Raw genomic sequence first — 889,313 nt, 5'->3', positions numbered from 1 at the left:
TCAAAAACTGCTATACTTTTTTAAATCCCTAAGGTAAAACTCCTTTTTCATAGATGCCAAATGGATCAAATACCAATTATAATTTTATTACTAATGGGCATAATCTGGACATGGTTAAGCACTTTTCAGTACCATTGATTTAAGTTTGTGTTTAACTCTCCTCCCCTTGAAATCAATGGGACAGAATAACATAGAATGGGGATAAACAAGAATAAGATAAAGGAAGAATAAATAAACAAACACTTGAAGGGAACATGATCCTGCCATTTTTAAAGGCCCATTGATTCTAGTGAGGGTGGCTGTGAATTTAGCAAATGTTTTAAAACTTTCCCACTGAAAATAATGAAGTTTAAAAGTGCTTAATTCTGCCCAGGTTGTTCCCATGATTACCTTCTGCATTATGACTTTATTTGACGGCTTGATGGAAAAGATTTCAAATCTCACACTGTAAGCAGTGGCTTTATGCATGTCTTTGGCTTTATGCTCATAGTTTTGAGTCCTTTCAGCCTCAGGCTCTAATCACGTAGTGGAGAATATGTATGGAGTTGTAATGGAGAATTCCACAGAATGATTGAGGACACAAATACAAGAAATTATGTTTATCATGGAGCATGTAAACTTACCACTGTTCCAGTGGAAGAAAGGAACATGCAAATATACATAAAATTGCAGGAATCTTAAATATCATGCATTTGAATATAAGATTGCAGTCCTAGACAGAGGGCCATCTTGGTAGTGGCGCTCTCCCTGTGGACCACCCTCCCTTCAGATGTCAACAACTATCTGACTTTTAGAAGACATCTGAAGGGCATCACTGTATCAGTGATGTTTGATGTTTTAGTATGTTCTGATATATGCTGTGAGCTGCCCAGAGGGGCTGGGGAAACCTAGCCAGATGGGCTGGGTATAATAATAATAATAATAATAGTTGTTGTTGTTGTTGTTGTTGTAGTAGTACACATGAAATGAGCTACAGACAATCCTAAATCTGTACCACCCTCTTCTTCAGACTTAAGTTTCATGATAACATGCTCAATCCTCGATGCTTCAGCCTGAGCCTGCACTGTGGGTCAGTTTGGTCTGTACTGTTCCTTTGTGATATGAAATAGGCCTGGTGTCTGCAAGCAGCTGCTCGGGCCTCAGTGTCCAGGGAGCAGCTACTGCTACTCTAGCATCTACCTGGGTATCCTTCTCCAAGAAGATTAGGGCCACCATTTTAATTTCACACAGTCCTTCAGCACACCTCAGCATTAGGGGCATTGTAGAAAATTAACATGGCAGCTCAAAGTTGCCTGACACTGATCACAGCCCTGCTGTTGCCTGCAGCCACCAGGTAAACCCGTGAGAGCCCAGTGATGCAGGACAGGGCCAACCAGAGAGCACTTTACCAAGCTGGTTTCACAAATCTGGAGCTGGTAATGGTGTGAAAGCAGACCTTCACAAACATGTGTCATGCATTGCAGTAAGTCTAAGAGAACTCAGTATTAAAGGCACCAGTTTTATTTATTTAAAATATCTGATGAAAAAGAAATGCCAATTATTTAAAAAGAGCTTACTTAGGATCACAGCCGTTGTTGTTTTTAGCAGGATTAGTTGAAAATACTGAATATTGCAAGTGACATTTGTGTGACAGATGTCTGTGAACTAATGGATGGTTCCCATGTGCAACACCATCTCTCATTGCTTGATTACTCGGTGGTTCTCAGTTGAATGAACTAAAGTATTGTTCTTAAGCTGATATGAAATCTGAATTTGATCTGTGACAACCTTTTAACATATGTCCAGACCCTAGGTGGGCAGTGGCAGTGGGGGTTGGAATAAGGAAAGGGGAGGACGAAGAATACAGTGCTTTCACTCACTGAATAGTTCATATTATTTATTTCATAAAATTTATGCACTGCCTGATTGTAAAACAACAACAACACTCAAAGCAGTCCAAGAGAGAGGTTGAGAAGAGAGAGAGGGAGAGGTTGCATTCAGTTATGGTATGTCAATATTGAGTGTCATCTTTAATACAAGCTTGAGACTATAAATGACAGTGGCAGTGCAAAGCATTAACCCTAGAAGAATAACCACACCTTTCTTACCAGATGGACCTCCTAAACCCACCCCTTCTGTGTCATATTGGAGGTGCATCAATGGGTGCTGATGCCAAGCCTCCATGACTGTGGGACGCTGATCTCATTAATTCCAGATTTTCACACTCCTGCCTTTGAAGGATCTTCCAGCCACAATGTTGGTAAGGATACATTTTATTTGATTACCTAGATTCAAATCCCCAACCATAGACAGACACTGAGTGACAACCATGTTTCCTCCTATTCAAACATGCAAGAGGGTGGGGACATAGGACTGTATTGACTGTACTTTACCTTAGCTCTTGATCCAGAGCCCCACATATATTCCAATGAGCTTTTAAGCATTAAAAATAAGAAATCTAGTAACTCAAACAGTGTGTGAACCTGCTACCTTCATTAAAATGAGTACAGCTGTCTTAGTAAAAGCTCCAGGTATGCATATGGGGTGGATGGATACTTAGGTCTGTAATGCCTTGTCAATTATCATAAATATTTTAATGTTATTAGCTACATTCGTAGCTTGTGGTGTACATGGTTCTCTGCCTCCACATATATTGTGGAAAAGCATAATCCAGCGTTTGAGGGACATCAAATAAGTGCTTTTATCATTCACGATAGATTTAGGATCATTAGGAGGGAAAATACATTAACAGTTATCTGTGCTGTGCAAGAAGTCAGCACAGTAATATTAAAAGAAACTTTGCTTTTTAATTTATAAAATCTAAAATAATTTGATAAAGATGAAGTGCCAACATTTCTCTTGTTTTCTTTCTGTGTAACTACCCTGTTATCTTCACTGTGCATCAGGAAGACTATTTTGTTTTGTTTTACTGAGATATAAACATACATGAGCACTCTATAATTCCTTTCAAAATTCTTTTCAATCTCCATAAGAATTGCGACTTCTGCAGTCAGATCCAAGTAACATCTGCTCAGAGCAACCAGTCAATATTGTGGAAAAGTTCAAAGAATGAAGATCATTAGTAGTGTCAGCTTTACAAGCAGAAGGTAATGGCGTTAAAGTGAGCAAGGATAATACCCACAAACAGTGGCTTCATTAACCAGTGATTTATCATGATGAAAGACCTGTTTAACCTTTTGATCTCCACATGCTTTCTGATTTTAACAAAAATCCCTATTATTTTGTGTTGTCAAGTGATAATTTGTGGATTGTTAAAGGGTTGTATTGAATTATTCTGAAAGCAATTTATGCACATTTTAATTTGCAATGGGATAATCAGAAAACTATATTAAAATGTATTCAGTAAGTATTATTGATTTCTTTTTTTTTTTTAATCTCCTTTTGGCCAGTGCGACAAGTGAAACTGGTGTCCAATTAAATTTATCAGTTTGATGAAATTATAAGGGGATATGTTGATAGTGTATACTATTGTAATTGTCAGCCTAGCTTTAAGCGCAAACCCCGAGAACCACATTTAAGTTTTCACCATATAATAGTTCAGCTTTGCTTCTTCCATGCTTAACTATAGTTCAGTTTGATGAGAACCAACTGCCGCAAGCCTTAGGCCCTAGCACTCCCCCCTGGTCCTCTAGTGCAGTCACAGGGAGGAGTTTGAAATATTTCCTTCTGGTTTAGATTAACCACAGCTTCTTGCCTCTAGGAAAAGCTGTGATTCATTTTACGTTATGGTTCCGTTGAAACAAGCCAGCTTCAAACTATTGGTTATGAAGCTGAGTTGTTTAAACCAACCATTGGTTAACATTAACCAGAGTTTAGGGTTCAGAGCTGCTGAGCACCAACACCATGCACATTGACCTATCCCTCCTTCCTGCACCCCCCCCCATTTCCCCTCATGCTGTGGCAGCATGGGCATAGTGAGGCTTTTCAGGGTCTTACACTTGGCGATGTTTCACTCTGACAAAGGACCATAGGGAACATAGGATCCTTCCAGGGCAAGGCATTGTGGGTGAGGTGGCCCTGAAGAGTACTTGGCTGCTGCTTTGCAACAGCACTAGAAAACCCAATCAAATACTACTTAACTACCGTTTACTGTTTCACTACAGTTAAACTTTAAGCAATATTTGCCACAGCAAAGTGGCAGTGGCATAGGCACTCTCCAGGGCCAGCCCTTCTAATACGCCTTGCTCCGAGGAAGGATCTCAGAGCCTGGTGTGTGTCACGGAGTTCCACTGGAGCACTCTGTAAAGGCACTACTGACCATTTTGGTCAGCAAAGCAGTGGTAGTACTCCTAACACTGCCCTTCCCAGTGGCAAACATCACAGTGTGGCTAATAGACAGACTCTGCAGATGGCACTCTAAACCAGGCATAGGCAAACTCGGCCCTCTAGATGTTTGGGGACTGCAACTCCCATCATCCCTGACCACTAGGCCTATTAGCTAGGGATGATGGGAGTTGTAGTCCCACAACACCTGGAGGGCTGAGTTTGCCTATGCCTGCTCTAAACTGTGTCTAACCAGAATGGCCATGGCCACCCAGGAAGAGTACAGGACTGCCTGAGGCTTGCTGTGACTTGTTCTCATCAAACTATGATTTAGTGTGACATCCGAATGTGGCCACTCTTTAATGTCTTTTCATTCTCTTCATTTTAAAACAAAATCAAGAAATGATATATGCGAAATGTTAAAAAGCAAGGTTTGTCAGAATGCTGGGATTTTCTTTTCTTGAGACTTAGCAGTATCAGAAAGTCTTGGTCCTGAACCGAATTCCTCATGAATGACAGCGCTGTGTGTTCAGGGAATCAGTCATTTGTTTATGATGTCTCTAAATTGCAATCACCGGTAAATAATGTAAGTAAATATGTATCTAAAAGGGGTTGGCCCCTGAGATTGTCAGACATTATAACATTTCTAAATTAACCAGTTCTGGTATGACTATTTACCTTTGCTCCTTTGGATTTTAAGGTTTTAGCTTCAATTTTGTCACTTGGTGGTGTTCAGTTTCATTTTGTTTGTTCATGACAACTGCTTTGGGGGCCCTTGTTATGGCCAACAATCAGTATAAAATTATCTTTATAACAATACCAGATGGCATGATGGAGTAGAGATGTTCACCTGATCTCCGGGACATTGAGTTGCTGCTGTTTATGCTATTGATTGATTGATTGATTGATTGATTTTATTACATTTATACACCACTTTTTCCTCAGTGAAGCTCAGAGTGGTGTATATGGTTCTCTGCTCCATGATTTATCCTTACAACAACTTTGTGAGGTACATTAGGCTGAGAGACAGTGACTGGCCCAGAACACCCACTGAGCTTCATGGCTGAGTGGGCATTGGAACCTGGGCTATTGAGAGGGATAAGGCCATGGTGTGGTTGGTGTGGTACAAACACACTAGCAGAGCCAGTCCAGTGCTCTTGCCCATGTGTTTGTACCATGTTGCCCTCCCTGTCTCCATGTCCCTCCCCCTCCCAGAAAGCAGACCATCCACCCCATGATGCCATCTGCTACTGCTGTAGAAATAACAAAATGAAAAATGGTATCACAAAAATTAATTCAAAACTGGGAAACTGCAGTCTTGCTCTGGAAATAATGCACTGTCCAAACATTCTGAACTGAACAGCCTACACATTCTCTTGTCATGGCTGGCTTTTGGAATCTGTACTTTGAAAACTCACAGGTGATATTTAGGAAGACAAGACATGCACTCCAACCATGGGCATGTCGGAACACATTTAATTACTTATGACTATGTTCCCCCCCTTCTAAATAACAGCTAGGTATACATGTGTCCTGGATATAGATCATGGCGTGTGAGAAGGGGGCTTTAACACTTCCCCACTATTGTTCCAAGAAAAATCCCTTCACCTAAAGGTGCTATTCACCCTGGGAGAGGAACACTACCAGAAGCTTCCCTCCAGGAATGATTAACAGCTTTAGGTCTTTGGGGGATTTTCAAGACATGGGGAGAATAAGGACCCTCCCCCCACACATGGTTCCAGTCCTGATCAGCTTCCCTTCCCCATGCAACCCAGACACTTGTATTTTCGTATCATCTAACTTGGCCCTGTTTAGGTGCTGTTCTACTGGGCTTCTGGGAGAGATCTTTCCCAACAGCTGGAGGTGCCAGAAATTGAACCTCTAAGCATGTGTTCTATATGATCCCACCAGAAAAGTATCAGCAGTTTTCCAAGCAAAACACTTCCTCCAGTTCCTTATCCTAAGCAGTCATTGAAAGAGAATAAATGTTATTAGCATGGGTCTCTTTCTTAATCTTCTCTCAGACTATGCCACAGATGTTTGATTGTTGCCTCATTAAAAAAGAAGAATGAAAGAGAACAGGGCTGTAGCTTAAACAAGAATAATACTTCTGTTTGCCCCTTGTCTGTGATGATGTCACTGATGTGCATTGGAATCTGTCTCTCCCATTCATGCCATTCGAAATATTTTAAAATTATATATGTGTGTGTTGTGAGCTGACTACTCAAACAGCACTCTGTGCAGTGTGCTGCTTCATGGTGTATTCACAGAGCCTTTTAATATATTTGGTGAACATCACCAAGGCTACCATCTTCCCTGCATCAACCCTTGATTATTTCATGTACCCTTTCTTTTTCTTTTCTTCTCTGATTTCCCCTTACCAATGCTAGAAAACATATCTTGTTGATTAAAAAACAACAACCAGTGAAGGAGGTTTCCCTTTGCAGCAAGGCTGCTACCATATAATTCTATTGTTTTTTTCATCATCTTGAAAGGCTCTGCAGAAAAGCACCAGATAATGCTGCAAAGAGATTTTAAATGCATGTATTTTTTTTAATGCAGTATCAGTAAAGCAAGGTTATGAAATAAACAGCTATCTACACACACGTTCAATTCACTCAGTCTTGAGGCCAGCTTTTGCCGCTGCCGCCTCCTCCTTCTCCTTCGCTCTCCCCCCTCCTCTGCAGCCTAACAAAAGCTTCTCCACAAAAGAAATTCTTCCTGGTCTGTAAAACAGTTGTGTAAAACTTGAACTGTAAAAGCCACAGTTGACTGCGTTAATGCAGAACAGTTGGGAGGGTGGGGAAATCAGTGGCAGGTTGGGGCAGGCTACAGCAGTGGTGTCCCTATTCTGCTGAGGGGCTACTTAGTCACACCACCTGCTCCCCCTATTATTTCAAAGGCAAACCAGTCATGGCAATATGGACAGACGGGTGTTTAGCTTCAATACCATAGACACAGGACACCAGACGGTTCGAGGGGAAGTTAAGAAAAGATAAATTAAGTGATCAATAAAGATAAGGGGAGCAGTAAAGTGGTAGGGACAGATCAGACAAAACAAGGGGGGGATGACGTGAGTTTAATAATGCAAACAGTAGCTGAGTTCAGCTTTCCAAATCCATATTATATTTAACAGAACTATTTCTTTCTCCCACTGATTACTTCTGTTCTTCTATAATGATAACTGTGAAGCAAGCGTGGAAACAGACAAATGTGTGATTCTTACCAGACTGCTCAGTTGGCAGGCGTAAAGGGGAGAATTGTATGTTTGGAGCCAGCTAGCTTAGCTCCCGAGTCCCAATAAATACAAATGTTTCAGTGTGGAGAAGTGGAGTTGAGGTTTTGATAAAGAAGGGCGTTTGCCTTTAGAGAAACTGAGTTCTCTTAGAACTGACAAGACACCAGTGAACTGCAGAATTTGCAGGCTCCTGAAATTCATCTAATTATGTACACTGCCTATATGTGTGCAATGTCAGACCCTCCGAGTGTCCCTATTTTCCAGGGATGTCCCTGATTTGGAGAAGCTGTCCCAGTTTCTTATTTGAACCCAGAATGTTCCACTTTTTTTTAGGACGTCCCTATTTTCATCGGAAAAATGTTAGTGGGTATATGGTAGGATGTCCCTATTTTCATTGGAGAAATGTTGGAAGGTATGGAGTTATTTGACTCCTGAGCCATCTGAAGGCAATCCTGTATAGGAAAGGATTTTTTTAATGTTTAATGTCTTTTTATGTTTTTATATATGTTGGAAGCTGCCCAGAGTGGCTGCGGCAACCCAGTAAAATGTGTGGGGTATAAACAGTAAAATTATCATTATGGAATGGGATGTCCCTATTTTCATCGGAGAAATGTTGGAGGGTGTGCAATATTATGTTTTATAAGTGTATACCTAAAATTATATGAATGTTTAGGAGTGCAAGTATCTTAGATGTACTTATAGAAAAGGAAGGAGGTGGACTTTATCTCACACAGGCTATGTATGCAGAACAAGAGGAACCTTTTTCATTTCAAGGGCAACCTTGGGGTGCCTGCATGCCAATGGTGGTTGGAGCCCAGAAGCAAAAAGTGAGTGCCGCAATATCTGCGACTCGCATGACATTTGTACAGTAGGCTACATCCCAGACACTTAAAAGTCAGAAATTTCTACACACACAGCTTTCTGTCTAGCTAAGTGACAGGCATTATCACACTTCAAGGACACATTCCAGCCAGGCAAAAACAAGGAGGGGATAGAGCAGGCAGGGAGAGGGGTGGGGCCTGCGGAGAGTCTAGAGGGCCACATTTAGGCCCCGGGCCTGACGTTCTTTTCCCTTGATGTATAAGGTCTAGACAAGCCTACCCAGATGCTTATAAAGTTGAAGTAATTTTAACCTGTTTTAGTGTTTTAAATTTTATATGTTTAAAAGTACTGTTGCAAATTGTTCTTGATTTTATTCTTTTATCTACACTGTACTGGATGCTCCCTCAACACTCTATAACAGATTTTGGTTGTGTGTGTGTGTAGGTGGCTGCAGTGGGACAGCAAAATCTACCAAAATCCTCTGCTCTCCTCTTACATTAATGAAGGCATCTGCTGGATCAAGAGCCATTATGTGGCATTGGATTTCGCCAAAAAAACCAGGATGGCTGATTTGCTTGGGCTGAAAAGTATATTTTTATCTAGAGGATCTATACAGAAACAACTACATTTCTGATAATAAAAGAAGATGTAATACTACGCTCCAGATTAAAATTGCCATTACTAGGTAGAATGCACATTAATAAAGCAGAGGCTTTGTCTAAAGCCACTTTGTATTTCTAAGATCCTATTAGACAAAACATTAAATGAGTGGCAGAATGTAATTTCTGAATTTGTCTGGAATAACAGAAAAGCAAGGGTGACATTTAAACAGGCCAGAGTGGATAGAAGAGGGATGGAATTGAAATTGGAATTCCTAGGCCAGAATCTCATTACCATGTAAGCAAGATAAAATGGGTGTTACAAGAAATTTGTTGTTGTTGTTGTTTATTACCTACCCTTCACTATGAGGTCCAGCTTAATAAAATCTCACTGAAAGCTCTAGGGTTTATTTAAATAAGAGAATGCTTTTGATCTTGAATTTGATCTAGTAAGCAGGAGTTCTAAGTTCTGCTCCTCCCTCACAGAGGAGGAAACCTTTGCCAATTTCCCCTTGCCTCTGCACTTGTTGCATTGTGCAAAAACAAAGAAACAAAAAACACCTGATCCAGAAGGTGGGAGAGAGGAGGGAAATCAACAAAAAATCTCTACCCTTACCCCATCAAATCAAATACATTCCATGACTAGAAGCAACACTTCCATTCATGGAAGGCTAACGTAGCACCCAAGTCACTGTTCGGGACCAACAGTTAGGAAGAAATTGTAGCTGGAAACACTGCATTGGTTTAAATGCTGATGGTCGTATCCCAGCATATGAAGAAATTATTGTGGAAATGTGTGGAAATCACCTCATTTTCTCACAGCATCTACAACTAGGAGTTGTTTTTTTCCTATGCAAAGTGACTAACCATACTGGGCAGAGCACTCCTCTGGAGATCTTTGGAGAAGAGGGTCCGTGGCAGATGAACAGCTACCTAAGCCTTGTGTCAGGAACTACTGACCTCAGTTTCATGTGCACAATTGTAGTTTCTCAGGGAAAAGGCTACCCATTGGCTCTTCTGGGGCAGGAGGGGTAAAAGAGGGCTTCCTGTTTCAATGGTACTTTGCCTGAGCAACAAGGTCTTCCTGAGCTCTGGTGTATCTTGGGTCATCTCTCTTGGCTCGTCCTCTCATCCTTCCTTCTGGTTTGCCCTCTGTTTGCTCTTCAGACTTCTGATCCCAGCTCCTGACTCACTCCACTTTTAATGCTCTATCTGATGCCAACCGAAGTAAAAGATGGTGGCAGGAGACAACTTTTTATTTTCGCTATACTGTAGTTCTCCCTGCCCTGCAAATTGATCAAAATTGGTGGAAATTAACTAGGCCTGCTGCATGCTGCAATAGTTTTGCTGAGTCCCAGGGGAATGGAAAAAAATATTCAAAGGGAAAAGGGAATTTTGTTGGCGTTTTTTCTTATAAGTCGCAACCCAACATCTTTGTGAAAAGTAAGCCTTCAAATTAGTGTTTCATTTCTAAACTAAACATGGCACAGCTCAGGAGGTCTACTGAGGAATCCTTACCCTAATTTCAGATGTACCGAAGGATTGGTTATGGTGACTAATTGGAAAGGCAGTCTGTATGTATTCTAAGTTAATAATCCTATGCACACTTTCCAAGAGAGGAAGTCCTGAACACACTGCGATTTAGCTCCAAATAAAGATGCAAAGGATTGTGCTGTAAAGCACTGGGGGGAGGGCAGGTTTCTTACTACTTTACATGTCCTAGGGTTAGGCTTTGCCGTAGCTGAATAGCTAAGCTCTGGTGAACCCTGTCTCAAAGTAAGCCCAAAGCAAATTGCACTCTTCACCCCCATGTGATCTATGAACTGGTCCGTTGATTGTCAAGGCCAATTCCTGCAAGCTATTGACAGCTCTGAACTCAATATTCACTTCATCCGCAGAATTTGGATCAATCCCTGCGTGCATTGTTCAGCTTATCAATTTACAGAACCCAATTTAGTAATTGCCTGAATAAATCCTCTAGTGTAATAAATCTGAGAAATTGTCATTCATAGCTCGGCAATAAAACTGTTTGCTTTGATGAGATATTATACAATTCTAACTCTGAGTAAGGCATGGTACATTAGCATTAGTACATCAGCTTAATGGGCATGTAGAGTCATAAAATGAATCAAACAAACAACGGGGGCATTAGAATGTGTTAGGGAATTTGCCACAGTGCAGCCATAACATGATTCATTGAGCAGATTTCTTTTAAAGCTTATTAGCGTCTTGGTAGAACAAGGATTTATACAAGTATTTATTTAACTGCCAAGAGGGTGAGAAGCAGTCTTCCAATGTAGCATAATAATTATCACTACAGTGATATTACAACAGAAACAGACAAACTGAGTGATAACACAGCTTAATCTCACATCGGAGTTTATTGTGTCCTTTGTGAGAGGACTTATTAATGTATTGTTGCAGGAATAGCATAGGTCAGTGGCATCAGTCAGCAGCAAGCCTAAAAACTGCTTCCCTGTGGGGTGGAAGGGAATTATATTTTTACACAGCTGCCAATGATAGTGTTTGACTCCCAGCATATTACTGCTGAGGAAGGAAAATGTATGGAGAAACTGGCCAATCTGTTCAATGGAATTAGTACCCTACAAGGCAACTATAGTGACATGCTTGGATTTAGGCTTGGATTTTATGCAGGGTAGCAACACAAAAATAAACCCCTAGACTAGGGGTTCCTAAACTGTGGTTCATGGACCACCAGTAGTCCACAAATATCATTCAGGTGGTCCATTGAGTGTATGTGTAGAACACTTATATTCTGAATTAGATAGAATTCAAATTGTAATAACATAAAAGAAAAGAAGCAATAAAAATACAATTAAAAAACCACACAGCATCAAGCACAGCACATTACAATTGCTGCAACAGGCAGAAAAATCATTAAGTGGTCTTTCAAGACCCCGGGCCATTTTCACGTGGTCCAATGGGGGGGGGGGAACGTTTGGGAATCACTTAGAATGAAGAGCTGGCTAGTTCACATGATTTTAGAGTTGCCATATTTCAAAAAGTGAAAATCCAGACACAAAGGTTGTTGAGCTTTATTGGCATAAAAAATGAGGGTTTTGAGCTATTTTTAAGGGAAATTGCCAAAACTTCCAACATGGATTATCTGGATTATCCCAGATATTTTTGCGATTTTTGCCCAGACACTGCTTCTGACTGCAGTATTCCAGCTATGCCCAGGAAATTCTGGACACATGGCAACCCTAGATTCATACTGACACTACAAGGACAAGGCTACAGTACTATCTCTACTTATATCTGCAGAGGGCACTGAGAAAATTGTGGGTGACAAAGTCTTCAACATGGCAATCTTCCTCACATAGTATGTAACGATGAGCCAACGGAGAAAATCTGCATTACAGGATGGGACTAAAGATTCTGAGTGGGTTTTTGTGGACAAATCCATATTAATCCTTAAAAATCCACACAGAATCGTTTAACATAAATATTAAGGTGGGGAAACACAAGGCGGCCTGGGTTGTGAGTCCAAAGGCTGCCTGTCATTCTTTTTGTTGGTTTTTAAAAGTTCAGCCACCTAAAACAGGCTAGCCAGTAGTACCACTGCACCCCATAAACTTCCCTGGGAGTGACAGGTCTTGATACTCAAGGAGAATTTTATGTATTCTATTTTCAAGACCTCCTTAAGAGTCTCAGGCAAAATCAAACATAAAACATGGTGTCAAATGGCTGCGGCTTCCAGCACCATCTTGTGAGATGTCTTTGAGAACTTGCCAGAACCTGGAAGCTTCACCCACTTCTCCTTGCTTTGGAAGTCATGGCAGGTGGGCAGGGCACGCACGCACCCTTCCACAGGAGAATTGGCAGCAGAGGCAAGTTATTGTGAGAACGCTATAAGATCTCATAAGGTCTCACCAAAAGCCACTGCTGCTGCTCACTTCTCCGGCAGCAATGACAGTATTGTCTGATACTCCACTGCAGCCCCTATGGACATAGCCTTTCCGTATTCATGACTGGTACAATCCAGACTTGATCGCTTCTGTAGGCTGTCTGTAGATTTGCCCTTCCAACTATTCAGAAACTTCTGGTGGTTTAGAATATGGCAGTCAGATTATTGAGTGGCAGTGATTGCTGGCTAGGACCAGTGGGCGTTGTCACCTACAACATATGGAGGGCAGCACGTTAGCTAACTCTGTGCTAGGTCCTGTTCTAAACACACATATAACCAGGATAAAAGCCATTGAACTTGGGGGGGGGGGGATCCAAACCAAAGAACTGGATACTAAACACTCAGCTGAGGGTAGAGCCAAACAACACATTTAAAACACATCCAATGCACATTTACAGCACACAACTTCTCCCCAAAAGTTATGATAACTGTAGTTTTTAAAGGATGCTGGGAATCTGTAACTTTCTGAAGGGGAAACTGTGGTTCCCAGGATTCTTTAGGGGAAATCATGTGCTTTAAATGTCTATTGGATGTGCTTTAAATGTATGGAGTGGGGGGGGGATGAACAAAATCAAAAGTAGGATTAAGTGTATATAGTTTAAAACATTTTTCTTGCTTTTTCTTGGGGTTTATTTAAACTTACCTTTAGCTATAAAAGGCAGAAAATGAAGTAGAATTCCTAGTGCAATGCAGTCGTGCTAATTAGAATTATAAAGTACAGAGCAAACTATGTTCACAAGCTTACAGTCAAAATTTTGCTGAAATGCATGCTCTAACTCTTTACATTAAGAACTTTATGTTTAAACTCAGTAAGTTTTGTACATCACAGTACCATAAATAGTCAGATTTGGCTTTGGGTTTTCTGACTGACCAAGTTTTCCTACCAACATTACTGGAGTTGTATTGTTGATTGTTAGAGGGAAACAATGTTGTAATTTTTTCAATCATTAAGTCTTACAGCTGTACAAATAGCATAGGAATGTGTATTCTTTTCCCTCTTGGCCTTAAAATTATGCATGCCCAGCAAATGCTCGTAACAATTGCTTCTTAAGTCACTGAAATTTAAAACCATTCAGTTTCCCTGTAAAGAGCTCCCGGCGCCTTTTGATGTGAAACTTGGATAAGCTTAAATGTGGAGAACTAATAAAATAATAAAAAGACCCCAGAGGTGTTTATAGATTTCAATTATCTCTTGCTTTTCTATCCCAGGCCTGGACTAGGTCGGAATGTTTTGCTCTCTCAAGTACTACTTGAGTCTAGGCTGCATTTTTATGCTGGCTGGTTTCACATTCTCCTAGGCTGCTTCTTTGTAGCTGAATCGCCTTAGTGGGGTTAGTGTACAGAGGTGCTAAGGACTCCCCTAGACAAAGCAGGCATGCTTCACAAAAGCAAAGGAGCAAAAGGAAACAAAATTGAATCTCTAGCACCCAGCTCCTGAGCAAACAGACAAAACTAATGGATCCCCTCTTGCTCCTCCCATCCAATTACTGTGATCCAGTAGAGAGAATATGGCAACATCAGTTCACACAAATTCTAATGCTCTTAATCCCTTCCATACATATAAACCTCACATTCACCAACATTACTTCATTACCAAGCCACCCAGGCAGACTGAGTGTCGGAATGGACCCACCAGCTGCAAAAACCTGCCTCCTTCAGGTTTTAATCAGCTAATGAGGGATATGCAAATGACAAGCTTATGGGATTATGGCTTGTCTAACAGCAGTCCTCCCCACAGTGATACAGTACTAATACAGGTGTTAGTAAACTGGTTATTCGGCCCCAACTAATTTAGGTCCATTCATGCTGCGATTGTGCTTGCGGCCTTGTCATTTGTACCAATGTTTGCAGGCCCAGTGGGAGCTCTGTTAGTACTGTGGTGGGTCCGACATGAACTCCTGGTTGTCAGATATGATGTTAATAAATCCTATTGGTTTGGTATTTATGATGTTTCTTTATGGCCCCCTGCCTCCTTTGCTTTGCCTGAACCAGTCCATGGGAAATAGCCATGGATCAGTCAAAGGGGAATTTAATTAAATGTTACTTACCATTTATATGGACTTTTCACATACTTTGTTGGGTAAAGGGTGAACCTTAGCAATAACTCATTTAACCTCCATTTTCTCTTGGCCACAAGGAGCCAGTTCTCAGTTGTCTGAGAAGGGGAATATAGTTAAAGTGGCAACACTAAGGAGAAGAAATGTAGAGCAGCATTGGGTTAAAGAGGAATAACTAATTTAAAAAATGAGCAGCACTTTTGTAATACAACTTGGGCTGTTGATTTCAATTGCAGAGCACAGCCATCATTCATTTTGTTTCCTTAAAAAAGCTGGTGGCAGTGCTTTATGGCGCAGCTGTTTAAAAAACGACAACACTGGGAAATCATTGTGGAAAACATCAAAAAATTAGATGTCAGAGGAAGAAATCTAGAAAAGCATACAATATAGTATGAAAGTATGAACTGTTGTCCTTCAAGTCTCATATATCACAACTTGGACAAAACAGACTGAGGTGAAGGAGAGATGTTTGGTGATCAGTAGGCTAACTGCTTAAGTCTGCAACCCTCAGTGTAAGTCCACTGAAACATTAGCCTGTTGAAATATTTGTTCATTTGCTTATTTTTTAGGATTACTTAAACCCTGCACTTCAACCATAGAGGTCTTTAGAATCAATAAAAATAAAAGCAATTACAAAAAAGACTTTTCCATCATTAAAAATAAAAGTAGCATCAAGAAAACCAGCACAAATTACAAATTAAACAGAATAAGTAAAGAAACAGCAGATATCAAACTAGAAAAGGGTACTCATATTAGTGCAACGCATTTTCATATCTGATATTGGAAACAGTTGATAATCCCCTACAAACTGGCAAAAAACTGAGGTAATTTGCTGGTGTATACAATTAATACATGTAACAGTATAGATGACTCTCAGAAGGATTAGTGGTTGAAATCTATGGTGAGGAGAGGTAAAAACACAAGGGTATGTGAACAAGCAAACTTGTATATTTTATAAAATAGAATACTTGGTGCCTTCAAATGTTAATCACTTAAAGGCCTCCACCCTATCACAGGGACAGTGAAGCATCACCTCTATCGCTAACTGAGTGGCTCCTAACTATGTACCAACCAATGTCCACATATTGAATGTGGACATCTAACAAGAAGAAGCCGATGTATGTGGACCTCTATCAGAGCCAGAACTCTTTGTTCATAACTGGGAAAATTAGTACTTCACATTATTTTCCAGTGCAGCAAATAATTCCAATGAAAACCATAGAACCTTTGGTTCCGCAGTTGCAGGACACCTCAATAAATCCAAATGCTGACTTCGAACGCTGTTGCTGATTTTGTCTCATTGAACTCAAGAGGAATTATTTCCAAGTAGGCATGCATAAGATTGCACCATCAGGCATCTAACTTGCTTAGGTATAGTTGAGAAGAACAATTGTTATTGTTGTAGAAAGTAAAAAGTATGTGTTCTAAGCTACAGTTTAAGCAATGTGTTGAAAGAGCAGAAAGGGAGATTTACCTTTAGAAAACCTTGAGGTCAAATCAGACAACTAGCATACTTATTGTATGCCTTTCCCTAACAGAATCCCACATGCTGGTATAAAGGGTCAAAGGTTAACTACTGGCTAACTCTGAGGGCAAGGTATTATTCAAAATTAGGTCCTTAAAACATTTGCTGGAGGACTTATCTGTTAGCCTTGTTTGGAGTCAGTATGTTTGCCAACAGGGAAAGTATTTAGAAAGGGTAGGGGATGGGAGGAATTTGTAGAAGAGCATTCTACAGTCTCTTGTCACTGTAACAACTGAAAGGCACCAGTAGTTTGGGAACTTCTTCCTAAAAAACAAACAAACAAAAAACACCACAGCAGTGCAATCCTAGACATGCCAACTCAGAAATGAATTCCATTAGGTTCAATGAAACTTGCTCCCAGGTAAGTTCATATACAGTTGCAGTCTTAAGGAGTAGGATTCCCTGTAAACAAAGTTTTAAAGGAAGTTTTCAGTTCTGCTTAATATTTTCTGGGCTTTAATAAAATAAGGGGTGGAAGGCACCTTCCATTAATAAAATGAGGAACTGAGAAGCAAGACCCAGAGCCGACAGGGATGCTGCACCCTGGCTTTGAGGGACCATTGCTGCCCTAGAGTCTGAACAACTAAAGGGATGTAGGCAGTAGGGTGTTGCCTAATAGCCCTATGCTTGGCTATTAAAGCTTGGCTATAGATACCAGATCAAGGAAATGGGCTTCCTACCAGTTACCATGAATTGGAATTGGGCACCCCAGCTGGAGTACTTAACTTTACCCTATTAGTCTTTATGTTTCTTGCATACCTGCAAATGGTAACCTGACTACACTAATTAGCCTTTTTGTAAGCTTATTGTGCAATTTATTCTTTAGTATGCCACCTGAGGCAAACTATAGAATGCACTCCACTACCATGCCTCACTCCTTCAAAAAAACAGGGGCTTGTCACATGCACCCAAGCGCATAGGAGGAAAAGTCGGTGGCGTCCTACTATACATGCACTTACTTGGCTTATTTATTTGTCGTTTAGGACATGGGTAGGCAAACTAAGGCCTGGGGGCCGGATCCGGCCCAATAACCTTCTAAATCCAGCCCGCGGATGGTCTGGAAATCAGTGTGTTTTTATTAAATTCCTGCTCCATGATTGCAGTCATGGGATTGTTGTCTTTCACATGACGGTGTATGTTTTGACTCCACAGAGTGGGAAGTGACGGAGACAGGATGTTTGTGTTACTGTGTTCCGTGAAGTGGGACTATTGTCCTTTGTTCTTTTTCTCTTTGCTGTCTGATGCTAGAGAGAGAGGGAACCATGTTGCAGTGCTCCATGTGTGTTTATATGTAAATAAAGTAGATTAGCCAAAATGCTGAGTTGCTGAGGTCTGTCATGCAAGTTGCGAAGACTCTGCGGATCCCTAAGTGTGCCGGTGTCTGTTGACATCGGTCGCTGTGATGTTCGGGCTGAAGAAAGCTTTTGAAGCTCCCAAATGATCGACCAGGGGGGAAAGAACATGCCAGTCACGCATGTGTCTCTGCCAGGGTCCTACTCAATTGTAGGCTGAGCTCCTAACAGTTTTTACATGAGTAGAATGTGTTCTTTTATTTAAAATGTATCTCTGGGTTATTTGTGGAGCCTAAGAATTCTTTCTTTTTTTTCTTTCAAAATATAGTCCGGCCCCCCACAAGGTCTGAGGGACAGTGGACTGACCCCCTGCTGAAAAGGTTTGCTGACTCCTGGTTTAGGGGAATGCACCACCAGCTCCACACACACACCCATAGCCAAAAATGCCCTCTCGGTTTACTAACCTAAATGCAATGCACCACACAATCGTGAGAAAGGGAGGACAAGCAAGCACGAAAGCAAGACTAAGACACAGAAAGCGAAGCTGTTCACCTCCACTCCATACATTCTGAGCAAGAGTAACAGCAAAAAGTGGGGAAACCTGCTTATTCCTTTCTGGAACATGTCACTTCCTTCACCTCTTTAAACCCCAAAGGAGAACCAAGACTGCAACCACACATTTACAACTAGGTTTCTTTGGATGTAAATCTCTGTGCCCCAGTGAGAAGGTCTTACTTCTACATCAGTGTGTGCAGCCAAACCTGGAAGCAAAACTCACTTTCTAAATAAATTCATACAACACGATTAGCCCTCAGGAACTGCTTAGCCCCACTTCTCTAGCCCATTTGCAAAGAGCGCTGCTTTGTTTTCCTGGCAGCGGTAGGTGGTGTATGTGTGTGATGGGGCAGAGAACTGGAGAAGAAACATAAAGGGCAGCCCAAGTGGAATCTCTGCAGCACTCCTCCAAGGTACTGTGGAAAATTAAGAATGTGGCCTCATAGCTGCCTACTCCTGCCATTAGGGAAGAGAGGCAGAACCAAGGGCACTTTGTCAAGGGCTCTCTCAGACCTGGAGCCAGCCCTGACTAGGCCTCAAAAACATCCTCTAGTGCAGCATGAGTAGCTACTTTCCAAGGAACAAAGGTGAGAAAGCCAGTGTGTGCACGCATTCACTTGTGTGAGCCTAAATGGGGTCTTTGGACTGGAGCCACAGAGTGCCAGTCAGGAATGCTTTTAACGTAACGTAAGCATATGAAAAGTTTTGGAATTCTAACCTAAGCAGTCAGTGAAGCCTCTGAACAGAAGATAATAGGAAGCTTTTAAAAGGCAAACAGGATTCGAGGACTGACTAAACAGAGATAAATTGATCTGATCTTAACAAATAATTTAAGCTTTTCATCCTTCTTCTTTTTGCTATTATATTTTGCTTCCTAGAAAACAACTTCTATGGCACCAAGAGATCCACTAAAGTACTTATTTCTGAAGAATCAAAACAAAGCTAGAACATAGAAAATGGAGTTTTAAAAAGTACACTTGAGGTTGGGATATACAAACCAACACGCAAATGTTTCTCACTAGTGAACATTGGGATAGGGTTGTTCATACATAAGTAACATATATTTGGGATCAGTGTTATGTCCTATCTTTCACATGAGCAGCACACAGCATAATTAGGAAAGACCTGTCAAATTTTTGATTTATTGATCTTCCTGTCAACTGCATGACAACCATTCCTTACTCCTGGTCACATATTAAACTGATGAATAAACGAAACACTAAGGCTGCAATCTTTTGCTCACTTACATGGAAGTAAGTTGTGTTTAATTTAGGGGGATGTACTTCTGTGTAAACATGTTTAGGATTGTGCTGTAAACATTACTCAGTTTGCTGCTTCCAGAATGTACCTTCTTTTCCCCCAAATTTTGAAATAAAATATGTTTAGGTTTGCTTTTTAATGTTTTACAGTCATTTTGATGGGTTTAACAACTATAACCAACCATCTCTCAGTCAGGGACAGGAGTGAGAATATAGAATTACACTTGCTCTATTGGGGGGGGGGGGAATCCAAAAATCTCTTTCAAAGTGACACATCCTTATAAAGAAAAGTATAACTATTCAGCCTAATCCTCAGCATCATCACTCAGAAGGAAATCCCAATGAGTTAAATGAAATTTGCTCTGCAGTAAGTGTGCTTATGATTGCAGCCTTACCTAAAAATGACTCCAAAAAATCCACTAATTCAGGAGCCTCTTTAATTTGCCAGAATGAATAAATCAGGGTGTGTGTTTGTTTTTTACAGAATCCTATCTCTGCCAGTCACCATAAAAACACGAATAGGAGGGTTTCTAATATTTTTTCAGTAATGAATAATTATTCAACCTTTATATACACTGCCTTGTCAAAGCCAAATTACTATGTTAAGTAAGCAAATATATATCCATGTAATACTTTACAGTTTATCAATATCCCATGGTCTCTAGTGCACCTTTGGTTGTATCTGGAGGAAGATGGGTTTGAAATGAAAGGAAATAAATAAAAAATGTCCAAATGGAAATACTGTTGCTCCTCAGAATGAACAGTTAAATAACAATTTATGCCACGTGCAGGAGTTGTAAACCGTCTCTCATTTCTCCCCACCTCTCCCCATAAACAAGCTGGAAAATCTCTTCTCCCAATTCCCTTCTCTAAATCCTAAGCTACTCAAATTGGGCATTTGTGACTACCTTCTAAGAAGATTATCAAGCCAGATGACCCCAAACAGCAGTGGCACCAATTAGCCACCATTCAATATTAATAAACAGTATGATGATAACAAATAAAAAGATTGATTCTTCAGATGCAGGAATCATTTTAATTAATTTAATCCTTGCTGAAAGATCAGCTGTGCACAGTGCTGCTTGCCAGCGGGCGCCATTTATCCCTACCTCTCCCCATCACCTCAAGCCAGCGAATATGATCAGTAGCCAGCACTTAGGGAACAATAAGAAACAGATTGTACTGTCAGGCTTCATTAAAGATCATCATTAGTATTCCAATTTGGAAACAGTCAATCTATCCCAACCTTTTAGCCATTCTTTGGGGTTGCTTTTGTGGAGTTTGGTTCAGCTGCTGAACGTAAAAGGTGGCGGGGGCGGGGAATACCACCAGCCCGAGATTTAGAGAGAAGGATGGATCTCCTTGATGCCTGTCAGTCAAAAGCTTAAAGGTAAAACTCTGGGGATAGAAATATTATGCAAGTGTTTTTTAAACGATATCATGTGCAGCTGCTTGTCACTGTGAGAGATTGTACGGGCAATGAAATTTTTCTTAAACAAACCCTTAATGATTACGTGTGGGAATGGAATTGACATGGGCGATGCTTTCTTTTATTCCACTGCTGAGTTCTTTCAGGGCTGGAGAGCCTGAGGTGGGCTGTGTGTATTTCATTTTGGTCTCGCAGCAACTGGCATTTTGAGCAAACTGTGAGAGGGAAAGAGAGAGAGCACAACTTGTGGTCAGAGGCAGTGCATGAAAAATGGGAAGGCAAACCCTGATCCCATCGAGAATCTGTGGAGGGAGCTGAAGGTTCGAGTAGCTACACATCAGCCTCGAAATCTTACTGACGTGGAGAGGCTCTGCAAAGAGGAGTGGGACAAAATACCTCCTGAGATGTGTGCAAACCTGGTAGCCACCTACAAGAAACGTCTGACCTCTGTAATTGCCAACAAGGGTTTTGCCACCAAGTACTAAGTCATCTTTTGCAAAGGGATCAAATACTTCTTTCACTCATTATAATGCATATCAATCTCTGACTTTTGTCTTCTGGGTTTCTGGGGGTTGTCCTGTTAATAATAATAATAATAATAATAATAATAATAATAATAATAATAATTTATTATTTATACCCCGCCCATCTGGCTGGGCTTCCCCAGCCACTTTGGGCGGCCTCCAAAAAAATATTAAAATACTGTAACACATCAAACATTAAAAGCTTTCAAATGTGTCAATTTCTGTTGTTATTCTGTCTCTCACAGCTACAATAAACCTACCATTAAAATTATGGACTGGTCATTTCTTCATCAGAGGGCAAACGGGCAAATTTAGCAGGGGATCAAATACTTTTCTCCCTCACTGTAACTATTCCCAAGGACAGCAATAAATATTAGATGAAAGGTAAATACTGGAAGCAAAGAAGCAATCCTGAGCTGTGTGCACCCCAAATATCTAAATTAAGGTGGCAATGCTAAACATACTTACTTTGAACACAGACTTCTGAGTAAACATCTATAAGATTGTGCTGTAAGGGTAACACTCTGGGAAGCGAATGAAGGTTTGTTTCCTCCGTGATTCACAAATTAGACCAGGGCAACGTGGAGAAAATGTGTTGGATACAAATGGGACAAGTTAGTTATATTTAGATCCCATTGATTTCACTGAAAATTTAGCGCAACTATCTGTCAGGGAACTGCCATCGGAGCCAGAGGGAGAGGGAGGGCTCCAGAGGGATTCCGGAGAGCGTCCCGGGAGGGAGAGAAGCAGCACATCTTCTGGGGAAGGAAATCAGCGTAGCACCAGTGGAGAAGGGGGGCAGATGGGGGAATCGGCGAGGTGGCTCCAAGACTCCTCGCCGGGGACCAGTGGGGAGAGCACGGGTCCTCCGATGCCCAGAAGGCTTCCGCGCAGGGAGAGTAGGCGGCGACTAGCCGTCAAATAACTTCTTTGCTGGAGGAAGTTCAAGAAACGCCCACTGACGGATTCTGCCAGCGATTGAGACAGCCACGGGCGAGTGGCTGTCCAGACAGAAAGGGTTCACTCAGGCAACCCACCCAGGTGTGGCGCCGATTTACGCACGAGCATCCCCTAGAACCATTACACTATCTTAGCCTTCATCCAACCCAATATTAAGTATAAACCCACTTTTTATTCTTAAAAAAAGAGAAATGTATATGTATTGGTGGGACTCAGAGAAATACCAGTGGAATAAATTCTGGTGGAAGTGCTATTCTGTGAACTGTTATAGAAGATCTGTTGAAAGAGTGCAAGTGTGCATCACAAAATGTTTTGTGAGAGATTGTGCAAGGGCTTGTACTAACAGAAGACCACCACTGGATTTTCATTTTCTTCCCTCGAACAAGGAACCTGCAGTAATTCAGCAAGAGTCTTTCTGCTCATGGAAGATATGTTCCGCTTACAGGACAGATCTGGAGTCAACCTATATATAGTCCACATGTAAACACACACACAAGTATGCAAAACATACTTGTCATTACCACTTTACAATTTGATTTTAATATTTTTACTTGCAACATTATTGTAAGTCATCTTGGAATTGTTAACAGAATGCATTTTAAATGAAAATAATAATAATAATAATAATAATAATAATAATAATAATAATAATAATAAATACAAAGTATATAAGGAGTTGAAGCAGCTTTCTTTCTTTCTTTTTTAATCTTTTGCCATTTGCATTGATAACTGACTTTGAATATAAGGAGATCATTGTTTAGTTTAGAGGCACTTGTGATGAAAATTAACATGAGTTGGAAAAGTTGTTCTATATTTGAATTCTGGAAGGAGCTCCAGCTGATGATAGCCAGCTGTATGGCCAAGGCTGGATAAGGCCCCACTGAAATCTGCAATGATGTCATCTGCAGTAGAAGTAATCTCTCTCTCTCTGGCTCAATTAAGGAGGTGCATGTCAACACAAATCTGGATTTTGCCTGGCTGCATAGCCTTTGGACCATTACTGTTGGGGAGAACCAAGGGTAAGACCTTCTACTTGCTCAACAATACCAAGCTCTTCTTGATACAGTGGTACCTTGGTTTACGAACTTAATCCATTCCCAAAGTCCATTCTTAAACCGAAGCATTCTTAAACCAAGGCATGCTTTACCATAGCAGTGGGGGACTCAATTTGCACTCAACAGGAAGCAGAACATGTTCTGCTTCCAAGGCAAAGTTCACAAACCAAAACAGCTACTTCTGGGTTTGCAGCGTTCTTAATCCAAGTTGTTCATAAACTAAGCTGTTCTTAAACGAAGGTACCACTGTATTCTAATTTTTCTTCGATTTTCTGATGTGGATGGGAATATGTCTGGGTGGCAGGCTCACTGGCTTAACAGTGTCAACAATGTGAAGTCAATTCCTTGACACATTTTCCTTCATGAGTTTAGAGAGTTTGAGTCATCTGTCAACAGTCTGCTTAGGCCTGCCATACACATTAGAACAGGGCTGCTCAGCTACAAAAGAGGACTGATTTTCTTCCATCGGCTTCTGTGAAAAACACGCTTGTTTGCAAATACAGTGGTGCCCCGCAAGACGAATGCCTCGCAAGACGGAAAACCTGCTAGACGAAAGGGTTTTCCATTTTGGAGGTGCTTCACAAAACGAATTTGCTATGGGCTTGCTTCGCAAGACGAAAATGTCTTGCGATTCCTGGGTTGTTTTTTTCGCTCCTCACCCCCTTTTTCTAAGGCACTAAGCTGCTAATAGCCTTTTAGCAGCTAATCCGCTAATCCCTTAAGCCTTTAATAGCCACTAAACCGCTAATAGCGCTAATCCGCTAATCTGCTAATGGGCTTGCTTCGCAAGACGAAAAAAACGCTAGACGAAGAGACTCACGGAACGGATTCTTTTCGTCTTGCGAGGCACCACTGTAAACACGACTGGGATCAGACTATGTGGCTAATAAGTACAATTAGCCACATTGCCTGAACCTAGGTATGTTTATTGCAATTCTTTCTTCTTTCTTCTTTCTTTGGTTATCACTCCTAGCCGAGTAAGATTGTCTTCCATAAACATGGTTTTAACAACAAGTCCGTGACTGTGGAGGCCAATTCTGGACCCACACGTCTTTCCACAGTGGGGACATTGGTTCCCGGGTAGGAGTTGATCATGGTGTGGATTTACCAAGCCTGCCTTCCTCTTAGCACGTTTCTGCCTTGCGTTCTGAGTTCAAGTGTCTTCAAAGTCCATGACACCTTTGGTAAAGGCTGTTCTCCAACTGGAGTGCTCACAGGCCAGTGTTTCCCAGTTGTCACTGTTTATACTACATTTTTTTAGATTTGCCTTGACAAAGTCTTTAAACCTCTTTTGTTGACCACCAGCATTACGCTTTCCATTTTTAAGTTTGGAATAGAGTAGTTGCTTTGGAAGACAATAATCAGGCAACCACACAACATGACCAATCCAAGGAAGTTGATGTTGAAGAATCATTGCTTCAACACTGATGATCTTTGCTTCATCCAGTACACTGATATTAGTTTGCCTGTCTTCCCAAGTGATGTGTAAGATTTTTACGGAGACACTGTTGGTGGAATCTTTTGAGAAGTTATTGCAATTAGCCCCACTGGCTTCAATGCTACTTAAGCTGCAGTCCTATTCACACTTACCTGGGATGCACATAAGCTCCACTGAAGACTCTCTTCCAAGTAAACGTGCATAGAATTGCACTGTTACTTCTTAATATGTTCACATAACTTTGAAGTCAAACTCAGACTACTTTTTCATTACTTGCTGTATGAAAAGGGTTCCATTAGGAGGCAGGAATTCTGCACAGCTACTCAGAAAGTTCATTTAAGTAAAAAAAAAGGGGGGGGCAAAAATATAAATTTTCCTGTGAGTGAAATTGTGCTTTTCTGCCGTTCTAAGAGACGTTTTAAATTTTTGTTTTTGTAAAAAGCAGCAGGGATGCATTGGGAAGATCAGACAAAAGATCAGCAGAACATTACTGAGCTGAAAAGACAATGTAAAGTCAGTAATTTCAAGATGCCTTATATGCAATATTTTTTTCTCTTTAGAAAAGGTTTGTCAGTTTCACTCAATGTAACTAAGACTGATGCCCTAATCCTAAATATGTACCATTGGTTCGGTGGGACTTACTTTTGAGTTGGAGCAACGAAGGCTGTATTCTGAGACTTTTCTGAGAAAGAGTCCTTCCAGTCATAGTGGAAAATATATTTTCTCAGGTTAGAACCGCACTGCCCTCTTGTGCTTCTAATTGAAAATTGCAGGCAAGCAATAATAAAGTGGGGCGCTACCGTTTAAGAAACGCAGGACTGCATCTGACTATATTCTACTCAGAGCTCAGCAGACCCATTAAAATTCAGTAAGTAATGTCCAATAATTTTAGTTGGACTACTGTGAGTATGCCTAACGTTGGACACAACCCATGGCTTTGGAGCAGAGGGTGGTTCAAGGCTGAAGTTCATTGTTGAATCTGTGCTGCTCATGCAAGCATGTTTTTCATGGCATGCACATGATGACATCATCATCAAAACATCAGCTTGTATTTTTTTTTTAACATATAAATATGCAATAAGTAAAAATAATCAATGGCACTTCCACAATCACTGCTGGTGAGGAAGCTGGTTTTTGGCCATGGATGCTTTTGTTGAGATTCCTGCATTGCAGGGAGTTGGGCTAGATGAGCCTCAGGGTCCCTTCCAACTCTAGAATTCTATGATTCTATGGTGGGCAGTTTGTCATGTATTTAGTAATGTTTTGGTGGGTGGTCTCTATTGCTAAACCCCTACCTGCATTTGCTCCTCACCTGAGCAGAAGATGGCCGTTTCCCCCTCCTGGCAGCTCAAGAAATATGAGCATATTTATTTCCACCAATTCCTGCATGCTGAAGGCATATCAGAATCTTAGCAACCCAGTTTGGAAGAATTGCACTCTCAAGATTTCCCCACAGTACATGCAAGAGATTACCTTGAAGGTGGTAATTACAGTACGTAGATCAAGTTTTTTAAAAAAAATTATAATAATAATAATTAGGAAACTTGTGCAAGACCTTTTTAATACTCTTGTGCAAGTCTTATACAAGAAATATTCCTAATGCACAAGAATTCAGTTTTTAAAAAATAAAAATGGACTTGTATATGTGCATGCCTGCCCAGAATGGAAATAGAGAGAGTGAAGGAAGAATGGCCGAGGGAAAGGACAAAAGAACATAATGCAGATACTTTTCATCAAGTTCTGCCCACTGGTGTTTACAGCAAGCAGTAGTAGATCAACAACTATCCATGACTGGACAAAAAAGAGGAATGGGGAGAAGCTAATGTGCCAAATGTGCACACAGAAAAATCAGAGCAGAATGACCCATTTGTGTTTTCAGGCCCCCGTCTAGAAGCACCCACACAATGCTGAGTTTCTAAGTAGAGAGGTGCTGCGGCTGAAGCCATGCCTGGAATCTTAAATATAATGAAACAGACTGTGGCACAGGCTTAGATTCTATTCCAGCTACTCATCCCTAGAGTTGAAACAATTCTGGAATTAAGTCCCAGGTTCCTGAACACTGGAACAAATTAAGTCTTTGGGATATCCATCCTTGTAACAGGAGCACGATCTTCAATTTCAATTTGCTTGGGTTTTTTTGTGGTTGATGGATGGTTGATTTGAAATTCCTAAATTTCAGAGAACTAAAAAGGACCTTCCTCTTAAATCATGAGCAAGACTCTACAAGAAAAGTATTAGGATCCAAGTAATTTAAGAGCTTTATAGGTTATTTGCAACACCTTGAATTCAGACTGGAAGCACACTGGAAGCCAGTACAGTGGTACCTTGGTTTATGAACTTAATCTGTTCCGGAAGTCCATTCTTAAACCAAAACAGTTCTTAGACCAAGGCACACTTTCCCTAATTGAGGCCTCCTGCTGCTGGTGCCCTTCCACTGTTCAGCTTCTGTTCTTAGGTCGAGGTAAAGTTCACTAACCAGAACACTACTTCTGCTTTTGCGGAGTTCTTAAACCGTCTAATTCGTAAACAGGGCTATTCTTAAACCGAGGTACCACTGTACAGTTCTTTCAGAGCAGGTTTAGTATGGTACCAATCAGTGACTCCTCTCAAGGACAGAGTAAGGATGGGGAAGAAGCTTGATACACAGGCATTATCCTGGCCACCCCACTCAGAATGTCTGCCTCTGAAGAAGGACCCTGGCAGCCCTTATTGAAAAAGGTGACACAAGGAGGGAGGAGGTAGAGAAGCTGCTGCTAGTGCTGACACTGCTAATGCGATGGTGAGGCACATGGCCAATGGAACTCATTTCGTTGAGGGAGCTGAGGTGGTTTCAATCCAGCGCCTCATGGGCCTGGACCCGATGCAGCTTGTTCCTCCCTCCGCTTTTCAACATCACAATGTATCACTATATTGTGGTCTTTGGCTGGTGATACATCATGTTGAAAAGCTGTTATACATCGTGTTGAAAAGCTGATATTTCCCAGCCCTAGTCCTTTTCAAAATCTTATATAAGACTGTGATCCTATACATACTAATACGCACTATGTTACAAAAACAAGTTCAGATATCTTAATTTCTTATTTTTTCCAACACAAACACAACTTTTCTGTTAGAGCAATTTTTTAAATGTGAATTCAACATATTAACTTTATTTGACCTATTTACACCTATTGCTGTCCATGGAAGTGCAGGTCAATTCTGTGTCCAGGGCATCTGTCTACCAGCTCCACTTGCTATGCTGGCTGCGACCCTACCTGCCCACAGATTGTCTCACCAGAGTGGTGCATGCTCTGGTTATCTCCCGCTTGGACAACTGCAGTGTGCTCTATGTGGGGCTACCTTAGAATGTGACCCAGAAACTGCAACTAATCCAGAATGCGGCAGCTAGAATGGTGACTGGGAGTGGCCATCTGGACCATATAAACTGGTCCTAAAGGATATTCATTGGCTCCTAGTGTGTTTTCAAGCACAATTCAAAGTGCTGGTGCTGACCTTTAAAGCCCTAAATGACCTCAGTCCAGTATACCTGAAGGAACATCTCCATCACCATCACTCAGCCCAGACACTGAGCTCCTCCAAGGGTCTTCTGTTGGTTCCCTCACTGCAAGAAGCAAAGTTACAGGGAACCAAGCAGAGGGCCTTCTCGGTAGTGGCACCCACCCTGTGGAATGCCCTCCCTTCAGATGTCAAGGAGATAAAGAATTACACAACTTTTAGAAGACATCGGAAGGCAGCCCTGTATTGGGAAGTTTTTTATGTTTGATGCTTTATTATGTTTTATATATTCTGTAAGCCACCCAAAGTGGCTTGGGACACCCAGCCAGATGGGTGGGCTAGAAATAATAAAATTGTTGTTGCTGCTGCTGCTGCTGGTGGTGGTGGTTGGCTTGAAAACCAGCTGTGCCTTGTGCAGCTCGAACTGCTTTGCATTTAACATGTGCCTCAGAGCACAAGGAAGCAGGTGGAAAGAATGGAAAGAGCTGTGCTGTGCAGGGACTGGCCACAAATTGCAGGGAAGTGTGCCTAAAAGAAGCTGCAAGTGGATAAGCTGCATCTCTGCTGGGAGTACTCACAGCACTGGGTAGATACCCATATTCCCATAAGACCACAGACTTGAATAAAGATTATTTAGGCTGCAATTCAAACCTCCCGCTACCCACTGCTAGTGGAGCTTTGTGGAATAGGGGGGTCACCACCACATCTGCAGTCCTGCTGTGCACAGTGGCCAGGGAAGAAAGTTGAGTGCAGTAAGACTATAGCACCAACCAGGCCTAATGCTGTCACACAACAGCAGTGACACCAGTTTGAGATCCAAAGGACCCTGGGCTCACTCATCCCTGCCTCCAGAATGCCCCGTGTTTGGGCTTTCCACTGTCTACCAAGAAGCTCAGTGGGTGGAAACAGGAGTGCCACACTGATGAGAAGCCAGCCAGGATAGAGAACTGTGTGGAAGGACATCTCCACCCAGTTCAACCGCTCTCCAATCCAGGACAAGGGGGTTTGGATTTCTCTACCTGGCTGCAATCCAAGACTCACTTGTTTCAGAGAAAGCCCCAATGAAGTCAATGGGAGTTACTTCTGAGCAGACATGTACAGGATTGCACCACTGGCACAAGTATCTGGCCTAAACTAGTTTTGGAGTATATCCTGTTTGGTTATACAGCTTCCTGTTACAATGTACATGAGCTCAGGTTTTATGCACTGCTCAACTTTGCCTTAGTGATTCTCCTTCTAACATTGAAAAAGAACTACGGTAGTAGCCAGGTAATTTGCTGCCCCTGAAAACTGTCCTGAAGTAAGCAACATATGAAAATGCCTCATACTACCCAGCTCATCATGTTTCTAAAAGGTTTTGGACCCTTTCAACCCACTCCAAACCCTACCTGGAGACCTTTTGTTTTCAGAGCATGTGCTCCACCACTGAGCTATGGACCACCCCTGGCCATTGATGATGCCGTCATTCTAAATCTCTTTTTTTTTTTACATAATTTACCCTGTGACATTGAAGAGTTCTGGAGTAATCTCTCATGTTCACCTTGTTTCATTTATTGGTTTGTGCATTAAGTATAGCCAATATTTGAATATAGTTGATGTTTGAGTTCACTGTTTCTAACTATGTATTTTTTACACCTGCACATATAAAATTTGTTTTCAAAATGAATCTATAGTATAACAGACTTGCCATTTGCATTAATGGTAAGGATCATTTTGATGCTTCAGACCCCTTTAAGATAAATATGGAACTTTTCTCCTATTAGAAACCCTTGCAGATAGAATCCTATTGTGCTGGCACTTGAAAAGACGGCGAGTTTGTATCTTTAACAGCAACAATAACAAAAGCCCTCTTTGCATTTGTTAAATCTTTGCTCCCATATCATGATATTCTATCTTCAAAGAAGTTACTTTTTCTGGTGCTCATTGGCAAAATGCAGCAATAAAGGGCAGCCTACCTTTCGTATTTGAAGCTTTCCTTTCCAGCTACAATGATCTGGGCATCGCACGGTGAGGAAAGAGAACAGAGGAAATAAACCAGCAGAAATTTAGCATCTTAAAAGAACAAATGTTTATAATCAGTTTGAGTGCTCAGTGGATTTGTGAAATTGTTTGGGATTAACAGGCTATTGATAGCTCATAAAACAATATTTAGCTTTGTCTGGGGAACAGCAGTGGAGAAAGGTGTGGGCACCTTGTCAAACGGGACCCATTGAGGAAGGATGATGGGTTAAGTGTGGGGGTCGACGTGGCAGCGTGGGTGCCCATTCTTCAAGGAGAGCTTGTCAGTTGTTAGTAAGACTAATGAAAAGAAGGACGCCAGCATCTGATGGCTGGGGTAGTATTGATGCAAGTTAGCTGACTAATCAGATTGAAAAAGTCCCATGGTATTTATGTCACTTTAATTTGCCTCAAACAATTGAAGACGACAGCACTCTATTAAGGAAAGCTTGATCCAGAACTAAAGCTAAATAAATTAGGGTCTCAGTTTAATCAAATTATCCTTTTACTGGCCTTGGATTAACTCAGAAAGACAGCGTCGGTCTAGGGACTTTTGATTGGCTGGCTAATTTTTAAGAAGCCAATATGAAGAATGAGAGATTTTACACACAACTACTACATATAATACTTCAAACAGTCCCCTCCTTTTTCTTTTAAAAACTGGAAATAATGCATGTGTAAAGAGAATTAGTATTTTTGTAAGGAAGAGAGAGGCTTCAGCTTTTTCTAAAGTATAATTTGCTTGAATTAATTCAATTTAGTTGAATTAAATAAGCTTAAGCTATAGCTTTCCCCACTTTTTGTAAGGAGCTGTTGCTTTCCCATTAAGGCAACAGGAATCCATCAAAGCAATATAAAATGTGTCCAGACTGCCACAATCCCAAGACTGTAACAAAAGTCTGGTGAAACTTTCTCTTCTCTTTACAGAAGGCTCTTTTACATTTAAAATGAAAACAAAAAGTAACCACAAGAGATCGAAACTAAATGTTGTCAGTGTTTTCATAGTTCCTTTTACTGTAAGTTTTGCTTTAACATGATCAATTCATTCTGGGTTTTAAGAGCCATGCTTGTTAGATACTACAGTGACAGTGCAATCCTATACATCTCTAGTCAGAACTACCCTCCACTGAGATCCATGGGTCTTGCACTCATTTAAATTTATATAGGGTTGCAGTTCAATCCATCATTTATATAGAGTTCACTATCTGAGATATTCTTTCTATGCCCATATGCCTATATAACACACTACAATATTCAGGAGACAGGGAAGAAAAGTCTCAAAGTAGCAATAAAGGTTAGATGTAAATTGCTCCACAGTCAACCCCAGGGCAATGGATAGCACCTATAATTAGACATTAAAACTAACTCAAAATGCTAAAACAAGTTAATAATTGCACACCTCCAAATATATATATTACACCATGAATATGAATTTGGAATACTATAGCAAACAACAAAACATTTGGCACAACTAATCAACTGCAAAAAAACCCCCCAATCAATCTACACAAATCAACTGACAGATAATTAACACTTGTCTTCCCAGCACTACAGGACCAGTATCCACTAGGAACTTGATTATCACTGTTGTAACTGGTGCTGCACTCCCGCCCCCAGCAAGTAATGGAAGAAAAATTATTGGCTAGCAGGGATGAGTGACATTTCAGAATAGGATCCAGGCATCTTCTCCATTCTTCCTTCAACCTCTCCCTTCCCAAAGAGATGGGAGTGCAATGTACTCAAATGCACACGACTATTGTGATTCTCCCATTTCCTCTCTGTGATTAATATGAACTCTGTGCTGGTTTGAAATGTAGGTAAATTCCTAGAATGTAATTGTGTATGGGGTGTTAGGGGAGGGGTAGTACGTCTAGCAGGGGACATGTCATGCTCCTTCTGAGGTAGTTTGTCCACCTTTGGTCCCCACCCTGCACTCAGCTCTCACCTGTGACTCCTAGAATCTGTCAGCGTGCAACAGCGGCCACCCTGAGAACAGCTTTGACTGGTCAGTTAAACCAGGTGGTAGCCGATGGGTCTCAAACCCTTGGTGCGTTAGGAACTTCCCCTGCATGTGAAGACAGGCTCCAGAGGATTGAGAGGATGAGACCAATCGTGGACCCAACAGTCAAGAAGGCGGTTTCTGGAGGGAGGGAAGATGGATGGGGGTAGGGTCTGGTGGTGATGTTTCTATTATGCTTAATGTATGTAGAGTTTGGTGTCAGTGTTGCTTGTGTTGTTCACTTGTGTTCCTTTGGTGGTGAGAGAGGTTGGGGTTTGCCTAGGGTGTGATTGTTTGTTTGTGATTGGCTGTGGTGATCTTTGTTTTCGTGTGTGAGTGAGGTGGGTGGGTGTTTTGGATCAGGTTAGCCATAACGGATTTGTAAAAATGTTACATGGAAAAATAAAATACAGTGGTGCCTCGCAAGACGAAAAGAATCCGTTCCGTGAGTCTCTTCGTCTAGCGGTTTTTTCGTCTTGCGAAGCAAGCCCATTAGCGGATTAGCGCTATTAGCGGTTTAGCGGCTATTAAAGGCTTAAGGGATTAGCGGATTAGCTGCTAAAAGGCTATTAGCAGCTTAGTGCCTTAGAAAAAGGGGATGGGGAGCGAAAAAACCCCCCAGGAATCGCAAGACATTTTCGTCTTGCGAAGCAAGCCCATAGAGAAATTCGTCCTGCGAAGCACCTCCAAAACAGAAAACCCTTTCGTCTAGCGGGTTTTCCGTCTTGCGAGGCATTCGTCTTGCGGGGCACCACTGTACAAGGCATTACACTTACTTCTGTAAAACAAGAAAATCCTTAATAAAATATTTTTTAAAAAGAAAAAAAAGAAGGCGGTTTCTGCACATGCTGTAGAGAGGGAAGTGAGGGGGGGGATGGGACTCGTCAACCTGGGAAGGTAGCCCATCTAAGAGAAGGAAAACTCTGATCCTATACCTCTGCTGCTTTCTGGGATATCTTTGGGAGAAGAAAAGGCTACAGAGTAAACCCTAAAAAAATCTGGAGTGGACTCCCTAAGATGGTTGGATGGCATCTTGAACACCTCCTTTCTGCAACTCCTGAAGCCTAGGTTGAGAGTGGGATCTTAGCAGCCCAGAACCTCCATACCCACTGCCCAGGCTTGCACCCAGGGAGGTCACTTCAGTACTGCTAACACAATGGTTTCGCTTCACACCTGGAGATGTACTCCATTGTCTCTTGAGACATAAGGTGTTATGTACTGAAGTTCTCACCCTGGGCCAGCAGGGGGATACTGTAGATAGTTTTCACTCAGGTCCACGTCAGTTATTTTAGGCGGGAAACCCTGGGTTGTTGTTGCTACAGTGTTGACAGCCAGCTGCCTATAAAAGCAAGCCGGCTGAGCTGTTTGCTGCTCAGTTCTGTTCCAGCTTACAAAATAAAGAGCTGCTTTGGAGAAATCGCTGTGTCGTCTGCCATGTCTATCCACTATTCAACATAAGGATACCATCAGCAACAAACCCTGTTATTACAATGGCAGGATAATCACATTCTTGCATACTTGCAACACAATCCTCAACTGGACAGGCCACCACTTTCAGCAATAGGGGTCACTGTTTGGTAGTACCAAATTGGTTAGCTGTCAGATTCTAGAGCTCCCTATTGGTGGCTCTTAGGTAATTCCAAAAATAGAGTCAATTAAGAAACACAGTATTCATCCATAAAGCAGTAACATAAATCCCCATTGCTACATATTGGGTATTTCAGCAGTTGAACGTACAGCTTTATGGCCATGCTGCAGTGTAGTGCTTATACGACTGAATAAAAGGTGGCTGTGCTCATCGCCCCGGGGTTTGGGGTGGGGGGAGGTGACAAAACTGATTTCCAATAAGTGCCCCCCCTTTATTTCCATTACAAGTCCTTGAGTCTGTACTCTGAATAGTGACACCAGGGACCTAGAAGGTGCAGGGCTTGTCAGTCCAACCCCTGTACAAACTCATCAGGGCTGACCTTAAGGCAATTGGAACAACTGGGCTAAATTGGGCCCTGTGGGCCGCTCCTAACAGACCCCCCACACTAGGGCAATCTAGATGGATTTTATTTATATCTATGAGATTTTGCAGACTTTGGCTGTGAACTGGGGTTCTATGAAAAAAACTAAAGTTGGGCCCCACTTCTTCAAATTGGGCCCCACTGGCTAGCCCTGAGTCTCATAGTTGCTGGGCCTGAGTTTCCCTGCCCTTGCATGAAGTCTTGGGTTTCCAATTTTGGGAGAAGAGAGACTGCGGCACTGGGGAGATGGCAGGCTGGCAAGGCCCCCTAGATTTGGAGGCCCAAGTTGCCCTGCCCTCGCATGAAGTATTGGGTTTGCAATTTTGGGAGAGGGGAGGTTGCCTGCTAGGGAGTGGGCAGGTTGGCGGGCCCCCCTAGATTTAGAGGCCCTAGGATTCAGCCTACTTAGCCTATACATAAATCTGGCACTGGCTATATCCTATACAGGAACAGGGCCGTCTTAACCGTTTGCACTAGGGGTGCACAGCACCAGAGTGCCAGGCTTTGAGGGACACCAGGCCGAGAGTCCGGGGCCGAGTGTTGGATTCTGGGGAAGAGCCGCTGACAGTCGAGCGGAGCAGAGCCCGTCGGAGCGTTGCAGGCTCTTCTGCTGCAGGCAGCTCTTCCCCGGACTCTAACGCTCGCCCCCGAACTCGCACCAAGCCACAGCAGCAGAGGAGCCCATGGTGCTCCAACAGACTCGGCTCCGCTCGGCTGTTGGCTCTTGCCCCAGCTGCATGGCAGCTAACTGTTTTGGTGCCACGCCCAGAGCGCCGTGTAATGTTGTGGTGGGATCCGCCGCACACCGACAGCACCGAAGGCAGCAACAAAGCCCAACAAATACGAGCACACGGATCCTGTCCAGAGATGTTGCCTCCAATGCCGCTTGCATTCCCCATCGTTCTGCACTGGCACCCCAAGTTGGACGGCTCTGGGAGCGTGTGCCAACAGCAGAAAAGCCAGCAAGGAACCTGCAGCTTGGCGCATGCAACAGTATGCGTCGCACAGTGGCCACGACGTTACATGGCGCTACGGGCGATGTGCGCACAGCCGAAAGTTAACCGCCATGTGGGGGGGGGAGGCAGCGGGTGGACAGCACGGTGACTGTGCGTGCTGCCCGACATTTTGTCGTCCCCCCCCCCCAGCATGGAACCCGCACCCTTCACACGACCCTGTGCGTGGGGCGCTGGCACCCCTTTTGGTTGGCGCTGTGAGTCCCTGTGTCCCACAACCGTTCTAAAGGTAAACAGCTATTTCCTTTTTAAAAAGCCAACAACTTTGGGGTCCCCCCCAAGAAATGTCAACAACTCTGGGCAACCTAGGGGCGCAGGGTGGCTCTTTGCATATGCTTAAGACAGTCCTGTGAATGAGCTCAGTAGAAGGCATTTCTCTCCTCCTGTTCTGCTTAGAGCGTCTCCTTCTTTCCTCTTTACAGACTGTAGTTTCAAGGATGGGACTGGGGCAATGACAAGAAGATCATCATCTTCACTTGAGTTGACTGTGTGCTATAAGACTGGTCTCATACTGCAGGGTCTTCCATTTTAGAGTGTACATTCAAGAAGGGGAGGGGAGGGAAAGTGCCCTGCTGCAGGAATTCCTTTGCTCATTTTAGATGGCATTTTTGAGGGATGGGCAAGGACAGTGCCATCCTGTTTCGTCACCTGATATGAAATGGGAAGGTGCCACCCCAACTCAAGCCTCCCTTTTTACATATATAATTATTATTTTTGATTTTACAAATAGAGAATTATAACAATCCAAATTACGTATCCCTATTTAGAGATTTCTCCAAATCTCTGGACTTCCCACCTTCCCCTCCATAGATCCTACTGTCCACCTTCTCAACTGCATAATATTTCATAGTCTATATTTCATATCTTTCCATATTATCCATAATATTCGCTACATTACAAGTGTTATTAAAATCCTGCTCAGGTTTTCATCTGCTTACAGTGGTCTCCTAGATAAATTATAATTTTTTCCCATTCTTCATTGAAGTTTGGTTCTTCTTGGTTTCTGAGCCTTCCGGTCAGTTTTGCCATTTCGGCATAGTCCAACAGCTTGGTTTGCCATGCCTCTCTGGCAGAGACTTTGTCTTCTTTCCATCTCTGGGCTAGTAGCATCTGCATTGCTGTTGTCACATACTTGAAAAGTATTTTCTGTTCCTTTGGAATGTCGGTACCTACAATTCCTAATAAAAGGCTTCTGGGTTTGTTTGTTTGTTTTTACAAAAGTTATTTTAAACATTTTCTTTCAATTCATTATGTTTCTAGTTTTGCTGTGCACCACAAACCAATCATAAAGCACCAAACAAGTCATACGAACCAGCACTGCAGATTAACACTGATTTATTAACCATAGCTGTCAACGTTTCCCTTTTTTTAAGGGAAATTCCCTTATTCTGAATAGGATTCCTCGCAAGAAAAGGGAAAAGTTGACAGCTATGTTATTAACAGCAACAGAAAACCCTAAGATATTTGTTTCTGCCAACCAGTTTTAAAATGAAGTCGTAGTCTATTTATATAGAGTATATAAGGGATTTTTTTTGTCATGTTTACGAGACGAAAAACCGACGTCGTTCATTGGACGAGCTCTTTCAAGTCGCTGTTTGCCGTTCAATGTTATTTAACCGCAAGCTAGTTAAAGGTTTGGAGCGGGGAAATCGTTTATTAAACCGCTAAATTTTAGCAATTTATGCGTGAGATTGGCCGCCTCAGGCCTTCCTTTCAACGGTCATCTCTCTCGTCGTGGACTTAAACCATGGAAACAGCCCCCTCCGCTGCCCGCCTGACTTCATAATCCTCAAGAGTTAGGGATGCAGGGCAGTTTATTCGTGCCTCCCCTCAAATCCCGCCGCGGGTACAAAAACAAAGCAAACACTCGCGCACTTATCAAGTTTGGCTCACTAGGCCCGCCGTAGACTCCCTCTTTCCTCCCCCCCCTTCCCACACGCCCCGCCTTCTAGCTGCCGGAAGCGCCAACCCGGAAGTTTGGGTGCTCTCGGTAGCCGCACGTGCTCCAGTCCGCCTCGCAGGGAAGAGGGGCGGAGTTCCAAGGACCCTCCCGGCCGGCCATGAGCTCCCGGGCAGCTGTGGTGATTGGTAGGTTACTTCTTTCCTCCGTCCGAAGGTTCCGGCGGGGCTGAACCTCCAAGCCCCGCGGCTCATCCCTCTTCTCTTTTCCTCGCAGGCGAGATGCAGGCAGGGGATGGTCCGGACAGCGAGCCTTGCTCGTCTGACGACGGCGGCAGCGACGGCGCCTGGGAGGAAGATGACGAGTCGAAGGCGCCCGCGCTGGCCTCGTGCCTCTTCTGCGACAGGTTCGGTTCCGTTTGCCTCGTGCCCCCGGGTCGGAGGGCAGTCTCCGCCTCTCCACCCCGACAAGCCTCTCAGCTCTTGCTCCAGCGGCTCCCGTCGCCTAGTATATCTGCATCTTTTTCTCATTCCCTTCCCCTTCATTAGTGGGGTCCGCCCCCCCCTCCGCCCGTAGCAGCTTCCAACAACAGTAATTATATAGGATACGGAGCAAGCTGCCCTTACACTGACTCGGTCCATTGGCCCATCCAGCTTTGTCTGCACTGATTGGCAGCAGCTCTCCAGGGTTTCGTGCAGGAGTCGCTCTCCCAGCCCTGCCTGGAGATCCATTGGGTGGAATCCGGGATCTTATGCATGCACAGCAGGTGCTCTACCACTGAGCGACATCCCTTGCAAATCTGAATGAATTCCTGTAGTTGTTAAACTTGCAAGGAAGAAGTCTTATCAAAGCAAGACGTCGTCTTACAAAACGCCTTCAGCTCCCGGAGATATAATAGATGTCAAAGCATCCTGTTGTATTTTTTAAGCGCCCCCCCCCCCTTTTAGTAGAGGGGTACTTGTGCTGTCTAAGTCAGTATGAAAGAATCCAAGGAGTGCAAAGATCTAAGTTTTATACTTGTTGCTATAATGTGGATGGGGGGCTGAAGTTGTTGGGGATGATGGGAGTTACACTGCAGTAACATCTGAAGGGGCACAGGTACCTCCATCCCTGATGTAAAGGCAAGCTGGTCAGCTTCTCTGCTCACTTTCATGGTAACTGCCACCATTATAACTCTCTAATGACTTCCACAAAGCTGGATGGGTTTGTGCAGGGGAATAGCTGTTTAACAGTAAAAATGGGAATAATGATTACTCTGGGAAGGGTTTGCCAAGCAAGAGAGGAGCACAGGCAGCACCTGCTGAACTGTATCATTCTTAAATGCCACTAGTTTCCATCCATCTCTCTGTGCTTTTTTCCTGCTAATTTTTGAAGTTTTTAATGCAATACAATAATATGTTTGCAGTTTCTATTCAACATTTATTATTCACTTTTATACTCCTGGGCTCAATCTACTGATAATTGCCCAAACTAATACCTACTCACCTAGATTTTTTTCACTTCGGGAGCTTGTAGTTTGTTTTCTATTGCTATCAAAGTCATATTTTAAAAGCTTAACATAACATATGAACAATTTCTACAACATTTGAACTGTGTTTTCCAAGATTTTTCAGTTCAGCTGAAGATGCTTTTTGCCATTGTACATCAGATCATGGGTTCAATATTGGAAATCTGGCTCATAAACACAGTAAGTTTATGTCTGCGTTTTGCTGCAAGTTTACATTTTACAAATTGATGAATGGGTCTTAACCTGTGAAATAAAACCCAGATTTCAGAGCACTGGGAAACGATTTTACGTATACTTTAAGTGTCTTTAGTTAAACTGTTTTAAGTGCTTGTATGAATGTCTTATTGTGTTCTGTTTCAGTATGATTAAAATAATTCTATGCAGTGAAGCAGAGAGAGAGAATAAGGGAAGCTGAATAGCATTATTTGAAGCATCTTAATCTACATAAAAGATTGGTTCATTAGCACTACAGTATAAGTTGCCAAACACAGAAACATGCAAAATCTACCATGTTGGGTGTGACAAGCAAGATTGTTGGTGTTAGACACTCAACAGATATTGGAGGCTAAAGATAAGCAGTCTACATGAATGGGTGTGTCATCAAGTCTCTGTGGATTAGCTCTGTATACATACTGGAACTTTTGAGCCTAAGAGAGATGTCTGGATCTGGACTACAAGAAAATTGCTTAATACTATTGTAAATGGTATCTGTGAGCTATGAAATACCTTTTGTGTGGTGGCAAACTGCCTGCTATTACAACAGAAAACACTCAAATGTATTGTAAGCGTGAGCCAGTAAAAGAGATGGCATATTCTTGGCAGTCTTCTATAGGGTGATATTAAAAAAAACAGTCTAGAGATCATAATATGGAATAAAATAGTTCAGCAGAAAGAAACAACCATGTCTGAATTCCAGTGGTAAATAGATTAAAACGTTGACTGACTTTTCAGCTTGACCAAACACACTACTTCTGTTTTTCTCTCTCTCTCTTTTCTAGGACTCGATTTCTATGGTTACATCAAGCTAGTGAACTTTATTAGGCTGGAAGTAAGTTACCGAGTATTATCTGACTAAAGTTAAGTTATACTATGCTATGTCTCTTCAAGGGGACGCGGGTGGCGCTGTGGGTTAAACCACAGAGCCTAGGACTTGCCGATCAGAAGGTTGGTGGTTCGAATCCCCGCGATGGGGTGAGCTCTCGTTGCTCGGTCCCTGCTCCTGCCAACCTAGCAGTTTGAAAGCACGTCAAAGTTGAAGTAGAAACATAGGTACTACTTGAGTGGGAAGGTAAACGGCGTTTCCGTGCGCTGCTCTGGTTTGCTAGAAGCGGCTTAGTCATGCTGGCCACATGACCCGGAAGCTGTATGCCAGCTCCCTCAGCCAATAAAGCGAGATGAGAGCTGCAACCCCAGAGTTGATCACGACTGGACCTAATGGTCAGGGGTCCCTTTACCTTTACCTTTATGTCTCTTCAAAGCCATGCTAGTCAGCATTGGTTTAAAGTTTAGTAATAGGTTTATGAGGAAAATGGTCACTTTTTTCTAAACATGCAATTACTATCCATTGTTTTCATACTTACAATTTGTTTAGTTAAATTTGTACATGTAAAATATATTAAGGCTGCAGATTTGGGTATGGTAAGATGTGCAATGGAGAGAGAGAAAGGTTCTGTTCAGATGTAGAATATATGGCAAATGTGTATCATATATACTGTTTTTGGTCATTTTATGCTACTGGTAGGGCTTGAATACAATTTTAAGAACCCTCAGGGACAGCATATTCTGATGTCAATTTCCACATATGCCCCTAATCCTGCTGTTGTTCCTCCCTCACCAAAATGGGGGACACCATTTTGGGATCCACTTCAGGTGGGTGCCAAAATAGATTGGGCTGGTCTAGTGTACAAATAGCAAGAAAGATTCAGCATTTTGGAACACCACAGTTACTTGCCCAAGCTCTCAGTTAATACTTGTTAGAGTTCAGGTTTGATACCAGACTTTTTCATTATTTTCCTTCTGCAGTGACTATAAGGATATTTTTACAACATTAAGCATAGTTTAAACATGTTAAGAACATTATACAGAATATTTATTTTCTATTTCAGAAACCAACTGTAGATTATTTGAGTTCTATCAGTACACCATTTCCTTGGGAGGAAGAGAAATATCTGAAGCCTGTCCTGGAAAATGACCTCTTACTCCAGTTTGGTAGGGTTCTTTTTAATTTTAAATTTGTATACTTACAGATGATGAAAATGTGCAGCTTTATATACTGATGGTTTAAAGGGCGGATATATTCTAGGCCAAGAAAAACCTCTCATATCTTCAGATGAACACAGATGGCATTCTATGTTTAGATTGAGCACCTTAGAGGAAAGATGGGATATAAATAGACTTACAAAATGTAGTAATAAATATAGCCTTATTGGCGTACAGAACAAGCCATGCAGTTATTTGGATCCCAAACACTCAGTAACTCTTAATATTTGCACACTGTGTGATAAATTCTCTTGGTTCATTTCCAGATATAGAAGATCTCCTTGACTCCACTGACATCTATTGTTCTAATGGACTAACTGAGACTTCGTCTCCCATTGAGCGTTTGAAACATGCAGAGCACAAAGCAGAGCTGGCAGAAGCAGCATTGGCCAGAGCCCAAGAAGATCTTCAAAAAATGAGGTATTGGCCAGAGAGCCTTTTACTCTAGTATCTATTAGACTGAAGCATCTTTTAGCGCTTAGGCCACTAGAAACTCAGCAGGATGATGCTTCATCTGAATGGATTAGAAAGAGGTGAGTACATTCCTTATGAAATTCGGATATATGTGTTGACAGAGAGACCGAGTCTCCGCCTAAGTTGTTGGGAAGCAGGATTCTGCAAACAAATAATACAGCTGCCATTCCTATTCCACAGTGTAGGGATGTCACAGACATGGCAGTTCCTGCAGTACTCTTTCTATTTTGAAAGTTAAAAATTCTTATAAATGGGGGATTTGGAAGTAACGTTTGGCGCTTGCTGTTAGAGAAGAAGAAGGCGAGTGAAAGCGCTTGCACGAAATTAAAAATCAAATCAAATATAAATAAATAAATTGAGGATTTGCACATCATGTTTCCTGAGGTGTTAATGTGGAGGGGAAAGAGGCATTTTACTTTATTTTTAGTTTTTAAAAGATCTACCTCTCCTGTTTATCCAAGGAGAGCCAAGGCAGCTAACATAAAGTAGAAGAAATGGAACATCAGGTACAATCCCTAAAAGCCGATTCAGCAAAATTAACACAAGTAGGGAAATACCTTTTTTGTAGAAAAAGACCAGGCCTTCACCCGCTGCCTGAAGCAGTATAGTGATGGGGCCTGATGGATTTCCTTGCAAAGGTGTTCCATAGGGTAGGAGCCACAACAGTCCCTACCTTTAGCTGGCCTACCAGCCTTGTCTTCCAAGTTTGAGGGATTTGCAGCAGGACCCCAATGACAATTGGAACATGCGGGAAAGAACATACAGGAGGTAGTTCCCAAGTTGTTAAGAGGTTTAAATATTTTAGCTAAGCCTGCTTTTAGCTAAGCCTGTAGAAATGGCATGATAGAATCAAAACACCTAGCTCATGCCAGCATTTTGACTTTTGTGATTTTGCAGTAATTGAGGTGACCAAACACTTTTTCAAGAGGAGCCCCACATAGACTGTCAGAGTTACATGTGTCTTTAAGCTGCTGGTCACTAGAATATGAATGAAGGCAAAGCCTGTTTTGTCTGGAAGGACTGTACCTGGCACAGTAGCCCAAGCTCAAAAAAGCACACCCTTAGTAACCAACACCACGTATAACAAATGTGAGATCTGGATTGAGGAATACTTCCCTATATTCCAACTATGCATACCTGGTCATTCAGAGAAAAAACTTCATGCAGAATTGGCTGTGAACTCAGTCCTGAGTCACACAGTCAACCTACAAATAGTTCTGTTTTGTCTGCATTAAGTTTCAGCTTCTTTGCAGCCTATCCAGTCCTTCAGAGTTACAGCACAATTCAGCCTTTCAGCTCCCTCCCTGGGATCAGATGAAAATGAGAGGGAGAGTTGGGTGTATGTTGAGGACTTTTCAACCCAAATCTCTGGATTTGCAACACCAGGCCTGCCTGACAGATTCCTTACTCTGCTGGCAAGCTGGAGTCCAAGTCAAAATGGATCTGAACAATTTTATCTGCAAAGTTCTTCACAAGCAGATCACAGTGGGCTTCCATGGCTTCTTGTAACTTTCTGAGGACCATGATGTGAAAGGCTCTGCTAGATGGCACTGAGCAACATCAGCCAGGCACCATAAACATAGCTCATCAGTAATTCAAGGAACTTTTGGGAATCATTCATAGGGGGGGGAAGGCCTTAGGAGCGCCTGCATTAATCTGTGGAGCACAGAAGTGATCAGGCCATCAGCAGAATGGCCAGCTATGTGAGTTAGAAAATCCCTCAGAGGCATCAGAAATCCCTTTCAATCCATCAGTCTCTAGGGGTTGACCATTTTAATTGGCCTCCCACCTCTGTGGTTAACCAGATTCTAAACCAGCATATCTGCTTTACACCACAGGAAGAAGCTGTTTAAAACCATTCTACTTGAAACTCCAAAATCAAGTGTTTTGATGAGGTATTTCCTAGTTAAAGGTGTAGTTGCTGTTCCTACAGTCCATGGTTTCAATTCATAATGCACTGATCACAGCTACTCTAGTCTCTTCTTCAACTTATTGCCCCCTTCTCTTGCAAAAAAACCTGGAACTTAATGGAGAAATTAATTCTACAAAATAATTACCGTATTTTTTGTTCTATAAGACTCACTTTTTCCCTCCTAAAAAGTAAGGGGAAATGTGTGTGCGTCTTATGGAGCGAATGCAGGCTGCGCAGCTATCACAGAAGCCAGAACAGCAAGAGGGATAGATTGCTGTTCTGGCTTCTGAGATTCAGAATATTTTTTTTCTTGTTTTCCTCCTCCAAAAACTAGGTGCGTCTTGTGGTCTGGTGCGCCTTATAGAGCGAAAAATACGGTATATTCACCAACACAGGAATTGTTGGAGATTTAGAGCTCCACTGGCAGACTTACACATATATAGGGAATATCTGATCATTTAGAACACATCCCAGAATCTAATCAGGAAAAGTAGTAGATATTTATTATTTCCAGAACCTAAAAAAGTTCTATTAGGCTATTTAAAACCTTTCATTTTAGGCGTTGATTTGGAAGTGGTAGCAGATCTTATCACTGCTTTCAGATTTGTTCAGCAAATAAATTGGGGGGCAAGGGGAGTATTGCCGCATCAGGTTCAGAATGGCTCTACAGAATCTGGACTGCTGTAGTAATGTCTAAATTAACGTATTATAGAAAAATGAGCAATGAAAAAGCAAATAAGCATTTGAAGTGATGGACTGTCCATCCCTAAAGTGTGGACCTTCTCTCTCTCTACGGAGAGGGAGGTCCATGGATGGTGAATGAGATTCACTTTTACACGCCTTCACGTGGTGGGCATGGAAATGGCCACCATACTGTCATTAGTGCTCCAGTGGTTGTGACAGCAAAAAGGTGTTTTGGAGTAGATCAGGGGGGCATTGGGGACGCCAAGCCCTCCCATGTTCTTTGGATCCATTCCCTTGGGGTGGGGGGTATGCCAGTCCAGCCCCCTTGCCATCATCTGCCGTAGCTGCATAAAACCAGCAGGGCTTTGAATTTGGCACTTTTTCTGCCGCAGATCCTTTGTCCCCTGCTGCTGTAGGATTGCGCTGTTAAAGTGAGTGAGCTGTTCTTCCAGCTGCATATTACAGTCGCTTTGAAAACATGGTACTTTTTATGGCTGCCTTTTTTTCCCCCATAGCCGATTGCTTGTCCTTGAAAGATCATTTTCTGTTTTATTGCTAATTATTTTCAATTATACGTAATAAGGACATCTTGTGCTATACCATTTGGGTAATTGGGGGATCTGTATCCCTGGCTTCTCCGCTTGTTTGCCTGCCTTTTAAGAACACCTTCAAAAGTGCGTCCTCCTTGGTATAGTTGTTGCATTTAAGGTTAACGATAGCATCTACTTTAAATGGCTTGATGTGGAAGGCTTTTTATCTTGAAGGTATCTTGTGAAAATAGCAAGTCAGGTTTCCAAATCATGAGTTCTAGGGAATCTGAAATGTGGAAAAATACTGAGGCTAGCATGCAAAGAGAATATAAATTTTGTACATTGCAGTGTCCTGCACAGCAGCCAGCAGGGGGAGCTTCAGCATGCTTCAGATCCACGATAGCCCCGTGAAACTTGCATGCTTTCTCTCTTCACACACCCTCCCCGCATTCCTTTTTATGGTCTCCTTAACGTGTCTCAAGGGTCTGTTCCAAATTGATTACAGACAATTTGCCCAGGATTTCGTAATGAACACAGAAGTCAGAAGTGGCGCCATTGCGGACCTAAAAGAGGATGAGGAAGATGGTTACTTCAGCTCATATGGCCACTATGGGATCCATGAAGAGATGATAAAGGTCAGCAAATCAGTAGAAGCATGTCTTTCTCGCCATAAAGATGGAAGCCATGGGGGTTTGTCCATAAGTACACTGCAGCATAGTTAGCTGCATTTTTAACCCTGACAGTACTTCCTGGTTGTTGCTCTGTTGAAAGCAAAGGTAAAAAAATAAAATTAAAAACTCACAATAAAAGCATGAAGGGGAAAACACTATGGAAGAATAAGCACCCAGGCTCAAGATGCAAAGGGACATGCACAGTCTAGTCTTCCTTTACACTGTCCAGAAAGCCACTCGTAAAGGTTTGTGGATTCCCTGCAGAGGGATGCAGTGCAGCACCAAAACAATTTGGCCAGGAATGAAAACGGTTTATCTCCATAATGGAAGATACTTTGGATATAATTACTTTCAGCTCATTTGGATATGGTAGATCCTGGTGGCTATAAAAGTAGATGGTTGAAACGGAAAGATGAAAGTACTGATGGCCTGAAAGGTACTTTGTTCATGAGAACAATCCATAACTTTGTCAGAAATGTTTTTGTTCAAGAGATAAAAAAAAAACCCCTGTGTGTGTGTTATACTACCCCGTTATCAGAATTTTTTTCGTGAGGGTTTTACAATAAGATACAACAACATATCTATTCTATATAATTGTAATATAGAAAAATCCACGTAGGATTAGGCAGCAGGTGAAACTTGTGGGACGTAATCCCCTGAAACCAGTCAAGTACAACATTCCTTGTTTTCCTATAGTGGACATGCAAGGGAATTTTTGGTCCAGCCAGTCAAAATTTCCTGTTCCTCCCGGCCTGGAACATCCTTCTTTGCATGTGACTAGTGGGTAGCCGTGACCTTTCCAGACCTGGTAAAAGGCCAAGGCATGCTGCCAGTCTCTCTCCTCTTTTCCATCTTCCTTTTGTCCTGCAAACTTTCTGGTCTGCTAACTGCAGTCATTAGGTCAACCTACATATGGGGTAAACCTCTTTGTATATGCTTGTAACTTTAAGCCTTAAGCCTGCCTTTAGGGATCACACTGTGCTCTGCCTGATCGTGAGTAAACTTTCTTTTTATTGCTTATGAACAAGACTGTGGTGTCTTTATTCTTTTAGGAGGGATTCAAGGGGTCTTACCAGGAAATTAGAACACAATTCAATCGGGACAAGCCAGATTGAATTGCGTATTGTCTTAAGAAACTTGCACGAGTTTGCAACTAGTTTTCTGCTCTTTAAAGGGGAGTGCACTCTGATGAGTAAAGGAACTTGCTCATGAGTAAAGGAAGTGCAAGTTAGGAAGGATATTAATAAACAATATATCCTCTCCTGCCACCCTGAAGATTCCCACAAAACTGAAAGCACTTAACATGCTAGGTTCTGTTAAGTCACTGGAACTCTAGATTCTGATCTATGTTATTCTTTGCTCTTATACTACTCAGTTGCTATAATGGAAAATATTCCACCTCTTCCTTCTGGGTCTTGTAGATCCCTGCTTACACAATTCATTTATGTGCAGGGCCTATTGTAGGTTTAGATCTTCAATATATACGAAAAAGATTGGGGGAGTGGAACCTGTCACTCACTAGGTGCTGTTGAACTCAATCTTCCATCACTCCCAGTCAACATTGCCCGTGGTCAGGGGTGATGAGGAGTGCAGAGCAGCAACATCTGGAGGACCCAGGTTCCTGGCTTATTATTGTAGATCAGGGAATGCTTGAAAGCAAGTTAGCATAGGATCAACATTCCAGAAGTCTGAGCTGAGGTTGTCATCTGTATGTGGATGACATGCAGCTCTTTTTCATCTGTCAGTACCAAGACAGTGGAAGAAGCCCTGAGCAGATGTTTTGGGCACCTTGGAGATAGATGGTGGTAAACAAATGTACAAGACAAAGACATCATGGGTCAAGAAATCTGCTGATCTGGGTGGTAGAACAGAAATGATTCTGGACAGGCTTGCAGTCCTCCTAAAGGGCTAACTTACATAACCTGGAAGGCTATTGGATAGACCACCTGCACTCACATGCCCAAGCCTTAAGGCTGGCATCAGAGGCCCCAATATCAGATCCATCGGCGAGAACTGCTAGGCTGGCCCTGCAACTCTGGAATATCTTTCCTGAGAAACATGTTCATTACCCTTACTTGCAAGTCTTTGGAAGAGCTCTGAAGTCCTACAGTAGTACCTCGGGTTAAGAACTTAATTCATTCCGTAGGTCCGTTCTGAACCTGAGGTATCACTTTAGCTAATGGGGCCTCCTGCTGCTGCTGCTGCTGCCGTGCAATTTCTGTTCTCATCCTGAAGCAAAGTTCTTAACCCAAGGTACTATTTCTGGGTTAGCAGAGTCTGTAACCTGAGGTACCACTTTATTTATTACAGTCTGCATATAGATAACTTTATGTTGCCATCTTTTAAAAACTGTTCAGTTTGGTGTTGAAGTATTAATCTGTTGGTTTATCTGATGGTTATTTTTGCTACTTCTGTTTTGTTTATTATGGTTTAGTGTTTTGCAATCTTACTGGATTTTTTTAAAAATAGACTATATATAATACCTCAAAAACTGCCTCTCCCCATATAAACCTGCCTAGACTCTATGGTCATCCTCTGAGGCTGTTCTTCATGTGCCTCCTCCATGTGAGGTCCAATAACACGGGAACTGGCCTTTTCTGCAGTGCTCCCCATTTTTGGAGTGCTGTTCCCAGAGAGGTACACCTGGTGCTTTCATTATATATCATGTGCCAGGCAAAAATGTTCCTCCTCAACCAGGCCTTTGGCTGATTAATATTTTACATGTGTGTGGGAAGGGGAAGCTATTGTTTTTGTTTTAATTACTTGTGTTTTTATCTTGTGAACAACTCTGAGATCTTTTAATAAAATGCAGTATATAAATCTAATAAATAATATGTAAACCGCCTTACGAAGATGACTTAGCCTGAAAGGCGATTCAAAATATCCATCCTATATAGCCCTTTATATAGCTTCTGAGGACTGAACATGAGACCTTTTTCATGCAAAGCATGTGGTCTGCCATTGAGCTACAGCCTTTCATGTGCAATTAAGGGGTGATTAAGCTCCACATGGTCTCAGATGTGTTAATTTAGATGTGTTAACTCAGTGTTAATTTTTTATATATATCTTGGAGGGGAAAGCAGGATTAAATGTTTATACATGCCTTTTCCATTGTTGGGGAGGGCGGACTTGTTAACACTGGATTTGTCAGACTATCGTTTATGGAAAATATTGCGTATGTTTTAAGCACTTCCCTATTTGTTCTGCACAAGGACCCAGGTTTGCCAGTTTTTTTGCTGTTGCAGCATTGCAAATAGTCTGTTTTTCTACTTGAATTTGGGCTTTTAACATATATAATGGATTCCCTCTCTTTCCCCCTCCTCCTTTTTACCGTGTAGGAATAATATTCCTACACAGAAGCAGAGGGGGCAGTGGCTGATGGAGGGGGGAAAGAGGAGTTAACAGTGCCCCAAAATAAATGACTAGAGGTTTCCTGAGCAGCCGTGCATGTAGTGAAGACAGCAGTTGGAAATCTATTGATTAAGTTCAGGTAGCAAAAAGTAGTGAGGGTGGAAGTCTGAGAGATTCACAGTTGACTGCTCTTGTGACAGACAAAGAGAATTTTAATCTTAGGCAGTCTCACGTAATAGAGCGTCAAAGTAGTGGACGCAAATAAATAAATAGCTCCTAATCCTCAAAAATGAGCATTAAAAGAGACCCAAATGAATCACTTCATTTCAGATGTTTGCAGTAAGCAATACTGAAATGCTCTGTTTTTGTTTTTTTTTGGTTTTGTTTATAACTTGCACCTTCCACTCAAGTTGAATCCTCAAGATGTCTTGCAATCAGTGATGCGAAACAATAATTAAACAACAATTTGAAATTGGCAAGGACCACAACTAAGTGGCATAGCTTAGTTATGGGACTGTTTGCACATAGTGCCTGGCTTCTGCAGGTCGGACTGGGAAAATGTCTTACCCAGTCCTTATGGAGCTGCTGCCAGGCAGCATAGACTCTTGAACTAGATCAGGCAACTGGTCAGTTTTCCAGCAATAGTATAAAGTAAATAGCATCAAGAACACATTCAACCAAATGCACATTCAAAATGCACATTCAACCAAGCTTCTTTTTACTTGCTCTCTGCATATGCCCAGTGAGATAGATATCATAGGGCAGCAAGTTCCATAAACCTTGCACTGCTGATGGGAAGGACCAGTCCCACGTTTCCATTCTCTGCATCTCACATGGCACAGAGATGCATAGCATGGCCTTTCCTGATAGCTGCGGCTCTTGACAACACCTGGGTTCATGCAAGAGGTGGTCCTTCTAGATATCTAAAGCTCTGTATAGGGTGTTGGGAACCTGTGGCTCTCCAGATGTTGCGGAACCACAACTTCCATGAGCTCTAGCAACCCTGGCCAATGGTCAGTGATGATGGGAGTTGTAGTTCAGCAACTTTTGGAAGGACGAGTTCTCCACACCTGGCATAGAAGATTTGGAACCTAAAGGTTGCTTGTTTTTTCAATATGTTAAAATCTTTATAAACAACCATTTCATGTTGCATTCTCAAATTCTTATTTATAAATTTACAGAAGCTTACAGATATGGTAGTCTAGCTCTAGTTGTTATTTTGCTTTTACAAACTCAAGCTCTGGAATATTGGTTGCTGCAGAGAATTGTACTTTCAGCATTTTAGCATTGCATCCAGTGCTGCAGTGTCCAATTTGTATGCAAGCAAAGGTTCTTGCCTTTTTTTAGCTGTTCTCTGCGCACTTTATACTCCCTTCTCTTCTTTTTTTGACCGCTGTCATAAGGAGCTAAAAATAAAAACCTTTGCTTGGCTGATTGGTTCTCTAGCCATTTGCAGGGATAGTAAAGCATATGGCTTGCTGGCAGTCTTTTTCCCTGCCTACGCATATTAAAAGGAGTGATGTTAGTTGGTTGCAGAGACAAGCTACATAGCCAGATCACGTACCGATGTACTACATCAATTCAGGTGCGCGAACTGGAAAAACACCAGTATATCTCTAGTCACGCTGAGTGGGCACTGGAGGCTTTTTCTGAGCTTGGCATTTTGTAGAGTGACTTGCACAGCTTCTGAGATTCACTTGGCTATGTACCTTTCTTGGTTTATATGCACTTGCTGAAAATAAGATTTCTCCTAGAACAGCATGCTTTGCTACCTAGAGCTGACCAGTGGCCTTATTTACAAATAGAAGCAGTATGTTACTTTTCTCGTTTAATATGACTTCAGTCATTCATACCCCAGGTACTAATATTCAGTAAGATTTGTGTTGGACTGCACTCAAGAAGCAATGTGCTTGATTCCTGGTACGGTTCTTTAAAAAATGGGGGAAGATATATATATGAACCATACATTAAATATTTCCTTATGAGTAAAAGCGACGGGTTATATCTTAGTACAACAAAACTTCAGTATTTCATTTATACCCACTAACTTTGTCATAACAGGCTAGACATGAATTTGTTCCTTCCTGATTTTTATTTTTTTAAAAAAAGGACCGTTAAACATGTCTCTGCTTAGAAAATTCCAAAACTTGGTTTGTTTGTTTTTAAAAAATGGAATACGGTAGGGAACATTGGAAATGTGACAAAAGCATTTTATTCTACTGTAGTAAACTGTAAGTGTGCTCTGAACACGTCTTTTTTATTTCAAATAGGATAAAGTACGCACAGAAAGCTATCGTGACTTCATATATCAAAACGCCCACATCTTTAGAGATAAGGTAAGTGGGCCAGCTTTAAAGCTCTTAATGTTCTTGCGGTATGGGACTCTGCGGTAATAAAAGCCTCTTGGATTGCATTCTTTCTAGAATTGGGAGACTGATGCTTTGACAGGGCTTTGATTCAATGTACTTGGGTTCTATTACACAGAGAGCATTATTATACTGCTGGAGGGTGCAGAGCACTGATAAGAGAAATTGCTGATCAGCATTGTCATTGTTCAGTGTGCTGTCTTTGAGTGTTCATTAATTATGATGGCATCGTTTTGTTAAACCTTTCCTCGTCTACTGTTCTTTAAGTGGCATCTGAAATAGGCCACATATACCCTTATTTACAGTAATTCAAGGTAATTTCTAACCTGTATCTTGCATGATAAAGGCGTCATGGCCAGCCCTAAGGAATTGGGTTCTGGAAATAGTTCAGATTCCATTGTTTTCTTGTGACTGATACCTACATAAATTAGGCTTTCCTGGGCAGTGTATAAAAACCCATTGTTGTTGCTATCTGTCTTTGCTGGGGACTGTATTCTGCTGTTATATGGTGCTAACAAGGATAAGTGCATGAAAGAGAAGAATGCTCTAAATACGTGGCACAATCTGTTCCCCCTAAACACATACAGCAGGGACCCACAGCTGGGCCTTTTCCATTGTCTCCTTCATTGGCCCTTGGCAGAGAATATATAATGTCAGTGCATTGTGACGTGCCCTCAATGAAAGGCCTGTCCATATATTCCATACAGATACATGTTGGCACTACACTTCTATGCCCCGGTTAAAATACGTTAAAGAACAGATTCCTGATTTTTTTTTTTTTCATAATGCAAGTTAATTTATTTGGGAACATTTCAACAACATATTTATTCTGCGTTCACAGTTTTTGCCTGGCCTTGTTAAGCAACCAGAGTCCTTGAATGAGGAGCAGTGTGTTTTCCCCAGTCTTGTGCTTTGCCTCTTTGAGAAGTCCGCTCCTGTCCTCTGCCTTGGAGCTGGAGAGGGAGCAAGCTTCATCCCCATAGTTGTGTGAATTTCTAGGGACCATCTGTGTTTCCTTCTCCAACTACAAGCATTTTAATTTTGCCAGTGTTGCAAAATTGGCAGAAGGAAGTAAGCAGACCAGTTCCAGCAGCCACCCATTCTACTTTATCCGCCACTTCCATAGTTAAAAAATATATACTGAGTAAGTTTGAATATATTTCAGGTGAATTAAGAAACATAGAAGTAGCAGTGCCAGCTATCTTGGGGCTGACCAAAGGTGTGAAGAACAGCTTGCCTATGCATTGGTTTAAGGACTGTCCTTTTTCTTTTTTCTTTTTTTTTTTTGGTTGAGAGAGGTTTTTTTGATACCTGTCAGAACAAAAACCTGGAACACCAGTTTCTCTGTCAAGACCCTGTTGATGTTTTGTCACTGACCCTACGTAAATAATGATTAACATTACCATATTTGAGGGTAGCCTTGCATTCAGAAATGTGAGGCTAAATGTTCAGGGATTTCATGCATTTAATAGAATGAAACAATGTAATTTTGAACCTTTCAACAACAGTCTCCCTTTATTCTCCCCAAAGCCAGTCTTTATATACTTGACTGACAGATGACAAGGTGAAATGGGTTGCTTTACCTTTTACATGGTGATGCATCCAGTTACAGTATCATTCTCATGATTCTTGATGCAGTGTATCATCAGCTACCATTAGCTGTTGTAAAAAAACAAACATAAAGGATTGAATGAGATACCATGCTATACAGTGGTACCTCAGGTTAAGAACTTTATTCGTTCCAGACGTCCATTCTTAACCTGAAACTGTTCTTAAACTGAAGCACCACTTTATCCAATGGGGCCTCCCGCTGCTGCCGTGCCGCCAGAGCACGATTTCTGTTCTCATCCTGAAGCAAAGTTCTTAACCCAAGGTACTATTTCTGGGTTAGTGGAGTCTGTAACCTGAAGCGTATGTAACCCGGGGTACCACTGTATATTGATACATGTTGTATTTATATTTATAATGGAGTGTGTAAAGAACAAAGCAGTATATAAGGAAGGTAAATTAACCAGACAGTTAAGAGTGCTGCGGTCATAATACCTAACCTAAATATCTAGGTACTTCTTCAGATCTTTAATCTACACTTGGAAGCTCACTGCTGTAAGCAAACGGCTGCTTTATGCCTAACCCAAATGATCTTCCTCTCTGATTTTTTGTGATTATTTAAAAAAACAAAAACAAAACACCTCATCATAGCGTTTGCTATTCACCTTGGAAATCTCTCTGGTGAAAAATCACTGAAGGGTCTATAATGAAAAAGAGCTGACAGGCCTTTAATTACAGACCTGTAAATGGCACCACTGGAATACAGTCAGAGCCCTCCATCAGATGTTGGCAGTCTGAATAATTATCTGGTGGCTGAACACTTGTGTGTCCAGTTATCTGGGAATCTGTCTTGTATTCCCCCCCCCCCATGCTCGCCAGCTCAACTTGTTTTCAAATGAATATAGGTGGGTGTTCTGTGGGAGGAATTCAGTGTTGCACTCTTCTGATCGTTTCATCAGCGCAGGCATTTCTCCTTTGCCAGGCAGAACAATCCTCCCTCTCCTACATTTTATTCTGGGGGTTCTTCTGGCTCTCCAGAGCATATTTGGGGGAGGCACATGGGAGGGAGTAAACCCCATTGCACTAGCAGGAGCTCTTACACTGGTTTCTCCTAATGTGCCAGGTTAGTTGAATTTAGGCCTGTGTGTGGACATGCACATACATATGTATGATACACAGTCATGTTAACTCAGTATTGGACCACATATTCTACATAGATAGCTTGAATTTATCATAGGAATGATATGCTTTATTATACTGTCCCAGTATGTTGGACAAGTAACATTCTTACCTAGCTGCACTGTGGTGTTGGTATTGCTGATTTTGAATGTTTTGGGATCGCAACGAGATTTCAGAGGCACCATAAGTACATTATTTGCCTGGGGGTTGTGTGGGTTCAACCTGTGGGACATTGAGATGTGGTTTTTTTGAATATTGTTTAATGCCAAGTTGTTCAGATTTGTCAGTATAGCTTGCGACACTCTGCAAAAATTGTTTCAATAGCTGCATACGACCTGTGTGGCAGGAAGTCAAGAACCTGTAGATGTCTGAATGTTGCTAGACTAAAATTCCCATAATCCCTGACTGCTGTCCATGCTGGTTGGGGCTGGTGGGAGTTGGGAGTCCACTTGGAGGAGTACAGGTTCTCTAAGTCTGCTATGAGGTGTACAGAAGAAGAAGAAGAGTTTGGATTTGATATCCCGCCTTTCACTCCCTTTAAGGAGTCTCAAAGCGGCTAACATTCTCCTTTCCCTTCCTCCCCCACAACAAACACTCTGTGAGGTGAGTGGGGCTGAGAGACTTCAAAGAAGTGTGACTGGCCCAAGGTCACCCAGCAGCTGCATATGGAGGAGCGGAGACGCGAACCCAGTTCCCCAGATTAGGAGTCCACCACTCTTAACCACTACACCACACTGGTACAGTGGACGCTCGGGTTGTGAACGTGATCCATGCAGGAGGCATGTTTGCAACCTGCAACGCTGCGTCTGCGCGGCTTGTGATTCAGCACTTTGCGCATGTGCAAATAGCCAAGTAACCCATTCTGGTACTTCCGGGTTCGGCGCAGTGCGCAACCCAAAAACGCACAACCTGGAGTGTCTGTAACCCAAGGTATGGCTGTATTTTTTGCTTCCTGAGAATTTAATCCATTGTGTTTCTTACTTACCTTTTATTGAAAACTTGCAAACTTTCACAAATAGGTTTTGTGGCTCCATTATAATGGCTTTGTAGCATCACCAAGTATCGCCACACTAATTCTTTCATTCTTTTTTCTGTTAGATTGTCCTGGATGTTGGTTGTGGAACTGGAATCCTTTCCATGTTTGCTGCCAAAGCAGGTGCAAAGAAGGTGATAGGAGTAGACCAGTCTGAAATTATCTATCAAGCTATGGACATCATTAGGTAGGAGAATTTTAGAAACTTGAATTCCCTGCGTTAATATTATTCACTATGTACGCACCCATTTTTGGGTGCCCATCTGCATTTAAGAGTGGCACTTTATATTTTTAAGTAACGCTAATTGTCCCCTGTACATTGCCTGGCTTACTGGCAAGGGATGTTGTTGCATAGTTCACTTTCTGTACTGTCAGCAAAGCCTTTATTTAAATTCACCACTAGGTCAAGGGCAGCAAATTATTGGATCCAGGGACATGGCCCAATGTTTAGGAGCCTCTAGCACTCACTGTTAATGGGGAAAGGGAAACAACATTTGCACCTAAAGCGGCAAAACAGCTGCCTTTCACAACATTGAAATTAGATTTCAACCCTGTTTTTTATATTGCTTGTATTCTATACCCACTTTGGGATAATCTAAAGACCTTGGCAAATAAGCTCATATATGGACATCTGATTGGGTGTATTTCTAGCTCTTAAGGTGCAAGATGTAGAAAGTACTACTATTGCAGTTAAGGCAATTAATTTTTTCAGATCCTGCTCAAATTGGCGGGTTTGAGCACGTTACATGATGTGTGCAATACCTCTATCATGGAACTGCAGTTTCTACAAAGAGCAGTTATCTAGGCTTATCCTTTTTCTGAAGTGCTGCAGGCAGCTGTTGCATTAAGAAACTGCCATTTGGACTAATTTTTTATTCCTTCATTACGGAGTACAGGAAGACCTTGCTACACTTTGTATCTGAGATAATTATGGAAATACCTGTCAGCGCAACAGTTTTGGAGTTGTTTGATTTGCATGCCATGGTAGGGGCAAAAGTGGGATTAAAAGAACTAATCTTATGACAGTGATGAATGATTTCTAGGAGTACCCAGTGAACAGTTGCTCTAAGGTTACATCTGCTGATCGTAAAATTGTTTCATTTGTCTCTAATTCACATTAAAACAATTTGTAAGAGTCTTGTTACAGACTTTCAGAGTAGCTGTCACAGCCACCCATTTTGAATACATAGTATGCATTCAGACGATCTTATCTTGGCTTAAGTTGAGATATATGAGTGCACCTTCCATGCTCCCATTGAATCACCACATTTTCCCTATTGTGTTCATGAGTGAACAAGCCCAGAAGTATTCAATCCATACTGGGAAACTATGGTTAATGGCTTCAAAGCAAGCCACGATATGAAGCCATTGTTAAATTGTTTTCATATCCTGGCTTGTTCCAGGGCTGTTGGCCATGATTTTCTTGTTCAAACTGAGGATTTCCTGGAATGTCTGCCTAAGCTGAGAAGTGATTGGCAGTGAAGGTTGGTCAATCCCCATTGATCAGTAATCAGTCACCAGAGGCCAAAGTGCTTTGAGTGCCACCATGAATGTACTTTAATTTACATGGAGGGCAGAGACTGGGCTCATTGTTCTGCATGTACAGTCCCCCTAGGTGCTGTATCATTGTTCACTTCTGCGATGCCCTATGTCATTGGCTATGTGTAAAATAAATCATTTTGATATCTCACGTGGTAAAAAGTCCATTGCTAAATTCCTGAGCATCATCACTGCCGTTTTCCCCCCTTATCGTTCTTTTGTGGGTATGTTAGGGTAATGCTATTGTTGGAGCACTTGTGAATCTTGACCAGAAGGTGTGTAACATTCTCAACGTTGTGCTTGTAGACTCAATGGACTGGGAGATACTATTTCTTTGATCAAAGGAAGAATTGAAGAAGTTGATTTGCCCGTTGACAAAGTGGATGTTGTCATATCCGAGTGGATGGTGAGTGCACAAATATGTTCTCTTAGATTTTATCAGCAATACTTGATCTGATTTCAGTGAACTTTGTCACTGTGTGTTTAAATTATATATATTGTCAGATGTTTCGGCATTATGTGTGGGTATGCCAAGGGGAGGGCATTACTGTGGAGGCAGTAATGCTTCTGAATGCCAGGAGGCAAGAGTACTCTTCTGCCTGGCCACTGTGAAAATAGGATGCTGGACCAGATAAGCCACTGGCTTCATCCAGCAAAATAGTCTTATGTTCGTAATGAACAGCCAATATTTTAATTGTCTGTTCATATGTGTTCAGCTTCTACTTATACAAATTAGCCTGAGAAACTGATGCAAATTATGTGTGATTTTTGTGTGTGTAAACAATCCAGGAAGTGTGGCTTTGTGGACCCACACACAAATTCATGTTCTAGAGCTTTCTATTAACATGACATGATAGTGTATCTTTCAAAATGCCGCATTTCCATAACACAATGGGTAATGCGGTATAAAAGGAATACTAGAAACCAGGACAGAAGCGCTGTGATTGGGGTGGGTTGGATACCAAATTGCATCATAGTTATTCCATATAACTTTATTGTTTGAACAGCCAGATAATTATAATTGTGATGGCATATACATCTGGAAAAACTTCTCAGAAATAGAAATAGCTGGTGAGTGTTAGAAAAGAAGTCCTGCTATTTTTATGCATATATTTGGGCATCAGATCAGCTTCTCTAATGGTATTGCAGCATGGACATTTGAGACTTGCATAAAGCCAAATATCCTTGGGAAAATAGAGAGCCTTGTGGTAGCAGGCAATGTTCTGATCCATTTATTTGAGGAAAATGTTCCTTCAAAACAGTGGAATGAAGTGGTGCATCATAATGAAAAGGTCAGAAGTATTTTTTTGTGGGGGTGTGTGGAGAAGATCTACTTGCTTCCTTCTTCAAACTTAAAAGTGAATGAATGAATAGTCACTTGCCAGCAAATGTATTTATGTTTCTTGGATGGCTAGCAGCCCTGTGATGATAAATATTGTAGGCTGATTCCATTTTTCATATCATACATAATTTATGGAAGTCTAATAAAAACGTACGTGACCTACTTTAAAACCTAACATCTTTTGAAGAAACTGTGTTGATATACTCCAGTAGAGGTTTCCTGCAGAAATTTAGGGAATAATGCTGCTTTTTGAACATAAGATTCTGTGTTGTAACAACATTAGACTGGAATAGACACCTGCTTATGTATTTGATTATTAACTGTTTCACTTCTGTGCTATTCTAGCTCTTCTGTTTTACTTAAATACTCCCGTTGCACACTTGTACTTGAATATACATCCTTTGTTTGCTGGTGAGATCTCAGTGATTGTGTTCAGATGTACTGCTAAATGTTGGTTTAGTGCTATCCTCCTCTCTAGTTCATGCACACTCTCTACCCTCATGGCCGAGAGGAGAAGTTTGGAAGCTTTTGCTATTACTTTTAGCTAAGTACAGCCTGTTACCTCCAAACCAGAAAACATTGTTTAACACTGTGATTGGTCTCATAACCCATAGTTTGAAGCAGGCTTCTTCAGAAATTGACCACAGTTGGTTTTGAACTTTATTTTGAAGGAAGCAACAAGCCATAGCTAAGCAAAATCTGAACTTTTCTGAACTGTACTAGCAAGAGTGCAGGAACCTTGAAAGGAAGAAAGATTTGCATAGCACTAAACTATGGTATAGTTTTTCTGTCTATCTTGGTGCTAACAGAGGTACTTTAAATATCCTAAGTTGCTTGTACTGTGTGTGAGAATCTATACAACATGAACTTTTTTGGATGAAATCCTTTCTACAATTATTTGGGAATTAGTCCTGTTGGAAATAGGACTTTTTACATGCAGAGTATTGTACTGTTAAGCAGTCATGTTAGCAAATGAACAATAATGTTAAAAATCTGCTGCTTTTAGAATACACTGCAACAATACTGTTAGGAAGACAGATATGAAATAATTGGGGCTAATATTGTAGTAATAGTTTCAAAAGCTTTACTCATGCACTAGAATGGCATTTAGAAGCACTTAGAAGCATGTGTCAGTGTTTACACACAATGCATATATTTTTGTGCTAGTTGGAAGCTAAGAAATGTGTCTTGGGTATCATTCATATTGCAGGAGCAGTGGACTATATATCTTAGGTGAGCAGGCTTTGTGAACAAGGCTGCTTTGTATGCAGTCAGAATTGTGCTCCTGTTCCCTCGAGGTACAGAATTTTAAGAGGTAATGCTGTTTTACAGTAATTAGGGTAATTCTACATTCAGTAGTTAACTGAAATGAGAACGGCTGTGCAATATGCTGGTGCTAGTTTTTCAGAACATTCATTTTATCAGTTGAGGGAGATGATTCCATGTGTATGTACACCTGGGAGGAAGCTTTTCAGCACAGGCTTCACATTTCACCCCATGTCTAGATTCCTTAAATGTTCCTACTGGAAATAATGAGTGCAGATAGCAGAACAAGCAGAATGCCTTAGGGTTATGGGCTGATCCCCCCCCCCAAATTATCATGCTAGTCTTGAAAGGGGAGACTTTACCTTTGGAAGCATGTTTTAGAATCTAGGACAGTTTGCACCTATGTTTGATGCATCTCTCAGGAGGACATAGAGTTGGCAGTGTCCAGGACTGTTGTCATATTTGAGGTAGACCTCCTCAAGCAGGTTTTCCAATGGCAAAGGGGTAGGCAGTGCCAGGCAGCAACAGGGATGGGCAGTGGCACTTCTCCATCCTCTTGGTACACCTTCAGTCCAGCCTGACAACGAGAACTACTGTACAAGACATATGAACATAACCAAAGACCTGCTGGATCAGATGAAATGATAGCTACCCAGCATCCTATTCCCCACAATGTCCAAACACATGCCAGTGGGAAGCCCTCAAGGAGAAGGGCAAATAGGGCTCTACCACTGTTACTCCCAGCAACCAAGCATTCAAAAACTTGATTCTTCTGGTCCTGGAGGTCCAAATAGCCACCAACTGCATCCTTGTTTCCTCAGGGTGTATGTGGCCTTTGAGGCAGTTGCTGTCTTTTAAGATGGAGATGACTAACCTAGCCCTTCAGCTAATAGCCAGGGGAGATGGGAATTAGTTCAACATCATCTGGATGGGCGCAGGAGGACCAGCTTTGCTTTAAGAGTGGCATATGTTTCTCTTGTGGCTTTTGTTATCACTGCAGCATTGTTTCAACTAGGATGGAGGTGGGGAACCTAAAGTTGTTGGACTTCAACTCCCATCAGTCCCAACCCAGTATATCAGTGGTCAGGAATTAAGGGAGTTGGTTTCCAGTAACTGTCTAGAGGGCCATGGGTTCCCCATCCCTGAACTCAGAACAGATAAGCAGGAGGAGTAGGTTAAAACTAATTGAAACTGATTTGAATTAAACAGTCCTTGGGATGTGGATTTCTTAAAAAGACAGTGTTAAAATGATGACCTTCAATATATTTCAGCTTCTGATAATGTCGGGTGTAACCAGTTTCTTTTGAGAGATGTGATTTCTTGTAAATTGTTATAGCCTACTTCAATTTTGCCTATTGTGTCTTTTATGACACGAGCTTTCATTTGAAGCAAGAGGCTTTCCTTCCTTGACAAAAAGACCCCCTCCCAATTCTATTTAAAAGTCAAATTGGGCACAGTAACCTTTTTTTCCACCAGCCAGGACAGTCTAATTTGATTTAAATTTTCCTGCTTCTTGATGTAGAACAATTTATAACTACAGGAATACACCTCAAACAATCCTTTTTATTGCTTACAATAGTGTGCTTCTATAAAGAGAAAATGATTTCCTCCTTTTAGTTCATCTGATTGGATGATATTCTGCTAAGTCATACTTCATAACTTACATCCATAGATTTCATTGGCTCTACTGGAATAGGAATGAGTTGAATATCACCCAGAGTGAACATGTCAATTGCATGCCATGGTTTTGCTGCTCACCTAAGTCATTAATATTCTGCTCACATATCTGTTCAGTACAGAACCCTTTGCTGTAATTAATTTTGAAGGTGCTAATGCGAGGTTTTTATTTTTTTAAAAATCCTGAAGCTTGTCAGTGTAGAAGCAGGAGAGTGCCTGAGTATCATAGGAGAAAATGTCAGGTATAATTCTCTTTCCAGATGGCACCCCTACAGGTGAGGCAGCAGCCTGTGAAATTACATTCTAAATTATACCAGAGATGAGCACCACACATAGAGCAATGCATTCAGAGATTAGTAATAAATGACTTGATTCAATATGAGGGATAGTTTGTTAGTGAGATGCAAGGATGTGATATTTCATGAGAAGTAAAACTTGCAGGACCAAATGCCAGCGAGAGAACACAATGTTTATTGAAAACCAGAATAGCTGTAGTTTGACTCACCTTTTCATACAGCACCTGACAGCATAAAAACATTGTGTTGCAGCCAGTAGTGGTTTTAGGCTAGTGGGTAAAGAAGATCAGTAGGTGATCTGAGAGGCCAAAAATATATGTTGTGGGAGAGATGGCGGTTCATTACTCCTGCCATAGATTATAACAATAAAAGTCAAAATCAATTTTAAAAAAACGAAAACAAATGAGCAACAAAAGATCTCTCAATGCAGTAGCCATAAAACCTCAGTCATTTAACCAATTAAAGATAATTTGCACTTGTGTACATTCTTGCTGGGTTGGATAAAGTGAAGCACATTTGGTCAAAAATCCTAATTTTGCATATACTATGCCTACATAGTATGAACTGATGGTGACTGACCAGGAATGAGACCTTGGAAATGTAGAGGATAGCTTCATGAAGATGTAGATCTGGATCATTAGGAAATTCAATCATTAGGGATTGAAAATAAAATAGCCAAGACCAATGCCATTACACAAACCTATGGTAGAAATAAGTTCTGATCACCGCACCTGAAAATCATAGAATAACAGAGTTGGCAGGGATCTTGGGGGTCGTCTAGTCCAACTCCCTGCAAGGCAGGAATCTCAACATGCTGTCTCCCATCCAATATAATACCATACCAACCCCTGCTTAGCTTTGCCAATGTGCAAGCAGTTTTATTGCTGCACCGAGTGAGTACTGTAGAGCTGGAAAGGGTTTAGAAAAGGGCAACCAAAATGATCAAGAAGAGGTTTGAATAACTGCCCTACAACATTCGGGGCTCTTTCGTTTAAAGAAAAAATGCTTGGGGAGGGGAATGCAGGAGACGTGATCAGAGGGATTTAAGATGATGCCTGGCATAGAAAAAGTAGATAGGGATAACTTTTTCTTTCTCTCCCATGATCCTAGAACTCTGGGACATTCATTGATGCTGATTATCTGAATATTCAGTGTGTAGTTAAACTATGGAATTTGCTTCCACAAGAGGCAGTGGTTGCCCAATGGCTTTAAAAGAGGATTAGACAAATTCATGCCTACTGATGGCTGTGTTCTATCTCCAGTTTTAGAGCCGCTATGCCTCTGAATGCTTGCTCAGTTGTCGGGAATAACTCATGGGAAGAGCACCGTTGTACACAGGTCCTGCTTGCAGGCTTCCCACAGGCGATCTGGTTGGCCACTGTAAGAACAGAATGCTGGACTAGATGAGCCTTTGGTCTCATCCAGCAGGGCTGTTCTTACACTAGCTGAGGGCTAGTTTTTGCTCTATGCAGCAAGTAATTCTTTCTGACAGCATAAACATCGTGCACACTCACAGTCCTCTGACCTGCCACTTTGGGGAGAACAAGAGGGAACATATACTGAGCCTCTGTTCTGCAAAGGCAGGGAATCTCTTCAGAGACCTACAGTTTTACTGCAATTTGGAATGTGGATGGGGAAACCTACACTAATGGCAATAGTAGTGGGAATTTATTTCACAACACTGCGTATTACACAGCACTAACTGTTAAAGTGCTTGTGGAAGTAATTGTGGAAGTACAGCAGGTATCTGCAGTAGAGTAGAGAACAGAATAACTTTCAAAGGATCCTCCAGTACTTGTGCTTTGAAAAACAAATTTTAAACTGAAAAATGTATTCAAACATGGAACTTGATTAAATTGATATGTAGCACTGTCTCCTTTTCATTGTGGTGCTTTTTTCTCCCCTTCCTCTCGTTTTCCCAGGGTTATTTCCTTCTCTTTGAGTCAATGCTGGATTCTGTCATTTATGCAAGGGACAAGTACCTGGCAAAAGGAGGCTCAGGTTAGTTCTAGAATTCTAATAAATAATCAAGCTCTGGGGAAACCTAAAAGATTTAGATTCTGCTATGCATGACTAAGAAAGTTCTTACCTGCGATGAAAAATGTTTCCATTAGCAGAAGCTCCAAGGCATTCATTTCATTGTATGGGTAATACAAAAGCATTAATGGGATACTTGGGCCTTAAATGAAATAGCGTTTTCAAGAGCACTTTGACTTCTTCAAGATATTGAAGTATAAACCTTGAAAGTTTATTTTTAAAAATCAGTAAATAGCACAGCAATAAGGTAGTCGGAAACTGAGCATTGAAATAGCTACATTTATCTAACTCAGCTGGGTAGCTAACTAATCTGGCTAATTTCTAAAGGTTCATTAATATACTGGCTATTCTGAGCACTCCTCCCATACATTTGGGAGGAGAAGTTTGGCAGTTTTTGTTTCACTTCTACTGAAGCTTGGCTTGTGATTGTCTGAAGCAGTATACCTCTGAATACCAGTTGTGGGTAGGGAGAGCTCTGTTGCACAAAGTGCCGGACTAGAAGAAACTTTGGCTTGATCCAGCCTGGTTTTATTTCAAAAACCAACTCTAGTAACTTCAAACCATGGTTTATGAAGCTGCCATGTTAAATTTGCCAGAGTTCATTCTAAACTAGGATCCCTGGTTCAAGCATAACAAATGAAACTAAACTCATACAAAGCCTAGTCTTCCGAACACGTGAGAGAGAGTGTCAGGAGTATAATGTATACAATCTCTATACTTAGGTTGTGCTCATAGCAGTTCATCCACAGGACACTAAACTCTGCTTTTGGCATTGCATGTAGATGCAGCTACTGTATGACTACAGAAGCCCACTTTGTCTTTAAAAGGATGACACCATTTACCATGTTGACTAGTTGCCTGGGTTAAGAAAGAATTAGAGGAGTACAGTGGTGCCTCGCAAGACAAAATTAATTCGTTGTGCGAGTTTTTTCGTCTTGCGAAGCACCACTGCATTTAAACACTAACAACGGCGGGGGGGGGGGGGGAGAAGCAGGACAGCTGCCGCAGCCGGTACCTCAGACTCACCTGCGCGTTGTGGCCACCGCGCGACGCGGCTGCTGGAGGGTGGTGGGGCTCAGGAGCGCGACTCTGGCTGCAACGCTGGCTGCTGGCGGCAACGGCTCTCTGAGGGGAGGGCAGCGGCGCGAGGCAGCCGGAAGGTCGGCCGTCAGTTGGAGGGAGCCGGAGGAGCCGTCAGCCAGAAGGTGGGAGGGAGCCGGAGGAGCGGGGAAGCGAGCGTGCGTGCAGTGACCGTCGCCATGACACGAGAGGCAGGGCCGTTTCGTCTAGCGAAGCAAGCCCTTAGGAAAATCCGTCTTGCGCAGCACCTCAGAAAACGAAAAACCCTTTCGTCTAGCGAGTTTTTCGTCTTCCGAGGCATTCATCTTGCGGGGTACCACTGTACTAGGGATCTCATGCCTGGTAATCTGCTTTGGTTATCTTTTCCATTCATAAAACAGTCTTGTGTGCCTTAAAAGTGCCACATAATACTCTTGTTGCTCTTGCTGTGAGAGGCTAACACTGTGACCCCTCTGGAAGTTCACTTGTTTGAATAAAGACCCGATTTTCCTTTTGTGGTGTATTCAAGGAAGTGGGAACCAGAGATGATAGTATGGTGTGGTGTTGTGTTTTATGTATCTCTTTAATTCTGAGTTTGTGTTTACCTTTTTATGCCACCCTGGAAATGGAAAGATGAATTAATACATACGTATGCAGGGTTTTTGTTCTAAATTGCACATTGCTACAGAATCACCTGCCGTAGTCATATAATAAATTTGATAAATTATAAAAACCTAGGCATGCCATTCCATAGCAATAGTAATCTATGGGTGTTCTAATATATTTCTTCCCTTCTAGTTTTTAGAGTCCCATGCATTCATCACATTTTATTTTACACTAGTCTTTTTTCAGTACCTAATATGCAGGCTTTTATGAAATTGAAATCTGAGTATTTGTTCTTTTTTCCTGTACAATTCTCCAGAACTCCGAAAAACTGTTTGCTGGAAAACCAGTCTCTGTAGCAATGATAAAAAGTGAAACATTGGCAGTGCTTGTTTCGTGCTGCAAAACCACTGGCTAGCTTTCTCTTCCTAGTTTATCTATAGAAACTGTTCTAAACAAGCTGAAATTCTGACCTGTGAGTTTCTCCTTTGAAATACCTACATTCTCTACTGCTGTTTCAACTGTTTTTCTCTATGACTAGGTCAAGGACTCGGGCAGAATTTTATGCCCTTTCAAGTTGGAGCAAACACCTGTTTGAGTTGTTTCTTGGTGGGAAATTGGTTTTAGTATTAGAGACCTGATAAGCACTTGGATATAGTTTGGCCCAAACCAAAACCCGCTTCATATGTATTTTCATTCCTTCTTCGTGCTTACAGAGTTAGATTGTGGAACATCTAATTCTGACTTTCTGCAATAGGAATTGTTGAGTCATCTGTGCTCACTGATCCACCTACTAGCAATGTGCACAGCTGGATGGCTTAATTAAAAATGGTGCTTAGCCAGGGGAAATATTTTCAAGGCAGACTGCAGCATTTAAAGCATCCTGGGAATTTGGACCATTGCCCATCTTGTAGTATTATAAAGCTGCCAAATATTGCCACTTCATGTTTTATATTTGGCATGTCTCTGTCCAAAATAATAAGAGAGTTGCTCTTTTACTCTACTGTCAAACCATGGGAAATATTAGTGGGGAAAGCTCTGTGTCTGTAACTAAGCGCAGAGGGGAAATAGTAATTTGAGTTGCTTGAGAGAAACACGGATGGTACAACAGGTTGAGGTTCAATAAAATTGAATTATTTTCTACAGCCTGCTTGCTTTTCCTCTTGGGTGAATATATAGTTTGAATATATAGTTTTGCAGAACCTGAAGAAAACAATCCTTACTCGAGTTGCAAATGGTACAGCTGTGCATTTTTAAGTTTTTCCACCTCCAGTTCTTAGCACTAAGCACTAAGCCAGTGCAGCCAGGAAATTAACATATTGTCTAAGACAGGATTAGGCAACTGGCAGCTTAAGAAGCAAATCTGGCATTTTGTAGTGGTGGTGTCATTTCACAGCCCCAATGGGCTGTTCCTGTTTGTCTGTCAGTGGAGCTGTAGGAGGAGGAGGTGGTAGACATCAAGTTGCATTCACAGAGGACTTAGATTGAGTGTGTGCTGCTGTTCTATGTGTCCTCTCTCTGTTCTTCTACTTTTCAAGCAGGCAAGTGATGAGTATAGCTTTAGGGAGGAGAATATTGCTGGGCCAGCATAATGAAGGTTATCTCTGTCCGCTTCTTCGTAGTTAGCTGCCAATGCAGTGTAGAATGATGTAAATTGGTTGGTAAGAACTATGTTCCCTCTTCTAGTGAGCTGAAAAACTGTTGGTTTTTCTGTTCAGTAGAAATCTAAGAATAGTGGAATGGATGAGAATTCACTACCATGGATTCACTTGACACAGGAGCTGTCTCTTTTGAGTATAGTCTGGCTATTACTGATTGTCTGGCAGGGTATTTGTGAGCTGTTACTGATATAGGTTAATTAGAAATGATATTGCCGATGTCTCAGTATTTGATGCAACAAATTTTATGACTGCATTTTTGGATTATACAAATGCTTGTGATGCATAGTGTGATATGAGTCAACAGAATTTCTATACAGGGAATTAATAGATTTAATAGAATTTGTTAGAGATGACAAAAAACAGGAAAGAAGGCCTGTCGTTTTATAGTGAAGCAGGACTTCAAGAAATCCCTTATCCTACGTTACTAAGAAAGCGGTTAACTGGTTTTAGGAAGTCACTTCAGTTGAAGTAGTTTCCTGCAGCAAAGAGGGAAATGGTAGCAGATCTTTGGAAAAGGATAAGTAAATACACTATGGATTGATAATGTAAAATATACATAATATCCCAGTACTTTTGAACCAGTGGCTTGAACTGAATACTAACATTGACATAAAAAAATTCAAATGACTTTCAGGTGTGGCTAGAAAACAGTTCTTTGCTGCCAGACCTTTGCTTTTATTATGAGGCGGCTTGTTTGTGTTGGCTAAGGGAATGGATTGTTTTATAAATGCTCACATTTTAGATTTGGAAGGCAATGATATTAAATTCAGCTAGCATGCATGTCTTTGTTATGGGAAAGCTAAAATCTATAAGAGTTATGTGAACCATATTATTAGGAGGAATTTGTACAAAGTGGGGGAAATATTCAAACCTGTTAGAAGGAAAAACTCTCCTATGGTTATTGCCAACTGAAGCAATTACATTCAAGAGCATCAACATGGATAGACAGTGGGCATCCTATAGATACTTGCTAGATTTCACAGGGAATGAACCCAGATTGAAACCTATGGAAGAACTAAGGAGCCATGTTACTGATTGGTTACAGTATTATCAACTTTATATGTTTAAATTAGATAAGACCAAAGCTCACAATTTGAAAGGGTTATTGCAGAAAAAGGAAAAACTATTGTCTAAAATGTACAAACTTTTATTGGAATGGGAAACAAAAGGTGAGCTGGTTAAAGCCTCAATGACCCACTGGGCAATTGATATAGGGTATAATATAGAACTAAACCTCTGGGAGAATCTTTGGCAGAAAGAGTTGAAATTCACAGGATGCTATTTGTTGAAAGAGAACTACAAGAAAAGAATTCATAGATGGTATCCAACCACAAGTAGACTAGCTAATATGTATAAATTGGAATCAGATTTGTGTTGGAAATGTAAAGAAATAGAAGGAACTTTTTTTCATATGTGGTGGGCATGCAAAATTGTTAAAGAATATTGGGAAATGATATAAAATGAGATGGGGGGGAAATGTTTAAAACAAGGTTCCCCCCAAAACCAGAGGCATTCTTGTTAGGAATGGTGCAGACAGAGGTGCCCAGGTCTCAGAAAAACTTAGTTATGTATGCAACAATGGCGGTTCAGATCTTGTTAGCCCCAAAATGGAAAGTGAGGGAGGTTCCTAGTAAGGAAGATTGGCAACTTAAGATGTTAGAATATGTAGAGTTATCAAGTCTAACAAGTGAAATAAGAGAGCAAGAAGAACAGATATTTAAAGAGGAGTGGAATTTTTTGCTGAGTATGTAGAAAATACGTACACAGTTGAAAACGTTCACAGTATTACAGTAAATTCAACAGTATAATATATTGCAGTGGGATATAAGATTGGAGAACTTAATTAGATGGATATACAATATATGCAGGAACAGTGGGTAAATTAAAACAACCTTGGAAGGGGAGGGAGGGAAGTCATTGAATGGATGGTTATAATGAAAGATGTTCATTTTGAAATGCATAATCTGAAAATGTAATAAAAATTATTTTAGAAAGAAAACAGTTCTTCACTTTGGGGACAGAAAAGATTGATGAGTGAAAATAGATGTTAAGCGCTTAATATTTATACTCCTTTCTCACTCCCAATAAAATACACTAATAGTTCTCTAGCCTGATAGTTCAGTTCATTTAGCAGTATTTTAAACAGAGCTCTTACACCTTCAGGCACTTGTATCTGATGCTCTAATGCCAACTAGTTTAGAAGGTTAATGGAGGCTTTATAGATGGTTTCATTTGTTCCTCTATAAATCAGCCAGCAGGTGGGGTTGAAACAGCAGAACGTCCACAGTAGATGCAATTTACTTTTGCATCATGTGTAGCAACAGACCGATAATTCTGTCAGACACCATTGAGATAAAAATATGCTACATTAATTTTAGGGTGGAACTTTTTCAAGAGTTAGACTAGAGGTCCAGTAACCTCCTTGCCCGGTGGAAGGAAAGATGGAGATTTATAAGGAATATGCTTTGATATAGTCTAGTGCAGGTTATTATAATCCATGAGATTTGACATGACAACAGTGTATGTGTGTGTGTGTAACCTGATTAATGGGAGTGGTACTGGCATGGCTTCTTTTCATTTTTGTTATTGTTAGTTATTAATGGCCTTCCATATATCTAGGGCATGCACAAAATATAATAAAAACTAAAAGCAAGTAAAACACAAAAAGGTGTATCACTTTTAAAAAAAAAGTTTTTCTTCATTGCCCTTTAATTTCTGTATCTCATTTCTGTTCTCCAAGACATAAGCATAGGTTGCCTTCAAACTGAAAAGAAAGGAAGAAATGCCTAGAAACTTCTCAAATGGCAAATGTGACCAAAATGGTGAAAGTTCTGCCAAAGCAGAATATGTTGGGGCTGAGGAACATGATGCTCAAAATTAACTAGCTGTCAGATATACATGCATATATCAACTTTCCTTGTTCAATACAATGCCACTAGCTTAACTGTACAGCTCATTTAGCAGAATTTTAAATAGGACACTTCCTCCTTTGGGCAGTTGTAGCTCGTGAGCTATTTTGCCAACTAGTTTAAAACAGTTGTTCACAGTACCTTTCATCACAGTGTTTCATATATTCCAGAGAAGTTAAAAGTTTACATTGCACCTTTGAGGTAAAATAGATACTGCAACCTTAGTGTACAAGCTGTGCTGGCTGAAGAATATTTAGGCTTCATTTATGCTTGGAAGGCACAGCAGATGTGTGCAACTTTATTAAGGCCCCAGAACAAAGAAGGAAAAGTATCAATACTTGTGTTTCTGTGATCATCTTTTTGTTACCGCTTTAGCCAAGTGCTAATCATTTATTCCAGCCGTAGTTTCATTTGACTTAACTTTGTTGTCACAGTGTGGGCTAATGGTTGGTTGCTGTGTCATCTTCTACCTCAAGCTTTCCAAAAGCCTAAAATAGGGGGCTTTCAGGGTGGAGCTAAAAGTATTATATGAGAAAGGTGATTGGTTATATTTGCTTTTCCACCTTCAAATGATAATAATTTACAGCTATGCCTCTAGCCCTGCAGTTACTACGATCGTACCCTTTTAATGTCCTTACATTTGTGAGGCATTGCTGAGGGATAAAAGATTTCCCATCTTGCTTTGCTCCCCGTGTGAGCTGTTACTAATGACAAATGATTTGGGGGCAGTGAGTCGAGAAGGACACAGATGACAAACCTATGAATTTCTAAAGTGCGCTTCTCTAAGAGATGTCTGATCAGCAGTTTAATATTACGTGTGGTGAGAAATAATTCAATCAGATTAAAAACTAAGTAATGGAATATGTATGAAATAAAAGGTTCTTGCATAGGAGTGGTTTTACTTTCGTAAATACCATGGGGTTTAAAGAAACCAAAATGACCCATCACGGAAGTGAATTATTCAAAATATATTGGCTCCTTTTCCTATTGTGTTTTTAGATGGGTAAGATAAATAATAATTTAAATACTTCTTGGGCTGGAACTTTTCTGCTAAAGACAATTTTTAAAAAAGCAAGCTTTTCATGGAAGCATTGTAAAACCGTAATGAGCATCCAAATAATGGCCTGAATGCCATAAGCCACAAGCAGAGAAAGCTCCAGGCCTATTGCTGAACTGAATTCTGAAAGTTGGCTGTCAAGCAAGACGTGAGTTGATGAATGGGTGGACCTAGTGGTAGTGTTAAAGCAGGATCACCAACCTCTTATGAAATGGGGCATACTGGGCTGCACTTAAAATGGTGGGAATTGGGAGAAGGTGAGATAACTCCTATGTTGTGCTAATAGAACTGCCTCATCTCACATAAATAAATGGAAGAATCTACAGTTTCTATTGGACGTTAATTTTATAGTGTTATGTTTTTCTTCACTTTATGCTTGCAAAGTACTTACTTTAAAAGAGTGCTTCTTGGATTTAATTTAATAAGCTGCACAAGAAATGCTGGTGTAAGTTTTCTGTGGCTAATGTGTTTCTTGGTCAGGAACATTAAGAGCACAGGCTCACAGCTTCTGAGCATGCTTATTGTGGTCTGATTTGTACCCTTAAGGCTCTGTTTGGTTTTGTGACCCAGGGACGCGTTGGCCACAGTGGGCATGCATTGGAGCAGAGTTTGGTTGTTTTCCTTTTCAACAACTGCTATTTAAGTAGCCTTCCATCTGAATAAAATTGTTTAGTGTGGCTGCTGAACAAGAAACACAAAGAAACTCTGGCGCATATGTTTAATTGGTGCTTGCATACCTTTTGGTCCACTCCACTTGCCTGTTGCATTTTAATTTTTGTAACTAGCCTTCAGTTTCATGTCTCTTTTAAAAGCTGGATATACAAAGAACAACAGAATTCATCCTAGTTCGGGTTTTTACACAAACAAAGCAGCACATCATCTGATAGGCCTCATTTGTTTGGTCATTATGTTATCTAAAATATGAATGTTATAAAAGGGTGGTATATTTGTTAGACATCGCCCTGCTTTTTGGATGATATAGGCATTTTTCATTGCTAGGAAGCTTACAATATAAATCAGATAAAATGCATCACTCCATTACCTTCCTCTGCTAATGTGGTAACACATTTCTGGTGCTACTTGGCGAGTTTTCCTGTGTTCCCCTGCTTACCAAATACAGCACTGTCATTTTGGAAAGAGATTGTTGACTTAACTATTCTTTGTCTACTGTAGCACAGAGATACTGCTGATAGTCCAGGAACAAGCCTGGTACAGTGGTACCTTGGGTTACATATGCTTCAGGTTACACACTCTGCTAACCCAGAAATAGTGCTTCAGGTTAAGAACTTTGCTTCAGGATAAGAACAGAAATTGGGCTCCAGTGGTGCGGCAGCAGCAGGAGGCCCCATTAGCTAAAGTGGTGCTTCAGGTTAAGAACAGTTTCAGGTTAAGTACGGACCTCTGGAACGAATTAAGTACTTAACCTGAAGTACCACTGTATAGCAAGGGAAGACCTAAAAAAATAAATAAAAATGAGCAATATTGACTGAAACAGCAGTCACTGTATACTCCATGCATTTGTGTGACAGCTGTCATGTATGCAGAGCCGTTGATCTGTCTCAGGTTCTGCTTATCACCACTTACCCCAGTTGTTGCCATGCCTTTGTTTCTACCAAGACAACAACAATGAATCCCATGAAATGGATTTTTTAAAAATAGGTTTTTCCTCAAAACAGTAGATTTGTCTGTTTTTGCTTGTGGTAAATTTCCTCGTATATTTCAAATTAAAGTCAAATCTAATATAAAAGGAATTATTTGCAATGTCTCTTTGCAGTGTATCCTGACATCTGCACCATCAGCCTGGTGGCTGTCAGTGACCTCAAGAAGCATGCAGACAGGTTAGCTTTCTGGGATGATGTGTATGGCTTCAACATGTCCTGCATGAAGAAGGCTGTCATTCCAGAAGCTGTTGTGGAAGTGTTAGATCCAGGCACGCTTATATCTGAAGCTTGTGTCATCAAGGTACTGTACCAAATAATGTAAATTTCTAGAAAAGAATGTATAATTGTTAACACAGTGCAAGCTGTTCTTACATATAATATGTTTTATTTCCCCCTAGCCATTCAGTGTTAATAAATTATGGAGTCCGTGATACTAATATTTTGGAATTTGCTCACATCTTTATGGATTTTGCAGCCTTCTCGTAGTAGTTTTTCTCTCTTCTTTCCCACCACAAAACTAATAAAGACAGAAATAAAATAAGGAGGTGTAATGGCTACCTGCCCATTGTTCATTCAACATCTATACGTCAAAAGTGATGTGCAGTTCTCTGTTGGTTCCATCTGGAACCTGTTAAATGTCTCAAGAGGCTGTCTTTAAAACTTAACTCCAATTTCTGCTTGTCTCTCCATCTTTTATTTTCTCCACCTGGTCATGCTCTGTCTCTGGTATGCTTAATTATAGGCTTTGGAGCTGCATTAATTATATTGTAATTAATTATGCTATAATTATTAGTTATATTGTTTGCTAAAATCATTGAATATTTGCATATTCAGTGTTATGAACGAAGTCTGAGTGCTAAAGAGTATTTTCATTTCATTTATTACACCTTTCCTCAAAGGACTTTAGAGTGACATACATAATTTTTCCTCACAATACCCTGAGAGTCGGACTGGGCTGAGAGACAATGACTGACTGATCTGAACCCTGGTCTTCAGGTCCTAGTGCAACACTAACAAGTACACCACACCATTAATGGTAGAAGAAACGAGATGATTGGTTAAGAAGTATATTGCTTTCCATGTAAACATACTGTATTTTTCGCCCCATAGGACGCACCGGCCCATAAGGCGCACCTAGTTTTTTGGCGGGGAAATAAAGGGCTTCCCCCGACCCCAGCCCCCAGAACAGGCAGCTCTCCACAAGCTGTGGGAGCCCAGCGCCGGGCTCCCACCGCTTGCGGACAGCTGCGCAAAGCTTGAAGCCTGGGCGCACTGAGCTCAGCGCGCCCAGGCTTCAGCATGCAGGCAACTCTCCGCAAGCCGTGGGAGCCCAGCGCCAGGCTCCCACGGCTTGCGGAGAGGTGCGCGAAGCTTGAAGCCTGGGCGCACTGAGCTCAGTGCGCCCCAGGCTTCGGCATGCAGGCAACTCTCCGCAAGTCATGGGAGCCCAGCGCTGGGCTCCCACGGCTTGCGGAGAGCTGCGCGAAGCCTGGAGAGCGAGAGGGGTCGGTGCGCACCGACCTCTCTCGCTCTCCAGGCTTCAGCGAAAGCCTGCATTCGCCCCATAGGATGCACACACATTTCCCCTTCATTTTTGGAGGGGAAAAAGTACGTTCTATAGGGCGAAAAATACGGTATATTGTAGCACCTCTGTAAATAAGATTAGAGAAAATCACACAAACATTGCTGCATGTACCACTTAGGTGTGCTTAACTGAAGCAATTGGGGGGAAGTTCCTTTCTAATCCCCTCCCCTTTTTAACTATTATCTGAAAAGGCAATCTTATATTTTCATAAGAACAGCATTGTTGCTGTGTGAAATTGAATGCATTCAATGCTCTGATAATGTACAACCCTAGACCAACAGCCTCGTTTCCCCCTCCCATCTAGAGCACAATAGGCTACATTCCTCTTAAAAAGAGAAAATATTTATTACGCAAAATTATTCAACCACAATTTTAATTAGTAACACCTCCCTCTAAATGTTGCGCAGTGGTACCTTGGTACTCAAACTTAATCCATTCCGGAAGTCCGTTCCAAAACCAAGGCACACTTTCCCACAGAAAGTAATGCAAAATGGATTAATCCATTACAGACTTTTAAAAACAACCCCTAAAACAGCAATTTAACATGAATTTTGCTGTCTAACGACACAGTTGATCCATAAAATGAAAGCAGTAAACAATGTACTGCAGTCACACAGTCAATCAGTAGCTGAACTGGGTTCACACAGTCACAAAACAAAACAAAAAAGCTGCAAAAACAAAAATGCAAAATAAATAGCAAAAACAGACAGACCTCAGCGTAATACTCAAAACAGAAGTGTGGCACTCAAATAGAGCACATTCGGCTTCCGAAAAAGGTTTGCAAACCGGAACACTTACTTCCAGGTTTGCAGTGTTTGGGTTCCAAGTCGTTTGAGTACCAAGGTGTTTGAGAACCAAGGTACCACTGTATAGTAGCCCTCATTGCCTTAGATTTGTTCCTGGAGAAAAATAGGGCTCCTGTAGTTCAGGCTCCCTGTGCATCTCTAAAAGATTTAAAAGAGTGACAAGCCTGTTTTGGTTATGACTACTTTGAGATGCTGTTGTTGCCTAACAACCTACTTTTACATTGCAGGCTGGAAAATAATTGCTTGAGTGGAATTGATAGATAAAACTTCCAAATAAGTCTTTAAATGTTGACTATCCATTTTTCTGTATAAGATGTAGTAAAATTAATGAATTCACTAAGAATGTCATCCTGAGTAAACAACCAAAATCAATAATTGTTCCATAAAGCTGATGATTTTCAAATATTGAGGAAATTATAAAAATGTACCTAGTTAATCATATGATGACTAAGAATGTATATGTTTCACCTCTGAATCTGGCATTTATTACCCTGAGTAATGGTTTTGTCATACTCCACTCAGCCTCGTGAAAATCTGACAGCTTCTGTGTCAAATTTTGACTTTTAAAGGGATTTCTTTTCTGTAAGACGAGCAGTTACTAATAGTCCTATTCAGTAACCCCTTTGTTTAGAAAAGTCACATCCCAGTTTCAAGAATTTCTCATAAGGCATCAAAAATAATATAAAGTTGTGCAAACATATAGCAGTAATGTATTAAATGTTCCAGAGTAACACAGAAAATCATACCAAATAGTCATAGATGTAATAGTGTGACCCAGCAACTGATAAAACATACAGCTAGCCCAAAATTACAAAGGTAGTCAACAGTAGGAAACAAGCCCATATATGAGCCTTTATTTTAAAAAATATGCAAGCCTTCAGACATTTCCAAGAACTCTGTAGTGTTGTGACCTGACAGTCCAGTTGGCAATGAATTCCACAGCCGTGGGGCTGCCACAGAGAATGCTCTCAGCTTTGTAGCCACTGGATTTCACCACTCCTGATGGTGGACAAACAAGAATGGCTGAGCAACAGAAGGTGTTTAAATGTCCCTCATTGGCTGACATGATTATGACACCATAGCTCTGCAGTATTCCTTTGTTTGCCTTTTCCAAGGTTAGTAAAATGATGGAGTTGCCTTTCATATCCCTACCATTATCCAGGATATGGAACATACATTATATTTGCATATTATTCAATTGGCCAAGAAGGGTTAAAGAAATTACAGACAAATGTACCAATTTTGATTTTTAACAAAAGAAGGTGGTGTGTGTGTGAGAGAGAGATGTCCAGTCATAAATGGACTTGCGAGTCCTGCTGGGAGCCCAGTTGCTGTTCAGGAGTCTTTCTCAAATAAATAAGTATCCAAATAAAAGGATGGGTGAACAAATATGTGTGAAAACACTATGTGGGAATATGTAGGGATTAAAGCTAGACTGTTGCTGTAAATCTGAGGATTGTGCCTCACCTTGATTTGATTTTCATGTGCCCTATTATTAGGACTCTGATGATGCCATATATAAGACTCATCAAGCCATGAAATATGCGAATCCACCTTCAGCTTAGAATTGCTTTACATATGATATATCTTCAATAAATATCAGTTTTATATAGGAACTTGTATGTACTTGACATAGAGAGCTCATTTTCCTGCCGCTTAGGACTTCACATATAAGCCCATTTTTTTCTGAATGGAAGCATTATCCCTATGAGAAACATATCTCTATAAAAAAAAGCATCCCGACAATTTTAACTTTCTGGTCGTAGGCTGAAGAACATAGAGTCTAACTGCATCCAAGTGAGACTTCAGAGTCCTACCCCCAGTTCATCTTCTGCAAACAGCATTGCAAGCAACTTTTGAACCTTAAGAGTTTCATTTATCATGTGCTTTTAGAAGACTGCAGTTATAAAGCCATTGGGAGTCCTGAGCTTGCACTTAGAGGCTAAACTTTCCAGTTTTTTGCCATATACACCTGGTAGGCAACTAGTTTCCATGTAGGTTGCTTTTGAGAATAAGCTTTATTTCAGGTCTATTATACAGAGATGATTAAAACAGTCTCCATAGATTCCACGCAGATACTAGGCTTCTGCTTTGTTCTCACACAAGACTCTGTACTTTCTTGCAGCGGATCGATTGCCATGTTGTATCCGTTTCAGAACTGAATTTTTCATCAGACTTCACTCTGAGAGTAACAAAGACTTCCGTGTGTACGGTAAATATTTTATTTCAGCATTTCTAGGGGTTTGATTGCCACGCTTTTGAAACCTTTGGTCAAAGCCTTCATTTGCAAACTAGCTAGCTATGGACCATGGCTACGGGATTAAATGTTGGCATTACCTGATAGCCATTGGTGTATTGCAATCTTGTCCAGCAGTGTCTCCCATCTTGTATAATGTGTTCCTTACACCAGCAGTTATGCCATTCCTCTTAAGTCCTCTCTCTTTGGGGCCAGCCATGTAGAACGTTATTCCCCCTTTATTCCTGATGTAGATCTTCACTCAACCGTTCTGCGCTGGCAGAAGAGGGGCACCAATTTGTTTCTCTTTCACCTCCCCTTTTTTTTTACATTCTAATACTTTTTTACTCTTTTTCCTGTGTAAGCTTGTTTCACCATTCCTTCCTTTCCACTTGCCACAAGCTTATCTGCTATCTCCTTTTAACAATTTATCCTCCACCCACCTTCTGAATTCTTTGTGACCCCTTTCATATGGAGTTTCTCCCTTTCTCACTATGAATTGTAATTTTTACACCCACTTTTCCAGTAAAGCGGTTTCTACATATAGCCTTCACATATATCATTGCTTGTATCTTCCTGTTTATTTGTGTGGGTTTGGGGTATGGGTTGTAACTTCATTTCCGAACCAAAGCATGTATTTGTTGCTTTTTATATACACTTGTGTTCTCCAGTCTTAAAAATATAGTGATACAGGTGAAATGTTTGGTTTGGAAGTTTCTAGTTTTGGATCAGAGATTTGTGGTGTTGCGCAAAAAAACAAAGCACTTTGTCAAGTATTGCGTACTTCATCATGTAAGATTATTGACATCTTATGACCAGAATTTCCACTCCTTTTGTGATGGAGTATAGCAGTTTAGTTAGAGGCTGACAGTCCATCCATCACATCAGGCTGCCTAACCTTGCAGTAAATGAACAATAAATCCATTATATGTATTGGAGATTTTGAAGATGGTTTAATAGTGTATTTCTTCAGCTGGACAAATATTCACCTTTGATTTTCTGTATGTAGAATTTTAGTTTGGCTTCAGATACAAGAATAAAGGTTTAATGTCATAGCATTTTTGGTCTTAAAACTAATGTGGCTGTTTTTCCCCTTTGAGGAAAGATGGGTTAGAGTCCCAGTTCAGAGTCAAACTACATCAACAGAAGTGTCCAGATCAAGCGAAGTAGTTCCACTCTATTATGCCTTGCTCAGGCCACACTTGGAATACTGTGTCTAGTTATTGACACTATGTGTGTTTTCTGTTTGATTTAGTCCAGAAACTTAAGGGAAGAGGAAGTTGAGCGTTGTTCTTCAAGGCAATATTTCTATTTTTAGAACCATTTGGGGAGAGTTCCAATCAACCCACGTTGCTACTATAAATTCCTTAGCTTTACATCGGGATATTTATGAGCCAGACACATTCTACAACAATGGAAAGTAGACTTTGGCATATACCTAGAGATTCATGTTCAGCCACTCTTAAAACTTTAATATACAGTCACTGACCCAGGTTTGCAGGTCACTGTGAAATTCCTACCCATCTTGGAACAGGCAGCTATTAACATTTTAACACTCCCTCCCTCTTCATAAATCTGCCTGTTCTCCTCTACCCCCTGCTTTCTCATGACCCAAACACCTGCCATTTGCAATGGAGCTCTAGGCCGCCATTATTGTGGGCCTGATCCTCTGTGCCATTCCCCAATCCTTATATGTCAACTTCCCATCTCTATCATAGATACAAGCAAAGTGTAAGATGTGTGTTTAGGCAAAGTGGGTTGTGAAGCCTGTAAACAATTTTACTCAAAATAACCATTTCAGATTTCTGTAAATAATTGTATTTTGGCTGTTCAAGCCATACAACCATTTTATTCTTCAGTGTCTTTTTGGCAATTCATTTCAGACGAAGCTGACCATGTGTATGCATGTTCTCACCATAGGCCAATTTCAAATTTCACATATATAAGGAAACGGGTGGCCCGTCCCATTTCACCACCTGAGGTGAAATGGGAATGTGCCTCCCCCTGCCACACCATGCCTCACATGAGAGGGGGAACATTCCTCAATGCTTCAATGCCCGGGGCAGAGAAGATGAGCGGCACTGTCATGCGCTGGAATGCTCCCGGGAAGAGGGAGCATTCTGCAAGCAGTTGAACAGGCAGGGCACCGCCTCTTGTGCTTCCACCACTTTACCCAACCTCATGGGCTCTGTAAGCAGAGAGCAGAAATACAAGCACACCATGTGCATGGATATCTGGTTTTTCCCCTCCAATAGGTACTCTTAAAATGTCTGATAATCAGCTTTAATATATTGCTACATTCACAGAGCTTTTGGGATTAAGCAGGCTAAAAAACTAAATTAAATTGCCCAAGTTTACTTGATTGAAAGCACAGTATACATACTAAAATTAATGAGCTTAATAGATGGTTTCCTCCCTAGCACAAAACTGGTATTGTGAGAAGCTTTTAGTTAATATCAGTTAATAAGTGCAGTATCAATTGCTGTTGATAGGTTCTTGGTGGTGTTAGCCGTCATCTAAAACGTTACTTATTAAGTTTTGCTATATGGCTAAGGCTTCAATCCTCCACCCACTTACCTGGCAGTAAGCCCTGTTGAATATGATGAAATTTACTTCTGAGTGGACATGTAGGGTTCACCCTAAAAGCATGGAATCTGCCTTTGAGGGCCCTTTAAAGACTGCTGAGAGTTCTGCCACATGATTGGCTGGTTTCGGGGTTGGGTGCAGTAAGGATAGGCAATGCAAATTTTAACCCTGCTTTCTCTTCTGATTCAAACTCGGGTGGTTCCACAAATAACTTCTGGCTCATCCACAGAGGAGGTGGTAGATTGGATAACTCCCCAGATATGCAGGAACTTATTTGCTTATAATTTTAAAAGCTAAAGACTGCCATGCTCATTGCTGTCTTGGATGTATTAAATGTTGTTGTGTTATCTAGAGGGAAATGGTGGTGTGAAGAAAACAGGATTAAGCATATATTGATCTCGTTCACCCCCTAACAACTTAACGTTATCCTGGGGGTGGGGTGTTGACGTCAGGGGATGCATGGCACATACTTATGCTGACCCAGTTTTGCACCGAAACTCTCATATACTCTCCAGTGGGAGGAAAAATACCCTCCTACCTCAATCTGTATTGTTGAAATTGTGCGAGCCAGGCAGCTACTAATAGACCCAAATCTCAGGTATCACCACTATAGGTCAATTAGGTTATAGCAATAGACTGCTGACATTTAGAGCTAGGTGAGCAGGAATCCAGTTATCTGGCTGCAAAGTTCAGCAGTTCGCTACTATACCAGGGTGGAGAGAATTTCTCCGCCATTTATTTCCCCTCCATGATCTTTGCAGACCCCAACTTGGAAGTGATGAATGAAAGAGGAACTGCTTTCATCAAGGAATAAAAATCTAATGCTTTGCCATATAAGAAGCAGTTGTACAAGGCTGAAGATGATTTAATTTTCAGACAGTATCAAACTTTGAATAGTATGGTACAAAGACTACTTGAATAATACCTAATGTCCTCGGTTATTCTACTTTTGAGATGGAATGAGGCTTTGTACAGGGTACAATAAACGAAGTAAATTTTCTTCAGTACCCCCCCTCCCCCTTTGAAGAGTAAGGATCATTCAGTAATCTTGAGGTACTGAGTTGTTTTCATTTAAGAAATATCATTTTAAAAACAAAAGTGGTATTTCTGCACCAAGAACATAGTGATTGTCTGTCTCCCTCTCCCTCTCTGCTGCATGGCTTACAAGCATTTCATCTCCATGCTTGGATAAACTCCATCAAAAGCACATTATCCTCCTACTTCTGTGGCCAGCTGCCTAATTGTATCTGCTCTAGCTGCATGCTGTTGGAACACGATACTGACGAGGAACAAAAATGATAAATTACTCCCTGCAGCTGATAGCGATGATGGTAACTTTTAATTTCCTCTCTCCTAAGTGAATTGGTCAAATTGCTTTTAACTGGTTTCACAGGGGTTTGTATAAATCAGACAGGGATTTACAATTGGGAACAGAAGTGTTTTCCCAAAGAAGCGGCGCAGGTAAATGAAGAAGCAGATTTGAGATTTGCTCAAATCTGCGCTTTGCTCTGTTCTTAATAAAAATGAGCCTGAAATACAGGATAACAAATGAGTAAACTGGGGGTGTTTGACCATCTTCAACAGACACTGATTTTTTTTAGAGAGAGAGAGACTGCTTATTTTGTGGTTTCTGTGAATAAAATTGTGCCCCGCTGTGGCAACAGAACAAACAATTAAGGCATAGAGCTGCAATATATTTGATTTGTGTGAGAAATCATGCACACACGGAGAGAGACACAACTTGTACTTGCAGTTCCCAGATTGGTTACATTATGGCTACTGATGTCTGATTATTTACATGTTCCCAGTAATATATTTGGGAGAATTTCTACATTAAGGGAAACTGGCCTGGCTTATATTTCAATGTCAGCTTGGTCTGTGAATTGATTTCACAGGTCTGCATACAGGCTTAATGATCACATTTGCAGCTCTGGTGCTCCTCCTTTCCCCCTCTGCATAGCTGACTTGGTTTATGAGCAGGAGAAATTTGGTGTGAGGTGGGGGTGTTTTTTTGGTGAATTTCTACATCTCATTAACCTCCTTGCTCTTTTTTTGCTTGCCTACTTTTCAAAACAACCGCCTTCCCCTCAACATGCAGAGCAGTTCTGTCTGTTGATGGGATGTTGAGAACAGAAGGCAGAATAATTACTCTACTGCGGTGTATCTTTAACAAAAAGCATCCTTTCGCAGTGCTCAATAGGCCAGATCTTCAGTTATATACGGCCAATCCCATTGTGTTTGCTTTCAATTTCCTACTGGTTACTGTTCAGAGAATAGTGTTTGAATGACTCTAGTGGAGATGCTGGAGTCTATTGTGATTATTTCTCTGGGGGCCTATATATCTGTTGTCAGACGAAGTGCTGTGGTGGGGAAGGAGGTAAAAGCAAGCATAAGTCACTTGCATGTAAAACAAAATAATACCTGAAGTAACTGTTTCTAAGATTCAACACCATTTTCAGTTTTATTGCAGTTTTTATCTTTATATTCTATTTTCTACACTGACCTTTCTGCTTTAACTTAAAAAAAATATATTTTTTATCTTGTCTCAAAGCTGTTCGTATAATGTTGGATAAAAGGTCAAATAAATAAAAATGATTGCTCTGCTAAATTACGAAGCTATCTCATCTCTCAAATGTATATAGCAAGTCTCAGTTAGAATGGTTCTGCAGAAGATGAACTGTGGGGAAGTACACTGGTCTTTCATTCGACAGCCAGTCTGTAATATTAAGAGATAAAAGATATATGCAACTTTTAAGAAGGAAGACAGAATACTAAAGTTGGAGCAATGGTGTAACATTAGTTGTTCAAGCTAGCCTTCCCCTAAATAAAAAACCCCCCAAAGATATTTGGGTCTCCGACTCTGGCTTTGACATACATCAGACAGTTCCACAGCAATTTGCACAGAAAGGGGAAACATGAATAGTAGACATTCAACCAAGTTTTACTCAGAATAGACCTGTTGAAATTAATGGACCTAACTTAGTCATGTTCATTAATTTCAGTGCGTCTACTCTAAGTAAAATATAGTTGAATAACTCTCAATGTGTTTTAAAATTGCCCACTCGTGGTAGGAAAATTAAAACACAGGAGTGTATGCATTGTTTCATGAACAGAAGACAGCTTGCACAATGTATATTTTCCCCTAGAGTCCCCTCCCAGCCTTTCCAGAGACTTGGGAAGACCTAACAGACATTGTGGACGGTGATGTGCAAAGTGCAAGACCTCTGTGCCAGATTTGGGGGAATTCCCTTGCCCCCTGCAGCCCTGTGGAACACAGCCCACAATGTGGGGTGACTCTCTGGAGAGGCTTTTTAGGGGTGGTGGGGAGAGGGAAAGATCTGTTGCATGGCGTGATATAAGGCAGTTTCCCACTTCCTGTATGACAGTAGAGAGCACTGTGCTAATAATGCAAAGGAGGGGAATGCATTTGTTCCATTGCCTGGGGTGATGAGGAAAGAAAGCCAAATAGTTAAAAAGCATAACTTGCTTATTCAGTATTTCTCCACTCACACGATGCTGCTGCTGGATGGAGAAAAGGGAGGAATCTGCAGCCCTGCAGCCCTCTGAAAAACTGCAGTGCAAGGCTGAGGAACCCTCCAGGGCCATGAGATGGGTGGGGTAGGGGGATGGAAAGGGAAGGGGAAAACAGGGGGAAATTGTCTCCCTACCCTTTCTCCAGTGGAAGGCTCTGCTGAATCTGGGCCTCTTTCACTTCATGGGAGGGACACACTGTGGATCCGGCCTGTGGAATATAGAAGCACTGCAGTCCTATGAAGTAGGAGTCCCCTTGTGCTCTGAAATAGGTGCATCATTTTAGTGCTTTGGATTGGGTAGTGCTAGAACATGACTGAACACTAGAACCATTCCAGATTGTTGTATTCACTTATTGGTGTATTCTTGAAGGACCTTGTCACCGTTTGGTGCTTATCAATACCAATTGCAATTTAAAACTTTCCAGTTATTGAGGAAAACTCGTGAACGATGCTTCATTCTTGGTGGCAGTGGGGTGTTTGACAGATGTCCTTCATGAGCAGCCTTTCATCCATGTTCTTGTACAGAGAATGCTGCCCACATGCAGATGCAGATTTCTGTTTGAAAGTTGCATCAGTCAGCAGCAGACAGTGGGGAAAGGAACTATGTGGTGCTCACTAGCCAGGGTTATTTGAGGGAACATTTTAGAGTTTGTATCTATTGAATCCATGCTTATTGGCTGGGGTGGGATTGAGAGCATAATTAGGCTTTGTGGGTGTTTGGCAATATGTAGGCTGCTTTCCATCGTTCTTGCAACTGGAAGATGATCTTAACTGGACTTGTATGTAGCATTTAGCTTCTTGTGGTTTAGGCATGTAGCAAAAACTAGGGAGTGTGCTGTCACAAGAGGTAGCAAGGGCTTTAGAAGAGGATTAGACCAATTCATGGAAGACTACTAACCCTGATGGTTGTGTTTCACTTCCACTGTTGAAGGCGGTATGCATCTGAAAGCCAGTTGCTAGGATCACAAGTGACGAGAGCTCTGTTGCACTCAGGGTCTGCTTGGGGCCTTCCCATGGGCATCTGGTTGTTGAACTAGAAGGGCCTTTGGCCTGACCTTATCCAGAAGCTCTTCTTACTTCCTTCTGATGATCTGATCCATTTTCTGCAACACAGTTTGATGCACCAGAGGCAAGGGCTCTCTTAAAGTAACCAGACAAATGAATGCATGCTTTGGACAGTTTTGGTTGACTTTGGTAGTCTTTTCATTTCTACTTTGATTCTGAGCAGTGTATTTGAGTAGCTCCCCATTCTCCATACCCCGGAAACACAACAATATTGCTTCTATTACAGTAATGAAAATGGAAGGACAAACCTTAACTGAATAAAGGCCACAGCTTTAACCCTTCATACTTGCTGGCCATAAACAACATGTTAAGGAGCCGTTGTATTTGCTTAATGACATCAAGGTGGTTGAGTTTTCAGTTTGTTTTGAATGCCCCTGCCCAAGCAAGAACTGGGTATTACTCAATATATTATTTCCAGCAATTATATTGATGATATCAAGAAACACTTCAAGGATAATGAATGTGAAGATTGCTGACGTTCGTTTATTTCTAAATTGCAGGCAGTTGCTGGATATTTTGATATATGTTTTGAGAAGAATTGCAGTAAAACAGTGAGTACATGTTCAAAATTAATTTAAAGATATATATTTTGTCAGCTTTTTGCCTTAAGGTGTTTTGAAATAAGTCTGTTTTGCTGTTGCAAGCATTTAATGTATGTGTGCTAGATTAATGTAGCATGATATTAAGTCTTGTATGTCATCACAGATTTTTGAACTCTGTCACTGCAGGTATTGTTCTCAACTAGTCCCTGCTGTACCAAAACACACTGGAAGCAAACAGCATTTTTTTTGGAGAACCCAATTTCTGTGGAAGAAGGTACAGTATTTTTCCCCCTAGCTTAATATAATTTCTATAATCCTAGATTCTTCTTGACACACTTTCAGATTTGTTTCAAATGCTGAAAGTAAACACTTGGGAATTTCCTGCACAACATCCAATAATAATTTCCCTCCTGCCTTATACTATATGTGAAAGTTCTTGCTTTTAGTTCACCAAAATAATGTGACTAGAGGCTTACAAGGACTTTGCCTCATGCAGTATTGCATTATGAATGCTCTTTCACTAGATAGATGAATACACATACTCTGCACATAGGCAAGTAGGTAAAAATATTTCTCCCTCATATACTAGCTTTCTACATGCAGGGACTTTTTACATGACAGCAATCAAAACTGCAACCCCTGTCATCTAGCCAGGAGTTGTAAGAGTCCAAGAAAGACTTTGGTACCTTATTTCCCCAATGAGTAGTGATGTTTACATACCATTTCATAATGACTTGTTCGCATTACATGTGCAGAGCAGGTCACTGTTTGCTTAAATCAAATTTGACCAGAATATCGACTTGGCCATATTACTTAACTTGTTTCTTGGTTGAGCATACACTTCATGTACAAGTAGTGTATATTTACAGAGTCTACCCACATTCACACACAAGGAAGAGTGTGTTGGGCCATAACTTCCCAAGGGAGAGAAGGAAAATGCATTCATATGCAGTGGCTTCAGGGGTGGTGAAATATACAATATGCACACACAGTTGTTCTCCATGTGTAGCTTCTGCAGTGGAACTGTGCTTCTGGCCACGCCCCTGATGGTACTGGTTGCACGGCTGGGAAAGCAGCATAGGAGCAGCTGTTCATACGTAGACTTGTCTACTTTATTAAATTTTCCCTCCCTTCCTGCAGAGAGCACTGCAACCAAATGTGGCATGACCAGTGCAGTATTCATGGTCAGGAGCAGAGCCAGCGGTAGACATCCACTGCCCACTTGTCCACATTTAGAATCCGTGCATGAAGAAAGAATTAATAAGGCCACTGTAGCCTCTTAGTGAAGCAGGCCTTAGTTGCTTTTGATCTATGTGTAGTCCAGGGGTAGACAACATGGTTCCCTCCAGATGTACCTGGACCACAGCTCCCATGATGCCTGACCATTTGCCATGCTGGTTGGGGCAAATGGGAGTTGGAATCCAACGACACCTGGAGGGTACCTGATCTAACCTGAAGAACACAAGATTTCCTTTGAGTGTAGTCTCTTGGGCTCCTGAAATGGAGCAAACAGTCCAGGAAGATGCACTTTCATGTATTGAGGCAGGCATACATGGAACTTTCTTTGCCTTTTGCCACAACTCCAAATGTGTGTGCTTGAGTTGGATGTGGCAGTGTTAGGCTCCTAACTAGCTTTTTTCCACAGGTCATTTTAGCTGACCTTTCTTGCTTGTTCTACATTAATAAATGTGCAGTGGCATTTGTCAGAACACGCTTAACATTAAAAAATAGGTGTCTAATCTACTATAAGAACTCTGTTAACTAAGGTCCAGTGACTTTAAGAACAATCTTAGACCCTGAGCATATGGACCTAATAAGTGCATGATCTTTCTATACCAGTGATCACAGTAAATCTGGTTATCAGTATTTCCTTGTCATGTGTTCCGGAATCCGTACATAATTTATTCTCCACCAGAACTTCTGCTTTTGTTTAACCCTTCAGGGTGGAGTTAAAAAGGGAGTGAAGGGGGAAATGGGGGTACAAAGAGGGTTGCAAAAAAGTGGGTGTAGGTGAAAGGGATTGAAGATGAAAGCAGCCATTTCCTCAAAGTCTAATTTCTTCTGATTTTCACCTAAAAACATTCCCAAAACCTCACTAGCCAAACTTCCCTGATAACCTCCCCTTTTCCTTCTGCAAACAAGCAACTTCATTCATTTTTGCACTGTGATACCACTTTCACTCTTCAACCCAATGTCCTTACCCAATTAACCCAAAGCCTCTCTTTTTCACATCCTAGTTTTCCTGTTGGTTCCTAGGAATGCTTCTAAGAACAATTTGTGTACTGGTTTTAGCGTTTCTAAGCTCAAACTGGTATTAGTGTGCTGTTTATAGATTTTAATACTTTTCAGTAAACGTGCTAATTTCCTTTTGAGACAGTAAGGTAGTCTCAAATATTATCAAAAATTAATTCTGATTTATCTCTCTGGTCCCTCTTGGGGTGCCAAACATGGGAATATGTCCAAATCTCAATGTCAAAAGCTCCCTCATATTGCAGGCTTGCATGTAAGCAGCACACTTCATTGCCAGCCCATTCATCAGTAAAGTGTATATATGTCTTTAAAATTTAAAAACAGTGGATGGCATTCATTCATTTCAGTGGGTCTGCTCAGAGTAGGACTTAGTTGAACACAACCCATAGGAAAGAAGAGTGTCAAGGCTACTTCACATATGACTTTTGCAGTAATTGCCCATTTAACAGAATAAATCACGTGACATATACATTAAAAATGTCCATCAGTGTGTACATATTTTCTCCTACCTAGAATATTTAACTACCAAGGCTGAACTGGTCTTCAGAAAAGTGTTTTCCTCTGACGAGTTTTGGCTGCAGTGCTCTGCTGTGTACAACCTTTTAAATTGCTGTGGAAAACAACAAACATTTTATTTTCACTGCAAGGCATTATCAAGAACATAAAATGCAACCATGTGCTGTTTTATTGCTAATGGGTTTTGTGTGGTTTCCCCCCCTCTTTTTTTGGTTCAAGTTAATGGTTTTTCTCCCGTTCAGAGTAAGTCAGTGCAAAATCCTTTTTTTAAGATTTCAAGAAAAGTTATATTAAACATTAGGTTGAGATCGCAGCCTGGTAAGTCAGAGGTGCTCTCAAGCATATCCTTTCTATTTTGGCGAGAAATAAAAAAACTTTTAAGAGCTGGAAGACTTCTAATTTGTGGTAGGCTTCAAAGCTAAAGACAGTTCTTGCATAAAAACACCATTGAGCATTCATGAGGTAGCCTTGTGAAATCTATGGGGCATATCTATGTCAGTCAAGAATGTACTTCAAAAAATGCCCTTCAAAGTAGATAGCTCCCCTTGTCTATAACATATTAAGGCTGCCCTTTCTTCTGTCATTTAGCTATGCAGCAAGGTATTACGAACAAATGGAGCATGGTGACAGCATTCTGTTGTACCTCACTGTGAATCGCCATCATATTCTGGAACATCACTCATTCATATCAGTTCCTACCACTCTAGTTAGAAAAATCTTACTTTGCAAATCTTACTTTGCACTATGCAGACCAAATCTTGGCTGCTTTAATGAAGTTCAGTGGGACTTCCATCCTTTCTGGACAGAACTCCCCCCTCCCTTAAGGTCATGGCGTCCGTAATGTGCAAGAGATGCCTTTTTAACTTAACACACACCCCCCAGCAAAGATAATATGCAATATACAATACTAGAAGCTTCTCCTTCGCTTGTCAGCTCCCTTACCATTCCTCAATTAACACCCTTCCCACCCCATGCCACCAGCTTTCCCAACCCCATTTCTGGAGCCACTTCTCTCTTCTAGTCTGCAGCCCCCCTTTGCACCCATTTTCACCGTCATCCTCATGCCCTTGTCACTGCCTCCCCCACCTTTTGTGCCACCCCACCTTACTTACTAACCACCCCCTAGTAACCTCCTGCATCCTCTTCCTTCTCCTCCTGCATATTGCACCTAGTAAGCATACTTTTCACCTCCTATTTTGGGGTGAGACAACCATTTTGTTTATTTTTCTGGTCCTCATACATTTTGAAGTTCAAATCAGTTATAGTTTGTTTTTTGCAGTATTTGGATGTGCCTTTTTTCATTTGATTCTGCTTCACTGATAAGCTCCTTTGAAGATTTCTATAGCAGCTGTACTTAGAAGGGACGCGGGTGGCGCTGTGGGTTAAACCACGGAGCCTAGGACTTGCCGATCAGAAGGTCGGCAGTTCGAATCCCCGTGACTGGGTGAGCTCCCGTTGCTCGGTCCCTGCTCCTGCCAACCTAGCAGTTCGAAAGCACGTCAACGTGCAAGTAGATAAATAGGTACCGCTCCGGCAGGAAGGTAAACGGCGTTTCCGTGCGCTGCTCTGGTTCGCCAGAAGCGGCTTAGTCTTGTGGCCACATAATCCGGAAGCTGTACGCCGGCTCCCTCGGCCAATAAATCGAGATGAGCGCCGCCACCCCAGAGTCGGCCACGACTGAACCTAATGGTCAGGGGTCCCTTTACCTTTACCTTACTGTTGTCCCATTGGTTTTTTGCTACTGTGTGCTTCATACTGGGGCCGTTTCTATGATCCCTTGGATTTCACAGGCCATAACATTTGAAAAGGCCACTATAACCAATCTTTTCTGCTCAAGGCAGAGGCGTTCCTTTGGATCCCCAATGGCATTTTCTATCCTTTTATTGTTGGGTACAGTGAAATGTAGTCATGCCAATCTATTTTCTCCATTTGAGTACTGTTTCTGTACTTGCATGATAATCCCATAAACTTTCTGTCTTTTCTAAGAGCTGTAATTGAGTCCTGATGGTTGTAATTGGAACTGGTCTTCTCTTTCCCCCTTTGTTTGCACTGGGAATGATTGAATCACTGTGCATCCCCAGAGAGTCTGTTAATTGGGTGTCTAATAAATATGATAAATAAATAATATCACATCATATGAATAGTTTGTCCCATAAGTATGTTGTAGTGTCACTGAGTCGCCCTTCGGTTTAAGCAAGAGGCTCAACGATACATGAGCAGAAATGCTAAAACATGCTCAGCCATAGAGCAGTGCCTTTTTAAGAGGGGGAAAAAACCCTACTAATTTTGTATGCTGCAGAAACAGCACACTTCTTGTTCCGTTCCCGTTTGCTGTACTTTTTACTATGCAAAGCCAACTTAAGTGTTCTCCAAGGGAAGAATGACAGTACTGCAGTAGAAAGATAATGCATTCAGTCTTGATCAAACCATGACATGACTTGTGCCTTCCTTGCATCTTATTGAGCATAGGTGATGCAGCTCAGTCTCTGGAAGCGTTTTCTGCAGGGCATAGAGCAGTAGAGCTGTTGAAAGCACATCAGTCATTTTATATCTATATGGCATTGATTAATTGGTCTGATCTTCCTCTCTGTTATGATTACACAGCCATGGCTTTAGTTTAGCAACGGGAATGGCTGGGCACAAAAGATTTAACGTGGCCTGTTGGGGCGAGGAAAAGGAAAAGATCTTCCTCATGACAATGAATTAAACTGATTGTCTGGGTTGCTTAATGCAATTAACATGGTTATAAATAACTGGGGGCTGCCTTTAATGAAAGCTGTGGTAGGTTGTTATAGAAATGTTGCCTCTTACAGCTTGCCTCAAGGTATGCATCACTAGAGCTGTTTAAATAGCAAATTTAATTCATTTTTATGCAATTAAACTTAGACTGTGTGTTCTGATAAAATCCCCCAGGGGGTAGAATTATAACACTACAGTAGGATCTGGTTGTCCACCTTTTTAGGGACATTTTGGCTGTCTTTTGTGTGCTGCTGTCAGACATAGAATATTTTTTGTGAGCAGGTTGACACATATTGGGCATATTAATCAATTCTATACACGTGTGTGTGTGTGTGTGTGTGTGTGTGTGTGTGTGTGTGTTTTTAAGACCAGCCTCTTTTATGTATACTCCAAATGATTGTGAAATCTTGTCTATACTGTCAAAATTATTTTGAGTTAGATTTTGCAACATGCAAATTAATTTTATATGAACTAGTACACCTTTAGTTCTCAGCTAACATTAGTTTTCTGCTGCCTTTGGGATGTGGGGGATAGAAAGGGTTGGTTTTTTTAGGGCCTCAATTCTTCTGCTGCTCTTTTCTTTTGGAATTGAAGTTGTTAAAAGAAAAAGGCCTCAGTTCTTCACTGTTGCATAACTGGTCATACACAACAATGAATAAGATTAATCCCATCAGCTCAATGGATTCAGATGTGCCTTGCATTCCGACGCATGTATGGTCTTGCTGTTCTTGAATGCTTATGATGACTTCACAAAAGGCCCCTGTCAGCAATATTAACTAGCACAGAGATTTAATTCTGTATTTATGCAGTTATTGAATGTGCTTCTCAGAGCTTCTGACAAAGGAAACAATGGTGCTCCATAGAGCTAAAAAGGTCAGATTAGTTATATTCTTGAATTTATGAAGACTCCAAGTACAAAGAGTGTCTGCTACTCAAGATAATACTTTAATAAAGCAATCCTGCAACTTTAAAGGCAATTGTTTTAAAAGGCGGGGGGAGGGCTGGAAAACATCACATGTGGTACCAAATAGGCTTTTCCCCTTCTTCTTACTTTTTCTCATCAAACCAATTTCTAGTCCTGTTCACATGACATTAATAGAAGATCTTTACTTAGGAGCTGCTATTTTAATACATGAAAGAGTCACCCAGTTCCAGAATAGGGATAGCTCTTCTAAGGAGATACTCCCACCCATTACATGTATGCATATTTTTGTTTTACACTAACAATTCAGATCCAACCATGATTTACATAGGCTTTCTCCAGTCACTGAAAAATGGAGAACATATATGTTTTTATGCCAAATGTACATTACCTATTTTCATAATAAATCACTGGACTATTTGTGAACAGAATTAAAAATCAAACCATGTCTACTGCATTAGTTAATCTGTCATAAATTATGAAACTATTGATTATACTTTGCCAACATGCTGATTTTTTTCATGCATCTGTCCCTTATGAAGACGCATGAGGCATCTGGATGGGATATTTTAAGGTCTGCTTATTTAAAATAGCCATCAGTAATCATTCCCCCTGCAGTGATTTTAGTAAAGCTTCACCTTTCCCAAGGATTCATGCATTCATGCAGTTTTGAACTACATACAAATAGCAATGTTATAAAGGTAACTGAGTACGCATGAATGTATTCACGAAATCTCCAGGCTCAATTCGCAAAATTATGTTTTGTGACATAAGGAGACACAAAGATTCATTTCTCTACCTGCTCTCTCAGAAGATGGAAAGAGTTATGAGAAAGGGTTGGATTGGCTGCAGAAGGAAAAGACAGGATTTCCTGTGGACCATATGTTTTGGAGTAAAAGTTCTAGAATACGTTCTTTTATTGCATTTATATTTCAGATTTAATAACGCAATTAAAAAAAAAGATACAAGGAGGAGTGTTGCTTTATATAAAGGGACTAGATCTAACTGCTACACTATTAGAAGAAAAATAAGTAGGACAAATAAATTAGTCAGTGCTGACAGTCTTCAGTGCCTGAGCACAGATAAGACTTTGCTAATTTTTCTATACAAGGAGAGGCTTAAAATATGCAGGAAGTTGCACTTCCTGGGTTGAAGAGTGAATAGGAAAGCCATTTTGGGGAAAAGTCAATATGTGCCTTAATTCAGGCTGCTTTAAGCTTAGTGCCACCATTCCATAGAATATATCTATACAGTCCTATACATATGTCATTTCAGAATTAATTTCTGCTGAGTTGAATGGAGCTTGCTCCCAGTTAAGTTACAGCCCAAGGCTCCAAAATTCTCTTAAAGCTATCGTGTTCATCAGATAAAACCTTTCATTTCATTGCTCATCTAGACTTCTGTCATACATGTTGTAGAATTAATGTGTTTGGTTATAAAAACAAGTTTCCCTCATCCCTTGAAGGTACAGTGGCTCTCCATTTTGTACAGTCTGCTATAGTTCCTCTTAACGCCAAGTAAACACTTGCTCTTACATAAAATGTGCTGCTGCTGTCTTCAAAATTTATACTAAACTTCTTCTCTTTCTTTTTTATACTAGCAGCTTTATGTTCATCCCCTAAATTAATAAAACAATTGAAAACCTCTAAAGATACATAAAAGGTGGTAATGATGATTGTGCTCGCTGCTGAAGCACATTTGTCTCTGGGGTGGAATATAAGCAACTGCTTAATAGCAAATTAAACACACTTCGAAGGATTGGGACAAACAAATTCGGCTGAAACATCCAGGGATAATATTTAAATAAGCAGGATCTTTTTGGTACATTGCCAAAATATCTGCACTAAACACCTACCAAAAGAGCTGGCAAATCTTAAACAAAAACAGTCAACAATTTACTTTGTAATATAAAATAAATACATTTGGTTCTTTCTTAAATACAGGCAGTTCTTCAAAATACCCTTTAGCCAAGTCCTATAAAGTCCATTTCTAAGTACTCATGCAATTACAAAGCAATTACAAATACATAGCATACTGCAAACAGATGGATTTGCCTATCTAATGCTGTGATGTTTTGGCTGTGGTTTGGTTTTTTTGTTTTGTTTTTTAAAGCATGGTTGTATGGTTGTTAAAATCTTCAGTTTGTTAAAGTACCTGTGCCTCCATCTCCCATTAGCTAACCTGACAGAGACTTCACAGAAGGTTATCAAGCGTGATTGCTTTTTGTTTCCTTGACAAAGGTTTTAGGATGGTTGCTAGGTGCCAATTTGGATATCATGCCTTTATGTTTTAAAGGTCAAAGGCAGCCCAAAAGTATGTAGCCACTTAGCTTCCTTCCTACCTGCTGTCTCTGCCCATCCCTTAGCCCTGTCTCAGTTTTAAAATCATTAGAAAGCTGTCAAACAAAATATGTCATAGTTTCCAACAATTGAAGGGATATTAAAGCAATGGTGTTGCATTAAGTAGATTCCCTAAACCTATCTCTGAGCAGGAGAGAACCAGCTTTATGGTTTTATGTGAGTGTGTGCAGAATTCTCATTAGGGAAATCTTTTGGAAGTGGGGGGTTTCAGTCTGGTAATCAAAAGGCAGAAGGACTTTTCCAGAGTCACCGGGGGCAGAATTCAGTGCTGTAGTGTTTTAAGGGTGACTCTTTTCTTCCTACTGTTGCATTAATAGGATGGTGAAGTTTTCAAAAATATGCCACCCAGATATTCAAAAACATGCCACCCAAATGTGATCTCAATTGTCATGACTTTTTACCATATTACAACAGGTGCCTTCAATGAAGCAGGTGCCACTGTGCATGCAAATTTAGTAACACTGTGTGTAACCATTTCCTTGGTAAACTAATAAAAGCTGCTTCATTTGTGCATTGTTTTGCAGGTGAAGAACTGAAAGGAAAGATAACAGTCCACAAAAACAGAAAAGATCCACGTTCCCTCATCATAACACTTTCACTGAAAAATGTGAAGCAGACATACAGTCTTCAGTGAGGACTACTCCACAGCTAGCTTTGAAATGTATAAAATGAATAAAAACAATGGTTGTTTGGATCAACAACTTCAAAATACATTTTTCTGGAAATGATAGTGCTAGAAAGTGTGTTCCCACAGACTGTTGGTTCTTCTCTGCTGGCTATTTCATACAATCTGAAGCAGTTAGTAGAAGAAACCACGAGGGAATTAAGTTTATTGCAAGACTGCTATCGTGGACGTGAGCAGTGCAACTTTAAATACTTTTAAATACTTTAAAAGTAATACTTTTGACCTGTTAATGAAATCATACTAAGTTGTACTCAGAGTAGAGTCAATGAAATAAATGAATTGAAGATATGCATGACTAAGTCAGTTGATTTCAATGGGTCTACTCTGAACATGGCATTGTTGGATACCGTTCTTTGATAGTTAAGTATTTAGAAACATAGCCAAGGTTCTTGACAAGGAGTCTGCTGGGATTTACTTATTGCAACCCCCCCCCCCCCCCAGTTTTGGCCTCCTTTAGATGGGCAAAACATTATTTTTCCTCAAGTATTTTTATATTACAACTGAAAAAATAAAGTTTTATTATGTGTATTATAAATTTATTACGTGTCTTGACTATGAGATTTTTGTATTGAGCCACCTGTTGAGACTTTGAGGTATCAGTCTTGTCAATTCTTTGTTTTGCTAACTTGTCACACTTGGTATCATATGCCCTTCTACATACAGGATAAAATCCCATCACCCATGAAGATTGTCATACTTTAAATCTGTAAACTGTAACAAGACATGCACAATACATCATGGCATACTATTGTCTATCTGATGACAATCCAACAGATTCAGAATACCGCAATTGCCATTCGTAATCAGTACTGCTGCTTACAGTACATTGATTTGAGTTAAAGACCAATCTGGTTTTAACATATACCTGGATTCTTTGGCTACCTGAAATAAAGAATAGCACAAATGGGCACATAGGGTTTTTTTTTTAAAAAAAAGTCATGTGCAATCTGCTGCAATACCATGAAAGATAGGTGAGCATTCTGTAACTCTTTAGAAAAATATTCTTTTCCCCTTCACCACTAGATGTTTGAGGCTATGCGCGTGTCTTTACAACAAATGGTGCAGAGGGCAAGATGGCAGCATGAAACAGTAGACACCTAAATAGGTTTAGTGTGGATTTATCTAATGCATTTTCTGCCCTCCAGCATGCAGTCAGAAGGAGTGACTGCCCCTAGCCTTTTAGTAATTATCCTTGTCACCTTAAGGACACTCGGCTATCCATTTTGTCACTTTCTCCTTGATTCTCTATGTATTGCAGAGAATTCAAGTGAGGTACTTGAGTGTGTTTTGAGATGAACTTTAGAGCAGGCTGGAGGTTCTGCCTATTTCAAAGATCTGCATGTGACCTGCCCTCCACCTTGACATGTACACAGAACTGGGGAGTAGGGAAATGCTAGTCGTAGCCAAAGGGGTACACACCCTCATTTAAAGTGTTCTTGTCTGTGATGGAGGGAACTGCAAAGGTCATCTTATTTAGCAGAAAATCCACTACTGCAGTACACCCAACAGGAGATTCCTTTAAGCAGAATCTGCTGCATGCCCACTTAGAAATGAGAGACCACCACTGCCATCTTCAGAGATAGTCTTCTCCACTGTCAACACAGCCAGTGCAGTTGGGAACATTCTTACTAATGTTTAATCTAAATCATTTTCTGTTTAAATGTGAATCTGTTGGTTTAGATCCTACCCTCTGGAGCAAAAGAAAACCCATTTATGTAATAGCCCTTCAAATATTGGAAGAAAACTGTCATGTTGCCTTTTAAATATGGTAATCTCTTCTCCAGGCTAAACAGCTCCAGCTCTTCACATCCTTGTTCTCTATCCCCAAACCACCTGTGTTGTCATCCTCTAAATATATTCCAGTTTGCGGATCATCTCTATGCATTTGCAGTCATTGCTGTATAGAACACTTCTTTCCCTTCTGTCTCCATAAGGCTGTATAGAACACTTCTTTCCCTTCTGTCTCCATAAGGCTATGGCCTGGGCCAAATTGGGAATTAACACTTCAAGCTGATTCTGCATGAAGTTCAGTCACCGGGGAAAGTTTTGTGATGTTCCACCAAGAGTGCTTAACTGCCCTTTCATTTCTCTCAAAGATTGCTCTGTCAAGGGTGTGGGCCAATACATTTTTGGCTAACAAATTGTCACTAACTCCCCCATTTTTAGAACTTGCTTTTGCAGCCAAAATCGTTGCCCCTTAATTTACCAACCTCTTTCCCATCAGTGCATTACTAAAGAAAATGGTTCTTTTAATAAATTCTTACAAGTGGTGCTAATACTTAAAAATAAGATCTCAAATTAATCACATCACTAAATAGTTTATTAATGATGCAAAGCCACATGGGCTATTAAAGCTAAGAGGTTTGTCATTAGCTGATGTAACTACAGTTTGTGCAGACTGTTTTTATATTTAATGATTCCTTTAACTATTTAAGGCAATGATATGACTAGCCATTGAAGATGGAACGTTTGCTGTATATAGGCACCAGGTCTGGGAATCATGAAGAGTGCTATAGGGTAAACTCCTGTAGCTAATAATTAAAAGTTATTCAGAATGGGCAAATACTCCAGTATAATAATCATAAATCCCATTATTATTTTCATCTACTACCATTTTGCAATTGGCTATACGAAAATAATTTTCAAAGCTGTTTTTGGAGACATTTTCCAAAAGCTAGCTATGCTACACTGGGGAGAACACAGGAGCCCTATCACAGATAAGAAGCAAGAAAAAACTCTTGGACTATGAGGTAAGCTATTACTCATCAGATTCCTTTTTAGTTGTTCCTGGATAAATTAGAATCAGTTGTATACATGTGGAGTTTCCAGAAATTCAGAAGTATTATCTAGTACTGAGTTTGACCCAACCTTTCCTGGTTATTTTTGCTAAAGTATAAAATAGGATTTATTTCTGGGTGTCAAGTGTATATAAAGAAATAAAACATGCTTCTATGGAACTGGAAAACAGTATTATCCCCACAAGGGAACTTTTCCATTTATAATACGCCACTAGATTATTTCGGAGTGTGTCAGCAACTGAGCTGCAAAACTGAGCATAGCTTTGTCATTGGAGAAGGGAAAGCCATTAATATGGCGGCTGCTCTGGGTCTTTTCTTAAGAAATGAGCCTCCTATTGGGACCTTTAATAGATTTGGGGTTTTTCCCCCATCTCACACTTTCTTGGTTGTCCTTTGTTTTTAATTCTCTAGGACATAGTGTGTTTACTTTAATGAGATGCAGGGCCTGTGATCCAGCAGGAAGAGTGCTTAATCTTAAACTCGACAATGTTCTAATGGGTAAAGGAATGCAGAGAAGCATGACAGATCGTTTCATACAATCGCTGTAGCCTCCTGATTCAGATCCTTTAAAAAGAGAGGGTTATCCTTATTCCCAGACGATGTCAAAGTGGCATGATTATATAAGAGTGCTTACTGATAGAGAAGTTGGACTGCATGGTGGTGGGGGGGGGCATACTGAAGAACACAAGGCTACCTGGGCAATCCTAAAATGTGGGGAGAGGGGAAATCCCACAGCTGAAGAACTTCCTAATCGTTGCTGCCTTTATCTGGCTAGCATGGAAGAAGGTGGAATTATCTTGTTTGCTCTGTCCACCACCCCTGATTTATTTATTTCTGTTCCTAATGTTCCCTTTGATATTAACATAATGGATAGAAAATCACTACACTCTCTCCAGGACTGGTGTAGGATTCTGTCCCCCTTTTCAGGATTGTTTCGGGAACAAGGATTTGGGATCCTGCAGGTCCACACCCACCCTTTCTTAACCCTGTGAAAAACTGCTGATGGTACAATTACACCTGCTGAGCTTTATGGGGCCTCCTTAAGAGCACAAGTGCTGCCTTCACCTGTACTTACACCATCTCCCAATACGTACTCCTTAGGCAGACTTTCACCTGCTTTAGAAGTGCAGCCTCTAGTATCATTCATAAACAAGGGACACTACAGATGCTACCAAATGAGAAAATTGGGATCAAGTGTGAGAAGTCATGTCATCTCGGCCTACTTTCCTTGCTACAGGAGGTATCGAGCAAAACAGGGAAGCAGAAAAGGAAGTTGATAAACTCCCATGGGCCGGTCAGTGTCTTGGACTAGGTCAAATCCCAGCAAAAGCAATAGTCACCAAACATTGTCCTTCGCTCACATGTGAGTACTGCAAGGCTGCCTCTGCAAATAGGCAGAGTGATCAGCTGCTTCAGGCAGCAAACCCTACTTTGTGTGTGCTGCTGCTTCCTGCCATTCTTCCTGAGCACCCTAGTTTGCATTGCACCACTTGAGCTGAAATGCTGATGTCACAGAATCATAGAACTGTAGAGTTGGAAGGGGCCACAAGGGTCTAGTCCAACCCCTTGCAATGCAGGAATCTTTTTGTCTAACCTGATGCTCGAACCCACAGCCCTGAGATTAAGAGTCTCATGCTCTACCAATTGAGTCTTCTGTCAGTTTTGAAGCAAGAGGCAACTTCTACTCCAATCTGCTTCTGTATGTAAAATGGAGGACAAATCAACTTGACCTTCATCTTGGGCAACAAAGGGTTGTATCCAATGTAGTGCTAAGCTGAAGTCACTTAGCGATATACTTTTTCTGCTAGCAAAACATTTTGCACCATCAGGACATTGTTGCACAAGAGAATGCATACGCAAGTTGCTGCTAACTATGTTGCACAATAGATTGTGCAATCTGTTGCACGATTCATTTCTGCTAGCAGAATTGTTGTGTTGGATTCCTTGGTTGTGCAACATTAAAGAACCTTTGCACTAGCAGAGAACATTGGATGCAGCCCAAAATGTCCTCAGCTGGTCCTAGGGAAAATAGCAATAAATTAAGTTCCAGATTTGGGGACTTTATTCAAGATAATCTGCACCATGGGTTGGAAAACCTAATGGCATTCTGCCATGCTAAGATAAACTTGCCTAAGCAGCTGGGAAAAGTGAAGGAGATGCTGTTAAGGTTTTTACTAAACCCTTCCAACCATCTCAGATAGATGCTGGTAACAGTGGCAGCACATGAAATGATCCATTATAGCAACTAAATGCAAGTACCATGGAATGAGCTCAGTGCTGCTTTTGACTTTCCACTGCTGCTGTTCCTACGGCTGTTGGCAGTGGGTAACCAAAGCAAAACACACACAAAAAACCCAAGCCACTTAATGGGGCCCATACAAATTAAAGAGGAATAAAAATTACTCAACAAGTTAATTTGATTTTCCACTTGGGTACGACTCAAACTCCCATGGAAATGTGTATAATGTAGTGGAATAAAGCTCTAGAGAACAAAATAGGGTTGGTGCACCCAGATAGTTGTCTAATATATCCAAAAATGGTTTCCATTGTGTTTTATAGTAGCGTCACCAATATTCAGACACTGACATTTGCTTTAAGATGCTTTACACTGATCATTTTTATGTGGTTGGTGCAACTCAGCATTAAGGATACTGTTCTGTCAGCACAAGCATTTCTGCATGTCTGGTGGAATGATCTCCACTATTCTCTCATCCCTCCAGAGCAGATTTGAGAAGGGGCAGGAGGTGTGAAAGGGGGAAGTCCCATTGCACCGATTTCCTCTAGCTCAACTATCTGGAAGAAATTGGCCAATTATTGAAATATACATTTGTTAAAAAACCAGAAGCTTTTCTACTAGGTATTGTAGGTACGGACATTAATAGACAAGATAACAAGTTATTTTTATAACAGCTGTGAGAATATTATTGGCACAGAAATGGAAACAAGAAGAATTGCTGACAAAGGAGGACTGGCAGATAAAACTGATGGACTACGCAGAATTGGGTAAGGTAACAGGAAGGATTCGTAACCAGTGGGACCAGAAGTTCTTGAAAGACTGGAGTAAATATGCGAAATATTTGAAAGACAATTGTAGTAATTTGACTACGCTTGTAGGACTACAAGAAGTTATGTAAGGAGAATAATATGAAATATTACAAAAAAAGGATTTAGGAAACAGCTTTTATTGAAGATTTGAACTGTTAAAGTAATATGGACAATAACAAAATGCAGAATTAAGACGTAAAGTTTGAAAATCATTGGTTGTGGTTGATGGAAGTAGTAGGCTAAAACATAGCCAAATGGGCATACAAATTGAGAAGACATGTTGTGTTTTTATCTTTTGTTTGTTTGTGTAAAAATCAATAAAAATATTAAAAAAGAAATTGGCCAATTGTATTTTTTACTAAGGATTACACCTATAGTAAACTCACAACATGGCTACTAAAATGTAAAGGTGTTCAAAACCTGAAGAGCTGGCAACCAGGAGAGGGGGTAGAAAGAAAGGTTAAGTCTACTGGTTCTTGGGTTAACAATGATCTTTCACTCTGCATTTAAATGGATTTTTCCCTGTTGCTGCCCCAGGAAGACTGGCAATTTGGAAGCACACTCACTCTGAAATGCCAAACCAAATTTCTTAACTTCTTCTCCATCCCGGCTTTCGGATGTTCTGTGGCAGTGATTCTCTTTAGGAGAGGGGGTGGACAGACTCACATGCTAGATACATGGACCGTAAGATATGATCATATGAGGCAGGCCAATTATGGGTCTCTCCTGGCATCTGGGAATAACGGGGGGAAGGCTAATGTTGCATCATGGTTATTGAACTTAACAAAGTTCAGTTGTATATACAATTGAGCTTTTATTGAACCTCTCGATGAAGTGTGCAATGAACTAGTAATGAGCAACTTAGGTGGGGGAGGATCTCTTAATAGCATTGACCTTTGTCACATTACTGGATAGCCTTAACCCACTGTCCATTCAGCTGGAAAATTGGATTGGGGGAGTGCATGTGGTGGAACTTCTCTGCTATTCAGGAACTGTAGTAAAGCTATGCTTTCCCCATGTGAGTGAATTGATTCCTGCATTGGAAACAGAAACATAAGGAAACTACTAGCGGTGGTTCACTCCTTTTGTCTGTAAGCCACCTAACCAAAAATTTAAAAGAGAGATTTTCTAAGGTATTCATAGCTCCTAATTTTTCTGAAACAACTGTAAAACCTCAGATTCATTACCTTTTAAGATGAGCTTTCTTTAAGCAGCAGTGAGGAACTGATCTGGAGCAACCAATGCCCCCTTCCCCAGTGAAACAAGTTGTGGGTTAAGCATCCACCATCCCTATTCCCAACATACCTTATGATGCTGCTTTTCAAACATAAATCAGTGTTTTTCATTCAAACCAGTTAAGCACCTTTAAAAAGGTAAAGGACCCCTAACAGTTAAGTCCAGTCGCAAACGACTCTGCGATTACTGTGCTCAACTCGCTTTACTGGCCAAGGGAGCCAACGTTTGTCTGCAGACAGTTTTTCCAGGTCATGTGGCGAGCATGACTAAGCCGCTTCTGGCACAACAGAACACCGAAACCAGAGCAGCGCATGGAAACAGCGTGTACCTTCCTGCCGGAGCAGTACCTATTTATCCACTTGCACTTTTTTGGCGTGCTTTCGAACTGCTAGGTTGGCAGGAGCAGGGACCGAGCAATGGGAGCTCACCCCACCGCGGGGATTTGAACCGCTGACCTTCTGATTAGCAAGCCCTAGGCTCAGCGGTTCAGACCACAGCACAACCCGCCATCAATATAAATGTGGGATATGTACAAAAAGGAATAAATATATAACCTTTAAGAGTATTTCATAATCAATTATCAAATTGAAATCAAAGGTGATGGAATTGATTATTTCATCAGTAGACTATTAAAATATGGTGTTGTTTTTCTCAGTGTTCTTCAGTGATGCTCCTGCTAGGCAAAAATTCTTAGACAGCACAATTCTTACAGCACAATTCTAACCATTTCTAACCATGTGGAGTTCAGTAGGACTTAATTCCACATAAGTGGGGTTGGGATTGCAGCCTTGATCATATAAATCAGATGCTTACTTAGAAAATCCAAATCTGCTGGTTGGAACCACCTTATTCCCAGTGGCATAGTGTGGGTTGTATCCTTGGCACTGTCCACCGATAGGCTAGAACGAAGGGGCAATAGCTCAGCAACCTAACTGAGTGGCTACTGCAGTGCTCCATGAGCGGCGAGTACAGCAGAGAGTGGGATGGGGGATTGGTCAGGTGGGTATCTTTCTAAAGCCCTCCAGAGGGTGCCCTAACAACCAGCCATCTCCCAAATCCACTCCGCAATCCACCCAGACAAATATTGGGAGATTTTCTGTGTGAGGGGGAGACTGTGCTATTTTTAAAATTTATTATTACTACTTTACTCGTTTTTCTTTTGAAATTTTGCACCCCTAAGAATTTTGCCTCCAGGGCAACTGGCCCTGGGGCCCCGCCCAAACTACACCAATGCTTCTTCCTGTTCCCCCATATTTTAAACCCCAGGTTTTATGCTGGCGTTCATATGGCCCTGTTGTTACGTTCCATTGTTTAGAAATGTGTTCCATTATTATACCACAACGTCAGTTTTCCAGGGTAAGCAGAGACATAAGGCTAATTTGCCTTCTTTCCTGCTTCTGAATCAAACTGCTAGCACTTTTCTCCCTGCTATCGCTATTTGATAAAGGTTGCCCTGATCAGCTCTTGAAGTTCAAATTTTAAAAGCCTTGGTGTGGCAGGCTGTTTCCTTTCAGCATTTCAAACCACTAAAATGTGATACAATTCAACAGTTAATATTAAACCTGCCTGAGAGAAGATTGTTTTAGAAGTCTCTCTGAGCAGATCCAGTGCTTTGGGAAGGGCAGAGGACAGTATCCCTTGCATCTGGCTGCCCAAACATCAATCCTGCTATTGCTGCTGAAATGATTCTCTGCTACTGCCCGATTGTGCAGGCATGAATCAATGGACAGACAAGAAGATAGTCTTGCCAGACAGACTGTATCTAGGATTGGTAGCAGATACACAGGACTGTCTCAGGTAAATCCAGATGTGTGGAGAGCGAGCATGCTCATGAAATAATCTTGTTGGCTTTTTTATATTTAAGGGGGTTAAAGCAAGCATCTAGATAACCGAAAAGGATATGTGCTATTGTAGCCAATGATCTCTTAATCAATTTCACCATCATTGCAATCCTGTGAACCATCTGCCCCTTGGGAATCTGCCAGCATATTAAGCATTATGTCAGACTGACTTATCTGGATGGCCAAGCAGTGGAAGAGCAGAATGAGAGAACCAAGATAAGAGGCCTTAACAGCCTATGTATTGTAAATGCAATGGAGGAGAAATATTCTGTTTTCTTTCACTAGGCCTGTGCTGTGCTGTTTGCATCTCTAGTGGGGAGAATAACTGAACAGCATGTGTCCAGATTTTTTCCTGCATTTTCTCTACCTTTGCAAGCAGCTTCTGTATTTTAAGAAGGTTCCTTCCGCTTATGGTTTACACTTCCGCTTTTGTACTAAGATGCATGGAAATTAATTTAGCCAAGGACATGGGAGTGCAAGTCCAGGTATATCTCACTAGATAGCCTTCATCAAGAGATACCTAAATGTCAGAACATACACACAGAAATATATAATTAACATTCTGATTAATTAACATTTTATTGTTTTAACCATAGTATGTTATTTGATCAGTATCTTGAATGTTGGGCTACTGAGGTATCTGCACAATAGATAAAGAAAGAAGTTGGTTTTAATATTTATAATTCTGATATACTTCCTTTCAAAATGTCGTAATTTTTGAAAAGTTGCATGATATTTTCCAGGCTTAACTATATTTTGTCTGCACTTACCCTCCTTATGCTATATTTCTGTATGTATATTCTTCATTTTATATCTCCCATGATAAAGGACATATTTTATATTATGCCTTTTTCCCTGATGGGACTCAAGGTGGCTTACAGATAAAAACAAGAATCAATAAAAACATAGAAAAACAACAACATAAAAAAAAACTATTAAACATTGATAGAATTAAATCTGTGTGTGTGTGTGTGTGTGTGTGTGTGTCGTGTGTGTGAAATATCTATTTAAAACATACACATAATTACAATAAAAACAGCCTGGGACCAGCCCCTCCATTCAGTGGCATAGCGTGGGGGGTGCAGGGTGGGCCGGCCGCACCGGGCGCAACATCTGGGGGGGGGGGCGCTCGAACTCGCAGCTCTCTGCCCCTACTAAAATCCACGGGTTAGGGGGCGCAAATTACTTGCCTTGCCCCGGGTGCTGACAACCCATGCTATGCCACTGCCTTCATTAAAAGCAGCTCCCAAAAGCCTGGTTGCAACAAAAGTCTCTTTGTCTGCTGGTGGAAGCACAGGAAGGAGGGAGCCAGTGTAGCTTCTCTAGGGAGGAAATTCCAGAGTCTGGGAGCAGCCACCAAGAAGGCCCTCTCCCACATCCCCACCAAGCATGCCTGTGAGAGTGGTGGGACCAAGAAAAGGTCCTATTTTAACTTGAAAAACATTGCAGTTCAATCAATTACCTCCAATTTTGCATTTATTGCTTAACTCTTTGGGCCCATTGTTGATTGGGTGCTGCCCTCCTACTGTGCTTTTTCACATATGTAAGAAGCAACTATTAAGGTGGCAGTCTTGTTTCCACTTACCTGGGTATATATAAGCCCCATTCAACTCAATGGGACTTACTTCTGAGTAGACATGCTTAGGATTGCACAGAAACTAACCAGACCCACCAAGAAGTGGCTTCTCTGAATTCATCCCTTGCTCTTTCTTCATCTAAATGCCGCTGTCCTCCTCACTCTTACTTGGAAAATGATCCATTGTGGAGATATTCCAGAATTATACCTTTAATGTCCTGCTGCTGTCTGAGAAATATGCTAGTGAAGTGGATGGCAGTTGCAGGATCTGTATTCAATTGCTTTAACTTCAGAATAATAGGTCCTTTGTGCTTGCTTTTTCAAAAATTGTGCTTACACAATGGAGGAAAAAATCCTGCCCAAAATAAATTTGACAGTAGCCAAAAAGCTCAGCACTACAAATTATTTGCCATTGTTGAGAAATCAAACTCCTTTCTGTTGGAAAATGTGTGTGTGTGTCCCCTACTGAATTTCAGTCTTAAGGACTTATTTCTTTCACGTTCCACATATTGAGGAATGAAACCTGTCAGTGTAAAATAGGTCAGCACTTGTTCTGCTGCAAGATAAACCACACTTCAAAGTGAACCAAGCAAACTATTTTCCTCAGGAGGACCAGGCTGAACTTATTGGTACTTGGAGATAGCTTCGTTCTCAGTAAATTTCTGGGGCAGAGACTATTGCTTGTCAAGGCGAATCCGGATTTTAGTGGTCATATAGCTGGTCAAGAAAACTGCAGGTGAGGCTTGTTTCCAAGGGTTCACCTTGTTTTACAGCAGCGGTGAGCAATCTTTGCCCACCAATGGTTGTTGGACTCCATGTCCCATCACTCCCAGTCAGCACGGCCAATGGTCAGGGATGTTGGGAGCTGCAGTCCAGTAACACCTAAGGGAGACTTACAGCGCCTGCTGTGGCTGTAGAGACCAATATAGGAGAGACATGTTTTGTTGCGGCTGGAGCAGATGAAGGCATCTGGTTGTGCTGATGTAGGTGTGTCACGGCATTTATTCTTTCTGCGCTTCTCCCAGCGGTCATTCCTCCTCTCGTCACTGCTGTGGATGCACAGCTGGACAGATTGTCTCCAGGCTCTGCAGCCATCTGCAAGGAATTCCCACACAGTGGGGTTGATGTTGCCAGCCTTCATGTCACGTAGCCTTCATGGAGGGTAAATCCCCCCCCCCCTGTATTCTACTGCCCCGCAGTTCAGTGCACCAGTACACCATTATTACTGTTTATTACTGAGATTTGTTTATTTAGATAGACCCTTATTCTGAGCTTTTACTTGAACTTAGATTCTGTTTCAGCCTTGAGGGGAGAGGTGGAATAAGGGTTCAGTTTAGTTTGACACCCTGACTGACATTTTTTGCTGAAACCATAGATGTCTGTAAGGCGTGTATTCTAGAAATATGATACAGTGGTACCTCAGGTTAAGTACTTAATTTGTTCCGGAGGTCCGTACTTAACCTGAAACTGTTCTTAACCTGAAGCACCACTTTAGCTAATGGGGCCTCCTGCTGCTGCTGCGCCACCAGAGCACGATTTCTGTTCTCATCCTGAAGCAAAGTTCTTAACCTGAAGCACTATTTCTGGGTTAGTGGAGTCTGTAACCTGAAGCGTATGTAACCTGAAGCGTATGTAACCCGAGGTACCACTGTATAGTGGCCAGCAGAAATCCTTGGTAGAATAGAGGGTCCATGGTCAGGGGACAATAGATGTTAGCAGCGTGACTGCCTGGCTAGTGATGCAGAAACTTCCTCCAGATGCGTCTGTCCCTCTCACAACCGTGCACCTGATCCCCTTGAGCTCCCAACTTCCAATATTATTAAATGAAAATTCCCTGACAGAAGCCAAGTCCCCTATTCACAGTCTTCTTACTGTCTAGATTCATAGCTGTGTCAGAATTCAGAATGTGTATTTGAACATTCCAGCAGCTGTTGTGTAAATAAATTAAAGCAACTGGAGACAAGAACACAAGGCTAGGTGCACATCCTGCTTCCACCGCTTGATGAGTTAACACAAGCTGCCGCAGAGAAGCCTAACCGCACAAGCAATTAATGCTTTAAAGATTTACCAGACCCTTCATTATCTGGGGATAATTTCAACTGAAATGAGAGAGAACTTTTATCAGAGAGCTCTTATAAAGGTAATGATTTCCCTGTCCAAGAGACTTGGCTCTTTATTAACTGAAAGGACCTACGCTAGGAAATTCTGTACAGTTACAGAAGAAGGGGGCACTCATCTTCAAGCCAGCCAGCAATATTTAAAACCGTGATTAGAACACCACCAGCAGCAAATCAAAATTAAATTCACCCAATCTAACCTGCAGCTTACTGTGGCAGGCAACACAATCATGTGCTATATACTTTATATCACATATAATAAATTGCAGAAAGTCAATTTTAACAGGAAATTGGTAGGTCATAATAATCTGATGTAATTCAGGAAAAAAGATTAAATTAATGGACTTTCATAAGCCAGCGTGCATTATTTCTTAATATGAGCATTACAATAAAACCAGGTTAATAATTTGTTTCCATATCTAAGAAAAGTTTAAAAATATAGCTTTTCATTTAAAAAAGAGAGAGAGAGCAGGGAAAGTACAAAGAAATGTGTCACCTTTAGCAAAGTCTGTTTTATCTCCCCATGCTTTGATGGCTTTGTTCTGCAGTAAAAGGAGCTACAGAAATCCAAGAAACAGCCTTGTGTGACTGATTGCTTGCTAGCCTTATTTCCCTTTTTATAATCCAAATGGTAAAACAAGCCAGTCATTTAAAACATGCAAGAGGAGGAATGTTCATGCACCTCTGTTTGTTTATTATTTTATTTATTCAATTTAATGTTCATCAGAAGTAGATTTTGCTTAAGATACAATTGGCTGAAATTAGTCCTGAAAATGATCAGCCAGAATGAGAGAGAGAACGCAAGAGATGAGCTGTAACATCAGCCATGCAATATTTCCTAATTCCTGGGATGTGCAGTCTTGAAATCATCTAATGGCCCAGCTGTATGACTGGCAGCTGCCATTGCTGGACCTTGTTCACAGCTGCCATCTGTGGTGCGGCAGCACCTGCCATTGGCATGGCTGGTTCCATTGTCTGCCCTTCACTTCAGTCAAGCTTGTTAAGAGCCATGCAATGACACTTGTGTGGCATTGGTGAGAGATGGCGCCATTGCATTCTGAAGGGCCATTTGGACAACCACGCACTTGGTATTTTCGGGGGGAAATTATGCTGCAGCTGAAGCTATGTGGTCAGTGTGGCATGCAGGGCAAAGTGATTCAACCAGCTAGCAACCCATCTTCCTTGAAAATGAAGTTACATGGTAGTAGGGACCGTTTGTGGGCTTATCTAACTGTTCTGGCTCCATTCACAGCAGAACCATGTAAGCCCCTGGTGTACTAAGAGCTGCAGTTCATTCTCTTCCTTGCACTGAAAAGTTTGATTCTTTAGAACAGGTGTGGGTGGCAATCTGTCATTGGACTCCAACTTCCATCAATCTTAGTGAGCATAGTTGTGGGAACGTTGAGGAAGGCAGGAGAGGATGTATTGATTGAATATTATTCTTTCTCACTCATGCTAGTGAGCAAGCAGCAGAGCACATTCCCTTGCAGATTGCTGGAAGCAAGTTGATGATTCGTTAGAATCCTTTAATTTAAGCAATCCAATCTGGATTGTCTAGTCTGGATTGTTCCTGGTAAATTTCCCCTTTATTTCCCTCTTAAAATAAGAATTACACGACAGTCTTCTTTAAAAGTAAGAGTGAAGTGTACTTACATTCAGTTCACAGCAGTAATCTGAAGGCAGGTTTTATGTTGTGGTTACAGTTACTTTTGTAGAGAAAAGAAGTCTGAGCTACGCCTCAGATTTTCCACATTGTGGCTTCCATCATCCGTAAGGATGAGCCATGTGCTGGCTAAAAGCCAGAAGAGGAGGTCCAAGAGAGAAGTCCGAAATGAGAAAATGGAAAAGGGAAGATGGCTGCATGGCTAGCCCTTTTACATGGTCAGCTAGGGTCATGCCCATCTACCTGGTCACACACAGGGGGAGGAGGCACCAGAATAAGTATGACAGGAAGTCCTCCCTGTCTGGGGCCACATCCCCCTGTGTGTCCACTCTAGGCAACAGGAAAATGTTGTACTTGACTGCTTCAGTGATGATAACATCCCACAATAGTCAATGGCCAAGGGCAGCATCTGAAGGCCCACAGGTTCCCCATCTCTGCGTTCACACTCTCGCTCTCACTCTCACTGTAGTCTGCCCTTCGAGAATGCTCAGGAATGAAGAAAATGAGAGCACTAAGAAGAGAGCGAGAGAAAGAAGAGAAAGACATGTAGAAAATAAGCTAACAAATAATGTTGTGTTTGTGTCAGGGCTGGCTCCTGGTCCCAGCTCACAGAGGACCAACGCTGGCTGGTATTTATGTACAAAAGTCTTTATTGAAGTACAGTTTCCATTTCCACGCCGCAGCGCTCCAGCTCTACGTCTAGACTTTAGACCGGCGAAGCTCCATCTGAATCTCCGCCCCCTGTACACCAGTTTAAGACTCTAGCTTTACTCCACCTCTTCTTTCTCCTCTGGGTCCTGCTGCCCTCCGGGGGCCCTGTCTCCCTGGATTCCTCTGAGGCTGACGATGACGACCCCCCTGACTCCTCCCGCTCTCTTCGGCGGGCTTTAGGACCTGGCTCTCTTCCCGGGCTGCCCACTGTGCCTCCCTCCTGTACATTTGAACTTGGCGCGCGCGCGCGTTTAACTTTCCTGATGACCGTTTCCTCACTCCCCGACGTAGGTGTGGTCAATCCTGCCTCATGTTCTCCCGCTGGCAGCGCTCCACCTGATCCCGATGCCTGGGACTCCTCCCCCCTACTGCACTCTGGGGGGGACGTGGGCCCTGATTTCCAACTGCTACTCTCTGAGTCCCCTCTCCCCCCTTCTTCCCGAGGTGTCCCCCTGGGCACTCCCCTTGCCCTGACCATGGGAGCTCCTTTCTGTGAATCGTCCGATTCACTGGAAAGACTCAGAGACCTCGGATCGCTGTCATCGCTGACATTTCCTTCGGACTCCTCCCCCTCACTCTCCATTTCCTCCTTATCCTGTGCCTCTGCTCCTGAACCCCTGACAGTTTGTTTAATCCAATATCAGATATTTCTGGATGCAAAGAAAAACTGCTTTTCAAGAGACAAGAAAATAATTCCAGGAGAACTTTGCTGTTACTGCCCAATGTTTCAGAAATCCTGCCTAATGGGTTACTATCAAAAGCCTCTTATGGTGATCATGTGTAGTATGCTAAATACTGACAAAGTGAGTCAGATGGTCGGACCTGAAACAAGCAGTGAGGCACATGGTTTTCACTAAATAATTGAGGCTGATCAATCTGCACTAGTTTTTGAACATCGGATTTGTAGATCTCAGCATTCTGATAGTTAGGATGCTGCTTCAGCTGCATCTACAAAGGGCATTTAGGTTTGGGCTATACAAATATTTAAAATGCCATTATGCATGTTTGACTTGCCATTCTAAATGCACATACACAATTGATGCAGTCAATCCATTAAATCATTTCTGGGTTATTTGATTTAGTACATCATCATCATCATTATTAAAATGTCTATACAGTGGTACTTGGGGTTTACAAACACTTCGGGTTACAAACACAGGGTTACAAACTCTGCTAACCCAGAAGTAGAACCTCGGGTTGTGAAGTTTGCCCCAAGATGAGAACGGAAATTGTGCACCGGCGGCCCGGCGGCAGTGGAAGGCCCATTAGCAAAAGCGTGCCTCAAGTTAAGAGTGGTTTCGAGTTAAGAATGCACTTCCAGAACAAATTAAGTTCATAACCCGAGGTACCACTGTACTTCCCTTCATCTGAGGATGACAGGGTAGTATACATTTTAAAAATCTGTTGAAGCTTAAGCACATCACTTTTTATATGTATGTGTTATTAGCAGTGTACATTTTTATATGTCCTCTTAATTTCAGTTGGAGACAGCTAAGCATGTACAATCCTTGATCTTATTAGCATTTAAGCATGTTTAATTCTGGTTGGATAATGCCCTAATTGTTTTTGCTTCTGCCTTTTCAGCAGTTCTCTCATATCATCATAAAACTTGAAGGAATCAAAACACCAGCTAGTTTTAGAATCCCATTTTCTACTATTCACTCCCAAATGCCATTCAGTCCAGATTAAAGCATGCCAACATCACAGAGCAGGTGTGCTGCCGTACAGTGCCAAAACAGTGAGCTAAGCCATATGCTAAAGCCGGGATGGGGAGGAGAATGTGTGGTCCTCCAGGGTGACTTGACTACATCAGCTCTTGACCATGGGCCCTGGGGCTGACAGGAGTTGGAATTGACTGGGACTGACATCATGTGGGTCAGTTCCCCACCCTTGAGATAAAGTGAAGTTTGTGAGTGTGTGACTTATAGGTTACTTTTCACCCTCCCAGTATCTCAAGGCTGTTGATCAATGATTCTCCCTGTTTACCTCCACTCCTGAACTATTAGGCCTCCCCCTGCAGTTTTGCATTTTGAAACCTGAGCTTTCCTTTCCATAACTCCAACATTCATACGATTAGGATTCTTTCCCCCTCCATTTATTTATTTATTTGCTTATCTGCAAGGACTTGGAGTGGGGGGGGGGCAAGGTACCGATGGGAGAGGAGGGGGAGATGCGAGCTGATCCAGGACAAGATCAATTACTATTTTTCATCTTTGACAAAGTAATTAAGGCTGTAGTGACTTGTTAATTCAATCCGAATGGCTGCTGTGGTGATAGATGCAGATTTACAATCAGTTCTGCTTCAGCGTAGGGAAATGATTATCCACTGCAAACAGGAGGCCTGAGAGCAGGGAATCACTCCAGGGGGACGTGTTTCCTTTTTTAAAGAGACTGCAGGCTGCGCTACAGAGGCAGAAAAAAGCACATATGAAGGGAGGGGTAAGAGAGAGATGCCCTCATCTTCTCTAACACCCATATTAACACTTACATATACAGTGGGTTGGAAACCATGTATGCAGTGGCGTAGCGTGGGGGGTGCAGGGGGTGCCGGCCACACCGGGCACAACATCTGGGGGTTAGGGTTAGGGGGCGCAAATCCACGGGTTAGGGGGCGCAAATCCACGGGTTAGGGGGCGCAAATCCACGGGTTAGGGGGCGCAAATTACTTGCCTTGCCCCAGGTGCTGACAACCCATGCTACACCACTGCATGTATGCAAAGGATTACTGTGCATACAGCTCTCACAACTGGATCCCTGAAGCCAATATGTGAGATGATGTATGTGCAGTGCCCCATGCTGGATTGGGGCCATGTGCGCCATGCCAGACAGATGGTCAGCGCTATCAGCTTTGACAGGACTTGTTCCTGTATCCTTTCATCCCCTCCCCATCCCAATCACAGCCAATAGCACTAGCCTTCTGACTGGTGGGGCTCAGTGTGCAGAGATACAGAAATTTCCTTATAGAATGAAAGCTTGATCCATTTACTACAGAGAGCAAATCCATATGGCCAATCTGGCAAGTTGAAGCTTGAGGGCAGATTGAGTTTGTCTGTGCAGCATTCTACCCAAGGGTAAAATGGTGATGTTATTTGCTGCTTCTTGAACACAACACACATTTAAGCTTTATTCACACTATAAATGTATATTGGCTTTAGATCACTTAATTGTCATGGCTTCCCCAAAGGAATCCTAGGAATCATAGTATGGAAAGGGTGCTGATTACTCTGTTCCCATCCCAATTCCCTAGCCCTGCCTCTTTCATGATACAATTCTCAGGACTGTCTTATAGAAGGAGTGATTTTTCAACCAGGATAAGTTCATAATATATATTCTGAATGTTTAACCAGATTTGGGGCAGATTTACTTCCGTAACTATTCACCTGTGCCATGAGCTGGAAATATTCTGAACCCACTGCAGGTCCAGCAACCTCAATAACACAGAGAGCATGCAAATCCTTCAGAGATCTACTCAGCCTATATGTCAAGCATGTGAATTTACACTGTGACACGAAGTCATGCAAATCTACACAAAGTTTGTCAAATACAAACAGCTGTTTCTTAAAAGGGCATTTTGCCATTACTTCATCAAAGCAGTGCATGATAGCATGGGTGCCTGTTTCCAAATTTTACTTCTTACATAATCTCTGTAGAATAAAATAGACCATGGCACCCTGTTTTAATCGCCTTTTGACCAGGCAGCTTTCTATGTACCACACACTTAGGAAAACACAGCAGATTTCTGTGCAACCAGTTTGAGGAACATCATTGACCGAGTGCACTGCATGGGCTGCCTCAAAGATTGAACTTATAAAAGCTAACTGATGTCAAGGTAGCCCCAAGGTCAAATTTGTGATGCAATAATAAGAAATGCTTTCATACATTTTTGATGGGAATATCAGAAGTCTCAGGATTTCTGGTGGGTTGTGTATGCTACATGCTCAAGTATGCTGAGCCAGGAGGCCAACATGGTAACATGGATCCAGCGCTAGCCTTTTAAATCTTTGTTTCGTGGGAGGAATAAGGTCGCTTTGTTTGAAACTTTGACAACTCACCTCCTTGTTGCAGCTCTCATGGAAGTTTGGGTGACAGGCAGTTTGATAAAGGGAGGCGGTGTGGCAGGATATGGCAGCTAGCATTGGCTGACAAATTAGCACAGCAATGCAAACTGTCTGGGGGTGAAATTGAGTGGGACACTTATTCTGAAGGCTGGATGCGCCTACATTAATTCTAACCCTAGGGAATCCAGATCCAGCCAGCCTGCCTGCCAGCCAGCTCGTGTTCCTTTTGGACAGACACCTTGGTATAGCTGGGAATTTATGCCCTTGGTCAATGTTGTATTGTTTATTCTTTCTGCTTACTTGAAGAAAAAAATGATGCTTGCTTACATGGTAGTCATGGGTCTTTTTTTCAAGAGAAAAAAGGCATGGAGATGTTCAGGGTGTCAGGAGAGGATATATTGTTTATTAATATCCTTCCTAACTTGCACTAGCAAGTTCCTTTACTTAGCAGAGTTTACATTCCCCTTCTCACATACAGCAGAAAGCTGGTTGCAGGCTCGTTAGAACCTCTTACTATTATGCAATTTAATCTGCCTCAGATTGAATTGTATGTTCCTGGTAAGATCCCCTTTAAAAATCCCTCCTAAAAGAATAAAGACAACACCGTCTTATTCATAAGCAATAAAATGAAAATTTACTCATGATCAGGCAGAGCACAGTGTGATCCCTGTAGGCAGGCTTTAGGTTTAAAGATACAAATTTATACTAACAGGTTTATCCCATAAGGGAGATGACCTGGGCGACTGCTTGGCTGGCAGCCAGCAGTTCATTCCAGGAAGTTCTCAGGATGGAAGGAAAATCGAAAAGCGAGAGAGTGGCAGCATTCCTTGGCCTTTTACCAGGTCTGGAAAGATCATGGCCACCCACTAGTCACATGCAAGGAAGGATGCTGCAGGCCAGGAGGAACAGGAAGTTTTGACTGGCTGGACCAAACATTCCCTTGCATGTCCACTCTAGGAAAACAAGGAATGTTGCATTTGACTGCTCCCAGTGGATTACATCCCACAAAAAGAAGGACCCCTTAGTCTGCAACTTATTTTGCCAGGAAACATGTTTCTGATGGAGTGGGGGGGGGCTGGCACATGGGCACTCATGTGATTGCTTCCAGGGAGGGCAAAGGAAACAAACAAATATAACTAGCATCAACTAACAGATGTGCCATTTATGGGAAATCTGGTGATTCAGTGGTAGAGAGGCCTGGGTAGATCTGGCCTCTGACAAGCTTGCAATCCAGATTCATCCTTCCACTGTTTTGCAATAGGTAGAACTGCTGTATATCTGTGGGTAGCCCTTGCATCCAGACAATATTTAACACTTATTGCGTTTATATCCCTTTTTTTATTATTCAATGAGTTTAAGATGGTATACTGCACATGGTTCTCCCCTCCCTCATTTAATCCTCACAACCTTGTGACTACTGAAGCCCTCAGTCCGTTCTCTGGCATCCTTCACTCCCTCCCCCTTAATTAATTGCAGATATCTGGAATTTTAACATAAAAACTAAAGGTAGAGTCAAAGGAAGGAGTGCTTTCTAACAAGGGTATATGGAAAAGGGTCTTCCTGAATGCTGGAAAAGAATTGTATATTTAACTTTAGGAAGTGTGATGTCTGAGTTCCATGCATTTCAACTCTCCAGGTCAAATTCTTACTCTTATTTCAAATATGTTCTCTTAAATAGGCCTCCCAGTGTGGTTTCCCATCCAGGTATATTATCATATTCACCAAGTTTCAGGAAGGCTGCAGCATCAAGGTTCCAATTCTGGGCCCAAATTCTGGGAATTCTAAAGGCACCAAAAAAATGAAAACACTGAACATGAAAACATTGAACATCAGCCAAATACACATTAAAGGCAGGGATTGATTATTATTATTATTATTATTTGCTGCCTCTTTTCTTCTAAGGAGGATCTGACCCTCTTCATGTCATCAAAACAGAAGAAGCGCCCATCTCTTCCAGCAAGCTGCTTCCCATGGTGGCCAACTTTCAGCCAGAATTTCTACAAGCAGTCTGTACAGGGTTGCCTTCACAGCACAAAGCCACTGCTGCTTCCTTGGCCAACTTCCCATGCTCCTTCTTGCTCCCTGTTAACAAAGAGGAAAGAAATGCCAGCAGTGTTGGTGCAGATCTGCCATAAGTGTGTGGAGGGATTTTTTTAAGCGACGTAGACTATATGGAGAGGTAGTCCACCCGCTTTCCACTCCTTTCCAGGCCAGGACCCTTTCAAGCTGGCACGGAGATCTATCTAGCCCTGCAATAAAAAAAGAAAACCGTCCATCCCACGAGGGTTTTTTTAAAAAAAATAGCCCCCCTCCACCTCTTTCCCCCTTTTCTTCCTAATGTCTCAACAAATGAAACTGGTTTGTAAAAATGTTACATGGGAAAAAAATACGAGAGAGACATTGCACACACTTTTGTAAATAAAAAAAATATTTAATTAAAAAAAAGGTGGAAATTGACACTTTGTAGCTGGGACGCAGAGTTTACTAGAAATTGGCCCTCCGTCTCCCCTTCTCCCACTTCTACCCGCCTCCACTGCACCAAAGAGCATGTACAGATTGCTCTCTCCTCTTCGAGGCGCAACTGCGGCTGTGGCGAGGGGTGCAAGGGGAAAGGCTCCAGTCCTGGTTTTGCTGCTCCCCTGTGTATCGGATGGGCTCCTGCAGACCTAGACGCCTCCTTCGGTGGTAGCAAAACAGCACGACTTTGACTCGCTTTTGTTTGCAGGAATTTACGCCGTGCGCTTCAAACTTCAAGTGCTTCGGTTTAAATCCGCAGGATTCTGAGTCACTGATGCGCCAGTCCCTAAATCTCTGCTGCTGCTCCTCCTCCTCCTCTAACTCCCGTTGCGGACAGTCCCGCTCGTGAACTTGACTGGAAAGAGGCAAATCCCAGATAGGCAGCCCTCTTCGCTCTGCAGCAACGCGGAAACAAAAGGCTCCCTGGACGCAGGAGGCGCTTTGAGCACAGACCAAGCGCTGAGAGTCCTCCTTGCCGCCGTCTTTGCTCTGAAACTCCTCTCTGCAGCGGGCTGGGATGACGCGAGTTCCAGGCCCTCCTCGGCAACGCAGTTGCCCGCCCTTCTTGCCCTCAAAAGGAAGAAAGGTTTAAATAAAGAGGGAGGGGGAGCTGATGAGCAACGGGCAAAGGTTGTGGAGAGTTAAAGAAGGGGAGGGAGCGCTTACCAGGTTTAGCTATTTATAACATCCCTTCAAATCAAGAAGATCAATGAGTACGAAATTGTTGGCGCCTGATGTCCGCTTTATTAAATATGACGCAAATAGACGCGCATTGGACCACCTTAGAGAGTGGTGAGAAAGGGGCTTGGGATACTCCCCGTTAACTCTTCCTCGTGTAGAAAATAATCTGATGAATAATACACTGGATATCTCCGCACAAATGAAAGCTAATTAGATTACACTGGAGACAAAATGAATCTATTTCCATCTACATTTCTTTAAGCGCTACAACCATTCCTTGCTTTGGTTCTCTTGTGGAACCAGCGCATTGTAGTTGGGTGAGTTTGGGCGCTGCGAAGATTAGTTTTGAGAATACTGAGAGAGGGGTGTAATTTAACCACTACCGAGATCTTCTTGCATAGGAAAACTAGCTCTATATTATTCTTCAGCCAACTTCTAATGACATTAATGGACTTGTTTGACTTCGGTAAAAGTGTGTGACAGAGGGGCGGGAGGAAGCTCTGAAAAGTTAAATGTTAGGACCCTGTAACTCTCTTCCTGGTTCACTTAGTTAATCACCCATTTGCAGTTATGTGAATTTCCACTTCCAATTCATCGACGTGGCTAACAAAATTCTGCTAGTGTGTTTTTCACTGGAGACAAAGATGTCCGGTTGTTGTTACTACTTTATTGTTCCACTTTCAAATTTAATAAATTAACAGTGCGCTAAAATGGCCAGAAATTTATGAGCAGATTCCTGTAGTTCGAACCCTACCTTATTTACTGAAGTCTCCTGCTTCGGACAGTGAAACTGTGACAAACAACACTAGTCCTTTAAGATGGATGGTTTGTCTCTTTTAATTTAGTTCATTTATTTTAAAGGGATTACTCTAAATTTTTTTTGGGGGGGGCTCTGGGTGACACCAAGAGTAAAAAACAACTCTGTTCTGTAACCCACAGCTGTATCTGCAATTGAATTGAAACCTTGGCCACGATTCAGCTACAGTTTGGTGCTTTTAAATGGCGTTTATTTAAATAGGATAGTAGTAGTTAACCTATCAACAGCGTGACTCTGTCCTGTCTACTCAGAGGCAAATAACATTGGATTCAATGGGACTTACTATACACTCTTACCTAGAAGTAAGCCCCACTGAACGCACTTCTGAGTGAGTACAAGACTGCGCTGTAAGAAACACAGTAAGGAAAACATTTCAAAGCAAGATACAAATTATTTTATTTATGTTCCGATAAATAGTCCCATGCGTGAGCGGGCCACATTTTTCTTATTTTTTTTTAATCGTATGTTTTGATTCACGATTTTTATTTTCTTTTAAGCACACAGCAGTGCCTTCGGAAATAAGTCCTACTGTGTTCAGTGCGGTTGAGTCCCAAGTGTGCCCGACTCCCAAAAGGCCAAGAGAGCTGCCGGCCCAACTTTTTGGTAGTATACCTGATGCTGCAGCTCTGAGATAATGTGGGTTAATAGAAGTTTGCTAATGTCTTCAGTTGGAATCCGTGCTAGACAGCTGATGGGCATCGAACGAAGCAGGACATTGCTTGTATTCTTAAATTGCAAGTGTGCATTTCATAATTTTATACACAGAGATACATAAAAGGCGGGTGAAATATTCTTTTCCACAATGTGCACAAGGCCACTATACGTGCGTACATATATGTTCAAAACTCACGCTGATCCTAAATGCGTTTGCTTGAAATAATGCTGCATTGATTATAAGGGAAACTGTTTCCTCATAAGAGTGACTGGTTAGGATCGCAGCATGTACCCTGTACTGTCCAATTTGGGCAGCGTGCAAAAATTATAATCGTGTTCTTTTTACGGCTGCTGTTCTGTAACTAAAGCTTTTACTTACACATCGAATCTACATGGGAAACAATGAGCCAGAGCTGCTTAGAGAATCTCGGGAATTCTCTAGGATGCGCAGAGTTGTCCAAAGGGCGCTTCAACTTTGCGCTCGAAGATTGGATCCAACAGTTCCTCCTTACCTGCTCAACCTCAAGCATTTTTTAAACGCATCAAATATGCCCAGCATGTCTTTTTCTCTTCACCCCACTGCCCTAAAGATGACCTCGATGGATATTAACACATTGCTGAGCTGCTTGGGTTGATTTCGCCTGTGTTATGTCTCCCGTTGCGTTTTGTGGAAAGAAGTCGGGAGAAGGGAGATTCTTCCCCTTTCCTGAAGATCTGTTACATTAAATCAAAACGCTGCCGTGGCCAGCCTGCAGCTGAAAGGCAGAGAGAAGAAGGCGCACGGGCTGAAGCGTCTAAAAAAAAAAGTCGAAAGACGTGGTGGAATGGGGTGTGTCCATTGCAGAGGTTTTGGCTTGAAGCGTAAGGAGACGTAGAGCGGTGCTCGCAGGAGGGAGGCGGAGGCGGGGAGGTCTTTCGCGGCTCGCGTTTGTGCTTTGGGTGCAATAGGACGTGTTCCTCACATGTTCTTTTTCTAATTACCAGCAAGAAAGTTCTGCTTTCGTTGGGCTTGGCTTATTCAGCATATCCCCCCCTCCCCAATGAGTCACACCGAACACGTAATCCCAACCGCTGCCTGAGTGACAGCGAGCCGGCGCGCAGGCTTCTTGTTGTCCCTTTAAAATCCGAATCCAAGGGTAATGATTTATCAAGCTCGTATTATCAAGAAAATGTCATACGAAGGGCACCTTGCTATGCACTGACGCAAACCCAGTCTTTCCCACGGAGGTATAGAAAGCTTTGGTCTTGCCGGAGCAAAACCCAGTCTACCCATTTTGCCTGTGCTGCTGTTTTTACTTCTGCGGGTTCTATCTGATGCTACTTTAGACATGGTAAGTGATGGTGTTCTGGGTTTCCCCCCTCTCTTTTCTGTTTCTTTTGGGAATGTTTAGGCTGGGGGGGGAATTGTATTTTACTATTAAAATGAAAAGTGGCTGCAAATTAAGTTTGGGGATGTGGTTCAGCCTGCATCCCTGAATACACTTCCTTGAAAGTGAGCCCCACTGTACAAAGTGGAGGATGCTTCTCAGTGGAACATACATAAGCAGCGCACTTTTAGACTTGGGAAAGTGTCGACTGCAGTGGGGAGGGGACGAGTGGAGGCGTTGGCGCTGTCCAGGGTCCTGAACGTCCACATTCCTGTGTAGAGAGCGTTCCGCATTCTCCTCTATATACTAAAGAGGCAGTGGGGAGGAAAAGTGGGGAGGACATGCAAAAATGTGGGTGTATTTCAGTGCAAGAGTAAAATTTGCTTTCTTTACTGAAGTTCTGAAGCTGCAGTTATTAATTATGCGCGTTTTGAGGGTTCTCGATCCTGAAATCCAAATGCGGACAAGAAACTGCCTACATGTTTGCTTTTCAGAGGCGTAAAGGGTTATTCTCTTAAGGGCAGCAAAATGTGACTTTCTAAAGTTGTGTGATTTTAGTTAGCACCGTTGTTTATTATAACACACACCTTCAAAAGGATTAAGAGATGTAAAAAGAGATGTAAAAAGTTAAAACACAGGCTGGAAGAATGTGGCCAATATTTAATACTGGTACAGTACAGACGTCTTAAATATTAGCAATGCAATACTGTACATGCCGACTCAGCCATTTTGTGTTAACTGAGACTTACTCCCAAGTATAGTATAGTAATAGTATAGTATAGTATAGAATTGCGGCCTAAAAAATAAACCTCTGGATTTTCCTGTGCTGAATGAGAAATAAATCCCATTTACTTCTGAGTAACATGCTGAGGATTGGAATTTCAGAAAATACAGTTTAGCATTTGTTGTAATAGATAATGTGCCTTTAACGCTTCTTGCAGGCCTTTTCTTTTTTCCACCATTAGACTAAATTATAGAGAAAAATCATTACTGGGGGAATATAGGAACCAATATTATTGAGTTTCGCTATGTCTCGCTAGCTGCATCGAAGGCAGAATGCCGACCCCCCCCCCAATCCAAAGCTAGTGTGCATTGCTGAATGACAGAAAGGAAATGGGGCGTAAAATTAAAGAATCTTTCTACAATGGTGCTAGGAGAAAAGAGCATCCGACAGTCGTGATGAGAAAATCAAGGAGGTTTGCAAGCAGAGAGCTGGAAGCGATATTGCATCTATCTAATACTGGAATCTGAGGGCGCCGATGCAGTTCTAGCTTACAGTATGAAGATTAGCAAGGGGAGGGCTGCCTAAACCGAATCTGCTGCGACGCCTTCGCGATTATCTTTAGCAGTGCAACCACAATACAAACACTTTATGTCAGGGACGGGCCCCTTGTCCTGTGGCAGGTCCGCTTTTGCTTCACTCTTTTCAATGTGCCTCTGCTCTTTCAGGATTACGCCAGTCAAAAGGAGATGAGCAAACAGCTGGTGAACAGCCCCGAGTCAGCCGCCTCTGGGCCACTGGAAAGCGCCGGGATGATAAGGAACAGCCCCGAGACGGAGCACCCGCAGAACCTGCCGTCCCAAGTCCCGTCCCAGCTGGCCAAAGTCGCCACCGCTCTCTCCAGCGACAACAAAACTTTGCCACCCGACGAAGCCAAGGCAAATGATTCCGAGAGGACCAAAGTTGGCATCTGCAAACTCGCCCCAGTGCAAGACTCTATAGACCCTTTCCCTCTCAAGAACGCCCCCAGCGCAGGGAACACCCTCCAGGCCCACATTGCCCCTTGCAAAATCCCCCCGTTGCAAAGCACAGACGGGGAAGCTAATCAAAGTATTGGTAAGAGCACACTGGAGCAAAACAATGCCAAGGGCGCTTGGGTGAACATGAGCCAGAGCACCGTGGTCTTGGGCACAGATGGGATCACGTCTGTTCTCCCTGGCCGTACGGTCACTGAGGTAAGTCGTTTCCCCCTGTTACTGCCTTCTCTTTCTCTCTGTCTCTCTTCTCTTCCCCCACCCCACGCCTTTTCGGATCTAACCCAAGTGGTTTGAACATAGGCGGGTGTCCACCAATGCCACTTTCCACGCAGAATGCATCCCTAATAGAAATTTCGGGTATACTAAATCAGATTTAGGCTTCGCAGTGAGCGATCTTGAAAGTAATCCTCCTCCTGCGTGCAATAGAAAGAAGGAAAACGAGGGTCTGGAAATGATGACAATGATGATCTAGTTATTCTTCTCTCTTAATCACATAGACTTGAAATAACTTTTCTCTCTCCTTCCTGGGGCTCAGGCACCAATTAGGAGAAGGGAAGTGGATCTCCTCCAACAGATCATAAAATGTGGCCATTATTGGACACTGGAGCGCGAAAAGGGAAATCGATCTATAAGGCGAAATAGAGAGTAGCTAAAATGTTTCGCTGTTGCTTACCTGGGAGTAAGTCTATTGAACAGGCTGGACTTACTTCCAAGTAAACATCCCGAGACTGACTCTGCGTAACTACCCTGTTCAACGCACATATATTTCCTTCCAAACAACTGCGCAAAAAGTCATTCAGTATTGGCCTGAGTCTGGGAGGGAAACTGACACGCAAACGCAAACAAATATGAGTATTTATTAATTTCTTAGCCGACCCATTCTTAAGGTTTTGGTGGGCAATGACAATTGTAAAACACACGGGCGTATGTATATTTCCACCTACTTCTGTGATTATGTCTCTCTAGCTAGCTTGGCAGAGAGAAACCATAACAAAAAAGGATTAAGTCCCATTGGCCTCTTGTCGTTTGCTGCGGCGGGACCTGCCACCTCCAATCGAAAAATACTCATTACCTTGCACCGCTTTGTCTGAGCGCTATTCATAGCTGATTAACCTAATTAACCCGATCTCTTTCTCTTTCTCTGGCACGTGCGCGAGAAGAGTCCCCCTCCCCCTCAGAGGAGTATTTGTAGCTGCGACTCCAGTTTGCCAAAGTTCACTCTTCCTTCCCGGCTCTGAGCGTCCCCAGCGCCGCTGTCCAAAAGGGACCCTTGGGGAGCGCTCTTGCCTGTCGAGCAAACGGGGAAAGCAATCAAAGCGAACAACAAAAAACCACCCAAGCAAAGAGCCAACCGTAGCAGGCCCTCTGCTCGAAGCCCCACCGGGCCCGGGCTCTGTGATCAATCACTCCATCTCAGACAGTTCAATCGTCAGTCGGGGTCAGTGAGCAAGTCCCGGGCACTGCGGTGTGATGTAGAAAGGGGGCCGGGCTGGTGAAAGCGCGCACCTGGTACCCTGGCAAGACAGTGGCCTCTGCTAAGAAACAGAGGCGTCCACGGCTAGAGGCAGGGCTGTCTTTCTCCGCTCTGACGGCATTGATGCGGAGTAGAGCATGCTGCGCCCTCCCGTCCGCATTCACACAATCCGCAGCAGCGCATCTATAGTCTCGGTTAAGGTGTCCGTTTAACTGCTTTTCTGGTCGTGAGGACAGCATCCTACTGCTCCCTCGTGAGCTGTACAAGTGCAAAGACATCAGATTATGTGGTTGGCTCCCCGTGGGCTTAAGATGTGCAGTTAAGGCCATGTACATTATTGTGGTTTGCAAAACCGGATTTGACTGTACTGTACATTATAACCAGTGAAGGTTACGACTGAAGTTTCGCGTGAGAAGCTATCAAACGCAAATGTGTTCACTTTTCAAAATGCTGTTATTACATGCTCTCGAGTGAAGGACAGATATATCCGCCCACTTAGCACAATTAAGTTTCATCACTACGTTTTAAAACGATCCAAGTGTCAGTACTCAGAGGAACTACATAGGGTTACGTTTCAGAAATTCCGCTGAGTTAGATCGAGATGGTTCATTTGTGGGCTCAGCTGCATGTGGTGGACCACGTTGCCTAAGTAGCGAGCAAATCTGAAGATTCAGTCCCCGCGGTGCATTTTTTGTTTATTCTTGCGATTTGATTCCTGCTACCCACGAGAAATTGGGTATTTTAATCCGTTTCCGGATAATCTACAGTTTGACACAGTGTCCTCTTTGCCCTCCCTACAATGTAAACTGGTGTCCATCTAAAGAAAAAGGGAACTGAGTTCCTACACTTTTAAAATTAAATTTATCTTCCGCTTTTCCTCCAAGCACCTCAAGTTGGCGTATTTGCTTCTTCTTCTCTCCATTTTATCCTCACACAGCAACCCTGTGAGGTCAGTTTGGAGCGATAATGTTCGGCCCAAGGTCAGGGATTGGAAGTCTAGTCTCCCAGATCGAAGCCGGACGCTCTAACCCCGTGGTTCCCAACATGGGGCACACGCTCCACAGGGGGGCAATTTGATTTTTAAGGGGGGCAACGAGAATGTTTAGACCAAGTTAATGGCTTCCTCCACGTGAATAGGAATTCACTTTTTGAATAATAAGAATTATATGGGGGGGTAATCAAGATTTTAGAGATGCTTAGGTGGGGCATGGCCAAAAAATGTTGGGAACCACTGCTCTAACCACTACACCACACCACACCGGCTCCAGTTAAGCTCAAGCCAAGGAATCATTCGCCCTCAGTCGCGGCGGAGTTTACATTTCAGGGCCGCAACTTTTATTACATCTGATCTATTTTATTTCGATAATCGGCGCACCGCTTTGATCACGCTGTATCTGCCAAGCCGGGCGCGGGTGTTGTGTTCATGGGACGGGGCAGGATCGGGTCCGTGGGGAAGAGAACCTTCATCCTTTCTCCCCGCAGTCCCGATGAACCGCTGGGCGCCAATTTGAACAAAATATTGGCGAGGGGGGAGGTAATCGATCACATGACACGGTGCACGCACAGTATTTGAATGGCAAATGCCCATCAACTTAGGGAAGCAGCCCCACCTCCCAATATTTAACCGGGGCGAAGATCCCTCGCCTCGGCCTATTCGTCCAGAAAGGGAAACTGTCAGTCCTTCAGTGACAGAGGGACTATGCCTTGCGGACAGGGGACATCCAAGGCCCTGGGGCGGCGTAGGCCTGGAAGAAGACAATGGCGGCCACTCAGCCCTGGCGGGTCGAACCAAAGGCCAGCGCGCAGGTCGTGCGTCATGACGCGGTTGCTGCTGTAGCCCAGCGAAGCTGAGGAAGCCTGAATCTCCTCCTCCTTCTCCTCAGGACAGACTTTTCTTAGGACTTCGGGACCCTCCTCAGCGGCGCGCGCGTGCGCGTGTGGCGAGTTTAGTTAGGCTGAACTTCCATCACCTCGCGCTAGCGTTCGGGTTCACGAAGCCCCGAGTTGGGTCTGGTAGCGTCGCCAGTGCCTTCAAGTGGTCTTCAGGAGGACATTCCCCCCGAAAAATGCTTTGCCTCCTCCCCTCCGCCGAGCCCCTCCACCGAAGCGCCGTCCCTGTGTATGACTGAAGCTGTGTGGCCCCAGACCAGCTCCAAACCGGCGCTTCTCCTCGCCAGAGGCCTCTTTTCCCGCTTTCTTTAGCTCTTCAGTAAGTTCAAGCGCCTCTCTCTCTCTCTCTCTCTCTCTCTCTCACACACACACACACACAGCCCCATTCCCGCCTCGCTGCTCTTCTTTCCCTAAGCAGTGACTGGAGGGAGAATGGACCGTGTGGTAACTGGGAGTTGAGGGATGGCAAACGACCAGGGGGACAGTTCACGCGCCCCGGGCAAATGCTCCCAAAAGCGCTGTGCGCAGCAGACAGCCGGCGCGAGTCATTACGGCGCCAGCTCGCCTCTCCCAATCGCTTACTGCTTAACTCAGCCACATGAAGCCTTGAAGCGGGTCCCTCGGCGCAACTCGGTCTCGCCTTAGGCACTGTCAGGTTTTCCGCTTTTGTTCTAAACTTCTTCCCATTCCTGCCCCGATTAAAAGGGTGATGATGCGCGCCAGGCCCAGGGCAGGTTTGCTCCAAATACCACTGGAGTTTGCCTTCCACATTCACGCGTGGGGGGTGCAGGCAGGGAAGCTGGCCAGGGATCTTCTTATGACCTAAAACTCGGAGGAGGACGTGATCAGAAGTCACGTCGATTAAGCTCTCGTCGATTTCGACAAGGAAGGATTTAAACACATGCATAACTCTGCCAATGGGACTTAAAAGTGCCTGGGGCTTTCTCTTGTTTTGTGACAGAGCCAACTGCAATCAGCGAGTCTTAAGATTCCCAGCGAAGGACCTGTGTGAGTGAATCACCTCTAACTTTCCTAGAGGACATTTCCAGTTCATTCTTTCCCCACGCCACGATTAAATGCTGTAGCTCTCAAGGGTCCCCTAAACATAAGACCTCTGTATTTTCTTGCTCCAATAGACGTTAACGCTGCAATTTATGTTTATGGTATGGACTGATGAATAATAATAATAATAATAATAATCTATTATTATGTATATAATGATCAAACCAATTACTACTGCAACTACTGCGGTACAGTTTGCCTAGGGATGGCAGCTCAATCATTCCGCATGTGAACTCGTTGTGTGCTATCGCGTCGATGTAATTGTGTTTTTGTTTCTGTCTCCCTCCAGCCGGAGGAGGAGGATGAAGGGGACGAAAATAAAGCCCGTGGAAACTGGTCTAGCAAGCTGGACTTCATCCTCTCCATGGTGGGTTATGCAGTAGGGCTGGGCAATGTCTGGAGGTTCCCGTACCTGGCCTTTAAGAATGGGGGAGGTATGGATTTTCCTCTCTTTTTACACCCTGCAGCTCAGAAAGGGGTAACGCTGGGGCCTTTGATCCACCAGCCGGGATAAACGGAGCGCTGAGCTTGAACGTAAACTGCTTCCTCAGTCAGCTTAAATTCGAGCTTCCCCACTCCCTCTGGTTTCTGGATCGGGCTTTCAGCCAGTGCCTTAGAAGCAAAGGGGTGGGTGCTGCTGATGGCGAGGGGGAAAGGGGCGGGGCAGGGGGCGGGGTCAGAAGCTGTCCATTGCCGGAAACCCGCAAGCCCTGTTCTAGAAAACCGGAGCAGCCAAGAGAAATCGATGCCCCTGGGTTTAAAAGCGTGACTATCTCTTGATCTTGGTGTTCATAGGAAAGGTTACTTCACCTTATGTTAGAAGTACCCATTAAGCACCCCATATCACGCCCCTATCCTTTAATCTGCGTTGCGTGAAAAATGAACAAAATAGACTTCAAGGCATTAATCCGCATTAGTGACCCGAAGTAAGGTCACTTTATTCCACCCGATGCGGACGACAAGTGTGCGATTCTGTGTTATCAGTTAAAAGCAAATCGTTTGGTTTAAGGTCTGCAGTGAAGCTCCGCCGCCGCCACTGCTGAAACTGACCTTGGCGAAACCTAACAGAATGTACAGTATACATAAACAAAACATAAAAGGACTGAATGAGTCCTGGATGGATCTCTTTTGAAACGATGACATCTGCTTCCAAATATGCATGCTTAGGATCGGCTGCGATCTTCCAGCTGTGCACCCAGCTGAGCTCAGAGATACTTGCTTCTGAGTAAACAAGCGTTGGAGATCTCCCAACCTTTTATTCTTCCAAATGTTTCGGGGTGACTACCTCGAAGTAAAGAGAGCGAGGCAATCATTTCAAAGAGCAAAGCAAGCGAGAGCAGATTTTCGCAGCAAATCCTTCGGAAAGAGTCTGCATGCAGATGATCATGGTTGCAATTCGACGCAGTCATTCAGAAACCAGCCCTCTTGAACTAATGGGACCCTTTGGAGCCCAAACTGCACGTTAGAGGTGCAAGGTCTCCCGACGCCTCCTTTAAACTGAAATGCATCGGGGGGGGGGGGGCTGCCAATTTGAGCGGAGGGGGCGGAGAAGTGTCTGTTGCCTTAGCCCTTTCCCTTCCGACTATTTGTTCCCTCCAAATTGTCCTCCCCAAACAGCTTTTCTTCCTTCTTTTGGGAACTTCAAAATAAACAGGCAATGGATTAGGGACTAGTGTCTGGAAAGTGAAGAGACAGTAAAGCTTTCTACCGACCTCTCTGAAAAATAAAATTAAATATAGTTGAAACGGCAATCAAGCCCTGAAAAACTGCGTGAGAATTGTTACCAGTCCCGTCCACCGAACCTTCTTGCTTTATGGAAAACAAACAAACCCTAATTTGGAAATATTTTCCCACCAGTTGTGACTACAGTAAAAGGGGGGGGGGGACATCCAAACTGGGAAACCACAAAGATAACAATATTTTCATTTATTAGAATTAGACAACGCCTAAAACAAAATCATTCCCCCCCCCGTTCAGAAATGAAAGAGATGTAACATACCTCTCACAATCACAAACGAAAATAGTAGAATGTGCGTTTAAAACAATCCAGCTTTCTCATAGTGCATTATTGCCATTAATCTCGACGTTGCTTTAATTACTATCGGAGTTTGGCGATTTCCTTTCCAACCCGTATATTACATACAGAGAGAACAAGACCAGCCTTACAGATATTAGAATTTCATGAGCGAAAAAGTGCATATATTTTCCCCGCTCTGATTAATTGGACTAAGCCTAAACGGCAATTCCTCACCTTCTGCTGAACGCTGCATGTTAACATATTTTTCTCATTTGTATGTCTCGGTGTAGTCAGTACACCCAACACCACAAAAGTCACTTTTCTTAGGAAGATAGGAAGCTGCCACATACTGAGTCTAAACCATTGGCCTATCTAACTCAGTATTGTCTACACTGACTGGCAGCAGCAACTCAGGAGTTCAGGCGGGGTTTCCTCCCAGCCCCACCTAGAGATGCCGAGGCTTGAACGTGGGACCTCTGCATACGAAGCAGATGCTCCAACCGCTGAGCTTTTTCTGTTTTGAGTGAAATCACAGGATTGTACGGTTTTGGAGAAAACTTTCAACTTCACATAAAACAAAAACATGTGGTTGTCTCCAAATTTACAAGTGGTGGTTGTTTATTATGATTCAATTTCAAACGGTGGTGGTGGGGGACTCCACTCTGATTATTCTAAACCTCAAGGTTTCCAGGGTGTATTTTTTATCAATACCCGATATATATATTAATCAATCACCATTATTCCATACACGTGATTTACCCAACATGCCATTTAGCCAAACGGTTGTTGAATTCGGTTTTGGGGCTGAAATCCTGAACACGTTTGCTTTGGGATCTCAGTAAATTTACTCCCAATTCAGTGGGATCGAAAGAAACCACATAGACGCACTTATTGTACCTAATCCGAAGCCAGTATACCCAGAAATATATTCTACCGAGTTCATTGAGGATCTCTCCCAAATATGGGTAACAGAACAAGCAGATTAAGGAGCTGCGTCTCAAGTTTGCGCAGGCGCAGTCCCTGGTCCAGTGCAAATAATTTGTCTTTTTGGCATCATTGCAAAGCTCTCCTGATTTCGATTTCACAACAGAATTCTGAACAGCAGTCTCCGCGTGGGGAGTTCAGGTTTGCTGAGCTTGCCTCCTAATGTGAGTCAACAGCAGCGGCTGCGGGCTATATTTTATACAAGTAACGAACACAGTTGCTTGGAAGACTTCATTGTCAAATGCATAAATGCCATCCCAACGTGATTTATTTTAAAATTAGAAATTAGGAGCCGGCTGTTTCCAGCGCAATCCCCACCCCCCTCACCCGCCCCTCTTAAAAACAACGCTGACTTCCCTCCCCAGGACACACTCCAGGAAGCCCTGAGACGCAGTTGTAGGTGATGATGAGAGAAATTATGAGTAGTAATTGAATTAGCTGCACCACCTGCAGCAAGTCTGGCAGCCATTTCCACTCCGAACAGTCAGCCTTGTTTGACACGGTGCAGAAGCAAATCCATAATATGCCCCAAGGAGAAGGCGGGTCAGAAGCGGTTGAACTGAACAAGGCAGGTTTTGTCGAGGTGGCTAGAAGGGGGAACAGCCCTGCACAGGCTGAGATCTCGCACGTATTTGCCAGGAAATTAAGTTCCACTAAATCTAATAGGATTTACAACCATCTGTATACACAGGATTGCCCCTTGAACTGGAAGTCTCGTGGATGCAGTCTTAGTAACCCTTACAGAGTTCAGTGGGGCTGCTTCTGGGTAGATATTAGGAGTGGGCACCAATGTGTTTCCTTTAGCCTGCTTTCTTTACCTTCAAAATAAGGATTGGTAGGATCAGCCTAATTTTGTTTTAATATGCCCTGGTAATTATAACTGTGGGTTTTATGGGGCATGAAAATACCTTCTGCCAATCTGACCAACATGCAAAGCTTTCCCAAGGGAGAGAGCCCTGCTTTCTGCCGACAAAGCATCTCCGCAAAGGGTTTCTAAACAGGAAATACATTAGTTTCAAAAAGTTTGGTATTGCTCTGCAGGGGTTTGGGGGGGAAGGGTTGTTAAGTGCTTTTGCAATGCACAAAATAGAACAGCTACAAAATGTCAGGGCTGTGCCCTTTCCCACCCATGCTGTCCCTGAGATCCGTATTCTCTTCTTCCATTAGGTGCATTTCTTATTCCCTATTTGACAATGTTGGCTCTGGCTGGGATCCCCATCTTCTTCCTGGAGGTTTCTCTGGGGCAGTTTGCTAGTCAGGGACCTGTGTCTGTTTGGAAAGCCATCCCTGCCTTACAAGGTGAGCTGAGCAGAAACAATGCCTTGTCCTGTGGCATTTTGTGTGCATGGTGTGTGTGTCTTTTTAATTTGGAGATCATGGTTTTCCTTCAGTTCAAAGCAAGAGAGATGACATGGGTTCTCCTCTGTGTGGCACTGCTACGAGAACAGTGGCTGATGCGCTGCAGTCTGACTTTGACCTTGAGGTGACCTTGCAATGACTGATGTAGTAGTAATGCAGCACTTTTCTGCTTTAGTGGATCCATGCTGCACTTCCCAGCAGGAGGAGAGCATTCCACGGCTGCATCACTTTTATGGTGTCACGTACGTCTCATAAGAAAATAGCACTTCCCTTCAGTGCTAAATATCTCGCACATACCATGCCGCATGGTACTTTCTCACTTCCCTTGTATAGGCAGCACTGGGGAGTGCTGTTTCAAGGTTCATGTTGGCTGGTGTGGTGGTGACAAATGTACTGACATGAAATGAGAAAAAGCTTTGAAAGATAATTGGACAAATTGGTGGAGGGCATTAGGCTATCGATGGTTACTTGCCTGATGGCTCTGCTCTGCTTCCATGGTCAGAGGCAGTATGTTTTTCCTGAATACCAGTTGCTGGAAAATGCAGGATGGAGTGCTCTGGTGTACAGATCCTGCTTGAAGGTACGCATCTTACGCATCTGATTGTCCCCTGTGAAAACAGGATTCTGAGCTAGATGGGTCATTGGCTTGAGCCAGCAGGCTCTTCTGTCACTCTTAGGGAATTGCAACAAAACAGTGTATTTTAAAAGCATTTAAAAAAGAGACTTTATTGAGTGATGACTTACCATTATAATCCCATGATGCAGAATTAGATATTACTTGGGAACACAGAAAGATTCAATCCAAGATCAATCAAGATAATGGAAATATTATTTTTGTAGACGCAAGAGTGCTGATATTAATGTAGAAAGCATTTATTTTTGATCCTTTAAATGTAGATCCCATAGCGTAATAAATCACATGTGATCTTCAAGAACGGGGTGACAGCTCCACTGCCCTCATATATGGCAGCCCAAGATGGATTTTGTGCCAAGACAAAAATATTCTGTTAACCACTATGAATTACATTCCAGCACAACATTTACTTGGGAGAAAGCCAAGCTGAATTCAGTGGGACTTAAAAATAGATAGGATTGAGGTGCATGGCATGTTGAACTATTTTCAGTAAAAGAAAACGCCTGAAAAATAAGATGCTATTTAAACTAAAATGTGTTCATGTTGTATATGACTAGGCAGCCTGAATGTTATCCTTTAGTTCACTCTGGATTATATTCAATGTTAGCCCTACTCAGAGTAAACCCATACAAATTATGGGATGTGGCAAGTTTAGGTCCATTAATTTCTTTTGCTCTACTCTGTGTATGAACTAGTTGGATACAAGCCTATATCTTTTTAGTAGTTTAAATTGTGATCCTCCCTGATCCTTGATCCTCTCTTTTTTTTTCAGGCTGTGGCATTGCTATGCTGATTATCTCTGTCCTAATAGCCATATATTATAATATTATATTGTGCTACACACTTTTCTACCTTTTTGCATCCCTTGTACAAGTGTTACCTTGGGCTTCGTGTAACAATCCATGGAACACACCGGATTGTAGAGATAAAAACAAACTTTTATTAGGTAAGTTAGAGTATGCTTTCCCTTCAAATCTGTATATATGACCATTCTGTACACTCAAATCTGTATATCTGACCATTCTGCCTTAAAATATAGAGCAATGAGTATTCTCAAGTATGTCTCTATTGTAAATGTAGTAAAAATGAATTCTGCAATTACAACAACTTTTCACACCTTCATTTAGACTTCCTTATCTGCTTATTGATTCTGCCAACATAGTGCCATAGTAACTTCACAATATACTGTAAACCATAGAAGAAAGGAATCCAAAGGGCCAATTGAGTCCAACTCAAGGCAAAATCATTTACATCAATTTTCCACAATTCAGCTCACCCAGTCAGGACTACAGTGCTCCACAAACAGAGAATGTAGTGATATTACCTAGCACATGCCTGTCAATTTTACTGCTTTTTTTGAAAACTGATTTGGTATTTATGGGAAGCAGGATTATCCTTTAAATAATAATAATAATTGCAGAACCAATTTATTGGAAGCAGCAGCAGCACTAAATAGATCTAATTAGTGGTGCATTCCAATGCTTACTCAGAAATTAGTCTCACTGTGTTCAGTGGGGATTACTCACAGGAAAGTATGTCAAGAATTCTAGCCTCCTTGACCCATAGCTGAAATTGAATCAGTAAGATTTATTGCACGCATCTTCCACTTCTATAGATCAGGCCATGGTTTACCAGAGATTGTTCTGGTAAACACTTCTTACTTTCAGTCTTCTATTTGGGTGACATTAATACTTGCAAACAAGGCTAACTAGATTTCATGCAAAGCCTCAAAAAGGATATACCACTGTGCACTGGGGACGTGCGGGATTCACTCACAAATAGGAATAAAACGGATGCAGCATATATATGCATCTTTATCATTTAAGTCAGGTACAGTATCAAACTACCAGTGATGCCACACTGTATTCCGCAGGGTGCATTGTGTTTTTGAGGAAACAGTAAGTGGAAACTGGCTGAAATATGTATGACATTTATGAAATTTGCACAATGAAAAGTGGGGCCCCCCAACAATTTGGATCAAGGTTCAAGATTCCAAAGTGTGGCTTTGGTCACATAGTCTGACATATTTCCATATGACTTCCATATTTCCATTTAGTTGTTTATGAAAACTTTACTATCCTGTCTTTCTTTCTTTGGGAAAGATACCCAGGATTGCTCAGAAGCCTCACTAAATCTTACTAAAAACATGACAACTTTTTTCTTTCTTTTTACTTTAGGAGTCCAGGTTAGATCAGATGTTAGTTGGCACTTTAAAAAGGAGGGTTTTTCCTTTGGTGGCAATGTCCACTTTCTGTTACTCCTGAATCAGTGCTAGCTGTTGACCACAACAGCTAAATCTTCATATAATGAAAGAGAACGCAATCCCCTACAAAAGAAAAGTTTGGTTATAGGGGGAGAGAACATTAAAAAAACAACAGAAAGAGTTGTGTACTGAAGATGGTGATGTTCAATTTCTAATGCAAAGAAATAAAATGGAAGAAAATTGTTTTCTTGCAGCGATGTCACAGGCACCTCTAAACTCAGGGGAAGGAAACATGTGGCTCTGCAGGTGCTTCTGAACCACAACCTATGGCCCTCCAGATGTTATTGATCTATAGTTCCTATCAATCCCAACCAGCATGGAGATGAGGGATGATGGCTGAGACTCATAGGAACTATAGCCCAACATCTGGAGGGCCACAGATGCCCCTTTCCTATCTAACTCCTATGTAGTATGTGAGCCAATACACTTTCTCCACACCAAATGATACAACAGTCTCACTTGGAAGGGAAAGAATAGGGTTTCGTTATGTTACTTTATAACCAGCAGCTCTAGCTAGCAGTTTGAGTGCTGGTAAGTAGCAGTTCCCACTCAATGAAGCTAAGGCAATGTCATTCGGTCAGTCTAGTCATGGTTGCACAGTCCTTCCCAGAACAACTTCAGCCTCTGTCTTGTCAACGACTCTTGTTGTGGGAAGGTGTCCTTTGATGTAGGGCATTATTATGATCCCACATGGGTGTTAAGGGCTTTGCCCACAATTCATCTGAAGTTTCATTCTTATCAGTGAACTAATTTTTTAAGCATGCCGCTTAAATGGCAAGAGATCTAGGAAGAGGAGCGACACGATAAGAACCTCATTAATAATGTTGTCATGGATATTGACTCCAGTGCCAGATAGGCAAACACAGAATAAGATTTCAAAGATAAGGTAGGGAATAGGTGGTGATGTTTTCAGTGAACCTTCCAGGAGCAAAGGATGCCAGTTTGGCAGTGCATATTTACTTGCAAGTTAGTGGGGATTTCAGTGCAATAGTGTATTGAGTATTGCAGTCCGAGTGACTGAATAGTGATCTGTGGCAGATTTTATATTCAATATGGATTTTTCTTACAATTAAAATAACTACAATATCAACACACTGCTGTGTCATCAGTACTGGTAGAAAGGATTTTAGCAGGTAGGCAGCTATTGGCATAATGAGATGTAAGTTTTAAATGTCTTTTTATATAACTTTTAATGATGCAGCTATTCTGCATCTCCATCTAGTAGAAGGACCAGCTCTACCATTAAGCAGAGTGAGATAGTTGACTCTGGCAGCAGATGCTGGCTGGTAGTTGTGAGGTGTTGCAGAACAGAGCTGTGTGTATTACAGGTGCTGTTCTGTGCCCCAAAGCTAGCTTGCAGACCTCAGGAATGGTGGAGGGCACTGTCCTGTAATCAGGATTAAAGTAAGTTTCTACTGCCAGTCCACTTGACTTAAGTACAGTGGTACCTCGGGTTAAGAACTTAATTCGTTCCGGAGGTCCGTTCTTAACCTGAAACTGTTCTTAACCTGAAGCACCACTTTAGCTAATGGGGCCTTCTGCTGCCGCCTGAAGCAAAGTTCTTAGCTCGAGGTACTATTTCTGGGTTAGCGGAGTATGTAACCTGAAGCGTCTGTAACCCGAGGTACCACTGTACATGGAAGCGGCAGGAGGGGATGCATAGTCTTGTTTGCCCCAGGCAGAAAATTTTCTTGTCAGGTCAATCCTGTATGGTGGTTATCTTAAGCAGAGGCTTGCAATCAATAGCACTCAACATCTTGTTTTTGTGTATAGCAGGGATAGAAACTCAGCAGTCCTCTAGATGTTGTGGGACCCATCATTCCTCACCACTGGCATCCTCATCAATGGCAGCTATGCTGTCTGGAGTTGGTGGGAGTTGAAAATGCAGTAACGTCTGGAGGGACAATGGTTCCCCATCCCTGGGGTATGGCTGGACCCATCACTCCACTGGAATAAAACTTCTGAATCAGAATTGGAATTCAAAGATAGCATTCTTAACTCCTGCACTAATCAATGTACTATACCATACTATACCGTAAAAACTTCTTTGCTAGTACGAAGCGTCTGAGGTTGTGATCCTAAGACTATTTACTTGGAAGTAAATTCCAGTTATATTGATGGCTTGTTTAAAACAGCAGCAGGGTGGGGTGGCTAATCCCCAGTTTGTGATCCCTGATCTCCCCCTGCCATTCAAATGCTTCTAGGTTACTGGTGTGAATAAGGCCATCTTGTAGCTAGCCTATTTATCTAGTGTTTATTTTTTATTTTTTTCAAAGTCACACATTTCAACATATCTATTATAAACACATAAAATGAATATTTTCTTGGGGAAAAGTAACATATCGAAAATAATGGTTGATATGCTCCACAAATACACAGACCTGTATCCACCTGAGCTTTTATTATATCTTCTATTAAAATGTGCCATGGGAGCCAACTTATTGAAGATGGACTCATCAGTCCATTCAATATTTCTGTTGCCTTTCCTTTTATTGTATGTATATATCTTCTTCACATTTATTTCCCACCACAGGAATGATAATTAGAAATGGGAGCCTTTGCATGGCTGTTTATGAAAGCTAGTTTCAAATGTATCCCTGCCTCTAGTCGCCACTGATGCCCAGGGTGGCGTTTGCTTGGCCTCTTCCAACTATAATTTGTGGGTGTCAGCTACATAAAATAAATGCACAATGGGAATGAATGTGCATGAGACGGGCTTTTTACCACACCCTTAAAGTAAGTTTTTACTGTGTTACTTTCTGCAAAATACAAAGGGGGGGGGGGGCACAAGCAATCTGAGCACCCAAGATTCACACCTTCCAAATAAGTAAGTGCAGCAAGAGGCAACACATCTCACTTGTGCATCTTCTCCCATCACTGCTTCTTCAAAATATGCCAACTACGTACAGCTAATTTCTCAGAGCCTGAGAACAGTCACCAGGGGAATGCTGTTGAAAATGGTTTCCCCATGGAGAGTTGCCCTTGGCCAAGCTGTAAAGCAGAGGGAGTGGACATGGTAACCCCTAGATGTTTTGGTTGATACTTCACATCAGCCCCAGTCAGAATGACCAATGATCAGGGGTGATGGGTGTTATAGTCTGACAGCAACTGAAGGCTCCCCCTGCCACACAGAATAGAACTACTTCCTATGTGCATCTTCCTCCTCATGCACTTCATAGTACAGTGGTACCTAAGGTTACATACGCTTCAGGTTACATACGCTTCAGGTTACAGACTCCGCTAACCCAGAAATAGTGCTTCAGGTTAAAAACTTTGCTTCAGGATGAGAACAGAAATCGTGCTCTGGTGACAGCAGGAGGCCCCATTAGCTAAAGTGGTGCTTCAGGTTAAGAACAGTTTCAGGTTAAGTACGGACCTCTGGAACGAATTAAGTACTTAAACCGAGGTACCACTGTACTGTTTAAAGTGGACAGTAGGGTTCCACACAACCTCCTTGCCAAATCACAGCCTTCACACACACACTCCCTTCACTCAGCCATGCTTGTATCATACCAGGGATACTCTGAAAAGGAGAGGGTACAAGAAAATCTGGAGGGAGGGGGAAATGTGGGAATGCAGTGATTTAAAGGAGAAAGCAATATGGACAATGAAGAATTAAAGGAGGTACAGGAAGTTTACTGTTCACTTTAAATGTATGGATGAGCCATCTGTCTGCATAGCTGATTTCGTAACATTTGCAGAGCACGCAATTGAATCGTTGCTTTGCAATTCACTGTGCAGTTTTTTACTTCATCTTCAAAAACCAATGCTGACCACTATCAGGGACAGGACACTGGGTTAGATTGGCCATAGGATATTTTCAAGCTCTTCAGTGGTGTGATGTCTGCAGGCTTGCACAGGCATCCATTTAAAGAGTCTCTATCAGCGCGGACAAGATGGGTAAGTTACAGGTGATTACCCATCCTTCAGCATGCTTGGCTTTCTCTAACAAAAGAAACACGAGTTCCTTAATAATCAGGCAAAAGAAAAGAGAGAGAAAAGCTGATTTGGCTGCCTTTTTCATTTTTAGCAATTTGGGCATTTCTAGAAATATGCAGGGAGTTGAAACACACCCCCACACCCCTCTGTACTATGCCTGAAACCAAGAGTGATCAAGCAGTGCCCAAAGGAAATAAAGGTTGTCTGGTTTTGTGCAGAGCACATCGAGTTTTCTGGATTCTCTTATATTTATTGCAGAGGCAAAAAAAGATCTTATAGGGCGAAGATGTAAAGCTATAGATGGAGATCTGTGCTAGTGAGATGAGATGCTGCTCAACTTGTTCTGTTTTTCAGATTTGCTCTCCTGTCCTGAACATGCTTACTCAGAAATATTTTGTCATCCACTGATTTCGATGGGGAACATGAGATTGCAGTCTTGTTAACGTTTTGATTTTCCCCGGAGTCTTCATAAATATCTGAAGGCTAGAATGATGTGTGTAAACATTTCCCCCCTTCAAAACAAGCACAGTTGGGTCTTCCTTTCCCCTGGATTACAAATGGATGCTTTTACTTATTAGCAATTGTCCATGTAAATGTAATTTCATGCTAGCACCTTCTGGTTCGGTGTAGTTATTATTTTCTGCCTAGCGTCCAAGGTTTGATGGATAGCACTGCATGCGAGGATTTGTTTGTCCTCTGCTGCAAAGTGATTGCGCCCTCTGCTGATCAGGATTGTCTGGTGCAGGGAAACCAACAGCTCTACAAAGCGAAGCTGTTAAAAAAAGAAAAAAGCTTGCTGCAGTGCAGCAAAAGTGACCTTACGTGTCATCCTCTGATCTCACTCATGCCTCTATACACTTTAAACAAGGCAAAACCAACCCAGCATATACAGGTGAACATGTTCTGTTCTACTGATGTCAGAACTGCCTATTTCTTAAATGCGCTCTCAGAAATACAATATTGTTAAGGCTGCAGTCCTGTATCCAAGATTCTCCGTGCAGGTTATCTCTGAATAGACATGCGTAGGATTGCACTATAAGCAGGTTTTATTTTTTCAGCAGAGAAGATGTGCGATAATATTTTTGCACAATTCAGTCTTCCAAGAGTGTTCTTCTGAATACATTTGGAATATTACTACCCTTATGTAAATATGATTTTGTGTGTGTTCTGTCTTTGCAGCAGCACAGTATAGGAGCATTTGGGAAGCAAAACGGCGGGGGGAGTCTCAATCTAACATATTTGTAACATATATTTATTCATTTGGAAGGTCACAAAGACTTTTGTAGGAGAAATAACATTTTTTTGGGGGGGGGATGCCTTTTATTTCAGTAGCTTTCATAACTAGCTACGCAATATTGAAAAGGGTATTTAAAAAGCAGCAGTTATTCCAAATTTGGGGTATGTCCCACTTTTTTAAAAAAACCAACAACAGCCCCAAGCTATTTTCTTATATCTATATTTACTAGTGTGGAATCCTTATTGCAAACCCTGCGACACAGAGTTAGCAACACACTAAAACCATTTTCAATGGGCTTTACAACTAATTCTGTATTGGATTGTGATGGCCTTAGAATTTGTGTATTATTTTCCATAACCATTTGATTGAAAGGACCAGACAATGAGACACAGGGTACCAGGTACACAAATACAGTACCAACAGTAATATTCAACTAAATCTAGAGATGTGCAGAAAATGAGAGAATGGGTGGATAACATACCACTACACCCTCTGCTGGCCGATGTAGGGCATAATGCTTTCATTTCCAAAAATACTGGGGTTGCACGAAGTTGGAAGCTTGCAATAGCACAGTTTAATAGAACATTGATAGAACATTAAGAGATTAATAGAACAAGGGGACATACAAAGGGATTGTTTGACAGCAATTATTTCTTTTCCTGTTTTATGCTTCTTGCATCACTAGTAGCCTTCACTGACTTTTAAGAGAGAATTTCAAAAGCAACAATGTGCTTTTGTCAATTAGCAGAATGAGGATTGTCCTAGTGCACCTAAAATGCACCTTGTAACCAGAAAACTTCTGTTCAGGATGAATATTGCTGCAAGTCATAGCTGATGTATTATTCATAAATCAGTAGCTTTGGATCAAGCCTAACCACAGTCCGGCCTCCACATACAACCAAGGCTCGAGCTGAAACAAATTTCTGAACTCAAAAGTCAATTCTCCTCATTAGAACTTGATTTCAGAGCTGCGAATTTAAGTTCTTCCTGGGAATGTGAGTTGTGTTCTCCATATGGATATTGCTGGGTGTAGTAGGTTTACTGAAAATATCAACAATTTAATATTTAACTCCCATGCTTGAAATACATCTGACAAGGCTTGGCTTGCAGTAAACCCAATCAATTTCTGTAGAACTGACTTCTCAGTAGACATCTACAATATTATACTGCTCAGACTTTCAGAAGTATGTCCTGAAGTGACATTTCAATAGAAAAATCTAATACAGTGCTACCTCCGGTTACGAACTTAATTCGTTCCAGAGGTCCGTTCATAACCAGAAATCATTCATAACCTGAGGCATGCTTTTGCTAATGGCGCCTCCCACTGCTGCTGTGCCACTGGAGTGTGACTTCCGCTCACATCCCGGGGCAAAGTTGGCATCCGGGAGGATCTCCTTCTGGGTTAGCGAAGCTTGTAACCCAAAGCATTAGTAAGGAGGACGGTACGCAACACGAGGTTCCACTGTAAAGTTTGAGATGTAACAACTGACTGGCACATTTAAATGCTTAATCCCTCCTCTAAATGCCTGTTGGCTCTAGTAAAAAAACCAAAATTCATTATCTCATTTTACATTCAGAGTACCGTGCCAGTTTTCTATGCCTTATTTTTCTTAGACTGTGTGGTTGCTTCGTATGTGTACAGTCTTCCTGCCTTAGGACACCTCTACCTTAGCTTTCTCTGACATATTATACCTGCTGAAACGCACAACTGTTAAAGTTCATGAGTCCTTAATGCCAGGAAATTGGCTGTTCCTGCCTAAAGATGGCCCAATGGGGAGAACAAATCTACTGTATGATCCTTGTATAAGGCTTCAGACATAGGGTTTTCGGTTTTGCTCTGGGTCAACTATGCCGCTGATTCACAAGACAGATCAAGTCAGTACTGATGGGTTAAGACCTTACGGCAGGAAATTAGTTTGTTCTTTCTTTCAAACTGTGTTCTGTACACTTCCAGTTTAGTGCTGAACCAATAGCATGGAAAATGTCCACCTACATTTGCCCATTCCTCCCATTAGACACTGCTTCACAGCATTGCACATAGTTCATACTGGCTTGGCTTTGGAAATATCCTGGATATATATTTTTAAGTGTTCCTTAATAGAAAATAGCTTATATCTTATCGTTACCTGCCTTGGGCATCTTCAGATGGAAAATTGGGGTATACATTTATTAAAATCAAATAATAGCTTTAAAACCAGAATTTCAGTTCAAATGCACAAATCTGCAGCAGTCAAATATGTTACAAATTGCCTTCGGATTTACAAGCCTTGCAAGCAACATGTATAAAAGCAATGTTTCACTTAGTGAACTTGTATTTATTTTGCTGTTCACTGTTTTTAAATGTCCAGAGAAACCGAGTAAGAGGAAAACAGCTCATTAAATGCACAGTATGAAATAACCACTCAGGGAGCCACAAATGAGTAGCTAATAGTCTACAGATCACAGTAGATTGCAAGCAGAGGTTGCATCGTAGCAATGATCACACAAGCCTGAGTGTGGGCAATACTTGCAAGCCCCATTTACTTGTCTCTAAAACTGAGACTTGCACCCACATTTGGAGCTATGAGCTTATTCTGTGGGTTTTGGGCTTTTGCATGGGCACATCAAATTGCCAGAAGTCCTGCTCAACAAAAGGCCTCAAACTTGGCCCTCCAGATGTTTTTGGCCTACAACTCCCATGATCCCTAGCTAGCAGGACCAGCGGTCAAGGATGATGGGAATTGTAGTCTCAAAACATCTGGCGGGCCAAGTTTGAGGATGCCTGGACTAGATTCATCAATGAAAAGGAAGGCTCAAATGTGATTAATGTTGAAAGGAAGATAGTATGCCTTTGTTCAACCAGGTAGAGGAACCTAATTAATTTTCAATGCTCAAATGAAATGTACTTCAATGCAAGCTGTTATTTGTTAATTGTTTTCCCCCAAGTCTTTCGATGAATTTTAGCTCAGTAATTTCTCTTCTGACTTGTGTTTTTTCAGATTCCTGCATCATTGGTGACCACCCCAAATTACAAATAAAGAACTCTACTTTCTGTATGAGTGCCTATCCAAACTTGACAATGGTAAACTATACCAGCCATGTCAACAAAACTTTTGTCAGTGGCAGTGAAGAGTACTTCAAGTAAGATTTAAAAAAACAAAAACAAAACACACACACACACGTTTTGGAACAATTTTAAAGTAAATCTCCGTTTGAAAGTCACAGGGTAATGCATGAAATTATGAACGGAATGAAAAAATTGTAATTACATTGTCTGTAGGTTCTTTCTCTGCTGTTCATTAGTTGAGTGTTTATGCCAGTCATTTAGATATGTCTTTCATGTATTGGGACTTGACTAATGAGTTAATTGCTCCTGCTACAGAGACAGATGCAATTTGATGGCATTTCAAAACAAGTGCCAGGAAAATAGTACATTGTTTTGGCATTCAGGAGGTAGATGTCCTGAGGTTTGAATGTGATTTGCATCTGGGTTCAAGTCCCACCACATAATCTTTCGGTATCTCTTCCCTAAAGCTGCCATCATGTCAAGTCCTGGTACACTTGCCTCATAGGATAGTGGTCAGAGTGAAAGCACCACAAAAATTATGGCAGTCTCTCTCTCTTTTATCTTCGTAAACTCAATTCTTGTTTTATAAACCCTGTGTTGTCTCAGATTATTTCAACTACTCTCACACCTATAGTTTTAACCACACAGTACCTAAGGAAACTTCAGAGAGACCCTAGGGAACTTTTTGAGGCTATTTGATAAGCGTCAGCCTGTTAAATAATTAATCTCTTATTTGATGCTGGCACATACCTCAAACAGGGAAAGGGAGGGCACAAGAGAGGGGTGCACTCTGTTGTGACCAGGTCTTCCTTCGTCAGATAGGCTGGGGAGGGCTGGGATGTGGTTATCACAACTACAGTTATATTTGACAGGTTTTGGGATGTTGCCCTCAGTGATTTATGATCTTGCTCATATGTGACCTGTGGCCCATCTGTGTTAGGAATCCGATATCTGCAGGGTTTTGGTTTTTTGTCAGCTCCCTACTTTAAGAAACTGACTGTACCAAACTATCACTGTCTATTTTCTAAAGCCAGATTAAAAGTTTTCCCATCCAAAGTGTTGAGTGGAAGATTGGCTGGCATCCCATACCAAGATAGGCTGTGCCCAAGTTCCCAGGATGCTGAATGTATGAAACACATTTTATTACACTGTAGTCTGTATAAACAGGTTAGATAGCATCTAATCAAACCCATATTAACAGAACAATCTGGAATTGCTTATTCCTTTTATGTTATGGTTCTCATTGAGGATAATACTGATACTATTACACTGGGTGTAGCAAAATTTCTCTCGGAGGTAGTAAGTATCAGAAATCAGTATGTATGGCCTAAGGCTCCTCTGTTGGCTAGCGAGGACGCTCTTATGCCTTAATAACTATTGATATTTATACCATTGTTAGACTGTGTAATTTGGGTCTACGGACCGCAATAAAGCTGTGTGTGTGTATTTGACATTACAAAAGTAAACGCCGGAGGGATTGGGCCTGTAATGACTCACATTGGCATTTTGATTCTCAGGTACTTTGTATTGAAGATTTCTGCAGGAATCGAATATCCTGGTGAAATCAGGTGGCCTTTGGCACTCTCTCTCTTTCTGGCTTGGGCGATTGTCTATGCTTCCCTGGCTAAAGGAATAAAGACATCAGGAAAAGTAAGAGAGCATCTTTCTTTAGACTGTTCAGAGCCAGAACTCAGTGATATATTGTATGACGGAAGAACTAAGTATTACCAAACTACTGAATAGTTTGTTGATAAATGTGAAAGCAGCGTAGCACATATCCTCTTGCATGGTAGCTGAAGAAAAGTTTCATTGATAGGAGTATTTGCTCTATTTTTCAAATTTGGGATCCTCATGGCATGCTGCCTACATTCCTTGTGCTTTCAGTATTGATATTGGGTTGCATCCTAAAAGGTGAACGGAAAGAGTCCTGTAAAGTATGATTAATTCATTTTATCAAAATATGCATTCCAAAGACAAGGGATGCAGCAGCTGGCTGGATTACCCAACAAAGTGCTTACACTGGGGCAAGGACATTTAGCTGCACAATGGAACTTCCCTTCCTTCTCCTCTCTCTGAATGTCTCCCCAAAGCCCTGTTAAACCCATGTTGGGAGTTCACAACCTCCAGAGCAGATTTGGGGAGGATCTGGGGCACGCAGGGGGAAGAGAAGGAAGTTCTGTTGTGCAAGTGGAAATCCTTGAATACAATACAACAGAAGCATCATGCCCAGCCTGTATACACTTGCTCAAATATCCCCTCTTCATAGGAGGGTTTTCAGGTTTTTACAATGTTCTGTGAGGCTAAAAATAGCAATGGAATAAAATTAATGAGTTTGTACAGTATGGAAAACAAGACAAAATATATCATATCGCCTTCAAATTGAGTTCACTTAAACACTATTAGCTTTCTTCAGTTCAGGAAGATAGATAATATCTTTTTTCAACATTGTCCTAATGGTAATTAAAATATTAGTGTCCCCCCCCTACAAACTTTATAAAGATTAATTCTCTAATAAAATGACGTCTGTGTAAGCATGCAAGAGGCTGAGCAGTTTGATTATAAAACTGCTCTATTTTAAAATGTGAGGGCACATAACAAATGAGTTGGGAACATCATTAAATGAAAAAAGTAAATAGATTTCAAAGATATCCCAACTGTACTGAAAAGAGAGTCCTAGAATGGTAGAACTAGCCTTGTTTGGGGCTCAGCCTCTTTACTCTCAGCCTCAGCTCCCTCTCCCTCTTCTCTTTTTATCTCCCCCACATATTAGTTCTTTTCAAGCTCACTTGACTGCTCCCTCTGCAGGGAAGCTCTGTTCCCAATGCACAAGAAGCAAGATTCTGTAGTTAGCTGCTGGGTCATAAAGAAAGGGCTATCTATACACCTCTCCCTCTCCTTTCTCAATCCCCCTTTACTTCAACAGCAGACTTACCATGCTGGGCTCAGAACACCTTGGCCAATCTTAGGTAAGCTCTAGTTCCCTCTGACTAGAGTCCCTGCTCCAGGCTTAGATCCCTCCCTTTTTTCACAAGCATGCAGGTAATGCCCACCTCACCTGCATGAGTGCTGACCATGATGTAACAGCAGCTAACGTGGATGAAATACTTTAGATCAGAGGGAAAAGAAATATTTTTTCAGCCCAACTGCAACATTCACTTCTGGGCAACCGCAATTTGCTGGAGCAATTAGTGTCGTTTTGATCTTTGTAGATCAGGCTAGTTTTCACACATACTCAAACACCCTTTCCTGTCCTCCACTGAGCCAGGCGTTCAAGGACAAAATCTAGCCAGGCAAAACCACTCAAGGTCAGAGAGCGGTGTGGCCTGGAGAAAGTTACAAGGGCTGGAGGGAGAGGCCTGGAGGGTTCCTTTTGGCCCCTGGATCTGAGTGAGGCTCCCCTCCCTTGCTTTAGATTGTCCTTTTACCAAAGGGCAGCAACTGGGGAAGCAGAATCAAGGACAACCATCAGTATGTATAGAGAGAGATGGGATCTTAAATAAATGGCTGTTGTGTCTGCTGACAGAGCATAGCATTTTATGAAAAACTACCTTGATTTTCATTGGTTTGAAGGGTATGAATAGTAAAAACATCAGCTACACATAAATACTGTTATTGTTATCCCAGAACCTTGTTATTTTATTAGCTTGTGGTTTTTCATAGATAGCAACATTTTAATAATCCTTTTATCTCTGTAGGTTGCTCACATTCCCATGAGCCTGTGTACTAACTCTGCCTGGGTAATGAATTGTCATGGACAGCAAGCCTACTTATAGGATCCGCCCGAATGAGTAATTCTTTGTCTATGTGTGGTCTCTTTAGGTGGTGTACTTTACTGCTACATTCCCTTATGTAGTGCTCATCATCTTACTCATCAGAGGAGTAACTCTGCCAGGAGCTGGGAATGGAATATTGTACTTCATCACACCTAAGTGGGAGAAACTGATTGATGCTATGGTGGGCTTATTATTCCAGTTATAACACTCTAATAGGGTGAATAATTCATACAGATTTATTATTTGCTGTGTATTAAGAAAGCATACAGAGATATTCTATGCTGTGCTGAATCAATTACGTGCAAGCTGATCTAGCTAAATCTATTGTACCCATTACATTAGGCATTCTAATAAGGTTACGTTTGCACGTCCTTCAGTACATTGCTCCATTTGTTTTGGTGGGTCACACTTTTTCTGGTTGTGAGGAAGTGAAACATGGCTATCAGCAAGGTGAGCTAGCTCTGCACATCCACAGCCATGCTGCATGTGTTATGTGGAATGAAATAACACACTCCCAGAGAACAGCTCACCTGGTCACTTATCAGATTACAGTGCACATTGTTCCTTATCTAGTGACGTTTAGAGTACATTTGGGCTGCCTTGCTGGATCAGTCTGAGGCGTATCTGCTCCAGTGTAATGGTCCCAACAGCAATAGGAATTCCATAAATTTGGCTAATCCCTTTTTGTGTGTGTCCATCACCACATTTTGCAGTAGTAATTTGTATTACAATATTTCCTACAATCCCATAAATTCTACTGCTTGGAGCAGCCTGCTTCTTCTTGTTCCGTGAGCTGTGCCACTTTTGTATGGACTCTTTTACAATCAGTTTGAATTGTAGGGAGCAATCCTGTACACAAGAAACTGGTGTAAAGCCAAGCCAGTGTGAGTTTAGCTGGTGTCATGTTACACCAGATCCAGACTCCATTCAGCAGCAAGGCTACTGCTGCCTAAGCTGGCCTGTACCTGCAGAGGGAAACAAAGCCTTTAAAACAAAGTTCGAGTTACAACATCCTTTTTGCCAGTTTAATCTACACTAGGTTGCCAGGCATGGGCATAGCTGGGGGGGGGGCGCAGCTGCACCCCTCCAAATCAATACAAATCAATGCAAATCTGAGGTTCTTTTCTCTCTAATAAAAATCCTGCCTATGCCCAAGTTGCCAGGTCATGTGACTAAACAGAATGGGTTTAGAATCCAGCCTAAATAACCCCAGCCCTCTGGTCCCATCCCAACACACTCCTTTGTGGGGGCTTATGTCAATTTAAGATCCTTCATGGTGGGCTCAGCTGGTTGGAAAATATACTAATGTCTCTCCAGCAGAGTCGAAGATGAGGGAATTAAGCCTCCATAACCCAACTGTGACAGGAACCTCCTGACTCAGCTGGAGATCTCTGGATCCTAATCCACTCATCCTGGTGTATCTTGACTTAGGATTGCTCCCATAGTCAACAGCACTATTGATTTTTAAAATAACTTGCTGAAAAAATGTTTGTTGAAGTTGATGCTCATTTTCTTCATGGGACTTTTTTTTTTTTTTTTTAAGGTGTGGAAAGATGCTGCCACTCAAATATTTTTCTCTTTGTCTGCTGCATGGGGTGGCCTGATTACTTTGTCTTCCTATAACAAATTTCATAACAACCTGTACAGGTAAGTAGAATGATTCCATGAACTCAATGGCTTTATGGCGACGTGAGTGGCACTGTTAATTCCAGAAACTTATGGACATAATTTAGATCCTTATAAATTAGCTGGGAATTGTTTATGAATTTTAAAACGTAATTAGGATTACCAGTGGGACGCGGGTGGCGCTGTGGGTAAAAGCCTCAGCACCTAGGACTTGCTGATCGAAAGGTCGGCGGTTCGAATCCCCGCAGCGGGGTGCGCTCCCGTCGTTCGGTCCCAGCACCTGCCAACCTAGCAGTTTGAAAGCACCCCCGGGTGCAAGTAGATAAATAGGGACCGCTTACTAGCAGGAAGGTAAACGGCGTTTCCGTGTGCGGCTCTGGCTCGCCAGAGCAGCGATGTCATGCTGGCCACGTGACCCGGAAGTGTCTTCGGACAGCGCTGGCCCCCGGCCTCTTGAGTGAGATGGGCGCACAACCCTAGAGTCTGTCAAGACTGGCCCGTACGGGCAGGGGTACCTTTACCTTTACCTTTTTAGGATTACCAGTGGTTCCTAATTATTTGACACAGCCAGAGCACTGAAAGAAGAAAATTGGGTGATTTGGATATACCCAATCAGTAAGAAAACCAGTCTATGCATTCAAAACTGTCACATAGCAGAACTATATCAAATGGTTGGAGAGAATTGCACGATACCTCATATGGGGGCAGGTCAAGGAGGGAACTTCCTGTACATAAGAAATTAGAATGCCAGGGAGAGTCCTGCTTCGTGATATGCCACCCTACATTAGGGAGGGAATTTTGGAAGTTGCAAGGCATTCAATATGTGGTCCCTCTCCCTTCAGTACAGTTCAGGAAGGCCAGCAACACACAATACTTCTGGACCTTGCAGGACGCAGAAGTTCTGTTGTTTGGCTAAATTGTGCCTGATTCTGTGGCCATGAAAGCTATGACATTATTTGTAAAGCACAATTTCTTTCAAGCATGGAAACACTCCATCACCTGTGATGCAGGTCCTCAAAACCCACTGGGCTCCTTCTGAGGTTGGTGTGCCCTACTTTCTATTGAAAGCTTGCCCTAATTAAAAATAGGCCAGGTTGAAAAGCAACCTCGGGAATTGCCAGGAAGAACCTGGGCTGGCAGCATGAAATACAACACAAGCATAATCTCTACCGGAGAAAGCCTGGAGATTTAGAAATAGGTCAGAATCCAGCTGTGCTCTGAGCACTCTGCATTAGAAAGGGTAATCTGCAGTTTCCAAAAGGGCAATAGCTGTATCACCTCTGCTGTTGTTATATCACTGAGCACAGTGATTATTCCTGAAACTGTATTAGCACCTAGTTAAGATTAAGAAAAGCTCTCTAAATTCAAACTAAAGATGGAAGCTTTGATTAAAGGTAATGGGTAACTTCCTACAGAGCTGAGAAGTTTGCTCTCTTATAAATACAGGCCTATTCCATATTTGGTTTTGATTGATTGCTTTATTTATTCAACACATTCCTACTCCAAGTGTTCCACTATTTGAAGCAGCTTCAAAATGCAAGTGGAAGGAACAGTAGAAACCAGCAACCCCAACAATAGCTCATAAAGATGTAGCATGTGCCCAAGAGGGAGTTTTGGAGGCACAGCTGAACATTTGGTTGCTTGGGTTGCATTTTCTCTGAACAACAGGCAGCAGGAGTCAGAAAAGTGTGACATTAGGAAGGTGACAAAAATGTAATGCTGGGAATGTTGCAGTCAAATGTCAGTGCTGCTGATAGAACTGAAAGGCTTCAGAAAATATGTGAGCAAATAAGATAGGCAACAGGTCTCCAGAATGCATAGAATAACTGGTACTAGATTCCAGGGCAGAAAAATGTGTCTAAAGCGAATTTAAAACACTTTAACAGCTACTGTGCTGTGTTTGGCTATAAAAATGCGCTCAGGAATGAAGGAATGTTGGGACTCGTAGTTCAAGAAAGCTTGTCACATAGGCTGCATTCACATGGCAGTGCATTCTGTTTTCCCAGCGTTTCATTTCCCATTTCTCTGACCTCATCAAGAAAAGAAGGGAGGCAGTTTTTGCAGATTCTCTGAGCCCCCTGTGCCACCTCTCAAGCTGCTCTGGAGGGTCTGGATCGGGGCAGAGAAAGCACAAGGATGTAGGGGAGAGTGGCTTATTATCCAAGTGACCAATTGGGCCTGGATGCCTATATTCTGCACATTATGTGCTTCCAAATAATTCATAAGGGAGGCACAACTTTTGGTGCTATGCTGCTTTAACCATCAAAATGGTTAAAGAATTAATATACAGTACATGCATGTTCAAGCAGAACTGACAGGCCCCTTTGTGTGCTTTTTTAGCCTAGGGGCCAGCCTGCACCATCTGATTTTCTTGCACTCTTCTTTAACACATGCCCTAGTTCTGTCATCTTTTGCAGAGGATTTTAAAGAGAAGAGTAGTGATCTCTCTGCAAAAGCTTATGATTTCCCTTCCTAACCAGCTACCTCTCTCTCCTTCCTTGAAGCATTTACTTTTAAAGTGACATTTACTTTTGTGTATGCAGATTCTAGCTTCATAGCTGTTAGAAGGAATCACTATAATTAGTCTGGTCTTTCAGAATCACTTTTATGACAACCTGGATTTTATGGAATGACTGACTCCCTATCATTTGATAACATGATTTCTTTTTGGGTCTCACTGTCAGTCAGCATTTTTCTGTCAAGGGAATTGTAAATTACCGTATGTTTTCTTTGACATTATTCCCTATGCCCAAAAGAAGTCTCAGACATCAAATTAATCTTCATAAGTAAGATACTTTAAATACCCATCATCTTTAAATGAAATAGAAAAATAACACAGCCGTAGCAAAGGCAGCATAACAATATAAAAAACAATTTTGACCAGCAGCCAACACAGCAATTTAAAACCCACCCACTCCAAAATGCTATGATTTTCTTGAAAACTGCAATGGAACTGGCTGTATGAGCTTCCCTGGGGAGTAAGTAATTAATGCTGTACTTAAGAGTTCTTGAAGTCTCATTAGATTTGCTTTCTAATGACTGTTAGAACCATTTTCTTTTCTGTTTTTTGGGGAGTCATGATCAATGGTATCTTGGCTGCTGCTTGCATGTTGATGAAATAATCACTGAGAGTTTTATTGCCAGCAAAATCTAAATCTTTGAGCCTTCTAAATTTGAGGCTCTGCTATTTCCACTCATGATACAGCCGTGCATTCCTATGCATATCAACACCAGAGAAAACCCGATTGAGTTCATTTACTTATCAGTAAGTGAATTTAGGATTACAGCCCCCAAATGACATTTTAGCATCTCTTGTGACTGTTTTTGCCACTGCTCTCAATGCAAGACTAGCATGCAGACAAAGATATATTCCAGGCTGAAGGTTTCATTGTAGATTAATTTAAGCATCAACTAGTTTAAGTCTCACTGGTGTGAAGCTCCAGGGTATATATATGGGGGTTATCCTATTTCATTTTATAACAAGCCTGTGGGGGAGGTTGGGCAGAGAGACAGTGACTCGTCTGAGGCATCTCAAGTCTCCCTAGTCTAAGCAGACCAATTTATCTATACTGAATGCTCTCATTTCTATATATATAAAAAATACCAAACCCATATTGAAGAGAATCTGAGTAAAGAGTGTCAGCCATGCATACAGTCCACAATATGACTGGTTACATTCAGGTGTAGGGGAACCATAGTGCATTATGTCTTGGGTGCACCCTGTCTACATTTTGATCCTGAGCCTATGTTTTATTTAACTAGACATTTGCACACACTTCTTGCTTTTTACACTTACTAGAACCCATGCCATATAAGTCCTTCTGATGTCTAAGGATGGAACTTGATGTCATAGCAGCTGACCTGTGTGCAAGAGCCAGGTTGTGGAGCACGTGTGGGTGCGAGAAGAGAGCCAAGCTATTCCCCTGCCTTTGTTTCCCCATAAAATTGCTCTGCTGCAGACATCCCCCCTGAACATGGGGTTCCCAGACAAGAAGTAACCCCTGCCAGGGAGAAGCCATTTCAAGGGGGAAAGCATGGCTGTTGGAAAGGCTCATGCCACATTATAAACAGTTTCTACTTACCTGCTCTCATATGAATCAGCAGTAATCACTTTCAATCTACCTACTAGTATCATGGTGCTGAAGACCTATAGCTGGTGGTGGGAACCTGTGGATGGCCTTGTGGTTGAATTCTGACTCTCATCACCCCCAACCAGTATGGTCAGCAGTCAGGGATTTTGGGAGTTATAGTTCAACAACATATAAAGGGACACAGACTCCCCAATCTTGACCTAGAGTTGAACGTGAAACTTTTTTTCTGTTCTCCCCCTTCTGGAAAGTCACGGGCAGACCTTCCAAGTGTTCCTATTTTCCAGGGATGTCCCTGATTTAGAGAAGCTATCCTGGTTTCTGATTTGATCCCAGAATGTCTCACTTTTTCTTAGGATGTCCCTATTTTCAATGGGGAAATGTTAGAGGGTATGGAGTTATCCGATCCCTCAGCTGTCTGGAGGCAATCCTGCATAGGGAAGGTTTTTAAAAATGTTTTAGTATGTTTTTTTATATATGGTGGAAGCTGCACAGAGTGGCTGGGGCAACCCAGTAAGATGTGTGGGGTATAAATAGTAAAATTCTCATTATGGAATGGGACATCCCTATTTCATCAGAAAAATGTTGGAGGGTGTACACTGGTGCCTAGAATTAGGTAAATATATTACAATTATCCATTGATTTTGGAAAGCCCAGAGCATTAATTAGCAGTATCAGAAACAGAAATGTGTTGCCGTGTACTAGAAGAGACCTAAAGAACACTAACGGAATCATCTTTATATGCCATGTTTAAGGCCCAGCGAATGCATTCCTATAGAAGCATGGGAACAGTTACTAGTGTTGTGTATGAACTTGGCAATAATTGATCAACTATGGACTGCAACCTTTTTGGGCCCATGGGCACTTTTGGAATATTGGGAATGTATTTGACATGATAAAAATGGCTGCCACAGAGGTACGCCCACTCACAAAATAGCTGCTGTGGTGGGTGTGAGAAGTCAGAACTACCCATTCCACAGATGTCAAACTAATGAACTTGAGATCAAGTAACTTGCCCATGAAACTGAGTACAGATGCGTAGTCTGAGCCCCCAAATACAAAATTGTCCCCTTTGACCCACAGTTTTCTACTCTCTAACTCAATTTTTACAGAAAGCAAACCACCAATTTCAGAGAAGTCGAGATTTCTTCCCCCCCTCTCACTTTACCCTTACCCCATATGTTTTTCTCCATGTGTCCTGATCACCTATACACACATGGACACCTTCCCCCAACCCCTGGTGCTCTGGTGTTTTTTTTTAGTCTTCTCTCAGCACCTATGTTTCATTTTTGCACTCAGCTATAGGAAAAATCCCACCTTCTTGCTGTCTCTTTTCCTTAGAGTCAAAAAGCCCCCTGCAGGTAGCATCCTATTAGAACCGTTCTCCCTCTTCTAATTGGATGCTACCTGCGGAGAAAGGGAGAGTCAGCAGTTGTAATTGGATGCCACCAGCAGTGAGCTATTTTCTCTCCTCTTTTCCAAGTGTGCTAACGAATCAAAATGGTAGCAGGGCCTCCATAGACAACATGGGAGAGAGTGAAGAGAAACTTGGACTGTGTGGCCATTATAATTTATAATTGGTCCAGAGGGGGTCTAAAGAGCTTGATGGGCAACCTGGTAGGTCTGTGCAGCTGCAATTGTGTCCAAAGGTGCCACATTAAGACCCCCAGAAATAGAGACATTAGTGGAAAAGAATGCCTCCAACCCCCGTTATCCCTGTTTGTGAAGTAAATATCTTGAAGTAAAAGGAGCAGGAGAGCTGTAGAGTGGCTTTTATGTCATAATTTACCTCAGTACAGCTAAATTTTATTTTAAACATTTCCCCCTTCAGTGCATTTCAGTGCAGACTGAAAAATTATCTTGGATTTGTAACAATCTGTTACAGCACATACCCCAGCTTAACATTCTGTGAGAGTGATAAGCTTTCTTAGTGAGCCGTATTTCCGTCTGATGCTGATCCAGAGCCAGGGGGGGAAAAGTTTCCTTTAGAACAAAGTTAGAACACAGCAATCTGTTTCTGTAGTTAGCATTATCAAGTCTCAGCAAGAAGGAAAAAATGATTACTTAAGGGAAGTCTTCCTTAGAGGTCTGCAGGAACCCCAGGGTGCTTTTTATGGCAGGTTCCTAGATTTCTTTTCATCATCTGATAAACAAATGACATTGAAACTGAAAACTATTTGATATTATTTTGGAAGAAATCACTCCATTTATATTTTTGAGCTATGAATTTATTGACGTATGCATATATCTGCCTGAAAACGAGCCTTCCCATGTCCAAAGCTTACAAGTGCATGTAGCACCTTTCATCTCCGGTTGCTGCAGGCATCCATGGAGCAATTCCTCCAGCCCTCTCTGTATCAACACTGATGAGGCTATTGAACACATGGCTGCAATATAAATTGGCCCCAAGTTCCCTGGAAATATTCATTGCAATAGTGAAAGGGAAGGGAGGAAATCTACTACCCTAAATTTTGTAAGGGGCACTAGAACATTGACTTTGCTCATTAGTTAGTGTAAGTAAATGTTTTTGTAAGTGTCAATCTCTCATAAACAGCAAGAGTGTTAGCCTTAAAAGAAGGGCCAAGGACTTAAAAGCAGCAATTTTCTCCAGGGTATATGAAGTGTAGGTGGGTTCTCAGGACGCAAGACACGGTGATAACAGCAAGAACCTTTATTGAACTAACAGAACTAAACAAACAGGGGCAAAGCAAGTGCTTATATTCATTTCTGAAGGCCTGGGCCACTCCCACTCCCAACATGATTGGCTATCTAAACTTCCAAGCTGCGAATTGTAACTCAGAGTTTAAGGGCCAATGGCAGAGGCCCAAATCCTGAAGTGTTCTGTGATTGGATATCATGTATCGAATCAGAACACAGGAGCTCAGAATCCTTAGTTCAGACTCAAGCTCAGGCCACACAGACCACTGAGTACATAACAGTATAATTTTGGTTGCTTAGTGCTTATTCCAGGATTGCTCACTGTCTTGTTCTAATGTAAAATTCTTTCCAGATATATTTTCCCCAGTGCTTTTTTTCTGGGGGAACGCAGGGGTACGCATACCCCTAAACATTTTGTGAATCTAAGTTTGGCCTCATTGAGGGGCAGTATTTCAATAAGAGTAGGAAAATGAGAGTATCCCTAAACATTTTTTTTAGAAAAAAGCACTGATTTTCCCCATTCCTAAAACAGTGCGCAAACTGTATAAACATGCCATATTTCTTGCAGCTTTTATTACCTTGTTTGTCTTTCACTCTTCCTGCTCAGAGGAACACTTTGTTTTTGAATCTAGCTTATGAAAGAGACAGTGACTTCATCAAAACTGTCAGGGAGGTTGATAGCTATTCAACTACGCCTTCAAACATGGGCCTCAAACATTCAAAAATAGTTATTACACCACACTGTTCCACCCACATATAAGCCTCACATTTAGGCATATGTGCCCAAATGCTCAAATATGATCTTGGTCTGATATGGTAATAATACAGGGTGATTCATAATGAAGTATACAGTTTCAATGCACTATAGAGAAGAAGAAGAAGAAGAAGAAGAAGAAGAAGAAGAAGAAGAAGAATGCAATACATCTTATGTTACCTGTAACAGAATTGTAGGGGAATGTTTAAAGTTTTTTCAGAAACAGTCACAGATGTTCTATGTGTGCACCCTTTGTCACACAACACACAAACCAGTAATCCATTTCTGCTCAAATGCGAGTTAAGATATCTGAATTAAGTGCAGTGAAAGTGGCTGTGATATGCTGTTTCAGCTCTGCTAAATCAACAGGAAGGGGAGGGGTGAATACCTTGTCCTTTATGTACCCCCACAGAAGAAAGTTTCAAATTTTTCATGCCAATCATAGGAGAAAATGCCTCACACAACAATAACAGATTCCGTTTTGCTCAATTCAAGAACACAAAACACCTTCTCCACTGCAGACGCAGCCATTTTGCCTGGCTAGTCACGTGACACGTGCGCTATCGCCTACATCATTTCCCTCACAAACTTTATGAGTACATCTACCTCACGGTTTGCAACTGAGGTCCGTGTTGTTGCCTGTTACTGTCTTACAGCATCTGGAAACTATACTTCATTATGAATCACCCTGTATTATCTCTCCTTCAAAAAGATGACATGAAGTTTGCCATCCTAAGAATATGTATGTGTGAGAGGATGAGCAACTCAATTTGTTCAACCAATAGGTATTTTAGAGTGTGGTGGGATCACAGTTATGATTTCCCATAGTTTTTGAAATATCATATTTTTTTGATGGAATCAGTTAATTATTGCCGCTAACCACTTTGTAAGTTTTTATTTTCATATTAGTAGAATGTCTTTTTATCAGTAGTAAGCTTTTGGATGTTGTTGTTTCACTTAAAATATGGGGTTTTTTTGTATTGTGTCTATTAAGAGTTGGTGTTCCACAAAGAATAAATTATCTATGTATCCACTATTACTTCTACTGTGCATATTTTCTTTCATCTTTTTCTTTCTTCAGGGACACCTTGATAGTAACTTGTACCAACAGTGCCACAAGTATATTTGCAGGCTTTGTCATCTTCTCCGTTATTGGTTTTATGGCAAATGAGCTCAAAGTAGACATTGAAGATGTTGCCGACCAAGGTATGAGAGTTTGTTTCAATTTATGAATGGTATAGCATGGGGTAATGGGTTGTGTTTTTTTTCTTTCTGGTTTGCAAGTCAGCCTGCAAATGTACATTATTCAGAATACTGGGGTGGGGGCGCTACCACAGGATCCCAGTCTGGATTGGGTTTACTGTGCCCCAGTTTGTATATTGGGGAAAATAACTCCTATTGGAGTAACTTGGAGATTTTTCTGCAATGCAAATTGTATATGGGAGGTCCCTAGTCTGGATCAAGACCCTGGCCTAGGAGGTAGGACGGTTTTAATAATTTGCTCCTCTCTGTGACCCCATTCTGGACTGGGCATACAATTTGCATGAGTGATAAAAGCTCTCAACATGAGGTTATTTTCAGATGTAAATTGCAGGTGTGGGCCAAGGAGGACATGCCCTGAAGGGCCATATGGAAATTATCCAAGGGCCACATCTAGCCCACAGGCCAGAGGTTTCTTATCTAGCCATAGAGGTTCTGAATTGGGCTCTGGAGCCAGTGATGGGCTAGATGAGGGTAAGGAAACTAAACTTACCGTAAATCTAGACGAGGTGCTATTAGTCAAAGGCTTACCTGTCCAGGGATAGAGTATCAGCTTGTTAAGGATGGGGTTACACACCCCTTAAAACAGGCCTGGGGAACTTGTAGCCCTCCAGATGTTGCGTTGGCACTTCTACCACCCCTGATTGTTGGCCATGTTGGTTGAGACTGATGGAAACCAGAGCCCAACAAGACTGGAGAGCCTTGTATTTACTTAAACAATTTGTATACTTAATCACAGTTGTCTCTAAGCAGTGTAGAAAAGACTCAATACAATAAGACTAAAAATGAGTTAAAGTTATAAAATCCTTTATAACTTTAATTGAATCCTAATTAAAGTCTGCTGAAATAAAAAGGATTCAGTAAGTACAGGGAGGGCGACCTGACTGACCTCATCTGGAAGCGAGTTCTACTTCTGAAACTCAGCAGTTGTTCTCATGTGTGCCCAACTCTTAGTGGCCATAACTCTTGCCTGACATTAATTTAGGGGGTCCAAATCAAGGGGGATCTGAAATTTCATTTTCTGCAATTAAATTTTCCCAGAGGGCATGATGAATTTTAGAAACTCATTATTTTGATTCCTTAATTTACTTTCCACATGTAAGAAGCTAGTGCAAACAGCCGCCTTATCTATAGTAGTCAAGAAGAAATCTTTAATCAAGAGATGAAAGAGCATGCTTATGAATATATAAGGTCCCCTAAGCCTTCTTGCGCAGAAAAGCTGGCAGTTAGCAGCAGGTTTTAAAGAGAGTTGCTTGCATCACATCACAGAAATAAAAATAATCTTCAACCAACAATTCTTTTAATGCTTGTCATAGTTCCCAAACATTTTGTGAAGTACCTACTTAAATTAACTCTCTTGCTGCTGAATTATACCAGCCCTACTGCATTACAATGTAGTGCAAAAAAAACACTGTTGGGGAAGGGGAATCTGTCTCCTGTAAATAAAACACAAAGTGACAATGAAGAAGGCTTTTCACCGAAAAAGGAATTGTGTTTGTGCCTCAATTAAAACCAGTAGGATTAATGAGGGACAGTGGATGTCTTTCATAATAATTTTTTTTATTATCAATCAACAGATAAATATTAGTTTCTTGTGTTCTAGGTCCTGGGATTGCCTTTGTAGTATATCCTGAAGCTTTAACCAGGCTTCCTCTTTCACCTTTCTGGGCTATAATTTTCTTCTTGATGCTTCTAACACTTGGCTTGGACACCATGGTAAACTTGCCTTCTTTCACCTACCTTGCTATTGTTACAGGACCACTTTGTCACTGGAGGGAAAATTTGATTAATTTTTAACGTAACTGGTTACAAGCAGGAGCCTAGCACATACCCAAGGTTTTCAGGCAAAATAAACATACAGGCAGTACAATTGTATGCATGTCTGCTTAGAAATAAATCCGACTGAGTTCAGTGGGACTTAATCCCAGGTAAGTGTGTGTAGGATTAGAGCCAAAACTGATTTTGAGGTTAAACCCCAGTGCTAGAATTGACGTCTGTGGAAATATGTCACAGCAGGAGCCATGCAGAAGTTAATTACCACATTCAAGTTGCCTTTGGGATCGAAGAAGAAACAGAAAGGTGTTAATCAGGCAGACCTGTAAAGAGAGTGACCCACATACTGTGACCAAGCTTGAGCCAAAATCAAAGTGGAGGTTTTCACTTCATGGAAGGGGCTAGACAGTGGTTCCAAACCCCCTTCATTCCATAGACCACCTGAAAATTGTTGAGGGTCCTAATTATTTCCCTCCTGTTGTATTGGTTTTACCCATCCTTATTTGGTGTCTCTCAATGTTACCACTCATATTGAGAGTATCTAGGCTGCTGAGGAGGAAAGAAGACTTCTGTTTCAACGGAGGGGGATTGAGGTGTCATGCAGCTGATTCCATGCATACTTACTCAGAAGTAAGCCTCACCAATATTAATGATAAAAATGCATAGGACTGCAGCCTTAGAAGGTTGGTATCATGCACCTCTGCTCAAAAGTGTTCTCTGTGGTGCGTACTTGAAAGTAAGGATCGTGGTTTACAGCCTAGAAAACTTAATTAGTATTACTCCTCCTTACTGGTGTCTCTCAACAATACCAGTCATATTGAGAAGGTCTAGGCTGTTGAGCAGGAAAGAACAACTGCTTCAAAGAGGGGAATAAGAGGGGTATACAAAATGGAAGGAGAAGGGAAGGAAACATGGTGTTTGGGAACCTGTGGGCTAGAGGGCAGTTGGCTCAAACTTGGCTGTATCAGGCAAACCAGGGGCAGGTAAGCCTACTGTCATGAAGTAAACTATTGTCCTAGCAGGAGGCTGATGTTTCCAAGTATGTAGATCCACAGGGGTCAAGGAGAACCAGTTTTGTAGAGTTGTGGGTTGGTGATGAAGCTGGAGGAAGTGATGATGTCTGGAAACAAGACTGCTTGGGGTGTATTTGGAAAGGCAGGGTAGGTGTTGGAAGTAGGCACCCTTTTCAGCATCAATCATCAAGTATTGCCATTTTAAGGCATATGGTGCAAGAGGGCCAGAAACATTATGTGGAATTGTGTTGCTTCACTGTTTTGCATCTCCAATGTCACAAACGTATGTGTAAAATTGCTCCAGTGGATCATTTGAACTTATCAACCCTTCACTCAGCACTATCTGAGTAGTTTTGTATGTTTTAAAGATTATTTAGATTGTGCAGGCCAGCATAGAATCATAGAATTGTAGAGTTGGAAGGGACCCCACGGGTCATCTAGTCTGACACCCTGCAATGCAGGAATCCTGCCCACAGCTCTCCCTGGGTAGGCTCGAACCACCAACCTTCTGGTTAACAGCCAGACACGTTGTCCCATCTGCACCTTCTTATTCATGCTTGCTATTTAACCCACAGTTAATGCAGATTATTGTGTGCAATCTTACAGGAATAGCTTGGTGTAGGGATCTACATTTTGCTGAGTAGAAGAGTCAACTAGGTGATCTTCAGAGAGCTTACATACCAGTTTCTGTTTCATAGAGTGGTTTTAGCAGCAATATTACATATGCCATGTTAAACAAAATGTGTTTTTGTGTGTTTGATTACTATTGTCTTACTTGTTCTTTTTTGATATTCCTTAGTTTGCCACTATTGAGACGATAGTGACATCAGTTTCAGATGAGTTCCCAAAGTACTTACGTACTCACAAGCCTCTGTTTACTCTTGGATGCTGTGCCTCCTTTTTCATCATGGGCTTTCCTATGATCACTCAGGTAAAAGTGTTGCCATAATATGTACACATTACACCCCATGATTTCTCCTATTGCAACAAGGTCTGTTCCTACAATTGGTAGGAAGAAGTCCATGGGATTATTAGGTTTGCAAACAAAATGCATGGATCAAAGTGAAATTTTATGTGTGACATGTGATACTGTGGGATTTAACAAGATTACAAAATATGATTTGGCATTAAGGTAATATCTGCATTCTTGCAGTATCTTATTATCATGAATATTACATTCTACACCACAGGCACTTCGTTTTTTAAATTTTTCATCTTAATTGAGAACAGATCTGTTCTGTGATGCAATGCATTCCCGTATGTATCAGGTGGGAAGAAGGAATTGGACCATGCATCTGCCAATGTATGAGACAGAATGCATAAAATGCTCTTGCATGTGGGCTCAGATTCCACATGGAAATGAAATATAATGGAATTTCTTAGTTCATGGAATTCAGAGAGTGTTTCCAGAGTAGGTGGGCTACATGATGGCAAGCAGCAGTAATTTAAACATTTTCCTGTCTGAAAATATTTAGTTGGTTGAGTTGCCATACATTATCTCCTAATATCTTTTGGCATTTCTGTTAGTAATTACCTGTTTACTTTTAGGGTGGAATGTACATGTTGCAGCTTGTGGACACCTATGCAGCATCCTACTCTCTTGTTATAATAGCCATTTTTGAACTTGTTGGCATTTCATACATTTATGGTAAGAAAACAATGTGCTATATATCTAGATCACACAGTGATAAGTACATGTGAAAATGTGTTGAGTTTCACACAAGTAGTCCCATTTTTAGAAGCAAAAGACTTTTATCATTTAATGGTTTGAAAATCAAACATTTCTCTGGAATTTCACTCAGAGTAAGAAAACTTTAATCTTTTTTATATTGCTGCAGCTGGACTGCTTAGATAAGCAAGTCATTTGTTATAGATAGCACTTTGTTAAAATTAAAGTGGATGTTCAGTTAATAGCAATATAGGCTGTATAAAAGTAATGGTGAGGCATACCAGCCAGATCAATTTGTGTGGTACACAAATAAGAATATAGGTTCACAGTAGCCAAGGTTCAGGTTCTAATAATGGCTTAATAATGATGGTACACTCATGCAGTTTTAGTTTGTATAAATACAATTAGTAAGTCATATAATGTTTGTAAGCAATACAAATGCAAAGTGTGTTTGTATGGAAAGGCACAAGTAATATAAAGAATTTGTTCTTAGTAGATAGCACCCACTGCTTTTGTCTGAATGCCTGCTTTAAACAATTTGAATAACTTAATTAGGACAATGACCTGTAATAATAGCTTATCAGGAGCACACACCTTCTCCCCACCAGTTATCTTGCAATACACTGTGAATTGCAAGAAAATAATATGTCTTGGATGTATGGAAATTTCTGCCTCCAGTTTTCAGAGAGTGGCATGAAGTATGATTTTTTAACAGTATAATATCCAGGTTTATGTTGTCAGAAGACTCTGAAGAATTCAAGTTCTGAAGGCTGCAATCTTCAAATCAACTACCTTAGGAATCATTCCACCATAGGCACTAAGAATGCTATTCATATATAATCTGGGAATTGCAGTCCCTTCATGTGTCTGAGTCTTGCTTGCACATCTCCAGTACCTTATGATTGTACATGTGAAATATGACATGACCACAACCATTTCGCTCATATCTGAGATTAGCATTTTCATAGTTGATGGCTGTGCAGGCATGATGTTGCCTACCATATTTAATGTTAGAAAGTAAGCACTGTCGTTAGCCATGCTCTTCCTTTTCTGAAAATGTACATGTCTTATCTCTCATTGTTGGAAGATTAGAGAATACATGAAAGAAGTTATTTAATATTTTCATTTATGAACCTTGCAAGGAGGCTGAGAATACAGCGCTCTGCTGTCACCCCAGTCTGTTCAAGGGTATCTGGTTTCTTCTACAATATATGCTGATATTGCAGTTAAGACATTCCTTTGTGCAATTAAGTAATATTTTGTGACAGATCTTGTAGGGAAACTAGAGTTTCTGAGTGTGTGATATGTTTGGTAGATTGTAGGCACAGATTGTCTGATTAACTCGGGGGAAAATCTGTCAGTCAGTTGAGCTTATTCGTTTTAATTTTCACCTCCTCAAAGTCATTCTTAGAAATACACCAGTTCCTGAAATTTTAAGAAAATAGGAAAAATAAAAGCTCACGACTTTAGAAGTGGAGTGTGAAAAGTGTTGACGTGAATATAAAGGATATTTACTTTCATCTTGGCATGGTGGGGTTTAAACAAAAGTCAACTATCTTGATAAACTGATCAGAGATTTGGTAGTTGAGGTTTTGGTAGGTGAACCAGCAAATTCATTAAAAAGTAGCACAAATCTCTGCACAGAACTAAGTGGTAACCAAGAGCCTTACAGGTAAGGAAGTGGCTGCTTTTGAATAATTCTTTTTCATCTTCTTTCACATTATGCCACCAGATGTCCCCAAGACCATCCGTGCTGCCTGTGATTCCTTTCTCACTGACTCATTGTCTATATCAGAGAGGATCTCATGCTCAGTTCCCATAAACTCTAGGCTAACGACAACTGCTTTATTCAGCATGAGAAATGAGCAGGATGGCCAGCGGAGAAATAAGCTATGAATTGTCTCTTTGTGCACTTCTATGTTACGGATGTGGAGAACAGGAGCTATGACTCTTGGATTCCCAAATGGGTCCTGTTGTCACTTTCCCCACTCCTCTTCATAAAACATGCTTGCACTATAGTCTGCAGTGGCAAATCCGTTCATTTAGTCACACTAACAACTGCAACTGAATTCTTTTGTGTATGTGCATCTGCTGCCTACATTGGAATTAACGTGTATCTTCATGTGCCTATTTGAGCCCAGATGGATTTCTAGAGAAAGGCAGAGTCCTGCACATTCATGAAGTTCCCACTATTGTAAGAATAGGTATGCTGGATCAGACCAAAGGTAGCTATCCCAGTGTCCTGCTTCCCACAGTAGCCAACCCTATATATTTTGGAAGTCTGCGAGCAGAGCTTGAAGGCAATACTCCATTGCTTCCCAGTGACTGATATTCACTGGCATACTGCTTCTGATTTGAAAGGCTCTATATAACCTTTACGTAGGGACGCGGGTGGCGCTGTGGGTTAAAGCTTCAGTGCCTAGGGCTTGCCGATCGAAAGGTCGGCAGTTCGAATCCCCGCGGCGGGGTGCGCTCCCGCTGTTCAGTCCCAGCGCCTGCCAACCTAGCAGTTCGAAAGCACCCCCGGGTGCAAGTAGATAAATAGGGACTGCTTACTAGCGGGAAGGTAAACGGCGTTTCCGTGTGCGGCTCTGGCTTGCCAGAGCAGCGATGTCACGCTGGCCACGTGACCCGGAAGTGTCTTCGGACAGCGCTGGCCCTTGGCCTCTTTGAGTGAGATGGGCGCACAACCCTAGAGTCTGTCAAGACTGGCCCGTACGGGCAGGGGTACCTTTACCTTTACCTTTATATAACCTTTACAGCTTGTAGCCATTGACTGATCTATTGTTTCCACAGGCCCTTTTATTTTCACTCCCTTTCTTAAGGATTTGCAGCATAGCATTTTCACTGATACTGTACACTATGTTTGTTTTTACTGACAAGAGCACTTTTCTAGCCAGTCACTACCTGTTTATTTGGGATCTTTTGTCTCAGTGTGCATCATCTCACACACGCATGAAGTCCCATTTGCCATTTTTGTTGCTTGTCTTTCTGTTTTGGTGACACCCTTTTTTTGGAGCTCTTTGCAGCCTAAAAGAGTTTACATAACTCTGAATAATTTGATGTCAATTATGGCAGATGGTGATCTATGAGCGCTTTGGGTTATTTTCCATTCCAAAGCCAGCAGTGAGAAAGTCCTGGGCTTACACAGGCAGTGTTGACTGGATTACAGGCAATCTAGAAAATTGCTGGGAATGTAAAATGATTCCCGAAGGCAAGCTAGTAACTGAACTGTGACAAGCAGGGAGAGGCAGTCTGAGATCAGCTCAGCCAATGCCTGAGTGATAAGTTGTTGTGATTGAGTAGCCCAAGCCATTGTTTATCGTACTTTTGATGCCTCTCATCAAATGAACCCTACTGGGTTAGTAGCTGGCCACCCACAGCAGTAGTGCTGAAGAGTAAGAGATAGCAGGGCAACAACCCTTCCTTTAGCAATATGCTATATGCACAGGGAGAGTAAGCCTTTGAGTCTCACTGCCAGAATCCAGGCACTGGATCTCGTAAGAAGAAATGATAGATCTGGATAACTGAGGCTGTACCATGTATGACAAATATGGTTTCACCATTTAAGACAGCTTTTCCCAACCTGGTGCTCTTCAGATGTTGTTGGTCTACAGCCCCAGCCAGCATGGCCAATGATCAGGCATATCAATGTAAGAAGAGGATCAGGCCAATGGCCTATCTAGTCCAGCTTGCTGTATTTACAGTGGCTAACCAGTTGCCTGTGGGAAACCCGAAAGCAGGACCTGAGTGCAGCCACCCTGTCCCCACTTGAGATTCCCAGAAGCATACTGCCTCTGACAGTGGAGGTGGAACATAGCCATTGTGGCAAGTAGCCATGGATAGCCTTATCCTCCATGATGGGAATTGTAGTCCAGGACATCTGGAGAACATTAGTTTGGGGAAGTCTGTTCTAAGAAATTGCCAGTTTCTCACAATCAGCTATTCCTATTGGTAAAGGAACCAAGTCATGTTTGGAAACCAATTGATGCTCGCAGCCTGTTTCCATGGAAACCAACGGAAGCCATATGTGTCCTCATCCAATAAAATTTGGAACAAAATAAGCTGCTGACAGATCTCTGAGTCAGAAGTGGGGAATATCCATAACAGGATTGTGTAGTCTGTAGATTTGTGATGGAGTGAGGTTCTTCTCTCTCTCTGCCTGTACCTTTTAACAACAGCAACTGCAACATCCCAAATCGCTGCACCAGATGTTGTTTATGAAATGGGTGATTGCGTACTGCTGTATGTCTCAAGAAGGAAGCATTAAAGTGTCAGGCATCTCTCTTTACATCTTCCAGTTTGACTTACTGTAAATGAATTGAATACTCGCTGGATATATTGCGAGGCGTTTCAACTTTAAGACCCGCTTATAAGATTTGTATTGCCCCTTTGTGCTATTTTATTGTAATAGAAACACATTACAGACCTAGCTGGAAGTGGAAAGAATTCTCATAAAACAGCATCCTTACAAGCTATAAGAAACTCGCACTTAGAGAGAATACAAACCGGGTGCTATTCCTGCCTCTAGCAGAGCATTCCTGGCTAGCCATTTCCTCCAGCTCTGCTAAGGGATTGTTGAGAGTCAGCTAAGCTGGTTTGCTTACATGTTTAACTGGTAAATTGGAAACTGAAAGTTTCAAAAGATCAAGAGTTCAGTAGAGTCAGGAGTTCCTGACTCTTCTCTCTTTCATCCTGAGACAGATTATCAAGCAACATTCAGGGATGAGTTGGTGGATTTCACAGCTCTGTTAAGCATAAGCATAAGAGAGCTGAGCTGAGCGACCCAAAATAATCTGAGAGAGTTAGTAGTTCATACTTCCTTTCTCTAAAAAATATTGACCCATCCTTACCCTGGAAAAAACTGACCAGTCTTGCTTCTTCCCTTTGTCTCACTCTTGCTCTTCACTCTTTCTGTCTTCATTTTCTTTTTCCAAATCCCACTCTTCATCTCTCTCATTGTCCTCCACTTAAACTGTCCAGCCAACATTACAAGTGGTTTTCTTGCTATCAGATTCAAAAGTCTATATTCTAACCTTGTCCCACTTGATCTTTCTGCTACCTTCTATACATCTGACCTTCATCCTGACTACTTTCATACCTTAGGAACGTAGAATTAAATAGCTCAGCATTGTCTACAGTGGTTCTCCTGAGCCTTGGGTGAGAGGGTTTTTCCTAGATGCTAGGGACTGACTATGGACTTTTTGCATGCAACAACATGTGCTCTACCACTGAGCTATCACCCTTCCTTTCGGCTTTCACAGTTTTGTTCTCTTCCTGTCAGTTTGCTTACTCAATAATGCCACTTGTGGGGTGCTCATCTGCTTCACCCCACTCTGTCTGGCTACTTCAGGGGTCTGCTCTTGGTCTTCACTGTGCCCCCTGTACACTGCCTTGAGTCATCACAGCAAATGTCATGGATTTTACAACCACCAGTATAACGATGACACCTAATTATACCTCTCTGCCCCAGAACTGTCCCTCTGTCCAGTCCTGTATACCCAATCCATCTGATAAGTCTGCTTCCATGTCTTCTCGTCATGACATACTCAACGTGTCCTTCGAATCCCTTTCCCACTTAATCACTCTTCATTTCCATCAGCAACATCACTGTTCTCCATTGACAGTGCCTTGAGGGTAGGAATCTCTCTATTTTTGTCTATGCAACTCAACCCAGCACAGTGGTCACTGATGGTACCATAATACAAAATCCCTGAAATATATTGACTCTCCTTGTGTTGACAGGAATTCCTGCAGAATAACAGCTTTTTTCTGGGGGTACTCAAGGGTATGCAGTACTGGCACCTTTTTTTCTAGAAGAAAAGCACAGAAGAGAAGTCTGCTTGAGGCCGGTATGGCTGGGTGGAGGGGAAATGGATGAAAGCAGCATTGGTGTCTGAATGGTGCAGCAGCACTTGTAATGATTCTAGGCCATTTGGCCCCCATTTAGGCTGCAAAATGCCTTGAACCAGAACTGCCTCTGAATCTTGACTGTATGTCAAACCCCTTACTTTCCCTCACATACACATTATTACAACTTGGCACATTTAATTGGTAAAGTGCTTAAAAATTATTACTCTACAACATTTGGTCTCCTAGTGATAGGATCAGACAGTTCTGTTCTTTTCTAGCTCTCAGTATGTCCTTTCAGAGTCTGTGCTGATGTTATGTTTTCCATCATGAGATTAATAACTATGATGGGAAAACATTCACAAAGTGGCATTCAACAGTTCGTGTGAGTGTAGATTATCTTCCTCGCTGCCCTTCCTCCTCCACCTCAATGGATCAGCTGATAGTTTTGCAAGTGCATTCAGGGTTGTGCATGTGCATGTATGTATATGTCTGTGAGGTAGAATAAGACACTTCTTGTAGCACTTCAGTCACTGGTCTTCACATATGATTTCTATCATAATTGTACGTATATTAGGAAAACCTAGCCTAATTTTAGTTTTACCGAGCAGTTGCCATAGTTTGCCATATATAAGGATTTGTCTAAATTTGAAATTTGAAGGACAAACCATCTTTAAACATATTCCTCTCTGTGTTGATGCCATTGGGTGACCTGCTGTGCTATCGCACCAGTCTGCAAGTCACCTGCCAGCCTTTGACTTGCAATGCCTTCTGTGCTATCCAGCCCTGGCCTTTTCCAAGTGCCATTGCCATAGCTGCATTAACCCTAATACCTTGCAATCTTAAGATGACTAATTATTAGTAACAAGCGTATCTGAATTCTCCATCCCCTGACAGCTTTGGACTAAGTTCACAGCACTTCAGGTTATTTACATCATAGGCTTTTGAATAACAGTCCAAGACATTTTGGGGCCTGAGGCAACAGAGACAGATAGTGTATCCCCATGGTGGTAAAAATATTGTAATAAACTAAACACTTTTACTGCCCTTTAATGTCTGGGAACATAAGAAACCTAGAGCAGGGATGGGGAACCTGTGTCCTTCCAGATGATGATGGGTTCCAACTCCCATCAGCCCCAGCCAGCATGGTCCATGATTAGGGATGGTGGGAGTTGTCATCTAGCAACACCTGGAGGGCATTAGGTTCCCCATCTCTATTCTAGAGCATCAGACTAAAGGTTTATTTAGTTCAGCAGCCTCTTTTCCACTGATAATTCTGGGAGACTCATACATAGGATATGATGCAACAGTACGTGTTGTTTGGCCCTTCCAATTTTGTCTCACAAGGAAGCTTATAGAACAATATTGTATTGTGAGGTCTGTCCACAAGTTACACTTAACACAGGTACAAGCTGTCTTGACATATGTACAAGTGTTTGTATGTGTAAAAGTGTACACTTGTTGCTTTGTAAAACAACCAGGTGTTCTTCCACCCTTTAAAAAGTGATGCTTTAAGCAAGTGTTGCTCTCTTAGTGTAATGTGTTTACTAAGCAGATAAAACAGCATGTCTGCAGGGGGAAGAAAGCCTTTCTAAAACATCTTAAAAATGCTTACAATTCCTATTCTGTATCTGTAATATGAAACTGCTAAGAAACATTTCTGTGCTATTCATGTCTTGACCACTGAGTGGCGCGAGTGAAATGTCAATCCTTACATTTGTTGCTTACTCTTACTCTCTCCACATTGACTGTTGTTACTGTGAAACACTTAATATTTACAGAAAGAAAACCCATGCCTTCATATTTTTCTCATATCCATTTAAGCCCATGCTCTAAACTTTGAGACTGAGTTAAAACCATGAACTAAGCAAATGTATTTGGATTTCTATTCAGTATTTATTCCCAAGCCTTTATGGCAGTTACCTTTTCTAAGTATCCAAAAGGGCTTGAAATGTGTATTTTTGAAGGAAAGCTGGCACGCCTACTGCTTTATTGTCAGTGATACAAGTTTAGGAAATAACAGTAGCTCTAAAAGTTGTGACTTGTGATAAAATACCTGGCAACCTTGGACTGTAAATATATTTGAAACAGAAGTCTGTTCCTTGTTTATTTCTCTTCTGCTGAGATCCCCAAGTAGCCCTTTTCTTTGTAAATAAATTTATACTTCATGCTTATGTTGCTTGCCTTTACAACTCAGCCACATTTAACCATCAGAAAGGCTTTTGAAACTGTATAGAAACCTGCACCACCTGCTTAACTGGAGGTGAAACTGGGATGTGTTTACACCCCGTGAACAGCAGCAATCATTATTTCAAATGTCTGTCAGTTCTCAGTGAAATCTATCACCTGGCTCCTGCCTGTGTGACAGTCCGTCACAATAATAGGTGATGCTCAGACTGATCGTTGTAGCAGTAAATTAAGATGGGTAGGATGTATGCCCTATCCTGCTTTCTTCTTCCATACAAATAGGCCTTTTCAGCTATTTAGCTGAATTAGAGTTTCTCAGTTCCATGCTGCCTATGGAAGCTGATATGTCTGGATGCTAATTCTACCCTTGTGCACGCCCAGTTTTAGTGGTACAAAAGAAGCTGCGTCTTGCGCAAGCTCAGACACACACACACAGCCCCTATATAACTGGTGTCCTGCTTGAAACAAGCTGCTTCAGTTTTGTGGCATATCTGTACTTCAAAGTATAAACCTTAACTAGAAAAGCTATGATATCAATTTAGACTTGAATAAATGTATTCCCCTGGTCATCTATAGGAGAGCTGTTAGTTGCCCCCTGTGTTACAGAAGCCCAGGCATTTAGTGTCACCAGTCCCACTCTCTTCCAGCAGAGATTTGACAGGCAGCCTCAATTTTGACTTTCAGCCATTTCTTGAAGTCATTTTTATTTCACCAGGGCTTTGCAGCTATTTAATTAATACCTTGATTATTCAGGCACCTTAATCAGCATTGCATTGTTGTTGTTGTTGTTGTTGTTCTAAACTTTAAAAAGCAGCCATAGGTGATCAGTGTTTTGGACCAAGTCAAATAGCAGCTTTGGGGTAGAGAGAGAGAGATGATTTTTATTAGAATTTTGACATGGGAGAAAGGGTCATTGTGGTCCCAGTTCTGACCAGACACACCCACTCCCTACCGGTGACTGTAATTTAAAACTTCCAAGGAAGAACCATACAACGTCAAATTACACATTTAACTTATGGTAAAATGTAACTTAGCATGTTTACTTATCCAGGGTATGGTCTTGAAGGCACATAAGACTACAACCTTGCTGAAGCTGAGCAGGCCTGAGTCTGGTCTGTGCCTTGACAGGAGACCTCCTGGAAACCACGATTATGCCACCTTGGATTCCACAACTGAAGCAAAGTGGAATATAAGTCAAAACAAAAACACCAAAATGTGTTGTTGTTGTTTAGTCGTTCAGTCGTGTCCGACTCTTCGTGACCCCATGGACCAGAGCACGCCAGGCACTCCTGTCTTCCACTGCCTCCCGCAGTTTGGTCAGGCTCATGTTTGTAGCTTTGAGAATACATTTCTTCTGAATTTACTTGGGGGGGGGGGTTGGCTAAGCGTTCTTGTACAGGTCACAAAGGATGTTTTTTGTTGTTTTAAATCTCTCACATTGCTTAGTTGAAAATCAATTTTTCACCAGCTCGCTTCTCTTCTCTTTTTAATAGTGCATAAACAACTTCTGAAAGTGATACATTCCAGGTTAAAAGGCATTCTTAGAGCAACTGGTAGAAGCATCCTTAACAATGCATTCTGAGCCATGTCTACTCAGGAGTAGCTTCTACTGGATTCAGTGAGGTTCACCCCCTGGAAAATGCAGTTAGGATTGTAGCCTTCAGAGGTGCTACCTAAACTTGCAGTGCCATTTCTCTTTTTCTCTCCAAATACGCTTTCAGCTTGATGTGTTATGTCTCTTAACACAATCACTAGTTTACCACTTGAGTAACATATTTCTCTGTGTATTTACTATTTTTAAAATAACAACAATAAGCAGGTTGTCTTTGGGTATTTAGTTCTAGTTACATGTTCTATTCACTGAGCTCTCCAGTTTTTAAATTAGAAAAGAGGGGAAAAAACCTTTTCTAAGGATTGTTTCATTAGTTCTGTATTGTAATCCTACCCCAAACTGGCAAGCATTCCACATGCATACACAAAAAACATTAATTTGCCATTTTCTCAGATTAAGAGTGAATGATTAGTAAGGCGCTATTAGGGCTTCACACTGCATGTCATAAATCGCATGCATAATCCTCATTTACTTTATTGTGAAATGCAAGGCAATGCACAAAGAACTATAAGCCAGTGGGAAAAAAGAATCATTTTTAAACTAAATTGCTTTCATCCACTTCTCTCTGCACCCTTGCCAGAATAATCAAAACTATCTTTATTTTTATTCTTCCTTAAGGACACAATGAATGCTCAGTTAGTTTCTTTCTGCAAGAATAGCCTCAGGAGAGAGAAGTAAAATTGCGCTCTTGTTCATTTCTGCTCTTATATCTGTATTTTGTACTTTTATTTAGTTTAAATTATGAACCGTTGCATGCCAAGGCAGTTCAGTATAGACAAGATGGATCCTGTCTACCAAAAGTCATTCCTCACCAAGTCATTCCTCACAAATACTCCCTGTTCCTATGTCTATTGTTTATCTGCAATTAACCAACACTCATACTGTGTAGTGCTGTTTGTAAGCCTGTCACATAATTGCTCCTACACAAACGCCAATCGTTGTCATCCTTCCAACTCCATGGATGGAAGGAGACTGATTTCTTCACCTCCTACCTTTGGCCTTCACTTTCTTGTGGACTTGTACCCTTTCCCATGCTGAGAAGGAAAACAAAGAGTTATAGGAAGCAAAGATATGGAATGACAGGTTTAGATATTTAGATATGGCCCTAAAAAGTCCAGTGTTGGAATTGGTCATACTGTCTTGTTCCCAAGATGGAATTTTGATCTCCTACTGGAATTTGGAAATGACATATTCTCATCCATTTTATATGTCCTTTGTGGCAATGTCTAAAGGTGTTTCACAAGTGATTCTATCTCTCTTTGGACATTCTATTCCTTCTTGTGATTAGAATAGAAAGGGGGAGACGAGAGAAATATGCTAGCTCAGCCCCTTACTGCTGTCCTCACCACCCTCCTTGAATTCAGAGCATATATCTGCAGCAGGGAGTCTGTTCTGCCCAGAATTTATACCCCCCCCCCAAAAAAAACCTGGGGTTCCTACAGGGTGGAAAATGTTCCTTGATTCAAAGGTTATCTCTCCAGTGCATGGAAGGTGATGGGGATGGTGTGTGTGTGTGTGTGTGTGTGTGTGTGTGAAGCTAGCATGTTCATCCCTGCTCCCCTCCTATCATATGAAGGAACAGAATGCCTGGATAGAATGGTACAATCCTATACTGTACATTTCTAATCAAAAGAAAGCCCTGCTGAGTTCTTGGATTGCAACCTGCTAGTTCGGTGTTATGCAGAAGTAAATCCCACTACAGTATATTCAGTGTGACTAGCTAAAGCCTTGTGTTCTGTTTTTACTTGGAGGGGACCTAAACACCAAAACAGAGAAGTTACACATTTCATTTTGTTTCAAGGTGGGAGAGTGGGGATTCCTTAACAAGTGAATATTTCATGACAGTGGCAGTTTTTCAATGTTTTGTGGGGGGTTTTATGAGACAAATCTGTTACCAGGCAGTAGTAAGGAATAGCAGTGTGAGGAATAGCTATGAAAAGGTGTGTGGGGGGGGGGGAATCACGCTGTCCAATTGTTATCTAGTGCAAAATGGTGCTGCGCTGCTGTATTGCACGTTTGAAAAGAAAGCTGCACCAAATCAATATTAGTCCCTTTTTATTAAGACAGAAGGCACCTGCTGTGTGCATAGAACTCGTGCAACAAACTAGATAATGTGGCAATCTTGTGAAGGCATAGCAAACAAAAGAGGCAATGGACTGAAATAATGTGAGAATTACAGTCCTGACTTCATTACTGACGTCAAGGGAAACAGTTCTATTGATACTGGGGAATATTTTTCTGGATGAATTTGTTGTTGGTGTTTTATCTAGTAATTTTTGTTGGCATTTTAGTTAATATTCAACTAAATTTCAGTCCTTGACACCCACTTTTTAATAGTGAAGTCAATATGTTATATCCAAGATAGTGTTACAAGGGGTTTTTTGGGGGGGGGAGGGAGGAAGTAGACTATGCCTCGAATTCCTTCTAACTCCTGGATCCAGCAAGTGTTAAAATATAAGCCAGGCTAACTTCCTGATGAGGTGTTCGCCTAGGTGATGGGCCATTATGGGCAACAAAGGAAAGGAGCCCTGTGTGAGATGATAAATCCCCCAACTTCTGGATAGTTAGAAGGGCAAAGCCAGAATTTGCAGGGATGTGGGTAAGAAGAAAAGCAGCAATCCAGAGAGAGAGAGAGAGATAAAGAGAAGCGGAGGAATATTTGATTTCTGTTTGAATTCAAGGCTGCAACTATGGGAGAAACAAGACCCTTTTGGGGTGTTAATGCTGTGAACGCCTCCACCATAGGCTCAGTGTGTATAAATTTGTAAACCATATATCATAAAGCCACCCGGGGTGCCAATTTGAATGAATTTTTTGGGGGGTGGGGCAGGTAAACCCCGCCTTGCATAATTGATCACAAGATGTGACGCATGCACATTATTTGAATGGCAAAGCGTACCAACTTGGGGGGCGGCTCAAACATTTTAGGGGGGGCTGATGTGACCTCGGCCCCTAGGAGTTGGGTCCTATGAAGACACCACTGTGCCTCATCCCAAAAGGAATCTCACTAAGTTTGGAGATCGGGGGGGGGGGGGACATGCAACAATATTCATTCATTCATTCATTCATTCATTTATTTTTTAATTTCTATACCGCCCTATACCCAAGGGTCTCAGGGCGGTTCACATAAAATATCCAATACATATAATCAAAACAACAACATCAATACCCCCCCCCAAAAGAGCCAGCATTTTAAAAAGGGTATAGGATGTAGATCAAGTCAGGCAATGGCCTGGTTAAAAATGAACATTTTTGCCGGGCGCCTAAAGGTGTACAGTGAAGGCACCAGGTGAACTTCCCTGGGGAGAACATTCCACAGACAGGGAGCCACTGCAGAGAAGGCCCATTCTCATGTTGCCACCCTCCTGACCTCCCGAGGAAGAGGTTCACGAAGAAGGGCCTCAGAAGATGATCTCAGGGTCCAGTAGGTTCATATGGGAAGAGGCGGTCCTTGAGGTATTGTGGTCCTGAGCTGTTTATGGCTTTATAGCTCAAAGCCAGCGCTTTGAATTGGGCCTGAAAACTAATTGGTAGCCAATGCAGTCGGACCAGGATTGGTGTAATTTGCTCAAACCGTCTTGCTCTGGTGAGCAACCTGGGCGCTGAATTCTGCACAGGCTGAAGTTTCTGAACCCTACGTATAGCCCTACGTATAATGCATTGCAGTAATCTAACCTTGAGGTTACCAGAGCATAGACGACAGTGGTTAGGCTATCCCTGTCCAGATACTGGAGTAGCTGAGCCACCAGCTGAAGCTGATGAAAGACACTTAGGGCCACTGAGGCGATCTGAGCCTCAAGCGACAGCAGAGGATTCAGGAGTACCTCCAAGCTACAAACCTGCACCTTCAGGAGCACTGTAACCCCATCCAGAGCAGGAACTTTGATAGGATTTGCATTGTGTTAAATAAATACATAAAATATTATCTTGCACACCCTGACCTTTGTTTTAGAAGCCTTTCTCCCAGCTTCTACCCCACCTATTTGTCTATAGAGGGGATGTTAACAACCAAGAACAACAAACAAAACCTGGACACAACAATTATTCTGATTTCACCAGTTACAGTAGAATCATTACCAGCCTGACTAATAGAGCTATGTGTTTTCAGGGACTGGGAGGGGGAATGATTGTGTTTTTTAAAAGTTTGCTTTCAAGGGAGCAATTCCACAAACATTGCTGTTGTATGTAATTTCCATTCATTTCAATTAAGTTTTCATGAATCTTCATTGCCACAACAAGGAACACCACATTTTCTTTAGGGAGAAAATGAGAAAAAGAAATATATGATCCTGCAGAACTGTAGCAAGTAAAATGGCATAGGCTTTATCTTTTGTGTTTCGAAATATGGGAGGAAAAGCCAGAAGTATATTTAATATTTATTACAGTACCAATTTTGTGAGTGTAAATAATTTATTAGGATGGCTATCTATATAACAACCCACATTATACCATATGGTTAGAATGCCTCTTGAAGAGTTGGGCTGACAAGTCAGAGTGTCTGTTCCCATAATTAGACACAAGGGAGATCACAATAGCTATTTTGTAAGCTGCAGCCTAGTCTCTTTTGCATTTTGGATTTACATTTGTTTGTTTTACAGGCTTGCAAAGATTTTGTGAAGACATTGAGATGATGATTGGATTCCAGCCAAGCAAATTCTGGAGAGTCTGTTGGGCTTTTGTGACCCCGACTATTTTAACAGTAAGCATCAGGAAAAGGGGGTTTCGATTGAGAAGGGAAGACTATTCTGAAACATCTGTTTCTTTCTGACACTTTTTCTTCTTCCTCACTGCTAATCATGCAATAATAGCCGCAGCATCTGTTAGTTAAACCTGCTATTTTCAAATGAAACAAAAAGAGATCTCTACAATGTATTTAGAGAACAATCATACCCACATTCACCAATGGGAGTAGGATTGCATGTATTTAGCTCTCTTCCAGCCGGCATAGGTGGAGACAAGTGCCACCAGGTGGGTTTTAACTGGGGAGGGGGGAGCTCCACCATAGCAGGGTGGGGAGATGTCCTTGTTTTATTTAGTCAGATGGAAAACTACTTCCAGCTGTAGCCAATGGGAAAGCCACTGGGTGTGGTGGAGCAGGGTGTTGTAGCCTTGAACACACTGGATCCAAAACCCATGGATCCCTGTGTTTGGGGCTTCTCTTCTACACAAGCTTGGAATTACAGGAAACACCACCACAATCTTCCACTCTGGCCAGTGCAAGCTGAAAGACTTTGGAGCTGATGATGGATCCATCATTCTGCTCCTCCGTAAAGATTGCTCTGCCAAATACTGCAGTGTAACTTATCCAAGCTTCTAGTGTCACAGAATAATCTTTATTCATTAGATGGCTGCTTTCCCTTTATTTCTGATCCTTGTTTTCTGTTATTTCATACAGTGTGTGTGTGTGTGTGTGTGTGTGTGTGTGTGTGTGTACAACTTGTCTAGATGGGGATGATGAGGCACCAATAAATTCTCCAAAACAAGCCCTATTGAAATGCACTGAAATGAAGGAACTTGCTCTTGCATAGCTCCTATCTATTTTGAAATAAATTTCAGTGGTTGTGCTCGATGTTCTCACTCATGCATTAATGAAATTATACTGTGTGCAAGTATGAACCAAACAAGGATGCAAAGTATATATATAAATATAGGATTGTTGTTTTTCTGTTGTAAGCTTCAGTTTCATCATAGGTTAAATGACAGACGCTTCATATTGCAGTAGCTGCAGTCCTGCCTGTAGTTAATGACTTACTTTAACTTAGTAAGTTAGGCAGTATGACAGCTGCTTTGCAGTGAGCTATCATGCTGAAATGGCAAGTATATGTATTTCAGAATCATCTGGGTGAGGAAGCAAAGAGGCCCATGCAGTTGACCTCGCCCAGGTGGTTCCAGTCAGTAGCAGCCAGTTTGCTGGGTCAGAGCTGTCATCCCAACACTGGTGATGCTGCAGCTTACCTGGGTGGTGTAAGGTAGAGCCAGGTCAAGGCTGTGTTGATGCCCTGGTAGGAGACTAGAATGGCTCTGCTGGTTCATCCATGCAGCCATGACTTGGCATCACCATGTCCTGTGGCATCCCATCAAGGAAAGCTGCAGCTTTGCTGGTGTTAGGGCAGCTCCACCGTACCATGCCAGCCCCAGCTGTTTCCAGTGTACAGAATCTCACCATGAATAAGCACCTTACACCATCACCTGCTCACATAATATAGGGGGAGTCCTAAGTATTTCCCGCAGGAAATACTTAGCACAGGAAAAGCAGCTGTGTGGCACTGGGAGGAATGAACACATGCAGCCTAACCAATCTGAAACTCTGAACCTAATTGTATTTGTCAGTTTGGAAAGGGCTAAAATCTCAAGCTCCAGGTTTGCCAAGGCGCTCACAGACGGAAATGAGCCTCATGGCAGTTGATAGGAGGAGTGCATTTGAACAAGCCATATGCTTAAATGCTCTGTTGAACAGAGATGCCATCTTTCTAAGAAGTGAGCTCGTTTTTGAGGCTGGGTGGAGTAATGTGTTGCCAAGTGTTCATTTCTCTCTAGAACAATGGCTGCTCTCTTAATCAAGTTCACTTACTGAAATTGAGTCATTGTGACAAACCTTTCTAAGTAAACACGGCTTTGCTTTCTGTGCACAGCTAATGTATTCCAATGCAAAGCACAAGATACTATTTTTTAAAAAAAATGTTTGTGCAATTTAGCAGCAAATGATTCCTAGTGCCACTAGGTGCCACTCTGCATCAGGAGCTTCAATTTTCCAGTGCTAGATATATTCTCTCTCTCTCTCTCTCTCTCTCTCTCTCTCTCTCTCTGTGTGTGTGTGTGTGTGTGTTGTGAGGTGCTAACAGAAAAAGGGAGGGGAAATCCATTAATATTTCTATAGTCGTCAAGGTCAATCTGCAAACTGCTAAACAGTGTGGCACTCACATTATCATCATTGGGGTGGGGGAATTGAACAAAGGCATTTATTATATAAGCAGCCATAATCACATATGCTTCCTGAAGTCTCCCCTATTTTACTGCAGTTTATTCTTTGAAGTATTATGGGGATACCTTTGCATTTTAAAACAGATTAATGACCAATTTCAGAATTCTAAAGATAGAACGGAAGAGCCGTTTGTTCACATTGCCTGTAATCTGAATCCCCGAGGAAGGAACACCCTACACTTCCTTCTGAACATGACCCTATACTATTATATTCTCTTAGCACCTGTTATTTGCACTGAGATAAAAGAATCCTTTATCACCGTTCTCCACATCTGAACAGCTTATTGAAGGTAGAACGTTTTAAACCCTTTATGTCCAAGTGTTAGAACCTAAAGCAGTCTGTTTCTTCCCAGACTGAAAGCCTAACTACAACAATTAATCCAATAGTTTAAAAGATCAGTACATTTAAGCATTTCTATTGTAGGTTAAAGTTAGTGGTACAAATCTGAGATACAATGGGCAAGGATATTCACACATGCATACAACTGTTGTGAATTTTGTCTCTCACCTCTTTCTCCCTCCCCACCTCATCATTTCTTTGCTTTCTCTTATGAATTGGGAACAGCATGTCTCTGTCAATAGGTGATTATTATTTTTATGAGAAAGAGAAAGTGTGATGGATGTAAATGAGTAGGTTAATTTAAGACCAGTTAAAGTAATAAGATGCTATCTTTGAAAAATCCCACTAAAATCTAGGATATATTAATGCATGTCAGCAGACAGAAAGGTAGGCAATGTGCGTGTTCAGATGCTATATTTAAATAGCTAACCCAGAAATGGTTAAAATTTGTATAGTATTGTTACATAGTTTTATTCACTTTTTTTTGGAAAAGCAGAGATGATTTAGAGGTACAAAAAGACTTTCCCCACTAAACATAGATGACATGTTGACCTGATTACCCAGACTGCAGCCACAGGACTCTGAGATTACAACATGGAAATCTTGCCTGGTTTTTTTTTTTTTAAAAAAACTAACTAAAACTGCTGTAAATACTTACTTTAAAAAATTGGTGTCATTGTCGATTGCAGAATTGCATCGATATTGTTCTCCAAATTTATTGCCACCTGGATAGCAGCAAGCACTGCTCCCAGAGTTCATCCGTTTGCTATTTACAGATAGTGTTCTATAAATGAAAAACTTTAGGACAAAAAAATTCCACAAAATCTATTTCCTTCTCCTCCTTATCATTGGGATGCTCTTTTGTCCTAGCTAATGGGGGTGGGGTCAAACATAAACCAATCCAGGAGAGAAGCGGTAAGTGCCCTTTTTATGACACAACGCACATAGTTTTGTTTTGAGAGATTTTACCACTCCAAGACTGGCTTGGACTAGAATAATACCCCACAAAACTAAGTTTATATATATTTCAGTTTTAGGCTACCCTGTGTTACCACACGTCACTTGCCCAGTCATTTTAGATTATATATGATATATTGGTAGGCAGATGGGGTTGAAAACTACCCAGCAAAACTCAGCAAGGTCAAGGGATGCCATTGTTCAGTACTTCAGTGTGATGTGGTGATTATCATATAATCATATAAGGGGCTCAGCTATTGTATATGCTTCTGCTAAGCAATACCAGCCACACAGATTTTCAGATTACAATCCATATTTCAACTGGGTTACATTCTCTGGAAAGCAGCGAATGGCCTACACAAAGAACAGATTTTACCACAAAGTTAGCCATACCACAGTTCAAGTTGTGTGTGTGCATCATATGATCCAGGATTTATGTGTGATGTAGGAAACACACACACACACACACACACACACAGAGAGAGAGAGATATGAATTATACTAGGAGTGGTTGGTGTCCTAGTTGCTCCTTTGTAACTGGCTGATGAATGCTTCTTGCTCTTCTATTCCTGAGTAGGTGCAGAGTCCTGTTCTGGTGGCAGAGATAGGTTGCATTGCAGCCAGACTGGCAGCAAACTGAAAACTACAAGCAGGTTGGATTTGCTTTATCAAAGGGCTGCCCCCTCTATCTAGCCCTGTGAGGGGTCTGCCATTTGACTCAGTCGCTGCCTGCCACTTGTCCGCTAGGCACTGACCTCCTCCCCTCCTCCTCCCTGCCACCATTGCCTCTTGTGGGTGCAAGTGAATGAGGCTACCAGCAGAGGCAGCTTGCCTTCTCCACTGCCTACCTTCTTGTCCTTACCTCCTGGCCTGCTCACCACATGCAGTCCTCAGCACTAATAGCATCAGTTTAAGTGAATAACAACATCCGGAAATGAAATAATAATATGGGGTAGAGGGGATTACAAAGGAAACAAAATAGCCTTTTCCACCCTTGTCCAACAGCAGGGAAAGATTCCCAGATCCCCTAATGTGCCTCGTTCATTTTTGTTGACATGAAGCTGCATGTATCTCCCCACCCCCACCTTTAAAAAACAACAACAAAGCAGCAAAGAGAGGCTGTGTCTTTAAGCTGAGGAAATGGTGGAGAAGGCACTGCCCAATTCTTTCTCTTCCAGCCAAAATCTACCCCTTTTCTGCTAAGAATCACCCCTAGGTCACTGTCCTACCTAAGGGAAGAAAGATACAGTATGCAACAGTAACATGTGTGGAGTTCTGTTCATAACAGAGGAAGTTTTTCACACTGATAAACATGCATATAGTGCTTTACATAAGACTGGGGAAAAGCCAACCTGCGTCTTTCTTGTCTTTGTCTTTGTTCAGACTAATATTAGATGTAACTAACATTTGCTATATAGGAATAGTTAAGGTTGCTTTTAAATGGATCTACATCTCACGAGTTGTCATTTTTTATATATGCATTAATGGCAACAGTTTTATAAACCTTCTGTGTTAAATTATGGTAAATGTAGGCAGTTCATAGATGTTACTGAATTATGCACCAGCAGAAGCAGATGCATTGCTCTATATACAGTAAGTGCAATGAAATAATAATACAATTACATTCAGTTACACTGCCAATAGATTGCATAATAAAGCTTTTTACTGTAGGTACAAAGTTTTGGTCTCATTCCCACATGTAAATATAACTTGATTCCATTGATGTCTGTGGAATTATGCTAGGTTTACACTGGTACAACAGAGGCTCTGATCTGATTATAGAAGTATATTTATTGTAGTATAATGATATGGACTGTTTATGTGCACACATACCGTTTCAAATGAATCAAATTGTGTGTGTGTGCATGTATAATGTACTCATACATTTTGTACAGCTTGTATCCAAGTGTGTTTGCTGATGGTGTTTTTTGTTTGTTTACCAGTTCATCCTTTGCTTCAGCTTCTACCAGTGGGAACCCATGACTTATGGCAGCTACCACTACCCAGGCTGGTCTATGGTACTCGGATGGTTGATGCTAGGTTGTTCTGTTATCTGGATTCCCGTTATGTTTGTGATAAAAATGCACATAGCTCCTGGCAGATTTATTGAGGTAAGTCTTACACCTTCTCTTCCATTTTTAAGGATATAGGATAAGGTTGTTATCTCATGTGTTTACACCAGTTTCAAAAACAGTGCTTAGAAAAGCAAAAGAATCACATCCCATTAACATAATGACTCAGCACTGATGGAGTGGGGATGGTCCACATTGACTTAGAATATATTGTTGCACACGAATCTTCAAGCGGTGTGTGATTCCTGGGTTTCCAGGCCCTTACCCAAGGGTTTGGTTTCCATGGAATGAGGGACAGCAGAGATTATGATGTCTTTATGGGATTTGGTTTATTTACACATATAGACAACCTGAGCCTACAATGGAGAGGGTCACAACATTAACACCCCAGAAGGCCTTGCTTCTCCCATAGCCACAGCCTTGGATTCAAATAGAAACCAAGCATGTCTCTGTCTCTCCAGTTTCTGCCTGCTTCTAGCTCCCTAACACACATGAACACCCACTTCAACTCTGCTCCATGTCCTTTTTTCTTACAGCCAGGTGAGGTAGGGGCCCAGCTGTTTGTCCTCCGGCACAAAGCCACTTCCTTTTTTACCCTAACAGCCCATAATTAGAGGGGCATTAGCTCACCAAGCAGCTGGCCTGGCTAGTCCAACAATTGAATCTTTGCTGGACCCAGGAATTAGAAAGGGTTTGGTATATAGCCTAACCGCCCAACTCACAACAATATTTAAGGGCCTGTTCTATTGACATAATGGAGTCAAGTTGAAAGATTTTAGGCCTAGTGGATGAGGCAAGACACTCCACAGTCTGAACTGTTGTTGAAATGGTGTATGTAAACTGCTTTGAATACTTGAAAGTACTATGTGTTCAATAATACATAAAATTGCAAGTACTGTAATAACTGCACTAGGCCCCGTTTCTGGGGATTATCATTTTTTTTCTTTCAAAATAAGCATACTGTATAGAAAACATAGCTTCTGAGTTATCAAGTAGTGACACAGCAAAGCAATAAAAACAAGAGTTTATTGTTTTGTTTTGATTCTTCTGAACTACCTGTAAAGTGAGTTAAAACCTATACTAAAACCTATTGCATTTTTCAGGCTGCCACCCCTTCTTTCTCAAGTCAGTAACTTTGTTCATCAAATTCTAACCTTAAGAGCTTGCGTATTCAAAAAAACCTGCCATCACTTCTTCTTTTAAATGATATTACCCAAAGTAGTGCCAAAACATTGCATCTTGTCTGAAAGGAAATTATTTCACTGAAGCAGTTATTTCATTTTCAGCACAGTAGCTGAGTTACCCAGTTCATTACAGTCAATTTGGGAGGCAAAGGTTGCAAGCTGGTAATTAAGCAGAAATTAAAATAACTGATATGGAGGCTTGATTCCCTTTAATAGGCAATAAACATATAATTGTTCCCTTTTAAACCATCATAAATATGTTTTTCTTTGCTTTTTTCTATATAAAATTCACCAGTCAAATTATTTATCTTTAACAATGACTTCAGTTTTTAATTGTCTGCATCTTTGCAGAATTAACTCATTGTTTCCCCTCCACACATAGTACTAAAATAATTTGTGATCTGATAATTAAAATATTTGCATAGTCTTGGCACTGTATTACTTTTTGGTCATCTGTATACTTTGGGGAAATTTGATAAACAAAAATCCAATTATTTTCATGCAGCAACCTACTGCTTAGATGATTGGGCTACATAGTTGAGCACATGTGCTTTGGTGTGTGAATTTGGTGAAGGGTGTCTGTGATTGTGAGTTGTTTTCATGTGCCTGATTTTGGGGACACAGGAGAGAGAGAAGATGAAGAAGGCCGGATAATTAAAACCTGAATGCTTCTTTCTACTAGCCTTGTGGAAAACAAACACTGAATGGCAGAGTATTGTGATAATACTGTGCAGTGTAATTAACATATCATTAATTTCACCTGATCCTGATCTGCTTTCTGTAACTTTTTTAATTCTCCTCCCTCCTGCAAATTCTAGAGGCTCAAGTTGGTCTGCTCTCCACAGCCAGATTGGGGACCATTTTTGGCTAAACACCGTGGTGAACGATACCAGAATATGATAGACCCACTGGGAACGTCTTCCCTTGGACTTAAACTGCCACCGAAAGATTTTGAACTGGAGACCCAGTGCTAGTAATTCCCCCACTTGTGGCTATGTTGTACAGCCCTTTCTTTCTTTCTTTCTTTCTTTCTTTCTTTCTTTCTTTCTTTCTTTCTCATTGTCCCTTTTCCTCCTCACAGTGCCTGAAAGTGGTTGCTTAGAAAGTAAGATATACCGTTGCATGCTTGTAGTAAAGAACTAGATAGACCACTTTAAGTACTGGGTTGGGTTTTTACACACAGTGGTGCCCAGGAAGAAATGCATTCATTGTGAAACAGTGACAATCAGTCAGTTGCTTTGGGAAATTGCTTCTGTGAGCGCTGGGCCAATCCTACTCTTTCACACAAATAGTTTTTGTTCCGTTGCAGTCATATGAGTGGGATACAGGTTGCTGGCACCATCTGGGAACACCATGAGCACTGCCTGTGGTTTAGTTTTGCTGACAGAAAAGTGGGTTGGCAACTATATGTTGTGCTAGGCAGACACATCCATGGTTACCATCTTACTGTTGGTTTTCACAAAAAAAGTGAATATGTTACCAAAACAACCATCTAGTACAGAAGTACCCATAGCCTACTTTCATGACCTGCAAAAACCCGGTAAATATAGGGGCTAAAATGGTGGGGCAAATTTACTAGGTTTGCCTGAGTGTGGCAGAGTCACAACAATTTGTTTTCCTGTACTGTGGTTATTGATTTTAAAGGACATTAAATTAGGCCTGGGAACCATCTCTGTACCAAGTGTCTTAATATGTAAAATTATTGGAATACTACAACTAAGTGGTTGGGCTGCCATTTTGGCAAATCCTTTTCATATCTATTTGCCCCAGCCTACAACCACCCTAATATCTTAATGGAATGTGTGGCCATAACTGGATATATAGCTAGGACAAGAGTCAGGCCTAGTGGCCTATTGATCCTGTTCCTTACCAAACCTAACATGCGGGCAGCCCTGAAACTTGCTATCTTAGACCCAGTTGGGCCAAAGTCTTTCTCAACCTGAGATCTCTTTTCATGAGCATTCTGAGGTTTGTACCTGGAATATCATACACAAAAACATGTGCTCTCTAAATTATGGCCCTCTTTTCCCTCATCCTGCAGTTATTCTGCTTCACACACAAGCTGGAATTGGTTGTATGAAACAATTTAAAATTGCAGGATGCAGCTGAGAGTTAGTATGCAACATATGGGACTAGATTCCCACCTCGGTGATGCCAGATACGAAAGTGGAAAGACTCCCCTGAGTTTGAATTGAATCTTCCAGCATTTACACCATAGGAGCTGAATACAGCCCACTGATTCTGCCAACATGTCTTCCATTCAGTGGCTGCTAGTTACATTGGCACTAGCAGAGCTGCTTTGTAATGCATACAAGGAGACAGCCTTTCAATATAGTGCACTAATATAATATGATACTTGGCATTGGTGTGGAGAGAGATTAATGAGCCTTTCAGGCTCTTTTAAAGGTGTGTGTGTGTGTGTGTGTGTGGAGAAAAATAAAATAAGAGCATGATGTTGAATACTGTGGGAGACAAAGCTGTATCTCTGTTTTGAAATCTGATGCAAGAGAGTGCCAGGCTGAGGCAGATGGGCACCCCTGTCTTAATTTCATGCATTTCAATTAATACTCTACTAGGTTTTTATTTCTGTTTCATCAAAATGCCTCAGTTCTCAGTATTTTGAAATATCTTAATCATTTTGGCAAACTGAAGAGAGGGAAGAAAACGCAAGTCCTCATTTTAGGTTTGTCTCAAACATGTTTTCCTTGCTTTCCACTCTTCCGTTCACACTCTCTCCTTCTCAAGAAGCCATCATATAATTTGTGCCTAATTTTATATTCTTACAATAGTATGTATATCGTAGCTTCTACATAGAAAACAGTTGTTAGCGTTTAGCTCTGTAGATCATCTGTGTCTTTTGCCCCTGCTATTTTCTTACAAAGTTCTTTATACAGCCTTTCGATGTATTCTTCTCTTTCAGCCAGCAGGGTGAGTGAAGTACCTGAACCCTGAATTTAGTCTATAAAATTGTTGCTATTAATAATTGTAAAATAATTATTACTATATACAACGCATAACTTTTCAAAGACAAATTCTTCCTCAAAACAACCACCTTGAGGTGTACATACTTTGCTTTTATACCCCTCCTCCCAATCCACAGTTATTCCAAACTCATATGCCATTAACCACCACCACAAGTTGCAGTGGTATAGGGACAGTCTAAAACGAGAAAGAGCGAGAATTGTGTTTCTTGGACATGCCACCCATAATTGTGTTACTGCACACAGTACACCCCATAGCATTACGCTGCAACATGTGCAGTGATGTACAAGTATTAATCTTAAAGTAGTTTTAAACCTAACAACTAGATTGAAAATAGAGCTTGTAAGAATACATTCAACAAATGCCATAGAAATAACCCTTGTTTGTATTGTATATGCACTATACATGAGGGAGAAAAATATGTCTTAAATAATTGGCAAAACTGTAACCTTTAGTATCCTCTTGTATCCTATACATGCATATATGAGGTTTTTAAAAGTGATTGGTGTTCCTGTAGTGTGTACTAGTGCTGTTATATGTCCCTATAAAATATCTTAGCAACCAGTGTAGAGATGGTGAGTTTTAGAGTAGTTTTGCCTGTTTCTTTCCCCCTCCTAGTGTTTGTAGTAGCCAATCTAATTGTACTTTCTTTCAGGGGACTGTTTATATCATATCTTTCCTTTTGCCTGTCTTCACATTACAGGGTCTCAGGTAAATCTTGAGTTAAAAGCTGTGTTTTGTAGATGTGCCGTTTTCATCCTGTCGGGTGGGTGGGGAAGTTTTTAAAATGGAAACTAAAATGACATAAACCTTAACGTGTGTTTTAAAATATTTAAGTGCAATCCTATGTGTGTCTACTCAGAAGCAAGCCTCACGGAGTTCAATGGGCCTTACTCAAAAGTTTAAAATGTTTCAGATTGTAGCATGCATATATAAACAAAACTTTGGGCATGATCCAGCCACAGTTAAGTACTTCCCATTGATTTCAACGGAACAGTTTAAAATCCTGCTTAAACGGTTTCCACAGAAATAACCAGTTATAACAGTGTGCTTAATGGTGGCTGGATTGTTGCCTAGAATCATTTTGCTGAACTTTCTCTTCCATGGGGCAAATAGTGTTGCCAGTTCTTTGCTGCTGAAAGACTATGAGTCCTTGGGCAGCCAACATGAAGCACAAATTGCCATCAATTGGAATGGAAAATAGATTTTTAAATATTCTGTCTGCCCCATCCCTTTATTAGTTACATAAGCACAATCTGCTGAAAACCTCTTTAAATGCTCCTATGAAATAATAGGGCATGTGTGAAGTCTCTTTAATTCCAAAAGGTGATGTTTCAAGATGTTGTGTGTGCCCTTAGAGAGGTCTTCATTGGTTCCCTTCTGTCTTGAAAAGCTGACTGTGAACCTTCCACAAATTTACCTGGATTATTTCAGTGCTGGTGGAACCAGTTGCCAGATGATTCAGTGGGCAACTGCTACATTCTGGCATTCGTTTCTTGTCTGAGCTGTGTTTTGGAGACCCACCTGTTGCTCTTGGCAAAAATAAATTTCATAAACAGGAGTTAGAAATTAGCCTTTTACAAACAAAATAGTTTGAAACAGAATGGTGGGTAAAATGAAACAAAATCAACCAGTACTGTCTTGAAGAAACCAGTTTATATCAGGATAATTTTATATTGTGTTATGTTTACCTTTCTGTTAACTTTGTTTTTGTAACCCAGTCCAAATCCATATACTGCATGTTGGTGCACAGATTTTATTTCTGCAACATTTTATTAGTATTTTAAAAACTTGCTAATCATGAACTCTTCTAAAATAGCATTCAAGGCAACATACAAAGTAAAATAATGATCAAACGAAAACATCAGCTGAGAACCTTCTGTAAGCCTTCTGTAGAGGGAAACTGAAGATTTCTGGAGTAAAGTATGTACTACTTTACATTGTATTAAACATATGTACAACTGCAACAGTAGTCAAAAGACTAATAGGATATGTAATTTAGATATAGAACCCCAAATATACAAGTTCTTCCCATTTTCTCCTGCAAGTGGGAAACATGCCCTATATGTCCAAGCCTTTTGGGATGGGCTATTTCACATGCTTTGAATACAGAAAGTCCCTTGCTGCATCCTTGACAGACAGGGGATCCTCTTGGACAGCCACTGCCTGAGCAGGCAACAGAAAGCTAGATGGACCAATGATCTGACTCAGTATAAGGCAGCTTTTCATCTTAATATATTTTCTATTGCGTTGCCCAAGTATTACTCTTTTCATGGAAAAAAGTAGGTAATCCTTCTTGCCTAATACTTTGGGTTCATAAACTGAACCACAGCAGTCGATGTGGAAAGTAACCATGGTTTCCTACAATTTAGAATGAATAGGGCACAGCCCTGCCAAAGTTAACCTCCCCCCCCATCCCATTGATTACACTGAAAAACCTAATCACATGATTACATTTTTTCCAGGTTCAATTTCAACTGAACTGTGTCTTAATATTCCACTTAAAGTTCATTTAAAAAAGAAAACCTGTTGCAGCCCTCTTGCACATTTGTTCAAGAGCAAGCACCTGGAGGTTTGTAGCCTTACCAAGCCCTTTCACGCGTCCCTTTGCTAAGACATTTTTGGCTGAACTGAAATAAACTGGTGACCTCAAAACATGGCTGGTAGAGTAAGGGCTGAATCATGTAACCACATGAGCACTCGCCACTTGAAAAGCTTTTGTGAGTTGTGCACAACCAGAACCACATGCACAGGATCCAGCATTTGGCAATCACTATAAAAATATGTATGTGCAGGTGTGTGTGTTAGAGAGAATCTTGCTGGTTGTAAAAGCTTACAGGCCACAAGCAGCTAGCCAATATGTACAAACATTTCAGATGATTTTGAAGGGCCACTATGACTCTGATAAGTCATATAAATTGGCACTTAATGCTGTAGAAATTCATACAGCTATTCTGAAATACTCAGCTGGTCTGGAGAACTGCAGTGTGTGTAATCTGGAGCACATGTATGCCGAAGGATACAAATATTACTTGCTTGCTTTGTACTGGTTTGTGGGAAATGACTATTTTTGAATTCACCCTATTTTACAAATGGTAGTAATTTTCCATTGAATCTGATGGCAAAAATCCTCTTGAAAGGAAAGCTTCAGTTGAGGGCGCTGAACATGAGCAGTCTAATTTTAGTTTCTGCCTAGTGCCTAGGGTACAGAATCTATAAATTTTTAAAAAAGAAAATCAGTCTTCACTGATCTAGTCGTTTCAATTAGAGCAAAAGCATTTGTTCCCTTTTTAAATGTATCAAGCGCAGTATTTTGCTTTTAATCTACAAAACAAAACTTGGTTATATGATAATCAAGTACATGCCATACCTGTGTGGAGTGTCTAGTAGTTATTGCACTTATTTTATGAGCACTTCCTGAACATTAAAGTATTTTAGTAACTGTAATTTTAAAAAATGTAAAAGAGTAAAAAAGAAAGAAAGCCATATTTACAGAAAAGTGACATATCTATTTATATAACTGATGACCTTGCAAATGAAAATACTAAAAACCTATTCGTAGATTGTCTTTGTGGCACATTTTGTCTAACAAATGAAGCAAACTTTTGAATAAGTCAAATGCACTATTGTACATTAAAATGATGCTTAAAGCTGAAATATTCCACCTTAAAATTCCTTAGGGTCATCTGTAAAGAGTACCTGTGTGTTCGACATAGCAGCACTTTGTTTCTAAAAGGAGGGTTTAACAAAATGAACTTTAATTAGAAAAAAAAGGCTTGGAATATATTTAGGCCAACGTTTCATTTGAGCCAAGTTATTGTTTCTATCAGGTTCTGCTCCATTGATTGGATGCCTAGTCTGCACTGGGGGGAAAAACTTTCCTCTTTATTATGGTTTCTTTTTGCCATAAAATGTCATTTAGCATTAATGAGCCTCCCCTCCCCTCCCTCATACCTTTTTCTATACATGCACAATTATGTGGTTTATGGGCTTATAGTGGCCTCGTACTAGAATTATTGCTTATTTCATGCAGATGCTGTTTTTTCTTTCCTATTAAACTGCACCTTTTAGCAGGTTTTCTGTCTCAAATGAAGAAAGATGAGAATGGAATGTCAATGTTTTCCGTTGCAGGCTTGGCAGGTGTTCCTTTGCTACAGGGAGAGGTTAATTTAGCAGATGTTGTTCCTGCTGTACTACCTCTGTCCCTTTTAAAAGTGACTTGAGTGAGATCTCACCACCGCTCAAGTCCCAGGATGTACGGTGGTGGTGTTTGCTGGGCTCCTCCCAGTAAGTGTTTCAGTCAGAAGTCCTTAAATGCTGCCACTAGCCACAATGTGTTTATGCGACTCTGTTTTCCTAGCCTGTAGCGAAACTTTGGCACATAATAAACTGTGCCTATTGAACTGCCTGGAACTTAGCATTCCACTGTAGGTTTAAGAAGAAGGGGAGAAAAATGCATTTAAGGTATTTATGGTTTCTGCCTTTGTGTCACCACCAGGCAGCTAATAACCAAAGAAAGAGAGCGAGTGTGTGCTTTCGATGGACTGAATTTAAAATGTGAAAGCTGGGCTGGACCTTATTGCTTGCAATAGTATGATTTTGCCCGCCATGTTTTAAATACATCTTCAGGTAACCATTTGCCTTATAGGTGTATTTCATTGTTAGGAATAAAATTAGTGTTTGACTAGAATATATTGTTGTCCATCACCTAGAGTATATAGTGTATTTTGTGTCTTTTAGGCACTTTATTGTGGACCTATCATGGAATAGGTTAATTCTTAATTACTTGCGTAATGTCATAAATACTACAGGCATTCTATAGGGGTACTGCTGCCTATGGATAAAGATATGTACCCTAATCAGGACATTATATTTTCTCCATGTATAAGCTAATGGGAAAAAATACATTATGTTTCAAAGGATGCATATCTTATATATCTATCTATCTTATATAGCACCTATGATGATATACTATACATTATTCATTTAATAAATCATTATTCTTGAGGCCCTACCTCAAATTTTGTATTTATGTGTATAAATGCAATTTACTGTATTATATATTTGCTTATTATATTCTGATGTTACAAATTAGAATCTATCCTCTAATGTATGAGTTCAGGAAAAAAAATGAACCTAAATAAATGTCCAGTGTTTAAAAAATATGAATTATTGTTGTGTCTACTAGATGATTCTATGTGCTTGTTAGGAAACTTGAGTGGTGACCAAAAAAACAAAAATGATCCAGCTCTCTTAGGGGAATACAATTTAGTGCACAGATGCAGGAGCAAATATCAATTAGATGGTTAGAGTCTTAACGATTAGGATGCTCTGCAGCACTTTGAATAATTAATTACTTATCAAACGACTGATTGGATTTGTTTAAATCCTTTTATTGCATTAAATCAATCATACAGAATATTAAATAAAAATTGAGGAAGGAAAAGACATTTTGGATGGAGGACCATTGATGGAGGATGAGGCAGAGAAACTGCAATACCAAGCACACCTTGTTTGGATCGAAACCCATAGAACTCAGCATGTTTTTTGCCTGACTAAACATGCTTAGCATAATCTAAATTGCACAGTTCAGTTAGTCAAAGAGTGTTGAAGCAGTGCTGCAATCATGCCAATTTGAACAAATTCCAAGACCATACATAACTAATATCTCATTGAAACCATAGCGCTTAATCTGCGTTCTTTTGGTGAGATGTCAATCAATCCACAGAAAACCCAATTGATGTTTGCTTAGACTCAGCAGGAAACAGCAGGTTTTCCCAGGGAAAGCAATGGGACAAAAGAAAAACCTCTCACACCTGTGCCTCAAAATCGTGGGACAAGCAGAAGTATGGATGAACCCTAAGTTTAATGTGCAAACTTTAATATAGTGACAAAATTGTTCTGGTTTCAGCAAAATTTAGAAGGTTGGATCCAGAGTGGCCCTTCTGCAAATGGAAGGGCTCCTGCTGTTCAGAGAAGGGACAGAGAGTCCATGAAGCCTCCCATTGGAAGAAGGAGGCACTTTTCTCTTATTCGTCCTACAGTGGCTGCCCACACATCACTGAGCTGAGTTCAGGATTTTGTATTAATTTGTGAGGCCCTCAGCAACTGCATGGTATCCTTGAGCTAAGGACCACCTGATTCCTTATATTATTCCCCAATCACAGATCTTCAGGGACTCTCTGTTAGTGGTCCTTGATGGCCCAGACACTGGGCTTGTCTCCAGCAGGAGCTGTGCATTCATTAATATGGGCACAATTCTGTGGAACTCCCAGCTGAGATCAGACAGGTCCCCTCCCTGTTCAACTTGAGGAGCTTGACAAAGACCTTTCTGTTCCAGAAGGCATTTTAAGTAAGTTGTATTAGGCCTATTTTATGTTTTTATCTGTGATTTTTGTGTTGAACTGGCCTATAAATTTTGGAAATAAATAACAAATTTAGCTATAGTTTTTTTCCTTCTAGACTAGTGTCATTCATTTCAGAATTCCCCTTGCTTTGCCTGCCTCTAATGACCACTAGCTACAGTGGCTATGCTCTACCTCCATTATGCTCCCGAATACCAGTTGCTTGGAATTGAAGGTGGGCAGAGTGCTGGCCTGGTTAAACAAGCAATTCATATGCTCCTAGGTAGCTGCTGTAAGTACTGCGATGGACTGCCCTGTACTTGAACCGCAGTGTTCTGAAATCTTGGTCTGGATCAAGGAATGGATTTTACATCACATGATCTGAGAAAAGTCTGATGATGAGACTTTTTTTCTATTTAAACTTGAAGCATAATAATCTATTTTATAACAGTAACCAACATTCCAGTAGACAACACAACAACACAGTAAATAGAAAGCATGAGTATGGTAGTTATCCCTTCATGCATGTAACAATATTTTAGTTTCCATTGCAGCCAGGAATACATCTATGCTTGGATAAGGCAGTTTCTATTTCTAGTATAGAATATAAACAATATAGTGAATTGCATTTGTTTTCTAAAACTGGTTTCAGGTGTGATATATATTGAATGTGGAAAGAACTCCCAGTGTCATAAATTTTGGAAACAAGAAATATGTTGACTAGGTACAAGGCTTAGGGAACATTCTATTGTTGGTTTTTTTAATTAATTTTGTTCTAAACATTTATCATGCTTGAGAATTCTTATGACAGAATTGACCTCAAGTTAAGCAACTAGGATTACAAAACATTACCTGATTCTGGAATACTAAACACAAGTTTAATGCAGCCAATTTCCCCCCTGCCAGAGCCATGCACAATTTGTGTGTGTGTGTGTGTGTGTGTGTGTGTGTGTTTTATTATAGTCCTTGCTTTAAAGCTCTTTGCCCCTTAGCACCACACACCTGAGGATTAAATGCCGCATGGGATTATTTAGCAGGACAAACAGCTTTCCCTGTCACTTCTTTTAATGAGACCCACTTTCTTCTCTTATGAATCACTGACAGTGATAAAAGGAAGACAAATAGCAGGTTGATGAGTGGCAGAGAAAAATGTGGCTCTAAACTGTTTAGGACTTTTTTCATCAGAAGGGGGCAGTTGAGAGGGATTAATGGATGTTATTATATATGATAAATTTCTTCATGATTTTTTAAAATGAGCATTAAGGTGTCCACGGCTACGATGGCTGCTTAAGAGTAGCTAAATATATCAACCAGCAAAAAAGTGCAGCAAGTGAGGAGACAGTGACACATGTATGATTCCTGCAGCCAGTCTTTTTTCATCGCAAGTTAAAAGGCTTTCCCTGGAGAGTTCCTTTCACTGAAAATAAAACCATTTCCTTTTGGTAGGTATGAGAGAGAATGGGGACAATAATAATCCATAGCATATATGCCACCCATATCTATCTATCTATCTATCATCTATCTATCTATCTATCTATCTATCATCTATCTCTATCTATCTATCTATCTATCTATCTATCTATCTATCTATCTATCTATCATCTATCTATCTATCTCATTTCTCCAAAAAGTTCTAGAAAGCATACCTGGTCCTTTTGTTTACCTACACAAAAACTGTGCTGGTGACACTGAGACACAGACTGTGTATACACTCCTGTTTACTTGGCATCCAGTACGCTCCCACTATTGGTTTGAGAAGTGGTGTACACATGATATTAGCCACAATCCATATATCTATCCTACAACTATGCTGCCATTTCTTATGAAATACTGCATTTTGATGCATTTTCCTCAAAACCAACTTTGATTTGAATCGGGAAAAGGGCTGACATTGCTGCTTTTCAGATTAGTGATTTGTACACAGTCACAACGACCAAAGTCACCCAATAAACTAATGGCCAAATGGAAATTTGAACCCGGGTCTCTCCAAACGAAGTCCAACCTCCCTAACCTGCTAAAACTCACAATGCTTAGGGGTTGATTTACCACTCATGTCAGTATAATCAAACACTAGTGCGACTTCCACCCCCTAGAGTAAAAACACACTTTTAAAGAAGGATTTAAGGGGAGGGGCAGAGCTCAAGAGTACAGAAGACTCCAGGTTCCATCTCTTGTATTTTCAGGTAGGGCTAGGAAAGACCCTGGCTAATCCCTCTCCCCATGCCAAAATAAAAAACCCCAAAAACCTTGGAAAGTGCTGCACCTTAGTGTAAACAATATGGAACCAGTTGGACCAATGGCCTGGCTTTGTATAATAACTCAATGAAGTGTGTAGAGCTTTACATACAAAAGATCCCAAGGAATCATGAGTTAAGGCTGGCAAAGATTCCTATCTGAACTCCTGGACAATCACTTCCAGTCAATGAAGACAATATTGGGTCGGATTCATCAATGGCTTTGAGGCTTTTTCTACAATCAAGTGGCATATAAATTTTATGGAATAAAATAAATAAAATGGCCTGACTTGGTAAAGGCAGCTTCCTATGTTTTTCTTCCCCGACTTGAACTGTGACTTTAGAAAGCATCACATTATGACTTCAGTTGTGGACATCATAAGTCTTCCCCAATTTGTTGGAAAAAACACCATATATTCAAATGTATACAATTGATACTGGCCTCTGTAGAATCCTAGCTCAGCACACCAGCAGTTCCATCACACAGAGAATATAAAACGGGAGCTATATTGCCTAAGTAAACCAAACCAGTGAGACATGGAGAAGGTGAGGCTATCCACAAATGTTATACAAAAATAGAATCAAAAGGTTGGAAGGTCTCTAGAAGTCACCTAGTCCAATCACCTAGTGAAGGAAGTCCACCGCTGCAACATCCCTAATAGGTGGATGCTTAGAGATCTCTGTCATATTTTCCTGACAGGGATGTTTTGCCTCATGACTGGCTGAAATGTGCAACTATGAAGATGCTGCTTTCCCCAGCACTGATTTCCATAAGGCAAACCTCAACAAGGATGGGATTGTGAAGGGCTGCGAACAAGTATTGTTCCTTGACTTCCCACTCAGTCGATGAATATTGTTCCTTTACCTTTAACACTAGGTTTGGGGTGGGGGAATTGAACTAGTGAAGCTTCTCCTAATGATAAATTGGTGGTGGTGGTGGGAAACATCTTCCCCTCTTATTTTCTTTACATCAGCCTGTCCTGAAAACTACAGGAGGAAGGCCAGGAAAAGGTGGCAAGAAGATCGGATACTTTTCAGGGCCAGACAACCCTGGGGAACATACAGCTGACAGAACGAAACTTGCTAAGGCACCTGTGCCTTTAAGAGAAGCCCAGGAAGGAAAATTCCTCCAGGTGCAGTTTCTCCCATTATTGCAAACTATGATGAGAAAGGCAACACCTGGTGAAATTCTTTTAAGAGGGGCCTCTCAAAGGAGCTGCTGAGGTAAGGAGATGGATTTTCACTGCTAAATTTGTTATGGAGGAAGGGGGGAAAGGCAGGGTGAACTCTGGGCCAGAAACCAAATGGTCATGGTGGACAGGAGCACCAGGCTTGGCTTTGTCTTCATTCTCTGTATGCTAAGTAGAAAAAGTCCGAGGAGGAACACATGCCAAGGGACTCATGGTTAGGTAGAAGAGGCAGAAACCTGAGTGCAAAGCAGGCACAGGAAACAGTATAAGCTGCCGCCACATAACCATTTTGCTATACAGTGGTACCTCAGGTTAAGTACTTAATTCGTTCTGGAGGTCTGTTCTTAATCTGAAACTGTTCTTAACCTGAAGCACCACTTTAGCTAATGGGGCCTCCTGCTGCCGCCGTGCAATTTCTGTTCTTATCCCAAAGCAAAGTTCTTAACCTGAGGTACTATTTCTGGGTTAGCAGAGTCTGTAACCTGAAGCGTATGTAACCTGAAGCGTATGTAACCTGAGGGAACACTGTAGTCATGGGCATTCACCTCAACCCAAACTGTGGAGGAGTGTGCATGCAAAGCCCATCCCTAACATGATTCAGACCAAACTTTAGGTGTGCACTATAAAGAAAGTTTAGGAACTGTGGGCAAGTTGTCTTTCTGCAATTAAGATTTTCTTCTGAGGCCCTTCTCCAGGTTTCCCTGTCATTTGAGGCAAGGTGGGCGAGGAACACAAAGAAGTCTTTTAATTGGATTGGAAATGTTAATGTTGAAGGGTTTGATATAAATGCTTAAGATAAATTCCAAGCCCGTCCTCTGAAACTAAAAACATACTGCTACTACTAGCATACACAAGAGAATCTGCAGCAAACTTTGAATATGACGAATTTTATCCAATGCATGGTGCAATTGCCAGCAACTTTCAGTTTGCAAAGTTTACTTTAGGTTTGCAGGACTCCTTGTCACTGTGATATTAATGGATTCACAGTGATATTAATGAATTCACAAGCCTTTGCTGGGGAATACATAATGTACTGCTTGTAAATTGGATTTTCGTGTTTCATAAAATCTTTGTTTCTTCCCCACCCCCCTTAAAAAAACACCTCATTTTAGTTCTTTTGCTCTGCATTGGAAGCAAATTGTCAGTTTTAGTTAGGGCTGCCAAACCAATTATTTAAAGTCAAACTATGTGGTGTAGAATTTGGAATATATGCCAAGAAACTAATGCTCCTATTTTATTTGTAAATCTGAAAAGTTCCTCAGAATACAAAGGCTGCAAAAAACCTTGAAGGTTGTGATTGCCATGTTCTGTATTCCAGCTATATGCAAACAGAACCAGCTGTTGCAGAATGAGCACAACAAGTAGAGAGCAGGAAGAATATGCTTACATTGTGTGTCATTTGCTTGCAGATTCCTAAAACTGTTTTCATTCTCCACATATTCCTGATCTACTCTGAATCACACAAAACTGCTGCTAATAATGCAAGAAAATGACAAATGCAATCAATTAACGGTTAGCTGTATCAAAATTGCTGGTGGTTTTGGATGGTGAAGAAGTGTTTTCATTGCGGCTTCCCTGCCTCCTAAGACTGCAAATGCTAAGCTTACTTAATAGGTGTTTAGTTCAATGGATCTGTTAAGAACAATGGATCCATTAAGCTCAATTGATCTTAAAAGAATTTACTTCTGTGCTTAGGAACGCACTGAATGAATTCTCTTATTTGAACCTCTACAGAAAGCTTGCTTACAGCCCTGCTGCTGCTGAGCAGGGTTTCATATTCCTTGGTTACAAGTTATTGGTTACAACTTCTGTGCGCACACAATTCTTGCTGAAGTCAATGGAACACAGTTGTGCCAAACTGATCATGGCACTGTTTGCTGAATTTTGATTTTTTTTTTTTAAAATATAAAACAAGTCACAGCAAGATGCATGCCCACATACACATGTTTGGAACTACAGTGGTACCTCAGGTTAAGTACTTAATTCGTTCCGGAGGTCCGTACTTAACCTGAAACTGTTCTTAACCTGAAGCACCACTTTAGCTAATGGGGCCTCCTGCTGCTGCCGCGCCGCCAGAGCACGATTTCTGCTCTCATCCTGAAGCAAAGTTCTTAACCTGAAGCACTATTTCTGGGTTAGCGGAGTCTGTAACCTGAAGCATATGTAACCCGAGGTACCACTGTAAGTCCCATTTAACCCAGTGTGGCTTACTTCTGAATAAAAATGAATAGGGCCAAGAAACCGAGGTGGTCAAAGCAGAGAAGTGTGGCTGGAGTCCAATTCTCATCAGCCCCAGGCCAGCATGACCAATGGTTGGGGATATGTGAATTGTAATCCAACCACCTTTGGGGAGGTGTAGGTCCCCCCATCCCTGGGTTAAAAGGTAAGCTCAGGCATAGGCAAACTCCGGCCCTCCAGATGTTTTGGAATTGCAATTCCCATCATCCCTAGCGAACAGGACCAGTGTTAAGGGATGATGGGAATTGTAGTCTCAAAACATCTGGAGGGCTGCAGTTTGCCTACGCCTGGGTTGGCTGTTTGCAGTCTTTCACTGCTTATCTATTATTAATCAATATTTCTAAATGGTGTCAATGGCTGGATGGATACAGGCAGCTATGTTCCCGCTCAGCAGCAGATGACCGGCAGTAAAATCTTCTCTGCTACTTGGCAGGACGATCCAGATATTCAAGCCGACCCACCCCCTTGTCCTCCGATATTTTGTTCTTAGGTATATTCCCAGGGGCAGGCAGACAGGGAAAACAAAACATCTTGGACTATCGCATTTCGTAGTCCAGATTCTACTACTTTAACAGACGTATGGCGTGTCCTCATTTGGCAGGTATATAAACACATGGATGGAAAGGGAGACAGTGGGGCTCGGAGCCTTATCAATTAACCCGAATAAAGCGATACTGTTTTGTCCCCCCCTCCCCGCCGCCGTCGAAGCGCCCTTATTTATCACGCAAGACGAATTATAGCAGCAGCAGCAGCAGCAGCAGACGACTCCTCTCTCTCTTTTTCGGAGTAAGTTGGACGGCTCTTTGGACAGCCTCCCTTCCTGTTCACTTGCCCAGGTTCTTTCCGAAGATGCCTTTGCCTCCCTCTTTAGAGGGGGTTGGTCGTGCTTCAGACTGATCCATTAGGCGCCAAGAGGGGGATCCGCTCAAGCGATGAGCTCACGGTGCCACTCTCCTGGCGGCAGGCGGAGGCAACTGGAGGCGGCGGGGGCGGCGGAGGAGAAAGAGCTGAACAAAGATTGAGCGTCAGGCTGGGCGTGCGCCGCGGAGCCCCGCGGGGGAAAGGCAACCAGAGCCGGGATCATCCCCGAGGAGAACACGTGGGCTCTTCCAGGGTAGCAGCTCTGGCCGCTGGTTGTGTGCCGCTGTCTCTCGCGCTCTCTTCTTCCTCCCCCCTTCCTCCCTCCCTCCCCATCTCTCTTTCTATTCGAAGCCCTGGCAAAACGAGCGCTTCAAGTTTGGAGGCTCCGCAGCTCCGAAGAGTGCTAGAGCCAGGCTCTGCCTTGCGCCGGGATCTCAACGGGGAATACAGCGCGACCAGCCCAGATGGATGTAATTGTAGGCGTTTGGGTTTGCCTGGCAGCTGCGAGAACAGGTAAGGCAGAAGGGGTGGCGGACGGAGATTTTTTTTTTGGGGGGGGGGCATCCCCGCCCCAGCAGCCTTGCACGGAAAGGGAGGTGCGAAGCAGCTGCAAAGGCGCTGCTCGCGACGGGCACGGGGGTCATCACGGAGGAGAATATATTAATAGGAAATAATCCCCGCTCACGCATTCGGTGTATCTGTTGCAAAGACAATAGATAGCTATTGTGGAGGAGCCGATCTCTTCCCCTAAAGGTGCTATCTCTCTCTCCTCTCTTTTTGAAAAGTGGGACCGGGGACTATTCTTGCTCTAGTCCTCCAGCCGCGAGTTAGCGCAGAAACTGGGCTGCGTGTGAGTGAATGACGGCGAGGATCAAGGGGACAGAGAGGAAAGGGGTGGGGTGTTCTATCTTTAAGGTAATCGATTTTGTGCTGAAAAGCGACCGTTATGGATTGTGGCTTTTGGGGAGGAGGGAGCAAAAGCCCAAGGGCTGGAAAGTGGGAGGAAAAGAGATCCCGATAGTATCTCTGGCTACCTTGGAGGTCCAGGAGGAGACCCGCGATCCCAGGGCGCCGCCACCTGCCCCATCCAACCGCCTTTTCCCGGTTTTTGCCGCGGCTTGCGAGGCGGAACTCGGAAACTTTGCATTGCAATGGCAGTAGCTCTCTCAGGACGTTGCAAGTCCTGCTTAAGCCCCACCCCAGCCAATCTGTTTTGGGAGGCACCGGACCGCTTCGGTGGCAGCGGCGGCGCGCGGTGGAAGGAGAGGCAGCTGAGCAAGCTGCTTACGTTTATCAGTCGTTACTGCAAACCCCAGACCCACAACGTCCCCCCCCCGCCCTAGCCTTCTGATCCCCCTTTGTCAAGCCTTTTATGATTTGTAAATTGATGTGTTCATATAACGCAAGCACCAGTTTAAGGATTCATTCATTCCCTCCTGTGAGCACGCTGAAAAAAGCAGGTGACTTCTACCTGCCAGAGGTAGATAATCTCCTTGTCGAGGCTCGCAAGACAACGAGGGTGCGCGCGCGTGTGCGTTCGTTTTAAGATGAGCGTTATTCCACCAGGGATTTCTCCTCCCAGAAAAGCGGGAGTGCCTGTTTCTGGGCTTTGCACATGGGTGGCACTCTTTTATTGTCTTCTCAGCCACGGACATGCAGTTAGCTTGGCTTTTCACTGAAACTGTTATGTCTGATAACAGGAGGAGGATAAAATATAGGGAGGGAAAACGCTCAAGGATAAGATCAGCTGGAGATATTGAAATCGGATGCAGTGATCCTAGCTCATCACAATGGCCTTGATGAAAGAAAGAAAACAGCCACCATTAATCGGCTACTAACAGTTCAGGGCGCTGTGTGTATGACAAGTGGTCTTGCTTTTCCAAGTCTTGTTCTCAGTGAGAAATCTCTCTGTTCCCCTTTCCAGATGAGTGCCGGAAACGTTCTGGACATTAACTTTCTGTTGCTTCCCGGAGATGAGTTCACTTGCTCTTTTTGATTATTATTTCTATTTTATAGGCTTTAATCTAACAAAAATTCAGGAAATGAAAAGTTTGGGAAATCTTCCTAGACATCCATCCTTCTTTTTGTTTGCTTACGAAGAAGGTGGAGAGGATTTTAAGTACTAACAGTGGAGAGCTTTAGGGAAACCCACTGCACACCACTTTATAGAATGCAAGAGATCAGGTCCCTAAGGGTTTCTTTGACAGAGACGAAGGGGAGTACAAACAGCTGGTTTCCAGAATGCTTTCATTTCACATGGTGGGGAGCAATCTGCTTAATTCTGGCATTTATAATAGTGATTTGTCAGAGTACTCCTGTTCAAGAGGGATGGGGAAAAAGAACCTTCTATGCACATCTGATTACCCGCCCCCTTTAGCTTCCTGTCTTCTAGAACACACTTTAATTGAGACTTAACTGGAGCAAACTGCTTTTTAGGGCAGTCTGATCATAATGTTGAAAGCCTGCAGAAGGAAGAAATGGATGCATGTGGGCTGCTATCCTTATGTCTTTCTCTCTTAACAAATACTTGCTACATTGGTTGCAGTGGGGGCCATCTTAATTAAAAAGGGTGCCTTAATAGGAATAGTTCTTTAGGGTTGTCAATCCTGTATGTGCAGTTAGGAGAATTAGGAAAATTTCTTTTTAAAAAAAGGAATTAAGCAGGAATGGTTTGGGCTTTTTGCTTGTTTCTTTTGTTCTCTTCCCACCTGTTTACAGAGTTTTTTAAATAGACTCTTTGCTTTATATGATTTTGAAGGAAGTTAAATTTCTAAATAGTTTTTTTTTTAGTTATTGCTTCCCTAGTTGAAATGAAAATTCAACATTTCAGTAATGCCCCTTATCCTAATCTGTGTCTAAACCCTGCAGGTGTAAGGCATACTTAGTAAGTTGCACTAAATTTAGCATGATTTAGACTGCAATCCCAACAGCACTTACCTTGGAGTAAGCCCCATTGAATTCAACAGAACTTTTGAGTCAATATGCTTAGGGATTGTGCTGTTACTTCCTAAAGTAAAGCATCTTTAGGGTCAGTCTGGTAGGCACTCTTTTGGAGATGTCTGTGAAGGAAATATCTTTACTTCTACAGATACACTACCAAGATTGCATAATTTGAGCTTGTATTTGATATTCTAGCTATAGCTAGTTTTAGGACTAAGGGGGCAGATCCATCAGAACACCTGTGCTTAGGTGGCTGCTGGAATAAGCTTTTATGGTAGTTAGGTGGTTGGGACTTGCATCTGCACATATGATCCCCTTTATGTCAGCTTGGATCTTTCACTAGTCAGAAAGGAATTAAGCAGTTTATTTCACTAGGGTATTGAAAACAAGTCTGTAAAGCACTTTACATCAAATGTGCTTTGGAGTGATTAATAAGTACGATCCACAAATGGGAAACTCTTTGGGCACAAGTCATCCAACATTATGCAGTTTATAAATCCTATTCATTTACGTAGGGGAGAGTGATACATGAGCTTAGCCCTCTTTTATGGAAATCACTCGGACTTGAGTATTTAACCTTGAATGGTTGTATCCTTGTCTGCATAGGCCATCCATGCAACTTGCTCATTTTTGAATCCTGTAAATAGGATCTAATTAACAACCAGGTCTTTACTCGTAGATCCTCATGTGAATAAGTTATATGGCTGATGCAGTTAGATGAAAGTTTCTCATCCATAAAATTACAGCACAATGTTATGGCTTAGTTATGAGGTGAATAATTTGGAAAGTTGTGGTGAGCATCCTTTGCTATTTAGATTTTTGTCGGACAAGATTTTTTGTTTTGAAAGAAGTTTCATAATAGTTATCAGCAGTAAATATTCCATGAGGATGGTTAACTGTAAGTGCATTAAACCGAATGTTCCTTCTGCATAGGCAAGATGAAAGCAAAGAATTGTGACCTGGGGGTGCATCCATGAGATACTTAGGCATACAGCAATCAAGTGAAGCTCTTCTATGATGTCCATGTTCCAGGTAGCCAAGAGACTGATAAAAGCACAGTAAGGTGGCAAGTCTGTAGGGTTTTGAGTACAAATTGGTTACTTTAAAGATACTTTTTCTGTTGACATGAGTAATTACTTTCCACAATCCTGTGAATAGACCTTTAACATTAGCGGGTCAAATTCTTTTCCTTCTCTTTGCAAAATTTAATACGTACATAGGTGCAAATTGAAGATGTAACTGAAAGTTAGGATGTGGGTTATTCCCATCAACTGGAATTAAGAAAAAAACTAAAACCCAATGATTTGTGCTACTTTAAAATGGAAAATGATTTCCATTTAATGGCTCTTTTTAATTTATAAGAAGAAAAACGAATTGCCTTGTCTCTTTGTTCTACTTAAGGCATTGGATACAAATGAAATAGTCACCTGTGCTCTTCCTTAAGATCTTTGAAGGAGACAGTTTCTTCTCCCATTGCTTCACGGCATATACTTTTGGGACATGATCATTTTCCAGATTTGCAAAGGAGGGAGAGTTTTCTTTGTCATTTAACTTAGCAGAAAGAAATTAATTGTGGGGCCAAAACATTGCTGTATATATATGAGAGCCACCTTTGGTTTGAGCAACTCATACTTTGCTTGGATATTAACAACCATGTGGATAGAGGCTGATTGTGTGGGACTGAGCATTGTGGTAATGATAATTCTATGGGGAAGACGCATACAATCATCCCACCCTTGTGTTTGTCTTATCTAAATATGGCTCATGACTCACAGAAGAGCAGCTTTCAAAGCTGTTGGAGAAGCATTTAAAGGACCCCTTTTAATTATGTAGTTGATTGTTTATTTCTTTAGTATAAATCACTTTATGTCAAAATAGGCTTTCAATGTTTTACAAGCATAGAAACCAGTTATTTATTAATTGCTATACTGATTATATTACACTACAGACTTACTCTTATTTGGAGCAAAATTATTGTCAGACAGATACATATCACTAAGGAGCTGCAGTTCATATGAGCATAAGAGGAACCCTACTGGGTCAAACAAAAGGGGCATTCTGTTCATCACAGTGACCAACCAAATGCAAGCAAAATATGAGTAGAGTAGCACTCTCCTTTGTGATTCCCAGAAAACTAAGGCATACTGCAAGTAATAGAGCTGTTATGGCTAGTTGCCATTGATAGCCTTATCCTCCATGAATTTGTTTAACCACCTTTTAATGCTGTCCCAAGTTGGTGGCGTTAATTGAAATCCCTGTATAAAATGCAGTCTCTCCGCAAAGGTCTCTTGCCAGTTTGTTATCTACTTGTCAACAGAACCCTTCTTCATGCCACAGTACATAGTACCAAAGGCTGGCCAGGAATATTTTGGTACTTGAGCCAGAAAATCCCCAAAGCATAGGTATTTTCCTGGGAGTGAAAATACAACAATGATAAGTTAAATAACTATCAGTTTGCTTTTCTTTCATGACACTTGGCATCATTTATCTGCCTGAAATGACCACCTCACTCTGCTGATGGTGGGGCTTTGCATGAGTGGAATTCGAGGTTAAGCCCCAGAAAGTGGCTTAATACTGTAAATATTTAGATACTGGAAATGGGTGATTTGTAACAAGTTCTTCTTTTTTTAGCATACCAAATCGCCCCACCCCCCCTATGAATCTGGCTTAAATGGTATAAAAATGTGGAGAGGAATTTTGATGCCAATGATCTTGTGTGGATGACTGCAAACAATGACATAAATAAAAAAAGTGTGCATGAGGAGCACACATCCCATTATAAATACCCATCTGAAAGTAAGAAGAGGTCTGAGGGGCACAGCCACCAAGGGGAGAAAAGGAATCAGAAATGGGCTAAGAACAGTGAGTGGGGAGAGAAGGAGAAAGAATGGAGATAAAAAGAATTGAAGAAATGAAGTGGAAACAGAAAAGAGGACTAGAGGAAAGCTTGAAACAAGATATTGTCTTGTGACACACTTGGAACTGTATTCCAATGACAATGACTTTGCTAACTGGGACTATACACCTCTATTTACAGCAGGAGCACTGGCTGCATGTTGTGAAAGTCTCTGGAATAAAAGGAATAGTTGATGGGAAATGTCTAGATCCTGTGCGCCCGTTGAGCCGCAACTATGCATTCGCTGCGCTACTGGCAGTATAAATTTAAAACGGCTAGCATTGTCCAGGTCTGCAAAAATATCAGGTCTCTGGGTGCACCTGGCATTTCTCCTCAGCTCTGCCATTCATTATAGACCTTAGTTATAGTTACTGAAGATGGCAGTACCAGCCTGAAAGTGAAGTCAAATACACCTCTGTGGCTCTTCTCAACATCTGTTATGAATGAAGCCAGCAGGAGATTTAAAGGCCAGTTAATACGGGATATCGATAAAATTCACACTATGCTTGGGTACTGCAGAATTAGTGTGTTAAATTTCCCTAAACATTTATGTAAGCTGAGCTGACTTTTATGTGACATAAACAACTTGCATGACCTGTCTTTCACTTGGCATCCAAATATGCAGCCTGAGCCTAAACTGGCAGCGTGTAACGTCACATCATAACGTAGACAGGGGTTCAGTAGTGATTTTTTAAAAAAATGGTTGTGCAAACTTGCTTTTGTTGTGTGAAGAAATGTATGTAGTGTTCCTGTGAAGATGCTTAAGAACAGTTTTATCAGGATTCAGCCACCTAGTTATAATAGCTTCTATTGAGTTCTTAATAATATGTCTAGCTCCTCAAGATGTTCTTCACAGGGCTAACTGACTCTATAGTTAAAGAGAGCAAGGCAGGCAGCAAATTTTGGATGCTCATAAAGAGCACAAATTGCCAATTGTTGTTGTTGTTTTTCAAATGTTAATGCAGGTTTAGTTTAGTTTAGAAAAACTAGTTTTTTCTAAAAGGCCTTGGGCCTACCCATCTCTGCCAACCATGCATGAGATTAAGGGCAGCAATCCTATACCTACTTACCTGGGAGCAAGTCTTGTTGATTTCTGTGGTACTTAATTCTGAGTAGAGATGTTTGCCTGGTAAAAGAAGAACCCTTTAATGTTTTATTTCTGTAGGTTTTGGAACATACTCAAATTTTATCTGTGTAAGGCAGATGCAGGAATTTCTACAACCACATTGAAAGTGGCAGCATAGAGGTCTGACTTGCTGGTAAATCTCTGAAATTTTGAAATCTCCAAAACAGGTTCTAAATTTAAATGTTCATACACATTATATTTACCAGTCTATTCTTTTGCTTTTGTTTTAATATAAAAGTCATGCAGTTCTGCACCTGTTGTTTTTCTGGCACACAGAAAAATCTGTGCATCTCTGTAAGAAAAAAGCAGATATATATTGTGTGCCCACAGTGTGTAAAGACACATCAGATTTGTTTTCCTTGTGGAAAAGAAACATTTTCGCAACCCTTTGTTTTTTTCATTTTTGTGACCCAGAGATCATTTCCTTATTGTAAAATCAAAATGTGAGTTGGTCTTAAATGAGCCACACATCTGTTAAAATAATATTCTGTATAATTGTATAGTATTCAAAAATGCAGCCGTAAAAAGTACGGTACTCTATAGTAGAATGGATTTTGGGCAAGCTAGCTGACAAGGGTCCCCCATTCACAAATTCAACAGGAGCAAATCCTCAAAGACCAAAATAACCTTGTGGAGACTAAGGACACTTCTCCACACATAGTTCATAAACTTTAATATCTAGGTTCAACTTTGAAAGCACTGAGATCAGTTGCAGTTTTACTATTCATTTCATGGTTGGAATTTATTCCTTTGTGTTTATTTCATTTTAAATCACTAGAAAAATTCAAAAGGAACAGGGGTGATTTCTGCAATGCATCCAAGACACATGCCACATTACATAATTCATTACGTTGGCTCCCCCTTGTAAAATTCAGCTTAACTGATCTATTTCTGAGTCTGTTGATCTCGTTGGAATAGTGCATAATCACCTGCAGAGCAGTTTTATGAGTCTGCTGCTATCTTTTATTTCCTAGACTAAGTAGATGCAGAAACAGCTTTCATTCTGACCTCTGGGCATAAATATCCACTCATATCTTAACTGATTTATTTTTGCATGGGAAAGATAAACAGCTACTACCAAAATATGAACAAAATAGCCTGTGGGATATCCAACATTAGACATGTTCGAAGTAGAACCATTAAAATCAATGGACTTAAGTAAGTGTAGCTCTAAGAATGTAGCCAGAATGCTCTCCTGGAACCCTTGTAGTCTCATATACAGTGGTACCTCGGGTTAAGTACTTAATTCATTCCGGAGGTCCGTTCTTAACCTGAAACTGTTCTTAAACTGAGGTACCACTTTAGCTAATGGGGCCTCCTGCTGCTGCCATGCCGCTGGAGCACAATTTCTGTTCTCATCCTGAAGCAAAGTTCTTAACCCGAGGTAATATTTATGGGTTAGCGGAGTCTGTAACCTGAGGCGTATGTAACCCGAGGTACCACTGTACACACATTTATATTACAGGTTGTTTTTGTTTAAGTGTGAGATTATTCACATTTTGCAGAAGTTTATTCCACATATGTGGAAGCCTGCTACTTTATATGGGGCTCTTTTGCTGCAGCAGTGAAACGGATTTTAATTTGTGTTGACCCTTCCAACAGCCACAAGTCTAGTTTTTGTAGTCTTCTTTCCCATCAGTGCCGAGGAGGAAACCTTGTACTTTGTAAATAAGTGAGGGCATGGGTCATCTGTGTGGCCAGGACTGCAGTCCTACCGGGTAATAAGCTCCACTTAATTCAATTAGACTTGCTTCTGAGAAGAAATGTACTGAATTGCATTTCATGAGACTAAGGTCAGCGTAGTGCTAAGGAGATCAGCTTTGCTTGCCTGGTAGAACTCCCCTTCCTCATCCCTGCCTCTTCTTGGGGTTCTCTCAATCCTACAGAGTGAACTTGGGGGAAATGCTGGTGAAAGAGAAGGGAGAGTCCTTGTGCTGGTTTTCTCTAGCAGAATGGGATAGTTGAATCTGACACTAGGATGTGATGGTACAAATATAGTCTTAGCTCATCAGTTTCCTGGATTGGATACTTTTACATTGATTTTCGGCCATAAATGCCCATTGCCCAAAATTGTAACAGTGCTGTCCTGTCTTACACCATTGCTGTGCTGAAATACTTGCTGAAATGTCTGTATACATATGAGAACTCTAAAGTACTTTATAAATACGTGCTGCCGGTGTTATAGAAGGACAGCACAATACTGAATTGGGTGGAGCTGTGGGTCAGACGATATGTGTGATTGGCAGTTCTGTGAGTCTCTCTTCCCCCCTCCCCACTTTTTAAATTTTAAAAGCAGCTGCAGGAGGCTAATTGGGAACAGAAAATTGGTGGATGTAATAGTGTGTGCTTAACTCTTTACTTTCCTGCTGTTCATCCATTAAAACCCACAAGTGGCTTTTGTCTCTATGATTGGGAACATAATTTGTGATGGGTTTTATTAGGTAGGTGAGGGAATATAATTAACTACATTTGGTCCCCCTACAGAACTCATATATGTAGGTTAACAGACAGAAGGATCAGCTTACTGCCTGCGTTTAAAAGTGGGGCTGAGAAAAGTTTTAATCCCATTTTATGTAGTTTAATTGAAAGCATAGGTGTTAGCTGTTAGGCTGAGCTCCCCCTTTGTTACAGCGTTTATCAGCTGCAGACTGAAAAGTAAGTTTAAAACATACAGTTTACTCACAGACAAGCATTCATCCTTAGCAGCAGCAGAAGCAGCAGCAAAAATAAATGCAGGTAAAAGACTTGTGTTTACAAAAAAAACAAACAGCTTCAGGCATGAACTTGATATGGGAGCAAACAGGTCAGATGTCCCCCTCCATGGGTGGTTGAAGATAAAGAGAAAGAACAGGAAATACTTTTTTGTTTCTTCCCTTCCAGGACAGGAGGGGAAATATCACCACACAGAGCCTTCTCTACCAATTATGTTGTTATGGTCTGAGTTCACCTATCAGCAGTACAGATGTACGGTTTTGCTATCAAGAATATGCATTGTTAGATTTGACTGCATATCCCACAATTTGGGGTGTGTGTGCAATTTTAGAGTGATCAATTAGCAGAAAGGGAAAGGATTAAGCATACCCTCTTCTCTGGTTCTCATTTGTAGGAAAATGTTGTAATCAAAAATATAATAATAATTATGAGGAGGACGCAGGTGGTGCAGCTGAGCCTCTTGGGCTTGCTGATCAGAAGGTTGGCGGTTCGAATCCCCATGACAGGTTGAGCTCCCGTTGCTCGGTCCCAGCTCCTGCCAACCTAGCAGTTCGAAAGCACACCAAAAAGTGCAAGTAGATAGATAGGTACCGCTCTGGCAGGAAGGTAAACGGCGTTTCCGTGCGCTGCTCTGGTTTCGCCAGAAGTGGCTAAGTCATCCTGGCCACATGACCCAGAAAAACTGTCTGTGGACAAACGCCGGCTCCCTTGGCCTGTAAAGCGAGATGAGTGCCGCAACCCCAGAGTCGTCTGCGATTGGACTTAACTGTCAGGGGTCCTTTACTTTTAAAATTATGGAATTGTACATGACATAATTGTACATGCTGGTGTATTTTCAGCCAATCTTTCTTGTCTCTGGATGTTTTACTAAGTTGCCTTTTCACTTTTCTGTGGGAATATGTAGAGTTCAGTTTCACAGCTACCTCACCCCTTTATAAACTGCTTTTTTGTTGTTGGTAGGAATTGTAACTCTGTAGTTTGCTTATGTGGAGCACAAGGAGACAATTGCAGTGTCAGAAAGTTGCAATAGAAGAACCAGGACTAAGGGTTAGGTAGCTGAAGAAAATGTCTTCAGAAGTTTGAGCCTCTGGTGGTTTATGAGTGGCAGCTATACATGTAATGAGTGGCGTCAGCTTTGTTAATACAGTGCTGATTGCCTGCTTGAATAAGGCAATGTATTAAGTCCTTGTTATAGCACGTAAGTTGCAGTCCTCTGACATCATGCAACTGCATCTTCGAGCAAAACTTGACACTGCTGGCAGTCTGTTACTGCATATTCACTATGGAAGGATTGTGTGCACACACCATGGTGCGTATTACTTTAAGCAGTTATTACCTTACACAGCTCCTTTTAGAGGTCTAGCAGGTCTAGCTCCTTTGTCTAGCAGGGTGATCCGTATAATGGTATCATACTGGAATGGCAACCATTGCTTTTTTTTAACCCTCAAAATGTAGAAGTTGAAGCTTGTTGAATTTCCCAAGTGAGGGAGATATAAATACAGTGGTACGTCTGGTTACGAACTTAATTCATTCTGGAGATTCGTTCTTAACCTGAGACTGTTCTTAACCTGAGGTACCACTTTAGCAAATGGGGCCTCCCTCTGCCGTCACGCCACCAGCGTACGATTTCTGTTCTCATCCTGAGGTAAAGTTCTTAACCTGAGGTACTACTTCTGGGATATCAGAGTTTGTTATCTGAAGTATTTGTAACCCGAGGTGTTTGTAACCCGAGGTACCACTGTACTGAGTTAGTCATAGTTGGAGTATGAAATCAATGAATTTCAGTAACTTAAAGTGCTGCCAATGAGTCTACTCTTAAATATGACTTTGTTGGAACCAGTCTGCAGTTTGAATGTTGTCAGGAAAAATCACAGTGAATTTATGCATCCTGTACTTGAGCACCAAGATAATGTTCCAAATGCAGTAGTACATTTTTGCCTTTGGTGAAAACCCGAACTAGAAAAGGCAAGATACAATGTTATTTGTCCAAGTTACATTCAAAATACTTGGATAATCCAAGGAAAGGAATTAATGCAGGTAGCAATATACGGGCTACTAAAGTGTTTTAGTGGGTTGTAAGTGTGTATATAAGACTCAGTCCTTGGTAATAGCATATCTCATTAAACACAGCCATTACTTGCCCAATACATTACAAAATTCTCCATCCGATCTCTGTCTGTCTTCATGTTATTCATCTTTCTAGTTCTTAAGGTTTGTTTAATTGCAGGGCTCATTTATCATGTCATGCTGTTGCATTAATGATGGTGCTTTATTGTGCCCTGTCCCATACGGTAAAAAAGATCTGGAAAGATGGGAGTTCAGTTTCAGTTAATGCAGTGGATCATTTTTGTTGCTTGTAGGACTAGGGCTATTTAATGTGGCTATAGCACTGTTCATGGTTGCACAGCGTATGTAGTTATTTTACTTGAACTAAAAATTAAAACCTGACTTCTTTTCAACCAGTTGTAGGCCTTGGAATGGATCCCAACTTACAAATTGACATCATCACAGAACTGGATCTAGTCAACATGACTATTGGAGTTACACAGGTGTCTGGACTACATAATGCCAGTAAAGCATTTTTATTTCAAGGTAAGGCTAATATCTTTATGTATTTAACAGGAATGAAAGTGCGAGTAACTAATAATTTGGAAGACTGACATATTTCTTTCATATGAAGCATGTTCCTTCCCTCACCAATCTCTGTCTTGGTATCTTAAAAGTAAAGTATATCAAAACCACTGTCTGTAGACTGTAAGGATGCTAGATAGCTTTAATACTAATTTTATTTGAAAAGTTTTTGTTTTGTTGCTGGAACACATTTATGTTTGAGGGGGTTGTACTGTTGCCACATGAGAGTTACTGGTACAGCTGCACAGATACGCCACCCCTAGAGTTCTGCTACATAACTGCCAGTATAGCAACCCAAACAAGGTGGGGATGTGGCCAGAACAGATGAAGAGTAGACACCACTATAATAATATATTAATACACAAATAGTGGACCATTATATTGACCATGGAGCTGATGTGAAGAGGAAAATAAAATATTGTCCTCTTTCCCTTCTGATGTCTCCACAATGAAATATAGTATATGATTCCAGTCAGGACCCAATTACAACCCCATACCTGCCAATGTTTTTCAGCAGAAAATTGAGACACGGGTCAGCTGGATCGCGTAAGAGCACAACACCAAAAGATGCGAGAGTCAACTGGCCGCCTGCCGTGCCACAGCCCCTACCTGGCAGCTGCTCACTTTCTTCTGACTTTGCTTGCTTCCTCTGCCTGTGCTGCACCTCCTGCAGCCATGACAGTGTTGGTGGCTTTGGCAGTGACAGAGAGGGGCCGACAAGAACAATGCTCCCCTGCACACAAGGGTTCTGTTTCATGAAGGGTTCCCCTGCTAAGTGCAAGTTCTGGCTGCAAACACCGGCTAATCCTCCTCCTGTGCTTGGTGGGGGCACTGGAGGGGGGAAATGGGACATTCCCAGATGAAATCAGAAGCCAGGATTGCTTCTGTAATTCTGTGAATGTCTCGGGGAAATAGGGACACTTGACAGGTATGCAACACATCAGCACCAGGATAAAAACCCTAGAAAAGAGGACCACAACTGAGATGATAGGGTGTGTAGCGTGGGACTATACCTCTCTAGTCTTAGGTCATGCAAGCACAGAGCATATATGGGGGGACCCTGGTGAAGAGGAACAGGGAAAATGTGCAGAGTGCCTAAGTGTCCATTAAAGATCTCTGGGTTAAGATAATGAGGGGGAAGTTCTGTTAGTGGTCCCCACACCAAAGAAATTTGTGTGGTGGGGACCTGTGGGTGGGCTTTCTTGGTAACAGCCCCCATTCCTGAAGTGCACCTGAAGTGCATCTCACTAGGACATTGCTGTCATTTGTCACCCATTCAAGACACACTGCTTTGCTTGGGCTTTGGGGAAAGGGTGAGGTATATTAGATTGGATTTTTATTGCTGCTGCTCTTTTGTTTGCCTGGAATTTATGTTGGCTTGTATAACTTTGGTTTTAATTCTGTGTATTACTACCCTGGGAACTTTAGGTGAAGTGCGGTCTATAAATATGGTTGATAAATAAACAACTTGGCCTCACAACTCTCACAGAAACTTGAGCTTATTGCTAACACTTCTTTGCCTCAAACATTAACAGGTACCTTGCATTGGGACTCCAGTCAGAAACATACAACAAGAATATAGTGTGTGGTGGTAGTAGGATTGGTTACATGAGACAGGAAGGAACAGTTAAAAAGGTTATTTGGCCCATATAGGAGCTATACTATTGAGTGTGGGAGTCCCTCCCCACTCCTTGCAGTGTGGTGTTAAGCCCTGGATTCAAACCTGAAACCCCCTATATATAAAACCTGTGCTGGTCCTTCAGCTAGGGCTATTCTTCAAGCCATTGTGCTCCTTATGCACATGACTGGGTAATAGGGTGGGGAATGCCTACGGCATGTCTTGTTTTCAGTCTGCTGGTGTGATTGGGAGTTTAAAAATTGCTCTGTGGTGTCTGCATTGTGGATTTGAGGTTGAGGGAGGTCCCTCTGGCAAGACTATTCCTGGTTGCTACTATTAAGTGTGTGGTTTTGTGGCTTCCCTTGTTGCCTGCCTGGTCTTTCCTTTTACATGCTTGGTAAGAGAAACTTAATTCCTCCCTCAGTGGAACTTTTCCCAAGTAGGGCTATGTGTGTGTCTCTTCCAGCTTTTTGGGTCCTGTGTCTTAATGCTGTATCTTTCCCTCTCTTTATGTGCTGTGATCAAATGTTATACTCCTAAGTAGTGTGTGGTATAAGGTGAACTGAACTTCTGTGTGCTGTATAGCTCTTTGTTGCTAGTGTTTTTGTGCCTGTGATGCAGTGGCTCACGCATTGGAAGTTGTCATGGCATAACTGTATCTGGAAGGATGTGTGTGTGTTTTGTGTAGGACAGTGGTATGGTAAAAAGCAAACAATATTTTTGTTTTCACTTTTCCCACCCAATCAGTAATATGTCTAAAGCCGCCCAAATGTTTGTCCTAGAAAACATATCTATATGAATGTCTGTTTACATATAAAATGTACATTTGTTTATATGGACATATGTAAAGTACAGTGGTACCTCGGGTTAAGAACTTAATTCGTTCTGGAGGTCTGTTCTTAACCTGAAACTGTTATTAACCTGAAGCACCACTTTAGCTGGGACGTGGGTGGCGCTGTGGGTAAAAGCCTCAGTGCCTAGGGCTTGCCGATCGAAAGGTCGGCGGTTCGAATCCCCGTGGCGGGGTGTGCTCCTGTTGTTCGGTCCCAGCGCCTGCCAACCTAGCAGTTCGAAAGCACTCCCGGGTGCAAGTAGATAAATAGGGACCGCTTACTAGAGGGAAGGTAAACGGCGATTCCGTGTGCGGCTCTGGCTCGCCAGAGCAGCGATGTCACGCTGGCCACGTGACCCGGAAGTGTCTCCGGACAGCGCTGGCCCCCGGCCTCTTGAGTGAGATGGGCGCACAACCCTAGAGTCTGTCAAGACTGGCCCGTACGGGCAGGGGTACCTTTACCTTTACCTTTAATGGGGCCTCCTGCTGCCGCTGTGCCGCCGGAGCACAATTTCTGTTCTCATCCTGAAGCAAAGTTCTTAACCCGAGGTACTATTTCTGGGTTAGCGGAGTCTGTAACCTGAAGCATATGTAACCTGAAGCATATGTAACCCGAGGTACCACTGTATTCTGAAACATCTTAAAGTAATTCCAGAGTATATTGGGGTTGGGGAGAGGGAGAGAGGAACTGAATGGTGTAATCTGCAGCTATTTTCAAGATGTTTGTAATCCAAAGCAGGATATGGGGACAGAGCTGGCTTCTAGAGAAGGTGGGGGCTGAAAGTATCTTTTTGTTGTTAAGTAGTGTTTGGGTATGAGACAGTGTGGTATGAAAATTTATATATACATTTTAATGTTCCAAGTACTTCACATAAATCATCCTGGTATTCTGTAACATGGACCAGTACTGTTATCCTAGTATTGATCATGTACATATGAGAAAATGCCTAGCCTAGGTGAAGCTATACTCCACATTGCCATTATCCTACATCATATGGAGTGTTAGTCTTAAATGGGGAAGAATCTGACAGTGCATGGGTGAAGTCAGGGTGAGGTCAGTTTGATCACATTGCTCAACCTCACCACCACCATGCTCCTTCCCTGCACTATCCTGGCAAATGGCAGCCCTTCTCCTCATTGGCTGCTTCTGGTTGTATCCAGATTGTGTGTTCCTGCTTACAGAAGGTCCTTTGTTTTGCCCTCCTTTCTGTAGCCCTTCCACCCTGTACCACTATTTTGAAGGGTCCTTAAGCCTCCAAAGCAGTTCTTATTAGGATGGGGGTTAGAGCGGGTAGTGGCATCACTGATTGATATAGTGATGGAGGGCTCCACTGGCTCAAAGAGCCTTCTGTCAGTGGAGGGACACAAATTGTGTACAATCCAACCACTGTGATATTATTTGCACACTATAAAAACCTAACAAATATTTACAAATCAATAGTGGAGCCACATGGTAATTTTCTCTTCATTATGGTCCACTTTGTTCATGGAGCTATGCTCCATAACCCACATCAGAAGGCTTATGTAAACTAGAATAATATATTTGAGCACGTGGCAAGTACCTTTCCTTCATAAATAGCAACCCAACAGCAACCTGCTGCTATTTCTCTGGAATCAGAGACATTTCTTACTAATCTTCTTGATCTTTGGCATTTCTCACGGTCTCAATTAACTGTTCATACTGAAGTGTAGGGACACTGAACTGGTGTCCTAATCTCATTCCTAGCAAAGCTAGAGAATAAACATTTTAATAGTGTTGTGCTTCGTGATCAGGCTGTGTAGCTAACCTATTCACAATGTGAAGTTCCATGCAAATCTGTAAAGTGAACTAGAAAAGTTGCAGCATTGTAAGGGAGCAAGGAATGGTTATATGAACCCACTCTGGGTTAGTTTGTGATGTAATCTGTTCGCTGCTTTCATTGACCTATCTGCTGCTTTCGACTCAATCAATCATTAACAGACTGTGGGAGAATATCTCAAATGCTAATATAGACCCACAACTATTATTATTAATTCATGAACGGTATAGTGGTACAGAAACACGAGTCAGAGTGGGCTTAAAGGGAGGTCTCTCAGAAGCATTCATGAAATCGAGGCATAAAACAAAGCTGCATATTGGCTCCCACACTTTTTAACTTTTATATAAATGATATGGTGCCACAGCTAACACAGGTGCAATCCCCCGCCCCATCAATTAGTAATAGGAAGATATCTTGCCTGCTGTACGCCGATGATATGGTGCTCCTATCACTCTCCCGATTAGGTTTTAACAATCTGCTTACAGCTTTCAGCAGGTATTGCAAGCGGGAAGAGCTCGTTGTGAATTACTTCAAGACCAAAATTATGGTCTTTGGGAAGCGTGGCCCCAGATTCAAATGGAAAATGGATCAGCAGAACTTGGAGCAAATACGCTCCTTCAGATATCTGGGAATCCTTTTCACTGAGACACTATCATGGAAGGGGCACATCGAGGCTACGAAACTCAAAGCACAGAAAGCTTGTGGGGCATTAATGAAATTCTATTTTACAGTGGGTGGTCAGCTATTGGAACCTGTGTTAAAAATCTTTGCTGTTAAAGTGGTCTCCCAGATGCTTCATGGAGTAGCAATATGGGGCAGGACCCAAATGCCAACAAAGCCTTAGAAATAGTGCAGAACAAATTCATCAGGAAAGTGCTCTTGCTCCCCAACGGGACTCCAGCTGCTCTTTTCCGCATTGAAGCTGACGTGACAGCAATACAGGCTAGAATTGATTACTTGTGCTTAAATTATGTGAAAAGACTTCAATTTCTTTCGGAGGAGATATTCCCCACTATGTAACACACAGAACAGAAACAGACCAAATGTTGGAAGGACGGTATCCAACGCCTCTTATCCCAATACCAAATACAAGATTTTCAGGTGACTATGAAGATGGACAAGAGGCACTTAAGAGATTGTCTCTTTAGGTCCAATGCAGAAAGGGATCTAACCATGATGGCTTCTACCAAGAGTTCGCCATGGTTCCCACTTATTAAAACGGAGCATACCCGGGCCAGTTACCTGTCAAAACTCCCACTTGCCATGCTTAGAATCGCTTTCACAGAATTACGATTCCAATCGATGCCCTTGGTGGTGTTGGATGGGTGCTATGGCAAAGTACATTATGAAGAGAGACTTTGTCTATGTGGGCAACCCTGTGTGGAGGACCTGTGCCACTATTTATTGCAGTGCCCATTATATATAGACCCAAGAGACTGATTCATAAAACCCCTGTTTCCGAATGGAACTCACTTGAATAGGGTGGAAAGGGTGAAATGGCTGCTGAGTGATACTGATTACTTTGTAACTTATAAAGTAGCACTCTATGCATTGGCAGCTAAGAAGATCAGGAGGAAAGAACTAGATAAAATATAGGTCAACTGCAAAGGGGATTCGGATATTTAATTTGGCACATTTTACTAGAGAATCTTCTGCTATTCTATTTTATGCAACAAACAATCTTAGTAGTTGTGACCGTGGTTTATATTGTATGTATGTGTGGTGCCTGATGATTTTTGTGGTTCTTGCTGTTTTTCTTTTTTTTCTTTTTCTGAATGATGCCATGGCCTATGGCTAGCGCAATAAAAGTCTGTGATGATGGGTTAGTTTGTGACCCATGCCTCCTATGAAACACATAAACAAACAATATTCAAGATACAAGGATATCTCTATGTGTGTGTCTCTTAAATGCAAATTTAAAAGAGAATAAAGTGATTTTTTTCAGTATGTATCAAATTTTGCATTATCATTATTATTACTATTATATTTAAACAGGATGCAAGGATGCTGACAGAAACTAAAACAACAGTTAAAATACACAAATCTAAAAAATAAATAAAAAGTAATCATTAAAGTAATTAAACCCTAATAGAATTTTTAAAAAATCTATGAAAATACAGATAATAAAAACAGCACAGCACTATTGCAAGCCTTTCTTTGAAAAATTGTCAGTTCCCAGTTGTAATGATAGGAACATCAAAATTTCAAAATGTAAAAATATTAAAAGTGTAATGCTTGACCCAGCAGGAAACCATCAATTTCAATGAAATACCTAAATAACAAAAAAGAAGAGAAACCTCTGTTGTCATTGCCCCATCACTGCATGTGCTAAAGCACTGTGATCCATAACTTAATCAATGTAAAAATTCCTATACATTTCCACTTTATCTATATCAGCATTATCTGCATGCAAAAAGAAAGGCACTCAAGATGTTTAGAATTGATTTTTCTTAATAGTTCTGTTCAGTTTTATCATGCTTAATAAGATTATATATAATGGCAGCATTTTTTAAAAAAGTAAAAGCCATTGTTTCACTGTAGAATCTGTTGAGACTTTCCATTGTTTTGCTGCAGATAGCATCTGCATAATAAATTTCTTATGAGTTGGAAATCCTACTTCCTTCCATCTTCCGTTCAGTAGCACAAGCTGAGGTAACAAAAAGGCCAAAAATGGATTGAACAACCATGTCAGTTTCCTGCCAAAACACCCTTTTACATGCCCATTAGACATGAATGCACGTATCTGCCTAATTTTCCCCAAACTTCAATGCAATTTATGTCCAGTGACACAGAATCCTGTACTGAATGAGAAGAGTTGCTAGGATGGGTGGGAGGAGGAACTAGCAGCAGTATAAAAATGGTGGGCGTGGATAGGTTTAAGGGTGCTTTGCCATGCTCTTTCTTTGAAGTTGAATTTCCTTGGACGAAGTTGGTGTTGGGAATTTGTTGCACACATATTTGTTCTGTATAAGAATAATTGTAGACAATCATTGCTCTGACTAGAGTAGGATACAGGTGCTTATCGTAGTTGAACTAGGGAAGGCCGGGGTGAGGATGAAAGGGGCACGAAAGGGCTTGCAAAATAGAAGGAGGGGTGGTTTCATAATTGGGCGGAAGTTGAAAAGGGTAGTGAGTAGTTGTAATGTGTGGTGAGAAGAATACAGAAAGGGCTTCAGGAACGGGGGTGGGAAGGTGAAAAGTGAGCTCAGTAGTTCTAGAGGGGGCAAGGGGTTAATTTGGGAGGAATGGTGGGGCGTTTGCGAATGGGGCAAGCAGAAGTGCAGCCCCTGGTAGTTACTATATTTAACAAAGATATTAATTAACCACATAAGTTTGTGCACTGCATAGTCTTGTAATAAAGAATGTGGTGATTTTAATATAGGAATGTATTTTTTAAATGGGTACAATTTACTCTTTAACTTATTGATGCCACTTTAAATACCAGCAGCTTTTTTTTCTAAACCAGGAAAGCTCCGAGCAATAGTTGCCCCTGTTTAAACTCTCTTGCCAGATTGCCCTTGTAATTTACTTCATCCCAGTTAAGCCATACCAAAACTGAGGGCCTTTGTTGAAGTCTCAGTTTCATTCCCTACTGATGTAATTGAAGTGCAAGTCAGGTTTTTTTGCCATGCTCTCCTGGAATCGTCCTCAGACTCTCCTAACAGACCTAGCATTCCCAATTGCCTCATTTCGTTTCCCTTGAAATAAATATGCACACTTCTTCAGATACCAGCATGCACGCGAAAGCTTATACCTAGAACAAACTTAGTTGGTCTCTAAGGTGCTACTGGGCAATTTTTTTATTTATTTTGACTGTGTCAGACCAACACGGCTACCTACCTGATTCTTTTCCCTCAGCACTGTGGACAGGTCTCTTCAGCCTAGGGTAAGTGGTTCAGCTTCCCCAGTAAGTCTTCAACCACCACGCCACTTTCTGCCTTCCTCTCAGGTCAGACAGCTGCCTTGGATGCAGCATTGACCTGCATCTCCATAGACTGTTGAGAGTTCAAAATGACCCCCAGGCTGCACACCTGGTCCTTTAGGGGTACAGCCCCCAATACCTGCCCACCTCCTAAACCTGCAACTACCAACTAGAACATGCATATAGTATACCATTCTTTTGCATACTGAGGGTTCTCTCCCCAACCCCTAATCACCTGTCTAAAGTCCCCAGTGACAGTTAAACCTGCAGTCATCTGAGCAGGATGGAAGACTTCCCCCATCAAACACACTATAAAGTAAATTATTATTCAAAGGACAGACTACATTACACAATATCATTTAGAACACTGCTTAAATAATCAGGATTCCATTACAGTATTCTGCAACCCTGTTAAGGAAGTTATTTGAAAGAGATGTCTTTGTGCTAAGACTTAGGTGGTTGAAGAAATGAGTTGTGGGATGCTGTTAGATGCGTATGCTATAGTATAAGCAAGGAGGTGTTTTTCACCCAACTCACAGCAGAATCCTAGCCACATCTGTTCAGAAGTAAATCCTACTAAATTCAATGGGGTTTGCTCCCAGGTAAGTGGGTTAGGATTTCAGTTTTCTTTAATAGAGCAGATATTTTTACATTAGGCATCATTGTGTCTGTTTTTTGGACAGATTCTACCGTTTCTAGAGACTTTTAGGATGAATTCACAGTTTGCAAGTAGTTGTGTAGTGACTTTTGAGCAGATACCGTATTTTTCTGTGTGTAAGACTAGGGTTTTTTCCTTAAAAATAATGTCAAAAATTAGGGGGCATCTTATACTCTGGGCCATCTCCCCCCATTTTCTTAAATCTGAGTCCCCAAAAATAGGGGGCATCTTATACATGGGGGCATCTTATAGACAGAAAAATATGGCAGTTTAATGAATAGGTAAAATACCATAGCGGTGCCCTGGGTTCTAGGTCTTAAGTTTAATGTTATGCAATATTTATGTTGCCTTATCTGTAACAGGAGGTGGCAGCACTTCATAGTCTTTTCCCCAGTAGGAAAGCAGAATTGGTTAGGATTGCAGGATCAGAAATAAGGAATTAATTGCAGCTTTGGTCTGTTCTTTGCAGAACCACGAAGGCGAAATAATCTCTACAGGCATAATTAACTGTACAAACCTAGGCAGTATTTAGGGCCATCATTTTCCTTTTTCTTCTATTTCAGGTTGGTGTTTAAACTTGTGAAAAAGTGGCCCTGTTAGAGGTTGCTTCCAAACAGCACCACTGATTTCACAGTGCTCATGTTATGTCTGGATAATGGCAGCAGTGGCGATAATGTAATACTTAGTACATATATAGAACTTTTAAAATGTTCAAAGCATTTTGCGTTCCTCATCTCAGTGACCATTTCTAAGATAGGCCACACCACCATATTAGCAGATTGGGGGTGGGCTGAGGCTAGTACATTCTGGATTGCGTAAAGCTACCTAGTGAATTCTGCTGACCTGAACAGAGGTGGATCAGGGCAAGGTAAAACTGCCTTATACTGGGATCAGACTAAAAGTTGCTTCAGCAACAGTCAACTTCAGATGGAGACCTATATAGGAGCAGCAGTTCTGTCCTAGCTGCAAGCTTGCTGGGTGGGCAGGGGGTGGTCTTCAATTAATGAGGATTGCTCCAGCAGTTCTTTACTCCAACATAACGGGAGACATGCTGGCTGTATTGGGGCTTCTGTAATGGAGTTTCCTGAATCAGAGGACAGCAATGTAACATCTTTGGGCTATTAGAGCCCTGACACCACAGGCTTGTCTTGGCAGAAGTGCTTCTGGAGCTGGACCTGTGTGCAGTTACCCTCCTGACTCCTCAACTTCATCCTCTTCATCCTTAGGGCCATGATTGATAGGGGTGACTTTCAAACAATAGGCATCATGTTACAGCTCAGTCTCTTGCCTTAGCTTCTAGCTTTTAGATGGCACAGACAAGAACTGTATGTCTAAGCTGCGCCTTAGTGGGCAGACCCAATTTAGCATGACAGTTAATGCTATCTTCCTTGCTGTTCCTTCTCTTGCATGTACTGTTTTGTCTATTTCATCTGCATGGCACCATGTCCTGGGAAGACTCCACAGCTCTCTGACAGATGCTGCTCTCATCTCTGTCGTATATGGAGGCAGAAGGAGAGACACAGGGTGGGGGAGAAACCAACCTTTCCCTATTTCTTCGAATCCAGGCTGATTCCTGAAACTGAACTGCTTGTCTGCATTTTAAATATTCTGACAACTGAGAACATATCTACTCTTTTCATGTCATTTTAATAGTAACTCCTGATAGGGAGCCCTGTAGTTGCACTCTCTGTCCGGAGGTAGTATTGCATAATTATAGTGCAGCAGGGGCCCAACTTCATAGGATGCTTAGCTAGGAGCATTCAGGTTTTCAAAGAGGTGTCAATACATGCTGGAAATGTAGTCTGAAATGTGTTAATGGCTTTGTACAAATAGAGACAGGATTTGGTTTGAAAACTATTTGACAGTTTACCTTTATGTAGATTCTTTCTCTGGATATTAACAGAGATATGTTCTCATTATAAACCTGTAGTCCGACCAATTTTTTTAGTTCCTGTGGCATATGTCTATTTAGATGGCATGGCATGTCTGTCTGTCTGTCTGTCTGCCTATGTATCTATATGGTCTTGTAAAGGACCTCAAAATCAATGTAGCTTAACCCATATTTTGCAGTATAGTAAGCCCACAACTTTTGTGGGGGTTGCATTCCGGGGATTGTGCTTAAAGCCAAAACAATGCATGGTCAAGACACATTGGGTGCAGTGGCAATGGGATTGCCCTTTTAATTTTTTATTATTATTATTATTATTATTATTATTATTATTATTATTACCAAGCACGTAAAGCTGAATGTGCACAAGTTAAGTGTGTGCAAGTTGTAGGCTTACTGTACCTTGGATCCCAAACGCCTTGCAATTTGAATGTTTTGACTCCCGAACGCCGCAAACCTAGAAGTGAGTCGTCCAGTTTGCAAATGTTCTTTGGAACCCGAATGTCCGACAGTGCTTCCGACAGAGCTTCCTGCAGCCAATCAGAAGTCGAACCTTGGTTTCCAAACACTTTGGAAGTCAAACGGATTTCTCTAACCTACTTTTCATTGAGATGGAAAAACTGTGCCTGGATTTGACCACTGCAGACTGATATTTCTGAAGTATTTTCTATTCTACCCCCCCCCCCCATAAATAATGATTTCCCCTGAAATGCTAGCTGTTTCTGTGGAAGATTTTTTGGGGAGAGGCACATGGAAGGGCTCTCATTCATGTGCTTTCCACCCTAAAATCTGAAGTGGTTGAACTCCAAACACTTGATTAGTACCTCACGGTTTGTTGAAGGTTTGCTGAATCATCTAAATATTTATACGGTACCTTCTCATATTCTGGTACCTTCATGACTTTCTTGTCTTTGATAGTATGCCAAGAAATGGTTTCTCCCTCTTTCTTTCTTTTTACAAATCTACTGCATTAATGAAGTAATTGATATGGCCAGTTACTAAAGTACTTTCAATCTTCAGCACGTTGTGGTGGCCAATTGGGCTTAAATGAGAAGGCAAATTCTATCAAGGAGTTGGTTTCAGCGAGTTCAGAATCTGTAGATTTTCACAAATTGGCTGACATTGTTAAACTGCTCCTTGAATAACCTAAAGCAAGATACATGTATCTTTCTCATCCATGAGTGTCAAATATAAATTGGGAGGTTATCAAATGATTTGACAGTTTTTTAAATGCAGTTCACCTTCGAAAACTCCAAAGTGCCTTATGATTTCTAACAAGCAGACTATCAACATCTACATGCTATAAAAATGCATTGATCACTAAAACCAGTATTTCAGAAGTTCCGAAGAATTAAATTATTCCTAGCAGCCACTGTGCCACAAAATCCTTCATATACAAATGTATACAGATGTATACTGATGTGTGCATCTCATTTATATATGAACTGTTCATTTCATCAGCTGGTTTAGCTCTAGTTTAGTGAAGGATGACTTGCATGCAACAACAGATCCCTGTGCGCAATTCACAGCATTTGCAAATGCTGTGGCTGCTTTGGTGAGACAATGACCCTTTGCCCCATGTCTAGCAGGCCAGATTGCTGCTCCATATCCAGACAGAGATATAAAAGTGCAGCAAACTCATGTATCCCTGGTGGTGCTTGCAGTCGTTCCCACTCTAACCTGTCTGTTCTCAAACAAAGCAGTAACACTGTGGCTTTTGACTTGCCATCCCTTTCAAATACAAGCTTTATGGAAAGCTTGTTTCCTAGTAGAACGAAGTCTTCCTTGCTTTAATGTTTATCCAAACATGTCTCTCTTGCCCATCGTTTGCTGATAGCAGAGGAGGAAGATCTTCACATTATTCTGCCATTATACAGATGGAATCCCAAGAGAAATGATGGACATTCTTAGTAGTTACTGAAACCACTGTCCTGATGTATTGTAGATACCTACACTGTCAGTGCACCAGCAGTCATACTGATTTGCTGTACAGATTAATACACAATGGCTGCTCATCTCTTCAGAAGATACGAGGCTAATCCTATGCATATTTACTTCAATGTTAATGCCACATAATTGAGTGGAGCTTGCTACCAAAATATTGAGACATTCTTAGTCTCATTACATTGAAACAAGTACCATTTGAACTGGAAGGACTTCATTTAAAGGAATTTTTTTTTTGGTAAACCTGTATAGATCTTGTCTTTCTGCTCATTTTATCTCTTTACTTTGTGACTGCCAAAGTGTGTGGGTCACATTAATTTTATAATGTACTCTAACTATCCCTGCTCAGCCTGTTGAAGGGACTGTTTAAGCTGAATAATATAATAAGGTGGTGCCTGATTTTGTATAGGTTTTCCTTTATGTGTGCATTGCAGCTCAGAGATTGGTGCTATAAGGCTTTCTATCCTCCAAGTGTTTGATCCTGAATGACAACACATGAGCGAACACCCAACTGAAGAGAAAATTCGGATACATGCATTTCTGAAACTTTTCTAGCTTTTCTTGGCTTTGGCAGAAATCCTTCTATAGCACACTTCTTTCTGTGGCGAGCCAAAAATACCCACCCCACTCTCAGGAAGGCATTCGGAAAATAAGCAGCAAGATTTCTGAAATCACTGTGTATTACTAGGGTATGCCATTAATCCACTGCATAGCCTGCTTTCCTCTTCCCTTTATTCTCTGAGAGGTGATCCCTTCTTTCTGCAAAGCAGTGCTTTGATCACTGATTGTTGTGCATCACTGTTTAAAGTCTGCTTTCTCTGCTTTGCCTGCTATCTACACAAGAGTCTAATGCTTAGTCTTTTCCGCTCGGCCTTTCTTCTCAGCACATGTTCTGTAGCTTAACTCTATTGTGCCTGTCTGCATGGCTGACTGGATTTATTGTGTCAGGACACTCACTTAGCCCTTTCTGTATATTTTAAACAGGGTTGTTGTTGTTGTTGTTAAGTTCAGGTGAATATCCTGAGGAGACCTGTATTATATGAGTGACATCTTTTGATTGCTATCTCAACCACAACCATCCCCAGTGAAGGGCATGTAAGAAATCCAGTGGTCATAATATTCTTAATTAGCACTCTTGCTTTCCCCCTGAATCCATGGGCCTTTGTGTTCCAGTCAGAAGAAATTGCATGGGATTTAGTAGTAACCATATGAAGGAAACAAAGAAAAAGACACACACACACAAGTCCTTATGTTCAAATGAAACTTATATCAAGTTGTATAATTATGGACAATTATAAGTTTGACTACATGCATTTTTTTCAGTCTGCCCTGGCTCTGTAAGAATATTTTCAGTCAGTTCTCCATTGACAAGCTATTCTAGGGCAAGGCATTTAAAAGACAAAAAAGAAAAGAAGAAAAGTCCTGCTGTGGAGCTAGCGGGACTTATTGGCATCTATGGTGGACCTGCCCATTACAGTTACATTGCAGTTACAGCCAGCAACATTACTGGTAACTTAATCCAGCCAGATCTGGCTCTGAGTCACCTCTCTATACTGAAAGGCGCCAACTCCTCTGTAACATTAAAACTACTTGTCCTGTAGCGACAGCCAGCCTTGTAGCCCAGGAATGGAACAATGGTTAAAAATTCACTATTGACAACTGGTTTGAAAAGGTTGTGCATATTGCAGTCATGAAAAAATTCACTCATCTGTATCTGCTGTGGGGAACTGCAGAGCTTAAAGATCACGTGGATATTTGTTGGACCTTTATGACGTATCTTAATGATTGGTGCTGTGTCAACATAGTCTCTGCAAAGGATGAATGCATTTGGAAGCAGCTTTAACTAGTATTCTGTCCATTTGTTTTCCTCATCCAGAACTTACTTCATTTGTCTATTTCCCCCAATACTTCTCCCCTTACAATTGGATGTCAATGCACTTTCTTTCTAATATAAGTGTGATATATATTCAGTATTTAAAATTTATATTCATACTGTGTTTTCCCCCTTTTGTATACCTACCATGCCCATGCATATTTTTTCTTTTCTTTTTTAAAGATGTATACTTGTTGAATTAATTTTTTACTTTTTTAAAAAAGGACAATTAAAACATTATAAGGAAGTGATACCATATGTAGCAATATGTCCATCAAATCATAGGAATATATTATTGAAATGTGAGCTATTGGATGGCTTGTCTTTGCTTAATATTAGTGAGGGTCCCCCCTCCCCCCAGGAACAAACTATGTAATCTTGCCTTCCCATAATAAACACTGTTCATTCAGAACTTGGAATTTTCACATATTCAGATAGGGGACAGGGCAAAGTGAAAGGATTTGTCTGTTAATTGCTGATGCCACAATGCTCTTTACTCTGCATTGGAAAAGTTTTTCCTATGGGGATGAGACATTTGGTAGCTGTCTTCTAGATGAAAGATGATAGATGTCCTGAACAGAATCTGTTACTCTCCTCTCATACTTCTAAAATCCTGGTTTTTAGGCATATACCTTGTCAGTTTGTTTATTATTAAAATGGATTATGATATTTTCATCTCACCCATCAACAGAGTCCTCTGGGCGGTTCACAAAAATTAATAGTAGAAAATGGACTAGGCAAAATCGTTTGCTTTAAATAGGATTCTAAAAAGTGAATCACAAGACATGAAGAAGGAAGAAAGTACATAACCCCAAAGCTCTGCTCATTCACATAATGCCAAACCACAGTTTATATTATGTTTGAAGTATACTTTTATGTTACTTTAGGGCATTTTTGTGCTTTTGTCGATATCTTAGTTACTGGTAGCTTTAAAACTGTGCTAAAGAAAATTTCAGGGATCTGTGTTCTGGCACCAAGTATTAAATGTTTGGGCTAACCTATTGGCCTATAACAATGTTATTAATATAGCTGCAACACCTATTTAACACATAGATCCCATTTTACTTTGAAGTGACTCAGTACCTGAGGTTCCTAGACCAACTGAAGCATCATCTGCCTACAGCTGCTGTGGAAGCATGCCTATTGCCACATGATTTGGTAGAAGTGCTTGATATTACTTGTATAAGTTTTTTTTTTAAAAAAAAGGAATATTGTGGCTGTACTCAGACTTTTACAGCTACACTTTCCCACAACAAAATGTGTTTGAATTCCAGCCAATGTATTTTAGGAGCCAAACGATTGCAAAAGGTTTTTCATATATAGCAACAACAGTAAGTCCTATTCCCTGACTTACCAAGGACTTTACGGGAAAGTCTTTTTCTAGTGGAATTAAGCCTTCCTGGCTTTCATGCTTCTCTTTTCTCTTGGGGGCAGTGTTTTTCTTATAGTAGCTCTCTATGAAAGATCAGTTGCAAGATTTCTCCTTAACCATGCTAGTGAATCTAGATAATGGAAGACCGTATCTCCATACTGCCGTTGGACTTTTCAGCACTGAAAGGTAGCCTTTGCTTAAGCAACCTCGCCCTCCAAAGGCAAAATCTTAACCTGATGCTAAAAAAATAGCCCCTTATTGTGGTGTGCGAAATGCCCAATGCATTTTTCTAGTTATTTTCTTCATGGGCAGCAAAATCTTACATGCTTGTAACGCTGCCCAAATATAACATGTTTTGTCAGCTGTGCACAGTTTTTCTGCTCTGTACCAAAGAAGCTCCACAAATTAGGCTCTCCCCAAAAAGCTCAACAACCTTGACCTGAAAATTAATAGTCCATTTTTCTTTCACACAATCTTTGTAAGGTATCAGCTCTAAACTTTTATGACCATCTACCTAGCATCAAAAACTTCCATCAAGCACCTAATAGTCTACTCTTCCAGAACATTGTCCCTGTCTACTCTCCATTTTGCCCCTGTGGAAAACACCTTTTCAGCTAAGACCCTAAGTTCTGAAGAACCCTTTTCTGGGAAGTCCTGAAGTCATAGCTCTGCCTTTATTTCCTGCAAACTTTATGGGACGATATGTTATAAAGTTATCCTGTCGATTTGGCAAACGCACTAGTTGCTGCATAAGCTCTGCCATGCCCCCTAGCACCAGACTAAAATTCCTTTAATTATCCGTTGTTCCCAATGAGCTTGTGCCTTGTACATGGAAATAATTTTTGATATGTTTAGAGACACATGTTCTAAGTACGCATAGTAATGATGATGATGATGATGATAATAATAATGTGTTCAGATTCAGTATATCGGACATATATTTGACATATCAAGAAAAGAGTGATAAGTTGTACCTGGAAGATCCTCTTCTCCCACATGAAACTGGCTATCAATTAAGTTTGCTGTTGTCTGGGTTAGAGATTAGGCCAGGGCGGCCCAACTTTTCATACCAAGTGGGCAGCAAGAATACACAGAACCTGCAGGCCACACACTGCCTTGTTGTATGTGGCAGCAGGGAAGGGAATTTGGTGGCTAAGGGAAGGCACTGAGGCTCTGGCAGGGTCCCACCTCCTTCCCAAAGCTGGGAAAGCACTAACTTGGGAAAGAGGCAGGAGGACTCCAGGACCCTGCCAGAAGTCTCATGCCTTCTTCCCAAAGTCCAGCACCTTGCTTACCTGGCTTTGGGAACGCAGTGTGGGGGCTCAGGGCCTGTCAAATGTTTCTGAGGGCTGCCAGAAAGACCTCATGGCTTGCATGTTGGACCACCCTGCGTTAGGCAAATAGCTAACAAATGGCTATGCCGGTTCCCAAATTATAGTACACCCAAATATCTTTGTTGGGTTCCATGTTGCATTTTTGGGCACCGTGTTCTTATGTGAGCCATTCAAGTTTCTGGCCATTGCTGCCCTTGTAGGAGCAAAATTCCATAGTTTAATTGCGCACTATATGCAGAAATATTTCTTTGACCCCGAGTTCTAGTATTCTGAAAAAGGTTAGAAGAAGTCTCTGTCCACTTTCTCCACACCACACATCACTGTATACACCTCCATCATGTTTCCTCTTATGCACTTTTTTCTAAACTAAAAAGACCAAAATATTTGTAGCATCATTTTTTTGTTTTTATGCTATATTTCTGTGTTTTGTAAATCGTCTTAAGGGAATTGCAAAAGTGGGATGCTATTACAGTACTTAACTCTTTGTTAAGGTTTTTTTAAAAAATAAAAAAATGAACAACAGTTATTTCATATTAAAGATCGAAACATGTTACCAACACGGTAAATATGTGGGCATTGTACGGGTTAGTCTGTACCAGGCTCATTGGCTCATGGAATTAGCACACGTTTCAGCAATATATTACATAGTTACCACCATCGTTTATGTGATGCATCTTTCTTTTGCTGACTCGCAAGCACTGTGTGTGTGTCATATATATAAATACACACAGACAGACAAAAGCACACACAAACAGAGGCTCAGTGAATTATAGGGCTGTGACTCTATTGAGTGATTCTAATGACACTATAAATCAACTGAATGAAGTCTGAATTGCTGAAATCCCAAGATGGAATGCAAGCTCTGTTATTTAGTATGTGTTTGTTTATGAGTTTAAATAGAATACATGGATCTGCTTTCCAAATAAATCCAATAAATTGGCTTGGAAATGCTTTTTCTCTCTTGCATGTCTGGATCAGCTTTGGACAGCGTGTGTTTTCTTTGTTTTTCTTTAATACTAGAATTCAAGTTTGTGAAACATTTATGCCCTAATTTTGTTCTAGTACAGTGTCACAATCTTATAATGCTCAGCTCATTTTGGAGAGACATGGATTTGACACAGGAGGCTTCATGCATCTAACACAGGCTCTTGTGATACCTTTCTCCTATCTTGAGAAGTGGCATGTTCATCTTTACCACCTGTCACTATGATCCAATTGAGACTGCGAGGCTTTGGGTCACTGGACACTTTTGATTCTCCCATTCACTTGTTGTGGTTTAGTTGCCACAGCCTGGTCTGAAATATAAGTAGATATCCATGGGCCCCCAGTCAGTGACTGTCCCATGTCTTCTCTGAGGTCGTCTCTCTTGTCTGTCACACTTCTACAGTAGACCTGTTGACTGACTTGAACAGGACGCTTGATTATCTTCTCATTCAGCCCCTTAGGATGCATCCTGGGACTGCTAGGGGAGACAGGAATTAACCACTTATGCTCCACCCGTGAAGTGCCTGGTTTTGATTTGCTGTATCATTAATTATACAATAAGAGTCTGTTTCCTACTGCCCACTGGTGGTTCTACCTGAGTGAGCAAATATTGTGTCATTTAACACTTGGAGGGCACCAGTGCTTAATTGAGTCTTCCACATCTGTCATCCCTATTTTCTAGAACATGTTTATACAATTGGATATCTATAACTCCTATCAAGCCTGATCATTGGCTGTCCTGGTGACATTTGGAAGGTACCATGTTGACTACCCCTGGGGTAGATAATACTCCCCAAACCCCTTTAGCAGCTATATGTATTTGTTTTACAGTGTTCAGGAGCAGATTGAATTCCAAAACGATTGTGAAGAATTCAGAGAGTTTCCTAAACTGGCACAGCTATTTTCCAATCAAAGGGATTGCTTTGCAGTAGGAGTCCTCCCAATATGTTCTTACATGTCTTGAATACTGTCATGCATTTGGGTGCCCTGGGTGGAATAATTGCTGTGCTTTTGTATATTGGATGTAGTATTAAGAATTGCATTTTGATGGGTTAATTGGCACTTCTGATTTTAATGAATATACCAAATCCTGAGCTCTCATTTTCTGCTCTGCCCCCCAATATCTGAGGCAGGCTGATGGGCATCCATGAAACTGCCAAATAGCAGCAGCGCTCTTATTTCTAGGCAGGAATTTGTTCCAAGGGTTAACCCTTGACATTCAAGTTACTTCCAGCTGACTTGAAGGTAAAGGTAAAGGAACCCCTGCCCGTACGGGCCAGTCTTGACAGACTCTAGGGTTGTGCGCCCATCTCACTCAAAGAGGCCAAGGGCCAGCGCTGTCCGGAGACACTTCCGGGTCACATGGCCAGCGTGACATCGCTGCTCTGGCGAGCCAGGGCCGCACACGGAAACGCCGTTTACCTTCCCGCTAGTAAGCGGTCCCTATTTATCTACTTGCACCCAGGGGTGACAGTTAAAATGATATGCAACAAACATTAAGTGACAGTGCTTTGTGGAAGTGTATTACATAATAATCCAAGACTAACTGCTTTGAGGTTTGTTTTTGTTTTTTTACAAAAGAGGTGAATGACACTTCACCTCTCTTCCTATTTAATCAAGTGTAAATTGAATCACATCTGAAAGTCAGCCTAGTAGTTTTGAGATATTTCATGTTCATGTAAAATGTCTAGTGATTGGAGAATGCTGACATAATATCCATATTGAACTTTCAGCCACTACCAATATATGTGTGCCTCCCCATTATACTTTTTGTTTATATAGCAAACCTTGGTTCAATTTCTCTTGTCATAATGGACTGTGGCACAAAAACTTTCCACAAACCACCTGTATTTTCTATTGCCATTCACTGTCTCCTCTCCTCTGGCTGTTATTGAGAAGAGACAAAAGGCATCCAATTGGCCTCTCTCTCTCTCTCTTTCTCTTCGTGGAGAGATGAGTGAGTGAGGGGGAATTGCTCTGAAGATGGGGGCTGAAAAAATCATTTTTTACTTCAATGGGGTCAGGTTCTCCTGCAGACACCTGTTAAGGGCTTGGTGGTAAACAGTGCCAAAGGTGAGAACTCAAAGTCTACAGGAGTAGTTCGTGTCTCAGGGTGTGTTCACATCACCTTAGAGTATAGTGAAGTTGTTGCATTTTTTCCGCTTTCACAGCTCTTACCTCCTTGGCTGCTCATAACAGCATGGCTTCATTCATTTCTGTTCTTGTTCACACCAAGGGACATAAATGGAATAGGAATGTCATTATGTGTTTACACCTTGGCTAGAGACAGATTAGAAGTTTAAGGACTCTGATTGAAGCTGGTTTGAGAAACAACACATCAGGTAAAAGTATTCTGCAACGAAGTGTAGAATGCATATGCATTTTGGATAACTTGGTGTGAATTGGAGTTTTAAAAAAAAACCAGCACTGGAAATGCAGCGAATGCACAGTAAGCAGGAGTGTGGACACAGTCTCAGACTAGGATTACTCAGATTCAGATTCCCACTCAGTAACATCAGTGGGTGCCCGTAGGCTAGTCTTTATCTTTGACACTGCTTCACATGATCATTGTGAGAATAAAAGGAGTGAATGGAGAAATGGAAGAAGGGCAAGATAAAAATGGAATAAATGAATAAAACATTGAATTTAAGTAATCCAGTGGTCTCAGGCTTTCTGCCTCAGAGGAAAATTGCTTGGGCTTTCAAGGGCTGTTCTGTATTCTGAAGGTGCCATTGCTGGGGAGGGCCTTGTCCATAGAATCATAGAACTGTAGAGTTGCAGGAAGGGATCACAAGGATCATCTAGTCCAACCCCCTGCAATGCAGGAATAATAAATAACGTGTCTGTGTAGCTGTGTTGTAGTTTGGAAAGAGAGATGTTCGTGTGGGGAGGATTTTGTTCACTCCACAATTTGAAGTGAACTCTCCCAGCTTGTACCCCTCAAACCAGTACTCAGAATGAAATATACACCAGTTCTTTAGTCCACAACACATAAGGGCAGCCACAGTTTTATCACACATTGTATACCATTGCATGTACAGTTAAACTTCTGGAGCATTTTTATTTGCCATAGTGTGCATGTGACAGGCTTTGAAGCTCCTCCTAGCAGCTTTTACAATACTGAGTAAGAAATCAGCCTTCAGGCCATACTGTGTAAATTGTGCCTACATTAAAATAATAATAATAGTAATAGTAGTTAGTAGTAGTAGTAATAATAATAATAATTCTGTTGCTCCATGCAGATTCTTTTTTTTTTTAAAAAAAAAAAAAGATTTCTCCAAATGAATCAAATAAAATAATTCACACAGAACCAGGATAGAATCCCACCTTCAGGTATTCCTCCAGAACAAGATCCCGCTTTTCAACAGCTAAATTTGTGTTTACCAAGTCACACACCCCGAAAAAGCAAAGGCAGTTACATGGTTCTAAAATAAGAATTACAAAATGTGCATTAGGGCAGTACTTTTATTTGGCCAATAACCTTGTCATCAAATGGACTCCTTTATCTATCTTAAAGCCATAAATCTGCTTTCTCTATATGTTGACAAAGGGTGGTCCCAAGAATCTTGGAAGTGGTTTAGAATAAAACCTTTTTAAATAGGAAATGTTTTTTCAGGCTTATGCTAATGTGGGGAAAGAAAATCCATTACTGGTACTGAGTATATCTTTTGAGGATTTTAAAATTTGCAAATATATAGTCTTTTGCAGTACATTCTCTGGAAACAAGCATTTCCTTAGCAAGTGCAGAGTATTTCACATTTTTGTTAGTCACTTTTAAAGGAAGCTGACTTTCAAATATCTCCTAGCTGACAGCATCCCTTTTAAATAATATGAATAAAAATAGTTAGAAGGCATTATGCAGCATTACAAGTTGCAGACATATATAATCAAGGCATAATGTAGTAACTAAAGCCTGGCAATTTCCTGTGGTGAAAATAAAGTACTGACTTGAACTTCTCAGAGAGAATAAAAATTAAATGCTTCTTGTGAGGCTTCAACCTGCTTCTTATCTGCTAAAAATTCTGATTAATTTGCCACCTGAAGCTCTATCTGTAGTGCAGAGGAAAATGGCCTTTTCCATTTTTCACTTCTGCTATATACCTACTTATTGTGTTATGTCAAATTCTCAGTAGTGTGGTGGGAAGCATTAAGATATAATGTAACCGAATGCAGTATAGTGAGTGCAGGATTTGGATCGCAAACAGAGGAAGCTGCCCTTCACCAAGTCTGACCATTGGTCCATTCAGCTTAGCATTGTCTATGATAACTAGCAGAAGATGTCCAGGGTTTCAGATAGAAGTGCTTTCTAGCCCTATGTGGAGATATCAGAGTCTGAGCCTGGTACTTTATGCATGAAAGGTGTGTATAGTGCTATTGCATTATGCCCCTTTCTAGGAGACAGGAGTATAAGCGTATGTTTATAGGCTATATACATGTGATTAGGAACCCTACAAAATACAAGGCTGCCTGTCATACAAGGAGAGCCATGTTGTGTGTGTGTGTGTAGGCTTGTTTCCCAGTCTATGCTTGTCCCCATTCACATGTTATGTCAGTTCTTGAATTACACACACAACCACCGAGGTGTGATATTTGGACTCTTTAATTTGGAACTTGTTGCCTATCACAAGGTATATTGCACTGTACCTTTACTTGTGGGATATATTTGAGAGAGAAAAAGGCTAAGTAGTAAATCCAAAGGAGGCCAGAAGTCCTTGATTGCTGAGTTCTTACTGAGATTGGTTCAGTTTGAACTATACATGTGCCCTGAGAATGTGTGCATTTTGGCTTTGCCCAGAGTGATTATTGTAGCATCATTGCAAGGAATTGGAGGAAACCACCGTATTTCCTTCATGGGAAGCCCATGGGAAGCCTAAGTGGTTCTTACCAAGTATCTCTTCATTGCAGCAACTGTACAGGTGAATTTCCATGCAGTAACCAATATGCATAATAGATTGTGTGAGTGCCAGCCCAATTAGTCCCTGGAACTGCTACCAAGTATCTGGACAGCAAGGCATTATCCACCAGTAACTGGATTAATGTAAATGTACATATCCTGGGAAATGTCTCCACCTTTCCTCACAAGGAGCACTTCACTGCCTGTGAGTTCTGATTGGCCAGAGGTCTCTTGTAACCTCTCTACTATCTGATGGGAAAATCATATTGTTTTGTCTAATGGCATTTCATTATCTGCATCCCTTGTTATTCAGTGTTTTTTTTTCATCAAGCTTTGTCTTTGATGAGACCACCCTTTGTGTCAGAGCAATGCTTTGGGTAGCTGTTTCTGAACTTCTGGTGGTACTGTATTCAGTGAACTTGTTCCATCTGCCCAAATACTTTTGAATTTGCAATGGAACTTGCTCTCCCTCTTCTTTGCCCTGTGTCCCTAAATCTGTTCTGGGGGTTCCTTTCCCCCTACTGTTGCAGATTTGGGGAGGATGCAGGGCACACATAGGTAAAAATACTGGTTTCAGTAGAGACAAGGAGTACATTTCTAGGGGGGAAAAGACATACAAGAACAGGCTTGAGGGTAGCTTACCTTTTTTGAAAAGCTAATTGAACCTGCAAGTTCAGCATTGAAGGGTTTAATCCCCCAAAGCTACTTTTTTGTTGGATAAAGTTTTTGATGATTTAAACAGACTTTGGTGCAGAAATAGAAGATCAGGATTTGTCTAGGCTATGAGTCAGGCCTGTGTTGCAAACTCCTGCAATGCAAGTCAAATAGCATATGTTAAAATTAGCCTACCGCTTGCATATGATGACTGTGAAGCTTTAAAAAAAAATATCTGAGTCATCTTTGGCATTTCTTGCTGGCACAGATGCTGGGAGTTTGGAACCTACTTCCATATGTGGTGGTTCTGCACATGATTTGTAGGTTTTCAACAATGAAATTGTGTAGTTACTTCTAAATCCTAAACCATGTTTAATCTTAACTATAGTCAGCAAAAAAAAAGCCAGTTTCATAAACTGTGGTTTAAGCTTGGCTTGTTTTCAATTCACCATAATTAAGATTAACTGCCTTTGTATACCTGCATTAATGTATTCACTATTGCATTGGGCTAAGACAGTCTCCAAGTCTGCAACATAGCCCCAAAGACAACTGTTACCTTGACTCCCAGCATGTTTTCAGCTCAGTCATATGCTACCACAGTCAGGCTGCTTAATTCATTCAGTCAGACAGTATCTGTTCTCTTTCCCTTTCCCATTATGGGACATTGAAGCGGTATTTTGGTTCTTGCTTATTTTTCTTTGCTAGGGTACACAGGTACTGGGATTTCCCCATTGCCTTCTGTGATGCACAGATGTGAATTAACTCCTACAACTCATCTTTGCTACCATTCCTAGTAGGTGGATACAGTAACACTTGACATATAATTGGCATTTTGTGCCCATATTAAAGGCATACATTTTTGCACTGTATTTATTCATACACTTCCTTGCAAGAAAATGTTGCCTGGATTTATATTTTAGTTGTCTTTGGCAATATAGAGCACATTCATTTACAATTTTGTTTGTTTTTTGCAACAAGAATTACGTTTAATTTGTGCAGTCTTTTTATTTTTTTCTCGCTCTTCAATGGAGTTTAGATCCTTTGTGTTTTCTAGTATGGGACTTTTGATGGGACAGTGGTTCTTTATGATATTTTACCACTGTCACTATTTGCAAATGCACTTATTGAGGGGGAAAGACAAGTAAACATTATTTCTTGCATTATTGCTATAGGCAAGAAATAACAAGGAGGAGGGGGCAAATGCATTGGGTCTATTTAAATAAGAGCCTGTACTCAGAAACAAAGGCCTTTATGAAGCAAAGGAGCAGTTAGTACACTGATCACGTTTTACTGTTACAGATGAACCTACAGCAGTGGATACCATAAAACTTGCCATATTTTATTCATGAACTTGTGGTGTGCTTGGGTGACATAAGAAAAGTATTGTGCCTGGGTGAAACATCATCGTAATGATTGTGTTAAAAGAAAAAAAGAAACAGATTTTAGTATGATACTTTTTTTTTGTTTTTTGGAAATTTGAATTTCTCAAATATTTATATAAAAAATTCCTGGAAATGATCAAAGATTCTTTTCCTTTGTAGATCTATCTGCAAGGGGAAAGATGAACAACATGTTGTATGTATGACCATTTGTAGAACCAAATGTGTATTATAGTGTTTTGAGTTGGGAGGAGGACAGTAGACTATGCCTAGAGGCTTCTAACCCCTGGATCCAGCAAATGTCAAAATATAAGCCAGGCTAGTTTCCTGCTGAGACGATTGCCTGGGTGATGGTCCATTAAAGGAAACAAAGGGAAAGGGTCTCTGTGCAAGATGGCAAATGGGTGGGGCCCCTTCCTCAACTTGTGGGCAGTCAGAAAGCCAGAGCCAGAGTTTAAAGGGGTGAGAGTTGCTGTTCTATGAGCCAGAAGAAAAGCAGCAGTCTGGAAAGAAACTTGGAGCAATGTGTGATTTCTGTTTGAATCCAAGGCCGCAAGATGGAAGAAGCAAGACCCTCTTAGGGGTCTGAGCCTCATAAGCTCAGATTGTGTATATGTGTGAATAAACCACTTATCATAAAGACACCACAGTCTCTGCTGTGCCTCGTTCTGAAGGAAACATGAACCCTGGAACCCCTGGAATTTTTGCACCACTCAGATATTGGGGTGGTGTGCAGGAGCATTTTAGTACATAACGTGTCTTAGAAAAGTGTTCTCCCAAGAACAAAAGGAATGCATGGGCATATGATGCTAAATCATTGCAGGAAATACAGAGCTGGATGGACCCAGGGGGTCTATGTATAAAGCAGTTTCCTGTGTTGACCCAGAGCAGTTGTTATACAATGGGGGACCTCCACACTTTTTAACTACAGCACAATTAGGTAGTAAATAAAGTGAATCAGTCCATGATTTTATTTACTGATTTGTGCTACTGTTATTGCTACTAATATAATGTGTAACGATACCATTGGAAAGGAGCGTATTTATGGTATATGTCCAGCAGTAAATTTACAGTAACTAAAGAAAATCCATACCTGTTCCTGTGAATATAGGTTTTTCACCCTGAGCTCCATCCTCAGGTTCTTTCTTTTATCCATTGAACTCAGAAGCATATATCAACAGAAAAGAAGCAAAGCCAATAAAATGAGTTCAGGTGGTTTCATGTTTGCATTCGTACAGAATTCATTTTGGACATACTCCTAAATGTATATGTTGCCAAAACAAAATGTTAAGACAATTTAGCCTGCTTTAGTTTTAAGTGAGCCATGCATTTATCTTCAGTTAAAATCTGAATTGATTGCAGGTTATCTTTTTGTAAAATTTATGTCTGTTACATAATGTTCTAGAGGCCTAAGCAATGGCTTAATCTAGAAGCTTCGGTGTTGCAAAATATCTACAGTTTATTTTAAAATGGCTGCTAATCGTCTTTCTAGAATAACTGCGAAGAAATAAATGCTTTGTACCATTTCCAAAGGGACGCGGGTGGCGCTGTGGATAAAAGCCTCAGCGCCTAGGGCTTGCCGATCAAAAGGTCGGCAGTTCGAATCCCCGCAGTGGGGTGCGCTCCCGTTGCTCGGTCCCAGCGCCTGCCAACCTAGCAGTTCGAAAGCACCCCCGGGTGCAAGTAGATAAATAGGGACCGCTTACTGGCGGGAAGGTAAACGGCGTTTCCGTGTGCTGCGCTGGCTCGCCAGTTGCAGCTTTGTCACGCTGGCCATGTGACCCGGAAGTGTCTCCGGACAGCGCTGGCCCCCAGCCTCTTGAGTGAGATGGGCGCACAACCCTAGAGTCTGTCAAGACTGGCCCGTACGGGCAGGGGTACCTTTACCTTTACCTTTACCTTTACCTTTACCTTTACCATTTCCAAATAAATGGTTGAATGGAAAACATACTTTTAAAAAAATTGTCAGAATCTTAGATAAAGGATTGTCTATTGGTACGAGCTCTCTTCAATTGAATTGGGATTGGCTGTGAGTGGTCCAGAGAGTTGATTTGCCAGAGAACAGGAAATTGGCAGAAATATCTCCAGGATCCTCTCTTAAGTATAAACAGAAGAAAATCAGTTAATGTGGGACAGGAACAGTGTGGCTATGAGATTTTAGGGGAAACTTTTGCTTGGTACTTAGCAATGCCCTCCTAGACCAAGTGGATCAGTTTTCACTGAGGTGAAGCAGTCCGTTAAGTAACCTGGTCCCAAGTTGTTTAGGGCTTTATGAAAGATAAATGCAAACCCTTGAACTGTACCCTGTAACATACTGACAGTCAACAGAGGTGATATATGGTCTCTATGTGATGTCCCAGTCCACATCTTAGCTGCTGCATTCAGTTTCAGAATCTGGACTAAGCCCAAAAGTAGACCCACATAGAATGCATTGCAGTAATCCAGTCTTGAGGTTTTCAGTGCCATAGTGGCTAAATAATGTTGGTCCAGAAACAGCTACAGCTATCTTACCACACAAAACTGATAAATGGTAGTCCAAACCACCAGAGGCATCACCTCCTCCGGAAGACTGAAGGCTCCCAATGCGATGCCGGGGGGACCCACAGTGCCTCAACCCCCAGGAGCCCTTGCTATCCACTGAGTGACTGAGGTGGATCAAGGAACACCCCCAGACTATGTACCTGTTCCTCCGGGGGGGGGGGGGCAACCCTGTTCAGAAAAGGTAACTGACCTAGCTCATGGGGGCAGGAGTCACTTGCCCATTGGGGGCCTCCATGCCAGGATTTAAACTCAGTTTATTGGCCCTCATTCAGCCTACCACTGTGGTCAGACACTGATCCAGAGGCTGCACGGTCACTCCAGATGTTGCAGGGGAAAGAGAGCACTGCTGACACTTTGCTTCAAAGGACCTAATGACCATTCGCAATGGCTTTATCTGGATGTTAAATAGCACTGGGGGCAAATTAATGGCTTGAGACACTGCCTAGCACAAATGCCAAAGAGCATTCCCCAACAATACACTCTGGAACTGGCCATACAGGTAGGACCAGAGACATTGTAAAACAAACTTACCTGGTGCCCATCATGTGATAGATATATATAGTATCGTGTGTTAATTGATTGCATGTTAGGCTACAGAAGAAAATGGGTGAACCTAGGTAATGTGTATGCTACATAGTATGGAAGTTTGTTATACTTGTGAAATCTGAGGATATATTTCATCTACTCCCCCAGTGCTTTTTAAAAGGCATAAACTGCCAGTAATGCTAAAATCCAAGCACCCTTATCTCAGAGTTCCTCATAAATGTACTTCCAAATGCAATATGTTGAATCACATTTTTAGGAGGATAATCTTAAAATCTTCACTTTTATAGAGCTTTAACTTCAGATTCATCTGAAAATGCCCTTTATAGATGAAAATATCTGTTAGGCTGGCCTTGGCAAAAATTTCAGTATCTCATTATTTAGTGTGACATTAATGTTTATCATAATCGAAATTAGATCTCTAAAATGGACAGTGGTTCTGCAGGAAGGATAGTAAATCTGTAATGAGGCTTGCAAATCATTTTCTTCTCCCAGTGCTCTCTGCACAAAGCCATTGGATCTGCTGACTTCGTTTCATTGCTGTGTACTCTTAAATGTTTTTAAATCATTCTTGCAAAAAGTTGGAAAACAAGAACTGCAACATTATTCAGGGAGTGATAAAATTACAACACCTTGTGGGCAATAACAATAAAGTGTGGGAAAAGACCTTGCAATCAGCGACTCCTGAACTAATTAGTTAACAAGGCATGTAATTTGATTAGCTCACATGATTTAAGAGCAGATTATGTGCTTTTAGTGGTGCTATGCCTTCTCAAGCATTTCAGCTGGCAGAGGAGTAAACATAAGAGATCAACAAGTTGATTCACTTCTAGATCATCTTAATTCTACTGTTTCCTATATATTAAAAATCGTGTAGAGAAATGAGAATCTCATAGCGTTCACTACTTTAAAAACTTTTAAAAACAATTCTGATTAATAAAATGTTTATGTAGTACCAGCAAGTAATGCAATGCTTTGTAAATAATACAAATTATCTGCACTAATAGGTTATAGAATTGAGTATGCTTTTTGATGCTATAGATGTGCTGTGAACAGTTGAAAGTGTAGCACTTTGGGGAAAAATAGCTCCCTAAAGATATGCTTTCTAAAATGTACTGTGATACAGTAGTGTGTGCATATGCATGCCATTATCATCCTAGTGCCCTACTTCAGCATTTGTTTACTCATCCATACTAAAACTTAATGCACATAATTACTAGATGACTCGTTTGCCGCAAAGTTATTTTATTTTTGTTTGTTCTTGTGCAGACATCTAAACAGATGGGGCTAAAAAATAAGGTGGGCACCAACCTTATTGATTGTTTGGTGCTTCCTGAAAACACATTGATTCACCCCTTTGGAGGGTACTGATACCTGGCCTGGTTGAATAGTTTGTTTAAGTGTTAGGGTTCATTATTGTTTCACAGGATGTGTACCTCTTTAAAAGCCAGGGTGCATATCCTGACCTAGTTTTTACAGCTGCGTAGCAGTATAGCAAGTGCTGATAAGTCACTGTAATTAGCTGTGTCATCAATTGTGAATGATACATAAAGTGCAATATGTACCTTACTCTGCCCTGGTGGATGGATGGGTGACAATTATAGACACTATGTAAGATGTATGCTTGGGAAGTTGTTATTAAACCTTGCAAAGATATATTTGCGTCTCTTCAGTGTTTCCATCTGTGTGGACCACTCTGCATGCACTCTGCGACATGTTTCAATGCCCAATAGAGAACAGTTCTGGCTACTGAATTTATGAATTTGTTGTAATGTGTGGTTATTGATTTTACATTTTGTTCATTGGTTGACTTTTAAGGTTGTAGGTCAGCTTGGAATTAGTACAGAAGGTGATATATACATGTTTTTAAATAAAACAATGGTATGGGATTGCAGCCCAAATTACTGGGAGTGGGAAGTGCTGCTGAAGGTGAAAATGAGAAGCAATAACACCCCATTTCATAAGACATTCTTCTGGTTTCTTAGTCCCAAGTCTGTTTCCTTCTAATTTGGAAATCATACAGAATAAACAGCATAATTCCCAATGACTGGTTAGTTTGGTTAAAAGATGGCCTGTTGTAAACTGGTTTATACAAGTTTGCCTATCAGTGTGACAGTAATGCTTAAGTCTAGTAAGAAAAAGTGCCAGAAAATTTTGCATATCCAGGCTAAAAGAGCATATTGCAATATGCTTCAGTCTCCTCTCTTTTTCAACTCTGTCTTTGTTGCAGAGCCATGAGATCTTACCTTTGAAACATTAGCTGTTCACCCTGGTAATTGCTCTATCCTCTAATTTAATGAAAACCCATTAAACCGAAACAATAATTAAAATGAGACATCATCTCTGTAGGAGGCTTGCATATTAAAATCACAGAGCATTTCAGTACTGGCAAATCTTATACTTGAAAATCAGTGTTTGAAGCAACATATATAAAAAGTGATTTATTACAAATAGCTATGAATGATAAAGCAGTGCTGTTCAACAACAGGATGCCTTGCGTTTGTTATTGAACAAATCTTTGTAGAGATAGCACTGCCAAACCCATAAAGCATTTGAAAAATCTTTAGAGGAAAACCGCCCTTAACCTAGAGTTGCTTCAACAATCCTTTTTTTTTTTGTATCCAAATAAAAATCATTTGAACTACACGCACACATTCAGACACCAGTTCCTTTGAAATACAAGGAGTGATAAGGCCCCTGTGTATTTCTAAAAGGTTAGCACCTGAAAATATACGTGTACAGTTCAGATGAGACCGGCAGAACAAGTATTTTGTATCCTGGGATCATACCAGTGCACATATCAGAAGCATTATTGTCTCAGTGCTACTCACTTGTATGCTAAGTGAGTTCCGCAGTCTTATGACAGGAGCTTTGGAGTGTAGTTGAGCTCCACTATAACCATGGGGAATTTCATTGTACACTTCAGAGCAGATGGGACTAGGTTTGTTTAATCACAAAATGTTTGAGGTTCCAGGTTCTCTTCTGTTAATTTGCTTTAATCTTAACATTTTTGGCAGCACTCATAACTTTGGCCTCATATTTCAGTTCAGTACTTGTTCTGTGCATATCTACAAGCCCTTTTCACATGTTCCTCATTAAACACGTATTCTGGTGACATCCAGAACAGACTACTGTAGTGTTCATTACATAGGGCTGTCTTTGAAAATAGCCTGGAAAATTCAGCTGGTGCAAAGTTCAGCCAGCAAAATTATCATGCGGGGTAGATGGTTGTAATGTGATTCATTAATTTTGGGTATCAGTATATAGTAGTTTATTAGGGGTCCAATACACTGTATATGAATTGGGTGCTCTGCCCCATTTGCAGAAGGTGACACAAATTTGCATAAATTTTGATACTTTGTGTCATGTATAAACTTACATTTTCTGTAGTGGGTAGAGGACTCAAATATAAAACGGGGGCCACAGACACAGAAGCAATAAGATGTCTGGCAGAAAGAATGACAACAGGTGAAGCTTTCCCCATGTTTGCATTTCCATACTAGAAAAACCTTTAACAGCTTTGTGGCAGACAGAAATTCAAGAGCCTTGTCCCCAGTGCCTCCCCTAAAACAAGCAAAGAATCAAGTATCATGAGTTGAACACCGATTAGGTTACTATAGGTCTTTCATCAAATGATTTTAGGTTGGCAATACTACATTCAGTGCCAGACTATTTTTATAATAAGGTTTGGTAACCTGATTAGCCGAGGAGTTGCCTAACTTTTTGGGTCTGCAGACACTTTTGAAAATTAGAGAACCTTTTGTGGACATCACACACACACACACACACACACACACACACACACTGCAGTCAAGCACACACCACAACTTATTCTACTCACTGCAACAGGGTGTTTTTTCAAGCCTAATTTCAGTGTGTGCCAGGCAAGGCCTTTGTGAATGCAGACACCATGTTGACCCCAGGGGTAGGCCATCGTCATGGGTTCTTTTTCTTGGGTGATGGGGAAGAACGGCAGGAAGGGAACTAGGCTTTGCTAAGCATATGGGTGGGTATGCATTGCAAAGTTATTGTATAATTTCCCAGCTATGCCTCAGTGCATATTGCAGAAGTTCCTTTTCAAGAGAGAAATGGAGAGATCAGAATTTAAATAGTCAAATTGAGAGTGTTCTGGTACTGAAATCGGTTGTTCCTGCTCATAATCATTTTTCAATATTAGCCCTATTCTGGCAACATATACCGGGTGAATGAACATATTTATGGATAGCAGAGGCAGGGAGGAAGTGGGTTGAGGTGGTTGGCCCCAACCTCATATCCAATATATGACTATTATTTAATAGGTTTCTGTAATTTGCATTTACAGTATGTTCTGTGTATCTGATCAGGAATAGTGGAAGAAAATGCAATGTCCCAAATCACTCAGACAGTATAGGATTGGTTCAGTTTATGGAATGCACTTTTAAGTTGTGGGGTTGGGTGGGGAAGGGGATGACATTGCTTACCCTCCTCCTACCTCACCTCCTCATGTGCGTTCATTCATGTCTGATTAGATCTAATTGTGAGTCTAGCAGTCTTCAAGGTTTACTTAAGACAGTTGTCCTATTTTCTGACATGTTGAACATGCCATGCAGCTGCATGTCTGTGATTTGTTAATCAGCGCAGTCTTTCTTGCTACCTTGGGCAGGCGGCGGCGGGCAGGAGCAAAATACAACTGCTATCACCTCATGAATTAGCTGTCAGTTTAAAGGGCTGTGTTGGAAAAGAGCCAAACAGTAGCAAAATATCTCCTTTGAAAAAACAACAGATTTTTTTTCAGCTTTGTGGAGGTGACTTAGTGTTCCATGGCAGCTGTAATTTATCTATTGTGCTGATGTGGACAGAAAATGGTGGCAAGATTATTAAAGAAACAGTTGCCTCATGAAAGTTTTTGCTGATGTAAATATAAACCCCTCTTAAGCTGGACCTTTCTCAAATAGCCTCTCTTTGATGTGGAGAATGTGATCACACTGCTTGCTCAAATGAGTACACTAAGCTACTTAGTACCCACCTGATTCTGATTTCAGAAACACAATGATTTTATTAAAATAACCCCTGCATTTCAGATTAAAGGGGGAGTGGGTGTGAGGGAATAAGCTACCTTAGCTGGGCTTGTGAAAGTCATGTCTTTATTTCTTTGTCTATTTTGCTGAGCTTGCATTATCATTCAACTGAAAAGTAATATTTTGTTGAAGATGACTGGATAAAGTATTGCTCTATATTATCCACGAAAGCAGCATTCTGTTACATGGAGACAGTCATTTTCAACTGATAATAGAAGCAGTGATTTCCCTGCATACTCCTGTCTTTATTTTTATTCTATTTTTTTTCAGTTGAGGCTTACAATGCTCCAGGTCCCGGAGCATTAGTCAAATGCCACTTGAACTGGTGTATTCCTACCAAAGTCAGTGCAAATGAACTTGTGCAAGTTGCCATGGAATTGCACCCCAACATACTGAATTAAGATTATATTTGCTCTTTTCCATTGCCCGGGTGTAACATAAGAATGAAAGCATATATGTATGACAGCTGGATTTTATGACGCTTAACACCTTCCCCCAAAATATATTTTTCTTCACATTACAAGCAGTTCAGTGCAAATGTGAACAAAAGCCTCAAATCAAACAGATCAGATTTTGCAAAATGTTAAGAAATATCTTGGAGAGAAATTAAAGGAATAAAAAGGGGTGGTTATATCCTAGCAAGAATACAATTACCCATATGAAATCTTTGCAGAAGTTTGACTAAAGTAGAGGTTTGCATAGAGGAAGCCAAGCAGGAGTGATTGTAATTTTGAACCACGACAGAGGTCTGAGGTGCATGAGAGAGGGTGGAAAGTGGCAGTTCAAAACAAGGTGTGTGTACAGCAAGAAGGAAATTGGGAAAGGCTATTGTGTTCAGCAGCATAGTTGGAGGCATGGGGGGCCCACTGGGGGCCACTCACCCAGGAGGTGGCACTTACTGTGTAGCCTACAGCACACCCGAGCCACGTGTCTCAGGAGTGACACAGTGGCTAGGGTGCCTGCATCCACCTCTTCGCTTGAAAAGGCAGTGTGGGGCTCGCATCTGCCCACTGCCTCCCCCTCCGACGCCCTGCAGCTGAGGTGGTGGGTGGACTCCATGCAGGCTCCGCCCAGAGCACCTTCCCGGCTTGCTCTGCCCCATGGGTGGCCAGCCCCTTGGCGCTGGGTGTGCTCATCTCCCAGGCACCCGAGCTGCTAGCTACGCCACTGCTTGTGTTAGCTTCAAATATTCCATAGTATAGTACTTTCCCACAGCCATGTATTTTGCTCCTGGTGTATTGCATTCAGCATCAAGTTCCAGATACAGTGTAGTAATTTAGAAGAGATATTTTATTAGCAAGCAAACACTCATATATATACAGCACACAGCAACTAAACTTAACCTTCATTCACAAGTTAACGGTACTAGCGGACTTTTCATCTTAAATACAGTGGTACCTTGGTTTGCAACTGCTTTGGATTACAACCATGTCAAACTCAGAAGTGTGTGTCCCTTTTTTTGGATTGGAACCCATTTTTTTTATTACAACCCATTTTTTTGGGAGGCCCCATTGGCGAAAGTACCCCTTGGGTTACAACCAGACCTCCGGAACGGATTATGGTTGTAAACCAAGGTACCACTGTATACAGTAACATGTATCACCATGGTGTTTGTGCAAAGGATGCTGCAGACAGGAGAGAGGAGGAGGCAGGGAAATGGGGAGGATCTGTGGGCAAGGGAGAGTTGAGAAAAGTGAGGAGGAGGGTGGAGGGAGAAGGACTGAAGGTGAAAATGGGAGTGCAAAGGGGATTGCAAAAAAGGAGGGAGTAGAAGGCGTGGGAATGGGGTTGAAGAGCAAAGCCAGGGGCACAGCAGCATCTGAAGAATAGGAGGGAATGGTTCATAACTGAGCAGAAGGTAAAAGGGTGCTTAGTTGTTGCAATGTGTTGGAGGATGAAAATGCAGGAAGTTACCATGGGGGGGGGTAGTGTATGGTGGCGGTGAGCTTCACAAAAGGAGGCATAGGCATGGACATGGATATGAAGGTGAAAATGGGTGCGAAGCAGGTCTGCAGCACAGAAGAGCACAGAAAGGGCTTCAGAATTGGGGTTGGGATGTTTTAAAGCAAGCTTAGTAGTTGCATGGAATGGGAAGGTGAAGTTCTAGGGTGTTAATATGGCAGGGGGGCGGTCAGTGGAGGCATCATATAAGTATACAGTTTTCTCTGAACCAGAATTCCATGCATATTATCTTGTACAATATTATTCCAGCCTAATCCAGCATCTGAGGTGGAGTTTATTTGATCAGTAAGCAAAGCTTGAAATTCCCACCTATCAGCTGTTTATAAAGGAGACTGAGTGATGAAGTTCTGCATTGCTTTCCATTCAAGCTGAGTGGTGGGATTTTAAGCATTTTACTGAGCTACACATGTAGTCCTACTCTTGTAAATATGGAACACTCAAAGGACTGGTTCTGATGTCAATAACAGGCATAGGGATTGTTTCTCCCATAGAGTTGGTTCTCACACTATTATGGTAATGTTATAATGTCTGACATTATATGACAGGGCCTGCCTGACATACTCAGACTTTCATTGCTTGCCCTGGAGTACAGGAACCAGCACTTAGAGAGGGTGATACGTAAATACAGTTTTATTGCGATCATTGTTTTGTATGCATGAGCCTGTTTCATCAGTGAGAAGTGAGTAGTGAAGATGATGGAAGTATGACATGGCTACCTATTTGGGCAATTGCTTTAGGGCAGAAGATTTGATAATATACTTTCCACAAGAGCTGAAAGATGTTTGGAATAGATGCAAGTCTTTCCTTGTACCACCTACAGAATCCCTGCTTTTGGGGGCCTGTGTTGGCTGAGCCAGAATGTGGAAGCTGTGCTGTCATATCCTTGGTTGAACTGGGATGTGGGAGTTACACCACCGTACAGTGGTACCTCGCAAGACGAATGCCTCGCAAGACGAAAAACTCGCAAGACAAAAGGGTTTTTTTTTTGTTTTGTTTTTTTAGTTGCTTCGCAAGACGAATTTCCCTATGGGCTTGCTTCGCAAGATGAAAACGTCTTGCGCCTTTTTCTTAAAACCGTCAATGCATTCCTATGGGAAACCGTCAATGCATTTCCTATGGGAAACCATGCTTCGCAAGACGAAAAATTCACAAGACTAAAAAACTCGCAGAACAAATTAATTTCATCTTGCGAGGCACCACTGTATCTCCAACTGAGCCTGGATATTGGTGCTTTAAAACCCTGTGTGCATAAAACTGAAAGGATCTGTACCCATCCATGCTCTTTTTCCTCTCCATTTCTTAAAAAAACATAACGTTGCAAAAATGTATACCTCAGCTCTATCAAAGTTAAGTATGAGGCTATGGTTTGTGGAATTCAATACTTTAAGGCTTACACCTCTTTGGTCATAGTCACTTTGTCCATAATCACATCATATATACTTCTGTTGCTCCCCCACTCCCTGAAAAATTCCTACAGATGCCCATTACATACATAACTAACATCAAAGAGCAGGTCTACAACTACTGCATAGTTGGCGACAAGACTTGGGTAGACCTTGTTTCTGAGAAACTTGTATTTCTCTGTGGGTAGAACTACTGTCCATCTACAAGTAGATCTGATACCTGGACCATTGAACCCTGTCTTTTCCCCACAGCTGAAACTAATTTCTTTCCTTGGCTCCCTTCACCTACTTCAAACTTCAATTAATTAACGGCACTGCAGCTTGAATCAATTTCGAAGCTCCACCCCTTCCATTTCTCTAAAAACCAACTGCGTAACAATACTGCACAAGATACTGCTCTAACACACACACACTGCTCCCATCAGAATGGGTATAATAATACTAGAGTACTTTTGCAGGGCTTACGTAGTCCATGCTATCTCAGCCACAGTCCTGCACTAAGTTTATAGTAATGATGTACTTTAACTACATTTATAGGGAAGCTTTTTTTTTTTAAAGGACTAACTCACATTTTTAATATGAAATAAGCCCCAAGTTAGAAAGATAACGGGTTTTCTGTTATCTTTCTGCCCATGAAAGTACCGGATTTCTGAATTGTTTTCTACCAATCTGTCAGCAGTGAACTCACACAGACAAAAAAGTTTTAAAATTAAAAATGAATTGGGATGATCCTTCCCCAGATAATGCTTGTCTTAACCTGATGAGATGGACTCCATCTTCCATAAGCTCTGACCATTGACCCTGCTGGTTGAGACTGATGGAATCCGGAAATAACAACATCTGGAAGGCCACAGGTATGCCATACCTGCTCTAAGCCTTTTTGCCTAATCAGCTAGCTCTGCTTTCCTAAATATCAATTACTGATATGATTCCATTTATTGATTAAAAACACTAAAAGGCAGGAGCAGGCTAGTTTCTCACAAGCGGAATGAGCTTTTGAGTTTCTGCAAAATTTTGCCTTGCATTTAAGATTTTACAAGGGCTAGAAATATCTTTAAAACCATCCTGAGTGCTATGATTTATTTTGCTAATTTTCCTCATTATGTTTTTGTTGTGAATACTTAACTGTAATCTGAGTGAATGTTTTTACTGAATGTAAGCCTTCAAAGAAGACTCAAAACATTGAAAAATTATCATGTGGAGAACCCCCCCCCCCCCGAAAGCTGGGAATCGGGTTTTATTCTTATTTGGGGTGGAACAGTTTGCCCCCCCCCTTGCCCTTCAACAGATACCCATGGTTTTAGGCATATGCAAATATGACAGCAGCCTTTGACTTGCTTGAATAATCTGGGGCTAATTATCCTGCAACATCCTGGATTTTGCAATGGCATCGTGTAGCCTGGTCATGATAGGGAGACTAGATGGCCCTGTCTTGTTAGTGGATAAGGACAGACCAAACAACCTTGTGGCCCTGCTAAACTGTATTTGTGTTAGAAATGTGTGCACACAGTATTTTATTTTTTTAATGATTACCAGTTTCAGAGCATAACAGCCACCATCAGCTATAGACTATGTTAATGACCAGAGCAACAGTGGCTCCTGAAGCATATGAGGCCTGATATTTAGATTTAATCATATGTTTGAAAATACTTATGTGAGGACATAATCCAGCCAAAGTCGAAAAGGTCTTAAGTTTCATTTACTGCAATTGGAAAGCATTAGGCACATGATTAACTCTCTATTGAAATAATGAGACTTTAGAATTAACTTTGATTGGATTGCACCGTAAATGAAAGGGCACCTTTAATCTAGAGGGAGCATCGCTGAAGTTCAGCAGTTCTGTGTTGCATTGCTCATTTTTGTGTTTCAGTTAAAGAAAAAAGAGGAGTTCTCATTTCCCTTTTGTGTGCTGGCAGGCACGGTTTGTTAATACAAGCCTTGGATTAGTAAACATAACAAGTGCTAAGCTTGTTATTCTTTGGCACATGCACTGAAATACCACAGTGTTTCCTGGAAATAGCTCTTTCAAATATGTGTTCTCTTGCAAAGTGCATCGCATGGCAGTGGTTCAGAATGGCGGTGAAATAGTACTACATATGCTCTAGTGAGTTGGAACTCTAATCTTTTATGTTGTAATATTATATTACTGTGCTTTATCTATATAATTTTGAAATATGTAGGATAAAGTGCCACTACTGTACATTGTCAAAAACATTGCTTTAGGGCACAATCTTCAGGAGAGTTTTTAAAGTCCTATTTAAAATGAATGGGTGCTGCACACCAGCACGGTAATACATTTCAGTGCATTTCAACGAAACCTGCATAGCAGACCTTTCTGATGAGTTGTGTCCCTGATAGTTATGGATGCCTGGAAGCAGCTGTGGCTGAACTGCTTGGAAAGTAGCATCTGAAATGACAGCATGTGTGAGGAAAGGCCATTGGCAGAATAGCCTAGATTAGCTAGAGTTGTAACTTGTTCTAGGTTGCTTCATTGTCCTTAAATCATCCATTGGTGATTTGAGGATTTTGGAGTGTTTGTCACTTCCATCTTTCTTGCAGGTCCAGGTTGTGTTCTCCCGCTTCCTCCATCAATAAATGACACCACACCATCAGATGTGATCAAATCAGGCCACAACTTTATTGACTATAGTTGAAGAGTTGGCATAGGCAATGGGTAACCATTATTTCTGGCCCACCTGCCAAAAATGACATGAACAGTCAACCTGGCAGTGGAGATTTCTATGACTTACCTCGGGTTGGCAAGGCTTACCGGGCATGGGCCAGATCACTCCCGCAGAGATCCTCCATGGGCTGGACCAGTGCAGCGCAACACCAGAAATCGCATCTGCACATGCCCAGACGCTGAAAATCGCACCTGAGCAGAAGCGATTTTCAGCATCTAGGCATGTGCAGAAGTGATTTCTGGAGCCACAGAAGAGAGTCCCCACACTGCGCTGCACCAGTTTAGCACAGCGCGCGGGGACTCACCGAGCAGGCTGCTCGGTTCGGGGGCATCTCATGGGCCAGTTAGACGGCCTCCGTGGGCCGCTTCCGGCCCATGGGCCTTAGGTTGCTGACCCCTGACTTACATCAAGTAGGGGTATCCCTGCAGGGATTGCCACCTAGAGGAGCACTGAAGCCCAAGCCCCTATCTGGGCATATGGATGGAAATGACTCCTTCACGGATCCCTGTAACTGAATACCCTATTTCTAGAGGGGAAGGGGAAGGTACGACACCTCCATCCAAGACTCAGGTTACCCGATGCCTAAACCACCCAAGTTGTGGCAATTGCTATGAGGTGGGCAAAACCCTCAGGCCATAGCCAATTCGCCTGATAGGCAAATTCCTACCCAGCCCTGAATACAGTGACCACTGTTGCCATAGCAAGGCAAATCAATATGTGTAATGCAATGCTGAAGGAGTGGGTGGGTTGATCTGACGAGAAGAGCTGGGTTTTTGGTGGGGGGCAGTTTAAATCTCCTGATGGCTTTGTTATGCGCCCCCCCCCCCCGGAGTGTGCCCTGCCCTCCGAGCCAGCCTGCCATTGCCCAATTAAGCAGGCTGGTGCAGAGCCAGACTTCAAGCCAGGAGCATGAGTTGAAGCTCTCTCTCCAGCACCCAGCTCTCCTGCATTTGGCGGGGGGGAGTCACTAGCTGTCCTGCACGCCACCACACCCCCAAAAGGGCGTGAGCGGTCTTCTTCAACAAGCCACTAAAAGTTTTTCAGACACTTTCCAACAACTGAACAAACCACTGTCAACTCTTGACATTTAACTGATGTTGAAACATCAAGTCAGCCTTTCATTCATTTTGCTCCAATGTTGCACTTAAATCCTAGACTATCATTTGCTACTACTACTGTATCGCTTGGATATAGTAACTTACAAGTGAGTGTACAAAGGACCTTGCCACAATGTAGTTGAGCAAAACTGTAACAGATTTGAAAGAAATCATTTTAAGTGATTAAATGGGTATTGAGGATTTACAGGACCTTTGTGCACAATCTGTTTATTGAGAAACATATATGCATTTATTACAGTTTTCTTCCACAAGAGTGTACTTTGTCTAACAAAGTTTTGCTTCAGTTGAGCTGACATCTCATTAGACTCACAAGCTTTCCTGCATTGAATTTTTAAAAATGTGAGCCATCTCGGATGTATTGTATTCAGAAAGACAACTATATTTTGGTAGGGTATATATAGACCACAGGTTAGCCACCCACCTCCATTTATACTTTGTCCAGGTTGTTGAGCTGCTGGTTGCATACTTTTAAAGATTTATATATTTTTTTGCACTAGTGGAAACAAGTTTCTGATGAAAGAATTATCTCATATTTGGAACAATGCTAGTATGTGGTATGGTATGGGCTAGCTGCCATGGTGTCATAAACAGGCTATCTGCCATGGTTAATCTGCTACCACCCCAACCAGGCTGCCTGCTATCTTCTTGTCATTTCCCCACCCTTCAGCTCTTATCTGCATGACTTCCTCCCCACCTCTCTGTGAGTTATATATGGATATTGCATAATTGAAATTGAAACAATTGTACCTGTGTATGTGTTGTGCAAAAGCTAAAACATGGTTAATAGTGGGGAAAGATTTTCATTAAGAAGTTCTTGTGTTCTTAAGGATATATTTGAATACTAATTGACATTTTTTGATGTAAGCATTGACATCTCCCAAGGCTAGGGTTTAGAAAGAATTAGGTAATTTTATGTCATTCATAACATTCATGCTACGCTTCAAAATGCGGGTAATCAAATCTGATGGCTAAGGGACATACATCAATCATTTACAAGGAAAGGAATAGGGAGATGAGGATTCTCCCCTTTCTTCCATTACTTAGTATAATTTTGTGTTGGAAATGGAATCATTGATATATACGTGAAATTCAGCTGCTATGGCATAATGAATTTCATTTTTCCATGAGAAATGAGACTTGGAGACTAACTAAATTATAGATAACTGAAGATGCACTTTTGGTGGCACCTATTTTTTCCCTAGCTCTTTGAAGGCCTCTTTCTTTATTTCAAAGCATTTATTAATCACTTACAGTTTTAGAAATCTCTGAGCAGTGTATTTAAAGCAGACTTGGCCAACTTGGTGCGTTCCAGATGTATTGGACCACAGCTTCCATCTGCCCCGGCCAGCACCATACCAGATATAACAGAGACCCTTTGCATGGCATTTGGTGACATCTGGGAGCCAAGGGAGTAGCCACTGTACAACTCTCCATGTAGCATTTTTGCTTTTTAGGATGAGCTCAGTATTTTAAATGGCCTTGCTTAGGGCATCTTGTACCTAAAACTGTTTAATAAAAAAAAAAAAAAAATAGCAGCTACTGGAGTTTGGTGATAATCATCAGGATTGTAGCAAGTGTTGGGGAGGGCGTTTAGCCCTTCCCTTCTGTGGTCCTAACAAAACAAGTTCTTTGGGCGCTATTGCTTGCATTGAAAGGAAACCCTCCATTTAATAGCACATCTAGTTTGGCTCTTAAACTGCTGTTAGCAGTTGTAGTTCAAAGTTTTCTGTTGAATTTAGGGGCATGTGATATTCCTGATATGTGGAAATAGCCAACATAGTAATGTGGAAATAGCCAACATCATGGCTAATGGCCAGGAATTATAGTCCACAACATCTGGAGGACAGCACATAGGCTACCCCCAGTTTGTCTTTAGGACCGTAAAGGTAAAGGATCTGGTACACAGGTGGCGCTGTGGTCTAAACCACTGAGCCTCTTGGGCTTGCCAATCAGAAGGTCAGCAGTTCGAATCTGCATGATGGGGCGAGCTCCCGTTGCTTTACTCCAGCTTCTGCTAACCTAGCAGTTCGAAAGAATACCAGGGCAGGGAGATAAATAGGTACCAGTATGGCAGGAAGGAATACAGCATTTCCGTACACTCTGGCACTTGTCACAGTCCTCTGTGTGCCAGTAGTGGTTCAGTCATGCTGGCTACATGACCTGGAAAGCTGTGGACAAACGTTGGCTCCCTCATCCTGAAAAGCAAGATGAGCACTGTACCCCATAGTCGCCTCTTACTGGACTTAACTTATTAGAAAACGCTTATTAGAAATCGAGTTTTGTAGCTGGGGCAAAATAACAACAACAACAACAACAACAACGCTTAAAAATCTGGATTGTTGTGTCATGTCATGTGGCTTTAAAAACAAGTAATGGAATGAATGGACATTAGTCCTCAAAATATGTGACAGAGTTGTTGCTTTGAAAGGCAGCAAAATAGAAGTGTAGTTTGGAGGGTGGGTGATTCATTCTCTTTAATATAGATGTCATCTGTTGCTTTCATTACTCCTTTCCTATCCCTAACTAACAAGACCTTAAGGAAATGTGGCTTTAAGTTGAATGCTGGAGTGTTGCCTTATTCCTGCTTGGATAGGGATGCATCTCTAAACATCAGATTGTGGTCTAATAAATATTGCATGAACATCTACATATTGCTTGTTTAAACTGCGATGTTCCAGAAATGATGCTTGTTCCTGTAAGTATATTATGTGTGCCAGTGTAGTAAAATAAATACATTTGGGAGTCAAAAGTATGTCGATGGAGTATTGCTACCAATAATGCATTTCCGCCCGCATATGTTACAAGGACAGATTCTCTAGATGTATTATGGAAAGAGAGTAACTGAGACAGTAGTGAAATTGAAATTTGAGCTTAGCAAGTGACTCGGGGACCAGCCAGACCCTCTGAATTTGGGAGCTTATTATCTTGTTTCGGCACACCTCATGAATCAGCAATGTAATCTGCTCACAGCAGACCTGAATGGCTCAGCATCCCCTGTCAGAAACTTTGTCAGAAAATCAGTGCATGTCTGATTGTGAACTTGTCAGTGTGACAAATGGGGCACACTGATAAAGATGATGTTTTCTGTTTTTATACATGATTGCTGCAATAGCACACATAGGGCACAAGCCCCCCAGAGTGAAGAGTGTATCTACAGGAGACAAAAATGAAAAGAATTTTCTTACTTTTACAGATGTAAACATTTTTACAGTATGCTTCTTCCCCTCCTCTTCCTCTCCCCCAACTTTTTTTTTAGCTGTAGACAGAGAAATCCATGCAGCACCCCATTCTAGTGAGAAGTTAATTCAGCTCTTCCGGAATAAAAGTGAGTTCACATTTCTGGCCACCCTACAGCAGCAGGCGTCAACTTCGGGAGTCATTCTGTCCATCCGAGAGTTGGAGCACAGGTAAGGGGAAACCTGTGGCTTATGTAAATCATTGCTGAAAACCAATAAAAATACATTGTCCATTTAATGCTTCATGGTGATATTGTATTAAAGCATCAAGCCAGTGAGAAAATTAAGTATATTGTTTTAATTGATTTTAGATTCTTCTTTTTTGTTATACAAAGAGGCAGCAATGTTATGCCTTTGAACAGAGGTGTGGGGAACCTCCAGGCCTTCTTTAGCCCACAAGGTCATTTGGGGCAAGCCAAACCCACCTGCCCTACACCTGATGCCATAGATGACACCAGATGAGAGGCAGGAAAAGGTGGGACTGAGCTGAATGGGGCTTTGCACTCTCAGTTGGCAGTGCCTGCAAAGCTGCTTCTGCAGTGCTTCCTAAACACCAATCAGTTGGTGCAAAGCACAGAGTTTGGAAGTCTCCTTGCACAGCACTTCCCAAGGGGGTTTGCAGGCTTCTTTGTAAAGAAAAAAAATGCCCAGTTTTAAAAAGGAGTATTTTTCTTTCCTTGGAACAGCAGGTTTTGACCTGCTGCCTTTCACCTGATAGGCAGTAACTCAAAACCCACTGGACTGGAGCTACGCCAATCCAGTGAGCTCCCCAATCCCTGCAGAAATTAGGCTTGGAGTTATACCCAGCCCCAGTGGTACTTCAAACACCAAGCAGGGCTACCTGTAAGCCCAGCACAGTGACATGCCGCAGATCTTTATCTCCCCTACCTGTCGATCACCTGGTGTCACAGTGATGCCAGGTGATTTGTGGGTGTCAAATGTGGCCCACCAGTGTTGGGGAGATAAAATTCTGGCCTGCTGGGATGAAGAGATTCCCCATCCCTGCCTTAGAATGACTTCTCACAAGCACATTTAAGCTGCTGTTATCTCCGCATGACACTCCCTGCCAAAGAGAGGTGCATGTAAAAAGAGAAAAGAACTGCTTGTCTGGTAGTCTGTCATTTTTATTTATTTTTTTTGTTCTCCAATTCATTAGCCACTTTTCAAAAACAAAAAAACAAAACACCATTTAATTCTAGGTACTTCCCCTGAAGTAAAGCCACTGCGTTGTTAATGAATAAAATCCTCTAATAATAGCAATGACAGCAGAACACCAGAAGTCCTGTAAAGTGCAAAATAGGTAGAGGAAGAGTCAAAAGAGAAGCAGATAAATTTTATGAATTTAGCCAGTGCCATAGGTTTAATATAGAGATTGAGAAAGAAAGAGGGAGAGAGTCATGTTCCTTAAGAGGCAGGTGATGTTCCCAAGACTTTGAATAGGATTGCCTGGGTGCTAACTGAACACATTTCCCAAATACACAGAATATATGGAACCATATACTGTACATATGTAAGCCACCCAGAGTGGCTGGGGAAACCAAGCCAGATGGGTGGGGTATAAATAATAAAATTATTATTATTATTATTATTAACCAATATTTTTGGTGAATTTCTATGAGCTGTGGGTATATCTGTAATTGAATGTATCCCTTTATTTATTTAGAAATGTTTTTTATTTGATTTTACATGTATAGAATTATAACAATACAAAATACATATCCATATTTAAAGATTTCTTCAAATCTCTGGACTTTCCACCTTCCCCTCCATGGGTCTTATTGTCAACCTTTTCAACTTCATATTATTCAGTAATCCATATTTTATATCTCTCCATTTTGTCCATAAGATTTGGTACATTACTAGTGTTATTGCAATCCTGCTAATGTTTTAATCTGCTTACAGTGGTCTCCCAAGTAAATTCTAAATTTCCCCCATTCTTTAGTAAAGTTTTGGTCTTCTTGGTTCCCGAGCTTCCTGGTCAGTTTTGCCATTTCAGCATACTCCAACAGCTTAGTTTGCCATTCTTCTCTGGTAGGACTTAATCTTCTTTCCATCTCCATTTATATACTCCTTAACATTTCAAAATTGCCAAGCACTTCACAGATACTAAAACATTAGTATACAATAAAATTATACTATAATTTTCATCATCATCATCATTAGTAGCAGTATTAGTGTTATTGTTTATTAGATTTCTTACCCACCCTGCAAGATGCCAACTTACCCAGGGCAATTTACAGCAATTTAAAATACAATATTAAAAACAGATAAAAGAGACCAGTTATTTCCACTGATAAAATAGCGTCAGACTACTTAGGCTGAAGTATGATGACAGAAAAAGTTATGACAGCTCTGTTAGTGGTGTGCAGTGGATTCAGCTGAATCTCAATCCAAAGCGGGGTGCTTCAGAAAGATTCTGGGCTTGTCCAAGGAGAAGCATTATCTGTATGAGGTGCCCCAAACTAGAGTGCCTTGTGTTGCTTTGACTATTTAGATGTAAAAAAAAAAAAGCTGCAGACAACTTTACTGTTAAAGGCAAAACTAATCTTTCTAAGTGAACTTTAAGCAGAACATGCCAGGGTGGGGGTAAAGGTAAAGTTACAGGGACCCTGACACCAAATGCTGGATTGGGGAGAGGAAGGAGGGTTAGCTGTGTTGTGGCTGATAGGCCATGTTTGTAATCAGAGAGAATTATTGTATTAGGGCTTTCCAACCCCCGTGCTTTAGGAGAGGGGTATTCAAAGCTTGCATGCCTTATGCTCTTTTGCATATTCTGTCTCTGTGGAGTAAGAATATTCTTTAAAAAGTTACACAAGGTTTTTCTTTTACTGAAGTCTAACCCAGTCCTTTTCTTTCAAATGTCACAGTTCCTTTTCATTTATTCCTTTTGATTTAATCTTCTTGTTGTTTTGGAGTCTTATGCTACTTGCTTGTTCTTATTAGAGCAGTTCTGGTCTGAGGAGTTTCCTTAAGTTCAATTACTGACTCAAGTGGTTTTTTCCAGCCATTGTTTTCCTTCTCTTAAATTCTTGTAACCTTATCCAGAAGTTACAACCCTTGTGTCTTCTTCCTCTTCCTTAGTTTATCATGCATGTATTGTGGTTTACTTCAGCATGGGTGTTAAATTTATAAAGATTGAATAGTTCTCTATTTCCTGCTTCACTATGTTTTATTTCATTTTAAAATAGGCTCTGTAGTTCTTAAAAGCGAACAATTAGGTCTTCACTAAATTCAGTATACCTTAAGTGACTTGTATATAATAGTGGCCTGCTTAATTGCATCCTTCTATCACATAAATATTATATGCATTTTAAAAGGTCACCTTAATATCTTAGCAAAGGAAGAAAAGAATACTTTGGTTTTAACAGTTATTTTGCTAGCAGCTAGCAGGAGTCATTTACCAACGGGAAATTGGAAATTATCAAATGATGCAGCTTTTTTTCTGTTGGTTTATGCCTGAAGCTTGCAAAGGAAGCATAACGTCAAATAGACCAAAGGTGCTGGAAATGTGGATTCTGCAGCCTGAGCAGCAGCTCTTGCTGTGAACCATTTTTATCATGATGGGAGTGTAACTTTGTTCACTGTGCCTGGCTGTTTCCATTAATTAAATTAATGAGGTCATGTTACATCAGGCAATTATTCTAAGTGCACATTTGATAATAAATTGATTGAAATCATGGGATTTGGGTCCAGTTATTGTACAACAGAAGACATGGTAAAACTATTATGGGCTATACCACTTTAAGCAGTGGCTGTGTTTGGATGTTACAGTAAACCCTGATGTATGATGGGAATGAACCCAGCCTTCTCCCAGACTTACATACTCCCCTCCAAACTTCTTCTCCTCTGGTGCAGGAGTTCAGAAGCACTTACTTCTATTTTTGATTAGCTACAGGTCGTGTCAGCCAAACCTGACAAGCTGTGTTTAACTATGGTTTGTTTCAAACGAGCCGTGTGGTTTACAAAGCATCTTGTTTCAATGAAACAGGGTTAAGATTAACCGCAATATAAGGTTCAGATATAACACTGAGGGAGGCTCAGATTCATTTCCATGCTTATTGTGATGTTCAATAAACACAACCTGTGAGTGACAGCTCATATGATAAAATTGAATTTTATTCTTGGTTTTCTTTATACAAGCAAGGATTGTATGTAAGAGCTCTTACTTGAAGATTAAAACTTACCTCAGATTTTTGAAAGCAATGGCTTGGTAACTAACTAGGCAGAACTTTCCTAAGCAGATGGGTGTGAAAGTAAGAGACAGAAGGTAAAGAGTATGTACAGTTTGTGGCACACTCTCATTATTCAGAGTTTGCATAAATAAATAGCATGACCTGTTCAGCTATACTTATCATGCGTAACCTTAAATATTTTTTTGGCTCTGTTCATTCATTTTCATAGAAAAGCAGGGTTTAACATTCATGGACCTAACTTAGTAGTGTTCACTAATTTCAGTTGGCTTACTCTGAGTAAAACGTAGTTGAATACCACCCAGAGAGTCCTGTAGAGCACACCTCTAGAATTATGCACTATTAGTTAGGAATAAATTCTCCATATTTTTACACACACCCACACCCCACATTTCTTTGTCAGCTGCTTTGTCTACCTCTTCCCATCCATTGCTCTGTATATTTTATGTCACACATTTTCATTGATAGTCTAGCTCAAAAGGACAAATAACTTATCTAGGGCAATTTGATTGATTTGGTTTCCAGTGTTATGGATTCTATTATTTTAAAATAATATATTTATGTTATTTTGTAAAACCACATTTGCCTTTCTCCAGCCATATGTGGCTTCTTTAGAAATGCCTGCTGGGATCTAGGAAAACTTACATAAAAACAAATAGGTTTCATTGTATTCCATAAAAATAACAATAGGCTTTGCCAAAATTCTGCACAGAATATCAGTATGCAATTTTTATTATGTCAGGTATCTTGCATTTGTAGTGCATCAGAATCCTCTGTTGATCACTAGCTCCCCCTTCACAGAACTGGAGTTCCAAGAGCTGAAGGAATGACTGCTGAACCAGTTTTAAAGGCATAATACAGATACACCCACTGAAGTCAGTGAGTTTTGTATTTGTTTCCTAGCATTGGGGAGCCTCATCCATGGCTTCAGTATAGATGGGAGATTGTTATGTTCTCTAGTACAGGTGGTCCACAAGCTTCTTTTGGGTGGCTTGAAATATGCTTTTGAAGAACATTTAACAAGTTGAATTCCTGGCTATTCAAATTGTAATAAAATAAAATTCAATATAAGACATAAAATAATCAATAACAAACAATTGTCCTGAACCCCGGTGTATGTGGTGTGAAGTCCTGCTTGTATGCAAAGTCTCAAGGGTGAATGCCAGTGAGTAGTATGGCAGCCCAACAGGTCAAGAAAAATTCCAGATTTGATACAGTAAGCCACATCCAAAGTCCAACAGTCAGGCCCATTTCTTCTCATACCTATATCTATATCGATATCTATATTATATCTATATCTGTATACCATGTATTGATTGCTTGGGCAGAAACAACTATAGCATTTGCGAGGAGAAAATGTTAAAGTGAATTTGCTTGATTTGCATGTGTCTAATATTCAAATTAAGGATGCAGGTGGCACTGTGGGTTAAACCACAGAGCCTAGGACTTGCAGATCAGAAGGTTGGCGGTTCAAATCCCCGTGACGGGGTGAGCTCCCATTGCTCGGTCCCTGCTCCTGCCAACCTAGCAGTTTGAAAGCACGTCAAAGTGCAAGTAGATAAATAGGTACCGCTCCGACAGGAAGGTAAACGGCGTTTCCGTGCGCTGCTCTGGTTCACCAGAAGCAGCTTAGTCATGCTGGCCACATGACCCAGAAGCTGTCTGCGGACAAACACCAGCTCCCTTGGCCAGTAAAGCGAGATGATCGCCGCAACCCCAGAGACGGTCACGACTGGACCTAATAGTCAGGGGTTCCTTTACTTTTAATATTCAAATTACAGATATAATATGCACATGATGCAAATTAAGCTGCCCAGGAGTGGCTCTGAAACTTGCAGATTCATTCTGTACAAATAAAATGTTATGAAAGAGGAATGGTAAAGGACATTGTCACCCCCATCACAACATATATCAGAACACTGTTCCCTTCAGGCAGCACAGGTCTGTCATGCAGAGGTGAAGAGAAACAGAAGTTAATGCCACCAGAATGAAAGAAGGATACGGTATCAGTTTCACAGTGTTTTGCCTCCCCGATCTTGGGAGTTCCTAGTGGTTACCTGGCAATGGAAACCACCAAGAAAGCAGGAGAGTTCTTTGGATGTTAGCGAATAGAAGGGCAGACAAGCTATTAGATGCAAGAAAGACTTCTGTTTATTAGTTGATAACAGAATCATTAATATGAAATATAAAGCTGTACGATATAAAGACTTACAGTAAGCAAAGACTTAACAGTAAATTAAGCAAAGACTTACAATGAGCAAAGACTTAACACTAAGTAACATGTAATCAGCAGAGTAACAGCTAAGATGAGCAAAGTAGTTAAATTTACAGAATGAAGCTCAGTAGTTCGCTCCTTCGGCTTCCAATTAACAGCTGGCTGAAGCAGCTCCCTGATAAGTCTCAACACTTCCCACAGCTGCTGGGGATTTCTTAAGCAGCAAGCAGGCAACCTGACGAGATGGTTTCCTAATCAGGTCCAGATCCCGTTGGTCTGCACCAAGCGCAGCCTTCTTATACAGGGTTGTGTTATTGCCCCAACTCTATTCATTATTTTCATTGCCATGATCCTACACTTTGTCGAAGGGAAACTCCCCACCGGAGTAGAAATCATATATTGAACAGATGGATAGCTCTTCAATCTGAGCAGGCTGAAAGCAAAGAGTAAGGTTACTGTAAATTCCGTTATAGAGCTTCAGTATGCTGATGACAACATAGTGTGTGCACGCTCAGAGGATGACCCCCAAACCATCCTAAATATCTTTGCAGAAGCTTACGAAAAGCTTGGCCTATCATTCAACATCCAAAACACCAAAGTGCTGCACCAACAAGTACAAAATAACTCCTCTGCAGTGCCACAAATCCAACTCAATGGTGTAACATTGGAAAACGTCGATCACTTCTCCTACCTAGGCAATTATCTTTCCACAAGGGCCAACATTGATGCCGAAATCCAGCATCGCCTGAGCTCTGCGAGTGCAGCTTTCTCCCGACTGAAGTGCAGAGTGTTTGAGGGCTGGGACGTTCACAGGGAAACCAAAATGCTTGTTTACAAAGCTATAGTACTACCAACCTTACTGTATGCTTGTGAAACATGGACCACTTATAAACGCCATCTCGAAAGATTCCATCAACGGTGTCTCTGGAAATTTTTACAGTGTACTGGAAGAAGCAAAGATCACCAGTGTTGAAGCAATGATTCTTCAACATCAACTTTGTTGGACTGGTCATGTTGTGCAGATGCCTGATGATTGTCTTCCAAAGCAACTACTCTATTCCGAACTTAAAAATGGAAAGCGTAATGCTGGTGGTCAGCAAAAGAGGTTTAAAGACTGTCTAAAGGCAAATCTAAAAAAATGTAGTATAAACTGGGAAACACTGGCCTGCGAGCGCTCCAGTTGGAGAACAGCCTTTACCAAAGGTGTCATGGGCTTTGAAGACACTCGAACTCAGGATGCAAGGGAGAAACATGCTAAGAGGAGGGCACGCTTGGCAAATCCACACCATGATCAACTTCCGCCCGGAAACCAATGTCCCTACTGTGGAAGGACGTGTGGATCCAGAATTAGCCTCCACAGTCAGTTATGGGCTCATTGTTAAAACCGTGTTTATGGAAGACATTCTTACTCGGCTACGAGTGATTGCCAGAGAAGAAGAAGCTGCCAAGATCAGCAGGTGCCCTCCTCTAATGGGGCCTGGGAGTGGGTGCATGTGTGGGCCTTATTTCTCCTGTTGGCATGGATCAAGGCCAACAGAAAGTTCACGACATAGGCAGTCCTTCTGGCTGAGCTAAGTACAGTTCATGTCTTGGGCATGGTAACTTGTCAAACTAAGCAGGTATCTGGCAGTTGGCCAAATTCTAATTAAATAACGAAGTGAGGAACAAGCCCTTATCATCTAGATATGTAGTCCTGATTATATTTAAAGAGAGCGACGTCCTCATTATAAGTTGGCTATATGATGAGGCCCTCATTATACAAATAAATATACAAAGATTTAAAGCTACAATAAACGTTGAAACCAGGAAGCATCACCTACTGGCCATATCTGATCTGGGAATACACACAATAACAGTGGAAAAGGGAATATCAGAAAATAAGAGGTCATTTTGCCACCCTTGCATGACAAAATGCACTGGTCATATTTCACTATGTTTAGAACTGTTAAAAATATGAGAGCCTTGTCTTCTTTTTAAGGTTGTCTTATCACCTTTAGCACCAGTGCATAAATAGATAGTAGCCAAAGTTTGAGAATATTGAATGGTGGACGGACTTCAGGGTTCTTTTGTGGTTTTTTGGGAGGTGGATTCAGGAAGAGTGAAGTTTTGTGATTAACTTGAACCTATAGGTCAGGTCAGCATTGACTGCAAAAGCAGTTCTTGCAGCAGGACATAAAAAAGATGCCGCATCATAATTCAGACCACACTACTAGCCTTTAGCTTTGCAGGTGAGCTGATTTGATACATGATTACTGAGCCAGATATTAGACCCTGACATTCCCAAAGATTGTTGCTTTAAAGTGTCACTTTTTGCTAAACTTGAGTCATTATTATTGTGGTTCTATTTTGATTGCCTATGGATTTTGTAGCATATTTGAGCTGCTTTTCTTTCTTTTTGTCTTCCTTTACAAAATAACCTGATGGAAAAGTGCACTGCTATGGAGGAAAGTGTGCAAAATGACCTTGTTAATCTTGATTTCTTTGGTAGCTGGGTATCGACATTGGGATGGGAAATTTAATTGACTTTCAACAAGACAGGTGTCACTATATTTTCGAACCTACTGAAAGAGCACCTTGATATCTGTCAGTTTTGGATTTATTTGTTTTTTAGGACTGCCAACACAGCAGAAAGCTAGGGGACTTGAAGTTGTTGCATTATGTCTAGTGGATGGCACATGCTGATGAAAGTTGTAAGAGTTTTGCTTCACTGCATTGAGCCCTGGCAGACATTATGGAAATGGCTGTGGCCTGGGCTTGTGATTCTCTGATGATCTGCAATGGAGGCTAAAAAACAGTCATCCAGAGTGCTGCTTTGTGATTCTGCAGCTCCTAGTCCACTTGGGGCTGTTAAAAGATTGAGCAAGACTTTGTTTTGGGGCAAGCTAGGCTATTTTGCTTCTGGGAAAGGTGCAGCAGACCATAGACTCATAGAATCAAAACACAGTCTTGTCTGGGTGACGTCACCATCCCATGCCAACCTTGCTTACCTGCTTTATGATCAATTCAGTTGTGATCTGTGCTCATCCAAGACCATTGTCTGGTGTGTATTATTCCCACCTCACCCACGAGCTACAAATCTGTGACTGCTGCAAATTGTTTTCAGGTTTTACAAATGGCTAGAGAGAGAGATGAAAGACAATCCTAAAGAATTTACAAATAACCAGAGCACAAAATTAAAGAAACTTAATTGACTTACAAGCAGGCAGCTTCTGAAATCTGAATCTAACAAAGCAAGAGGAATGCAGTCTATGTGTTCAGCTGATATTTTATGTCACTTAGCTAATTGTTATTGCTGCAATCTGTATTGTGGGTGGGCTTTATAAGACAGTAACAATATTAATTTTAGCTGATTGAAGGTTTTTTTATGTGTTTCTTTTCTGATCTAAATGAGCTACTATGAATGGCAGCAAAAGGAAATGCTGTTTAATACAACTCAGAGTTCGGTCCTCTAGGCAAGATGGTGAAGGATTGGTGGACTACATCATCAAGCTATTTTTTTGTTTAAAGAGCAGTGCAGAGACTTTTGATATAGAAAATTGCCTGTTACTTACCTTATTAACACTTATATTCATGATGCTTAATTGTTAAAAATGCCTAGAATGGCTAATGCAGTGCCAGCTCCACCTTCGCCCTGCCTTTACTCTCAGATCTCTGGATTAGCATACCTACTTATGCTGATGAAGAGGGCAGAATTATGCATATGTTAGACTGTGGTCCTTTCTTTTCTTTTCAGTGTACTGAAGTCTGGGGAGTATCTCTGATTCATTTCCCCCCTAACTTCAATTCCCTGGGGCATCCGTGGATTTGTAGAGATCTGGTACACATAATTACCTCCAAACTTTCATATGCACTTAACTGAGGGGACTCACACATGACATTTTTCCTACCTAGAGAATTTCTGTGTTGTAGAACACTTGTGAGAAGCACGTCATGGGACAATTTTTTATTTTGTCATGAGTACATATATTGAAGTACCATCTTTCCAGTGTAATTGCAGCAAAATAAATATGCCATATTTCAACTGCACTATCTACGATATATTTTGAAAAGTTTTTTTTCTTTGATAAACATTTGGATCCCTCTTAAAATATCACCATCATAGTTTGTGTGGTGGTTCCTGAGATCGAGGAACAGGTTTTCATCTATGTTTGGCAACAATTGGATACCATTTTAAATCAAAATGGACTGAACCTTTCAAAGCCGCACTGATTTTAACCAGCAATTTCAAAATCTCCCCCAACCCCCCCTTATTTTGCTTTTTTTATTTCTTAGACCTTAAGCAATGTGTGGGTATGGGGCTTCATAATATATCGAGGGGTGCCGATTTTAATCTGCATAGAAAATTCCTCAGTGAAGAAAAAAATGTCACGTGGACATTGGTTCCAGTTTTCAGTCCACTTAGAGACTGATCCATCACAAACCCTTATATTTCAAGGCTAGACTAAGTGGAATGGGAAGGCACACAGGTGTCTGATCTGTGAGCAGTCCCAGAGATTCCTTTATGAGTCAGCCCAAGGACTGCATTGCTCCCTCCATTCGTGTAAAATATGTTCCTGTCTTTTAAACTTTTAAAAATTGGTAATCCAGTCACCCACTGCCTGGAGCAGCACGACTCCTTGTCGCTGTGTGTTTTGATTGCAAATACAGCAAGGCACTTGGGAGCAATGGGGCTTGATAATGTCATGTTGCTGTTAGGGAGAATTGTACGCACACACACAAAATGGCTACTCCAGTGTTTATTATACTATAAAAGGGACTTTAATTTGACTAGAGCTATACAGTACTGTGATATCTGTTTAACTTCAATGCTATAGTGTGTTTTCATTGCTGAGTTAATATTTCTCCTAATGTTTGATTGATTTCACAGGAGTCTGTGTATGTAATTATATTAAATGAATATTTTTTGGCCTCTATTGCCTTTTAGGGTTTCCTGACTTCCTACTGCTTTGTCTTTTTAGTGTTTGAATGACTGTCCCTGAGAGTGGCCATTTTGTTCCATAAGGAAAAGCTCCAAAGTATCTTTTATTAGGACCACAGTGTGCAACTGTGGATTTTGTAGCTATTAACACTTGGGGCCAACAGTGGGAGTTGTCTCCACTGACAGTGTAAGTTCAGAATTTGCCATCTTTTCATAAAAAGATGGAAAATGCTGCATTGGTATAACTTAACATTCAGAACTCTTGTGAAATCAAAAAAGTATTGCTAATAAAGTATTACATATATCAGATGTATATGTTTGCTCAGCACTAAGTCCTCTCAGCACTAACTAGCATAGGCAGTGCTCAGGGATGATAGGAGTTATAGTCGCAACAACATATAGAGGGCTACAGGTTCTCATTCAAAAACTTTAAAAATGGCTCCCAATAAGGGACGCGGGTGGCGCTGTGGTCTAAACCGCTGAGCCTCTTGGGCTTGCCGATCAGAAGGTCGGCGGTTCGAATCCCCACGATGCTCGAATCCTGTTGCTCAGTCCCAGCTCCTGCCAAACTAGCAGTTCAAAAGCATGGCAAAATGTGCAAGTAGATAAATAGGTACCACTCCAGCGGGAAGGTAAACGGTGTTTCCGTGCGCTGCTCTGGTTTTGCCAGAAGCGGCTTAGTCATGCTGGCCACATGACCCGGAAAAACTGGCTGTGGACAAACGCCGGCTCCCCCAGCCTGTAAAGTGAGATGAGCGCCGGAACCCCAGAGTCGTCTGCGACTGGACTTAACTGTCAGGGGTCCTTTACCTTTAAGGCAGTGTAGGCAAACAGTGTTTCTTTTTTAGTTTACAGTCAGTTTTAATTATTTTTAAAAATATTTTAAATAGTTGTTTTTAACTATTTTACTGGTAATTGTAAACTGCTTTGAGGTTCGTTTTTATTTTTGCAAAAGGTATGTAAATTTTATGAAATGTCTGCTGTCATAAGATTGAGTTCCGTTTAGAATTGACAATTGGTTCTTCCAGGAACTGTGGGAATTGGGCTCTCCAAAGAACAATCTTTGCTACATACAGTGCTGCATTCTTTCCCCCTCTGACTTCACAAAGAGGGGATAAATGATGAAATGTATTGAAGCAGAGCTAGTGCATGCCAGGTTTACAATGTAATGATACAGGTTTACAATGTAATGAATAAAAAATGAAAAACTTAATTAAGAAAAAATGATTCTTCACAAATTACTTCAAACACTAATAGGAAACCTAAAGGATTCGGTGACTTTTTGTAACACTTGTATATATGCATATCAGATTCTAGAATGTACAGTATTCAAGAAATGGAAAAACAGAAATGTACCCATTAACCTTTATGTTGCATGACAGAAGCCACAAGCTTCATTAATATTTATATGCTGAACCATTTAAGCCATATATAGTAGTACTACCACTGGGAAGATCTCAACAGCCTTGTAGTTCTGAGTGTCTCTGACTTGGCAAATGTACAGCATATTACTTCAGGAACATATTCCTGCACCATTGTTTCCAGTGACATTAATTGGGTTACATATCATTTTTCGTCGTCCTGTGGTAATTCACACATATTTCCCATAAAAGTCAATTCTCCCTTCTGTCTGGATCGGGGTGGGTAGCGGGAGGAATAACAGTTTGTAAAATAATGCAAAATCAGCTGCATTTTTTTTTATTTTTAAGAAAGGGAGCAGGATTCTGAAAACCAAGTAGTGTAAGCTGAAGATGGGCTTCAATGAATGTTTTAAGATGATTAGCAACCCTTGCCAAAAATAATTGGCAACTTGGGTAGTGCGAACAGGCAAATTGATGCCCTATAAGGGTTTAAAGATCATTTGATGGGCAGCTGCTTTGTGTTCCCTTACTGTATGAGTGGTGTCTTTAGCAAACAGAGAAGCCCTTTATTTTTATAGCCTGGAAGTTATGGAACTTCTGAAATGATGAAGGTCTACAATTATCCGTTTTGACCAGTGGGTAGCAAATGGAAAGACCTTTGGTAGTTAGAGTTGGAATGGTTTATTAAATTACTGCTGATGCAGTAATTTATACAGAAATTGATTTGGTTGGTTTTTTATATAGAAATTGATGATGGTTTTTTATAGGAAGATTTTTCTGATGCGCAGTGTAAATTAATAACGCAGAGTCTTCTTCAGTAAAAGAATAAAAGCTTTACTGAGTTAAAACTTGTTTGCAAATAACACAGCATAGTGAACAGAAGATTTAAACTAGCTTCAGAGCATACACAGAGTACCGGCTTTACTTCTGACTCAGGCTCCATACACACACTGACTCCACCCTAACTCATGGCTCCACAGCTCACAGGCTCCAAAACTGTCTCCAAACTAACAGGTTCCAAACTGTCTGCCTGCAAGTAGATCCAATACATTTATACAGAGAATGAGTCATCCTCAGGATGAGTCACAGTGATTCAGCATACAGAGTGATTGTGCAGCTTTACAGCATTTCTCAACATTTCTAGACTGCTTTACTGCTTCCCTTTACGGCTTCTGCTCTCGAATACAGTACCTTTGCCACATGACATATTCATGTTTTTAGATCTCCTGTTTCCTTTACTCTATCAGGTAGTTTTGTTTTAAAATATGCATGCAGTGTCCCAATTGACTTTGGGGGTTTAGGTGCGATTAACTATGCAAGCTCCAAGCTGACATAGTTGAGAAGCCTGATCTTGGGAGTACTTTCTTGAAGGAGTGAGGCTGCCTCCTCTTCACCCTTGAAATGCCCTGTTTTGGGAGTTTAATGCTGGCAGATATGCTATCAACTGTAGATCTCTGTCTCTTCGAGCTCTTGCCATCAGGACGGAGATACAGGACGATGAAGACAAGAACGAGCCGTCTTAAGAACAGCTTCTTCTCCAGAGCGATCTTGGCCCTGAATGGGAAGCCCGGACTTCGAAAGTCATCTAATCTCCCTTGCTGTTGTAGCACCCTGCTTGTGGTTAACGCTTAGCTGGAATGAAATATTCAACGCAGCAATAGAGAAATTAAAATAATAATTTATTTGTCAGACAAATAAATGATTGGCACAGTGGTATATTTACCAAAAGCTCTGCACCACCCCAGCCCTGGTGGCCAGCACTTATATTCCCTCAGCCCAGCCTCCTTACTCCTCCTTTGGCTGCCTCTGTCCAATCAGCCTGGTTGAAATTACTATTGGCTGTTTGCTAGAACCAATCATAAAAGATACACCCATTTCCTATTACCTTTTATGGGAGACAAAGAGCTATATTTCCTTCTATCAATATCTTACATTTGCCTTGACAAGGCGTCTTAAATATCAGATCACCCTTTGCTCTTTGCTCTTCTGCCCTTTGCTCTTCTGCCCTTCTAGCAACAGGGGAAAATGGCTAAAACAGATGGCTCATGGTTTCAAATTTTGTCATATAAACAGAGGTCTTGGGTTCACCTTCTCACACACCATCAATGAAATAAGAATCTAACATAAGAATCTAACATCTCTTACTTTCTACATTCTTTTACATTAAAGTCACATTAAAGTCAGTACATATATATATAGATTGATTTTTAGAAGGGAAGAACTTATTAAAAATCAAGTTTCTAAAATGACCAAAAGAACAAGAACTGTTTCCAAAGTGACCCAAAAAAACAACAACCTCAGAGCAGTTTCTCTTCCTCACCAGGCAGCAGCTGTTGTTGCTTTTAGCTCTTTGCCTTTTAACCTTCTCAGGATATCTTAAACCATGTTTTGATGGGAGGCACTATTTACCAACTCTAATTAATGTTTTTGCAGCTTGGATTGTATTCTGTAATTCGTATGACCTTTTGTTCCCAGCTTTTGCTCCTTTTTACAACTTTGAGGTACTGCAACAAATCAATGAGGGGCCCTTGTTCAGGAGTCAGGAGAATAAACAAAAAGACTCTCAGCCAGGTGGTTTCTGCCTGGCCTGGAGCAAGCATTTGGAGCAAGCATTTGGAGCAAGCATCTACAAATATATTTTTAAGCTTATTTTAAAATACAGATCTTTGATCAGATGCCTCACTGTATTTTACTATATTGTTTAATTAGTGTTTTTATGGAGCAGCCAAGTAATTTCATTGTCCCCGAAGGGGGCAATGACAATAAAATTATTATTATTATTATTATTATTATTATTATTTATTAAACCTGCATAGCTTCCTGCTGGCATTAACTCACAGGAATTGGGGGGGGGGGGGCTCCATAGTAGATGTTCCACCACATCCACGAGTTGCTCCCAGCCAGCAGAGACACCTTCACCCCATCTTAACCACTTTCAGCCAGATATGTAGGCAAGGATTGCTCTGAAAAAATAAGAATAAAGGCCATTGCTGACAGCTATGTTCACAATCCAGTAGGGAAAAAATGCATAAAGGAGTTGGTGCTTCAGCACTAGATAAAATAATGTGTCGCAAAACTATTCTTTTAGCTCATTCATAAAGTTATGTGAAGAACCGTATCTTAAACTCTGAACCATTTCGGTTGTGTTTAGATTGGTAGGTTCAGCTGAATAGTTAATGCACAGATAAATTATAGTTGTGTCTCCTTAGAAGCCTTTGCAACATAGAATTGTGGTGTTCTCAAAAAATAATGCTTACTATGATTGCTAGGTAGAAGCACCTCTTACATCTAACCTGCCAGAATTGCATTGGGTGGAATACAGTAAGCTGGGAGGATTTTGTTGGACATAGATAGATATTGCCTGAAGACATAATGATTCTACTGTCTAGGCAGCTGCTTGTGTTATCCTATCCCAATGAAGCAGTTTTTCAAATGCTGAGCTAGTGTGCTGAATTCATCTACCTGCCACCTATAACAAAAGCACCTAGTAATTTTGCAGCCTACTCTGAAGATATATGTATTTTTGTACTCTGATTTCCTATATATAATCTGTAAAAAAAGAGTGTACATAGATAAACACTACCTGGGCAAAGCACATCTTTGGGATTGTTACTAAGTCATGACCTACAACTTCAAACAGTCACCATGACAAGCCAACTCTTTGCCAAAAACATTTTAGACATGGTCTAAGTAAAGTCTATAGAATAGTAAAACCAAGAAAAAAGGAGAAAGAATTAAATAATTTGGTCTTTTTTGGTTGTTATTTAGCTGTTGATGTGTTGTTTTTCTGGAGAATAGCATGGCATATATTGTCTATAATAGCCAGCTTCCATTTAACCTTACTGACTGTGTTCAGCAGCAGGAAATTCCTTTTTGGAAATGGTGAATGCTGCAAGACCTAACTTGTTTTCATTTTTTGCTGTGGTCCCTGTAGAGTATCTTAAATGCTTGTTCCTTGCTTTGCCTAAAATAGCTATAAGAACTTGAAAGAAGAAATGAAGGTTAAGAGATAAAGGTTCTTCCCTTTTGTGCATTACCAGTTTGGTGACTTCTGCTCACCTTGCCTCATGCTTGCTTGTTAACTCAGACATAAAAAAGCAAGAAACAATAAAGCCCAAACAGGATAGGTGTGTTTCTAGTGACAAAAGACCCCAGTGATTTTTATTTAAAGATCTGACCAATTCTACTCTGTCCATCCAACACCTTGCTACCTGACCTAGTGTGAAGCAAAGGCATGAGGCCATGATCAGATGCGTGTTGCCTGTACATGTTACTCAAAAACAAGTCCTACAGATGCCACAGTTCTTGCTCCCTGGTAATTGAGCTTTGAGCTGTTGCCTAAGAATACAACTCGTAGCTTACAGAGTAAGTAAACATGCAAAGAAATGCAATGCAAAGAAATAGAGGAAAACAACAGAATGGGAAGAACCAGAGATATGTTCAAGAAAATTGGAGATATGAAAGGAACATTTCGTTCAAAGATTACCATAATAAAGGACAAAAGTGGTAAGGACCTAACAGAAGCAGAAGACATCAAGAAGAGGTGGCAAGAATACACAGAGGAATTATACCAGAAAGATATGGATGTCTCGTACACCCCAGGTAGAGTGGTTGCTGACCTTGAGCCAGACATCCTGGAGAGTGAAGTCAAATGGGCCTTAGAAAGCACTGCAAATAACAAGGCCAGTGGAAGTGATGGTATTCCAGCTGAACTATTTAAAATTTTAAAAGATGATGCTGTTAAGGTGCTACACTCAATATGCCAGCAAGTTTGGAAAACTCAGCAGTGGCCAGAGGATTGGAGAAGATCAGTCTACATCCCAATCCCAAAAAAGGGCAGTGCCAAAGAATGCTCCAACTACCACACAATTGCACTCATTTCACACGCTAGCAAGGGTATGCTTAAAATTCTACAAGGAAGACTCAAGCAGTATGTGGACCGAGAACTCCCAGAAGTGCAAGCTGGATTTAGAAGAGGCAGAGGAACCAGAGACCATATTGCAAACATGCGCTGGATTATGGAGAAAGCTAGAGATTTCCAGAAAGACATCTACTTCTGCTTCATTGACTATGTAAAAGCCTTTGACTGTGTCGACCACAGCAAACTATAGCAAGTTCTTAAAGAAATGGGAGTGCCTGATCACCTCATCTGTCTCCTGAGAAATCTCTATGTGGATCAAGAAGCTACAGTTAGAACTGGATATGGAACAACTGATTGGTTCAAAATTGGGAAAGGAGTACGACAAGGCTGTATTTTGTCTCCCTGTTTATTTAACTTACATGCAGAATTTATCATGCGAAAGGCTGGGCTGGATGAATCCCAAGCCGGAATTAAGATTGTTGGAAGAAATATCAACAACCTCAGATATGCAGATGACACAACCTTGATGGCAGAAAGTGAGGAGGAATTAAAAAACCTTTTATTGAGGGTGAAAGAGGAGAGTGCAAAATATGGTCTGAAGCTCAACATCAAAAAAACGAAGATCATGGCCACTGGTCCCATCACCACCTGGCAAATAGAAGGAGAAGAAATGGAGGCAGTGAGAGACTTTACTTTCTTGGGTTCCATGATCATTGCAGGAGGTGACAGCAGCCACAAAATTAAAAGATGCCTGCTTCTTGGGAGAAAAGCAATGACAAAACTAGACAGCATCTTAAAAAGCAGAGACATCACCTTGTTGACAAAGGTCCCTATAGTTAAAGCTACGGTTTTCCCAGTAGTGATGTGTAGAAGTGAGAGCTGGACCATAAAGAAGGCTGATCGCCAAAGAATTGATGCTTTTGAATTATGGTGCTGGAGGAGACTCTTGAGAGTCCCATGGACTGCAAGGAGATCAAACGTATCCATTCTTAAGGAAATCAGCCCTGAGTGCTCACTGGAAGGACAGATCGTGAAGCTGAGGCTCCAATACTTTGGCCACCTCATGAGAAGAGAAGACTCCCTGGAAAAGACCCTGATGTTGGGAAAGATGGAGGGCACAAGGAGAAGGGGACGACAGAGGACGAGATGGTTGGACAGTGTTCTTGAAGCTACCAACATGAGTTTGACCAAACTGCGGGAGGCAGTGGAAGACAGGAGTGCCTGACATGCTCTGGTCCAGGGGGTCACGAAGAGTCAGACACGACTAAATGACTAAACAACAACAATCACTTCTAAATTTGCATCTATGCATATAAATTAGCAGATTCAAAATTTATGCATATTGATGTTCTCTGTTTACCTTTTTTTGTGAGGAGACATACAAATCCTTCCCACCCCCCAAGTGTAAGTAGCCATCCTACGGGCTTTCAATAAAGGAGGGGGAAGCTTTGAGCAAGGGAGTTATAACTACAGTATACGCCTTAAAACTCATTTTATGATTACAATTTATTTTAGTTTTGCTGTCACTCAGCAACAAGCACTGTCAGTCTTAGGAAGCTAGAAGCTGCTTCTAGCACTTTGCTGTCAAAGAAATCAGTGAGACAAGTACTGTCAAGGAAGCTCCATTCAGAACTTAAATGGTTCATAATTGCCTTCTCTTGTCAAAGAACAAAAAGATCCCTTGTTGGGCTCTTTCCCCTTTTTTCTTCAGAAATGCTGTACAGAAGACAAATTAAGAAAAGAGCCTAAAGTAGCTCATAGACAAAAGCAAGTTTTAATAGTCTGGGAGCCACATATTGTTCAAAGGTATTTGTAATCCAAAACCACCTGGAGTTGAAAAACCACTACTTTTTCCAAAATTTTACTCAAAAAAATGGAACATTAGATACTAGGTGATAATTATCCAGAATTATCCAAGTCTCCATATTTTGTTTTAGTGTTTTAAACAAGGTTCAAGCACTGCTTATGACTGTCCACTCCACTCCAAAAGGCATTAAGGTAAAGGTAAAGGTACCCCTGCCCGTACGGGCCAGTAGTGTCCGACTCTAGGGCTGTGCGCCCATCTCACTTAAGAGGCCAGGGGCCAGCGCTGTCCGGAGACACTTCCGGGTAACGTGGCCAGCGTGATGAAGCTGCTCTGGTGAGCCAGCACCAGCGCAGCACACGGAAACTCCGTTTACCTTCCCGCTATAGAGCGGTACCTATTTATCTACTTGCACTTAGGGGTGCTTTCGAACTGCTAGGTGGGCAGGAGCTGGGACCGAACGACGGGAGCTCACCCCGCCGCAGGGATTCGAACCGCCGACCATGTGATCGGCAAGCCCTAGGCACTGAGGTTTTACCCACAGCGCCTCCCGCGTCCCCTCCAAAAGGCATTACGCAACTCTAAAGTCGAAATGGCAAGTCCTGTCCTATCTAGTTTTAAGATTCAGGTAGGGAAAGTAATTTGCCCACTTCATCAGACTACACAAGCTGAAATCTATCAAGGATGAAATTATTTTGGGGGGCTCCAAATTAAGAAAACACTCCTCAGTACTACCCGTGTATAAGACAAGCCCGAATTTCAAACCTAATTTTTTGGTAAAAAAAGCAACCCTAGTCTTATACACGGAAAAATACGGTAACTAGATGGAACCCTGGCTGCATCCATCTCTGACTGTTAAAATGATGGCAGCCAAGTGAGAACAAATGCAAGTGCTTTTGTCTGCATAATATCTGTGAGATATAATGCAAATAAGTCACAAGGAGTCTTTGAGGGTTCCATCAGATCTCCTAAGTCTTTTTTTGCTTGGAAAGGTGTTCCAGTGAACTAATGTTCACTAATGTGTTCCAGTGAACTAAATGTGGCATTACCATGCTTAGGATGGGGCATTAAAGTCTCATTTATTTTTATATTCCAAGAGTACCATCTTTTGCATGTTTGTTGTTGTTGTTGGCCATGATCTTCATTTTTTTGATGTTGAGCTTCAGACCATATTTTGCACTCTCCTCTTTCACCCTCATTAAAAGGTTCTTTAATTCTTCCTCACTTTCTGCCATCAAGGTTGTGTCATCTGCATATCTGAGGTTGTTGATATTTATTCCGGCTTCGGATTCATCCCTTCTAGTCTTTCACATGATGAATTCTGCATATAAGTTAAATTAGCAGGGAGACAATATACAGCCTTGTTCTACTCCTTTCCCAATTTTGAACCAATCAGTTCTAACTGTAGCTTCTTGTCCCACATAGAGATTTCTCAGGAGACAGATGAGGTGATCAGGCACTCCCATTTCTTTAAGAACTTGCCATAATTAGCTGTGGTCAACACAGTCAAATGCTTTTGCGTAGTCAATGAAGCAGAAGTAGATGTTTTTCTGGAAATCTCTAGCTTTCTCCATAATCCAGCACATGTTTGCAATTTGGTCTCTGGTTCCTCTGCCCCTTCGAAATCCAGCTTACACTACTGGGAGTTCTCAGTCCACATACTGCTTAAGCCTGCCTTGTAGAATTTTAAGCATAACCTTGCTAGTGTGTGAAATGAGTGCAGTTGTGCAGTAGTTGGAGCATTCTTTGGCACTGCCCTTCTTTGGGATTGGGATGTAGACTGATCTTTTCCAATCCTCTGACCACTGCCATTACTGTAGTTTAAATAAAAATACAATACATCTCAATATAGTGGGGAAGTCTGTGTCCAGGTGACATGTATGCCTTCTCTGTTGTATGGGTCCTAACTATTGATGCATAACTTCAAGGCTCCTGATCTTCCTTGTTATCATCAAACCAGACTTGGACTCGATGTTCCTTAAAACAGAGGGTATCTTTAGACAGAAAACCGTTGGCCACTCTTAAGAGCCCAGTTTATTTTTCCCTTTAGTGATGTGTTCTGCTTAAACAAGAAAACGGAACCTTTTCCAGATATGTATCTTCATTTTTTTGGTGCATGCATTTCTATGCCCTGGGTAGTAGGATTACTGTGTTTGGGTTTGCTTTGATGAGTGCCATGGCCTGTCTGGACACAGAGGAATGGTGGGAGGCACCTGATGGGAAACCCCCATGGGAAGAAGGCTCAGAGCCCAGTGATTGGCGGTGGGATAATCATGAGTGGTCAGAGCGAGAAGAGGGAAAAGACTAGAAAGAGGAAGTGTCAGAAGCTGAAGACATAACAGGTTTTAGAGAGCAGGGAGAGCCTGTGGCAGAGAGAATCCCAGAAGCGGAAGCAGGAGAGGAGGGAGGCCAAGATACAAAGAAGAGTCAGCCAGGTGAGGAAGCAAAGGTGTCTCCCCCTCCTGCTTTGATAAGCTCCCCCTTTCCATGGTCTCCCAGGACTAGGAGGGGTATGTGTGGGAGGAGCATGCTGTCACAGTCTCAGATTGCTTGGGAAGAACCTGGTAGAGGAGGAGACTTAGGTAGCTGTGGGAAGGGGGGGACCCTTAGTCTCTACAACTGCCTCATAGGAGAAAGGCCTGCCGAAGAAGAGTTGCTGTGCTCACTAGGCCTGGCAGTCCTGAACAGATCCTGTTTCTTCTAATAAAGAGTTAACTTCACTTACTCCATCAATTTAATGCTGGCGTGCTCCTGCCATGAGTTTCTAGGTTATTTTTGCCTTCTCTTCAAGTTCATTTTCAAGTTGCAATATTAAATTTAAACATTTCATTTAATATTAAAATACTTTGTTTTGCTGCTTAGATACATTTAATGGCAGTTAAAACTTTATGTGTGTTAGATGATGCAAACTCATTTTTTATCCTTTCTCTCTCTTTTGCCAGACATGCATTTGTGCACAAATTCCTAGTCAGTAATTTATTGCATGAGCGAGTCTGTCAGGGTTTTCCATTTCACAGTGTGGGTCAATATTTTTTTCTTGTGGAAAAAATGGTAACTGATATATATTGCACAGCATTCCATGTGTTTTTCCCTTGTCAAAAGTTTACCAGACTTTTGTTATAAAGAAAGCAGACTGAAGTCAGAAAGGTGGGTGGGGGGGAATAGAATGAACAAAAACTCACTTTCAAAGCTGCGAATGTTAACTTTTAAAGGTCTCTCCCCCTGTATTTTAATAGCTGCCAAGGAAAATCTTCAGTACCCAGGTGTCAGGGCATGTTTCAACTGCTGGCATCCTTGGGCAGTTGCCAAGGTCCCAGTACTGGCATCTGCTCTCAGCCCTTTTTAACTCAATCTCAACTTTCCATTCTGAGCAGCTCTAAATACCTACGCTCATTTCCCAGAATGCCCATCTCTCTGAGGCATTGGCTACAGTCACAGATTTCAGTAAACCAAGGATGAGAAACTACTGACTCACAGCTTCTGCTGCTCAACTGTGACCCCATGCAGCAATTAAGCTTAGAAAAATCAACTTCTTTTTGAACCAGTGGCATCTTTTTAAATATCTAACTGGTGTGTCAGCGGAGGGGGCAGTTTGAATGAGAAAGGGAGGGAGAGGGGAAATGGCGTGACCCTAACCATGATATGACCACTAGGGGGCACTTTTCTGTGGGCCATCTCAAATCTGGGAGCAGACTCTGTCAGGTGCATAAGATTTCTAGTCTGTAATGAGAATGGCTTTGAACGGTGCATGATTGATTCCTAGCCTTAATTCTGGCTAGATGTTATATTTGGAGGCTGTATTTTGGGTGGGTGGCTAGCATTATCACACACACATACACATGCATGTTTAAATAAACATACAGGCATCATAATAAATGTAATTTTCAAGAGCAATTGTTTTCATTAATTCGCAGGACACATGACTGAATAGTGCACGGCAGGTAAAATGAAATTGATTCTTCTTCTTTTTAAATGCAGTTACTTTGAACTGGAAAGCAGTGGCCTGAGAGATGAAATAAGATACCACTACAGATTTAATGGAAAGTCAAGAACAGAAGTATTTCCGTATCGGCTGGCAGATGGACAGTGGCATAAGATTGCGTTATCACTTAGTGCATCCCACCTCCTGCTTCATGTCGACTGCAATAGGTAAAGTTACTTCTCTGCACGTTTCTCTTGAATATCTGCCTGCTCTTCAGACTAAAACTAATTATTTGATGAAATCTGCCATAAAGTTCTGTATGTGCCAAAAAACCCCACAAAAAATTGCAGAGAAAAGTGAATGTGACAGAAGACAGCATTAGAATGAAACAGTAAGCCTGTGATTATGAACAAAAGGCTGATTGCTGATTTTGGGGTAGCGGGTAGGATATTGAATATATCTCCACGTTCTGTAGATATGTGCTCAAGCAATGTTTGCCTTGATTACATATAATGCACTGCACTGAGCTGTCCACAGCTTTCCGAGTGAGAAAGGCTTCTCAGTATACCTCCATCGCTTGAAGGTATTATGTGTTGTTGTTTTTTAAAAAAGTTCTTTGAATGTAATCTAGTGCTTTGGGGGGGGGGATCTTTAAAATCTTTTCTAAACATAAACGTCTAAAAGAGCGATATACCTTAATTGTTTAGAACTCCTACTAATTCTCTGCATCAATTTGTTCTGCCATTCTGTAAGATGTTCACAGTAGATACAGGCTTACTTTATTGGGGGGGGGGATGGGGACTCGTTGTGATATTGTAACATTTATTCATTTATTAATGTATAAGCTTGAGCAGATGCTGAGGGTGCAGAAGGAAGCACACATGCAGTTCCAGATCTACAAGCCCAAACCTCACTAGAAACTAACTTGCAAAGGCTACAAGATTCTACACTAGAATACTTAATGATGTTAGGTATAAAGCAACTTTGATTCCAGTGTCTTTTAACTCACCTAAAATCATAATTCTGACATAACAAAAACAGAGAATAACCTTGAAGCATTAGCTATTAAAGACTTTAAAAGCATTATGTTACACTTACTACATCCTCTTAGAATCTTGGTTGAACTGGCATAAATCATACATCACGAAATGCCTACAATATCTGGGGGAAAACATATGGGGATATTTGGCATTTTATTTGTCATGGGTTGCCTGTTTTTAGTTGGATTGGCTGGCCAGTGACCATGACATGACATTTATCACATTTAAAATTTATTTAAGGTATTTAGGAATGGGTTGTATCAGGTGATTTTGTCTGTACGTGATGGTTATGTGATTGAGGGTAAACCTTGTAGGAAAAACAATGGCTGAAGTGCTGGATATTCATTTATCATTTTCATATTTTCTCTCTGTGTCATGAATTGTGTAAGAAGATAGATTCCTTTACATGCCTATATGATCCAGCACTAGGCGGTACAATATTTTTAACTGAAAAAAACATTTGGGGAAAATATCTGCACCAAGGAACATATAATCATTTATTGTTATAGGAAATTATAGAATTCGTTTATTTTGGTTACATGCTTGAAATGCACATTATTTGAAAAAAGTATTGCATAGTGTAGATAACATCATACATTCAATATTTATATTGAACATAATTTTTATTTTATTGTACAAAATTTTTGTTTTTATGTATACAGTAACCTCACAACAGATAAATGGCAAAAGAGCCAGCTTGCAAACTCAGCTGCCTACAGCATTTTTCTTTGTAAAATGCTCTGCATGTAAGCTTGTTTTAGGCAGTAATCATGCAGGGGACTATGACTTGAGCTACTTTCTGACAGCACGCCATTTTTACACGGACATTCATGAACCGGAGCTCACTTAGCCCAAGTGCAGGGGGATTCTGCTGTTCTTGCTGTAGCAGACTAGCATGGCTTCCTTTTGGATTCCTCACACCCCACCCCCAGTAGCTGACAATCCAGAGAGGATGTGCTGCACTGTTTGCCCATAATATATGAGAAATTCGTTTTCCATGACCAATATGCATCACATCTCCTAAGAGTTACTTTACGTAATGGGACAACATCAATGTCTCTAAAATACACATTCAAAGGGCATTTTCATTGAAATATGGTATATGCTTGAAGAGCATGCATTTTAAAAAAACACATTTCCACTTGTTTTCTCTGGCTGAAGAGCTTAAAGGATTGCTAATGGGCACTTAAGCATATGCTGTTCTCAGTGGCATTTCCTAGAATGCCTTTCTTGCCCTAAAATGTGTACATATTGGTTTACAAGGAGTTGTTTATTTGTATACATTTGTATACTGTTTATCATAAAAAGTGGTTGACAAAAATATATATTAAAAAGTTCAAATAAAACTTCTGATTAATAAATTCAAATACCAATGGTACAATTGAGGGAAAGTCTGGTTAAACAGAACAGTTTGAAGCAAAATATTGGGGGAGGGAATTCAGTGTTGATGCCTGCTAAATTTGAGTTGTTCTCAAGTTAAACGTCACAGAATTTGATTCATAATAAAAGCATGCTGGCCACATGACCCGAAAATATTGTCTGCGAAAGCAGACAGGTGCGGGCTCCCTCAGCCTATAAAGCGAGATGAGTGCCACAACCCTAGAGTCATTCGCGACTGGACTTAATTGTCCGGGGTACCTTTACCTTTTTAAGAGTGAAGAAAGCAACAGTTAGCATGGCCTTCTGTTGAGTGAATCCTATAATTATTTAAAATTATATCCACTCACTCTTTCTTATATCATAGAAAGCACGAGGAATTACTGTAGATACAGTTCAGTCTTTATGTTTCTACTTTAAAGTAAGTCCCATTGATTTCAATGTAGCTTGCTCACAAGTAAGTGGGTAGAGGATTTCAACCTTAACATATTGGGAGGAGTTCAATATCACACTAAGGCAATCCTCCCATCAGGACAAGCATTTAGGCTTGCCAGATGGAACAATCCCTTTTCTCCCACACATGCTCTTCAAGGGGATTTTCCAAACTGCCCTGCAAGCCAATTTTTTGGGGGTGCGGGAGAAGGGGGGAAGTCCTTGTAGCTTAGCCTTCTGGTATCAGTAACACTGAGCAGAAGAATATACCTTCCAGATTTTGACTTGTTTGTGGATTGCTCTTGGCTCCAGCCTAGACCTGGCAGTCTCCTTTCTAGACTGGGATAGTGAAATTTTTGGCAGGTACTAAACACCAATTAGAGCATGCTCTAGTTCAGGGGTGCACAACCTGCAGCCCTCCAGAAGTTGTTGGGCTACACCTCCCATCATCCCTGATCACCGGCTATGCTGGCTGGGGCTGATGGGAGTTGTAGTCCAGAAACATCTGGAGGGCCGCAGGTTGTGCACCCCTGCTGTAGTTGATAGTTCATATATGTATATGGGTGCATCATAACACTTTTTCATGCTAGAGCCATGTACTTAGCACTTCCTTGACTTCTAAGCTGTCTCCCTTGGTAACACTTGGTAGTTCCGTGGAGTGAAGGAAGGGTGCTTGCCCTCTGGTGCCACACTACTATTACAGCTTTTGAAGCAAAGGTCCGTCCAGCCTCTCAGTTGAATTTCCTTCTCTTTGTGTTTCTAGATACAGTAGCAAACACCTGAAAGGCAGGTGCAGAGAAATCCTGACATCTTGTAAACACTTCTTGAAGGGCTGTATGTGAGGCACTGGAAAAAAAAGATAATGAACTTGATCCTTCCTCCTTAGAGTCTTGACTATAATTAACTGAACTGCTTCTTTCCTAATGCTGATTGATAGCTCAGTTGTCTTAGCCTCTTTGACATGCTTATGTCCAGTAGTTTTTTCAGTGCCTTTGTTCTGTGTGAAAGACAGGGTTTCTGCATTTTTTTATTTGCTCAAGCTTATACCCCTCCAATAAGAAAGTTCAATGAAATAATTTCAAATAGCTTATTCTCTGGTGACTAGCTCATGGACTAATTAGGCTTTTAAAGTTATAACCACAATATGGCTGTTGGTAAATGCCAGATAGGTGATTGCAATTTGCTAATAGCTTAGGCTAAGGGGATTCCTTCAGGATGTTTACCAGATTAAAAGCACTGGATGTTGGGTCCAATGATTCAGATTAAAGGAAATAGAGGTCCTTATCAAATGATATTTTCAGGCTTGATTCCCTTCTACCTGATCCTCTTCTGCAATACTAGTTCTGAAGACAATGTTGAAATATTCGGTCCAAATGTTTGAGTGGTGCTTTGCCTTGAACCAACCCCTAACTTGTAAACAAAGCAAAGCAAGGCAGCATGAGAGTTGTGGAGTGTATGTGTGAGAGTTGACTAATAATGTCACAGGCACTCTATAGTAGATACACTTGTGCAACCACATTTCAGGCCAAGGGCAGGTCAGTCTAGGAGTTTGGCTGCTTTGACCCAGCTTCTAAGTTTAGGGGACAGAGAATGAAACATACTTTGAAGTCAAAGTGAAGCAAGTTCAAATAGCAAAGTGGTCAGCTGTTTAAGTGATGCAGAAAGACCTGAAGCAGCAAAGGTACCTACACAAATCAGGATAGTTATATCAATTGCCACCCTGAGCCAGTTAAATAGCACATTCTGCTAATATACTGCTTTTTAAAAAATAACTTCTTATCTAAACTTTTGTATACAAAAGAGAACTGAACATTTTCTTAATTTTTTCCATCCAAGTCTTCTGCTGACACTTCAGTCAATTTCTTAAGGCTGTGAAAGTGATTAGCAGTGCCTTACAAAGGGCATGGCAACCAGGAGTACTGTCAAGAGCTGCCAAAGTATCTGAGCTTTCCTAATCTTCAGTGGGTGGAAGGCTGCACTTGAAAGTACATGTGGAATCCAGTATTAGGGAGGGCAGATTTCACATATCAATTTTGCCATTTTACGATGGCTTAGTAGCATCTTAGGCTTGGAGATGAGTTCTGAATGTTTAATGAAAGGCAGTGGTTTTCTGAGCTTCTTTGAGCAAATTAAGTCACAGGAGAAAGAAATGCTGTTTTAGTTGGTAGACTTGTGGGTTTTGCATCCTTTAGTGGTGTTCACTGCTTTCCCTTTTAATTGCTCATTCAGTTCAGGTGAAGAAAATGCTGGAGTGTGAGAAAAAATAGTTGCTGAAGTTTGTAGTCTCCCTCAGTTTACAAGGGGTGTTAAGGAGGAGCTACAAAGCGTGTTCTCCCTATCAGAGAGCACGTGTTGTGGTGGGGGCTAGAAGGCCACCCCACTGTTGCTGGGCAGTTACGTTTGAATGGCTACAGGCAGTGATTGGGTATTTTGAGTCTTGGGGGAGAATTTGTTGTTGCTAATTTGTAAGAGGGGTCAAAGATTTTAAATACTGGACACGCAGCCTTGAATTGGGGGGGGGGGTCTTTCTTTGATCTTGCTATGCCTGTCATGGGGTTGCCTGCTTTTGGGGCAGGGGCCTGGTAGGAATTTTGTCCATTTGGCTAATTGGCTGGTGCCATTTGGTTTTTGCCTACTGCGTAGCAAATCGTCACAGCTTGTAAGGTTGGTGGTTAGGCATTGGTTAAAATTGGTTAGTGGAGGGATAAATGCCTACCCCTCCAATGGTGCTGCTGCAAGGGAATTCCATTAAAGGAATCCAGGGGCTTGCCATCCTTTCCTCCAAGTCCCTGGCATTGGACTTGGGCCGTGCAAGCCCCCGGGAGCATGCAGGTGAGAAGTGAGGGACTGATGTCCAGCTTCATTTCTCCCCAATATTGTTTTCCGTGACTGGCTTCCGCTGGAATCCCGAAGTCAGTTCTGTCCCTGGGGCAAGGACATATAGTTGTAACCAATGCCTAAGCAACCACTCACTTGTGTGTATTTAAATAAAGTTGTGGCCAAAAACCTTAAACAAAATTGATGTGTGAAGTGTGAGTTTATTTGGGGTGGCTTGCGGACCTCGACACACAACCATTCTTATCTATGGCAGTGTTACATTTAGCAAGATAAGTTGGTTGTCTTTTTAACATGAGTGGTGCTAATACAAAATGTAAAGGTAAAGGTAAAGGTGCCCCTGACCATTAGGTCTAGTCACGGATGACTCTGGGGTTGCGCACTAATGCAAAATAGGTGATCTCTATTAAATTTTGCCTTGAGCTGTCATTGCAGGGGAAGAGGTGAAATTTTCTACTGAATGTGAATGTTATTCTTTTTTCACTTTTTTTGAACCATTAGTGTGTTTTATGCCATATTGGCCTTGTTCACACTTCATAATAAGCCACCGTAGATGTCTTGTTGACATTGAGCAGTGTGCTAGTGTATGCTGCCCAGTTGTTCCTTTCCTGATGTGAGCAGCTGTCAACAATGTATGCAGTTCTGGCTTATTATTAAAGCTAAACCTGGGATCGTCATTTACTTATATTTTTAGACTGCCCTTCAATCTTGATAATATATACAGGGTGATTAATAATGAAGTATACAATTTCCATTTACTATAAATGGAAACTGTATACTTCATTATGAATCACCCTGTACTTTAGGCCATCTGTTAACCAAGGCTTTCAGGACAGTGTACAAAGAATACAGTAAAATATAAAATCAACAATAAAATAATACAATTAGTAAAGTCACAGCTGAATTACAAAACAGCAGTAATTCAAAAGTCACAATGAGTAGAAACTGGCCAACCAAATGCCCCCAATCCATATTTATGCTTTCCAAACTGTTCCATATGCAGTATACTAATTCGTAGTATCACTTTCAACACCTGAATGCTGATTAGTCATTGACCTCAGGCATTCAAATGTGGTGTAAAATTGTAATTTTAATGCTTAAATATGCAAAGAGAAGCTACTTGAAAGATTAGTGGCATTCTAGGCTAAAAAAATGAGTCTTCTTGAACATGTTGTCATAATTTAACTATGCTGTAATGAGATGTGACTAACAAAAGTGTGGGGTTCAATAAAATGTATCCAAGGAAATGCATTTGTCCATATGTTAGTCACTTTAACATCTGTTCTTCTATGTCCTAAAATTGCTCTTCCCAATGGCAATTCAAAAGTCTTAGTTAAATAATTTCAGGTGTAACTCAAAGATGACCAACACCAATAAGTGTTCTTGATTAAAAACCAAAAGCAATGTTGTTATTATTATTGGCATTAGCAAATGTCCAGTTGATGTCTGAAGAGTAACAGAAGGGGAAATGTTCAGCTAAATGCAGATAATCTTACATTCAGTAAAATAAAATTCTCCAAGAAACGTGTGACAAATTCTTTGGGACTTGAACACACTAGTACTGTAATGCTTCCTCAAAATTTTAGATTAGGAAGTTATATAGATGTTCACATTTATATACGTAAGTAAAACCTCTGCTCAGTGCTTTGGGACCTAATAAGGTAAAGGTAAAGGGACCCCTGACCAGTAGGTCCAGTCATGACCGACTCTGGGGTTGCGGCGCTCATCTCACTTTATTAGCCGAGGGAGCCGGCATACAGCTTCTGGGTCATGTGGCCGCTTCTGGTACCTATTTATCTACTTGCACTTTGACGTGCTTTCGAACTGCTAGGTGGGCAGGAGCAGGGACTGAGCAACGGGAGCTCACCCCATCGCGGGGATTCAAACCGCCGACCTTCTGATCGGCAAGTCCTAGGCTCTGTGGTTTAACTCACAGCGCCACCCGCGTCCCTTGGGATCTAATACTTCATATCAAATTCAGATCAGTTACTGGAACTGTGAAATAGTGTTCAAAAGGGAAATATATATTTAGGAAATTGCATAGCATTTGAAGATATATAACTTATAGAAAAACGTAATTGAAATCCATTAAGAAGTCCCTTGCTGTTTCATAGTATTATGTATCATAGTATTGTTCACCTGCTTTGAAACACCCAAAGTGTCTATATTAGCCCTGGCTATATGTGGAATCTCTCAGTCATCATTGATATATTCAGAGGACCCACTTCCATCTTTTGAGTCCCCTAGCCAGAGGCTGCTGGTGCCTATGACACCTGAAAGGGCCACTATGAGGTCACACGGGCATTGCCAATGTGGTCAGGAGGGTTTGGCCAGGTTGTCCCCTTCCTCCTTGCTTGCAAAGATACTGTATACACTTGGACATTTCAATTTTATAAATACTTAGCACCTAACCACACCGGAAGGAAAGAAGTGGTACTTAAGACTTACAGTAGTTTTGCCATTTGGGTGCTTCTTGGATTAATGCTATTTAGGTTAGGTCCTTGGCTATGTGAAATTACTGCCATTGTTTGTTAATATATTTTGTAACCGTTGTATTTCTCCAGAATAACAGTGATGCAGTAAACAAGTCATGCCTTGATGTAGCTTGATTATGAAGCTCAGTGGTTGAAAGAAGGCTAGGATACATGCTGTGTGTGACTATATTCCTTGTTTTGTCACAGGCATTCTGTGTATGAATGGAGAGTTGTATATTGCAGTCAACTGATTTACAAGACTGGGATGTTATAATGGTTGCCTCTATTGTCGTGGTGATTGTTGGCTCCCTGTGTGATACATTTGCAGCATTGTGTAATGGAATGAATTGTTCTAGGCAGTTAAGATGATAGATTTCGGGATGAGCAAGCACAATGAATTTGATACATTTGAGCAAACTGCCAAATGTTTGCCTGTTGTAGATTTCTCCTTGCTAAGCTTTCTAAAGCTTGTGCTTAGTTGCAGGGTACTCCCTCAGATGGTAAATAATGATAAACATTTGACATCCAATGCATATCTACTTTGGGTGTATGTGTTCTTGCTGTCTTTGTTGTTATGTTAAGTTATTTTTGTGTTTTTGTACTGTAAACCACCTTGTGATCCTCAGATGAAGGGCAGTATAGTAAGTAAGTAAGTAAGTAAGTAAGTAAGTAAATACTTGATAGATTGAAATGTAACATCCTAACCCTAACCCTCATATAACAAAAAGCTCCCAGTATATTGGAAATGAGTATTTCAGGGTGGCAGAATAGGGGGGGTGGGAGGCTATGCGGAAGCTGTTCACTACATGTAGGGGATTTTAAACATGGGGAAAATCCTTTTCTTGAATTCCAGAAATCTAATATGCACACCAGGGATACGTGTGCCGCTGTGAGTTAAACCACAGAGCCTAGGACTTGCCGATCAGAAGGTTGGCAGTTTGAATCCCCGTGATGGGGTGAGCTCCCGTTGCTCGGTCCCTGCCCCTGCCCACCTAGCAGTTCGAAAGCATGTCAAAGTGCAAGTAGATAAATAGGTACCGCTCCGGCAGAAAGGTAAATGATGTTTCCATGTGCTGCTCTGGTTCACCAGAAGCAGCTTAGTCATGCTGGCCACATGACCCGGAAGCAGTACGCTGGCTCCCTCGGCCAATCAAGTGAGATGAGCGCCACAACTCCAGAGTCGGCCATGACTGGACCTAATGGTCAGGGGTCCCTTTACCTTTAATATGCACACCTCAGTAATGTAATTGTGTAGAATGGTGCTAGGACCTTATGTTCATGATATGGGAGCCTTCTTTCTAGTTTCCTGCATTCTGTCCTACTCCTACAGACTGAGATTCTGGACTGCAATCTCCTCGTTACCTCAGTCAGTAGAGCACGAGACTCTTAATATCAGGGTCATGAGTTCAAGCCTCACATTGGGCAAAAGATTTCTGCATTGCAGGGGATTGGACTAGATGACCCTTGTGGTCCTTTCCAACTCTACGGTTCTGTGATTCTGACCGAGGCTCCTATGGATCCGCTCTGACATTTAATCCAATTTATTAGAGGGGGACTTGTGCTTTGCTTACTGGATTCTCAGCAGCTCGGTTGTAGAGCACATGCTTTGCAAGCACATGATCACAGGTTCTATCCTCAGCCTTTCCAGGTACAGCTGAGAAAGACAGCTGTCTGAGAGCCTGGAGAGCCACTTCCTGTCAGTGTATACAATACTGTGCTAGATGGACCATTGGTCAGATTTGGTGTAAGGCAGCTTTCTTTGTTCAGAGCTGACAGACAGTGCCTGTAGTTTCCTCTTGATAGAGACCCGACGGCTGTAGTTTAAGATGCAGGATGTTGCAAAGCTTTTCAGTGTGGAGCAGAAAAGATACTGATAGACAGGTTTATGCCTTTGACGGAACAGAGATAATATTGCATTATGCTTTACTTGTGACGTTTTGTATTAATCTTATTTGTATGCAGCTAATGTGGCAGAGGGAGAAAGGATGCATAATGACAGAGAGAATAATTTTGAATCAAACCTAGCAAGGCTCACACGAGCAATTCAGTCACTTACTAAAGTGTGGAAGTAGATGCATTATCCCACCCTCAAATATTATGTATTTGGCTTTTACACTGTAGCAGCATAAATTTAGATGTTAGACTAAAGTGGTAATGAATTCTCAAAACACAAGATGCTTTTTAATGGTTGATGCTGAGGTTTTAGCAAACCGATAGCAAAGCACTAAAATGATTCTTTCCTTCAAGGAAATTCATATTACACATTCCCCTTTGTGTTTCTATGATGTCCCAGAAACAGAGAAGCAATAAACACAAAATATGATTGGAGAAAAATGCAAATAGACTTCAGGATGCATTTTGCTGTCTTAACAGTGCAGTCCTTTTACATGTCCACTCAAAAACTAAAACCCATATAGTTCAATAGGACACCCTGGCAAGTTGTTAAGGATTGCAGTCTAAAAATTAGAACTGATTGAGGGAGGGCAGGAGGGAGAGATGTTTGAAATTATATATAGCCTGGGGTTAGGATTCATTGACACAGGAGGTCATATAGTCCAATACCAGAGGGGAATATGGGTGGTTTAGTTTCATCATGATCAATAACAGCTTTAAAGTGATATGTTTGCTTCAGGCAGTGGCTGAATCTTTCTGTCTAATGAGGGCTTCCATTTAAATCTATATTCACAATTTGCGAATATGTCTCATATATGAATAATAGGACACTCATCTTGCATGGATTTTAGTTGGATGTGGTTCTTAAGCCTACATCTTTAAAAGTAGAAGATAATTCTGAGGGTCTTGTTTGTTACTTCTAAAATTATCTTAATTCTCCAGTGGTCCTGGGGTGAGACAGTCTGTAACCTTCATGAAGCACCTCTTCCAAGGTGGCAGACAGGTCTTCAAGCAAGAATGGCACCATGGGGATGGACTTTCCCACAGCTACATATTAATTTTATTTGTATGCTCCCTTTCAACAGTTCAAACCATGCTCAAGGCAGCTTACAACATAAAAAGTACATAACTGCGACAGAACTATGATTACTGTATTTTTTGCCCTATAGGACACACTTTTCCCCCTCCAAAAATGAAGGGGAAATGTGTGTGCATCCTATGGGGCAAATGCAGGCTTTCTCTGAAGTCTGGAGAGCGAGAGGGGTCGGTGCGCACCAACCCCTCACGCTCTCTAGGCTTCGCGCAGCTCTCCGCAAGCCGTGGGAGCCCGGCGCTGGGCTCCCACGGCTTGCGGAGAGTTGCCTGTTCTGGGGGCTGGGGTCAGGGGAAGCTCAGGCTTCCCCCGCCCCAGCCCCGTGCCGGGGGGGGGGAAATAATTTTTTCCCCTTTATTCCCCCCCCAAAAAAAAACTAGGTGCGCCTTATGGGCCGGTGCATCCTATGGGGCAAAAAATACTGTAGATAGATAGGATAGATAGATGATAGATGGATAGCTAGCTAGATGATAGATGATAGATAGATAGATAGATAGATAGATAGATAGATAGATATAGATAGGCAGATGATGGAGAGAGAGAGAGAGAGATCGAGAGAGATCTCAATCTGACATCTAGCTCAAGGATGTTCAGGATCAGGGGTGCTGTCAGAATCTGTGCCTTCAAGGGGCTACAGAGGGCTTTGGAAACATCAGTCTGTGTGAGGCTTCTTAGACCTAGATAAAGGAAATACTTCCAGATGGCAAGGAGGCCCCATTGAAAGGATATGCAGAGCACTCTGTCCTAAACTAAACTAAAAATAAAAATGGTGAGTTCAGTCCCCATTATCATTCGCTTTAGCTCCTTCTTCATTAAAAATGACTTACAGTATTTCAAAAGTTCAGGACACTGGAAAACATCATAATAGAAAATTCAACGATAAACATCTACCAGAATCTCTGCAAGAGACCTTGGCTACCTCATAAAACCCTTTATAGGGTCAAGAAAAAAGGAGGTATAGTGATACCTAACCTAAAATGGTATAAAGACTCAGCTAACTTGCCCAATATCCTTTTGGTTTTACAAGGCTTAGACCAGGTCCCATGGTTAAAAGTGGAGGATGATAGCGGTCAATTCTTTATGTGCCCACCCCCTTATTAGAAAGTGTACAACAAGACACTAGAAGACATTATTAACCCCTTTCTAAAATCAGATTTGACCATATGGAAGGAACGGAGACTGAAACTTTGACCTTTTGATTCCCCTTTAGTCCCAATAACTCAACACTCTTCATTTCGCACAGCAGCCAAATCAGGCTCATTTGCTAGGTGGGAAACAATGGGATTATATAAACTCAAGACAGCTCCAGAAATAAACATTATATATATACCACATGATTGGTTAGAGATATACCAGATTATACACTTTCTAAACAAGCCCAAATATAAGGACTCCAGCATTTTGAATGACCACTGGGAAGGGGAAACGTATCCCAACTATATATGTATTTTGTGTTTTTGTATTGTGATTTTATGTTGTAACTGCCCTGAGACCTGCGAGTATACAAATCATCATCATCATCATCATCATCATCAATGAATTACATCAAAACGTTGCTGATGGGAATGCAATTTACCTGACTCTCTAGTGGTGGTTTTGCCAAGAAATTATTCCCTTTTGGGAATAAGATGTTCAAACAATCAAATGATAGGGACAATTGCTCTGACTAAACCCCAAATTAGCCATACTATCTTATTTAAATTCTCACATTAAGAACACAACCAACAAACACCCTCCATTTATTAACTGCAGCTAGATTTGGGATTGCATAAAACTTTAAATGCAAATCTTTTTGAAGCCTGGATTTCGCAAGTATGGGACATGGTGCTTATGGAAAAATTAACCATTTCACAAAAGGAATATCAATCTGAGAGAGGAAAGACTTAACACCTTTTATACAACATGATATTCTTTACCAGTAGTACCTAGGTCCTCAAATTTAATCTGTTCCAGGAGTCCATTTGACCCAGAAACGGTTCAAAAACCAAGACGCAGCTTCTTATTGCTGCAGGAGCTTCCTGCACTCAAGCGGATGCTGCTTCAGATGTTCAGCTTCTGGAAAAAGTTTGCAAACCAGAACACTCATTTCTGGGTTTGCGGCATTCCGGAGCCGATTTGTTTGGGAGCCAAGCCGTTTGACTACCAAGGTACCACTGTATTGCCTTTGTTAAGACAATAAACATGGTTTTCACCCTTCATCGACTCATGGAGCGTTATGGAGAAACACATTCCTTTTATTGCTTTTCTTGAAATATCTAAAACTACAACCATCAGGCACTATTTCTCTCTCTTTTCTCTGCAACACTAAACTACTGTATGTATTCTTTGTATGGGTGTGTTTTGTTACTTGAAATTGAAAATCAGTAAAATATTATGAAGTATTTCTTTCCTCATCACACTGCTAGAAACAAGCACAGGTTAAGTTTCTGTTAAGTTGCCATAACAAATGGAGAAGGATGCTGAAATATTGCATAGAATTAGGTGGATAAAAAACAGTTTCAAATAGGATAGAAATATCAGTTTCACGAAAATCCATATTAAAAGTTGTATCATGAGCTCTTCACTAATTTGTGAATTTTACGATGAAACAAATTTCATGGTTAATCAAATTTCAAGCTTCAGGGAGTATACTGATTACCGTGGGGAAGAGCTTTTTGGGAAGTGCTGCTCAATTTGCTATGTGCAATATGCTGTTTTTGTGTCTTCAGATAAACCAGGGTTGGAAGTGTGCTGAACTTTGTCTCATTGAGTTAGCTACACAGTTTAGGGAGAGGGGAGTGATGTATGGTTCAAAATATCTGGAAATGCAGGTCTTCCTCCCACCCACCCCAACTGAGGGTATGGGGGGGGGAGCTTGTCACTCTTTATGCCATTAAGACAGTTTGAAGATAGAGGAAACTGATGACCTGAATTTTGCTGCTCTGCAGTTCAAGTCTAGTAAGCATGAGACTTGATCAGCCCAGAGAAATCAGGGAAACCAATAGGGGCACTCTGGTCTTATGTAATAATTGTCCTAGCCTGGCTCTGATGTCTGTAAAACTCAACCCTGTCTGCTTCACCTCTATTGCCTCTAGAATTGACTTACCTGTCTATTTTGGACCAGATGTCAGGGACCTGGCAGGGCTTTCACGAGTGTGTGGTGGAATAAGGCCGTCAGGGGCTGATCCAGGAGAATAGACCAGTGATTTTTGGGATTTGGTGTCCCTCACAAGGCAGGAGCCATGGAAGGAGAAGGAGGACAGGTTGAATTGGTCAGGGCCTGAGGGGTGGACACAGGATGCATCAGAAGCAGAGGAAGAGGCTGCCCAGGTGAAGGGGGAATCAGCTAAATCCCCACCATTCCCTGTCCTTCTGTCTCCTAGCCAAGAAGGGCTTAAAGAGGAAAGAGCAGTGACAACTTCCATGTAGGAGAAGCCTCAGGTTACATCTGCACACCCTGTTAGAGGAGGGTATATAAGCTGGTGGGGTGTGTAGTACCCCTGTTACTGCAACTGCTTCATAGGTCATGGACCTGGGAATAACTGCCTAGACACAAGAAGCGTGTATGCACATGTGTATCCTTGTCAATAAAAAATTAACTATCTGCTTTCCTTGGCTGGGTGGGCTCAGGACACCATATCTCGTGTCTCTTGTCCCTTTTATTTTTATCTGTATGCCCCCAAACTCTACCATTGCCTGGCTCTGGCTATGTTTTTGGACCTAACCTATGTCTCCCCTGGACCACATCATTTGCCTTTTATCTCACCGAGTCTTGGCAAAAAATACATGCTTGACAAGCATACTAAGTGAGTCATTGGAGTATAGCCATTATATGGATGGAACACATATATTATTTGCTTTGTTCTAACAGAACTTCAGCCTGAATTTAAGTACATTATAGCACAAAGATTTCTTTAAAAACAAAATATCGTGTATAAGAATGTAATTATCATGCTGCAATAGACTAAGAAGGCAGTGTAGCTCAGATTATATTCAAAAATAGAAGCCCAGATGACTCTGGAATATTTACATGCTGGGCATGATGAAGAAGGTCCTTTGGTTTTTTTCATTATCTGTGATTTATACTACTCTGAGTATGGACGGTTTTCTGTGGTTTACAATGTGTTTTCCAGAAGCACAGGTAATTCATTAAAAACACTTTTTTAATTTAAAAAAGAAAGCAATTCTGGACTATTTAACACTTATTTAACTCTGATCAGTTGTTGAACTGAGAATCTTTACATTTTGGCTTTTTTTTTTTTTTTTTAAAAAAGGTTCTGCTGATCTCTCTCTCTCTCTCTCTCTCTGTGTGTGTGTGTGTGTGTGTGTTTGTGTGTAATAGAGAGAACGAGAGCCAACTGTGCTTACCATTTTACCAAAAATATGCTGCTGTTGCTATTGTTGTTATAGCTGAGATTTGTGTTTTTTGTTTTAAAAAAGCTTTAAATGTGAACAAGCACTTGCTTCAACATTTTAAAAATTAGGCCTGGTATTATTTTTCATCCCTTTCTTTCTCCCTATGAGCCAAACAATAACTTCTTGATTAAGTAGTTGTCAGGCACTATTGTGCTCTCCAAATTCAATAAGAAAACATTTCCTTCAAGATCTGAAATGTTTATCTAAATAGCTTTCTTCTTGTTAGATGATTGGGAACTCCTGCAGTATGACAAGAGTTGGACATGTGAAAAAAAGGATTTTTCTTTTTACCAACTAGATGCCTTCTTTTTCGAGAGATAGGAAGCCGAATGAATAATTCAGCTAAAATAAAATTGAAGTGAGGTCTTTTTCTTTTAAAAAAGCCAGCACAGTCTGTAAACACCATTTTTTTTTTTTAAAAAAAGCAATCATGCTGGGTATTAACACATTTTATATGGAATTGAGATAAAACAAGTGGTTGAAAGAAGCAGCAAGCTAATAGTCTTGGCACAGGGGCTCTGAAATATTTGTGATTTTGTTTTAAATGCATAGAGCATTGCAATAAATGAATCTAGAATCAGACCATGGGTGTTTATAATGCTGGAAGTTCAGGTTGTACCCTGATCACCTCCTTCCTAAAGTTGTACTAATTGTACCTGGAAACAATATCCTATCCATGAGGTTTACTGTCGCTTTCCCTTCTGCTTTGCTTCCTCCTGCTTTATACTGATTTGCTTGCCCATAATTTAGGGACAAGATCATATACCACAAGCAAAAGTTTCCTTGAAAAAAAACCAAAAAAACATTTAGGGAGGTTAGATTAGGAAGGTTGGACTGTTCTTATGCACTGAGCCTTAACTTCTCCAATTAAGAAGGGCTTTGGGTAGCAGAGCTTAGCAAAACCTTGCCTAAACCTTCAAGGCTGTATTGATATACCACCTTAATACCACAGTGGGGTTTTTTTTTTAATTGTATACAACCCAGAAAATTTTGTGTAATATTATAAATAAATAAAAATAAATATTAAATTACAGCTGCCTGCTATAGGGGAAAGGCAGACATGACTTATTATTAGAACTTTGTACAGACTGTAGAGGTGTGATGAATGTACAGGTTTCTAGAGGCTTGGCCAAATCAGATACAGTTCTTGCGTATTTGGCGCATGTACTTGGAATATGTAGATGGAATAGGATCCAAACTGCTTTGCTTGCCATATATATTATGGACATTAATCCTGTTTTGTTTCCTGTATGTGTTTTCTTTAGTTGTATGTTTCTGTTATTGATAAATAAATTTCATCTATATAAGGGCTGGAGCAGTCATGCATGATGGTTAGAAATAATTTATGGAACCATCATAGCAAAGATGCAGAACCAGTGGTGCAAAATAAGATGTGTGGAGTAAATCTTGTTTTTCAGATTCTGGTTGGGGGGGGGATAGGTCTTTCAACTTCATATTATACGTACAGTATACTGTATCATTCTTGTTCTCCAGTTTTGCCTGCTGCTGGAAACTATGTAGCAACAAGGCAGTGCACTATTACAGTTTAACTGCAAGGGCAGAATGCCACCTGCCTCTGCTTTTGTACGGTGACACCAATTATAGTTACATTTACTCCATTTTTATCACATTTAGACTAGGCATTAGTCTAATTAACAGGCATGGCCAAACTTGGCCCTCCAGCTGTTTTGGGACTACAATTCCCATTATCCCTGAACACTGGTCTTGTTAGCTAGGGATGATGGAGTTGTAGTCCCAAAACAGCTGGAGGGACAAGTTTGGCTATGCCTGATCTAATACATGAACTTTAAATAATAATAATAATAATAATAATAATAATAATAATAATAATAATACATATGCAAAGAAACCATAAGTAGTAAGACAAGAATAAACCTAAATTACAGCTCATGGTTTGTTTGGAGAGGAGCAAACCTTGAACCTACGTTTGGATGTAACACTAAGCAAAACCATGCCTTAGCTACAACAGGAGCACAACTGGAGAAGGTGAGGAGCAGACCACCTGAATAAACATGCCTCACCTTTACCTTTAAACAGTAGTTAAGCCTAACTGTGGTTTTAAAGTGATATGAACACAAACCCACTGAAGTCTGTACCCAACCCTCTTTTCCCATGCTTTGGTATAATGTAAAATGCCCACCCCTGGTTGGGCAGAACTTTACAGATAGACTTCTTTTCTATCTGTAACATGTAATGAAATGCCCATTTGTGCCAATGAGATATCAAGGACCAGGCCTGTGCCAAGATGAGGCAGCCGGGTACATTTGCCCTGGGCCTCAGAAGGCTAAGCTGGCTGGCTGGGGGGCGGGGAGCAGGAATTGACTGCTTTTTTGTTTATAACTTTATTCTAATGACTTCTGCCCTGGGCCTTAGACAAGTTCTACCCAGGCCTGTCAAGCACTGCTCTTTCTGTGAAAATAAACTTTTAGCTCCTGTTTCTTGATAGTTTGTCATGTTCACTATATATTTCAGGGCAGCTGTTTTTATTTTATTTTTGCTGCTCCCCCCCCCCCTTCTTGAAACAATAGTTTAAATTACCAGTACAGAAACTAGCAGCAGGCAAACAAAAGGGAACTATAAATTGTTGGCTGGTTGGTTTCTAGCTTTTTTGTTTTTCTTATCTTACCCCTTCCCCCCTGCTATTTTCATGTCTTTGGGACTCTCTTTTGCTTTATTGGATATATTCCCTTTCTTAAAGTAAATCTCAGGCACTATCTGTCATCTTCTGCTATTCTTCCCATAAAGTCTGCTAAAATGGTCAGTAACGCAATTAAAACCACATCCTTAGAACTGAATAGGGGAGAATTACAACCCAAAGGAGTTAATATTTCTTTGAGCCACTTTTTTCAGATTCAAGCAACGTTACTATATTTTTAGCCTCTGTTTTGGAAGGCATTCTTCAGGATTTCATTCATACGCAATCATGGAATTGTAGAGTTGGAAGGGACCCTGAGAGTAATCTAGTCTTAGCCTCTGCAATGCAGGAATCTCAACTAAAGCACAAATGATAGGTGATCATATAGCCTTTTATATTTGTGCAGCTGGTTATTCCTGCCTAAGTGCCCAACTTTACATTTGTCTCTATTGAAAGTCATTTTGTTAGTTTTGGCCCAGTGCTCAAATCTGTCATGGTCATTTTGAATCCTGATTCTGTCTTCTGTGGCATTACCTACGCCTCCCAGTTTGGTGTCATCTGCAAATTTGATGAGCATCCCCTCAAATCCTTCATTCAAGTTGTTTATAAAGATGTTTAACAACAATGGGCCCAGCACAGAGCCCTGCAGTACTCTTTGGATTTGGTCAGCCAGACGGCTACAAATCCATATAACAGTTTCCTCATCCAGATCACATTTTACCAGCTTCTCTGCAAGAATATCATGGTGGACTTTGTCAAAAGTCTTACTGAAATCAATATACACTTCGCCTACAGCATTCAGCTGATCCACCAAGCTTGCAACACCATCGAAAAAAGAAATGAGATTCGTTTGCCATGACTTGTTTTTGAGAAAACATGCTGGGTTTTAATAACCACATCATCCTTTTCTAAGTGTTCACTGACCAACTGTTTAATTATCTGTTCTAGGACCTTTCCTGGTACCAATGTTAACCTGACTGGTCAGTAGTTTTGAAAGTTTTTCATTAGAAACTTTTTATTAGGATTATAACCATATTGAAGCTGAAATTCTATTAGAATCTCTGTGGTGCATGAATCTCTGTTGTAATCTGTTTGTTATTTTTCTAGTTGTTATTTGTATACTTCTAGTCCAGTCCATAAGTGGATAAATCAAAAGCCAGGATCTTTTCCTGACAAATGCTATTAGACTTGTCAGAGCAGATAATCTGCTATGCATGAGAAGTGTGTGCCATAATCATGGTGATTATCCCATCTGAGACAAGTGACCAGTGTTTTCAGAACTGTGGAGCACAACAGCAAGGTGATATCCTATGGGAGTGAGAATGAGAAGAGATACTTGTCAAACCTCTAACTCTGTGTTCTTGCTGTTTAGTTCAGGTTCCACAATCAGCACATGTATAATATGGAATAATAATACAATATACCATGCAGAAAAAATATACCTCATTGTGAACCCCCACCTTACATTAATTATATATATGTGGCAGAAGAAATACTGCCATATATCGTCACAGTTTGGAAGAGTTTCTATGCAAATAAGGATTGCATCCATTAACTGCTAACTCAAACAACTTGAGGGAGGCAATCTGTTACTTCTGGACCAGAGTTTTAATCTCTCACAAGGTAATATTTGCATAAAAAGTCAAGCTGTTAAGAGATTCTGGAAATGTTAACTTCTGGAACTTCTTTTCTTTCTTTTTTACACACTGAATGTCTCTGTGTGTGCACATGTAAAACTTGAAGATCAATTACATAGCTGTCAAGTGTCCCTGATTTGAAGGGACAGTCCCGTATTCCAGCACCATGTCCCACTGCTGTCCCTTATTGATGGATGTCCCTTAAATGTCCCTTAAATGATGTCTCTTAAATTTCAAAGGAAGCAGCTCCTCTCCCTCCCTCCCTGCCGGCCAGGGAGGAGGGAGGCTCCAACTGTGTTGCTTGGCTGTGTTGCTCACCCAATAAGAAGTCTAAGAACGACTGGGGGGTGGAGCTTGCATGCCTTGTGTGTGGCTAGTTAATGCAAGCTGAGGGGGTTTTTGAATGCTGGACGCCATTTTGTTGCACGTGCTGCTGCAAACTTTGCAGTGCAAAGCCAGGCTGGGGAGCCATCTTAAGTTGAGGCTGCATAGGCCTTGTGGTGCATGTGATTCAGATTCTGTTCAGTTGAACCTCTGGTTACAAAGTTGGTTGGACAGTGTTCTCGAAGCTACCAGCATGAGTTTGACCAGACTGCAGGAGGACAGGAAGACTGGAGTGCCTGGAACAGGTGAGGCTGCAGGTCCTTTATTTTGGCTGCTGGTCCCTTATTTTCAAATCTGTAAGTTGACAGCTATGCAATTATATTTTGATATGGCAGTTTTTAAAATCCACAAATAATTTGTGCACGTGGTCAGTTCCTACTACTTCTGTATATGAATTTGTGTGGACAAATATTACTTATGAACCTTCTTTATTTTGAAGTAGACAGACCACTGCAAAAATCTTTCCCAGCCCTGACAGATCCTGGCAGAGATTTCCCCCAACTTTTTTTAACCATTATCCTTTTTAAAAAAAGGATACACACAGAGAGAAAAGATATCATAGAGTTTGAATTTGGGTTCTCTTCCAACACAAAAGATGAGCTCGCCTGCTGAAGTATGACATTTTATGGAATTGAACTAGGTGATTGTCTGCAAGAAAACCTTTGACTGTAACAACTGGGGAAAGTGCTGCTACAAGTATAGGTGACTCCCCACTTATTTGAGTTTACGTTCTGGCACTCCACATGCACAAGTGAAAATTGCATAAGTGGGGAGGACCCTCTAAGCACCATTTAAATGCCCTCTCTCCAATCCAGATCAAAAATATTGTTGATGTGTTTTAATCTCTTTTACTGTTAATTTTAATTATTTTGTTTTAAACTGGTTTTATTGATAATTTTAATATTTCATGTAAATCACATAGAGATTTGATTACAACAAAGTGGCATATACCTTTTCTCAACCAACCAACCAATGGATGGTTATTCAATCGTACATTACTTTTTGATGCGCATGAGTACACACTTTTTATTATGTAACTTGTACATATCCCATTTATGGAGTGTGAAGACATTCTGTTGTTTTCAGTAAGCTATTTTATTATTAGCAAGTCAACATACTGAATCAGGAACCCTGTTACAATCAACAAAATATCTGACTAGAAACTGACTAGTCAAAACGGTTAAGGACAGAACTTTTAAATATCAGAACATGCACTCTAGTAATGTGTGGTGTGGGGGTGGACATGCAAGCATCCTAAAAACCACTTATATGGAGAAAAGGTAAGCCCTCTGTATTTAATCTGAATGGATGACTGAAGGAGAAGGTAAATAGAGGCTTCACAAGTGTAATTAGACCAGGATAACAATTGAAGAAAAATGAAGAGAGTCCTTTGCCATTTACCCCTAATCTAATGAATGCAGTATTCTCAAAATATGCAGGGAAGAGGGGTTGTTACAACCTTCTTCCATAAAGGGTAGTTCTTCGTTAAATTCCCACCAAAGCCTGAAACAAACCATTTGGGCCTGTATCTCATTTGTCTTCCTTATATTGTACTATTGAGCTGCAGTATAATACATGTCGATTTGTGTGCTTTTACATTGAAAAATTCATTCTTTTGTGTCATTGAAGACAGATATTGTGCAGTCCCTTCAGAGCCCTACTCGGTCAAATAAATAAAAATCCAATACTCCCTTGTAAGGAGTGTTGTGGATAGCGGTACATTCCTTTGTTTTAAGCTTTGGGGCTTTTAGTGGTTAACAAAAGATGGAATTCCTCATTGAATAATGACCAATGTTTTTAAAAGGCTACATATTTTCTACTAATACCATATAGGTAAAGAAAAATCTCTAATGTGAGTGTGTTATTCAGTGTTATTCAGTGATTTGCTTTCTTAATGAGTATGTCAAAGGTTTTATGAACTGTTGAATTCAAAGGAACTTACCCCTACGTAAATGCATAGAAGATGAGAGCCTGGTTTCCTAAAACAGTATTTGAGTAGAGGTTTAATTTTGAATTTGATGCTGAAGAGTGGAGGTGTTTATTCTTTAAAATGTTGATAGAGATAATAAATAATACTTCCACAGTGTCAGTGATCTCCAAAATATATGCTTGGAGCATGGAAAATTGTTTTATTGCTCAAAGAGGTAAATTAGTTCAAGGGGACCTAAGAAAGGGTATTATCTTGCAAAAGAAAAGAAAATTATTGCAGTATTAATGATTCCAACTTTGAATATGCTTTTTGCCTCAGTATTCTGAAGAATTAGAATTGATTGTAATTACAATGCAGGTAAGCTGTTACTCCCCATAATTATATGAATTACTCTCTTGAGTTCATTGAATGCTCCTAAGCCAAAAATTTAAATGATTTTAAAAAAATTATACCATACATTACTGTATCTGCTTTTATTTGCCCTGGTCAATATCAGTTTGGAAGACTATATCCTGCTGTATACTTGGCTTATCACAGCTATGTGTTGATTTTATTTTTAAGGTTTCATAAAAATTATAGGTAATTTATGTTTCTTGAAATGTATGTGTTTCCAGACAAATAGCAAGCTACAACACAAACCCAGTGATTACATTTAGTAAGGCCAGGCTTGAACAGGTTGGAAAGCTAGATTGAGTGTAAATTCATAAAGCTGAAATGGATTGTGTTGGCTCATAGTTTGCTTTCGAAACTGTAGCTCATGTTAATTTAAAAATATGATTGCAGTTCCTTTCATCAATTTATTATACGTGTACACATTATCAGTGAAAAATGCTGATGTCTGGCGGAGCTTTACTGAATGGTAAATGGGTTTTTGTTATCTGAGAGCATTGCTTCAATACCCTTGCTGACCTCCTGTAACAATTCTGTGAGACACTTTAAGGACAATATTGCTCAGATTCGGACAAAGTTGGAATCTGCTACAGTTGGATCAAGTTCAAGGGAGGTATCCTGAGCACTGTCTGATCCACCTGTACTGTATTATGGCCTGAGGATGTGGAGAAGCTGCTTGAAGAAGTGTCACCAACCACCTACCATCTTGACACTTCCCATCTTGACTTCTTAGTCAACCCATGGGGGTTGACTGGGTAAGTCCAGGATGTGATTAGTTTCACTGGAGGAGGAGGAAATACCATCCATTTTGAAGGAGGTGGTGTGGCATCCCCTCCTTAAGAAGACCTACATGGACCGAGAAGCATTAAACAACTATTGCTGAGAGGCAATTATTCCTTTTTGGGCCAGGTGCTTGGGAGGGTGGTGATGGTAAAACTTGAGGCACACTTGGAGGATCCACGTTGGTTTCAGACCCCATCATGGCATAAAACTTCCTTGTTTACCTTGGTTGATGACATTTGTTGGGGGAAAGGTAGAGGGGAGTGATTCTGTTCATTCTGCTTGATCTTTTTATACCTTTCAATTCTGTTGACCATGGTATCTGTGATCTTCGAATGAATGGTGGTACATTACTACTACTACTACTACTACTACTACTACTACTACTTCAGTGGTTCTGATCCTATGTCCATTACTGTTTCCAGAATGTAGTTATGGGCTGCTGCTGTTTGGCACCATGGCAGTTGTCTTGTAGTGTCCTGCAGGGTTGTCCCCATGCTATTTAACAACTATATGAGGCCACAGGGAACTGTCATGAGATTTGTAGTGGAATATAGGGGAATGTAGGGTAAATAGCCTGTTCTGGATGGTATTGCGCTCCCCTGGTAGGAAGAGGTCCATGGCTTGGGGATGCTCCTGGATCCAGTCTTGTCACTAGAGTCTCAAATGACCTTGGTGATGTGATTTGATTGAGTGTTATATTTTTATGCCACTTTTCAAATGAATAGCAAAGCAGATCACAAACAATAACATAAAGAACATCACAAATTCAACATAAATCATAGAGAATAATTAACAACACATCAGCAAAACAATTACAATTTATAAAACACTATTAACAAAGCAACTAACAATAAGCTAAACAGCACAATTACAACAAAAACCATATGATACAATTCATGAAGTACTACAACATCATCTATAAAACAATATTGACACCATTAACAACAAAATGGCAACCATAAACTAAACAATCACTGTTGAATTCATATACACATGCTTCCCACCCCCATGATTTTAAATCTTTCGGATGGTATGGTAACCCCTGGTTTGTAAAGCCAATGCATTTTTTCTTTAATGTCTGAGACTATGACAGTTTACAAACTGGAGCTTGCAAAGCTGCCAAACTATGAATTAAAGTTGTGTTCACTGTGGATTGCTGTTTATCTGCAAAATTTATAAACCATTGAAAAAGCACATCTGTGGCTTTTGCTCCACCTCAAAAGACTGCTGAACTTTGGAGTTGTGTGTAAATTTATGAAATTAAAAAACTGAATGTTGAATAGATGTAAGACAGGTAGACAAGCATTGCCAGATTATGGATGCTTGTGTACATTTGGAAGGCCAAATCATATTGTATGATGCTAGCAGAAGCCATGGTTTGAGAATAAAGATACAAATCACTATATTCGAAGTTCCTCCAATTGCAAATAGAATAACCACTCTTCCCTACTCTTGGTGTTTTGAAATGTTCAGAAAAACCTACTTTGTCAAATATTGTGTATGACAATCATTATCCTTTCTCTAACAACCACTCTTTGATGAATAGCTTTCTACAATTGCTATGAATATATTAAATATATATGCATTTTATTGATTATAGATTAGTAATTCTTTTCTGTAATTGATAAGTGTAAACTGTTTAATTATTATTTGCTGATGTTTAATTTTACTGTTTACTATTAAATTCTAAAGGATTATTGAATATTGCTTTATTTGATATAAGTTGTTTATTTTAAAGTTATTGTAACTTTTTATATAGGATCTGATTGTTAGTATCAATGTTTGATGTTTCTTGATGATGATGATGATGATGATGAGTTGGAAGCCTGCCAGAGTGGCTGGGGCAACCCAACCAGATGGGCAGGGTATAAATAAAAAAATATTATTATTATTATTAAATATATTGTAATAGTTGTTATGGCCCAGTTTCCTTGTAAATGAATGCATTGGTTATGGGCTATCTCTGCTTACTTGCATGTACAGTATCTGTAATTCTCATGCCGTGATGCTTTATTTTATCTATATCTGAAAACTCTATTTTTCTCTTTCTTTTTTCAGTGGAAAATTTAAAAATGTGATATATGTTGTTATGTTGAGCCTTGGATAGCAGCTTGTATAAGTCTCACTGTGTGTAGTTTATCAATGAGTTTTAATTTTTAATTTTTGTTGAAATTCTAATCAAAAAGAATTTGGCTAATAGTAGCACTTTGCTTCATAGGATTTATGAACGTGTTATAGACCCTCCGGAAACAAATCTAACTCCAGGAAGCAATCTGTGGCTTGGACAACGTAACAGGAAACATGGCTTCTTTAAGGTAAGCCTGAAAAATGGAACCAAATGAGTTAACAGAAATGTGATACATTGATCCTTTGCCTTTTACAACATCCGATCATTGGTGTTTTCATAGCAACACTGCCATTTCATAGTTCAACATGCATGTGGATCAGCTACATGGAGTGAAAATTTCTGAACACATGAATTCAGTTTACACTCATTCTGTGCAACTTTTCCTTTGTAACTTGTTTTGGATCAATTTAAAGGGAATAAGAAATGTGAATCTTTATGTCAGAGCATGGAATCAATAATGATACATCATATGCTCTCTGTAATCAGAGGTGTATTGTTGTTATAAAAAGATGTATAGGTTATGTACCACCCTGCCTTGCTTTCTGTATATTGGGTTTGGGCTGGAGTTCACACGGCTGCACCGGAACTACTTACTATTCTCATATGTGTGGGCAGGCCTGGTAACCTTTCATCCCACTTGCTACTTCCTGACCTTCTGCTTATCCTTCTCATTCAGTTTTTCCTTATCTTTAGTCTCTAACTCCTGAAACAAAATATGTAAACATATGACCCTTTCCCAAAAAAGAGAAGGCTAGAAGGAGATAATTTCTTAGGAGCTTGGCTGTCTCCACATATGGACGAGTCAACAAGGGAACTGAATTTTATCCCATATCGGGTTTTTTTCTAGTGCATCTGGTGGATAGCTTCATGGCCTACTCAGCTGAACCTGGCATAGGGGAAAAGACATGCTTGCTGCTGGCTCATGGACAGTGAACTACTGTACTGGAACTGACATTCAGTCTAAAACTTTGGGGAGTGAAGTCCAGAATGGTGCTGTCTAGTTCCCTACATGGGATCCAAAACTTTGGGGTTTACTACCCTATCCCATAGCATTGGTCATCCTAGCTGGTCTTCTCAACTTCTCAGTTTTGCCTGCTCCATGGGAGATGGTATTGGTTCTGTTGCTAAGCTAGGTTTGGCCAAAATCTTCTCTACTACAGAAAGACAAGTAGCAAAATCAAAAACATCCTCAGTTTCTTTGCTCCCCTACTCTCTAAATTCCCCTTTCCTTTTCCGCAGCTTCCAACAGAGCTAGGAGGGCATTAGCATCAACCTCAATGTACTCTTCTAACAAATAAGAGATAAGTAGGTGTTTTGGGGATGGGGGTGGGACTTGTAGCCTTCTGTGGCTGCAGGAAGCTTTCCTAAAGTCTGATCCTGGCTGAACTCTGCTGGAACCCCCATGCAGTGGTCCAAAGAACAGAGGGTAATATGTAAAACAAAACATTAGGAAGCCTCTCTCACCATCCTCCTATTTTCTCCTGCTACTGCTCCTGCAAACTTGTGCATTGTTTGGCTTGTTGGGCCCACTGGCTAATAATGAATTCTGGCACTCATGCATCTATGGCTCCCACTCCCAGGCACCAGCAAATGTGCCACCAGCATTGCAGTTTGAAGCAGATGCCAATGCCTTTCTCATCCAGCTGTATGTGTAAAGGCCCCCCACCCACATTACCCAACTGGTTTTGGGGTGCAAGGGAGGTTGCAATGGGTAAGAATACTGCAGCAGGTTTTAATATAATGCAGATAACTTTTGTATCTCTTTTGTCCACCCACTCCCCATTTAAATTAAGGTGGAGAAATGCCTTCTTACCTGGACTTTTTTTCTCCATCTAACAGCTGAGCTGTCACCGTGAAGTGAAATTGATGGCATTATTTTATTCTACAGCTGTTGGTTTTTTAACCTCAGCTGCTTCCCATAATTCTGCAGATGGTAAACATATGTTTATGGGTATATAGCAAAAAAGGAACAGGGGGAGTAGTAATAGTTATATTGGTTTTGCCCATCTTTAATTCTTTTTTGATACAGACAGCCAGAGTCTAAGAACTGAGGGATATTATGCATTTATAAATTAATATTTCTACACATTAACGCTTTGGAAACAGCAGGATAGCTAATGATATGATAATGAGCTGCCAGTTTTTATTGATCATAATGTAAGTCGACATGTGCCTTTCTTTGCTCTATGGATGCCTGAATATTTTACTAACTGTCTGCAGGGCAAAACTACATAATTGGCTGTATTTTTAAGCTTGCTTGTGAGTTTTATAAGCTTTACACTTTATTCTTGTTGTTACCCAATGCAAAAGCCTATGATTTTGATAGTTTATAAGCACACATATCCCTTGTCCTTGTATTTACATACTCAGCAGGACCCCCTTTTTCTTTTGAAAGCAATTTGTTTCAGTGTTTTAGCATATACAAACCTATTTTGCTCAGTGTAAACAGAGATCTGCAGGGAAATAAGAATGTTAAAAAAAGAATTGTATTTTTCTTTTGTATCTGCAGAGGAATTGTGCTAGCAATTGTGTCTAAAAAGCACTGAATATTATTATCAGCATTATACTGATAATAGCTATTTCAAATCTATTAGGAGTGTAACAGCATACTTCGCTAATATGTTTTCAGTTCATCTTCTGCTTTTGTTCTTAATGGCAAAACTCTAAAATTGTAGCATTAATACACACTTGGAGACACAATCTTCTCTTTCCTTTCACACCTACTATGTTTTCCTGATGTAGCCTTACCTGACAAGTTCTTCATTTTATATTGTCTTTCACACAGTGTAAAAATCAATTCTGGAAATCTAGTGGAAATTTAGTGCTTGTTTCCATGTTCTAGAAAAACTCTGTTTACAAGCATCTTAGCTTGGAAAATCACGGGAGTTTTGCACTGTAATTCCACTTGATGAAATTTGGGGCAGTATCCTGGCATACAGTTCTTTCCTGCTGTTTAAAATTTAGTGCGACATGGCAGTATATTGATCAAAAAGCCACAGTGCCATAACGCAACAGGTACTGTAGTGTAAAAGGAACACTAGAAATTGGAACAGAAGTGTTAGCATCATAAGCAGTAAAACTAACCCAATAAACTAACAACAACAACAACAATTTTTTATTTATACCCCACCTATCTGGCTGGGTTGCCCCAGCCACTCTGGGTGGTTTCCATCACCCGTAAAAATAATAAAACATCAAACATTAATAGTAAAAATCAGATCCTATATAAAAAGTCACAATAACTTTAAAATAAACATCTTATATCAAATGAAGCAATATTCAATAATCCATTAGAATCCAATAGTAAACAGTAAAATTAAACATCGGCGAATAATAATTTAAACAATTTACAGTCATCAATTGCAATAAAGTATTACTAATCTAGCAGCAAAGCACAATGCATAAAATACCACAAAACGTACATAACCATAAAAAAGGATCAAATTGAGAAACAAGGACACACAATTTACAAAATTATTTTTACAAACTATCTCTGAACTCCTCTCTTCCCAGCTGCTTCTGCTGTTCTCAGAGTCATGGTCTGGGAAAGGCTCCTGGGGCTGGAGGGTGGGGCAAGGCAGGTGGAAAAGCCATTGCCTGCAAAAAGTCTCTCTCCCATCAGTTCTTCCTCTGGAGGAGAGCAGGCCTCTTATAAAGACTCCTGGGGCTGGGGCAAGGCAGGTGGAAAAGCCATCTCCCCTCATGTCTGAATGTAGCTCCTGTGTAAAGGAAAATCTCACAGCTACCCCTCATATTTGATAGAGCTCTGCATCCCCAAAACAGGTCCAGCAAATGCCTAGGTAACATTAATGTGGTTCAAGTTAGGGGGAGGTGAGATTGTTCCGCATGTTGCAGAGCATTTTAGGAAGACGAATGGTAAAATGAGTTAGGAAAGCGTAAAGAAAATTGGTGAAATAAGTCTGTGTATTTGGCTGTTAACCAGAAGGTTGGTGGTTTGAGCCCACCCATGGATGACTGTGGGCAGGATTCCTGCTTTTCAAGGGGTTCAACTAAATGACCCTTGGGGTCCCTTCCAAATCTACAATTCCCTGAAATATGAGCATTCTGTTTTTGCCTCTTCCACAACACAGTCTCATGAATAATTATTGTAGATGAGGAGGAATTTTTTTGAATAGGATATCTTTTTGAGTATTGCATAGTAGTAGTACAGTACTCCCATGCCAGATTAGGAAAACAAAGAAACTAGAGCAGTGTTTCTCAAACTTAGGTCCACAGATGTTGTTGGGCTACAATTCCCATCATCCCTGACCACTGGTCATCCTAACAAGGGATGATGGGAGTTGTAGTCCAACAACAGCAGGGGAGCCAAGTTTGAGAAAGACTGAATTAGAATAAAGAGGCATCCCAAAGATAAATCATATAGCATGATAAAAATAGTTGAAGAACCTTACTTAAAAGAAGCAAGGGAGAAATGTAACCAAGAAGGCTTATGATTCTGTTCCAGTTGTCATATCTTCAGCCTTGCCTTTCTCTCTGAAGCTATACTCACTGTGCATGTTAGGTCCAAACCTGTATGACACACTCTTTGCATTAGAGCACTAGAGACACCTGTGTTGTTTTTAGTTATCCATCCTGAGTACATATTTATAAACTGGGATATTTCTGAGCCTGCATCAATAGTTTTGTCACTGATTATATGAAATATAGTAATTATGTATCTTACTGCATTTTTAACTGTTTTATTATAAGGGTCTATCTAGCAATGCTGGTGGTAATGAACAAGTAGAAATAAGTTGCAAGTTTTAAATCGTTTCCAATATTGAGTTTTAATGCTGTAACATGCCCTGGGACCTTAGAGTGAAGGGCATGTAATGATTGATTGATTGAATAATAATCTTGTCACCTCAGGTGTTGGAAGCAGAGATGAGGGGGCAGAAGTCTCCTCTTCATGATTTTCTACTTAACGTGGTAGCTTCCCTCAGCTGCTTTGGTCAAAAACAGCAACAGCAACTGTTGACTAATACAGTCATGCAATGGAATGCCATATAACTGACCCTTAGATGCCACAGTAGCAGAAGGGAATTGTTGTGTGTCACTCAGCTGCTTCCACAAGTGGGCTGGCATATGGCAAATCGTAATTCTGTACTAAAGCACAAAGTCAAGGGACCTGACACTTCCCCCTCGCTTAATGCTCACCATGCCTTTTCTCGTATGTCCATGCTTCCTTCTAGCAGTATGTCATTTCTGTCAACCTTACTCTTGCCCCTGAAAATGCTCTTCTCATTTATGGAGGTGAATTTTTATAAAGAAGATTTTTACAATGATACGTAATATTATTGCAAATACAAGACAATATCCACAATTCCTATAATCTGTGCAGTACGTTCTCTGACATAAGGCCCTGACACAGCAGCTGTTGCAATATAGGATGCAAGCTGGTCGTGTCAGTGGATATAACTGGAGGTAGTGCTATAGCTGTCGCTGTCATAATCCATTGAAGTCAAAGGCAGAGTATACACTGCAGCTTGACTTTTCCTGACAAAAAAGCCCTTTATTTATATTTGACTAGTCATCTTGAAAACAGATTCTGGTAGTTGTATGCCTGTTTAGGGAAGCTTTTAATATTTGATGAATTATTGTTTTTTGATATTTTGCTGGAAACTGCCCAGATGGGCAGAGTATTATGTTGTTGTTGCTGTTGCTGTTGCTGTTGCTGTTGCTGTTGCTGTTGTTGCTGTTGTTGTTGTTGTTGTTGTTATTACCATGGCGGCATCTAAAACCTGGAAGTGAATGAAAATGATACATGTGTATAAATAAGCTATTGGCATGCATAATGAAAAGAGCACACCTTTTAAAGCATATAGTTCAAGGCTTAGAAACAGTGCACAAAAAACTGACATTAGCTAGGCTGCGTTTGCTACCACCCTCTCCCAGCTGAAAATGCTAAATAAATTCAAGATTAATGCTTAACAAACAAGCAAATGGTAGGGGGAGCATTTGTGATATGTATATTTTTAACATTTACAGTCATACCTCGGGTTACAGACGCTTCAGGTTGTGTTTTTTCAGGTTACGGACCCGCTGAAACCCGGAAGTACCGGAACGGGTTACTTCTGGGGTTTGGCGGTCGTGCATGCACAGAAGCACTAAAACGCACTTTGCGCATGTGCAGACATGCCGCTGTGGGTTGCGAATGCTGCGGGTTGCAAACGTGCATCCCACATGGATCACGTTTGCAACCCGAGCATCCACTGTATCTTTATGTAGCAAATAGGGCTTTTTTCAGCCAGAACTTGCTGGAACTCTGTTCCAGCACCTCTCAGGTGGGCACCATTGCCATTATAAGAGAACAATGGAGGCAGACATGGTGAGTTTCAACACCTTTTTCCAGAAAAATAGCACTGAGTAAGGCTAAACACCCGTGGAAAAAGTCAACAAGTGCTTAATGTTAAGCAAAGGCAGAATAAATCTTAGTAAAGTGAGGTGAAACAGTTTGGTTGTGATGCACGCCTGGTGTGCTCAGTGGTTATTAATTAGGCTTGCTTTAACTTGGACTCCTCAGGCCACAATGTCAGTGAAGCCTTGTACATACTGCCTAGATGAGCATTTCAGTGTAGATTGAGATGCCCACCCAGATATGACTTTACATCAGCTACATACACAGATATCCATGTTGTATTAGGGCAAGGGTTTGGGTTTTATTTATATGTATTTAAACATTGCCCTTAGACATCCATGTGTCTGTAGTTTTAATACATTGTTCACTAGCATTCATTTTCAGAATCATATTGCAGATTGCTTTGGAGGTTATCCCTACCAACTGACAATGTTTTCTCTCATTACTGATATGCCTTCATTATTCTCATAGATGAAAAGGTTAATAAATGTTCTGGATAGTTATTTTCATTAATATTTTCAATTAATATTTGATCTTGAAATAACAAGCAGGAAGAGCTGCTTGCTGATTACCTTTTTGCTATCTGAGACAACGAGCGCATAAATGTTAAATGTTGCTGCATCTGCAAATCTTGGAGCACTATATTTTATTTATAGCAGGAGCTCACTATTCTGAGCAGGATATGATGTCTTCTATCTGCTCAGTAGCATCCATTTTTCTGTTGTACTCCAGCTGAAATAATGGCTTCAATTTCTGATGAAACCAATATTTTGATTATCAAAGGATAACCTTGACTGTAAACTTACTTTTCTACATAAAGTGGTGTGTGGGTGGGTGTTTTCAGTACACTTTATGTGCCTCTCCAGTTCATCATTACAGCATGCATGTCTATCAAAATTTATTTGAATGCTAAGGGTCTTAGCCTTTTTTGTTATCCTGTTCACATATGTCGACATGTCCAAGGACTGAAGACCTCAGCATTTGATTTTAAGGTGCAGATTTAATTTGAGTAAAGCATCACCATCACACTGAGGCTAATCAGTGGAAGAGGGGTGGAGAAACCTTTCTCTGGAATCATTGTACTATGAATAAGTCACCTTGTGAAAGTGGCTTCAGACTAGAATAGTTCCATTGGCATTTGCTCTCTAATAGACCTTTCAAAGATTTTCGTTCATAGGGTCTTCATTGCTCGTCTTTGTGTATGTGTTTGCGTGTGACTGACTACAATTCACCATATGCTTTTAATTTATGTGCCATTGAAAATAGTGAGACTTAAGCATTCTTAGCCACACCCTGGACTGTGGTGTTGAGTTTGGATCTTTACTTAGTGCCCTAGGAATATTATTTGAAGGGCATGGTAAAAATAGTTAAGTGAAATACAAATTAACTAAACTTTTCATATAAAGTGAAAATCATAAGGTCTGTGGCTGACCAGGCTTTGCGTTCAGAATTTTTTACTTGCCAGAACAGTTCTTACTTCTTATGTTTTACCATGAGGTTCCAGAATGGGCTCTAAAACTTTATTCCCCAAATCAATAATATTAACATTATTTCTATTTTTAAAATCTGTAAATATTTTGTCAACTAGTTTTGTTAGATCAAGCAGTATGAACCTACAACATTGTAGTATTTTGTTCTCATTTTTTAATATGAAATTGATAGTGAATGAAGTCAAATGAAAGTTAAGTATTTTGGGTTGTTTTAAATTCAACAGGAAATATTTAAGCTAGTGTGTAAAGTGACCAGTACAGTTGGCTCTTAAAAGTGCATAACTTTGGTTAGTTGATGTTAAATGTTATCTTCTGGCCTGTGAGAGTACGTAACTTCACTTACTCATGAATCATAAAAACCTACGTAAGAATTTTTTAAAAAAATCAAAAGCTGTGGTTTTTTTAATTGAAGAAAGAAATTATATATTTACCAATTTAGTGGTATCTTTTCAAAAAGTTCATATGATTTTAATTTGTAAATCAGTATGTATGTATGTATTGTATTAATTTGCTATGCCTTATCAAGACATAACTTTTGAATTATTTTGTACAATTTTAATTGTATGACTATAATCTATATTACCAGCTATCTCTTCTGTTACAAAGGGTATCATTCAAGATGTGAAAGTCATCTTCATGCCTAATGGATATATAACACAATGCCCTAATCTGAATCGCAGTAAGTAGCACTTTTAAGTATATATATTTAAAATTAAGTTTACAAAAATACTTTTAACAAAAATGAGTGTTTTGTAGTGCCTATTCATTTGTTGCGCAACAATGTTACATTCTTCCTGAGAAGTACCACTTTGTAGTTGAACAACTAAGACAATGTTTTGCCAACTTTTCTCAGTAAAAGCAGGCTGGGGAGTTATAGGTATAACTGTTTTACTCCTTCATATATTTGACTGTGCATATTTAAGCCAACAAATTCTGGACCCCCATTTTCCAGTTTGCATTGAACTAGGCTACACATTACTGTCATCACACCAGATCAGTTCAGATTTGTCTGTTCAGCTTTCCGATGGCTGCATTGCTTATAAGCCAGAGAAAACTGGACTGAATTGCAGACTGTGGGATACCACCCTTCCGCCTGTGCTCTTCTGTTACTATAAGATTCCAATATTTCCAATAATACGTCATATATGTGCGAGACAACCCAATTTAAATTATTAATTTTATTTTCTATTAAAATGTGCATATGTTTTCATTTATTACAATCTTTGTAATATTTGTATTACAAATGCTAGAATCAATAGCTAGTGAGTTAAGCATATGGTAGTTTGTTTTGTATAATATGGTTTTTATCTGCTGTTTTCCTTCCTTCCTTTATTGAGCCTGTCCAACCTGCAGTGACTTCTTAAGCCTGGTTCAAGGAATTATGGATTTGCAAGAACTTCTGGCTAAAATGACAGCAAAAGTAGGTACCCGACCTTTGTTCCCAGTTTTACATCCAAGTTGTCATTTGCTTCCCATATTTGGGCAACCATGTACACATTTCCCATCTTTTTCCAGTTTATGTATCATTATGTCAAGGACTTATTTCATGCTATAAATGGAAGAATAAGTTACTGATCCACAAAGAATGCATTTTTCCTTTTTGTTTGAATTGTGGTTGAATGCTGATGCTGAGGCTTGCCTAATGGAATAAGAAAACAAGATAGGCACAAGTATTTATCTAACCTGATGCATAGTTGTCAAACATGGTTGTTTCCTATGTCATTCGTTTCCCTTCATAGAAATAAAACACATAAAAATCTGTACCCTTCCAGTTATTGTTAATAACCTGTTCTATATCTAACCCTTCAGTTCTTACATAATATTGGTTTTTTTTTGCATGGGATAGCATGATGATGAGAAATGGAGGTCATTGGGATTGGAGTTCTACCAGTAGTCAGGCAGCAGTGGCTGCTCATCAGATGCTGTCTAAATCCTATTTTGTTTCTGAGCTGCCTTCACTTGTTCTTGTTCCATGTGCTTATCTTGTTTATAATAACACACTTTCATAGCATTAAAATGCCAATTATAAAACAAAACATTGTGTACACATACTGGCTCTGTTTTTACATCATTGCTAAACCATAGTTTAGCAATGCATGAGCAGGAACAAACCTCAAATGTAAGTGCTCTCCCGTTATCTTCCCACAAGGCTAGGATGCCTTCAGCATTCCTCCCCCCCCTCTTTCTCTTAAAGCAGTTTTATCTGGGCCACACTTCCAAAATAAAAATTATAAATGAGTCTTCTCCCATACAGTGGTACCTCGGGTTACAGACGCTTCAGGTTACAGACGCTTCAGGTTACAGAGTCCGGTAACCCAGAAAAAGTATCTCGGGTTAAGAACTTTGCTTCAGGGTGAGAACAGAAATCATGCAGCAGCGGCGCGGTGGCAGCGGGAGGCCCCATTAGCTAAAGTGGTATGTCAGGTTAAGAACAGTTTCAGGTTAAGAACGGACCACCAGAACGAATTAAGTTCTCAACCTGAGGTACCACTGTACTCTGTTCAAACAGCAATTCTGGATCACAGCTAGGATTGTTCTCAATCGCAGTTGATGCTCTTGCTTTCATTTAGAAAAGATATCTATCCATATTCTGCGCATATATATACACACACACTACACTACACTACACTACACTGAAATGTTTAAATGTTTATATTTGATTGTTCTTGAATCTTCCCGCCACACTTGCCCTCCTCTCCTGGTGCACCACACGGTTTGAGAACCACTGTATTAAAGCCCGCTTGTTGTGTCATATGGATAAGAGATCATGGTTCATAACTGTGGCCAGGGTCAAAACCAAATCAACTTTAAACCATGTGCCAAAAATCTAGGTTGTTTAAACTAACCAGGCATCCCTGGTCTAGATGACGTGATAAGCCTACTTTAAGTGAAAGTCAAACTAAAAGCCTCTGAAGTCCTCCCAGTTGTGTACCTAAGGCTTGCTATGGCTTCTTCCTGCTCACCACTGGTTAGCAGGACATGCAATCATGGCCACTGTTACAAATCTTTGCAAAGCTGATGATTTGAAATCTGGAGCATAAATCAGCCAAAGATAAGCCCTCTTAAGCCCTGCGGATTTCAGTGGACCAGTGCTTATAGGCTGCAGTCCTATAATGTCTTTCCTGGGAGTAAGTCCTATTGAACAAAATGAAACTTCTGAGTAAGCATGCACTTTTGACCTTTTTAAATTAATGGAACTTAAAAGTGCCATTGCATTGTTTATTCATTTTTGGTTTTGGTTTATATGAAAACTGCACAAGGCAGCACATTCTACAGTGATTCCCCCCCCCCCCCGAGTATACCCCTGTTTAATGTCCCCATACTTTTTATGCTTTCCTTTCTGATCTTGCATCTTCATGTTTTAATTCTAGTGTCTTAATCAGCATGCTTTGGACTTGATCACTTGGAGAAAGAAAAATATTAAATTTCAGTTCATTTTACTTCTGGAAAGAGATAATTATTCTGAGACATGCTGGTGGTCTTAGTAGGTGCCAATTACATAGTGCATTGAGTGACTTGTCCTTGCTGCAGTTAATTATATTTTTCTTGCTGATATTTTTTTATTCTAGATAATACATAATTAACATTCTGAAGGTTACAAGCACCCCTACAAGTGAAATGCTCTTTACCTTCTTATTCCATATTCCCAGGAATTGCTGTTTCATTGCCTTTTGCAGTACATAAATTTAGTATTTTGTTGCATTCATAGACCAGTGAGAACATGTCACACTTGTTTGTTTAATTGTCAGAGAAAAGCAAGCAGAATGCAAAATTGCTCATTTTATTTATTGCTAAATAGAAACTTAGTGGTTCAGTTCTAAAATGACACATATCAGTTGTCATGTCATAGCTTGAAGCCTTCGTCCCTAATTGCACACCTGTGTGATCAGGTTGTTGTGACTTTATGATTAGTGTCTCATGCTCTGTGTCTCATTTTTTTGATATTTGCTGGTTATTTTTCAAGGCTGAGATGTGACACTGAAGTCCTGGCATGAAACAAATCAGTCTTGTACATTGCTATTAGATTATGTATTTAATGATGAAATTATGTGGTTTGCCTGCTCTCTTTCACCATTAAATTCCCCCGTTACCCTTTTTAAGTAGACTTTTTTCTTTTTAAGAATATATAAAAGGTGAAGAAGCCCCTCTTTCTGTACCCATAAGTACAAATAGCCTCAGATTATTTTTATTGACATAGATTTGGTCTTTCAACAATTGAGTGCTCGATCTGATTAAAGGCCTAAAGATTGCTACTTTGCTCCTGGAGTGTTTAGGATCAAATTATTTCAATAATGAAGACTACTATGATTGATTACTATGGAATTTGCACCTCCCCTCCCCTTGCCACCATGGCAAGTAGGAAGAAAGAAACTGAAGAGTTGGCCAAGCCTGTTGTCCCATGTATGAATCTGCATCTGCAACAGAAGTATCTGCTGTTCAGTTTCAAATGCAATTGGTTTTCAAACACGAGATCAAATACATGATAAGTCTTTTCCTCCATGAATTATCTTGTTTTTTTCTAATGCTGCATGTCCTAATGACTACCACCTCTCCTTTTGACAATTAATTCAATTAATTCACCTGCAAAACCATTCTATCCTACACGACAGAAAGCATGATCTGCTACACGCAAAGACCCACAGTGTCCTACATGCACCATTGGGTTATAGCCAGTGACAACCCAGCAACCATGAGCCTCCAATATAGCTAAAATATAACTAATACATAATTCGAACGCAAATATTTATTATTTCAAAACATTATTAAAAGTTAGCTAAGCAACATATCCAAAATCCACCAAAATTTCCCCCCACCAACATCCCGGACAAACCTTCTAATTGAAAGCAAAAGTGTGCTGGACTTTATCCTTGCGTTTGCTTTTATAAGGGTAGGTGTTGTTTCATTTATTTCTGGAATTATGGAAGTATTTCTAGAATACTTGTAATGATTCTGAGAGCACAGGTGTTAGCAGTGTGCTCTTCCTATATTTATCCAGAGGCCAAGCTGCTTATGCAGTGTGCAACCTTCTTGCACAAAATACCCTTTCTATGTAATACCCATTATGTCCCTTTACGTGCTGTAAATGTTCAAAACATACGCTGGAAGTGGAAAGGCCCTGCATCTGGTCTGAATTATGGCTCCTATCAGGAGTATACGTATTTACTGTTGGATGTGTGGTATGATGTGAAGGAATGCAGAGTTTGCCTGAATAATACGCTTCAGACAGGAAGGGGTGGGGAAGTGTTTTAACATTAGAAAAGCAATGGATCAGGCCAAAGTCCCATCTAGTCCAATTTCCCATTCTCAAATACTTATGCAAAACCCACAAACAGGACCTGAGAACACTGCTTGCAATTCTCAGCAACTGGTATTCAGCAGCATACTGCCTCTGGCAGTGGAACATAGCCATCATCCCTAGTAGCCATTGAAAACCTTATTCTCCATGAATTTGTCTAATCTTCTTTTAATGCCATCTGAGTCAGTTACCATTACTGCAGCTTGATGGAGCGAATTCTTTAGTCACTATATGCTGTATGAAAAGGTGCTTCATTTTGTCTGAGCTAAATCTTCGAACACTCAGCTGCATTGTATGCCCTGGAGTTCCAGCAGTATAAGAGAGGGTGAAAAACTTTTTGCTATCCATTTACTCCATGGCATGCATAATTTTATATATCATGTATTATCCATTACAAGTCACTTCCCTTGGGACTTCCCCAGTCCATCTCTCCATGGCATTCTATTCAAACCTTATTCTGCTGCATATCCTGCATATTGATAAATTCCAGGAAGCCAGATGGGAACCAGGGAAAGAGCTACATCTATGAGCTTCATGTTTCGGGTTTGACTAGTGGATTTGGAATACAGATCATTTTGAACATTTTCCAGAATAGAGAGCCAAGAATTGGACACTAAAGTTCTAAATGGATAAGTTGTTATTTATAGACATAGTAGTTATTATTTAAAAAGTTAATAATTATGTGATGCAGACATGGTGTTACTTTGATTGCCAGTTAACAGATTAGACAATTGCCCTGAGATCCTCATCCCATATACAGAGGTTTCTTTAATTTGGACTGAAATAAATACACTAGCAAAGCATATGCGATTGCCTTCTATGGATCTGGGCTGATTTATACCAGCTTAAAGTCATGCTGTTTTCATGTGATTTTGTCAGTATGATAAAACCTAATTCCTCTGAAGATCACTAAGCTGTGCTTTTATTTTCCTTTGTATGAACCCATGTGCATGTATTCCAGGAATTAAATCAAGTAACTTTCATTTATAGCTAAATTATGCAGAAATGAGGCTTAGTCAGTTGGAAAACTGTCACTGTGAGAAGACTTGTCAAGTAAATGGAGTGATCTATCGAGACAAAGACTCATGGGTAGAAGATGATCACTGCAGGAATTGTACTTGCAAAGTAAGAAACTTCTAACTTATATATGGGGGTAAGATGACTCATTACAATTCAGTCTAAGTTTGCTGAGTACATAATGTCAACTTGGAGGGTTAGTTATTGGCATTATGCATAGCATTATGTACAGAGTATGGGGAGGGAATCAAAAATGATACCTGCCTAAAAGCAGTTTCTTTCCTGTATTTAGATGTTTTTTACTGAACATTTTGGTGTTTCCTGTGTACAATTTAGAATTGTATTACTGAAGTTTGTGGGAAAGGAGACATTATCTTAATTGTATGCACGAGTTGCATTTTGCATGACAACAACATGTATATTGTGTTCGTGGTATTTATTATTTTCAACATCAGAGGAACAAAAGTTGATTAGTATGTAAATCTTGTACTGTTGAAATTATTTGATAACTATCAGAAGAGAGGTTTTGTTTGCCCAAGAAAATAGAAAACTGTTTGTTAAAATGAAGATGATTGACAGAGGCTGTGAAGGTGTTATTTTGAATTTGTAAAAATGGGTAGATGGCTTCTATTGTCTAACCCACTTAGTGATTGGTGGAATAAGGGAAATAATTTATATCTGAAATTTAATAGATGTCCACATAGGTAGCAGCTGGATATGGTTATGGTTGCTTCAGAATGGTGAAATTGTATTTGCAATATAGCTTATCCAAATATTCATATCTAAGCTAATTATTTTTCCCACAAGTTTTAAATGTCCCCTCCAAAAAAAAAAATATACATTACTTTATACCAAAGATAGCCAATGTGGTACCCTGCAGAGCTTTTCCAACTTCATCAGCTCTAGCCAGCCTGGTCAATGGCCAAAGATGATGGGAGTTGTAGTCCACAACATCTAGAGAGCACCATGTTGGCTAACCCTGCTTTATACAGGTGTTTTAATCCTATTTTTCTATTCTTTTATAGAGTGGAGTAGTGGAGTGCCGGCGAGTGGCCTGCCCACCATTGAACTGTTCGCCAGATCGCCTTCCGGTCCATTTAACAGGCCAGTGTTGCAAATTGTGCAAGTGTAAGTATAGGTATTGTGCTCTCTTCTTTTTCTCAGTCACACTGATTTTACATGCTTTTTGTTGTTGTTGTTAGTTATGTAGTAAAGTTGTGGAGTGATGTCACTTCAATTTGGGAAGCCCCTACTCCCTGGGAAGTAATTTGAAATTTGACTCTGCCTTGCATTTTCTGGGAGAGAGGCATCCTGGAGTTAAAAAAATATGCTCATACCATGTAATGGACTTAAAATTCATAATTAGTAAAATTTTACTTTTACGCATGATTCAGGCCACATAAGGGTAATGTTTGAAAGGGACGGTAAACTATGGCTTTGTGCAATGTGAATAAGCCTGGCCATCTCCCAGGTTCTTCCACTAGTCATTTCATCTGAATCAGGGATTGCGGTTTAACATGATTAATAGTATGTTTCAAATTAAGCCAACGTCAGATCATGGGTTGTGGAGCTGGTTTGTTGAAACTAACCATGGTTAGCGTCAAACTATGATTCCTGGTTCAGATGAAGTGATAAGCCATGTTGAAAGCGGGGCAAAGGCTTCTGAACTCTTTCTGTTCAGGAGGCAAGGGGAGAGGGAACACGTGGGCCCAGAAGGAGACCATGGTTTAGCATTAGAACTGAATTTAACCATATAGTCACAATAATCTTTTCTTTTGTTTCCTATCCTCTAATTAAAATATGAATGAATGAACAAACCTACTCTTTTGTGTGTTTTTTGGTTGACACCCATCTCAACTTGTTGGTGTACTTCGAAATCTGTTAGAAGAAATAGATGTAAACATTGATTAAAATTGACTGCAAATCTTGACAGAATGATATACTTGGGACAGTTTTTGGGGTCCATGTTGTTCTAGACACTGAAGCTGTCTGTACTGATGATACTGTGTGGATTGATTTCTCTGCCCTTTGTCCATACAGTCATTGACAGTATGATCAACTGTAATTGTCTTTCCTTGGGGCTTATTGAGCAGATAATTAGCCATTTTTTAAAAAAATGAGTTAAAGTAACTAGCATTTCTTACCTGAAAAATGCAGGAGGATTCTTTTTTCTCAGTTATCTTTAGTTAATCCCTCCAGTACAGAACATGCTTTTTGAGATCAAAACTGACTTTCTGGCAAAGTCTGACTATTATTCAGATTTTTCTTCCCTTTTTGTCTACATCCAGCCTTGTTATATAGGCTGTCACATTTGAAGCTGAAAAATACCTCCACCAGCCCTGTGCCCATCAGAAAGACAAAATCTAGGTTTTATATTTTCTAAGATGATGATTTACAAGCCATAGCTGCAAAAATGCCACATTTACCACACAAATGTTAGTCAGGTGTTTATTACAGTCAACAGATGAATAAGACAAAATGCAAAGTTCCAAACAGAAAATAGGGAGTCTCAATAAAACCAATTGTTTAAAAAAAAATGATTGGCCAAGAGACACAACTATATCTATATATTAACATAGAAGGTTATGACTTAATCACATCAGTAGTGTACTGTTGGGTGTTGGTGCTCATCTAGCCTCCTGCTGAGTTGCTGCTGCTTGGTAGAGGGTGTGACAGAGCCTGGTGCCATGCAAATGTACCATCAGAGCCAATCTGTTGAGTGTTCCTACCCTCATTCCTGGTAAGCAGCAGCAACAGATAATGGGAGATCAGGTGAGCACCACTGCCTAACCACACTATCTGCTATTGAATCGCATCATACCCATGTTGACAGGTCTTCTGAAACAAATTCTATGGCATCATGGTGGAACAGCCTAAATACAGAATCATATATAATGGGAGCAATACACTGAAGGTATTGCAGACTTCTGTTTGTTGATGTTAGTCCAGAGAATTTCCTCATTGTGCATGATATAGTTTTGTCACTTTAGTATGGCTGCACCCCAGCTAGGAATGTTAAATCTTTGGTACTTTATTCCTTTATCAATGTTGCCCTATTTACCTGCCAACCAACAGTTGCCAGTTGAACAATCTGAAAAGTGTAGTTTGTTCAACTTTTTGGGCTGCATGCTATGAGAGCCAGTGTGGTGTAGTGGTTAAGAGCGATAGACTCATAATTGGAACCGGGTTCATGTCTCCGCTCCTCCACATGCAGCTGCTGGGTGACCTTGGGCTAGTCACACTTCTTTGAAGTCTCTCAGCCCCACTCACCTCACAGAGTGTTTGTTGAGAGGGAGGAAGGGAAAGGAGAATGTTAGCCGCTTTGAGACTCCTTTGGGTAGTGATAAAGTGGGATATCAAATCCAAACTCCTCCTCCTCCTCCTCCTCCTCCTCCTCCTCCTCTTCTTCTTCTTCTTCTTCTTCTTCTTCTTCTTCTTCTTCTGTCTAGCTGGGAGGCAGGTCATCATTATATACTCTTGACATGCTGTATTCTTCAAAGATCATCGTCATCTTCATTTTTAATTTGTATACCGTCTTTCTATCTTACAATACTCAAGGCAGTTTACAAGCTGAAGAAACAAAAAATGTACATCTTATAATAATCTAATGCAATACAAAAATGTGATAATAAAGCATAACTTTAAAATAGGCAACGTACATCAAAAAAGTAACATTTAACAATCGTTAGAGTAGTGATGAAATCACATAAGTGAAACTTTGATTGTCAAAATGTGGTGGTATAGATGGATTTCAAAGAAGATATTTTATAGGATTTACACACACACCTTTTTTTTGCTACCATACACTGTGGTGTAACATTTAGAAGTTGATGGACAGTATATGGGGAGAATTTGTAGAAGTAAAGTGCAACTGCTGAGGATAAAATTTCAGTATGGTGTAATATTTCTAGTTCCTCTGCTTGCCCTAGGCCTATTACCACCTTTACTATTTCTCATTTTTTACCTCAGACCTAGTTGCATGACTGTTACCAAGGAAAATTATAGATATAATTTGAAAGGTTGAAAAGTAAGGTTTTGTCCCATTCTGCAGTGTTTGGGATTCTTGAAGGGGAAATGATTTAAAGAGCAATGTTATTTAGTATTCCTCTTTTACTGGAGTTAAAGAGGACATTCTTTTTTATTATGGCTACAGTGATGCAAATGTGCCAGGAAGTCACAACAAGAGTTTGTAATACATTGTGCTATTAGGAAGCAACATTTGGGTATAAATTGTAACTTATTTTAAACTGCTTTTAATATTGTGTTGTAATGTGTTTTAATGTACCCTGACCTGGGACCTTAGGGTGGAGGGCAGATAATAAATTACATAATTGTAACAACAACAACAACAACAACAACAACAACAACATATTTGAAGCTTTCATTTATTTGTATTAATGACAAAACCTGGGGGAATTTAGTTTTTCTAGCTTTAATAATTTGGAGCACTGGGTACCTTTTTACATATGTACCCCGTGAAGTAACAGTGTCTAAGCCAATTTCTTTTCTAAACAAACAAAGATTTTGGAGCTAATATTCATTCCATTGCCAGAAATGATACTTGCTTGAAAATACCCATAATCTCAAGGATACTGAGGGTCTGTTTAAGAATTGAGTGCCTGTCATCTTGAGTAGAGATCTGTACTTTGGTCACATTATATATATTTTTGTCTCTGGCACTACTATACCAAAATACAGATCTATAATTCCTCAGAAGGCAGGTATCATGGAGCTATATCTGGCATGACTGACTTTTTTACAGCAGTCCAACCCATATTGTGCACACAGAGGCCTTTTGAGTTGTTCCAGGTTTTTCTCCCTGAACTGAGAATTTTTTTATTATTATTTACCTATGCTTAAAGGAATTATATTTCCTCATTCATGGAGATATATCTGGCATGGCTCAAGGGGCCTCTGCTTGGGAAAGGATAACATAACAGACAATTATAAAGTTTGTTGTATATATGAATTCCTTTCTGGAATTAAAAGTATGTAAGAAATACAATGGGACGTGGGTGGCGCTGTGGTCTAAACCACTGAGCCTAGGGCTTGCCCATCGGAAGGTCGGCAGTTCAAATCCCCGGGACGGGGTAAGCTCCCGTTGCTCGTTCCTAGCTCCTGCCAACCTTTGCAGTTGGAAAGCATGTCTAGTGCAAGTAGATAAATAGGTACCGCTCCGGCAGGAAGGTAAATGGCGTTTCCGTGCGCTGCTCTGGTTTCGCCAGAAGTGGCTTAGTCATGCTGGCCACATGACCCGGAAAAATTGTCTGTGGACTGTGGACAAATGTCGCCTCCCTCGGCCAGTAAAGCGAGATGAGCTCTAATATTAATGTTACAGATAGTTATCAGTGTGGATCTTTCTATGGTGTCTTCCTTTTTCCATGTGTTTGTTAGCCCTGTATTTCTAGCAGTGATCTAATCAATAGTTAATGAATACCTGTGGCTCACTTGAGACACTGTTCCAGTTACACAGGGGCACAGTTCTGTTTTCACCTGTCTTGATATGGTGTAGATAAATCAGAATCTATATATTGTGATCCAGTAAGTCCATCCAGGTTGTCAATACTTTGCCCATACAGGCATATCTTAATACAAATGTACTGTGCCTGCTCCACAAAATGTCACTGCCATGACTAATTCTGTTAATGAATCGAGTTCAATATCTGTTCTGCTTCTCCTATTACTTCAGGTCACTAAGTAGCCTAGTTTGTCAGAGTGAGTTGTGAAATGGTTCAAGATAATAGTTTTTGTAATGAATTTACCATTATAGTCAAAATAAATGTGAGCAATTAACACTGGCTGCTACTGAAAGCAAAATGAGTACATCATATTTACCACAGTGCATCTAGATTGACTTAAAGCAATATTGTTTGTACCAAACTGTATAATTTATCTGCACTTACTACTAAATACTGATGCTTTTATTTATTTTGAAAATTCTAGCCAAATGCATCTATGGAGGAAAAGTGTTGGCAGAAGGTCAGAGGATTTTAACCAAGAACTGCAAAGAATGTCGTGTAAGTTTTTTAACCTTCTAAGACTGCAGTGTCAAGCATTATGACTGCTGTAGGACTTACATTGCAATTGTTCACTCTTTCACTTTTAAACATGTATGGTATCTCCTTTATTGCATGCCCTGGATGGTACAGCCAAGTGTGTGCAATATTACTTTCTCTGCATCAAATGCTTTTGACAGAAAAATTAGAATGAGTCATAAATTCTAATACATTTTTACTTTCAGTGCTTGCAGGCTGTCACTATTGTGAAAGGGATTCAAGCGCATACCAGAAATTTAGCTTTGCACAACTAGAGTAGGATTAAAGTGCTCTGTTGCGATAGCACAACAGATCCACAAAAAAAGAAGACTTTTTCAGGTGGGAAAGTGACAGGAAAATGCACTGCAAAGTGGGGGAGCAAAAAATTATTATTTTTAAGTCAGCTAAAAGCCTTTATCTAAGTTCTTCACCAAGCATTTAAAAGCATTGAGTTTTGGGGCTTGACCAATCTCACCTGGATGAGCAGTAAGGACTCTCCTCCCTGAAAGAGAGGGGAGTGGTTGTGGGCGGGAGCCCGAGCTCCGCCCCTGGCAGGGGGCATTCACCCCCTGCTTGCCTAGCTTACCTGGCTGGCGCCCCGCCCACCAGCCGGCACCCAATCCGGTGCCGCTGGGGGGCGTGACCAGCGGGCTTTAAATCGAAGCGCCAGCCCTCTCCCGGCCTCTTTCCTCCTTGTCTCGCCGAGAATCACCCACCCGCCACTCCCTTTAGCTTAGGGTCTTGGCCTTGCTATGGACCATAGGTTGGTCGCCCTGGTTAGGCGGGGGGGCCTGGTAGGAGTTTTTCCGCATGGCAGTAGGCCATGGGGTTTTTTCGCCTACCTCGTAGCAATCGTCACAACTTTCGTGGTATTGGTGGGTAGGTTAGGCATTGGATTATTGCGGTATGGTGTGCCCATTTTGCATGGAAATATCATGGGTGTCTGCTGTCAATGCGTTTCCCATGCTTTTCTTTTGTGAACATCTCATGACAACCAGGTATTACTGAACTTTAGAGGGAAAACAGTTCTCTCTCAAATTGGTATGCTTAATCTTTCACTCATCAAAACTTCCACACTAGTTTGATACTGAGGCAACAACGTTCTGCAAAGAGAACAGATAGTTAGTCTGGGCATGTTGGGCGTTGTTGAGTACAACAAGGTCCTTGCTGATCAGACCAGTACCATTCTTACTTTTCTTTGTCATAGTCTGGCTGTATACACACCTTACTGTGTAACCCCATCCAATCCTGGAAACTGTAGTTTACCCCGTAGACTTGCAGTTCCCAGCACCTTTAACAAGCTACAGTTCCCAGGATTCTTTTGAAGAAGAATGTGCTTTAAATGTCTCGGATGTATGCAGCCTTTGTTTATGTCAGTCTCTGATTACAGATTATAGAAAGTAGAAGCAACTGTGGAATTTTCATCAGTGTAACTCTTTAAAACATTGTTATTTACAGAATGGAATTTTAGTAAAAGTAACGGAGACCTGTCCTCCATTGAACTGCTCGGAAAAAGATTACATCCTCCCAGAGAATCAGTGCTGCAGTGTCTGCAAAGGTAAGTAGGATGTTGGCAGGCATTGTTAATAGTTATTGTGTCTTCCTTAAAAGAATGTTTGATTTGGATCTGAAAGGGCTACTGTAAGGCTTATGGTGTTGTCTTGGTTGCCTTTTATGCATTAACTGGAGTTCATAAAAGACCTTTAATATTAGTCAGACATCAAAGCTCCTTGGGCATATTGTAGAGCGTTTTGAAATCAGGGAAGTTAATATACTTTCCCCCCAATTTGTATAGATACAGTCTGTGAAGCATGTATAACTTCCTACACATTGATACCATTATATAAACCCATTTAAATAACATCCCTTCTCCCCATTATTAAAAACAAAAAAAGTATTTGAGCAATACTGAGTTCTGATGGTAACATTTTTATTTTTTTAAAAAGTTTATATTTAATGTTCACATTAAAGTTAGAGTTACAACCCAAACAATGCCACCAGTGCAAAGCTAAACCCACAAGTGCTGTATTGTGGCGTTGTGGGTTTCTTCCTGAATTTTCATATTCCTACTCCCTTCCCATGTCTTTAAGCCTCAAACAGCACAGCTGCCAAAAATTATCTTTCTCCTTGAAAGCTGCTTATTTCCCTGACCACCCACAGTCATGTTGAATTCATATGTAATTATTGTTGCAGTTAACATTTTTGTTGTTGTTTATAGTGTAGTCATCAAAGACTATATAACGGTGGAACAATTTCTTGATTGCAGCTTAATCGTGCTTTTGTTATTGGTGAAATTTACTGTACTATCATAGATTATGATTATGTAACTTGGAGTCACAGATGTGATTGTTCATTTTTTCCATTGGGTGTCAAATAAAAATGGTTGATTTTTTTTTTTTTTGCTGCTACTCAGTTTCTTGGATTACAAACATGGGCTGTTGCTTTGCTTTAAGGGCCAATCCCCAGCACCTCCAGGCAAGTCAGAAGGGGGGGGGCAGATGGGCCAATTGGAATGGGCCTGTGACTTTGGGGGGGGGACTACTCCAAGCTCCCCATGGTAGAAGCAAAGGGGAACCTTTTGGTAAAGATTATTGAAATGCAGCCTACATTTCCCATCTGGCCTAGACCTCTTGCCAGGTTTGCATGGCCGTGTCTCCAGGTAGAGCTGTCTGAAATCCTGGGGAATCATTGTCAGTCAGTGTAGGAAGTATTCAACTAGATGGACTGATGGTCTGGCTCAGTGCTATTTTTCTAGAAAAAGAGGTGCCGGAACTCACCATGAACAGCCCCCCCCCTTCTCTTAGAATGGCAATGGTGCCCACCTGAGAAGTGCTGAAACTGAGTTCCAGCTGATAAAAAGTCCTGGGCTTGCCTCAGTATAAAGTAGCTCCCTATGCCTCTATGTCCTTAACCTTTGAAAATGAAAAGGAGTTTTTAAACAAAGCATATGGTTAAACATTTTTGAATAACATAATTTTTAATCACTATATGTTAAATTAGGTTGTGTGGTTTTTAAATTGACCTTGGTGGCAATCAGGTTAGAAGTCACTTACTGTGCTCAAATGAGTACTTTGCAGTGCAATTCTATGCATGTCTGTTCAGAAGCAAGCCCCTTTTACTTCAACTTCCGTGTTTGTGTGTGTGTTGGAGGAGGTTGAAGTGCGGAAAACATTTTATTAATAATGTAGCTCTGCTAACCTTTACATTTACTATTTATATAAAAGAGGCTTATAATATCTTTCAGTAGCACCTTCAGGAGGCTCTTCAATTAGCATATTTTCCATCTCTTCCTGTCTAGCCCCAAGACTGGACTTGAGACAATTTTGCGTAAAGGGAATGGAAGGAGTTCTGTTTCCTCAGATGCAAAAATCAGACATTTCTCATGCATTCCTGTGGGACTCTGAGACACCTCTAGAATTCAGTTTTATTAAGTTCCAGAAAGATGCTGATAAGTATAAATTTAACAGGTCTGCTGCATGTAGAATTGTAGCAACAGGGCTCTCAACTTTACTAAGGCTTCTTTCTTTCTGTACTTGGGAGCAGCTTATTGAGTACAAAATACATGCATGTAGAGTCATTTGTGTTACTTAGAATATATGCGAGAGCAGCCATGAAATGATCTTATTCTGAGAAAAATAAATTCAATTCTGCTGGCCTCTGTTTAATTATTTCTGTGCTCACCTATTGCAATTCAGGGGCAACATATTCGTGCAACATAGTGCCTTGTGCCTATATGCTTATTTCAACTTCTTTTTCTCCAGGGATTTTGATTGATTTACAACCTTAAAGCTTCGCACTTTGGCACTTTTACTAAACTAGTATTTTTCCCCACAGATATGTTACATATTTTTAATTAATTAAAAATCTTTTAAATCAATCTTAACAGATAAATTAAATGTGGCAGCCCTACTTAGTAGTGTTAGTCTTAGTGAAGACTATTGTTGCTCTCCTGCGTGTTTTGATCATTCTGCTGCCTAAATAAATAGCTAAATAGTTCTGGATACAAGTGCAAACAAATTTACAGACAACTGCAAATTAAAAATGGTGCTTTTTTAATACTTCTAAAGTAACATCAATACTACATGGAGTCTATGGCAAATGTAGGAGACCCTTTTCCCACTGAGCACCACATAACTCAGGGCAGTGTTTTGGTGAAGGGTGGGGCCAGAGCTGCCCCATACTCTGTATACCTTAAGCTCCTCACTACCCCGTTCTCTCTTAGAGAATGGCAGGGTGACAGGTGATGATCTTAAGAGAGAGAGATGGAGGGAGACATGGGATGGTGGTGATTTAAAGAGAAAATGAAATGATGATAATCTTAAGTAAACGTTAATATCACCCCATACCGTTTCTCATACATGGGCAGAGCCACCACACACTCTTTCTTTGTTACTCCCACCTAGGGATGTAAGAAGGCAGTGATTTCTGTTCTAACCTGTATTTGTCACAATCAGCACTGTTTCTGTTCCACTGCAGTTCGCCTTCTGCCAAATAATACATGTAACTATTTTCAACTTACTTTAATCTCAGTGTAAAAGAAATGGCAAAACAATGTCTAAAAAGTTGTTAATTGCCTATAATGCGTGGCCTTAAATGCAGTAATGATGTAAATGAATGCCAGTCATATTCACCAGGCCAATTTCTGTTCCTGACCACAGATGAGTATGCACTTTTGGCTTCCTTTTACATTTTTAATCCCACCCCATCAGTTAATGCGCGTGTGTACACACATACTCATTCAAATCCTTTATCTCTCTCACACACATACTCACTGTCCATTCTGTCCCTCCTTTCTCTCTTTCCCTGTACCTCCTCCTCAGATAATAAATGAGGTTAGGAGAAAGCTCCCTTTAACCCTCCCCAACCCCCCCAATTGCTATACTGAAGTGAAGTCAATGAATCAGGCTGAATCTGAAAACAGTGGACCACATACAACAATGGTTCCCCATCCCATTGGCATCTTAAGAGCCAGCTCACACATAAAAGCCACCCACTTATGCTCTCTGGATGTCTCCTGACTGATCACAGGCATGTGTTTTTCAAGAAAAGTGACATGTACATGTAAACTCAAAGTGCGCCTGATAAGCTCTATTAACATGATAGAATTTTTTCAGATTGACGTGGTCATATAAAGTGCCACGTAACAATGATCCACTGTTACTTAGGCCATACACCTATTTCTTAATGTGATCCTGTGTCTTGGGATGATCAGAAGAAATTGCATATGGAATAAAGCAGTTGGCTTACATTTATGAGAAAAATCATGTTAATTCCAACCATATTTTTATTTGCTTGAATTCATGGGGGCTTACAAGTGAATATGCATAGATTTTTAAACTAAGTAGCTTGGGAGCAGGTCTGAGGTCGCTAAGTTATTTGACTTTTTGAGAATTGTAACCTATACCTAATTGGTGGAACACATTTGAAAGGATATGTGCCAAGCCAATTGTACAATTATTCAACAACATGAAATGAGCTTGTCTACCTATTCCCTGAAGCATAGAATTTGATTACTATTATAATTAGCTTAAAATGATAAATGGGTCATTGCACAATCAAATAACTTAAAAAGCAAAACTTAATCTTGTGGAAGCAGTTGTAATAAAGACATAAGAATGCCCTCATCAAAGGAAAGCCAAGGGTAGAAAAATTGCTCTAAATGCTGGAAGAGTATTCACCTGAAATGTTTGAAGAAGGAATAGAGGTCACCTCATTTGTCAAAGATCTGGAGTATATGCTTTTTTCAATGTGATTCCCTTTTGGAAGTCTATTTCTTTTTCAAATGTTGTTAAGGTACTACATGCATTTATGACATACAACTATGTGTATGGGGAATGTTTTGCACATTTGTTCTAAATTGTTTGTTGTTGTAGCTAATGCTCTATTGCCTTGTCATCTATGCTGGACTGAAATGAGAAGTAGTCATATAAAGATCCCCACCCCCTTCATTTTTAAACTTCATTTTTAAAACTTGAGACAGTAAGGTTTTAACAGTAGGCCATATGAAAAAATTAAAACAAATGTGTCAGATCTAAAATTCAGAAGGGGACATTGTTTTATTATGTTCTAATCTAGCCAAAGCTAGTCATAATTATGGAATATTGAAACCAGTGGACATGGCTAACTTAAGTATCCTTCTTTTCAATGAGACTTGGTCACTCTTAACTTTCACTAGATTTCAGTTCCAATCTCCTTGGAATCTATTCAACATCATCATAATTTCCACAGGACATTAGGATTTGAAATTCCAAGTCACCAGAGAGTGGACCCATGTGGATTGTTGTTTTCACCCCAGACCACTGGCCCACACTAATTGTCTTAACTACTCAGATAGTGAGCTAAATATATTCTTTATTAGCATTCACAAAATTTAGAAAGCATTAGTATAAATCAAGTGGCACCCAAATGGAATCATTTAAAAAAGTAAAACCATTTATTATTTATGCAGTGCCATCTGTGTACATGCATAAGCTCTCTAAACTGTCTCGAGCACCTTATAATATAAATTTTGGGAGCAGAGTAGCCACAAGATAGTTGAGAGTTGAAATGAGGAACGGTGCTTACTGATAACCAGGGCTTTTTTTCCCAGCCAGAACTCACTGGAACTCAGTTCCGGCACCTCTCAGGTGGGCATCATTGCTATTCTGAGAGAATGAGCGAGGTGCTCATGGTGAGTTCCAGCACCTCTTTTTCTAGAAAAACAGCACTGCCAATAATGTAGTATTCTCTAGTGTGCTCTCTTTCTGTTGAAGGATTTCTAGCTTTCATTTCAGTGGGTAACACAGTGACATCATACAAAATAATGTGGTGGAAGAGCATACAGCAGGGCCTCTGGAGAGCTTACGTTTGGGCAGGCTCGGATAGGAAGAAGCAGTGCTTCAGGCATCTTGGCTTCAGACTATGTAGGACTTTAAAGGTCAAAACCAGCACCTTGAATTGGGTCAATGAAGTCAGTGCAAAATTGAATTAACACGCTCAGAGTGGCCCATCCCTAATAACACCCTAATGCTGCATTCTGGACCAGTTGTCATTTCTGAGCAATCTTCAGAGGTAGCCATACACAAAGCATGTTATAGTAAGCTAATGTGTGTGCTACCATAGCATAAGCAACTGTAGTCAGTTTCTTACTGCCTAGAAAAGTGTGCAGGTGGCATACTTTTCTAGGCAGTAATCTGTCTTCTCAATCAACAAGAGCCCCATGTCGTTTGGATTAGTTATTACTGTCATCATTATTTCTTAAACGTGTATCTTACCCTTCCTCCAAAAGGAGGCCTTCATCCAGTCTATCACTGCTCTCCAACACTGGTTTATAGCTTCCACTTTTTCCTTGGGTTTGACGGAAAAGAGAGAAAGAAATGGCTTAAAAACTGGTCCTGAAAACTCTTCATGGATAACTTCAGCAAATAATATGATGTAAACTGTACCAAATACTTGGATTCTCAGCAATGGAGTGTGAATATATACAGCCTGGGATGTGTGAAGTTCATTTCATGTAAATCTTTCTTTGGAAATCATAATACAAAGTGTAATTCTATCCATTATTTTTGTTAAAAAAAGGTAAATCTTCAAGGTGATTCACAAATCCCCTATATGGAGTTCTTAGATTCTAAGAATTCATACTTTCTGTCAGCTAAGCTGCGTTGAAAAAGATTTCACTGGAATATTTTAAAAAAATAAATAACAGAGTAGAGTTCTTAAAACCAAGTTAAGAGGAGGGTGGGGGACTCACCCTGCACATAAAGGAAAAAGAATAAAAGAAATAACATATTACAGACAGGTGTGTTTTTTTAAAAAAAGTTGGCATTATTTTAGAATGACATGCAGCATTACTGTAATATTTCACAGTGCTTTTTGTTTTGATGTTAAGTCACTTTCACCTCACTGTCATCTAAATAAGACTTTGATTCAGTATAACCATTAACATATTTGTTGTGCTATCTGTCACCATTTCCTTTGCGCTTGACTTGTTGGAGCAAAATTGGAGCGGTTGGTATACTATTAGTGTGAGATCAGCCAGTAACACTGTAGGTTAAGTTCACATAAGCATTTTCTTCAGTTTGAAAAAATATTATTGAAATCCTTAATGGTTTAACTATTGGTCCCTTTACATTGAAACAAAGATGGAAAGATGGAAACGTAATGTAGGCTGATTTTAGAAGGAGCAATACCCTGAATCCTGGTTGTTGTTGATGATGATGATGGTGATAATAATAATAATAATAATAATAGGATTTTTAAGGAGCAGAAACCTATTATTTGCTTCTGTTTTGTTTTTACTTTTTTGTGGATTTGTGACACGCTTGGATTCATTCTGGAAAAAAGCTGGGCTCAAAAATCTGATAAATAACATCTCCATATACAATTGTGTTCCACAGAGGTCTGTCAGGCATCTTCATTATACAGTAGTTAGTGAATTCTGATTACACACCTTTCTCCTGGCTTTTCAAACCTGAGTATATTTTTGACACCTGCATATTTTTAGGACCCACTCTGTTTTTGTGATTGCAAATTGTTTTAGCTTTGTTCTTAGCTTTGATTATAATAATGTGTTTTAATTGTTGCGACCTGCCCTGAGACTTTAGGGTGAAGGGTGGATAATAAATTAATATAAAAATAATTACACGGGTAGCTTTAGAGGATCATGGATGTTGAATTGACCACATTTTATGCACTCCCAATGCATCTTGAAGACTTGCTTCACAATGCCTTCTTTCCTAGTGGTTTCCTCCATATTTTTGCTGGCTTTTGAAAGTGTCTTCTCATTTCTGTGTGGTTTCAGAATAATTTGAAGGGGCAGCATTTTATTTGATAAATATACCTTGGTGGTTTTATTTTATTTTTCTAAAAAAGCTTTTTCCTGGTTGTATACATTGGGGAACAGAAATCCGTCCCCATCTCCCCAACATCTCTTTGAGAATCAGTTGTTAGGCTTCTATGTTTGTGTGTAGTGCACAAAAGTATTCAGGAATTGCTTCCCCTTGCATTCTGGAACAATGTGTGTTGACCTGTTATATTAATATAAATCACATCGTATGCACATTTAACTTGTGTGATTTCAACCATATGTGATTGAAGGCCGGCTGGCTGAAAATCTGAAACTCTGAAAATAATGCAGGCAAGGCAGAGAGCTTAAAAGCTCTTTTTGCACCATGTTTTCCCAGCATGAAATGCCCCCCCAACCAATTTCAGGAGTAGGAGTGTGTGGGTGGAGGAGACGATGGAACACCCCATTTCTCAAGTGGAAGTCCTTGCACAGGGGTTCCATTGATGGGATATTAGCTAAATCCCCTGCCCTATATATTTATTTGAGAGCCCACCTTATAAAGCTCCAGTGAGACTTACTGCTGAGTGTACCTGCGTATGACTGAGAATTCTAATCTGTTGATGAAAATTTAAGCAGGGTGTTCTTTATTTAAGATTAATTAATCCAGAACACTTTTGTTTTGAGCTCTCATCATTGCTAGCTCTGGCTGTGCCCCACTACAGCATCTGGCCTCTCAGTGGAGTACCATTAAGAAAATGTGCCCCTTAATAGAAGATTCTCATGCTATGGAATTTTGCATCTGTTATGACAGCATTCTTAAAAGTGGTGTGATTAGTTTCAGTAGAAGATCAGTGTAAATATAGACAATAAGCACACAGGCCGTTGATAGTGTGAGGTCCTTGATAGTTCAGTCGGTAGAGCATGACACTTTTAATCATAAGAGTTGTGGGTTCAATCCCCATGTTGGGCAAAATATTCCTGCATTGGATTGCAAAGAGTTGGACTAGATGACCCTTGTGGTTCCCTCCAATTCTAAAATTCTATGAAAGGTAAAGTACATTATGTTAGCGTGGAAGTTAAATGATATTGTATTACTGCTAGGATTCCTATCTAAATTAAATAGTATAATTGCTGATTTAGGATTAAGCTTTTTATTGTTTTCACTCACTCTGATACATTGTTGAATGTGCTTTATTTTTCAGGTCATAATTTTTGTGCACAAGGTCACAGATGTGGTGAAAACTCAGAGTGCAGGAACTGGAACACGCGAGCTACTTGTGAATGCAAAAGTGGTTATGTCTCTGTCCAAGGGGATTCTGCCTATTGTGAAGGTAAATAATGTGTTCCGCAAAGTAACTTCATTGTGGTCTGGTGAGAAATGTGCTGTTAAAACAAAAGCAGAACAGAGCATCTCATTATCAAGTTCAATCTTCATGGTAGTATAAATGATAATATCCTCATTTGATTCTATATGTAGAAAGTTCAGATGACCCAGACAGATGGAAACTTCATTGTGAAGTTCCCAAGTGACTGACTGACTTCCTGGCATGTTAAAATGTCACCCTTCTGTTTGTGACTGTCTTTGCAATATATAAATTCCAGTAATACTGCTGCTTAGGCTGATGGCAAGTATGTTGTTCCAGACATGAATAATCTGTGTCACAAATTGATAACAGTTGATAATAGTATATTTAGGCAACAAGCAAAGATTGTTTGCATCATGCCTTTCGATTAAGGTAAAAATGTGACCCATGTATCACTGTATCTACAGATAGTAGGCTTTTTAGAAGTGGTTTTATGGCCTTCTTTTAATGGCGTGGACTGCTCTGAGGTATTCCGTTCAAGAGCAGAATAGGTACATTTTAAACATAAATCAATAAGATGTTGTGACTGTAGATAGCATCTTGTGAGGTGTGATGAGCTCCAAATACTGTTTACCCCATAGTATTAACTTGGTGAAAAACCCGTCTCTGTGGCTGGGGTGCTCCTGTGGATACTCATTACAAAGCAACCCTGTTTATTACATACAGGAAAATTTTGTCAATGCCTCCTCCTTTCCTGGGTTTCCGTGGACAAGCTAGCTCACTTGCCATTCAGAAATTGTTTGCGTTGCTGAACATGCCTAGGAATACCATCCATCATGATCCTTCAGTGCTGAAGTTTCAAGCATGTAATGAAACATGTAATGAAACATGGCTTTGTTTGTTTCCCTTGTCTTGATCAGAAACTGTTGAGTTTCATAAATGGCTTTTTGAGACCTATTGTTGGTAACGAAATAGAAAGACCTCACTTGGTGTCAATTTTAATGCATGAGGAGTGCAGTGAATTTAGAAAGACTCAGTTTTTGTTGTACCTAACCCTGGTTTGGTTGAGGCAAGTGCCTCAAACAGAATACATTTTTTTTCTCCCATTGTGAATCTTCTTTGTCCAGTCTCAATTTAATTGATTAAAAGTTGTTATTGTTAATTTCTTAGCCTGCAGCTTAAAACAACAGTGAGACATCCCTAAAGGGACCCAAAGCTTTTGGTGTTGTAAAATTCCATGTTTTGGATTAAAGTCATTTTTTAAACTTTCAAACTTGGATTAAAATTGTTATCCTTTTGTGTTTTGAAAGAAAAAGAGATAAAGCACCAGCACATGAATAAAAGTACGAGGAGGTCTGAAATGTATCTTCTCTTATCTTCATTCTCCAGCACTTTGGGGTGCTTCAGACATTCACTGGACATGTTTGGAAAAGGAAGCGTGAATAACCCGTGCTTTCATGACCATGATAACAGGGCACTAGCTAGTCCTCTGACATGGCGAAGGAGAAGCTAGCTGAATCAGGAGGACCAGTGCCACTAACACCAAGCTGGACCCAAAGATTGAGCTAGAGAGCCCTACATTAGTTCCCCTGGAGACAGCACTCCATGATAATTGGCCCTCTTTTTAGACCACGGGCTTCATCCTAAACTATACCTGCTCACAAGCAAAGGCAAGACATGGAATGGGAATTGACTGTGACAGGTTCCAAGCCCGAGAGCTACACTATAAGGTTTTCGGCCCAAGGAGGGATGTTGCATCTCACCTGAGCAATACACCATGTCAGAGTTTTCTGCCTGGAAATATCAAAGGTCCTACAACTCCAGTTTGATATGCTGTCTGATGACCTGATAGACTGACACTACATCTTTGGGTTCTTCTCCCTCTCCCCCAGAATCCCCTCTTGCCTTGAAGGCTTCCACTCATCACCAGAATAGGACACCATTCCTCCAGGTCAGGCATGACCAAACTTGGCCCTCCTGCTGTTTTGGGACTACAATTCCCATTAGCTAGGGATGATGGGAGTTGTAGTTCCAAAACGGCTGGAAAGCCAAGTTTGGCCATGGCTGCTCTAGGTAATGTCCAAAGGTAGAATATCAGATAATGGGCAGAATGTGTGTTTTCCTGTGCTGTTCGGGGATGAGGAGAGATGTAATCTGCTGCTGCTTCTGTCACTCCTGAAGAACAGCCTTAAATTGTCCTGGCTGAACATCTGTCTTCCTGCCCCCCTTTCCTTTTTGCTCCCCCCTCTCTATATGGTTCCGTTTTCTAGGAAGACTTCTGAATGTTTTGTATTGTACATATATTAATGTGATAAACTGGCATTCACTTTGGCTTGTACTATTTTTTGGTTTTCTCTATTTATGGCATTAGTGTTTATGAGCTTGGCCTTCATGGATCTTTTCCATTTTTAAAAAGTGCTTTCTTTAGAATTATTCTTGAGCTGGCTTCCATCCATCTATATTTGAAATGGAGAAGAGATGACACCCTTGACAAGCTGTTAAAATATATTGCTGGAACAGGGAGATAAGACTAAGGAGTGTTCAGCAGAAAGAGATTTGTGGGTATCAGCTTTGCTTAGCTGGTCTGAAATGCTACTAGTATTCTTCCCCATACATGCATTGGTTGAAGAGGGCTAGCGTTAAGCTATAAGAAACAAATCTCAAATTACAAAAAAAATTGTATTTATGACAGTATTTCTGGCTCAATCTGCCTGGATAGCTCAGTTGGTTAGAGTGTGGTGCTGACAATGCTAAGGTTGCAGGTTTGATCCCCGTATGGAACAGCTACATATTCCTGTATTGCAGAGGGATTGTATTAGATCATCCTCAGGGTCTCTTCCAACTCTGCAGTTTTGTGATTCTGTGAATCAACTCATGTGAAAGGACAGTGATCCCATCCCATATATCATCTGGTGAATCATGAAAACAAAGTTTCTACTGTACTTTAATCTGCAATTGCATGTTCCAAAACATACATACGGACCTTTTCCTGTTTTTGTTTAACATGATATCTGACCTGAAGAAGACTACAAAGACTGCTGACTATTTTGTAAACCTTTGGTTAGCCCCTATAAAGGTGTTTTTTTTTTTTATCTAATGAGCCAACATGACTGCACTTATTTTATAAATAGACTGATTCACATGATGATGGTGATAATAATAATAATAATAATAATAATAATAATAATAATAATAATTTATTGTTTATTATTTATACCCTGCCCATCTGGGCGGCTTCCAACAAAATATTAAAATACAGTAGTCCATCAAGCATTAAAAGCTTCCCTAAACAGGGCTGCCTTCAGATGTCTTCTAAAAGTCTGGTAGTTGTTGTTCTCTTTGACATCTGGTGGGATGCGTTCCACAGGGCGGATGCCACTACTGAGAAGGCCCTCTGCCTGGTTCCCTGTAATTTTGCTTTTCGCAGTGAGGGAACTGCCAGAAGGCCCTCGGCATTGGACCTCAGTGTCCGGGCAGAATGGTGGGGGTGGAGACGCTCCTTCAGGAAAACTGGGCTTCCAAATGCTCAAGCATTCCTCTTATTCCACCATGCTATTTCAGCACTATTTTATTGTGAATGTATGCATCAGGACCTGTTATGTCTTTGTATGCAAGGTTCTTCTGTATCTAGAAAAACCACAATTATACTTCACAGATGGTGAGTGAGAGAGAAGAGAGAAAGAATAGATTGCAGTATCACTGGGACATCAAATATAAATTCTCCATTATGTCTTGCTGTCCTGGAGTGTTTAAAATTCATCCATTGGGCCAGATGTTGTGTTACAGCCCCAAATACACATACTTTGGGATTTTTATTTGCTTTTCACTTAGAACCAATAACACAGGAAGTTGCTGTGAAAATGCTCCCTTTTTGCTGCTATATTAGGGATTCATTTGAGAGCAGTCTTTAGCATGGTACCACTCTCATGCCACATTTACTTAAAACACACAAATGTATTCATAAGTGGTCATAGAGACAGCTAGAGCTAGAGATAATTAGTATAAATATTGCTGTGATAATGGTCTGAATTTCATTCCATTGTTTCAAAGGAATTGAAATAGAAGTCGTGTTTCATGCTGCTTCTTTTGAGATCCAAGGTTCCCTGTCTCTTCAAGCTGATCTGAAAGTAATTGTATCCTAGTTCAGAATGTGCTGAATCAATAATAATACTAATAGCAATGATAATAAGCAGTCTCTGCCCTTCCATCTACCCACCCATCTTCTCTCTCCTCCCCATTAACCACCCCAGATCTTCTATATTGCAGCAATGGTATTGCCCTTTAAGAAGCCTTGCACTTTTCATAAACTTCAAGGCTACCCTCCTCACACATTGCATTTGCACAGAGGCAGGTGCTGGGGAGCGATCATACCAGATGTCTTTTTCTTCAGGTCCCCTCCCTTCTCCAAGCCTGTTTTCTGTCTCCTGGGTTCACTATTTTGTTATTCTCAACACACACACCCTTCTTACACACACATAAGCACATGGGAGGGGGGGGGGTTTCCTGAGAACCAAGAGTGCCTGCTGTGACTCGCCGGCTGAATTACACTGAACATCAGCTTTCTTAAAAGAATGGTTGGACCTTGGAGGAAGGGCTACAGCCCTTGAGAAAATATTCTGTTTGCCTGATTCAGCATGGTGGCTAGGGGTTCAAAACTACTGCATTAGAGGGCTGCTAGTCTCAAGTACAAACTTTTTGTAGTTACATAGTGAGGAAGGTAGGACACTGTGTTAGAGTCTTCCATCTTTCTGTTCGATCAACGGCAATCAGTATTCTGTACCTGAAGCTCACATGTTCTATTGGCCCTGTTTCATTTTCAAGCTGATAGGCACAGGACTATTTGGGTTTGCTAACAGACGGAACCGTCCTTTAAGCAGAGTGCTCATATTTATTTATTAATTCATTAACTAAGCTACCCCATAACGGAACTTCTCTGAGTGGTTCAGAAAAACAAACAAGTTTACATCAAAAATATTTTTGGATAGCTGCCTTTTCCCAGAGGTTTTAATTAAAAATAAAGTTTTCACTTTCCTTAGCAAGGCAAAAAAAAAAAAAAAAAAATGTTTAGTCCTTCATGTTCACAGTGAACTATCAACCTTTTACACAGATAGGATTCTAGCGTGGTTCAGAATTATCCACCGGAAAATATTTCAGTAGGTTCTCTCTCAGGCTTCAGAAAGCACTTTCTATCGAGGCACTGATGTTTCTGAGTTGTGGACATGCTGACCACAGGTCATCTTTTAGGCCCATGCAAACCATGCCATTCATTACACTGATATTTCACAAAAATATAATTGGAATAGTAGGGGTGTTTACATAAGATATCATTGAGTTTGGGAAAGGTTAAGTACCTTTCCCATACACAAGTAATCCTTTCTTGCAAGTGCCCCACCACAGAAACACCCTAATTTAGCAAACATGGAATTGGGACTACATGTTTGCAAACATTCATTTTCAATACTGAAAGCCTTCACTTTTTATCAAACGTAGCTCATACATATACGTATGAAATAAATGGTAGAATTTAAGAAATGGCATTCTACAGTAGAACAATGGTCTACTCAACTCCATTTATTTTTCCAGCAGTGGCATGTTGTTAAGTGGGAAACCTAAAGAATGAATGAGAGAAAAAGAGAAAGTAGTGAACTGCCACCTATTATCTATTTGTTGCAATAAGAAATTAATTACATACTGATCAGTGTACTCATCATCATGGATGGATATATTTGAATTCTATATTTATATTGCACCTTTATTTTCCATTCTTCAGTTCCATTCTTCCATTTTTGTGTCTATCTGCATATTTTTTTCCCCTTTAAAAGTCTGCATGAAAATTCAACTTATTTCAGGCATTACACAGTAACTGGGTTGGGCTCCATTCTGTTCTGGTGACAAAGGCAGAGGCAAAAAGCTGTTCGGAAAGGGGATGGCTCTTGATCAGTTTCTTGCTCCTGCCTCTACGAAGCAGTCATCTCGCTGTTCACTCCTGCATTTCCTACTCCTAACAATGAATTCAACCCTTTCCGTCTTTCTTACTCTCCTTATAAATTCTGTTGCCTTATGGTAGCCCCCTTCCTCCTGGAAAGGCTGCTCCCACCCATTTTCCACCCTGATTTCTACTTTTGCTTGGCGCCTCTTTTTGCATTAATATTTTTAACAAAACTAAACATTTTCTTTCTACTACTTTTCTTCTCCTCCTTGACTGATTTTCGGCAGGCAGGGATCTGTATTCAGCTCCCACAAGGCTAGCTCTTTCTTCCCGCCAAACGATTGCTGAAGTCCACTGTCTTTTGGCCCCACGCTCCTGACCTTTATATAGCAGCCACTGCACCCTCCTTTCAGGCACATGTATTGAGCACTCTCTTCTGTCGTCTTGCTCTCCTCTCCATTGATGTCACTGGAACAGCAAAGCCTGGTATCGGTTGTGGCCACAGCCTCTGCTCTTCCACTCCTTCAAGCAAGGGTAAATGGAAAGGGGGAAATGTGGATCCTGCCTTAGAGGCTGCAGCACTGCAGCAAGAAGCCCAGTGCAAATAAATGCAGGCTAGAGGCACACACCTTTTGTGAGACCTGGTAAAACCCACCCCAGCTCTTCCCATACCCTAGCAAGAGGCCCCTGGCTATTCACCGCAAGCAGAGCACAGGATCCCCTCTGGGCGGTGGGTGATTCAGATCGCCCTTCCTCCCAAATGGCAACCATACTTTTGCAGTCACATTTCCTCCAGTAAATTCATTTTTAATTCATTTTATTTAAATATTCAAATTTTACAAGCAATTTCCCCCAGTGTAATTTTTTCTTCTATTTTATTTTTACTGATACATGCATGTTTGCACACACTTCAGTGCATTATTTTTGTATGCATCACAATATGTGGAAAAGTGCAAATTTCACAGGTTAGCTGTGCAGGGGGATTTGTTCAGAAAGTGCAAGTTAGGTAGCTTTGCATGTGAACAGAACACATTTATCCCCCATACATAATTCCCTGCCCCTGCTCTGTGTAGTTTGTTAAATAGCACAGAGGAAGGGTTAAACATCCAGTGCAGGTCCTATGTCTGCATTTCATATTGCAAGGTTTTAAAACATACCAGATTATTCATAAAATGGAGGGTGGTAATTTTCAGGTATCCTTCAAATAACATGTTCATGACTACAAGCTTTTAATAACCATTTTGAAATGCTTGTTACCAGAGCTTTTAATTAAAACTCTTTTTCTCTCAGATTTCCCCTGGTTGTTTTGTTATATGCATGCATATCTATGTATCTGTTTCTATATCTGTTGTTCCCCATTCTCTAGAATCAGTTATCTCTAACCCATTGGGAATCTAGCATGATTCCGACCCAGCCACTTAGAATAATTTCACTATGTTCCCATCTTCTTCAAGTTGTAGAAAGCACATTTTATTTTCTATCCAGACATGTTATCTGTGTCTTGAACAGGCATCAGTCCTCAGCTCTCCTTGAGTGTAGGTTGCTGACAGTGCTATTGCACATATCTCTGTCCAAGTGGTGTGCTTGCCTCTGATCTGCAGTCCATCCTCCGTGGATCACAGAGTTTCAGACTGTATCACGGATGCCTTTGAAGGCACCAGCAGCTTGGGTGGCTTCTGCTCTCCTTTCCTCTAATTACATATTCTCCCACTACAGTAACTGCTGGATGTTGCATCCATGTCTCCTGAATCAATTGACTTGTAGACTACTGTAGGTTTCTCTACATCGTCTGTCTGCCCTAATTCTCTATTTGCCCCTAAGGGATACATCTCATGCTGCTTTTTTCATAACAATTGTCTGTTCCCCTCCTGATATTGCACAGTAGGATATCAGTAGTATCCAGACAGACAAATTATGAAAGATTCTTAGCCACATATGCATCGTTACTCAATATATTCTGGAGAAGTGTTCTGAAACTCAGGTTTTGGTATCCATGTCAGAACAAAATTATAATTTAAGAAATGAATCAAAACTGCTGTACACCCTGCTATATTGTCTCCTAACTTGTTTAGACTTCTAAGAATGTAATTCAGGGAATTGTGTGCTGCAATGTGCATCATAAGAACTGCATCCCGACTATGTGTTTGCGGCCTCACTTGTGAGAATGGATTTTAATTTCAAAACTAGTTTTTCATTCTTCTCCAGTGGAAAAATCTTAAAAACAGAAATCCATCTGTGTTGGTGGTCATCACTGCATCTTGTATGAGCAAATTCCACAGTTTTAACTATTCATTGTGTGAAGGAGGACTTTCCTTTGGCTGTCCTGAATCTTTCAAGATGGTTCATTAGGTGCCTCAGAGTTTTACCATAATAAGAGAGGGAGGGAAACTTCTTTCTCCATACTTTGCATAATTTTCTGCCCCTCTACCCTCCCCTCCCCTCCCCTCCCCTCTCATTTTCTTTAAACTAAAAGGCCCCAAATGTTGTGGAGAATCTTGGGCACAGTGGCCATGCTGTGACTGTCCCTTCAAAAAGGCTCCAGTTTTCTGTACCTCAGTCAAACCAACCAAGATAGGAGTAGAACAAGAAACAGCTACCACCAGCTAAGACTAATGAGGAGCTCTTGGAGTTCCTGAGGTTAAGCAGCCTAGAGACAGCAGTCAGAGGGAGTTGACTGATTGACAAGCAAAAGAAAAACAGCAAGACGAAGAAGCTTGTAGCTCTGCTACAGCTATCTCTGTTTCCAGGAAGGGACATGGAGTCTTGGGAAAAGGCATCACCTGCCACCTTGTCCTTTGGGGGAGGGGGGAGAAGCAACTGGGTGTGACCCTTGGGCTCAGAAGACTGCCAACCAGAAGGCAGCTGGACATATGTCTCCTCAGGTCTCAGAGCCTGCAGAAGGGTGCTGCTGAGAGCCCACTCAGAAGTCCAACCCACCAGGATTGCTGGGACCACACTAAACAGAGAGCATTTACAGCAGCCATGTCAGTGGAGAACCACAGTAAAGTGCAAGTACAGGCAGAAGGCCTTGTTTTTGTGACCCTGTGTGTGGGGATTAGGACTGGAATTGCCTGGAGGAAAGGAGTGGAAACTTGTAACAAGGGCTAAAATGTCAATTAAGTCAAAATTATTGACTGCTTCTGGATTGTGGTGGCAGTTGCTACTCATAGTTGGCCCTGTTCCTCATGAAATGCATGGATCAAGGGACGGTCTGTGTGCCAGTTCCCCAGGAGGGTCTTACAATTGTAACCTTTCCTCATAGGGAGTTTCTCCAACACCTTGATCACTTGGGTTGCCCTTTTCTGAACCTTTTCCAGCTCTACAACTTCCTTTTTGGGGGTTAGATGAACAGAACAGTATACGGTATTCCAAATGCAGTCATGCCACATGACTGTATAACAACATGATGATGTTGGCAGTTTTATATTAAATCCCTTTCCTAATGATCCTTTGCATGGTATTTACCCATTTCACATCTGAGCTGATATCTTCATTGAGCCATGATCCCGAGGTTCTGTTCCTGGTTGGTCACCAACAATTCAGGCCTCTTGAACTTATATGTGAAACTAACTCTCTCTCTCTCTCTCTCTCTCTCTCTCTCTCTCTACATTTGCCCCATTGTGCACCATTCTACACTTACTTACATTGAATCAGCTCTGCTATTTTACTGCTGATTTGCCAATCCCTTTTTGATCTAACCAAAGTTTTAAACTTTCTAGAGTTTCTGAAGCTTCCTAGTGAATTTTTGACTAAGCCTTGTTGCTGAAGTCTGCCAGTGTTATCATTTTTCATTCTCATTTCAGCTCTTCCATGTCTCTTAATAGATGAGAAAGACAAGAAGTAAATAAAAGTAGATATTACAGAGACTTTTTTCTTTTATTGACCTTTAGTTCCTAATAAGGAGGCTGGCCTTCTTAGCACTCTGCAGAGGGTGCTGCTTCAGTTGGAGTGATTTCCAACCTTTTATCTATATTTCATAGAAAAGAGACATAGGACTTAAATTAGAGGATTAATTGGAAACCTCTTAGGTGCACTTGGTTTCTGGATGACTGGATCGGAGTCCTTGTTTTGAAAGGTCAATTACTTATTCAGTTATCTTTGGTGCTATGCAGAGGTAAAAGCAACATTTCCTGTTTATTTACTTCTTAGCCCCCCTTTCATTAACTAGAATGCTGGATTATGAGCATAAAATCATATTCAATAGCTTGTCTGTTAATCTTTGGTAAAAACATCTAATTGACATTTAGAAAAATAATCACAGTCAAGTAATATAGAATTAATAGTGTTTTGTACTATTTTTGTTCCTAAACAGTCCTGCTTCATTCTGCTAAATTGCACATTTAATTGGTAATGATTTTGATTATATTTTGTTCTTGGGAATTGAGTGACTGAGAAAAAAATGGTTGGCATTAACTAAGATCTTTTCACCTCTTGATTAATCATTTCAAACTGACTGAAAAATATGTTCCTTTGGTTATAGCTCCGAATGAGCATCTAAAAGAATTAAGTGCTCTTAGCCGAGTATTCTGTTGACAATAAAATATTACCTTTCTCTATCTTTTAGCACTAATTGACAGTCAACTTATCAAAGGGCCAATAAATGAGTTATCTAAGGCATCACACTCTTTCTCTTACCACTGAGGTGGCCCAATAGTGATCATTTTGAAATGGCCCTTAATATAAAGCAGATGGGGAACTACAACAAATGGAGGGCTACTCATCCATCCATCCCAATCCATCCCACCAGTTTTCCTCACCACCCAAGACTCTGTCGGCATCCTGTGCCCAATGAAAATGCCCAGTCTCATCCAAATGTTTACCCCCACCCATTTTAGCTTTGCCCCCCATTTTGGATTGTTTTCTGGTTGGTTGGGGTGGGCATGCTTGTAAATTTTTGTTAAAGAGCATTTTATAATTCTCAAAGCCAGGCAAAAGGACTTCTGCTTGCATAAGGGGTTTTTCCTCCTTTCCTCCTACTTGCACCCCCCAAAATTGTATTGTGGAGGGGGAGTGTTAGGAGAACCCCAGGACAGTGCACAGGAGGAAGGGAGCTGAAATGCTTGTGCAGACAGAACAATTGAAAATGTATGAGGTTGAATACTACTCACTTTCTCCCAAATGCTATGCCAACACATTTTATAGCTTAAAACAGATAGTAACACCTAGGGTGGAAGAAAATCAGCACAGAAAGGATACTGTGATGTCTAATTACTAAGGCAATAATGCAATCAATGGGAAGTAAATCAAATACAGTTTAGAATACTATTAAAATGCCTATTTACATTTTAGTTTAAAGAGAACTTCAGTAATTACATTTCAAGTGGGAATGTTTTAAGCATCACTTGTACCCAAAATGGCTTGTGTTACCACTCAATTAAAAAATAGAGCAATGTTTAAAGTCTTTGATCAACTTAGTTGATAACCGTGTGTTGTGATTTGTGCATTTAGTCAAATATGTCTTCAGATAAAAGGTGCTGAATGAGAAGACCGTAAAGGGAAGGAGCTATAGTGAAATAGGTAGTCTCTTATTAATTAAATTAATTAATTAATTAATTAATTTTGCTTCCACAGTCTACTTCCCCTTCCATTTTTGGCACAGTGCTTTCATTGTTACCAGTACAATATCATTTTACGGTTCTAGAGGTAAAAGTAAATGTTCTATGGCATCACATAGCCATATTTGTATGTGTGATGTATGATATATTTGTACATACAGTATTTGTAGTGATGATGTATGGACTTTTGGCTGGGTTTTCCCCATCTATTTTTATTTTAATGACCATCCTTCTGCTTGTCCGTCTCACTCCCAAAAAGCACTTCAAAAAATAAATTGGAATTTTCTGTATCTAATTCACACTTTATTACATACTAAACCTCCTCCAAGAGTTCTCACCTACCACGGAATGTGTTTTATGAAAGTACATTCAAAATACTGTCATTACCAAACTGTACAAAAAAACTATTTGTTTGAATCTTCTTTGCATCTAAAATCAATCTTTTGAACATTGACATAAAATCCTACCCAAAAGCACATCAAAAGAAAAGATTCTCAAAAAGAGATTGCTATGTATATAATGGAGCAAACAGAATGTATATGCCAAGTATATCACATACAAGCTCTTATCACATGCAAAGCACGGGACATATGGATAATAATGGTAAAACTGTTCCTAAATTGTGTTTCTGGCTGGGTCCTAGAAGAGAAGAGGCCCAAAGGCGTGATCTAGGGTGAGACCCCGAGTGGGAGGAAGTTTGCTTTTTAGTTGTGCCCCCTGAGTGGGAAGCCGGGGAAAGCATAGTTACAGCCAAGTGGAATGCACACCCTGTTTGTTATTAGTCCTTAGATTACAATCTTTAGGATGCTGTCAGGATGTGTCTGAGTGGGCATGTGGCAGGGAGTTAGTTGTCTTCTCAACATAGCCAAGCATGTATTTTTTAATAACGCAGAAGAGCTCTTGAGTTTCGGTGTCATTTTCTCCTCTGCTATTACAGAGCATTATTGCCAGGCTTGGTGTGGTGTTATCACTTGAAGACTTAACACTTACTATGGAGAACAGTAAGCTTACATCAGCAGAGGATGGAAGGGATTTTTGGTTTCCTAATGTTGAATCATAGAATCATAGAATCATAGAATCATAGAATCATAGAGTTGGAAGAGACCACAAGGGCCATCGAGTCCAACCCCCTGCCAAGCAGGAAACACCATCAGAGCACTCCTGACATATGGTTGTCAAGCCTCTGCTTAAAGACCTCCAAAGAAGGAGACTCCACCACACTCCTTGGCAGCAAATTCCACTGTCGAACAGCTCTTACTGTCAGGAAGTTCTTCCTAATGTTTAGGTGGAATGTTGCCTCCTTGTTGTTCTCTTACCCCTGCATGATAAAAGAAGTTGGGGGAGGAAGCAAGAGTGAGTAACACAACAATCAAAAGGTTTTAGAGGTGATAGGATGGCCTAGTGTTGAATTTTAGCTGTGATTTTGAAAGCAGGATTTAGGAGTTGATGTGGTCTGAGAACTTGATAGGAAGGAACTTACTGGTGAGTCTATGAAGGAACTTTTGGCCCTTCCATGTATTCCCCCTCCCCACAATTTTGGCAGGGAGGAAGCATAATCCAGACTATACCAAGTTTATCTGACTGTTTATTTTATTCATTTAATTAATTAATTTGTATATGCTGTCAGGAGGTTGTTGCTGCTGTTGTTTTTTTACAAGGCACAATTACACATCTGGAAGTGGAGGAACTATGTTAGCTATAAGGCCAAAACAGAAGAAAGCACTTTTTTAAAAAAAGCAGCAAATGCCAAACAAATTAATGGTACTTTGTGTCAAAGAAATAAATTATGCAGTCTCCAAAGCTGGTAGGAAAATAATAACATTTATGCCTGTACTTGCCTGTGGATGGATTTGTGTTATCAAAACCTGCCTATGTATTTACAAGAGAATTAGTTGAAATTGCATATTGCAACTGTCAAGCCCTGGAACAGTTGAACTGGAATTATTTGTTGTCCCCTGGAGTTGCTTCAGTTATGCTGGTGTAATATCATGCTGAGAGTTATATGAAAATGAATTTTAATTTCTAATAAGGTAACCATATGTTTATGAGTTATGCTGTAATAAAGTGTCATAAATAATTATTGTTCCAAGCAAATTCAACCTTGCAGTCATCAGTTCTTATGTTTAACAGCTCACTTGTGAAACAGATTGCAACCATCACGGTATGATTTATCTTCTGAAAATACTCAGATTTGCAATAAAAATACACTTGAGCTATGCAGTCTTTCCCCCCTCGTTCAGTAAATGTACCTGAGCTTTAGAATTTATGTGCTGCCATGGGTAGTTGGATGTCCTGAAGATCTACCATTACTTTGCATGTGTTAATAATTAGCATGTAGAAATTTATCTCTTGTTTGGTGCTAGGTGAATGAATATATTAATCTAGTCCCCATTAAAGTCAAGTGAAGCCTTGGCATTGACTTTCGTATTTTATGACCTAATTCTAACGCTATCTGTAGTAGGAAATAAATGTTGAGGATAGGTTATAACTGTGGTGCCAGTGCATCAGAATTTATGGTAATTGTGAGCATTGTGGACTATGGACAGAAACACTAGTGTGGCGTCTAGAAGAGTATCTAGATTTGTTTGATTAACAAATCAGTTATCTCCCCATCTATTCCACAGAATAAGCTGCTTTTTTAAAAAAAACAGTTTCACTTTGTTTGTATTTAAAATAAATGTAGGTGAAATTGTTCATTTTGCAGCTAGACAGCTAAGAATCCTGTAGCAATTTAAAGAGCAGCAAATGTACTGTGGTACAAGCTTTCATTAGGTGGATGCTTCAGGAATTCAGGGGGTCCACATTCCTGAGAAAACTCATCCAACCAGCTCTCGAATCAAGTTGCAGATTGGAACAGGGTCATGCTCTGGAATCTGCAGACCTCTGAATTCTAAGATGTGTCCTGAGGACTGTCTTTAAAAAAGTGAAAAAACAGTAGGCATGTTGTTTGATCTAAGGGACCCATGAACACACCTCTGTGGTTTTTTTAAAAAAGTTAGGATGGATTCTCCCACTTTTATGTAATCTTCATTTGCTTACAACCACATCAACCATCTCCAGCACCAAGGCTTCATGGTCAGATAAAGCCTTGCCTTTTCAGACCCACAGAATACTATGTTTGGTGTCCAGGCTTGTGTCCAAGCCTCTTGACCCTCAGTGAAGGTTAATCTGCTGGGAAGTAGCATAGAATCAGTTGTTGATTCTACTTTGAATTAACTTAAACGGAATGCTCATTTTGTTATTTTATTATATTAAGTGGGAAAACAAGGAAATAGTTATCCAGGTGTTATATCAGAGATAATGATGATTGTTATGATCCACTGTTTTACTGGTTCTTGAGATTGTGAATAATACATTTTGTATGGGGAGGGGTAGGTGTTCTGTTTACGTTGTTGTTGTTGCTGCTGTTGTTGTTCTTTACTCTGTGAAAGTATGTAACAATGAAGAACAGGTAATAAATATGTTAAATAAGTTTACACACATAGCAGAATAAAAGCAACAGTAGAAGACTAAACAAAAAGTGAGAAGGTATAAGGTGGATAAAGAGTAATGTTTGTAACGGTGAAAAGTTAAAGCTGAGGGCCTGAATAGAATAGCTGAGAGAAAGTGTATAGAGTGAAAGAGAATAATGATGTTTTCACACACAAAGTTCAAAGCACTTTTTGCTTCAATGGGTTTATAACACCAATGTAAAATCAATACTAGCCAGAATGCTCATTTCCATTACAAATACCTGTTCTGCATTAACCGTGATTAGACATTCACATAAATAAGGGAAGGAAGATTAAAAGGCAATTTAAACTTCATGTGTGAAAGGGACAATGTTATTGGAATAATATTCCTATTGGAATAATAGGACATGAACTAGGGAGTGATTCTTTTATTGGGACTGATATATTCAAATTTAGGACAGGAGGGTATTAATAGTAGGGTGTGTGTGTGTGTGTGTGTGTGTGTTTGTATGACTAGAACCAAACTTGTTTAGCTTCAGACTTTGTGTGGCTTCATGTTTACCTTGGCTGAACAAAATATTATAGGCCACACATGAAAGAGAATGGAGAAAAAGTGACAAAGGGCTTATCACACCAGAGTAAAGTGGACCCCATCCCAGAATTGTCCCAGACCTTTCCCCCTTTAAATGTTTTTATTTATATATTCTTCCCACTTCGGATTTTCCAATGATTTAAAACTCCACATTTAAAGGAGGAAAGGTCGAGGACAATACTGGGATAGGGAGGACATCATGCATATGTCCCTACATTAATGGGGAAATAGGCTGGTGAGAATTCACATTTTGCTTTGTTGTGAACAAGCCGAGAGAGAGAGACTCACTTTTGTCAGGGACTTAATTTCTTTATGCTCCTATGTTTTCCTAACTGTGCAATGTGATAAAGTCTTTGGCATAATCACTCTTCCACTTCCTGTATAACCTTAATTGAAATAACAATTTTGCAGTAATACATCCTTGGTAGATGATAGCTTATAAGTGTGAACAGTAGGTTAGGTCCTGTAGTACAGCAAAATCCATACAGTATTAATTGGTTCTGAGCGCAACAAATATATATTTTCAAATTTCTTTTAAAATCTTGAGAATGGAAATGTCAACACAATGCAGCATTGCTTCAAGTTGTCCTTCTCTTTCATTATAGTATCAAAGTTGCAGCTGCTAGTCCACCACCTGTTTACAGAGGACATTGTTACCCCAGAGTGCATTGCTAATTGCATTTCACAGCATGAAAGGTCATTCCTTATAAAATGCTAACGTTTTGTGGCTGTTTAAATTGACAAGGTAATATACAGCATAAGGTAACACTGTAAAGCAATCACAAACTGTGAGCTAGTGATTCTTCCCTTCCTGAAAGCTTGGGGTTTGCGAAGGTTACCTTTGGCAAGATCTGAAAAGAAGAAAGGTCTGATAAGTGAGGGAAAATATGGAAGTTGTAGGATACAGTTTAGTAAATGCAAATATAGAGAACAAAAATATCGGCCTAGTAGAAGATAGGCAGAATTTTTTACCTCACAGTTATATTTTTCTAGTTTGAACTTAAGAAAACATTAAGCTAAACACATGATTATGGTGATGAATTTAGATATTAAGATGCTTTAACTGCTATTGCTGCAGTCCTGTGCACAATTACCCACATATTCATCCCACTAACTTAAGTAGGATTTATATACTGCTGTGTTGGTGATGGCAAAAAATACGTTGATGACAGCAGCAGCCCCCACACTCACAGCCACCCCTGAACTGTGAACTCTTCAGTTAATGACCACCTTTGAAACAAAGGTTGGTTATTTCTGTGTGTGAAATATACTTGGAGTCGAGTGTCGATTTATTCAGCTCATAGTAGTGAGTACATAACAGTATGTTTAAGACTGATGTGTGTTTTCAGATTGGGGAAAGGTGCCAGTGTAGCAACCTGCATAGTCTGCAGCCCTTGATGCACTTTCTTGGAAATAAGCCTGCTGCTGAAGTGTAGGATTGGTGTGCTGGACTGTAAAGTAGAATAGAGTCCAACCAGTTACATGTATCCAACATGAAGATGAGAGATGTGTTGTAAAGAGGAAAACCTGGAGGGCTTTGTGATATGGTTGGATGTGGTAGATGATGCCTTGCTGATTGCAAATAATGATTTGCGGAGATTGCCATCACTTTCCCCTTCTAAATGAAACTGCTGAATCTGGGCCTGGCTAAAGAAACTTCACATTGAGCAGTGCTGCAACTGTAATCAGCAATAAAGTTCTAGCTACACACAGAGTAACGACAGACATCATTTTATGCTCCATTTTGAATTATTACTATTACTATTTTTATTATTCAATTTATATCCCGCCCTTCCTCTGGAAGGAACTCAGGGCAGCATGATATTCACAACATTCAGAAATTAAGATATTCACAATATTCATAAATATGTCATATTTATATTTGTTGACTGATAGGCATGATTAGCTGCATGCCCAGGCGCTGTGACCTGCCATCCCACACCATGTGTGGAAATGAATGACAACTTGTGACAGCATACTTTTTTGTGGCTCACTGCTAAATGACTCACATCTGCAGCCAACACTTTAGCCCAACCACAATAACTTTCAATCAGACATCATTCCCTGATGCTGAGAACTGGATGTCACCCAGAGGGTCTCTTTATCAAACGTGATTTCAGGGTGCTGAATCTCCCTGCCACCTAACTGCTCCACCCTCTGCCTCATAGTCTGACTCACTTTCTTTCTTGCCCAGTTGGTATGAGCTGGGTCAAGGATGTCATGCCACTGCCTTGGTAGCAGAGGATGGTTCCAATCGATCAACCTCTGAGTTATGGGCCCAGTGCACACCCCAATTGTGCTTGCCCCTTGGTCCAGCTGCTATTGGCCAATCTGCAGTGGACCAAATTTAAAAGTTCCCAAGCTGGTGGGACAGGTTGTTAGTAGCTCCTGTCATCTAGGGAATCCGACTGGCGGGATGTTGCCATGCCACAAAACCACATAACCACTGAAGGTAAGTGAAATTACTACCTTTGTTCCTGCTCATGTACTGCTTTCATACCTTACCTACCATTCATTGCTTTTGGTGATTTATTCATAGGATCATAGGAAGCTGCTGTATACTGAATCAAACATTGGACCATTATTTATTTATTTGCATTATGACATCTTTTTGTTGTACACTGCCTTGAAGGCCCCCTGTTTTGGTGGGTAGAAGGCAGCCTATAAAATTTTGATAAAAAGAATGTTTGGCTTATGTTCTTCCCTTTTACAAGTGTCTAATTTTCACTTCATTTCCTACTCTGCATAGATAGTTTTTATCTGCTCCTGTAGTGCCCCCACACTTTTGCAACCCTGAGGTTAAAAGCTTTCTTATGTTTCATTAATTTGCAATGATGTTTCAATTTTTAACACTAACTGTGCTCCTCTGATTAAATCATCGCGTTTCCACTGTATTTTCATAACAAGAACATAATTTAATTAATAGTAATAGATACTTCCTGTGATAGGTGTTCTGAAACTACCAAAAATGGAATTTACATGCTTTGAGTTGCATGCAGTATTCATTCCTGAACATATACTTACTACAACCCTCTAGATAATTCAAAATAAATTCAGGTTTGTCAGGATTTTGAAGATCACTGTTTTGGACATTATGACATAAGTTTTCAACTGACGTATAACCTCAAAGTGAACTGAAGTGGGTGAAATACAACCATCAGCTATGTATGAGTAGATCTGATTGGAATTTACAACTAAGCTCTGTGATCAACTTGTTGCTCACTTCTGTAGTAGTCTTGATGCCATATCCACATTCGTGGATTCACTTGTGGGAGGGTGTAGTCCCAGCTGTCCTAAAAGAGGCAGTGATCCAATCACTCCTAAAAATATACATCTCAGGCTCGTTAGTTTATGATCGCTACCAACTGCCTGGACTTGGTGGTGGGCTGGATGAAGGCCAAGGAACTGACTTTGAATCCTGGTAAGGTGGAGATGATGGTGATATCAACAACAACAGCAATTATCATTGTTATTGTACCCTGCCCATCTGACTGGGTTGCCTCAGATGCTTTGGGTGGCTTCCAACAGAATATACTAAAACACAGCAGAACGTCACACATTAAAATCTTTCCAATACTGGGCTGCCTTCAGATGTCTACAGAAGATAATATAATTATTTATCTCTTTGACATCTGACGGGATGGCATTCCACAGCACAGGCATCACTATTGAGAGGGCCCTTCATCTGGTTCCCTGTAACTTCTCGCTATGAAGGAACCACTAGAAGGCCCTTGGAGCTGGACTTCAGTGTCTGGGCTGAATGATAGGGGCTGAAACACTCCTTCTGGTATACAGGGTCAAAGCCATTAAGGGCATTGTGCTCAGAAACATTATGGGCGGGTGGTTCCTAAGCCTGTATAATTGGTCAATTGCCTGCTTAGGATGGGATCATGCTCCCTTAGTCTGGAGATGCTCTTGGATCTATCTTTGACACTAGAAGTCCTGGTGACCTCAGTGACTAGGAGTGTGTTTTATCACCATTTAGCTGCCTGACTAAGTTCAAGGTGCTGGGTTTGGACCAGGATACCTGAGATATTTTCTCATCTGTTATATATCCAACAAATCACTGCACTCTGCAGGTGAGGGCCTTCTGCAGATGCCATCTTACCAGCAGGTCCATTCTTTATTGGGCCTTTAGTTTTGTGTATCAACCCTTTGGAATCCCCTCCCCTGAATATTAGACAGGTGCACTCTCTGTTGCCTTGTCAGCATCTACTGAAAATCTTCCTTTTCCAACAAGTCATTTAGCAAGAGATCTTTCCCAGTCTGCATCCGTATCCAAATTGTTTTTAAGATTATGTTTTTTGTTTTACTGCTTTATTTCCTGTTGTTTAATACCCTAGGGTTCTTTGGAAGGAAGAATGGGGTATAATTTTAATAAATAATAAACAATTGTGTGATCTGCTTCTATTGATGTTCACTCTTAGAACATTTTAGTTACTGTGGATAAAAACTACACATACCGTGTACATTTCAGGTTGAATTGTATAATTTCAACAAAAACATTTGCATGTCTGTAAGAATAAGAACAAAGACTCTATTATTCTACCTGTATTAATATTTTCTAGCTGTTGAGGTTATGTTTGCATGGGTATCTTTTATCAAACACTTAATATGCCAAGGGAGAGAGATTTCTTTTATTTATGCAATTCATAAACAACAAAATCAATTTGAGAATGCAACAACTTGTAAAGCTATGACGTGCCAGTTCTAGTGACACATTCTCTCACAAAGCTAAATAACATGTGACAAATTTATAGTGTTCTGAGTGTAACAGATGTATCAGATTGCAAAAGCAGTTGGAATAAAAGTTACTGCCAGCCCTAGGCTTTAGGGATTTTAAAATGGAGACATCTTATTCCCTGTCCTGTGCATCTCCTTGGAATATGGCGCAACAAAACTGAGCACAGTTTTGTACTAACTGTATAGAGGAGTAGCATCACATACAAGATTCTGGTGCTTTTCATTACTATGTGTGATGGTATTATTCTGATGGATGTCTGAAGCCAATGGAGAGGCAGAATCAAATTTTATAAAACAGAATAAAGTGTAGTGCCTGCTTTCCATTATGTTCTGTTTTGTAACATTTTAGATAGTGTGGCAGAAATTTTACCTGCTTTGGTTCTCCTTCAGTCTGAATTTTTTAGCTTAAGGAGAATTCCCAGTATGTTTGTTAGTACAGAAATGAATGACTTTCTCCCCTGAATTATTTGTTCTTAATTTTATCAAACTCTTAAAATATCCAATTTTCTGTTAATCCAAATAGATTAGATAGATAGATAGAGGTATAGATATATAGTTTTAATTCTAGCAATGATTAATGAACCTGGGCCATGTTTTTAGCTGTTGTTATTTTTATCTGTAAGCTGCCTTGAGTCCATTTCAGGGAAACTGGCAGAGGCAGGGAATAATAATAAGATTAATAATAATAATAATAATAATGCCTTTTTCAAGTGGGCACCTGTGTGTTTTAAATCTCTGAAAAATAATGTTATCTTTCTGATCAGTGGTTTGATCAGGACACATGGGAATAATTTAAAGCAAGCAACTTCCATCCAAAAATACAAATCCTGTTAGAGGACCATGCCACAGCAAGTCAGTGCCTGCACATACCACTAAATCAACATTTCCAGGTTTAATAAAGGAAGATATGTGTGAGTTGTATGCAATTGCAGCCAGCCCCATTCTTGCCATTTTGCTCCTCCCTTCATGCAAGCAGCAAAATAAACCAGAATCCAGCACTTAGTTTCATATTACCGTTGAAACTATTGTTAAGGACTTCACAATAAGGCTTGGTTATAAAACAATTGCTTAAAGGTTGAAAGAGTTTGACATATTTATCTTGATAAAAGAATGGGAATATGTTGATAATTTTCACGATTTGAAAAGTGGAACTGTGGCTCAACTCTTTTCACAGAGGTTAGGACAAAGTGGCAGAGGAGTTAAGCTCACAAAAGGAACTTTATATGTTTAACCTTATAAAAAGTTCGCCACAGACTGCCCAGCGACTGCCTTTCAGTGTAGTGGATGAACCTTCCTTGGGGTCTAAAACTGGGTAATCATAAACATTTGAGTTACAGGTCACTTCTATCCAAAACCAGAATAATGGAAGAAATGGCTCAACATTCTTATTTTGTAACTCTGGAGACCACACAGAGGGATTTTGTGCATTTATAAATGTTTTTATTGTACCAGCACATTTGTACAAACATTAAGAAAGATATATGGGTCTGCCCAGTGCTTTTTGTGATTGTACTCACTGGTACAGAGTACCACCACTTCTGTTTTTGTTACACAAGACAGCCATTTTATGCTGGCCTTTCATACTTTTATCAAGATATGACTACCAGCAACTTTTTAAAAAAAACAACAACAAAAAAGCACTGATCCTACCCAACTATCACATTTAAATTTCCAATTTCCCCATTTATACTTTGATTTGTAATTTTTATGAATGTTCTTTAAGCTATTGATATTTTAAAAGAACTCTTTTGTAGTGGGTTCTTTGTGGCTTATTTTCTACTTTGGCCTCCTTATACCTATTTCAGGCCTTCCTTTTCTTTCTTTTTTTCTTTTTTGCACAACAGCATTTTGTTCCCATTTAAAGAATCTGATAAACAAATGTGATGGCATTAATCTTCAATGTTTAGACATATCCAGAGGTGTAGAATTACATCTTGTCAGACTGAAAGGTTAGCTGGCAGGAATGCCATCTTCCTTTTCTGACCTAATAATTCTTGCAATTTTGTTGTGGGTGTTACCCAGTTCCTATAATGCACTTTCAAGGTCATTCCGCTTCAGTGGTGGTAAGAAAATGTGATTTTCTGGAGAGCTTTACAATTGTATTCAATTAAAATGCTTCATAAATAGCAGATGCATATGTTCTCAATCCTTGATATAATGCTTTGAGATACAAGTATGAGCTTTTCTTTCTTTCTCTTTCTTTCTTTCTTTCTTTCTTTCTTTCTTTCTTTCTTTCTCACAATCAGAGTCCCTCTATGCAAAACATTTGCCAATTTCCCTTCATATCTTCATTTTGATTACTGTGTCTGTCTCATTCATCTTTGTTATTTTTGCCCCCCAGGCTTTAACACAGAGATTGCGGTTGTGTGCCTTCATTGTATTTATTGCTGAAACAGGGGTATAAGGCATGAATATGCAACTGCGTCTGCAAATGTAAGGACAACCTGAACATTTGTAAATGTAGGCTCTTATTTCACATATTGAGAAATCACATAGTTTTACAACCCAGTTCTATTGATATGAATGGCAGCAGTGCACAGAGTGTCTTAAACTATAGGCATATCCTATCTGCACAGTGCAGAGCACATTGGCTAGTTGCAATTCCCTTATTATCAGCAATGGTGTGGATGGTGTTATTAGTGGTGTGGTGAGTAAAACATGACTTTATCATAGCATGTTATATTCAGTATGTCCATTCCACATCTGCAGCTCTTTCTGTTCAGTGTAACAACTTTGAATGATTTCACTATGTTGTATCTAGCAGTAGTGCAATAAGCCGTTCAGTTGTGAAGGCAGCCCTGTTTAGGGAAGTTTTTGATATTTAATGCTGTATTGTTTTTAACATTTGATAGGAAGCTCCCCAGAGAGGCTGGGGAAACTCAGCCAGATGGGCAGGGTATAAATAATAAATTATTATTATTATTATTATTATTATTATTATTATTATTAACCAGAACTCTCTTACACTAAAGTGATGACCAGGTGAATATTCAGTCATGCTGTAGTGTAGAATTTATTGAAGTTGTGCTGTCATTTAGCAGTAGAAATAATTTCTGAAACTTAGCCAAATTCCTAATCTGTGGTTGTGCTTAGATTAAATATGAGTAATAGTCATTTTTCCTCTTATGTTACCAATGAAACAATATAAAACATTGGTGAACGTGGGAGGGGGCATTCAAAATGAATATAATAATTTCTGTTTAAATTTAGAAAAATTGGTCATGGGATGCAACTTTGTGGGTGAAATGGTCAAGGAGAATGAGTCTGATGTGGTATCTGAGGATGCTAAAGAATGCGTGGAAATAGAAGAAGTTTTCAAACGTTTTTTTTTTTTTTTGCCTTTCACAGATGTTTTAAGCAGATGTGGAACTGTGTAGAAAGCAAGTTCTCCCCCCCCCCATATCTTAAACCAAGGGGAAAAACGTATTACAGCTTTTTCAGAAATTGTTGTTAACTTTCACCTTGTCTGCAGTTGCACAGACCCAAAGAATCCCTTAAGGCCCTTGAACTATGCACTCGAGGAAGTAAAAACATCAGTGAAAAATGTGGAGTTACCTTATGCATTCCTAACACCATCTGCCAACAAGACAAATGAAGAAAAGCACACAGTGCTCCTTCAGGCCTTGTTACTTTGGTGATTTTAAAAGTGAGCTTAAGAGAGATGTTAAAGATTGCACCTTTTCTGACTATCCTTCTTTAGATAACCTTTGAAAACCATTGGAATCTGTCTACAGTCATTTGGAGTAAGACTACTTGTTACTGTGGCAATGCATTCTCCCCTCTATTTGGTTTGGGGGCACTGATGATACCTCAAATTCTGAAGGTCAGGCTCGCCACAATGTTGTGCAGCTTACGTTAACCTGTTACCCTTTAGGTAACTTTATTTGCTTCTTGGTTTTGAAGCCTCTCCAGCTGAATCAATGCTATTGTGAAAAGGTCAGCCACATTTTGAAGAGCCTTCACTTTGTAATGGAATGCAATGCAGAGTTTGCAAGCTTTATTTCACACAAGAATCAATTTGAAGCCCCTTACTGACGTGGATGTGTGGTTTTCCTCTAATGATTTTTCTGTTAATATCAAATTTGTGTGAACCACAGCACATCTTTTTTTTCTGATAAGGAACTCATTGCTTGACAACAGTATCCAAATTTACTCTTTAAAATAATCAGCATGTTGTTGCATTTTGGTTTTGTTGTTGATGTTATTCTGCATAAAAGGCCCATGCAGGAAGAAATGAATGAAAAGGGCCTGTGTGAAGTTTTAGTGATTACAGACCTAAATATTTCCCTTGGGGGAAGGGGAAGTTGATTGGAGAGTATTTTTCTGTGCTCTGCTGCATCTAGGCTGACATACTAGGTATTCATTAATTATCATGGGATAATTCTTGAGGAGGAATAATGAATCACCCTCTTAAAGTAAGTTTGCAAGTACACAGGAATTTGTGTGAAGGCAAACAGAATGGCTCTTCCATATTTTTCAAACAAAATTGATATGCAGGGTAAATTGTGCATGCTCATCATTTTATATGTGTTAAGAATAAATTTGATGGTGTCACCCTCTGATGCTTCTCTTTATTAGCCATAACGTTCTTTTCATATTCAGTTTAAAATTTTATTAACTTTTTTTGTAAAACATTTTTATTCAATTTTCCATTATAATAGATGTCATGAACCTGGGGTCCCTAAGCTCTCTTTCATTTTGCAGTGTCGGAAATAAGCCCCTGCAGGGGTAGAAGCGCAGAACCAGGGGTAGTTAATTCAGGACACATGTGGGAAAGTGAGCAATATTCAAGCTGTGGGCCATATTTTAAGTGAATGTGTTTTGGAATGGGTTATGGGAATTTCACATTTCACATAGTTTGCGAGGTATTTGGCTATTGTTTTTGTGAAGTTCTGTACCTCAGTCCTTCTTTCATCCATGCACTGTATGGATCCATGCATCCATCCATGTTTTGTATTGAGTGTTTTTATCTGATTTTGGTAGCAAAAGCGCTTTTGATTTTTATTTTGAGATTTAAACATTGACTGAACAGTATCGTGTTGTTGTGCTTAGTGATAAATAAATGAAATTGCATTTTATTTGAAATTTCAAAGATCTAGCTGTGTAATTTGGAAATGTCACAGCCTTCCTCAGCTTTCATATTTGCCCAGGCTCCTCTCCAGGCTTTCTGAGACTCAAAAATTGGTTGTCTGGCTTTTGTTTTTACTTGTGAGGTATTATTGCATTGTTTAATTTCTGACCATTTATGTACTGAATCAAACTTACAGACATATGTATGTTCATCTACTAACTAGTCTGAGAGTTAGTGCTATCTTTGCCAGAAATACTTACATAGCTGTGTGAAATGCTTTGGCCAGAAGGCAAGCGAGTTATCATCTGTTAAGCCATTTGGTGCTTCAGGGGACAAACTGTGCTAATGCTGTTAGAACCACACTGAAGTCAGATGCTTGTATTTGATATTTTTGTTTAATGCTACACTTTTTAAACCTTGGGGAGTGTTTTGTTTTGCTGTGTGCCAGTTATATATCTCAGGCTGTTTTTATGGCTTCTTTCCAATATGATCTTAATGAATATAAGAAGATATGGAACCACGTTTCTGTGTAAGTAAATGTGCTGATTACCTGTGGAGGTATTTCTATTTATCAGCCGTGTGTGTGTGTGTGTGTGTGTATCCCTCAACAGACAAGATATACAACCTCCCAAGCAACATACATTAGAATCCCCCATAGCTGTGTAAAGTTCTATTTCTTATTAATTCACAGCTTATTCTGATATGGTATAGCATATTCTGTTTTTTTATTATTAATTTGCAGACTATTCCATTATTGTAACTGCAAGAAAATAGCACTTCCTTGTAGTGAATCTCTGATCTGATTGTTTTGCATGTGTTTCGCTACACTATTTGTATAAATAAATTTGTACTTGCACAAAGTACACACAATGTACTATTTGTATTTATATCAGTATGAGTGCACATAAAACTGGAGTTAATTTTAGCCTTGTTATTTGCATTAGTTGTATCCTTCATATATTTTATTTTGGAAGCACTGCACACTGAAAAACATTCTACTTAATTTAATGATCTTACTTAAGTCTTGGTTATTTTGTTCATATTCTAGAAAATGAATTTAAATAGGTAAATGTGTGAGATGCACTAAAAACAGGAGCTGAAACTGGAACATATTTATGAATAGTACTCATGATGGCTTTTAAGATGTCATTGCTAATAGTGAGATGTTAAGGTACCACTACTCTGGCAAGTGGAAGCAGCATGTAATAGGCAAAGGTGTAGCATGCTGTGTTAAGTTATGTAAACCATCAACTTGCCCAGAGGCAAATCATACATGATTCTGTTTTCTTCTCACTGTGGCAAAATGTGTTTTGCAGGCAGCTGTTACCTTGGTAGAGTCCTGGACAGACTTCCACAATTTGACCCCATTAGTTTTATATGGCAGCCTGCCAGGAGCTTGGTTAATCTTCTGTTTCTGCTCTCTGCTTGGCCTGCAAATACAACACGATTGTTAAAACTGGAACATCATCAACAACAATCCCAGTGGGCTGCTGTTTATTTAGTATCTCACAAATGGTGCAGACCAGGTTTTAGGCTTTTTTCTCTTCTTCCCATTTTTGGTTGCTCCATTATGAATGTTAATTGTTGGGACTTAGGCTGTGGCATTCTGGATCAGTGCAGCAGCAGGCTGCATTTATTTAAAATGACATAATCGTTATTATTTTTTTGGGTCAGGATCTACCTCTCTTAACTACCACAACAAATTGGCTACACATAACAATGAACCAGCCTTTCTGATGTGGTTTATCGGGAATAAACAGTGTGCTAGTGCATACTGCCAAATTGTTCCTTCTTCACTCTTCCCCTGGTATGAGTGGAATAAACAAACCAGGAAAGCTGGCTACATCCAAACCAAGGATTATGGTTTCTTCTCCCTACCAAACTATGATCACTGGCTAACTTTAACCAATGGTTTGTTGTTGGCTTAATTATTGCAGCTTGTTGGGCAGCAAAAACAACAACCCCATGACCTCTGATTGGATGTAATGGGAAACCAAGGGTCCCTAGTTTGTTTATCCTGCTTGTACCAAGGGAGAAACAAAACAAGAGTAATTGGTCAGTGTACACTAGCATGCTGCTGATGCCTGATAAACTACCACAAGCTGTCATGGTGTGGCAGAAAAGTAGAACTTTTGTTATTCCCCCCTATTCTCTTATACCACTTTATTCCTTTCCATGCCATCTTTAATTATTTACTGTAGTCAACCTGAGATCTAAATAGCAAGTGGAATACCGTGACCTCATTTGCTTCTCTAGGCCTTTACCTTCCCACCATTCTTAAAGGTTAGACGGCACTCCAGAATGGCATGTGATGGTTTGTGTGAATGTACTGTCCACACAAAGGACGCGGGTGGCGCTGTGGTCTAAACCACTGAGCCTAGGGCTTGCCAATCAGAAGGTCGGCGGTACAAATCCCTGCGATGGGGTGAGTTCCCGTTGCTCAGTCCCAGCTCCAACCTAGCAGTTCAAAAGCACACCAGTGCAAGTAAATAAATAGGTACCGCTCTGGCAGGAAGGTAAATGGCGTTTCCGTGGGCTGCTCTGGTTTCACCAGAAGTGGCTTAGTCATTCTGGCCACATGAGCTGGAAAAACTGCCTGTGGACAAACATCTGCTCCCTCGGCCAGTAAAGCGACATGAGCGGTGCAACCCCAGAATCGTTCGCCACTGGACTTAACTGTCAGGGATCCTTTAACTTTACCTTTAATTTAAACACTTCGTGTCAGTGGGCAGTATCCAACAAAGTGATTCTGGTAATGCAACACTGTTTTGCTTGCACTATGGAACGAGAGTCCCATGGATTGCAAGAAGATCAAAGATATCCATTCTTAAGGAAATCAGTCCTGAGTGCTCACTGGAAGGACAGATCCTGAAGCTGAGGCTCTAATACTTTGGCCACCTCATGAGAAGAGAAGACTCCCTGGAAAAGACCCTGATGCTGGGAAAGATGGAGGGCACAAGGAAAAGGGGACGACAGAGGACAAGATGGTTGGACAGTGTTCTTGAAGCTACTAACATGAGTTTGACCAAACTGCGTGAGGTAGTGGAAGACAGGAGTGCTTGGTGTGCTGTGGTCCATGGGGTCACGAAGAGTTGGGCACGACTAAACAACAACAACAATGGAACAAGACCTCCCTCTCCTCTTGGAGAGCACCCCACGCATTTCCTAAATCTGCTTCAGAGAGTTGGGGGAAATCCCAGAACAGATTCAGAGACCATGCAGGGAGAGGATAGGGAAGGGAAGTTCCATTGCACAGCTGAAAGTCCTTGCATTAGCAGAGATACAGTACTTGATTGGATACTGCCCATTATGAGTGATCTACCTTACAAAGTTGTTGTAAACTTCATTGGAATTTGTATGGAAGACCATATAAAAATATTTTAAATAAATTAAATGGCAAGATGGGAATTTTACTGGCATCTACTAGAGTTGTCCAGTAATGAATTAATATTGCTTAAAGAGTTTAGATTAATTATGGATTAAATGTTCATTCCAATTCCTGTGCGTTCTAATTTTAGGCCTTTTAATATTTAAATACTGTGGTTGACCTGCATGGCAGTGTGCAAGTTCAAGGAAGTAAGGATGATTTTAATATTAGCCTAAGATATAGCAGGGATTGGGGTGGGCGGGCGGGGGGAGAGATTGAATGTGCTCGGATAGCAAGAAACCACACTGTTAATGTAAAACTGCAAAGTGTTTGAAAAAAGTTTGAATTTGAGAAGTAATAATTGTGAAGCAGAGAATTGCGAGAGAATCGTGAGGCAGAATGTAAGCTGATGCCTATGAGGTAGGGGATATACTTGGCCTTTCTGAAAATAAGTCTGCGCATCTGCCTTTCTGCATATTTGTCACCTTTTAGTATGCCTTTGCCTGTTGCTTTCAAACTTTGTTGTATTTTATATCAAAGTGTAGCTTGTAAGCTCTTCATGATGCCTGCTGTGTTGCTTCCTGTACTCTAAAAATCAAAGTGTGTACCACATACGTATGTGCTGTTCTGGAGGTTCAGCCAATTTGGGGGGCTGGGGGGGGACGACAGAAAGTGTGAGGGAGCTCATTGCACAAGCAGAAGACCTTGCACAGTGCTCTTGCTCACAGGACTGTCAGGTGTGCGTGCAGGAGCCCTGTGACCAATAGGACTCTGCAGGTCTGGAGCCTTCCTAAGTTTGTTCTGAAGAGACAAAGCACGGCCTCACAGGTGAGGGCAATTGGTAACTCACAGCACCTGGTGGCAAGAGCTGGGAAGGGATATAAGGTCAGCATTTCCCTTCAGCTCTTTGTCATAGCAACATGCTTCCTCCCTTGCTGCGTTTGGCTTCTTGCTTCCTGATCCCTGCTTCTTGATCCTCTGACCCCTGACTTCATGACTCCTTGCTTCCTGACCCTTGGACCCTTGGCTTCTTGACTCCCAGCTCTCTGACCCTCAGACTCTTGACTCCTGGCTTCTGGACCCCCTGGCTTCTGGACCCCCATTCCCGCTCTTGCCCCCGGTCCTGATGTCTTTCTGGGACTTTGATCGCCCGTGAACCGGATCGTGACAAAGACACATTAGGTGAATACAACATTATGTATTTAGAAGACATCCAAAGCAATTGATGGTTTATGTTTCACATATGGCAGAGGGAAGGGCATTCCACAGTGTCGGGTCAGTGGCAGAAAATGGCTGTTTGGGGTTACCACTCTGAAATATTTTGTGGGATGTGAAGCCATGTCTAAAGTTTTGCCTGATCTAAGTCATTGGTCTTCAGCTGGTGGGTCTTATCTGAGATGGGTTTCAACAGCAGTACTACCACTATGCAATTGTATGATATAAATTAAGAAATGGACTCCCAAATGCGTGTTTGGGTTAACAGTGGTTCTCTGGTCTGAAAAGGTTGAAGGCTACTTGATCTAAGTGATCTTAAAGATCCAAGTAGGTACAAAGGATCTTTCAGGTAAGTTGGGCCCAGTTTGTTTATGGCTTTATACAGTGCTTTTTTTCTTTTAAAAAATAGGTTTAGGGGTACTCTTATTTTCCTACTCATATTGAAATACTGCCCCTCAATGAGACCAAACTTAGATTCACAAAATGTTTAGGGGTATGTGTACCCCTGCATACCCCGAGGAAAAAAAGCACTGACTTTATATGTTAGCAACAAACCTTGAACATGGCCAGTAGCTGGCTGGTAGTCAGTGTGGGTCCTTCAGTGCATGTGCTGTACTCAACAACCTGGCCACAGCTACTGGCTACAGTTTCTGAAACAGTCTCAAGGAAAGTCCCACATAAAGTGCATTACAATAGTCTAATTATGAGGTTACCAATGCATGAATCATAGTGGCCAATCTATCTCTAACTAGAAAATAGCATAGTTGGCATATTAACATAAGCTGAAAAGATGTGTCCCTTGCCCTCCAGATTACATGGCGCTTCAGGGACAAAGATGCATCTAAGAGCCAAACCCCAACCTAACCTATTTCTTCAGAGGGAGTGAAACCCTGTCCAGGCTTGATAAACTCCCCAACCACATAGATTGTCTGTCTTATGGTTTAGTATGTTTGTTGACCTTCAGTTTGTTGGTCCTTATAAATCAGGCTAGGTTGGGAATTTCCAGCTTGGTGCATATAGTCTGTTTTCCTCCTTGTTGTGTTTTTGTGTGTGCCCTTAATACAGATGTGGATATCTGAGTGCAGAGCTATATTTTTCGGATCAGAAACTGAAGTCTGCAAAATGCATAAATTGTTGCATATATGTGTATTAATATGGTATAAAGGAGGCATGACATAGTATTTACAGTTGACTTTGTTAAAATGTATTATATTACCTGATAATTATAAAACATCATTAAAGGAACCTTCATGTACAAAAGTGAAAATATACTGTTCAGTTTACGTGAGAATATAATTTGTGCATTCTTTGCAGAATATACACAGTCCATATCAAAAATGTACAATGTAATGCATTTGCGATTTAGCATAATGATAGATCTCAGCTTCATGAATTACACCTCCAGGCTGTTGTGTGGTGTGCTGTAATTTCATTGCGATAATTAAATCATCCGTGAAACAAAACAAAATACCAAACTCAACACATGTTAATCTAATGCATTTATAAGATATTATTTATTTATGTGCGTGTGAGAAGAAATGTAAATTAAAAGTTGCAAATGCTTGCTACTGAAAGTCATGCATAAAGCTTTCAATCCAGTTTAAGAAGATGGTGTGATGAACAGTTGGAAAAATTAAGTACAAATCTTTGTTCAATGACCTGTATTGATAAATTATTACCAGTTAATTATTACATCACTATCCTGATGCCAGTTCTTTTTGCAGTGATGGGTCAACATCTGAAAGGCACGCAGGAATAATCTTTAATATTTTTGAAGAGTGGCCTAGATGGCCATAGGATATCTGTGTTTCTTCCATACCATGACCACCAAAAGTAGTTATTGACCAGCTTGTAATTAAGGATACTGGTGCAGCACCCAGTATTACTTTTTCTGGAACTTGCAAAGCCAAGTGCCACCCCCAGAGCATCCCTGAAGATGCCTGGCATCATCATCAATATCATTTTTCATTCCTTAAGCGGCCCTCTTCTGAGTATTTTTCAAAGGTATATTAAAAAAATAAAAAAATAAATGCTCCAAAATTATTGTTTCTAAATGATGTACAATTACAGTCAAAAACAGACCTGAGGATCCCCTGCAAACAAGCAAACCAGACAAGCAACTTACTTCCTGTTATAATCATGCAGTTCTGAAATTCCCTCTTCTCACATGGTTCCTATTCATTCTTAAACATCATTTGACTAGCTTATTAGTTTCACTGATTGTTGGATATGGATGGAATAACCAAAATTTCCTATGTTATTTGCACTTCCTTACAAATAATGCCTTCTGTAGTGAATTCAACTAACAAGCTCTGTCAGGGAGTTCTCCCCTGTCCCTGCCCCCCATGCATGCCCCATGCACCCCCAAAATAGTTCAGGGGTGGGCGTTTGGAGAAACCCCAGAACAACAGGTGTGGGGAGGGAAGGAGCTGAAATGCTTGCCCCAATAGAACAGTCACCTTAGTGTGACGTTGGATTCCTCCCAGTATGTCACCCCAATACTTCAAAAGGCTCATTCAGGGCCTTTCTTCAGGTTATAGGATTGCACTGGGAAGGCCCTCCTTCCTGTTCAACTTCAGTGGAATCGGGATTCACCAAACCTCCAAATGAATCAAAATATTATGAGCTGCATGGATGAACTTTATTTAAGTGGCTTGTTATATTGAGATTGTAATCTTTGGGCATAATTGCCTGTGTTTCCTTCCTGTTTTAGGAACCAGAATTCATTCCATGAATCAAGTAACATTAAATAATATAAAACATATTCATGGGAGAAAACTCTCAGTTATCACACAAACTTTGAAATAACAAACAAACTTGGTTCTAGGTAAAGGCCTGATAATAGACTAAAAAGCGATATTTTGTAGTAAATAATATTTTCTATTTACATACTGTATTATGTTTTACAAAATATTAAAATAACATTATGGGGTATGGCCATATTTGCCATCCCAGTTCAGAAGTTGTTGATCTATAGTATAATTCTCTGCAGGTACATTTTATAACAATTCTCTCTCTCCCCCCAAGTTTATTCTGTGTAATTGGCAGCTATTATTTCATCTCCAGTACTGTGTATATTCCAGAGTTTGGCATACACAAACCTTTGAAATTTCTTCCTTGTTTTAAGTGTCAGCTTGTCATTAGTCAGAAATTAGTTCCAGCTGTTCTGAGACCTTTATGCTCTTCTTCAAGGTTCAGGTATCCTAGGATATCTTAAGTGAACATATGAGAGCCCTAACTACAGTAATTGAAGATTAAGTTGAGAACACAATGAGCATAATCCAGCCAAAGCTGAGCACTTTTTAGTTCCATCGATTTCAGTGAGAAGTGAAGTACATGCTTAACTCTCAGTGGGATATCAGAGTGCGTGACTTCAGCTTGATTGTACTCAACATAAAACTTAGCTATTTTCAGTAGTGCAAAATCTGCTGTAGGCATGAGAAATTCTCACAAAAGAATACATTTAAAATATAATTGGGCACTAAAGAATACCTTTTCCCCACACAAAGCATTAAATATAAGCTGTGGAATCAAATCTAATAGGTAGGATTTTTTAATAATAAAAAAATAAACCTCAGGGTGTAAGGCTGAGTCACTAGGACACAGTTAAATCAAATTAAGTTACCTAAGACTTATTATGATACTTTCCATAACAGGAGCATGAATATCTGCAAGAGGTGACAGGTTCATTGAATGTTAGCTTGTGAATTGAACTTCGAAATTGCATTAGATATTACTTTCAGAGTCAGTAGGCAAGGCCCTTACTTTGGAAAAATATGAGTAGGACAGTGTAAAAAAAGAGCGAGAGAGAGAATCGAAATGTGACTATCTTTGTATGTCAGCAGACTATGTAGCAAAAGTTCTCAATTCTTTTGTTTCCTGTCCTACAGAGAGCCTCCTAGCGCATTGTAAAATTCTTTTTTTGTAGGGATTGTTTATAACTCTAACATTTCATATTATCAAACTGAATTTGCTTTAAACTAGTCCACATTTGAATCTGAGATTGAAATGTATCCATTTATATAAACTGTACCAGTAGCCTTTTGCTGACTAAGGTTTTGGCAGTTGATGGGAATGACTGTCCAGTTTAACAAACAAGTATTATGTAATTTCCTGTTAGCTAGGGATGATGGGAATTGTAGTCCCAAAACGTCTAGAGGGCCGAGTTTGCCTATGCCTGATGTAATCTTTCAGCACTATTTCACCTTTCTTTTTCTTTTTTCTTTCTGTTGGAAACAAATATGAAATGCAATATGCAATGATTAAATTAAAAGTGATATTACTATGAATATACACTTGGTTCATTAACATATTTTAAGACTATAGATAACATTGGGCTGGATCCAGAGCTGCATTTCCGTAAACAGAAAGCTTGCTTATGTTTACAGAAATATCTGCAGTCCAATGGAGACTCCTGCTGAAGAAATAGTGAGGAAGGTGGTTCTCCCTGCAGCCTTTTGGGCCACCTCCCGTTGTGTTCTGGGGAATCCTGTAACCTTCTGGAGCTGATTTTCAGGGGGCACAGGGGGCTGCAGAGGAAAGGAGGAGCCAGCAAATACGACCGCCCACTTTTTCCAGTTGGAGTAAGCAGGATTCCATTCATGGGAACTGGAGCCAAGCTATTTAGGTTGGCGTAAGGACCTTGCTATGGTTTACATTGGTGCTGTATTTGAAACTAGTGAGGAATTTGCTCCTGCAAGCAAATTGGCAGCTTGCAGGTTTTTGCCTACTTCATAGCAACTCTCACAACTTTCAGATAAGGCATCGTCCTGGATCCTTAGACACATGGGTATCCTATTAAAGGAGTCCAGGAGGAGTGACTCTGTCCAGGAGTCCACACAGGGACTGAAGGGCCAAAACACCTCTCCCAATGGCGCCCTGTGTGAGGTCATGGGCCCCAATCCATGTCAGGGGCATCTCCCCAGCACAGGGTCAACCCCACTGGGTTCCTATCTATTGGACAGCAAGTGGGCTGCCTAATGCTGGATACATGCTCAGTGACTTAGCCAAAACTACTCTTACCTGTAATTAATAAAGTTGTGGCCTAATTCAACCCAATACCAATATCCTATGTTTATTTTCTCGGTTCTCCCTGCACTGGCTGCAGACATCATATGCCTGTGGCCGCAATAAAGTTGCACAGGCAGTGCAAAATCACAAGCTTCCTTTTTTATATTAATTTGCTGAAAGCATTTCTTGAAAAAACAAATAACTCAATTTTTAAAGTATTTTGTCCCTTTTCTTAATTTGTTGTTGATACGTATACAAAAAAACAAACGAAAACACAAGACCTTTGGTCTATAGAAGAGTGAGGAATTACTCTTGAGGAGTATTAAATTATATGTTACTTTTTTAAAAAGTTTTAAAAATAGCTACCTAAATATTATTTTGCCTCAAGCTGACATCTGAGTTAATGTAAACAGCTGTTTGACAGAAAATAAACTTGTTTTGTTAAAATACTTGCTATCTCAAATCCCAAGTCACCAGAAAAATAGGATTACTGCCTGTGAATGAGGTGATATAGTGGTAGATTATACCTTTAGGCACAGTGCTGAGCAAGAGGTAGAATGCTGGATGTGGAATCCAAGAAGGCACCCTGGCTTTAAGAGAAAAAGAATCTCTTTATTTTTTAAAAGCAGCTTTTTCTCAAGAGTGATTAAAATTCCTCAATTTCATTCCTAGTTCTAATCTGCCTAGAAACAGAATCCTTCTATTTCCTAAGCATATTGTACAAGCTCCAAAGGGAGGTAGTACACACTGGCTTTATAATGCAGCATGATTCTGAATACAGTGGTACCTCGGGTTAAGTACTTAATTCGTTCCGGAGGTCTGTTCTTAACCTGAAACTGTTCTTAACCTGAAGCACCACTTTAGCTAATGGGGCCTCCTGCTGCTGCCGCGCCGCCGGAGCACGATTTCTGTTCTCATCCTGAAGAAAAGTTCTTAACCCGAGGTACTATTTCTGGGTTAGCGGAGTCTGTAACCTGAAGCGTGTGTAACCCGATGTACCACTGTACACAGATTGTTGTTTTTTTAAGAAGGAAGGTAAGCATGTTACATACAATGACATGTTCACCACCATATCTATCTTGGCTGTGGTGGCATCTTGTAACATATTCACTTGGTAGGGCTGCAGTTTTTAACCTTGTTGTTTTTATCAGAAGAGGACTTGTTCAGCAGTTATTTGGAAAGAGTGTCATTACACATGTGCAGAGCACCATCGTGTGTGTTTTTGTGTGTGAGAGAGATGGAATAGGAATGCCTTATCACAAGCTAGACTTCATTGCAACTCAAAGGGCCTCTCTGGTGGTTCCATCAGAGACAGTACTGCTATCTGAGATGTGCCTTCAGATAGTTGGGTCCTAAGCCATATAGGGATTTATATGTCAAAGATATCACTTAGCATTTCATGTTGTAATGAATAGGTGGCCAGAACATATCTTCCAGCTGCAATTTCCAAACTGTCTTGAAGGGAAGCCCCACACAGAGTGTATTTAGTATTCTAACTGAGAGGTTCTAAGGCATGGATTGCTGTGGCTGATAGACTTCCTTGTCCAGCAGCTGGTATACTAGCTGGGAATAAGCAACTCTCTGTCACAGTGTCCACTTGGGTCTCCAGCAACAAAGTAGAGCCCAGCATCAAACACACTCCTGATTCTTCAAGAGAAGTGCAAAACTACTCAGAATAGACCATTCCCCTAATTCTGGAGGCTAGGAACCAGCAATCCACAGCTCCTCTTGCCTGGATTCATCTTCTGTTCAACTGGATGGCATCAGCCCATTGCTGATTCCTACAGAGTTAAACACCTGCACAGCCTCACCTTATCTTGATGTAAATGAGATATTGAGCTGGGTGTCTTCAGAATACCAGTAACACTTCAACTCATAACCCCACAATGACTGCTACCAATGGTTTCATATAGATGGCTGCCAGATAGTTCCCAGGACTGATTCAAGGTGCTCACGTGGTGTTTAAAGCCCTAAACAACTTAGGCCCCAAATGTCTACTTCTACAGACCCTAGGGTATTCAGCTTGACAGAAGGGACTCTCTTGGTTGATCCGCCACCCTCAGAAGTGTGGGGAATAATGGCCCAGGAGAGGGCTTCCTCTGTAACAGCCCTTAAATTGTAGAACTCCTTCTCCACATATATGCATCTATACAGCTGTACGCTGAAGACAGTTAAGGTATTGCCAATTATTGAGCCAGTGTAGATTTCACAGTAGACTTATAAGATCTGTTGCTAAAGAAAATAATCAAATCAGGTAGCCTGGATTTTTTTTTTTTTTAAATGCCTGGATAATTTTATGGCCATTATTAACCCTAGCAGTTCTAAAAGAAAAGGCAAGTAGACCTGAATAGGCACTGTGGACTTACCTTTCTGTGTAAAACTGCATACTTAAGCAATTATACAAAGTGTGTTCATATTTTCTCATTAGATCTGACATAATAGATCTGATGTAAGTGACCAATTTTAGAATAATGCTGTGACATTAAGTCTCAATTTGGTCACTTAATGATCTGTTATTTCTGATTTAATGATAAGTGCTAATAGATTCAAAAATGCTTTGAAATTCTAGATTACTTTGTATATAACTAGGCATGTGAGTGCTGCAGATCCCATGAGTGGCTATGATTAACAGATGGGAGGGAAAGCAGCCAGTCAGAAAGGATCTTGGTGTTCTCCAGGTATTGCAGGTAGCAGGACAACAGTACTTAACACCCTGTTTACCCAGGGGGAAAGCATTAAGAGAACTAATTCTGAGGAGATACTTTTTTTGTGCCAGATATTCATGTATGTATTCAGGCTGTATGGGAAGAGAGAAGCTCTGGCAGAGATAGCCGTTGTTTAAGCAGCAGAAGAATGGAGATTTTCATCACACTAATAAAGAAAGGAAATACGGTATATATAGTTTGTGCTTTGAGCTGAATGTTATACTCCCAGTTGGGATTGGCATTCCAGTGGCACCATCTCTCCCCACCACCCTGCCCCCATACTTCATAACTCTTGAGTTGATCTTCACATAGTGAGTTTCATTGTCCTCTAGTGTGTCTGCTAAAGATGCAGTGCAGGGACCATAATGTTTATGTAGAAGAAAAATTAAAATATTTGTTTGTTTTGTCCATTTCTATTCACAGATTATCTCAATGATATCATTAGAAAGTTGCATGGGTGTACTTGGGTATAGTCTATCTTTTGCATCTAGTTTCTGTTCTGAAACAGTGACTGAGAAACTATTTTTTTTTAAAAGAGAATGAGGGTGGAATTATTGATTTTAGCCTTTGGCAATGGATTCTCAGTTCTTTGATTTGTTTCTTTCTGTGGAAGAAGATCTCTGTTTGTGATCACACACATGGAATTTAAAATGCAAGCTGTCCTTGATATTCTTAAAATGGTGCTATCCTTAGGGCCAGATATTCATCTTTATGTGCTGCTAGTTGGCTGAAATGTAAAGTATCGATAAAGTGCTAGAATGTGTTTTAGAAAGGTAAAAAAAAAAAAAAAAGTTTTAGCAATAATACCAAAGAAAAGACTCGCATTAACAAAGGTATAATTCACTTTGGAATTGCGCAAACAATTAAGAGTGGCTTATAAATAATTTAAATAAATAACGTATTTTGGAAAGGTGTAAATAATGTTCCATTAAATATCTAAAGTATGCAGATTTCCTCATAAAATGCCAGCATACTGTGTGCTTAGAGCCAAATTGTTCAGTGTTTATGCAAATGTCACAGAACATTGTAATCTCCATAGACCTTTGGCTAATCGAGCGTTCTATGGATTTTTAAATGTATTTGTTATTGTTTGGTTTTGGTTTTATTATGTATTTTGTGTTTTTGTTGTTGTGAACTGCCCTGTGATCTTTGGGTGAAGGGTGGTATACAAATCTAATAAATAATAATAACAAATTTTGTACCTAAGTGACTTCACTTTTTGAGAAAAGCTGTATTTACACACAGGGATACAGGAGAGGCTGGTAGAGAGACTGATAAAGGAGAGGGATTCCTTTAGATAACTGGACTCCCAAGTAGTCTAGGGATTTATAACACTTTAAATTTGGCTCAGTAGGATGCAGAAAGCCAATTCAAGTTCTTCTAGATTGGTGTAAATATGCTCACCGAACAGGATCTCCTAATGTCCTCAGAGCTGCATTATGCACTAGGTGCAGCATCTGAACAGCCTTCATGCCCTGTGTAGAACAAGTTACAATAATCTAACCAGAAGGTTACATAAGCATAGATAGCAGTAGCTAGTCTGTCATGATCCAGGAAGTTTTAACCAGCCAGATCTAGAAATAGGCACTCTGAGCCATTGAGGCCACCTGAATCACCAGTATCAATACCGGACCAAGCAATACCTCAAATCTATCTACCTGTACTTCTGCCAGATCCAAGTGTTCCTTCGAGAGGAGTGCAACCCCATCCAGAATAGGTATCTGCTCAGTTCCCAGATCCAAGAACCAACAACCCACAATCTAGTTTGTTACTGCTTCCAGACACCTACCTGATTCCGGTAGGTAAGAGAAACAGAATTGGTTGGATTCAGTGATTGTAAAAGGAGGACAGATAAAGTGGGTCAAACTGGTTGCATAAGTTTAGCCTGGCAATTCTCTTCATTCTGAAGACTGGGATGTTGGCTTTAACAATGCCTGAGGAAGAATCTGAAGCAATGATGGCTCTTTTGCCTTTTTATTTAATCATTCATTCATTTTTTTATATACCACCCTATACCCGGAGGTCTCAGGTTGGTTCACAGAAAAGATCATAATATATAAAATAAAAACAATAACAATTACCCAATAATACCCATGGAGGCAATGTGAGGAAGGAATCTCTGTGTGAAAAGGACAATGGACTGACAGATTTAGAGACAGTCTAGATATTTAGAAGCAGTCTAGATTCCAGAATACTGGATTTTAGGCATCTGGAAAAAGCTAACAACATTTTGGGAGTATTGGCTATTACCCTGGAGATCTAATGGTGGGACACCGGATTCTGTTGGTATCAGTGTCTAAAGCTGTACCTTCACCTATTCTTAGCTGTATATTTGTAAATAAACACAAATATTGCAAAGTGTCATAAGTTTCCTGGGACCAACTTCCAAAGCAAAAGAAAGCCAGGTAAGCATTGCTCCCTGCTATTTCTAATTGCATGGGGAATTGAAACACACATAACAATACACTCTTTCATTTTCCCACCACGCTACAAGTCCTGAACAGCACTAAAAAGCTCCTCCTCCAATCAAGCTGTGGACCCACCACAATAGTTTGCTTCGAGTTACCACTTACTTGTTGCCATTGTCAAATCAGTTTGGTTTTGAGCTGTGATGCCTGACTATTTGTGATGGTAAAGTATTCCTTGTAAAGGGGACACTCAGGGATAAGACTAAATTTCATTACTGACAAATCATAAGTTCTAGGCTTACCATACATCAGGAAAATTCCTGACTTGTCCTGGTTTTTGGGTGTAAAAATGGCATTGGGGGAAATTTTGCTGAACCGGCAAAATGTCAGGGGAAACCTGTATGGCAATGCGATGGAAAAAGCAGTGGAAACAGCTGAAAAAGCTTAAAATCACTTTTTGGGGGTTAGGTTTCCTCAAAAAATATGGCAACCCTAGTAAGTTCTTCACTGTGACAAAAAGGGACACTTAAAACTAGTGAGATGATAGATCTGTGTTAGCAGTTATAAAAATAAATAAAAATAAAGGTAGCCTAAAAATTTGAGCAATGTTGAATAATAAAGACAGTAGCTCTTTTTCAGTATCCTGAAAGTGCTTGAAATTGAATGACAGTATCTTCTTTCACACTCATCTTAAAAGGCCAGTTCTTTTAAACTGTTTTGTGTCCAAGTACAGATACCATGTATAAAATGCACAAAACATACGTCAGGAAGGATGCACAAATGTATAAATTAAGGCTTCCATCTTTAAAGTACATGCTATTGATAACAACAGAAGGATCAGAGACACCTTCTTCCCCACCCCTTTAGTGACTTGCATGATTTGATTTTTACAGCTCAGTGAGAAGTTATAACTGAGTTCAATGGTGGTATGTTTGCAGGTAAGTAGGCATAAGGATGCGGGTGGCGCAGAGCCTTGGGCTTGCTGATTGGAAGGTTGGTGGTTTGAATCCCCGTGATGGGATGAGCTCCCGTTGCTCGGCCCCTGCTCCTGCCAACCTAGCAGTTTGAAAGCACGCCCAAAAAAGTGCAAGTAGATAAATAGGTACCGCTCCGGTGGGAAGGTAAACGCCATTTCCGTGCACTGCTCTGGTTTCTCCAGAAGTGGCTTAGTCATGCTGGCCACATGACCCGGAAAAACTGTCTGCAGAAAAACGTCTGCTCCCTCGGCCAGTAAAGCGAGATGAGTGCCACAACCCCAGAGTCTTTCAAGACTGGACTTAACTGTCAGGTGTCCTTTACTTTTTTTTTTAGGCATAAGGTTACAGCCTTAATATGTAAGATATTTTGAAATAATTGTGATGTATGTGCACCTCAAAACGTAAGATGAGCCTGCTGGATCAGGTCAATGGCCCGTCTGGTCCAGCATCCTGTTCTTATACTGGCCAATCAGATGTGGGAAACCTGCAAGCAGGACCCGAGTACAACATTTGTCCACTTCTGAAGCTCAGCAACTGGTCTTCAGAGGAATGCTTCTGACAGTAGAGGGTAGAACATAGTTATTGTGACTGGTAGCTGTTGATAGTCTTACCCTCCAAGAAAACAAATTGCTTTCAAGAAGTAGCTCTTGTGAGAAAGGTCTTAGTGGCATTAATCTATATGCAAAAAAGGGCTGAATCCATATCCTCAAAGCAAGTACATTTGCTTAATAATGTGGGTTTATCTTATATTGGCTTATACTTTTGAGAATTAGATTTTAAGCAAGTTTTGCTTGAGGAATGCATGTAAGATTGAAACATTCCTATTAAAATTCTAAGAATAGAATTTCTATCGATAACTTCTCAGAAGCTGTCGCTCTTTGAATGTGATGTATCAAATTTAATTGTTTGCGGGTTTGCTTTGGAATAATTTTGAGTAATAAAAATAATAGCTTTTTAATCTGAGCATTTGGAAGATAAATAATATCTTTTTTTCATGTCAGTCATTTTCACATTTGTATCCCCTTGCCTTTCACCTTTCTGTTAAACTGCAGCTCATAAACTGATACAAAGTGCAGAGTTTCTAGCAGGGGAAAAAAAAATTCATTATTGTACATCTGTTACAGCATCAAGTCATTAGAGAAGGGATTTATTTGTTTTATATTTTCTCAGTTTAAAGGTGAATATCCACGGCTGTACATCATTACAGACAATTTTTTAATGTAGTCTTTAGCAGCAAAAGAATAAAACAAGAGAAATTGAATAACATGTATAAACGCGGGTATAGCCAGGATTTTTGTTGGGGGGGGGGAATGGCTTTTATCAGGTGGCAGGCTTTTATTAGGGGGGAGAACTTCAGATTTGTATTCATTTGTATTTATTTTTATTGATTGGGGAGAGGCAGTTGCCTCCCTGGACCCCCCTTGGCTACACCGATGTGTATAAATAGCCAAGATGTAGTATAATCACTATCCTGCATTTTGGTAGTAGTGGCTGGAGCACCATTGCCTTCCACAGCATTGAAGAATGATAGGGGATGCTTTTTTTCACAGCTTCCCATGGTTGACCTATTTCACAGGGTCAGCATCTTCATCAGGGTATCCACCATAGTCCAAGGTGTGAGTATCTGTGTAAGACTGATAATGGGTTGGAATCTGTTTGGATCAGTTACTTACTGTTGAGTAAACATTGTGTGGGGTTGTAGTGTCAGTTTCTTACAACATCTCCTATAGGCCTTCAGAAGACACTGCAATTCAGTATGTTGAATTTTGTCCTGAGTTTGGATTTTCTTACAGGCATATGACTTACTGGTATATTGGTACTCAGTATCTCCCAGTTTCAGTTTCCTTTCTGTAAAATGCCATTGCTGACCAGTACACAACAAGGGATACTATGGGAATGAGCAAGTACTATGGGAATACTACAAAGTATTCTGTGATATACTTTGTTATTATTGCTATTTATTTGCATGGCATCTGAATGTGCAGTGCAAGTTTTACAAAAATCACTAAGAGTTTGTATTCGTTTTGCAGCAACATTCTCTGAAATCACGACTTATCAAGGCATCTTTCCATCACTACTTTCAGGGCTGTCTTCTGCTAATGCCACTTGTCTCATCTGGAAGCACTGCAATGTGTTGACATGACATGTGAATTTGCTTCTTCAGGACACATTGGCTGGTGCTAACTCTTAGAGAAGCACCAGCTATTAGAAGTGACAGCACCTCCATTATCAAGAGAATGTAATTATGTTAGTTCCTGGTAACATGGAAGTTGTCACTGTTGTGCAGGGAAGTATATTTAAGATTTCTTCTAATTTGTTTATCAGACCACATGACTCTGTCAGTTAGGTTACTAGGACTCGTTAGCACTTTTAATTATCAAAGGAGTGTATTGACAGGATTCGGGAATACTATTTAAACTGAAGGACTTTCGCTAGGTGTAATAGAAATGCTGCTATTTATATTTTAAAATGACCAGATGTTAAGCTCCAGAATGTTCCTCAGTTATATTTGTTGAGGAGAAAAGTCCCTGATATCTCAAATGTTGCATAACAGGGCCTGTCCCTGTTGAAACTGATGGAAGACTGATACGGCTTTTTTTAAGCATTTAGATTGTCATGTGGAAGCTCAGCCATCAAGGACACTCTGTTGTTTTAACAGAGCTATCCTCAGTCTTTGACACAGTCCTTACAACAACAACCTATTGTGCAATATCTTTGTTTATGCCTTTGAGGCATTTGGAGCTTTCAATATAGAATGGAATGCATGAGCAATTTCTATTCATTCATATGGACAGATTTTTTTTTAAAACGACAGGTTTAAGTTATGTTGTTACATTGCAGTCGTGCACATGCATACAGAGACAACATAAGCTACTGAATGGATTCATATGGAAAAAAGGGAAGTTATTTTCCTTTCAGAATAAAAACAAAACAAAAGAGCTTTTACAAAAAAAACCCTAGAGAAATAGGTGCCTTAGGGGTGTGGAAAGGGAAGGGAAAGAATTTGTTTCAAGGCTGTAATGAGGTGACTCTTAAGGGAAATTCATTCAGCACAGAATAAAACATTTTACTTGGGTTGCCCCAAAAAACAAAATATCCTTCTATCACTGTATATTGAAGGTCTTGTCTCTTTCTTAAAAACAAAAAAATGGTTCATTAGTTATTTTAGGTTTTAATATTTGCCAGTGAAATGTGCTCCACTTATTAGCTACTATTTATTCAGAATTAAGCAAAGCTTTTGAGGTGACTTCGTTGTATTCATTACTGACCTGTTTTGAATTTTTCAAAAGAAAGTTAACAATAGCCATAGTGGAAAATTTCATACCTCTAGCAACTTGTAAACAAGTTCTGTGTATTTTTTCTCTTGGCATATTTCTGCATCTCAATGCATACTTGTGAACTACACTGAAGCGTAAACAAAAACAAAACAAGTTTTAAGAGGATCTGAGGCTTGAGCCAGGAAGAATCTGAATCTGTGACCTAATCTGGTGAGCTACCTAGGGCCATAGCTGTTGAACTAGCCGGTGCTGAAAAAAAGGCACTCGTAGCCACCAAGGCCACCTGAGCCTCCAGTGACAGTGTTGAATAGAACCTTCAAGCTGCAAACTTACTCCTTCCAGGAGAGTGAAACCATGTTCATGGCAGGCTGAGAACAGACCTGAGAACTTTGTGTCTACAACATCACTGTCTTTTCAGGATTCACCTTCAGTTAATTGGCCCATATCCAGCCCATCCCCTGTTGGAAAAACGCTCTAGGGGAAAAACTGCACCCCCCCCCCGGCACCTCTGAGCATCTCCCGGTAGGCATGTCTCTGGAATGGCAAGTCCCTTCATCTCCAGAGTGCCTCTCCGTGACACTTTTTATCTGAAAAGTGCACACAAGTCTTTTAGCATCACACAACAAGATGAAAGAAAAATCTGTAGATCTAAACTACATTTTATTTAGATTCTATACAGAAGATCCATAATCATGTCTGTGTTCTCCAAGCTCTGGCAGACAACCAACTGTTGCATACAGCAAAAGTGAAAGTACAGTTGCAATAACACGCTTAGACGGAAGAGATAAGACTGTCTTCCGTTCCCACACTCTTCTCAGACATCTCATGTGATTTATACTAATCACACCAGCAGCATCGGCTGCATAAAAATCCTAATATCCCCACCTCCAGGCTCACACCTCAGCTGCCTCTCCTGGTTCAGATGGAACAGAAAGATAGAGCTAGATGTCATTGTGTGAGGGCGCCATAATTTTATCACACTCTTGAGTGCAGTGCAGAAGAATAACCAGTAAGGTGCCTGTCGCACTGATGGATCAGTGTCTGATACAGTGGTACCTCGGGTTAAGTACTTAATTCGTTCTGGAGGTCCGTTCTTAACCTGAAACTGTTCTTAACCTGAAGCACCACTTTAGCTAATGGGGCCTCCTGCTGCCACCGGAGCACGATTTCTGTTCTCATCCTGAAGCAAAGTTCTTAACCTGAAGCTATTTCTGGGTTAGCGGAGTCTGTAACCTGAAGCGTATGTAACCTGAAGCATATGTAACCCGAGGTACCACTGTAGTACAATTTTATACCTGTCTACTCAACCCAATTAAATCAATTTGCATTTACTGCCTGGTATTTGTGCACAAAAGGCTGAAGTCACAATGCTAAATTGTGAAAAAATTACTACTACTACTACCACCACTACTACAATTTGTTACCTACGATAGTCATTTTTTTGTTTTATTTTTTACAAAAAGGAAGCAAAAGCGACTTAAAAAACACTACGAAGATTACCGCCTGTATGAAACCAAAACAGAATGAGAATGTTACAGCGCATCTATACATGTAAAAGGCAGATCTAAGGCATCCTAGCCATGGGACAGATATAAATTATTTACGTAAATGAAACTACTCTGGGAAATTTTCATTTGGGATGGGCTTGAATCGGCAAGGATTGAAGGCTGAAAAACTCATTTATTATTTTAAAACAAATTTCACTACAGCATATTTGTCAGCAGTGGTACTGTGTGTTGCCTGTTGCTGCTGAGCAACAACCAAAATGAAGGAGCACTTCACGCCTTTATGAATAGGCGTTACTTAGCAGCCTGTGAAGCTGGTGCGGTTCTGAGTAGGCATCTTGCTATTGAATGGCAAGGCGGTGTCAGCATGACCCTACTGGACATAGCTGACATTCCCAAGCTGTGCCCTGGTGAGGGCATGGAGCTGCCAATTATCTCCACCAAACAAGCCTCCACTGTTTAATAGGATGCTTCCTTTTTCTTTATGCAATTCAGGCTCAGTTTGTAAACTTCATTTCCCTTCCTATAGCAAAAGTAGTCCCCCCTCCTTTTTCCTTTGTTGAAAAATGCGTTTTTCTCAAGTTGATGCTAATACCGACTTTAAAGTAATTTTATGATACTAGCACATTGTAGAATGCTTTTAACCTCATTCTAAAACAGCAAAAGGTTTTTATGACCCAGAATTGCAGGTGGTCGGAAATTACACATTACATAACTTTAATTATGAGAAATTCAAATCAGCTTTCCTTTGATTAAGAGATTACATGCTACCATGTGCACTTCACAGTGCTCCTGAACATCTGACTGCAATATCTCTGTGCTGTTTGGATTTATTTTGTACAGTTCTTCTGAAGTTGGTGTATATACTGCAAAATTGTGTTGTTAATTTTTGTGATTTGTTACATTTTAAAGGTCAGATTTGGAAACACTTTCAAATTGGTATATATTTTTTATAAATTGTTATTTAATGCTGAGCTCAGAGCACATTGCAGACAAAAGCATATCATGCAATCAGAAGATTGAAAATTAATTTATCGAAAGGTACTCGGAGAAAAGCCTTCACATTACTAAGGGGATGAGGGATTGATTTAGAAGAGGTTGAAAGCTAACAGCATGTAGATGCTGAAGGGATAAAAAGATGTAATGGTTTCAATTTATTTGAAAGCCATAAACCTCTAGTCCAGTCTTTACTCAATCAAACAAAATAGGAAAGATTAGATTATCTCTTTACATGTGTGAGATGACACAATAACTGGAATTTTATGCCCTGGAAAGGAATCCCTAGTTGCTTATATTTAGGTGCCATGTCATCTTGTTTGTCCTAGGTGGCAGCGAAAAACCCTTGTTCTTTCACTGGTCTTCTGTTTATTACTGCCAATGTTTTGCGTTTCATTTCTAAACCCCATCTCTTATATTGACTATTGCTGTTGATTGATACTGTATTTTTTTACCTGGGAGTGAACCCTATTGAATTCAGTAGGGTTTTCTTCTGAGTAGACATGTTTAGGATTGCATTGTTACACATTTTCTGACCCACCTTGAATGCTATTCTGGGCAGATTGCCAGGATAGAAATATTTTAATAAAGAAGTAAAAAACTGCTTTGCACATACGGTATACTTTAAGAAAACTTCAGGCATACTTATGCAAATAAAGCTGAGATAGAGAATGAAATCAAGAAAACATCAAAGGAGGAAATGCAGTAATGGGAGACTTGAATGTTCTGGCCACCATGATTCATGCAACACAGACTCCACTATTGGACTACTGTAACGTCTTCTATGTTGGGCTTCCCCTGAGACACTTGGATTTTATATACTACTGGTATACAAATTTTTGTGTTAGTCCTGGGTTTGTGTACTGCTTCGAACAACCTAGGTACCCAGCATTTCTGGCCTTTTAAATATTCTTGTTACCGAAAACATCACAGGGCAGGAGCAATGTAGCAAAAGGGAATGAAACAATGAAATGAAAGAGCGCTGAAGGATTTGTGAAGTGTCAGGAGAATGGTAAGGATACACATGTGCCATGAATGTTATAGGGACTTAATTCAAGTGGATTTTAATTCTGAAATGTTAGTTTTCAATTGCTTTTGAGACCTAGAAGCTTAGTTTTTGATTGAACTGTTTTAGAGAGTTACTGGTGTGAAGAGCTAAATGTGTCAGGTTTTAGTGTCAGGATACATTGTGTCTTTAGGCTTGATAATCTGTATTCTGAAGTTTAGAATAATTTTGCATGTTTGTGTTTTATGCGTTTCAACTAAATTTTACTGTCCTAGTGTGACATTAAATAACTCCCTACACAGGCTGATTTTCTATGCTTCTAGCTGGGCACTGCAGCATCCAATTGGCAGTATGTCATTGTCTTTCAAAAATAAAATAAAAAATACTAGTACCAGTCAGTATGATTAACAATACCAAGTCTACTGCAATGAATAGTCCCTGTATTTTTTAATACAGGGTGACCACAGCTTTCCTGCATTGTTTGACGGATACTGAGATGTCTGAAAACAGATGGTAAACATGCTATCCAGGAGTTGTGATTGGCTGGTGGTGTTCATGCTTGTTTTGAAGAATCTGTTTATGCTTGTTTTCAGGAATGTGAATGCCCTTCAGGTATTGTAGAAAAGATGTGGTCAACTAAATTCAAGGGCCCGCTGTTTGCTGCTGCAACATACAGCAGCCCTAAAGTAGATTTATGCTTCCAGCTAGTTAGAGAAGCAAAATTATATTTCAGTGAATGGAAAATGCAACACAGCTGAAGGTGCCCAGTATCATGCTTTACTAGAACAAATTTCTAACAATGTTATTGAAGAGAAAAGAATGAAATTGCTGGTTCAGTTCGTAGCCAAAAGCAAAGCAATTATTATTACTTACTGAATTTTGAGGATGAATAAGGGTAGGGAAAGGGAGGCTTTTATGATCATATGTTGGATGGCAAAGTGTTTGCTATTCCCCTTGAGTTTCATAGCTCTTCTAGTTTAGCTCACCTCTGGTTATGCCTAAGGAATTCAGCGCTGTGATTTGAGAAGCAAAATGGCTCTTCTGGTAAATTGTGTCCTCCATCACAGAGAGCACGTGTTGCGGTGAGACCACCCAAACTGCCCTGCTGTTGCTGGGGCGGGTACGATTGGATGGCCTCAACTCCCGATTGGTCGCCCCTTGGTTGCTGGGGAAGGAATTTGGCTCAGGGAACTCGTGATTGGCAACCAAGGGGCTATTTATATCCCTGCACATGTCGTTGAGCTTCCTCTTTTCACTGCGTGCACAGGATCACCCACCCTCCCTATATTTAGGGTGCTTATTGACCTTGCTATGCCTCTCATGGGGTTGTCTGCTTTGGAGCAGGGGCCTGGTAGGAGTTTGCCATAGGCTGGTTGGCTGGTGCCTTTTGGGTTTTGCCTACGTAGCAAATTGTCACTACTTTGTAAGTTTGGCAGCTAGGCATTGGTTCAATTGGTTGGTGGAGGGGATGCAGTTGGCTGTGCCTGCGCCTCCAAGTTGCTGCTGCAAGGGTATTTCGTTAAAGGAATCCAGGGGCTCGCTTTTCTCTTGTCCGAGCCCCTGTCAAGGGGCTAGGGCCACATCAGAGCTCCTGGGAGCATTTGGGGTGAGGTTAGAGACTGGTGTCCAGCTCAGACTTCCCTCAGATTGTTTTCCCTTACTGATGTCTGCCAGAGTCCAGGCATCAGTGCTGCCCTGCCAAGTTCAGGTGCAGCTAGTTGGGAACCAATGCCTAAGCAACCACTCACATATAGTAATCAATAATATTGTGGCCAACATTATGCCAAAAACCTTAAACCATAATTCTGTGTCTATTGTGAATTATTTCAAGGGCGGTTTGGGAACCTTAACACGCAACTGTTAACATATGTATTTGGGTATTAATTTATTTGTGTTTGTCATGACCAGGGAGTAGGGACTAGTAGCTCTGCCTACTAGTCTGTGAAAAAGAATGTGATCTTATGCACAGCTGTACATGTGTAGGTTTCCTCACAATCCTGATTGTGTAAGCTGGAGGTTTTTGTGTGAGAGCAGCTGTATGTGTAAAGGCTCTGTTGCTACAGATGGTTGGTGCCTTGTGCTCTTTACAGAAGATTATAGGGCAAGGCTATTTGGATTGTCCCCACTCCCCTAGTTGATGAAAACAGGAGCATTAATCAAACACAGCTATTGATGATGCTAGAGTAGCCACTAGAAATAGAGGTGTAATTTTATTTTATGCTTGAGTAGTGGTGAAGTATTCATTTTGCATGAATAATTGCTATAATGCACCATACCACTTGATTCATACCTCTAACAACTTGTATACAAGTTCTGTATTTTTTCTAATTAGAATATTTCTGCATCTCCATGCATTCTCATAATATACACTGAAACAGAGCATTGCAGAGAACAAAGCTAGTATTAAAAGAATCGAGCTTGAACCAGGAAGATTCTGAATCTGTGACCTAGTCCGGTGATCTGTGCAGCACCTTTGAATGTTAATTGCGTAGAGCCTTTTTCAGACGCATAACAGAAGAGGCATATGCAATGTGAGCTCCTTTGAACTGTATATAAGTTCTCCATGTTCACCAGATCTGGTATGAATACTAGGAAGTTGGGGTTTTGCTCTTGCTTAGTCAATGAAGCTAAACCTGTGTTCCAGCCCCTGCACCTTTATAACTTCCAACTTCAGAAACTTGATCAAACTTCTTTTCTAGCTCCACCTCCAATTCCAGTGAGGTTAGCCAGATTCTAAGGAGTGAGGTGAGCCTGGGCTTCCTTCCAACACTAGAGCTGTAGAAAGGGAGAGATTATCTCCCCACCCCGCACCCACAAGCCTTGAAAATGAATGGGAGCTTGTGGCTTGAGTAGGTTCTGTGCTTGCTGGATTCGAAAAGAGAACAAAAGCTTCTGCCTCTTCTTTCAGGCTCTGAAACAGAGGTTGATGGAGGAGGTACAGAGGCTTGTCCACCCCCCCCCCCCCGCTTTCTGGCAGAGGAGCAGAAGCTTGTCTGCCAGGTTATTGGAACTTCAACTACCCAACACAGGCACAGGGGCAAAGAATGTCCACATACTTATTCTACCTTTCACCAGCTCTGAGCTGGCTGGGAACTGGAGAGCAGAGAATGCAATGGCTTCTCTGTCAATAAAGATGGGTTCTAAGGCACCATACCACTTGTTCATTTTCATGTATATGTATGCATTAGAAATAGCCATGGAATGCAATTGCCGTGATTGTTTGGGGACAATGGATGCCCTTTTATTTGGAAAGGTAAGCAAACTGCAGGCTTCATCTTCATTTAATTTTTCAGAGGCCAAGTCTTTCAGAATGCTATCATAAAAGATTGCTTAGGACACAGGGATTCAACATCAATTATACAGCAACAAATTTATCATTTGGAAATTCTGTCTGTGTGGATTTGAAAGAGCAAGTTAGTCAATATAGAGGATGTAAAGGGGCCAAAGGCAGGGTACAAATATTAGACATAAAAATAAAGCAGTAGAGTGAGTGTTGTCTTGATAAATGCTGATAGAAATAAGTGCTTTAGCATAATTGCTCTTGACTATAGCTATGTTAGGAACAAATAATTCATTTTGAATACAATACTCCATTGTTCCTTCTGATCCATTAGTAAAGAAAAAAATTCCATAGCAAGCATGGAAATTGCTATAATTATTTTAATGTGGTGTACTGGATATCTTGAGAAGATAGGTGAACAAAAAAAGTTAAAATAAGGTATCCCTTGAAATCTATCTGAAAGGTATTATAGAGTTATCAGTTTATTTTTGTTGCTATTCCTAGGGTTTGGGATGAGCAAATAGTTTAAAAACAATTTTAAAAAACTCCCCAACAAAGTAAAATATCCAACTATTATACCGTATATAATTAAAGCTATGGGGACACGGGTGGCATTGTGGTCTAAACTACAGATCCTCTTGGGCTTGCCGATCAGAAGGTTGCCGGTTTGAATCCCCACGATGGGGTGAGCTTCTGTTGCTTTGTCCCAGCTCCTGACAACCTAGCAGTTTGAAAGCATGCCAGTGCAAGTAAATAGGTACTGCTGCAGCAGGAAGGTAAACAGTGTTTCCATATTCTCTGGTTTGAGTCACAGTGTTCCATTCTGCCAGAAGAGGTTTAGTTATGCTGGCCACATGACCTGGAAAGCTGTCTGGGGACAAACACTGGCTCCGTCTGCCTGAAAGCGAGATGAATCCCGCAACCCCATAGTCGCCTTTGACTGGACTTAACTGTCCAGGGGTCCTTTACCTTTAATAAACTTACTGAGCATGTCTTAAAAGCCAGCCCAAACAGATATGTACTAAAACATTTCGGGGAACAACACAAGATTGGACCTGAATAAACTTATAAGGGAATTCCACAAAGACCATCTTTCAATGTGTCCTTACTGTTTATGTTCAGTATGTGTATAGGTATTTGGAGTGTGCATGTTTTGCTTGCTTTTTAAAATTCTTATATCTTATCAAAAATAAAGGTGAGAATATGTAGCTAATTCAAGGCTTTCAAGGAAGAAGCAATAGAGAAATGTATTAAAGGGTCTCTGCCTTTGAATATTATGGACAGCAGACACATCTAATTGTGTCACTGCAGAATCTGTAACTGTGATACTACTGAAGCTACTTCAGTCCTGAATACTGTAAAAATGTTTTGGAGAAGAGGAGCTAAACATTTTTCTGTGAAAGGCCTTAGGAAAATGAGATTAGATTGGCCAATGCATTTCCATATAAACCTAATAAGATTCATAGCGCTGGAGATCAATATGACTTGTGATTTTATAATTATTTAATTGAATTGTTGCCTTGGAGAAGTAGAGCTTATGACACCTGCATGCTAACCTTTCTCTAAGGAGCTTAAGGCAACTATTGTGAGCTTTTGCCATTATATCCTCACTACAATCATGCAAGGTAAATTTGGCTAAGGGATGGTAACTCAAACTGAGCAGGAATTTGAGCCTAGGTGTCTGTGGTCCAAATTTCTATCAGTGGCTCCTCTTGAGTTCCCCAGACTATTGCATAGCAATACCTTAGAGTTCCTGACATATAGAAGCAAAATAAATAATTCAATAAGAACAGGAAAAAACAACAACTGGCGTTTCAGTATGGTTACAAGCATCAAGCATACTAGATGCTCAAAGAGTATGTTAGAAATATATGAAACCTAATACAGCCACTTTATTTCCATGGATTTTTCAGTGTTGTCTCCTCTGATACCTTAGAAAAGACAATGAATCACTACTCCTTTTGTGACTAGTGTCTGTACAGGTAGATGTTGGCTTTCACCACAATCTATCAGAAAAAGCAATGTTGCATATGTTATACAATATACATGTGTTATAATTTATTTACTTTCTATATTTATACACCCCCTCTTGGATACTACAGTGTTCCTTGGGTGCCTAATGTATGAAACTCTATATTTTGCAAGAGCAATATTGCTGCTTGTGACACAGTTTCTGTCTTGTGCTACATTGCGGAGGTGTGAGCCCATGCTCAATTTGAGGAGGGCAGAGAAGACCAAGCTGGATATTGAAGCACGTGCCATACACACTGTCCTGACAACTTCAAGCCTTCAGACTATTTTTTATTCTTCTTCTTTATGTTGCATAGTAGATTTAGTGCATGTGCTGCCCCATGAGATAAGATAATTCCTTCCAGTAGCACCTTAGAGACCAACTAAGTTTGTTATTGGTATGAGCTTTCGTGTCCATGCACACTTCTTCACGAAATGCACACAAAAGCTCATACCAATAACAAACTTAGTTGGTCTCTAAGGTGCTACTGGAAGGAATTTTTTTTATTTTGTTTCAACTATGGCAGACCAACACGGCTACCTACCTGTAATGACATAAGAATCCAATGTCTCTATTCAGACAAGGTCTCTCCATGGTTTTAAGTTTGGTAAATAAGTTGCAATTCAGCAACTTCTCTTTCCTGTCTATTTCTGAATTTGTTTATTTTTGTTTGTAGTAAGACAGCTACTTTGAGATCTTGTATAGAATGTCCTGGGAGATTGAAGTGTTCTCCAACTGACAGAGAAACTATTGGATTCTTATCTCATTATACATGATAAAGCTATTTTTAGCCATCTCACCCCTTGCTTTTTCCTGTAAGACCAATTGCAGTCATTAACAGTTGTCAACAGGTTTACCACAGCTATCAGCCAATCATCCATTCCCACCACCCTTCTGAGTAACACCCCTCCACACCCTCTCACTATATATAAGGGTCTGGTGACTTCTGTTTCAGTGTCTCTGAAGAAGTGTGCATGCACACAAAGGCTCATACCAATAACAAACTTAGTTATACGTAGTTATGGTTGAGTAGTTGTACTTGGGTCTGGCTTGCAGACTTCCTGTGGACATCTGGTGGCCACTATGAGAACAGAGTGCTGGAATAGATGGTCCTTCAGCTTGTTCCAGCAGGGTACTTCTTATGTTCACTACTTGTGGATAAGATTGTGCATCAGAATGCATATCCCATTGTGAGTACTGCAGTGATGACAGACAACCATGCTTTGATACATCTTACAATGTGCACTCTGCTACTTTTCTCCACCTCTCCTAAGCTGCAAAAGTTTGTACATCCAGTATTTTCACCAGCAGAAAATAAATCAGATGAAATTGGATAAAAAGGAAAGTTTGAGGATAGTTGCCTGTATCAATGGAAAACCAATTGTTGTGGTTGTTAATTCTCTGCCCTTCACCCTAAGGCCCCAGGGTTGGTTATATCAATTAAAACACAATATTACAAACAGTTCAAAACAAGTTATAGTCACACAATAAGGTGGGTCTTAAGAATATACATCTCAAATGTCAGAAGCCAAAGTAAAGTGGTATGCCTTCAACATTTGCCAAAAGCCATATAACGAACATGTCAGATGTTAGTCATTGCACCTAGTGAGTTATTATTATTATCATTAATTTCATTTCTATACTGATTTATATTTTTAAGGAAAAAAATCTCAAATCTCAACCCACGTTAAAACATCAAATAAAACAACCCAGAATAAAACATTGCTGAAGACAGTAAAAGATAAAGTATATCTTAAAAACAACATAATTAACAGGAAACTAAAATATTACCTTCAAGATTTCAAAATAAGGCATTACAAAGGAGGTCAACTACAGAATCTACATTTAATGCAGCAAAGTTGACTAAAAATGGAAAGTAAAATATAAAATGCACATTTAAAACATTGTAACTAGCAAGAGAATAAAGTATTATTGTAAGCATAGAACATATCTGCTGGTGTTGCTGCCAGTTCTGCCAACGTTGGTTCATGGTGGGCAGCGGCTATGGAAGCTCAGGCTTGATGACCTGAGTCTCCATTGGGTTTGACAAAGCTAACTTTTCTGTAAGGAGACTGTTGTTGAGAGCAGCCCCAAGGCATTTCCTCAGCCAATATCACTTGGTCTGTTACTAAAACCAGACTCTTATTCAGGTATGTTACCAGTTCACTAAGATTGCTTCTGAAGCTCTGGCTTTGGGTGCCGTTGCAGCTGCAGGGCAGACGATGTCACTTAGGCTTAAGTTCTGCTCCTTCTTCTTCTCCCCCACTGTCTGCTTCAATGATCCGAGGCTTGCCATGTTTGTAGGAGGGACCAGCAGCAGTGGGGGCAGGAAAGGGCAAGTGGGTGATGTTTGTGGCAAAGGATTTGGGAAAGCAGGAAGGGCAGCCAAAGTGAGAAGCAACCACATCCCCTGTTGATGTAGAATGTATCAGTCAGAGTGAGATTCTGCCATAAGGCAGAAACTCCTCTTCTTAAATACCCTGTTCTAAGGTTTTCATATTGTTTACACACTCTGTTTACTAAACAGCATTACCATATATGCAAATTCTAAATGTGTTTGAAAAAGAATTTGTTTCGGACTGTCAGATGCCTTATGAATATATTATCAAGTATCCTAGTTTAAGTAAAAGTGGCATGTTTTCCATTAATGCATTTATCAAAATTCTGCAGCTATTCACTCTGGGTTAAGAAAATCTCCTTTCTGTTGAGAATGTGAAGTGTATATTTATTTCTTGATATTTTTTAAATAGCTGAATTCCAACAAATGTTAATTACTTGATTTTGTATATCTCTGTCTATTGCTAAGAGCCTTTTAAAGAAAGAGGTGTTCATACATAAATATTGAATAAGCAAAGAGCTTCAAGTTCAGATTTGACTTAACGTGCCGCACATATGAAATTCAGCCTCCTGCTTCCTTGTTCTGCTGAACTGGACTACACTTGCTTCACCTGCACAGTTTATTCTTTTTAATATTTCTGATGACAGAAATCTTTCTTATCCATAAGACCATTGTGAGATTTTCCCCCAGCTCCAGTCTCTCTTAATCTTTGCCGCACCACTTCTTCTCTTATGCCTGCTCTGTCTTCTTTCCTTTAGAAGCCCTGCCCCTTTGCTTCTGCAATTCTTGGTGGTTGTTTTAGCTCAATTTCTAAGCATGCTATTTCCCCAGACCCTGGGACTCTGTCTTTCATCCTGCCAATAATATGTCATTTCTGGGCTTTGTGTAAGATTTCTCTCTCTCAGTCAAGTGGATATTTTAATTTTCTCAGGGAGATTGCATTTTGAGGCAGTACTGAGGTACTAGACATACAGAAGTTTCCCAGTGCCTGAAATAAAGCTCCTATGCAGCCTTATAGCTAGAGCAGAACTTCCACCTGTCCATTGCAAGAAGAGGTCCTCTAACTGTCAGAGCAGCCACTCTTTTTCTTTCAGAAAACTGTTTTTCTTTCCTGTGCAATTTGTCATTGTGACAGATGATTATGGGAAGTCTTTCCTTATTGGTGTACCCCCATTTTGTAAGGGTTCCCCTGAAAAGTACTATACTGGTTTGGTTGAAATGACTGAAAACCCCTAAACTGTTCATCAAGTTGGGTGAAGATGTTCTAAGCCTTACTGACATAGATCTTCCTTCAAGCCTAGCCATGGGGGGTGGGGGGGGAGAATGAGATTTAGATTTACTTTCAAAACCTAAAGAAGCTTGGGAAGGAACTTTAAAACGTGGTCAATAGCTTAATGACTATACAGTCTTAGTGCATGGGGAATATTTTAATGACAAATTCCGGAGAAATGTCCTTTCTGACCAAAGAACTCAAATGTCAAAGTATATCCAAAGTTTCTTTAGGAAAAGAAAGAATCATGCACTTCAATATAATAAAAGAGAGATAATCTTACTTAACTATTTACCTTTAACCTCTTTGAGCAGAGTCTTGGATTTCAGAGTATGTGTACAGTTCCTTTCAGAAAAGAGGTATAAGACCTTGCAGAGCATCTTTGGTTACCTGACTTGGGTGGGTCTTAGGAGACAAAGGGACCAGGGCAGGGGTGGGGTGGGAAACCACTAACCTGCAGGCCATCCTTCGCCCATCAATGATTCAGATTTTCCTCAAAGCATGCTCACCTACCCGACACCTGTGACATCTGGTGTGGGGCAGGTAAAGACAAAGCTGTCAATGCGTAATCAGGAACCTTAAACTGTGCTCCCAATTGTTCACTGGCAATGGAAAATCAGGCTTTGGCTCTACTATCAGGTGATGAGTAGTAGACCTGAAGCCTCAAGTGATTTAAAGCCCCGTGAAAGCCCCATGGCAGCCAATAAGGTAGAGAATTGTGAAGATGATGGCCACAGTCAGTAATCAGGAAGGCCATCCCAGATACAGCAACTGATACTGAGCTGATGTCACAGTCAAGGAGTCTGAAAAGGGAAATGGGAAGCATCCATGATTGGGAAGTAGAGACCATGGTTTGGCTGTGAAAGCACAGCACTCTGCTTATTGAAGTGCTGCCTGGGCAGCCCAGAATTTCAGATACTTAGAAGGGCATTAGGTGATGACTGGCAAGAAGGAAGAAGCCTTCGGCTGGAGCACCTAGTACTTCAAGTGACTTAGCTGCTGCTGGAACTAAAAGGTGTTGTTTTGGGTACCTGCGGTGTTCAACACTCATTGCCTTCTGTAATGGCCCTTTTTATTGATATCTGACAAGATGAAAGAAATTAACAGACAGTATGAGCTTCCCAATAGATCAGTGGAGCTATGCCAGCTTGCAACACTGAATACTGATGCTCCAGTATTGTCTTTCTATTTCTGTTAACATCTGCTTCCTTTTTTTATGGGAAGGTCAGGTTTGTGTGAGTGATAGCTATCAAATGATAAGCTGAACACTTGATAAGCATACTTTCATTGATGTGCTGATAAGGCCGTCTGTGACAGTAGAGACATGATAGCCATTTCATTCAGTTATCTTGCGATAAACATGGTTGTTTGAACTGGCCTTATAGTATTTCAGATGCATGGGGAATATAGTTCTTTTTGGATGGCTGGTTTCCAGTTATTGTTGCAGTAAAGAACAAAATGTCAAGAGAATGAAAGCTGCCAGAATGCAAATATTAATGGAGTACCTCCACATCAGATGAATGCCGTCATCTACTATGCCATACTAAGCTATGTACTGTGATGCAGTGATTCTCACTGAAAAGCTTTAGCCCCAGTGACTCCTTGTCATTACAGCAAACTAGCTTATGCAGATGGAAGTTAGTGATATGTGAAGGATCATTATGCTGTGTCAAGTTTCATTTTAAAGACCATAAGTAGAACAGTTTTTATAAGAAAAGCAAACTACATCACCATTGCAGGGAAAGACATAAATCATGTATTTTTATCACCTCAAAAGACCACCAGAAGACAAGCTCTAATATTTCAAATGCGACAAGCAATCTACTCACATGAATCACAATTTGAGTTCCATTATAGCCAAAGTGATGTGTACCACATTGTGGTTTATGGATAGTGCTGTTACAATGTTGCAGTTTTTTTTTTAAAAAAAACCCTGGGCATTTAAACTTGTGTATTTTTATAGATAAATGAAATTGATCTGAACATATCTTAGCAAAATTATTTTACTAGCAGAAAGTATTGGGGAAAGGAAATGATGTTTGTTTTAAAAGTTATACTTTTATTTATTTATTTGGAAACCAATTTTATACAACCTAAAATCAACAATTAAATTACATTCACAAAATTTATTAAAAAAACAGTGAGTCAGATATCAACATAGCTGGATCACCCCTCTTGGAAAGCCTGTTTAAAGAGCTCAGTTTCAAGCAAGCACCCAAATAGATGCCGCCTCATGTTCATGGGAACCGCGTTCCAGAGGGCTGGTGCCACCACACTTGAAGCCCTGATCTTGATAGACAGAAGATAAATGTCGAAAGCTGGTATTAACAGCTGAGTTGGAAGAAGATGGTCTTTCAGATATTTGGGGCCTAAGTTGTTTAGGGCTTTAAACACTATTGTGAGTTCATTGAACTGGACTTGGAAAAGAACTGGCAAATAATGCAGCTGTTTTAAAGTGGGTTATATGATGAGGGACTTTCCAGGCATCATGGCACCCAGATGCTTGGTTGTTGAACCCCATTCCAAACCAGCCAATCTCTATATAAAGTGCACTGCAGGAATCTGTTGTAGAGGTTACCAATTCTCGGACTGTCATAACTAAACTATCCCAAACCAGGAACCTTATACCTTAGTTGTCACCTCTGTTGAAGCAGGCAGAAGCAGGCATTCCTAGCCACTGAAACCAGTTGGGCATTCAGTGACAGATAGGGATTCTTGAGCACATTCAACCCATACTAGTAACCCCATCCAACACAGATAACTGACCTGTTTCTTAGACCTGGAAACAGTTCACCCAAAGAGCCAATGATAAAATACCATTGAAAGGGCATGATGATGAAAGAGAAGAATGTGTGAAGAACTGAAGCTGAAAATTTTAGATCCAAGCAGCAAATGGTTTTAGACCACTGTTTTTGCACAACTGTTCCCATAACCCCTGACCACTGGTCCTGCTGGCTAGGGATGATGGGGGTTGTAGTCCAAAAACAGCTGGAGACCCATGTTTGGGAAACATTGATTTATACCATTGTATTCCATTTAGCCCAATACTTCCTGGCCAAGGTCAATGGAACTTGCATTAATGAGAGTAAGCTAAACGATGAAAAAACTGTGCAAAAGGCCAAGCAAATCTTAGAAGAATATTTTAAGTTCAACTTAAATCAAGGAGTAGATCTAGAGACGGTTTGGGATGCGGGTAAAGCCGTCATAAGAGGCTTCTTTATCCAACAAAACGCATTCCAAAGGAAAATAAAGGAGGAGAAAAAAATGGAGATATGGGAGGAAATTAGAAAAAAGGAAAGGATCCTTTTCCAAAAACCAGATGATGAACTAATTAAGCAAAGTATAAAAATTTTACAGACGCAATTCTCCATGATAATAAATGAAGAAATAGAATGGAAGATAAAATGGTTGAGACACAGAAATTTTGAGTTTGCAAATAAACCTGGCAAACTTTTGGCCTGGCAATTAAAGAAGAAAAAGGAAGATAGAATTATCAATAAAATTAAAATTGAAGATAAATGGATTCAAGAACCGAAGGAAATTAGTAAAAACTTTGCTGGTTTTTTCGGAAAACTATATAAAGAAGGTCCAGAGACTCTAGAAAAAATAATTGATTATCTGGGCAAAAATAAACTACCAATAATACCTAAGGAAAAAACTGAAATCTTGAACTCACCAATAACAGCTATGGAGGTGCAACAAGCTATACAGAGGTCAAAATTAGGAAAGACACCGGGCCCAGATGGTCTCCCAGCTAATTACTATAAAAAGTTAGAACAAGTATTATTTCTTCCCATGAAAGACCTAATGAATAATATTCTGGTAAATGGAAAGCTACCGAAAACCTGGAAGGATAGCTTTATTACGCTTATTCACAAACAGGGAACAGATGCCTCAAATATGGCCAATTACAGACCCATCACACTGTTAAATAACGATTACAAGATATTTGCAGACATTCTTGCAAATAGATTAAAAATGGTGCTGAAAGAGATAATCCATAAAGATCAAACTGGATTTCTTCCCGGACGATTTATGCAATCCAACATTAGATGTGTGATTAATGTATTAGAATATTTGGATATTAAAATTGACAAATCAGCAGCTATTATGTTGGTGGACGCTGAAAAAGCTTTTGATAATGTTTCCTGGAAGTTTATGAAAAAATTAATGGAAGAAATCGGACTGGGAGAAAATATTTGTAAAGGAATAAATGCCATCTATACAGAACAATATGCAAAACTGATCATCAACGGAAGAATTACTGAGGAGTGCAAAATAAACAAGGGAACTAGACAGGGCTGCCCACTGTCACCACTGATATTTATCTTGGTGATGGAAGTCTTGAACAACCAGATAAGAAAGGATCAGCTTGTGAAAGGCATCACTCTGGGAAACAAAACATATAAAATTAAAGCTTTTGCGGACGATTTACTCGTTATGACTGAAAACCCTAAAGAAAGTCTGAAAAGACTGCTAGAATTGATTAAAGAATTCGGAGAAGTGGCAGGCTTTAAGCTGAATATAACAAAAACAAAAATGCTTGTTAAAAATGTAACCACAGAAGAAAAGGACGATTTAGTAAAAACATTGGGCCTGAAAATCTCCTCAAAAGCGAAATACCTGGGTATTTGGATCACCCCCAAGAACATAAATTTATTCCAGGATAATTACACCAAAACTTGGTTAGAGATTAGAAAAAACTTGGTAACCTGGAGTAAACTAAAATTAACATTTCTGGGTAGGATTTCCATTATAAAGATGAATGTGCTTCCAAAATTAATCTTTCTATTTCAAATGATTCCAATACTGGGCGAAGCAGGTTGTCTCAAGATATGGCAAAGAGAAATTTCCAAATTCCTGTGGGAAGGGAAGAAACCTAGGATTAAACACCTGATCTTAATAGACATAAAAGAGAGAGGAGGCTTTTCCCTACCCGACCTAAAACTCTACTACGAGGCAGCCTGTTTCACCTGGATAAAAGATTGGTGCACGTTGCAGGATTCGGACCTCTTGGACCTGGAAGGTTTTGACAACCGCTGGGGATGGCACGCCTACCTAATATATGGAAAAGCGAAAATTCATAAAAACTTTACCAACCATATAATAAGAAAATCACTCTTTGCTGTATGGGAAAAATATAAAGACCTGATGGAGCCTAAAATCCCGTGGTGGACTTCTCCAGTAGAAGCCATAGCAGTAAAACGGAAAAATACTCAGGAAAGCTGGCCAACATATAAAATACTTCTAAAAAATGAAGATAACCAAATAAAATTTAAAAACTTTGAGGAAATAAGAGACCACATTTCAGACTGGTTCCAATACCATCAGTTATTTGAAAAATTTAAATCTGACAAACAAAAGGGGTTCTCAACAGAAATTTCCCGATTTGAATCTGATCTTGTAAATTCTAAAAGAAAAACCCTTTCCAAAACTTACCGACTCCTCCTTGACTGGACAGTCAAGGAGGAGGAGGAAACAGTGGCAATGGTGAGGTGGTCCCAGGATTTTGGCCACTCAATAACCATGGCCCAATGGGAAAATTTATGGAAGATCAATTGGAAATTCACAAATTGTTACACGATTAGAGAGAACTTTCAAAAAATGCGACATCGATGGTATCTAACACCCTGGAAGCTTTCAAAAATGTATAAAAATGTATCAAGTAATTGTTGGAGATGCGGAGACTCAGGAACATTCTTCCATATGTGGTGGATATGTAGGAAAATACAGGCATTCTGGGAGAGTATACATGCAGAGCTGCAAAAAATGCTAAAGATCTCTTTCAATAAAAAACCAGAGGCCTACCTCCTAGGAATAACAGATTTGGATATTCCACAAAAGAGGAAGGGTATCTTTTTATATGCCACGGCGGCAGCAAGAGTTTTGATCGCAGCAAAATGGAAGAGTAATGAAATCCCCTCTATTCAAGATTGGATCCAAAAGCTGACAGAATATGCTGAATTAGATGGTTTATCAGAAAAAATAAAGAATAAATTAAAACAGGAATTTGTTTCTAAATGGGAGGTTTTCAAAGAATATTTGAAAAATAAATATAGTAGTTTAAATTCTGTTGCAGCATTCGAGGAACTTCAGTAACAGTAGTAAGGTAGATATAAGAAATTAGATTTAATGAGAATAAGTTTAATTATAAGAAAAAATGTGTATGGGCAATAAGTAATATGAATTTGAAGTATGGAATGGACGGGAGGTCGGGTCTTTAGTGTTAAGACCAATAGATGTTTTATTGTCTGCTAGGAGTATTGTGTGTCTATGGTTGTTTTTGTGATTAGTGTATGGTTTGGTATTCGTGTTCGGTGTTTGTTTGTTTGTCTTTCTTGTTGTATAAATAAAAAACTTAAAAAAAAAAAAGGAACTTGCATTATAGTAACCATGCTTCAGATTCTGCACAATTTTTTTAAAGAATGGGCACCTGCAGCTCAGTGGAAGAATTGCTTCAGCAGGTTGCCACCGTTAGTACTAGCCATTCACTGTATTTGTCTGCATCTCATTCTGCCCCACAGTATGATGGGGTTGTGCTACTCACCTGACCTCCTTCTGGCTGAGTCATTGCAGCATACCAGAATGGAAAGTGGGAGGTTGGTGCAGTGGCACCAGCAGATCCAATCCGGTGCTCCTGCTTGTTTGTCTGCACTACACTGATGTAGCTGCCTTGCTCTTCTCCATCCCAGGATGCTTCAGTGGCTTGGATAGAATGGTGCTGACTGCTGATAGCCTGGACTATGTCACCAAAATCCAGCGGGCAAAAAAGCCTACATATTGACAAAAGGCTACTTTTATGGACCACCATTTTTTACCTTTAAGCAGCCTGTAAATTTGCCTGTAGCTCTTTCTGCCCCATTCCTGTAGGGAGGAAAGCATGGAACCTGAGATGGGAGTTAGCAACTGCAAGGAGCTAGAAGAGAATGTCATACATGCTCCCATGGCAGTGGACCTCATTTGAAATCAGAGGTGTACATAAATAAAGGAAGACAATGCCGCACAGAAACTATTCAAAGCTGTAGATTTTTACCCTTATTGCTATCAAAAGTTTAATGTAAATTTCACTGATATTTTTAATGAGTAGTGGTATGTGAATATTTTATGAATAAAAATAAAATAAGAAACTTTCCCTTTTTTACTAAAAGAAGATGCTAGTTAAATCCATAACATTCAATGTTTTTTCAGCACTCCCCCCTTTTTACTGACATGGCTCATGTCTTTCAAATTCATTGTTGAAGCTTCAGACAAACATGGAACCTTGTCAGGTTAATTTTTAGATGGATATCTTACTAGTTCTGACATATTTCCTATCTTCCTATCTCTCTCTCTTTACATTTATGATTCAGTATTATACATGATTAAACAAAGCCCTTTCAAAGGAATGAAATAAAAGCCTGCATTGTTTTTTAAAAGATAGCAAGCAGAGAAGTGCAAGCTTGTACTTAAAGGCAAGTGTGCCTTGTATGGCTGCAGAGCACTATGGTTTGATAGAGAGAGTGACTCTTTTTCCTTGCCATTTGTCTTTCAGGCTTTGACAGTCCCCCCCATTTTTCAAGGGGATTATCATTCAGAAATAGCAAAAGCAAGGGGACTTGATCGCTCAAGGTATTTGTATCCCATCTTTTGCCTTCAAGCCATCATTTCAGATTCAGTCCAGACCACTCACTGATCAAAAGTCCCTGTCAGTTGACAGCTGCTTGGTGACCAGTGCAAAGTGATTTAGTTAGTTGCTCAAGCTTCCTACTTACTGTATTGATATCTATAGGATAGTAGTGCTCATGACAGCTGGTCTACTTGGTACTCAGCACACAAATACAGGATTGCATCAGCATGGAGGCAAAGCCCCTTTCATCATTTCTACTGACATGTAGTAGAACAAAGAACAATGAAGCTAGTTCTGTTGTCCTTGTTTTACCTATTCAGACTCACACGAACTCTATCAGACTTTCAGGGATATCTGTATTCACTCCAACCAACTAGAAAAAGGTATGTAACAGGACAGTATTTCCTTAACACTGATACTGGAATAATAAGAAATGTAAAACTGAAATGACTCATGCAAATGCAGTTTATGTACCAGGAAGATCAAGCACAGCTGGACAATAAACTCATTTTTAAAGCAAAAGCCATCTGCATCCCAAATATTGCCTTTAGGTAAATCCTAATGCAGGGGTTCTTAAGCTTCATCGCCACCTGTCCAAACCTGCCCCAAGTGTAACTGAAATAAAACGGAGGCAGATGGTGCACCTTGCACATAACAGTTTTGTCCCTGATGGGGTGAGCAGATCAAAGGAGAATAGAAGGAGCCGGTCTACCCACAATATGCTTTAACGTACCTATGGGAAAGGGATCCAAGAGAAGAAAAACACCTGTGAATAATAGAATTTCCCCCATAATTGTAGCAATGCTCTGCAGCCTTTCTAGATTATATCATACCTACTCCCAACTTTGGCAACTTTATCTTCTTCAGTAATTTGAATGAGGTCATGTGTGCATATTATTAAGAAAAGGGAGACTTTGTATTTCATTTGCTGCAAAACCTAATATATTTGGAATGAAACATAGGGCATATGACTGATAAGGGGGATAAGTAAAACTCCCCTTGGATTTTTTTTTCTAGAGTCCTTCCGCTGATATAAGAATCAATCCAGGCAACATTTTGTCTGATGAGGATTCTTAATGGTTGTCTCATATTTTGATGTAACTGTACTGTTACAGGCATGCTGTTTTGTTGTGTACCATAAAGCTTTCTGGGATTTTGTATTGTCTGATAAATAATGGTGAATAGGTAAGTGCGTAATGGGGAATGATGAGTATCTAAGCATGTGAATCATGTGCATCCACCCAGATTGGAACTGGGACAGCAGCTATTTGATAGTTTTGTCTGAATATAGTGTGTGTCAAAAGGAACTGAAGGGGGAAGCAGTTTGCAGGTTTTGAGGCTTGATTAGAGAGCTGGCTTGGGTTCTAGCTGCATTGTTTTGGTGTCTCTATTCTACCTACACATATAACCAGGTGTATCAAGAAAGTGCCATCTGCCTTCATAAGTGTCTTGGGTCATAATGCTTTCACAGCTTGACTGGATGGATCTAGCAAGAGGCCACCTCTATGATACAGAAAGTAATCTCTCCTCTGACAGAATAGATCTAGGGCCATAGAGGGAAAGGGTTTCCCCAGCACACTTGAACTACATTTCCTCCAATCATTCATGTTCTGAAAGGGATTATTCATTAAAATTGGAGAAGTAGTTTGCAGAAACATAAAAAGTACTAATTGTACTAACTCAGGGTATTACTCAGGCTACTTGTCCCCAAGGCTGTCCTCCAAAGTAGGCCAACCTTATAAAAGGTGATGTTAAATATCAACTTCTTGAGGAAATAAGTTCGCAGGCCTTTTATTGAAATCAATGTGCTGAAAGAATACATGTCTAATTTGTAATTGACTAATTTAACCTTTCTCTTTAACGCTTCACAATTTTGGAATACTCCAATTGATGAGTAATTACTTTTAGGAGTGGTGGTCAGGAGGAATGCCCACAAAGTTAATGGCAGAATTGTAAATGTTCTGCTTTTTGTGGATATATGTTGGATATTTTTATATAGTTCTTTCATATTTCAGTGTTGTATTGCTGAAGATGTGCAACTGTGCAGCTGAATGCAATCTCATGGGGTGTTTTTTCCCCCTCAGATATTGATGAGTGTGCTGCTAAGATGCATTATTGTCATGCCAACACAGTGTGTGTTAACCTGCCTGGATCATATCGCTGTGATTGTGTCCCAGGATATATCCGCGTTGATGATTTCTCGTGTACAGGTAAGCTCTTAATATGATCGCAGTAACACCATGAGACTTTATTAATATCCAATGGTGTTCATTTGGAAGGAATGAAATATTCTTCATGTTGTATGAAGGCAATAGATTTATTCCTTGAGGGAAAATACATCCTTGAAAGTTGAAGAATTTTTTTCTGAGAGAGGGGGATAAAGTTTTCCTATATTTATATAAAAAGGTAAGAATTTAAAATCCAATTGTTTAGACTTTTCTATAGTGGTGACACCTCAGTACATTGTTCTTCAGTATATACACAGGTTATTTCTCTTCTTTGTAAATGCTAAATTTACTGTCGGGGAAGTGGGAGAAGAGAGTTCTTGGACTAAGCCAGTTTCTGCTGCTGCTTCTCATCCCACCCTCCAGTAGAGAACGGGAGCAGAGGAATATGTTATGGGGTACCAGGTCCTGGTGTGGGGTACAGAAGCCTTTTTGCATTTGTGATGGAGGTGGCTGGTACATGGAGTATATGTCATGTGATTATTTATTTACACGTACTGCAAAACTGACCTAAGTATTCGTTTGAATAGCCATTAAGGGAATAATTTTGCTTGTTAATTGTTGAGTTCATATTTGCTTAATTCTTAAAGAAGAATTGAACAATATGAAACAAATACAATAGCTTTAGACATAAAAGTCAGTAATTTTTAATCTATCAGTAAAAAGCAGTAATGAGAAGTCTTAGGACTAATATCTGCAGGTGGTTTGTTAGAAGATTAGGAAGAAAAATAATATGTATTTCCCCTAGAATTTGAGAAAACCTTGTTCTTGCCAGTACCTGAGAAGATAACGCCTGACAGTTGTCTTAGGAAGGCTTGGAGAACTTTTAAGTTTTATTTCTTTTGTTTTGGGGCAGTGAAATAAAATTAGCATTTAAAAGGGCTGCCTCTCTTTTCACCTGGAAATATGGTCAATACAAAAAACAATATGTGAGTGATTATTCTGGAATTCGTCATGTTCTGAATATATACAATCCATAGGGCAAGGTGTTAGAGAATAAACAGGGGCTTGGTATGGAACAAAAAGATAAACATAAAAAATAGTGTCTTCAAGGAATGAGGATTAAGAATTGGATATATAACAACCTTGGATCTATTCAGGATTACAGATATGTACAGATAACTCACAACTTGCACAGGGATTATGTTCTGGGGATTGCATGTACTGTAAAGCTGAAATTGTGTATTGCCTTCCCTACTTTTCTTAAGCCAGTGGGCTCCAGCAGTGCTGGAGGGGGTGCCAAGATTGGCGACAAAGTGAGCACAGAAGCCAGGGGTGAGGCTGGTGCAGCATACCCGGGTGATGTAGGGGGGCTCAAAGAGGAATGCTGGGAGGTGACAGCACCGAGACCATCTCTGGGATAGAACTCCTTATCTGTAACTTTGTTCCCCCCCGCCCCAAGGTCCAAAAACAGTCCATCCCAACCAACTTGGCCTCTCTCCAGTGTCATCAACAAGCAGCTCCTCTGAATTCCCTCCCAGCTCCTTCCTGATCTGACCAAGCTCTCTGCAATGTGTATTCAGGATTTATGAGAATAAATTTGAGAGACATAATGGCTTTCACACATTGCAAAAGCTTGCTTCTTTATTCCTGCCTACTGCTTCCTAACAGTTACCAATTTATATTATGACTTTTACTCCTTGACCCTTGGGGTAACTAAGCTTTCTTCATAACTTTTAACAAGGGGCATCCTTAAAGTATTATATATAAATATATACGTGTGTGTGTGTGTGTGTGTGTGTGTGTGTGTGTGTTTGTTTCTGTTGTATCAGAACTTTCATGTACATGCAGTCTATTTTTATTCCTAAATATTTTTTTACTACTGACTTTTCATTTTTGAAGAACTACATCTGTCTTTAGAGATTAATTTTATAGCTCATCATTCAAGTGTATTTTGGTGTGCTTTTGTGCTGCAGTGAATTGCTTCTAACCTTCATTTCCCTGTTGCATCTGTTATATGAATTCGCTAGATTGTCTTTGGTAGGCAATAAAGAAATCTCTAGATTCTCATATCTATAAAAGAATGAGTTTCATATGGAGAGTAGAACAAGTGTAGACTGACCTGGCACAATTTTAACAAATGGTCTGTGAAAAAATAAACAGTGATTTGCCAAAGGTCTCCCTGGAGCTACAAAGACATCTGAAAGCTTTATATAATTGCATTTTCAGTACAGATCCAATAGTGGGTATTAAAACCCTTTCATGCTTTTGTGAACTGTCTTTGTATAGTGGGAAAGGGCTATTTATTCAAACTGATATGCTCTCAGTTTGTCTCAACCTGATCACACAATAAAGGCTTTTCTTAGTTTCAAGTATGTACATTTTCTCTAATTTGGAAAAGACCGAAATTTTCTAATTGAGTCCTTTGTGTTTTGTCAGAATGCAATTGATTATAATTCACCTAAGACTGCAGTGTAATTTAAGAAATTCATTGTGGGTATGTATTTATCCACTGTTCTCAGTTGGGAAAAAGCATTACTAAGTAGAGATGTATCCCCTTTGTGGTGGTTTGGTGCAGAAAGAGGGAACAATTGAGTTTCAGCCAGGCGACCTGTTTAGGCACCTTTCAGGGTGGTGGGCTGGCCCTGAGGTTTGCAATCTGTGTGGTGGAGTCCTGGGATGGGATAGCCCATCCACCTGGGACCATGGGGCCTTGGGCGGTTGTGTGTCTATGTGATACAGCAAGACCTACCTACACACCTTCACAGCATAGCCCATGGAAAGTGTTAGCTGGTACAACCCTACCTCTATTTCCTTCAGACAGGGTGTAGTGCAAGCTTTTGCTTTCTGAATGACCTTTTTTCAATAAATTTGGAAAAGGACTTTTGCCTTTCTTGTATTTTGTGCCTTTTGCCGGGAAGCTGAACCACTGCCTGACCCCGTAATCGCCTACCAGTTTACCTGTTGGCTTTCTGTCTGTGTCACGGTAAAGTGACATAGAGTGGGGCAGTCCAGTAAATAAGGAAAGGTGATCCTCCTCCTTGGATCCCTTCTGGGGACTGTTCCCGGAAAAGGAGGTGGTGGCAGCTTACTAGTGTTTGGCTCATGTTTTGCAACCCCTTTGCCTGCCTATCCCTCTCCCTGCCAGGTCTTGCCGAAGCTTGGAGGACTGGTTGGGGGAGCGGATAGCTCGCGTGAATGCTACACAGGGGTTTGGTTGCTTAATGCCTGCAGTTTTACCTTAGAGTTTGCTCCCAACTGATAGTTGTTTCCCTCTGCAGGTGTTTTCATTGGTTTAAACTTAAATAAAGTGGCCTTAGTTCAACTCAGCCTGTGCATCTGACTCTATTCAGCCTTCAGGTTGCATACAACCTTCCTGTTTAGGGCACACTGAATTTTTCAACTTTCAATTTCCAAAAATAGTCTGCACAGATTGCTTCTGCTGAAAACAGGTAGATCATAGACCATTTTAGAGGCTGAAACTTAATTTTTGCAAATTAATGTGGTGAAGGACCTTAAAAGTATGTTTTTGCATGTAAGGAATTCAAATCTATTACCGGACAACATTTCCTTGGTATTCTACGTTTGCTGAAGAAGCAGATAAACTGCTTTTGGAAAACCAAAGAATTTTAATTTTACCTTCTGAAAATGATAATGATAATAATAATGAATAAAAATAATATTAATATATAATGTAACTGCAAGTATTTGGTATTCATTTTTAATGACGTCTGTGCGATTTTACACACATTTTACTTACCAAGCAAAACTAAATTATATAATTTTAACAAAAAAAATAATCTTTTAGACACCTTCTTTAGCAGCCCTCATTTATCCCTTTCCTCTCCCCAGCGGACTGTACAGGGTGCTGGCTGTCGGTCCTTTTGAGAACCCCAAAGCCACTTCCCATCTCCCTACTCAGAGCAGTGAATTGTTTGCTTTTTAAAAGAAGAGCTGAATAAGCATTTAAGTGGAAAAATGTATAAGGCATCCTAAAACATTTTTTTTAAGTAGTCTAAAGCCTGACTTCCTCAACACTGGAACTAGGTATGTGCATAATTACAGACCCAAAGGTGTTCTCACCCTACAGCAGAAAAAAGCAAATAAACTCTTCTAGGTAAGCATTTTTATTAAAGTATTAAATGTCTTGCATGTGGTGGTTTTATTCTGCAATAGTAGGCTGCAATAATGCAACAAGAATGAAATTTTCAGAAACTCATTAGCTGTATCCAAAGTTGTTACTCTCTTTCAGAGAAACAGCTGTTACTATTTTAGGGGAAGAGCACTGAGTGTGAAATGTAATTGCAAATCTAATAAAAATTCCTCTGTTTTCTTAAATTCTTGTGCAAGAGTCCGCAAACTCATTCTCATGGCCTTTTTTTAAAAAAATCCAATAGAGTGTATATGGCACTGGTTTTTGTATTGTTATGCACACCTGATACATCGTGACACAGCACTCTAGTAAGTCTTTCACCAGCTGTAATGCAAAAGGTAACCTAACAGTACTAATGCATTTTCTTTTGCTGCTTACAATTCTCACAAGAATCCAGCCTAATGGATTGGTAGCAAGACATTTAGTAGTTTTGTGTTAGCATTTGTGGCTGCTAGTTTTAGTGCAGTTTTTATTTATTTACTTAAAGAATCACTATATGACACCTAAAGCTACTGTGTTGGGGGGCGGGAATACATTACCCCTTAAAGTCTAAAGTATTTGTGTGTAACATGAACGCATTCCAGATTCTGTGCACACATATTCTTTTTGTTCTTTCCTTTGAGAAAAAGTTCCACAGATATGCTCAGGGATCTTATTAGCATTCCTGTACTCATAAAAAAGAGAACAGATAAGGTCCTATGTGCATGCAACTCCATGTACATTTCTGATTCCCTATGTTCATATCAGAGGCACTGCAATACAGGGCCATGCCTCACAGTTGGGAATTGTGTGACTGAATTGCTAGAGGGAAATATGTGAATCATTCCAAACAACCTGTCTATCTTAATTTTGGCTTGTTTTGTTTGTGTTACTTATTATTTCCTCAAGGTTTACAGTCTCAGTATGTGAAATACATATTGGAAGCAAAAAGAAAATTTGTAGATAGGGTATAGTAGATTATTTTCATGATGTACCATTTAGGCTAGTCCATTTCATTCTGGAGAAGTATAGATTTGTCATTGGAATGTTTTATTTAAGAAACAGCTTCTGCAATTCAAATGTTATTTTTGGAGAGCATGCATGTTATTGCTGTTATTATTTATAGTGCATAGAGATAATTGAACTTAATAGCTTTTCTGTCACCATTTTTTATTTGGCATTTATACAAATTTCTCTTCTTGCTTCTGAAGAAATATAACTGCTCACATTGTATTGTATGTGGCTATCAATAAATGGTAAAAGAAAAAGTACAGTATAAAACTATCAAGCCAGATCCAGCTCTTTTTGAAAATGTCTTTCAGAACAAAATGGGTTTTGAATGGTGCCATTTCTGATGTTAGATTTGTGCCCATTTATTTTGTCACATAGCGATTTAACTGTTTGTTGCATGTGGAAAGCAAAAGAGAATTTCTAGAAGATGTTGGAACATGAGCAGATGTTGGAACACGAGCAATAAGTTTCTTATTGTGGTTGATATTATGTCCTGCTAACCTAGCAGTTCAAAAGCACGCCAAGTACAAGTAGATAAATAGGTACCGCTCCGGCGGGAAGGTAAACGGCGTTTCCGTGCACTGCTCTGGTTTGCCAGAAGTGGCTTAGTCATGCTGGCCACATGACCCAGAAGCTGTATGCAGGCTCCCTCGGCCAATAAAGCAAGATGAGCACCGCAACCCCAGAGTCGTCCGCAACTGGACCTAATGGTCAGGGGTCCCTTTACCTTTAATAATGTTGTCAGAGTTGGCATTTGAGTTTGTTGCAAGGTATGGTCTCTATGTATCTTTGTTACATAGCTGTAACAAAGCTATGTACATTGCTTTGTTACATTGCTGATGAGCAGCTGTTTTAGATTAGTGTGCTGTCTATAAGCAAAGACAGGCCTACAACTTGAGGCTATGACAGGTAAATATAATTGTCAAGGATGGGCTGTAGATAATTGATGACAGGGCCATACTTACCATATGCAGCGCCATGGTGCAAAGTTCTGCCCGGCGCCCCCCCCCCAAAAGTTGTTGAGTTGTTGAACAATATACCTGCAGGAAGGGGTGGCGACACACACTTTTGCCCCTTTCCAAAGAGAAATCAGGAGTGTGCCATACTCAGTGGCGTACTAAGGTCAGGTGGTGCCATTTAGGTGATTGATGGGCTAAGCAAATAAATTTTGATTACTGTATTTGTATACTGTATTACCAAAAGATCATGATCTATGATTCCATCATCAACAGAGAAGTATTGTGGAGATATTTAAAGGACTATAGGACTATCTATACCCAGAAGTAAAAACTGCTAGAGTACTGGTCTGCACCTAGTGACTCATTTCCAAATTATTAATTTTGAAGGGTTACTTTTTCATAGCAATAAACTATTTCCCTCCACCCATCCAGAAAAAAATCACAGTTCTTTTCAGGTGTTGGTAACTTACACTGCCACTGCCACCCACTGCTTTAGTGAACAAGATGAAACCCTGCTGAGCACAACAGGACAACTCCCATGGTGCTCAGCCTTCCATAACTACTTTCTGGAAATGGCCCTGGAGGTAGGAGTAGAGCCACTGAAGCACAGGGTTCCCAACCCCCACCTCCCTGAGATGCTCCAAAAGGATACCATGGTACTGAAAACTGCCAGTCAATCAAGGGGAACAAGCAGGGTCACATTCCACCTATCTTTCTCCCAACAACTGCCATCAACCGTGGCTACTAAAGCAGGTTCAGTGGCATGGCCAGCCCTGAAGCCAGACTAGAACGTATCCAAGTTGCCTCCAAGCAAGCCTGAACCTGGACTGTTGCCACCCTTTCTAGTGCTTTGCCCCCAAAGGGGCTATTTGCCAGTGTAATAGTTGTTTAACTGGCATTTCTTCTCAGACAAACCCACCTCTTTATTACTCCTTATTAAGAGGCACACGTTGACCCCCGTGGGCAGCAGCAAAACAAACGCCCAACTGACACAGACTGAGCCAATCAACAACAGCCTCTGCCACTTCCAATACACTAACACCCAATCGCAGCATAGAATCTCCAGCTTCCAGGGTGGGACATGGATGGCAAGGGAAAGCAGGGAAGGCAGAGCAGGGAAGGGGATGCGTTGGCAGCTCGCGCTGTTCCTCCCCACAGCGCGAGGGTTTCAGCACAGCGGTTTCAGCAGCGGGTGCCTGACGCCCCTAGGAATGCGGAGCTCTTCTGCGCGAGTTCAGGGGTGAACTCAGCTCTGCCCCAGACTCAAACGCTTGGCCCCAGACCCCAATGCTCTGCGCCCCTGAGAACCCAGCGCTCTGGCGCCTTGCTCCACTAGACCCAATGGTTACAATGGGCCTGATTGATGAGTTGCTGGTGTAGTGTTAGCTGGGAACTGTAAGTGACAACTGGAGTCACAATGGTACCTTCACTGGAAGTGTAATATTGCTTTAAATGTTTGCCTCCTTTTTTATCTGTGTCCTGAACAAAAAAACTGTATGGAGTTCAGAGAGTCTGGTAACACTTCTAACTAGTTATAATATCTAGTAGGCTCTGTGTGGCGTTTCAGTTCAGACCCTATTGTATAGCTGACATTAATGGTGGTATGCTCGTGCTTTCTGATCTACCATGTGTGAAATTCCACTGTGAAATTTGACTTGTCTGGTCAAAATTCTGTTGATTCTGTTGATCATTACTCAAAATTAGTTGGAAGTTTTGCCCAAGCAGAAAATTTATTTGAGTGCATAACTACAGTTTATTCATATAATTCCTTGACAAAAAAGTTGTGAAATTGATTAGATATAAATTGGTTTATCACTCCATGGATTTTGACTAGTCTAGGGAAAGTAGCTACATATTATGTGAGGTTTGCACAATTAGGAGAATGACTAGAGAGGCTTTCTTCCCCACAGCAAGACTTGATTCGTAGTGATGGGTGAACCTTTCAAGTCTTTCCTGGAACTATGCAAGGAAAATGGACTGTCTTGTTAGATGTCTGAAGAAAGCAAGAAACTGTATAAACTGGGCATAGGTAAACTTGGCCCTCCAGATGTTTTGGGACTACAATTCCCAACATCCCTGACCGCTGGTCCTGTTAGCTAGGGATGATGGGAGTTGTAGTCCCAAAACATCTGGAGGGCCGAGTTTGCCAATGCCTGGTATAAACAGTTTGAAACTTGTTACCATTTACATACTAACACAATAAATTTAGGGTGTAATTGGTTGTAGAATGAGGTAATTTTAAGCCTGGGTCAAGACTTTAATTTCAGTAGAGTTTAAAATTCATATTTTTGGAACACAGGGATTGTTAATCTAAGCATTGTTATTGTATGCTGCAGATTTACTATGGTACCTGTTGAATTTAGTGAATGCCTTTGCTTCTACTTCAAGGGGTTTTGGAACAGCACTCATAGGAAGATACTATATGTGGTATATACAGGGTAGTAAGTGCTTTCAGATTGTAGTTCTATTTTTAATGAAAGCATATTTCAAAACTTTTTATGAATCAAAGTGTGTTGCTTATAATTTCATTTTTGTGTATGTGTGTGGGCTGAATATTTCATAGATGGTGTATTGACTGAGGCAAACCTAATGATTTTTTAACCATTATTGACTCTTGAGTTTCAATTACTGTACTGTTGTTCCAAGTACATGTTTCTGAGCATCCTTAGATTGATACAGAAATGATACAGAAGAGCAAAGCTCCCAACAGAGGAGAAACAACCCATTGTGAAAAACAGGCTTCCTCAACCTTGGCCCTCCAGATGTTTTTCGCCTACAACTCCCATGATCCCTCGCTAGCAGGACCAGTGGTTAGAGATGATGGGAATTGTAGTCTTAAAACATCTGGAGGGCTGAGGTTGAGGAAGCCTGGTGAAAAACATAGCGATGAACAACAGCAGCTCCTAGTTTGATGCTTCATCGGGATCAACTCCCCACCCCCCACCCCCGATTACAATTCCTAGTGTGTTCCAGGTTTTTCCAGCATTACAATAGAACTAAGAAAGAATACCTATGCCTTTTTGCTTAAGGTGTGTGAAAGCATTACTTATTTCACTTCATAAAGGGGCTTAGCAGCTGCTACAGGAATTTTCAGTACTTCGCTGTCAAAGCTTTAGGTGAGTTGGTTGATGAGATACATTTTAGTGACTTGGCTGAAGATTCACCAGATGAGCCTTCCCAAGTCCAACCTAAAGTCCAGTAGCTGACAGTGGGTGTTCAGCAGCAGATGGCAGAAGCAGAACAACAGGAAGTTGATGTTTTCATTGTTTGGGATATGGTGACCCCATCTACACTGGTGAAGCTTTGCAAGCCCTGGTACTCTCACAAACTCTTTAAAAGATCAAGAAGCCATGGGAAATCAGGCACTTCTTCCTGATGCCTGGAACTGTTGCATCATTGGCTATTTTATCTGAAAATTGCACTGGTAATCCAGATTGGAAGCATTAGATTTTTTTAATGTTCTACCATCTAGGTTGGCACTGTTCTGACCGCACACTTAGCAAAATAAGGTCTCTGACGCTGCTGTGCCAATAACTCCCAAATTTACCTGCCTGTGAAGATTTGTCTGTATTGATGTACAATTTTAATTTGACAATAAGAACAATATCACAGTGAATATAATTTTTTAAAAATAGTTTAGGTACATTGTGTCCCCAGATGTTGTTGGACTACAACTCCCATCATCCCTGAGCTCTGGCCTTGCTAGCTAGGGATGATGGGAATTGTTGTTCAACAATATCTGGGGACCCAAGGTTGAGAAAGTCTGGTTTAGACATCAGTCTCAAAATGAAATGTTTTGGAAATGCAAAGTCACTCCATTCACTTTAAAAGCAGAAGGGCTTTAACTAACAGACGTGCTTGCTTGGGGCCCAACCAACTGCTTTAGGCAAAAAACAGGAAGAGGGATTGTGTCATGTTGTAGGTACCCTGTCTGTAGTTTTGGAACAGGAGACTTTTATGCCTCCTAGCACTGCTTGAGGATATGAGCTAATCATGAAGTGCGTTCAGCTAGAAAGAAACTTTATAATTCCTAATCATGCATTTTAGAAGATTTTTGGCCTTAATCCACATTCCCAAAGTTTGTCACAAAATGGAACAACTCATAGCTTAGGACACATATCTGTTGCTACCCCTGGCTTGCAATATACTCCACTGCCTATCTTGCCAGTAGAGAGCATTTATTTCAATTTTTTGACATACTCATAAGGTGAGGGATGTTGCTATCTCCTGTTGAAGGTTAAGTGCTGTAATGGAAATTCTGAAATACACAGGCACCTCTGTTGAGATCTGAAATACTACATGCATGTTCAGTATGCATACAAAAAAAGCCCCTATGTCCCCAAACCTTCCTCCTCAATATCAGGACACTGAGGAGCAGCACCCATAGCTGCCACAAGGATGAAAAATTCACCAACTACTGTGAACTTGCAGAAGTGTGGTCATAGACCCTCTGGATTTTTTTTATGTTGCCTTAACTGAAATTAGGGTGAATGCAGGATAGATACTTATTGCCATAACCATCCAATCCATAAATAAATCAGAATGAATGTTCAATAAAGACTGGGCATAGACTAACAACTATGTAAACGTTCTGCAAGCAATTCAGGATAAATGCTGAATAGATTAGTTTTCTGGGGAAGTCTAAAATCTTTTGATACTCTGTTGTGAGCTTTTGCATTTGACTTTGCTTCTTTAGAATTAGTGCTCTGACTTATTTATTTAGATTTAGCATTCTAAACAACCAAATAGGTAATTATTGATCTCATGTGAAAACAACTCAGAGATCTAAAAATCAACATATTGTAACTATAAAATATGGAACTTGTAACTATTAAATCATTAAGCATTACCTAAAATATCCAGACAGTGAGAGAGGGGGGAGTTTCATTGAAATCTGGGTGAGAGTCCAATCTCTCTATCCTGTAGTGCCTCATTATATCATGTGTACAGAGTTTGTGAGAGGAGGCAAGACCAATTAAAACATGATATTGGAAACAAGTTACATAATTTAACTGGATGGTACCATGGATCTGAGGCTCCAATACTTTGGCCACCTCATGAGAAGAGAAGACTCCCTGGAAAAGACCCTGATGTTGGGAAAGATGGAGGGCACAAGGATAAGGGGACAACAGAGGACGAGATGGTTGGACAGTGTTCTCGAAGCTACCAGCATGAGTTTGACCAAACTGTGGGAGGCAGTGGAAGACAGGAGTGCCTGGCGTGCTGTGGTCCATGGGGTCACGAAGAGTCGGACATGACTAAACGACTAAACAACAACAACCACGGATCACTTCACATTTTTGTGGTGCCAGCAGAAGAAATGTGGGCTGCAAAAGTTGATGTACCGGTACAGTATTTGCTGGGGAATCTCCCCCACCAGTGTGTTGTTCTTTGGGAGGCAAATTGATGAGAAAGATTTCTGCTTGAGTCACAGAAAACAGTCCTCAGCTTGATAATGAATAGTCTAGCTTGGTATTGAGCAGATGCGTATACTAAAAGAGTACAGTAAAAAAAATATTTTCCAGAGTAACTACTGAGTTGGAAATGAAACAGGCTTATTCCTGGCACTGTAAGAGGGACAGATTTCCTTTGTATCAGCTAGGTGCTGGATCAATGACTATAGGTCAGAAGCCTGAGCTAGAGGGGAGGAGTCGCTTACATTCTTAGTGACTTATCTATTCACATTTATTTGCTTTATAGGATTTGCAAATTGTTTAGACCCCTGTTTTGGCTTCAAGTGGTATGTAAATAAGTAAATAATGCAATATGACATCAAACTTCAGCTGTTGTGACATGTCTTCAGCTGCGGTGTTGGAAAGACTTACACGGTTCTCTAGACTTTCCTAACACAGCATCCACAGTCTTGCTGTGCACAGTGGCTGGGGTGGAAGGGGAGGGATTAAGATTCCTGCACCAGCCTCTTCTCCAATGTACTTGGACCGACCTGAAGAAGGGAGACCAAATAGAGATTTTAGCCAGATGTCTCATAGCCCTCATTGTACACAGCTTCTTATCTACAAGATATAACACAGAGAATCTGCACTCTGGCCTTCAGCACATTACAGCTGAACTCTTGAACTCAGTGACACTGAATAGTAATTTGTAAGATTGCATATATCTCTCCAAGACTGATTTGAGACTGCACAGATAAACTTTGGGGAGTGAAGAATAGCTCAGTGGCAGAGGTCCCAAATTCAATCCCTGGCACTTCAAGGTGTGTTAGCAGGTTTAGTGGGGTGCAGCTGCTGCTGCATGAGAATGGCTGCTTTTCATAGTAGACAACACTAGGTCTATGAACAAAGCAGTCAGACCTTGAGGAAGGCAATGTCTAATGAATTCATATATAATTTGAATATGAGCCTTGGGCCCAATTTGATAGAAGACCCATAGGGATAGGCATTGTGTGGGCTTTGGTTTTTGTCTTTTCTACAGATGGAGTAGCATCACTGAATTGTGGCAAGTTTTCTCATATATTTTAGTAGATGTCAGTAAATCCAACTGGGGTTAGATTATTATTATTTATTAAAGAAATCACCTTTCTTCTTAGTGGATAATGTACTTGCTTGTTCTTGCATCTTCTTCAGTCATCTGTTGAATTGTTCAGGAAGGAAAAAGTAGACGAGACTGGAATTTTAATGTACAAATCAAGCAGTGCCAAAAATAATATTTTAAAAATCCTTTAAAATCATCAGAAAGCCAAATAGAGTACAATACTTAACTTTAGTCCTCTGTAGCACATCATATTATACAGGGGTGTATTTTACCACATATATTTGTCATCTCCTTACTCAGTCCTGAACTAACTTACTATTTTGATGCTCTAAGTCTGATAGAAATCCACACTTCTAAAAAAACTGGAAGGGTGTGAAGGGTTGTAGGAGGAGAGGAGGGGGATGGAGTTTTTTCACCTTAGTATTTATTTTCTAACCTAGAAATTAAAAAAAAAATCTAATTTCCATGAATAATGCCTAATCCAATTTCTTAATGGATCAGTGTATTTTGTTAATGTCATGTATGCGACTATGAAAAAGGCAACAATATTTTAAGTGCATTTACATTGTCACAGATGTTTGTTAGCAATCTTGTGACAATACAATATTTCATTATCTATTGCAACCAGCAGAAAAAAATTACTGAACACTGAAATAACAAATGCGTTTTATTAAGTTTTCAAAGAATGTTTGTTTTTAAAGGAATATCAGACAAATTTCATATATGCTTGAAGAATCCGAATCACTTAGCCATTGGCTTTCTGCAAAAAATATATATGACTAGATCTGGTTAGTTGTTTTGATTATTTCTAATTGTATTTCCTTATTTATGTCCTTCAGCCATATGAAAATATTAAATCTTATTAAAACAATATACAGGCATTAAGACAAGAAAACTAATTCAGCAGCAGCTTTGCAGATAATAATGTAAAGCAACACAGCCATTACAATAAGGGGGGGGGGGGAGAGAAGAAGAACACTTATACTATGCCATCTTCACTTGTCATCTAAACTAGAGAAGGGCTGCTTACTCAGTCATCAGTGGGCGGTGGTTGTGGCTTATCACATTGGGCTCCAAGACCCCTAGAAACAATTCAGGTGGCTGTCAGTTGGGAAATCCTCGGGCTAGCTGCGGGGTGAACTGGGAGTTCCTGCCAGCCACCAATTTGAACTCTGGCCAATCCAGTCAGGCCTGGGGGCAGGACCTGGGAGCGGAGCGGAGTCTAGCAGCCTTCACTCTGGTCTACTCCCATCCCTTAAAAGCCATCTGTGACTGTCTGCTACACCACTTTGGGCTGGGGAGAAAAAGCCTCATATCCCACCTTCAGTTAGTTGTTCTTCAGGATTCTGATATGCTAACCTTTATTCCTTCTCTAGGGCTCTGCATTCATGGGCTTTGCTGTGGTTTTCTAATGGTTGCCGTGTTTGGAGCTGGGAAGGAATTTTATGCAAACAGATTGGCCCCATTTGCAGGGTGTGTCTTCCCTGTATCAGTAGTCACAACTTTGGCAGTTGTGTCTTAAAGAAAGAGGAGGTACTCATGTATTGAAAAAGTGTTGTGGGTGCCAGCAGAAAATGAGTGCCAGAAGGAAGGAAAGAAGGGCGTTAGTTCTTCGTACCATTGAGTAAAAAAATAGCTGTAATTATAAGTAAATCATATTTATAATATCCCACATGTTGTGGGTTAATGACAGTCTTCCAAATTTGTTTAAATGGGGAAAGCCACAGAAAGTAAATGTTGCATATTATAGCTGTTTGGTTTCTTGTTAATGTTCAGATAATTGATCATCACTGATATGTTGTGCAATTTGATTTCCCTCTAAAGTTTATATGTATGCATTCCGCATTTCTAGCTGTGATTTAGGTAAAAATATGTAGGTTTGTTTGTTTTGTAATGCATCCTAAATCAAAGGAGTAAAAATTTAAAATAAAAACATGGGCAACCTGTAAAGGGATGATCTTTTATAGGCATTAGATTTACTGTAATTTATATGTTTGTCCCCCGCTTCTCTTTTATATTGAAAATTGCACAACAATGTGGCGCAAGTCTATTCTTTTGGAGCTGTAGACCATGATTAAATCCAAGGGCACTGAAATAGCAGGATGAGACAATAGGATTATAGAAAAGTCACCTGTTGATGCCCGAAGTCAAGTGTTTTAAGAAAAACAAATATCACTGAAATATGAAATACAAGTTTAATCCTGCATCACAGGGGAGGCAGAAGGATTGTATTTGGATTTTCAAGAGGTCAAGCCTGAAAGATCTTTTCCTCCTCTCTGATGTAGTAGGGAAAGTTACCCAACCCTATGGGCATGTGTCAAATCTGAGGGAAATGTAAGTAAAGCCTTGCTTTACCCATGGCTCTAATGAATAATACTGTTGCAGAGCTCACTTTTCCATAATTCAAGGTCACAACATGGCACCCAAGAACTTTTCCAATATCATATTGATAAGATCTCAACCAATTAAACAGCATCAATTAAAATTTAAAATCCATCAGTCATATACTGGCAATGAAATGACAGCCCACTCATTAACCTCTTGGAGCATTCTGTAACAAAGCAGTATTTTCTTCAGAGCCAGCAAAGATGCATATTTAGATACACATCTGATGACACATCTCTTTACCCTGGCTTTTGATATTATTTTATTATTTATTATTATGATATCTGAGACAAGTGCTTTCAGGGCCCACACTTTCCCTTTGATTGTGGTCTTTTCTGTATTTTAAATTGTTATAACCAACCCTGGGACCTGTTGGTGAATGGTAGGTGGTGGTGGTGGTGGTGGTTGTTTTATGATCAGTCATATGGAGGCTGAATTATGTAGCCCTGAAGCAACTATGGAAAGGACTCTGCTCTGTCCTATAGTTGTTTTTATTGTGCTAAACTGCTAAGTTGATAATTATGCTGCTGAAGAACTGGGCAAAGTCAATAATATTGCAAAAACAAGTGTTGCCTTGCTCTTTAGCAGAAAACTTAAGCTCATTGCACTGTGCCCCCACCCCCGATGAACTTCTGGGACTAAGCTGTTTGAAATTATATTTTATATTTGATCTGTTGCAATGAGACTATACTTAATAAATCACCAATCTACACCATTAGATTAACTATAATAAATTTGACTGGGGACTAAAAGTTATTATTACCCTGTGTGGGGTTTACTTTTACACAGAAGGAAAGATACCAATTAATTTGCTGACAAAATTAATGTCCAGATTGCAATGAAAGCTGCACTCCTTGGCTATTTAAAACCAGTGAAGTCAATACCTAACTGTGTAGAATTAGTTATAGGTAGGTAGCCATGTTGGTCTGCTATAGTTGAAACAAAATTTAAAAAATCCTTCCAGTAGCATCTTAGAGACCAACTAAGTTTGTTATTTGTACGAAAGCTCATACCAATAACAAACTTAGTTGGTCTCTAAGGTGCTACTGGAATGAATTTTTTTTATTGTTTGTAGAATTGTACAGCCCCAGTCAGTTTTTGAGTACTGTAGAATGTGTCGTTGCAAACTGCATGGTGTGTGATTGTGTTTGTAGATAGATAAATCTATAGTTATAAAATTAAGGGAGCATGGGCCTGGGGAGGCCCAAGGCAATTTCCATTTGGGGTACACGCAAATGATATGTTCTGCTATCAGTTGTTGAGGGTTTTGCCTTTAGGACCATGATTTGAAACCCATATGCAGTGAAGAGGGCCCAGATCTGTGGAACATTTTTGTGTCCCTATGGCCCGTGTGATCTGATACTTGTATGCTTGATCAGTAGAGAGATCCTTTATGACATTGTCACTCAGTGATGTAAGATGCTTTCCAATTGAGAGTTTGGTGAATGAAGGATCAGTTTCAAGATCTGTGGGTAATGTATTGCCAATTTTACCTGTCCACTACCTGTTAGACATGATTTTCCCATCCAGTTCTGTGATCAGGTCTCACAGGGGTAACAGCAGTAGGAAAGCAGTAGGAAAAGATGTGTGACAGCTGAGAGGGGGGAAATGACGCTTCATTTCCATTGTGTATGTATCTTTAACATATGGAGACAGAATTAACTGCCTTCTTTCCTTACTCTTTGTCAGTAGAACTTCCCATGCAAGTTTATTCTCTTATCTCTGGAGGTAATCCTTTTACTAGACTTTAAAATGTCTAGTAATGTCTTGCACTCTCTATAATCCACCTGTTGTAGATCAATACATTTTAATAATCAAGGTCTCTAACATCATTTTAAGCATTAAAAGGCTTAATCAGTGGTTACCACTTACATGTAACAAAGAACATTTAGCAATCTTTGCTTTGTGCTGTTAATAGTGCAGTATATCATTTTGTGATATCTGATATTATGCAAAAATTGTAGACAATGCCTTCTGGATTCTGTTCTTTATTTAAAGTACCTTTGTCACATATCTTATCCATCTACTTTTAGAATCCTAAACAATCATAATCTTTTGAAATCTCTTTACCCGTTTGTTCAACGAAAACAAATGAGACCATCAAAAGCAGCCAGTTAAGCAGATACATGAATATTGCAGTAATGTTCAAGCCATAATCATTTTTCTGATTTTCATTCCGCTCAGCTGAGAAAATTGATAATTGCTGCTATTTGTATAAATCCTTCCCATTATGTGTGTTGATATAGTTTCAATAGGACACAGTGCTGCATTTCAGACGTTCTTCATTTTAACCACTTAACATGAAAATGTGATTCTTAACATATCTTTTTAAAAAAGAAGCAGCATCTGATTATAGGCAGAACACTGGGAATTTTTAAAATAAATTAGCTAGGACACTGTAGGCTTGATTTAAATCAATATTTCAGAAAACATTTCAGGAAAAATGCGAGAGCATTGAACCAATAGAAGGCTACTAGTGATAGTATTAACTGCAACTGTTTAGAGTTGGGACAAACTTGAGTTGTTGGATATTTCATAGGCCTACGCTGGTGAAGAATTTAGGTTTCTCTTCATTCCTTGCATTACATAGCATCTGACAAAATGATCCTGTAAACCTAATAAGAAACATAGTGTGACCAACTGCAAGCACTTGGGAATAGTGCAGATTATAGAATTTTTATTGCTCACCTACACAATTGTTATTGTTATTTGGCAGCATTTGTTTAGAGGTTTTTAGATGCTTTGTTACAGAATGCAGTATTATTATAAATTTTCTTAATTGCTCACCTATCTTGGACTATGTTGAAATGTTCTCTAAAATTGCTGTTGAAATTTTCTTACATTAATTCAGGGGCTTATCATCAGGTAGAATACCTAAGGGATTCATAGAGAGAATCCAGACATGTTTCAATAAGGATTGTAAAAAAATTCCCAGGGACTCTGAATGCTTACAACACAGAAATACCATTTGTCCATCTAGCCCTGTGTTGTCTATGCTGACTTGTACCAGCTTCCCCAGGTTTTCAGATAGGAGTCTTCCTCACCTCTTTTAGGAGGTGCTAGGGATTTGAAAAGAGACCTTCTGCAGGCAAAACAGGTGTGCCGCTACTGAGCTATGATCCTTCTCCATTGACACTAGTATTCTTCTAAGCTGAAAATTGACAACAACAAAATAATAATAATATGGAATTCCAAGGAAAGTCAAAATAATTTGATAGAATCAAGACTAAAGCAAAATAAACATGTTGTCTGCCTAATAGAACTGAAATCCTTAGAGCTGAAAATGACCTATTTATATTTCTGTCTCAAAGGGAAGCTGACTTAAGTCTTGCATAGTCTGTTTTTTAAAAAATAGAAAACCTGTACTTCCATCAAAGGTGCTTACTTAGGATCTCTCAACACAATAAAAACTGCATGTGGATCATGAACATATTGTTATAGTCATGAGCTCCTTCTACTTCTGTTGGAAAAATAGTTCTGGTCTTCTGGGATGGACCAGAAGTTAAAACTCTCATTTCTTTATCTCATCCTTCTTATATTAGCTGCTGCAGCTCATGGTGTTACTTTGCTGATGGGACTTGGTCCTTTATGTTCTCTTGTATTGATAGGCCTGTCTTTAGTTACCCAGTGTTTCATTCAGCTACAAAACACTGTAAGGTAATTTTGCTCCCTAATGTTGAAGCTGGGATAGAAGACTAACAGAGAACAAATATTGCTAATTAAGTTTTTGGCTGCCCTCGCTTTGCATTGTTAACAGTTATAAATTAACCAGCTTTTCTAGAATTTGGAGCCCCATGGTAGCAGGGCTAAACCATGTTGTTTTTCTTACTGGAACAGTGTTCCACTTTAAACTATCATCAGCATTACAGATGGTCTTCAGATAGCAAAAGCCTTTATATAAATCAAAATACTTCACACATGCATTTTGTCATTCAGAAATAAAATCCCTGTATAATTCTAGCCCAGACTTCCTCAACCTTGGCCCTCCAGATGTTTTGAGACTACAATTCCCATCATCCCTGACCACTGGTCCTGCTAGCTAGAGATCATGGGAGTTGTAGGCCAAAAACATCTGGAGAGCCGAGGTTGAGGAAGCCTGATCTAGTCTCTCCTCCTCCTCTTCTTCTTCCTCCTCCTCTTGGCTGTGGCATTACTAAATAGTTAGATCCAACTCATTTGGGTAATTATAGGCCAGTAGCTCATATATCATACTTGGGCAAGATAGCTGAGTAGATTGTGACTGCAGGCACTTTTGGATGAAATGGATTGTTATTATTTGCCCCAATTTCAGTCCAGTTTCACAAAATGACCTTCCGGATTATCTTTTCCACAGATGGATAATGTAAACTTACTAATTCTCCAGGGTCTCTGAATAGTTTTCAGTTCCGTGGATTATGGTATCTTTAAGCGCTGCCTGGCAGGGGTAGGAACGGGATAATATTACATTGTGGTAGTTTTGTTTCTGTCAGAAAGCTTGCAGAAGGTGATGCTGAGGAGAAATGTTCTATCCCACAGGAATTTTATTAACAACTTTCTTAGCAGGCGTCTTCTTAATTTGCTTTAGCCATTCTTGGTTTGTTGCCTAGAATTATACATCACAGGGGAAAACTGCTAAACTCTGCCTGTGTATCATTCAACACAATTCCTTTACATTTCACATACTGTTTCCTCTTTGAATTACCTCTGTTGCATTCTGAAATTTCTCCTTCCCTGTCCCAATTGATTTGCTTATGGGAGAGCATTTCATTTCAGCATAATAGCATTAGTTCAGCAACATCTGCTGGCTGCAAAGCCATAGCTATTCCTTTTCACACAAGTGGTTATTGAAAGAAAGACTGGCTTGCACAAGGGTGGCTAATCTGTGGCCCTCCATATGTTATTGGGCTACAACTCCAAGCATTCCTGATGGCTGGGACGGATGATAGCTATAATTCATATTCCAAGCTTTGTGAAAGAAGCAAAAATGGTTGCATGTCCAACTTCATGAGATTGCTTGAACCACAAAAAGGGAACATGCAAATCAGCAGCCCTTCTAAGGTGTTCTGTTCCTAAATCAGGTTAGGGTGATCGTTGTCTATAGTCATTCTCACAAATCTATTAGGAATTTGTACACTGCATTTTGGTTTAAATCCTTTGAGCTGGTTGCTGGTTTTGAATTAATTTTAAGGATATTTCTTTCATATAAGTCTATATTTTTATAGATATATTCTGTAGCCTAATTTTTTATCCCTTGTTTGTGCAGTCATTAATCACTAAGAATACACAAGCAAGGGGTAAAAATTGAGGCTTCCTAAAGTTGACTGCAACAGGGTCATTTATTATCATTTTATTTTCATTGTTAATATAATGCCAATACATATCTAAAATGTATAGGTATGAGTTTAGCAAAGTATTTAATATTTTGTCTTGGAAAGAGATATTTAAATCACACTCTTCTCTGCAAGCCAGCTAGTTAGTAAATAAATAAGGCAAGCTAGCTTGAGGATAACCTCCTTCTGTCAAATAACTTCAATGAGATAAAGGATGATCTTACCAAAGCAAATGTAAAAGAGAAGCTTGCAACCTATTGATATGCACCCATCCTCCCCCAGAGTAGTCCATCTGCATCCTCCAAAGCAATTATTGTTGTGGTATTTTTCTGCTAAAATGTGAGGAAGGGAAAAGACTATCTGAATCTTCAAAGTGAGTTCAGAAAATCAGAAGCTGTGACACTGCACATTGCTACATAGGTCAGCAGTCAGTCTCCTGTACCCACCAAGAACTAAAGGAATTGTATTCATCAAAAGAAAAGAAGAGGCTGTGAAGATTCCTCTCTCTTTAATCACAGAAATCTGCAACATAAAATTCTTATTTCTCATTGCAACTGCAAGCTTCTAGCATGAGAAAAAGCAAATGCTTTGATGAAAATTATGTCAACCATATAGGACATTTACATAGTGAGCAGACTCAGATGGAATTGGTAAATCCCATGTATAAACAATTAAGAATACTGATTCTTGACTTAGCCATCATCACTGCTCAGTTCAGTTTTCAGGAAATAGTTTGCTCCAATTACATCAGAACAGACGGTTCGTGTTTCTTTTTCTGTTGTATGAATAGACAACTAATAAAGAATTCAATACCGAAGTAAAAATGATAGGTGATAGCAGTCACAATGCTTTTATAAAATGCAAAGCATCTCCTCATAGATACTTGCATGAATAGCACTACCATAGGTACATGCACGGGAACTCCCCCCACCATCTCTTGCTGTGTCCGATGTTACACCAAACACAATAATTTTGGTAAGGTGGTGGGCACGCTTTAGGAAGAATGAGCAAAAAATGGACACCATATATGCCACTTTGTATCCTGGCCCACAATGTTTGAGGGAAAACACAAGTCTGAAGTGTTAAGGGAATAGAGCTTGGGCTTCGCTAGAACAAGTGTACATGTCTTTATGTAATTTCCAAGGAAGAGCACATGGAGGGCAAAAATAAGATGCATGACCAAGACCCTGTAGGCATTTCAAAGTAAAGTGCAAGAAGCTTAAGGTGCTGCCAGTGAGGAGGGCAGTAGCGAAGAGCAGTATAAAATGAATTACTTGAACTGAATAATGATAAGCTGAAAATAATATGAGCTACCGCAGTTAAGATGGAGTAGAAAGGCTTAAAGGTAGAACAAGTAAGACCACCGAGATGTGGGCAATCCATATAGATGCTCCTATGTCCTAAGGCAGGAGTGGGGAACCTTTGGCCTTCTAGATGTTGCTGAACTATAACTCCCCCAACAAGTGTAGCCAATGACCAGGGATGAAAGAAGTTTAAGTTCAGCAACATCTGGAGAACTAAAGGTGTCCCACACCTGCCCTAAGACTTGAATGGTGCAGTAGTTGCCCCTGTGATCTTGTGCTCCTTCGTCCTCTGTTATTTGAATTCACTGCTAGCTAACAATAATACAGCTCTGTTTCATAAACCTATCTATTTCAAAATAAATAAGAACAACAAATATCTAAATATATGATACTGTAGATAGGAAAATACATGGTTGATTGATGTTAAGCCTAAGAGGAAATTCATTTCTACTGAATTTATACTCTGAATGCATGAGGCCATGGGGAAGTGCTAAACCATATTACTATCCAAGAAAAATAAGAATTTAAGTGCAGGATTATGCAGGAAGACAGGAGTAGTAAGATAAGTGTCTTTTCAGCAAGGCACAGAGCTTAGGAGGGATAGAAGCAATAACTTGAAATATCAAACAGAGAGCAACAACTGAAAACTGTGAGTGTTATACAAGTTCATCAGGTATTCAAGTCAGAAATCTTCTGGGAGCTTGGGTGGCGGTCATTTGATGGCTGGGTGCAACATCAAAATATCCGAGTCACAAAGTTCTACCAAAAATATTCTCAGCTGTAGGCAGAACAATAAATAGTGGATACTCCAGTGTAAAGAAAATGCTAATATATACAGAGAACAGCAAGGCAAAATATATAGGAGAAACATGCAAAAACAGTGGATAAGATAAAAATATATTTAAAACAACACAACTTGCCTGTTTGTTGGAGTGTGATGCTGATAATGCCAAGGCTGCGGGTTCGATCTCTGTATAGCACAGCTACAACATATTCCTGCATTGCAGGGGGTTGGACTAAATGATCCTCGGGGTCCCTTCCAACTCTATAAGACTATGATTCTAATATTTCTAAAGTTACACTGAAATAATAAAATCTAGGAACATGCGTATAGAATACAGTGCAGACATGGAAGGACTAGAGCAGACATCAGTAGAAATAAGGGAATCAAGATTATAGTGTCTTCATAGTATGCAAAGGTAGAACTCAAAGACTAGGAAAAGAAACAAAATCAGGTTGCACTAAGTAGACATTTGCCTCCATACCACATCATTAAGATGGACAAGTGCCTTCCAGTCTCTAACATCTGTGATTTTTGTGCTTTGAGACATAGTCAGGGAGGAATAGAATTCTGCCACAAGTGTACCCCAGCAATCAAGAACTGTGTAGTTTGCATGCACCTTAAGGTCCAGGTACCTTAGGAACTGGTATACTTCAGCAGTATGCTAAATACAGTAAGAGGTGTTGCTTGTGTAGTAAGCTAAACTTGGAGCCACTGGGAAAAGCGGCATTCTGAAGGAATGAAACTTTACTCCAAAATTCTAGAGATTTCATAGAAAAGGTCCCACCAAGTTTTGACCTACAGCTATAGTGAACCAAAAGCAGCTTTTTCTGAGCAAATTTATGATATGATCCTCACAAATAGTTTTACAGACACAGTTGTGCTCATTAGAGTTCCACGGTTTGCTTCGTTTTACTGCATGATAGGTATGCATAGTCTTTTTTTATCAGTTTCTTTATCCATTAGCACATGAAAGATGAACATTATTCTGTCAGCTCTTCGTGCTACTCAGAATGAAGCATTGTTTGTCTTTGCAGATAAATATTCCAACAGTTTGTTTCCCCAAATTAAAATGCACTTGAGGGCGGTTTGCAAATTGCAGCTATATCTGCAGTATAGAATGCATGGATACCACCTCCATTTTGCATGTTTTTGACAGCAAAGCTTTATCTGCTTTCTGCTAAGAAAAGAAAGGTCCATTTAGAATGTAGCTAAATATGTCTTTCTTTCTATGGGTACCATTTCCATATAGACAACACACATAGAATGGTGTGAAAATATGTGTCGTATAGCTTTGCAGTCAAAATAATAAAGGCTAGTTACATCAGTCAAAATGTGTGTGAGCACAGGGAAATGGGGGATTACTATTTAGTAAGAAAAGAGACTTGAATATGCCCTCACTAAATCTATCAAATCCGTATTCATATTTGGTTTAGTTTATGGTGTGCATAGCAACCCATATTATTGGTACATAAACTGAGAGCAAAAGTATTACTTCTCTATGCTGTCAGTCAGTAGTGGTCTGGGGATAATCAGCATACCCTCCAACATTTCTGCGATGAAAATAGGGATGTCCCATTCCATAATGATAATTTTACCCCACACATCCTACTGAGTTGCCTAGCCACTCTGGTCAGCTTCCAACATATATAAAATATAATAAAACATTAAACATTTTCAAAAAACTTCCCTACACAGATGAATCAGGGGTCAGAAAACTCCATACCCTCCAACATTTCTCCAATGAAAACAGGGACATCCTAAGGAAAAGTGGGACATTCTGGGATCAAATCAGAAACTGGGATGGTGTCTTTAAATCAGGGATGTCCCTAGAAAATAGGGATACTTGGAGGGTCTGCTTCAGTGGTCTATGCATTTTTATGTATTGCATAGGGATACATATTATAAAGGAATAAGAGGCTGCTTTGAAATTTTATAACAGATAAAGAGGCAGCCTATTTTTCAGTTTGAATTTTTTTTAAAAAAATGTGTACAGGGAAGTAACCTGCCTCTTCAGCAGTTGAAATTTCAAATATCTGGCAGTGACTACATTTCTTTTGTATTCATGCATATTTTTGGATCTCAGCTACACAAGACATATTCAGCAGTTCAAAAGACTTTTGAATGTACTCTCATTTGAATGCACTCAAATGTACTGTCTAAGGGTGACCACAAGTGTGGTGAGAAAACATCCCCAAAACCCTAAGCAGGCAATAGTAGTGCTTAGTATAGCAAACACAATTACATTCCCCCTCCCATCCCCTTTTCTAGATTTTGCAGACGTGAAGCCAGTTTTTCAGAGGCCAAGGAAGTCATCCAAGTGCTGCAGAAGCAATTTAGCAAATCTGGCAATTTCACAGGTATTTCAATATATCCGTATTAAACAGAGCAAACGGAATGAGTAGATCAGAGAACTACGTGAAAACCTGAGCAAGCAGTAGTTATGCTGTCCTTTGATCACACCGAGGTCATATTCAGACTTTCAAGACATCACTAACACTACTTGGATATATATAACGACAATGAACTTCAGCTTCTTCCCCTCTGTCTTCAGCCTCTGTCTTGTGGCTGTGTAGGTGTGGATCCAAGACTTTCCAAAACACTTGTCATTACTGTTCATTACTGCTTCAGCTCCTTGGCAGTCATAGGCTGCTTTTTCTCTGCATGGCCCCAGTCAGAAGGTCAAAATTTAATTAACGATAATAAATGTATGGAGACTGTCATCATGCTATAAATATATTCTAAAGAAAGAAATTCAAATAACTACTTGAAAAAGAAATCTACTGAGTAATACATAACCAGTACTTCAAAATATAGGAATAGATGAAGTGGGGTCTGGGAATGCAAATTCAACTAGGGCACTGACCTTTACTGATCTTTATAAAATAGTGCAGCAGCAGAAATCTCAGGGTACAGACTAATTTAAAATTTTGGCACACAGTAGGGAGAAAAGGAGGGATAGGTGCTACTCTACTGCATATTTAAAAGCCTTTACAGTGAAGTGCTGAGGCCAAAATAATTTAAGGTCACTAATGGAAATATTTTAAATGAGATAATTAGTTATGTTTACTTTGGTAAGATGTTTCTACTTCACATTTCTTTACATATCTAGCAGAATTCAAACAGGAAAACTTAAAAACAAAACAAAACCCACTTGTGTTTTTAAAGTTTTATTTCCAATCTGTGATTCATTTTGTATGAGCTTTCTAGATTGGAAAATGGAAAGAAATGTATATTCATTTGTCTAGGGGCAAAAATAGTACAAACAATTTATATTACACTGAATAATGAAATGGCCTATTATGGAAATGTAAAAGTAAACATGCTTTTTGACATCTTTTCAATCTTTCTTTAAAAATTAAATTTGAATTAGAATAGTTCTTAAACAAATTCAGTTGTGCCATCCCCTGGAGATGATGAAAAGGAACATTATGGGGAAATATACACTGCCATGATTATCTTTGAATATTAGCGTTCTTGCAGCCTGCAACTTGTGGCCCTTCAGATGTTGGATTTCCATCGGCCTCAGCCAGCGTGGCTAGTAACCAGAGTTGATGGCAACTGGGCAGGAATAGATTGACTTTCTGAGCTTTGGTGAACTCTAGATAGGATTATAGCAACGTGCTATATGTGGGACTGCCTTTGAAGCTCATTCAGGAACTGCACCTGGTACAGAATTCAGCAGCTAGATTGATGACAAGGCAGCCTGGACATATAACACCAATTCTGGCATGACTACCAGTTAGCAGCTACCGGTTAGGTAAGGGCTGGTTTTAAGGACTCAGGATCCCAATGCCTCAAGGACCAGATCTCTCCACATAAATCAACTCAGAGCATGTGAGCCATCATCTGAGGCCCCCCTTCTTATGCTCTCACTACAGAAGGTGCAGAAGGTGGCAGCATTAGAATGGGCCTTTTCTGTGGTGGCCCAGCACTTGTGGAATGCTCTCCCCAGGGAATCATGCCTGGCACCATCTCTATCTATTTTAGGCAAAAGAAAAAAGAAAAAAAGCCCAAACTTTTGTTTTGTTTTAAAAATTTGATTTTCCAGTATCATTCCAATAACAGCCTCATTATAACAATACCAATTTTATCCAATTAATACAATTATTAATACAAATTACTCAAATGTCAAATTATACAGTTTAATTAAACTGGCCCCCTCGCATGCTAGAGTTGAGTTCATTCTTCTACAGCTATAATCTTGTGATTTCTATTCATGTTGGTATAATAGGTAATTGATAAAGTTTCAAGTGAGGAACTTTAGCTGCAATCCTTATTCTTTCCTGTGTGCGACAGTTTTTTCCCATATATGGTGTGGTATCCTTTATTCCTGCAACTGTTGATGGTTCCCATCATGTCCCGGGAGAAGCTGTCATCACACAGTTCCCAAAAGTCACTGCATCGGTTCGTCCCGTGCTTCGGCTTCCAGTAAACAAGCCATCTTCACCATTTTTCCAACTAGACTTTTTTGCCCAGACTTTTGGACCTTAATTTGAAGGGTTTCAGGCATCTATGGCCTATTTTAGTGGGGCACGATATGTAAGATCTGTCTTTTATCTATATAGAGGTGCTTTTAGGTTTTTATGTTTCCTTATTTATTAAACTTACTAGTTGCTTGTCATTCAAAGTGTCCCCAAGTGACTTAAGTTGAAAGGATACACAAATGCATTATACCATAGAAGAATGGGGTGGGGGAATCATGCAACACAATAATATTCCATTCAACATATTGAGGGGAAAACAATAGCAGTACACAAAGAATAAACAAAAACAATACTCCCATGTACTAGCACCATTGATGCTGTTTCCCAAAACCATTCACATCAACCTGCTGTTGTTTTTTAAAATCTGCCCAGCCCACCAAGAAGTCTGGCGTCAAGGCTAGCTGCTGTGGTTGGGTCCTCCAGGGATGTTCCAGGGATGCGGGTGGGTTATCCAGGGATGGCCCTCCTCTTTCTTTCACGGGAAGCACATCAAAAGCAGGACAGCAAGTTGGTTTAAGTTTTACCGACTGGCTACTCCTCTCCTGCCTCTGATGGGGGGGGGTGTTTTACTGACTGTTCATTTTAATTGGTCTTAATGTAAGTTTGCTTTTGTGGGTCACTTTTGTGAGGAGAGTGACATACCGCATTGGCCTAAATATTAGCCTCACTCTCCCCCCCCCCCCCAGAAAAATTCTGACCAAGTGTGGCTTAAATTCGTGACCTTACAAAAATGGGCTTTTACGATATCGTTGCTGAAACAGACATACGGTAAAATGGAACAGGTGTGAGCGCCTGCGAAATTTTAAGGGAGCTGCTTATATTTGGGTATTGTCTCCCCCCCCCCCAATTTTAAAGGTGCAGCTTATATTCTGGCCAATACAGTAGTAATAATGGTAGCAGAAGTGGTAGCAACAATACAGAATTCCCTTGTGTACCTTCTACTAAGGGCCACTTGATACGATGTTTCTTTCTCTCCCACATGCTCAATTGTATGCAGAATTGAATATGTAAAAAATTCCCCATTCTGAGTTCTTATCCTTGAACATGGATACCTCATTGTACATCTCAGTATTCAGATCTCTTATGAATATATGAATTAGTACAGACACAACAGAGTTCATTTGGTTATTTCCCTCCATTGTGATAAGTCAGTTTCTCTTTTCATGTATATCTACCCTCAATAAAAGCACTGTATCTCTTGCTGTTCAGCAAGGTTGATGGTAAGGTGAGCAAAAATCTTACTGTTTTCAAATGCTATAGGTGGAATTAAAGAAGCAGAGTGCAGTTCACCAGCTACTTGATAACTACTTTGCTGCTTTGATCTCCTCTACTGCCTTCTATATGAAAAGATAAAAACACCTTGCAGTTACTAATTAATCTGTAGACCACTACTGAGAGATTTAGTAGAATTATCCAATTTTCAAGGCTACATCTCTTTCTTTGTAACTGTACATTCTTAAAATAATCTCCATGGCTTTGATATGAAAATTTGTCTGATACAGACAATGGAATTAGAATGGGATGAGAATTGTTTCTTTAGTAAAGGTAAAGGTACCCCTGACCATTAGGTCCAGTCGTGACCAGAGCAGCGCACGGAAACACTGTTTACCTTCCCGCCGGAGCAGTACCTATTTATCTACTTGCACTTTGACATGCTTTCGAACTTCTAGGTTGGCAGGAGCAGGGATCGAGCAACGGGAGCTCACCCCATCACAGGGATTCAAACCGCCAACGTTCTGATCGGCAAGTCCTAGGCTCTGTGGTTTAACCCACAGCACCACCCGCGTCCCTTTAAATGTATCTAAACACACAGAAAATCTATAAATTACATCGTGCTTTGCCACAGCTATCATATTAACTTTGACAATAATCTACAGCAATTTCTTATAAGTAAACTTAATTAATGTAAATATTAGTTTCTCGTAGGGAAGCATTTAAGATTAGAATTTAAGTATTTATTAGTCATTATTTCAATGAGCTTCCATTTTTATGAATGGATGAATATCTGTCGTAAATAAGAAAAGTTCACATGTTTTGTGTGGTCTTTGACAGCTGCATCAAAACACAAAATGTGATGTTTTCAAAAATAAATGTGCAGCTCACAAATTACTATTCAGTTGTGCCACCACCCTCCATGTAATTTTGCAATGCTTCTGCTGCTTCCTTTCACCTGCTTTGCTATGTGATTGTTCAGTGTCTTCTGGCCTTGACTGTGTCAGAGCCAAGGGGTGAATGAGCAGCAGGAATGGTGAAAGCTGTGTTATTGCACATTCAGGCCCCATGCTATAGTACTGAAGATGTTGCTCTTGTCTTTTTTCCATTGCCTTAAAGAGCCAGTACTCATTTTGGATTAAGAGAATCAGACAACCACAATAGAAGTTTTTATAACTCTATCCTGCATTTGATGCCTACTACAGTGCCATGGCAGACACATGCATGTCACTGGTTCTCCAATCTTATCCCTTTAAGGATATAAAAAGAGTGTGAGAGCTTCACCTGTACAGAAGCTATTTGCACTGTGTTGACAGATGATAGAATTTCTTCAAGTTCCTCTTCATAAAAAGAGAAAAGAGCTTGGGAGGGAAGCAGATGAAGTTTTATAGAGAGAGTTACAAGCTTGGTGGATCAGGGGAATGCTGTGGATGTAGTGTATCTTGATCTCAGTAAGGCTTTTGACAAAGTCACCCATGATATTCTTGCAGACAAGCTAGTAAAACGTGAGCTGGACAAGGTAACTGTTAGGTGGATTTGTAGTTAGTTGACTGACTGAATCTAAAGAGTGCTCACTAATAGTTCTTCATCATCCTGGAAAAACGTGACAAGTAGGGTGCTGCAGGGTAGTGTTCCTGGCCCATTGTTGTTCAACATCTTTAGAAATGACTTGGATGATCTACTCATTCTGTCTGCAGATGACACCAAACTGGGATGGGTAGCTAATGCTGCAGAAGACAGAATCAAGATTTAATAAGACCTTAACAGATTGGATAACTGGACCAAAATTAACAAAATGAATTCCAATAGGGGCAAATGTAAGGTTCTGTTCCTAGACAGCAATAACTAGCTGCTTAAATCTAAACTAAGTACATATGGAAAAGACCTAAGGATCTTAGTAGACTACAAGACATGAGTCAACAGTGTGATGCAGCAGTAAAAAAAGAAGCAGCTATTCTAGGGTGCATCAACAGAAGCAGAGTGTCCAGATTAAGGGAAGTAATAGTACCTCTCTATTCTGCCTTGGTCAAACTACACCTGAAGTACTGTGTCCAGTTCTGGGCACCACAATTTAAAAAGCTGGAACATGTGCAGAGGAGGGTGACCAAGATGATCAAGGGTCTGGAAACCAAGACTTACGGGGAACTGTTGAGGGGGTTGGGTATGTTTAGCATGGAAAAGAGAAGACAGAGAGGAGATACGATAGCCATCCAGGGCTGTCACCTGGATGATGGAGCAAGCTTGTTTTCTCCTCTTCTGGAGGGTAGGACCCAAACCAGTGGCTTGGGAGATTTTTAAGCAGAGGTTGAATGGCCATCTGTTATGGATGCTTTAGCTGAGATTCCTGTGTTGCAGGAGATTGGGCTAGATGGCCCTTGGGATCCCATCCAACTCTATGATTTTAAGTTTGGTACTAAGGTGTCCACTAAAGTGTTCAGGTGAATCAAAATTTGCAGAATGCCTATAGCGGGATCTTGGCATTAAAGATTTGTAAAATAAATACTGTTGTTGTCTCAAAATACCCTCTTCCAAGTTTCCTATATCAATAGAACAATACTTGGAAGAGATACCATTAGACATCTGCTCCAGTGCTTTACTACGTGCTGAAATTCTTACCTAGAGCATCCTTGGCAGATACATCTCTGGCCTCTCTTTAATAATCTCTAGTGCTAAAAGTCCCATAATTTCTCACAGCTGTTTGATCCTTAGTCCATCTGGCACATTGCAAACCTTGTTCTCTCACAGCCAGCTGTTTGCATGCTGCTGGTGCTCAATTCAGTTGTGCCCTGCTTTTCTCACAATGACAATGGGGAAAAGTTCCATCTTCTTCATGACAAACATTTGATATATACAGTTTTAAACCTGTTCTACTAGCTCCACTTAATCTTCTTTCCCCAAGCTAAGAATGCCTAGTCCATTCATTATTGTCCTTGTATAGCGCATATTCCAAAACCTCTGCTGCTATTCTCTGGATCCTCACCATGCTGACAGCATTCACATAATAAATGGATATTCACATTCTAAATCAAAGTCGAAGCGATGTGATGCTCTAAAGGAAGCCTTCCCTTGTCTGAATAGTAAGTCAGTAATAACTATCTGCAGCTTGGAGATACAGTTGTTCTGCAGATGCACTTTGAAATGGCTGTGGCCATTATATGAACATTAGAGTTGATAAGTATGTGGCTTTTGGTAAGTTCTGTCCTCTTCTCATGGTTTCTTTTCAGCAGTGAACTAAGTAATCAGAACTGCATATAGTCAGGGAAAACGCAACAACAGAGGAAATGGGGAACTTAGAAGAGATTCTCTCTGAAACCCATGTTGTAACTTTCTTCCAGATATAAATAAAACCATTGATCCATTCACTATTGTAAATGAAGGCCAGTGTGTTGTGGTGAATAGACTTTTGGGAGACTTGGTCACCACCACATATTGACTTCTATTCCTTCCCTGCTTTACTCTCCCTTCCAAAGTTAATCCTTCTCTGGTTCAGATTGCTTGAAGCCAATAGGAAACATGTCTTCCTACAGCCTGTCTAAGCAAATTGTCAGCTTGCTGGGAAGAGGAAGAATTAACTTTTGATGGAGCAGGAAGAGAAACCTCCAACTTTCCGCTTGCCTTTCTGTCCTTTCAACTATATTTGCATTTTTGTTACATGTCTGTTTATTGATCCTACCGCCTCTAATTGCCTCTAATCCCTGTATCTCAAAAGGAGGTAAATCTACTGATTTTTTAGCATCCATCCTCTACAAAAAGGGGGCAGATGCTCTGCAAAAGGATGTATTGAGGGTAATAACTCCAGAAATCTAGGGAGAAATGTATAACAGAGCTAGTATTTAAGCTGCATGCTCCTGTAGAGATAATATTCATATTCATCCCTAGCTAGCATTTTTGTTCTACTCTATTCTGATTCTATCCTTTTTTTTAACTATATAGGGTTTTTTCTGTCTAAAATTTGTAGGCTGTCTGCCATGAATCAAAACCTGAAATGGAAGTGGTCCATGTCAGACTTCTGCATCTAATGTCTCTTCTGCTGTGTTCAGCCATTGTAGTAACCATTCATTAGTTATAACTAGCTTTTCAAATGTCAGATCAGCAAGCTGAAAATTTATTTTCCCTCCCTCCCCTTGCTCACTTTCTCTTGCATTGTTTTCTTGTAGAACGTGATGAATGTGACAGCGGACAGCACAACTGTGATGAGAATGCAATCTGTACTAACACAGTCAGGGGACATAGCTGCACCTGCAAGCCTGGATATGTGGGGAATGGGACCATCTGCCGAGGTGGGTCTGTTTTTCCAACAACTTGATAAAATGAGTATACACTATTAATATTCCTTGACAGTTGCCTAAGTTCAGCCTGCACAAGATGCTGGGTTGTGTTAGGTATTCACTGTCTGATTTATCATCTGGCAACTATTGCATGCACAGACATTATGAGAATTGATTTTTGCATAATTTACTACTCAGGAAAGGTATTCTGAGGCACTTAAAATACCTTTTGGTTTACTGCTCATGAATATGATTATTTACATAGGTTATTAACTCTTTTCATTGTGGTATAAACTGCATTTTTGAACTATACAGTGTAATGGATCCCACAGTTATCTTTGGGGGTAGGTACATGTGGATTTTAAGCTAGAATAACTGTCTTTTAAACAAGATCCATGTGGCTTTTAAACTGTGACCATAATTTTCTTTTATAGTAGAGTAAGCTGCCAAGAACCACTGAATATGTGGAGTGGTAGACAGATATGATTTTTGTTCTTGATGCAGTTTGCTTTATGGTGCATTAATAAACTTGTCTGCATTTCTGAGATACTATTGCTATTGTAGGTTCTGAGTAGACTATAAAATATACATTATTCAACATCAGTTTGTATACAATAACATGGTAGTTTGTGGAGGATTATTAAATAAAGATGAGACTCTTCAAGGGAGATGGCACCACTCACTGATCCAGTAGCTGGGAAATTACTACAATTCTCAATACTCAAAAGTATTGTGGAATTTATTCTTTTGCTTATTATTATTAATAAGAAAACTGCATCTAAAAAGAACTCTTAGATTGCAGTTCCATACCAACTCACCTTACCTTCCTTACTCAGTGGGAGTTACTTCTGAATAGACATTTATCAGATTGCGCTGGTAAAATACCACGGAGGCAGTCGCTGTTTCCTGGCTTTAAAACCATTGGATGACGTGCTGTAAATTACTTGCTTTCATAATGAATCATTTAGGACAACTGACACAATTAAGATTACAGTTGGAAAGGTTTACCTAGACGGTTATCAACTGGCTTTATCCACCCCCCCCCCCAAAAAAAGCAGAAACTTGATTGGGCAGAAATTTTTAGAAAGGAATTGGTCCATACTCCGTCAAATATGGTCACATTTGAAGGCAACATAGATAACCAACCACTCTTGAAATGAAACTAGATTTTGCACAAATGTTTACCACAAAAGTTGTTTTCAAGCATTTACTTGAGTATACAAAAAAAGTGAAACTAAGGGCTGGGGAAGGGGCATATGTGCAAGAGTCCCCAGTCACGTGGCTGGTCAACCGACCTTTGTGCAGTTTGCATGAAGGTTTGATGAGAAGTTTAAAATGCATTTGTCTGAGCACACTTAGAAACTCTTACTGCAGTTGGAGAACCTGATAAGACAGGGCTTCCACTAATGGGTAAATTTCTTGTTTTACTTATTTTGAGTTCATATAAATTGTCAAACACCATTTTTGTGGTGACCATTTGTGCAAAATCTAGTTTATTTAAAAAGAAGTTATTGTAGATAAGTCTTCAAATGTTACCACATTTGGCGGGTAGACAATTAAGGAAGGTTATGCATTTGTGTGGCACAATCTAAGTCAAAATATCTACAGAGCTGAGATGGTGGCCTAGACCAGGGGTAGACAACCTAAGGCCCGGGGGCCAGATCCGGCCCAACCGCCTTCTAAATACAGCCCACGGACGGTCTGGGAATCAACGTGTTTTTACACGAGTAGAATGTTTCCTTTTATTTAAAATGTATCTTTGGGTTATTTGTGGGGCATAGGAATTTGTACATTATTTTTTTCAAAATTCAGTCCAGCCCACCACATGGTCTGAGGGATGGTGGACTGGCCCACGGCTGAAAAAGGTTGCTGACCCCTGGCCTAGACTGTGTTTTAAATGAAAGAGTTGGACTTGTTCGTGCCATTTGCCCATGGCTGCAATCATTAAAAAGCAATTTTTTCAATGGGTCTCAACCACTGACTGTGGTAGAAGGATTGTAAGATTTAGCCAACTTGACTAGAATGGAAGCTAGCAAGATGGGGGCCATTGTGCTATTATATGTACTTAGACAATATTTAGAGATTATTTATATGATAGATAATAGGATTCAGAATTACAAACATGGTATATATGCGAAGAAACATTTTACCCACAAAGGTATATTAATGTGCTTTATAGTTTAAATTCAGCATGCACATACCCCTCTCAAATAAGACCTTCATTTTAGGTCATTGATCTAGGGAACAATCTAGACAGAGTTAAGCACTTGCAGCACAGTCCTATTCATGAATACGTGAACATTGCATTGAGGTTAGTGGGACTTACTCTTAAGTAAGTGTGTATAGGATTGCCATCTTCATGTATTTCAGAGGGTAAGCTTTAAGCCAGGGGTCGGCAAACTTTTTCAGCAGGAGGTCGGTCCACTGTCCCTCAGACCTTATAGGGGGCCAGACTATATTTTGAAAAAATAAATAAATGAACAAATTCCCACAAATAACCCAGAGATGCATTTTAATAAAAGGACACATTCTACTTAGTTAAGCCACCCCCCGACTCTCCCCTCCCTTCTCCACAGCACCGGATGAGCCCCGGTGGCTGCTTACCTGTGTCTTGTGAGTGGCAGGGGCTGACGGCGGTGGGATGATGAGTGGCGCATGAAAGGGCTCCGGAGAGGGGCTGGCAGCAACAAAGCCCGAATTGAGCCTGCTTACAATGGTGGTCACTCGAGTGCTAATGCTGCTGCTGTTGGCACCAACAAAGCCCAGCCCCCTTCTTCTCGGCTCTAGGCAGGGCAGGGAGAAGCCAGGAGAAGGGAGGGAGGAGGCGCCATTGAACACGCGTGCTTGCGCAGCCCGAACGATCAGATCCACGCTGATCCATGCGGCGCTTCCCAGACTGTCCACAGGGTGGATCCAGAAGGCAACTGGGCTGGATTCGGCTCCTGGGTCTTAGTTTGCCTACCCATGCTTTAAGCACATGCTTAACTCCATCACTGATATCAGTTGGACTTTGAGGTGCTCAACATTATCTGTGTTGTGCCCCTAGGTAATAGTAACAATGCTGTGATTAAATAAAAAGGATAAAACTGAGAATAAACCTTTTTAGAAAACTTGAACAGTAACAAGCCATAATATTTCCCCAGTGAAAAGAACAAATTAATGTACAAAAATATTGTATAGTTTGCCATGAATGCTGCACACTAAAGCTTTTCACAACACAATTAAGGAAAAGATTCTGTGAGACGGGACATATGAATTATCAGTAAGGAGAATGCTATAAAACTGTGTTTGAAAAATGAACACAGAATAGACCCAAGGGAAAAGTAAAATGTGTTGGGAAAAAAGCACTTTACAATTGCATAGAAAGGAAACAAAATGGGCAAGTTATGACTGATAGAGATGAAAGGGTCTGATACTTCTTGGCACCTCTTCTGATATTACTTAATCTTGCCCATGTTGACTTGATGCCTCATCTCCAACTGAAATGAAGCTTAGGGACATGCAACTACATTTGCTCATACCAATCCCTTCTTACCTTTGCCCTCCATCTCTCTTTTTGTTGTTTCCATCCTGCTGAAGAAATAAAGTAGATGTGATATGGAATATCCATGATCAGGATCTTCAGATAACATGAGCACAGTTGTACTGAAGTTTGTGAAAATGACACAAATATGGGAGTTGACCATTTTCCCCTGAAGCACTTCCATTGGAGACAGGTGGATGGGTAGTGTTTTATTAGTTTCACGGGGGGGGGGGAGGAGAAGGAGACATACAAGTACCTTTATGAGATCTACTGATTACCTCCAGGGGTGTTACCTGTCCAGGTTGCAGTGCGACATCACCGTCCAGCCATGGAGCGAGTGTGCTTCTTTGCTTCATGCTGTGGCACAACACAAAGGGAACCATCATAAATGGCAGCAAGTCAAGACTTATTTCATGAACTAAAAAATATGCTTGCCCTAATAAAAGAGACTGCAAGAATATACAAATATAGTACTTTGAACTTTTTCCAGTTCAAGATTTAGCTGTCTTATTTATTGTTAGAAATGAATTATCATCAGTGTCAGGCAATGACCTTGTTGAGTTTTCTTTTCTGATTGTAGCAAGGCTAAATTTAAGTGAGTTTTCTATATTCATTTCCAGAAAGTATTTATTTTATTTATTTATTTACTCAGCTTATTTCTTTTGCTAAAGGTATCTTCAGTATAGTGAACTTGGATGCTCCTGCTTTCTACTTGTGTCATTCTGAAGCTGTTGGGAACAACAACTGTAGCTGGTGTGAAATTTGTGTGGATTTGTCATCCTTATGAAGATGTTCACTTGAAATGTGCCTGCTTAGCTCTTCTATTGAAACTTGTAATTCCACTTCATGTCATACTGGCTAGGATTTATAGGCTCTTATGATAGAGTTTCAACAATATGACAATAGACAGTATGCTATATCTTTTACAGCAGTTGTCCTACTTTTTTGCTGACCCTGTTTCAGACATCCAAAAGTGACCCAATACTGAAGAGGAGAAGATGCATGACTGCATCACACAGCATTTTATTCTACTGTGACCAATATATGGTCTGTTCAACCTATGCAGTCATTAGATAGAAACACACCATTTAGCAACACAATTGCAGGCATAAGTCCCTGATCCCCAAAACACACAGCAATAAATTAACATGCCTTAAAGTCCATGGAAGCTTCCCATTGCACCTTACCTGAATGTGCACATTTTAAAGATTTTGGTCTTAGCATTCTAGCTCCCCATCCATTTGTCTTTGGCCATGTTCACTACGGTTCCAGAGACAGAGACTCATGCCTTTTGGACTTGTGCTTGCCCAGTCTTTCATTTATTTTATTTCCAACATGATTCACGGAATATAATGTAATCATCAAAATGTCTAAGCGGCTTGCACACTCTTACCATTTTTGTATACCTCTGGGAACCAGTGTTTTATGTGATAATGCACAGAATTATAATGCACATAGAATAATAAAATTGTAGAGTTGGAAGGGACCACAAGGATCATGAGTCCAGCCCCCTACAATGCAGGAAACTTTTATCCAGTGTAGGGCTCATGTGTATCTAAGTGTAGGGCAGGCTTATAATGTTAATTATGGCAGGCTTATTCAGGCAGCTTTTTATTTTTTTATTTTTTATTTGCCCTCATGCTTGATTTTCCTTGGAGTCAGTGTGCACCCCTCCGACTGTAAGTACCTCTGAAGCAAAGAAGTGGGACTGAACAGCTAGAACGTTCTCAGTCTGTGATGGAGCCCAGTATTTCTTTGTTGACAGTTAGCAGTTCTCAGGCTGAGGCAACAGTTCTGACAGAGGAATTCTATGGATAAGAGAGTGGGGCTGAGCAGCTGGAACTTGCTCAGCCCAGGATGGAGGCAAGTACAGTGGTACCTCTGGTTGCGAATGGGATCCATTCTGGAGGCCCGTTCGCAACATGAAAAGAGCACAACCTGCAGTGGCACGTGTGCACATGCGTGGGCTGCGATTTGGCGCTTCTGCGCATGGTGAGCAGCGAAACCCGAAAGTAACCCTTTTCAATACTTCTCGGTCACCGCGGGATGTAACCTGAAAGAACGTAACCTGAAGCAAACGTAACATGAGGTATGACTGTATTGCTAGTTTATGTCCTGCTTAGGGAACTGCATAGTCAGCATTCATCAGACCAGGCCAGCAAAGCACCGCTGGCAAATCCTCAAAACTTGGTTGGTTAATTCTGTATTTAATAAGAAAACATCATTCATTCATTTAAAGCATTATACCCCATTCTTTAGCTGTAAAGGTTCGTAGAATGGCTTACAGGTCAATAAAAAGCAAGGCAGTTCCTTGAGCTTACGATCTAAAAAAACATGATGCAATAACAACAGAGGAGGGAGGAAGAGGGAAAAATCTCAGGCACTGGTTCTTAAAGTTATAGATTTGCTGTAACAAAAGGCTGGTATACAAAATGCTCATGGAGAGGAGAATCCAAAGCATATGGTCTCTCAGCAGAGCTGATAGAGTGGCTCTGGTTCATAGCATCTCCCTCTCCTATCCTAGCAATGTACTGCTAGGGCAAAGAAAAAACAAAGACAGCTTGTTTCTCAGCAAAGCCGATAGAAGCTGCCTTGTCTGATGGGTGCATTTTAAACCAGACTCCATGTCCTTCCCAGTTGTCCCTCGTCACATCATGTCATCTACTATTATTTATTAATTTGTAAGATTTCTTAAACCCTGACTTTCATTCAAATGATTTTAAAGGCAGCTTACAAAGAAACATATAGTAATGTGATACCCCCTCCAAATTCATAGACACAATCTAATAGCTCAGGGGTCAGCAAACTTTTTCAGTAGGGGCCTGGTCCACTGTCCCTCAGACCTTGTGGACGAATTCCTATGCCCCACAAATAAGCCAGAGATGCATTTTAAATAAAAGGACACATTCTACTCGTGTAAAAACACTTTGATTCCCAGACCGTCTGCTACTGGGCTATTGAGAAGGCTATTGGGCCAGATCCGGCCCCCGGACCTTAGTTTGCCTAGGCATGCAATAGCTCATAGTACATTAGCTGATGGATGGGACCAGAATATGCTTACTTTCAATTCTGAAGTCCTAAAACAAATGGAAGATGGAAGATAGTATTCTTTCTGTCAGGGAGTGGAGATGCAAACTTCACGGATCAGAGGGTGGGGCCAGGCTGGTCTTCCCTTGCAGTGATGTGGGTCCCCTGTCCGTGGTGGAAGGGTGCTTCCTTTCTGCTACCGGTTCCAGGGCAACAGGATAGGCATCTGCTGCAGGACAGCATCTACTCTCACCACGTGTAAAACTATGCAATATCTTTATTGTTTACATGATACACAGGTTAAAGCAAAGGTTTAAGGCACAATTTTCATAACTCCAACTCATTTTCACAATTTTCATAACTCCAACTCTTCTGCTAAATTGAAGGGTTTGTTTCAAATCCTAGAAACATCAGTCTTGGGAATTCACCTGCAGGGATCAATGTGCACTTTTGGCTTCCTTGCACACTTCTGTGAAATACTACATTGTGGATGCTTTGTTTTCTGTAGACACAACCTTTAGTAGAAGGGTGTTGCAGATGATACATTTACAATGACTGTGGTCCACTGTGGGCCTTCCTGGGCTTTGTGTGATATTTTTACACCTCAGAGGACTTGGAATTCCACTTCTCTGTGTTTACCAGAGGGTATTTTGCCTTCCCTGGTCCTTCAGCAAACCATGATGCTCTTTAAAGACTTCTGTCTTGCTATACATGTGGGGAAGACAATTTGGGTCCCCTGGGTTTCATTCTTCCTTGTCCTCAGTCTCCTCACATGTTGGAACTGAAGTTGTTAGTTCTCTAATTACGTAGTGGAACTCAGGTTTATTAGTTCCCATGGTAAACTTTTTAGAGAGGTTTCATTTTTAATAGTTTTTCTGCTAGGGATAGAGGGGTGTTTCTTGGTTTTTCCACTCTAGTCTAGAAAGGCTAAGGCATCTCTTCCCATTGAGAGGTCTTTTAGAGGGAGTGAATAGTCTAAAGTCTTGGAATGCTCTCTGAGAAACTCAGGGTGCTTCCTAACTGTTGCTGTTCTGCGGATGGGATTCAGTCACATACCAGCAATAATTGCACAATTAAAGTGGATTTGCCACTTGTGATGGGAAAATGCACTGAAGAGTGTGGGATAACAAGTGCTTGATGTGACATTGTATAACCTTCCTGCAAAATTCGAACAAATGCTTCATAAACAGTAAATGTTGTTGAACCTCCCAGAAAACTCTGTGCAAACAAATTGTGGTGAGTGTTATATAAACGAGTCGTGGAAGCAACTTCAGAGAGGAGCAATTCATGGTAAGAAACTTCCCTTTTTCAGTAGGAGAACAAAAAACAAAAAAAGTATGGAGGATTAATTGCTGAATTGTAGAACAAGTTATATCTTGCTGTTTCCTGGGGATTTTGTTGTCAGACACTAACAGATGGTGTGAACATTTTCATACTGTTAGATGGAAGCCAGAACAGTCAATTAATGCAATTGTAATGTTCTGGAGACAAGATGGGGACAGGTGAGTCTTTCCTGCCTTAAAAATCTTACTGACCAAATTGCATTGCTAAATCTCTTTTAGAGCAGAAATGTGGGGATCCTATGCATTTTAGAAACAACATGAATATTATCATTTGATTGATTCTCCCGCCCCCATCCCAGTTGCTTAGGTTGGAAACTGAAGTGGAATCTCATGTTTACATATTTAGTTATTGGATAACACTTCTGGCTTCAGGTTTGCTTAGATTTAGTTCAATATTTGAAGCAGACTTCAACTGGGATATTTTGGTATCACAGGACTTTTAGTAAAGCTCATTCCTATGGATTCTCATGAATACTTTTGTAGCAATGAGTTTGCAGAGGCAAAAGTTCAATATAAAAATTGAGTGTTAACTTGACAAGTCAAAATTTAATTGTGTGAAAGTCACCCCCACTCCCAGTATTATACGCTTAAACATTCTCAAATTTCTATGCTCTTGTGAAATATTCAGTTAGGAAAGATTTGATTCTTTTGTTCATCCAATACATTCCAGCTTCAATCCAGAACTTTGAAATACTATATAAGTTGGCACATATTTTTAAAATAGCAATAGCCACATTATCCAGTCCAGTGTACATAATATGAAGAGCTATGTACTCCATTTCCATGGGAACAGCCTATTGGTCAAACTTGCAAAATTTCCATTTCTGCTTCATCATGCAATTGCTGTAACAAAAAGGAGGCTCCTTTCATTTTAAAGTTTCAGATGTACATGCATTATACATGTCGGTGAATGCTTTTTTACAGTTATAGAATGTTGCGTTTCATGTTCCTGGAATTTTCGTAGTAAATGTTATTTATGGCTCATGGTTTTCAGAAATCAGTACAAATATCTTATTGCTTAGTGGGCATTAATTTTTTTTTTCATTTTCTGACTTTTTATTCCTTGTTTTATTTTTGTATTTATTTAAAATATACCAGATGTCAGGGGCTGTCAACAGGTGACTGCACTCTTCAGCCTTCTTTGGCCCCATCACAGCCAAATGTAAACATGGCCTGTCTGGAAATTGCCTGTCATGGTGGCAGGAAGGAAATAGGAAGGAAATAGGAGTGCCAGCCCCACGCTTATCACTATACTGGGGAGCTCTGGCCCCTGCTTGCTCCACTCAGCAACCCCCACTCCATGTCACACATGGAGTGTTTCCTCCTACTTGGTGCAACTACTGAACCTCCTTTTCACCTTCCTAACCCTGTTTCTGAAGCCCGTTGTTATAACACATCTATAACTTTAGGAACTGGTGCTTCTCCACTTTGCACCCCTGTTTTTACTTTCACTTCATCTGCATGCCTGCCTCCCTCCCCTGTACCCCTGATTTCATTTTCACCCCATTACCATGCCTCCTACTCCTCCATGTTTTTCCAACCCCATTTCCCCCTCCATTGACATCCCATTTTCCTACCTCCTCCTTCCTCCTTTTTTCAACTCTCCTTTGCACACAGACCACTCCATTTCCATGGCTCCTCCAGTCTCCTATTCTTCAGGCCATTTTGCGTGCACGCGTTATGGTATATGTTCTATACGGTAAATAGAATGTTAAGAGCAAGCCTGTCAGTTAGCTTGTTCAATTAGAGAAAATTATATTCAGTTGTTGGATATAGAACACGCACGGGGGGAGGTGCTTGTTACAGAAGTATCAGCTCTAAATTACTACATTGAGTCTTGAGTCTTGGTGTTCATGCTAAGGACAGCATGATACCCAGGAATGAAAGACATTGTATGAAGGTACTATGGAATATTTGAGGGCTCTACATTTGTGAGTCATTTGAGGAAAGGGAGTAGTTTGAGTGCAGCAAGAAGGGAGGGACACCGAAACGTTCCCTTTCATTTCTCCCAGTTCCCTCTTCTTGCTTTTCTACAGCACTGCAACTGCCCCTTTAACTTCCATTTGCTCCCTCCACAATTACTACTCTCCAGTTTTCTCCTTCTGGTCACTAGAGACCTAAACTGTCTCTCTCATGCACACACTTTCCTCCCCTATTCCTCCTTCATTCTTCCACATGCCATCCAATTCTTCCTGCCCCTTCCCCAATTCTACCCCCACTAGCAAAAGGACTAAACCCATCATTTACTACAGACATGAGTCACCTCCTTTTCTTCCTGCCCCCTCCTCTTTCCCTTGCCTTTGGAACAATGGAAAACAGCCAGTGAAAATAGGGTGAAAAAATGAATATTCAGTGAACAGTGAAAGGGGTAAGAAGCAGCCTTATAACTGTGACAGGCATTTGCAGGAAGACAAGAAGACTTGCAGGATTCCTGTTAGCAAATCCTAGCAAATCCCTGTCTTAGCAAGTTTTCCCCTTGCTGCACTAGTATCCCTGCAGGGATGTCAGAATTTTGAAATGCTTCCTAGATTAAATATATTTTCACTATGTATTGTTTTATTTTGCTGTTGCTTAATGATGGCAAGAAGTGGTCTATTTATCATTGGTGGAGCTATGTCAATAACACTTGTAAATTTTACCTACAACGTTGAAGAAATGCAACAAACCTCTCATGTTCTGTTGCAAATTTGAGAGCTGGAGTTACTCATATTTGGTGCTTAAAACTGAAAATAAAATAATTACACATTAAAAAGGCAAGAGATTTAATGTGAATATTTTATGGACTGTGCCTGAGTTCCAAATTGTGATTTATTTATTTTTAAGAAAGACCTAATTCAAACCACATATAAAAATGTTGAGTTTCATTGCTAATAAAATATGCTAAAGAACATGACTGCATTTAATTTCAGGACACCTGGCATGTTATAGCCGCCTTGGAATATTACCCAATATACCTATTACATTCTTATCACTTAATATATTTCTCTGACATTTTTACCACAACAAGCAAAGGCAGTTTTTGAAGATACCTCAGAACTCCTCCTCTTTCAGTTTTCTACATGATTCCTATAAGTAAATGGCATTTTATTCATTTATGATAAAGAATATGTACATTTTTTGCACATTTTTCATGTCTTTATAATGCATTGTACAGCTGAAATGTTTCCTATGACTCAGTGCTTGAAAGTTTGTTATATTTATTCTTAGAACTTAAAAGTTGTCTGTTCCAATATATAGCACAACCATTATTTAGCTGAGACGTTTAAGCACTTTCTTTCATCCATTTATGTGATTTGTGATGGCTGCACAAGGTTGAGGAAAAACTTCTTATTTAAACAGAATTATGTGCACCTCCCAGCTAGTAGCACAGCAGTTTTTTAAACACACATTTTAAAGTTTGTGGTCATGCCTCATTTGGAAAAGATTTGTTCTGGAATGTTTTAATCCATGCTTTTTCAATGCCCCTTTGGCATATTTAATGAGGTTATGGGTATAGACACATCCCAACTTGGTATGCAAGGAAATGGAAAAGTTCCTGTTGTGTAAAAGTGGTTTCTTTCAGCATGATTTGGAAAAGTTCCTGTTGTGTAAAAGTGGTTTCTTTCAGCATGATTTATAAAGTAGAACTAGGAAAGCTTGCAAATATGAATTGATTTTCCCCCATTTTCATTGACTAGTACACTAATAATTTTTCTTGTGTTTGCTGAAATCATTATTTTTTATAATCAGGGTTAGAGGCTGTAAATGTTATGTAATCAGAGAAGTTATTGAAATCCTGCATTACCATCTCTTCATTGCAAGTCCATAGTTCACTAATCAGCTCTATTCAGTCATGTAGATGCTGCTCATTAAACTTTAGTAATTATATGTTTTGGAATGTCTGCCAGTGTTTTTAGTGAGAGATTCTTATGAATCAAAGGTAATTATGTTGGAGATATCATTTATTTCTCGTTATGATGTGGGAGGGGTGTTCAATTTTTAATTTTTTTGCAGCTGTCATAAAAGAAATCGCAATACTGCTGTGTTTGTTGCGGATTGGAGTTATTTTACACATATTTGCAAACTGCAGATGTGTATTATTGTACTGTATCTGTTTTATTCCGGTTGAACATTTTGTATAGCCTGTGAACTGATATAGGTCCAGGAAGCCTAATGTACAAATGGATCGGCAGCACACAATCTTTATTTGACTGGGTACCAACATAATCCATATCAGAATCAAGCCCAGGATTATCAGAGCATGAAGGCTTTAGGGTTGAGGCCTCAGGGCAGGCAAGGAGCATCCTTCTGCAATTGGGAAGAGAATTTTGAAATGCTTTACAGGTTTGGGGATGTAGTTTCCACTGTAGGGTAAAATCAGATGATCTGTCAAGGATCAGCCTGTTAGCAACCAGTGCCTGAGGCTTTATTCAAGAAGAAAGATTGTGTAGAGGTATGGACTCAGGCAATTGTTCCCAGTTACCATTCTATTTTAAAGTACATCGAGCTACAAAGAGTGTTAGAAGCTAGGTGTTTCTGTGAAAAACCTTAGTAAAGTCTGCAGTATATGAACAGGACCTGTTTAACTGCCCAGTACTGTATAGGACCAGGATATGGACATTTTAAGCGTAGTGAAAATTTAAGGAACATTCCTGCCTGATACACCCACAGCACTGAACACATGATGTCTACAAAATTTTTAAACCCTTTGTTGTCATGGTCGATGAACTTTCTGGCTCTGTTCATTGTAGTCTCTCACTTCCAATTGCTTTGAGCAATTGCAACCTGATTGGTTGCTGGTTTATTTAGTAAAGAATAAAATCTAGTAGGGACAAGCTTCTGTTACTGTTGACCTATGTATCCAGGCTATCTATGCACACCTGTACACTGGACTCCTCCCTGTTCTTTGAACTTCCTGTCAGCCTTACCTTCCTAAGCTGCTTCTCTGCCAGTTTATTCCTTTTGAAGCACTGGAATATCATCCATCTGACTGTTTTCCCAGAGTGACATCCTTGATTTGTGCTCCTCAACTCTTGGGATTCTTAAAAAGAAAAACTGTCAGATTTCCATGTTCTTTGGGTTCTGTTACTGTGACTAGTTCTGGGTCATTTGGGCCTGAGTGTCTCCAGCATGGCCTTTAAATCTGAGGTGATGCCAACCCTGAGAAATCCAATGAGATGGTGCTAAAGCTGTTCCCAGAATGAGTAGTTTGCAGAATACAGACGGAGAATTGGGGCGGGGGGCGTTCTTGAATGTCCTGATATTACCCTTATGTTTTCAGACTTATTAATTTCACTTCTGTAGAGTGATTTGAACTGATACTTTAGTTTGTTAACATTACTGTCACTGTCGTAGAACACTAGTTATTGAGGAGACTTAAATGGACCTTCCCTGCGGTCTTTTTCATCCTCCATTCAGTCTATATATAAGTTGAGGAAAACGTGGAGACTAAAAACAGTATACAATTTCTGTAAGCAGCATAAAGGTTCCGTTAATTTGCCCTGCTACCTTTCATTCATTCATAAATAACATGACAAACAAACAATGTTTCTGCACTAACCCTTGGGATTCGTACTCTGAAAATATAGTTGGATGATGTCCTGGGAAGTATAGTTTTAGAGAATTACGTTACAGTTCCTAGGATTTTTTGGGGGGGTGTCATGTGCTTTAGTTGTATGGTGTATTATTTATTATTTTGCTTTGCAGGATACTGAAATTTAAAGTGGGTGCTATTTGAACATCATTTACATTTCAACTTCCCTTTCATTCCTCTCTATCTTCTTGGTTGCAACTATCATGTTCCAGGTGTTTTGTTGAAAGGACAGGGCCTATACCATCCCCCATGCGCTTTATCAGTACTGCTTCATAGAGCAGTGAGTTAATTGGGTTGTAGTATTAGGATACTGCCTTTCCTGTCCCATAAGATAAAGCAAATTATCTGTATGAATGAATTTATTTTCTGCAGCCTCAGTTATGAGAGCATGTAAAGGTCACTCCTGTCCCCAGTCTCCAGATGACAATAGATAAACTGCTGCTGCTTCATCACCATGGTAGCCTTCATTGCAGCATGATGTGATTCTGAAGGTAAATATGCTTTCCCCCCATGCTAGATGGGAAACAACTTGAGCACTTTCAGTTTATTGATTTTTAAATGCTGTGGCTAACCAAACATTATGTGAACTGTAACTGTTATCCCTAAGGATTTTATACTTTAGTATTCTCCACAAAGACAGCGTAATGGTTCCCGTTCTACAGAACTCTATTGCTTCAGAGTAGTATTTCTGAATGCTACATTACATTAAGTTAGCAGGTGTGAAATTGACAATTTTATCAATTAACAGTTAGAAGCGAACTCTTTCCCAAACTGCTGATCCAACAAACTTTGAGGACGAGTTCACAAGCACTCAGGATGCTTTGCAGCCATTTGTAACCATTGAGCATGTCAGTTTTCTGGCTGGAGCCGGTCACCCATGATAGCCATTGCCACACAGAATTAGACTGCTTTCAATGTCTTGCAAAACCATCGTATTAGATGCAGTGTAGTGGCACATTCAGATTTCACCTCAGCAATAAACTCTTTGCTAGTTTGTTCCTGGCTCTACTGGCCCACATACAGTGGTACCTCGGGTTAAGTACTTAATTCGTTCTGGAGGTCCATTCTTAACCCGAAACTGTTCTTAACCTGAGGTACCACTTTAGCTAATGGGGCCTCCTGCTGCCGCCGCGCTGCAGCCGCATGATTTCTGTTCTCATCCTGAAGTAAAGTTCTTAACCCGAGATACTATTTCTGGGTTAGCGGAGTCTGTAACCTGAAGTGTCTGTAACCTGAAGCGTCTGTAACCCGAGGTACCACTGTACAAACAATATGCAGATTATAATACCAGCCCACCTTACAGAACTTTTGCAAAAGCTGATGAGATGTTTGTGAAGCGCTTTGGCAGGGGTGTAGCTAGCTGCTCCGACACCCAGGGGCGCCGCGGCAATCCGTTTTGGGCAGTGTGGGGCCCTGAGCCACCATGTCACTCCAAGGAGAGATGCGTGGTTCAGGCATGCTGCAGCCACCCCCTCAAGAGTGACACCCGGGGTACACCGCACCCCCACCCCTTCCTACGCCCCTGGCTCCTTGTACCATTAAAATGTGCTATATGAATGGTAGGCATAATGCTGAGGTGGGAGTGCAGAGAGTCTTATTCTGCACATGACCCATCTGGCCATGGGTTAGGAACTGTGTGGCAGGCTGGAAGTTTATGTGGCTCCTACCTGCCCAGTGATTGCGTGAACAGTGGTGTTTTGTTTCTGGCTGAAAAATTAGCTTCCATTGGTCATAGTCAACTCCCCTATGCACATTGTTTTATAAGGGAAAGTGAAAATGGTGGCAATTTGCACTGTTTATTTGCTTCTTTAATTCAGATCCCAGTGACCTTTTATGAATTGTTCTCCCCTACTCAGTTCTCCTCCTGACTACAATCTGCCAAATATGAGTGTTACATGTCAAGCAAATTGAGTAAGAAATTAATCTTTAGCTGCTTATAACTGACATTGCTAAAATGTCAGCTTTGTATATTGAAAACAAATTGTATTTCCTTTGTGATAATTAATGTCTTTTTCAACACTAAAAGCTTTCATGAATGTGAAATTTAAATACAAGTAGATGCTTGGGTAGTTTACATTTAAGGAACTGTTTGATTTCCAATTAAGGATCAGGAATGAGATGCCTGCAGGGGGAATTTCTGGTTACAGTTACAGACTGGGTGATTATTAGCAATAGGAGATACTGAGAAGTTAATTATACCTTCTGATCTGGAACTGCATATTATGATTAATTGTGTCTGGAAATCGGGTATTTCACATTTTTACTTTAATTAAAGTGTTCAGAATTAAAAATAGCTAGTACTTTCTTATATAAAATACTACTTTATGAATACTACTGTATGAAAATAAAAAGCAAAAAGAGTGAAATATATATTGTGCATTGTGCTGAAGATAAAGACTATAAATGAGCAGCTGGAAGGAGAACTTAAAAAAAAAAAAGTTAAGGGGTTGTGAAATACATTATGTCCAATGATATATTTTGTGGAATAACTTCGCACTGGGAAATGTTTTGTGGGGTTTTAAAAAATGAATCCGGGTCATGTTTTGACCCTTATCTACACCCACTATTCCAACACACAGCACAAAATCTCCAGGTAAAAACCTGGCAAGCCAAAAACCTACACTGTCTAAAAAACTTCTACAAAAACAAAAAACCCACACCAACATAAGAAATACAAGGCAAACTAGGGGATACCTAAATACCTTGACTAACCCACCATCAACTGCACACCTTCTTGCAGCCACTAGGCCCTTGGCTATCTTCAAAAACCTTCTCCTGACAGCAGAGGGATATAGCAAAGATACAAAATACTGCTCCAATATCCCACAAACCCCCTTGACACATTCAAATAACTATGGGAGCACAACCTGTTATCCTAGCATGTGCATTTTTGTACACATTTCTTAGCCAGAGAACTGCACTGCAAAATTTGGAGTAATGTGAATTTTGAAGGGTGGCTGTTTTTCGGTTTGTGCATTGTTTTAAAATCTGCAAATTTGGTAGGTTCACCTTTAAATGTGAACTTAATTAAATTTCTTCCCCCATACCTGTATTAGTTTATCTAGATTGGTGTTGTATGTGTTGTTTGGCAGTGTCTTTCCCAGCTCTGTTATGGAAATAGACAAGAGTCTTTCCTAGCCCTACCTAGACATGCTGGGGTTTGATCCTGGAACCTTCTGCATGGAAATCATGTGATATACCGGTGGATCCTTGTGGGCATGGTTAGGAATCTACATTACTGCCTGGGAACTTAAGAATGAGGGCTTCACCATTTCCAGCTGTCCTTGCCCTCAGTTTCTATATTGTAGTCATAAAATAACTTGACGAAGAAAACGAAAAAACTAGTGATGACAGAGAACTGGTAATAGCACAGTTAGCAGGGTGTTTTCTTGGGTTATTCCTGAGCTTTCTTGGTATTTTCTTGGAGAAACAAAACCAGTTGTTTAGTGAGTTGGATGTGTGTGGGGATCAGATTCACAAGGCCTTTTTAATGTTCAAATTAACAGTCATATTCTAGCTATGCAAATCTGTAAAATGTTGGCATTCACAGCAAATGTGTTTCATTTGCAGTCAGTAAATTATGTTACACATAAAAATAAATTAATAAAAGTTTATATAATGCTTATATCAGCAGCATCAGCTGTAGCATTAATTGTTCATTTCTCAAACACTTAATTGTATCCCACCATGAATTACATGGCCTGTCAAAGTTGGAGTCCTGTCCTTTCTAATAGTCATAATTCACAACTTCTCCAAACTCTGTGTTTCTCATTAGAAATGCATGATTTGCATCCAATGAAAGTATCCTATTCCCTCAATAACTTTCATTTGCACAACAACAGAACATCTTCTCCATCCCCTGTGCATTTCCCTTATCTGCTCACTGGGGGTCCACCCAACCCTCTGGAGCATATGAGGGGTGTGGGAACATGCAGGGATAGGGCAAGTTTGATCACGCAAGTGGAAGCCCTTGTACAAACATGGCAACTTTGTTGCATGCAACTCTATGTTTCTCAGATATATTCCTTCATATTTGTGTTATCTCTTTCTACTCAGATTATGAGAAAATTTCATTGTGGTTAAAAACATGTATCTGAGGTTGTTAATGGAATGAATGTACTTGGACTGGCTGGAGGAGAAGAGAATAAATATGGCCTGATCTACATATTCAGGAGTGAGGTACAAGGGGCTACAGGTTGTGAAACACAATTCTGAATGCTTCATTACATGAAAACATAAGGGGAAACCAGGAAGCAGAACTAGAATCTTTCTCCCTGATGATGGTGGTGACTACGATGATTAGCTGCTGTTGTTGCCTCTGCTGCTGCTGTAGTTTTTCTAGTAGTGACATTTTTAACTTTATCCTAAGCACAGAGAGACGTGATATATATCTTTAATATATCAGAATTATACCACTTTATTCTGCTTCATGTTTTAGACCACAGCAGAAGGGATCATAGCTCAGAGAACATGCTTTGCATGCAGGAGGTCCCAGGTTCAATATCTAGCATCTCTGTTTAAAAAAGATGAAGCATCGGGTAATGGAAATATTGTGCCTGACACCCTGTAGTGCTACTGCTAGTAATGACACACAGTACTGTGCTAGATGGTGCAATGGTGTAAGACAGAATCCTATACTCCTGTAATGGGAGCGGGTGGTGCTGTGGTCTAAACCTCTGAGCCTCTTGGCCTTGCTGATTGGAAAGTCGGCTGTTTAAATCCACACAACTGGGTGAGCGTCCGTTGCTCTGTCCCAGCTCCTGCCAACCTAGCAGTTCTTTTAAAGCATGCCAGTGCAAGTAGATAAATAGGTACCACTGCGGCGGGAAGGTAAACGGTGTTTCTGTGCTCTCTGGCTTCTGTCACAGTGTTCCGTTGCACCAGTAGTGGTTTAGTCATGCTGGCCACATGACCTGGGCAGCTTCCAAAAAAATATTAAAATACTGTAATACATCAAACATTAAAAGCTTCCCTAAACAGGGCTGCCTTCAGATGTCTTCTAAAACTCTGGTAGTTGTTGTTCTCTTTGACATCTGGTGGGAGGGCGTTCCACAGGGAGGGCACCACTACCGAGAAGGCCCTCTGCCTGGTTCCCTGTAACTTGGCTTATCGCAGTGAGGGAACCGCCAGAAGACCCTCGGTGCTGTGTGTGGTTGAAATTTCAGGATAAGAATAAAAGAGAACAGTAATGAAGGCCATCCCAACAGATATTCTGGCCCAGCATAATAAAACTATAGTTTCCTGTTAGATAGCCATGTAAGTCCTCAAATATACTTATCACACACTCAGTAGAGAGCTACCCTTAAATGGCAACAGACTTGAATGAAGAAACACTGAAACAAAAAAGCTCAGAATCTATAATCCTATTAGAAAATGTTTAGAAATCAACATCATGAAAGCAAAAGTAGAAATTTAAAAGGAGCACTGTTGTCAGATTTGGAACGCTAAGCATTTGGTCTGCTACAGTTCATACCAGATTTCATTTTTGCCAATGAGTTATAAATGAATGTGCTTCAAAATACGAAGTACAATTGGAAGGTTAATATATGCTAAATGGTAGAATAGCCTTGCTGCAAAATTTCAAGGGAATCCTATGAAGATTTTCTTAGGAGCAAGTCCCATTGAACTCAGTGGGATTTAACATCTGAGAGATGTGCTGAGAGTTATTAAAGAAGCATCCCCAAAGCCAACTGTTAAGTGCAGCTGTTAACTAAGGACAGCAGTAAAACTATTGCAGTATTTAGGACACTATGTTACTGATATTTCAGATGCTGAAAACAACTTTCTTAAGGAATTGTGAGCTGAATTATAAATATATCCAGCTTGAAAATGCAGATCATGGGACACAAACATAATACTCTTTGGGGATTTGCCCTAAAACTTCCTGTGTACATGATTAAAGAGGTGCAGACAGAACATCACTCCTTTGGTGTACTTTGGGCAGGTTTTGATATCATTGACTTGTATGCTCCTGGAGAGGCTATCTGAGTTGTGGGGTGGATGACACTGCTGTCATCCACCCCACCGTCCAGTCCAGTTTTCAGTGGGGGATGCTTGGAGACTGTTTTTCAGCATCATGGGGCCTCCAATATGGTGTCTGTCATGACAGGGATATTCTTAACTTCTGTGGCCTATGCTCTGGTAACATCTAGGTTCGATTACTGCATTGTGTTATAGGTGGGGCTGCCTCTGAAGATGGTTCAGAAACTTCAGCTGGTGCAAAATGCAATGGCCAGATTGCTCACCAGAATACTATGGTCTGAGCATGTAACAGTAACTGCACAGGCTGCTGATTAGTTTCTGGGCTCAATTCAGAATGCTGGTGTTGACCTATAAAGCCTTACATGACTCAGGACCTCAATACCTTAAGGTCCGCCTCTCCCTATACAAACTAACCCAGACCCCGTGCTTGTCATCTGAGGCCCTTCTCTATCTCCCCACTCCCAGAGAGGTTCAGAGGATGGCGACGAGAACAGGCCTTTTCTGTGGTGGGTCCCCAATTGTGGAATGCTCTCCCCAGATAGCCTTGCCTGGCACCATCATTACATGTCTTTAGATGCCAGACAACAACATTCCTCTTTGCACAGGCCTTTGGCTATTAAATAATCTATGGCCTTTGAAAGTGTGGGGGAGAGTACTGCTATTATTATGGTTATTTTACTACAAGGCTGTCAGTTGCTTTTTACTATGTTTTTTTCTGTTTTTATCGTTGATGTTTTGTAATGTGTTTCTGAAATCCCTGAAATCTTTTGATAAATATAAATTATAAATATAAATATTTATCTGCAATGTATTTTATTCTGTAGTTCCTTTTTAAATAGATGGAAACACTAGAAATTTATTCAATTCTTTCTATGACTTCTTAACTCAGGTGAATGATGTTAGTTTTGATTTTAAGGTGTAAATAGCCTGCATTGAAATAGATTATCAGCATGTTCTAGCAGTGTGTTTTTTATTTGCTATATTTTTGTTTTCCATTTTCTACTTTGTTATATTGCTTTGTCCCACTCCACCAAAAATTTCTCTTTTCTGTGTGTTTTCTTTTCTGCTCTGTAACTTAGTTTGTTAGCACATGTCCTACTGTTTTTAATACCAACTTCACCTAAATGTCCCAGGAAGGTCATATTTGAAATTCTGCTCATACTGGCCAGCAGTCATTTCTGCTTTGTCCTCTTTCTTATATCCTATTTAGAACATAGTTCCAGGGAAGAGATCCATTTAGTCTCTCTCATTGTACTCTCTGCTGATAACGATTGGTTCTTTTCAGTGATAGAGGAGAAAGATGGAATCTCTGCACTTTGCCAGCCAAGGACCCCCACGTTCTCTTTGTGAAGGGAAATCTCTGCAATGAGGATTGATTCTTCAGGCATTCCTTTTGTGTCTAGTAACTCACAACCTAGGGACATTAAATCTTCCATTTCTTTTAGGTGGAAGGTTTTAAATTGAATTTGGACTATAGCTCTCCAATACACATCCTCTCTAGATATTAGCATCATTTTTCCATAGTTACCATTTTATCAAGGTTGGCAGCTATTTTTACAGACTTGCTGAACTTCAGGGACTGCTACGTTAAGAGGCATGTAAGAAGAAAAATGCTTCTGTAGTGGGAATCCTGCTGGGTTGATTAGTTTATGCAAAGATATGTATTTAAGCAGGATTAAATATGCCAGCCTCATTGAAACCACTTTAAAAACAACAACACTGTATTAGTTTTAGCTTCAGAAAGAATACTGAGTTTAATATTTCCAGCACTTACAAGACCATTATTTTTGTTTACTTATAAAGACAATGATTATGATTAGCTGCTTATTTTGGAAAAGAGGATCACTATAATAATTTTTGGATTGGAAAAAATAGTGGTATTCAAAGCAGTGCTATGTAGGACCTTGCGCAAGCAGAACATCCACTCACACAATGGAACTTTCTTTCCTCTTCTTTCTCCATACCCCACAAATGTGTTCTAGGGGTTCCCCAAGCCTCTGGAGTCGATGTGTGCAGTGGGAGACGAGGAAGGGAAGTCTAGTTACACAAATGGAAGTCATTCCACTCACACAGTTACTTCATTGAATACCACCCAAAGTGTCCAGAATTTATCTTAGGGCTTCAAGGGTTCATATGATTTATTAACATTTTCTGTAAGCTGCCCCATAAAAAGTTCTCTAGGACAATTGGAAGGGGCGGAAAAGGATGAACAGGTTTGCCTGCTGGCCTTCTTCAGTGGAATTTCTAATATCATTTCCTCCCAATGTTTTAATGACATATTCCCTTATTTAAAGCCTGATTTATACTGAAATCTGTTAGATGGGTAACTAATTCTCAAATAATTGCATAGCGCATTTTAAAGTTAGAAACTGCACATATGTAAAATTTAAGGTGCCAAAACCTCATTTAGTTCCAATACTTAATTTAGGTGCAGCCTCGTTAGCATATAAAGTTATAAGCATAAGTAAGTGGGTTTAAAAAACCCAAAAACCCCTCTTCCCTACTCTTGATCTTCAAGAGAAGTTTCCATATCACAGTAACCCTTCCTAAGGCCAGGTACTGTTTACAGACTGACAAATCTGATTTTTTATCTCAGAAACTTGAATTTCTCACTTTTTGCTTGGGAAATCTTATGCAAGGAGGATAGAGAGAATGCCTACCAGAGTCTTCCCTGGGATACACTCCTCTCTGTCTTCACCTTAAGAAGTGTCTGGAAGGAGCACATCTACCATGTCCCTCAGCAAAATGTTCTTCTCACCAATGCAGCAGTGAACCAAGGCATATGCCCTGTTTTCTCACACTGAACTTAAAGGGAAGCAGGGATTTTCCCTTCTCTGTTGCACATTACCTCAACCATTTCCATATAACCTGTGTTGCTGCTGGAGTGGACCAGCCCATCATTCAGCTATGAAATTTAAAGTGCACCCTCTGCTGTGGTTGATATAAGTCAGGCATAGGCAAACTCAGCCCTCCAGATGTTTTGGGACTACAACTCCCATCATCCCTGACCACTGGTCCTGTTAGCTATGGATGATGGGAGTTGTAGTCCCAAAACTTTTGGAGGGCCGAGTTTGCCTATGCCTGATATAAGTGATGTTGCTCCAGGGGAAGGAGACTTTAGCACGGTAAGATACCTCATTTTGTGGGACACCGCAGAAGTCCCACTTTCTCTCCAATCACTCATCAACTTATTTTTATCGGGACCCATGCCAACAATGTCATGGTCTCCCAGAAATAATTGGCACTGCAAGCTTGGGTGTTTGTTTGTATATTTGTGTATGAGAGTGTGAAATACCTTATATGATGGGCTGTATTACTTGTACTTGTGCTGGAGGAGTAAAGCATCAGCATAGTGCAAACATTTGTGAATTGTGCCTAGGATAATTATCCTACTTCAACATTAAATGCTGAAGAAACAAACTGATGATCTGTTAATCAGAGAGCAGAGGTGTTTAGAACCTGATTACAACTGCTATTACGTCACATTCTCCAAATTTTAAAGTTAATTATCTCCAGAGTTGATACCCAAAGCATTAAGAGCCACCATATATATTTATATGCAATTTTGTGTGTATATTTATTTTTCATTTTAATCACATGGGTAATGATTCTACTTCAGAGGCTAAAGGATGATGCTTGTTGTGCTACAGTGTGTGGGAAGTATCATTTTACAAGCTGTAAATTAATCTGCATAGTTCAGTAACAGGAAATAAACACCACAGCTTTGTTTGTTACCCATGTAGTGTTTAATGGCTGTAAAGTAGTTTATTGATGTTATCAGGGTACTGATATATTTGTAAACAGAAATGCATTATCTGTGCCATAAAAGTAAATGTAGCATTTCAAAGCAATGTATGAGGTATGTTTTAGTCAATATTTCCAAACTAAATGTAGCAAAACTACACTGAAGCAAAGGGATTATGCAAATCTATAGAAAACCTATTTTTCCTTCCTTCCTTCCTTCCTTCCTTCCTTCCTTCCTTCCTTCCTTCCAAAACTTCCTTCATTTAACATAGACTGTATCTAATGAAATGGTTTTTATTTTCATTTATGCATCAAAAATATATTGCTTGCTTTTAGGGAGCACATACAGTGTTACATAATAACTTGCTGTTGAAATAGAACCTCATAGAGAAAAATACTGTCATGGCTATGATCCGGATTGCTTCTATAGGCATTCTCAAGAGTTTGGAAATGCCATATAGGACTTTGTGTTTGTTTATTTCTTTGAACACAAATCCTCCATACTATATCGCAATGAGTTACAAAAATTATCTGCCACACAACGGAGGGCGGCTAGTTAAAAAAAAGTAAGAGGTTGCAGTGCTCATCACACAGAAGACCAGACTGTAGCTTTCTTGTTTATATTCCATTATTTAAACTTTGTTGTTGTTTGGAATCTGAAGAACTACACTACTAATACAGCATCATCATCATCATTTTATTTGTATGCCGCCTTTCCATAGTTAAAACAATGCTCAAGGCGGCTTACAACATGACAAGATTTACATAATTACCAACGTAACAAAAGTCATACGCAATCAATAAAACACATCAAAAAGTACACAACCAAATGGAAAACGATTTCTACACAAATCATAAAATCTAAAACTAAGAATACAGCATTAATATCAATAACAATTTTAAATGATATAGATAAAAAAAGCAATTTAAAAAGCAAAAACAAAAATGGAGCCCTCTCTGCCCAGATGGAAGGAGGCAGGCAAGGCCCTTCAGGCCCTCAGCAGCAGGTGAGTCCCCCCCCCCCCCCACTAGGCATGCATGTGGGTTGTAGAGACAAAAAAGAACTTCACTGGATATACCCAAATCTTTGGCAAATAGCAGCTTTCATCCTGTCCATTGTATTTCTCTCTTGTTCTTATTCCACAAAGCCCAGGGAAGGGTAGAGAGATTGCTGTTGGAGCAAAGTCAGCAGTGACTTCATGATTTACTGAAGATTTGAACTCAGGTCCCCCTGGCTTATCACCAACATACCTGGTCCAACAAATTTGCTTTCATTTTGGCAGCAGTCTAACACAATAACCAGCTAATTCTCATATTATCTAAATAAACAACTGGAGAAGCTTCCAGATGATCTACAATAGCCATTTGTACCTGATCTTAATAAAACTGGCTTGAATGAGGATATTTCCATTAACTTTTGCATGGTTCTATAACTTGGCATTGCCTATGTTAAGAGTTTCTTTATGATGATAGAAGGAATGCTTAGATGCATATGAAGTAGCGTATTTTCATAAGAGGATTGATTTTCCATTTTATGAGGTCAGCTTGTTCTCATTCTTTTGCATGCTGTTATAGCTCTGCAGATATAGAGTGCTTTGCTGTCCTTTTTATTGCATGTCTAGAGGAGAGAATCAGATAGAGGCACAAATATCTTAACTTTGCTCATTTTATTGTATACAAGTACTCAGAAAAGAATTCAGAATTGAATTAGAGAGACAAATGATAAATTTCAGATGGAACACCCTTCTGAATGTTTAGGCCCAAGTGCTACCCCAATAGTGATGTTCAAAAGATCTTGGTTGCAGGAGTGCGCCTTTGGGGCTGAAGTCAAACTGCAAGGGAACAAACTGTGTAGGGACCGCAGGGTCATGCACACCACCCACACCATCCCCATGTGTGCTGTCCCTCTCCCCTTTCTTCCTGACATCTGCACATTGAATGCAAGGTTTGAAAGGAGAACCTAAACACGTTGAGATGAACATGCTTAGAGTTGTGCCCACAACTGGGAACCATGCATAATCAGGGGTCCCTTCTACAGTGTTTTCAGTGTCCTGAGTCTGTTCAGTTGAGAATGCTTCACACACACCCATCCATCCGATTTTCCTGCTCAATGTAGGAAGGTTAGGGGTGGGGTAAGTGGGGACAGTAAGCTGGGGGGAACGAGGATGGGGCTGGCACATACAGACTCATGACCCATATACCATTTGTGCCCCTGGACATTCTTTTAAAACTTTGAATAGGGCTGCTGTGTATTAACAAATTATTTTCTCTGATTTTACCTCGTGTGTTTTGGCCATTTGCCCTGATCCACCAATTCCTTATGGATGACTGAGCTGTTCTGTAGACATATGACTTCCCTGCCCATTGCCATATGTAGCTGAGTGGTGCCAAAAGTTTTGCATGTGGTGTATTTTGCATAGGGGACTGTTATATCAATTGAAATGAACCACATAGATTAATAATATAATAGTTCAGAGGTAGTGCAATTGTCGAATTTGCCAGCATCAAAGATAGCCCTAGATTTCTAGCTGACACTGTGACATGGTTAATTTTATGATTTTCATATGGGTGTCATTTCAGATAAATGCTTGCTTTAGTGATATGAGGCTGAAGCACTGAAATATTCATTGCATTGTTCTACCTCTGAATGCCATATATAAATTGGCTGTTATCTGCATCTGATACTAATTGACCAAAATATAAATCATAAAGAGTACATGCAAAGTGCTTTCTTTTTATAGATCTGTTTTTTAAGGATTAGACCTAAGACAGATTCCTCACATTTTTTTTTTATGTTGCCAGGTAATACTGTAAGAAGAAAAAATGGTGTGTGTGGTAGTCACCACAGTATCTTTGAGAAAGTCAATCATCGCTTAAGACAACACATAATTTGCAATATATTCAGAGCATATAAATATAAACATGTGGGGGGTGGACTTCAGATGCAAGAAAGGAATTAAAAACTTGTCAATAGCACTGCTACTGATATTTAGATGATTTCTACAGTTTATAATGCTTAACCACTGGCTTTCAGTGTTGGATTAGTAAGAACAACTTCACTAGAAAAATGTAAATTTATTATTATTTTATTACCCACTCTTCACCTTAAGCTCCCAGGGTGGGCTACAACATTAAAACACAACGTTAAAAAAAGTTTAAAGCAACTTCATCCATCTATTTTCACCTAGAATGGAAATAGTGAGAAAGCAGAATCAGCAACAGCTATTTTATTGAGAGAGAGAGAATTGATTCTCAAGAGCTTGGCACTCATGAAAAAAGTTAGCATAAATAACTACCAATTAGCATACATAACCCGCCGCCACCCCGAAATAATTTTTATTGCACATTTGTGCTCATAATGCTATCAGAGCATTCATATGTGATTCTGTTTTGAATACTAGTTACACTCACAAAAGTTTTGGTGTGTTCATGCTGCTCAATTTCCAGTAGTGCACACAGTACTCTGTAATTCTTTGCTGAAATCTCGTAACTTTTCATACCACAAAATTGCTGGCTTTTAAAATTGATTTTGCTTTCTTGCACTGCACTGTGATATGGACAAGTATAATGTGGTAGCTTTCCAGAAGCATGGCACAACTAATAAAACAGAATACATCCACCACTAATACCCTGTTATTGTGTCAAGAATATTTTGCAAAATACACCTGCAATAAAACACCAATCCGGAGAAGCCCTTAGTGTTTCTAATTGAATGACAGCTTTGAAAAAAACAAGTAACCTACTCTTAGAGTTCATAACATATTTGCATATATAGTAAAAGCTCAGTCCTTTAATGTGTACATACCTCACAGAAGAGCTGTTTAAAGTTTAATGATTTTTAATATGCATCAGTGTTCTGAGATGAAAGTAGTTATATAACTGAGAAGCACTCTGGTGATTATAGTGATGATGCTGAAACATAACATACCTGCTGTCACAACAGATTGAACAAAGTCATGTCAGCCTTCTGACTATGGATTTAACTTATTCTCAGTTTTCCTTTTTTGTAATAATACTTAATTTCACTCTTTGAGAACAGATACAGAAATTAATGCTGTTGCTGGTGACATTACAGGTTTTAAAAAGAATTGCCTAAATGATCACTTTCTCTCTCTTTACTCTTCCGCCAACTGACACATGTATAAGCTAGGGTACTTGGAATAAGTTCAAGAGTCAGATAAATTACTTTGGAATAAGCTATCATCTGTCTTGATAAATTTATTTGGGCAGATGGAGTATGCATATGATTGCCATCATAATAGGATGTCTATGAGGATACACAATTTTAAATTATTCATAGGTGACAGTTTCATCTTCTCAATATTTTGTATTTAACAGATCACATGGAAATGGATAGATAGTGAACTGGCAACAAATATTTTCATTCAGCTTCAAGTAAACGGCCATGCTCAGAGCTGCCCAAATTGTGACCTATCCTTAATATGGCAGACAAACCGAGCTGTGCTTTCTCTTTGCATACAATAATACAGGATTCTAGGAATTATGGTCACAAACCTGGGAAAGCTGGATGTGCAGAAACTTAATTGAACCAATCAGCAGTTAACATTTTCTGGATTGTAGCCTATATTTTCAGACTATCTGCCAAAACAAATAAAAATCTATTCTCTTTGGTAGCACTAAAGACACAAAGGAAGTCCTTTCCCATGTAAATGTGATAATTAAAACTTGAAATCCCCTCTGGTGAACCAGCGGTTCAACTTTTTCTGCTTGTGTGAGAAAGTGATAATTGCAATAGTGATTCCTTGCTTTTCGAAAATGTACTTGGGAAATAAGATTCTTCACTTTTATTGCTTTCAGTAGATTTAATTTTTCTTGCTTTTAGATATGCATCAATTATTAGTAGTAATAATTGGTTTGATTGTCTGACAGGGCTGTATTGGGCTTGATGGGACACAAGTTGTGCAAGTGTATTTACATTTAAAATATGGGATTTTATCAGTATCACATAATTATGCAGAAATTATTGGATAACAGACAGGAATAGAACTGTGATTGTAAAGTTAAGCTTAATGGATTAGTTTCTTGCACCAGGCAGGTTTTTCTTACTGCTCTTAAGAATTCTCAGGGTTTTCCTCTCCATATTTTGGAAGTCATATGTGAGATGGAAAAGATAGGACTAGAGACCTCGACATTGTGACATTCAGTAGGTTTAAGCCCTGGGACAGGGTGAAATGGAAAGAACTAATATGGTGGAACTGTTGGAAACAGACCTCAACTGCTATGTGAAAGAACCATCGATCCAAAGTAACCCGTTTTGTTTAAGGCCTGTTGCAGTTTGCTTGAGTTCCTTATCACTACATAGTAAGCTCAACATGTGCTACTTGCAAAAAGCCATCTCCTGACAAATTAAAGAGTTAATTAGCACAAAAATATTTTAGATATTTTGGGCACAGTTCATTACCCAGCAGCTGTGGGTTGGTTTTAATGAACAAGCTGTCTGTGCTTATTGCAGCTTCAGATGGGACTGCCAGTGTGGACTTATAATGTCTCCCATTATGTTAAAGATATATTTACATTGTCAGCTAGGAAGTGAGCAGAATACATGTTTCATTCTGTTTATTTCTAAAATGTGTTTACTGCTCTTCTAGTCAAGTGATCAACACAAAGTATAAAATATGCTAACTTAAAAAAAAAATCACACACAAATCAAACAAAGTATAACAGCATCTGCCAGTGGACAGAGATAAGTCTGAGCATCAGTCTGACAAGGAATAAATAAAAATAAAATAAGCATTTAGCTGAATAATACTTGAGGCTAATTCTTATGATTTAAGTACTCTACCAAATTCACTCAGCATTTACAAGATGCCACATGATACACAGAAATGGCCGCGTCTATCAACAGTTCCTTTGTTCCATGTTACTTATATTTTGGTTCCTCTAGGACCTCTTCTCAAGAGCAGGAATGAAAGCAATCTGTAACTTCCTCTAAGTCTTTTCTGTCATACATCTACCATTTGTCACACAAGACTAGACCACAGTTCTTAAAGAGAGAGAAACTGTTTTCATTTGTGAAGTTGAAACAATCTTTTAAGTTTCTCTCTCACAATATAAGTTACCGGTAATAGTCTTATTAACACATCATGCTAAGTCAACCCTTGGTTTTGTTCTAACATGTGGGCTTCTGGAGATGTCATAGTTTATTTGCTCCTCCTTGGTCTGAGCTAAGCCAGAGTTGTGACAGCATGACAGTCCATGAGCTTTAGACCTTGATGTGAAAGTATAAAAAAGTGGAAGTCTAGAAATCTGTAAATGAGCATGCAAGACAATCTTTCATAACCACTGTGATCTGTAAATGAGCATGCAAGACAATCTTTCATAACCACTGAAATAGTATAAATACTGAATTTCTCTTAGGGAAACTATTATACTGATCCTGTTTATATACTTAGGCCTAAATTGGGACCAGTGCACACATATCAACTTTCCGACTTATATAATGCGTTACTTTAAAGGGAAGTGAGAACAATCTGATTCTGTCTTGAACATTTCCACTTATCACACTTCTTACAGGGCTTGATTTGGCTCCGAAAACATGAATCTACTTCAGCCGGAAATTGAACAGAATATTATTGATTCTTGCCCTCTTCCCAGAATTGGTAGTAGGTTTTCTTTGAAATTAATCACTGGTGACTCAATTGAATTTTGTGTGTGGCTAGAGTTGGCACTTGAGGCTGACCTGACGCTGGGTACTTGTTGCTTTACTCCCTGTTGAGAAGGATTTGATGGTCCGCAATAAGCATACTGAAGCAATATCTATCTACCTATCTACCTATCTATTAAGCATCTTCCTATAGCAAAACAGAACTGATGTTTGCTAAATCAGCAAATTTAGAAATAGTTTCTAAGAGTCATAGGTTTGTGGCTTCATTCTGTTTGTAAGGATTACTTTTAGAAATACTCTTTCTCTAAAATCCCATTTATGGTTTTAGAAGCATTTAATCTTGATTGAAAATCATAATCCATTGAGGGGTCATCCTGCTTAAGCCACACTGAAGTGAAGGGCAGCTGATAAAGAGCATGATACTTGCATTTTCTTTGCACTGGGGTTTTTCTCTTTGCACTCAGAAGAACTGCTCTGGAAGGATGGGAACTGTGTTAGTTTGCTGCAGTGTGCTGCAGCGAAAGTAACAGAAGATAGTGTCACCTTAAAGACTAAGATATTTTATCCAGACATAAGCTTTCATGGACTAGTGAGTCCATGAAAGCTTACATAATAATAAAATTATGTAATTTATGCAAGAGTCCCAAAGGTTCTATGCTGTTTTTATTTTGATGAAGGCTGATCTCCAAAAGACGATTATGATGTACAGACAAAAGTACTTAGGACCTGATCCTAAAAGCCATTGTGGTGGCACTCGTAGAATCAGAGTTAAACATCCTAGTGCAAGTATACAAGCACCTTCAATAAAAGGGCAGCAACAACTTCAACTGTTTTCTCACAATCTGCTTATATATGGCTGAAGGGAGTCGAGAGATGTTTTACCAAAGGCTGTTAAAGATGGTCTCAAAAATATTTATTTCACCCTTGCGGCTGATTCTTCATTTGATGCCTTTCTGTACAGTTCTTGGTCTGAGGTCTCCACAACAGTGGTAAAAATGGAAATTTCTATTTCTGAATTGAACTGGAGGACCTTCCACCCACCTCTCCTTGCTCTCGGACCAACCAGTGTGGTGTAGCGGTAGACTCGTAATCTAGGGAACCAGGTTCGCGTCTCCGCTCCTCCACATGCAGCTGCTGGGTGACCTTGGGCTAGTCACACTTCTCTGAAGTCTCTCAGCCCCACTCACCTCACAGAGTGTTTGTTGTGGGGGAGGAAGGGAAAGGAGAACGTTAGCTGCTTTGAGACTCCTTGTTGTTGTTGTTGTTTAGTCGTGTCCGACTCTTCGTGACCCCATGGACCAGAGCACACCAGGCACTTCGGTCTTCCACTGCCTCCCACAGTTTGGTCAAACTCATGATGGTAGCTTCGAGAACACTATCCGACCATCTTGTCCTCTGTTGTCCCCTCCTCCTTGTGCCCTCAATCTTTCCCAACATCAGGGTCTTTTCCAGGGAGTCTTCTCTTCTCATGAGGTGGCCAAAGTATTGGAGCCTCAGCTTCAGGATCTGTCCTTCCAGTGAGCACTTAGGGCTGATTTCCTTAAGAATGGATCGGTTTGATCTTCTTGCAGTCCATGGGACTCTCAAGAGTCTCCTCCAGCACCATAATTCAAAAGCATCAATTCTTCGACGATCAGCCTTCTTTATGGTTGAGACTCCTTAGGGTAGTGATAAAGCGGGATATCAAATCCAAACTTCTCCTCCTCCTCTTCTTCTTTTTTCTGGAGGAGTGGTGGTTTGAGTTACAGCTGTGGTCTACATCACGCATACTGTACATTCTGTTTAGTGTCAGATGTGTTGGTCTAGTTTGTATTCAGTGTTGCCCTTTATTCTGAATCCCCCCCCCCCAGTGTTTTTTGTTTGTTTGTTTTTTTTTTTTTTTTTTTTTTGTGTGTGTAGCTGAGTTGGGGGGTGGGGGGGAGTTTATGCTCTGCTCGTTTGTTCTGGAGAGTGGGAGTCAAAAGACTTTAAAGTTCCTGGCGTCTGTTGACAGAATGTCCTTCAGCTCAATCCGTAAATAGAAATTTACAGTAAGTACCAATTTTCATTTTCTTTATAGTGTGAGAGAAGTTTAGAAGTGGCTATATGGATATAATGCTATATTCCATGTAATCCAGATACTTCTGTGGAAACTAATTCTTAGTTCTGAACTTCTCTAAGTTTCATTGTCAAAATCAGATTCTGAATGTCTTTGAGGACTGCATTTTGGGAGGGGGAAATCGAGTGGAGGAATCTTGTGCTCTGAAACTGATTTCGGGTGACTCACTCTTCCCACTGGACCCCCATAATACATAGCCCTCAATATTGCATAGGTACCCCGAGGGGCTGCAGGGAAAGGTAAAAATCAGCCGGCTGAGCTTTCGGCTCATGCTACATTGAATACAACCCATAGAACCCATAGGTGCAGACTACTAGGGACCAAGGCACTTTGCCCCCCCCCCCCCATTTATTTATTTTTTTGGAGGCAACCAGGGCCCCCCGTTGCTCAGAGGGTGAACAGGATTCTTTGTTTAAAGAGATATTTTACTGCTTTAAACATATAGAACAGATGGAGCCTTAGAGCTATTATATTTCTTGTCTTGGTAGGCTGCACTGTCCTAGCAGACTAGAGCAAATAATAAATGCTGTGTAGGAAAAGATCACCCTCCCTAATCGGTTTACTGTCTAAATTTAATGACAAATCTCCAGCTGAATTTGAATGCAAGACACACTTACATATCTCAAACCCACAGGAAGACTCCATCCATTGTACATTGGATTGTACAATCCATTGGAATATCCTTTCTTTACACCAGTCTCGCAAAATTCCTTCCTACTTCTTTGTGGTGTGGAGATGGCAGGGTTCTCTCTATATATAGAGGCAATTAAATTTTTTACATACAATTTTATTTTATTGAAATCCTGGGCATACTTTTAAAGCACTGAGGCTATTCAGCGTTCATTCAGCGTTTAATAAAACATTATTATTTGAGGATGTCATGAAGTTTTCATTAAAGCAATAACACAGTAAATATCTCAGAGAGAGTGTTGTCTCTCAGTGGACATCGCTGTTACTTAGCAGCAAAAAAAATAATCAAAATTTTAAGACTATGTAGCATTTAATGGAAGTGGTTTTAGGACTATAATATAATTCCATTATATATATCATTGCAAGTTCTCATCATGTTAACATAATTTTAATGCTTCTATTAATCTTTCATGAATGGGCCATACATATGTTTTAATGTGATGGTTTATATATAAACTCAACATGAAAGACAGTTTTGGTTGATTCTAAAGAAATTATCTATGTTGAGGGAGGACTCGTTTATTTATTTAAACTGTGTAGACAATTATCCTGATAACATGCCTTTTAAAGTTTTTAATGTTTATCATACAAGATGAGGTATTATACAGTTATAGAGATCCTAGGGCTTGCCGATCAGAAGCTCAGCGGTTTGAATCCCCGCGACGGGGTGAGCTCCCGTTGCTCGGTCCCTGCTCCTGCCAACCTAGCAGTTCGAAAGCACATCAAAGTGTAAGTAGATGAATAGGTACCGCTCCGGCGGGAAGGTAAACGGCATTTCCGTGCGCTGCTCTGGTTCGCCAGAAGTGGCTTAGTCTTGCTGGCCACATGAGCCGGAAGCTGTACGCCGGCTCCCTCGGCCAATAAAGCGAGATGAGCACTGCAACCCCAGAGTCATCCGCAACCGGACCTAATGGTCAGGGGACCCTTTACCTTTTACTTTAGAGTTCATAATGTTGATATAAGATATCTGCATTATAACCTGGATAGGGTTAAAATTTTATTTGCTTTTGCATTCGTACATTTCAGTGATTAGTGGTATACATGGATTGCTCTCTCTCTCTGTGTGTGTACGCGCATGCGCGCACACACACACACACCGCCATCTGTTGCAATGGATGTAAAGTGTGGAGTGTGTATTTCTGTCACCTGAAGTAAAAGAAATCCTGCTAAAATTGAAGGGCATCACAGTACATGATACAGTTTTAGGATACAGTTTTTTGTAAGATGTAGGAAAAAAATTCAAAAAAAGAAATTTATCACAGTAAGTACTTTATTGTAGTATTTCTGTGCTTTATTGTTTCAATTAATTTTAATTATACTTATATACATTTTAGTAAACTGATGTAATGTGATTCTCATGATAAACATAAAGCAACAGACATTAAGACATATTTTTATCTGTATATTTTGCTCATGAACAAAACCCTTGTGAGATCACAAATATTTACATATTTTATCTCCTTATGTACTTAGAGAATTTATGCAATAAAATATGCTTAGATATTTGCCTGCTCCCTGGAATTTGAGGGGATTGCTGCTGGAACAACAACCACAACAACAACAACCACAACCACCACCACAACCACAACAGTATTATCAAAGAGATAAATTCTGACTCTGGAAATTAACTTCCTTGCTGGAATCCAAGCAAAATAATTAGTTTTTTATTGCTGTAGATAACCAAACTATGTGTGATTCTTATAATCACTGGTAAGATGTTCTCATGTTTCTTGTGTTTGCGAAAACATCATTTGCCACACATGTGGTTTGAAAGCATTCTGTAGATATACTGCTTGCTGTGCATTAGACACAGCTCTACAGTGAGAAACAAGCACATAATTGCAACAGACTAAGATCCTGGCCTTGGATTGGTGGGTATTGCTAACTTTAATACTCAATTCTGTGCTTATGTGAATGTGTGCAGAGGTTGCAGAAGCTCTATTCATCCTCTACTGTAACTTGTAGTGATGTGAGTAATTTCAGCTCAGATTTTAGGCTCAGAAACCAACTCAGTTGGTGGGCTTCTCATGGGCAACTGATTGGCCAACATGAGAACACGATGTTGGACTAGATGGGTCACTGGCCTGATCCACCTGTGCTTCTTTATGTTCTTACCATCAATCTCCTATTAAATCTGAATGGTTTTAAGGTGTGCTTGTCAAATAATGAACTTGAGTTAATTTAATTATCTGTCAAATTAAACTCAGTCCTTGGGAAAACCCTAACTAAATCATTTCTGCTCATTATGGTGTATAGTTGTGCCATTTCCATGTTGTTTCTGGCAGTAATTTGGGTGAGTTAGCGCCAAACCTTCATGGAGCCAGGGGTGAGAGATGCGAGTTAGCTTCAGGAAATCATATACCCACAGTCAAAGCTATACTATTTCTACAGACACAGTTCTTCCTCTTCTGGTTGCCTGGGATACAAGAATTCAAAAGGGCCCCAATCTGTCACTTTATTTTTGCTCAGTTGCATCTTTTCTTCTGAAATGCTGCAAAAGGACCTTTGCAATAGTGGCAGTTCAAGATGGAGACCCCTCATATTTCAACGTTATATGGAGGAACCAACTCCACCTCCAGTGGACAGCTACATTAGTGGTCTGTTGAAGTAACATTTCAGGGTTGAATGCATTTGCTTGTCAAGGATTATATGTAGATACAAATGGAATTTGATCAGCAACAGTATTAATTTAGCAGTTACCTTTCCCATTATATCGAGGAAGAATTTAGAACTTCTCAGATAAGAGTTGCACACATATTAAAACATCAGTTTTGCACTTGGTATTGTACAACTTGAGTGTTCTGTTTTATTTAATAATATTTTTTGTTAGCCATCTAGAGGGCTAGGTTAATAGGTGACACTTAGAAATGTAAATAATAAATATTTATAAGTTTCAATTATTAGAATGTATCAGTGGGGGGAGAGGTGGCGGGAATGGGGACAATAAAAAGAAAGTGCATTATAATGGAGAATGACAGAGAAGGGGAGACTGAGAACTTGGGACACTAGAGATTGGAAACTAGAGTAGTAGTTTGCAGCTAAACAAAGGATCCACATATATCCTGCAGGATGGGCAAACCCACACAAGACGTATCTCAGATTCTTCTTCTAACACTGTATACTATGAAACCTAGCAATAAAATTGCACCAGTTTCTGAATTCCCTCCATCACAAATTACAACGGGGCAACAATGATGTAGCCACCTTTACAGATCCTATGTTGTCCAGTGATGTTCTCTTTCCTAGGGGCATTCATTCTTCCTAGGACTTACCTGCTGGAAAGGACATCACATGCCTTAGGATTCTATCCTGATAATTTCATACCCTTCAAGAGGAGAAGGCATTTCACATTTTGTGAATCTCAGTTTTTAAGATCTTGAGTACTTTCGGCAGAGCAGCCATTCATGGATATTAAAAATGAATAAATTAAATTAAGCAATAAAATATATTTTTGAATATTCAGAGTTGCAACACTCAGTAATCAAGTGTCTGCTACACTCAAATATCATGCAAAGTATGTAATATTTATTACAGTGACTAAAACAAAGCACAGATTAATTTCTTACAGAATTGCACTCAGTGGAGAAATTCATGTTCCTTTGTTTTATTTGATAATGTTTACCTGTTCAGGGGAAGAACATGGTGCACTGTGGAAACTTAAAGCAGTGGGATTACAGACACAGCCCTTGCCTGCAGCTTCTGTGCAGTCAGCTAGATCTCTAAAGAGAGTCCTCAAGACATATATTGGTACATTTTGAAAAAAACAAGGCACATTTCTGCTAATGGTATGTGGTTCAATGTCTCCACCCTTCCTATATATAAAATAAATCTATAAACATAAGTACAGGTAGAAAAGCCTTTAGCACAACCAAATATAATTATGGCCTGCTTGCAGCTCAATGTTCTGCCAAACTGAACAGGTCAGTGGCTTTGTGAAGTGTGTATATATATCTAAAAGCCTTTTTTAAATGAAGCATAGTTCGCTGACTGCTACTTGTGCTTTCTTCATTGTGACATCTGGAGAAGGGGGAGGAGAGAAAAGTCAGTCTACTTGAAATAATTCCTGTCAGAAGCCTCTGACAGAATATGTTTGTTGGCTCCAAAAGAGCTGAAAGATGAAAATGAACAGACTTCTGTTTATGCTTTAACTTCACTGCACAAGGATGGGCAAATAGTTTTAAAGAGATAGGGGCATGGTGTTACACTGGCAAAATAGGTTGTTATTAGGTACGGTAATTTATCTAATCCCTTGACAAAAATAGATGTATACAGTCTGGAATCTCATGTGTGAGACTGTTAATTCGATGAAATGTATTTTATTGATCTTTATGGCCTACTGTATCTTATATGATTTTGAAAAGGTTCCGAAGGGGAGAACACAATTCTACCACCTCCTTTGGGCCCGACTGTAAGAGGCCTGGCACTACCCCAGAAAAGCTCTGCTGGACGACATAGGCTGCAATGGGGGCAGCAAGTATGCCTTCTTCACTGTCTTCACTGCCACTAGGTAGGCTCAGTGATGAGCGTTCACCAGAGTTCGGTTGCATTTGATCAGACATTTCCTCCGTTAGCGCCCAAGCCATCTTTCAGCTTGTTTTCTCACCCTAAGCTCAGGAATATACCAGGGAGCCAATGCTGGCATTAACTTAGTCAAAAGTTGTCGAGGGCTTCAAATGTTATCTAAATGACCACCTCATCCCACTTATATTCCATTGTCTAGTCATCCAGACAGGAGCAATATCCTGAGCAATTTCAGTCATGATACCTTTACAGTCTGTACCAAAGAGCCAGGAGGCAGAGGAAGAAACAACATTTCACACTCAACTCTGGAAAGATGCTTGAAAGAACGGGGAAGGAAGAAATATCGCTGTAAAATTGCATTTTGTTTATCATTGGTTAATCCACATTGAAAATAGTGGTGGTGATTCTGTTCTTCATGGATAAAATTATGTGGAAATCATTTTGAAGATTATGGTGCTACGGCACTGGCACATTCAGATTTCCCGGGGATTTTATTTTACTAATGTTCACGTTTAATTTACTCAATAAAGTGATTTATTGCAGGTTCAGTAAGCACTATTCTAACAAAATTTATACCTGTAAACAGGCACAAGGATAAAATGTATTAATGGAGGCATATTAGCAGTACAAGACTCTATAGGGATTTATCAAGTTTAGTTTAGCCTTCTCAGATTACCAGGAACCTGCTATGAGGGACTGAAAATCCTCTGTGTTGTTCTGAAGTATTATGTTGTTCCCTAAGAAAACTGTGTTATTGAAGGGTTTGAAACACAGCAGAAGTCTTTTGACGCAAACAGCTATGAGACTTATTAAGAAGTGTAAGCACAAAGATAGGCTATTGCATTAGAGACTTAGAGCTTCAGTTGATACAAACATGTTTTTTCTCAATTAACTGTGTAGTGAGTGAGCTGATTTCTATTCTCCACCCCACCCTTTCAGTGCTGGCAGAAGATGGTTTCTGTGTGGACAAAACAGCTAACCCAAATGAAAACATTACAAAGATTATATAAAGGTATATTTTTTTTAGCCAGAACCACTGTTTTGTAGGATCATATATTTCACATTCAGTTATTGCAAAAGGTTAAAATGCACGGTCAATACAATGCCATGGCTTCATGAAGTTACCGTATTTTTCGCCCCATAGGACGCACTTTTCCCCCTCCAAAAATGAAGGGGAAATGTGCGTGCGTCCTATGGGGCGAATGCAGGCTTTCGCTGAAGCCGGGAGAGCGAGAGGCATCGGTGCGCACCGACCCCTCTCGCTCTCCAGGCTTCAGGAAGCTATACGCCAGCCTTGCAAGCCCTGTGGGAGTTCCCATGGGCTCACAAGGCTTGCGGGCAGCAGCCTCCCGCCCGAAGCACGGGGAGCCCTCCGAAGGACTCCCCGTGCTTCGGGCGCCTGTCTGCAAGCCTTGCGCGCCCGACGGGAGGTCCCGCCGAGCGCGCGAGGCTTGGGGCGGCAGCCTCCCGCCCGAAGCACGGGGAGCCCTCCGAAGGACTCCCCGTGCTTCGGGCGCCTGTCTGCAAGCCTTGCGCGCCCGACGGGAGGTCCCGCCGAGCGCGCGAGGCTTGGGGCGGCAGCCTCCCGCCCGAAGCACGGGGAGCCCTCCGAAGGACTCCCCGTGCTTCGGGCGCCTGTCTGCAAGCCTTGCGCGCCCGACGGGAGGTCCCGCCGAGCGCGCGAGGCTTGGGGCGGCAGCCTCCCGCCCGAAGCACGGGGAGCCCTCCGAAGGACTCCCCGTGCTTCGGGCGCCTGTCTGCAAGCCTTGCGCGCCCGACGGGAGGTCCCGCCGAGCGCGCGAGGCTTGGGGCGGCAGCCTCCCGCCCGAAGCACGGGGAGCCCTCCGAAGGACTCCCCGTGCTTCGGGCGCCTGTCTGCAAGCCTTGCGCGCCCGACGGGAGGTCCCGCCGAGCGCGCGAGGCTTGGGGCGGCAGCCTCCCGCCCGAAGCACGGGGAGCCCTCCGAAGGACTCCCCGTGCTTCGGGCGCCTGTCTGCAAGCCTTGCGCGCCCGACGGGAGGTCCCGCCGAGCGTGCGAGGCTTGGGGCGGCAGCCTCCCGCCCGAAGCACGGGGAGCCCTCCAGAGGGCTCCCCTTGCTTCTGGCGGGTGTCCGCAAGGCTTGGGGCGGCAGCCACAGCTGAGGGGGGGAAATAAATTTTTTTTATTCATTTCCCCCCCCAAAAAACGAGGTGCGTCCTATGGGCCGGTGCGCCCTATAGGACGAAAAATACGGTATCATGCTGCATAATCCCAAATCACTGTAACCCATTCAATAAAACAACAACCCAGTATCTCATTGAATTTACAGTATCTTATAGCAGTCACACCCTCAAAGGTGTCTTTCTTATTTTACAGGATCACAAGGAATTGCATCACACTGAGATAAAAGAACAGCAAAAAAGATTTCTACGCATAGGGAACTCTTATTTCCCTAACCCCAGATTCACATCTGCTCTATTTCATGATGTGTTGTATCCAATACTGTTATTTTGTTTGTGGATGGCTCTTTGATCCGGTGGAATGATTCCATTCCTTCATGAATGGAAGGGGGAGGGAAGCTATTTTTTGCAAGTTTGCCCTTTCTCCTGCACAACTATTTCCCCACTCCCTGGAGCAGATTTGGAGGGGCACAGATTTGGAGGAAAAGCAGGATCAGATAAAACAACCCCCTCTTCTTCAATTCATATAACCATCCACTTGCTATATCAAAAAGCCTTCTGTCAGGAAATACAGCATTAAATATAACACTATATGTGTGCCATGTGCTTACCACACACATTAAATGACACCTGACACTTGAGATGTACTGTTATCTTGAAATATATGCCAGAGATAAGTTCATCATGATTTGATAAAAAGACTGACAATTCATTTCTCTTTCCTTCTTTGTACGTAGCAGTTGCTCTCAACAGCTCTTGTGCTGGGAATACTAATTCCCTCCATACAGTATTGCATTTTAATGTTAATTCAATATCATTTCTACTTAGTGATATCTCTGAGGCTAATAAAGATTTCGTTGTTTCAACTTGAATTTTGTCAAGTACTAAGCAATTTCATTTTCCGAGAAAGGAATAATTTGATCAGAATTAGCTGTCCTGTGGGGAGGGGGGGGGGAGTTATTCTGTAATATCATTTAGGTTTCAGTATATGGTAACTTTCTCTTCTACTCTTCATTATACTGGACCATTCTGATCTAAGGCAAGTTGCCTTAGCACCTCTGGCAAAATTTCTAAGCAACTGTGAACTGCTCTTGTGAACAGTTGGTGTTAATGATGCAATTGCCAGTCAGTACTCTATACATTTAATTTCCTTCTGGCTTCACTATCTACATGCAGCAGCAGCAACAACTCTCGTGCCATTATACAGTTTGTTACTCTTCAAGGTGTCACAATGCATTCTTGCTTGTTCACAAAGAAAAAAGAAAAGATCTGATCGCCTTCATCCATCTTTCAATCTGCCTCCTCCAAGTGAAAGGAGAATGGGCAATGCTGAATATCGTAGCAGTTGCCACCTGTTGTGTTCTATTGGGGAAGAAGAAAAGGCCCACCTTTATATCCACTCAGCTGCCACATACTTTTGTGATTTCACAGGTTGTCTGTAGCCAACGACAACAACAACTAGGGATGCATCATCATAATCACTGCAGACTTGACAAATGTGATCTGTGTGCTTGCTTATTATTAAAGATATTTCTAGGCCAACCTTCATCTGAACTGATAACCAGGGAGGTGCATACCATAAAACTGTTGGGGAGACCTTTTTCAACTCAAGGGCCATACTCCTCTGTAGGGGGACACCCCCCCCTTAGGGGGCGCATGTCAGTGGTGGGTGGGGTCAGAGGCAGAGGGAACTGGAGCAGCCGATATGACTCTTATCAGCACAGTAGGCTCCTTTCCACCTTTGTAAAAGCCAGAAGTTTCAGTGTTTCAAGTACGAAGTATCTCGCTATCACTCAACTTATTAAAAACACTAGTACACACCAAAACATTAGAAAAACTAAACAGAGGACTAAAGTACTAGTTCCACATTAGAAAAACCTAAAAAGCCTGAGGGCACTTTCAGAGTCAAGATACAATCTTCTTAAAGGCATCTCAGGTGTGTGTGGCCTTGCTATCCTGACTTCCTATAGTATGTCTGAAGCATCAAAAAGATGACTATCTTTAGAAAATGGCATTCTTCTATTTTAGCTTAGCCAGTTGTAATTTATCTACAAAACCACACTGAGCTTGGGTGTAATGTTATGAAACGTTATATAGCTGGCTGTCATGACTACTCTGGCTTTGGTTGCTGTCAAAATGATCATGTTGTGTAAGTGGAAGATGGCTGCCTTGTGCTGTTTCATTAACTGTTGTAGCTTTAACTCTACCTGTTGCCATGCCAACTGATCCATGCATTGTCTTTTTATGTGGGTCAGCAAGCAGGATCACCATCATTTAATAGTTTTGTTGCTTTTGATATATTTACAATATAAAATTTCATCTCAAATTAAGGTTTCCTATTCAGTTAACTCTCATTTGTATTCTTTATTCTGTATAGTGGTCCATAATGTGTAGCATTGGAACAGCATGGACCAGTTAAGCAGTCTATTGAAAGAGGAGCTGGTACTCTCATTTGCTCTGTTCACCAATAAGCAATTACACATAATAATTAAAATCCTAATGGCCAATATTGTGCCCTTCTGGTTGTGCCCTCTTGGTTGTGGTATATCACACAGTAAATCTGAAGCACCTATTCTGTTTCACGTCTCTATATCCCTTGTCAGACCAGTAGAAGCTTTTCTTTAGCAACACTCCCTCCATGACTGCGTCTTACAATATGATTTGGTGGTTCTGCTGTTAACTCTGAGGCAGAAGCTACTCTTTAAATATTAACTGTGGTTTATCTTCTGTAGCCCACTGTTTGCCTTGAGAACCAGGTCTTTGATTTATATTCCTTATGAGGGTGCAATACTCTGGGTGCCTCAACCAAAATCATTTACAAGGTCTCCAGTGGCATCCATGGGGAAAAGGGGCAGTTTTGCATTCAAGACTTAACTGTTCTCCTCTTTGTAGTATAATAGGATACATGACTATGGCTCAATGTTTCTTGTCAATGTAGTTGCCACTTGCTCATGGCTAAATCCATGTTGATCAAATAACCTTTGAATAATGGAATTGTGGGATTCCTTATCTGGACATTTTGTGATCCACCCATCCCATGTGGTTCCATTACTCAAATTTTACCAGAGCTATGTGGAATTTAGCCATAGAGAAGTAACTGCATAACATTTGAATCAGGCATAAATTTATTTGCACCAGTTGCACAAACAATGGAAGGAATGTATTCAAAAGCTAATTTCTTTTACCTTTTCTCCACATCCTGTTCACTTCTCCTTCCTACTTCAGTACTCAGTACTCCTACCTCAGTACATGTGTTAACTATAATTTGTTAATTGGTTTAGTGTTCCACAAATATATTATAGAGGTTTTTTAAAATAATAAAAACCCAAGCATAATTTTGTTTAGAAGGTCAAAAATATAATGTTCACACACAGTGTTCCACAGCATGAACCAGTTTTGTGGTGTTCATTGAAAAATACTCTGCGAGGTTTCCAGTGGGGGGGCTCTTTTCTTTCCCCCTCTCCAAACAGTCCCATCCTATGCAATGCTGCAACCAATTTCTGAAAGTCTCCCACATTTTCAAAGTAGATGTCAAAAAACCTGTATGGCGTTAATCTCACAGTTCTCTGGATTGTGGTCCATGAATACATTATTTCATTGAACATTTCTGCTAGTGAATTACTACATAGAAGATTAAATATCACACTTGTAGCTGACTCTTAAATCATCAAAATGAAACATGGAATTCCTTTGCTCTTTACCACATCCTCTAAAGGTTACTAAGAGCACCCAATTGCAGATATCCCTTTGGGTTTAGTGTTGCTCCAAAATGGTATGTATTATTCCTTAAACGTCCATGCCAGATAATCATTAAAATTTTGTTGTCAATTTGCCTTGAGGCTTTCAGTTTTCTCCCTGTAGCAGTAACGTTTTGCTGGCTGGCTTGCAGCAGATTAGACTTGGGCTATTTTGCCATAAGGAATTCTGTTTTTCTTCGTTTATTGTTTCACAAGTGCATAAAAAGAGAAAAAGTCTGTATCTGTAATCAATGGTTGTTGGTTTTTTCCAGCATTCTGTGAAGAAGGGTGCAGATATGGTGGGACATGTGTAGCCCCTAATAAGTGTGCCTGCCCTTCTGGATTCACGGGAAATCATTGTGAAAAAGGTAACATTCCAAATTCTTATCAGTGATTTATCCTGGCTTATAAAATGCTGCTTTTCTTTTCCAATCAATATACAGATTTATTTGTTGATATTTATTTTTATTGGTTATTCTATAACTGAGTGCTCCTATCAGGACATGGTTTATGTAGCATACTTTGAAATCTTCCCCATGTCTAATAGCAAAATATTCTGCCGGGTTGGATTTCATATATATATATATATATATATATATATATATAGTAGTTACATGAATGTGGGCAAATATTATAGATGGCCAGAAGTTTCTTATGTCCAATTCTGGCTGACAGAAATTCAATTGGCGGGAGCTGGGGGGAGAAGAATGATCAGCTGATAGATGCATAAATGTTTTCATGTGCTGATGAGAGGAAAAATGCAGGGACTTGGATGTGCAAACTCTTGTGCATGCTTGTCAGAGAGTAAGCTTGGATAATTGTGCAAAATGTAGAGAATTGTTTTCAAAGGCTGCAAGGAACAATAGTGAAAGTGCTTTTGAGATTCTCTGCAGTAGACGGGCTTGTCCAGATGCTGGAAAGGAGGGGAGAAACACATAGTCATCATCCTCATCAGGTTTATTTGTCTGTTGTTTTTCCATAAATGTATTGCAGTTCGCAATAGCAGAATAGCAATAAGCCATTAAATTATACCAGGAATAACAGATTACTACAAATACAACCTACCAAAGCATTTCAATACTATGAACAAAATATTTCATAAGTAATAACAACCCTTTAAATAGATGCAGTATAAGCTATCAGAAATCACAAGGACCAAATAATAAACATGCAACTGAGCACCAGTCCAGTGCCTCATAGCAGTGTCTGGTTGATAGACTTATTTATTAAAATGCTTAATACCTTAATAAACCTACTCCCACAGGCAGCTTTCCAAAACAGATGAACACCCACAGTAAATGCCCATAGGTCGCACAGAGAAATTAACATTTTAAAAAACAAGAAGGCCTCCTCCCTCATAAGTCAAGCAAGATGATGGAAATATATATGAAATGGAATTGTTCTCATTAGAATTAGTATAACAACTACTACTACTAAATTATTTATTAAATATATATACCGCCCTATACCCGCAGGTCTCAGGACGGTTCACAGGAGAAACTTACAATAGAAAAACATAGAATGCATAATCCAAATACCTGTAGTTAAAACATAAAGCAATGGTTTTAGTTAAAAGCACAAAATAATGAACATATTCAAAAGAAAAGAAAACCACAAGCCAAGCCAAACACTACCTCTCACTTGAACCTTATCATGAGGCCATTCAAAAGAAAGTAATAGACTCTTATTCTAAGAGGAGTCCCTCCCTGGAGATGATGCGTTGCCAGTGGTGGAGCTACTGAAGTCTTTCAGGGTGGTGCTTCCCAGCAGACAGCTGACAGAATGTGCCTCTGCTGCTGCTCTCTCCCCCGCTGCCTCCCTTTCCCCACCTCGCCCCCCCCCAGCAGAAAAGAAAATCTACAAGAGGGGAGGCTTCAGATGACAACTGCTTCCCCTCAATCCCAGATGACCTATCTACAGAGGGAATTGCTGCTGCTTACTTGAGAGCTTTGATTATTCCTCTTTCAGCATTTATTTGTTTTTACATACCTGCACAGAAGTTGCTTAGAGATACTTTGCACATACTACATGGATATCTTCAAAGATAGGATAGAAATGAAGAAACCTCTATGGAGATAATAACAATAATTGCAATATCTCTGGGTGGGAAACAGATCCCCATCCCCTGAAATAGATGGTTATCTTTAAGGAGTACCTGGGCTACAGAAAAGTGATAATCTCCTTATATGAACTATGCAATTAAATTATTGAAAGAGAGAAAATTGGGACTGTTTTAGTTATTCCACATCCTTTGTCTGATGCTACTGGATTATGCTAATAGGACCGGTTTGCATTTAATATATGCTAGAAAATGCGCTATATCATTTGAAAGACCGCTAGTTGATCAACGTAGTTTACTTGTAGATTTAATTGTGTGAATGCATACCTTTATCATGTGCCCAACTTATATTTCTTTACCATATTTATATAGCCACCCATCAATACATGTTCTCTGGACAGCTTAAAGAACAGGGAATAAGATGCAATATTAACATATAATATAATTAAAATGCAAAACTAAAACCATGAAAATACAAGCTAAACCCTTTGTTTTCTAACTGCAGAAAAAAATAAAACAAATTAGATATCTCAAATTAAATATATTTAAAAAGCCTGAAGAAATAATAAAAAGGTCACTTTACCAAAAAGACCACAGAAAAGACACCAGGTGGGCCTGACTGATAATCAGGCTCAAATGCATACTAATTTTTTCATTACAACACTTCTGGTGAGCAATTCCAAGGGGCGAACTGGAGCTTTGGCTTACAAACCTTTTTCTTTTCTTTTTTCTTTTCTTTTCTTTTCTTTCCTTTTCTTTCCTTTTCTGTTCTGTTCCTTTCTTTCTGTTGTTCAGTTGGCTATATTGACTTATGTGATTAAAGAAGATGGCTTAAATTGGGCACATCTTATATCCACCATGAACTCTTTTTACAGTGCATCTCAGGTGAAATCTGTCGGCTTAATATGAACTAAAAATAGATGAAACTTTACACTTTAACCCACAGTGACATACTCTTCATGCTGTAGAATTATCCAGAGAATAAAATGATGTTAACTGTATTCTCATCCATGGCTGGAATGCACCCAGGCATCTATTATCCTACAGAAATGCATAGTGAATGGACAAATACCTATAGTGAATCAATTTGTTTTCAGTGACCTCTTGTTCATTATGCTGCATTCAGATATGTCCTTTGCAGTGGCACAGAACAATTTTTTATACATTATCTGCAAGAGCAGAACATTTTCTATTGGCTCAACTTGTAATAGTCGAAATCTGCTTTAGCATCTAGAAAGGTGTAAGATAAGCTTGTGACAGTTAAAAATCATTATCAAAATGCAAGTAGTTTTATTTTCTAGTAAGAATGATCAGTAGTTCATTAGCCACCCCCACAGAAGTGATGATATTAGGCTCCATGCAGATTTAGTGATTGTCGAATGCTCAGGATTTATGTTGATGGCATGTGCAGAAAACAAAGTGAAGATGATATTGGAGCTTTAAGTGAATTGTGCAAATGCATAATGTAGCATATTGCTAAGAAGACTTTACTACTAATGGTGGCCTTTGCAATTTAGATCCGATTTACCGTATTTTTCGCTCTATAAGACGCACCAGACCACAAGACGCACCAAGTTTTTGGAGGAGGAAAACAAGAAAAAAAAATATTCTGAATCTCAGAAGCCAGAACAGCAAGAGGGATTGCTGCGCAGTGAAAGCAGCGATCCCTCTTGCTGTTCTTGCTTCTGGGATAGCTGTGCAGCCTGCATTCACTCCATAAGACGCACACACATTTTCCCTTACTTTTTAGGAGGGAAAAAGTGAGTCTTATAGAGCAAAAAGTACGGTAATTAAACATTACAGTGCAGCTGTGGACTTGCCTTTGTATACAGCAGCTGAGGCAAGATTGCAAACAGGGCTGGCCCACCCATGAAACAAGTAAAGCGACTGCTTCAGGCAGCAGGATCCACAGGGAAAGCAGATCCAGTCTTCAATGAATACCTTGCTCACTGCCACTGCCATGGTAGAAGTGATGACTGTGGCATGCTCTGTGGAGGCTGGATCTGATCCCTCTTTGGAAGCTATCCCCACCATGCCTCTACACTGGCCTCTTAATGAGTAAGCATCACTGTTGATCTCCTCCCATCTTGTTCTCGATGTATATCTTCATAGTTCCTGGTGTAGATCTCCACTCACTCTTTCTTCTCAAGCCAGGGAGGGGTCCCATTTGTGGTTCACCCCAGGTGCCAAAATGTCTTGGGCTGGCCCTGATTGCAAATTTTACCTAGCTGCTTTTTAACTGAGAATCTAGTTCCTTATGATGCTCTGTAGTGTTTCACTATGAACATTAGGACCGCAAAACATGTTTTTGAGCGGTTGAAGAGGTTCTGGGCCAGGGCATGGGGGGCACATCCTACCATTAATTTTTTTGTTCCCTCCGCCCACCGCCTATTTGCAACCAAAATTTTTCTCTTTTCTTTATTATGCTACCCCGGAGCCAATCAGGGACCACAAAAGTCTTAATGTAATGACAATTTATATCTAATTATCTTTAGCTGCATGATGACATCAGTGAAGGCAAAGCCAGTCATTTTCTCTCACTGTTTCTGGATGGGAGCAATTGGACTGCCACTTCTAATTGTGCCCCAGTTTTTCTGTGACAGTTTCATTTCAGCAAATCAAGCAGCACTGGGAAACAAACATTTTATGCTTAAAAGGGGAGGACACTGTTTGAGGGATTTAAAACTGTGGTGAAAAAACAGCCTTTTCTTTCTTTTTGTTTGTTGGTTTGGTTTAGCTCTAAAAAAATGCTAGTAGTTCTAGCATTGGCTTTTTAAAAACTACTTCTGCCTTGGTGTTTTGTGAAACACAGCATTTGAAAGCATGCTAGTATCTGTAGGCTCACAGTCAGTCAACATTTTGCTTAATAGTATACTTCTGTCTATCATAATGATAATGATGTCTGTAACAGTGAGATATGTAGAGTTAGTTCTGTGACAGTTAACTAATTTTGAAGTTTTCTATGTCTATATAGGATAATTAGGCATTAAAGTTCTTCAGCTTCATAAGGTTGTGAGATGCACAAAAAGGAATAACAAATCTTTCATATAAAATCTGGACATACTCATATATCTAAGCTCCATAAATATATATATCTATCTATCCTTATCTTGACAAGTACAAATTAGGCACTATCAAAGTCTGTTGAAATCATGAGACAGTTGTATTCAATAAACCATTTGTCTCATAAACTAGGAAACATCAAATATTAATTTGCTATTTTCTGATGCAGTAAGAGTAAAATAAGTTGAGTTTATCTAGACTGATTCTTCTTCTAGCCACTTCATTTTTTGATATCACTTAAATGTAACAAACTTCCTTAACACAAGGAAGTGAGCATCAAAGAGATTTTTGAGATTTTTTTTATATTGATGCAAAATCTCTTCAGACCTTGATCTTCGCCTGAACAGAGAGCTCACTTAAGCACAGCAATCATTTCTTCTTTAGAAATGGACTATCTAATTTAGTAACCTGTGCAGTCAAATATCATGAGTTCTTTACTATTTAAGAAGTGCAACATCTTAAATAGTCTTCAATAGTGATTTTTTTTTCTTTCAGCATGAAATATGTATTAAATACATCTTGTAGGGGCTTTCATGTGAAAGAGTGAAATTCCCTTTCTTATTTGATCGTACTGAAGAGCTCTTCTTTGTACACTGCCAACCTAGTCTTTGTGCACTTTGGGAATGATACTCATCCATCTTTTGAATGAGACATAAAATGGAGGCCCTGAACACTTGTGGTCATTAAAGATCCAATAGAACTTAGATCCAATTCCAGCTTTGGTAATTACTTTGTGTGCCTTCTCTCACAATTTCAGTATTCACTTTTCCTCTTAAAGTGTTGTACACTGCTGCTGGCACAGAATGATAGAAACAATTTCACCCCAGAGGTAGCTGCATTTCAGTCACTGGTGAATGATTGGTTCTTATTCTGAATCCACTTACTGTGCTATAATGGGAAGGTAGTTGCAATGAACTCTGAAGCGTCGTCACACCAATCCTAAATAGGGTGCATTTACTTGGAACAACATACCATTGATTTCAGTGGAAATAATTTTTTTACTATTTAATATGATTATGATAGAAATTTTAGTAGTGCATGTAACACTGTAGAACCCTAATAATGTTTACTGATATATACCAAAAGTTCTACCCCACTATTGTTTGTGGTCTCTCATCCAGGATTTCAACAAATGGATTGTATCTAAAGGTGACTTTATGCAAGAGAAGTGCTTTTGCTAGCTTGAGGCAGACATCTGTGCCACATTCTACACTGGTCCAGAGGGTCCCCCAGACCTCAAGAGATGCTTTAAGGGGCACGGGTGTGTGTGTGCTGCATTGCATAGGGAGGTTGGCAAAAATCAGGTGCCCTGTCTTGCGAAACCACATCTGGTTACCATCTATAAGCAGTTTAAAAAACAAACAAACCACATACACCACCTGCACTATTTTTATTGCTTTCCAGTAAACAATAACATAAAACACTAACAAGCAAAATACACAAATGAACATTGTACCTTATTGGTCCGAATAGAAGCCGCACCCGCAAATAAGTCACACCTTTAAAATTCAAGGGGGGGGAGAAATAAAGACAATACCCGAATATAAGCCACTCCCCTAAAATTCCACAGACACTCACACCCATTCCCTTTTACCATATGCCTGTTTCAACAGTGATATCGTAAAAGCCAATCTTTGTAAGGTTGCAAATTTAAGCCACACTTTAACTTTTCACGGTTGGAATTTGGAAAAAAACTGCAGTTTATATTCAGGCCAATACGGTATATAGCTCACATAATCCTTATAATGTCTATCAGATATTACAAACATGACACCACCACCCACCCACATGCACAATGCTGACCTCTGCTTTCAAATTCTGTAGGACTTGGATGGAGCCTCTTTCCATGACTCCATGTTCACACTGAGTATGAAGTGAAGCTAGATGTCACTACGTTAATAGTAGCAGCAGTGGTGGTGGTGGTACTACTACTACTACTAGTAGTAGTAGTAGTATACCACCCTTTATCTGAAGATCCCAGGGCGGTTCACAGAAAGAAACAAAATGAGAACACAAGATGCATAATAAAACAAAAGCAAAAACAAGCCAATAACCCCCACTTCCCACAAACAAATTTAAAGCCATAGAATGTTAATCAGCCAAATGCCTGGTTGAAGAGAAGCATTTAGTCTGGCACCTAAAGGTATGTAATGAAGGCGCCAGGTGAGCCTTCCTGGGGACAACATTCCACAAGTGGAGAGCTACTTCAGAAAAGGCCTGTTCTCATGTTGCCACCCTCTGGACCTCCCATGGAGGAGGCACATGAAGAAGGGCCTCAGGTGACGATCACTGGGTCCAGTTCAGTAGTCATGACATCCCTCCCAAAACCTTGCTTTGTTAACTGACTAGATAGCTCCAGTTGCCACATTTTGTGGAGTCAGCCATGCTTCGTGAGTTGTCAGCAGGAGAAATACAGTTAAGTTCTCATGAAGCAAATTATTTTGCTCATTGGGAAAGTAATGAATTAGGATTTACAGTTTGAGACAGTGTTTGTGGTATTTCCTTTAATCTGCAAGTAAACCTACACATGGGAGCACTTCCACCACATATGACAGAAGTTCCCAATTTCCTTCCATCCCCTCCTGGATTTGTTTGCCTCATGAAATAAAACAATTCTCTCAGAAGTGAGGGACAAGATGATTCTTAAGGTACCCAGTCCATTCAAAGGTCAGAACAAGCAGCTTGAATTAAACCTGACAGCAAATTTGTACCAGGGAAGCCAGTATCTGAGTGCCATACTATGATCTTACCTCCTGGTATAAGGCTGAACTCTGACAGCCATATTCTGAAACTATTGACATTTCCAAAGTAAAGTACATTTTTTAAAAAAGCCAACCCAGTGGTACAGTTAGGCTATTTAAGATACCGACTGTAATATTACATCCAGTTCTCCCTTTGTCATGTGTTCATTATGTCACAAAGACCCCTCCTGAAGACACCACTGTTTCTGGTTGACAGAAATGAATAATAAATAATTTTGTAACTTTGTAACTCTGAAACCCAACCCAGTTGGTACAGAATATGGTTGCAAGAGTAATAATTCAATCCTGTGCACACTTACTTGAGACTCAGAGTCATTGAACATAACTTGCGTAAGATTGTGCTGTCTCTTTTTCTCTTCCACCTTCATAGTAATAACTTGCAGGGACCTTTTAGCTTAGAAAACAAGGAAACAGAAATCCTTGCACCACTGTCTGCAGCTCCATGGGAAGTCTTCCTGGCTGGTACACTTCTTGGAATGCCTGTGGGAGCTGCTCATGATGCAGTCCTTCCACACACATCCCAGGAAGCATCCCAACCAGTGTGTGTGCATGTGCGGGGGGAGGTGGGCTAGTGGTGTGAAAATGCTTTGTTTCTTTAAAAGCCAAGAACAATCATCTTGTTTAGGGAAGCTTTTAATGTTTGACAGACTATTGTATTTTAATATTTTGTTGGAAGCCGCCCAGAGTGGCTGGGGAAACCCAGCCAGATGGGTGGGGTATAAATAATATATTATTATTTTATTTTATTTTATTTTATTTTATTTTCAGTCACCTTATAAAGGAAAGTGAAGCCTAAAAATGTAACCAAAATGTTGTGGGGATTAAGAATTTGGGGAAATTGTTCACAATTTGGTACAACATAAGTTAGCATTGTTTCTAAGTAGCATTTGAAAGTAAAATGTGATGTTAAATTATTTCAGGATTGTGGGTTTGAGCCCCACATTGGGCTGCAAGAGATTCTTTAATTGCCGGGGATTGGACTAGATGACCCTCGTGGTCTCTTCCAACTGTACAGTTCTGTGATTCTATATTGACAAAAACTGTTCACACAAATGTCATTTTCCTTTCTTGCAGTGTCAAAAGCTCAGTATGTAGCAACCCAGTGATTAATATAATTATGTTTCTTCTGCTATCACCTTTTGTCATAGACAGCTTAATATGGTCCAGAGAAGATAATACATTACAGGCAATTTTACCTTTTTAATTTTTGTCTTCTTTGTTCTACAGCCTTGTGTTTTAAGCTAAAATCATGACTGTGTGATAGCCTTATCAGTGTCAGAATCTCTAGTATTATTTATTGCCTAGCTGGCTCTAGTCAATCATGCACTTGTGCTCAGACATATTCTTACATCTATATCAGAATGATAAGTGGCGATGTCTTGTATGACTGATACATCCCTTTCTGACTTTAATTAAGTATCAAGGTTACCTCACTTGTATTCTGGAAGTATCCTATTACAAATGGCTACAAGTGTGCTTTGTATCTTCTTATTGTACTGTAACGGACATGGGGATGGAGTAGACTAGGAATGTAAATGGAAAAATAAAATATAAATAAATTGAAACTAAAAGGGGGTCCCATGTTGCAGGTACTGTTGAGAATGTGTTACGGATCTGAGAATGTTGAATAAAACTGATCTAATGTATCTTTCTATCTTATCAAAAGCTAATGGTTAAGCAGTACCTATGTGGTAGAGGCAATAAACTTAAAAGTAACCTGTCTTAGAAGCTGATAATTAGAAAAGTGCATATATTGTGCCAATGACCGCTCCCCCCTCAAAACAGGGGGCGCCCTTTGCGTGGACGTGCACAGCCCCTAGATCTGGAGTGGTTCCATCAGCATAGGCTTGGCTTTGCCTTCCCCCAGGTGGGATACCTGGAGGTCTCCGCCTACCTCAGTCAGTTGTACAATCCCACCTGGGGAAGCGTTGCCAAGGAAACCAGGCCAGGTAGGGGAGGGATTACCTGCCCACACAATAGAGGGAGGATCTTACCTGGGAATCCTCACTTGGCTCCAGAGCTTCTCCCACCCTACCCACCCTCAGTTAATGTCTTCTTTTGCAGGTTAACTTTTCTTCACAGGTTTACCTTTGTTGACAGGTATGTGGGCGCTGCTACGTTAAGGTCGCTGTCAAAGGGCCGGAAAGGAATTTCCCTGCATTGACAGGTTTTGCCTTTCCCATAGCAAAACGTTACAACTTTGGCGGTATCAGGCCTTGGGTGGAATCCTTTAGTCCATCTTCCTCTTTGCGGCGGCGATACCAGGGTTCCCCGTTAAAGGGGTTTCTGAAGGGAGGCTTTGACCGTACGCCAAAAGGTCGTCATTGCTCTCCCCTGCGGCGGTGGCGTAACGGGGGCGGCTATCTCTGCTTGAACATATGTTCTCCAGAGCTGGCCCATCCCCCCCCCCCACTGGATAACCCTGATGCTCCCTAGGTCCCCGGCTGGGGACTGGGGAGGGAGAACGCCCAATGCCTGAGCCAAGGTCTACCCACATTTGAAATTTAATAAAGTTGTGGCCAATTTAATCCCATAGCACATTGTCTTGAGTCGTTATTCTACATGACGGGGGGGGGGGCGCTCGGGATCAGGGGACTCCGCCTGTCCACGCAATGAAATCTCTACTACTAGAGAAATACAGTGAATGAATGATTTATTTGTAATTTTGAAACTGAGTTCCATGATAAATATATGTGACAATTTTGTTGGCGTTTTTTGTGAGCAGGATTGAGGGGTGAACAATGCTATGCCACCAATAATACATGCTGACAACTGCAACCATATTAGTCTTATGTTTTCCTTTTGGTTTATCTCTTTTTTAGGGTCTTAAGTAGAAATCCTAAACATGTGTGAATGTTGCTTCTTCTTCTTTGCTTGTGTGTTTTATAATTTGTTTCAGAGTCCCTTTATAATTTTCTATGGATTGTTTTAGACTTTTTATCTTTATGACCAATAATAAGTACTTTATGAGTCCTTAGTGGCAGTTTTGTAAATAGGTTGACCAAAAAAAAAAAAAAAAAAAAAAGGAAAGAAAGAAAGAAAGAAAGAAAGAAAGAAAAAGACACTGATTTTTAAGTTCGGAAGTCTAAACAGGAGACTGCATGGTTAGGATAGTTCACGATGCCCAGACAGTTTGGTTCACAACTCAGTTATTGAGTTTCTAGTTGGATATAACACTACTATATACAGTGGTACCTCTGGTTACAGACGCTTCAGGTTACAGACTCCGCTAACCCAGAAATAGTACCTCGGGTTAACAACTTTGCTTCACTTTGCGTGGCAGTGGCACGGCGGCAGCAGGAGGACTTATTAGCTAAAGTGGTGCTTCAGGTTAAGAACAGTTTCAGGTTAAGAACGGACCTCCAGAACGAATTAAGTTCTTAACCCAAGGTATCAATTTGATGCTTCATAAAATCCATTCAGTGTTTGTTTACATCTTGAGGAGGAGTATGTTACGCAATTTCCTCATGATGCTTTGTGACCAAATGATGCTAACAACACAGTGCTATGCATACTTGCTCAGAAGTTAGTCTCGCGGTGTTCAATGGGGCTTACTAACTAGTAAATGTGTAAAGTAAACCCGTGAATTACACACGTTTGACTTGTGCACATTCAGCTTTATGTGTTCAGCAAAAAATAAAAAGAACTGGGCGGGCATCCAGAAAAAAAGGACCATTGAACCAATTTGTTTTGACTATACATGATTTTGGCTTTAGGCGTGATCGCCAGAATGTAATCCCCACATATGTTGTGGGCTTCCAGTATACAGTTGATACTCATTGGTGTGTGAGGTATCCATTCTTTTGATCTTGCATAGATATTTTGCTGTTCTGACATACTGGGTAACAACTGCATTTCTCCAGTAAGAAAATAAAGCTCAGAGTTCATCTCTTCAAAGGCTGTTTTGATCTCCAGCTGAAAACAAGATTATTGTCTGTTTTCCAGCCTCCCTGAGGTCAGCCACTGAGATATCTCAATCTGTCTTCAGAGCATGTTATGGAGAACTGATGAAAGAAAAGGGACAGTTTGTGCCACTAAAACAAAACAAAAAAACATTTTTCCTTCCTATATTTCCCTCTGTAGGTATTCAGCATTATATATGGGGTGCTTTTTTATTCATAACTGTCCTTCTTAATTTAGGCTATGATCCAAGGACAAGTTGTACAAACGAAAATATTTAACACAGTTTGGATTCCAAATAAAATATTCAGTGATATATTGTTCTTCTTTCAAGGGAAGATTGTGCCCCAGGTCCAAAGCCCATTTCAATGATGTTAAAGAATGTGTCATCCAAGGGTGATATAGTTCTGGGAGTCTTCACACAAGCTGTTCACTGTGCCCAAAGATGTAACAACTGTTTCTATGCGAACTGCAGTTCGCACTCCAAAAGGCAGCAAAATAAAGATACAGTGAAATATTTCGAAGAAAAAAGGGATTTACTACCAAGTGAGTTCGTATCATCTATAGCTTTGTTCTTAAATAAATGAAGTTACCCAGCAAACCTGCTGTACTTACGTGAACGCAGTTTAATCTAGATTGCAGCTCAAACTATTAGCACAACTTTCACGTGAACAGCATATTTTTTCCAGGACTTCACTGGCTTCTATCTTGACATGTGATTTAAGTTGCTAGTTTTGATCTGTAACACATGAGCACTCTTCAGGTAATAACGCTCCTTTGCAAGATGCACCAAGGAACCCTGCCTTGGTACCTGTGCAGCTGTCTAGCAATGGAGCCTTTGTGCATACAACTGTGTGCACAAATGATCCATTGCCACCGACAGTGACATTGTTCATGTGAATGTTGCGGGCAGGGCTTCTCAGCATATCCCTTCTCCCTTCTTGAGGCGCGTGGAAGTGTTAATGCATGAAGAGGAGACTGAGGCAATAGTGGACATCATGGTGGGGTGGTGGCAGAAGTCAAAAGTTAAAGCTGCATTTAGCATGATGAACACTTACGTAGTCTCAGACATGTCAGAGCATGAAAGAAGCGGAGATGAAAAAGCTGGAAAACAAATATCTGAATGGAATGAATATTTATGGAAAACCTAGCTTTGTGTTTATGCACACAGATCTAACTGGCTATAATTAAAAAACATTTTTTGTCACTGGAGGCCCAGGTGGCTCCAGTAGCTTGGAGCACCTTCCATTAACTTTGGCTTGCATGACAACTATGGCTGTTCCTGAACTAAGGTAGCTTAGCCCTGTAGTTCAGGCATTGGTAGCTTCAAGATTGGATTACTGTAATGCACTCTGTCTTGGGTCTTCCCTTGTGCTTATTCTGGAAACCACGGTTAGTGCAAAATGCTGTAGCGCAGTGCAGCATGATTCCTGAGAGGAGTGAGACACTGTTAGTTTATTACACTTTGGCTCAAAGATCTGCACCATTTGCCAGTAGGTTACTGGGCCAAATTCAAGATGTTACTACTAGCATATAAAGCCTTCAACAGCTTGGGACCAGTTTACTTGAAGTCTTGCCTTACACCATATGTGCCCACTAGACTGCTTTGATCTACAAAGTGCCACGTAATGCTCATTTTGCAAGAAATCTTACCTTTTAGTGTGGTGCCTCCTGTGCTTTTGAACTCCCTGCATATTAATATTAGGCAAGCAACTTCATTGCACTGTTCTCAACACCTGTTAAAATAGTGTTTTAGACAAGCCTAACCAGAGAGGTAATTTGATTGCATATGTTTTTAAAACTGTTGCTTTTATCTGTGGATAAATTTATTAATATATACTGTTTTGAAAGTCTATTTATATTGCTTTTTTTAATGAATAGTTTGTGATATTTCATGTAAACCGCAAGATATATTTTAATTAAGTGATATATAATTCTTGTTAAATAAAATTATAAATATTTCGTCAACTTGCAAAACATAAACATAAGATAGATAGATATCTGTGTCTGTTGGTCTTTATATTTGTTACACATCTTCGTTACTTTTCTTTATCTATGGCCTTTTAAACTGTGGGGTGGGGTATTGCTTTTGTTTTTAATTATGGTATGTATTTTTGTGTTTTTATATGGTAATGCACACAAAATCCACCCCATAACAGCCACAAGAAGCATTGGCAGCATACTAATAGCAAAACAACATCGTCTTAGTTCATCAAAAGTAGAGGAGAGGAAGTAAGTTTTAACCTAGCACCAAAAAGATGTCAGCGAAATTATCAGGGAAACCTCGCTGGAGAGAGACAGATGGGGAGCCACAATTAAAAAGGCCCTCTCCCTGCTCATCACCCTCTGGCTTGTAAAGAGCCTTATAGGTGAACGCTAGCACTTTGAATTGGGCTTAGAAGCATGGAGGCAGTCATTGCAGCTGTATTGGTGTTATGTAATCTGTCAGCTGTCAAGCATCAGGCAACCACTTTCTGCCCTAAAAATATGGGTGAAACCTAGTATGCTACTGTACTGCTTGATCCTTACATAATAGGCATGCAACAATTGTGGGAGCTAAATAACTGCTGAAAAATAAATTATAGCCCCATACATTTTCACAACGTCATGTTTTCTATTCTGCATTAGTTAACAGCACCTTATATTTAGCTAAAACCTAAAGCCACTGTGTAGAACAAAGCCAAACAGATCACCTTTATATCCTCCTTTTGTTTGTGCTTGCCCTTAAATTGAAGGATATGAAATTAAAGCCATTTGTAACTGCTATAATATTCAAAGAACCACTAAATATACCCTTTAAGCAAAATGGTAGTCAAAGAGCCTTTTCTTTGAGTAGTTGGGGGTAGGATTTGACCTTAATTCATGCAAATGCTCAGTTATTTCACATAAATACTTTTCTAGTAAAATGCATCACAGTTGAAAGGCAATGATTATCTTCCTTTGTGTTGGGGGAAAAAGAACCTCAATAATGTATTCATATTTATGGGGTATATGAGTTATTAGTCTTTCATAATCTTGAAGGAATCATGACTGCCTTTCATAGCTGATTTGACACAGTTTATAGTTTAGGATAATGGGTGTTAGCAGTGGGAGAAAAGAACTATATCCAATTTGCAAATGATTAAATATTCCCATATGACAGTCAAGACCAAAAACAACAGCAGCAGAGCAATCTATTGTCCTCAGAAACATTTATAAAGTAGAGTATATATTCTATACAGAGAATTCATGTTAGTTACTGTGGCTCTTAAAAATGTGTGTGTACCAGCTTCCTACTATTATATGTTTACTTTAAAAATGGGAACAGTGTTGTATTTCCACACAAGCGTTGACTTAAATATATGAAATTCATGACTTGGATTTAATCTTAGGCTGCCACATTATTAACACTAGGTGCCTGAAAAAAATAGGAAATGTTCATGAATTTCTGTTTATAAAAGGCTCCAAGTGGGCATTTCCTGCTTCAGGATGGCTGCCTGTTCTGAAGGAGAGGTCATTCCACTTTTCAAACTGCAAATTTGCAGGGGTGGGGACTGGATCCAGGTCTCAGGTTAGCAACAATCAAATTTGCAGATGACACCAAACTGGGAGGGGTGGCTAACACCCCAGAGGACAGGATCACACTTCAAAACGACCTTGACAGATTAGAGAACTGGGCCAAAACAAACAAGATGAATTTTAACAGGGAGAAATGTAAAGTATTGCACTTGGGCAAAAAAAATGAGAGGCACAAATACAAGATGGGTGACACCTGGCTTGAGAGCAGTACATGTGAAAAGGATCTAGGAGTCTTGGTTGACCACAAACTTGACATGAGCCAACAGTGTGACGCGGCAGCTAAAAAAGCCAATGCAATTCTGGGCTGCATCAATAGGAGTATAGCATCTAGATCAAGGGAAGTTATAGTGCCACTGTATTCTGCTCTGGTCAGACCTCACCTGGAGTACTGTGTCCAGTTCTGGGCACCACAGTTCAAGAAGGACACTGACAAACTGGAACGTGTCCAGAGGAGGGCAACCAAAATGGTGAAAGGCCTGGAAACGATGCCTTATGAGGAACGGCTAAGGGAGCTGGGCATGTTTAGCCTGGAGAAGAGGAGGTTAAGGGGTGATATGATAGCCATGTTCAAATATATCAAAGGATGTCACATAGAGGAGGGAGAAAGGTTGTTTTCTGCTGCTCCAGAGAAGCGGACACGGAGCAATGGATCCAAACTACAAGAAAGAAGATTCCAGCTAAACATTAGGAAGAACTTCCTGACAGTAAGAGCTGTTCGACAGTGGAATTTGCTGCCAAGGAGTGTGGTGGAGTCTCCTTCTTTGGAGGTCTTTAAGCAGAGGCTTGACAACCATATGTCAGGAGTGCTCTGATGGTGTTTCCTGCTTGGCAGGGGGTTGGACTCGATGGCCCTTGTGGTCTCTTCCAACTCTATGATTCTATGAACACATTACAGTACAGGAACAAAGGCTAGTCTTTCTGTTTCCACTTTAGTGTAGCTTCCTCACTACTACATAATGCTAACAAGAGACTTTAAGGATTGCATGCTTAAATGTTGTATTCCTTGAAGGGATATCTAAGAGAATCCTTGAGGTGGCCATCATCTGGAGATAGATTCCGAGGATGCAAGGCAGAAAATTGTCACATCTTCACTCATTCAAATTCACACTACCAAGGATTTTGTGGGCAGATAACATATTCAGGGGTTTTTGTTTGCTTGCTTTAAACAGGAAATCGATTAGGGTGAGGGGTGAGGTAGAAGGATCAGGCCATCTTCAAATACCTCCATTAAAAATAGAACTGATTTACCTGTGCCTGGATGATGGTGTTATGTGCGGAAATAACCCAAATTTTAGTTCTCATGGGGGCCAACACACTCTCAAAGGGGAAATTGTGTGCCATACCTGATGTTGCAGCATGTCACATCACAGCATCCTAATCCATGGCACATTTCCAGTGTATGATGTAAATCGTCCTGGGTTTAATCTAATATATTTGAAATGACGTTTGATCCCTCAGAGGCACATTTCCCAACATGAGAGAAGGGCCCCCAATTTTTGCCAATTCCCCCTTTCCTCTGCATCCCCGCAAGCTATCTACCACAGTGTCCTGGAAGGCCCACAAGTCCTCTAGAACAGATTTTTTTTAGGGTGCAGGGAGTTGAAGTGGCATAGCAGCATTGTAATTCTCCCACTAAATGATGAATTCCCATCCTAGCCATTGTTATCCTGACACCAAAGAGAATGATAATTAAATCTGGGACACCTTGCCATCTTGCCATGTACCAGAAGAATGAACTGGGCCTACTTCATCCTTATGTAATTAATTAATTAATTTTGTATTTGTCCTGCCCAGTCTTTGCAAGATTACTATTTGCCAGTGCAAATAGTAATTACTATTACTAAAAGCTGACTAAAAGTTTTATAGTCATTCCCAAGAGGCTGACAAACATCTGGCAAACAAGAGCAAACAGGAGGAAGAGTCAAACTTTAAAGTTGGCCTTTTAACTGGGAAGTAACTCCACATGCACTGGATAATCATACCCTTTGAAGGCTCAGGAACAGTGCTATCCAGTCTGGAAAAATCTGTCTTTCACTCAAGTAGATGTAGACAGTAACTGATGTGGCAGCCATATAACATGATTATAAAGTGAATTGCAAAGAAAAGCAGCCAAGCCTTTCCTAAACAGTACAGGTCACTGAGGTCTGTATGCTGAAAGAGCTATCCAATTTGGCGGCTGGAAACTTATTCACCTCCTATTAGTATTCCTAGGTTTCTGATTCTACTGTGAACTACTGTTGTAATTCGGAAGGCACTTTATCCTATCGTCTTAACATTGAAACAATTGTTTCTTGTTCTGTTACTCATAAGAATGAAAAATTATTGTTCTTAATATATAGCCTCTGATGTCATTTCCCCTCTCACACACTTTTCTTGGCATTGAGCATGTTTTGTCTTCCATCACTTACTATATTCATAATTGCTTTCTGAATCCTTTCAGATTTGGAATACTTTTTGAACTAAGATATCAAAATCTGAACAAAACAATTCTAGAGAGATCAATGCTGACCTGATTCTTTTTAAGTTTTAGATGCTTATTTTAATAGAATCTCATATTCACTTTTTGTATGTTATTGAAATGTATCTTGTGTGATCTTTTTCAAAAAAATGTTGCTTCCATCCCTGAATTTAAGCGTTAAGAAGTGCTACAGCAGCTATTGTCTTAGGACCAATGTATATAAAATTAAAACAATCTTCTGAAACCTTTTTCTGGATGCCGCCACTCTTGAAGCTTAGGCAGGTGGTTACAGGGGAGAGGGCCTTCTATGTGTTGGCATCCTTATTTGTGGAAGATTCATAGAATCATAGAATAGAATCATAGAGTTGGAAGAGACCACAAGGGTCATCGAGTCCAACCCCCTGCCAAGCAGGAAACACCATCAGAGCACTCCTGACATATGGTTGTCAAGCCTCTGCTTAAAGACCTCCAAAGAAGGAGACTCCACCACACTCCTTGGCAGCAAATTCCACTGTCGAACAGCTCTTACTGTCAGGAAGTTCTTCCTAATGTTTAGCTGGAATCTTCTTTCTTGTAGTTTGGATCCATTGCTCCGTGTCCGCTTCTCTGGAGCAGCAGAAAACAACCTTTCTCCCTCCTCTATGTGACATCCTTTTATATATTTGAACATGGCTATCATATCACCCCTTAACCTCCTCTTCTCCAGGCTAAACATGCCCAGCTCCCTTAGCCGATCCTCATAAGGCATTGTTTCCAGGCCTTTGACCATTTTGGTTGCCCTCCTCTGTACACGTTCTAGTTTGTCAGTGTCCTTCTTGAACTGTGGTGCCCAGAACTGGACACAGTACTCCAGGTGAGGTCTGACCAGAGCAGAATACAGTGGCACTATAACTTCCCTTGATCTAGATGCTATACTCCTATTGATGCAGCCCAGAATTGCATTGGCTTTTTTAGCTGCCGCGTCACACTGTTGGCTCATGTCAAGTTTGTGGTCAACCAAGACTCCTAGATCCTTTTCACATGTACTGCTCTCAAGCCAGGTGTCACCCATCTTGTATTTGTGCCTTTCATTTTTTTTGCCCAAGTGCAATACTTTACATTTCTCCCTGTTAAAATTCATCTTGTTTGTTTTGGCCCAGTTCTCTAATCTGTCAAGGTCGTTTTGAAGTGTGATCCTGTCTTCTGGGGTGTTAGCCACCCCTCCCAGTTTGGTGTCATCTGCAAATTTGATCAGGATGCCCTTGAGTCCATCATCCAAGTCGTTGATAAAGATGTTGAATAAGACCGGGCCCAAGACAGAACCCTGTGGCACCCCACTAGTCACTCTTCTCCAGGATGAAGAGGAACCATTGATGAGCACCCTTTGGGTCCGGTCAGTCAGCCAGTTACAAATCCACTGAGTGGTAGCATAGTCAAGACCGCATTTTACCAGCTTCTTTACAAGAATATCATGGGGCACCTTGTCAAATGCCTTGCTGAAATCAAGGTAGACTACATCCACTGCGTTCCCTTCATCTACCAGGCTTGTAATTCTGTCAAAAAATGAGATCAGGTTAGTCTGACATGACTTATTTTTCAGAAATCCATGCTGACTATTGGTGATCACAGCATTCCTTTCTAGGTGCTCACAGATTGTTTGCTTAATGATCTGCTCCAGAATCTTCCCTGGTATTGATGTTAGACTGACTGGGTGGTAATTATTTGGGTCCTCTCTTTTCCCCTTTTTGAAAATAGGGACAACATTTGCCCTCCTCCAGTCTGCCGGGACTTCGCCTGTTCTCCAGGAATTCTCAAAGATGACTGCCAGTGGTTCTGAGATCACATCTGCCAGTTCTTTTAATACTCTTGGATGCAGTTCATCTGGCCCTGGAGACTTGAATACATCTAAACTAGCCAAGTATTCTTGTACTATCCCCTTAGTTATTCTGGGCTGTGTTTCCTCTGCTGAATCATTTCCTCCAAATTCTTCAGGTCGGGCATTGTTTTCTTTATCGGAGAAGACTGAGGCAAAGAAGGCATTGAGGAGTTCAGCCCTTTCTGTGTCCCCTGTTTGCATTTCACCATCTTCTCCTCTTCACTTTTCTATATTCTAGATATCAGACTGCATCCATTTTGTTTGCCCAAGCTTTTAACAGTAACTGATATTAGTTGACTCAAGTTGTTTTATTGATATATCTGCTGTTAATTGATTTGTTTGCTCTTTTATTCTTGTTTATGGTTGTGTTGTAACATGGAGCTCATAGGTGATCTTGAAAGCTAAATTTTTAATGGAAGGTCACAATATTTGGTTGAAAAAATAAATAGTGAACCTGATAGAAATGTTAAATTCATTGTGGTTTCCAAGGTAGAAAGCATAATTTGTTATTTACTGCCTAGTTTTATAGAGCTGGTGTTGATTTTCTCCATGACACATGGGATCAAACCAGTAAAGTCTGCAATCATCAAATCATGGCGTCTACGTACTGGCTTAGGGAATGTTTTAGTTGTAACTCTATTGCACTATACTTAGAAAATCAAAACCTCTGTCATTGAACTGACAGACCTACAGTCTTAGATTTTAGCAGTGAATTTCTCTGATTTGATATGCTCTAAATTTTGTTTAAATATAATAGATTCTAGTCTAAGGAAGGCATACAGAATACAGTAGAGTCCTGTAAGTATATTGATTTGTAAAATGAAAAATAAGGAAGGTGACACTTGTGTCCTGTAATGTTAATATTATGTAGTAACTGGGACTACGAATGTTTAAAGGTTAGTTAAAATATGGAGCACTTTTCAGACTTCAGGCCTTACATGCTGCAGTTTTATTGTTCCTGACATTTTTAGACTAGTAGAGTAATTGAGGCAGACACAGCCTGCTACAAATAGACCGCCAACCTCAGTTTTGCTTCCATCCTCCTTACCTGTGGCCAACTGTTACACTGTCACGCTCTTTCATCAAAACAAAACAAAACCCTAACTTTAGGGGAGGGTGTAGGATAGCAGGTGGCATAGGTCTTCAAAGAAAATAGAACAAGCTCAACATGTTATGCTGGGGGTGTTTTCTGCTGTCAGGGACCACACCCCATGATTCCTGGCCAGTTTTATTTTATTTGTAGTTCCGACCCATTATTCCCAGTGGCAAAAGGTGCAGCCAGTATTTCATTTTGGAAGGAGGAGATGTCTGCAAGATGGTGCTTTACCACCTGCTACTCACTTTCCCAAGGTGAGTACTTTTCCTTAGCAGAGGGTAAAGTGGAACTAGGTGATGGGGTATTCCAACAGTTTATCCCTTTGAGCATTTTCTTTTGCATTCTCAAAACTCTCCTGAGACATTTGGAGAATTTGGCAGGAAGTAATGAAGGATCGTATTGATTTCCAGGGGCCCAGACTGTTTGCACATCACTGAGATCAAATGAGGCAGTTGCTCACCTAAGACAACAAATTTTGGGTAGTATTTTGGGTACTACTGTGGGCATCCATTTTTTTCCTTTTTCTAATTTAGTTTTGAAAGTGCATACCACAGTTATTTAGGAGGAGCTGTATGTGTGTGTTCAATACTTGACAATCATGGGACCTTTTCCCTTTTGGGTTGTGGTTGCCTTTTTAAGCCCCCCCCCCCCCCCCCGCCGTCCTGGGCTTTTTAAATTCCCTCCTCCAGCAACATAATGCACCCCAAAATTAAATATGAAAACCCTGATATTTGTGAGGTTTTTCATGACAAAACATCATGGGATAGAATATTATGCTACCTGTTCTGATGCTAAGTTAAACAGGCTAGTTGTTTCTATTGTCTGGTAAGAGTTTTTTTTTTGAGGAACACCTATATATTTAACTATATATACGTGCATATCTTGAAATAAATTAGTTGAAAGCAAGGATCTTCTATACTTACTGCAAGGTCCTGAATAAATGCCTCTGTTTCCCTGACAACACATTTTTAAAAATATTGACAGTGATGTGTCTAGAAGATCTTGTACCAACACTAGAAGAATGTGAATGCATTTCATTCAAAAGGTTGAGTTGAATTGTTGTTGTCCCTGTATGACACATGCATCAAGAAGGCATGTGAGAAGCATAAATAGTGATTAACAAAACATAGGGCCATAGTCACTTAGAAGTACTAGTGTCATCATAATGCAACAGAAACAACACACTGCTGTGCTGGAAAATAGCCTTGCACATGAACTAAGTTTCTCTTGAATGAACTAAATTTCTCCTGAAAAGTGAAGCTGGAGATGCACAAGACAATCAAAATTACCTGACTTCTAGTCAGGCTATGGCACTAAGTTTGCTGAATGAATTTTTGTCTGTTGTTCCTTTGTGCATGAGCAGCTAAGCACACATTGTGAAGAAGTGGTTTTCAAAAGATAGAGACTTCAATAGCATGTCAAAAGCTTTCTTGTCAAAATTCCAACTGGCATTTTGGCAGTTCCTTGGTCATGCAGTATATCTAAGTGTCTAGCTAAACATTCAAATCAATGATTTGTTCCTCCTGGTGAGAAGCCCTTATTTGGAAATTGAACCTATAGTGTGTTTGCCTTCAAAGATAAATAAAAAGAAAATGGATTGCCTGACCATTTATTAAACAGAAATGAATGTTCAGAGAAAAGTCATTTTGCTTCATCTTCCATAACCATTTCTCTTATCAAGGTATGTCATTAATGTCTGGGCATTCTTTTTTGAGGAAATGTAAGCTATTTTGCTTTAGCAATTTTGGTACAAAACTATCCTTAAGGAACTTAGATTTCCCAAGCTTTTTTTTTTTTTTTTGCTTTTGCTGCCCCTCTTTATTTGATACTTGCCTCAGAACCTCCCTTTACAAGAAATAATAGAATCTTTTATACTCTACCAGCAGATCCACAGAGTATTTAGGAAGATTTCACAGTCACTTTTTAATAATCTGGAAGATGTTATGGAACAGATTTGTGTTTTCCCTGCCTGGAAATAGCTCTCAGCATTACTTTCTTCCCATAGAAACTAATGTATTCAAGAGCCTGATCCCAAACACATCTGAGTGCTTGGAGTTGTCAGTAATATGGGAAATGTTTCCTTGTCATTCACTTATCATTTGAAATTCAGTGTAATCTTGGCTTAAAATTACATGAGCTCTTTTGTCATTATAGTACTCAATCTTCATTCTTATCGAGAGAATGCTGGTAGCTGAATAAAGTAACTAAAATATGGCAAAACCCAATTTACTATAATCAAGAGATGTATAATTGGCCTATAATCACTTCCTACTTATACGGTCCTTTTCTCTTATAGTATATAAAGAATATACCCTCTTGAATGAGTGTACACAGATATCAAGATCATATATAACAGCTGCTGCATACAAATATAGGTAAAATAATTATTTATAAGGCTAGATTCTAATTAGCTTCCAATTTAGCAGAAAAGAAGGCAGTAAATGATTAATTTAGGTTCTTTTTTCCATACTGACGAAATAATCCTCCACTTTAGCTCGAAAGATTCTTTATAATTATTTTTTTGTGTGTCCATTGTGTACTCAATATGTCTAGAATCAGATGGCCAGATGAACAGATGACAGGGAGAGATGAGGGCCCCACTACCAGTAAAGAAGAATGGTTGATCCCCCGCCATTTGTTGTACAGATTCAAGCTGCCTCCAGGCACTCCCTCCCATCTGTCCAAAAGTCTTGTGAAGAGCTGTGAACTGGTTGTGCCAGCTGCTCCCCCCCCCCCAGGCATCTCATGCAAGCCATGCTCTGGAATGTCTGCAACACGCTAGGCTCTGCTTGTGATCTGGAACCATGATTATATAGGGTTTGGGATAATGGAAGGAGTAGAAAACTCATTGGGTAGGCTACCCCACGGCCCACTTTCTCCCAATGTGTGGTTGATGTGTAGAGGATGGCAGGGGGTGCACTGTTAATCATGTGAACTACAATAAAAATATATGAAAGGGCTTCAGTGTACATAAAAAAACAAAACCTGCCACAATGATTCACTTTAAAATGTGTCACCTAGTGGTGACTTCCAGATAGAAAACCATTTGCCCGCAGTCAGGTCCAGCTAACCAGTTAGGAAATAAGGCAATTAGCAGCTTTGGGCCTCTGTTCACTTACCTCATCTGCCGCCATTCCTCTTTCCTGCTTCCTTTACTTTTAATATTTTGCCATTGCTAATGTGGTGGAGGAAGTGAGAGCTGGACCATAAAGAAGGCTGATCGTCGAAGAATTGATGCTTTTGAATTATGGTGCTGGAGGAGACTCTTGAGAGTCCCATGGACAGCAAGAAGATCAAACCTATCAATTCTTAAGGAAATCAGCCCTGAGTGCTCACTGGAAGGACAGATCATGAAGCTGAGGCTCCAGTACTTTGGCCATCTCATGAGAAGAGAAGACTCCCTGGAAAAGACCCTGATGTTGGGAAAGATGGATTGCACAAGGAGAAGGGGACGACAGAGGACGAGATGGCTGGACAGTGTTCTCGAAGATACAAACATGAGTTTGACCAAACTGCGGGAGGCAGTGAAAGATAGGAGGGCCTGGCATGCTCTGGTCCATGGGGACACGACTAAACGACTAAACAACAACAACAAATGTGGTGGAACATAGGAAGCTGCCTTATACCAAGTCAGACCATTGGTCCAGCTAGCTTCCTGGCAATAGCTCTCCAAGGTTTCAGAGAGAAGTCTTTGCCAGCCCTACCTGGAGATGTCAGGGATTGAACTTAGGATATTCTGCATGCAAGGGAGTACCACTGATCTACAGCCCTTTCTCCATGACAGTGCAGCTCCCCATAAAATACATTGTCTTTTAAAATTACTTACAAGTGCAAAGTTACTTATGTTCAAATGTTCAAAATATAATGTCTTCACTGAGTTGATCAGAAAGGCAAGAAACACAAACTTTTTAAAAAATGGAGGAGAGGATTATGGGCTTTCAAAATAATACCTCAGAATCCTAATGTCTACATCTGATGTGGCTAACCTTTGAAACACTGAACACAGTAAATACTTCATGCTGTAATTTTAACTCTAAAAAAAATGCATATGAGAAATAGTTCGGAGGAATTCTGATCATATTAAAGCAGGGGAGGCCAATGAGGACTCATAGCTCACATCAATTGTACATACAGAGTTACCTAGGAGTAATGACAATGGAATTCACAGGGACTTACTTTTGAGCACAGTTCTGGCACCTCTCAGGTGGTTTCCATTGTGGGCCAGTGCTCCTTTCGCCCACCTTTTGCCTTTACATACTTCTGAGAAGCCCAAAACGAACATTTTAAGTCAAAATGGAAGCCGGTCAGCTTGTGTGAGTCTACACTTTTTTCCAATCTATGACTCCACCGAGCTCCTAGCTGCTCTTAGCTGCTATTGGTCAAGCTATGGGGTGGGGCCAATCCATATTTCCTTTTCTTCAATGCGTCACCTGTATAGCAGTGGCATGCTTTAAGCTTTCCAGCCAGGCCTGTACTGTTGAGAACAAGGGAGGTGCAGGCGAATTTAATTGACCTGTGTCAGAACCAAGGGCATCTGCATCTGTTCAGGGCTTCCCAGTCGCCTACCAACTTACTGTAACAACTTCATAGTGAGTTCCAGCACCTGTTTTTCTTGGGAAAAAGCACTACTTCTGAGTAGATGTGCGTAGGCTTGCACTGTTAGTTGAACATATACTGTTGATAATTCTGGTGCCTTTGTACTATATTATAAGTATTTTAATAAACGTTATTGCCAATGACTGAAATAAAGAAACAGGACTATTTTATCATGTGTCACCGTTTTATTGACCTTGATTCACCTGAAGTTTCAAATTTTGTACTAACAATACTATACCCAGCACAGGTATTTGGTGAGGAATAACCCCCTTTAGTACTTTTAAGTGACTGGTAGCATAGTCAGAATCTGTAATCTTGTTCCATGAGCAAGGCAGGTTATTGTTTTTACGGCACTTTGAACTCGCAGAGAAATAAAAAAAACTCCCTAAATTTAATTAATAAAATAGTAGCAAATTTAAATTATAAAGAAGGCAATAAATGGGTTCCAAGTTGTTAACTGCACATAGAAATAGTTGCGCTCCTCCTGGAAATGATAAACACTGTTTTCAATTTCAAACCATCAACCAGCACAGCTAGCAATTGTTCTCGGTGTCAGGGGTATGGCCTCCATTGTAGCAGTAAGCCAATTATGCATACTGCACTGCTTCTCTTATATTCACTTCCCTTAAACTGTAAAGAAGGAAACAAAAAGCCACGAAACAGATTACCACACTGGATGATTTCAAAACCAAATTAACAGAAATGCTAGCCTCCTTGTGGTTTTGCGCACCCCACATGTGAAAAGAACAGCTTCACAAAGGTATTGCACGTTTAGTATACTTCGCAGAAACAATATAATTCCCTTAAGGTTAGAATAAGATTAGGCATTTCCTACCCCATAGTATGATTCCATACTACACTATCCACAGAGATCCAAAGGGCGTCACATCACATTGCCCCACAAAGACAGTATTGACGGGATAGCATATCTTTTGTGGTGGTGGTTGTTGTATATCTTTGGTGGTGGTGGTGGTGGTGGTTGATTTCTTTATACAGTTGCTTATTCTTCTGCCTCAGGCAAATATATACAGTGGTACCTCAGGTTACATATGCTTCAGGTTGCATACGCTTCAGGTTACAGACTCCGCTAACCCAGAAATAGTGCTTCAGGCTAAGAATTTTGCTTCAGGATGAGAACAGAAATCATGGCCATTTGGGGCAAACCATGCCCACCTTTCCCTTGCCTGTGAACATATATTGCATCAGATCTGGGATTCTTCAAGCTGCTATTAAAATGCAAAAGGATTAGCAGTGCACTCCTGATGCTTACTTTGAGTTGTTATATTGAATTCAAACTAGGGGTGCAGAGGATCTGCCCCTTGTGCAATGGGGCTTCTTTACTTCTGCACCCACCCACCTACCCACCCCAAAGTTGGCTCTAGAAGCAGCTAGAAGCATCCTCATTAATAATTTGAAAGGGGAAAAAACCCACCCATCTATTTTCCCCTTCTGCCTTCATCTGTACCAGTATTTCAAGGGTAAGATTAGTAGACCCAGGGAAACTTCTCTTTTAGGCAATTACATTTTCACTCAAGATGTTATTTTAGCCTTCAGAAATGAAAAGGAGTATTTTTCCCCTTGTCATTCTAATATATTGTTTAATTTTCCAATATTAGATCAAGTTGCCAGAAACTTCTCAGTGATGGGTTTACAAAGCCACTGGATATATAAAACTGAATAACTTTGCAACATACTTTCTTTTGCTTTAAATAAAATGTTGAAACCATTACATACATACTAGAATATTAAAAGGGAAGAAGTGTTTGAGAAAGTGTTTTAAATTTTGCAAACATACCTTCAAGATGGGCAGATGGTGCTGGAACCTTGATCAGCACAAGACCTATTACCTTATAATAATGCTTCCTATTCAGAAGATGATAAGGATTAATAACGGGGGGCCAAACTGGATGCTGCCTAAAATAAGTGGATGCACTTAACATCCTGGATCAGGATTGCAGGAAAGTTTTGTTAACTATTTTCCCCTTGTCATGGTGTCAGTGATCACCACTCCCCAAGCTGCTGTTCCCACTGGGAGAGAAGGTAACATTGACATCAATCATTCAAAAACTGATCAGGGCACCTTGCAGCTATTCTTTGTAAAGGTGGGGGAAAGACACATTCAGTGAATTCATGTATTTAACATTGGTTTTCGCAGACAACACTTTGTATAAACATTCACATTGTGTTGCTTTCCCCCTGAATATCAAAATCTTGTATCCTTGGATAGCTACATTCTCTTTCCTCGATTAATCACATGTGTAATCTAAAATGATAATGAATCACATGATACCATTGTGAAGGCAATTGAAAATGGGAGTGGGGGGCAATGTAAATGAATAGACAAATATATTTGCAAAGAGGTTGAAAAATCATTGGGAAGGGGTATTGCTTTTTGACACTCTATTTTTGTTTTATTTTACTGCCAAATGAAACATAGTTTTGGTCAGCCCTAACCATTTTTTTAAAACCATCCAGCTGCAGGTAGGGACATAATTCAAGACCAAGATTGGAAAACCCCTGCTTCTTGTTGGACCAGGAGTGTTTTAACTAAGAAGCACTGAATTAAGCCCAGAAGCTTAATAGCGCAGTGCAGCTCACTCAGATAAACATAGACATAAGCCCCATGGTTTGACATTGCAATAAGTGGGCAGTGGCATTCTACCCTTGCTTTTACTTTTTTTTCTTTATAAATATGTTATTAGTTCCTTATTATTTATTACTGACTGGCAAGATTTGCAAAGGAATCATTTTTAACAAGGCATTGGAATAAAGCGTAGATGCCCGTGAGCATATAAAGAATGCAGCTTGTTTGCTACAAGCTTTGGAGCTTACCATACATTGATCTTTGAATTTGATTCTTAAGAGAAAGACATATTAAAACCCTGAAATATAAGAAATTAGTTCCACAGAAATACTCCTTTCCTGTGTGTATAAACCACTCTATTTTATTTTTTACCAGCATCTACATTTGGAACAGTAGAATATTGAAGGGGGAAGAGAGAGAATGAGAACAGGAAAGTATAAAAATGGGTAAATGAGCAATAAAAACCAAGCAAAGGCTTATTGTGAAATATATCTCCCTTAAAGCATTGTTAGAGGCAGACTTGTTCATATCTTTCCTACTGCTCTCTTGATCCAATATCTCCCACTGGCACATTAAAGAGGCTAAAACAGCCCCAGTAGCTTACTTGCATGTAAGTCAGCCAAACAATGCCTCCCTAAAGATGATCTCTCCTCATTCATCTTCAGCTTTTCTGGGCAAATAACCTCACATAAGCACTGCAGAAGCCTTCATCATATCGGATGCAGAGCATTAAGATTATTATTGCTGCCAGCACAATGGAAGCCCATCAGCTGACAAGCTCACAACATGGTGACTCCAAAGTGCTCATCTGTGCCTCCCATATGAACTCAGCATCTATAGTGTAACAAGCTGAAGGGAAAACAAAGGAAGCGTGAAACAGGCCTTTAAAACATCAGCGGTGGCCAGGGACTAGGCAACCACCCAGACAAAATCAATCAAGGGGAGTCAACTGAAGCAGCATACTCAAGCACACCATACAAAAGAAAGAAGAGCTTCATGGTCCATAGGAAAGCTTAAGGGTAGCTGGAAGAGGCTGCTGAGCAGAATCTTCATTGTCAGCCACTCTTCCCCCCCTCCTTCCCCCTTCAGTGGCACAGCAGGGTTAGGAATATTCAGGCTTCTCAACATGTAGACAGAAAAGGTTACCTGTATAGATAGGTAGCCCTGACCAATATTATGAAGGGTCGTATATAAATACTTCAAAATAAAACCTGACAATTCCTGCAAATATTTGATTAAAACTTCTGTGTGTTGGCAAATGAATAGTTTCCTGGATAACAAAGGAAAGTGAGTGAAAGAGGCAAAACACAAAATAGGGATAAGCAGTATTTTAGAAACAGGAAATAATGAATAGAAAGACATGTCTCAACTGACAACATGCTTGAGTGTAAGGATATGTCTTACTTATTTGTAGATTTTTTAATTGTTCTTGTCTTCCAACAAAAAGGGCTCCAGAGAAGTTTACAGATCACTTGAAATTGCTTACAATCTAAAAAGACGTAACACAAAAGGAAAACACACTGGAAGGAAGAAGGAAATCAGCAAAATCCGGCTGGTCATGGCTGTGATCAATGTCCGGCCAGCCAGCAAAAGAATTCTGCGAGACCTGGGCCCTAATTTGTACATTTGAACCTGGCTTACTGGCTGGGAGGTAGTTCCCCCATGGTTGCTACAGCTGAGGGGCATTTGCCGGCAACCATGTGGGTCTGGATGGCCGAGAAAGAGGTGGAGAGTGAGGATCTGCATCAGACACTAATCAGGAAAGTGATGAGCACCAATTCTCATGATTACATGGAGAGGAAAATTTCAAGGAGGCAGCCCTGAAAGTTGCTAGGCTTTCATACGCACCAGAGGAGTGGTCCTTTAGTAGCATACATCATCTGCATACATCAGTGTAATTATTTATGCTGCAGTTAAATACAAAAGTATTCAACAGAGAAGGAGGGAGGGAGAGACTCCCTGGTTTAAGCATAGAGTTAAGACAAAACCCAAAAAGTAATGCAATGTAAGCTTAGCAATTCCTTCATTGAGAAAACAATTGTAGCATTAATTCTATCAGGATTCAGTTCTCTATTCATTTCAGCATAGCTACAATATAAGTAGAAATAAGCTAGTATTCTCCCATATTTGCTCAACCCCTTAACCCTATAATGATGCATCACCTTCTTAGCCACCAATTACACAGAGCGTACTGCAGACTAAGGGGAATTGTGGATTGGTTATTAAATTACAGGAAGACATCACTGATTTATACTTAGTTGAAGGCAAAATCTTAATGTCTGTGACCTTCTCCCAGCAGCCATGGATCAGTGGCATTAGAGCTATCTATATAATTAAGATGTGTGTTTGTATTTATTGCCAAGTGATTGTACTTCAAGTGCTAGATTGTTGTTGTTTTTTTCAGTTTCCAAAATGTTTTGGTTGAAGAACTTTTTGGGCTGGAACCAAACTTTAGCAGTCCTAAGTTTATATAATTCTATCAGGCAGATAGAAAAATGATACTGCATCTAATCCAGCAACTCACTGTTATTGGTGTGTGTGTGTGTGTGTGTACTTTAAAATGTGGCCATCAAACCAGCAATGGGCAGTGTCTTGGGCTTTGCCACTCACCTGACCTCCCTCTGGCTGTAGGGTAATGACAAGGAAGGATGAGGCAGTGGTGAGGTCAGTGTGATGCAAAAGTGCTGGTGGAAGCAATCCACTGTTCCTTCCGGTACATTTACACTATAGTGCCCTTGCCTTGGCCCTTTCCCTCTCTATCCTGGTATACAGCAGTGACACAACAGGAAGGAGGTCAGGTGAGCAGCACAGCCCCAACACATCATCTGTTGCTTCACTGAACCTTTCAGAAACACGAAAGCTTGGCACTAATAACAGAAATATTATCAGCAGCTTACAATGCACTCCTTGCTAGGTAACCTACCTGCAGACAAAGACAAGCAGGGAGAAAATGCATGTAGGTTGAGATCAAATTTAGAGGACTGTTAAGTCTCTCCACCAAGAAAGGTTCGGTCGGTTGGAGAAAAACACAGAGTCTTTTCTGTGGAAACACCCTGGTTGTGGAATTTGCTCCCAAGGGAGGTGAAGCTCAACCCTTCGCTGCTAGTGTTTAGGCAGACAGGGAAATCTCCTAAAATCTCTCAAGAGCTTTGCAGGCACTGTTGCGCATCTCAGGTGGTGAAACAAAATTCACTGCCCCTGCTGTAGTTTTGTTCCCCTCCCTTTTGCCAGCCTTCTCCAAGCATTTTCTCCCCTGCTTGTCTTTTGCTCCCGCTCCCTCACGAGTTATAAGAAGTTCTAAAGCCTCAAGCCCCAAAGCTACATTTCATCCTAGCTATTTCCTCTCTGCCTTATCAGGTCACTGCACAGGGAGGGGAAGCTGCTTGTGTTGTCCCTTCGCAGCCATCCTCTACCAACGGGCCCTGTGGACTGGAGTCTCTAAGCAAGTGAAAAATACAGAAACACAGAAAAATGCAGTCTCTAGCCATCCCTATCACACATTGTTCTTTTCATTCATTTTATTTAAAGGTTTTGATTTTTTATTTTGTTTGTTTCTTTCCATCTTCTGTGTAAACAATTTTGGGACCAAAAAGCAGTATTAAAATAATTTCTTAAGTAAAAACAAACAAGCGAACAAAAACAAGCACTGTCCCAAACTGGCATATGCTTTGGGTTCTTATCACTTTGTAGATGTTTGCTCAAGTAAATTATAGGACACAAATAAATCATAGGACACAATGCTAATTTTGATTAGAGGGGTGTTGCCTGCAGGTAAGAGAAGGAGATGTGAACAAACATTGGCTGCATTTACATAGGAAGCAACAAGCAAACAGCATTAGAAAGTTCTGTGGATGACATTCAAGAAGATGTGCCTTACTCCCAAGTCTGTTTTTCAAAAGGAGAATATTGCACAAAATACTTTCAGTGAATTCTTGCTAGCATATCTACTTTGTGAAGAGGATGTATTAATCCTTTCTATGATAGGCAAAAATGTTCAGGAAATGGATGTTCATACTCCGGTAACATTCACTGTACAAATCATTCACAGGCTCCTTAAAGAGAACTTTGTTCCCTTTTCACTTTTAATTCATTCCTGAGGGTATGTATATAATGATACACATTTGTTCATTACTTCATTGCTCAGAAACTATGAGATCAAGTTATGACTAGTATATGTGACATAGACATCACAAAATAAATAAAAAATCAGAGTCAGAGGTGACCCATCGCCCCACACACAGCCTTTTTAATGGAAATATTTACAGGGTGTGGTGCAAGTAATAGTGTGTTCATGCATGAAGCCGCAAGAAATTGTGGTGTCCATTTATATAGGAATCAGGCCTCACTTTCAACGAAGCAGGAATATTAAGGGTTTGTTAAACTGAAGGGAAAATGGAGGCTTAACAACAAGATAAAATATAGCTGTATCTTTTTACTTCTTTCACAACAATCTATTATGATATAACTAAAATACATTTCTTTGAACACGTGCCATATATTTGAAAAGCTTTATTATTATTAATAATAATAAAACTTGACAAGTCCCTTAGCTTCTCTTGCAGGATTTTCCATTTATTTCACTTGTGTCTTTTTAAAATTGCTTAGCAAAAGGATGTAGTCGTATCTCTGTATTGGCTTAATTGGAATTATTGATGTCTGAAGCAGCACCCAGTTGGGAGAATTGCTTTCTGATCAAAGTCGACCAACTCAGAATGGTTTAATGAAATGGGTTGGGGGTTGACTCTATTTAAAAAGAAAAATGGAAAGGAAGGAAGGAAGGAAGGGAAGTGGGGAAAGGGGATAAGAGTTGAACAACCACACATACATTTTTGTAACTTTGGGGACAGCAGATTATTGAAGAAGAAATTGAATGTGGACCCCAACATTGGTCCAAACATATATAATAGTAGTCATGTTTTTGTAAGCTGGAGTTGTTAAGATTTTGGATGCCTGCCATGTCCCACTTAAGGAGATTGTTCTGTTTCTAAAACAGTTAGTTTCCTTCTTGACAAACTTTCATTTAATTCTTCAGTGACAGCCTGCTTACCTTTGTCAAAAAATATATCTGTCCCTTTGTTCTTTAATTTCAGCTCTTTAAAGAGCGATAAATGTTTCATTATTTAAAAAATAGAGAAACTTAATATGGAGAGTGTTAGGATTCTTTATTATGTATGTGGGATATCTGCCAATATCCACCATTTCTCTATCAGCGTGCATAGCAAAATGCAGGGGGGGGGGCAGGGATAAACTGGAAGCTTTAGCAACCTTAGGAACTGGATAGCAAAATCAGGGTGAAGCTTTGTTGTATCCTGAAGTTACTGTTTAATTTAGCATAATCTTTAAAGGTGCATTAAGCAATACAGAATGTGTCCTGGTGGCCATCAAATATGAGAACAACTTAAATTAATATTTAAATACTAGGGGCTGTGTCCCTGCTTGCTTAACTCATCGACCCTGTCAAACCCCCACATACACCTTACCCAAAACTCCAATCCTTCGCTAATCTTGCCAAACTTGCTTATCCCCTTCAGTGACTCCCTACTTCACCTCACCAAACCCTCTACCCTTTGCCAACCCTACTAAACCCTTAATCCTTCCTCTTTCTACCTCAGGCCACTATCAAGGAGGAGGACAAAGAGTTGGCCTGGCAAAAGGAGCAGCACAGGAAGGAAGCACCTTAAGCGCACAAGAGTGCCTCTTTTTTCATTTGTGAAATGTTAAGAAATATTAGTGTTGTCTCTTGGTAATGGCTTGAGGTATTCTAATAAGTATTTGGAAAGCTATTGAGCCAAATAATCGGAGCCATCTCTGGATTTTCCATCCCATTCTTTGCTCATTAGCAGCCAAAGGATTTCTATGTGATTGAGCTTTCCCTTCTTCTCTATTCAGTTTGGTTACATTATTCTGAAGCTGATGTTTGCAGAATCCTAGCCTGGCTGGGATCCGATCACCTGCTACTGCTGGTCCTATAATTTAATTAATTATTCAACCAAAAGTCAGAGAGAAATGACATACGATTTATTTTAATGCAAGCAGCAACACTCTTTAAGATTTTTATGAACAAAGGCTGTGATTTTGAAAAACCCACTTCTGTCTCATTAAAACTTTATATTTTCTTGGTATTATACAACCTAACAGAACTTTCCTTCAGTATATTTAGTGTGGCAGGAAGATGATGAAGCATTTTAAAAGAATGACTTGTTTTAATACTTTGTTTTTTACTAGGTTCTGAAACCATCATGTTTTATTTTTTGAGGCAAATTGTCCTATCATGCCTGCATAAATAACTTTATAAATAATGCAAACTGCTAAAGTGCTTGGGTTTTTTTTTTAGCAGAATGGGCCTGTTCTCAAAGGACAGGGTTGGCATCTTGACGCAGCCTCCTCAAAATTCAGTTCTTCTCCTATTTAGTAACAAAACAAAATTGCACTTGACAGTACTAAAAAAGTCACTACAGGGTGACGTTGTTCAACCTGTTAGCAAACCTATGTTCATGATAGAAAAAGTATTTAACATGCAATAGAATCTGTGAATAGCTGCCTTATTCATAAAGCATTTGAATAGGAATCATGGGGAAGAATAAAGGACAAGAGATGAATTCTGTGTTACCTTAATACAGCAAATGAGCCCTGTTTTCAGGCATGCTAAATACCTTATGTGATGGGGGGTGGCATAATGAGTACGCTAGCTCCATTCCCCATCCCCCATTGCCATCTCTGTTGCCATCCATGAGTCAGAGAGATATCAAATGAGAAAGCTGTTCTACTAATGTAGGCCCCATATGTGATTTAGAAGCCTGGAAAATGTGTGTGGAGCCCAAGTGAGTAGAAAAGGGCCTCTGAAGTAAACTGATGTCAATGAGCATTGTGGCAAAGGCGTCAATCCAAGCCCTTGGCCAGCAGCAATGGGGCTTGATAGAGTGGCAGTTGCACAGCCCCACCATTCACACCAGCCAAGATAGAAGACAGGAACAGGGGGAAATACTTCTTCATAGAATTGTAGAGTTCAAAGGGTTCCCAAGGTTCATCCAGGCCAACCCCCTAACTCCTCCCAGGCTGAAGCAGCAGAAAGGCCTGGATCAGGTCCTTTGCTGTCAGCCACACGGTTGGCACAGGATCCAACACTTCGATTTGAGGAATTTTTGCTGGCTACCACTGGTGAGGATGCCACCGGTTTGTGGCTACTGCCTGCTGTTTGGGATGCTCATAATAGGCAGAGCCTGGATGTTTGCGTTTCTCTGTAAGAGACCACACCACAACTCAGGTAGCGCTATGAACTGACCGTGTGATCTTAGGCAAGCTACTTCCATTCAGCCGCTGCGTCCTGTCTGCAACACTTTTAATCATTTTAATCTTTAGAATATTTAAATCCTATCCTTCAGTACCACTCTGTTGACAGAAATATGAAACAATCAAAACAAAACAATATAATCAACTGTTGAAAATATTTTAAAACAGCAGAGCATTGAAAGCATATTAAGTGGATTGATTGATTGATTGATTGATTGATTTTTTAAAAAAATAATATTTATTAAAATTTTCCAATCAAACCAAACTATATATTCCAAATTATACAAATTATCCAATAATCAAACAAATCCCAGTGTTATGCCTAATTATAAATTATTAATTTTTAGCTGACTTCCCATGCTTTGAGATCGGAGGGAATCCTAATCATCTCATAGTTCTACTGCATTTCAAAATATTACAATAATTCCCTTAATACATTCTGAAGTTAATCCTTCATTATTTTCAACAGCCTCTGCGTTCATTCTGCAAGTGAGTTTAAGTCCAAATAAAATGTTTCTGTGTGGATTTTATGTCTTACTCTTCTTCTTTATAGTCCAAATCTGTAGTCCAAGATTCCCCTTTGTAAATTCACATCCTCTCTTCACAAACTGGTGTTTCTGCCGAATCAGTCCAGGAGCCTTCCACTGCAGGTAGCTGCCATATCGACACACAGTCCAGAGAAAATCAAATCATGGCATCTGCTTAATGTTGTTCCTTAACCAGCTGCTATTCAAACATTAGCTTTTCCTGGGGAGGGGGGTTATCAAGTAAACTGGAAGTACAGGTAAAGGTAAAGGGACCCCTGACCATTATGTCTAGTCGTGACCTACTCTGGGGTTGCGGCGCTCATCTCACTTTATTGGCCGAGGGAGCTGGCGTACAGCTTCTGGGTCATGTGGCCAGGCATGACTAAGCCGCTTCTGGTGAACCAGAGCAGCACACGGAAACGCCATTTACCTTCCCGCTGGAGTGGTACCTATTTATCTACTTGCACTTTGACATGCTTTCGAACTGCTAGGTTGGCAGGAGGAAGGACCGAGCAACGGGAGCTCACCCCGTTGTGGGGATTCGAACCGCTGACCTTCTGATTGGCAAGTCCTAGGCTCTGTGGTTTAACCCACAGCAGAGATTAGATTGATTGATTGATTGATAGGATTATGGATCAGTTCAAGTAATATTTAAGGGCCAGACTTAAATGACAACATTTCACGTACAATTCTTTCTTCTTTCATATGCACACTTTAAGTTGCCGATGGGATGGGTGATCAGGATGGGTTTTTTGTTGTGCAGTGAAGTGGCAAACTTTTCTCCCAATGCTGTGATTTTCATCATTACTGCAGCTAGGAAGAATGGTTAATTGATATTTTTTCTCATGTACTGCAGTCCATGTATGATCATGCATTTCACATATCATTTAGTTTGGCCTGGATAAATAAAAAGGTTTGTTTTGGCACCCAGAAGAAATTAGATAACAGTGTTCCATAGGTAAGGTGTCACAACTGACAGAACCATTTATTCAGCTAACCCTGCCATGCAGGCACCTCCATGTGGGCAAAGGCCATCTTCCATGTATTTGTCTCTCAATCCGTATGCAGGTTTAAAGGTAGGCACCAACATTTTGGTTTGTGCATAGAAAAAAATGGCAGCCAGTCAAGCTAGGACTGGCAAGATATGTTCCTTTCATCTAGTCATGATTCAGTTCAACAGTAGTATTTTGGACCAATCAAAAGAGAAAATTGTGGTTATTATACGAATCTACATTACAAAGTTGTTGTAATGGATACAATAATGCTGTATGTGTTGTGCTTTGAATACTGAAAGTGGTATGTACAAGTATCAAAAGTATTATTCATAAATAATCACTGTATTGCTCATTCCAGTTTGTAGAGGATTATTATTATTGTGTTCTCTGAATCACTCTTATCCTGTGTTTGATGAAGCAAGGAATCCATTCATATCACCCTCCACTATGTGTCAGCTCAGCAGTGACATATTGTCTGTATTTGGTTTAGTCAGAATGAAAATATGCCTAGCTTGAGGCCCTTTTCATTGATCCTCCCCCCTTTAGCTTTTGTGTAAGTGCTGGAGTTTGACATGAAGGGTACATTAACAACCCTTCTTGTATCTTCCAAATAGATATTAAGTTTTCAATTCTAACCTCAGCTCTTTCATCAGATAGATAATGTTGCAATTCTGACATGTGACAGTGATCTACTTTAAAAGTAATCCAGTCCTATACTTCACTTTCCTAAAATAATTTACATAACATTGCACCGTTTGACCCTTTTCTCCATAATTCAGAGAAGTTAACAAGGACCCAGAGTTCCTCACGTTTTAAATGTTGTGGGAGCAATCTACCAAGCAGTTAACATCTATCTCCATAAATCTAAATCAAATATATTTTCAATGTTACTGGGCCACAAGAATGAACTGCAGGAAAATTCTATTGATTTTTGCAAATGAAAAAATGAAAATTGAATTTAGAGAGGTCAGATGAAGACTGATCCATGGACGCAATCTTTACATCAGAATGCTAGGGAATTATAATACAAAGGGAAGAAAGAAAAAGGGGAGTTTGTGTGTAAATGGTCTGCAGCTGAACTTACTCAATAGGATTTAACTTGTTCTATCAGCGGCAGCACATGAATAGATCATGATAAATTCCACTTCTAGGAAAACTGTCTTGGAGAAGGCTTAATATTTTAAGCCACACAAACCATAGTAATGGGCAGCTAGCTTTGTGCTGCATTCGTAAGCTGAAATTAACTTCTCCAAGATGCAGCTAACAGGAAGAGCAGCAGTAGAGGCTGCAAGAGCAGAATTGAAAGCATCACCAGGCTAAATATATCATAAGGCAAAATGATAAATGATGAGATTACAGTGTGGCTGCTTGCTTGCTATGTCAAATTATCATATTGGACTATTCTAGAGTGAATACCAAGTGACCATTTTTACCTTTTGTTACTATGGCAAGATTAAAAATAACAATGAATTGGAGCTAAATAACAGAAGGGTTTTCCTTTTATTAGGGCATTTTGTAATATAAATGTGATCTGAATGAAGCTGGTGGCTAATCTGCAAAGCAGAAATAAATATACAGAAATAAATAATAAGACTTAGAGCTGGTGATCCAGATATATCTTGGCCCTACTGGTGCTATAAAAGGTAACGTTACAAGATTATCCAAAGGCAAGCACACAACAGCACCCATGGCAGCACTGAAGTCTACGAACAAACCCCTTAAAAGCTCACCTAATATTTGGAAATCATGCAAGGTGTTTTTAAAGTGCACATTTTTAATTTTTACCCTACCCACAATTATTTTTCTAGTCAATGCACAATGAAATTCCCATAGAACTAGGATTTATAAAGCATTCTGACACATGTTTGATTTTTGCAACTTGTACACATTGAGATGAAGTGATGTAAAACAGACAGTAGCACAGTTTAAAACAGGTTTCAGCAATGAACAATGTCAGGGCTATTTTTCTAGAAAAAGAGGTGCTGGAACTCACCATGAACACCTCCTTTGTCCTCTTATAATGGCAATGGCACCCACCTGACAGGTGCCAGAACTGAGTTCCAGCGAGTTTCTGCTGAAAAAATGCTCTGACATGGTATATGATTTCTGCTCCTTCTCTCCTGTTCTTCACTCACATATTAATGTTATAGTTGAACAGGGGTTGTATTAAATGGAATGTGGGTGCCATCATCAACCTTGCCTGAAACCTGTTTCCATTTATAATATTACAAGCCCTCTTTTCTGAGGTTTACAGCTATCCTAACAATTAATTTATTTGTGCAGTGAGCTTCAGAGTGGGTGTCTAGGTGACATACAAAACAATGAGAATATAAATCAAAGTTTGACCCTGAACAAATAAAATAATGAAACCCACCTAGCAACAATAAAATCACATCTAGCAGTAGTAAAAATCCATAACAAACACATAACAACCAGTTCAATTAACCCATCAACAGATGTCATGGCCCATCCCAGATAAGGAAGACACACATCTGATAGTTAACTCTTTATTGGCAAGAGAAACACAGCAACTTCCACCGTGCTCCAGATACACACTCATATGCTTCCAGTCTCTAGGCAGCTGTCCACAGGTCTAGGCCCTATGGCAGTTGCAGCCCCTCCCCTCCTCCAGTTTATATATCCTCCTCTGATGGGTTGTGTGCCTGAAACCTGAGATTTCTCCTGCATAGAAGTTGCTGCTGCTCTTTCCTTTTCAAGTCCCTTCTGGTTCTAGGAAACCGTGGAGTGCAGGATGGTGGGGAAACTACTGAACCATCCCTCACCTGAATTATCCCTTCTTCTTCTGCCACATCCTGCACACCTTCCTCCACCTTTGACTACCTTGACTCTCCCTCCTCCCCTGGCTTCTGCATTTTGGGTGGTGTTACACCCATAAATCACTGGTCTTCTCTCCTGGTTCACTCCCCTGGTCCTCTGCCTCCACCACACACTCTTTGGAGTCCCTGACAACAGAGCTCAATCCCCATCACCACCACCACCAAAAGCTAAAAACAGACCAATTGTCATTCATCTGGAGTCTTTGTCTTGTGTGCTCACTGCTGTTGCATATGGAGCCTGCAATGAGAACTGTGATGCTGCTGCACAGATTGCACCAATAAGCCCTAGTTTCTGTTGCAACTAAAGGTCCTTGAATCCAAGACTCATTCCTGTGGTCTGTGGATAAAGCAACACATGAACAAAATCACATGCCCCAGTCATGTGTAAACTGGCACTTAATCTGAAGAGAAGGAATTTATTTTCAGATTGCTCTTAACCTTGCCTCTTTGGATAGAAGTAATTCCCAGTGAATGAAAACAGCACTTTTTTAAAAAAATGAAAGACACTAATTTATTATTGGTGACACCCCCTGCAGTGATCCTGCAAATCATCCAAGTGAGGATTTTGTAATACTTCTATCTAAACAGAAGATTCAGACATTTTTCCCTGTGAACAGCCTCAAAAATTTTACAGCCTCTTAATTACTTGAAGGTTAACATAAAATTAATTTGATAATTTTAAACATTGCCTTCCAAAACATACAGCATAAAATCTCAGAGGAGACTACCTTCCAGGTGCAATAATAATCTGCCAAGTTTATTATAGATTATGAGCTCTGTATCAGCACCACATTGCAGAAGAACTGGAGGGTGGGAACCTTTGTAAAGGCAACACATGTTTATTGGAGTACTTTGGGAGATCTGACTTGCCAATTTGAAAATAAAAAGTATGCTCTTATTTGCTTCATTGCATCTACAGCTGCTCACATACCTGCTGTTAAAATATATTTGCCTCTTTTGTCATATTCTCTAACTTGTCCTGATACAATGTTTTTGAAATTACAAGCTATAAGAGTAGAAACGTGGGTTATCAAGAAAGCAGGAAATCTGATATTTTCAACCATTAAAATGCGGCTCATGTCTATGTTGAAAGTATTTAGAGATGTGCAGCTAACAGACAACTATAGAATTCCCTTTTTGTGCATGTTTGCCAGAGTTTGGAAAATCCTTTAGACACTAAGCAGGAAGAAGAGGACACATAAATGCATTTTTGGATCCTACAGGATCCCATCACATCTAAATTTGTAATTCATTTTTTCTTATTTAATATATTTTATGCTGCTTTATCACATCTCTAAGCAGTTTACAAAATAAAATATTAAAAACAAAAATAGCAGGGCTTTTTTTGCATTTTACTGTTAAATGGTGTTTCATGAATTTGTATGCTATTTGATAGGTTTTGGTTCTGATTGTTACGTTCTTTATGTTGGAAGCTGTGCATTTCCTCCCTCTGGATCAGATTTGGAACTGTAGGAAGAGGGAGTCACTTCACTATCCCCTCTTGCCACTTCTTTTGAAAATCCAAGGTTGCTCTTAGCCTGGCATCTTTGTTAGAACTTTATTAGCTTTAATGCCAGGGTTGAAGTTGATAAGGGACAATTAAAATTTTGTATTTACATTTTATGGACCCAGCAAACACAAAACGCCCTCTTCACCTGCTGAATGAATGAGCACTGTCAGATCTGAGATGATGGATTGATTACCTGTTGATGGTAGAGAATGTGAAAGGAAGGTGATCGTATACTGATTGGGTGAATGTTGTATTAGTGCTTGCTAGTACAGTGGCACCTTGGTTTACGAACTTAATCTGTTCTGGAAATCCATTTTTAAACCAAAACCATTCTTAAAGCGAGGCGCACTTTCCCTAATGAGGCCTTCCGCCACCGGTGCCCTTCCACCTTTCAGATTCTGTTCTTAGACTGAGGTAAAGTTCTCAAACCAAGACACTATTTCCTGTTTTGCAGAGTTTGTAAACCAAATTGTTCTTAAACCGGACTGTTCTTAAACCGAGGTACCACTGTACACTTATACATGTTTGGGTGATGCCAGAGTCATTGCTTGATTCAGGGCATTTTGCTTCCCCGCAGCAGCGTATTACTTTGGTGGTTGGGAGAGGTCAAATATTAAAAACAAAATCACAAACAACTTATACTATACAGCAGCGGGGGTGAACCTGTGGTCCTCTAGATGCTGCTAGGCAACAACTCCCATCATCAACATTGGCCATGCTGACTGGAGAACATGGGAGTCCAGCATCTGAAGGACCATAGGTTCCCCATCTATGCTACAGAAGCTGAACAGGCATTAAAATAACAACAACTACTGATTAAGGACAATTTTGCTAGAAATTAGGCTCACTACAGAACACTACACTACAGTACACTCACTACGGTACACTACTAACTACAGTACACTACACCTAAAAAAACCAAAAACCAAAAGCAATACTGAACATCTATCTTTGCTGCCAGACTCTTACTCTAGCAGCTACAATTTGGCCAAAAGAGTACTAATTTTCTTATCCTGCCCAGCTATATTAACTGTGCTTCAGTTTGTGAAATGGCAACACAAGGTAATATTTTCAGATTTTCTCTTTCGCTCTCTCCACTGCCCCCTTTTCTTATTTAGGTGTAGAAATTCAAAGTGATACCTATCGTTCTCCAGACTGAATTCAGGGTCTCATAATATTTACCGGTACCTCATAGACGAAGTAAAATCTGAGCCAGACAAGAATTCCTAGCTTCACGCTATCTCAACTACTGAGCATTAAAACCTCCAAATGACACTTTTGCATGGCCAGATCTATCAAGAGACAGCTCCAGGGACCAAGGGACTTTGCAACTCTCCCATGATCCCAGGCTTGCTTTGTCAGTTGGAACTAAAAAAAAGAGGTGGGAAGGTGCCAGGCCACTCCTGCAGAGGATTGTCTCTCCTGAATATCTCCTGTGTGATACAGGAAGCTCTCCCCATCAGTTTAAATTCCTTGGTTCAGTCTAATTGATCCATTTTGCAGCATGAGAATTGCAGAAGAGATTTAAATGGCTGAACCCAGGAAAAACTGGTGGGAGAAAACAGAACACATGCACACACCTCAGAAGGTCCCCTTTTTCACTGAGGGGGTGGGGTGGGGAGATAAGCAGCAATTAACTTCCCCCCTGCAAATCTGCATATTCTAACAAAGGTCTGACTTTAAATTCACAGAGTTTGCACATTCTTTTCAATCATTACCATAATCATAGCTTTCCGTTTTGGTATATATGTAATCTAATTATTCAACCTATGAACCAACTGCTTCCACACAAAACTAAGGAGCAGTTTTCTAGTTGATATTTTTTTAAAAAATTCCTACTTAAACGTTTAATTGCACTTCCAAATCCTTATAGTAATTAACAATATATGTAGATAAGGGGATTAAAGAGTTTAAAACAAGGTGTTTCTTTTTCTGCTGTGTTAAAAGAGATTGGCAACTGGCTGTCACCAAAGCTTGGGGCGGGGGCTTGATTAAAACCCTCGTGGAACTTCTCTTCATTTGTTTTAAAGAATGTAAATGTTTAGTCCTCAGGATTGCAGAGAGTGAACTTAGGATAAGGAATGGTGAAATTCCAGTGTGCTGCTGATAGGTTGCCCACCCATTCATTAAAATATGTATTATATTTGTTTCTTTATCTCTAGAAGTGTGTGTGTGTTTAAGTATCGCAAATGTTGGTGTCAAAGGAAATTAATATCCTGGCTGGCTTGTGTTTTTCTCTGAGGCAGATATTGATGAGTGTGCAGAGGGCATCATTGAATGTCACAACCATTCACGCTGTGTTAACCTCCCAGGGTGGTACCACTGTGAGTGCAGAAGCGGTTTCCATGACAATGGAACCTATTCACTTTCCGGGGAGTCCTGTGTTGGTAAGCAAAGAACAGCAGAGAAGTTATGTTATTGTTCTGCATGGTATCATATCCTTACTACTAGGAACAGCCTACCATGTCCAAAGACAACATTTAACGCTAAACTTAGGATGTAACCAACCATTTGTTTAAGCTCAGCACTGTTCTGTGTAATATAATTTAAATATTATTACAAGAGAGATGAACCATCAAATCTCTGAATGTAATACAGAAAATGTGCATTTGGAGGTCATATTGGTGATTTGCCTCCCTTAGCTATACTCGGTAGGTCACTTAAGACAAAACAGGCCCTATCTATGTTTCTTTATGCTGCAAAATCTATAGGATGTAAAGCATTAACTTACAAATCTTTTAACGTTTCCAGCACAATGATTTTGCAACACATTGTAAGTCAGCATTCCCCCCTCCCTCCATTGACCACATTTGGAATTTTGTTTAATTTTACCATTATTTGTTAACTCTCAACACGTTTTGTGTAGTTTATCGTAAAGTGACCAAAAGCACAGTTATCTTTTCTTTCAGTTAACAGAGAACACTTGATTCTTCTGTTGCCTTTGTGAGGAAAAAATAATTAAGAAAAATGGGTGCTTGTGTGGATATGGAACAAAAATGAGGCCCAGCCAGAAGCAGATAGGTGTGTTGAACTAATGGGCAGTGATGGACGCAGAGAGAGGCAACCCCCCCCCCCCCAGGCTCCTAAGGCTGGGCTTGTTTACAGAAGTTTAGGTGTCTGCTAGTGTTAGAAGTCAGCGAACAACAGAACAGAGTTGGCTGCTGGTGCCAATAGCTCAAATTTAATTATGAAGAGTTTGGAAAAGGTTCACAACTCCAGTTAGTATCTGCATTTCTTGTGTGCATATTGGAGAGTATGCAGTATGAGTTTTATTTATTTAAGCTATTTCTATATTACTCTATTACAGTTGTTCCTAAGTGGTGTACAGTAGGCGGAACCAATGCAATAGAGGCAAAATCGGCTGAAAACTAACTATAAGAACAGAAATGACGCCTGCTGAAATAAAAAGCTCTTCACTAGGCTCTGGATGTCCAACTGTGTCTGATCTCACCCGGAAGGGAGTTCCACAAAGTTGGGCCCACAATACTGGTGGATATGAGCCATGCATCAGAGCCACGGGGGATTGGTGACCGTGGCTCCCCCCCCCCCCCAGGACGTCAGTAATCAGGCAGGGATATAAGGAACTGGGTGGTCTTTAATGTGTTCTAGACCCAAGCTGTTAAAAGCCGTGTGTGGGAGCATATGGATATAAGTTTTAAGGTTATGTGGTGGCCAGAGCCTGTCTCCCTCAACAGTCTTGCCACAGCATTTTGCATCAGCCGGAGCTTTCAGAGCAAGCCCAAGGACAGCACCACATAGAGCATGTTGTTTTAACTGAGTTGTGAGGTTGTCAATCATGTGTGCTTATAATATGCGAGTGAGATAGATTGTGTAATACGTGGTGTGTGTGTGTGTGAGAGAGAGAGAGAGAGAGAGAGAGAGAGAGAGAGAGAGAGGTGGGGATATAGTGGGTAGCTGGAAGGTGATTGGATCCCATGTGTGTTGTTGCGTGGTTCTTATATTTATCTGTGGCTGAGCTTGATTTTTCTTAACCTCCCTGCATGTAAGTTATTTCCTGAACTTTTTGTTCACAGCACATTTGCACATCAAGCAGGCAAATGCTGACAGGGCTATGTGCCACCTGTTTTTGTGAAGACCGAGTAGGTAATGGAGGAAGAACAACATTCTTGTTAGGTTTTGCTCAGGACTGTTAGCAAAGTCATTTAAACAGCAAAAGGAGGTAAAAAGGAGAGAGGCAGCTGGCTCAAAGAAGGGAGAGGTATTGACTAACAACCGCTTCCCTGCCCTCTTGTAGAAGAAAGCTTTCTCTAAGAGCTTGTTGTTTCCAGCAGGTATTTACAACTGGATTAGTCCCTGCTGAGGCAGTCAGCAATCTGCCTGAGTGGCTGTAGCTGTCAGGTGTGCGTGTAGGAGCCAGGCCCTGTGACCAATAGGACTTTGCAGGACTGGGGGCTTCCTAAGTTTGTTCTCAAGAGGCAACACACAGCCTCACAGGTGAGGCCGATTGGTAACTCACAGCACCTGGTGGCAAGAGCTGGGAAGGGATATAAGGTCAGCATTTCCCTTCAGCTCTTTGCCACAGCAACACGCTTCCTGCCTTGCTGTGTTTGGCTTCTTGCTTCCTGATCCTTGAACCTCGGCTTCTTGACTCCTTGCTTTCGGACCCTTGGCTTCTTGACTCCCAGCTCTCTGACCCTCGGACTCTTGGCTTCTTGACTCCTGGCTTCTGGACCCCTGTTCCTGCTCCCACCCCGCCATCTTGCTCCTGGTCCTGACGTCCCCTGCCGGGACTTCGATCGTCCATGAACCGGACTGTGACAGTAGCTGTTCAGGACATGCCCCAAACCAGCCTGCCTATGGTGCTGGAGAGGGGAGACTCTAAGGTTGTTTTGCTTGGGGGGGGGGGTTTGTATTCAGGGTTCAATGAAGGTGAGTTCTCATCCTCTTTTATTGGGCATGGTTTTGTGTGTATTATTGTTTGTCTTTTTCTCTGGAGGAGGGTGTTGTGTTTTCCTCTAGGCCGTTTCTAGGGTAAGAGGCTGGATAAATAGTCTCCAATTGCCACACGAAAACCCTTAAGCCATCATGGCTTCTCACTTTGCCATGCAGTCCCGAATTTCCCACCACAAGCCTTTCCTCCCCCACACCCTCAAAAGACCTCAAATATTTCTCCACCTTTACATCCCTTGCTCCCTCCATCACCTGGCCAGGGAAAGAGAGAAGCAGTAACCTACTTTGGATTCTTGTTTGCACGCTCTTAAAAGCTGATGGAGAGGGTCTGTTCTGTGTCGAAACCTAGGTTCCAGCCCAGTTTTTGCATTGCTGCTTTGTCTTTCATTGCCAGTTTCATTTGGGAACCTCAAGTGTCACTGAGCTGCCACCACTTGTTTGTGTAGTGGGTGTTTCCTTTTTGGCTCCTGCTTTGAGAGAGATGCAGAAAGATCTTGGTTAAGGTGAGATGTCTGCTGTGTACTGTACATTGTGTATACATTGAGGCTTTAAGTGGATTCAGGTAAATTGAGTGTTAACAGTCTGTGATTGCTATGAGGAAAAACAAAACCAGAAATCAGCTTTGCTCCTGTCAGAACATGTAAAAATATGTCCAGATATGGCTGGAAAGGCGTCCTGTCTGAAACTTTGGAGTGCCACTATCAGTCACTATCAGTCAGTCACTGTACTTTTAAAAATATTGGTAGGAATGCAGTGCGAGATTCTCTCAAATGCAAAGAAAAGGGCTACAACTGGCATGTTAAAATAGGATTTTAGAAGGCTTAGTAACCAACACCACTAATTTTTTTGTGTAGTTTTCTGGCTTGAAGTGATGGTTGCTATGAGGCAATGTATGCCCAATAAATCCTCAGCAGTGGATTTCACAGGCATGATTATGTCAAAAACGATGAATTTCACAGTATTTCATGGCTTTAATAGATAATACTCCACATGAAAGCCATTCATACTTAAAGTCATTATTGGATGTTTCAAATTTTGCCAGGTTATTATGTTGCAAATCACAGTAATGGAAATAACCCAATAAGGACCCTAAGGGTTCGGAGTTTATAATGGATCCTCCATTACTTCTACCCTTATCAGGATTACTAAAAAAACACAAAAAACTACTACTGTTCAAAAATAGCAGTCACAGATTTAATATACATATATGCAGACTCGGGAACAACTTGTTTCATTCATTTCTGTAGTGCTAAAGTTGGCACCAGTGATTTCACCCCGTTATTATTGTTGTATATCACAGTAAAGTGATATTGTGAAAGAATTCTTATGCACTAAGGGGGGGGGGGGAATCACCTTGCAGTGTCTGCCAGTATGGTACTGGTTTCAATTCAGGGTCTAGCCCTAAACAGTTTGGGACCCAAGTACAGCATCTTCCCCCAGTACCAATCACCCAGGGTTCTACGCTGTGCAACAAGCAGATCATAGTTACACCTTTGGCTGAGGTGAGAGTGTGGACCCGAGGGAGAGCTTTTCCTGTGGTGGCTTCCCACTTGTGGAAGCCAGCGTGGTGTAGTGCTTAAGAGCGATAGACTCGTAATCTGGTGAACCGGGTTCACATCTCCGCTCCTCCACATGTAGCTGCTGGGTGACCTTGAGCTAGTCACACTTCTCTGAAGTCTCTCAGCCCCACTCACCTCACAGAGTGTTTGTTGTGGGGGAGGAAGGGAAAGGAGATTGTCAGCCGCTTTGAGACTCCTTAAGGGGAGTGAAAGACGGGATATCAAGTCCAAACTCCTTCTCCTCTTCTTATGGAACTCTCATCTAGGAACACTGAAAATGCACCCATGGTTGAATTGCTTAAATATAAATTGATGATTTATTTGCTCATTCAGGCCCTCAGATGATGATTTGCAGAAGAGCTAGCCTTATGCACCTTGTGGTCTGTCTAGTTGTTTTGCCACTGTCTTGAATAATCTTAAACATTAGAATGGTATATGAATATTAATCTGTTTTATCATTGTAAGCCACCTTTGGCTCCTAAGGGAGAAAAGGCGGGGTAAGAATTGTATATATAAAAAAATAAGTTTTCCACCTCAGGGTGCCCTTGGACTACTGAAAGCAGAAGACCTTTATGAGGATATATCTAGGACAATGTAGTCATTAGAGTGGGTACTTTTTATCTTTTAAAAATATATATGCTCCAGACAAGCCTTAATATCCTTCACAATATGTAGAATTTGTTCCTATTGAACTTTGGTTCATATGTGAAAAGGGTACTTTTCAATATCATATGGGTGGCAGACCCCCAGCCTAGCCCTACAAGCCTTTCTTCCAGCCCACAAGTCCCCAGCCCATTTTACTGCTGGTGGTGAATGACACATCTCTTCTCTTGTTCCTGCCACCATTGTCAGGAGATGGGAGTGCTCCAATGGGATCTGATGCATCCTGACAGGAAGGTGATTTTCCTCTCTATCACAGCATTGATAGATGTGAAGGAAAATCATTACCCCTCCTATAGAACGCACTGATGGGGAGGAAAATCACATCTCTTTCCACCTGTCTTTTACCTCCCTTTTCAGCAAAGTTTGTGCTGTTCTCTGTGGTATTCTGGTGCATCCATAGGGGCTCTATGTGTAGTGTGTGTGGGATCACAATCATGTGATCTGATGTGTGTGTGCAATGTGTACTTCATTTGTGTGATTTGTGCACAAGGCCATCGGATAAGCATGTCTATTTCTTTTGGCTACTCTCCCTGTAGTATGCTGGGAAGGATTGCAGCTCTCAGGCTTATAAAATAGCCATTCCTGATATACTAAAAACAACTCTTTCTCTGAATGCTGGTCCATATGTAGTCAAAATGGTGCCATTCCTATGGAACAGGGAAGTCTTGGCAGGCTTCAGGAAGGTCCATGTTTTGTATAAGTACATTTTTGTAAAGGGGGAACAAAAACCTAATAGAGGAAGCCAAAAAGAGTCCAGTGAGTACTGAACATGCTAAGTGGTCATGGACTGCTATCTGAAAAACTGAACGGGAGGAGGAAAATAGTTGAAAATTCTGGAAGAGGTCATGTTTGGGTGGCTGGAACTCTGAACAGGAACAACACACACAGCAACATTTTATTGTTGTTTTATTATTTTTCAAACCCCACTGCCCTCATTTTGACCTGCCAACCGATGTGGAAGTTCACAAGGTTAGACACTGTTGTCCAGGTGTAAGATATAAATGGAATATGAAATTAATGGGGTTATTTTAATTAAATAGCATTGCTGAGCCATCTGCTGTTGCAGTCTGGTGCCGAAAGATTAGACCAGTTTTTACTTTCTATATAAACTGGTCTCCAACAGGCTTTAATTTTTAGAAACAGTTGCAGCTATGTAATACTGAAGCAGATTGTAATGTTTTAAAAGTACTTCAGTCAATTTCTTTTTAAATGTGACTAAAGGGATTGCTCACTGATTGCTTGTAATAGTTCCACTGGCTTCAGAAATAACTATAGAAGTAAAATATGAATACAGTGAACAGATCTTGTCTAATCATATATAACTTTACAATTCTGAAAATTATCAGCTGATTGAAGGCTCATAAAAATGAATGGGATGTTAGCACTCAGGTGCTTGGAGGGTTCCACAGAGGCTCCAGAGTACTTCATAATCATACATGAGGAATACATTGTAGAGCAAAATCATAATGAGTTGCATATCAAGCCTTTATCCGGATTAGTAGTTTACTGCAATTCAATTTGAACAGTGTGACAGAAAACAGTAACTTGATCTGCACTAAAAGAACCACTTGGTTGTGCTCCCAAAAGTATGAAAACATCTTAGGATAAGTTAAATCCACTCTTCAGAATTCCCAAATGAAACCCAGAATGGAACCAATGAGATGTAGCGTAGCCTGGTGAGGTCCCTAGAATTCACTAGATTGCAATGTGTGACAAACTTTAGCCCACTGACGGATCAATGGCATCATTGATGCAGCGCAGCAGCTGAGGTTTTCATATTTCAGGCCCTACTTTATAAGAGAACTCTAATACAATACGTGATTTAATCATTCAGGATTGCTAATTAACCAGGAGGAAAATGACCTGGATATTTTAGTTTAATTTTACTAGGAAAGGGGCATGATCCCCCTTGCCTGGCCTATTTGTTATGTTTTAGCTTAGCTAGGGTCTGCTCCTGGACTAAGCTAGTTCCACCCACAATCCCCAGCCTAGGGATTGTATTTTTTTCAAGTGTTGGTAATTATATGATGACTCCAACCTTTGGATTTAGTGCCAACTCTATGCAGCTCTATACATATGTGTTTGGAATGAAGACAGATATAACTCTTTAAAGGTGGTAAGAATGGGTTGCAAGTACTCCCACTCTGTTCCTTGCCAGCATCCAAATAAATCAACAGCAAACACCTCTCGCCCTGCAATTCAACAGAGCAGTTTTGCATTGTGCGCATGAGAGTAAGTCTAGCACAGATCCCACCTGTCCCCCTGCACACTCTGCCACTATCCATGCAGTTCTGGAAAGTTGTGGTTGTTATAGTTGTTGTTGTCATTAAATTTGTCAGTAGATTTATCTTGCCCTTGGCAACCCAAAGCAACTTTAACCAAACAGACAATAAACCCACATAAAAATACAACAAAACCAAGAGGAAAGAGAAACACATTAAAATATCCAAGCTACTTCTGAAAGGCCAGCAATCGTTAAAGGTCAGATACCCGGATATAAAGGAGTTTTCGCCTGGTAGCTAAAGATATATAATGATGGTGACAGGCAAGCCTCCCTGGGGAGAGCATTCCACATATAGGGAGCCACTGCAGAAAAGGCCCATTCTCATGTTGCCACCTTCTTTGGAAGGGGGACGCATGAAGAAGGGCCTCAGATGATGATGGCAAAGTCCGGGTTAGTTTATCAGGGGAGAGGTGGTCCTTGAGGTATTGCCATCCTGACCCATTTAAGTTCCACAATCCTCTCACAAAGAATGGGGTGAGGGGCTGCATCAGAAGGAGAAACTGGCCAGCATTATCTTCCTTTCCCTTCAAAATGGTGGATGCCTCAGCTTGATTGGCCATAACATACAAGTGACCAATTTGCCAGACTTTATAAGGTACAAGGTAAAAAAATCTCAATTGTTTTCCATTGCATTGTGTATATGTGTTACTTTGTACTATTTATATTCTGTATTCTATGTATTAACAATCTGAGGTGGCAAAATCAAACACATTTTGCTAGCTTTCTGATTGGAATCTTTTTTAAAAAAAATTCCTTAACTTTAATGCACTGCAAAATATCAACTGTAAGTAAACAGAGAAGGGAACTCATAAAAATGCATCCAATTCTTTTAAAAGACAGTTCTCTTCTTAAAAAAAAACACCGCTTGAAAGAAACAGTGTACCAACCATATTTCAAAAATTATCTTATGGCTTTAGATATTCTAAAGTTCAGGAGTATTAAAAGTTAACATAGTACATGTTTCAGTTTCACTAAAAGCACGCTATTGCTTTTTAGATGTACTACTAGCTTTCATTTTAAAAACTAGGAAATAAATTGCATGTTAAATGGCAAGTTGCCTGTGAAGAATGATTTGTCAAAGCAATGTTTATAGCTTTAACTTGTGCATATGTTGGTTGCAAGCCTAGCATACATTTGTTATATCTGATTATATTGTAATAGCTTAATGTACCATTGAAGTTGAAATTAGCACTCTTGTAGTTATTTCTTCTTCTTTCTTTGACAGTTATCATGTTTTCTCACCCTGACAGAATAACTCTTAGAACTGTGTTATGTGTGAAAAGTCCTGCAAAAATAGATGCCCACTAAATGCAGAATTACTCTTGATGAAGTTTGGTGCCACAGGAACATTTAAATGTCGGGGAAACAAAGTAAATGAACTTGCAGTAGTTGCTTTCATTGTTTCTCTGCCTTCTGCTGCAATTATAATGAAGCACAGAGGTAAATTACTCAGAGAAGTAATTAAGCAAAGGGGAGGGGAGAAAGTGGCACCTCTGAAAAACTGTGTTCTGCTTCTGGCATTTTAATGAGAGAGATTTACAAAATGATACAGTATAAACAAAAATGTGTAAATAGGATTTGGGCTCGGACGTCGATCTCTTACCAATGGTAAGAGATGATAGGAGTTGTAGTCCATCAACATCTGGTGACCAGTTTCTACACCCCTGACTTATAATGCACAAGGTTGTGCACATGAACACAGCTTAATCTTTGTAGCCCCAACTACAAGCCAACTCTGTTAGCATCCATCCCTTGCTACCCACCTCTCACTCCTCTTCCCACTCAGTCTTGTTTAGTTACAAAACTCTGTGAAATGCAATACATACCATATTGCACAGTCATGCACAACTCAAACAATTCACTGGAAAGGCAGCATATAAATATTATAAAATAACCAGGGGCTCCTGCCCTGGCTTACATTGCTTGCCTACCCATCAACCCAAGTTGCAAACCCCTCTCTTTCTAAATTGCCAAACACACCATCCCTTCACAACTCTCCTACCCTCCAAACTCTACACCCTGGGGTCAGTCCCCATCCCCTCACAGCTCACCCAGGTCCCAAGAGCTCTGTGTTACTGTCATCAGGGGCTATGGAGAGGAGAATTAAAAGGAGTGGTGGCCATTGAAGGAAGCCTCTTCCCTGCTGAGGCAACTCTCCAGCCACAGTCCTTCTTCCTCCATAGCCTCTGACATGGCTGAAGCCAAAACAGCGGCCTCAGGGGCAGGTGCACAGTAGCAGCTGAGCAGTATGGCTGCTGGGAGGTGCCCTGGCCCTTCCTGGCTGTTCATCTGAGCCCATCACTAAGCACTTGCACCACTCACTTGCTCTCCTTCATTGGAGGTTTTTAAGCAGAGGTTTGATGGCCATCTGCCATGGGTGTTTTAGTTGAGATTCCTGCATTGCAAGGGTGTTGGACTAGATGACCCTTGGGATACCTTTCCTCTGCCTGCCTACTGCTTTTCCTTTGCATTGAAGTTGACGTGGCTGCATCTCTTAAAAATATAGAAACAAAATTAAATAATACAGTAATAACACCAAATAAATAGCAATAAAAAAATAGCAACTGGTACTTTCCCATCAAATACTAAGAGCAAATGTCCAGTCTGTCTAAAAGAAGCTAGAAACGTTAAGGTAAATGAATCAGAATAGTTTTCTACAGATGGATGTACATATTGCATTCCCAGAAAAGAAATGCAAGGGTCATATTTATCATGCAGCTTTGCTGGATTTCATATAGTTGATATCATTAAATCTTCGCTAAAATTTCTACTTGAGAAATCAGGCTAGTTTGAGAGCTATTTCCTTCATGAGTGATCATGAATCTGCTAAAAAAGTTTTAAATATAACATACTGTTTACACAATAAATGACAAATTCATTGACTATCAAGTCTGCAGATGTCATTCCTTGGCATAATCTTGATATAATCAATTTATCAATATATAGTCATGAAATCTGAGAAGGGAATTCTCTCTTGCAACTGATGCCATCTACGGTGTTATAGGGGAACCTGCCTGGCACTCCATATAATTTGCGCTTCTGCAGCAGTCATTTTTATTTAACATATTTTATACACCTCTTAATTGGAAAAAAAAACCCTCTAAGATGTTTAAAAAATATATAATAAAATACTAAAATTCTCAGTAGAAATCAGTTAAAAACAAAGTATTCAGAAGATATGAGAAAGACCAAACTGAAGATCTTCCTGCCTATTGTCCACTCTTTCTGCCCACTATTGGTTAGATTTTTGAATGTTATTGTGGCAATATCAACTGTGTAATATGTACTGAATATATTACAAAATTGCATGTTTATTATAAGCATATATTTTTGGTTATGTCATAGATTGAGGATCTACTTTGGGGATCTTGGGGAGAGGAGGGACCAGTTGCTGATAAGAGTTGAAAACTGAGACAGTGGCAGAGGTTTAAAAGAGAGAATAATGGGAAGAGAGACTGGTAGATTGGGTTTAGATGGAAAGGCATATTATTTAGATTTAAAAGAAATAGTTTTGATGATGGTGATGTAACTAAGTGAAGGCTTGTTATTCATTTTGCACATATATGATTGCTGCTTTCTAATGACTGGATGATGAAGGTAACTGTAACAAACTATGCTACAGTGGAACAGTTTAGGACAAATGAAAAATACGTATTTTTAAAGAGATGCTGGAAATGATAGTTCTTACAACACCAGGATGTTTTGGATTTTTATTGGGTTTATTTATTTTACCTCATAAAATTCATACACCACTTGGCTGTAAAAACAACTACAACCTCACAGCAGCTTACAGTAAAACAGTAAGATTACCAGTAAAAAATAGTTTTAAACAGCTATTTTAAGCATTTAAAAGTGGTTTCTTTGTTTAAAAAAATCACTTGGAAGATCTTATGTCCTCTCACGCCTGGCAGATATGTGAAATTCTGCAACAACTTCACTTTGATCCATTATGACTACATTCTCAAATGCACAGGGTAGAGATAGATTCTGAGCAGTAGGAGCATGTGAGGGCCGGATTGGGCCAGCGAAGTGCTCTGCCTGAATCCACTGCCAACCCAAATTAGCAGTAACTCAGTGAAGGCTTGTTGCCCATTTCTGCACATACTAGTATATGATTGCTGCTTTCTTATGGCTGGATCCCGCACCACTCTGCTTACGTTTGAATGACTGAATCACACAAGGGTTTGCTACCACCATTTTGAAGTACCCAAGCTCTCCATCTCTTCCATGTGATTATTCCTTCAGCCTTTCAGAAACTAACATGGGTGTACCGGTATGTCTCATTGAACTAAAAAGAACTTTCATCTTAGTAGACATGCATAGGATTGTGTTGTCAGTAATCTAAACTGGAGCTGAGCTGAATTTTGTGCACTTCAGTTTTCATGAGGATATTTGCATTTTTGACAAGCATGAAACTGTCTGAATAGAGATGCAAATTACATCAAAATCAGAAGTATTTCATTACCTTCCATCCATGTCTTGGACACCAAGTCCTGGACACAATCTTTAATCAAGCTACATGTCAGTAGAAATTATCCATTGTGATGCTGAACACACTTTGCTTGTTCAGGTGATTTCAGTAGAGCTCTTCTCATGAATAAATTGATTTAAGATTCATGCCAAGAAGAGGAAGAAAAATATTCAGTTTACCTAAGATATGTTTATATCAATTTTTCCTAATTACAAGTGCAATTAACATTATGTGCTTTTCTTACTCCTCGTTTACCATTTGAAAAATGGAAGAATTTTTCAGTTTAAATGAGTCTCTCTCTGTTCTAAAGCCATTTTGGTACCGCACAGACTATGTGCACTTCATTGGGAAGAAGCCCCAACAAACACAGTAAGACTTACCTCCAAGTAATACAATCTTTCATAAGGCCTCTCTCTTTTCAGAGCCTGGTTTTTTTATGCAACTGAGTAAGGCATGGCTCTTTCTGTTTGTTCTGGTTCTCCGATAAATGCAGTAAGTAAAAATAAACGTAGCAGAGTTTTTATATAAAAAAACTATTTTTAAAAATTAAAAATATGATTTTCAGAGATTTAAGGAAGCATATGATAAAATGTAATCAAACAAAATGCAGCAACAAAAAACCACCCCAAAATAAAACCTCCATCACTGAGAACTGGTTGGCACCCCTTAGAGAAGCCTCTTGTTAAAAGCTGGTGGGTGGGGCATGGCCATTTGTTGAGACATCTTTGCAGCTTCCATCCAGTCTTTGACTCCTGATCAGGGGCAGACTTTGGTAATATGGTGCCCCAAGTGAGGACAAATTTTGGTGTGTCCCCTAAATATTTATTTTCATGCCCTCCTCTCTCTTGCCTTCCATTTTGTGCATACTCTCAAGTGCACTGTATCATAGCTGCGGCAACTCAATCACCTGCCTGACTGGGCCCCAACTTTGAGTAGGAACCCGTATAAATATAGGTGTTATTTTGTACCCCCTGTGCAGGGGATCCACCCGAAATCTGGCACTGTCCTGATGCTGTTCTTGAATTGTCTAGGTGTGCCTTTGCTGTTCTGCCCCTGTAGCCTGACCTGTACCATTGTTAGGCTTGAATAAAGCTTTCTTCCCATTCACACGTTAAGTGCCTCGGTTGTGGTGTTTGGGGCGGGAACCAGGACACCCAAGAAAAAAGGCCAACTGAAAATAGAACGGCCTATATTTCACGTCATTCTGCAAATCTATGGTGTAATCGTACTTGGAATATTGTGTACAGTTCTAGCCTCATAACCTAAAGAGGGTTGTTTAAGAGCTGGAAAGCATTCAGAAAGGGCAACCAAAATGATTGATGTGGAGCAACTCTCCTTTGGGGAAAGGTTACATTTGAGACTTTTTAGTTTAGGGGGAAAGGCTAACAATGGTACAGTGGAGGGAATTGATAGATGTGTATAGGGTTATGCAGGGGTAGATAAAGAAGAAAAGAACAAGCTTTTCTCCTTCCCTGATAGTACTTAGGCCCATCTCATGAAGCTGAATTTTGAAAGATTCTGTCTAGACAAAAGAAAGTGCTTCTTCACAAAACACATAGTACCTCACTACAAGATGTGCTAATGGTTTTAGAAGGATATTACCCAAATTCATGGCAGTTGAGACTATCCATCACTAGCCATGATGGCCATGCACTCCCTCCAGTGTCAGAGACAGTATATCTCTGAACACCAGTTTCTGGGAATCACAAGTAGAGTGATACTTCAAATGGCTCACAAACGCAATCACTCCGCCAGTTTGAAGAGGAGGAGATTAGGGTCAACTACAGTTCCTATGATTCTGTTGCATTTGAGCATATTTTAAAACCTCCATTTCCACTTCAGCAGTAAGGCAAGCTAGGCAAAGGCCTGCTAAGCTAGTGAGCGTAGCTGTGCTTGCCTCTGGTTACTGGCTCCTGTCACGAGCAAGGGGAATGCATTACTTAACTTGCATTATGGGGTAAATGACCAAGCTTTGTGGTGGTGTTGGGGATCCCTTACCATGGTAATGCTTCTGAATTGAGAAGGATTAAAAGCAGGGCCCCATTTAAGGACTACAATGGAAGCGTGAGACTATAAGGAAAGAAGAGAAGGCTCGTAGGCAAGAAAATCCTCCTGTAGACCAGACCCAGTTCGTTTTGGACTTTCTGCTTCAAAACTAGCTCCTTAAATTGTGTCATGAAGCACTAACAATGCTTCATGTATAGGTTTAAAACATTTGCCTTGTTTAGTAGTCTTAATTGTGTTCCAAGTTGAACTTGGAATGGATGCCACTTTTTTGAGCCTGATATTTTGATTACTGGCTGATATTAAATAGCAAACCCAAGAACATAATAAACTATAATTTGCATTAGGATCCTAAACGGAGTTATGACAAGGTGTTGAGCTTTTTGCTTTATTATTTGTTCATTGGCAAGGTTTGCTGCTTTTGGCAGTGCTGTTTATGAGCTCTCGGCATGAAGTATTTGGGGGTATGTAAATAGGATGCCTCTTCTCCTTTGGTTATATGTATAATAGATTACGTTGGGTTTTGCAGTGCAAACAGGTCTGTTGTACTGAGAATATGAATAATGTTGGTTTCCATAATTGCCAACATCTGGCTTCTCATAAATCTGTTAAATTGCACGGAAGTAGAATTAGAGTCTGTGTTGCAAGTAAAGCAATTACATGGAACTTCGTAGACAATATGGCCCCATGCTCATCTGTGAAATTCTTTTAGTTTTGAACTGTAAAATCTATGCCTCTAATCTATTCTTTAGCATGGCTGTAGTGACATTTTTAACCAGAAGTGTAAGTGAAAGCCTACTGAAAAGAGAAACAATGAGAAGAAAGTTAAGGTAACTAGTTTGTATTTTCCCATTAAAACAATTACTTTATCAATTTATTCATGGCCTTAGTTTTATTATAAGTATATAGCTTTCCTTTTCATGATTCTCTTGCAGATGGAACATAGTACATGGTATTTGGTTTGTAGGTACCAGGCCACCTTTTCATTACCTAAAGTGCTCCTTTCAAGTTGCATTCCCTATTATATGGAAAATCAAGAAAAAACTAATAAATAATGTGCACATTAATAGTCCTTGAAGATGGCTACATTATGGCTATTTATTTTGTCAGAATGAAGCAGCAAAATGATCATTGCAAGAGAGGTCTTCTAGGGAAGGAGAACTGTCTAATGGGAACATTATTGTAAACTGAGACTCAAACTACACATTAAGCAGAGCATTGTGATGTATATGTGTGTGCAGCCTGGGGAAGGTTGCGTTTATATAGAAAACTAGATACAGAGAGGCTTTTTAACCCTTTTCCCTCCCGTCCTTTTCCCAACCAGAAATAGACCTTCCCTTGTGGCTCTTTTTCTTTTCCAGGGGCGGGGAGGGACATGAAACATAATTAAGGGAGAAGCACTTAAGGAGCTTGCAGTGAAGGAGTAGATTTAACCCTATTATTGATGCCCGGAGTGCACAATTCAACAACATTCTAATGGACGATAGAATCGCTGCTTGTGCTTGCCACTTGTGTTGTAAATTGCACATTCCATACTGCATGTAATCTTTTAAATCGCAGCCAAAAGAAAATCTTTTGCTATGCTAATATATGGTAAGATCATTTTTCATATCATATATATATATATATATATATATATATATATATATATATTACAGAATAGGAAGTCTAATTGTGTCATTAGCATTGTAGCTAAAAATAGATTTGTGTAAATGGGGCTCATATGTTTTGCTGCTTTTCTGTGGTATTTAATTAACATTGCCACATCTCTAAGAGGAAATGAACCAGTAATTTTTGTTTGCTGCTGAAATGTCTACATGCAAACTTTTGAGCTGCTCATTGAGCTCCAGTGAAACAAATAGGACAATCCAAAAGGGTAGGCAGAGGGGAACAAAGGGGGACTAACTCCCTTTTCCTTTGTCCTTCCAGATAGGGCAGAAGGTGGGATGGTGCTTTCCTATTTTCCTGTTCTAAGTGGCTGTTGCTATTTTTTGTTTGTTTGTTTGTTTCTTGGGGTTTCTTTGTTTTTGAGAAACTTTTCCCTCACAAAGAATTTAATGGGAGTGGAATAAATTATGCCAGTTTCGGAAAGATCTGCAACCTTGCCTAGAACACCCCTTGTGAGCACCTCCTTTTCGCTGTTCAGTGTTGGAAAGGAACCTTCTGCAGGAACTTTTCCACAACCTTCAACACCTTCCTCCCCAAAGGTGGACTCTTCAGTAAGAGCTGTTCAACAGTGGAATTTGCTGCCAAGGAGTGTGGTGGAGACTCCTTCTTTGGAGGTCTTTAAGCAGAGGCTTGACAACCATATGTCAGGAGTGCTCTGATGGTGTTTCCTGCTTGGCAGGGGGTTGGACTCGATGGCCCTTGTGGTCTCTTCCAACTCTATGATTCTATGATTCTTCTCTCCTCCTCCCCTTAGGGAGATCTGATGGGTCCTAGGGTCTCAGGGACAATATGACTGCAATCTAAGACAAAACAAATTGTGAGCTAAAAAAGGACACAGTGTAAGTGATATTGTTGAGCTTCTGAATCCCCCATCCTCAAAGGCTCTTTTTTTAACCTACAGGTAGGGTCACAATTCTGTCTTCTATGCAGCTTTCAGTTAAATATATTGTTGTATCTTATTAGGAGGGACGCGGGTGGCGCTGTGGGTTAAACCACAGAGCCTAGGACTTGCCGATCAGAAGGTCGGCGGTTCGAATCCCCATGACGGGGTGAGCTCCCGTTGCTCGGTCCCTGCTGCTGCCAACCTAGCAGTTCGAAAGAACATCAAAGTGAAAGTAGATAACTAGGTACCACTCTGGCAGGAAGGTAAACGGCGTTTCCGTGGGCTGCTCTGGTTCACCAGAAGCGGCTTAGTCATGCTGGCCACATGACCTGGAAGCTGTCTGTAGACAAACGCCAGCTCCCTCGGCCAATAAAGCGAGATGAGCGCTGCAACCCCAGAGACAGTCACGACTGGACCTAATGGTCAGGGGTCCCTTTACCTTTATTATTATGCTTCTCCATTGTTGGTGTAGTTTGCGCTTCCTCAGCTAAAATGTGTGTGTGCGTGAATGAATGGATGATCCCTGAACTGAAAATCTTTTCAACTTCATGAATTCTTCTCATCATATAAAGAGATAATATCATTTCTGCTCATTTCCTCAATTGGCCTGCAAAGCACACTAGCTGTGAAAGTTGTAAACAGAGCTGTTGTTGTAGAATTATTATTGTGAGTGACTTGTCTAGAGAGCAAGTGCTACTTTGCTAATGCTCTGTAATTAGATCCACACTAATTTGTCCGTGCCACTTGAATACAAGCCCAGAATAGAGAGACATTAGAAATACGTTTTGCTCTGGATTCCTTTGGGGTTAGAATAAGTGCATCTTCTAACCAAGAAATATGAGGTGGATTTTCTGTTTCACTTTTATTGCTACTACCCTAAATTTCAGCTTGAGAGGACTGTCTTATTTCTGCTAAAGACAGGTGTTTTATTTCATCTGTAATAGTAACTGGTTCATATATTATCTTAGCTGTGTCTCTTACGTATGAACAGTATAGCGTTGGGGGAGTAAAACACATAAGAGACCAAGTAGGCATATTTAATTGCTCATGTGAGTGGTTTCCTTGTGTCAGCAGTACAGCATTGGAGGAAAGAAGTCTCTGAAATTAGATTATTTGTGATAAAATAATATAACCCTTACTTTAAAAAAAAAACAAAAAAACCCCAACACACTTAAGGCCAAATTGCCTGAAGGTTTATTCATCGGCACTTTCCCTTTCCTCCAGAATGTATGTCTGGCTTTTATTTTTTCATGCCCTGCTTCTAACATGGGAACCCTACAACTGCTGTTAGCATGGAAGTGTATTTGCTCATGCAAAAGCTTACTTATGTCCTTACTACTTCCTTTTCCTGTACAAATCCAAGAATAGCCTGCAACTTAGGAGCAATTTACTCCTACTCAGTATGTTTTTTTAAAAAGACAACTACTGGTCCCCTTCCGTTGTTGTTTTTTTAAAAAAATATATCATTTTTTTATGCCCTCGAGAGGCAACATAATCTCTTAACCATTAAGCATCTAGGAAGAGTTATAATAATGCAAGAACAGAAGTTTCTAAAAGTTGTTTCTTATTTCTTTTACTTGGTTATGATTCAACTTGAGAAATAACCTTTTAAAGAAATCATTTTAAGAGTGTGGGTGTAGAAAGTATATATCCTCTTAGCAAAGCAGGCCTACAAATCCAGTCTCAAGTAACTACTTGATGTTCCCAAAGAACTATGGATCACACAACTTGCTGAAGCCCAATAAACTCTTCTGTATTGTGCAGATATTGATGAATGTGCCTTGAGGACTCACACTTGCTGGAATGACTCCGCCTGTGTGAACCTGGCAGGAGGATTTGATTGCCTGTGTCCATCTGGACCATCCTGCACTGGTGACTGCACACATGAAGGAGGCTTGAAACGGAATGGCCAGGTATGGACACTGAAGAAAGACAGGTGTTCTGTTTGCTCTTGTAAGGTAAGTTCCTGTTTGAATTTTTTTACTTTTTTAATAATCTAATTTCTTCTTTTCCTTGTGTATTTTTTAAAATAAGAAAGCCATTTTAAAAGAACTAAATCCATGTCAGACTGCAGGCTGAATTCTTCCCAAATCACCTGGGCTCCCCCTGGGCAGTTGTAATCTGAATTAATCTTTTCTTGGTTCCTTTAAAAAAAAAAAAAAAAAAAGCAAATTCACTCTAGCAAGCAGGTTTGCATCCACGCAAAACTGGTATGAGAAAACAACAAGTAAACTTCCTGGTCTATACAACTCTTCTATTTATGAAACTGCGAGAAGAAACTTCAGTGCCCTGGGACAGTTGTAGGTGAAAAGATGGACGCTGCTGGATGCTAAAAAATACCGTATTTTTCGCTCTATTGGACGCAGTTTTTCCCCTCCAAAAATTGAGGGGAAATGTGTGTGCGTCCTATGGAGCAAATGCAGGCTTGTGCCATAGCCGCGTGCAACCCCTCCGGAAGGGAGAGGCTGCATGGGGCTATGGCTTCTTTAGCCCTGCACAGCCTCTCCCCGCAGGGAAAGATTGCGCAGGGCTAAAGAGGAAGCCAAAGCAGCGAGCGGGATCCATCCCGCTTGCTGCCTTGGCTTGTGCCATAGCCGTGCGCAACCCCTCCGGCAGGGAGAGGTTGTGCGCAGCCTGTACGCTGCTCTTTGGGGCTGGGGGCGGGGAGAAATCTTTTTTTCTTGATTTCCCCCCTAAAAACTGGGTGTGCCCTATGGTCCGGTGCGCCCTATGGTGCGAAAAATATGGTACATTTAAGGGAAACCTTTCCCTGTATGATAGATAGCCCTCACTCATACTTTTCACTCACACCTTTCAAACAAAAGTGCCCTCACCACCAGAGGTTTGTATGGTGGCAGCAACACACACAGCATTTATAGTTCATTAGCATTCAGGGCATTGTTGCAGGAATCCATAAACCCTGTAAGGTAAATCATTAATATAATCACAAAAATCACCCAGTGAGCTTGTTGCAGAGATGGAATTTGGACTGGGAATTTCCTAGTTCACAATTGTGCTACATTAGCACTCATAGAGAATTATGTTTGAGACTCTATAAATGTCAAACATGGTGAATTTGTGAAATGTGAAATTTACTTGGAATATTTGTATCAGAAATATTTGCAACAGAAGCAATCTCCACTACTCTCCTGTAGTATTGCAGTTTGGAGCACTGGGGATAATAGGACTCCATCATCAAGCAACATTTTAACATTATTTATGATGCAATCATGCATGCAAAATATGGTTTTATGACTACTTTTCCTCTTTCCAAAAGTATTACCTGAAAATTTAGGAGGAACTGCTGGTGGAAATAATGGCTCATTTATTTATTTCATAAAATTTATACACCACTTGAAAACTTCAAAGTGGTTTACAAAAGAAAAACCAGTAAAATCAAGAAGAAATCACAACCGTACTTTAAAACATATAAAAGTCAAAATACTAAAACATATTAAAATTACCTCAACTTGTGTGCACATCTCCATAAGGCCTGCTTCACAGTCAGGAAGAAGTTCTTGAGAATATCTTTTGAGGAACAAAATAGGGATAATACCACTATAAAGAGCTACAATATCATCATTTGGTGGGAGTATTTCAACTTTTCTGAGCATTCCAAGTCCTAGTGAAGGTATAATATGACTATGCTAAGGACAGCATAGACTGTTTATGGGTCTTAATACAGTTTATTGCTAGTTAGTCGGGGCTATTTATTAAAAGTTATTTTAATATTCTCTAACAATTGACTCTAGTAAATTATGTATGAATTTTTCTACAGTGCCTTAATTGAAACAGAGTCTGGTATCTTTCACATAAAATAAAACCTCTTTCCATAAAATGTTCTGTTGAATGTACTCTTAGCTCGCTGAAATAGCTGACAAAATCCTAATTGTCCCAACACTGCTTCATATGTGGAATTAGATCGTCCACCCCATGGCCAATGATATCCAATTCTGGCATAATCTGCCCAGGTTTGGACCTTGTGAAGACACCTTTTTTAAAATAATAATAATATTTCACAGATAAGTGAGGAAGGGATTACTGCAGCAATCCACCAGACATAATATTTCATCTAATCCTCTCTAAACATACTGGTTTTTGTTCCTATGAATGAAGGCAGAATTTGCTAAACCATTAAAATTCTAACAGCTTAATTAGTTGAGTGCATTCATTACCCAAAGTAGCCTGAAGTAGATTTTCGCTGCTTTCTCAGAGTACATCCCTCAAGCCTTATGTGAATTATAACAGCATTGGCGGAGCTGTGTTGTCTTTAATCCTGTTTTCTTTCTGTCGTCCCCCCCCCCCAAATAAAGCAGCTTTCCTGACTTACTAGTATGGAAGCTAGTGTTCCCTGAAAAGAGATTCCCAAGATAGACAGTGTGTGGGTGAAAACATGATTTAAATAGTGATGTACATATTTTCATCTGCTTGATTCAAAGTGGAGCTCAACAAACCAAATTGCTTGGCCATCATATGTCTTACCTTTGTGTACAAAAAAATAACTGGTGAACAATATGCAAATGGAAGGAGCCCCTTCCATTTGCAGAAGAGTCTTTGGTCTGATGCAGACCTCTGCTGATGGAAAGCAGGAAAGGTAATCTTCAGATTCTTCCATCACTCTGTAGTCTCCCATATCACCTTCTAGGCAGTTCTGGGGTGTTCCCCAGCCCTCAGGAGCAGATTTTCAGAGGGCCAAGATGGCTGAAGGGGGCAAAGAAGGAATCAGCCAAAATTCCCTTCCTTCTGTTAGCGGTGGTATCCACGGCATCAAAAACTCTTCCTTTAATATAACAGACAAACTGGATTCCACTCTGAATATTTAGAAACGTACCATGTGTTTATTTTCCGAACCCAGTTGCAAATTCCGGCCCCATGACAAGCAGCAGAACAAGAGTCTAAACATTCCATCACACTCCTACCTGTGAACCTCCCCCTAATACCTTGTTTGTCTTTTTCAAGGCAGGCAGTTGTGGTAATGGGAGGTCCTCTCTTGAGGCCTCTGTTTCTTCCTCTCTCCCTCTTGGTGTCTTTAATGCAGTGCATCATGTGCCAGGGATTCTGGGATTTATCATTCTTCAGGCACCTGAGGCCTTCCTATGTCTGTTAAGCATCCTGGAAAATACATATCCTAGATTATGGAGCACAGTGTCTACACCATGAACTTGAGATGGGTGAACTGTGGAAAATTTGCTTTGGATTCACTTGGAAATTATTTGAGGTTCTCCCCGCCCCCTGCCAAACCAGGAAAAGCTTTCCAAGTCAATTCAAGGGTGGAAATGTGAGAGGTTGTATTCCTTCTACCACCACAATTTATCATGCCTGCACCTCTTTATTATGGCCCCATTAGACATAGTAGCTTGCATTATATTGAATTGATCAAGAGTAAAGGTGCACCAGTGAGGATGGGGAAAGAAGCCAACTCTGTGAGTCATCTTTCAGCATTACACCACCTTCTACAGTGTCTTTTGCCTGCCCCTGTATAAATAAATTGAGCCATTGTTCTGTATGGGAGTGATGAAAGACCCCGCAGGGACAAAATACAAAAGTGGTAATGAAGATCCCATGCCTCATGGGGCCCTTGGCTTCTCCCTCACATTTGTTCTTTGCCCCTACAGTGGCTTCAGCGCTCTTTACTGGATGTAAAGAAGAAACAGAGCTCTGTTTTATTCAGTAGGTGTAAAGTGAGCAAGCAGTTCTTCTGCTTGGGTTTTCTGAGGCAGGCTTAATGAGCTCCAGAGTTCTTTTCCAAGCCTGACTCAGGGGAACTTCAGCAGTATCTCCAAAGACTTGGGCACCATGGATAACCAGGGTCCTTGGCACCTGGAATGCTACTGTTTAATGCTCATCATGCCAGGGAGAAAGGAAGGGGGGCCTCACCAGCAACAACCTCCACTGTGATCCATCACCAGTTAATTGAGAAGGTGATCCACTCTAGTGGCAATGGAACTGAGAAACCAATTATGATCTTGGTTAAAATTTAATTGGGTTTTAATCACTTGAGGAGGAAGTAGTTAAGTTCACCATTAAGAGTCCCCCTTTCCAGACTTGGGCATGAGCATACAAGCAAATACTTAACAGGTCTCATTTATTGATATAAACCACCTTACTAGTAATGAATGGAAGTGCACTTGTGATTTTAATTGATTCCTTGAACCTGTGCTTATAATTTATAGAAATTTAGTTTTGGGAAGGATCCTGGGATCTGTAGTTTGTTAAGAGTGCTGGGGTGGTATCTCTGTGAGGGGTAAACTATAGTGCCATGATTTTAAACCAGAAAAATAGACTCCTTTGGAAAGTTCTGGACTCTCCTTCCTTGGAGGTTTCTAAGCAGAGGTTGGACGACCAGCTGTCATGGATGCTTTGGTTGAGATTCCTGCATTGTAGGGGGTTGGACTAGATGTCCCTTGGGATCCATTCCAATTCTACAATTCTATTATTCATCTAACTTTTAAAATAACTTGTTACACAAATTCACCACCAGTTTTTCCTTTATCGAAACCTCTGATTATTCCAAAGTATTAGCTGCTTTCTTGTCACTGGGCTCAAATGACATTCTTTTTGTAACTTCTCTTGGTGTAATTAGTTGAAGTACAGGAGTAGTGGTGTTTGGTAGTGGTCATAGTGATGTTGGTCACTGCGGCTTGCTTTTCGTTCTTATTTTATCAGATGAAAAGAGACTAGATTTCCCACTTGTTCAGTCTGTGCACATAGTGGAAGAATTATTTAGAAATTGCTGAGGTTATTTTAAGAGATGGATATTTGACACTCCAAAGCAACAAGAGACTTTGTGCAGCGGAAAAGGCTACATATTTGTGACACTGAAATATTGGGGTCAAATTGCTCTCTTCTGTAGAGTGCAGAGTGAACAGGTCTGTATACAAAACATAGAATACTATGAGAAGCATAATAATTCCAATGATACTGAAAACTGTGTTGGAAAAATATGAAATTCTAATTAAGTCCAAATACCAGTTACATCAAGTATATGGACTAGGCTGCACTACATATTTAATTTGAGTAATTTAATTTCAGTCTCACTAATGAACCATTGCAAAACTTGAGTGATGCTGAACTCTGCTGCATTGCCCTCACAGGTGGTAGCAAAAATGTCTTTTTAAAAAGGGGAAATACCCAGAGAAAAATGAATACCAAAATGAAACAGATGCAAATAAAACATGAAGTGAAACACTTAAATAATAATAACAACAACCACCCACTGCACGACATGAAAGGAACTAGCCTTAGGCTAACTATAGGCATCTTGAAAGTGGTTTTTTGTTTGTTTGCTTGCTTTGTTTTTGTGGGGGGAGACACACTGTAATGTTCAGGCACATTGTTCTGCATAGAATTCAGGGTTGCTGTTTTATTTTTGTTTTTAAAGAAATAATGCAAAATTCCTAATTCTAATTCCACTTTTGAAGCAAAACAAGGCTATTCCAAACTCCAAAATCTGGGCAGAAATTTGATTGATGAGAACTGGAAGCATCCCTTTCTCAGATGTCTGTATGTGCCTCTGAATTTTCACTAGACGCTAAATCTTTGCTAGGCTTCTCTAATATTCCAGGGTTCCACAGCTATGAAGGCTAGAAATACTTTTCTTATTAATAAAACCAGTTGCAACCTTTTATGAAATGCTTCCTGGTTGTTTCAATTTGATTATCTGCACTGGTGTCAGCAGTGCTTTTCTCCTAGAAGAAAAGGTGCCTGTACTGCATATGCTTGAGTACCCCCGGGGGGGGGGGGGAAGCACTGGGTGTAAGCTTCTTTCATACCTGAAAACCAGCATTCTTGCTCTTTGAAACATGGGCAACGTTTGAGCTCAGGGTGAAGTAGCTGTGTGACAACGTAGCTTGACATTTACTATACCACTGATAACTGATGTACATTTTCACATTTGAACTGCAAAGTTACTGTATTCTCACCTGGAGATAATGGTTGTCTCTTCAGAAGTTTCAGCAGCACAGTGAGTCTCAGCAGCTGCTGTGCCAGCTACTTCTCGGGTCTACCTGTCTCTTTTCTTCACCCTACTGTAGGAAGCACAACTTTGAGAGATAGTATTGCCTATGAGTAGGTGGGCTGAAAACCCTGTTCTTAAAAGCAGTTGGGTGGGGGTGGTTGTTTTTTTGTTTGTTTTTTTTGCTTGAATTAACTGTTCAGCAAACTAAGAACCCACTACTTAATTTGAAATAATTCATTAGTATTCTAGATTTCAGTTCAATGCTATGCATGTAAAAGCATTGAAATTATTTATTCACCTATAATAGCAGGTAGAGTTTCCAGCACAATAATTCCTATAATTATCATCCTCACAATTTGAATAAACTCATTTTCCCTTTTCCATCAAGCCAACGCATGCTTCTTTTTTTACATTTTAAAACAATATTGATGCTCTAGTTATCACAAGGATTGTAATTTAATCTGTAGCCACTGAAATGTGCAGGATCCTATGCAAGGAGTAAATATTTAGCAGTTGTGGTATTAAAGCTTCATTTCCGAGAGGTATAAATAAAAAGTTTTTCAAAAATGAGTCTGAGAGCAGGAGCCAATCTAGAGTGAAGCACTTTTACATCCTGATTTCAGCGAGAAAGGAATGTGAAATTGTGCTGAGTTGTTAGATATGGTGACATAGTCTCCTACTACTTCCTCTGTTGGACTGCAAGTCAAGCTGTAAAAAACCCAACAACAACATAACTAGATATAACTGAAGGTGAAAGGATGATAGGTTCCTCCATTAACTTGCTGTATTAAATTCCTCTGACAGGCCTGGTTTTGCAGTGTGATGCATTTTTGTTAAATTAATGGTGCCACCTGTTCAGCCACAAAATTATTGAAGATATTATCTCTACAATTACATGGTTATTCAAAAGTTTGTGAAGAAAACTGTTGCTTCATGATACTCATTATGTGACTAATAGAAACATTTATTCATTCAGAATGCACCCAAGAAACTATTTGCAAGGGCAATGGTTTAAAGTGTTCATTTGGGGAGAAGAGTGGTAAAGTTGAGAACTTTTCCATTCACACATAGCTTCCAAAGATGACATTTGAGAGCATATTTATTTCTTGTATAAGTGGAAAGAGTATCCAAACCTCAGTTGGATAACATTTACAATATGCTAAACTAACCAGAATAAAACATAAACCCCAATATTGGCTAGAAAGCAGGGAAAATGTAGAAAATAGGTGCTGCTTGATACATATTTGGCTGCTCCTTGGAATAGAAATAATCTTGTCTTTGAAGTCTGTGGGAATACTCATAGTATTTATTTAAGACATCCCAGAACTAGGATCAATGTGAATCTGGATATTCAATGGGTGTCACTCTGCTGGTGAAAGTCATCCATCAATAGAAAGTAGAGAGAGGCAGGTTACAGCTGAGAGGTCTGCTGGAGTATATTTAGGGGACAGAAGGGTGGGAAGAAGAGTTGCTGATATTGCCTCCTCCCCATTCCAGCAATGGATGCGATGTCGTCTGTAGGTGGAGCAACATACACTGCATTTCACCCAACAGTTGGTGCCATCATAGAACAGTTGCCATCAATCCTTGCCAGTTTTCACTCTTAAGTCCACATGGCACTGAGTCCAATATGAATTTCTTACTTGCGTGTTTACTGCTAATGCATCAGTTGAAAGCAAAGAAAAGTACATGAATGTTTATGAACAAGTATTCTTGCTTCTTTGAATAAATAGCATTGCAATACATTCAAACACTAAATTTAGGATTTTTTCCAAAGGTGCTCCACATTTGGAAGGCAAAAGTGAAACTAAATCCAGAGGTGTTCTTCCATTTATGCAAGAGTCTGTGCAGCCTCATTCACAAGCAGAACTATGAGAATTGCTATAGAAGAATTTTTTTTAAATAATACTGTGTCTGAAATGTGACCATTGAGCTTCCCAATCACTTGTATTTGTGAACTGTACAGTATAATGAGTAACACTATAAAATGCAAATTGCTAACACGCACTGCTAGGCACTGCCCCAATTTGATCTATCCGTTACAGTATTTAGAAACACTTAATACTAATGATTATTGTTTCTTGACAGGATGGCAAAATATTCTGTCGACGAACTACGTGTGATTGTCAGAATCCCAGTGTTGATTTCTTCTGCTGCCCAGAATGTGATACCAGAGTCACCAGTCAATGTTTAGATCAGAATGGGCACAAGCTGTACCGAAGTGGAGACAATTGGACATACAGCTGTCAACAGTGCCGCTGTCTGGTATGTAAGCCAATAAAATATTTTTCTTAAGAGATGGAAGAGTAGTAAAAGATTGATGGACACGCCATATTGAAAAATAAAAAATGCATACTGTTAACATTCTTCTCTTCTCATGACACAAAATACAGTACGGAAAGCTCTATACAGCGGTACCTCGGTTCTCAAATGTAATCTGTTCCGGAGGCCTATTTGAGTTCCAAAACATTCGAAAACTGAGGTGCAAAGGGCTGTCTGCAAATTCAGTTCAGAAACACGCAGCAGAAGCATTTACTTCTGGGTTTTCAGCATTTGGGTTCTGAAACGTTCGTCAACAGACACGTTCGAGAACAAAGGTACCACTGTACATATATTCTAAGATGCATAACATGATCTGAAGTAGCAAGTTTTTAAAAGGTGCTTATTTGACTTACTTCTTCAACATAAATGCATTATCTTCAAAGGAATTACGATGTTCACCATTTTGGTCTGGGCATGAGGAAAAAATTTGAAGCTTCCATCAGCTTTATTTTGTGTCTCTTCCTCTGCAACGTATTATTCTGAACATTTCACCAAAGGTAGAGGCTAGAGGGGTCATCATGAATTAAAGACCATCAAGATTTATGCACACAAAGGATTGATCTCTTCACCTTACAGAATACATACATGTTAAGACTCTAAGAAGCAGAGCTGTATTTTACTTTAGCCTAGGGGAAACATTTGCATACCAAATTGTCCAGGAAAGCCTGCCGGTTTTAAAAAGAAAATGCCTATTGCTGCTGAAACAAGTTTGGAGGTAATAGCAGGTTTTACTGAGGAAACAGATAGCTGTATTTCTAAATTGAAAACTGTGAGAGGGCTTTGCTGTCTAGTTCAGTTACTGTGCCCTGATCCAGCTGGGGCTTCCTAGGGATGATTGCACAAACATATATACATGCAAATGTGTGCTGCTCATGCACATTCTTAGGCTGAAAAGCCTCAACCAGGAACTCCAAATATTTGTTTGGGGGAACAACTGAATTCAACATTTTTAGTTGGTGGACCCTTCTTCATTAGAGGCTTTTAAGGATAGACTGGGTGGCTATCCATTAGCGATGCCATGTGGAATCCCTGTGTCAACAGAGGGATGGAAATTCTCCCAATATGTCATTATCAGTATTTAGAAATTAAGCTCAGAAAATGGGGCTTCTCTGTCAAAATCTGTGTAGTGCAGCAGCTAAGAGCCTGACTGTGAACAAGGAAATCACTACAGGAAATCTTGCCTCTGCTGTTAATTCATTCTGTTGCTTTTGGCAACTCATCCCCTCTGCAGTCTTTGTCATGTAATATGGAAATAATACTACCCAAAGCAATTGTAAAGATTACTAATACTATGTAATATCAAAATCACTATTGTGATATTGGAACCTTTTACAATATATCTGCAGAAACAAAAACAAAAAAATGGACTCGCTGGCAGGATTTAAATAAACGTTTACAATTTTATTTACAAAGAACAAGAAATATAACAACGTGATAACATAGAATGTATCATTTAATGTAACAAACCAGAAATGGAAGCTGAGGGAAGTGAACAGGGAGGGGGGAGTTGAAAAATGAATGTTTAGTAATGATATTGGATATTTGTTATGAGAAAAGAAAATCAATATTTTTTTTAAAACAAATACTATTAACAACTCTGTAAAGGACTATATATATGCTTTGTTGTTGTTGTTGTTGTTGTTGTTGTAGTTGTAGTAGTAATATAATATGCTCAGAAATGAGGGGGAAGGGAATCACTAGGGTCCAAAGAACAGGGCTTTTCAGTGCCACATAGCAATTCACTAAAGTGATTTCAGAGCTTCAAAAACAACTGGTGATGCACAGCATAAGTAACTGAAGAATGTTAAAACTTCCAATGGACGTCACAAGCAAAGCACATTCTTTTTCTCCAAAGAATTCTAGGAACTATAGTTTACCCTTCACAGAGCAACCTTTAACAAACTACAGTGCCCATAATTCTTTGAGAGGGGCAAAGTGCTTTAAAGGTATAGTGTGTACGTTGCCTAATACAGTTTATCAGATCCTGATACCATAGGATGCAATACTGCGGGGGGGGGGGGGGTGTCCATACTTCATGTTGTGAGATCTTGACAGTGTGATTCCATGCTTGCTTACTCAAAAGAGAGCTCCTGGACTTCTTCTGGACAAAGAACATATAATCTAACACTTAAAAGCAAAACAAAATCCTCAAAGTAGCAAATGCACAATATGCTACATGTTTAAACAGGCAGCAATAGAACTAGGTGTTAGACTTTAAAAGACTTCTGAAATAATAATAAGGAATGTTCCTGTTCCTCCAAGAGGAGTGCAACCCCATCCAGAATAGGTTGAATCACCTTACCTTTCTCACCAGTGACTTTGTCTAATCTGAATTTCATGGCATTTTTGGTTGCAAATGCTGCAGAGTAATGCAATGAATTATTTATCATTGTATCCTGAGGTGTCAGTTATCATATGATTTCTGGATGAGTTAACTACTGTGTCATTATCTCTTAGTGTCTGTAAACTACTACATAGCATTTAGCCTTAACACTGTAAATAGCTACTGGCAGTACTGCAGTACTGATGTGATAATATGGTTCATGGTTTCCTTTTGTTAAAACGAGTAGTTTACATAGCCTTGTAAATTGCTTAAATAACATAAGAAGAGCCTGCTGGATCAGGCCAATGGTCCAACTTGGCCAGCATCAGTGGCCAACCAGATGCCTGTGGGAAACCAGCAAGCAATTTGTGATGAAGATGCACATCTGCATAACAGGGCTATGAAATCAAAACAAAAATGTGCTTCAGAATTCAACCATTTGTGGCTTTTCATTCAGAAGCTCTATATTATCACATCGCCAAATTCAGCAAATGAGTTTCATATACAGTTGTACCTTGGTTGTCGAACGCCCTTGAACTTGGACGTTTTGGCTCCCGAATGCCGCAAACCCAGAAGTGATTGATTCAGTTTGCGAATGTTCTTTTGGAACTTGAACGTCCAACTGGGCTTCCTCGGCTTCTGATTGGCTGCAGGAGCTTCCTGCAGCCAACCAGAAGCTGTGATTTGGAAGTCAAACACTTTGGTTTTGGAACGGACTTCCGGAACGGATTCCATTTGACTTCCAAGGTACGACTGTACAGCAGCATGGTGTATCCACATCCCTGGTTGGAAGTCTGCATTTATCCATCAGAGATGTGTGCATGGTCCTTAATCTGCTGTAAATGTGGTGCCCAGCAACACTGCACTGTTTAGACTACTGCCAGATCAGAATATGCCTATTTTGTAAGTGAATTTTAGTCAAGAATGGACAACTTGTACCCTTCAAGAGACTGAGGTACCCAAACTCCCACCAGCCTCTGCTATTATGGGCAACAATGGAATAAGGGGAGTCCTATTCCACCCCAGTTTTAGGTAATGACTCAGGCCCAGCAGTAAAAGTTGATCAAAGAAGTAGTTGCTATTGCTGTTTTGTTTCATAGTTTGACGTAACTTACTGTGGGTCTCTCTCTGTTTTCCCAGGAAGGTGAAGTAGATTGTTGGCCGCTTGCATGCCCCACTCTCACCTGTGACTTCACAGCAATATCAGAAGGAGAATGTTGCCCTCGTTGTGTCAGTGATCCTTGTTTGGCTGATAACATAACCTACGATATCAGAAAAACTTGTCAAGATGGCTATGGAATAGCACGACTTAGTGGCTCCGTATGGACAATGCTCGGGTCTCCTTGTACAACTTGCAAATGCAAGGTATTTGATAGTAAAAGGTGGAGGAGCGGAGGGCAGTACACATAATTTGTGTGTAGGAATGTTTACCCAGGAATGTTGCTTTTAGCTGCCACTGACAGCAGTGAGCTGCAACGGAAGAATGAGAATGCAGTAACAAAAATTATGCAATTTGTGTAATGGTAATTGTGTGATTATTATCCAGGGAGATAGGGCCAGAAATATTCAGTAGGCTTCTTCTACAACTTTAAAATAGTCTCTCTTAAAGCCCTGCAGGTATTCTTAATATGCATGTAGAATAGTGATGTTAATAACTAGTAAACATTTTAGACATTTATAAATATGTATTTTCAAAAATAACCTGCCTGTTAGCAAGGCAGTTACAGTAATACCAATTGCAGGGTGCAATATATTTATGTTGCATTCATTTTGAATCCCTTTTGCTTCTTGCTCTATTTCCTTACAGAGATGGGCAAAAATTGAAGGTAAAGGGTAGAAATATACATTTATTCTCTAAAGCAGGAAAATCAAGAGAAACACAAATCCTATTTTGTAGCTTGGTTTTATAAACTTTCTGGAGTATAATTCGCTATTCATGGTGGAATGAATAAAAATGGAATATTAAACAATGGAGATGACAACCCTCAAGCCACACATTTTAGATTAGTGCAGAAATGGCCCATTTGAAGTTGTGAGGTTTCAGAATTGTCACTATAGTCATAATCACTGCCAACAGAATCTAGAATTACTCTGAATTCACTATTAGAGGTGGTCCAGGATACTTTTTTGAGGGTGTATGGGGTGTCCTGCCACATTTATTTATATTATTTATTTATTTATATTTCAGCTTTCTTCCATAGACCTTAAAGTGGCATACATGGTCTTCCTTCTCCCCATTTTATTCACACAGCACTATGAAGTAGGTTAGGCTGTGGCATAAGGTCACAATGACCTTCATGGCTGAGTAAGATCTGATCTCCCAGGTTCTAGCCCAACACTCTATTCATTTTATCAGTTCTTCCCAATAGATACAGAAAACCTCCCCAACTCATCATCTGTTGGCACATAAAACCTGGAAAGTCCTCGGCCACTTAAAGAAGCCCTCCACTCCTCCAAAAGATGAATGTCAGTGGCATGCAAGAGCTCCAGGCCTCATAAAGTATTGTTGTGCTGCCTGTCATAGTTTTGTGGCATTGTCCTATACTCAACTTTCTAAAGCCATTATAGTTTAGGGCAAGAAGATTTCACTGTGAATGTAACTGATACCAAAATGACATCCTTTTGAGAAATCATATTTATCACTTCATCCACTTTAGCTTTCAGAAATACTGGAATGCACTTAGTGCAATTAGCATCCGTTATCATCCAAGGTTATGCTTTTTATTTAAAATGAGAAGAAAATGAAAGTGTACCAAAATAGTAACTTTTTACAGTGACTAACATGCAGCACTTGAGCAATGCATGTTAATCAAATAATGATTTCTTGTTCTTTTTACACCATCTTCCTGGACGGAATTGCTTTCCTTTGATCCTTTCTAGATCACTGAAAGTACCAAATGCTGTTTTATGAAATGCTGTACAAAATGTTGTAACAGGGTATTCTTCGCCATTTTCTCATGCACAGTGCAGCAATAAGCCATGGCTGGAGTATTTGAGCTTTAATTCATTTGATTTGCTTTCTTGCCCTTGGGGCTCTTTCCCTGAGGCATGGCGCTGAGCTGTGACAGGGGAATATAGTTGCTTCCATTTGTGTATCTCTGAGGTTCAGATGTCACAGACTCAAATCATATGGCAGCAGAGATAGGATTAGTATGGTATTGGATTTGCTCTGTTTGCCATGTGGATTAAGAGTTCCATGCACCTGGCGAAAGCAGGCAGGAAGCTGCTCTGTACATCAGACACTTGAAGAGGCATCTTTGTTAGTTCCTTCTTAACAGAACATACTGCCCCAAGTTACCTGAACAAGCTTAATAAAATCAAACTCAACATGATGAGTAGATATAAGTAACTCCATGACTGCAAACCAAATGTACACATCAGTTAAGTCATTAAGAATCTGTAGCTTGTGAATTCCAGCTATAGTTGTAGCTCTTAGTTATCTAAACACCAAGATGAAGCAGTTCCCTTTAACCCCAATGATTCCTGAAAATTATTGTGACTGTACCTCACCAAAGGAAGTACCAAACAAGATCATTCCATAATTCAAAACTCCGGATAGAGAGATATAATCCCACTGGTCCAAATGGTTCAGTCTCCACAAGAGGCTATCCCAATCAGTAGTAACTAGGGGGCAAGTATCCTAGGCTGCAAGCCTAACCCCACTTACCTGGGAGTAAGCCCCATGGCATTTGGTAGCACTTACAGGTGAATAGACAAGGTTAAAACTGCACCGATTCTTAAGGGGGTGGGGAGTTACCTGCTTCTCTTTGAACCACTTCAGTATTCCTATGTTAGAATGCCAAGCTTTTGGTTTGCTAAGAAACCTTACTAAAACAAGACTTTTTGGAACAGACCATTTAGCCTGAGAAAATAATTCCCATTTTTCATCAGAGAACAGCTAAGAGGCTGCACATGTGAGAAAGAATCATCTCTCAGGAAATATATTTATGTTTCAAAGAAAAATAATAATATTAGTACTCATGCCAAGAAAATACTGCAAACTATCTCTAAGCAAAGAAGAGAGTTGGAGGAAGAAGTATAGGAAGATTCTGTATAGCTGCTCTTATTTAATTTACTAAACTTAAAAGAAAATTGTTGCCATCTAACCAACAGAATCTGAATCAACATTTTTCGGCATCAAAGTATATCACCCACCCTCCTTAGAACAGTCAACTTTATACATTATCATCGGCCAGGCTATAGAATGGCATAAGTCTTCCCATCATGCAAATAGCCTCCAGTTTAAGTGAAGCAGCTCTGTGTAAATGGCTGCTTGTGCAGAAGTTCACTTCATATGATCTGTTCTCCCTGCCCCCCTTTTTTGAAGGGTAATAATGTGAACAGAGTCTTTGTGGAATTAGATTTTGCATATGGGAGCCAGGAGTCACATGATCTATTTATTGAGCAGCATTTATAAACTGGTTAATGTTTTTAAAAAATCTTAGCGGTGTATCGTCTAAAACATATATCATTAAATCAAGAACACACACAAACCCCCCTAAAAGCCAGTGAAACAGGCAATAGAAAAACATACCCTATGGTGCAAGATACAGTGCCACAGTTAGAATTTCCTGAGATGATCTAAGTAACTTTCAGGTCTAGACAGGGGCAGGTGGTCTTTCAGGTAACCTAGTCCCAAGTTGTATGTTAACAAGACGACCTTGAACGCAGGGCCGCTGATTGGCAGCCACTGCGGTTCCCTCAACTCAGGTGTAATCTGCCCATAGCATTCTGCACTAGCTGCAGCTTCTAGCCCAATCTCAAGGAAACCCTACATAGATCACACTGCAGTAGTCCAATCGTGAGGTTATCAACACATGAATCACAGTGACTAAGTGATCTCTGTCCAGGAAAGGCGTAGCTAACATACCCGCACAGGCTAATAATAGGTCCTCCTCGCCCCAGAGATCACCTGAGTCTCCAGCAACAGAGATGGTGTTGCATCCCTCAAACTGCACAGCTGTTCCTACAGAGAGAGTGCAACCCCATCTATGTGATGGAGGAGTTCTGCCATCCCTCCACTATATTACTGAGCACTAGTCCCTGGTAAACGCACAAAGCAGGACTGTTGACAATAAAAAAAGTCTTGGCTGTCTCATCTTTGGGGGACTGAATTGCAAAATGCTCATTTCCTGAGTCTACGTTTTTAGAGCCCATGTCATCATAGCCATATTCACTGGTTGTGCTAATAGCATCACTGCATCTTATTTTCTTTGTTTTCTTTCTCCTCACAGAATGGAAATGTGTGTTGCTCTGTGGATTTAGAATGTCTTCACAATAACTGAAGTATAAATCTGGGACTATTCTTTTCGCGAGGCAAACGGATGCAACTTCCCACTTGCAAAATGAATGCAGTTGTAAGAGATGGGAGTTTTATACAATAGACAATTACCAAAGTCTCCGTCTGAGGAAGATATTTGGGAGTTGCCTTTGGGACCTACCACTACATGCTCAACCTTGCTAGGCTTCTCTCGGGTGACTTTTACAGTACAATACATATAAATCAATGGTTGTTAAAAAGTTTTGAGTGTTGTAAATTACACCCTTTTCCTGTCAAATCATTTGCAAATGCATTGAAATTATTTCATCGGTAAAATACAATGTATTGATTTGTTTACTTTGTGTACAAAACCAACATTATGGAAACTCCCATTTTATTTTAGGTTAGATCAAGGTCCTACAAAATAAGGCTGCCTGTTGTGGTTTCGTCCCATACTATTGCCTATTTAGTTCTGAGGTCCCTGTTCGGATGTATTTATGAAAATATGTATGTATGTACAGTCAAATTGCATAGTACTTATATTTCATAGCTGTCAAACATTGTAAAACATTCCAAGGTACATTTGACTTGTACAGGCTGGAAGTAATCAAACCTCAGCCTATCTTTATGAAAGAAACACACAAATATATAAAAAGGGATAATGTCACAAGTTTAATGAAGTGGCAAGAAGCATATTTTTTTTTGCAGACGAAAGAAAGGATGACACAGTTTTCATCAGTAGTGCTCCAGAACGTACCCAGAAAACCATGGCATTTATCAACATTAGGCTTAGCAGAATGTTGTAGTTTGCAAGTCAAACAACAAATATTGGATGTGGGTGTAATTCAGTTTAGGGTTGTGCAGCATTCAATAAAGCAATCAAAGGGCTTTTCACTTCTAGATTTTAAGTAAATGGGTGAGATTTTGATATCTGTTAAACTGGTATATGTTTATAATCTCTCCCCCATGTAGTTGCTTTAGCATAATAAAGTCTGCCATCCTCCATTACGTATGCCATAACGAACAAGTTCATCTCTATTTGTACTGTGTTAGAGCTTACAAGGAACAGTGTAAATGTCACCGCATTTAACTATAATTTCAGCATACATCACCTTGGCAGTATGCTAGCCTTGGAAGAAAGGTGGACCACTCCACGTTCCAGTTTTCATTAAATGTAATATATTCACCAAACAACCTTGTCCCCATTTCCCACATCTTCTGACATTCAAAAAAGATCTAATTTATTAAGTTAGCCATCTGTAAAACGCTGTTTAAAATCCTAAACTTAAGCAGAATTGTAATTAAAACTTTGAAATGTGCACAAAGGTTAAGTTTGAATGATAGGTAGCTGCTTTGATTTTGCAAGGCTAAGATGTCGATAGCACTAAAGCAAAATCTGTCTCAGCTTAAAACTTCAATAGATTCAGTCCTATCCAACTGGTTCCCATGCATAGATTGCCTCCCACAGAATAGCAGGTACACCAGACTGCTGAGTGGGAATTGGGAATGTAAACGCCTCCCCCCCCCCCCCACTTCCAGATAGGCTAGTTGCATACAATGTCAGCCTTGATATTTGAATCTATAAGTGCAACAACAGGATATGTTTGCTTGTTTATTGATCCACCAAAAACAAAAACCAACCTTGTTTGCTTTTCACTACACCTGCTAAGCAGAGGGGGAAGGGACATGCAAACACTCCTGCACCCCTAGAAGTTAGAACCGGGGTCACCGTGTTTTAAAGTGCTTCTTGTTCTCATTCTGCTTTTGCTGTGCGAGATACTCTTCATTTTCACTGTTTATATCTAACTGCTTGGCCAGAAGGAGAGTCTGGTGGTAAGCTTAGCAAGTACACATTACATTTGTGGAACAACTGTTTTAATCAAGAACTGTAAAACTGATTTCTAAAAGCCATGGTAGTGAATCTGCAGTGAAAGAATAGTGGACATTGTTCTGCGTTATATTGTGCACAGAGCATTCTACTAAAGGCGTATTACAGAACAGTATGGAAGGTCTGCAGTCATGTGAACTTTTTGAAGCCTATTATAGGAATGGATTTTTTAAAATGAATATGACAACACATCCATGCTCTATCACAGTATATTTTTAGCATTCAACATAAAAATAAACCCTTCAGGCCAGTTGTTCTGGTACACAGGTGGGTCTAGTGGTTAATGGTGCAGGCCCTGCTTTTGTTTTCCTCTAATGTCCGAGAATTCCTTTATGCAAAAAGGATTCCTCAACCCTGAAGACAACAATGAAGGCCCTATTTGTATGGGACTCCATGCCAGCAGAGTTTTGTCTTTTCTTTCTATCAGTTGCCCCCTTTTTAGCATCCCTTATGTGTTGATTTTCATCGTTTTAATGATGGTATTATAAAGTTGTGTTTTATAGGATCCACAAAGGACATTTGTAAATCGCATCATGAATCCATTTTGTAAATCATGTTGTAAACCCCAATGGTAATTCAACTGAAGGAGATGATGCAGTGGTTTGGGATGTAAAAGGGAGTGATTTAAAACTTGTGGCATCTAAATAAACTCCTATGTACAGATTTCCTGGCCTCAGCCTTTTTTTCTTTGAAACTGTGCATGCATTGCAAGCATGTTAATAATAGAGGGATGCTGGATCAGGCCCTTCTAGCCTACAATCCATTCTTATGGGGGGCAGAAGCCTATGGAAAACCCACAAGCACTTCTTTCCCCCACCTGTGTTTCTACACAAGTAGCATTCCAGGGCATACTTCCTCAGATGTTAGAGGCAGCACACAGCCATTAATAGCCTTATCTTGACTAACTTTTTAAAGACCATCACTACAGCTTGTAGGAGAGAGTTCCATATTTAAACTGTGTTTTATGTCTGTCCTGAATTTTCTAACAATTCATGTTCTTTGGATGCCCCTAAGTCCTAGTACTATGAGAAAAGTAGGGAGTTTTCTCTGTCCACTGCTCCACACCACACATGAATTGAAATCGCACTCTCAGGTGCCACCTTCACCCTTTTCCTAAACCAAAAGCCTCAGTTGCTTTTTCCCATGGGAGAGTTTCTACAGCCCCTTAAACATTTTAGTTGCTCTTCTCTCTCTCTCTCTCTCTCTCTCTCTCTCTCTCTCTCTCTCAAAGCTTGATTAGAAATGTAAGTGTATATAATGCTCAAGCCTCTCAATGCAAATAAGGAGGGAAAGTGCAATTTTGAAAGAATGGTGGTAATTTTCTTTCATGATTCAACCACATTCACATATACAATAAATTTTGACAATTCCCAGATTACTCAATTAATGCTAATGACTTCTCCATAGCCTAATTGCTATGAATCTCTACCAATGCAAATGCATCTCACAGTATGTTCCCCAATCTGTCTTTCACTTCTGAAAACACAGATTTCCTGCAAACATTCCTTCAGAGATATATGTACTGTCCTTCTTGTTTATACTTGGACATTTTCCATTTTTATTCATTGCTTGCTCCTGACTACTTATTAATCTCTTCTGACCTTTGGATTTTCAGCAGCTTAACCCCCTTGCACTGATTTCTTGACTTTTTGAAAGCTAACCAAGAGCTAAGGCAAAACTCTTACCCAGCCACAATGCCTGTAGGTGAACTTTGGCCGCTCACACTCTCTCTTATACAGCTATTGTGAGGATGAAAGGTGTGTGTGTTTACAAAGCACATCACCCTGGGAGGGTGGGATAGAAATGTAATTGGTAAAACAATAAATAATCATAATAATTAAAGGGCAATACCTCCACTATGGTCTTATTTGTAGGTAGTGGATTCCAGTTTAAAATAATAACCACTGCATTCTGTGTCATGTGAAGCTTCTAAATACTTTTTCAAATGCAGTCCTAGACTGAACAAGCTGTAGCAGTCCAGCATCAAAAAGGGCACACCTGGTGTACCATTTCATGATGATGATGAACAGACAAAGACAGAAGAATCCTGCTGGATTCCCTACAGACCAGGCAGATGCTTATGGAAGTCCACAAGCAGGACCTGAATGCAACAGTAATCTCCCCCCAGCAGCTCACATTCAAGCCATGCTGTCTTTGATCTTAGAGGTAGCGTATAGCCTTACCCTCCATGAAAGCCATCTAAGCTGAGAGCCTTCAGTACATCTTATGAAAGCGAATTCCGTGGTTTAACATGTGCTCTGTGTGAATGACTACTTCCTTTGCTCTTAATCTCCCACCATTCAAGCTTCACCGGATGATTTTGGGTTCGAGTATTACAAGAGAGCGAGAAAAGTGCATCTCTGTCCACATTCTCCATACAATGCAAACCTTTGTGTTCATCTTATCAAATCCTTTTCCAATAATTTAAATAGCCTCAAATATTCTAACCTTCTCTCATAGGGGAGCCGTTCTACTCACCCACATCATTTTGGTTGCTCTTTTCTGCAGAGTTTCCAGTTTTCTAATACAGTGCAACAAGAACTGTACATAGTATCCCAAGTGTGACTTGTATAAAGGCATAATAATATTCTCAAATTATTATTTTTTATCATTTTCCTAATATATGACATGGAATTATCCTTTTCACACTACACTGGGATCTACATTTTCACTGACCTATCCACTACAACCTGAAGATTTCTCGAGAGGGTGTTCCACAGGCTTGGGTCCACGACACTGAACAAACAGATTTCAATCGTTAAAAGCCACACATATAAACCATGGGTGACCCCCCACAGACTCAAGCTCAATGACTGGACAAGGATATAAGGGATCCCAGTACCCCGTGTTGTTAGGCACCTTGTAAATAAATGCAGGAAGTTAAGACCTGGCCCAGCAACACATGAACACCCAAGCTTTCAAACACCAGCATCATGTGTTCAAATAAGGAACTAACTTAGATCAAGAACTAATGAAACGTGACCAATATTTCCAATTAGCAAATATTAGTACATTTCTAAACTTCACGCATGAAAGACTGTTACAGAATTGCCTTCCATTTGACATGTGCCAAACTTCTATGAAGGCGTTTTTAGTTTGTGATGTTTATTAGCTGAGTGATAATCTGGTTGAATTTCTTTTTTCCAGCTCTGTTAAAAAAAGTAGTTATGTGAACTGTTGCTGAGTTGTAAAAATTTGTAATGTTCTTTGTACCTTTAAATGTTTCTGACTGTAAGCTGCTTTGGAGGGGCATTTAGACAAGCAGCCTAAAAATGTTTTAAATAAAACAAACAAATGCTTAAATAGTTAACACATGTAACTTAATTTGCATTAACTTCCCAATCCTATTATGATTTTTTCATAGAAAATAAATTAGTTGCTTTTTTGTAGGTCTGATTAAGTTATTTCCTAAAGCAACAGGTAAAATGTCAAGTATAATGAAAGGAAGGGTGAGCTACACTGAAAGACTTAAATTTCAACCTCTAGGAGAAGTGTGAGAAATTGCAGAATTTATATGTCATAATTAATTAGGAGATTCAAATAATAATTTGCATGCCTTTTATGAGTTGGAATGCTACTGCGGCAATTTGTTATTAGGAGTATGTGATTGTGCCCAGGGAATGTGACTTATCCAAATAATGCTGAAGCCAGAAAATGTTGAAAAGATCATTAGCTGAATTTGAAACATTGGCAAGTGATGGTGGGGGTGGAGTGGAATAGGAAAATACATAATTGGAGCTCTATTGAATCTATCATTGTAGCTGGACCACTCACTTTATTGTGCATTGGTCAGAACAGTTTTTTCACTAACTGCTTCCTCTGATACAAAAATAGTTTCATTTCTTTCATAGTAGGCATAATTTAAAGGGCTGTTGAAACTGATCTTGAAGGAACAAGGAAAGAACCTCAGACTTACCTGTCTAGATGCTCCAGCTACAAATCTGGATTGTCACCCTTTTCTTCCATGCCAAGCAGCTCACTGGATAAAAGAAGAGCATAAAGTACAATGATTTCCAACGAACCATAACAGAGAAGAGAACACTGCTAGTATTCAAAGGGTCTCTTAAAAAAAGGGGGGGGGATCTTTCTAGTGAAGCATCTCTGTCACTCAGAGATCTGATAGACTATACTTCGCAGAATACAGGACTACACAGATGTTGCCTCTAATGTAAAATTGTGCTTAAAATGAACAAGGCACTTACTGTTCAAAGAAATCCTTTGAGGAACCTGTATCTTTGGCTTTCTGAACTTTCAAGGGCCAAAAACTAAATAGTAGGAAGTGCCACAAAACTGCCTCCCCCTGAAAAATAGGAAGGGGGTGGCAGAGTCAAGACCAGCAGAAAATGTGCCTTCTTCACTCTTGGCAAGAATATATTATGAAAGAGCTCCAGCACTTTGGGCTTCCGTTAACCTTCTGGATACAATTTAAGGTTTCTAATTTTGCCACAGATGTCCTTAGTGACTGAGGCTGTTAAGCCTTGAGACTACATCAATCTCTACGCCCCACTTTAATTTCTAAAATCAGATATGAACGGCTGCTTCATGAAAGCTGATTTTCCTACATAGAAATCAATTCTGTGGATGAAGTCTGTGTTTACAGTGTAACCCAACACACACATGGGCATTGTACATGTAAACAAAACAAAATTTAACATGTTGCATTTCTCACAGGGTATGTTGCATAAAAAAACTTCACCATGTGGCTCTCTTCCATATAAGAATTTGCCCTGTATGAAAGTGTTCTGAGCAACATCTTAAGTTTGCCTTGATGACCAAATATGTGCAAACAAACAAGGCATTACAGGCAAGCATTTTCAAGGGTCTCTCTGCAGCTCTGGAACTGTCAATTTGCTATAGTAGGGCTATAATATTGGATGTAGCTCATCATCACTCATTTGTTCTATTCATACCCTGCCGCCTTCTAGATTACCTGATGCATCTAGCTAAAATCTGTATTTTTAGGCTGTATGCTTAAGCAGGCTTATCAAAACACACGTCTGTCCCCCTTTCTATGGGTCTGACTTCTTTATGATAGGCTGTTACGATGGTCCTGCTCAGGTTGAGCAAGACAGAAATTTAGAATAGATTGCTAATCTCACCTCTGCTATTTTATTAATTTTATTACAGATTTTTAAAAACACTTCATTTTAAAAAATGCTATTGCAGTTTTACATAAGAAACTAAAAGAAATTAAATACAAATGCTGAAAATCCAAACGATGTTAAGAAAAAAACAAAACATTGAAGCAGCCAGATTTTTAAAAATCAACAGGATTAAAATTAGTAAAGTTACAAAAAATCAGGAAATTTTTTCCTCCATTCTCACCAACTCTGCAACTCATCACAGCAGAGAGCACTGGCCCTTATGAAACAGTGTTTGCTAGGACTACTCATAGAATCATAGAGTTGGAAGGGGCTCTGAGGGCCATCTAGCCCAACCCCCTGCAATGCAGGAATCTCTGCTAAGGAATCCATGACAGATGGCCATCCAACATCTGCTTAATACCTCCAAGGAAGGAGAATCCACAACTTCCCGAGGGAGACTGTTCCAATGTCAAACCGTTCTCACTATCAGAAAGTTTTTTCTGTATGTTCAGTTTGAATCTCCTTTCATGTAACTTGAAGCCATTGGTTCGAGTCCTACCTTCTAGATCAGGAGAAAACAAGCTTGTTCCACTCAGAATGACTATTGACATTTCCTTGGCTATTTCCAATTTGGAGGCAGAGAGAGCTTGTGGGAAAATACAAATATCTTTGCCTGGCAACCAAACAGCAGTAAAATACTTCCAGACAGACCTCTCCAGGGTGTACATTCTATAACTGGGGAGCCACTATAGAGATTACCATCTCCCTGGTCGCCACCCCCCTCCTTAGTAGGGACACACACCAGAGATGGTGAACCACTGGTCCACAGGCCTGATCTAGCCCACCAAACATATCCTCACAGCCTGCCAGCCCAATTCAATTTATTTTCACTGGTTGCATCAGCTGCAGTACTGAAAAACAAAACAGAAAACCAGTGGGAACTCTTCTTCGCCCACCACTCCGGAAACAGGAGCTCAGGCTCAGATCAGCACCAGCATCATTTAGGAAAAACTGGAGTAGACCAGAGCACTTCTTGTTACCTGACCACTCAGAGAAGAGGAGGGGAAGGATTTTTGGCAAGGAGGGATGTCAACAATGCCTGGTCCACCTGCCAGCAATCTCATCTCTCCCGAAAAGATGTAGTAGTGGATAAATAGGCTCAGGATATGCACATGATCAGCGTGTGTTGGTCACAACCTAGTCTCATTTGGAAAGTCTTAACAATGGCTACTATGGGAGTTTATGGAGCAGGGTTTTTTGAGTATACGATCCTGAATCAGCAAAGACTGAGCTTAGTATATTCTGAAGGTGAATAGCATAGCTTTTCTTTAGACACCTGACTGGCATCTTGTGACTCTTGTGTGTATTCATTTTGACCCACTGTTGCCACACAGCACCCAACGGGTTTTTAACCAGGCAACGTGACCTTCGGGCTGAAAAAGGTTAGCCACCCATAACATAGGGAGACAAGCTGCCTTTCAAGCATTCCGGTCCTAGACAGGAAAAGGCATTAAAATTTTCAACTGAGCCCAGAAATGGACCATAAACCAATACAACTGGTATAGTATTTGTGTAATATAAATGTGATAAATAAATAAGCTGCAAGGGATATAACATTTAAGTGTAGAATAATATCTGTATCTCTTGCAATGCCCAAGGAAAAAATATGTTTAGGAATTAAAGTGAAAGTAAAGCATTTACCACTCTTTGATTAAATTTTGATAGAACCTCTAGGAACCATAAAAATTTGCTTTGCGAGCCACATCTGGCCCCCAGTTGGGCATGCCTAGATTAGCACACACAACCAAAGATTGCTGCCTTGATCAGCCTAAATCGTAATGTGCCACAAGCAGAGAGCTGTGGGAGAACCAGGTGCATCAGTGAGTGAGTCAAGTTTAATAAGATATGTGATTAGCAGTTCATTAACACAAAAATGAGGAGCAAGTCTCCTGAAGTAAACTGAGCCATTGCTGGGATAAAAGCACTTTTAAGTGAAAGTAGTCAAAAATATTTTTTTCAAGAACAGGGGGGAAAAAAACCTATGATTACATTTCTCCAGGGTTTATTGCTGATTAAACTGCCAAGTTTTGTTTTGAGTATGGGAAGAAAGTGAGCTAAAATATTTTGATTTCAGAGACAAATAATTACTTGGGGGACTATGATACTTAAGCAAAAGTCATTCTCAAGAAATGATTGATAAAGCCATCTGGAAAGTTTATTATAAACAACTTCAACAGACAGCAGTTTCAGAAATCTAGGCAAACAAGTTTGTGATGTATTTAAATATTATTGTACATAAATGTATATCAAATGGCACACAGCTTGATTTACCTGCAAATATGCATGGACCATGTTCATATAATACTGCTGATCAGGAGAACGGATAAAAGGAGGGAGGAGTAAATGGAGAGTAAAGGTCTGCTAAAGGAGCACTACTCTTCATCTTAGCATATGAGGCATCAAAGTGTACGGTACCTCCATCACTTGCAGCGTTCAAAAAGAAGAGACTAAATTCACCCTCCACACACAACTATAATTGCCAATTTTCTGACTCTGGCTATGCACTTATAGCCCTGGTTGCTGGACAGAACTAGGAACCATGCATACTGCATATATTTGATGCAAAGTTAGGATACATTTGTGAAACCAGCTTTTTTTTTTTTTTTTTTTGCTGGACGAGGGCAGAGATCAACTTTGACAAGAGTAAAATATAGCTCCTTTTTGGTGAAGGAAGATACATCTGACTGTAATTTAAATATTGTACGAGATTCATCTTAAACAGAACAGTTTTAAATCAGTGATTACATCAGTGCCCCATTTTAGAAATGCTTTGATCCATTGTTGAGAATTCTGAGCTGTGGCCTCATTTCTCAGTTTTCATTATGGCCTGTTACCAATTTCAACAGTGCTCATAACCAACTAGCAGATATCTTAAAACAATCATACAAGTGTCTGACAATGTCCTAGAAGAAGGGCTTTGTGCGGGGTTTGGTAATCAAAGAGGAGCTGTATCAACAGGCTTGCCTTAATAAATATCAGAATATTATACACCACCCCAATATCCATGAATTGTGTGAGATTCCAGGGGTTGCAGGCATGCTCTTTAGGGCCTGTGTTCCCTTTTGGGATAACGAGGCACAGTAGAGGCTCTGGTGTCTTTATGATATACGGTTTATTTACACATATATACAAACTGAGCCTATGATGGAGAGGCTCACAGCATCAACACCCCAAGAGGGTCTGTCCTCCTCCATAAGCACACCATTAGATTCAAAAAGCAAAAAGCCATCCACTCTGTCTCTTTGATGCAGCTTCTCCCAGCCACAACATGTTCTGGCCACCCCCATTCTCTCCTTGCCAAGCCGCTTGCAAAATGACTTCCTGTTCGCTTACGTCATCCACCCTGAAATCCTCAATCCTTTGGGTCCCTGCCCACCAACACACAGCTGCAGGAGGAGTCCGTCCCCTTCTTGTCTGGCAGTGTTCACTGTCTCTTGATGGTTTCCCTGATGGGCCATCGCCCAATGGCTTACACTCACCTAGCCCTGCCAGGATAGCCTGGCTTGTTAGCATAAGCTAAACCCAGGAATTTCCAGGTTTAGTGGAGTTTAATAAAACCTTGATTAATTATCAGAATTATGGGTAACGTTCACTCACAAACCCCAGCACCCAAGACCTATAGCAATCATTTCATTTATGAATCAATTCCCATAAGGCATCTTGATGATTTTTTTTACAGTGTAATGATATTTATAACGTTACATATATAATGGCAGTTAAAAACACTTGCATTTCAAAGCCATTTTGAAAAAAACTATAAATATAAAAATTGTTTAAAACTAGAACACATACTTAAAATAAGTTCATATCCAGGACTGGTAACAGATGTGATATTGATCTGGAAGGCTAATTGAAACTGAACATCTTTAGAAGGCACTGAAAAGCTAATAGAAGGCGGTTGTCTGGGTCCAAAGCGGAGGTGTTACCACACTAATTCATACGTTAGCCATGCTTATCCCTTTGTAATGTGTTGTCCCCTAGTACTGATAGCAAGAGGGCTTTTGTAAGTACTATGTGTCAGCCTCCTAGGTGCAACACAGGGCTACAGAAGTCCAAAGTTCCCCACTCCTCAGAGTCTTGACCTGGAACAGCCACAATGGAGAAAATCTGAATCAAACTTCTATCAAAAAGTTGACTTTGTCAGTGGCATGGAAAAAGAATAGATATCTAAAGGAGAATTCCTGGATGGGATGCCAAGATCCAAGTTTGGGACAAGAAATCTTTGGTAAGGGAACCCCAGCAAAGATTTAAAAAACACAAAACATGCAGCAAAGCAAAGCATGGGAATATAGGTTGTTAGACCTTTAAAATATCCCATTTTAGGTTGCTTCCAATGCTCCCCACTTCCCTTATAATAGAAAGAGAGCACATGTTTGGCAAGGTAAAATTGGCTAACTTATAAATTCTTCAAAGCACAGATTCATGTGCTTTTCCATACAGCATTCAAAAAAAGCTGCATATTAAAACTTGGCCTAGTTACACTGGTGAAAGTTCTTAAATTATTGGTATAGGAGCTCAAGAGTGGCTTGCAAGAGCCATATGGTCTGAGCTGCAGCAACCAGATCGGAGTTCCTCACATGTTGAGTTTCTCAGATAGATCAAGTGATACAAAATGGCGAGGCTCCATGGGGTATCTGGAGACACCATGGCAGGTCACAACAGCTGCCTACCATGGAATGGCCAGTTCCTCCCAAGGTGAGCTAAGCCCAGCAGGACAGCTTGTTCTATAATTAGACTTAAGCATGCTGGTTATAGGAGGCTGGTTATTCCACAGAGGTTTTTGTTAACTTTCCTTTTCATGTCTTCATCTGAACATTAACATTCCATGCTATGTCTTTATCTTATGGATACCTGCTTGGAAAGAACTTCACTGTTTCAACCAGGAAATTTCACAAAGGTTACCTAAAGAGTTTTCAGATGGTTGCATATGTTGGGTCATCATTTCCTCACTTATACTTGCATATAAATAAGACTTTAAGAGACTCCACAAGCCATTAGAACACAGAACATTCTGTGGCCTCATTACTCCCAGAAAAGCAGTGAAGAAGAACTGAAACTATGGGTGGGGGGAATATTTTTAACTGTAACATTCAAAAACACAATCAAAATCCTCTTTCTAATAATGCAGTCATTTGCAATTCTGGTAAGGAAAGCCAGTTTTTCAATTCACCAGACTCTAGCAATCAGACACATCCATTTTAATGTTGCTCCTATTTGTATTATTGTGGTGGTGAGAAAAGAAGACAGATTTTCTTTTTTCTTCACTTTCTGGAGCTACATATGCAAATTCCTTTTGCTGTGCATGCCAACATTGGTATGAATATGTATGCCTGGTTCACATCAAGTGCAGGGAAGCACAATGTATTATGCTATTGTCTAGTCATCTGAGTTAGTGCAAGAATCTGCTTACAGCACAATTCTCTTCAGCAAACCTGCCATACCGTCACAGTTTTTGTATAATAGCATATTGGTTACTATTCAGGAAAAAAAAAACCCCACACATTCCTACTTATTGGTATTCAATTGAGGGCTATAATCTGGTCTTAATCACTGCTATGATACAGAGATTCTACACGGAATGTGTTTCCCTCCCCTCTCTTTACAACATCTTGTTAATCGGACCACAACTAAGAACCACACAACAGAATTACAGGTCAAACCAATGGAATTTAGATTAACTGCAACTAAGTCCTGCTCCATCACTTTCAATGCACCATTCAGTTCAATCTTATGCATGTTTATTCAAAATTCCTATAGTGAGTTTGCAATTGTAGTCATGATGACAGGTTATTCTTTTCTTACTAATGAGTTATTCATGCAAATAAATATTAACCATTAAAAATTAATAATGCAGAAATAAAAGTACATTGGTAAAAATATATTCCATATTCCTATAATTTTATTACCAGTACCTTATATCAGATTACAAATGAAGCTATACTTTCAATGTAATGTGAGCCAGGTGACCACCTTTCTACTCTAAAACAGAAAAGCAATTCCAAAACTCTTTATAATTTATAAAACGTGTGCCCTTTTTTACCTAATATAAAGTACTATTATATTTCCAATATACCTATAACAAACATTCTGAGTCTTGATTCCTACGTAGCCAAAACAGCACTACAGACACACACGATGAGGAGGAATAAGCAAGATTGAAGGAACCCCAGAGTTTGAACAAGGCGCCAGGCAAACGCATTCCTCATCTCCCAGGCCAATGGCTAACTGGACAATCTGTGGTCTTTTAAACTGTGGGGGTATTGTTTTTGTTCGTTACTATGTGTTTTTACAGACTACTTTGTGATCCTTGGATGAAGGGCAGTATAGAAATTTAATAAACAACAACAGCTACAGAATGTATTTAGGAGGAAATTTCAAAAGAGTCAATGAGGACTGAGCATGCTTAGTAAGCATGCAATGCTCACTTATTACTGAGCAGAAAAATGAAAAACACTTATTTAATTTATATTTTTGCCAATTTACTTGGTGTTAGATAACATTGATATATCATTTTCATATAATTTTCTCTTAGACCATAACATGCTGTAAAATTTATATCCATATTCCCCAATCGTTCCCATGCTTTCATGTCTATATTATGACCAATATGTATTGCCCAATGTATCATTGAGATTTTACTTGCTCATCTTTTCTCTCCCATTCCAATATTTTATACATTTTAGACCGCACTTTTACATTGCATTCCAACAGGTCTCTCTCCAGCTGTGATATCTGTTGGGGAACAAATTGACCCATGCATTCTAGGCACAAGTCAGAGAGATTTTCTCCTTGCCCTGATCCTTTCCAAGGGAAAACCTCCTCTTTAGCAAGAGGTCAGAGCAAATTGGATTTCAGGGGAAACCTGAATTGCCACTTGCTTTGACTGAGCGCTAAAGAGTGGTTTTCCGTGGGGCAAAGCAGTGGGAGAACAGGGCCCAGGAATTACCATTCAGTTGGTAAAGGGCTTAAAATTAAAAAGTTAATCAGATTCAAAGTTATAATTTTCATGCCACATCTAAAACAAAATTCTTACATCATTTTGGCCTCTTTTCTAAAAATAAAAGATAATAGCAAACATGGAAAATAAAATATAAGCATGGAAAAATAAAAACATGGAAATAGATAAATATTTCAGAATAAAGGGAAGGAAAAGTTAGAAAGTCTCCAACAAAACATTTAATTTGAGGAAATAAAAAAAGGCATTTTCAACATTAATTTTTATAGAGCCCTAAACTTATTATTTGGGGATTAAATTACTTTTCTGGTCAATTTTTCATCCAGGTTTACTTAAGATACACATACTGAGTGACCCGCTGGGAAGAGCTAATAATGGGCAGCTGTGTTAGAAAAATAGAACAAGTAGTCAGCATGACTGCCACTAGCTGAAAATCTTTAGCATGGACAAGCTATTGTTCAATGTGAAATGCACAGTCGCATGCAGAGCGAAATCAACCTGCTTTCAAACCTCCATTCTCTCTCCTTTCACCAATGATTGCTGAAGACCCCAAACCAACCATTTAGCAGCTTTAGAGGCAATGCCATTTTCCTGCAAACTAGAGCTGTCCACGAAAGCATCTCTCCACTTAAGAATTGTATAGATAATGCAATAAAAAAATCACAGCAGGTTCTAAAAATAAATTAGCTAGCAATAAATCATTTGTTTGATAAAGTCAATGGAGGCCTGGGCTGCAGCAATTCTTAATGCTTTTTGGATGCAGAACAGGGTTTATTTTGTTTCTCCTGACACCAGCATCTGATAGGCCATTGCAAGTCTCAGTTTACAGATAGTAGAAAGCCAACAGCATATCCAGGTGGTGGATCTAATGTCAGGGATGAAGAATAATGTTTCAGAGTGTTCAGCCCCCACTATCCAAACATGAGTGAACACTGAGAAAACAATTACTGCCTTTCTCCCAGGATTATCTCCTGTGCGCCGGCTACACAGCACCTAACCAAAGGTATGAGCAGCTGCCTTTTAATATAAAATTTAATAAAAAAAATAATGAAAATATAGTATAAGCAGCTGTCATACTAATGCGCCACAAGTGAATCCATGTTCAGAACTACTGCTGACATGAATCTTCCTTGATTATCTTGTTCCTCTGCTGCAAAAGGAGCAGCTATTGAGCAAGCTGTGTTTGCAAAATGGGTTTTCACTGTAGATTATTATCTTATTTACTGAATTTGTTAGTTGCTTTATCTTGCCCACAGAGCCTAGGACTTGCCGATCAGAAGGTCAGCGGTTCGAATCCCCACGACTGAGTGAGCTCCTGTTGCTCGGTCCCTGCTCCTGCCAACCGAGCAGTTTGAAAGCACGTCAAAGTGCAAGTAGATACAGTGGTACCTTGGGTTACAGGCGCTTGAGGTTACAGACTCCGCTAACCCAGAAATAGTACCTCGGGTTAAGAACTTTGCTTCAGGATGAGAACAGAAATCGCACGGTGGCAGTGCGGCAACAGCGGGAGGCCCCATTAGCTAAAGTGGTGCTTCAGGTTAAGGACAGTTTCAGGTTAAGAACGGACCTCCAGAACAAATTAAGTATGTAACCAGAAGTACCACTGTACATAGGTACCGCTCCGGCGGGAAAGGAAACGGCATTTCTGTGCGCTGCTCTGGTTCGCCAGAAGCAGCTTAGTCAGGCTGTCTGTGGACAAACGCCGGCTCCCTTGGCCAGTAAAGCAAGATGAGAGCCACAACCCCAGAGTCGTCCGCGACTGGACTTAACGGTCAGGGTCCCTTTACCTTTACTTATCTTCCCCAGGGCAACCCAAAGCGGCCAACAAGATACATTAAAACCAAGAGGAAAAAGAAATACAGTCGTACCTTGTAATTTGAACGGAATCAATTCTGGAAGTCCGTTCAATTTCTAAAACGTTCGAAAACCTAATCACAGTTTCTGATTGGCTGCAGGAAGGTCCTGCAGCTAATTAGAACCCGCTGAAGCCCTATCGGATGTTCAGGTTCCAAAAGAACGTTCACAAACCGGAACACTCACTTCCAGGTTTGTGGCATTCAGGAGTCAAAACATACGAGTTCCAGGGCGTTCGACAACCAAGGTACGACTGTATCTTAAAACCATCCCGCCCACTTCTAAAAGGCCAGAGATAGATTAAAGCCAAAGGCCTGACTATAAAGATAAGTTTTTGCTCGGCACCTATAGAGATATATAATGATGGTGCCAGGCAAGCATCTCTGAGGAGAGCATTCCCCAAATAGGGAGCCACTGCAGAAAATGCCGCTCTCCAGACCTCTTGTGAAGTGGGCACATGATGAAGAGCCTCAGATGATGAAGGATCAGGGTCCAAAGCTGAAGGAAGGCAATCTGCACCACCCAGACCATCTGAGCCTCAAGCAACAGCAATGGATCCAGCTGCATACCTGCTCCTTCAGAGGGAGTGTAACCTCATCAAAAGCAGACAACCCCTCATCCATCTGGTCTAGGGAACCACCTAGCAACAGTGCCTCAGTCTTATTTGGATTGAGCTTCACTTTGTTGGCTCTCATCCAGTCCATTACCGAGGCAAGACAACAGTCCAGCACATTCACTGCCTCACCTGCAGATGTAAAGGAGAGCTGTGTGTCACCAGCATATTGCTGGCAACGTATTCCAAACCTCCGGATAACCCAACTTGGCGGTTTCATGCAGATGTTAAACAGAATGGGAGATAAAAGTGAACCCCAAGGAATCAGACTCTGAAAGCTCCAAGGGGCCAAACAGTACTCCACAAGCATCCTCCTCTGAAAATGACCGTCCAAGTAGGACCAGAACCACTACAAAGTGGTGCTGCCCACTCTAACACAGACATCCAGAAGGATGCCTTGTCAATGGTATCAAAAGCCACTGAGAGGTCAAGGAAAACTGACAGGAACACATTTTCCCTGTCTCTCTCCCAACAGAGGTCATCAAACAGGGCAGCCTAACCCCTGTCTAAAATAGATCTAGAATCAGCTTCCTTCAAGAGTGCCTGAATCCAGTCTGCAACTGCCCACTGCAACCTTGCCCAAGAAAGGGAGGTTGGCAACCACCCATTAATCACTTAAGATTTTCCAAATCCAGGTAGGGTTTCTTAACGAGTGACTTTACCACTGCCTCCTTCAAGCAGGCAGGGACCACCCCCTCTCACAAGGAGGCATTAATCACCTCCCTGGCCCAGCCAGCTGTCCCCTCCTTGAGAGATTTTATCAGCCAAGAGGAGCAAGGTTCCTCCCCTCCTTCAGGGTAGACTGCAAGAGGCCCCTCACTACATGGAAAAGCTCTGCTGTGTGGCATAGTGAGAATGCATGAAGGCAGCAAAGTATGCCTTCTAAGTAGGCTCAATAAGCAGCATTCACTAGTGTGTGTTTGCATTTGTCTAGAGCAGGCATAGGCAAACTCCAGCCCTCCAGATTTTTGGGACTACAATTCCCATCATCCCTAGCTAACAGGACCAGTGGTCAGGGATAATGGGAATTGTAGTCCCCAACATCTGGCTTTGCCTATGCCTGGTCTAGAGCAGGAGTTGTCAACCTGGTCCCTACCGCCCACTAGTGGGCATTTCAGGATTCTAGATGGGTGGTAGGGGGTTCTACGGCACAAGCTGAATCCTCCTTCCATCAAGCACTGGTTCGCGGTAAGGAAATTTTACCATTAACAAAGAAGCATTAGTGGGCGGTAGGTATAAAAAGGTTGACTACCCATGGTCTACAGTTTTTCTCCACTTGCATTCAAGCCATTGAGATGAATGGAAGAGTTTACATGCCAAGGATCTCAGTGCACATACACACATCTAGGCCATTTGGTAATAGCAACCAAGATTCACAGCTACTGAATTCTAAATCCTTGTCTTGTTCTACAAAGTTGAGAAACTATCACTTCTGGCCACTTCTTTAGTTATAAAAATTTGCGATGCATCTGTTAGCGTCCAAAGTTTCAATCCTTTCACCACTTGGTTTTATTTTCAAGAAAGGTAATTAAAAATGCATTCGATCATCTATCAGCCCTGTCTGTTGTAAAATAATCAGTTGCTAGCCTGGCAATAAGGGTTGTGCAGAAATGGAAACAAGCTTCACAATGATGGAAGCTGATGGTTTACGAAGTCACTGAATGAGAACTGATTATTGATTTGCTATCCTCCTAACAACATCAGTGTCAAGTGATAATGTACTGTACCACTTGCTTCAGAGTAAATAGCAATTTTTATATTAGACCCTTTCTTGCAAATTGGCTGCTCGCAGGGAAAGCAAAATATACAGCCATCTGAGTATCTTGAAGCAGTACACGAACTGCATTGAGAGAATGCCAGCAAAGCACAGAAACATTGTTGCTAGTGTTTAAAATTTGAACTTTTCCCATAAACTCCAAATCAAAAGCTTGAGAATTCTAATCCTCCAGTTGCACAACACAGACAATGCCCTCTTGTTTTCCAATTTGTGTCTGCATGCTATTGTTTTGCCGGAGATTATCCAGCTTGTTATAAACAAACCCAGAATGGCTGCTATTATTCAAGAAAGCTTAATTATGGGAACTGTGGCCTACAGATTCTGGTTAAAATATAGCTATTAGATGGAATCCAATTGGTGCCCCTACCTAGAAAGGAATTTTGATCCAGGAGGTGGCTTTCTTTGCCAATTCACTCTTTCCCTACAATTCCTCGCACGACCTGCCACCCTATTTTGGCGGGTCCAATAATCTGGACATATTTGGAGGGTGGAGCATAGGAAGTAGGACTGAAAGCAAAAATTGCCTCCCCTTTCCTTCTGTTAGCAGACACTTCAACCAAATCAAAAGTCCTTCTGTGAGTCCATGTTAGGGATAGAAGGTTCTCTGTTTCTCCTTTTTCCAATTGTAAATTTAGTTCTCCACATTTCCGCAGCAATTTGCGTGTTTTTTTAAATTGTCACAAAAAAACCTTCAGCATTTTAATGCAAATTTCTTCTAATACACACATTTTTATGTAGCTTGAGTAATGTAAGACATTGTTGCTAACAATTTCCCCTAATATGAGTTTTTGTATGTTGTTTTCACTATTAATTTTAATGTGGACTTTCCACTAATATGTGTTTTTGTAGTATTGTTTGAAGAACTCCCTTGCACAATTCAGAATTTGATGGATGGCTGTGATCTGAATCAAAATTCTCCCCTACTGTACAAGGCACTGATTAAATTACTGCTCCCAGATTTTTCTTTTTATATTGTTTACATTTTTATCTTGCTTTTCCTGAAAGGAGCTCAGGGAAGTGCATGTTGTCTTCCTAATTTTTCAGAAAAGTGCTGGGAGGTGGGCCAGGCTAAGAATGACTGGAGCCAGGGCTATTTTTCTAGAAAAACAGGTGCCAGAACTCATCATGAACGCCTCCTTTTTTTCCCGCTCGAATGGCAATGGCATCCACCTGAGAGGTGCTGGAACTGAGTTTGGGTGAGTTCCTCCTGAAAAAAAATCCCTGACTAGCTCAGGTTTACCCAGTAACTTTTGTGGCTAAGTGGGCATTAGAAGCTGGTTCTCCCTAGTCCTATTCAACATTCTATACCAGGGATGTCCAACGGGTAGATTGTGATCTACCGGTAGATTGCTGGGGTGCCCCAGGTAGATCGCGGGATGAGAGAAAGTGATCATGGAAAAGCAGCTCCTCTACCTTTGCTCCCCCCAAAAAACTCAACAACTCTTGCCTCTCCTCCCAAAAAAGCTCAACAACTCTGGGCAGATCTCCCCCCAGTTAGTTGCTACCTTGGGTAGATCACTGCCAGTTTTTTTTATACTAGGAGTAGATCACAGTCTCTTGGGAGTTGGACGTGCCTGTTCTATACCATACAGATGTCCTCTTTTAAAACGCTAAGACAAGCCCTGTGGAAAGACACAAGCCCTCTGTATATGTTGCTTGTGTCTGTGGCATAACCATGTCCAAACCAGAACTGGAGCCATGCTTTTCGCTCTGCCCCCATCAGATCTTCTTTAGCAGCTGCACATGGGTGTCTATATGCAAAGCCCAATATGCCAACTCCTGCCCATGTGTAGCAGTCCTGCAGGATCAGGACACCATCACACACAAACACTATATGTGAGCAGGAGCTTCTACACACATGCACCATTTTGCTTTGGGCTTTTTGTACACAACATGGAGTTGTTAAAGAAAGAGGATTTGATATTGGAGGCGGCACTATAAACACATCTCTCTTCCAGCTTGTAATGTACACATAAAGTTAACAACTGTGTGATGGCACTGTGAGTAGAGCATAAGACTCTTAATCTCAAGTTCTGGGTTCAAGCCCCACACTGGGCAAAAAGATCCCTGCATTGCAGGGGTTGGACTAGATGACCCTTGTGGTCCCTTCCAACTCTACAATTGTATGATTCTATGCTACTGCAGAAATGTACAATTTGAAAGTGGTTACATAATTCTCAAAGACCCATGATTGGAGTTCTCCTGACCACCATGTTGGGCAATCCTAAACTAGAACTTTTAAAGCACCCTCTGATTATTTGCAGCATGTTGTTGTTGTTGTTGTAGTATGTCTCACTTGGAAGCAAAACAAATTGCCACCAAATAAGATGTTAGTTTCTACATACACAAGGGAGGTATAAGGAGCCAAGTTCAATAGAAAAATATCCCCATGCTCAGCAGTCTCCAGGAGCAATGGAACGATGAGTATCAGTTGGAAAAGAAAAAACAGAAAGGGGGAGTAAGAAGTGAATTAGCTTCCTTTAAGCTCCTGACAGCTAATCCTTATGGCTAAAAAGAACCGCCAATTGTCCTTCAGAGGGATTAGAAACTGGTAGATTCTGCCTCCTTTGTGGTCATTCGCAGCTTTGCAGTGTCTGGTGAAAGGCTGCGGACAGCATTTATGGGGACTACCCCTCCCATTAGCCATACCCAGCATAGTCAGTGGTCAGCGATGATGGGAAGGCTTGTCTAACAACTTCTGAGGAGGTAGAATTTAATGCCCATCATCATCAATGAACTTGCCCTTCAGTACATCATAGAATGCAGAACTTCTGACACTGCAAAGGGTGGCTTTAATGAGCCAGACGGTTTTGAGCTCTTGTCAGAGGAGCTTTTTCCTCCAGTGATGTGTTCTGGAGTTTTGGCAGCCTACCTCCTCTTCCGGCTCTTAGGTGGTGGGAATTGCTTCTGTTCTATTTGACCTGAGTAAGTCCAAACAATTATTGCCCTCCATAAGCTAGTGAGCCACTGTGCAATTGAATATGTTGGTGGTATTGTTCCAGCAGTGCACATCCTCAGCTTCTACGCTTCCCCAGGGAAATGAAGTATAAATCCCAGTGACACCATGGGCTCATGGTAGAAATTACAGGGGCAGGCCTTGGATTATGATTGGAGAGGCAAACACATGCACCAGGCTATTCCATGGTTTTAATTTTAGTTGTAACTTTTTCTGAGGGATAAAAAAATGCTTAAAACAACAGCCACAACACATGCACTAGGGATGCTAAGACTAAACGACATTGCAGCTTTGAGGAAGGAAAGGGCTATGTATCAATGAGACCAATTGCTCATCCACACCAAGTTCTATTGTGTATTTACTGCATATTTGAGGCCAGTTTGAGGTGTCATCCACATGTTTCCCTCATGCAGCATCCACCCCACAGTTGATTTTACAGTCAACTTAGATTTCCCTGATCCTGGGAAAATTCTAAGAGATAAAACCCTAATTTACAGTTAGATGCTTACCAAATACACCAGGCATAGGCAAACTCAGCCCTCCAGATGTTTTGGGACTACAACTCCCATCACCCCTAGCTAACAGGATCAGTGGTCAGGGATGATGGGAGTTATTGTCCCAAAACATCTGGAGGGCCAGTTTGCCTATGCCTGAAATACACACTTGCTTTTTACATTCCCTTACCTAATTACATGCCCCTAGCCATCAATGCTTCCTGCATTCCCTGGCTTCTCAATTCTTTTCATCTCACTTCTGCAGTGTTGTATCAACTTCCAGCTGCCCGGTGTAATTATTACATTAATTGGAACCTGTTGTAAATGCACAAACTCATTCCTGCTTACTGAAAGGTAGGTGCCCCCACCCCACCATTTTCAAAGAAGTGGATGTATAGGATTGCAGCCCTTGGATTTTCAGTGAGAGCTTGCTCCTTGGCCCACAAAGGGTTAAATGAAGCAAATGAGATGGTTTCCAAGAGAGGAAGGAAGGGGGGGGGGAGGGATCCTCCAGAGCAAAGGCCCTTCCTCATCCAGCCTTGGAGACAAGCTGGATGCAAAGAGGGACCACAGATCTTATTTAGGAGTGAGGCTAACTTGAGATCCTGCCCATATGTGGACTTGCCCAAAGCACAGATAAAAAATATTCAGAGCATAATCAAACAGCAGCTATGAGCCTCACTAGCCTGGTTTGTTGAATGCTGGCCTTGCAAATGCAAAAGTGGGCATTAGCTCAAAATATGTCTCATTATTAATTACGAAGAGAGTGAGAAGGTCAGGGTAAGGGTGACTTAAGTCGTAATAAAAATGAGTATTCTGAATAGCAAAAATCTGTATTACGAGCCCATTATTAGTGAGCATCAGCCCTGCCAGCTAAAATATTCCAAATGCCACAACCAACCAAGCCAATCACCATAGCCACTTCCATGCAAATTAAGCTGTTATGCGTACTTCCTTTAATTTCCTTAACACTTGGGGTTTCTTCAGTGGATTGCACCCTCAGATAATCAGCATCTGGATAATGGGATTTTATTGAGATTTTATTACTATTACCTGTTATTTAGCAGCTTTTCTTTGCTTCTGCTTTGTATATTGTCTTCATTGTAATGAAGCTTTTCAGAAAGAATACAGGCTTTCAGGATGACATTTCTCTATGATTTATGCACTAGATATGCCTCATGACGAACAAGTGTTTCCTTTGTTGCAGAGTCTTCACAAGTCATTTCATTTAATTTCAGTCATTTTTCCTGTCAGCAAAGTAGTTTAGAATGAAACTGGGCTACATTTGAAGAGGGGAACAAACACTGCCTGAAAGAACACGTCTGTACAAAAACCTGATGCAAACTGAACCAGTCCAGAGAGCCTTATGCATAATAGTGCTTACTAATCTCTCATCACCACACTTCCCTCCTGGGATCAAGTAACTGGGTAAACACTCTGAGATGTCATCAATTGTAGCACACATCACAATTTGTGGGTCAAGGATGGAAGTAGGGGGTAACCTTGGCTTACAAAAGGTGGCATCCAACTGAACAGTTCGACAAGCACAAGCACTTGGGGGTACGCAATGGAACTAACTTTCCCTCTCATCTCCCTGCACACCCCCTAAAAATGTTCTGGGGGTTCAAAGAAAATTTATGGCATGCACAGGGAAAGGAAATGGAAGGGAAGCTGCATTAATGCAAAGTTACTTATATATAAAAATCAGTATCAATTCAATTTCCTTCTGACACATCCTTCCTCTTACTTATTCTCCGGGATCTCACCCAGGGTCCAAACAAACTCTCAGCTCACCTGCAAACATCTCAGAATGAGAAGAGTTCCGGGAAACAGCAGCCATCTGTATAGTCTGCTGTCTCTAGGCTTGTTTTTTAAGGGCAATCCCAAGGTGGGTGCCCACAGCTGTGTCCCATTCAGCTGCACTCTCCACACCCAGTCCCAGGTGCAGCAGGTTTGTTGAGTTTTGCTTTAAATAAATGGGAGAAATGGACTCACTTTTATTTACACAGCCTGAATTACAAGCAGACTACCATGAAGAAGAAAAACGGAGTCTAAATTGTAAATAATGCTTGTGGCTGTTTATGTTAACTTATTTCCCTTTATCTATATAGGGTATCCATGACTAATAAGATTTTGTGAAACCTGCTGCAGCCGAAAAAGCAATATTCTGAAAAACAGTTGTTAGGAGAAAGAAAGAGCTTGTGTAAGAAGGCTTTCTCAAGTGCCACAAGACCCAAAATTCCTTAGACGATGTTGGCCAGGCTTCCTCAACCTCGGCCCTCCCGATGTTTTGAGACTACAATTCCCATCATCCCTGACCACTGGTCCTGCTAGCTAGGGATCATGGGAGTTGTAGGCAAAACAATAATAATAATAATAATAATAATAATAATAATAATAATTTATTTATACCCCACCCATCTGGCTGGGTTTCCCCAGCCACTCTGGGCGGCTTCCAAAAGAATATTAAAATACTGTGATACATCAAACATTAAAAGCTTCCCTAAACAGGGCTGCCTTCAGATGTCTTCTAAAAGTCTGGTAGTTGTTGTTCTCTTTGACATCTGGTGGGAGGGCGTTCCACAGGGAGGGCGCCACTACCGAGAAGGCCCTCTGCCTGGTTCCCTGTAACTTGGCTTCTCGCAGTGAGGGAACCGCCAGAAGGCTCTCGGTGCTGGACCTCAGTGTCCGGGTAGAGCGATGGGGGTGGAGACGCTCCTTCAGGTATACTGGACCGAGGCCGTTTAGGGCTTTAAAGGTCAGCACCAACACTTTGAATTGTGCTTGGAAACGTACTGGAGCCAATGTAGGTCTTTCAAGACCGGTGTTATATGGTCTCGGCGGCTGCTCCCAGTCACCAGTCTGGCCGCTGCATTCTGGATTAGTTGTAGTTTCCGGGTCACCTTCAAAGGTAGCCCCACGTAGAGCGCATTGCAGTAGTCCAAGCGGGAGATAACCAGAGCATGCACCACTCTGCCAAGGCAGTCCGCGGGCAGATAGGGTCTCAGCCTACGTACCAGATGGAGCTGGTACACAGCTGCCCTGGACACGGATTTAACCTGTGCCTCCATGGACAGCTGTGAGTCCAAAATGACTCCCAGGCTGCGCACCTGGTCCTTCAGGGGCACAGTTACCCCATTCAGGACCAGGGAATCCTCCACACCTGCCCGCCTCCTGTCCCCCAAAAACAGTACTTCTGTCTTGTCAGGATTCAATCTCAATCTGTTTGCCGCCATCCATCCTCCAACCGCCTCCAGACACTCACACAGGACCGTCACTGCCTTCACTGGTTCTGATTTGAAAGAGAGGTAGAGCTGGGTATCATCCGCATACTGATGAACACCCAGCCCAAACCTCCTGATGATCTCTCCCAGCAGCTGCATATAGATGTTAAAAAGCATGGGGGAGAGGACAGAACCCTGAGGCACCCCACAAGTGAGAGCCCAGGGGTCTGAACACTCATCCCCCACCACAACTTTCTGAACACGGCTCAGGAGGAAGGAGCGGAACCACTGTATGACAGTACCCCCAGCTCCCAGCCCCTCAAGACGGTCCAGAAGGATGTTATGGTCGATGGTATCAAACGCCGCTGAGAGATCCAGCAGAACTAGGAAACAGCTCTCACCTTTGTCCCTAGGCCGCCGGAGATCATCAACCAGTGCGACCAAGGCAGTTTCAGTCCCGTGATGAGGCCAGAATCCCGACTGGAAGGGATCCAAATGGTCCGCTTCTTCCAGGCGTGCCTGGAGTTGTTCAGCCACCACTCGCTCAATCACCTTGCCCAAGAATGGAAGATTTGAGACTGGGCGATAGTTGGCCATCGTGGCCGCATCTAAAGATGGTTTTTTAAGAAGCGGTTTAATAACCGCCTCTTTCAGCGGGTCTGGGAAGACTCCCTCACGGAGGGAAGCATTCACCACCCCACAAAGCCCATCGCCCAGCCCTTCCCAGCTAGCTTTTATAAGCCAGGATGGGCAAGGATCAAGGAGACAGGTGGTTGGTTTCACTCGTCCAAGCTGCCTGTCCACATCCTCCGAGGTAACAGATTGGAATTGATCCCACACAATTTGACTAGACAGGACTCTAGCACTCTCCCGCCCCGGCCCTGCTCCCACGGTGGCATCGACCTCTTCCCGAATCTGAGCGACTTTATCTGCAAAAAACTTTGCAAAATCATTGCAGGAGATCATGTGGCCCGTACTGGGCCCCAATGTAGCAGGTGGTTCCGCTAGATTGCGGACCACCTGAAAAAGTCTCCTGCTGCTGTTTTCTGCAGATGCAATAGAGGCGGTGAAGAAAGTTGCTACTGACACTTGGTAGGCTCGACATTGAGCTCTAACCTGTGTCCGGTCAGCTTCAGAATGGGTCCTCCGCCATCGGCGCTCTAGCCGTCTCAACGATTGTTTCATTGCCCTCAGATCCGTGGAAAACCACGGGGCTGTCCGGGCTCCATGCAATCAGAGAGGGCGCTTCGGAGCCAAACAGTCAATAGCCCTGGTTAACTCCACATTCCAGCGGGCCACCAGGGAATCAGCTGAAAGGCCATCAACATGGGATAAAGCATCCTCTACCACTCTCTGGAAACCATTTGGATCCATTAAGTGGCGGGGGCGGACCATCCGAATCAGTCCCACCTCCCTGCAGAGGGGAAGGGTCGCGGAGAAGTCAAGTTGCACCAGGAAGTGGTCAGACCATGGCACTTCTTTTGTTTCGCTTTTACTTAGTGTCAGATCACCAACATCCATTGAGGTAAACACCAGGTCCAAGGCATGTCCGCGGCTATGGGTTGGGCCAAACTTATTCAGGGACAGCCCCATGGAGGCCATGCTTTCCACGAAGTCCCGAGCGGCCCCTTGTAAGGTCGTGTCGGCATGGATATTAAAATCCCCTAGGACATCTGGAGGGCTGAGGTTGAAAAAGCCTGATGTTGGCATTTCTTATGAGTAGACAGGAGAAACCAGCAACAGAAGGGAGGGACAAGCAACAACAAACTGAGATCCTGGGATCAACAGGAGCCAGTCCTGCTGATAGAATTGACAAAGCTCAGAGCATTGCTTTATGAAAACCAGCCTGTTTACATCCTTTGTCAGGCAAAAGAATGTCTATAGCTTTGTGATGGCTCCTTAAGGAAGCTAAATCCTAGAAAAATGGGAGTATTCCAAGTAACAGCAGGGATGGGGAGACCTGTGTCTCTCCAGGTGTTGTTAGACCCCGACCGGCCCCAGCCAGCATAGCCAATAGTGAAGGATGATGGGAATTGGGGGGGGGGGTTACAGGTTCCCTATTCATGGAACAGAGAAATCCATCTGATCCCAGAGAAGATAACTCATCCACCCTCAACATACACACCCTAACCAATGAATTGTACATAGGAAAAATAGACATATTTTTTGGAATCAGAAACAGGAGTAGGCAGGGAGAAGGAAGGAAAGAGGGAGGGCTTGTGAGCTGAAGTCACCTACTTGGATGCAGAAGCCTCTTTCTGGGGACCTGACCCAGGGCAGGGAACCTGCTGTTTGAAGGAGCGCTTAAGTTGTTTGCCTCCACCTATGTTCTCTTCCCATATTTATAAATAAACCCAAATGTTACAAAATGCCACATCTCCAATGATCTCTCCTCTGAAAAAGAAAAAGACACCAAACCCTGTTTAAGTATTCTGTTACCTTCTTTTGGCTTCCTCATGTGCCCTCAGGTACTTGTGCACACTTTTCTGTCAACTGGGACTTGTTAGAAAACCCAAAAGTTCTACTTAGTCCTCTTTGTTGCAGATGCTCTTGGCAGCCATCTGCTAATGTTGGCTATTATTCTCAAGCGCAGCTGAAGTATAAAGCTAACAGAATGCACACAAAGCATTTAGCCAGGTCATGAAAACCCTGGTTGGAGATTGTATCTCTTCATCAGGCATTGGTGCAAAACTACATGAAGCGCCATAGCAGATCACCCACTCTGTCTGTAAGTAAGGAGAGGGTGATGGAAAAGTCCTTGAATGTGTGTGTGTGTGTCCACCTGCCTTAATGTGTGTATCTGCCTGCCGGCCTGTATATCTTCCTCTGCTGAAGGTGTGTGCATGCACCTTCTTGACTACATGTGCCAATGTCTATGCATCTGCCTGCCTGTATCAATCCCCCTCTCACTAAGTGTCTATGTACTCTGAGAGTGCGCTTGTGTCCAACCATCTGACCCTCAGAGAGCTGACTCTCATTGTGGCCATCAAGTCAAAAAAGCTCATCCATCCCACTCCACTCTTTACTCTGTAGGCCAACTGGAATGTTCTCTCCCTCCTGGTCGTTCGTTCGGGAGCTTTAAAAGATTTCTCCAATCCAAACATCACAGCAACCAATACCAAGAAGCATCAGCAGACTTAGGAACCTGCAGGGTATTGGCGGTTCGTGTAACAGACCCAGTAGCACAGCATCTTGGCTAATCTACTTTATTTACATATAATACACTTGAAGCATTCTGACTTAGCTCCTTCCTCTTTCTCATCAGTCAGCAAAGGGAAAGAAAAAGGGAAAATAATCCTACATTCCGGAATATAGTAACACATAACATCCTGTCTCCGTCACTTCCCACACTGTGGAATGAAAACATACCCCGTCATGTGATAGACAACAATCCCATGACTGCAAACACAGAACAAAAATCCTAACAGGTATCACTGGGAATCTTCAGAGGACGAGCACCAGTTGCACACAGCCTACCACTACACATGCAGAACTATGTACCAAGATAAATTTCAATCCGTGTGCATAAGCAACACAGATAAATCTTTTGCTGAATTGGGACAAAAGAAGACAAGTTTTAGCAAAGTCATCTATTAAACGAAGGTGAGAATATCAAGGCCATACTCCCCATCTGTTTCTATAATAATGGCTTATTGTGGACAGCTTCTTAACATGCACAAAAGCTAGCAAACACTGGACCTAGATGGCAATGGTTGACACATTGATCTTGAAAATAATAGCACATATGGTGCTAAACTGCCATATTTTAACCTTAAGATACACCTTTCTGACTAGATGAAGTTGCAGTGATCGCCCTGTTCTCATTGTTTCCCAACAGGGAAGGTACAATTGCAGAAATCCTTGCAATCCTGTGCTGACATGCATATCCTTCCAGCACTAGTCAGTCACTGAAGTGCAATCCTGAGGTGTATTGTTTGGAGGAAATTAAGCACTGCGGTTGTGTGCATGAGCTGCGTCTCAGTTCAGCGACAATTCAAAATTGTTATAGGGCATGTTCTCCTGACTACTTCAGTATGTTAAGTTCCTTTCAAAATACACAATCAAACCTCGAGAGGATTGTCTGCGTGTTGTGTGCTGCTGTTCCTGTTTGAATCGACTCTCTGCTCTGAGCCAGCACCTTTTGTTTTCCCATGGCCATTGCTAACAGCCAGAAGGCTAAGCACAATCCCATGAAACATTATACTGACAGCCTTGGCCTCAAGGTGTTTCACAGTGTGTGATCTACATGCAGCATGCAAATCTTGTTTAATTAAACCATTGACTCTCAGTGCTAGGAACTCATAGTATGCTGGTGATTGCCATTCATGCTGTGACCTATGATTCCTTGAGGTTAATGGTTTGTTCCTAGTAGTGCACACATTTTCAAAGCTTTAATGTGGTGCTGAATGGACTCGGGGGACTACAGAAAATTTGTATTTGAAAAAGCAAAAAAATGGGGGGGGGGTGAGGATTGAATCTTTTGATGCTAAGCGTTCAGGAGAAACCCGCCTCCCCCAGCTTTCTATTTGATTATAATTATTGCATAATTTATTCACTAGTTTAAAATGGTGCATTTTTCTGATGGAACTTGACTAAGAGAAAGGCATAGTTACATGCACCTTGCTCATATATTAGTCAGAGCTCATACAAATGATTAAACTATAATATACTTACTGATTGGGTAATAACAGAGCAGGGATTTTTTAAAAAAGAATTTTATGAGTATTTAAATAGCTGTGGATTACAGTCCAGAATGTTTGAAGGTTTTTTATTTATATGTGCACAGCATACAGCGGTCATTAAACTCTATGTAGGAATTGCTGTGGCTCTCATGATAGGCATATATTTGCGTGGATGAACTTACTTGAAGTGGTCTCTTGTCATACAGCAGTTCACAGATCTGTCGGCAGCCACATGAACTACACATATGGCAAATTGTGTGTTTGATATGATAGATTACACACATATACCTTCCCAGGGTCAAGGCCTTTCTGAATAACACCTCAATTCAAGAGGTCTTTACTTTAGTTATATGTCTTCACATAAGTAAGCCCCACTGGGCTTTCCCCCAGGTAAAGTTCTCTGAGGTTGAATCTTTAGAAGTGGAAAGCATGACTTAATTGAAACTGATAGCGTGTAACACACCTAACTTCAATAATATTGTGGGAAATAGTACATGCAACCTCATGAAGTGTGTTTATTGCTAGAGTCCTTTTTCATCTGTTTCTGAGACATCTGAAGGAGCAATTAAAAACTCCAATTTCTTAATAAATGCTATAAAATAATATTGTGTATACAGACCGCTTTTCTCCCATTTGTAATAATTCAGAACATGCTCATCTAGAGAAGATCAAACTGTGTTAATTAGTATGCAACTAATGCACGAGAAAAAGAATTTCTTTTGTACCGATAATGCTTTGATAAATCCCTGTGCAATTAAAATGCTTAATTCCCATCTTAAAAGTAGCTTTTTAAAGTATGAAATGTGTTTTTTTTTAAATGTACTGGGATTTATTTTAATACAACTTACTTTTATAAATGCATCAGAAGTGTTTTCAACTACCTTCTTACGTGTTATTTATTTTTTAAATACAAATCCTTCTATTATTTTCCTTATTAAGCCATCTCACTCTAGGAGGAAGAATCAAGACGTGTTCTCCCGCATATATATACAATATATCCAAAATCCCACAATAGATGCATAGAATTTTATGGTAAAAATAGATGTTCATTACAAAACCATTCAATGCTGTTGTATACATATTTAGCCAGACATAAGCCCCATTGTGCTTAGTTGAGCTAACTTCTAGGTAAATCTGCATGCAGGCTTGGTTTCACAATCTCCACCATTTTTGGTAAGAATTGGGAAAACCTGTTGCTTCATTTTCTGCTTCATTCACCTGCTGTTCCACAAACTGTCACTGAATATTTTAAACACTATTCCACTGAATCACTGTTGCACCTGTTATGCATTATTATTATTATCATCATTATCCTGAATAGTGTAAAGTGAACAACTCTCCTTCAGCCAAACTATGCATCTTTTAAAGCATACTTGGCTGACCACGGGGCAGGGTGGGTGGGTGGTTGTATGTGTTTGCTTGTTATATACATTTTTTGTGTTTTTATATTGTAAACTGCCCTGTGATCATCTGATGAAATTCAATAAATAATAATTTAATAAACAGAAATTTAATAAATAACAATTTTTAGGAAAAGCAGCCATAGAGACCCTATTCTGGAATGTGGTCCCGATCTGCATTGAGGCTCCATACCAAAGATCCCACCACCAGTATTTTCCTCTGAAGGCTATGTTTACTACAAGCTGTACCCTTGGGGGCAAATGGCAGCAGGAAAGTGGCGCAATGCCCGAATCCAGATTGATGTACTGTTTTGCCGTAAGCAACAGAATGCAGAGTGCAGTCCTTCTTATACATCACAGGCAATTAGTTTTAACGTGTATTATTTTGGACTTCAGTTACTTATTCTTTCCCAAATGAAAATTACCTCCCCAAATTTCCCCTGCTATCATAGGCAGAAAAAAACAGGGGGGGCATTTCACTGAATATTTCTTAAGGTTAAATCTGGATGAGACATTTACAGTCACTTACTGTTGAATTAAGCTCTATTGTTAATACATGCTGATGGATGATGAGCTATGAAAAGGAGGACTGAAAAAATTAGGGCCCAGGCCAATTGCCTTCTTCAAAAACAGTCAAACAAAACCCAATAATATTAAAACCAGATCTACAGTTGTGGCTGAAATTCTCTACCCCATTCAGTTACTTGACCAGTTTGCAGAAGGTTCTTCAGCAGAAGAGGGAAATTTCTCAACTATTCAAGAAGAACTTGAAGTGTTCCAAATTTTAGCTGAAACGTTGGATCAGTTCTTTATCCCCTACCCCTCAGCCTATTATATTCCTACAATAATTATCTGCAAAAACTCAATGAGAGTATTTTTAATTGGTAGTAGAAAATTGCATATATTCATGGCATACAGAATCTTCCAAGCAATGCTGAATCACTAAAGCCTGCATCTTCTGTACATGCTATTTTTCTCTGTATTTCTCCTTTGTACTGCTAACTCATATTGAGCTAACACATATTAGCGTAGGTCTTGCATTAGATATTCCACTGACTCTTTATCTTTTAATCCCAGCTTTATATGGACAAAAGTTTGTGGGCTAGCAAAACTGTTTTTGAAAGATGAAGAAAACTTTGAACGCTGTTAGCTTTATATACCTACTTGGATGCTTGCAGTTCTGACTCCCAATTGTCGAGACGTTAATGACATCCACCTAATACTTGACAGGGACCCTATGGTGTGTAAAAATAATTATTTCTCTTAATCCTGTTCAGTGGAAAGGGCTATTAATAAATGAAAGCAAACAGCTGTAAATTGTGTATTATTAAATAAAGAATAAACTATTACTAATACTCAATAGAGGATGGTTGGTGGGAAAATATCAATTTTTAAAAAAATATCAGTTTGCTTAACAGAAAATGCTTAAAGGTGCAATCATGCCATTGAAATAAAATGGCAAAACTCCTATTTATTAATCATTTTGGATCCCAGTCATAACAACAAAACGAAGGAAGGGAAGTCCTATAAAAATCTGACAACCTATTTTACTGGATTAAGCTTTTCTTGCTGGTTTTATAATTTAATACGGCACATTCCCACAAGATACAGTGCTCCACAGCATCAGAGATAGATAGGTTGGACAGGTGCACGACTAGCAAGCTAACACCACACGCGAGCCGATCAGCACTGTTGTAAACAAAATCTGCTCTTTTTCCCCCTTACAGGGTATCAAAGAGCCTGTATAGAGTCCTAAAGTGGGTTCCCTATCGGTAGGAGAAAATAACAGAGGCCAACCAGAGAATATTGAGAAGCAAAGCAGCTAGTAAGCCTGATCTTTATTAAACTGTTGCAACAGGGTCCTCACTCACCACATGCAGGAGGGAGGAGGAACCCCGAACAATGGTGTGCAAGCCCTTTTATAGACTTTTTGAAATTGCCACCCTGCAAGCTTAAGGCCACCCCCCAATACATCATACATACATCACAGAAGGTGTTATGTACTGGGCCAGCAGGGGGATACTGTAGATAGTTATGCAAATGAAGGATCGAGGGTGACGTTCAGTGATTGGATAGTTTGTATGCAAATGAAGGATCAAAAGTGACGTTCAGTGATTGGATAGTTTTAGAATGTTGTTACAGTAACAAGGTACTGGAGCTCTATATAAGCAGGCTGACTGAGCCCTTCAGCTCAGTTCAGTTCTGGCATCTGAATAAAGAGCTGTTTGAAGAATCACTGTGTCGTCTGATATGTTCATATGTTGATATGTTCCGGCCTTGGCTGGGGAGGGCGGGGTATAAATAAAAATTATTATTATTATTATTATTATTATTATTATTATTATTATTATTATGTTCACCCACAACTTAACAGAAGGGGCGATCTACAGCAGAATCCTAAGGCCAGGATACCTCATAATGGTCAATGATTGCTTGATAATGGTCTCTGATTGCATTACCTGGGCAGTTTGGCTACTCTTTTGTGATGGTGAATACTTTAGTTCCTGAATCCAGGTCACAGGCTCACTCTATTCATATGCAGATACATCCTTAAGACAGGATTTGTGAGCAAAGAGACCATGGGGAGGCTTTCCCCATTTGCCTCCCTTACTGCAGAGGAACACTTGAAGTCACTGGGAAAGTCAAAATGGCTTCAGGACTGCTTTCCTGCACTGTTTCAGACCCAACTCTATTCATTATTTTCATTGCCATGATCCTACACTTTGTCAAAGGGAAACTCTCCACCGAAGTAGAAATCGTATATTAAACAGATGGAAAGCTCTACAATCTGAGCAGGCTGAAAGCAAAGAGTAAGGTTACCATAACTTCCGTCATAGAGCTTTAGTATCCTGATGACAACATAGTGTGTGCATGCTCAGAGGATGACCTCCAAACCATCCTAAATATCTTTGCCGAAGCTTACGAAAAGCTTTGCCTATCACTCAACATCCAAAAAACCAAAGTGCTGCACCAACAAGTACAAAATAACCCCTCTGCAGCGCCACAAATCCAACTCAATGATGTAACGTTGGAAAATGTTGATCACTTCTACCTAGGCAGTTTTCTTTCCACAAGGGCCAACATTGATGCCAAAATCCAGCATCGCCTGAGCTCTGCGAGTGCGGCTTTCTCCCGATTGAAGTGCAGAGTGTTTGAGGACCAGGACATTCACAGGGAAACCAAAATGCTTGTTTACAAAGCTATTGTAATACCAGCCTTACTATATGCTTGTGAAACATGAACCACTTATAAACGCCATCTCCAACTCCTCGAAAGAATCCATTAACAGTGTCTCCGAAAATTTTACACATCACTTAGGAAGACAGGTGAACTGATAGTGTACTGGAAAGAAGTAAAAATCACCAGTGTTGAAGCAATGATTCTTCAACATCAACTTTGTTGGACTGGTCATGTTGTGTGGATGCCTGATGATTGTCTTCCAAAGCAACTACTCTAGTCCGAACTTAAAAATGGAAAGCGTAATGCTGGTGGTCAACAAAAGAGGTTTAAAGACTGTTTCAAGGCAAACAGTGTTCAAGGCAACACTGACAACTGGGAAACACTGGCCTGCGAGCACTCCAGTTGGAGAACAGCCTTTACCAAAGGTGTCATGGGCTTTGAAGACACTCGAATTCAGGATGTGAAGGTACGCTTGGCAAATCCACACCGTGATCAATTCCCGCCCGGAAACCAATATCCCCACTATGGAAGGACATGTGGATCCAGAACTGGCCTCCACAGTCACTTTCGGACTCATTGTTAAAACCGTGTTTATAGAAGACAATCTTATTCGGCTACGAGCGATCGCTAAAGAAGAAGATACTTATGTATGCCTTTGCCTTGTACATTGATTAACATTTAATTTATATATTGGAGACTTTAAATTCTTATAACAGGAACATACAGTAAACTGCACTTAAAAGGGACTAGCACCATGTGGAGAACAAAGAGGGATAGGAGGATCCCATTATCAATCAGATACTGTATTCAAAGCACCACCATAAAGGCAATACCGGGACATGGGTGTGGCTCCACCTGAAGGCATGTTAAGACCTGAGCAACTCAGAATAATTAATACTGGCTTTGTAGTAACTATGTCAGGTAGTAGTAAGTATGTAGTTTCAGGCCCCAGGACCCACTTTTAACCCAACCATGCATTTGGGGACCAATTTCTTAACCATTTACCATATATTTGTATGACAGTGTTCCTGTTGTAACCCAGTCCTGGGTCCTGTCAACTCTACAGGAATCCTATTAAGACACGACTGAGTAACTGTCCTCATTTTCCACAGGGGAAACTGAAAGAGGGAGGCAAGCAGCTTGGCTAAGGCCGTTGTATGAGTTCCTCCCAGATTTTAGGTTTGAACAGGAAGCTTCCTATCCCACAACTCGTATTCTGAGCCACTCCAAAGACTGGGCTTTCTTCCTAAGTGCCCACCTCATTCTTACGCACAGAAGGAAAACAACCACGCTATTACCTCAAGGAGAAGAAGCACGACGCCCCTTTTCTTGCTTCGCTTGAACTGCATAAAGTGGTCCCGAAGTTCTCTTTTGGAGGGAAAGGATCATACCAACTGTTGTGACGTGGGGTTTGTGATTTCAGCTCTCTTGACATAATCTGCTGGAGACAGTTCTCTAGTAACACTTCTTTATTACAGCAAACAAGACTGAAGACTGAGGAGGGGAAAGCTACATTTATAGGGACAGGGGACTAGCTAGAAAGGATACATTTTGGAGGGAACAATATCAGGCAATCACAGTCCTGCCTTTTGGAGGAAACCAATAAGACAGAGGATCCAAATACAGCAGTTTAAATGAACCAATAGTAGCTGTACCCCCTGAAACCAAAAGGCAGTTACTTTACCCTAATGCAAATATAGACAATAATAATACAGATATAAAATCCTTTGACTCAATACACAACACCCCTCCCCCCCTAGTGAGCACAGCAGACGTAATCTCTCAGGTACTGTGGGGTCCTACAACTTCTACTTGATCTCCTGACAACAGGCGTTGCCGGTTCTGGATTGGGTGTTACCTGTGGTAGAGGGGCTGCTATAGGGGTTTCCTCAGGAACAGATGGAGTCCCAGACATCTCAGGGTTCCCTACCTGTACCTCGTCATCATGAGGACTAGCAGACCCTGGTTCATTTGCTGAAGCCCCTGGTGACTGCACCTCTGGGCCATTTTCACTCTGGTCTTGCAGCTCTGCGTCGTTAGCCAGGGATGAATTATCTGACTCCTCCCTGCTGAGCGCCCGGCGCCTCAGCTGATCTATATGTCTCTTCCAAACTTGCCCATTTTCCAAGGTTACATAATAGGACACAGGTCCACTAGCCCGGGTGACCACACCAGCCACCCACCGCGAACCTCGTGAATAGTTCCTCACCCAGACCAGATCTTCAGGGGCGAGATACCTTGTTGTGTCAGTCTCAGCCTGGGGGGTTGCTCTTGAATTATGGTTTGGCATTTTATCCGGGTGGACATAATCCAGCACCGTTACCAGTCTTCTACCCAAGAGCAGCTCAGCTGGCGACTTGCCCGTCGCAGTACACGGCGTCGCATGCTGCAAAAATAACATTCGCGCGATGCGAGCTGACCAGTTACCCTCCATTAAGCGCGCAATGGATTCTTTGGCTGTTCTTACCATGCGCTCAGCCTGCCCATTGGAGGATGGGTGAAAGGGCGCGGATGTGACCCCTCTTATGAAGTTATCAGCCAAGAATGCCCTGAATTCTTGGGATACAAAAGCTGCCCCATTATCTGATACAATGGTCTCAGGTAACCCGTGGGTTGCAAACAGCTGCCTCAACACCTTGATTACGGCAGCTGATGCCATGCTAGGGACCATCGCCACTTCTAACCATTTGGAATATGCATCGACGACAACCAAAAAGACCTTCCCCTGGAATGGCCCAGCAAAATCTAAGTGCAGCCGGCTCCAGGGAGATCTGGACTGCTCCCACCAGTGAACTGGTGCTCTGGCCACTTCTGGCCGCACCTCTTGGCATGCCTTACATGTTCGTACCCATTGTTCTATGTTCTGGTCCATTCCAGGCCACCACACATAACATCGGGCTAGCGACTTCATCCTGACCATTCCCGGGTGTCCCATGTGAAGCGTCTCAAGCACCCTGTTTCTCAGTGGTGCTGGGATGATCACCCTATCTCCCCACAGGAGACAACCCTTATGCATGGACAACTCGTGCTGCCTTGTCGCATAAGGCCTGAATTTGTCTTCATGCGGACCACCTGGCCACCCCCTCCCCACCCAAGTGAGCACACGGGAGAGAACAGCATCTTTCCTCGTTTTCTCAGCTATATCAGTAGCCGTTACAGGAGCCCCCGGAAGTGTTTCCAGCATCATTATGTGCTCCGCTGGAGCGGGATCCTCATTGCTCCCGCCAGGAAGGGGCAATCGACTCAGCGCATCAGCGTGGCACAACCGTTTCCCCGGCACATGGGTCAAGGTGTACTGGAACCCGTTCAGGAATATAGACCAACGCAACATTCTGGGGGAGAGAATTTGTGGCGTTTGTTTGTTCGGGTTGAACAACCCTAACAGTGGTTTGTGGTCCGTTTCAATGGAGAAATGGCGACCGTACACATAATCATGGAACCTTTTGATTCCTGCCACAATTGCAAGCGCCTCTTTGTCAATTTGAGCATAGTTGCGCTCCGTGGGCGACAACGTACGGGAATAGAAAGAGATGGGCTTTTCCGACCCATCCAGTTCCCTATGACTCAGCACCGCCCCCAGGCCGTATTGAGAGGCATCACATGCCAGGACCAGCGGCTTTGACTCATCATAATGAGCAAGGACGCTCCCGCTACTCAGCATTCTTCGCAAGGAGTCAAAAGCCTTCTGCTGCCCCTGCCCCCATCGCCACACATTCTTTTTCTGCAACAGTCTATGTAATGGTTCAGCTACCGAAGCTTTATGGGGTAAGAACGAATGATAAAAGTTAATAAGTCCCAGGAATGACTGCAACTCCGTCTTGTTCTGTGGTCGTGGTGCCTCGATGATGGCCTTAATCTTAGCATCTGTGGGGTGGATGCCTGATGCATCAATTTTAAACCCCAAGAAATCCACAGCTGGCACCCCAAAACTGCATTTTTCCTTTTTCAGTTGCAACCCCACCTCCTTGAACTTGAGCAACACTGCACGGACACGCGCAACCAGTTCCTGTGGGTCTTTTCCAGCAATCAAAACGTCATCAAAAAATGGCAAGACCCCCGGCAGACCTCTTAACAGGCGTTCCATGAGCCCTTGAAAAATCCCTGGGGCCACACAAACTCCAAATTGTAATCTGTTAACTCTGAACGCCCCTTTATGTGTGACAATAGTCTGTGCTTCCGCTGATTGTGGGGTTACTGGCAGCTGTTGGTAGGCTTGTGCCAGGTCAATTTTGGCAAACACCTTGCCCCCAGCCAGTTTAGCCAACAGATGTGATACGACTGGAATGGGGTATGAGTTTCCCCTGAGTGCCTTATTGATAGTACATTTGTAATCTGCACAGATCCTGACTTCCCCATTTGCTTTAAGGGGCGTGACGATTGGAGTCTCCCACTTAGCAGAGTCCACGGGTGAGAGAACTCCCTGCTTGACCAATTTATCCAGCTCTGCTTCGATCTTGGGTTGCAGTGCAAATGGCACTCGCCTTGGTTTGAGTCGGATTGGGGCCACCCCAGGGTCCAACTCGAAGTCAACTGGGGGCCCTTTATAACAACCCAGTTTTCCATTAAAGAGACCAGCAAACTCTTTGCATAATGCCTCGCTCATCTCAGGGCAGGTTTGGATTGAATTAAGCCCTGATATACTCAGTCCCAGGGCGGGGAACCAGTCAGTGCCCAGGAGACTGGGGCGACTGCCCTTCGCAATCACCAGTTTGAGTACAGCCTGTTTGTCCCGGAACTGAACTCTCACGGCACACATTCCCATAACATGGATGCGGCCCGCTGAGTATGACTGCAAGGTTGCCGGGAAGGGCTCCAGAGGGGGCAACTTACCCCTGGGGAAGAATGTCCTCGCGGTCTGGTCCGACACGATAGTGAATCCAGATCCGGAGTCCACCTCCATGTCGCACTGCTGACCCTCAATCTTCACCTTGACGTGTGCCTTGCCTTGCGCTGGGAACTGCACGACCCTCCCGTTGATCTCCGTTACATAGTGGCAGTCCTTTAGAAAATGGGTTGCTGTGGGCGGTCTGCGATGCTCCAGTCTAGGTGTTCCTGTCGCTCCCAACGCCGCCGATCTACAGACCCTGGCGATGTGACCTGTCTTCCCGCACGTCCGGCACATAGCATCCCGGAAACGACAACTCTTCCGCTCATGGTTTCCGCCACAACCTGGACACCTGCCTCGGTGATCTTTGTGCACTGTGCAGGCCTGACGCACTGACTCGACCCCACGGACTGGGCTCTGGCTCGGAGTAGCCTCTAGCTCGTCCATGGCATGCGCAACTTCTATCTGTGGCTTAGGGGCCTTGCGACTGGCATCAAGCTCCTCTCTTTCATAATTCTCCGTGGCGGTGGCCTCCTTCAAGGCTGAAGCAAGGGTAACCTCTTCTTTAGCCACGATGCGTCTTCTGGCTTTCTTGCTGCTCAGACCACCGATAAACCGATCCAGGAGAGTCTCTTCCAGATTTTGGAAGTCGCAGTGCTGAGCGAGCTTCCGCAGTTCAGCTAGAAATGCAGATACAGACTCCCCAGCACGCTGCTGCCTCTCATGAAACTCCATCCGCCGGGCCATCTTGGTCTCAGTAGGCGCCAAATGGCTTGTTAGGCAGGCAAGAATATCTTTGAGAGATGTCTCACTTAGCTTCGCTGGAGCAAGCAATGCCTTGGCCAGCTTGAAGGTCTCAGGCCCACAGTAGCTCAGGAATGTGGCCCTTCTTTTGCTGGCATCGGTGATCCCTTGAGCCACTGCGAAGAACTCGAAGCGTTCGACGTAGTCTTCCCACGTGTGGGGCTCTGATGGCTGGAAGGGCTCCAATACCCTTGGACTCTCCATTGTCCTGTGGCAGGGTCGTCTTCTCAGCTGGCCAGTGAGTCTTGTTCTTAGCTGCAATCCGGACTCTGAGGCAGGGCTGCGTTTAACCGCTCCTCAGCATTCCGGATCCCATCCTCGTCGCCAGTTGTTGTGACGTGGGGTTTGTGATTTCAGCTCTCTTGACATAATCTGCTGGAGACAGTTCTCTAGTAACACTTCTTTATTACAGCAAACAAGACTGAAGACTGAGGAGGGGAAAGCTACATTTATAGGGACAGGGGACTAGCTAGAAAGGATACATTTTGGAGGGAACAATATCAGGCAATCACAGTCCTGCCTTTTGGAGGAAACCAATAAGACAGAGGATCCAAATACAGCAGTTTAAATGAACCAATAGTAGCTGTACCCCCTGAAACCAAAAGGCAGTTACTTTACCCTAATGCAAATATAGACAATAATAATACAGATATAAAATCCTTTGACTCAATACACAACACCAACTAGATAGGGGGGAAGCTGAAGGAGGCACTTTCAATTCCCCCCACCCCATCCTCCCTTCCTCCCCCCTCTAATCAAGCAGCTCTCTATACCCTGAGCTAGTGCTAAATGCTGGTGTTAAATGCAAAACTGCCACTTTATCTCTGCAAGCTTCCCAAATCTCGCACCTCCCCCCCCCCACACATTGGGTTAATTGCTCCAGTACCATCCATGGGGTGGTTTTAAAAACTAGGGGGGCGGGGCTTCATTCTGTTTCGGACGTGGCAGGATGCAGTTTGTCCTTCAGTACGAAGAGTAGTTAACTAGGCTGGGAAGGAAAGGGTGCCTTTGATTACTAATGGCTGAAAGGTGTGTGCATCTGGATGAGACCTGCAAAGCAAATCTGTGTGTGTGTTGGGTAGTTGTCTTTTTAGAGCAGACAGACCAGATGGTAGAAATTAACCCAGTTCTGATTGAACACCACCTGATCAAAAGGTCTCACTTCTACCTTTTCTTATGATACCAAGGTGCTGCCCTTGTTTCCATCTCCCCACACCCTACTTCCTTGATTTGCTGTTGCTCAGAAATTCAGGCTGCTTCTCTCTGTCTTTACTTTCTGGCTTTCCTTCAGCCAGAGCAGGACATTCCAGCCTGACAGCAGTAGCAAGCTGGGGGATTGTTGTTGTTGTTGTTTAATTAATGAACTGGTTGGAGGAAGGCAGGATTGATAATTTGCTCTAGATATTTGCAGAGTGCATGCCAATTTACCTGCCACCTAAGGGTTTACATATGCATATTTCCTAGATGGAAAGGGCCTATATGAGCTTGAAGTGCTGAAACATTGCAGGGGTGTAGCGCTTACCTAGGTTTGGATTGGAAGGAGTTCAGAGTGTTTATAATATTTTAGTCCATTTTCATATATGTAAATAGAACATAGATTGAGGCAGATCTACGGTACATCTTAAACCAGGGGTGGCTAGCTTGTGACCTTCTAGATATTATTTCACTCCCAGCTCCCATCAGACCAAGAAGTGTAGCCTATAGTCAGGGATGGTGGCAGTTGTAGCTTCCCCTTTGTTCTCTTTCACATGCACACAAACCTAGATTACACCAGGTTTAGATGAGAGCAGGAGTGTAGCTTGGGGAGAGCCAGGGGGGCCTTGGCCCTCGGTGCAGATTTTTGAAGGAGTGCAAGGGTGTGCAACCAGGTGCCCCCACAACAAGCTCCCTTATCATGGCTGCAGCCGTGAGGAGCCAAGCCACACCTCAGCCACGCCTTCAGGGCTAGGGCGGCACTGGCACCTCCTCCTCGTAGCCTGCGAAGGAACATTCACATGTTCCCTGCCCCTGGGCTGGCTGGAAGAGAGGGGAGGGGAGGATGCTGCAGCCGTTGCCCACCAAGCAGAGGGTCTGGTAGCTGCCTCCTCCTTTGCAACAGGGCACCACTGTACTAAGGTCTCCCCTCCTCACAGGGCGGCTTTGAGCCTCTTTCTCCCTCCCCTTGGTTTGCCTCACTCGTCACCGGCTTAGACTGCCACTGCTTGGTTGGTGGTGAGGGCTTGGGCTGGCATGGCCATCCTCAGCATACACTCACCCCCGGGTGCTGACAACCCACACTACGCCACTGGATGAGAGTGGGTGGGGAAGGCATGCGCTCCTCCCGTCTATGCATTCCCAGAGTTTCTTAGACATTCAGAATCAGAAATCATCCACTGACTTTTTCCTGCAGACTACCTACAAAGTTGTGCCTGGCAACTTTTACCACCACCACCATATCAGCCAAGACCAAGGGGCATTACACAGACTCTGAAGGTAGTCCCCACCACCACATCTCCTGTCCCCCCCCTCCAGTATTACAATGTGAACTGAGTAACCACAACCATAAAAGTTACGGTTGACCCGTGTACATCACCTGTCTCACACACTGCACTCGCATATCCAAGAGCAATACAAGTGGGGCCTGGTAAAAAACTTGCCTAGTTGAAGCAACCCTCAGACTTCCAGGAAGGACTGAGCAGCCAGTAAGTAAACACGCTTTTACCTATTAACTGTCGGTGCCCAGACTAGAGACATGCAGCTGTTCTAATGGAAAGCATTTTATGGTAAGGATTTTAAAAGCTCCGTCGCTATTATCTGCTTTGTAGTTATAAAATCACTAGGATACTGTATCATAAAAACATGATACGGTTGTGATTATTGTAATTTACTCTTTCTTAAGCATACAGATTAGGCGTCTTCTGGGCTGGGTTGGCCACAGGCGTTCTTAAAATAGCCATGGATTACCAAACCTCTTTGGTGTATAAACGAGTGGGTCAGGTTTTGGGTATCTGGACCAATTACCTGGAAATGGCTGCCTGAGGCTTGGAAAAGGTCCTGATTAGCATTCACAGGCAGTGCTAGGGCAAGATGAAGAACTGAAACAAACAGCAGCAGCAGAGGAGATAAAAGGGAAACAGGGAAAGATCATTTTTTTCCCTAGCTGCCCTTTAGGGCTTCACCTCTCTAATGAATCCCCTTTTGAAAGCATTTCCATAGAATCACCGAATTGTAGAATTGGAAGGAACCCCAGGGGTTGTCTTTCCTAGGGAGTGGTGGGGTGCAGAATTGCTTAAAATAGGCATCCATACATATGTACATATTTGGAAACAAGAATGTGGCTTAACAGCTACCCTCTGAGTTACGAGGAGTCAAGCAAGTACTTCTTTTCCTCTTCGCAAAACTGATGTTGGTTCCCTGAGACTAATTTAAGTAACTTGCACCAAGCATTCCTAAAATCCTATTCTGGATGCATTTTTAAAATGGAAGTAGAGGCATGGGGGAAAGAAACATCAACTTCTCAAAACAGACAAGTTTGCACAAACACTTATTTGAGGATGGGGTTGTGTGCCAATCAAAGACACCTTTCAGTCTTCAGTATTTCTGCAGCTTCATGTGTAAACACCTGAGCTACTACAAAGAAGCAGCCAGGGCATCTGTAGCCAAGATGCATAGTCAGCTGATCTCAGTTTGCCCAAATAAAACTCTTTAGGAATGCTAGGGCAACTAGTGCATGTTCCCTGAAAACAATGTCATGTCTACATCCAAGGACAGACTCCTAGTTTATGTTGAAAATACATGACCAGTCATAAAACGCACACAAACACTTCTAATTATTTAGTAGGCAATCAGACTCTGAAAAGCTGTTTGGCTTTCTTGATGTGTCTGCTTTTTTCAGACTTCTCTTCTAGAAAATGTGTGTTTCACTTTAAACTGTATATCTGCATGCTTCTTAAGATATATAGGTATGTTGTTTAATGTCTAATTCTAAAAATAGTTTTAGGATGATTGTATAATGCCTTTCATGAAGATGTAGCCAATGCCTCTTTCACAGGGCCTTCTTCTGGTGGCTTCAGGGAATCAGCATCCACAGTGCCCTGCTCCTCCAAGGTCACAATTCCATCTGTTGCAGGTTTGTCCTCACCAGTTGGCTCCTGATCTTCCATCCTGTATCTTCAGGAGGTAAACAAGTTGAGGAGAGGAAAGGTTAGCCTTTGTGCCAAATTAGGGGCCAGTTCAGTTGCTTTTAGTTCAGAGGTAGGGGAAAGGTGGCTGGGGAAAGGGGAAATCACGGCTAGTTTGGTCCTAATAGGCTTGTATCTGCAGCTAAACAGAGAAGGCGAAGCCATCAACCAGCCAAACTACTTAAGCAGCCTTCAACCCCAAGAGGCCTGCTTTGGGCAACTGCCAAAAAGCAGTACCACAGCGCACAAACTGTTTTGTGTCAGTTTGGGCTGCAGGTCCTTTACAGTTCTATAGCATTGTCATTTGCACTAGGTGGATTAATGGACACTTGATTTTTAAAAGTGTTCATACTGTTCACCACAAACTTAAAAATAATATTATATTCACTTCTACACTTTTCGTCCTTTCAAAGACATACCCGGGAGGCGTTCAGAAAGAGTTATATTATTCTTTATGGTCTTTTGATCTAGCTGTGGTTCAGTTCAGACTATAAATCAGTCTGAGAAATCAGGCCAATAGGTTCTCATGTCTTCAGGGTTTGCAACAGCAAAATGTGTTGGATTGAGAGAGGCTTATAGTGGATGGGGCCCTAGGATTAGAGGCATCATTACTTTCCATTTCTTTTTTAATACTAGTACACCCCTCAGCAAACCAGAGCAGATCTCTGAGTTTTCCCTTTCCTTTTCTTCTTTTTTAAACTGCAACAAATGTACCATGAAGTTGATGGTGAGCAAATTGATGGTCAATATGTGACTGGAGTAGATGTGTGTTAGATATGTCATTTATGTCAATAAATGAGTCAGGCCTCGGGTCTCGTGAGTGCCTGCAAGATCTGACACTGTATCCCAGGGTATGGAGCAGTTTTTAAATGGCATTTGGTGCACGCCTAAAGAATATGCGTGCATATCATACTGTTGTGTCCACTATAAATACAAATCAGGCAGCCGGGGGGGGGGGCGCGGAGGGAGAGCTGAAACCAAGAAGCTGAAAGGCACCAATCACTCTTCCAAAGCAGGCAGTGTCTTTTATGGGGCATAGGGAGAAGGGAGGCCACAGTACAAGTTTTGTATCAGCTCCAGAGAGCATCAGGACTGGAACCAGAAACTTGGTTAGGATTCTGTTATATACTTTATGGCCTTATAAGTCCATGATTGTGTGTCTGAAATATGCTAAACAAATCCTCACCACTTTTTATTCCAAGTGCAAGGACAGAAAGAGTAGGGTCAACCCCCCCCCCAAGTGTCCCTGCTTTCGAGGGACATACCTGATTTAGAGAAGCTGTCCTGGTTTCTGATTTGATCCCGGAATGTCCCACTTTTCCTTAGGATGTCCCTATTTTCATTGGAGAAATTATAGAAGGTATGGAGTTATTTGACCCCTGAGCCATCTGAAGGAAATCCTGTATAGGGAAGGTTTTTTTAAATATTTAATGTTTTGTTATAGTTTTATATATGTTGGAAACTGCTGAGAGTGGCTGGGGTAACCCGGTAAGATATGTGAGGTATAAATAGTAAAATTATCATTATGGAATGGGACATCCCTATTTTCATCAGAGAAATGTTGGACGTTATGTAAGGCCCCTAAGGCATTAAACTCTGTTTTCCACATGAATGAGGTATTTTTTTTAAAAAAAAAGGTGATTAATTAAATCTTAACTTTCTAGTTTTGAAACAAAATCCATGCTTTACCTCAGCCGTATAGTATTAATTTATTGAAATAAAAACAAAATCAATCTGTCTCTGATTTGCGTCTAATTTCACACATTCCCTTTAATAGTTTATTTGCTTAGCATGAAGTTGGCAGTTGCTTTAAATCAGTTATACATAAATTCAAAGAGTGGGTCTTTCATTTCAGAATGTTAAGACTTAATTGGATTTACATCAGATTAAAAAGTGGCTTCTGAGCGGGGAGAAATGCCCTCAAACATAAAAGCATGGCTAATTTAATAATACTTTAAAAAGAAACACACGCGCACACACAAAAACCCTTATCATGTAAATGGCAGCAGCTCTTTAGTACTTTCCCCTCTTGTTGCATACTTTGATTCCTACAGAGTATATGATCAAGCAAACTGGACACACCACCATCACCAGTTGATTTATGTAGAGCTTGACCGCAGTAGCTCAGGCACTGGTGACTTCAAAGTTGGACTACCGCTATTCATTCTTTGTGCGGCTTCCCTTACATTTGACCCACAAACTGCAGTTAGTACAGAATGCTACAGCACAACCGCTGACAGGTATGAGTCCCTGTCAACATATAACACCTCTGCTCGGAGATATGCACTGGTTGCCAAATTGTTACCGGGCAATGGTCGAGGTGTTACCATTGGTATCTGAAGTTGCTGACAGCTTGGGACCAGTTTATATGCGATAAATACCTTATCCCATAAGTGCACACTTGACTACTTTGATCTGTGAAACTGGAACTCTTACAGGTGCCCCATAATAATCATTCTGCACTTGTAAGAAATAGAGCTGTTAGTGTGGGTGTCAAGATTACACATGTATCTTGTACTATTTAGACATGGTTCCAGTAAGTTGGCAACTCTAATAAAGCAGAAGCACCACAGCTAACTTTGGCAACCCAGTAAGTCAATGGTTTGTGGCATTTATGCTCCCGATGTATGCATATACTACCCTAAAAAAGGCCTCCCTAATGCTGGCCAACATAGGAAACTGCCTTACATATATTGACTCAGACCATTGGTACATCTATCTCAGTATTCCCTTCACTGACTGGCAGTGGCTCTCTGCAGTTTCAGTAAGAGAATCTCTCCCAGCCCTACCTGGAGGTGCCAGGGATTAAATCTGGAACCTTCTGCATGCAAAGCAAATGCACTACCATTGAGCTACACATCTCCACTGCATTGGCTGGTATGGATACAGACTGTTCTTTAACATTTAAAACAACGTGAGCCTCCGTGGCGGCTGAAAGGGATAGGAAAACCAGCAAAAATGGTGTGGTGTGTGTGGATGAGAGTGGAGGGGCTGCATCAGGCTGCAACCACTGCTCATTGGGAGGACGGTAAGCAGCCATTTCCACACCTCATCTTCTCCATCACCCTTGGCCATCTTCACATGCTACAAAGCAGGGGTTCTATGGTGCTGGCTCCTTGGACGTCTCCCCAAGGCCTGCTGCTATTTTGATCCAAGCCTGGGAATAGTTGGGGAGTTGCCCTGTTAAAAACCACATAAGTTCATTTTTGAGCCAGACTCAGGTAAACTTTAGCAGCATCACCAGAACTTCCAGTAGATTAGTGGAAAGGTCAAGCTAAGCGATTCCACAGGGACTGAACTCTTGTTCTCAGACACACCCTGAGAAAGAGAAAAGAAGAGATCTTGTCAATAACTTAATTTGAACCAATATCCTACTACATTTATTCAAATTAGTGTGGCAGGGCTCGTTCACACCTGGGGGAGAAGCCTTGTCCAAACAGGGGTTCCTGTGCACACCTGTGTGGTTGCAAGGGATTTCCCAATTGCTCCAGAGAATTGGGGTCAGTTCTGTACAGAGCTGCTCTTTCCAGTAAAGTGAATGGGAAGGCCTCCTGGACCCCATGTATCACACGAAGCTCTAGATTTTGGAAACGGTGTTTACTTGTGTCTGATCAACAATTGATGATCCGTTTCCAGGGAGACCGAGAAGTAATCTGCAGGAAGTACAAAACCCCTAATAATTCACAAAAGAGCCTCATCGCAGCCAACAAGGCAGATTCCTTTGCATTAAGCAAGAAAACAACCAAATATGTTAGGTACCAAAATACTTACAGAACCTTCTGCAAGCCACTGATTCAAGAATGGGGGAATCTGTTCTACATCAGAACAACAGATCTTTAGCAATACATGTTTGGGCTTCCTGTTATGGTGCAATGTGATGGGGTAGCACAGAAGGCTATCCCTATGCATGATGCTTTGGATCTCTAGGCCTAATCCTAGTGGTGCATTGCTTCCTAAATCTGCCCCCTAGTTTAGAGCTGCATGCCCACATTATAGTATACACAAATATCCTTCTGCATCTACTGTTCCCCCTTCTCAATACTAGAAGTAACTGATCCAGCAGTGCAATGAACTGCTGCCACTATTCCAATTAATGAGATGTGTGTGTGTGGATAGGAGAGAAAGCTAGCTGTATGCCAGCATTGGCAGACATTACAGGTGCAATTGTTTGCTGAATTCAGTGCTTACTGGAAGGCAGCAAAATTATTTTCCCCAACAGCCAAGCTAGATAGTTCTGGGTCCTCAGTCAGGATTCCCTCCTCCTTACCAAGGGGTGATTTTGTTTTATAATGGCATTAAAAATGCCTTGCTTGCTACATTTTTAATGCATACCTTCTGTAAGCCTGAAGGTGTTGGGTGTTTGGTGCAAGATCAAGTGCCTTTTCCGGTATGTAAAGCAGGGTGGATTTCTAGATTCCATAGAACAAAGTGGAGTCTTATGCCCGGATAAGGCCTGAATTAAGATGACAGGAGGCTAGGGAATTAAAAATATTTCCCAACAAAATGCACATTTCCCTCTGGGATTAAGCAATAAGTACAAATACAAAGATAAGAAGAGACAAGAGGAGTAACAGCTACTGACTCAGAATGTCTATGATCATGTCCCATCAATTATTCAGATAAGAAAGATCTACATTAAAATTAATCATACAATTCTGAATTGGTTCTTTACATCAATAATGAAGCAGCTGCACTTAATATAAACAGATAAAGAGAACAGGGTAAGAAATCATCCTTAGCACACAAAGGAGAAAATAGTATTTTAACTATATGGCTAATTACTGATTTACAGCAGAGGGTTATTTTCAGTGACCTAGAACAGAAAGCTTTCTATTTTGAACACAAATCTTTCTGATAAACAGGAGAGATCTCCCTCCAAGTGGTTGCATCCAACACCAATACCACCATCAACAAAAAATTACAAACCAATTTACTTTGGAACAAGTATTTTGCCTGGTGTTTGCTTGTTTGTTAAGTTTCCAGCCAGTGTCTGGGTAGGTATGCAACAAACTTTGCAATGGCTCTTGCCAGCATGGAGTTGGACTCTACACTTGGATCTGGCCTCTCTAGGAAGGGAGTTCCAAACTTTGGGAACAGCCACCATGAAGGTCTCCTCACAAGTTTTCACCATATGTACCTGTGAGGGTGGATGGATGGAGAAAAGGGCCTTCCTTGATGATCTCAGAGCTCGGGCAGATTCGTATGGGAGAATATGGTCCTTCAGACAGCCTGAGCCATAACTCTTTTGATAGAAGTTGTGTTTTGTTTTTTAACTTAAATTATTAAGGTTCTGTGTGTGGAGCCCTGGGGAATGAGAGGCCCATAGCTGAATGCTGAATGAGAGACCCACAGGCCATATTTGTATATGCCCCCTGGGGCGCATATATATATATATATATATATATATATTCGGGTGGCGCTGTGGTCTAAACCACAGAGCCTAGGGCTTGCCGATCAGAAGGTTGCTGATTAGAATCCCCACGACGGGGTGAGCTCCCGTTGCTCGGTCCCAGCTCCTGCCCACCTAGCAGTTCAAAAGCAAGTCAAAGTGCAAATAGATAAATAGGTACCACTCCGGTGGAAAGGAAAATGGCGTTTCTGTGCACTGAAGTGGCTTAGTCATGCTGGCCACATGACCTAGAATCTGTCTGCGGACAAACACCAGCTCCCTTGGCCTATAGAGCGAGATGAGTGCACAACCCCAGAGTCGTCAGCAACTATACCTAACGGTCAGGGGTATCTTTACCTTTACAGTGGTACCTCGGGTTACAGACACTTCAGGTTACAGATGCTTCAGGTTACAGACTCCGCTAACCCAGAAATAGTACCTCGGGTTAAGAACTTTGCTTCAGGATGAGAACAGAAGTCATCCGGCAGCGGCATGGCAATAGCGGGAGGACCCATTAGCTAAAGTGCTACCTCAGGTTAAGAACAGTTTCAGGTTAAGAACGGACCTCCAGAACGAATTAAGTTCTTAACCCGGGGTACCACTGTATAGATATATCAACAACAACTGTTGTTGTTTATTAGGTATGTGTTATACACCTGTGGAAAGTAATGGATACCATGTTGTGAGTGCATGTCTCCAGCCCCACTGCATGTGTCATGTGCATGTGTCAAACAGAAAGGGGAATATTGGTCAGAAAGTTCCATCCAGTAGTGGATGATGTCATGGGGTGGTCAACCTAGCAGGGCAGCAGTACTCACCTGAATTCTGCTCAGTCATACTGCTCCTACTTACTAGGAATTGAGGGGCAGTGAGGCAGCAAGGTCAGCACAGTGCAAATGCACCAGCTGATCTGATCTGGTGTGCCTGCTGGTACATTTGAACTACACCAAGCTCACTACCAGTTCTCCCCTCTATCACCTGGTAAGCAGCAGCAACACAGGAACCATAAGTCAGGTGAGCAGTACTACCCTGCCATGTTGACCACTACTGGCTCCATCAAGACCGATACTGACCCCCCCCCTCACAGTTATGCCTATAGGTGAATGTTTCATTCCCAAAACAAATAAAGAGTTGGCTTCTATATAATTGTTTGTTTGTCCCACAATTAAAAATAGCTCTGAAGTGTTAACACTTTGAGAACTTCTTAATTCTGATGATAAGGAAGGAATAGGCTGTTGACAGGATGCATAGCTTCCGATGTTGTGTTGTTGTGTTAAAGTTGCTGTTAAATCCTGCGTTCCATATACAGTAAATTACTCTGTTGCCTCAGGCCATTTGATGGCGCATAGGTGTCAACAGATTATAGGGTATGTGTACAGTTAAAAAGAGTAATAGCAACAAGATATGCCTTTTTATGAGAAAGCTGCAGTATCATTCAAAACAGAGTACATTTTTAGGAAGAATAATTGGAACTAATTATAACACCTCCAGTCGTGCTTACATTGGTAAGAGAGTGAAATCAGATTTAATTATAAGAGGTCCCAGGGGTGCCAAAGGTATAATAAAGAATATCTTTATTAAGGCAATCAGTCTATACAATTGATGCTTACTATTATTAGAACATTCAACTACACATTTCCTTTGTATTAAAAGAACATTAATGGTTGCAATTGCTAGGCTAATTTTCAGTGAGTGACAGAACAATCATTGGAATGAATTATAAAAAGCAATGAAGCTTGATTTGCATTTTTGCATACATACTCACATTTTATACAATAAACTGTAGCTTCAAGCAGTCATGTAATTTGCTTTGCTACCAAAGACTATAAGGCACAAAACCTACTTAACATTAATAGGACTGTTCTTAAATAAATTTGTTACAAATCTCAGCACAAATCAAGTATCTTTAAGAAACAAAACCCCAGTCCACAGCCCCATATTAACTCTGCTGTATATATAGAGTACCAGTATGATCCCAGAAGGCTTTCCCATTCATTTCAGTGGAAAGAGCAGCTCTGAGCGGAACTGGCCTGCCAGGGAAACAATTGGGAAAACTCTTGCAATCAATGGAGCTTCATGCGTGCATAAAGAGCTCCTGTTTTGACAAGGCTTTTCTAGGTGTGTCTTGCATATACGTATATATGTTTGCGTGTCGAGGTCCCCAATCCACCCCCCAAATAACTCACAACAGACACGTAATTTTTGTTTAAGATTTTTGGCATGATTTTGGCCACAACTTTATTCAAATACAAACCGTGAGTGGTTGTTTAGGCATTGGTTAAGACTATCTGTCCCCCCGCCTGGGGACAGAACTGACTTCCGGGCACCACCGAAAGACAGTGCGGGGGAAAGCAAGTCGGGGAGGAATTGGAGCTGAGACACAGACCCTCAACTCTCACCCACCTGCTCCCCGAAGGCTTGCCGGCCCTAGTCCCATTCCAGGGATTGGACGAAAAGATGGCAAGCCCCAGGATTCCTTTAACAGAATTCCCTTTCCGCAGCAACCATGGAGGGGCAGGCACAGCCTATTCTAACCCCTCCTCCACCAATTTATAACCAATGCCTAACCACAACCTTACAAGTTGTGACGATTTGCTACGCAGTAGGCAAAAACCACCCAGCCAGCCAATTTGCCAGGTGGAAAAATTCCTACCAGGCCCCCGCTCAAAGGCAGACAACCCCATGACAGGCATAGCAAGGTCAACGCAACAACCCCTTACTCTAGGGCGGGTGGGCGGGTGATCCATTGCACGCAGCAAAAGAGAAAGTACAAGGCTGCGTGCAGAGTATTTAAACCTTTTACCCCTCCCACCAAAATTGCAACATAACTTTTACCCCAACAACCCAGTGAACCAATCACTGCCCCAGGCCATCTTTAGAGACCCTGCCTGGTAACAGAGGGGTGGCTCAGTAGACCCCACCGCAATACGTGCTCTCCCTGAAGGAGAACACGCTATATGATAACAAATGTAATAGACCATTTGGTTCTAGTGACACTAGATTCCCAACTTCCATGTTAACAACATTTCCACAGTTAATACGTTACATACGCCAAAAAAGCGGATCCTCTAGATCAGGCATGTCCAAAGTCCATTTCAGGGGCCTAATCTAGACCGCCGGTCGATTTAATCTGGCCCCCTTGGCAGTATATGTCCTGGGGTAAAATCTTAAAAAAGACTCAACAACTTCAATCCTAATAAAAGCTCAACAACTTTGGTTGGCCCACACGCATGTTCACTTCATCAAATCTGGCCCTTTTTGAAAAAAAGTTTGAGCACCCCTGCTCTAGATGATGTGTTTATTAATCATTTATCCTGATTTGCTTGTGCAAAACTTGCATGGAGGTAATATAATAATATGATATCTGCTCCCTATTGAGCATTCAACTTGATTTGTTTGCAGGGAGGTTATACAACTTCCCATCAATCGTCATCCCATACTTTTTAATGCATTTTCTTATCACTTTCCTAACTGCAAAAAGTTGGTGTATTTGTTCCATGAGAGCACTTTATTTTAATTGTGTAAATCTACACTTTACAGTAGTTAATTTGCTCTCTCCTGCAAAATATTGATGGTCTGGGGGTGACCATAGGGAAATATTCCAGGTTCGTGTTTTGCTTGTGCTGTAATTGCAGGTTTGGAAGATCCCATTTTTCACAAGATGTCTGTTCAATAACATTGGTTCCTGGACTGTGTGTGAGAGAGATTGAAAAGGAAGGGTGCTTACGTCTGCAACCATTATACTGAAGGTATTCATTTGTAGGTTCTAATGAAAGCAATGAAATTTGAGTTAGTTACAACTATGCTGTTCTAGTAATTTCTTTGGCACTCAGTCAGAGGCCATTTTCCAGGTTCCTTCACCTGGTGTAGTGGTAGAGTGTTAGACCTGGGAGATCAGGGTTCAAATCTCTGCTTAGCCATAGAGACCCTGGGCCAGTAACAGTCTTTCATTTTAACCTATTTGCTGTGAGGATAAAATGAGGAGAAAGAGAACCATGTACACTATTTTGAGCTCCTTGGAGGAAAGCTGGGATATCAACACAATAAATAAATTTGAGATACAGCGGGAGGAGAAAAGGACTTTTTCAGTGGTAACATCCTAACTTCAGAGTACTCTCCTCAGAGATGCTCACCGGGTGCCTTCTCTGGTGTCTTTCTGGAAAAGTGAAATGCATTTTTGTTTCCTCAGGCTTTCAAATTCCGGTTGATCTGTTTCACTGATTTATATATATATATAAAACATGTTATCGATTTGCAGTTTTCAGCTGATTTTTATGTGCTCGTTGTTTTATGGCGTTCTTAATATTTTATTGTAAAGACAGAGTACACATCTGAATAATACATAAATCACATTGCCATAGAGAAAGCTCAGCTCATTAATAGTGAATTTAGAGACTGATGTAGCATGATTCAACATTTGGATGAAAGTAGTAGCCTACACTGAGCAACATCCAAATCAATTCTCTTCTTACAAACACTTCAGTTTTGAAAAGGGAACATTAATCCTTTTTCAAGCTACTGTCCCTTGCAAATTTGCAGAAGGTGGGAATTAGCAGCAACAGCTAGATTCTCTTATTAGGAACACTTCAGTTTTGAAAGGGAAACATTAATAGATTTTTTCCCTTCAATTTGTTATCCATGGCAGGTTGGTGGAAGGTGGGAATTAGTGAGGGATAGGCGGTGGTGGAGGAGAGAGATTTAATTGTTATACGGTCAGGGGATCAGATGCTTAATTTTATTAGTGCACAGGAGCCTGCATTCTATAAAATCTATTTTTCATATTTCCTTCATATTGAGTGATGAATCTGAATAAAAGGATGGGAAGAAAGTGAGATGTGCATGATAAAATGGACTAGCGAAATCAGAAGAATAGCCACCCTCACCCCACCGCAAAGCTACAGGAGGATCTCAAGCATGCATTAAAGGACTCAGAGCTCATACACAGAGGGGAAAAGAAATAGAGCAAGCAAAATAATATCTTGTTGAAGTGACTTCTATTATTGCCTGCAAAGAGACTAGGGAGGGTGCATAGAAATTGTCTTCCGCTCTGCTCTATCTTTTCTCACTAAAAAGAATGTGGGCCTTTCTTCAGGATCACTGAAAGCATGTCACAAATTGTGTGATAATCCCAGAGGTGAATCTCACTAGATGTATCTAGCTAAAAATTATATAGCAATGGGAAAGGGGCACAGAAACGAAAAATCGAAAGAAAAGGTTGGGATATATCAGGGAACTATTAAATTGACAAAAAAGGGAAATGAAGTACTGTCACCAAGATATGAGGGGAAATAGCAGACATAATACACAGGAAATTTATTATACTAATTTAGCTTAGCAAGGCATAAAAAGAGACTGTGAATATTTTTGAAGAAAACCTAGACAATGGCTTTACATTTGGGATTGGGGGGGGGGACCCATTGAAAGGTAAAACTAGCAATATAAGATTATGTATCCAAACAATTTTTGTCTCACCTCACCAGAGAAGTTTCTCTTTCATAAATGATTCCTATATTAAAATAGGAAGGACTGTAGCTCAGCAACAAGAGGTTCAGCTTTGTCTGTAGAAGGTCCCAAGTTCAGTCCCCAGCATCTCTAGGTAGGGCCAGAAAGGACCTCTTCCTGAAACCTTAGAGAAGCACTGCCAGTCAGAGTAGACAATATTGAACTAGATGGACCAATGGTCTGATTCCGTATAAGGCAGCTTCCTGTGTCAAGAACATTGTTCAACACTGTTAAACAACATCATACTTTTGTAGACATATTCTAGCTGATCTGATGGGATAGTCTGCAAGATAATACATGATTGCCCATCAGTGTTTAGAAGTCCTCCATTAAAGGGCTGCAAAAAGCCCTCTCTGAAGTCAATGTGAAATCTTCCATCTACACAACTGCCAAATCAAGCTTAATACAGTGGATTGTGCACCAAATATCCCTCATGCCGATGGAAGGCTTTTTGAACCAGTGGAGACTTCTGGGTTGTTGTTGTTTTGCCAGTTTCTCCTCCCACAGTTGTCGAGTGCCACCTCCCATGCTGTTCTAAACAACCCTTCCCCCAGCACATTTTGGAGAGGGAGAGGCTGCTGGGGGATGGAGAACCCACAAAAATTTCCTGCCTCCCTCTCCCACTGACAGAAGCCTGCACTGAATCGAAGAGCCCTTTATGAGTGGGAGGACGGCATTGGATGCAGCCTAGGAAAAGGAGTGGAAAACCCTTTACAGTCCTTGCAGAAGATTTCAGAAACAGTATTTGCTTACTTAGCAGTAGCCGCCCCTCCCTCCCGCTGGGCAGGAGGTAATGATCAGCACAGGGTTATTTTGTCCTGGTCAATGGCATAATTGCATTAAAAGCAAACATCATCATAATAGGCTCAGCATTACTGTGCAGGACATTATTGAAACCTAGGAAAGAGAAGCCATAAGTTTTTAAATCTTGGCTCTGTCCAAAACACTTGGTCTAGGATAATAATTTTTCTCTGTAAGACAATTAGAAATAGCTTACTGCGCAGCATGAGGTCAATAAATATTAATGGTTATTATCAACAGAAATGAGGGACTGAGGGAAAGCTGAATGTTAAAGTTACCTCAGGGGAACAATAAATTGTGAAATGTGCATACCAAAAGGAAGAGTCATCAGAATGCACATATTCTGAACAATCTACCTGTGTTGTCATTGTTAACTGAAGCCAGGCTGTCCCTGTACAGATAAGGTCACAGCTGCTGTGATCTGGGAAAAGGTGTTCCATGGCACAGAGGCAACCTAGGTTCCAGTGACAAAGATGGATCTGGGAGTGCCACCAAGCTGCAAACCTGGTCCTTCAAGGGGAGCAGAATACTGCCTAGCATGTGTGAAACCTCACTAAGCTGGGCAAGTGAACCACCCACCAACATCATCATTTGGACTGAGCCATTAAATGTGCAACCCTCTTCTGACACTTAGCAGTGTGCTATGAATATTACTTAATTTGGAAAATTTATGCTACATGGAAAAGGATATCTACGGCCTGTGTTCATTCAATAAATGAAGATGATGAACATCTCCTAGGTAAATACTGCTAAAGGCTGCAATTTGATTCTGCCCACAGTTAAGCGGGAGTGCATTTGGTAAAACTCCAATAAATCCCATAATATTCCTCCTGGCTCCAATTTGAAAGCAGGTCTTATTTAAAGTAGTATTTCATTTTTCATTTACTTTGCAGGTGACTTCTCATTACCATTCTAAGCATCTAATCAAAGACATTGCTCCAGACGTTAATAACTTTCAAGTTATTTTGTTTTGCCCCTCAAGCAACATTATTATTTGCACTTGAATTATAAATGCTCTGTTTTTCTGCAGCGTTCAGTTTTATGTTGTCTTCTGGGAGTTGATAATTAAAAGCATTCTGAGAACATTTCCTCCATTCCCCCCACCCCCAAATGACAGCATCCAAACGGAATATCTGTTTGCTCAACTTAAGATATGAAATGCTTGACTAATATAGATAGCAATCCTATAAGCGCATATCTTAGAGTAGGTACAAATAAATGGAACAGGGCTTCTTTCTGAGTAGAAAGGCATATGATTCCAGTAGTTTTGTTTTTGCCTACACTGTTTCAATCAAGAGCTCAAGGTAGACTACACAGACATGTGGATCCATACCAGCAGTTGGCATCAACAGTCAGTATCCTTGGGCAGATGGCAGAGTCCTAATATCATGGTAGGGCCCACTACTAATAGACGGGCCACACACATCCCATTGCCACCCCTGTCTTGGCACTCCAATCATTGGACCCAGCTACTGTTTAAGTTCACCAGATGTTGTATTGTGAGAAATTTAAATAGTGGCTCGCCTCTGCTATGTGCTGTTTCAAGAGTTGCTGCTACCCCAAACCACTACCACCCTGTCAAAGCTGGAACTTGCCATGTAGGTTTACAGCTACGTTGAAGCAGAGTGGGAAAAACAAACATATACCCATTTAAATTAAACAGATTTATGTGCTCATGTTTGTTGCATACCACCCCAATCTCCAAGCGGTGTGAGATTCCAAGGGTTCGAGGTGCTTACCTAGGGTTTGTGTTTCCTTTTGGAATAAGGCAAAGCAAAGACTCTGCTGTTTTTTTTTTAATGATATATGGTTTATTTACACATATATACAACCTGAATCAATGATGGAGGGCCTCACAGCATCAACACCCTCAAAGAATCTCCCCCCCCCCCATAGGATTCAAACCGAAATCAAACATTGCTCTGAATCTTTGCCTTTTTGCTGCTTTGCTTCTAGCTCACATCACTGAACTCTCCGCTTGTGCCTTTGTCTTTTTCTAACTACCAGTCAGTTGAGGGAGGGAGAGCACCCATTTGCTCTCTCACACATATCCATTTCCTTTGTGGTGTGGTGTGGTGGTTAAGAGCGGTAGTCATGTAATCTGGGGAACCGGGTTCGCGTCTCCGCTCCTCCACATGCAGCTGCTGGGTGACCTTGGGCCAGTCACACTTCTGTGAAGTCTCTCAGCCCCACTCACCTCACAGAGTGTTTGTTGTGGGGGAGGAAGGGAAAGGAGATTGTTAGCCGCTTTGAGACTCCTGAAGGGGAGTGAAAGGCGGGATATCAAATCCAAACTCTTCTTCTTCTTCTTCTTTGTTCCCCTTAATGGTCCATCACCCAGGCGATCACCTCCTCAGAAAGCTAACCTGGTTTATATTTTAACACTTTCTGGATCCCAGGGTTAGAAGGGTCTTGGCATATAGCCTACTCATAATTTGGAAGAGGATAGAAATGGGAGAGAATTTTTATAATTGAATATCCAATTTATGAGATGTCTCAGATGAGTAAATTTTGGTCAGAAGCTGACACGCTGTTGGAGCTAACTAGAAGTGTTAATCTAATGCTGTCTAATAAATTGGGAGCTTGTATCCTTCTAAGCCAGAGGGCCTCATTCTGTTGCAGGTTAGTGCAACTAGAGGCAAAAGTGGGCAGAGCAATGTCACTTAGTAAAATGTCTCACCTTGCCACATGGGTGGGTTCTGGGTAGAGCAATGGCCATCGTGGCTAGTAGCCATTGACAGCACTCTCCTCCATGAATTTGTCTAATCCTTTTTTAAAGCCATGCAAGTTGCTGGGGGGAGTGAGTGCCATAGTTTAACTATGCGCTGCCTACAACAACTTACCATTTCCATGCCGCTAGCTTTTCACTACTTATGCTTGACATCTAATGATGGTCAAGCAGCAAGTTTGTTAAAAATAGACTTTGACTTTGAATTATAGTGACAACTGCCTTGAATGAACATAAAGTAATTTCAGTGCATATTAAGGGTTATAACTGGGTGCCTCCCGGAGACTATTGATTGATGAGTCATTGAAATTTAATTAACAGATTGGTTGTGCTTTTGCAATTGTCTGAGACAATCACATTCAGCACATTGTCACTGAAGATAATGTATGTGGTGCACACTTTGCCAAAGGACACATATCTATTTATATTTCCAGAAGGAATTTTGAACTGGGGGAGGTGGAAACAGCAGGAAAATGAAAGGACCCAGTGTGGCATTACTGGCAGAGGACAAGGTTCTTATACTACCAGAGGGGTGTAAAATGTCTGACAGAGAGGAATAAGGGTTGTCAGTCTTGGTTGAACCATCAAGCAAAACCAAAGGCCATACTTCTCTCAGTTTGGAGACATCTATCAGCACAACAAGGTCACGGGGACTGAAATGCAATTCTCCTTTCGCCTTCTCCTTTCCTTTCTCTCTGTTGGGAAATGGCCTCTCAGCAGCATGACTTGAGACCACTCACTTTGCACTGACAAGAGATTTTGAAGGAAAATGAAAAATAACCCAGGAGGATTCTTGGCAGTCTTATCTTAAACACTGATGATATTACTTCCTCGGTGTGAAAGGCACAGGAACAATTTATAATTTGTTTCCAAAGTACAGAGTGCTTGACACTGAGAGACAGGACAACAATTTTCAGCAAAAGCTCAAATTCCTACAAAGATAACAAAATAATGTTGGGCTTGTAGCTCTGTGGTTGCCCAAGTGCTTTACAAATTGCAGAGATCTATGAAGGCAGAAGCCCTTTTCACTTGAAATGCCTCTGCCTTTTCAGAGCAAACACAGAAATGCAAAGGAAAGTTCTAGTCTGCAGCAACCTTTTATTCCTGGTTTTGTGGTAGGATTAACACCATAGCATGGTCTGATGCAAGGAAAGATGAGAGAGTTTTCCATGACAGCTAGGGAAATAGTACATACTTATTTTTGCTGGGCTCACAAAAATATTAGGTATGTCCCATTACTGAAGTAGAAAGGAAGGTAAATTGCAACCAGAGCAGCAATCTCAGGATTAAGACCCTGACAAATGGAGGTGGCACCTGCTAGGTCCCACCAACAAAATTGTGATGCATTGTGTGATGGGCTGATGGGTGAGGGTATCTACACAGTGCTCATGGTGAATAGGCCTGCAGAATTAAGAAAGGGGTGGTTTGTAGGGGGTCAGAAGAGAACTAGCACCTGCCTCTTCAATCTTAACATACCCCACAAGTGTCCCGAAAAAAACGGGGACATCCCGTTTTTTTTCTCATGAGAGAACAGCAGCCATTTTGGATGCCATAGTTTCATGTGATTTCATGCCACAATTTCTCCCCAGAAAAAAATGTTTTTGGGGAGCCATGAGCTTGCCCGTGCCCCCAAATGCACTTTGGGTGGGCAGGGGATAGCAGCACGAGATCTCATGAGATCACGACCAAAATCATGGCCACCATTCTCTCATGAGAAAATAACAGGAAGATGGTGTCCTGAAAGATTGTGTCCCGGATTTTGTCACCGAGGTGTTGGAGGGTATGCCTTAACAGACAGGTGTGTGTAGCGCCTGAAGTGATAAAGTGTACACTAGAGTGAATGTTGCAGATTTGAAATCTTTTTGCAAATTACATCCCTGCTCCCTTTTACTTTTCCTGGTTTACCACACCTCCATCTGCGTGCTAGAGCATATCAATGAATGTCTACATTTAAAGAGACAGTTAGTTATGGACTGAAAAGGTCATTCATTCCACTCAATATATTGCCTGTCTCCTTAGGTTTTGTGTAATCAATACAGTTAGGTTTTGGATAATGCAAACAGTTTGTCTGTGCAGTTATTTCTACACAGCTCTTCACTGGGGATTTAGGAAAGCAATGTTTAAAATAATAATTATGAAGGACTAATCCTAAATAATGAAGCCTATTTGATTGTCTCTTTGTTTTAGCAAACATGCATTTGCATTTGGCTATGTGTTGGCAGCTCTCAGCCATGAAAGCCATGCATTTAAAGGAAATTTCTTTTGAATTTCCCCCATCCTTTCAATTCTGTACCTTATAAAAATCCTTCAAGGTGACGATCATTATCAAAACGATTATTTGGTCGGATAGACCAGCCATTATCAGAACTGCTCATCCAGCCCTATTGCAAACTCCGCAACCTGCCTTGCCACTTCGTTTTCAGTCTTGGGACGGCATAAAATGCTTTTAACCTTGGTGCAGAACAGAAAAACAAGGAGACACAGCTCAAAAGATCCTTGCAGATATGTCTGAATGTGTATGGAAACGAGGAGAGAGGGAGGAAAAAAATCAAGGGAAATGAGGGAGTTATTAGTAGCTCATTTCTATTTCTTTTAGAGTTGAGTGAGCAAATATAATATACTTGGAGATATATATGTTATTAACCTGAAGGGGCACCGTTTCTTTTGAGAGATTCCTATCCAAAGTTACTGAAAGGAATTTTTTCCCCACTGGTTCTTGATGATTGATAAAATCATCTTTTTAAAAAGGGATTTGATGTAATAGCATGTCTAGTGCTCTTGATGGTCTCTCGGCTGTGAATTAGTGCCACATACCTCTTCCACAGGAATATCTAAGCTTGCTATGTCATGAATAACAAGCATTAATAGCAGTGGGCAGGCTTTGGGTGTCCATTATGATAGTAATTGAAATGTCTGGAAATGGACTGAGAAAGCGGGAAGAGCAGATTCAAAAATAGGCCTGTGGTATAACCTTTACCACATTTGCTAGGTTGTACATCTCGTTAATTAGCACTGAATTTTCACAGCCAACATGAAATCTGATGCATTTCCCAGGTAAGGTGTATATCTGAATGTGCAGGGCAGGTTTTGTAGGAAGAGTTCTCAAAGAGCTTTGGCAGTGTAGAACTTGTGAATCATTATCTAGCACAACCTATCTCCATTCATATTTTGTTATTCACCATGCATAGCTTGCTAAAGTCTGGCTTACCTGCTTTGGCAGGGCTGGCTTGCCACTCTCAGACCCCCAGGAAAGACAACTTCTGTTGCTTCTTCCAGCTGCTCACCCACCTGCCTTTGTGATGTGTCAGTAAGGGGGGTGGCGGCGGCAAAGGGATGTAACCTACCCTTATCATCAGTGAGATGGGTGAGGAAGAGGGGGGCAGTGAAGAAGAAGCTGTTGTTGTTTCTCATTTTCCAGGCACAGTTCAAAGTAATAGTCACCAAGGGTGGAAGGACTCCAGTCTGAGGGCTGGATGCAGCCCCCACAGCCTCCTCATCTGCCTCCAGGCCTCCCAGACCCCACCCACTCTTCTGGCCCCTCCCCTCTGCCAAATAGCAACCAACTAAATCTTCCTTTCTGCTGAGGACAGTCTGTCAGCACATGATACATCAGGTGTGATAACCATAAAAATGTTTCGTTTAGCAAAAAATGCTTGCAGGTTTTGATGGGAATCACACAATGATGCCGTACAAAATCCAAGGATCTGGAAAGTGTGTAACAATGAAGAGAAGAAGGAGTTAACCAAGGACTGGCTTATGGTGGGGTGTGGGTGTATGGCAGCGAGCTAATACTTCGAAAGCCTAACATTGTTGGGTTGAAATAAACGACAGACGAGTAACAGGTGTCATACGGGAGGCATCTCTCGAGCAAGTCTCAGAGAGTCCCTTTTATTGAATATTACAGCATTGCCATGTGTGTGCTTGTTGCTGATTGGTTAACACAAAGACAAAGCAAGAGTTGCATATAGGCTGCACATAGGCATTAATCATCAGTAGATTAAGGGTTGGGAAAGGAACACAGAGTTAGACAGAGGTTGGGAAAGGAACACAGAGTTGTACAGGTATGAAAACCTCCTCGTTAAACTGTTACTATTGATTGATATTCGCATTCATAGATGTGGTCAACCATGCATTAAGAACAGGTAACCGAACATTCTAGGGTGGGTGAGCACGGAATGCTTCAGCTCAGCATGTGCAGAAGCAAAACTTCCCATCATCACATACTTCAGAGAAGGGGTTACATTTGAATAAGTTACAAAGTCAAATCAATCACAGTAATTTTTTATGGGTATTGTTGCTTGTCCGAAATGAAATAAATAATACCTGCAGCCAATTTGCATATTTTAACAATAGGAGCTGTGAATTAATGCTTCCTAGGAATACTGTCTTGATTACATAGTACATAGTACATTCCTTTTACTGCCATTTCCCATCATTGTAAATACATTTACTGCTTGTAAAAATGATTTTCCCTAGCTCTCTCTTTCTCATCTTGCTCTAAAACCTGCCAACGTTCTGCTCCCCCCTCCCTGCTGCCAATCTTCCTCCTTAGGTGTTCTCTCAACCCACACAACCCATTTTATCATTGTGTTCCTTCCTCTTCAGTTTTCCCTTGATGTCATAATGAAAAGTTTGCTGTGACTTTATCTTTTGACAAAGTACTTTGAGATTTTCAGTTTTATCCTGAGAGGCTCTGGCTGTCTTGACAGTTGTCTTCCACAGCTGCTGACAGACTCTGTTGAACATTAACTCGGAAATCATAATACAAAAAGGTCTGGCAAAAATTACCCTAATGGTATTGCCATTTGCCCTTAAGTGCAGGATTTTTCTTCCACAGCTGGTGCATCTAGGGGCTCCCGATATCGGGAGTCATTCTGATCTGGACCCTGGAGGTACCTTATCCGTGGAAGGTCTCATAACACCTGAAGAAATTGTGAAGGTTACCAAACTATGGTCTGGGAGCTTCATTCAGAGGGTCTTTGGCATGTCTGTGGATTTGTTGCTGAATAGGGGAGATGGCACGTCTATTACATTAAACATTGATATTGATTTTTAATTGTATTTTTGGGGGGTTTCTTTTAAATTTATGAATTCTATGGAATTCAGATTATAATTCAATAAAATTCTAAGCAATTCCCCCCTCTATTCATTTTTGTATGCTATTTTCATAGTATGTGCACACAATATATACATTTTTGTAAACATAATTTGAACAAAGAACTTCATTACAATATTTGGAGAAATGTGTCTTTCAGAGGGTTGTTGCATTTCAAATTCCTGTATTGTTTCAGGATGTGAAAATTGCGTAGGTTTGCCTTTAAATGGAAGTGAATCAAATTTCTCTCCCATCACTTAATGTAGTATAGGACCCCCATGACCCACCATACCAGGGACCCATTCAACGCTGTCATCCCTCTTCACCCACTCTCTGCACTGGTTGTTTTTGCAAGAAAAGAATCCCCTGCATTTCAGGGCAAATGATGTGTTTCACGCCATGTGCAGTTTAAACCTGAGATTATTTGCAACTTCATGCTGGTATTTAAACTGGTGAAAGGCATTCCATGAGTAAATCCTGCCTTGTAATCATTCCTATTATATTTGCTACCAAACCTGTTGCAGAAAAACTCAAAGATTATTATTTTTCCCTAATAAGATCCATTGGTGGTCATTTATGAAACAGTAATCACCAGTGTATGATTTGCAGAGGAGACATAGCTCAGTAGTGTTGCATGTGTTTTGCATGCAGAAGGATCCTGTTTCAATGCATGGGATATCTTAGGGTTTTTAAGGGCCAGGGAGAAGGTGATGTATGCGAGAGGGAGACCCCTGGCTAAGACCCTGGACAGCCATAGATGTGGTCACATGCACCCAAGTGACGTTGGTATGCAAAGTCATGTTACCTGAGAAGGATTTCTTCTGCCAGTATCTAGGTGCACATGCACCTACAGTTTTACCCGCCTTGATTATATCTTGCAAGAAAGCTTGACATTAAGACAAGACAGGTGCATTCCACAAAATTAAGCCTTCATTTCATTCATTAATTCAGTGTTTTGCATTTTTAAATGAAAAGGGATGTCACAGTGTACTCCAACAAGATAACCGAAGCAGGAATGAGGAGGAATCATAGTGTCTAGAGAGACAGATATGGAAGAGAATCATTTCTAAGGCACGAATGAATGCAAATCTCTTATGAATATCTAGTGTGACTACATGAGACATTTTGGAGTTCTTGAAAGACTAAAGGGATCTAATTTCTTTGTTTTCCTACTATGTAGGCAGAGAAGTTGGCATATATTGCTGTGTTTTTCTCCTTCTACTTATCTCCAAGGTAGAATGTCTGGCAATTTTCAGACACTTCCTTGTTTCTTTTCATCTTGCCAAATCATTAGTCTTTTTAAGATTATGGAGTTCTGTGAAAGAGAACATAATCTGTACAGCCTGGTGGGGGCCTCAGTAAATGGAAGATTCCTTTAAAATGGGTCTTGATTGAACCTTGATGCAATGAAAGGAAGATTAAATGATAGAACAGATAAATGTGAGCTACATACACATTTTGGGGAGATCATGATTCATTACATTTTATTTTAACCTGCAATAATGTCCTCCTAGGCTGTCAGTTTCAATACAATGGGGAGATGTAATTAGGTCTACATATTAACATTTTGCCAGTTTTGCATAGAGGCATCTGGTTCCATTGTTCAGTGCCAGCCCCATCCTTATAACCAAAGGCAATAATTGCTTGCTCTGCTGTGTAGCTATGAATAATTGAATGGACCAGCCTTCCTCTAGCCTTACAATGGCTCCTGAGCAAAAGACAGAGGAGGAGGAATACAGGATTTCATTTATTTAAAAGATGCAATCTTATTTTTATTCAATTTCCATTTTTATTGTATTTTTGTTCTCATAAATTGTGGGATGCTCTTCCTCAGACACTATACTATTAAGAGTGCAACTCCTTAAGTAACAGAGAACTTGGGAGACTTTAAAAGGCTTCACTGGTGTTTATATGGCTTCATTTCTTTATTGTTGATATCTGAGGACCGGACTTCTGTTCTCTATTGACCTTAAGGGTCTTAGCCTCTGCTCAAAGCAGTAGTCCTCTATGTACTTGAGCTCCTGTACTCCTACATCAGACATAAGCCAAGTTACCAGCAGTGGGGCTGTTAAAAGAAGCTGTGCCTGTGGACACCAAGGCATGCAGAAGAGCCAATGCAACCCTGGGCAAGATCTCAAAAGTTTAAAAGAAGTTTAGCTAGGGTTTCATGGCAGAAAGAGCAGAGAAATAGACCTTAAAGTGGTTGCTACACTGGTGCAAATCACTGTTTTGGCTACTGCTACTGTTTTATGAAACTGAGCTGTTAGGGCAGTATTGAGGGGAGAAAATGAAGTATGAACGGCTCACACCTTCCCCTTCTGCATATTTGCCCTAGGAAGAAATGCCCAAGAGTGACTGGTGCTTCCAAAAAGAGTTGTTGTTGTTTAGTCGTTTAGTCGTGTCCGACTCTTCGTGACTCCATGGACCAGAGCACGCCAGGCACTCCTATCTTCCACTGCCTCCTGCAGTTTGGTCAGACTCATGTTTGTAGCTTCAAGAACGCTGTCTAACCATCTTGTCCTCTGTCGTCCCCTTCTTCTTGTGCCCTCAATCTTTTCCAACATCAGGGTCTTTTCCAGGGAGTCTTCTCTTCTCATGAGGTGGCCAAAGTATTGGAGCCTCAGCTTCAGGATCTGTCCTTCCAGTGAGCACTCAGGGCTGATTTCCTTAAGAATGGATACGTTTGATCTTCTTGCAGTCCATGGGACTCTCAAGAGTCTCCTCCAGCACCACAGTTCAAAAGCATCAATTCTTCGGTGATCAGCCTTCTTTATGGTCCAGCTCTCACTTCCATACATCACTACTGGGAAAACCATGGCTTTTACTATACGGACCTTTGTTGGCAAGGTGATGTATCTGCTTTTTAAGATGTTGTCTAGGTTTGCCATCGCCTTTCTCCCAAGGAGCAGGCGTCTTTTAATTTCGTGACTGTTGTCACCATCTGCAGTAATCATGGAGCCCAAGAAAGTAAAATCTCTCACTGCCTCCATTTCCTCCCCTTCTATTTCCCAGGAGGTGATGGGCCCAGTGGCCATGATCTTAGTTTTTTTGATGTTGAGCTTCAGACCATATTTTGCGCTCTCCTCTTTCACCCTCATTAAAAGGTTCTTTAATTCCTCCTCACTTTCTGCCATCAAGGTTGTGTCATCTGCATATCTGAGGTTATTGATATTTCTTCCGGCAATCTTAATTCCAGTTTGGGATTCATCCAGCCCAGCCTTTCACATGATGAATTCTGCATATAAGTTAAATAAGCAGGGAGACAATATACAGCCTTGCCGTACTCCTTTCCCAATTTTGAACCAATCAGTTGTTCCATATCCAGTTCTAACTGTAGCTTCTTGTCCCACATAGAGATTTCTCAGGAGACAGATGAGGTGATCAGGCACTCCCATTTCTTTCAGAGCTTGCCATAGTTTGCTGTGGTCGACACAGTCAAAGGCTTTTGCATAGTCAATGAAGCAGAAGTAGATGTCTTTCTGGAACTCTCTAGCTTTCTCCATAATCCAGCGCAAGTTTGCAATTTGGTCTCTGGTTCCTCTGCCCCTTCGAAATCCAGCTTGCACTTCTGGGAGTTCTCGGTCCACATACTGCTTAAGCCTTCCTTGTAGAATTTTAAGCATAACCTTGCTAGCGTGTGAAATGAGTGCAATTGTGCGGTAGTTGGAGCATTCTTTGGCACTGCCCTTCTTTGGGATTGGGATGTAGACTATCTTCTCCAATCCTCTGGCCACTGCTGAGTTTCCCAAATTTGCTGGCATATTGAATGTAGGACTTTAACAGCATCATCTTTTAAAATTTTAAATAGTACAGCTGGAATACCATCACTTCCACTGGCCTTGTTATTAGCAGTGGTTTCTAAGGCCCATTTGACTTCACTCTCCAGGATGTCTGGCTCAAGGTCAGCAACCACACTACCTGGGGTATACGAGACATCCATTTCTTTCTGGTATAGTTCCTCTTTGTATTCTTGCCACCTCTTCTTGATGTCTTCTGCTTTTGTTAGGTCCTTTCCACTTTTGTCTTTTATTATGGAAATCTTTGTCGAAAAGAGTACATGGTGATAATACAAGTCTAACTCATTCTGGCAAGCCGTTCCCATGACACCTTATCTCATCTCTACCCAGCCAAGCTTCGCCTACCTGCTCCTCTTAGTTTTACCAATAGAAGTACCCAGAAACACCAGTTATTGGGACTCACTGGTGAGCAGAGTGCTGTTGCATTCATGTCCTGCTTTCAGGCTTTCCACAGGCATCTGGTTGGCCGCTGTCAGAATAGGATGCTGAACTTGATCCAGCAGGGCTCTTCATAAGTGTTCTGAGGAACCACAATAACAACCTATAAAAGCAGCCACACCACCCCTTCATCCCCTGTGGTCCCTGTATAAAGGTGTTACATTTATATATAGACTACATGGATGCATCTTTCATCTTGCAATCATCATGTGTGAATTGAGCATTTGTTTCCAACACTGTATTACAGTTACAGTATTAGATTTTGGGAGACCCTAAGGTTTTGAAGCTCAAATATATTCCAGTGTGAATTACTCTTGCAGTTTTGTATCTGAGAAAAAGGTTAAACTGCATTCATAAGAGCAAGCATCACCTCCATTGCAAGAAAGAGGAAGGAAGATGCAACCAGACAGTTATTATAGCTTGCCATTGTTGTCCCCTGTATCAAAAAAGCCAGTGTTACATTTAATAGCAATGTTTCTATACTATAACCAGAAAATGACACTTAGGAAGATAAATTAACCACATGTAACAGTATTTCTCTTTAATGTATGAACAGCACGAGCCAAAAAGAAGCATTCATTCTTCGGAAGTGAAGGTGGCCTGTTATTTTTAAGGTGATATACAAACATTTTAATATTCACACTTAAGTCAGTACTTGAGATTTTTTTTTAAAGATAAAGGTGATTATGATGATGATGCAGTGGTAATAACTATATCCTCTTATGAATTTGGAGCTGTGTTCTATATTTATACTTAGAAAAGGTGTTAAGGATAATTAGAATGGGTGTTTGCCAGAGTAATGGAAGCACTGTGGCCACAGCTGAGACTAGAGATTGAACACCTGAGCAAACTTTTCGAACACCAAAGGGAAAACTAGTTTAGAAACATGGGAAAGGGAAACCATACAGATATATATCTTTTAAAAAGGGTGGTGGGGGGAACCAAAGCCATATATTTGTGCTTTAAAAATTTTTAAGTGTGGAAATTATGACAAAATGATAGGGCATAAACTTCCTCCACCGCCATGGGCCATTTGGACAAGGGTGCCTGCGCATTGGCCAATCACATGATGCCACAATTACATCAGGTGACTCAACTTGAACGATCAATTTCATATCCCCCCACAAACTTGGTCTAGCAGCAAGTTGTGCAACATTTAAGTATTCTCTGAAAGGTTTAGATAACTGTTTTAATCCTTTTCATTTATAATTTTATTGTTCTGTTTTTATTTTATTTTTTGGTAAACTGCTTTGAAGTATTGCTTTTTTACAATCAGTAGTAAGTAGTAAGTAAGCATATTTTATGAAATAAACAATTACTTGTCTGTGGCAGGCCATAGTATGTTGCTTCATCCAAATAGGCAAACTATGGTTTGTGCTTGCCTGCAAAAAAATAACATTTTATTTTGCTTAGAAAGATTTGTAAACTGCTTAATCAAAGAGCTCTTTAAGCACTAACCAACAAAACAATTTAAAGCAGATATACATAAAATAATTATAACACAGATAAAATCAACAACAATTTAAAAACAAGTACTGTATAGGTTACTAACATATATTAGGGTAGGCTTGCTGAAATAAAAGAATAGTTGAATGTTGTAAAAGAAAAATGCAATGGGGGTTAGGGGAAAGGGATTGTGTGAATAGTGACTATAAGCACTATTCAATATGTATGAACAACCATATTCCACCTCACAGCTTCTAGTGTCCAAGCTATTTGGGAAAAGAACTGCATCATTATAGTAACAAAATACTATGGTATTTTCAGAGAAACAAAGTTAGATTTGCCCTTACCTAACCATCATACAGGGGCGCGGGTGGCGCTGGTTAAACCACAGAGCCTAGGACTTGCCGATCAGAAGGTCGGCGGTTCGAATCCCCGCTACGGGGTGAGCTCCTGTTTCTCGATCCCTGCTCCTGCCAACCTAGCAGTTCGAAAGCACGTCAAAGTGCAAGTAGATAAATAGGGACCGCTCCGGCGGGAAGGTAAACAGCGTTTCCGTGTGCTGTTCTGGTTCGCCAGAAGCGGCTTAGTCATGCTGGCCACATGACACGGAAGCTGTCTGTGAACAAACGCTGGCTCCCTCGGCCTATAGAGCGAGATGAGCAAGCAACTCCCGAGTCAGTCACGACTGGACCTAATGGTCAGGGGTCCCCTTTACCTTTACCTTTAACCACCATACATGTATTGTGCTAAAAGCTATTGTGCACAGAAAGGCCCTTGAGTGCTGAAATGCAACACCATGATCACACTTTTTGCTATAAATAAGACCCACATTACATAATGCATATAGATGACCCTTAAATAAAATGATAAAAAGCAGTGGAAAGTAATGGCTCAGTTAGTGTAATGGTTCTAGGGGTTGCTCGTGTGTAAATCGGCGCCACACCTGGGTGGGTTGCCTGAGTGAACCCTTTCTGTCTGGACAGCCACTCACCCATGGCTGTCTTAATCGCTGGCAGGATCCGTCAGTGGGCGTTTCTTGAACTTCTTCCAGCATAAAAGTTCTTTGACGCCTAGTTGCCGCCTACTCTCCCTGCGCGGAAGCCTTCTGCGCAGGGAGGGTGTGGGCATCGGAGGACCCGTGCTCTCCCCGCTGGTCCCCGGTGAGGAGTCTTGGAGCCACCTCGCCGATTCCCCCATCTGCCCCCCTCCTCCACTGGTGCTACGCTGATTTCCTTCCCCGGAAGATGTGCTGCTTCTCTCCCTCCCGGGACGCTCTCCGGAATCCCTCTGGAGCCCTCCCTCTCCTTCTGGCTCCGATGGCAGTTCCCTGACAGTTAGGATTAATGTTGGATGTTTCATAAACCATGATTTATGAAGCTTTCATCTCTCTCTGCTACCGTGTGTTCATTCCCTTCCCTTCTCTCCCCCTTCTTCATTTACATGCCAGTCTTGAGCACAATGATCCTGGCTTGTGCTACGCCAGAGTTCCTCCTCAAGTCCAAACTGGGATACTCTGGCTTAATGTTGGCTGTCATACTAGGAAAATAAGCCATGATCACATTCTGGCTAAGTTTCCTGGTTTGTTAACAGAAACTGAGCCAGGCTTCCTAGGTTCAGCTTTTTGCCAGGATGTTCATGCTGAAGCCAAAGCAGGAGAAGGAAGAATTGGTTCCAACACTTGTTTGTGGGTTCTTAAAGGTTAACGTAGCTTCAAATGATCATCCGAACCAGGCCATGGTCTCAAGCAGCAGGAAAACATTTCTATTTGGGCTAGCAACTGAGGAAATAAAGAGCTTGTATTAGCAACAGATTCATTAGCCTAAAGAACCTTTATATCCCTCCCATCACCACCAACACAAACATACACACAATCACATGTTACATCACCTTTTAATCATATGCAGCTGTGGGACCAATTAACAAATGCTGTTGAAATGCTCCTAGGTACTTACCCTATGGCAACACTGCTTCTTGCAGGAGACTTCAGTGCATGACTGGGTGAGCAAACTAATCAGTCCTCTGAAACGGAATTCAGACTAAATTAATGAGTTTTCAAGTATAACTGCAAGGAGGATCTGTTGTCGATTATTAGGAGCGCAGAAGAGAGAACTTTACATAACCACAGCAAATGGACACAGTGAAGGGTATGGGACTTTTTTTTTGATTTGGGAAAATAATGGCTAAAGGGATAAATGATAATGGTTTATAAAATGATGTATGGCATGGGAATGTGGATTGAGATATGGTTTTCTCCCACACAATTAGTTTCACTGGAAGGCCTATTCGTTGTTAGGAGATTTACGACATACCCAAACAAAACAAAACATCATTAATTTATGGTGAATGCTACCCAAACACAGGGTGATGGCTATTATAGTAAATGACTTTTTTCAAAAGGGATCATAAGGCAAGTTAATGGAGGATAGGTTTATGAAAGGCTACTAGTCATGGTAGCCATATTGCTTCTTCCAGAAGTAGAAGCTGTAGTTCACTTGCTGTGAGAAGCAGGAGAAAGCTAGTGACCTCAAGCCTTGTTTATGAATATCCCACCGGATTGGACACTGTGGGAAGCAGCATAATAGAGTAGGCCTAATTTGACCCGATCTAGCATGGCTCTTCTTTTGAAATACAGTCAAGGAGATTCCATGGGTTTTATGAGGAGGATTAAATAGATTCTACAACTGGAAAAGACCCTGATGTTGGGAAAGATGGAGGGCACAAGGAGAAGGGGACGACAGAGGATGAGATGGTTAGACAGTGTTCTCGAAGCTACGAACATGAACCTGACCAAACTGCGGGTGGCAGTGGAAGACAGGAGTGCCTGGCGTGCTTTGGTCCATGGGGTCACGAAGAGTCGGACACGACTGAACGACTAAACAACAACAACAACAACTGAAATATCCTCCCTGCTCCAAAATTCTTCCTTAAATGTCTCATGGGAATGAATGAGAAGAAGCATACCAGAAAGATGATCAGTTTTGATCATTCAGTTCAAAGGTGGACAAGTTTTTTCAATGGTGACATTCTCTCAAGAGTAAGTGGTTGGCAATGAGAGAAGCCAGAGCCAAATGTGTGTGGTGCCAAAATGGGCAGGAACAACCCTTCTCTCTCCCCCTCCCCCCTCTCTCTCACACACTACCCATCGATTCACACAAACCTACACCCCATTCATCCATCTCATTCATTTGAGATCTGCAAGTCTGCATGCCCATAAGTGGCAGATAGTGTATTTTCTGCTAATTCTCATGATGGCAGCACTGCTTGATCAAATGCAAGGTATGGAGGATGCTAAGGGGCATTAAGAGCTGCACTGAGCAAAGCTGAGTGCTGCATCCAGATTGCAGGCACAGGGCTTCCCACTTCTGATATGGGTAATATTCATAACAAGCAAAACAGGACCAAGATTAATATTAATACTTTGATCTTGATATTTTAATAGGTAGATATTTCCTTTACCAGCAAAGAGGAATGCATTTTCTATGATTAAATAGCAGCTTCTTTCAGCTGTTTCTGAAGTTTTATGTTTTAATATTTATTGTATTTTAATGTGTTCTAAATTTCATTTACCTTTATCACAGGTTTTGATATTTTATTCGTAATGTCTTTCTATCATTTATTTTTTATTTTTACTCAGAGCCTTGGGAGGATCTTTGGAAACAACAGAAATCTAGTGGATAATAGCTTAAAATTTATTTACAAAATGTATAGCCAAAAACGTCAAAGGGATGTACAAGAAGCCATGTAGATAATAAACAATAAAACAGTAGAAATACATATTTTAAACATCCAAATTGACAAGAAGCATGGCTGAATTAACCCGTTTTATGTTTGATAACATAGAAAAAATTCATACAAATGCCAAACGATGAATATGGTCAGTTCCTACCTAAGTTGTTTGAAGGCACATTGTTAGGTGCCTCCTACTTCCACAGGCAGCCAGAAATTCCTATGGTAGTAATACAGAGTTTAATTGGTTTCCTCTGTAAGAAACCACATGGAAACTTGCACCTCAAAGTGCTTCACTAAAAATTATCCCCGTGGACAAGCCTATGCATTTCACTGGAATTCTGCCATTGAATTCACAACACACTTTTCTTCTTCAAAATGTAATGGGTGGTGGTGACACACCTGATTTAGATATGAGCTTTGGAGACAGTAGAGAGTCCCATTCTCTGTGTACAACAGCCTTGATCCAAATCACCCTAATCTGGAGCTGCTATTAGCCAAAGAGGGGAAAACATACAGACATAAAATTATGCCTACATACTTCTCACTCCATGTTGTTGTTTAGTCATTTAGTCGTGTCTGACTCTTCATGACCCCATGGACCAGAGCACGCCAGGCACTCCTGTCTTCCACTGCCTCCCTTAGTTTGGTCAAACTCATGCTGGTAGCTTCAAGAACACTGTCCAACCATCTTGTCCTCTGTCGTTCCCTTCTCCTTGTGCCCTCCATCTTTCCAATCAGGGTCTTTCCCAGGGAGTCTTCTCTTCTTATGAGGTGGCCAAAGTATTGGAGCCTCAGCTTCAGGATCTGTCCTTCCAGTGAGCACTCAGGGCTGATTTCCTTAAGAATGATCTTCTTGCAGTTTGATCTTCTTGCAGTCCATGGGACTCTCAAGAGTCTCCTCCAATGCCATAATTCTCACTCCATGGGCAGTGCTAACTGTTAGGGAGGGGATTTAAGTTGAGGAATTAGATATCAAAGCAAATGATTAACATCCTATCCCCTGCAGTTGCTTTTCGAAGAGGAAAATTAATTTGGGAGTTGCTGTTACGGAACTACACCACAATTCAGATTCCACATTTAAGCTATTTCCTCTTCCACCCTTCCCCTTTGGCCCTGTGTGGGGTGCCCTGGCTCTTTGAAGGCAGCTGACATGATGACAGCCTCTCCCAGGCATTAACACCTCCAGAACCCACTTGATCAGTTCCTCTTAGAAACCACAAGGGGCAAGAGTTGAAATAACATGTGGTTGACTCAGGACTTTGCTTGTCAAACCCCAAACCTTCATCCAGCAGCAGTTTAGATGAAAAGCACAGTAACAGATGTAATCACATTACTCAAGACAAATGGACATAGAAGGATGCATGTGTGCTTTTCAATATGCTTTGTGATCCTGCAATGGTGGTGGCCTTCTACCCTGTTTCTGGACTTGGTCAGGCAAACATAAAAAGGTGCTGTGCCCATGGGCTTGAATTGCCATGTTGAGTTAGGTCCTTCTGGAGTCCTTAGCTTTGACAGTGTTGGCCATATTTGTGTGTGTGTGAAAAGAGACCCAGTTCAGAACCCTCACATTCCACAGAGGTGATTGGTGCTGTCAAAACTGCCTGTACTGATAACTGGGTAGGAATGTGTATATCTGTGGACTGGAACCCTTTCCATTTAAATGTATTGTTTTGTATTCATTTCCTAGTTTGCTGTAGTACTGACCTTGGTTTCAGAAGGTTGTTACCTGTTGTAAGCCCATTTAGACAGGATAGGTTATAAAACCTCTTTGGGGGGAAATACCACACACCAAAAATGTTGAACATTAATGCACTTGTTTTCTGCTTTTTGAGCGATTTTGTATTTTAAGTGCTTGGGAAATGAGAGACTGTGTGCTCGAGACTAATATAACAAGCATTTGGAGATGTGGAATATTGAATTTCAGCTCCTGGAGCTGACAGATGCACATAATTGTATGATACTAATAACATTTACAGCTATATAAGCCAAGATGTGGGCAATTAAAATTCATGCTTCAAGGGACCTTTGGGGGTCCATACTGGAAGGGCTTCAATCTTCCTCTCCCTAAATAGGTAGGTGTAAAAAACTGAATGGATACTGGAAGCCTAATCACATCTGCACTAAATTCAGTAGCACAAAATTAAAGCTCTTGCAGAACTCAAGTTGCAGCAACTTAGGATGAATGACATGGATTTTCATTGTCTATACTTGAAGGCAGATATATTTGGCTCAATCCAGATTGGAAATCAATTGGACTTTTATTCAGCTAGCTCACTTCAATGGGTCTAATACTTTTGACTGTCTGGATCTAAGCACAGGGCAAGAAAGAAATCTATCTCTTATTACTAATTTCATTTCTTTAAACAATCTGTTATATATAGTCACAACCCCAAGGGTCATCATACATATTTTTGTTTTTGTAAATATAAAATTTGAATGCAAAGACAGGAATGTATATCAGGGAGCCATGACTGACTGCAGCTCCTTGTTGAGGGCGTTCTCAATAAGAAATATATGCCATGGCCATTAATAGTTTTTCTTGAAGGATTGTGCCGGGTGGCGTTTGCTGCTTCCAAAGCAAATTGATGTACTGATTTTAAAGTACATTACAGTACTGCAAAGTGGTTTAAGGTTTCGAATTTGACAGCAAAGTACTTTCAAAGTGCCTGCTTGTCTGATAGCTTGCACTGGAAGCAGCTGCAATGCCAAACCCAGATTGATAAACCCATTGATTTCAACACTGAAATCACTAGCTTGCCTTGTGAAGAGGAGACCAAGCATTTACTAAACATATAGTCTCTGGTCGGGCCATAAAACGGGGTGGGATTTTTTTACTTTTAACTTTAAAAGAGCATGGGGAATGAGACCAAAACCCAACCCCTTTAGCTACTGCTCTATAGTTAAATTGCCCAGACAACTTTGATTATTATGAGGCAAAGAAGTATAGTAAATAAAAAAATAAAAAATCTTCAAAGGGTTGAGTTGAGGAGTAGGCAAGTTTTGCTAAATTTGAGCCAATTAATTAGTCAAGTGACTGATTAATCAATGAATTAAATCTGCATAGGAATATAGGAAGCTGCCTTACACTGAGTCCATCTAGCTCAGTAATGTCTATACAGACTAGCAGGGGCTCTCCAGGCCATTAGGCTCTACCTGGAGATAACCAGAGATGGAACCTGGGACCTTCTGCATACAAAGCAATTGCCCTACTGCTGAGCTATGGCATTCCCCCAACATAATATTGCATATGAGTCCAAACCATAGTTCTGAAGGTAAAAGCACACATTTTCATTGTTAGATGATTGAGGTTGTTGCAGGGAGGGGTTGTTGGGGAGGATTGTTGCTGTTGGGTTTTTTTGTATCTTGCGATTTATGTGGAAATTGTTCAGTTTGGTTCTCTATTTTAAATCTTTCATTTATTGTTTATGGTTACTTTTGTTATGTTGTAGTTATGGATTTTTTCATGTTGTGTGTCCAGGTCCCCAAGCCACCACAAAATAAACACAATTCATGCAGAATTTTTTGTTTAAGGTTTGTGGCATAATTTTGGCCACAACTTTATTAAAATACAAAAAATGTGAGTGGTTGCTTAGGCATTGGTTGCAGCTATCTGTCCCTGCCCAGGGACAGACTGACATCCACAAGCCTGCGAAAGTCAGAAAGGGAAAACCTTTTGGGGAGAAAAATGGAGCTGGGTGCCAGGCTCTCACCTCTCCCCAAATGCTCCCAGGGGCTCTTGCATGGCCCTAGCCCCTTGACAGGGGTTAGGACAAAAGCATGGTGAGCCCCGTGATTCCGTTAACGGAATACCCTTGCAGCAGCAGCCTTGGCACAGCCAATCCATGCCCCTCCACCAACCAATTCATAAAACCAATGCCTAACTGCAATCTTACAAGTTGTGACGATTTGCTACACAGTAGGCAAAAGCCAAATGGCAGCAGCCAATCAGCCAAATGGACAAAATTCCTACCAGGCCCCTGCCCCAAAAGCAGATGACTCCATGACAGGCATAGCAAGGTCAAACGCACAAGCCCTAACTTTGGGAGGGTGGGCGGGTGATCCGATGAGCGCAGCGAAAAGAGGAAGTTCAACACTGTGTGCAGGGAATATAAAGCTATTAGGCTGTCAATCAGAAACAGCAACATTAAAATCACCCCAACAACACAGAGGAGCCCAGTCGCAAACATGGCCATCTACACTTACCCGCCCAGCAACAGGGATGTCTTGCTAGGCCCCACCACAACACGTGCTCTCCATGAAGGAGAACACGCTTTGTAAGCCACCTTGAGCATGGTTTGAACTGTGGAAACGTGGCATACAAACAAAAGCATTTCCTCCTGTTTGGAAAGAAAAGACCTACCATTTTAAAGATGGTGATTGCTGACTGCAGTTTTCATGTGTGTGTGTTCAGGCTAAGCATAACAGTCTTTGCTGCAAATGGAGCAGGGAGAATCAAGACTTTAAAAAAACAACAGTTAGTGGAACACAACGCATTCAAATGCTTGCGGCAGTGAGAAGACATATGCTATGTTTATTTAGAGGTATTTCTGTGCATAGTCTCCTTGCAGTTCAGCCTGTTGTTATGTCAGTTTCTGTTTGTCACCACTTCTGTTTCTACTGCTAATATAACGTATAGTTCCTACAAGAGTAGCAGTGTCAGTCTTTGGAACAGAAACAAAAACAACTGCCGTAGCACCTTAAAACACTAGCAGGCTTATTGTGGCACGAGCTTTTGCAGACTGCAGTCTACACTCACTATACAATGTAGTCATTATATGCTATATTTCTTGTCAGAATGAAACATCTTCTCCTCAAAATGGCCATTTTCACAGGCTCTGCAATACAACCACCCTCTTTCCTTAGGTTCTGATTCCTGTGCCTATTTGTCTAACAGGCATGCTCTTAATTAGCTGAACTGAATAAAAAGTAGACTAGAGCCAGGAGAGAACTCTGGAAGTAGGTCCCGTGGATTTTAACAGTTTTTCCTGCAAATGATCATAGTTAGCATATGGTGGGGAAATTCATGGGAAAGGGCCCATCAACAGGTTCTACCTCTGCTTAGAGATGGGGGAGAAATTTGATTCTGTTCACATTTAAAGGTGAACCTACATAATTCACACTTTATGAAACAATCTGAAAAGTGAAACACAGCCATCTTTTCCAATTCCCACTTCACAGAATTTTGCATTGCAGTTCTCCGTTCATGACATTCACTTTTTAATAGCAAGAACTTCAACTTTCCTGTCTGTGTGTCATCAGTTTCTGCCCTCCTGCAAGGTGATAGTGCTCTGACGTCCAACAGTAGGAGAAGGGGGCTAATCTCTGTCACCATCCGTGACCATTGGTCCTGTTGACTAAGGTGGATGGGTTGTGGAGGGCCACAGGTTAGCCAACTCTGCCTTAGAGGGTCCCCCCCCAAAGGTGGGGGTTTTTTTGTAGTTCTTCAGGCCTTCCAGTTCCCACAAGTCTACAGATAACTTCCATGTGTGTGGGGGTAAGGCCATTTTAACCGCATAGTGGCACTCAGTCTGAAAACAGATATGTGATCTGCTTCCACATGACACGGTGCCATGCTGCACCTCTATGCCTCTGAATGCCAGCTGCTGGCAATCACAGGTGGGCAGAGTGCTGTTGCGCTTATGAGGCTTCCCATGGGCACCAGGCTGGTCACTGTGAGAACAGGATGTTGCAAAAGATGGTCCGTTGGCCTGATCCAGTAGGTTCCTCTTCTTATACAATGGATAAGAAATGCCTCTAAACTGGAGGAAAGTTGAAAGTGGCTCAGAAGCTGGGTTAAATCTGTTCCATGAATTTCCCTTCCATTTTTTTCAACGCAAGAGAAGAAGAGTTTGGATTTGATATCCCGCTTTATCACTACTCGAAGGAGTCTCAAAGCGGCTAACAATCTCCTTTCCCTTCCCCCCCCCCCACAACAAACACTCTGTGAGGTGAGTGAGGCTGAGAGACTTCAGAGAAGTGTGACTAGCCCAAGGTCACCCAGCAGCTGATTGTGGAGGAGCGGGGACGCGAACTCAGTTCACCAGATTAACCACTACACCACACTGGCACTCAAGACATTGGATAAGGCAGCTAAATCCCCATACCTTAAGTTTGTTGTTGTTGTTGTTTTGTTGTTGTTGTTGTTTTGTTGTTGTTGTTGTCTTCCTCCCTGCCATGTCTTAGACTTGCAGCCTAAAGGGCGTTATTTATTCAAAGCAAGTGTTCATTATAAGAAAGCTTCTCCCCATGGCCCTAAAAATGCATGACACTTTAATGAGTATGGGCACTTGACCTTGGAGTGAAGGTTATGTAAGGTGTTTTTTTATTGTTGGGGTAAATAACAAGAACTATGGCAGTTTCACCTTAGTGAGGCTGGCTGGCTGTGGTCCTGGTCTAGAGATAGAGTGTATGGTTGTTGCTGTGTTTCAGGAAAAATCATTACATGCTTGGATGCCGTACCAGGAATCTGAAGATGTTATTGTTAAGTCACCTTGCCAGTATTTATAGCACTAATAGCTGTAAAGAGAACTACTGTGGAAGACTGCTACATGGCTGAACCCCATAAAGCCAGCACAACAGCCTTGTTTATGACTACAACTATTCCTGCCAAGGAATAGAAATCTACTTTTCGATTCATTTCAACAAAGCACATAACCCTTTCTTCTGAAGAATGGCTTGGCAAGTCTGTTTATTATTCCACCAGACCCATCACAATCGGCTACATTATCACCATCTGTCCCTCCTCTGCATTACAGGCGGCAGCAGAACCCATTCACAAGGCTACCAAAGGTCTTTCCCTTCTTTCATAGAGCACCACATGATTGTTTTGGTTCATGAAGAGCGCCACACGGTTGTCTGAAGAGAAGGTGTAAGTTAAACACTCTTCCCACCAAAAGTCCTGGATGTCACCATTGTATGTAGGAGGAAGGATGCCGCTCCCTGTGTGTTTGAAATACGTTCTTTATTATCGCTTTCTGTGACAGCACCAGGCCTGCTTCCATCTGTGCTTTAGTCTCCTTTCTGTGCTTGCATCTCTAGTAAATTACAAAACCCGCTCCTGAGAAATATGCTCCTAATAAAGAAATGCCCCATAGGTGTATTGTGATATATTTGCCCGACTGGCTCTAATGGTATGAAATTGCCCTAAAGAATGTAAAATGAATAATGCCTGATGCACCTACCTGAGAGGTAAAGATAAATCTCATATGTTTTTAAGGCCCAGCTTCCCTTGGAGACTTCATTTGAACATGCAGGTGCAATAAGAACACAGCCAATATGCCAAGAAGCTGCTGCATCTGAGCCAGAAGTTCCCATGAATCATTAGACTGGCTATTTCAGCCCCTCTTGAAGTCTCAGGAGTAGCTCTCATAATGAAGTCATTGCTTTCCCTTTCCTTTCTGCACAAAGCAGGGCAGCATCCATTTCTAGCCCATTGTGGTCACTAAATAGAGGCATTGAAGAATCTAAGGTTAAGGTGCACAGCCATTTCATTTACTTGGTTGTCAATATTCCATTCCTAATTTGTCAGCTAAGTGATGCTCTCTGGCTGCCTGACAACATTTCAACAAAAGAAATTTGTCCGTTGCCAAATTCTTGCCAGCTTTGATTTTCTCAGCACGGACCGGAGCTGGAGAATAAGAGAATACGTTACTGCTCTCTCTTTTCCTCTTCTTTCTGCTCCACAAGTTATGTTCTGCTCCTTTGGAGTGGGAAACAAACTCCTTTGCAAGAGGAGAAGAACATTTCATTTCAGCCCAATATGGCTATGACCAGAACACATATGCCTATAATGGCTGGGAAGTGGTTTGCAGTTCCATTATGTAGTCATTTGCAGTGGTCAGCCCAGATTCACATTGCAAAGAAATAGTCTGGACGCTGCTGCCAGTCCTGGAAGGGATGCCAGGGAAAGGATTAAATTAAAACGGTAAATCTCAACTGCCTCTTTCACCTATAGCAGCTGGTCCATCTGGGCAATGGTTCAAACATATTGGTGGAGCTTGTTCTGTTGTAGCAATATCCATTTTGCTGCAAGTCCTGCAAAACCCTCTCTTGGCTTTGTCCAGTTTATTTCCACCTGGCCTGGGAGTAGGAACCTGATAACATCAGCTACAGGTGCTGCTTCTGCTGCTCAGGATTCCTAGAGGCCATCAGGATGGAGGGCTTGTTTAGGGCTTGTTGCTGTGGTCAAAATTTAGTTTTGGAGATGGATTTTTAAAATATTGTTATCTGGACCATGTTATTGTATTTTTTTTTTGTTAGACGTTACTATGGATTCTGAGTGGATTTATTATTTCTAGTGTATGTTTCTTAATATGAGACAGTGCCATTTAACTATTGTTTATGCCTATCTACATTTTGTTGTGTAATATAAGTGTTAAGAGTGCTTACAGGGTGTCAGGATTTTTGGGTGGGATTCAACCACATACTGGCAAATTGCAGTTGCACAATTATAGTTAATTAGAAGGTTTTCTGCAACAAAGCTGCTTCCTTGAAAGATCAGACTTCAGTGATAAGGAAATTGATGGGGAAAATGCACAGCAAAGTGTGGATAACAATTGTTGTGATACAGCATCATCTAACCTCCTTGGAAGCAAATCAGAATGAATGCTCATTAATTAGCTAACGTCATCGAATCACCCTGCAGACAAATCAGGATGAATTCGCAATAAACAGGCCATCTGGAAGTCCCCTTAGTGAATTGTGTAAAGTTCGTGGGTGGGATTCATCTATCCAGCCCCATCTGTGGAAGCCCTGGACAGAAATATCTGCTTATGCAATAGGGTTCCCCCACTCTCTACCCCCGGTGCCCCCTGAAATTGGCTCAGAGGGTAGGTTGGCAGAAGCCCCAGAGCAGTGTGCAGTGGGAGGCGAGAAGGGATATTTCCATTTGGCAAGGCTGCAATGCTTGCACAGATGGAATGACTGGAAGAGTACATCATTGAATTTACACCCTTTGGTGTTGTGAGTTGCCTTGAGCACGGTTTACTCTGGAAAGATGGCATTCAAATATTATTAAGCAAGGATGATAATCTTTGAGATGTCCGTGTCACAAATTTCTTCCTGGGATGCAAAATCATTTTAGAAAGACCGAAATTAGCCTCAATTAGAAGATACAAATCTCACCCATTTCTTCAGCACACACTGTAGTGATTCCTTTTGTAAAGGCCTAGAATAGCATAAAGCCTGCAGAACACAAATGATTTGTCAAACCCCTACAAAAAAGCAGAGAAGCCAAATATAGCTGAGCAGTTGAACTTTGGAAAATACAGTGGTACCTCAGGTTAAGTACTTAATTCGTTCTGGAGGTCCGTTCTTAACCTGAAACTGTTCTTAACCTGAAGCACCACTTTAGCTAATGGGGCCTCCTGCTGCCGCCGCCGCACCACTGGTGCACGATTTCTGTTCTCATCCTGAAGCAAAGTTCTTAACCCAAGGTACTATTTCTGGGTTAGCGGAGTCTGTAACCTGAAGTGTATGTAACCTGAAGCATATGTAACCCGAGGTACCACTGTATTCTTTTAGCATCCTTGCCAGATTATTTTTGGCTACAGTAAACCATGGAAGGGTGTAAATAATGGATGTGCAAAGGGATAGTCCAAGAGATGTGTCTGGTTAATTTAGAAAGATGTACATCCCACTTTTCTATTATTTATAGGACTGAAGAACCCTTTCAACACAAGGGCCGCATTTCCTCATGGTCAGGCTTCCAGGAGCCACATGCGGAGGGACTCCAGCAGAGGCAAAAAATGGATGCAGCAACAGATGTGATTCTTACCTTTGCACAGCAGGCTACTTTACAGCCACACAGAGGTTTCTACACATAAGCATGTACAGTATTCATCCAGGCAAGCAAGAGCAATTATGACACTCCGAGGACATGTTCCAGCCAGGCAAAATCAATCAACAAGGACAAAGAACAGGAACACTGAAGGGTGTGGCCTGGGAAGAGGGGTGTGGTCTCAGGAGAGGGGTGTGGCCTCGGGTGGAGTTATGGCCTTTGGAGAGTCCCAACAGCAGGTAAGTGTCTGGAAAGCTGCATTTGGTGGATGGGCTCAAGAGTCTGTTCCCCTTATCTAGTCACTTGTGGCTAATATTGCAAAACACAAGAGAACAACAACAACAAAATCAAGACAATCCAACAATTAAAATGTGATAAAGCTATAATGAAAACTGGTTCAAAAGCAGCAGCAGTAAGATCCAGTGCATCAACTGTCAAAATACAGCTACAGTGGTACCTCGGGTTACATACGCTTCAGGTTACAGACTCCGCTAACCCAGAAATAGTGTTTCAGGTTAAGAACTTTGCTTCAGGATGAGAACAGAAATCGGGCTCCGGCAGCGCTGCGGCAGCAGGAGGCCCCATTAGCTAAAGTGGTGCTTCAGGTTAAGAACAGTTTCAGGTTAAGTACGTACCTCCGGAACAAATTAAGTACTTAACCCAAGGTACCACTGTAAAACAATGTTTGAGTGCCCACCTAAGCACTGAAAGGCTTGCAGATCTCCCCCTAGGAGGGGAGTTCCCCAGTTGAGGCACCATTGCGAGAAAGGCCTGGCGTCATTTGGCTATCCACCATGGTGCCATCATTATATGCCTTTAGGCTCCAGGGGAAATTACTAACAACATTCTGCAACTTTCAGAGTTCAGAAGTCTTGCAAGCTGTCCAACTTCCCTCAGACAATGTCTTCCACATTTTCTCAGGATGGTTCCAACAGTCTCCACATCATAAACAAATTCTCCTAATGACAGCTGTAACTTGAGCCTTTGTCTATCCAGTAGTACTCAGCCTGGAGCTACATGGGGTGGGGGAGGGGGAGGCAATTTCTGTCAACTCATGGACCTTTTTGCCACTTTCCTTAACAGTCTAGAGGGGGTGGGGCCAGTTGTAGTGGCAACATTGTGGGCAATGACAGCATGCACAGTCAATTCACCTCTTCCATGCACTGAATACATGGGACAAACATCTGATGGGGAATTTTTTACTGCATGCTTTTAGTGCAGCATCAAAACCATTTTTTTAATTTAAAAAACTAATACACACACACACACATCTAAAAGGCCTGGGTAAATAAAAAGTCTTGGCACTTAAGACTCAGTAGCAGGAAAGCACTCTGAAGGTGAAGCACTACAATGAAAAAGGCTATATCCTTAGTCACCATATGACTCATTGCAGTGAGGGCACTCAGAATGGCTGCAGAAGATGACCTTATTAATCTGGCAGGTTTATATGGGAGGAGGCAGCCATCCCTGGGTTTAAGATATTTAGGGTTTTAAAGGTCAAAAGCAGCAGTTGCAAAGAGACCAGCAGCCTGGGAATGGGAATGGAGAGGGACGTAAATTCCCCATTTTAGATTAATCAATCAGAGTCTCGGGGTTAACCTTTCAATAAATGAAGATCAAAGTAAAAATGTTCACAGCGTCATTTAAAGAAAAGTAGTTTATTAGTTTGGCACCAGAGATATGAAACTATGTAACTTGCTTAACCCCTATTACCATATTAGAGTATAAAATCAGAAAAGAGTAATAAACTCAGCATGAAAATTAGATTTTATTACTCTTGTTCTTGTGTTTTTGATGGGTATTTAAAACATGCTCTCTAGATGACCCCTGACTCTTTGATACAGCAAACAATTAAAATCTTGGACAGGGAAAATTAATTATTGACTTGGCTGTTGAGGTCCTGTCGGATTCTATGTAGCTATCTATCAGACTGCTTGAATGCCAGCTTCTTATGACCCTGCTGAAATAATGTTGTCTGATGGCTGTGAAACTCCAAGCCTTGTTACAAATGAGGAAGGGGGAAAAAATCTTTCCAGAAAATGATTCCTCCTGAACAGACACTCTAAATCAAAGCAGCAACTTGACAGCTAAGCAGACATCAAGATTGCTATGATCACAGAATGCGTTGGGAGAATTTCACAAGTGCTAATTGCTTCTAAAACATGCAGGCACTATATAGGTCGAGTGAATTAGGGATGGAGAAATCTTCTGATTTTAGTTTATCTTATTTTATTTCTCTCTCTCTCTCTCTTTCCATGTTTTTCCACATCAGTATTTTTTAAAAGTGTACATGAAAACCCAGCAGCATTTCCTGTGACTTCCTCTTAATGTACACATGTTTGTATGCAGTTTTTCTTAATATACACATTTTTGTGTGAAGCCATTTCCCCTAAAATAATGCATTTGTGTGTGTTAGTTTCACAAACTGGGGGAATATTCTGACAAGTTTCCACAACCTGTGAATATGAAACTTGTGTCTTTAACAGAGTCGATTAATATGTGAGAGGCTTGCTGCTTTCCAGTGCCACTGGAGGAGCAATTTTAGGGTCAACTCTTGAATTCCAGAGGAGATTTCACCCAGATTCAATCCCAGTTTAAACTGTCTATATGGACCTCCAGTGCACACCTAAAACTTTCAGTACCTCCCTTTACCAATTAACAGTTAGCATATACTGGATAGCGCTTCTTATAGCTGAGGTTCAGATTGGACTAAAAAAAGGTCTGAATTGTTGGCATGGTTGCATTCACACATGATAATTTCATTATGGGTAAGAAACCAACAAGTGCAGTTTCCAGAAAACCATTAAAAAAAAACCACACACACACACACCCTGAATGATGCATTAACTAAGGCTGTGGAACCATTTTGGTCAACTCCCAGATCTCAAGCTCAAATAAGGCAGCCTCAGATCACCCTGGGTCAGGTTAGGCCCATTTAGAGCAATCTGGGGCTGTCAAAAGGGGTGCTTCTGGTTGGGTGAGCAAAGAGAGGTGAAAGAAGGAGTAAACCTGCCTACATCTTCTTCTTGCCCTTCCACAGTCACATGTAAAAGACCCTGATCAAATCTGTTAAACATGCAGCCCCAGCCTCCCAGCTACAGGTTTATTTAGGGTTAAAACATTTTTAAAACCCCAATTAAACACCATGTAAGGCCAGTGATTTGGGGACTAGATGCAGGTTATCCCTGGATAATCCTGACGCAGATCAGGTCCATTCAGGATAGCCAAAAGAGGCACCAAATTGGATAGGATGGGGGCATGTACAGCCCTGGTTTAACTGAACCTTCATCTTAATCCCATGTAAGCAACTATAGCTTTTAGTCTTCTTCAATGCACTCTTCAATTGCCTCTGGATACATTTCTTAACCTGATGAAATGTATATGCCTTTGTTAAGCTGCTGAATGGAGAATACCATTCAGAAATGGATAAGATGACCTCCACAACTATGCACTCATTTGTCTTCCTGCTTTCCACAATGGATAGTGATAATTAAAAAGTCACTATTTATTGAAAGCTATAACACAGTGGGATCAAAGACTATGACCCATAAAGGGCAGCAGCAGAGGAATGCTTTTAGCACATTTCTGCTTGTCTAAGTGCTTTCTGCAACCTGGGCTTTTGGACAATGTCACAAAATCTTCTTTCTGGTCCTCAGGTATAAAGGTGATAGACTTAGACAATAGAATAGGAAGACAATGGCTGGCTACGCAGATGTATCGCGGCTTCCGCAGCTTCCAATTGAGTGCAGGAAGCCACACCTTGGTTTTCGAACGGTTTTGGGAGTTGAACAGACTCCAGGAATGGATTAAGTCCGAGAACCATGGTACCACTGTATGCTGATGCCAGGCACAGAAGTAAGTATCCTTGCATGCTAAGAGCAGGCTGTGTTTATGCTCTTTTGGCATCCGAATTAGAAAAGAGAACATACAGTGGTACCTCGGGTTACAGACGCTTCATGTTACAGACGCTTCAGGTTACAGACTCCGGTAACCCAGAAATAGTATCTCGGGTTAAGCACTTTGCTTCAGGATGAGAGCAGAAATCGTGTGGCAGCGGCAGCAGGAGGCCCCATTAGCTAAAGTGGTACCTCAGGTTAAGAACAGTTTCAGGTTAAGAATGGATCTCCAGAACAAATTAAGTTATTAACCCGAGGTACCACTGTATTTGTTAACAGTATCAGAGTAGAATATAAATTTATTGGCTAGAGTCTATGACTAGACTAGAACAGTCCTAGCTCTTTCTGTAGGTGTGATGAACTTTTAGCCAACATCTGGAGAGCCAAAGGTTCCTCAAACTAGCAGAAACCAGACTGCCTTAGTCTAGCCAATGTAAAATACAACATTAGAAGCAGTTTAAAACAAATTACATTTTAGAAACAGAATGTAATTCTGTATATTATTTTCCCCAATGCATGCATTTTTATTCACACTTTATATATGCACTTTTGTATACATTACTGGAGAATGGCACTGCAAAATGTGAATTTGAAAGGATGGCTACATTTCAGTGCACATCTTGTTTGGGAAAGAGTGAATTAGATACATTTCCTTTTAAATGTGAGCTGAATTGGATTTCTTCTTCATCTCTAATTCTAGAGTGCTGGGTTAAGGCATGAGGTGTCATTCAGTGAATCTACAATTTGCCATGGAGAGCTAATGGTAGCACAAAATAAATACATTTAGGCCACAACTTTACAAGACGGTAAGCTTCATTAGAAACAATTGAACTTACTTCTGAGTAAGCAAGCATAGGGTTGCACTTTTAGGCTGTGAATTCGTAACACCTAGGAATAAATTCCACTGAATTGCATATAGGTTTGTACTGTTAGATGAGGACAGTAGTGAATCTAGAGCACTTTTCTTTGTGTACTGAATCACAAATTATCATCAAAGTTTCCCACTTATTCTTTTGGCCATTCTATTACCCAATCTTTGTGGTACATTTTTTTTTTTACATATATATAAAAATCAGATTTGCTGCAGTTTCATACTCTTGCCAGCTATTTCTTCTCTCCCTCCGATTTTTAAGTCAGTTATATACTAATTGCATTTTGTAAATTATAGACTAAAATACATTATGTGCTAAAATGAAAGCCTCTTAGCAAAAAAGAATGCTATTTTAGAAAACCCCAAACAGAAGCCAATTTTTTAAAATTGCATTCATATATTGCTTTATCTTATCCTATCAAAGTTATGTTTGTGTGTGCATATTTTTTCTTACAATTATGAAATGGAGATGCATTTTGAAACGTTGGTTAAGGTTACTCACAGGAAAATAAGAAAACTATGACTATAACATAGATCACTTGTGTAGCTGCAGTGCTGACCGGTTAAAGCAGAAGTGCAGAGAAATGTGTGGAGAAGAACGCTGCTTATTTATTTATGTGTTTTAACACAGAGTCATCTAGAGTTCATCAACTAAGTATTTCAAAAAAAGGCAGACCAAACGCCAGTATGCTACCCTGATAAAGAAATTCCACAAACTAGTATATCCCTCCATCCAACTGAGATATTTATTCCACCAGAGACCTCCCTAAGCAACAAGACTGTAGTTCAGTACTTACACAATGATAATAATAATAATAATAATAATAATAATAATAATAGTAATAATAATAATTTACTATTTATACCCCACCCAACTGGCTGGGTTTCCCCAGCCACTCATGTGTAATACTGGCCATTCTGCTTTTACTTTGAGGCAGAATTCCATTTCCTGTTTCCTCATACTTACCACAGAGCAATAAAGGGATTGTTGTGATGACTTCTGGTTCTTTCTCCTTTCCCTAAGATTCACTGTAGATGTTCTCCAGTTGCAAAGGGGCTGCTGTTCTGTGAGTGGCTTGCCTGTGGTTAGGGGTGGTCTCTGAATGATGCAACCATATGGATAGGGCCGGCTGCTGGGGTAGATCCTATGTATCAGCACCCTCCTAGGAGGAGGAAGATGCTGGTTGTGACCAGCCGTTGCCCACACAATCCCTCATTCATATTCAAATTCCAGCCACATAGGATCAGCTCATGAAAGAATGGCTCTCACATATCTGGAAACATGAAAATGCACCCATGCTAGTTAATTATGAAGAAGTAAGTCCCACTGAATTTCCACTGAAATTAGCTTACATTCTATTACTTAAATAATTTAACAGGGTTGTGTACCTAGTCAGCTGCCTATTTCTCTTCCTTTATAGTCTGGCGAAAATTCCCCATCTAGCCTTAAAAGAAAAAAGTACTTTCTCATTTCAAGGATCTGATGTTAATATATCTTTTTTAATATATAGGTCATTTTCTTTCAGTGCCTACTGTGTGATGTAAGTCAGGGTAGCAGAGAGCAACACACTAATCTGGGATGAAAACAGGCCACAACTTTATTGAATAAGCTACTTCAACAATTTCCTAGACTGGTGCTTGCCAGTCTATACGCCTCAGTAAACCATATCCAGGCTGTCTGACAGATAAAAACCAAGGGAAGCTGAATGGAGGGAAACATACAATAATACATAACACATTGGGTTTGATTTAAGGGCTGGAAGCCTGGAGACTTCTCAAGGTGGTCCCTCAAAGAATTTGTTCTGTGCCTCTCTCAACTTTCTCTAGTCTTACCCTGTCTTATGTTCCCTGTCTGGTGCCAGACTTTCCAACTATGATGGCACAGACAGAGCAGTAAAATTCAGAAATCTGAATGAGGAAGGGGAAAACCAGGCCACCAAGTCCAATTGTGTGCTCTGGGGGCAGGGGACAAACTTTCCTGTCCCAACCAAGTTGCAGCAGACTTTGGCCCATAGTAACACTCGTGAACACACACACAAATTTAATTCACTGAAAGGAGGGTGGGGTTTGACAGGTAGGTGGCAGCCAGAATAAGGTAGCTGGGCATGAAGCTATACTGAGACCTCTAAGAGCCTTTTTTTCTGCCAGCCACAGCAGATCATCTTTCCAGGCCTCCCTCAATCATGACCTGCTTTCAGGCCTGTGATCTTCTGTGATGTTCACCAAGGGGGTGGTATTCTGCTAGGCTACCCCTTTCTACAACATACAGAAAAAAAGACATCTCCTTGAGGCAGATGCTCTTTTTGCATACGATTACCCGACAGAATTAATATAGGAATTCGTTTTCTAAGCAGCCATGCAAATTGATTTTCCATTAATGAATTACACTTTTGTTTGTTTGGTGCATGAGATTGATTCATAAATGTCATGTTAGTGTATTGAATTCTGCCAGTCAGATACAGTAAGTGTGCATTTGATCAAATGCAGCAAGGAAGCTTTTTTCTTATTATTCAAAGTGCATACATACCTAACAGCAATATAGCACTGAAATCTTCCACCCAACCACAACTGGATCTCCCTCTCCACTCAGCTTAATGGGGAATTCCACTGGTGTGGGAACTTTATCAATGGATCAGAGCAGCCACAGAAGCCAGTGTAACTGACTGGATAGCATAACTTACTTGGACCAGCAGGACATTGATTAACTTAGCAGTGAAGTTCAGTGAGTGGCCATTGGCCAGCCATGATCTCTCAGTCTAACCCACCTGACAAGGTGGGTGAGAAAATAAAATAGGATCATCTGCCCCAAGATTCATAAAGGAATAGTGGCATATCAAATGTGCTAAATATGTAGGACTCTGGATTCTGGGCATCACATTCAATTTGAAGCTTTCAATGTGTCAGGTGTTACTAATCTAGTTGTGGAATGCCCTCCCATCAGAATTCAAGCTGATATTTTATAGTCCTATTGGTACCAGCAGGTGAATACATGCTCATTTATCCAGGCCTTAAACCAACCAACAAACTAACCAACAAAAAACAATCCAGTGGGTTTTGCTTTTCATTTTTATTTATTGGCTTTTATTCTTCCTTGTGCTGTAAGGTTTTATTGCTGTGTTTATATTGGAAATTGTTATTTTATGATATTGTGGTTTTAATTGTATTTTATCATTTTGTGCTGCAGGTCACCTGGAGAACAGTGTTATTGGGTGGCTGTCAATAAAACAAAACAAAACAAAACAAAATAAATCTAGCTTTGTTTTATGCTAAAACATTACTGGCTTTTCTGCTGTCTACCACATGTGCGTGATACATGCAATGTGTGGCACAATCACAAACAGTCCCCTGCCATATCCCATCCCTTCTCCAGGACAGATCAGCCTATAAACTTTTGCCGAAGTCCAGTTTGTGAGTCCGGTGGATACAATTATTTAAGATTATCAATGGAATATTTTATAAGTGGATTCCAAATTTCAATAAAGCCATCTGCATTTCCAGTTCTGTGGTATTAGTATGCATGCTACCAAAAGAAGAAAAGTGGTTCTTTCTAATGGGGGTCAAGTTGCTCTTCTCTGAAAATGGTTAACAGCCCCAAATTTAGGGTTGATGCCACAATCACAGCTTATCGTTAAAACTGTATAAATTTAAATAAACTGATATTACAGATAGTGGACACATCTTCAGATGCAGACCACAGTTGCTATTTTTCTCCCTTGCAAAGATTCAGCTACATTTTACTGGCTGGTCTCAGGATATGTGCCAAGATTAGGATATCAATATCTATGTGAAAAGAAGGAATTGGAAGTAGTCTTTGCTAGGCTCCAAAAAAATCTTCAAAAGGTTAAGGGCTTTGTTCAGGCTGGCTGTGCGCCTAATGAAAGTCTGACAGCGTATGTGGTGTGTGGTAATTTATAGTGAAAATTAGCTGAACTCAATGAAATTGACATTTTACTTGCTTCAGTCCCTGGCATGGAATGGTAGCCCAAGAGGGAATCTAGGAGGAATACAAAAGGCCAAGGAGAGGCTGTGGAACCAAGTGAGAGCAGTGAAGTCTTGCTTTCATCTTACACTATTATACAATTCAGGGGGAGCTGGGAATGGCACAAATTGAATAGCTCTGAAGTAGGGGCAAGCTGCATTCTCAACAGTTCTTATGGACAACCGAGACTAGCAATAATGGTTGAAGTGTAATACTGCAGAGTACAGAATTTGTCGTTACTGAGCTTTCTTCAATCAAGGACGGGAAATAATCCAAGCCTTCTCAAGGCTGAATTCTTTGAACAGCAGCTTCACACACTGTTAGTTGCATGATTTGCAGCCCAATCCTATGCCTGTTTACACTTCTGTTTACACAGAAGTAATTCCCACTGACTTATTTACAGGCAAGCCATCATATTTCCATGTTGGGATGGGCAAATTTGTCAGTTTTGGTTTTTCTCTGTTTCTTATTTTTTTCCAATCTTAAATTCAGTTCTCCACATCAGTTTCTGATTTATTTTTTTAAGTACTCATGGAAATCCATCAGTATTTTACTGCTAATTTTTCCTTATATACACATTTTTGTATTTTTTCTCAATACAGGAAACACATCTGTTCAGACTCAGACCTAGGGGCAATAAGCTACAGTACATAAATTCAGTAGTAATTGAGTATATGTTTCAACCCATTCCCAAATCTGGGATTCAGATACACTACAAATGCAAGTGCTTTTGTATGCACTTTGCCCAATATATGCATTTTTCATTAATACATGAATTTTAGTGTGCACTTTCTCCTGAATTATGGAATTTGGTATGCATTTTTGGTTGGAGCACTGCATTGCAAAATTTGAAGAAGTATTTGAAGAAATTTTAAAGGCAAAGCTATATTTCAGTTTGCCTTACTGGTTCAGAAAGTGCATATTAGGTTCTCAGTAAAATGCAAACCAAATGAATTTCTCTCCATCCCTGTGACTCCAAGATGCTCCAGAGCATCACTGTCCATGAGATCTACATAGTCATTCCAGTTACCCTCCACAGCCATATTCTCTGGACTGTGTTTGAACAAGTTTGGTTTTCTATCAAAATCTACAATTTATAGGCCAACTCCTGCTTCCCCTTCGCAGTAATTCATGGTCCTTGCACTATGTGGATATTACTCATGGCTGAGACTGTTCCAACAGCTTCTTGCCACTTTGAGGGTCATAAATTATGCTTTCATAGAGCTTTGGGGGACCCAGCTGTTATAGCTTTTTCTAAATGACCAGCAAGCAAAGAATAAGAATTTTGTATTTGCCACTGATGCCACATTTGCTTTCTTGTCCATGAATATCAACACATATCTTCTGGGATGGGGTGGGATAGAAACATGCAGCATCCCCTAGAATAACTGGAGATGGCATCACAGCTGGTTCTGTCATTCTTTCAAACACACCAGGATGGACAATACATTAATTTAATGACATTGAAAGACTTAGGCTGAGCCATGTAATATATGTATGACCTGTACACTTCTGGTTGAGATTTGCATTAGATCTCACAGTATGAGATCCATCCCATTGTGGGATATAGGGCTTCAGATAGGGACATAAAAATGCAATAAATGGATACAATACTACTGTCTACAAAATGCTGCTGCAGCAACCAGAATATTTCATCTCCTTGGCTGGGTTTATAGTATGCTTCACTCTTGTGTAATTTGAATATTTTTAATATGTTGCTGCATATAAAATTGAATCCATCATATCTCCATAATCAACATGCTCCAATTTCTGTTTTCTCCTGTAACTGCAAGTCTCAGATTTCTGGTTCACTGGAAGGCTACTTCTATTATTTCTGAATTTATTTGTTTCCAGAGACAAATTTCAAGAGCATTAGGAAAATGCTTTTCATAGAAGAGATTTAGAATATCCAAGTTGTTGCAAGCCCAGACATGGGGAGCCCACCGCCCCTGAAGCTGGGGTGTGGGTAGAAGCAACCATCAGTAAAACCAAATGAAAAATTCTCAAGAATGGCTTAACGGAGGAGAAGGCTACAAGTCTCACATTGAAAACTGAAAAGAAAAAAAAAGCTTGGCTAAGCAGACTCATAATCCATTGGTGCTGAAAGAATGGCGGTGTTGTCTTACCCGTAAAGGGAGGGCATTCCACAAATGAGGTGTCAGTACAAAATGTAAGCAAGCAGTACTGGCCATTACAAAATGTAGGGGTACCAGCACAAAATGTAAGCAGTCGTGGGGTGGGGCAAAGATTGCTGCTGATAACTGAGTGGAAGGGAAGCAGAGGTAAAGAGGTAGGGTACAGGTACAGCACTGGGAGCAAAAGATTGTCTCTGCTGCTCTGTTGGCACTATGCCAACTGCTCCACTACCTCCTTCTCACCCTCTCAGTTACCGGCAGCAACCTCTGCTTGTGATGCCAGGGAGGCAATGCCACCCCATCCTGCCAGTCGCTTCTGAAGGTAAGCAGTACATGCACTGTAAAAGTACAGACTTCCACTGGCTCGCTAAGGTGAAGTTAGTTCGGGAGCAATCAGTCTTCTTCTTTCACCTTTCAAACACTTACACCGCACTGTTATACTGACAGCTCAGCTTCTTATTTTGAGTGGCCTTTTATTTTCATAGCCACATTTTGGGTTTCAGTCTCTTGAGTTCTCTCTCAGAATTCTCTACCTCCTTCCACATTGGAGTATGACCGACAGGCTGAATGAGGTGAAGCCTGGTTTTATATGTCTGACTGAAATATCATTTGTCTACTGGCAGCATTGCCAGATCCATGACTGGTGATGCAACAAATAAACAGCATAGGCTGGCCTAAATAAGAACAAGGGGCACATGAAAGGCTTTCCTTCCATTCATTATTTTACTGCTCCTCTGGTTTGCTCCGCCCTTGTTCCTGCTGTTCTCCTTCTAAATTTCTGTTTAACTGAAACAATGTCTAAAATTAATTCCACAATTGGAGCGTGTTTGGTTTGTCTCAGCTTTCATTTCCTTTGCAACAACAATGATGTGACCACAGATGTAGCAGTATTGTGCTACCACACTCCGGCACATTGGCAAAACACCACAAAAAATAATAATGCTACAACTGTTTGTTTAATCACATCAAGTTTGCATTTAAGCTCTTTTTTTTTTCTTTCAGTGCACGTGCCATTTGCCTTGGTAAAATTCTGCGCAAAAGGCTATGATCACATCAATACATAATAAGTCTTTTCCCAGAGGGGATAAATGACAATCAAATGAGAATAAAGGGACTAGACCATGAAGATTTATTTATTTTAATTCATTTCATTTATGAATTACTTCCCATGAAACATCCCAAAGCAATTTCACAATAAAAACACCAGCAATAAAAACACAGAGAAATACAATTTCTAGGCCAACACAGATAAGGACTGGGATAAAACATTCCACTTAAAATATTTGTTGGAAGAGAGAGGTTTTCAATAAGTACCAAAAAGGAAAGAAGATAGTGCTTGTCTGCTATGCAATGGGAGTTTCAACGCACAGGTGTCGCCTAACTAAAGAAGGATGACTCCAAAAATGAAGGAACTATGAAAAAGCATTACACCCTAGAACCTAAACTCTCAAGAGATGAGTTGTTGACCATCCCTCTCCTGCATATGCTTTTTCTTTTCTTTAGATGCTTGCTTTGAAGAGAGCCTTTGCCTTGGAAGTGTGGATTTACTGAAGCAATATTGGCATGTGTGCTTGTGTATCTGTGCTGAAGACTTTTGGCAATGACCTTTGTTGGTCTAGTAAACAGAGTACCGTTACTTCTGATAGGAAACCATTTTTATTATGGGATTTCCCATTTGGTAAGCATCCTCATTGATCCTGCCTGAATCACTTTCTTCTGCCATATGATTGTTTCTACCCACCATGTTGGAGCCCTGCAGTATGTTCTACCACATTCAGAAGCATGGTTAGTTTGAATGGGAGACAATATCTTTTCTGTTCTGGTGCTCAGGTTACAGAATTCTCTCTGTAGAGAGTTGCAGTTGACTTGCTATCTTTTAAGCTACGATTTTTTTATTCTGTCAAACTTTTAATGTGGTTAGGCTGCAAACCTATACACATTTACCTGGGAGTAAGCTCCATTGAACACAATACTTATTTTCAAGTAAATATGCATAGGACTGCGCTGTTCATCTGAAGATGTTTCTCAAACTCATTTTAATCTGCTCTGATCTTACAATACTATTTTAAAGCAATTTTTGGATGTTGTTTTTGTTTTTGTTTTTGGGATGTGTTTTACTCATTCCGTAAGCTGCCTGAAATTAATCTATAAAGAAAAGTGAGGGAGGAAAGTTTTAAATGAAAAAATGGGGTTTTGCTTTGTTGCCTTTTCCTGCTTTAGAACTTGTTCTCGTAAGAGCTGGCTGATAAGCGCAGAGAGCTCCTCGCATGAGTAATGTTGAAGAAAAAGTGCAGCAGCTTCTTCTGCGAAAAGGGCATGATGGAAAGCAGAAATTCCTTTTTTCTCCAATTTGCCACGAGTACCTTCTTTGACGCTACACAGCTCACGTGTGAGCAATTATTCATGCTTATCAGCCAGCTTAATAAAGTGCTGCACTTTTTTTAGTAGATAAAGAGCACAGGTACAGTTTCAGGTGAAGTATGAGCAATGAGCCATTGAAATTTTAGGTAATACCCATTTTTACCCGCCTCCCCATTAAAAAAAGAAATTTTCCTGTTGAAAAATAAAATGAAATTGTTAGTGCCTTTCATTTGCAGATAAAGATAACAGCTCATGCATAAGATTAATGTATATTCATGAGTGGAATTATGGATGTTCATGAAAGCACTACATTAGTGATTGGTAATCAACATCTACTTTATTTCCTTAAAGTTAGCATAGTTGCTAATCAAAGATAATTACTGCATGTCATTTACAGTGTTGATCACTCATTCTTTTGGGGAAAGAACAAACAGCGCAATTTACACTTTAACGGAAGCAGCACTAGAATGAAAGAATAACTGTGGGTACAATGTTCTGTATTGCAACATGTTGTCAATACAGTTTAGGGATGTTTAAAATAATACTGCTAAGCAAGATGGACTCTGCATTTTAAAAGTATTTCCCTTCCAGGATTCAGCTCCGATTAGAAATATTAATGACCTAGTTTTTACCAGCTGTGATGAAATGTGGTGAGCGGTTTACATTCTCAAAGGAAAGCATACAGTGCAAGAGAGATTTAGATTTCAATTTTATACCCACTTTCTGGGAAATGAATCCCATCAAACTCAGTTGGGCTTACTTTTGAGCAGACATCTATAGGATGTGTATTGACAGTCCGTTGTAGAAGATACAAAAATGAGACTCAAAATAGATCTGGAAATGTTCTGGAAATATTGACTCCAAAATAAAAGCTTTGAAAATGTGCTTTATATCCTCAACAGCTGCACATTTGTGTCATTATCATTTAAATGCATATCTTGTTATGGGCCTCTTATTAAACTAAACCTATGCCTTTAAAAACTTTGGGTGGTATTCAGCAGAATAATTGTTCCAGTGGGATAACTGTGCCTCTCCCCTCTCTCATGGGTGCCCCACACCACCCCCACATCTGTTCCAGGGTATTGGGGCAATTCCCTAGAACAGGTTTAGGGGGTGCATAGAATGGAGAAGGGCAGGGGGAGAAGTCCTGTTGCACAAACATAAGTTGTTGCCTGCAACCTTTTCACTAAAACAAAAGGCAGTGGCCCTCAAAGTTGGATCTCATTCTTTGGTTCCAAATTAAATTATCATGTTATATTTTCCATTGGCCTAGTTTGCAAGCCAAACCAACCAAGCCGCCTGGGCCATGCAAAGCTAGCAGCTCCTAGACTGGTCATGGTTAGCTAGCAGACAGCTTAACCATGAGCCCAGGTTGGAATGACACACTAAGCTGAACCATGGTTTAGCTCAGTGTGGCAGTGTGGGCTTGGCAAGTGATAGTTTGACTTACAGTGTCATGGGGACCAGGTAACTCTTTCTTACAATGATCTGATCTGGTATAAAGTGCTGATGATGTCAAAATATATATGTTTATTTGTTTATTCATTTCAGAAATGCATTAAAATAAACCAAATAGGTGCCGTTTGGTAGCATCCCTGAATTAATGGTTGCTATTCTTTCCCAAGACTTCTTTTCTATGACTTTTCTTTTTAACTAGCTCATCTAAGTTATGGACAAATGGAAGAAACAGGAGGAAGGGGAGATCATTGTTCTTATCTTTAGGAAAGGAGAGGCCTTTTCTGCTTTAACAGATACTCCAGACCTAGACATCTTCTTAGACTCAGCAGCTTGTGGAAATTCTTATTTATTCCTGCATCGGAGCCGCCATCGGCTAGCATTTCTCATTTTGTGTACTTTCTTATCTCTAAATATTTGTCAGTGTTCCTATACCACTCTCTGCAGTGCCTACATTGAGTAAAAAGAACAGTAACAACTCTTTCTCACATCTTGCTGACATAGGCGCCATGCTGCACTTCCGCCCAACTCTAAAAAGCCTTATTCAGGGGTATAAATAATAAATTATATTATTATTATTATTATTATTATTATTATTATTATTATTATTCAGTCACATATAACTGTCGTTGTGGGGCTGTGCAACTCTACCCAGCATTTGTCCCCTGTTGGCCCCTCTGCAATTCTATCCATGTGTTGATGGTATGCCTATAGTGGGGCTGCTTCTTGAACATGCATTGGCTCTTCACATGAACAACAAATCCACATTTGGGAGGCTCTCCCCCTGCATTGATAAAGGGCTGGTGCAAGGATATGAAGGTTTATGCTGCCCTGCTCTCCGGCATCACACAATATGTGGGGATACTCCCAAATACTGAACCAAACTGCCCCATCTTTTCCTCTGACTGCTAGCTTGCCCAGGGCGTCAAGAGAAGAACCCCGTGCATCGTGCCGCCTTCCTTTGCTAGTCACAGTATAATAATGCTGCAACTTCCTTGCCAACTCCTTCCTGGATGGAAAAATTGCAAATGAGCCTTCATTGCAAGAAAATTTGCCCGAAGAATGAAAATAATGGGGGATTGGGGGCTGGATTCACCTAATGAGCCCTGTCAGTAGATGCCATGCATAAGAACTTCTGGTTGTGCAACAGGGCTTTTCGTCAACTCCTCCTTTTGTACCCATCCAAATGTGTGTGTGGGGGGGGGGAGCCAAGCCCCCAGAACAGCACACAGGGGAAGCAGGGGGCTTGTTTCATCTAGCAAGTTTGTGCAGATGGAAGAACTGGAAGAGCACGATGCTCAATTTCACCCTTACATGCTAAGCGTTGTATCCAGTGTTTGATCTCTTCAGAGAAGGCCTATTGAAATTAACAGAAATTGCTAACTTAGATCCAGTAATTTGAATGGGTCTGCTCTGAATAGGACTGTTGGATACAAACCTAAGAAACTTATTAAAAGTCTGCAACATGGTAGACAAGATTTGGAGTTGCACAAAGCAGGGTATCTCTCTCTCTCTCTCTTTGTGTGTGTGTTAAAATTAGCAGCATACAAATAAACTGATGATGAACCTATGATGAATGATGCTAACAATGAGCCCAGACTTTGCTGAAAGTGACCATCATGATGCCTTTGAAAGTCTTACACATGCCACAAAGAGATGGCTATGATACTGGTATCCATGCACTTCAGTGCTCTCACCAGCTTTATGTTACAAGCAAAAGCAACATTAGCAGCCATAAGTCTTTTTAATATGCCAAGAAATAATGACATACAAAATGTATGCTATAAAATCTTAATATGGACATTCATACGACATAAATTTTGCATACATTTAAATGAGCCCGAGATACAAATGATATTGAGCCTGTACCCCAGGGCATTATCCATTGTCATCTGCAGTAATCCTAATTTGAATATATATTTTTTCTCTATTTTTGCTCATCTTAATTTATCTCCAAAATGAGGCTGTACAGTATGGGGCTGATGTTCACAGATACTAAACTGCTGAAACTCCAGCTGTCTTTAATCAGGATTAAGAGTGAATAGTGCCTCCAAAAGATATGTTTCCCCTGTGAAGAGCAATCCATTGCCAGTGATCACATAATACATGAAAATGTATCCTGCTGTTAAGACCACTTGCCCATTCAGTCCCTTAAAGTAGCCAAAGCAATGTACAACAATGCAGCATTCTGTTCCCAGACTTTGAGCCTCTAGCCCCTGAAGGTACTTTCCTATAGATTAAAGTACTTTCCCATATATTAATAGTATATTCAAGGAATTCTTTTTGAAAAATCTAATATTTGTAATGATCAAGTGCACACCCAAAGCTGTGATTTCTGCAAGGCATTGACCTCTGTGAAAGAACCCCTGTCTGGCTATTCATTTCCCCCCAAGAGTGCTTTCATATCAGACAAAATTTCAGGATACTTATATTTGTTTCATGTTTAATGCAATACTTCATGTCAACAACGTTGTTCCAGACTAACGTCCCTTTCACTATACAATTGACATGTTTCTTTTAGGGTGCCTCACAGTAGGGGTCCTTGCAGAGAACATTGCTGTGAGCTGGCTTCACCTAGCAAAATATCAAAAAGGGTGGATGGAGAGGGAAAGAAAGAGAAAGAGATGGATAAGTTTTTCTGGGATTTGCCGGCAAAATATTTTGCCCATTTACAGAACAAGATTTCGGATTGCTCTTGATAAGAAGGTAGCTTTCCTCATAGGGAAAGACTTACAGAAATAAATGGGTGGGTGGGTGAAATAAATAAAAATAGAAATAGAAATAGAAAAGCAAAGCAAGATATATATTTTTAAGCAATAGACTCATTCGCTATGGCTTACAGCTAGGAGGTGTTCATGAATATGAAAAGAAAATACAGTCAAGCTAATTTTTTAAAAAAACCTTTGAGCCACAAATTATTGTGAACAAAAGAGGATGGGTTGAATTCCTGGTGAATAATGGTGGCATTTTTATTGACGCCACTTCCTCCCAGTTTTCTATTTCTAGTTTACTGAATCAATGTGAATAATTTAGAAACAGGATATTTAGAAAAGGCACATATCTGGAAAAGGTAGTGCTGGCCCTACCATTAGTAGATCCTGGTGGGTTGTGATGAAGTTTGGAAGCACTGGGATGTGTGGGCCGTGCAGCCGGTGGCAGAGGAAGGGGGCGGGGGGCAGTCCGCCCCGGGTGCCATCTCCGAGGGGGGTGACAAGAAGGCACCCTGCCGGGGGCTCGCCCCGCCACCCCTGGGCACGTTGGCATGAGCCACCGCCATCGCTCCACTGCAGCCGCGTGTGGAGAATCCTCCGCTCGTGGCTTCACCCTCCACCACCGTTCGTACAGTGCTCGAGCGGAACTGTCAGCAAACCACCCAGTGGCGCATGCACGGCAGTGCTACTAGTGCTACTTACTGTGCCGCGCATACACCCTACGCACGGCGTGCATGCATGCCCCGCCCCCAACACCCCACACCGGGTGCTGGTTCCCCTTCCTTCACTCCTGCGTGCAGTTTGCCTTGTACCCATGAACTAGCACCAACCACCAGTTCTATCAGTTTCAGTACATGGAATGGAAGGCCAAGCGTAATCTTGCCCTTCTCCTCGGGCAGCAAACTGTCTTGGGCTGGCTGCACTGTTTTGTCTGTAAACTCGGCATCACACTATCAGATGCAATAGATATCAGATGCTTTCCCCAGCCTCGTGGCCTCCTGGTGTTTGGGATTACAATTCCCATCATCCATTCCCACTATCTGGAGCTGATTGGAATTGTAGTGGAAAACATCTGGAGGGCCATAGGTTCCCCATCCTTGTTTTATTTTCTAGCAAGAATGCTAACTATTTTTTTCCAAAAATATATAAATCGATAAATGTTCCCCCTACATCTTTTCTCAAGATATTATTGGGAAACTGAGAAACAGGAGAGAAGTAACAGAGAGTCCCCGTTGGGGCAGCCTCCAAAAGCACAACTGCTCTCTGTATTTTAGGAAATGCTAATGCAGCTGGTTGCAAATGCCAGAAAGGCAACACAGACATCAGCCTGGGATTTGATTTCTCAATCTGGAGCTCACTGTAGATCGGTCCTGGGTGGGTTGGCTCACAAGCAGCCCTGCGGTGGTATTAGACTATGGAGAACTGTTATGTGTCAGCGTGCATTTTACACACACTCCTCATAATGAATTATGAAGCGGCAGGACAGCATCTTTGTGGGAATGGCAGCGATGAACAGAGCCAGTGTGTGCGCATTAAGAGTGAGGAGTGAGAAATGGGAATAAATATCACACCAGCTCGCTGAAACACAGTTTGATTTTCTTGAGTTTCCATTGGCTCACCTGGGAAATGCGGATTACAACAGCCTCATTTGGAACGTTGGAGTCTTCCTCAATTAAAGGAAATGGCAAAGAGCAGGAGATCTGAAAGAGAGTAAAACTTTGTCAAAGTCAGCACACTAACACCATTGCGTGTTTCGCTTCTCAAAGGTTCTGTTTTCAAACAGAACTGGCAAGAATATTAATTCTTCATGCATTACATTGCCATTGTTTCTTTTGAATGCTCATAGACTTAGGATGGAATTCAATGTAGTACTAAGGAGATTGTTCTGTCGGTGCAATGATTTCTGGCTGTCTTGTGGAATAGCGGCCCTTTCCACCACCCGTATGCTGTTCTGGGGGTTCTCCTGACCCCTTCAGAGTGTATGTTGGGGGGGGCAAATATGAGTGTGGGGAGATGAAAGCCCCATTGCATGAGTGGCCGTCCTTCTGCTGGTTCCTGCTAGCGGAACCAGGTGCATAAATAAAAATTCCATTCTAAACAGAATATATTCTGGTTCTCAGGTCTTAGTGATTTTACTGTTTAAGTCTTTCGCCCCCAATACATATTAGTGTCTTTTAAAATCACATAAGCTGCCTGGGGAATTTTATTAAAGGGCGTGGTATGACTTTCTCTGACAAACAAGCAAGCATAGGTTGTGCATCATAGCTCTCTATCTGAATGTAGTCAATGGAAGGAAAAAGAGAAAGCTGCCCTCCCACCCTGCTCACAACAAAATGGCAGGACACAAGGTGCAGCTGTTGCTTTGCCAGTATATCTCTTCTTCCCTTGTCAGAGTGCTCTGTTAGACTGCAAGCCTGTGAATACCTTTCTGGGAGTAAACCCCATTACGTAAATCCATTGGGACTTGCTTCCAGGTAAGCATGGCTAAGATTAGACTGCACAAGGCATCTCACTGGCTTGGGGAAAACTAAATTGACTATAGATTCTTTTTTTCATATCATTAATCAAATGAAGAAGTGCTTTGGCAGTGATGGATCTGTTAGGCAGGCCTCCTTACAGAGGTGAAAGCAGTTGTTACAAGAGTTGAAAGTGGTTTTTTTTAATCCTTATGCTGTAGATTTACTGGCTTACTCAAAATCAAACGCTGCGTAGCTTCTAAAAACAAAAGAGTTGATTAGTTATTCTGCAGGCAAATATTTATTCAGCACTGTAAAGGTTTGGCCTATCACAGGCATGTTACATCAAGCCAAGCACCCTAATCTATCTACATTGTTCCACGCCTGGAATGGAAGTGATGTTTTCAGGCCGAGGCCTACTATTAGGTAAGGTACAGCAGTGAGACCTGATTCAGGTGGCATATTTTGCAGGGTATCATGCAAAGTCATCAAACTACCGGCTATTTCATTCATTTATCTTCTCGTGCGAATTCATCATGCGAAAGGCTGGGCTGGATGAATCCCAAGCCGGAATTAAGATTGCCGGAAGAAATATCAACAACCTCAGATATGCAGATGACACAACCTTGATGGCAGAAAGTGAGGAGGAATTAAAGAACCTTTTAATGAGGGTGAAAGAGGAGAGCGCAAAATATGGTCTGAAGCTCAACATCAAAAAAACGAAGATCATGGCCACTGGGCCCATCACCTCCTGGCAAATAGAAGGGGAAGAAATGGAGGCAGTGAGAGATTTTACTTTCTTGGGCTCCATGATCACTGCAGATGGTGACAGCAGTCACGAAATTAAAAGACGACTGCTCCTTGGGAGAAAGGTGATGGCAAACCTAGACAGCATCTTAAAAAGCAGAGACATCACCTTGCCAACAAAGGTCCGTATAGTTAAAGCCATGGTTTTCCCAGTAGTGATGTATGGAAGTGAGAGCTGGACCATAAAGAAGGCTGATCACCAAAGAATTGATGCTTTTGAATTATGATGCTGGAGGAGACTCTTGAGAGTCCCATGGACTGCAAGAAGATCAAACGTATCCATTCTTAAGGAAATCAGGCCTGAATGCTCACTGGAAGGACAGATTGTGAAGTTGAGGCTCCAATACTTTGGCCACCTCATGAGAAGAGAAGACTCCCTGGAAAAGACCCTGATGTTGGGAAAGATTGAGGGCACAAGGAGAAGGGGACGACAGATGATGAGATGGTTGGACAGTGTTCTCGAAGCTACAAACATGAGTCTGACCAAACTGCGGGAGGCAGTGGAAGACAGCAGTGCCTGGCGTGCTCTGGTCCATGGGGTCACGAAGAGTCGGACACGACTAAACGACTAAACAACGACAAAATCTTCTCCTGCAACAGGTATTTGAATTTTCTGCATCATCCAGCAAAACATCTTTAGCTATCTCTGCATCCACCTTCTGAGTATTATTGTAAAAGTTTATGTTGGAATAATTTTGTTTGTCGAAGTATCTAGCATTTCACACATTGTTAGGGCCTTGTATGAAACACACTTTCTTAGCGAAAGTATGCATTTCAAAGTGCACTGAGCTGTGCAATATGGCCATTTTAATTATGCAAGGCCGTAAGTGACTTTATGAATTACATTGCAAAAAGGCATTATAATTCCTCAGTTGCAATTATACAGCAAATGAAAAATCTCATAAGGAAAATGAGGTTCAAAGGGAGGCCAGAAGAAATATCAACATGTGTATATACTGTACAAGGACACAATCAATATTTAATTGTCTCAAATGATCACAGATGTACATAGATACCTGCTGTTTCCAGGGTTGGATGAACCACCTTCCTAAGCATTTAATAGTGCCAGGTTCTGTCTAGGTTTGTAAGGCTTTATCAAGATTTTGGCCTTTATTATGGGTTATAGGGGGCTCCAGCATAGAAAATATGCTATACTTGCTGTCCGCATAGAAAAGACAAGTGGCTTCCTTATTTCTTGCAGCATATAAATGACAGCAAAATGGCACACGAAACAACATAATTGTTCTTTCTTTGCCAGAAAAATGTAAGAAGCCATTTTAGGTTTTAGCTCTTTGGTTGCATGCAGGGCCAACAGAAGACATTTTGATGCCTGAGGCAAAGGAAAAAATGGCATCTTCACTCCATTCCATATAAAGAAGTGAACCGGACTGGAAGCTGAATCTTATTTCAGCAGCACTCATTTTCAACAGCAGTGGGGCAGCATCCTCTGTCACACCTGAGGGCAGTTGGCTATTAAGGAGCACATTGCTGGCCACACTGCTCTGTACTACAACAGAGGGAATGCTCAGGGGACTCGGAAGGAATGGCCAGGAGATTGATGCTGCTGCCATTCCCACCCCCCAGCATCGGCCACCTGAGATGGCTGCTTCACTCTGCTTAATGGTAGGATAGCCCTGCACAAACAGTAACAGAAGAGCTATGCGAAATCCTTGAGGAGTTATATAACTCTACATGGCTTGGCCCAATGGGTTGGGTCCCATTGTGCCCACCACTGAAGCTCTTTGAATTAGGGGAAGCTTCAGTTGGTGGGAAAGGGTGGAACCAATTTTCACTTTCCTATGCAGCCACCTAGATCTGCCCTAAAGATTTGGAAGGGTGTGGCAGGTAGCACAGAGGAGTGCAGAAGGAAGGGAGAATTTACAAAGAGCACCTCCCCAATGCTTTGTTTGGCTTATGGAAGCTTCTTCTGAGTCAAAGATTCTTCCATAAGTGGATGGACAGAACCCCAGTGGGCCTGCAGGTATTTTGTAACCAACTATCAATATTCAATACAAAAAGTAGAGAACCCTGGCTGAAGAGTTGAAAATATTCTCTGTCATTCTTCTCTCTGACTGGAAGATCTTTACATGTCAAACTTCAGCCTTCTAAAGAGATGTTAAGATGTTTGTTAATGTCATTATTGCCTAAATGTGCATATGTAACATTGACTTCGAAATGGAAATGCTTTTTAAAAGATGAGAATTTTCTTCTTCCAAAGATACTTCTGCACACCTGGTCTTCCTAAGTCAGCAAAGGGGAAAAATTAAAACAGTATGAATATGTAAAGAAATTTCCCAGAGCCATCCGTGCATGAAAGCCATGTGTTAGGAAAATGAACAAGTCTAAATGCTAAATGATGTATTTGAAAAATGTAAATGTTATAAAATATTACCTACATTATGTGAACCTCGCATCTCAGAAATGGCTGATTATCTGAATCTACCATGTGTCTCCCATCTAATTAGCCTGTGTAAATAGCACTGCTATATAAACCTCTAGTTATTAAGTTATTTGCATGTTCCACAGCCATTAAGTTAAATGATTGCCCCCCCCTCTAAAACCAAGATGCTCCAATGGAAGTATATAAAAGTTTCTGGGGTGTGCCTACCAAAAACTGAAAAGGAGTTGTGCTATTTCATTAACAAACAAACAAACAAACAAACAAACAACATACCACCTGATCCACAATACGACTCATGTACTTATTAATCTTACTCTCTGAGCCTGAGGGCTGGTTTAAAATGTGATTGATGGAAGCGCCCCTGTGATGCCTGTAGGTGCCATCCCTTCTCCATAGGGAGATTTCTCATACTACGTCATGCCATTGGTTCAGCTAGTGCAGAACTTTCTGCTCACAATGACAGCAAATCCCCAGGGTTTCAGAGAAGTCTTTCTCAACCCCATTGGGGAAATGTTGGGGGTTGTGTCTGGGCCTTTTTCCATGCAAACCAGGAGTAGCACCATTGAGCTGTGGCTCTTCCTGCCCTTGACCCAGCCTTGCAGAACCTAGAGTGTATGTGGTTTTCAGATCCTAGTACAAATAGAATACATTGCAATACATTGAAATGGATGCACTGGAACTAGGCAGCTTCTGAACAGCCACAGAAGAACATAGAAGAACAGCCACAGGTAAATAGCACTGCAATAATTCAGTCTTGAGGCAGCCATGACATCGGCTCCTTTGGGGGGGAAAGTGAGATATAAATTTAATAATAAAATAAAATAAAATAATAACAATAATAAATTAATGGATCACTGTAGCCAAGCAATCCCTATCCAAGAAAGGCTAGAAGGCATATCAGCCTAAGCTAGTGAAAGGAACGACCTGTTGTGAAGGCCACTTGAGCTTCCATCAACCTTGCTAGATCTTTCCTTTTTCTGCTATTGCCAAGTTACATATTCAAGCAGACAACCACAGTGGCTTCCCTCTCTTTCCCCTCCCCTTCTACTTATTTAATGGCATGGAAGCCCCAAAGAAAAATGAAGCAAATAGTATATTCCATCACACTAACATGCCTCCATAAGCAGCTGCCACGTTAATCGGTTCTCTGCCGTTGACCTTTTCGGAATGGCCTTATTTTGCTACAGCATTTATCACTGGGCCAAAATGTCAGTGAAGAACAGGGTAGCAGCACTTACAGCAGTTTGCATATATTTCTGGAAATATCACCTTTGCTGATGCCCCCATAAAGATCTCCTCGGACAGGAACAAATAGAAATAGGCTAGGAGCTGATTTCTTAGCCATTGTTTCCTCTGTATAAAGGCAGGCAACCTGATTAGAAAATGTCAGGAGGAAAACTATTGCAAAATATATTATCTATAAAGGCAATAAGAAAGTAGCAGGAAAGGCTAAAATAAGCTCTTTATTCAAGCAAATGCAAACGACTCTTAAAAAGGTGCAAAGTTTCTTTGCTATTTGTTCCTGTATTGCCAATGAACTGAGCCAGTCAAACAATTATAAACACTTGGATAAATGCTTAATTGTTTTCATCTAAAATAGCACCCCTGGCATTCAGGGCACTTTCCACAAATGGGTACTCAATTCTAAACACATTTACTTAGAATTTACTTCACGCTCCATGAAAGTTACATCCAGACACAGGAGGACAGAAGCCCAGAATAGGTGACTTGTAGACAGGGACACTTTGTTTATACAACAGCTCATTCCAAAGAAAATATAGCCACAATACACACATTTGGGGGTCAATTAAATATAACAAATCTTGGGTTTGGACCCACAAAAACTGCCCAAGTTCCCATATTTTTTATGGCCCCGCTTCTGCCTATAACAGCAGCTGAATGTGCAGAAATCTTCAGATTAACTTGGCAATGAAGTTCTTTCCAATAAAATAGCAGGAAAAGCTTCACTTGATTATTTTATTTTAATTTTTTTTTACATTTGTATCACATTTTATTGTATTACATTTTTAGAAGCTGTGAAAAAGCGGAACTCTATGTTGGGGATCATTAAGAAATGGTTCAAAAATAAAATGCCTGTAGTGAAATGTGATCCTGAACAGACCACAGTGGCTTAGGCACTGCAGTGGTACCTCAGGTTACAAGTGCTTCAGGTTACAGACTCTGCTAACCCAGAAATAGTACTTCGGGTTAAGAACTTTGCTTCCGGATGAGAAAAGAAATTGTGCGGTGGCAGCGGGAGGCTCCCTTAGCTAAAGTGGTACCTCAGGTTAAGAACAGTTTCAGGTTAAGAATGGACCTCCGGAACGAATTAAGTTCTTAACCCGAGGTACCACTTTATAGGCAAGGTTTTATAAAGTGTGTGGAATGGAAAGTGAAACTAGAATGGAATGACTGAAATGCAAAGAAAGTATGTGTTAGTGAGTTTATTAGGACTGTTCTGTTGTCATCATTAGACAATAACAGAGTTGGTTAAAATGCTGAAGTCGCTGACATTCATTAGACAATCTTCATATAAATATGTGGTGCAGCCACACTTGGAATACTGTGAGCAGTTATGGGTATCTCCTCTTCTTGCTCAGTTCCAGTTTGTACTGGCTCTCTCGGTCCTATGTTGAACATGGCCCCTTAAACATGCCTACATTCAGTTCTATTGTCAACAGTGGGGATTTCAGGAGTCCAGTCCCCGGCTGGTAACACAGTGAGTGTAGTTAATTAAGAAGGATGATTTATTGTCAAACAAACAGGTAGCTCCGGACGGCTTTTACACAGCCTCCACTCTCATCAATCAATATGACCCTTCTGAAGACTGTTTTCGGCATGACCAGGAGCAACTGAGCTTTTGCTTCATATGCCTTTTGTTTTGCTTCCTATCTTGCAGCTCTCCCATTCATCAAGACCTCGGACTGAGTGGGTCAGCTCCCTCCTCTTCCTCATTCTCTGAGAGGCTGTCTCTTTCCCGCCTGTTTGTGCTTCCGGCGAGCTTTGACTGCGTTCTAGCTTGCTCCCCGCCATTCCCTTATCAGCCGGCATTCCAAGGGGCAGGGGAGTTGGCATTAGTTGATGCTCATTCTGTATGGCAGTTAACCCTCTCTGTTCTTGGCTGCTTTCTTCAGTTGGCAGCAACCCTTCCCTGGGAGCTGGCTCATTCATGACAGGGGAGGTAAAAATAGCTTGTTTCTTTGAGTGCAGTGTTGGCTGATGTAGGTACGTTTTCCCCACTGATGGGAGTCGATGGAAGACATGCTCACATCATTTTATGAGCCTCTCTCTTTTACTCCTCTTTTAGAGGTGGTAGCCATTTGTCCTTAGCAGACTCGAGAAAGTTGGTGACTCCTGGCCTATACAGAGACTGAAACCATATGGAGCAGCAACACCCAAACAACAAAAATTCCCAGTTTGGTGTTGCAGACCAGCAGTTTCTGACACTCCTTTGGTTCAGAACGATATTACAAATTATATTTCATATGGCAGTAGTAGTTGTAGGTGTAGGTGTAATGAAAGCTTACATTAATGGTCTCAAATATACACAATACAATGCTATTTTAGAAGATAAAACAGCAAATAGGACATAACAGTGTATAAATCACACTCAGTGTGATTACCTAGTCAACATAAAATGCCATATTTTAGCTATTTTTAAGAAAATGGTTTTTTAAGCTATAAAGAGCCATAAAATAAGAGAACTTGTAAATCAATATATTTTTTCATTTTATGCTACCATTGATCCTGTACAGTTATGGAATAATCACAAATGGCGTTTTGACTGACTAAACAATTATTAGTTCAAACTTAGCTAGTAAAATGCTCTGCTTCATATACTGCAAAATGTGATTTGCACAGCTTATTACAAAGAGCACAATGATAAACTTGATCCAAATCCTATAAAAATGTATGGGAGACGTTTATGTGACTACTGGGCTATAGATGAGGCTTGTGCAGTAATAACTAGTACTGTTTAATAGCAGGAACAATAGCAGCAGCATTTTAGTACATGTATTTATCCACCCTTAATGGGGATGCATTGCAGAAATAACATGAAAAATATGGCTGAACTGAAATGTCTACCCAGCTTTACATGTAATTTTATTAGTATTTGCCTACTTTGCTTTAAATATTTATAGCCTGCCTTTCGATCCGAAGATCCTCCAGGATAGCTTACAACAGATGATACTGCATGGTCATCCTAAGTTCTATACCACTCTCCCACAACTTTGCACCCAAAGCAACTTGTAAAACATCAAATGAAGAGCAATCATGATTTCTAAAAATAATAAGAATCATTACAAATCATCATAATGTCAATAAGTAAAAGAATCATTTAAAAAGATCAATCCACGAAGCACTGTATGAAACAATACGAATAAAGTACCCTAATTTAACAGTTTAAAATGAAGCAGGAGAAAGACCCTCCACAATAACATTTTTATTTTATAGTACTAAAATAAAAATAGTACTATAAAAGCCCCTCCCCCATGTGCACTGTATTTCTTGTCATTTCCTATTTGCAGTTTTATCTTCCAAAAGGAAATTGTGCTGCGCATATTTGAGACCATTTAAAATATTCTTTCATGACGTCTATTACAAATGATATCTTATATGGCAGTAGTGGTATAGCTCTGCACCAAGGAAGTGTCAGCAGCTGTTTGTGGGGCACCTAAACTGGGATTTTTGTTTGGTTGGTTTAATAATCCCTTTTCCAGGGAACTCTGGGAATTGTAGCTCTGGGAGAAGAGGAGGGGTCTCGTAACAATGCTCATCACCTTTAATAAATGGCAGTATCCAAGATTCTTGTGGTGGAAGATCTAACTGTGTAAAGTAGTCTGATACTACTTTAAATATATAGTGCCAATGGGGTCACAAGTTCAGAAAGTGCTATTGCAACCATGTCCTGTTATGGGCTTCCCACAGACATCTGGTTGGACACTGTGAGAATAGGATGCTGGTCTAGGTGGGCCACTGGACTGATTCAATAGGCTATTCTTATGTTCTTACATAGTGTACAAGTTAAGGTAGGAGACATGATGAGGATGAGGATGAGGATGGTGCTTTTATTGCTTTCACACAATGGATGTTGCAACTTTTTAGGGAAAGTTTTTCCCTAGCTTTAAAAAAGTATGTGGTTAAAATGAGCACACATCAAACTGGAACTTAGGTGTACAAACAGTTGAAAATAGGCATCCTCTACTCCTGCCCAAATATTTTTCCAATATAGTTTCAACATAATCACTGTTATGAGGAACTTTATTATATGGTTAGATTATTTAAACAGTATTAGTTCAGCTTAATTAGTTTGTGTATCAAGAGATCTCTCCACTTTAAACACCAGATTAATTATGTATCAATCCTGGGCAGTTTTGTATATATTCAGTGCTCTTTCAAGGTGAAGCAGATGTCATCTGCTGTATCCTGGACTGAACATATTTCTCCTGAAGACCTTGGAGGGAAATGTAGATAGCTTCTATTTTCTGAAGCAAAACTTGAGTGTTTTTGAGCCAAAGAAAGACAGAAAAAAATTAGAGTATAGAATCATATAATTGGAAGGGACTTCTAAGGTAATTTAGTACAACCCCTTTCAATGCAGGAATCTCAACTAAAGCATCCATGATAGATGGCTATCCAACCCCTGCTTGAAGACCTCCAAGGAAGGTGTGTCCACAACCTCCCAAGGGAGCCTGTTCCACTGTTGAACAGCTCTTACCATCAGAAAGTTCTTCCTGATGTTTAGTCAAAATCTCCTTTCTTGTAACCTGAATCAATTGGTTTGGGTCCTACCCTCCAGAGCAGGAAAAAACAAGCTTGCTACATCTTCCATGTGACAGACCTTTAAATATTTGGCTATAGTATCTCTGGAGCTTTTTTTTGCTGCTGCATCACACTGTTGACTCATGTTAAGCTGAGGGTCTACTACAACCCCTAGATCATTTTCACATCTACAACTGACAAGCCAACTGTCCCCCATCTTATATGTGTGCAGCTGGTTTTTCCTGCCCAAGTGCAGAACCTTACATTTGTCCCTACTGAAATTCATTTTGTTAGTTTTAGCCCAGTTCTCCAATCTGTTAAGGTCATCTTGAATCTCAATTCTGTCTTCTGCGGCATTAGCTACCGCTCTCAGTTTTATGTCACCTTCAAGTTTGATTAGCATCCCCTCAATTCCTTCATCCAAGACATTTATAAAGATTTTGAGCAAGAGACACTCTACTTGTCCCTTTTTCCCAGGATGATGAGGACCATTAGTGAGCACGCTTGCGGTTTGGTCAGTCAACCAGCTACAAAGCCACCTAACAGCCACCTACCGGTAATTTGCTCATCAAATTGTTATCAGGTTGAATCCAGAAGCTCCAAAGGAAGGCGTCTTCTTCCAAGGAACAGAACATTCCTTCCCTCAGAAGTTCTTTTAACAGGAGAAAATGAAACCTTTTGATCCAACCCTGTTTGTGTGTGTGCATGTGCATATGTCGATAGCGAGATATATATGATGCTTGAAGTGTGGTCTATTTCAGCGCTGTATAGTCGCTTGGGATTCTGATTTATTAGTCGTAGAACACAAAAGCTAGTTTCAAAACTTTATCTCAAAATGAGCATCTAGTTTCATGATATCAGCTCATTTTCAGACCGAAGTTCAGATCTGCAGATAAGTGACTCATTGGAAAGAGATAACATTCAGAATGTGTAATCACGGCTTGTCACTTTACCTAACAAACAGCAACATCGCTGAAATTAACATGATTTACTCACATTAATTTGTGGGTGGATAATTACACTATTTTGCTCTTCGGTGTGTCATACTTCTAGCAGGAGGAAGTAGTTTAAACAATTGAAGCTCAGATTTATCTCGCAGAGCTCGGCGCTCCCCCAACCCTTTTCTACGCATCTGTGAATATGTGAAATAAAAAGGTTTAAAGAAATAGTTACACTGACAAGGTACTCCCTCCCTTAGCCCTCCCCTGCCCCCACACTGTGATGGATGTATATTAACTGTTTTCAAATGTCATGAAGATGCTTAGACGAAGCACAGTGGCGAAGAGGAGGAAATGGAGATCAGCTTCAAAAGTTAATGTTTCCAATCATGCGTGGTAATGGCTCTTAGTAAATTGATATGTTGTTATTGCTTAATTTTAGTAAACATTCTTGCTGAAAAGTATTCTCTCCATCACAGCCTATCTAAAATAAGCTCATTTATGCTAATGTCTTTCTCCTTGACATTCGGTAAATTTCTTCTAATGCATTAATTATGACTCCAGATAGACCAATGATTATTTCATATATGCTAATTAGGAATCATTTCATTCAGTCTGCCATACACATCAGTAAACAAGTGGAATCAAATCCCCACAGAGAGGATAAAAAGACAATGATTTCCTTTCCACCAGCAGCTCAGAGTTTACCCCACAATCAAGAAGTAATTAGAGAAGAAAATGACGAGTTAGAAAATACTCTTACAGGTGTGAGAGCCAGTGAGTAGAGCCTTCTTCCCAGCAGAAGGGATAAAGGCAGACAGCATCAGCGCTAATGAGTTTTTACCATATATGATTAAAAGCCTTCATCTCCTTTCAACAAAAGTAAATAAAAATAACAATCAAATTAGTTCCATTTCTAGGAGAACAGATTGATATGAAAGAGCCTGATTTTCATTGCCGGGCTTGCAAGAGATGCTTCTACAGTCTGTGAAATTCACTCATCTGCCTTCTGAACTTTGAATATTAAGGCTAGCTCTAACATTAATAGGATAATTGACAGGGATTTTTTTGTTTTGTTTTTCATGCGCTATTCAGACCCCTGTTTAAATCCCTAGCCTACAAATTGAAGGCATTTTGGTTTTGCAGTCCTCCCAAACACTATATATAGGTCAGGAATCCCCCCGCGTAGATTTCACCCGGTTCTCAAATCCAAAGTATGAAGTCCTATATCATCAACTACAGCAAAAATTCTACTGGTACTTTAAAATATTATTATCTCTGTTAATTGAAGCAAATTAATGTTGGCATATATGTGCGAGACAGAAGGCCCTATATATTTCAGGTCCAGAGAGACTGCCTTATCCATTATATATCCAGTAGGTCACTGTGTTCTGTTGTCGATTTTATCTTTAAAATCCCCCAAACAACAGAAGCCTGCTCCACATTCACTTGCAGTGAATTTTGTTTTGGAAAACATTCCCAGCTGGATGAAAAGGTCTACACCTTAGGTATTCATTTTGTAGTATTTTTAGCCTATGTTCCGTTGTTTTAGTACTGTTTTTAAACTATTTTATGATATGGCTGTAAATTGCCCTGTGACATATATGCAAAAGGTGATTCATAAATTATTATTATTAATCATAATCATCCCTTTTAAAAATAGTGCTTATATATGTGGCACCTGTATTGAGCAAACATAAAACTGGAAGTTAGATTTTGAAACATTTGAAAAATGGTATCCTCAACTTCCTTCTCATTTCTTTTCCAATATAGTTTCAGCATAACCTCTCTCATGAAGATCTCTGCTATAGGGTTAGATCTGTTTAGGCACTGTGGGTGGTTTTCAACTGAGTGAGCAAAAGGACTTCCGCTTTCCTCAGGAAAGCAATGGGACTCCCCCTTGCTTCCCCAATGTATGACCAGTGCTATCCCCAACTCTGTCCCCAAATCCAACAGAAACTGTTTCACACATGCAAAGAGCTGTTTAGTGCTACTTTGAATACAACCTTCTTATATCAGCTCAATTAGGTTTTGCATCAAGAGATCTCTTGATACAGTAATCATATTGATAACGGGCAGCTTCAGAGTTATTCAAGGGTCTTCTGAGGCAAAGCAGATGTCCTCTGTGGCAACCTGAACTGAACTGTGTTGCTCCCAAAGCTCCATCTCAGAGGAAAACTTGATGGGTCATCCACATCAGACAGAAGATAGCTTTTCTCTTCTGAGGCAGACTACAACTGTGATCAGACTAAAATAGCACAGAGAAATTCAGAGAAACAAAGAGCAGAACAGAATATAGTGTGGAAGGCAACTTTGAAGCTGAGAAATCCCACAGAGACAGTCTTGGACTTTCCATCTCTATAACCTTTTAATTATGGAGCAGGTAGCATTTTGAGTGACAGCTGTACTTTTTACTTCCAATCACAATGCTTCAATTGAGTAGAAAACAAGAAGAAAGGCCTCAGATTATCTTTCATTCTACCCCTCTAATATCTACCCCCTAATATTTTGCAGGTTACTTACCTAAGGGGGCCTCTATGATGTATTCCACTTTCTTACAAAGTGCCTTCCCTAAAAAGCATTACAGAGTAAGTGAATCCATTTTGGAAAACATTCCCAGCTGGATGAAAAGGTCTGCACCTTAGGTATTCACCTCAACATTTTAGACTTATCGGTTTTAAATTTGACAATATTCATCCCCTCAGAAGAAACAAAAATATCTGTAAAATGTTATCCAGTTCTGCAGGGGGGCAGGAACCAAAGTTGTAGGTGTCCTATTAAACTTTAAGGTTCTTGGTGTTGAAACCCATCTACCTGAAATAGGGATTGGGCAGAAATCCAAATCAGTTCCCATTTAAAGGTGAATCTATCAAATTTGTACTTTCTGAAACAAAACAGCTTTTCTTGGGAAATTGCACATATCTGAATTTTGCAATGCAGTTATTCAATGCACTTCCTGTGTATTAGATATCTTTTTCTTCAACTGTTTTTATTTCATTTTGCAATATATAACGGACAAGACTGTTACAAACATCTTGACCATCTTTGCATTATTCACCCATAAGAGCATGCATGCTATCATGAAGGAGATGAAATACATTGGCACCCCCATAAATATAGCCTATGAAAACATACTCTAATCTACTGTAATCAAGATCTCTGTGAAGTCGGCCATGAGACTGTGGGGGGAGACTTGGAAAACAAGCAAATCCTGGAAGATGGGTCTGTATTTAAGTTCCCTTCAGTGAAACCTGCCAACATCCTTCCAATTGACAGCAGCTCCATGTGGAGGTCATAATAGTTTGTGCTAGTCAAAAAGATTGCAAAGGCCAGGGATGATGGGAATTGTAGTCCAGGAACATTTGGTGGGCCACAGTGTTCCACCTGCATTTAATAAGACCCCCCCCCGTTATTGCTTTATTGTCTTTTATTATTATGCTATGTAAATTATGTTTCTAATGTTGTACACCATCCTGTGAACTTTGGATAAAGGGCAGTATATAAACTGAATGAATGAAAGAAACAACAACAACAATAACAATAACAACAACAATAATAATACCATTAATACCACTAGCAGCCACTGTCCAGTTACCAGCTACCTTAGCAGACAGATATGACGAAGGTACTGTGTATGTATCTGTGTATGAATCTATTGTAGGTAAGGAAAATCTGGGCAAATTAGGCTTCATACTTGCAGACTTTCATGTACATCTTGGGAGCTGAGGTACATAAAAACTCACGAGCTATCATGAGCTAACGTGGATTCCTGTAAGATTTGATGATTTCCTGGTTTATAGCCCAGGGAAATGGAAAAACACTTTGATTAAATATAGAAGAGGTATTATATATACAGGCACACACAAAAGAGCACATTTTAAATATTTTATACTCCCCCCCCTTTTATACTAGTGTTCCTATTAAAAAAATAGTTCCCTCTTCTGCATAATTTGGTTCTTATCAAGTCGAGCAGGTGCCTTCTGTTATTCCTATGGGGAGAATAAAGAGATGAGCCTGGTAACTACTGTATGAAACAACCCATTTAGACAGGAAGTCAATAACTGTCCACTTAAGATTGTTGAGGCAACCCTACTGCCAAGGAATAACGGTTGCTTGCATTCAAATTCTGTTGATGCCATACTTGTAATGGATTCAAAGTGGGTAATTTTGGAAAGTGCCGTGGAAATAAGCAAGCTACAGAAGTCAAGAGTTTTCCATCCATTCAGTTTTTTATGTCTAGAAGTGCAGTGATTCTCTGTTATCAGGTGTTTGTTGAGGGGATGATAATGAAAAAGCAGAAAGGTGTTGAAGAGCATTAGCCACCATGGTGCTAATAATCAGTGCAATTAGCAATTTAATTGTTTGAAAACAGAGAATGGGGGATTGATTCTAGAACACCGACAGGATCCAGCCAAAATTAAGCACTTGTGCCCCATTGAGTTCAATGGGAGCACTTCAAAATTGCTTAACTCCTAGTTAAATATGTGAGACTTTAAAGCAGAATTACAACAAAGCAACATACTTCATTTTGTAGTCTTTTTCATCCCTCAACGTTGGCAGTTTTCACCTTTGTCCTCACAACATTTGCTCACATTGCTGTTTAATCCTAATGATGTTGGCAACTAGCTGCTCATGCTGGTGATGTCATGTCACTACAACTCATGGCACGATCCAGCAGATGTTCATAAACAAAACCATGTGGGTCACGATGGCCAATCAAACTGAACAGCTGCGTTGGTCAAAGAACTGGTCTGAGCAAAGTGAGAGCAAAGAAGGAGAAATAGCACAAAGAAGGGTCAGTAGCTAGAGCAGGGGCAGCCAGCATATTGTTGTCCATTTGTCCTTCAACTCATATTCCTGTTATCCCTGGCCATTGGGGCTGATGGGAGTTGGAGTCCAACAATATCTGGAGAGGTCCATGCTGGCTATCCCTGAGTTAGAGGAGCAAAAGGGCTTTGAACAGTGACAATGTTTGGCATGCTGATTTTGTGTGGGGAATGTGCTGCTTTCAATGCAAGTATTAAATTCGATATTATAATAAATTAAATCTTAATAATATAATGTTGGCCTCCATCTGTCTCAAGAGACAATGGAGTACGCCTCCTGGGGCCAAAGCCACACTACTGCATTATCAGCACTGAAGTGACCTCCCTGGGGTGAAAGCCTGGGCATTGTGTATGGAGGTCATGGGCTGCCCAGATGATAAAACCACCCTCTTGGCCCTTCTGGTGTGGTCCAAAGGAAGGCAGAGCAAATCATTTGGCACCAGCTTGGATGCAGGACTTGCCAGAAGGAGGCATATAAGGCGCCATCCAACTGTCTTACTTTGGATTTGTGTAAGGTTTACTCCGTAGCATTTTCTTCCCCAAAGATATCCCACAAGGCAAAGTTTAGGATCAGAGTTTACTTCTCCAAGATGAGCTGCCCTCACAGGTTGATGAGCCCCATCTGCCCCTCATTTCCCTCCACAGCATGAGCAGAAACTGCCTTCTTGACCATTGGATCCACCATTGGTCTTGTCTGCTCAATCCGCCGGAGCCTGTCTTCGCATGCAGGGGGACTCCCGAACTCACTGAGGGTTTGACATGCCCCCCAGCAGCAGTACTAGCCCTCTCCTAACACCCCATGCACTTTTCTGGAAAAACAAGATGCAAATAGAACAAAACTACATCTCATAACTAAAACCGAGCAGAGTGCAAAACAGAGAATTAAAAATTACGAGTATGAGTCGAGGAAAGCATGGCTAAATGTGCATTTTAAAGACGCTCTTCTGTTGCCTTTCCTTGGGCTCTAATTGAAGTGTGGGTAGCCAGGAATGCTGCAGAGTGCAGACCACTTGGTGTGATGATTTGTCAAATGAAAGAAAGGCCACTCAGAAACACTCCTTGGAATGACAAAATCCCAGCATCTCACCCATAAAAATTTCATGGAAATGTTCTGTCCACTTTGATAATTTTTGAACGCAATTCCTTTTTTCATTAATTGATGGAGAATGGTTGCAGTGGGGTGGGGAGCACAGAATAAATTTGCAGCACAGCGCTAGGGATTGTTGTTTTTGCACTAAGAATTCCTTTAGCTAATCAAATCAAATAAAGAACATGAGCCACCTTTCCTGCTTGTTCTTCCAAACACTTAGAAGAAGGGCTTCGCAGAGCTCTGTACCTCTTCCCTTTGCTTCCCCACCATGAGAAATACTTTTGGCATGCCTGACCCTCTCATAAAGCAATCTAGGAGACAGATTGTGCCCCAAGTTTCCAAGTTCTCTTAAGATTTAGAAATGAAATGGTTCACTTAATGTTTATTTGAATAAAAGTTACGATTAGTAAAAATTCAATTAGCTCACGAATAACACATGGGAAAAATGATTAAACTTTAATTACACTTTCTCCGAGGTGGTAAAAGAGTGAGATGCCTTACTTGCTGTTCAATAATATCTTCTTCTTTTTAATGTACAACTCTTGCAAAATATTTAATGGGACCATTCGAAAACGGGAAATGCCTGCTAATTTTCTTGTGTGTGCAGCTGTGCATGCTTTGTTAGGTGCACGTTAAAAAGATGCACGGATACTTAATGAATACAGCAGTATTTAAAATATTGTAATAGTTCTTTCACATTATTTTTTCCTTTTTTGCCAGCCTAAGCCTCGTGGTGATTTCAGTTTTGTTGACCCTCACTTTTGTTAACCTGGATCACATAAATAACTGAGGAAAAATTGATGGATGAATCAACAAAGTCATGGTTCTTGGAACTGCACACATCCAGAAATAAAGACATTAACAGCCACCTTGATTAAAGTCATAATAATGTAAGAGCAGCTTTTTATCTATGCACACCTTGAGCTCCGCCTAAATGAGTGGCTGTGTCCTACATGTGATTTTCTAACCTGATTCAACCTCAGGGTTATATGTTCACAGCTCTTTAAAGGAAACTACTGTACAGTCCTACAGCTCAGCTGTTCATAAGAGGAGACTTTATTGTGTCTTTCTGATTCTCCACCAAACCCTTGATCCATATAATTTTCATTTAAAGGGCTACATGAGCAGCTTTGGCACGGTTGGATCAGGGTGAAAGTCTCCATTATTTTAAGCCTCCTTTTCTCTTTGTGCCCTTTCTAATCTCACTCTTCTTCAACCTCCCACGACACAAACCTTAGCCCGCTTTGACTTTATCCTTTCCTTTTCCAACAATTTTATTACCCATTTCTTCACAAATAGGAAAGCTTGACCCCATGCAGTATTTTTGATCCCAGGCTTGTGAAAACACACTTAAAGCAAGATATTTTGTGGTGCTAGTGGGTGGCAGGATCTCAAATAATGCGAAAGAGCCAAGAAGTCAATACAAGCTTTTTATAACATTTACAATGCAATCCAACGAATTTCTAATCAGAAATAAGCCCTGCTGCTGTCGATGATCCTTATAGGATTTCAGGTTTAATGTTATTAAATAATTGTGCAGCTCTTTTTTTTTTTTTTACATATTGACTAAGGAAAAAGTTCCATGAGTTCCCCAGAAAGCAGGGATATGATTCCAGCTGTTCTTGATGCATTTTAATTTTAATACTGATAATGTAATTAATTTATTTTTTAAAAGATCACTAGATTTAAATCCCCAAAATGGATTTATTGCAGGGTGTGTGTGTTGGGCCAGTTGTGGTTTCTCCTCCCATCTCTGAAATGAGTAAAAGCACCACTTGAAATTCCCAGCTGTATGCAATTCTTAAAACATATATCCAATAGAGCTCAAATTGTAAGTATAATCAAGGATCTTTCCATGGGATTGTATTTGAAAACAACTGAAAGTTTCATCCTGCTGCAGAACACTAAAAGTAAAGCTTTAAGATTCTGCCAGTAATTAAAAACATTACCCAAGCTCCTCCTTGCAACTCTGGCTCCTGTAATTGACACTGATGTTTTAGTTCTACTTTTTTGTTATATGCTGCTGTTCTACTGTTCTGTAAACCGCTATGGCATGGGTAGGCAAACTAAGGCCCGGGGGCTGGATCTGGCCCAATCGCCTTCTAATCCAGCCCGCGGGCGGTCCAAGAATCAGTATGTTTTTACATGAGTAGAACATGCCCTTTTATTTAAAATGCATCTCTGGGGACTGCCTGGTGTTTTTGTTACAATTCCTGCTCCATGATTGCAGTTATGGGATTTTTGGCTATCACATGACTGTATATGTTTTGACTCCACAGAGTGGGAAGTGACGGAGACAGGATGTTTGTGTTACAATAGTCCCTGAAGTGGGACTATTGTTCTTTGTTTTCTTTTTCTCTTTGCTGTCTGATGCTAGAGAGAGAGGGAGCCATGTTGCAGTGCTCCATGTGTGTCTTTGTAAATAAAAATAGATTAGCCAAAATGCTGAGTTGCTGAGGTCTGTCACGCAAGTTGCGAAGACTCTGCGGATCCCTAAGTGTGCCAGTGTCGGTTGGCATTGGTCGCTGTGATGTCTGGGCTGAAGAAAGCTTTTGAAGCTCCCAAAAGAAAGACCAGGAGGGAGAGAACATGCCAGTCGGGCATGTGTCTCTGCCAGGGTCCTACTCGAGTGTAGGCTGTGCTCCTAACAGTTTTTACATGTGTAGAATGTGTTCCTTTATTTAAAATGCATCTCTGGGTTATTTGTGGGGCAGAGGAATTCATTCTCCCCCCCCTTCAAAATATAGTCCGGCCCCCCACAAGGTCTGAGGGATGGTGGACCGACCCCCTGCTGAAAACGTTTTCTGACCCCTGCCGGCTACGGTATGTCTTTGAAATGAAAGGTGGAATTAAAATCATTTTAGTAAGTAAGTAAGTAAGTAAGTAAGTAAATACTTATAGGTATGTCTGATGCTACAAGTGAGTGTAAAATGTTAAGTGATCTTCTCAAGGTTTGGATGTGTTGGTGTATAAATTTACATTACTGGCAGAGAGCTAGTCTTCTACTTGAAATGGTTTACACATGCAGAATCTTTACATTTTTTCACTCTCTCTCACACAGAGAGAATTTATATGCTGCCCTTCACTCAAAGGCCATCTCAGACAAAAGCTGGGCTGATAATTTTCATAAAGATGAGCCAAAAAGATGATGGCTCTTTGAAGTTAAGCATGAACAGGCATATCAGTCCAACAGATCAGCCATTTTATTTCTGTTGACAAAACTCATGTCATTTCAAAGGGCGGCAGTCCTAAAGATGCAATTTAGAGCAGGCATTTGATTTCAGAATTTGTTTGTAAAGCATGAATAGATGGGGATCAGACTAGAAGCCTGATTTATAAACTCCATGCTGTATTCACAAGCCATGAACCCGCACCACGTCTCTGAGTGAATGTGATTGGTACTGAGTACCTTTGTGCCTCTGCTGTGCTCTGGGAGAAAACCAACCAAGAAGAAAATGGATTTCTTAGTCATTTATATTTATTGTCATTGCATTTATAGTCCTGACACTCAAAACTAGAATCTTTCATTTGTTCTTGTAGATTTCTTTATTCTCTATCGCCTTTCTACTCTAAATGTCTGCCATATCTGTTTCAAATTTTGTCTTTTACATACTGGGGCTTGCAAGGATATTATGGAGATTTCTTGTTACACTGTTGTGTTAACAAATCACCTGACTAGGGACTGCAGAATTGGGAATTATTATAAGTTTTGATTCAGTAAATCAAGTGTCTTTATTATAAATACTGTTTGCTATTTCAGAGACAAAGACCCCTCTCTTGACAAGTGCAGTAACCATTGAACAGGGACATTTGGGGCAGCTTGTGGGATAGGTAATTGTATTAATTACTTGCATAATTACCTGAGTTTCATCCCTGTAATGATTGTTTTTGCTTTTTATCCATATTAAAGGTAAAGGTAACCCTGCCCGTATGGGCCAGTCGTGTCCGACTCTAGGCTTGTGCGCCCATCTCACTTAAGAGGCCGGTGGCCAGCGCTGTCCGAAGACACTTCCGGGTCACGTGGCCAGCGTGACGAAGCTGCTCTGGCGAGCCAGCACCAGCGCAGCACACGGAAATGCCGTTTACCTTCCCGCTATAAAGCGGTACCTATTTATCTACTTGCACTTAGGGGTGCTTTCAAACTGCTAGGTGGGCAGGAGCTGGGACCGAAAGATGGGAGCTCACCCCGCTGCGGGGATTCGAACCCCTGACCATGCGATCGGCAAGCCCTAGGCACTGAGGTTTTACCCACAGCGCCACCCGTGTCCCTTTATCCATATTAGATAACCCTTAAAAAATCCCTGTCAGGCTTAGCTGCCTTTTTCTTTTAGTTGCACGGTTAATGGAATTCCATTGTATTTTTGAGAAGAAAAATCAAAATTACAAAAGTATAGCAGGACCTAAGAGCAGTCCTGTTGGATCAGGCATGGCATGAGAAGGGATAGATCAAACTAGAGTCTTTTGGAATATGACCACAAATCCTTCTAATAAAAGATCCAAATGTGGCCAACAAGGCAAAACTGATGTGTTTCCAAACACAAGTGGCCATCATGTAAAGAAATTACAAAGGAGAAGGGTTTGGTTTTCCCCCTGTTTCATTCCGTTTTTTATGATATTGCCATTTGGCATGGCCTTCTGTACTTTCTGTTAGAACTTTCTCCACAAGCCTTATTTGTCAAAGTTATGTGATATTATTCCAGTGCTGGGAAATACTTTATGTGTACCATTGGTTTCCTGGCCAGCAAAATCCAATTTTGGGGATGGTAAAACACTGTGGTCTCAGCAAAACACATTAAGAAAATGGGGAGGCTGATTTAGATCAAAGTTCCTTTATCTATCTAGTAAATATTCATGGACACAAGGAGTTATGCTCTTCAGAGCATAAACATATAAATTTTATTAACCCCTTTCAGTTTCTGTATATCTATCTGCATGGTTACAGATAGTTTTGCTACAAAGTTAGGAGTCACTGTCCCTGAAATTGTACATTAAAGGTTTAAAGCCAAACACAAACCTCCATATTTTATAGATCAATAAGGAAATAAAAGTTAATGAAGTGTTGCCGAGGCTGAATACAGCATTATACAGGCATTTAAAAAAGGAGGCCAATATTCTGGGCAACTCTCTGGTCTCGTGTTCAGCTTCATTTGGTACAATTGGGTGAGGAAATAGCATTAATGACTTGGCTATAAGTTACTATCTCCTTGAGAGAGGGTGGCTTTGGATGATAAAAAATCTAGTTTATGCCACCTCTCAGTGGCCTCCTGAGATTGTCTTCTTCTTTTCCCAACAGCAGCTCACCAGGCCACTCATCCTCACTGGTTCAAATGGGCACCCACTGAGCATCATCCTCAGGCGTCTTTCTTTATGCACAAGATCACAAAACAACTACATTGGGTTATCTTCCACTTGGACTACTGCAATGCACTCTATGTGGGGCTACCTTTGAATGTGACTAGGAAACTACAACTACTCCAGAACGCGACAGCCAGAGTGGTGACTGGGAGCGGCCGACGAGACCATATAACACCGGCCTTGAAAGACCTACATTGGCTCCCAGTATGTTTCCGAGCACAATTCAAAGTGTTGGTGCTGACCTTTAAAGCCCTAAACGGCCTCGGTCCAGTATATCTGAAGGAGCGTCTCCACCCCCATCGTTCTACCCGGACACTGAGGTCCAGCGCCAAGGGCCTTCTGGCGGTTCCCTCACTGCTAGAAGTGAGGTTACAGGGAACCAGGCAGAGGGCCTTCTCGGTAGTGGCACCCTCCCTGTGGAACGCCCTCCCACCAGATGTCAAAGAGAACAACTACCAGACTTTTAGAAGACATCTGAAGGCAGCCCTATTTAGGGAAGCTTTTAATGTTTGATGTTATCACAGTATTTTAATATTTTTTTGGAAGCCGCCCAGAGTGGCTGGGGAAGCCCAGCCAGATGGCAGGGTATAAATAAAAAATTATTATTATTATTATTATTATTGAAAACTCACAGTTGAAGAGAAGAAGAGTTTGGATTTGATAGCCCGCTTTATCACTACCTGAAGGAGTCTCAAAGCGGCTAACATTCTCCTTTCCCTTCCTCCCCCACAATAAACACTCTGTGAGGTGAGTGGGGCTGAGAGACTTCAAACAAGTGTGACTAGCCCAAGGTCACCCAGCAGCTGCGTGTGGAGGAGCGGGGACGCGAACCTGGTTCACCAGATTATGAGTCTACCGCTCTTAACCACTACACCACACTGGCTCTCAGTAGAGTAAATTGTGTACAGTAGAGCAGAGGAGCATGAAAAAAAGGGAAACCAAATCCAGAAAAGTTCTACTGTAAATGATTGGACAAGAGCATGCACAACCTTTGTTCAAGCAGCACTGCCACAGAATCTATGTATTATAGTGCTGGCTATAATTACACATGTGAAACAATTTGTAGGATGGTGCCAGCAGCTATTTACCTTCTGTTCATGGTTTTTTGGATCCAGCCTGCTGATCTAGTGTACAAGCATGACTGAAGCAGCCACCATAGATTAATCACTGCAGACTAAACTTTTCACCCACCCAGTTGTAATTCAAACACAATATATTTTTGTGTGTCACACATCTGTCTGAGTGTCATCAAGCAAAAAATTGGTGATCTAGGATAGCGACTGGGAAGCTGAGCTATGAAGGAGGAAGGCCTCAGTTCAACACTTGTTTCTGCCATGAATTCTATATGCCGCTTTATCCCTTCATTATCAGGACAAGACGTACCTTAAAACCATTTACTCACTATGGGGATGATAACACTGACTAGACATTGCATGATACTTCATGGGAGGTGGGTTCTTGAGATGCATATCTGACTCTGTTTTGAGTTGAGTGCAGAGCCTTTCAAGACAGACCTCCTTGAAAATGCGATTTTCAGCCTGCCCCTGGTGCTATTCAACCTTGCAGCTACATACCCCCACTTTCATGCAATTTCTCATGGGTTGCAAGAAACAATGGAATGCCTTTTCCCACTTAGAAAGAACTACAAGTCCCATACACTCCATTAGGAGAAGGGCAATAGCTCAGTGGTAGAGCATGTGCATTGCATGCAAAAAAGCCCAGGTTCAGTCCCTGGTGACTCCATGTTGGGTTGGGGAGACTTCTGTCTGAATCCCAGAAGAGCTGCTACTAATTGGCATTGAGCATATTGGGGAAGATGGGCCAGTGGTATGACTTAGTTTAAGACTATGTTCCTATGCATGTTCCATTAGGAGATGACAATCTGTACAGAGAAACATTTCTCCCTAAGTAAAGTCCTTTCCTATGCCTTGTACTTCCCCACAGAAAGTCAGGTTTTGCTTGGAGAAAATGGGTGGGACAGGGATGACGGGGTGCATATTTGGGGATGTTTATGCATTTTACTGGAATGCTTCAAAAGCCCATTTAGCCCATTTTATATTTCTTTGTATATTGCCTATTTCTATTTTGCTTTACAAAACCAAAGTTCTTGTGGAGTGAGCCTGGCGTTTGCACTGACTTTCTTTTCATAATTCTTATATGGATTCAATAAGATCTAGTGCCTAATAAGAAAAAGAAAATAACTAAGCATTCAGCTAATGCAACTATACATCTGAGGGAAAGAGTCATATCTCAGTAGTAGAGCACACATTCTGCATGCAAAAGTTGCCATGTTCAAGCCCTGCCTTCTCCAGGTAGAGAATACTGAGTTAGATGGTGCAATGGTCTTGACTTGCTTGAAGCCAGCTTCCTATGTTGCAAGTTCAGTCAGGCTGAAGCATTATCACCATAATTCAGCAGAAAAAAATAAGTGAATGGTGACACAGCCACAGAGAGAGAGATAGATAGGCGAAACTGTGAGATGCAACTTTAAGAACACTCTGAATAGTCAAAACAAAATAAAAAAATTCCTTCCAGTAGGACCTTAGAGACCTACTAAGTTCGTTATTTGTATGAGCTTTCGTGTGCATGCACACTTCTTCAGATACACTGAAACAGAAGTCACCAGACCCCTTATAAATAGTGAGAGGGTGTGGGGGGTATTATTTTGTTTTGACTACGGCAGACAAACACGGCTACCTACCTGTCACTAGAACTCTGAATAGTGTCATTCAGAGTGTGGCATGTGCAAGAGATGTATTCTTTTGAGGAAAAGAAAAAGGCGAGATAGAAATTATCTTCCAGCAGATTGCGTGTGTATGTGTGTGTCTGTACAAACACACACACACACACAAATTTACAGACCACTTTTCAGCCAACAAGGCCCCCAAAGCACTGCACAATTAAATTAAAAATTCAATATAAAAGATAAACAAACATAATAGCACAGATATCTCATCTTGGCACAACCCATAAGAGAACCATATTAAAACCAACTACCCAGGGAAGCAGGAAAATTAGCCTCAAATCAAAAGCCTATCTAAACAATATGGGCTTCACTAGGTTCCAAAAATTAAGACACCCCAATTAGACAGATGGATGAAACAACTGAAACTTGATTTGGATGGGTTGTGTTCTCCCTGAAGAACCAGGTTCACATCCTACAGTTGTGGATGGCAAGGCGGGGCAGTGGTACTCACCTGAGCTGTGGTCAATCATGTGCCACTTCTTATCAGGAGAGAAAGGGAAAGGGGCAAGATTGCCCATGTACCAACACACTGGTAGACTCTGATGGGACACGGAATTTGTGCATCCCCAGCAGACCTCCAAGAGTAGTCAGTTTCTGTGTCATTTTGAAAGAGTAAGAAATAATTGAGTTGCAGTAGAGACTGTGGATTTCTCCTCTGCTCCCCAGCCATAAACCATGTGACCAAACTTTTGTGTATTCATATGTACCTAGAGCACTCAATAAAGAAACTTTCATTACAGTTCCACCTTGCCTATCCTAATAGCTCAAGGGGATAGCTGTAAATTAAAAGACCACCCTATGTTCAAATAAATTGGAGAGCTGGTTTTTCTGCACATAGTTTCATCAAGATATGTTGGCTAACACAGAGAATTAATTGATTGCAGGATGCTGTGGATTTTAGAATAACTAGCACAATTTGATATGATCTGAGCTACTTATATTACTTGGCAACATAGTATCAATGATCAGAATATGAAAGTGATACTAAATTATTTCACATATCTGTACAGATATAGAGATATATGTGCAATCACTTACATGGATGAGGGATCCTATCAAAAGTGCACAGCTATTATTTTGAATTAAACTCTTTTGGAAGAACTCCCACCTCTGCCCATTGCAATGATCTGTGATCCAGGTATATATATATTGCCCTCTGCTGTTTTGATTGCATTTCTATTTCCATGCCTAACATTAGTGAGCATTGACGAGAAAGTGGCACAGATAAGAGGGTCCTTGTTCACCTATTTATTAACTGCACGGTAATTCAGAGAGATGGGCTTTGCTTAATCAGTACCTCAAAGAGTCTAGTTAAGATTCTGTCTGTATCAACAAATTGCTAAAACACAGTTTCCGAAGCAAACGGCTTGAGCTCAGGGAGGAAAAAAACAGTATAAATCTTCCCACTTTGCTCATCAGCTGCAAAGCCCCAAAGGCAAGCAAAAATCTAAAAGGCACAGCATTCTGAGAGGTCGCCAATCACATCTTCCACTCCATGCATGGCCAAAGAATATTCCCTTTGCTCACATTGGCTTTTATAGCAATCATAGATTTGGAATGGAACATCTGACCTGACTCGTATGGTGATTAGCAGATAATTACTTTTAATTCATCGCTAATGGTGATATTAAAAAAATAAGAGAAGGTGGATGGTGTAGAAAGCTTTAATCCTTTCAAGCATGGTTTTTGGAAAGCCCAATCTTTTATATGAAGATAGAGCCTCTATTTCTGGTTACATTACACCCCTATTCATAGAGTATAAATCTTTCACGGATAGTCTAGTCTATTCCTAATGAAAGTCTTAAACCTTAGAATAAGCACTCAGCTGAAGTGCTTTAGAAATAGTATCTCATTCCAAGTGTGTAGGAGGCTGGCTAAGTACCTCACTGTCCAAATGACTTAGGGAAATTAATGGCCCAAATTAAAGTAAAAAATCTTTCCTTGCCACAAAATCAGGGCAAGTAAAATGTAGAAAATTGCCAGAAAGATTATATAAGCAATCAGCTGCTAAAAATGCTTTCTTAAGTGAGCTAATATATCAACATTATGTGGAATTTCAAGAGATTTATGGGAAACCACAATTATCAGTTAAAGTTAAAGGGATTTTAGGCTGTTTAGAACTTCCAGAACTTCCATTTTGTTATGCTGTAACTTTAAAAAAGCACAAAAAACACACCAAGAACCACTGCTACAAGGCAACTGAATAATTCAGTTGAAAGTACTGACACTCTCCTGGATATGCAAAAAACCTGACCCAGATACTTATTATTTTAGCATTTGGAAAAGTTTGGTTTAGAGATGTTCAGGACATTTTAACCAGAAAGCAACTTGTGTAATTTAGCAACAGCGTCACTTTTTGCCATCTGTTTTGCTCTTGGTTGGGAAAGACTGCCTTTTGATATATGACAGATTTATTGATGGGAAAAACTCTAAAATAGAGGTACATTTTGGTGGAATGTCTTTAATTTCTACTCTACCTCCATGTTCAAATTTTTTGACCTGATAATGACAGACAGGGTAACCGCATAATGAACTGAGCATCAGTTGCAAATTTATTAGCTTCTTATAACCTCAAGCCAGCATAATTTACTCTGTTGATCTACAGGTAAAAAGGTAAAGGTACCCCTGCCCGTACGGGCCAGTCTTGACAGACTCTAGGGTTGTGCGCCCATCTCACTCAAGAGGCCGGGGGCCAGCGCTGTCCACAGACACTTCGGGTCACGTGGCCAGCGAGCCAGAGCCGCACATGGAAACGCAGTTTACCTTCCCGCTAGTAAGCGGTCCCTATTTATCTACTTGCACCTGGGAGTGCTTTCGAACAGCTACGTTGGCAGGCGCTGGGACCGAACAACGGGAACGCACCCCGCCGTGGGGATTCGAACCACTGACCTTTCGATCGGCAAGCCCTAGGTGCTGAGGCTTTTACCCACAGCGCCACCCACGTCCCTGATCTACAGGTATTATGGTGCAAAAGAGACTCTAAAGTTCACAGAAAATGTATTAATCTAACTGAGTAATCAAAAGCACTGTGCATAGGCTTAAAGTGGGTACAATACAGAAGAGCACCCACAAACTCTGTCCCAATGTCCCCGGGTGTGTAGACTCCTTTTTAGACCTTTGCATGTTTAACCCAGAGGCAATGCACTTAGAAACTCTATGCAGACATTCTCACTAAACCCAGCAAGGTCTAAAAGAGGGTATGCTAGGCATGGGGCTTGCAAGCACTCACCTCGCCCATCCCTACTTTGAATCCACGAAAATTCAGGCAAATACCTGAATTGGTCTGTATTTTCGTTTGCATCAGCTCCAGCACTTCTCAGGTGGGCACCATTGCCATTGGTTCAGAGAGAGGATGGGGTGAAGTGGGGCATGTATGTATAGAAGGAAACCGCTATATTTGTGTGGCTGGATTATAGCTTACTGGACAAAGATTAATAGTCACTTCTGTTGTTCCATCCACTGATCCCACCCACCACTGGCATATGGCCCTATTATGAGATAATGTGGCCCTCAGAATGGTTCTCATCCCAGGCCTGTATCTTTTTCCTGTATCTTTTGGTTAATTGCCAGGCCTGGCTTCTTATATGTTCTTCACACCTGCCTCCTGATTTGTCCTTTGGTCCTGATTTTCTCTTTGGTGTCGATTCCTGACTTTGTGTCCTGCCTCACCTCAGATTGCTTCCCATGACTCAGCCTTGACAACTGGTGGTTTCCCTTTCCCAATCTCTAAAATGCTATAGTGTTACCAACAGAATCTTATTTATTTATTTAATAGCAACAGGTATGTGCCCGAGAGAACTAACAAACAATAGCAACAATTTATTATTTATACCCCTCCCGTCTGGCTGGCTTTCCCCAGCCACTCTGGGCTGCTCCCAATAGAATATTAAAAACACTATAAAACATCAAACATTAAAAACTTCCCTAAACAGAGTCGCCTTCAGATGTCTTCTAAATGTCAGATAGTTGTTTATTTCTTTGACATCTGATGGGAGGGTGTTCCACAGGGCAGCCGCCACTACCAAGAAGGTCCTATGCCTGGTTCCCTGTAACCTCACTTCTAGCAGTGAGGGAACCTCCAGAAGGCCCTTGAAGCTGAACCTCAGTATCCGGGCTGAACGATGGGGGTAGAGACGCTCCTTCAGGTATACTGGGCTAAGGCCATTTAGGGCCTTAAAGGTCAGCACCAACATTTTGAATTGTGCTCAGAAATGTACTGGGAGCCAATGTACGTCTTCCAGTCCTGGCGTTATGTGGTCTCAGCGGCCACTCCCAGTCACAAGTCTAGCTGCCGCATTCTGGATTAATTGTAGTTTCTGGGTCACCTTCAAAGGTAGCCCCACACAAGGTGCATTGCAGTAGTCCAAGCGAGAGATAACTCAGGCATGCACCACTCTGGCAAGACAGTCTGCGGGCAGGTAGGGTCTCAGCCTGAGTACCAGATAGAGCTGGTAGACAGCTGCCCTAGACACAGAATTGACCTGCACCTCCATGGATTGCTGTGAGTCCAAAATGACTCCCAGGCTGCGCACCTGGTTTTTCAGGGGCACAGTTGCCCCATTTAAGACCAGGACCAGGGAATCTTCCACACCTGCCCACCCCCTGTCCTCCATTAGAATGGTAACCTCCAAATCAGTAGCACATATTGCTACTGAGAGATAGCAAGTAATTTCAAAAGGCTTTGTAGAAGTTTGGAAATTGAGAGAGACTGAAGCAGTCAACAGAGTTGCCACATATCAAATGTTTTTCAAGTTAACCCAGACATCTGTGAAGGAACTTGTCAAAGGAGATATCACCAACCAATATATCCCTTGATACTCATTAGAGGCAATTAAGCTTTCTTGGGGGATTTAAATTTGCCAGTAGTAAGCAAGTCAGTGCCATTGAGGGTGTGAGGAGCCAATTCAAATGTGGAGCCAAACCAGCCATGATCACTGGAAAGGGAATGTAAGAAAAGCCTAATTAATTCCATGTGCAATGCTTGGTATATGCTTGAAAGGCTTTCAGGAGATTCCAACCTTGTCAACAGCAAAATTTCCAGCTATTCATACATTTGGGAGTAAAGCAACAACATTTGCAATAAGTTACAATGGGGGAACCAATAGACAGAAAGGCAGCATTTTCTACCCTAACACTAACTGATCAGAGGCTTACATGAAGTAAGCCTGTACTCAAGTGGCTTTGTTTGCCAGGAGTAATAAACTTTAAGTTTCTTTAGTCTTTCAACCAGCAGCTTTACCAGATTATTTCTGTACTCAGGTCTCCTTCCCACTTTTTAAAAGTAGGGTCATAATTAATTGTTACATTTTTCATTCCTGATTTTGCTTCAGAGTCATGCACATCCTTCTGTGAAAGATCCATGGCACTTACCTCTGAGGAACATTACCTCATTGATCTTATTTGGGCTGAGCATAAAAAATGCATGATTCTCCTTAAGTTTATATGTGTTAAGAACATGCAGGTCACTTTATCAGGATAGTCCCTGCTGTTAAATTTTGTATTTTAGGACTTCTACAACAGTTCGAAAGCACGCCAAAAAGTGCAAGTAGATAAATAGGTGCCGCTCCAGCGGGAAGGTAAACGGCGTTTCCGTGCGCTGCTCTGGTTACGCCAGAAGAGGCCTAGTCATGCTGGCCACATGACCCGGAAAAACTGTCTGTGGACAAACACCATCTCCCTCAGCCTGCAAAGTGAGATGAGTGCTGGAACCCCAGAGTCGTCCACGACTGGACTTAACTGTCAGGGGTCCTTTACCTTTTTATACAGCGTTACCCTTGGAACAAGTTGCATTGAACATAGTGGGGCTTATTTCTGAGGGATTAAATTGCACCTTCCTAGACATATATTTCACCAAACCCAAATATATGTGATCTAGGTGCATGAAACAGCTAACCCTGCAGAAAACTTTCTGCAACTCTCAGAAATAACTATGCTTCATATACTTAATTATGGGCTTTAATATATTACCCTTCAACTAAATTCCGAGGATGAATCATCTTTGGGTGCTAATTGATTTTAAAAATATCCAAGTAAATATTTTCCCAAGTAATGTTTGGCACAGGGAATTCTGTAAAAAGCTGTTATATAACATATATTGTTGACTTGTGTAACATTATTAATTTAAGAGTATATTTACTCTGCAGATCCCTAATCTCTCTCTTAAAGCTACACCCCCCCTGGGTTCTCAAGAAAGAGACGATAGTTAAACCACTTTAAGTCTGTATGCCCAAAGGGGAAGGAGATGCAGAAACCACACACTACATATAAACGTTTGTAACGAAGCCCTAATGGCTGTGTAGGAAAAGCAGCCTTGGGAGGGGTGATTTGGAGTTGTGTTCCCCCTACCTGCTGCTTCTCTGTTTAAAACTCAGAGTAATATCTAACCCCCTAGAATGGTAGTGCTTGCTTTTTATGGAGAACTTCATCTCATTGATCCTATTGAAGCTATACATCATGCACAATCCCTCAGGAGAACTGCAATAATCCCCAAGGCCATTACAATACAATTTGAAGACTATGTGGGAGGGGGATCCTGTCAGATTTCCTGTCAGTCCAGGAGAAGTTAAACCTCCCATTATGATAAAGCTACTATATTATTAATATTAGGAAAATGGGATATTCATTCTTTTGGTAACAGAATTAAGTTTTATAGTGCATTTTCAACATCTAAAGCCCACAGCCCCACTTTCAGTAGCATGATGGTGAACTCTAAACCTTTGCTAGAAGCATTGGAGATGACTTTATACATGTTTTGTCTCACAGCAGGCACACACATCTTTGCCTTCCATATTCATATTCAGAGCTGCCTATACACGATATATTTTTGACAGGATATACTTCTAGCACATACCATTTACTAACTGAATTTGAATAGATATGATCAACTAACCATCTTTCATTTTCACTTCATGGAGAATTGCTAAAAGATATTGTCAGGAGAATATATAGCTGGACTTTTCAGACTGATTCCCAAAGACTCACTCATTGTTTGAATAAAGAACTCATTTCACTGAAGAGCTATGTCAATTTTCAGAAGTGTTCACAATCAGATTTCAGATGGATGTTCACCATGGAAAACACTGTAATATATATTACTGGGAGTGGGGGAAAGAGGAGAGAATTCAATGTGATAGAAACAGAAGGCCCCATTCAGGCATTGCCACATTACTCACATGAATAGGGCCGGCCCTATCATTATGCAAAGTGTGGCAGCTGCCTCAGAAAGCTAATTTCTGGTGTCGTGAAAGGGCAGCAAATTGTTATCTGCTTATTAAAAGTGCAATCCAAAGCCAATGTCCACTGGGATGAGACAGTTTGGATTTAGCAGATGTTGGGTTTTCACACTGACTAAGTCCCTCACCCTAGCCCAACTGGAGATATGCTAGCATAAATCTCCCACTGATCTGATGTAAATCCCTAAAAGAAGCGTGGCAGGGTAAGCACTCCAAACCCTGTTCAACTTGTTAAATCACCTAGGCACCAACCCTCAAAACTCAGGCCCATACTCAGCTGGCAGTAAGATCATCAGGGTTGAAACAATGTTGCTTCAACATCAACTTCGTTGGACTGGTCATGTTGTGCGGATGCCTGATGATCGTCTTCCAAAGCAACTACTCTATTCCGAACTTAAAAATGGAAAGCGTAATGCTGGTGGTCAACAAAAGAAGGTTAAAGACTGTCTCAAGGAAAATCTTTAAAAATGTAGTATAAACACCGACAACTGGGAAACACTGGCCTGTGAGCACTCCAGTTGGAGAATAGTCTTTACCAAAAGTGTCATGGGCTTTGAAGATGCTCAAACTCAGGATGCAAGGGAGACACATGCTAGGAGGAAGGCACGCTTGGCAAATCCACACCGTGATCAACTCCTGCCCAGAAACCAATGCCCCCACTGTGGAAGGACATGTGGGTCCAGAATTGGCCTCCACAGTCACTTATAGACTCATTGTTAAAACCGTGTTTATGGAAGCCAATCTTACTCAGCTACGAGTGATCTCCAAAGAAGAAGATCACCTAGGTACCAGTCCTCAAAACTCAGGCCCATACTCAGCTGGCAGTAGCTCCTTCCAGAGGCTCCTGAACAGAGTTTGGAATAGGGATAATTTATGCAAGTGTAAATTAAAAAGGTAAAGGTACCCCTGACCATTAGGTCCAGTCGCAGATGACTCTGGGTTTGCGGCACTCATTTCTCTCTATAGGCCGAGGGAGCCAGCGTTTGTCTGCAGACAGCTTCCAGGTCATGTGGCCAGCATGACTAAGCCGCTTCTGGCAAATCAGAGCAACACACAGAAATGCCATTTACATTCCCGCCGGAGAGGTACCTATTTATCTACTTGCACTTGACGTGCTTTTGAACTGCTAGGTAGGCAGGAGCTGGGACCGAGCAATGGGAGCTCACCCTGTCGCAGGGATTTGAACTGCTGACCTTCCGATTGGCAAGCCCTAGGCTTTGTGGTTTAGACCACAGCACCACATTAGCCTAAATTGGGCTGACTTCCTATAGTTTGGAATCCGATGTTACTTACTATCATAACTTTGTTAGCCTCAGTTGCTGCCTATTGTGAATGGAAAGGGGGAACATTTGCTTCTCTGCTTCAAGCAGCAAAATGTCTTGCACCAGCAATGCAAGATTCAGTTTAGACTCTGATTTGGAGCTTCAGGGGGAAAAGCACAATTATGTCGGAAGCACTTTGAGGGCTTTGGGTCCAAATCTGGATACTCATTCAGAAAAACAAAACTTCATACATTCCCCTTTCACTATCACAGGGAAATACAGTAACATTTTTTTAAAAAATCAGATACAGCTTCTTTTCTTTTGGGTAGACATTGCAGTCACTGAAGTCCTGCATGGATAAAGCCTCATACGTCCAAATACAAACAATTGTACCGGAATTTCAGAAGGACAGCTGCAGTGGTTTTCCTGAAATGACATGCTTTAAAGTTTTGAGTTAGTTACAAAAGATTCGCTTAATCTCGTCTATGGTTTATGGGCAATTTGCATGAAAACTGCATACACCAAAGTGGTATGCCCCTAGGTAAGAAAATAGTCAAATTGCAGACAAATAGACACAGGAGTTTTGTGTGTGTGCTAGGCACCTTTAAAGGGTTTTGGGGAAGCATTAAAATGTCCTTTCCTTCCTGTGGTTTTTGGGCAATGGTTTTATTATGAAAATGGCATAGAACATACATCATAGAGGTCCCCCTAGGCTTCAAATTTTGCAAGTAGTCTGGAAAAATTCAGAAGGATGAGGTCAGGAGCCATGGAATTATGATGAATGAAAAAAACACCTTCAGGCTTGTGCTCTGTTCAATTGACACCAAAGTCACAGAAAGTAAGTGCAATGATGATTTGACTTGAGTGGATGTGTAGGCATGTGTCCCAGAGGCAGTAGGGCTTGAATGAAACAACTACCACTAGCAGAACTGTCCAAGAATGCAGATCAGACAGGAACAAGGTAATGCATTGCTTTATTATCCCTTCCTGAGAACATTGTGAGTAGAGCTCTTGTAATTATTCCCTCTCATTGGAAGCCAGACCTGTCTGTCACAAGAGAACTATCCTTTCTCTCCCACCTTGGTGTCTTATTTATATGGCAGACAAGGAGAGGAATGTTTCATGTTTTCAGGGTTATTTTTAATCCAACTCTCCAAAGTGCCTTAAAGTACTTTGGGGTTTTTGCTGCAGTGTGGGGTGTTTTGGAAAGAGCCTGCTTTGGCTCAAACAAGCCTGGATCTGTCCAACATGCCATTTTGATTCTGGACTCATCTGAATCTGATGCACACCCCTAATATTTACATAAGTGTGTCCAGCAAGTTCAGAAGCACTTTTTCCTCTTTTACTGATATATTTTCTTTTTAGGGTTTTATGTTAATGTTAACTTGGAAACTTTTAGAATTTTGTTATATAGAACAAATGCTGCATCACAACAATGTTCTTTCCATTGGACATTTCCTGTGCAGCTGTTTCCAATTTCTTCAAAATAATGTTACCTCTTCTTTGGTTGCTTCCATTCTTCATCAGTCTATCACCGAAATGTTACAAAAGCTAAATAATATGTGTACATTGTACCTTCAAAACTGCATTTATATATTCTAGACAACCGCACCATGCATTTCTTGTGTATCTCCTTAATTAAACAAATGCCTTCCTTTTCATTGTGGGATGCTCAACAAAAGCAACCATAGCTTCAGATACATGTTCCTCTCTCATGCTATGGCATGAATAACGGATTAATATCTCAATTACAGGCTCCAAAATGAATAGGGTTTTGAAGAATGTCCTTTGAATGCTTACAATAGCTTGAGAGATTTTGCCAGCACTTTGACAAATCCTTGCAAAACCCTAATGTAATTGTGACAATTGAAATCAATGATATCCTAATTGCTTTCAACAGTACATTGAAAGAGGCATCAAAAGTGCTGGGTGAAGGCAAGGAGAGACTCAGCCTTGAAGACCCACTTGCTGTTTGTCCCCTGCCAGCCATCATCAGAAATGTGCTTGTTTCAGCAGGATATGCATTAGGAACACACCTGTTCCTAACGAGGTTCCAACGTCAGAACTACTGGAACAAAGTGGTCGCAATGCAGTTGGCTGAGTGGCAGATGTTGATTGATAAAGGTTCATAAACTCCTCTTTGAGCCACCGTGCTGCCTTGAAAGAAACTGATGATGCTGTCACACACTTCCAGTAGCAGGTGAGATGATAACTTTAGTCTCAGCATCAGGAAGCTTGATTGCTGACTGTTGTGACTTCATTGGCAACAAAAACTATTAGCATGTCTGCAGAGCTTCTCTGAAGAAGTCATACAACTTTTTTTTTATCACCATCTCCTATAGGCATGGTGATGCATTTGCCTGAACAGGTGAACTCTGCATCTATGAATAATGGTGGTGGTATGGGGAGAGGCATACAGGCAAGCCTCATCCCCAATGTCTCTATGCACATTCCTCAATGTGCTCGGTCCCCAACCATCCCCACACTGAGTGAGGAAAATCTGCAGAGGCATTCTACTTGGGTTTGCTTGAGTGCAAGTAGAGCGCTCCTTGCAGCTGGGGAGCCTGACAAAGAATTCAAATGAATGCAGGTGGAAACCTTTTGCAGCCCTTGCAGCATGAGGATGGTCAGGGATGTGGGACGTGAGGCATCTGAGGATGCTGTGTGCACACTTTTGCCCCTGTCCACATGTTGAGAGTTTATATGTCTTATGTAAGGGATATACTTTCTTACTCAATCTATTGAGATTTCTCAAAGCCAGAGGTGCTGCTTGCAGTGTCTTTGCCTGCCTCTCCTCTCATCACTTTGTTTTCCAGTAGCTATGAGAAATGAATAGGTAAGTTTCCTAATAGTACCCTATCACACCATGACTGCTTATGATATTTATTTCCTTCAGAGCCTGACCTTCTTGACGCATTCTCATTATCCCAACGAGCCTGCCTTATCCTAACTCTGTCTAAACCTAAGCTAGTTTTCAAGAAGCTCAATAATTGGAGTAACAAAATTTGCTGCGGGCGCAACATGAACATCAACTATGCATTATTTAATTCTGCACAATGGAAATGGTTGTGGTTCTGACCATATTAGATGGTCTCATTTGGTGTTAAGCCCTTGTAAAATAGTCAGAGGTTTACCCTGTACTATCAAGGTGCAACTGGCAAGAGTGCTTCCCACCAATGTCCTCCAAAGCCCTTAACTCCCAACTGTATCTCCATAAGAAAGTCAAGTGTGGAGTGAGGGCATCTATTGATTGAACAATATCTTCAGGGTTGTGCATCTTTATCCCATTTCCCAAGAAAGGAGTGGGATTCTATCAAGCCTTCTCCTCCTTCTTCATGGGCTCCACGGACAACATAACAAGAATCTCCCTGGGTGCCTCTTTGCACTGGATAGTGCATTTGACAGAAAACATTCCAGAAGCATGCCTCTGCCTACCCCTTGACCACCACAAAATTAGTTCCAGCATCTGCTTCTCTCCCTCCACCTTCCCATCAAGTTCTATTTCTGAGCTGAGATGACTTAGAAAAGCTTATGTAACCAAAAAAAGCTTATGCAAGTGTAACCAGATCTTCATAGCATATGTTGAGTCAGTGTGGAGAGATATTACATATACTCAAATTAATTGTTGTGCAAGACATTTAAATCTTTCATTGTTATGCAACTGTAATGATATATAACATTATAGTTATATAAAGCTATTATTAGAACCACGAAAGGAAGAAGAAGCACTCATGACCCATAAGAATGAAGACTGTTTCTAACACTGAGATCAAAACAAACCACTTGGCCAGGATGCACTTTCTCCATGCCATCCTGCATACCAGCCATGCATGGGCATAACATAACATAGGAGCAGGGTTGATGCGCCCATTATCCAATGGGCATGATTCATATATTTGTGAAATCCACAGTGCCACTAGGCTGATGTGTCTTGGACTTTTCATGAAATGTTATGCCCATGTTTCTAGTGGGAAAGCACAATTTCACTTCCCACTGTCTGTACAGGGAAGAATGGGAAGAAGTAACATCTATTCAAATATCAGTTTCTCTCTTGCAAGAAAAGAAGCACAGAGTAAAAGGGGTGTGCTGCATCCTGAAAGCAGACCCACACTGGGAGCCAGTGTGGTGTAGTGGTTAAGAGCGGTGGACTCGTAATCTGGTGAACCGGGTTCGCTTCCCCGCTCCTCCACATGCAGCTGCTGGGTGACCTTGGGCTAGTCACACTTCTCTGAAGTCTCTCAGCCTCACTCACCTCACAGAGTGTTTGTTGTGGGAGAGGAAGGGAAAGGAGAATGTTAGCTGCTTTGAGACTCCTTAGGGTAGTGATAAAGCGGGATATCAAATTAAAAAAAAAATACCACAGCAGGCTTGGCTCCATTTCTATCCATTTGTTTAACTGAAGGTATGTCATATTGCTAGCAGTGGCACTCACTTCCAAGTAAGTTCTCTTAGAATTTCAGCCTTTAATAAGAAGTTAGTTCCAGGTGCTTCAGCAAAAGCATTTTATAGCCCATCCACAAAAACACAGCACTTCATTTCTTATTATTGATTTCAAGCCTCCAACGGTCTAAAGTAGCCAGAAACAAACTGGGCATGATTCAGCCAAAGCCAAGCATTCTTCAGTCCCATTGATTTCAATATGAGAGTTAAGACACTTTCAAAACTTCCCTATTAAAAAGGCTTAACTTGGGCTAGATCATGCACTTTGCCACATGGAAATAAATGCTCCAAATACTTTAAAGGCTATTAATATCCTTGGCTTTGATTGAATTGTTTACCATCAAAGCCCATTGGCCATCCATAAATTCTATGTCAGAATGTGATCATGGGTGATGATGCCCACAGCTAAGTGAGGAGGACATCTTCAGGTGCCCTGCTGCAGTTAAAGCAGCCCTAATGCTCAGCAGCTTTCAACACATGAGAGGAAAATCAGCACCGTGGCAACGGTGAAAGCCCTTTGCCCACCTGCCCCCAAAAACCAAATAGTTATGCTATGAAATTTCTAAGGGGAAAATGAAATTTTTGGAAGTCAGTGCTGGGTTTCTGTCAGCCCCCTCCATTTTTGTGGGGGAGCAGACTCAGTGCAGTTTCTGGCAGGTTAGCAGTGGATACAGATTTGGATGCCACATTATGCAAAGTTATGCCATTTCTGCTTAGGTTCCTCTAGGCTACTACTGCTGGGTCAGAATGTGTATCATGGTAGCACTTATAGGGAAACCAGTAGCTTACAGAAATGGTTGCCTGTACCCAGGTAAAGAAAAACGGGAAGGAAAGGTGGCCATCAGAAATAACTAGCTGAGTGAAAGCATTCAGAACAAGAGATAAATGGCTGAAAGGGAGAGGTAGATGAATCACTAAAAGGAATATTGTAGTAACTGAGATGACGAATAACAAGAAGGGGGGAAATAAGAAAAAATATCAATAGACAAAGAAGATGTACTATGAAAGAGAAAATAAATAACAGATTTTGGAAACAGATTGGATCTGGGGAACAAAGGAGTCGCAAATTCATCCCAAGAATGTGCCAGGGCAGAAGGATGGATAGTGAGATCAGCACAGTTCAGAGAAACAGATTGAGAGAGAGACTGTCATGGAGAGAAACAGCAACAAGCAATTACATATTTTGGTGAAATCTGAAAAAAACTGGGAGGGTGTCTAAGGAGAAAAAGAAAATGGAAAATGAACGGTATCAATTCAGAAAAAGAATGACAGGAAGATATGGCTACAGACTGGCTGCATAAAAGTGATGAGACAAGTTGAAGGATGACATGAGTGGGTAAAGGGGTAGGATATAGAGGGGAAAAGAAACTCTCAGGGCTCTTTGGAGCCCAGTGTTGAGGGGCCTGGGTACCCTGCCAAAGTTGATGGGCATTGCCATTCAAATAGGGTGGGTGTACCACATCTTGTGATTGATTATGCAGAGCGGGGCTTACCTGCCTCTTCCCAATATTTTATTCATGCTGGCACCTGGGACTGCTGATATAACCTGGGACTGTGTGAGTGGCTGGAAAGGGGAGCAGACTGTTTTTGGGAGAGACTCATAGTTGAGTTCAGGCAATACGGCATCCTGTGTGAGGACAACCCCCCCCCCCCCCGGGCGATGGCGGAACAAGCATGTAAAGAGAAGGTTCGCTACTATAAGGCTGAGAAAGAGTGAGCTTGGCTGAGGAAGACAGAGCTGCACTGTCTTGCTCTCCCTGCCTTCTCCTGCCTTGAAGTCAATCAGAGGGATCTCTCTGGATTCCCTCCTTCCTCCCTTTTTATCCTTCTCAAGCAGAAAGCAATAGTCAAAGCTTCAGAACTTCCCACTTTTTTTTTCCTTTCCCCTTTTCTCAAAAAACAAAAACAAACCACCATTCACTTAAAAAAAAAAATTCAAGCACAAACCTTTGGCTTCCAGTCTCCAAACCTGCTTTACTCCTCTCATGCATTACATCTAAGAAGATAATTTATTAAAATTAAAATAAATCTAGTCAAAGGGATGAGGGTGCTGGCTTTGTAAACCAAATCGCATAGCTTTAGTTTTGGGGGTTGTTTTATGGGGAGCAAGATCACATACACACACACACACACATACACTCATGTTGTATGTGAAACACTCCTTGAAATTAACCAAGTTAATGCAGTGGTTCATTGGCCCTTTAGATTTTATTTGTGAGGTCTTTTTTCCATACAGGGAATATCTGGGGAGCCTTAACCTGCCTCTGATCTGAAGTGCCTTTCCCCCTAATCAGGGGTGGCAGTCTAGAGCAAGGAACTGAGGTGCTGCCCTACTGAGTGAAGGCTGGAAGCCCTGATGACTAGCAAGCTGAGGCAGGAACCTCTCAGCCCAGAAGTCATTGTGTGGGGCTGTGGAGTGCTCACCCTCACTCTGTGCAATCTGCTATTTGAAGGTCCCAAAGAAATAAGATTTTCCAAAGGAAGGGGGTCCACAGGAGAGCCGAGGGGCAAGCAGGAGGGCTGTCTGTTCACCGCTCCTCCCTCCTCCCCTTGGCAGTGCCCCCTCTTTTCCCTTCGGTGTGTCCCCTTTTTGCTTGGTGCCCTGTGCGGCCACACTGCCTTAGATCCACCTCCGCTGAGTTTTGGAGCTCTGTAACCCAATAGTGTTTTGGAATGTTGGTTGCCTGTTTCCTAAAATCTGATGTGGTACAGTAGATTTGGTTGTCATTTGCAGCTAAGCTGAGGCTCCACCTGTGCTCCACTTGGATATTTGTAAATAAACTCAAATGCTGCAAAACACTATCTTATAAAACCAGTGACCTCCTTCAAAGGAAACTGAATTCGGGTAAGTGCTGCATCCCTGAAGCTTCTCACTCCTTGAAGAGAGCACAGCAATACAAAGGGATCTGTCTAACACGAACAAGTTTCTTTTTCTGTTCTTTTTTTTAAGCCCTACTTTCTCCTTTTAAAAACTGAGCCAAATGAAAATAATTTTATTTACTTTTATATAAACCTTGGATTAAACAGCTACACAGTGAGGTCTGCTAATGTACCACTGCTTTTATAGAAACCTCAGATTATATAGCTACACAGTGAGGTCTATTAATGTTCACCACTATTGTTGCCACCAAGTTAATATCAATGCCTTGAACTCTTGTTGAGAAAAATTCTATAGATATAGCTGTTTGATCAGGCTTTTTCGGTGTTCCACAGAAATTAATGGGAGGTTTGCAATGATATTAAATGCATTAAAATTACTGCTTTCATTCATTTGCAATTAAGCTGCCTTTTAAAGCAATAAAATAACCACCCACAATTGCATTTTTATTGATTCAGATTTTTAATTACACTATGTAAAGAGGATATTAATTTACAGATGATTATCCAGTTAGTAAATATTTATGGTAATTAGGAGGTTTGAGGCATTTCGAGGGCCATTGAAGAAGCAAACCTGTGATTAAAAGACTGGTAGCATGCTAGTATTTTAAGTATACTTCCAACGTTTCTTGCCGCCTCTTGGGTGGTTCTTGCCAATACCTATCGAGGTTTTTTTAAAAAGTCTCTTTATTTCCATGCTAAAGACTGCCTTCATAGGGCTATTATTAACTGGGCTTGGAAAGCATTTCTGCAGCTGAAACTCACCACTCCACTCTCAGAAAGCTTTTCATTATGAAAAGGAGCATGCAGGCAGCATAGTAGCTCTGCCTTGTTAGAATTAGGTGAGGGAGAGAAAAGGGAGAGTTAGTGGAGGCCAATTTTAAAACCTTGGCATGATCAGGATTCAAGATCATGCAGGGAGCTTATACATGTAGAGCTGGCTCACCGCCTTTCTTGTTATTGAGACACATGTATAAAGTTGGCACATGTCCCAAATACAGATGATAGTCCTTTATTTGAAGCACTGCCGGAGCTGAGTACAGTCCTCTGTTTTCAGGCATCTTCTATCTGAAGGCCTGTCCATTCCAAGGCTACTTTAAAAAATCATTAAAAAGGGGAAGCAGGAATCTTGAAGCTGCCTACCCACAGTGAGCACCTAGACAGCAGACTGAGCAGGCAGGTACATAAGTCTACCTGCTCATAAACTTGCTTCCTGCTATGGGGAGTTGTATTTCTATTTGAATTATAAAAAATATTTCTCAAAATTCATGCATACATATAGATTACCACCTGTGTCCTCTTTTCGGGTAATGTGTGCTCTCTGTATAGCAGTGCATAACTGGCCAATAAAAATGCTGCCAAAAATCCACTTTGATGTGATTTTATGTATGGGTGGTTGCATCAAGGTTCTTTTTTCTGCTGCATTTTATTGATGTTCACTAATAGTCCTGAGCATTAGTAAAACAGCAGGCAAAAATAAGACTGAAGCTGCCAAACATGCAAGCACATCAAGACTGATTGCTTATGTAGTCCAGAACTAAAAGAGCCAACAAACTGCGCGCACACCACTGTGTGCAAGATTCAGATTATCATTATTTTTATTTTAGTGGGGGACTTATGAAGCATCAGTTCCACTTCAGAAACAAATAACTGGGTTATTCAAAACTCTAACATCTGGACAGAAATTTGGGTAAGGATTGAAGGCACTTAATGACTACTGAATATTTTAACAGGTGAGAGGCCAAGTTTAGGAGGTTGGATTTAAAAACAACTCCGTGCTTGACACTGGGCTTCTTAGGGCTTAGCCTCTTCACTCTGACTAGTTTCCTGTCTGAAGTTTTGTCAGGAGGATGGCAGAATGGAAATTAGGTCAGCTTTTCTGTTTAAGGGTTGGATAGCTGAATAGGTGACTCTCCCCCCACCCCCAGGTGATACTTTTGTATTTTGCTGTGAAGTGCCCTGAGATCTTAGGATGAATGGTGGTATACAAATTCTAACAAAAACAACAACTCTATCCCCCTCCCTCTCTTTCTCCACCAAACTCACCTCAGTTCTGCTTGACTCCTCCCTTCACAGCAAAGCTGTGTTCCCCAGCCAAGGCATAGCAAAAGGTGAAGTGCAGTTGGTTACTGGGTCCTGGGGAAAGCACTGCACACCTCTCCTTTCTTCACCAATTATTCTCAAGTACAGCAGTGGGCATTTTGGACTTGTCATTGTGTGTGTGTGTGTGTGTGTGTGTGTCTTATAGGGGGCTCTAGCTCCCCCTCCTGCTCCCTTATATGGTCTGTATATACCAATCACGGTATATATGGGTGGCGCTGTGGTCTAAACCACTGAGCTTCTTGGGCTTGCTGATCAGAAGGTTGTTGTGATTCAAATCCATGCTACGGGGTGAGCTCCCACCGCTCTGTCCCAGCTCCTGGCAACCTAGCAGTTAAAAAGCACACTAGTGCAAGTAGATAAATAGGTACTGCTGTGGTGGGAAGGTAAACAGTGTTTCTGTGTTCTCTGGCTTCCGTCACAGTGTTCCATTGTGCCAATAGTGGTTTAGTCATGCTGGCCACATGACCTGGAAACCTGTCTGTGGACAAACGCTGGCTCCCTCGGCCTGAAAGTGAGATGAGCACCGGGGTCCGTTACCTTTTTACATTTTTAGTCTGTTGTGCAGCGAGAGATCACTCATTCCTCTTGTTTACTGACGATGGCCTAAGAGGTATAATAGGACCTTATACATAAACTAGAAGCCTTCTGTTTCTACATTTGATGTCAGCACACCAAATCAAATGTGGAAAGTTGAGTTTGAAGTACCACATCTGAGAAGAGTTTGTAAATGAGAAGAGCCTAACATCTCCAGCAAATCATTTTTACCGCTTTGATTTTATCAGATGTAGTTGGAGTGTTTCAAGTCAGGTGCTCAGAGAAGCTGAATGTACTTTTCTTTTTTAAAAAAGAGAACTAGGCAGAAAAGCTTGTGTTTCTTTCTTCAGTATTTCTTCATAAGCCTTAAAAGAAAAAATCACAACCCAATTCTTTAAAATAATCCCATTTTAAGATTTCTCATACTTTGATTTAGTTTAGGGAAATCAATTATGTGATTTATTTTAGTAAAACCAATTATGTGATAATATGTCCCTCCACCCGCTTCTAAAATGGGTTTCCTCCCTTTTGCTTCTAAAAACAATTTTAACTTTCTTCAATCACTTCAGTGCTTTCCGAAACAAATTACTGTGTTTAATTAATTTTATCCCCTCTTTCTTTTTCCTATCTCTCCCTTACTAGAGAGTTAATAAAGGGGACAAATGCCAAGATGCAAGCATTTCTAAAACATTCAAAGCAATACATGGTTTTATAGGACAAGATCCATTAAGAAATATACAAATGGGGTTGGTTTAAACCTGCAGGAAATCCAATTAAATTTTGTGGGATTACCCACATTTGTACATGTACTGGAAAGTACAGCTATATTGAATTTCTCTTTCAAGTGTAATCATGAGTTATGATGTCTGAAGTCTAGTCTGTATAGTGTATGCTGCTGTCCATAAACTATACAATTTCTTGTAAAACTGCTATTAATGTGAATGGGACTCTTCCAGACCAAGAAATGCAATTTAAATCACAGGAGACTCAAAACTTAAGTTGGGGTTATGTTCCAGGGGTCTGTGTGTAAAGGCAAAATCGTGAAAAATCAGGAAGAGCCCTGAAACCACCCCCCCACCCCCTGCGCAATCAGATGCTCTTAGCAGGAGAGATCTTTGAAGCCTCACAGGACCTTCCAGAGCCCCCCTGAAACCTTCCTAGAGGCTGGTAAGTGAGGCGGAGGGCTTAAAAATTATTTCTGCATTGGGTTTGCCTGTCACTGAATGAACGTTTAAAGCCCTACACCTTGCTTCCCAGGGCTCTGGAACATAGCTGTCAACGTTTCCATTTTTTTAAAGGGAAATTCCCTTATTCCGAATAGGATTCCTCTCAAGAAAAGGGAAAAGTTGACAGCTATGCTCTGGAAACTCTTTTGAGATCTTGCAAAACCCCTTCCAATGTTCCCTCTCTGGCTTTCCTGTCTTATTTTATTTATTTATTCATTCATTTGACAAAGCATGCAAGACTATGATCACAGAAGTAAATTGGACAAAGTTTCAGGCCTACTGTATAGTAAACTCCCCTCACCTGTGCTGTATCACGTGGAATCGTTTTGGAGGGTTTGACTTGAGATTAATCACAGAAACAACATATAGCTTTAATCATTGACTTCCTACATTGCATTAAACTCAGAAAAGATTCAAGATCTCTTTATGCCTACTCTTGCGATTTAATGCAATGCATTCCCGAGAAAAGTATTTAAGCATGCCACTCACTTTGACATTTGGAAACCTGATCAACATAGTTCTCAATTTGGGAAATCAAAATGCTTTTGGGGGAAAATAAGATTTGTGATCAATAACAAGGATTCAGGTAAATGCAGAGGATACATCAATTAGTGATCCTCCCTTCTAAGGGGGATTCATCCACAGAATCCTACATAGGAGAGCTGTTCCTGCAGACTGGCATTCTAAACACCAGGGGTGGCTAACCTGCGACCCTCTAGATGTTGTTCATTTCCCATAATTCCTAACCATTTGTCATGCTAGCTGGGGCTCATGGGAGTTAGAGTGCAACAACATCTGCAGGGCCACAAAGTAATGACCTCCTCTAAACACACTTATCTGGGAGTCAGCTTCATTAAATTCAGTGGGAGTTCCTTCTGCTCAAGCATTGTTAGATTCTTTCTGTTTATAATCACCTTCACATAGATGTTTTTTGACACTGCAAAGTGAGAAGACTTGAAAAATGGCATGCCAACATACACACTCACAGTGAAAATGGTGATGAAATAAGGAGAATGGATCTTCTGTTTCAGGGCTTTGTACCTGAAGGCAGCTGCAATACCTAGTGGTCTAAAAATGTCCCGTCCCCCCCGAAGAACACAAAGTTTACCAGGTACCAGACCCAGGTCCATATTTAAAATGAAATTATTTTGAACTTCCGAAGAATAAATGGATGCCATAGGACTCAATGGCTACTGGCCACAATGGCTATCTTCCATCTCCATTGTCAAAAGCAGTTTGCATTCAGGTCTTGCTTGTGGCCTCCTCAAAGGCATCTGGGTGGCCACTAGCAGAAGAAGATGATGGACCATTGGGCTGCTCCAGTAGGCTCTTCTCATCTTCTTATGAATGAATGCTTAGGAAGTTGCCATATACGAGGTCAGGTGATTTGTCCATCTAACCCATCATTGTCTATACTGAATGGTAGTGGCTCCCCAGGGTCTGTGGCAGAGCTTTCTCACATCACTTAAAATCTCCAGGACTGGACCTTCTGCATCTTCATGCACAAGTCATCCTATACCACTAGGCTAGGGGCAAAGCCCAGGTTTGTCAGGAGTGTCACCGTTATTAAAGGAGAGTTGATTTGCATTTAGAATTTGGGCTGCTTAACGAGGACAAATTAGGTGAAAAGTCAATGTTTAAATCCTCAGTGTGCAGTTTCGCTACTTTTCCTCCCTAAAAGATGAGGCTATCACTTTAGAGAGCCCTATAAGAATAAAACTCAAAAGCATAAGTGCTTGGTTAAGTATCTCTTGTGCACAATTAAAACTATATAAGTCATTCAGGTTAAGTTGCGTGGATAATACAGGGGGAAAAGCTGTGATTTCCCCAACCTTACAAAGTAAAAGGTGATTACATTTAAGTGACTATTGCAGTAGGCTTGGGAATGTAATAAAAACACTTTCTCCCAAACAGAAATAGCAATGTGCTTAATTTTTAATGAGCTGGATTTTCATAGCAAGAGAAGGAATTTAGCAGCCAAACAACTGCCTTTCAGATGATAATGATTTTGAACATATGAGTTGAAGACACTTCATTTGCTTCTAATGAGACAGTTGGTATCAGATATTGGATATGCCTTTCCCTACAATAATCCATGACAGACAAGTGTCAAGATATTTCCTTAAAAACCAAAATAAAAAACCTTTCCAAGCATAATTTCTCTGGGCCTGCTATACACTTGTAACATATACTCCCTTCCCCTCCCCACACAGTCTTGTCTGTTTTGAAAAACTGGAAAACTGATTGGTGCCCTTTAGCATCTGTAGATCTCTTTGTTTTAGCTCCTTGTATTTCAGGGTGCCTGATTTGCATTTATAGATAGGCGTATCTTGAGGGGTGATGACCCAAAGAGGGTCATGTCCCTCTGAGGTTCAAATTACAAGTCCTAGATTTCCTCACAAGATCAGTTTCTAGTCTAACATTGCTTCTGTTTGGCTCCAGCAAATCTAATAAAATCTTACAAGATATATAGACATCTCATATAGATACAGGAAAATAATGTGAAGTTGAGTCTCAACTTTTTCCTCATGGTGATGGCTTTTCAACCTGTGCTGAGGCCCCAGGTATCTAAAGGCTCAGGAAAAGTGTTACCTTTCCCTCCATCATGCTTGGACTCGGGAGAAAACTTCCATGATTTCCCTCCCCACTTGCTTATAGGAGCACTAGCCTTGTAAACAAGGAAAGTGGGATTGAAAAATCAGTGGATAGAAGGACAGAAGTGGATTTGGGAAATGGATAGGTCAGAAGGGGGATTCTTCTCTGGTTCAGATATGTATCAAAACTGTAAAAGAATCCAAAGGTCGTAATACTTGCATCACATTTGAGGTGAGCATTACAAGACCTGAGACTCATATTCCCCAACCTGGCACTACAAGTCTCAGTGACATCATTAAAATGAATGTTGTAGCTGCTCATGTCATAAAATTTTGAACATGTTTTCAGGAAAGAAGAAAGCTCTCTCATATTCTCTCCCTAATGAATTCACATTTTACAGCAGTCGCAGGTTTATGGAAAACAAGTCCACAATTACTCAGAAAGTTTTAGTTGATTACTCTGGTGGGTTAAAAAAAGGTAGAGGACCCCTGGCAGTTAAGTCCAGTCATGGACAACTCAGGTTGTGGTGCTCATCTCGCTTTACTGGCCGAGGTAGCCGGTGTTTGTCCGCAGACAGTTTTTCTGGGTCATGTGGCCAGCATGACTAAGGCACTTCTGGCGAAACCAGAGCAGTGCATGGAAACATTGTTTACCTTCCCACTGGAGCGGTACCTATTTATCTACTTGCACTTTTGGGTGTGCTTTCAAACTGGGACAGGAGGTTGGCAGGAGCTGGGACCAAGCAACGGGAGCTCACCCCGTCTCAAGGATTCGAACCGTTCACCTTCTGATTGGCAAGCCCAAGAGGCTCAGTGTCCCTTTCTGATGGGTTATATTTGTGTAAATTTGCACATGAATAATTGTATCATTTCTAATGAAAATATTAGAAACTTGTAAAGCAGTATACTGTTAGTATCCATACATTGTTGGTGGGTGTGAGATTGAGAGAGGGTGGATTACAACAGCCCTGTAATGTAGAATATTGTTACCATTCCCATATTAAAGAGTAGAGTGGACATTACAGCGATTCTGTGAGTTCCACGTTTTAGATAGAGGATGAGGTTAATCAATAGTGGCTAACAACACTATATTGAATTCTAATATACCACCTATTCAATCTTTTTTAGTATATTAGAACTCTTTCAGGAACAGAACTACAAAGTACACATGTTATCAGATTTTAAATGTCAGCATGTTCCATGAACGCTTATGCAATAATATATTTATTTTTAAGGTACTCCTAGATGGTTGTTTTTCTTTCTTAAAAGAAATAATACAATATACTCCAACATTTCTCATAGGATGTCAAATGAACTAAATAGCTAACTAGCTGGGAACTTAGTTCTTAAAACCTTAAATGTAGTCTTGGAGGAGGAGAGCCACTTTGAAAAGGGGGAGTAGGAAACAAGTAATACCTTGACACTTTGGGATATTTTGATTTCTTGTGTCAGGGACTGGGCAGAGAAGGAAGAATGGTGGAGACTGCCTCCCCATCCTGACCTTTCCAGGTAGGAGGGAAAGGAAGACAGTATAGATTTACAACAGGGGTTTGTGGGAGGTAGCAGGAGGCAGATGAGGGGGAAAACTGGGAAATTATGGGAGAGCCAGAACAGCACCCAACTGACACGTTGTCACTAGAAAGCTTTCCAGACCCTCTATCACCCAGAACCCAGCGAGCCTTAAAAGTAGGGGAGCAAAGAGCTCAAAGACAGAGGGCACTTAGCGGCCCCCGTAGAGGAGGTGATGATGATGGAGAATAAAGCAGTGGGAGAGACTGGGGGGTGGGGTAGAGATTCACTCAGGACAATACCATTACAGTCATACCTCTTGTTACATTTGCTTCAGGTTGAATTTTTTCAGGTTGCGTCCTGCGGCGACCCGGAAGTAACGGAACAGGTTACTTCCGGGTCTTGCCGCTCGTGAATGCGCAGACGCTCAGAATGATGTCACACGCATACGAAGACGTGGTGAATCACGACCCGTAGACGCGGGTTGTGTTCTGCTCATGATGTGAACGGGGCTCCGGAATGAATCCCGTTCGCATCCAGAGGTACCACTGTATCCAAAAGGCTGGGTTCTATAGCATCTCTCTGTAAAGTTTGAAATAAAAAAGGACTGTAATAAACTTTTCCTTGTCTTTATACTTTCCTGGGCAACCAGCCAGTAGCAGCTGACAGCATCCTGACATCTTGGGACTCTTAGGAATCCACAACAATCCATTGGTTTAGGAACTGTGCTTGTCAAAGTTATTTAAACGGAATGCAATAGTCACCTCATTAATGTGATTGCATATATTTTCACACACCTTTTTGTTAATTTTCTGAAGGCTTACTGAAAGGTGTAATAATATTACAGACTATTCCGCACTGCATTTTTAATGTGTGTATGTATGTGCATCTATAGCTACTGTCAAAGCTGTTGTTGCAAAAAAAGTGCCAAACTAAGAGATTGATGAGAACAGACTGATTTAGCTAAGCTCCCTCTGCTTTGGATTAGGTACAGATATAAGGCAAATGCTCAATCGAATGCTGTGTGTGTGTGTGTGTGTGTGTGTGTAGAAGTGTTTTGCATAATCAAATATAAGTAAAGAACCAATTAAGAATATCTAATTATGTTTTCAAATTAGCATAATTCTTAGTCTCTGACCTGCCATTAACAACCAGACATGCCTATTTTCTTTTTTAAAATTAAAGGTTACTCTTCCCTCTCTCCCATAGCAAATTTGAGCAATGAGTGCCAAAATAAAGCAACCAAGGAACAAAATGGAGTATTGGCATGCTTGGCAGAACCCAAGGGTTGTCCAAATCTCAGGGGGCAACCTCCCCCCCCCCAATATACCCCAATGAGTGGGACGTGGGTGGCGCTGTGGTCTAAACTACTGAGCCTCTTGGGCTTGCCAATTGGAAGGTCAGTGGTTCAAATCCCCTTGACGGGGTGAGCTCCCGTTGCTCTGTCCCAGTTCCTGCCAACCTAGCAGTTTGAAAGCATGCCAGTGCAAGTAGATAAATAGGTACCGGCTGTGGCGGGAAGGTAAACGGCATTTCTGTGCACTCTGGTTTACATCACAGTGTTCCGTTGTGCCAGAAACAGTTTAGTCCTGCTGGCCACATGACCCAGAAAGCTGTCTGTGGACAAACACCAGCTCCCTCAGCCTGAAAGCGGATGAGCGCCGCACCTCATAGTCACCTTTGGCTGGACTTAACCATCCAGGGTTCTTACCTTATATCCCAATGAAGGTTGAGCATGCTCAGTAGCCACATAGTGGTGCCCACTGAGTGTCATTTGGAAAAGGAAGATGGAAAATGGTGGCGAGGAGCTGGAATAGCCTGTTGATACCCACACAACTTTCAGTATTCTTGAGGAAAGCAGAGGTAAGCTGGCCAGCAGTAAGCCCCGCTAAGAGCACTCCTGCTAGGAGGAGAGAATGTGCTGCAACATTTTGCAGCAGATTCCATTTGTATTCTTTATATCAAAGTTGTGTTGTTGACATGTCATTAACAGGATTGAAGTCGGGAAAAGGAGTAGATCCTACAACAGTTTTGAGAAGGGGTATAAAAGGATGGTGTAAATTAAATTTTTTTGGCTATTGTCAAACATAGGAACACAGCCACCCATCCCCAAGTCTAAAAAGCTGAAAATCTATAATCTTATTATTGAGACTTGATTTCCCGATGGGTGGCATTAAAAAGAGAGATCTAGGCTGTCAGCTGTCTAAGGGGGAATGGTCATGTATTTAGGCTAAACCACATCTCCACTCCACCTTGGCAAGAAGTCAGTTGTTGATACATTCACAGCCATACATTCACATGGGATAAAGTAGAAGGATGCATTTAAATACACTGTTGGAATGAGGAGGGAAGATGCACTCCATGTAACAGGGGTGACCAAAAGTCGGTGACTGTTTTAGTCTCTCCCCTAGCAATGTCTTTAAATTCATCCATCTACCTTCTTCCATAACCTGGTCTATGTTTAGGCCATGCAGTGAATTTTGAAATAAAACCTTTGATAAGAATCAAGTTAAATAGCAGGAATATGAACAAGCGATAGAAAAGCTGCCTCTGCTAGTCATACTCAGGAAAATATTAGCAGGGTATGTGAGCAATCCATGCACCGTCCTGAAGTCAATATCGTTGTAATGGGCCCAAATAAAAGGAGGATGTCAGGGCAATGTAGTACATCCAGGTGACAAATTGATAGAAATACATTCAAAACTATAATTCTGTGAGTCTCTGAGTCTATGAAATCAGGCTAGATTGTATCCTGGAAGGTGAGGCGATAAGTAAACAAGCAAAGTGAATGGGAGCAGATGTACCATAAAGCAGGGAAGCAAAATAAAGAGGAAAAGGAGAAAACTAAAGGAGTCAGATGAATGGGAGATGCATGAAAATGTACACAATGGTTAGGATTTCAATTACATTGCTGTTTGGTTTAAACAGCTGGGCTGTATCCTCAAACAGTTTACTCTGCAGCCATCTCACAGCCATCAACAGGATTTAGATAACTCCACACTGATGTGCTTCCCAAATAGAAGCTAAATTATATTTTCAAAGCCTTATACAAATGAAAAGACTGCGCTGTCAAGCTTATAACATTACAATGCGTTGCTGTGAAGCCATCTCTCCTCCTACAAGATATAAACTCTGTAAACAGTAAGTCTGGGAATAGCAACCTACGCCAAAGCTACTGTGTTACCTGTTAGGGTCTGTATACGCATCTATCTGGTGTAAATAAAGGGCACTATAGAGCTTTGTTTGGGCATTCTGGACAAGTGAGGATGGGAGAGTGTGCACAAGCTCTTCCTCCATTCCCATCACCCTCCATGTATTCCTGAGTGATAAATGGCAGCAATGGAGCCTTCTGTACTCATGGAGGGTCCTGCACATTTTGAGACTCTGGAAAGTTCTACTGCTCTGGGTAGCTCCCTTCAAGATGCTCTGTTTCATTAGATGTCCTTGTCTGAAGCCACATTTGGGTGCACTGCTGCCTTAAAGTGGCTCCTGATAAAACTACTTCACAATCAAACAAAACCCTATTTAACACCTGGACAATGAGGTGGAGATATGTTGCTATTATTATATTCCCATTGGTTGCATCCAAGGGTTTCTGCAACTACAAAAACCCTACCCCAGTCTACCCCAATGTGGGGCCCTCAATATATTGTTGGATTACAGCTCCCATAATCGCTGAAGCTGATGAGAGTTGGAGTGCAACAACATCTGGCACTGGGTTGGAGAAGGCTGATCTCATCCTGCTGGTTGTTTGATCAGTTACTCCAAGAGAGGTGGGTAGGGGAGTCCACCCTTGAGTGAGGATGGGAGAGTACCCTTGAGGCTACTTGAGTCCTTCAGGAGGAAATGTGCATGTCCTGTGATCAAGTGTGAAAAATATGAATTTCCCAGTCACCACCTATATGGTGAAACCTCTACCTCAAAGAAGCAGTAGCAGCTTTTGGCCTGCAGCCTTGAGAAGTGCACAGCCCTATTGTGGCTGAATGACCAGCCACGGCAAAGAGAAAGCAAGGTTTCATTTCATAGGGACGGAATGCTTCTCATTTTAAGGGAAAGGACATGGGCTTGAGTATTCAGCCACAAGCTGAGGACTGAATATAATTAGTTGCTACAACTTTTTAATCTTAGAAATGTAGAGCGAGAAGGGACCATGAGGGTCATCTAGCCCAACCCCTGTGATGCAATGTGACCAATGTTGGGCTCAACCCCCCCCCCACCCGAGATTAAGAGTCTCATGCTCTACTGACTGAGCTATCTTCCTCAGTTCGCTTGAATTGATTGGAACAGCTGCCATGAAGCAAACATTTAGTCGATCACAAAGAAACTCATAGTGGCATTCATTGTGATAGATAGACTGGGCTACCACACGTATGCAGTGGCTGAACTATGATCCCCATGGAGCAATGTGGCAATGTATATGGCAGAGGAAGTCAGCAAGATCTGCATTTAGGGACAAGGGTGCAGGTATAGGATAAGTGAGATACGGTATATGTAAAAAGGATTCCAGTGTCTTAATTTATCATAGGCTAAAGACAAGCCTGCAGTGTGATGCGGCTGTTTAAAAAAGCAAACGAAATTTTAGGCTGCATAAATGTCAGCATAGCGTTTAGATCCTAAAAAGGAAACTGAACCAAACTTTATAAATCCAGACAAATCAAAGCAGCCGTCTTTTTGATGCCATAAACACAAAGTTTAAAATCCCTGTGAAGCGATAGAGGCTTTATTATTCTAAGCAGTTTTCTAAACCTGCTACCATTTAATTTGGCCTGCTATGACTCCCGTCTTGTTCTGTTTTGTAGTATCGATAGTCTCTTAAAAACCATTCAGTTCATATAATGCCAGCCTCAAATTGAAAATTTCTGTTAGTTACCCCTGGGAATTATAAAAGTCAACGCTAAATGATCCATTTTATCTATAATTCTGAAAGTAGCACTCAGTATTAAAAACCTCATCATCACTTTTTTTATTAGATCAGTATATATCCTAATATACTTCAAGGGGTGTTGAATAAACTGACTAATGCTTGGGTGAGAAAAGGATTTATCACAAGTTCAGTCACTTCTAATGCTTTCCCATTTGGATGCTCCCTGTGGAGCTAATCGGATCTCAATAAAAGTTCATGGGGAACCCGGCTACTAAAGTGACAGATGTACAAGCTTGCTCTGCCCTTCCTCTTGGGTGACCCATATTTCCTCTGAGTTTGCTTTCTCCTGCAGATGCTTTCTACCCTTCCCCCTGTCCTATCTCGTTACCAGGTTTCACATTATTTTGGTTTCTCGTATAATCTTAACAGTAGTAACCTCAAGGCGCTGAGAGAATTTAAAAGGCTAATAGCAAAAAAACCCTATCTTCCTTAAATCACATGCAGAGGCATTTCTCGAAGGAGCTCAGTGGATTATTTAAAGCAGTGGCTGCAGTGAAATGACCCAGGGATCTATTCTTGTAATACCATTGCTCTCATCCATAGAGCCACTAATGGTCCAGAAATCACCCCAACCAACACATGGAAACAGTAATACATGTTAATGAAATAGTCCAGTTCTGAATGCTTAATCTTAATTGGGAGATACAGACTGGTCAAACAGTCCAGTTCTGAATGCTTAACATTAATTGGAAAACCAGCAAGGAGATGTGTGTTGCATACAAATGTGTAAATAAGGGAATTTTCTATGAACAAGTTCTTATGTAATTAAAAATCATACTTAAGCAGCCAGATTTTTTGTCTGAAGACTTCTTATTTAAAGATAGCAAATCACTGTTGTTTTGGTACTGGCCATCTGAATCTGTCAGACTCAATTCAGTTAGGGTCTTCTCTTTCAGGGTATGGAAATACGTCTACAGAGCCCAGTGCATTTGAATTATTGTCTTCTGGGGCACATTTAGGTACAATCAACTTGAGGCTTGGGCCTACAACTCTGTTGCAAGACCCATTTGCAGTAGTTTTTGCAGGCCAAGTCTAAACTTGGTGCAACCAACAGTGTCTGTAAAAAGGGATATCTGAAAATTGTTGGGATCAATAAACATATTGCTGTGCACCTGGAGACTGCCCCTTCTTTCCCTGTATTTGGTGCCTACAGCTTGCTCTTTTTGATACCTGCCAACTCTGAATCTAGGGCATAGAGACCATCATCTGCCTCATAGTTTGGGCCCTAGGCCCACTCTGGTTCCACTCCACCACAGAGGATGTCACCCTGCTTCCATGTTGTTGTTGTTATTTAGTTGTTTAGTCATGTCCAACTCTTCGTGACCCCATGGACCAGAGCACGCCAGGCACTCCTGTCTTCCACTGCCTCCTGCAGTTTGGTCAAACTCATGCTGGTAGCTTTGAGAACACTGTCCAACCATCTCGTCCTCTGTCGTCCCCTTCTCCTTCTGCCCTCAATCTTTCCCAACATCAGGGTCTATTCCAGGGAGTCTTCTCTTCTCATGAGGTGGCCAAAGTATTGGAGCCTCAGCTTCAGGATCTGTCCTTCCAGTGAGCCCTGCTTCCATACCAGTTGCCAACTCTTGAAAGACCTATGAGTTGGCTGTGCTTAGCCAATGGAGGGAGGGGGTTTCTTGTTTCCACTACCTTGACAACTGCTGGATCAGGGGCCATCAAGGGCAGAAGTCCCAGAACTAAAAAGAGAGAATAAAGCATAAGCTTGCTTGCTCATTGTTGCTTTGCAGCCTTATCTATTACTGAACTATGAATATGAGAGAATTACATAAGGTTAACACTCAAGTCCTTTTCAGGGTTTCCCCTCTAAATCTACACATGGAGGGAGAAGCAGGGCTGCACTCCCACTGCATACACATTTCAGGCATCCTGATAATGCGTGGACATTAGTTGTGAGGTGGGTCTGTGAGCATGATCCTGCTTTCTGCTCCCAGATCATGCATGGAGGGAACATGTGCATGGGGTTTCAGTGGTGCATTGTCTTTAAAGCCCTTTAGGGTGTAAGACCCCAATGACAATCCTGCTTGGATGTTGAAACCTTCAGGTGCCCTTCTACAGGCCTTCTGAATTGGAAGTGGGACAAGTGGTAAACTGACAAAGGGCCTTTCAGCGGAGTTGCTCTGTCTCTTGGTATTCCTTCTCTAGAGGGGTTTGCCTATTTTTATCCTGTTCTGCCAGCCAAACCCAATCCCTTTAGATATTGTTTTAATCTTGCTTGGCTATGCTTTTAAGGCTATCTGCTGTTCTGCTGGTTAAAAGTCATTACATAGTTTTGGGGTGGTTTTTTAGTTGGGTTTAAGGATTTGTATAAGATGATATTTTTAGCTGTTCTGAAAAATATTTAGAATTACTTACACTATTTATAGGCCATCTGCCAACATAAAACTACACAAGGCAGTTAGAAAGAAATTTTAAAAACACAAGTAAAAATGACATGGGAGGTATCCAGCGAAGTGGTTTCATTGAGCCAAGGGCTTCTGGCTGTACCATGAAACCTTAAAGATACATCTAATTGTGAAAACCACTACTGATCAAATATCCAGTGGAATTAAAGTGTTTGCACTTATCTCTGAGCAAACAACATGGGCTCAGAAACAAAGCGGTAACCAATGAGGTTTATAAGAACGGGTTTAATGTGTCCTTACTGATAACTAATAACAGATAGACAGTGGCAATCTGCATCACCTTTAGTTTCTGAAGATTCTTCAAGGACTGCCCATGTAGAGTGATTAGATACAGTAGCCTAACCTGAACAGGTAGCCTAACCCAATGCAGCTTGGGAGGAAGGGATGTGTGTAATATGGAAGGTGCCTTGTCTCTGTAATGAAATACTTTTCACTGCCTCTGCGAGCCAAAGACGAACTATCTATCTGTTTCATTGTGGGGACAAATACACCCAAGCTGCTTGCTTAACACCACTGCTTTATTATTTAAAAGTTAATAGTATATGTCTGTATGGCAATTGGTGTTAATGCCCGTTACTGTTCATAATAGACTGTGCAACAGCCAACAGCACTACATACAAATCATACAGCGGCACTGAAATGGACTATAGTCTCCTCCGCTTAATAGAACAACACCACTATTATTTGGTACTGTCGATAACTCTACAAATTAGATTCTGGTAAACAAATGGAAGTTGGCAGAGTGAAGAAGAAATGCTTCATTTGCAGCACCATTGAGCAAATTACTGATTTTTCACTCCCCACCCCCGTCTCCTCGTGTATGCATTTTGTTGTCCTTTAAAGAGCATCATGTCTTCTGGCTTGTATGCCTCCCGGCTGGTAATAAAAAAACCATGTGAATGCGTATTTAAAGGCATAATGCGGTATTTCAAAGCTCAAGGAAGATTAAAGCAGGAGTCCAAACAAAATAGGACACATCTACATGGTAGACTTTTATCATTTATATTCCTTCTTTAATTTACACAATCACTGCTGCTACTGGGAAAGAACCATTCAGGACCTGGAGTACCTCCCCTGTTGGAGGCAGCATGCCTCTGAGCAACAGTTGCTTGGAATCTACTTGCAGGCCTCCCGTAAGCACGTTGGCCCCATGGGCCTCTCCAGATGGGACTTTTAATGTGCATTCAGGGTGATTTGTGCTTTTGATGGGGTTGAAAAGAAGTTGGGGACAGTAGGCAGCTATGATGTGAGTGATTCTTGGCATGCTGACAGTGAAAAGGGAAGCATCACACCGAGGAAGCATCGTGAAACAAATCATGCAGCGGCACAGAGAGCAGGTGGTCCAGTATAAGTCTTCCTCGAAATCACCATTAATGTGTCAGTGGCATGTCTCAGTCCTGTAAATGCTTCACTCTGCTCCCAAAGTGAGCATCTTCACCAAAACACAATTAACACAAACTGCACCTGCTTGCTTGCCTTCTTCGGCTTCTGTGCATTGCAAGCAGCCTACAGGTAAATACACAGATTCCCAGGTTACATCTTGTGTCTTATGATTAACCTGTGACAAGTCATGAGACTAGTCATGAGGTTGCTTACCCCACCCTCAATGGAAAACCCAGTTTTTTGCAGTAGGATTCCCGTTATAGCATTTTAAACACAATACAGTGGTACCTCTGGTTACGTACTTAATTCGTTCCGGAGGTCCGTTCTTAACCTGAAACTCTTCTTAACCTGAAGCACCACTTTAGCTAATGGGGCCTCCTGCTGCTGCCGCACCACCACTTCATGATTTCTGTTCTTATCCTGAAGCAAAGTTCTTAACCTGGAGCACTATTTCTGGGTTAGCGGAGTCTGTAACCTGAAGCGTATGTAACCTGAAGCGTATGTAACCTGAAGTACTACTGTATATTCAAGCATAACGGGTTATGTGCAATAAACCTATCTCTTTAACAAGCAGCAGATAGGTCTTTGCCCTGATCCAGCAGGACTCTTCTTTCTCTTCTGGAAGTGAAGCTCTACCCACTTCCTGTGCATTGCTTCAGAGACAGCAAACCAGTAAGAATGTTAAGGAGAGCCTGCTGGCTCAGCCTAGTCCAGCATCCCTGTTCCCACAGTTGCCAACTAGATGCCTCTGGGAAACCTGCAAGCAAGATTCAAGCACAAGAGCATTCTCCTCTCCTGTGGCTTCCAGCAACTGGTATTGAGAAGCAGCACTGCCTCCAGCTGTAAAGGCAGACCATGGCCATTACACTCTTCCAACTTTGTAGCTCCTCTTGTCTCTTGTACAAACAAAACATCTGACAGGTGGCTGCCTCAAAAAAAAAAAAAAAAAAAAGGAGGAAAAGCATTTTTTGGATTGGTTACTTATTATTTGGATCGGTAACTGTTTTTGCCTTGCTTTTTTGAAGAATAGATTTTATGTCTACACTGTCGTTTTTATTTCATTTGTCTCTTGTCTCTCAAATATTTTGATTGCCTTAGATTGTGAGCCTGTGGGGGACAGAGCTATTCGTGGGGGGAGAAGTGGAACTGATGTAAGCCACTCTGAGCCATAGGATAGATGTGGATATAAATCAAATATATACATACATTCCGGTTTTCCACCAGCTTAACTGACATGGCTTTGAAAAAAGAATGCGGCAGTTCGGCTAGAAGAATTCATGGTTAGAATGACAGAATTACATTGTTAGCCTTAACAGAACTACAATTCCCAGGGTTTATGAAAAGGCCATTAAACCTTTCTAAAGCTGTGCTCTAGATATGCCCTTTGCTGAAGGATTCATAAGAGTGGGGACACTCGGCTTCTTGCCGCTGTATTATCAGCCTGCATGACTACATAACAGAATTAGAGATGACTAGAACTGATGTTTCATGCATGAGCGTATTTTTAATCTTGCTGTGGCGTTGGCTTTCTGTTGCCACAGAAACCAGCTCTGGAAAGCCTCTGAATCGGAAGGAACAGTCCAGTTCATCCCAAACGAACTACAGTACTCTTTGTTTTAACACGGTGAATCTCTATTATTAGGCATCCTTGCGGGGGGTAGGGGGCATACCAGTTTCATTCCCATTAATGGCACAGCACTGACATCCCTTGACATGCAAAGAGAAATCCCAGCAGCTGTTCGTGCATTTCATTTGCATATGCTTCCTCTAAGGGAAGCATTTCCTTTTCTGCCCCATTTGGAGTTAAGAATGTTTGACTTGAGTAATGGCTACTTTTCGTATACTTTAAATGCTAGGTTTTTTTTATTTTAGAGCACAGGCTGGAATAGGCTGTGTGCAGGAGAATGAGAATGCCCTGGTATAACCTTAGAGAAGCCGAGTGCTGTCTCAAGATAAGGCTGCCATGTTAACAACCCCAGTGAATGTCAGCCCCTTTAGATTAAGTAGCTAAATCTTGACAGTCTAATGTGGTGCTGTAAGAATCCTGAATTCAAAGGCATGTGCTCAGGGAAGAGATTGCCTACTTTAGGCCTTTTCTCCTACAATCAACATCATCACTGCCATTTCTAGACCACCCATTGATCAAACTCCTCTGAATGGTTTGGAAAAATCAACCAAATACACAATTGCAGGAAATTCAATAAACCAGCTTCCCCGGTACAAGTAAGGAAAGCCTAAAATGTCCTCCCACGGAATCCTATTAATACAACTTCCTTGGTATTAAAAGCAAGCAGGGAATCAGATGCTCTAGGTCCGCTTGAGATGATGATAATATTTTCAGGCTGCAATTCTAAGTGCACTTACTAGTGAGTAAGCCCCACTGAGCACAGTGGGGTTTACTTCTCAGAAAACATGGCCAGGATAGCACTGCAGAGCAGGAGTATAATGTGAATAAAGCAGAGGGAACAGTGGCAATCCTGCCAGTTGAACTTTGTGAGTCTTTCGGTTTTCACATATGGGCAAAACACGGGGATAGGAAAAGGCATACTGATCATTATTAAGATTTTATTTATATAGTAATTAAAACATATTTGCTCTGCTTTGTATAGGATCCTCACGGCAATTAGTCAGACATAAATGTGCTTTTAAAAAAACAAGGTTGATCAGCATTTATAAACTAAACTCCAATTGGCAAATTTTTGCACAATTCAGCAGGAGCAAAACCGCCCCCATGCAAACAACCACGATAGCCAGGTTCACCCAAGTCAAAAGCACGTTGAAATAATAACATTTTGACTTGGCATCTAAAGGCAGATGGGAAGGTAGAGGGGTGTTGGAGCACATTAACAAAAGAAAAACAACAAGAAGCCATGTCTAATTGAAACAATTCATTTCCTTCCCCCAAAATGAAGAGTAACTGTCAGCGTCTCCATCTGGTTCCACTGCATGGCTACAGTCCAGATATGTCAAAGGAGACTTGATTCTTCTGGTTTTTTTGTAACTCAATAGCTAGTGGCAATGAGATTTAAAGAGCAGTTGGCTGAGGGCCTTAAATCAATCTCTCTCTTTAAAGGAGAGCATCCCCCTATGGGCAATCATAGGGGCAAGTGAGACCTGTGTCGAAATGTTTCAGTGTGGAGGATTCCAGAAAGCCTGCCATGTTCTCTTCCAAGATAGTCTGCTGAGGGAGTGTGCCTGGCCCCTTGTGGAGATCCATTCTAGGAGCCAGTGCTGGTCCTTGGCCATCAACATGGGGGTGAGAGGGCCACCAAGGGAAGGTGCCAGGTTTTTTTGTGACCGCCTCAAGGCAGCAGCACTCCTGAGCACATGCAGAGTGCATAACTAGTGACAAGGCTGCCTCTGAAGGGTGCTCTGCCTGTGGAGAGTGTGCAAAGGGTGTTGTTTCCGTTCCCCTACCCTTGCCCTGCTGCTTCCTATGCTTTAAAACCCTTGACAGTCTTGATCTTGCACACAGTACTGCCACCTTTTTTTCCCTATGCCTATGCCTTGCAGTGCCCCTTATCTTCCTACTTTAAATTCATGCAATGCCCAGTTTGATTGATTCTCAAGTTACTTGGTCTACTTCAGGGGGTGGTTCTGTCTTCCCTAGTGCATGGAAAAGATCACATTTGTGCTGGTACAAGGCCACTTCTCTAACCACCTTATACAGCTCAGATCATGACAGTGAACAGTGTAATGATGCTTTCAGTATTCATTTGAAGATCTCTCCTCTTGTAGAAGAGGACAATTGGAGAATAAGAGTCCTCGTATGAATTGGAGCAGAATCCTTTGTTGGATCCTGGCATGACACAAGGCTTGTGTGTCTTTGCACTTTGCTGAATATCAGACTCTGTCTTCCCCGACAAAGGCTCTGAAACACAGTGCATTGATCCAAGAGATGTGATAAATAAGAAAGAAAGATACTGGGTCTTCTGTAGACAAAGATTTGGATGTCTGTTATTTAATGAGAAAACTGCTGAATATCTCCTGCAAGTCCTTTGGCTAATGCAAGCTATAGAACCTGCTGATTAAAAGAGTGAAGTTCCGCCCCATCTCCTAGAGAAAAGTGCTGGAATCTTATCCTAGGAATCTGCAAACATTCAACCCAGATACGACCTCAGTTCTCTAATACTCTCGACTTTACCCAGACCATCACCAATGCAGAGTTTGAACCAGTGCCTGAGTAAGATGTGGTGAAACGAGACATTCAATTGCTAGTACAGTGGTACCTCGGGTTAAGTACTTAATTTGTTCCAGAGGTCCGTTCTTAACCTGAAACTGTTCTTTACCTGAAGCACCACTTTAGCCTATGGGGCCTCCCATTGCTGCCGTGCCGCCAGAGCATGATTTCTGTTCTCATCCTGAAGCAAAGTTCTTAACCTGAGGTAATATTTCTGGGTTAGCGGAGTCTGTAACCTGAAGTGTATGTAACCTGAAGCGTATGTAACCCGAGGTACCACTGTACAAGACATTTAAAACTGCATGGTTCCTTCTTTCTCCAGATCAGAGATATCCACAACCCCTTCAGCTGAAGCCCAGGCCCTCACTGATCAAAATGTGGGGCAAAGATGAGTGTTGTTGCACTAATTAATGGGTGGGGACCCTCAGACCCCAGGGACAAAGGCAGCCCTCCAATCCTCTGTCTGATCCTCAGGATTCTCCGAGTCACACACACACATGAGCCACACCCTTTCCCAGCCCTGCTTAGCATCGTCTCTGAATGCTTTTACCTGGGTGGAATGTGTCATTGCTTCTTGCTTGTCAGGGTAGAGTACAGAGAGGGCCATGTGAATGTTAAGAAACTAGCCTACTGTACAAAGGTGAAATTCACATTTATTGATTCACTCACATTTGCCTCTGGCCCCAACCACCACTAACTTGGACCCCCGGCAGGTTTACTAAAAGGAAATTTGGTCACCAGTATATGTTTCCATGCCTGGATGCAGTCTTCTCAACTCTTACCTAACACCAGCCATTCCAGCTACAGAGTAGACAGAGACTAGCAGGGCTATTCTATTGCCTCTCCTGAGATGCCAGCCACTGTCAGCTGGTGGTAGCCATTACATCATTGCTTTCTAACTCAGGTGGTCATTGAAGGCCCAGGCACCGCGCACCGCCATCCCCAACCCCCCAGAATAATTGAAGGACAACATAGATTGATTTGGATCAAAACAGGCCACAACTCTATTGAATTTGTCTTGGGCATGGGACAATCAAATACTTCTGGCTCGCCTGCCAAAAGTGATGCCATAGGTGAGTCAGTTGATTTGGGTTCCTAAGACTTTCTTCATATAGGATGACCCCAGCAGGGATCGCCGTCTAGGGGAGCCCAATTGGCCCTGGCCCCCTGGCAGCTCCCCCTCCCATGGATCCCTTTAATGGGATACCTCAGCATTTGGAGCAGCAGACAGTAACTACAGGCTCCCCTCCATCCGGAACTAGGATTGCCCCAATCCCCAAAGCCACTTTTGATTATTGACATGAGGTAGGCAAAACCACCAGGCCAGAGTCAATTTGCCTGGTGGACAAATTCCTGCCAATCATAGCAAGCCATAGCAATTATAGCAAGCCATAGCAAGGTCAAGGAACAGCAAAACCTGTTGGGTGGGTGCATGGGGGGATTTGATGAGGGGGAAAACCCAGGCGCAGGCTCCGGGTACGGGCTGTTTAAAGGCCCGGAAGAAGACCTGAGGGAAGTCCTCCTGCTCAATCAGCTCCACCCCCTGACTTAGCCCAGCATCCAAGACTGCCCCCCTTTGGCCAATCCAGCAAGCAAGCTTGGATCCAGCTTCTGATAGGCAGCAGAGGCTTATGCCCGCACCGCCTGTCCAGGTTGGATTCTAAACCTGAGCTCTCATCTAGGGGCCTCTGAGGAGGTGCCACCATCCTGCGAAGCCACCGCATTGAAAGGGTGAGTGGACTTGTCAGAACTGATACCTGAGCTTGCTTTGTGCCTCCTCCTTCCCCATCTTCCCGCTTCTTCTTGCATCATGCATTTTAGATTGCAAGCCTAAGGGCGCAGATTGTGTTACTGCTTACCTGTGCAAGCCACTCTGGGAGCTTTTTGTTGTTGTTTTCAAGGGCAGGGTTAACTTTAAATAATTAAATACAGAAGCACACACAATTAACTCCTTTGAGTACAAACCCCTTTCTTTCACAGGTTGCCCTCCCTCTGTTTCATATTTTTGCACTCCATTTACTTTGCTTTTTCAGACACAGGATATCTGTGATGGTTCCAGCAACAGGATACATGTGCAAATGTGTTGTGTGAATGGTTCTGATGCAATATACTCCTTCCCAATGAATCGACATGAAGCAATGAGAACTCTCATTGCCATGGAACCCTGTTTAAAAGGCATTTGAAGAATGCATCACATAACCATCTAGTCATTACTATCATTGTGGGATCAACCTCTGTGTGTGTGTGTTTTATTGCAAATTTGTTCCCCTATAGTCTACCACTACTTATCGTTTCTCCTCTCTTTACCATCAGAACAGTAAGGAGTTGGAAAATGAAATTCTATTGATAAAGAGAAAGCTTCAATTGATAGGATAAAGCTTTATATCCAGACTGACTTTGTAGTATTGCTGTCAACACATCATCATCTGCCCGATCCCATTTCCTCCCCTTCCCTTTACTAGGTAGTGACAACATTTGGAGATTCAGCTTTTCTCTTCAGTATGAGAAAGAGAAAAAAGCAGTCCTATCTGGATGGGGAAGATGTAGGCTCTTCTCAGCACTAAGCAGTTTATGTCTAATTATGCCATAAAGGAAAAGATGAGCTCTCCATGTGTGGATCTTTCTTAAATTGGATGTTAATAAGAAACTGCCAGTGTAAAACAGCTGTGATCTATTGTGGAGTTCAGAAAAGGTGAGTCTTTGGAATGAGGTCCATGGAACAGATACCAACCATTAAAGAAAAGCTGTGGTGATAATTTTACCACTTTCCACACAGCCAGCTCTACTTAATTTGGGGCTGGGGCGGACACACAACAAAAAGACTAAAGAACAACAAAAAGATGAAATGATAGGGCAGAGAAAAGCGCCAGGAAAGCTGTGAGATCAGTTATAATTACCCACACACAACTGTACTATGAATGCACATTATATAGAAAAGAACATCTCTTTTTTAAAAAATGGAATGAGTGGAATGATTGTGTAAATATAATTATACGGATTCAGTGATTGGCTTATTTGCTGCAATGCTATTATCTCATTCACAGTGAACAGTATCCCAGTTAGCTCTAACTGCATAAAGAGTCCTAGGAGTCCTAAACATTTTCCAGTTAAACTTATTACTTGCACTTTGTTTCATTTGTTCCTGCTTTTGGTTTGCGACCTTTGGTTGAGTGCTGGTTCGCCCAGCCCAAAGTTGTGAAGATGGGAAGGCCTCCATTGGCAGGAAAGCAAAGCAGTCCTAAATCAGCAACAAAAGCAGGAGTCCTGTGGACCTTTCCAACGTAATTTCCTCCTCCCAAATGCCAGGCTACTCTGCAAAGTTCAAAGGTCAGCTCAGTGTGTGTAAAATGTTAGAGGGAATTCAGGTTCAAGTTTCAGGTGCTCTTTAACTATAATGTGGCTTGCTGAACAAGTTGCTTCTTCTAACATTAGTGTTTGAGCCAAGCAAATGGAAATTGGCTTTATTATAAGCAGTACTTTTTCAGGAAAAACCATGAAGCTGTTACAGTAAGCGCCACACTTTTAACATTTGAAAAAAACACATTTGAATATCCCCCAAGAAAACTGATTATAACTCTTATGTGGTTGATATTATATCACAGTCATTATTAGTCATGTTGTATTCTTAAGTATTATCATAATAATTTATTGTTAATCGGGTCCTCCCTTAAAGAGGGCATGTATTGTGGTGAGACCTGGAAACCGACACCCTGTGTTGTGGGTGGGTACGATTGGTCAGCCACAACACCTGATTGGTAGGTCCCTTGTAGCTGGGTGCAATCTGGCCAATGGGACGCAGTCCAAACCTATTTATGCCCATGCACGTGACTCAGAGCTTCCTCTTTCAGCACATGCATTCAGAACACCCGCCCACTTCTCCCTACTTTTAGAGTTTGTGCACTTGACCTTGCTATGCCATTGTGTGTCGTCTGTCGTTGGGACAGGGGCATGGCAGGAATTTCCCCACTTGGCTGATTGGCTGGTGCCATTTGGGTTTTACCTGCTGCGTAGCAAATCGTCACAACTTGTAAGGTTGCGGATAGAGTCTGGTTCAGGTGATAGGGATGGGAGAACACTCTTGCCGACCCTATGTGAAGGGTATTCCATTAAAAGAATCCAGGGACTCGATGGTTTGGTCAACCCCTGAGAGGGGGTTGTGCCCATACCTGAGTCCAGGGGGACATTTCGGTGGTGGAGATAGCCTATTCCCGGCTTTCCGCTTATCCAGGTGTTCCCCCTTGGCTGACCTATGCTGGTGCCCTGGGTCAGCGCTACCTGCATGGCAGGGAGCTAGTCGAACCACAGCCTATGCAACCATTGACTTTCTGTAATCAATAAAGTTCTGGCCTAAATTCTGCCAAAAACCAAAACCAAAATTTGAGTCAAGGGTGAATTTATTTGGGGGGGGGGGAGGTTTTTGGGTCTAAACGCACAACTCTTCATTAAATTTGTCAGTCACTTTATTTTACCCAAGGCAACCCAAAATGACTTACAACCAGGGCCGTCTTTACCCGGGTGCTGATTTCAGTTATAGGTGACAGCGATTTTCCTCCCCCAAAAAAGCTCAACAACAAATTTGGGGGGTGGCTAAACTAAATTTGGAGGCGCTGGGTGGATCGTTGTACCCTGGTGGCGCATATGCTAAAGATGGCTCTGCTTACAACCAAACAATTCATTACCCACCCATCACTCTAAGATCCCAGGGTGGGTTGCAACATTTAAACACAATGTTAAAAACAGTTTAAAACTTATTACACTCCCAAGAAGAGTGTGGGCCCTATGGCAGGTAACACGTGTCTATTCTACTAGCGGCTCAACCAGTTCATGCTGGTGCCACCTCAATGAGCAGGGTAACTGACACCCTGATCTTCAGTCCCTTAAAACTAGTAGAATTCCATCAGCTTCGGATGTAGGTCTGTGAATTTGAAACAGGACTCCAGAAACTACTGAAATACAACTCAGGCTCTTCACCATTAATTAAGGTCAGTGCCAGTCTATTCTGCAGACCAGTTAATCTAGAGTACTTGGATCTAATCCAATTTAGCCCTATGGAAGTCAATTAAAAGTAAGATGATATGAAGGCAAGCAGCTTAGATATAATCATTCTGGCTTAACTGGTTCATGGACTGTGCTGCCAGTGATTGTAATTAATGGCATAAAACTTAAATTATAATTCTGAAGCCCCAGTCCAAACTCTCAGCTATAGCATTTTAACAATACTCCAATCCTTTTAACGCTGTAATATGCTGAGAATTTATAACAGTGGTTGAAACTTTAGCTCAAAGGTTCAAAATGCTACTAAGATTTACTGTTTTGCCATGTAACTTTCCAATCTTATTATCTGGCTGCGGGGATTTTTTTCTTTTGTGGGGGTGAATGAAAAATTGAACACATTCTTCATGTATCCATAGAAAAAAGGACGATCTCCACATTGGGCTTTGTGCTCTGGAAGGAAATATTGGCCAGCAATCTGATAATACTGGGGCCATGTACACCTAAGTTAGGATAAAAGGATACAGAAAGCAAGGAAGAAGGTAAGTTAAATGGAAGTGCAAAACTGCCCCCGAGGAATACATTCCATAATAAAACAGCTTGTCTAAGTTTTTCCTGGATGAGCAGAGTATGGCAAATGTTGAAAGAGCCTGTTCTGTAGTCTTGAATCAGGAGCCTCGTGATTGGAGACTAGGACCACTTAGAAAACTCACACAGACTCCGAATCCAAATTCAGGCACTGAAGGGACTGTGGATGTTCAGCTTTAACCAACGTGATGGGCAAGCATTATGTGGTCCCTGGATTGGAAGCAGCCTTATGGTCTTCTCTTGTCAACAGGGCAAATCAAAGGGGAAGAAAACTGCTTGTTTATTGTGCTTCAGTACAAAGGGGCCAACATAAAAGTTACTTGCTGCATTGTATGCTAATGAGATATCATCCGTTTCCTACAGATTTTGGACTGCTACTTCTGCTGGTGTCGGGAGCAGGACTAAGCTATTCAGTCACACTTGCTTTGTATTCTCCGGGGCTGGTGGGTGTTTCCCTCAGATCTATTTGTCATTGGTTTAGTAAGAACACAAGGACAAGCACCCGCTCTAACAATCGTTAATAACCTTTTGCCTGTGACAGGTCCATCATGTGTGGAATCTATTTCATTCACATTTCACTGGTGATTAAACTTTTCGTTCTATTGAATTTCTGTTGCAATCTGCCAAGGCTTTTGTCAACATTAGTCCCTTTACACTGCACAGGTGCTATAATTAAGGGCCTCGTTTTGGCTAAATTGTTGCAGTAGCTTCACTCCGCGACCAAAAGTGAGAAAAGCAATTTATTTTCTTGACAGTACGCTTATGTTATGAGCTAACCACCTTTCTGCATAAAGCTATGCAAAACTCAGCTTATTATGGTTAGTTGTAATGTTCCGTACTGCAGTTATATTAATGTACGATGCAATTAATTTTCCTGTTTGAAAGAGGGCGGTGTCTTGATGCACTGTCCTTTACGATCGAACCTAAAAACACGATGACATTCAGAGTAAATTGAGGTTGGCTTATATTTGTTGATTTATTCATCAGCAGTCCACAAAGAGAGCAGAGTGTATTAATGCTGGCTGCAGACAAACTAGCAAGACTTCAGCTTCGCTACCATCTTGATGAAGAAATCTTGTTTGCTTTACTGGGAAATGTTGGTACATTACTCTGGAGCATCAGCCAGTAAATTCTAATACACAATTGACCTAGAAGATTGCTGCATGGGCTCTTATAGCATATTAAGAGCTCCCCAAATTAATATTTTCATCTGCAGGCAATTTTTTTCCTGCAAAGGCCAGCAGTTTAGTTGTAACCTATGCACAGTGATCTCAGAAACAAATCCTATTTCTCTTAGATTTGCCTGTCAGTAATTATGTGCATTTTATTTATTCTTGCTTCCAAGCTTGCATAGCCAGCAAAATAGCTCGCGCACCAGCAAGCAACACTGTTGTATTTTTCATTTTGTTATGCCACTGTCCAGCCTATTAGAATATTTATCAGACAGAATTATCTGGAAATTTGCTTACTGAGTAGAGTATTGCTGTTCTCTCTAGGTCAAAATCTAATAAACCAGGTACAGCAAAATTCAATCAGGAAGCAAGTCTGGGGGAAAAAATCTGTGCAAAGTTCATTTTCATGGAAGATTAAGGAGAATAGGTCCTCAATAATTTATTCATGGGGGGTAGGCCTATCATTGAGTTTTAGCCATAATAGCTAAATGGAACCCCCATACTGGGATGCAGTACACCTCCAACTGTCAGATGCTGAGGGAAAGCAACACAGCTGAGATATTGTCTATGCCCTTTGAAAGATTCTTCAGGGATGTAGGAAAATGCAGAAAAGTGATATAACCGGAGTATGGCTTTATTACAATAACTTTTTAGGTAGGGTAACAAACATGGTGCCCTCCAGATACTGCTGTGTTCTAACTTCCTTCAGACACAGCCAGCATGGCTAATGGTCAGAGGTGAAGGGAGCTGTAGTCCAATGAGGAGAGAACTACACTAGTTAAAGTTCATCATGCTGAACCAAGCAAGCAACCTCTTAAATTGGCTGCCCATCCAGTCCAGGTTTGTGTGAGAGAGAGCTTGGGTCCTTTATAAAATTTATGATACTATATTAGAACTTCTAGGAAAGTATGGAGGGAATGTCTAAAACATTATATCCTGATGTAAGCTTCTCAGAAGCAGAATCCTGGATTAGATGGTCTCTTGGTCCACCCAGCAGGGCCCCTCTTATGTGATTATGGGGTTCATTTTAAATCCGAACTGTTTTTTTTCTTAAGAAATCCCCAAAAATGTTTCCTTTGGTGGTGGTGGGTGGCAGATGGATGCATGTGCATCTGGTTTCTAATTGGTGCCTATTCACTTTTAAATAACATCCATAATCAAGAAAATGAACTATAATTGTTTCAGTTCAAAATGTTTCAACGGAGAGCTTTGGATGAGAAAAGGAGAGGGTTGTGGGGCGGGTGTGTTTTGCCAGTGCAGTGTTTATAAAAGTTTTGGTATGGCGACTAAGAAGGAAACACAGGTGTGTAATTTGTCCTCTGCTGTCCTCAGTGAGTCCCACAAGCTCACTAAGAGCCACCATCTCAGCATTCGCTAAGAATAGGTTGCTATGCCTTTGCAAAATTGATCCAAGAATTCAATCTCAGATGTCAGCATTTCCTACCTTCCACTGCCTACCTGCTGTTAGGGATCCTCATGCAGCCTCTGTTTGACAGAGTTATAGTTAACAGAATGCAGCACTCTCCCCATCACAAACCAGATTATCAGCCACTTCAGCTCTGTCAGCTGCTTTAAACATCTCCCTTCCCCTCAGAATACCAGTAGCCTGAAGTCCCAAGAGGTAGGGGCTCTGGCTGAAGCAGGCTGGGGGACAAGGGGAGCTACCACACACACACACACACACACACAAACACTGCTTCTCATAACCAGCAAGTACAAGGGCACAATCACATTTCACATGGAGCTGAGGCAAGAGATGTGGCTTGAGACTGGGTGGTGGTGGTGAAGGGGGAGACTATCTCCTCTTCCTCACTCAGGCCTAAGCTCCTCCCTCTTGGGATTTCAGGCCACCAAACCTGAAGGGGGGGGGGAGGGTGACCTTGTGCAGAGTATGAATTGGTAAGCTCTCCGCCACAAGAAAGAGTTCCAAAGTTTCACTGCAAATTGTCTTTAAACTTGTTACAAAAGCACTGAAAATACAAATCTACACATTGCTTTTAAACAACTAGCAATGCAGTCCAGTTTTCAAAGAACTATTTTATTCTGGTCCCAGAGAGACTCAGATAAGCAAGTTGCTTCCTCAGTACAGTCATACCTCGGGTTGAATGTGCTTCAGGTTGAGCATGTTCGGGTTGCGCTCCGCGGCAACCCGGAAGTAACGAGTGCATTACTTCTGGGTTTCTCCGCTCGCGCATTCACAGACGTTCAAAATGACATCACGCACATGTGCAGAAGTGGCAAAATGCAACCCACGCACGCGCAGATGCACTATTGCACCTTGTGTTCCCTTCGGGATGCGAACAGGGCTCCGGAACAGATCCCGTTCGCATCCCGAGGTACCACTGTATAAGTGAGACCCCGATTCCTAGGGACAAGTCAATTAACAACACTGAAACAAAGACTCCACCCGCTTTTTGCAGCTTTAGCTGGTCCAGAACCCTTTGCATCTGCTATAGTTCTCTGCGAAACAGACACTCTGCAGATGTAAAACTAGACATAACATTTTTGCACATGACACCTATATCTTTTGCAATGTTTACATGGTCCTGAGTGTGTAAATAGCCCCATCCAACCTTAGCACTATGACTCACTAGGAAACTGGACAGAGATGGCAAGCCACAGTCCACAGACAAGCAGGCTGGGAGAATGAAGCAGGAAAGGAAACCAACAAGAGTCAATAATTCATTGCCAAATTCAAGAGCTGTGGATTTCAGTGTGGACGTGGCATCTTAATATTTCTCCCAGGGCAGCAAAACGTTGAGGTTCTCATCTTAACAGACCATGAGATTAGCTGTAAACAGACTGGAAGTTCCCTTCAAGCTCTGTCCTTGCTGGAACTTGGAGACCCTGCCTGGCTCTCTTGGAAACAACCTGGCTTGCTTTTTGTTTATTTTGTCAATTCTTCTCAACCAATATAGATGCTTAAATAATGATAGCAATGAAAAAGATTCACAGCATCCCAATTTTTGGTATTCTGAAGAAAATCTACTTCAGCAAAGCTGTGCTATGCTTCAGTAGTGTTGGGTATTCAACAATATGTGGCTGTAGGAGGTATATTTGTCAAACCCATTACGCTGATTAATATTAATATCTGTCCAGGGCATGCTTTAATATGTAAATGTAGTGGGAAAGATTGGCCGAAAGGGAAGATTATTTTTGGCAGATTTATTATTTTATTTATTCTTTATTTATTTCCATTTCGTCAATACTCCCCTAGAAAAGAATAAGATAATTCTTAACAGGAAATGGGTTGAACTTTTTAAAATACAATATTGCCCATTCAACTGCTATAAAACGCTTTAGTATGTGAAGAAATGTTGCTTCTTCCTTTATGTAGCACACAGACTGCTAATATTCCTCCACTGATATCAGAAAGATTTATCAGCCAAACTCCTATATGTATGGAAACATCGGTGTCTTAAGTAGGAAATTCACTGAAAGTTTCTCCAATAGATTAGCAAAGGTTATTCAGGGGAGAAAGGGGTGATAGTGTGATGGAGTTTTACAGACGTGTACATTCTGAAAAGTGTCAGTAAGATATCAGGGAAGATCCCACAAGTTTGCACAATACATGTGAAGAAGCACATTTGAGGAGAATAACTTACTATACAAGTTCCAAGGAGATCTCTCAAGGTTCTGTTATGGCCATATACTGATATCTTTTGCTCTGAGTTGAACTCCCAATGCAAGCGACAGCTCATCTGTCTATCAAGATGCTCTTGACAGTCCTTGACTTAACAGTGTTCACTAAATTCTGCTGGCTTTCTAACTCTTTTTTCCACAGGCAAGGAGAGGAATTGAATGAAGGGGAGGAAATAAATAAAAAAGACACTTTGGCTATCTCAGTTGTAGTATACTTGTCAGCCTTGTGAACACTTACATTCCCTAAGGGTGGGAATAACATGGAAGGAAAATATCAGCTGCCTATACGTTGCTCGAACAACAGAGAAAACCACCAGAATTCTACTGCAGGTGAAATTTGGATTGGTGTCAACAATCTTCCTAACTCAGGCAGGAGGTAGAAGTATTAGGAAAGGGATTAAGATGAAAGCATCCAATTCCCAGCAGCGTCTGGATGTGGCACTGAACTTAATTTGATTTCAAGGACTAACTGGAATGATTTTCATGAACTTCAGTGAAAATGGACAAAAAACACTAGCCTGTGTTCCATGTGATTTATTATTGGGTAAGGCCACCCCCATCTTTATTGAATATAACTTTTATTTACTTCTATTCTTCACTAACTATTACAATTTTTATTTCTTTTTTATTTCTAGTATTTATATACTGTTTTTCATCAGAATAGATCACAAAGTGGTCCACATTGTCGTGAGGTTGAAGGGAGGGGTTAGCCTGTATGATGCCTGAGTCTCTTCTAATTCCTTGGGTCCTGGATCCAGCAGGTGTTCTGGATGCTAGGAGGATTCTATTGGTGAACTAGCCAGGCAAGATTATTGGTGAGTTAAGGGCCCTAAGTTCGGTTGCTAGTCCAACAAAGGAAGCTGCTCTGTGCCAGAGGGCAAAGGGGTGGGCCCCCTCCCTCACCTGCCTGGTAGTGAGAAATACAAAGGCCTGAACAGTTGAGCGTGTGAGAGCTGGTCAAGAAGTAGGCTGAAGCCACAGAGTTAGGGCCATTTCTACTGGAATCCAAGGCTGTGACTATGGAGAAACAAGACCCTCTTGGTGTGTTAATGCTGTGAGCCCTTCCATCGTAGGCTCAGATTGAATATATGTGCAAATAAACCATTTATTATAAAGGTATCACAATCTCTGCTGGCCCTCATTCCAAGGAAACTGAACCCTGAGTAAGTGCCTGGAACCCCTGGAATTTCACACTGCTCAGAGATTGGGGTGGTGTGCAACAATATGTATACCCCACCCTTCCTTGAAGGAGAGATGTCCATGGCTCTTCTTCCTCCCAGAACTCAGTAAAGTGGGTTAGACTGAGAGATTGTGACTGGCCCAAGGGCATCTAGCAAGTTTCATGGCTGAGTGGGTATGTGAACCCACATCTCTCTACTCCTAGTTCAACATGCTAACTTCTAACTATGGCTATGACTACTCACCAGGCTACACAGTAATGAGTCAGCACAGAAGTTGTAATCTTGAAAAAAAGAAACTGCTGCCCACTCCACACAGTACACACCAGAATCTCCTCTGTCAAAAGTACTATTTTAATATCCACAAGTACAATTAAAATCTCCACAACAGGAATAAACTCTGTAAATGTGTCACGTGGCCATTTTGCACCACTGTCCAGATTATGCCTGAGCATGACCATTTTCATTTCATCTTGGTGCACAACGCTTCTATTCCTTCCCATTCCCCCCCCCCCCAGCTTCTTCTTTTAGATTCCAAGACAACCATTTTTAAAACCTATTTCATCATATTTCAATATATTTGCATTGGTCTTGTGTGTTTGCATGTCTAGAATGGAGTCACTGCAATATTGGTGGCCATTTTCTTATTATACACACTCCTAACCTTGTTACAAAAGTGGTAGCTAAGGGACAATATTACTAGACTAAGGACTCAACAAAATATTATGCTTTCTTTTTTACTGCCTATTCAAAGGAACCGAACGGGATATTTGTCTCCCTGTGAGTTACTCTCTAATTCTCTAGTGATTGAATATTTACTTTTATTTATAAGAAGAAAGTTGTGTGTGTTGACTTGAGCCCTCCATGGGGAGCTGACGCTTTAATGCCGGCAAATGGAATTATGGATAGCTGTGTTCATCTAGGATTTGGCAGGTAGGGAGATGTTGATCCAACTAATCTTACTTTAGGCTAGGGAGATCCAGCACTAATTTGTGTCTCTCAATCTTTTCATCATAAGAAATAAGTCTTAGTGATTGTGCATATAGCAACAAGCAACAGGGTGTGGGTTGCTGAGTAAACTTGCTCTGTGTTGTATTGGGGACACAAATGCAGACAATTCCAACAAGAAAAAAAAAGGGGGGGGAGGCATCTAAGGAAACCAGTGTGGCTGCATAAGGAGCTTGCAGATGAGCTGAGATTTATGTAGTACATGTATAAGAAATGGAAGAAAGGGGGAATCGTAAAGGAGGTGCATACATGAGTAGCCAACAACTGTTGGCAGGGTGAATGTCAGGTGGACTAAAGCTCAGAATGAGCTCAGGCTTGCAAGAGACGTTAAAAATAACAATAAAAGGTTTCTTTGGCTAGGTTTGAAGCAAGAAGAAGAACAAGCAAGTGGTAGGGTCTTCTACATGGAGAGGATGGTTAATGCTATTAGGTGACAGAGAGAAGGTGCAGCCGCTTAACACCTACTTTGCTTCTATCTTCACTCAAAAGAAAAGCAGTGCCCAACCTGATGATAACACAATAAATGGTGTAAGGAGGCAGCTGCAGCCCAAGATAGGAAAAGAGCTATTTGAATTCAAATCTCCAGGGCCTGATGAGCTGCACTTCTGGGTGCTAAAGGAGTTGTGTATGTAATCTCAGAACCTCTGTCTATAATCTTTGATAATTTTTGGAGAACAGATGAAGTCCCTGCAGACTGGAGGTGGGCAAATGTTGTTCCCATCTTCAGAAGAGGAAAAAAAGAAGTTCTTAGAACAGAGAATTAAATAGTTGGTCTTGGTCTTTGAGCACTTAGAAAATAATGCTGTGATTACTAAGACCCAGCATGGGTTTCACAAAAACAAGTCACACCAGAATAATCTCATTTCTTTCTTTCTTTTGGTGGATCGGAAATACTGTGGATGTACTGCATCTTGATTTCAGTAAGGCTTTTGACAAAGTCACCCATGATATTCTTGAGGAGGTGGTAAAATGTGGGCTGGACGAGGTAACTTTTTTTGCCAATTTTTGTTTAATTGATTTTCCAAATTTCAGCCCAATCTTCACAGATCATTACAAATCAATACCGAATTAATACAATTTTAATTAAATGACTTCCCACTCACCATTGTTGACGTGACCTTACTTTCTAATATTACCGCGTTAAGTATTTTACATGGTCTCCAGTTACAATCCATTACCCAAAATTATTCCCTAATTGTCAGTAGTATTCTTAGCCGTTTCCATTCGTGTTGAAACATTATTTAAAGCATTTACATACTTTTGTAAAACTTCAAATGAGAATATAATACTTCTTTTCCTTTCATTCTGTATATGACAGTTTTGATATATAACCTTCATATATAATCTTCATTGGCCTTATCCTCTGCCATTTATATCAAACATCTCCATTTCCAAAGATGACCTTCAGCAGCATTCCTTCTGGGTGCCTGCAGTGCTATTATGGTTGTTGTTCAGGGCATAGCTGGTATCTCAATGTTAACTCTGCCCCTCCTCCTGCTAAGCTGGGCACTTCCATCCCATAATACTCCAAGAAGTCCATTGTTGTCCAAAAATGAAGGTCCTCGCCTTTGTTCTCAACAAGTTCCAAGATCTCTCCATTCTCATCTCCTTTAAATCTCATCAGTGCAGAGGGGGGAAGGTATTTCTCTTAGTACCATCCCACAGTTTGGGACCGCCTTCACTTCCTGCTTTCTTCCAGCATCCTCCTCAAGGGACCGCCTCTTACTTGCGAGTTGCCGAATCTCTCCATGTTGTTCACAGTCTATTCTCTTTGCGCCACCACACCAAGATTTTACTCTAGCCAATGGCCTTATCGAGAATAACAAGAGTTTATCTCAAATTTTCCAGATCCAAATTTCCACAGACTTTTCAGGGGGATAGACCCAAGTTCTCAAACATCCTCCAATCAAAACGGAATGGCTCACCCCCCCCTTCTGTTCTTTAAGCATTCCATACACAGATTCAGATTCTCACTTGTAGTCATTAATCATTATTTCAATAATCATTATTTCAGGAGACGGTTGACAAATTACCCAAGAGACTTCAGAATACAAAATATAACAAATAAGCTCCCCTCTCCATTTTCCACTTCCCAACACCTTTGGAATCCTTTCCAATCTCAAATATCAATCCTTTACAGCTGTTTAGTCCGCAGTTCCAATGTCAAGCATCTTCTCTGGCAAGGGCCCTTAATGCCAATTGAGTTCAAAAATTACAAGGGTCATCCCCTGCTTTCGACAGCAGACCCAGGGGGCTTGCATCATGGCGGTGGACTTAGCACCCAGCACTTCCCTCCCACCCACCCCCGCTGCAATCTGCTCAGGAAGGGAGCATCAAGGCATCAGTGGGCCCCTTAGTCCTCCCGTACCGCCAGGAAGTTTCGGAGACCAATTTTAGCCCCATTTGCTCACCTCTCTGCCGCCTGCACCTCTCTCCAATGTAGAGAGCCTCCGCCGTCATATGGACTGGAAACAGGAAGCCTGAATAAGGCAACTGTTAGGTGGATTTGTATCTGGTTGACTAACTGAACCCAAAGAGGGCTCAGTAATGGTTCCTCAACATCCTGGGGAAAAGTGACAAGTGGGTTGCTACAGGGTTCTCTCTTGGACCAGTTGTTCATCATCTCTATAAACAACTTGGATGCACAAATTCATCCAAGAGGAGACTGAGAAGAGCTGAGAATTCAAAGAAGAGACTGAGAAGAGCTATGATAGCCATCTTCAAATATCTAAAGGATTGCCACTTGGAAGATGTAACAAGCTTGTTTTCTCCTGTTCCAGAGGCTAGGACCCGAACCAATGGCTTCAAGTTGCAAGAAAAGAAATTCCGACTAAACATCAGGAAGAAATTTATGCTGGTAAGAGCTATTCAACAGTGTTCAATGGACTCCCTCAGGAGGTGGTGGACTCTCCTTCCTTGGAAATTTTTAAGCAGAGGTTAGATGGCCCTCTGTAATGGATGCTTTAGTTGAGATTCCTGCATTGCACGGTGTTAGACTGGATGACACTTGATGTCCTTTCCAACTCTATAATTTTATTATTCTAAGTACAACATTAGACATCATTTCAGCTACTGTGTTATTTTGAGAGCCACATGAAAGCTTGGGAAGCAAAACTAGACTGGGAAGCCAGCTGTTCTTCCCAGTTTTGTAAGCATCTGCCTTTAACGAGAAGATAATTCTATAGCTAATGGAGATATTTCTTCTTCTTTTTTTAAAGGAAAATGAAAAGAAGCTAGAGAGATGAGATGCTGATAAACAGGAATAATGCCTGTGGCCTGCGAATAAACCAGGAGATGAAAGAATGAAATGAAATAAAAAATACAGCAGATAACTTTCATTCTGCTGTGGATTTGTCTCTGTAATGAACACAGCTGAACAAATAATTCATGGGAAAGAATTTATTTGATTAACTGTTTGCATTTCAATAACTTATATCCAGCTAGGAGTTTTTATTGGAATAGGTTTTCTCAGGTTTCATCCTTTCATGAATCTGTTTTGCATTGCTTGAAATATAAGATTTTAACATGACAGAGGCAACCCAAGACCTCAGGCATGGGCTGATAAAAGACTGGCTAAGTGTAACTGTACTTACTATAAGTGGCTGCAAGGCCTTCTCTTTTCTTAAGTGAATACTCATAACAGGGTGAGGAGGTAGAGTCCAGGGTTGTCCTTTATTCAGGGGGATCATAGATTGCAAAAAGAGGAGCCTCTTTCTTCTGTATGGGAAAGGACCATTTACATGAGGGATGGCATTTATTTCATTCTCCTGGCATAACCATATTTTCAGATAATTTGTGCTGATGTCAGAGATTTGTAAATCATGTCCTTCGTTGTCATAGGTGAGTTGCTGTTTTTGGCTTTCTTCCACCCCCTGGCATTGCACTTTCTTTCACTTATCCACAAAACCTAATATATGTGGGCCAAACACATTACATCAGTTACATGTTTTGTCCCTTCACAAACTCATAGAGCAGGTCATTATATATTTCAGTGCCAGCACTGATCATAGCCCGGTCCTTATCATGGATGACTGTGAAACCTTCATGGAAGGCATAACACTCGGCTGAAACTACTGTTACATGGGAGGGAATATGGATGATGGAACTGCAGCAGTTGACAGCAGCATATTTCCTCATCAGCACCTGTGTGCACAGTATCTAAAAAGAGTATTTTATATTTCTTAATGGAGACAAATAAGCCTATCTCCTGCAGTTCTCCCAGCTTTCCACCTGTCTAGCTATTATCAGCAGGCAGTGCTATGTAGACAGTTAATCTATTTTTTATTCCTCTGTGTGAAATAGCAGAAGAGATCATTGGCTCTTTCATCGCCTCTAGAATTCATTAATGACTTGAAACATTATTCAACTCTGGTAAAAAAAATTGGGGTGACTCTAGAAGAGCCATAGTGTACCTCTGGGCTTCTTTGGCACACAGAGAACAGGAGACACAAGAAATACTGGTGAAGCAGGTTAATGGACAATGTGTCTCCAGATAACTTTGTTTTTGGCAAAATGTCAGGTTTTTTGTGTGAACTGTCCTAAGACCTGTGGGTATCTGGCGGTATACACATTTAATTTAATAATAATAATAATAATAATAATAATAATAATAATAATAATTAGTGGGCACTCAGGGCTCTTCCACATGACCTGTTGATTGAATTAATTCTAATTTGCTTGCATAAAGCTTATGTAGTGGTTATACAATGCCCACTTTTTACTAAGCACTCATTCTGTTTGGTTTGTGGGGAGGTCATACTACAATGGGCATCCATCTTTATTTGTTTGTGCAGTTGTATGTATTTCCATCCATCTTATACCTTTTAGTACATTTCCCCATCAATTATCTAGCCACAAAAGTATCCTTTTTTTAAAAAAAAAAATGTGGATCTGTTGTACATTTTAAAATCCACATTAATTGCACAAACCTAAGTGTCTGCTATGCGACTGAATAGTGACGACATAGTGACAGTTTGAAGAACTTCTGAACCCATTCATTATACTGTTGTGATGGGTCGAGGGGACTGCGCATAGGGAACACCACGGGCTAGGCTGGAATTTATTACCATTAGCTAAACATGTTGTCAGGAACGTGGGCCCCCAGGACCTGGCAGCGGAGGCAACCTCGGTAAGGGAGCAAGAGGCTACCTCTGCAGATGAGGGAGAAGTGTTCCATTTCAGAGCTGACAGCCCACAGCCCCTCCTTTCCAGGCCAGACACTGCTAGCTGGGATGAAGAGGGAGAGTTGGAAGGCGGCCAAGGTGAAGCTGGGCTGCAAACTGATAAGATAGGCTCAGAAACTCTGTCCACTGACATTGGGGAAGGGCCAATCCAGGTTCTCGGTCCTCAGTTCCAGCAATGGGAAAGGCTCAAAGAAGAGTGGGAGAGGAGGGGTAGAAAGATGAGGTTCTTCCATAGTTCCTGTTGGGGGCAGGGTCAGACTAGAGGATTCAGACTAGAGCATCTATAATTGCTGACAGGGAGTGCGAAGCTCCACTCTGGTTGTTTGTTTCTGTAAATAAAACTATATTGAACTAACAGGAGTCTTCCAACTGCTGGTCAACCGGCTCGTTGCCAGAGATCGTTATACATGTCCCCACTAACGGGGAGAAGAGTAGTGTCTCATTATTAAAATTGGTTAACTAAAATATGGCTTATAGCAGAAATGTCCAAATATATTAATTTGTGTGCAGTAAGTGTAACTAAACTTTTCATGATTTATGTCATCCTTTTATAGATGATATGAAGAGTAGATATAATTTATATGTTAATTGTTATAGTTCATTTAATATGACACACACCTGTATGGGATGATACTGTAGGGATTGTTTGCTTCCCTCCACCGTTTAGGTTTTCTCCTTTTCTTTGAAACTTCTTAATAGCTTTTATTAGTAACTTTTAAAACAAATGATTTTTTTTATCTATAATAATTTTAAATTTATTCTTGGCAATGAAGAAAGCTGTCCCCACTCCCAAACAATATTATATCATAATGCAAAATAATTTGAAGAGGTATTCAGTTCAAGAAACACAGTGCAGTCAAGAGTAACCAAGTCACTGTCAAGAATGTTTTAGGATTTGCAGGGGTAGGGGTGTTAAAAGAGAGATAAATCTCACACTCAGAGATTGGGGTTGTGTGCAAAAATAGGCATTTTCTTGGTATACTGCATTGTGTAAAAACTGCCTCTTAGGTTACTACGTTTTACCAAAGTTGGTTCTCATCTTCTTTTGGGTCACATATGGCTAACATGAATAGCTGAGTTGCTGTTATGGACTTATTTCAAGACTTTTAATAAAGGTGTGCTGACCATCCTGTCCCCCTTTCAGTGTGGAAACGTTTGCCCCCTGTGAAAGCAGGTAAGATATTTAGTGACCTCGTGGACAAGTAAATTTAAATAGGGCACGTGAATTTAAATAATGTTTATCTTTTCGAAGTGTTTACCCAGGGTTCAGTCTCCTTGGACAGTAGAGGCTATGGTATCTTTATTATATATAGTTTATTTACACATATATACAACATGAGCCTATGAGAGAGGAACTTGCAACATTAACACCTCAAGAAGGTCTTGCTTCTGCCATAGTCACAGCCTTGGGTTCAAGCAGAAATCAAGCTTGTCTCTCACTCTCCAGCTTCTGCTTACAGGCTGCTTATAGCTCAGCTCTCTCACACACCTTTACCCTTGTCCTTCTTACCAACAACCAGGTGAAGGAGGGGTTCCACCTATTTTCCCTCTGGCACAAAGCTACTTCCTTTGTTACTTAGGGGCCAATAATTCACCAAGAAGCGGGCCTGGCTGTTCTGACCATTGAATCCTTGCTGGATCCAGAAATTAGAAGGGGCTCAAGCATACAGCCTACCCCACCCCCAGAAAAAAACACCTCACAAAACTATTTACAAGCCTGATGCTATATTTGCATCTTACAATCTGTTTCACCAAGGAGGCCTTTCTTTCATATTTGGGTCAATAACCAGGCACTATTTTGGCAGTGATTCATACCCTACTAATCAATTGTTAGGTTCAGTATATTTGCTGGCACGATACTGCCACAATTATGAAACGTCATATACCAGAATCTAGGGAATAATAAGAAATGATCTGTGGCTACATCATTTTGCTACATCAACTTTTTCTTGCTTCTGGAATGTGCAAGAAATGTGAACTGTTGAATACAAGCTGGACTCAACTCCATGTAGCTATGGGTATAAGTTTTAGCCACATTTAGTGAAATTACCAGTCTTCTCTACCTGACTTTGCCATTCTGACAGATATAATTAAGTTTCCAGGAGGGAATTAAATCTTAGCTTTCAGATTTGTTTTCCAAATTGAGACATTGTCAATTAATCTTATCCCTTTTCAAGCATTATTAAAAGAGCTCACTGATACATGAGGGAGGGAGCAGCAGGGATATACACTAGTTCCACCCTTCACTGCTACTCCTGGTACTCTTCAAGCAGAGCTTTCCAAACTATGTATCGTAACTTGTTAGTGTGTCAGCTGCAGTTTGTATATGTGTCATATGAATGCTCCCTGTGCTCCTCCTGGGGCTGGAAATGGGTTAGTTTTACCTCTGGTTTGCTAGTAAAACTGAATCACTGTGTCGCAAAATGATGCATGCCTAAAAAGTGTGTCACCAGCATGAAAAGTTTGGAAAGCTCTGTTGTAGAGAGTAGACTTGTGAAGCAGGGGAGACTGCTATTTGTGGAGGTTCCATGGGTTAAATTGGGGTTGTAAAGTGGGGGTGGGGGTGGGGTTAGAAAAGGATCACTGCTTCACACCTTCTTTCTGATGCTGCTTGCCAGAAGAACATTTGGCCTATGCACCGTCACACTGATGCTGTCCACCTAAGGAAGAGAGCAAAAATGGCCAACGTGTCCTTACACAAAGGCCCTCACCTGAAAGAGAATGACATTGGCCTTCACACTCACCTCTTGCGAAGCATTTTCAGGGGAAAGATGCCCTTTGCACCTCAGACAAGACAAGAGATCTCTTGGCTTTCTTTCTTATGCTCTCACTCTCTGAAATGCATGTCTCATCTCCACAGAGACAGGCATCATTGTCTACTAATGCTTTTTAGGAGATGGAATGACGGCACTCTAATTCCTGCTGGCTGTCATTTGTAACCTCCCCACTCTCGCCTCACCTCAAAACACTCCTCACTGCAAGACCTCCAGCCTCTGTTCTCTTCTTCCTTTTGGAAATGGCTTGTCTGGGTCAGGTATTCCTGTCTCTGCTCTGGCGTAAGCAGAAATGCGTTAAAGATCTGTCTTTCTTTCTAGGCTGTTCATCTTGATTCATAGAAAGTGCTCTGTGTGTTTTTTACGCTGGAAGAGGGCAAATAGAGACCTAACCTGAAACATCTGTTGTGGCAACCATTAAGGATGCAGATCAGATTAGCCTCAAGACCTACTGGTCACTGGAGCTGGTAAACTCACAAAACTGATTTGTTCCAGGGTAAGCACTTACACATTGCAAAAGAAGAAGAAGAAATGCAACACAAAATACAGATTTGCAGAAAATTGCATGTGCTAATTTATTCGTATAGGTGCAAATTTAGAAATAATTGCTATCTTCAATAGAAATACAGCACCGCTTATGACAGTGGTGAAGATTGTGACCAGCTGACCTGAATATCTCTGTTCAGGCTGACGTTGAGGACCAAGTTGCTGATGGACAGCTTGAAGGCTCCTGCTTTCCCCTCTTAAGATTACTTATTTTTCATCCAGGCTTGGACTGAGCAGGCCTTCAAATAGAGGATCCCTTCAAATAGAGGACTGTCAAGTCGAAAACACAGTCATGCTAATTTGTTCCCAAGGGAAAATGGTATCCTTTGCATTAGCAGAATGACTGGGATAAAGCAGATGGAGTTCAGAAGAAAAAAGGATCTGATCCTACTTTACTGAGGTAACCTGAACAAGAACAATATGTTGAGTAGACATATATAGGCCTGCACAGTAGAAAAACCCCTTCAGACTCCCCCCACCCAACTCTGCTGTTAAATCTCAACCATTTTCCTAAATGGCTGATATCCCCCACTGACTAAAACCTCCAGCTAAGTAAAGATTGCTGTCATTCAGACCAATGACAAAACCCGCCCCTTAAATGGTCCCTGCTGTTGCAATTCTAATGCTTCCAATACTAAGTACAGTAGTTTAATCCCATCCTCCCACCTGAAAGTTTTCCCAGAATGGAAATGTACCCCTCAGTCTGTAAATTTTTCCCTTGAAATACAACATGATGGAAATAAAAAAATCAGCAACACAAAGTATGAGGAGCAACATTATTCAAAAAGATAGCTACAGTTTGCTCACCTAACATGTTATTAACAGATTTGATGTCTGAGTTATAGCACAAATATATCACATATATCAGGGGCTATAGTCAGTGCTGCTACTTACTCCTCTGTTAGGATCCCAGACACTGCTGACCTGTGATACTAGGGAAGTTGAAATCAATCTCACTGATTTCATCTGGTTGCCAACTGACGCAGATCCTCAGACAAGGTGTAGTGATGTGTTTGGTTCATAATGGTAGCTGGATTCATTGGGAAGTCAAATTCTGCCTCTGGTCCAGATTCCACATTGAATATCTATAGTTTTCTGTGTTTAAGGCCACCATATTTGTGTGACACACTGTAAAATTCTAATCCACAGCTCTCAGTAATGTCACCAGTGTCCACACCTCTTGGCTGCACATCAAACTTTTGCAATTACTGTGGAATGAAATTGGCTGGAGAATTATAATAGAGCTTTAAGAATTTAAATAAAGTTAAGCAAAAATAATAAAAAAATAGAAAGGCTGATACTGCTAATTAAAAATATTTGGGCTCTTGTTGTCAAAGAACATTAAGACAAGTGAAACAGACAAAGGATAAATTATAAGATACTGTAGAATTTTTTCCTATGGAATTATACAGCCTCCTGTGTATTAACATTAGAATGAATATGAAAAGAAGCAGCATTCTCTTGTCTATGATCTCTGAATTAATGGACTCTGTTCTCCCAGCGGAATAAAGGAGACAGAATACAAAAGAAGAGAAAGAAATACAATGTAGAAGATTTCAAATATAGCTTTGTGAATATAGCTTTGACCAGTTGTCAGAATCTGTGCTGATGCATCCAGTGTGCCCAACATTGTGAGAGAGAACAGGTGGTGCTGGATGATGCTCAGAGGAATCATATATTAGCCCGAATGTTGATAGATTGGCGAATGAATTAGGTGGCAAAAAGTCCATGTGTGTCTGAGATGTGATTGAAGGGCTGCAAAGAAGGTGTTTGAGACAGGATTAGGGAACTAAAGTAGACAATTGATATGGCAGGCCTCCCTTTGCCGGGAGGATGAAGACAGCCTAATCTGTTTCCAGTTTTATTCCAAGCCTTTTCTATCCATTTATTATAAGTGTGATATAAAATCATAACTCTCTTTAAAAACATTGTATGATGTGTAAAATTAATTTTTGCCACTTTTTGCCACAGATCTGTCCCTGTATCCATAGCTACAGTTCCACAATGCATTTCTGAAGCTTTGCTGCATTCCCTGGAGTTTAGGGTGTCTCTTTTTTCTCCCGCCTCTCAACATTCTGTCTTAATCTGTGACTATTCATCACATATGGGTGTGACCAAGAAACAGAACATAAGATGGTGCTATACAAATGAAGGGATGGGCTTGTTTCTCAGTTAGGGTCACCAATGGCAAGAGCAGTAGTGCCTCAAAGAAATAAAGGAGAAAGAACAGTGTACCCAGTATCTTTCCCCACAAGACTGAATAAGGTGTCCTGGGAGACACTCCTGCAGTGGTGGCAAAATTTGCCCTTCACTCTTGGTTTATGGTGTTCCAGCCTTCTTGAATGTCTTTTGGCAGACACACCACACCCCCAACAGTAATACCAATTTATATCACACGTGTAAGAAAAACACTGGGGCCTAATTTGAATAGTAGAGTGCTTGTTATCTGCTGGGCGGGGCTTGTGTGTTTTGCTCCAGAATCAGCCCCTCCCCTGCCTCTCCTTGTTTTCTTGCCTCAGACTTGCCTCATGTTGTTGTATTTAGTTTATCTCATCATGTTATTTTGTTACCATTTTCTTCATTATTGAAGCTTAGTTCACATTTATATGAGCCACTTATTTTTCCTCAAAGAAAAAGAAACTCTGCTGAAGAATGGTGGAATATCCTAAACTTGAGTCCATGAGGGGATATTCCTAGTTTGCCAGGAAGATTGATTTTGTTAGTCATCCCCCACCTCCACAACAACACACAATGGAAATACACAAATCTTTCTGTGTGTGCATGCAAGTGTATGATATAAATCAGTGTGTGTGGAGGGAGAGAGGGAGAGAGACAGAGAGAAAGCCACTGCCTGTATCACACTGGTAGGAAGCTGTTTCCTAGGTGCTTATATCCCATTTTTCTTTCGCAGAGTGCAATAAAGGGATCTTACATAAGAACACATCATGCAATAAGTAAAAATACAATATAAAAGTACAACAACATCAAATAAAACATCAATCATGGAGGCAAACGTCAAGAGAACAATCAATTAAAAGCCTTCTGCAACAGTTGAGGCTTTGCCAGATGTCTAAAAGAATAAATTGTTCGAGCTAATGGACCTCCCTCAGAGCAATGTGCTTCATCCCTAACAGAAAATAACTGCAGGTTTGTGAGGGAGACAACTATATTCCCCCAGTCCCAAAAAAAATCTCAGGAATGATGTCCAAGCAGGAAGGCAGGCAATTTGTCTCAGTATTCTTGCCTTCTTGGAAGTGCTTAGAGGCTGAGATTGGTTTGCGGTGAAAAAGGGCAGGCCCCAACTTTTGAACAAGCTGCAATAGATAAAATGGTAGGATTGGTGGGGAAGAGATAGAACATTCTGCCCACCTTGATCTACTTCAGGGATAGCCAAGTTCCGCCCTCCAGGTGCCATTAGACTCCAATTCCCACCTGTCCCAGTCAGAGTGGCCAATGATTAGAGATGATGGGAATCCAGAAGTTGGGAGTCCAACAATGTATCTGCAATCTACAATACAACAATGTATCTGCAATCCATTCTTAGATACTTCTTCACAAGGATATTTGTATTTTCAATCTACAGTATTTAGCGATTTGAGGGGCTGCAAAGTGATTCTGTATCACAAATTGTATAATATTTGTCTACTTCTCATGTGTTTTTATGTACTATTGCTATAAAATATTGTTATTTCTACAAATTACATTGATTACCTCTTACACTGTTATGTGTCCCATAGACTTGTTTGTGGGTTTTGTACAATTTGGCAGCTCTCTCTTTTGTGCTTGTGCACTCTGCCATAGTGGCATTAGTCTACAAGTGATTGCTGAGTTTATCCTTCAAAGATCTATCACAATTTTGCAAATTATAGCATACTCTCCTAGGGGCCAAGGCAGTTTTGCCACCCCTCATTATTATTTTTTAAGGGACTGGGCGTTCAGAGGGTGTTCAGCTCTGCCCCCTGGCTCTTCACAAGGCTGCGTGAAGTGGCATGTGCAACGTCAGGATGGACCCCTTCAATCAACTTGTGAAGATGGCACCTCTGATAGCAATAATGTATAGCCAGGTATGCAGACAGCATCCACTCAGTTAACACACTAGTTCACCCATCTGAATGTTGTCAGATGTGCAAAAAAATTTCGTAGCTTCTGCCCAATAGGTAGGGCTGACCCAAGATATTTTGGCTCCTGAGGTGAACCACAAAATGGCACACACACCCCAGCCAGGAAAGAAGGGGGGAGTGAAGGTTTACATCAGGAATAGGGCAGGGGGTCAAATCAAGCTAACTGGGTGGTTGAAGTGGGAATCAAAGGCTGTTGTATAGGGAGGGGTGCTCTGAATTACAGAGCCCAGGAGACCCCAAAGGGCAGCTCCTGCCATTTCTTCCCTAGGGGTGGAGGGAGACCAGTAGAACATAAAGCAGGTGGAGATCAAAAGTAGGTGGAGCCAGAGCCAATGACAGACAGAGCCAATTCTAGTTTTGTTTGCATTGTCCTCCCTGCTGTTTCGTACAAGGGCAACATTGAGACTAAGGAGGAGCAGGAAGATAACAGCCTATGCCACTGCCTGGATAAGTTGTAAATGAAAGGCCAAGCAAGTGGGGTCTGGCTGGGGACAGGGTGAGGCTGCTACAGCAGTGACCCATTAGCCCTAATGGACTCATCTCCACTGGCAGCATCACCAATCCTTGGACTCCATTGCTTCCTGTTTAACCAGCTCAGTCACTGAGCTACAACGTGTATGTGCATGTGATTTGCAAATATTAGTGTACACATAACCGAAATGATTCAACATTCTTGTAAGGAAGTTCAAAAGTTAATTCTAATAACATCACAAATGATTTGACTTTATTAGAGTTAACTTCTAAACTTTCTGACAATTAAGCCCCAGGACAACATTAACTTTGCAGCATCATTTGGTATTGTTACTCTTTTAATTAATATGCAGATTTCTTGCCCTGGTGGAGCGAACACATTTGTCTCACAGACAATTTGGAGACTGGAATGAGGCACCCATCGATTTGTCCGTATTTGAGTTAAAACCTCTTTCATACCTGGAGAAATAAAGGCAGGTGTTTATATACGAGAGCTCACCCTGCTAGCAAAACACCCATCCACATACTGTCTCTAAGTACAAATGGCCAGCACTATTGTGGATACATTAAGTGTATATTTAGAACTGGAGGCTTACATGTGAAAGGAAAAAATAATGTTTCCTAATCTAGTAAACATACATAATTTAAGAAGTAATTGACCAACAAGTGTTATGTGCAACCCTGCTTAATGCAATTATGCAAGTCATTTATAAAGTGAGAAGATAGCTACTGCCAGAAGAACTATAAATAGTAATTAAGAGCAGCTAAATGTTTGCCTACTTTCATATCACCTCTGGCTCGTTGCTCATCAGTTCTCATAAACTGAGCAAGTTTGGATTCCCTTTGCATTAAAGAGTCTTGCTATCAAAGTCACTTCAAAGTTAATGGAATCATACTCAAAGGACAGACCACTGCAAAACAACACAGGTTATCAAGAGGTAAAGCTGTGCTGCTCCACTCCTCGCCAATTTCTATTGAGTTAAACCAAGGACAACCTCACTTCCAGCAGGTTTTGAAATTAGCTCTCTGTATCTTGTACAGCTTTATTCTTAGTGCTGTTACACAAGTCCCTTTACCTGGCTTTGTGGTATTGCAGTGCACTGGGTGGGGGTGGGGGTACAATTCCCAGGAAACTACAAACAGCATCCTTCCTTCCTTCCTTCCCTTAGAGGTCACAGGGAACCAGGGAAAGGGCCTTCTCGGTTGTTGCACCACCCCCTTCTTACATATTTCTTATTTATTCCATAAAATTTATACATGTGCATTTTTTAGCACTGTGATCTCGCACTTTTTAATGAGCCGTGCAGTTGACTAAACAGGGCAGTTGCAGGGTATGTAACATGCACAGATACACACACAAGACACTCTACGCATTATACACACAAGACATGATACACAGGATTATCTCTATGCAGGTAAAAAAGAGAAGATGTCTGATGCAGCACTTATTGGCTAGTTTCCCCCTTGCTGTGACTTTGTTTTTCATTCTTTCATTTGAATAATGGCTGCACTTGTGCAATAATTATACTGAAGCTTAACCTTGCTGCTCCAATTGACTCCTATGCAGATATGACACAAGCTATGTAAGGATCTGCTGAGTAAGTTTTGTAGTCTGAGACCTCAATTCAGAAACCTATTCTGTGAGGCACATACTTTGTCCTGGTATTTGGGTATGGTATTCTACAGTACAGTGGTACCTCAGGTTAATAACTTAATTCGTTCTGGAGGTCTGTTCTTAACCTGAAACTGTTCTTAACTTGAAGCACCACTTTAGCTAATGGGGCCTCCTGCTGCCGCCGCGCTACCACCACACGATTTCTGTTCTCATCCTGAAGCAAAGTTCTTAACCCGAGGTACTATTTCTGGGTTAGCAGAGTCTGCAACCTGAAACGTCTGTAACCTGAAGCGTCTGTAACCCAAGGTACCACTGTATATGCATATACATAAGGATTCATTACTTGCAGTAGGATGCAGTAGGGTATTAAAACTGATTTCTCCTTTTTCAAAAACAAAAATTTCATTGGTGTATACATTGCTCGTACATTTATTCCAAGAATTTACACTTAACACCATGAACCGTATGAAAACGAACAGGTTTTGATGTATAGGGTTGCTGTTGTTTCCTGGGGCACGCCATCTGATATTTTCATTAGCTAAGAACATGCATGCATAATCCACACACAGTTATGAATGCTTCCTAAGCAGGTTGCCATATGTAAAACTCCCAGCTCAGGCCAAGAAAATTTGCATATTATGCAAATTAATTGTGTTAATTTGGTGAATAAGATGCACTCTGTGTAATTTTAGCAACTTATAGCTAACTAGTTGCTAAATAGACCAGAGAAAATGAGGGAAAGGAGAGTGGTGTTCTTAACCATTTTGCTTCCTACTTTGATGTTTCTCGGCTTATGCACAGCTTCTATACTCTGTGAACAACCAACACAGAGTGTCTGGCACTGCCTGGTAATTTTTAGAAACACACAAAAAATGTGATTTTTAAATGGATAGTGCAATTTATGAGTTGAGACCTGTCATGCCAAAAATCTGGTAAAATCATGCCAAAATCATATTTTAGTCCACCATCTTGATTCAAAATAGTGTTGTTGTTGTTGTTTAGTCATTTAGTTGTGTCCGACTCTTCATGACCCCATGGACCAGAGCACGCCAGGCACTTCTGTCTTCCACTGCCTCCCGCAGTTTGATCAAATTCATGCTGGCAGCTTCGAGAACACTATCCGACCATCTTGTCCTCTGTCGTCCCCTTCTTTTCCAGGGAGTCTTCTCTTCTCATGAGGTGGCCAAAGTATTGGAGCCTCAGCTTCACGATCTGTCCTTCCAGTGAGCACTCAGGGCTGATTTCCTTAAGAATGGATAGGTTTGATCTTCTTACAGTCCATGGGACTCTCAAGAGTCTCCTCCAGCACCATAATTCAAAAGCATCAATTCTTCGGCGATCAGCCTTCTTTATGGTCCAGCTTTCACTTCCATACATCACTACTGGGAAAACCATAGCTTTTACTATACGGACCTTTGTTGGCAAGGTGATGTCTCTACTTTTTAAAGATGCTGTCTAGGTTTGTCATTGCTTTCCCCCCCCCAAGAAGCAGGTGTCTTTTAATTTCATGGCTGCTGTCACCATCTGCAGTGATCATGGAGCCCAAGAAAGTAAAATCTCTCACTGCCTCCATTTCTTCCCCTTCTATTTGCCAGGAGGTGATGGGCCCAGTGGCCATGATCTTTGTTTTTTGGATGTTGAGCTTCAGACCATATTTTGCGCTCTCCTCATTCACCCTCATTAAAAGGTTCTTTAATTCCTCCTCACTTTCTGCCATCAAGGTTGTGTCATCTGCATATCTGAGGTTGTTGATATTTCTTCCGGCAATCTTAATTCCGGCTTGGGATTCATCCAGCCCAGCCTTTCGCATGATGAATTCTGCATATAAGTTAAATAAGCAGGGAGACAATATACAGTGACTCGCAGCTAAACATTGACAGAGACTGCCAACCCCACCTCAGGGATGCTCATGCAGAGTTTGGCAATGGTATTGTGAGAGATGGCTATGTAAAAAATGGGTGAAGTCATGCTCAAGTGATATTTCGGACCACCATCTTGATTTAAAATGGATCCCAGTGTCCAAATGACAATGAAGTTTCCTGATCCACAACAGGAACCTTCTTGCCAAATTTGGGGATCTCTCAAGAGGAGACCAAACCTATGCCCGAAAATGGGTGAAGTGATATTGAAGTCATGTTTTGATCTGTCATCTTGATTCAAAATGGCACCTAACATATAATGACAAAGAAGTCTGCCCCACCCACCTCAGTGGATCTCTCCAGTGTTGATGGTGTAGTATCTCATGTTTACATAATGGAAGACAAGCCTCCTATTCAGCACATAAGTGTCTATTAGGGCAGATCTACAGTATACATTTAAAGCACATGTAACACACATGACTCTCTTCCCCAAATCCTGGGAATTCTAGTTTGTTAAGGGTGCTAGAAAGGCTAGCTCTTTGAGAGGAAATCTATAGTTCCTATGAATCTTTGAATGAAGTAATTTGCTTTAAATAGTTTTGAATATTTTTAAAATGTACAGTCTGGATCTGCCCCTTAGTCTGTTCTGTTAGTCAAAGGGAAGGACAGGTACTCTGAGAAGAAGATTAAAAATACAGTGGTACCTCGGGTTAAGTACTTAATTCGTTCCGGAGGTCCATTCTTAACCTGAAACTGTTCTTAACCTGAAGCACCACTTTAGCTAATGGGGCCTCCCGCTGCTGCCGTGCCGCCAGAGCACGATTTCTGTTCTCATCCTGAAGCAAAGTTCTTAACCCGAGGTACTATTTCTGGGTTAGTGGAGTCTGTAACCTGAAGCGCATGTAACTTGAAGCGTATGTGATCCAAGGTACTACTGTATCTAGTAAAAGTATCTGAAGTGATCTATCAGTTGGGAGAGAACAGCAGTTATGTGTGGGGTGCAAGGCAGGGAGAATGTTTAAGAAAAGTGAGAAAGCCTGCAACTTTTAGCCAGTAGATTAATCAAGTTAACATTTTGTTAATTAGTCTTTACTGATGGACCCTACTGAATTAGAGGCACACTTGCCTGTTTTTTTTACAGTTATTTTGGTAGTAGGAATATAATTGTTTTATTATTTCATTTTATTTCTATATTACCCTTCCTTTCATGGGAGCCTGGAGTGATCATGACCATAAAAATATGAACTACACAGTAAATTGTATCCCAATAATATATTTCTAAAATAAAAAGTACAAACATTAATACCCTATCTTTCCATTAAATATTATGAAGGTGGCAAACAACAATGAACTCAATTATAAAACCAAGCAATCCACAAACAAGTAATTAATATCACACACATAGTGATAAAAGTAGATAAAAAAGAAAAGACAGCCAGTTGAAAAAACATAATCAAATTAGAACTATAGAGCAGCAGAACAAAAGAAAACAGCCACTAGTCCAAATGCCTGTTTAAATAAAAAGGTTTTCCCTGTCTGTGGAAGCAATGGAAGATAATATTACAGACGGCCTTGTACAACGAGCGCTTGTAAATTGTAAGCTCACTATCTTAGAAAGACCCCTCTATTGCAAAGTTGGCAGCATATACATTATTTAGATTTAATCATATAATTAATCAATGACTTGTATAAGAATGTGGGGCAAACAGACAGAGCAGCAGCAATATCTAAGGCCTGAGGAGTGGACATTTTCCATTACCATCCCCTCAGAGCCTTCATAAGACACCACAGCCTTGTAAAATAATCGTATTATGTGTTCCTAGGAATTCATTTTCACTTACTGCCAGCTGTCTTGGAGCCCTGTTGTCAGGCAGAAAGGTTTTATATGAATATTTCAAGTAAATAAATAAATCGCAGATGATTAATGAATGGTGTATAATGGCACTTGTGATCTGAGCTGTGTATGATAAGGCATTGAAAATAGTTGCTGTAGCTTGGGAGAACTCTGCTTTTCCACTGTCAAAATGTTACAGTTTAGGAATGTGTGAGAACTGAAGGGAGGGGGTTACTGTTAAATTTAGGTTACTGAAATTCTAATCTCATTAAGCAACATTCAATTAATTTTGGCAGGCATTCGCTAGCATACTCCCCACCCTGCTCCTTTCACTGTTTATTTCTTTTTATTTTCCTTTTTTTTTTTTGCAGCTGGCCATGGTAGAAGAAGTAGGAGGAGTTGGCTTTTCTAACCAATCCAGGCAGCCCATATTTACTTATTCCATGGTATTGTGGGAAAAACAATATGGCGGCTGCTACTGAAATGATAGCTCCTCCACTAGTGGGCATTATCTTTTTCCTGGCAGACCATGAAACAATGCATCATCTGAAGCAGGCATGGCAAAACTTGGCCCTCCAGCTGTTTTGGGACTACAATTCCCATCACCCCTGACCACTGGTCCTGTTAGCTAGGGATGATGGGAGTTGTAATCCCAAAACAGCTGAAGGGCCAGGTTTGGTCATGCCTGATCTCAGACATTGTAGGAAAAACAAAATGGTGGCTGCCAGGAGAAGCTGTAGAATGAGCCTCCATTGTGCTGTCAGATATAGCAACAAAGCATAGTAAAGCAAAAAGAGAAGTAAAAAGAAGCCAAGTATAGCTACAGTGATACCTCAGGTAACAGGCGCTTCAGGTTACAGACACTTCAGGTTACAGACTCCACTAACCCAGAAATAGTACCTCGGGTTAAGAACTTTGCTTCAGAATGAGAACAGAAATTGTGCGGTGGCAGCGGGAGGCCCCATTAGCTAAAGTGGTAACTCAGGTTAAGAACAGTTTCAGGTTAAGGACGGTCCTCTGGAACAAATTAAGTTTCAACCCGAGGTACCACTGTACTTCCACTGCTAGAGAAGCTCCCCCCACCTGACGAAATGGACATTTGTGTCCATTCATCCCCCCTCAGCAATCAGCGCAGGACAAACAGAGATTAAACCAAATGGAGCACATCTGGTTTGTTTTTCCATTTGTCCCAAAATGAATGCACGTATCTCTAGTACAATCTGAGCATTGGGACAATAAAGCAAACTCACCACAGGAGCTTTATCTTCAGAGACTTCATCTAGGGGCTTCTATGCAATGAATAAGTAAAGTGAGTTCATTTTGTAAAAGGAGGTGAGGGTGGGGGGGAGAGGGAGAGAGGCTGTTTAACAGGCACAGAATAAACCTTAAGTGCAGAGCTCTGTGATATTGTGAGAAGCTTAGATGAAAAGCGGTCTGTGTTTTTCAGATCCTGCAATTTCAGGTGACATTTGTGAAAGTAAGCTGTGTCATGTTTGATGTGACTGCTTTCCTGTAGCAGGAGATGTGGCGGCTTTTCTGCAATAGAGAAACTTTGCACATTTGAGCCTTGCGTTCTCCTTTATTAGCAGAGTCTGTCAGTGGACTGAACGCTCCTTAGGGGGCTGTGGTGATTTAGTTACTTCCGCACAGAAAGGATGCATTTGAATACCAAAACCTGCAGCGCCAATTCATCTTTCTGTCCTTTCAACTGCCATTATGAGAAATTTCTCCGGAGCATGGACACAATTATAACTTGGCCCATATCTAGACTGTGTGTTGATTTAAGACCACATGCTATGAGCAAACCATGCCTACCAAACCCTTTGCGAACTGAACAAACAACCCCCTCAAAGAAAAGCACACCAAAGAAACATCTTTATGTAATAAGCTTCTGACCTTCTCAATGAAGCACACCAGCTCTTATTTTCATAGAAATCAGACTTAAATCACTGAGAGCTACTGCTACTCCCTCAGAAGGTGGTGGACTCCCCTTCATTGCAGATTTTTAAGCAGAGGGTGGACTGGGTGGGTATCTGTCATGGATGCTTTAGCTGAGATTGCTGCATTACATGGCATTGGACTAGATTACTCTTGGGGACCCTTCCAACTCTACCATTCTGTGATTCTATGATTCTATGTAAAAATAAAATTGCAATGCTTTCACATATTCCAGAGGGAAGGAAAAAGTCAGGGCATATTTGCCTGTGGTGGTTAATTTGCATCTGCGCATCTGCCAGTTGTCTTAACACTGGGAACCGGTCGGGTCAATTGAAAGCTGGGCAGGTTGCAACCCTTCATGACAATAACACGCTCTGAATGTCATCCTGCAACCCCAAATGGCTGTGCAGCAACATCTTCTGAATACTTAAAGCCAGACTGAGTTTTTGAGGGTTGATTTAGGGAAATGATTAGAAACTAAAATGTAATATTATGCCTATGCTTTCCTAGAGAAAAACCAAAACTGATATTTTTTTCCATAGCTACCTATAGTCCATTGAATTCTTCCCACCCTCTGAACTGAGCAGTGATAGATCGGAAAAGTTCAAATGTTTTTGAAGGTGTTTTTTTTAAAGCTATAGCTACAACACACACACACACACACGTTTCCCCACAGTGATCTGGCTAACAAATTCTGGCTCCAGGATGTGGTAAAGGGCCTTAGGGATTGGTTGCAGATGTGACCAGTTGGGTGGTGAACCATCAAAGGAAGGCCAGCTTGGGTGGTGGTTAAGGCATTGTGTCTGGATCTTTAACATTTAGGCTCACCAGCAGGTGAGCTGGTTAATAATGGATACATATCCAATGCCTTCGCCAAAACTGGTTTACATTTGTAATCAATAAAGTTGTGGCCTTTCTCATCCCAATACTTGGGGGGTGGGGGCTTGGTTGGCCCCCACCGCTGGGCAGTGTGCTGCTTGTGCTTGGGCCTGCGAAGCTACACACGAAGTTCCTTTGCCCAATGTTCTCTTAACTTGCAAGCGGAGGTGCCCTCCGCTTGCCTCAACAACTCATCTGACTCAAAGGTCCAGATCTTCCTGCTGCACTTACTTATTTACCCTATAGTTCTTTCTTCATGTCTCAGATCATAGCTTATACCCCCTTTTCTATCTGCAATCAAATTTGGGGTGTCTCTATCCTACTGAGTCTCTCAATTCTATCTCCCCTTTGGTGACAGTCTTTAACTGGGTTCACTGCCTGCTTTGGACAAGCTAAGCAATGGTTCCTCTTACACTTTGTCAAATTGTTTGACTTTCTGTTTCTATTCTTGCCCACCCTTTTCCAGGTTAATATTCACATCTGCTTCTGTGACTAACTGCTTGAACCAATGATTCTGTATTGGGTCCTCACCAAACCTTAGTTATTTGGTATGAATTGTTAGCCCATCTACTTTTCTCCTATAACGGCAACAAAAGGCTCTTGTTTCTGGTCAATGAGTAGGGTCCTTAAACTTGCTAGCTTTAATTGGCAGATTAACTGAAGCTAATTTTGATCAGTAGGGCTGTTAGACCTGTATCATTTCTGGGGCCATTTTTTTCTGGTTAGGTACTGTAACTCCCCTCTCCAGATCTTTTCACGGAATAGGAGAAGCTGATGTAAGACTGAATGAGAGACATAAGACCTTAATGATGTGGTTCTATCTTTGAGTGTGGTTTCCCCACAACCCACACAATGCCAGCATAGGGTGAGATTTGGATTGATACCCTAATGTGGCTTTAGATGGGCTTTAGCCCTTTGTCCCCTGCTGTGATTCCAATCTAAATCTACCCCACTCCTGCGCTTGTAAATTGCACTGCAAAAACAGTTCCCATTTCTTTCAATGACATTCTTGCTTTGGAGTTTGTTTGATGTTGTTTTTTTAAAAAAGAATAAAATAATTGTACAGTTGAAAGGGACCCTGATGATCATCTAGCCCAACCTCCTGCAATGCAAATACATGCAAGTGGTCCCATATGGGGATCAAACCTGCAACCTTGGTGTTATCAGCACCACGCTCTCACCAACTGAGCTAAGAAGACAAACTTTGATTTAAATAGGCTGGTCCTGTCAATAAAGGAGCAACTTTCCCATCGCTTCACATGATATTCTTGTGAATGAGGCATCATGGGATTACTAGGAGTGATTGAGTGTTCTGATTGCATGGAACCTTCACCTTCTCATGCAAAGGCTCCTTCCTGCAGATGAGCTCACTGTCAGCAACCATAGACCAACAGCATGCCCAACACTAGGGAAAGAAGCATAGACCCTCCTCCAATACATGGTGTCCCCTTCACATCACTAATATGTGATGAAGGCCCCTATTGAGCTAGATGGAATGCTAAAGAATGTGGGCCAGCCTTTAGTTTATGGTGTGACAAACAGTGGCAGACTTTGGTCATCTTTCACAATATAGAGCCTTGTGCGAGCCCAAAATTTGGCACCTCCCAAATGGATCTTCTCAGTTATGGATATTCTCAATTTTGTACCCCCTCGACTCGGCACCCTGTGCAGAGGAACTGTTCATGCCACCCTAAAACTGGCACTCGGAAGAGATGCAAATATCACAAGAAAGGAGGGAAATGTCTTCTTGATTGACAGCTCCTGCCCAGGATAATATCCCTCACTTAATAGCTTGCATCTCCTGGCAACATTTTCTTCTAGTGTGCACTTGTGTCATTAGTAACTGACCCTTCAAAAACACAAAGCGGTTCAGTGGAACAAAAAAAAACCCAACCTTACTTAATCACCAAGTGAAGCGTTAGGTTAGGATAGAAATGCAATGTCAAGTACGAGTTTGCCTTTGCTAGATTTTTTGGCATTTAAATGGTCTAAATCTTACTTCTTAGCACAACCATTAGAGACTTTTTGATTTCTTGTTCTTTTGCTGTTGAATATAATCCAAATTGTAATTCCCTCCACCTTTCCTGTGAGCTTTCAAATCAATTATTAGCCCCAATGAACTGGGCTTGAACCAGACACAGCCTGCATACAAGGCCAGGCACCTAAGATAAACAAATGGTCTGCTTCTATAGTACAAGGTTAGGCAAAGTAATTCCATTTGAAGAATTACTTTGTACTCAGCATGGTAGCATGTGCTAACTTGATTCTGAAAACGTTATTTATCTTTGCTTTGTCCGAGAGACGTGAACGGTTTCTAGGCATTGCTCTTGTTTGCCAGTGCATATCCCTCGGAGTGCAATATATTTTGCTGAGATGTGAACACCAATTCGGCTGCGAGAAAAGGCAAAGAAAGTTTTCCTTGTCCTTTCAATAACTATGGCAACATTTAAAATGTAATTGGCTTAGCACACTGACAACTCATTATTGAAAAGCAAAAAGGATGTTAGGCATTTAGATAATGAAGTGTCAATCAGCATAACAGATGTGTCACTTTGCCTAATATATTTTAGCTTCTGAAACTGTTTTGCCTTTCTTATTTATAGTTCTACATTGTGTGGATGTGCAGATAACTTGAGATCCAGCAAATCTGTTCAAGGATATGGAGGGTAGTGCTTAATTTCATAGACGTTAATAAATGTGAACAAAATATACACAAGGCAACAACACGTTCTATATACAAGGAGTGCCTCAGTGCTGTAACAGTCCATTCTGCCACCCTCCTCCCCAATTAAGCAGTTCCGCTTAATCAGACCAGAAGTAATGGGTGCTGCATCTGGGGCAGAAGCAGAGAACTATACAAAAATGTTTATAACAGACATACAAACAGAGAATGGTTCTTTCTCTACTCTTAGATCTTGGTACACTCCTGTCGGTGATCTTTTCTCCTACGCCATTCTCCATTGTTTAACGGGCTCTTGCTGAAAGCCAGATTATAATGGTTGGAGCCATTGATCCAGGGCCCTCGCTGGGTAGGGTCCCTGCTGCTGGCCCAAATCCTCAATCTTCCTTTTAAGAAACAACTAATCTCTAGTCCTTGTAGATTCAAAGATAGGAGACAAACTGTGTAGGCACTCTCCTGCCCATTTGTTTTGCGATAAACAAGCCCAGCCACACCTTTCAGTGTTTTTAGTTACAGTGGTACCTCGGGTTAAGTACTTAATTCTTTCCGGAGGTCCGTACTTAACCTGAAACTGTTCTTAACCTGAAGCACCACTTTAGCTAATGGGGCCTCCTGCTGCCGCTGCGTTCCTGGAGCACAATTTCTGTTCTCATCCTGAAGCAAAGTTCTTAACCCGAGGTAGTATTTCTGGGTTAGCGGAGTCTGTAACCTGAAGTGTATGTAACCTGAAGCGTATGTAACTCGAGGTACCACTGTAATGAAAATAGCCACCACTTTGATTGACATTTAGGGAAGCAGTGATCCAGAGATATATATTAAAGCATAGAGTAAATTGGATATGTACACACTGTACCCCTAAAGCCCATTTAAAGCCCATTCTCCCCCCTCAAAGAATTCTGGGCACTGTGGCTTGATAGGGGTTGCTGAGAATTGTAATTCTGTGAAGTGTAAACTACACATCCCAGAATTCTCTGAAGGAGGACATGTGCTTCAAATGTGCTTGAAATGTGTCTTGTGTGCTTTTCTGCAGAGGGAATTCCATGGTTTATTAGGAAGCCCTTGGGAGGCAAGGGATAGAATGGTTTTACGGAAGAAATTTCTCAGACCATAAAGTATGTAAATGGAAGCACTAACGTTTAGACTGAGTTAAATAATGAAATATTGTTTTCAGGCTACCAGTGTGCCTTAAATTAATGTATATAGGCAAGTAGACTAGTTAGAAATATCATGGGCTAGAAACTATGGTGGATAAATTTGCAAGGCTGATTTAAAAACTAGAATGTCTGACAACTACATCTCAAAAATTTGAGAAAGAGGTAGTGACTTCTGCTAGTGTGTGTGTGTGTGTGTGTGTGTGTATGAGAGAGAGAGAGAGTACACACAAACAACACACGCCCAAAACTTCATTTTATTTATTTGAAAAATGGAAAGGTGACAGCTACATATTTTTAGCGGAACGTGAAGGTTTTGCTCAGAGAAAGATGCATTGCCCTTGACATTGAACAGTGCTGGGAGCTGAGTGCTAGACCATCCAGCAAGGATTTAGAATGTGCAAATGAAAGGCTTTCCCCCCATGAATATTTATGTGAAGCCGTGTTCAATTTGAGGAGAAATGATAAGGATGCACCATTGATAATAGGGTTTTAATAGTATTTCTTATGAAACCAATTTGAAAATACTCATTAAAAAATTGGAAAATGTCTCAATTCAGGGAGACAGTCACCATTTTCTAATGCTTGGATCCTGCTGGAGGTAAATATATATATACATTCATTTTCTGTTTCGTCCCATTTACAGTATCATCAGTGCTTAGAAGACCACCTCCTTATCCATATCCTGCTGTGTCCTCTTTGATTTATGGAGAATACCCTCTTAATTACATTAATCCATCTTCAACATGCTTAGACAATAAAAAGCCATGGGGAGATGTGTTAAGCGTTCTCTCACAACTATAGAATTCTCTTGCGCTAAAACCTTAAAATCTTCTATGATCAGGGGGGTTTCAGAGCCAGGACTATCAGCTGTAAGGCTGGTTGGACACCCAATTCAAAGAGACAAAACTCTTTTCCTTTTTGTCAGGTACTTGCATCCCCCCCCATCTCCTCTTCCAACCATCTTTTCCCTAACTGAATTCTCCTCCCTAGCAACTGTTCCCTAGCACCTGTTGCTATGAGTGTTCCTGCTTCCACACATTCCATTTTCTTAGATACTTGTACCTATGTCCCTAAGATTTTTACCCTGTGTCACAGTAGGAAGAAGGGCAAACCAGCATAACATCTACTGCCCTTGCTTTTCTGCATGCAAAGCCCCAAAACCTTTCCTGCAAACAGAGATCAGGATTGCATCCCAGCCCTCTTCTATGTGAAGTAGCCTGTTTTGTTTTGTTTTTGACAGCTTCACAACAGGCTGAGAGACATAACACATTGTCTGATTTCTTAACTACCCACACGTTGGAAGGAGCATAGAGGGTCTGAGTTTTAAAATGTCACATTTCACAAGTCATGTTGTTTGAGGAGTTTTGAAAAGCATTCAGAGCTTAAGATAAAAATCGTTAGGGTGGCAGATTTTTTTTGTTTTGTTTTTAAAAATCCCAAGGAAATTTCTATTATGGGGAAAAGTTTGAAAACAGGCTTGTGAATCTTTACTTGTCTGAGTGCCTCAAGAGCAGGTAACGTTGACATGAATTATTTTTATGCCAATTTGTTTTTCTGTTAAGAGCAGGGTGTTATTTTTCAGCAGGCAAGATTAAATGTTTCCCTATCACTTCTTTCTGATTGGCTTTTGTTATCTTAGTTGGCAGTAAAGCATTGCTGCCTGCACACTCTTTTTATGATTTTATCCAAAAGAAAAGGAGAGGTGTTAAAGGTCTGGTGGCAATACAACAACAGATGATGTCTTTTACACACATCTCAAGTTTTTGCTCCTACTTTCTGCAGAATTAGTTTTCCCCCTCTCCGTTTTGCTTAGAATATCCTAAGCTTTGACCTCCCTTTCCAACTACTCCGGAAAGCTCTGCCTGAGTTTCTTCTTCTGCTGTGTGCTGAAGGAAACAGCTTTGTCATTTTCCACAACCACCATCTGTTTTCAAGCAGCCAGTGGAGTAAAAATATTCCATCCAAGGTGAAGTCCAACACAGTATGGGGACATTCCTGAAATGCAGGTGGCGTTTGTGCAACATGCCAGATACTTCTTCTATATAGCAAAGTGCAGACTGCAAATCCTAAACACAGTTACAAGGAGTGAGTCCTGTTGAACTGACTGCTATTTTAGGTTTTGTTGCTTTGATTTATTTATTGCAGTCACAGCACACTTTTTCTCCAATGTGGTACATGGCTCTCTTCTGCCCCCTTTCATTCCCCACAACAACCCTGTTAGGTTGAGAAACGGACTCATCCAACTGAGTTTCAGGACTGAGCAGGGATTTGACCCTGGTCTCCCAGGTCCTAGCCCCATACTCTGACCACTGTACCACACTAGCTCTTAATGCATTGGTTTAACAGTTGTTAAACAGTTGTTAAACAGTTGTGCAAGGAACTTGCTGCTAGTTTCTGAGAGATCCAGGATTTGTATGCATTGTATACAACTGTATAACAAGTCTGTCCAGAAATAAGATAAACTTTTGTCTAAAATGTATGTTTTGTTATTAGAATGGGAAACAAAAGACGAGCTTGTTAAAGCCTCAATGACACACTGAGCAATAGATATAGGACACAAAATAGACTTTAACCTCTGGGGAAAACTCTGGGAAAGTGACTTGAAATTTACAGCATGTTATTCTTTGAAGGAGAACTACCTGAAAATGATTCAAAGATGGTATTTAAATCCGAGTAGGCTTGCTAAGATGAACAAGACAGAATCAGGTAAGTGGTGGAGGTGTAAAGAGGCAGAGGGAACGTTACATGTGGTGCACATGTAAAAGGGTAAAAGAGTATTGGGAAATGATTAATAATTAATTGAAAAAATTGTTTAAAAGTAGTCCCCCCAGCCCCCCTCCCCCGAGTCCTTTCTGTTGGGGATAATTCAGAATGAAATCTCCAGGTGTCAGAAAAGGTTATTTATGTATGCAACAACTGCAGCACATGTTTTGTTAGCCCAAAATTGGAAAACAAGCAAGGTCCCAACCAAAGAATGGCAACTTAAGTTGACAGAATATGCACAACTTGCAGACTTAACATATAGAATATCAGAACAAGAAGAAGATACGTTTAAAGAAGATTGGAAAACATTTATTGAATATATGGGAAATAATTCTGTATAGCTGAAAACGCTGGCAGCATTAAGATAAATTCAACAGTGTAAATAAGTTTTGATGGAGGCACTAATGGAATACTGATTGTTATAATGTTTGTAAAATATGGAAGGATTCAAGATATGTAAAATGAACCATGGAAAGAGAAGAAGGGAAGTCATTGATATTTTAGCAATGTAAAATGAGTATTTGAAATTGTAAAACTTTAATAAAAAATATATATAAAACAAGTCTGTCCAGAAATAAGTCAGAGTAGATATATATGCAAGTTCAGTGATGCTCACCTCCAAGTAAGAGGGTATAGGATTGCAGCCTTGTTTATTCATTCAGCAATACCTCCAGGATGGTTTACAAAAGCAAGATAAAATATAATATTTTTAGCAAATTGGCAGGATCAAGGGAACAAAGCTAGTGACCCCAAAATTGAAAATAATCTCAATAATGGGTATGCATCCTGGCAACAGTACACAGCAATGTGGAAATATAACTATGGAAAATAACCTGAGCTGCTTCAATATTCTACTCACACTTAGCAAAGCTGCTGGATTTTTTGGGCACAGATAGCAGATAGCTTTCCTCTAAAGTCTGTGAGCAAGAGCATAAGGATCCCCTGGTGAGCATCTTCTTAAGCTAACTACCACAAAGAAGCCATTGCTAGGTCTCATGATAAAATGCAACCACTGAACTTTCCTAATAGCTGATCCATCTGCAGAGCTCTGTGAATACAGTGCTCATGTAGTTCAACCGGCAAACTCTTAGGGCGCACAATAAAAGAGTATTTAAAAGAAAGTATGGAAGAAAGTTGCTGGGTCACTGCTGGAAATCTAACAAAATGTTTGTGGTGGGTAACTTTAAGCTTCCCCACATTGGCCAGTTGCTGTGCTAACCCGATTTGTTCCCATTTGAATTGTTTATTAAAAGCTATATTTGCTACAGTTTCTAGTGACCCATAAAAACAGAAAATGGTCTGTTATGTTTCCCTCCCCTTATGGTTTTGATCTATGGGCTACTTTTAAAATGAGGCTGCATTTTAAATTGCATTTTAACCTGTATTTTAAATTGGTTTTCCCCCCTCCATATTATGTTTTTACTGTAATTTTACTGTAATTTTACTGTAATTTTACTGGTGTTAGCTGCCCTGAGCCCAGCTCTGGCCGGGGAGGGTGGAGTATAAATAAAATTTATTATTATATTATTGGGTAAAAGGGTGGCTGCTTTCACATGTAATGTTTAGTCACAGCTGAAAATATTCCATAATTCACCAGGAATGTGGCACAGACTTGCCTACTCTGCTTTACCCTCTGTCTTAATGTTACATGTAGCCCAGGACTTCTGGTTTGTCTCAAACAAACCATGGCTGGTAGGCCAAAAACAAACTTTGGCTTGCACTCCTGGCTTTTTTCTTTTTTGAGAAAGAGAGAAACAAACTGACTGTTTATTTGCTTATAATACAAAACCATGATTTGTTTCTCGGCTCTGGAAAGGGAGAAAATGAAGTGGGCATGATTGAGTACCAGTATGCTGTTAGTTCAAGTTTGTGCAAACCGGGCCATAAGTTATGTATTTCTCTTGTGTTATAAAAAAAAAGAAGCTCTTTCAAAGTTGAATACTGTTGATGAAAGAGGCTCCACCAAATTATACAAGGAAGCCTTTGACGATCTTTTGCTTATCACTGACATAGGACTAAAAGCTTTACGGTCTTAGGATTTGACCTCCTCTAGAGAACTACTATAGACTGCTTATATTCAGGCTTCACATTCTTCTTCAAGGACAGACAGCATCAAGCATATGAATTGGTCAGTAGTAGGAGGTTCACTATCTGTCTTTGACTGGTCAACACAGCAGTGTGCCAGGGACTGAAGGTGTGATCCACGGAGTAGGACTGCATCTGGAAGAACCATGCCCCCTGGGTGGTGTAAGGAAGCAGGAACTTATTGGGGTTCCATCAGAAAGCCTTAGTGGTGAAGACTTGCTGGCTTTAAGCATTGAGCAAATCCTCTGCCACTTCAATGAGGAAAGTCCTATCTCAAATGGAGGAGACTTCAGGTCAATCCACCATCCCTTTCACAACAGGGAGGGAAGGACCACCATTCCTTCTTCCTGACTTCCCAGCTTCAGGTCTCATATGGGCAAGAGTGGCAGCTGCTGTGGTTGATTACTGGTGCTGCTGCTTGGCTCTGGCTGGCCAGCACCCAAGATGGAGCTCTTCACACCATACCTTCTTCCTGTGTCTTAGGAAAGGTTGTACCCTGGGCTAGGTGGAAAAAGTCCTACCTGATCCTCCTCTGTAGTCAGCTCAGTTTATGCTGTTGAGTTTTGGCAGCTGTGGCTGCTCATAGCACAGGTCAGTTCAGCCACTGTGGGCAAGGCTGGCTACTACACTTGTCAGGATGGTACTGAGGGATTGGAGTGATAAAATTTAGTAGTGGATGTGGGAGAATGTAGAGTTGGATGGAGTCAGCTAAAACTTAAGAAGTGAAGAAGTGCTGCCTGAAGGCTATAGTAATAGAACTAGCTGGATGATATTGCCCCAGAAGGACTCCTATTATGGTTCATAGTAGCTCTTTATTTCATGGTGCTAATCTAGGATACTGGTAAATACATCACAATCCCCCAAAGTGTGGCCATTTCATCCCCTTGTTGCAAAGATGTTAAAGTGAGATTCCTGTGGCATCTGTTGGTTGCATTATTACCTCTGTTTTTCTTAGAGCTTACTAGTGATATATCTTTGTTCTGCCTTTATTTCCTCCTTCCTCTTTAAGAAATTATGTTTGTCCTTTCCAACAGTAGACTGCATGACTCTGTAAACAAACTTTGTAAAAGGTTCTCACTCTCTCTGTGCAGAAGCTATCCTTCCACTTCAAGGCTTGTCTCAGCTTCTTTGGATGTTAGAGGGATAATGCTGGAGGTGGCAAATGCATATATAGCAACAGAAAAAACATGCAGTTACCCTTGGTGGACAGGTGCTGTGTACATCATACAGGTAAAGCACATCCTCACTCCAAAAGATTCTGAGAACAGTATTACCCCTCACAGAGCTACAATTCCAAGCACCCTTAACAAAATACAGTTCCCAGGATCCTTGGGGACATGCTTTAAATGTATGATGTGTACACAACCAGGTTCTTGTTTTGTAAAGTTTTTTTTTTTTTTTAAAGCAAAGTTTCAAAAACTCTTACTTAAAGAGGAATGGAGGCAGTATGAAGAATGTAGATCTCATGCACTCAGTGAGATCTTGCGAGGTTTTTGCAGGATCGCACTAGAAACCGCTGCTGCTGCTGCTGCTGCTTCTCCACTGCTTGCAGTGGTGAGGCAGGCTCTGCCTCCTGGGCTTCCAGTGCTTGAAGCGGCTGCCTCACCCTGCCTCATCAGTGGGCCGGGCCTGTTGAACAAGATAAGCAAATGTAAAATAAATTTGAAAATCCAAATTGCCAAAACGTTCCAGCAGGCTCAGCTATTGTAAGAAAAGGAAGCTCAGGGCAAGAAGACATGTACTATATGAATGAATTCACCCTGCATTGATTCATTGGACGTGCTGAAAATAGTTAGCCACTATAGATCCACATTGGTGTCTTACTTACATCTGCCCAGGAAAGCAAATTCGACAGGCCAAATTCTGCTTTCCATAATATCGACAACCATTTGGAATAACACTATTTAGTGTTACAAAACCTCATCACCGTAAAGTCATTGTGAGATGTGAACCATCAATATTTCATAGGGAGAAACCGGAGGAAAGATTCGATCTGCACAAGCTTCTTTTTAAAAACAGCTTCTACTTTGAAAAGCCGCTCTCTGTATCTGTGATTAAGTGAGGCCATAGGGGTTAAAGTACAATTTGTGTAGGCACACCTGCAGCAGATACAGGACTCCAAAGGACTGGACACAAAGGAGTACCATTCACATAAGTGACCTCTGGCCATGTTCTCTGAGACTGGTGGGAGTTAGAATCCACCCAGCATCTAGAAGGGACCACATTGTCTTCTCCTGATATATTGTATTATAGTGATATAAGCAGTGTTGTTGTTGTTGTTATAATTAATTAATTAATTAATTAATTATACCCCACCCATCTGACTGGGCTTCTCCAGCCACTCTGGGCGGCTTCCAACAAAATATTAAAATACACTAATTTTCTAGAAAAAGAGGTGCTGGAACTCACCATGAACACCTCCCTTGTCATCTTATAATGGCAACGTTGCTCACCTAAGAGGTGTCAGAACTGAGTTCTGGCGAGTTCTGGCTAAAAAAAAGCTCTTAATGTAATTACATGTGTGTGTGTGTGAGAGAGAGAGAGAGAGAGAGAGAGAGAGCGAGAGAGAGAGACTTTCGTTGTCCAGGGCATTAATGGGGCTTTGGGTGGCACACTTCTTGTCAGGGCATGTGCCCAGGTTTCTTAAGCCCTTTAGTTGGATGCTGGGCTGTTAAGTAGAGAGTGGTTTTTTTGAGCTGTAGGGAAATAGTTGTGTGAATCTGTGCTCTATTGATGTCATGCGAGGAGCATAGCTCATCAGCAGGGCACAGGCTTTGAATGCAGAAGGTCTCTGGTTTGATCCTTGGAATCCTAAGTTAAAAGGACCAGGGCATGAGATCCTGGAGAACCACTACCCATCGATCGATCTCTATTTATACACCTTCTATATGGCTTAACATAAAAATATCTAATTGGTTTACAAGAAGGAATACAATCATAAAAGCAGAAAGCTAAAACAAAAACCCACATGAGAGATACACAATATCAAAATGCAGTAAAATACTAAATTATAACATTCAGCAGTGCAATCAGGGAAAATAAAAACCCTTTCAAATAATCAAGGAAAGCTTGAATAAACAAGTAAGTTTTAAAAGAGTGTTTCAAACATGCCACAGTTGGCGCTTCCTGGGAGATACAGGAGAGGGTATTCCAGAGAGTCAGTGGCACTGAAAGCTATCACAGGATGGCAGTCCACTGGTCATGGGGTCCATGGAAGTCTGTGAACTGGGCACAAAAAATATCTCCTCCTCCCCCCCCCCAATGAAATGAAATAAATGGTATGCAAGATTTTGTGTATATGTGTTTATGTGTATTTTTCTGGGGAGGTGTCCATAGCTCCCATCAGATTCTCAAAGTGGTCCATGACCCCCCAAAAGGCTGAGAACAAATTATTTATATCCCACCCTCCCCAGCCAGAACTGGGCTCAGGGCGGCTAACATCAAATATATATAATACATTAAGACATAAATTTCAGCAATCGACTGAAATACAGTTTAAAGTTGGATTAAAATCAAAATAAGATCAGATGGCTACCTGCAAATTATAACTATAACTAAAGGGGTTTGGAAACTTAAGTACTCACCAGGCTCAGCTATTTGTATGAGCCGGTGAGAAGAGTTAGAGAGGCCACTTATATGCAGGGTCTTGCAAAAGGAGAGGGGTCAGACAGAGCCCCGACCAAAGGTCTGGCGGAACAGCTCCATCTTGCAGGCCCTGCGGAAAGATGTCAAATCCTGCAGGGCCCTGGTCTCTTGTGACAGAGCGTTCGGCCAGACTGGGGCCAGGGCTCTGCTTGAGGTCAGTCTAACCTTCTTGAGGCCTGGTACCTCCAAGATGTTATTGTTTGCGGATCGTAAAGTCCTCCGTGGTGGTCCCACAGGTACAAGGGTCCCAGATCGAATAGGGCTTTAAAGGTTAGAACCAGCACCTTAAACCTGACCCTGCATTCCACCGGGGGCCAGTGCAACTGATATAGCACTGGTTGGATGTGGTCCCATGGCGAAGACCCCATAAGTAGTCTCGCCACGGCATTCTGCACCTGCTAGAGTTTCTGAGTCAGCTTCATGGGCAGCCCCGCCTAGAGCAAATTACAGTAATCAAGCCTGGAGGTGACCATCACATGGATCACAGTGGCTAGATCAGGGCAAGAAAGATAAGGAACCAACTGCTTAACATGGCGGAGATGGGAAAATGCCGCCTTTGCTGTAGCTGTAACCTGTACCTCCATAGATAGGGAAGCGTCGATAGTTACACCCAGACTCTTGACAGAAGGTGCTGGCACTAATTGCGCCCCCGCAAGAGATGGGAGTTTACCCCACAACCCCATGTCATCTTGACCCAACCAGAGGACCTGAATGATCCTGCGTGACTTCAGGTTGTGACTGAGAGGTGTGGGAAACAGTCACATAGCAGGAACTCCCCCGCTGCTTAAGGTAGCGATGGTTGGTGTCTATAGATTTTAATGATGCAGCTCATGGTGTTGAAAAAGCTGATAAGCAGGACCTGGGGAGTCATCAAGAGTTGTTTGCTCTCTCTGAATTACTACACAGAGTGGCTGTTTTTTATTAAAATAAAATAAATATGCCAGGACTAGGGAGGACTTGATCTGTGTATACATATACTATTAATGGAAACTTTATACATTCAAACCCTCTCCACCTTTTCATAAAAACATTTTAGTTGCTACTTGCAAATATTTTAGAACAGGAGAAGTGTTTTATGAAGTATTTTCTGTTGAATATTTTGCAAGATAAAATAAAATAAAATAAAATGGCTGTCTGTTGCACAGAATCTGTAGCACAGCCCTAAGCAGACACTTATAGTCATCCACTGGTACAATCTACCCTGACTTCCTATCATACCTCATTTCCAGTGCTCGTATTGTGAGTGCCAAAACAGTACCACTCAGCTGACTTGGAGGGGGACTGCTATGTTTACAAAATATTAAATATTTAGGGGGACCTAAGGGGGACCCCCCCAAACAATCCAGTGTGGGGCATATGTGCTTAGTAGCCCAAAATGCCAACTGCTTCAGGTGGGGATAGGAATTACTTAAATCTTGAACAACATCATGGCGTATTGCAACATTTTGTTGCAGTTTTCACGTGCCATTTCTAAATGGCAACAGGGGCATGTATCTTGCTTATAAATGAAAACTGGTGATTTACATCTTAGAGTTGCATTGGGGGAATCTGTGGCCGTCCAGATGTTGCCGTCTCATCAGCTTCAGCCAATATTGCAAATGACTGGGAATTATAGGCCTCGTAGTTCAACAACATCTGGAGTGCCACAGAACCTGGAGAAAAGTATGCTTTTTGCTCTGGGGGAGTGATTAATACAGATTTCATGTACCGCAATGAACTTCTGCCTCTTATCTGCAATATCTCCTGCCTGAAAAGTGTAGACTGTATCATTTGGAAGGAGTTTGCAGTTTTTGATGCATATCAAAAGATCTGCATCTTATGGTATTAGAGTGATTTGTTTTGGAAAGCTTACCTGAACAGCAGGTCAGCCCATGTGTAAATTTTTGTATTGCACTCCCCTATAGATGCTTGTTTGTTTTGTTTTGTTTGAAATGTCATGTTAAGATAAGATCAGTTTTCCCAGGAGAAGGATGTGGCATATGCAAAAAATAAATAGATCAATTTTATATGTCAGCACTGACACAAACCGTTATGTGCAGGATTTTTAAAACATTTGGTTGCCTCAACCTGGCTAGTATTTTCATGAACATTCTAGTGGAATTTTATCTGCCCCCACCCAGCAAAAAACCCCATTAACACTTCCTGGATGTTCTTCCTGTGATTGGAAGTTGTTTGAGCTTCCACACTAAATGGAGATACCTTTGCTAAATTGTACACTCAATCTTCTGTACGCTTACTGAAGGGCTGGAAGACCACATCTCATGCCCTTCCAAAGTCACAACTTCTCCAACCCAGATAACACAGGAGAAACCACTGCAAGGACTGCAGAAAGGATCTAATTCTCTGATTCTGTGCAGAGAGTGGACCTCTGCAACTTTAGCAGCAGGGAGAAATGGGAGCCAAGCTGTGCTGTCAGTAGCTGGAGTGAGTAAACATGCAAAGCGATGACGCATCTTGTCACATTAAAACTCGCACACCAAAGTGGCCTTCCTTTCATAGTGCACAGCAGGATCCCTTGATAATTAGAAATATCCCAAGAATGAGGAAATTAGGATCTGGAAGCCTTGGCTTTGCCAGAGCACAATCTCTAGATGGCTATGCCCTGTCTCCATGGTTGGATGCTTTGTTCTCTAAATGGCCCATCACCGAGGCTATCACCTCAACACAGGAGGCTAGCCTAGCTTAATTAGCTTTTAAAAACTTGCTGATTCTAGGAGATTAGAAGTGTCTAACACACAACTTAATGTACCCAGTTCTGGCTCAATTTTAACACCCCAAGCCTTAATTAAATTCTAACACTAGCTCGATAAAGAAATTATAGGGGTCTGGCACCCAAAAACTCATAGCACTACCCCCCTCCCAAGAACCAAACTTACTGCTGATGAAACAAACCATGGGTGTATGACTCAGCCTGCAATCTTTTATATGCCAAGTGTCATTATATTCCATAGGTACAGAAGATAAGCATGGACAGAACTGTACCTTTAGTCACTTTTTAACAGTAGAATGTCCATCTTATATGTCACTGCAAACCTCCTTAATGTGGGTTCAGTACAAATGGCTGACACAGATACAAGGGAAGGAATGATTGTCATGTTCACTAGTTTTCATGTTTGATGGACAGTTTTTTTGGGGGGTGGGGGGGCCAGCATCTCATTTACGTAACTTTAGCAGTTACGTTCGACAGGTAAGTCAAAAACCCAATTCCAATGAGATTCTCCTCTGGCTTCGGAGCAATTAGGCACTGCCAGAAAAAAAGAAAAACTTGGAAATTACAAATGCTCTAGAAATCAATACTGCTAACTGCAGGCACTGTGGAGTCTCTCAACTGCACATGTGTTGAAATTCATAGAGAGAAAGCTATTTATCCAGTTATGCCTGGACCCATCCTGCTTTTACCAGTAGCTGCGAACCGTGTCCCCTTCAGGGTGTAGTTGCAGATATAAGATATTAAGAGAAAGAAATAAAGAAAGCTATCTCCTTTTGAAAAATGCAGGTGGGATTTCTGGCATATCTACAGTTTCTCCTACTCTAAGGACATATGACACATTACATTAATTGTGTGGCTTGCTGCATGTCCGGGGCACAGGGGGCTCCAGTTGCCATCGAAACAACAGCACATGTCTCCAGCAATTAATTTAGAAAATGGATGCCATTGATGTCCCAGCAGCCCCCGCCATCAGCATTGCCAATGGGAAGGTGGGAACTTTAGTTTGGGATCTGGAGAGCCATAGAATCCTAGCCCTGGTGTAAACCTACCCTTAAGGAACCTAGGCCATTATTTTGCTAGGTGGTCCAATTAACAGAAGAGGAGAATGTTCTAGCCATGGAATGATTCTAACCAGATCACCATGTCCTGGTGGGACATGGAAACTGATCTTGCTAACTAGAAAAATGATTTTTGTTAGTCTTAAAGGAAGATCGGCCAATATTAGTAGAACTGCCACATTGACTTTGCATATTTGTCCTTAGAGGCAGGCGCACTGCATCAATATTATCTTTCCCCCTTCGCCCTTAAAAGCAATATACTAAGTTCAGACATTCATTTAGAATAGCACTCTGGAGTAAATGCTCCACAAGTACTATTTATCATGCTCCTGACTTTTAGGTATAACTAATATATGCAATTACTGTTTGTTGTTGCTGTTTTTTGCTAGAGATATTTTTGATATCCTCTTTCGCGTCTATAGTTATGCTTCATTTCCTCCCGCTCATGAACTTGCATATTCCAGGCCATTTTGCAAGCCCTTTATAGTGTGTGTTTTATGTCAAAGCAGACAATACAATATATCATTGCTGTCTCTGTGGATACATCACCTATGCAATTACTGTTTTGCATTCGGTGCGCCTTAGATTTAACACTGGTCTTTATTGTTCAGCAATTATTTCTAAAAATTCCTGCAGGAATGTAAAAATCAAAAAGGGGAGGAAATCACAGAATCCGTTTTGCCCCTGTGGATAACAGGGCCAAGTTTAATTGTAATAAACACAGTTTATTATCAGTATGAATTCTGTGAGAATGCAAGATAAGGAAGATATAATAAATAAAGACTCAAGCATAGTGAGGAAATAGTCTATGATTCTGAATTGGATTGTGGACTGGATAACTGCCCCAGTTCAGCTCTAGTCACACAGGTACATGTGACTAATTGTGCTAGAATGTGGATTGGCTTCTCAATACATTGGAATGTACATGCATTTGAAAGCAGTATCATTGATGGACAATATCTACTTTTGGGTGTGCCTCTGAACTAGGTTCCAGCATGGGATACAAGTATAAGCCACTCCACCCTGCAGCTCTCTTTATCTGAATGCAAGAATGTTTATTTTTCACAGCTTTGGACCTGGATTCCAGGCTGTGGAGCAGATTTGGTTCATACTGGTGAGTTTTAGTTCCTTCAGTGTGGTACCAAGTCCTGTTCAAGGTCCTTCTCCTAATTTTGTTGTTTAGTCATGTCCAACTCTTTGTGACCCCATGGACCAGAGCACGCCAGGCACTCCTGTCTTCCACTGCCTCCCGCAGCTTAGTTAAACTCATGTTTGTAGCTTCAAGAACACTGTCCAACCATCTCGTCCTCTGTCGTCCCCTTCTCCTTGTGCCCTCATTCTTTTCCAACATCAGGGTCTTTTCCAGGAAGTCTTCTCTTCTCATGAGGTGGCCAAAGTATTGGAGCCTCAGCTTCACGATCTGTCCTTCCAGTGAGCACTCAGGGCTGATTTCCTTAAGAATGGTTAGGTTTGATCTTCTTACAGTCCATGAGACTCTCAAGAGTCTCCTCCAGCACCATAATTCAAAAGCATCAATTCTTCAGCAATCAGCCTTCTTTATGGTCCAGCTCTCATTTCCATACATCACTATAGCTTTAACTATACGGACTTTTGTTGGCAAGGTGATGTCTCTGCTTTTTAAGATGCTGTCTAGGTTTGTCATTGCTTTTCTCCCAAGAAGCAGGCATCTTTTAATTTCGTGACTGTAGTCACCATCTGCAATGATCATGGAGCTCAAGAAAGGAAAATCTTTCACTGCCTCTATTTCTTCCCCTTCTATTCGCCAGGAGGTGATGGGACCAGTGGCCATGATCTTCGTTTCTTTTGATGTTGAGCTTCAGACCATATTTTGCACTCTCCTCTTTCATCCTCATTAAAAGGTTCTTTAATTCCTCCTCACTTTCTGCTGTCAAGGTTGAGTCATCTGCATATCTGAGGTTGTTGATATTACTTCCAGCAATCTTAATTCCGGTTTGGGATTAATCCAGCCCAGCCTTTTGAATGAATTCTGCATATAAGTTAAATAAGCAGGGAGACCATGTACAGCCTTGTCGTACTCCTTTCCCAATTTTGAACTAATCAGTTGTTCCATATCCAGTTCTAACTGTAGCTTTTTGTCCCACGTAGAGATTTCTCAGGAGACAGATGTCCTAACTTACAAAGCCCTAAACAACTTAAGTGCCTCTTAGGTCCAGGATGAACCCTTATATACCAGCTTGATCACTGAGACTATCATTGTTCCTTGCGTTGCCGAGGCTCATTGGACAACAACAAGAAACCAAGCCTTTTGCGTCATCAGCCTATTATTTGGGAAATCTCTGCCAATAGAGATTCAGCAGGTGTTTTAAGAACATACTTTCTTTCATCTGTACCAAATCTCAAAACATTCAGCTTCGATGGATGTCAGCAATTGAAAAACAAACCATAACAACACTTTCCTAAATCCCAATTACGTAGTATTGCCAAATCTTCTCAGGAGTTTTCTCATGGTCAAAGTACAGCATTGTTACAATCCATTATTTCAAGTATAGAACACTGTCGCTCTTGCCAATATATGGAATCACTAGAAGCCCACCTGCATGAACACATGACTTTTTTATCCCATAGATTCTTAGGTAGCTTTCCTTAATTAGGGAGTAATGGAGGTAACAATTAACCCATTGAAGCTGTAATTGCTTTCTGTATTACAGCCACCTGCACACTGGGAATTGGACTGTGATATATACTCATATTCAAAATATTACAGTTAACAGATGGTATCAGTGTTCATTTCCGATCATGCTACGATGGATTTTGAACTGTTGGCCTTGAGGTGAAGAATGATTGTCTACCATTGCCAGTGCAACAAGCCAACATATTACTCAAGAGGGCTTTTAGCTAATATTTCTATGTTGCTTTCATTATGCCAGAAAAAATGAGTGCACTCAGTGTTTTCCAAGTTTGCACATGTTCAGAATTTGAAGTAAATTCACCAAAAGTTTAAGGCAGTCAATAGCAGAATTTACAACTGAGAAGTGAATTTGGTCCAAATGTTGTATTTTTTAAATTGATTTACTCTTATAGAGTATAACATTCACAGCTGTCAGGTTTAACCAAGTGAGAGCAGAATAATGATTTCACATAATGAAGCATGCAGTTGACAAGCAAACAATATCTTTCTTATTTTATCAGGTGCCTTTATAAGAATGCTCTTCTTTCTGTTGTAAATTTATTTAAGTGAAACTGCATTGAAGTAACACCAGTTGAACTTATCAACCTGATCCAGAACTCAGCTAACCCCAAAACTTCCATTCAAGACAACATAGTCTCATTTGTTCCAATCTAGAGATAGAGATCCATGCAAGTTCTTGGATGTAGAAGGAATTACTGGATCAGAGTGGATTGTTTCAGTGGGGCTAAACTGGTATATATCTAAAGGCTGGCTCATATGCATATACTGTGTAAATGCAGGAGTAGGAACACTGTTCTTGTTCCACCAGTTCGTCTTCACAGCACTAACCACCCTGCTGCCTTGCCCCTTCCACTGTAGGCAGCAGTGGCCCACTATCCAGAAGGTCAGGCAAATGTCCCCCCCCCCCCCCGCTCTGCCATGGTAAGAATCACTCCCTTGTCCATGAAATACAAGAGAGGCTACCAGAGGCTTGAAGCCTTTCTGCCCTTCATGAGCAAAAGCACACTTTTCAAAGCAAAATTGAGCAATTTGGAGCCCAAGCTAATGGGGAAACCACCAAAATGGTGGAGGAACATGCTCCCTCAACAACACAGGTGTTCTTCGCAGCCTTCTTTATTCCCTCCCCCCTCAATCTTCTTTATTTATTACATTTATATCTCCACATGAGCTCAAGGCAGCATATAGCACTCTTCACCCACCTTTTATCTTCACAAGAACCCTGTGAGGTAGATTAGACTCAGCAATGGTAATTGGCCCAAGGTTTCCCAGAGAGCTTCATGGATGGGCAGGGATTTGATCCAGATCTATTAGTCTCCCTGCACATTAAGCACTACACTGAACAGTCTTTCCTATTGAACTCTTTAACTGGAGATGCCAGAGATCAAACATTAGTCCTTATTGTCAGAAACTGGGCAGAAGAGGAATGGAGGAGGCTCCCTCCCCAGCTTGACCCTTCCAGGGAGAAGGAAGAGGAAGACAGTTTAGATTTACAACAGGCCTTTGAGGGAGATCACAGCTCAGAATCAGATGAGGGGGAAAGTTGGGAAATAATGGGAGATGAGGAGGAAGAGGAAGCACCAGGGGTGCGGCAGCAGATGGACATAGTGTCTTTAGAAAGCATTCCAGACCCCCCCTCCCAGAACCCGGTGAGCCTTGAAAGTAGGAGAGCAAATTGCTCAAAGACAGAGGGCATGTAGCAGCATCCATAGGAGAGACGATGTGAATGACGAATGAGGAAGTGGGAGAGATGTGGGGGGGGGGGAGAGATTCACTCGGGACAACGCCATTATCCAAGAGGCTGGGTTCCATAGCCTCTCTCTGTAAATCCTGAATAGAAAGTGGACGGTAAGAAACATTTCCTTGTCTTTGTATGTTCCTGGGTAACCAGCCAGGAGTCTCTGGCAGCAGCCTGACACATGTATTCAAAGTATGACCTGCATCATTGCAAGTTCTCCTGTACGAATAGCTTTTAAGTGAGCATGGCTCAATATATACTTACACACAGGGTAAAGGTAAAGGGACCCCTGACCATTAGGTCCAGTTGCGGACGACTCTGGGGTTGCAGTGCTCATCTTGCTTTATTGGCAGAGGGAGCCAGCGTTTGTCCACAGACAGCTTCCGGGTCATGTGGCTCATGACTAAGCCGCTTCTGGCGAACCAGAGCAGCACACGGAAATGCCGTTTACCTTCCCGACGGAGCGGTACCTATTTATCTACTTGTACTTTGACGTGCTTTTGAACTGCTAGGTTGGCAGGAGCATACTTACACATGCAAGACATAAACTCAGTTCATATACTTAGACAGCAGTTATCTGGCAGATAAGTAGTGGGCACTCCCCTCTCCACCTTGAACATGCAGTATCACTTCAGGTGAACACACTACATGGAGTCCCATTTAACTGTGGGCTCCCCCTTTGATTTGAAGGGGAAGAATCCCATGAATTACTGCCCAGGTAAGTGCCTGAGCTTGTTTGTTAAATGAAAGCAAGTCTTCACCCAGAGCATAGTTAAACTGTGGCACTTGCTCCCACAGGAGACAGTGATAGGCACCAACTTGGATTAGACAAATTCACGGAGAAGAAGGCTAGCAATGGCTACTAGCTATGATGGCTGTGCACTGTCTCCATGATCAGAGGCGGCAATGTTTCTGAATGCCCTTTGCTGGAAACCACAGGAGGGGAAAGTGTCCTTGTGCTTGGGTCCTGCTTGTGAGTTTCTCACAGGCATCTGGTTGGCCACTGTGAGAACAGGATGCTGGCCTGATCCAGCAGGCTCTTCTTAGGTTCTTATAAGCTAAGCCATGGTTGTTTTGCCAAGAGTTAAATTCATCAGCAAATCCACCCACCGGAAAGGACAGTGGATGAGGGAAAACATTTTCTCCCAAACTTTTTGAACATTTCCTCATTGGCCTATTTCTTGTTGTCTGACTGGCACCATTTTCTTATGTTTTATTCATCCTTTGTGTGATAGAAATGCACATGCTTCTCTGTGGCCCATTGTGCTATTATGCTACTGGTGTAAATGGGTAAAGACCTCAACAGAAGCAACAGGATCTGCATTGTAAAACATTATATACAGCATGATTGTTGTTTAGGTATTTAAATACAGAGATTATTTACAGGAATTACTCATTATTCATTTTAATGCTAAATATTCCCCTATAGTCACCCTGGGCTTCTAGAAAATCCACCCAATGTCTAAATTCTATTGTCTGACACTAATACATATTTTATGTTTAATCATGATATATATTTTGGGGGCATTGAGTTATTAAGAATGTACATTTTTATGATGAATAAGCAATGGCTTGCTGTTAAGAAATATACAGCACCACTCAATGAATAAATTATTCAGCTAATATTGTTCAGCTGTAAAGCTGGTCAAATACAACGGATATTATTCATAGAATAATATTATTTTGCCTTAAACCCCAGTAAATGAAATTCGTGCAATGATTGCACGTGATGAAGTCTTGCCCATAGTACTTTATTTGGGTAAGCACAGCAAGAATTTGGATTTTGTTAAAAAAGAGAAAGACTAGTAAACTCTGTTGTTGTTTCTTTAGTACCCTTAAAAATAATTGGTATTCTGAAAGAACTTGAAAAGCTGGCCTTGAATTGGCTTTTTCATTTTGTCTTGTCTTTGTTTCTGGTAAATTGCAATATGGTATCACTTGATCTGACCAGGTTACAGCAGCGAACAAGAAGAATTGATATAAGCAGAATTAATTTGTGAATTGAAAAGTGAGTCATATTAAAGACAAAGACCACACTGGAGGTTTGCTCATGCTATTTGTCCTATGTCAGAGTGTTGTTAATGCAGCTTAGAAAGCAGATGTTAACTACTTTATAGCTAAAGAGAAACACATTTGTTATGGCATAAGCTTTTGTGGACTAGCTGAAATTACAGCCACCCTGGGCCTCTTTGTCATCCAGCTTTCTGTAATGCAGTGCATGAACTGAGCTAAATTGACACGGACATTCCTGGCTGCCTAATAGTGCAATCAAGGGCACGTCTAGTAAGCCCTACTGAGTTTAACTGTGTTTACTTGCAGGTAAGAGCATATAGGGTAAATTTTGAAGCAGGGATTGCAGTCTTATTTTAATTCCCAGTTTATGATTCAGCTGTACACTGTATGTGAAAAATGCATTTCCTTCCAGTAAGCTGAAGGGGGCAGCAGCGAGGCGCATACACTTGCTCTGACAAAGTTAAAAGTGGATTGAGGCCTTTTGAGTCTTTGCCTCCATTCCTCTCTTCTAGGCTTCGCCCCTTTTTTGAGAACCACACACCCTTTATTTGCATGATGCCTCTTCATGTATACAGTGGTACCTCGGGTTAAGTACTTAATTCGTTCCGGAGGTCTGTTCTTAACCTGAAACTGTTCTTAACCTGAAGAACCACTTTAGCTAATGGGGCCTCCTGTTGCCGCTGCGCCACTGGAGCATGATTTCTGTTCTCATCCTGAAGCAAAGTTCTTAACCCGAGGTACTATTTCTGGATTAGCGGAGTCTGTAACCTGAAGCGTATGTAACCTGAAACGTATGTAACCTGAAGCATATGTAACCCGAGGTACCACTGTATAATGCATGTATTGTGTCCAGTATTGTCCTGTCCTCTAATAGTGGAAGCCCTGGGTTGCATATGTACTGTTGTATGTCACCCCGGTATCCGAGTGGTGTGAGATTTCAGGGGTTCCAGATAGCTTAACCAGGGTCTCCTTTTGAGAATGAGGCACAGTGGAGACTGTGGGGTCTTCATGCTATATGGTTCATTTACACATATATACAACCTGAGCCTATGGAGGAGTTCACAGTATAATCACCACTAGAGGGTCTTGCTTTTGTTGGATTTCAAGCCTTTATCAGGAGAAACTGGCAACTCTCCCAGGCACCCGGCTTGATCTCCTGTTGACCTCCCGGTGTGCATTCCCGGCAGGGACCAGGCAGAGGTCGCGATAGGCGATCCTTCTCAGCGTGAGAAGAACACACCCCTCTTTCCTGCCCCCCCGGCAGGGGAAAGAGATAGACAGAAACGTATTTACATGGCTTTATTTCTGTCTTTGCAGTGTTACAAAAAACATGTCTGCTCTCTTCAAACTCCAGCAGACGACTGAACAAACACTTCCTGTGCAGCTCATATTACACTCTGAGCTAATTCCGGTGCTGTCTGTTTCCCACAGACACTCCCAACATCATGTGACTTTTCCAAGCAATCAGCTCGCAGCATCATTGCTTTTATATTGTAACAGCTTTTACCACAGCTGCAGCCTTGGATTCAAACGACCATCAGTCTTCCTGCTCTGCCACTTTGTTGCTCTGTCACATGACCCCTAATTCTCCTATTCTAAACTCTGGCTTTATCTATTGAGGGAGAGTGGTCCCAACCATTTGCCATTTCACACCGAGTCTTAGTGGCCTATTACCACAACACAGGAGGCAAGTCTAGCTTAATTAGCTTTTAAAACTTGCTGATTCCAGGGGATTTGAAGTGTCTAGCACATAACTTCATGCCTCCTGGTTTGGCATCCAGTTTTAACACCCAAGCTTTAACTAAATTCTAACATTAGCCTGATCTAGAGATTATAGTGGTCTGACACCCACAAACTCATAACATTATTTCCCTTCTCAGATAAGGACACATTCCAGGTAGTCCTTTCTAGCTCTAGGCTCACACAGAGAGCCTTTAGGTTTTCCCTGCCAAATCCAGTCATTCCTTAGGGCTTAGTCTTCTGGTGTCCAACCTTTGAGTAGAAGTTGCCTGAAGGCAACAGCAAAGGACAAGGAAGGTGGCAAGTCATTATGAAATGAGGATGACACCTACCGGTAATTAGTACCACTTGCAACAGAGCCTTATTAACACTGAAGGAGGTTCCTATGCAGAGAAAATTCACCGGAAGGGTGCCTCTGTTCTGCCACACTAACTTATTTTTGGTTCAAGATTTAATACATTGATAGCTTTTCTGGAACACTTTCATCATCCATCTACAGAACTGACAGCAGGAATCTGTGAGCTGTAACCTTCAAAATACAAATTGTTTTATTGCAGAAGGTCTGCTGATAACAACCGTGTCAAGTTGTTTTCCATGGAACTGAACCTGAGAGATGAAGTGCCCAAATGGCAGGAGAAATGCCGGTTTTTAGTCTTTGTTTTTGTTTGCATGCCTGTTACGCCTGAGTTGTGCTCAGGAAGCCTGAAGAATCACTTAACTGAAATCAAGTCTTGACACAGCAGGGTCAGAATCAGTTTAAGGAAAAGCTTTTCATTATTTGGATTTTTGCAAATCTACAGCATTCCTGCGTGGCTAGTGTCAAGAGGACGGCATGGAAAGAATAGCAATGGAAAACTGCTCTGTCCGTGAACAGCTTTGGATAGCCAACAGCATGATCCAGGAGCAGACAGATGTTTAATGGGTATCAGCTCATGCCAGGTTTTTCAAACATCTAATAATTCCAGAAACAACAATTTTACATTGCAATCCTAAGCATTTTTACTCAGAAGTTGAGTCCCAAGAGTGCAGCACAGATTTACAGCATAATCCTAACCAGGTGTACTCAGAAGTAAAACCTATTTAATTCAGTAGGGATTCGTCCTGAGTAAATGGCATTAAGATTGCAACCTATATTATTGGTCAACTGCGAATGATATTTTTGTGTTGCTTTGCTTTAAATCAAACACCACACAAAGCCACACCAGACAACAACCTCCAACACACACACACACACACACACACACACACACACTGCATTTTTGGGATGTCTGTCCCTTGTTTTGGTGCTTCCCTTAAAGAATTGAAAATCTGGGAGTGTGAAGGCTTTTCAATGGTGGCCGTAAACTAGTACAGTGGAACCTCGGTTTTTGAACGTAATCCATTCTGGAAGACCGTTCGACTTCCGAAATGTTTGAAAACCAAAAACTCAATATGGAAGCCTCAATACAATAGGGAAACTCAAAACAGAAGCCGCATGGCATGTTCAGCTTCCAAAAATCATTTGAGAACTGAAGCAGTTACTTCTGGGTTTTCAGTGTTCGAAAGCTGAAATATTCAACTTCCGAGATGATTGAAAACCAAGGTTCCACTGTAAACCAATGCTGTCTGCTTTGGGGTGCCAGGCAAAAACTTACTTGTTTACCCAGGCTGATGTTTTTTTATTTACCCAGTGGCCTTTATGGTGCTCATCCTTTAAGTGGGGCCTTGTACCTTTTAAATATATAGTTGGATGAATATTTTATGGGGGGGTTGTTACTGGTTTTCTCTTATTTTAATGTCTTTGTTATTTTATTTTTACTGCTTAAATCACTTAGAGGCACTTCAGTGCAAGAATGCAAATACCCGGTAAGTAATAATAATAATAGCAATAAAAATAATTACACTTTTTAGAATATAAAAAGAGAGATGTCCCTGAATACACCATTTTGCCCAGTGACTCATTGAGATAAAAATAAAAATTGTGATTTCTTTTTCTTTTTCTTTATACAGCTCTGATTTTGTCTTGGTTTCTGCATGATGCTAAACTATGGTTTATTAAGCCATGGTTTAGAGATTTGTGAATCCTGACTAGCAGCACAGCTATGGTTTATTTGCTGCCAGCAAACTGGGATCTGAAGCCATTGTTTGTTTCTGGCTTACAGACTTTGGCTTGGTGTTACATGTGAAGCCAGAACCCTTCTTTTACCATGGCTTGTTTGACCACCCCATCCCAGCAGGTCTTAAAACTACAAAGGCATGGACAGCTGGTAAACAAACCACTTTGGAGAAACAAGCCATGGTACATAGCCTCCGTACACAGAGAAGTTTATCGAAATTATGATCCTGTTTCCCCACAGCACATACACTGTACACATCCAGAAATCACTCCAAAACAGACTGAGGATTTCAGTACACTAAGTGAAACCCAAAGAAAATGCAGAATAATACAGATGGAGAAGGAGCTATTAATTACATGTTCAGTTTACATTTTTTTTAAAATAAGATTTTAGTAAATGGGGGGTTTTGTAATACAGTAAGATAAAAGAAACTAATCAAGATGAAAACAAAAACATAAAGAGAAAAGAAATTGCCTTTAGCCTTTTACAATGGACTCTTCTCAAAATCAGAAAGTAGCTCACACATCAGTTGTAAATTTCCACTGGCAGACAGAGAAACCTCTCGAAGTCATAAATTATATCTGTTTGAGGGATAGTTAGAGGTAATTAGAGAAAGGGAAGCTTGCAGACCCTGTTTTCCAATTAGGGCTCTTACATGGTTGTTAGGCAAAATGTTGGTTCCTTGCTCTTAAGTCACCCACCCTCATTTGGGTTCCCAGGAGCTGGCAGCTTCTCAGTCCTTCAACTTAGGTAGTGGCTTTTTCAGAGTGTTAGAGGTTAATCCTCCATTCACTCTTATCTCTAGAGTGAATTTTGATTGCCAAGATTGCCTTGGCTAACATCAATCATCATGTGATTATCTCCGTTAGAAGATGGTCAGTCCACCATGATCCTCCCCAGAAGTTTGTTCAGTTTACATTTATGAAATTTTCCCCAATGACTATAGCTTTGGAGGCTTCACTTTGTTTTCCTGATTTTCAGAGTCCACAAATTGCAAAGCAGTATGACTCTGACTCTGACCTGTCTGGCTTAAGATGAAATGTCATTGATCTTGGTGCAGTTGCTCTTCATCTGCTGTGGTGACAGCAAGTTGTAAGTTGAAGCGCTCATCAAATGGAGAATTTTGCTTATCTGGTCTTTTAAAACTCTCCCATATTTCTTGTCTAGCTATGTTATTCTGACCTTTGGTTTTGTCTTCTATTCTCCTGCTAATTCCCATCTTTGTGATCTGCTGCTCAGACATACTTTGGAGCCTCATGCTCCTTTAATTGGTCTCCTTCATAAACTTCTACACATATATCTGACAATTTTCTTCAACATCAGGCATACTGTGTTATAAATATCCTGCTGAGAAACACAAATACGTTTCCTGGACGTCAGATAGCATCTTACCTAAGCCATAAATATGAAATGTGCACGGACATTTCTGAGCAAACACTTTGTCTCTGGCAGGAAATTTGCAGTCAAAATTTACTCCCCATGAGACATCAAAAAAGAAAGAAAAAAGTTTCGATCACACCAGTTATACATTCATGCCATGTGCAAAGCAGCAGAGCATACGGGACCTTCAGGGAGTTATTAGGAGGCATGCTGTGAGTTGCTAGGATTTCAGATTATTGTTGTACACCAGAGAATGCTCAGCAGTCAAGGAAATGGCAAGATTAGAAGTTGTAGGCAGCTGTCATCTCCTGACTGAACAACACCCTAATTTGTACCTATTCCAAAGCATAGAATCATAGAGTTGGAAAGGACCAAGAGGGTCATCTAGTCCAACGGCATGCAATACAGGAAACTTTTGCCCAATGTGGGGCTTGAACGCACAACCCTGAGGTTAAGAGTCTCATGCTCTACTGAATGAGCCACTAATTCCCTTGTAAGCAAATAAAACATAACTCTGTGATCTATGTCATTTTCAGATGCCTTGTATCTGAGAATAGCTTCAATTCAGCACCAGGTATTTGTTTTAGCTGCAAATCATCTTAACTGAACTGAACTAGTAAGTCCAGGATTCATATTTCGCCTCAGGCACTAACTCACTAGCTAATCTTAGGAACTGAATTACACACACACCCTTTTTGGCAGCAGAACTTACAGCGTGATTGGAAGGTCAAGTGAATGAGCTGAATGGGTTTAGGATACAGCTTAAGATCAAGCCCTGCCCCCTCACCACTCCTCTAGAATGCCCCTTTCTCTGAGCTCATGTTGCATCAGGGTTGGAGACATGTGCACGGCTAAGTTGGGAACCAGTTGTCTCAGCCAGATAAATTCTACACCCTAAGCTGCTCAGCCTGGTGGATCTTGGCTCAGGATTGTACCCTAAGCATTTTACTTTGGTTAAGAACTGTGTGATGGTGCAAAGGCACTTTCACCCCTGGCTCTGTAGGGCCCGCCCTCAGTTAAATATAGTGCACCTACCTCACAGAACACCAGTTACCTGAATTCTTACAAACTACCCCAGATTATCGGGACTTGTGTGAGGGTAAACTTAATAATTTGGAGTCTCAGGCAGGATTTGATCAAACAAACAAGAACTTTTTTATTAAACATAGGAAGTTTATGACACAAAGTGGGTAAAACATAGGATACTTCAGATTCTAATGTTATTTCACTTCAGTTCTTTCTCAGTTGTTGCACAGCTGTTGCAACTTAATACTTTGGTTCTTCAACAAGGTGGTATTTTCTGTCATTTACACACGCCTTTGACAACCCTACTCCTGGGGTACTCCAAGTAACAGACCCAAGGGATCACCACGCCCCTCTTAACTGGTTTGGGAGTCTTCTCTTTTTGTAGAAGAATCTCTCCCTTCCTGACTGGAATGAGTCCTAAGTAGACTGTATCCCCACAGCTTCTACTTCTCCTGGCTCAGCCTCCCAGTTAATTCCTGGCCTATTACTCTTACAGAACACCACACACTGTCCTTTGCACTAAGCTCAGAGACTCCTTTCTCCAGCTTGTGATATATTCCTCAGAGTGGATGTTTCTACCCAGAACCAGTTCTCTCCCCTCTCTCTCCCTATCTCCCTACTTATCACCCAACCTATTCTCCCAATCTAATAACTGTCTCTCCTGGAACCCTGGCCAATCATAAGCTGTCATTTTTTAACCATTTGCTGGCAGGGAAAAAGAAAATACTTATTGAACCAACCTGCCCAGCAAAATAAACTTTTCCATCCCTACAACCTGCTGCCACAAATTCTAGTGTGGGTTCATGCCAAAGTTGTATATTACTCAGAGATAGTAGTAGTACTAGTTATTGGCATCCGTCTGTCGCGAGAGACAATGGAGTACACATCTAGGGGTGATGTCAAACTGCTGTGTCTCATTCTCTCTTTCTGCCAGAGCCTGTCTTTGCATGCAGGGGAAGTCCCTAAGTAACTGAGGGTTTGAGACCCAATGGCTATCCTAACCTGGTTTAGCTGGCCAGTCAAAGCTGTTACAGGTGTGTAAGGAGCCACAGGTGACAGCTAAGTGCAGGGTGGGGACCAAAGGTGGACAAACTACCCCAGAAGGAACATGGCATGTCTCCCATCAGATGTACTACCCCTCCCCTAACACCACATACACCCCTCCTCAGACATAAGCCCTGCTGGATTCCAAAGTTGCCTCCCCAGAATGGGAGTTTGATCTCCATTACTGTTTCAAGAGCAGAGTGAAGATGTAATCTCCCCTTCTTATATGCTGCCTTCACAGTGAGAATAGGGTTCACTGCCCCCCCCCCCCAGTTAGCTGAGGAAAAACAAGCTATGTAGCTGCCTCCTGTGTATTTATGTAAGGGGAGGCGGGTGGCATTGTGGTCTAAAACACTGAGCCTCTTGGGCTTGCCTATTGGAAGGTCAGTGGTTCGAATCTGCACGATGGGGTGAGCTCCCACTGCTCTGTCCCAGCTCCTGCCAGCCTAGCAGTTTAAAAGTACACTAGTGCAAGTAGATAATAGGTACTGCTGTGGCGGGAAGGTAAACGGTGTTTCCATGCGCTCAGGTTTCTGTCACGGTGTTCTGTTGTGCCAGAAGCAGTTTAGTCATGCTAGCCACATGACCCGGAAAGCTGTTTGTAGACAATTGCTAGCTCCCTCTGCTTGAAATGACATGAGTGCTACACCCCATAGTCGCCTTTGACTGGGCTTAACCATCCAGGGGTCCTTTACCTTTTTTACCTTTTACCTATTTATGTACCCATCTAATTTGACCCAAAGAAAGTAATCTTTGCCTTCAAACCCCCCCCCCTCTCCACACACCCCCATAACTAACTTGATCCACCAGATTACCTTGCATCACAGACTTTCTCAGGCAGTTTTTCTATTTATTTATGTTTTTGGAATTAACTAATGAAATTAGAAGCTTTCCGTTATATAAACATCATACTATCTATTTAAATTTGCTGTTCCCAGCACAATACAAAAGGCCCTTTGCTTACAAATGGCTGTTCTGCTCTGTGGTTTTGGAGGTACAGAATACTAATGAGGTGGGATGGGGTGGAAAATTACTGGTGATGGAAAAGATGTTTGCCTTTTATGTGCGGGCGTGTCATTCCGCACGGTAGCAAAAGGTTTTCTTTCGGGGAGTAGTGCTGCCTGCCATTCTGACATGTGGGGCCATTGTATACCTTTCTTGTTTCAGTTTAAATTCATACAGCAAGTGAATTAAGTAGCTCTCTGCTAGCCGTTAAACAGCTCTGCAAACTACAGAGGCTTTTGAGAGGCTGTATGGATATGAAATTGCAATGGCATTGCTTCATTCCCAGCATCATTTATTACCTTAGAGGAACACAGAAAAGGGGATGTCATATTGTGGCAAAGACTGTAGTTTTATCTCAGATAAACTTATTAAATGAGACAGATTCTTTATTAACAAGTCAGAAGGCAAATGATTAAACAGCTTTCCCCCTCTTGGAATATCAAACAGAAATCAATGTGCATTATGCAGCTTCGGCAGTTGAGATTGCAACAGACCCAAGGACAGCATAAAACCTGTGATTTGCTGAAAATATTTCTTCAGGGGTTCAGCCCCAAAGAAATGTGCAATATGCTCACAGAACGCATTGCTTCTGGCATACTTCAGGATTGTCTTTGAAACTAAAAGCAAATATGGGAGGCTGGTTATGTATACAATACAACCCATAATCTCCCATTTATGCATCCCAAAGAGCTGGGAAAGGATTATCATTGGACATGATGGAGACTTTGCTCCCCTTCCTCCTTCACTGCCAACCTGTATCTGGCACATGTGAAATCCATAGTTGTGTAACACACCATACGTTAAAAGCACACAACTTCCCCACAATAAATTCTGGGAACTGTAGTTTGCTAAGCATGCTTGGGACACTAGCTCTGTGAGGGGGTAAACTATGGTTCCCAGGATTCTTTGGGCGATAGATTGTGTGTACGCAACATAGTTATGGGAGAGGAACACATCATGGTACATTTGGCACAATTCAAGTTTGGCACAATGGGGAAGGACTCCACTATGTCCTGTCTAAGAATCCCTTTCTATGAGTGCCCAGGAATGGATGGACTGTGATCATATCATCATCATCAACAACAACAACATAATCACAATCATATCATATAATCCATGACTCAAATCAAACTTAAAACACTCAACAGCCAAATCACGGAATTTCAGCCTACAAGTATTCTCCTCTCTTAAAAGCAAAGAAAGTTATAGAAAGCCACATTCAGCACAGGAGACAATACTATTTTGCTATTGTGTTCTTATCACAGCTACCTATAAAGGGAATTTAACTGCTGAGCAATATGTTTCCTATCATCTGCTGCAATGTTTCAATCATTGACTGAGAGAGAATATTACAAGAAAGTCATGCTCAGCAAGATTGCATGATGGTGCAAGCAATGGTCGGTCAGAACTTTAAAAGCACTTCTGAAACTAGGGAACAGATATTCCTACTTCAGAAGCATGGGGCTGATGGCCGAGCTGAAGCAAGGTCTCCACTTAGTGTTGTTAACAAAGACTGTGAGACACACAGAACAATTCGGAAGCTATTTGAGAGAATGACAGGACACAGTGGTAGCCATATAGTGGTGGGTGTTAGAATAATGTTTATCTCAGGAATGAAGAATCATTGGACCTTGGGGGTTCCCTATGAAGGGAAACTCTTGCTTTTCTCCCAGTATACTGCCCTCACATCTATTTGTGGGCTGCACAATCAAAAAATAAGAGCAAAAGAAGCTGCTGCTTGAACAATACCTTATTTTATCTTTAGGTACTTCGAAATGAGCAACAGCCATCGTGGACCATGAGCTACATCGACATTATCTTTGATATACCTGCACTTCTCTGGGTAGGGCTGCCTTGAAAAATGATTCATAAAGTAGCTCCAGGATGTTGGCCAGAATTCTAACCACATCACTGCATTCTTACAGAAACTTAACCGGCTGCCTAGTTGTTTTCAGGCTCAATTTAAAGTACTGCTTCCCATTTTTTTGGTGGTGGCTCCAGATCAGAATCAACTACAGTAGAATTTGACTAGAAAACAAAGCATATCATGTGCTAATTTTTGTCTACATCTGAAATTTCCAATTGGGCCCAATAGATCACTTTGGTTATTACTCATGGAAGAGGCAATATCTTCAACAGCATAGCTGAAATACAGGTGTTAAAGGAATGATTGCCTTTCAATGCCTTGCTGTCCAAATAATGCACTGTTGGGGAACCTCCAGTCCAAAAGCCTAATTTGGCCTGCCAGGCCTCCCCAGCTGGCCTACAAGGCTATTTTGGCTAAGCCATTCCCCCCAACATGTACTTGACATAATATATGACATTAAGAGTGGGCAGGCAAAGACACAGCTGGGCCAAAAATAGGGTTGCATGCACTGCCAGTAGCTGCATCAGCAAAGTTCTGTGCATCCTGTGTGGCTCTTTGCAAGCCCTAACAACCAGCTGATTGTTGGTTCCTGCAGAGAGCTGTGCATGAACTTTGAAGTCCCAATTGCTGGCTGATTGTCAGGGCTTCGTGCACGCTGCATGGTTAGATCCACCCATTTGCCAAACAGGCACATTGGAAATGGTAGAGTTGAGGATCCGACCCACCACCCACCAGTGATTTGTGCCATTTGAAAATATTAGACTAAGGGTTGTACTGGTAGGTAAAATTAGCCATCAATTTTTTCCTGGAAAAAAAAAATAGAAGTATAAGCTAATGTATGGGTAGATATCAAACTAACAGAACTGTAATTTAATTTAAAAACAAAAGCTTTGCATTTCACAGTTATTGCACTTGACTAATTCCAGGTTCTTTATTTAAGGTCGATCATTTATGTAATTTGGTTCTCAGGATGTAAAATTAATAGTTCTCTACCACATCAGCAGATGATATGAAAGCAAAATTAGTACTCTGCTTGGAAAAGGGAAAAAAGACAAAATAGAGTTGCTATATTGGATCAAATCCATAACCCATCTAAGACAGAGCCCCATCGCAAACACCTAGGAGCTTAGCATTGGGGGGGCACTGTAGATGGGATAATGTTCTGGATAATTTTGGGTGACTACAACTGACCTTACATATTCAGCATAATCCTTTGAAAAAACTAAAAACTTAAAATAGTAAAAACATAATTAGGTTTGACTTTAGCCTTACCCTGTGGCAATGAGATCAATAGGTTAATTACACCATGTGTGAAACAGACTGTCATTGAACACTTCTGAATGTGTTAGCTTTTATTTTCATCACTTGAATTTTCATATTCAGAAGGATAGCAGCCACATACTATTTCAAATAAGCCTCATAAATGGCAAACTTCATTGGTAGCCCTTGGAAATTAGAGTTAGGGCACTATTCTATTGGGACAAGACCCAAATAGTTTTCATCCTGCAACCCTGATTGCACTTAAAGAACAAGTTCAGCAGTTCAGTCCCTCCCCTTCATTCATCAGCAAACACCAATAGTTAATTACTGCTGCCATCTAATTACTGCCACTTGCTCTCTCCATGCCTTTTTCTCCAGAGACCAAAAAATCACAATTTTATGAAAGTTGTCTTAACTATGCGCTGAAAAAGAGAAGCACTCTCTTGCTCTTTCTAGGAGGCAGGAGGTACTGCCACAAGACATCTCAGAAACAAAACCTACCTGCCTTGATCAGGAGGAAAATTAGTCTACAAAGAAACAATGGACTGAACAAGGGTGGTCCAGAATTGGAGCAGTCGCAGCTGCATTTTGACAGAAGTGGGTCATGTGCTGTCCAGTATACATTGCACCCTGGAAAGTCACCACTCCCCAAAATCTCCCATGGACGGGCTTTCCTCACAAGGTTTGTGCTCACTAAGCTTATGCTTTGTGATTGCCAGCTGGATGTCATGATTTACAAGACCCTTCCAGGTACCATCTTTCAACAACATCACAGCATTCCTGTTTGAGCATTTCAATATGTAGATGAATCACTGCACATATAGAGTTGGTTTCCTAATGGAGCACCTAGAGAATGAGAAGGGCAAAAAATAGGGATCAGATTAGAACTCTTAATTGCATAAGCCATTGGCACAAGAGCAGCCACATAAATCAATACAAAAAGACAAGATAAATCACAAACTAAGCAATATAAAAATAATTTTTTCTTCCAGTGTTGTATATTAAAATTAGACAGTCTAAACTGCAGTTAGGACAGCAACACACTTTGAGTTGGGGTGGAAGGAGAAGGACATAGAAAGGCCCCTCCCCGATGATGAAAAAAGGGGTTTTGCAGTAATTTCTATTATGCACTTTTAGAGTCTACATAACTGTGAAGCAATTTGCATAACAGTGAAGGTCATCCTACTGCTAAAAGGAGACTTACAGTATGTTTCTGGACGGCTGTTCTGTACATACGGTATTCCCTCAGCCAATATACAATCAGATCTTGCATGGTAGCTTTGCAACAACTCTAGGTCATAAGAAGCTATATAATCCATGGATTACCAAAAATAACCCCAACCCAACCATAGTTAGCTGTGGTCCATTAGAAAACATTCAGAAGCCACAGCTGAGTAATATTACAAACGAAAATGTCACAAAGTATTGAGCAAACTTTTCAAACCCCCCCCCCCAGAACCCTTCTTCAGAGAAGAGGTGCGTGTGGGGAACAGAAAAAGCTGGGTGTGATAAAGAAGCCCCAAAGTCGGCTGTTTGTAAGTGTAAAGACAGTGTCCAAGAGATGTACTGAACATTCAAGTAAGTGATAGTGATGATTCATTATACTTATATTTCACCCTTCAGCCAAAGGTAGTCATGAATCCTGAGGCCATCACCAGGCTCATGCGTGGAGTAGCAGGCTGAGACAGATGAAGAGGGGGAACAGGAGAATGACATGGGAGTTGAGCCAGGGGAACAGAGGCTGAAGGAGAGGGGTACTTTCTTCTCCCAGAACATCACTGCTCTGGATGGGGAAGCAGGATTCCTACTTCACCTCTTTCCTCCTGGTGGAGGAGCACAGCAGTAGAATCTGAGGAGTGCCTCAACCAACTGCTGGAGTGAAGGAACCAGAGTCAGAAAGGAAGAGCACAGCCTGGTTACTAGGGACCTGAGGGCACTCCTGTCCCTGGAAATAGACCCATCCCACCCCGAACAGTCTCCCAAGACACAGGAGTCTTGTGGGGGAAGCTTGCCCTGCCTCGCCTTGAAAACTTGGCCGGTGGTCATGTCAGCCCACTGGGACAACTCCATTGCTTCCACACAGTTCTGAACTCCCTTCCCCAGCTAGTCTCGACTTTCCTGTCACCTGAATGTAAAGGCTGCTGTGACTCATTAGCTGTTGCTGAGCATGCACCTCTGCTCTGCCTCAAATACCATTGGCCTGAAAAAGCAGGTTTGTCTTGATCTGACAGCTAAAAGTAATTCAGGTAGGGCATAACCAAATTCCTGTAGGGAGGGAATTCTACATCTAGGGTATCATAGCAGAGAATGCCAAGATTAAAACCTAAGTGCCCCCAAGACTACAACAAGCAACAACAACTCAACAATGGCTGTTTCCCCCTTTTGGGGGGAGGGATATACAAACTTGTAGTTAGTTTTCAGTACTAATCAGGACCCCCATATGTTCTGCATGAGACAGAGAGTGGAAGTAAAGAGAAATATGGTAGGCATTATATTCTCCAAACTGGAGATTAATTTATGGTGCTGCACTAAGCAGAGTGTCATAACAAGTTAATTGGGTAGAATTGTGTAGGAATTGGCCCTTGAAGATGCTCAAACTCAGGACAAAAGGGAGAAGCATGCATGTTTGTCAAACTCACTGTGATCAATTCCCGCATGGAAACCTATGTCCCCACTGTGGAAGGATGTGTGGTTCCAGAATTGGCCTCCACAGTCACTTACGGACTTACTGCTAAGACCGTGTTCATGGAAGATAATCTTACTCAGCTATGAGTGATCACCAATGAAGAAGAAGTGGTTGGAAGGCATGTAGCTCCTCCATGCTGAATCCCATGTTTATTATTTCATTTATGTATGTACTGAATTTATATTGCTGCCATATAATGTAAATTCTCTGGGTGGCTCACTCATGGCAGCTATGTACGTGGGCTGGGTGGGTAAGAAGATTGGCCTTGAGCCTTGTGCCAGTTTTAGAATGTCACAATAATTGATTTCAGATTGGGCTGGATGCTGTTCCTGAGTGGATCCTATGCTTGCTTAGCTCTACTCCATTTTAGGGTTTTCAATGCATGTTTTTTGGGTGGTGGGTTCAGCCTGCAAAACTGAGCAGACTCAGTGCAAGGGGATTTTGGATTGCTCTGCTAAAGCTATTAAAAACCGAAAACACAGATTTCAGGTGGTAGAAGGTCATCTTCCTCCAGTTTTAGGATCTCTCTCCTGGACAGCTACATTTGATATTCTATAAAGCACACAAAACTCCTAAGTAGACCTGTTGGTACATGTGCTGTGGGATGAGGGTGGAAAACAAAAACCACAAGAGGGTGTTATGGCGACCACAGAATGAAATTGGTGTCCCAAATTTTAGAAAAGCTGAATGACATTGTTTAGCAGTAGAAGAGTGGGTTAAATCATAAATATATGCAATGTGCAGTTCTGTATGGTTTACTAAATATATCTCATAACTCATCATCTTTTCCTCACTAATGCAATTATTTATCATTTAAAGTTAATTGCTGATTCTGACTACTGCAGTCTCAGGGCATTATGAATCTGTAAAGAAAGGTCATGAAGTGATTGACTGTTATGTGCAGGAGAGAAAGTTAATTTGCCTTTAGACAAAAGAATGTTCTAAGTAGATTTTTACATCTTTGACTTCTTGACTGGAACTTTGGTTAACTGTTTCTCCCAAGAATGCAATGATGTTTTCTCCATGATTGCAATGTCTCTCTGTATTACCACTAAGGACAATATTATCTGATATAGCCCCTTACTCGTATCATAACACACAAGTAACTTTGATGATAGTAGCAATTCCTCTGCCTTTAGCCATCTGCCTATATTGCTGTTTAATTTTTAACACTTCCCCGAATTATTTTTTACCAACCAACAAAGCATGACTTGAAACAAAGTAGAAATACTCATGTATGTTGCTCATTGTTGGTTACTCTGTCAACATCATTAAATAAAATGTTATGTTTGTATGTTTGTTATGTTTGTTACCTAAGTACAGTTAATGCACGGCAAAGTCATGCATGATGGAATCTGAATATATTTTTGATGGAAGACCACTGAAAAAGCAAATCTTCTCCTCCGTCTATCACTGATGAGCATATCATACAGTTTCACTTTGCCCGCTTTCCAGAATGGTGGGACATTCCAGTGCATCCTTTAGCAGAGCCAATTTCCTTTGACACAAGAAAGCGCTGGAGATTTAGGGCGTCTGTTGCAGTAGCTGTTTCTTTACAAATATACAATGTAGACAGGTGGTGAGCCAGCAGGCACATTCAGGCTGTGTTTAGCCTACTTCCAGATGTAACTGAACCATAATATTCCAGGGATGTACCCAGGGGGAAAGAACTAATCTGCATGCGTGCACATATCGAAAGAGGTGAACCATGATGAAATGCTCTTTGGGTGCTACCTCGTGGGGCATGCTAAATAAGAGAGAAAGCCACACTGTAAAATCAGTCAGGCTTAATGAGGAACCCGGTCATAGCTACAAGTCTAGGCCTAGGCTCCTGGAAGGAGAAGGGATGCACATGCTTCCTGTTTCAAGGCCCATATGGCAAGTGAAGAATTGGTTTCACAAAATGGGCTTATGATTGCTAAATAAATATCAGATCTATATCTATCTATCATCTATCTATAATCTATCTATCTATCTATCGATCATCTATCTATCATCTATCTATCTATCATCTATCTATCTATCATCTATCTATCTATCTATCATCTATCATCTATCTATCATCTATCTATCTATCTATCTATCTATCTATCTATCTATCTATCATCTATCTATCTATCATCTATCTATCTATCTATCTATCATCTATCTATCTATCTATTATCAATCTATCATCTATCTATCTATCTATCTATCTATCTATATCTATCTATCTATCTATCTATCTATCTATCTATCTATCATCTATCATCTATCTATCTATCATCTATCTATCTATCATCTGTCATCAATGTAGTTCCCAACATTTCCCCTCCATAGACCACTTGAAAATGGCTGAGGGTCATAGCAGACCACATAATGATTTTTCTCTCTGCTGTAGCAATTGTGCTGCACTGCACTAAATGCTGAATAGTTTTTAATTGTATTTTTATTGCTTTGTTTATTTCTTATACAATAAAAGAAGCAATAAAAATTCAATTAAAAAATCGATATGAATATTTAAAGTGAAGGATATGTCATCTCTCGTCTTCAATCACAAATCCACAGACCACCTGAAGAAAGATTACAAAACATAGCTTGAGAACCCCTGATCTAGACTAATGTACAGTGTTCTGCTTTAATGACATGCAAATACAAACACAAGGCACTCTGGCTACACTTGACTACTTTGCTGTTGACTTCCCTAGAAAACTGCAGCTTTTCTTTCATTAACTGCACAGTTCTCCTACAGGGGAAGACCAAAGTTTCAGCCTCTACAAGTCCCCCCCCCATTTGATCAACTTTCCAAGAGTTTTCCTATAATGGGAGAAGGAAGGTATGACCAGGACATTTTTCAGCCAGATCTCGCCGGAACTCAGTTCCGGCACCTCTCAGGTGGGTGCCATTGCCCTTCTAAGAGAATGAGGTAGGCATTCATGGTGAGTTCTGGCACCTCTTTTTCTAGAAAAATAGCACTGAGTATGACGTTTATGTATTTACACTGGATTCCTGGTTTTTCATACCCAGGACAAAATCCTAGCAGCAGGGGTCTGTGAGGAGGAGTGAAGCCACCACCCAAGCATAAATGTGGCTTCTGCTTACCTGGACAGGACTGGGGAGGGGTGGCAGTGAGTTTCACTGACCTTGTCACTGCAGTGTTGTGCAGGTAAATAGGAATGACACTAGTGCCAGGTGGGGGGCTCTTCCTCACCACATGCACCACTACTGAATCCTGTGTGAATCAGGTGAATCTCTCAGCTTCCTCAGTCTTCCTCATCCCCTTAAGCCTTCCTTATGTACAATACATTTTGAGCTTTCCACCTTCCTTTTGGTTGCAGTTCTACATTTCTTGCAATGAACTCACACCGGTGGAAGTGATTTGGTGAAGAAAATAAATTAACAATAAGTAATGTGGTTAATATGGTTTTTCCAGTAGTGATGTATGGAAGTGAGAGCTGGACCATAAAGAAGGCTGATCGCCAAAGAATTGATGCTTTTGAATTATAGTGCTGGAGGAGACTCTTGAGAGTCCCATGGACTGCAAGAAGATCAAACCTATCCATTCTTAAGGAAATTAGCCCTGAGTGCTCACTGGAAGGGCAGATCCTGAAGCTGAGACTCCAATACTTTGGCCACCGCATGAGAAGAAAAGACTCCCTGAAAAAGACCCTGATGCTGGGAAAGATTGAGGGCACAAGGAGAAGGGGATGACAGAGGATGAGATGGTTGGACAGTACAGTGTTCTCGAAGCTACCAGCATGAGTTTGACCAAGCTGCAGGAGGCAGTGGAAGACAGGAGTGTCTGGCATGCTCTGGTCCATTGGGTCACGAAGAGTTGGACATGACTAAATGACGAAACAACAACAACAAATGTGAACATACACAAAAACAAACAAAAAACCTCCCCCACATCAGAGCAGGTCAGGGAGAGAGGGAGAGAAGGGGAGAGAGAGAGAGAGAGAGAGAGAGAGAGAGGTTACTAGATCATCAGTCCATTCACAAACTACTTGAGTGCTTAGATTCAAGTTCACTTCAAGTCAAAGGGGTAAGAAATCAGCTAGAAGCTTAACCCTTCTGTGGATTAGACTGGGAGTACTATACAAAATGACAGAAAGCACATCAAACTGGTCAAACTGTGCCCAGCATGAGTTCATTTACTACCTTAGTCACTTCCATTTCCTCTTTCCAAGTTTTTCTGTCTCTCAAATCCCATACAAAAAAATAAAAAAAATGAGGGTGTTAAGGACACAGCGGGAGTCACGGGAGCCGTATCCGACCATATCTATCTGTGCATTTGCCAGCAAATTGTTCAGTGCAGCCTGCACAGCACACAATAATGCCCTATGCCACATATATTTTATGACATAAATGCTATTAGAAATTGTTCAATACTGCTCTGTTCAATATACATGCACTGTAGGTTGCTAAAGAAAAAGTGTTTATGAAAAACACTGCTGCAATGAATCCTAAAAGAGAGAGGAAAATACTCGAGCTTCGAATTTAAAACATCAGCTGAAACAGTACATTGGATCTCCACGTTCTACACGGTTCAGAGTTTTTATGGCAAACAACAGCAGCAAGAACTCATACATGGTGCAGCACATTGGCGAGTGGCAGATCAAAAAGGCAGATGTTGCTGCTTCTTGCTACTCACTAGAACTGGATTGTCAGTTTAGTTCCTCCATTTGAAACGGCAACTTGAAAGCGACAGCGATAATATGAGGATGATCCTTCCGCTGCCATTTGTTCACTATGTGGCAAAAATGAATCTGAAGTCACCACGGAGAGCAATATTGCTGCCGTGGTAGGAAATGACATTCAAGCTGAACTCAGGAGCCTTGGAAGCAGTGGAATGCTTGGAAAGGAAAGGCACATGCTGCAATATTGCTTTGTCAATGTGTCAGGGGGAAGATTTCATAACCTACTTCCATGAAGCCTAGACATGCAGCAGATCGCAGGGAGAGTGTTTTCTCTTATTAACAAAGCTTGCAGTTCTTCTCCTGTGGCTTCAATATGCTACATCTATCTGGCAACCATACATCTGGCATATTAAAGATACATTAACATCCCCTTGGATGTGCTAGCAGGAAGCACACAGAATGTGTGAAAGAGAGCCAGCAGGCAGGAGGGAGGCTCTGATCTAAATAAAAATAATTTTAGCACGAGCAATTCCAGTTTTCAGCTGAATCGCTTATCCTGCAATCCTATGCCCACTTGCCTGAGAACCCAATGGGACTTTCTTCTGAGCAGATGGGCATAGGATTGCAGTGTTAGACCATTTGCTGCGGCATTCACAGCAGTGCCATTCTTCAGCAGCTATTACTTTCTTTACACTAGATACATTATTAATATCCTTCCCTATCTATCATATAGAAGAATCCAGACACCTGGATGTGACCAGGTAACGTTCAGCAGCACCAACGGTCTTTGGCAACATAGTGGTTGCTGCCCAAAGCTGCTTCATATGTGGCCACAATCCGTTTTAAGCAGCTCTCCATAGTAATAACTGAATTTTATAGAAAGTAAGTATCCACACTAGTTCTAGTATTGCCCAGGAAGATATAGCACTTGTCGAGGGACTTTTCATGAGAGCAGAACATCCCTGTGTTGATCCATTTAGGAATATTATTGGCTCTGGTTGAAGCCCTCGCCATATGGAATGAACCACCATACTGGATCAACCATACTGCTTATATCATGTATGCTAGGAAGAAGCCCTAAGAGACAACGAGTGCATATGATCATGTCAGCCCACAGCAGCTGTAGTTTTAAATCTATCAGATACATGCTGCAGCCACGAAATGCGAAAGCATCTTTTGAAGGTGGTTTCCAACATTTTTCCAAGTTTGGGCCTGGGGGAAAACATAATGTGTGTGTGTGTGTGTGATTGAACAGTTCTGGAAAATGCTAATTTTAATCCTTAAATCACTCTGGGCAGGCATCTTCCCTTCTATTTGTACATGCACCGTGATACTTTGGGCATTCATGAATCTTGATCTGAGAGAAGTTAGTAATGAATAATAGAAAATGGCGTGTTCTGTTGGAGTATTCTGCCTTATGGTAGCTTAAGACTACCTGTAACATTACTCACGGGAAAGGATGGTGTTTTTTGTCTGGACTTTTCCAATATATGTGGGCTTTAAAAAGATACCTCCAGAGAATAAAAATATCACTATTATGTACAAAACAGGATTGTATTAGCTGGGATGATTGCAGAAAGATCTGCATAGCAGCTATTTCTAGAAAAACTCATGACAGAATTATGCTTGGCCACCGTTTGACAATGTTGCTAAGAAAGTTTTACATATGTTTTTAGGGAGGAATCACAGGTGAGGGTTTGGGATTGTGTGTTTTTTAAATTTTAGCACAGTGAATTACAAAAGAAGCACAGAGAACAGAACAGTGATATTGGCATGCTGTTTGTTGATCTCACAGACACTTCTGAGACTGTCCATAGAAATGGCCCTTGGAAATGTTTTGCTTGAGTTGGCTGCCCAAACAATTTAGTTCTGTGGTAACGCAACTGCTTGCTGGGCTGAGGGCTACAGTGAGCTACAGTGGGCTGAGGGAAGAGGATGTTTTAAAAGACCTCCATGTGACTTTTGGAGTTAGTCAGCGCAACTATGTGAAAACTGCTACCATCACAGTTATCTTTGAAAAAATTGTGAGTCCTGTCTGAAGCGTTTTTGTTTTCTTTTGAAATTCCTGGGATACAATTCCTACAATCAGTTAAGATTTCAATTTTGGCAAACTTTGAGTGGGAAATCTAAGCAATGATATTTGTTTTCTGTTATGCTTCTGAATGCTTTTTTCCTTTTCTTTTTTGCAAATGCTGCAATGACCATATTATGCATAACAGACATCATAGCTGGGCTCTGACACCAAGTCTGAGGACAACAACAATCATCAATCTCACCCCCAAGCCAGAGAACCCCTAGAGAAGGCAGCAGTCAAGCTAGGGTTCACAAAAGGTCCATTGTTTATCATTTAGAGCCTCATGCACTCAAAGACCTGCTCACCAATGTAGGCAGCGTGTCTAGTAAGAAACAGAGATGTCCAGGAGTGCTAGGCTGTAGACCAGAGGCTGGCTCACCCCTCTTCTGCAAGAGGGCACAGCTTGTGAGGGCCAGTCTAGCCTTAGCATATATAAGGTCACAGTTGTTAGAATAATGTTTCAGCTCCTTTTGACTTGTCCAGGGTTCTGAACATCTAATATTGAACTGTGCTTGTTCTCTTGGGTCTGGAGTTTGGTTTGGTCTCTGTCTGACTGTTTGTTTCCTTTTCTCCCCATCACCCAGATGACATTTCTTATTTTTCTCCCAACCTAGGCGTGGACTCAGCCTCGCTAGGACTGGACAGATATTGATGTAGGAATAATGATTAAATAGAAATAAATGCATTCACAAACTCTTATTTGCAGGCAATTATATTTAACTTTCAAGAGAACATATAATTATAGTTCACTCTTAACAGCAACATGTACATATTGGGATCAAATCATTAGCATGACAAAACAACAGGTCTGATAACAACCAGGTGCAGAAAGATTTGTCTTCCTTAGATGTTCTTCTGAAACCAGCTTCTTTTAATGGTAGATAAATCCACAAACTCATATATCAGTCAATAATGAAAACCCAAATTAACCAAACAAATCTAGTGCAGGTTTTGCAGGCTTCACTAGCATCTCAACATGAAAAACTACAGATCAGTTGTAGAACACATAATTTGCATGAAGACGGTCCCAGGATATACCTCTGACATATCCCGTTTAACAATCAGGTAGGCAGGGATGGGGAGGACATATGCCAGTGAAAATAAGTGGTATGGGGCTAGATGGACAAAATAAGGCAGCTTCCCTTGTTCCAAAGAGATGAGGAGATACCTTTGGAAAATGTTAAAGTTGTGACACTGGCTTTCTTTATTCGTTCCTGTGAAGTTAGGAGAAAACAATTGGCATGTTAAGAAATTGAGCTACTTTCATCTGGGCAGCTTGAGAAAATGAATGATTATTAAATGGCAGGGGGAAATTCTCATTACCAGTGTTTACACTAATACCAAGTTGCCAAGCGTGGGAGCCACAGTTGTGAACACTCAATTGCCCTGGTCATGCCAGAACATTTGACTCTGAAACAGAATTGGTACATAGAAAAAGACACTATTAAAGATATGAAGCAGCAGCAAGCATAACGCAGTTCAGCACTGGGAACAACAGGCACAAAATTAGAAATTAGCAAGGCAAGTAATCTATGCTGGAACCATTTCAACTGTTTGCATATGCCAGCAAAGGAAATATATATTCATGAATGATCTGAGCCATTTAATACTTCCACTTTTATCTATCCAATTTGTAGAAGATTTGGGCTTCTTCACCATCTCCAGACTAATAAAACAAGTGAAGATTATGCCAAAGGTGATCATTTTTGCTCACAAAAGCATAAGAACGATAATCAGCATGATACAATCACACATATACCAGTACACTTTAAGATTAGAATCTGGGCAGTACGAATATTCAGCTGGATGAGCCAATAAAGTGATATATGCCTGTGCTTATCTTATACATCCACATACTTATTTTGCTAACTACTTTTCTGGGCCTGCACTGTAATGGAAAAGTACAGCTTAACAAGTCTTCAAGTTGTTTGATCGTAGTCATGATTACTATGCAGAAAACCCATGTTTTGATTTTTTAATAGAAAGGATTTTGATAGACAAACATTACAGTCCTATCTTATCTATCTATATCTATCATCTATCTATCTATCTATCTATCTATCTATCTATCATCTATCTATCTATCTATCTATCTATCATCTATCTATCTATCTATCTATCTATATATCATCTGTTTTCTTTTTGGAAAAATATTGCCCACATTTCTTCCAAAATACTCAGGGATTTTTCTTTTTAGCTCCACAATATTGCTGTGATATAGGCTGGGCCAAGAGAGAATACCAGGTGAGCATAATGGCTTAGCAGAGTTTTTGTCCCAACATGCTGTCCACTACACATCGCTGGCTCTCTCTACTACTAGTAGTGACACACTAGAAGGAATACAAAGTGCAACATGAGTTAAGTCAAAAGCATAAATTATGAACTCTGTTAGGAAGGTGGGAGGAATGCTGGGCTTACTCACATGAAGCAGGTGAAGAAGGCAATAGGACATTGAATCTGCGCGAGGAGATAATCTGCATTCACTGTTAAGCTCGTCTAAAGCATTCCTTATGAGCAGAGCACTTCACAATGCCTAGTTTAATGTTAGTTTTCAATGGGACATATAAAGAGGATTTGCTTAGGTGAAGGCTGGAGATTCAGCGTCATTATCTGCTTTTTAGTTATGCAGCTGTAGTCTTACAATTTGACATGCAGCCAGCCTCATAAAATACACATAGCACAACACACTCTTGGAAAGCCTAAATGCTGTCCAGGACAGGAGCCAAAACTAAATGTGGGGCATCTATGCATTTTTTTCTCTCCAGCAGGGATTGTGTATTGGAATGGCATACACATTTTTAGATAATCTCAGAAAGGGAGTGCAGAACATTATTTGGTTAAATTAGATAATAGAGAAAGGAATATATGTTTATGGTACAACCTTTGTTGGTGGAGTCTACTTTCTGTGGCAGCTCAGAAACTTCATGAATGTGTGTGTGTGTTTTAAAACTAGTATGATTTTTTTTTTCTGTAGACATGTACCAACGAGATTTGGCACATCTGCAGCATATAAACCATTCCAGATTGGCATGCCTACAGCTTGGTCCAGAACTAACATCATCATGCTCTCATCTGTTGCTTTGGCTAATCCTTTCTATGCATCCCATCCTGGTGATTTGATAAGACGGGAGCAAGAATACCACCAATGGGAAAAGCAGAGGAAAGACTGTGCACCCATTACCCTCCCACCTTCACCATGGAACCTGCATTAATTTGGCGACAATAATATTATGTAACTTTACTGCGACTCTAAGTTATAATAGGCACCTCTCCAATAGTGTGCATACTACAGTACTACGACTGTAATGACTTCAGAGGGACATTTCTATCCTCTCTAAATATGGTGCAGAATTATTTGGCAGGATCTATGGCAACAAACTGACTTTCATGAAGTTATAGGAAGCTATCTGCATTGCTTGGACCACTTTATGCCTGGGCTCATGACCACTGAGAGAATCATTGAGTCAGTGTCTCCTACTCTGCAGAGACACTGATACTAAGGGCACTTCCAGATGACCTGTTTACTGAGCATTCATCCTGATTTGTTTGCAGGGAGAATAGATGATGTTGGCAATTTAATGAGCATTTGTTCTGATTTGTTTGGAGGCAGGTTAGATGACATTGACCCAAAGCAAATTTTATCCTCCACTTTCTAGTGCATTTTCCCATCACTTTCAATATTGCAAAAACTCTGATCCTACGGGAAAGAGGGTTTGTTATGCAAGACCTCCCAATCAACTATAATTGTGCAACCTGAATTTGCCATTAGGCGACTGGATCTCCAAGAATTATTGGAAGCTCTCCAAGAATTGCTGAAGAACTGGACAATTGGCCAAGACAACATATGAAGCAAACAATGACCTTCATATCCTTATTTCTCCATGCATCCAGCAAGAACATGCCTGAGGTATGGAGAGGTGAGATTTGATTCTTTATAATATGTGATCAGGCGTGAGTCAGATATGCAGATATAACTGAAGCCCCTTGTTGCTTCACATCTGACTATTTCTGCTTCTTAAAAATACTGGACCGTTCTATTTTCTTCCCATCCAAAATACCAACAAAGGGAAATGAAATCACAACTGGATGTGAGTCTTTTGTGATCTTACAACACCTTGTCAGGAATTTAGTGGGATATGAGCAGCATTGCTGTATTATGGTTCTAGCTGGGGGAGTCACTAAGCAATTCTGACTCTTCTTTTGTTCAGTATTTTTTCCTATATATAAGTCATTATCAAATAATAATTTCATTTTACACACAAACAAAAGCATTATGAGCCATGTGTGAGCTATTCAGTTCTATGGTTCTATTCACCCATGGATATTTGCTTAAATGGCAAATCATGCCGGTAGGTCTTTCCCATGGAATCAGCCTATTGTCAATATTATAAGAACGATACATATGGCCACCTGCATGGTTGAGTCCTGCATCCAACCCATGCAGAAGCAGCTCGTGAATAAGCAGCTCTCACGTATCTCCAAGTAAGTCTAAAGGGCACCCAAGTGTTATAAAAGAGTGTTAAAATACATATTCTATTAAACTCTTCATTATCTCATATTATCCTTGTAACAATGAGAAGGACTTCTTTCCTCCTGCTTTTATTCTATTCAGTCTCACCAAAATTATATTAAAGGAGTTTATGCTTTAAAATGTGCATTGACCCCAATTTCACCCCAATTTCAGCAACCAGATACATATATGCTAATGGAAGACCACAAAATATGCTGATTTTTTTTTAAAAAAACAATGAAACCCCAGTGAATATGGAACAAGTGAATGCTGCTTATTCTTCATATTTAAAGAAAGAGTTACAGTTCTACTGCCCTTTTTCTAACCCTTTCACAGTATCGATTGGGAAATCGGGGTATCAGTAAACACAGTAAACAGTGTTTAACTGTTTGTGGATATTCCTTACAGTGGCCAAACAGATGTCTCTGGCAAATCCATAAGCAGGACATGAAGAACTCCTGCCATTCTTCCTCAGCAGCTAAGCTTCAGTTGGCATCCCTTAGATTTCTGCATCTTTGATACAAAATTGGGTGTGACAGCATGCCTACGTTGTTCCACAAGGGAAGGGAAGGAGGGCAGTTTGGGAGACTGGGGAGGAATTGTTTGAGGTTTCTTTGCTGGACTGATGTTTTTTGTCTACTTCCTTAAGGTTGTGTGACCCTTACATCGTTGCATTGTTATGTATATGTCTACATGCTTCTGGGCAAATAAAAGATTAAACATGTAAAGCATTGAATTATTTAACATGACACATAGCCCTTCTGGCCATCCCATGTCAGTATCACTTGGCAGTGAGCAATCACAATTACTGATAGAACCAGTTGAGGTTTACTGCTCCTAATAAAGAATATTACACCCTTTCCTACTCAGATTAGCCCTGTGTTTTGAGAGGCTAAAATATGAGCTTTTTGCTGTAACGTGCATCAAAAGCTAAGGTGTATCTTTGACACTACATAATACATTGTCAAACACATAAAAGTTTAAACCATGTCCATCAGCATTCATGCCTTTCACAGAACCTTTCCCTCCAACTCTGGCTGCATCTGCTTTGAGTCCAAGTATGGCCAAAAGAGGACCACCAAGTTCTGACTGTGTGTTGTGGTACTCTCCACAGAGAACTTCACTGAACTCCTGATCCACATACTGGATAACTATTGGTTGTATTCAATGCAGCATTGTTGCTACATTGGTTCTGTGGAATGTTACCCTCCTCTCCTCCCCCATGTGCCCCCTAAATCTGTTCTGGTGTTTTCCCCAACCCGCCAGAGCACATGGGGGGGGCATGCACAGGGGGAGAAGAGGAGGAAAGTCCCTTTGCGTTAGCAGAAATCCTTGTGCTGATGGGACTATTCAGTGGAATACCACCCAATGGTTACATCATCATGAAAGATAAGAACTGTGGTATTATCTACGGAGACCACATTCTCCATTCAGAGAAGACTGTGGCAAATTCCTTCAAGAAATCTCAGAGATAATTCATCCAATTTGTTTTGGTTTGGTCAGGATCCCCCATCTCCTACACTTTACTGATATTTTGGTTCATGTACTAAAATCTTAGAAAGAACTGAAAAAGACTCAGAGTGTTGTTTTCTATTGATTTGTTTAAATGATATGCTTTGCAGTTTTGTAAGTCAGTTTGTGAATGCTTTCAACCTCGAAAAGTGGGTTGTTATTTTTATTTTTTTAATTGGTAAGTCACCCATAATCTGAAGAACACATGGCAGGTCACAACATAAAAATATGAAACAAGAACACAAAATACATATAAAAACAAAAACCAACCAATAACCCCCTCCTAAAAACACATTTAAAAGTCCATAGAAAGTTAATCAGCCTCCCTAGTCATGACTTGTTGTAGCAGTCCATTATAATTAAGCCCATAATGGATAAAAATCGTAAGTCTTCTTCTGTCATCAGGATGTCTCTGTAAGGTATGTGAACACATGTTTAACTGCAGGAAGCCAATCTAGGTAATTTTCAGGTCCCTTGCAGTCTACACTTCCATGAAGAACCAATTTCATGCCTCATTCTATGAAAAGTAGTCATTCATATCATATCCTAACTCAGGTCCAATGCAACTAAGAAATTGCTTCCTCCAACTTCTCCCTGGGTTTCCAAACATCCATGATTTTATTGGTCCAAACACCAAAATCTACTTTCTGGCAAAAACACTTGGTTTGGGATAGTAAAAAAAAAACCCTGGTAAAACCTCATGGCTGACCTGCTGTTGGCCCTACATGAACTATCAGGCTCTACCCATTATTTACATCAGACTCCTTTACTGAAAGCAAGGTTCTATCCTACATCTCTTACTTGTCTACCTGAATTTGCTTCCTGCTGACCTTGACCATCACTGCTCATGACTTAGCCCACCCAAGGGGCAGCATTATTGAAATCTGAAGTAAGGAACCCTATGACCCCTTGTATTAATATCTTACTACAATCTAGAAGACCAGTCATGAATGCACCTTACTCTTAGTATTCCAAGTTTGTACTAGAAGAGCATGTAAATATGTATTTTCTCTTCATGGATCCCCCACAGCATCACAATAGGAGATTAATCTGATCTGAGCATCCTCCAGAAACAATGGGTGGGATTCAACATCACACCAGTACAGATGTTCTGTCTGCACAAGGATATACTGCCTTGTCAGTTGGAGCAAACCCCTCCCCTCTGGACACTGTTAGGGAGTTCTCCAGACCTCCACCCTAATTAAATTTCAGAAGGTGTGCTGTGGGAAAAGGGGGAAAAGCCCCATTGTGTAAGTGGAAGCCTTTGTTCAAGGATTCTGCTGACAGGGTTCATTAAGTCAGTGTTGCCCAGTGTTAGACGATTTTATATAGGCCAACTTTGCAAACTAGAGGTAATTAGTCTGGTTAAAACAATTGAATTATATAATTATTGACCTCTGGTTCTTGATAGACCAAGAATAATTGTTAACCAAAAATATGTTACAAGAATTTACAGATGGACCTTTCAGTCCTATTTCTGGCTTAAAATTGTTTATAATTTCCCCCCTAGCAATTAATTCCCCAATCTTAAATTAACAGAGCAAGAAATAGCGGTGAAGATGCAAGTAAACAATAATTTCACCAACTCTGGGCAAGAATTTGCAGCACCATCTTGAGAACTGTCAACTTGCTCTCGCAAAGTCCTAAACTTTTTAGTATCTTTGAAACCTCTTTTGTTACAAATAATGTTTCCTTTTTGTCACATTTCTCTTAACCAGCTATATTAATAAGCATTACAGTTGGACAAATGATGATACGGACTTCAAAATACAAGAGTCCTGGGGCACCCAGGCAACTGTGCGTGTGCAATATCTGCCAACTGAGGATAACATTTCATGTGCCTGACGTGGTGTCTTTTGGCTTGCTAAAGCTTATGCCACAATAAATCTGTTCATCTTTATAGTGCCAATGGATTCTTTATCATTTTTGCTGCAATGTGGCTACCCCTCTTGAGCAAACTACAACAGGGATCCAAGAAATGAGAAACATACATTCTCTGTGTTTTCCACACATAGCCTGATGTCGTAAAAACTACTCTAGTGGCAGTAATAATGCATGAATTCACTATTTTGCCAAGGTTGGAGCTTTTCTGTTTTGGTCAGTCATATGGGATTGCTATTAAACATTGCTATTAAACTAGGGTTTGCCTACTAAACCACCAGGAGTAGCCAGTGTGATGGGGCAGTGCAGCAGAGTATATTGTGAGATGTTTGAGAAGAGGTAGCTGGGCACTACTCTGTTATTAACTTGATTGTATCAGCCAAAATATATTCCAGATTTCATTCCAAAGTCCCTTCATAAGGGAGCAAAGGCGTCTCTAGTTGTCTCATAATTAAAGCTTGAAACTTATGGTACAAAAAGTACCCACAGCATTTCTACTCTCAGCATGCTTAAGTTGTGTAGCCCTTGTATATGTTATATGGCACCAGGTGGTTCCATTTTGCTCACTGCTCCATGTAGTGCTGAGCCGTCTATAGTACCTTTGTGGCTTCCCTCGGAAGCTCTGCTGAACAGAAAGAATCCGCCACATCAAGAGGAAATGGTGATTGCAGAGCAATGGATATTGCCATCATACCTACTTCCTTGGCAAAGGATGAAAAACCATTTGGGAGGGGAAGAAAATTATCAGTTGGCAACCCTGCAGAACTCATGCATATTCCGTTCCTTAAGAGGGATCTGTGTAAATAATCAATTGTACAAATTATTTTGCTTATACATGGTTTTATACAAGAATTTTCCCTGCAGTGTAAACGTATTGACAAGTTTAATCTCAAGGATTACTCTGGTGCACTCTGTGTCTGAAACCAAGGATGAAGAGAGGCCTCCCTGTTCCTTAACTTCCTTTTTTTTTGTTTCAGGTAGGTAGCCGTGTTGGTCTGAGGCCATCAAAATAAAATAAAAAAATTGTCCAGAAGCACCTTAGAAACCAACTAAGTAGGTTCTGGGTGTAAGCTTCAGTGTGCAAGCACACTTCTTCAGACACTTCTTCCTTTTTTTGTGAGACTGTTTCTCAGTCATCAACCTCTCCCTGTGTAAGGTTTTAATTCTGTTGTCAACTGGCAACTTTCCTTCCCCCACAGAATCTAGGCTACAAACAATTTAGTTCTTTGAGCAACATCCCATGCCACCAATAACTAATTCAGCCAATCAGTGTTAAGGGACTACACTACCATAAACAGCATTTAAATAAAATGGCCAGTTCCATCTTGGATAATCCATTGTCCAACTTGTCAAGATAAAAACACTCCAAGTGACTCTACTGTGGGCTACTGTGATGTTTTCATTTCCATCCTCCATTTGCATGTGTAATCCAAACTCTTGCAAGCTTTGTATGGCATGTTTCAAAGGCAATATATCCTAAAATATTAATCAAATTCATACTGATTGTGTTTGCATTTCTTTTAAAAACAACAACACCTGTTTCTTTATCATTTACAAGTGTCATACAGATCAATAGCATGCAATAACCCCGCCCCCTTCATGGAATATCAGATTCATACATTGTTAGTATTTCTGACAAAGAAGGCAAAAGCCAAAAAATTAAAAGCATGAAGTGATTCTTTGATGATTAAGTTGTTCTTCTTCATTTAGGTTTAATATCCTGCTAAATATCCTGGAAATAGTTCATTGCTTGTCATCCATTAATATACAAAAGATGCACTCTGACATCAGTTTATAAAGGATAAATAACATTGTCAAAAAGACAGTAATTGCTCAAAAATTAATATTAACATGATTGCTTTGAAAAATTAAGAAGACCCAAATGATGCACTTGCTGACTTTTCATCTGTATGAATGTATTAAAGCTGACACTTCTCTCTCGATTAAGGTTTGATAAGACCTGATGTAACCCCAAGATAGCAAAATGCTTTCTGTCTGCCCTGCTGTACTCAAATATATGTGAGTATTTTCTTTATGAATTCAGAGTTTTAAATTGCAGCCCCATTTATCTGGACTAAGGCCCACTGAAATCAATGAGAATTTATTTGAGTCAACATGTAGAAGGTTTCGTTGTTAGAGATTTAAGAATTCTTTATCATTTCTGATCACTTTAGCTCAACATGGCCTGAAGCAAGCTGTTCTTTTGTCAGATATTTTTTTTGTGGTGTTTCAGAAAGCACAGATGTTTCCATTTCTCAGAAACATTCCCTCCCCCCCCTCCAAATTGGGCACAAGCCCCAGCTTACTGAAAATCTGATTTTACGAGTTTGAGTTTTGTTGAAATGAAAGCAATTTAACATGTAACCAGGCCCAGAATCGGATATGTGAATTTTGGATAAAGTATTGATTGCTGACAGTTCAAGACCCAGCAAAGACTGTACTTTTGACTGGCTGAACACTGAATGCTGGTTAAAAATGAACTATGGTAATGACTAAATTTCATGTAAACGTAAATTTCATGTAAATGCTCCAAGCAGTTAGAGACAGGGGAGTGGGTGCAGGATGTGTTGGAAGCAGAGAAAGAGGCTGTTCCGGTGAGGGATGGGCCGGTCAAATCTCCACAATCTCCTGCCCAACTATCTCCTATGACCAGGAGGGTCTTGAAGAGGCAAGTACAGTGGCCACTTCAGTGTAGGAAAAGTTGCCAGTTGCTTGTGCTCGCTCAATCCAATGAGGAAACTTAAGTCAGCAGCGCAGGATCTTGTTCCCACTGTTGCTCCAATTGTTCAGCCAGGGAACAAGCCTGGGAAAGTTAATGACACCTATGTAGTAACCAGAAGCACATGTGTGTGTGTATTCTGTCCACCTTAGGAACTTCTGTAGGTGTATGGTTTTGTCCATTTGTCCTCCTTGGTGTGTGTGCTCAGCACAAGAAGTCAGCAGTGCTGAGAAAGGTGATCCAATGGTAAGACTATCAGGACTGGGGCAGATCCAACAACAGCCAGCTACCTGCAGTGGCCAGATGGACGTGCTTGATAAAACTTATAGGAAGATAATGGATTGCATTCCCTGCCTGTGAATTTGCTCCAGCATCTGGGAGGTTAATGCTTTTGCGCGTCGAGGTCCCCAGGGCCACCCCAATAACTCACACATCACACCAAATTTTTTGTTTAAGGTTTTTGGCATAATTTTGGCCACAACTTTATTAAAATACAAACATGTGAGTGGTTGCTTAGGCATTGGTTGCGACTATCTGCCCCCACCGTGGGGGACAGACTGACATTCCGCACGCCTGCAAAAGTCAGAAAAGGGGAATACATTTGGGGGTAGCGACGGAGCAGGGAGCCTGCCCTCAGTCCTCCCCAAATGCAGCCAGGAGCTCTTGCAGTGGCCCAAGCCCCCTTGACAGGGTGGACAAGCAATATTTAGCCCCCAATTCCTTTAACGGAATCCCTTGCAGGAGCAACAGCATCAGAGGGGCAGGCACAGCCAATCCATGCCCCTCAACCAACCAAACCATAAACCAATGCCTAACCACAACCTTACAAGTTGTGATGATTTGCTACGCAGTAGGCAAAAACCAAATGGCCCCAGCCAATCAGCCAGATGGACAAAATTCCTACCGGGCCCCTGCCCCAAGAGCAGACAACCCCATGACAGGCATAGCAAGGTCAAAGTGAACAACCCTAAATATAGGGAGGGGAGGGGCAATCCGATGCACGGGCGAAAAGAGGAAGCCCTAGCCTCATGCAAGGAGTTTTTAGCATGTTTCTGGCTGTCAATCAACAAATGGCAACATTAACTTCTTCCCAACAATAAGGGAAGCCCAATAGCATCAGTGGCCAACGATCAATTAGCCCGCCCCACAACTTTGGAGTGTCCTGGCAGCCCCCACCGCAACACGTGCTCTCCATGAAGGAGAACACGCTTTTTCAGACGCAGTGTACATTAGAATGAATTTCCTCCAAAGACTTTTTAGAGAGAGATGCAGCCCTTACTAACAACAAGATGGACTTTGTGGGAGCCCGGCATAGAACTATGCATGCCCAAGAAAGCTGGGTGTGTTCACTATTGTGTGCATGGGGTCGGTAGATACACTTGGGGCAGCTCCACAACATATATCCAAAGTATATCCAGTGAACGTTTAAAGCACATGACGTCCCCCAAAGAACCATGCAGTTTCCCTTCCTACAGCTACAGTCCCTAGCTCTCTTAAACTATAGTTCCCATAATTCTTTGGGGGAAGTCATGTGCTTTCTTTCTTTCTTTCTTTTTTTAAAAGTTTTTTTTATTAACAATTTCAACATAACAAAATATCAAATCATATCATATTCACTATTTCCCCCCTTTCCCCCCCACCTCTGCATTGAACCCTCCCCCCTGAGACTTCCCTCAGGCTCATCTCTCTGATTTCTCAACACATATTATTCTCTGCTTACTGTAAAATTGTATAAATTCTTATATTATCTGTCTAGTATATTAACCATCAATAAATTTGTGTATGTTTATTCAAAACCTGCCAAGGAATCCAGTTCATTTTGTTGTCTTTTTAAGTAATTTGTAAAAAGTTCCCATTCTTCTTTGAAGTCACAGCTTCTCCTTATCTCGCAGTTTGTATGCCAGTTTACACAGTTCTGCATAGTTCATCAATTTCTCTTGCCACTGTTCTTTTGTCAGGGTTTCCTCATTCTTGGGGGATGTCATGTACTTGGATGGGCTTTCAATGCATTGCGTGGATCTGCCCTTGGTTTCATGTCCCTGCACAGGCATGGCATTCAAAGGGTCACCCTGAGCCAACCAGAAGTCACAGGACTGATGTGAAGATGCAGTTAAGACAACCCTATGTATGTTACTCTGGGCTCCTTGAAGAAAGGGTGGGATACAGATGAGAAGTAGCAATAAAAAAAAATAATTAAAATACTTTCATAACATTGTTTCAGAGTGCTTGGATCTACAGAGCAGATACTTCTCCCGAGCTCAATGAACTCCTTGAATAGGACAGTAATCAAAGGGGATGTAGGGCTGAGTCCATCTAATGTCTTGGCTCTCCCACTCCCTGATCAGTGCCAGCTACTTACAGACTGTGTGTGTCAAATGTTTCTCTGATTTCTTAGATGTATCTGTCTGCTTTTCAAATGCTAATCATCCTTTTTGGATGGGAGCAATTATGTTTAAGGCTAATGGCTGGGCCCCTGTGCTCTGGGGTCTGCGGAGTTCACTAGATAAAAACACTCTGCCCACGCTATGGATTTTTTTCATGTGAAAAGTCATTATGAGAACAATGTAGTGAAGTGAATTTCGCCATTGTGTGCCTGATGGATTTAATTTTGCTCTCCCATCAGGCATGGATCTCCTAGAAGCAGGAGAACAATAATGATGAAGAATTTTCTGTTTGAATTAACTTCCTGTAGAGCCATTATGAGGTAGCATGTTAACATCCATCTAATGCCATTGTTGTTATATGACACCACGAAAGGAGTCGATTTACATAAGGACTCGTTCTCCTCTAGGTATTGAGTTTTCAAGGACTGTAAGTAATAATAACCCTACAAGCTGGCATTCATCCATTGCTTGGTAACAATCACAGCATTTCAGACTAAATAAATTAGTCACCCTCTAAGTAATTAATAGTAGGCTATTTATTTAGTAATCTATAATAATACCAGCCTCATTCAGTAACACAAATTCATCTTAAATGTTTTTATGCTGTGCAGCTATGTTTTATATGCTAATGTTATGGTCCTTTCCATTATACCAAGTGGCTGCAGAGGATCTTGTAATGTTCATTATGATGTGGTAGATTTTTAAATGAGATCTTTTACGAGTTGCTTCTTAGCTGCTCAAATTGCAGCACACTTAGCGACTGGAAAGCAATTATAAAAAAATTGAACCCTATATACTATATAGGTTATCAGGTCCTTTTGCAACCATTTTTTTCCTCAAGGAAAAAACAACAACCAGGGGTGTATGATTCTGTTTTCAAGCACTCTGTTCATGGAGAAAACTGGGAAGCTGAGAGGATGGAACGCAAACAGGGCAGATGAATCAATGTGTGGAGAAAGCAGGAAAGTGGCTTTGCAGTGACAGATCCCAGCCTGATCTCCATGCACTGGTGTGCTCTTCTACAAAGCCAGTCTTGAGCAATGCATTAGGGTCAGGGAAAACCCACTGGGAACAATCCCACTCGCTCCTTGATACATTGGCCTCAATCAGATCGAATGCTCAGCCAAGGTCTATATTAACACATATGCTTAATTAAAAGTCTATTCATTGGTGGTCACTGTATCTGCAATGTGAACTGGTGGTGGTCTATTATTATTATAATTTAAGAAGACAAATACACACACACACACACACTTTCTCTTCTCTATTTTTCTTCTTTAATTTTTATTTCATGTTTTTCTTTTTCTTCTTCTTAAATTCAGTAATGATGATGATGATGTTGTAATGCTAAGCCAGTGGTGAAGAGCCTTTTCAGCCTTTGGGCAGCTTTCTGGGAGCTGTCTGCTAGTAGTGGGTGGCACCAAAGGCCAAAGCCAGAGGCAAAAGTGGGCAAAAAAAGTGACTATTTAAAATTTTTTATTTCATTATTATTCGTGTTACCACTACTACTACTATATATTTGACTTATTAATTGCTTCTTACATCATATCTTAAAACTTGAGAAAAATTAAAATATGTTATAAAATTAATACATACAAAGCACATGCAATTAATAAATACACGATTCAATGTCTCCGTCATCATAACAGCTACAGAAAGCTTGGGCAGCCCATTAGCAGCAAAAACATCATCATAGTCCATCAAAAGTTGCAGGGGGGAGTGATAAAGTTTACACCTGATGCCAAAAATGTGTCAGTGAAGGTGTCAGGTACAATAAACTGGAGCAGCTTAGACTTTGAATCTTGAACGGTGCAGGGGAGCTTGGTGGGTGCTTTGGCAGACACCTCTAGGCACCAGGGCACCTGTAGGCACTATGTTTGCAAAGCCAGATGTAGCCTCCCTCCACTTCCTGCATTTATTTTCTGCCTCTGCCTGCCTCATTTCTCTGTGCCTCATTGGGGAATCCGAACCTTTGAGAGCCAGAGCTGTAAAACTGAAGTCTATTGCCAACTCTAGTAATCAAGACTTTGCTAGAGGAAGAGCTAGGCAAACACAGCTGATAACGTATTTACAAAAAACAAACAAACCCAAACCCACCCAGCAATCTAATTAGAGAATTGAGGTGAAAGTTGGAGGGGAAACAAAGGTGGAGAGAAGGAAAGCGATTTACCAAACTGGTTTCCTGCAGTTTTATCCAGCTCCATCTCAGTTCAGAATCTCTCCATTAAGATGGTGGTTGCAATATAACCTTTTGTCCAATGGAAGGAGATAATAAAGGAACAACACTGATAAGAAATCGTATGCTTTTCACAGCATTAACAGACTCCCTCAGAGCTTGATATGAGGAAATTGCCATTGATATCAGCCAGAATGAGCCAGGACTAGGAACAGAATAAGCTGCTTTAGAGCAGAACAGATTATTTCTCCATCTAGCCCGATATTGCCTGTACACTGACTGAATGTGGCTTTCCAGTTTGCAGACTTTCCCCATCATCTGCTACCTTATCCAGGTACCTTATCTGCTACCTTATACAGGTGACAGCAGCTGTGATCTTCCGCATGGGAAGAATGTACACTTCCGCTGAGTACATTGAGTCAGTGGTGATGGGTGACCATTGGGCCATTGGGGCAGAAGGCAGGGAGACCACTAGTAGCTGGTGCCAGAACCAATGAGAAGCAGGAAGGGCCTGGCTGACAGTAGACTCAGACTTGATGGGGCGTTGCCCTATTCACCCTAATGGACCAGCCTTTACTGGGCATTGACCTTCCCTATTATTTTAGTAGCATGATGTTAATGATGTTGCAGGTTGGACATTTCCTGGATGAGGCATACTTTGATGAAACAACGCGAAATAAAACTAAACTCAACAAATATACTCCTCTCCCATATTGAGGCATTTCTAAGTTCAGTACATAAACCACCTCTGTATCTGGTCAACAATGTCAGTTTGCATTTTCTTAGAACAGGAAATATTGATCTGATGTGTAAAGATCTTTCCTATTCTAATTGATTCAAGAGGGTTCTGGAAGCTTCTGTGTGTTGTGTGTGTTGTGTTGGTGCAAGCTGGAAGTTTCTAGCTGACACATAAGTTTCAATTCTGCCTAGAAACAGGCATAAAATTCCTGATGTTTGGGTTATTCCTTCAGAGAAACTGAACAGCTGGTTTAAACTGGTTCTGTTATCTCTTTCACTCAAGGTCATACTGACTATAATAATAGGCCAGAAGGAGCCTGAGTTTCATTTTCTGTCTCTTTTTCCTCTTGGTGTGGTGTTCTGTACATAGTATGCTTAGTGTTAAGGTTTTAGTCCTATTGTAAGTTACTGTAAGTTTAAGTTAAGTCTGCTGCAACTGAATTTTCTTATGGAAAGTGCCAATCCTGAATGTATTGGATTTGCAACTTTTATGCTCATTTTCCTTCAGTAGCAGTAAAACTCTGCTGGATGAAATATTAATTGCCTCTGGTCTATTTTTGGGGAATCCTGCAATGTGCTAAGTCTTTTTCTACTCTGCTAACTATACGTTGGAATGTGCTCTGGATCAATATGAGCAGAATTCTTGACAAACCAATAGGTGAGGTCCTACATATAGTAATCACAGCCAGTAAATCTCTCCCTGCACAGTGAATTGTAGGTTGGCTGAATATTGCAGCATCACAACTTCCCCTTTGACTTTATGGTGATCAAAAGGAGCAATTTATTATTTATTTCTTCTATCCCTCCCTTCATTGTGTTATTTCAAAGTTAAACAACAGTGCAAACTTAAAACCAGTAAAATATCACAACAATCTAAAAAAAACAGTCTTATTTGTGTTTCTGTGTGGGCTTTGTACTGCTCTTTCGTAAATCACTCTCATCCAATAGTCCAGGAATGTCCGCTCGAGCAAGCAACCACCATTTTGTTGTTCCGATGAAATACAGTCTAAAAGCTCGCTCTTTAACTTTCCTGACCTGTTGCATCGTAATTTAGTCTTTTTCCAGGAGGGCTGCCCCTTCCAGTTCGCAATCTCATCGAAAATAATAAATCTTCGGCTCGCCCTCCCCAAGACCAAACCTCCTGCAACACAGGTCTCGTATCACATCTCCATTCTTACTGCGTCACATATGAAACCTTTAAGTTCATATTATTCCCACACAGTTCATTTTTAGTCCCATTTGCCAATTAATTGCTGTGACGGATCTTCTAAGAGGGACGGTTATTAGTTAATCACATAGAGCAAAAAATAAAAATAAAAAGTCATTTCCCCCCTCTTTCAGTTCCGTTGCATTCCATTCCACATACCATGTCTGTAGTACTTTGATGTAATCTTCCGTCTCAGTCTTCTTCATTTCGATAGTAAAATTGTTAGCAGATAAAAACCTCCTGCCTCTCTTGAAGCATGTGCGTTATCTTTCACCAATTTTTTTCCCTTTTAAGTAACGCAACTAGTTTCGCACCTGGAAGCAGCTTCGGAGGAGTTCCGAAGCCCACCGAGGGTTGTGCACCCAGTGCCTCACCCCCTCCTTCATCCGAACTCGGGGGTGATTTATGACAACAGCGGATGAAAACTGCATCTCTCCCCCCTGGAGAGATGAGGGAGACTGATTTACTCCCCATAATCAGCCTCTAATTACCGTATTTTTCGCTCTATAAGACACACCAGACCACAAGACGCACCTAGTTTTTGGGGGAGGAAAACAAGAAAAAAAATATTCTGAATCTCAGAAGCCAGAACAGCAAGAGGGATTGCTGCGCAGTGAAAGCAGCAATCCCTCTTGCTGTTCCGGCTTCTGGGATTGCTGCGCAGACTGCATTCGCTCTGTAAGACGCACACACATTTCTCCTTACTTTTTAGGAGGGGAAAAGTGAGTCTTATAGAGCAAAAAATACGGTACCTCGTGCGAGCTGGATAGATGTTAATATCCGCCATCTTCCAAGGCGCCCCTAGCGGCCCCCGCAAATCTATTCCTTCCACATTGAAACCAAGTTAGAATCCAAGGAAGAAACCATGCACACGTCGTTTAGCACTAGAGATGACTTACTTCCTGAGGTGAAAGAGGTAGGTGCCATTACCCCCTCTCCGCGCTCCTAAAGCCTTGTTTACCAGGGTTAAGCATCTGTGCCTTCTGGTGACATCTAGCAAGATCTTGTGGAATTCTTGTTGCTGGAAGAAGCTGCTGCCAGGCAACCCCAGTGGCAGGGATTGGTGGAGTGCCTGCAGGAATACTGCCTTGCTGGATTCAGCTACTCAAAGTAGCTGCTTCGGCCTGTCTCATGGGCAGGCAGGCCCTGTCATTGGGCATTTCAGACTATATTGTTGTGTTGGAAAAGAAAACCACCAGGAAATGGAAAATCTTGAAGTTAAAGTCCCCCTGCTGGTAAAAATTGATAGCACTGATACCTAGGACCCAACTGCACACTATGTCAAATCCATACCTTGCCGTGTGTGTGTGTGTGTGTGTTTTCCTCTTTGAAAAGGAGTTTTCAAGAAGCATGTCAGAATTCTGACTACAGCACACAGGGAGAAGTTCTTAATACGTTCCTCCTAAGTCACGATCCTGGTGAAAATCTTCTCACCCCCAGATGCTGCTATTCACTCATGAAAGTATTGTGGATTGGGGGAGAATGGGGTTTTCTGTACTAGAAACTCACTTTCTATATAACAAAAAAAGTGTTTTCATAGGCTGCCACTGCAGCCTGAACAAACCTCTAGGCTGTCCAACTGCTGGGGAGGCTTTCCTGCTCTAGAAATATTAAAGAGCAAGGAGTTTAGGATTTACTTTCCAAAGGGAACATTCACCCTACCCCTTGTTGTGCAGTGACAATTCTGAAGATTCGTAACTATTGTTGCATGCCAGTCGTTGGTATAAGAATTCTGAAACAGCTTGGTATCATGTGTAATGCAGTTATGCTTCATCACTGCAGGTCTAGCGGGGTATAAAATGTCATTCTTAAAGTGTGTTTATACTCAGAAAAATGATATTTTCATGAAAGGTAATATAGGCTTCCATACTGATTCTCCCTCAGTGCGTATAGCTCAAACTGGCTGCATTGAGAGGACAAATATATAGGTATAATGTTTTCTTAAATGCCATACTTTGCTTAATCTGACATATCTGCCTGCAGAATATAAGAGACAAGCTCTGCTTCTTTTTTCCTTTTTTATGCCATTGCCTACAGAAACATGTACATATATAACATGAGAATGAAATACTGTATGCTGTAAAATTCAAGTGTGTGTGTGTGTTTATTTTGCTAGGGCTCACTATGGCTTTTTCCTGGGATTAGTTTTTAGTGTCAGGTTCAGAATGGAAAAGAATGGAAGGCATAACTGTTTGAAAATGTGCACATCATTCAGTACCTGAATATGTAATTTAAATGGACAGGTCTTTGGACAGATGTGCCTCATACAGGCATGCTTGTTTGGGCCCTTGAATTGGCTGCAGTTCTCTGTTGAAAGTAGAGTCAACAGCAAACTCTAGGAGGTGAGTTGTTGTGCCATAATGTGGAACAGTCCTGAACAGACGGACTGAGCAATATGCAACTACCGTACTTCTTTGCCAGATGTGAGTTACATGGGGTAAGGATTTGTAGGCTGGTGGGCCAGATAGCCCTGCGGACCTTGCAGTGGAACATTCATTTCAGAAATTAGACACTGGTGTGTGCACATTTTATCTAAGTCCAGAAAAATTCATTAAAAATATAGTTACTTTTCTGAAGAGAATCATAGTTATCTCCTGTATTTCTTCCGTATGAAAAAATATTTCTCGTCTCCTTCACTAGGAGCAGTGGGTATGCCGATAAACTGTTGGTTTAATTAAAAAATAGCCTCTCTCTTGTCTTTGAAAGCTTTGGTTTAAATCAGATTTCTGTGCCGTGAAAATATTGCTATTCAAATTAAATTAATTACACTGCTATCAAACTGACAGATTTATATATGTGTATGGGCATATCAAGTACAAAGTCACTTAACTTACAAAGCTTGTTGTTAAACTATTTCTTTCTAAGTTATCTTGCTCTGCAATTTGTTCCGAGGCCATTTAAAGGACTGCTTCCTGTTACTCATGAGTAAAGATAGCAGAGCTTTCTCCTCTGGTATCAAATGATCCTAGGGTGGGAAAATAACACTGCTCTTCAAAGAAACTGAGGCATTTCTTGACTTTTTTATAAAATTGTGGCATGCCGTGGCATTTTTTTCTGTCAGATTAAGGATGCAAACTGAAGCATAACTAATTTGAACACCATTCCAATGAAAGCAGTGCAACTTACTTCCAAGTATATCACCCTCGTGCAGAGATAGCTCTCTGTTTGTGGAAAGGGGCTTCAACAAGTGTATAAGGTTTTGCTGGTATGCAAAGGCCAGCTCCACTGCAGCAGTTAACCCTATCTTCCAGCCACCGCCATTGCTTTCCAAGGTGGACAGGGGTAGCCATGACACCATCCAGCAACACACTTTGCATTCTGATGAACTTTCTTTTGCTTTATTCTTGCACACTGTGTGACTTGTAGCTATTACAGCCTTCCATTCTGGCAGAGCCAGTATGTTTGTATTTTAGATAGAACCTTCCAGGCCACAAGAGTTTTATAGAATTCTAGATGAAAGAGTGAGTTATTGGGGTCCTAGAAGGAATGTTCCCCCTCTCTTCCCCCTGTGCACTGTTCTATAAGTTTTCCCAATCCCCCAAGAAACCATTTTGGGGGTCGCAGCAGCATGCGAGGGTGGAGAAGAGGAGGAAATCTCTGTCACCTTGCACAGGGCTTCTGCTGATGGGGCTGGTTAGTTGAATACCGCCCCAGTCATTTAAACTCAATAATGCAAAAGGGCTTTTAATGTTGACTGCAATGCATCAGAACACAACACATCTCCCTAAAATGTCTATAACTTTAATCATCAGTACACAGGGCCGGAGCGGTAGGGGAACACCATGCACATGTTTTCCTGTCAGTCATGTAGGGTGGCCATATTTCATGAAGTTAAAATCTGGATGATTGGCGGCTCAACAAAAATCATTGGGCCTTTGGGGGGAAATCGCCAGAAAAGAGAAGAGGCGGCTGCAGCAGAGGGGCAGCTCCAGGCACTCGTCAGGCTCTGGCAGCTACAGTGGCACTATGACTCCCAAATTCCACCTGGGTCTCTCACCAGGAGACCCTGCCACTGCCACCTCTACTCACAAACTTTGGGCTCCAAGAAAGAAGGGGAAGAGGATGGGGATGTAGGACCCCAAAAATAGGACAGGTTTGGGATTTTCCGGACGCATGGCAACCCTAACTATGCTACCTGGGAGGGAGAGGGGGAAGAGTGAGGTGGCAAAGAGTGAGGCATGGTGCAGATTGGCTCCACTGCTGCACCTTCAGAATGCCACCTCAACCCTCTCTCTCGTGGTAAGCACAGTGATGTGGCTGATGGGAAGCCAGATGTGCACGAAGGTGTGTGTGACGTGACGCAGCTTTGTGGCTGAGTTCTCACCTAAATCCCCCCCCCCATGGAAAGGTGGTGTTGAGCCCAATGGGTCACACGACATAGTCAAGGAGGGAGTGGGGGTCCTGGCCAGGTGTGTGTGTGGAGATTGGGTCAGCTTGCCTGAGAGGGGGAAGTTTGGTAGGGGGTGCGGCATAAGTCGAGGCCCCCATTTTGGGGTGGGGATGACTTGGGGGTAGCTTGCCTCTTAGCAAATGGGGGGCATTGGTGGGGAGCCCACGTGGCGAGAGGCAGGAGCCTTCGGAGGTTTTGAGTTTGGAAGGAATTTGGGGGGGCAGGAAGAGGCTCAGGGTGGAGACGAGTTGTTCTTGTTTTTATTATGTATTTTGTGTTTTTATGTTGTGAACTGCCCTGTGACCTGTGGGTATAGGGCTGTATGCAAATTTAAATCATCATCATACAGTATCACCACCACTCCTCTTTAATGGCCACGCCTGACAGTACGACATTATTGGCACAATCAGGGTTGCTGATATTTAACTAGTAGACATCTGGTTATCTGTGAAGCATTGCTTTGAATTTTCATAATCTGTGTTGCTCTGTCTTTCTCTCCGTCATTCTGCGATCTCGAGTCTTTCAACTCTGTTGTGATCTAAAGTAAAAAGTTATATTTGTTCCTGCAGAATAGCACTGAATTTTGTAGAGTGCCTTCTATAGCTTTGCACTTCCACACCTTGCTGGGTGGTAGTAGGGAGATGAGAAAGAAATTTGGTTTGGTTCGCATTTTAATGGAAACCTAAATCATGCTTCCCAAAACAGTCTGCTATCTTTAACAGAAATACAACTATCTTTCGAGCTTCATGCCTCTCCAAATTTTGCAGTGCTGTTCTCCAGCCAAAATGTACGTGTTACAGAAAGTGTGCATAAAAAAATGAACATTTAATGAAAACATCATATAAAACTGCAATGTGTTAGGGGGAATGCTGGTTAAAATTGTGTATATTAGAAAAATTGCATTGAAAAATGTATGTATTCGGAGAAATATGCATTAAAATGCTGGTAAATTTTCATGAGGCCTTTTTAAAAATGCAAACCGATGAGGAAATGTGGAAAACCATGCTTAAAATGGGGGAAATGAGAAATTGAAAGAAATAAAAACTGACAGATTTGTGTATCCCTAGGGAAGTGTAACCAAATCATTGCCTGTCTTTGCCACCTAGTGGAAAGCTGAATTTTGCAATGCCCCTTCCTAGCAATAAGACTGTGGACTCTTCATTAGGGGAAGAGTAAGCAGCAAGGTCAACTTTCCTAGAGGAAATGCCCTAGGAGATACACCACAGGAGATTCGGCTGGTGAATCAGTTACATCCTCAAGGCTTAACACGAAATCAGTTGTTCCTTAACTGCCTTTTTATATTCCGTATAGTTCAAAGCACACAGGGCAGCTTACTTTTGTTCAGTAACGCACATCAACCTTTGCTTTCCGGAAATCATAGTGCTTATGCTGCAGTGCTTTGTGAAGCAGGATCTTGTAAAAGAAAATTGACAATGATGGAGTGATGACTTAAATACAGATTCACAGACCTGGAAAATGGTGGGTTTTCTGAATTAAAAAGAAAAAACAGCAGGTGGAATAAAAAAAAGAAGGTAGCAAAGGACCTCTGAAGTATTAAGAGCTCAGCAGCGATTGAACTCAATGGCTCCTTCCCTCCTAAAATACGAGCAATGCTATTCACTTTATCAAAGGGTGTGTGAGCTGATCACACAGTTGAATAAAGCCAGAGTGGGAACCTTTGTTCTGTTGAGAGCTGCAGTCCCCTGAGGCTTATCTCTCAGGGGGGGGCATGTGGTGGTGATAGGAAAGGGGAAACAGAAGCCAACAATGGGCAGAGCCAGAGCAGAAGGTAGGTTGGACCATCCCACCCTCCCTCTCTCTCTTTCTTTCTCATAGGAGGGACAGTTCATACTTGCCAGAACTCTGAACTAGTCACTTGCCGGTGGCTTTTGGTATTAGGTCAAGGACCTCATGTGAACCTCAAAAGCTGCAGATTGACCACCTCTGGAATTAATGGACATTAGACTCCACCTTGCTATTTTTATCCTCGCCTCTGTATTGGATCTGAAACAGTTTTTGGTGTTTTTTTAATGTTTTTATTGTTGATGTTTTCATAGCTAAACCACTTCTAGATGTTTCATGGGAAGTGATTCATAAATGAAATGGGAACACTCTGTGTATCTTCAGAAGTCAGTAGAATCGGGCCTCCTGCCATGGGATTACATTGTAAGAAGTTAGTCAACTCGGCTGTGAACCTGGTCCAGACCCAGCAGTCCTTGGCAGGATCAGGATGAGACTCACGGGCGTAAGAGAAAAGAAGAACTCTGGTTTACAAGGAAAACAGTCCATGGCAAGCCATCAAAAGGCAACCTTCAAGACAGAACATATGCCGAAGCAAACAGGTGAAGGGATAAAGGTCCCTGAAAATAAACAGGTGGAGGCTCACAGGGATAGAATAGACAACAGCTCAGAAAAGGAACCAGGTGCAGCTAATTAAAGCTTTTCCAAAGTGCTAGATCCATTCACACACTAGAATGTTAAGCAGCTTTTAGGAAGGAAATATTCCAAACTCCAGCACCAGTCAGGAGACAGTCGTGATTTATTTTACCCTGCTTTGTTGAGGCTTATGTTAGCTAGCTGCACAGTTGAACATGAGGACAGGGCTCGTGGGCAGAAGAAGGAATCAAAGCAGAACCAGATTTTCTCAACCCTGCATGACAAGCTACTTTTGCCTGGAGATTCTGGAAAAGGTCTGCCTTCTTCACGTCACTTGGGGGTGTTAAGTTTCAGACTTAGATCAGATGAGGGGCAGTGTCATCAGGGGTTGCTCAAGGGGGACCTCAGTTTAAGAATTCCCTTGTTAAACATTAAGTGCACTGCTAAAAAGGAGCTTTCATATATTGAGGTTGGCAATATGGTACCCATGGATCACATGCATCCACAGAGGACTTCCCTGGTGCCCACAAGGGTTCCTTCACCCTCTCCTCAGTGCTTGAAAGTTCTGCTTGAAAGAATCATTCTGTTGTAGATAACAGAATAGGTTGTGATGTGTGTTTGGCTTCAGGGGAGTGTGTGATGCCCACAACAGTTTATCTGTTTTGCAAATGTACCCACAAGCCCAAAAGGGTTGGCGACCCCTACACAGCATAACTGGCCAGCTTTAGAATGCATTCAGCCACAAATATCAAGCAAAAATTCAAACCGTGAGTCATATTGGAGGAAACTTTCTTGCAGTCAGTCGGTAGGCTGGGGGCTGAATGTGAACCAAGGTTAGTTTTAAGTGCATCTGAGAAAAGGAGCAGGATATTAGCATGCCAGGATTTTAAAAATATTGGTCGTACAAAGAGCCATTTACAGATAGTCTCTCCAAATCAAGAAACAGCGTTTGACAGATTCTGCAGATGTATCGTTGTGGATATTGTTACTGCTTGTCCTATCTCTGGTCTGCAAGCTGATAAGCTCTGTCAGCTGGTCGCTGCCAGTAGGCATCTGGCTTTTAAAAAAAGCTGTTAAAGGAAAAGAAATATGTCCATGTCTCTGCATTCCCTTGGCACCAATGAAAGTCACCGTGTACTTAAGTTTTCTTTCTTGCCATCCTTAGAGCAATCTTTGGAGTTGCATTTTACCTGGAACCATTTTTCCCTCATCACAAATGATTGCTGATAGGATTTGATAAGGGCATGTCCAAACTGTTCTCATTTGGGGAATGGAGAGAGCCGATTCCCCACATATCACTTCAGACTAGACTTGTTTGATGTTGGTCCATGTAGCTGACAGAAACTCTATGGCTTCCTGGCCACAGGGGGAACGGACCCTACCTGCCTAGACTGTGTATAGGAAGCTGGCATCTGTATGTCTTAAGTGAAAAGGCTATCGCTTGCTAAGTTTTGATCTAAGTTTTGTTTTTCAGTGAGAGAAGAAAGAAAATGAAGGGAAGCTTGGAAGGCCTTTGATCATGTTCCAAAGCAGAACGGCTATTCGCCAGTTTCCAGGCCATGGGATAATCTTGGCCTGGATGCAGTGGCCTCAGGATGGAACAAACAGGCATAAATGTGCCAAGAAAGACCCAAGCTTTCCTAAAGAGCTAAGCCAAAAAGATTGCCTCGTTCTCAAAACAGGTTTGCTGGCACAACCCCGTTCATTTCAGTGAGGCTTGTGTTCACAAAATGCTTGAGGGACTAATCTGGATCTGTCGTACTTCTTGATTAGCCCACTGTCCGTGGTGGAATAGGAGTGTGTCAGATGGCTGTTTCTTACTTAGGTAGACATATATTTGATGTGATAAATATATAGCAATTCATTTGCCATGTGGAATCTAAATCCAGTTGTCTTCTCTTAAGGTGCCGCTTGTATAGTGGAGAAACTGCTGGGAAGCGCTCCATCCCAAACAACAGTCCCATGTATTGAGGACTGTTGTGGATGGCTTACCCTGAGAAATGGTGGAGGGAGTGTGACCCTGCTGATTCTTCTTGATCTCTGAGTGGCTTTTGATGCCATTAACCATGACATTTTTCTTAATCACCTGGGTAAATGGGGAGCTGGAGGCACTACTTTTCAGTGGTTCTGCTTCTTCCTGTGAAGCAAGTTCTTGATTAGTACTGGTGGGACAGTTGTCCTCATCCCTGGGCTACATCCCACATGCTTTTTCAACATTTGAATTGAGGAGGGGGAAAATGTTTAGGGCTAAATTATGCTAACAACAACAACAACCACTTCCATTTCTCCTGATCAGGGAGCATGGTAGAAGCTTTTGACTAAACAGCAACTGGATGAAAGAAAACAAACTGAAATTCAGTCCAAATAAGACAGACAGAAATACCAGTGTTATGGCTTTGACCATTGGCAGTTCTTCTGTGCTGGGTAGCCTCATACCATTGCAAATGCCATTGCATCCAAGTTGCCAGGAGCAGCCTTTCTGCCTTGACATCATAATGGGGCTACTTCTGGGCCCATCACTAGTCTGGGTGCAGACAACCTTCATAAGACAAATGGAGTGTATCTCCAGATGTGCATCTGCATAGGCTGTGCATGTGGAAGGCTGCTTCTCTGTGTGGTCATATACCTCACCATAGATTGCCATCTGGATTTGACCCTGGGGTTTCCAGTTGTTGTGTCCCATTCTACATTAAAAACCATTCACAATCCTCATTACACATTCTGCATGGTACCTCGTTTTAGCCGAGTGCAATGTAAAGTGTTCTGAGGGAGCCTATTTTAATATTATGCAACTTATCATCAGGCCAATCCTTTAAAAGTGCATTTAATACGTATTGCATTATGCTGAGTGCACTCCAGTTATGTGTATAGCTATGAAAGCAATCGCTGACTCTAAATGAATAGTGAACTTACTGCTACTTCCAGAAAATGCTATTTACAGGGATAAACAGTCACGAGTGGACTCTCATGAATAAATTTATTTATCTTTTGTATTTCTAAATGCAAGTGATATCATACATGTTTCCTCTCAATATTGCAGCCAAGATGTCACTGGCATTTATTTTTTTAATGTACGGTGTCATTGCCCCTCTCATAGCTTACTCATGGCTGTTGAAAGAAAATGGGTTCCTGTGTCTCATCTCCCTCTATCCAGAGGGATGGCAGCGTGAGAAGGACCTGGGGATTTCCATCTGAGAGATTTAAAGTGCTACACCAAATCTGTATAAGTTTCGCTGCCAAAGCATAGCTGCTGAGTGCCCTGATCAGATCTCCTGGTGTCTTTTTCGAAACATAAAAACAGCCCATGGAGGGTGACTAATAGTCCTGCTTTTGGAGGGGGGGGGACAGGTGTCTGCACTGCACTTGTCTTTTCTCCTCCCCTACAAGGAGTGTTTGTGTCACAGGAGAGACGAGGAATTTTTACTGGAAAAGCATGCAAGGGAAATGGTTTAACTCCTCTTTCCCTCAGTGGTGAAGCTCCAACCCAATATGAGGCTGCAGCTGCTTTTAAACACTGAAATAACTGTTGGGTGATTCAATCTCAGCTCTCCTATGTCTCAGCTTGCTTGGCCATTGAATCTGAGGATTAAAAGTTCAAGGGGGCCACACTTTGTAATCTCACAATGCACAATCTCTCAACTTCACGAAGTAGGTTTTCGTACCCTCCTGATCCTACAAAAACCTGCACACTTACCCGGGAGGAAGACCCATTAAACTCAGCGGGTCTTCCTTCTGAGCAGACACGGGTCGGATTGCACTGTTCAGTCCCATTCATTCCCATGGAGCTGGCTTCCATGCCAGAGGCTGAGGATCAGGATGCTAATTTGACTTCGGCACACATCTGTGTTTTAGTTTAGAAAACACACAATGATACTACAGTGGACGCTCGGGTTGCGAACGTGATCCGTGCAGGAAGCACGTTCGCAACCTGCAGCGCCACGTGTATGCACACACAGGTTGCGATTTGGCTCTTCTGCACATGTCCATGTGCCGAAACCCGGAAGTAACCAGTTCTGGTACTTCTGGGTTCAGCGCAGTGCGCATCCTGAAATCACACAAAACATCTGTAACCCGAGGTATGACTGTACATGGTAAAATCCTGCTGGGGTTAGCATGAAATGCAGCAATTTCTGTTCCATTACCAAACAGTTTGCTATGCCGGCATGTATAAGGCAGCTGCCTGAAAGCCGGCTGTGTTCAAAAGAACTGAGGGAAAGGTCTCTTCTTGGTGGTTGTTAGCCAGAGCTCCATCGTAGTTATGCAGACAGAAGGTTCAGTCTGACCTTGAGACATAGGTATTTAAGTCACTACTGTGCCATAAACTACTCAGCTGGCTCCATGCAGTGTAAGTTACACTTTCTGTTTCATTTCCCCAACTGAGATATCATCAGGACTGTTGTGGTTACAAATGTGTGATACAGATTGGTGTGATCTGGGGAGAGTCTAAACTCTAGAGGGTCAAATGAGGAAGCCTGGGGGGCTGCATTTTGCATGTAGGATGGAAGTACCCCACCCTGTTAAATAGGATTTATGAGGGTCACTCGTGGTGCAGTTCTCATTCCCTTGACGTCTGTGAGAATATCAATAGAAAGAGGGCTGACTGAAGTGTATGTCAAAATTAAATGCTTGTCAGGGATCTTACGGAACATAGCACTTTACTTAGATTTGTATAGATTAGATCACGTTTTTAATTGCTTCATGTCACACCCTAAACTTCTTAAATAAATTATGAGAAAGCCTCTGCTAATGGATCACATAAGAAGACTGCATGTATTGAATCTTCACTTACTGTTTCTCTCTAACTCATTCCATTGACGAGTTTATTTAGGAGATCAAATACATATCCAGCATGCGCACTTCATTTTCTGCAGTGATCATTTTGAGGACATTAAGTGTGATGGCATTCAGTGAACACTTAAGAAAAATATGATTTAATTAAGTAAAAGCTGCATGGGGCAAATGATAAGATTCTGCTGAACAAAAGCTAATACAGCATGACTGAAATGAAATACACAGAGCAGTAAGAGAGGAGAACACATAGACTAACCATAGTAACAAGAGATAAACAAGAGACTGATTGGACGTGAGCTAATTGTGGGATAACCAACCTCATATAACCAGCATGCTTAAGTCTAATTAATGCATAAAGAGCTTAATGCCATAGAGTAAGCTGTCCTGCCAGGCTTAGGTCACTCTCCCTCACCTTAGGAGGAAGGTCATCGAGCCTATAGTTCCCCTTCAGATGACCAGAGAAGCTCAATGAGTGAAGAGATTCTGAGTTGGTTGCTCCAAGCATGACTTTTACAAGCCATTCTTGTGTTCCTATATCAACAATTTAAGAACTTTCACCCCTGTAACGAAGCCAAGTAGCACTGCCTGTGTTTTCCGACTGCTGTATGGAAAAGCACATGAACCTGACCTTGGGAGAGTTTGTATGTAAACCATTTTTAAGTTACCAAATGTGTAATCTTTTCCTGTGCTGAGGGAAGAGGGAACTATTTTGGAAGCGATTTAGAAGGACACATACTGTATTTTAAAGGTCTAACAGCCTATATTTCCGTGCTTTACTTTGCTACATGTTTTGTGATTTTAAATCCCTGCTAGCATTCTCTCACTAAAGAGTACTTGCTCCAAACCTGGACCTTGGCATCCAGGAAATTCTCTTTTTACATGTATCTTTCCTTGCCACCAACACTAATAAAGTGGGACAACCACCTGAAAAGGTTTAGTCACTGGGAATGAATGGAGCAAAGATGGCTATTGAGGAGCTTAGGAAAACAGTGTTTGCCTCAAAATGGTTAGCTTTACAAATGGAAATAAAGGAGATTAAATTGACTGCTGAGAATATGGTAGGAGCAGTCAATACAAAGCAGGAAGGCAATCAAATTTGGAATGACTTGCATTGACTTGGAGCATGGGCAGATGAAGCAATTCAGCGCAGAGAAGTGCAAGGTAATGAGCCTCGGGATTAGAGCAAGACTAGGAAATATATCTTTAATGGCCATATGCTTCAAAGCATTGAGCAGGAGTAGGATCTGGCGGCAGAGTTGGATACCACACTAAATACCCTTGGCACAGGACAGAGGATAAGTTAAAATGCAAATGCAAGCTCAACAATGGGAAGTATAAAAATATATTGGGCCAAATAAAACCTTAGCATAGGAACAATTCTAGCAAATGCCAGCGGAAACTGTAACAAAGCAAAACTCCGAAAGTCCAGCCGCTGCCGTGTAATACAACTGAGCTCAATAGGAAGTTGTGGGCCTGAGTTTACACCAAACTGGAAATATTCTACTCAGGATGAAATCTGATAAAATCTTCTCAGGATGGAAGGCCTTTTAATATTCCTTGCATTTGAAACGTAAAGTGGAATGGGTGGGTGGGTGGAGGCAGAGGGAAGGCAAGCGAGTGAGGGAAGGGTTGAGCAAGGGAGGAGAAGGAGGTGGCAAGGCGTAAGAGGAAGCTGCTGCCCTGCTGCTGATTTTATGATTTTATTATTCAGTCCTTTACATGGCGGGGTTGCATTGCTGTTGCTTCTGTATAAAGTAGCAGCAGCAATGGGGCAGTAGCTTACTGCTCTCCTATAGACTTGCTTTTCTCCATGCACTCGGTGAATAGGTTTCCTGCTCTTATATAGGATTTGGTATATAAATTTTTCCTTGGCTTTTTTGCTGGCCCATGTAGGACCAGCATGGATAGCTGGCTCGGGTGAATATCTGATGCTTCCTCCCTTTATGGTCTTGATTTATGGGCTACTACTAAAATGAGGCTGCATTTTAAGCCATATTTTAATTAACTTTTTGTTTGTTGTTGTTGTTTTCTATTAAGTTTTATTGTAATTTATATTGGGTGTTAGCCACCCTGAGCCCAGCCCTGGCCAGGGAGGGTGGGGTATAAATAAAATTTATTATTATTATTATTATTATTATTATTATTATTATTATTAATTAAGCAATGAGAAAAGAAAGCCTATTAGCTGAGGCTGCCCAGAGAGAGGTGGCATTTGGGGCAGGAGGAAAGGAAGAGAAGCCACTGCCCTGCTGCCACTTTACACAGCAGCTATGGAGACCCTGCTATGGAAAGCAGCACTGACTTCCTCTTCCTCTTCCTCTTCCTCTTCCTCCTCGGTTCTGCCTGCGGCAACACCTCAGTCTATGTTACTGGTGGGCTGGCTGCTTTTGGCCTAGTGTGCCAAATCTTTATCTTCCCCCAACCCCATGAGCCAACTTTGATGGTGATGTCAAGTGGCTGATAGATGGGTTATCCTGCCTACCTTCCCCCCATGAGCGGGGAGAGGAACATACTAGTGAAGCAAACCCCAGCAGGATTGCACTCTCTCCTCATCAATCCTACTGGCTGCCAGGCTTTGCTTCACCAGGAAACATGATGACAAAATTGTACTCAGCAGGACTGAGCCCTCTGCTGGGGCGAGGGCACAACCACAGCTTCTGAAGGGGTCTGCTTTGCCAACACATTCCTCACAGGGAGCATGCAGTCAAAGCAACATTCAGGAGCCAAACCCACCCATCAGATAATGTGGCCCAGTGACAGGTGGGCATGGTTTGAGGGAAATGGCCTCATGGGCTAACTTGAATCACAAACTGACTCCCAGGCAGGAGATTCCCAACTCCTGGTTCACTTTTTTTCCAGGGACAGATTTCAGCGTCATAAATGGAGATGGATTTCTCAGTTTCTCACTTTTCCAATCTTAAATTCAGTTCAGTTTGCAAACTTTCCTCTGAAAAATTCATCAGCATTTTAGTGCACATTTCTTTTAATAAATAAGTTTTGCCCAATATACTGGTTGGCAAGTATTTTCTCCCATTGCAATGCTTTTTTAATGTTATTTTCACCAATATTTAGTTCAGTTTGTCTTTTTATTCACACTTTCCCCTAACCAACACATATTTTGGATGGAGAACTGAGTCATGACATTTGGAGAAGTGGGAATTTTGAAGGATAGCTGCGTTTAGCCCACGTAATGTTTTGGGAAGTGTGAATTATGTAAGTTCACATTAAAATGCAAGCTGAATTCCCCCGCCATCTCTAGAAGGAAGTGTTATCAAACAGAACACTGCCATGGAATCTGATGCTAACACTGAAAATGCTGCTCCATTGAATTCTCCCCCCTCCTCGAAGTTTAGTCACACTTATCTGTGTCATTTTCTTGCCTTCGCTCCATATTGCTGCCATCGCTGCTGCTTCAAATTATTTCATAACTAACATATTCTTGTGTTACATGTTGTATAACAGCTACTGAACTGGCAGGAGTATTTGGTAAAATACAATGTCAAAGAAATAGTTAAGTTCTCAACTATTATTACAAGGTTTTCTGCATTTAAGTAATAAAAATGTTGCATCTGAGCACAATAGATCATACACTGAAGCACTTTAAATGTCTCATGGCAATAAATGTCATTATGCATTTCCCAGGAGAAAAAGCATGCACAATGTTGATAATGTAATAGCTTTTATTGAACCTTCCTATAAATCATCATGCACATGCTTTCAGGCCAAAGAGGTACCTTGGATACACTGGATAATGCAGATTGAGTTATTTTACTGAAATAATGCTAAGTTCAAAGGAGCATCGGGCTCAGACTATTTTCAATGGACCCACTGCCATTTCTATGATTGAGCCTGCAGTGTTTGCTAAATTTCAATGCATTTGACTCACTCATGAGGTCAAGAGCAAACCAGGAAATGCATTTTTGAATGTTCTGCATTGAGAATGGTACTAGAGAGCAAACGTAATAAATTCTATCAAACTTTTCCTGCAAGGCATAATAGAGTATTTTTAGCTTTGCAGAAAACATGGCTGGCCATTTTTTTATTACACATTGTTCTAAAGGATCTAGCTTTAAGTGTTTTTATCACTTGTATTTTATCTTGTTGGGTTTTGTTGTAAAAAGCATCTAACAAATGTAATAAATATTAAGAATCCATAAATGTGAATTTGCAGGTGTTGTCCGACAACCCAAATCACAACCCTACTGCAGGTTGTACAAAAGTCATCACTTATGGTAAGGATAGCCCTTTCTAGAAGTTACCTGATGAACAAAACAAAGGATGCATTTCATTCCACTCCGAGTCTTTCTTCTGCTTGAGATTTTGTCATTTTATGTTGGGCAGATTGCACACATTATGTTCTCTTCTTCATTCTCCATGTGACCCATCTGGCCCCGCTTCTACGATTCATGCACCCATGAATCCTTGGGAAAATAGATATGTGAATTGTGTTCACTTAATTCAGAGCCAGCACTGATGTCTATTGTTGTGGCAGTGATTTTCCTATATGATAATGAAAATCACTGGTCAGTTGTGGAAGGAAAGGTCTACTCTACCATTCAGATAATGGTTGCCCACTTTGGATTCTTTTCCTTTAAAGAAGAGGGAAGCATGTAGCAGCCATACCATTGCACTCAGGTCATAAGAACACAGGAACAGCCTGTTGGATCAGACCAATGGCCATCTAGCCCAACATCCCTGAAGCCTCCAGGGTCCATTTGGGGACATAGCCATGACTGATGGCATGCAGAAGATAAAGCTTTGTGTGAACTGGCCCTAAGCTACTTTATGATCAGGTCTATAGGATAATGAGAATTGTCCATGGCCTTATATCCATGCAGTGCTCCATGCCAGCCAAAAGCCAAATGCTCAGTTTAGTTCTCAAGAAAACTTCTACTTATTTTGTGCATGCTTCTGTCACTTAAACTGCAGGTTTTCTGTTGAGGTTTGCTTTTCTAGGTCTGATGCTCACAAATCAGCCAGGTGTTTAGGCAGCAAATATGCTCAAGTTCCATGCAGTAGCCTAATAAAGGTTAATTTAAATGCATGAGTAAGACAGGGAGTCAGATTTACCAATATCCAGCTCCCTCGTGCCTCAAGACATCTGCATTTTATAAATGTTTTCAAAAATGTTTATCTTTGGTGTCCACACAGGTGGGCCATGCTAAGTGTTGCCAGAGATCGGCAGGTGGGATTATCGCGCAAAATCTTCACAGCGTGGTGGCAAACCTCTACTCTTCCATAGCTTTCCATAGATTTATATATTGCAGAGCTTTACCAGAAGAAGTTGAATACAGCAGGGAACTTCTGTCTTGCGGTTGGTGCACGTTTTGCTCTCCATTCGTACACGGCAATGTCCACACAGCAAATGTGATGTGGCGGGCAGAAAGTTGGAAGCTGAGGAAATCTCTGCTCAAGTCTTTGCTCAGCCATGAAGCATTCTGGTTACAGAATGCCTGGTGAAAAGTGAATCATAAATAAGAATAAGAATAATTAATAATAATACACTAGCACCAGTGAGTTGCTATCAACCTCATCAATCTCCCATGATCATTATGAGGAAAAATAAAATAACGCCTTCATGCAAGCAGGACTTCCCCTTCTGCTTCCACAGTCCTCACCCTGGCAAACTCCTAAAGCAGATTTTGAGGGCATGTAGGGGGTTGCAGGGAGAGATGAGTCCAATCTGCAAACAGTGCATGTTCTGGTGGGGGCTGGCACAATTGGATTTCACCCTGCTATCTTATCAGAAGAAGACTGTGCTTAAAAATAGGGACCTGTGGTTAATTTTCTTTTTTCTAAACTACAGTCATTCTTCCCACTCTCCGATATTTGATTGATTTGTAGGTCTCCCAAAGTGCAATGCTGGACTTTGTCTATGTGCAACCCCCCACAACAGAACAAAAAACATTTTAATCTAACAGTGTTCTGCTTTAATGAGGGACTGGACTTTACACTAAGCACCCAACGCTTATGGAACTGAATATGGAACAGATTTATTTTATACAAATCAGCAATATTTCACTGATTTCTTAACTCCACCACTATTTTCTGACCAGTCTCTCTGACCTATCTTCCTCCCACACAGAGGGTCTGCAATGATGCCCTATTTCTGAGTTTAGGCACGCTGTATAGCTCAAGCTTTCACTAAAAAAGGAAAACTGTGCTGAAGACATGCCAAGAAAGTGTCCTTCTGAAACAGATTAATTCATCAAAAGAGGCACCTCACTGGACTCCACAGCAAAATAAAGCAATGTGGCCTTCATTATTCAGACTTAGTTTTCAGTACCCAAGTTCTTTCTTGTTCTAGTTCCCACTGGCTTTGTCTCTATATGTAGGCTAATCTCTGCATTATGTGCCTTCAAAAGAGCTGGCAGGAATGTGAAGGATTTGAAGAAATATTATCCTTTATCTAGCACTCCTTTTGCTGCTGAAGGGTCCCTTGAGAATATATGACTCCTCTAGTTTGCCTTGCAGACCAGCTCCTTGAGTGAGACGGATTAACATACACTCATTTGCTCTTGTTTCTTTAACTTAATGTTTGTGACGACCCATTGTCCTCAAAAATGAAGATCGTAAATAATTTCATTCTCATAGCTGAGCACCATTTGGTGGTAAAGTGGGATACAAATTGAGTGTATCCATCAATATAGCAAGCATGTCCTTATTAAAGTAACAAACGTTTTACGTACCTCTCACCCTACCTGCCATTACATCCAAAAATTCCACACTATGACCACATTCACACCATACATTTAAAGTTCTCTGGTTTCACTTCAGATAGCAGCGGCTTCCCTCAAATAATTATGAGAGCTATAGCTTCTTGAGTTTGCTGAGGGTTTTTAGGAGACCCCATTCCCCCCCGAAAATGGTTTAGCAATCAATCCTTCTTCACAGGGAATTGTGAGACTAGACAAGTGTTTATTGCGGGAAATTTATAGTGTTTATAGTGTGGAAATTTAACAGAGAAAATAACTGGCAGACAAAAGGATGAATGCCAGTGAAGGAGCTCTTGAAGCCAGTCTTTCCAAGCATTGAAATGTTTAGGAGTGGGGGAAAGAAGCTGAGTTCTGTCCATGAATTCTCCCAAAAAGTTTGGAAAGAACCAGCCCATTCCAAACTGAAATGGGCAGATTTCTCCCATCACTACTCAAGTGTCTTCTGTAAAGAGATGATGAGTGCTAATTAACAAAAGTCTTTGCCTTCAAACTTTATAGTCTAAAATAAAAATGATGGATAGGTTCAGAAGCAGAAGTGAGGTGCAGCCATGGAAACATTAAAAGGCTCATTCAAAAGGTCTAGTTCTCTGAGCCCTTCAGACTCTGCATGATAAATTATTATATCTCCACTAAATTTCTGAGACTACCATGTCAATGTAGTCTGGAACCTTTAAAGAAAGGGAAGCAGAAGCATGGAAACAAATTAAATACCACCAGATTTTTCATGTCTGCAACCTACTGTTTGACTTTGAACAAATGGAGCGTGTGTGAAAATATTCACTTCAGTGGCAAAATCACTAAGCAGGCTGGTTGCACCCAGGGCATTTCCAGTTGCATCTGTTGGGAGCACACAATACCTATTCATTCCTAATTCTATTTTTGGAAGGGTGGTGGGTGGGGGAGGTGAGCATTGGCTCTCCTGCCTCCACCCTTGACATCCTCACATTGAGTACACTGATTTGAAGGGGGGTTGTAAACATGTTCAGCTGAATGCATGTAAAGTCCTTCCTATTATCAGGAACATTGCATGATCAGGGGCCCAGATTGCAGAGATTCAGCAAAATGAGTTTACAGTCCCACTTCAGACCGACCCAATATGGGAAAATTGATAATGGAGGGAAGTAGGGGACCCATCTAAATAGAGCTTCAGTATTGGCAACTGGTAATTCCTTATTTTCTCCATTTTAGAATTGCCCTTTATGTAGCAGTTTTCTATCGATGGAGAAATTAATACGCACAAACCATAATTTACACCCGATGAGCAATATAACGTTGGTATCAGATAGCACCTATCTAGGTTTTAGTCTACATTCTAATCAGATTTTTTATCCCCCGTTGAAGCTTTGTGCAAATGCCTTTTCAAATACTGACAGTGATTATCTGAAGAAGTATTAAGTTATTTTGCCTGTGAGCCTTCTGTACAAACAAATCCTACATTCCAGAGTCTTCATGCGTTTGTTTCTTCTCCCACTCCACCAACACTAACACTTACCAGCTATGTGGGCCTATGTGACACATAAAGAAAACAGAGATGTCAAGAAACGGGGAGGGAGGTGTGGGGGGGTCACCTAAAGATGGGTAGCTATGAAAGAGATAAAATTATTTCACAAGGTGGGGGGGAGGGAGTGTTACCAAGACTTTCATGCTTATATACAGTAAGGAGAAGAGATTGTTACCATGGCACCAAGAAAATTTCTGGCTTGTGGACAAACACATATGTGAACATTTCCTGAGACAGTAACTACAGCAAAACATACATGCAAAATGGTCAAAACTTTTCACCATTACGCTTTTACCTGTTTGTTTTGTTTCAAGGACCCTCTTAAAATTCGTGATGTGGTTGTTACTGCCTTGAACTGCTTGCTACTGTTAAATTATGGAAGGAAAGTCTGCTTTAGACTGATTTCTTCAAACAATCCCTTGTGAGCACAGAGACAGCCATATGCTAATGAAGTTTCAGTGTGTCCATACTTTCTCATTCACTTCCATGGAACTGAGCAGGGAGAACAATCACTAACTTACGCATTGTAGATTTTTGAGGGGATGTGCTTGAGGGCACAATGGAACTCAAGGACACCATGTTGGCAACCCCTTCATTAGAGGCACCACCTGGAGACTGTCCTGTTCCTATTCATTGTGATGCCTGGATAATTTTATTGAATATTTCATGTTGCATTTTACTGTATTCTTTGCATACGGCTCTGAGAACATTGGTGTAAAGTGGTCTAAAAATGGAATTACTAATAAGAAAACAATCATATAAGAAAACAAAAAGGGCTGAAAAACCAAGTCAGAGAAGCAAAACTTAAGAGTTCCTTAGAGGTGTGACGCGGCAGCTAAAAAAGCCAATGCAATTCTGGGCTGCATCAATAGGAGTATAGCATCTAGATCAAGGGAAGTTATAGTGCCACTGTATTCTGCTCTGGTCAGACCTCACCTGGAGTACTGTGTCCAGTTCTGGGCACCACAGTTCAAGAAGGACACTGACAAACTAGAACGTGTACAGAGGAGGGCAACCAAAATGGTCAAAGGCCTGGAAACAATGCCTTATGAGGATCGGCTAAGGGAGCTGGGCATGTTTAGCCTGGAGAAGAGGAGGTTAAGGGGTGATATGATAGCCATGTTCAAATATATAAAAGGATGTCACATAGAGGAGGGAGAAAGGTTGTTTTCTGCTGCTCCAGAGAAGCGGACACGGAGCAATGGATACAAACTACAAGAAAGAAGATTCCACCTAAACATTAGGAAGAACTTCCTGACAGTAAGAGCTGTTCGACAGTGGAATTTGCTGCCAAGGAGTGTGGTGGAGTCTCCTTCTTTGGAGGTCTTTAAGCAGAGGCTTGACAACCATATGTCAGGAGTGCTCTGATGGTGTTTCCTGCTTGGCAGGGGGTTGGACTCGATGACCCTTGTGGTCTCTTCCAACTCTATGATTCTATGATTCTATGATTCTAGGTCATTCTGAGACCCATTTTCTTCTGTGTTTGTTAGCAGCTGTACTTGGGTAGTAAAAATGTGTCTGCTGATTAAATTTGCTGATGACTACAGATTGGGAAGCTTTGTCAGAAGAGATAAGCATCAAAAAATTACAGGATGAACCACATGAGTTACAGAAATGGGATTCCGTTCAATAGTTGTGACTATAAGGTCATACACTTGGGAATCAATAATGAGCACTTCAGTAGCTGCTTGGACATATCAGTAGGGAATCACAGAAAAAGAAAGGGAACTGTCGATCCCGGTTGATCGCAAGATGCCTATAAGCCACAAATAAAATATGGCCACATAAAGGGAAGTGCAAATCTAAGACATTTTTGTTGGCATGGCATTTCTGATAGGAGTATAGGAAAATACTTCTGTTTGCACAATGCTATTATATGGTTTCCTTTAAGAATATTTTGGCAGATTTCTAATTTCCTTTCTGCATTTCCACATGGGAAAAGTGAGGGGGAAAGGGAGGTATTTGTAACTCTAGGGGCTCTAGGGGCCGTGAAATGCGGAATCTTGATATAGCTGGCTCCCTTCCCCTCTAACCTTTCCCAATGGGAAAGGTGAGAACCACCACTCTGAGTGGCAGCTGGAAGGGAATGCTAGCATAACATTGCAAGCCCTGAAGGGAACAATTGTCGGAAGCAGTATGACTCTGAATACCCGTTGCTGGGAACTGTAGGATGGGACAGGGCCGTTGCACTCAGGTCCTGTTTATGGGCTTCTGGTTGGCCACTCTAGAACAGGATGCTGGACTAGACAGGCCTTTGGCCTGATTCAGCATGGCTCTTATTATCATTGTAGTGCTTCACCCACCTTCCCCTTCAGTTACAACTTGAAGCGGTGCTCCCAGAAGATGGTGTCCCATTTGGACAGTTGCTGAGGAGGCCCACAGGCTGATCTAAAAGGCCTGGTGCGCTGAATCCAGCCCAGTGGCGTAGCGTGGGGGGTGCCAGGGGTGCGAGCCGCACCGGGAGCAACATTTGGGGGGGCGCAAGTCCAGAGGGAAGGGACAAGCAATCGAGGCTTGGTTGGGGTGAGGGATCGTCGTCTCCGTTTGGCCGGCCCCCCTCGAGGAAGCGGGAGGGAAAAGAGCCGCGCAGCAGCAGCAGGGAGGAGGAGGTGGAGGAGGAGGTGGAGCAGCAAAGCCGGGAGGAGAGTGGGCCCGTCCAGGAGGAGGCGCGATGCTCGGGACCGATCGGGGCTCCGGTTCGACAGGCGCCGGCAGCCGGCTACAGCCTGCCGGCCCGCGTCTTCCTTCCCCCTCAGAGAACTCAGCGGAGAAGGGCAAAACTAGTTTGAGTTGGTTCTGCGGAGTCTCTTTGGCTCTGGCGCCCCCCTATCGCTTGTCTCCCTCCTGCCATACCAGTCCCAGGGGGCACCGACCCCCCACATTGACCCTAACTTCCATGTGGTTTGCTCCTGAGTAGCCTCTGGTTGGGCAGAAGAGCTTGTCCACCTGGAAAGGCAGCCCACCTAGGAGAAAGAAAACTCTTATCCTAAACATCTGCTGCCTTGGGAGAGATCTTCCAGTGGTGGAGTTTCCTTCCTTGGAGGTTTTTAAACAGGTCGGTTGGCCACCTGTCATGAATGCTTTAGCTGAGATTCCTGCATTGAGGGGGTTGGGCTAGATGACCCTTGGGTCCCTTCCAGCTCTGTGATTCTATGAGAGAAGAAAAGGCTCAGGAGTAAACACTACACAAATACCGAGTGGAGTCCCCAACATGGTTGGATGGCACCTGGAACACCTTCATCAGTGAGGCCGAGAGGGGGGCTGTCATCTGGGCAGCAGTCAGTGGCGTAGCGTGGGGGGTGCAGGGGGTGCCGGCCGCATCGGGCGCAACATCTGGGGGTTAGGGTTAGGGGGCGCAAATCCACGAGTTAGGGGGCGCAAATTACTTTCCTTGCCCCGGGTGCTGACAACCCACGCTACGCCACTGATCCAGCCTGCAAGCTTTCAGGCCCCCATCCTTGAATTAGAGGATATATTAAAGATGCAGCCAGTCAGCTTGAGACAGCAGCAGCAGGGTGAGGTGTAGCAGTGGTTTGACTCAGTACAAGGCAACTTCATGTTGATAATGTCAGGTTGTGGAATTGGAAATGGAGGAAAGAGAACCCTGAGCATAGTCAGAGTCTGGGATAATGCAGAGAGAAAGTAAAAGAGAAGGGGCAAAAGGGCAAGAGGAAAACGATTCTTGGTGGTATATGAAGCTTCACACTACATACTGTCAATTTTCTCCTTGAAAAAAATGGTGCTGGAGATGAGGACTTGAAATCACAAGTAAAAGGAGGGAAATGACAGTAAGAGTTTTATGTCTTATCTCTTGCTATTCTCTTCTAACTCAGTTTTGTAAGTACATTGATCAAAATCCAGAGGCTTACAATCCCTCTTTGGTAATAGAACTTCTCTGTGTGTGCGCAAAGAGGGAATTGCATTCACTAGTATCTCTGGCACATTCAGCCAGAACCACACTGTGAGAAAGTGTAATGATCCAAGAAGACCTCAAAGCAGTTGCAGATTTTTAGCTTGATCAATACACACACACACACACACACACACACACACACACACACACACAAACTTACATACAGATAGGAACATATTGTAAGACCATCCAGCCTTGGGGTTTTGAACATGATCTCCTTGGGATTCCTGAAACATATTACAGTTCAGAAAGATGCTTACATTTCCACCCGGAAGTGTTCTGGCACAGTCCCCCTTCTGCATCTTCATTTACCCTCTATGTCCCCTTTATTTGAAGATTGCTGCAAGCAAAGCAAAATGAAAATGAGTTTGATAGTGTCTGCTGCCGCTTTCTTTACATCCAGGCTGTATATTACATGCTGGCAAGATTAAAAAATGGAACAGTGTTCCTTTCTCATTACAATGATTCTAATGAAAATGATAAATGGGTTCAAATAAACTCAGTTCAAGTGACAAGTGATAAGATATCCTGGAATGCTCTCCGAGACCCAATTCTGTGGATTCCATGATGCCATTATCTTCTTTGGACTGTAATGAAATTGGTGGTTTTTAAAAGGCCTATCCCATGTGACACACTCAAATTTCTCTGGGATGGCGTGATAATCTTCATCCAATCTCAGACTCAGGCCATCAGTGTCACAGAGCTGCTGGAGAGCTGGAACCAGCACATCTCCACAAGAACTGCACATACTCAACAGGTTAAAATTATGACATGCAAATCAATATGAATAAGCAAATTGCACAAATAAGCAGACTGTGCAAATAAGCAAATGGTGAAAACCAGCAAACTGTGCAGATAATCAAACTTCAAAGTTACAGGAAAGTTCTATAATTACAAAATGATTTTTGCACTGCTCTGCTGCTCTATGGTAGGCTGATACGTCAATCCCTTTCAAAGGTTCTTAATTATCAGCAGAGCTGGTGCAAAACTGTGTTGTTTTCTCAAATATTAAAGCAGTCAGGACCTACAGATGTGTGCTATAAGCACCTACCTCCACAGCTACCTACAAGCAAAGTCCTTCTTCATTTTGCACCTTGTATTATATGCATTTTACAGCTTCAAGAATTAAGGGCCATGAGGCTGGGTGTAGCAGGGCAATGTGTGAATATTGTCTTCATGTCTCTAATGCCTCCCATTCTCAATAGTTGGCTTCCATTGAAGTAGAATGCTACATTTCTGTACTTCAACCCACAAGTGTGGAAACACCAGAACATTTACAGTAGCAATGAACCCCTGGTGACCTCAATGTCTTTGGCAGTTAAGGTAATTTGTTTTGTGGGACCCACCTCTTTAGCTGAACATATACAGCTTCATTCCATTTGGAATGGATCTATTTGTTGTTACAATTGCATCTTCTGTTGCTGTAACTTGCACTGGGATCTTTTGATGAAGGGTGAGTAAGAAATCTTATAAAAGTAAAGGGAATCAAGTCCTTCTCTTCCAAAGTCATTGTGGGCAGCTGTGTCTAAGCAACATTTCTTCTCTTCCCTTTTCCCCAGGCCACTTTGGAGGGGCCCATAGGCTCAGCTCCCACCCCAAAATGACACAACAGCTTAGGGACAATATCTTTAAAGCACATTCAAAGCACATTTGCCCCCCTCAAAGACTTCCGGGCACTGTAGTTTTCTCCTCACAAAGTTACAATTCCCAGCTACCCTTAACAAACTGCATTGCCCAGAATTCTTTGAGGAGAAAGTATGTCAAATGTGCTTTAAACGTAAAGTGTGTGTGCTGCACATTCTTTCTACCTCCGATCAGGGCTGATGCCTCCTCACTGTCCTCTGCTGGTGATGATATTCCTGCAACTGCACGAGTAGGATATTCCTCTGTCCATTTGGGATCACTGTATGTCTGCATGCACAAGATTCATTTGACCTTTTTTACAAGTAAGACTTGCAATGAAGTGTTGCTGTGTGAAATGCTCCTACTCAGCTAGTTAGCCATGTTTTCTTTCATGATACTAGTTTCCATGCCCTCTCACATCTCCACCCACTGTTTCCCATTTTTTCCCTCAACAGGCAGATACTCAGCACTTCCCTCCCTTTTGCTTATGCATTCCTGCCCCCCCCAAAGTTTATTTTTATTTTAGGGGAGTACTTTTGAAAAACTGGGGGGAGGGGGTATCATCCAGATCTATTGATACCTTTCTCTTGTCCATGGATGGTGTTGCTTGAGTTACCTAAGAATTGGTACTCAGAGAACTCATTCAGTATGAGTCAATAAGAAGGTAAAGGGACCCCTGACCATTAGGTCCAGTCGTGACCAACTCTGGGGTTGCGGCGCTCATCTCACTTTATTGGCCGAGGGAGCCGGCATACAGCTTCCGGGTCATGTGGCCAGCATGACAAAGCCGCTTCTAGAGAACCATAGCAGCGCACGGAAACGCCATTTACTTTCCCGCTGGAGTGGCACCTATTTATCTACTTGCACTTGACATGCTTTCAAACTGCTAGGTTGGCAGGAGCAGGGACCGAGCAATGGGAGCTCACCCCGTCGTGGGGATTCGAACCGCCGACCTTCTGATTGGCAAGTCCTAGGCTCTGTGGTTTAACCCACAGCGCCACCCGTGTCCCAATGAGTAAATATGCTAGGTTTATTTTCAAGCAGCATCATATCACATTTCCCCTCCCTTCTTCAGGAGAAACTTTCATACCCTATAATTCACCTGGAAGGTTCATTCACCCATAGCAGGTGTGGGCAAGGATGAACTACAACTCCCATCCATGATCAAGGGCAACCAACATGAACAAGGCAAGGGAATGGAATGATTCCCCCGCAAAAAAAGGTTGCAGATTATTTTGGACCAACTAGGCAATTTGAACTCTCTCATGAAGAGAGTCCTACTTATTTATCTTTTGTTTTGGGTCCAGCATAAAAAGTGCTTGGGAGGATGCATTTATGTATATAATAAAAGAACTTCTCAAAAGGGAAAAATCAAAGAGAATATTTATATGACACAGAATGTGATATGAGCGCATAACACAGAAAAAACACAATGGTAACAAGGAGAAAGATGTTTCAAAAGCTTTCTAAGAATTTTAAGGAGCATGTCAAGAATTTTACTCAGTTGGTTTTTCTAAGCTGTCCCAAAGGACAAGGATGAAGAGCAATTAGTATATTCCTACCTCAATCGGCACTAAAGTCTCCTATGTGTGCCTCTTCCTAGTTCCTGCTGGTTTACCAGCCATGGCTGTTCCTAGACAGAGATGTTATTGTCACAGTAATCCCTGCTCTGGTAACCTCTCAGCTGAGTGGTTGTAATGTGCTCTCTGTGGAGCCATCCTTGGGCCAGTCACTGCCTCTCAGCCTAACCTACTTCATAGGGTTGTTGTGGGAATTATATGTGGAAGTGGAGAACCATGTATGACACTTTGAGTTCCTTGGAGAAACATGTGATATATACATGCAGTCCATCAAAGTACACTGTGAGGGAACATGGGATAAAGCCGTTTCTGTGGTGGCAGAATACCCTCCCCTCTGAGATCCAACTTGCACACATATTTGATAGGGAATTTTTGGTGGACTCGTGGATGTAACTGGGACCAGTTGCAAACTTAATTAATTAATTATCTACCAACTTTGTTGTTAGAAATGTGTGGTTTTAATAGTGGTTGTAATTTTCCTTTCTCAGTTAAATGATGTATGATTTTATTTTATTTTTGTTGTGTTTTATATTGTAGTTCATCCTGATATTCATTTCATGAAAGAAGGTCTAGCCGCTGAAATAGTAAATAAATAAATTTTCACAGCCTTGCGGGTAAACACTAACTTTGAATTTCTTTTTTTATAAATAACTTGTATTCATTTTCCAATAAAAATATTTCAATTATTAACAAATCATATCATATCATATCATATCAAATCACATCATATACACTATCACCAATTATATATTCCAAATTAAATTAAATTAATTTCCAGGGACTCCTCATGTTCTGGTTTCTAGAGGAAATGCCTTTTATTTATGTTCTGCTCTCTTGCTTGTTGGTTCCAATTTCAAAATTCTGATTGTCCATCTTCATCTTATCAATCTGTCAGTCTCTGGTATGTGACTCAAAATCTTGTTTCAACAGGTCTTTATTAGCATGCAGGTGGCTTATATTCCATATTTTCCTTTATTAGCTTATTTTGAAAAACAGTTTTCTCTCGGTGATCTCACTTTGAAAGAATTTCTGATCAACACTTTTTAATAGTGGACTTTTGAAATTTCCTGAAGGCTAAATCATGACCTAGGAATAATATTTATTTCCTTCCCTTTGAAATTCTCTGCCCCTACTTTGCTTCTATAAGCTCTCTTTTTTGGCCAGCATTTCCAAATAATAATGATCTCTTAAGTTCCACAAATAAGACTCTTGATTTACATTATATTTGAGCTTTCCTCCTTTGATCCCACTGTTTCATTATTAACTGCCCAGAACCTCATTTACTCCCCCCCCCCCATCATCTCATCTTCAGTCAGTGTTATAGGCACAAACAACCAAAAAATGATTGTTCTGAATTAGCCGTGCAATCTTAATATGTCTACTCAAAAGTAAATTCTACTGAATTCAGTGGAACATCATACTCATAGCTAAATGGCATTAGGATTGCAGCCTTAAACTCCTTATTTGATCCATTGTTATTTCTCGTGAATTCAACTGGGCAAAGTCCAGTCTTACTTGTCCCTGACTTGCAAACACTGAGGTGATAGAAAATGGCAAGCCAAAGAGAACAGGATGAAAACGGCAGAGACAAGAGGTCATAAGACTGAATCAAGCTTAAAATGAGAGCGAAACTAACTCATATTTTCATATATTTGTCTCTATATTCTTTGTGAGATGGAGGCCATCACATAAGGTAAAAATCAGTACAGGCACATTTTATATACTGGGTGAAAAGATACCATAATCAGAGTAAACTAAACAAAAGTGCATCGGCTTTTGGGACTAGAATGATTCTAGCCACATTATTCTAATATGTGGAAAGGTTAGAAATTGGTGACCTTTCTTTTTCATTTTGCATATGCAGAATTTTTGAGCATGCAGAATGTTTTCCTTGGTTAACTCCATGCCTGTCTTCCAAATAAAAATAATTCAAAGTTCTTTTCTATAAAGGGTCTTCTCACTCCACGGGTGGGAATGACTTCCATTGATAAGATCATGTTGTTCAGACAATCCAATACCATGTAGCTAATGGACGGGTATGTTACATCATGGTGCATGATGTCAAGGTATTAATGAATGTCAAGAGATCACTGACAGGCCATGCAATTCAAATGATTGATGAAAACAGATTTATAGTTCTAAGGAGACAGTCAACATAAGCTGAAAAAGCAGAGTATCGTTCAGGAAAAGAAAGAATGATTTGTTTAAAGTGTTGTTCCAGAAAATAGTTTGATAGCATACATGCACCTACATTACAGTTTTAAACTTGTTTAAATCTGGCCTGTCTTCTACCAAGAATTTTGAGAATAGCAGTTTCGTGAGAGTCTAGATTTTCCTCTGTTGAAGGTTCACAGGAAACTACAGATCCTGGAGATTCTACAAGACACGCTGGCTAACCTAGTTTGAAACTGGTTTAGCAATGCAATCCTATACATGTCTGTTCAAAGGCCCCATTGAATTCAATGGGGTTTACTACCATGCTACTTAATTCGTAATGTGGGCACACTCCACGAGTGAATTTTAACATTTTATTGACTATGAGAACTATAATATTGTACAGCAGTTTCCAATGAAGAATTCTTGCCAGTGGGTCAATAATTGAATAAGAGAATCTGAAAATAATAATAGATAATAGCTTTATGTATTTCCTGACAAAACCTATTGATAAGCAAGAAAAAAGCAAGAGAAGGTTTCTGATGAAACTAATAGAAATACAAATTAGCAGTGGTTTGGCTTTTTTTCAAAATAAGGAAGAGAAAGGGAGAGAAAAACCCCTTTCGGTTCAATAGGACAGTCTTAAAGTTTGGCCATTCTCTTTATTCACTAAATGTTTTTTTCAGAACCTTCTTCCAAGAAGGGAAAACTTGATCTTGCCTCGTGTGAAATCAGAAAATACCTCAAACTTCTTCTCTAAGTGCTCTTTCCTTTTAAGCCAGTTTCTGAGAATTGGAAAATGTCAGAAAACATTCCTCATTTTTGTAACTCCTCAATTCACAGCTCCGTATCCTTCAGAGTGAGATGCTGTTTTGTAATTCATAGCATCCTGCCATGCAGGTGTTGCCAATTAGCCTAACCTGTAGCTTCCTACTTTCTTTCACTGAGTTTTCTAATAGCATGCTCTGTGACAATAAGGGCAAACTGTTCTAAAAAATAAATAAAAGAAAAGGAATGTAAACAAGCTGGAGGGGGGGAGGTGAAAGAGAAAAAATGAGAGATATTGGTGATTATAGTGGAGGGGAGGAAATAAAAGGGTAAAATATTATTCCCATGAAAACAGGTAAATCTAATCTCCTATCTCCGTGAACTTCTTGCGGCACCTATGTTGTTTTCTCATATCCAATTAAAGCAAAGCCAACAGGCAATAAGAACGCAGCACACAAAAAAGAAAAAGAAAAAAGAAAATGTATGATTTTATACTGCAAAGGAGGCCGGAAATAAGAAAACAGCTGGGCCATGGGAGGGAAGGAGGTAATGGAAATAAAGCTGAACAAGCTGAACAATGAAGCACAAATGAAAACCACCCCTTTGTCATGGGTGTGGTATTCTAATCACAAGGGACATGGGTGGCGCTGTGGTCTAAACCACTGAGCCTCTTGGGCTTGCTGATCAGAATCCCCGTAAAGGTGTGAGCTCCCATTGCTCTGTCCCAGCTCCTGCCAACCTAGCAGTTCGAAAACACACCAGTGCAAGTAGATAAATAGGTGTCGCTGTGGCGGGAAGGTAAACAGCATTTTCATGCACTCTGGCTTTCATCACAGTGTTCCGTTGCGCCAGTAGTGGTTTAGTCATGCTGGCCACCTGACCCAGAAAGCTGTCTGTGGACAAACACCAGCTCCCTTGGCCTGGAAGCGAGAGGAGCGCCGCAACCCCATAGTTACCTTTGACTGGGCTTAACTGTTCAAGGGTCCTTTACCTTTAACTTTTTTACTTATTCTAATCACAACTGGGAAAGAACCAGGATGATTATAGCCACTCATGACTTTTCCAGGTGGGCAGTGATTGCAGCCTCTCACTCTCCACCGCCATCCCTAGCAGCCAGATCACATATGTTTGCCAGCCTTTTGGGAATTCCCTCAACCAGCATGATCAGAGGGCAAGACTCCTTGCCAGAAATCTAGCTTAAAATGGCCCAATCCGAGGCCCCACCAGTTGGACAGTGCCTTGCTGGCTAGCTAGGCATTGGTTGGTGCCTTGCCTGGTCAGGGAACATTGTAGATTGGCCTTCTTGGGGAGGCCATAATCCTTGGCAAGACCCTGAAGCAGGAGGATATACACTCAATGGCTGAGCCAAAATTCCACCTACATCTATAATCAATAAAGTTGTGGCCATTTTCAATCCTGATTGTTGTCTGCTTGAGTTTGTTCTATTTCACTTAGCCACTGCCTAGTGAAGGGTGGCACTGGGACTGGGAATGCAAACACACACACACTTGAAAACCATATGGCCTATATTTTGGAATGAATGAGAGTTGCAATATAAATGCGAGTTGCTCTGTCCTAATTCTGATTCACAAAGGGGTTTCTGGGAAGGCTGGCTTCCAAAAAGAGGCTAATATAGAAACTGCTTTCTTGTGTATCCTGTGTAAACGTCTTGTCCTTTTTATCCTTGTTTAATTCACTTTACTCTGTCACCAAAGGCATACATAAAGTCACAATTACCGGAGAACTTGTGTACACGTTCCCCGCTGACACAAAAGCAGCAGTTTGCTAATAAATACTAATCTTTGAACTGTGTGGAGATTGACGTGATGCAGGGGCGCAAACGAGAAAGTGAAAAAGGAGGTTTCTTTTAAGGCATCTGTAATAGAAACATGGAGCTTGAGTGATGGCTAGGGAGGAGGAATCAAATGGAGAAGCTTCAAATGCCTGAGAAAATGGGCTTAAAAGGTCTCTGTCCATCTGTGCTATTTTTCATACAACAATGGATCCTTTCTGCTTGCGTCTGTAATGCAGGTCAAATGGAGTGCATGGCTGCATCTGTGACAGAGTGCCAATCACCCAAGGGCTGCTTCTCAGATACGGAGCCACACTTGTGCATGCAACATGTGAAGGGTTAAGCAAGCAACTTTGTTTTGCCAGATGTCTGGATGCCACAACTGGCTTCCAGTTGCACTGTATAAAAAACACCTGCATGGCCATTTTCACATTACAGAGCATCCAGATATTTAGACACGAGTGTGAAATGTAAGAAGCAGAGCTTATTTTCCTTGTGTACAGACATATTGACTTTTTAAGTGCCTTGCTAATAGCTGCTAAGGTGCCAAACTATGAGAGCGTCTCAAGGCTCCTGTAGGAAACTGTGTTTATGACATTGGGTAAGCTCTGTCAGGTTGTTAAATGTCAGAAAGGGAAATTGGATCCTAGAATGAAACAAAGTCTACCTGAGCTCCCTCACTTCATCTTAGGTTTCCCCATGTGCTACATGAGCTGGTGTACTGACGCTGGTGTACTAATATCAGCAAGCCTGGTTCTGTGAATTACACAGAAGAGACTCACTAATTTGTAGGAAAGATTCAGTTGTTGGCATCCATCTGTCTCGAGAGACAATGGAGTGCAGCTCTGGAGGTGAAGGCAAATCCTTGCACCCAAGTGACCTCCCTGGGGCGCAAGCAGCGTGTATGGAAGTCCTGGCCTGCCCAAATGACAAGACCTTCCTCTTGGCCTTGCTGATGTGGTCCAAAGGAAAGCAGAGCAATACAGTTGGCACCAGCTTGGCTGCAGGCATTGCCGGAAGGAGGCAAACAAGGCGCCATCCAACTGTCTTAGAGACTCCACTCTGGATTTGTGTAGGGTTTACTACAAAGCGTTTTCTTCTCCCAAAGATGTCCTGTAGGTCAGCAGAGTTTTAGGATCAGAATTTTCCTTTTCCTAGATGGGCTCCCTTTCCAGGTTGACGAGCCCCATCTGCCCCTAACAGCCCTCTACACCACAAGCAAAAACTGCCTTCTTGAACGTTGGGCCCACTATTGGTCTCTTCCACTCAATCTGTTGGAGCCTGTCTTCGCATGCAGGGGGAAGTCATTAACTCACTGAGGGTCTGAAACCCATTGTCTATCCTCACTTGGTTTAACCAGACAGTCGAAGCCATTCCTGGGGTGTGGCCGCTGTCGCATGCTGACAGTTTCTAGGAGCTACAGGCGAGAACTCTGTGCAGGGTGGGGACCAGAGGTGGACAAACTACCCTAGAAGGAGTAAAATGTGTCCCACATCAGGGATAGAACCCTTCCCCTAACCTCCAATACACAATTGGATCTAATTATATACCAGCAAATGTAGGTTTCCACAATTACAGTGCATTAAAGTTCTCTGGCACAACAAACCCACTTTTTTAAAAATAATAATAAATAAATAAACTGGATTTTTTGTGATGGGGAAATGCACTCGGAAGTGTGGAATAAGCATCAGCTGATGGGAAATTGTATAAACAAATCAGAATGCCCAGTCAAAGAACAACAGACATCATCTATGTTTTGTGCAAACAAATCAGGATAAATATTCAGTAAATAATATATGGCATCTAAAGGTGCCTTAAGGCAATTCTGCTCTTTGCACAGGTGCTGGGGACCTGGCCCAGTGATTTTCCCCCTTCCTCTTGTGTAGCTCAGGCCTGCTGAGCATAGATCTAATTCAAAGCAAGGCAAGAAGTCAGGAGAGTCTGGCAGACTCCTTAAATCATGCAGTACTATGGGCTGTTGAACAGCCACAGAGCAAGGAGCAGCAGTGCAACTGTTGACTGAGACACTAACTTCGATCCCCTATGGAATAGCCATTCATTCTCCCTGCCTGCCTTGCTCTTGCTGAGAGGGGTAGAGGCAGGCCTTCCGAAATGGACACCAAAACAAAGCTAATGTGGCATTATAATTCTTTGTCCAGCTTTAGAAGATCTCTCGTGCAACAGTGAAGCAGTTTCAGATGCACTGATGACTAAAGATCAACAGCTGATTTCCCCACATCTTATATGAGCTTAAGGCAAAACCTCTTCCTCCTTTTAATGGCAGGCATGTGGCAGAAAAGACAAGTAATGCTAAAGACGTCAATGGCCAATATAAGGATGGGCATCCACAGACTGGGGGAAACAGCCTTTACTCTCCAGTTTGGATAAAGGTTGTCATGGTTACCGAAGCAGCTATAGGAGACAATAAATCAAATCCACAAGCCTGGTTTGGGCTTGTTAGGAGAACTTCAAATTCAAAGTAAGATTAACTTCTGAACCAATTAATGGAATGACCACCCTGGAGAAACATCAGCAGCTACACATCTGGTAACTATAGCAACCTTGGACAGGTTGATATGAAATGTATAAGGAACTTATTTATAAGGAATAGGAATTTATTCTAAATCTTTAGTCTAGCAGGAACTGTTAGTCTCTTTATTAAGATTAAGTCTGTCAATAGCCTTCATGGTTAACTTGATAATTCTTGTTTATTTAATTCACAATTATTTCTTTTGCTGCTACTTGAATATTTATTTATAATGTTACTTTGGCACCATTAAACACCCACGCATTTCATTTATATTCAATCATTAAGGCTTTGAACCATTGTAATCTGCATATCCAGAAGTTGTAAAATATCTGAAACACCTTCTTGATCTTCAGAGCATCATTCTCCAACCTGGTGCCCTCCTGTAGTCTTGTCACTTCAGCCCCAGGAGCTGATGGGAGTTGTGATCCAGAACATTTGGAGGACTCCAGGTTGGGGGAAGGATACCTCAGAGGGTTGAGGAAATAACAGACACTCTGGGACATGGGTAATGAATCCTTGGAATATGGGCCACATCCGGCCAATGGCAAAATGACATCTAGCCTGAATCAGCGGCTGGGCCCCCTGCTATTGCCACTGCTGTTGATGGCTTCTTGTGAGAAATGAGGTTCTTAAATTGTCCCAATGGGCAAGAGGGTAGTTACCAGACAGGATTCAAGAGGGCAAATATTTTAAACACACCAGCAGAAGACCAGTGAATGCATTTCAGTTTAGAAAAGATATAAGCAGGGTTGCAGGGACGCAGGTGGCGCTGTGGGTAAAGCCTCAGTGCCTAGGACTTTCCGATCATATGGTCGGCGGTTCGAATCCCCGTGGCGGCGTGAGCTCCCGTCGTTCGGTCCCAGCTCCTGCCCACCTAGCAGTTCGAAAGCACTCTTAAGTGCAAGTAGATAAATAGGGACCGCTTTATAGCGGGAAGGTAAACGGCGTTTCCGTGTGCTGCGCTGGTGCTGGCTCGCCAGCTGCAGCTTCGTCACGCTAGCCACGTGACCCGGAGGTGTCTTCGGACGGCGCCGGCTCACGGCCTCTAGAGCGAGATGAGCACGCAACCCTAGAGTTGGACATGACTGGCCTGTACGGGCAGGGGTACCTTTACCTTTACCTTAAGCAGGGTTGCATCAAAAAGAAATCGGCAGCAGAAATACAGGAATGAATCCCAGGGAAGGGAGGAATAAGGAACAATGTATGCAAATAGTGAGTGTAAGGAAAAGAAAGTAGAATATGAGTAAGCAACTATGAAACTTCACACAGAAGAACAACATGCAAGATCAGAATCTTAACTATTAATTATTGCTGAAAAGGTAAAGGACCCCTTGACGGTTAAGTCCAGTCAAAGGCAACTATGGGGTTGCATCGCTCATCTTGCTTTCAAGCCAAGGCACTGTTTGTCCACAGACAGCTTTCTGGGTCATGTGGCCAGCATGACTAAACCGCTTCTGGCGTAATGGAACACTGTGACGGAAACCAGAGTGCACAGAAATGCCGTTTACCTTCCCGCCACAGTGGTACCTATTTATCTACTTGCACTGGTGTGATTTTGAGCTGCTAGATTGGCAGGAGCTGGGACAGAGCAACAGGAGCTTACCCCGTCGCAGGGATTCGAACCGCCAACCTTCCAATGAGGAAACCCAAGAGGCTCAGTCGTTTAGACCACAGCACCACGTGTGTCCCCAATTATTGCTGAATTGACCCACCTTAACTCCCCCAGCCCTCTAGTTAAAGCTTACTGCATTATCCTGGTTCTTCAAACAACATGACATTTTAGTTTCAGAGAAAAACATAACTCCCAATCTGGAGTGAAATTCCAGGAATCTTGGATGTATGTCTTAGCTACATGCTAATAGTATTAGATGCGTGTTATGATTACAAGTCAGGAAGTGCACTGATTCTTCATTACATTGTAGTGTGTCCCTTTGAAAACAGGTGCAGGGGGTGCTGGCACCAGTGGTGTATCCACATACCTGCCCAATGACATTACAATTGCTGCTTCCTCCATCCTTCACTTGGGGCATGTGCAGAGAAAAAGCATAACCTAATCAAAAGGTTATGCTAATCAAAAGGAGGCTTTTCAAATGTATCAAGTAAGCACTCCCACCCTTGCAGACAGCAATCTAGACTGAAAGCAGCATGTTGAGTTGGTAGAGAATGAATGATTTTGGATTGACAAAAATGGCATTGAGTGTATGCAATCCACAAAGCTGTGTAGGGGGGTTTGGGATGGTGATGATGATGATGATGATGATGATGATTTTTTATTTCTACCCTGTGTATCTGGCTGGGTTTCCCCAGCCACTCGGAGCGGCTTCCAACAAAAGATAAATAATACATTAAAACATCAGTCATTAAAAACTTCCCTAAACAGGGCTGCCTTTAGATGTCTTCTAAATGTCAGATAGCTGTTTATTTCTTTGACATCTGATGTGAGGGCACTCCGCAGGGCAGATATGAGAGATCACAGACTTTGGGGTCTGTATGTGTATTAATGGAATCTCCACTTCACTGTGGCTTCTGCATTGTATTGAGCCAAAGCTGCTTCTGCATTTCACTGAAGGCAGCAAGGTTTTATTTGGCTGACCATGGCCCAGGGTCGTTGGGAGGGTAAAATAATGATTTCTAATGTGTCTACAAAATCCAAAGCCTTTTTGCTGGCTGCTCTATATGCAGGCTACCAGTTGCTAAAACGGCAAAGTGACCTATCACTTACAGGAGCTCTGCAGTAGCTGACTGAGTAATTAAGTACACTGGCAGCATGATACTCTTGAGTGCCAGAATGCATAACTTTGGAATTTTACTAGGGGTTTATGGGGGGGGGGGGGGGAACAACCTCAAAAAAACTATTCTACAGATTTTCAGCATATTGGCATGCTGGACACAGAAGGAGAGGTTTGTACTCCTGCAGTCACCTCTGCAGCCTTTAGAGAATTTGTAGATAAGTACCTTGCTTTGTTTCTTTGGAAATCCAAAATCAGCAACTGGGATCTCCAGGAAAACAAACACACGCACCCCCCAAATATATTGACAGGTAAAAGCAATTACGGTTTTGTGGTAACACTGGCAGCTTCAGATTAACTTAGAAGATGTAAAAGGTGATGCTTTTCTTGATGAAAGTAGGACGAGAAAAGGGTATTTAAACATTACGAGCTTGTTAATGTTTACTCCCAATTATTTTAATCTGTTTCAAGTGATTATGAAAATAGAACGAGGGAATTGCTGTCCTGCGTCCCTGGAGGTCAGCTTGGTTTTCTCTGTTCATTACTTTGGCCACTTAAAGCACACCCAACACACATTTAAAGCACAAGACTTCCCCCCAAGAATCCTGTAGTTTCCCCAGCACCCTTAACTAAGTAGAATTCTCAGGATTTTTAGTAGCGGGGAGTAATGTGCTTTAAATGTGTGCTGGGAAACTTTAAACACATGGTGCCTTTAGTTGGAAACTGCCACACCCGCGTAAAGTTTAGATTGTCCATCTTGTTTTCTTTGTGGCCTCAACCTGAAAAATGAATATAGCCAGAGCCACAAGCAGGGCGTCACCCAGTGAAGCTGAATTGTAGGAGATTCAGGACAGAGAAAATACTTTATCTCACAGTACCTAGGAAACTGTGGCATTCACTGCCACAGGATGTACTGATGGCCACCAACTTGGGTGGCTTTGTAAGGGGGTGCCTTATCCTGCATGAATTTTTCTATCAATGGATGCTACCCATTATTGCTATGCGTGACTTCCAGCATCAGAGGCACTACACCACGGAAATTGCAGCTGATGGGGAACCACAGCAGGAAAGAGCTATAGCCTTCCTGTCTTGCATGTAGATTTCTCAAAGGCTTTCCTCTTATGGGGAAGGGCCATAGCTCAGTGGTTTTGTTGTTGTTGTTCTCATCCATCTGTCTTGAGTGACAATAGAGCACGCCTCCACAGATGAAGCTAAACCACTGTGTTAGGCAGCAGCAAAGTGACCTCCCTGGGGCGCAAACCTGGGCAGTGTGTATGGAGGTCCTGAGCTGGCCAGACGACAAGACCCCTACCTCAGCCTTGTTGATGTGGTCCAAAGGAAAGCAGAGCTCGACATCTGGCACCACCTTGGCTGCAGGAGTTGCCAGAAGGAGGCGTACAAGGTGCCGTCTTAGGGACTCCACACTGGATTTGTGTAGGGTTTACTACTCGGAGTTTTCTTCTCCCAAAGATATCCCACAAGGCAGAGGAGGTTTAGATTCAGAGTTTTCCTTCTCCTAGATGGACTACCTTGCCTACCTGACAAGGCAAAAAAAAAAAAAGCTTCTTGACTGTTGGGCTCACTATTGGTCTCATCTGCTAAATGCACCAGAGGCTGTCTTCACATGCAGCTACCCTCACCTGGTTTAGCCAGCCAGTCGAAGCCATTCCTGGGGTGTGGAAGCTGTTGCATTTGACAGCTTCTAGGAGCCTCAGGTGAGAGCTGAGTGCAGGGTGGGGACAAAGGTGGCCAAACTACACCAGAAGAAACACGACGTGTCCCCCCACCAGAAGTACTACCCTTCTCCGGTCAGTCTAGATAACAGTGAGCTAGATGGGCAGTGGTTTAACTCATTATAAGGCAGCTTTCTATATTCCTGTTTGGCTACTGTAGCAAATGCTAGATTACATAGGCTATTTTTTTTTCTTTCTGATCTGGTTCTTCTTGGGTAACCTTGAGCTAGTCACTACCTCTCAGCTTGACCCACAGGGTAAAGATAAAAATTGGGGAAACACCTTGTATGCTGCTCTCAGCTGTTTGGAGGAAGAGCAGGGGGCAATGTGATAAATAAATAACAATAAATCACATGGTAAGCCTCTGTGTCAGTCCTGGAGCCAGGAGCCCAGGAAGATTAATGGTTCAAGTCAACCAATAAAGGTCAGATGCCAATTCCTTAAGTTATAGCAGCCATGTCTGACCCGATTACATGGAAACATGTGTGTGTGTGTGTGTGTGTGTGTGTGTGATGCTACTGTCATAATGGTAGAACCAATGTTAAGATTAAGAAGAACAGAGTATTTCTTCATTGCTATTCTCTAGCTTAGTCCTCAAAAGAGACAAAAAAATTACATAATGTAAACTATCACATGTGCTATGTAGATGTGATGAAGAAGCCTGGGTTGTGTTCTGCATTTAATTTAGCATACCCATGGGCTGTAAGGTGTGCTAGATGCTCAAACGTGCTAAGAGAAAGGCACACTTGGCAAATCCACACTGTGATCAACTCCCACCCGGGAACCAATGTCCCCACTGTGGAAAGATGTGGGGGTCCAGAATTGGCCTCCACAGTCACTTACGGACTCATTGTTAAAACCGTGTTTATGGAAGACAATCTTACTCAGCTACGAGTGATCGCCAAAGAAGAAGAAGCAGCAGCTCTAATTTCCAGGCAGAAGTGCAGCTTTATTTTCCACCTGAAAATGCATTATGTCGTTAAACTATAGACACATTGTGTGGTGTACTAGATCAGTGATTCAGGATCAAATATCAAGGCCAAACTTTTGACTGCATTCTTTCAACAGGCATCACTAATCAGTATTCAAAGCTGCAGAGGAGTTGCTTTTTCACTGCTGTTCTGAGCACAATTGCCCTCTACCGGACTGAAATTAGAAATGCAAGTGGCTAAATTCAATACCCAGCTTTGTCACCAATGACTTTGACAGATGCTGTAATAGTGTTGCCAACAGCTTTTAATATTAGCCATCCTTTCTTTTTATTGGAAAGAAGGTAAAAGGAAGGAGATTAAATTAGATCCAAACTACTTTAAATCCTTCTGATTTCAGTGGGTCTACTTCTGGTGTCTTTAGGGCTTGAAGTTGGGAAAGGTTGTTTGACAAAGGAAACCCCTCCAAGTATCTGAAGAGCTGTCACGTGGAAGACAGAGCAAGCCTGTTTTCTCCTGTTCCAGAGGTTAGGACCTAGACCAATGGATTCAAATTGCAACAAAAGAGATTCCAACTATACGTTAGGGAAAACTTTCTGACAGTAGGAACTGTTTGACAATGGAATGTGCTACCTTGAAAGGTGGTGATGTCCTTCATTGGAGGTTTATTATTATTTATTTATTCAACTCATACACCACCCTATACCCGAAGGTCTCAGGGTGGTTCACAACAAGACAATGAACTGAATGGCCATCTGTCACTTTAGCTGGAATTCTTGCATTCGAGGAGGTTGGACTAGATGACCCTTGGGGTCCCTTCCAAAAGCTGAGTTTATTATTATCTGTTGAGGCAGCAGCTTGATTCAAAACTTCCTAGAATGGAAGGATGGTTGGGTGAGAAAACAAAGTGAAGAGACTCAGGTTCCCAAAAGGGTAGCATTTGTGGGACAGAACTTTTCCATGTTGATCCCTGTTTAAAAAGCAAACTAGAGTAATAAATACGCCAAAAGTACAGAAATAAGCTCATTCTGGTTGGGCCTAGTGCACCATGAACAATAGTTTCACATTTCGGGGGAGCTAAGCAGAGGCAGGATTTCTTGTAACTTGTCCCTCAAATAGAACCCCTTCTTTGTGTTATAGAAGGTTATAAAGGGCCTGGCATTACATTACGGCAACAACATGATTGCCATATCTATGGCCAGGGGAGCATAATCTATTATGAACTATGGGGCTTTCTCTCACTCTAACGACAAAGGGAAAATGCAATTAAAGAGTACTATGTCACTCACTGCACTAACAATTGTTTTGTTTTTCCATTGCAAGCTGAAACGACATGACAGGACTTCTTTCCTTTTACAGGCAGCTTCATTGTTCCTGGTTCTCTCTCAGCCCCAGGAACCTGGAAGGTTCACAAAATTGCCTTTGATCTTCAATCCCTTCCCTTCACGCCGTTGCCCTTAGTGGGCAGACAGGATGCAACCCAGTCAATCAACTGGACAGCTGAACTGTTGGCCTGGGATTTGTCTCCTGGTGTTTATTAGATTTCTTTGAATGAAAAAGAGTAAGTGTGATCATGTTCAGTTATGCAAGAAGCAGTTTGTCAAGGCTGCTAGCTTTCTGTTGCCTTGCACATGGAGAAATAGATTGCTTGAATAGCATTCATGTTGATAGCTCCGGAGACCAACCTCTTAAAAAAACAAATACATGCCTGCTTGCCTCTGATTTTTTCTCCCATCTCTCTGGAGTCTCTAGATTTTTCAGTTAACATCCAGAGGCCAACCACTGTTGTAGAGTAATGGTTAGAGAGTTGGACTTGGACTAGATAGAACTGGGTTAGAAGAATCCTTGCTCCAATATTCACTGGGTGACTCAGTGCCAATAACCCATTCTCAGCATAACCAACCTGTGGGTCTGGTGAAAAAAATTATGTAACCCTTCCTCCTCCTGGTTTACATTGCCCTGAGCCAGAATACAGCGTGAGAAACATTAGGAGGGATTCAACTAATGAGTTCCATGAGTGAAAGCCCTGCACAAGGACTTCCACTTATGTAATGTGACTTTCCCCTTCCCCCCCCCCGTGTGCCCACTCCCAAATTGGTATGTGGGGTCCAGAGAATTCTAGGGATAGAAGAGGGAGGATAATTCTGTTGGACAAGTAGAAATGCTTACCCTGACAGAATGATCACCTTAGTGCAATGCTGAATTCCTCCCAATGTCACCTGCAGTGATGAAAGAGAAGCCATCTGCTCATGCTCAGAGGCATTATTTCTATAATAAAGCCACAACACCAAAAAGGTTATATATTACAACCATTTTCAATAGAGGAATGAGAATCATAGCCGTTGTTGTATGACCACACTTGGAGACTACAGGATCAGAAGGAAACAGGAGCATTTAAGGATGATTTTCTTCAGTGCATGAAGAAGAGGAGCTAAGAAAATGGTTGCATTTTAAAGAAGCTACAGCAGACAGCCAAGTGCAATTCCCACCATCGAGTCTCCAAAAGGATTGACTGGGATGAAATTATTAAACAACATCTGGCAGAAGCTCACAAAGACTGCACCCATTTTAGTTCCTCATTAAAGAGATATAAAATTCAAAGGGAGCTGCAAAAGAGGGGGAAGAAAACAATCTAGCCATGTGCAAATTAAAAGAGGAAGTTCTAATATATGCTTTATTTGAAAACTTCAATAAATATATTATAAAAAAAAAAAAAAAAAAAAAAAAAAATAAAAGAGGAAGTTCCAATGTGATCAAATTATATGCAGTTTAGTACTGCAGTGGGTAATACAGCAGCCAAAAGCCATGGATTCATATATTGTTGCTCATATAAGCAATCAAAAGTTTAAAGCACTATGAGCTGCTTCTTGTGCTACTTTTTCCAACACCAAGATTAATCTCAGTGTTTGGGGTGATCACTTGGTAAGCCAGTTGTCCGCACCATCCAGACAAATACAGGTGAGAATTTTACATTCCCTTTGCTCCCCTGTATTTCGGAACAGGTGCAGAAACATAAGCAAATGTTCTCCTGACCACATGGCAGTACCATAAGGTTACATGCACACGGTAGTTAATTATCACTTGGTAGATGGTCAACTTTATTTATCAATGGTTTTAAGCTGTCGTCTACAGGTCTAGAAGCTTGTTGTGGTTTCGGCAGAATTCAGGTCAGATGCTTAAGGTTCTACAGCACCTACAAAACTCTGTGTTGTTTATATTTCACATGTGTGACAACTCGCTTACTATTTTGAAAGAAACACAACATTTCAATTTCTCATGACCATGAAGATCATGACAGGACGTATAGGGTAGTCTGGTGTTGCAATAATGCCTTCTGCCATTTCTCTTTACAGCCACAATCCTATGGATTCTGACCTCCAAGGCCTTCTAAAAGGAAGAATTCACAGAAGGCAGAATACCTAAGATGGTATCTCACTATCTAGTGCTTCCTGTCAAAGAATGATTTGCTGAGAGCACCCTGTGATGGTGGAAGAGTTCCATAAAATGCCCTCAGAGGGTGGATTGAAAAGACAGGCTTCCTACTTGTCATGGACTGCATCACACTTCTCCCAATATGTGTCAGCACAAAGTAAAAAATGAAAAATACTGCATTGATTGCAGTGCTAAAGTCTTCAGAGAGAGCCTATATGAACAGCCAGCTGACCTGTGTTTTGCCAAGTCAGGAGACAACTCACATTACTACTTCCTCCCTTCTTTTTCCCCTATAAGTGCCAGGTTTTCAGCCATGCCAGATTTTGTGGTATGTAACACTCTTGAAAATCAGGCACCTGATAGAATGACAGGAAGAATTAGGAATCGACGAGATCAGAGATTTATTGAAGAATGGGAAAAATTCTCAGAATATACGCATAATTTAAGTGAAAAACAAATAACGCTTGTAACGTTCAGAGAAGCTTTGTAAAAATGAAAGTTAAAATTATGGATTGAAAGCAGATTTAATTTAAGAAGTAGATATGAACCAAGAAATGTGTGGAAAATTGAGAAGGGAAGGAGTACCAGCCAAGTTGAGGGAAGTCAAAAAACAAGAGAATGGTTTTATAAATTGTTTGAATTGTATTAATTTGTCTTATTTGCAAACTGAATAAAAATTATATTTTAAAAAAAAGAAAATCAGGCACCTTTGTTTATTCAAAGCTGGACGCTAGGATTCCTCAAGCTCGAAAACCGTATTTTATTGTCACCCTAGCTCTGTTCACACACTACCTATATGTAGAGCACTTGCCGTATCAGGAATGTGCCTGCGCTCCCCACCCCCAACATTGTGTCACAAGTGTTTGCTCTGTCCTAACTGCACCTAAGAAGAGCCTGCTGGATATGGCCAATGGCCCATCCAGCCTCTTGTTCTCACAGTGGCCAATCAGATGCCTCGGAAACCCACATGTAGGATCTGAGCACAAGAGCACTTTACTCTCCTGATGTTTCCATCAACTGGCATTCAGAAGCATTTCTGTCTTCAACTGGGCAGCACTATTGTCTTTCAGCACTATTGTCCGCAAGAGGATCCCTGTCCGTATGTGATCAGGACATTCAATTTTCTGGGCTACCAAAATCAGTGAAAATACATTGTGCTTGGTACACATCCAGCTGGTTTTGTTCAAATATCCAAGGTCAAAAATTTAGAGCAGAAGCTTTCCAGACAATTTATAGAAAGCTGAGGGATGAGCAGAATAAAAGTATGATTAGTTAGGTGGCAACATACAAAATTTATGCAGTTTCCTTAACCTAGGCAGCATGTTTTATAGAATCCATCAGCTGACTTGCATTTCATTTAATTCTGGTTGCACTTCCCTCCCCTTTGCGTGAATGGTTTGTTTCAATTCAAGGTTCTGGATCTAACACACACAACCAGTTTCTGTTCACAGGTGCGCTACATGGCAGCGTGCAGAACATCCAGGGTATGAAAGAGGTGAAATATGTCTTGAGCTGAGATGGTTTCAGAGGAAAGAGTTAAAATTCTGTGAAAATGAAATGTAGGTGGCAACAAATGTACATAAATTGCCATGCTGTAATCACAGCAGATTACAGAGTGAATAATAATAATAAATAATTTTTATTTGTACCCCACCCTCCCCGGCCAGAGTCAGGCTCAGAGTGGCTAAAGCAAGCAATCAATCAATTAAAATGCATCCCAAAATTAATTCAAATAAATTAAAGTTAAAACTGGACAAATGACAATCCTCAGGTTAAAACTGAAAGCGGTTAATACTTGCCAGGACCAACTGTTCCCACTGATATTATAAGGACCTGTGAGTGGGCTGAGAAACCTCCTTTGTGCTTGTTCTCATACAAAGAAAAAATGAGTCAGACTGAACACTGACCAAATTTATTTATACCCCACCCATCTGGCCGTGTTTCCCCAGCCACTCTGGGCAGCTCCCAGCAGAATATTAAAAAGTGCGGTGGACTCCTTGAAAGCATGTCAGAATAGCATCTAGAATTTTCACAGAAGGTTCCTGAATTCCTGGAATTGCAATATTCAAGCTGAATGTCTCTTCCCACCCTCCGACCCCAAGTTTGATTTTTCTATCAGGAAAATGTCAACAAACCCTCTCTCAACCCCATGTGGAGATTTCCTTTTCCTTTCGAGATTCTACTATGCACACCTCAGCAATTCTGGATGACTTCTGGAACACTTTGCCCAACTAAGGGTGCAAGGCCATTCTGCTTATGACAATTGCTTTTCCCTGCTTCTCTTTGCAGCCATATTGTGGCAAACAGGGCTTCTAACTTGCTTCCCATAGAAAATATCATTTTTAAACTCCTCTGCAATCTGCTACAATATGAGCTGAGCGATGACATGCAAAAATATTGGTATTTTATTTATTACATGAATCTCACCCTTTCTCCAAGGAGATTGGGGCAGCTGTAGCAACTGGGCCAATGTGCGCTTTGGTCCCTAGTGAATAATAAGACTGACAGACTCTTTGAAGTTCAGATCTTCAGCCAAACAAATTGCTCTGATATCGTATATTTTTTAAAAGTGTTAATGCAAACTCATTAATTATTGAAAGAGTCTGGAAAACATTAGAGAGTCTAAGCAGTGTTTATGGTGATTAGCTATTCTTTTTAATGGCAGGGAATTTTCTAAGGAGAAAGATTAGCTGGAGAATTAATGCCTCAGAGTTTTGTACAGTAAAACTGGAATTAAAAAATGTCTGAAGGAAAGAAGCATAACATCAGCAGGGTTTGAGAACTCAAGATTACTCGGCAGGAGTGAGGAGGGTATTTTTCTTTTTTCTTTTAAAAGCCGTTCCATTGCTTCTTTAACCTAAACACATTCAGAAGCAGAACTTTAATAAATATACAGTTAGTACATTACATGCCAGAAACTTTTTGTTTGGAATACCTCGATGTTATGGTTCAGCAGTGAATAGTTCGCAAAAGAAAAAAAGGAAAGAGGTGCTGGGGACTCAAGACTGCCTGGAGGCTAATTGTTAATTCTTTATTTCCAAATTTTCACACAATCAAATGCACTAGGCTGGGGGTGGGCATCTGCGACTTCCAGATGTTCTTGGACTCAAACTCCCATCAGCCCCAGCAAGCATGGCCAATGGTCAGGAATCATGGGATTCCTTCCTGTGCACTGTCTCGCCAAAGTGGTAGATGCTCTGTTTATCTCCTGCTTGGGCTACTGCAATGCACTCTATGTGGGGCTCACTGCAGATATTAATATTGTGGAGTTTGAAGTGACTGGATGCATAAAAACTGAGTCCTTTTTGAATAAAAACATGCCCAAGGCCCATAGGTTAAGTTCAAAAGTTTACTTGAAGAACTTTTAAATGAATAAACAGTAAATGATACATCCAAACAGTCCTGTTCAGGGAAGTTTTAAATGTTTGATGTTTTATTATGTTTTTGCAGGTAACTCATGAAAACCCAAACCACACCTAGAAAACCATGGTCTTTGAATATTATTTTTATCTGTGTGCTCAAATCACCTTTTTTTCTTATTTCTTCCTTCCTGAGACTTGGTATTCAGAACTGGAACTGAGCTTCTGGGATAGGAGATTTGGTACCCCATCCCTCAGGTAACAGGAAAAACAACAGTGAAAAATGTAAAGTTTGTGTTTTGCTTTTATGACTAGTTTTAGGTGCAAGAATTCAGGATTCGCTGTGGCTTTTTCTATTGCAAAGTCGGTGAGCTGATATTACAATCAGTTTGTGCTCAACTTAAGCACATCAGCATTCACAACCCAAATCATTTGCAAGCTAATCAATATCAGTTGCATCTTTCTGATATTAGTAGGGCATCTGGGATTAGACACATGAAAATTATAGAAGTGATACAATTCAACGCAAGTAATGTGCCTTTCATCAGGAGACCCCCAAATTCAATCTGGTTAATTTGTTTCTAGTTAAAAGCATTTGGGGTAGTAGGATTGGGAGAGATCTCTGTCAGAGACCCTGGGAAGCAGCTGCCAATCAGTACTGGGAAGGACCAAAGTGCTGATAAGGCAGGTTCCTACGTTTGTTAATTGATATGGAGCAACTACCACTGTTGTATTCTATTTTCACCATCCCAAACATCATTTAGAATCACTGTTCCTGACATAGAAATACATTCACAACAAGCAGAATGGTCAAAAGAGAGAGTTGAGTGGTGTCAGAGAGGATATGTTCACATTAGCGGCTAAAAATGCAATGAGGTCATATCCCCTGCTGCATGTGCTCATAGATAACAGACGTCTAAAATGTATGCACATCAATTTAACACCTACTTTTTCAAATTGGATGGGAGCTGGTTTGAGGGGAAACCCATCTAGCAGCAGTATTTCTCAAGAAACTACAGTTGTACTGTGGAAGTCAAATGGAATCCGTTCCACAAGTCCTTTTGACTTCCAAAACATTCAAAAACCAAATCACAGCTTCTGATTGGCTGCAGGAAGCTCCAGTCGAATGTTCGGCTTCCAAAAATAGTTTGCAAACCAGAACAGTCACTTCCGGGGTTGCGACGTTCGGCGGCCAAAACGTTCAGGAACTAAGCTGTTCGAAAACCAAGGTACAGGATTTGAAAGGATTGTGGCTAACACCTTGTGTACTCCAGCAAGGGGAAAGCAATGGAGCTGGAGTAAAGGGTAATGTGTACATAGGCAGAGTCTACTTTGGGCTGTGATGAATGGAAGAGAAATTCTGGAGGCAACAACCTGAGCTGAGAACTTTGTCTGGCCTCTGGAGTCACGCCTGATAATGGCTTCAGTCCCAATAACAGAGATCAAGGCCTAAGAGATAAAAATTCAAAGGCCATCTGAGAGTGGATGAACTTGACTTCCTTTTCTCATACGAGGTAATTTTACGTAGTCAAATGGTAGCAGAGGTCATCACAGAACAAACTCTAGTTGAAATGAAGACTTTCCTGAGGTTTCTTGGGATCAGTATGCAGAGCTTAATTCTTGCTCTTAAATTCTGCATACTATACTGCATAAAAGATAGTCATTTTTAGAAGTGACTTGAAGGGCAGCAGTGACCCTTCTGCTTATTTTATTACACCACTTTTGCTCCGCATAATTACTTACCAGATGTTCATGGTACGTTTTGGCTGTTCCCTTTAATCCACAAAATAAATTCTGGGTGTGGGGCAAAATTTTCTTCCTGAGAGCATTGTCATAGACAGAGGCAAACGAACGCTTTTAGTTCTTTTCTATATTGTACTTTAAAATGCATTCACACTGGTTCTTCCCTTGTGAAAAGACCATATAAGTAAAAATATAACAGCCACTACAGGGTATAAAACATCCTTTGAGAATACAAGGAGATAATTTAAAAAACCCAGCACATTCTATTGATCCTAGGCAAAAAAGAAAACCCTGACCATAATGAATAGCTGTCATGCAAATGTTTACATCTCAAAATCTAAAACAAACTGAGCTCATACTCTGATCCAATAACTTAGCTGACCAGAGTCAGCAAATGCAATCTATATGTGCTCCAAAGCATATGCAGCCAAGTGTAGTAAATGCTGAAGAAGAGACACAGAATATACCCAGCAGCTCATCCATTGCTGCACGCAGATTTTTTTATTTTATTTTATTTCTTGAATTTATATACCGCCCTATACCCAGAGGTCTCAGGGCAGTTCACAGAAAAGATAACAGTATATAAAATCAAAATAAAAACAATAACCCAATAACACCCCCCCCAAAAGCCACATTTTGAAATGGTATAGGATGTTGATCTAGTCAACCAAAGGCCTGGTTAAAAAGGAACGGTTTTGTCTGGTGCCTAAAGGTGTATAATGAAGGCAGCAGGCGAACCTCCCTGGGGAACCACTATGCAATTGTCCTAATCGTAGATCCTTAAGCACTGTTTCTCTGCAAACATGCACGTGGCCTGCCAGTGCTCCCATGGTGATCTGAATCAAGGCAAGCCACTTCTTACTGTAATAAAAATGGAGAGAGAAATTGGAGACATGTGGGATTTCTGGTATTCCTTGGGAGCTTCACTACTTTTCTCTTCATCCCTATTCCTTGTGAAGACACAGTGCAAGGTAGAGAGCCCATTTACCAAATGTGCTCCAATGCCCTGGCATAGATCCAAAAACAAAAAACAAAACACCCTTTGCGTGTCGAGGTCCCCAGGGCCACCCCAATAACTCACACATCACACAGAAATTTTGTTTAAGGTTTTTTGCATAATTTAGGCCACAACTTTATTAAAATACAAAAATGTGAGTGGTTGCTTAGGCATTGGTTGCGAATATCTGCCGCCTTATGGGGGACAGACTGACATTCCGCATTCCTGCGAAAGTCAGAAAAGGGGAATACACATGGGGGTAGCGACGGAGCAGGGAACCTGCCCTCAGCCCTCCCCCAATGCAACCAGGGGCTGTTCCATGGCCCGAGCCCCTTGACAGGGTGGATAAAAGCAATAGTGAGCCCCTGTATTCCTTTAACGGAATCCCTTGCAGCGGCAGCATTAGAGGCGCAGGCACAGCCAATCCATGCCCCTCAAACAACCAAACCATAAACCAGTGCAACCTTACAAGTTGTGACGATTTGCTACGCAGTAGGCAAAAACCAGATGGCCCCAGCCAATCAGCCAGATGGACAAAATTCCTACCAGGCCCCTGTCCCAAGAGCAGACGACCCCATGACAGGCATAGCAAGGTCAAAGCGAACAACCCTAAATATAGGGAGGGGAGGGGCAATCCGATGCATGGGCGAAAAGAGGAAGCCCTAGCCTCCTGCAGGGAGTTTTAGCATTTCTAGCTGTCAGTCAACAAATGGCAACATTAACTTCTTCCCAACAACAAGGGAAGCCCAATCACAACAGTGGCCAACGATCAATTAGCCCGCCCCACAACTTTGGAGTGTCCTGTCAGACCCCACCGCAACACATGCTCTCCATGAAAGAGAACACGCTTTGCCATTCTGTATCCCATTACCCATTGCTTTAACACCCTCTTCTAGGGTCTGCAGACAAGACAAGGTCAAGAATGCTGGTTGTTGCAGAGAATGCCCTTTCCTGGGCTGCCATCACCCTGAGTCTCTGAGGGCAAAGGAAAAACTAAGAGGGCACCCTCTGCGGATTGAGATGGCACCTCAGACGGTACCTGTAGGTAACAAGGCAGTAATTCAGGTACTGGAGACCTGAGTCATTTAGTTTTTCTACACAGATTCACTATTTACATGTAAATTTCATGCATCATGGGGCAAGGAAATGTAGTACACAGTGTTGGTCTATTATTCTACCCGTTTTGTAAATGTGCTCTTTCTGTCTCATTTCCTTCCTGACAAACCAAAAGGCCATGGTTGTACATTGCATATTTTTATTTTGCCACTCCAGGTAGTACAGCTGAGTTTTCCTGCACCTATTGCAAACACAACCTGTTTCGCTGGCAACTCAGAAATACCCTCCTGCACAGTTCATGTATTTTCCTCCCTTGGCTCGCCATTCCCATCAGCTGTAACAAGGCCTTAGGATGTCTGCAATTAACAGATCTATAGGAAAGGCTCAAAGGAGATGCACCTCCAGAAGATATGATGTAGGCATTGTAACACAGGCTGTCTGTCAATGACTGGTTTCTCTGCCCTGAAGGCATGAGTCCAAGTGACTTCTGTGAAGGCGCCTTGCCATTTCAACAGATGGACATGAGGGTAAGTAGCCAAGCAGCTATGTCTGGGCATCAGGCTCAGGCAATGAGCACCTGATTCCTGGCCAAAAATGCAGTGGCGGCTGTTTGACTTTGCTTAGCAAGCTAAGGTTCAGCTAGTATGTCATTCCTAATTAAAGTTAGGGATAGTTTCTTTTTCTTTTTTTAAGGGATATGTTTTAATGCTGCAAAATCCAATGTCTGCATCAAGCCTAGGACACCTTTTTAAATGTATTTTTTAATTAAAATTTCTTGGTTTACAAAGGTATGTGCAATGTCTCTTTTTTCAAGTTAAATTTTCTACAGATCAGTTTCATTTGCTGAGAAGTGCTTTCAGGGTATCCACTGTGATATTTCCCCAACAATTTTTCAATTATGTGTATGTGTGTGAGAGAGAGGGGGGGGAGTATTTGTGGATAGTGGAAATAGGGTGATCCTTTATGCAATCCATAAATTCCAATTTGTGGCTCCCTCTAGTTTTAGCCAAATCATGGTCTCTAGCTTTCTAAAAAAAACTAGCTAACTATCTATTGTATTGTTGTTTTCATTTCAACTATTTACTTGTCTTTTTACCTTGTATTTTATCCTACAAACCACCCTGAGATATTGTGATAAATGGCAATATAAAAATCTAATGAATAAAATAATATGCCCCCTTTGCCCCCTTGGCCTCCTTGGCCCCCTATACTTTGAGCACTGCTTAGATACATCTAACTATGCATGGTACTTAATTCCCACTGGATACAGTAGAAATCATTTCTGGCAAACTTGCAAAGGGACGACCTAGAATGCATAGATAAGTCCTATTGGTTTTAGTGGAACTACTTATCAGATTGGTTTGTCCCTTGTAGTTTGTCCCTTGTAGTTTAGGGGCTGCTGTATACATTAGCCATGTACATTTTTTCAGACATCTATAAACTGCCTGCGTTTGTTGTACAATTTTGCCTTCGCTCAGGCAGCCACTCTCTTAGTTATCATGCTAATTTACATCAGCTTTGAGAACACTTTTAATAAATGAGCCAAGGCTACACCTGTGACAAAATTAATCAGATGAATGTTGGAAGATATTGGAAAAATATTATGTGACCGGCGCATAGCCTTGTATTGATTACCGGCCTTCCAGTATCTCAGGACTCAAGATCAATAAGTATAAACCCATAGTTTTATGCCTACCTGATTGCTTGCACAGCATATTCCCTGGCAGAAATATTAGACCTTGTTGAGTCAAATCCTGTCAAAGTCAATGGAAGTCCTTTCACTGACTTTCAGGGTCAGGTCACATTAACCTCTGGAGTTTGGACAAACACCCTGCAGTCCAATAATCAAAAGAAAACCAAGTTGTTCTGCTATCACTATCTGAACCTATCTGCCATCTGGATTAGGAGATGAACTGTTGCCATTGTGAGAGCTATGCTAGAAAATAAAATGTAAACGTATTTAACTCTCATACCTTTCCCTCTAACCAGGCAGCTAAAAAGGAAACAGCTGGGGCGGAACACTTAAGGGGGATATTACTATATATACCACACTGATAAGAAGTAGCATGCAGTTTCTATTTTGGTAGTTAACTTGGAGAGAAGATGAGCAGTTATTTCTAGTGTGAAACCATTTTTGTAGAAAAGCTATGAAAAATGGACATAAGAATGCTCACATGATAATAATACCATTGGTAAGAAACAGAGACAAGCCTACATCTTATGTACCTGAATATTTTTTTTTTAAAAAAAATCAAGGTGAGACCAAGGGCCAGAAGTCAATAAAGGGCATGCAAAGCACTGTAGGGGAATGAAGACAGGTGACCAGGTGAATTCTGGAGGAAAGCTTCTGTCTGATGTAAAGTGATTACTGAGACAATCTCAAAGTTTGTGGAATCTCACCCTTCAACAGGGGAACACATGTGGTCTCTTGCCTAAGGGGTTCCAAAATCTTGAAGATAACTCTGCATTTTGAGTTCCCTGCATAGGAGATTCAAACCTTGAACCCTATCCACTCCAATCCAGTGCTTTCTCACCTAGTCCCTGTCATTAGAGACCTCTCAGGATGGTTCTCAGGAGAACATTTGAGACTCACAAAAGCCCAATTCAAAGCAGATGGGTGCTTGAAAAGCTCCTGACATCTTCTCTGGCTCAAATGGCAATCTGAACTGAGGAACAATTGCCAGCTGATAAATACTTTGCCCTGCAAAGAAATATCTGTCTTCTAGCAGAGCGAAATCATCATCAGCCAAGGATCACAGGGGCTTGGGCAGCCCAGAAATCAAGTGCACTGACAACTCTGCCAGAGCATGTACCGTAATCTCTGACTGCTAAAGCAGCTAACTCAGCCCAGCCTCAGAAATTTCCTGCCAGAGTCTCTGAGCCTGGTCTGGGTGTTTTAACAACACTGCAGGGACAAAAACAGAGCAGGGGTCAGGGGTGTGTGTGACCACAGTGGTCACAACATCCTGTCTGCTTTTTCAAAGGGTAGTAATCTTAAGAAGCCATTCACTAACTGCCACCACAGGGTCTTCTGAAAAACCACCCTGCCTGGAGACAAGGAGAGAAGAAAGAGAAGCATCTCGTTGTGCTATCGCTATCTAGCTCTCAGTAGTGGCTCCTCCCTTTTCTAACCGTCACCCACAGGAGATCCTGAGCAAGCATCTTGCCCTGAAGGGAGAGAGGAGCAAAAACAGTCTTTCAAAAACGTTTTATTTCCCCTGTTTTATCTTGTTTTGTTTTATTGTTACTGGTGCATACTGTTCCAATTGTATCATGTAAACTACTTTGTAAGATCTGCCTGACAAGCGGCATATAAATGCCATGGATAAATAATAAAATTAATGAAGCTATCTTAAGATTTACTTTCACAACACATTTGCCCTGGTTTTGTTCCTTACCCATTGGTAGGAAATGGGGTGGTTTATTTCTCACAACATCTGACTTGCACTCTTTGTTTCCACAAAGATGGGCATAAAACAATGGTGTCTCCCCCTCCTGCACACTTTTATTTATAAAGTGTTTAGAATCTAGAAAAAAAGAAATAAAATGCTTTAACTATAAGGACAGTATTAATTGTAGAAACTAAATTACAGCTGAGACAGAGGCTGTGCTTAGTAATAAAAGTAAAGAAACAAATCACCCACCATGGTCAATGAAACTGATATTATCTGCTTATTTAAGGTATATTTTAGCTTATTGGTTCCAATAAATCTGTGTAAAGTCTTATTTCCTGAGATACTGCTATCTCTTGCTACAGCAGACAGAGATTTTTTCTTCTTATTGCTACTGAGGTGTCTTGAAAAATTATGAGAATGTACTTGGAAATGTGGCCATAAAGTCAGGCAAGGGCTGAAGAGATGTGGTAGTGCTAGGACAGGTGTGGGGAACCTTCTTCCTGCACCATGTGAGCCAATTTTGACAGGTGGCTGGGTCCAACCACCTGTCTCTCATCTGATGGGTAGTCTCAAAGTTGACCCATATGGATGGGTGGAAGTCTGCTTCCTTGACACATTCCCTGCAGGAAATGCATTGCTGAAGCAGCACCCAGCAGCCCTAAACTCTCTGTTCATCATATGAGTGGAGGGTTCCATCCTGCTCTCTGTAGGGGTACTATTTTGCCAGTGAGTTCCCCACAGGGAATGCAATGCCAAAGCAGCACTCAGCAGAATGAAACTCTGGTGAGCAGAGACTTCAGTCCTGCTCTCTGGAGGATCCTAGCAGGATTCAACTGCTTCCTCATCAATGGCGAATGGGGGATTAAATCTTGCTGCTTTGGTTACCACGCAAGTGCAGCCAAACCCACTGATGCCAGCTGACTGATTGGCATCATGGGCTAAATTTGATCCCCTGGTGAGCTTGTGGGCCACAGGTTCCCCATGCCTGTGGCTGGCCCAACATATCTGCCTGTTCCCATCCAGCTTTGCTTCATATTGGCTCCAGCCTGGACTGGAGTATTTCAAAAATATGTCACCCTCCCAGGAAGAAACCTCAAAGCATAATTAGGAGGCTAGTGGACCTAACTCAGAACCTGATGGCTCATAGATAGAATCATAGAATCATAGAGTTGGAAGAGACCACAAGGGTCATCGAGTCCAACCCCCTGCCAAGCAGGAAACACCATCAGAGCACTCCTGACATATGGTTGTCAAGCCTCTGCTTAAAGACCTCCAAAGAAGGAGACTCCACCACACTCCTTGGCAGCAAATTCCACTGTCGAACAGCTCTTACTGTCAGGAAGTTCTTCCTAATGTTTAGGTGGAATCTTCTTTCTTGTAGTTTGTATCCATTGCTCCGTGTCCGCTTCTCTGGAGCAGCAGAAAACAACCTTTCTCCCTCCTCTATGTGACATCCTTTTATATATTTGAACATGGCTATCATATCACCCCTTAACCTCCTCTTCTCCAGGCTAAACATGCCCAGCTCCCTTAAAGTCGGGGCACTCTTGATTAGATCCGGGGTGGGACTAAAGCAGAATTTGGCAGGTTAGGTTACCATCCTGGCAGAATCCAGGAAATTATGGGTGAGGCTAAGTCAAATCTGTGATTTGCTTCCATTTCAGATCCCAATACTGCTTACCAGGTATAGCCAGTTGGCCCAATAAAATATTGATAGCAATCAGTGGCGTAGCGTGGGTTGTCAGCACCCGGGGCAAGGCAAGTAATTTGCACCCCCTAACCCGTGGATTTGTGCCCCCTAACCCTAACCCCCAGATGTTGCGCCTGGTGCGGCCGGCCCCCCCTGCACCCCCCACGCTACGCCACTGATAGCAATTCTATCATCCTCCAGTCCTGCCTCTTCCATCCTTCCTTCACTTGCCCCTGGGCTGATCTGACCCTTCCTTCAAGCCTTTACTTAGATTTCTTTTCCTTTTTCCTTTCCTATACTAGATTACCTTCACTTAGCACTTGCTTCCCCCACAACTCGTTTCTTATGCTCCCTCCATTCTAGCTTTCCCCATCTGCTGTATTTTCTGTACTCCTGCCCTGCTTTTCTTCTCTCTTTCCGTCCATAATACTTTGAGAGAACCCATCCCTAGGTGTTCAGTCACACAGACAGGTGTGAGCAGAGGGACAGAATTGGTATAAAGGGTCTGATAAGGTAATGGCAGGGTTCAAACCTGCAGTTCCAGGATGGGAGGCCTTTCTTCGACATGAGAGCTTTCTCCCTTTCTGCCAGCTATCCAATAGTCCCTCCACCACCCAATGAAGCGGTGCAGGAGAAGAAGGCAAACTCACTCACAAACAGAAGGCAGACTCACTCACAAACAAACTGGATCTATCTATCTATATATTTCATTCAAAACATGTACGAACCAAAGCCACTTGACCTCAATAAGAAGCGCCAAAGGCCCAAGCCAAAGGTGAGTATCACTGATGGTACTTGACTGACATCAGGGGGTGAAAGCCAACTTAAATAAGACACCCAGGAAGTGCAGTGGTTAATGGAGCTTTAGACCTGATAGCCATGACCCTGTTTCCTTTGAAAGGAGATACTTGCGTAGATTGAATCTCTAGGCACAAGGGAAGCACATATGTTTATGTTTACAGAACAGAGTACCTATGTTCGGAGAATAGCTCACTTCGGAGTTTAGTGCATCTATTACACTTGACAGCAAGAAATTGAATTCTTGAGCTGATATAATACAGGTCTCTGCTTGTTTTGCACTGGGGACAAGCAGGGGAAAGTACTTGTGGGCCCTACACAAAAAGGTCATCCACAATTCAAAAACTCAGAACGCATATGCCTGGAAAAGGAGCTTGTGTAGAGGCCATAAAGAAAAAGCAGTTCTGACTTCACTTGAGAAATTCTCACAGCCCACTTCTAGCAGAAGCCCTTCAGATGCAGGGAAAGGGAGTATTCTGCTGAAGACAAAAGTCTGCAATGGTTGTTTGCTGATTAATACCAGGCTTTAATACAGAAGACAGGCTCTACATCCTCGTTTTTATTAACATGCAATGGTGCTCCAAGTCTTTTTTCTAGGTGGCTAAATGTCAGGGTAGAGGAGTAGGCCAACTCTGTTCCATTATGAAGGAATGGCAGCTGCCAAAGGAATCTACAACTCTAAGGTCACATTTACACACTAACAAAACCTATGTTGGCAGGTTTGTGTCTCTTTGAAAGGGCTGGTGATAAACAGATCTGCTGGACAGTTGGGTGACTTATGGATCTCACTTTTCATTATGTTAAAACAAACCAAGCTTTTGTAGCCGTTTTTGTTCTTGCCAGAAAACTTTGAAACATGAGCAACATCTATTAATTGATTAAAAACAACCACATCTAGAGATGAGTTTGGCCAGGACATTGGTTGGAAGCAAGCTGAAGTTAGGAAATGATAGATTCAGGTAAAATGCAAAATATTTTGTGTAGACTTTAGATCATCTTGGTTTTACTTCATACGACATTGTGTGGGTCAAAACAATCAGGTGATCTGATGTGGAACATGGGTGATTGAAATTCCATTCCATGCTCCCCTTGAGCTTTTCTTGCCAAATCAAGTATAGGCTTTTAAAGGGCAAATTCTCTATCTAGAGCTTCATATTTTTGCTTCAGTTCTTCACCTGCAAATGCAAGCTTCTCTCGCCCAAAGGAGAGGTGAATGTTAAAGACTGTTTTCAGATAGGGTGAGAAGTAAATATAGGAGTTCATTAAGCAGTCAGTGTTTAATGCTGCAGTAGACAATTCAAAGATGTGAGACATTCAAATCAACTAGACTAATCCAAAAGTGCTGAGAACGGTGGGCATAAACTCGTGTGCTTTCTTAAATTGCTCATTTTGCCTGGTGATAGATTGGTAATCTGTTGGTAAAGAAGGGTTAGAATGGTTCCAACTCAATAGGTTGCATATATGGAATGCCAATAGGGTCTTTTCTCCTAAGCACCAGGGGGCAGGGAGAGGCAGTGGTTTACACTGAGACTATGGCGGGGGGAAATGGCTTCTCCTTGCATGCTGGAGTCCCAATAAAAAAACAAACCCATGCAGTTCTAATGAAGGAAAGAAAAAACAGCATTGCAATTGCAAGCAAGACAAAGAGGATCACATGTAAATAGAAGGGCTGCACACACACACACACACACACACACACCAATCCAATCCTGGGCACAACCTGTCAGTTTGGATCAGCTCCGACCTGGATTGGGCCCCAAATTGATTTGGGAGCTAGGCCTAATGTTTAATTAGGGTTGTTTGTTTGTTTGTTTGTTTGTTTCAACCAGTCATGGGGTGCCTCTGCCACTCATTGGCTCTGGTTCCACCTATTGCTGGCCTTCTGCCCCACCAGTTTCAGTGGTATCAGGGGAAGAAGGAGACACTGCATCTCCTTTCCTCCTTGGAACTACAGAGAGCAGGACTGAACTTCCCTGGGTGCTGCTCCGCCAGCACATTCCTTGTGGTCAGCAAGATGGAATTTTCCACTGAGGTTTCCATCTTGCTCAGTGTGGCTGTGCCTGTGTGTTCCCCTGCTGGGAACAGGCATGTGCATTCAAAACACAGTGCAGGGTTGTTTGAAAGACATTTTGCAAACAGCCCTGTTCTCTCTTGGCCGAGATTGCGGCCTGCCTCTCCTTGTTCCCCTCCTTTTGACCTGAGGTGATCCAGTGCTGCATCAACCCCATCTGGCCAAAGCCCTGATGGCCCCAAATTGACAGATTTCGTTCAGCTTCTGGGCTTTGGATAGCTCCAGTGCACAGCTGTAGTAATTAGGTCCTTATGGAATGATTGGATTCATGCATGTGAAAAAGTGTCGCTCTCCACCCAGCTTTCTCAAATATGATTCTTTCAACTCCAGTTAAGACTCCAACTGATGCTAGCAGAACCACCTTGGAACAACACTCCAGTTACACACCAGCCAAGCATCTTGTATTATCTTTTCAACACCCGTTGAAAACCTTCATTTTCCAAGAAGTCTTTTCAATTGAGATTTTTATCCCAGTCTGTCTTATCTTTATTGGACTTGAAATTGTGTTTTTAATATCTGTTTGTATTGTTGATTGATTTGTGGTTAAAATCACTTTGGGATGCATTATGGGAGGCAATTCATAACTGAAGCAAACAAATAAATAAATAAACACATTTCAGTGAAGAGTGCTTATGTGTATGTATTGATGGGCATTTTTCAAAAAATCACCTTTATTCTGTCTACTTTAGTTTGACTCTCACCCCTGCCCTGGGTTAGACAATATGGTATATAAAGAGCTGATACAGCATAGAGGCTAACGGTACAATTCTATTCATGAGTACTCAAAAGTGAATTTGATAAGAAGTCAATGGGTCTCAGGGCATTGGAGTGCAGCCTGTGTCTGGTAACTGGGATAAAGGGTGTCTTCAGTTTACATTTAAGCTAGGGCAAAAATGACCACATTCAAATACCTGCCCTTGCTATATCATTTGCCACCTAGAGAATGTAAAATTATTGGGCAGTACTTACAAGCTGCAAATTAATTAAATGAATAAAATACACACCCACACCCCAAAAATGATATTATTATTTCTGAGCCCTACAGAAAAGCCTGTGGAGCAAAGCCCCCAAACACTTAAATGGTACAAGGGTCATCTTACAGAGAAAAATAATGCCTGAAATCAAGAAATAAAACTTTTGAGAAGGGGGTCTGTAACTAAGGCAAAGCGCTCTTGAGAGTGGAAACATCCATTGATTTTTCTGGCCTCTGGGGGTTTCCCCGTGACTTGTTACCCCATCTGGCAGTGGTATTGATGGACTGTGATCACTCCACATTACGTCGCTTCTGCCAGATGGGGAGACAGGCTGCAGAAATCCATTCCAGAGACTGTATTCACTATTCAGGCTCCAGGCTGTATGTTGTTCTCACCAGCCATACAATATTTCTTCCTCCTCTGAGGAATGGCTAATGAAGGCTAGCTAAGTAGGCAGGGTGTCGTTATATAGATAAAAGCACAAGGAGATAATGGATTTGCCTAATACCATACACGGAGGAGCCTAATGGCAGTAGACATGAGAGAGTGGGACCTGGCATCTTTGCTTCTTGCATCTGAACCTTAACCCTAGAATGACAGCATTAAGTGAAAAGTGGCGAGATGATGGCAACATGTGGAATCACCAGCTGGGGCATGGAAGGCGGAGGCCAGATGAGAAAGAAACCCTTATGCAGGCTATTTTGCACAGTCATTTGTTGAAAGCCACCCATCACCAACTAGGCAAATAGGGCTAAAAGCTGTAGCTGCCGAGACAGCCCTACCCTATATACAGTACATGTCTACTCAGAGGTACACCCCATTGAGTTTCATATGGCTTACCCCCAAGTAAATAGGTATAAGAGTGCAGCTTCAATAGGCAAACGCAAAATATATGTCATCCTTATGATTAATGTTTATGGATCTCTCTAAGTGCCTCATTAAATAAGTATGTTCAGGGCCAGAAAAGCAGCAATTATCCATTGTCCTGCTTTAGTGGCCAATAAGTTAAATAAATTCTTGACTAAAATTCTGTAGGGGGCAATAAACATTAGCCATTGTCGTGCCATGAAGGTGGCTTTTAAAAGGTCTTCTTAGAAAAGGAGGGTGTATTGATTACTGTCAGGGTTATCCAAATGCCATATTCAATATTTCATCTTTTCGATCTCGAAATGGAAAGGGGATTTGAAATGAAAATGGATTCTTCTTCTTCTGCTGCTTCTTCTTCTTCTTCTGTTTGCAGCAAACACACACATACACAGCTGAACAGGAATTCTTTACTAAATTTGTTCATTGTTCTTTTCCTCCGATTTTTTCATTCAGGAGTAGTAATGCAATGTGCAGACCTAAGTAATTGAGAGTGAAATGGACAGTGCCAAACACAAGCTTGGAAAAGAAAAACTTTTTCCTGCAGCTTAAAAGTCACAGCTTTAATTAGCATGGGACTGTATGATGCAGACAACATGGGTATTTCTGTGACTGAGAAATCTAAGAGAATAATCACAGGAAGCAAAGCCATGGACTGTCTTGTTGGGCATCCCATTGCCGACAAATGAATGGGAGCAGCATAGACCTTAAACTTTAGAGAAAAGTGTGGGATGTGATAGAAGACGAATCTGTGGAGAAGCTTCCAAAAACAGATAGTTGTTTTATACTCTGAGACAAGGCAGGAGTATGTAATCTTTGGTAGGATAAAGCAACTATCTTTTTTCTTAGCTTGCGGGAGGGAAGCTACGGATGACAATCAAGAACACACATGGATAATCAGAAATAATCTGTGAGAAGGAGCTATCAGAGAAGCAGAGAGGTAATAAATTGATCTTTCAAAGAGGAGGAGGAAGTGGTGTAGTATATAGAGGCAAGGCGGATACGCTAATGGGCTCCATTACTCTCCCCTTGGGACTACAAGCTTCTGTGTTTATTCATTTGTTTATTTAACAGAACCCATTTATACCCCACCAAAGTTGCTCAAGGCATCCCACAAGGACCATTTATAAAGAACTCCGTGCAGTGTAACAAACTGAAGTAAGTAAACTGTAAACATCAGAACAAGTGTGGGAAACCTGTAGCCCTACAGATGCTGTTGAACTACAGCTTTCATCAGCCCTGAGTCCAACAAGGGGGGCTTAACTCCCTCCCCCTGTGATGCATTCACCACTTCCTTGACCCATCTAGTCAAACCCCCCTCCCACTAGGCTTTATCAACTATTATGGGCAGGGATCAAGAGGGTAGGTAGTCAGCCTCACCACTGCAAGAATCTTGTTTACACCCTCAGGCTGCAGCAAGTGAAACCAATTCCACACTCTGTCATTCAACAATGCTCCAGGAACCTCCGGGAACCCTGAACCAATTGTGGTACCAAGTTCAGCATGGACCCAAGTAATGTTCCCTTCAAAGTGAAGAACACTGATGAGCCATTGGATAGAAATTCTACAAAACTGGGCAAATTACTGAGAAAGCCTTGCTCTTTCCTTTGTACAATTTAATTTTCAAGGTGCAGAGTCGGGGGGGGGGGATACACCTGGAGCAGGGCTTCCATTCCTCTCCAAGAATTCATGACGGTATGGAATCTTGTAAGTTTCAGTGAAATTCCTGAAATATTATTTTCAGTAGCTAATATCTTCAGGGCCTTTGTCCAAAGGGGCTGATTGCTAAAGAAAGCCCTAATTTGAATAAATAGGATAAATGTTAAATGTAATAAATATTAAATCTGAGAAAATGCAGGGTGGTATCCAACAAATTAGTTCCATGAGCTCAAAGATCTTCATTTGCACAACAAAATCTCCCCAACAGCCTTCTTAAATCTGCTCCAGAAGATTTTTTTTGGGGGGGGGGACCCTGAACAGATTTAGGAGTCCTGCATGAAGAAGAGAGGAGGGGAATTTCCATTGTGCAGCCAGAAATATTTGCACTAACATAACTGTATAGCTGCATAGCTGGAAACTGCCTACAATTTTCACACAAGATACTGGTATGTTCTATCATCTGAAGAAAGCATAGCCTAGCTATTCCAGGGTGCTTTGCAACTATAGCCATTCAAGACTATAACAATGGAATTCTGAGTTCTCTGGCACAATTGGTGCAAACAATGGATGTTAATGCTACACCCCAGACTCCAAATGCTATCTCCAAATGGTTGTAGTACAGCATGGGTACTCCATCTTACCTTTCTCAGGTGCTATAGCAGCCAACTTCCATAACCAACTTCTGGATTCATTGTTGAGATGTATATTTCAAGGTCGCACACTATTTTTTGTGATTGTGTTTTTAATTCTAAGTTTCTTAACTGTTCTAAACTGTATTTTTAGATTGTTGTAAAGCACCCTGGGACCTTAGGGTGAAGGTCAGGTAATAAATGAAAATAATTTACACCATCACCATTGTCTTCATCATCATCCTTCCCACTGCCTTTCTGCTTTCTCCTTCCCTCCCAGTAAGAAATAGTGACATTTGTTGTGGAACTAGTGTTGTGGCTCTACCCCACCTGGCCAATCATTTCAGGGTATAAAGCATCTTCCAAACTATCTGAACGATAATCTTGGTTATTTGATTACCCTTTTTACCCACTGTTGTCTTTTTAATTGTATATATTGCTTGTTTTGTGTTGCTATGGCCATTGGCTAAAACGAATAAAGTTTATCTATCTATCTATATCATCTTCCAATGTTCCTGTGATTGCCACCAAGCCCTCTACAAGCAGATCCTATGAATCCTGAATGAGAGTTAACTGCTTTGTGGTTTTTAGTGTTTCCATAACCACTAAGGATATCTGCTGAGGAGAAATCATGCCTTCTATGCCCTTCAAATGAGGCTTTTAGCAAGGGCTATGTGTCTTTAAAGGGATTACCAATCTGTCCCGTCTAATTCTTCCAGAACCTCTTCATCTAGCCTCTACTATAAACATCCTGTCATGCAGCTGGAAGGTTTTAACAAGTTTTTGTCAAAGTTGAGTAAATAAAAACATTTTTTCTCCAAAAACAAGACTCCTTTAAAAATACATTTCTACAAACTTGAAGTATATAACTTCTTTTTAAAAAATGGAAACTGGAAGTCTCATAGGATATACAATAGTTCTTTGGAGAAATCTCAGACAGGTTGATGCCCAGCAGCCCTGATCTAACATTATGTTGTTGTTGGCATCTGTCTGTCTCAAGAGGCAATGTAGTGTGTCTCTGAGGGTGAAGTCAAACCGCTGTGTTAGCAGCACCAAAGTGATCTCCTCAGGATGCAAGCCTGGGCAGTGTGTATGGAGATCCTTGGCTGCCCAGATGACAAGACCTCCTTGATGTGGTCCAAAGGAAAGCAGAGCAAAATGCTTCACACCAGCTTGGCTGCAGGAGTTTCTGGAAAGAGGCGTAAAAGGCATCATCTTAGGGACTCCACTCTGGATTTGAGCAGTTTACTTCTTAGCATTTTCTTCTCTGAAAGATATCCCATAAGGCAGTGGAGGTTTAGGACCAGAGTTTTCCTTCTCCTAGATGGAGAAGGAACCTGCTTCCCAGGTTGATGAGACCCATCTACCCCTCATTTCCCTCTACAGCTTGTGCAGAAATTGCCTTCTTGACCATTGGACCAACTATTGGTCTCATCCGCTCAAACTGCTGGAGCTTTCACCTGCGCCTCCTAGAAGCTCTCAGCATGTGACAGCTGCCACACTCCACAAATGGCTTTGACTGGCTGGCTAAACCAGGTGAAGGTAGCCAATGAGTCTCAAACTTGGTGAGTTAGGGACTTCCCCTGCATGTAAATACAATATTACATATTATTTAAAAAAAACAAAATTTACATATCACTTAATCATAATAAAAAGTGTACATAATACAGTTTTTCAAAAGCATGGATAATATCAACAGAATTTAAAAGAAATACACATAACAAAATTACATTACTGGGTGTGCTTGTGTGGAGACTGGACAATGCTGTGGCTTCAGATTTTCATCTTGCTACTTGGGAGTCATCCAACAAGTTTGTGCTGAAAATGTTGATGCTCACATCACCTTTCAAAAGACTTTCCACTTCTTTTTTTCACATATAGATTAATGCCTGAACTGGGAATACATAGAAGATCATAACTATTTAACAACTCCATGTCTTTTTTTTGGGGGGGGAGCATATTTTGTAGTTTATAATCACAAAAATAGTTGTTACACTATTCCATGCAGCCCCCTTTTAGGTGTTACACTGTTCACATGAATAAGCCACTTTCATGAGACATTATTTACAGAAGTTAGCCAGCTATGGTAACGTCTGTACTACAGGAACAGAAATTTCTATTTTTGTAGAATTCATATAATAACCAATATCCTTTTGTTCAGTCTTCATTCAGTTTGCTGTCAGAGAAATTCCTATTTGGAAAAGTATGCCTATCTCTGTGTTTAGTTAAATTGAAACAATGCCTTCAGGAGGAAAGCTAGTACAGGAATAATTGAGATATGCCTGATTAACAGGCTGATTGTTTGACCCACTTCAGCTAACAGGGAAGAATGCATGAAAATAGAGACTTCATGATGGGCAGGACAAGTTATTAAAAACATGGCTTTCACAAAGAAGACACATTGAAATGATTGAGAGTTTGAAGGCAAGCTGATGAAGAGGGACATAATAAAGGTATCTTGAAGAGTGGATTAGATAGCAAAGTCAAACACAGTTTTCTTATTTGTTTCTTCCAATAATACAAGAAGTGGCAGAGAAAGACATCAACAGTATAAATGAGAATTAAAACAACAACTGTGTTTGCTTAGTGTGTTATTCCATCCTACATTCGATACAATGGCTTGACTCTTTTCTTTGGTTGATGGTCTGTACCTGATCACTGTCCCTCATTGATTTTATTAGATACTCAAGTAACTTTTAATATTGCTGATTGCATAGTGTTGGCAACATGACAAATGGACCTTGCAGACATTGACATCATTGTTCTTGCATTGTTCTGCTCATTCTAGCAGGCAGAATGGAAAGGAAGATAGTTATTCATGCCCATCACTTCTCTGGAATTGTAAAAGGTCTTCTTCCATATGCCAATCAGTTCATGAGACATGGGGCTATGGATGCATAGGGATTTAGAGTAGGGTGCCAGATAAGCACTGATAACAATTTGTTTCACATTTAATGTTCAGTTTTAGTTATTTGACATTATCTGGCAATAACTGGGATTTAGATGAAGGTAAACCAAAGTTGAATCCAGTCAAGATTTAGGCAATAATGTGTTAGTTTGTGGCCAGCTGAATAGATATCCAAACTAGAATAATACTATGTATCATGCTGCTGCACATGGAGAATATTAGCATGAGAAAAATAAAATTGACATTATTGTCTACATTTGTTGTAATTTTGATTGTGTTTTTGGAGCAAATACAGCCTTTTAAGCTCTTTTGTTTCCAGAGTAGTGTTGATGAGAATACTGGAATTGGTTTGGGATTATATTCATTGTGCAAACCTATACATGTTTTCTCAGAAGCAAATCCAATTGTGTTCAACTGGACTTACTCCCAGACAGATGTGTGTTTCAGTGTGCCGTTCTCTTGTTGCAGCTTAGCAACAAATTTCATTTCTTCTTTTTCTTTTTCTAACAACACTTTCTTTTCCAGAACAGAGAGATTTATAGTAAGTGTGGTAACTTCCTTGGGCAAACTGAGCTCCTGCTGACATTTTGTTTTCCAGTCAGTCTGTACTTGAAACCTTGTGGTCCATGTGGAACATTTTCCTGTACAGTACTGGAAATTTCCCAACAGAACCTAGGATGAGACCTGCTGGATCAGATCAAAGGACCATCTAGTTCAGCATTCAGTTTTCCACAGTGGCCATTTCTTTCTATAGATGATCAATCTATTGCAACAAGTGTCCCCCCCAGAATTACTTTAACTAATTTTAACTGTAAGTGGAAATGCACCATTGGCTGTATTTAGAAAGCCAGTGGTGTTTCCAACACCTGTTATGAGCATCTACCTAACATATGAAGCATTGTGGGGAATACTTGACATTGTTAGTTGGGCCATCTTGATTGCTATAACAAAGCAAAACAACATCAGTGCTCTTTGATTGTTGGAAATCCCTCTCCAGCCTTGGGGTTGGGGAAACATCAGAATTTGGAAATGTGCTGCCTTTCACTTCATTGGAGAGGGCATAAAAACTGTTGGAATCCATCAAGTGGGCAGGTTGAGTTTGGTGGGGCAATGTCCCACTTAAAAGAAATGCCACCACTGGAGTTGGATAGTCTAGAAACAAAACATCTGTAGCCAATGGGTTGGCATCTAGTTTCTTCATCAAACTGAAAGGAAGAGAGATCCTTTAGATTAGAAGAATATCCTCCTGCCCAGAGCTGATTTGAGTGAGGTCAAAAGAAGATCATAAATCTATTAGGTGAATGATTATTTTTTAAATGCCCCCCATCACAAGGAAAGCCAGAGTTCTCACACAACATCAGGAAAAATGATTGGCCTATGTCTTTAAAACTGCTATATATTCATCCTGGTTATGGAAATTTAAACACTGGCTTGATATTTCTCCCTGTCACCTCTTGAGAACATAAGAAGAGCCTGCTGGATCAGGGCAATGACCCATCTAATCCAGTATCCTCTTTGCACAGTGGCCAACCAGTTTCCTATGGGAAACAAGCAAGCAGGATTTGACAAGAGCCCTTTCCTTTCCTGTAGTTTCCAGCAACTGGTATTCAGAAGCATACCTACTTCCCCTGACCATGGAGGCAGAACATAGCCATCATGACCAGTAGCCATTGATAGCTTTTAATGCCATGAATTTATCTAATTGCCATCTAAAGCCAGTCAAATTGGTGGCTATCACTGCCTCCCGTGGAACAAAATGCTATAGTTTATGCACTCTGTGAAGAAGTGCTTTTGTTTGTCTTGAATCCTCCAGCATTCAGTGTCATTGGTTGTCCACAAGTTAGAGTGTTATGAAAGACGGAGAAAAACTTTTCTGTGTTCATTTTCTCCGTTCCATGCATAAGTTTATACACTTCAAACGTGTCTCCTCTTACTCAATTTTCTCTAAACGCAACAGCCCCAAATGCTCTTCCCTCACTCCTCAGCCCAGACTGCTTCCTGCACAAAGGCTGGGATGGCAGGAAAGGAAAGGAAATCTGCACTCGACAGAAATCTCAGAACAAAGACTGCAGTACAGGTGATTTCTGCTTTGCGCCTCCACACAGTATGCAAAGTCCTGACAACCAATTTCTCTCTGTGTGGTTTTTTCCATTTTTCTAGGATCGTGGGAAATCAGCAGCCTTGATTAGGTATTTTGTCAAACAGATTGTGATGAGGTGACCTGTTTGGAAGGGAATTTGACTAGTTCTGCACCTGTGCTTTTCAGCAGAAGCAGCTCATCTGCTTGGCTGATAAATTTCGGCAGCCCGAGCGGGATGAAATGTCACGCTGGCATACAACATTCTGCTCGATGTCTAGAAAGGTTTCCTCACTTTAATTCACTTTAATTTTTCCTTCTCCGTTATCCCCCAGAGCATTCAGCCTCCAGCCCATGTAATTTCTGACTTCATTACTGCACTGAAAGGAAATTGATAAACATCACTTATAAAGGGGGCCAGCATTGAGTTGTGAGCCTTAAACGCCAGATGACCTTTTATTAACAGTGTGTTGACTGCTGAACTATAAATCCCACCCGCTCCTCCTCTCACATATGGTGAAATTATACATAAACTCAGCTGTTGGCAATGTGTTATTTAAATGGGACATTAATATAATGGAAGGTATTTGCTTGTATCAGCAGGACTGCTACCATAAACTTTACAGAGTAATCTTTTGCCATTAATAACACTTCACCTGACTCATTACGAGCGGCACATACCAAGAAAAGATATCCACAAGGCCATAAATGTGGTTGGAAATCTGCATATCAACAGATTGGAAAATACACTTTGTTTGGAGCTGCTTTCTAACACCTCCATCCCTTCCCCCCAAATGAGGGTCACTCTATCATACTATCCGCACAGCAAGCTAGCCACATTTCAGAATATCCAGTGCATATTGATCTACAGTAGGCTATTGCTCCAAGCTGACCTCGATTAGAAATATTTGGCTGAGTTCTCCTTCCATTTATGCCCATGTAAATCAGGAATAAGTACATAAGAAATCACTGTATTGACACAGAGGTCAAGTGGATGAGAGGGACCCTTCTGTTATTTCCCTTTTGTAAGGGAGTAGAAGTGGAAGGTAATGTAAAAGTGTCATACAGCTCTAACCATACAAGCTGAGGTTCAGAACTACTTTAGTGGCTGGCACAGGGCACTGTTCCTCATTGTAGTCCTAGGGGTGCCATGGCACCTTGGAAGTGTTTCACTGCACCCACATGAGAGTCTCCATCTGTCCTCTCTCCCTAAGTTTGCATGGCTTTTATTTTTTATTCCTCCCCCTTTTTTATAGTTTTTTGATTTGCTTTTGTACTGCATCACTGGAACTGGATGGAAGTTCTGTAATAAAAGGAGCAAAAGCATAGGACAAGTGACTTCATCGCTTCTGCTTCCTGTGTTGAGTAGAGAAGTGCAGAGAAACAGAGCAAAGGCAAAGAAGACAGTCTCCTTAGCTTCTCTCTCTCTCCTTCCCTCCATCATCCTTGAGCCTTGTTTTTTCCCTTTCCTTCCTCCCTTCCATGGCTGGGTTTCTCTCTCCCATCCCCCTAAACACCATTCCTGTGTTGGTTTTCCTTCCTTCCTTCCTTCCTTCCTTCCTTCCTTCCTTCCTTCCTTCCTTCCTCTTTTTCTCTCTAGTTCCCCCCCCCTTTGGTTCTCTCTGTGTGTTTTTCTGACATTCTTTGTGATTTTCTGTCTTTCTCCTTTTCTCTCTTTTCTCTCTTTTGCTTTCCCCCACTCCCCTCTCTTTCCCCCCTCCTTTTGTCGCAGTGTGTGTATGTGAGAGAAAACAAATGCACAGAGAGAACACATGTGCAGAGACCAAGGAGACATTCCCAAGGTTTTACAACACTAGCTGGCAGGCTTTGTTGCTTAGGGGGCCTGCTTGCATACATCACAGGGCACACTTAGTTGTTAATTTTTTTCTACCTGTAGTCATGTTTTCTCTTCTGAAAGTGGGATCAGCCAAAAGTGGGCATTTACAAACGTAGATATGCTCATACAAGCAGCATCTCTCACTCCCAATCGAGGCATTCTTCCACTTCCTCAATGAAGACTTACGTCATACAGACAGTCTGCTGCCCCTTCAACTGGCCTGGTTATCAGTTATTACAAACTTACTATTGCTGAAGCGCCACCAAGGTGCATCCAATGGGACACACACATCAGTTCTGGCACCTACAGGATCCTCTCCCCACTGAAATTAAGCTTGAAAGTGAATAAAAAAGTTTGTGATGTGTGCTTGGTTGCATGGGCGTAGCCAAAGGGGGAGCAGGGAGAGGCAGCGGTTAGAATTCCTGATCTATGATTGCAGTCATGGGATTGTTGTCTTTCACATGACGGTATATGTTTTGACTCCATAGAGTGGGAAGTGATGGAGACAGGATGTTTGTGTTACTGTCTTCCATGAAGTGGGACTATTGTCCTTTGTTCTTTTTCTCTTTGCTGTCTGATGCTAGAGAGAGAGGGAGCCATGTTGCAGTGCTCCGTGTGTGTTTATATGTAAATAAGGTAGATCAGCCAAAATGTTGAGTTGCTGAGGTCTGTCACGCACGAGCTGCGAAGACTCTGCGGATTCCTAAGTGTGCCAGTGTTGGTTGACATTGGTCACTGTGATATTCAGGCAGAAGAAAGCTTATGAAGCTCCTGAACGATCGACCAGGAGGGAGAGAACATGCCAGTCGGGCATGTGTCTCTGCCAGGGTCCTATTCGAGTGTAGGCTGAACTCCTGACAGCAGCTGCCCCCCCTAAATCAATAAAAATACATAGCAAAGTGAGGTTCTACCCCACCCCTAACAAAAGGCCTGCCCCGCAACCAAAGGTCTACCCTCCCCAACAAAAACCTGGCTATGCCCATGCTTGGTTGCAGTGCGTGTGTGTGTGTGTGTGAGAGAGAGAGAGAGAGAGAGAGAGAGAGAGAAAAAACCCCAAAAAGTTTGGAGGCCTCTGGCTGCTGAGATAGCTGGTTTCCTTCTCCTAAGCTCTGCCAGCCAAGCTTGCTTCCCCCTCTTTTCGTTTAGACAAAAGAGATTTGAACTTCCTAGAAAGCCATAAAGTAAACATCCAATAATAAAATCATAAAGAGCCTGTACAGGCAAAGTGCCTTCCATCACTGGCAGTAAAGAGAGAATTACTGCCTAAGGGCGATGCGATGCAAAGTCAATCTGGTGTCAGACAATGACACACTTCCACAGTGAGACGAAGCCACTGAGCAAATGGAGCCATCGCCCTCCCCCCGTTCCAAAATTCTTTCACGGATATCAAGGCTCACATAGGGGTTTCCGATCAGAAAGACAAAAGACCCTGTCTTCAGAAAGAGCCAAGGATTTGGAGGGGATGACAGAACTGGTGTGGCAATTGCTCTTCACAGTCGGCACAAGAGAGATGATGGCAGAGTATGACGGGGGTAAAAGACACTTGAGCCTAAAATTAGGAATGCAGCTATTGACCCTGCGATTATTATCAGATTTATGATTTGCAATATATCAGCAAATAAACCTTATACTTCACGGTAGAGCAAAGAATGACGAAGTGATGGAGGGAGACAGGAGAGGAATGTTAAGATTCCTTCCTCCTTCAAAGTTGCTCCAATATTCTGACCAATGTTTCGAGGGGATGAATAGCGTTGTGAGTTTTTTCCAGAACGGGGATTAGCTCCTCTTTTACAAAATAAGCAAACCAATCTGTGAGCGCCCCCTGCTGGCTCCAAGTGAGCATTTCCCCTAATATATTGTGCTATTAAAACTGTGCACAAGTGACCAATGACGCTTGGCTCATAGAAAGAATAAACAGCCTTTTAAAAACATTTGGGGATTGTTAAATTCATAGATCAGGGCCAGATGAATATTAGTTCTGTGTAATTATACATGGGAATATAACTGAAGTGCATTAAAGTTCTGAAACTTCAAGATGTGGCTACGTAATGGTCAGCAGGTGCTGGTTGCATGGACCATATTATGGAGGTATTAAGAGAACTGTCCTGGCCATCAGTTTGTTTTCAGACCAGGTTCAAAATGCTGCTATTAAATCTTACACTTTTGCACAGCTATGGACCAGGCGCCTTAGACAGAGCCCTCCTCCTATGAATCTCTTTGGGAACGGAGATCTTCTGGTGGGGTTCTGGTCCAGGCGCCTTCCTTGGAAGAACTGAATTTGGAATCTATAAGCAGCAAGGCCTTTTCAGTGGTAAGACCCTATTTGTGGCATATTATCTCCTATGGGGCTGAACACTTTCAGATTATGAGGTTGCTTATTCTGACAGGCATTTGGAGAATAGGTTTGTCTTCTGCTTGGCCTTCATTGTCACTTTTAGGAATATGTTTAATGCTGTATGAATTAGTAATACATTTTATGTGGATTTGTTTGTTTGTTTGCCAGACTGTTGATTCTTTGGATGGAATCTATATTATATATTGGATAAACTCAGATGCTCATGGTAAATTAATTAATTAATTATTATTATATTACAGGTCTATACCACCCTTCGTCCAAAGATCACAGGACAGTTCACAATATAAAAACACAAAAAATACATACCATAATAACAAACAAAAGCACTAACCCACACACAGTTTAAAACAGGGTTTCCCAAACTTGGGTCTCCAGCTGGTTTTGGACTACAATTCCCATCATCCCTAGCTAGCAGGACTACTGGTCAGGGATGATGGGGATTTGGGAAACCCTGATTTAAAACATCATAGATTGTTTACTAATTAGTCACAGGCCTAGGAGAAGGGGAATGTTTTTGACTGGCGCCTAAAGATATTTAACAAATGCGACAGCTGAGACTCCCTGGGGAGAGCATTCTGTAAGCGGGGAGCCACCACAAAAAAGGCTTGTTCTCATATTGCTACTTTCTGGACCTCTCGCAGAGGAGGCATACAAAGCAAGTCCTCAGATATGATCACAAGGTCTGGGTCAGTTCATATTAGGAGAGGAGGTCCTTGAGATATTCAGTCTGTGCATAGGGATTGCTGCTTATAGTTCCTGTCTATCAATTATTTTAAAGCATGCATGTATTTATTGCTTCCTATACCAGAACTATCTGTAATGTTGAACATAAAGGTAAAGGGACCCCTGACCATTAGGTCCAGTCGTGGACAACTCTGGGTTGCGGCACTCATCTCGCTTTATTGGCCGAGGGAGCCGGCATACAGCTTCCAGGTCATGTGGCCAGCATGACTAAGCCGCTTCTGGCAAACCAGAGCAGCACACGGAAACGCCGTTCACCTTCCTGCCGGAGCGGTACCTATTTATCTACTTGCACTTTGACGTGCTTTCGAACTGCTAGGTTGGCAGGAGCAGGGATCGAGCAATGGGAGCTCACCCCGTCACAGGGATTTGAACCGCCAACCTTCTGATCAGCAAGCCCTAGGCTCTGTGGTTTAACACACAGTGCCACCCACATCAATTAGGAATAGGGGGAAAGATGGGGGTGTGGGGCTCCAGTAGAAAACATCTCAGGTTTTACAGTTAAGTGGGGGTTGGCCTAGTGATGTTTTGTCAGGTGACATTTGTTGTAGAAGCCACACTGGAATGAATACAATTACTTCAACAACAGAGTTTTCTCTAGTAGTGCACTCACTAACTTGATGTGCAGAATGGTGTTATGCGCTTAATTTCTAAAAAGCTATATGCTAAATTCAAGATTTCCTAATAAACTCTGATCAGGGAAATCCACCCAATTCATAGATGTTTGCGGACTCTTCGATGTGGTATTTAAGTGGTGAGAAAAGTATCATTATGAATATGTTCATAGGGAAATTGCAGAGCTCAGCCCAGATGAACACAGGCTCAAATTACGGTAAACCTTGTTTATGTCCCAAATTATGGCCTGATCCACCAATGAAAACCACAATTGGTAGCAGAACTGAATGCATAAAGGTTGTGGGCAAATGTAAGAATCAAAGCAAGGCAGAAGCAAACCTGACTCCTGGCACAATACAATATTTTATTCTGGCCTGAAGTTAAACCCCAAGAAATTAATGTTTGGCCCACAGAATGCTACATCACTTTAATCTCTCAGAGACTAAGCAGAGATATTTTACCAGCCACATTTATTTCTGCTATGCTGATAAGGGGGAGAGCACCTATTAAATATAACATGACTACAAAGTGCATTTCAGAACTTGGGTGTTATCTGAAGAACTACTACGGGGAACATGATGTCCTTGATACAACTCAAGTTTTAGAGCTCTGTCTCAGATATGGCAGAATGACTTTCACATTCAAAAATGAAAACATATAAAGTTCAAGTGTGTAATATCTGCATGCAGGGTCAGCCCTCCCATGAAGCAAGGTGAGGCAACTGCCTCAGGTGGCAGGATCCACAGGGGCAGCAGATTCAAGCTTCAAGAAATGCATCACCTGCAGCGGCACACTTCTTCGAGGCCAAACGTGACTTCTCCTCAGCAGCCCTTCCTCTCCAATGCTGCCTCTACATTGGCCTGTTGGCAAATAGGAGGCGCTGCTGGTCTCCTCCCACCCTTGTCCTTATGTAGGTATTTATTCCCTCCTTGTTCCTGATGCAGACCTTCACTCACTCTGTGTGAACAGAGGAAATAATGAGAATAACACGTCAACCAAGAATAGAGCAACAACAAGAACAAGCAATCGGACTTGAATAGTGGTGTAAAAATTATATGACTGCTAAAACGAAACCGTATAATTTACTCCAGACCTGTTCTCAATGGGTAAATATGTGCAATAAATTTCTCTCTTCTTGTTACTGAGCTCTGCTATTGCTGCTAATTCCGGTTACTTTTGTGTACCAGAATAAACTGGGTAAATTATGGAGTCAGCACATCTGTTCAGGTAAATGCATATATTCTATTCATACATAGTCATGTATGAATAGGACAGTTGATTAGTACTTTCAGATCTTTTACATCGCTTTTTGTAAGGATATTATTATAGCCATAAAGCTCAGGCTGGTAAAAAGAAATGAGAGAGAGAGAGAGAGAGAGAGAAGATGCAGTAAGTTGTTGGTATATCACAGTAGAACAGACATATTTCACAGGCCTGTTTACAAGCATCACCCAGCTTTCCCAGTAAAAATTCAGATTTCCCCCACAAAACTACCCAGCAAAAATGACAAAATTATTATTTCTCTATTAGACAGTTTTCTTTTTTAAAAAAAACAAAGTTTCCCCAGGCTAGCCCAGGTGTTATATTTATTGCTCTTTTGTTTTTTTGAGCTGTATCTTTATTATTAACATGTTGGGCAGCTTGCATTTCACATCTCAAGAACAAACTGTTTTATAGAAGGACTTCAGAAAGCATCAAGGCACATTTACAGATAAAATCAATTTGGCTTTCACCCAGTTGCCTCATGAATAACTGAGGTGAGGGTGTTCTAGACCACAGTTGCTATAAACAAGAAGGCCCCATTCCACACTGTTATCAGTGTGCTCAAAGCACAGGCATGCAGTGCAACTGACCATGTGAATAGGAGTGAACCCAGTAAAATGGTGCCCCAACCCTCAACCCATGGTGATGGTTCAGGAAGAGCAGACAACAAAGGTCCAAGAGAATTAACCAGGTGGCATTTCCTCTGTCTCTCTTCCAGAAAAGGTCCTCCATTAGGGCAACCATAGCCAGTTTTGTCCCAAAACCAGGTAGGGACCCAGACTGGATCAAGACTTTTTCAGCCTGCCCTTGTACGTTATGCTTTGCAAGTCCTTCACCATCTTGGCTTCTGTCTTTTAAAACTTTCCCGACATTTACTGTGGTCTAATTTGCATGCTGAACGCATTCCCCTTCCAGAGAAATGAAATACTATGATTTTCTGGAAATGTCAGAATATAAGATGAGTAAATTGAGTTCTTGCATGGAAAATGATTGTCTTTGGGGAATAAGGCTCAGGTGCATGCTGCAAGATCAATGAATGGAGACAAATTGAAGGAAGATGCCTTTCACAGCAGATTGGATCTCGTGTTACAGGTTATTGCATTGAATATCTTCCTTTCCTCATCTCTTGCAATAGCCTGCTCAAAGCACTTGTGGTCATTGAGGCCATATATGTTAATGCATATTCAACAACCCCACAACAATATGACTTGCAAAGCCACACTCCCTTCTCTGCTCACATTCAGATACATTCTCTTAAGCTCCACTCCATGGCACAGCATGTTGTATGTTATCATTAATGCTTTTTATGCCCTTAATAAGCCCAAACTATAGCAGTGCAGTGCAGTTTTAGTGTTTGTGCATTGTGGGTTCCTCCTCCTCTACTTATTATTACTATTAACAAGACCCATTCCAAGCCTGTTTTGGAAACTGTTTGGGACTTTTTCTTTGATGAATGGCCTACGTTAGCAACTGGATAAGGAAAATGTCCATATTAATTCTGCTGAGCATCTCAGCAGCATTCAGCCTCCTGGGTTTTGTTGGGTGAGATGGCCCTTGGAAGCACCATTTTTTATGATTCTAATTTTTTTCTGGGATGCCATTGTTAGGTCTGAGCCAAAGGCAGCTGAGATGAACAAGGAGGAGTTGGGATCCTCCTGAGCCCGGCAGTAAACAGAGTTGCCCCCTCTCCAAAACTTACCTCTAAGTTTGGACATGCTAGACATCTCCCTGAACCCTAAACCAGCATGATCACTGTCCTTGTGCATTAGGTGATGTGAAGGCGGAGCAATCCTACTTAGTGCTGTGTCCCCACTTTGTGCCCCTAGTTGTAGGTCACTCTGCGAGATGCACAAAGCAGCTTCAATCAAGCCCAGCTATTAGGTCAAGGCCTACCCTGATCTATATGATATCAGGTGTGATGCCCTGGGATTTGGATTCGAATGCTGAACCTGAGGAATCCCAGCCTCCAGAACCAGCTGAGTCGGGGCTGGGGCATTAGCCTGAAGGGTCCTCACCTGTGCTGGATCCTCAGGTGCAGGCACCAGCTGAGTCTGCTCTGGCTCCCGAGGGGGTGGAGGACCCATTGCCTGCAGGTGCTCCACTCTCAGCCCTGTCAGAGGAAGCTGAGGTTACCTCTGGGTCCGGTAACCCTCCAGCTTCTCCTGAGCTGCAGAGGCTCAGGGCAGAGAGGCGGAGGTAACTAAGTTCCCGCAGGAAGAGTGCTCGCCTCCAGGCCAGGAGAGGTGAGTCACCTGAGGATCGGGGCCACCCTGTGCCTCGGGGCAGATAAAAGCCAGCCATCCTCAGTCGGTTGTCACTTCCTGCCTGAACCCTGTCCTGCTATAGCTCCTGACCTCACCTGACTACCTGCCCTGCATCCAGCTTCAACTTCGACCTCAGACTGGACTCGGACCTCGCCTCTCGGTTAGCCCACGGGACCAGCACATCAGGTGTAGGGCAGGTGGACATGGCTTGCCCAAAACAGCCTCACAGGCCAACTAAGAAAGCCTGTCAGGCCAAGTTTGGCCCATGGGCCAGAAGTTCCCCAACCGTGCTTTAGAGCCCATACTAGCTTGAGTCCAAGATCTCTCAGGAACCATTTCCTCCCATACCAGTCTCTCCCCTTCCTTATTTGTTGTTGCACACAGATTTGGGGGTATTTTTTAACCTTCATCTCTTACTAGTTTTCACTGCCTGCCACAAGAGGACAGTGGCCATTTTGGGTGTTGTGATCTTGTGTGATTTCGCACTTTAGTGCCCGCCTGTAAAAGGTGCTTTCCCAGGCACTGTGCCCAAAAACATGCATTTTGGGGCACTGTGCAATAATGCACAATAATGGTTTTTTTTCAGGGGGAGCTCAGTGCACAAAAGTGCATGACATCACAGCACCCAGAACGGCCACTGTCCTCTCACAAGAAAAAAATTGGACGTCCTGGTTTTTCCATGGCACTTGCTGGTTATGAAACCTTATTCCAGTAGGCATTTAACCAGCTGGACTGAGTATTTTTATGTGATGAACCATCAGTCATAATATTATCTGTTCCACATGCCTCTGTTTTATTGGGTTTATATTACTATTACTATTGTTATTTTATTTTTATTTTGTAGTTTAAGATGTCATCTTTGATACAAATACACGGGAAGAGAGTGCCCATTAAATATATATATATTAGACCATGCTAATATATAGCGTGTAACATAGACCATGCTACACCTGCTGTCTTTGAAAGCAAGTTAAGAATTAACACCTAGTCAAGTCTGCTTGCTTACAACAGGAAGGGTTTGTTTTGGTGTACAGGAAATATTCATTATTACAAATCTTTCTCTGGAATTATTTCAGCTCAATTATGAATGTTATAACCCGGTCCCTTTGGAATCTGTTCTTACCCAGGCTGAAAAATGGTATGGCAGACTCTATGAATGCACAAAAGTATATATATTTTAGGTCGGAAATAATACATCTCTTGTAAATATAGAGTAATCATCACCACAACCAAATATAGAGTAATCACCAACAACAACAACAAAAGAAAATTTAGAAAATCCTGCATTGTACTGAATAGTAAAGTAGTCTTAAGTGTAGGATATTTGTGTTTCAGAATAGAAGGGGGTCAATTTCCTGTAACTAGCATTTCACAACATCTTTTAGCTAAGGAATAAAAGCACAAGTAAGAGAGCTGTTTGCAGTAAGAGCTGCACCATGTAATTTCTAGCCGCTCTGCAAGCGATCAATCATTCTTTCAATAAACTTGAACTTAGGCACTAGCTCCTTGATTTCAGAATGCTTCATGCTTTTTGATACCCATGTAATGAGTAAAGGTTTCTTTAATACAGCTACCCAATTGAAAAGGCTCAGTCATCTGCAGGTAGGTCTCTGAACGTGCTGGTTCGATTTGTTTTGTATCATAAAGGGTGCCCTTCTCTCCCGCTTGTTTGCAAGATGCCTTTTGTGAAAGATTTGCTGCCTATCTCTTTCATTCACCAACATTACAGTGTTTAATGAATGAATGGATGAAATTCCGTAGCATCGCACGGCGGAGCACTTGGTGACAACTTGCTCTTCTGCCTGCTCAATGGTCTCAGGCGTGAGTTCTCATAGGAAGTGAATGTTCCATTATTTGTGGGATGGAAAAGTATGCTTCCTGCCTGGTTCAATTTTTGGCTTGGGAACCACAGAAATGCCCACTGCAAAATAACTGGCCCAAATGTATTCTGATTATTATTTATTGAATTTATATACCGCCCTATACCTGAAGGTCTCAAGGTGGTTCACAGAATCTCACTAGAGCAGAAATAGTCAATAGCATGGCTACATTTTACACACAAACATAGAAGATAGCAGTATAGGTACATAAGGGGGAGGATCCAAAGCCCACATACCGTATTGACCCGAATATGAGCCGCACCTGAATATAAGCCACACCTTTAAAATTCAAGGGGGTGGGGAGACAATACCCCAATATAAGCTGCTCCCTTAAAATTCCGCAGGCACTCACACCCGCACTGGCAGATGAATGGGGGGTGGGGCGGGGCAGCTTACCACCCCTGGCAGCATTGGGGAGGGGGGACCATCAAGGCCGTCCCCAGAATGTGCCATGCTGGGCACCACGCCCCCATGGGCAGCATGCCACTCCCCCGCCTGCTCTCCGCCCCTGGTGCCAGAGCATGCAGCTTCGCCACTGCACACCCATTCCATTTTACCATATGTCTGTTACAGCAGCGATATCATACAAGCCCATTTTTGTAAGGTCGCAAATTAAAGCTGCACTTTAACTTTTCACATTCAGAATTTGGAAGAAAAGTGAGGCTTATATTCAGGCCAATGCGGTACTTTCCTACTTTCTCTTCCCCTCTCCTTTAGCCATCTGTTTTGTTCAATATCCTGCTTGATGAAGATTTCTGGAGAACTCAAAAGTTTGCTCACAACTTTGTGGCACTTGGGTTGATTCTAATAAAGGTATTGCAAGGTGATGGCTTGAGAACAAAAGAACATAAGCAGAATTTTGCTGGATTGGACCACAAGCCTATCTAGTGTTGATCACAAGATTAGGTTTGTATCATGATTCAATGCTCTGAGAAACAGCCTGCCACAGTCTATGGTGCTCTTTGGGCTGTCTGATTTGGCTCAGGGTCTTTTCTTTTCTTTTTCTCCTCCTTCCATTTCACTATTAGGAATTCTTACAAATTACTATAACTTTTTTTCCTTTCTGACAGAAATGGGTGATATTTACAGGCATACTGTTCATACTTTATCCACCATTCCAGGGTGGATAAAGCACAGCAGATTACAGGCGAATAGGACTTTTGTGCTGGACACCTTTAAAGTACTTTTTTGTGGGGTTCTTTTTTAAAAGGAAACATCTACACCTATTTTCCTCTCATTATCACTCCTTTTCACTATTGGGTGATCAAAAAACAGCTACAACACTTTTGAGAGAGCCAGAGTGGTGTAGTGTGGAGAGCCAGTGTGGTGTAGTGGTTAAGAGCGGTAGACTCGAAATCTGGTGAACCAGGTTCGCGTCTCCGTTCCTCCACATGCAGCTGCTGGGTGACCTTGGGCTAGTTACACTTCTTTTAAGTCTCTCAGCCCCACTCACCTCACAGAGTGTTTGTTGTGGGGGAGGAAGGGAAAGTAGAATGTTAGCCGCTTTGGGTAGTGATAAAGCGGGATATCAAATCCAAACTCTTCTTATTTTTATTATTTTAGCAGAAGTGGATTAAATTTGCAGGCATACTAGTAGACATACTAGACTGTCAATCAAGAAAGAGCTCCCTCTCATCCCTCTTGATCTTGGTCCATTATTTATGATAGGCACTTAAGTTTCAATTTTGTAAAGCTTCTCCCCATCCCCCAACTTGGCACCTTCTTTCTACAATAAGTTTACAAGCTTAATTTTTCTTTTCTTTTCTTTTCTTTTTTCTCTGGATCGCTAAGGAATCGGGATGCAATTCATGAGTCTCTGAGTATGTCCATGCAGTCTTGTACAGCTCCTCCTTCACTTTGAACAAGTCCCAATCACATCTCAGCTTGGGATCTGGAATCTGTCCAAACATGATGCACACCCCAAGTATCTACTCTAGTATCCTGCTATCCACAGTGGCCAACCAGGCTAACACTTCTCTGCTGTTGTTCCCCAACAACTGGTATTCAGATGTGTGCACCTCTGACCATGGAAGTTGTATATAGTCATTGTTACTCATAACTATGAAAGCTTTATCCTCTTATCCCCTTCTGAATGTGTATATTAACCTTTTAAAGCAGTCCAAGCTAGTGGCTAGCAAACTATGTGCTGTGTGAAGCAATAGCTCCTTTCATCTGTCCTGAATCTCCCAACATTCAGCTTTTGTTGGATGATTCTGGGTTCTAGAATTATGAGGCGGTGAGTTCTGTCTATCCACTTTTCCCACATCATGGATAATTCCATAAACATCTGCCATGTCCTTTCTTGGATTCTGGCTATATTTGTTGTTTGGGTTACAAGGAAAATAGAAGGATTTGGACTAACAGTCCAAAATTAACATTCAGTGCATCCAGCTGGCTAGTTGTCTTCAACCTTCCCACCCAAATGAATTAGAAAAGAACATATCAAGGTCATTAACTGAGTTAACAAATGCATAACATTGAGCTGTTAACTCAGTTTTAATCCATACAATTAGCAAGGCTGTTAATTAATATGCAGCTCTCTAAATTCATATGTGCTGTTTTTAAATTAATCTGAAACTTAATGAATGGTGGACAAGAAAAAATCATTTATTTCAGTTGTGACTGAGATGTCGATACATTCATTTAGTCTGCAGTCCTATTCATTTACAGCATTTGGACTTCCTTGCTATTTGGACTTCCTTGTAAACTAAATAATTAGAGGTCATATGTCACCCTGCTGTCTGTTTTGTGACATGCACTATTTTATGTGACCCAACCACTTTTCCCCCCTTCCAAATTATTCCAGCAATTTAGGAGGAGATCGCGGCTTTTACTGTATGGCTGTCAGAAAATAAGTGTTGGCAACATTGCCCCTTAGTTTTAGTTCTTAGTGTAAAAGAACTTGCTGTCATACTACTATTCCACTCTTTAGCTATCATAAATTGGAGAGGCATGCTGCTCAAAGTAAGCAGTCAGATACAGGGCCAATATGGGTCATGTTCACATAAAGCAAGATGAAATGAAGGGCATGCAAACACTGATAATATGCATTTGGTGTTGGAAACAAGCGCCTTTTGGGGTGCAGTACACATTATTGCAGACATTAATGTCGCAAAGTTTGAAGTGACTGGATGCGTAAAAACTGACTCCCTTTGGAAATGAAGCATTGTCCAAACCCATTAGATATTATTCAAAACTTGACTTGCAAAATTTTCTTTCAAACAGAACATGAACATCAGCTGATACATCCAAACAGTTGCATAAGATATATGGCGGTCCAAGGCATAGGCTCAACATCTTACAAAATCTGAAATAATTCCAACAGACCTCGAAGCAAAGGTCTGTCTCTCCCCAGGGCCTGTATTCCAGCCTACATCCTGCCTTAGGCAGTTTACCT

The 889,313-nt window shown here is 41.0% G+C and overlaps 3 protein-coding genes and 5 long non-coding RNA genes across 18 annotated transcripts; 3 read left to right on the top strand and 5 right to left on the bottom strand.

Moving 5' to 3' along the window:
- The first annotated feature begins 36,743 nt into the window (after positions 1–36,743).
- On the top strand, positions 36,744–94,707 carry PRMT3 (protein arginine methyltransferase 3). Its single transcript, XM_083434612.1, has 16 exons — positions 36,744–37,546; positions 37,635–37,764; positions 38,963–39,045; positions 39,864–39,913; positions 40,971–41,073; positions 41,391–41,544; positions 45,230–45,359; positions 51,017–51,082; positions 54,938–55,059; positions 56,718–56,817; positions 62,915–62,993; positions 72,093–72,280; positions 76,496–76,582; positions 84,291–84,341; positions 84,519–84,606; positions 93,644–94,707. The coding sequence occupies exons 1-16, from the start codon at positions 37,519–37,521 to the stop codon at positions 93,751–93,753; spliced, it is 1,569 nt and encodes a 522-aa protein (XP_083290738.1). The 5' UTR covers positions 36,744–37,518; the 3' UTR covers positions 93,754–94,707.
- Positions 94,708–102,492: 7,785 nt separating this feature from the next.
- On the top strand, positions 102,493–188,490 carry SLC6A5 (solute carrier family 6 member 5). 2 transcript variants are annotated; one of them, XR_014508758.1, is made up of 18 exons: positions 102,510–102,680; positions 120,335–120,841; positions 125,359–125,503; positions 129,238–129,369; positions 130,836–131,009; positions 140,481–140,622; positions 142,066–142,198; positions 144,368–144,502; positions 145,865–145,968; positions 154,529–154,653; positions 156,311–156,423; positions 158,293–158,424; positions 159,042–159,141; positions 173,410–173,510; positions 179,033–179,200; positions 181,164–184,038; positions 185,147–185,250; positions 185,793–188,490. XR_014508758.1 is itself a non-coding variant. In XM_083430746.1 (16 exons), exons 1-16 carry the CDS (start codon positions 102,606–102,608, stop codon positions 181,317–181,319), a joined length of 2,442 nt encoding a protein of 813 aa, XP_083286872.1. In that variant the 5' UTR covers positions 102,493–102,605; the 3' UTR covers positions 181,320–188,490. The 2 variants fall into 2 exon arrangements, 1 of the variants encoding a protein (XP_083286872.1); XM_083430746.1 differs by having other exon boundaries at positions 102,493–102,680; positions 181,164–188,490.
- Positions 188,491–196,518: 8,028 nt separating this feature from the next.
- Positions 196,519–552,964, top strand: NELL1 (neural EGFL like 1). Of its 4 annotated transcripts, XM_083430920.1 has the most exons (20): positions 196,522–196,707; positions 208,332–208,460; positions 252,215–252,365; positions 275,522–275,692; positions 301,003–301,099; positions 309,367–309,439; positions 310,098–310,180; positions 315,047–315,181; positions 316,099–316,201; positions 321,017–321,090; positions 322,567–322,666; positions 331,075–331,203; positions 397,575–397,700; positions 429,885–430,007; positions 473,290–473,385; positions 516,354–516,494; positions 534,315–534,508; positions 542,596–542,772; positions 546,293–546,517; positions 550,387–552,964. In XM_083430920.1, the coding sequence occupies exons 1-20, from the start codon at positions 196,659–196,661 to the stop codon at positions 550,435–550,437; spliced, it is 2,427 nt and encodes an 808-aa protein (XP_083287046.1). In that variant the 5' UTR covers positions 196,522–196,658; the 3' UTR covers positions 550,438–552,964. The 4 variants fall into 4 exon arrangements, with proteins under 4 accessions (XP_083287047.1, XP_083287046.1, XP_083287049.1 ...); XM_083430921.1 differs by lacking the exon at positions 397,575–397,700 and having other exon boundaries at positions 196,519–196,707; positions 550,387–551,122; XM_083430922.1 differs by lacking the exon at positions 516,354–516,494 and having other exon boundaries at positions 196,524–196,707; positions 550,387–551,122.
- LOC310673260 lies at positions 347,199–361,736 on the bottom strand. 2 transcript variants are annotated; one of them, XR_014508949.1, is made up of 4 exons: positions 361,656–361,728; positions 351,168–351,218; positions 349,928–350,222; positions 347,199–347,555 (listed from the first exon to the last, which is right to left on the bottom strand). It is a non-coding gene; the product is annotated as an uncharacterized lncRNA (long non-coding RNA). The 2 variants fall into 2 exon arrangements; XR_014508948.1 differs by lacking the exon at positions 351,168–351,218 and having other exon boundaries at positions 361,656–361,736.
- Positions 516,378–520,926, bottom strand: LOC310682322. Its single transcript, XR_014513867.1, has 3 exons — positions 520,713–520,926; positions 519,303–519,485; positions 516,378–516,486 (listed from the first exon to the last, which is right to left on the bottom strand). It is a non-coding gene; the product is annotated as an uncharacterized lncRNA (long non-coding RNA).
- On the bottom strand, positions 537,558–585,975 carry LOC310681146. Of its 6 annotated transcripts, XR_014513133.1 has the most exons (6): positions 585,838–585,969; positions 582,564–582,634; positions 573,147–573,340; positions 556,217–556,279; positions 540,473–540,577; positions 537,558–537,662 (listed from the first exon to the last, which is right to left on the bottom strand). It is a non-coding gene; the product is annotated as an uncharacterized lncRNA (long non-coding RNA). The 6 variants fall into 6 exon arrangements; XR_014513131.1 differs by lacking the exon at positions 573,147–573,340 and having other exon boundaries at positions 585,878–585,975; XR_014513132.1 differs by lacking the exon at positions 573,147–573,340 and having other exon boundaries at positions 582,560–582,634.
- Positions 585,976–805,527: 219,552 nt separating this feature from the next.
- Positions 805,528–816,917, bottom strand: LOC310671324. Its single transcript, XR_014507957.1, has 3 exons — positions 814,082–816,917; positions 813,509–814,041; positions 805,528–805,910 (listed from the first exon to the last, which is right to left on the bottom strand). It is a non-coding gene; the product is annotated as an uncharacterized lncRNA (long non-coding RNA).
- A 6,085-nt stretch (positions 816,918–823,002) lies between these two features.
- LOC310682155 lies at positions 823,003–861,400 on the bottom strand. Its single transcript, XR_014513753.1, has 4 exons — positions 861,294–861,400; positions 859,592–859,726; positions 831,731–831,810; positions 823,003–824,793 (listed from the first exon to the last, which is right to left on the bottom strand). It is a non-coding gene; the product is annotated as an uncharacterized lncRNA (long non-coding RNA).
- Between the last annotated feature and the right edge of the window lie 27,913 nt (positions 861,401–889,313).

This window comes from Podarcis tiliguerta (assembly GCF_965153285.1).
Source record: "Podarcis tiliguerta genome assembly, chromosome: 1".
Lineage (NCBI taxonomy): Eukaryota > Metazoa > Chordata > Lepidosauria > Squamata > Lacertidae > Podarcis > Podarcis tiliguerta.
The sequence above is the reverse complement of the archived record's forward strand: the minus strand, read 5'-3'. Positions and strand labels throughout refer to the sequence as shown.

Bases quoted from the DNA above. Each gene is read 5' to 3' on its own strand.
- PRMT3 (XM_083434612.1), top strand. From the start codon at position 37,519: ATGAGCTCCCGGGCAGCTGTGGTGATTG. The intron at 39,914-40,970 runs GTAAGTTACCGA...TTTCTATTTCAG, and splicing joins TGAACTTTATTAGGCTGGAA to AAACCAACTGTAGATTATTT. The intron at 45,360-51,016 runs GTCAGCAAATCA...TATTTCAAATAG, and splicing joins TCCATGAAGAGATGATAAAG to GATAAAGTACGCACAGAAAG.
- SLC6A5 (XM_083430746.1), top strand. From the start codon at position 102,606: ATGGACAGACAAGAAGATAGTCTTGCCAGACAGACTGTATCTAGGATT. The intron at 154,654-156,310 runs GTATGAGAGTTT...CTTGTGTTCTAG, and splicing joins TGAAGATGTTGCCGACCAAG to GTCCTGGGATTGCCTTTGTA. The intron at 158,425-159,041 runs GTAAAAGTGTTG...GTTTACTTTTAG, and splicing joins GCTTTCCTATGATCACTCAG to GGTGGAATGTACATGTTGCA.
- NELL1 (XM_083430920.1), top strand. From the start codon at position 196,659: ATGGATGTAATTGTAGGCGTTTGGGTTTGCCTGGCAGCTGCGAGAACA. The intron at 316,202-321,016 runs GTAAGTATAGGT...TGAAAATTCTAG, and splicing joins GTGTTGCAAATTGTGCAAGT to CCAAATGCATCTATGGAGGA. The intron at 546,518-550,386 runs GTATTTGATAGT...TTCTCCTCACAG, and splicing joins GTACAACTTGCAAATGCAAG to AATGGAAATGTGTGTTGCTC.